The sequence below is a fragment of the Podarcis gaigeae genome (genome assembly GCF_964106915.1).
Source record: "Podarcis gaigeae genome assembly, chromosome: W".
Classification (NCBI taxonomy): domain Eukaryota; kingdom Metazoa; phylum Chordata; class Lepidosauria; order Squamata; family Lacertidae; genus Podarcis; species Podarcis gaigeae.
This window is the reverse complement of record NC_139695.1, coordinates 22,092,523-23,245,955: the sequence shown is the minus strand read 5'-3', so window position 1 is coordinate 23,245,955 and position 1,153,433 is coordinate 22,092,523. Positions and strand designations below refer to the sequence as shown.

Below are 1,153,433 nucleotides of genomic sequence, written 5' to 3'. Positions count from 1 at the left end.
CCCGCCGAGTCCCACGGCCGCAGGCTCGCTCTGCCTGCGGTTTTTCTTGATGGGTCTCCGCTTTGCCGTAGCGGACGACCCTTTTTCGCGGAGCCCCTCTTCACAGCGCGAAGAGGGCCGCTATTGCTGTTTCGCGCCGCCTCCGGAAGTTCCACTTTTGATTCTTGAACCTCCAGAGCGTTCTTGAAGTGCGCACTCAATATCTTGTCTCTCTCTTCCTTCGTTCTGAGGGAGATTAGACAGTCTCTCGATCTGTTCTTTCTCCCTCCCTTTCCAAGTCTGAACGCACTTACTATTTTAAAGTCCTTATCTTCTTTTAGTGCCCAAAATTTTTCAAATTCCTTTGTAAGATATTCACTTAAATTCTCCTTTTCAATTTCTGGAACTGCCCTGATCCTCAGATTATTCTGTTTTTCCTTCAACTCAATCATAGACAGTAGTGCTTGACTTTCCCCAATCAGTTTGCGCATCGGTTTTATTTCTTCTTGTACAGCCTCCACTTTTTCCTTCGCCTCCTCAGCAATTTTCCAGTTTGACGCAGATGTTTCCAATAGTTCTCCAATAGATTGTGCGTTGGAATTCACTTGCTGGCTTAACTTATTTAAACTGGCAGTATTTTGGTCAATTTTAGTTGATTGGTCAGTAACTTGCTTGCTTAAGCCATCCAATTTTTCATAGATTTTATTTAGCACTGAAGTAAAATCCTCTCCTGATGCCATTCCTCTGGGCCTACTTTGATCTGAGTCTCCCTCCTGTGTCACTGGGAGGTCAGGAACCGATGATCTGCGGTGTTGAGAACTTATGCCAGGCTGTAGTGCTTTTATCTTAGCTGATCTTGTCCTGCCAGTCATCCCACTTCTGTCTGAGAATCAATGTCAGTCCCACGGTTAAATCTTCCAGTGGAAAGTCCCCAAAGCCAGGAGTAAAAATGGAAAATTCCCCCAGTGGTTGCACAGTCTCAATAGTCCTCTAGAGGGACTCTGTATCCGACATTAAAATTAAAGTTTAGAAAAACATTCTCCAACTTCCAAAACGTCCCTTAAAAATTAGCAACAGTTTCAGATCCTAAGAAGATCCTCCAAAAAGAAAACGTCTTCTTTTGCAGAGTTTAACTTAGCAGAATTACAATGTCTCTCAGTAGTGCAAGTTTCAATGTAACAGTATAGCAATTTTCTTAACAGCCTGGCAGTCCGTTGCTAAAAGCTCAACAAACAAAAGTTCAACAGAAGATCAATTTGCCTTCCCCCCTCTCTTTACTTGGGGGGGGGGGAGGTCGTCTCTTGATGTTCCGATCCAAATTTAAACAATCCCTCTCCAAAGCATTAGCTTTGAATACCTTTGCTTTGATGTTTTAAACAAGTCCGGGAAGTGGGCTTCCTGTTTACACTTTCCTGGTTCGGTGTCTAATTTAAGCTTTTTTGTTCCTCAGTCCCAATTTTCTTAAGTAATCCTACTCACGGGTAGTTGATTGATGACCAGATTTTCACAGGAAAAGAGGACAGCACTCTCCGATGACAGCTTAGCAGCTTCGCTCCGCGAAAGTAGAAATCTGCTCACAACACCGCGCCAACAGCCCCGCCACGCTCCAGAGCTCTATTACTGAACCCCGTTACGTTTGGGGGGGGCGCCAACGGTGTCCGCTGAGCCCCACGCTCCAGTGCCCCTCTGCTCTGGATTTTTCTTGGGGGTCCCCACTTCGTTGTAGCGACAGGACCCGATTTCCGCGGAGCTCCTCTCCCCGTTCAGAGAGAAGCCGCCATCATCGCTGGCGCCGCCTCCGGAAGCCCAGGCTTTCATTGAGTTCTGTGGACACAGTAAAAAAAAACTGCCATCTGGTTTCTCTCGGGATGTCCGGATTGTGGAACACAGAAGAAACCAGAGGCCTTTCTCCTGGGCATGGTCGGCCAGTTGGTGTCAAAGAAGGATAGAACTTTCTTTATGTATGCTACAACAGCAGCAAGAATACTCATTGCAAAGTACTGGAAGACACAGGATCTACCCACTCTGGAAGAATGGCAGATGAAGGTGATGGATTATATGGGATTGGCAGAAATGACTGGCAGAATCCGAGACCAGGGAGAAGAGTCGGCGGAAGAAGATTGGAGGAAATTTAAAGACTATTTACAGAAATATTGCAAAATTAATGAATGTTAGAATGATGTCGGACGGAAATTAAGTGGTTTCCAGCTGTAATGCTTTAAGAGAATATGGAAAAAAAGGTTTAGAAATTGGTTAAAACTTATTGATAAGGATTTGCTGAACTAACAATTTGAATTGGAATACAAAAAACGGAGGTATGAGGAGGTCTGGGAAATAAGTTAATGAAAAATAAGTAATGGAAACTTTATGTGTTTTTAATTATTTTTATTTTTGTATTTTTTAAAAATTTTTTCCTTGATCTTTATTGTATTATTATTGAAAACTTTAATAAATATTCTTGGGGGGAAAAAAGATTGTGGAACACAGATTTGCTCTCCACCGTAACCATGTCTCTCAGCATACCACTTTCTTTCCCCACAGATAGGTGGCTACTATTCACTTGTAGGAATATGTGCTTATTTAGATTACAACATTGCAGCAGGAGCAAAAGCCACCTTTTTTCTCTCAAGAGGGTTAGTCGAGTTTCTGTTGTTACGGAAAAATCCAGGTGGGAGGCTGCTCAGAGCCCATGGGTCCCTGTGGAACAAATAAGGAGACCAGCCACCAACTGGAGCAAATAGCGGAGACCAAAGTTTATCGCGCAACAGGTTCAGAGAGGAATTGAACCCTGAGAACGGGGTGACAAGGACTTTTAAAAGTTCCTATCTTATCCCAGCAGACAGTTCGCTAAACATCACCACTCCATCAGAAAAGGGGAGGGTTATACATGGTTAACATAGGAGGAATGTGTTGGGGTAACATGCAAATACAGGATATGTCTCGGGAAATCCGCTCCACTTCCCAGTGGGGAGGAGTTGCGGTGGACCACGTGGCCACACACCCCCCACCAGGGGCAGGGACTCTGTCCCCCGTTGCCTATGGGATCCTGGCCACGTCAGAGCCCGGCCAGCCAACCCCCAGTGAACTTCCTCTTTGGCTCGCTTCCTCAATCACCCGCCCTCCCTCCCTATTTTGCAGGTTAGGCAATGGCCTTGCTATGGACTACGGTTGGTCGCCTTGGTTGTCCAAGGGGCCTGGTAGGAATTTTACCACTTGGCAAATTGGCACTGGACACTTGGTTTTTGCCTACCTCGTAGCAATCATCACAACTTTGTTAGGGTTGCGGTTAGGCATTGTTTGACCTTGTGTGGGGGAGGGGAGGTGTGGCCATCACCTGCCCCTCCATGCTTAAGGGTATTCCGTTAAAGGAATCTGGGGGTGTTGATCTAGTCTGAAGCCCAGCTGGGGGGCTAAGGCCTTAACATGACCCCGACGGGAGCACCAGGGGGAGCTTGAGTTGGTTTGCATCGACAGGACTCCCCCTACTGGGACTTCCTGCACAATGGGCAGGAGTCAGATATAGTCAGGTCCAATCAATGCCTAAGCCAATACCGCTCACATTCGCCGAAGAATTGATGCTTTTGAATTCTGCTGGAGGAGACTCTTGAGAGTCCCATGGACTGCAAGAAGATCAAACCTATCCATTCTGAAGGAAATCAGCCCTGAGTGCTCACTGGAAGGACAGATCCTGAAGCTGAGGCTCCAAGACTTTGGCCACATCAAGAGAAGAGAAGACTCCCTGGAAAAGACCCTGATGTTGGCAAAGATGGAGGGCGCAAGGAGAAGGGGACGGCAGAGGACGAGATGCTTGGACAGTGTTCTCGAAGCTACCAGCATGAGTTTGAGCATCTAGTTTTGATTGGATTAACAGGGTAACGAGGTTTCGATTGACTCAGTCCATTGTTCTCGCAGCGGGAACTGTCATCACCTTGTCAGCGCTCAGTGGAGCGTGCAAAACAGCTGGAGCTGAGCTGCCTCTGCAGAGCCATGGCATTGCTGCGATTGGCTGAAGGGCTACATTCAACGCCATCTGATTGGCTAGAGCGCATCCTCATGCAAATACATTGTTCATTCATAAAATACATCGATTGTGTATAGCATCAGGATACGGGGTCAGAAACTGCGCTTTCTTCTCGGGGTTTTGGACTTTTGTGCGGTGCTTGGTGCAACGTTGTGACGGGGCGAGGGGAGTCCTAGTGTGGCAGGGTTATCGCCTCAGGCTCTACGTCTCTTACTCGGGAGTAAGACTTCGTTCATATGCCCCCCCCTCCATTCCGTAACACTCTTCATATGGAATTCAAGGAGTGTGCACTACTGCAGGGTCTGCTTCCAGAAACTACTATTGCAGATGTATATATATTGGCAGAAATGGTTTACAAATATGCACGATGGCAAGCAGGCAGACAGGAACAGTTACAAATCAACCTTGGTCCTGCCTAGCCTGGAAGCTGTTTCCAACTAGTGAAATGGAAACCTTTACAACCATCTACAAACCCCGAAGTCTGTATTTTCTTGAGCTTTCTCTAGAGAAGGGGCTGTTTTGTATATTGGAGCAGAATATTGTATTAGCTCTCATGTTTTGTGTAAAGCAAGCCCTTGTTAAGTACCGTCAGCTGAATTGGGCTTGTGCCCAGATCTTAGCACACTAATCGATAAAACAGGTGAGGGTAACCTCTGGCCCTCCAGACGTTGCTGAACTACAAGTCTCATCATCCTGCCCATTGGCAATGCTGGCTGGGGCTGAGGAATTTCAAGGAAGCTTTCGACTTGCCCCTACCTACACCTACCTACCCACTGAACAAAGGAGCAAGAAAGCAAAAGGCAAGTTCAGCATTCCAGAGTTTTCCAAATGCCATGGCATCTCAATGGGGCTCCCTTGCCAATTGATGGTAAAGCAAGCCATTGGACAGGCCATCATGCATGAGGACGGTTTTTCGAATGGATTTGAATCACACTTGGAGTTTTTTCTAATTCAAGATATATATTTTTTAAAATAATATTTATTGCTTTTAAACACTACATAGAAAAAAGAAAAAAGAAGAGAAGTGAAAAAAACAATACAATACAATATATAAACATTACACAACACAACATTAACACAACAAACTAAACCAAACAAAGCAAAAACAATATAAAACACACAATTTAAAACACATCATACCATTTCAAAATCTTATCTTTCATTCCCTTGTTTCAGCGACCTCCTCACACCTCCCTTTTTGTATTCCACTTCTAATAATTGTTTCAGCAATTCCTTTCCATCTTCCTCTATTTTCTGTCATATAGTTGTCTTAACATATTTTAACCTTATTTTCCCTTTAATACTTTAATAATCTATTTGTACTTAATTCCTTATAACATTTCTACTAAAGCCATATAACTTCATTCCAACATTTTTCTAACACTCATTAATTTTACAATATTTCTATAAATAGTCTTTAAACTTTTTCCAATCTTCTTCCACCATCTCTTCTCCCTGGTCTCAGATTCTGCCAGTCATTTCCACTAATTCCATATAGTCCATCAACCTGGTGATCTTCTGTCCGATGCTCTTAACTCTTTCCCAAGTCCCTTCTGCAAGTCTTCTTCGTAGTTAAACATGCACTTTACTTTGTCTTCTACTGATCTTATTTTTATTTTCCTTCCTTTGAGGCTGAAGAGTAGATCTCAGGGAAACTCCCACCTAGAGATGATTTTATTCCTTCTCGACAGGGCAACCAAGTCTCCATAGTTAAAGCCAAGATCCAAAAGACACTTCAGGACGTCTTCCAGAATTTTTTCTCTTGACTGTTGTTCTTTTAGATTCTTCTGATAGTTCCAGCAGTCTCTTATTTCGTTCCTCTCCCCTTTCCCTCCTCTTCCAAGTCTGAAGGCCCTCACAATTTTAATCTCTTCTTGACCCAAGTCCAGATCCCAAAAAACAGCAAATTCCTGTGTGAGGAAATCTATCAAACTTTCCTTCTCCAGTTCAGGTAGGGCTCTGATCCTCAAAATCTGATTTTCTTTAAATTCAATCATAGAAGGCATCAACTTATGTTCCTCAAATTGCATCTGTAAGGCTGGGACTCTCTCTCTCTCCAATTGTGTTACTTTAGGTTCAACGGCAACAACTTTCTCCCTAGCCTTCTCCGCAGTTTGCCATGTCAAAGTAGATTCCTGTATCAATTTCTGTATAGTATCTGTATTAATGTTCACTTTTTGTCCCAAATTATCAATTTTGGTAGTTACCACATCCACCTTCTTGTTAAGCTGTTCCAGTGAGTCATTTATCTTACTTAATGCAGCCACTAAGGCCTCTTCTGTCGACATTCTTGACCAGTTCAAGGTCAGTCCCAGAATCTCACAGCTTTTTATCTTGCAGCTGGAAATTCCCCCAGCTCAGCTCTTGTAACAGTTCCAAAGGCTTCCTCTAGAGGGAAACTGTTTCTATTTGTATTAATCCGTTTAAACACAGTTCAAACGATAAAGTTAGTTTCAATTTTCAGTTACTTTTACTCCTTTTTAAGCGCAGACGGAGACAATGGAAACAATGTATTTCTCTTATTTAAGTAGCTGTCAGCGAACGTTCTATTCACAGTCAATGAACATTCCAAAAACGTCAGTCTTACTAGCAGCCCGTTTCCAGGTTCAGAGCGGTGGTATTTTGACTTTCTTCACTCTCTCCTGCAGGCTTACACAGTCCAAAACCTCCCCCCTCTTCTCCTGCTTCCAAGGGGGGTTTAATGATTTTAGCCGATGGAAATTTAATCCTTTACAGAAGACTTTCCAAGACTTTAGCTTGCAGCCTCTTTGCTTCAGTCTATTTACAAAAGGGGAAGGCGGACTTCCTGTTTTAAACCTCCCCGTTTCGGTGCCAAATTAAGACGTTTAAAAATCCAATTCTCTGCTCTACTCACGGGTAGTTGTTTTAAAATCAAATTGTCCACAGGAAAAAGTCAGCGCTCTCCAGCAACAGCAATGCGGCTTCGCTCCGTGAAAGAAGGAGTCAATTCGAAGCACCGCGCCGCTCACCCCACGTCACTCCGGATCCCCGAAACCGGGTATCCCCGCGAGTAGGGGAGGCGCAAAAGGTGCCAGCCGAATCCCACGTTCACAGGCTTCTCCCGCCTGTGATTTTTAGTGGGTCTCCGCCTTCGCCGTGGCGGCCAGACCCTAATTTCCACGAAGCAAATTCCTCACGATCAGAGGAATTCCGCCATTACCGCAGGCGCCAACCCGGAAGTCTTTTTCTAATTCAAGATAGTGCCTCATGGAAGCAGGGAGCTTCGCAGAGTCCTTTGGAGACGGTGGAAAAGATTGCGCAAGAGAGAGGCTTGGCACCAGAAGAAATTCAGAACTTGCTGAACATCGCACTCAGTGCCAAGCTTGGTAAAGAAAACATGTTTTGGCTTCTTTTTCCCCTTGGCAGCAAAGTATGTCAACGGAGCTGCATTGCCCTGCCTTCTCCCTTAACAAGAACCGGGGCTTCTTCGAGCTTGTGAGAAATTATCAAGAGTGAAGATGTTCAGAATGTTAAGCAGTGTCTTTCAATGTCTTGCAGGCACAGTGATAAGCACTAGGCTACTGAAGACTCTGATTCCCATTTCCGTAATAACAGAGGATTCTCTTATTTCAGCTGTGTCTTGGCTCTGTGCTTGCAAGTGTTCTAGTGACTTTCAGGTAACTTGGAAAGCATGGTAATGATGTCTTGGTTCTGAAGAATGATATTTCCCCCAGTCTGACTTAGTTATCCTGGTGATGATTCAGCTAGATGTTGTACACGCTGACCATATTCCAGAAGGGGTTTGTTGTCTTGGCCTTGCTTTGGCTTACTGAGATCTGTCTTCTCCCTATAGGTGCTCATTCTGAAACGGATAATTCTAATGTTTGACTTCATTGATCAGAAGGAAAATATGAATGCTCTCTATGGTTTCTTCTTCCGCTTCTTACAATATGAGAAATTGGTAAGATAAAAAGGAATGTGTTATTTTGAAGGAACTTGCTTTTATTCTGACATTAACCCAAATCAAACAATAAAGAGTACTTTCCGACCACACAACAGGACACCATGTGAAAAGTGGGGCCTTAAATATATTTGAATCAAATACATTTGGAACAAGTGATTGTTACATTTAAGAAACATTCTCTAGGCGATGAGATTGGGGGGAAATACAAAAACCCATTCGGATACATTTGGATACATTTAGAAAAGTACAGCATTTTGAGGAAAAATACATTCAGATCCATTCTTAAAGTCAATGAGAAAGATACAGCAAAAAGGATACGATTCGATACAGCGAAAAACAATACATACATCACAGAAGGGGCGGCCTACAACAGACTCCTGTCTGGCAGGAAACCTGTTGATGGGTTTACCTGGCTGTCCATGGGTTTACCTGCATATTCTTTTGTGATGACAACTACTTACGGTATTTATGTATGTTGTCAGGGGCTCAGGAGCAGAGGCACAGGGGAGAGAGGAAATGGAGAGCGAAGGGGAAGAATCTGAGGGCAGCGTAGGGGAGTATGACAGTGGCCCGAGAGATTCCATGAGCTTCTCCAGCGAATCAGAAGATTCCCAGAGGGGGGCGCCGAGAGCCAGGGCAAGGGGGGTCCCAGGGGGGATGCACCAGAAGGAAGGGGCCAGCGGGGACTCCCAAAGCAGCAGCGGGAGATCAGGACCAGCTCCCCCACCAGAGCGTAGTGGGGGGGAAGAGTCCCATGTATCAGGGCCAGCGTCTCCTCCAGCAGGGAGAGAAGATGAGTCAGGGCTGACCACGCCTCTATCGGAGAGTGAGGGAACGGAGGGGAAGTCAGGTCCAGCTAGCCTCCCCAAAGGGGGAAGCAGTGACAGGAGCAGTGTAACGGTCAGGAGAAAGGTTGCCGGCTGGGCGCGCGCGCCAAGTTTGAATGTACAGGCGCGCGGGACAGCAGAAAACCCGGATTGGGAACCAGGTCCTAAAGCCCGCCGGAGGCAGGGGGAAGACTCAGGGGACTCAGCGTCAGAAGAGTCTAGAAAGGGCAAGACCCCAGCGGACAGGCGGACCCAGAGGAGGAAAGAGCAAAGGAAGAGGTGGAGCAAGGCTAGAGTCTTAAACTGGTGTCTGGGGGAGGAGATTCAGACGGAGCTTCAGCGGTCTAGAGTTTGAGACGTAGAGCTGCGCGCCGCGGCTTTGAAATCGAAACTGAACTTCAATAAAGACTTTTGTATATAACAACGAATTGGCGTTGGTCCTTTGTGAGCTGGGACCTCAGGCAGCTCTGACATATGTGTTTATATCCTAGACCTTCTAATTCTCCTAACACCAGGAATTGACTAGATGGTGCAGGATGCCCCCCCCCCAAGTATCTGTTGGAAGCAGATTTAGGAGTGGGGGGTGGAAGCACCTACTGGTGGGGAGCACACTTCTTCTGGGGATGCTTCCTCCTCCTCCTCCTCCTCTTCCCACTTCTCCCTGGGGCCTCAAAATGAGAAGTCAGGCTGGAAGTCTCCTCGGAGAAGACAAAGGAGCAAGCATGGCTGCCTTTCCTCTTCTCCAGACCAGTTAGTTGGACTAGAAACCTTTCCCATCCCAGTTCTGCAGTGGTTTTCAAGCAGTGTGCTGTGGCAGCTGGGGTGCTTTGAATGATGGTCAGGGGTGCCGCGGGAGACACTGGCCTCTGTCCCTCTTTCCTTCCCTCCCTCCTCGGATGCCATCTCTGCCTCCCCAAGGCTTGCCCAGCTGTTCTCCCCCAGAGAATGGTGCCTCTGGGGCTGGCCAGGGGGTGTGGGCTGCCAGGAGCTGAGGTGGCCTCAGAGTAAGCAAGCAAACTGGCGAGGGGCCCTTGCTGTTGGGAATGGACAGGCAAGTCCCAGGCCCCTTTAATATATCAATAACAAATCAACACAATGACGCTATAATGATACAATCTGAATCATTAGGGGTGCATTGCAGCAGTCAATGCAAATCTCCATGAGTCGCCTTTCAGCCAGAAGCTCTGCAGCACAGGTGGTTCTGATGATTCCCCTGTAAGGAAGACTTACAGTGTAGGAGGCTTTGGGGCTTTGCGAGAGGGGGGAAAGTGGGGACATCATAGAAGTATGCATGATGTGGGAAAGGTGCAGAGCGATGTTTCCTCCTCATAATATCAGAACCTGGATCTCTTTAAGAAAGCGGAATGATGGCAGATTCAGGCCAGAAACAGAGTGCCTAATGACACTGAAATTTCCTCCTTCCAGAGGCACTGACGGGGATGGCTTTAAGAAAGGATTCGTCAAATTCATGGAGGGTTAGACCATGTTGCACCTCCAGCTGCAGAGGCAGTCTACCTCTGCCTACCCGTTGCGGGTGTCCCCAGTGGGGAGAGTAGGGCTGCATTTGGAGTCTGCTTGGGGCTTCCCTTGGACATCTGCTGGGCTGCTGAGAGCTGGACTAGATGGGCCTTGTTCTGATCCTGCAGGGCTGTGACAATAAGAGCCTGGAGTATGGCTGCTTCGCGAGCAATTCAGGGAACAGTAGTGCAGAGTTGCATCTCCCTGGGAAGGGGCACGTGCTCAGCAAAGCTGTCTCTTGCTTCTGGTCCTAAGAGTTGGGGTGGGGACATGCAGGAAAGGGGTGCAGCCTTCTGTAGAGGCCGGAGTCTCTCCCCTGCCTCTCTCTGCCACCTCTGAGGTGCCCGAAAAGGCAGATAGCAGAGGAAGCGAACCAATAGTCACGTTCATCTGTACTGGCTCAGTATGCCCTATTCTGACAGATGCTGCCTTTCATATTCACGCCCAAGAGCCTTTCCGCTCTAGAGATCTGGGGCTGAACCTGGGATCTGCATGCCAAGGCTGGAGTAAGAAAGAGTCCTTGCCAGCTGGCCACGTTGGGCGCCTGCCTGGAGAGTGGAAGCCGGGGGTTGGAGGGACATCGCGCTGCTCCTGGCAACCCCCACCCAACCCGACGTCCTCCTCCGCCTGAATCCCGCTTCCCCCGGGACGCACTTCCCATCCTGGAGCGGCTGGGGTGGGAGCGCTCCCCATCCTCCTTTCCAGACTCTCCTCGTTCTTCTTCTTCTTCATGCCTCGGGTGTTTTCCTGAGTGTATCTTCAGAACAACCCTCTGTGAGGGAGGCTAAGCTGGCCCAAGGCCTTGCCCAAAGTAGCTCAGCCAAGTTGCCAAGGCCAGCATTTAAGACCACACACCCTTTCCCCTCAGATGAGAAAGCCGGGATGAGTCATGCTAGCAGCCTGTGGCCTTGATGGGCTTTGAGGCAGCCCAGCCTCCTTGTCTGCAAGCAGGCTGCCTCCGGGGAGGACCAGCACTTTTCTGACGGGACAGAAGCGCACGACTTCCCCCTCCCACTCGCCGCCCGCCCCAGTCTTTCTCCGGCGGCTCAGTTTAGTGCGCCAAGCGGCTCATCCCAGGTGGGAATTCGGGTGACGCTGCTTGCAGAAGTGTAGCACCCTGCTTGTGGTTAACGCTTAGCTGGAATGAAATATTCAACGCAGCAATAGAGAAATTAAAATAATAATAGACAATATGGACTTAGTGGACATATGGAGAACAAAGAACCCCTTGGGAAGAGCGGGAACCTTCTTTTCTGAAGCCAAGATGACATGGATTAGAATTGACCAAATATGGGTAACTAGAGGTATGGCACCAAAGATAAAGAAAGTGGATATCTGCCCAAAAACTTGCTCCGACCATAACGCTGTAAGGATGGAGATGAAACAAATATCAACTGGCTCCTTCAGATGGAGGATGAATGACACCTTATTTAGAGATGAAGAAGTGTATAAAAAGGCCCAAAAAACTTTGAGAGACTATTTTGAAATAAATATGAACACCAATGTAGAAAAAAGAGTAATCTGGGACGCAAGCAAAGCTGTTATGAGAGGGTTTTTGATGCAACAGAATGCAATAAAGAAGAGAAGTCAAAATGAGAAGACAGATAAAATTTTGGAGAAAATAAAAGAAAGTGAGAAGAAATTGAGAGCAAAACCAAAGTCGCAGGAAACCCTGAGAGAAATAAAACTCTATCAAGTACAATATATGGAAATGATGAATCAGGAAATAGAATGGAAAATTAAACAAATGAGACAAAAAACATTTGAATCAGCTAATAAATGTGGGAAATTGCTGGCTTGGCAAATGAAAAAAAGACAAAAATTAAATACTATTACAAATTTAGAAGTGGAAGGAAAGAACATACATAAACCAATTGAGATTAGAAACTGTTTCCAGAGGTATTTTAAACAATGATACTCACAAGGGCCACAGAAAGAAATGGACAAATTAATGTTGAACTATAAAATATCTGAACAGGAAGTAGAAGGTGCCATTCAAAATATGCAATTGGGCAAATCTCCAGGACCGGACAGGCTGACTTGTAGATATTATAGAACTTTGAAAGAGTGGTTATTACAACCTTTGAAGGAAGTCTGCAATGAAATTCTGGAAGGGAAAAGGGCACCAGAGTCGTGGAAAGAGGCGTATATTACCGAAAATAGAGACTGAAAAGACTCACCTTAAGAACTACCGCCCTATATCATTACTTAATGTGGATTACAAAATTTTTGCTGACATTTTGGCCAAGAGATTGAAAAAAGTTTTGATGGAAGAGATTCATAAAGACCAAGCGGGCTTTCTCCCGGGAAGACACTTGTCTGATAATTTGAGGAACATAATCGATATCTTGGAAAAACTAGAAGTGAATATAAACACTAAAGCAGTTCTGATATTTGTGGACGCGGAGAAAGCTTTTGACAACATCTCTTGGAGTTTTATGAAAAAGAACCTACAGGGGATGGGGGTAGGCCAAGGTTTTGAAAATGGTATAGGTGCAATATACTCTGAGCAAAAGGCTAAATTAATTGTAAATAATGTGGTGACGGAAGAATTTAAGATAGAAAAAGGGACACGACAGGGGTGCCCAATTTCCCCATTGCTTTTTATATTGTTTTTTTTTAAAAAAATGATATTTATTGAGATTTCCATTAAGAACATATACAAACAAAACAACAACAATAAAAAACAAACATAAACAAAAACAACAAGTATAGTTTCAAACCTTATTTTCTCAACCTACTTTCCCCGACTCCCTCATACTTCCCCGTTCTGTATTCTAATTTCATTATCCAGTCAGTAAATCCATTCCCTTATTTCCCAAAGTTTTTTGACAATTCCATTCCTTTTCTTAATCTACATCTCTGAACACCATATTATTTTCCAACCCATGTCATTTTAGCCTTCATTAATTTTATAGTATTTGTTTAGATAATCTTTAAATTTCTTCCAATCTTCTTCCACTGTCTCTTTCTCCTGGTCTCGGATTCTGCCCGTCATCTCTGCCAGTCCCATATAGTCTGTCATTTTCATCTGCCATTCTTCCAAGGTGGGTAGCTCTGGTGTCTTCCAATACTTTGCAATAAGAATCCTTGCTGCTGTTGTGGCATACATAAACAAAGTTCTGTCCTTCTTTAACACCACATGGCTAACCATGCCCAGGAGAAAGGCCTCTGGTTTCTTCAAGAAGGTATATTTAAATACCTTTTTCATTTCATTATATATCATTTCCCAGAAAGCCTTAATCTTTGGGCACGTCCACCAAAGGTGAAAGAATGTTCCTTCAGTTTCTCTGCATTTCCAACATTTATTATCGGGCAAATGATAGATTTTTGCCAGTTTGGCTGGGGTCATGTACCACCTGTAAATCATTTTCATAATATTTTCTCTTAAGGCATTGCATGCCGTAAATTTCATCCCAGTGGTCCATAACTTTTCCCAGTCAGCAAACAAAATGTTGTGACCAATATCCTGTGCCCACTTAATCATTGCAGATTTAACCGTTTCATCTTGTGTATTCCATTTCAACAGCAAATTATACATTCTTGACAAATTCTTAGTATTGGATTCTAACAGTTCAGTCTCTAACTTTGATTTTTCCACCTGGAAGCCAATTTTCCTATCCAACTTATAGACTTCCAACATTTGATAATAGTGAAGCCAGTCTCGGACCTTACCTTTTAACTTCTCAAAACTCTGCAGCTTCAGTTTATTACCCTCCTGTTCTAAAATTTCCCAATATTTCGGCCATGTACATTCCATATTAAGCTTTTTCACTGCTTTGGCCTCCATAGGCGAAAGCCACCTTGGGGTTTTATTTTCCAGTAGATCTTTATATCTAATCCAAACATTATACAGTGCTTTTCTAACAATATGATTTTTAAAGCCTTTATGAGCTTTAACCTTGTCATACCACAAATATGCATGCCACCCAAAAACATTATTAAAACCTTCCAAATCCAAAATGTCTGTGTTCTCAAGACGCAGCCATTCCTTCAACCAGCAGAAAGCTGCTGATTCATAATAAAGTTTCAAGTCTGGCAGGGCAAATCCCCCTCTTTCCTTTGCATCAGTCAAAATCTTAAATTTTATTCTGGGTTTTTTGCCCTGCCAAATAAATTTAGAAATATCACGCTGCCATCCCTTGAAACACTCCATCTTATCAACAATTTGCAGTGTTTGGAATAAAAATAACATTCTAGGCAATACATTCATCTTAATAGCTGCAATTCGACCTGACAAGAAAAGCTTCAAGTTTGACCAAATTTCCAGATCTTTTTTCACTTGGTTCCAACATTTCTCATAGTTATCTTTAAATAGATTCATGTTTTTAGCTGTCATATTAATCCCCAAATATTTTACACGCTTAACCACAGTTAAACCAGTTTCATTCTGGAACTTCTCCTTCACCATTACTGTTAAGTTTTTCTCTAATACCTTAGTCTTTAATTTATTTAATTTAAATCCTGCCACTTGACCAAACTCTTGAATTAGTTCCAAGACCCTTCTAGTACTAGCACCTGGCTCTTGTCATGTAAGTACCAAGTCATCTGCAAATGCTCTCAACTTATATTGTTTCGCTCCGACCTGAACCCCTTTAACCAGCTGGTCTTTCCTTATCATATTCAGCAAAACCTCCATGTCAGGGAACTGCCATCGGAAGAACAGGCGGGGGAAAGGCTCCAGGAGAATAGGAGAGACTCTGCAGCAGAAGAGGGAACCAGTAGGGGGGGAGCAGGAGCTCCAAGGGAAAGGGAGTCAGAGGGGAGGCTCTGGGATACTTCCAGTGAGAACAGTGAGGAGGTATCAAGGCCCCCTTTAGGGACCCCCACCCCTCGCCGGAAACTGTCACGCAGAGAATCCAGGAGACGCGTTTCCGTTAAGCAGCTTTTATGTTGGAAACGCTTCCACAGACGCCCACTGTCGGATTATACCAGCGACTGACGGAGCCATGCCAAAGGGCTCCGTTCAAGGCAGAGCTTTGCTACGCTGAGCAAACTCTGAGGGACCAAGCTTTTAAGCACAAGCAGCTCATTATCCCATCATAGCAATCCGACAGTCCCTGAAAGCAGCTTGTGCAAGGAGAGGCATCATGAGCAACCCAGCCGGAGCCGGAGAAGAGGGAGCAGCTGCAGCCGGTCCAAGCCTGGAAGAAAGGTACAGGATGTTGGAGGTCCAGTTAGCTCTGCAAACGGCTAGGCTTGAGGAGAGGAGGGCTCACAATGCAGAAAAGGGAAAAGCCACCCAACTCTCAAGGAAGGTGCCAGGACTGGTGCAGAAGTTTGGGGGTGATCCCAGGAACTATCAAGCCTTTAGGACAGAGATGCAATATGCACTCAATCTGCAGTTTCATGATTTTTCTGATGAGGAATCGAGGGTCGCGTTTGTGATTGGCCATCTCGAAGGGGGGGCGAAACACTGGGTGAGACCCCTAATGGCAGCCAATAATGAGGTCCTAAAGGACACAAGGAAGTTTTTTCGCGCCATGGATCTGATGTTCTCCAGCGAAATTGAGCAGGGAGTGGCGCGCAGACAGTTAATGGCGTGTAAACAAGGGAGCCGATCTGTCCGTGAGTACTGGACTGAGTTCACCATGTTGATCCATAAATTAAGTTGGGATTTGTCAGCGGAACCAATACAAATGCTGTTCGAAGAAGGATTATCTTCGGCAGTGAAAGACGAACTTTCCCGGACGCCCAGGGCGGAGTCTATGGACCAGCTGACTAAATCCGCGCTGGCCATAGGAGCACGCCAGGAGGCCAGAGCCTTGGAGAAGCGGGAAGGGAAAGGGGAGCGTTGGAGGGATTTCCGCATTCCAGAGATTCCAGAGCAGCCTTCCCCACCAGCAGAGCCGATGGAAATTGGAACAGCGCGCGCGCGCAGTTTCAAACCCCAGTGAAGGGCAGAAGAAGGAGGGAAAAGGCGCCAAGAAATGTTTTCTGTGCCAACAGCCAGGTCACTTTGCCAGAGTTTGTCCGCAAAGAAAGGAATGGCAAGGGATGGAGGGAGCTGTTGGGGAGGAGGTGGAGGGAGTTAAGGAGCAAGTAAAAGCCAACGCCTGGCTGCCACCATCGGGGCACAGCAGCCAGGCCAAGGAACAGTGAATGTGCCCACGCCGGAACCACCAAGACCAGCTCTTGTAATAGAGGTGTTGCTAGAGCTGGCAAACGGACACCCACTAAAGGTTAAAGCGCTATTGGACTCAGGCAGCTCCTGCAACTTTATGAGTAAGGAGTTTGCAGCCGAACACCAGATACAGACTACCCCCTGAAATAACCCTCTGCAGGTGACCACGATTGATGGGAGGGCGCTGTTGGGAGGAGAAGTTAACCAGTAGACTGTCCCCATGGTAATGAGGGTGACAAGGCACACAGAACTGATAGCGTTTAATATAGCCACCTTGGGGGGAGCGCCCATTATTTTGGGGATGAGCTGGCTAGCGCTGCATGATCCGCTAGTGGGATGGCACCAGAGAGTGGTTTCCTTTGGGTCAGCGCATTGCATGGCACATTGCACGGAGAGGGAGAGCCAATTGGGCACCCAGGCCACGCTAGCAAGGATGGAAGTAACAGACCAAGGGAGGGTACCACGACAGTACGCCGACTTGGCTAACGTCTTCAGCGAAAGGGAAGCAGATAAACTACCCCCGCACAGACCCTTTGACTGTCAAATCAATTTACTCCCAGGAGCACAATTGCCAGTGGGCAAGCTGTATGCAATGTCAGACAGTGAGATGCAGGAGTTAAGGGAGTTTATAGACAAGAACCTCAAGCGTGGGTTCATCAGAGAGTCACGAGCGGTGGGGGGTAGCCCAGTGTTCTTTGTGGACAAAAAAAATACAGATAAACCGAGATTGGTCGTAGACTTCAGGGCCCTAAATGCCGTGTCCGAACCAGTGGCTTTCCCCATGCCCAGAATCGATGACATTCTGACCCGGGTGAGGAAAGGGAAATTTTTTACCAAGCTGGACCTAAGGGGGGCGTACAATCTGATACGTATGAGAAAGGGAGACGAGTGGAAAACCACTATGTTCACCCCTTTAGGGGCATTTGAATACCTCGTTATGCCCTTCGGCCTCCAGGGGGGGTCGGCCGTTTTTCAATCGTTCATGAATCACGTCCTAGGACCATTGCTTTACAAGAACTGCGCAGCGTTATTAGATGACGTACTAGTGTACTCAGAGCATGAGGAGCAGCATGTGCGAGATGTACGAGAGGTACTGAGCAAACTGCAAGAAAACCAGCTGTGGGTGAAACTGGAGAAGTGTCAGTTTCACACCAGAGAGGTGGAATTCCTGGGGTACCGGTTGTCAGACAAGGGGTTGGCCATGGATCCTAGCAAGGTTCAAGCGGTACTGGAATGGAAACCACCGAAAACTAAGAAAGACGTGCAAAGGTTCTTGGGTTTCGGAAACTTCTATCGGAAGTTCATCAAGAACTTTGCCCACTTAACGGCCCCCATCACGGATTGTCTCAGCAGCAAGAAGAAATTTGTCTGGACGGAAGAAGCGCAGCGAGCGTTCGAAAGGTTAAAGAAGGCGTTTGCTTCGGAAGAACAACTCTTACACGTGGATCTGCAGCAGCCGATGAGAGTGGAGACCGACGCGTCAGACAGAGCGGTGGGTGCGGTGCTCCAACAGCCGGGAGAGGATACGTCAGAATGGAGACCGTGTGCCTTCTTCTCGCGGAAGTTGAACAAATCCGAGAGGAACTATACCGTGTACGACAGAGAATTACTCGCCATCCATGAAGCGTTCCGGAGATGGCGACACCTGTTGATTGGGGCGCAACACAAGGTCCAAGTGCGGACAGACCACAAAAATCTAGAATACTGGAGAACGGCCCGAGTACTGAACCAGAGACAAGTAAGATGGGCGCAAGAGTTCTCCAAGTTCAATTTTGAAATTCGCTACGTGCCAGGGCCAGAGAACGTCAGGGCGGACGCTCTCTCCCGAAAACCTGAGTACTTGGAGGGGGAGGGAGCGGCGGAGGAAAGACATATCATCCCCGAGGACCACTGGGTTTGTGGGGCGGCTTTGGTGGGGCAAAGAGAACTGGTGGAGGGTACCGAGAACGATGAATACGCCCAAGAAAAGCTCAGGGAACTCAGGGAAACAGGGGAGAACAAAGGGGGTTTTGAGGAAAAGAACGGAAAGTTGTATTACAAAGGGGCACTCTACATACCAGATGGAGAACTAAGAGGCCGAGTGCTCAAACAGTTACACGACAGCCCCACGGCGGGGCACTTCGGGCAGCACAAAACCATGTGGTTGGTTACCAGGGAGTTTTGGTGGCCCAAGGTGAGGGAAGACGTGCGGGAGTATGTCAGGGGATGCGACAGGTGCCAGAGAGCAAAAGGAGAGAGGCTGGCACCAGCGGGGCTATTAGAACCCTTACCCACACCAGAAAGACCATGGGAGATGGTATCCATAGATTTTATGACAGATCTGCCAAAATCCAAAGGAAAAACAGCTGTCATGGTGGTGGTAGATCTATTAACTAAGATGTGCCATTTTATAGCCTGTTCACATGCAGTCACAGCGGAAGAAACCGCAAAGTTGTTTATAAAGCATATTTTCAGGTTGCATGGCGCCCCCTTGAGGGTGGTCAGCGACAGAGGGAAACAATTTACTTCCAGGTTCTGGAGGAAGCTAATGAGCTTGCTGCACGTGGAGGTAAATTTTTCCACCACCAGACACCCAGAAACAAATGGGCAGGCAGAAAGGGCAAACGGGGTTTTGCAACAATACCTGAGGTGTTATGTAAAGGACAGAGAAAATGATTGGGTAGATAAGTTACCTCTGGCAGAATTTGCCTACAACAACGCGGAGAACGTGTCCACAGGGATGAGTCCCTTTCTGGCAAATTATGGGTGTCATCCCCGGGCATTTCCAGGAGAAGGAGGGGAGAGGTGGAGTGTACCGGCGGCAGAACATTTTGATGAAGAGATGGAAGCGATCCACCGTCAGCTCCAACTCAACTTAGAGAAAGCCAAAGAAGAATATAAGAAGCAAGCAGACAGAAATAGGAGGGAGGGTGAAACCATAAGGGTGGGAGACCGGGTGTGGCTATCCACCCAAGGACTGCCGTTCAAGGGAGGGTGTAAGAAATTGAGACCCAAACGGTTGGGACCCTTTGAGGTCATACAACAGGTCAACCCAGTAGCATTCAAACTCAGATTGCCCAGTCACATGAAATTGCACCCCGTATTTCACAGGTCTTTACTGTCGCCGTACCGAGAGGGACGTGAGTGGGGGGAACGTGAGAGGGAGGTCACCCAGACACCCATCATAGAAGAGAGAGAACGCAACATGGACGTGGCAGGAATCATTGATTCCAGGTGGAAGGGGAATCAGGTGGAATACTTGGTAGAATGGGAGGGGGAGGAAGAGTCAGAAAATACATGGGTACCGGCAGAGGAAGTCAATGACGAGGTTTTAATAGAAACGTTTCATCGGCGTTTCCCAAGAAAACCGCAGCCCGTGGCACGATTTAGGAGGGAACACTTCGGGACTACCGATGAGGAAGGGGAGTTTGAAGGGTTCCCAGAGTCAGGGGTGGAGGAGGAAGCAGACTCCGAAGAAGAAGAGGAAGACGGGGAAAGAGACGGAAAGCCGTGGCTAGAAGTGTTTGAATCCTCTGATGACGAGGAGAGTTCCTTCCGGGGCTTTCCATCCTCACCGCCAGTAGGAGAGGAGGCGGGAGGGGGTGAAAGGGGCCCTGGGGGGGAGGTGGATGTCAGGGAACTGCCATCGGAAGAACAGGCGGGGGAAAGGCTCCAGGAGAATAGGAGAGACTCTGCAGCAGAAGAGGGAACCAGTAGGGGGGGAGCAGGAGCTCCAAGGGAAAGGGAGTCGGAGGGGAGGCTCTGGGATACTTCCAGTGAGAACAGTGAGGAGGTATCAAGGCCCCCTTTAGGGACCCCCACCCCTCGCCGGAAACTGTCACGCAGAGAATCCAGGAGACGCGTTTCCGTTAAGCAGCTTTTATGTTGGAAACGCTTCCGCAGACGCCCACTGTCGGATTCTACCAGCGACTGACGGAGCCATGCCAAAGGGCTCCGTTCAAGGCAGAGCTTTGCTACGCTGAGCAAACTCTGAGGGACCAAGCTTTTAAGCACAAGCAGCTCATTATCCCATCATACTCCAGGACCGAGATAAAAAGTAGTGGGGAAATTGGGCACCCCTGACGTGTCCCTTTTTCTATCTTAATTTCTTCTGTAACCATGTTATTTACAATTAACTTTTGTGTTTATATTCGCTTCTAACATTTCCAAAATGTCTATTATATTCCTTACATTGTCTGACAAGTGTCTTCTCAGGAGAAAGCCCGCTTGATCCCTATGAATCTCCTCCATCAAAACTTTTTTCAGTCTCTTAGCCAAAATGTCAGCAAAAATTTTGTAATCCACATTTAGTAACAAGATTGGGCGGTAGTTCTTAAGTTGAGTCTTTTCAGTCTCTGTCTTCGGTATAAGCGTGATATAGGCCTCTTTCCACGTTTCAGGTGCTTCTTTCCCCTCAAGGATTTCATTACAGACTTCCTTCAAAGGTTGTATTAACCATTCTTTTAAAATTTTATAGTATTTGGAAGTCAGTCCATCAGGCCCCGGAGATTTGCCCAGTTGCATATTTTGAATGGCACCTTCTATTTCTTGTTCAGTTATTTTCTGATTCAAAAGAACTTTCCCTTCCCTCAAAATTTCCTTCATCCCATTTTTCTCCAAGAATTGTTCTATATCCGTGTCTTTTTGTGGCCCTTGTGCATATAATTGTTTAAAGTATCTCTGGAAGCAACTTCTAATCTCAGCTGGGTTTATAATGTTCTTTCCATCCACTTCTAAACTTGTCACTGTATTTAATTTTTGTCTCTTCTTCAGTTGCCAAGCCAAAAATTTACCACATTTATCTGCAGATTCAAAAGTTTTCTGTCTCATTTGTTTAATTTTCCATTCTATTTCTTGATTCATCAGTTCCATATATTGGATTTGCTATAGTTTAATTTCTCTCAAGATCTCCTGAGACTTTGGTTTTGATCTTAATTTCTTTTCTCCTTCCTTTATTTTTTCCAAAATCTTGTCCTTTTTCGCATTTTGGCTTCTCTTTTTTATTGCATTTTGTTGTATCAAGAAACCTCTCATAACCGCTTTGCTTGCATCCCAGATTACTCTTTTTTCCACATTGGTCCTCATATTAATCTCGAAATAGTCTCTTAATGTTTTTTGGGCCTTTTTGCAGAATTCTTTATCTCTGAATAAGGTGTCATTCATCCTCCATCTAAAGGTGCCAGCTGTTGTTTGATTCATCTCCATCTTCACGGCGTTATGGTCGGAACATGTTTTTGGGCAGATTTCCACTTTCTTTATCTTTGGAGCCAGTCCTCTAGTAACCCATATTTGGTCAATTCTAGTCCAGGTCATTTTAGCTTCAGAAAACAAGGTTCCCTCTCTTTCAAGAGGATTTTTTATTCTCCAAATATCAACCAAGTCCATATTGTCTGTCATTTCAAAGAAGGTTTTTGGTAATCTTCCATCTTTGGAAATCACTTGTCTCTGTGCTTTATCCATGTTTGTGGAAACTACTCCATTCATGTCTCCCATCATGATTACGTTAAAGTCCAGATAATCCAGCAGTGTCTCATGCAGCTTCTTAAAGAATTCAGATTTGCCCTCATTTGGTGCGTAGATTCCTACGATCAAAAATTTCTGTCCTTGAACTTGTATTTCTATTGCCAAATATCTTCCTCGTTCATCTTTAAATATCAACTTCGGCATCAATCTTTCCTTTGCATATATAACCACACCTCTTTTCTTCACTTTGTCCGATGAAATAAATTCTTATCCTAATTTTTTATTAATAAGTAATTTTCTATGTGATCTTATCACATGTGTCTCTTATAAACAAATCAGGTCCAATTGTTGTTTCTTTAATATATGAAAGACATTCTTCCTCTTTCAAGGCATGTTCAAGCCATTGCAGTTCCAACTTAATAGTCGTAAAGCCATGATGGGGTTATTTACTTACTCCTCCTACTGCTCCCAGTTGTTGCTCTTCGTCTGTTGGTGGCAGTAGTCCAAATGACAAATTTGCTATGTCCAGTATTCCTTTTCCCAGTGGTGGTGGTTCCTCACCGGTTTCCGCTTCCTTCACCAAGTCTTCTTCGTGGATTCTCAAAAAGTTGTCTTTATCACTCACTGTCTTTATTCTAATCTTTTCCCCTCTGTATTTAAAAGATAGGCCTTGGGGGAATTCCCACCTGAAGAAGATTCTACTTTTTTTCAATAGTAAGACCAGGTCTTTATAGTCCCCTCTCGCGTCTAGAATGGGCTTAGGTATATCTTTGAAGATCTCGACGAGAGAATCTTCAATTTGCAGTGTATTTTGGTAGTGCAAGTTTAAAATCTTGTCTCTTTCTTCCTTTGAACCCAAGGTAATCAAACAGTCTCTTACCTTGTTCTTTTTTTTTCTTATTCCAAGTCTGAATGCACTCACAATCTTGATCTCCCCCCCCCCCTCCAGGCCCTCTTGCCAAAATTCAGTAAACTCTTTTGTGAGAAAGTCCACCAAGTTATCCTGTTCACTTTCTGGTACGAATCTCAATCTTAAGTTGCGTTCCCTCCTTTGTAGATCTATCATAGCAAAGGACAAATCAAAGTCCGCCAGTTTCTTTACAACCGGTGGTATTTTTTCCTGCGTTTCAGTTGCAATCTCCTTTGCCTCCTCTGCAATCTTTCGAGTAGTAGCTGATTCTTCTAGAAGTTTCCCAATGTTCTGAGCATTAACATTCACTTGTGTTCCCAATTCTTTTAAAGTTGAAGTGTTCAAGTCAAGTTTTTTTGAGATCTCAGCTACTTGTTTGCTTGTATCATTTCCTTGTCTCGTTAGAAGCTCCAAAGATTCATTTATTTTTCCAAGGGCTTTAGACAAAGCATCCTCTGAAGTCATTATTTTAGATTTTATTTGCGAGGCCGCAGCTGCTCCTGTCAACGAGGCCCTTCTTTGTTGTGTAGTATCAACCTTGTACGTTTTGCCAGATCTGAGGTTTCTCTCCTGAACCGACTCTATCTTTTTTTTGCCATCTGCCATGCCACTATCATGCCAAGCCAAGGTCAGTCTCACACTTAACAGCTTGTTTTTGCTAGTAGAATTCCACTGGCTCAGCTCTAGTAGCTTAGCTGTTTCCAAAAAAGTAACAAAGTCTCCTCTAGAGGGGGGAATTCCCAACTTGGCTTTTAGATCAGTTATATTGTTTCAAAATCCCCCCCCCCCCTACTTTTCAAAAGGAGGAAACCCCAGTTCCGGCTCTTTTTCTGAAATAGTTACAAATATGTAACAGTCTGGAAAGTAATCCTTAAAATTGTATCCTTTAGCAGAGTTCCCAAAGTTACTTTCAGGCTCACTCTATTTAGCACTTCACAGATCTCTTTCTTTCCCTTGCATGGCAGTCCGACCCCAGGATACAAAAGACAGTGGATAGAATTTCCTCCTCTCCTTTCATGCAGGCTACGTAATTCAGTGACAGTTCTCCCCCAACGCTCCTGCCCGCTAAGTGGGGGGGATTAAGTCTTTCTTTTGAGCAATGGATTAACTCTTATTCAGGTACTATCTTCAAAGGCTTCAGTTTAACAGTCTCTTTACTTTGTTCTGTTTACAAACGCGGGAAGGCAGACTTCCTTTTTATACCTTTCCCGTGGGGGTGAATCTTTAAAATTTGTAGTCCAATTTAAGCTTTTATTCCTACTCACGAGTAGTTGCTTTCCGTTCCAATTTGCCGGAAGAAATCAGCGCTCTCCGATAATGGCGATGCGGCTTCACTCCACAGGCTGGGTTGCAGCTCTCAGTGCCGCGCTCCCCCCGACACCGTTCCGGAGCCTTTAAAAAGGCTCTTTGGCAGTTCGGGGAGACCGCACTGGCACCCGCCGAGCCTCCTTGTTTACAGGCTTCACCTCCTGTAATTTTTGAGGGTCCCCACTTCGCCGTAGCGGCAGGACCCGAACCCGTGGAGCAGACTTCTCTCGGAGCTCCGGGAGAAGTCAGCCATTAATCGCTGGCGCCGACCGGAAGTCCCCATTGCTTTTTATATTGGTCCTGGAGGTTCTGCTGAATATGATTAGAAGGGTTAAAGGTATACAGGTCGGAGCCAAACAGTACAAACTGAGAGCATTTGCAGATGATTTAGTATTGACGTTACAGGAGCCAGAATCTAGTACTAAAAGAGTTTTAGAACTAATTCAAGAATTTGGTCAAGTGGCAGGATTTAAACTGAACAAGTTAAAAAGTAAAGTTTTAGAGAAAAACTTAAAACCGATTGAAAGAGAGAGGTTTCAGAATGAGACAGGTCTGATTGTGGTTAAGAAAGTGAAATACCTGGGGATTAATATGACAGCTAAAAATGGGAACTTATTTAAAGATAATTATGAAAAATGTTGGACGGAAGTGAAAAAAGATTTAGAAATTTGGTCAAACTTGAAGCTTTCATTCTTGGGTCATATTGCTGTGATAAAAATGAATGTATTGCCTAGAATGCTGTTTCAAGAAGTGGCAGAAAGATATTTCTAGATTTGTCTGGCAGGGCAAGAAGCCCAGAATAAAATTCAAGATATTAACTGATGCAAAGGAAAGGGGTGGATTTGCCCTGCCAGACCTTAAACTTTACTATGAATCAGCAGCGTTCTGCTGGTTGAAAGACTGGCTGCTTCTTGAGAACACAGACATTTTGGATCTAGAAGGTTTTAATAATGTTTTTGGGTGGCATGCATATTTATGGTATGACAAGGTGAAAGCACATAAAGCATTTAAAAATCATATTGTTAGGAAAGCATTGTTTAATGTCTGGATAAGATACAAGGACTTATTGGAAAATAAAACCCCAAGGTGGCTGTCACCAATGGAAGCAAAAGCCCAGAAAAAGCTCAATATGGAGCTCAATATGGAGGCCAAATGGCCGAAATATTGGGAAATTTTGGAACAAGAGGGAGATAGACTGAAACTGCAGAGTTTTGAAAAACTAAAAAACAAAGTGCGAGATTGGCTTCATTATTATCAGATAATGGAGGCATATAATTTGGACAAGAAAATTGGCTTCCAGGTGGAAAAATCAAAATTAGAAACAGAACTGTTAGAACCCAAAACTAAGATTTTGTCAAAGATGTATAACTTGCTGTTGAAATGGAACACTCAGGATGAAACGGTTAAATCTGCTATGATTAAATGGGCACAAGATGTTGGACATAACATAATGTTTGCTGACTGGGAACAGTTGTGGACCACAGGTATGAAATTTACGGCATGTAATGCCTTAAGAGAGAATATTCAGTATACCTGAAGGAGCATCTCCACCCCCATCCTTTAGCCCGGAGGTCCTCCTCCGAGGGTCTTCTGGTGGGTCCCTCCCCGTGAGAAGCGAGGTTGCAGGGAACCAGGCAGAGGGAGGGCCTTCTCGGTGGTGGCAGCCTCTCTGTGGAACGCCCTCCCTACAGGTGACAAGGAGATGAGCAACTATCAAACCTCTGGAAGGCAGCCCTTTATAGAGAGGCTTTGAATGTTTGTTGTTTTAATATGTGTTGGAAGCCCCCCAGAGAGGCTGGGGAAACCCAGTGAGGTGGGTGGGGTACAAATAACACAATTACATTTATAGCCCCCATTTCCTGCAAGGAGGTCCAGTTGGTGTGCAGAGTTCTCCCCCCCCCCATTTTATCCTCACAACAACCCGACTTCCGGGTTGGCGCCATCGCCGAATGGCGGACTCCCTCCGAGCTCCGGAGGGAGCCTGCTCGGCAGGGGCTGGGTTCTACCGCGTCGGTGTCGCGGGGACCCTCAAAAACCATGGGCGCTGAAACCCATGGGCATGGTGACTCGGCGGGCACCGTTTGCGCCCCCCGACCCGCGAAGGAGCCTTTTTAAAGGCTACGGAGCGGGTGCCGGGGGTGTGGTGTGGTGCTATGAGTCTTCCGCTTCCCCTGCCGAGCTAAGCCGCATTCCATTTGGCGGAGAGCGCTGACTTCTTCCATTGAAAATTCAGATTAAAAGAACAACCCGTGAGTAATTGGAAACTGAACTTAAAAAGGGAAAAAAAATTAAATTTTAAATTTGGAGCGAGCGGGGGAGGTGCAAAAAGGAAGTCAGCCTCCCCCCTGTCGTAGAGGATTTAAAGCAAAGGATTTAAAAACTAAGATCGAGTGCTACCTAAGTTTGATAAAGTTACTAATTTCACGATGGAAAATTATAAGACTGGGCTGGAGGAGAAAAGTAGAACGTGAGCTAAAATGCAACCCCCCCCCCCCCGGGAACCGGGAGTGATCCGCGAGAGCGCCGGGAGAGGAGAAACAGAGGCTTTGACAGCTGTCAAAGGAGCTGTCAAAGCTGAAGAATAAAAAGAGAACTTTGTTATGAGGACTTTGCCGGTTACATTTGTTACAAATTAGATATAAATTGATTAAAACAAGGAATAACAAGTTATTTTGACTGTTGGGTGCAATCTGGAAGGAAACTGAGTTACTATAATCCCTCTAGAGGGGCTGTGGGACACTACAAGTATTGCTGGCATGGAATTTGAATTGGACTTTTTATCTCCTGGGAAACTGCAGAAATGGAACACTATTTTGTCTACAGAGGTCTCTACACTAAAGGAGACAATAGACTTATCTATTGAAGAATGGAAGGGACTTGACGTAAAGTTTTGTTCCTGAATAACAAAGCCTCTGTAGGGGATTTAGAAGCTTTTGGAATTGGAACATTTTTGCAGGAGAGCAGGAAAAGAAACTAGAGGAAAGTGAGGAGAGAGAATAATAAGAACAACATGAACAACAAGAATTGGACAAAGTTGGAAGTGGGAACATTTGGGACATCCAGATTGGAAAGGTCTAAAGAAACAAAATTGGAGTTTTTACTCTTAAATACAGAGATCTGGATGGAAAAAATGGACCTTTTTGAGATAGAGTTTTTCTAAGATTGGACGCTCGAAACTAAAGATGATCAAAAAGACGGCAAAGACTATTAAAAAGACGGCAAAGTGGACTTGTGAAGGATTTCGGCCTAGATGTGGGATCTCCAGGATGACAACAGGCACTGATGGACATTGGGGAACGCAACCGGGAAAGGGGGGAGGGAAATTTGGAATCCAAAGGGTGTTAAATTATACTTTATTCATTTTTCTATTTTCTTTTATTTTAATCTGTTCTGCATATTAAAGAGGGGAACTCGTGGAAGGGAGCTGGGTCGATTTTAGGGGATGGAAAAACATTTTTAACATTGGGTTAAATATAAAAAGTTTAAAATTTGGGGTAAGAACTTGCTGAATCTATTTGAAGGAATTGGAATACAAGAGGGGGTGGGGTGGGGAAGTCCTGGAAAGATGCTAATGAAAATAAGGTTATAAAATGGATGTTTTATTTCTTTTCTTTTTTCTGTTATATTTGAAAATGTTTTTTATACAGCAAAACAGCTATAGGAAGAAAGTAAGGGAACAAAAGAAAGAAGAAACTCTTAACCAGTTAAAAGAATGCGAGAAAAAATTAATAGTAAACCCGAAGGACGAACAAAATAGGCAAACAATTAAACTGCTACAATCGCAATACTCAATGTTAACAAACCAGGAAATAGAATGGAAAATTAAAGCAATGAAGCAAAAATATTTTGAGTCAGCTAACAAAACGGGTAAATTACTAGCATGGCAGCTGAGAAGGAGGCAAGAGCAAAGAGTAATAAACAAGATAAAAGTTGAAGAACATCTAATTGAAGACCCAAAAGAGATAAAGGAGAACTTTCTGAAATATTATGAGAAGTTGTATAAAAAAGAAGATGAGGAAATAACTCAAATAGAAAAATATCTAGAAGATTATAGCGGGAAGACCATAACGGAGGAAGAAAAAATTCAATTAAATAACCCTATAAAAATAGAAGAGATTCAAGAAGCAATAAAGAAGATGAAACCAGGGAAAGCGCCGGGACCGGATGGATTATCAGTGAAATATTATAAAGCATTAGAGAACCAATTAACCCCAGTCCTCTGTGACATCATGAATAAGATATTAAAAGAAGGGAAAATACCAGAGTCTTGGAGAGAGGCCTATATAACGATGATCCCCAAACCAGATATGGACAAACTGAACCTTAAGAATTACAGACCCATTTCATTATTAAATAATGATTATAAAATATTTGCGGAGGTGTTGGCAAATAGGCTCAAGAAATGCCTAGTGAAATTAATACATAAAGATCAGGTAGGATTTCTTCCAAACAGGCAACTTAGAGATAACGTAAGGCATGCCATAAATATAATTGAGTACTTGGAACGAAAAAGCGAGATACCCGCAGCGCTGATCTTTGTTGATGCTGAAAAGGCATTTGATAATGTCTCTTGGCAGTTCCTACAGAAGAGCATGGAAAAAGCGGGGCTAGAGGGCGAGTTCATGAACGGAATAAAAGCGATATATTCGAAACAATCGGCGAAACTAATAATAAATAACAACCTAACAAACTCATTTAAAATAGAAAAAGGAACTAGACAAGGATGCCCTCTATCCCCGCTCTTATTTATTATGGCGCTAGAGGCAATTACAAATAAAATAAGAGCTACATCAGAGATCCAAGGGATTAAACTAGGAACAAAAGAGTATAAGCTAAAAGCGTACGCGGACGACCTGATGCTGTCACTGGAAAGTCCACAAGAAAGTGTGGGTAAGGCCTTGGAGATGCTAGAAGAATTTGGCAAGGTATCTGGCTTTAAATTAAATAAAGGGAAGACTAAAATGCTGACGAAGAATTTGGGCAAAGAGGAAAGTGAAAAATTAGAATCACAATATGGAATTAAAGTGGCAAAAAAATAAAATATTTAGGAATTTGGCTAACTAATAAAAATATAAATCTGATACAAGATAACTATCTTACGACATGGAAACAAATAAAGAAAGACCTGGATACCTGGAGTAGAGTGAAACTTTCATGGACGGGAAGGATGGCCGCAATAAAAATGAACTTACTTCCAAGAATGCTGTATCTCTTTCAAAACATACCAGTGATTAGAGGATCCAAACTTTTCACAGAATGGCAAAGAACTATCTCAAAATTTATATGGCAAGGAAAAAGGCCAAGAATTAGGTTCAAACTTTTGACAGACCGGAAAGAGAGAGGGGGTTTTTCGGTACCCAACTTGAAATTATATTTTGAGGCAGCCTGTCTTTGTTGGATTAGGGATTGGATTAATTTGGAAAACTCCGACTTGTTGGATCTTGAGGGGTTTGACAATAGGTTTAGCTGGCATTTTTATTTATGGCAAAATAAAGGAAAATCACATAAAGGATTCACAAGTCACATCGTTAGGGGCTCTCTCTATGAAGTCTGGGAGAAAAACAAAAAGCTCCTAGAGGAAAAAACACCCTGGTGGCTTTCGCCAGTTGATATCTCAACGATTAAAAAAGTAAATATGGAAGGAAAAAGACTTACCTATGAAGATTTATTAATAAGATCAGAAAACAGATGGAAGATGAGAACATATGAAGAGCTGAAAGGTAATTTAACAAGTTGGCTACAATTCCACGAAATAAATGCAATATGGACAGATCACAAAAAAGTAGGGATGAACGAGAAGAAATCCAAATTCCAGACAGAAATAATTGAGGGTAATTGTAAGTTACTATCTAAAATGTACGACTTATTATTGGAGTGGGATACGAAAGACGAAGAAATAAAGGAAGTTATGACTAGATGGGCAATGGATCTGGGATATAACATAGACTATGATAAGTGGCGGAATTTATGGACTAACGGAATGAAATTCACAGCATGTGCAACACTAAGGGAAAACCTAGAAAAGATGATGTACAGGTGGTACATCACCCCGGCAAAACTGGGGAAGATGTACAAAACAGCTAGTAAGTCTTGTTGGAAATGTAAAACTAGAGAAGGTAATTTTTTCCACATGTGGTGGACATGCGAAGTAATGAAGAAATATTGGGAAGGCATTTATAATGAACTAAAAAAAATATTTAAATATACCTTTATTAAAAAGCCGGAAGCCTTCCTATTGGGTATAATTGGGGACGAAATTAAAAAAGAAGATAAAACATTATTTCAATATGCCACAGCTGCTGCTAGATTATTAATTGCCCAAAATTGGAAAAGCCAAAGTATCCCAGAAATTAGAGATTGGCAAACAAAGTTATTTGAATTTGTACAACTTGCAAAAATGACACAAAAAATTAGAAACCAAAAAAATACAAAGTTTACGAATGACTGGAAAAAATTCATGACCTACATTGAAGAGAACTATAAGAACATAAAAACCACAGCAGGATTGATTTAGATCTTATGATGTACAAGTCTATTATAATTAGTAACTGCAAGAGAAATAAATTATTTAATGTAAAAAGCCTGAAACCAGTAGGGATGGAAGTCAATAGGTGTACAAAGGAAGGATTAAAGTATCTAGAGATATAAAGAGACAATTGAACAAGCAAAGAAGTGTAAAAGGAAATAGTCATTATGTTTAGAAATCTGTTTTATTTTATTTTGAGGTAATGGCTGTAACCGTTTTTCTTTTCGTGTTTTTGTTTTTTCGTGCTGTCATTGTTTTTCTTTTTGATCATTTAAGCAAAAATTAATAAAAAGAATTCACAAAAAAAGAAAATGTTCAATAAATATTATTTTTTTAAAAAAAATATCCTCACAACAACCCTTTGAGGTAGGTTAGGCTGAGCGTGAGTGCCTGGCCCAGGGTCACCCAGTGAGCTTCAGGGCTGAGTTTGAATGCCTGCCCCCAGCATTCCTCCTCTGCAAGGCCTGCCTCCTCCCATGACAAAGTCTGCTCACACACTCTCAAGCCCCCATGGATGGCTGAGGCAGGTAAGGTTGTGTGTGTTGGAGGAGGGCAGGAGCAGGCAAGGTGAGCCATGCCCCCAAAGGAGGCAGCTGCAGCAGCCCCCTCCTCCTGCTGCCCCCAGGAACAGGGCGGGGAGGGACCAGCCCCCAGGAAGGACATGTTTGCCTCCCTCTGCAGTGCTCAGAACAAGAGGGGAATGAGGCCACCCAGGCCCTCTGGAGCACAGAAGAGCTCACCATCCTTGACTTTCCCCCTTCAACTGCCTTTTTACCCAATCCCTCATTTTGAGGAAGTCTCCTCTTTTGAAGTCAAATGTGACTGTTCTGGATTTCCTTAGCAATTGTCCACTTCCATACTGTGTATGTTGAATTTGATAGCACTGTGGTCACTGTTCCCATTTGATTCAACCACACCTACATCTTGTCAGTTGAGAGCATCAGGCAGAGCACCCAGCACCTACCGAATCCTTTTTTTATTCCAGCAGGTCTTTTTAACGGAAGTCTGATGTCATCCATGTTAATTTTTTCTGCAATGTATTTCTCGTGTGTCACTTCAGAGATGATTATAGTCAAGTGGTGTATAAGCTGTTTAAATAGTAAATGGTTGAATGCAATTTTAAAAATAATAATTGTATAACAAGGGGGAAAGCATACTTGTATCTGACCATATTTTAATGGACACAGACTTTGATAAATAGCATCCTAGCCATAGGCTAATTTTGTGAAGTTTAAAGCTAAGAGGGAGGGGGAAGAGGAAGGATGTTGTTGGCTGAAATGAAGTCCGATTCTGTACAGATAAATCACTATTCCATACATATTGTTGATATTTAACACCAGGAGGCTGCGTGTGTTTCTGCCATTGCAATTTGGATGAGATAATCTGGGCTCGAAGACTGAGGCGGGGGGGGAGGTTGGTTTATGGAAAGTAGAAGAATTGGATGTTAATATGAAGTAAGAGTTTTGCATAAGTTTTTAAAGCTGATAGACAAAGAATCAGAAGTCTTTTCGTCTTCTGTTTCTTTTCATTTTTATGTTTTCAAAATGCTTGATATCTGACACTGATTTCTGTATATTGTGTTTTCTTTGTTTTTCAAGCTTTCATAAAAAATAGCCTTTGAAACCAGCTGGTACAGTGGTCAGAAGACTTGCCTTCGTGTCCACAGAATGCAGAAGAAAAGTTCGCCCAACGAATCCCTGGGTCCGACCAAAGAGACCTCCGGCTCCCACCTGGCTGAGCCTTCTCATTGCCAGCTCACTTTGATGCCCTCTGTTCCCAGAGATACCACTGGAAGAGCTGCTTCCCTTAGCCAGGAAGCGTCGGGATCCCAGCAGCCTTCCCAGCAGGCCTCCCACATTTCCTCCTCCTTGGGCAGTGCTCCATTGCAGGTCCCCGAGCAGCTTTCCGAAGAAAGGCCCCATGGCACTGGCCAAAGTGCTTCCCTCCCATCTCTGGATGAGGTTTCTTCTTGCCAGTGCACCACCCAGGGAATGGGTCACCAGCGTGCAGCGACGTTCTCTAGCCTGCAGTCTGGGAGTAGGAAAAGTATGATCAGCTTTGAGGGATCCAGGCTGTTTCCTCTGCCTCTAAGTCTCCAGAGGGGTCTGTCCCAGCTCCAAGCACAGCTGATCTGGCTAAAGGCGGCCAGGGGCAAGGCCAGGTAAGTCCAGATTGAGAGGTAGGGAAAGGGCTTTGAGGCTGCAATGCCCTCCTTGAGTCTCTCCAGCTGCTTTGGACAACTGCCCCCATCCCTGACCCCTGGCCATACCGCCTGGGCCTGGTGAGAGATGGAGCCCCAGAACACCTGGAGTGCACCAGGCTGGGGATGTTGTGAGGTGGAAGGCAAAAGGAAGGCAGACAGCCCATCCCGGGGTCGGTCCTTTTCCTCCTTCTAGCTTAATGGCTCACCTGAGCCGCTATCCTTTAAACTGGGGAAGCAGCAGCGGCTCATCAGAACTCACAAGTTAGGAAGTCCTATGCTATAGTCCCCATCTTCTTGTTATGTCCTGTTGGTGGGGAGAATCGTGCCGTTTTCCTGTGGGTGGGCAGCCAGCCAGCAGCAGGCTGGCAGGTGGGCCCAGCGAAATGGCTTTGTTGGGGGAGCCTCAGAACTCGTCCTCTGCATGTTTGTTCCCTGTTGCCCCAAAGTGGGAACTGTCTTGCAATTCAGGCTTGTGGCACACAGGTAGAGAAGGGGAGCCGTTTGTCTCTTCAGATGCCTGGGAGAAGAGAGCAGTGGGTGGGGGCAGCCTCTGCTCCCCCTTCTAGAAAGGAGGCCTTTGCCAACATGGGTGCAATTCTGCTCCATGTGGGGAAAGTGTTTATCCATCATGGACTTGGGGGGATGCTGCTGCCAGCCAATATGGGCTTTGAAGGATATTTTTTTACTGTAGGCCTGTTTATTCTGCTGCATTTCAATGTTTGCCTATTTTCGGACCTAGTTGTAAAGTACCTTCAGATTCCCACATAATAGGTTGCAGGTAAATACTCTAAAAATAAGAACTCCCCCCCCATCATGTCACAAAGTCAGTTGACACAGAGCCTAAAATAATGCCAACAAGCTCTTCTACCTGGAAGTGCAACATCAGCCCTTCAACACATCAGCATGATGTGCAGTTGTCACACGGCTACGACTCATAAGCCATGAATGCAGGTCCGAATAGTGCCCCTTTGGAAACCCCCACCCTCCATGCAGAAAAAAGAGCATCTGCCCCTGAAATTCTTTCTTTCTTTTTTTAATAAATTTTATTAATTTTCATCCAGTTATACATTTTATCTCAAATACAACAAATTATCTCTGTTTTGAACTTCCTTCAGCATCTCTGACAGTCATCCATTTTTATATCTTTGATACACATTCCCTTTTTTCATATTGCCATTATTCCTCCTTACTCCCATTATTTTTAATAAACAATACTTCTTTGTTTTTTTACAGTGCCTCTTGAAATCCCACTAATGTTGTATTTATACCACATATGTTTTTCAGATAGTCCACCAATTTTCCCCAGTCCTCGATGAACTTTTGGTCTTTAGTATATCTGATTTTCCCAGTTAATTTGTCCAGTTCCGCATAGTCTATCAATTTTAATCTCCATTCTTCTATCGTCGGTATCTCCTCTTGTTTCCACTTCTGGGCCAACAGGATTCTGGCTGCCGTTACAGCATATTGGAAAAGTTTAAAGTCCTTTCTTCTTATGTCCTTTCCTACCATTCCCTAAAAGAAAAGCTTCTGTTTTTTTCACAAAAGTATATCTTAACATTTTATTCATCTCATTGTATATCATTTCCCAGAAACTTTTTACTTTCTTACATTCCCACCACTGATGAAAGAACGTCCCTTCTTTATCTTTGCATTTCCAACATTTGTTATCAACCTTATACATCTTTGCTAGTTTTACAGGAATCATATATCATCTATAAAACATTTTCATTACGTTCTCTTTCAGTAACGTACATGCCGTAAATTTTATATTCTCTTTCCACAATTTTTCCCATTCCTCAAATTGAATATTATACCCAAAATCCTTTGCCCACTGTATCATTACCGATTTGACCTCTTCATCCTTAGTATGCCACTCCAGCAATATCTTATACATTTTTGACAGAGTTTTATATTCATTGTTTATTATGTCTTTTTGGAAAGTTGATTCCTTTTCTACAAAACCTTTTCCCTTCAAATCTTTTTTAATTATTTCATTTACCTGACGGTAATGCAGCCAATCATATATATACTCTTTAACTTGTTCATATGGCTTCAGTCTCCATTTCCCTCCTTCATTATTCACCAGATCAGCGTATGTACCCCATTTTTTTCTCATATTAATTTTCTTAACACTCATTACCTCCAACGGGGACAACCAGTGCGGGACTTTTGGTTCCAATATATTTTTATACCTTTCCCACACCTCTATTAAAGAACCCCTGAAGATGTGATTTCCAAATCCTTTGTGAACCCTCTTTTTTTCACACCAAAGATACGCGTGCCATCCAAATCTGTTATCAAAACCTTCAAGATCCAATAATTCATTGTTTTCTAACTTTATCCATTCTTTTACCCAGCATAGACATGCTGCCTCGTAGTACAATCTCATATCTGGCAGGGCGAAGCCTCCTCTTTCTTTAACATCTGTCAATAACTTAAATTTTATTCTAGGCTTCTTTCTCTGCCAAATATACCTTGAAATCACTTTTTGCCACTCTTTGAAAATTCCTATACCCATTAATATGGGTATGGTCTGAAATAAAAATAACATCTTTGTTAGCACCGTCATTTTTACCGTAGATATTCTTCCCCAGACCTCCAGATCCTTCTTTATTCCCTTCCAAACCAGGATATACCGTATTTTTTGCACCATAACACTCACTTTTTTCCTCCTAGAAAGTAAGGGGAAATGTCTGTGCGTGTTATGGAGGGTATGCCTACGGGTGGCATGCCTATGGATTTTCCTCCTCTAAAAACTATGTGCGTGTTATGGTCGGGTGCGTGTTATAGAGCGAAAAATACGGTAATTGTTTTGATACAAATCAATATTCTTAGGTGATAACCAAATTCCCAAGTATTTAACCTTTTTCACGACCTATATCTCAGTTTGTTGCTGCATTAATTCAATCATATTTTGTTCCATATTTTTTACCATCATTTTCGTCTTTTTCTTATTCAATCTGAATCCTGCCACCTTTCCAAATTGTTCCATCTCTTCCAGTACCTCCTTTACACTTTCTATTGGTTCTTCCATAGTCACTACCAAATCATCGGCAAAGGCTTTAACTTTATACTCATTTAGCCCAACTGTTACCCCTTTTATTTGATTATTATGTCTAATTGCATTTAAGAAGACTTCCAGAACCGTTATAAATAACAATGGCGATAGTGGGCAACCTTGTCTTGTTCCTTTAGATATTTTTATATCTTCAGTAATCACATTATTTACTATCAATTTTGCTCTCTGCTCAGTATAGATTGCCTTTATGCCATTGAAAAACTCTTGTCCCACCTCCATATATTCTAGGTTTTTCAACATGAACTCCCAAATTACGTTATCAAAGGCCTTTTCTGCATCCACAAACATTAAAACTGCTTATTTATCGCCCCTACCAGACAGATATTCTATAACGTTAATTATATTTCTTATGTTATCTCTCATTTGTCTGCCTGGTAGGAAGCCTGCTTGATCTTTATGTATAAGTCTTGTTAGTATCTTTTTCAATCTCTTCGCTAGGATTCCAGCAAAAATCTTATAATCCGTATTCAATAATGAAATAGGCCTATAATTCTTCACTTGTGTTAAATCCGAATCTTGTTTTGGGATTAATGTAATATATGCTTCTTTCCATGTTTCTGGAATGTCTCTTCCTTTCAGAATGTTATTCATAACTTCAGTCAACGGGGTCACCAGTACATCTTTCATTTCTTTATAGTAGCTAGATGTAAACCCATCTGGACCCAGAGCTTTCCCTCTCTTCAATTCCTTTATCACTTCTTTTACTTCTTCTTTTTCTATTGGGGCATTCAGTTGGGCTTTTTGGTCTGTCGGGATCTTTCGCACCATTTTCTCTCTTAGATATCTTTCTATTTTCTTCTTATTGTTCCTTTCCTTATTTTTGTATAGTTGCGTATAAAAGTCCAAGAATCCTTTCCTTATTTCTTTTGGATCCACTGTGTGCTGGTCCCGGGGGGAAGGTACCATTACCGAAGTCCGAGTTCACAAGACAAGAGGCGAGGTCCGAAACAGGGAGCCGGGCGGGGAACAGGAACGCTGGAAGGTCAGAAGCAGGAGGCCGGGCAGGGAGCAGGAACACTGGAAGGTCAGGAGCAGGAGGCCGGGCAGGGTGCAGGAACACTGGAAGGTCAGGAGCAGGAGGCCGGGCAGGGTGCAGGAACACTGGAAGGTCAGGAGCAGGAGGCCGGGCAGGGAACAGGAACGCTGGAAGGTCAGGAGCAGGAGGCCGGGCAGGGAACAGGAACACTGGAAGGTCTGAAGCCAACAACGACGTTGCTGCCGCAACCTGGGACCGGGCTGACTGACCTTTATCTTCTTCTAAGGCCAGGGGCGGTCCCGGCCCCCAGGAGCCCCGCCTCCCCTGGCCTTAAGGCGAGCACTCCTCCTGGGAGCAACCAGTTCTCTTCGCCTCTCTGCCCTAAGCCTCTGCAGTTCAGGAGAGGCCGAAGGGTTACTGGGCCCCGGAGGAGGCTCACCTGTAGACACTGAGTCCTCAAGCACCTCTGGGGCCAGAATGGTTTCACCTGGTGCCTGCTCCTGAGGATCTGACACAGGTGCAGGCTCCTCAGAATCTAGGCCTTGCCCCAGTTCAGCCGGCCCTGGAGGCGGGGACTCCTGTGCAGGCTGGGATTCCTCTGGTTCAGCCTCTGAATCGGAATCCCAGACCATCACACACTGTCTCTTCTCCGTTTATTTTAATTTTGTTAATTGTACTCTGTTCCTTTCTCTTTTTAAGTTGCCACGCAAGCCATTTTCCTGATTTGTTTGCAAACTCAAAGTTTTTTTGTCTTAGTCTTTTGATGTTCCACTCCACTTCTTTGTTTATTATCATTGCAAACTGAGTTTGGAGAATCTTAATTTCCTGCTTTATTTTCACATTGTTAGGTTTTTTAATCAATTTTTGTTCATTGTCCATAATCTGTCTTAAAATCTCTTTTGTCCTTTTTTCCTTATTATTTTTCTTCAGTGAGTTTTGCTGAATAAGATAGCCTTTCATTACTGCTTTGCTTGCGTCCCAAACAATGCTCATTTTTGTACCTTTGTTAACGTTGTCCATGAAATATTCTGATAATTTCTTTTGTGATTTTTCAACTATCTTCTGATCGTCCCACAGATTGTCATTCAGTCTCCATCTGAAAGTTCTTTCCTCAAATCCTTTTAATTCCAGTTCTATAGGATTATGATCTGAAATCACTTTCGCTTGTATTTCAATTTGTTGGATTCTTGGGGTCAGATCATTCGATACCCATATTTGATCTATTCTTGACATTGACTGATTCGGTTCTGAATAGTGTGTGAATTGCTTCTCCAATGGGTGCCTGAGTCTCCAAATGTCTATCAGATTACAATTCTTCATCATCGTGAAAAATGTCTTAGGCAATTTCCCTTCTTTGTTTTTTACTTCTCTTAACCTATCCATTTCCAATGAAACAACTTCTCTTAACCTATCCATTTCCAATGAAACAACTCCATTCATGTCTCCCATTATTATAATTTTTTGATCCATGTATTCAAATAGTTTTTCCTCCAATGATCTATAAAAATCAGTCTTATTTCCATTTGGTGCGTAGATCCCGACAATTATCAATTATCAAATTGAACAATTTTTGAAAAAGTAGAAATTAGACATCATATGTGTCAGGGGTTCAGAAGGAGAGACACAGGAGGGGGAGCAAATGGAGAGTGAGGAGGAGGAGTACGAGGGGGGCGCAGGCAGTGACAGTGGCCAGAGTTATTCCACAAGCCTCTCTAGCGAATCGGAGGACTCACAGAAGGGAGCGCCGGTGGCCAGAGCGAGGGGGGCTCCAGGGGGGAAGCCCCAGGAGGAAGGGGCTAGCGGGGAGTCCCTGAGCAGCAGTTGGAAATCAGGACCAGCTTCTCCACCAGAGCGCAGTGGGGAGGGGGAGTCCCAGGAGTCGGGACCAGTGTCCTCACCACCAGAGGGAGGAGAGGAGTCAGGTTTGGCTACGCCCACATCAGGAAGCGGGGAAACGCGCGCGCCAAGTTCAAATGTACAGGAGCGCGGCACAGCGGGGAGCCCGGGAAGGGAGCCAGGTCCTAAAGCCCGCCGGAGGGAGGGGCAAGACTCAGGAGGTTCAGCGTCAGAGGAGTCCAGGAAGGAGGAAACCCCAGAGGGCAGAAGGACCCAGCGAAGGAAAGAACAGCGTAAGAGGTGGAGCCGGGCTAGAATCTTAAACTGGTGTGGGTGGAGCGGTGAGTCAGAGGGGACTTAGCCGGTCTAGCGTCAAGACGTGGGTCTGCGCGCCCAGAGCTTGGAAATGGAAACTAAACTTTAATAAAGACTTTTGTATATAACATCCACTGGGCGTTGGTCCTCTGTGAGCTGGGACCTAGCGGCAGTCCTGACAATATGCCTACAAGAAACTCATGTGGCAAAGAGACACAGGAAAATTCTGATTAATTTTAGGGAACAAATTTATATCTTCGGACAAAGAGAAAAAAAGGGGTGTTGTTTTATACATCAAAAATAAAATTGAATCCCACCAACTTTTCAAAGATGAAGAAGGGAGAATTATAGCTGTTCAAATCAATTGGCTAGGCCCCTGAAATTCTTTCAGTATAAAGTGTATGAATGACAGGCAGCTATTTCATACAAGTTGCCCACCCCCCACCCCCGGGCCAGTCACTGCTTGTCACTCTAGCCTACCTCACAGGGTTGTCATTGGGATTAGATTGCACCACTCTGGACGCCATGTGGATGTCACATTGAGCTCCTCCGAGGAAAAGAGGGGATATAAATGCACTGAATGGATGAATAAATAGCACCCAACCAGGGTGTCGTGTTGAAATGTGTTCCCCTCCTCTTTCGCTCCCTTTTTCGTGCGCCCATTTGCTCCACGCAGAATAATAGAAGAACAGAAGAACGTGGGGCAGTTGCCTTTTGCCAAGTCAGAGACTCCTGGTCTTTTTTTTTTTTTTTATAAAAAAAGAATATTTATAAAAGTTTTCAATAAGAATACAATAAAAAAACAAAAAGAAAAAAGAAAAAAATAACAAAAATACAAAAATGAAAATAATTAAAAACACACAAAGTTTCCATTACTTATTTTCCATTAACTTATTTCCCAGACCTCCTCGTACCTCCCTTTTTTGTATTCCAATTCAAATTGTTAGTTCAGCAAATCCTTATCAATAAATTTTAACCTATTTCTAAACCTTTCTTTCCATATTCTCTTAAAGCATTACAGCTGGAAACCACTTAATTTCTATCCGACATCATTCTAACATTCATTAATTATGCAATATATCTGTAAATAGTCTTCATTAATTTTGCAATATATCTGTAAATAGTCTTTAAATTTCTTCCAATCTTCTTCCGCCGACTCTTCTCCCTGGTCTCGGATTCTGCCAGTCATTTCTGCCAATCCCATATAGTCCATCACCTTCACCTGCCATTCTTCCAGAGTGGGTAGATCTTGTGTCTTCCAATGCTTTGCGATGAGTATTCTTGCTGCTGTTGTAGCGTAAATAAAAAAAGTTCTGTCCTTCTTTTGCACCAATTGGCCGACCATGCCCAGGAGAAAGGCCTCTGGTTTCTTCAAGAAGGTATATTTAAATACCTTTTTCATTTCATTATAGATCATTTCCCAGAAAGCCTTAATCCTTGGGCACGTCCACCAAAGGTGAAAGAATGTACCCTCAGTTTACATTTATTATCGGGCAAATGATAGATTTTTGCTAGCTTGACTGGGGTCATGTACCACCTGTAAATCATTTGGGTTCTAACAGTTCTGTTTCTAATTTTGATTTTTCCACCTGGAAGCCAATTTTCTTGTCCAAATTATATGCCTCCATTATCTGGTAATAATGAAGCCAATCTCGCACTTTGTTTTTTAATTTCTCAAAACTCTGCAGTTTCAGTCTATCTCCTTCTTGTTCCAAAATTTCCCAATATTTCGGCCATTTGGCCTCCATATTGAGCTTTTTCTGAGCTTTTGCTTCCATTGGTGACAACCACCTTGGGGTTTTATTTTCCAATAAATCCTTATATCTTATCCAAACATTAAACAATGCTTTCCTGACAATATGGTTTTTAAATGCTTTATGTGCTTTAACCTTGTCGTACCACAAATATGCATGCCATCCAAAAACATTGTTAAAACCTTCTAAGTCCAAAATGTCTGTGTTCTCAAGAAGCAGCCAGTCTTTCAACCACCAGAATGCTGCTGATTCATAGTAAAGTTTAAAGTCTGGCAGGGCAAATCCACCCCTTTCCTTTACATCAGTTAATATCTTGAATTTTATTCTGGGCTTCTTGCCCTGCCAGACAAATCTAGAAATATCTTTCTGCCACTTCTTGAAACAATCCATCTTGTCCACAATTTGTAACGTTTGAAACAAAAACAACATTCTAGGCAATACATTCATTTTTATAGCTGCAATTCGACCCAACAAGGAAAGCTTTAAATTTGACCAGATTTCTAAATCTTTTTTCTCTTCCGTCCAGCATTTTTCATAGTTCTCTTTAAATAAGTTCACCTTTTTAGCTGTCATATTTATTTATTTTTTAAATAATGTTTATTAGGTTTTTGTTTAGCAATAGAGAACACATAATAACATAACATTTTCCAATATCCACATTTCATACACTTCCTTGGACTTCCTCGCACCTCTTGTTCCTGCTTTCTAAACTCATAAATTTTGACAGCAAATTATTAACTTAATTTAGTTTATATAATAAAATTTCCTACTATTAAAATCTCAAATTTTGAAATTTAGCAACTCTTTTGTTAAGACTTAATTGTTAAATATTGTTTATCCAAAATTTGTCTTTTCTTTCAATTACATTCAAATTTGTATTCCTTATTACTAATTTATTGGGGCCATGTTATTACAAATCTTACATCTTTCTTAGCATTCATACAATTTACAATATTTTTGCAAATAGTCCTTAAATTTCTTCCAGTCCTCCTCCACCAGTTCTTCTCCCAGGTCTCGGATTCTGCCAGTCATCTCAGCCAGTTCCATATAGTCCATCAGTTGCATCTGCCACTCTTCCAGTGTGGGCAAGTCTTGAGTTTTCCAGCATTTAGCAATGAGTATCCTTGCTGCTGTTGTAGCATACATAAAAAAGATTCGATCCTTCTTTTGCACACTCTGGCTGACAATGCCCAAGAGAAAGGCCTCTGGTTTCTTAGGGAAGGTATACTTGAATACCTTTTTCATCTCATTATATATCATTTCCCAGAAAGCCTTCACTCTAGGGCAAGTCCACCAGAGGTGAAAGAATGTTCCTTCAGCTTCTTTACACTTCCAACATTTATTGTCAGACAAATGGTATATCTTTGCGAGCTTGACTGGAGTCATGTACCACCTATATATCATTTTCATAATATTTTCTTTCAAGGCATTACATGCCGTAAATCTTAAACCTGTGGTCCATAACTTTTCCCAGTCAGCAAACATGATGTTGTACCCAATGTCCTGTGCCCATTTTATCATAGCTGATTTGACCGTTTCATCCTGTGTATTCCACTTTAGCAGCAAGTTATACATTCTTGAAAGTATCTTAGAGCTGGGTTCTAACAGTTCTGTTTCTAATTTTGATTTTTCCACCTGGAATCCTAATTTTTTATCTGACTTAAAAGCTTCTTTGATCTGAGCATAATGTAACCAATCTCGCACTTTCCCCTTTAGTTTCTCCATACTCTGCAACTTCCAGTTGTCTCCATCTTTTTCTATTATTTCCCAATATTTCGGCCATTTGGCCTCCATATCGAGTCTTTTCGGGGCCTTAGCCTCCATTGGTGATAGCCACCTTGGGGTCTTATTTTCCAATAAGTCCTTATATTTTGACCAGACATTAAACACTGCTTTTCTGACAACATGATTCTTGAAAGCCTTGTGTATTTTAACCCTGTCATACCACAGATATGCATGCCAACCAAACGCATTATTGAATCCTTCCAAATCTAAAACATCAGTGTTTTCAAGAAGTAGCCAATCTTTCAACCAGCAGAAAGCTGCTGATTCATAGTACAGCTTTAAGTCTGGCAGGGCAAAGCCCCCTCTTTCTTTAGCATCAGTTAATATCTTAAACTTGATTCTGGGCTTTTTGCCCTGCCAGACAAATTTAGAAATATCTCGCTGCCACCTCCCAAAACACTCCATTTTATCCACTATCTGCAAAGTTTGAAACGAAAACAACATTTTTGGCAATACATTCATCTTAATAACAGCAATACGTCCTGACAAGGAAAGTTTCAGTCTTGACCATACATCTAGATCTCTTTTAATTTCAGACCAACATTTTTCATAATTGTCTTTAAATAGATTCCTGTTCTTCGCTGTTATGTTTATCCCTAGGTATCTTACTTTTTTGACCACATTTAATTCTGTCTCTTTCTGAAACCTTTCTGACTCTAAAGGAGTCAAGTTTTTCCCCAAAACCTTAGTTTTTTGCTTGTTAAGTTTAAATCCCGCCACTCGACCAAACTCATGAATCAATTGCAATACCCTTTTAGTACTAGGCTTTGGCTCCTGTAGGGTCAAAACTAGGTCATCTGCAAATGCTTTCAGTTTGTATTGTTTCGCTCCGACCTGAATACCTTCCACCAACCGGTCTCCTCTAATCATATTCAAGAGCACTTCCAGGACCGATATAAATAACAAAGGGGATATAGGGCAACCTTGTCTTGTTCCTTTCTCAATTCTAAACTCTTCTGTCACCACATTGTTGACTATCAATTTTGCTTTTTGCTCTGAGTAAATTGCCTCTATCCCATTGTGAAACCCCCGCCCCACTCCCATTCCTTCCAAATTTTTCTTCATAAACTTCCAAGAGATGTTGTCAAAGGCCTTCTCCGCATCTATGAAAATTAACACAGCTTTTGTATTGATATTTGTTTGCAGAAGTTCCAAAATGTCAATAATATTCCTTGTGTTAGCAAACAAGTGTCTACCTGGGAGAAAGCCTGCTTGGTCCTTATGGATTACTTCATTAAGGACTTTTTTGAGTCTTCTTGCTAAAATGTCTGCAAATATTTTGTAATCCACGTTTAAGAGGGAGATGGGGCGGTAATTCCTAAGTTGCGTCTTTTCAGATTCTAATTTGGGTATCAATGTGATGAAAGCTTCTTTCCACGACTCCGGTGCCTTCCTCCCCTCCATAATTTCATTGCAAACCTCCATTAATGGATACATCAAATACGGGTAACCACAGGTAGCGTAAGCCCGTGGCCGTGGGACTCGGCGGGCACCTGGAGCGCCCCCCGAAACGCAGAAGGGACCTCGTAAGAGGTCCCGGAACGTGGAAGGGCTGGCGCGGTGCTGTGAGTCAATCGCTCTTTCTGCGGAGTGAAGCCGCGAAGCTGCTGTCGGTGAGCGCTGTCCTCTTTTCTTGGGAAAATTCGGCGTGAAACCAACAACTCGTGAGTAAGATCAGAAAAGATAAGGTTTGGAATACAAATTTCTTGCAAATTCGGCTAAAAGCGAGAGACGTAACCAGGAAGTCCGTATCTTGCCACTGCTTAAGACTTAAAGCAAATACTTTGATCTTTAGAGCCCTTGAAGAGGTGTCAAAAGGCAATCAACTCTCACATCTGTTTAAGCTATTTTAGGACTTAACTTTCTAAGAGTTTTACTTAATACATGAATTGTGTGATACCTGCACTGTTGGATTTACAGATTGATAAAGTATCCCAGGCAGTCGGGCTGCCTAGATAAGAGAACTGTCAGTTTGCAAGACTTGGATACTTTGTTGCTGGAACCAGCATTGGCTGAGCTCAACTGGAACTGTTGCTTTGAATTGTTACATCCTGCACTTACTGAGACATTGTTATACTTTGAGACCAACTCTGCTAAATAGAACTGCTGAAGGTTTTCAAGAAATTAAAGGCTGTTTGGACATTGCTGTTAAATACTGAAGTTTGGAAAAATTTTAATAACTGATATTAATAATTAGACTTCTTCCCTATAATAGAACTGGGCTCCCCCTAGAGGATCTTTGGATTACAACTAAATGTGACTTCCTTTTGGTTTCCTTTCCTCCGATTTGGTTGTTTATCTTATGGGCTTGTGGATTCTCATGAGAACATATCCAGTTTGACCTTGACTAGCAGATAGAAGTGGAATGAGCGGTACTGGGAGACAAACAAGATCGGCTAGAGGAAAAAGGCAAACAACTTTGACTCTACTTTCCCAGCCGCGTAGATCATCGGTCCCTGATGTTTTGGAATTAAAGGAAAGTGTGCAGTTGCTGGGAGAAGATATGGCAGCAGGTGGAACTGCATCAGTATTAGACAAAATACTTGAAAAATTGGAAGGCCTAGATAAAAAGGTGGACGAACAAACGATAAAGATTGACCAGACTAGAGATTGTGTCAACAAGTTAACAGAACAAGTTACTTCGAACGCTCAAGCAATCAGGAACTTATCTGAATCCACTGTAGAAAATCGGAAGCTGGCAGAGGAAGCCATTCAGAAAACTGAAGCACTGGAGCAGGAGGTGAGACCACTGCATAAGCAGGTCGGGGAAAAACAAGCCTATCTGTCTATGATTGAACTTCGGGCACGGGAAAACAACCTGAAACTGAGGTTTATACCAGAACTTGAACATGAACAAGGGAATCTAACTGAGTATCTAACAAAAGAATTTTCCAAGTGGTGGAATTTGGAGGAGGAAAAGGACTTTAAAATTGTGACTGCTTTTAGGCTTGGAAAATTTACAAGGAAAGATAAACCTAGAGACTGTTTGATTACTTTAAGATCCAAGGAGGAAAGGGACAAAATATTAGGACTACACTACGGAAAGTCACTTGAAATTTTGGACAAAAGAGCAGAGGTTTACAAGGACATTCCTAAACAACTTTTGGATCTTAGATCCACATACCTTGAACTAGTGAAGTTGTTGAGGAGCAACTTAATTATTTTCAGGTGGGAATTCCCACAAGGACTATCTTTTACGTTTAGGGGGAAGAAGGTGAAAATCAAAACAGCTGAAGACAGAGACAAATTTTTGAATACCTACGGAGAGGACCTTCAGAAAGGGATTGAAAGACCCTCAGGGGCTGGACCACAGTGTGCACCTACACCTACACCGGCGGGGTCTGTAGACCAGGATAAAAAGATACCACCACCAGAACAATAACAGATTTGACCAGGATGTCTCTGCAACTTCTAAGTTGGAACATAAATGGCGCTAACATCCCGGAGAAAAGGAGAAGGATATTTCATATTTTGAAAAAAGAGCAATTGGACGTTATTTGTTTGCAAGAAACACACGTGACTAGGCTACATAGAAAAGTGTTAATAAATAAAAGACTAGGCCAAGAATTTATTTCTTCGGATCGAGTAAAGAAAAGAGGTGTGGTGATATATGCAAAAGAGAGCCTGTCACCAAAATTTTTATTCAAGGATGAACATGGACGAATTCTGGCAATTGAGATTCAGACCCAAGGTGAAAAGTTTTTATTATTAGGAATTTATGCGCCAAATGAGGGAAAATCGGAATTTTATAAGAAGCTGCATGAGATCATGCTGGACTATCTGAACTATGATAACATCATTATGATGGGAGATATGAATGGAGTGGTATCAACTAACATGGATAAGTCATACAATCAAAATGTGACAAAAGACGGCAGACTACCTAAAACATTCTCTGAAATGACTGACAATATGGACTTGATTGACATCGGGAGAACAAAGAACCCCCTAGGAAGAGAAGGAACATTCTTTTCTGAAGCCCAACTGACATGGACAAGAATCGACCAAATCTGGACAACTAGAGGCCTGGCCCCCAAGATAAAAAAAGGGGAAATCTGCCCAAATACCTGCTCCGACCATAATGCCGTTAAGATGGACATGAGATTAACTCCAACCGGCTCCTTTAGATGGAGGATGAATGACAATTTGTTTAGAGATCAGGATATTATCAAAAAGGCCCAAAAATTTTGAAGGACTATTTTGAGATAAACCTGAACACTACGGTGGAAAAAAGAACTGTCTGGGATGCAAGTAAGGCGGTGATGAGAGGGTTTCTGATACAACAGAATACAATTAAGAAAAAAATACAGAATGACAAGAAAAATAAGATTTTGGAGAAAATTAAAGAAGGTGAGAAGAAGTTAAGATCGAGACCGAAATCAAAGGAGATTTTAAGAGAAGAAGAAGAAGAAGAAGAGTTTGGATTTGATATCCCGCCTTTCACTCCCTTTAAGGAGTCTCAAAGCGGCTAACATTCTCCTTTCCCTTCCTCCCCCACAACAAACACTCTGTGAGGTGAGTGGGGCTGAGAGACTTCAAAGAAGTGTGACTGGCCCAAGGTCACCCAGCAGCTGCATGTGGAGGAGTGGAGACGCGAACCCGGTTCCCCAGATTACGAGACTACTGCTCTTAACCACTACACCACACATGTTTAAGAGAAATTAAACATTATCAAGCACAATATTCAAAATTGATAAATCAAGAAGTGGAATGGAAAATTAAGTTAATGAAACAAAGATCCTTTGAATCGGCAAATAAATGTGGAAAGCTGCTAGCATGGCAGCTGAAAAAGAGACAAAAATTGAACACAGTAACAAACTTGGAAATTGAGGGAAGAAATATTCAGAACCTGGTGGAAATCAGAAAGTGCTTCCAGAGATACTTCAAACAACTATATACACAGGGGCCGCAAAATGAATCAGAGATAGAACAGTTCTTAAAGAAGAATGGCTTACCAAAGTTGTCTCTCAAGAACAGAACAATCCTGAATTATAAAATAACACAATTAGAAATTGAGGAGGCCATTCAGAAGATGCAACTGGGCAAGTCTCCAGGGCCAGATGGGCTTACCTCCAAATATTATAAGACATTGAAAGACTATTTGATGTATCCATTAATGGAGGTTTAGCTGTCATATTTATCCCCAGGTATTTCACTTTCTTAACCATGGTCAAACCCGTCTCATTCTGAAACCTCTCTCTTTCAATTGATGTTAAATTTTTCTCTAAAACCTTAGTTTTTAACTTGTTCAATTTAAATCCTGCCACTTGACCAAATTCGTAAATTAGTTCTAAAACCCTTTTAGTACTAGATTCTGGCTCCTGTAACGTCAATACTAAGTCATCTGCAAATGCTCTTAATTTGTACTGTTTAGCTCCGACCTGTATACCTTTAACCAACCGGTCCCTTCTAATCATGTTCAGCAAAACCTCCAGGACCGAAATAAAAAGCAAAGGGGAAATTGGGCACCCCTGTCGTGTCCCTTTTTCTATCTTGAATTCTTCCGTAACCACATTATTTACAATTAGTTTGGCCTTTTGTTCAGAGTATATTGCACCTATACCGTTTTCAAAACCTTGGCCTACCCCCATCCCCTGTAGGTTCTTTTTCATAAAACTCCAAGAGATGTTGTCAAAAGCTTTCTCTGCATCTACAAATATCAGAACTGTTTTAGTGTTTATATTCACTTCTAGCTTTTCCAAAATGTCAATTATGTTCCTCAAGTTGTCAGACAAGTGTCTTCCCGGGAGAAAGCCCACTTGGTCCTTGTGAATCTCCTCCATCAATACTTTTTTCAATCTCTTGGCCAAAATGTCAGCAAAAATTTTGTAATCCACATTTAATAACGATATGGGGTGGTAGTTCTTAAATTGAGTCTTTTCAGTCTCTGTTTTCGGTATAAGTGTGATATACGCCTCTTTCCACGACTCTGGTGCCCTTTTCCCTTCCAAAATTTCATTGAAGACTTCCTTCAAGGGTTGTAATAACCACTCCTTCAAAGATCTATAGTATCTGGAAGTCAGCCCGCCCGGTCCTGGAGACTTGCCTAGTTGCATATTTTGGATGGCACCTTCTACTTCCTGTTCAGATATTTTATAATTCAGCATTATTTTACTTTCTTGAGAGATTTTTTGTAATCCATTTGTCTTTAGAAATTGGTCTATATCCATTTCTTTCTGTGGCCCTTGTGAATATAATTGTTTAAAGTACCTCTGGAAGCAATTTCTAATCTCAATTGGATTATGTATGTTCTTTCCTTCCACTTCTAAATTTGTAATGGTGTTTAATTTTTGTCTTTTTTTCATTTACCAATCCAGCAGTTTCCCACATTTATTCGCTGATTCAAATGTCTTTTGTCTCATTTGTTTAATTTTCCATTCTATTTCCTGATTCATCAATTCCATGTATTGTACTTGATATAGTTTTATTTCTCTCAGGATTTCCTGCGACTTTGGTTTTGCTCTCAATTTCTTCTCCCCTTCTTTTATTTTCTCCAAAATTTTATCTTTTTTCTCATTTTGGCTTCTCTTCTTTATTGCATTCTGTTGTATCAAAAACCTTCTCATAACAGCTTTTCTTGCGTCCCAGATTATTCTTTTTTCAACATTGGTGTTCATGTTTATTTCAAAATAGTCTCTCAAAGTTTTTTGGGCCTTTTTATACACTTCTTCATCTCTAAATAAGGTGTCATTCATCCTCCACAGAGACTCCTGGTCTATAGAGCTCGGAATTGTCTCCACTGACTGGCAGCATCTCCTCATAGTCTTCTCCCAGCCCTGCTTGCTGGAAATGTCCCTGGGGACTAAGCCTGGGACCTTCTGAACTATAGCCCTTCTCCGCCCCTCGCGGCAACCGCTGGTGGATAAAGCCATGCGAAGGCCAGTCGCAAGGCATCACAGGGTATGGGCACTCTGCATGCACTCAAAGGCACTGCAGTGGTATTGCTAGAGAGTGTTGCGATGGGATTCAATCGGGAAGGGAGAACCCTGTACCTCTGCCACCTTAAGCTCCTTGGAGAACGAGGTGGGATACAAATGCAAACAAAGAAATATTTTGGACTACAACTCCCATCAACCACCATCAGCTGGGGCTGAGGGGAATTGTAGCTCAGAAACCTCCGGGGTGAGGCCCAAGGTGTCCATCTAACCCACCAGTATTGTCTGCTGTGCTGGCACCAGCTCTCCGGCCAAGGGTCCTTTTAAGGGGGGGTGGGGGTGCCAGGGATTGAACCTGGAGCCTTTGGCATGCAAAGTGGGGGCACTTCACCACCAAGCAGATCTCTCTCTCCCCCCCCATGGTGCCTGCTGTCAGAAGGGGCTCCGGCCAGCCAGGTTCTGCACAATGGGCGTGCCCAAGGGACTCCAGTGAGGCCCGCATCCCAGTCCACTGCTTGGCTGGACACTCAGTACTGCTCAGGATAGGAGGCTATTTCCTTGCAATGGTAGAAGAAGCTGAGCACCCGATTTAAACAAAAAATAAATAAACAATGTAGTATGTAATATGCATAGCATGTATCCAGGAAAAATAGAGCTTGCAAATTTTCTAATACACATGGGTCATCACTTCTTATTGCTGAGAATAAATTGAGGATCTTGTGTGACATTGTAATGATTCTGATTCTGATTATATTTAGACCCCGTCCACCCAGCTGGGATTCTCCAACCACAATTGTATATTGCCACAGAAAGAAGTATTAAAAATTAAGAAGTTTAGTTGTTTGCCCACAAATCCTTCCCTATAGACCAATATTTGGATTCTTCTTGAACATTCTCCACAGTTTGAGGAAGTTCCAGGCAGCTGTAAAAGTTATAAACAGTTCCATGAAGTTTTAAAAAGTGCTCGTAGTTATGAGTAGTAACGTTACATATACGATGTTTCCAACTTTTCATTTTGGGGCGACCTTTTTCCATAACTGAGAATACTTAGTCCCTTTCCCAGTGTTTCTAAGCAAAAGTGCATCTCTTTATGATACAGGAAACTCTTTTGGGGGAAGAAAAGAAAAGTCCACAAGTCATACCCCTAGTGCCCATACAGACACGCCTTCTTGGCACTGCCTGCTTTCATCCACTTGCCTTGGGATATGTGTAGAGGGTGCTTCTGAGCATGTACAAAGTACCCCCCCATACATGAAAACCCTGTCTCCACCGGCTTATCACACAGCTCACCCATGAGCATGCCTGAGTCTGGATGTGCAACTGGAGAGGGTGAGAAAAACAGTCACCCTGAACCAAATTGGAAAATTGCAATGGATAGAGAGAGAGGGGGGAGGATTAGATTCTCAATTACCCGTATTTTTCCCTCTATAACACGCAGATTTTTTCTCCTAAAAAGGAAGGGGAAATGTCTGTGCGTGTTATTGAGCGAATGTGTGGTCCCTGGAGCCAAATGGCACGAGTGGAGGCAAAAAAAAGCAGGCAAAAATCAAATCGCGCGTCTCGGAGAAGGGAAACCTGAAAAGAGGAAGCAGCTGCTTTCCTGCATTCTGCCTCAGGGTCTTACTGCCCACCCTCCTCTGTTTCCTTGCTGTGTTTGCTCAAACGGAACAAAGAGCAGGGAAAGACCCTCCCCTCCAGGCAAGCAGAGGGGAAAGCAGAGTGTCGTCTCTGTGTGCTGCTGAAAACATGCAGGAGGGAGAGAGAGAGAGAGAGCACGAGCTGGCTGGCTTGGGTGGGTAGGTGAGGGGAAACTTTTGCCTTCCTTTCCTCCCTTCCCTTATACCCCTCTCCTGCATTCTTAGCCAGCTGGTTCTCTGCACACCCCTCTCGTGCTCCTTGTCCGTTCTGTGTTTTTCCTTCCCTCCCCACTTAAAATGTGGTTAAAAAGCATGGATCCACATGGATCCTCAGGATCTTTGCGTTGGGTCACCCCAAATTCACCATCAGATCACATAGCATGTCTATGGCTACAGCCTGCCCCCCAAAAATCACGCACCCACTGTTGCCTGGGGCTGCAATGGTGCAAAAATGTGGTTAAAAAGCATGGATCCACATGGATCCTCAGGATCTTTGCATTGGGTCAGCCCAAATTCACCATCAGAGCACATAGCATGTCCATGGCTACAGCCTGCCCCCCCAAAATCACGCACCCACTGTTGCCTGGGGCTGCAATGGTGCAAAATCGTGGTTACAAAGCATGGATCCACAGGGATTCTCAGGATTTTTGCATTGGGTCACCCCAAATTCACCATCAGATCACATGTCTGTGGCCACAGCATGAAGCACAAAAATGATACATCCACTGTTTCATTCAGAATGTTTTTTCCCTTGTTTTCCTCCTCTAAAAACGATGTGCGTGTTATGGTCAGGTGCGTGTTATAGAGCGAAAAATACGGTATACTCTCTATTGCTTCATGTAGGTTATCAATGGAACCCCTGAAAAAGATATGGCACACAAACGATTCCCAAGGATGGGAATGAAATTTGGGAATCGCAGCCTTTAAAATCTGCTTCCAGATTTCTTTGGGGAAGCTCCTTGAAACTATTGCACAGATGGGAGAGCAGGAGCTGGTCGCTCGCGCATGCACCTGGCAGGGACCTGGCCTCGTCGTGAGCAGCAGAGCTTCCCGCCGTGGGGCTCACGGCGGACTCCCGAGAAGGGCACGGAGGCTGCAGCGCCTGCTGTCGCTTACTCCAAAGTAAGTGTGTACGCACTTACCTGGGACTAGTTGGCCCGATCTGACTCAATGCACTTACTTCTGAGTAGACATTTAGGGGAGGGGGTGAAATGTTGCGTCTGCCTGTTTCTTGCAGGAAAATCGCCAGGAAAGTGTTGTTCTTATTACACCTGTTGCTTGAGAGAACTGCCAGCACGGCAAGGAGGCAAGGTGCGTGCCCAAAGGGCGGCAGACCCGTGTATAGCTGTGCGTGTGTGAATGTGAAGTTGCGTGCAGTGGGCGAGAGACGAGACCTGCAGCCAGGGAGAAAGTGTGGTTCCCACAGGCTTTCTCAGGGGAAGCGGGCAAGGCAGGGAAGAGGCGCTTGCCCTCCGAGGCTGCAGCAGGACATGATACAAGAGCAAGCGCGCAAGAGGTGTGAGCCACCCGTGCACGCCAGGCACAGATGGCAGCAGCGGCTCCCTCCGAAAGCGAGGGGCGGGGATTCGTCTTCTGAGGGTATAGGCAGCAAGGAGCCAAAGACAGCTCCCGAGCGTGCAAAGGGAAGGCAGTGTGGTGTGGCGGTTAGAGAGCTGAACGTGGGGGCCGACCTGATCTTACTCAGAGCAGAGCCACGGACATTACGGGACACAGAGAGAGTTTGGTGAGAGCCTGCAGTTCGATGATTCTTTGAGAGCAGGAGAAGGACTTTTCCCTACCTGCTTTCTCAATGCCATCCATCATTTTTTAAAAAATATCTTATATCTATAAAAACATATCAGTTCCAACAGTCATACAACAGATCTTCTCATCTTATACAATATTTTAGACTTCCATCAGCACCACTGATGATTTCCCATTCTTCATCACTTATTCTGCATTTCTTAATTTCTAGATTACATTTAATTATCCTTAACTAATAATGCTTTTCGTAGGCTTTCTTGCAGTATTTCAAACTATCCACCTTACGAAACTTCTTGCAGTCCTACTAGCGTAATCTGTTCAACACAATTACTTTTCAAATAGTTCATATATTTACTCCAGTCTTCTACGAATCTCTGATCCCGCAGGTTTTGAATCCTTCCTGTTAATTTATCTAATTCTGCATAGTCCATCAACTTCACCCTCCATTCTTCTTTCGTTGGTAGTTCTTCTTGCTTCCATTTTTGTGCCAATAATATTCTTGCTGCAGTCATTGCATATAACAACAACTTACAATCCTGTCTATTAATATCATCTCCTACAATGCCAAGTAAAAATGCTTCTGGTTTCTTAATCGATGTCTGTTTCAACATCTTTTTCATCTCATTATATATCATTTCCCGGAAGCTTTTCACTTTTTTACATTCCCACCACATGTGATAAAAAGGTCCTTCCTTTTCTTTACATTTCCAACATTCATTACTTATTTTATACATTTTAGCTAATTTTACTGGGGTGATATAACACCTATACATCATTTTCATCACATTTTCTTTCAAAGCATTGCATGCAGTAAATTGTAATCCTTCCTTCCACAGTTTCCCCCAATCTTTTAACTGTATATTATACCCCAAATCTTTGGCCCAGTGTATCATAACCGACTTTACCTCTTCATCTTTTAAATGCCATTCAAGCAGCAATTTATACATTTTAGACAATTTTTTTTATTTATTATTCAATACATCAATTTCAAATTTTGATTTGTTATCATCAAATCCTTTTCCCCTCAAATCCTGTTTAAACATTTCATTGACTTGGCAGTAGTGCAGCCAATCACTTCCATATTCTTTAACCTAAAAGAATAACCACTTTAACCCAAGTGGTTAGCACGCTGTCCACCAGCCCAAAGAGTGCTGGATTGTCTGTGTGCCGCTTGTTCGCTTATGGTAAGTCTATTGTAACATACACAGAGCTACTCTCTCAACCGGAAAGGAGAGTAGAACACTTCAAAATGAATAAATTAAAATTAATCAGCCACAGGTTTGCTTGATCTATAAGTGATACGTTGTGGTCTTAATATTGATCCCTTAATTGGTCTAGGGGTTTTCAATTCAGCTATGCAGTTGTTCCTCGCAATATTGACTTGATATAATGCTTATGGCCCTGAGAGGTAGTGCCTGGCCCATGGTCACTCAGTGAGCTTCATGGCCTGCTGTGGATTTGGACCCTGGTCTGCCCAGTCTTAGCTCAACACTCTTAGCACTACCTTTTACTGAAGAAAATAAACTTGTTCAGAAACAGCATAGTCAAAGAGCATACACCGAGTGCTCCTAGCAGCCTTCTTCGTCTTCCCAGAGGCACAGCTCTTAGTTACTGATTAACTGGAGTCCTGGAGCCGCTCCGTCTGCAACAACACAACATCCTGGCTGAGACACACACACTGTACACACAGACTGAGGCCCACAGAGATGGCTGGTTACATTTGTAGGGAACCCAAGATGAGTCCCGAGTCACAGTGACCCAGCATTTGACTGCTAACACTTAGGCTTGACAGATTTGTGTAGCCCTCGTAGGCCGCGCTGCCTAGGCCTGACCTGCTTCTGCTCTCAAGAACCTTTGTCTCCTGACAAAACCTCAGCCCTGTCCTTAAGCGCTTAGCCATCTTCTGGGTTCTTGGGACAGGAGCATGCAGCTAAAGTGTCCCATCCTTGCTGCTCTTCACCAGTTCAGAGTCAGGCAGGTCTTTGGCCAATTTGTGGCGATGCATCGACTTTGATGTGATCGAGAGAAGTGAAGCTACTGTGGAACCATTGCTCTGCCAAGTCCTCAAGGGGCGGTACAGAGTTCTCCTCCTTCCCACTTAGTCCCACAGCCACGCTGAGAGGCAGGGACTGGGCTTTCAGTGAGCTTCACGCCTAGTGTGGATTTGGACCCTGGTCTGCCCAGTCTTAGTTCAACACTCTTGCCACTACCTGTCAGAGGAACTGGCAAAAAGCCACAGGAAAAGATTTTGCAAGGATACAACAGTCTCTCAATCTGTGCACTTTTGCCCATGCTAGACCCCAGCAATGCTTATGCAGCTGCAGTAAAAGAGCCAGGATGCTTCCTTGGATGTTTGAGCATGGGCCATACTGGAGATCTAACTCCTTTTTGTGTCTCTCCTCCTGCTGTAGGTCCGAGGGCGGCTTCCAAAGAAGCTACTGGGTAAGTTTGTTTTACTTAAAGTCTTTGGAAAAGAGGTGGACAATATTGATGCTGCTTCTGTGCAGTCGCTTTGACTGTGAGCCCCATCGAGATGCACAACAGTGCACTGCCGCCTTGGGCAAACGAGAAGCTATGGAGGGATCATGCAACTTTTTGTTCTTTTCAAAGTTTGCCTCAGCATTTGACACTGCTTCTGTGCAGCCTCACCAGTGCACTGTGCTCACTAGAAATACTCCCTTAATAATCCATTCTTTGCCAAACTCATTTTGGCACCAATGCTCTCCCTGATAACAACAACAACAACAATGATTTATTATTTATACCCCGCCCATCTGGCTGGGCTACCCCAGCCACTCTGGGCGGCTTCCAACAAAATATGAAAATACAGTAATCCATCAAACATTAAAAGCTTCCCTAAACAGGGCCGCCTTCAGATGTCTTCTAAAAGTCTGGTAGTTGTTGTTCTCTTGGACATCTGGTGGGAGGGTGTTCCACAGGGCAGGTGCCACCACCGAGAAGGCCCTCTGCCTGGTTCCCTGTAACTTGGCTTCTCGCAGCGAGGGAACCTCCAGAAGGCCCTTGGAGATGGACCCAGGTGTCCGGGCAGAACAATGGGGGTGGAGACGCTCCTTCAGGTATACTGGACCGAGACCGTTTAGGGCTTTAAAGGTCAGCATCAACACTTTGAATTGTGCTCGGAAATGTACTGGGAGCCAATGTAGGTCTTTCAAGACCAGTGTTATGTGGTCTCGGCAGCTGCTCCCAGTCACCAGCCTAGCTGCCGTGTTCTGGATTAATTGCAGTTTCCGAGTCACCTTCAAAGGTAGCCCCATGTAGAGCACATGGCAGTAGTCCAAGCGGGAGATAACTAGAGCATGCACCACTCTGGCGAGACAGTCTGCAGGCAGGGAGGGTCTCATCCTGCGTACCAGATGGAGCTGGTAAACAGCTGCCCTGGACACAGAATTGACCTGCGCCTCCGTGGACAGCTGAAGGAGAAAAATAATCATTTCCTTAATAACATTTTAAATAACGTATTTAACTAAGACAATAAAATTATAGCATATGTGTAATGCGAATTGGGGTTGCTTGTGCGTAAATTCCAAACTGCTCCGAGCTGGTTGTATAGCTGGACCTTTCCCCAGTTTGACAGCCCTAACAGCGCGACTGTCTCAGTCACTGACAGAATCCGTCAGTGGGCGTTTCCTAAACTTCTTCCAACATAAGAATTCCTTAACAGCAAGTCTCCGCCTTGCTTCTCTGCGCAGAAGCCTTCTGTGCAGAGTGGGCGTGCCAAGCGGTGGTCCTGCACTCTCCTCACTGATCTCACTGGAAGAGTCTCGGAGCCTCCCCTCCGAAGTACTCTCAGCCTCTCCTTTCTTCCTGGTGTCACCTTGGTTTCCTTCCCCAGCGGAAGCTCTCTCTCTCTCCTTGCTGGTTCCCTCTCCGGCATCATTAGCTAGCCTTACCTCTCCACTCGGCTCCGATGTCAGTTCCCTGACATCCACCTCGCTCTCAGGGCCCTCCCCCTCCCCCGTCCGTTCCTTGGACGGTGACACAGGGAACCCCTGGAAGGAGCTATCCCCTCCCTCTGATGATTCAAACACCGCTCTCCACCTGCTGCTGTCTCTTCCCGCTCCCCAATCTCCCCAGTCGGATTCCTCTCCCTCGGATAACTCCCCTTCCTCCTCTTCGGAGGCGGGAAATCCCACAAACTCTTCTTCATCATCCGTGGGACCAAATTGCTCCACCCAGAACCTCCCTAGTGGTTTCGGCTTCCTAGGGAACCTGCGATGAAACTCCTCCTGCAGATACTCATCCCTAATCTCTTCTGCTGGAACCCATGTGTTTTCCGATTCTGACTCCCCCTCCCAAGCCACCTAATATTCCACTCGCCTCCCTCTCCACCTTGAATCGAGAATTTCAGCTGCATGACCACTGAGTTCCCTTTCCTCCATCTGTGGATGCAGGGGTGTTTCTCCTTGTTGACCCAGAAATTCCCTCCCCTCCCTGAACGGTGAGAGTAAGGACCTGTGGAACACCGGGTGCAGTTTCATGTTGGAGGGCAATTTGAGTCTAAAGGTCACAGGATTCACCTGTTGGGTTACCTCGAAAGGTCCCAATCGCCTTGGCCGTAATTTCTTACACCCCCCTTTGAACGGTAACCCTTGGGTAGACAACCACACCTGGTCCCCCACTCTTATAGTTTCCCCTTCTCTGCGGTGCTTGTCAGCCTGCCTTTTGTACGCTTCTTTTGCCCTTTCCAGGTTAATCTTAAGTTGTTGGTGTAAAGCCTCCATTTCTTCCACAAATTGTTCGGCCGCCGGTACACTCCACCTTCCCTCCCCCTCCCCTGGGAAGGCCCTGGGATGACACCCGTAATTGGCCATGAATGGATTCATCCCCGTGGACACATGTTCCGCATTATTGTATGCAAATTCAGCCAGCACTAGTTTGTCCACCCAATCGTTCTCTCTTTCGTTGACGTAGCAGCGTAGGTACTGTTGAAGTATGCTATTAGCTCTTTCTGCTTGTCCGTTGGTCTCTGGGTGTCTGGCCGTCGAGAAGCTCACCTCGACGTCCAGCAGGCTCATCAGCTTCCTCCAGAATCTGGAAGTAAATTGCCTGCCTCTGTCGGACAAAACCCTCAAGGGGGCGCCATGCAACCTGAAAACATGCTCTACAAACAGCCTAGCTGTTTCCTCTGCTGTCACTGCATGCGAGCAAGCAATAAAATGGCACATTTTGGTCATCAAGTCAGCTACCACCATTACTGCCGTTTCCCCCCTGGTCTTGGGTAAATCGGTCATAAAATCAATTGATACCACCTCCCATGGTTTCTCTGGTGTGGGTAAAGGCTCCAGTAACCCCGTGGGTGCTGCCCTCTCCCCCTTAGCTCGCTGGCAGCGCTCGCACCCCCCTACGTATTCCTTCACATCATCCCTCAACCTTGGCCACCAGAACTCCCTGGTGACAAGTAGCATTGTTTTGTGTTGACCGAAATGTCCCGCTGTGGGGTTGTCATGAAGTTGTTTCAGTATTCTTCTCCTCAAGTCCCCCTCGGGTATGTACAACGCACCCTTATAGTACAAAGTCCCCTCCTTTACCTCAACCCCCCCTGATTTTCTTCTGCATTTCGGATCTCCCTGATCTTGGTTTGGGCGTACTGGTCCTCCCTCGTCAACCCGGCTAGTTCTTGTCTCCCTACCAACACTCCCCCACACACCCATCGGTCCTCGGGTATGACATGACGTACTTCCGGCACTCCCTCCCCTTCCAAGTACTCGGGTTTGCGGGAGAGAGCGTCTGCTCTGACGTTTTCCTTCCCAGGCACGTACCTAATCTCAAAATAAAACTTGGAAAACTCCTGTGCCCACCGCACCTGTCTTTGGTTCAGGACTCGCGCAGTCCTCCAATATTCCAGGTTCTTATGGTCCGTACACACCTGGATCTTGTGCTGTGCACCTATTAGAAAATGTCTCCAGCGGCGAAAAGCCTCGTGAATTGCCAGCAGCTCCCGATCATACACTGTGTAGTTTTGTTCTGACTTGTTCAGCTTCCTTGAGAAAAAGGCGCACGGCTTCCAGACTCCCGGATCTCCCAGCTGGAGCAATATGGCTCCCACCGCTCTGTCTGACGCGTCCGTCTCCAGCCTCATCGGCTTCTGCAGATCCACGTGTAGGAGTTGCTCTTCCGATGCGAACGCCCTCTTTAGCTTTTCAAAGGACCGCTGGGCCTCTTCTGTCCATTCAAACTTCTTCCTACTGCTGAGACAATCGGTTATGGGTGCCATTAAATGGGCGAAGTTCTTGATGAACTTCCTATAGAAGTTTCCAAACCCCAGGAACCTCTGTACGTCTTTCCGGTTGTTGGGAGGCTTCCATTCTAGCACTGCCTGCACCTTGCCTGGGTCCATGGCTAAGCCTTTGTCCGACAACCTGTAACCCAGGAACTCAACCTCTCGAGCGTGGAATTGGCACTTCTCCAGTTTGACCCACAGCTGGTGCTCCTGCAGACTTTTCAGCACTTCCCTGACGTCTTTTACATGCTGCTCTTCGTTCTCCGAGTAGATTAGCACGTCGTCCAAGAAAGCCACGCAATTCTTGTACAGCAGGGACCCTAGCACGTGGTGCATGAAAGCTTGAAACGTGCTTGAGCCGGATTGTAATCCGAAGGGCATAACTAAGTACTCAAAGGCCCCCAGAGGAGTGAACATGGTGGTTTTCCATTCATCCCCTTCCCTCATTCTTATCAAATTGTACGCCCCCCGAAGGTCCAGCTTGGTAAAAATCTTCCCCTTCCTTACCCTGGTCAAAATGTCATCAATTCTGGGCATTGGGAAGGTCACTGGTTCCGACACCCGGTTGACCCCCCTAAAATCTACGACGAGCCTGGGCTCCTTGGAGTCTCTCTTGTCCACAAAGAACACTGGACTACCCCCCACCGCCCTAGATTCCCGTATGAAACCTCTCTTCAGGTTCTTGTCAATAAACTTCCGCAATTCCTGCATCTCCCTATCTGACATGGCGTACAGCTTACCCACTGGCAGCTGAGCCCCTGGGAGTAGGTTGATCTGACAGTCAAAGGGCCTGTGAGGGGGTAGCCTATCCGCCTCCTTCTCGCTGAAGACTTCTTCCAAGTCAGCGTACTGAGGTGGTACCTTCCCCTTTCCCCCTACCGCCATCCCTGCCACCCTGGCTACTGCCATCCTCGGGTTTTCCCCCACATGGCAGTGCTCTACGCAGTGGGCCGACCCAAAGGTGACTGTCCGCTGGTGCCACCCTACTACTGGGTCGTGCAGTGCTAGCCAACTCATTCCCAGTATGATAGGTGGTCCTGCTAATGTGGCTACGTGAAAGGCAATTGTCTCTGTGTGTCTGGAGACCATCATTTTCATGGGCGGGGTCTGGTGGGTAACTCCCCCCCCCCCAAGAGTTCTCTCCCATCAATAGTTGTTACTTGCAAGGGATATTCTAGAGGCACCACATGGAGCTGGTGTTCCAGCGCAAAATCCTTGCTAAAGAAGTTGCAAGAGCTGCCTGAATCCAGCAGCGCCTTCACCTTGATTGGGTGTCCGTTGGGGAGTTCTAGCACCACCTCTATGGCTATGGCTGCTCGGGGAGGGTCTGGTTTGGGCACTTCTACTGGTTGCTCGCCTGGCTGCTGTGCCCGTTTTCCTGCAGCCAAGCATTGCCGTTTCCCTGCTCCTTATCTCTTTCCTCCTCACTCCCAACTGCCCCCACCATTCCTTGCCACGCCTTTTTCTGAGGGCAGACTCTGGCAAAATGTCCCGGCTGCTGGCAGAGGAAACACTTATTTGCTTTCCCCTCCTTCTTACGAACCTCGCTGGAGTTTGAAACCCCGCGCGCGCGTGCTCCTCCAATCTCCATTGGTTCCGCGGGCGGCGCAGTTGGCTCCGGCACGTCCAGAATGCGGTTGTCATACCAACGCTCTGCTCTCCCTTCCGCCTTTCCAGAGCATGCGTCTCTTGCCTTACTCCCACAGCAAGCGCCAACTTGGTCAGCTGGTCCATCGATTCCGGACGGGGTGAGCGGGAAAGTTCATCTCTCACCCAAGGGGATAAGCCTTCCTCAAATAATATTTGCACTGGTTCTGAACTCAGTTCCCACCCAAGTTAATGGATCAGCATCGCAAATCGCGACCAGTACTCTCTCACTGACTGGTTCCCTTGTTTGCACTCCATTAGTTCTTTGCGAGTCACGCTTTGCTCCACATCACTCGAGAACATGTGATCCATGGCGCTAAAAAACTTTCTCAAATCCTTCAAGGCAGCATTCTCCGCCGCCATTAAGGGTTTGACCCAATCTCTGGCCCTCCCTTCCAGGTGCCCCACCACAAAAGCGACTCTTCCCCCATCGTCTACAAAGTCATCATACTGCAGGTCCAGCGCGTACTGCACTTCTGTCTTAAATGCATTATAATCTCGGGGATTGCCCCCAAACTTCTGCACTAGTCCTGGTACCTTCCTTGCGATGGGGGTGGGCTTCCCCTGGGCATCCTGAGTCCGCCTTTCATCCAGCCGCGCCGCTAGTAGAGCCAGTTGCTGTTCCAAATCTCTGTTTCTCTCCTCCAGAGTTGGTCCTCCTCTGGCCCCCTCTCCGGCGCCGGCTCCTCCGGTTTGACTCATGATGCTGCCTCTGCTGCTCTGCGCACACGCAACTTAGAGGACTGACAGATTGCTGTAATGGGAATTGGGGTTGCTTGTGCGTAAATTCCAAACTGCTCCGAGCTGGTTGTATAGCTGGACCTTTCCCCGGTTTGACAGCCCTAAAAACGCGACTGTCTCAGTCACTGGCAGAATCCGTCAGTGGGTGTTTCCTAAACTTCTTCCAACATAAGAATTCCTTAACAGCCAATCTCCTCCTCGCTTGTCTGCGCGGAAGCCTTCTGCGCAGAGTGGGCGTGCCAAGCGGTGGTCCTGCACTCTCCTCACTGACCTCACTGGAAGAGTCTCGGAGCCTCCCCTCCGAAGTACTCTCAGCCTCTCCTTTCTTCCTGGTGTCACTTTGGTTTCCTTCCCCAGCAGAAGCTCTCTCTCTCTCCTTGCTGGTTCCCTCTCCGGCATCATTAGGGAGCCTTACCTCTCCTCTCGGCTCCGATGTCAGTTCCCTGACAGTAACAATCAATTGTTCCAAATGTATTTGATATAAATGTATTCGAGTGTATACTTTTATGGGAAAACGTAGCTAGGAAAATGTGGCGAGATATATATATTGCTTATAGTGCCTTTGAACGGTCAAAGTTCCACCCTCTATCCTTTCATGAGCTGCCAAAAACACTCTCCACACCACACTGCCATCTACTGGGTCTACAAATGATACCATGAATACACACAAATACAAGCTCTAAAATAAATTAGTTTTATTTTCCCATAAGTATGCAAACCTAAGACTATCACACCCGAATTGATAGCTCTGCAGAACAGGAATTTTCCCCCCTCCCTCCATCGGATAGCTGCCTGCGCGGCTGTCTTTGAGGGGGGTGGAGGGAGGAATGGGCGGGATCGACATCCGATAGCTGCCTGCCTGCCTGTCTGCCTGAACATGCCGTGCCCCCGGGGGCGCTGCGACTGGCGCCCATTGGGAAGGAACAAGACAGGAAAAGGAAGGAAAAGGGAGAGGTATTTTTAAGGCCCCACTTTTCACATGGTGTCCTGTTGTGTGGTCGGAAAGTACTCTTTATTGTTTGATTTGGGTTAATGTCAGAATAAAAGCAAGTTCCTTCAAAATAACACATTCCTTTTTATCTTACCAATTTCTCATATTGTAAGAAGCGGAAGAAGAAACCATAGAGAGCATTCATATTTTCCTTCTGATCAATGAAGTCAAACATTAGAATTATCCGTTTCAGAATGAGCACCTATAGGGAGAAGACAGATCTCAGTAAGCCAAAGCAAGGCCAAGACAACAAACCCCTTCTGGAATATGGTCAGCGTGTACAACATCTAGCTGAATCATCACCAGGATAACTAAGTCAGACTGGGGGAAATATCATTCTTCAGAACCAAGACATCATTACCATGCTTTCCAAGTTACCTGAAAGTCACTAGAACACTTGCGAGCACAGAGCCAAGACACAGCTGAAATAAGAGCAAAAGACGGAGTTTGGCCTCATTAGGTCCCCCTACCATGAACTCCTTAGGTGGGCCACCCTGCGTCCGCCTTGGCATCGCGCCTCGCTATTCTGCAACTCGAGATAACACTGAACTGCTCTGCAGGGTTGTTGTAAGGATTGCAAGTCAAGGCATCCAAAGTGCCTTTGAACATTGAAAAGCCCCTGGTCAATGCTTTGAACTACTGTTGCTTTAAAAAGGAAACTCTGATTAGTAAGAGTTTGGGGAATTAAAAATTGGTTTGTCCTGGGGGCGCTGAAGCTGTGTTCTGGCTTGAAAAGCCAGTGAGACCACTGGGCCATCTAGTTCTGTATGGTCTGCCACAGCCAGCAGCTGCTCTCCAGTGGGCCACCCCGAGCCATTTCCTGTATAGCGTTCTACATCCCATATAGTCCTGCTTCTTCCAGCTCAATTCAGTTCATTCTGCAACTGTGTAAATTAGGCCGCATCTGCTTTATGCATTCAAAGCACCATCATGCCCCTTGACATGCTAACAGTTGCACCTTTGTATTCAATCCCTTCAGCACCTTGGACAGCAGTCTCTCAAGGCTCAGCCACAGGTTCCTGGTGCCCCATGCTTCCTAGGCCCAGGTCCGTGCTTTAAAGGCACTGTGTCCGAGTGTTTTGTTGTCCCAAGGCTTTCTAATTTTCAGCATCCCTTTCCAGGGCAGCTTTATTTATTTCATGTCTGAAAGGAGTCCTCTGTGCGTGGCAAAGGCTTGTTGCTGGGACAATAGGAGGCTGCCTTATACTGAGTCCCACTATGGCTCTATCTAGCTCAGTCTTGTCCACAATGGATGGCAAAAACTCTCCAGGGTTTCAGACAGAGGACATTCTTTTTTTTTTTTATAATATTTATTCAGAGTTTGAAGATTACAAAAAAAGAAAAAAGAAATACAAAAGACAGAAAAAGTACAAAAATCATTTAGAAAAGGGGAAAAAAGAAAAGAAAAACAAGTTAAACCTTTACATAACTTTCTTCTTTTACTTATTTCCTTGACCTCCTCACACCTCCCATTTTTGTATTCTAGTTCAGAAATTTTTATTTCAGCAAATCCTTCCAACCTTGTTTTTATCTTAATAATTTATTTTAATATATTGTAGTTTTACGCTCTCTCTTTCATCAATTTCATCAGTTCATTTTTACTTAATCCTTTATATCATTTCTACCAAAACCACCTAGTTTTCTTTTTCCAACATCTTTCTAACAATCCTTAATTTTACGATATTTTTAAAGGTATACTTTAAATACTTATTCTTAGTACGTTTCCCTAGGGTCGAAAAAGATTCCATTCCACGAATTTCCCTACTCTCATTAAAAAAAAAAAAAAAGGAAATTATATTATATACATATTGAGTTCCCAATTTCCAATCCACCCAAACCCCTTCCCGGTTTCAGTCCCCAGCAGAAGTCCATCAATCTCAGAAAGCCATCAGCCCGGAGATCTCAAATCCGAGGCTCTTAAATCTCTTTCATGTCCCCTCTGCCAGTCTTTTTGATGATTTTTAGTATTAAAAGCCAAATCTCGGGGAAGCTCCAACCCAACAGCATCCACATTCCTTCCAGCCAAACCTCCATAATTGAAAATAGGGCCTATAAAATATTCCAAATCTTGTTTCATTCTCCTTTCAGATCCAAAGGTCCCCAAAGTTCCAACTTCCACCTGGATCAGATTTGTAATCCAAAGGTCATCTGGTCTCCACATAAGGGGATCTCTCCATTTTTCACTTTCCAATTCAGGCCAGGCTTCCATCTTCAAAAATTTATTTCTCCTTGTTACCATCATGTCAGGCTTCAAGTTGTAACTCGCCTTTTGCATTTGCAGGGTTACGGCTCCCCCTTTCTTCGCTTCGGAGACAACATAATTCTCCTTCTCTAATTTCCCTGTTTGTTCAGTTGAATAAAATTCCTGTGCCGAGTTCTTATCAAGTTCATTATTAGTACTCACTCTTGTTCCCAAAGTTGTAACATTTGTAGTCAAAACATTTATCTGACCTTGCAACTTTCCCAAGAGAAAGAATGTCCTATTCAATTCAAACTGAATTTCCTTCCCGACAGCCATTCTTAAACAGCCCAGGGTCGAAAAACAACTTCTCAGCTGGTCCTTGATGCAATATCCCAAAGCTCCCTCTAGGGAAACTTAAGTTTCTTTTCAATCCTTTCATCACAGACCCAAAGGTCCCACATGTTAAATTGTAACAGTCCTTCCTTCATTTAAAATACAAGCTTGTAGCAAATGTAGACAATAGAAACAAAGTCCTCTTTTTGTATCTTGACAGCTAACTTGACAGCTGTCAAATTGTTCTATTCCTCATCAGCGGGCTCTCACGGACCACTCCCGGGTCCGGGGGGCGGGGGCGGGTGGCACATCAAATCCCAAATTTTATTCTTCCCCTGCAGGCTCCCCTGCTTCCAAGAAAATTTTCTGATAGTCTCAATCAGTAGAATTAAAGTCCTTTACAAAAAAAAAAAAAAAAAAAAAAAAACATCTCCACGACCTTAGTTGACAGGTTCTTTGCTTTAGATTATTTACAGAAAGGGGAGGCGGACTTCCTGTTTGGACCTTCCCCGATCGGTGCCAAATTTAAAGATATTTTAAGAATCCAATTTCCGTACTACTCACGGGTTGTTGTTTGAAATCCAAATGTCCACAGAAAAAAGTCAGCGCTCTCCGGCAATGGCTGTGCGGCTTCACTCCGCGAAAATAGCAGTCGATTCGAAACACCACGCCACTCACCCCGCATCACTTCGGAAGCCCCGAAAAGGGGTTTCCCTGTGAGTAGTGGGGGGGGCGCTCCTGGTGTCAGCCGAATCCCACATTCCTTTTTTAAAAAAAATAAATATTTATTACAGTTTTCCAATTTAATACAAAAAGAAAAAAACAACAAACAAATACACAATTAAAACAAAACAAAACAAATATAATTCCCATTTCTTATTTCCATTACCTTATGTCCCGGACCTCCTCTCACCTCCCCCTTTTGTATTCCAGTTCAAATTCTTAATTCAGCAAATCCTTATTACGACTTAGTATAGCTTATTTTTAAATTATTATTCCACCTTTACATTACAGCTGATAACCATTTAATTTCAATCCAACATCATTCTAACATTCATTAATTTTACAATATTTCTGTAGATAATCTCTGAATTTCCTCCAATCTTCTTCCGCCGTGGATCCCACATTCCCAGGCTTCCTCCGCCTGGGATTTTTAAAGGGTCTCCGCCTTCGCCGCGGCGGCAAGACCCGATTTTTGCGGAGCAGGTTTCTCTGAGTCAGAGGAAATCCGCCATTGCAGATGGCGCTAACCCAGAAGTCCAGACATAGGACATTCTAGCTGGAGATACAACAGATTGAACCGGAGAGCTTCTGCATGTAAGCAGCTGCTTTACCACTAAGCTATGGCCCTTCTCCCATTGCTTCTGCCCTGAATGAACTGCATGCCTGTCCTCCAGTCCTCCCAAAACTCTCTTTGGTGGCTACACTCTGCAGGAGGTCATTGGTTGCAGAAGTTGAGCTGTCTGCACAAGTGACTGAATCCGTGAGAAGGCTGATCTGTAATGAAATGCTGACTTTCAGGCATCTCTTGAAGACCTTTTCTATGCCAACAGCTCTGTGCTATCATTTAAACATTTAATGAGCACCCAGACATTTGAATTCTTTGGACTGATTTTAATGTCCACCCTCCACCCGCTTTTGTACATTGCCGTATTTTATGACATGCCCTAGCTTCTGAGAAGCCTTTCGCTCAAACCAGTTAGACATGACATGAATTAGTCGTTTTATCCACCCGGCATGTATGGAACAGACCCTGACAAATCAACTGACAAGGCATAATTAATCCATCAGCTGAACTGAACAGGGAGCAGCAGCTGGGGTAGAACATGCAAACAAGAAAGTATTAGTTCAAGGTACAGAAGCCCCAGAACACCCCAGCCACATGGAGTTAAGAATAGCAATTCCAGATTAAAGGGCTTGCATCTGAGACATTTGTTCCTTCCTTTTTGCCAAGACAGGTGACGTTCCTACGAATACATTGGAAATTTTGAAAGGACCGTGGGCAATTCTCCTCCACAGCTGAAGATCCAGAGCTATCTGAAGAGGGGAAAATACCAGGTCTTGCTCAGCTGGAGCTGTCTTATTTCCTTTTTAGATATAAGCTAATGAGAATTTTAGGCTGCCGGGGGTGGGGCAACATCTGAAGATGGGAAAAATGATATCACTGGCAGTCACATGGGAGGCTGCTGAAAATGCACATGGAGAAACAATGGGTCCTTGTACTGAGGGGACTGTTTGACCTGCAGGAGGAAGCCAGTTGTTGAAAGGGAACATGGATCTGAGAAGGAGCTTAGAGGGAGATTTTGTCAGCATCGCCCTTGAGCCAGTGTACCAACTGGACTCATGCACTACAGCCCCAACTGGGCTAGGCGAGCTGGGTAGCACTGCCAGAGACCTCCTTTCCCACAGGAACAGGTCACAGTGCTGTGGACTCACAGCTTGGAGCTGAGAGCACCGGATTCACTGTCTCAATAATACAGCCGTTGCGCAGCAGCGTTTTGCAGAGTCTTGCAGAGTATAAACCACTCGGAGAGCAGCTCTGTAAAATATCCTCCTTTATTCTATAACTACAGCTATAATACAAAACTATATACAGAGCTAAATATTCTGAGCATAAATCAATGCTATACTCTGAGTGCCTGCAGCTGCTCTTAGCAGCAATCTTACCTATAAACACGATCTCTTGCACTCTCTCTCCGACACACTGACTGACTCTCTCACACACACATTCACTCACTTGACTAATTAAGTAGAGAGCAGTACATTGCTCCTCCTCTCTGTAGAGTCAGCAGAGACCTCAGGAGATGGTCAGGAGATTCTTGGGCATGGGAGGGGTGAAATCTCCTCATCCTCCCCCATTTCATCCGACCATTCAAGAATCTTTAACATAACTGCAATTTGCACACACACTCCAAAAGTTGTTCTCTGCTTACAACCTTGGTAACATATTTGCAGGTATCTCTCTCCCCCCTTATCTAAGACACTTTATCACATCATTTAATAGTTACTACAACCACTCTGTGTCTATTAGGAAAGAGTTAAAGCATAAATCTCAACCTGTAGTTTACACAAAATACACATTGTGAACACACAAATAAATAAGCAGCTTCTGGAAAAATCTTCACACACATTTCTTCCTCAAATACAAATTGACATTGCTAATTAGGCAGATTTGAACAAACCACTTTAAACACATGCTTGCTCCTTCAATCCTGATCCTTCAAATGTCAGGTAAGGAAATAAATGTAGCGTTTTGTGCCACTACTCTCAGCACACTTCATGCTAGGTTTAAAAATCCCACCAGAGTTGCATGTGACCGCAGCCTTTGCAAACTCTTCAGAAAACCTTTTCGGTGGTACCCCCTTGGTTGTTCTCTCAAATCTGCGCAAAACCTTTTGATCCTCTTGTTCTGGTGCTTCCTCCTCTTTGGGAGAATGGGGAGCTAAAGTATATGAAGCTGCTAAGTCTGAATCAGCGTCAGACTCACCTGAGGCTTTTGGGCTCTGATAATCTGTGCCATCATCTGGATCTACATTGGCATCAGGATTATCAATCACATCAGAACTTGCCTCCCTCTTAACTTTCTTTGCCCCTCTTGCACCATCATCACAAATGGGATGGCACTGAAAAACGCCAACTCTGTCCCATTGTGGATTGTTGTCAATGCTCCTGGTCAGCCTTATGGTTTTCGTGTCTGTGATCAGGACACGATAAGACCCTTTCTCATATCCTAGGAAAACACCATGTTCTCCACGCTTACTCAGTTTGTCACCCTGCGAGGTGTGCACCCAAACCTCCGAACCAAAATTTTTTAAGTGCTTCACACATGGCTTCCTTCCGTGAAGCATCTCATATGGGGTGCAATTTACACTAGACTGGTACCTCCTGTTATACACGTAACAGAAAAACGAAAGAGCTTCGGCCCAAAAAGGATTGGGCAGCCCCGAATCATGTAACAGTGTTCTGATTCCTTGCTGCAGGGTCTGGTTCATTCTCTCACATAAACCATTCTGCCAGGGCGATCTGGGCGTGGTGGTCCTATGCTCAATGCCCTGTTCAGAAAGAAAAGCCTCAAACTCTTCTGAACAAAACTCTCCACCCCTGTCAGTGAAAAGATAATGTACATTCTCATTATGTACATTCCTGAGCCATTTACAAAACTGACGAAACTTGGTAAAGGCTTCAGACTTTTTCTGTAGTATATAGACCCATGCATATTTAGAGTAGGAGTCTATCAAAACCATGAAAAACCTTGAATTGCCTCTAGAGAGCGCTAGAGGCCCCACTAAGTCTGCATGAATGACTTCGTATGGTTTCTTGGCCTCTCTCCCAGACTCTGTACCTTTGGGAGCTTGCCTTGCCTTACTCTCAGCACAAGAAACACATTTCATGTGGTAGGGACATTCTTTCAGCTTCATACCCTGAACCATATCAGGCATTTTTGCCACAGCCTGGAAATTCAAATGACCATAAACACGGTGGTAATAATGAATACATTGATCATGCAACTTCTCATTCTTATCAATAGACAAATTGCAACACTCTTTCTCAGTTGCTTCTGCAGTACCTGTACCTGAAACAAAAGGCAATTGATACAGACCATTTACACATTTTGCATATAAAATGAGCTTGCCATCTCGACGAATTTCACAGCGAGATTTAGCAAACACCACCTTAAAACCCTGATGATCAAGCTGGGAAACACTCAACAAATTGTCCTGAATATCAGGCGCATACAGGACATTCTTAATAGTTGCATTCAGGCTCTTTAAGAACACAGTTCCCTTAGCCTCACTCGTGAGAACTGTCCCATCTGCTTGATGAATTTCTTTCTCTTGCTTCTCAAGCTGAACAAAGAGATCCTTATCTTTGGCTACGTGGTTGGTACAGCCAGAGTCGATCACGAAGAAACTCCGCTCACGATGACTAGAGCAGCGAGAGATCAAGGCTTTTGAAGTAGCAGGTGCTTGGGGATTTCGTCCTCCTCCCCCTCTGCCTCTGACGTTTCCCTTTTTCTTTGAAGATTTCTTGCAGCACTGGAAACTCAAATGGCCTTGTGCTCCACATGAAAAGCACCGCTTCAACTTTAGTGCTTTAACAGCAGCAGTTTCACTTTCACTTTCCCCTGCTGAAGACTCAGGCACATTTTCAAGCACATTTTTAGCAGCACAGTCCCGGCTTTCTTTGACAGCCTGTCTGCGATCCCACTCATTCAAGAGCACGCTAGACACATAATCTTCTGTTAGCCGGTCAGAAGGCATTGTAGAAATCTGGGCAGCTACTCCATCGTAAGAATCATCTAGGCTATTTATCATCAGCATTGCAAACACAGCCTCTGAAATAGCCAGGTCTTGCTGAACAAGGTCCTGTCTGAGACGCTTTAACTGAGATAGATGGCTAGGCAAATCACCACCTTTCTGCAACTGTAACCTGCACAGCTTCTTGAAGAAAATCACACTGGAACCAGCATTTTGTCTCAGATGCATATCTCTCAACTTATGCCAAACAGCTTGTGCAGTCTCTTGACCCTCTAAGTTTACCAGCAAGTGGTCTGAAACACTCAAAACAATTGTCCCTCAGGCTTTCATATCTGCAGCATGCCACTCAGCCCAATCATCATCATCTTTATCTGGAGGGTCATCTTCTATCGTGTGAAATAGCTTTTCCCTCTGTAAAAGCGCTTTCATCTTAACTTGCCAAACTGCATAGTTTTCAGGCGTGAGGAGAGGAAAGGACATAGCCATCTGGCCAGAATGTGCACAGGCCATGTCTGCTATTACTTAGAGCAAGACACTTCCCTCGTGCAAACACAGATAAAGCCTTGGACTTCTTCAGCCACTCTCTCTCCCACTCAGAGCGCAATTAACAGGCAAACAGGGATGCTATCTTCTTTCTTTGGCAGTCAGCAACATACCTCAAGCAGCAGCAACAGCAACAGCGGCAGCTTGAGCACTCTGCTCCAACACAGCTCTGCTTCTAGGCACCACAAATCAGTCCAGCATGCAGCCTCCGTTCCGCCGTCCAGCGATCAGCAACAAACAACTCTGGCGACTGGAACGACTAGGATGACTGGAACAACGACTGGTCAGACGACTGGGCCCATAACCGATGTCAGCATCGCCCTTGAGCCAGTGTACCAACTGGACTCATGCACTACAGCCCCAACTGGGGTAGGCGAGCTGGGTAGCACTGCCAGAGACCTCCTTTCCCACAGGAACAGGTCACAGTGCTGTGGACTCACAGCTTGGAGCTGAGAGCACTGGATTCACTGTCTCAATAATACAGCCGTTGCGCAGCAGCATTTTGCAGAGTCTTGCAGAGTATAAACCACTCGGAGAGCAGCTCTGTAAAATATCCTCCTTTATTCTATAACTACAGCTATAATACAAAACTATATACAGAGCTAAATATTCTGAGCATAAATCAATGCTATACTCTGAGTGCTTGCAGCTGCTCTTAGCAGCAATCTTATCTATAAACATGATCTCTTGCACTCTCTCTCCGACACACTGACTGACTCTCTCACACACACATTCACTCACTTGACTAATTAAGTAGAGAGCAGTACATTGCTCCTCCTCTCTGTAGAGTCAGCAGAGACCTCAGGAGATGGTCAGGAGATTCTTGGGTATGGGAGGGGTGAAATCTCCTCAGATTTCAACATCCAGCTGGAGCCATCAATGGCAGTTTGTTACTAGTTCGGAGTTGGGGACTCTTTTTCAGTCTTAAGGGCCATATTCTCCTCTGGGAAACCTTCCAGGGGCCGTGTGCCTGTGGCGGAAGGGGCCACAGGTGAAAGTTGGTGGAGTGATGAATGTAAACTTTGGTTTCCTAAGGGAGGCTGGTTTCTACACACATTCAACTCTCCACTCTCTGTCCTTCATGACTCAAGGTTGCGAGGGGAGGGGTAGTGTCAGTGTTTGTAAAAAGCAAAAAAAAGAAGGAAAGGGTTCTGACCTCCCTTTGTCTCCTCAGCCTGGTCCTCGGACCCTTTTCTGCATAAAAGAGTCCACGAGAATATCCTTGCAGAGTTTTATTCTTAAAAGTCTTTGTGCAAAACACAACTGAATAACTATACACAGCAGCACTAACTAACTAACCAACCCAACCTCAACCTCCAGCAACCAAACTAACATTTCTCACTCTATATATACAACTTGGTGCAGGCCGCTGAGTCATGCTGACCCAGCTTTATTTGCATTAAAGAAACAGCAGCCATTTTAGCCGTGACACCCCTTCTGTTTCTTAAATGCAAAAAACCCCAACAGAAACAATCTGTTGTTTCTGTTGAAACAGAAACAGAATACATCATATACATAAACCCAGTTTTGTCATCAATTCATTATGGCATGTTGCTGGCAAAGGCTTGGTAAACAAATCAGCAATATTATCTTGTGATTGACAATACTCCAGTTTGATTACCCCATTCTGTACACAATCTCTAACATTCGCATGACGGATAGCAATGTGTTTTGATGCAGATTTCATTATTTCTGAGCCCGCTAATGCAATGCATGATTGGCTATCTTCATATACTTGGATAGGCAAATCTACTTAACAATCTAGATCTTTTAGTATCTGTATAAACCACAGGATTCCGTTGCATGCTAGCGATAGGCTCCCATATTCTGCCTCACAGGATAAGGTCACAACAAATCCTTGTTTCTTTGACCTCCACCCAACTATGGAATTGGCAAACATCATGACCATTCCACTGTTACCGGTAAGCAAGCTCCGAGGACAGTGAGAGGGGCCAGCCTCTATGGAGGGGGCCTTGCAAACCAACAATTGGTAGCAGAGCCTCGATGGTTGCAACAACAAGACGTCTGAGCACCAGGTGGGAGTTTTTTTGCTGATAAGCAGTGATCCACGTACCTCTGAGATTCTGATTTGTAAATATCATTACAAACTTGGAAGTGGAAGGAAAGAATATTCAGAATCCAGTGGAGATTAGAAAGTGTTTCCAGAGGTACTTTAAACAATTATATACACAAGAGACGCAGAAAGAGATGGACATTGATTGATTTTTGAAAACAAATGGATTAAAAAAAATCTCCCAAGAAAATAAGCTAATGTTGAATTACAAAATAACGGAGCAGGAGGTAGAAAGGGCCATTCAGAGCATGCAATTAGTCAAATCGCCAGGACCTGATGGTTTGACTTCAAGCTATTATAGATTCCTGAAAGTATGGTTAGTACAACCTTTAAAGCAAGTCTGTAATGAAATTTTGGAAGCGGAAAAGTCGTGGAAGGAGGTTTATATTACACTTATACTGAAAACAGAGTCTGAGAAGACACAGCTTAAGAACTACCGCCCCATATCTTTGCTTAATGTGGATTACAAAATTTTTGCTATTTTGGCTGATATTAATATATATTATATTATATATATAATAAGTAAAGGTAAAGGTACCCCTGCCCGTACGGGCCAGTCTTGCCAGACTCTAGGGTTGTGCGCTCATCTCACTCTATAGGCCGGGAGCCAGTGCTGTCCGCAGACACTTCCAGGTCACGTGGCCAGCGTGACAAGCTGAATCTGGCGAGCCAGCGCAGCACACGGAACGCCGTTTACCTTCCCGCTAGTAAGCAGTCCCTATTTATCTACTTGCACCCGGGGGTGCTTTCGAACTGCTAGGTTGGCAGGCGCTGGGACCGAACGACGAGAGCGCACCCCGCCGCGGGGATTCGAACTGCCGACCTTTCGATCAGCAAGTCCTAGGTGCTGAGGCTTTTACCCACAGCGCCACCCGCGTCCCAATATATATATAATATATATATATATTATATATATATATATATATATTAATAGAAGAAATCCATAAAGATCAAGCGGGCTTTCTCCCGGGTAGACATTTGTCTGACAATACGAGGAATATAATTAATATTTTAGAAAAACTACAAGTGAATATAAATACTAAAGCAGTTTTAATATTTGTGGACGCGGAGAAAGCCTTTGACAATATTTCCTGGAGCTTTATGAAGAAGAATCTACAGGGGGTGGGGGTTGGTCAAGGTTTTGGGAACGGTATAGGTGCAATTTACTCAGAGCAAAAGGCTAAATTAATTGTGAATAATGTTGTGACGGAAGAATTTAAGATAGAGAAAGGAACACGACAAGGTTGCCCAATCTCTCCATTGCTTTTTATATCGGTCCTGGAGGTTCTCTTAAATATGATTAGAAGGGACCAATTGGTTAAAGGTATACAAGTCGGAGCTAAACAGTACAAATTGAAAGCATTTGCCGATGATCTGGTTTTGACATTACAGGAGCCAGAATCTAGTACTAAAAGAGTATTGGAACTGATTCAAGAATTTGGTCAGGTAGCGGGATTCAAGTTGAACAAGATGAAAACTAAGGTTTTAGAGAAAAATCTAACAGGGATTGAGAGAGAAAGGTTTCAGAAGGAGACAGGATTAACACTGGTTAAGAAAGTGAAATACCTAGGGGTTAACATAACTGCCACGAATGTGAATTTATTCAAAGATAATTATGAAAAATGTTGGATGGAAGTGAAAAAGGATTTAGAAATATGGTCAAATTTGAAGTTATCATTGCTAGGCCGAATTGCTGTGATAAAAATGAATGTTTTGCCAAGGATGTTGTTTTTGTTTCAAACATTGCAAATTGTGGATAAAATGGAGTGTTTCAAGAAGTGGCAGAGAGATATTTCTAAATTCGTCTGGCAGGGCAAGAAGCCTCGAATAAAATTTAAGATACTAACTGATGCTAAAGATAGAGGTGGATTTGCCCTGCCAGACTTAAAACTTTATTATGAATAAGCTGCTTTTTGCTGGCTGAGAGAATGGCTGCTTCTTGAAAACACTGACGTGCTGGATTTAGAAGGTTTATACAATGTATTTGGGTGGCATGCATATTTGTGGTATGACAAGGTCAATGCACATAAAGCGTTTAAAAACCATATTGTCAGAAAAGCACTGTTTAATGTTTGGATAAGATACAAGGATCTGCTTGAAAATAAAACCCCAAGGTGGCTGTCACCAATGGAAGCGAAGGCTCAGAAAAAGCTCGATATGGAGGCCAAATGGCCGAAATATTGGGAAATCTTGGAACAAGAGGGACGCAGATTAAAACTACAGAGTTTCGAAAAACTAAAAAATAGAGTGCGAGATTGGTTTCATTATTATCAGATAATGGAGGCATATAATTTGGACAAAAAAATTGGCTTCCAGGTGGAAAAATCAAAATTGGAAACAGAATTGTTAGATCCTAAAATTAAGAATCTGTCAAGAATGTATAACTTGCTGTTGAAATGGAATACACAGGATGAAACGGTGAAATCTGCTATGATTAAATGGGCACAAGATGTTGGACATAACATTATGATGGCTGACTGGGAGCAGTTATGGACCACAGGTATGAGGTTTACGGCATGTAATTCCTTAAGAGAGAATATTATGAAAATGATTTACAGGTGGTACATGACACCAGTCAAGCTTGCAAAAATTTATCATTTGCCCGATAATAGGTGTTGGAAATGTAAAGAGACTGAAGGTACATTCTTTCACCTTTGCTGGATGTGCCCAAGGATTAAGACTTTCTGGGAGATGATCTATAATGAAATGAATAAGGTATTTAAATATACCTTTCTGAAGAAACCAGAGGCCTTTCTCCTGGGCATGGTCGGCCAATCGGTACCAAAGAAGGATAGAATTTTCTTTATGTATGCTACAACAGCAGCAAGAATACTCATCGCAAAGTACTGGAAGACACAAGATCTACCCACCAGGGAAGAATGGCAGATGAAGTTGATGGACTATATGGAACTGGCAGAAATGACTGGCAGAATCCGAGACCAGGGAGAAGAGTCGGTGGAGAAAGATTGGAAGAAATTTAAAGACTACTTACAGAAACATTGTAAAATTAATGAATGTTAGAAAGATGTTGGAATGAACTTATGTGGTTTTAGCAGAAATGTTATAAAGGATCAGGAAAAAATAGATTGTTAATTGGTGAAACGAGGGAAAGTAAAGTTATATTATATTAAGATAAATTACAGGACAAAAATTGGAAAAGATGGAAAGGATTTGCTGAAATAGTTAACCGAACTAGAATACAAAAAAGGGAGGTGTGAGGAGGTCAAGGAAACAAGCTAACGAAAGGTAAGTTATGGGAAGATTCGATGTGTTGTTTTTTTTAAATGGATTTTATTTTTCTGTTTTCGTATTTTCTTTTTCTTTTTTTCTTTTTTTCATATTACGATGTGTTGTTTTTGTTGTTGTTTAATATGATGTTTTTACTTTTTCTTTTTGTAACCCTTAAAACCTTAATAAATATTTTTTTTTTTAAAAAAAGAGAGAGATGCTGATTTATGGCTGGATGGTGAACGCAAATTGAAAAGTCTTCAGTTCCCTGAGAAAAAGGCTCCTGTTTTGGATAAAACAGAGCGGAGAGCAGCCACATACTTCGCATTCCGGAGCTGATATGAAGTTCCATTGCTAAGCGACAAGATCGTGAGTACTTTTTGAGCTAAATTTATGGGCTGGTTAACTTTAAAAAGCATAGAGAGAAAAGATGCTTCAAAAGTGAAAGCAAGGCTGTGTTTTTCAGCGACGCTTGTTGTAAACAAACTGTTGGAAAGGTGACTTTCCAAAGCAGAGTGCAGCTTGCTGATAGCTGTTGGATTGCAGCGAAGGCTTATTGTTTACAGATTCTCGGAAAGGGAAAATTCCAGGCAGCTGGGCTGACTGCCAAGTGCAAGCAGCTTGTAAACAGCCCAATAGACTATTGGGTTTTCCAGCTTGTAGCTGAAGCTGCAGCTTGGGATTAAAGATGGCTCTGTTCTCTCAGAAACTGAATAGCCAAAACTGGCTAGAATGGTCATTTGCAATGGAATTCTTGCTGGTGGGACAGCAATTATGGGACTTAGTCCAAACTCCACAGCCTGTTGCTGTACAAGCACAGGGGAAGAAGGCTGCAGTTCAAAGTGAATTGAAGCAGCGTGTCCTGAGAATTTTGGCGGAAAATGTGGACGCTCATCTTGCGCCAGTCCTAAAGGGTGCAGAAGAACCAAGGGTCGCTTGGGAGTCACTACGCAAAGCTTGTGAAGCTGGGGTGGGAAGCAAGGACCGAGAATTGGTTGCACCAAAGGGGGAGAGCCAAGATGAAGCTAGCCAAATTCTTGAGAGCTCATCGAAAGCTGGGAGGAGCTTTGAGCCACAACAAGGAAGTGAAGGAACTGTTGCTGCTGTTGCTGCTGATGATCCTAGCACTGCTGCAATGGCTGTTGCTGATGGGGGGAGTGAAGTTCGGAAATCAAACACCCCCACTACAATTGCTACAGAGGAGAAAGCTGTAGCTCAGAACGCTGTTCGTCAGGAGACACCACATCAGGAGAAAGGAGCTAGAAGGAGCTCTGTAAAGCCTCAGACTTCAAGCAACGGTCGTACCCAGTCCCAGGCAAAACCAGATATGGCTTTGATGTCACTAAAAGCCACATCATCCGTGGTGAACTCATTTATTGTAGACACAGGATGCACGCAACACATGGCATCACGCCAGGAACTGTTTTTCAACGTTCGAGAAGCAACGCTTCACTGTGAAACTGGCCAATGGTCAGGAAATGGAAGCAACCGGGATCGGAACTGTGTATCTAGAAAGCCTGAACTTGACTATAAACAATGTTTATTTTGTTCCAGATTTAAAGTACAATTTGCTGAGTGTTTCTCAAATAACTAAGAAGAAACTGGTGTTATCCTATGATGAGGAAAGCTGCAAAATCTACAAAGATGGAGAGCTGTATCTTTTTGCGAGAGAGAAAGACGGACTGTATCTGCTGACATTTGAGGAATCGGACTATAAAATGTGTACAGCATGTGAATCTAAAATGCTTTCTCTTGCAGGTATCTCGAAAGAAGACCAGAGAGGAAAGGCAACAAAGATTAACAGTGTTTTTCAGCAAGTGTATGCTGATGTAATTGGTCCTTTAGCATCTTCTAGAGGCAATGCAAAATACTATCTTGTATTTGTTGATCATTTTTCTCAATATGTATGGATTTACACATTGAGATCTCCCAGAGAAACCTTAGAAAGGTTTAAGGAGTTTTGTGATAAGGTTAAGAATATTCATGATGCTAATATTGATTTTCTTTTCACAGATGAGAAGCCAATTTTTCTTTCACAGGATTTTCAGGATTTCCTGGAGAAGCAAGGGATAGAGCACAAGGTTGCTGTTTCTGAAGCTGCATGGAACAAAACTGTCTGTGTAAAAGTGAACAAAGAGTTGCAAAATGGCATGAAGGCACAATTGCTGAGTTCAAACTTGCCACATGAGTTTTGGGCTGAATCTTTATCATGTTTTTGTTACTCTTGGGTGAGAAAGGTTTCAAAAGGTATGGAATGTTCTCCTTTTGAAAAGCTGTTTCACAGAAAACCTTCTGTCTCACATTTTAAGGTTTTTGGATCTCAAATCCGAACTGAAACTCCAGATGGGGTGAAGAATGCCAGAGGCATTTTTGTGGGTTATGAAAAGGGTCTCTACAGAGTAATTTTGTCTGAATCTGGTCAGGTGATTCTCACAAAATTTCTAGAGAGTGCTCCTGGACAGGAGAGAGTAATTTTTCACACATATCCCACTGCTGATGATTCAGATGATGAATTTGATTATTCTGATTATAGTGATACTGAAAGTGACACAGAAAGCTCAGAGAGTTCTGTTGACACAGTCATTGAGAAAGATTCACACACAAAAGCTAGATCTTCACAGGTTAAGGATGAACCACTGTTTACTATTGGAACTGGTTCTCCGAATAGTCCTGAGACTGAACCAGTCAGCAAAGAGGATCAGCACCTCATACGCAGGTCTGAGAGAATAACAAAGGGCGTACCACCAAAGAGGTATTCTCAAGAGTTTGCTAGTTCAGCTGTTGCATGTATTACTATTGTTGACAACTCAAGACAGGTTAAAGGTATGTCTAAGTCAGAGACAAAGACACAACATGGAGTTGCTAAGCGTAACACAACATTTCCTAGCCAAGGTAATGCAGAAGCACTCATTCCTTGGAAAACAGACAGCCAGAGAGTTACATTGGTGAAACCAGTGGCGGGTAGTTCCAAGGGTGGAACTGAAACAACAGGAGATTGTTATATGTATAACAACTGTTTGTTTTCTTTGGATCAAGCTTTGTCCACAGATAACGATGATTCATATGGGGGAGGATGTCAGTATATGGAAACATCACCGCTGCAGACAGTTGTGTTTTTTTAAATAATAATATTTATTAGGTTTTCTCAAGAAAAAAAGACCACAAAGATAACAAAAAGTAAACATCAAAGACAAAAAAAAGAAAAATTACAACAATCAAAAATCAAAAATTCCACACAAAAAACAAAAGAATAAGAAAAATAAAAAAATAAAAATCTCTCCTTTCAAATTCTCAGCATTCTTTTACTTATTTTCCTGACTTCCTCTCACCTCCCTCCTTGTATTCCATTTTAAAATTAATTCAGCAAATTCATACCACTTGTCTTACCCTTATTTATCTTATCCTCAAATCTTTAAAGTTCTTAGATTTAAACCATTACTAAAGCCAATTACTTCCTTTCCAGCATCTCTTAATATTTCATTAGAATTACACTAATTCCACAAATAAAAATTTATTACAAAAACATTTCTCATTTTAAGTTTCTCCAGCGTCCCTTTTCCTGGTTCCGGATAATATCAGTCCTTAAGTCTTTAACCCTTGTCAATCCGGTCTTCTAATATCTGAGGCCCTCAAGTCACTTCCAAGCCCCCTCTGCGAGTTTTCTTGTTTCTGTTTGTAGTTACATAAATCCTTGTTCCCTGTTGTATTCTTTCACATTTTCTTCTCTTTCTCTTTGGGGAGCCAGGCTCTGGAGGACTCTATGTAGTAAAATTCTTCATCTCCTTTTATCCAATTGTCCCATTCCCCAGTGTTGCACTCCCCAATGTTTAGTTTGTAATCCAAAGGGTAGTCATTCCAAAGATAATCTTCCACTCGTTTCACACTCCCACCCAAGATAATAACTCTCTTAGGTCCACAATTTAACCAGTGTCCTACGAATTCCATCTCCCAATGTTGCAGCTTCTGATCCTGTAAAACTTGGAGACTCTGTGTCTTATGAGATACATTCATAACCTCATGCACTTGCCCTAAGTCAATATCCTGGGTAGATTGTTGTGCAGTTTCTGTAACTGTACGTTCCATTGGCACCTCCTTGTTAACTGCAGCTAAAATGTATGCCGTCTCTTGATTCATAAGAGACACTTTCTCATCCATCTGTTGCAGCACATCATATATTTTGTCCAGGGCAGATAAAACTTCCTCTCTCATCATTCTGTCAAGGTCAGAAAGCTGGTCCCACGGTCTGATTTTCTCAGCTGCTATGTTCTCTTTGTAAAATAAAACAAAAGCACTGGTAGATCTCCTCTAGGAGGGGTAGTTACTTTTTAGCCTCCATTTTTACAGTGTATCCAGCAAGGGAAAATAAAAGTTACTTCCGATTTTCAGATATTTTGTTTCCTTTCAATCTAAAGCAAACAGGCAGAAGGCAGCATAGGACTTATTTTCCTTCCAACTCTATCTGTCAGTTTTCTTATATTCCTGTTATAGGCACCACCGACAATTTCTTTCCTTTCATTCCGTCCCCAGGTTAGGAACAGTGAAGACTTATTTTCTTAAATTACTCTCTGCAGGATTTGCAAAGTCACGATTTGTTTTCCCCCTATCCTCCTGCTGTCTAGGGGGGGATTTGGTAGTTAAAAGAGCAGGAAATTCCAGGCTGTCAATTTACGGCTTTTAGCTTATAAAGTCTTTGCTTTGATCTTTCTACAAAGAACAGAAGGCGGACTTCCTATTTTTACACCTTCCCGTCTCGGCTCTAATTCAACGGTATAATTTTGATCTACAAGTTACAATTGTCCTACTCACGGGTTGTTGTTTGAAATCCGAATTAGCATAGGAAAAAGGACAGCGCTCTCCGACTTTGGCTGTGCAGCTTCACTCCACAGAAGTAGCGATTGACTCTCAGCACCACGCCAACCCCCGTCTCACTCCGGAGCCCTTTGTAGAGCTCCTTTGCCAAACAGAGGGGTGCAAACAGTGCCCGCCGAGTCCCACGGTCGCAGGCTTCTTCCGTCTGCGATTTTTGAAAGGGTCCCCGCTTCGCTGCAGCGGTAAGACCCGGTTTCTGTGGAGCTGTCTCCCCCTGAATCAGGGAGAATCCGCCATTGTCGGAGGCGCCGCCTCCGGAAGTCTCCCGCTGCAGACAGTTTGTTGACATCACATGATGCGCTTATCTGTGGGAAAGAAGAATTTCCCAGGACGTTCACAGGCTGGATAAGTCTTTGTGAAGAGTGTAACTTGAAACCTTCTGACTGCGCATGTTCAGGAAGTTAGTCTGACTTGCTGGAAGAACTGAACTGAAAGAACGTGTTTTTCTCTAGTGCTGTAATGTTAGAAATAAACATCATGTAAATAGATTTCTGACTTATTTTCTTTCCCCTGCGGAAGCAGGAGGGAGGGGTTGTGCATTTTGCCCACGCTTGGGAAAAAGTCGCCTATCAAAATCTCCCTGGTCTGTCCGAGATATCAGCCAGAGGAGGTTACCGGTAAGCAAGCTCCGAGGACAGTGAGAGGGGCCAGCCTCTATGGAGGGGGCTTGCAAACCGACATCCACTTGTAGATTTTCTGGTAGATACACAGCTTCCCCAGTCCGCATCAATAAACACTTCTAGTTTTTCATCTTGTGTACTAGATATCTTTAAACATACATTTAATGTCCCCTTTAGATATCTGATAAGCCTTTTCAAAGCACACCAATCGGCAGTACTGGGTTTAGATACACGTTGGCTCAGAACATTTGTAGCACATGCAATGTCTGGCCTTGACCACTGGCTTAAGTACAACAGTGATCCTATTTTTGAGTGATACAACTCAGGCTGATCAAATTAATCATCACACACTGTCTTTGGGAAATCTGGTGTCATGGGAGTCTGAACTGGCTTGCAGCTTTCCATGCCAAACTGCTCTATCAAATGAAGAATTTTCTCTTTCTGGCTCAATAGGAAGCTTCCATCTGCTTCCTGCCTTACTTCTACTCCCAAGTAATTGCTTACAGGCCCTAATGTTGGAGCCAGCCAGTCAGGTGGTGCTTAGCATAGCATAGAAAAAAGACACAATGAGGCAGCGTGTATTTTCATAATGCTGGAGAGCTGCTCCTTCCAGCCTTTCTCCTCCGGCAACTTTTTATTATCTCCTTTGTTCTCCCAGCCGCATGGCTGTTTTTTCAAAGTCTCCTGTTACCTCATCCGGTCAAGGCTTGACACTCCCCTCTCCGTATAAGGTAATCATTGCCCAGAGGAATGTCAGGGGGCCCCTGCAGTATTTACAAGCCTCTGCCTTAGCTGTATGACTCCCACATGCCCTCTTTCTTTATTTTATTATATCGAGTGCGATAAGCGACTCTTGTAAGGGCGGGAGCGGGCCGCGGACTGGACAGCTATGCAGTACACATAGAAATTAAGGAAGGAATACATTGAATACATCAACACAAAATAATGCAAATAACTACTATAATGATCACTAAAATTAATAAATGTCGAAGCCAACTTCCATCTGGAAGCCAAGAATATAAGAATTCTGATTCCAAGCTGCATGGTAGGCTTCCTTTGCTAATTTTTTAGCCATGCACTGGTGTTGCTTCTACAGCACTGAGATTGGTCACTGTATGTTCCTGTAAGAGAGCAAGAGCTATTAAACATGAATTTCAATGTATATTGACAGTTTGGATATATGCCCCATGATTCTTTCCCCTCTCTAATTTGAAAACAAACGGGGGCAGGCTCATGGAGGGTCAATTGTACTGGAGGCCAAAAAGTTTGCTTAGGGGATATAATATTTGTAAATCGAAAAGATCTATTGACAGGCACACCATGAAGCATTATGCCTGAATGGCTGGCAAAAGGGGGCATGTGCATACATAACCAACATTTAGAAGCATGCAATAAATTAGTAAACTTAATCATATCTTGCACAAAAATATTATTCCTCCATATCTTATGATAATTTTCTCCCCTAAAAGTCTTATTCAACAACACAGTTCTTATAGTTCGAGAGTGGCTGAGCCATGGATGCTGCCAGCCAGAGTAGGATTCTGACGACTGCGGCTTGCCAGCTGATAAGGTGAAATATGGTGGTTTCAACTGGACTGGGTCGTCTGCTTCTCTTCCTTGTATAATGGTGCAGAAAAGGATGGCAAGGCAAATGATGAGGAAGGCAAACACTGCCAGATGCAGTTCGTGTGTAGCACCTTTAGGTGGCGCATGCGGAAAGGTTTCGATGCTTCATCCACAAAATGTTGACAAAGTGTAGGGGAGTTCCGCATACTGTGAGGCAGGACAACCCACTGATATTGCTGGGTGGGCTGCAAATTGTTATAAACTGGCAATGTAAAAGCAAACCGTTCCTGTCTGCTGGAGCCAGTGGGATGAAGACAGTTCAATGTGGCCAAAAGTCAATTGTTCAGAAATAAGCTGTTCAGAAACGAGATGGTGCCATTGCTGCGGATTTTTCTTTTGGTGGAGGCCACTGTTCTATCCACACTGAGGTATCAATGATCTTGGTTTGCCACGCTGGAAACGTTGTATCGGTGGCTACAGGCTGGTTTTTATTTTGCGCTGCCGCCAGCAGATGGGCCTTGTGGGTGGCTGTACCTACAGACTGACAAATGCGAAGCATAGCTGCTGTGTCTGTGGCAGGATTGCGTATTATCGGGCGCAACGCAACCTTACAATCCTCATTTGCATTTTCGAAGGCCAATTGTTTGATAATTATTTGTTTGGCTTCAGGATTTTCAATTTGTCTATTCACTGCTGTAAGCAGCCTGTCCATAAAGGAAGAATATGATTCTCTAGGTTCTTGGCTGATTGAACCCCACCTAGACTGAACACTGGAGGGTTCCGGGATTTTTCTCATTGCTTGTTGAGCAGCAAGAGCAGTATCCCTCAACAGGATTTGCAGCAGTGTGGCTTGCACTGAAGCCTGATCAAAGGGACCACGCCCCATCATAGCATCCATTACATCTGCGAGGGTAAGATTAGGATTATTCCCTCTTGCTTGTTGCAGTAAAGCAGGAGCATAAGCACGACAGGCGATTTCCCATTCATGGGCAAACAATACACCTGCTGATGGGGGTAAAACCGTACGTGCCAAAAGCTTGATGTCATCTGGAACCAATAGCTGGGCTAATGTGGCTTCCAAAAGAGCTTGTGTAAATGGAGCTTGCAGTCCATTTGTCCTAACTGACAATTGAAGCTCTTTCAAGATTTTAAAGTCAAAAGGTTGGTGCTGGGCTTGAGTTCCTGCTGGAGCACCAGTAGGGGGCACAATAACAGGGAATGCCATGGTATCCTGTGATAAGGAACAGGCAAGTACTGCACGTTGAAAAGGGGTAGCTTGTTCTGCTGCTGAAAGAGCAGGGTCATTTCCAGCCAGACCACTGTGTTTTTGCAGGATTGGGTCCTCTGGTGAGGCACTGTAATCTGGAGGTTTGGGGTCTGGGGCTGCTGGCAAAACAATTGCTGGAACACATGGCATAGCAGCATGCTGAATTAATGAAGCTGAAGGTTGTTTTGGCAATGTAGCCATGGAGATATTTTTTGGTGATAGAGAGCCCATAGCATAACGAATTTTACACCAAGCATTTAAAATTCGAACACCAAAACTGGGATGTCCATGAAAATGTGCTCCAATCTTATCCCATTGTGTTAGCTCCCATGTGCCCTCTGCTGGAAACCAAGGACAATGCTCATCAATGGCTAGAATGAGCTGTATCAAATCACCCTCAGGAACTTCCAATTGGTTGGAGGACAGGAGAAATTGTAAGTCTTTTAAAAATTTCTGTTGCGGAGATGACAGGGAATTGCCCATATTTCTAAAATTAATATAATAGGGATCGACTCACCAGGGATCCGTAGATGAATTCAGCGCTGATTAGCCCTTTCCGGGCGGGGTGAGTCGATGATCGAGAAGCCTCTTATGGTTTCCTTTGAAGTTTGAAGTCAGCGTCCCACTGCTTCCTTTCTTTAGCCTTTGAAGTCCGTCTCAACTGCTTTCTTCAGTCAGCCTCCTTTCTTTTAAGTTTTCCTCTTCTTTTAATTGAGCCTCACACGGGGCACCACTTGTTGGAGCCAGCCAGTCAGGTGGTGCTTAGCATAGCATAGAAAAAAGACACAATGAGGCAGCGTGTATTTTCATAATGCTGGAGAGCTGCTCCTTCCAGCCTTTCTCCTCCGGCAACTTTTTATTATCTCCTTTGTTCTCCCAGCCGCATGGCCGTTTTTTCAAAGTCTCCTGTTACCTCATCCGGTCAAGGCTTGACACTCCCCTCTCCGTATAAGGTAATCATTGCCCAGAGGAATGTCAGGGGGCCCCTGCAGTATTTACAAGCCTCTGCCTTAGCTGTATGACTCCCACACCCTAAGGCTTTAAGCTTAAGCCTCTTTTCCAGTTGGCTTGTGAGCTTCTGGATCTCATCTGTGTTACTCCCTGCTACAAGCAAATCATCAACAAAGACTAAGAGCATTAGCTATTTGTTGCCTGTCCCCTTGGTGTACAGGCATGGATCAGCCACACTCCTTTTAAAACCAAGTTTTACAAGGGCTTCATTTAAACACTGGTTCCAACACCTTCCACTTTGTTTGAGACCGAAAACAGCTTTTTTCAAACGCCAGACTGCACCATTCTCCTCTTCAAACCCAGGGGGTTGTCTCATTAACACACCCACCATCGGCTGGGTGAGGACTGCAGGGCCTGCTCCCTTCCAGGGCCTTTTTCAACTGGCCCAGGGGGCGTGGCCCAGGCCCTCTCTCCCAGCTATAAAGGGACTCCTGCTGCAGTGAGGCCTCGGACCATCGGCTGGGTGAGGACTGCAGGGCCTGCTCCATTCCAGGGCCTTTTCCAACTGGCCCAGGGGGCGTGGCCCAGGCCCTTATTTGGAACAAACTTTTTGGGAAGGGTGGGAAGTGTTTTGCCATTGCTTCCCTGTTCCAGGTGGTTAATGTGCTTTAAAATGTCCTCAAGCAGTTGGTGGCAATTTAAATTTTTATTTCTTTTTTCCCTTTTTTCCTTTGTTGGGGGTGGGTGGGATGGATATTTGGTTGGGGATTAATTTTAGTATAATTGTTCTGTTCCTTTTTTGTTGTTGTTTTATTGGTTCTGTATAGTTTGCGTTTTGTTTTTAAGGGGCGGGATCAGGGCTGCCTGGGAGTGGGGCCCCAGCCAACATGATGGCTGGGACAAGTTCCACAGGGGGGGAAGCACTGGGACATCCGATCTCGGTGATCATGGGCAGGAGGCGGAGTTACGCTAAGACCAGACTGTGACATTACCGAGGAGGCAGGTTTAGTCGTTGTTTGAAGACTATCCCTGCCTCCGGGTCTGGCCTTGACCGGATGGATACTGGAATCAACAGGGGAAACCTACATGACCTGAAGGTGTTGCTGTGTAATGCCAGGTCAATGATGAATAAAACCACTGCCATCCACGACCTGATTGTGGATGGAGGATTTGACCTGGCATGTGTGATAGAGACCTGGTTGGAGGAAGCAGATGGGCCTGTCCTTGCCGCTGCTTGCCCACCAGGTTTCTCTTATGCACAGCAACCCAGGTCATGTGGGCGGGGAGGGGGGGTTGCAGTGATTTTTAGGAAGTCACTAGCTTGCACCAGGCGTCCTACTGGGAAGATCCGGTTCTCTGAGTGCATGTTCTGGAAGTTGGGCAATAGGGGCAGTACAGGATTCCTTTTGGTGTACCAACCTCCCCGCTGCACCAAGGATTCCCTGTCTGAGCTGCTTCAGGTTGTGGCGGATTTTCTCCTGGAGACACCTAGTTTGGTTGTCCTAGGGGATTTTAACATCCATGCCGACACGACCTTACAAGGGGACTTCGTGGAAAGCATGGCCTCCATGGGGCTGTCCCTGAGTAGGTTTGGCCCAACTCATAGTCATGGACATGCCTTAGACCTGGTGTTCACCTCTAGTGACGTGGGTGATCTGACACTAAGTAAAAGTGAAACAAAAGAAGTGCCATGGTCAGATCACTTCCTGGTGCAACTGGACTTCTCCGCGACCCTTCCCCTCTGCAGGGAGGTGGGACCAATTCGGATGGTCCGCCCCACCACTTAATGGATCCAAATGGTTTCCAGAGAGTGGTAGGGGATGCTTTATCCCATGTTGATGGCCTTTCAGCTGATTCCCTGGTGGCCCGCTGGAATGCGGAGTTAACCAGGGCTATTGACTGTCTGGCTCCGAAGCGCCCTCTCCGATTGCATGGAGCCCGGACAGCCCCATGGTTTTCTTCGGAGCTGAGGGCGATGAAACAATCACTGAGGCGGCTAGAGCATCGGTGGCAAAAAACTCACTCCGAATCTGACCGGACACAGGTTAGAGCTCAACGTCGAGCCTACCAAGTGGCGATAGCGACGGCGAATAAGACTTTCTTCTCCCCCTCTATTGCATTTGCAGAAAATAGTAGCAGGAGACTCTTTCAGGTGGTTCACAATTTAACGGAACCACCTTGTAAAGACCCCAAGATCTCCTGCAACGATTTTGCAAAGTTTTTTGCAGATAAAATCACTCATATTCGGAAGGAGCTAGACACCACCGTGGGAGCAGGGCTGGGGCGGGAGAGTGCTAGAGCTCTGTCTGGTCAAGTTGCATGGAATCAATTTCAATCCGTTACCCCCGAGGATGTGGACAGGCTGCTTGGACGCGTGAAACCAACCACCTGTTTCCTTGATCCTTGCCCATCCTGGCTAATAAAAGCAAGCCGGGAAGGGCTAGGCGATGGGCTCTGCGGGTGGTGAATGCTTCCCTCTGTGAGGGAACATTCCCAGATCCGCTGAAAGAGGCGGTCATTAAACCGCTTCTTAAAAAACCATCTTTAGACCCGGCCAGTATGGCCAACTATCGCCCAGTCTCAAATCTTCCATTCTTGGGCAAAGTAATTGAGCGCGTGGTTGCTGAACAACTCCAGGCACGCCTGGAGGATGCGGACCATTTGGATCCCTTCCAATCGGGATTCAGGCCTCATCATGGGACTGAAACTGCCTTGGTCGCGCTGGTTGATGATCTCCGGTGAGCTAGGGACAAAGGTGAGAGTTGTTTCCTAGTTCTGCTGGATCTCTCAGCGGCCTTTGATACAATCAACCATAACATCCTTCTGGACCGTCTAGAGGGGCTGGGAGCTGCGGGCACTGTTATGCAGTGGTTTCGCTCCTTCCTCCTGGGCCGGGTTCAGAAAGTGGTGGTGGGGGATGAGTGTTCAGACCCCTGGGCCCTCACTTGTGGGGTGCCTCAGGGTTCCGTCCTCTCCCCCATGCTTTTTAACATCTATATGAAGCTGCTGGGAGAGATCATCAGGGGGTTTGGACTGGGTGTCCATCAATATGCAGATGATACCCAGGTCTACCTCTCTTTCAAATCAGAACCAGTGAAGGCGGTGAAGGTCCTGTGTGAGTGCCTGGAGGCAGTTGGAGGATGGATGGTGGCTAATGGATTGAGGTTGAATCCTGACAAGACAGAAGTACTGTTTTTGGGGGACGGGGCGGGCTGGTGTGGAGGACTCCCTGGTTCTGAATAGGGTAACTGTGCCCCTGAAGGACCAGGTGTGCAGCCTGGGAGTCATTTTGGACTCACAGCTGTCCATGTAGGCGCAGGTCAATTCTGTATCCAGGGCAGCTGTCTACCAACTCCACCTGGAGACGCTACCTGCCCGCGGACTGTCTCGCCAGAGTGGTGCATGCTCTGGTTATCTCCCGCTTGGACTACTGCAATGCGCTCTACGTGGGGCTAACTTTGAAGGTGACTCGGAAACTACAACTAATCCAGAATGCGGCAGCTAGACTGGTGACTGGGGGCGGCCGCCAAGACCACATAACACCGGTCTTGAAAGACCTACATTGGCTCCCAGTACGTTTCCGAGCACAATTCAAAGTGCTGGTGTTGACCTTTAAAGCCCTAAACGGCCTCGGCCCAGTATACCTGAAGGAGCGTCTCCACCCCCGTCGTTCTGCCCGGACGCTGAGGTCCAGCGCTGAGGGCCTTCTGGCGGTTCCCTCATTGCGAGAAGCAAAGCTACAGGGTACCAGGCAGAGGGCCTTCTCGGTAGTGGCGCCTGCCCTGTGGAACGCCCTCCCATCAGATGTCAAAGCGATAAATAACTACCTGACATTCAGAAGACGTCTTAAGGCAGCCCTGTTCAGGGAAGTTTTTAATCTGTGATATTTTAGTGTATTTTTGGTTTCTATGGAAGCCGCCCAGAGTGGCTGGGGAAACCCAGCCAGATGGGCGGGGTACAAATAAATTATTATTATTATTATTATTATTATTATTATTATTATTATTATTATTATTCATGGTCTAAATTTGCATGCAGATATGCAGCATCAACATAAAAACTGCTAGTTTTCTTACAGCAGCAATGGAAAGGATTAAACGAAAAATTTCACTCTTTACAGTGGGAGAAAACACTTCATCATAACTCTCCCCTTTAATCTGAGTGAACCCTCTGGCTACTAATCTGGCTCGAAAACGTGGTTCTCCAGATGCAAGGGTTTTTCTCTTTTGTAAACCCACTTGCATGACACCACTCTGCCACCAGGTGGCAGGATTATGACCTTAAACACTTTGTTACGTTTAAAAGAGTCAATTTCTTCTTTCAGGGCTTGTTCCCACAAAGCACGTTCTCCAGGGGGTAAGTCTAAGACTTCATTATAACTTTGTGGTTCCACGCAACTCACATTGCATACTCTCACTCCTCCTAGGGTCAAACGCTGAGGAGGTACACCCTTGTTTGAACGCTGGGAGCGTCTAGGCACAACTACTTCTTCCCCCCTTCCTCTAGAGAAGTATTATCTATTGCCACATCTTTGGGGGAAATCTGTGCCTCCTCCTCATCCTGCTCCTGTGTTGCCAATGGCTGAGAAGAAGCCTCTTCTCTTACTTGCAGGGGCAGTAGGCAATCTGGGTTGGCATGGATCGCAGTCCATCTGTCCTGGTCAGCGAAGTCTGCACTTCGTGACAGAACCACGCGTCCTGGGTGTAAATTGAATCGCCACCCTTTGCCATAGGACTGATATCCCACAAACCGCAGTTTCTGCACTCTAGCGCCCCCTTTCTGGCGCTGAGCTTTGGGAATGTTTACATGTGCCCAAGAACCCCAGTTATGGAGCATTGTCCACTCTGGTTCTTTCCCAAACAACACACGATAAGGAATATCTTTTATAGAGCTAGACCAGGTTCTATTAATCAAAAAAATTGCGGTAAGAAAAGCCTCGCCCCACAGCCTATATCATTTTCAAAGATATACCGATAAGATTGTTGAAACGAAGAGAGCCATACAAGCCATTGGTGCAGATTTTGAAGAAAAATAACATTGATTTCAAATGGGAATTTCCAGAAGGAATTTCTTTTTTCTACAAAAGTAAAAAGCACAGATTGCTGAACCCAGAGGAAACAGGAAAATTCCTGAGAAGGTATAAGGACCTAAAAGTAGGAGATGGAGAAGAAGGAGAAGATGAAGGAGCTGGAGCTAAGGATGAATCAGAAATAGATGAAGAAGAAGATCAGGAGAAGAAGGAAGAAGAGGAAAAAGGAGAAGAAACAATTAGATCATAAAAACTAAAATAACATAAAATAGTATAAAATTATTTAATTGGAAATCACCATGTCACTAAAATTATGGAATTGGAATATTAATGGGATGAACGAGGGGAAAAAAAGGAATAAAATTGAACAATTTTTAAAGAAGAAAAATTTGGACATTATATGTTTACAAGAAACACACGTCACAAGAAAACATAGAAAAATATTGATTAATAAAAGATTGGGAAATGAATTTGTATCTTCAGACAAAGAGAAAAAAAGAGGGGCCGTTTTATACATCAACAGTAAAATTGAATCACAACAAATATTCAAAGACGAAGAAGGAAGAATCATAGCAGTCCGGATCAGATGGCAAGGCGAAAATCTGATAATTGTCGGGATCTACACACCTAATGGAAATAAGACAAACTTCTATAAAACTCTAGAAGAAAAATTATTCGAATATATGGATCAGAAAATTATAATAATGGGTGACATGAACGGAGTGGTCTCATTGGTGATGGACAGGCTAAGAGATGGACTAAGTAAAGAGGGGAAATTACCTAAGACTTTCTTCTCAATGGTTAAGAACTGTAATTTGATAGATATTTGGCGATTGAGACATCCACTGGAGAAACAATTTACTTTCTTCTCGGAACCAAATCAGTCAATGTCGAGAATAGATCAAATATGGGTCTCAAATGAATTGACTCCAAGAATATCACAAATTGAGATCCAACCAAAAGTAACTTCAGACCACAATCCAATAAAAATGGAAATAAAAGGATTTGAAGAAAGAACCTTTAGATGGAGAATCAATGATTACCTATTGGATGATCAAAAAGTTATAGAAAAAGCACAAAAGAAATTAACTGAGTATTTTGTTGATAACAGTAACAAAGGTACAAAAATGAGTATTGTTTGGGACGCAAGCAAAGCTGTGATGAGAGCCTTCTTTATCCAACAGAACTCATTGAAGAACAAAAAAAGAGAAAAAAGTAAAAAAGAAATTTTAAAGCAGATAATGGACAATGAACAAAAACCGATTAAAAACCCAAATAATAAAAAAGACAAGAAATTAAGACTTTGCAAACCCAATTTGCAATGATAATAAATAAAGAAGTCGAAATAAATATCAAAATGTTAAGACAGAAAAATTTCGAATCCGCGAACAAATCAGGAAAATGGCTTGTGTGGCAAATTTAAAAAAGAAAGGAACAGAATACAGTTAATAAGATCAATGTTAATGGTGAAGAAATCGATAATCCAAAAGGTATTAGAAAAGGATTTCTAGACTTTTATAGGCAACTATACAAGAACAAAGAGAGGAACAATATGAGGAAAATAGAACGATTTTTGAAAGAAAGAAAGGTGCAAAAGATCCCAACGGAAAGAAAAGGACAACTGAACACCCCAATAAGCAGTGATGAAATAAAGGAGGCAAGAAAAGAATTGAAGAGGGGGAAAGTCCCAGGACCAGATGGATTCACATCAAGATATTACAAAGAATTGAGAGATGTGTTGATGATACCACTGAAAGAAGTCATGAATAATATCTTAAAAGAAAGAGACATCCCGGAAACCTGGAAAGAAGCATTTATTACATTTATCCCCAAACAGGATTCGGACTTAACACAAGTTAAGAATTATAGGCCTATCTCACTATTGAACACAGATTATAAGATATATGCAGGGATTTTAGCAAATAGAATGAAAAAAATTCTACAAGAAATTATACACGAAGATCAAGCAGGTTTTCTTCCTGGCAGACAGTTGAGAAATAACATAAGAAATATAATAAACATTTTGGAATATCTGACTGCCAGGAATGAAAAACAAGCTATCCTAATGTTTGTGGATGCAGAGAAGGCCTTTGATAACATTGTTTGGGATTTTATGCTCAAGAATTTAGAATGTATGGATGTGGGGGAAGAATTCTTTAATGGGATAAAAGCTATATATACAGAGCAAAAAGCAAAATTGATCGTCAACAATGTTGTTACGGAAGATATACAAATAACAAAAAGAACTAGACAGGGATGTCCACTTTCACCATTGTTATTTATAACGGTCCTGGAGGTCCTGCTGAGGGCGATTAGACAAAATGATTTAATAAAAGGGGTGACAGTTGGTCAGAATGAATATAAAGTGAAAGCCTTTGCAGATGATCTGGTAATAACAATTGAAGAACCAACAGAAGGTGTAATAGAAGTACTGAAGGAGATGGAACAATTTGGAATTGTAGCAGGGTTTAGATTAAATAAAAAGAAAACCAAAATAATAGCGAAAAATATGGACCAAAGTATGATAGAAATAATGCAACAAAAAACAGAGATAGATGTGGTGAAAAAGGTAAAATATTTGGGAATCTGGCTAACTCCCAAAAATATTGATTTATTTCAAAACAACTATATTCCGGTGTGGAACGAAATAAGGAAAGACCTGGAAGTATGGGGCAGACTGAAACTATCCTTTTGGGGTAGAATTTCTTCTATAAAGATGAGCGTCCTTCCTAAGATGCTATTCTTGTTTCAGACTATCCCTATAATAAAGGGGGTATCAATCTTTACAGAGTGGCAAAGAGTGATATCAAGGTATATCTGGCAGGGCAAGAAGCCGAGAATTAAATCTAAGTTATTAACAGATGTGAAGGAAAGAGGAGGCTTCGCCCTGCCAGATTTGAAACTGTACTATGAAGCAGCCTGTCTCTGTTGGTTGAAAGAATGGATAAAATTAGAAAGTAAGGAATTATTAGACCTTGAAGGTTTTGATAATAGATTTGGATGGCACGCGTACTTAGGGGGTGAGAAGAAGAAAATACATAAAGGGTTAGGGAGCCACATATTCCGAGGTCCACTAATAGAAGTATGGGATAGGTATAAAAACCTATTAGAACCAAGAGTTCCGCATTGGTTATCTCCGTTAGAGATTATGCCGGTGAAGAAGGTAAACATGAGAAGCAATTGGATTACATATGGAGACTTAATAATTAAAGAAGGAGGTAAATGGAAGATAAAACCATATGAACAAGTTAAGGAACATGTTTATGATTGGTTGCATTATTTTCAAGTTAATGAAATGTTTAAAAAAGATATCAAAGAAAGTGGTTACACTGAAAAAGATTCAAAGTTTCAAACAGATATAATAAATAATGATTGTAAAATTTTGTCAAAAATGTATAAGATATTGTTAGATTGGTATACGAAAGATGAAGAAGTTAAAATGGTAATGATACAATGGGCCAGAGATTTTGGATACAATATACAATTTGATGATTGGGAAAAAAATTTGGAAGGAAAATTTAAGATTTACTGCTTGTACCGCGTTAAAAGAAAACGTTATGAAAATGTTTTACAGATGGTATATCACACCGGTAAAATTAGCAAAAATGTATAAAACCTGTAATAAATGTTGGAAATGTAAAGAAAAAGAAGGAACGTTTTATCATATGTGGTGGGAATGTAAGAAAGTGAAGGGCTTCTGGGAGATGATATATAATGAGATGAAAAAAATGTTGAAGTATACATTTGTTAAAAAACCAGAAGCCCTACTTTTAGGCATTACAGGAAAGGTAATAAGACGGAAGGATTACAAACTTTTTCAATACGCAGTTACAGCAGCAAGAATTCTACTGGCTCAGAAGTGGAAACAAGAGGAAATACCGACGAGGAATGGAGGATGAAACTAACAGACTATGCAGAACTGGACAAGTTAACAGGGAAAGTTAGATATCTTCGAGACCAAAAGTTCATCGAGAACTGGGGAAAATTTGTGGAATATCTGAAAAACACATGTGAAGTACAAACAACGCTAGTGGGGTTTAAAGAAGCACTGTAAAAACTGAGGTATATTGTTAAATGAAAAATGGATGATTGGAGGGGGGACTAATGGCAATAGAGAACAGAAGAAATGTGTAAGCAAGAGTTAAATATGGATGATTGTCAGAGAAGTTGAAGGAAGTCCAAAAGTATGGAATTTGTGAAAATTTGGATTAAAATTGTTTATTTATGTTAAAAAATCAATAAAAAATATTATAAAAAAGAACTCCAGTTATGGAGCATTGTCCACTCTGGTTCTTTCCCAAACAACACACGATAAGGAATATCTTTTATAGAGCTAGACCAGGTTCTATTAATCAAAAAATTCGCGGTAAGAAAAGCCTCGCCCCACAGCCTATGGTTGTGGCTCAATCCTGCATCCACTAGCAGGCAGTCCTTTACTGACTGTATTACAGCCCCACGTCTTTCACACAGACCATTTTCAGCAGGGCTATAAGGGTTAGTCAAATGATGGGTGATCCCCTTACGTCGCAACCATGCCCCAAATTGTTTGTTCAGAAATTATCCACCCCTATCTGTTTGCAACTGCACAACAGGCCGAGCAAAGAGCTTTTCAGCTTGGGCAACCCATTCTCTGAATGTGGGGAAACACTCAGATTTCTGCTTTAACAAAAACAACCAACTAAAACGTGATTTATCATCTATTACCAGAAAAGCATATCTGGCGCCACCTTCAGTCTTCTGTGGGGAAGGACCTATCACATCACAATGGACAAGTTCTAAAACCTCTTTAGATACTCTGTCACTTTTAGAAGCCACAGGCTTCCTCTTAGATTTGGCCATTTTACATACATTGCAATCTAGGAAACAGTTACAGCTATTTACTTTTAGGTTCTTGCACACCTTTTGCACCTCTGAAAGCACACGGAAATTGGCGTGACCCAGTTTTCTGTGCAGTTCATGTATACACCCCTTATGAACTGGCAAATTATCCTGAACCACCTGGGCTGCTTTAACAGGCTTGTCCTGCATTACGTATAACTCATTTTCGAACTTTGCATGGCCACATACCTGAGTTCCATTCTTTATCAGGCAACCATCCTGTGTGAAGTTAACACTATACCTTGCATTAATCAAACAGCTTACAGACAGTAAACAATAGTCCAAACTGCTGACAAACAGAGTCTCTGGTAGAGTAGTGTTCAAGCACTGCAGGAAACATGTTCCCTGGCCATCAATGTTGCTTCTACGACCATCAGCAAGATAGATTGAGTCTTTTCCATTAGCTGGCTTCCCCAGGGTCTTAAAGTCCTCCCGACGGTTGCAGATAATCCTGCTGCTCCCAGAGTCCAGCAACCATGTTCCTCGAGGTATCTTCCTCTCCTCCCGAGAAAATGCAGACACAAACTGAGCAGAACATGTGTTCTTCTTCCCTGAAGAGAACCCCTTCTGCTTATGTTTCTGCGTCGATTGCTGTCTCTGCTCCATGTCGTCTCCTGGAAGCCTAGCCCTGCATTGATGTTGGAGATGCCCGGGTTGGTTGCATCTATAGCACCTCCTCACCGCCATGGCCAAGTCCAAACCTTGGCGTTGCTCCATTGGCAGATTCTGCTGCTGGCCCCCTCGGCTGTAACTCCTCCGCTCTTGGAGTTCAGCCTGTCTATCTGACCTTCTTTCTGCTTCTTTGGTCAATCTTCCAACCACATATTCAAGGGTCATATCTCGGGGACGCATACTCTCCATGCTGTTAATCACGGGTAACCAGCTTTCAGGCAAACTTGAAAGGATAATGTATGTTTGGTCAATCTCATCATAATGCTTACCTCTCTGCTGTAGTTGAAGAAACAGAGATTTCAGCGTTTGAAGATGAGTTGCCAAACTCTCACCTTCTTTCATAACAGTCCTGAACAGCCTTCTGGTCAGAGAAATTATAGTTCCAGGACTTCCGGTCAGCACCAGCGATTAATGGCGGATTTCCCTCTGAGCTCCGGAGGGAGTCTGCTCCGCGGGTTCGGGTCCTGCCGCTACGGTGAAGTGGGGACCCCCCCAAAATCACAGGTGGTGAAGCCTGTGAACGAGGAGACTCGGCGGGCACCTTTTGCGCCCCCCCAAACTGTGAAGGAGCCTTTTTAAAGGCTTCGGAACAGCAGCGAGTGAGTGGCGCGGTGCTGAGAGTTGTTTACCCAGCCTGTGGAGTGAAGCCGCATCGCCATTATCGGAGAGCGCTGATTTCTTCCTGAGAATTGGACCCAAAAAGCAACTACTCGTGAGTAGGATTAAAGGATTAATTGAAGCAAAATTTTGATGAATTTCGGTACCGAGACGGGAAAGGCATAAAAAGGAAGTCTGCTTTTCCCTTCTGCAGATAGACTAAAGCAAAGAGACTGATAAGCTGTAACTTTTGGAAAATTTCTCTTTGGATAAGAGCAAATCCACCGTTAAAAAAGTAGCCCTCCTTCCGTTTGCAGGAGCGGTGGGGGAGGAAATTGTACTTTATATACCTGCATGAAAAGAAGAGAATAGAAATTTACCCGCTGTTTTAAAACCCTGGGGACGGACTGCCTGGACAGGGAAGCCGGCTGTGGGCTGTCAGCACGTTAAGATAAAGAAGTAACTTTTGAGCTAACTTTTGAACTAACTCTGTGAAAGGATACAGTGTCCCTGGATTGTCTTTGGACTGTGTTGCATTTAAAATAACTCTGAAGATAATTGATACTGTGGCTTTTTAGGAGGCATGGGGAATCTTTAAAGGACACTTTTGTTTCAAAAATTGTAAAGTGAAGTTGGAGATCTCTCCCCCTAGAGGAGACTTTGTTGCAACAATAATAACTGAGCCACTAGCTGCTGAGCCATTGGAAAATTCCTATTCAAAAGAAGAAGAAGAAGAAGAAGAGTTTGGATTTGATATCCCGCCTTTCACTACCTTTAAGGAGTCCCAAAGCGGCTAACATTCTCCTTTCCCTTCCTCCCCCACAACAAACACCCTGTGAGGTGAGTGGGGCTGAGAGACTTCAGAGAAGTGTGACTGGCCCAAGGTCACCCAGCAGCTGCATGTGGAGGAGCGGGGAATCGAACCTGGTTCCCCAGATTACGAGACTACCGCTCTTAACCACTACACCACACTGGCTCTCTTTACAGGCGTGAGACTGACCTTGGCTTGGCATGAGAGTGTTATGGCAGATGGTAAAGGGAAAGTAGAGCCACAGGAAAAAGGTCTTAGATCCGGCAGACAATACAAGCCTGATATTTTACAACAAAGAAGGGCCTCAACATCCGGAGGCACAGGAGCAGCTGCGGCCTCGCAAATAAAATCTAAAACTATGTCATCTGAAGACGCACTGGCAAAGGCACTTGGCAAAATTAATGAATCTTTGGAATATTTAACCAAACAAGGGGCAGAGACAAGTAAACAAGTTGCAGAAACTAACAAGCAAATACTAGAAACTAATAAGCAAGTAGCTGAGGTCTCAGCAAAAATTGACTTAAATACCACAAGCATAAATGAACTCGGAAAGAAGGTGAATTCTAACACACAGACTATTGAAAAACTTCTAGAGGAATCAGCCACAACTCGAAAGATTGCAGAGGAGGCAATTACTACCCAGGAGAAAATTCCACCGGTCTTTAAGAAATTGGAGGACCATGATCTGACACTGTCCATGATTGATTTGCAAAGAAAAGAGAGAAATTTAAGAATTAGAGCAGTACCTGAAAGTGAAAAGGATAATTTGGTGGACTTTCTTACAAAAGAATTTCTGGACTTTTGGCAACAGGGCCTAGAGAAGGAAGAATTCAAGATAGTGAGTGCATTTAGACTTGGCACAAGACTAAGAAGGAACAAGGCAAGAGACTGTCTGATAACTAAGATCAAAAGAAGAAAGAGACAAAATTCTGAATTTGCACTACCAAAAAACATTGGAAATTGAAGATTCTTATGTGGAGATCTTTAAAGATATACTGAAACACATTTTGGATGTAAGAACCTACTACAGAGATCTGGTTGTTCTACTGAAAAGAAACAGCATACTCTTCAGGTGGGAATTCCCTCAAGGCCTATCCTTTAAATATAAAGGAAGGAAAATAAGAATAAGGACAGTGAGCGATAAAGACAAGTTTTTGAGAGACCACGAAGAGGATCTTCAGAAAGAGGCGGAATCTAGAGAGGAGCCAATCTCAGTAGGAAAAGGAATACTGGACATAGCAAATTTATCATTTGGACTGCAACCACCGACAGAAGAAGAACAATTACTTAGAGGGAAAAGTAAATAATCCCATCATGGCTCTGCAACTTCTAAGTTGGAATTGTAATGGTCTGAATATACCCCGGAAGAGAAAAAGTGTTTTTCATATTTTAAAGAAAGAACAATTGGACTTGATTTGCTTACAAGAGACACATGTGATGAGGTCACATAGGAAAATACTTATTAATAAAAGATTGGGACAAGAATTCATTTCATCTGACAGAGTTAAAAAAAGAGGAGTGGTGATATATGCAAAAGAAAGATTGCTGCCAAAATTAATCTTTAAAGATGACCAAGGAAGATTTTTGGCAATTGAAATTCAAGTTCAAGGAGACAAATTTTTGATTGTAGGAATTTATGCACCGAATGAGGGGAAATCTGAATTTTTCAAGAAGTTGCATGAGATCTTGTTGGACTATCTGGAGTATAACTTAATTTTGATGGGAGATATGAATGGAGTAGTATCTACAAATATGGACAAAGCACAAAGACAGGTAGTTACAAAAGATGGAAGACTACCAAAAACTTTCTTTGAAATGACTGACAATATGGACTTGGTTGATATTTGGAGAACAAAAAAACCTCTTGAGAGAGAGGGAACCTTCTTCTCTGAAGCCAAAATGACATGGACTAGAATTGACCAAATATGGGTTACTAGAGGAATGGCTCCAAAGATAAAAAAGTCGAAATCTGCCCAAAAACTTGCTCCGACCATAATGCCGTAAAGATGGAGATGAAGCAAATAACAGCTGGCTCCTTCATTTTTTTAAAAAAAAGATATTTATTGAAGTTTCCAAAAAGTTATATAAAAATAAAAAATAACAAAAATACAAACAAAACACATACCACAACAAGTATAATTTCAATCCCTTATTTTCTTATACCTTACTTTCCCGACCTCTTCATACCTCCCCTTTCTGTATTCCAATTTCTAATTATTTAATTCAGCAAATCCCTCCCATAATTTCTATTGATTTTCAACTTTTCTTTTCTTAATTATAAATCATTACAGCTAGAAACCACTTAATTTCTAAACCAACATCGTTCTAACATTCATTAATTTTGCAATGTTTCTTAAGATGGTCCTTAAATTTCTTCCAATCTTCTTCCGCTGTCTCTCTCCCCTGGTCTCGGATTCTGCCGGTCATTTCTGCCAATCCCATATAGTCTATCACCTTCATCTGCCATTCTTCCAAGGTGGGTAATTCTTGTGTCTTCCAATACTTTGCGATGAGTATTCTTGCTGCTGTTGTAGCGTACATAAAGAATGTTCTGTCCTTCTTTGACACCAATTGGCCGACAATACCCAAGAGAAAGGCCTCTGGTTTCTTCAAAAAGGTATATTTAAATACCTTTTTCAGTTCATTATATATCATTTCCCAGAACGCCTTAATCTTTGGGCACGTCCACCAAAGATGAAAGAATGTACCTTCATTTTCTTGTACCACCATTTTCATAATATTCTCTCTTAGGGCATTACATGCCGTAAATTTCATACCGGTGGTCCACAACTGTTCCCAGTCAGCAAACATAATGTTATGACCAATATCTTGTGCCCACTTGATCATAGCTGATTTAACCATTTCATCCTGTGTATTCCATTTCAACAGCAAGTTATACATTCTTGACAAATTCTTAGTTTTGGGTTCTAACAATTCTGTTTCCAATTTTGATTTTTCCACCTGGAAGCCAATTTTCCTGTCTATCTTGTAAATCTCCATTATTTGATAATAATGGAGCCAATCTCACACTTTATCTTTTAATTTCTCAAAACTCTGCAATTTCAATTTATCCCCTTCTTGTTCCAAAATTTCCCAGTATCTCAGCCATTTTTACTCCATATTAAGTTTTTTTACAGCCTTTGCCTCCATTGGCGACAACCACCTTGGAGTTTTGTTTTCCAGCAAATCTTTATACTTAATCCAGACATTGTACAATGCTTTCCTGACAATATGATTTTTGAAAGCTTTATGAGCTTTGACCTTGTCGTACCACAGATACGCATACCACCCAAAGATATTGTTAAAACCTTCTAAGTCCAAAATGTCTGTATTCTCCAGAAGCAGCCAGTCTTTCAACCAGCAGAAAGCTGCTGATTCATAATATAGTTTAAGGTCTGGCAGGGCAAATCCACCCCTTTCCTTTGCATCAGTTAATATCTTAAATTTTATTCTGGGCTTCTTGCCCTGCCAGACAAATTTCGAAATGTCTTTCTGCCACTTCTTGAAACAGTCCATCTTGTCAACAATTTGCAATGTTTGAAACAAAAATAACATTCTAGGCAATACATTCATCTTTATAGCTGCAATTCTGCCCAACAAGAAAAGCTTCAAGTTTGTCCAAATTTCTAAATCTTTTTTCACTTCTGTCCAACATTTCTAATAATTATCTTTAAACAAATTCACATTTTTAGCTGTCATATTAATCCCCAAATATTTCACTTTCTTAACCACATTTAACCCTGTCTCATTCTGAAACCTCTCCCTTTCTATAGGTGTTAAATTTTTCTCTAATACCTTAGTTTTTAATTTGTTCAATTTAAATCCTGCAACTTGACCAAACTCTTGAATTAATTCTAGAACCCTTTTAGTACTAGATTCAGGCTCTTCTAATGTAAGTACCAAATCATCTGCAAATGCTCTCAATTTGTATTGTTTAACTCCGACCTGTACCCCTTTAACCAGCTGATCCCTTCTAATCATGTTCAGCAAAACCTCCAGGACTGATATAAAAAGTAATGGAGAGATTGGGCACCCCTGACGTGTCCCTTTTTCTATCTTGAATTTTTCCGTAACCACATTATTTACAATTAGCTTTGCTTTTTGCTCTGAATATATTGCACCTATACCGTTTTCAAATCCTTGGCCTACCCCCATCCCCTGGAGATTCTTCTTCGTAAAACTCCAAGAAATATTGTCAAAGGCTTTCTCCATGTCCACAAATATCAAAACTGCTTTGGTATTTATATTCACTTCTAACTTTTCCAAAATGTCAATTAAATTCCTTACATTGTCTGACAGATGTCTTCTCGGGAGAAAGCCCGCTTGGTCTCTATGAATCTCCTCCATCAAAACTTTTTTCAATCTCTTAGCCAAAATGTCAGCAAAGATTTTGTAATCCACATTTAGTAACGAAATAGGGCGGTAGTTCTTAAGTTGAGTCTTTTCAGTCTCTGTCTTCGGTATAAGTGTAATAAAAGCCTCTTTACACGATTCTGGCGCCCTTTTCCCCTCCAAAATTTCATTGCAGACTTCCTTCAAAGGTTGTAATAGCCACTCCTTCAAAGCTTTATAGTATCTGGAAGTCAGCCCATCCAGTCCCGGAGATTTACCCAATTGCATGTTTTGAATGGCACCTTCTATTTCCTGTTCACTTATTTTCTGATTTAAAACTATTTTACTTTCATGAAAGATTTTTTCTAAACCATTTTTCTCAAGAAATTGTTCTATGTCCGATTCTTTCTGCGGCCCTTGTGAATATAGTTGTTTAAAATATCTCTGGAAGCAGTTTTTGATCTTAATTGGGTTATAGATGTTCTTTCCTTCCACTTCTAAGTTTGTAACCGTATTCAGTTTTTGTCTTTTCTTCATTTGCCAACCCTAACAGCTGGCTCCTTCAGATGGAGGATGAATGACACCCTATTTAGAGATGAAGAAGTATACAAAAAGGCCCAAAAAACTTTGAGAGACTATTTTGAAATAAACATGAACACCAATGTTGAAAAAAGAGTAATCTGGGACGCAAGTAAAGCCGTTATGCGAGGATTCTTGATACAACAAAATGCAATAAAGAAGAGAAGCCAAAATGAGAAGAAAGACAAGATTTTGGAGAAGATAAAAGAAGGGGAAAGGAAATTAAGATCAAAACCAAAGTCTCATGAGATCTTGAGAGAAATTAAGTTATATCAAACACAATACATGGAATTGATGAATCAAGAAATAGAATGGAAAATTAAACAAATGAGACAAAAGACTTATAGATCAGCAGATAAATGTGGTAAATTATTGGCTTGGCAAATGAGGAAAAGACAAAAAGTGAATACGGTTACAAATTTAGAAGTGGAAGGAAAGAACATTTACAACCCAATTGAGATTAGAAACTGCTTCCAGAGATATTTTAAACAACTATATTCACAAGGGCCGCAGAAAGAACTGGACATAGAACAATTTCTTGAGAAAAATGGATTAAAAAAAATCTCTCATGAAAGCAAAATAGCTTTGAACCAGAAAATAACTGAACAGGAAATAGAAGGTGCCATTCAAAACATGCAACTGGGTAAATCTCCGGGACCGGATGGGCTGACTTCCAGATACTATAAAGCTTTGAAGGAGTGGTTATTACAACCTTTGAAGGAAGTCTGCAATGAAATTTTGGAGGGGAAAAGGGCGCCAGAATCGTGGAAAGAGGCTTTTATTACACTTATACCGAAGACAGAGACTGAAAAGACTCAACTTAAGAACTACCGCCCTATTTCTTTACTAAATGTGGATTACAAAATCTTTGCTGACATCTTGGCTAAGAGATTGAAAAAAGTTTTGATGGAGGAGATTCACAGAGATCAAGCGGGCTTTCTCCCAAGAAGACACTTGTCTGATAATGTAAGGAATATAATTGACATTTTGGAAAAACTAGAAGTGAATATAAACACTAAAGCAGTTTTGATATTCGTGGACGCGGAGAAAGCCTTTGACAACATTTCTTGGAGTTTTATGAGAAAGAATCTCTGGGGGATGGGGGTAGGCCAAGGGTTTGAAAATGGTATAGGTGCAATATACTCTGAACAAAAAGCAAAGTTAATTGTAAACAATGTGGTTACGGAAGAATTTAAGATAGAAAAAGGGACACGTCAGGGGTGCCCAATCTCTCCATTACTTTTTATATCAGTCCTGGAGGTTTTGCTGAACATGATTAGAAGGGATCAGCTGATTAAAGGGGTACAGGTCAGAGCCAAACAGTACAAATTGAGAGCATTTGCAGATGATCTGGTACTTACATTACAAGAGCCTGAATCTAGTACTAAAAGGGTCTTAGAATTAATTCAAGAGTTTGGTCAAGTAGCAGGGTTTAAACTGAACAAGTTAAAAACTAAGGTACTGGAGAAAAACTTAACAGCTATTGGAAAAGAGAGGTTTCAGAATGAGACAGGATTAACTGTGGTTAAGAAGGTGAAATATTTGGGGATTAATATGACAGCCAAAAATGTGAATCTATTTAAAGATAATTATGAGAAATGTTGGACAGAAGTGAAAAAAGATTTAGAAATCTGGTCAAATTTGAAGCTTTCCTTGTCTGGTCGAATTGCAGCTATAAAGATGAATGTATTGCCCAGAATGTTGTTTTTGTTCCAAACATTGCAAATTGTGGACAAGATGGACTGTTTCAAGAAGTGGCAGAAAGATATTTCGAAATTTGTCTGGCAGGGCAAGAAGCCCAGAATAAAATTTAAGATTTTAACTGATGCAAAGGAAAGGGGGGGATTTGCCCTGCCAGACTTTAAACTATACTATGAATCGGCAGCTTTCTGCTAGTTGAAGGACTGGCTGCTTCTTGAGAACACAGACATTTTGGACTTAGAAGGTTTTAATAATACTTTTGGGTGGCATGCATATTTGTGGTATGACAAGGTTAAAGCTCACAAAGCCTTTAAAAATCATATTATCAGGAAAGCAATATATAATGTCTGGACTAGATATAAAGACTTGTTGGAAAATAAAACCCCAAGGTGGTTGTCGCCAATGGAGGCAAAGGCTGTGAAAAGGTTCAATATGGAGTCCAAATGGCCGAAATATTGGGAAATTTTGGAACAAGCAGGGGACAAACTGAAATTGCAGAGCTTTGAGAAATTAAAAGATAAAGTGCGAGACTGGCTTCATTATTATCAAATAATGGAGGCTTACAAGTTGGACAGGAAAATTGGCTTCCAGGTGGAAAAATCAAAATTGGAAACAGAATTGTTAGACTCCAATACTAAAAATTTGTAAAAAAATGTATAACTTGCTGTTGAAATGGAATACGCAGGATGAAACGGTGAAATCAGCCATGATTAAGTGGGCACAAGATATTGGTCATAACATTATGTTTGTGGACTGGGAAAAGTTGTGGACCACCGGTATGAAATTTACGGCATGTAATGCCCTAAGAGAGAATATTATGAAAATGATTTATAGGTGGTACATGACCCCAGTCAAGCTTGCAAAAATTTACCACTTGCCTGATAATAAATGTTGGAAATGTAAAGAAAATGAAGGTACATTCTTTCACCTTTGGTGGACGTGCCCAAAGATTAAGGCGTTCTGGGAAATGATATATAATGAACTGAAAAAGGTATTTAAATATACCTTTCTGAAGAAACCAGAGGCCTTTCTCTTGGGTATTGTCGGCCAATTGGTGCCAAAGAAGGATAGAACATTTTTTATGTATGCTACAACAGCAGCAAGAATACTCATCACAAAGTATTGGAAGACACAAGATCTACCCACCTTGGAAGAATGGCAGATGAAGGTGATAGACTATATGGGACTGGCAGAAATGACTGGCAGAATCCGAGATCAGAGGAGAGAGACAGCGGAAGAAGATTGGAAGAAATTTAAGGACTATCTTAAGAAACATTGTAAAATTAATGAATGTTAGAATGACGTTGGTTTAGAAAGTACGTGGTTTCCAGCTGTAATGGATAAGTAAAATGAAAAGAAAGGTTAAAAATTAAATGAAAAACAAGGGAAAGGATTTGCTGAATTAATAAATTAGAAATTGGAATACAGAAAGGGGAGGTATGAGGAAGTCGGGAAAGTAAGTTATAAGAAAATAAGGGATTGAAATTATACCTGTTTTTTTGTTATTTTTGTTTGTTTGTACTTTTGTTTTGTTTTTATATAAATCTTTGAAACTTCAATAAAAATCTTTTTTTTAAAAAAGAGAAATTATAGTTCCAGCAGTTTTTCTGACATGCATTGCCCTTAATAAATTCCAGCACTCAAACGCTGTGCTGGCATTTGCTACATGCAATAATTGAGAGTTGCTCAAACACAGCATAATTTGGGCACGAGCCCTTTCATCTAGCCGTTTTTTCTCAGCAAAGTCCCGTCTCAAAACCTCAGTTTCAACACAGTCCCATAGTCCATCTCTCCTTAACAACTGCTGCATTTTAATTGACCAACTCTGCCACTTGCTTTCTGAGAAAAGTTCAAAAGGGATGCCTCCCCCAATATTTACAACTTGGGAAGACTGGAAATCTGGCATCTCTGCTGGCGGTTGCTGAGCCCCTTCTGTGGGGTCTCCAGCAATCTCTCCTGACTCTCTTTTTAGAGTCCGACTGGACAGTCCTGGCTGGCACTGACCGGCTTCTAGCTGCTGCCTCTGTTGACCCTCAGGTCCCGCCTGGCTCTGCAACTGGTGTAGCCGCTCTGTGAGTCACCTACTGTGGTCCTCTAGTAGTTCAAACTGTTCCAGTAGCCGATGCTGAGTGCTTTCCTGATCCTCAGATCCTAGCCGCTCCAGCGTCACTGCAGACAGCTACAGCTTGCCACCAACTGCTCCAACGCACAGCCACTGGCTCCAGGCACCACCAGGACTCACCGGCTCCCTGCTGAGATGCTGTCAGTTGTTTTGCACTCTGCACATGCTCAGAAACACTGGGCCCATAACCTGTCAGTGTTTGTAAAAAGCAAAAAAAAAAGAAGGAAAGGGTTCTGACCTCCCTTTGTCTCCTCAGCCTGGTCCGAGGACCCTTGTCTGCATAAAAGAGTCCACGAGAATATCCTTGCAGAGTTTTATTCTTAAAAGTCTTTGTGCAAAACACGACTGAATAACTATACACACCAGCACTAACCAACCAACCCAACCTCAACCTCCAGCAACCAAACTAACATTTCTCTCTCACTTCCGGAGGCAGCGCCATCGGCAATGGCGGATTCCCTCTAGTTCTGAGGGAGTAGCTCCGCGGAAATCGGGTCTTGCCGCTACGGCGAAGCGGGGACCCCTTCGAAAATCACAGGCGGAAGAAGCCTGTGACCGTGGGACTCGGCGGGCACCATTAGCGCCCCCCCAATCTGCGAGGGAACCCCGCAAGGGGCTCCAGAGCGAAACAGGGAGTCTGGCGCGGTGCTGAGAGTCAATTGCTTCTTCCGTGGAGTGAAGCCGCACAGCTGTTGCCGGAGAGCGCTGACCTTTTTCCTGTGACAATTCGGCTACTAAACAACTACCCATGAGTAGGTCAAGTTTAAAGATCGGGGAATTTAAGGAGGGAAAAGGATTAATTTGGCACTGAAGCGGGAAGGCGTAAACAGGAAGTCCGCCTTCCGTTTTCTGTACACAGATCAAAGCAAAGACTGTTTAAGCTAAGACCTGGAGAGTTGCGTTAAAAGGACTTAAATCCTAACGTCAGATTAAAAGAACTCCCTCCCTGAACTGCAGGAGAGGGGAGGGAAGAGGGGAAAGTACTTTCTGCCTGCAAAAAAAGGAGAGAAAAGGGAATAAAGACCACCACTTAATCCTTGGGAACGGACTGCCAGGATTAATAGAACTGCTGTACTGAGAGACGCACTGTTTATGGACAATGTAACTTTTTGACAGCCAACTCTGCAAGAGAGATACTTTTATTCTGAAGGGCTTCTTTGGATTGAAACTGTTGTTTACTTTGTTGAAGGGGGACATTGGAAAGTTGGAAAAGATACTTTATTGTAATACCATTGACTGTTACTGTCTCCCCCTAGAGGAATACTGAAACTGCTACAACTAGTTGGGGAATTTTCCACTTCTAACTGGCCAGGGAAATTTCCACTGCAAAACAAGCTCTGGCCGTGGGACTGACCTTGATCCTCAGATAAAGTGTTATGGCAAACTTGCCTCAGGAAAAGAACTTGCCTCAGGAAAAAACAACAAGATCGGGCAAGGTTAGACTGCAGCAGAGCAGTGCAGCATTGCAGCAGCGCAGAGCATCTGCATCCGGCCCCTGTGCACCACAAGGAGAAGACCCTGCACAAGCTGGGTCTAAAGGAATGGCATCTGAAGAGGGATTTACTTCAGTATTAAGTAAAATTTATGAAACCTTGGAAAAATTAAGCAAACAAGTTACTGAAGCAACAACTAAAATTGACCAAAATACTACTAGCATTAACAACTTGGGGCAGAAGGTGAATTCAAACACAGAATCCATTGAAAGACTGCTGCAAGAATCTACTTCGAATCAAAAGGCAGCTGAGGAAGCAAAGGAAAAAGCATCGGCTGTAGAGGAAAAGATAACACCGATATGTAAACAGCTCGAGGACCACCGGTCGCTTTTGTCCATGATTGAACTCAAGGAAAAACAGACTAATTTGAGGATCAGGGCGGTACCTGAACTTGAAAAAGGCAGCTTAAGTGACTTTCTTACACAGGAATTTGCAGACTTTTGGAACCTGGATGATAAGCAAGACTTTAAGATAGTAAGTGCTTTTAGACTTGGAAGAGGAGGGAGAAAGAACAGGGTGAGAGACTGTTTGATTACCCTCCGAATGAAAGAAGAGAGAGATAAAATATTGAGTCTGCATTTCCAGCAGACTTTGGAGATACAAGAATCAAGAATAGAGATTTTTAAGGACATTCCGAAATATTTATTGGATCTTAGGGCTAATTACGGAGAGCTGGTGGCCCTGTTGAGAGGAAACAGAATTGTTTTCAGGTGGGAGTTTCCCCAAGGCCTTTCTTTTACCTTTAAAGGGAAAAAAATTAAAATAAGATCAGTGGAAGACAAAGAAAAATTTCTGAGAGAGCACGGAGAAAACCTACAAAAAGAAGCTGAAGAAGAAGAGCCAAGAGCACTAAAACCAGGAACACTAGACATAGCATCACTACCTTTGGGACTGGATAAATTAGAGAAGGTGACACCACCGACAGAAGAAGAACAACTACTTGGAGCAGTCGGAGGAAAAGCAAAATAACTACACCATGTCTCTGCAACTATTAAGCTGGAACATTCACGGTTTTAACTCCCCGGAGAAAAGGAAAAAAGTCTTTCATTTATTGAAAAAGGAACAATTGGACTTGATTTGCTTACAGGAAACTCATGTGATAAGGCTACACAGGAAAGTACTGATTAACGAAAGATTGGGCCAAGAGTTTATTTCGTCAGACAAGGTTAAAAAGAGAGGAGTTGTAGCACTTCCGGAGGCGGCGCGAAACAGCAATGGCGGTCCTCTTTGCGCTCTGAAGAGGGGCTCCGCAGGAAAGGGTTGTTCGCTGCGGCATAGCGGCGACCCATCCAGAAAAACCACGAGCAGAGCGAGCTCGTGGCCGTGGGACTCGGCGGGCGCCAGAAGCCCCCCCAGAAACGAAGAAGGGACCTCGTAAGGGGCTCCGGAACGTGAAAGGGGGAGTGGCGCTGTGAGTTCATCGCTCTTTCTGCGGGAAGCAAAGCCGCGCGGCTGCTGCTGATGAGCGCCAACCTTTCTTCTTGGAACATTAGATCTACAACCACAACCCGTGAGTAAGGGGACCTAAAATTAGCGGGACTAAAATACTTTAATTTGGCTGAAAACGGGAGATGTAACCAGGAAGTCCGTCTCCCCACCGTGCTTAAGAGATCAAAGTAAAGTTTCAAAAAGCGGGAAGCGCTGTGAAAGAACTGTAAAGTTTGGATTTCGTGCAGATGTTAGAACTATCGGTTGGGACTAAAGGAGTTAATTGTGGAGTTTTTATGCTGATTTTCTGACTGGACTTTGCTTCTTCCTTTGGGATTTATAAGTAATAGAAGAAGCCAATCTGAGGTCTGCCAGTGTAAAGAAGAACTGTCAAACTGCTAAATTGTGGATACTATTCTTAATGTTGAAAGTGTTACATATTAAGGCTACAATATTGAAGATATAGAGAAACTGTTTCTTGCACCACTTCTGAGACATTGTTTTAAGTTGGGAAAAGCTCAATGCTAAAAAGAAACTAAAAGTCTGCTTGGAACCTCAGTTGTTTCACTTTGGATTGTTGTTCCTTTGTGGATTGTTGGGTCTGCAAAGAAGGAAAAAATTCTTTCCTTTGGTTGAACTTTATTACTCCCCCTAGAGGATTTCGGATTTATAATTCCTTGGGAACTACATTTTGTTTTGACTCTCTGTTGCCTGGTTGTTTACATTTTGGAATTGTCTCTCTCATGGGAACACTTACAGTTTGACCTTGATATACAGAAGGGATTGGAATGAGCGAGGCAGCGAAAACAAGGTTGGCTAAAACAAAGGCAAAACAATTGGTACAAACAACTTTGACTTCCCAACCACGCAGATCATCGGTCCCAACTGTTCTAGAAACACCAAAAGAGGTGGATGAGCTGACACCTACAGGGGATATGGCTTCAGGAGGGTCTGAAAAAGTTTTGAATCAGATTCTAGAACAACTGGCAATTCTAAATAAAAAGGCGGATGAACATTCGACTAAAATTGATCAAGCCACATCCTCAATAAATAAATTGTCTGACCAGGTGGCACAACATACACAAGCAATTGGGAACCTTCAAGAAGCAACAGTAGAGAACCACAAACTGGCTGAGGAAGCCAAACAAAAAGCAGAGGAAGCCAACTTGAAAGTTGAGGCATTAAAGGTGGAGGTGAAGCCGTTACACAAACAGATAAATGACCAGCAGGCCTACTGGTCGATGACTGAACTGAGAAATAGAGAAAGCAATCTGAGACTTAGAGCTATTCCAGAACTAGAACAGGAGGACTTGATCGGCTACTTGACATCAGAAACTTCAAAGTTCTGGGGTATTGAAGAGGATAAAGATTTTAAAATTGTGACTGCTTTCAGATTGGGAAGAGTGACGAGGAAGGATAAACCTAGAGACTGTTTGATTGTTTTAAGATCTAAGCAAGAGAGAGATAAAATATTAGGCCTCCACTTTGGAAAATCGCTTGTCATTCAGGGCAACAGAGCTGAAATTTATAGAGACATACCTAAACAGCTTTTGGATCTTAGAGGGACTTATACGGAACTTGTAAAATTACTGAGAGGCAACTCAATTCCTTACAGGTGGGAGTTCCCTCAAGGACTATCTTTTAATTTTAAAGGAAAGAAAGTTAAAATCAGATCAGCAGAAGACCAACAAAAGTTTTTGAACGATTACGAAGAGGACCTACAGAAAGGGACAACAGGAGCCTGGCCACCACCACTACCTACACCTGTACCAGCACCTATACCCTCGGGACCAGAGGACCAAAAGAAAGGGACGCCACCACAGGACAAATAGTTTGATCCAGGATGTCTCTGCAGTTGCTTAGTTGGAACATAAATGGCGGAAATTCCCCAGAGAAAAGAAGAAGAATCTTTCATATATTGAAAAAAGAACAATTGGATATTATTTGCTTGCAGGAAACACACGTGACCAGGCTCCATAGAAAAGTTCTGATTAACAAAAGATTAGGCCAAGAATTTATTTCATCGGACAAAGTTAAGAAAAGAGGAGTGGTGATCTACGCAAAGGAGAGCCTGTCACCAAAATTTTTATTTAAAGATGAGCAAGGAAGAATTTTGGCTATTGAAATACAGACTCAAGGAGAAAAATTTTTGTTATTAGGAATTTATGCACCGAATGAGGGGAAATCAGAATTTTACAAGAAACTGCATGAGACAATCCTGGACTATTTAGACTACACTAACATCATTTTGATGGGAGATATGAACGGAGTGGTCTCCACAAATATGGACAAGTCACAAGATCAAAGCTTATCAAAAGACGGCAGACTACCCAAAACTTTTTTTGAACTAACCGACAATATGGACTTAATTGATATCTGGAGGACAAAAAACCCCCTAGGTAAAGAAGGAACCTTCTTTTCTGAGGCCCATCTGTCATGGACAAGAATAGACCAAATATGGATAACTAGGAGGCTGGCACCGATGACTAGAAAAGTGGAAATCTGCCCAAAAACTTGCTCCGACCATAATGCTATGAAAATGGAATTAAGACTTACTCCAACCGGTTCCTTCAGATGGAAAATGAATGACACCCTATTAAGAGATCAGGAGATTGTGAAGAAGGCCCAAAAAACTTTGAAAGACTATTTTGAAATTAATTTGAGTACCATGGTGGAAAAAAGAACAATCTGGGACGCAAGTAAAGCAGTTATGAGAGGGTTTCTGATACAACAGAATACGATAAAGAAAAGGCTCTGGAATGGGAAAAAAGACAAGATCTTAGAGAAGATAAGAGATGGAGAGAAAAAGTTGAGATCTAAACCAAAATCAAAGGAGATCTTGAGAGAAATTAAATTGTATCAAGCACAGTATGCGAAATTGATAAATCAAGAAGTTGAGTGGAAAATTAAACAAATGAAACAAAGATCATTCGAATCAGCTAATAAGTGTGGGAAACTTTTAGCATGGCAACTGAAAAAGAGACAAAAATTGAACACAGTCACCAATCTAGAGATTGAAGGGAGAAATATCCAGAAACCAGAAGAAATTAGGAAGTGTTTCCAGAGATACTTTAAAAAGCTTTACACTCAAGGGCCACAAGAGGAGAAGGAGATAGACCAATTTTTGAAAACAAATGGTCTACCAAAACTTGTTCAGGAAAAGAGAACAATCCTGAATCATAAAATAACACAACAAGAAATAGAGAGTGCCATTCAGAATATGCAACTAGGCAAATCTCCAGGTCCGGATGGGCTTACCTCCAAGTATTATAAGACATTGAAAGACTATTTGATACAACCACTAATGGAGGTATGCAACCAGATTTTGGAGGGGAAGAGGGCACCGGAATCGTGGAAAGAAGCTTTCATCACATTGATCCCTAAAGTGGAAACTGAAAAGACTCAACTAAAGAACTACCGTCCCATCTCACTCCTAAATGTGGATTATAAAATCTTTGCAGACATTTTGGCGAGTAGACTTAAAAAAGTATTAAATGAAGTAATCCATAAAGACCAGGCAGGCTTTCTCCCAGGAAGACATTTGTCTGACAATACTAGGAATATTATTGACATTTTGGAACTTTTGCAAACCAACATCAATACAAAATCAGTGTTAATTTTTGTTGATGCGGAGAAGGCCTTTGACAACATCTCTTGGAGTTTTATGAAGAAAAATTTGGAAGGGATGGGAGTGGGACGGGGGTTTGAAAATGGAATAGAAGCAATTTATTCAGAGCAGAAAGCGAAATTGATTGTAAACAATGTGGTGACAGAAGAATTTAAAATTGAAAAAGGAACACGACAAGGGTGCCCCCTATCCCCTCTGTTATTTATTTCTGTTCTGTAGGTGCTTTTGAAAATGATCAGGGAAGACCGGTTGGTACAAGGAATACAGGTCGGAGTGAAACAATTTAAACTGAAAGCTTTTGCAGATGATTTGGTTTTAACATTACAGGAGCCAGAATCTAGTACGAAGAGAGTGTTGGAACTAATTCATGAATTTGGTCGGGTAGCGGGGTTTAAATTGAACAAGCAAAAAACTAAGGTTTTGGAGAAAAACTTGACACCTTTGGAAATAGATGGGTTTCAGAAAGAGACAGAATTAAATGTTGTTAAAAAGGTAAAATACCTAGGGGTAAATTTGTCTGCCAAAAATTTGAATCTGTTTAAAGATAATTATGAAAAATGTTGGTCAGAAATTAAGAAAGATTTAGAGATTTGGTCAAGATTGAAACTTTCCTTGATGGGCCGAATTGCAGCTATAAAGATGAATGTATTGCCGAAGATGTTATTTTTGTTTCAGACCCTACAGATAGTAGACAGAGTGGAGTGTTTTGGGAAGTGGCAGAAAGATATTTCTAGGTTTGTCTGGCAGGGCAAAAAGCCCCGAATAAAATTTAAAATACTAACTGATGCCAAAGAGAGAGGGGGATTTGCCCTGCCAGACTTAAGGTTATATTATGAAGCTGCGGCTTTCTGCTGGATGAAAGATTGGTTACTTCTTGAGAACACTGATGTCCTAGATCTGGAAGGGCATGACAATGCTTTTGGATGGCATGCATATTTGTGGTATGACAAGGTAAAGGTTCATAAAATGTTCAAAAACCATATTGTCAGGAAAGCTATATTCATGGTCTGGACAAAATACAAAGACTTACTAGAAGGTAAGACCCCGAGGTGGTTATCACCAGCGGAGGCCAAGGCCAGAAAAAGACTCAATATGGAGGTCGGATGGCCAAAATATTGGGAAATGATAGAAAAAACTGGAGACAATAGGAGACTGCAGAGCTTTGAAAAATTAAAGAATAGGGTGCAAGATTGGTTTCACTATGCTCAAATTCAAGAAGTTTTTAAGTCGGACAAAAAAATAGGATTCCAGGTGGAAAAATCGAAACTAGAGACAGAACTGTTAGAATCTAAGACCAAGGTACTTTCGAGAATGTATAACTTGCTGCTTAAATGGAATACCCAGGATGAGATAGTTAAATCAGCCATGATAAAATGGGCTCAGGATATTGGGTACAACATTATGTTCGAAGACTGGGAAAGGTTATGGACCACTGGAATGAGATTTACGGCATGTAATGCCTTGAAAGATAATATTATGAAAATGATATATAGGTGGTACATGACCCCAGTCAAACTTGCAAAAATTTACCATTGGTCTGATAATAAATGTTGGAAATGTAAGGAGGCTGAAGGGACATTTTTTCACCTTTGGTGGACTTGTCCAAAAGTGAAGGCCTTCTGGGAAATGATCTATAATGAATTAAAAAAGGTGTTCAGGTACACCTTTCCCAAGAAACCAGAGGCCTTCCTCCTGGGCATTGTGGACCAAAGGGTGATAAAGAAGGATAAAACATTTTTTATGTATGCATCTACAGCAGCAAGAATACTTTTAGCAAAATATTGGAAGACACAAGATCTTCCCACGCTGGAAGAGTGGCAGACGCAGTTGATGGACTATATGGAACTGGCTGAAATGACTGGCAGAATCCGAGATTTGGGTGAAGAGACAACGGAAGAAGATTGGAAAAAATTTAAGGACTATTTGCAAAAACAATATAAGTTGTATGAATGTTAAGAATCTGCATGTTTTGGAATTTAGCTCCTGCAACTAGATCGGGAAAATAGGAAGACAAGTTATAATTAAGAAAAAGTTGAAATTTAAGGTTACTATATTCTTTATGTTAAGGCATAAACACTGGATAAAAGGTACTTTAAATTCAGAAGTAAAATATTTTGAAAGATATAAATAAGATACGAAACAAGGTAATAATTTGCTGATATGTTTTATTGTAAAGAACGCAGGGGGAGGGAGGTGTGGGGAAGTCCAGCTAACAACTTAAAAATGTATTTTAAAAGTTGGAGTATTATTCTTTTTTCTTTTTTCTTCTGTAAACTGAAAATGCAATAAAAATGTTTTTTTAAAAAATAAATAAACTGTCAACATCTGCAAAAAAAAAAAAAAGAGAGGAGTTGTAATCTATGCTAAAGAGAGCCTATCACCGAAATTTATTTTTAAAGATGACCAAGGAAGATTTGTGGCAATTGAAATTCAAATTCAAGGAGAGAAATTCTTGATAGTAGGAGTTTATGCACCAAATGAGGGGAAATCTGAATTTTTTAAGAAGTTGCATGAGACATTGTTGGACTATATGGAGTATAACATTATTATGATGGGAGATATTGTCAGGGGTTCAGAAGGAGAGACACAGGAGGGGGAGCAAATGGAGAGTGAGGAGGAGGAGTACGAGGGGGGCGCAGGCAGTGACAGTGGCCAGAGTTATTCCACAAGCCTCTCTAGCGAATTGGAGGACTCACAGAAGGGAGCGCCGGTGGCCAGAGCGAGGGGGGTTCCAGGGGGGAAGCCCCAGGAGGAAGGGGCCAGCGGGGAGTCCCTGAGCAGCAGTTGGAAATCAGGACCAGCTTCTCCACCAGAGCGCAGTGGGGAGGGGGAGTCCCAGGAGTCGGGACCAGTGTCCTCACCACCAGAGGGAGGAGAGGAGTCAGGTTTGGCTACGCCCACATCAGGAAGCGGGAAAACGGTCAGAAGGAAAGTCACCGGCTGGGCGCGCGCGCCAAGTTCAAATGTACAGGAGCGCGGCACAGCGGGGAGCCCGGGAAGGGAGCCAGGTCCTAAAGCCCGCCGGAGGGAGGGGCAAGACTCAGGAGGCTCAGCGTCAGAGGAGTCCAGGAAGGAGGAAACCCCAGAGGGCAGAAGGACCCAGTGAAGGAAAGAACAGCGTAGGAGGTGGAGCCGGGCTAGAATCTTAAACTGGTGTGGGTGGAGCAGTGAGTCAGAGGGGACTTAGCCGGTCTAGCGTCAAGACGTGGGTCTGCGCGCCCAGAGCTTGGAAATGGAAACTAAACTTCAATAAAGACTTTTGTATATAACATCCACTGGGCGTTGGTCCTCTGTGAGCTGGGACCTAGCGGCAGTCCTGACAGTAAGTCCCCTCTCTCATTTTCCACCAATTTTACAACCTCGTGGAGTGTGGGAAAGCAGCGAGGGGTGAAGATTGGTGCTTCGCGAGCTCACGAAAACCAGGGAAATGACTACCGAAGAGAAGATAGCGAGTCTGCAAAAAGCAGTGACGCAGCTGACTGCAGAAATTGCGGCGTCCAGAAAGAAGGAGCAGGAAGCAGCTGTTACCTGCCAGGATCTGCGAGCCAGGTTAGAAGTGCTAACTACACAGAGGCTACCGGCCACCAGACCAGAAGGGATTGGGCTGGGGAACAGAGGAGGGAGCCTTGTGTCTCACTTCAATGGGGACCTGCAGGAGTATCCTAACTTCAGAGCAGATGTAATATATGCACTGCAGCTGCTTGACAAGGACTTTAAAAATGAGGAAGAAAGAGTGGGATTTATTGTTTCGCATTTACGGGGAGAGGCGAAATCATGGCTGCGCAATCTCTGGAGAGATAAGGATCCAGCCCTCCAAAATGCGGTGGCCTTCATTAAAGTGATGGATGCTTGTTTTTTGTCGGAGATTGATGTGGATATCGCTAGGAAACAGATTCACGGACTAAGACAAGGTAGAGCCACTGTAAGGCAATATCATTCACGCTTTTTCGCATTGGTGAATGTATTGGGCTGGGAGAGAGAATCGTCTGCCGTCAGAGATCTGTTCTGGGAGGGGCTGAACGGAGCTGTGAAAGACGAAATTGCAAGGGGGGAGAGACCCCAAACCACCAAGGACATTGTGGAGAGGGCACTCACCATTGGGGTTAGGCTGGAAGGACGCCCTTGGGATAAGGAGGAAGAGCATTGGGGACGCACGCCAACGAAAGCACCACCCCCCTTTCCCAAGGAAGCGGCGCGCGCTCGATCCATGCCTCCGCTGGGAGGAGGAGAGGAGCCAATGGAGATAGGTGGTGCTAAGGCTCAGTCCACAGCCGGAGCCCTAACGCCGGGAGCAGTCAAAATGAAGCCTCCTAGAGGGACCAGGAAGTGCTACATCTGCGACAGTGCTCAGCACATGGCGAAAGAGTGTCCCCAGCGGTTTCACAAGCACACTGCAGCCGCAGCGACAGTAACAGAAGCAGTTCAGCAGAGTGAATCACAGCAGGAAAACTCCACTGTCTGGCTGGAAATGGAGTCACTGGGGGCCAGCCAGACAAGTCAGTGAAGCAATCCCCAGTAATGTTACAGCCCACAGACCCCCTCCCACCCAAACCAGTAGTGCAGCTCACCGCATCCCTTCAACTTCCCAATGGGCTCACTGTGGAAATCCCCATTACCATTGACTCTGGGAGCAATGCAGATTTTATAGGCATGGAGTTCATCCAGCAACATGGCATAGCCCTTCTGCCAGCGACGGTACCTCTGAACGTCGTCACGGTGGACGGCAGGGAGCTACTGGGAGGGCAAGTGCTGCAGCAGACGCCGCCAATGGTGATGCGCATTGGTAATCACCGCGAAGTCATCAGTTTCAACGTCACCCGCCTGTCAGACACGCCCATTGTGTTGGGCATGAGTTGGCTGGACAGGCACAGCCCGGCATTGGCATGGTACCAGCGTCAACTGACCTTCTGCTCCTCCTACTGCGCAGAACACTGCATCCTCGCTAACCAAGAAGATGAGGGGCACGAAGACGGACCACAGCTGCACTTAGGCATGTTGCAAGCGGTACCCAACAAGTACAAAGAGTTTTTGGAGGTCTTCTGCGAGAAGGAAGCGGACAAGCTGCCTCCCCACAGACCCTACGACTGCAAGATTGACCTCCTGCCGGGGGCGACGCTGCCAACGGGGAAACTGTATTCCATGTCTGAGGATGAACTGCAGGAACTCAGGGAGTTCATAGATCACAACTTGAAGCGGGGGTTCATCCGAGAATCCAAAGCAGTGGGGGGCAGTCCCGTGTTTTTTGTGAAGAAGCGGGACACGCCCCAAAAGAGGCTTGTAGTTGATTTCAGAATTTTGAATTCAAAAACCAAGCCCACAGCCTTCCCCATGCCCAAGATCGATGACCTGCTGGCGACGGTGCGGAAGGGGCGCATCTTTACCAAGTTGGATCTATGCGGAGCGTACAATCTCATACGCGTGAGGGAGGGTGACGAGTGGAAGACGGCCATGTTTACGCCGCTGGGCACCTATGAATATAGAGTTATGCCTTTTGGATTACAAAATGGCTCCCACTGTTTTCAAGCATTCATGCATCATGTCTTGGCGGGTCTTCTCTACAAGAAGTGCGTCTGCTTCCTGGACGACATCCTCATCTTCTCGGAGTCGCCGGAGGCTCACGAGAGAGATGTCAGGGAAGTACTGCAGCGGCTGCGGGAGCACCGGCTTTACGCCAAGCTGGAGAAGTGCCAGTTCGACAAGACGGAGGTGGACTTCCTGGGCTACAAACTGTCCGACAAGGGACTCGCCATGGACAGTACCAAGGTACGTGCAGTGCTGGACTGGAAGAGCCCACGCAATCGAAAGGAAGTCCAGAGGTTTGTCGGCTTTGCCAACTTTTATCGCAAGTTCATCAAAGGTTTCGCCATGCAGACAGCGGCCATCACTGACACCCTCAGTTCCAAGAAGAAGAAGTTCATTTGGACGGAGCAGGCAGAGCAGTCCTCTCAGAAGCTCAAGCACCTCTTCGCGTCCGAGGAACACCTGCTACACGTGAACCCCAGCAGGCCCATGAGAGTGGAGACGGACGTGTCAGACAGGGCCGTGGGGGCCGTCCTGTTGCAGCAAGACCACCAGGGGGACTGGAGGCCGTGCGCTTTCTACTCCAGGAAACTCAGCAAGTCGGAGCAGAACTACACCATCTGGGACAGGGAGTTACTGGCCATACATGCAGCCTTCAAGGCGTGGCGGCATTTCCTCGTCGGGGCCAAACACACGGTGCAGGTCCGTACAGACCATAAGAACTTGGAGTACTGGCGCACGGCGAGGTTCCTGAACCAGAGACACATCCACTGGGCGGAGTTCTTTGCAGATTTCGACTTCAGAATAGAATACATCCCTGGAAACAACAACATCATGGCGGACGCGCTGTCCAGGAAACCGCAGTATCTTGAAGAAGAGGCGCCGGCGCCGGCCAAGCATATTTTCGCACCAAAGGCGTGGGCATGCGCGTCAGCCACGGTGGACCTGGACGCGGTGCGTCGCGCGCTGCAGACGGACTCATTCGCGCGAGCCAAGATGGAGGAGGTGCGTAGCGGCACGACGAGGGACGACGACTTCCAAATACGCGACAGCCTGCTCATCCGCAAAGGAGCCCTCTACGTGCCGGGAGACAACCTCCGCGCGAGGGTCCTGCAACAGCTGCACGACGCGCCCAGCGCGGGACACTTCGGCAAGGAGAAGACGGTGGACCTAGTAGCCAGAGACTTTTGGTGGCCCAAGATGAGGGGGGATGTCACGGAATACGTCAGGAGGTGCGACACCTGCCAAAGGGCCAAACCAGTACGCCAGCCGCCGGCGGGCCTGTTGGAACCGCTACAGACACCGTTCGAACCGTGGGAGAGGGTGGCCCTGGACTTTGTCACGGATCTGCCCAGCTCGAGAGGCAAGACGGCAGTACTCGTGGTAGTAGACTTGTTCACCAAGATGGCCCACTTCATTCCTTGCGCGAAGGTGGCCACAGCCGAGCAGACCGCCAAGCTGTTTATAGACCACGTGTTCAAGGTGCACGGCCTACCACGGTCCATCCTGTCCGACAGGGGGCGCCAGTTCATATCCAACTTCTGGCAAAAGCTGATGGGTTTCCTGAACGTCAAGGTCAGCCTGGCGTCGGCGCGACACCCGCAGACTAACGGACAGGCGGAGAGAGTCAACGCCATCATGCAGCAGTACCTGAGATGCTACGCGAACCAGCAGCCCTCGACCTGGGTGGACTACCTACCGCTAGCCGAGTTTGCCTACAACAACACGAAACACGTGTCCACGGGGGTGACACCGTTTTTCGCCAACAATGGGCGGCATCCCAGAACCTTCCCGGGTTTAGAGAAAGTGAGGGAGGGGGAGCCGCAGGGAGCAGAGGCCGTGGCAGCGGAGTTGCAGGAGATCCACGAGCAGCTCAGGAGGCAGTTAGAGATGGCGAAACAGGCTTACAAAGTGCAGGCAGACCGACACAGGAGGGTTGGGGAAGACATCCGGGTAGGAGACTGGGTCTGGTTAGCAGCCCAGGCAGTTCCGGCCAGATCGTTGGCCAAGAAGAAGCTCGGGCACAAGCAGCTAGGGCCTTAACAAGTAGAGGCGCAGATCAACCCAGTGGCCTTCCGGTTAACACTCCCGGAGGGGTCCAGAATGCACCCGGTCTTTCATAGATCAGTGCTCACACCCTACAAAGAGCCCCACAGGTTTCAGGCACCAGGGACAGCGCCAGACCCGCTCAGGGAAGCGTCCAAAAAGGGGGGGTCGCCGAGAAGGGGGCCACTCAACGAAGCCACGGAGATTTTAGACTCAAGGTGGGGGGAGGACGGGATTGAATATCTTCTCGCCACAGAGGACACCCCAGCCAGCGCCAACAGGTGGGTGCCGGATTACGCATTGGAGGAGCAGTTGCTCAAGGAAGAATTCCATACACTTTTCCCGCACAAGCCTATGCCGGCGGGCTTTTTCGACGATTGTCTGTTCACACCCACACTCTCGGCCAGCACTTTCCGGGGTTTCTCGTCAGCGGAGGACTCGGCTCCGGGAGGCAGCTCCCCAGAGGGCTCACTCTCAGGTTTTGGCACGGGGGGATCTTATTGGTGGGAGGACCAACCCAAAGTGGGATGGCGCAGAGACATGCCGGAGGGACCCTGGGAAGTGGCGTCACCTCAGGCGACAGGGGGAGAAGGGGTTTTGAGTGATTTGGGGGCGGCCTCAGATTTCGAACATACCGCCCAGGAGATGGAAGCGGAGGGAATCGCAGTCGACGAGCCCATGGAGGACTTTCCGGACTTATCACGATGGCTGCACGCCTCGGGGGACGAACTGTATCCTGAACTCACCCCGACAACTCTAGAGCACCCGGAACCCGCACCTGAAGAGGGGGAGGGGGGAAGGGGGGGCTTCGAGGGGGGGATGGATGTCAGGGGTTCAGAAGGAGAGACACAGGAGGGGGAGCAAATGGAGAGTGAGGAGGAGGAGTACGAGGGGGGCGCAGGCAGTGACAGTGGCCAGAGTTATTCCACAAGCCTCTCTAGCGAATTGGAGGACTCACAGAAGGGAGCGCCGGTGGCCAGAGCGAGGGGGGTTCCAGGGGGGAAGCCCCAGGAGGAAGGGGCCAGCGGGGAGTCCCTGAGCAGCAGTTGGAAATCAGGACCAGCTTCTCCACCAGAGCGCAGTGGGGAGGGGGAGTCCCAGGAGTCGGGACCAGTGTCCTCACCACCAGAGGGAGGAGAGGAGTCAGGTTTGGCAACGCCCACATCAGGAAGCGGGGAAACGGTCAGAAGGAAAGTCACCAGCTGGGCGCGCGCGCCAAGTTCAAATGTACAGGAGCGCGGCACAGCGGGGAGCTCGGGAAGGGAGCCAGGTCCTAAAGCCCGCCGGAGGGAGGGGCAAGACTCAGGAGGCTCAGCGTCAGAGGAGTCCAGGAAGGAGGAAACCCCAGAGGGCAGAAGGACCCAGCGAAGGAAAGAACAGCGTAGGAGGTGGAGCCGGGCTAGAATCTTAAACTGGTGTGGGTGGAGCAGTGAGTCAGAGGGGACTTAGCCGGTCTAGCGTCAAGACGTGGGTCTGCGCACCCAGAACTTGGAAATGGAAACTAAACTTCAATAAAGACTTTTGTATATAACATCCACTGGGCGTTGGTCCTCTGTGAGCTGGGACCTAGCGGCAGTCCTGACAGATATGAACGGAGTGGTGTCCACAAATATGGATAAGTCACTAAAGATGGCAGACTGCCAAAAACCTTTTTTGACATGACTGACAACATGGACTTAATTGATATTTGGAGAACTAAGAACCCCTTGGGTAGAGAGGGAACTTTCTTCTCTGAAGCCAAAATGACATGGACAAGAATTGACCAAATTTGGATAACTAGAGGATTGGCTCCTAAAATTCGAAAAATGGAAATTTGTCCTAAAACTTGCTCCGACCATAATGCTGTGAGAATGGAGATGAAATTAACACCAATTGGTTCCTTTAGATGGAGGATGAATGACACCTTGTTTAGAGACGCAGAAGTCACCAAGAAGGGCCAAAAAACCTTGAGAGACTATTTTGAGACAAACATGAATACTACGTTTGAAAAAAGAGTAATCTGGGACGCAAGCAAAGCGGTTATGAGAGGGTTTCTGATTCAACAGAATGCAATAAAGAAGAGAACTCAAAATGAGAAAAAAGACAAAATTTTTGGAGAAAATAAAAGAAGGTGAAAAGAAATTAAGAGCGAAACCAAAGTCGCAAGAGATTCTGAGAGAAATAAAGCTATATCAAGTACAATACATGAAAATGATAAATCAGGAAATAGAATGGAAAATTAAGCAGATGAGACAAAAGACATTTGAATCGGCTAATAAATGTGGGAAACTGCTGGCCTGGCAGATGAAAAAAAGACAAAAACTTAATACCATTTCAAATTTGGAAGTGGAAGGAAAGAATATACAGAATCCAGTGGAGATTAGAAAGTGCTTCCACAGATACTTCAAACAACTATATACACAAGGGCCACAGAAAGAGACTGATATAGACCAGTTCTTAAGAACAAATGGATTACAAAAAATCTCTCAAGAAAATAAGTTAATGCTGAATTATAAATGTCAGGGAACTGCCATCGGAGCCAAGAGTGGAGGTAAGGCTCCCTAGCGATGCAGGAGAAGGGCCCAGCAGGGAGAGAGGGAACACTTCCTCTGAGGAAGGAAATCAATGTGACACCAGGAAGAAAGGGGAGCAGGGAAGGACTTCGGAGAGATGGCTCCAAGACTCTTCCACAGAGACCAGCGGGGAGAGCCCAGGACCTCCGCTGGCCACACCCACTCTGCGCAGAAAACTTCCGCGCAGGGAGGCTAGGCGGAGACTTGGTGTCAAAGAGCTTTTATGCTGGAAGAAGTTCAGGAAACGCCCACTGACGGATTCTGCCAGTGACTGACACAGCCACGGAGAAAGGGCTGTCCAGCCAGGGAAAGGTTTAGCCAGACAACGTTGCCTAGAGCAGCGGCCACTTACGCACGAGCAACCCCAATTCCCTTTACAATAAAATAACAGAACAGGAGGTGGAAGGTGCCATCCAGAATATGTAGTTGGGCAAATCTCCAGGGCCGGACGGTTTAACCTCAAAATATTATAAATCTCTGAAAGACTGGTTAATTCAACCACTAAAGGAGGTTTGTAATGAAATTTTGGAGGGGGGAAAAGCGCCAGAGTAGTGGAAGGAAGCTTATATTACACTTATACCGAAAACTGAATCTGAAAAAACACAACTTAAGAACTACCGCCCCATATCCCTACTTAACGTGGATTACAAAATTTTTGCAGATATTCTGGCTAAAAGATTGAAAAAAGTACTAGCTGAGGAGATACACAAAGACCAAGCTGGCTTTCTCCCGGGTAGACACTTGTCTGACAACACGAGAAATATAATTAACATTTTAGAGAAGCTGCAAGTGAACATTAATACTAAAGCAGTTTTGATATTTGTTGATGTGGAGAAAGCTTTTGATAATATTTCTTGGAGTTTTATGAAGAAAAATCTTCATGGGATGGGGGTTGGTCAAGGTTTTGAAAATGGTATAGGTGCAATTTACTCAGAACAAAAGGCTAAATTGATAGTTAACAACGTGGTGACAAAAGAATTTAAGATGGAGAAAGGGACACGACAAGGCTGCCCAATTTCCCCATTGCTTTTCATTTCAGTCCTAGAGGTTTTGCTAAACATGATTAGAAGGGACCATCTGATCAAAGGTATTCAGGTCGGAGCTAAACAGTACAAACTTGAAGCGTTTGCAGATGATTTAGTATTGACATTACAGGAGCCAGAATCTAGTACTAAAAGAGTATTAGAATGGATTCAGGAATTTGGTCAAGTGGCAGGATTTAAGTTGAACAAATTAAAGACTAAGGTTCTTGAAAAAAAATTAACACCGATTGAGAAAAAGAGGTTTCAGAAGGAGACGGGTTTAACACTGGTTAAGAAAGTAAAATACCTGGGGGTTAACATGACCACTAAGAACTTAAATTTATTCAAAGATAACTACGAGAAATGTTGGTCAGAAGTGAAAAAGGATTTTGAAATATGGTCAAACTTGAAGCTTTCCTTGTTTGGTCGAATTGCTGTTATAAAGATGAATGTATTGCCAAGAATGTTATTTCTATTTCAATCATTGCAAATTTTGGACAAAATGGGCTGTTTCAAGAAGTGGCAGAGAGACATTTCTAGATTTGTCTGGCAGGGCAAGAAGCCCAGAATAAAATTTAAAATATTTACTGATGCAAAGGATAGAGGTGGATTTGCCCTGCCAGACCTTAAACTCTATTATGAATCAGCAGCATTTTGCTGGTTGAAAGAATGGCTGCTTCTTGAGAACACAGACATTTTGGATTTAGAAGGTTTCAATAACGTTTTTGGGTGGCATGCATATCTGTGGTATGACAAGGTTAAAGCACACAAAGCATTTAAAAACCATATTGTCAGAAGAGCATTGTTTAATGTCTGGACAAGATATAAAGACTTACTTGAAAATAAAACCCCAAGGTGGCTGTCAGGGAACTGCCATCGGAAGAACAGGCGGTGGAAAGGCTCCAGGAGAATAGGAGAGACTCTGCAGCAGAAGAGGGAACCAGTAGGGGGGGAGCAGGAGCTCCAAGGGAAAGGGAGTCGGAGGGGAGGCTCTGGGATACTTCCAGTGAGAACAGTGAGGAGGTATCAAGGCCCCCTTTAGGGACCCCCACCCCTCGCTGGAAACTGTCACGCAGAGAATCCAGGAGACGCGTTTCCGTTAAGCAGCTTTTATGTTGGAAACGCTTCCGCAGACGCCCACTGTCGGATTCTACCAGCGACTGACGGAGCCATGCCAAAGGGCTCCATTCAAGGCAGAGCTTTGCTACGCTGAGCAAACTCTGAGGGACCAAGCTTTTAAGCACAAGCAGCTCATTATCCCATCATAGCAATCCGACAGTCCCTGAAAGCAGCTTGTGCAAGGAGAGGCATCATGAGCAACCCAGCCGGAGCCGGAGAAGGGGGAGCAGCTGCAGCCGGTCCAAGCCTGGAAGAAAGGTACAGGATGTTGGAGGTCCAGTTAGCTCTGCAAACGGCTAGGCTTGAGGAGAGGAGGGCTCACGATGCAGAAAAGGGAAAAGCCACCCAACTCTCAAGGAAGGTGCCAGGACTGGTGCAGAAGTTTGGGGGTGATCCCAGGAACTATCAAGCCTTTAGGACAGAGATGCAATATGCACTCAATCTGCAGTTTGATGATTTTTCTGATGAGGAATCGAGGGTCGCGTTTGTGATTGGCCATCTCGAAGGGGGGGCGAAACACTGGGTGAGACCCCTAATGGCAGCCAATAATGAGGTCCTAAAGGACACAAGGAAGTTTTTTCGCGCCATGGATCTGATGTTCTCCAGCGAAATTGAGCAGGGAGTGGCGCGCAGACAGTTAATGGCGTGTAAACAAGGGAGCCGATCTGTCCGTGAGTACTGGACTGAGTTCACCATGTTGATCCATAAATTAAGTTGGGATTTGTCAGCGGAACCGATACAAATGCTGTTCGAAGAAGGATTATCTTCGGCAGTGAAAGACGAACTTTCCCGGGCGCCCAGGGCGGAGTCTATGGACCAGCTGACTAAATCCGCGCTGGCCATAGGAGCACGCCAGGAGGCTAGAGCCTTGGAGAAGCGGGAAGGGAAAGGGGAGCGTTGGAGGGATTTCCGCATTCCAGAGATTCCAGAGCAGCCTTCCCTGCCAGCAGAGCCGATGGAAATTGGAACAGCGCGTGCGCGCGCAGTTTCAAACCCCAGTGAAGGGCGGAAGAAGGAGGGAAAAGGCGCCAAGAAATGTTTTCTCTGCCAACAGCCAGGTCACTTTGCCAGAGTTTGTCCGCAAAGAAAGGAATGGCAAGGGATGGCGGGAGCTGTTGGGGAGGAGGTGGAGGGAGCTAAGGAGCAAGTAAAAGCCAACGCCTGGCTGCCACCATCGGGGCACAGCAGCCAGGCCAAGGAACAGTGAATGTGCCCACGCCGGAACCACCAAGACCAGCTCTTGTAATAGAGGTGTTGCTAGAGCTGGCAAACGGACACCCACTAAAGGTTAAAGCGCTATTGGACTCAGGCAGCTCCTGCAACTTTATGAGTAAGGAGTTTGCAGCCGAACACCAGATACAGACTATCCCCTTAAATAACCCTCTGCAGGTGACCACGATTGATGGGAGGGCGCTGTTGGGAGGAGAAGTTAACCAGCAGACTGTCCCCATGGTAATGAGGGTGGCAAGGCACACAGAACTGATAGCGTTTAATATAGCCACCTTGGGGGGAGCGCCCATTATTTTGGGGATGAGCTGGCTAGCGCTGCATGATCCGCTAGTGGGATGGCACCAGAGAGTGGTTTCCTTTGGGTCAGCGCATTGCATGGCACATTGCACGGAGAGGGAGAGCCAATTGGGCACCCAGGCCACGCTAGCAAGGATGGAAGTAACAGACCAAGGGAGGGTACCACGACAGTACGCCGACTTGGCTAACGTCTTCAGCGAAAGGGAAGCAGATAAACTACCCCCGCACAGACCCTTTGACTGTCAAATCAATTTACTCCCAGGAGCACAATTGCCAGTGGGCAAGCTGTATGCAATGTCAGACAGTGAGATGCAGGAGTTAAGGGAGTTTATAGACAAGAACCTCAAGCGTGGGTTCATCAGAGAGTCACGAGCGGTGGGGGGTAGCCCAGTGTTCTTTGTGGACAAAAAAAATACAGATAAACCGAGATTGGTAGTAGACTTCAGGGCCCTAAATGCCGTGTCCGAACCAGTGGCTTTCCCCATGCCCAGAATCGATGACATTCTGATCCGGGTGAGGAAAGGGAAAATTTTTACCAAGCTGGACCTAAGGGGGGCGTACAATCTGATACGTATGAGAAAGGGAGACGAGTGGAAAACCACTATGTTCACCCCTTTAGGGGCATTTGAATACCTCGTTATGCCCTTCGGCCTCCAGGGGGGGTCGGCCGTTTTTCAATCGTTCATGAATTACGTCCTAGGACCATTGCTTTACAAGAACTGCGCAGCGTTATTAGATGACGTACTAGTGTACTCAGAGCATGAGGAGCAGCATGTGCGAGATGTACGAGAGGTACTGAGCAAACTGCAAGAAAACCAGCTGTGGGTGAAACTGGAGAAGTGTCAGTTTCACACCAGAGAAGTGGAATTCCTGGGGTACCGGTTGTCAGACAAGGGGTTGGCCATGGATCCTAGCAAGGTTCAAGCGGTACTGGAATGGAAACCACCGAAAACTAAGAAAGACGTGCAAAGGTTCTTGGGTTTCGGAAACTTCTATCGGAAGTTCATCAAGAACTTTGCCCACTTAACGGCCCCCATCACGGATTGTCTCAGCAGCAAGAAGAAATTTGTCTGGACGGAAGAAGCGCAGCGAGCGTTCGAAAGGTTAAAGAAGGCGTTTGCTTCGGAAGAACAACTCTTACACGTGGATCTGCAGCAGCCGATGAGAGTGGAGACCGACGCGTCAGACAGAGCGGTGGGTGCGGTGCTCCTACAACCGGGAGAGGATACGTCAGAATGGAGACCGTGTGCCTTCTTCTCGCGGAAGTTGAACAAATCCGAGAGGAACTATACCGTGTATGACAGAGAATTACTCGCCATCCATGAAGCGTTCCGGAGATGGCGACACCTGTTGATTGGGGCGCAACACAAGGTCCAAGTGCGGACAGACCACAAAAATCTAGAATACTGGAGAACGGCCTGAGTACTGAACCAGAGACAAGTAAGATGGGCGCAAGAGTTCTCCAAGTTCAATTTTGAAATTTGCTACGTGCCAGGGCCAGAGAACGTCAGGGCGGACGCTCTCTCCCGAAAACCTGAGTACTTGGAGGGGGAGGGAGCGGCGGAGGAAAGACATATCATCCCCGAGGACCACTGGGTTTGTGGGGCGGCTTTGGTGGGGCAAAGAGAACTGGTGGAGGGTACCGAGAACGATGAATACGCCCAAGAAAAGCCCAGGGAACTCAGAGGAACAGGGGAGAACACAGGGGGTTTTGAGGAAAAGAACGGAAAGTTGTATTACAAAGGGGCACTCTACATACCAGATGGGGAACTAAGAGGCCGAGTGCTCAAACAGTTACACGACAGCCCCACGGCGGGGCACTTCGGGCAGCACAAAACCATGTGGTTGGTTACCAGGGAGTTTTGGTGGCCCAAGGTGAGGGAAGACGTGCGGGAGTATGTCAGGGGATGCGACAGGTGCCAGAGAGCAAAAGGAGAGAGGCTGGCACCAGCGGGGCTATTAGAACCCTTACCCACACCAGAAAGACCATGGGAGATGGTATCCATAGATTTTATGACAGATCTGCCAAAATCCAAAGGAAAAACAGCTGTCATGGTGGTGGTAGATCTATTAACTAAGATGTGCCATTTTATAGCCTGTTCACATGCAGTCACAGCGGAAGAAACCGCAAAGTTGTTTATAAAGCATATTTTCAGGTTGCATGGCGCCCCCTTGAGGGTGGTCAGCGACAGAGGGAAACAATTTACTTCCAGGTTCTGGAGGAAGCTAATGAGCTTGCTGCACGTGGAGGTAAATTTTTCCACCACCAGACACCCAGAAACAAATGGGCAGGCAGAAAGGGCAAACGGGGTTTTGCAACAATACCTGAGGTGTTATGTAAAGGACAGAGAAAATGATTGGGTAGATAAGTTACCTCTGGCAGAATTTGCCTACAACAATGTGGAGAACGTGTCCACAGGGATGAGTCCCTTTCTGGCAAATTATGGGTGTCATCCCCGGGCATTTCCAGGAGAAGGAGGGGAGAGGTGGAGTGTACCGGCGGCGGAACATTTTGTTGAAGAGATGGAAGCGATCCACCGTCAGCTCCAACTCAACTTAGAGAAAGCCAAAGAAGAATATAAGAAGCAAGCAGACAGAAATAGGAGGGAGGGTGACACCATAAGGGTGGGAGACCGGGTGTGGCTATCCACCCAAGGACTGCCGTTCAAGGGAGGGTGTAAGAAATTGAGACCCAAACGGTTGGGACCCTTTGAAGTCATACAACAGGTCAACCCAGTAGCATTCAAACTCAGATTGCCCAGTCACATGAAATTGCACCCAGTATTTCACAGGTCTTTACTGTCGCCGTACCGAGAGGGACGTGAGTGGGGGGAACGTGAGAGGGAGGTCACCCAGACACCCATCATAGAAGAGAGAGAACGCAACATGGACGTGGCAGGAATCATTGATTCCAGGTGGAAGGGGAATCAGGTGGAATACTTGGTAGAATGGGAGGGGGAGGAAGAGTCAGAAAATACATGGGTACCGGCAGAGGAAGTCAATGACGAGGTTTTAATAGAAACGTTTCATCGGCGTTTCCCAAGAAAACCGCAGCCCGTGGCACGATTTAGGAGGGAACACTTCGGGACTACCGATGAGGAAGGGGAGTTTGAAGGGTTCCCAGAGTCAGGGGTGGAGGAGGAAGCAGACTCCGAAGAAGAAGAGGAAGACGGGGAAAGAGACGGAAAGCCGTGGCTAGAAGTGTTTGAATCCTCTGATGACGAGGAGAGTTCCTTCCGGGGCTTTCCATCCTCACCGCCAGTAGGAGAGGAGGCGGGAGGGGGTGAAGGGGGCCCTGGGGGGGAGGTGGATGTCAGGGAACTGCCATCGGAAGAACAGGCGGTGGAAAGGCTCCAGGAGAATAGGAGAGACTCTGCAGCAGAAGATGGAACCAGTAGGGGGGGAGCAGGAGCTCCAAGGGAAAGGGAGTCGGAGGGGAGGCTCTGGGATACTTCCAGTGAGAACAGTGAGGAGGTATCAAGGCCCCCTTTAGGGACCCCCACCCCTCGCCGGAAACTGTCACGCAGAGAATCCAGGAGACGCGTTTCCGTTAAGCAGCTTTTATGTTGGAAACGCTTCCGCAGATGCCCACTGTCGGATTCTACCAGCGACTGACGGAGCCATGCCAAAGGGCTCCGTTCAAGGCAGAGCTTTGCTACGCTGAGCAAACTCTGAGGGACCAAGCTTTTAAGCACAAGCAGCTCATTATCCCATCATAGTGGCTATCACCGATGGAAGCGAAGGCTCAGAAAAAGCTCAATATGGAGGCCAAATGGCCAAAATATTGAGAGATTTTGGAACAGGAGGGTGACAAACTGAAATTGCAGAGTTTTGAGAAACTAAAAGATAAAGTGCGAGATTGGCTTCATTATTATCAAATAAGGGAGGCTTACAATTTGGACAAGAAAATTGGTTTCCAGGTGGAAAAATCAAAATTGGAAACAGAACTGTTAGATCCAAAAACTAAGATACTATCAAGAATGTATAACTTGCTGTTGAAATGGAATACTCAGGATGAAACGGTTAAATCTGCTATGATTAAATGGGCACAAGATGTTGGACATAACATAATGTTTGCTGACTGGGAACAGTTGTGGACCACAGGTATGAAATTTACGGCATGTAATACCTTAAGAGAGAATATTATGAAAATAATATACAGGTGGTACATGACACCAGTCAAGCTTGCAAAAATATATCATTTGCCTGACAATAAGTGTTGGAAATGTAAAGAGACTGAAGGTACATTCTTTCACCTTTGGTGGATGTGCCCAAGGATTAAGGCCTTCTGGGAGATGATCTATAATGAATTGAAAAAGGTATTTAAATATACCTTTCTGAAGAAACCAGAGGCCTTTCTCCTGGGCATGGTCGACCAATTGGTGCCAAAGAAGGATAGAACTTTCTTTATGTATGCAGCAACAGCAGCAAGAATACTCGTCGCAAAGTATTGGAAGACACAAGATCTACCCACCTTGGAAGAATGGCAGATGAAAGTGACGGACTATATGGAATTGGCGGAAATGACTGGCAGAATCCGAGATCAGGGAGAAGAGTTGGTGGAAGAAGATTGGAAGAAATTCAAAGACTATTTGCAGAAACATTGTAAAATTAATGAATGTTAAAATGACGTTGGATTGAAATGAAACGGCTTTAGCAACAAGGCTAAAAAGAATATGTAAAAATGGATTGATAATCAGATGAAGATACGAAGTTTTAATATGTTAAGATATAGAATTAAGATAAAAACAAAGAGGGAAAGGATTTGCTGAATTAACCATGTGAACTGGAATACAAAAAAGGGAGGTGTGAGGAGGTCAAGAAACAAGTAAATGAAATATAAGACATGAAAAGATTGATTTGTTTTTAAGTGTTTTTATTATTTTTTATGTATTTTGTATTTTTTCTTTGTATTTTTGTACCTTTTTATTCTTATTTTTTCTTTTCTTATTTTGTAACTTCGTTTTGTCTGTAAAATTTCAATAAATATCATTTTTTAAAAAAACAAACTAACATTTCTCAATCTATATATACAACTCGGTGCAGGCCGCTGAGTCATGCTGACCCAGCTTTATTCGCATTAAAGAAACAGCGGCCATTTTAGCCGTGACAGGTAGTACCTCTGGTGGGGGGCACATTGTGCTCCTTCTGGTGTAGTTTGTCCACCTTTGGTCACTACAGCTCTCACCTGCGCCTCTTAGAAACTGTCAGCCTGCAGCAGCAGCCACACCCCAGGAATGGCTTCAACTGGCAGGCTAACCAGGTGAGGGGAGCTGATGGGTCTCAAACCCTCAGTGAGTTAGGGGCTTCCCCTGCATGCAAAGCTAGTGTCGGGTACTGGCTAGAGGAGGAGGAATGGTGGGAGGCTACAGCCAGGGAACCCCCCAGGGAAGCATCAAAGTGGGAAGGCTCCAAGCCAGGAGACTGCTGGTGGGATGCAGGAGACAGGTCAGAAGTGTTGGATAATTGGCGTTTCGTCGCTAATTGGTTTACGACCCCAATTAGCCCAGCTTACAGCGATCTCCGGGTCCGGCACGTTTCCCTCAAGCTGCACCGATCCTTCTGCTTTCGTCACGACATGCAGAGTAAACACAGCGGAAAACTGTTGCTTCTCGGTGATTTAGATCCATGCAAACACACCAGGCATTTGTGTGTTTATTTATCAGTCTTTTATTACAGCAGAAAATAACAAATCAACATTTCTCAGATTCTCCTGGGCTGCTAGCATTCATGGCTGCCGTCTCTTTCAGAAACAAAGAGACAGTGAGGAAAAACTCCTCCCTCCTTCCAAATCACACGTCAGGAATTGAGGGACGTCACACAGAACTCTTTAACCCTGTGAGTTCTGAAAACATCCACACCCCCTCTTCCCTCCATTCCTGAGGTGACATGGGCATTTACCTTTACAGACCTTTTGTGCCCCCTCCTGGCATTCTTGTCAGGTACCAGTGAAACCTCCTCACAACTCTCAGGTTCGCACTGTGCGAAACCAATCCACATCCCTGTGGCCTGATACCTCTCAGGTGGAATGCCCTTCGTTGTGCGACTAGACCGCCTGGGCACAAACTCAGGCATTTCCTCTGACTCACTGTTGTCAGCAGGTGTGTCCTCTGCATCACGGGATTCCCCCTCTGACTTAAAGCGTCTTCGAATTCTCTGCATTACGCTAACAGGAGACCTAGGCTCACTCTTGGGCTCTCTTTTGACAACCTGTGGAGACGCCCCATCCTGTACTTGACCCTGGTCATCGACCTGGTCTTCATCAACAGGTTCAGCCCCTGGCTCTCCCTCATCCTCATCAGAATCAGACAGGCATTCTGAGAGAACGTCACGCCTTGCAGGAGTCTTTGACCAACCATCCTGCTCATAGAACTCAGCATGTTTACTGACCAGAAGCTTACTCTGATCACCTTCTGGATATGCAAACCTCCAGCCTTTATTGGCTGGTTCATACCCACAAAAAATCATTTTCTGGAACTTGGGTCCACCTGGCTTTTGCAAAGCCTTTGGCATCGGCACAGATGCGGCTGACCCGAAAAGACGGAGAAAATGAATCTGGGGTTTCCTTCCGTGAAGCATGAAAAACGGCGTGTCACCTACCACTGAATTGTAGGACCGATTCCAGGTGAAATTCACATTCTTAATTGCCTCCATCCAAAAACTTGGAGGTAACCCAGAGTCTGACAGCATCACCTGTGTAGCCTTAACCAGAGCTTCACTCCTGAGCTCTGCCACCCCCCTCTCTTGAGGAGAAGTCACCTTGTGACGTATCCCTTTCTGGTGAAAGAACTTCTGCAAAGCAGACCCAGTAAACTCTGCACCTCGGTCACTAGTGACTGCTTGCACCTTGGTGGAGAACCTTAGTTCCACCTCCTCAACCCAACTTTTAATCAGTTGCGCTGCATCTCCCTTGGATTTCAGAGCATGAGTCCAGGAATTCTGGCTAAAATCATCCTGCATCGTTAGCAGATACCTGGCTCCTCCCAGACTTGGCTCTTCCATGGGACCCAACAGATCTATGTGAACAAGCTCAAAAGGTTTTGTGGTTACCCTGTCCACCCTGGGGTAACTGCACCCTTTTACCTTTGCCTTTCTGCAAGCCTTACAACTTAGGGTCTTTCCACATTCCCTAATTTTACAACCTTTGGTGTACTCTGGTAACACCTGGAGTTCTTCAAGAGAACTATGAGCTGTCTTCTTGTGCCATGCACATGCACATGAAACATGAGTGGGAACTGTAGCACGCATAGCTTGTGCCCTCTCAACCTTCCCCTCACCCTCCAGAAGCGTTTTAAGAACAAAGAAATCATTCTGCCCCTTTTCAACTTTGACCAGCTGTTTCTCTCCCTTGGAGATTGTACAAGCATCATGTTCAAAGCAAACCTTAAACCCCTTCTGCAACAAGTAAGGGACAGATAAAAGACAGTGACGCATCCCAGGTACAGTGCAAACCTCCACCTGCTCCTGCAAAACAGAAAGATAGACATTTGCAATGTTAGTTACATTTTTCTTTTCCCCATTTGCAAACTGAACAGTTTTTCCAGCTGGAATTGCCTTGCAATTCCACATCTCGACAGCAGGGGTCTCAGGAATCAGGTTTCTGTTTGCCCCGGAGTCAATTATAAAACAAAGTTCAGTGTCTCTCTTAGAGCTGGTTTCAAACATTGCAAGACTGGCTGTCAGCTGATAAGCATCCTCATTGTCTCTAGCACATCCGCTTTGCGCGTTCCCACGCCTGGCTCCCTTGCCGGGCTGGTTACCATGGAAACCTGGCTGGTTCCCATGAGAAGCGACCTTGACGCGTCTAGCTCTCCGCAGCTTCAAAGAACCCAGCTGACGACGAAAACAACTCTTGGCTGCCTTTGGAAAACAAGCCGTTTCTGAGCTTCCACCGCTCACTGCCCCCCCACTGCTCTCAGGGCTCCCAGGACGTTTTCCTGCACCCCCTCTGGTGGGTAAAGGGCTCCCAACGCTTGGCCTCTGTCCTGGCTCCTCACACAGGTACGGTGCAGCATTCATACAGCTGCCAGTGATAGTCCCTTCGTCCCCCTCTGGGGGCTCACAGCTTCCCTCAGCTGTGTGTTGGCTCTCAAGAATGTGCCCAGCGCCATCTTGCCTCTCCCCTTCGGATGCAGCCACGTCTTGGCTTTTGCTTTCCACTCCTGCTTCACAAGCCTCACGGAGTGCCAGCCAAGCAGCCTCAGGCCTCTCAGCATCCAGGACAACTGGCTTCAGAGCAGCATGCACATTCTCTGCCAGGAAAGCAAGCACACGCTTTTCAGCTTCACTCAGCTCTGCAGCCTTTTTAGCTGCCCCAGCCACTTTCTGTTGGGGCTGGACTGCTTCCCAAAGGTTTTCTCTGACCAGGAAAAGTTCTACGTGAAAGCTCCATTCCCACCAGCTTTCACACGTCAGCTTCTCACGTGGTAGCTTAAGTTCAAAGCCATGCTTTTGGGACTGCGTCATTTTTCTTCCCGGGGCCCCAGCTGTACTCACGTAGCCAGTCAGCTCTTCCAGCACCCGGTTTTCGGCCGCTCTCAGCTCTCAGCTCTCAGCTCCTGTTCAGCTGCTTCCAGCCAGCTGCTCTGCCTCTCAGCGTCAGGCAGGACTCTGCGTCTTCCCAGCTGGCTCCAGAGCACACTTCGCAACAGCTTTATAGCAGTAATTAGTCCCATAACCTGTTGGATAATTGGCGTTTCGTCGCTAATTGGTTTACGACCCCAATTAGCCCAGCTTACAGCGATCTCCGGGTCCGGCACGTTTCCCTCAAGCTGCGCCGATCCTTCTGCTTTCGTCACGACATGCAGAGTAAACACAGCGGAAAACTGTTGCTTCTCGGTGATTTAGATCCATGCAAACACACCAGGCATTTGTGTGTTTATTTATCAGTCTTTTATTACAGCAGAAAATAACAAATCAACATTTCTCAGATTCTCCTGGGCTGCTAGCATTCATGGCTGCCGTCTCTTTCAGAAACAAAGAGACAGTGAGGAAAAACTCCTCCCTCCTTCCAAATCACACGTCAGGAATTGAGGGACGTCACACAGAACTCTTTAACCCTGTGAGTTCTGAAAACATCCACAAGAAGAAGAAGAAGAAGGGGGAGCAAATGGCTTGGAGGCTAAACAAGCAACAGGTTTAAGTGAGACTGAGGCAGCTGAGGAGGAGGTGGTGGCGGCTGAGGCTGCAACAGATCCCCAGGCACCTGTCATGTCCACTGTTCCCTTCTCCCCTCCTCCTCTGTCCCCAGGAACAAGGGAGGCATTACATGGAGCAGAACAAAAGGCACAGAGAGCCCCTCCACGACTGTTGGGAAGTCAGCCGACTGAGGAGGAGCCTTAGGCTAGGGATGCCATATTTCTAAAAGTAGAAACCAAGACACCCCTAAAGCTGTAGAGCTATTTTTAGGAAGACCCCCCACATTGTTGAGCTTCTTAAAGGAAGACCCAGAAGCTGTTGATGTCTGATAGCCCTACCTTAGGAGGAGGCTAAATCCTCCGTTCTGGCAACTGGGGCTAGTCCTGCCTGTGGAGTTTCTCTGTCGGGTTTTGTCTCTCTGAAGAACGAGTCCACCTTACTGCTCATCTCTGAGTTTTGATGCTGAACTGCAGCTGAATCAGCCCTGACAGCCAGGCTCCGGACAATTGAGCAGATGAGACCACTAGGGGGTCCAACAGTCAAGAAGGTGGTTTCTGCCCGTGCTGTAGAGGGAAGTGACGAGCAGTGGGGCTCATCCACCTGGGAAGGTAGCTCATTTAAGAGAAGCAAGTCCCTGATCCTAAACCTGATTGATCCATTTAGCCCAGTATTGCCCACTTCTGGCCTGAGTGGCAGAAGCTCTCCAAGGTCTTGGGCAGAGAGAGGCTCCTACCTACATTGAGCTTCTAACTGCAGGTGCTAGGGACTGCACCTGGGACCTTCTGCATGCAATGCAGGTGCTGACACACTGAGGCTATGGCGCCTCCACAAAACCTTCAGGTATGGGCAGGAGGCACTACTCGGCATCATTATATCCCACCCTTCCTCCCAAAGGAGTCCAGGGCAGCAAAGACACAACAGTTAAACAACCAAAACATCCAAAAACAGTTCCTACACAGAAGCAGACTAAGAAAAATCTCTCCTTAGAAGGCTTCTTGAAAGAGGAAGAGGAAGTAGGCATTGAAAAGATAGCAGAGAAGGGACCCCCGATAAGATGGTAACTGCAGGAAAATGTCACTACTCCTCTTTTGTCTCTTCCTTCTGAAGGATCCCGGTGAACAAGCAAAAAGCCCTTGGAAAAACACACACACACACACATACACACACGGACAAGACAAGACAGAGCTGTGCACCACAAACCATCCCAAAATAAGCCTCCATTCTGTGGGATGTAAAACACAGGAGCAGTCAATAACAACATTCCTAGAGTGTACATGTTAGAACATGGGGAGGGATGTCTGTCCAGCAAGCAGGTAAACTTCCTGGGGACGGACTTCCTCCGCATGTGACCAGAGGTGTGTGTGGCCTCACCTGTGCAGGTAAATGATAAAAGCACAGGGCAGGCAGCCATCTCTCTCTCTTGCCTCTCTCATCTTCATCTTTCAAAGAAGCAGGATGCCCTCTTGGCTCTCAGCCAAGAGAGGAGGAAAGGACTATCTTCCTATAAGATAGATTCTGAATGTATGTTACCTTTTTAAGCGTGTCTGCCTTCTGGGATCATATTGTGAACAGAACGTGAGTAAACTCTTTTATACTTTTATAAAGACTGTGTCGTGTCTTGTATTTTAAGAGGGATCAAAAGGGGGAAATTACCAGAGTAATTATTATAGAGGTTCTAGCGAACCTGTGCAGATGTTACCGTTGCAAACTTAAAAGGGGGAATGTTATAAACTCTGCTGATATTTTGGGAACTTGTTAGCACAAGTTGGATTAGGATATAATCTCACAAGATATCCTCTCCTGCACCCCAGAACATTCCCACACATTCCCCACCAATCAATATTGGGCTAAAAGCTATAGGACACAAAGCTACATGCACCTAAAAACTGGTTTTGAAATAGCCTTGGTCTTGCCTAGTCCCTCAGCCTTGTGAGTTTGGGAGCTAGTCTGCAAGGGTGAAAATCTAATGGAGGATTCCATTGTTGAATTAACCAAGCAAGGGTCATAGTTGCCACTATGTACCTTGTGGTTGCTCTGTGCCAGAGGGCAAATGAGGGTGGGCCTCCTCCCTCGCCTGGCTGGGAATGAGAAAGGAAAAGGTCAGAGTTGTGTGAGAGAGCTGGGCTGGAAGTTGGCAGAAGTCACAGAGAGAGAGTCATGCCTGATTTCTTCTTGATTCGAAGGCTGTAATTGGAAGAAGCAAGACCTTCTGGGGCGTTAATGCTGTGAGCCTCTCCATCTTCGGCTCAGGTTGTATATGTGTGTGAATAAACCATATATCATAAAGACACCACAGTCTCCGCTGAGCCTCATTCCAAGGAAACTTGCTCTAACAACCTCACTAATGCAGTCCCTTCAGTCCTTTATTCTAGTTCCCCTTTCCAAGCCGTACCATACAAGGCTTTGCCAGTATTTTCAGGGTCATCTTCCACCACAATTTAGGGTTGCCATATGACTGGGGAAACCCGGACATTTCCTCTTTTGGGGGACCAACATGCCTATCTGGGCAATTTTTTACATTTTAAAGGAAATGTCCAGGTTGAGGGGGAGTTGTTGGGGTCTCGGGCTCAGGTGTCTCGGGAGTGGGCTGCTTTGCCCGTCATGGCCCCTGCCAGCCCGAGCTGGGGAAAGGGGCATGGCAGTGGCGACCCCGCCCACCTCTTTTCCCAGCTCGGGCTGGCAGTGCCTCAGGCTGTCCTCTTTTTTTGCTCTTGTACCCTCGTTTTCAAACAGCTTAGTTCTTGAACGTTTTGGCTCCCGGAACTGATTCCATTCAACTTCTAAGGTACGACTGTAATCAAAATAAAAACAACAACCACCCAGTAACCCACAACTGGATGGCCCCATTGGGTTCTGGAATTATGGAGGGATGAAAAACTTATCGCATTCCACTTTCTCTACACCAGGCGTGTACCGCTGACCGTGTCCTCCCTTACTCATTTCCCCCCTAAACTAGAAAGCCCCAAATGTTTTAGCTTCTCATCTGGGAGTTGCTCCAGCCCCTTGATAATTTTGGTTCCCTCTGCTGAACATTCCTGCCCCCCCCCCAAGCTCTGCCTTCAATGCAAACGTGGCAGACAATGCCTTCCCTGCAGTTGCACTGCCAAAAAAGTTCAGTTGTACTTTTAAGGACAGGAAATTCTCCTGCAGGCCATCTGTGCTAAAGAGAGGGTGCAGATATAAGTCTCCTTCTTTTGGACCACCCAATTTGCATAAAAAGAAGACAAGATTAAAAGTGTTGTGTTTTCCCCACCCCGTGGAAAAGGAGCAAATGAAAAATCCTCTCCTGAGCTGTGGCTGCTACTTGCTGAGCATGAGAGATGAAAAGGGCCTGTATAGATTTGGCAAAGTCAGCATTCAGAGTTCGAGAATCACACTTGGCTCATGACCAAGGGTGTCCAAAAATAGCAAAAGCCAAACTTTTGGCTCAGAGTTGAAATGCTGACGTTCCTCTTCTCTATGGCCTGCTGGTCAGCGGATGCCTTGACCAAGACCTGGTTGTCTAACTTTAGAGCTTTTGCCTACACCTGCTGTTCTGGGCTATGAAACAAGAGCAGCAATTCAGCCCTTGGCTCACTGCAAATCATGTGTGCAAACACAGAACCTGGCTTGGGGCTGCTTTGCCTCTGACTTACTTTGCAACATCCTCTCCCTCCTGAGGAATCTTGCTTTGAACAAAAGTAACCCACAGTGGAGGATCAACTTCACTTTACTTGACTAGACCCAGTGGCGTAGTGGGCTGCGGGGCACAGGAGCAGTTGCCCCAGGCACAAAATTGTTAGAGGTGCACAATTTCAGCACCTGGTGCTGCCTCAATACAGCTGCACGCTTTCATCACTGGGGTCCGATGACAACGGCTTGTCCATGCGATCAGGTAAGTGACCTCTCCAGACAATGGGGTGGCTCTTCTTTTCTTATCTCTGTGGCTGTGATCCCCTGGGTGATGTGGATGCCATTAGGCAGTCGAATGCGCATGCATACTCCGTCTGTTTCCCTCCCTCCTACCCCCTCCTCCACGTGGCCCCGGGAACTGGCAAGCCATCCTATGTCTCTGACTAGGCAGAGCTCTGGCACCCTCCTACCTTGGTGGAGTCTACCTCTTTTTATCTGCAGAAAAACTCATGACAGGAGTCATTACAGGAGATCTTGGACTCTGTATCAGACCCTGATGGCAAAGGTGGTTCTGTTAGACTATGAACCACCTGAAAGAGTCTCCTGGTACTGTTTTCACCAACAGATCCAGCAACAATGGTCCTCCTCACCGTCGCTATCGCCACTTGGTAGGCTCGGCGTTGAGCTCTAACCCGTGTTTGGTCTCATTTGAAGTGGGGTTTTCACCACCAGCACTTTAGCTGTCTCAGGAATTGTTTCATCACCCTCAGCCCCAGGGGTAGAACCACAGGGTCATCCAAGTGCCATGCCATTGGAGAGGGTGCTTTTTAAGGTTTGTGGAGCAGCACCCTCTTGTTCCCCACTACCAAATGTGCTTTCCGTGTGTTTGGCCGCCGACTGTCGGGTCTCCCCAGATGAATTTGCTATTAGAAGGAGGCATGTGAAGCCATAATCCTGCAAAGAGATTCTGGAGAGAAGCACTCGACCCAATTTTAGCCTTTTGTCTCGCGCCTGAGGGGAGAATCGACCCTTGGTCGTCCCAAACCCAGACCTTCGCAAAACTCCCCATGTCTTTGGAAGGTGAGTGGCTTCGTGAACCCATCAGCGAGGTTCTTGGCAGAGGGACAATACTTCAGCGCAACTAATCCCTCCTGAACACTCTGGCACACATTCCGAAAGCGAATGTCTAGGTGTTTAGTTCTCGCCTTGAACTGACCTGACTCTGCCAAACGTAGGCATGGTTGATTGTCCTCGAACACACGTATCGGTTGACAATCCACTCCGCAGAGTTCGTGCACCAAGCAAGCATAGAACTCTACTTCTCTGCACACCTATGAAAGAGCACTGAACTCAGCTTCAGTGGATGAGAGCGCTATAAGACTTTGCTTCTTGGACCTCCATCCAAGTCTTTGGTTTCCTGCAAATACCTCAGAACTCTCTTGATGCCATTCCAGGCTTGCACACTAGGGTTTGAAGCTTCCCTGCTGAGCAGATTGACAGCAAAAGCTATATCAGGTCTGCTCCACTTGGACAAGTACAACAAACTCCCTAGGGCTGACTGAAACACTTCAGTATTTTCGAACGCAGCGCGTTCTACTTGCTGGCTGTCCTTCACAAAACTAGTCTCCATAGGACTCATCCTCATTTTCTCATCCTCATTTTCTGAAGCAATTGCTCGATTTTGCCTTTCTGGCTCAGCAAGAAACTTCCATCCTGTGCACGCTCGACACTGACACCTAGATAGGTTTTGACAGCACCACGCTGTTTAAGCTTGAACCGTTTACCTAGCTCTTTGGCAAACTTCTCTGCCTGTTCATCCGTCTCTGAAAAGAATAACAAGTCATCCACCCAAATCTGCAAATACTCATTGTGTTGCACCTGAACCTCTCAAATAAAAGCAACTATCCGCAACACTTCTCCTGAAACCTAGTTCTTCTAAGGCTTCATGCAGGCACATGTTCCAGTTTCTAGCAGATTGACGTAATCCATAGATGGATTTGTGCAATCTCCACACAACATCCTGTCTCAAGTTCTCAAACCCCGGAGGAGGAATTATGTATAGCTCCTCCTGGAGATCTGAGTTTAGGTAGGCAACATCCACATCAAAGTGGTTTACCTTCCAGCCTCTCTGTGCTGCACAAGCTAAAAGCGTTCTCAGAGTCTCCGCTCGTGACGTTGGCGAATACACCTCTGTGAAGTGTATTCCCCTTCTCTGAGTGAATCCTCGAGCAACTAACCTGGCTTTATACTGTGGCTCTCCAGCGTCAGTGGGTTTCAAGCGGTAAACCCACCTGCAAGTCACAGCCTGCTTTCCTGGTGGCAACTCTGTGAGTGAGAACACACCTAGGTCTTCCATGGACTTCATCTCTTTGTCCATTGCCCTGTGCCACTTATCTGCTTCTTCCTCAAGTAAACTCTGAATATCCTCGAAGGATTCAGGTTCACATCTGGCTGAACCTACCCAGACGCTTGAAGCGTCGTACCGATCAGGAGGCCTCCTTGTCCTCGCTGATCTCCTCAGTGTGAATCCTGGTGACCCTGCTGCTTCACTGGGTCCAACTAAATCATCCTCAACTTCAATGTCTTCCCCCTCTGACCTGCTGCGCCTCTTGGGCCTTACAGCTGGTCCAGCAGGTGAAGAAGGCTCACTCTTTGGCTCAAACTTGACACTTGCCTGAGGAGGTGTTCTAGGTTCCCCCCTCTGAGGGATCCTGAGCTGTCCCTGCCTTGGACTCTGTTGCTCTGGACCATGGTCCCCAGCAACAAGTTCCTTTTCCTCCTCAACGTCTGAGTCATAGAACGGCTGTGGAATCATGTCTGGATTAGCGTACAGACGCTTCCAACCAGCTTGCTCACAGAACTCAGCGCTATTGCTGATAACCAACCTTGACTGGTTTCCACTTGGGTACGCAAACTGCCAGGCCTTTAAGCCAGGCTCATACCCTACAAAGATCATTATTTTAGATCTTGGCTCACCTTTCTTGCGTAGAGCCTTTGGAATAAGCACCCAAGCCTCACAACCAAACACACGAAGGTAGTGTACCTTAGGCTTCTTTCCATGCAGTAAGAAATACGGGGTAAAATTTTTGGATAAACAATACGGGGTATTTCTTACACTAGAGTTGTATACTCTATTGTCTGTATGGACCACATAGCGCCAGGCCTCAGACCAATATTTCTGGGGTAGCCCTGCGTCCCACAGGATCGCAGACACAGCTTCCTACACCGTCCTGTTCCGTCTCTCTGCGACCCCATTCTGTTGCGGAGAGTAAGGAGCGGTCAGTTTGTGGCTAATCCCCTTCTCCCTAAAGAAATCCTGCAAAGCAGAACCAGTGAATTCAGAACCTTTGTCACTTTGAAAACCACGAACTTTAGTGGAAAAGGTTACCTCAACTGCGGTGATCCAATCCCTGATCATTTTAGCCGCCTCCCCTTTCGTTTTCAGAGAGAAGGTCCAAGCAGACCTCAAAAAATCATCAATCAAAAGCAGAGAATACTTCGCCGAAATATTGGGAAATAATAGAAAAAGATGGAGACAATTGGAGGCTGCAGAGTATGGAGAAACTAAAGGGGAAAGTGCGAGATTGGTTACATTATGCTCAGATTAAATAAGTTTTTAAGTCAGATAAAAAATTAGGATTCCAGGTGGAAAAATCAAAACTAGAAACAGAACTGTTAGAACCCAGCTTTAAGATACTTTCAAGAATGTATAACTTGCTGCTAAAGTGGAACACACAGGATGAAACGGTCAAATCAGCTATGATAAAATGGGCACAGGACATTGGGTACAACATCATGTTTGCTGACTGGGAAAAGTTATGGACCACAGGTTTGAGATTTACGGCATGTAATGCCTTGAAAGAAAATATTATGAAAATGATATATAGGTGGTACATGACTCCAGTCAAGCTTGCAAAGATATACCATTTGTCTGGCAATAAATGTTGGAAGTGTAAAGAAGCTGAAGGAACATTCTTTCACCTCTGGTGGACTTGCCCTAGAGTGAAGGCTTTCTGGGAAATGTTATATAATGAGCTGAAAAATGTATTTAAGTATACCTTCCCTAAGAAACCAGAAGCCTTTCTTTTAGGCATTGTCGGCCAGAGTGTGCAAAAGAAGGATCGAACCTTTTTTATGTATGCTACAACAGCAGCAAGGATACTCATTGCCAAATGCTGGAAAACTCAAGATTTGCCCACACTGGAAGAGTGGCAGATGCAACTGATGGACTATATGGAACTGGCTGAGATGACTGGCAGAATCCGAGACCTGGGAGAAGAACTGGTGGAGGAGGACTGGAAGAAATTTAAGGATTATTTACAAAAACATTGTAAATTGTATGAATGCTAAGAAAGATGTAAGATTGGTAATAACATGGCCCCAATAAATTAGTAATAAGAATTACAAATTTGAATGTAATTGAAAGAAAAGACAAATTTTGGATAAACAATATTTTATAATTAAGTTTTAACAAAAGAGTTGTTAAATTTCAAAATTTGAGATTTTAACACTGGGAAATTTTACTATATAAACTAAATTAAGTTATTAATTTGCTGTCAAAATTTATGAGTTTAGAAAGCAGGAACAAGAGGTGCGAGGAAGTCCAAGGAAGTGTATGAAATGTGGATATTGGAAAATGTTATGTTATTATGTGCTCTTTATTGTTAAATAAAACCTAATAAATATTTAAAAAAAAGCAGAGAATACTTCGACCCTCCCAGTGACTCAACAGACATGGGTCCACACAAATCTGCATGAATTAATTCAAAGGGTTGTGTGGTCTGCCTCTCTGACTTTGGATATGAGCATGTCACAACTTCCGCCTGTTTACATGCATTGCAATCTAAAAATTTGTCACAAACATTAAATTTGCACCCTTGTGTCAGCTCTGGTGCTTTCTGGAGATATTTCCAATTCAAATGGGCGAAGCGTCGGTGCCAAATATGTGAACAACCATGGTGGGGTGCTACATTCACACATTGGCCCTTCGCATCTTCGGTGTCATCCTCTCCTGTAGAAAAAGGCACATTTACAGCAAACAAATTATCTTTAGACTGTACTGTGTACACGTGTTTCCCATCCTTGGAAAACTCACACTTGTCACCTGCAAAAGAAACATGAAAACCATCGATAAGTAGATCATGCACACTTAACAAACAGTTGGTTAAACCGGGCACTGCATAAGCTTTGACTTCATGCTTAAGGAAAGGACAGAAGAAAAAACCTGTCTCAGTCAGCCTTTTTCTGCTTCCATCAGCAATTGTCACATATTTCTCAGTTTCTACTGTCCTGCAATTTCTCAAAAGACCAGGAGATGGCACCAGCGAGTTGGTGGCTCCACTGTCGATTATTACAGTGAGAAAGTCTTATTGTTTACATTCCTCGGTCGTCATGGCAACAATCTTCTCGCTACCCCCCTCCTTGGGGCTTCTGCAGATGTCCTCTCTGGTTGTCACGGCAACAGACTCCCCCCAGCAGGAAGACTTGCCAACGACCTTCACAGCTTCCGTAGATGCAACTCTTTCAGTTGCCTTGGAGACCGGACTTGTCTCAGTGTTCCCACACAACTCCATAGCTCTTATCTCTACTTGCTGCAGGTGGCCGGCCTTGAAGCCTCCAGCACGGCTAGGCTTCAGCTCATGGCGTAAACAACTTTTGGCAGCTTTTGGAGAAAGAGGCTTCTCTGAGCTTTCACTGCTCACTGCCCCCCCCCACTGCTCATGGGGCTCCCAGGACGTTTCCCTGCACCCCCTCTGATGGGTAAAGGGCTCCCAACTCTTGGCCTCTCTCCTGGCTCCTCACACAGACACGTTGCAGCATCCATACAGCTCCCAGGCTCAGCAAAAGCACCAGCAGCATTGCCAGCAACAGTCCCTTCGCCCCCCCCCCTTGGGGGCTCCCAGCTCCTCCCAGCTGTGTGTCGGCTCTCAAGAATGTGGCCGGCGCCATCTTGCCTCTCCCCTTCGGATGCAACCACATCTCGGCCCTTGCTTCCCACCCCAGCTCCACAAGCTTCTCGGAGTGCTAGCCAAGCGGCCTCTGGCCTTTTAGCATCCAGGACAACAGACACTAGATGAGCATTCACATTTTCTGCCAAAAAAGCAAGCACACGCTTCTGCACTTCACTTTGCTCTGCAGCCCTTTCAGCCTCTGCTTTCCCAGCTGCCTTCTGTGGGGGGTGAACTACGTCCCACAGCTGCTCCCCCACCAGCAACAGCTCTGCTTGAAAGCTCCACTGCAGCCAATTTTGGCTACTCAGTTTCTGACATGGCAGCTTAAGCTCAAAGCCATGTTCTCGGGGCTGAGCCATTGACTCCCTTCTGTTGGCCTTTTGCAAGAGTACTCACTCAGCAGCCAAACCGGGCACTCCGAACGACGTGGCTCTCAGCTCCCTCTCCGTCAGCCTCCTCCGATCTGCCCTCTGCTCTCTCTGAAGCCTTGGCAGTCGCTCAAGCTGACGTTCAGCCTTTTGAAGTCTTCCAAAGCCCTTTCTCACACGCTTTGTGTCGCCCCATAACCTTTTCGGAGTAGATTTATTGCTTTATTGTTCGGCGTCCAGCACGCTTCCCCCTGCGAGCCTCTGCAGGTCGTAAAGCAATTAGCAGATAGCAAAGTTGCACAGCGGTTGTGTGTGTCGAAAGAGCAGTGAACAAGTCCCACACGTTTCTTCTGTCCTAATATCACTTTATTTGCTCAAGAGTAGCATATTTACAAACAAGAACTTCCATCTGATTTAAGCTGCATCTTCTCCCTCTGTTTGCAGCTACGCAACAAAGCTGGTTTCACTTTTCACTCAGCTCACAGCATTCCAAGCTGCTTTCGTCACATCCTGGCATACTTCCCTTATACGCGCCTCCTCTCAGGCTCGAGGCACAGAAAGTTAACCCTTCACTACACCCAACAGATTCTGTGAGAGGCGCCCAGTGCTTGGTCTTACTAGCTGCAGCTCAACTTTAACTATGTTTACAGCAGAGGAGCAAGTCCTGGAGGGCTGGCTTCCTATTCTGCCTCTATGGGTGAGTTGGCATTGATGAGGAAAATTCCGGGGTATGAGGCTACTCAACAGCCCAGCTCGTCGGGCAGAAGGTACTTGCGGTCAGAAATGAAGGAGATTCCAGCCACAAATTGGAGCAAAACAGCGGTCAGTAGACCAAGATCCTTTTTTGTTGCGCAACAGGTTCCCACAGGAGTAAGAACCCCGAACATGGGGTGACATTGACTTTTAAAACTTCCCACGGTCACCCAGAATACATTGCATACAGACCCAATCGCCTTCTCAATCCAGCCTGCGGATGGTCCAGGAATCAGCGTGTTTTAACATGAGTAGAATGTATCCTCTGACTCAAAATGCATCTCTGGGTTATTTGTGGGGCATAGGAATCTGGGCTGGGACAAACTTCCTTTACATGTGACTAAAGGTGGGTGTGGCCTCACCTGTGCAGGTAAGGACAAAAGCACAGGGCAGGGCAGCCATCTCTCTCTCTCTTTCACCACATGCATCGAAGAAGCAACATCTGCTTAGCCAATGATGCCCTCTTGGCCTCCAGCCAAGAGAGGACAAAGGGACTGTCTTCTTATGGAATAGTTTTCAAGTGTATGTTACTTTTCTAAGCTAAGTCTGCCTTCTGGGATCCGATTGTGAACAGAATGTGAGAAAACTCTTTTTATACTTTTATAGAAGACTATGTCATGTCTTATCTTTTATGGGGGAATAAGGGGGAAATACCAGAATAGTTATTATAGAGGCTTTAGCGAGCCTGAGCAAACGCATCCGCTGCCAATTTTAGAAGAGGGGAATGTTACTCTGCTAAATTGTGGAACTTGTTAAGACAAGTTGGATAAGGATATAATCAGATAATATATCCTCTTCTGCATCCTGAACATTCCCACAGGTCTGAGGGACGGTGGACAGGCCATAGGCAAACATGTCCAGACTTCTCACTCAGTACAAGCTTAACACAGGCAAACATGTCCAGGCACCTCTTAAGTAAAGCTAAAGGTAAAGGGAGCCCTGACCATTAGGTCCAGTCGTGACCGACTCGGGGTTGCAGCGCTCATCTCGCTTTATTGGCCGAGGGAGCCGGCGTGCAGCTTCCGGGTCATGTGGCCAGCATGACTAAGCCGCTTCTGGCGAACCAGAGCTGCGCACGGAAACGCAGTTTACCTTCCCGCCGGAGCGGCACTTATTGATCTACTTGCACTTTGACATGCTTTCGAACTGCTAGGTTGGCAGGAGCAGGGACCGAGCAACGGGAGCTCAGCCCGTCACGGGGATTCGAACTGCCAACCTTCTGATCCTCAAGCCCTAGGCTCTATGGTTTAGACCGCAGTGCCACCCGCGTCCCTCCTGCACATCCATACCCTGGGGCAAGTCTGGGGATGGGCTCTTGGTTTCTTTGGCCAACTAACTGCTCAGTAATTGTCACCTTTGGGCACTTCCCTGGGTGTACACGTGTCCTCACGCTTGAGGGATTATGGCGGGAGATAGAGGGGGAAAGAGTCCTTTCCTTAAGGGCAAGAATGGCGTTGGAATGGAGGAAATTCATGCAGGGGTGGATTTTCTGAAGTGAGGGGCTTTTCCTAAGCTGGCAGTCCATAGGGGAAGTGGCTTGACAGATTTCTTGCAACAAAGGATCACTTTTCGCAATAGAAACCAGTTAATGGGCTTTTGATGGACTGAGTCCATTGTTCTCTCAGCTGGCGGCCACTCAGGAGCTCAGTCAAGCTGGCGAAGCTCCGCTGCTCTGCAGAACAGAAACAGGCAGCGGTACAAGAAAGATTCTGTCCACTAGAGGCCGCTATCCGCTATTGGCTAGCTGTCCAAATCCGATGCTTTTGATTGGGCTATACGCAGCAGTATGTAAATACAGAGTTCATGCCCAAGTCCCCGTTCATATTGATACGGTTTCATACCAGAAAGAGGGAAGCAGGGTCTTTTATTCATAAAAAAGATGTGGTGCTTGGTGCAACAGGGGAAGGAAAGGGCTTTCTCGAGCTCATTGTCTCGCGCCCTAGGTATGTGGAGGGGTTTCTGGGGAAGGCGAGATCGAGATCCCTAGCGAATTTCCTCCGGCTGGAGGAGGCAGGCAGGGGAGAGGACGGGAAGGAGGCAGGTGAGCAAAGAACGGAGGGGGGCAGGAAGGGGAGAGGAAGGAAGCGGGATCGGTGGGTGCGCCTTTCATTCTGCCTGGAAGACCAGCGCCTACAGCTGGACTACCAAGTGGATTGAAAGGGTCACTTTGGGGGCAGCGCTGCAAATGCAGAAGGGATCTTGACCGGTTTCTAAAAAGGGAAAGTGAGTTTCCCTCTGACAAACGCTTTCTGCCTCCCCTTTGCAAAGCTCCACATGTTTCCGCCCCACCTTGTCCTCAGCCAACCCCCCACTTAGAAGCCACTCTTGGGTTATTGACTTCTGTGTGCTTGTGTATCTGTGTCTCCCGTGTGGGGTTCCTCTCTGTGTAAAGTCTTCAAGCTGTACCTGTGTGCGCCTGACAAATCGGCCCCATTGCCTTTCCCTCGTCAAAATTTATCTTTCCCCCCACCTCCAGTCTCCGTTGTTGTGTGTCCTGGCTGAGAGGAAAAACAGAAGACGGGGGGCCATCGGTCAGGGATAGTCTACTTGAGATTCCTGCATTGCCCCAGGGGGTTGGCTTGATGACCCTCAGGGGTCCCTTCCAGCTCCACTCTTCTCTGGTGCAGGCTTGTGCAGAGTTTTAGGTACAAGTTGGGTGCAAGGGGTGCAGCCCATCTTATGCACCGCCGGCTCGGGAAGAAGTCCCACTGATCATGATGAGACTCGCAGGCAAGTAGATTGCTGCTGTGCAGGCCTGCTGTTGAAATCAATGTTTTCCTTTTCAGAGCATGGTGAAATCCCCATGACTAAAACCTCCCCTTCCGTAGTTTCTGCCAGGAGTTCAGCCTACACTCGAGTAGCACCCTGGCAGAGACACGTGCCCGACTGGCATGTTCCCTCCCTCCTGGCTGATTGTTTGGGAGCTTCATAAGCTTTCTTCAGCCCGAACATCACAGCGACCGATGCCAAGCAAGAAAATGGGCACACAAGGAGGCAGCAAACCTTTGTGCCCTTCAGAGGCACATGCGGAGTCTGCTACTGGCCTCTGGTCTCCTGCGCATGGGGTGGGGGTGGGGGGGGGGAGGCCACCCCTTCCACGCAGCGAAGGCGACCCTGGCATGGCTACCAGCTGCCCACAAAGGCGCACTGAACTGGGCTCCAGACTGTGGTGGGACTCCCCTAAGCCCCAGCCAACATCAGGGATGATGGGACTTGAAACCCATTGGGAGGGAGGGCCATGTGAAGACAGGATTCTCAAAAATACCTCTTGCTTGCGGCTCCTGGAGTGTTGCTGGCAACGCCTGGAGTTTCTCTTCAAGCTCCTGGAGCTTCACACGGAATACTTCAGCTTCCTTAAATACTGTTTCAGCTGCATGCCACACCTCAGCCAAAATCACTGCTTTAACTCAGAAAAAGAAGGGAGCATCTGTGCATGTCATTCCGGTCAAGTTGCACCAAAGTGGGACTTGTTCATCTGAGCTCCACAAGCTGGTTTTTTTAATTGTTTGACTGGGGTTGTTTGTTGGTTTTTCTTTAATTTGGGGCAAGGCCTTTTTATGTGCCCTTTCAATCCCCAAGAGCCAGCACTGTAAATCAGTTTTAAGGGAGTCTTACAACCACAGCTGCCGCCACCCCCCACCCCCCAACTTTTGGAGACTGTGTCGTAACAAAGATTTGAATACAAATTATTCCAAGACAAAAGCCATAGTATTGGGGGCACAGCCCAGGAAGCAGAAATGGCTCCTAAATGGACAGGCCATTGAACAAGTCAGGCATTTCAACTACAGTGGTGATGCAAGTGAACGCAAGTGGGTACTCGCTTGGTGTCAAAATAAGGATCAGGCAGACTCAGCAATGGAGAATAAGAAGGTGAAGTTTATTGCCAGGCAATAGGGACCCAGTTTGGAATCTCTTCCAAAAGGAACTGGGACCCCGATTGACAGAAATCCAGAGGTCTTATACCTGAGCAGATCCCAGCAAATCATAGATCATGAGACAATCAGGAGGGACTCACAATATTGTCAGCGAGAATCAGCCAATCAGCAAGCTCTTGTCACGCTACCCAACCCTGGTCAAGCACTGGTCAAGCACAAGGTTCTAGTTCTGCTTTCCGATGCTTGCAGTGACGCTCTGTCTAACCTTTCCCCTAGTTATGACAGGACAGGGAGCTTGGACATTTTGCGGTTTTGCTCTTCCTGTTCTGTGGATTAATTTAGCCTGTATCTGAGGGGATTTTGTACCAGAATCTCTGATTCACGTCTTCCCCTTGTCCAGGGTACACGGATCTTTGTAGGGGCAAGGTCGGCTCCTAACTTTGCTGTTTCAAGCAGTTTGCAATTAGCTAAGGCACAGCTTCCCTTTGATTCAAAATGGATTATAAAATACTGCAAGCCTTGATTATGTGCGAACATATATGGATATATATTGAATATATTGATTACTGATAACTGATTATATGGATAGCATAGGGGTAGCCCTTCTTCCTTGCCTCATTCCCCCCTTTTCAAGCTCAGAGAGAAGATTCATCTGACTCCTGAGCTTGAACACCACTCAGGACATCAGAATAAACCATTGTTTCCTGCGAGGGGACCTGTTCCTGCACTGGGACTGGTTCCCTATGCATTCGCTCGTAACCATCGTCTTCTTCTGGCTCATCTGGCACTGGGGGCAAATCTCCGTATATTGCCAGAATCTGAGGGTCAGTGAGATGCTTAACATTGCGGGCTATCATTCCCCTAAGCAAAGACAGACAACAAGGGATTACAGAAAGAAGCAACAGAAAAATAAATCCTCCTATAGCTAAGGCAGTCAGAAGGCTATGCACCCACCCCTCTCCTGGGATCCATGACCACATCTTTTCCCAGGGATTTCGAGCAGGTGTGTTGTCAACTACCAGAGACTGCAGTTTTTGCAGTTCGTCTTCGATTGTCTTGTTAGGGTCGTGGAATTTAACCCGGCATTGACCTTTTGGGACAATTTTACAAAAACCGCCTGATCGTGCAAGGAGGTAGTCCAAAACCAATCTATGGGTCATAGTCAGTTGGTTCAGATCCTCAACCTCTGCCTGCAGGGAGCGTAAGACACGGGTAGTGGCATTGATAGTTTTCTCCAGCCTGCATGTGAGAGCAAACAGTGCCTCTCTATTTTGCTCAGAAACTATTCCTGGGTAAATTCCCATTGAGAGTAAACCTATAAATCCTCCCCCAACGCTCCCTACAGAATTTGACAGAAAAAATTCATCTTCACAGTGTTCGCCTAGGGCTGCCCTGTTCCGTCTGCTTGCAAGGTGGGGTACCTGGCGATTGACCTCCACCGTAACCGGAAAGGTAAATGCCCCCACGCCGACACACTGGAAATTTCCTGGGTGGAAATTTGTTGCCAATCCATCATATAGAAACCAAAGGTTAGGATCTTTAATCATCCAGCCAGAACAAATGGACCCTTGTACAGTGAAATTAACCGAATACTGAGGAAAGTATGGGTACAAATCTGAAGAGGTAGTATTGCCCTGGTAGGAGGCATTGTGGGAACCCCAAAGCCAAAATTTCTCAGTGCATTGGGTATAATTTCCCAGCCATCCTTTGTCAATGTGGTACTTAACTTGGGGCCAATACTTCCATTTGGAATTCCATACTCCAGTGGAATGACAACAAAAACATAAACCTTTGGTGGTTCTGGTATATCTGATATATCGGTAGGGGATGTCATTCATTTCAGAAGGTGGGGCTGCAAAGAGGCCACTCTGATTGTAAAGCAGGCCTGCCAAAACAACATCAGGATCCTTGATTAATCCTGGTATAAGGGACATGTCTGCTACCTTCCTTGGGTGTTCATAATATAGGGTAGCATTCTCCCCATATATTTGGAACATGTGTTCAGCATGCTCTATAAAGGCATTACCCACTACCATTGGGCCTCTCTGGAGCCACAAGCACATCAAGATCAACAGAATCTTCATTTTCATTTCCCCCCCGTAAGCCCTCAAGTTCTGGCTCTAGGTTGATGTCAATACTGTGATCCTTCTTATATATACAGAACAGAATGATCAGGACCAGCAGGAGTGAAGTTGCAACAATTATATAAGGTAGCAGGTACCAGAACATACCCTTTGGTGAGATATAGCCTCCCGCTCGGCCGCACCCAGTGGACTTATTAGTGGTCCCCAGGTTCTGGTCGAGCTGGTGAGGTCAACTCACACTGTATACACGCTGCAACTGCTACCCTGTAGGGACCTGTGGGTGGTGGAGGGAAAACAGTTACAGTGACCAATATAGCACAGGGAAATACCCTTTGGGGAGGTGGGTAGGACAAGCTGCGTAAGGCTCTCCTTGGCTCCCCTGGCATGTACTCTTCCCCTTGTATGTGAACTATTGTTTTGGACCTGCTTGTGCCCAATCCGGTATGTAGAATTCCCAAAGAAAGAAAGGGATGTAACAACCGTATGCAGTTACCCAATCCACCCACTTGTCACGAATGTCCCACCTTTTGTCTACCCTTGTTATTGTTATTTGTAATAAGGGTTTATATGCAAAGTCTGGCTGAAATCTGGGATTGACTGAAATTTTAACTGGTAGGGGTCCTCCCATACGCTGGTGCAGCTCCCAAATCTTCCGGTGTGCGTAGACTCACTGGCTTCCAGGTGCAGTGAGAGCAGACCTGTAGTCCCATTGCCCGTGCTCCTGCCCGCTTCCGGAGGGGCTAGGTGCAGGGGTTCCTGGTGAGCTTCAACTTCATTTTTTTTATTTTTTATAAATATTTATTAAGGTTTTTTTATAAAAGAAATACATAGATAATAAACAACATTACTTATATCATAACAAAATTTCATAACTTGTTTGGACTTCCTCACGTCTCCTGCTCCCACTTACATCATTAAAAAGTTTTTTTCAAGCAAATTATCATCTTGTTTACAATCTTATATCCACTCATTTAAGTATAGTCTAGCAATTCTCCAAAAGGTTTATGTTTTCCTTAATCTCACTTATCATCAAATTCCAGTCTAGTTTAGTGGTGGCCAATTATTTATGATCAAGCATCCTTCTTAACATTCAACCAAATTACAATATTTTTGTAAATAAATCTTAAATTTCTTCCAATCTTCTTCAATCCTTTCTTCTCCCAGGTCTCGGATTCTGCCAGTCATCTCCGCCAATTGCATATAGTCCATCAGCTGCATCTGCCACTCTTCCAGTGTGGGTAGATCTTGTGTTTTCCAATTCTTAGCGATGAGTATCCTTGCTGCCGTTGTTGCATACATAAAAAATGTTCGGTCCTTCTTTAACACCTTCTGGTCGACAATACCCAGGAGGAAAGCCTCTGGTTTCTTAGTGAAGGTATACTTAAATACCTTTTTCAACTCATTATATATCATTTCCCAGAAGGCCTTCACTTTAGGGCAAGTCCACCAGAGGTGAAAGAATGTTCCTTCATTTCCTTTACATTTCCAACATTTATTATCAGACAAATGGTATATTTTGGCAAGTTTAACTGGGGTCATGTACCATCTGTATATCATTTTCATTACATTTTCCTTCAACGCATTACATGCAGTGAAGTTCAGCCCAGTGGTCCACAACCTTTCCCAGTCCTCAAACATAATGTTATGCCCAATATCCTGTGCCCACTTTATCATAGCAGATTTAACCATTTCGTCTTGTGTGTTCCATTTTAACAGCAAGTTATACATTCTTGATAGTACCTTAGTCTTTGGTTCTAACAATTCTGTTTCCAACTTTGATTTCTCCACCTGGAACCCTAACTTTTGTCATTTTTAAAAACTTCTTTAATCTGAGTGTAATGTAACCAGTCTCGCACTTTATCCTTCATTTTCTCCAAACTCTGCAATTTCCAATTGTCTCGGTGAGCTTCAACTTCAAAGGGTCTGACGGGTTCAGTTCACAGTTCCAATGACCCTCAGACCGCTTCAGACGAGAATGATGAATCCACGGGGTTACTTCCGCTACCTTTACCGCTGTAGGCGTGGCCAGCAGAACTGTATAGGGACCTCTCCACCGAGCCGTCAGTGGTTCGCTTTTCCACTCTCGCACCCAAACTCGGTCTCCCGGCTGAAAAGGATGGACTGGATCGGCTAAGCTGATGGGAGTGCGTTCGAGACACCACCTGTTTAAATCAAGAGAAATACGACAAAGAGTCTGGATTTGTTCTGCTGTTATTTGCCCCCCCCCCCCCACCTGAGTTAAGTCCGCTGTTTTTCCCCTGGCTATTGGAGGAGGTCTCCCATACAAAAGTTCAAACGGGGAAAGTTTCAGTCTCTTTGTTGGTGAACATCTGATCCTGAACAAAGCTATAGGCAACAAGTCTACCCATTTACAATGAGTTTCCTGGCACAATTTTGCTAACTGTGTTTTGAGAGTCCGATTCATCCTTTCTGTTTTCCCTGAGCTTTGAGGTCTATAGGCCGCATGTAGTTTCCATTGTATTTGCAAGGCTTTGCATACACCATCCACTATTGATGCATTGAAAGCTGGACCATTGTCACTGCCTATACATCTTGGTAGACCAAACCTTGGAATGATTTCTGTTAGGAGGCGTTTTACAACTTCCTGGGCTTTTTCTGTTCTAGCGGGATAAATTTCAGGCCAGCCCGTGAGAGAGCATGTGAAGACCAAAAGCGCCTTAAACCCTTTTGCCTTTGGCATTTCCGTGAAATCCACTATTAAATTCTCCATTGGCATTAAGCCTGTTTGCTGTATTCCTGGTGGAGGTACTGGGCCTTGCTTGGGGTTGTTTTTTGCACACAGAAGGCATGCACGTGATACTGCTTCAGCCAGCTGGGATATCCTAGTTATGTAAAATTGTCTATTCAGGCTTTCCCGCAATGCTGTGGCCCCAATAATGAGTGGACTCATGATATTGTTTTACTATGTCCCTGCCTAAGGCTTCTGGGACAAATACTCGCTGGTCTGGAAGAATAAACCATCCATCCTGTGGTGGCATTCTGTACCCCCCTTCCTGTTGAGCCCATTTCTTTTCTGCTTCTGTGTAGATGGGCTTTATTTGCTCTATATCAACTGCTGTAGGAAAAAGAGATGCTGTTATAGAGGCAGGTGGCGGTGGTAGTAAAGCAGCCCGTTTTGCAGCCAAATCTGCAAATTGATTTCCCTTTGCTGTTTTTGTGGTTTCCTTGCTGTGGCCTTGGCAATGTATGTCCGCAACCTTTCTTGGAGCCCACACAGCTTCCAAAAGCGCTTCTAATTCCGGGCCATATTTCAGCGCTTTCCCTTCTGCCCCAATGAGCCCCCTTTCTCTCCACAAGGCTCCGTGGGCATGTAAAGTTAAAAAAGCACACTTTGAATCTGTGTAGATGTTTACGCCAGTGTTTCCCAACCTTGTGCCTCCAGCTGTTTTTGAACTACAACTCCCATCATCCCTGACTAGCAAGACCAGTGGCAAGGGATGATGGGAATTGTAGTCCAAAAACAGCTGGAGGCACAAGGTTGGGAAACACTGGTTTACGCTACAACCAGCTGCTAGCTGAAGAGCTCTGGTTAAAGCCACAAGTTCTGCTTTCTGCGCTGAGGATGAAATTGGCAGAGGCTGTGCTTCAATGACATCAGTTTGAGTAACCACAGAATAACCAGCTCTCCTTTGCCCTTCCTTTATGAAGCTGCATCCATCTGTGAAATATTCCACATCTGGGTCTTTTAAAGGCTCATCCTGCAAATCTGGACGGCTAGAATAAATTGCGTCCATTACTTGAATGCAATCATGAGGTTCATGATCCACTGACTCGGGAAGAGGTAACAAAGAAGCGGGGTTCAGGGTGTTCACAACTTGCAAATGCACTTGTGGGTTACCACATAAAAGCCCTTGGTAATTTGCCATGCGCTCATTGGAAAGCCAATAACTTCCTTAGTATTCCATTAATGTTAAAACAGCATGAGGCACATTCACATAAATTTCCTGTCCAAAGGTGAATTTAAATGCCTTTTTGACCAATAGGGCTGTTGCAGCTACTGATCTCATACAAGGTGGCCATCCTTTTGCCACTGCGTCCAGTTGTTCTGACAAATAAGCTACAGGTCTTTTCCAACTTCCCAATACTTGAGTCAAGACCCCTGCTGCAACCCCAGACCTCTCATGAACGTAAAGATGGAAGGCTTTATCTGGATTTGGCAAGGCTAAGGCTGGCGCCTGCATCAGTTTTGACTTTAACGTATTGAAAGCTTTCCTTTGTTCTGCATGCCATTCGAAATGAGCATTCTCTCTGCCTTTTGTGCTTTCATAAAGAGGCTTTGCTAGGGTGCTAAAATCAGGGATCCAAATACGGCAAAAGCTTGCTGCCCCCAAAAACCCTCGCAATTGCCTGCGGCTTGTGGGTTCCTTAATGACACATATGGCTTCCTTCCTTTCGGATCCCAACGCCCTCTGCTGGTGAGAAATGTGAAAACCCAAATATTTTACTGTCTCTTGGCAGATTTGAGCCTTTTTCCGAGACACCTTGTATCCTGCTTCCCAAAGGAGATAAAGCAAATCCTCTGTGGCCTTTTTACAAGTCTCATAGCTATCACACCCAAGCAATAAATCATCCAGAAATTGCAGAAGAATCGTTTTCCCAGGCACTGAAGGAAATTTAGACAAATCCTGGGCTAGGGCTGTTCCAAAAAGTGTTGGAGAATTCTTGAAGCCCTGAGGTAACCTGGTCCACGTTAATTGGGTTTTTGTCCCCTTGTAAGTATCCTCCCATTGAAATGCAAATATTGGCTGGCTCTGAGATGCAACATGGCAACAGAAAAATGCATCCTTTAAGTCCAACACTGTAAACACAGTTGCCTCTGATGGAATCAATCCTAGGAGATTATAAGGATTGGGCAAACAGGGATGCAATGTCTGTATTAAATTATTAATCCTTTTCAGATCTTGGACTGGGCGAAACTGATTAGAATTAGGCTTACGTACTGGAAAAAGTGGAGAATTCCAGCTGGACTGGCACTTTACCAAAAGTCCATATTGCAAAAACTTGTCTATGTGCAACTGCATTCCCTCTGCTGCTTGTCTTGGAATAGGGTATTGCCGAGTTGCTATGGGCTTTGCCCCTGGCTTTAGGCTTATTATGAATGGGGCTATGTTCTTTGCCATGCCTGGTGGGTTGTCCTCTGCCCATACTCCAGGTGGGGCTCTCAGATTTTTAGGAATCTGTGAATTTTCCTTTTGGGAGTCCTTACTTGATAAAGCCACCATCATTTTCCAGGCCTGTTCCCTAGGCACCTCTACTGTAACAATCCCTGTAGCAGCCTGGGGTAATTTCATTTCTGCCCCTTTTGGTGTGAAGGTAATTTGGGCTTGTACCTTTGACAGAAAGTCACGTCCCAGCAAGGGAATGGGGCATTCAGGCACATACAGAAATTGATGTGTAAGGGTTTTCCCTCCAATCTGGCATTCTTGAGGTTGCAAAAACGGTTTAAGGACCCTGTTGCCCGTGGCCCCCACAATTGTCACTGCTTGGTTGCTTTTTGCTTTTAACGGCTTTGTGAGCACTGAAAATTGCGCTCCAGTGTCAATCATGAAATTGACTAAGCGGCTCCCCAGTTTGACTGAGACCATGGGGTCTTGGGAGCCTAAAGAAAGAGTTGAGCCCGGTCTGTCCTATGCATTCTCATTCTCATATTCCTCCAATTGCGCTAATCCAACAAAATCTCTGCTACTTCCTCTGTTTCTCACATATCTTCCTGCTTGCATCCTTCCTCGCTGCGATCCCCAACCATGTCCACGTTCCCTCTGTTCCCTGAATCCACCTTCTCCCTCTGTTTCCCTTGCTTCAGGGCACTCCTGTTTCCAATGACCTTCCTTCCTGCAAATTGCACACTGATTCCTTCCCAACGGCAGTCCCCTTCCTCTTCCTCTTCCACGTGCCCTACTTGAACCTCTCCCTTGGGCACCTGCATCAAATGCTGAGCCTTGGCTGATGGCTGCAGCCAGAAACACTGCCTTTTGCTTCATTTCCCGAACTCTGTCCTTCTTAACCTCATTTTCCCTGTTCAAGAAAACCTTTTGAGCGATTGCTAGGAGCTGGTCCATTTGCAATGTTTCAAAGGTGTCTAACTTTTGTAATTTCCTCTTTATGTCCGAAGCACTCTGAGCCACAAACGCCGCATTTACCATTTGCTTACTTTCTGGGGCTTCTGGATCAAAGGGGGTATAAATCCTATATGCCTCCATTAAGCGTTCCAAAAAATTGGAGGGGGATTCATCACTGAGTTGAACAATTTCAGCGACCTTAGAAATATTTGTAGGTTTCCTGGCAGCACCCTTTATAGCCTTTAAAACTTCCTGCAGATAATTGTCCAAAGCGTCCTTATCCCTTTCAGGGTCCCACCCTGGATCTGAAAGTGGATATCTGGCACGAACCCAAACATCCGGATTATTTTCAGAATTTGGCACCTGGGCTTTGAGATTGTTGTCTGCAGTGGTATCTATTCTTCTCCTTTCCTCAGAGGTGAAGAGGGTCATCAAAAGATGCCTGCAATCTTGCCATGTAGGCAGATGGGTTACCATAATGGAAGCAACTAAATCCAGCATGGCCTGAGGTTTTTCTGAAAAGGGTACCGTATGTGTTTTCCAATTCAATAAATCTGTTGTTGTAAACGGGACATATTGGAGTGTGACTGATCTCACAGGCCACGGCCCAGTTGGTCTGCCATTTGCATCTACAGGCCGCGGATCTTGGGGCCCTAAGACTGCTCTTAGGGGAAGCATTGGCGCTGGTGCTCCCTTGTTATTTCGTAAATAATAGCCTCCCTTAGAAAACCTAGGCGAGGCCGGACTTTGAGATGTGCTAGGCAAATCAGTTTCTCTCATTTTCAGGACCCATTTCTGTCCAGAATCTGTAATAGCATCCATCAATTCCCATAATTTTGAACTGTCACGGCTTTCTGGGGTTTTCAATGAATTAAATTGTTCTCCCCATGCTCCAGACATTTGAAATGTGCTGGTTCCTCCTTCCGCTCCCTCTGTCTGTGTCTGCCAGGCTGACATGTCCTGGTTAAATTTTTCCTCGGGAGGGGAGGGCAACGTGCTTTGATCTAAAGCTGCAGTTTGTTTTGGCTGGGAAGGTAACTCTGGAAGGCTAGGCACAACCAGCGATGCTTGAGAAGGTGGGGCAGCCTGTAAAGCACCATTTGTGGCTTGCAGAGAGTTATTTATAGCCGGCTGAGATTGGCTGGGCATAGGGATCTGTTGGGTTTGTCCCGCCCGTATATTTTGACTTGGCATTACTTGCCCTGAAGGCGGCTGTATCGCTTGATTTCTGTTGCTATAATTATATGGCGGGGGAAGGATTCCCTCCTCCTCTGTAGGTTCTGTTGGAATTCTGCCTGGGTCAGAGGAATGTGCCACAACGTAGGCACCGGCAGATATTCCTTGTCGACCTCCCCGCTGCTACTCCCGGCAGATAAGCAGGCGAGGCCTCGGCGATTCTTCCCAGATGTGAGAAGAACACACCGTTTCTTCTCTCCCCCCTTTGGTATCCCCAGGGAGGGGAAAGAAGCAGACAGAAATCTATTTACATCCTTTATTTCTGTCTCTTACAGCAGTACAGAGAAACATGTCTGCACTCAACAGCAGTAAGAATAAACTCCACCCATGTACTTCCAGTATGGGTCATATGACACACACACTGAGCTTTTATGTTGGAGTAAGTTCCGTAGACGCCCACTGTCGGATTCTACCAGCGACTGACGGAGTCATGCTTTGGGGGCTCCGTTAGTGCCTAGGTTTGGGTGACCAGCCAAACCCCAGAGGGATCAAGCTTTTACGCACAAGCAGCTCATTATCCCATCATAATTCCCTTTTGCAATTCTTTGTTCACCCTAACACAGACACATCTCTTCCATGCTTCTTCGGAACTAGCAATTTTGTGTCTTATCCCTTTCTCCTGCAGGAACCTCTGGAAATCCCGTGAAAGAAAAATCGGCATCTCATCTGTACAAAGACAAGCAATATTAGCATCATGCATATTTTTAACCTCGTCACAAAACTCTTTAAACCTTTCTAAGGCTTCTTTTGGTTTCTCCAAAACATAAATCCAGACATAATTTGTGAAAGAATCCACACACACAAGGTAATATTTTGCATTGCCTCTAGATGGTGCTAAAGGACCAATCACATCAGCATACACCCGCTGAAATGCTCTGTCGACCCTCGAGGTCACCTTCTTGGTGTTCTTCTTGGTCAGACCTGCAAAAGAGATTATGTTAGAATCACAAGAATTACATTCCATGTAATCACTTTGATCAAAAGTCAATAAATACAGTCCATCTTTCTCTTTGGCAGAAAGATACAACTCTCCATCTTTGTAGATCTCGCAGCTTTCAGCATCATAGGACAGTTTTAGTCCCTTCTTAGCAATCTGCGAAACGCTTAGCAGATTGAACTTCAACTCTGGAACCAAGTAAACATTGTTTATAGTCAAGTTCAGACTTTCAAGATACACAGTTCCAATCCCGGTTGCTTCCAGCTTCTGACCGTTGGCTTGTTGCACAGCGAAGCTTTGCTTCTTAAACGTCGAAAATAGCTGTCTGTGTCGACACATATGCTGTGTACACCCCGTGTCTAGGACAAAGAAGTTTCCCACTTCTGGTGTGCCTTTTAGCGACATCAAAACCTTTGCAGTCTTCGCCTTTGAGATGGTATGACTTTTGCCTGACGCCTCAGGCTTTGTGGAGCTCACCTTGGCTCCTTTCTGCTAACGTGGCTTCTTACAGTACCGCTGAAGATGCCCAGTCTGTCCACAATTGTAACATCGGACAACGTTTAAAGCTACTGCATTTTCTCCAGTAGCAACAGCAGTGGGGGTGTCAGAACTCCATTCTTCCCTCCCCCTGTCTTTCACTTCCAGTGCAGCAAGTCTGTCATGTTCATTCAGAATCACGGCACACACCCTCTCAGAGGTCAAATCGTTCACTGGAAGGGAACCAAGCTGACTGGCAACCGTTTTGTAAGTCCGATTCAGGCTGTTTATCACCATGAAGCAAAACACTTCCTCCTGCAAACGGAAATTGCGTCCCACCATCTGTTGCCGCAGATATTTCATTTCCGTCAGGTGCGCTTGAACATCTCCATCAGGCGCAAGCCTCAGATTGGTCAGCTTTTCAAAATACAGCAACGCTGAAGAACCTGCATCTCTCTGATGTGTCCTTCGCAAAGTGTCCCAAACCTCTCGTGCGTATTGTAAATCCTGAATATGCACAAGCTGGGAATCTGAAACACACAGAATTATAGCCGTCCTGGCTCTCACCTTCTGTGACTCCCAAGCACGTGTTGGTGCTGCAGGGATGGGGTTCTCAATCACCTCAAACAGTCTCTGATTCTGCAACAGGGCCTTCATCTTAATAGACCAAGATGAATAATTGTCATTAGTTAAAAGAGGTGGGCTAGGCAGGGCTCCCCCTTTCTTGGCATCCATTTTGAGTCCTTGCACTAAATCTCACTCTCAAACCTGCTAAAATCCAATAGCTGGTTGTTTATGCTCTTGCCACCTGGCAGCTCTGAACGCTAGCTGCTCTGGAAAGTCCCTTTCCAACAGTTCATGAGATACTGTAGCCAAAACATTCCATTGTTTTCGCTCCTCTCTCATGCACAGCCTTACTGTCCAGCCCTTACTGTAATTTTTCACTTCACTGACGAGCGTTGCTTAGCAACAGTGCATTCCTTTCTTGTACAGGAAACCACAAGAATCTCTGGAATGCAAGCCTCTTCCCACTCGGAGCTGTTTTCCCCAAACGCTGCTCCCGTGAACCAGAGAATAACTCAATCTGCGTTCACTCTTTTAAGCCCAAAATTTCTCATACCTTGGGCTCCGTGGCTTGGCTGTCACTTCGTCTGGTCAGCTTCTGGCTGTAGGCAGACGTTATCTTTTTTCCGTAGGTGCAGAGGATCAACCTCTCATTGCAGACTTCCATGGAGCGATGAAAACAGCAGCTCTGCTACTATTGTTGCAGACTTCCATGGATCGAAGAAACCAGCAGCTCTGCTACCACTGTTGCAATTCTGCCTGGGTCAGAGGAATGTGCCACAACGTAGGCACCGGCAGATATTCCTTGTCGACCTCCCCGCTGCTACTCCCGGCAGATAAGCAGGCGAGGCCTCGGCGATTCTTCCCAGATGTGAGAAGAACACACCGTTTCTTCTCTCCCCCCTTTGGTATCCTCAGGGAGGGGAAAGAAGCAGACAGAAATCTATTTACATCCTTTATTTCTGTCTCTTACAGCAGTACAGAGAAACATGTCTGCACTCAACAGCAGTAAGAATAAACTCCACCCATGTACTTCCAGTACGGGTCATATGACACACACACTGAGCTAACATCCGGTGCTCAGTACAGAATGGACTGCCCCTTTGTTCCCATGGCAACAGTCACAAACATCCTGTCTGGCTTTCCAGCCACAAGCAGCTGACTTAGCTGCTAGAGCCTTTGCTTGCTGCTGCATTGGTGCTTTATGGTAACAGGTTCAGCGTAAATTTTCCTGTCAGTTGCAGAAGAATTTGTGGGTTTCCTGGCTTCCTGCCTTACAGCGAAAATCTCACAGCTGCTACTACTTCCTTTTTTTTATCCTGAGCCAGTCCGGATTTTTTAAACATATAGCAGTCCATTTATTGATATAATAATACTGCTCCTTATATAGATCCGGTCTTTGCATTATTGAGTCCATAACTGCTCGACATAATTCGATTTTGAAGGTTCCCTCTCGTGGCCAAATTTTAACCTGCGGGGGCCAATTCTGTTGACAATATTTCTTTAAAATCTCCTTACTCGGTCTGACCTCTCCTGGTTCTTCTGGAAAAACTCTTTTAAAATTCTCTATCATACATTCTAGGGGTGTACAGGCTTGTACGTTTTTTGAACATTTTCCCCCCATTGTTCTTTGGCACAAGCTTTCCCTTTTCACCAGGCAAAACACTTTCAGCTAGGCAGCTTTCAAAAATAGGACAAGAAAAACCACAGCACACTTCCCCTTCACTTTCCTTTTTTTAAAAAACAATTCTTTTTATTGAGTTCTTGAAAACTACATCGAAAAACAAAAAGCATACAAACATTTAAGAGATAGAAATAGAAAAGCAAGAAAGAAAAGAAACAAAATGGGGGAAAAAAGATCGAAATAACACATATCAACATAAAGCAGACAAACTTACAGACATTTGACTTCCTTCCATCTCAGTTTAGGTTAAGTAATCTTATAACCTTTCTGCAGTTGTATTGTATTAACTCTATACATTGCAGGTTTTAGATTCCGTCCACTGTGATTTTGGTAATTCCCAAATTAACTTCAATATAACTTAAAAATTTATTCCAATCGTTCTTTAACTTTACATTTTTTTGATGCCTGATTCTTTGTGTCATTCTCGCTAACTCTATATACTCAAATAGTCTCATTTGCCATTCTCTAACGGTGGGGGTGTTAGAGGTTTTCCAGTTTTGCGCTAATAAAATCCTGGCCGCCACCGTTGCGTATTGAAAGAAAGTTTGGTCTTCATTTTTGATCTCCTCTCCGATCATACCTAAGAGGAACGCTTCAGGTTTTTGGGGGAAGGTGTATTTCAGTATTTTCTTTAACTCATCATAAATTTGTCCCCAAAATCTTTTCACCTCGTCACATGTCCACCACATGTGGAAAAAAAATTCCTTCTTTAGTTTTACATCTCCAGCATGTGCTGTCTCCGGTTTTGTACATCTTCCCCAGTCTTGCCGGGGTGATGTACCAACGATACATCATTTTCTCCATATTTTCTCGGAGGGCAGCACATGCTGTGAACTTCATACCTCTCTTCCAAAGTTTTACCCATCTGTCATATTCCAGGTTATATCCAAGGTCTCTGGCCCATTTGACCATGACTCCTTTCACCTCTTCATCTTTAGTTTCCTAGTCTAGCAGTTGGTTATACATTTTGGATAGAAGTTTAGTATTACTTTCTAAGATTTCCACCTGGTATCTGGACTTTTTTTCACTCATCCCTGTTTTTTTATGGTCATACCACAGCGCATTAATTTGATGAAATTGTATCCATCCAGCTACTTTATCTTTCAACTCTTCATATGGTCTAATTTTCCATCCCCTTTCTGATTTAACTAGGAGATCTTCGTACGTCCATCTTTCACATTCCAAATTTAATTTTTTAGTTGTTAAGATATCGATTGGTGAGAGCCACCAGGGGGTATCTTTTTCAATAAGCTTTTTATTCCTGTTCCAGACTTCAAGTAGCGAACCTCTAATGATATGGTTAGAGAAGCCTTTGTGGACTTTTTCTTTGTCATGCCACAGATAGGCATGCCAGCCAAATCTGATGTTGAAGCCAGGGGCGCCGACTTATAAAAAATATTGGGGGGGCCCATACCGGGGTCCTGCCCCGGGAAGTTTTCTAAATTTTAGATGAAAATTAGTGAGTTTTAAAGTTTTTAAAAAGTATTTTAGAGTCATATGATCAACATTAGAACCCCGAAAACTCGACTCTCTATAACTCCACACTCCGGGAAACTCGACAAGCCTGAAACACTTTTTGGCTTTGAAAAAAGAAACAAAACATAAACACGCATGGTATTTTCGTAAAAAGCTAATTTAATTTACAGTAACAATTATGCTTATAGACTATTACAGAGCAGTGAATATATAGCTCTGAAAAGACTGAAATGATATTTAAATAAATCCTAAGCTATCATTAAAAGAATAAAACATAAAATATTGCTGTCGCACAGTAATAGCACTTTGATTAATAAGTGAAATAGCTAATTTAAGCTTACTTTGAATAAGGCTGAGGGTTCATTAAATAAAAATAATATCTCAAAGTTAATGCTTTAATACAGTTAATAAAGTTAATACAGTATGCCTAATACTGTATGTAAATACTGTAATACTGTATGTAAATAACGGGCTTTAATTGGGTCTTACACCCTAAAAATATTTAAGTATTTGAAAATAACTAATACAGTACTATAGTAATATAGAAATACAGTACTAAACTAGTACTAATATTTCAAAACTGAAAATTTAACATTCTGTATGTATTTAATTCTCTATTTTATAAAGATTTTTAATATCTGACAGTGAGTTTGGAGTAGCCCAATGCAAAAATCCTGAGGATCCATGTGGATCCGTGCTTTGTAACCACGTTTTTGCACCACTGTGACCCTAGGCAACAGTGGGTGCGTGATTTTTTTGGTGCAAGATGTAGCCATGAACATGCTATGTGATCTGATGGTGAATTTGGGGTGACCCAATGCAAAAATCCTGAGGATCCATGTGGATCCGTGCTTTGTAACCACGTTTTTGCACCATTGCAGCCCCAGGCAACAGTGGGTGCGTGATTTTTTTGGTGCAAGATGTAGCCATGGACATGTAATGTGATCTGATGGTGAATTTGGAGTGACCCAATGCAAAAATCCTGAGGATCCATGTGGATCCGTGCTTTGTCACCACATTTTAAATGGGGAGGGAAGGAAAAACACAGAAGGGACAAGAAGCACAAGAGGGGTGTGCGGAGAAGCAGCTGGCTAAGAATGCAGGGGAGGAGTTTAACGGGGTGGGGGGGAGGAAAGGAAGGCAAAAGTCCCCCCCCCCCAAGCCAGCCCTCTCTCTCTCTCTCCCACCTGCGAGTCCCTAGAGCACGGAGAGGAGGAGGTGGTGGGCTGGAGCCTGCACGCAGTGTGACTAGGAAAGAATTAGAAGGAAGGACTCGATCCTTTCCTTAACCCTCTGCTTGCCAAGAGGGCAGGGGATTCCCTGCTCTTTGTTGAGTTTGAGCAAACGCAGCAACAGAAGCGGGTGGGCAGTAAGACCCTGAGGCAGAATGCAGGAAAGCAGCAGCTTCCGCCTTCCCTCCGCCCGCCCGCCCGATCTTATTTTTGCCTGATTTTTGCCTATTTTTGCTCCTGCGCTCCGGCGAGTCAGCTCCAGGGACCACACATTCGATCAATAACACGCACAGACATTTCCCCTTACTTTTTAGGAGAAAAAATCTGCGTGTTATAGAGCGAAATTTACGGTAATAATTTTCTTAAATTATTGGGGGGGCAGAGCCCCCCCAAACGAATTTTTGAGGGGGCTCGGGCCCCCTCAGGCCCCATGGAGTCGGCGCCTATGGTTGAAGCCCTCTAGGTCTAGTAAATCTGTGTTTTTTAAAATGGCCCATTCCTTTATCCAACAGAGGCAGGCAGCTTCATAATAAAGCTTTAAGTTCGGAACTGCAAAACCCCCTCTTTCTCTTAGATCCGTGAGGAGTTTAAATTTAATTCTTGCCCTTTTCCCTTGCCATATAAATTTAGCTAAGATTTTTTGCCAATTCTTAAAGCATGCCGTACCTCTAATTACCGGGATGTTCTGGAATAAAAACAATAATCTTGGAAGAATACTCATCTTAATCGCGGCCATCCTTCCAGTCCAGGATAGTTTCAACCTGTTCCAAATATCTAGGTCTTTCTTAATTTCTTTCCAGACCTTAGTGTAGTTATCTTCTACTAAATTTATGTTTTTCGGGGAGATCCATATTCCCAGGTATTTTACCCTTTTCGTCACTTTAATACCTGTTTTTTGCTCCAGCTGGTTTTTTACATCTTCGGCCAGATTCTTTGTTAAGATTTTAGTGTTTTTTTTATTTAACTTAAACCCAGACAGTTTACCGAATTCCTCTAACAGCTCTAAAGCATTACTGGCGCTTTCTATTGGGTCCTCTAATGACAGTACCAAATCGTCGGCATAAGCCTTTAATTTGTATTCTTTTTCTCCAATTCTTATACCTCTTATTTTGGATGTTTTCCTTATTTTATTTGCGATTATTTCCAAAACCATAATAAATAAAAGGGGAGACAACGGACATCCCTGTCTTGTGCCTTTCGCAATAGTAAAAGAACTGGAAAGATTGTTGTTAATAATCAGCTTAGCCCTTTGGCCTGAATATATTGCTTTTATGCCTTCCAAAAAAGGTCCTTCTATTCCTACTGTTTTCATACATTGTAATAAAAACTTCCAAGAAACATTATCAAAAGCCTTTTCCGCATCGATAAAAATTAGCGCCGCAGGAGTGTCTATCTTAAGATCTAAATACTCAATAATGTTTAATATATGCTGTACATTATCTTTTAATTGCCTGTTAGGGAGGAATCCCGCTTGATCTTTATGAATTGATTTCGTTAAGTACTTCTTGAGTCTGTTCGCTAAAATATCTGCGAAGATTTTATAATCACTGTTGAGCAGCGATATCGGCCTATAATTTCTTATATCCGTTTTTTCGGTATCCGTTTTTGGTATTAGTGTAATGTGTGCCTCTTTCCATGAATCGGGGATCTTCCCTCCTTGTAAAATATCATTAGTAACTTCACTAAGCACCGGAGCAAGATATTCTCCCAATATCTTATAGTACTTTGACGACAATCCATCCGGTCCAGGTGCTTTCCCAGGTTTCATCTTCTTAATAGCCTCTTTAATCTCATCCGTTGTAATCCTCTTATTTAATTGAGCTCTTTCTTCGTCAGTTAAGTATTCCCCTCTGCACTCTTCCAAGTATTTTTCTATTTCTGAATTATCTTCGTCTCCTTTTTCATACAACTTTTCATATTTTCATAAAATTGGAGAAACTTTTTTCCTATTTCATCTGGGTCTTCTATTATCGTATCTTCCAATATTATTTCATTAATCACATTTTGCTTTTTGCTTTTTCTTAATTGCCACGCCAATAGCCTCCCCGTTTTGTTTGCTGATTCAAAATATTTTTGCTTCATGGATTTAATTCTCCATTCTACTTCTTGGTTTAGTAATGCTGAATATTGTGATTGCAACATTTTACATGTTTGTTTAATCCTTTCATCTCCCGGGTTTATTATTTTTTTCTCACAATCTCTTAGCTGAGTAATAATTTCTTCTTTCTTATGTTCTTTTAATTTCCTTCTGTAGTTATTTTGTTGTATTAAAAAACCCCTTAGTACTGCCTTGCTAGCATCCCAAACTATATTAATTGGTGTATCTTTGTTCAAATTTAAGTCAAAATAGCTTTTCAGGGTACTTTTAGCCTTTTCAGTCACCTCCTCAATTTCAAATAGATATTCATTCATCCTCCACCTATATGGACCCGATGTTTCACGTTTTATTTCCAAAACTATTGGGCAGTGGTCAGATAGGGTTCTAGGCTGTATTTCGCATTTCGTTATTCTTGTCGATAGTACTCTTGATACCCAAATCTGATCAATTCTGCCCCAACTCTGGTAGGGTTCTGAAAAGTGTGTAAACTGCTTTGTTAAAGGGTTTTTATGCCTCCATATATCAATTAAATCTAAATTCTCCTCAAGATTGTTAAATGATCTCGGGAGCTTCCCTTGATTCAATTTCCCCTTCTTTCCACTTCTGTCGATTTCTGGCAATGGTACACCGTACATGTCTCCAAGCAGGATTAATTTGTGATTTTCTAATTCTAACAAAATTTGTTCCAATTTTTCAAAAAAACTCTGCTTTATTTGTATTTGGGGCATAAACCGTTACCACATTGATTTTCCCCCCTTGAGGGTTGAGTTGTATTCCCAATATTTTTCCCTCATCATCTTTACAAATTAATATGGGGTCCCATTTTTCCTTGGCGTAAACAACTACTCCTTTTTTTTATTTACTTCTGAATTAATAAACTCCACCCCTAATCTTTTGTTTATCAAAATATGTTTGTGTTTTTTGGCTATATGTGTCTCTTCAAAACAGATCACGTCATAGTTCTTATTTTTCAAAGCCTTCTCAATTTTATTCCTTTTAAGTTTTTCATTTAGCCCATTCACATTCCAGGACAGAAATTTCAACGATGGTGCTATTTTTAGCTTTTAGCTTTTATATATCTCTAGTCGGGTTACCAAACTTATAATCTAGAACCTCTGCTCCCTGAGAGCTCCTCCTCTTCTGCCGCATCTTCTCCCACCACGGCTTCTTCCTCTTCAACTTCTTCATACTCTTCCTTCCCATCTTTCTCCCATCCCCTCTCCTTCCCTCTCTCTCTCTCCTCCTTACCTCCCTCCCTGTCCCTCAGCCTAATCTCTGCCTTACCAAGCTCCTTCTCAAACCTTCTCAGAAATTTCTCCACCTCTTGAGTATCCATCAACTTAAATTTTTTGTCTTTATAGAAAAAGGCGATCCCTTCAGGGAACTCCCATCTGTATTGTATATCATTTCTTTTTAAAACGCCTACCACTTGTCTGTACCCTTCTCTTTTGCGTAACAATCTTACTGGTATTTCTTTATAGATAATAATGGGCCTACCATCGATTATTTTTTTTTTTTGGTAGCTCGTTTTCAGAATTAAATTTTTCATCTCTATTGAGTTGAAAATCACTAGACAGTCTCCAAGGAGTTTCTTTGACTTTATTTGTTGCGGTCTCATCTTTATTCTAAACGCATTCTCTATAGAGAAGGCCACCTCTTCTTCCTTTATTCCCAACCACTTGGATAATTCCTTGGTCATTTTTCCTTTTATGTCTTCATTCATTTCCTCACCAACTCCCCTGAATTTTAAATGGAGCTGTTTCTGTCGCATTTCTGTCATAGCTAAGTTGTCCCAAATCCTGTCTTGCGTTTTGCTTACCTCTCTCATTTCCTCTTTAATTTTTATTGTCTCTTTTTCTGTTCTCTCATCTCTCTCTGCATTTTTTTGTTAGATTCCTCAATTATTTTAGATTTGGCTGACAGTTCTTGGATCTTAATTGAAAGTTCTCCAACTGCCCCCTCTATCTTTTTATCAATCATCTCCTGCACTTCTCCCAATTTGCTTTCCATGTGTATTTCGTTTTGTTTAAATTCCTCTTTTATTTTCACTTCCGGAGGTGGCGCGAACGGTAATGGCTGCCCTCTTCTAAACAGGAGAGGGAAGCTCCGTTGAAACGGGTCGTCCGCTACGGCGAAGCGGAGACCCACATCGGAAAACCACAGGCGGCAGAAGCCTGCGGTCTTGGGACCCGGTGGGCGCCAGGAGCTGCCCCCAAAACGTTGAAGGAACCCCGTAAGGGGCTCCGGATCGCGGAGGGGGTAGCGGCGCTGAGGGTCGCTCCGCAGTCAACGGAGTGAAGCCGCGAAGCTGTTGCCGGTGAGCGCTGACCTTTCTTCCTGAATCTACGTTTCGGAAAGCAACAATCTGTGAGTAATAAGGACTTTCAAAAATTTTTAAAGCTCTAAAAAGCAACGGAATTTGGCTGAAAGCGGATTGACGAAAAAAAGGAAGTCCGTCTTCCGCTGCTACTGAACTTCAAAGCAAAGAGCAGGAGGTGTGGAGGCAGAGAGTGAACTTTTAACCTAATGGATCTGAGCATCCATTGAACCTCCTTTGAAGCAGAATAGGACTGTAAGCATTGGATTTTGTGTTGCTAATTTGGACTGTGACATCTTCTCCTATTGGAATTACAACTTAAGTTAAAAACCCAGGTGCTGGAACTGCCTGAGTAACTGTAGCAGTCAGCTTGCAGATTTGGATACTTTGAATTTAAACTTGGAAACAATCTGAGGGGTCTGGAATTGCTACTTTGAGGCATCATTTGGAATACCAGCAAGCACTATTTGAGACATTGTATTTATTTAATACCAACTCTGCTAAAATTTATTACTTGAAGGTTCCTGGACATTAATCTTGATTTTATGAACTTTATTGGAATTGATCTCTTCCCGAAAGACTTTTTAAGCTCCCCCTAGAGGTTTTGGAATTTACAGCAGTGGAATTGTTTTACTTTCTTTTTCCCGGCCTCCTGTTTGACTGTTACCATCTGGGCCGTCTCTTTCTCATGGGAAACAACTCAGCCTGACCTTGACTTTTAGATAACTTTGGAATGAGTGGTGCAAGAAAAAAGGAGCCTAAAGAAAAGGAGTCCAAAGAAAAGGAACATAGAGTAAGAACTAGACAAACAACCTTAGCCACAGCCTTACAGCCACGTAGATCGTCTGTGCCTATTTTACTTTCTGAGGAAGAAGCTGCATCCTTGCCAAGGGCAGGAGAAGGAGAAACTGAGGAATTACAATTGGAAGATATGGCCTCTGGAACAACTGTTTCTATTTTAGAGAAAATCTATGAAAAATTGGAATCTTTGGACAAGAGAGTTGAATCCTTGGATAAAAAAGCTGATGAGCAAACATTTAAAATCGATCAAAACACAGAATGTCTAAATAGATTAACTGGACAAGTGGCACAGAATGCACAAGCAATTGGAGAATTGAAGGAGGCTACAGGTGAAAATCGGAAATTGGCTGAAGATACCAGCCAAAGACTTGGAAAGTTAGAAAAAGAGGTGAGACCACTCAGTAAACAAGTAGGAGAACACCAGACCTACCTTTCTATGATTGAATTACGGAACAGGGAGACTAATTTTAGGATAAGGTCGGTCCCAGAAGTGGAAGAAGACAACTTAGCTGAGTTTCTGACCAAAATATTTTCCAAGTTTTGGAACTTAGAAGAAAAAGACTTTAAAATTGTATCAGCTTTCAGACTTGGAAGACTTACAAAGAAAGACAAACCCAGAGACTGTTTGATAACATTGAGATCAAAGGAGGAAAGGGACAAGATCCTGGGCCTGCATTACGGAAAGTCACTGGTCATTTTGGACAAAAGAATTGAAATTTACAAGGACATTCCTAAACAACTTTTGGATCTTAGATCTGAGTACTTGGAACTAGCAAGACTGCTGAGGAGCAACGTAATCATCTTTAGGTGGGACTTTCCTCAAGGACTATCTTTTACTTTCAGAGGGAAGAAGATTAAAATTAGAACATTGGAAGATAGAGACAAATTTCTAAACGTGTACGGAGAGGACCTTCAAAAAGGACTTGAATTACCTTCAGGGCCTGGAGCACCAGAGGCACCGGCACCCTCGGATTCTGAAGACCCAGCCAACAAGGTACCACCCCCAGAAAAATAACCAGATTTATTCAGGATGTCTCTGCAACTGTTGAGTTGGAACATAAATGGCTGCAATATTCCGGAAAAAAGGAGGAAAATTTTTCATATATTAAAAAAGGAACAATTGGACATTATTTGCCTACAAGAAACACATGTGACTAGGCTCCATAGAAAAGTGTTAATAAATAAAAGACTTGGTCAGGAATTTATATCTTCAGACACAGTAAAGAAGAGAGGTGTGGTGATTTATGCAAAAGAGAGCCTGTCACCTAAATTTCTATTTAAAGATGAACATGGAAGAATTTTGGCAATCGAAATACAACACCAAGGAGAGAAGATTCTGCTATTAGGAATTTATGCACCAAATGAAGGAAAATCGGAATTTTATAAGAAGTTGCATGAGACTATGCTGGAGTATCTGGACTATGACAACATCATTATGATGGGAGACATGAATGGAGTCGTATCAACTTACATGGATAAGTCACAAAGCCAAAATGTTACAAAAGATGGCAGACTACCAAAGACATTTTTTGAAATGACAGACAATATGGATTGGATTGACATTTGGAGAACGAAGAACCCCTTGGGAAAAGAAGGAACATTCTTCTCTGAAGCCCAGCTGACTTGGACAAGAATCGACCAAATATGGATAACTAGAGGTCTGGCACCCAAGGTCAGGAAAGTGGAAATCTGCCCAAAGACCTGCTCCGACCATAATGCACTGAAAATGGACATGACATTTCTACCAACCGGTTCCTTTAGATGGAAGATGAATGACAATTTGTTTAGAGATCAGGAGATTATCAAGAAGGCCCAAAAAGTTTTGAAGGACTATTTTGAGATAAACATGAGCACTACGGTGGAAAAAAGAATCATTTGGGACGCAAGCAAGGCTGTGATGAGGGGGTTCTTGATACAACAGAATGCTGTTAAAAAAAGAACACAAAATGAGAGGAAAGACAAGATTTTGGAGAAAATTAAAGAGTTAGAGAAGAAGTTAAGATCAAATCCGAAGTCACAGCCGATTCTGAGAGAAATTAAACTCCATCAGGCACAATATTCTAAACTGATGAACCAGGAAATAGAATGGAAGATCAAATTAATGAGACAAAAAACTTTCGAATCAGCAAATAAATGTGGGAAACTGCTGGCTTGGCAGTTGAAGAAGAGACAAAAGTTAAATGTAGTCACAAATTTGGAAATTGAAGGAAGAAACATTCAGAACCCCGTGGAGATTAGAAAGTGTTTTCAGAAATATTTCAAAAAACTTTATACTCAAGGGCCGCAGAATGAGGCTGAGATTAAACAATTTTTGGAAAAAAATGGACTTAAAAAGCTTTCACAAGAAAATAGATCACTCCTGAACAGCAAAATAACACGACAAGAGATTGAACAAGCCATTCAGAACATGAAATTGGGCGAATCTCCAGGGCCAGACGGCTTGACCTCCAAGTATTATAAGACATTAAAAGATTATTTGATACAACCATTGATGGAGGTCAGCAACGAAATTATGGAGGGAAAGAAGGCGCCGGAATCGTGGAAGGAAGCTTTCATCACATTGATACCAAAAACGGAAACTGAGAAGACACAACTTATGAATTACCGTCCCATCTCCCTTTTAAATGTGGATTATAAAATATTTGCAGATATTTTGGCAAGCAGACTTAAAAGAGTCTTAAATGAAGTAATTCATAAAGATCAGGCAGGCTTTCTCCCAGGTAGACATATGTTTGCCAACACAAGGAACATCATTGACATTTTGGAACTTTTGCAAACAAACATAAATACAAAAGCAGTGTTAATTTTTATAGATGCGGAGAAGGCCTTCGATAATATCTCTTGGAAATTTATGAAGGGAAATTTAAAAGAAATGGGAGTGGGACGGGGTTTTGAGAATGGGATTGATGCAATATACTCAGAGCAGAAGGCAAAATTGATAGTTAACAATGTGGTTACAGAAGAGTTTAAAATTGAAAAAGGTACACGACAAGGCTGCCCGATTTCCCCTTTGTTATTCATTTCGGTCCTGGAGGTGCTCTTGAATAGGATTAGAGGGGACCGGTTGGTGCAAGGGATTCAGGTCGGAGCGAAACAATATAAACTTAAAGCTTTTGCAGATGACCTAGTCCTGACTTTGCAGGAGCCAGAATCTAGTACAAAAAGAGTATTACAACTGATTCAAGACTTTGGTCGGGTGGCGGGATTTAAACTAAATAAACAGAAAACCAAGGTGTTGGGGAAAAACTTAACAGATACAGAGTCAGAACGGTTTCAGAGAGAAACAGAACTAACTGTGGTTAAAAAAGTAAAGTACCTAGGGGTAAACATAACAGCAAAAAATCTGAGTCTATTTAAGGATAATTATAAAAAATGTTGGTCTGAAATTAAGAGAGACTTGGACAGTTGGTCAAAATTGAAGCTTTCTTTGTTAGGCCGAATTGCTGCTATTAAGATGAATGTATTGCCAAAGATGTTGTTTTTGTTTCAAACATTGCAAATTGTGGACAAGACGGAGTGTTTCCGGAAGTGGCAGAGAGATATTTCTAAATTTGTCTGGCAGGGCAAAAAGCCCAGAATTAAGTTTAAGATATTAACTGATGCGAAAGAAAGAGGGGGCTTCGCCCTGCCAGACTTAAAACTGTACTATGAAGCCGCAGCTTTCTGCTGGCTAAAAGACTGGCTACTTCTTGAAGACACTGATGTGTTGGATTTGGAAGGTTTTAACAATGCTTTTGGCTGGCATGCATATTTATGGTATGATAAAGTTGGGATCAATAAGGCCTTTAAGAACCATATTGTCAGGAAAGCAGTATTTAATGTCTGGACAAAATATAAAGACTTATTGGAAAACAAAACTCCGAGGTGGCTGTCCCCTCTGGAAGCCAAGGCCCGAAAAAGACCCAATATGGAGGCCAAATGGCCAAAATATTGGGAAATATTAGAAAAAGACGGTGACAATTGGAAATTGCAGAGTTTGGAGAAAATGGAGGGTAAAGTGCGAGACTGGTTACATTACGCCCAGATCAAAGAAGTTTTTAAAAATGACAAAAAATTAGGGTTCCAGGTGGAGAAATCGAAGTTGGAGACAGAACTGTTAGAACCAAAGACTAAGGTACTATCAAGAATGTATAACTTGCTGTTAAAATGGAATACACAAGACAAACTGGTTAAATCTGCTATGATAAAGTGGGCACAGGATATTGGGCATAACATTATGTTTGAGGACTGGGAAAGGTTGTGGACCACTGGGCTGAACTTCACTGCATGTAATGCTTTGAAGAAAAATGTAATGAAAATGATATATAGATGGTACATGACCCCAGTTAAATTTGCCAAAATATACCATTCGTCTGATAATAAATGTTGGAAATGTAAGGAAAATGAAGGAACATTCTTTCACCTCTGGTGGACCTGCCCTAAAGTGAAGGCCTTCTGGGAAATGATATATAATGAGCTGAAAAAGGTATTTAAGTATACCTTCACCAAGAAACCAGAGGCCTTCCTCTTGGGTATTGTCGGCCAGGGGGTGTTAAAGAAGGACCGAACATTTTTTATGTATGCAACAACAGCAGCAAGGATACTCATTGCCAAGAATTGGAAGACTCAAGATCTACCCACACTGGAAGAATGGCAGATGCAGCTGATAGACTATATGCAACTGGCAGAGATGACCGGCAGAATCCGAGACCTGGGAGAAGAAAGGATGGAAGAAGATTGGAAGAAATTTAAAACTTATTTACAAAAATATTGTAATTTGATTGAATGTTAAGAAGGATGCTTGATCATAAATAATTGGCCACCACAAAACTAGATTGAAATTAGATGATAAGTGAGATTAAGGAAAAGACAAATCCTTTGGGAGAACTATCAGATTATATTGAAACGAGTGGATATAAGATTGTAAACAAGATGATAATTTGCTTGAAAAAAATTTTTAACAATGTAAATGGGAGCGGGAGACGCGAGGAAGTCCAAACGAGTTATGAAATTTTGTGTATGACATAAGCAATGTTGTTTGTTATTTATGTTTTTTTCTTATAAAAATTCTTAATAAATATTTTTTTAAAAAAATTCCTCTTTTATTTTTAACCATAGAATGTCTAAATCTTTAATTTCTTTAGTTTCTTCTTGGCGGGATGACTTCCTTTCCCCTGGGGTCCCTCCCCCTTTTTTCCCATCTCTCCCCGACATTTCCAGACAGGTCTCTCCCTTAAAGGGCTCACAATCTTTTTTCTTGAATCCCCAAAACAGGAAATGAAGATTATTTTTTGTAAACTTCAGATGGTTCCTTTTACCCAACTTTGAGATCAATTTCCAAACACACTTAGAGAAAAAAACCGGGGTCTTGGCCTAGAGTCTTCTGCTATACCAATACTATCACCTAACTTAATTCAATTGCTCTACATATATACCTATGAGAGGGAGAGAGCAGACAAAAATTCCCATTAATCCTTCCAATCTCAGAGCCCGACAGCAGATTTTAAACTATTGCCACCAATTACCACCAATTGGTGGCTTTGGATATCCCACTGTAGAAACAGCTAAACAAATAGTTAAATAGTCAAGTAACCCTGCTATATCTAATTAATTCTAAAAATTGTCCCAGAGACTGTGAGAATATTTTGGTAACAATATTAATTTCCCCCCAAAGTTATACTCAATTATGACCAAATAAACCAAATAGTTATGCCTAAATAATTGTAGTTATAGCCAACAATATATCCAAAAAGGAAAAGAAAAAAGAAAAAGGGGCAAAAAGAGAAAAAAGAGAGAAAGAAAAAGAGGAGGATTCAGAAATTGGGCTCCACCAGGGTCTTTCCATCTGAGCCTCAACAATTCTGTTCTCTTCAGCCGCTTGTCGGCTCAATCCAACATCCAAAAGAAAGGAAAAGATATAGACCCGCAGAAGAACTCTGGCGACGTACCGTTTGTTTTAATACTGCTCTATTGAGAAAAACCCCAAAAAGGGAAACTGAAGAAAAAAAAAGATGTCCAAATATCCAAAAGACAAAGAGGAGAAGCTTGGAATAAGCTTAGCAATCCGTATTGGGGGGGAGTTCATGAGCTTAATAGTCCAGGTCTTGGCGTAGTGAAGGAGGAGAAAAGGAAAAAAAAGGAGCAAATAAGTAATATATGCAAGGAATAAGTCTCTTTAAGAAGTCTTTCGGGGGTCTGTACACACCATTCACTCTGCCTCCACTTCTAAAATGTCTGTCCTAAAGTTTTTTGCCGTCAGTTCTTCACAAACTGTAAGCTTTTCTTAAATGGAGGGCAAGAAACACAAGAAGAGGGCAGGAGAAACAGCATAAGCGAGGTTAACTAGAAAAAGAAACTTCCAATTGGCATCTTCTTTATTACTTGCGCTTTACAGTATCGCCATAAAATTGCCCTCAGCTCTGTTGCTGTGGGTTCTCGGTCTGTACTCACTCAGTCAGACTGACAGAAACTCCCTTCTTCATTCCTGCGACTTTGTATCCTGCGCCATTTTAAATCCTCCGCCCGATGGACTCCAAATAAGAATCCAAAGACATCCAGGGTTCTCCCAGATCAATTCCAAATCCTTCGCTTTTAAAAAGAAGCTAGACACACTGAAGAATCCATTCTTATCTTTATGGAAATTCGTCACTTTTTTCAGCTGAAGCTAGAGGCATCACAACGCGGAGTCGGTGCTCTCCCGTTTGTGCTCACGGTCTCGTCGTCCTCGAGTCCTCTCCCATAGAAACAACCCGAAGAGACGGCGAAACCGCTCCCACGCTGCTGGGTGGCCTATCCCCCAAGGGTCTCCCCCTTGGGATTTTTGGGGTGCGCAGTGCCCTTGCGACTCCCCCAAGCTTCCGCGTTGTTCAAAAAGCCCAAGCGGGACTTTCTGCGCTTCCTCACTGTCCGCGACCCAAACCGGAAGTCCGCCCCTTCACTTTCCTAAAGTCCTTCTCCGCTTACTCACAATCCTTCTTTTTTTTCCCCGAACACTCTTCCTATTTAACACAGTCCTTACTCATTCAACCACAAGTCCCGGGACACTCTTTCATTCGATCATACACACACAGCCCTTTTCGCCCCCCTTTGCCTGCGGCGAAACAACTTTGGCAGAGAAACACACACACAGCTGTTTTGTGTTTTTTTTTTCTTAACCTTTTCCTGCAGAACCTTTTTCCTCCCTTTGGCTCACCCAGCTTCTCCTCCCTTTCCCTTTTGGCAATCCTTTTCCCTTTAACGGGAGGTTACTAGTGGGTCGCTCAGAGTAGTGATCAAGCACTCATTATTATCTCAACTCACCGTGAGTTCCTTTCGTGGCGCGCCTTTCCTGTTGGCTCACGTTCAGATTCTCCCTCGGTCCTTGCCTCCGTCTTGCCGGGAGTCCGCGCCGAAGGCGATTGCCCCCCTCCTTCGGAAATGATGTCCGATTGGCGCCTGGAGCGAAACAAGGTCCCCCGACGCGTTCCCCCACCCAAGAACTGGGCAGGCTCTTTTTGGGTAAAAAAAATACCCTACTGGCCTGTATGATCCGAGCACGGCACCAAATGATGCAAGTGAACGCAAGTGGGTACTCGCTTGGTGTCAAAATAAGGATCAGGCAGACTCAGCAATTGAGAATAAGAAGGTGAAGTTTATTGCCAGGCAATAAGGACCCAGTTTGGAATCTCTTCCAAAAGGAACTGGGACCCCGATTGACAGAAATCCAGAGGTCTTATACCTGAGCAGATCACAGCAAATCATAGATCACGAGACAATCAGGAGGGACTCACAATATTGTCAGCGAGAATCAGCCAATCAGCAAGCTCTTGTCACGCTACCCAACCCTGGTCAAGCACTGGTCAAGCACAGGGTTCTAGTTCTGCTTTCCGATGCTTGCAGTGACGCTCTGTCTAACCTTTCCCCTAGTTATGACAGGACAGGGAGCTTGGACATTTTGCGGTTTTGCTCTTCCTGTACTGTGGAATAATTTAGCCTGTATCTGAGGGGATTTTGTACCAGAATCTCTGATTCACGTCTTCCCCTTGTCCAGGGTACACGGATGTTTGTAGGGGAAAGGTCGGCTCCTAACTTTGCTGTTTCAAGCAGTTTGCAATTAGCTAAGGCACAGCTTCCCTTTGATTCAAAATGGATTATAAAATACTGTAAGCCTTGATTATGTGCGAACATATATGGATATATATTGAATATATTGGCGCCCAACGTGGGGCCCGATCACCACTCTGAGTGACCCAATGAGGCAAGGAAGAAGGGCTACCCCTATGCTATCCATATAATCAGTTATCAGTAATCAATATATTACTGATCAATAATCAATATATTACGCGGCGTGGACCCTCCCCTGCCAGTGCAGGGGGGCACAGCAAAAACCATGCTTTATATTATTTAGTTTATTTTCAGTCCATTTCTTATCAATATTTTAGAACCCTATGAACCCAGGTAGGCGGCCTGAACCACTGGAGCCCATTTCCTGGAACCGCCGCCTCAGCCCCAATCTAGGGACCCGACACCAAGCCCTGGGGGTCCCACGGGAGAATTCAAACTGCCCCTTTTACTTGTTCCCTTCTCTCTCTCTCTCTCTCTCTCTCTCTCTCTCTCTCTCTCTCTCTCTCCTCCTCCTCCTCCTCCTCCTCCTCCTCCTCCTCCTCCTCCTCCTTTATTTATACATACAACCCTCCCTTTTTTATTAATACATTATTACTCATTATTCATCCATTTCTATTCACTTCTTACTCATTTACTCATTTTCATTATTATTACTCATTTTTCTCTTTTTTTAAAAAAGTTTTTTTTTAAATTTCTCATTCAAGAATTCTATATATATATATCTACTTTTCCATCCCCACTCCCCCCTTTTTCTATTTACTTATTACAATGTTTTTTTTTCTTTTCCTTCTCTTTTCTGAACAAACAGACAAACCATTTTCAATAGGATTTTTTGTGTTTCTTTCTTCTTTTTCTCTCTATCTCTTTTCTCTCTTCCTTATCTTTTCTTTTCCATCTTGTCTTTTGTCTCACACTATAAGTTGAATCACCACAGCGACTTTTGATTTTTAAATAGAATTCCATTAGCCTTTACATTTTTAACTTTGGACTCTTATCTGCAAACTCCCAACCCCACCTCCCCACCTTAACACTGGGATGGCCATGTCCCCGGAATTTGTGAAGACAGGATTCTCAAAAATACCTCTTCCTTGCGGCTCCTGGAGTATTGCAGGCAATGGCTGGAGTTTTTCTTCAAGCTCCTGGACCTTCATAGGCAATGCTTGATCATCCTTAAGTACTGTTTCCGCCCCCGTCTTAGGGCTATTGGGCGCCTTCTTCAGTATTTCAACGTCCTGGAGAAGACAGACACTTCCTGCTAGACATTTACTCCAGACATTTACAGAAGGCACAGAGGCACTGGTTGAAGAAGTTGGGAATGAGCAGACAGTGCTATTGCTGAGAAGGAGCTCCACCCCAGGGTGCTAAAGAGCTCTTTCCCTAGCCTGCAGGTGCCAGAAGGCCAAGCGCTGGTGTTGCAGTGGTGGTACTTCAGAGGCGTATGAGAAAAGGCTGCTCTGGATTCTGGGTATATAAATGGCCTTGCCTGAAGCTGTGGATTGTGCTCTGCATTAGCAGAGAGGCTCTACTTAGTTGCAAATGAAGCACATTTCAGTTATTCTAGAAACCGGTGTTTCCATGCATGCTTGTTTAGGAACTCTGTGAACTAGACAGCCGCTGTTTTAAACTGGCCCTTTTTCTGGCAGGTTAAACAATTAAAGTTGACTTGATTAACTTCATCCGCCAACTACCCTTCTAAGCAACCAGAGCAATTACAAATAAAAGGATCTCCAACCGTGCGCTATCCCTATCTGCAAGCAAGCTCTCCCACAAAGTGTTCAATGAGACACATGAGCCAAATAGCCGAGGAGACAGTTTTTTAGCTGCCTGTCATTCATACACTTTATACTGAAAGGATTTCAGGGGCAGATGCTCTTTTTTCTGCATGGAGGGTGGGGGTTTCCAAAGGGGCACTATTCAGACCTGCATTCATGGCTTATGAGTCGTAGCCGTGTGACAACTGCACATCATGCTGATGTGTTTAAGGGCTGATGTTGCACTTCCAGGTAGAAGAGCTCGTTGGCATTATTTTAGGCTCTGTGTCAATTGACTTTGTGACATGATGGGGGGGGAGTTCTTATTTTTAGAGTATTTACCTGCAACCTATTATGTGGGAATCTCAAGGTACTTTACAACTAGGTCCGAAAGTAGCCAAACATTGAAATGCAGCAGAATATATATATTTTTAAAGAATATTTATTGAAGTTTTCAAAAAATTATATAACATAAAAACAACCAAAAAAGAGAAACAAAAAGAAAACAGAAATAACAATATGATAAACATACATACACAAAAAAAAGGTATAATTTCATTCCCTTATGGTCGTATAACTTACTTTCCCGACCTCCTCATACCTCCCCTCTCTGTATTCCAATCTCTAATCAAGCCAATTCAGCAAATCCTTCCCCTAATTTATGATTTAATTTTTAATCTTTCTTTTCTTAATTACATAATCATTACAGCTAGAAACCCCTTAATTTCTAAGTCATCGTTCTAACATTCAATAATCTTGCAATGTTTCTTAAGATAGTACTTAAATTTCTTCCAGTCTTCTTCCGCCGTCTCTTTTCCCTGGTCACAGATTCTGCCGGTCATTTCTGCCAGTCCCATATAGTCTATAACCTTCATCTGCCATTCTTCCACGGTGGGTAATTCTTGTGTCTTCCAATACTTTGCGATAAGTATTCTTGCTGCTGTTGTGGCATACATTAAAAATGTTCTGTCCTTCTTTAACACCGATTGGTCTAACATGCCCAGGAGAAAGGCCTCTGGTTTCTTCAGAAAGGTATATTTAAGTACCTTTTTTATTTCATTATAAATCATTTCCCAGAAGACCTTAATCCTTGGGCATGTCCACCAAAGGTGAAAGAATGTACCTTCATTCTCTTTACATTTCCAACATTTATTATCAGGCAAGTGGTAAATTTTTGCAAGCTTGACTGGGGTCATGTACCACCTGTAAATCATTTTCATAATATTTTCTTTTAGGGCATTACATGCCGTAAATTTAATACCGGTGGTCCACAACCATTCCCAGTCCTAAAACATAATGTTATGACCCACGTCTTGCGCCCACTTGATCATAGCTGATTTAACTGTTTCATCCTGTGTATTCCATTCCAACAGCAGATTATACATTTTCGACAAATTCTTAGTTCTGGGTTCTAACAATTCTGTTTCCAATTTTGATTTTTCCACCTGGAAGCCTATTTTCCTATCTAGCTTGTAAGTCTCCACTATTTGGTAGTAATGGAGCCAGTCTCGCACTTTATCTTTCAATTTCTCATAACTCTGCAATTTCAATGAAATGCAGCAGAATAAACAGGCCTACAGTAAAAAAATATCCTTCAAAGCCCATATTGGCTGGCAGCAGCTGTTGGGATACTGCCAGGGAGATAAAGACCATCTGAGCCCCCAAGCCGGCTGCCGGATGATCCATCGACCTCCCGTAGATACAGTATCAGCAATTAGCGACACGAAGCCTAAGAAATAGCTTGCCACATTCTTGGGCTGGTGCACACTCTGTCAGCAGAATTCACACAGCAAAAGTTGCACTCAGGAGGGTATCATTTAGAATGTTTATTCAGCGTTGGTCAGAACAAAGAACAAACGTGACTGCCTGCTAGCGTGTTCTGGTGCAGAGAGAGAAAACGAAAGCAATAGCAAACATAAACATCCTGAGAACAGGAAATACGCAGACTCAGTGACTCACAAGCCTGCTCTCTCTTAAGGTGGAACGGAAATATCCTAACATCCTCCCCCTTTCCGTGTAACCTGTAGTACCTGTGGTTCAACCCAATTGCAACTTCTGTACGTAAACCTTAAGTTGTTCTCTGTTAACAACCTTAGACAACAGATCAGCAGGAATTTCATTTCCTGGCATGTAGGACACCTGAATCAGTCCTTTCTGAATACACTCTCTTGCACGATGTAGCTTAATCTGCAAGTACTTGGTTCTTTGCTTGCAACTCTCTGAGTTCAGCAAAGCCAAACAGGATCTATTGTCTTGATACACTTGTATAGGACATTTTGTTGGTTGATGAGCAGTGTCCCGTGCACAGCGGAAGGATGAGGAGTACGTGCCACATACTCTATATTGCTTTATTTACACTTCAAAGCTGGTAGATTACAGAAAAACATCTTGCCTCTGCCGGAGCAGAGAAAAGCATCCTCTCTCCTCTAAAGCACGGAGAGAACAACACACTGAACTGCAAAGAACAGTGAAAAACAGGAAACCAGTGTACGTCACATCCAGTCTCCTTTCCCGTGAGAAAACCCAACAGCACTTGACTGTGGAATGTAAACATTGTCTTGTGACAAGCACTTCGCTGCTCAGTGAAGGAAGCAGAAACCAACATCCTCCCCCTTTCTGTGAACATCACTGGGCAGCGTGTTCGTACAATATCAGTACAAACCCAACTTCTGCACATAGGTACAGTGTTGATCCCTTGATACAATCTTGGACAATACATCAGCAGGAATTTCATTACCTGGCATATAGGACACGGTTACGAGTCCCTTCTGAATACGTTCCCTAGCATGTTGCAACTTCAATTGCAAGTGCTTCGTGCTTTGCTTACAACCTTCAGAATTCAGCAAAGCCAAACATGCTTTGTTGTCCTGGTAAACCTGGATTGGACATTTGACAGGAATTTTCATGTCTTTGCACAATTGTAACAACCATTCACAATCCTTAAGTGAATAAGACAGTGCATTCAGTTCAGCTTCACAAGTACTTAAGCTAACTGTTGTTTGCTTCTTGCATGACCAATCAAAAAGACCCTGATTGTACTTATAGCAAACTCCAGACGTACTTTTCCTGTCTGTAGTGTCATTTCCAAAACTTGCATCTGCAAATATCTCAAGACCACCAGACTTCTGATTGTTAAATCTCAGTCTGTAATGCATAGTGCCTTTCAAATACCGCGCTATGCGTTTCAGAGCTTTCCAATCCTTAACAGTAGGATTGTTGACTTGTCTGCTTAGCAAATTACAGCTAACAGCAATGTCTGGTCTTGAACATCTGGCAATGAAGTTTAGCTTGCCTAGCACACTTCTGTACAGTGTAGTGTCAGAAAATGCTTCTTCAGTGTCATCTACCTGATAACCTGTTATCATCGATGTGTCTACAGGGTTAGCATCCATCAGGTTTAGTTTGCTTAACACATCAGCAATTTTACGTGACTGGTGTACTAGAATGTTACCATCTTGATCTCTCTCTATTTCCAGAGATAGGTAGTTGTTTACCTCACCAAGATCTTTCATGTCAAAGTGCTCTTTCAATTGAGCTAGGGCGTTATTGTACATTGTGACATCCTTCCAAAAGAATAAAAGATCATCAACATAAAACAAACAATACAGTTTCTTTTGCCCCTCCTCTTTGACAAATACACATGGATCAGCTTTCCCTTGCTTAAAACCTAGAGAAAACAATACTTCAGTGAGTTTTGTGTGCCAACACCGTGCACTTTGTTTGAGACCATAAAGGGACTTCTTCAGAGCACAAACAAATCCCTGTTTTACCTGTACGCCATCAGGTGGAAGCATATAAAGTGATTCATCTAGAGATCCGTACAGAAAAGCTGTATTCACATCATGGTGACTAATGTGTAGATTCTCTTCTGCAGCTAGCTTGAGCATAAGCCTAATGCTCTCATACCTCACGGTGGGTGAGTAGGTCTCGTGATAGTCTTCACCTGGTACCTGTGCAAAACCTCTGGCTACCAATCTGGCTTTGTGTCTGACTATCTTGCCATTTTGATCTGTCTTCGCTTTGAAGACCCATTTGCTTCCAAGCAGTTTCATTCCTGGAACTACTGGAACAAGGTCCCATGTTTTGTTCCTTTCCAAGGAATCAAGCTCAGCCTTCATGGCATTTAACCATGGCTCAGCTTCCTTTGAATCCAAATCCTGGATTTCTTGGAAACTTGAAGGTTCAAACACCTTCTTGGAGCTTTTAACAGCTGTTACTGCTATCTTAGCAAACTCATCAGCAAATCTCTTTGGAGGTCTGCCTTTTGTGGCTCTCTGTGACCTACGAATTAGCCTTAAGTCTTCAATACTCTCCTCTTCCTTCTTAGGAGAAAAGTGACCTATTGTGAACAATGGTTCCTCTAATTCTTGATCAGAGCTTTCAGAGGGTCGCATAGAGGCTTTCGCACTCTTGAAATCCTCTGAATCACCCGATTCAGTTTCAGACTCAGAATCAGAACCTTCATCAGTGGGTGTGGGTTGTTGTGGTTGCTTTTGACTATCCTCAGTCTCATCACTGTCATCAGGATAACATTGGAAAATTCCCACATTCTCCCCCCACTTGGCATTGTACTCAACACTTCTTGTGAGCTTAATTGCCTTAGAGTCAGTCATCATTATTCTGTAAGACCCTTTCTGATAACCTAGAAAGATACCATGCAATCCACGCTTGTCTAACTTGGAGCTTTGTGGTGAGTGAACCCACATGTCAGAACCAAAAATTTTCATGTGTTTGATGTATGGCTTCTTGCCAAACATCTTCTCATAGGGGGTACAACCAATCGCTGAAGATAACCTGCGATTATAACTGTAAACAAAACACGAGAGAGATTCGGCCCAATAACTCTCTGGAAGATTGGCATCATGCAGCAAGGTTTTTAACCCTTGAAGCAATGTCTGATTTGCTCGTTCCGCAAGTCCATTCTGCCATGGCGAGCGAGGACTAGACAAATCATGTTGAATTCCTTTCTCAGTCAGAAAAGCTTCAAACTGCTGAAAAGTGAATTCTCCCCCGCGATCAGTGAAAAGAATTTTTATCTTCTTACCATGCACATTTTCCAACCAAGCACAGAATTCCTTGAACCTTGGAAAAGCCTCTGATTTCTGCTTGAGATTGTACACATAAATATACCTGGAAAATGCATCAATGAGAACCATGAAGTACCTGTTTCCACCCAAAGAGGGCGCTAGTGGTCCAACCAAATCAGCATGAACAACCTGGTATGGTTCTGTAGCTTGCCTACTAGACACCTTACCTTTCGCAGCCATTTTTACCTTGTTTGCTGCGCATGCCTTGCACTTCATGTGGTACCTGCAGGGTTTAATAGTCATACCTTCAACCAAGGCAGGCATTTTAGATACTGCCTCAAAATGCAAATGACCAAATTTTCGATGAAAATCGTGAATACATTCTGCATGCAAACTTTTGTTAGAACCTGCAATGCAACAAGTGTCATCCTGCACAACATCATCAAAATACAAAACATACAAACGATCAACATATTCAGCATGCAATACATAATCATTTTTCTTTGTGATGATGCACCTTTTGTTCTTAAAGGAAACGTCAATTTTCCGCTCATTCAGCTGTCCAACGCTGAGCAGATTATGCTTGGCATCTGGCACATAAAGCACATCCTGTATCGATAAGTCCAAACTGTGAAGAACAACAGTTCCGTAGCCTTTACTGGGGATTGTGTGGTCATCCGCCTGGTGAATCGCACCTTCCTGCGGTGTAAAAGACACGAACAGTCGCTTATCGTTGCACATGTGGTGGGTCGCCGCTGAATCAACAACGAAGAAAGATCTAGACGTCTTCTGGACCTCTGCAACTTTTGGAGTGAAGCGTGAGACCATTGCCTTGTGCTGCGTTGTCCTGGACACCGGACCTTTGCCTTTGCCTCGGCCTTTTCCACGCGATGAGCTTTCGCTGCGCTGCTCTGTCTTGGCCCTGGGATTTCTGCATTCCCTCTTCATATGGCCTAGACGTCCACACGAGTAGCATTTCACTGCCTTCAAAGCTTTGGCGCCATCTGGTGGTTCCACTGCACTATGGGATGACGTCTGTGAAGTCTCCCCCTTGCCCATGCAGCTAGCACCCCGGCGATCTGCTTCATTCAGAATCACGGCAGTAACATGGTCCACTGTCAGCTGAGCAGTTGGTTGTACAGCAATCTGAGTCGCAACAGACTCCCAACCTGAACCCAAAGATTGTAGTATCATGAAGGAATACACAACCTCTGGAAAGTTGAGTCCTCTCTGTTGCAGCTCATGTCTCAGATTCTGCATCTCCATCAGATGTATACGAACATCTCCACCTTCAGCAAGAGCCATATTATGCAGCTTGTTAAAGTAAAACATAGTGGATCCAGCTTCTGTCCTCAAGTGAGCCTCTCTCAAAGCGTCCCAAATTTGTCTGGCTGAGGTCTTATCACGCAATAGACAGAGCTCTTCTGGGGATACTATCAATGTAAGAGTTCCCCTTGCTTTGGAATCTTTAGCTTCCCATGCATCTGTAACTGGAGCTGGGGGGGTGTCTGTAATAACTTCAAACAGACCCTCTTTCCGCAGAATAGCCTCTGCATAGAGAACCCAGTCCGCATAGTTTTTCTTATTGAGCTTAGGAATCCCACAAGCATCCTGAAGGGCCATCATGACTCTGGCATTAGCCTTCTGCGTCATCTCTGCTGCTTTAAATCATGCTGCGTGACTGCTGCAGCTGCTTTATTCCAAAAGCACTTTTAAAAGTTACTTTCGATTTCCCCAGCATAGGAGCTTGTTCCTTTGAGCCCGGCAAAACGGCCTTAAAAGTTCAAAGTCCAGCCATAAAGCCATTAATTAGAAGCTGGCAGGCTGCCCGGAGCAGTAGCACATACCTCATCAATCATCTTGACGCGCAGAGCAGATTCCGTTCCGATCTGTCCCTCTGCATTCCGATCCTTTGCCGGCACTCCGATTCGACTTCTGGGCCCATAACCAAGTGTTGGTTGATGAGCAGTGTCCCGTGCACAGCGGAAGGATGAGGAGTACGTGCCACATACTCTATATTGCTTTATTTACACTTCAAAGCTGGTAGATTACAGAAAAACATCTTGCCTCTGCCGGAGCAGAGAAAAGCATCCTCTCTCCTCTAAAGCACGGAGAGAACAACACACTGAACTGCAAAGAACAGTGAAAAACAGGAAACCAGTGTACGTCACATCCAGTCTCCTTTCCCGTGAGAAAACCCAACAGCACTTGACTGTGGAATGTAAACATTGTCTTGTGACAAGCACTTCGCTGCTCAGTGAAGGAAGCAGAAACCAACACATTTCACAGAAACCCCAATGTCCTTAAACAGTTGCATCAACCATTCACAATCCATGAGTGAAAATGACAGAGCATTGAATTCTGCTTCACAGGAATTTAGGCTCACTGTCGTCTGCTTTTTGCACAGCCAGTCAAACAGCCAGTGGTTGTAGATGTAGCATACTCCAGAAGTGCTTGTACCATCCGTGGTGTCACTTCCAAAACTAGCATCTGCAAAGATTTCAAGACCTCCAGTCTTCTGACTGGTGAACCTCAGCCTGTAGTGCATAGTCCCTTTCAAATAGCGGGCTATGCGCTTCAGAGCTTTCCAATCCTGAACAGTAGGATTGTTAGCATGTCTGCTAAGCAGGTTAGTGCTTACAGCTATTTCAGGTCTTCAGCATCTAGCAATGAAATTCAACTTGCCTAGAATGCATCTGTACAGCGTAGTGTCAGAAAACGCTTCAGCAGTACTGTCCACCTGGTAACCTGGCACCATCGGTGTGTCTGCTGGGTTTGGATCAACCAAATTCAACCTGGTTAATACATCAGCAATTTTCTGTGTTTGGTGTACCAGAAAATTACCTGCTTGGTCCCTCTCCACCTGCAGAGAAAGATAGTTGGATACCTCACCAAGATCCTTCATGTCAAAGTGCTCCTTCAGTTGAGCTAGGGTGCTTTTGTAAAAAGCCTGATTCTTCCAAAACATCAGAAGATCAACAAAACATAAACAATACAGTTTGTTTTGCCCCTCCTCCTTGACAAACATGCACGGATCAGCTTTGCCCTGGTGAAAACCTAGAGAAAGCAATGTCTCAGTGAGTTTTGTGTTCCAACACCTGGCACTCTGCTTAAGACCATATAAGGATTTCCGCAGTTTACAGACCATTCCCTTCTGTATCTGCATTCCATCAGGTGGAAGCATGTACAGCTGCTCGTCCAAAATCCCGTACAAAAAAGCTGTATTAATGTCATGATGGGAAACATGCAGTTTCTCCTCTGCAGTGATCTTGAGCATCAGTCGAATGCTCTCATATCTGACGGTGGGCGAGTAGGTCTCGTGGTAATCCTGTCCTGGTACCTGTGAAAAACCTCTAGAAACCAATCTGGCTTTGTGTCTGACAACCTTGCCATTCTGGTCTGTCTTGGCCTTGAAGACCCATTTGCTGCCAACCAGTCTCATTCCTGGGACTACCGGTACCAGCTCCCAAGTTTGGTTCCTGTTCAAGGAATCAACTTCAGCCTTCATGGCATTTAGCCAAGGCTCAGCATCTTTAGAGGTTAACTCCTGAACCTCTTTGAAGTTTGAAGGTTCCCACACCTTCTCTGAGCTACTAAGAACAGCAGTTGCCGTCTTAGCAAACTCATCAGCAAATCTCTTTGGAGGTCTGCCTTTGGTCACCCTTTCAGACCTGCGTACTAGACGTAAGTCTTCTGGACTCATCTCCTCCTTCTTAGGAGAAAATTGACCAATGGTGAACAGTGGTTCTTCCAGTACATTGTCAGACGCATCAGATGGTCTGACTGAGGCCTTTGCGCTCTTGTAGTCTGCTGTGTCATCACTGTCACTGACACTAGCAGCAGGGCCACCAACTGAACTGGAATCCGAACTCTGATCATCATAATCATCATCCTCATCCTCAGCTTCCTCAACATCATCTGCCTTTTTCACATCACCTTTATCCTCCTCTGGGTAACTCTGGAAAATTCCCACATTTCCCCCCCACTTAGGATTGTACTCAACACTCTTGGTGAACTTAATGGACTTAGAGTTAGTCATCCACACTCTGTATGCACCTTTTTCGTACCCCATGAACAAACCATGCGCCCCACGCTTCCCAAGCTTGTTGCTTTGTGGGGAGTGTACCCAAATGTCAGAACCAAAGATTCTCATGTGCTTGACGTTCGGTTTTTTACCAAACATCTTCTCGTACGGAGTACAACCAATAGGTGATGACAGTCTGCGATTAACGGTATAAACAACCGTTGACAGAGCTTCCCCCCAAAACTTTTCAGGGAGGTTGGCATCATGCAACAAGGTTTTTAGGCCTTGAAGCAAAGTTTGGTTTGCTCGCTCCGCAAGTCCATTCATCCATGACGATCTAGGCGTTGACAAATCATGCTGGATTCCCTTCTCAGTCAGGAAAGCTTCAAACTGCTGAGAAGTGAACTCCCCGCCCCGATCGGTAAAGAGGCAGCCGATACGTTTACCACGAACATTTTCCAACCAAGCACAGAATGCCTTGAACTTAGGAAATGCTTGCGATTTCTGCTCAAGCATAAACACATGAATGTACCTAGAAAAAGAATCAATTAGAACCATGAAGTACCTTGCTCCTCCCAAAGAGGGCGCAAGTGGCCCAACCAGGTCTGCGTGCACTAGCTGGTAGGGTTTGGAAGCCTGCCTGCTAGACTCCTTGCCTTTTGGAGCAACCTTCACCTTGTTCTCAGCACAAGATACACATTTCATGTGATATTTACAAGGTTTGATGTTCAAACCTTCAACCAACTCTGGCATCTTGGCTAGCGCTTGCCAAGACATGTGACAAAATCTTCGATGTGCTTCATGAATACATCCTGCATGAAGAACCTTGTTAGTTTGTGCAACACAACAAGAATCAACACTAGACATAACAGCATTGTCATCATAAGTTATACAGAATAAACCATCCATAAACTTTGCATGCAAAATGTCCTCTTTGCCTTTCCTGATGACACAGACGCTCCTCTTGAAGGAAATCTCAAAACCACGCCCAGTCAGCTGTGGGACACTGAGCAAATTGTCTGCAGCTCCTGGAACATAAAGTACATTACTGATGGTTGTATGCAAACTTGCAAGTTTAACAGTCCCTTCTCCTGCAATTTGCAACGTCCTTCCATCAGCCAGGTGGATCTCTCCGTCTTGAGGTTTGAAGGAGATAAACAGGTGCTTATCCTTCGATAAATGGCGGCTCGCACCTGAGTCCACAATAAACCTGGTTTTAGCCTTTGGAGCAGTCTTTCTGGCAAGCAAAACCTTGTTTTCCACCGGTGTGGGCTTTTGCAGCTTGCCCCCCTGCTCCTGGCCATCAGACTTGCCTTTAGCCTTTGGTGAAGCAGTGCCAGCGAACAAAGCTTTGTTTTTCCCTGGCATGGGCTTTTGCTGCTCCCCCCCCCCCCCGCTCCTGGCCATCTGCAGGCATCTTGCTCTGTTTACCTCTGGCCTTCCGGCCTCTGCAAAGGCGATGACCTTGATTCCCATGAGAAACAGAGCTCTCAGCTGCTGACTCCTTGGCTCCCCCTGGAGGCTGGAATGCTGCCTGGGCTGACATCACAGTCTGCTCCCCCTGCAGCTTGGAACCGGTGCCCTCAGCATCCCTGCATTCACTCGCATTCTGGGAAACAGCCAGGACCTCCGATGCATTCGCACTCTGGGCATTCAGACTCTGAGCTGGGATGACTTGCAGATGAGCTCTCTTCAAAGCATTCCACATCTTACGTGCAGTCGTGTTTCCAGCTAGCGTTTTTATTTCCTCCAGAGAGACGGATAAGACGATTACATCAATGGCCCTCGAATCCTGGGACCTCCATCTATCTGTCAGAGGAACTGGAGGGGCTTGAGACACGGTATGCCACACTCCATACTGACGCAGCAAACTCTCACACCATTTTGCCCAGGTCTGATAATTTTTCCCATTTAACTTTGGGCATTCAGACACTTGGAAAAACTCCATTTCAGGTCTTTACCTCAAAGAGTCCTTATCTCGGCAGCTCATTAATCACAAAGCCTTCTGGCTCAGCTCCCAGGCCAATTAAGCCCTGCCAGACATCAAAGGCTTTTTGCCGCAGCCCAACAGAAAAGCCTCCTCTTTCGCTTTTCCACATACCTCAGCAGTCTGTCGCAGTCTTACCCTCCTGTAAGTGCCGTGAATCTGGGCCTGAAACCTGTTGTTGGGATACTGCCAGGGAGATAAAGTCCATCTGAGCCCCCAAGCCGGCTGCCGGACGATCCATCGACCTCCCGTAGATACAGTATCAGCAATTAGCGACACGAAGCCTAAGAAATAGCTTGCCACATTCTTGGGCTGGTGCACACTCTGTCAGCAGAATTCACACAGCAAAAGTTGCACTCAGGAGGGTATCATTTAGAATGTTTATTCAGCGTTGGTCAGAACAAAGAACAAACTTGACTGCCTGCTAGCGTGTTCTGGCGCAGAGAGAGAAAACGAAAGCAATAGCAAACATAAACATCCTGAGAACAGGAAATACGCAGACTCAGTGACTCACAAGCCTGCTCTCTCTTAAGGTGGAACGGAAATATCCTAAAATAGCCAAACATTGAAATGCAGCAGAATAAACAGGCCTACAGTAAAAAAATATCCTTCAAAGCCCATATTGGCTGGCAGCAGCATCCCCCCAAATCCATGATGGATAAACACTTTCCCCACATGGACCAGAATTGCACCCATGTTGGCAAAGGCCTCCTTTCTAGAAGGGGGAGTAGAGGCTGCCCCCACCCACTGCTCTCTTCTCCCAGGCATCTGAAGAGACAAACGGCTCCCCTTCTCTACCTGTGTGCCACAAGCCTGAATTGCAAGACAGTTCCCACTTTGGGGCAACAGGGAACAAACATGCAGAGGACGAGTTCTGAGGCTCCCCCAACAAAGCCATTTCCCTGGGCCCACCTGCCAGCCTGCTGCTGGCTGGCTGCCCACCCACAGGAAAACGGCACGATCCTCCCCACCAACAGGACATAACAAGAAGATGGGGACTATAACATAGGACTTCCTAACTTGTGAGTTCTGATGAGCCGCTGCTGCTTCCCCAGTTTAAAGGATGGCGGCTCATGTGAGCCATTAAGCTAGAAGCTGCCTTTCGGAAATGTGGCACGCAGGAGGAAAAGGACCGACCCCGGGATGGGCTGTCTGCCTTCCTTTTGCCTTCCACCTCACGACATCCCAGCCTGGTGCACTCCAGGTGTTCTGGGGCTCCATCTCTCACCAGGCCCAGGCGGTATGGCCAGGGGTCAGGGATGGGGGCAGTTGTCCAAAGCAGCTGGAGAGACTCAAGGAGGGCATTGCAGCCTCAAAGCCCTTTCCCTACCTCTCAATCTGGACTTACCTGGCCTTGCCCCTGGCTGCCTTTAGCCAGATCAGCTGTGCTCGGAGCTGGGACAGACCCCTCTGGAGACTTAGAGGTAGAGGAAACAGCCTGGATCCCCTGGCGAGCACTCTCAAAGGAGATGCCCTCAAAGCTGATCATACTTTTCCTACTCCCAGACTGTAGGCTAGAGAACGTCGCTGCAAGCTGGTGACCCATTCCCTGGGTGGTGCACCGGCAAGAAGAAACCTCATCCAGAGATGGGAGGGAGGCACTTTGACCAGTGCCATGGGGCCTTTCTTTGGAAAGCTGCTCGGGGACCTGCAATGGAGCACTGCCCAAGGAGGAGGAAATGTGGGAGGCCTGCTGGGAAGGCTGCTGGCTAAGGGAAGCAGCTTTTCCAGTGGTATCTATGGGAACAGAGGGCATCAAAGTGAGCTGGCAATGAGAAGGCTCAGCCAGGTGGGAGCCGGAGGTCTCTTTGGTCGCACCCAGGGATTCGTTGGGCGAACTTTTCTTCTCCATTCTGTGGACACGAAGGCAAGTCTTCTGACCACTGTACCAGCTACTTTCAAAGGCTATTTTTTATGAAAGCTTGAAAAACAAAAAAAAAACATAATATACAGAAATCAGTGTCAGATATCAAGCATTTTGAAAACATAAAAATGAAAAGAAACAGAAGACGAAAAGCTTTCTTCTTTGTTGCAAAGTAATTCCCAAGAATAAGCTCAGAGTAGGTAGGCCTTTTTACTCCTGGGGATATCACCGGCAATTTCATGCCAAATGCAGCGGAGGGAAGGGGCACAGGAGCTGCTATGAAACAGACGATCCTCAAATCACAGCTGTTTGATGCAGGGATGGAATCAATCCTTTTGCTTCAGTAAAAATCTCAAGGGTCGTAGGTTGTGGTTAAACGAACTGGATGGTGTTACAAAGTGTCTCTAAATGAAACACCAGTTTTCAATTTGAAAACTGTTGAATGATCTTTACCTATCCTGGGAACAGTACATGAAGAACTACATGAAGATGATGTACAGATGGTATACAACACCAGTGCAGTTAGGGAAAATGTACAAAACTAGTTCAAATATATGTTGGAAGTGTAAGGAAAAGGAGGGAATATTTTATCATATGTGGTGGGAGTGTAAGGTAATTAAAACATTTGGGGAAATGATATACAATGAATTGAAGAAAATGTCCCATTTATCATTTGTTTAAAAACCCGAGGCATTTTTGTTGGGGATTGTAGGGAAAGATCTGCCAAAAAAAGTTGAAAAACATCTTCATGTATGCGACAACAGCCGAGAGAGTTCTGGTTGCGCAAGGATGGAAGACTGAAGAAACCCCAACTAAAGAATCATGGCAAGAAAAGTTGATGGACTATGCAGAACTGGCAAAATTGACATATAAGCTACAGGACAAGGATAAGTATGACTTTAAGGACGAATGGGAACCTTTCACAAAGTCTCTGAAGAGGCAACAAAGTGAATTGGACTCCTTGGCAGGTTTTGAATAAACATCCACAATTTTTTTTTACTGATAATAATCAGCTAAACAGTTTGAGGATCTATACAACTTTGTAACATGCAGAAAATAGCAATATTAGAGAAACCAAAGACTGGAACTGAGGGAAGTCGGGAGGTGGGGTGGGGGGTTCTGGGGGGGAGGGGGGAGGGAGGAAAAATGGGGGGGGGATAAGGATATGTTTTTGGATAATATGTCTTGTTATAACTTTGAATATATATATATATTTTAATATCCTGGGAACAGTACACCACAGTGGTGGACAGTTCCACAGACCCTCCTCCTCTGCTCAAAATGCATACTGACCCATCTTTGCGCGGGAAAGATCCAGACAAAAGGAGTCTGTTTTCAAAGTACCCGCGGAGGGGTTTAGACGGCTCCATCCTCTTGCCTCCCCCGCCCCCCGATCACTGTTTCACTCCGGAAGGCGTCTCAGACCTGGGTGGAGCAGCCACAAATGACAGGCAAAGAGACAAGGTCCTGCCCAGATTCAGGCTTCCTCATGATCGTGTGGAATCTGTACACGTTTCTGTTGGCGCTTCCACTAGTGATTTATCTGTACAGGATCGGACTTCATTTCAGCCAACCACATCCTTCCTCTTCCCCCAACAGCATACTAGAGTTCATATGGATTTCAAAGCATGCTTTGAGAACTTGTATGCTTAGCTTTAAACTCCACAAAATTAGCCTATGGCTAGGATGCTATTTATCAAAGTCTGTGTCCATTAAAATATGGTCAGATACAAGTATGCTTTCCCCCTTGTTATACAATTATTATTTTTAAAATTGCATTCAACTATTTACTATTTAAACAGCTTATACACCACTTGACTATAATCATCTCTGAAGTGACATACGAGAAATACATTGCAGAAAAAGTTAACATGGATGACATCAGACTTCCGTTAAAAAGACCTGCTGGAATAAAAAAAGGATTCGGTAGGTGCTGGGTGTTCGTGTGAATATAAATCCTGCGTCCAGGATATTATTCATGGTGTCGCAAAGCGCTGGTGACAGTTGATTTTCCAGAGCCTTATAGTACTTAGCTGATAAGCCATCCGGCCCTGGTGCCTTTCCCGATTTCATTTTTTTTATCGCATTTTGAATCTCTTCTATGTTTATGGGTCTGTTTAATTGAAGTCTTTCTTCTTCTGTTACGATCTTCCCTTTGCAATTCTCTAAGTATTTTTCTATTTGGGTTGGGTCTTCTTCTCCTTTCTTATATAACTCCTCATAGAATTTAAGGAAGTTTTTTTGTATTTTTTTTGGGTCTACTATCAGTTCTTCCTCTACCATTATTTTATTTATCACATTTTGTTTTTGTCTTTTTCTCAGTTGCCAAGCTAAGAATTTTCCCGTTTAATTTTCCATTCAATTTCTTGGTTTGTTAACATCGAGTATTGTGTTTGTAATATTTTTATTGTTTGTATACTTTGCTCATCTTTCGGGTGCTCTATTAATTTTTTCTCATACTCTCTTAGCTGTCTGAGAATTTCTTCCTTCTTCTGCTGTCTTATTTTCTTCTTGTAATTGTTTTGTTGAATGAAAAGACCTCTTAGGACCGCCTTACTGGCGTCCCATACCACATCTATATTTGTTCCTGTGTTAAGATTCAATTCAAAGTACTCTTTTAGAGTGGCTTTAGCTTTTTCAGTAACCTCATCATTATCCAATAAATATTCATTCAGTCTCCATCTATAGCCCCCCTGCGTTGCACCTTTTATTTCCAATGTTATTGAATTATGGTCGGAGAGGGTTCTCGGTTGGATTTCGCATTTTGTGGTTCTTAAGGTAAATTCCCTCGAAGTCCAAATTTGATCTATTCTGCCCCAGCTTTTATGTACCTCTGAGAAAAAGGTAAACTGCTTTTCTGTTGGGTGCTTATGTCTCCAAATATCTATCAAGTCCATGTTTTCTTCCAAGTCCTGGAATGCTTTTGGTAATTTTCCTTGATTTCGTTTTTTCTTTTCTGTTTGTCTGTCGATTTCTGGTATAGGCACTGCATTGAGATCTCCCAAAAGTATCGTCCTATTGTTTTCAAATTTTACTAACACTATTGTTTTCAAATTTTACTAACAAATTTACCGATTTGGGTTTTTGTCGATTCAAATTCGGGTGGTTTTACTCTCTGTTTCTTCTTCCTCCTCCCCCACTTCTTCCCCCCTGTCTCTCCCCCCTCCTCCTCCTCTGAAGAAGTGTGCATGCACACGAAAGCTCATACCAAGAACTAACTTAGTTGGTCTTTAAGGTGCTACTGGAAGGAATTTTTTTTTGTTTTGATCTACCACAAATATCCAAGCCATCTAACCCTGAAATTCTAACCTTCTAATTCCAAGTCTCTTCTTTGTCAATATCCCCCATTCCGTTAACCGCACCAAGCAACAAGCTGTAAAATGCAAGTTTAAAACACAAGCTTTCCTTTGCATCTCGCAGAACTTTAAATTAAATTGTGGGTTTTTTCACCTGTCCTCCAAACTTCGGTCTTTTTGCCATCCTTTAAATGGGAAATCAGTAGTCAAGCCATACTTTTTGGTAAAATGTTCATCTGGATCCCGGAAGTCCTACCTGAGAAGAACAATGGGAGTGTCCGCTAGTGCCAGCCACTTCTCCTTCTGCAAGCAGCAGTCACCCGAATTTCCACCTGGGATGAGCCGCTAAACTGAGCCGCCGGAGAAAGACTGGGGCGGGTGGCAAGTGGGAGGGGGAAGTCGTGCGCTTCTGTCCCCTCAGAAAAGTGCTGGTCCTCCCCGGAGGCAGCCTGCTTGCAGAGAAGGGGGCTGGGCTGCCTCAAAGCCCATCAAGGCCACAGGCTGCTAGCATGACTCATCCCGGCTTTCTCATCTGAGGGGAAAGGGTGCGTGGTCTTAAATGCTGGCCTTGGCAACTTGGCTGAGCTACCTTGGGCCAGTCCTTCGGCCAGCTTAGCCTCCCTCACAGAGGGTTGTTCTGAAGATACACTCAGGAAAACACCCGAGGCATGAAGAAGAAGAATGAGGAGAGTCTGGAAAGGGGGGTGGGGAGCGCTCCCACCCCAGCCGCTCCAGGATGGGAAGTGCGTCCCAGGGGAAGCGAGATTCAGGCAGAGGAGGACGTCGGGTTGGGTGGGGGTTGCCAGGAGCAGCACAATGTCCCTCCAACCCCCGGCTTCCATTCTCCAGGCAGGCGCCCAACATGGCCAGCTGGCAAGGGCTCTTTCTTACTCCAGCCTTGGCATGCAGATCCCGGGTTCAGCCCCAGATCTCTGGAGCGGAAAGGCTCTTGGGCGTGACTATGAAAGGCAGCATCTGTCAGAATAGGGCATACTGAGCCAGTACAGATGAACGTGACTATTGGTTCGCTTCCTCTGCTATCTGCCTTTTCGGGCACCTCAGAGGTGGCAGAGAGAGGCAGGGGAGAGACTCCGGCCTCTACAGAAGGCTGCACCCCTTTCCTCCATGTCCCCACCCCAACTCTTAGGACCAGAAGCAAGAGACAGCTTTGCTGAGCACGTGCCCCTTCCCAGGGAGATGCAACTCTGCACTACTGTTCCCTGAATTGCTCGCGAAGCAGCCATACTCCAGGCTCTTATTGTCACAGCCCTGCAGGATCAGACCAAGGCCCATCTAGTCCAGCTCTCAGCAGCCCAGCAGATGTCCAAGGGAAACCCCAAGCAGACTCCAAATGCAGCCCCACTCTCCCCACTGGGGACACCCGCAACGGGTAGGCAGAGGTAGACTACCTCTGCGGCTGGAGGTGCAACATGGTCTAACCCTCCATGAATTTGACGAATCCTTTCTTAAAGCCATCCCCGTCAGTGCCTCTGAAAGGAGGAAATTTCAGTGTCATTAGGCACTCTGTGTCTGGCCTGCATCTGCCATCATTCCGCTTTCTTAAAGAGATCCAGGTTCTGATATTATGAGGAGGAAACATCGCTCTGCACCTTTCCCACATCATGCATACTTTTATGATGTCCCCACTTTCCCCCCTCTCGCAAAGCCCCAAAGCCTCCTACATTGTAAGCCTTCCTTACAGGGGAATCATCAGAACCACCTGTGCTGCAGAGCTTCGGGCTGAAAGGCGACTCATGGAGATTTGCATTGACTGCTGCAATGCACCCCTAATGATTCAGATTGTATCATTATAGCGTCCTTGCCTGTCCATTCCAAACAGCAAGGGCCCCTCGCCAGTTGGCTTGCTTCCTCTGAGGCCGCCTCAGCTCCTGACAGCCCACACCCCCTGGCCAGCCCCAGAGGCACCATTCTCTGGGGGAGAACAGCTGGGCAAGCCTTGGGGAGGCAGAGATGGCATCCGAGGAGGGAGGGAAGGAAAGAGGGACAGAGGCCAGTGTCTCCCGCGGCACCCCGACCATCATTCAAGGCACCCCAGCTGCCACAGCACACTGCTTGAAAACCACTGCAGAACTGGGATGGGAAAGGTTTCTAGTCCAACTAACTGGTCTGGAGAAGAGGAAAGGCAGCCATGCTTGCTCCTTTGTCTTCTCCGAGGAGACTTCCAGCCTGATTTCTCATCTTGAGGCCCCAGGGAGAAGTGGGAAGAGGAGGAGGAGGAAGCATCCCCAGAAGAAGTGTGCTCCCCACCAGTAGGTGCTTCCACCCCCCACTCCTAAATCTGCTTCCAACAGATACTTGGGGGGGGGGGCATCCTGCACCATCTGGTCAATTCCTGGTGTTAGGAGAATTAGAAGGTCTACGGTATAAACACATACATAAATACCGTAAGTAGTTGTCATCACAAAAGAATATGCAGGTAAACCCATGAACAGCCAGGTAAACCCATCAACAGGTTTCCTGCCAGACAGGAGTCTGTTGTAGGCCGCCCCTTCTGTGATGTATGTATCGTTTTTTGCTGTATCGAATCGTATCCTTTTTGCTGTATCTTTCTCATTGACTTTAAGAATGGATCTGAATGTATTTTTCCTCAAAATGCTGTACTTTTCTAAATGTATCCAAATGTATCCGAATGGGTTTTTGTATTTCCCCCCAATCTCATCGCCTAGAGAATGTTCCTTAAATGTAACAATCACTTGTTCCAAATGTATTTGATTCAAATGTATTTAAGGCCCCACTTTTCCCATGGTGTCCTGTTGTGTGGTCGGAAAGTACTCTTTATTGTTTGATTTGGGTTAATGTCAGAATAAAAGCGAGTTCCTTCAAAATAACACATTCCTTTTTATCTTACCAATTTCTCATATTGTAAGAAGCGGAAGAAGAAACCATAGAGAGCATTCATATTTTCCTTCTGATCAATGAAGTCAAACGTTACAATTATCCATTTTAGAACGAGCACCTATAGGGAGAAGACAGATCTCAGTAAGCCAAAGCAAGGCCAAGACAACAACCCCTTCTGGAATATGGTCAGCGTGTACAACATCTAGCTGAATCATCACCAGGATAACTAAGTCAGACTGGGGGAAATATCATTCTTCAGAACCAAGACATCATTACCATGCTTTCCAGGTTACCTGAAAGTCACTAGAACACTTGCAAGCACAGAGCCAAGACACAGCTGAAATAAGAGAATCCTACAAACTTCAGGCTTTGTAGATGGTTGTAAAGGTTGCTGAAATGTTTCTAGTTCACTAGTTGGAAACAGTTTCCAGGCTAGGCAGGACCAAGGTTGATTTGTAACTGTTCCTTTCTGCCTGCTTGCCATCGTGCATATTTGTAAACCATTTCTGCCAAAATATATACATCTGCAATAGTAGTTTCTGGAAGCAGACCCTGCGAGAGTGCACACTCCTTGAAGTCCATATGAAGAGTGTTACGGAATGGAGGGGGGCATATGAACGATGTCTTACTCCCGAGTAAGAGACGTAGAGCCCGAGGCGATGACCTCAAGGGAACCCTGCCACACTAGGACTCCCCTCGCCCCGTCACAACGTTGCACCAAGCACTGCACAAAAGTCCAAAACCCCGAGAAGAAAGCGCCATTTCTGACCCCGTATCCCGATGCTATACACGTTCCATGTATTTTATGAATGAACAATGTATTTGCATGAAGATGCGCTCTAGCCAATCAGATGGCATCGAATGTAGCCCTTCAGCCAATCGCAGCAATGCCATGGCTCTGCAGAGGCAGTTCAGCTCCAGCTGTTTTGCACGCTCCACTGAGCGCTGACAAGGTGATGACAGCTCCCGCTGCGAGAACAACGGACTGAGTCAATCGAAACCTCATTACTCTGTTAATCCAATCAAAACTAGATGTTGTTTAGTCGTTTAGTCGTGTCCAACTCTGTGTGACCCCCTGGACCAGAGCACGCCAGGCCCTCCTGTCTTCCACTGCCTCCCGCACTTTGCTCAAACTCATGCTAGTAGCTTCGAGAACACTGTCCAACCATCTCGTCCTCTGCCGTCCCCTTCTCCTTGTGCCCTACATCTTTGCCAACATCAGGGTCTTTTCCAGGGAGTCTTCTCTTCTCCTGAGGTGGCCAAAGTCTTGGAGCCTCAGCTTCAGGATCTGTCCTTCCAGTGAGCACTCAGGGCTGATTTCCTTCAGAATGGATAGGTTTGATCTTTTTGCAGTCCATGGGACTCTCAAGAGTCTCCTCCAGCACCAGAATTCAAAAGCATCCATTCTTCGGCGATCGGCTTTCTTTATGGTCCACCTAGATACAATGTAGCAATGTCAGGCCAGGCCACTTCCGAAAAGAACCGTCTGTATTAAAAAAGCCTAAAAACACTACACTGACTTTCAACAGTTTCCTAAGGGGGACAAGACTAATATTAAAGGAACCAAGAAAAACAAGGGGGGGGGGTTAATCTCCCTCTTCCCTCTCCCCCCTCTCCGTCATCGGGAGGAAGAAGAAGCCGGAAATTACGCTGCGGGAACTTGGGAGCCTTACACAACCTTATGGACTGATAGAAGAAGAGAAGGAAACTCACGGGGGATAACAAATAAACTCTTACCCTTTGCCTTTTGGAATATCTGCCCGAAGACTCTCAGACTTCCCTGCTGCCTCCTGTGTTGGAGAACGTGGGGAGACGCGTGGATTAGGGACTGCCACCGTGTGGGGAGCTAAAAAATTACATTCTAAAAGCAAAGAAGGCGGGAAAGTGCTCCCCCTGGTGGCTGGTTGAAACATTGTGTGGACTGACTTTGTGTGGTATATATATATATAAGATCTAAATTTTTGTATAATATATATCTAAGATGTCCGGGAAAAATGGGAAAAAGGGAATAGGGACTCCAGCAGAGAGACACCCATCTAGGCAAGAAAATGGAAAAGAAAACAGGGAATATGAGAGCTTACTGGGGGAAATAAGAAAAGAGTTTAAGCAGAATGAGCAATATATAGAGATAAAATTATTGGAGGTCCAGGAAGCCTTAGACAAAAAATTGGAAATGGTGGTGGGAGAGTTGTCAGGGAAGGTAAAAGACTTGGAAATAAGAACTAAGGTGGTAGAGGATTCATCCAAACGCACTCAGAAAGATCTAAAGGAAATAAAAAGACAGACAGAACAAATTAGAGGAGAAATTACAGAAATGAATAGGGCACAGGAGCAGATGTTGGATAATCTATCTACTCTGGAGATGCATCAAAAAGAGCAAAATCTGAAATTCAGGGGTCTCCCGGAGACGCCAAATGAGAATATAAGAGATAAAATAATAAGAGAACTGGCTGGGTGGATGGAACTAAGAGAAGAAGATATTGGCCCAATGATAATGAATGTCTTTAGAATAAAGGGTAGATCAGTGAAAGCAAGGGCAAAAAAGCTTCCTGGAGATGTTCTAGTCATGTTTAACTCATTGGACATAAGAAATGAAATACTGAGACTGAATTACAACAAAAATCTATGCATAGATGGAGTGAAAATCTTGATTTTTAGGGAGATCCCTGCCAGGTTTCTGAAACGAAGGGGAATTTATAAACAAATGATGAGTCTATTGAAAAGAAATGGAATTCAGCATAGATGGGAATTCCCAGAAGGAATCTCTTTTTACTTTAAAGATAAAAGATTCAAACTAACTAGCCCCCAAGAGTTAGAAAAATTCTCTAGAAGATACGACAAAGAGTTAGGGAGGACAGGGAAAATAAAACCAAGACAGGACCAGAAAGAGGAAGGAAAGGAAAAGGAGAAAGAAGAAGAACATCAGGAAGAAGAGGAGGAACAAGAAGAAGAGAGAGAGGAATCAGAAGAAGAAGACAACAACAAAGAACAGTAAACTTAGCGCAACTGAGTGGGAACTCAGTTCCTGAAAGTATTTTCCTGGAATGTCAATGGGATGAACAATTTAAATAAGAGACGAAAAGTTAACCATGTTTTGATTAAACGAAACCTAGATATCATATGCCTGCAAGAAACACATGTAGCAAAAAAGCACAAAAGAATTTTAAGTAATAAAAAACTGGGCCAAGAGTTTATCGCGTCAGATTCGAACAAAAAGAGAGGTGTGGTAATATATGTAAAAGAGAAGCATGATCCAAAATTAATTTTTAAGGCGGATGAGGGAAGAATATTGATTGCGTGGCTATTCCCTCCCCCCCCCCACAGGTGGAATAAATAAAGACGCCAGACACAAGTATTATGGTTAATGGGCGAAAATGGCCACAACTTTATTGATTACAGGTAAGAGAGGTATTGGCTTTAGGCATTGGCCCCTAACCGACTATCCGGTCTAACCGGGAAGGGTTAAACACCAACAGGGGGAGCTACCCGAGATGCATATCCCTAGGCGCTCCCCGAGGGGTTACCGCTCGGGGGCGCGCTTTAGGCCCTAGCCTCCGTAGGTTTCGGACGAGGCGTCGCCCCTCGGAGTCCTTTAACGAACTACCCTTCAAGCATTGGGGGAGGTGATGGCGCTCCTCCCCCCCGATCTCATTTGCATGACAATACCCCGGCCAATGCCTACCGCCACACGAGCCGCCTCCGCCGGCTCGCCGCCAATACCCTCAAACCTGTAACCAATCCCTAACTCCTTGAAAAATATCCGCCAACCAAATATCATTGCCAGCATCAGATAGATGCACGCCATCCCAGCGGTAGAGTGTCTCCTTGTTATGTTGAATTTCTGGGTGCTTGATGACCCGGCTGCCCCACGCGGCCACTCTACGCGCAACCGTACGCTCAACAATCCTCCTGGCCTTATCTACAGCAGCGGGTTTCGCTGCGTCTCGCCAAACTCGCCTTTCCAGCAAAGACGACCAAATTATTGTAATGTTTTCGTGGGATGCCCTCAACAGCTCCAAATCCTTGATAATGCTCCACATTAAATCCACCCCTTTCCTGTAAGCCAGGTCGTTCTCACCCAGCTGTATGACCAAGGCGTCGGGTGGCCCATCGGCCGCAATTCTTCCGGCTATGGCCGGGAAAAATTCTTCCCAACGCATACCACGCCTAGCGATCCAAGACACTTTAACATTGCTAGGTAGTAGGAGGCCAGCATCCCCTCCCCTGCGGTCAGCACGTCGTTTTGCCCAATGAACGATGCTGTGGCCGACAATCCACACTCGTACCACAACTGCACCTGGAATAAGAGAGTAAGAGAACCAGGTCAGGAGGAATGCAAAGGGTGGTGGGTGGTGGGTAGGAAAGAAAAACTGAGGGAAATTAAAAATGCTTTCGGATGTAACCCTTGTAGGCGTTGGATTTCCACCGCCCCATGTCCATGATCCTCTCGGCCGGTAAGCCCATATGGGCGGCGGTGGTCGCCGCGCCAATGCGAAAGGAATGCGCGGCGTACTCCTCTTGCGGGAGACCTATGGCCGCGATCGCTTTGCGCATGACCCTCGTGAACTGATGTTTAGAAAGGGGGGAACCGTCGGAATGTAACAAGAAAGGGCCATCTGAGTTAGGTCTTACGCACAGATATTTCCTGGCGTCCTTTACAGGGCAAGGGCCAGCCTTTTGAGTTGCCTGAAGGCGAACCAAGGCTCCCCTGCCGAGTTGATCAGTCTTGGAACTACGGATTCTTAATATCACATGCGAACTGGCTACGGTTACATCCTCCAACGATAAACCCCTATTGGCTGCGTGGTCTTCGCAGACCACCTCACCTATGCGCAAGGCACCAAAGAAAGCGAAAGAAAATGCCGCGGAGAATAATCTGGCTTCATATCTTGACCAACAAAGGACCCTTAGTTTCCTGCGGATTTGGGTGAGTATGTCAAGTGTTATGGGCCTCCTACTGTCCTGGCCATGAGGCCTGGACCTGCGCCAGCCCTCAAGCATTTTCCGCACCACAAAGTGTGAACAGGGATCCACGGAAAACAAGGCTTTAGAAAAGAAGGATATCGCAGCTGAATGGATATTAAGGGTTTTGGGGGCCCGGCCTCGATCGCGAAGGTGAACCATATACTCTATGACTTCCGCCCTGGATGGAGGCCTGCCTGGCTTAAACCGTTCCTTTTTCATGCGGAAAGATGTAAAGTCTATCCAAGCCTTATTATATGATCTTAGGGTAGAAGGTGCCAGCGCAGACAATACTCCCTTTATTGCTTCTCGTTGCCAATATTCCAGAGGTGCTCCGGAAATGGTTGCGGCAGCTGCTGCGCATCCGGCACCAATGAGCGAAAGCGTTCCATCTGGAAACGAGATAGAGCATCCGCGATGTTATTATCTATACCAGGGACGAACTTGGCTGATGGGTGAAGGTTCAACCGCAGGCATGACAGGACGAAATACCGTAACAGGGATGCTACTCTAGGTGACTGTGACGACTGTTTATTCAAAACCGAAACAACCGCTAGGTTGTCTGTCCAGAAACAGACCCTTTGGTTCTTGAACTGGGCCTCCCATAAATGAATTGCAACTACAATGGGGAAGAATTCCAGGAATGTCAAATCGCGTAGTATTGGTTTCCCTTGCCAAGAAGTGGGCCACCGCTGAGCACACCACTGCCCTCTGAAATAAACCCCGAAACCCAAGGACCCGGCTGCGTCCGAATGTACTTGGAAATCTGACTGCAGGGCCAAGGTATCTTGCCAAAGTGATATGCCATTGAAGCCATCTAAGAATTGAAGCCAAACTTGAAGGTTACCCCTTTTGAGAGGCGTACCCTATGATGTGGAGACCTCAAACCAGCAGACAGCTTTGCTAGCCGTCTGCAAAAAGGGCGACCTGGGGAAACCACACGGCAGGCGAAGTTGAGGTGCCCCAGGAGGGATTGAATCTGTCTCAGGGTGACCTTCTTTAAAGGTAGCATCTGGCCGATAAGCTCTCTTAGGGCAACTAACTTCTCGGCTGGTAAGTGCGAAGTTTGGGCAAGGGTGTCAAGTTCAATACCCAGGTAAGTCATGGTCGTGACCGGACCCTCGGTCTTCTTGGTGGCCAGAGGGACCCCGAGCTCTCTGTCTAAGGACTCAAAGGCTTGGAGCAAGGTCATGCACTCATCCGCGTTACTTGCCACCAGAATAAAATCATCCAGATAATGACCCACCCCCGCGGCGCCAGTTCTAAATTTAAGGGCCCATTCCAAGAAGGTGCTGAAGGTCTCGAAAGCGGCGCAGGCAATGGAACAACCCATAGGCATTGCCTTATCGATGAAATAAGCTCCCTGGAATTTGAACCCGAGCCAGCGATAGTCATCTGGGTGAACTGGGAGAAGGCGAAATGCAGACTCAATGTCGCATTTTGCCATAAAGGCGCCCCTACCAAAACTCCTAACCAACTTAACTGCTTGATCAAAAGATGCATACTTAACCGTGCACATTTCTTGGGGGATGGCGTCGTTAACTGAGGCGCCCTTGGGGTAAGACAGGTTATGTATCATTCAAAATTCCCCTGGGGCCTTCTTTGGTACAATACCGAGCGGGGAAATGTGCAGCCCATCAATGGGGGGCGTTGTGAATGGGCCGGCCACCCTCCCGGCATCGATCTCCTTTTGGATCTTTTTTGTGGCAATGTCGGGTCTTTCTATAACCGATTTCTGATTAGGGGGGCAACCCGCATTGGGTGTGAAAGCAACTGGAATTCTAAAACCCAAGGAAAACCCTTCATCTAGCAGACGGGCAGCTTGTCTATTAGGGTACAGCTTCAACAGCGTTCTCAGGGGCCACAATTTTATCGGGGAGTACGCTAGGCCTAGGGAAACGTTAGTACCGAGTCCCAGTTGGTCCTTAGGCGGGTCCTGAAGATCCAGCAGGGGCACCTCGGCTACCCCGATTGAGGTGACCCCTGCCTCCACGAAAGGGCTGTTGCTTCCCTTTGTAGCAGTTGATGGCTGGGTGGCTACCTAAGCAGTTATCACATTCGTGCAAATACTTACAAGCCGCGCGCTGACAGGTCCCCTTATTGAAGTCCCAGCACTGTCTACGGCGCTGAACCTCTGCCTTACCAGATTTCGGCTGATCAGGGGTTTTCTTTTCGATGTTTGGCCCCACATGTTCCAACCAGCAGTTGTTGTCCTTTTGGTCCCAGCGCGTTGAAGACAGTAGCGAGGCATTCCTCCGAAATTCCTCATCATACGCCATGGCAGCCTCATCTCCTGCCAGTTCCCGCGCCCTCCTTACGTGAGCCAGGTAGGACGCGAGGTGCATGCCTCGTTTGGGATAACATCCTGACACAACGGCCATGAAAACCTGATACCCGTTAAGCCAGTTCTTGAAATTACGCTCCGCCCGCGGGGTCCTATCCCTCTTTTTACCATAGTACCTCTTTTTCTCCCCTTTACCCTTTACCTGTGTGGGCGGCAGCAAAGTGAACATGTCCACGTAATCCCCATTGAGAATCTTATCCCTTTTCCTCTTGGTAAGGTGATTTCCCAAGATAAAATTGGTGGGGGAGTGAGTTGCCCTCTTTACATCCTCAACGAGCGCCCCGTCTTTCCAATCAAGGGTACCATTGAAAGTTTTTCGGTGGGAATTAGCCCGCCTCTCATGAACCCATAAAGGGGCACCTATATCCTCACCCTCACCCCAGTACGTCTCCATAGGCGCATCGCTATCACCCTCAGAAGAAGAAGTACCTGTCTCGTCCTCGGAGTCTGAATGGTCCCTCCTCTTGCTCTTCTTGGACACGTGCTTCCTCTTCGCCTTTCGTTTACCTCCCCTGGAGCTGTTTTCTCGAGGAGGTGGGTCAGACGACGCCGATGCCGCTTGCTGCGGGGGCAACTCATCGTCCGAAGATGACCCTTCCGACGGACTGAGCAGGGCTGGGGTATCCTGAAAAACACTAGGAACACCTATGTCCTCCTGAGCTACGTCAGAGGTGTTGGGCCTTGAGGGCCTGCACCTCTTTGTGCTGGTTCCAGGCTTCTGTGTACTGGCCCTGGACTTCTGCGCTCCAGACTTAGACTTCTGAGCGCGTGCAGTTTGCAAACGTGTCTGGGGCCGATTGGCACCCTGCTGCGACGTACTAGGTATGGCTGGGGGGGGGCCCTGACTGGCCCTGCTGGCCAGGGAGGGTATCCGGTATGCAATCCTGAGTTAACTCCACTATTGAAGATGTGGCTGCGGCCGGAGGAGGCCCACATTGTGCATAAAAGGCTTGTATAGCTGCGACCAGTTGTGCTATAGCTTGTGGATTACCTGGGGCAGCTGGCACCAAGGCACCCGATTGGGATGTATGTGCGTTGCCTCTATTTGCCATCACGAAAAGTCAATATGAAAACGCCTATGCAAGTATAAACTGGCTTTGTGTGGTATCACGCTTACCGTTAATTAGGTATTCGTATAATTATCTGTTGTATATTATTGGGTTATTTATTTATTTATTTATTTCTTCTTTATTTCTTCTTTCTTTATTTATTTATTTTATTAAGAATAATATCTATATGTTTATTTATTTATATAAATTGTATCTAATCCTTATGTGTTTCCTTTTATTTATTTATTTTTATTTTTATTTTTATTTTTATTTTTATTTTTATTTTTATTTTTATTTTTATTTTTATTTTTATTTTTTTATTTTATTTTATTTTATTTTATTTTATATTTATTTTTTTATTTTTTTATTTAAACCGGTAGATTAATTAGTAGAGTTAGGTTTATCTGCTCTTCACCCCAGCGGCTGGCGCTCAAGCACAGCGAAGCCGCCTGCAGCGCGCCCAAGCGTTTGACTTCCCCGCTGGCTGGGATAAGTGAAAAGAAATTCCCACGTCCGGCGCCTCACCTAAAATGGCGGCCGCCTGAAGGCCACGTGGGCAATTGCAAATGGCGGCCGGGAGCGTATCCGTCGCTTAGCGACTGAGCCGCTTCGGAGCCACGAAGGAGAAAATGAACCCCACAGAACTGCGAACAGCAAAATAAACGATTAATTCAGGTCGGTAACGAAAACCCCTGCCGCGACAATGCAGTGTAAATAAACGCGGAAAATCAGACCGTATCACGAGCCCCGGCAACACGAACACAAAATAACGCCCACTCGCAGCCCCCACAAACTCCTTGCAGCAAACACCGTAACTAAATTCACCCCCAGGAAAAAACCCCGCTCTTAGTATGAATGCCGCCGAACAGCTGATCCGCCCGCCCAACAGCTGATGTGCTTCCCGCCCCGCAGACGTGTGAGGGAGGCTCAAAACCTAAATCTTAAGGAACGCGTCACCCTCCCAGTCACCTTCCGTGAGCACGGTGGCTGCTCACGCAAAACCGCTTCAGGAGGCAGGAGAGCACGAGGGGGCAAATGTCAGCCGGATGAGCCCCGCTCGGGAGGCGACGGCGGTATCGGAGGACACACGCGGTCCTCCGGGCGGCGCGTGAAGAGAGCCGGTTCCTGTGCTGGTTCCGACGATCGCTGTCCCTAGGCACCAGCCGTGAGCCACTAGTGACCGAATCAACGAAGGAAAGCAAGGCCGGCACAGAAAATCCACCAAGGAAACGGCACCGCTGCTCCAAACTCGTCAGCTGCAAGGGAGAAAAGGGGCGAGCCAAGGGCTGCCCCGACCTTAAAATGGCCTCTGGGAGGCCCGCCCCCGTCGCCAGCCGATTGGCTGGCGCTGCAAGGGGATGCAAATTAAGGGAATCCCCGCTTCCCGCGAGGCTGACCCCAGCCCCGCGGGAGTGTGGGCGGGGTCGGGAGCCCGCAACCCCCCCCTCCTGAAGATCGGTAGTGGCATTGTACAAATTGGGTTTCAAGGGGGAAAATGGCTGACTATAGAACTTTGAAAGACTACCTAATTCAACCACTAAAAGAGGTGTGCTGCGAGGGGGGGGGGGGAAGTGCCTGAGTCGTGGAAAGAAGCCCATATCACACTTATACCGAAAACTGAGTCTGAAAAGACACAACTCAAGAACTACCGCCCCATATCCTTGCTTAATGTGGATTACAAAATTTTTGCTGACATTTTGGCTAAAAGACTGAAAAGAGTATTGGCAGAGGTTATACATAAAGATCAGGCAGGCTTGCTCCCTGGCAGACATTTATCAGACAATATGAGGAATATAATTAACATTCTAGAAAAACTGCAGGTGAATATCAACACTAAAGCAGTGTTGATATTTGTAGATGCGGAGAAAGCCTTTGACAATATTTCCTGGAGTTTTATGAAGAAGAATCTTCAGGGGATGGGGGTCGGACAAAACTTTGAAAATGGTATAGGTGCGATTTATTCTGAACAAAAGGCCAAACTGATAGTTAACAATGTGGTGACAGAGGAATTTAAAATAGAGAAAGGGACACGACAAGGCTGCCCAATTTCCCCATTGCTCTTTATTTCGGTTCTGGAGGTTTTGCTGAATATGATTAGAAGGGACCAGTTGATTTAGGGTATTCAGGTCGGAGTTAAACAATATAAACTTAAGACCTTTGCAGATGACCTAGTATTGACATTGCAAGAGCCAGAAACTAGCACCAAGAGGGCCCTAGAAGTAATCCAGAAATTTGGTCAAGTAGCAGGTTTTAAGCTGAATAAGTCAAAAACTAAGGTTTTGGAGAAGAATTTGACACCAATAGAGAGGGAGAGGTTTCAGAAGGAGACAGATTTAACATTGGTAAAAAAGGTAAAATACCTGGGGGTGAATATGACCGCTAAGAATGTGAACCTATTTAAAGACAATTATGAGAAATGTTGGTCAGAAGTCAAAAAAGATCTAGAAATTTGGTCGAATTTGAAGCTTTCCTTGCTGGCTCGTATTGCTGTTATCAAGATGAATGTATTGCCGAGAATGTTATTTTTATTTCAATCATTGCAAATTATTGACAAGATAGATTGTTTTAAGAAGTGGTAGAGAGATATATCTAGATTTGTCTGGCAGGGCAAAAAGCCCAGAATAAAATATAAGATACTTACAGATGCCAAAGTTAGGGGGGGTTTGCCCTGCCAGACTTGAAACTCTATTATGAATCAGCAGCTTTTTGCTGGCTGAAGGAATGACTACTTCTTGAAAACACGGATGTTTTAGATCTTGAGGGGTATGATAATGTATTTGGGTGGCATGCATACTTGTGGTACGGCAAGGTAAAAGCGCACAAGGCATTTAAAAACCATATTGTCAGGAAAGCACTGTTTAATGTATTTAAAGACTTTTTGGAGAGTAAAACCCCAAGGTGGCTTTCACCTATGGAAGCGAAAGCTCTGAAAAAACTTAATATGGAGGCCAAATGGCCAAAATATTGGGAAATTTTAGAACAGGAAGGTGACAAATTGAAATTGCAGAGTTATGAGAAGCTTAAAGAGAAGGTGCAAGACTGGTTACACTATTTTCAAATAAGAGAGGTGTACAACCAGGACAAAAAAGTGGGTTTCCAGGTGGAAAGATCAAAGTTAGAGACAGAATTGCTAGAACCCAATGCTAAGATTCTATCAAGAATGTATAATTTGCTGCTGAAATGGAACACTGAGGAAGAAACAGTAAAATCGGCAATGATAAAATGGGCACAAGACATAGGCCATAATATAATGTTTGCTGACTGGGAGAAGTTGTGGACCACCGGGATTAAATTTACGGCATGTAATGCCCTAAGAGAGAATATTATGAAAATGATGTACAGGTGGTACATGACCCCAGTCAAGCTTGCAAAAATTTATCATTTGCCCGATAATAAATGCTGGAAATGTAAAGAAAATGAAGGTACATTCTTTCACCTTTGGTGGACGTGCCCAAGGATTAAGGCTTTCTGGGAGATGATCTATAATGAATTGAAGAAGGTACTTAAGTACACTTTCCCTAAGAAACCAGAGGCCTTTCTCCTGGACATAGTCGGCCAATTGGTGTCAAAGAAGGATAGAACTTTCTTTATGTATGCTACAGCAGCAGCAAGAATACTCATCGTGAAGCACCGGAAGACACAAGACCTACCCACTCTGGAAGAATGGCAGGTGCAAGTAATGGACTATATGGAAATGGCGGAAATGACTGGCAGAATCCGAGACCAGGGAGAAGAGTTGGTGGAAGAAGATTGGAGGAAATTTAAAATTTATCTACAGAAACATTGTAAAATTTTTGAATGTTGATGACATTGAAATGAATTGAAGGGGTTCTAGCAACAAGGTTAAAAATAAGATTGGATTGATAATAGATAAGTTAATTGGATATGAATTTGCTGAATTAATTTTCAAAAGGGATACAAAAAAGGGAGATGTGAGGAAGTCAGGAAAATAAGTGAATCAAAGATGAGAATTTAAAAAGAGGGATTTTTGTTTTTTGCTTATCTGTCTTTCCCCCCCTTTTTAATAAGTTAAATGTATGTAATTCTTTTTTGTATTTCGTAATTTTATATTTTTGTGTATGTGTTTTTTCATTTTTTCTGTTTATTCATAAAACCTAATAAAATATTTTTTTTAAAAAAAATGGCTGATTGTGGGGATCTATGCACCAAACGATAAGAAAGCTGAATTTTATACAAAGTTGAATGAAATAATGTTAGAGTATTTAGATCAGAAATTGATACTACTGGGAGATTTTGATGGAGTGGTGGTACCGGATTTAGACAGATTAACAAAGAGGCGAAATACATATGAAGGTAAACTGCTGAAGGCCTTCTTCGATATGGCCAATACATTGGGAGTAATTGATATCTGGAGATTAAGGAATCCAACAGTAAGACAATTTTCATTTCACTCTGAACCAAACCAAAGCTTCAGCAGAATAGATCAGATCTGGGTTTCTAAGATTCTAACACCGAGAGTAACTAGAATTGAAATCCTCCCCAAAACCCTGTCAGATCATAATCCGCTATATATGGAATTAAAAGGAAAGATCCCCTCTACACATAGATGGAGAATGAATGAGAGCTTATTTAATGACCAGAGAGTAGTGGAAACTGCAAAAGAGACAATAACAGATTATTTTAAATGGAATCTAAACAAAGAAACACCAATTGAAACAGTCTGGGACGCGAGCAAAGCGGTGATAAGGGGTTTCCTGATTCAAAAAAACAGCTTCCGGAAAAGAGGGAGAGAGAAGAAGAAAGAAGAGATCCTATCCCAGCTCATGGAGAACAAAAAACAGCTTATAACAAAACCTAAAGATGAAATAATAAAACGAAATATAAAAATGTTGCAGTCTCAGTTCTCCATGGTGGTGGGACAGGAGATAGAATGGAAAATAAAAGCCACGAGACAAAAAAAAATCGAGTCGGCCAACAAAGTTGGGAGATTCCTGGCGTGGCAAATAAAAGCAAGACAAAAACAGAACACAATTTGTAAAATAAAAGATGGGGATAAAATGATTGACTAGGTCTGCGTGCTGTTTGCTCCATTCGGTCTATGACATTTAGATGATCATCTTCATCAATTGATAGACTCCTACCTTCAGGAGCACTGTCTCCCTCCCCCACATTAGTCAGTTTAAAGCCCTCCTGATGAGGTTTCTGAGATTTTTTTGCAAAAACATTCCTCCCAACCGTTGTGAGGTGCAGCCCATCGCTTGCCAGAAGTCCATCTTCAAGAAACTGCAGTCCGTGATCTAAGAATCCAAACCGTTCCTGTTTACACCATTTGCGAAGCCAGTTGTTCACTTCCACTATTTCCCCCTCTCTCCCTGGGCCACGTCATTCAACTGGGAGGACAGATGAGATGACAATTTGTGCATTTAATTGCTTCAATTTCCTGCCCAGAGCCTCATAATCTCTTTTGATCTTCTGGAGGCTATTGCTTGCAGTGACATTGGTTCCCACATGAACCAAGAGGAAGGGGTATTTGTCAGTGGGTTTTATGATTCCTTGCAGTCGTTCAGTTACATCTTGGATCTTAGCCCCTGGGAGACAGCACACTTCCCGAGACATCTTGTCAGGCCCACAGATCACTGTTTCTGTTCCCCTCAGTAGGGAATCCCCTATCACCACTACACGCCTCCTCTTAGGTCTGGTTGGGGTTCTTCCATGAGCTGTCCGTTCCAAGGTCGCCTGCACATTCCCTGAGGACTGACTTTGCTGCTCGACTGTAATGAGGGAGAGATCCTCAAATGGAGTCTGCTCTTCGTCTTCCGTGCTAGAGGAGAGGACCTCAAAGCGATTGTGTATTTCTAAACAATCAGAGCGAACCCTGGGCCTCCTACTTCTTTGAGTCACGTTTCTCCATATATCTGGCTCCTGTGTTGGTGAACTAGCCTCCTTCTCAGGGGAGTCCCCTGTCCCCTCCTTGGTGGAGACGGTGTGCTCTGTTGCTTCCAAGAAGAGCTCCAGCTCTCTAATTCTTTGGAGCGTAGCTACACGTTCCTCCAGTTGCTGGACTTTGTCTTTTAAGAGGGCAATCAACATGCAATTGCTGCAGGTAAAGCTGCCTGCAACCTTTGGCAAGATGGCAAATATTTCGCAGGAACTGCAGGCGACTGCAGCTGTTCCCTCACCCTCCATCTTGAGAATGTGTCGTTGGGGGTGACTACAGCAGCCCTCCATCATAAAAAGCGTGAAGACAGGACAAATAAATCTCCCCAAAAAACCCTAGGTCTCCCCCAACAAACGTTTGAGACTAGCTCCCCTAAATCTAAAAGATGGATCAAACTGCGCACGCCACCAGGCGCACGCTGCTGCCCTGCAAGCTCTGATAAGCCCCTCCCACAGCTAATCACCTACCTCAACAGAAACCCTGCCCCCTCTGACCTTTGCACAGGGAGAGCAGCTAATCAGCCACAAGAAACACACACAAGAAAGCCCTTTTTGCACCTTCTTCAGCTGCTGCCCTGCAAGCTCTGCTTTCCTGACAATATGGTTTTTAAATGCTTTATGTGCTTTAACCTTGTCGTACCACAAATATGCATGCCATCCAAAAACATTGTTAAAACCTTCTAAGTCCAAAATGTCTGTGTTCTCAAGAAGCAGCCAGTCTTTCAACCACCAGAATGCTGCTGATTCATAATAAAGTTTGAAGTCTGGCAGGGCAAATCCACCCCTTTCCTTTGCATCAGTTAATATCTTAAATTTTATTCTAGGCTTCTTGCCCTGCCAGACAAATCTAGAAATATCTTTCTGCCACTTCTTGAAACAGTCCATCTTGTCCACAATTTGCAATGTTTGAAACAAAAACAACATTCTAGGCAATACATTCATCTTTATAACTGCAATTTGACCCAACAAGGAAAGCTTCAAGTTTGACCAAATTTCTAAATCTTTTTTCACTTCCGTCCCACATTTTTCATAATTATCTTTAAATAAATTCCCACTTTTAGCTGTCATGTTAATCCCCAGGTATTTCACTTTCTTAACCACAGTCAGACCTGTCTCGTTCTGAAACCTCTCTCTTTCAATCAATGTTAAGTTTTTCTCTAAGACCTTAGTTTTTAACTTGTTCAGTTTAAATCCTGCCACTTGACCAAACTCTTGAATTAGTTCCAAAACCCTTTTAGTACTAGATTCTGGCTCCTGTAACGTCAATACTAAGTCATCTGCAAATGCTCTCAGTTTGTACTGTTTGGCTCCGACCTGTATACCTTTAACCCTTCTAATCATATTCAGCAAAACCTCCAGGACTGATATAAAAAGTAGTGGGGAAATTGGGCACCCCCGTCGTGTCCCTTTTTCTATCTTAAATTCTTCTGTTACCACATTATTTACAATTAATTTAGCCTTTTGTTCAGAGTATATTGCACCTATACCATTTTCAAAACTTTGGCCTACCCCCATCCCCTGTAGGTTCTTTTTCATAAAACTCCAAGAGATGTTGTATGTTCTTTCCTTCCACTTCTAAATTTGTAATGGTGTTTAATCTTTGTCTTTTTTTCATTTGCCAAGCCAGCAGTTTCCCACATTTATTCGCTGATTCAAATGTCTTTTGTCTCATTTGTTTAATTTTCCATTCTATTTCCTGATTCATCAATTCCATGTATTGTACTTGATATAATTTTATTTCTCTCAGGATCTCCTGCGACTTTGGTTTTGCTCTCAGTTTCTTCTCCCCTTCTTTTCTTTTCTCCAAGATTTTATCTTTTTTCTCATTTTGGCTTCTCTTCTTTATTGCATTCTGTTGTATCAAAAACCCTCTCATAACAGCTTTGCTTGCGTCCCAGATTACTCTTTTTTCAACATTGGTGTTCATGTTTATTTCAAAATAGTCTCTCAAATTTTTTTGGGCCTTTTTATACACTTCATCTCTAAATAAGGTGTCATTCATCCTCCATCTAAAGGAACCAGTTGTTATTTGTTTCATCTCCATCCTTACAGCATTATGGTCGGAGCAGGTTTTTGGGCAGATTTCCACTTTCTTTATTTTTGGTGCCATTCCTCTAGTTATCCATATTTGGTCAATTCTAGTCCATGTCATCTTGGCTTCAGAGAAGAAGGTTCCCTCTCTCCCCAGAGGGTTCTTTGTTCTCCAAATGTCAATCAAGTCCATATTGTCAGTCAATTCAAAAAAAGTTTTTGGTAGTCTACCATCTTTGGTGACTACCTGTCTTTGTGCCTTGTCCATGTTTGTAGATACTACTCCGTTCATATCCCCCATCAAAATTAAATTATAGTCCAAATAATCCAGTAAAGTCTCATGCAACTTCTTGAAGAATTCAGATTTCCCCTCATTTGGTGCATAAATTCCTACAATCAAAAATTTCTCTCCTTGAACTTGAATTTCAATTGCCAAAAATCTTCCTTGCTCATCTTTAAAGATTAATTTCGGTAATAATCTCTCCTTTGCATATATCACAACTCCTCTTTTTTTTTACTTTATCAGATGAAATAAATTCTTGTCCCAATCTCTTATTAATAAGTATTTTCCTGTGTAGCCTCATTACATGTGTTTCTTGTAGACAAATCAAGTCCAATTGTTCCTTTTTTAGTATATGAAAAACACTTTTTCTCTTCCGAGGGGAGTTAAGACCATTACAATTCCAACTAAGAAGTTGCAGAGCCAACTTCACTTTACCTCCAACTGCTCCAAGTAACTGTTCTTGTTCTGTTGGTGGTGTCTCTTTCACTGGACTGTGCAGTCCAAAAGATAAGTTTGCTATATCAAGTATTCCTTTTTCTGGTGCTCTTGGGTCTTCTCCGGATTCCACTTCTTTTTGTAGGTCTTCTTCGTGATCTTTCAAAAATCTGTCTTTGTCGTTAACTGCTCTTATTTTTATCTTTCTTTCTTTTTTTTAATAAATATTTATTAGGGGTTTTTTTATAAAAGAGATACACAGATAATAAACAACATTACTTATATCATAACAAAATTTGATAACTTCTTTGGACTTCCTCACGTCTCCTGCTCCCACTTACATCGTTAAAAAGTTTTTTCAAACAAATTATCATCTTGTTTACAATCTTATATCCACTCATTTAAATATAATCTAGCAATTCTCCAAAAGGTTTATGTTTTCCTTAATCTCACTTATCATCAAATTCCAGTCTAATTTGGTGGTGGCCAATTGTTTATGATCAAGCATCCTTCTTAACATTCAACCAAATTACAATATTTTTGTAAATAAATCTTAAATTTCTTCCAATCTTCTTCAATCCTTTCTTCCCCCAGGTCTCGGATTCTGCCAGTCATCTCCGCCAATTGCATATAGTCCATCAGCTGCATCTGCCACTCTTCCAGTGTGGGTAGATCTTGAGTTTTCCAGTTCTTAGCGATGAGTATCCTTGCTGCCGTTGTTGCATACATAAAAAATGTTCGGTTCTTCTTTAACACCTTCTGGCCGACAATACCCAGGAGGAAGGCCTCTGGTTTCTTAGTGAAGGTATGCCTAAATACCTTTTTCAACTCATTATATATCATTTCCCAGAAGGCCTTCACTTTAGGGCAAGTCCACCAGAGGTGAAAGAATGTTCCTTCATTTTCTTTACATTTCCAACATTTATTATCAGACAAATGGTATATTTTGGCAAGTTTAACTGGGGTCATGTACCATCTGTATATCATTTTCATTACGTTTTCCTTCAGAGCATTACATGCAGTGAAGTTCAGCCCAGTGGTCCACAACCTTTCCCAGTCCTCAAACATAATGTTATGCCCAATGTCCTGTGCCCACTTTATCATAGCCGATTTAACCATTTCATCTTGTGTGTTCCATTTTAGCAGCAAGTTATACATTCTTGATAATACCTTAGTCTTTGGTTCTAACAATTCTGTTTCCAACTTCGATTTCTCCACCTGGAACCCTAACTTTTTGTCATTTTTAAAAACTTCTTTAATCTGAGCGTAGTGTAACCAGTCTCGCACTTTATCCTTCATTTTCTCCAAACTCTGCAGTTTCCAATTGTCTCCATCTTTTTCTAGTATTTCCCAATATTTTGGCCATTTGGCCTCCATATTGGGTCTTTTTCGGGCCTTAGCTTCCAGAGGTGAAAGCCACCTTGGAGTTTTGTTTTCCAATAAGTCTTTGTATTTTGTCCAGACATTAAATACTGCTTTCCTGACAATATGGCTCTTAAAGGCCCTATTGATCTTAACCTTGTCATACCATAAGTATGCATGCCAACCAAAAGCATTGTTAAAACCTTCCAGATCCAATACATCAGTGTCTTCGAGAAGTAGCCAGTCTTTTAGCCAGCAGAAAGCTGCGGCTTCATAGTACAGCTTTAAGTCTGGCAGGGCAAAGCCCCCTCTTTCTTTCGCATCAGTTAATATCTTAAACTTAATTCTGGGCTTTTTGCCCTGCCAGACAAATTTAGAAATATCTCTCTGCCACTTCCGGAAGCACTCCGTCTTGTCCACAATTTGCAATGTTTGAAACAAAAACAACATCTTTGGCAATACATTCATCTTAATAGCAGCAATTCGGCCTAATAGAGAAAGCTTCAATTTTGTCCAACTGTCCAAGTCTCTCTTAATTTCAGACCAACATTTTTCATAATTATCCTTAAATAGACTCAGATTTTTTGCTGTTATGTTTACCCCTAGGTACTTTACTTTTTTAACCATAGTTAATTCTGTTTCTCTCTGAAACCGTTCTGACTCTGTATCTGTCAAGTTTTTCCCCAACACCTTAGTTTTCTGTTTATTTAGTTTAAATCCCGCCACCCGACCAAAGTCTTGAATCAATTGTAATACTCTTTTCGTACTAGATTCTGGCTCCTGCAGGGTCAAAACTAGGTCATCTGCAAAAGCTTTAAGTTTATATTGTTTCGCTCCGACCTGAATCCCTTGCACCAACCGGTCCCCTCTGATCATATTCAAGAGCACCTCCAGAACCGAAATAAATAACAGAGGGGAAATCGGGCAGCCTTGTCGTGTTCCTTTTTCAATTTTAAACTCTTCTGTAACCACATTGTTAACTATCAGTTTTGCCTTTTGTTCTGAATATATTGCATCAATCCCATTCTCAAAACCCCGTCCCACTCCCATTTCTTTTAAATTTCCCTTCATAAATTTCCAAGAGATATTATCAAAGGCCTTCTCCGCGTCTATAAAGATTAACACTGCTTTTGTATTTATGTCTGTTTGCAAAAGTTCCAAAATGTCAATAATGTTCCTTGTGTTAGCAAACATTTGTCTACCTGGGAGAAAGCCTGCCTGGTCTTTATGAATTACTTCATTTAAAACTCTTTTAAGTCTGCTTGCCAAAACGTCAGCAAATATTTTGTAATCCACATTTAAAAGGGAGATGGGACGATAGTTCTTGAGTTGTGTCTTTTCAGTTTCTGATTTTGGTATCAATGTGATAAAAGCTTCTTTCCACGATTCCGGCGCCTTCTTTCCCTCCATAATTTCATTACTGACCTCCATCAATGGTTGTATCAAATAGTCTCTTAATGTCTTATAATACTTGGAGGTCAGGCCATCTGGCCCTGGAGATTTGCCCAATTTCATGTTCTGAATGGCTTGTTCGATCTCTTGTCGTGTTATTTTGCTGTTCAAGAGTGATCTGTTTTCTTGTGGCAGTTTTTTAAGTCCATTTTTTCCCAAAAATTGTTTAATCTCAGCCTCATCCTGCGGCCCTTGAGTGTATAATTTTTTGAAATATTTCTGAAAACACTTTCTAATCTCCACGGGGTTCTGAATGTTTCTTCCTTCAATTTCCAGGTTTGTGACTATATTTAATTTTTGTCTCTTCTTCAACTGCCAAGCCAGCAGTTTCCCACATTTGTTTGCCGATTCAAAAGTTTTTTGTTTCATTAATTTAATCTTCCACTCTATTTCCTGGTTTATCAGTTTAGAATATTGTGCCTGATGGAGTTTAATTTCTCTCAGAATCGGCTGTGACTTTGGATTTAATCTTAACTTCTTCTCTAACTCTTTAATTTTCTCCAAGATCTTGTCTTTCCTCTCATTTTGTGTTCTTTTCTTTACGGCATTCTGTTGTATCAAGAACCCCCTCATCACGGCTTTGCTTGCGTCCCAAATAATTCTTTTTTCCACCATAGTGTTCATATTTATCTCAAAGTAGTCCTTCAAAACTTTTTGGGCCTTCTTAATGATCTCCTGATCTCTAAACAAATTGTCATTCATCTTCCATCTAAAGGAACCGGCTGGTAATAATGTCATGTCCATTTTCAGTGCATTATGGTCGGAGCAGGTCTTTGGGCAGATTTCCACTTTCCTGACCTTGGGTGCCAGACCTCTAGTTATCCATATTTGGTCGATTCTTGTCCAAGTCAGCTGAGCTTCAGAGAAAAATGTTCCTTCTTTTCCCAAGGGGTTCTTCGTTCTCCAGATGTCAATCCAATCCATATTGTCTGTCATTTCAAAGAAGGTCTTTGGTAGTCTGCCATCTTTCGTGACATTTTGGCTTTGTGACTTATCCATGTTAGTTGATACGACCCCATTCATATCTCCCATCATAATGATGTTGTCATAGTCCAGATACTCCAGCATAGTCTCATGCAGCTTCTTATAAAATTCCGATTTCCCTTCATTTGGTGCATAAATTCCTAATAGCAAAATCTTCTCTCCTTGATGTTGTATTTCGATTGCCAAAATTCTTCCATGTTCATCTTTGAATAAAAATTTAGGTGACAGGCTCTCTTTTGCATATATCACCACGCCTCTCTTCTTTACTGTGTCTGAAGATATAAATTCCTGACCAAGTCTTTTGTTTATTAACACTTTTCTATGGAGCCTAGTCACATGTGTTTCTTGTAAGCAAATAATGTCCAATTGTTCCTTTTTTAATATATGAAAAAATTTCCTCCTTTTTTCCGGAATATTACAGCCATTTATATTCCAACTCAAAAGTTGCAGAGACATCCTGAATAAATCTAGTTATTTTTCTGGGGGTGGTACCTTATTCACTGGGTCTTCAGAATCCAAAGGTGCAGGTGCCTCTGGTGCTCCAGGCCCCGAGGGTAGTCCGAGTCCTTTTTGAAGGTCCTCTCCGTACGCGTTCAGAAATTTATCTCTGTCTTCCAATGTTCTAATTTTAATCTTCTTCCCTCTAAAAGTAAAAGATAATCCTTGAGGAAAGTCCCACCTGAAGATGATTGAATTACTCCTCAACAGTCTTGCTAGTTCCAAGTACTCAGATCTAAGATCCAAAAGTTGTTTAGGAATGTCCTTGTAAATTTCAATTCTTTTGTCCAAAATGTCCAGTGACTTTCCGTAATGCAGGCCCAAAATCTTGTCCCTTTCCTCCTTTGATCTCAATGTTATCAAACAATCTCTTGGTTTGTCTTTCTTTATAAGTCTTCCAAGCCTGAAAGCTGATACAATTTTAAAGTCTTTTTCCTCTAAGTTCCAGGACTTGGAAAATATTTTGGTCAGAAACTCAGCTAAGTTGTCTTCTTCCACTTCTGGTACCGACCTTATCCTTAAGTTAGTCTCCCTGTTCCGCAATTCAATCATAGAAAGGTAGGTCTGGTGTTCACCTACTTGTTTACTGAGTGGTCTTACCTCTTTTTCTAACTTTCCAAGTCTTTGGCTGGTATCCTCAGCCAGTTTCCGATTTTCACCTGCAGCCTCCTTCAATTCTCCAATTGCTTGTACATTCTGTGCCACTTGTCCAGTTAATCTATTTAAACATTCTGTGTTTTGGTCAATTTTAAATGTTTGCTCATCGGCTTTTTTATCCAAAGATTTCACTCTCTTATCCAAAGATTCCAATTTTTCATAGATTTTCTCTAAAATAGAAACAGTTGCTCCTGAGGCCATATCTTCCAATTGTAGTTCCTCAGTTTCTCCTTCCCCTGCCCGTGGCAGAGAAGCAGCTTCTTCCTCAGAAAGCAAAATAGGCACAGACGATCTACGTGACTGTAAGGCTGAGGCTAAGGTTGTTTGTCTAGTTCTTACTCTAGGCTCCTTTTCTTTAGGCTCCTTTTTTCTTGCACCACTCATTCCAAAGTTATCTAAAAGTCAAGGTCAAGCTGAGTTATTCCCATGAGAAAGAGACGGCCCAGATGGTGACAGTCAAACAGGAGGCCGGGAAAGAGAAAGTAAAACAATGCCACTGCTGTAAATCCCAGTACCTCTAGGGGGAACTTAAAATGTCTTTCGGGAAGAGATCAGTTCCAGTAAAGTTCATAAAATCAGAATTGATGTCCAGGAACCTTCAAATAATAAGTTTTAGCAGAGTTGGTATTAAAAGAACACAATGTCTCAAACAGTGCTTGCTGGTATTCCAAATGGTGCCTCAAAGTAACAAATCCAAACCCCCTCAGATTGTTTCCAAGTTTATATTCAAAATATCCAGATCTGCAGACTGACTGCTACAGTTACTCAAGCAGTTCCAGCACCTGGGTTTCTTACTTAAATTGTAATTCCAATAGAAGAAGATATCACAGTCCAAATCAAAAACATAAAATCCAATGCTTACAGTCCTTATTCTGCTTCAAATGAAATTAAGTGGGTGCTCAGATCCATTAGGTTAAAAGTTCACTCTATGCCTCCACTCCTCCTGCTCTTTGCTTTGAAGTTCAGTAGCAGCGGAAGACGGACTTCCTTTTTTTTCGTCACTCCGCTTTCAGCCAAATTCAGTAACTTTTAAGTCTTTAGATTTTTTTAAAAGTCCTTATTACTCACGGGTTGTTGCTTTCCGGAACAAAAATTTCAGGAAGAAAGGTCAGCGCTCACCGGCAACAGCTACGCGGCTTCGCTCCGTTGATTGCGGAACGACCCTCAGCGCCGCTACCCCCTCCGCGATCAGGAGCCCCTTACGGGGTTCCTTCAACGTTTTGGGGGCCGCTCCTGGCGCCCGCCGGGTCCCAAGACCACAGGCTTCTGCCGCCTGTGGTTTTCCGATGTGGGTCTCCGCTTCGCCGTAGCGGACGACCCGTTTTCAGCGGAGCTTCCCTCTCCCGATTAGAAGAGGGCAGCCATTACCGTTCGCGCCGCCTCCGGAAGTCTCTTATTTTTATCTTTCTTCCTTTATATTTAAAAGATAGGCCTTGGGGAATTTCCCACCTAAAGAGAATTCCGTTTCTTCTCAACAGGGCAACTAAGTCTCCGTAATTGGTCCTTAAGTCCAGAAGATGTTTTGGAATGTCCTTAAAAATCTCCACAGTCGGATCTTCAATTTCCAAAGTTCTTTGATAGTGCAGGTTCAAAATTTTATCTCTCTCCTCTTTTGTTCGGAAGGTGATCAAACAGTCTCTTACTTTATTCCTCCTTTGTCCTTTGCCGAGTCTAAATGCACTCACTATCTTAAATTCTTCCTTCCCTAAATCCTGTTGCCCAAAATCTGTAAATTCCTGTGTAAGAAAGTCAGCCAGATTATCTTTCTCACTTTCTGGTACCGCCCTGATTCTTAAATTTCTTTCTTTGTCTCTTAATTCAATCATAGAAAGTGTCAGGCCATGGTCCTCCAATTTTCTGTATACTGGTGGTATCTTCTCTTGAGTAGCAGTTGCAATTTCCTTTGCTTCTTCAGCTACCTTTCGGGTCGAAGCAGATTCCTGTAATAGTTTTTCGATAGACTGTGTATTGGAGTTCACCTTCTGTCCCAAGTTATTAATACTTGTAGTGTTCAAGTCAATTTTGGCTGATGCTTCAGTTACTTGTTTATTTGTCTCAGCTACTTGCTTAGCTAAATTTTCCAAAGATTCATTGATTTTTTCAAGTGCCTGTGCCAAAACGTCTTCAGACGACATAACTTTTGTTTTAGCCTGTGAAGGTGCAGCCCCTGATGTGCCAGATGCTCCAGATGTCGAAGCCCTTCGCTGGTGTGCAGTATCAGTTCGGTATTGTCTGCCAGACCTCGTAGTCCTGTGCCAACTCTAACTTTCCTCTCTCATTTGCCATAACACTCTCATGAGAATCCAAGGTCACTCCCACGGCTGAAAAAGATAAAATAATAATAATAATAATAATAATAATAATAATAATAATAATTTATTATTTGTACCCCGCCCATCTCTGGGCGGCTTCTAACAAAGATGAAAGATACACTAAAATATCACATATTAAAAACTTCCCTGAACAGGGCTGCCTTCAGATGTCTTCTGAATGTCAGGTAGATGTTTATCGCTTTGACATCTGATGGGAGGGCGTTCCACAGGGCGGGCGCCACTACCGAGAAGGCCCTCTGCCTGGTTCCCTGTAACTTGGCCTCTTTCAGTGAGGGAACCGCCAGAAGGCCCTCGGAGCTGGACCTCAGCATCCGGGCAGAACGATGGGGGAGGAGACGCTCCTTCAGATATACTGGACCGAAGCCGTTTAGGGCTTTAAAGGTCAGCACCAACACTTTGAATTGTGCTCAGAAACGTACTGGGAGCCAATGTAGGTCTTTCAAGACCGGTGTTATATGGTCTCGGCGGCCGCTCCCAGTCACCAGTCTAGCTGCCGCATTCTGGATTAGTTGTAGTTTCCGGGTCACCTTCAAAGGTAGCCCCACATAGAGCGCATTGCAGTAGTCCAAGCGGGAGATAACCAGAGCATGTACCACTCTGGCGAGACAGTCTGCAGGCAGATAGGGTCTCAGCCTACGTACCAGATGGAGCTGGTAAACAGCTGCCCTGGATACAGATTTGACCTGTGCCTCCATGGACAGCTGTGAGTCCAAAATGACTCCCAGGCTGTGCCCCTGGTCCTTCAAGGGCACAGTTACCCCATTCAGGACCAGGGAATCCTCCACACCTGCCCGCCTCCTGTCCTGTTTTGAAAGGGAATTTTCCTGTAGCCCAGTTGTTGTTGCAACAATGACAGTACTCCTCTAGGGGGACACAGTTGCATTCCAAAGTTTGCAACTTTCTTGAAACAAATATAGTCCTTTTAAGTCCCCCAACTCCCTTAAAAACAACAGTTTCAATGTAATTCAACGTTACTTTAAAGTCAGAAGAAATCCGGAAACACTGTAACTCTCTCGCAGAAGTTCTTAAGTTGCCGACAGGCTTTCCACTGGCCGGCTTTTCCTGTCTGGGGGCAGCCCATTCCCAGGTTTTAGGCAGCGGATATTAACTTTCTTTCCCCCCTTTTCTTGCAGGTATATATTCTCAGCTCTTTTCCCCTCCACTCCTGCAGTCTGGAGGGGCATCATCTTTCTTGATGTTAGGATTTACGTCTTTCTAAAGTCTTTCAAAGTTTCCGCTTTACAGTCTCTTTGCTTTGATCTATTTACAAGCAGGGAAGGCAGACTTCCTGTTTGTACCTTCCCCTTTCGGTGTCGAATTTACTCAAATTTTTCAATGTAAACCTACTCACGGGTAGTTGCTTTTAAGTCCAATTGTCCCAGGAAAAAGTCAGCGCTCTCCGATAACAGCTGTGCGGCTTCACTCCGCGGAAGAAGCAGTCGACTCTCAGCACCGCGCCTCACCCCCGTCCTGCTCCGGAGCCCTTAAAAGGGTTCCTTGGCCACTTGGGGGGGCGCAAATGGTGCCCGCCGAGTCCCCACGTTCGCAGGCCTCCCCCGCCTACGATTTTTGAAGGGTCCCCGCTTTGCCGCAGCAGCAAGACCCGATCCTGCGGAGCTGATCCCTCCGAGACTCAGAGGGAATCCGCCATTAATCGTTGGCGCTGACCCGGAAAACTTTAATAAATATTCTTGAAAAAAAATAAAAATGAAATAAATAAATAAATAAATAAATAAATAATAACAATAATGTTCATTGAAATGTCATTGAAATGACGAAGGAGACATAAGGTCTCAGGGACAAAGGTTACAGACAGGACACCGCAGACTGCTGAGACCGCAAAAGGTCAGACAGAGGGAACGATGTTCCAGACAGCCATGGCTTTGTCTGTGAGGGGGAGTATGCTACGCACCCCAGGGTCACGCGTGCAGGCAGACTGTGGCTGCCTGCTGGTGGGGAGTGTGCTCCCTCCGGACCCCACTGCCCACTCCGCGATTATCCCTACAGTAGTCAACTGAGTTTTACTGAGAAGAGATGCATCAAAATCAACACAGCCACGTAATTTGTGCCCATCAATTTAAATAGGTCTGCTGTGGAAAGGACTGATGTTGACTACAACCCTGATGTTTTCTGATTATTTTATAGAGCGTTTCCCTCAATACCAAAAAATGGAGGCAGAGACAATTTACTGAATTTCAAAACCACCGAAGCTTTATTGAATGGGCACCTCAGCTTTAAGTTCTGGGCACCACAGTTCAAGAAGGACACTGACAAACTGGAACGTGTCCAGAGGAGGGCAACCAAAATGGTCAAAGGCCTGGAAACGATGCCTTATGAGGAACGGCTAAGGGAGCTGGGCATGTTTAGCCTGGAGAAGAGGAGGTTAAGGGGTGATAGGATAGCCATGTTCAAATATATAAAAGGATGTCACATAGAGGAGGGAGAAAGGTTGTTTTCTGCTGCTCCAGAGAAGCGGACACGGAGCAATGGATCCAAACTACAAGAAAGAAGATTCCACCTAAACATTAGGAAGAACTTCCTGACAGTAAGAGCTGTTCGACAGTGGAATTTGCTGCCAAGGAGTGTGGTGGAGTCTCCTTCTTTGGAGGTCTTTAAGCAGAGGCTTGACAACCATATGTCAGGAGTGCTCTGATGGTGTTTCCTGCTTGGCAGGGGGTTGGACTCGATGGCCCTTGTGGTCTCTTCCAACTCTATGATTCTATGATTCTATGAATGAACAAATCAATTTATTACAGCCACAAACCAGAACATGGACTTATACAGAGATAGAGAACATGTAGAAGAAGAAGAAGAAGAGTTTGGATTTGATATCCCGCTTTATCACTACCCCAAGATGTCTCAAAGTGGCTAACATTCTCCTCCCCCCCCCCCAACAAACACTCTGTGAGGTGAGTGGGGCTGAGAGACTTCAGAGAAGTGTGACTGGCCCAAGGTCACCCAGCAGCTGCATGTGGAGGAGCGGAGACGCGAAGCCGGTTCCCCAGATTACGAGACTACCGCTCTTAACCACTACACCACACTGGCTTTTATATATATGTATGTTAAAATCAAAATCTATAAGCTAGAACACAGTAAAGAATACAGATGTGAAACTATTAAAATGTGTAGTTTAAGACCTTATTATAACTAAGACAGGTAAAATAATTATTACTCTTTATAGTATTCATTGCTATGAGGCTTCTTGAAGCAATTCAGAATACAATCAACATTAGCAGAACACTTTCCTTTACAAGGACAACTTAAAAAGCAACAATTTAAAAGCAATAAAAAAGGAATATTGCATAGGAAAGAATTCTAAAACAACAGCAATGATCACAATTAGCAACAACACACAATGAAACAGCAAGCAAAACTTGCCACTCCATCATCGCTGAGCCTTGAAACTTGTGTCTTCTCCCCATAATCGAAACTGACATCAAGTCTTATGTCATCTGGAAGAGAATGAAGGAGAAGAGAGATGAATTTCTGCCACATTTACTGATTCACCAAATTGACCTGGCCCCCATTCCACCCCATTTACAAGGAGGCTTCCAGGGCTGCGGTTCTATTTATGGATCCTGTCTTTGGTGGCAACGACTCCTTCCAAGCCTGCAGTTTGGCCATCTTTGTGCTGTGGCAGGATTTCACAGATACATGACCCAGGAGGTCTGCATCAAGCAAGGATGCTGCAGCTACTGAGTGGGCTCTCCTTAGTCTGGAAAGTGCGTCCCATGTCCCCAGGCTGTGGGTGTTACCTTCTTTGGGGCAGACGTGAGCCAGCTCCAGAGGGACGAGAGCATGCTGTAGAGAAAATAAAAGACTGCACTGGATCAGATGACTGATCTGATCCTAAACCCTCCCCCCCCCCAATAATGGGTGCAAGAGAACATGGAAGCAGACCCAAGCCAGGGAAGACTTGCTTCCATCATGGGATGAGTGAGTTCTATTGCCTGGCCCCAAGGTGGAAGTGTAAGATCAAGGAAGAGGGCAGGAAATGTCTCCAGCCTGGTCCGGCATCCCAGGGACACACATTGTGTTGTGCGCCTGATACCAGACTGTGATTCCTCCTGTGGGAATCCTTTCACAAGCCACTCTGGGAGCCTCTTGGGGCTGTTAAAGTGCCAAAGGTGAGAGACTTACCTTCAGGCAACTGAGCCTTCTTGCATAGGACATCAGCCAGCTAATGCCACTGGCTGCCAGTTGCCTCTCCGCTGCAATCACACTTGTTGTGTAACCTCTCAGTTCCTGTGGGAGGAAAAGGGACCTCAGAATCAGGAGGCTGGTCTGGGGGAAACAGGCAGACCACTGTGAAGCCGTTTACACTCTCAGAGAGAGATCCGTTTCTGTTCTAAAATGGCAATGTCCTCCAGCCCCAAATTGTAGCTCTGCATCCAAGGCCCTCCTTTGGCTGTCTGGGCAAGTGGGCCTTTGCTGGCTGGTCCATGTGGCCAGCTTGCCTTACAAGAGGGGAAGGGCCCAAGAGGTGCACTGCTAGGTGGCGGCTTCTCCATGAAAGCTTTCTAGGTCCAACAGCCACTGAGGCCATCAAGATACTTACATTCATCAGCAAGTTCAGGGTCTTAGTGCTTGGGGCCTCCCAGAGGAGGCCTCCCAGCACCAGAGTATAACGTTCCTCTAACTCCTGCAGGCAATGGCAATGAGGGAGAGGATGCGCCAAGCAGGGGAAAGAGATGCTTAAAGCGTGTGAAGAAGAAACAACAACTACAGAAGTCAAATTTCAAGGCTAACAACTTGTCGGGCTCAGTTTTGACCTCAATGACTGCCGCAAAGGCTGCATGCACAATCAGGCTGTGGAGCTTCAGTGGTAATTTGGGCTTCATGAGGCTGGAGAGAAGGAGGGAAACCTTTTTAGACTCTGTCTCCTTGGAGTCTTCCTCATATTGAGGGGGCGGGCGGGGGGAGCATCAAATACATGTCATTCTCTTGAACTTCTAGTGAATGCATGTGTTAGTTTAAACCACTTTTGACAATCAAGCAGCGTATAGATTTTACAGGGTAAAAATGAATAAAGGTAAAATTAAAATAAACACACGAGGGCACTGTTTATGCGGCAGTCTACCTGGCACTTGGTTGCAAGCCTCTAGGTCTTAGTTAATCCCACCCCTAAAAGCTGAGCTATTTCGCAGTCATCTCTAGACAATATAGCTTCTATTTTCTCTCTCACATCTCCACTCATCCTGTAAATAGTTGCTGCATGAATAAAGCTTTTTGAACGCAAGAAACCCAAGAAATTGTAAGCAATTCTTCCAATCGAATTCACTGCAGTGGCAAGGTCTGGTAACACCTTTCCACATTCTGCTCCCCCCCCCCCCGCCAGCTCCTCATCAAGCTCAAAAAACCCGGTATACCTCAGTTGGTAAAGGGCTTCCAGTGCCGTAGCAAGGACCAATTCAGGCTGCGTAAAGCACGCAATCCGTCCCATGAGATCCTGATAGAGAACAGAGGGCGGAGGGGGGAAACGTCAGTTCCCTACGGACATCAGGTGGATTCCTCCAACCCCAAACTCAGTGCAGGAACTGGCAATGTAATGCCAAATGCCTGCACAACCCTTCTCTTGGCCAGACCCTGCTAGGCCTTCCTTCTGCCCAGCACCCGCCCCCCCAATCCCATCCCCAGCTCTCCTGCCCACCTCACCCCTGGATACCTCATGCAACCTCTCACTCACCGCAATTGCCTTGATGGCCATCTTCTTGGAGTACCTCAACCTGTCCTTTTCTCTCTGGCAGGCCTCCGAGCAAGTGGCCAGCACGCAGGAGAGGAACATCTCATCCTTCTCCAGTTGCTGAAATGGCAAGAGTCAGGCTGTCCGTTCATGGCAGGAGGGCTTCTCTGCATCTGAGACTGCACTGCCAAAATGGGGGTACAAACTGCACTGGTGGATGGGTGGGGGGTGGGGGGTGAGGGATTTCGTATGCACTGTGCTGTTTTCACAAATACTAACCACAGGCGATGCCCAGACCCTGCCAGTCTCTGAACCATCTGCAACAAGAGAAGCAGGAAAGGACATGGGGGCAGGTTAGTTAATTTCTACTTATTTTCCACAGTTGAGGATTAGAGCATTAAGGCCACCCCTCCTTACGCTCCAAAATGAAAAGGAAGCATTTGCTCACGTAGGCCCCCAGCAACCCTGGACTTCTGGGGGACTTTGCGGGTCCTCTTCTTCTTGCGGGCTGCCATGTCCCTCAGTCGCCTGAACCTAGAAGAGAAGGAGAGGGGCAGACCTTGTTGTTGTTGTTGTTATTGTTGTTGTTGTTGTTATACCGCCCTATACCCACAGGTCTCAGTTACAACCAGTGCTTTTTTCTGGGGGGGATGCAGGGGTACGCACACCCCGAAACATTTTGTGAATCTTTGCACTTTTGTCCATTTACTGTACTGCATTTATTTCCCCCGATTTGAACTATAAAATGGTGATTTTCTTGAGTCAAAATGAGAGTACCTCAAACATTTTTTAATAGAAAAAAAGCACTGGTTACAACATAAAAATTGCAATATAGAAACACAAAATGCATAATAAAGGTGAAAAACAACCCAGTAAAGCCCCCTCCCCAACACATTTCAAAACCTGTGACAGAAGCCTACAACCAAAATGGTGTGTGTAAGAGAAGACACGGAGTCTTTGCAGCATAGCCATAACACAAATACGGGTGGCCTAACAGTTGCAGGCGGAGCCGTGTCATTTCACACACTACTTCGGCTGCAGGACATCGTATCAACAAGGAAAGGAGCATTTGGTGTTGTTGCATCTCCTCAGGTATTTGTTGATTTGTCGCCATGAGGGGTTGTAGTTGTGGAGGTATAGTTTGATGAGGTTTCTGGTTATTTGTACCCTAGGTGCCCACTCACACACAAAAACAAATCTCCCTGCAGCCAACCAAAGACCACCAACCACACCCTAGGTCACCCCCCAACCTCTCTCACCACCAAGGAAATGCAACAAGGGAATAGTAAGTGAACCCACACAAGTGATGCTGACACAAAACCCCACACATACAGGGGAAACTCGGGAAATTAGAATATCGTGGAAAAGTTCATTTATTTCAGTAATTGAACTTAAAAAAGGTGAAACTAATATATGAGATAGACTCATGACATGCAAAGAGAGATATGTCAAGCCTTTATTTGTTATAATTGTGACGATTATGGGGTACAGCTGATAAAAAACCCAAATTAACAATCCCATAAAATTAGAATATTGTGAAAAGGTGCAGTAGCTATTCGATCCATAACACCTGCAATGGGTTCAGTAGGAAGCACAATCATGGGGAAGGCTGCTGACCTGACAGTTGTGCAGAAAGCCATCATTGAGACCCTGCATAAGGAGGGAAAGCCTCAAAGGGTAATTGCAGAAGAAGTTGGATGTTCCCAAAGTGCTGTATTAAAGCACATTAATGGAAAGTTATGCGGAAGGGGAAAGTGTGGAAGAAAAAGCTGCACAAGCAGCAGAGATGACCACAGCCTGGACAGGATTGTCAGGAAAAGACCATTCAAATGTGTTGGGGACTTTCACAAGGAGTGGACTGAAGCTGGAGTTAGTGCATCAAGAGCCACCACACACAGAAGGATCCTGGAGCTGGGCTTCAAATGTCATATTCCTTTTGTCAAGCCGCTCCTGAACAAGAAACAACGTCAGAAGCATCTTGCCTGGGCTAAAGGGGAAAAAAGAACTGGTCTGTTGCTCAGTGGTCCCAAGTCCTCTTTTCTGATGAGAGCAACTTTTGCATCTCATTTGGAAACCAAGGACCCAGAGTCTGGAGGAAGAATGGGGAGGCACACAATGTCAGATGCTGGAAGTTCAGTGTGAAGTGTTGATTTGGGGAGCCATGCCATCAGATGCTGTTGGTCCACTGTGCTTCATTAAGTCCAGGGTCAATGCAGCAGTCTACCAGGAGATTTTGGAGCACTTCATGCTTCCTTCTGCAGACAAGCTTTATGGGGATGCTGATTTCATTTCCCAGCAGGACTTGGCACCTGCCCACACTGCCAAAAGTACCAAAACCTGGTTCAATGCCCATGGGATTACTGTGCTTGATTGGCCAGAAAACTCGCCTGACCTGAGACTTCCGGTCGGATCGCGAGGTGGAAACAGGCGAGTTTTCCCTCAGGAGAGGGAAACCTGCTCCAAAGAGGCAAAAGGGGGTGCTACAAGGGCGCCGTAACCCCCAAAAAACTGCTGAAAGGAGATTCAGTGGATCACGATCCCAGCGCTGTCAGAAGAGCGATTCCCCCGGCCGTCAGAAGGCGGGCAGAAGGGCGGGACGCCATTGCCAGCCTCCAGGAGCGAAGCCCCGAGCCTGCCCACTGGAGCGATTGGCTTTCCAAATTAAAGAAATTGAATTGGTAACTTTAAAAAAGGATTAAAAATAACAGATTTGGATCTAATTCGATGTAGACAAGGGATAAACAGGAGGTCAACCTTGTCTGAACTCCGGAGAACACACAAAGACTATTTACAGAGCGAACGGAATCGTGAGTAAAAAACAAACGGGGGTTGTTTTTGGCAAAAGATCTATCCCCTGTGCTGATGTATAAAAACTATTTGGAACTAAGGGGGTAGAAGATATACTTTTATTTCCCCTACTTCGATTGTACTTTTTCCCTCTCATCTGAGAGATATATTAGAACGTTGAAAAAAGGATCCCGGGAGTGGAGTGCTTTACATTACTTTCGATTTCAAAAAGAACTGCGCAATGAGTTCTGAAACTCCATTTCTTATTTATTTTTACTCTCGCCTTTGAAATGATTTAGACAAGGAAGAGAAGAGTTCTTTTTAGTGACTGATTTGGTTGGACTGAGGATTACAGTGGATTTGAGCTTAGTAAAAGTACTTTATATTTTACTTTGATGGAGGGAGAAAGAAAGACCGCCCCTCTTTATTTCCTTTGTTAAAGGGAACAAAGAACCACCATTTTAAGAGACTTTAGAGAACCGGGATTTGTTTTGTTTTTTCTTTTTTCGTTCCTCTTTTCTCCTTTGTGATTACTGTCTTTTCCTGCAACAAGTAGTGGGGGTTACAACCTTCTTTCTGGGAACGTATAACACCTGTTATCGAAAGGTGAGCTTGGGACTGACTGAAGGTTGGAGATTTGAAGCTCCTGAAGATTATAACTTTGAAAGTTGGATTCTTTGTTATTGTTTTATAGTCGGAAGTGGATTACAAATATATTGGTGGAGTGGGACACAATTACAAATAACCAAACATTGGATTTGGCCATCCAAGAGGCGGGAAAAAGAAGAAGTAATTAAATATATTTAATTATATTTTTTGTTTCTATTTTAAGTGACACAAAAACACAATTGTGTTAATTAATTCGATTGGAGAGGTTTCGAGCGCCCCCTGGTGGATTTTTATTGTTATTGAAATTAAATTATATAATCAGTGAACATTTGATCAACTCCCCCTGGTGGACAAATTTAGAGGTATAACTCATTTTTTCTTTTTTTATATAGTTTTGAAATGGCGCATACACAAAAGAAAGGAGAAGGCACACCAGTAGAAAGGAAAGGTTCTAGGCAAGAATCTGATCTTAAAGGAGATTTAATTAAGATGTTTACTGAACTTAAATCTGAGCTTAAATCAGAAATACATAAAAGTGAAAAGAATATTGAGACAAAATTGGAACAAGTGGATAAAAAAATAGATGTGACGGTGGAAAAAATAGATGAAACTATTAATGAAATGAAGGGCCAGATTAAAGATATGGCAAAAAGGACACAAAATTTGGAAGAGGGGGCTAAAAAGAATAAAATGGAGATTAAAGAATTGAAGAAGGGGGAGGAAAAAAATAAAGCAGAGGTGTTAGAGGTTAACAAAACCCAGGATGAACTGTGGGATGCTATTGCAATGAATGAATTCTTGGAACTTTGAAGTGTCAGGCATAGCTCTAATGGCTTTAGCCCAAACGTAGCAGAGTTTTCCTGCACAGTGAAGAAGCTAGTTGAGGTGGAAATGACTAGTCAGCTAGACTCAGAATAACTATTTACAGGATTTATTAAAAGGAAAAAGAAACCAGCAGAGTTTCTGCATACAAAACAAAGCAAAATAAATCCTTTCTTTCTCTCTCTCTCTTAACCATACACAGCACTTCTTCTCCTAACACACCCACCTAACACAAACTGTGCTAGCATTCCTAGATAACAGAGTTGAGTGCTGGTCGTTAACCAATCAGAGTAAGTAGTTTCTAGGTCAAGCAGACCTTGGCTTTCAGCCAAGAGTAAATTGGCACTGCCTTGAGTTAATTGTGTGAAGCCAGAATCTGTAAGTTTTCATGAGAAACAATTAACAGAAACTGAACATGAATTGAGACAGAGGGAGACTAATCTGAGATTCAGATTGGTCCCAGAAACACAAGGAGAAGAAATAAAGGAAAAACTGATCAAAGAAATTGCCATTTGGATGGAGATGCAAGAAGATGTGGCAAAGACGGTACAGAATGCTTTTAGAATCAAAGTAAGGACAAATAAAGTGAAGAAATTCCCAGGAGATTGTTTGATAATATTTAAGGATAGAGAAATGAGAAATATAATTTTGCAGAAAAATAGGGAGAGAAGATTGAACATTGGTGGGAACAATATAATTATCTTTAAAGACGTACCACTTCGCTTGCTGAAAAAACGCAATCAATACCAACAGTTAGTGCAAGCTCTCAGGAAGAACAATATTGAATTTAGATGGGAGTTTCCAGAAGGACTATCGTTTGCTTACAAAGGGAAAAGACACAGAATAACAAGACCGGATAAATTTATGAGAAGATAGAAAGAATTGGGATGTGAGGAAACTACACCAATGGGAGCTGGAGCTGAAGGAGAGGACTCGCAGGATTCGGAAGAAGAGAAGGCGGAGGAAGAGGAAGAAGAGGGAAAATAAATTAAAGACTATTATTAAAAATTTAACCAGAAGACACCATGGCGCTGAAATTATGGACCTGGAATGTTAATGGGATAAATGAGGGGGGGAAACGGAATAAAATTCAACAATATTTGAAAAAGCAAAACTTGGACATTATTTGTTTACAAGAAACACATGTGATGAGAAGACACAGAAAAATTTTGATAAATAAAAAATTAGGGAACAAATTTATTTCATCGGATAAAACAGAGAAAAAGAGGAGTGGTTCTATATATTAAAAATAAAATAGAAGCCCAACAAATCTTTAAAGATGAAGAAGGCAGAATTGTGGCAGTACAAGTCAATTGGCAAGGTGAAAAAATAATAATCATTGGAGTGTATGCACCTAATGAAAACAAAATGGACTTTTTTAGAAACCTAGAAGAGAAACTATTTGAATATTTTGATCAAAAGATTATAATTATGGGTGATATGAACACAGTGGTTTCGATGGAGATGGACAGATTAAGAGCAACAGGAAAATCAAAAGAAGGGAAATTACCAAAGACTTTCTTCTCGATGGTAGAAAACTGCAATTTAATTGATATTTGGAGATTGAAACACCCATTGGAAAAGCAGTCAATGTCAAGAATCGATCAAATTTGGATAACAAATGATCTTACAGCAAGAATTTTAAAGATCGAAATACAACCTAAGGTGCTTTCGGACCACAACCCAATAAAATGTACCTTAAAAGGATATGAAGAAAAATCTTTTCGGTGGAGAATAAATGAAAATCTTTTTGATGATCAAAAAATAGTAGAGAATGAGCAAAAATATCTGAGGGACTATTTTATAAACAACATGAATCAAGGAACAAAAACAAGTATGGTTTGGGACGCTGGCAAAGCAGTTATGAGAGGTTTTTTCATACAACAGAATGCAATCAAAAACAATTATAGAGAAAAAGGGGGGAAAAGGGGAAAAAGAAATCCTAAAACAAATTATGGAAAACGAGAAGAAACTTATTGACAGACCTAATGATAAAAAACTGAAACTTAATATAAAGACATTACAAGCGCAATTCTCTATGATAATAAACAAGGAAGTGGAATGGAACATCAAAAGGATGAGACTAAAGAACTTTGAATATGCAAACAAATCTGGGAAATTACTAGCGTGGCAGATTTAAAAAAGGAAAGAACAAAATACGGTACATAGGATTGTGGTTGCAGATAAAGAGATTGAAGACCCGAAAGGAATAAGGAAAGGATTTGTGGACTTTTATAGACAACTATATAAGAAGAAGGAGAAAGACAATTTAAAGAAAATAGAAAAAAATTTAAAAGAGAAAGGGGTGCAGAAGATTCCGACGAAAGAGAAAAGTAACCTAAATGAGAGGATAGAAATAGAAGAAATAAGAAACGCAATTAAAGAATTAAAAAGCGGAAAGACTCCAGGGCCGGATGGATTTAGTGCAAGATATTATAAAGAAATGAAGGACATCCTAGTTGTACCACTGAGAGAAGTAATGAATGATATATTAACAAAAAAAGAAATGCCAGACACTTGGAAAGAAGCATATATTACTTTAATACCCAAGCAAGACTCAGATTTATCTCAAGTTAAGAATTATAGGCCAATTTTGCTTCTAAATAATGATTATAAACTGTTTGCTAATATATTAGCAAATAGGATGAAAAAGGTGTTGAAGGGTTTGATACATGAAGATCAAGCAGGTTTTCTTCCTGGCAGACAAATGAAAGATAATATTAGGAATGTAATTAATATTTTGGAGTATTTGAATGCTAGGAATGATAAGCAAGCTATGCTGATATTTGTGGATGCGGAAAAGGCCTTTGATAATATCTCTTGAGAATGTATGTTAAAAAACTTTGAGATGATGGAAATTGGACAAGGATTTATGAATGGTATTAGTGCAATATATAGAGATCAAAGAGCAAAATTAATAGTGAACAATGTGGTAACAGAAAATATAAAAATAACCAAAGGTACAAGACAGGGATGTCCGCTTTCACCATTGTTATTTATTACGGTCCTGGAAGTCTTTTTAAGAGCAATAAGAGGTAATGAACAGATAAAAGGGATAACAGTAGGAAGTAAACAATATAAGGTTAAGGCCTTTGCTGATGACTTGGTACTAACTCTGGAAAATTTGACAAACACTGTAACAGAAGTTCTGAATGAAATAGAGCAGTTTGGCCAATTAGCGGGATTTATTTATTTTATTCAGAAAAAGACAAAAATGATTAGTAAAAATATGGACCGAGAAACTATTGATAAAGTGCAACAACAACTAGAAATAGAAGTGGTTAAGAAGGTTAAATATTTAGGAGTTTGGTTAACCCCCAGAAGTATTGACTTGTATCAGAACAACTATATACCAACCTGGAGTAAGATCAAAAAAGATTTAGAGGTGTGGGGAAGAATGAAATTCTCATTTTGGGGAAGAATTGCAATAATAAAAATGAATGTGCTACCTAAGATGCTATTTCTATTCCAAACTGTTCCAGTAATCAGGGGGGCAGCTATTTTCAAAAGTTGGCAAAGAGAAATTTCAAGGTTTATATGGCAGGGTAAGAAGCCGAGAATAAAGTTTATTTTTTTTATATAATAATATTTTATTAAGTTTAAGGAATAGTAACAAGCAGAAAAAGAAAAAAACACATACGCAAAAATATAAAGTTACAAAATACAAAAAATACAGACATTTAACTTATAGAAAAAGAAGAAAAGCAGGAAAAAACCACACTAAAAAGAAAAAACAAAAATCCCTCTTTTTAATTTCTCATCTTTGATTCACTTATTTTCCTGACTTCCTCATGTGTAGGAATGAAAATCACGGGAGACGAGTAGTAGGTGTCATGTGAGAGGCGTCTGCCGGGGAAGCCCCGGGAACTCTCTTTTATTGAATATTACAAACGTTGCCACAGGTGTGGTTGTGGCTGATTGGTTGATACAAACACAAAGAAACTCATTGCCTATTGGTTAATGCAAATGCAAGGCGGGAATTACATGTGAGGGGTGGGAATTACATGTGAACATTAATCACTGGTAGATTAAAGGCTGGGAAACGAGGTTGGGACTAGACAAGCATGAAACCTCCTAATTAATTATAAAACAATTACTAATGATTGATCATAACATGAAAGAATACAATAATCAAGTTCTATAGATGTGGTCAGCTATGCATGGAGAACAAGTCACCATGAACTTAAGGTGAACGGAGCGATGAGGGAATGTCTTGGTGTTTGGAACAGGTTCATACAGTGTGTGCAGAAACAGAGAAAAGATCATGAGCGAGAGTTCCCAGAATGCAAGAGAAAAGAAGCAATGCTTCCCCATAATGCAACAGTTATGTGCAGAGGGAAAACATATGTGCAGAAGGAAAACTTCCCTTTATCTCCCCCTTTCTTTTTTCTTTTTTGCGAGGCGTTCTAGGTAAATAAGGCAAAAATATTTCGGGATTAGTGGTGTGCCAGCGAATGCCCAAAATAAGTTCGCCAGGGAGGATGGGACAAAAAATACTACGAGATACGTGGTTTGCCAACGCATGCTCGAAATAAATCTGCCCATATCTCCCCTTTGGTTTACTGTTGGTGTTGCCATTTTGCAAAATAAGCAGCAAGAATTTTATTGGGTGGCTGAGGGGGAGAGAGAAACCGAGAGAAAAGACTTATGAGGCCAGGAATGCATTGGAGGAAGCAGCATAATAAAATCAACATGCAAATTATGACGATAGCATATTGAAAGAGATTACGAAGCCAAGTAAGGTTTGGCAGCCAAGCGGTAAGCCACTGGGTGAAAGAATCCCAGAAAGCAGGAAAACCAACATCCTGTTTGATGTGATGTGTGAGATTTTGCAAATGAGAGATTTGTTTTTGAATGGCCTTAGAATTGTCAGTGATATTAAAGCAGCACATGTTTTCCACTTGTTCGCATCCGTAATGATGGAGCATCAATAGGTAATCGATAGCAGCGCGGTAAGAGTCCATGACGCAATTCCCTCTGTTCTTTATTCAAAAGGTGAAGAGCTTGTGAAGTAGAATTCAAGGCTTTTGCTGCGGAGCAAGCTAAAGAGTTAATATTCCTGCTATTTTGTACAGCCAATCCAGGGACTCCTAAAAGAGAGACAGCTAAAAAAATATATTCAGATCTGCTAGGGAGAAAAACAAAATCGTTACAATCATTAGTCAATTCCACAGAGCGGCGATATCTAGAGCGGGACAAATGATGCTTTTTGTCACTGGTCCATTGTTCCACTCATACAAAGATGGTGGATTTCCAGTTGAGGGGGAATGCAAGCTTACTCATTAAATTGAATGGTAGCTTGTAATTGTTGCAACAAATCTCTTCCCCACAGATTGAGGTGGATTTTCAGCACACAAGGCTGAATATATGCAATGGTTTCAGAGCTATCAGGCAGAGAAACAGGCAGCCATTGTACGCTTTTGGAAGAATTTTGTGGGCCACCCACACCCCAGACAGCAGAGGCAGACTCAAGGGGCCACGTGGGGTCCCAACAATTACTGGAAATCACAGAAATGTCCGCGCCTGTGTCAATCAAGCCTTCCAGAACTTTGCCATTAATTTTATACTTACGAAGAATTTTCTGTTCACCGATCCTCTGGATCACAGCTAATAACTGTGGAGAAAGAGAAGAGAGCTGGTGCAAATTACTATCCATAATGGAAGCAGTAGGAGGGGTAGGAAGCACTACCAAATGTGCCCAGGAATCACCCTTTTTTAACTGCATGGGCATATGGCTCCAAAGTTGGAGCATTATTGTGCCCACATAGTCAGGGTCCAAGGCTGCAGGAATAACCATGATTCCTTCTTTGGCTGCAGAAAATTTTGGCAAAATCGAACCTGCGACCTTGGGAGGTAGTGGGCCTGCCAACTGGGTGGGCATGAGCACGATTTCACCTGGTAAAACAGAATCTTTGGATTCCTGATTAATTAAATCAATGGTGAAATCTGAAGGTGTCTCCTTAGGAAGAGCGTCAATGGTGGGAGCTGATGGCAATGGGCCCTCTAATTCTCTTGGCCCGAGGGCGGGGCCAACATGGAGTTTCCCGAACTCCTGCACTGATTAGCCCAATGATAGCCTTTACCGCATTTTGGGCATTTTTTGGAAGGTTTGGCCTTATTGGCATCACCATTCCTGTGCGCCCCACCGCCAGGTGCTCTGCATTCTTTAGCAAAATGTCCTGGGCGCTTACAATTAAAACAGTTACCAGTTGGTTTATTGCCAGCCTGGATGACACCGGCAAGCAAGGACATGGCATGGCTCTGGCTTCCAATGTCCGCACAAGATTGAATCATCTGAGCCAGATCGTATTTAGGACGGTTAATGATTGACTGCAAAGCCTTCTTACAGTCGGTGTTTGCATTTTCAAAAGCCAATTTTTTCATCAGTTCATTCTGGGCTGTAGTATTATCAACCTGCCTGGTGACTGCTTCTTTCAATCTATCTATAAATTGATGGTAGGGCTCTGAATGTTGTTGTTTAATATTAACAAAAGAGCTCAGCGGTTGCCCTGAGACAGGGACTTTCCGAAAGGCGCGCTGTACACAAGTCGCGGTGCGGCTAAAATGTACAGGTGTCAGCGTCGCCTGGGCTGTTATATTATCAAACGGACCAGCACCATAAAGTTCATCAGCTGTATGCTGAGGATCTGACAGGGCTGAAGCACTCAGCCTAAATTCACTGTCAAAAACGACATACTGGGCTGGTGAGAGCAACATGCGCATTAAATCTTTCCAGTCTTGGGGTAGCATTGTATAGCCAGACGCTATCCCCTCCAGCATCCCTGTGACATAGGAGGATTTTAAGCCAGAATCAGCGATGGCTCTTCTCAGTTCCCTCATAACAGAGTAAGGGAGTGTCTCATACAACACCTGTTGCTGAGCAGTACCTGGATTAGTATAAGAAATTGGGAAAGCAGATGGCAATTCCCCCGCCCACTCAGATTCTTCCTGCAAGGACAAAAGCCCTTTCTGTCTTGCCTGAGAGAGTGCAGCACGCACGGCTCCAGCAGGAGCAGGCAAAAGAGGAGGGGGGAAGGGGGATGGGGGGGTGGAAGCAGGTTGAGATGAGTGAGAAGCAGGGGGGGGGGTGGCCGGGCTGCGAGGCAGAAGGAGGCAGAAGCTGTGGATAAGGGGGATAAGGGTGGGGATTGTCTGCTGCAGGCAGGAGAGCAGGGGCCGAAGGAGACGCCTGGGGGACCTGGGGTCCAAACTTTGCAACGGCCTCTGCACATTTCTGCCAGGTGAGCAGACAATGAATTGGAGCCCTCGGTTCTGCAAAGAGGGTCTTCCCGATCTTTTGCCAAGTCCCCACCTCAAGAGACCCCCTTTCGGGGTAGGAGGGGCACTGGCAAGCGATCTCACAAAGCAGTTGTTCAATTTCTTTTAAGGAAACATGAACACCCACAACCCGCTGTCTAACTAGAGAAAACAATTCCCTGGCATGTTCTTTCTGCGATTTAGTCAAATCGCCCCCCATACTCACGAAGTAAGCGCGCTGAGACTTTTCCAGTCGAGTGAAGTACAGGGGCTAGGCTGCGTAAGGGATCTGGCACGTCCGGGGTCACCAGATGTAGGAATGAAAATCACGGGAGACGAGTAGTAGGTGTCATGTGAGAGGCGTCTGCCGGGGAAGCCCCGGGAACTCTCTTTTATTGAATATTACAAACGTTGCCACAGGTGTGGTTGTGGCTGATTGGTTGATACAAACACAAAGAAACTCATTGCCTATTGGTTAATGCAAATGCAAGGCGGGAATTACATGTGAGGGGTGGGAATTACATGTGAACATTAATCACTGGTAGATTAAAGGCTGGGAAACGAGGTTGGGACTAGACAAGCATGAAACCTCCTAATTAATTATAAAACAATTACTAATGATTGATCATAACATGAAAGAATACAATAATCAAGTTCTATAGATGTGGTCAGCTATGCATGGAGAACAAGTCACCATGAACTTAAGGTGAACGGAGCGATGAGGGAATGTCTTGGTGTTTGGAACAGGTTCATACAGTGTGTGCAGAAACAGAGAAAAGATCATGAGCGAGAGTTCCCAGAATGCAAGAGAAAAGAAGCAATGCTTCCCCATAATGCAACAGTTATGTGCAGAGGGAAAACATATGTGCAGAAGGAAAACTTCCCTTTACTCATGTCTCCCTTTTTTGTATCCCTTTTGAAAATTCAGCAAATTCATATCCAATTAATTTATCTATTATCAATCCAATCTTATTTTTAACCTTGTTGCTAGAACCCCTTCAATTCATTTCAATGTCATCAACATTCAAAAATTTTACAATGTTTCTGTAGATAAATTTTAAATTTCCTCCAATCTTCTTCCACCAACTCTTCTCCCTGCTCTCAGATTCTGCCAGTCATTTCCGCCATTTCCATATAGTCCATTACTTGCACCTGCCATTCTTCCAGAGTGGGTAGGTCTTGTGTCTTCCAGTGCTTCGCGATGAGTATTCTTGCTGCTGCTGTAGCATACATAAAGAAAGTTCTATCCTTCTTTGACACCAATTGGCCGACTATGTCCAGGAGAAAGGCCTCTGGTTCTTAGGGAAAGTGTACTTAAGTACCTTCTTCAATTCATTATAGATCATCTCCCAGAAAGCCTTAATCCTTGGGCACGTCCACCAAAGGTGAAAGAATGTACCTTCATTTTCTTTACATTTCCAGCATTTATTATCGGGCAAATGATAAATTTTTGCAAGCTTGACTGGGGTCATGTACCACCTGTACATCATTTTCATAATATTCTCTCTTAGGGCATTACATGCCGTAAATTTAATCCCGGTGGTCCACAACTTCTCCCAGTCAGCAAACATGATATTGTATCCTATATCTTGTGCCCATTTTATCATTGCCGATTTTACTGTTTCTTCCTCAGTGTTCCATTTCAGCAGCAAATTATACATTCTTGATAGAATCTTAGCATTGGGTTCTAGCAATTCTGTCTCTAACTTTGATCTTTCCACCTGGAAACCCACTTTTTTGTCCTGGTTGTACACCTCTCTTATTTGAAAATAGTGTAACCAGTCTTGCACCTTCTCTTTAAGCTTCTCATAACTCTGCAATTTCAATTTGTCACCTTCCTGTTCTAAAATTTCCCAATATTTTGGCCATTTGGCCTCCATATTAAGTTTTTTCAGAGCTTTCGCTTCCATAGGTGAAAGCCACCTTGGGGTTTTACTCTCCAAAAAGTCTTTATATCTAATCCAAACATTGAACAATGCTTTCCTGACAATATGGTTTTTAAATGCCTTATGCGCTTTTACCTTGCCATACCACAGATATGCATGCCACCCAAATACATTGTCATACCCTTCAAGATCTAACACATCCGTATTTTCCAGAAGTAGCCATTCCTTCAGCCAGCAGAAAGCTGCTGATTCATAATAAAGTTTAAGGTCCGGCAGGGCAAACCCCCCTCTATCTTTTGAATCGGTAAGTGTCTTAAATTTTATTCTGGGCTTTTTGCCCTGCCAGACAAATCTAGACAAATCTTTGCCACTTCTTGAAACAGTCCATCTTGTCAATACAGTGGTGCCCCGCAAGACGAACGCCTCGCAAGACGAAAAACCCGCTAGACGAAAGGGTTTTCCATTTTTGGAGGCGCTTCGCTAAACGAATTTCTCTATGGGGTTGCTTCGCAAGACGAAAAAATCTTGTGAGTTCCCGCATTTCCCCCCCACTTTTTTCCGCCCTTTCCCTAAGCGCTAAGCCGCTTCTCAGCTGATCGCTAAAAGCCGCTAGACCGCTAATAGCGCTAATCCGCTAAGCTGTCAATGGGCTTGCTTCGCAAGACGAAAAAACCGCTAGACGAAGAGAATCGCGGAACGGATTAATTTCGTCTTGCGAGGCACCACTGTAATTTGCAGTGATTGAAATAGAAATAACATTCTCGGCAATACATTCATCTTGATAACAGCAATTCGACCCAGCAAGGAAAGCTTCAAATTCGACCAAGTTTCTAGATCTTTTTTCACTTCTGCCCAACATTTCTCATAATTATCTTTAAATAGGTTCACATTCTTAGCTGTCATGTTCACCCCCAGGTATTTTACCTTCTTTACCAATGTTAAATCTGTCTCCTTCTGAAACCTCTCCCTCTCTATTGGTGTCAAATTTTTCTCCAAAACCTTGGTTTTTAACTTATTCAACTTAAAACCTGCTACTTGACCAAATTCCTGGATTACTTCTAGGGCCCTCTTGGTGCTAGATACTGGCTCCTGTAATGTCAGTACTAGGTCATCTGCAAAGGGTTTAAGTTTATATAGTTTAACTCCGACCTGAATATCCTGTATCAAATGGTCCCTTCTGATCATATTTAGCAAAACCTCCAGAACCGAAATAAAAAGTAGTGGGGAAATTGGGCAGCCTTGTCGTGTCCCTTTCTCTATTTTAAATTCCTCTTTCACCACGTTATTAACTATCAATTTGGCCTTTTGTTCAGAATAAATCGCACCTATACCATTTTCGAAATTTTCTCCAACCCCCATCCCCTGAAGGTTTTTCTTCATGAAACTCCAAGAAATATTGTCAAAGGCTTTCTCCGCATCTACAAATATCAGCACTGCTTTTGTGTTGATATTCACCTGCAGTTTTTCTAAGATATTAATTATATTCCTCATATTGTCCGATAAATGTCTACCAGGGAGAAAGCCTGTCTGGTCTTTATGTATGGCCTCTACCAGTACTTTTTTCAATCTTTTAGCCAAAATGTCTGCAAAAATTTTATAATCCACATTAAGCAGGGATATGGGGAGGTAGTTCTTAAGTTGTGTCTTTTCAGACTCAATTTTCGGTATAAGTGTGATATAAGCTTCTTTCCGCGACTCAGGCGCTTCCCCCCCCTCCATAATTTCATTGCACACCTCCTTTAGTGGTTGAATTAAATAGTCTTTCAAAGTTCTATAATATTTAGAAGTTAACCCGTCAGGCCCTGGAGATTTGCCCAATTGCATATTCTGAATCGCACCTTCCACCTCTTGTTCAGTTATTTTATGGTTCAATAACAATTTATTTTCTTGAGAATTTTTTTGTAATCCATTGGTTTTCAAAAATTGGTCAATTTTTGTCTCTATCTGTGGCCCTTGTGTATAAAGTTGTTTAAAGTATCTCTGGAAGCAATTTCTGATCTCCTGTGGGTTCTGTATGCTCTTTCCTTCCACTTCAAGGTTTGTAACCGTATTTAACTTTTGTCTCTTCTTCAACTGCCACGCTAGCAGCTTCCCACATTTATTGGCTGATTCAAAGGTCTTTTGTCTCATCTGTTTAATTTTCCATTCAATATCTTGATTTATCATTTTCATATATTGTACTTGGTTTAATTTAATTTCTCTCAGAATCTCTTGTGACTTTGGTTTATCTCTAAGCCTCTTCTCTCCTTCTCTTATCTTTTCCAGAATCTTTTCTTTTTTCTCCTCTTGAGTTCTCCTTTTTATTGCGTTCTGCTGTATCAGGAACCCTCTCATTACAGCTTTACTTGCGTCCCAGATTACTCTTTTTTCCACAGAAGTCTTCAAGTTTATCTCGAAATAATCTTTCATAATTTTTTGGGCCTTCTTGGTAATTTCTATATCTCTAAACAAGGTGTCATTCATCCTCCATCTGAAGGAACCAGTCGGTGTTAATTTCATTTCCATTTTTACAGGATTATGGCCGGAGCAGGTTTTGGGGCAGATTTCCACCTTTCGAATCTTGGGAGTCATTCCTCTGGTTATCCAGATTTGGTCAATTCTTGTCCAAGTCTTTTGGGCTTCAGAAAAGAAAGTCCCCTCTCTACCTAGGGGATTCTTAGTTCTCCAAATGTCAATTAAGTCCATATTGTCTGTCATTTCAAAAAATGTTTTCGGTAGTCTTCCATCTTTTGTCACCACCTGTCTTTCTGACTTATCCATGTTTGTTGATACCACTCCATTCATATCTCCGAGCATGATGATATTATAATCCATAAAGTCCAACAATGTCTCGTGCAGTTTCTTAAAAAATTCTGATTTCCCCTCATTTGGTGCGTAAACCCCTACTATCAAGAGTCTCTCTCCTTGAAATTGTATCTCAATTGCCACAAATCTTCCTTGATCATCTTTAAAAATGAATTTTGGTGATAAACTTTCTTTTGCATAGATCACGACTCCTCTCTTTTTAACTTTATCTGATGAGATAAATTCTTGGCCTAATCTTTTGTTGATTAATAGTTTCCTATGTATTCTGGTCACATGGGTTTCTTGCAAGCAAATCAAGTCCAATTTTTCCTTTTTCAATAGATGAAAGATTCTTTTCCTCTTGTCTGGGGAATTCAAACCTCGGATATTCCAGCTTAGTATCTGCAGAGACATTGTGTAAATTATTCTGTATTCCCTCCAACAGCTCCCAACAGTTGTTCTTGATCTGTGGGTGGTATCACTTTCTCTGGTTTATCCAATCCCAATGGTAGCTTCCCTGGGTCCAAAACTCCTGATCTTGGTATCTTTGGTTCTTTTTCCTCTGCCTCTTTTTGTAGATTTTCCTCGTGGTCTTTCAAAAATCTCTCTTTGTCCTCCTCTGATCTTATCTTCACCTTTTCCCCTTTATAGGTAAAAGACAGGCCCTGAGGGAACTCCCACCTAAAGATGATACTGTTTCTTCTTAACAGATACACTAGGTCTCTGTATTTGGCTCTAAGGTCCAATAGGTGTTTTGGGATATCTTTAAAAATTTCAATCCTTGAATCCTCTATCTCCAATGATTTCTGGTAGTGGAGGCTCAATATTTTATCCCTCTCTTCTTTAGATCTAAGTGTAATCAGACAGTCTCTTACCCTGTTTTTCCTTCCCCCTTTGCCGCCTTTGCCAAGTCTGAAGGCAGTCACTATCTTGAAATCTTTGTCTTGATTCTTCAAATTCCTGTGTCAGAAATTCACTCAGATTATTTTCTTCCAATTCTGGCACCGCCCTGATCCTTAAATTGGTCTGTTTGTCTCTAAGTTCAATCAAGGACAATTGCGCCTTATGGTCCTCAAGTTGCTTATTAATTGGCTGTATCCTTTCTTCTACCACCAGCGCCTTCTCTTTTGCTTCCTCGGCAATTTTTCTTGTCAATTTAGACTCCTGCAACAACCGATCAATGGCCTGTGTGTTGGAGCTGATAGTTGTAGTGTTTAAATCGATTTTGGCTGACAATTTTTCCAAAGCTCCAAATATTTTATCTAATGATGCATTTAATGTCTCTTCAGAGCCCCCACCTTTTGCTCCAGGCTGTCCAATTTCTTCTTTTTCTAAAACAGGTGGGGCTACTACTGATTGTCTTCGTTGCTGCAGCCTAGTTTTTATCTTTGAGGGTTTTTCCTGGGATTTTTCCTGAGGTTGGAGCTGATCCATTACTTTATCTCTTTATCTTTGGAACTCAAGGTCACTCTCACAGTTCAGATTCTTTTGTAATGGGAAAATTTCCTAGCCAGCTGTAATGGAGAATCCCCAGTTATATCACAGGCCTCCTCTAGGGGAGCTCCTTGGCAACAATGTTCTTTTCAAAATAACTTGTTTCTATAAGCAATAGTATCCTTCAGTCAAAAACAACAGTTACAAAGAGGGTCCTTCAATATTTTCAGTTCAGTTACAGAGTGATCACATATAGTAACAATGTCTCTAAATGGTGCAGAACTTTCCCTGCTGTCTCTGGCAGTCCAATATCAGGGATTAAGCGGTGGTCTTTTTATTTTTTCCTCACCCTTTTTCCTTTAATCAAGAAGTTTCTTCTCCTCCCCCCCATTCTGAGGGGGGGTACTTATTTTAGACATTAAAATTTAGCTCCTTTTAGCTCAACTTTCCCAGTTCTTAGCTTCAAAAGTCTTTGCTTTAGTCCCATTTACAAATCCGGAAGACGGACTTCCTTTTTGCGCCTTCCCGCTTCAGTGCCAAATTCAAGTTCGATGGATCGATCAAAGGAAGCAAATCCTTTGATCTCCCACTTTTAAGAAGATCTTACTCACGGGTTGTAGTTTAGAAGCCGAATTTTCAAAGGAAAAAGGTCAGCGCTCTCTGGCATCAGCTGTGCAGCTTCACTCCGCAGAAGTAGCGATTAACTCTCAGCACCGGAGCTTTTTACCAAGCCCCTTTGCCAAATGGGGGGGGGGGGCACAAAGGTGCCCGCCGAGTCCCACGGTCGCAGGCTTTACTCGCCTGCGGTTTTTGGAGGGGTCCCCGCTTCGCTGCAGCGGGTAGACCCAATTTCTGCGGAGCTTCTCCCTCCTGCTCAGAGGGATTCCGCCATTGCCATTGGCACCGCCTCCGGAAGTCGAAGCCGAGAATAAAGTTTAAGCTACTGACAGATGCGAAAGAGAGAGGAGGCTTCGCCCTGCCAGACCTGAAATTATATTATGAAGCAGCTTGCCTCTGCTGGTTGAAGGAATGGATGAAATTAGAAAATACTGATTTATTAGACCTAGAAGGATTTGATAACAGATTTGGGTGGCACGCTTATTTATGGTATAACAAAAAACGAGTACATAAAGGTTTTGAAAACTACATCATAAGAAAATCTCTGATAGAGGTTTGGGGAAAGTATAAAAACTTGTTGGAAGCCAAAACTCCATATTGGTTATCACCATTGGAGGCGTTGAGTGTGAAAAAAATCAATATGAAAGGGGGATGGACAATTTATCAGAACCTAATAACAAAAACTGAAGGCAAATGGAGTTTGAAGCCGTTTGAGATAGTTAAGGAACATGTTAATGATTGGCTGCATTATTTTCAAATCAATGAAATGTTTAAAAAAGATTTAAGATTAAGAGGCTTTGAAGATAAAGAGTCAAAATTTCAGAAAGAAATAATAAATTGTGATTTTAAAGTGCTGGCTAAAACGTATAACATATTACTAGAGTGGCACACAAAGGACGAAGAGATAAAATCGGTTATGATTGACTGGGCCAAAGATTTTGGATATAATATACAAATGGAGGATTGGGAAAAATTATGGAAAGAAGGTTTAAGATTCACTACATGTACAACAATAAAAGAAAATGTGATGAAAATGATGTATCGATGGTATGTAACACCAGTGAAGTTAGCAAGGATGTATAAAGGATGTAACAAATGTTGGAAATGTAAAGAAAAAGAGGGTACATTCTATCATATGTGGTGGGAGTGTAAGGAAGTAAAAAGCTTTTGGGAAATGATATATAATGAATTGAAGAAAATGTTTAAGTACACTTTTGTTAAGAAACCAGAAGCGTTTTTACTTGGTATTACAGGGAATGAGATTAATAAGAAAGAAAAGAAGTTATTTTTATATGCAGTGACTGCAGCAAGAATACTGATGGCTCAGAAATGGAAGCAAGAGGAGTTACCTACACTAGATGAATGGAGAATGAAGATGACGGACTATGCAGAACTCGATAGACTGACGGGAAGGATCCGAAATCGACGAGATCAGAGATTTATAGAAGATTGGGAAAAATTTACAGAATATATGCAAAAATTAAGTGATAATCAAATAACGTTTGTAAGCTTTAATGAAGCTCTGTAAGAAGAAATGTTAAAATATGAGTAAAACTAAGAAATAATTTATTTAAAAAATTGAAGAAAGGCTTTAGAAATGTATAAGAAATTAAGAAGGGAAGGAGTATCAGGCAAGTTGAGGGAAAAAAGATGTATGATTTGTGTAATGGCATAAGGGGTTGCTTGTGCGTAAGCGCTAAAACGCTCCCAGTTTTGTGGTTAGTTTTAAACTCTCTCTAGCTGGACAGCCATGAGTGCGTGGCTGCCTTAATCACTGGCAGAATCCGTCAGTGGGCATTTCCTGAATTTCTTCCAACATAAAAGTTCTTTGACAGAAAGTCTCCTCCTTGATTCTCTGCGCGACAGCTTTCTGCGCAGAGTGGGCGTCCCAAGGGGAGGCCCCGAGCTCTCACCACTGGTCTCGCTTGAAGCGTCTCTGTGCCTCACCTCCAACACTGTCTCCTCCTCCCCTCCTTCTTCAGCGGAAACTCTCCCTCTCCCCCTACTGGTTCCCTCCTCAGCATCCGAGGGTCTCCCAGCATCCGAGAGCCTCTCCACCACCCTGCGCTCCGATGGCAGTTCCCTGACATCCACCTCCCCTCACCCACTGTCCTCACGTGTTCTTTGGGCGGTGAGGCTGGGAACCCCCGGAAAGAATCTCCCTCATCTTCTGATGACTCGAAAACTGCTCTCCACCTACTACTATCCCGTCTTCCTGAAAAATCTTCCCAATCTGATTCCCCCTCTTCAGATTCTTCTTCCTCTTCCTGCCCAGAGTCCGGAAATCCCTCAAACTCCTCTTCATCGTCTGTGGTGCCAAATTGCTCCTCCCAGAACCTAGCTAAGGGTTTGGGCCTCCTTGGGAACCTACGGTGAAACTCCCCCAAGAGAAACTCATCCTTGATGGTTTCCGCTGGTACCCATGCATTTTCTAACTCCGGTTCCCCTTCCCACGCCACTAGGTACTCCACCTGTTTACCCTTCCACCTTGAATCGAGTATTTCTGCTACATGACTGCTGCGCTCCCTTCTTCTACTGGTGGTGCCGCGGGAACCTCTCCCTCCAGTCCCTGGAATTCCCGCCCTTCCCTGTATGGTGATAGTAAGGATCTATGAAATACTGGATGTAGTTTCATGTTGTCTGGCAGGTTGAGCCTAAAGGCCACCGGATTCACCTGTTGTGTAACCTCAAAGGGGCCCAGTCGTCTCGGTCTCAATTTCTTGCAACCCCCCTTGAACGGTAACCCTTGTGTTGACAACCACACCCGGTCCCCAACCCTTATGGTCTCTCCTTCCCTCCTGCTCCTATCTGCCTGCCTTTTGTACACTTCCTTGGCCCTCTCTAAATTCAACTTCAGCTGTTGGTGCATTGCTTCCATTTCTTCTACAAAATGTTCTGCCGCCGGTACACTCCATCTTTCCTCCCCTCCCCCTGGAAAGGCCCTAGGGTGACAACCATAACTGGCCATAAATGGACTCATGCCCGTGGACACATGCTCGGCGTTATTGTAGGCAAATTCGGCCAGGGCTAATTTCTCCACCCAGTCACTCTCCCTCTCATTGACATAACACCTCAAGTATTGTTGCAAAATACTGTTTGCCCTTTCCGCTTGCCCGTTGGTTTCTGGGTGTCTGGCCGTCGAGAAATTGACCTCCACGTGCAGTAGGCTCATGAGCTTCCTCCAGAACCTGGACGTGAATTGTTTTCCTCTGTCAGAGACCACCCTCAAGGGGGCGCCATGCAACCTAAAAATGTGTTCTACAAACAGCCTGGCGGTTTCCTCCGCCGTCACCGCATGTGAGCAAGCTATTAAATGACACATCTTAGTTAACAAGTCGACTACCACCATGACCGCCGTTTTCCCCCTAGATTTGGGCAAATCTGTCATAAAATCTATGGACACTGCCTCCCATGGCCTTTCTGGTGTGGGTAATGGTTCCAGCAACCCCGCTGGTGCTGCCCTCTCCCCTTTGGCTCGCTGGCAGCGGTCGCACCCCCTGACATATTCCCGTACATCTTCCCTCACCTTTGGCCACCAGAACTGCCTGGTGACTAGCAACATGGTTTTGTGTTGACCAAAATGTCCTGCTGTGGGGCTGTCATGTAATTGTTTGAGTACTCTACTCCTCAATTGCCCCTCTGGTATATACAACGCCCCCCTGTAGTACAGCGCCCCATTTTTTCCTCAAACCCCCCCCCCCGGGTTTTCCCCTGTTCCCCGGAGCTCTCTGAGCTTGTTTTGGGCGTACTCGTCGCCCTCGGTCCCCTCTGCCAGTTCTCGTTGCCCAACCAATTCTGCGCAGAGTGGGCGTCCCAAGGGGAGGCCCCGAGCTCTCACCACTGGTCTCGCTTGAAGCGTCTCTGTGCCTCACCTCCAACACTGTCTCCTCCTCCCCTCCTTCTTCAGCAGAAACTCTCCCTCTCCCCCTGCTGGTTCCCTCCTCAGCATCCGAGGGTCTCCCAGCATCCGAGAGCCTCTCCACCACCCTGCGCTCCGATGGCAGTTCCCTGACAATTTGTATAAATTTTGTATTGGAAAAAATTGAATAAAAATAATTTATATAAAAAAAGAAAACTCGCCTGACCTGAACCCCATAAAGAATCTATGGGGCATTGCCAAGAGAAAGATGGGACACATGAGACCGAGCAATGCAGAAGAGCTGAAGGCTGCTATTGAAGCATCCTTGTCTTCCAAAACACCTCAGCAGTGCCACAGGCTGATCGCATCCATGCCACGCTGCATTGAGGCAGTAATTGATGCAAAAGGGGCCCAAACCAAGTACTGAGTACATATGCATGCTTCTACTTCTCATAGGTCCAATATTGCTCTATTTGCAATCCTTGTTTTGCTGATTTCATTTCATATTCCAATTTTCTGAGATTGTTAATTTGGGGTTTTCATCAGCTTTATGCCATAATATCACAATCATAACAAATAAAGGCTTGACATATCTCGCTTTGCATGTCATGAGTCTATCTCATATATTAGTTTCACCTTTTAAGTTGAATTACTGAAATAAATGAACTTTTCCACGAAATTCTAATTTTCTGAGTTTCCCCTGTACACTAAGTAGAAGGGAAGCATTGCCACCTGACCCCACCCTCCCCCTCTTTCTCCCTCTGTTCTTCCTAACCCAACACTGTATGCAACACTAATGTCTCACAACGAATGAAACTGATCTGTAGAAAACACAACTTGACAAAAGAGACAAGGCACGGTTTTTTTTTTGTAAACTAAGAAATCTTCAATCATTTATTTATTTATTTATTTATTAAAAACAACACCAACAAGGAAAGGAGCAGGTAGGAGTTATCCAAGATGATCGGGGCCTAGGAGAGAAAGCAGATGGAGCTTTGAATCAACTAATTTGAGAATGCTGGTGGGAACTTCTTCACATCATGTTTACTCCGTTGCTGAAATTTGCAGGCAGCCGATGCTACAAGGACAAGTAGCCTGCAGGGCTGGGAAGCAGATTACACCAATTGTTGGAGAACAACAGCATCTCTTACTATTACTCAGCATAGCAATATAGAGCTTCCAGGAACAGAGGCACTCTACCTTTGAAGCCCACAGCTAGAGGAGAAGCAGCAGGAGTGGGCTACTGCTTGTGAGTTTGGACTAGATGGGCTTTTCCTCTGATTCAGCAAAGCCACTTCCGCCTACAAAGGAGGTGGAGTTGCGGGCGACTGAGGGAATCCCCGGCCGCGTCAGCCCCTGGACAGCCAATCGGCTGGCTCAGGGGGCGTGACCAGTCCTATTTATCGCAGGCGCGACCGGGGATCTCCCTCTTTTGCCAGACTTGATTTTTCGCCTACCCTTCCCGGACTTCAAGCGGACGGGCTGAAGCCGGATAGTCGGTTAGGACCAATGCCTAAGCCAATACCACTCATCACCTGTAACCAATAAAGTTGTGGCCATATTTAGCCCATTAACCTGAAATAATTGTGTCATGTGTCTTTATTTCCACTTTGGGGGGGGGGGCGGGAACTCGCCACGCAATAGGGCTCTTTTTGTTTTTTTATGCACCCACAGACCCCAAACGGCTCTCCACAGGAACACAGTGGTGCATCTCATGTATGTGGGGGGGGGGGGAGGATTCCAACACACACCCCACCCCCACCCCAGCAAAGCAAAGATAAGGGAAGCATTTCCAGCATTTAAAAGAGCCCTCAGCATAATGCTTTTAGGACAGCAGCCCTGCCTGGAGAGGGAAGGGGGCTGCTAGGAAGGTCGTCAAAGCATCAAGGCATAGATGAGCCAAAGAATGCAATGAAAACTCTCTTAGAGTCAGAGTGACTGACAGGAAGACTGACAGAACGCCTGTCTATTGCAGTGGATGGCTGAAGAGTTGAGAAACGGAGAAGGGGTAGAGGGGGGGGTGTATAGTGGCTAGAATTCTGGACTAGGAGGACCTGGGAGATCCGAGTGCAAATCCTCACTCAGTCATGAAGTGCACTGTTAGATAATTAAGCGTGACTAATTGGTTTACGGCCCCAATTAGGTGCAGCTTACAGCGGTCCGGCACGTTTCCCCTCAAGCTGCGCCGATCTGCGTCTCTCCGTCACGCCTTGCAGAGTAAAAACACAGCGGAAAAAACTGTTGCTTAGTTTCTTAGATCCAGGCAAACACATCAAGCACTTGTGTGTCCATTTATTAGCCTTTTATTACAGCGGAATATTTACAGCTCAGCATTTCTCAGATACTCCTGGGCTGCTAGCATTCCTTCTCTCTTAGAGACAAAGAGGAACAGTGAGTAGAACTCCTCCCTCCTTCCAAAACTGACATCAGAATGTGAGGCGTTACTCAGAACATCTTAACCCTGTAAGTTCTGAATCTCTACATGCACTGTTTGATGTTGGGTCCAGTCACTCTCATCCTAGCCTGCCTAACAGGTTTGTTGTGAGGGGGAAAACGGGGGGAAAGGCAAGCCATAAATGCCACCTTGAACTGCTTGGATGAAAAGTGGGCTACGAATGTAATAAAAAGCATCCCCAAATAATGATCATGGAAGGTACCCTGGGGATCATCTAGTCCAACCCCCTGCAATGCAGGAATATGCAGCTGTACCTTATGGGAATCGGGCCTGCAACCTTGGTGCTATCTGCAGCTCCCTCTAACCAGCTGAGCTGCAATGAGATTGGAGGGAGAATGGGAAGGCAGGGAAAGGGAGGGTGGGTGGGAAGAGACGTTAAGCTGTTCAGGAAGGGGTTAAATTCCATGGGGATGCTGGCCGTGTGGGGGACCCCAAGCCCTCGCCCCAGAAGATGAAAAAAAAGAAGCAGAAGAAACCCTACTTACAGAATCATGATGCTGGCCATCTCTTCAGGTGAAATCCTCTCCTGTTTAAACTAAACTGCTTTAAAATGCTCACACAACACTAACTCTGAACCTTGCCTCTAACCCTATTGCTACTCCTCTCTGTCTAAAATATACAGGAAAATATGTGCACAAAATATACAGATGAAAATGAAATGATAAAGTGAAAGCATTTGTTGAAATACAGTAGAGAACTCACGCCTCCCGAGGTGAGGGAGGCCTTGCTTTGCATGCAGGAGATCCCAGGTTCAGTCCAGGATCTCCACCAGACAGGGCTGGGACTGCCCCCTGTTTTAAAACCCTGCAGCGCTGCTGCCAGTCAGTGTAGGCAGTGCTAGGCTAGATTGACTCTGTCAAGTGCAACTTCCTACGAATGCTCCTCTTATACGATTTCTCGAAACACAAGCAAGCTACCTTATCAACGAGTTGTGAGAGTTCATTCATGATTTTTAACAAACAGCAGAAACCATTTTATTATTTCTATGTGAGTACAGAAATCCTGTATACGAAAGGAAGGAAAGTTCCTGCCTCTGCAATAAAGGCAGCTGCGCTGCTAGGTGAGCTGTCCTGATGCCAATTGAAACAGACCCTCCAAAGATTCAAAGGTGAAAAGGGAATTTTGAGCATCTGAGCACAACTGGGCCGTCTTCTGTGTTAACGTGAAGTGCAGGAAGTGATTGCCTTGAGCAGGGGTAGGCAACCGAAGGCCCGGGGGCTGGATGCGGCCCAATCGTCTTCTCAGTCCGGCCCACGGACAGTCCGGGAATCAATGTGTTTTTCCATGAGTAGAATGTGTCCTTTCATTTAAAATGCATCTCTGGGTTCTTGGTGGGGCATAGGAATTCGTTCATTTTCTCTCTCCAAAATATAGTCCGGCCCCCCACATGCTGTGAGGGACGGTGGACCAGCCCACGGCTGAAAAAGGTTGCTGACCCCTGACCTTGAGCCTCCTCAGGACTGGCGCAGGGGCCGTGCATTTCCGGGTGCCAGCCAAGGCCCGTGCCCCAGTATTGATAGCTGATTCTACTGAGTCCATCAGTATATTGTTGTGAAGTGACCTGGCATTTTTAATGAAGTGCAATATAGGCTTGTCTTACATCTTTAACAACAACAACAACACAGTAAATTGCACAGAAGAATTCCATGTTGCCTGTGGGAGCGGCTGGGTAGACCTCTTTGCAGCTGCATGATCCATGCATTTGATCTATAAGCAACTGTTAAATCTTCATAATTGGCTCTGGCTTCGTGTAGGAGATTGAACACATTCTTCTATTTCTCAGCCCTGTATTCCACCCCCACCCCCCTCCTCCTATACTCGGACGGTGCCGACTACTCATCTCTACAGAGTGAAATGTTTATGAGTCCTGCAGATCTAGTCTCAGACGTCAAAGCTCTACCCCAAAGACGGGGGAGCCTGTGACCTTCTAGAGCATACATTTCTTTGGACTGCTATATGCTGAAGTGGACAAATGTTTTGTCTGAAACCCTTGAGAGCTTCTGTGGGCCGCCCTAGAGAACACTGGGCTAGAGGGATCATGGGGATGACTTGTTCCACAACAGTAGATGGCATGCAGAAATTTAAACTGTAGCAAAGGGAGGTAAACTGTCTAGCTAGCTAGCTAGCTATGTCTTGCTGAAAGTGCATGCACTCCTCTTAGCCAAAGCCCCAAGAATTGCAAGCGTGGAGCCACACAAACACGCCTGATCTCGACACTGTCTTGGGGGAAACTCCTGATGCTGGAAAATTCATGTGCTCAATTTCTGCTCATTGAGACAGGAGCCAAAGAAAGCACACGCAGAGTAGGGGAGCTCATAAAAAAGGTTTATTTGGGAGGGGGTGGGTTGAGGTTTGCTCCGATGTGAAAGCTAAAGAGCAGGCTTTCACAGAGAAAGGAGCAGAGTAAGGCACAAACTACTGGGACCCGTGCTTTCCAGGCACGCTGACGGGAGGGATGAGTCCAGCATTGCATTGTTGGGTTTTATTTTCAGTGACAACTATTTATGACAGAGGTTTACAGAAAATTAATCTAAAACCTCTGCTTGTAAGAGGCTATGGGCATTTGAAGAAGCCCATCATAATCTTTACATGAAATGTATCTTTAGAACACAGGTGGCGTCATGTCCCCATTTGTTGCCTTAGTTTCTCCATCAATGCACCACCCACAATTTGCCATCATATTGGCATCAGGTGTTTTCCAGGCCAGTGAATTTCAGCAACCCCTTCTTCTAAAGCTGCTGCCCCAGTTTCATCCAAAATAGAAAGAAATGCCATTTGGTAGCTGTTAAGTTGTGGGCGAACATGTCAGACGACACAGCGATTCTTTAAACAGCTCTTCTTTATTCAGATGCCAGAACAGAACTAGGCTGAGGAGCTCAGTTAGCCTGCTTATATAGAGCTCCAGAACAATGCAACTGTTGCCATTTTCTAAAACTATCCAATCACTGAATGTCACTTTTCGATCCTTCATTTGCATACAAAACTATCCAATCACTGAACGTCACTTTTCGATCCTTCATTTGCATAACTATCTACAGGCCCAGGGTGAGAACTTCAGTACATAACACCCCTCCCCACTGAGATAAGGCATTAGTTACAATCCTAATGGTTTCCTTATATACAGCGCTACACGTAATGGTTCAATTAGGCACAGAAGCATATCGGTTACATTTCACACACTTAGACCAACAGTGATACATGTCCAACAACATAGTCCTTTAAATAAGTTGGGCGCTTGGAAACTCTGTCAGACCTCCAGGGACTGGTAGCCAAGTCCGGGGGGCCACACAACCCCGGGTAGCCAAGTCCGGGGGGCACCATTCTCTCCGCTTGCCCGTTGCTGGATGGATGAAAGGGTGCCGTTAGGGCATGGCGGATGCCCAGTCCCAAAAGATACCGCTCAAAAGTGCCTGACGTGAACTGCGGTCCGTTGTCGGAGACAAGGACATTAGGACACCCATGTGTCGCAAACAGGCCTCGCAGCACCCGGATGACGGCCTCGGTAGTGGTGGAGGGCATCAGGGCCACCTCCAGCCATTTGGAATAGGCCGTGAAAGGGGCCGGCCAGATCGATGTGCACCCTTGACCAGCGTGTCTTTGGCGTGTCCCAGGTGTGTCCCTTAGCTGCCAGTGGTGCAGGCCTCGATTCTTGGCACGCTTGACAGGCGGACACCCAGGCAGTGATGGCATTGTCCATGTTAGGCCACCAGACGTAACACCGAGCCAACGCCTTCATTTTGACGATTCCCGGGTGGCCAACGTGCAGACCCTCCAGGACGCATTGACGGAGTCTTTGGGGAATCACGACGCGGTCTCCCCACAGCAGACAGCCGCGATGAGCCGAGAGTTCATGTTGTCTGGTTGCGAACGGTTGGAACTCCCATGCAAACGGCCCTTGTGACCACCCCCTCCACACCCAGTTTAGCACATGGCTGATGGTGCGATCCTGGGCAGATGCGGAGGCCACAGTGGCAGCTGATACAGGCGGTGCCGGAAGATCCTCAATCAGGAGGAGTGATGAAGCTGGAGCCGGGTCTTCCACAAACGCTGGAAGAGGGCAATGGCTGAGGGCGTTGGCATGGCCCATCGATTTCCCCGGGCGATGGATGAGCCGGTAGTGGTAGGCAGCCAGGAAAACAGTCCATCGCCGCATGCGCGGCGAGAGGACCGGTGGAGTTGGACGATCACCGGCGAGGAGGCCCAGGAGCGGCTTGTGGTCAGTGATGAGGTCAAAAGTCCTGCCATAGAGGTATTCATGGAACCTCTTCACTCCAGCCACAAGTGCCAGTGCATCCTTGTCGAGCTGGCTGTAATTCCGATCAGTCAGAGATAGCGTCCTGGAAAAGTAGGCGAGCGGTGCTTCTCTTCCGTCTGGAAAACAGTGACTAAGGACAGCGCCGATGCCAAAAGGTGAGGCCTCGCAGGCAAGGACCAGCGGCCTGGCTTCACTGTACTGTACCAGCACACTGTCCGATGAAAGGAGAGCCTTGACCACGTTGAAGGCCGCCGTCTCCCGATGACCCCAGGACCAAGGCGTCTTTGTGCTGAGGAGTCGGTGAAGAGGCTCAGCCACCGTGGCTTTGTGGGGCAGGAACATGTTATAAAAGTTCAGAAGCCCCAGGAACGCCTGCAACTCTGGCTTTGTTCTTTGGGATGGGGGTCTGCTGGATAGTGCGGGTCTTGGATGTGGTCGGGTGAAGGCCGGAGGCGTCGATAAGATAGCCCAGGAACTCCACCTGTGGAACAGCGATCTGGCACTTCTCCCTCTTTACCTTTACCTTTACCTTGAGCCCGGCCTCTTGGAACCTGGTCAGCACGGCACGGAGGCACTCGAACAGCTGCTGGTGTGAGTCTGCGGACACCAAGATGTCATCAAAATATGGTACCACGCCCGGAAGCCCTTGCAGGAGACGCTCCATAAGGCTTTGGAAGATGCCAGGAGCCACACTCACCCCAAACTGCAACCGGCAGCAACAGAATGCCCCTCGGTGGGTGACGATCGTCTGGGCTTCAGCAGTGGCATCATCGACGGGCAGTTGTTGATAGGCTTGGGCAAGGTCCAGCTTAGCGAAGACCTTACCCTCACCCAGGGAATGTAGCACGTGTTGGACAACAGGAACCGGATAAGCGTGCTGCTGAAGTGCCTTGTTGATCGTGCACTTGTAGTCAGTGCAGATTCTCACCGACCCGTCTGGCTTGACAGGCATGACGATGGGGGTTTCCCACTTGGCGTGGTCAACTGGCTCCAAAACTCCTTGGGCGATCAGTTTGTCCAGTTGTTTGTCCACCTTAGCCTTGAGAGCAAAGGGAACCCGGCGTGGCTTTAGCTTGATGGGGGCAACTTGTGGATCAAGGCTAAAGGAGATGGGCGTACCTGTATATTGCCCCAAAGTGCCGTCAAAAACCTCGGCAAAGTCTTTGACCAGACTCTCAGTCTCTGCGTTAGAGATGCAGTTGATGCCGGTGACTTCCAGGCCGAGGGCATCAAACCAGTCTAGCCCTAGGTGGCTTGGCCGCTGACCTTCGACCCCCACCAGTCGGAGCAGGCCCAAAAAATCCTTGAAGGCGATCCAGAACCGGCCAACGCCTACCACGGGAATGTCATTTCCCTGGTAGTCTCTCAGGTGTACGTGGTGAGAGTCGAGTTGCCTTTTGGACACTCTGGGTACCAGTCTTTTGATGGTGCTCCAAGACACGATGGACAGGGCAGACCCGGTGTCGATCTCCATGTCACATGCAGCTACTTCAATGAGCACCGTCACGTTCAGCTTGCGTCGCATAGGCAAGTCGGTTTGGCCAATCGTGGTTCCAGACGGGCAGCGGCAGTTGGTGAGAGCGAAACAGCTTTCCTTGGCAGACTGGAGTGAAGACTTGGACTTGCGAGTCGGTGAAGGGGGGGGTGTGAGACGGAGCCAATCGGCAGACCTTAGCGATGTGGCCCCTTCTGGAACACATCCGACAGGTGGTGTCTCTGAATCAACACTTGGCACGGGAATGGTTGCCTCCAGACTTCCGGAGGCGGCACCAACGGCAATGGCGGTCTCCTTCTAGTCTGGAGGGGGAAGCTCTGCAGAAATCGGGTCTGTCCGCTACGGCGAAGCGGAGACCCTTGTGGAAATCACAGGCAGGAGAAGCCTGTGACCGTGGGACTCGGCGGGCACTTTTAGTGCCCCCCGGATTAGCGAAGGGACCCCGCAAGGGGCTCCGGAGCGCAACGGGAGTTTGGCGCGGTGCTGAGAGTCGGTCGCTCTTTCTGTGGGGTGAAGCCGCACAGCTGTTGCCGGAGAGCGCTGACCTTTTTCCTGTGACAATTCGGCTGCTAAACAACTACCCGTGAGTAGGTGAAGCTTAAGAAATTGGGACTAAAAGGAGAAAAAAGGGATTAATTTGGCACTGAAGCGGGAAGGTGTAAACAGGAAGTCCGCCTTCCGTTTCTGTATACAAATCAAAGCAAAGACTTTTTTAAGCTAAGACCTGGAGAGCGGTGCTTTAAAAGCTCCAAATCCAAACATCAAAGTAAAGAACTCCCCCCCCCCCCAGGCTGCAGGAGAGGGGGGGAGAGGGAAAAGTGACTTTCTTACTTACAAAGGGGGGGGGGAGGAAAAGAAGGAGAGAAAAGGGAATAGAGACCATCATCTAACTCCTGGGAACGGACTGCCAAGTTCATTAGAATTGTTGTATTGAGAGTTGCACTACTTATAGACAATGTAACTTTTTAAAGGTGAACTCTGCAAAGGAGATACTTGTTAAAGGTCTTCTCTGGATTTGAAACTGTTGCTTGTTTTCTTGAAGGGGACTTTGGAAAGTTGGAAAAGACTCTTTATTGTAACTTGAATGACTGTTACAGTGTCCCCCTAGAGGAACTTTGAAACTGCACACCCAGCTGGGGGATTTTTCCATTCTTAACTCTGGGGATTTTTCACGGTAAGATTTGACCATGGGACTGACCTTGATTCATAGACAAAAGTGTGATGAAACACAGGACAACAAGATCGGGCAAGGTTAGAGTGCAGCAGCCCAGCGCAGTATCCCAGCAACGTAGATCATCTGTTCCCGGCCCTCCTGTGATGCAGGGGGAAGATTTTGCACAAGCTGGGCCAAAAGGAATGCCTTCAGAAGGGGATTTCACTTCAGTGTTAAATAAAATTTATGAAAAATTGGAAGGCTTAAGTAAACAAGTTACTGAACAATCAACTAAAATAGACCGGAATACTGCTAGCATTAATAACTTGGGACAGAAGGTGAATTCCAATACAGAATCTATTGAAAAATTACTGCAAGAATCTGCCCCTAAACGAAAAATAGCTGAGGAAGCAAAAGAAAAAGCAGTGGCTGTAGAGGAAGAAATAAAGCCGATGCGTAAACAGATTGGGGACCATCAGTCACTTCTGTCTATGATTGAACTGAGGGAGAAACAGACCAATCTGAGGATCAGGGCAGTACCGGAACTTGAAAAAGACAATCTAAGTGACTACCTGACACAGGAATTTGAAAAATTTTGGAATTTGGAGGTGGAGCAAGACTTTAAGATAGTAAGTGTGTTTAGACTTGGAAGAGGAGGGAGAAAGAACAGGGTGAGAGACTGTTTGGTTACCCTCTGAATGAAAGAAGAGAGAGAAAATACTGAGTGCGCACTTCCAGAAGACTTTGGAAATAAACGATTCAAGAGTGGAGATTTTTAAGGACATTCCGAAACATCTATTGGATCTTAGAACCAACTACGGAGATCTGGTGGCCCTACTGAGAAGAAATAGAATTGTTTTTAGGTGGGAATTCCCCCAGGGATTATCTTTTACCTTTAAAGGGGAAAAGTTCAAAATAAGATCAGTGGAAGACAAGGAAAATTTTTTGAAAGACCACGAAGAAGACCTGCAAAAAGAAGTTCTAGAAGAGCTAAGAGTTTTAAAATCAGGAGTACTAGACATAGTACCACCACCCTCGGGATTGGATAAACTAGAAAAAGTGATACCACCGTCAGAACAAGAAGAACTTTTGGGAGCAGTTGGAGGAAAGTAGAATAATTACACCATGTCTCTGCAATTATTAAGTTGGAACATTCATGGATTTAACTCCCCGGAGAAGAGGAAGAAAGTCTTTCATTTATTGAAAAAGGAACAATTGGACTTAATTTGCTTACAGGAAACACATGTGATAAGGCTACACAGGAAAGTACTGATTAATAAAAGATTGGGCCAAGAGTTTATTTCATCGGGTAAGGTTAAAAAGAGAGGAGTTGTTATTTACGCTAAAGAGAGCCTATCAGCGAAATTTGTTTTTAAAGATGAACAAGGAAGATTTGTGGCAATTGAAATTCAATCACAAGGAGAAATTTTTTTGATAGTAGGAGTTTATGCACCAAATGAGGGGAAATCTGATTTTTTAAAGAAATTGCATGAGACATTGCTAGACTATATGGATTACAACATTATTATGAGGGGAGATGTGGCTGTTGGATGGGGTCCGGCAGGCTTCCCTGTGCCCCACTGGACTCCCGTGGATAGCTCTCCATCAGCTTCCTGTAGCAGAGTCGTCACAGCGGTAGAAACTGTTGCTATGTGTGTGTAATAAATCAGACTGCACGCAAGCGTTCTTGCTTAACTCCAATAGTCTTTAATCATGTAGAAAAACATCTTAAATCAGCCCAGCGAGAGAGCGCACATCTTGCTGCCTCGCCGCAAAAGCGAAAGGAAAAAAGACACAGAGAAACACTCCCCTCTGTGAATATAGCCACGCCTCAGAATGTGAGACGTCACTCAGAACTGTTTAACCCTGTACCCTGTAAGTTCTGATTCTCTTCACACCCCCCTCTCGTCTCGCATCCTGAGGGAAACTGTGAACACAGATCTACAGACCTCTGAGAGTTCAACAGCCTTTCCATTGCCTCTCGTCCCTTTCTGGCATTTGTCTCAGGCAACCGTTGAACCTTCTCAAAACTCCCAGGTTCGCACTGTGCGAAACCAATCCACGCACTGGTGACCTGAAACCTCTCAGGTGGAACTCCCTTTGTGGTGCGAGTGGACCGTCTGAGCACAAACCCAGGTGCTCCTTCTGACCCACTGTGGCCAGCAAGTGTGTCCTCTACATCAGAAGACTCCCCCTCTGACTTACTACGTCTTCGCGCCTTCTGTACTTTGCTAACAGGAGACGAAGGCTCACTCTTGGGCTCTCTTTTAACAACCTGTGGAGATGCCCAACCCTGTTCTTGACCCTGTTCAGAGACTTGGTCCTCAGCAACAGGTTCAGCCTCTAGCTCTCCCTCCTCCTCAGAATCAGACAGACATTCTGAGAGAACGTCAGGATTCGCATGGATCCTTGACCAACCATTCTGCTCACAGAACTCAGCATGTTTACTGATCAGAAGCTTGGTCTGATCACCTTCTGGATATGCAAACCTCCACCCCTTTGTTGCAGGTTCATATCCATAGAAGATCATTTTCTGGAACCTCGGGCCACCTTGCTTTCGTTGAGCCTTTGGCACAGGCACCCAGGCCTGTGAACCAAACACACGGAAGAAATGCAGCTTCGGCTTCATTCCATGGAGCATGAAATATGGGGTGTCACCTACCACTGAATTGTAGGACCTGTTCATCGTGAAATTGGCCGCCCTCCAGGCCTCGCTCCAAAAACTCTGAGGCAAACCGGAGTCACACAGTAGAACCTCTGTTGCTTGAGCCAGAGCTTTACTCCTAAGCTCCGCCACGCCCCTCTCCTGAGGAGAAGTAGCACCCGTCACCTTGTGACGTATCCCCTTCTGACGGAAGAAACTCTGCAGAGCAGAACCAGTAAACTCTGCACCGCGGTCACTCTTGAACCCCTGCACTTTGGTGGAGAACCGTAGTTCCACTGCCACAACCCAATCTTTGATCAGTTGCGCTGCTTCGCCTTTCGTTCTCAGCGAGAAGCACCAGCCATTCTGGCTAAAATCATCTGTCAGTGTCAGCACAAACCTGGCCCCGCCCAGACTCGGCTTTGGCATGGGCCCAAAAAGGTCTGTGTGCACAAGCTCAAAAGGTTTTGTGGTTACCCTCTCCAACCTGGGATAACTGCACCCTTTTACCTTTGCCTTTCTGCATGCCCTACAATCTAGGGATTGGTCACATGATTTTATCCTGCACCCTACTGTGTACTGGGGCAACCTTTGGATATCTTCCCAAGAGCCATGTGACATTCTTTTGTGCCACAAGTGAGCACATGAATCATGAGTGGGAACGTTTGCACACTTCGCCTGTGCTCCCTCACCCTCCAGAGGTGTCTCCAAAACGAAAAGATTGTTCTGGCATGCAACACTGACGAGTTGTCTCCCACCCCTGGAAATAGAACAGACATCATTTTCAAAGCAAACCTTGTACCCCTCCTGTAAGAGACAAGATACAGATAAAAGACAGTGTTTCATCTCAGGCACAACGTAAACCTCCAGCTCCGCCTGCAAGAAAGAAACATAAACATTTGCCACGTTAGACAAAGGCCTCTGTGACCCATCAGCAAAAACAACTGTTTTCCCAGCTGAAACAGCTCTGCGGTTCCACATTTCGACACCAGGTGTCGCTGTTATCAGGTGATGGCTGGCTCCAGAGTCGATGACCCAGCGCATCATTCTGTCCTCACTGGAGTTAGCCTTTATTGTTGCCATGGAGGCAATTAGGTGATAAGGACCGTCTTCACTCCCTGAGTCACGTCCTCCCTGCGCATTCCCACGCTGGCCTCCTTTCCTGGACTGGCTGCCATGGAAACCTGGCTGACTGCCATGGGAAGCGACCTTGGAGACATCCTGCCCAGCCTCTCTGGCTCTCCGGGGGCAGGATCTACGCAGATGGTCAGGAGAATTGCAAACAAAGCAGCGACGAGTGGAAAAAGCCTGAACTGTGCCTTCCGCTGGCCTGGCCCCCCCCCTGCAACCGGATAGGCTCCTTGTGCCAGCTCGGCCCTCTCTAACACGGCGTTCCTGTTCCTCACTCAAGCGTCCTGTCACGTACGCTAGCGTAAGATCTGCGGGATTCATCGATTCCAAAGTTAGACACAAATTGTCATAACTTTTGTCCAAAGAGCTGAGCAAAATATAAACTTTCAGTTCCTCAGAAAAGTTGACTTGCAACAGCCTCAACTGGTTGAAAACAGAGAGCATCTCAGTTACATGCTGTCTGATGCTGTCACCAGGATGCAGCCTCATCTCAAACAAGCGTCTGGTAGTGTGGATCTTTGCCCCAGCTGTGGTCCTGTGGTGCACTCTTTCCAGTGCCTGGTAGGTCTCATGAGCAGTCTCCAGTCCCTCTACCAAAGGTAGCTGCGAACCCTCCAAACTGAGCACAATAGCTCCCAGGGCTTTGTGATTTTTTCTCTGTGAAGCGTGGGCAGTTGCAATTTCTGCTGCTGAAGCATCGGCCGCCGCTGGTGGTTGTGGAGGCCCTTGGACCGCCTCCCACAGACCCTTGGCTACCAGCCATGACTTCAGCTTCCTACTCCACTCCTCCCAATTCTTTCCGTTCAATTTTTCGAACAGGACTGCGTACGATTCATGGCTGTCTGCCATCTTCTCCCCCGGGGCTGAGCGTACTCACGTAACAGCAGCAGCTCCTCTGGCACCCGGTCCTCGGAGATCCGTTCCTCCCAGCGAGCTCCACTGCCTCAAACGTTAGGCAGGACTCCAACTGGCTTCAGCCTCCTATCAGCTGGCTTTCACACACACCTGCACAACTTGGCAACAGTTTCAAAGCTTGGCTGACCTCCCATAACCTGTGGCTGTTGGATGGGGTCCGGCAGGCTTCCCTGTGCCCCACTGGACTCCCGTGGATAGCTCTCCGTCAGCTTCCTGTAGCAGAGTCGTCACAGCGGTAGAAACTGTTGCTATGTGTGTGTAATAAATCAGACTGCACGCAAGCGTTCTTGCTTAACTCCAATAGTCTTTAATCGTGTAGAAAAACATCTTAAATCATGTCTGGCTTATTTTTTTGATTTAAGATGTTTTTTTTTGCTGGATGAAGGACTGGCTACTTCTTGAAAACACTGACATTCTGGATTTGGAAGGGTTCAACAATGCGTTTGGGTGGCATGCATATTTGTGGTATGACAAGGTTAGAGCTCATAAAGCATTTAAGAACCATATTGTCAGGAAAGCAGTTTTTAATGTCTGGATAAGATACAAAGATTTACTAGAAAACAAGACCCCAAGGTGGTTGTCACCTATGGAAGCTAAGGCTCTGAAAAGACTCAATATGGAGGCCAAATGGCCGAAATATTGGGAGATACTAGAACATGATGGAGATACATGGAGATTGCAGAGTTTTGAGAAATTAAAAGACAAAGTGTGAGACTGGCTACACTATTACCAAATCAGAGAGGTCTTTAATATGGATAAGAAAATAGGTTTCCAGGTGGAAAAATCGAAATTAGAAACGGAATTGTTAGAACCTAAAACTAAGGTATTGTCAAGAATGTACAACTTGCTGTTAAGGTGGAATACTCAGGATGAAACGGTCAAATCAGCTATGATTAAATGGGCACAGGACATTGGTTATAACATTATGTTTGCTGACTGGGAACGGTTATGGACCACTGGTATGAATTTCACGGCATGTAATGCCTTGAAAGAAAATATTATGAAAATGATTTATAGGTGGTACATGACACCAGTCAAGCTTGCAAAGATATATCATGTGCCTGACAATAAGTGATGGAAATGTAAGGAAACTGAGGGAACATTCTTTCACCTCTGGTGGATGTGCCCAAAGGTTAAGGCTTTCTGGGAAATGATCTATAATGAACTGAAAAAGGTATTTAAGTATACCTTCTTGAAGAAACCAGAGGCCTTTCTTTTGGGCATTGTTGGCCAGATGGTGTTAAAGAAGGATAGAACCTTTTTTATGTATGCAACAACAGCAGCAAGAATACTCATCGCAAAGTACTGGAAGACACAAGATTTGCCCACCTTGGAAGAATGGCAGATGCAACTGATAGACTACATGGAACTGGCAGAAATGACTGGCAGAATCCGAGACTTGGGAGAAGAACAAACAGAAGAAGATTGGATGAAATTTAAAGACTATCTGCAAAAACATTGTAAACTATTTGAATGTTAAAACGATGCAGGATATAGAGATAGTGTGGCATTAGTGACAAAATTGAAAGGAACGTGCAAAGATGTTGTATAAGTAACAAGTAAAGAAACATAGCAAAATTAATCAATGATGGGGATTAGAAGATAAGTGGTTAGCAGCGGCAATGGTTAATTTAAAAGAAATTAAGTAACATTAAAATCAGTCAAAATATTGAAAGAGTTTGCTGAAACTAATTTGGAAATTGGAATACAGAAAAGGGAGGTGTGAGGGAGCCGGGAAAGTAAGGTATATGAAATTAAGAATTGAACTTATATATTTTTGTTTGATTTTTATGTGCTATATTGTTTATTGCCTGTTATTGTGTTGTTTTGTTTTGTTTGTTATGATAAAATCTGTTGAAACCCTAATAAAAATCTTTTTTTTTTTTAAAAAAAGAAAAACATCTTAAATCAGCCCGGCGAGAGAGCGCACATCTTGCTGCCTCGCCACAAAAGCGAAAGGAAAAAAGACACAGAGAAACACTCCCCTCTGTGAATATAGCCACGCCTCAGAATGTGAGACGTCACTCAGAACTGTTTAACCCTGTAAGTTCTGATTCTCTTCACAGGAGATATGAATGGAGTGGTATCTACAAATATGGATAAGTCGCAGAGACAGGTTGTAACTAAAGATGGCAGACTACCAAAAACTTTTTTTAACTTGACTGTGACTGACAATATGGACTTGATTGACATTTGGAGAACTAAGAACCCCTCAGGAAGAGAGGGAACATTCTTCTCTGAAGCCAAAATGACATAGACAAGAATTGACCAAATATGGATAACTAGAGGACTGGCACCTAAGACTCGAAAAGTGGAAATTTGCCCAAAAACTTGCTCCGACCATAATGCTGTGAAGATGGAGAGGAAACTAACACCAATCGGTTCCTTCAGATGGAGGATGAATGACACCTTGTTTAGAGATCAAGAGGTTACCAAGAAGGCCCAAAAAATCTCGAGAGACTATTTTGAGATAAATTTGAATACCACGGTTGAAAAAAGAGTAATCTGGGATGCAAGCAAAGCGGTCATGAGAGGGTTTCTGATCCAACAGAATGCAATAAAGAAGGGAATCCAAAATGAGAAAAAAGATAAAATCTTGGAAAAAATAAAAGAAGGAGAGAAGAAATTAAGAGCGAAACCAAAGTCGCAAGAGATTCTGAGAGAAATAAAGGTATATCAAGTACAATATATTAAAATGATAAATCAGGAAGTAGAATGGAAAATTAAACAGATGAGACAAAAGACATTCGAATCGGCTAATAAATGCGGGAAACTGCTAGCCTGGCAGATGAAAAAAAGACAAAAATTAAACACTGTCACAAATTTTGATATGGAAGGAAAGAACATACAGAATCCACTGGAGATTAGAAAGTGCTTCCAGAGATATTTTAAACAACTATATACACAAGGACCACAGAAAGAGACTGATATAGACCAGTTTTTAAGAACAAATGGATTACAAAAAATCTCACAAGAAAATAAGATAATGCTGAACCATAAAATTACAGAACAGGAGGTAGAAGGTGCCATCCAGAATATGCAGTTGGGTAAATCTCCAGGGCCGGATGGCTTAACCTCAAAATACTATAGATCTTTGAAAGACTGGTTAATTCAGCCACTAAAGGAGGTTTGTAATGAAATTTTGGAGGGGAAAAAGGCGCCAGAGTCGTGGAAGGAAGCTTACATTACACTTATACTGAAAACTGAGTCTGAAAAGACACAACTTAAGAACTACCGCCCCATATCCCTGCTTAATGTGGATTACAAAATTTTTGCTGATATTTTGGCTAATAGATTGAAAAAGGTACTAGTCGAAGAGATACATAAGGACCATGCTCGCTTTCTCCCAGGTAGACACTTGTCTGACAATACGAGGAACATAATTAACATTTTGGAGAAGTTGCAAGTGAACATCAATACCAAAGCAGTTTTAATTTTTATAGATGCGGAAAAAGCCTTTGACAATATTTCTTGGAATTTTATGAAGAAAAATCTTCAGGGAATGGGGGTGGGTCAAGGTTTTGAAAATGGTATAAGTGCAATTTACTCAGAACAAAAGGCTAAGTTAATAGTCAATAATGTGATGACAGAGGAATTCAAGATAGAGAAAGGGAAACGACAAGGCTGCCCAATTTCCCCATTGCTTTTTATTTCGGTCCTGGAGGTTCTCCTAAATATGATCAGAAGGGACCGTCTGATTAAAGGTATTCAGGTCGGAGCTAAACAATACAAATTGAAAGCTTTTGCAGATGACCTAGTTTTGACGTTACAGGAGCCAGAATCTAGTACGAAAAGAGTATTAGAATTGATTCAAGAATTTGGTCATGTGGCAGGATTTAAGTTGAACAAGCTAAAAACCAAAGTTTTAGAGAAAATTTTTACACCAATTGAGAGAGAGAGGTATCAGAAGGAGACAGGTTTAACATTAGTTAAGAAAGTAAAATACTTGGGGGTTAATATGACTGCTAAGAATTTAAATTTATTTAAAGATAACTATGAGAAATGTTGGACAGAAGTGAAAAAAGATTTGGAAATATGGTCAAATTTGAAGCTTTCCTTGTTGGGTCGAATTGCAGCTATAAAGATGAATGTATTGCCCAAAATGTTATTTCTGTTTCAGTCATTGCAAATTTTGGACAAGATGGACTGTTTCAAGAAGTGGCAGAAAGACATTTCTAGATTTGTCTGGCAGGGCAAGAAGCCCAGAATAAAATTTAAAATACTAACTGACACAAAGGAAAGAGGTGGATTTGCCCTGCCAGACTTTAAACTTTACTATGAATCAGCAGCATTCTGCTGGTTGAAAGACTGGCTGCTTCTTGAGAACACAGACATTTTGGACTTAGAAGGTTTCAACAATGTTTTTGGGTGGCATGCATATTTGTGGTACGACAAGGTTAAAGCACATAAAGCATTTAAAAACCATATTGTCAGGAAAGCATTGTTTAATGTCTGGATAAGATACAAAGACTTACTGGAAAATAAAACCCCAAGGTGGTTGTCACCAATGGAAGCAAAGGCTCAGAAAAAGCTCAATATGGAGGCCAAATGGCCGAAATATTGGGAAATATTGGAACAAGAAGGTGATAAATTGAAATTGCAGAGTTTTGAGAAATTAAAAGATAAAGTGCGAGACTGGCTTCATTATTATCAAATAAGAGAGGCCTATAACTTGGACAAAAAAATTGGCTTCCAGGTGGAAAAATCAAAATTGGAAACAGAACTGTTAGATCCCAAAACTAAGATACTTTCAAGAATGTATAACTTGCTGTTAAAATGGAATATGCAGGATGAAACGGTTAAATCTGCTGATTAAATGGGCACAAGACATTGGTCATAACATTATGTTTGCTGACTGAGAACAGTTGTGGACCACCGGTATGAAATTTACGGCATGTAATGCCTTGAGAGAGAATATTATGAAAATGATATACAGGCGGTACATGACACCAGTCAAGCTTGCAAAAATATATCATTTGCCCGATAACAAATGTTGGAAATGTAAAGAGAATGAAGGTACATTCTTTCACCTTTGGTGGACGTGCCCAAAGATTAAGGCTTTCTGGGAGATGATCTATAATGAAATGAAAAAGGTATTTAAATATACCTTTCTGAAGGAACCAGAGGCCTTTCTCCTGGACATAGTCGGCCAATTGGTGACAAAGAAGGATAGAACTTTCTTTATGTATGCAACAACAGCAGCAAGAATACTTATTGCAAAGTATTGGAAGACACAAGATCTACCCACCCTGGAAGAGTGGCAGATGAAGGTGATGGACTATATGGAACTGGCGGAAATGACTGGCAGAATCCGAGACCTGGGAGAAGAGTTGGTGGAAGAAGATTGGAATAAATTTAAAGACTATTTGCAGGAACACTGTAAAATTAATGAATGTTAAAATGATGTTGGATTGAAAATAAGTGGCATTAGCAACAAAGTTAATAAGAATATGCAAAAATGAATTGATAATGGATGAAAATACAGTGGTGCCCCGCAAGACGAACGCCTCGTAAGATGGAAAACCCGCTAGACAAAAGGCTTTTCTGTTTTGGAGGCGCTTCCCAAAACGAATTTCCCTATGGGCTTCCTTCGCAAGACGAAAGAGACAAGATTTTAAACTTGCACTACCAAAATACACTGCAAATTGAAGATTCTTTCGTCGAGATCTTCAAAGATATACCTAAGCCCATTCTAGACGCGAGAGGGGACTATAAAGACCTGGTCTTACTATTGAAAAAAAGTAGAATCTTCTTCAGGTGGGAATTCCCCCAAGGCCTATCTTTTAAATACAGAGGGGGGAAAATTAGAATAAAGACAGTGAGTGATAAAGACAACTTTTTGAGAGTCCACAAAGAAGACTTGGTGAAGGAAGCGGAAACCAGTGAGGAACCACCACCATTGGGAAAAGGAATACTGGACATAGCAAATTTGTCGTTTGGACTACTGCCACCAACAGACGAAGAGCAACAACTGGGAGCAGTAGGAGGAGTAAGTAAATAACCCCATCATGGCTTTACGACTATTAAGTTGGAACTGCAATGGCTTGAACATGCCTCGAAAGAGGAAGAACGTCTTTCATATATTAAAGAAACAACAATTGGACCTGATTTGTTTACAAGAGACACATGTGATAAGATCACATAGAAAATTACTTATTAATAAAAAATTAGGACAAGAATTTATTTCATTGGACAAAGTGAAGAAAAGAGGTGTGGTTATATATGCAAAGGAAAGATTGATGCCGAAGTTGATATTTAAAGATGAACAAGGAAGATATTTGGCAATAGAAATACAAGTTCAAGGACAGAAATTTTTGATCGTAGGAATCTACGCACCAAATGAAGGCAAATCTGAATTCTTTAAGAAGCTGCATGAGACACTGCTGGATTATCTGGACTTTAACGTAATCATGATGGGAGACATGAATGGAGTAGTTTCCACAAACATGGATAAAGCACAGAGACAAGTGATTTCCAAAGATGGAAGATTACCAAAAACCTTCTTTGAAATGATAGACAATATGGACTTGGTTGATATTTGGAGAATAAAAAATCCTCTTGAAAGAGAGGGAACCTTCTTTTCTGAAGCTAAAATGACCTGGACTAGAATTGACCAAATATGGGTTACTAGAGGACTGGCTCCAAAGATAAAGAAAGTGGAAATCTGCCCAAAAACATGTTCCGACCATAACACTGTGAAGATGGAGATGAATCAAACAACAGCTGGTACCTTTAGATGGAGGATGAATGACACCTTATTCAGAGATAAAGAATTCTGCAAAAAGGCCCAAAAAACATTAAGAGACTATTTCGAGATTAATATGAGGACTAATGTGGAAAAAAGAGTAATCTGGGACGCAAGCAAAGCGGTCATGAGAGGTTTCTTGATACAACAAAATGCAATAAAAAAGAGAAGCCAAAATGCGAAAAAGGACAAGATTTTGGAAAAAATAAAGGAAGGAGAAAAGAAATTAAGATCAAAACCAAAGTCTCAGGAGATCTTGAGAGAAATTAAACTATATCAAATCCAATACATGGAACTGATGAATGAAGAAATAGAATGGAAAATTAAACAAATGAGACAGAAAACTTTTGAATCTGCATATAAATGTGGTAAATTTTTGGCTTGGCAACTGAAGAAGAGACAAAAATTAAATACAGTGACAAGTTTAGAAGTGGATGGAAAGAATATTATAAATCCAGCTGAGATTAGAAGTTGCTTCCAGAGATACTTTAAACAATTATATGCACAAGGGCCACAAAAAGACACGGATATAGAACAATTCTTGGAGAAAAATGGGATGAAGGAAATTTTGAGGGAAGGGAAAGTACTTTTGAATCAGAAAATAACTGAACAAGAAATAGAAGGTGCCATTCAAAATATGCAACTGGGCAAATCTCCGGGGCCTGATGGACTGACTTCCAAATACTATAAAATTTTAAAAGAATGGTTAATACAACCTTTGAAGGAAGTCTGTAATGAAATCCTTGAGGGGAAAGAAGCACCTGAAACATGGAAAGAGGCCTATATCACGCTTATACCGAAGACAGAGACTGAAAAGACTCAACTTAAGAACTACCGCCCAATCTCGTTACTAAATGTGGATTACAAAATTTTTGCTGACATTTTGGCTAAGAGACTGAAAAAAGTTTTGATGGAGGAGATTCATAGGGATCAAGCGGGCTTTCTCCCGAGAAGACACTTGTCAGACAATGTAAGGAATATAATAGACATTTTGGAAATGTTAGAAGCGAATATAAACACAAAAGCTGTTTTGATTTTTGTGGATGCGGAGAAAGCCTTTGACAATATATCCTGGACCTTTATGAAGAAGAATCTCCATGGGATGGGGGTAGGCCAAGGGTTTGAAAACGGTATAGGCGCAATATATTCTGAACAAAAAGCAAAGTTAATTGTAAATAACGTGGTTACAGAAGAACTTAAGATAGAAAAAGGGACACGTCAGGGGTGCCCAATTTCCCCACTACTTTTTATCTCGGTCCTGGAGGTTTTGCTGAATATGATAAGGAAAGACCAGCTGGTTAAAGGGGTTCAGGTCGGAGTGAAACAATATAAGTTGAGAGCATTTGCAGATGACTTGGTACTTACATGACAAGAGCCAGGTGCTAGTACTAGAAGGGTCTTGGAACTAATTCAAGAGTTTGGTCAAGTGGCAGGATTTAAATTAAATAAATTAAAGACTAAGGTATTAGAGAAAAACTTAACAGTAATGGAGAAGGAGAAGTTCCAGAATGAAACTGGTTTAACTGTGGTTAAGAGTGTAAAATATTTGGGGATTAATATGACAGCTAAAAACATGAATCTATTTAAAGATAACTATGAGAAATGTTGGAACCAAGTGAAAAAAGATCTGGAAATTTGGTCAAACTTGAAGCTTTTCTTGTCAGGTCGAATTGCAGCTATTAAGATGAATGTATTGCCTAGAATGTTATTTTTATTCCAAACACTGCAAATTGTTGATAAGATGGAGTGTTTCAAGGGATGGCAGCGTGATATTTCTAAATTTATTTGGCAGGGCAAAAAACCCAGAATAAAATTTAAGATTTTTTTTAATTTTTTTATTTTTTTTTATTAGTTTTCCAACACAAAATTTAAGATTTTAACTGATGCAAAGGAAAGAGGGGGATTTGCCCTGCCAGACTTGAAACTTTATTATGAATCAGCAGCTTTCTGCTGGTTGAAGGAATGGCTGCGTCTTGAGAACACAGACATTTTGGATTTGGAAGGTTTTAATAATGTTTTTGGGTGGCATGCATATTTGTGGTATGACAAGGTTAAAGCTCATAAAGGCTTTAAAAATCATATTGTTAGAAAAGCACTGTATAATGTTTGGATTAGATATAAAGATCTACTGGAAAATAAAACCCCAAGGTGGCTTTCGCCTATGGAGGCCAAAGCAGTGAAAAAGCTTAATATGGAATGTACATGGCCGAAATATTGGGAAATTTTAGAACAGGAGGGTAATAAACTGAAGCTGCAGAGTTTTGAGAAATTAAAAGGTAAGGTCCGAGACTGGCTTCACTATTATCAAATGTTGGAAGTCTATAAGTTGGATAGGAAAATTGGCTTCCAGGTGGAAAAATCAAAGTTAGAGACTGAACTGTTAGAATCCAATACTAAGAATTTGTCAAGAATGTAAAATTTGCTGTTGAAATGGAATACACAAGATGAAACGGTTAAATCTGCAATGATTAAGTGGGCACAGGATATTGGTCACAACATTTTGTTTGCTGACTGGGAAAAGTTATGGACCACTGGGATGAAATTTACGGCATGCAATGCCTTAAGAGAAAATATTATGAAAATGATTTACAGGTGGTACATGACCCCAGCCAAACTGGCAAAAATCTATCATTTGCCCGATAATAAATGTTGGAAATGCAAAGAAACTGAGGGAACATTCTTTCACCTTTGGTGGACGTGCCCAAAGATTAAGGCTTTCTGGGAAATGATATATAATGAAATGAAAAAGGTATTTAAATATACCTTCTTGAAGAAACCAGAGGCCTTTCTCCTGGGCATGGTTAGCCATGTGGTGTTAAAGAAGGACAGAACTTTGTTTATGTATGCCACAACAGCAGCAAGGATTCTTATTGCAAAGTATTGGAAGACACCAGAGCCACCCACCTTGGAAGAATGGCAGATGAAAATGACAGACTATATGGGACTGGCAGAGATGATGGGCAGAATCTGAGACCAGGAGAAAGAGACAGTGGAAGAAGATTGGAAGAAATTTAAAGACTATCTTAACAAATACTATAAAATTAATGAAGGCTAGAATGACATGGGTTGGAAAATAATATGGTGTTCAGAGATGTAGATTAAGAAAAGGAATGGAATTGTCAAAAAACTTTGGGAAATAAGGGAATGGATTTACTGACTGGATAATGAAATTAGAATACAGAACGGGGAGGTATGAGGGAGTCGGGGAAAGTAGGTTGAGAAAATAAGGTTTGAAACTATACTTGTTGTTTTTGTTTTTGTTTGTTTTTTATTGTTGTTGTTTTGTTTGTACATGTTCTTAATGGAAATCTCAATAAATATCATTTTTTAAAAAAAAGGCTTCGGAAGGCTCCTCCAAAGGCTGGCGATGGGGCAGAGAGCCCTCCTCCCCCGCCAGGCTTCGGAAGGCTCCTCCGAAGGCTGGCGATGGGGCAGAGAGCCCTCCTCCCCCCACCAGGCTTCGGAAGGCTCCTCCGAAGGCTGGTGATGGGGCGGAGAGCCCTCCTCCCCCGCTTTGTCTGGTGCACATCATTGTCTTCACTGGAGGATGCCTCATCACTGCTGGCCTCTTCGTGATGCACTGGAACTGGCTCCCTAGCAAGACGTGGGCTGCTGGCCTTGCGGATCTCCTGGGCGGCGTGTTCAGCAGCTTCCGAGGCCACAGCTTCCTCAATGGCTTTCTGCAGCGTGAGGTCTGGCTTGGCGAGGAGACGCCGTTGCAGATGGATGTCCCGGACCCTGCAGACGATTCGATCCATCAGGGCATCGTCTAAGTCTCGGAACTCACAGTGCATTGCAGCCTGTCGCAGGGCGGTGGTGTAGTTGTTGATTGACTCCCCCTCTGTCTGCTTCCGGTGGTAGAACGCATGGCGGGCAGCAATTTTGGACGGCTTTGGCACGTAGTGGTTGCGGAGCTTCTCTTGGATTGTGTCCCATGGTGTTGCCTGGACTGCTTCAGGCGCAACCAATGCTCGGGCTGTCTCAAACACCTCAGGCCCACAGAGGCTGAGGAATAGGCCCCGCTTCCGTTCCATTGATACTGCTGTCAGCTCGTTGGCTTGGAGGCAGCAGTCGAACCGAGCAGGGTAGAAGTCCCATGATTCAATGGCTGGCGCAAACGGTGGTAGAGGCACAAGTGAAGCCATGATTCCGATGCCGGCGTGGTGGGCGATGAATGGAACACAGTGCTCTAGCCAGAACAGTCAGCTCTGAATTGGTTCTGTCCAGTGATTTCGCTCAGTGATTCAGCTCAGTGATTCAGCTCAGTTCATAGGATGGCCACATCTGGCTGTGCTCTGATGTCCATCGATCCCATCCTCGTCGCCAGTGTTAGGTTGTGGGCGAACATGTCAGACGACACAGCGATTCTTTAAACAGCTCTTCTTTATTCAGATGCCAGAACAGAATTAGGCTGAGGAGCTCACTCAGCCTGCTTATATAGAGCTCCAGAACAACGCAACTGTTGCCATTTTCTAAAACTATCCAATCACTGAACGTCACTTTTCGATCCTTCATTTGCATACAAAACTATCCAATCACTGAACGTCACTTTTCGATCCTTCATTTGCATAACTATCTACAGGCCCAGGGTGAGAACTTCAGTACATAACAGTAGCCCATTGAGAAGCTTTGGGAAGTAATGAAATACATTTCTGAAAGTTATTAATGGATGCACAAGGTCACCACATCTTTGCTTAAGGTGAATGGAAAGGAACGTTTCCCCAGGCGGCACACTGCTGTCCCCGAATCTCGTCCGCTGCTTGGTCATTTCAACAGATTGTGTGTCTTAGTAAGATTTTGTACATTTCAGAAAGCTTTCCCTTGCCTACAAATGAAGTGCATGTGTCAGAGCTGCCCTAGGTCCCAGCTCACAAAGGACCAACGCCAGTTCGTTGTTATATACAAAAGTCTTTATTGAAGTTCAGTTTCGATTTCAAAGCCGCGGCACGCAGCTCTACGTCTCAACTCTAGACCGCTGAAGCTCCGTCTGAATCTCCTCCCCCCAGACACCAGTTTAAGACTCTAGCCCTGCTCCACCTCTTCCTCTGCTCTTTCCTCCTCTGGGTCCGCCTGTCTGCTGGTGCCTTGCCCTTTCTGGACTCTTCTGACGCTGAGTCCCCTGAGTCTTCCCCTTGCCTCCGGCGGGCTTTAGGACCTGGTTCCCAATCCGGGTTTTCTGCTGTCCCGCGCGCCTGTACATTCGAACTTGGCGCGCGCGCCCAGCCGGCAACCTTCCTTCTGACCGTTACACTGCTCCTGTCACTGCTTCCCCCTTCGGGGGGGGCTAGCTGGACCTGACCTCCCCTCCGTTCCCTCACTCTCCAACAGAGGCATGGTCAGCCCGGACTCATCTCCTCTCCCTACTGGAGGAGACGCTGGTCCTGATGCATGGGACTCTTCCTCCCCACTACACTCTGGTGGGGGAACTGGTCCTGATCTCCCGCTGCTGCTTTGGGAGTCCCCGCTGGCCCCTTGCTTCTGGTGCGTCCCCCCTGGGACCCCCCTTGCCCTGGCCATCGGCGCCCCCCTCTGGGAATCTTCTGAATCGCTGGAGAAGCTCATGGAATCTCTCGGGCCACTGTCATACTCCCCTACGCTGCCCTCAGATTCTTCCCCTTCGCTCTCCGTTTCCTCTCTCCCCTGTGCCTCTGCTCCTGAGCCCCTGACATCCATCCCCCCCTCGAAGCCCCCCCTTCCCCCCTCCCCCTCTTCGGGTCCGGGTTCCGGGTGTTCTTGTGCTGTGGGGGTGAGTGCGGGATACCGTTCTTCCCCCCTGGTGTCCAGCCGGCCGGCTGGATCCGGCCAGTCCGTAATGGGCTCGTCGACGTCGATCTCCTCTGCTTCCATCTCTCTGCAGCTGTGCTTGAGCCCAGGATCCTCCCTCAACACGTCCATGTCCATCTCTCCCCCTGTTGCCTCGGGGGATGCTGCCTGTAAGGGCCCCCTCAGCAGTTCCCTGCTCCACCCCACCTACGGTTGATCGTCCCACCAATAAGAGCGGTCTGTGACAGACCCCGAGAGTGATCCCTCTGGGGAGCTCGTTTCTGGCGCCTTTTCCTCAGCTGATGAGAACCCCTGGAACGTGCTGGCTGAAAGTGTGGGTGTGAAAAGATAGTCGTCGAAATAATCTGCCGGCATAGGTCTGTGTGGGAAGAGTGCATGGAACTCGTCCTTGAGGTAGTGCTCCTCCACAGCATAGTACGGTACCCACCTGTTGGCGCTGGCCGGGGTACCTTCCCTGGCGAGGAGATATTCAACCCCCTCTTCCCCCCATCTCGAGTCTAAAATCTCCTTGACTTCGTTGAGTGGCGCCGCCCTCGGTGACCCCCCCTTTGTTGGCGATTTGCTGAGTGGGTCTGGTGCGTTCCCTGGCGCCTGAAACCTGTGGGGTTCCTTGTAGGGTGTGAGCACTGATCTATGAAAGACCGGGTGCATTCTGGATCCCTCCGGGAGTGTCAACCGGAAGGCCACTGGATTGATTTGTGCCTCGACTTGGTAAGGCCCTAGCTGCTTGTGCCTGAGCTTCTTCTTAGCTAAAGTTCTGGCCGGCACTGCCTGGGCTGCTAACCAGACCAAGTCCCCCACCTGGATGTCTTCCCCGACTCTCCTGTGCCTGTCTGCCTGCATTTTGTAGGCGTGTTTTGCTAGCTCCAAGTGCCTTCGGAGTTGCTCATGGACCTCCTGTAACTCCGCTGCCAAGGCCTCTGCTCCCTGTGGCTCCCCCTCCCCCACTCTCTCTAATCCCGGGAAGGTTCTGGGATGCCGCCCATTGTTGGCGAAGAACGGCGTCACCCCCGTAGACACGTGCTTCGTGTTGTTGTAGGCAAACTCGGCCAGCGGTAGGTAGTCCACCCAGGTCGAGGGCTGTTGATTCGTGTAGCATCGTAGGTACTGCTGCATGATGGCGTTGACCCTCTCCGCTTGTCCGTTGGTCTGCGGGTGTCGTGCCGACGCTAAGTTGATCTTGACGTTCAGGATGCCCAGCAGCTTCTGCCAGAAGCTCAAGATGAATTGGCGACCCCAGTCGGACAGGATGGACCGCGGTAAGCCGTGAACCTTGAACATGTGGTCTATGAACAGCTTGGCGGTCTGTTCCGCTGTGGCCACCTTCGCGCAAGGAATGAAGTGCGCCATCTTGGTGAACAGGTCTACGACCACGAGTACCGCTGTTTTGCCTCGCGAGCTGGGCAGATCTGTGACAAAGTCCAGGGCCACTTTCTCCCACGGCTTGAGCGGCGTCTGTAGCGGTTCCAGCAGTCCCGCCGGCGGCCTGTGTACTGGTTTGGCCCTTTGGCATGTGTCACACCTAGTGACGTAATCCGCGACTTCTCCCCTCATCTTGGGCCACCAAAAGTCTCTGGCTACTAATTCCGCCGTCTTGTCCTTGCCGAAGTGCCCGGCGCTGGGCGCGTCGTGTAACTGCTGCAGTACTTTCGCGCGGAGGTCGTCTCCCGGCACGTAGAGGGCCCCTTTACGGATGAGCAGTCCGTCGCGTATCTGGAACTCGTCGTCCTTCGCTGCGCCTCTTCGCACCTCCTCCATCTTGGATTGTGCGAACGAATCCGTCTGCAACGCGCGACGTACCGCGTCCAGGTCCGCGGTGGCTGAAGCGCACGCCCACGCTCTCTGTGCGAAAATGTGTTTGGCCGCCACCGGTGCCGCTTCCTCGAGATACTGCGGCTTCCTGGATAGCGCATCCGCCATGACATTGTTGTCTCCCGGGATGTATTCTATCCGGAAGTCGAAATCCGCAAAGAACTCCGCCCAGCGGATGTGTCTCTAGTTCAGGAAACGCGCCGTGCGCCAGTACTCCAGGTTCTTATGGTCCGTGCGGACCTGCACTGTGTGTTTGGCTCCGATGAGGAAGTGCCGCCACGCCTTGAAGGCTGCATGAATGGCCAGCAACTCTCTGTCCCAGATGGTGTAGTTCTGTTCCGACTTGCTGAGTTTCCTGGAGTAGAATGCGCACGGCCTCCAGTCCCCTTGCGGATCTTGCTGCAACAGGACCGCCCCCACCGCTCTGTCCGAGGCGTCCGTTTCAACCCTCATTGGTTTACTGGGGTTTACGTGTAGCAGCTGTTCTTCGGACGCGAAGAGACGCTTGAGTCTCCGAAAGGACTGCTCCGTCTGGTCCGTCCAGGTGAACTTCTTCTTCTTGGAGCTGAGGGTGTCCGTGATGGCCGCCGTCTCCATGGCGAACCCCTTGATGAACTTGCGATAAAAGTTGGCGAAGCCGACGAACTTCTGGACCTCCTTCCGATTGCACGGGCTCTTCCAGTCCAACACCGAGCGGACCTTGGTGCTGTCCATGGCGAGTCCCTTGTCGGACAGCTTGTAGCCCAGGAAATCCACCTCCGTCATGTCGAACTGGCACTTCTCCAGTTTGGCGTAAAGTCTGTGCTCCCGTAGTCTCTGCAGGACCTCCTTGACGTCTCTCTCGTGAGCCTCCTTCGATTCCGAGAAGATCAGGATGTCGTCTAGGAAGCAGACGCACTTCTTGTAGAGGAGTCCCGCCTGGAAACAATGGGAGCCATTTTGCAAACCAAACGGCATAACTCGATATTCATAGGTGCCTAAAGGTGTAAACATGGCCGTCTTCCACTCATCGCCCCCCGCATGCGTATAAGGTTGTATGCCCCTCGTAGATCCAACTTGGTGAAGATGCATCCCTTCCTCACCGTCGCGAGCAGGTCGTCGATCTTGGGCATGGGGAATGCCGTGGGCTTCGTCCTCGAATTGATAATTCTGTAATCAACTACCAACCTCCGTTGGGGCGTGTCTTTTTTCTTCACGAAAAACATGGGACTGCCCCCCACTGCTTTGGATTCTCGGATGAATCCCCGCTTCAAGTTGTGATCTATGAACTCCCTGAGCTCTTGCAGTTCGTCTTCAGACATGGAATACAGTTTTCCAGTTGGCAGTGTCGCCCCCGGCAGGAGGTCAATCTTGCAGTCGTAGGGCCTGTGGGGAGGCAGCTTGTCCGCTTCCTTCTCGCAGAAGACCTCCAAAAACGCCTTGTACTTGTTGGGTACCGCTTGCACCATGCCTAAGCGTAGTTGTGTTTCATCCTCTTGCCCCTCATCTTCCTGGCTGGTCAGGATGCAGCGTTCTGCGCAGTAGGAGGAGCAGAAGGTCAATTGACGCTGGTACCATGCTAATGCCGGGCTGTGCCTATCCAGCCAACTCATGCCCAATACTATGGGCGTGTCCGACAGGTGGGTGACGTTGAAGCTGATGACTTCGCGGTGATTTCCAATTTGCATCACCATTGGCGGTGTTTGCTGTACCACCTGTCCTCCCAGTAGCTCTCTGCCATCAACCGTGACGACGTTTAGGGGCATCGTGGCTGGTAGGAGCGCTATGCGATGTTGCTTGATGAAATCCACTCCTACAAAGTCTGCATTACTACCACAGTCAATGGTAATAGGGACTTCCAGGGTGCGTCCATTGGGCAGCTGGAGCGATGCGGTGAGTTGCACCACTGGTTTGGGCGGGAGGGGGTCTGTGGGCTGTAAAATCTCTGGGGACTGCTTCACTGACTCGCCTGGCTGGGCCCCAGTGCCTCTGCCTCCAACCAGGCTTCGTCGTTTCCCTGCAGCTGTTCCCCCTGCTGAACTGCTCCTTTTACTGTTGCTGAGGCTGCAGTGTGCCTTTGGAGCCTCTGGGGACACTCTTTGGCCATGTGCTGTGCACTGTCGCAGATGTAACACTTCCTGCTCCCTCTAGGAGTCTTCGCCTTGACTGCTCCTGGTGCTTGGGCTCTGGTTGCTGTCTGAGCCCTGGCACCACCTATCTCCACCGGCTCTTCTCCCCCTCCCAGTGGAGGCGTGGACTGGGTGCGCGCTGTCTCTCTGGGTAGGAAGGGAATCGTTCTGGCTGGTGTGCGTGCCATACGTCCCTCATCCCTGCTCCAAGGGCGTTCTTCCAGGCGCACCCCTATCGCCAACGCTCTTTGCACGACTTCTGTGGTGCTGTTGGGTCTCTCCCCGCTCGCCAGCTCATCTTTCACGGTCCCATTCAGCCCCTCCCAGAACAGATCCCTGACGGCAGCGGAGTCCTTCTCCCAGCCCAGCACATTTACTAAGGCAAAAAAGCGGGAGTGATATTGTCTCACAGTGGCTTTGCCCTGCTTCAACCCATGCATTTCCCTCCTGGCCACATCCACATCGACTGTAGATTTAAAACAATCGTCCATAGCCTTGATAAAGGCATTTGAATCTTGGAGGGCAGGATCATTTTCGCGCCATAAATTGCGCAGCCACGATTTAGCTTCCCCATGCAGATGAGTTATTATGAAGCCTACTTTCTCCTCCTCATCTCTAAAGTCTTTCCGAAGCAAATTGAGCGTGAAAACTATGTCTGCTCTGAAGTTAGGATACTGCTGCAGGTTCCCATCGAAGTGGGCTACGATGCTGCCCCCCCTTTTCCCAAGGCCAACTCCCTCCGGCTTGGGTCCTGGCAGCCCCTCCTTGCCCAAACGTTCCCACCTGGTTTGCAGATCCTGGCAGAGCGCTACTGCTTCTTCCTCTCTCTTTCTGGATGCTGCTATTTCCACGGAAAGCCTCATGACTGCTTCTTGCAAGGCTGTCACCTTCTCCTCTGTAGTCATCTTTGCCGATCTTCGTGAGCTCGCAAAACACCAAGTTTTGCCCCTCGCTATGCCAACGCACGCTGCGAGGGTTCAATTTATGGAGACGGAGCTTACTGTCAGAGCTGCCCTAGGTCCCAGCTCACAAAGGACCAACGCCAGTTCGTTGTTATATACAAAAGTCTTTATTGAAGTTCAGTTTCGATTTCAAAGCCGCGGCGCGCAGCTCTACGTGTCAACTCTAGACCGCTGAAGCTCCGTCTGAATCTCCTCCCCCCAGACACCAGTTTAAGACTCTAGCCCTGCTCCACCTCTTCCTCTGCTCTTTCCTCCTATGGGTCCGCCTGTCCGCTGGTGCCTTGCCCTTTCTGGACTCTTCTGACGCTGAGTCCCCTGAGTCTTCCCCTTGCCTCCGGCGGGCTTTAGGACCTGGTTCCCAATCCGGGTTTTCTGCTGTCCCGCACGCCTGTACATTCGAACTTGGCGCGCGCGCCCAGCCGGCAACCTTCCTCCTGACCGTTACACTGCTCTTGTCACTGCTTCCCCCTTCGGGGGGGCTAGCTGGACCTGACCTCCCCTCCGTTCCCTCACTCTCCAACAGAGGCGTGGTCAGCCCGGACTCATCTCCTCTCCCTACTGGAGGAGACGCTGGTCCTGATGCATGGGACTCTTCCCCCCCACTACGCTCTGGTGGGGGAACTGGTCCTGATCTCCCGCTGCTGCTTTGGGAGTCCCCGCTGGCCACTTGCTTCTGGTGCGTCCCTCCTGGGACCCCCCTTGCCCTGGCCATCGGCGCCCCCCTCTGGGAATCTTCTGAATCGCTGGAGAAGCTCATGGAATCTCTCGGGCCACTGTCATACTCCCCTACGCTGCCCTCAGATTCTTCCCCTTCGCTCTCCGTTTCCTCTCTCCCCTGTGCCTCTGCTCCTGAGCCCCTGACAGTATGATTTTTCAAAAACTTATTAATGCCCCGTGCTTTTACTTCTGGTGTGGTAAAAATCTGGCTATCATTTAAAGCAGTGTAAGATGCTGGTTTACGTTTCCCCTCACATTTGGTGACTAGGTAGGGATATGCAGTTTTGTGTTTTGTTTTTTGAAGAGTTCCTAAGGAGTCCTGCTGCTTCCAAGTTTTTTTGGGGGGGTTGTTGTTGTTGTTGTTGTTGTTGTTGTTTACAAAAAGGTAATCCAGTTGTAACCTTTTTCTAGGTACAATTCTGTACATTCTGGTACTACCTGTTCACTCATGGTCCCTCCAAATCCCTTTGTTTCTTTTAGCAATGTGTCCTTGTGTATCTGCTACCTTTGCTTACAGAATTTCTCCTGAGGGGCGCTTTGAACATGTCCCGTAATACATGTGGATAAAAGGAATCGCCTTTGTTAATTTCAAAAGCCATTTTATTTCTTCCATGATTTTCCTCTGTTGTTAATTTATTTTGTAAAAGCAAGTGGGGTTTAGTCACCAGAGAGGTGGATTCTGTGGTTTTGCTCAATAGGTCATGGTCATTTCAAGAGCCATAGGGCCTGAGATGGTTCCAGCTCTAATTTACGTGTAAGATTAGGAGTCCAAGAATGTGGAATCAGTACTGCAGAAGGTCAGTTCTGACATACTTCCCCCCTAAATAGTGGGTGAAGTCCTTTTGGAAAGGACTCAAAGGTTTCAAAGTGTCAAGTTTTGCTGTACTGAAGGACTGTCCATATCTAATCTATTAGAACATTGAACCCTCCTCCCCACTCCAGGAATTTTGCTATCCAAAGTGGGTTAGAATTTGGATAATAAAAGTTTCCAGTCAAGTAGATTTATATATTTTAGTGAAGGTCAGCAACTTAAAATGACCACAGACCCAGTAAAACTCATTACAAAGAGAAGAGAAACAACATTTAAAAGCAGATACAAATAATGAGGAATTATTCTTTTCTCAAGAAGCCAGCAAAATTTCATCTTTCCTGTTTTATTTTAAGCATGCTTTTTATTCAAGTTTTTAACAAACAACAAGGTGGTAAGCTGCTGACTATAGGCAGACCATCCTTTCTCAAGGGCCATTCCAGATGTGTACAATGGATGGCTCCAAAGTAAGCTGCACCCTGTGAGTCCAGAGGGCAACTGGTGCCATTGTCCCTGTTAGCATTTTGTAAGAAAGGGCACCAAGATTTCATCAAGCTGTCTGCCTTGATGAGACTTGCAGTGAGGATCCCTTTGATAAGCCATCGGCAATGCATAAAGGAGGGCAGGTGGCTTGGTGAGCAGGGAAAGTCTTTCAAAGATTTGGACCAGCGATGTGCCTTTGCTTCGAGCAAAGGGTGATGGATCATAGCTACCTAACTCAGCACTGTCTGTACTGATTGGCAGTGGTTCTACAAGGTTCCAGGCAGGTGATGTTTTCAGTTTCACCTGGAGAGGCTGGAGACTGTTCTGGGACCTGCATCACCAGCGAGCTCTGGTCCTCCCTTAAGGAGTTAGGTGACTCAATGGTCTGACTCTGTGGAAGGCAACATGCTATTCCCCTTTAAATTAGCCATGTATACAGAAAACACGAGAACTGGAATTTTGCTCTTGAATTGATTTTTGGATCGCCTGCATGCCAAGCACATACTTCTCCCACTGGGCCAGCACCCTTCCTCAGTGACTGAGCTCTCATTGCACACAGCCATCCAGCAAGCAAAAAAATGGTATTGTTAGAAGGGCAGAGTGGGGAGCAAGAGATTCAGGGGCCGGTTTTAGACCCACAGTGCTCGGGTTTATTCTGTTGCCTGCTTGACATTGTGCCTCCTTTCCCCTACCTTTTATTCCTATGAAAGTTTCACAATGTCACTGCTTGGGATTCTGGATAATCTATGGTGTGTTTTTTCCATTTTTTTTATTAATTTCCATTTTTTTATTAATTTCCCCCAAAAAATTAAGACAAACAAACAAACATACATCCTAATTGTAATTAAACCAATCTTGATAACATTGTTAAGTGACTTCCTCAAATCCCCCTGGTTGAATTTCATTGTATTTCATTTTAACAGTTTTCCAAAATCAATCTTCTAAAAAAAAATAAAAATTAACTTGATCACTTCACATCTTTCATTCTTTCTAATCTAGCTTGAAACATCTTAATTCCTATCCTTACATATTTAAATCCTAAGCCTATTTCGTATTTGCAAGCTTTTCCAATTAGATTATCTTGACATATTCAGCTAAATAATCTTTGAATTTTGTCCATTCTTCCTGGTACTCCTCCTCCTTATGGTCACGGACTCTTCCCATCAGGTGGGCTAGCCCCGGGATTCTGGAGAATCTATGTGACTAGATGCTTGTAATGTATGCCAGGCAATCTGGCACAAGTGGGTAGGGTTGCCATCCGCTGGGATTTGGCGGTTGGAAACAAGTGTCCATGCGGGAAACGCTTGAATGTCCAGGAAAATCCAAAGGTATAGCAATTCTACACGTGGGGAGTAGGGACGCAAGCGCAAATCAGAATAAAGCAAAGGCTGGGAAAGTTCAAACAGAAACACACACACACTATTCCTCAAGATTTGTGTTTAAGACACAGGATCATAGAATTGTGGAGTTGGAAAGGACACCATCTAGTTCCCTTATTCCCAATCAGGGGTCCGTGGCCCCATCCCTTGCCTCCCTCCAACTAATTTTCTCTCATTTTGGCATGGCAATAGCATACATTTTATGGGCGGTCTTGTTGTTTTCAGTATACCTAAAATCCTTTGCTTATTACCCCACATTTTGAACCCGCAGCCCTAAGATTAAGAGTGTCACGCTCTACCAACTGAGCCACCCCACTGTAATTATCCCACACCTCCCCTCTTGACGAAGCTGTCTGCAAAGCTGATCTGCCGAGGAAATGTCCATCTGCAGGCATGGTTTCAATCCAAACAACAAATATTAGTGGTCAACTCCAAAAGTGCGGTCAACAAACCCTGCTTGCCAAAGAACAATTGAATGCACCTGTGATGGCCTGGGATTCCGATTCAGAGGCTGAACCAGAGGAATCCCAGCCTGCACAGGAGTCCCCGCCTCCAGGGCCGGCTGAACTGGAACCTGCACCTGTGTCAGTGAGGCACCTAATCATAAGCCTGCATTTTTATCAAAGCTTATATATTGCAATCAAGGCTTGTATTTAAAAATGAGCTTAAAAAAAGGATTTTCAAATGTTTCATGCCAGGCAGAAAGAACCTTGGCAAGAGGTTTTTCTCCTAAGACAAGGGGGCCCCATTGATTTATAGTAGAAAAACAATTCTCAAAGTCATAAAAAGGGAGAATTACATATGCTGCCCTTGCAGACTGAGAAAACACAATTAAAGGCAAGGGTAAATAGTAAAATAATACCAATGTGCCTCCCAGTAAAATGAGCCAGATCTTCTTTCTAAGGTTGAAAGGCCAAGAGCAGTGAAAAAAAGGCAACTGGCTTGGCTGGAGAAGAAGCTTCTTTCTATTTTATTTTGAGGCTGGAAAGGAGGGGTGAAAGGAGGGGTGTAAACTGAAGAGGCTTCTTTTTAAAAGCTGTTTTTTACTGAGTTCCTTTTTACTTTACAAAGGCTTTATTCTTTTAAAAGGCTACTTATGATAAGTGAATGAAATATATTAGCTTAAATATATTGGCTTAAATGTAATTATGCAAAGGATTTAAGGAATGCTAGATTCTTATTTCATATGGTTGTAAGAGTTGTATTTATCCTGAAATTAAGTCAGCCACCAGCCTAGCCCCCCTGCTAGACAGAAGACGCCATCCAAGCACTCTTGATATATAGTTGTCAGGCATTTGTTTAGAAACCTTAAATGAAGGAAATCTTTCAATGTTGATGTGAACTCAAGATCCTTGACATCTGTTGAACATAAAAATGTAAGATTAAACATTTGTTTTAGAAGGCAATAGGGCAAGGAGGGCAAGAGGTGAGCTGGTAATTAAGATTCCATGTAAGATATATTATTACTTATTTGTCACATATATAGCTCTTTGTCTCCCTTATAAGGGCAAGGAAGTGGGTGTATCTTTTGTGGGTGTATCTTTTGTGATTGGTTCTACCAAACAGCCAATAGGAATTTCAACCAGGCTGATTGGACAGAGGCAGCCACAGGAGGAGCAAAGGGGGCTGGATTAAGGGAATATAAGTGCTGGCCAGGATGGCAAGAGGCCAGGCCAGAGCTTGGTAACCATATACCACTGAGCCTCTCATTTATTTGTCTGACAAATAAATTATTATTTTAATTTCTCTATTGCTGCGTTGAATATTTCATTCCAGCTAAGCGTTAACCACAAGCAGGGTGCTACATTTTATGGTGCCACTGTGACTCGGATAAGTGGTCTGCTGGAACGCAGCCCCTTCGCCCTACTGGGCAGGGTACAAGAGAGAGGACAACTGCTTACCCAAAGCGCGCACTGGTAAATTTTTCCAGGGGGAACGCAGAAGACTCGTCTGTCTGATACCCTGCTCATTGGCGGCGACGGACCGGGGGAAACAGGGAACCAACCAAGGGTAAGTGCACAAAGGGATTTTTGGCCCTCCAATTAATTAGGAGGAAGAGAAGTCTTGATCAAACTTCTGCGTCTCAGTAAGGGGGAACTGAGTACGCTAGGTGGTTGGGTACATCAGATGGTGATCTGGTGTAGGGAAAGGGAAAATTGGGAGGTAGAGTGTGGTGAAGTATCCAGCGCATTGTATGTGTGAGAAAGTACAGAGCAATCTGTAGCTGACCTGAGTGTGGAGTGGGTAGTACTTCGGTTCCCAGTGAGGCGACTCCATCTGGGCAAGGAAACTCACAAAGTGTGTGTGCGAGTGACTGAGTGGATACTTCACAGGGCCATACAATGGGAGTTGGGGGTTCAAAGGGGGAAAATACACCTCTTGAGTGTATGTTAAATAATTTTAAGAAAGCCTTCTCAGGGGCATATGGAGTCAAAATGACGCCAGAGCGCTTGAGAACGTTATGTGAACTAGAATGGCCAAAACAAAATACTGAATGGCCATCTCAGGGAACTTTTGATATAAATTTAGTAAGCAAACTTTGGTCTAATATCGCCAAAGAAACTGGAGGGTGCCCAGAACAATTTCCATATATAGATTCCTGGCTGAGCGCATTAAATAAAAATCCTCCATGGATAAGGGAATGCAAAGTCAAACGATGCAAATTATTGGCTGTAAAAGCTGAAGCTAGGAAGGGAATCTTGCCAAATAAACTCAAACCCATTTTTGAGGGACCAGAGGAAGAGGTGCTTCCACCTCCACCCTATGCTCCACATCGAAGGGAGCTTAATCCAAACACTCCACCAGTTGTAACCCCAAGGCAAGAAAGTGGAATGAATAATGGGAGTGGAGTCATAGAGCTTGATTCCTTGATAGATTATGATAAATATCTTCAGGAGGCATTGGAGTCCTATAATAAAGCCCAAGCAGAAGTGGTTATTCCACCTGTGACTCCTAATAGACCTGCATCTACAGTCTCCTTTAGTGGAACAACTGATTGCCCACCCCAAACCCCTGTACATCCAAGTCCTAGAGAATTATTACAGAAGTTACAGGGAGACCTTAATCGGTCAGCAAGCAATACAGCCAGGCGTATAAAGCTGCTAAAAGAACGCCTTGGGACAAATACCATCCCCTATGATTTGAGGCCCCTAGAGCAAAGCGAAGAGAAAGATCACGTAGTAGCCCCTCTTAGAAGAGTATTTGATGCACTTGAGGAGCCTGCGCTGGTTAATGGGCAACCCGGACCACGGCCACCTCGAACTTCGACCCTGCAATATATTCCATTCACAACTACAGATCTGATGAATTGGAAAACACACACCCCATCTTTCGCAGAAAAACCTCAGGCTATGATGGACTTGGTGACTTCAATAGTAAATACTCATAGCCCTACTTGGACAGATTGTCGCCAGCTCCTAAATACTCTTTTCACCACTGAGGAAAGGAGAGACATAATTGAAAAGGCACAGATATATTTGCGTGAGCAGGCCAGAGTGGGAAATATTTTTAATATTGACCGTCATCTCCAAGACAACTTTCCCTTGGAAGATCCTAATTGGGATCCAAACAATGGAATTCACCTGGCCAGACTTACCACCTACCGCCAGACACTTGTGCAAGGTATCCGCAGGGCATGCCAGAAGCCCACTAATATGTCTAAAGTCTCAGAAGTAGAACAGAAACCAAATGAGAGTCCGGGAGACTTTTTAGAGAGGCTGCAAGAAGCCTATCGTATATGGACTCCTTTTGACCCTGAAGCCCCTGAAAACAGCAGAATGATTACTGCTACATTTGTGGCCCAGTGCGCTTCTGACATTCGTAAGAAAATTCAGAAATCAGAAGGATGGGAAGGGATGCTGATGAGCCAAATTATGGCCATTGCACGCCGAGTTTATCGGAATAGGGATGAGGCTGAGAAGCAAGAGAAGAAGAAGTGGCAGAAGGAAAAGATGGTAATGCTAGCCACAGCAGTGAAGCAAGACCACCGCCCCTTAAATGGAGGGAGAGGGCGAGGAAGGAATCCACCACTGGGAAGGAATCAATGTGCGAATTGCAAGAAGGAGGGTCATTGGAAGCGGGAGTGTCCTGAACCCCTGAGGTTGGAAGAAGTACGCCCAGGCCCAGGCCCAGGCCCAGGCCCAGGCTCCGGCCCAAGAAACCAGGGACGGGGACGGGGAATGATCCGAGATGGAAGATATCAGAGACCAGGACAGGGACGGAGTAGAGACAATTTCATTGGACTGGCAGAAGAGGATTTTACTCAAGACTAGGAACGACCGGACTCCATAAAGTTAGGCTTCCAGGAGCCCACGGTCACGATTCAATTAGGGAGCCATTTAATAGACTTTATGATTGATACTGGGGCTGAATACTCAGTACTCCCAGAACTATTGCAGAAAAAGGCATCCAAAAGTGTAGTCATTAAAAGTGCCACTGGTCAGTCAGCTAAGAGGTCTTTCCTCCAACCTTTGGAATGCCAGATTGGGGGACATCGTTTAACCCATCAGTTTTTGTATATACCTGAGTGTCCAATACCTCTCTTAGGCAGAGATATGCTGTCCAAATTGCAGGCCCAAATCACCTTCACTCCTCGAGGTCCAGAAATGAAACTGCCATCAAAAGCAGCAGGAATAATTACCCTCTCAGTACCCAAGGAACAATCATGGCGCCTAATGTCAGCCCTGCAAGTCCAACCCACATTGGATACAGAATTAAACAAGCTCCTCCGAACTCTACAGGTGCCACCAGGAGTATGGGCCGAAAATAGCCCACCAGGAATGGCTAAGAATATAGCTCCAATTGTAGTAACCCTAAAACCTATGGCTACCCCTGTATCTGTAAAGCAATATCCCTTACCCCGGCGAGCAGCAGAGGGCATCCAGAAACATTTGGACCGCCTATTAAAATATGGTCTGCTTAAGCCTTGCCAATCAGAATGGAACACACCCCTTTTGCCTGTTCGAAAACCTGGGACAGATGAATACAGGCCAGTGCAGGACTTGAGGCTCGTAAACCAGGCTATCGAGACCTTGCACCCAAATGTACCAAACCCATATACCTTGTTGAGTTTGATCCCACCAGAAGCAACATTTTTTACTGTATTGGACTTGAAAGATGCATTCTTCTGTTGCCGGCTGGCACCACAGAGCCAACCTATATTTGCCTTCCAGTGGGAAGACCCTTTAACAGGAACAAAAGGCCAGCTAACCTGGACAAGATTGCCCCAGGGCTTTAAAAATTCCCCAACTTTATTTGGCACTGCCTTGGCGAGGGATCTAACAAGTTACCCCTCAATACCGGGAGAAAAGGTGGTTCTGCAATATGTAGATGACCTTATATTAGCGGCAAAGGATTTTGATACCTGTAAAGAAGGGACAGAGGAACTGCTCCACTTGCTCTGGGAAGCTGGCTACCGAGTTTCCCAGAAAAAGGCACAGTTATGTTTAGAAAAGGTCAAATATTTGGGCTTTGACATCTCACACCAACAACGAGCATTGAGACCAGAGAGGAAAGAAGCTATTTGCCTTATCAAGGAACCTACCACAAGGAAACAACTTAGAGGATTCCTGGGAACAGCAGGGTTTTGTAGACTATGGATACCTGATTTCAGCAGTCTGGCCAAGCCCTTACATGAAAGCACTCGAGGTGCAGAAAAGGACCCATTCGTATGGGGACCTGAGCAGAAACAAGCCTTTTTAGTTATCAAACAACGACTTATGGAGGCCCCAGCCCTTGGATTGCCTAATTCGGAAAAACCCTTTCAGCTGTATGTACATGAACAGAATGGGATTGCAGCGGCAGTCCTGACCCAGAGATTAGGAAGTTGGAACCGTCCAGTAGCTTATTTGTCTAAACAATTGGACTCAGTAGCAAAAGGATGGCCTCCATGCCTAAGGGCAGTAGCGGCCACTGCAAGCCTTGTCAAAGAAGCTGATAAATTTACCTTCGGCCAGACGATGTATGTGAATGTACCTCATGCTGTTCTGACACTCATGGAATATAAGGGTAGTTATTGGCTAACGAACCCAAGGATGGCTAGATACCAAGGCCTATTGTGTGAAAATCCCAGGATTCATCTACGAGTAGTGAATATGCTCAATCCAGCGACTTTGCTGCCCCTACCAGAGGTAGATGATGAGGAATCACATGATTGTCTCCAAGTAATGGATGAAGTTTATTCCAGTAGACCTGATCTGAAAGATGAACCATTGAAAAATCCAGATGTTGTATATTATACGGATGGTAGCAGTTACCTGCATGAAGGTGCCAGACGAGCAGGATATGCTGTGGTCACCAATGAGGAAGTTGTGGAAGCTGAAGCTTTGCCTGCTGGCACATCAGCACAAAAGGCTGAACTTATAGGCTTAACTAGAGCTCTGCAATTGGCAGCTGGATGTAAGGCAAACATCTATACTGATTCTAAATATGCCTTCTTAACCCTGCATGCACATGGAGCTCTATGGAAAGAAAGAGGTCTAATAGGAGCCCACGGGAAGGCCTTGAAATATGGACCTGAAGTAGAAATCCTGTTAGAAGCAGTATGGGCTCCAGAACAGATTGCTGTAATGCACTGCAAAGGTCATGGACGAGGAAGGGATCCAATAACCAGAGGAAATCATGCTGCTGACAAAGCAGCCCGAGAGGCAGCCCAGAAGCCTGTGGGAGGATTTATAGCAGCCCTCATACCAGAGGTAGTTCCAGAAGAAGTTAAACCTCACTATACCCCAGAAGAGAGGAAGTGGGCTGAACAGGAAGGAGCGGTTATGAAGGACGGTTGGATGATCCTGCCGGACAATAGGATTTATGTACCTCATCATCTAGCAGGCACAATTGTAAGAAATTATCATGAATCTACTCACCTTGGCGGTACTGCAACCAGAGAGAGTCTCAGTCGGAAGTTGTATATTATTAATCTATCACAATTAGCAACTTGCATTTCACAGAAATGTGTTCTTTGTGCTAAAAACAATCCCAGGCAGGGACCGGTACAACCTCCTGGAATCCAACATGTGGGATATGTCCCCATGGAAAGTCTAATTGTGGACTTCACAGAGCTGGTCCCTTCTAAGGGATTCAAGTATCTCCTTGTGTTTGTAGATACTCTTACCGGATGGGTTGAAGCTTTTCCCACCCGAACTGAAAAGGCACGAGAGGTAACTAAGAGACTCCTCACTGAATTGATCCCGAGGTTTGGATTACCTAGATGCATTGGAAGTGATAATGGGCCAGCGTTCATTGATCAAGTAGTACAAGATGTATGTCGAGTCCTACAAGTAAAATGGAGACTGCATGCAGCATATAGGCCTCAGAGTTCAGGGAAAACTGAAAGAATGAATCGGACTCTGAAAACCCAATTGGCAAAATTAACCCAGGAAACGGGATTGGGATGGGTAGATGTGTTACCCATAACACTGTTTCGTGTTCGGTGTGCACCCACAAAAAGACTTAAGTTGTCACCTTTTGAGCTCCTGTATGGGAGACCGCCCTCCTTTGTTCAGGATATTCCAGCTGACCTTAAACAAATAGGAGATCATGTGACACAGGGACAAGTGCAATCTCTCTCCCGTGTTTTTGTTTCTCTTAACAGGTGGGCCCTCGAACGCACGCCGTGCAGCATTGCCGAGCCGATTCATCAGTTCCAGGCTGGCGATAGCGTATGGGTGAAAGAGTGGAAACGCGATCCACTTGCACCTAAATGGCGTGGACCTTACACCGTCTTGCTCTCTACTCCAACAGCGGTGAAGGTAGCTGAGGTGACCCCCTGGATTCATCACTCTCGTTTGAAGAAGTCCGAAGGCAGTTGGACGTGCAAAGGTGACCCCTCTAATCCTTTAAAACTAACTCTCTCCAAAAACCCCTGTATCTAGCCCTACCGGGAACGGGCTAGGTCACGGGCAACATTTGACGACCGGCCTGCTGCAGCCACAACCTGGAAGCTGGCTGACCTGCGCACGCCTGAAGCTTGAGGAGCGTCTAAACCAGCGATTGTGAACGGAAAGATTCTCTAATACAATTGATTGACTGCCCCCTTGTGGAACAATTATAAGTGATATTACCCATTGGGGATCCTCGGGATATATGTTTTGGTCTTGGTGGTACCCCATTTCTGTCACTGGGGGAATTATATTGGGGCTAATAATTATTTGCTATCACAATAAGGTAATCTTTTGTGGAAGGAATGCATATACTAGACATCAACATGATTTTATTATCAATCCTGATCCCTTGGGAAGGGGAAGGGTCCTTGAATCTGACCAAATTGGCTAAATATGGATTCAGCCATGACCACAATATGTGGGTAGGTTTAGCTGAAATGGTAGCCAATGTTGCAAATAGGACCAATTGCCTTGTTTGCTCTCTTGGGCCAGATGATTCAGAGGGAGGTATGCCCTTATTACCGATACCATTAGATGCCATTGGTATGGTAAGCGAAATGCCACACCAAACAGAAATACAGAATTTCCCCGGATGGAACTCAACTAAACCATTACGAGTTATACCTGTACAAGGGGAATTCTGTGTACATAAATCATCAGATGCAGCTGATTCTCCCATGATAGGCTCTTCTCATTGTCACTATACTTGGGATTATATTAAGAATAGTCATACCTGGGCACACGGTACTACCTATCGAACTCGGAATACCTTGCCCTGTGCACCTCCTTTTATTCACGCATGGAAAGTGGTGTGGAACATAACTGTGACAGAAAAAGGCAATCTAACATACTGCACTGTGAACTCTCTACCTCTTTTGGTATTTCGCCTTCTGTACTCCACGTACCAAAAACCTCAGACCCGATGGTTGTGGTGGATATGTGGAGAATGGGCATACAAAAAGCTCCCTTCCAAATGGAGTGGGACTTGTTTCTTGGGTTGGGTATTACCACCAATGTGGATTATGCCCACTAGTTCGGCCAGGCGAACACGAAGGAATGCTGATATTTCTCATATAGCAGGAGGAAGTACCCAAAGTTGGAGCGGTACTGATGATTGGCCGCCAGAGCGCATTATAGCCTATTATGATCCTGCCTCCTGGAATCCTGGTGAGCTCATACAAGGGGCACGGGATCCTATTTATAATCTAAACAGAATAATTCGATTGCAAGCAGTAGTGGAACTTGTAACCAATGCAACGGCCCAGAGTTTGAGACTTATTGCACAACAGTTGGATGAAAGTAGAGCCGCCATTTTGCAGCTGAAAATGGGAATGGATTATGTACTTGCCAGGCAGGGAGGCCTATGTGGAGTCTTGAACTTGACAGGGAATGCCTGTTGCTTTAACATTTCAGATAATGGTGAGGCAATCCGTGTGTTGGCCACAAAGATGGAGAATATAGCACATGTCCCAGTACAAACATGGGAAGGATGGGATATGGGATGGCTCACCAATTGGTTACCTAATGTCACAGGACTCAAAGGGATACTATTGTCTTGCTTGTTTTTCTTGACAGTAGTGGTAATGGTTTTGTGTATGATGCCATGTATCATTTCATGTTTTAGAAGTACAATTAGCAAGATGGTTTCAAATGAAACTCTACCACATATCATGGCCCTATACAGAGCTTTACCTCAGGAATATGATGAAGGTCAAGCTATCAAGGACATTTGGGATGAAGGTCCTTGAGCTTGAAAGGGGGGAATGAGGCACCTAATCATAAGCCTGCATTTTTATCAAAGCTTATATATTGCAATCAAGGCTTGTATTTAAAAATGAGCTTAAAAAAAGGATTTTCAAATGTTTCATGCCAGGCAGAAAGAACCTTGGCAAGAGGTTTTTCTCCTAAGACAAGGGGGCCCCATTGATTTATAGTAGAAAAACAATTCTCAAAGTCATAAAAAGGGAGAATTACATATGCTGCCCTTGCAGACTGAGAAAACACAATTAAAGGCAAGGGTAAATAGTAAAATAATACCAATGTGCCTCCCAGTAAAATGAGCCAGATCTTCTTTCTAAGGTTGAAAGGCCAAGAGCAGTGAAAAAAAGGCAACTGGCTTGGCTGGAGAAGAAGCTTCTTTCTATTTTATTTTGAGGCTGGAAAGGAGGGGTGAAAGGAGGGGTGTAAACTGAAGAGGCTTCTTTTTAAAAGCTGTTTTTTACTGAGTTCCTTTTTACTTTACAAAGGCTTTATTCTTTTAAAAGGCTACTTATGATAAGTGAATGAAATATATTAGCTTAAATATATTGGCTTAAATGTAATTATGCAAAGGATTTAAGGAATGCTAGATTCTTATTTCATATGGTTGTAAGAGTTGTATTTATCCTGAAATTAAGTCAGCCACCAGCCTAGCCCCCCTGCTAGACAGAAGACTCTTGATATATAGTTGTCAGGCATTTGTTTAGAAACCTTAAATGAAGGAAATCTTTCAATGTTGATGTGAACTCAAGATCCTTGACATCTGTTGAACATAAAAATGTAAGATTAAACATTTGTTTTAGAAGGCAATAGGGCAAGGAGGGCAAGAGGTGAGCTGGTAATTAAGATTCCATGTAAGATATATTATTACTTATTTGTCACATATATAGCTCTTTGTCTCCCTTATAAGGGCAAGGAAGTGGGTGTATCTTTTGTGGGTGTATCTTTTGTGATTGGTTCTACCAAACAGCCAATAGGAATTTCAACCAGGCTGATTGGACAGAGGCAGCCACAGGAGGAGCAAAGGGGGCTGGATTAAGGGAATATAAGTGCTGGCCAGGATGGCAAGAGGCCAGGCCAGAGCTTGGTAACCATATACCACTGAGCCTCTCATTTATTTGTCTGACAAATAAATTATTATTTTAATTTCTCTATTGCTGCGTTGAATATTTCATTCCAGCTAAGCGTTAACCACAAGCAGGGTGCTACATCAGATCCTCAGGAGCAGGCACCAGGTGAAACCATTCTAGCCCCAGAGGTGCTTGAGGACTCAGTGTCTACAGGTGAGCCTCCCCCGGGGCCCAGTAACCCTTCAGCCTCTCCTGAACTGCAGAGGCTTAGGGCAGAGAGGCGAAGGGAACTGGTTTCTCCCAGGAGGAGTGCTCGCCTTAAGGCCAGGAGAGGCGGGGCTCCTGGGGGCCGGGACCGCCCCTGGCCTTAGAGAAGATAAAGGTCAGTCAGCCCGGTCCCAGGTTGCGGGAGCAACGTAGTTGTGGAGTACCTGCTCTTACCCGGACCTAGACCTGAACTTCCAGTGTTCCTGTTCCTCGCCCGGCTTCCTGCTTCTGACCTTCCAGCGTTCCTGTTCCCGCCTGGCTCCCTGTTTCGGACCTTCCAGTGTTCCTGTTCCCCGCCCGGCTTCCTGCTTCTGACCTTCCAGCGTTCCTGTTCCCCACCCGGCTTTCTGCTTCTGATCTTCGAGTGTTCCTGACCCCGCCCGGCTCCCTGTTTTGGACCTCGCCTCTCATCTTGTGAACTTCTACCAGGCTAGTGTCTCAGGACTGAAGTTTGGCTACGGTAACAGTACCTTCCCCCCGGGACCAGCACAGTTTGCTCCCGCCACACCCGCACTCCCTCTTTGTTGGGGTGCGTTCGGGAAGAGCCAGAAGCCATGGCCGACCAAGCGGCTACGCTGTTGGCAATCGCCCAGGAGAACCAGGCCTTGACTCACACCGTGCAGCAGCTCAGCAATGCGGTGACGGCACTTCAGCAGCGGTTGGACGCCCTACCGGCTCCTGGGGCCGACGCCTTGGCTCCTGGCAAGTACCCAGTGGCTTTGCCAGAGAAATTTGATGGGGTCCCGGCCAGCTTCCCCATGTTCCTTGCCCAGGCCAAGTTGTATATTCAGGGGCGAGCCCGGAACTTCCCTGATGACCGCACCAAGGTGCACTTCTTGATTAGTTTGTTAAAGGACCAGGCGGCCACGTGGGCGTTGCCGCTGCTCAGGCAAGACTCCCCCTTGCTGACAGACTATATGGGGTTTTGCAATCATTTGGAGGCCGCGTTCGGCAATCCCCAGAAGGGGAGTCAAGCCAACCGGGCAATCAGGCGGTTGAAACAGGGCAAGTCCACGGTCGCCGCATACACCACGGAATTTCGGCTGTTGGCACAGGACTTGACCTGGAATGACTCTGCTCTTCGGGACCAGTATCTCGAGGGGCTTTCGGACGGGATACTGGACCAGCTGGCCACAATGGAACGTCCCACCTCGCTAGACACTCTTATTCAACGGAGTCTACAGATAGACGATCGGCTGGAGGACCGTCGTCAGGCCCGGGGCCGCCGGCACTTCCAGTTCTCGGCGCCAGTTTCTACCTGCAGCTCCACGGCCACAGCCGAGTCATCGGAAGAGCCTATGCAGCTCAGGGCAGTGCGGCCACGCCTCTCCCCCGCGGAGAAGATGCGGCGTCGGGAGGGGAATCTATGTCTCTACTGTGGTGGAAGTGGACACTACGCCCGGTCCTGTCCTGAGAAACGCTAGCCACAGGGAAACCGCCAACCCCAGTAGCTGATGGCCCTGGCTACCGGGGGTCCCAAACAGCGCAGAATGGGCCCGCACCAATGGATTTGCAACACCTTATGGTTCCGGTACGTCTATACCCTCCAGGTGGGCCCTGGATTCTTACCCATGCTTTGGTAGATTCAGGGGCAACCCGTTCCTATATGGACGCTGCTTTTGCTGCCCATCATCAGGTGCCACTTCAGAACAAGCCAGAACCGGTACAGGTGGAAGCAACTGACGGACGGCTTCTGCGTTCAGGTGCCGTTACTCAGGAGACCCAACCCCTGGTTCTGTGTCTCCAGCAGCACCGGGAGATGCGAACTTTGGACATTGCCTCTATGCCCCGGTTCCCCCTGGTGCTCGGGATGGACTGGCTGGAGGCTCACAACGTTCAGATTGACTGGGTCAAACGGACTGTGCACTTCCCAGACCCATGTTCCCATGCTCAGTCCGAGATGCTAGCGGCCGCACCCACGGAGGAGGCAGCACCCACGCTCCCAGCCGAGTACCAGGACTACCAAGACGTGTTCGAGGAACGGGGGACAGACCAGCTGCCGCCGCATCGGTCTTTTGACTGCGGCATAGACCTCCAGCCCGGAGCGCCCCTGCCGGTGAGTCGCTTATACTCTCTAACAGAGCCAGAGCGCGAAGCTTTGCAGGACTTCCTGCGCAAGAACCTGGAGCGTGGGTTCATTAGGCCTTCTACCTCGCCCACCGCTGCGCCAGTACTCTTCGTTAAGAAGAAATGTGGGGAGCTTCGCCTTTGCCATGATTACCGGGCCCTGAACAAAATTACCATCCCGGACCGGTACCCCTTGCCCCTTATTTCGGAGTTGCTGGAGCGGGTGCAAGGGGTGCAGATGTTCACCAAGCTTGACCTCCGGGGGTGCCTACAATTTAATTAGGATCCGAGCCGGGGATGAGTGGAAGACAGCATTTGGGACCCGGTACGGGCAGTTCGAATACCTGGTTATGCCCTTCGGATTGTACAGTCTCACTATCTAGACTTCAAGCCTCCCACTCCGGATGTGCAGTTCACCCAAAAGCTTACTAAATATGCAGCTGTGGACATGAGCTTTGGCTAACATTTTATTTAAATTGCTGGAACCTGCCCTGGGACCTTAGGGTGAAGGGCAGGAAATAAGTAACAAAAACAGCAACAGAACATGGATGGGCCTTCATAGGTTGATGGGCTGCAGCCCCAGCCAGCATGATGAGATGATGGGGTCACATGTTCACCACCCCTTGTCTAGAACACGTTGCAGAGGCAGTGGTAGAAACTGAACAACAGCTGGAGCCCCAGCCCACGACTTTGTCTGGGCAATGCAGCACACAGCAGCTGGTGAACAATGCCTCCTGCCTCCTTCCCATCTTCCTCTCCAGAAATGTTCAGGGTGGTTAGTTCTATCTCAAGCTACCACATTCAAGAGAAAGAGAAAAAGAGGAGAGGAGGGGGGGAGCAAGAGAGCTTTAGGAGCACAGCAGTGGCAAGCAGCCCATCACTAAAAGGAGTTGGCAAGGATGGAGAATTTGATCCCCTCATCCCCAGGGCAGCTGTTGATTAGGACCCAGTTCATCCCCCCTCCCCTCCCCCCCCCCCGCCGCCAATACTTCCCGCCCCTGGAGAGAGAGAGAGAGAGAGAGAGAGAGAGAGAGTATTGGTGTGGGGAATGACACATGCTGTATCAGAGTCTTAGTGCAAGAGTAGCTGGTGCATGCTAAAGAACACAGGAGCCTTGCTGGGTTAGATCAGCATTTTGTTCCCACAATGGCCAACCACATGCCCTTGGGAGTCCATAGGGACACGGGGACAAGAGCACTCTGTCCATCATGTTCCCCAGAAACTGGTAATCAAAAGCATGTGGTTTGTGATAATAGTGGCAAGAAATAGCCCTGACCGGTAGCCACTGACCAACATATCCTCCATGATTCTAAATGTCTACAGCTGTCCAAATTGACAGTCACCACGGTCTCCTTGTGGCTAGGATAATACACCCAAGTCGATCTGATTTCGAGAGGAGTGACATTTCCCTGAGCCACCCCAAAGCAGCCACTACCGCTTCCCAAATGCCAGTGCTCAGGTGGTGAGAGTAAGCCAGAGTGGCACAGCCTGTGCAGCAGTTGCTGAGCACAGAGACAAGGAGAAAACTGGCTCTTGGGGCCAGAGGGGGCTGGCGCCTGCATCATAAGACTGGGCTTTCTGCCTCCCGTGCTGTCAATCGCAAGCGGACCCAGAGTCAAGCAGCGCAAAATCAGTGACAAGCAGTGATGGCAAATTCTGGTTTCGTCTCCGTTCTCCTCTGCCGAGTTCTACAAGGGCCACGTTGAGACTAGGGAAGAGAAAAACGCAGAGAGCTAGAGCCACCACCTGGACTGGATTTGAGTCAGAAGGCAGGCAGGTGCGGGTTGCCTGAGAGGAAAGTCCGGTTGGTGGGGTAGTGCCTGGTTTGCCCTAAGGGACCAGCTGCCGCTGCATGGAGCAGCTGCTGATCGTTGACAAGGGCAACTCCATTTATGTGCCTTCGAGGCACATGCACACTGCCGCAAAGCTGGAAGGGGCACTTGAAGGGGCAAAAATGTCCCCCCCCCCAAGAGCACAAAAGCGGCAAAGTGGCATGGAAACAGCATCTCGACTCCCTCCCAGGAGCTTTGGCACCGACCTTTCAGGCCTGTGGAGAGTTGGAGCAAGGGGTTTTGCAGGGAGGCTGCTGGTTTTCAAAAGGCCTTTCAAAAGGGCTTCCGGAAGTTTAGAGGGTGTTTGCAGGCTTTTCCAATGCTGTCCCCAATATACGCAATTTCATTTAAACGCACGGTACCTCGGAACGCAACCCCCGTGTAAACCTGATTTGAGCCCGCTACAAGAACATCTAGAGGATAGCAAACCAACTGTTACCTTTTCTAGGAAGCTGTCTTCTCCCTGAGATCAGAGGAGGAAGGCAAGAGCAAAAGACAACCAAGGGTGTTAATGGCACAGGCCCTGAGAAGAGAAAGAAACAGCCCGTTGGCTGAACAGTATCTGGGCAGATGGCAGGGAAATGCACACGGTTCAGTGGCCCTGCGAAAGGGCAGGTGGGAGGACCAGAACCTGGGATGACTCAGTCAAGGCAAACAAAGGGCATGAACAGCACACAGGAAGCGGATGCACAGCTACAGAAGCTGAATGCAGCGGAGGACCCCTAGCCCCCACATTGCTGAGTGGAAGAGCAGCTGTTTTTCAAGCAGGCAAGCAGAGTGGGAAGGGTAGACATCCAGCCAGGTAAATCAACCCCTTTCCCTACCAGGTCAATAAGTCTGGTGACGGGAACTTCGCCAAGCGGCTGCCTCATCCAGCACAAGGCTTCCAAGGAGGTCCCGAAGCAGCTTGGTAGGTAGCTCCCACTGATGGTGAGGAAATAGTCCTTGCCAGGGTCAAGGTGATGTTCAGTTTCTGTTAATTGATTCTCATGAAAACTTACAGATTCTGGCTTCACACAATTAACTCAAGGCAGTGTCAATTTACTCTTGGCAGAAAGCCAAGGTCTGCTTGACCTAGAAAGGACTTACTCTGATTGGTTAACGACCAGCACTCAACTCTGTTATCTAGGAATGCTAGTACGTTTGGGGTGGTGTGTTAGGAGTGCTGTGTAAGGTTAAGAGAGAGAGAGAAAGGATTTATTTTACTTTGTTTTGTATGCAGAAACTCTGCTGGTTTCTTTTTCCTTTTAATAAATCCTGTATATAGTTATTCTGAGTCTAGCTGACAAGTCATTTCCACCTCAACTAGCTTCTTCGCTGTGCAGGAAAACTCTGCTACGTTTGGGCTAAAGCCATTAGAGCTATGCCTGACACTTCAAAGTTCCAAGAGGTTATGGGTTTTGTGCTGCCAGCCTGAGTTGTGGTGGTGTCAGCATCAACGGTGTTGGTTCCAGTAGTTCCGGAAGTTGTTGTTCCTGTTGGTGCAGCAGATGGACACTGGCTGGTTCCTGACTGTTGTGAGCTGGTGACGCAGTGGACACAAGGACAACAGCTGCAGCGTGTGAGTGCTGGGTTGCTGTGGTTCCTGTTTTCTCTCTCGGTGGTCGTGAGTAGCTGGTTCCGGGTTCCAGGGACATCGCTCTCAAGATGGCCTCTCAACCAGTTCAGATGGCTTTTGAGCGTCTGAATGACTCCAATTACTTGCTGTGGTCGGAACGCATGCAGGCAGTGCTGCAGAGGGATCGTCTCTGGCAAGTGGTGAGTAAGTTTCCTGCGAAGCCTGATGATGAAGACCTCGATAAAGACCAAAGAGCAAGGGCCACAATTGTCTTGGGGCTGGAAGATTCCCAGTTGCCGTATGTGAGGGGAATCAAGACAGCTAGAGGTGTGTGGCAAGCACTTAAAGAACTCCATGTGCGTGTGACAGCGGTTTCCAAGCTGTTCATTCGCAAGGCATTGTACAAGGCAGTGTTACAGCCTGGGGTTACAATGCAGGAACACCTACACAGTTTACAATTAAAGTTTACTGCGCTACAGGAAAGAGACTGTGCGTTAGACCAGCAGGAGAAGGTGGCTGTTATTTTGAGTTCTCTCCCGGAAAGCTGGGATAATTTAGTTTTGTCTCTAGAAGGCATACAGGAGCGTGATTTATCAGTCAGTTATGTTACTGGGCGTTTGATTGAAGAATGGCAGAAGAGGCAAGAAAGGTCGTTTGCTGCAGAGGCTTCTACAGGCGGGCAATTTGGAAGGAGTTCTCATGCCGCGCCAGAGGTGAAGCAAAAGCAGCCTACCGGTGAGGAGTCAGCGTTTGCTGTTAGGCGTTGTTTCCGATGTGGGTCTTCAGCGCATCTAAAACGACAATGTCCAGAGTTGGTCAAGTCTCAGTGGCTGGTGCAAGAGCAGAGACGAGATCAGCAGCAGCAGCAGCGAAAAAAGAAATTCTTCAAACGAAAACAGTCTGCTCAGCTGGTGACCGCCGAGGTCAAGATTGCTGATGAGAAACAAGCTGTCTGGGTGGTCGATTCGGGAGCGTCTCGGCACATCATAAACTCAGATGAATTGTTTGTTTCCAAGAACTCAGCACAGCGCAGCCAGGTGGCCCTAGCAGACGGAAGTACTTCCGAAGTGATTTCGGGGGGTGCAGTTTTTGTTCCTTGTCTTCGTGAATGCCTGCAAAATGTACTTTGTGTGCCTTCATTAAGGAGCAATCTGATGTCTGTAGATTGTTTGCTAAAAGCTGGGTTTAAAGTGTATTATGAAGGAGACAGTTGCATTATTAAGAAGGCTGGTGAGATTTTAGGCACTGCTAAGTCAGAGGGAGGCTTGTTTTGGCTTAAAGCAGGATCTCAAGTTGCAGCAGTAGTCAGTAAATCTCAGCCTGCAATGAATAACAAAGCTATACATGACAACTGTGTGCACTTATTGCATAGGAAAATGGGGCATGCTTGCTGGAAAAGTGTACTAAAAATGTCTGAATTGGCTGATGGGGGTAATTTAAAGAGTTGTAACAAGTACCTTGATTGTAATGTTTGTAAAAGGGTTAAAACCCACAGAGTCTTACCCCAGAAGTGACAGAGTTAGTGAGTCACCGCTACAGCTGGTTCACATGGACGTAATTGGTCCATTTGCTGTAAGCAGGGGTGGATCGCGTTTTTCATTAACAATTGTGGATGACGCCACGCGTTACTCTTGGGTTTTTCCCATGAAGAATAAGGGTGACGTGTTCACTAAGTTTAAAGGCTGGGTGGCATCTGTGGAAAGATTTCTGTCCATTAAACTCAGAAGGATTCAGACGGACAGAGGTGGCGAATTTATGTCAAATGCTTTTAGAGATTGGTTACAAAAGCGTGGCATTGGGCATAGAAAAACGAACGTTTTTTCCCCAGAGGAGAATGGCGTTGCAGAGCGAAAAAACAGATCTTTACAAAATATGATGTTTGCCATGCTTGATGATGCTGATTTGCCCATGTCTTATTGGGGGGAGAGCATGCTCACCGCGTGTTATCTCCAAAATAGGCTCTTTCATCAAACAATAGGTACAACTCCATACTTTAAATTGTTTCAGAAAAAACCCAAAATTGACCATTTGCATGTGTTTGGATCAAAAGCCTGGGTATTAATTCCAAAACAAATGAGAAAGAAGGGAGATCCTAAGACCAAACAGTTAGTGTTTGTGGGCTACCAGGAGCTGGGAAAAGGTTTCCGCTTTGCTGAAGGGACAAATGGCATTGTGATCTCCAGGAATGCCAGTTTTTGTGAACATAGTGGCTGGGAGAGACTACATGCCAATACTGAGGTTTGGTTTGAACCTTCCCAGGAGCTTCATGACTCTGAAGGTAAACATAGAGAATCAGAGTCTGAGGGGGAGGAAAGTTCAGATAAGAGCTCTCAAGAAAGTGGAATTAGCCAGAGACCAGTTGCTAAGCAACAAAAGAGAGGTCGTAGTTCTGAGGAGGAAAGTGGGTCAGAAGAAAAATTTTCTCCCAGAAGATCTAAAAGACAAAACAAAGGAGTGCCTCCGGTGCATTTTTCTCCAGATACTGCAAATGTGTTTAGTGTAATTGCAGAGCCCAAGAGTTTTCAGGAGGTGCTAAAGTTACCAAAAGAGGAGGCAGAGCTCTGGAAACAGGCAATGGAGGAAGAGATGTCCTCTCTGAATGAGCACAAGGTCTTTACACCAGTAGCAGCGCCTGAGGGGGCAAAGATTGTAGGCTGCAGGTGGGTGTACAAACGTAAACCTCTGGTGACAGGAAAGTACAAATACAAAGCTCGTTTAGTGGCTCAAGGATACTCTCAGAGGCCTGGAAAGGATTATGATGAGACTTTTTCCCCTACTGCTAAGGGGGACAGTGTAAGGCTGATTCTAACGCTTGGAGCAAAGAGAAAACTCCTGTTAAACCATTTTGATACCCAGACTGCATATTTACATGCATCAATATCAGAAGACCTGTATCTAGCCGAACCGCCTGGTTATGAGACAGGTTCCAATAGAGTGTTGAAATTAAACAAAGCTCTATATGGTCTCAGACAGGCTGCAAGATCTTGGAACAAATGTTTCCATGAGGCCTTAGTGTCATTTGGTTTCAAGCAGAGTACAGCTGACAATTGTGTTTATGTACGTGGTACAGGCAGTGATCAAGAGTTTTGTCTGATTTATGTAGATGATGTATTGTATGCTTGCAAAACAGATAAACAAACTAAAAGGTTTGCCAAGCAATTGTCCAGTAAGTTCAAAATGAAGGACTTAGGCCCGGTTAGGACATATCTAGGGTTGGAAGTGTGCTGGGCCCAAGATGGCAGCTGCCTAATTAGTCAGCAGAACAAAGTTAAACAACTACTGACTACATACAGGATGCAGGATTGCAAAGGGGCAGTGGTGCCTATGGATCCAGGTTTCATAAAAACACTTCATATAGATGAGAGTCCTGAATTTGAACATCCTGATATATATCATTCTGTAATTGGAAGTTTATTGTATCTAGCACAGTGGTCCAGACCTGATATTAGCTATGCAGTAGGCATATTAAGTAGATTGGTCTCAAAACCCACACTAAATGCCTGGAAAGGGGTAAAACAAGTTCTGAGATACCTCAAACAGACAACTGGCTATATGTTACAATTAAATTCTTCAGAGGATGAAATGTTGAGTTGCTACTGTGATAGTGACTGGGGAAATTTGCCGGATAGAAAATCTGTCACAGGACTAGTCATAATGGTCGGTGGAGCTTTAATCAGCTGGCGGTCACGCAAGCAAGACGTTGTAAGTGTGTCATCAACGGAATCCGAGTACGCCGCATTGAGTGAATTGTGCAATGAGGTGATTTATTTCAAGCATTTGTTAGCAGATTTAAATGTAAATTGTGGAGAACCAGTACGAGTTTACATTGATAATCAGGCTTGTATAACCTTAAGTAAAACAGAGGGTTTCAAATCACGTTCCAAACATATCTCTGTAAAATACCAAAATGTACGTTGCTGTGTACAAGACAATATAATCACATGTACTTATGTATCAAGTGAAGAAAATGTAGCAGATGTATTAACTAAACCATTGGCAAAGATAAAGAACAAGCAAATGTGCAAGGGTTTAGGTTTGCTGGAAAAACAATCTCCTACATAGGTGTTATTTGATGTTAATTGTCCAGCAGAATCTGTGAGGGGGTGTTCAGTTTCTGTTAATTGATTCTCATGAAAACTTACAGATTCTGGCTTCACACAATTAACTCAAGGCAGTGTCAATTTACTCTTGGCAGAAAGCCAAGGTCTGCTTGACCTAGAAAGGACTTACTCTGATTGGTTAACGACCAGCACTCAACTCTGTTATCTAGGAATGCTAGTACGTTTGGGGTGGTGTGTTAGGAGTGCTGTGTAAGGTTAAGAGAGAGAGAAAGGATTTATTTTACTTTGTTTTGTATGCAGAAACTCTGCTGGTTTCTTTTTCCTTTTAATAAATCCTGTAAATAGTTATTCTGAGTCTAGCTGACAAGTCATTTCCACCTCAACTAGCTTCTTCGCTGTGCAGGAAAACTCTGCTACGTTTGGGCTAAAGCCATTAGAGCTATGCCTGACACTTCAAAGTTCCAAGAGGTGAAGGACAAAGATAGCCTCAGTCTGATCTTCCTTGCTGACGTACACATCCAGGGAAATGTCCACCGTCTCACCTAAAAGGGGAGGAGGTCAGGTAGATACACTCTTTGGCACAGCCAAGTTGGCTTGTCTGTAAATTAAAAGTGAAGACAGTGAAGAATTGAACAGAAGGACACAATGCAAGCCTGCTGGCTCAGGCCAATGGCCCATCTAGTACAGCATCCTGTTCTCACAGGTGTATGGGGGAAACCTTAACTTCAAGAATTAGGAGAAGAAGCGACTCAGTTCCCACCCCACTTTCCTCTCTAGTCCTCCAAAGCAGCAGCTGCACAGAAGATGGTGACAGGATACTGGGGGGTGAGAGAAAGTGATCCTAACAAAAGAATATAAAAAGGGAAAGGATTTTTGCGCCCCCAATGTAACTTTCTTTTTTAGTTTACATTTCATTGAGTTTTTAAAAGTTTGGCTAGTTCTATATGTTCCCCAAGATATTTTTGTGCCTCCACAACATAAAAATACGCATTTTTTTAAAAAAGTAATTTTTGGACGGACTGCTCTCACTGGTTCCCTGCGATGCCAAAAGGTGTTTGGGGACCCTCCAGCATTGCTTAGCTTCAATTCATTTGTGTGTGTGTGTTTGTTTAAAGCTGGTCACACACACTTTTACAATGCAGCCCACAAATGTTAAGCCTCCCCTGCTCTACCAAACTCCCAAGGTTTGAGGGAGGAGGGTTGGGAAGAGGAGGAGAAAAGGAAGGCCTTCCCTAGATGAGCCTTGGGGTCCCTTTCCAACTCTACAGTTCTCTGATTCCAGAGAGAGACGCGCTGGGCTCCAAGTATCCCTCGCAGGGCTCAGCGCGAAGCCATGGCTTCCGATACTGGCTGTCACTGAGCTTGGGGATAAAGGAGAAGTGGAGGGTGACCTGCCCGTTGTTTGTGATCTGGAACTTCTCCTTCTGCAGCTGCAGGAACTTCACATTCTCAAACGGAAACTGCAGAGCAAAAGGGGGGGGGGAGGAAAGAGAGTGCTTGCCTTCAGCAGAGGCAAGGAAATGTGCTCCAGGGGGAAGTTTGTCCTTGGCCCCGGCCACTCATTTAGGGGACTGCACATGCAACAGGTCCACGTGGGGCTCTCCAGATACTGCTGCACTTGCCACTGGCCATGTTGGCTGGGGATGATGGGAGTTGTAGTCCAGCATCTGGAGGGCACCACGCTGGCTACCCCTGGAGTCTTTGCCTGCGAGGAAGAGGAAGAGGCTGCCGCTCAGTGGAAGGGCATCTGCCTTGCATGCAAAGGTCCCAGGTTCTATCCCCAGCATCTTCAGGTAGGGCTGGGAGAGATCCCCCGGAAATCCTGGGGAACCGCTCAAGACTAAGCTAGATGGGCCAAGGGCTTCTTTCCCCCCTGGTCTTTTTGCAGCAAACCCTCTTTAAGGGGTTGGAGAGGATCCTATTCGTCTTTACCTCCCTCCAGGGAGGGAAGGAATTCGTTCTCCGTCCTGTCCATCAACTGAACAATATCCTCAAACATTTTCCGGTACCGTCAGTCATCCACAACCTTCACCTATCGGGGGGGGGGGGCAGAGCACATTTGTTGGAGCTATGGGCTGAAAGGGGGGGTATGAGTTAAGAGCAGAAAGGCCTGATGCACCCCCCTGTTCCCAGCCCTGAAAGAGGCAAGTACTGTAACTCTGAGAGCTTCCCCAGGATAGCAGCGGCTGTGACTTCCAGAGCCAATGGGCTGAAGCCAAATGCTCCAAGCCAAGTACCACAGAAGCTCCATTGGATGAATGGAGCCAACGGTTAAGGTAAACAGTTCAGCCCATGTGGTCTGCCATGCCTGCAGGAGCAGCGTGTACTCAGAAGAGTGGAGAATGGAAGCCTAGGGATTTAACAGAGCCAAAACCTGCCCACTCCTTGCACCGGAGGTCATTGGCCAAGGAGGAGCTCTGTGGAAAGGGGCCTGGTTGTTGGCCAGGGCCAGCCCAGATTCAAGGAGGTGCCACATAGCAGGCAACTAAAAACCCTGAATAGACGATAGCCCTGGCCAGGGCAGATGTTACCCCTGTGAGGAAGAGGGAGCTGACAGGCTTGTGGTCGCTCCTTTTCAATTCCATGTGGCTTCGGTAGCTGAGCTGATTCACGCTGCCTCCTCTCCAGAGGATTGGCTCACACCATGCTGGCACACGGCACTTCCCACTGCAAGGAGACAGTTGGACTGGCTGAGGCAACACACAAGGCTCACACAGTCAAACTTTGGCTCCACACACGGCCTGTGATCTTGACCACGGTCAAGAGCTGGAGATGATGGGGCTTGGGAGTCCAACTTCTGAAGGGGCGGACCTTGCAGGTGTGCAGGCATTTTGCCTCATGGAGAGAGTTGTCAGGAAATCAAAAGCTGCCTTCTTTCTGACCTCCCCCAGTTTGGATTCCTACATTGCAGGGGGTTGGACTAGATGACCCTCGTGATCCCTTCCAACCCCACAATTCATTAAGTCTCCTCTGGCTGGCAGCAGCTCTCTGTGGCCCAATCCTTTTTCAGGTGGAGGTGCCTTTCAACTTGAGACTCTGCATACAAAGCATATGGCACACCACCAAATGATGATCCTTCTCCAAAGCAAGGGGCCCCGTTATTCTTGTTCAGACACTATTTTTTCAGTGATCCAAAAGACCCTTTCTGGCACCTGAAATGCTGCCCAAAGGAGCCTGCCGTTTTCCAGCTTCGTCACTACCTGTTCCACCTGTCCTTTTGATTTCCCCATTACCACAGCAAGAGCAATGAAACTAGCAGGCCTAGGTGGCTTCTGACAGTTGTCAAGAACCACAAGAATATGCCAAATCATGGATGGTGAGGCTCAATGGCTACTAGCCATAATGGCCTCAGAACATACTCCACCAAGAGAAGCAGTATGGCTTGGAGGAGGGGAGCGTGCTGTTGCACTCAGGTCCTGTTTGTGGGCGCCCCGAGAGGCATCTCATTGGCCAATTGTGAGAACAGGATGCTGGGCCAGATGGACCAATGGCCTGATCCAGCAGGGCTGCTCTCATGCTCTTATGCCCTGGCAGACTCATCTTGAGAGAGACCAAGTCTAATTCCCAGACTTCCTTGACACAAAGAGGATTCTCATTCAGCCTGCTGCACCTTTCAAGGAACTGCAACACCGCTTATACACGCCATGAAACAGAGGATGCTGGTTGTCAGGACAAATGTGGGGGAAAGGAGCCAAAACATTTCCAGAGCAGGGATGGCTTGAGGAAGGCAACATATCACAGCCTTGCATTTCACAACTCGCCTAGCAGCCTTTGGCAACCCGGAATTCCATGCAAGCAAAGTGAGCAGGTGAAGGAGAGCTGGATCTCTCTCTTCCTCCATGGCTTGGTGTCCATTCTGGCTGCAGAGGAAAGGAAGTCCGTCCAGCCCTCAACTCTAGCCCTCCTCCACCAGCTTGCTTAGCAGAAAGCCATGTTTAAAATATATTTTTTACTAGCCTGCTCAGGAGGATGGAAAGGCAGGACACTACTAGCATCTCAGCAGACTAGGAAAAACAAACAAGCCTTGCAGAAGAATGTTTGAGAGGACTTACTTACAAAGGCTCAACTATCAAGCAGGCGCTTACCTGGAGTCCCAGCGATCTGTTTTAGAGTCAAATTTGTACCTTGAGATGAACTTAATCTCTCCCTCTGTGAAATCAGCAAAAATTGTCTTTTGGGTACGCTGAATGTTTAGCTAAAGCCAAAAAGAAATCGCTTATCAGCAGAGAAGCAAAAGACCCCCTGTTGCCTGACAATGGAGTCTATTAATAGCCACTATTGTGCTGGAAGACCAAGGTGAAGTACTAGTAGGTTAAAGGTAAAGGTAAAGGGACCCCTGGTTGGACAGTGTTCTCGAAGCTACAAACATGAGTCTGACCAAACTGCGGGAGGCACTGGAAGACAGGAGTGCCTGGCGTGCTCTGGTCCATGGGGTCACGAAGAGGCGGACACGACTAAACGACTAAACAACAACAACAACAAAGGGACCCCTGACCATTAGGTCCAGTTGTGACCGACTCTTTATTGGCTTTATTGGCCAAGGGAGCCGGCGTACAGCTTTCGGGTCATGTGGCCAACATGACTAAGCCGCTTCTGGTGAACCAGAGCAGCACACAGAAACGGCGTTTACCTTCCCGCCGGAGTGGTACCTATTTATCTACTTGCACTTAGACGTGCTTTTGAACTGCTAGGTTGGCAGGAGCAGGGACCGAGCAAGGGAAGCTCACCCCGTCGCGGGGATTCGAACCGCCGACCTTCTGATCGTCAAGCCCTAGGCTCTGTGGTTTAACCCACAGCACCACCCGCGTCCCTACTAGTAGGTTAGCCAAGTGCAAAAAAAGGGGTATACCTGCTGAAATCCTATCTTATACACAATTATTAAAGGTACAGGATGCTTGTGCATTTTTGCCCCATGTCATCTTAAATTACTTTGCTGCATCACACGACAGGAAAATCCTCTAACTCAGGAGTAGCAGACATGTGGCCCTCACAATGCTGCAGAACTCCAGTTCCCATCATCCCTGATTACTGGCCATGATGGCTGGAGCCAACAGGAACTGCAGCTCAGTAACATCTGGCAGACCACAGGTTAGCCATACCTACAATATGCAATGTTATATGTACCAATAATCCATAAAAACTGTTAACCACCACCAGAATACACCCCCGACACTATGAGCAACTGCAAAACCACCCTTTTGCATCCTACGTTGGCTCCCAGGACGTTTCTGAGCACAATTCTCAGTGTTGGTGCCAACCTTTAAAGCCCTAAATGGCCTCAGCCCTGAAAGAGTGTCTCCATCCCCATTGTTCAGCCCAGGCATCAGGGTCCAGCACTGAGGGCCTTCTGGCCTTTTCCTCACTGTGAGAAGCGAAGTTACAGGGAACCAGGCAGAGGGCCTTCTGAGTAGTGGCACCTGCCCTGTGGGACACCCTCCCGTCAGATGTCAAGGAGATAAGTAACTATACAGCCTTTAGGGAAGTTTTTAATGTTTTATGATGGTTTTGCATATGTTGGAAGTCTGAGGCTGCACCCCACCTTGCCTTCCTTGCAGCATCCTTCTCAAAGGGCTAAGGCATGACTACGCTCACAGAGTTTAAATCCACCGTAAGGTGGGGCAATCAGGCCTCTGTTTCAACACAAAATACCAATGATCCTTATGCCAAGTGGGAGAAAGGTCGTCAACATGATGAACACACAAACCTTGGAGAGAAAAATGTAAAACAAAAAGCATCAGCAATTTAATTGGACTTAATGGAAGTCTCTGCTGATAAGAACATGTGAGCAACACAGATTTTCCAGACAGATGCAAAACCTAGAGCAGGAAACCTTAGACCTTTAGATATTGCTGGACAGCAGCTATGCTGGGGCTGATGGGAGTCCAACAACATCTGGAGCGTGTGCTGAGCTAGGAAAGCCCTCTAACTGGGAAACTGCAGAGCACTCCTACTTATTCCAAGGCAACCCTCCAACTTAATTGGGACTTGCTTCTAATTCAGGTTGCACAAACCTGCAACCTTAAAAAGCATTTGTGGAAGTCGCAGTCATCCTATGTTATAGCTACACTTTGCTCCTAACTGCCTGAAAGTGGTTTCTCTAGCCTAGGCTGGGGTATCCCAGACAAAGGAAATAAACAGGGCAATATCCTAAACCACCACATATAACACAAAGATGTCTCTCACCTGGTCGTAGGTCAGAAGTCTCTGAAGCTCATTTTTAGTGATCAGATGACAATGCTGGAAAAAAGCAAAGCAACCACAGCTACAGGCTAGCTCACGGGGTCGGGGGGCGGGGGGCAGCCTGCTGCCACTTCCTGCAATATGTAGTAAGACTGATAACTAGGATTGGGCAGTATGATCATATTAGGCTAGTGCTCTGTGAACTAGACTGGCTCTTGAACTGCTTCCAGGCCCAATTCAGAGCATCCCATTTGGCCTTTCAAGTGTTTCAAGGTTTGGGGAAAGGGTACCAGAAGAAGGCCCACTCATGTTTGCACTGCCTCTCCACTGACTAGAATCCCTTTCCCAGGGAACTCCTGCTCTTTCAAGCATGGCAGGGCCTTTTCAGTCATGGCACCCGACCTTTCAGAATAATCTCCCAAAGAGGTTCACCTGGCCCCTGCTTTGATGTCCTTTCAGCAAAGACTTTTAGAATTTCCCCTGGTTCTTGAATTCATGGGCAGGGCGCTTGTGGCCCTCCAAACCCTGCTGTAGTACACAGGAACATAGGAAGCGAACTTATATTGAGGCAGACCATTGACCCATCAAGCTCAGGACGGACTACATGGACTGGCAGCAGCTTTCAGGCAGAGATCATGCCCAGCCCTAGCTGCACACACTGGTGACTGAGCCGGGAACCTTCTCCATGCAAAATGGCCGCTCTGCTTTCGCGTTACTGCCCTTAACAAACTGCAACTCCGACCCCGGTCACTGGAGAAGTTGCCCACATTTGCTATAATCTAATCTAATTCATCTCTGCCACTCGGTTTATGTTGCTCTCTACTGGCTGCTCTAGTAGAAACCTTAGTGGTGCAGCTGCAGCAGCAGGGATCGCCGACACTGCACCCTCCTGGTGTTGCTGAAGTGGAACTCTCATGAGCCCCAGTCAGCAAGGCCAATTGTTAGCAATTATGGGAATTTTGGTCTATCAACATTTGGAGAGCACTATGCTGCCTGCCATAAAGAAGGCTGATCACCGAAGAATTGATGCTTTTGAATTCTGGTGCCGGAGGAGACTCTTGAGAGTCCCATAGACTGTAAGAAGATCAAACCTCTCCATTCTGAAGGAAATCAGCCCTGAGTGCTCACTGGAAGGACAGATCGTGAAGCTGAGACTCCAATACTTTGGCCACCTCATGAGAAGAGAAGACTCCCTGGAAAAGACTCTGATGTTGGGAAAGATGGAGGGCACAAGGAGAAGGGGACAAAAGAGGACGAGATGGTGGGACAGTGTTTTCGAAGCTACCAGCATGAGATTGACCAAACTGCAGGAGGCAGTGGAAGACAGGAGGGCCTGGCGTGCTCTGGTCCGTGGAGTCACGAAGAGGCGGACACGACTAAATGACTAAACAACAACAAATGCTGCCTACCCTGAGCTACACACAGGCAGGAAAGTTACAGAAACATAATAATAATAATAATAATAATAATAATAATAATAATAATAATAATAATAATAATAATAATAATTTATTTGTACCCCGCCCATCTGGCTGGGTTTCCCCAGCCACTCTGGGCGGCTTCCAACAGAGATAAAAAATACACTAAAATGTCACATATTAAAAACTTCCCTGAACAGGGCTGCCTTCAGATGTCTTCTGAATGTCAGGTAGTTGTCCATCGCCTTGACATCCGATGGGAGGGCATTCCACAGGGCGGGCGCCACCACCGAGAAGGCCCTCTGCCTGGTTCCCTGCAACTTGGCCTCTCGCAGTGAGGGAACCGCCAGAAGGCCCTCGGAGCTGGACCTCAGTGTCCGGGCAGAACGATGGGGGAGGAGACGCTCCTTCAGATATACTGGACCGAGGCCATTTAGGGCTTTAAAGGTCAGCACCAACACTTTGAATTGTGCTCGGAAAGGTACTGGGAGCCAATGTAGGTCTTTCAAGACCGGTGTTATATGGTCTCGGCGGCCGCTCCCAGTCACCAGTCTAGCTGCCGCATTCTGGATTAGTTGTAGTTTCCGGGTCACCTTCAAAGGTAGCCCCACGTAGAGCGCATTGCAGTAGTCCAAGCGGGAGATAACCAGAGCATGTACCACTCTGGCGAGACAGTCCGCAGGCAGATAGGGTCTCAGCCTACGTACCAGATGGAGCTGGTAAACAGCTGCCCTGGATACAGATTTGACCTGTGCCTCCATGGACAGCTGTGAGTCCAAAATGACTCCCAGGCTGCGCACCTGGTCCTTCAGGGGCACAGTTACCCCATTCAGGACCAGGGAATCCTCCACACCTGCCCGCCTCCTGTCCCCCAAAAACAGTACTTCTGTCTTGTCAGGATTCAACCTCAATCTGTTAGCCACCATCCATCCCCCAACCGCTTCCAGACACTCACACAGGACCTTTTCCCGTTTACCAATAACTAATAGTTTAGATTTGAGTGGTTTTGTTTTCTCCGTTCTCTTCCTCTTCTTCTTCTTCCTCTTCCGCTGCTACCTCTTCCTCTTCTTCTTCGTCTACTTCTTCTTCTCTGTCTTTATCTTCTTTATCTTTCCCTAATTCTTTTTTCTTTCTCTTCTCCTCTGGACCTTCACTTCTTCCTTCATATCTCTCCTCTGCTCTTCCTAACTCTTTCTCATATCTACGCAAGAATTTCTTCACTTCTTGGGTCTCGGCAATCCTAAATCTTTTATCTTTATTTAAAAAAGGAGATTCCTTCCGGGAACTCCCACCTATATTGTATATTATCCTTTTTTAGGACACTTGCCAGCTGTTTGTAACCTTCCCTTTTGCGCAGGAGTCTAGTTGGTATCTCTTTAAAGATGATGATTGGTCTGCCATCAATAATTAGTATTTTTTGATAGCTTATTTTTAATATCATATTTTTCATCTCTATCGAATTGAAGATAACTAAACAGTCTCCTGCAACTTTTTTTTATTTTACTTGTCTGGTCTTTGTTTTAATTCTGAAAGCGTTTTCTATCGTATATGCAACCTCTTCTTCTTTCAGTTCTAGCCATTTCGCTAGTTCCTTAATCATTTTTTCTTTAATGTTTTCATTTATTTCTTCTCCTACTCCCCTAAATTTCAAATTTAACTGTTTTTGTTTCATTTCAATCATCGCTAAATTGTCCAAAACTTGGTCTTGATTTCTGTTCAGTTCTCCTATCTCATCCTTTATCCTATCTGTCTCCTTTCTATGTTCTTTCATTTCTTTCTGCATTTTTTTATTTGTTTCTTCCAGAGTTTTTGACCGGACTGTCAGATCTTTAATTTTGTTTGACAATTCTCCTACTGCCCCCTCTATTTTCTTATCTATTAACTCATGCATCTCTCCTAGTTTTTTCCCCATATGTATTTCACTCTGTTTGAACTCTTCTTTTATTTTTAACCATAAAATATCTAGGTCCTTAATCTCTTCTTGTCGGGATGTTTTCCTTTCCGATGGTGTTCCTCCTATCTTTTTTCCATTCCCCCCCGACATTTTCTCCTTCTCTAGTGTTAAATTAGATCTCTTGCAATGTTTTTTCTCTCCCCTAGGGGGCGCACAATCTAAGCCCTATCCTACTAATTGTCAAGTATTAAATTCACAAGCACTTTTTTGAACACTCAGAATTCAAATTTTTAAACATTTAGAATTATAGAAAGGTATGTAGGAGCTGAGTATGATGATTCAAATTATTCTCAGTCCCTTTGGTTTCCAACAGATACGTTAATGCTGCCAGGTTAGCTTAAATAATTCCCAGCTTCAATTCTAGGATCTCTGATGTCAGTTAAATTCCCCGATTGAAACCCCAACTGGTGAGCTTACAATCTATTAATTCCGAATTTGGTTAGAGCCCAACCCAACCTCACACAGCCTCAGAACTAATACAAATTGGTCTAGATTATTTCAGTAATACAAATTAGTCTAATTTCAGTAATATTTCAATAATATTTCAATAATGAATTTATTAAATAGTTGTTGAGGAATCTGTCGATCTTACTGGGAAGTCTTTATAATGACAAAAGAAATGAAAAAAGAAAAGAAACAAATCGTGACAAACAGAGCAGCAAACCAACAGTAAGAACAGCAAAATAAATTTAGCATGTATCTAATCTTGTCTTATATGAAGGCTCTCTTTCCTTCCTTCTGTTTGAACTTCAGCCACTTGGTCAGCTTCATCCAATTTCGAAATTTCACTAGGAGGGTGCATCAGTATTTGAATGTTAGTCTCCGTAAATAAATCTCTACGGCCAAGGAGAGGGTGAAAACATCAAGACAGTCCATAGAAGAGAGAATTATAAGTGATTAAGTAGATAAAGGATAAACCCAATCTCTAATATGCAATTTGATGGGCTCCACCCAATTAGTACACCACAAGTAATAAGAAAGAGGGAGAGAGAGTTGTTTACTTGACTTCTGAATTCTATGTTCTTCAGCCACTTGCTGGCTTAATCCAATATTAGGTTATAGTTGAAAAGAAAATCCAGAAGTTTAAACATCCAAAGATCAAGTCCAGACCGTCAAATAAATGTGGGTATATCCTCCAGTGATCTTGAATATATTCCTCTTTTAAATTCGGTTATATTTTAGTCTCACGAGAAACCAAATTCAAAACCTTTAAGAATCAGTTGTACTCAAATTTTAATCCAGTCGTTCAAAAAGGAAGGGTGAGTGTTCAGACAAAAATTAGGCTTATCTCTATGAGCTCAGTCCATGAATAATTCCAAATAACTCAGGAGAAAGAAGCAGAAAAAGAGGTTAAAGCTCCGGAATCTTTGGGGGGGGGGAGGTTAATGTCCCAATTTAGGGTTTAATTGCCCCAGTTATACTACACTCTAGAGATTTCAGCTTTCAAACTTCCAACCAAAAAGGGCAGGTAAGTGGAAGTTATTGTTTATTTGGAAGCTTTTATTTTGTTTCGTCTTTTTTCCTTTTCTCTCCTTCCCCCTTGTGTTCCAATATTAACGTTTGAGGCTTCAGAGTATTTGTCTCCTTATCTCCACTCAGTTCAGTTTATTCCCTTATTTTTAAGGTCTTTCCCCAAAAGAGATACAAAGTTTCTAGAGGTCTGTTTAGTTACTTTTCTGTTACTTGGTTTCCTTCCCCTCGCTTAGAAAGTTGCCGAGGGCTTTCACTTTTCTGTTCTCTACAGCGGGTGATTAGTCATTTCCTTTCTTCACTCTTACGACTATGTATCCTGCGCCATTTTGCTCTGAAAGAACAGGTCGGGTTCCTCATTTAAATTCTTTTACATCCAGAACCCCCTTAGTGTTAGCTCGAAATTTTTAGTACAGCGTTTCTCCCACAACACTGAGGGTTCTGTTCTTAAAGTTACGGAGGTTTGTCGCTTTTCCAGTAGGAGCTAGAGGCATCGCTACACGGAGTCCACAGAGCTTACCATTCACGTTTCTCAGTCCCGTCGCCTTCGAGTCTTTAAACCCCCCCCCCAAAAAAAAACATTGGGACTCCTCCAACGCTGCTGGATAGCTTGTCCCTCAAGGGTGTCCCCCTTGAGATTTTGGGGGTCGCAGTGCCTTTGCGTCGCCCCCGAGTCCCCGTGAAGCTCGGAAAAGCTCTCAGCGGCTTTTCCGCGCTCCCTGCTGCTTGCGATCCCAAACCGGAAGTCCCTTTTGGAAAGGACTCAAAGGTTTCTAAGTGTCAAGTTTTCCTGTACTTAAGGACTGTCCATATCTAATCTATTATAACATTGAACCCTCCTCCCCACTCAAAGAATTTTGCTATCCATTTGCTCATCTAATTTCCATGGAGGACATTCTAAGAAAGAAAAGTGGGTTTGAATTTGGATAATAAAAGTTTCCAGTCGAGTAGATTTATATATTTTAGTGAAGGTAAGCAACTTAAAATGACCACAGACCCAGTAAAACTCATTACAAAGAGAAGAGACACAACATTTAAAAGCAGATAGAAATAATTAGGCATTATTCTTCTCTCAAGAAGCCAGCAAAATTTCATTTTTCCTGTTTTATTTTAAGCATGCTTTTTATTAAAGTTTTTAACAAACAACAAGGTGGTAAGCTGCTGAATATGGGCAGACTATCCTTTCTCAAGGGCCATTCCAAATGTGTACAATTGATGGCTCCAAAATCAGCTGCACCCTGTGAGTCCAGAGGGCAACTGGTGCCATTGTCCCTGTTAGCATTTTGTAAGAAAGGGCACCAAGATTTCATTATTTTTTTTTATAAGATATTTACTGAAGTTTTAAGAGGTACAAAAAGAAAAAGCAAAAAACATCATTTTAAACAAAAAAAAACAATAACACACATCCCAATAGGTAAAGAAAAAAGGATAAAAGAAAAAAGAAAAAAAGAAAAATAAAAGAGAAAAAGCAGAGAATTAAAATCCATTAAGCAAAAAAGAAAAAACAAAGAAAAATACAGCAATTCTTCCCATTACTTATCTTTCATTAGCTTATTTCCCCGACCTCCTCACACCTCCCTTTTTTGTATTCTAGGTCGATTATTCATTTCAGCAAATCCTTTCCCTCTTTTCAAATTTTTGTCCTGTAATTTATCTTGATATTAATATAGCTTTACTTTCCCTCCTTTCACCAATTAACAGTCTGTTTTTTCCTAAATCTTTGTAACATTTCTGCTAAAATCACATAAATTCATTCCAACATCATTCTAACATTCATTAATTTTACAATGTTTCTGTAAATAGTCTTTAAATTTCTTCCAATCTTCCTCCACCGACTCTTCACCCTGGTCTCGGATTCTGCCAATCATTTCCGCCAGTTCCATATAGTCCATCACCTTCATCTGCCATTCTTCCCGGGTGGGTAGATCTTGTGTCTTCCAATACTTTGCAATAGGTATTCTTCCTGCTGTTGTGGCATACATAAAAAAAGTTCTGTCCCTCTTTGGCACCAATTGGCCGACCATGCCCAGGAGAAAGGCATGCCCAGGAGAAAGGTATATTTAAATACCTTTTTCATTTCATTATAGATCATCTCCCAGAAGGTCTTAATCCTTGGGCATGTCCACCAAAGATGTAAGAATGTACCTTCAGTCTCTTTACATTTCCAACATTTATTATAGGGCAAATGATAAATTTTTGCAAGCTTGACTTGTGTCATGTACCACCTGTATATCATTTTCATTATATTCTCTCTTAAGGCATTACATGCCGTGAACTTCATACCTGTGGTCCATAACTGTTCCCAGTCAGCCATCATAATATTATGTCCAACATCTTGTGCCCATTTAATCATAGCAGATTTCACCGTTTCATCCTGAGTATTCCATTTCAACAGCAAGTTATACATTCTTGACAAATTCTTAATTTTAGGATCTAACAGTTCTGTTTCCAATTTTGATTTTTCCACCTGGAAACCAATTTTTTTGTCCAAGTTATATGCCTCCATTATCTGATAATAATGAAGCCAATCTCTCACTCTATTTTTTAATTTTTCAAAACTCTGCAGTTTTAATCTGTCTCCCTCTTGTTCCAAAATTTCCCAATATTTCGGTCATTTGGCCTCCATATTGAGCTTTTTCTGAGCCTTTGCTTCCATTGGTGACAGCCACCTTGGGGTTTTATTTTCAAGCAGGTCCTTATATCTTGTCCAAACAGTGCTTTTCTGACAATAAGGTTTTTAAACGCTTTATGTGCTTTAACCTTATCATACCACAAATATGCATGCCACCCAAAAACGTTGTTAAAACCTTCTAAATCCAACACGTCAGTGTTCTCAAGAAGCATCCATTCTCTCAGCCAGCAAAAAGCGGCTGATTCATAATAAAGTTTTAAGTCTGGCAGGGCAAATCCACCTCTTTCTTTAGCGTCAGTTAATATCTTGAATTTTATTTGAGGCTTCTTGCCCTGCCAGACAAATCTAGAAATATCTCTCTGCCACTTCTTGAAACACTCCATTTTATCCAAAATTTGCAATGTTTGAAACAAAAACAACATCCTTGGCAATACATTCATCTTTATTGCAGCAATTCGACCTTGCAATGATAACTTCAGGTTTGACCATATTTCTAAATCCTTTTTCACTTCCATCCAACATTTTTCATAATTATCCTTAAATAAATTCACATTTCTTAACCAATGTTAGTCCTGTCTCCTGAAACCTTTCTCTCTCCGTCACAGTTAAATTTTTCTCTAAAACCTTTTCATCTTATTCAACTTAAAACCCGCCACCTGACCAAATTCTTGAATCAGTTCCAATACTCTTTTGGTACTAGATTCTGGCTCCTGTAATGTCAATACCAAATCATCGGCAAATTCTTTCAGTTTGTACTGTTTAGCTCCAACTTGTATACCTTTAACTGTTTGGTCCCTTCTAATCATGTTTAAAAGAACCTCCAGGACCGATATAAATAGCAATGGAGAGATTGGGCAACCTTGTCGTGTTCCTTTCTCTATCTTAAATTCTTCCGTCACTACATTGTTCACAATTAATTTAGCCTTTTGTTCTGAATAAATTGCACCTACACCATTTTCAAAACCTTGGCCAACCCCCACCCCCCTGTAAACTTTTCTTCATAAAACTCCAAGAAATATTGTCAAAGGCTTTCTCCGCGTCCACAAATATCAAAACTGCATTAGTATTAATATTCACTTGTAACTTTTCTAGAATGTTAATTATGTTCCTCGTGTTGTCAGACAAGTGTCTGCCCGGGAGAAAACCAGCTTGGTCTTTATGAATTTCTTCTACTAATACCTTTTTAAATCTTTTAGCCATAATGTCTGCAGAAATTTTATAGTCCACATTAAGCAAAGATATGGGGCGGTAATTCTTAAGCTGTGTCTTCTCAGACTCTAATTTCGGTATAAGTGTAATATAAGCTTCCTTCCACGACTCTGGTGCCCTTTTCCCTTCCAATATTCCATTACAAACTTCCTTTAAAGGCTGTATTATCCATTCTTTCAAGGATCTATAGTATCTTGAAGTCAAACCATCCGGTCCTGGAGATTTACCCAATGGCATATTCTGAATGGCCCCTTCTATCTCTTGCTCCGTTATTTTGTAATTCAACATTAGCTTATTTTCTTGAGAGATTTTTTGTAATCCATTTGTTTTCAAAAAAACGATCAATGTCCATTTGTTTCTGGGTTTCCTGTGTATATAGTTGTTTAAAATACCTCTGAAAACACTTTCTAATCTCCACTGGATTCTGTATATTTTTTCCTTCTACTTCCAAATTTGTAATAGTGTTAAGTTTCTGTCTTTTTTTCATTTGCCAAGCCAGCAGTTTTCCACATTTGTTTGCCGATTCAAATGTCTTTTGTCTCATCTGTTTAATTTTCCATTCTATTTCCTGATTCATCATTTTCATATATTGTACTTGATGTAGCTTTATCTCTTTCAGAATCTCCTGTGACTTTGGTTTCACTCTCAGTTTCTTCTCTCCTTCCTTTATTTTCTCCAAAATCTTATCTTTTTTCTCATTTTGGACTCTCTTTTGAATCGCATTCTGTTGTATCAAAAATCCTCTCATAACCGCTTTGCTTGCGTCCCAAATTACTCTTTTTTCTACAGTGGTATTCATATTTATCTCAAAATAGTCTCTCAGAGTTTTTTGGGCCTTCTTAGTCACTTCTTCGTTCCTAAACAAAGTGTCATTCATCCTCCATCTGAAGGAACCAGTTGGTGTTAGTTTCAATTCCATCTTTACAGCATTATGGTCGGAGCAAGTTTTAGGGCATATTTCCACCTTTCTAGTCTTTGGAGCCAGCCCTCTAGTTACCCAAATTTGGTCAATTCTTGTCCATGTCATTTTGGCCTCTCTTCCCGGTGGGTTTTTAATTCTCCAAATGTCAACTAAATCCATATTGTCAGTCATATCAAAGAAAGTCTTTGGTAATCTACCATCCTTAGTGACTACCTGTCTCTGTGCCTTATCCATATTTGTAGACACCACTCCATTCATATCCCCCATCAAAATCATATTATAGTCCATATAGTCCATCAGAGTCTCATGTAACTTCTTAAAAAAATCAGATTTTCCCTCATTTGGTGCATAAATGCCTAATATCAAAAATTTCTCTCCTTGTGATTGGATTTCAATTGCCACAAATCTTCCTTGGTCCTAATTAGACACAACAATACAGTAAGAGTAAATATCTTTGGAGGTCTTAGAACAAAGGAAGGAAGTCAATTTATGTTTATGTATGTTATGATATGGTTTTGCTTTGTAGATGTGTGTTTTTTCGTTTTTGTTTAGTCTTGTTTCCTTTGCCCCCCTTTTTTTTCTTTTTCTGTTTTTTTTTTCTTTTGTTTGTTTGTTTGTTTTGTTTTGTTTTTTATGTGCCGGGGATTTTTGTCTGTATAGTACTATTTTGGATTCAATGTTTGTAATTTTTGTTACGATTTTGCATTGAAAATAAAAGCTTTAAAAAAAAAAAATCTTCCTTGGTCATCTTTAAAAAGAAATTTCGGTGATAGGCTCTCCTTTGCGTAAAGTACTACTCCTCTTTTTTTAACTTTGTCTGATGAAATGAATTCATGCCCCAATCTTTTGTTTGCCAATATTTTCCTGTGCAGCCTTATCACATGTGTTTTTTGTAAACAAATCAAGTCTAATTGTTCTTTTTTTAATACATGAAAGACTCTTCGTCTTTTTTCAGGGGAGTTCATCCCATTAACATTCCAACTTAATATTTGCTGTGCCATGATGTAGTTACTTTAAGTCTCCTCCAACTGCGCCCAGTGCTTGCTCTTGTTCTGTCGGTAGTGTTGGTATCCCTTTCGCTGGGCAGTCCAGTCCAAAGGATAGCTTTGCTATGTCCAGTATAGGTGATCTTCTGTCCAGTACTCTTTGCTCTAATCCTCTATCTGCTGATCTTCTGTCCGATGCTCCTGGTTCTTTTCCAAGTCCCTTCTGTAGATCCTCTTCGTGGATGCTCAGGAATTTTTCTTTGTCCTCAACTGATCTTATTTTTATTTTCCTTCCTTTAAAGCTAAAGGATAGGCCTTGGGGAGATTCCCACCTAAAGATGATTCTGTTCCTTCTCAGCAGAGCAACCAAATCCCCATAGTTGGACCTAAGGTCCAAAAGGTATTTCGGGATATCTTTGAATATTTCCACTCTTGTCTGCAATATTTCCAAAGTCTTCTGAAAGTGCCAACCCAAAATTTTATCTCTCTCTTCTTTAGATCAGAGGGTAATCAAACAGTCTCTTACTCTGTTCTTCTTCCCTCCTCTTCCAAGCCTAAAAGCACTCACGATTTTCACTCCTTCTTGTTCCAAATCCAAATTCCAAAACTCTGCAAATTCCTGCGTAAGAAATTCTATCAAACTATCCTTCTCCAGTTCAGGTACAGCTCTAATCCTCAAGTTCGTCTGTTTTTCCTTGAGCTCAATCATAGAAAGAATCAGCTTATGGTCCTCAACTTGTCTCTGTATATCTGGGACTCTCTTTGTTTCCAATTGAGTTACCTTAACTTCCATAGCATCCACTTTTTCCTTAGCTTCCTCTGCAATTTGACGAGTTGAAGCAGACTCCTGTATCAATTTCTGTATGGCTTCTATGTTGGTGTTCACCTTTTGTCCCAGACTATTTATACTTTCTGTATTTATATCAATTTTGGTATTTGCAGCGTCCACCTTCGCATTTGACGCATCAACTTTTACATTTGTCTCATCTACCTTCTTGCTGAGTTTTTCCAAAGATTCATTTATCTTACCTAATACAGTCGCTAAAGCTTCTTCTGATGACATTCCTCTTGGTTTAAGTTGTGTTGGTACAGCTGCAGGTGAGGCAGAAGGACCAGATGCTGACGCGCTTCGCTGCCAAGACTTCCCAGATCTTGTTGTTTTTTTCTGGGAGTGACGAATCTACTTTCTCTTTCCCATCTGCCATAACACTCAGAAAGTCCAAGGTCAATCCCACAGTCAGGCAGTTTTATCTTTCTAATGGAAAATTCCCCTGATCCAGCTCTTGTAACAGTTTCCACAACTTCCTCTAGGGGGAAACAGTTACAATCCGTACTTGTATTGATCCAAAATAACTCCTTTTAAAGCATAACTCAAGCAGGAAATTTAGTTTCAATTTTCAGTTACTTTTTTCTCCCTTTAAAGTCAGAGGGGGACAGTTAAAAACAGTTGAAAACAATGTATCTCTCTTTGACAGCTAACAGTCAGAGCACGTTTCAGATACGGCAGCCTTATTTTTTTTATGATAATATTTATTAAGATTTTACAAATAGAAGTTTAAAAACAAAAACACAGAAACAGACAAAAAACAAAAAACAAAATTTAAAAAGCAAAATTAAAAAGAAAAAAATCACTCTTTCAAATATTGTACCTCTCATTAACTTATTTTCATGACTTCCTCACACCTCCCTTTTTTGTATTCCATTTATAGGTTTGTTCAGCAAATTCATACCCTCTTATTTTACCCTTAGTTATTTTCCTCACTTATTGTAACTTCTAATCATATTGCTAGAGCCACTTCGTTTCATTCCAACGTCATTCACATTCAAAAATTTTACATTATTTCTGTAAGTAAATTTTAAATTTCTTCCAATCTTCTTCCACCGACTCTTCTCCCTGATCTCGGATTCTGCCAGTCATTTCCGCCATCTCCATGTACTCCATTACTTGCATCTGCCATTCTTCCAGAGTGGGTAGGTCTTGTGTCTTCCAATGCTTTGCGATGAGTATTCTTGCTGCTGCTGTAGCGTACATAAAGAAAGTTCTATCCTTCTTTACCACCGATTGGCCGACTATGCCCAGGAGAAAGGCCTCTGGTTTCTTAGGGAAAGTGTACTTAAGTACTTTCTTCAATTCATTATATATCATTTCCCAGAAAGCCTTAATCCTTGGGCACGTCCACCAAAGGTGAAAGAATGTACCTTCAGTTTCTTTACATTTCCAACATTTGTTATCGGGCAGATGATAGATTTTTGCAAGCTTGACTGGGGTCATGTACCACCTGTACATCATTTTCATAATATTCTCTCTTAAGGCGTTACATGCCGTAAATTTAATCCCGGTGGTCCACAACTTTTCCCAGTCAGCAAACATAATGTTATATCCTATATCTTGTGCCCATTTTATCATTGCAGATTTTACCGTTTCTTCCTCAGTATTCCATTTCAACAGCAGATTGTACATTCTTGACAATATCCTAGCATTGGGTTCTAACAATTCTGTCTCTAACTTTGATTTTTCCACCTGGAAGCCCACTTTTTTGTCTTGGTTATAGACCTCTCTTATTTGAAAATAATGTAGCCAATCTCGCACCTTATCTTTAAGCTTCTCATAACTCTGCAGTTTCAATTTATCACCCTCCCCTTCCAAATTTTCCCAATACTTTGGCCATTTTGTCTCCATGTTAAGTTTTTTCAAAGCTTTCACTTCCATAGGTGAGAGCCACCTTGGGGTTTTACTTTCCAAAAAATCTTTATATCTCGACCATACATTAAACAGTGCTTTCCTGACAATATGGTTTTTGAACGCCTTATGTTCTTTAACCTTGCCATACCACAAATATGCATGCCATCCAAATACATTATCATGACCTTCAAGATCTAAGATGTCTGTGTTTTCAAGAAGTAGCCATTCCTTCAACCAGCAAAAAGCTGTTGATTCATAGTAAAGTTTAAGATCTGGCAGGACGAATCCCCCTCTATCTTTAGTATCCGTAAGTATCTTAAATTTTATTCTGGGCTTTTTGCCCTGCCCGACAAATCTGGAGATATCTCTTTGCCACCTCTTAAAACAATCCATCTTATCAATAATTTGCAGCGATTGAAACAAAAACAGCATTCTTGGCAATACATTCATCTTAATAACAGCAATTCGGCCTAGCAAGGAAAGCTTCAGGTTTGTCCAAATTTCCAAATCTTTTTTCACTTCTGACCAACATTTTTCATAATTATCTTTAAATAAATTAACATTCTTAGAAGTCATATTCACCCCCAGGTATTTTACCTTCTTTACCAATATTAAATCTGTCTCCTTCTGAATCCTTTCTCTTACAATCGGGGTCAAATTTTTTTCCAAAACCTTAGTTTTTGTCTTATTTAGCTTGAATCCTGCCACCTGACCAAAGTCCTGGATCAATTCTAATGCTCTCTTAGTACTAGCTATTGGCTCCTGTAATGTCAAAACGAGGTCATCTGCAAAAGCTTTAAGTTTGTAATGTTTAACTCCGACCTGAATACCCTGTATCAAGTGGTCCCTTCTTATCATATTAAGCAAAACTTCCAGGACTGAAATAAAAAGTAATGGGGAAATTGGGCAGCCTTGTGGTGTCCCTTTCTCAATCTTAAACTCATCTGTCACCATGTTATTCACTATCAATTTAGCCTTTTTCTCAGAATAAATCACACCTATACCATTTTCAAAGTTTTGTCCTACCCCCATCCCCTGAAGATTTTTCTTCATAAAACTCCAAGAAATGTTATCAAAGGCTTTCTCCGCATCTACAAATATCAAGACTGCTTCTGTATTGATATTCGCTTGTAACTTTTCTAGAATATTGATTATATTCCTCATATTATCAGATAAGTGTCTACCAGGTGCCGCGGGAACCTCTCCCTCCAGTCCCTGGAATTCCTGCCCTTCCCTGTATGGTGATAGTAAGGATCTATGAAATACTGGATGTAGTTTCATGTTGTCTGGCAGGTTGAGCCTAAAGGCCACCGGATTCACCTGTTGTGTAACCTCGAAGGGGCCCAGTCGTCTCGGTCTCAATTTCTTGCAACCTCGCTTGAACGGTAACCCTTGTGTTGACAACCACACCCGGTCCCCAACCCTTATGGTCTCTCCTTCCCTCCTGCTCCTATCTGCCTGCCTTTTGTACGCTTCCTTGGCCCTCTCTAAATTCAACTTCAGCTGTTGGTGTATTGCTTCCATTTCTTCTACAAAATGTTCTGCCGCCGGTACACTCCATCTTTCCTCCCCTCCCCCTGGAAAGGCCCTAGGGTGACAACCATAATTGGCCATAAATGGACTCATGCCCGTGGACACATGCTCGGCATTATTGTAGGCAAATTCGGCCAGGGCTAATTTCTCCACCCAGTCACTCTCCCTCTCATTGACATAACACCTCAAGTATTGTTGCAAAATACTGTTTGCCCTTTCCGCTTGCCCGTTGGTTTCTGGGTGTCTGGCCGTCGAGAAATTGACCTCCATGTGCAGTAGGCTCATGAGCTTCCTCCAGAACCTGGACGTGAATTGTTTTCCTCTGTCAGAGACCACCCTCAAGGGGGCGCCATGCAACCTAAAAATGTGTTCTACAAACAGCCTGGCGGTTTCCTCCGCCGTCACCGCATGTGAGCAAGCTATAAAATGACACATCTTAGTTAACAAGTCGACTACCACCATGACCGCCGTTTTCCCCCTAGATTTGGGCAAATCTGTCATAAAATCTATGGACACTGCCTCCCATGGCCTTTCTGGTGTGGGTAATGGTTCCAGCAACCCCGCTGGTGCTGCCCTCTCCCCTTTGGCTCGCTGGCAGCGGTCGCACCCCCTGACATATTCCCGTACATCTTCCCTCACCTTTGGCCACCAGAACTGCCTGGTGACTAGCAACATGGTTTTGTGTTGACCAAAATGTCCTGCCGTGGGGCTGTCGTGTAATTGTTTGAGTACTCTACTCCTCAATTGCCCTTCTGGTATATACAACGCCCCCCGTAGTACAGCGCCCCATTTTTTTCCTCAAAACCCCTTGGGTTTTCCCCTGTTCCCCGGAGCTCTCTGAGCTTGTTTTGGGCGTACTCGTCGCCCTCGGTCCCCTCTGCCAGTTCTCGTTGCCCAACCAATACTGCCCCACACACCCAGTGGTCCTTGGGTATCACATGTCTTTCTTCCGGTGCTCCCTCTCCCTCCATATATTCTGGCTTCCGGGAGAGAGCGTCCGCCCTTACGTTTTCTTCCCCCGGTACGTAGCGAATTTCAAAATGGAACTTGGAAAACTCCTGTGCCCATCGCACTTGTCTCTGGTTGAGTACCCTTGCCGTCCTCCAGTATTCCAGGTTCTTATGGTCTGTGCACACCTGGATCTTGTGTTGTGCCCCTATTAGTAGATGTCTCCAGCGTCGAAATGCTTCATAAATGGCCAGCAGTTCCCTGTCGTACACTGTGTAGTTCCGTTCCGACTTGTTCAACTTCCTGGAGAAGAAAGCACACGGTCTCCAGTCGGACGGATCTCTTCCCGGCTGGAGCAGTACTGCCCCTACCGCTCGGTCTGATGCATCGGTCTCCCCCCTCATTGGTTTCTGCAGATCCACGTGCAAGAGCTGTTCTTCCGAAGCGAACGCCTTCTTTAGTTGGTCAAAAGATTGCTGTGCCTCTTCCGTCCATACGAACTTCTTCTTGCTACTGAGGCAATCGGTGATGGGTGCAGTTAAGTGGGCAAAGTTTTTGATGAACTTCTGATAGAAATTTCCAAACCCCAGGAATCTCTGCACGTCCTTCCTGGTCTTAGGTGTCTTCCATTCCAATACCGCTTGTACCTTGCCCGGGTCCATGGATAATCCCTTGTCGGACAACCGGTACCCCAGGAATTCCACCTCTCTTGTATGGAACTGGCACTTCTCCAGTTTGACCCATAGCTGGTTCGCCTGTAACCTGCTTAGCACTTCCCGGACATCTCTGACATGCTGCTCCACGTCCTCTGAGTAGATCAACACGTCATCTAAGAAGGCTACACAGTTCTTGTACAGCAAGGGTCCTAGAACGTGATGCATGAAAGATTGAAAGCATGCTGAACCCCCTTGTAATCCAAAAGGCATAACGAGGTACTTGAAGGCCCCCAGGGGGGTAAACATGGTGGTTTTCCATTCATCCCCCTCCCTCATTCTGATCAGGTCCAGCTTGGTAAAAATCTTTCCCTTCCTAACCCTGGTCAAAATGTCGTCAACCCTGGGCATGGGGAAGGCTACTGGTTCTGACACCGAATTGACAGCCCGAATGTCCACTACAAGCCTGGGCTTATTAGTGTCTTTTTTGTCTACAAAAAACACTGGACTGCCCCCCACCGCTCTCGACTCCCTTATGAAACCTCTCTTTAGGTTCTTGTCTATAAATTCCCTTAACTCCTGCATCTCCCTGTCCGACATGGCGTACAGTTTGCCCACTGGCAGCTGAGCTCCTGGGAGTAGGTTGATTTGACAGTCAAAGGGCCTATGAGGGGGTAGTCTATCTGCTTCCTTTTCACTGAAGACGTCACACAGGTCGGCTTATTGCGGTGGTATTTCTCCTTTTTTCCCCACCGCCAGTCCTGCCAAACTGGCCATTGCCATCCCCGGGTCCCCCCCCCCCCATGGCAGTGTTCCAAGCAGTGAGCTGACCCGAAAGAGACCGTCCGCTGGTGCCATCCCACTAACGGATCATGTAGCGCCAGCCAGCTCTTTCCCAATATGATGGGTGGTCCCGCTAGGGTGGCTACGTGAAAGGCAATGACTTCCGTGTGCCTGGCCACCCTCATTCTCATGGGGACAGTCTGTTGGGTTACTTCTCCCCCCAGAAGTTCCCTCCCATCAATTGTGGTGACTTGCAAAGGACTACTTAGGGGCAGAGTCTGCATCTGATGCTCTGACGTGAATTCCTTACTCATGAAATTGCAAGAGCTGCCTGAGTCTAACAGCGCTTTTATCGTGAGTGGATGTCCGTTGGGTAGCTCTAGCACCACCCCTATGGCGATGGCTGCTCGGGGGGGGTTCAGGCTTGGGCACGTTCACTGGTCCTTGGCCTGGTTGCTGTGCCCTGTCGTCAGCAGCCAGGCGTTGGCTTTTACCTGCTCCTTAACCCCCTCCTCCTCACTCCCAACAGCCCCCACCATTCCTTGCCATGCCTTTCTTTGAGGTCAGACCCTGGCAAAATGTCCTGGCTGTTGGCAGAGGAAACACTTTTTGGCGGCTTTCCCCTCCTTCTTCCGCCCTTCGTTTGAATTTGAAGCCCCACGCGCGCGCGCGCGCATGCCTCCAATTTCCATTGGCTCCACTGGCTGGGAAGACTGTTCTGGCATCTCAGGAATGAGGAAATCATTCCACCGCTCTCCTCTGCCTTCCCGCTTCTCTAGAGCCCTTGCTTCCTGTCGTGCACCAATCGCAAGCGCAGCCTTGGTCAGCTGATCCATCGACTGCGGGCGGGGCGCGCGGGAAAGTTCATCTTTCACTGCAGGGGCTAGGCCTTCTTCGAATAACATCTGTATCGGGTCCGAAGCCAGATCCCACCCCAGTCTGTGTATGATCATAGCAAATCGTGCCCAGTACTCTCGGACTGATTGATTCCCCTGTTTGCACGCCATCAACTGCCTGTGTACAATGCCCTGCTCAATCTGGCTGGAAAACATCAAGTCCATAGCTAAAAGAAATTTCCTCAAGTCTTTCAAGGCGTCATTATCCGATGCCATCAGGGGTCTAACCCATTCTCTAGCCCCTCCTTCCAGGTGTCCGATCACAAAGGCTACTCTCGCCCCCTCGTCGGCAAAGTCATCATACTGCAGGTTCAGAGCATACTGCATCTCTGTCTTAAAGGCTTGGTAGTCCTTTGGATCCCCCCCGAATTTATGCACCAGTCCCGGTACCTTCCTTGCAATGGGGGTGGGTTTCCCCTGTGCATCCTGAGCTCGCCTTTCATCGAGTCGCGTTGTTAGCAGAGCCAGCTGGTGTTCCAAATCTCTGTTTCTCTCCTCCAGAGTTGGTCCTCCTCCGGCTCCCTCCGCTCCTCCGACTCCCGTTGGGTTGCTCATGATGCCCTTCCTTCGCACAAACAACGTCAAAGACTGACGGATTTCTGTAATGGCATAAGGGGTTGCTTGTGCGTAAGCGCTAAAACGCTCCCAGTTTTGTGGTTAGTTTTAAACTCTCTCTAGCCGGACAGCCATGAGTGCGTGGCTGCCTTAATCACTGGCAGAATCCGTCAGTGGGCGTTTCCTGAATTTCTTCCAACATAAAAGTTCTTTGACAGAAAGTCTCCTCCTTGATTCTCTGCGCGACAGCTTTCTGCGCAGAGTGGGCGTCCCAAGGGGAGGCCCCGAGCTCTCACCACTGGTCTCGCTTGAAGCGTCTCTGTGCCTCACCTCCAACACTGTCTCCTCCTCCCCTCCTTCTTCAGCGGAAACTCTCCCTCTCCCCCTGCTGGTTCCCTCCTCAGCATCCGAGGGTCTCCCAGCATCCGAGAGCCTCTCCACCACCCTGCGCTCCGATGGCAGTTCCCTGACAGTTGCCACTAGTTGTAAAATGGGGAATTCGTGGAAGGGAAACTGGGACGATCTTAGGAAAAGTCTTTAAGTATAATGATTGATGTATATAAGCTAAAAGTTTATATATAAATTGAATTTAACATAACAATAAATTAAGGTTAAAATTTAGGGATAAGAACTTGCTGAACAAACTTTTGGATATGGAATACAAGAAGGGGAGGCGAGGGGAAGTTGACGAAAAAAGGTATTGAAAATATGGATTGTAAATGTTGCATTTTTCTTTTTTTCTTTTTCTTTTTTCTTTTACTGTTTTATGTATTATTTGAAACTCCAATAAATATCATTAAAAAAACAAAAACAAAGTTCTATAGTATTTGGAGGTTAGTCCATCAGGCCCTGGAGATTTGCCCAACTGCATATTCTGAATGGCACCTTCCACCTCTTGTTCTGTTATTTTGTGGTTCAAAAACAATTTATTTTCTTGAGTAATTTTTTGTAATCCATTAGTTTTCAAAAATTGGTCAATTTCAGTCTCGTTCTGTGGCCCTTGTGTATACAGCTTTTTGAAATATCTCTGAAAACAGTCTCTTATCTCCTGTGGATTCTGTATATTCTTTCCGTTAACTTCAAGGTTAGTAACAGTATTTAATTTTTGTCTCTTCTTCAACTGCCATGCTAGCAACTTCCCACATTTATTCGCTGAATCAAAAGTCTTTTGTCTCATCTGTTTAATCTTCCATTCAATCTCTTGATTTATCATTTTCATGTATTGTACTTGATGTAGCTTAATTTCTTTTAAAATCTCTTGTGACTTTGGTTTAGATCTAAGTTTCTTCTCTCCTTCTCTTATTTTTCCCAAGATCTTTTCTTTTTTCTCCTCTTGAATTCTCTTTTTTATTGCGTTTTGTTGAATCAGAAATCCTCTCATTACGGCCTTGCTAGCGTCCCAAATTACTCTTTTTTCCACAGAAGTCTTCAAATTTATCTCGAAATAATCTCTCATAATTTTATGGGCCTTCTTAATAATTTCCTCATCTCTGAACAATGTGTCATTCATCCTCCATCTAAAGGAGCCAGTCGATGTTACTTTCATTTCCATTTTCACAGGGTTATGGTCGGAGCAAGTTTTTGGGCAGATTTCCACCCTTCGAATCTTGGGTGCCAGTCCTCTAGTGATCCAGATTTGGTCAATTATTGTCCAAGTCTTTTGGGCTTCAGAAAAGAAAGTTCCCTCTTTACCTAGGGGGTTCTTAGTTCTCCAAGTGTCAATCAAGTCCATATTGTCTGTCAATTCAAAAAAAGTTTTCGGTAGTCTTCCATCTTTAGTTACCACTTGTCTTTCTGATTTATCCATATTTGTCGAAACCACTCCATTCATATCTCCGAGCATAATGATGATGTGATCCATAAAGTCCAACAGTGTCTCATGCAGTTTCTTAAAAAATTCTGATTTCCCCTCATTTGGTGCATATATCCCTACAATCAAAAACTTCTCTCCTTGAAATTGTATCTCAATTGCCACAAATCTTCCTTGGTCATCTTTAAAAACAAATTTAGGTGTCAAACTTTCTTTTGCATAAATCACAACTCCTCTCTTTTTCACCTTATCAGATGAAATAAATTCTTGACCTAACCTTTTATTAATTAGAACTTTTCCATGTGTTCTAGTCACATGGGTTTCTTGCAAACAAATCAAGTCCAATTTCTCCTTTTTTAACAAATGAAAAATTTTCTTCCTTTTATCAGGAGAGTTCAGCCCTCTAATGTTCCAGCTTAGTACCTGTAGAGACATTGTATAATTATTCTGTTCCTCCAACTGCTCCCAGTAACTGTTCTTGGTGTGTTGGTGGTCTCACTTTCTCTAGACTATCCAAACTTAGTGGCAACTTTGCTGTGTCCAAAGCCCCAGGCTTTGGTATCTTCGGTTCTCCTTCCTCTGACTCTTTTCGTAGATGTTCCTCGTGGTCTTTCAGAAATCTCTCTTTATCCTCCTCTGATCGGATTCTCACCTTTCGCCCTTTATAGGTAAAAGACAAACCCTGGGGAAACTCCCACCTGAAAATAATGCTATTTCTTCTTAGCAAGTACACCAAGTCTGCGTATTTGGCCTGTGATGGGATAATGAGCTGCTTGTGCGTAAAAGCTTGATCCCTCTGGGGTTTGGCTGGTCACCCAAACCTAGGCACTAACGGAGCCCCCAAAGCATGACTCCGTCAGTCGCTGGTAGAATCTGACAGTGGGCGTCTACGGAACTTACTCCAACATAAAAGCTGTTTGACGGACATGCGCCTTCGTGACTCTCTGCGTGACAGTTTCCGGCGAAGGGTGGGAGTTCCTAACGGGGGTCTTGTTACCTCTTCACTATTCTCACTAGAAGTATCCCAGAGCCTCTCCCCCGACTCCCCTTCCGCTGGAACTCCTGCTCTTCCCCTACTGGTTCCTTCTTCTGCTGTAGAGTCTCTCCTATTCTCCTGGAGCCTCTCCACCACCTGTCCCTCCGATGGCAGTTCCCTGACATCCACCTCCCCCCCAGGGCCCCCTTCACCCCCCCCGCCTCCTCTCCCACTGGCGGTGAGGGCGGAAAGCCCCTGAAGGAACTCTCCTCGTCGTCCGAGGATTCAAACACTTCTAACCACGGCGTACCGTCTCTCTCCTCGTCTTCCTCTTCTTCGTCGGAGTCGGCTTCCTCACCCACCCCTGACTCAGGGAACCCTTCAAACTCCCCTTCCTCATCGGTGGTCCCAAAGTGTTCCCTTCTAAATCGTGCCACGGGTTGCGGTTTTTTTGGGAAACGCTGATGAAATGTTTCTATTAAAACCTCGTCCTTGACTAACTCTGCTGGTACCCAAGTGTTTTCCGACTCAACTTCCCCCTCCCATTCTACCAGATATTCCACCTGATTCCCCTTCCACCTGGAATCAATGATTCCTGCCACGTTCATGTCGCGTTCTCTCTCTTCTATCACGGGCGTTTGGGTGACCTCTCTCTCACGCTCCCCCCACTCACGTCCCTCTCGGTACGGCGACAGTAATGACCTGTGAAATACTGGGTGCAATTTCATGTGACTGGGCAGTCTGAGTTTGAATGTTACTGGGTTGACCTGCTGTATGACCTCAAAGGGTCCCAATCTTTTGGGTCTCAATTTCTTACTCCCTCCCTTGAACGGTAGTCCTTGGGTGGATAGCCACACCCGGTTTCCCACCCTTATAGTTTCACCTTCCCTCCTATTTCTGTCTGCTTGTTTCTTATATTCTTCCTTGGCTTTCTCTAAGTTAAGTTGAAGCTGACGGTGGATCGCTTCCATCTCTTCAAAAAAGTGTTCCGCCGCCGGCACGCTCCACCTCTCCCCTCCTTCTCCTGGAAATGCCCGGGGATGACACCCATAATTTGCCAGAAAAGGACTCATCCCTGTGGACACGTTCTCCGCGTTGTTGTAGGCAAATTCTGCCAGAGGTAACTTATCTACCCAGTCATTTTCTCTGTCTTTTACATAACACCTCAGGTATTGTTGTAAAATCCCGTTTGCCCTTTCCGCTTGCCCATTTGTTTCTGGGTGCCGGGCAGTTGAGAAATTGAGTTCCACGTGCAGTAAGCTCATAAGTTTCCTCCAGAACCTGGAAGTAAACTGTTTCCCTCTGTCGCTGAACACCCTCAAGGGGGCGCCATGCAACCTGAAAATATGCTCTACAAATAACTTGGCGGTTTCCTCCGCGGTGACCGCATGGGAACAGGCTATAAAATGACACATCTTAGTTAATAGATCTACCACCACCATGACAGCTGTTTTGCCCTTGGATTTTGGCAGGTCCGTCATAAAATCTATGGATACTGCCCCCCATGGCCTTTCTGGTGTGGGTAAGGGTTGTACTAGCCCCGCTGGCGCCACCCTCTCCCCTTTCGCTCGCTGGCACCTGTCGCAATCCCTGACATATTCCCGTACGTCCTCCCTCACCTTGGGCCACCAAAACTCCCTGGTAACCAACCACATGGTTTTGTGCTGTCCAAAATGCCCCGCTGTGGGGCTGTCATGCAACTGCTTGAGTACTCTGCCCCTCAGTTCCCCATCTGGTATGTACAGTGCCCCTTTGTAATACAACGCCCCGCTCTTTTCTTCAAACCCCCATGTGTTCTCCTCTGTCCTCCTGAGTTCTCTGAATTTCTCTTGGGCGTATTCATCGTTCTCAGTACCCTCTATCAGTTCCCTCTGCCCCACCAATGCCGCCCCACACACCCAGCGGTCTTCAGGGATTACATGCCTTGCCTCAGGCGCTCCCTCCCCCTCTAAGTACTCAGGTTTCCTGGAGAGAGCGTCCGCCCTCACGTTCTCGGAGCCTGGCACGTAACGAATCTCAAAGTGGAATTTGGAGAACTCCTGGGCCCATCTCACTTGTCTCTGGTTCAGCACTCGTGCTGTTCTCCAGTATTCCAGATTTTTGTGGTCAGTTCGGACTTGAACCTTGTGCTGCGCCCCAATCAGCAAGTGCCGCCATCTCCGGAATGCTTCATGAATGGCGAGCAGTTCTCGGTCGTATACTGTGTAGTTCCTCTCGGATTTGTTCAACTTCCGCGAGAAGAACGCACACGGTCTCCTTTCGGACGTATCTTTTCCCGGCTGGAGAAGCACGGCCCCCACCGCTCGGTCTGACGCGTCAGTCTCCACCCTCATTGGTTGTTGTAGATCTACGTGCAAAAGTTGCTCTTCCGACGCAAACGCCTGCTTTAAGTGTTCGAACGCCCGCTGCGCTTCTTCCGTCCAAAAAAATTTTTTCTTGCTGCTAAGACAATCCGTGATGGGCACTGTTAAATGGGCAAAGTTTTTGATGAACTTCCTATAGAAGTTTCCGAAGCCCAGGAATCTTTGCACGTCCTTCTTGGTCTTTGGTGTTTTCCATTCCAGTACCGCTTGAACCTTGCTGGGATCCATGGCCAATCCCTTGTCAGACAACCGGTACCCCAGGAATTCCACCTCCCTGGTATGAAACTGACACTTCTCCAGTTTCACCCACAGCCGATTTTCTCGCAGTTTGCTTAGTACTTCTCTTACATCTCGCACATGCTGCTCCTCATTCTCTGAGTATACCAGGACGTCATCTAAGAACGCTACGCAGTTCTTGTAGAGCAATGGCCCCAGGACGTGATTCATGAACGATTGAAAACAGGCTGAGCCCGCCTGTAGACCGAAGGGCATAACGAGGTACTCAAAGGCCCCCAAGGGGGTGAACATAGTGGTTTTCCACTCATCCCCCTTTCTCACACGTATCAAGTTATATGCCCCTCTAAGGTCCAGCTTGGTAAAAATTTTCCCTTTTCTCACCCGTGTCAGAATGTCATCAATTCTAGGCATAGGGAACGTCACTGGTTCTGACACTGCATTTAGGGCCCTGAAATCACACACAAGCCTGGGTTTACCCGTGTTTTTTTTGTCCACAAAGAACACTGGGCTGCCCCCCACCGCTCATGACTCTCTGATGAAACCTCGCTTGAGGTTCTTGTCAATGAACTCCCTTAACTCCTGCATCTCACTGTCTGACATTGCATACAGCTTGCCCACTGGCAATTGTGCTCCTGGGAGTAAGTTAATTTGACAGTCAAAGGGTCTGTGCGGGGGCAGTTTATCTGCTTCCTTTTCGCTAAAGACGTCAATCAAGTCAGCGTATTGTGGTGGCACCTTCCCCTTGTCCATCACTTCCATCCCTGCTAGAGTGGCCCTGGCCCCTGCCTGAGCCTCTCCCTCCTTGCAGTGTTCTAGGCAATGTGCTGATCCAAAGGAAACCACTCTCTGATGCCAGCCTACTAGCGGATCGTGTAGTGCCAGCCAGCTCATTCCCAAAATAATAGGAGCTCCTCCCAAGGTGGCTACATTAAACGCTATCAGTTCTGTGTGTCTTGCCACCCTCATTATCATTGGTACAGTCTGTTGGCTCACTTCTCCTCCCAACAGTTCCCTCCCATCAATCGTGGTAACCTGCAAAGGCTTACTTAATGGGATAGTCTGTATCTGGTGTTTAGCTGCAAACTCCTTACTCATGAAATTACAGGAACTACCTGAATCCAATAGCGCTTTTATCTTTAGTGGGTGTCCGTTTGCCAGTTCCAGCAACACCTCTATCACAAGCGCTGGTCTTGGAGGTTCCGGCGTGGGCACATTCACTACTCCCTGGCCTGGCTGCTGTGCCCTGATGTTGGCAGCCAGGTGTTGGCTTTTACTTGCTCCTTGATTTCTTCTTCCTCCTTTCCCCCAACAGTTCCCGCCATCCCTTGCCATTCCTTCCTTTGCGGACAGACTCTGGCAAAGTGACCTGGCTGTTGGCAGAGATAACATCTCTTGGCGCTCTTTCCCTCCTTCTTCCGCCCTTCACTGGTGTTTGAAACTGCGCGCACGCGCGCTGTTCCAAGTTCCATCGGCTCTGCTGGCGGGAAAGGCTGCTCCGGAATCTCCGGAATGCGGAAGTCCTTCCAACGTTCCCCCTTTCCTTCCCGCTTTTCCAAAGCTCTGGCTTCCTGGCGCGCTCCTATGGACAGCGCAGATTTAGTCAGCTGGTCCATAGACTCCGCCCTAGGCGCCCGGGAAAGTTCATCTTTCACTGCCGGAGAGAGCCCTTCTTCAAACAGCATTTGAATAGGTTCACTCGCAAGGTCCCACCCCAGTCTATGAATCAGCATGGTGAACTCAGTCCAGTACTCACGTACAGATCGGCTCCCCTGTTTACACGCCATTAACTGCCTGCGCACCACCCCTTGCTCAATCTCGCTGGAAAACATCAAGTCCATGGCGCGAAAAAATTTCATTGTGTCCTTTAAGATTTCATTATTGGCTGCCATCAGGGGCCTAATCCAGTCCCTCGCCCCTCCCCCTAGATGGCCAATCACGTACGCCACTCTAGAGTTCTCATCGGGGAAGTCATCAAACAGTAGATTGAGAGCATATTGCATCTCTGTCCTAAAGGCTTGATAGTTCCTGGGATCCCCCCCCCCCAAATTTCTGCACCAATCCAGGCACCTTTCTGGCAAGTGGGGTGGTTTTTCCCTTATCCGCATCTTGAGCCCTCCTCTCCTCGAGCCTCGCCGTTTGCAGCACGAGCTGGACCTCCAATGCCCTGTACCTTTCTTCCAGGCTTGGACCTGCTCCAGCTCCAGCTCCTCCGGTTCCGGCTGGTTCGCTCATGATGCCCTCTGCTTGCACAAGCTGCTTTCAAAGACTGTCAGATTGCTGTGATGGGATAATGAGCTGCTTGTGCGTAAAAGCTTGATCCCTCTGGGGTTTGGCTGGTCACCCAAACCTAGGCACTAACGGAGCCCCCAAAGCATGACTCCGTCAGTCGCTGGTAGAATCTGACAGTGGGCGTCTACGGAACTTACTCCAACATAAAAGCTGTTTGACGGACATGCGCCTTCGTGACTCTCTGCGTGACAGTTTCCGGCGAAGGGTGGGAGTTCCTAACGGGGGTCTTGTTACCTCTTCACTATTCTCACTAGAAGTATCCCAGAGCCTCTCCCCCGACTCCCCTTCCGCTGGAACTCCTGCTCTCCCCCTACTGGTTCCTTCTTCTGCTGTAGAGTCTCTCCTATTCTCCTGGAGCCTCTCCACCACCTGTCCCTCTGATGGCAGTTCCCTGACATGGCCCTAAGGTCCAAAAGGTGTTTCGGGATATCTCTATAAATCTCAATCCTGGAGTCCTCTATCTCCAGTGATTTCTTGTAGTGCAAACTCAGAATATTGTCTCTCTCTTCCTTAGATCTAAGTGTAATCAAACAAACTCTTGCTTTGTTCTTTTTTCCTTTACCGCCCTTGCCAAATCTAAAGGCCGTCACTATCTTGAAATCTTTATCTGGGTCTAAGCCCCAGAATTCTTCAAATTCCTGTGTCAAAAATTCACTCAAATTGTCTCCTTCCACTTCTGGGACCGCTCTAATTCTTAGGTTGGCCTGTTTATCTTTAAGTTCAAATAAGGACAATTGCGTCTTGTGGTCTTCTAATTGTCTATTAATTGGCTGGATCTTTCCCTCTACTTCCAGTGCCTTTCCTTTAGCCTCCTCTGCAATCCTTCTTGTCTCTTTAGATTCCGGCAGCAACCTGTCAATAGCCTGTGTATTTGAGATAATAGAGAGCTAATAGTTGTGGTGTTCAAATCAATCTTAGCTGACAATTTTTCCAAGGCTCCAAAAATTTTGTCTAGTGATGCACTGAGTGTCTCATCCGAGCCCCCACCTTTTACTCCAGATTGCCCAGTTTCTTCCTTTTCTGGAGCTGGAGGAGCTACAATTGATTGTCTTCGCTGCTGCTGTCTAGTTTTTACTCTTGGAGGTTTATCCTGAGGTTGGAGTTGATCCATTACTTTATCTCTCTCAAGGTCACTCTCACAGTCAGGTTTTTGTTTTGGAAAAAGTTTCTTAGCCAGCTGCAGTGGAAAAACCCCAGTTATAACACAGTCCTCCTCTAGGGGTGCTTAGCAGCAATGCTCACTTTAAAATGGATTTTTATATACAATAGTATCAATCCAAACAACAAATACTGGTGGTCAACTCCAAAAGTGCGGTCAACAAACCCTGCTTGCCAAAGAACAATTGAATGCACCCTTGAAGCTCCTTTGCAGCCATGTCTTTACCTGTCTCCACACCTGATACCACGTATGATGCTAGATGTGGGGCCTGCGGGCCTGTCAAGATTCCCCACCTCTGCTCTATCTAGCCAGGCTGATGTTTTCAAATGGGGGTTAAAGCTGTTAAGTTGTTTGGATGCATGACTGGACTTTACTGTGGGCATTTCATTTTGATGTGTCCCAGAGCCTTAAGGATGGGGTGGCCTAGGAACCTAAGCCACCAGGTATATAAAAGTGAGGTCCACTCCAGCCAAGAGCTAAACAAAACCACCAAACAGCCCTGCTCCCCAACAATGTCCCCCAAAGAGGATACGGATCGTCTCAGGAATGCTGGTGTCCAGGCACTCAGTTATCTCCTGCAGCTCGTCCTGCGTCCCCGGGGTCTGGAAGAGGTCCTCCTGAAGCAGAGTATCACCCATGCATTCGGAAGGGATGAGGTACATCCTGGATAGCATGAAGAACAATCCAGCCCTGGGGTGCATAATGTGAGATCGAGGAATGCCACAATGGAGAGAAGCCCATCACCAAGAGAGCTGGCACAAGGGCTGAGAATTGTATCCCGCCTGCTTTCCACAGTAGCATTCCTACTACCCCTCTCATGATTTTGGGCAATGGGAGAGTGAAATCATTCCCCGCTTCTTCCAGTGGCGAGTCTCAGAGAGCCGCTTTGCTAGGGAGAGACAGACAATGGTTGTGAACACTTGGGTTCTTCTGAGCCGCTCTAAGGAAGACCGTATGCTGGATGTCCCACCCGCTGCCGCTCCACCAAGGTGCCACTATACTCACAGCAGGAGTTTGTAAGAGCGAGTTGGTAGCTAAGATATAAATAAATTGTGACGTTTGGAACCTGCACACCCCAAAACTGGTACTGGATTCCGGCCAACACCCATCCTTTAAATGGTACAGTCCCCCTCAGCTCACCTGGTGGCAGGCATTCTTGAAGAGGTGGTCCACCAAAAGCCATATCTCCTTGGGTATGTGCAAAGGCTGCTCAGTGGAGTCATCACCATCTTGGGGTACTATATCCAGAAACTGCTTCTCCTGGAGGTCCAATGACAAGGGGGACTGGCATGAGAGCCTGACAGAATGTGTGCCTGTATGCATTCTTTCCTTGCTCCAGCTGGGTGGACAAGTCTTGCCTTCTGAGGCCACAACTAGGGCTGGGCGATAGCTGGCTTTCAACACTGTGATATATCACTAGCTAAACATTGCAATACACCAATATATCACAATGTCTAAAATAAGATGGAGCTATGTTGAGGCATTGGCTGGCTTCACGGTTTTCCCCGCATTGTGATTTTTGCTGGCGCCTGCTCTCTTGTGATTTGCTGCCCCCTGCAGGAGGGCAGGGGAAAGCTGAACCGGCAGAGTGCACAGGAGCTGCAGGAATCTAGAGAAGCATTGTCTGGCTTCACAGTTTCCCCCCACTTTGTTTTTTTTTTTTTGCATAGTACACACACACATCATGATTCGCAATATATTGCCAGGTCAAAAATTATGCAACCAGTATCACTATATAGACTTCAAGCTGATTTGAAAATATATATAAATTAACATATCACCTGGCCCTAGCCACAACAAGCATCTCAAGTGGGGAAACAAAAAACAAATTGCTTGCACCCCAAATCCAAGCTCCCCCTCCCCCTATTAATATGCAGCTAGTAATCCTCCCACTCCGGATGTGCAGTTCACCCAAAAGCTTACTAAATATGCAGCTGTGGACATGAGGGTTGGCTAACATTTTATTTTAATTGTTGGAACCTGCCCTGGGACCTTAGGGTGAAGGGCAGGAAATAAGTAACAAAAACAGCAACAGAACATGGATGGGTCTTCATAGGTTGATGGGCTGCAGCCCCAGCCAGCATGATGAGATGATGGGGTCACATGTTCACCACCCCTTGTCTAGAACACGTTGCAGAGGCAGTGGTAGAAACTGAACAACAGCTGGAGCCCCAGCCCACGACTTTGTCTGGGCAATGCAGCACACAGCAGCTGGTGAACAATGCCTCCTGCTTCCTTCCCATCTTCCTCTCCAGAAATGTTCAGGGTGGTTAGTTCTATCTCAAGCTACCACATTCAAGAGAAAGAGAAAGAGAGGAGGGGGGAGCAAGAGAGCTTTAGGAGCACAGCAATGGCAAGCAGCCCATCACTAAAAGGAGTTGGCAAGGATGGAGAATTTGATTCCAACTCCACTTCCTCTCATCCCCAGGGAAGCTGTTGATTAGGACCCAATTCATCCCCACCCCCCGCCGCCAATACTCCCCGCCCCTGTCTTGAGAGAGAGTGTGTGTGTATTGGTGTGGGGAATGACACATACTGTATCAGAGTCTTAGTGCAAGAGTAGCTGATGCATGCTAAAGAACACAGAAGCATTGCTAGGTTAGATCAGCATTTTGTTCCCACAATGGCCAACCACATGCCCTTGGGAGTCCATAGGGACACGGGTGACAATAACACTCTGTCCATCATGTTCCCCAGAAACTAGTAATCAAAAGCATGTGGTTTATGATAATAGTGGCAATAAATAGCCACTGATAAACCTATCCTCCATGATTCTAAATGTCTACAGCTGTCCAAATTGACAGTCACCACTGTTTCCTTGATGAATCCCTAGCCGGAATTAAGATTGCCGGAAGAAATATCAACAACCTCAGATATGCAGATGACACAACCTTGATGGCAGAAAGTGAGGAGGAATTAAAGAACCTTTTATTGAGGGTGAAAGAGGAGAGCACAAAATATGGTCTGAAACTCAATATCAAAAAAACGAAGATCATGGCCACTGGTCCCATGACAAGTGCCTTCCAGTACAGGCAACTCCATTTACGTGCGTTCGAGGCACATGCACACTGCCGCAAAGCTGGAAGTGGCACTTGAAGGTGCAAAAATGTCCCCCCAAAGAGCACAAACGCAGCAAAGTGGCATGGAAACAGCATCTAGACTCCCTCCCAGGAGCTTTTGCACCGACCTTTGAGGCCTGTGGAGAGTTGGAGCAAGGGGTTTTGCAGGGAGTCTGGCAAGTGCTGCTGGTTTTCAAAAGGCCTTTCAAAAGGATTTCCGGAAGTTTAGAGGGTGTTTGCAGGCTTTTCCAATGCTGTCCCCAATATACGCAATTTCATTTAAACGCACGGTACCTCGGAACGCAACCCCCGTGTAAACCTGATTTGAGCCCGCTACAAGAACATTTAGAGGATAGCAAACCAACTGTTACCTTTTCTAGGAAGCTGTCTTCTCCCTGAGATCAGAGGAGGAAGGCAAGAGCAAAAGAAAAGTGGGGAAAAGACAACAAAGTGTGTTAATGGCACAGGCCCTGAGAAGAGAAAGAAACAGCCCGTTGGCTGAACAGTATCTGGGCAGATGGCAGGGAAATGCACACGGTTCAGTGGCCCTGCGAAAGGGCAGGTGGGAGGACCAGAACCTGGGATGACTCAGTCAAGGCAAACAAAGGGCATGAACAGCACACAGGAAGCGGATGCACAGCTACAGAAGCTGAATGCAGCGGAGGACCCCCAGCCCCCACATTGCTGAGTGGAAGAGCAGCTGTTTTTCAAGCAGGCAAGCAGAGTGGGAAGGGTAGACATCCAGCCAGGTAAATCAACCCCTTTCCCTACCAGGTCAATAAGTCTGGTGACGGGAACTTCGCCAAGCGGCTGCCTCATCCAGCACAAGGCTTCCAAGGAGGTCCCGAAGCAGCTTGGTAGGTAGCTCCCACTGATGGTGAGGAAATAGTCCTTGCCAGGGTCAAGGTGAAGGACAAAGATAGCCTCAATCTTATCTTCTCTTGAATTGAGAAGCGTCACAGAGTCCTTGCTGACGTACACATCCAGGGAAATGTCCGCCGTCTCATCTAAAACGGGAGGAGGTCAGGTAGATACACTCTTTGGCATAGTCAAGTTTGTTTGTTTGTAAATTAAAAGTTAAGATAGTGAATAATTTAACAGAAGGACACAATATGAGCCTGCTGGATCAGGCCAATGGCCCATCTAGTACAGCATCCTGTTCTCACAGGTGTATGTAGGAAACCTTAACTTCAAGAATTAGGAAAAGAAGCGACTCAGTTCCCACCCCCACCCCACTTTCCTCTCTATTCCTCCAAAGCAGCAGCTGCACGGAAGATGGTGACAGGATACTGGGGGGGGGGGGGTAAGAGAAAGTGATCCTAACAAAAGAATATAAAAAGGGAAAGCATTTATTTGTCTCCTAAAGGATTTTTGCACCCCCAATGTAACTTTCTTTTTTAGTCTACATTTCATTGAGTTTTTAAAAGTTTGGCTAGTTCTATATGTTCCCCAATATATTTTTGTTCCTCCACAACGTAAAAATATGCATTTTTTAAAATAATAATAATAATTTTTTGACGGACTGCTCTCACTGGTTCCCTGCGATGCCAAAAGGTTTTTTGGGAACCTTCAGCATTTTGGGGCTTCAATTCATTTGTGTGTGTGTTTGTTTAAAGCTGGTCACACACACTTTTACACTTTGGGCTCACCTGCTTTGACGTGTGGCCCTTGGAGGCTTGAGCATGGGGCAATGTAGCCCACAAATGTTAAGCCTCCCCTGCTCTACAAAACTCCCAAGGTTTGATGGAGGAGGGTTGGGAAGAGGAGGAGAAAAGGAAGGCCTTCCCTAGATGACCCTTGGGGTCCCTTTCCAACTCTACAATTCTATGACTCACTGGGCTCCAAGTATCCCTCGCAGGGCTCAGTGCGAAGCCATGCTTCCAATACTGGCTGTCACTGAGCTTGGGGATAAAGGAGAAATGGAGAGTGACCTGCCCGTTGTTTGTGATCTGGAACTTCTCCTTCTGCAGCTGCCGGAACTTCACATTCTCAAACGAAAACTGCCGAGCAAAAGGGGGGGGGGGGAGGAAAGAGAGTGCTTGCCTTCAGCAGATGGCAAGGAAACGTGTTCCAGGGGGAAGTTTGTCCTTGGCCCCGGGCTCTCATTTAGGGGACTGCACATGCAACAGGTCTAAACGCCACCACACAGTGGCCACGTTTGTTCTTGAGTGTCCATGTGGGGCTCTCCAGATATTGCTGCACTTGCAACTTCCCATTGCCACTGGCCATGTTGGCTGGGGATGATGGGAGTTGTAGTCCAACATCTGGGTGGCACCACACTAGCTACCCCTGGAGTATTTGCCTGTGAGGAAGAGGCTGCAGCTCAGTGGAAGGGCATCTGCTTTGCATGCAAGGGTCCCAGGTTCTATCCCCAGCATCTCCAGGTAGGGCTGGGAGAGATCCCCCGGAAATCCTGGGGAACCACTCGGATTGATTGATTGATTGATTGATTGATTGATTGATTGATTGGTTTATTACGGCCATTGGCCCATATCTAAAAACAATACATCAAAATTTATCCATAAACAATACAATTTAAACAGTTCCAAGTTAAAACACCCCTATAAAACCAATTTTACTTCAATTAAGTAAACTATACACAATAAGCTCACTCTATGTCAACCGCAATTCAAATCCCTCAGATTTTGGGGGATATGCGTCTTAGTTCTGGCACTTATTGATGGTTCTTAAGTTTGGCTAAGCTGTCAGAGTCATACAGTGATCCATTTCTCCTCTTATGAAATAAGACATTAATCAGGTATCTAGCGACTGCAAGGGATCTACTTGAGTCTTCGTCGTTTAATAAGTATATTATTTGGGCTTCCTGAGGTCTGTCAGCTATTCTCGATAAATATGGGGCCAGAAACTTGGACCGTGAAGCCGAATGTATAGGACAACAGAAGATTATATGATATAACGATTCTGTAGATCCACTTTTACAGTCACAGAGGAGTGAGATCTGTCCGTTGGAGAGTCTATTACCCAACACATTTGATGGGAAAACATTGAATCTAGCCTTTATAAAGGCGTACCTGTGCATCACCACAGATAAGGTAGTTAAATAAGATGGAAGCTTTGTTGGTGGTGTTAAGCCAAGGTTTATCGGCGAACAGGTGCCACCACCTGTCGCAATATTAAATTGTAAATCCATCTCCTCTAATTTGTGAGTTATAATTCTCTTGGCAGAAATTAAATCCAATTTTAGTAGTTCAGATGGAGATAGTCCTAAGGACACAAGTTTCCCATGTATTATTTTTGCCCAAGGGCTAGGGAAGTCGTCTCTCCAGAGACACTGTATCAAGTGGAGATTTGGAAGTTTATGCCATAATGCCAACCAGTAACAGAGGATGCATTTCCATAATGTGGTTTCTAGAGATGTAACATTTAGTTCGAGACGTATAGCAGTATTGCCTACACACCTGGGTAATTTTAGCAACCTTCTTAGCAGCTGGTTTTGGATTACCTCCAATTGGGTTAGATTAACAAAGGACCCCCATATTGGAATTGCATATGCTATTGTTGCAATCACCTTTGCCTTGAAAACTTTTAACACTGATGGAATATGGAAAGCCCCATCTGAAAAGAAAAAACGCAGTAGCGCAAAGGAAAGGGCTTTAGCTCTATTTAATACATATGCCAGATGGACCTTCCAGCCCATGTTGTGTTGGAGAAGGACTCCCAAGTATTGAAATTTAAAGACTTGGTCAATGGCTTTTCCGTCTATTCTCCAATTATAGGTTTTTCGACTCTTGGTGAAAATTAGAACTTTGGACTTGGCATGATTAATTGTAAGAAAATTTGATTTGCAGTAAGCATCAAAAATTTTCAGTGCCCTCCTAAGGCCTACTCTTGAGAAAGATAGGATCACTGCGTCGTCTGCGTAGAGTAGAAGGGGGCAACGATATTGGGCAAGGCGGGGGGCATGGATCGTTTCTTGAGAATCTATCAGAGGCGCCCTCATATCACTTATAAATAGATTAAAAAGGGTCGGAGCAAGGATACATCCTTGACGGACACCTCTATTGATGGTTACTGAATTTGAGAGGTCGCCGGCCGGAGTGATTCTCACCCTTGCGGCTGATCCATCATGCAATTTAGTTATTAGCCACAAAAGTCTTTTGTCTATTCCCCATCGTGCTAATTTTCCCCAAAGTAATCCCCTGGGGATGCTGTCAAAAGCGGCCTTTAAATCAATAAAGGCTGCACAAAGTTGGCCTCTATTTGGGGCGGAATATTTCCGGGCAAGGTGGTATAAAACTAAGACATGATCAACCGCTGACTGATTCGGTCTAAAACCAGCCTGTTCAGGCCCAATCAGGTTGTTCTTTTCGGCCCACTTAGTAAGCTTAGTTAACAAGAACCGTGCATATATTTTCCCAATTATTGACAATAAACTGATATTCCTGTAATTTCCCGGGTCATCTGTCGAGCCCTTTTTATGAATTGGAATAATAATCGCATCCTTCCATATTCTTGGAACCTTCCCACTGTTGTTTACGGCATCAAAAGTAACGGCCAGGATTTTCGCCCACCAGTGTGCATGAAGTTTTATAGCTTCCGCCGGGACTAGGTCGGGACCGGGGGCTTTTCCAACTTTGAGATTGGAAATGAGTCCGTGGATTTCTTCCGGGTCAGTGGGTGGCCAAAGAGGGAGCTGCTCATAGAATCCATCGATTTTATTAATATTAAGGTCTGGTAAGGCAAAATAGTTCCTTAGAAATGATTCCCAAACTGGGGCAGGAATAACGGTTAGTGGGTAACTTTTAGATTTTCTGTTAACCAACAGCCAGAATTTTCGGGAATTACGGGTATTTGAGGCAGCTATAAGTGCATGCCAGCGGTTCAGTTGCCATTCCTGTTTGGCCTTTTTTTGCACATATTTGTAAGCTGATTTTGCCTGATAGTACTCCTTGGGAAGCATAGTCGCCCCTGAGGATTTGTAATCATTATAAATAGCACAAAGATGTTGTTTGGCTTCTTTGCAATTACGGTTAAACCACAGTGCACCTGTCTTGGAGTGGGCCCGATTTACCTGGTGGGTTGGGACAGTAAAGAATGACGTGAGGTCATTCAACAGATTGGCAAATAGATTAATAGTTTGATCGTGTTCATATGAGGTTATGTCAAGGGCTGAATAGGTTTGTACGATCTCCTGCTGAAAAAATTGAGAATATTTTTGAGCCTGCGTTACAGACCACTTTATACCCTTCACTCGTAATGCCGTATTAATGCCCTCTACCGGGTTTTCTGTGTTAGTGTCTAATTGAGTTGGATGACTGTACTCGTCCCCGTGCCAGTCTAGGTCAAACATAGCAGCAAGTGGAAGGTGGTCACTGAACTGAATATTGTCAATCTTAAAAGAGAGAGCTTTCGGCATCAGATCACTCGAGGCTAAAAGGTAATCTAGTACACTGTTTGATTTTATGCCTAGGTGGGTATACTCCCCCGGTATATCGGGAGGGCAGCAACCATTCAGGGGTACTAGGTTTAAGCGAATAGCCATTTGGTAAAGAAGTACTCCCGCCTCGTTTACTTTAGAGTCTTTTGAGGTTCTCCTCACGGCGTGTCTCAAATCATAATTGTCGAGGCATGGAGCAGACCACCATTTAGCTTTAGTTAAATCGACCCAATTTGCTGCTATGCGTGCGTTAAAGTCACCCCCAATTAAGGATTGGCTATTGGAATATTTAACTCGGCATGATACTAAATGATCTTCTAATATTTCCCATCTATCATGCAGTTCAAGGGACGAACCCCCTGGCGGGAGGTAGACATTGGAGATTAGCAGTGATACTTCCCCCCCCCCCCCCCGACATCAACCCGGATAAAGCATAGGGGGGAGCAGTCAAAACTAATGAAAATTTGAAATGCAGCTTCAGTGAGATACCTATTACTAGACCACCTTTCGGCCGTCCTCCTTTCTGGGAGGGGCAAGCTGGAAGAGATAGAAGGTCGAATCCGTTTATAACAATTTCACCCTCCTCCCAAGTTTCTTGCAATAGAATGATATGAAACGAATTGATATACGACTGGAATTCTGGGTCACGTTTTTTCCTACGCCAGCCAGCGATGTTCCAACAGAGGATCGATATTGGTGGTTTTTTGGGTTGTCTGGCTAACCGTCATTTAAATTCTTGTGGGAAGCTCTTATGCAGCAAGGACGCTCCCTTAAAGAAGTCCGTTATTTTCCTTTGCTGAGGGTTGACGTCCTGGTGTGGTGAGTCTTTTGCTCTGGTGCGCGCCGGTTGTGGTGGGTCTTTTGCTCTGGTGCGAGTCGGTTGTGGCACGATCAAGTCGCAAGGGCCAGACTTTTTGGGGGGCAGAAAAGAGTTAGCATCCTGGTGAGTAGAGATAATATTTGACGATTTTAGCTGTCGGGCCCAACTAGGCTCTGAAGAGGCTCCTGCCAAGTCCGCTGGAGCCGTCCTCTTTTGGGATCTAACCGAAACACTTGTGATCATTTGATTTATATGTCCTGCTGGGTCTTCAGTCCACTCTGTGTTGACTCTCGACACTATAGTGTCTTCCTCACGTAATTTTTGGATTTTTGGTGGAGAAGCCTGACTTGGAGTGGCCACTACCGTCTCAGGTCGTGGATGGTCTTCGATGTATGTTGATTCCAAGTCCGGCATGGAGGGGTGCAGGGGCGACGATTTATCCAGGGGAGTGTTATCCTGAGATTCATTCTTTGATCGGTTAATCTCAGAGGGAACAGATAAGTCTATTAAAAGCAGGGATGAGTTACCAGTGTGAAGGGGAGGAGAAGAGTCTGCCTCCAGCAGTGAGACCTTCCCATCCAATGCCGATGGCACCTTATATGCTGGATATTGGGGGATTGTTGTTTCCACCTCCATGGGGCATGGCACCGCTAAGTTAGAGTGGGTATTATTCATAGTAACTCCGTTGCAGGCGATACTTAGGAGCTGGAGTTTAAGTGAGTCCAGCCTATTTATAATTTCTTGTTGTTCCATCGCTGGTAACTCTCCAAAGGAGGCGATAAGCTCTCTTTCCTCCTGGGGTGTCAAAGAGTTACTGGCACAATCATAGTGTTTAGTTGTAGGAGTGGGGATACTATGGGTCTGGCCCCGACATGAGGTGTACAGCTCAGCCCTCTTTTGTGGTTCAGGATGGGAAGGTTGTACCGTCTCCTTGATTAATCTCTCTGATAGGAGGGGTCTAATTATGGAGTCCATGAAAACCCTCGTTGGAAAAATGCCAAGACTATTCAAAAACACTTTTTGCTGAATAAGAAGAGAGGGGATTTTTGCAGAGCGGAAAGCCAGCATTATTCTCTGATATCTGTTCTGGCGGACTAAGGGAAGCACAGCACAAAGATCTATTTGTGATGTCTCGAGTTTTAGAAGCCATCTGAGGTGCTCTTTAGACCCATGTAGCGTTGTCCAACTTAGGTCCCTTTCCCGGAAGGTTAGGGAAATCTTCCTTGGATGTAGAATCAGGGATTGGCGATTCAGTGCGGGGTTGAGATTGTATTTGCAGTTCTTCATACAATCAGTGTTTGGTGGAGCTTCCTGCCGGCGCAATGGAACATCTACTGCCCCATCTTGGGCTGTCTGTGCCGGCTGGTCATCCAGTTTTTGCTGAAGGCTATGCAGCTGAGAGGATAGGCCGTCAATTCTCTTAAATATACAGTTTAGAGTTCTAATTATTAGATGGAGTTGCTCGCATCCTGTGCAGACCGATTCGGCTACCAACTCCTCCTTCGGATAGGGACCATCCCCATTTGTGTTACCATTAGCGTTTCCAATTTGTAACGTCTCAGGGGCCTCATCTTCTGATGTTGTTTCAAGGGCAGTTAGAGGATCGAAACGATTTTGAGTTGCTATTGAGTAGGTACATTCCTCGGGGCCTCTCCCTCCTTTAGGTGAACCCTTTCTTAATTGCTTAGGCCTCGGAGAGGATAATGCCTCGTCAGAGTCTCTTGGACGTTTTCCATGACCCATAAGTCAATTTTGCAGGAGAACCGTTGTGGGCACTGTGCTGGGGAGCTCCTTAAATCCTTTAGTCTTCCTCACAAGAATACTACCACTTCCAGGAGAGTGGTGCCATAAAATTACTCACAGTAAGGCAGTTAGTTCAAGCCTCTTCCTTCCCCTCTTCCTTGTTCCTAGGATTTTCGAGACAGCTCGGTTCCAGCAGTCGGGCAAAATTCACTTCGTAGTATGCAATAAACTAAAAGCTAAAGGAAAGAGCTGGTCGACAGGGCAGAGGATTTATGCCCAGGAGAACCTTTCACTTATCTCTCCCAGTTAGGGAGGCGGCGGCAGCCATGGCGGCAAGTCCGGCGTCAGAGCAACCCAGATAAAAAGAAAACAAAGATAACACAAGCAGCGGGATACTAAAAAATACTAAAAGACAGCCAGCACAGCCAGCAGATCATTAAAACTCACGGATAAAAACAAGGGAGGATAAAAACCGCTTAAAACCACTTAAAAACTCTGATAAGGGTAAGCGAAATTACTCGGAAACTACCTTCGCCGCCATGTTCGAATAACGCCGGAGCGATACCTCCCACTCGGAGACAGTATAAACAAGACTGAGCTAGATGGGCCAAGGGCCTGACATGATATAAAGCAGGCTTCTCCCCCCCCCCCCCCGGTCTTTTTGCAGCAAACCCTCTTTAAGGGGCTGGAGAGGATCCTATTCGTCTTTACCTCCTGCTGAGCTCCAGTGAGGGAAGGATTTCGTTCTCCATTCTGTCCATCAACTGAACAATATCCTCAAACACTTTCCGGTACCGTCGGTCATCCGCAACCTTCATGCATGGGGGGGGGGGGGGCAGAGCACATTTGTTGGGGCTATGGACTAAAAAGGGGGGGCATGTGTTAAGAGCAGAAATGCCTGATGCACCCCTCCCCGTTCCCAGCCCTGAAAGAGGCAAGTACTGGAGGGGCCACTAGGGGCGCAATAGAAGATGGCTGACAATAACATCTCTCCGACCCACACGAGGTAATTTGGAGGCTGTGATGGGAGTAAATAGCCTCCCTACCCCCCCCCCCCAGGATTGTGGGGTGGGACTGCCCTTGCCTGCTGTGCCCTATACCACCCCCGAATTTGTGGGGATGGGGGCACTAGGCACAATGCCCTCCTGTGGGATTTCGGCGCTCCTGGACGCCGTCTCTGATCCGCGCCACTAGCTGCAAGAACTTCAAAAGAAACAATTTGGATGAAGCGAATGCACATATTTCAAGGAAGAAGGGGGAGTAAAGACTGCTAACAGAAGAGATCTCTGATAAAACAAGAAGAGTCGAAGGAGCAAGTTTAAATCATGAGAAGATACGCCAAGACTCGGTATGGCAAAGGGACTGATAGGGGAGGGGGGAAAAAACCTTCCTTTCTTTCTTTTATGTGATTAAACAAGAACCCCCCCACACACAAGTCAGAAATGTCGTTTTAAGGACTTAAGCTGTGGATTTAAGGCTGTGTGGAGATAAACTTTCGAACCAAAGCATGTTTTGAGAAGATAAATTTCGACATAATTTTACTTTGGTCCTTTCATCCTTTTCTTTTAAAACATTTTTACATATTCCTTTTAACTATGTCACTAATGCCATGTTATCTTTATATCCAACATCATTTTAACATTTTTACATTTTACAATGTTTTTGGAGATATTCTTTGAATTTCTTCCAGTCGTCTTCCACCGACTCTTCTCCCAGATCTCGGATTCTGCCAGTCATTTCTGCCAGTTCCATATAGTCTATCACTTGCATCTGCCATTCTTCCAGAGTGGGCAAATCTTGTGTCTTCCAATATTTTGCGATGAGTATCCTTGCTGCGGTTGTTGCATACATAAAGAATGTTCTGTCTTTCTTTGACACCAATTGACCGACAATGCCCAAAAGGAAGGCCTCTGGTTTCTTAAGAAAGGTATACTTAAATACCTTTTTCAGTTCATTATAGATCATTTCCCAGAAAGCCTTGACCCTTGGGCACGTCCACCAAAGGTGAAAGAATGTTCCCTCAGTCTCTTTACATTTCCAGCATTTATTATCAGGCAAATGATAAATTTTTGCAAGCTTGACTGGGGTCATGTACCACCTGTATATCATTTTCATAATATTTTCTCTTAAGGCATTACATGCCGTAAATTTCATACCAGTGGTCCATAACTGTTCCCAGTCAGCAAACATAATGTTATGACCAATATCTTGCGCCCACTTAATCATAGCTGATTTGACCGTTTCATCTTGTGTATTCCATTTTAACAGCAAGTTATACATTCTTGAAAGTATCTTAGTTTTAGGTTCTAACAATTCTGTTTCCAATTTTGATTTTTCCACCTGGAAGCCTATTTTTTTATCCAAATTATAGGGCTCTCTAATTTGATAATAATGCAACCAGTCTCGCACTTTATCTTTTAGTTTCTCAAAACTCTGCAATCTCAGTGTGTCTCCTTCTTGTTCTAATATCTCCCAATATTTCAGCCACTTGGCCTCCATATTGAGTCTTTTCAGAGCCTTAGCTTCCATCGGTGATAACCACCTTGGAGTCTTATTTTCTAATAAATCTTTATATCTTGTCCAGACATTAAACACTGCTTTCCTGACAATATGGTTTTTGAATGCTCTAAGAGCTTTAACCTTGTCGTACCACAGATATGCATGCCACCCAAACGCATTGTTAAACCCTTCCAAGTCCAAAATATCAGTGTTCTCAAGAAGTAGCCAGTCTTTCAACCAGCAGAATGCTGCTGATTCATAGTACAACTTTATGTCTGGCAGGGCAAACCCCCCTCTTTCTTTAGCATCAGTCAATATTTTACATTTTATTCTGGGCTTTTTGCCCTGTCAGACAAATTTAGAAATATCTCTCTGCCACCTCTTGAAACAATCCATCCTGTCCACAATCTGCAAAGTCTGAAACGAAAACAACATTTTTGGCAATACATTCATCTTTATAGCAGCGATTCGGCCCAACAAGGAAAGCTTCAAATTTGACCAAATTTCTAAATCTTTTTTAACTTCTAACCAACATTTTTCATAATTATCTTTAAATAAATTCAGATTTTTAGCCGTCATATTAATCCCTAGGTATTTCACTTTCTTAACCACATTTAAATCTGTCTCCTTCTGAAACCTTTCTTTTTCCATTATTGTCAAATTTTTCTCTAAAACCTTAGTTTTTTGCTTGTTTAATTTAAATCCTGCCACATGACCAAATTCTTGAATCAATTCTAGAACCCTTTTTGTACTAGATTCTGGCTCCTGTAATGTCAAAACCAGGTCATCTGCAAAGGCCTTAAGTTTATATTGTTTAGCTCCGACCTGAATTCCTTTAATCAACCGGTCCCTTCTGATCATATTCAAGAGCACCTCCAGGACCGAAATAAATAACAATGGAGAGATAGGGCAGCCCTGTCGTGTTCCTTTTCAATTTTAAACTCTTCTGACACCACATTATTGACTATCAATTTTGCTTTTTGTTCTGAATAGATTGCTTCTATACTATTTTCAAACCCCCGTCCCACTCCCATTCCCTTAAGATTTTTCTTCATAAAATTCCAAGAAATATTATCAAAGGCCTTCTCCGCATCAATAAAGATTAGAACTGTTCTTGTATTAGTGTTTATTTGCAATAACTCCAGAATATCGATAATGTTCCTTGTGTTGTCAGACAAATGTCTGCCTGGGAGAAAGCCTGCCTGGTCTTTGTGTATCATTTCATTTAACACTCTTTTTAATATGTTAGCTAGAATGTCTGCAAAAATTTTGTAGTCCACATTTAAAAGGGATATGGGACGGTAGTTCTTGAATTGTGTCTTTTCAACTTCAGATTTTAGTATAAGTGTGATGAAAGCTTCTTTCCACGACTCCGGTGCCTTCTTCCCCTCCATAATCTCGTTGCACACTGTCAGGGAACTGCCATCAGAAGGAGAAATGGAGGCAGGGCTACCCAATGATGCCGGAGAGGGGACGAGCAGGGGGGAAGGATTTCAGCGTAACACCCATAGAGAAGAGAGGGAGATGGAGGAATTGGTGACAGGGCTCCAAGACCCTTCCCCCCGACACTAGTGGAGAGAGCGCTGGGACGCCCCTGCCTTCCCCTTACTTGCGCAGACGCGTTCCGCGCAGAGAACATAGGAGGAGACTCGGGGTCAAACAGATTTATGCTGGAAGAGGTTTGAGAGATTCTGGGAGGAGCAATTTGCCACCACTGATGAGGAGGAGGAGGATTTCGTGGGTTTTCCGGCTTCCCAGGAGGAAGGAGGAGAATCATCAGGAGAGGAGGAGTCAGATTGGGAAGTCCCGCCCGTGAGAAATTGGAGCAAGTGGGAAGCGGGGTTTGAGTCCACGGACGACGACAGCAGCTCCTTTCGGGGGTTCCCGGCATCGTCGGCTGAAGAAGGGGACAAGGTCCCGTCACAGGGTCAGGCCGGGGGTGAAGGGGGTCCTGGGGAGGAGGTGGATGTCAGGGAACTGCCATCAGAGCGAGAAACGGAGGCAGGGCTACCCAGCGATGCCGGAGAGGGGACGAACAGGGGGGAAGGATTTCAGCGCAACACCCATAGAGAAGAGAGGGAGATGGAGGAATTGGTGACAGGGCTCTAAGACCCTTCCCCCGACACTAGTGGAGAGAGCGCTGGGACGCCCCTGCCTTCCCCTTACTTGCGCAGAAGCGTTCCGCGCAGAGAACATAGGAGGAGACTCGGGGTCAAACAGCTTTTATGCTGGAAGAGGTTCAAGAGACGCCCACTCTCGGATTCTGCAAGTGACTAACAGGTCACGGAGGGCGAGCTCCGACCCTAGGCATGGTTGGGGCAAGCAAACTAACTGAATTGAAGTAAGGTTACGCACAAGTAACCCCTCAAAACCATTACAGCAATCCGAGAGTCCCTGCTGTTACTTGTGCGCAAGCAGTGGAAACATGAGCCAGACTGGAGGCGCCGGGGCAGCAGAGCCAGCTGGGGGGGCGCAGGACCTACTAAAGAGGAACCAGGAGCTGGAACGGCATGTAGCACTGCTGATGGCGCGGCTGGACGAGAGGCGCACCCAGGACGCGCAGGTTAGACCCACCCGAGTGGCAAAGAAGGTGCCAGGACTAGTACACAAATTTGGGGGGGAGCCCCAGAAATATAATGGATTCCAAACAGAAATAGAGTACGCCTTACAACTGCAGCATGATGACTTTGCTGACGATGCAGCGCAGGTGGTGTATATCGTGGGGCACCTTGAGGGCAGCGCGAGGGAATGGGTTAGACCCCTAATGGCCTCGCAGGACCCCGCCATGAAGGACGTTCGGAAGTTTCTTCAGGCAATGGATGCAATGTATTCTAGCCAATTGGGGGAGAGCGTGAACCAAAGGGAGCTGCTGAGATGCAAGCAGGGGGAACTTTCCGTGAGAGACTACTGGTCCCGCTTTGCGATGCTAATACACCAGCTCGAATGGGATCTAGATAGCCCTCCCATACGGATGCTGTTTGAGGAGGGGTTGTCCCCAACCGTTAAAGATGAGCTCTCCCGCGCGCCCCGCCCGGAGACTATGGATCAGCTGACAAAAGCAGCGCTGGCGATAGGCGCTCGCCAAGAAGCGCGCGCTTTGGAAAGGCGGGAAGGGAGGGGAGAGCGCCACTCTGACTACCGCATTCCAGAGATGCCTAAGCTGCCTGCCGATGACGTAGTGCCAATGGAAATCGATGGAGCGCGGGCGCGCGAGGTTTCTGGCGTCAAGCAAGGAGGCAAAAGGGAGGGAAAGGCTGGGAAAAGCACCAAGAAGTGTTTCCTCTGCCAACGGCCAGGACACTTTGCCAGGGTCTGTCCTCAAAGAAAGGCTTGGCAAGGGATGGTGGGAGCCGCTGGAAGCGAGGAGGAGGGGGCAGAGGAAAAGGTGCAGGGAAACGCCAGCGCTTGACTGCCCACAGGGGGGCACAGCATCCAAGCGAACAGATAACAGAAGTGCCCCAACCGGACCCACCCAAGGCTTCTATAGCGATAGAGGTGGTGCTAGAACTCCCAAATGGACACCCAGCCAAGGTGAAAGCAATGCTGGACTCAGGCAGCTCCTGTAATTTTTTTAGTAAGGAGTTTGCATTGGAGCACCAGATCCACCTGCTGCCACTTGATTTCCCGCTCCAAGTGACCACGATAGATGGCAGGGAGCTGCTGGGAGGGGAAGTGACACATCAAACCCCAGCTATGAGAATGAGTGCATCCAGGCACACAGAGACCATTGCCTTTCACGTGGCCACACTGGCGGGACCCCCGATAATACTGGGCATGAGCTGGCTAGTGCTACATGATCCAGTGGTGGCCTGGCACCAAAGGACAGTCACCTTCGGGTCAGCACACTGTTTGGAACACTGTCTAGGGGGGGAGAAGCCCAGGGTGAGGTTGGCCAGAGTGGCAGCAACTACACTGAAGCAGAGAGCAGACGTGCCGCCACAGTACGCGGATTTACAGGAAGTCTTCAGCGAGAGGGAAGCGGACAAGCTGCCGCCACATAGGCCCTTTGACTGCCAGATCAACCTGCTCCCTGGGGCGCAGCTACCGGTGGGTAAGCTGTATGCCATGTCGGACAGAGAGATGCAGGAGTTGCGAGACTTTCTTGACAAAAACCTTAAGGGGGGTTCATAAGGGAATCTAAGGCAGTGGGGGGCAGTCCTGTGTTTTTTGTGGACAAGAAAAACACGGATCAGCCGAGGCTTGTAGTGGACTTTCGAAAATTAAACCTTGTATCGGAACCCGTGACCTTCCCAATGCCCAGAATTGATGATATTCTGACTAAGGTGAGGAAGGGCAAGATCTTCACCAAGCTGGACCTCCGGGGAGCATACAATCTGATTAGAATAAGGAAGGGGGACGAATGGAAAACTACCATGTTCACCCCCCTGGGGGCCTTTGAGTACCTAGTCATGCCATTTGGATTACAATCGGGCTCAGCCTGTTTTCAAAGCTTCATGCACCATGTGCTGGGACCCCTGCTGTACAAAAACTGTCTAGCATTTCTGGACGACGTACTGATCTATTCGGACAATGAAAAGCAGCATGTCCAGGACGTCAGGGAAGTGCTGAAGAGGCTACTAGAGCACCAATTGTGGGTCAAGCTGGAAAAGTGCCAATTTCACGCCAGTGAGGTGGAATTCCTGAGATACAAGTTGTCGGACAAAGGACTTGCCATGGACCCTGGCAAGGTGCAGGCAGTACTGGAATGGAAGGCCCCTAAGACCCGGAAGGATGTGCAGAGGTTCCTCGGGTTCAGCAACTTCTACCGGAAGTTCATCAAGAACTTCGCCCACTTGACCGCACCCATCACGGATTGTCTCAGTAGCAAGAAGAAGTTCGTCTGGACGGAAAGTGCCCAAAGGTCCTTCGAAAAACTAAAGAAGGCGTTCGCCTCGGAGGAACAGCTCCTGCACGTGGATCTGCAGAATCCGATGAGGCTGGAGACCGACGCATCAGACAGAGCTATTGGAGCAGTGTTGCTACAGCCGGGACGGAGCCAACACACCTGGAGGCTGTGCGCCTTCTTCTCACGGAAACTGAACAAATCGGAGCATAACTACACGGTGTATGATCGCGAACTGTTAGCTATTTATGCAGCGTTTCGACAGTGGAGACATCTCCTAATAGGGGCAACAGCACAAGATTCAGGTTTGCACGGATCATAAGAACCTGGAATATTGGAGAACAGCTCGAGGGCTCAACCAGAGACAGATTCAATGGGCACAGGAGTTCTCCAAGTTCAACTTTGAGATCAAGTACGTGCCGGGGGAAGAGAACGTGAGGGCAGACGCGCTTTCACGGAAGCCCGAGTATACGGAAGGAGAAGGACCGCCGGAAGCTCGACACGTGTTCCCTGAGGAACGATGGGTTTGCGGGGGAGCGTTGGTTGGGAAACGGGAACTAACCGAGTTGATTCGCCAGGACGAATTCGCCCAAACCAGAATCAGGGAACTCAGGGGAACGGGGGGAGATCAGGGAGGCTTTGAGGAGAGGGAAAGACTGCTGTATTACAGGGGAGCAATGTATGTCCCCGGGGAAGCACTGCGAGAAAGGGTTCTCAGACAGCTTCATGACAACCCAACAGCGGGGCACTTTGGGCAACACAAAACCATGTTACTGGTTACGAGGCAATTCTGGTGGCCAAGGGTGAGGGAAGATGTACGAGAGTATGTACGGGGGTGTGACCGCTGCCAACAGGCCAAGGGAGAGAGGGCGGCCCCGGCGGGGTTACTGGAGCCCTTACCCACACCGGGAAGACCATGGGGGGAGGTGTCGATCGATTTCATGACCGATTTACCCAAATCTAGAGGGAAGGCAGCAGTCATGGTAGTAGTAGATCTGCTAACCAAAATGTGCCATTTTATAGCGTGCTCACATGCAGTAACGGCCGAGGAAACTGCCCGGTTGTTTGTGGATCACATCTTCAGGTTGCATGGGGCTCCGTCGAGGGTTATCTCCGACCCGGGGAAACAATTTACCTCGAGGTTCTGGAGGAAACTCATGAGCTTATTGCAGGTGGAAGTGGGATTCTCGACGGCGAGACACCCGGAGACCAACGGGCAAGCAGAGTGGGCAAACAGCATTTTACAGCCATATCTACGCTGCTACGTCAACGAGAGACAGAACGATTGGTTATAGAAGCTAGCTCTAGCGGAGTTTGCGTATAACAACGCTGAGCATGTGTCCATGGGGATGAGCCCGTTCATGGCTAATTATGGGTTGCACCCCAGGGCTTTTCCTGGGAGAGGGGAGGAAGGGTGGAGCGTGCCCGCCGCAGAGCAGTTTGTGGAAGAAATGGAAGCTCTGCACCAGCAGCTTAAGATGAACCTGGATAGCGCCAAGGAAGTGTACAAGAGACAAGCAGACCTACGTCGCCGGGAAGGGGAGACCATTAGGGTGGGGGACCGGGTGTGGTTATCCACGCAAGGCTTACCCTTCAAGGGCGGGTGTAAGAAACTGAGGCCAAAACGGCTGGGACCATTTGAGGTGACCCACCAAGTGAACCCGGTGGCGTTCCGGCTCAAGTTGCCAGACAGCATGAAGATCCACCCGGTATTTCATAGGTCGCTGCTCTCACCGTACAGAGGGGAGCGGAGGGTCCGGGAGGCAGGAGGGGAAGGGCTCACCCACCCACTAATGGAAGAGAGGGAACGCCACCACGAGGTAATGGAGATCCTGGATTCGCGCTGGCGAGGGCGGCAGGTGGAGTACCTAGTGGCTTGGGAGGGGGAACCCGAGTCAGAAAACACGTGGGTGCCTGCAGGGGAAATAGATGATGGATATCTGGTGGAAGAGTTCCACAACAGGTATCCGAGGAAGCCCAAACCCCTTGAGAGATTCTGGGAGGAGCAATTTGCCACCACTGATGATGAGGAGGAGGATTTCGTGGGTTTTCTGGCTTCCCAGGAGGAAGGAGGAGAATCGTCAGGAGAGGAGGAGTCAGATTGGGAAGTCCCGCCCGTGAGAAATTGGAGCAAGTGGGAAGCGGGGTTTGAGTCCACGGACGACGACAGCAGCTCCTTTCGGGGGTTCCCGGCATCGTCGGCTGAAGAAGGGGACAAGGTCCCGTCACAGGGTCAGGCCGGGGGTGAAGGGGGTCCTGGGGAGGAGGTGGATGTCAGGGAACTGCCATCAGAGCGAGAAACGGAGGCAGGGCTACCCAGCGATGCCGGAGAGGGGACGAGCAGGGGGGAAGGATTTCAGCGCAACACCCATAGAGAAGAGAGGGAGATGGAGGAATTGGTGACAGGGCTCCAAGACCCTTCCCTCGACACTAGTGGAGAGAGCGCTGGGACGCCCCTGCCTTCCCCTTACTTGCGCAGAAGCGTTCCGCGCAGAGAACATAGGAGGAGACTCGGGGTCAAACAGCTTTTATGCTGGAAGAGGTTCAAGAGACGCCCACTCTCGGATTCTGCAAGTGACTAACAGGTCACGGAGGGCGAGCTCCGACCCTAGGCATGGTTGGGGCAAGCAAACTAACTGAACTGAAGTAAGGTTACGCACAAGTAACCCCTCACAACCATTACACACACCTCCTTTAATGGTTGAATTAAATAGTCTTTCAGAGTCTTATAATACTTGGAGGTTAACCCATCCGGCCCTGGAGACTTGCCCAATTGCATGTTCTGAATGGCGCTTTCAATCTCCTGTTCTGTTATTTTGTGATTCAATACTGTCTTGTTTTCTTGGGATAATTTTTGTAATCCATTAATTCTTAGAAATTGGTCTATATCAGTCTCTTTCTGCGGCCCCTGTGTGTAAAGTTGTTTGAAGTATCTCTGGAAGCATTTTCTAATCTCTACAGGATTCTGGATGTTTCTCCCCTCAATTTCGAGATTAGTAACTGTATTCAACTTCTGTCTTTTTTTCAACTTCCACGCTAGCAGTTTTCCGCATTTATTAGCCGATTCAAAAGTCTTTTGTCTCATTTGTTTAATTTTCCATTCGACTTCCTGATTTATCAATTTCATATATTGTACTTGATATAATTTAATTTCCCTCAGAATCTCCTGTGACTTTGGTTTCGATCTTAATTTTTTCTCTCCTTCTTTTATTTTCTCCAAAATTTTATCTTTCTTCTCATTTTGAGTTTTTTTTTATTGCGTTCTGTTGAATCAGAAACCCCCTCATCACTGCTTTACTTGCGTCCCAGATTACTCTTTTTTCCACTGTAGTTTTCAAATTTACTTCAAAGTAGCCTCTCAAGTTCTTTTGGGCCTTCTTGACAATCTCTTGGTCTCTTAATAAGGTGTCATTCATCTTCCATCTGAAGGAACCAGTTGGTGTTAATTTCATTTCCATCTTTACAGCATTATGGTCGGAGCAAGTTTTTGGGCAGATTTCCACCTTTCTAGTCTTGGGTGCCAGTCCTCTAGTTATCCATATTTGGTCAATTCTAGTCCATGTCATTTTGGCTTCAGAGAAGAATGTCCCTTCTCTTCCTAAGGGATTTTTTGTTCTCCAAATATCAATCAAGTCCATATTGTCAGTTAGTTCAAAAACGGTTTTTGGTAGCCTGCCCTCTTTTGTTATACTTTGTCCTTGTGCTTTGTCCATATTCGTAGATACCACCCCATTCATATTGCCCATCATAATGATGTTATTATAATCCATGTGGTCCAGCATTGTCTCATGCAACTTCTTGTAAAATTCCGATTTCCCCTCATTCGGTGCGTAGATTCCTACAATCAAAAATTTTTCTCCTTGTATTTGAATTTCAATTGCCAGGATTCTTCCTTGCTCATCTTTAAAAAGGAATTTTGGTGATAGGCTTTCTTTTGCGTAGATGACAACTCCTCTCTTCTTCACTCTGTCGGACGAAATAAATTCTTGACCTAATCTCCTGTTAATTAAAACTTTCCTATGAAGCCTAATCACATGTGTTTCCTGTAGGCAAATTAGGTCTAATTGTTCCTTTTTCAATAAATGAAAAATCATCTTCCTTTTCTCAGGGGAGTTAAAACCATGAATGTTCCAACTTAATAGTTGCAGAGACATGTTGAGATAGTTCTACTTTCCTCCTACAGCTCCCAAAAGATCTTCTCCCTTTGACGGTGGTATCACTTTCTCACGCTCATCAAGACCCCTGGGTGTAAGTACAGAACTTAGTGGTCCAGATCCTAAGGCTCTTGGTTCTCCTTCAGTCCCTTTCTGAAGGTCTTCTCCATAGTCACTCAAGAATTTTTCCTTATCTTCAACTGTTTTGATTTTGACTTTTTTCCCTCTAAAAGTAAAAGATAGTCCCTGGGGGAACTCCCATCTAAAGAAGATTCTGTTGCTTCTCAATAATGTCACCAAATCTCCGTAGTTAGATCTAAGTTCCAATAAGTGTTTCGGAATATCCTTGTAGATTTCCACTTTAAAATCCTGGATTTCAAGAGTCTTTTGAAAGTGCGCACTCAGTATCTTATCTCTTTCTGCCTTTGTTCTAAGGGAGATCAGGCAGTCCCTAGACTTAACCTTCCTCCCTCCTTTTCCGAGCCTGAATGCACTTACAATTTTAAAATCTTTATCTTCTTCCAAAAGCCAAAATTCTGCAAATTCTTTTGTTTAATATTCAGTTAAATCTCCCTTTTCAAGTTCTGGAACTGACCTCAGTCTCAAGTTATTCTCCTTACTTTTTAATTCTATCATAGACAGATATGCCTGATGTTCTCCAATCTGTTTGCGCATAGGTTTTATTTCCTCTTGCACGGCCTCTACTTTCTGTTTAGCCTCCTTAGCTGTTTTGCGATTTTCTGTAGTAATTTCCAGCAATTTCCCAATAGATTGTGCATTTAAACTAACTTGTTGAGTCAAATTATTAACACTTGCTGTAGTTTGGTCTATTTTAGATGATTGTTCAGTCACTTGCTTACATAGGTCATCCAATTTTCTGAGGATTTTATCTAGCACTGAGGTATCTCCTCCTGTGGCCATTCCTTCAGGCCTAACTTGCTCTAAATCTTCCTCTTGTGCCACAGAAACAATAGGAACAGATGATCTGCGCAGCTGTGAAATTATAGTAGATTGTTGTGTTTTGGCTTTGCCTAATCTTGTCTTCCCACTCATCCCACTTCTGTCTATGCGCCAAGGTCAGTCTCACGGTTTGCAATTCTCATGGAAATCCCCAAGTCTGAAGATGGAAAAAAAACACCCAGTAATTGCACAAATTCAGTGTTCCACTAGAGGGACACAATGTTTTCCTTAGAAAGTCAAAGTTTATAAAGTCTTTTTCCCAAGTTTACAAAATGTCCCTTCAAATTTATAACAGTTGCAAATCTCCAGAGGACCTTACAGATCCTTTGCTTTGCAGAGTTAGTCATAAAAAGTTACAGTGTTTCCAAAATGTGCAGGCTACAAAATGACAGTTCATGCAGCCTGACAGCTCTAGTAGTTTGGCAGCCCGATCGCCAGGAGTTCAATATATTTTTATAAATCCAGACGTGGAGAGGGAAAGCCAGGAGTTCAATATATTTTTATAAATCCAGACGTGGAGAGGGAAAGCCAAATTCTTCCTCTTCCACCTTGAAATAAAGTGACGTTCTCTGTCTGATGTTAAGATAACAGTCTTTTAAATCGCAGTTTCTTTGGCAAGCGCAAATTAAGCGTCGTTACTTTAAATCTTTAAACAAAGCCGGGAGACGGACTTCCTGGTTGCGCCTCCCGTTTCAGGGTCAAATTAAAGCTTCTTTTCCCCAAACGGCTGAATTCTTTAAACTTCACCTACTCACGGGTAGTTGTTTCTTAGCCAGATAGTCCCAGGAAAAAGGTCAGCGTTCACCAACAACAGCTTCGCGGCTTCACTCCACGGAAAGAGCGATCGACTCACAGCACCGCGCCAGCCCCGTCACTTTCCGGAGCCCCTTACGGGGTTCCTTTACAGTTTCGGGGGGCGCTGATGGTGCCCGCTGAGTCCCACGGCCACAGGCTCCTGCTGCCTGTGGTTTCCCGACGGGGGTCTCTGCTTCGGAAATAGAGCTGTTTTTATATGGTGGGTGAAACTCCTCAGAGGGACTTAAGAACGACCGTTCTGTAATTAAAGATGGAAAAAGTGATGTTATCTATGAAGGCGATGATATATGGAAACCATCTCGATTTGAGGATTGGAAGAACGGGAAAATTCACACAGGATTATTATTGGTGTTTATCGGCTTAAGGAGACTATCAGAAGAGATCATAAAGAAAAAAGAGAAAATATATGAACAAGAGGTGATGTGGAAACAGCAAAATAAGATTGGATAGAATTATGAACTTTGTTTGGACTGATTTGGACATTAACGCAGTAGCAAGAAGATGATCAGAATCCCCCTTCGGATCTTGGAATATGGGTCCCCTCAACAAAATTTAAAATTCGGCTTTGTAATTCGGAATTTATGTGATGTGATGTGATTTGATTGGCCAGTTAATAAAAAATATTTTTTTAAAAAGGAAGAAAGAGGCAAATACTGTAACTCTGGGAGCTTCCCCAGGGATGGCAGCGGTTGCGTGGCAAGTCCCCTCCCCCAAGTGAAATGAAGACACTGGACACATTATTTAAGGTTAATGGGCGTAAAAGGCCACAACTTTATTGATTACAGGAATTGGAAGGTATTGGCCTTAGGCATTGGCTCCTATCGACTACCCGGCATGGGGACCGGGAAGGGTTATCTACCAGCCATGGGAGTCCTGTTGAAGTACACCAACTAGGATCCCACGGGTGTCACCGCTCGGGGGCGTGCCAGAGGCCCTCACCTCCCTAGGTTTCGGACAGGGCAACGCCCTCCGGAGTCCTCTACCAGACTACCCTTTTCCTTGGGGGAAGGTGATGGCATTTCCTTCCCCTTCATTTGCATAACAATTACCCCTGCCAATGCCTAACTGCCAATCGAGCAAAGCTCGCCGCCAATACCTTCAAACCTGTAACCAACTCCTAATCCCGGCCATGATGTCCCCCGACCAAATGTCGTTTCCAGCATCTGACAGATGCATGCCATCAACTCTGTAGAGGGCCTCGTTGCTGTAATTGATGGTGGGGTGGCTAATGACACACCCACCCAGAGCCGCCACTCTACGCGCCACAGCCCACTCCAACACTTTTCTTGCTCTATTGATTGCAACCGGGTTCAAGCTATCCCTCCATGTCCTCCTCTCAAGCAACGAGGACCACAAGATAGTAATGTCTGGATAAACCGCCATCAGATCAGCAAAGTCATCGAAAATGTTCCATCTCAAGTCTATAGCTTTGCGGTATGCTAGGTCATTCTCCCCCAACTGGATAACCAAGGCATCAGGTGGGCCCTCAGAAGCGGCTCTCGCCATCACGGCTGGCTTGAATTCGTTCCAGCGCATCCCTCTTTGCGTAATCCAAGCCACCTCAACATTTGAAGGTAAGTTCAAGTTTTGCTCCAAACCGGTGCTCATGGCTCAATTCTTAGCCCAATGCACAATGCTGTGGCCCACCAACCAGATGCGCACCCTCATGTATTCTGGAAGGAAAATGAACAGAAAAACCCAGGTCAGGAACCAGGCAGCTAGTCATAGATGCTTTCTAACATACGCTTTATACGCATTAGATTTCCACCGCCCCAAGTCCTTTATCCTCTCAGTTGAAAACCCGAGGTGTACCGCAGTGGTAGCGGCTCCAATCCGAAAGGAGTGAGCCGCAAATTCTGCCGCAGGCAGCCCGCATGCTGCCAATGCCATGCGCATCACGCAAGTAAACTGGTGCCTGGCCAAGAGCGATCGATCCGCAGAGTCCTGGAGGCGGCGCCATCGGTAATGGCGGATTCCCTCTGAATCGGAGGGAGAAGCTCCGCAGAAATCGGGTCCACCGCTGCAGCGAAGCGGAGGACCCTCAAAAAACCCGCAGGCGGGAGAAGCCTGGGGCCGTGGGACTCAGCGGGCACGTTTTGCGCCCCCCCGAACTGTCAAAGAAGCTCTGTAAAGAGCTTCGGAGCGGAGCGGAGCGGAGCGGAGGTTTGGCGCTGTGCTGGGAGTCGATCGCTACTTCTGCGGAGCGAAGCTGCACAGCAGTTACCGGAGAGCGCTGACCTTTTTCCTGTGAAACATCGAGCTGAAACATCTACCCGTGAGTAAGAACTGGGGAAATTGGAAAAGATCAAAGAATAAGACCCAGTATAAGTGGACTTTGAACTTGATTTTGGCATTTTGATCGGGGACTTTAATGTGGAATTTGGACCTGAAATCAGCAAAGTGTAAACAGGAAGTCCGCTTTGCCGATCTTGTAAACAGAACGAAAGCAAGGGATAAAGGAGCTTTGAACCAAAGAAACTGACTTATTATAAAGAGCTAAATTTTTCTGCCCGGCAGACGAACCCCCCCCCCCCCCATAAGCCGGGAAAGGGGGAAAAAACCCACCACTCAATCCTTGACATCGGACTGCTTTAAACAACTTAAAGGTCACTGTGAACGCACCGTTTTATAGACATTGTAACTGTTACTGTAGATCTCTGCAAGAGAATGGAAACTTTTTAAGGAAACATTTGAGCTTGTAATTGTTTCTATTTGTGTAACATTGGGAAGTCTATGAAGTTACTGTTTAACAATCATCATTGAAGAAACACTTCCAGAGGCGGCGCGAACGGCAATGGCGGTCCTCCTCACGCTGTGAGGGGGAAGCTCTACAGAAATGGGTCGTCCGCTACGGCGAAGCGGAGAACCGCATCAGAAACCCACAGGCAGTGAAAGCCTGTGGTCGTGGGACTCGGCGGGCACCAGAAGCGCTCCCCAAAATGAAGAAGAGACCCCGTAAGGGGTGTCGGAACGTGGAAGGGCTGGCGCGGTGCTGTGAGTCGATCGCTCTTTCTGTGGAGTGAAGCCGCATAGCCGCTGTCGGTGAGCGCTGACCTTTTTTCCTGGGAACATTCGATTTGAAAAGCAACAACCCGTGAGTAAAAAAAGACAGAAAGAATTGGGGACTAAAGTATTTAAAATTCGGCTAAAAGCGGGAGACGCAACCAGGAAGTCCGTCTTCCGCTTCTGCTTAAGATCTAAAGCAAAGGACTTTGATGTCTGGAGCCTTTGAAGAGGCGTTAAAAGCAATCAATCTGTGCATCTAAGGGAGCTGCTCTCATGGAGATTTAGGATTTAATTTTTTAAGTGGTTTATTTTTTAGCATGGACTGTGTTTTACCTCTTTGCTACTCTGCTCCCCTAGAGGAACTTTGTGTTATAGCTGGGGATTTTCCACTGCAGCTGTCATTTTTGTATTGCTAAGAAACAAGCCTGGGAGTTGTGTGAGCTGTGTGAATGACCTTGACTCTCAGAGGCAAAGTAATGGATCAAGACAAACAACATGATAAGTCCCAGGAGAAGTCTCAAGAGAAATCAACAAGAGCTAAAACTAGACAACAGCAGCAATTGCTGGCACAGCAACAATTGCACAGAAGAGCATCTGTAACAGGACTTCCTGCCCCACAAGCCATAGAAAGAGAAGAACCAAAAGGAGCAGGATCGGATCCTACAACATTAGACAAGATTCTTTCAGCCCTACAAAATTTGACAGCTAAGATTGATTTAAACACTTCAACTATTAAGGACTTGGGGTGGAAAGTGAACGATGTGGGACAGAAAGTGAATTCTAATACCCAGGCCATTGACAGGTTGCTGCAGGAATCCAAGGAGACAAAAAAGACAGCAGAGGAAGCGAAAGAGAGGGTATTGGCGGTAGAGGGAAAGATACCGCCAATAAACAAAAAATTGGATGATTATAGGGCACAATTCTCTCTGATTGAACTTAAAGAGAAACAGACTAATTTGAGAATAAGGGCGGTCCCAGAAACAGAAGAAGGAGAATTAATAGAATTTCTTACATCGGAATTTGAGGCTTTCTGGGACCTGGATCCAGAAAAAGAAGAATTTAAGATAGTGAGTGCTTTTCGATTGGGAAGGGTCAAAAGGAAAAATAGAGCGAGAGACTGTTTGATTTCGCTAAGGTCCAAAGAAGAAAGAGATAAAATATTGAGTCTCCACTACCAGAAAGCACTCGAGATTGAAAGTGTGAGAATTGAAATTTTTAGAGACATCCCAAAATATTTACTTGATCTCAGAGCCAACTACGGAGATTTGGTAGGCCTACTAAGGAAAAACGGCATTTTGTTCAGGTGGGAATTTCCGCAAGGCCTCTCGTTCACATTCAAAGGAAAGAAAATAAAGATAAGATCAGAGGAAGACAAAGTGAGCTTCCTGAGAGACTTTGGTGAAGACCTACAAAGAGAGGCCAGAACAAAAGAACCGGAAACACCAGGACTGGGACCACTTGACTCAGGAAGATACCCCTTGGGGCTGGACCAGCTAGAGAAAGAGACACAGCCGTCAGATCAAGAGCAACTCCTAGGAGCGGTCGGAGGAGCATTACAATAACTACAACATGTCTCTGCAGATGTTAACTTGGAACATCAGGGGTTTGAATTCCCCTAGCAAGAGGAAGAGAATTTTCCATATGTTGAAAAAGGAACAATTGGACTTGATTTGTCTACAAGAAACACATATAACAAGACTCCACAGGAAACTATTGATAAACAAGAGATTAGGCCAAGAATTTATCTCATCGGATAAAGTTAAAAAAAAGAGGAGTTCTGATATATGCAAAAGAGAAATTATCACCAAAATTTCTTTTTAAAGATGAACATGGACGATTTATAGCAATTGAAATACAATTTCAAGGAGAGAAATTATTAATAATTGGAGTCTATGCACCTAATGAGGGGAAATCAGAGTTTTATAAGAAACTGCATGAGACGTTTTTGGACTATATGGATCAAAGCATTATTTTGATGGGAGACATGAACGGCGTTGTGTCGACAAATATGGATAAATCTTTTTTTTTTTAATAATTTTTTATTGATTTTCCAATTTTATCGACACAACAACACTAAATAATACATACAACAACAGACACACAAAAAGAAAACATAGATCCAACTTTCTTAACCTCCTTTTCATAAGCCTCTTTTCTCGGACTTCCCCATACCTTCCCCTTTTTGCATCCTAGTTTCACAATTTTTCAGCAACTCTTTTAGCCAATTAAAATTTAAACTTATTCTCCTTTTCAATATCACATTAAATGAAAAAGAATAAATATAGCTGTAATTATACATCTTCCTTTCCCTTCACACTTTAACACTCCTCAATTTTATAACGATTTTTAAGATATACTTTAAACTTCTTCCAATCTTCCTCCACAGTTTCTTTCTCCTGGTCGCGGATTCTGCCGGTCATTTCTGCCAGTCCCATAAAGTCAATCACTTTCGCCTGCCATTCTTCCAGCGTGGGTAGCTCTTGTGTCTTCCAATACTTTGCTAGTAGAATCCTTGCTGCCATTGTGGCGTACATAAAAAAGATCTTGTCCCTCCTTGGCACCAGTTGGCCCACCATACCCAAAAGAAATGCCTCTAGTTTCTTATGAAAAGTACATTTGAGTACCTTCTTAATTTCATTATAAATCATTTCCCAGAAAGCTTTAATCTTCGGGCAGGTCCACCAAAGGTGAAAGAAGGTACCTTCAGTCTCATTACATTTCCAGCATTTATTATTGGGCAAATGATAAATCTTAGCAAGCTTGACTGGGGTCATGTACCACCTATAAATCATTTTCATAATGTTTTCTCTTAAGGCATTACAAGCCGTAAATTTTATACCTGTGGTCCACAACTGTTCCCAGTCAGCGAACATAATGTCATGTCCTAGGTCCTGTGCCCATCATGCAATTTCTTATAAAATTCTGCCTTCCCTTCATTTGGTGCATATATGCCGACTGTCAAAAACTTTTCTCCTTGGATTTGTATTTCAATTGCCAATATTCTTCCATGTTCATCTTTAAAAATCAGTTTTGGGGCCAATTTCTCCTTTGCATAGATCACCACTCCTCTTTTCTTAACTTTATCCGATGAAATAAATTCCTGTCCTAACCTTTTGTTTATAAGCAATTTTCTGTGTATTCTTGTTATGTGGGTCTCTTGTAAACAAATCAAATCCAATTGTTCTTTTTTTAAGATATGGAAACCTTCACGTCTTTTTCTGGGATGGTTCAAACCGTTGCAGTTCCAACTTAAAAATCGCAGAGACATTGCTGGTTAGTTTCCTCCAGCCGCACCCTGCGGCGGTTCTCCCTCTGGAGGTGATTTAAGTCCAAATGTCAAATTTCCCAAATCTGTATCCGATGTCGAGTCCAGCACTCCTTTCACCAGGTCCTCTTCGTATCTGTCCAGGAATTGTTCTTTATCTTGTACTGTTCTTATCCTAACTTTCTTTCCTTTGAAGTTGAAGGACAGGCCTTGCGGATATTCCCACCTAAAAGGTATGTTGTTCTTCTTCAGCAGGTCAACCAGGTTCTTAAAGTAGGTCCTTATCTCTAAGATGTATTTTGGGATGTCCCTGTATATTTGCACAGTAGCGTTTTCAATCTGAAGAGTTTTCTGATAATGCAAGTTCAGTATTTTATCTCTTTCCTCTTTAGATCTCAAAGTTATCAGACAATCCCTTGGGATCTTCCTACCTTGCCTTCTGCCCAATCTGAAGGCAGTTGTTATCTCAAATTCTTCTTCCTCTAGGTTCACCTGCCAAAATTCCGAAAGTTCTTTTGTGAGAAAGTCCACTAGGCTGTCGCCTTCACTCTCTGGGACGAGTCTCAATCTCAAGTTCTTCTCCTTACGCTGCATCTCCCACAAAGACAAGGTCGCCTCATGCTGGTCAAGCTTCTTGCAAACCGGTACTAAATTTTCCTGTGTGGATTCCGCTGTAAATTTGGCCTCCTCCACAATTTTCCTGATTGTGGCGTTTTCTTGCACCAGTTTATTTATAGTCTCTGTATTAGATGTGATACTTTTAGTATTTAAGTCTAATTTTGCTGTAAGTTCTGTCAATTGTTTAGTGTTTTCCGTACTCTGCTTGGTCAAATTTTCTAAAGATTCATTTATTTTAAGTAATGCCTGTGTCACTGAATCCATGAATGCTGTTATTCCTTTTTCCTGTCCTGCTGCACATGTTGGCGGTAGTCCTGATAGCGAGCCCCTTTTCTTTTGTGCAGCTTTAGCTTTAGACCTTGTTGCTATTTCGTCTACAGGGCCGCTCATGTCCCAAGGTCGTTCTCACAGGAACAGGTTTACAGTGGAAAAATCCAGTGACTTTCTTTTTAAAGCCTATGTTGCAACTGTTACCTTCAGCCCTCTAGAGGGAGCATCAATGTATCCAGTAAGCAAAGGAAACAAAGAATCCAACAGCCCTCAGAGGAGAAAAGTTTCTAAAGAAGTCTATCAGTCTTTTAGTTGCAACAATGTTATTTCACAAAGTCTCAAAAGTTATATCCAATAAAGTCCACTTTAAAGCAAAGGTGATCTGACAGTTCCTGTCAAAGTGCTTCACCCAGGCAGTCCGTTCCCAGAGTCAGAGACTGCGGGAAATTGTCCTTTTAAACTCCCTTATGCAGGTTACCTTTTCTTCTACTTCTTCCCCCCCTGATCCTGCTCACAAGGGGGGAAAATTAACTTCAGTGTTAGGGTTAGCCCAATCCAAAAAGTTCACAGTAAATTTTCAATTGCAGCTTCCTAGTTCCGTTGCTTTAGCGATCATGCAGTCCGGGGGAGGCAGACTTCCTTTATTTACCGTCCCCGTTTTCAGCCAAATTTAAAAGGTTTTTTTTTTTTTTTTGTAATCCCAGTAAGGTATCCAATCTTACTTACGGGTGCTCTTTTTCAAGCCAAATTTCAGGAAGGAATCGACGCTCTCCGCCTATGGCGACGCGGCTTCACTCCACGGGCTGAGTAGTGACTCTCAGCACCGCGCGATCCCCCGATGCTCCTCCGGAGCCTTTAAAAAGGCTCTTTTGCAGTAAAGGGGGGCGCAAATGGTGCCCACCGAGTCTCCTTGTTCACAGGCTTCCGCGCCTGTGATTTTAGGGGTCCCCGCTTCGCCGTAGCGGTCAGACCCGAACTCGTGGAGCAGCCCTCTCCCCGGAGAACAGAGAGAGAGCCGCCATTAAGTGCTGGCGCCGACCGGAAGCCCAAATATGGATAAATCTGAAAGACAGGTAGTTACAAAAGATGGAAGACTACCAAAGACCTTTTTTGAAATGACAGACAATATGGACTTGATTGATATTTGGAGAACTAAAAACCCTCTAGGTAGAGAGGGGACTTTCTTTTCTGAAGCCAACATGACTTGGACAAGAATTGACCAAATTTGGATCACAAGAGGGATGGCACCCAAGATTCAAAAGGTGGAAATCTGCCCAAAAATCTGCTCCAACCATAACCCCGTGAGAATGGACATGAAATTAACACCGATTGGTTCCTTTAGATGGAGAATGAATGACACCTTGTTTAGAGATTCAGAAATTATTAAGAAGGCCCCCAAAATTATGAAAGACTATTTTGAAATAAACTTGAAGACTACCGTGGAAAAAAGAGTAATCTGGGACGCAAGTAAAGCTGTAATGAGAGGTTTTTTGATTCAGCAAAATGCTATAAGGAGGAGACTTCAAGAGGAGAGAAAAGAAAAGATCTTAGAGAAAATTAGAGAAGGAGAGAAGAGATTAAGGACTAAACCTAAGTCACAGGAGATTCTGCGAGAAATTAAATTATATCAGGCACAATATTTGAAAATGGTTAATCAGGACATAGAATGGAAGATTAAACAAATGAGACAAAAAACTTTTGAATCGGCTAATAAGTGTGGAAAGCTGCTAGCTTGGCAGCTGAAGAAAAGACAAAAATTAAACACTGTGACTAATCTTGAAGTAAACAGTAGGAATATACAAAACCCACAGGAGATTAAAGACTGTTTCCAGAGATACTTTAAACAACTGCATGCACAAGGGCCATAGAATGAGATTAAGATTGAGAAATTTTTAGAAACAAATGGATTACAAAAAATATCTCAAGAGAATAAATTAATATTGAATGACAAAATTTCTGAACAGGAGGTCGAAGGTGCCATTAAGAATTTGCAACTAGGCAAGTCTCCAGGCCCGGACGGGCTAACCTCCAAATAATATAAAGTTATGAAAGATTATTTAATTCAACCGTTAATGGAGGTTTGCAATGAAATTATGGAGGGGAAAAGAGCGCTGGAGTCGTGGAAAGATGCTTATATCACGCTTATACCGAAAAATGAGTCCGAAAAGACACAACTTAAGAACTACCGCCCCATATCCCTACTTAACGTGGATTACAAAATTTTTGCTGATATTTTGGCTAAAAGACTGAAAAAAGTTTTAGCAGGAATGATACATAAAGACCAAGCTGGCTTTCTCCCAGGTAGATATATGTCAAATAACACGAGGAATCTAATTGACATTTTGGAAAAATTACAAGTCAATATTAACACAAAATCTGTTCTGATATTCATCGATGCAGAGAAAGCCTTTGACAATATTTCTTGGAGCTTTATGAGGAAAAACTTGCAAGGGATGGGGGTGGGAGTAAGGTTTGGAAATGGTATAGGTGCGATTTACTCAGAACAAAAGGCAAAATTAATAGTGAATAATGCAGTTACAGAAGAAGTTAAGATAGAGAAAGGGACATGACAAGGCTGCCCAATTTCCCCTCTGCTTTTTATTTCAGTCCTGGAGGTCTTGCTGAACATGATTAGAAGGGACCAACAGATTCAGGGTATACAGGTCGGAGCTAAACATTACAAACTTAAAGCCTACGCAGATGACCTAGTACTGACATTACAGGAGCCAATCCCTAGTACTAAAAGAGCTCTGGAAATAATACAAGAATTTGGCCAGGTGGCAGGTTTCAAACTGAACAAATCAAAAACTATGGTTCTAGAGAAGAATTTAACGCCAATTGAGAAGGATAGGTTTCAGGGAGAAACGGGTTTAACATTGGTGAAAAAAGTTAAATACCTAGGGGTGAATATGACTTCTAAGAATGTTAATTTATTTAAAGATAACTGTGAGAAGTGCAGGTCAGAAGTGAAAAAAGATCTTGAAATTTGGACAAATTTGAAGCTTTCCTTACTGGGTAGAATTGCGGTTATTAAAATGAATGTACTGCCAAGAATGTTGTTCTTGTTTCAGACGTTACAAATTATTGACAAGATGGACTGTTTCAAGAAGTGGCAAAAAGAAATTTCTAGATTTGTCTGGCAGGGCAAAAAGCCCAGAATAAAATATAAAATTCTTACTGATGCAAAGAATAGAGGGGGGTTTGCCCTGCCGGACTTTAAGTTATATTATGAAGCAGCAGCTTTTTGCTGGTTGAAGGAATGGCTACTTCTTGAGAATATAGATATTCTTGACTTGGAAGGGTATGATAATGTTTTCGGATGGCATGCATATTTGTGGTATGGTAAGGACAAAGCATATAAGGCGTTTAAAAACCATATTGTCAGGAAAGCATTGTTTAATGTCTGGGTCAGATATAAAGACTTTTTGGAGAACAAAACCCCAAGGTGGCTCTCACCTATAGAAGCAAAAGCCTTGAAAAAATCTAATATGGTATCGAATTGGCCAAAATATTGGGAAATTTTGGAGCAGGAGGGAGATAAATTGAAATTGCAGAGTTATGAGAAACTTAAACATAAGGTGCAGGATTGGTTACACTATTTCCAAGTAAGAGAGGCCTATAATTCGCACAGGAAAAATGGCTTCCAGGTGGAAAAATCAAAGTTGGAAACAGAATTGCTAGAACCCAGTGCTAAGATATTGTCGAGAATGTATAATCTGCTGTTGAAATGGAATACTGAGGATGAAACGGTCAAATCTGCTATGATAAAATGGGCACAAGATATTGGTCATAACATTATGTTTGCTGACTGGGAACGGTTGTGGACCACCGGTATGAAATTTACGGCATGTAATGCCTTAAGAGAAAATATTATGAAAATGATTTACAGGTGGTACATGACCCCAGTCAAGCTTGCAAAAATCTACCACTTGCCCGATAATAAATGTTGGGAATGTAAAGAAACTGAAGGAACATTCTTTCACCTTTGGTGGACGTGCCCAAGGATTAAGGCGTACTGGGAAATGATATATAATGAACTGAAGAAACCAGAGGCCTTGAAGAAACCAGAGGCCTTTCTCCTGGGTATGATCGGCCAATTGGTGTCAAAGAAGGACAGAATATTTTTTATGTATGCTACAGCAGCAGCAAGAATACTCATTGCAAAGCACTGGAAGACGCAAGATCTACCCACCTTGGAAGAATGGCAGATGCAAGTAATAGACTATATGGAACTGGCAGAAATGACCAGCAGAATCCGAGATCAAGGAGAAGAGCAGGTGGAAGAGGACTGGAAGAAGTTTAAAGTCTATCTACAAAAACATTGTAAAATTTATGAATGCTGAGGGCATTAAAAATGAAATGAAGGGGTTCTAGTGATTAAGATAAATAAGAGTATAAAGGGAGGGATAAAGGATGAAAATGAATAATGAATGATCTTGCTGAACTAATTTCTAAAGTGGAATACAAGAAAGGAAGGCGGGTGGAAGTAAGGAAAATAAGGTCTTGAAGGTTATTAATTTGAAAGAGAGTTTTTTTTTATTATTATGTTAAATTTTCTTTTTTTATGTTTTCCTTTTTTCTGTTTTTTCTGTTTGTATTTCTGATGTTTGTTGTTTATGTGATTTTTGTTGATTTCTGTTGGTTGTTAACTTTTTGTAAAACTTAATAAAAATTATTCAAAAAAAAAAAAAAAAAAGAGCGATCGATCCGCGTGAATCAAGAAAGGGCCGGGTCTGTTGGGTCTTAAATAGAGGAAACGCTTAGTATCCCTAACCAGGCAAGGTCCACTCCCTTGTGCCGCTGGTAAGCGAAGGAGGCCCCCCTTACCCTGCTGGTCCATCTTAGAGCTCCGTACTTGCACCATCAGGTCAGTACTGGACAGGGTCAGGTCACTTAGGAGGATACCCCTATGGCTGTGGGCCGCCCCCCCTTCACATACAACCTCCCCTATATGGAGGGCACCAAAGAAGGCCATGGAATAAGCAGCTGAGAACAGGCGAGCTTCATATTTTGACCAGCATATTGTTCTTCATTTCTTATGGATCTGGGTCAGAATGTTGAAAGTTATGGGCCTCCTCTTGTCAGTGCTAGGGGGCTAGAGCCTGCACGAACCCTCTAAGGCCTTAGGCACTACAAATTCAGCGCACGGATCTGTGGCAAACAAGGCTTTACAAAAGTATGAAATCCCTGCGGACTGGATGTTAAGAGTCTTTGGTGCCCTGCCCAGCTCCTTCAGGTGGGCTGTTGTGGAGGACCTCCCTCATTGAAGGAACTGAATCCTGCCTCGCATTGGGTATACTGTTGCGAAACTTTAGGAAGTCGGCCCACGCTTTCTTATCAGATCTCATTGTGGAAGGGGCAACTGCACCCAATAATCCCTTCATCACTTCTCGCTCCCGAGGCTCCAGAGATGCTCCGGGAAAGGCAGCGGTGACTGTTGTGCATCCGGCGCTAATGAGCGAAAACGCTCCATCTGAAAACGAGACAGAGCATCCGCGATGTCATTATTAACGGCAGGCACAAATTTGGCTGAAATATATATATTCTGCTCAAGGCACAAGAGGACAAAGGACCGTAACAGGTTTCCCACTCTGGTGTAATGCGCAGACTGTCTAGAAAGAACCGCTACTACTGACTGATTGTACTGCCACTACAATAGGGGAAAAAATCTAAAAATGTAAGGTCTCGAGTAATGGGCTTGCCCTGCCAGTCTGCAGGCCACCTTTGAGCACACCACTGTCCCCTGAAATAAACACCAAATCCCAGAGAACCCGCCGTGTCTGATTACACTTGCAAGTCAGCCTTGAGAGCCATGGTATCTTGCCATAAGGATATGCCGTTATACCTGTCGAGGAATTGAAGCCAGACTCCCAGATCAGACTTAACTTCTTTGGAGAGGCGTACCCTATGCTGGGGCGCCCTAAGGCCCGCTGACAATCTGGCCAGGCGGCCACAAAAGGGCCGGCCTGGTGCCACCACCCTACAAGCAAAATTTAAGTGACCTAACAGAGATTGAATTTGTCTAAGGGTAATCTTCTTTAGGGGCAGGAGCTGCTGTATCAATGCCTTAAGGGCGACCAGTTTTTCCAGGGGGAGCCTAGAAGTTTGGGCCACGGTGTCTAACTCAATGCCCAAATAGACCAGAGATGTGGCTGGGCCCTCCGTTTTGTCAGCTGCCAGTGGTACTCCGAGCAGTGGCGTAGCGTGGGTTGTCGGCACTCAGGGCAAGGCAAGTAATTTGCGCCCCCTAACCCCTCCGCTCCGCACCGCACGCCTGGCACCGCCCCCCCCTCCACAGTGGGCAGCGACCCGGCAGCTTGGATCGGATTCGCACAGCCAGCACTGCAGTGAGAGAGAGTGAGTGAGCCAGGTAGGGGCAGAGAGCTGCGAGTGCAAGCGCGCCCCCCTAGATGTTGCGCCCGGTGCGGCCGCCCCCCCCTGCACCCCCACGCTACGCCACTGAATCTGAGGTCCCCCTCTAGAGTTGTGAATGCCTCCAAGAGGGCAGAGCATCGCTGTCTATTATCTGCAACCAGAATAAAGTCGTCCAGGTAATGCGACACGCCCAGCGACCCTGTCCTGACGCACAGGGCCCAATCGAGAAACGTACTAAAGGACTCTAATGCTGAGCATGCGACGGAGCAGCCCATAGGCATTGCTTTGTCAATGAAATACACCCCCTCAAATCGAAACCCCAACCAATGGAAATCTGATGGATGCACCGGCAGGAGGCAGAATGCGAACTTGATGTCACATTTTGCTAGAAGTGCTCCTCGCCCAAATCTGCAAATCATTTTAACTGCCTGGTCAAAAGAGGCGTATTTCACCATACACAGTTCCTGAGGTATCGCATCATTGACAGAGCCTCCCCTTGGGTAAGAGAGGTTGTGGATCATGCGAAACTCCCCCGAAGCCTTTTTCGGTACAATGCCCAGCGGGGATAAGTGAAGCCCCTCTGGGGGGGCTCAGAAAAGGGACCTGCAACCCTACCTGCCGTGATTTCCTTCTGTATCTTTTTCCTAACTATCCCAGGCCTTTCCCATACAGACTTCTGATTTTGGGGATCCCCAGTGTTGGGAGGAAATACCACGGGGATTCTGAAACCCATGGACAATCCTTCCCAAAGGTATTTTGCGGCTTTTCTATCGGGGTATTGGTCTAGGAGGGTTTTGAGGGGCTGGAGGCGGATGGGGGAGAAGGTGAGACCAAGATACAAGTTACTGGCGGTTACTGGGTCCTTGGTGAGAGGATCCGGGGGCACCTCTAGCATTGTTGTTGAAGTACCCCCTGCCCCCCGAAAGGGCTGTTGCTTATTCTTAAAGCATGCAGAGGCGGGGTGGTTTTCCAGGCACCACTCACATTCGTGAATATACTTACAGGAAGGTCACGAACACACACCCCTGTTGTACTCCCAGCACTGGCGGCGCCGTTTTGCCTCTGTCTTACTCGACTTGGCCGATTCCTGGTTCCTCTTTTCGATGTAAGGGCCAACGTCCTCGCCCCAGTAATTAAGGTCACTTAGTTCCCATCAGGTGGAGGGCAGGAGAGAAGCGTTTCTACGAAAATTCTCATCATAGGTTAATGCCACGGTCTCACTCGCCAGCGTGTGAGCCCGCCTCATGTGAGCCAAATAAGCAACCAGATCCATCGAACGTTTGGGGTAAGCTGTGCAAATAACTCCCATGAAGACCTGGTACCCATCCAACCAGTTCTCAAAGGTGCGCTCAGCCCTAGGTGTCCTATACCTCCACTTACCGAAAGAGCGCTTCTTTTCCCCTTTCCCAGTTAACTTGGTAGGAGGGAGAAGGGTAAACATATCTACATAGTCGCCCTTAAGGATCTTATTCCTCTTCCTCTGGGACAAATGGTTCCCTAATATAAAATCAGTAGACTGATTGGTGGAAATCTTTACATCTTCTACCAACGCCCCATCCTTCCATTCCAATGTTCCATTGAATGTCTTACAGTGCGAATTAGCTCTTCTTTCATGCGCCCAAAGTGGGATCCCATGATTATCTTCCCCAAAACCCCAGTATCCATCCATAGGACCCTCGCTATCAGAATCCGAGGAAGACGTACCTGACTCATCCTCCGTCTCAGACTGCTTACTTCTTTTCTTAGCCGACGTGTGCTTCTTCTTGGACTTTCTTTTGCCCCCTTGCACCTCACTGTTGGCTGAGTTCTCATTGGCCGCTGGCTGGGCGACTTGGGGTTCCAGCTGCTCCGTATCAGAGTCGGAACCCGAGCTACCCTCCGTAGAACTGTGCTACGGCTACTGCTCCTGAAAAACACTGGGGGAACCTAAAGCCTGTGACATGGTATTACTGCTGGCTCCCTTTGCAGGCGCCTTTCCTTTACCGGCACTCTATATGGGTGTCTTAGCTTTACCGGTGCCTGAGGTGGGTTTCTTAGCAATGGCTGATTGGGCGCGAGTGTTGGGGCATCCGACTGCCGTGGTCTCTATCTGACCGCTGACCAACGCAGCGACTGATGTGCCCTGTTGCTCCTGACTGTTAAGGGGAGTATCGGGTATAACCTCCTGTGAAGATTCCGGCGCTGGACATGCCAGAGCCCTCGGCCTACACTGCCTATAAAATGTTTCAAAAGCCATGAAGAATTGAGCAAAGGCTTGAGGATCACAGGGCATAGCCAGCAATTGAGCGCCTCCATTACCCGTGGAAGATCCCAGCTGATTACCGGTGGAGGAAGCCTGCTGATTACCCCCAGAAGCCATTCCGAAATAAAAAAGACACAAAGAAACCTTCTAATTATCTGCGAACCACTAGCTCAGTATTGTCCACACTGGTGGAAATGCGTACCCACTAGAAGCCACTCAGAATGAATGACCGCCCAATAGGTATTAAAGTTAAGGGTTGTTCAGTTATCAGAGGTGAGAATTATCTCAGGTAGGATTTAGTACCAAATAATTACTGACACGCTATCCTTGCAAGAAAAAGGCAACACAGAGGGCTAGCTCAGTATTATGTACCCTGAACGCTAGCAAATAAGAGCCCCTGGTTGCTTTTGTATGAGCTTGGGACAACAGTCCCCGCGGACTCTTCCCCACTGTAAGCCACTTAGACAGCAGGTCTTATAACAATCCTGACCACCTTAGATGCTTACCAACTGAGTGGCCTAAAATGCTTCGGGTTATTTATTTATTTATTTATTTATTTTATTACTATTTATTTTATTTTATTTTATTTATTATTATATCTATCTATCTATCTATCTTATTTTACTTTAGCAACACAGTAGTTTTAAATTATTCAGCAGCTCCGCAGGAGCGATGAAGCTTACAGTGCTGCCCGAGATTTAGCGCTATCTAATCAGGCAATCCCCTGCGTGGGTGACGTGCGCCAGGTAATGCTTCTTCGAAACAAAAACGCCCCTGAACTGAAAACCGCTAACGAAAACACGCCCTCAAACTAGATGGTTGCAGGCGCTAAAGTAAAGGAATGAGCAAATGATACAGTAAAGACAGTGTTGCCCAGTTCTAGTACCTTACTAAAGATAGGCTGCCCACACCTCGCCGCGTGGCCTAAAGCAAGATGGCCGCCGGAGCTTCACTGTAAACCACAATGCAGCACGCCCTGACTGTCGGCTATAGAACCTCACCAAAAATGGCCACTTGCGCTTGACCACGTGGCGTAAAACAAAATGGCGCCCCCGTTACCCTGGCAACTGTAAATAAACCGGCGACCGAAAGTGATACGCTAGGGATTTGTAATGGGAGAAAAGCCCTATGAAAAACTGTTAGAATTACCCTGCTCTCGCAAGATAAAGCTGCCAAGCCCCCCTTTTTTAAAAAATGGAGGCCTCCTGGCAGAAAACGTCGCAGGGCGGGCTGCACTGTTTACAGTCCTCCTTGCTCGCTCGGTTCCCACCGTGCAGATTGCCTTTGGGACCATGGAACCAGGGCAAAATAAGGCAAGGCACAGTTAAATGGTGCCTAGTGCAGGAGAAGGAAAGAACAGCCACGGAAGACCCGCTCGGTATACTTCACCCATATTCTGGACCGCACGCTAATCCAAGGATTTCCCTCCACGTAGCACAGCTCACCGCAAGCGAACCCAATAAGTGACCGCTGCAATACTCCCTAGTCCGGCAAGACCGCAGAGTTCGAGCGCCGCTGCACTCCCTTTTGAACCGTTCGTGCGCCCTGACCCTCTGCTACCAGCAACCACGCTAAAGCGAAGCAGTGATTTCAGCTCTGACTGAGACCAAAGTCCCGACAGTGATTTCAGTTCTTGAGCGAGGTCTGGCCGAGCACGAGGGAAAGACGAGTCCACAATGGTACCAGGCGAAAAAACCGGTCAGCTGGAATGGACGCAAAGAGGGCTTTCCCTGGGCGCGCCGGCCTTAAATGGGCTAGGCCATGCCTCCCCAGCCCGCTGATTGGCGGGCTGGGTCGCAGACACGCCTGGGGATTCCCTCATTCTCGCGGGGGCCAAAACCAGCCCCCACGTGTGTGGGGGGGCCCCGCAACCCCACCTCCTCTCGAGCTTGGAAGTGGCTCTGTGTCTTCTTTGGCTCTGTGACCCAATGGGCAGAAGCCAAATGCTCCAAGCCAAGTGCCACAGAAGCTCCACTGCATGAATGGAGCCAACTGTTAAAGTATACAGTTCAGCCCATGTGGTCTGCCATGCCTGCAGGAACAGCGTGTACTCAGAACAGTGGAGAATGGAAGCATAGGGATTTAACAGAGCCAAAACCTGCCCACTCCTTGCACCAGAAGTCATTTGCTAAGGAGGAGCTCTGTGGAAAGGGGCCTGGTTGTTGGTCAGGGCCAGCCCAGATTTGAGGAGGTGCAACATAGCAGGCAACTAAAAACCCTGAATAGACGATAGCCCTGGCCAGGGCAGGTGTTACCCCTGTGAGGAAGAGGGAGCTGACGGGCTTGTGGTCGCTCGTTTTCAATTCCATGTGGCTTTGGTAGCTAAGCTGATTCACGCTGCCTCCTCTCCAGAGGATTGGGTCACACCATGCTGGCACACAGCACTTCCCACTGCAAGGAGGCAGGAGAGACACCAGGACTGTTGGACTGCCTGAGGCAACACACAAGTCTCACACAGTCAAACGTTGGCTCCACACACAGTCTGTGATCTTGACCATGGTCAACAGCTGGAGATGATTGTTGGGATTCGCAGGATGATGAGTAAGTCTGCAGACTTCAACAGGCTGATGCAATACTCTGTGAAGTGCTGGGTCAGAGTGACTCAGCGGGAATGTGATTGGCTATCACCTGTTTTAAAAAGGAAAGCCTGTGCAACAGTTGTGTGGTTGTGCTGTGGTGTGGTGGTTGTGCTGTGGTGTGGTGGTGAGTATTTGTTTGCCTTAAGGAGCAGGTACTCTGTATGGACTGTTTTTGTAAATACTTGTATATAGCTCACATTAAAAAGACTGCACTGAAAAAAACCTGGGACTCTGGGCGTTTCTGCTGAAAGCGCCGTGAGGAATTCGCGACAGGGTTATGGGCCCAGCACGCTTCCGCTGTGCAAGAGTACAGGTGGCAGTTATCTAGCCGTGGGTGCTGGAGGTGAGCTGCAGGGATGGAGCAGTCCAGAACTGGCGTGTTGCTGGAGAAGCTGACGGCCACGAACTACAGCATCTGGTCGGTCCGCATGCAACACTTCCTCAAGCGTGAGGGCCTATGGAAGGTGGTCGAAACTCCACCGCAGCCCCCTGAGGAGGATGAGGACGACGATGAAAAGCTGGCACTAGCAGAGGCCCAGCTAGAAAAGGATGAGAAAGCTTTGGCTATGATCATTCTTGGAGTGGACGACAGCCAGCTAGTCTACGTAGCTGATAAGGTGACGGCAAGTGAGGCGTGGAATGCGCTCAAGGCTGTCCATGTGCGAGAGACAGCTGGCTCACTGATAACATTGACCAGGAGACTGTACCGGTGTCGGAAGAAACCGGGGGACTCCCTGGTGAACCACCTAAAATTCCTAACAGGCTGTTTCCAGGAGCTAGCCTTAAGAGGGAGGCCTGTGGGGGAAGAGGACAAAGTCTTTTTTTAAAAAAAATGATATTTATTCAAGTTTAACAATAAAAACATACATAAACAAAAAACAAAAAGAAACACGTATAATTTCCATTCTTATTTCCTTAAACCTAATTTCCCCGACTTCCTCATACCTCCCCCTTCTGTATTCTAGTTTCATTATCAAATCAGCAAATCCATTCCCTTATTTCCCAAAATCTTTAATAATTCTATTCTTTTTCCATAATCAACACCCCTGAAAACCACAAAAATTTTTAAACCCATGTCAATTCTAGCCTTCATCAATTTTATAATATTTGTTAAGATAGTCTTTAAATTTCTTCCAATCTTCTTCCACTGTCTCTTTCTCCTGGTCTCGGATTCTGCCCGTCATCTCTGCCAGTCCCATGTAGTCCGTCATCTTCATCTGCCATTCTTCCAGAGTGGGTAGATCTGGTGTCTTCCAATACTTTGCAATAAGTATCCTTGCTGCTGTTGTAGCATACATAAATAACGTTCTGTCCTTCTTTAACACCACATGGCTAACCATACCCAGGAGAAAGGCTTCTGGTTTCTTCAAGAAGGTATATTTAAATACCTTTTTTCATTTCATTATATATCATTTTCCAGAAAGCCTTAATCCTTGGGCATGTCCACCAGAGGTGAAAGAATGTACCTTCATTTTCTTTACATTTCCAACATTTATTGTCTGATAAGTGGTAAATTTTTGCAAGCTTGACTGGGGTCATGTACCACCTATAGATCATTTTCATAATATTCTCTCTCAAGGCGTTACACGCCGTAAATTTCATACCGGTGGTCCACAACCTTTCCCAGTCAGCGAACATAATGTTATGTCAATATCTTGTGCCCACTTAATCATAGCTGATTTAACCGTTTCATCCTGTGTATTCCATTTCAGCAGCAAGTTATACATTTTTGACAAGTTCTTAGTATTGGGTTCTAACAATTCTGTTTCTAGTTTTGACTTTTCCACCTGGAAACCAATTTTCCTATCCAACTTATAAATCTCCATTATTTGGTAAAAGAATATTTCAGCCTGAATCTCAATAATGAAACAACCCCAGACATAGTCTGGGATGCTAGTAAAGCGGTTCTAAGAGGGGTTTTTATACAGCAAAACAGCTATAGGAAGAAAGTAAGGGAACAAAAGAAAGAAGAAACTCTTAACCAGTTAAAAGAGTGCGAGAAAAAATTAATAGTAAACCCGAAGGACGAACAAAATAAGCAAACAATTAAACTGCTACAATCGCAATACTCAATGTTAACAAACCAGGAAATAGAATGGAAAATTAAAGCAATGAAGCAAAAATATTTTGAGTCAGCTAACAAAACAGGTAAATTACTAGCATGGCAGCTGAGAAGGAGGCAAGAGCAAAGAGTAATAAACAAGATAAAAGTTGAAGAACATCTAATTGAAGACCCAAAAGAGATAAAGGAGAACTTTCTGAAATATTATGAGAAGTTGTATAAAAAAGAAGATGAGGAAATAACTCAAATAGAAAAATATCTAGAAGATTATAGCGGGAAGACCATAACGGAGGAAGAAAAAATTCAATTAAATAACCCTGTAAAAATAGAAGAGATTCAGGAAGCAATAAAGAAGATGAAACCAGGGAAAGCGCCGGGACCGGATGGATTATCAGTTAAATATTATAAAGCATTAGAGAACCAATTAACCCCAGTCCTTTGTGACATCATGAATAAGATATTAAAAGAAGGGAAAATACCAGAGTCTTGGAGAGAGGCCTATATAACGATGATCCCCAAACCAGATATGGACAAACTGAACCTTAAGAATTACAGACCCATTTCATTATTAAATAATGATTATAAAATATTTGCGGAGGTGTTGGCAAACAGGCTCAAGAAATGCCTAGTGAAATTAATACATAAAGATCAGGTAGGATTTCTTCCAAATAGGCAACTTAGAGATAACGTAAGGCATGCCATAAATATAATTGAGTACTTGGAACGAAAGAGCGAGATACCCGCAGCGCTGATCTTTGTTGATGCTGAAAAGGCATTTGATAATGTCTCTTGGCAGTTCCTACAGAAGAGCATGGAAAAAGCGGGGCTAGAGGGCGAGTTCATGAACGGAATAAAAGCGATATATTCGAAACAATCGGCGAAACTAATAATAAATAACAACCTAACAAACTCATTTAAAATAGAAAAAGGAACTAGACAAGGATGCCCTCTATCCCCGCTCTTATTTATTATGGCGCTAGAGGCAATTACAAATAAAATAAGAGCTACATCAGAGATCCAAGGGATTAAACTAGGAACAAAAGAGTATAAGCTAAAAGCGTACGCGGACGACTTGATGCTGTCACTGGAAAGTCCACAAGAAAGTGTGGGTAAGGCCTTGGAGATGCTAGAAGAATTTGGCAAGGTATCTGGCTTTAAATTAAATAAAGGGAAGACTAAAATGCTGACGAAGAATTTGGGCAAAGAGGAAAATGAAAAATTAGAATCACAATATGGAATTAAAGTGGCAAAAAAAATAAAATACTTAGGAATCTGGCTAACTAATAAAAATATAAATCTGATACAAGATAATTATCTTACGACATGGAAACATATAAAGAAAGACCTGGATACCTGGAGTAGAGTGAAACTTTCATGGACGGGAAGGATGGCCGCAATAAAAATGAACTTACTTCCAAGAATGCTGTATCTCTTTCAAAACATACCAGTGATTAGAGGATCCAAACTTTTCACAGAATGGCAAAGAACTATCTCAAAATTTATATGGCAAGGAAAAAGGCCAAGAATTAGGTTCAAACTTTTAACAGATCGGAAAGAGAGAGGGGGATTTTCGGTACCCAACTTGAAATTATATTTTGAGGCAGCCTGTCTTTGTTGGATTAGGGATTGGATTAATTTGGAAAACTCCGACTTGTTGGATCTTGAGGGGTTTGACAATAGGTTTAGCTGGCATTTCTATTTATGGCAAAATAAAGGAAAATCACATAAAGGATTCACAAGTCACATCATTAGGGGCTCTCTCTATGAAGTCTGGGAGAAAAACAAAAAGCTCCTAGAGGAAAAAACACCCTGGTGGCTTTCGCCAGTTGACATTTCAACGATTAAAAAAGTAAATATGGAAGGAAAAAGACTTACCTATGAAGATTTATTAATAAGATCAGAAAACAGATGGAAGATGAGAACATATGAAGAGCTGAAAGGTAATTTAACAAGTTGGCTACAATTCCACGAAATAAATGCAATATGGACAGATCACAAAAAAGTAGGGATGAACGAGAAGAAATCCAAATTCCAGACAGAAATAATTGAGGGTAATTGTAAGTTACTATCTAAAATGTACGACTTATTATTGGAGTGGGATACGAAAGACGAAGAAATAAAGGAAGTTATGACTAGATGGGCAATGGATCTGGGATATAACATAGACTATGATAAGTGGCGGAATTTATGGACTAACGGAATGAAATTCACAGCATGTGCAACACTAAGGGAAAACCTAGAAAAGATGATGTACAGGTGGTACATCACCCCGGCAAAACTGGGGAAGATGTACAAAACAGCTAGTAAGTCTTGTTGGAAATGTAAAACTAGAGAAGGTAATTTTTTCCACATGTGGTGGACATGCGAAGTAATGAAGAAATATTGGGAAGGCATTTATAATGAACTAAAAAAAATATTTAAATATACCTTTATTAAAAAGCCGGAAGCCTTCCTATTGGGTATAATTGGGGACGAAATTAAAAAAGAAGATAAAACATTATTTCAATATGCCACAGCTGCTGCTAGATTATTAATTGCCCAAAATTGGAAAAGCCAAAGTATCCCAGAAATTAGAGATTGGCAAACAAAGTTATTTGAATTTGTACAACTTGCAAAAATGACACAAAAAATTAGAAACCAAAAAAATACAAAGTTTACGAATGACTGGAAAAAATTCATGACCTACATTGAAGAGAACTATAAGAACATAAAAACCACAGCAGGATTGATTTAGATCTTATGATGTATAAGTCTATTATAAGTAGTAACTGCAAGAGAAATAAATTATTTAATGTAAAAAGCCTGAAACCAGTAGGGATGGAAGTCAATAGGTGTACAAAGGAAGGATTAAAGTATCTAGAGATATAAAGAGACAATTGAACAAGCAAAGAAGTGTAAAAGGAAATAGTCATTATGTTTAGAAATCTGTTTTATTTTATTTTGATGTAATGGCTGTAACCGTTTTTCTTTTCGTGTTTTTGTTTTTTCGTGCTGTCATTGTTTTTCTTTTTGATCACTTAAGCAAAAATTAATAAAAAGAATTCACAGACATTTTTGACAAGTTCTTAGTTTTGGAATCTAACAGTTCTTTTTCCAATTTTGACTTTTCCACCTGGAAACCAATTTTCCTATCCAACTTATAAATCTCCATTATTTGGTAATAGTGTAGCCAGTCTCGCACTTTATCTTTTAAATTCTCAAAACTCTGCAATTTCCACTTGTTACCCTCCTGTTCTAAGATTTCACAGTATTTTGGCCATTTAGACTCCATATTAAGTTTTTTCAATGCCTTTGCCTCAATTGGTGACAGCCACCTTGGAGTTTTGTTCTCCAACAAATCTTTATATTTAATCCAAACATTATACAATGCTTTCCTAACAATATGGTTTTTAAAACCTTTGTGAGCCTTAACTTTGTCGTACCAGAGATATGCATGCCACCCAAAAAGATTGTTGAAACCTTCCAGATCTAAAATCTCTGTGTTTTCAAGGAGCAGCCAATCCTTTAACCAGCAGAAAGCTGCTGATTCGTAATAGAGTTTCAAATCTGGCAGGGCAAATCCCCCCCTTTCCTTTGCGTCCGTTAAAATCTTAAATTTTATTCTGGGCTTTTTGCCCTGCCAGATAAATTTAGAAATGTCTTGCTGCCAACCCTTGAAACATTCCATCTTGTCCACAATTTGTAATGTTTGGAACAAAAACAACATTCTAGGCAATACATTCATCTTTATAGCTGTTATTCGACCAGACAAAGAAAGCTTCAAATTTGACCAGATTTCTAGATCTTTTTTCACTTGTTTCCAACATTTCTCATAATTATCTTTAAATAAATTCATATTTTTAGCTGTCATATTAATCCCTAAATATTTTACACTCTTAACCACAGTTAAACCTGTCTCATTCTGAAACCTCTCTTTCTCAATAACTGTTAAATTTTTCTCTAATACCTTAGTTTTTGACTTATTCAGTTTAAATCCTGCCACTTGACCAAATTCTTGAATTAATTCCAAAACCCTTTTAGTACTAGATTCTGGCTCTTGTAATGTAAGTACCAAGTCATCTGCAAATGCTCTCAGTTTATATTCCGGTCGGCGCCAGCGATTAATGGCGGACTTCTCCCGGAGCTCCAAGAGAAGTCTGCTCCACGGGTTCGGGTCCTGCCGCTACGGCGAAGCGGGGACCCTCAGAAATCACAGGCAGTGAAGCCTGTGAACAAGGAGGCTCGGCGGGTACCTTTGGGTTCTCTCTGAACTGCGAAGGAGCCTTTTTAAAACTTGATTTGAACACTTCAAGTATAAAAGAACTGGGAGTACAAGTCAGTGCTAATGCTCAGAATATTGGGAAACTTAGAGGAATCAGCTACTACCCGAAAGATTGCAGAGGGGGCAAAGGAGATTGCAATTGCTACACAAGAGAAAATACCACCGGTTGTTAAGAAACTGGAGGATCATGACTTGTCCTTTGCTATGATAGATCTACAAAGGAAAGAACGGAATTTAAGATTGTGATTTGTACTGGAAAGTGAGCAAGACAACTTGGTGGATTTCCTTACAAAAGAGTTCTTTGAAGTTTGGCAAGAGGGCCTGGAGGAGGATGAAGTCAAGATTGTGAGTGCATTTAGACTTGGAATAAGACAAAAAAAGAATAAGGCAAGAGACTGTTTGATTACTTTGAGATCAAAGGAAGAAAGAGACAAAATTTTAAATCTGCACTACCAAAAAACGCTGGAAATTGAAGATTCTTTTTTGGAGATTTTTAAAGATATACCTAAGCCCATTTTGGATGCAAGAGGTGAATACAGAGATCTGGCTACACTACTGAATTTAGAGATCTGACTACACTACTGAATCTTCTTTAGGTGGGAATTCCCCCAAGGCCTATCTTTCAAATACAGAGGAAAGAAAATAAGAATAAAGACATTGAGTGATAAAGACAAATTTTTGAGAGACCATGAAGAAAACCTGTTGAAGGAACTGGAGGCTGGAGAGGAACCAACATCACCAGGAAAAGGAATATTGGATATAGCAAATTTATCGTTTGGATTGCAGCCACCAACAGAAGACGAACAACGACTGGGAGCAGTAGGAGTAAGTAAATAACCCCATCATGGCTCTGCGACTTCTAAGTTGGAACTGTAACGGTTTGAACGTACCTCGCAAGAGGAAGAACGTTTTTCATATATTAAAGAAACAACAATTGGACTTGATTTGCCTACAAGAGACACATGTGATGAGAGCACATAGAAGATTACTTATTAATAAAAAACTAGGACAAGAATTTATCTCATCTGACAGAGTGAAAAAAAGAGGAGTTGCTATTTATGCAAAGGACAGTTTGATGCCGAAATTGATATTTAAAGATGAACAAGGAAGATATTTGGCAATTGAAATTCAATTTCGAGGACAGAAATTCTTGATTGTAGGAGTTTATGCACCGAATGAAGGCAAATCTGAATTTTTTAAGAAGTTGCATGAGACATTGCTGGACTATTTGGACTTTAATGTAATTTTGATGGGAGACATGAACGGGGTAATCTCTACAAATATGGACAAAGCACAAAGACAAGTGATTTCTAAAGATGGAAGATTACCAAAAACTTTTTTTTGAAATGACTGATAATATGGACTTGGTTGATATTTGGAGAACAAAAAATCCTCTTGAGAGAGAGGGAACCTTCTTTTCTGAAGCCAAAATGACCTGGACCAGAATTGACCAAATATGGGTTACTAGAGGATTGGCACGAAAGATAAAAAAAGTGGAAATCTGCCCAAAAACATGCTCTGACCATAATGCCGTGAAGATGGAGATGAATCAAACAACAGCTGGCACCTTTAGATGGAGGATGAATGACACCTTATTCAGAGATAAAGAATTTTGTAAAAAGGCCCAAAAAACATTGGGAGACTATTTCGAGATTAATATGAGGACTAGTGTTGAAAAAAGAGTAATCTGGGACGCAAGCAAAGCCGTTATGAGAGGTTTCTTGATACAACAAAATGCAATAAAAAAGAGAAGCCAAAATGTGAAAAAGGATAAGATCTTGGAAAAGATAAAAGAAGGAGAAAAGAAATTAAGATCAAAACCAAAGTCTCAGGAGATTTTGAGAGAAATTAAACTCCAAGTTGCATGGAATAAGTTTCAATCCGTTACCCCCGAGGATGTGGACAGGCTGCTTGGACGCGTGAAACCAACCACCTGTCTCCTTGATCCTTGCCCATCCTGGCTAATAAAAGCAAGCCGGGAAGGGCTGGGCGATGGGCTCTGCGGGGTGGTGAATGCTTCCCTCTGTGAGGGAACATTCCCAGATCCGCTGAAAGAGGCGGTCGTTAAGCCGCTTCTTAAAAAACCATCTTTAGACCCGGCCAGTATGGCCAACTATCGCCCAGTCTCAAATCTTCCATTCTTGGGCAAGGTGATTGAGCGTGTTGTTGCTGAACAACTCCAGGCACGCCTGGAGGATGCGGACCATTTGGATCCCTTCCAATCGGGGTTCAGGCCTCATCATGGGACTGAAACTGCCTTGGTCGCACTGGTTGATGATCTCCGGCGAGCTAGGGACAAAGGTGAGAGTTGTTTCCTAGTTCTGCTGGATCTCTCAGCGGCCTTTGATACAATCGACCATAACATCCTTCTGGACCGTCTAGAGGGGTTGGGAGCTGGGGGCACTGTTATACAGTGGTTTCGCTCCTTCCTCCTGGGCCGTGTTCAGAAAGTGGTGGTGGGGGATGAGTGTTCAGACCCTTGGGCCCTCACTTGTGGGGTACCTCAGGGTTCCGTCCTCTCCCCCATGCTTTTTAACATCTATATGAAGCCGCTGGGAGAGATCATCAGGGGGTTTGGACTGGGTGTCCATCAATATGCAGATGATACCCAGCTCTACCTCTCTTTCAAATCAGAACCAGTGAAGGCGGTGAAGGTCCTGTGTGAGTTCCTGGAGGCGGTTGGAGGATGGATGGCGGCTAATGGATTGAAGCTGAATCCTGACAAGACAGAAGTACTGTTTTTGGGGGACAGGGGGCGGGCTGGTGTGGAGGACTCCCTGGTCCTGAATAGGGTAACTGTGCCCCTGAAGGACCAGGTGCGTAGCCTGGGAGTCATTTTGGACTCACAGCTGTCCATGGAGGCGCAGGTCAATTCTGTATCCAGGGCAGCTGTCTACCAACTCCACCTGGTACGCAGGCTGAGACCCTACCTGCCCGCGGACTGTCTCGCCAGAGTGGTGCAGGCTCTAGTTATCTCCCGCTTGGACTACTGCAATGCACTCTACGTGGGGCTACCTTTGAAGGTGACTCGGAAACTACAGCTAATCCAGAATGCGGCAGCTAGACTGGTGACTGGGGGCGGCCGCCGAGACCACATAACACTGGTCTTGAAAGACCTACACTGGCTCCCAGTACGTTTCCGAGGACAATTCAAAGTGTTGGTGTTGACCTTTAAAGCCCTAAACGGACTCGGCCCAGTATACCTGAAGGAGCGTCTCCACCCCCATCGTTCTGCCCGGACGCTGAGGTCCAGTGCCGAGGGCCTTCTGGCGGTTCCCTCATTGCGAGAAGCACAGCTACAGGGAACCAGGCAGAGGGCCTTTTCGGTAGTGGCGCCCGCCCTGTGGAATGCCCTCCCATCAGATGTCAAAACGATAAACAACTACTTGACATTCAGAAGACATCTTAAGGCAGCCCTGTTCAGGGAAGTTTTTAATGTATGATATTTTAGTGTTTTCTGGTTTCTATGGAAGCCGCCCAGAGTGGCTGGGGAAACCCAGCCAGATGAGCGGGGTACAAATAATAAATTATTATTATTATTATTATTATTATTATTATTATTATTATTATTATTATTATTATTATTATTATAATATCATACTCAGTATACGGAACTGATGAATCAAGAAATAGAATGGAAAATCAAACAAATGAGACAGAAGACCTTTGAATCCGCAGATAAATGTGGTAAATTTTTGGCTTGGCAATTGAAGAAGAGACAAAAACTAAATACAGTGACAAATTTGGAAGTGGATGGAAAGAGTATTTATAATCCAAATGAGATTAGAAGCTGCTTCCAGAGATACTTTAAGCAATTATATGCACAAGGGCCACAAAAAGATTCTGATATAGAACAATTTTTGGAGAAAAATGGACTAAAGAAAATTTCTAGTGAAAATAAAGTACTTTTGAACCAGAAAATAACTGAACAAGAAATAGAAGGTGCCATTCAAAATATGCAATTGGGCAAATCTCCGGGGCCTGATGGATTGACTTCCAAATATTATAAAATCTTAAAGGAATGGATAGTACAACCTTTGAAGGAAGTCTGTAACGAAATTCTTGAGGGGAAAAAAGCTCCTGAAACGTGGAAAGAGGCTTACATCACGCTTATACCGAAGACAGAGACTGAAAAGACCCAACTTAAGAACTACCGACCAATTTCTTTATTAAATGTGGATTACAAAATTTTTGCTGACATTTTAGCTAAAAGATTTAAAAAAGTTTTGATGGGGGAGATTCATAGGGATCAAGCAGGTTTTCTCCCGAGAAGACATTTAGCAGATAATGTAAGGAACATAATAGACATTTTGGAAATGCTAGAAGTTAATATAAATACAAAAGCTGTTCTGATATTTGTTGACGCGGAGAAAGCCTTTGACAATATTTCTTGGACCTTTATGAAGAAGAATCTCCAGGGGATGGGGGTAGGTCAAGGGTTCGAAAACGGTATAGGCGCGATATATTCTGAACAAAAGGCTAAACTTATAGTGAATAATGTGATTACGGAAGAACTCAAGATAGAAAAAGGGACACGTCAGGGGTGTCCAATTTCCCCATTGCTTTTTATTTCGGTCCTGGAGGTTTTGCTGAACATGATAAGAAAGGACCAGGTGGTTAAAGGGGTTCAGGTCGGAGCGGAAGAGGACAAAGTCTTTATAGTCCTGAGTTCCCTTGATGACAACTATGATATGCTGGTCAATTCCCTCGAGTCTGTAGAGACTGATAAGCTGACTCTGGAATATGTTACTGGACAGTTGTATGCAGAGGAGGACAGGCGTGCAGAGCGAAAGATGACCTCAGCCCAGCTGTTGGAGCATCCCAGAGGGAACAACAGCTGGGAAGAGCAGAGGTGTCGGGAGTCGGAGAAACAGCCAGGAGGAGCTGCTGCAGACCAGCCGGTGGTCAACAAAGTAAAAAGGTGTTTTTGCTGCAAGTCCAGTGGACATCTGCTGCGGGACTGCCCGAGAAAACAACAAAAACAGCAGAAGCACAGGAGGCAGCAGAGAGAGTCTACCGCTTGGGTGTCTGCAGATGGTCAAGAAAAGGAAGAGCTGTGGGTTCTAGACAGTGGAGCTTCTCAAACCTTTTGTAAAAGAAAAGGATTGCTAACTGATGCTAGGGCTTCAAACAAAAAACTGGTAAGTCTTGCTACGGGCCAGAAAGCTAATGTGGTTTGTGAGGGGGAGGTTGTGTTCCCACAGCTGGGACACACATTCAGGAATGTGTTGTGTGTGCCTAGTTTGCAAAACAATTTCCTGAGTATTCCAGACTTGGCAAAAGCAGGCTTTGAAGTAAACTTTGTGGGAGATCAGTGACAGATAAAGCAAAATGGGGCAGTGTTGGCAAATGCTAACCTTAGAACTAATATGTATGTACTGCAGTGTGAGTCTAAGGTTGCGAATGTGCAAAATGTCCCAACCCATGATATGTGTATTCATCTCCTGCACAGGCATCTGGCTCATGCTAGCTTTAAGGTGCTGAACAAAACATTGGAGTTGTGTGGGGGGATGAAAAACATTAAAAGTTGTGATAATTACTTAGACTGCAATATCTGCAAGGAGGTTAAAAGAAGGGCTTGCCCAGTAGCAAGAGCAAGCCAGAGAGAAACCAAAAAACCACTGGAGTTGATTCATGCTGATGTAACTGGTCCTTTTCCACCAAGTGTCTCCCATAACAAGTACTGTTTGATCCTAGTGGATGACTATTCTAGATTTGGCTGGGTCTATCCATTAAAGCAAAAGTCTGACGTTGCCCAAACTTTGAAGTTCTGGGTAAGAAGGGTAGAAAGGCAACTTGGTGAAAAGGTGTGCTCTATTCAGACAGACAGGGGAGGAGAGTTTATGGCAAGCTCCCTAAGAAACTGGTTGCGTTCCCAAGGGATTAAACATAGGCTTAACAATGTGGCAACGCCTCAGGAGAACGGAGTAGCAGAGCGTAGGGGAGGTGTCTTGCAGACACAAATGAAAGCATTGTTAGCAGATGCAAATCTTCCAATGAAGTACTGGGCTGAGAGTATTAAGACCGCGAATTATATTGGGAATCGCTTGTGGTCAAGGGTACTAGATGACATACCCTATAAAATTCTCTATAACAAAAGTCCAAATTTGCAACATTTAAGAATCTTTTGGGGCAAAGGCGTGGGTTGACATACCTGTAAAGAACCGAAGAAAAGGTGGGAAAAGGGCACAGCAGTTGCTATTTCTTGGGTATGAAAGTGGTACGAAAGCCTACAGGTTTGAAGATGATAAAAATCTTTTGAGTTATAGTCGATCAGCTAGCTTTAATGAGCAAAGAAATTGGCCCAAGATACATGCAAACCTGCTGCCAGAAAAAGTTTTACTGCCGAGCGTACCTGTTGAGGCAGCTGAAACAAAGCTAAGAATTGGCAGCTCTCCCAGAGAAACTGAAAGGGAGGAGGTAAAGGTTGAGCATTTTTCTCCAGCTGCTAGCATGGAGCAGTGGGGAAAATAAAGTGTAACAGGGACAGGAGGAGGTAAATCTCCAGAATCAATCCACCCCAAAAGCAGTCCTGAAGGTAGCCCAGGGGGTGAGATTAATGAACCAAGGAGGTCTGCAAGAAGTAATAAAGGTCAACCTCCAGACCGTTATGGGTTCCCAGCCACCATAAACCAGGTTTGTGTAACTGAGCCAGAAAACTTTGAAGAAGTGCAAGAGTTACCTACTCTAGAGAAAGAGGCGTGGTTAAAGGCAATACAGGCAGAGTATAACTCTCTGCTAAACAACAATGTGTTTGTACCTACAGAATTGCCTGAAGGTAAAAAGCCCATAAGCTGTAAGTGGGTTTTTAAAGTGAAAAAGCTGGCTGATGGTAGTTGTCAGAGGAAAGCCAGGTTGTTTGCAAGGGGCTTTACACAAAGGAAAAAGATACATTATGATGAAGTGTTTGCCCCAAAGCCACTCCCGATCTCAGGAGGGGTGTGTGTTGCGGGCTCACGCCCCACCCACATTCTCGCGGGGCTGGCGCTAGCCCCGCGGGACTCAGGGATCCCCATTGATATTCATTTCCGGCAGCGCCAGCCAATTGGCTGGCGCTGGGGGCGGGCCCACCTGAGGGCACTTAAGGTTAGGTCAGCCCGGGCTCGCCCCTTTTCCTCCTCTGCAGCAGCCGCAGTTTGGTCTTTCCGAGGATCGCTGCTCCAACGGACTGTTCCTTTTGTTCTTCGCCCCAGCCGGCTTCTCCCTACGCCGCCCTCCGAGCTTCGTGCTTTGAGTGCTTGTGATTGTCGCTGTCAGGAGAAGTCCAGATCGGAGTTCATCTCTCCGATTAGCGCTCACCAGCCAAGCCTGCTGCGGCTTGCAGCGGCTTGTTTTCATCGTTTCCCGGCTTTATCTTCCACTGGCTGTTCGGAGTACACAGCGCACCCATCTATTCAGGTTTGGGCTACTGGGGTCCGGATTTTAGCTTTAGTTTCGTCGCAGCTGGCACTGCCGCGAGCGCGGGGCTTGTGTGGCTGGAAAGGAGCGTTACTTGATTTAAGCACAGCCGCATTTGCGGGGTTCGTGGGGACTGCGAGATAGCATTTCTGCGGCTTGGGGCTTGAAGTTATTTGCAGGGTTTGTGGGGCTACATAGGGAGTGTTTTGCGCGGCTTCAGGAGAGCGTATTATTTGGTGGCTGAGGCGCCTGACGACGGGGGGAGGGTCGTAGGGTTTGCAAGGTGGCAATTTTACTGCTTTGGTTTGATAACAATTTTAGCGATTGCCGTCCGTTGATCTTTGGGGCTTACTTTTCCTTTTTGTCGGATCGCTCAGCACGAAGCGTCGTGGTTGCTAAGCTACGGGCCCACCCCCGGCCGCCATTTTGCAGCTGCCCACGTGGCTTCTAGGCGGCCGCCATCTTACGATAGGCAACTAAGCCTGTGAAGTCTCTCTCATTTTAGGTCGCTCTCATTTTGAGTCTCTCTCATTTAAACTCATTTTAAGTTACGCTTTACATATTTGACATTACAGCCCATCTGGTTGATTTTAGGTGAATAAAGGCCTCTAGGGGGCTTTGCCCTGGCAAAGAGATCATCCGTTCGGAACTTTAATTGAAATTCAAAGGTGGTTAGGAGGCTCATTTCCAGGCGTGTCAAGGCTTTATAATTTCTGCATTATATTCAATTGGCTGCTTTATCGACAGGGCTGAGGCGCCCCAAGGGGCTTTACCTGGCCCTTTGCAAGTCATTGATTGGTAGTTTAAATTAGTTAATTAAATTAATCTGGAAAAGCCGCTATATATATATAATAAAGTATATCTGCTAATTTTGAAAAGTTATACTCAATCTGGCAATTATTTTGTTCGGTTAAAATAAAATAATATAAAAAATAAAATAAAATAAAACAAAATAAAATAAAAGCATTGCATTTGTTACGCTACAGGGGCCATATATTTAATCTGGTAAGAGGCAGGGTTAGTCACTGCTTGGTTTCCCAAGAGGCTGGCCTGGGACAGCATTTCCTGATCCTAGGGCGCAGCTGTCTCTTATTCAGTGTTGGCTACCTGGTATTAATTAAGCATAGTAGGAAGGTTATTCCAAAGTTTTAAGAGGCTTGCCGTCATCTCCTCTACCTTACTCTGAGCCGCTGGTTGGCAATACTACCAACTATAATTGTGAAATATTTAGGTGAATAATTAGAATATCAGTTAATAATAGTAATAATAATAATAACAATATAACTATAAATAAATAAATTAATTAAAAAAGTGAATAGCACAAAATTATTGTGAAGATATATATATATAAATAAATAATAATAATAATTATAAATAAATAAATACATAATTAAAATAGTCAATAATCTGCATTGATCAATAGACAGATACTCAAATCCTTTACAGTCATACATATTCTTTTACATATTTGAGTTTAATATGACTAACAGGGGCAACGCCCAAACACCCCAGTCGGGTGGCGCTCTTGTGCCCGTGGCGCCAGGTAATCCACAAGCTATAGCGCAGCTCATCGCGGCAATACAAGCCTTTTACGCACAATGCGAGCCTCCGGTAGCCTCAACGTCTTCCATAGTGGAGCTACCTCAAGACTGCATACCCGACACCCCCCCCTCCCAGCCAGCAGGGCCAGGCAGGACCCTCTTCAGCTATGTCTAGCACGGCGCAACAAGGGTCCAACCGGCCCCAGACACGTTTGCAAACTGCACGTGCACAGAAGTCTAAGCCTAGTGCCCAGAAGGCCAGGTCTGGTGCACAAAAGACCAGGACCAACACGCAGAGGGCCAGGCCATCAAGGGCCACCTCCTCTGCTGCAGGTCGGGAGACAATAGATGTTCCTAGTGTTTTTCAGGATACTCCAGCCCACCACAGTCCATCGGAAGGGTCGTCCTCGGACGACGAGCTGCCTCCCCAGCAAGCAGCTTCTACCTCTAGTGACCCAGCCCCGCGAGGCAGCAGCTCCCACAGAGGGAAGCGGAAATCGAAGAGGAAGCACGTGTCCAAGAAGAACAGGAGAAGGGACCCATCTGACTCCAAGGATGAGACAGGTACTTCTTCTTCGGAGAGTGATAGTGATGCGCCCATGGAGACTTACTGGGGGGAGGGTGAAGAGACAGGTGCCCCTTTGTTGGTCCATGAGAGGCGGGCCAATTCGCACCGCAAAACCTTTAACGGGACCCTAGATTGGAAAGATGGGGCGCTAGTCGAGGACGTAAAGGTTGCAACTCACTTGTCTACTGATTTTATCTTGGGAAATCACCTTTCCAAGTGAAAAAGGGATAAGATACTGAATGGGGATTTTGTAGATATCTTTACTTTGCTACCGCCGGCACAGTTAAAGGGAAAAGGGGAGAAAAAGAGGTATTATGGTAAAAAAAAGATATAGGACCCCTCGCGCAGAGCACACATTTGAGAACCGGCTTAATGGCTACCAGGTTTTCATGGGGATAGTTGTGGGTTGTTATCCAAAACGCGGGTTGCACCTTGCTTCTTATCTGGCTCATGTGAGAAGGGCTCGTGAATTAGCGGGAGATGAGGCTGCTATTTCGTACGATGAGGATTTTCGTAGGAATGCCTCACTTTTGTCCTCAACGCGCTGGGATCAAAGGGACAATAACTACTGGATGGAGCATGTGGGGACTAACATCAAAAAGAAAACTCACGACCAAGCGAAACCTGGTAAGGTGGATGCCAAACGTCGTAAGCAGTGCTGGGATTTCAATCGAGGGGTCTGCCAGCGCACCTCTTGTAAGTACTTGCACGAATGTGATAAGTGTTTAGGCAGCCACCCGGCTATTATAGCAGATTTCCAGGTGCATTCAGACGCGGCAGGTTCCTTGGGATTTGGGGTTTACTTCAGAGGTCAGTGGTGTGCACAACGATGGCCCTCAGCCTGGCAGGGCAAACCCATACTACGTGATCTAACATTCTTAGAATTCTTCCCTATCGTTGTTGCAATTCACATATGGGCCGAGCAATTTAAGGACCATAGGGTCTGCTTTTGGACAGACAACCAAGCAGTGGTGTCGGTTTTAAATAAGCAATCTTCACATTCCCCCAGAGTAGCGTCGCTGCTGCGGTACTTTGTTCTTTCCTGCCTCCGGCTAAACCTGTATGCCTCGGCTAGATTTGTTCCGGGTATTGATAACAACATTGCGGATGCTCTATCTCGTTTCCAGATGGAACGCTTTCGCTCATTGGCGCCGGATGCGCAGCAGCTGCCGCAGCCATTTCCGGAACACCTCTGGAGTATTGGCAACGAGAAGCAATAAAGGGAGTATTGTCAGCGGTGCCCCCCTCAACTTTAAGATCATATAACAAGGCGTGGTTAGATTTCACATCTTTTCGCCAAAAAAAAAGAGTGGTTTAAACCAGGCAGGCCCCCGTCTAGGTCGGAGGTCATAGAATATCTTGTGCGCCTCCGCGATTTAGGATGGGCCCCAAAAACCCTTAATATTCATTCAGCGGCAATATCTTCTTCTCAAAAGCCCTCTTCTCAGTCGATCCCTGCGCACACTTTGTGGTGCGGAAGATGCTGGAGGGCTGGCGGGGGTCCCGGCCTCCTAGCTCCGACAGCAGAAGGCCCATAACTAACACTCTATCGCGGGGATGGCGTGCATCTCTCTGATGCGGGTAACGGCATTTGGCTGGCCGACATTTTTCAGTGAATCAGGGATTGGTTACAGGCGTGAGGGTATTGGCGGCGAGCTGGGCTCGTGTGGCGGTTAGGCATTGGCCAGGGTATTGTCATGCAAATGAGGTCGGGGGGGAGGATCGCCATCACCTCCCCCAATTCTTGAAGAGTAGTTCGTTAAAGGACTCCGGGGGGCGTCGCCTCGTCCAAAACCTACGGAGGCTAGGCCCTAAAGCGCCCCCCCCCGAGCGGTAACCCCTCGGGGAGCGCCCTGGGATGTGCATCTCGGGGGCTCCCCCTGTTGGTGCTTAACACTTCCCGGTTAGACCGGATAGTCTGTTAGGGCCAATGCCTAAGGCCAATACCACTCTTACCTGTAATCAATAAAGTTGTGGCCATTTTTCGCCCATTAACCTAAATTCTGGTGTCTTTATTTATTCCATCTGTGGGGGGGGGGCGGGTATCGCCACGCAAAGCCACTCCTGATCTCAGGGGGGGGGGTGTTGCGGGCTCACGCCCCACCCACATTCTCGCGGGGCTGGCGCTAGCCCCGCGGGACTCAGGGATCCCCATTGATATTCATTTCCGGCAGCACCAGCCAATTGGCTGGGGGCGGGCCCACCTGAGGGCACTTAAGGTTAGGTCAGCCCGGGCTCGCCCCTTTTCCTCCGCTGGAGCAGCCGCGGTTTCCCACCCACCTGCCCTTTAGGTGTGCATTAGGTGTTTGCTATGGGCTTCAGCTGGTCGCCGCAAGGGGCCTGGAAGGAGTTTTTTCATTTGGCTAATTGGCTGAATTTTGAAGCCACTTGGTTTTTTCGCCTACCTCGTAGCAAATCGTCACAACTCCTTGGATTGGCGGTTAAGCATTGGCCAGGGTATTGTCATGCAAATGAGGTTGGGGGGGAGGATCGCCATCACCTCCCCCAATTTTTGAAGGGTAGTTCGTTAAAGGACTCCGGGGGCGTCGCCTCGTCCGAAACCTACGGAGGCTAGGGCCTAAAGCACCCCCCCGAGCGGTAACCCCTCGGGGAGCGCCCAGGGATGTGCATCTCGGGGGCTCCCCCTGTTGGTGCTTAATCCTTCCCGGTTAGACCGGATAGTCTGTTAGGGCCAATGCCTAAGGCCAATACCACTCTTACCTGTAATCAATAAAGTTGTGGCCATTTTTCGCCCATTAACCTAAATTCTGGTGTCCGGTGTCTTTATTTATTCCATCTGTGGGGGGGGCGGGTATCGCCATGCAACAGCAAAGGCTGAAACAGTAAAATCAGTTTTAGCAATGGCAAGTCTGAGAGGGTTAAAAGTTAATCATTTTGATGTTGCCTCAGCATATTTAAATGCTCCTATTGACACCGAGGTGTATTTACAGCAAATACCAGGTTATGAGCTGGAAAAAGACAGCATGGTGTTAAAGCTGCAAAGGGTTACACCAAAGTGCACGTCTATGGCATGAATGCATAGACACAACTTTGAAAAAGATGGGATTCAAACAAAGCCTGGCTGATTCCTGTTTATATTCAGCAATGGTGCAAGGAAGTGTTTGTTATTTACTTTTGTATGTTGACAATATCTGTCTAATAACAACTGCACAAAAGCAAGTGTCTTGGTTTATAAACAGCCTAGGTAACAAATACAAACTGAAGGATAGAACTTTCTTTATGTATGCCACAACAGCAGCAAGAATACTCATTGCAAAGTACTGGAAGACACAGGATCTACCCACTCTGGAAGAATGGCAGACGAAGGTGATGGACTATATGGGACTGGCAGAAATGACTGGCAGAATCCGAGACCAGGGAGAAGAGTCGGCGGAAGAAGATTGGAAGAAATTTAAAGACTATCTACAGAAATATTGCAAAATTAATGAATGTTAGAATGATGTCGGATAAAAATTAAGTGGTTTTCAAATGTAATGCTTTAAGAGAATATGGGGGGGGGGAGAGAGGTTTAGAAATAGGTTAAAATTTATTGATAAGGATTTGCTGAACTAACAATTTGAATTGGAATACAAAAAATGGAGGTATGAGGAGGTCTGGGAAATAAGTTAATGAAAAATAAGTAATAGATGTTATTCTAAAGCAGCAATGCTGCAGCAAGCAAAGGCTCTAGCAGCTCAGTCTGCTGCTTGTGGCTGGAAAGCCAAACAGGAAGTATGTGACTGTTGCCATGAAAACGAAGGGGCAGAAGGGAAAAACAGCTCCGAGACAGAAGAGCTCTGCATTCCAAACATTCCTGTGGTTAATCCTGTCCAAGGAAAGGAATGCTGTTGCTTAGCAACGAAGGCCAGTTTCACGAGAGGGCTGGAAGTCAGGCTTTGCCTCGGAGAGGCAAAAACAAGGTTTTGTTTTGACTTAGGCCCAAACAAACGAACTGTTGGAAAGGGACTTTCCAAAGCGGCCAGTGTTATAGCTGCCAGGTGCACAGAGTGTAAACAAGCCAGCTATTGGATTTTAGAGGCTTGTGTTTGAGAGTCAATGCAAGGACTCAAAATGGATGCCAAGAAGGGGGGAGGCCTGCCTTCTCCAAGCTTCCTGACCAGTGACAATTATGCATCTTGGTCTATTAAGATGAAGGCCTTGCTGCAGAATCAGAGACTGTTTGGGGTGATTGAGAACCCCATCCCTGCAGCACCAACGCGTGCTTGGGAGTCACAGGATGTAAAGGCCAGAACAGCTATAATTCTGTGCGTGTCAGACTCTCAGCTTATTCACATACAGCATTTAGAGCACGCGAAAGATGTTTGGGACACGCTGAGAAGGACACATCAGAGAGATGCAGGTTCTTCAGCGTTGCTGTATTTTGAGAAGCTGACCAACCTGAGGCTTGCGCCTGATGGAGATGTTCAAGCGCACCTGACGGAAATGAAATTCCTGCGTCAGCAGATGGTGGAACGCAATTTCCGTCTGCAGGAAGAAGTGTTTTGCTTCATGGTGATCAACAGCCTGAATCGGACTTACAAAACAGTTGCCAGTCAGCTGGGGTCTCTCCCAGCAGCTGATCTAACATCGGACAGGGTCTTTGCCGTCGTTCTGAATGAACATGACAGACTTGCCGCCCTGGAAGTCAAGGACAGGGGGAGACAAGAACGGAGTTCTGACACCCCCACTGCTGTTGCTACTGGAGAAAATGCTGTAGCGTTAAACGTTGTCCGATGCTACAATTGTGGACAGACTGGGCATCTTCAGCGGTACTGTAAGAAGCCACGTCAGCAGAAAGGAGCCAAGGGAAGCTCCACAAAGTCTGAGGCGTCAGACAAAGGTCACACCAAGCCAAAGGCAAAGACTGCAAAGGCTTTGATGTCGCTAAAAGCCACACCAGAAGTGGGGAATTCTTTCGTTTTGGACACGGGAGCCACAGTTCACATGACAGGACACAGAGGACTATTTTTTATGTTTAAGAAGCAAAGCTTCGCGGTACAACAGGCCAATGGTCAAGAGCTGGAAGCCACCGGAATTGGGACTGTGTATCTTGAAAGTCTGAACTTGACTATAAACAATGTATATTTGGTTCCAGAGTTGAAGTACAATCTGCTCAGCGTTTCGCAGATTGCCAAGAAGGGACTAAAACTGTCCTATGATGATCAACACTGCGAGATCTACAAAGATGGAGAGTTGTATCTTTCTGCCAAAGAGAAAGATGGACTGTATTTGTTGACTTTTGATCAAAGTGATTACATGGAATGTAATTCTTGTGATTCTAACATGATTTCTTTTGCAGGTGTAGCCAAGGAGAACACCAAGAAGGTGACCTCGAGGGTCAACAGGGCATTTCAGCGGGTGTATGCTGATGTGATTGGTCCTTTAGCACCATCTAGAGGCAATGCAAAGTATTACCTAATATGTGTTGATTCTTTTACAGGTTTTGTCTGGATTTATCTTTTGGAGAGACCGAAAGAAGCCTTAGAAAGGTTTAAAGAGTTTTGTGACAAGGTTAAAAATATGCATGATGCTGACATAGATTGTCTTTGCACAGATGAGAAGCCAATTTTTCTTTTACAGGAGTTCCAGAGGTTCCTGAAGAAGAAAGGGATAAGACACAAAATTGCTAGTTCCGAAGAAGCTTGGAACAGATGTGTCTGTGTTAGGGTGAACAAAGAATTGCAAAAGGGAATGCATGCGCAATTGCTTAGTTCACATCTGCCACATGAGTACTGGGCTGAGTCGCTAATGTCATATTGTTACACGTGGTTGAGAAAGTTTTCAAAAGAGTTGGGAAGTTCTCCTTTTGAGAAACTGTTCCACAGAAAACCTTCTGTTGCCCATTTCAAGGTTTTTGGGTCTCATGTGAGAACAGAAGCTCCGGGTGGAGTTAAGAATGCCAGAGGCATTTTTGTGGGTTATGAAAAGGGTCTCTACAGAGTAATTTTGTCTGAATCTGGTCAGGTGATTCTCACAAAATTTCTAGAGAGTGCTCCTGAACAGGAGAGAGTGATTGTTCACACATTTCCCACAGGTGATGATGATGATTCTGATGATGATGATGATGATGTTGATTTTATTGAGTTCAGTAGTACTGATGATGACAGCGATAGCTCAGACAGCTCAGTTGTCACAGTCATTGAGAGGAAATCTCACATAATGACTAGACCGTCAGAAGAAGAGGACGAACCACTGTTTACAATTGGTACTGGTTCTCCAAAGAGTCCAAAGGCTGAACCAGAAAGCAAAGAAGAGCAGCACCTCTTACGTAGGTCTGAGAGAGCAACGAAGGGTGTACCACCCAAGAGGTATTCACAAGAGTTTGCTGACTTAGCAGTGGCTGTGGTAAATGACCAAGGTCAAATTGAAGCTGTATCTGAGTCAGAGACAAAGGCACAACAGAGAGTTGTTAACCAAGGTAATGCAGAAGCACTCATTCCTTGGAAGTCACACAACCAGAGAGGTACATTGGTAAAACCAGTGGCGGGTAGTTCCAAGGGTGGAACTGAAACAACAGGGGAATGTTATACATATAATAACTGTTTGTTTTCTTCTCTGGATGACGCTTTGCTCGCAGCACGCATTGATACTTTAGGGGGAGTATGTTATTCTAAAGCAGCAATGCTGCAGCAAGCAAAGGCTCTAGCAGCTCAGTCTGCTGCTTGTGGCTGGAAAGCCAAACAGGAAGTATGTGACTGTTGCCATGAAAACGAAGGGGCAGTCCATTCTCCTTATTGAGCACAGGATGTGAGCTCAGTGTGTGTCATATGACCTGTACAGGATGTACATGGGTGGAGTTTGGAGTTTCTCTCTGTTTGTTGAAGAGAGCAGACATCTTTTACTGTATGGCTGCTAAAGACAGGAATAAAAGCATGTAGTTACATTTCTGTCTGTGTCTGATTCCCCTCCCTGGGGATATGCAGGGAGCAGGGAGGAGGAGAAGCAGTTGGTGTGTTTTTCTCACAGCCTGAGGAAAATCGCCGGAACGGACCTCGTATGTTTTTCCTGCCGGGAGTCGCCGGAGGGAGGTCAAAGGAATTCAGCCGGTGCCTGAACAGATAGGCACATACCTCTGACCGGGCGAGAATTCCAACAATAGAAACTTTATGTGTTTTTAATTATTTTTATTTTTGTATTTTTGTTAAGTACAGGTCAGGGTATGATGTTTCATGAACTCAATGTGAACTAAACATTCTAGGGTGGGTGAGGAAGGAATGCTTCAGCTTAGAGCGGTTTGCCAGAGTCATGTGCAGAAGCAAAACTTCCCATCAGCCAGAAGTAAACAGAGACAGAACCCTGCAGATGGCTCGAAGCAGAAGGGGGGGTGGAAAGCCCACGCCAGTGGAAAACAAGGCTTTGTTTGCTGGCACAGCTTCACCAAAGGCTAAAGGCAGGTCTGATGGCCAGGAGCAGGGGGGCATGCAGCAAAAGCCCACGGCAGTGGAAAACAAGGTTTTGTTTGCTGGCAATGCTTCACCAAAGGCTAAAGGCAAGTTTGATGGCCAGGAGCAGGGGGGCAAGCAGCAAAAGCCCACACCGGGAGAAAACAAGGTTTTGCTTGCTGGAAATCTGCTCCAAAGGCCAAGGCCAGGTTTGTTGTAGATTCGGGAGCCACGCGGCATTTGGCCAAAGATAAACATCTCTTTATCTCCTTCACGCCTCAAGATGGTGAGATCCACCAGGCTGATGGAAAGATGTTGCGAATTGCAGGAGTTGGGAATGTGAGACTGGCAAGTCTGCACACAACCATCAAAGATGGACTTTATGTTCCAGATTCTGCAGACAATTTGCTCAGTGTCCCACAGCTGACTGGGCATGGCTTTGAGATTTCCTTCAAGAGGAGCGTCTGTGTCATCAGGAAAGGCAAAGAGGACATTTTGCATGCAAAGTTTATAGATGGTTTGTTCTGTATAACTTATGATGACAATGGTGCTGCTGTGTCTAATGTTAATTCTTGTTGTGTTGCACAAACTAACAAAGTTCTTCATGCAGGACGCATTCACGAGGCACACAGAAGGTTTGCTCACATGTCTTGGCAGGCACTGGCCAAGATGCCTGAGTTGGTTCAGGGTTTGAACATCAAGCCCTGTAAGTTTCACATGAAATGTGTATCTTGTGCAGAGAACAAGGTGAAGGTTGATCCCAAAGGCAAGGAGTCTAGCAGGCAGGCTTCCAAACCCTACCAGCTAGTCCACGCAGACCTGGTTGGTCCACTTGCGACCTCTTTGGGAGGAGCAAGGTACTTCATGGTTCTAATTGATTATTTTTCCAGGTACATTCATGTGCTTATGCTCCAGCAGAAATCGGAAGCATTTCTTAGGTTCAAGGCATTCTGTGCTTGGTTGGAGAACGCACACAGTAAACATATCAGCTGTTTGTTTACTGATCAAGGCGGGGAGTTCACTTCTCAGCAGTTTGAAGCTTTCCTGACTGAGAAGGGAATCCAGCATGACCTCTCAACGCCTAGATCGCCATGGTAGAATGGACTTGCTGAGCGAGCAATCCAAACTTTGCTTCAAGGCCTAAAAACCTTGTTGCATGATGCCAATCTCCCTGAGAAGTTTTGGGGGGAGTCTTTGTCCACGTTCGTTTATAACAGGAGACTGTCATCAACTATTGGTTGTACTCCCTATGAGAAGATGTTTGGTAAGAAACCTTACATCAAGCACATGAGAATCTTTGGTTCTGACATGTGGGTACACACCCCACAGAGCAACAAGCTTGAGAAGCGTGGGGCACATGTGGTTTGTTCATGGGGTACGAAAAAGGTTCATACAGAGTATGGATGACTGACTCTAAGTCCATTAAGTTCACAAAGAGTGTTGAGTACAATCCTAAGTGGGGGGGAAATGTGAGAATTTTCCAGAGTTACCGAGAAGAGGATGAAGGTGTTGTGAAAAAAGCAGATAATGTTGAGGTAGAAGAGGAAGCTGAGGAAGCTGAGGATGATGATCAGAGTTTGGATTCCAGCTCAGTGGGCGGCGCTGCTGCTGGTGTCAGCGACAGTGCTGACTCAGCAGACTACAAGAGCGCAAAGGTCTCAGTCAGACCATCTGATGCGTCTGACAATGAACTGGAAGAACCACTGTTCACCATTGGTCACTTTTCTCCTAAGAAGGAGGAGATGAGTCCAGAAGATTTGCGTCTGGTTTGCAGGTCTGAAAGGGCAACCAAAGGCAGACCTCCAAAGAGATTTGCTGATGAGTTTGCTAAGACAGCAACTGCTGTTCTTAGTAGCTCAGAGGTGGTGTGGGAACCTTCAAGCTTCAAAGAGGTTCAGGAGTTAACCTCTAAAGATGCTGAGCCTTGGCTTAATGCCATGAAGGCTAAAGTTGATTGCTTGAATAGGAACCAAACTTGGGAATTGGTACCGGTAGTCCCAGGAGTGAGACTGGTTGGCAGCAAATGGGTCTTCAAGGCCAAGACAGACCAGAATGGCAAGGTTGTCAGACACAAAGCCAGATTGGTTGCCAGAGGTTTTTCACAGGTACCAGGACAGGATTACCACGAGACCTACTCACCCACCGTCAAGTATGAGAGCATTCAGCTAATGCTCAAGATTGCTGCAGAGGAGAAACTGCATGTTTCCCATCATGACATTAATACAGCTTTTTTGTACGGGGTTTTGGGAGAGGAGCTGTATATGCTTCCACCTGACGGGATGCAGATACAGAAGGGAATGGTCTGTAAACTGAGGAAATCCTTATATGGTCTCAAGCAGAGTGCCATAAAAAACCTTGAATTGCCTCTAGAGAGCGCTAGAGGCCCCACTAAGTCTGCATGAATGACTTCGTATGGTTTCTTGGCCTCTCTCCCAGACTCTGTACCTTTGGGAGCTTGCCTTGCCTTACTCTCAGCACATGAAACACATTTCATGTGGTAGGGACATTCCTTCAACTTCATACCCTGAACCATATCAGGCATTTTTGCCACAGCCTGGAAATTCAAATGACCATAAACACGGTGGTAATAATGAATACATTGGTCATCCAACTTCTCATTCTTATCTACAGACAAATTGCAACACTCTTTTACAGTTGCTTCTGCAGTTGTACCTGTAACAAAAGGCAATTGGTACAAACCATTTACACATTTTGCATATAGAATGAGCTTGCCATCTCTAAGAATTTCACAGCGAGATTTAGCAAACACCACCTTAAACCCTTGACGATCAAGCTGGGAAACACTCAACAAATTGTCCTGAATATCAGGTGCATACAGGACATTCTTAATTGTTGTATTCAGGCTCTTTAAGAACACAGTTCCCTTAGCCAAACTAGTGAGAACAGTCCCATCTGCTTGATTAATTGCTTTCTCTTGCTTCTCAAGCTGAACAAAGAGATCCTTATCATTGGTCATGTGATTGGTACAGCCAGAGTCGATCACGAAGAAACTCCGGCCACGTTGATTGGAGCAGCGAGAGATCAAAGCCTTTGAAGTAGCAGGTGCTTGGGGATTTCGTCCTCCTCCCCCTCTGCCTCTGAAGTTTCCCTTCTTTGAAGATTTCTTGCAGTGGAAACTCAAATGGCCTTGTGCTCCACACGAAAAGCTCTGCTTCAATTTCAAAGCTTTAACAGAAGCAGTTTCACTTTCACTTTCCCCTGCTGAAGATTCAGGCACACTTTCAAGCACATTTTTAACAGCACAGTTGTCCCGGCTTTCTCTAACAGCCTGTCTGCGATCCCACTCATTCAAGAGCACGCTAGACACATAATCTTCTGTTAGCCGGTCTGAAGGCATTGTAGAAATCTGGGCAGCTACTCCATCATAAGACTCATCTAGGCTATTGATCATTAGCATTGCAAACACAGCCTCTGAAATAGCCAGGTCTCGCTGAACAAGGTCCTGTCTGAGACGCTTTAACTGAGATAGATGGCTAGGCAAATCACCACCTTTCTCCAACTGCAGCCTGCACAGCTTCTTGAAGAAAATCACACTGGAACCAGCATTTTGTCTCAGATGCATATCTCTCAACTTATGCCGAACAGCTCGTGCAGTCTCTTGACCCTCTAAGTTCACCAGCAAGTGGTCTGCAACACTCAAAACAATTGTCCCTCGGGCTTTCATATCTGCAGCATGCCACTCAGGCCATTCTTCTGCATCCTCATCAGGAGGGTCATCTTCTATAGTGTGAAATAGCTTCTCCCTCTGTAAAAGCGCTTTCATCTTGACCTGCCAAACTGCATAGGTCTCAGGTGTGAGGAGAGGAAAGGACAGAGCCATCTGGCCAGAATGTGCACAGGCCATGTCTGCTATTACTTAGAGCAAGACACTTCCCTCGTGCAACACAGATAGAGCCTTGACTCCTTCAGCCACTCTCTCTCCCACTCAGAGCACAATTAACAGGCAAACAGGGATGCTATCATCTTTCTTTGGCAGTCAGCAACATACCTCCATAAATCAAGCAGCAGCAACAGCAACAGCGGCAGCTTGAACACTCTGCTCCAAAACAGCTCTGCTTCTGGGCACCACAAATCAGTCCAGCATGCAGCCTCCGTTCCGCCGTCCGGCAATCAGCAACAGAAACCTCTGGTGACTGGGACGACTGGGACGACTGGAACAACGACTGGTCAGACGACTGGAACAACGACTGGGCCCATAACCGATGTCAGCATCGCCCTTGAGCCAGTGCCACTAACTGGACTCATACACTTCAGCCCCGACTGGGCTAGGCAAGCTGGGTAGCACTTCCAGAGACCACCTTCTGCACAGGAACAGGTCAAAGTGCTGGAGAGTTGTGAGCACCGGAGTCACTCCAACAAGAAGACAGTCGTCGCACAGCAGAGTCTAGCAGAGTCTAGCAGAGTATATAAATGACTCGGAGAGCAGCTCTGTAGAATATCTTCTTTATTCTGTCTACAACTATAATACAACTATATACAGAGCTTAACGAGGTCTAAGCATAAATGAATGCTGCACTACACTTAGTGTCTGCAGCTGCTCTTAGCAGCAACCTTATCTATACACACGATCTCTAACACTCAGTCTCTCTCTCTCCGACACACTGACTGACTGACTGACTTGGTGCTGGAGTAGAATAAGTAGATAGCAGAACACGCCTCCTCCTCTCTGGAGAGTCAGCAGAGATCATCAGGAGATCATCAGGAGATTCTTGGATATGGGAGGGGTGAAATCTCCTCAAAGAACAGTTTCAGGTTAAGAGCGGACCTCCGGAACGAATTAAGTAGTTAACCCGAGGTACCACTGTATTCCTTTTGGTAGATTTATAAATCTCTTCATAGGTTTCTTCATCCATTTCTATTGTTGTCACAGTCTCCTCAACATCACCCAAAATCTTATTTAAGTGCTGGTAACAAGCAAATAATCTGCCTCGAAGTTTTCGGTCATTTCTCATTTTTACATCAATTTGTTCATCAAGACTAAGCTTGATGAGATCCAAGGGCTCTTCTACAGTATTTGTGGTTTGTTGCTGCTCCACCTCGTCCGCCATTTTTTCAAAGCCCCTCCAATACTCTTTTGGAGGTGAGGCCAGAATTCTGTGGTTCTAGGCTGAGTGTTGGAAGTGAGAGGGAGGGAGGAGAGATATTGGTGACACCCCCAGAAGGCCCGCTGTGTCTTCCCAGTTAGCCTTGAAAAGGCCCTATCTCATCTCCCCCTTGTGAGTGTGGCAAGAATAGGAGGAACAGGTGGCCGCCCACCATTGAGCTAAAGCCCCCTCCCACTGCTGTTGCTTGGCCCCTGCCCTCCCCCAGTGGCCCCCCTGCTCGCCCCACAGATGAAGTCAGGCCCAAGGAAGGAAGTTTGCATTGGTAGCTTTTGCCGAGTTTTCAAGAGCAGTGTGCATAGAGCAGGCACATTTTCAGGCAGGTGGGCGACAGCTTAAGAGGGATGTGCTTATCACTGCACCTTCACACCAGTCTCTCTCATCCTCCTACCCCTTGTTCTTTGGCTGAGCTGCTTGAGGCACCTTGGATCATGGTTTCCATGTCAGCTGAGCCCTCTTTTCACCTGGGAAGGCCAAACAGATTAAGCCCCAATCCCTCCAACCGGTGTTTAGAGAGGAACACAACAGAGTGGCTTTGAAGTGAACGTTTGTTTAGGGAACATCAGAAAATAAGAAGAAGATCGCTTGTCAGATATGGTTTATTTATCTTGCATAACCTTTACCAGCCTGATGCTCATCTGCAAAGCATAAGGCTGGCAAGGTCAGACCCTATTCATCCAGGCAGATGGCCAGATGAAGCTTATGAAGGTAGGAAGAGCCATTAGCTGGATCAGGCCAATGTGCTATCTAGTCCTGTTCTATCCTCTGGCTGACTAGATGCTTGTGGGAAACCAGCAAGCAGGATCCTTGCACAAGAGCAGATCTCCCCTCCTGTGGTTTCCTGCATCTGGTATTCAGAAGCGTCACTGCCTCTGACCATGGAGGCAGAGCGCAGTAATTGTGGCTCGTCTCCTCCTCCTCCATGGATTTGTCCAAACCTCCATCAAGGCTCTCCAAATTGGTGGCCATCATTGCCTGCTGTGGGAGGGAGTTCCATAGTTTAATGTTGCGCTGCTTGAAGAACTACTTCTTTTTCTCTGTCCTGAATCTTCCAACATTCAGCCTCATTGGATGCCCACAAGTTCTGGCGTCATCATGCGAGAGGGAGGGGGAAAACTCCCTTTCTCCACACCACATGCAATTGTTTATGCTTCCGTCAGGTTGCCTCCGGTCCCCTTTTCTCTTTTTTTTTTTAAATAAAATTTTTATTGGTTTTTCAACACTTATTAAACACAAACAATACACAATACAAAACAAACAAACACATAAACACACAAGTATAATTTCAAATCCTTTTTTTCCCTTAAACCCTACTTCACCGACTTCCCCATACCTCCCCTTTCTGCATCCCTATTTCCAAATTTATTTCAGCAAATCCTCTCTTCTAAATTTATCTAATTATCCCTTATTCTTCTCTTTTACTTAATCTTTTACAGCTTTAATCCTCTTTTTTTCAATAACCTCGACATTTTAGCACTCATTAATCTTATAATATTTCTTAAGATAAATTTTAAATTTCTTCCAATCTTCTTCCGCCGTCTCTTTTCCTTGGTCTCGAATTCTGCCAGTCCCATATAGTCTATCACCTTCGTCTGCCATTCTTCCAGAGTGGGTAGTTCTTGTGTCTTCCAATACTTTGCGATGAGAACTCTTGCTGCTGTAGTAGCATACATAAAAAAAGTCCTATCTTTCTTTGACACCAACTGGTCGACAATGCCCAAGAGAAAGGCCTCTGGTTTCTTGTGAAAAGTACATTTAAGTACCTTCTTCATTTCATTATATATCATTTCCCAGAAAGCCTTAATCTTCGGGCACGTCCACCAAAGGTGGTAAAAAGTACCTTCAGTTTCATTACATTTCCAACATTTATTATTGGGCAGATGGTAAATTTTTGCAAGCTTGATTGGGGTCATGTACCACCTGTAAATCATTTTCATAATATTCTCTCTTAAGGCATTACATGCCGTAAATTTTATACCGGTGGTCCACAACCATTCCCAGTCCGCAAACATAATGCTATGACCAATGTCTTGTGCCCACTTAATCATGACTGATTTAACAGTTTCATCTTGTGTATTCCATTTCAGCAACAAGTTATACATTCTTGACAAATTCTTAGTATTGGGTTCTAACAATTCTGTTTCTAGTTTTGATCTCTCCACCTGGAAGCCAATTTTCCTGTCCTGTTTATACACCTCCATTATTTGATAATAATGGAGCCAGTCTCGTACTTTAGACTTCAATTTCTGATAACTCTGTAATTTCACTTTGTCACCCTCTTGTTCCAGAATTTCCCAATATTTTAGCCATTTAGACTCCATGTTAAGTTTTTTCACATCTTTAGCTTCCATTGGCGATAGCCACCTTGGGGTTTTATTTTCCAACAAATCTTTATATCTAATCCAAACGTTATATAATGCTTTTCTAACAATATGATTTTTAAAACCTTTATGAGCTTTTACCTTGTCATACCATATGTATGCATGCGATCCGGTCCCCTTTTCTCTACACTAAAAAGCCCCGACCGCTGCAGGCTCTCCTCACAGGGGAGCCTCTCCATCAACCTCAGCCATTTTGCAGATATCAGCCGATGGCTTGTGCGAGCTTTGCAAGCGACACCTTCCATGTTTGCGGCCTGTGTGCCCAGGAGGAAGTCCTTCCATATTTTTTTTAAATAATATTTATCAAAGTTTCAAAAAAATTACAAAAATAAAGAAAAAGAAAAACAGAAAATACAAAATACAGAAAAAGTAGAAACAATTTAAAAAAATCCATCTTTCCATGTCTTGTCTTTCATTTACTTGTTTCCTTGACCTCCTCACACCTCCCTTTTTTGTATTCTAGTTCAATTGATTATTTCAGCAAATCCTTTCCATTCTTGTTTTTATCTTACTAATTTATCTTAATATATTGTAACTTTACATTCTGACCTGTTAACAATCCATTCTTCCTTAACCCTATATAGCATTACTGCAAAAACCACATTACATCATTCCAACATCCTTTTAGCATTCCTTAATTTCACAGTGTTTCTGTAGATAGTCTTTAAATTTCTTCCAATCTTCTTCTACTGACTCTTCTCCCTGGTCTCCGATTCTGCCAGTCATTTCCGCCAGTTCCATATAGTCCATCACCTTCATCTGCCATTCTTCCCGGGTGGGTAGATCTTGTGTCTTCCAATACTTCGCTATAAGTATTCTTGCTGCTGTTGTTGCATAAGGAGGAAGTCCTTCCATTCAAGAGAGGTTACCCCATTCAATGCATCCCCCCCTTATTTCCCCTCCCCCTCCCCCCTGCTGCAGATGTGAAATTCGTGGAGAATTCAAGTGTGGTGAAGGAAGCCCAGGAAAAGGCCAACACAGCCCTGATGGAGTACACCCTATGCAACTACCCACACGCCACAGACAAGTTCCGCCAGCTTCTGATGCAGCTGGCCGACGTCCGGTCCCTGAGCATGCAAGCGGAGGAGTACCTGTACCACAAGCACCTGAGCGGGGACGTGCCCTGCAACAGCCTCCTGATTCAAATGCTCCACGCCAAGCGGACTTGAGAGCGCAAAGCAAGGCTCTCTGTCCCCCCTTCGTCTGGGGAAGAGACTCACGGCAGCAGAGGTGCAAGGGTGGTGGCAGATAGGTCAGGCCCCGGGATTGGGGGGGTGTAGGGTGACAGGGAAGGGTGAATGTCTTGTCATCCCCTCCCCACAGGCGACCTCTCCCAGTTCTGACTTTCATACAGGCCATAGAGAAGCTCCAGGTCGCCTGGTTTCCCCACCAGGCAGCTGCGGGTGCAAACCCCAACCCTTGCCTGCATTTTGGTGTGATTCCTCCTGAGTTCCAGGCTCTCGCTCTCTATAAGCCATGGGACTAAGCTGTGTGGGGACTACCCTTGGAGGCTGTTTAGGGGATGCTTTGGGTGGGGGTTGGCTTTCCTAACTGGGCGGGAGAGGAGTCTTCTCCCAGGGTGTGTGAGAGAGGAGGCATCTGCCCGAGCTCCCCACCTGCTCTCCAGGCATGGTCCTCTAGCTAGATGGCTGGGAAAAGATGGAGAGAAAAAGGCCCAGTACAGCTACCCATTGGAAGGCCCCCGCACCCCGTCTGTCCCTCTGCAGGTAGTGGCCAGGTTGGCCATAAGGATGATTTCTGTGGCCCATGGGCCACCATGAGAGTGAGTTTGTTGTGCCTCAGATACACTGAAACCACTCTCCCCCTTGGGGCTTCATTTTGGGAGACCTTTCTCCGAGGCCTTGCAGCTATGAGTTGAGCAAGTCCGGTGCTCCTTTTATAGTTTGCGTTGGTTATCTGTTAGTTGCATTCTCATATATATTTCCCTGTGGGTTTTGATTACACTTTGCAGCATTTTCCGCTCCACCTATAATGTTTGGACTACTTTTGTGTGTCTCTTCTGGTTTGAAAGAGTTGGAGAAGACAGTTTGGAAGTGCCAGGCTCTGCCTGTATGTGTTTTTTTCCTTCTGAAATAAAAAGTGCTCTTAAGTGTCTCCCTTCTCAACATTTTACTCAGAAGGTCCTTCTGATCATTGGTTAGTGGTGAACTATCTTACCAAATAAGACATTCCAATAAAGTTTTCAATTCAGTTATAGCTCTGTGTGTGCGTGTTTTCTTTTCCTCCCCTCCTCAAAAAAGTCTGCATCTTTGGTTGGGTACCATTCAGGGCGGTAGGCAGAAAGGCACTCTGCACCTGATCAGAGACTCTGCTCAATTTATCACTACATTACAGGTTCAGGGCTGAGTCCTGCCATGAGAGCATGATATGGGTGGTCAACACCTTGGGTGCAAGAAGTTTCCAGCAGCAGGGCCACATCCCTGTCTCTGCACATTTCTCTCCCTCTCTGAAGGGCATCTTTTTGCAGCAGATCGTAGGCAGGCTATTTACAGACCTCCCATGGCTGAAGCTGTTCAAATAGTGTCCTCACAAGTGAGCCTGGGAATAGCAGCAGTTTGGGGGAGTTTGCAATTCTTATGCATGGACAGTTGGCCGGCTCTGTACGGAAAGGCAGGGGCACACACGCATGCACACGCATGCACACACACACACACCACCCTCCCCATAATCCTCAGCTAAAGACTCATTAGTCTCCTGCACTAATTGGCTTCAGTGGGCAAATGCTGGCCTTCTGCAATGGCATTTGTCTGGGCACCAGAATTAAAATACGAGCCACCATTTTTCCTTTTCCCCCAAATAATCTTTATTAGTTTTTCAATTAGATACTCCACATACACATATTGTATTAGATTTTACATTTATACTTGCTCTTCAGAGCCCAGGTTTGGAAACAGCAGCAATTACCAACAGTAGAAGAATGGCGACAGAAGGTAATGGAATATGCAGAAATAGCCAAACTAACAGGGGAAAATCGACAACAGGGCGAGGAAACATTTCAAAAAGAATGGCGGAAATTTATCTTGTGTACAGGAAAGATAAGATGAAATAGTAAAACCAGTAGAATTGGAAACAGACCTCATAACAGGAAAGATTAAGAACAGTGATGGATAATGAAAATAAGAAGAAGGGAAATGTATAAGGAAACTACCGTATTTTTCGCACCATAACACTCACTTTTTTCCTCCTAGAAAGTAAGGGGAAATGTCTGTGCGTGTTATGGAGCGAATGCCTATGGATGGCGGGGGGATCTGCTGCAGTCGTGAGCAGAGGATCCATGGTTCCCCTTCCTTCCCTCCTCCGTGGCTCGCTTTGAAACAGCAAAGCGGGAGAAGAGCCGCTGAGTGAGGAGGAGAGAGAGACAGAGAGCCTGCTTGCTTTAAAGGAGCAAAGCGGGAGAGGAGAGGAGAGGAGCCGCTTACATGAGTGTAAGCGGCTCCTGTCCGGTTGGCTCCTTTAAAGCAAGCAGGCTCTCTGTCTCTCTCTCCTCCCCACTCGCTAAATAGCAGCAAAGATTTTTCAAGCAGGCTCTCTGTCTCTCTCTCCTCCCCACTCACTAAATAGCAGCAAAGTTTTTTCAAGCAGGCTCTCTCTCCTCCCCTCTCGCTAAATAACAGCAAAGATTTTTCAAGCAAGCTCTCTGTCTCTCTCTCCTCCCCACTTGCTAAATAGCAGCAAAGATTTTTCAAGCAGGTTCTCTGTCTCTCTCTCCTCCCCACTCGCTAAATAGCAGCAAAGATTTTTCAAGCAGGCTCTCTCTCCTCCCCACTCGCTAAATAGCAGCAATGCTTTTTCAAGCAGGCTCTCTGTCTCTCTCTCTCCTCCCCACTCGCTAAATTGCAGCAAAGTTTTTCACAAGCAGGCTCTTGCCTCTCTCTCCTCCCCACTCACTAAATAGCAGCAAAGTTTTTTCAAGCAGGCTCTCTGTCTCTCTCTCCTCCCCACTCCTCTTATAAGAGCCTTCTCCTCTTATACCCCTCTTCTGCATTATTAACAGCATCCTTCTCCACCCACCCCACACGTGTCCCTTGTCCCTTGAGTGCTTTTCCTTCCCTCCCCACTTAAAACATGGTTACAAAGCACAGATCCACACTGATCCTCAGGATTTTTGCACTGGGTCACCCCAAATTCACCATCAGATCACATAGCATGTCCATGGCTACAGCTTGCACCAAAAAAATCATGCACCCACTGTTGCCTGGGGCCGCAGTGGTGCAAAAACGTGGTTACAAAGCACGGATCCACATGGATCCTCAGGATTTTTGCATTGGGCTACCCCAAACTCACCGTCAGATCACATGTCTGTGGCCACAGCATGAACCACAAAAATCATACATCCACTGTTTCGTTTAGAATATTTTTTTTCTTGTTTTCCTCCTCTAAAAACTATGTGCGTGTTATGGTTGGGAGTGTGTTATAGAGCGAAAAATATGGTAATATAACTAACAGTAGTGGTAAATGAATACAGACAGACAACAAGAATTGTATAAACACAAGGATTTAATCTGCAAGTATTTGGTTCTTTGCTTGCAACTCTCTGAGTTCAGCAAAGCCAAACAGGATCTATTGTCTTGATACACCTGTATAGGACATTTCACAGAAGCTCTGATGTGCTGAAGCAGTTGCACCAACCATTCACAATCCATGAGTGAAAATGACAGGGCATTGAGTTCTGCTTCACAGCAACTTAGGTTTACTGTTGTCTGCTTTTTGCACAACCAGTCAAACAGACAATGGTTGTACATGTAGCATACTCCAGAAGTGCTTGTACCATCTGTGGTATCACTTCCAAAGCAAGCATCTGCAAAGATTTCAAGACCTGCAGTCTTCTGACTAGTGAACCTCAGTCTGTAGTGCAAAGTCCCTTTCAAATAGCGGGCTATGCGCTTCAGAGCTTTCCAATCCTGAACAGTAGGATTGTTGGCATGTCTGCTAAGCAGGTTAGTGCTTACAGCTATGTCAGGTCTTGAACATCTAGCAATGAAATTCAGCTTGCCTAGAATGCATCTGTACAGTGTGGTGTCAGAAAATGCTTCAGCAGTACTATCTACCTGGTAACCTGTCACCATTGGTGTGTCTGCTGGGCTTGCATCAACCAAATTCAGCCTGGTCAATACATCAGCAATTTTCTGTGTCTGGTGTACCAGAAAATTACCTGTTTGGTCCTTCTTCACCTGCAAAGAAAGATAGTTGGATACCTCACCAAGATCCTTCATGTCAAAGTGCTCCTTCAGCTGAGCTAGGGTGCTTTCGTACAAAGCCTGTTTCTTCCAAAACAAAAGAAGATTATCAACAAAACATAAACAATACAGTTTGTTTTGCCCCTCCTCCTTGACAAACACACATGGATCAGCTTTGCCTTGGTGAAAACCAAGAGAAAGCAATGTCTCGGTGAGTTTTGTGTTCCAACACTTGGCACTCTGCTTGAGACCATATAGGCATTTCCGTAGTTTACAGGCCATTCCCTTCTGTACCTGCACTCCATCAGGTGGAAGCATATACAGTTCCTCCCCCAAAACCCTGTACAAAAAAGCTGTGTTCACATCGTGATGAGAAACATGCAGTTTCTCTTCTGCAGCAATCTTGAGCATTAGCCTAATGCTCTCATACTTGACGGTGGGTGAGTAGGTCTCGTGGTAATCCTGTCCTGGTACCTGAGGAAAAACCTCTGGCGACCAATCTGGCTTTGTGTCTGACAACCTTGCCAGTCTGGTCTGTCTTGGCCTTTTGCTGCCAACCAGCCTCATTCCTGGGACTACTGGCACTAGGTTTGGTTCCTATCCAAGGAATCAACTTCAGCCTTCATGGCATTAAGTCATGGTTCAGCATCTTTAGAGGTTAACACCTGAACCTCTTTGAAGCTTGCAGGTTCCCACACCTTCTCTGAGCTACCAAGAACCGCAGTTGCTGTCTTAGCAAACTCATCAGCAAATCTGTTTGGAGGTTTGCCTTTTGTGGCCCTTTCAGATCTGCGTACTAGACGCAAGTCTTCTGCACTCATCTCCTCTTTCTTAGGAGAAAAGTGGCCAATGGTGAACAGTGGTTCTTCCAGTTCAGTGTCAGATGTATCAGATGGTCTGACTGAGGCCTTTGCGCTCTTGTAGTCTGCTGTGTCATCACTGTCGCTGACATCAGCAGCAGCGCCGCCCACTGAGCTGGAATCTGAACTCTGATCATCATCCTCAGTTTCCGCTTCTTCCTCAGCCTCTTCATCCTCTTGTGAGTGACTCTGGAAAATTCCCACATTTTCAGGGGGCTCCGCTAGGGGCGCCACAGAGGATGGCCTACAATACCATTTCTCCAACTCCCACGAGGTAATTTAGAGGCTGAGATGGGAGTAATCAGCGTCCCAAATTCTTCCCGGTGGAAGGGAAGATGCAGTCTCATCCGCGGTGCCCAACAAACCACCCCCAAGTTTGTAGAGAAGGAGGGGGTGGGGGCACTGGATGGAAAGCCCCCGAGGGAGTTCGGATCTCCTGGACGCTGTCTCCGCGAGCGCACCGAGTTCCATTTCTTAAGATAAAAATTTCGATTTAAGTTTTGGACATACTTCAAGCGAAGAAGGGGTAATTAATCTGCCAATTAAGCCAGCCACTGAGGTGCCAAGAGTGACAGAGAGGCAGAAAGATAACATCTAAGAATAACATCTAAGCCGGTATGTTGGAACAGAATAGAAAGGAGGGGGGATAATTTTTTTTCTTTTTCTACTACGATAATACCTAACAACCCCCCTCCCCCGAAGAACCGTTTACATTATTTACAGCAAGTGAGATGGGAAAATATTAACTGTGTGGAAATAATAATACTATATAACTAAAGCTTTTGTTTTTTGAAACGTTTGGAAGAAGATAAAAGACTCTCCAAATATTGATATTAGAAAGAAGCGGGATCTTGTTAGCCACTGGAGAGACACCAAAAAACTTTGGACGGATTCTGAGAAGGGTGATGTGACGCATTCTTTAATTGGGATCCGCCATTACGGGATAAGAACGAGTTGCAGAGATAAATAGTCTTGGGGGAGGTGAGCTCTTAATTTGTTATTATATCTGTACTTTAAGTCCGATTTGGCAAATCTCCCCTAGAAAGACTAATGTTTGATGCAACCTGTCTGAGAAAATTAATGTGCAAACGCCCAGATTTTATTTCATCGGAACTGAGTGAAGATGGCGTCTGCCACCAGAGAAGGATTTTGGATTGATTCGGCATAAACACCAGCATGTGAGGACATGCAAACAACAGACTTACCAGCTGCAAAAAAAAGGAGAGTCATACAAATTTCACACAGAAGCACATTATTGTTTATTTCAACTCGCCTGTGGAAACAACTCAGAGGCCACAAAAAGAAGGAAGGATAACAACAGGAAGATTTAAAGAAGGAAATATTGGAAACATAAGATGATTTTTTTTTAAAATAAATATTTATTAAGGTTTTTTTTTTATAAAAGAAATACATAGATAATAAACAACATTACTTATATCATAACAAAATTTCATAACTTGTTTGGACTTCCTCACGTCTCCTGCTCCCACTTACATCGTTTAAAAGTTTTTTTTCAAGCAAATTATCATCTTGTTTACAATCTTATATCCACTCATTTAAGTATAGTCTAGCAATTCTCCGAAAGGTTTATGTTTTCCTTAATCTCACTTATCATCAAATTCCAGTCTAGTTTAGTGGTGGCCAATTATTTATGATCAAGCATCCTTCTTAACATTCAACCAAATTACAATATTTTTGTAAATAAATCTTAAATTTCTTCCAATCTTCTTCAATCCTTTCTTCTCCCAGGTCTCGGATTCTGCCAGTCATCTCCGCCAATTGCATATAGTCCATCAGCTGCATCTGCCACTCTTCCAGTGTGGGTAGATCTTGTGTTTTCCAATTCTTAGCGATGAGTATCCTTGCTGCCGTTGTTGCATACATAAAAAATGTTCGGTCCTTCTTTAACACCTTCTGGTCGACAATACCCAGGAGGAAAGCCTCTGGTTTCTTAGTGAAGGTATACTTAAATACCTTTTTCAACTCATTATATATCATTTCCCAGAAGGCCTTCACTTTAGGGCAAGTCCACCAGAGGTGAAATAATGTTCCTTCATTTCCTTTACATTTCCAGCATTTATTATCAGACGAATGGTATATTTTGGCAAGTTTAACTGGGGTCATGTACCATCTGTATATCATTTTCATTACATTTTCCTTCAAAGCATTACATGCAGTGAAGTTCAGCCCAGTGGTCCACAACCTTTCCCAGTCCTCAAACATAATGTTATGCCCAATATCTTGTGCCCACTTTATCATAGCAGATTTAACCATTTCGTCTTGTGTGTTCCATTTTAACAGCAAGTTATACATTCTTGATAGTACCTTAGTCTTTGGTTCTAACAATTCTGTCTCCAACTTCGATTTCTCCACCTGGAACCCTAGTTTTTTATCATTTTTAAAAACTTCTTTAATCTGGGCGTAATGTAACCAGTCTCGCACTTTACCCTTCATTTTCTCCAAACTCTGCAATTTCCAATTGTCACCGTCTTTTTCTAATATTTCCCAATATTTTGGCCATTTGGCCTCCATATTGGGTCTTTTTCGGGCCTTAGCTTCCAGAGGGGAGAGCCACCTCGGAGTTTTGTTTTCCAATAAGTCTTTGTATTTTGTCCAGACATTGAATACTGCTTTCCTGACAATATGGTTCTTAAAGGCCTTATTGATCTTAACTTTGTCATACCATAAGTATGCATGCCAACCAAAAGTGTTGTTAAAAAAGCCGCTGGAGTTGCCTGTGAGGGAGCTCCCGCAGCCGCCATTATGAAGGTCGAGTTGTGCAGCTTCAGCGGGTACAAGATTTACCCAGGCCACGGCCGCCGCTATGCGCGTACGGACGGCAAGGTTTTCCAGTTTTTGAATGCAAAATGTGAGTCTGCATTCCTTTCCAAGAGATGTGAGTCTGCATTCCTTTCCAAGAGAAACCCCCGTCAGATTAACTGGACTGTTTTGTACAGGCGGAAGCACAAGAACGGACAGTCGGAAGAGGTACAAAAGAAACGTACCCGCCGTGCTGTCAAGTGCCATAGGGCAATTACAGGTGCCTCTTTGGCTGAAATAATGGCCAAGAGGAATCAAAAGCCTGAAGTGTGCAAAGCCCAAAGGGAACAGGCCATTAGAGCTGCCAAGGAAGCAAAGAAGGCTAAGCAGGCTACTAAGAAAACTGTACCCTCCACAACAAAGGCACCTACATTGATGCATTGGCGGTAGAAGAAAAGATACTGCCAGTCAATAAACAACTAGAGGAACATAAGGCACAACTGTCTCTGATTGAACTAAGAGATAAACAGACTAATCTAAGGATCAGGGCGGTACCAGAATTGGAAGAAGGCAACCGGAGTGACTTTCTCACACAGGAATTTGAAGAGTTTTGGGGCCTTGACCCAGATAAACAAGATTTCAAGATAGTGAGTGCCTTCAGACTTGGTAGAGGGGGAAGAAAGAACAGGGTGAGAGATTGATTACCCTCAAATCAAAAGAAGAGAGAGACAAAATACTGGGCCTCCATTACCAGAAATCGTTGGAAATAGAAGATTCAAGAATAGAAATATTTAAAGATATTCCAAAACATTTATTGGATCTGAGGGCTAACTACGGAGATCTAGTGTTTTTGTTAAGAAGAAATAGCATCATTTTCAGGTGGGAGTTCCCTCAGGGCCTGTCTTTCACTTACAAAGGGAAAAAAAGTCAAGATAAAGTGAGATTTCTGAGAGACCACGAGGAAGATCTACAAAAAGAGGCAGAGGGAAAAGAGCCGAAGATACCAAGACAAGGAATTTTGGACTTAGCAAAGCCCCCATTGGGATTGGACAAATCAGAGAAAGTGACGCCACCGACAGATCAAGATCAATTACTAGGAGCAATCGGAGGGACAGCAAAATAACTACACAATGTCTCTGCAGGTATTAAGTTGGAGCATCTGAGGTTTGAACTCCCCTGATAAGAGGAAAAGAATCTTTCACCTATTGAAAAAGGAAAAATTGGACTTGATTTGTTTGCAAGAAACCCATGTGATCAGAACACACAGGAAAGTATTGATTAATAAAAGATTAGGCCAAGAATTTATTTCATCAGACAAAGTCAAAAAAGAGGAGTTGTGATTTATGCAAAAGAAAGTCTATCACCAAAATTTATTTTTAAAGATGACCAAGGAAGATTTGTGGCAATTGAAATACAATTCCAAGGAGAGAGACTCTTGATAGTAGGGGTATATGCACCAAATGAGGGGAAATCGGAATTTTTAAAGAAACTGCACGAGACGCTGTTGGATTTTATGGACTGTAATATCATTCTGTTAGGAGATATGAATGGAGTGGTATCGACAAACATGGATAAGTCGGAAAGACAAGTGGTGACAAAAGATGGAAGACTACCAAAAACTTTTTTTGAAATGACAGACAATATGGACTTGACATTTGGAGAACCAAGAACCCCCTAGGTAGAGAGGGGACTTTCTTTTCTGAAGCCATAAAGACCTGGACAAGAATTGACCAAATCTGGATAACCAGAGGGATGGCTCCCAAGATTCGAAAAGTGGAAATCTGCCCAAAAACTTGCTCCGACCACAACCCTGTGAAAATGGAAATGAAACCAATATCAACTGGTTCCTTCAGATGGAGGATGAATGACACCTTGTTTAGAGATTCAGAAATTATTAAGAAGGCCCAAAAAACTATTAAAGACTATTTTAAGATAAATTTGAAGACCCCTGTGGAAAAAAGAGTAATCTGGGACGCAAGTAAAGCTGTAATGAGAGGGTTCTTGATCCAGCAAAATGCAATAAAAAGGAGAATTCAAGGTGAGAAAAAAGAAAAAAGAAAAAAAATTGGAGAAAATAAGAGAAGGAGAGAAGAAGCTTCGAATTAAACCAAAGTCACAAGAGATCTTGAGAGAAATTAAGTTATATCAAGTACAATGTAAAGGGAATTGGGGTTGCTTGTGCGTAAGTGGCCGCTGCTTTTGGCAACATTCCCTGGCTAAACTGTAATGAGAGGGTTCTTGATCCAGCAGAATACAATAAAAAGGAGAATCCAAGATGAGAAAAAAGAAAAGATTTTGGAGAAAATAAGAGAAGGAGAGAAGAAGCTCAGAGCTAAACCAAAGTCGCAAGAGATCTTGAGAGAAATCAAGTTACACCAAGTACAATACATGAAAATGATGAATCAGGACATAGAATGGAAAATTAAACAGATGAGACAAAAGACTTTTGAATCAGCTAATAAATGTGGGAAGCTGTTAGCATGGCAGTTGAAGAAGAGACAAAAGTTAAACACTGTTACCAATCTTGAAGTGGATGGAAAGAACATACAGAACCCACAGGAGATTAGAAACTGCTTCCAGAGATACTTTAAACAACTTTATACACAAGGGCCACAGATTGAGGGGGAAAATGACCAATTCTTGAAAACCAATGGATTACAAAAAATCTCTCAAGAAAATAAATTACTGCTGAATTATAAAATATCCGAACAAGAGGTTGAAGGTGCGATTCAGAATATGCAATTGGGCAAATCTCCAGGGCCCGATGGATTAACTTCCAAATACTATAGAACTTTGAAAGACTATTTAATTCAACCACTAAAGGAGGTTTGTAATGAAATTATGGAGGGGGGGGGAAGCGCCTGAGTCGTGGAAAGAAGCTTATATCACACTTATACCGAAAACTGAGTCTGAAAAGACACAACTTAAGAACTACCGCCCCATATCCCTGCTTAATGTGGATTACAAAATTTTTGCAGGCATTTTGGCTAAAAGACTGAAAAAAGTTTTAGTAGAGGTGATACATAAAGACCAGGCTGGCTTTCTCCCTGGTAGACATCTATCGGATAATATGAGGAATATAATTAATATTTTGGAAAAGTTACAAGTGAATATTAACACAAAAGCAGTTTTGATATTTGTAGATGCGGAGAAAGCCTTTGACAACATTTCTTGGAGTTTTATGAAGAAAAACCTTCAGGGGATGGGGGCTGGACAAAACTTCAACAACGGTATAGGTGCGATTTACTCTGAACAAAAGGCCAAATTGATAGTCAACAATGTGGTGACAGAAGAATTTAAAATTGAGAAAGGGACACGACAAGGCTGCCCAATTTCCCCACTGCTTTTTATTTTGGTCCTGGAGGTTTTGCTAAATATGATTAGAAGGGACCACCTGATCCAAGGTATTCAGGTCGGAGAAAAACAATACAAACTTAAAGCTTTTGCAGATGATCTAGTATTGACATTACAGGAGCCAGTATCTAGTACCAAGAGGGCTTTAGAAGTAATCCAGGAATTTGGTCAAGTGGCAGGGTTTAAATTGAATAAGTTAAAAACCAAGGTTTTGGAGAAAAATTTGACGCCGATTGAAAGAGAGAGGTTTCAGAAGGAGACAGATTTAACATTAGTAAAGAAGGTAAAATACCTGGGGGTGAACATGACTTCTAAGAATGTGAATTTATTTAAAGACAACTATGAGAAATGCTGGTCAGAAGTGAAAAAAAGATCTAGAAATTTGGTCGAACTTGAAGCTTTCCTTGCTTGGTCGAATTGCTGTTATTAAGATGAATGCACTGCCGAGAATGTTGTTTTTGTTTCAATCATTGCAAATCATTGACAAGATGGACTGTTTCAAGAAGTGGCAAAGAGACATATCTAGATTTGTCTGGCAGGGGAAAAGGCCCAGAATAAAATTTAAGATACTTACTGATGCTAAAGACAGAGGGGGGTTTGCCCTGCCAGATTTTAAGCTTTTTTATGAATCAGCAGCTTTTTGCTGGTTGAAGGAATGGCTGCTTCTTGAAAATACAGACATTTTGGATCTTGAAGGTCATGATAATGTATTTGGGTGGCATGCATACTTGTGGTATGGCAAGGTTAAAGCACATAAGGCATTCAAAAACCATATTGTCAGGAAAGCACTGTTTAATGTCTGGATAAGATATAAGGACTTTTTGGAGAGTAAAACCCCAAGGTGGCTATCACCTATGGAAGCGAAAGCTTTGAAAAAACTTAATATGGAGGACAAATGGCCAAAATACTGGGAAATTTTGGAACAGGAAGGTGACAAACTGAAATTGCAGAGTTATGAGAAGCTTAAAGAGAAGGAGCGAGACTGGTTACACTATTTTCAAATAAGAGAGGTTTTTAACTTAGATAAAAAAATTGGTTTTCAGGTGGAAAAATCAAAACTAGAAACAGAATTGTTAGAACCCAATGCTAAGATACTATCGAGAATGTATAATTTGCTGTTGAAATGGAACACTGAGGAAGAAACGGTAAAATCTGCTATGATAAAATGGGCTCAAGATATAGGATATAACATTATGTTTGCTGACTGGGAGCAGTTGTGGACCACTGGGGTTAAATTCACGGCATGTAATGCCCTAAGAGAGAATATTATGAAAATGATGTACAGGTGGTACATGACTCCAGTCAAGCTTGCAAAAATATATTATTTGCCCGATAATAAATGTTGGAAATGCAAAGAAACTGAAGGTACATTCTTTCACCTTTGGTGGACGTGCCCAAGGATTAAGGCTTTCTAGGAGATGATCTATAATGAAATGGAAAAGGTATTTAAATATACTTTCCTGAAGAAACCAGAGGCCTTTCTCCTGGGCATAGTCGGCCAATTGGTGTTAAAGAAGGACAGAACTTTCTTCATGTATGCTACAGCAGCAGCAAGAATACTTATTGCAAAGCATTGGAAGACACAAGATCTTGTTGGGATACTGCCAGGGAGACAAAGGCCACCACTGCCTCCACGTCGAACTCCGGACGTCCATCGATCTCCCGTAGATACAGTATCAGCGATTAGCGACACCAGCTCCAGAAATAGATTGTCACATTCCTGGGCTGATGCACACTCTGTCAGCAGAATTCACACAGCAAAAGTTGCACAGCAGGAGAGCATATTTTAGAAAGTTTATTCGACGTTGGAAAGAAAAGCATGACCGCCTGCTAGAGTGTTCAGGCACAGACAGAGAAAACGAACGCAATAGCAAACATAAACATCCTGTGAACAGGAAATACGCAGGCTGTGACACAACAACCTGCTCCCCTTTTAAGGTGGAACGGAAATATCCTAACATCCTCCCCCTTTCCGTGTAACCTGTAGTACCTGTGGTTCAACCCAATTGCAACCTCTGTACGTAAACCTTAAGTTGTTCTCTGTTAACAACCTTAGACAACAGATCAGCAGGAATTTCATTTCCTGCCATGTAGGACACCTGAATCAGTCCTTTCTGAATACACTCTCTTGCACGATGTAGCTTAATCTGCAAGTACTTGGTTCTTTGCTTGCAACTCTCTGAGTTCAGCAAAGCCAAACAGGATCTATTGTCTTGATACACTTGTATAGGACATTTCACAGAAACCCCAATGTCCTTAAACAGTTGCATCAACCATTCACAATCCATTAGTGAAAATGACAGAGCATTGAGTTCTCCTTCACAGGAACTTAGGCTCACTGTCGTCTGCTTTTTGCACAACCAGTCAAACAGACAATGGTTGTACATGTAGCATACTCCAGAAGTGCTTGTACCATTCGTGGTGTCACTTCCAAAACTAGCATCTGCAAAGATTTCAAGACCTCCAGTCTTCTGACTGGTGAACCTCAGCCTGTAGTGCATAGTCCCTTTCAAATAGCGGGCTATGCGCTTCAGAGCTTTCCAATCCTGAACAGTAAGATTGTTAGCATGTCCGCTAAGCAGGTTAGTGCTTACAGCTATGTCAGGTCTTGAGCATCTAGCAATGAAATTCAACTTGCCTAGAATGCATCTGTACAGCGTAGTGTCAGAAAACGCTTCAGCAGTACTATCTACCTGGTAACCTGTCACCATCGGTGTGTCTGCTGGGTTTGCATCAACCAAATTCAACCTGGTTAATACATCAGCAATTTTCTGTGTTTGGTGTACCAGAAAGTTACCTGCTTGGTCCCTCTCCACCTGCAGATAAAGATAGTTGGATACCTCACCAAGATCCTTCATGTCAAAGTGCTCCTTCAGCTGAGCTAGGGTGCTTTGGTAAAAAGCCTGATTCTTCCAAAACACCAGAAGATCATCAACAAAACATAAACAATACAGTTTGTTTTGTCCCTCCTCCTTGACAAACACACACGGATCAGCTTTGCCCTGGTGAAAACCTAGAGAAAGCAGTGTCTCAGTGAGTTTTGTGTTCCAACATCTGGCACTCTGCTTGAGACCATATAAGGATTTCCGCAGTTTACAGACCATTCCCTTCTGTATCTGCATTAAATCAGGTGGAAGCATGTACAGCTCCTCCCCCAAAATCCCGTACAAAAAATCTGTATTTGTGTCATGGTGGGAAACATGCAGTTTATCCTCTGCAGCGATCTTGAGCATTAGTCAAATGCTCTCATATCTGACGGTGGGTGAGTAGGTCTCGTGGTAATCCTGTCCTGGTACCTGTGAAAAACCTCTGGCAACCAATCTGGCTTTGTGTCTGACAACCTTGCCATTCTGGTCTGTCTTGGCCTTGAAGACCCATTTGCTGCTAACCAGTCTCATTCCTGGGACTACCGGTACCAACTCCCAAGTTTGGTTCCTGTTCAAGGAATCAACTTCAGCCTTCATGGCATTAAGCCAAGGCTCAGCATCTTTAGAGGTTAACTCCTGAACCTCTTTGAAGCTTGAAGGTTCCCACACCTTCTCTGAGCTACTAAGAACAGCAGTTGCCGTCTTAGCAAACTCATCAGCAAATCTCTTAGGAGGTTTGCCTTTGGTTGCCCTTTCAGACCTGCGAACCAGACGCAAGTCTTCTGGACTCATCTCCTCCTTCTTAGGAGAAAAGTGACCAATGGTGAACAGTGGTTCTTCCAGTTCATTGTCAGACGCATCAGATGGTCTGACTGAGGCCTTTGCGCTCTTGTAGTCTGCTGTGTCATCACTGTCAGTGACACCAGCAGCAGCGCTGCCCACTGAACTGGAATCCGAACTCTGATCATCATCATCATCATCATCCTCAGCTTCCTCAGCTTTCTCAACATCATCTGCTTTTATCACATCACCTTCCTCCTCCTCTGGGTAACTCTGGAAAATTCCCGCATTTCCCCCCCACTTAGGATTGTACTCAACACTCTTGGTGAACTTAATGGACTTAGAGTTAGTCATCCATACCCTGTATGCACCTTTTTCGTACCCCATGAACAAACCATGTGCCCCACGCTTCCCAAGCTTTTTGCTTTGTGGGGTGTGTACCCACATCTCAGAACCAAAGATTCTCATGTGCTCGACGTTCGGTTTTTTACCAAACATCTTCTCATACGGAGTGCAACCTATAGGTGATGACAGTCTCCGATTATAGGAATAAGTGAACGTCGACAGAGCTTCCCCCCAAAACTTCTCAGGGAGGTTGGCATCATGCAACAAGGTTTTCAGGCCTTGAAGCAAAGTTTGGATTGCTCGCTCCGCAAGTCCATTCATCCATGGCGATCTAGGCGTTGACAAGTCATGCTGGATTCCCTTCTCAGTCAGGAAAGCTTCAAACTGCTGAGAAGTGAACTCCCCGCCCCGATCAGTAAAGAGACAGCCGATACGTTTACCATGAACATTCTCCAACCAAGCACAGAATGCCTTGAACTTAGGAAACGCTTGCGATTTCTGCTCAAGCATAAACACATGAATGTACCTGGAAAAAGAATCAATTAGAACCATGAAGTACCTTGCTCCTCCCAAAGAGGGCGCAAGAGGACCAACCAGGTCTGCGTGCACTAGCTTGTAGGGTTTGGAAGCCTGCCTGCTAGACTCCTTGCCTTTTGGAGCAACCTTCACCTTGTTCTCTGCACAAGATACACATTTCATGTGATACTTACAAGGTTTGATGTTCAAACCTTCAACCAACCCAGGCATATTGGCTAGCGCCTGCCAAGACAAGTGACAAAATCTTCGATGTGCTTCATGAATGCATCCTGCATGAAGAACCTTGTTAGTTTGTGCCACACAACAAGAATCAACATTAGACACAACAGCATTGTCATCAAAAGTTATACAGAATAAACCATCCATAAACTTTGCATGCAAAATGTCCTCTTTGCCTTTCCTGATGACACAGACGCTCCTCTTGAAGGAAATCTCAAAACCACGCCCAGTTAGCTGTGGGACACTGAGCAAATTGTCCGCAGCTCCTGGAACATAAAGTACATTACTGATGGTTGTATGCAAACTTGCAAGTTTAACAGTCCCTTCTCCTGCAATTTGCAACGTCCTTTCATCAGCCAGGTGGATCTCTCCGTCTTGAGGTGTGAAGGAGATAAACAGGTGTCTATCCTTTGATAAATGGCGGCTCGCACCAGAGTCCACAACAAACCTGGCCTTGGCCTTTGGAGCAGTTTTTCTGGCAAGCAAAACCTTGTTTTCCACCGGTGTGGGCTTTTGCAGCTTGCCCCCCTGCTCCTGGCCATCAGACTTGCCTTTAGCCTTTGGTGAAGCAGTGCCAGCAAACATAGCCTTGTTTTCCACTGGCGTGGGCTCTTCACCCTCCCTCTGCTTTGGGCCATCTGCAGGCATCTTGCTCTGTTTACCTCTGGCGTTCCGGCCTCTGCAAAGGCGATGACCTTGGTTCCCACGAGAAACAGAGCTCTCAGCTGCCGACTCCTTGGCTCCCCCTGGAGACTGGAATGCTGCCTGGGCTGACATCACAGTCAGCTCCCCCTGCAGCTTGCAACCGGTGCCCTCAGCATCCCTGCATTCATTTGCATTCTGGGAAACAGTCAGGACCTCCGATGCATTCACACTCTGGGCATTCAGACTCTGAGCTGGGATGACTGGCAGATGAGCTTTCTTCAAAGCATTCCACATCTTACGTGCAGTCGTATTTCCAGCTAGCGTTTTTATTTCCTCCAGAGAGACGGACAAGACGATTAGGTCTATGGCCCGTGAATCCTGGGCCCTCCATCTATCTGTCAGAGGAACTGGAGGGCTTTCAGACACAGTATGCCAGACTCCATACTGACGCAGCAAACTCTCACACCATTTTGCCCTGGTCTGATAATTTTTCCCATTTAACTTTGGGCATTCAGCAGCTTCAGACGCTTGGAAAAACTCCATTTCAGGTCTTTACTTGAGCTCCTTATCTTGGCAGCTCATTAATCACGAAGCCTCTGGCTCGGCTCCCAGGCCAATTAAGCCCTGCCGGACATCAAACACTCTTTGCCGGGGCCCAACAGAAAAGCCTCCTCTTTCGCTTTTCCACATACCTCAGCAGTCTGTCGCAGTCTTACTCTCCTGTAAGTGCCATGAATCTGGGCCTATAACCTGTTGTTGGGATACTGCCAGGGAGACAAAGGCCACCACTGCCTCCACGTCGAACTCCGGACGTCCATCGATCTCCCGTAGATACAGTATCAGCGATTAGCAACACCAGCTCCAGAAATAGATTGCCACATTCCTGGGCTGATGCACACTCTGTCAGCAGAATTCACACAGCAAAAGTTGCACAGCAGGAGAGCATATTTTAGAAAGTTTATTCGACGTTGGACAGAACAAAGAAAAGCATGACCGCCTGCTAGCGTGTTCAGGCACAGACAGAGAAAACAAAAGCAATAGCAAACATAAACATCCTGTGAACAGGAAATACGCAGACTCTGTGACTCACAAGCCTGCTCCCTTTTAAGGTGGAACGGAAATATCCTAACAGATCTACCCACTCTGGAAGAATGGCAGATGCAAGTAATGGACTACATGGAAATGGCGGAAATGACTGGCAGAATTCGAGATCAGGGAGAAGAATCGGTGGAAGAAGATTGGAGGAAATTTAAAATCTATCTACAGAAACATTGTAAAATTTTTGAATGTTGATGACATTGGAATGAAATGAAGGGGTTCTAGTAATAAGCTAAAAGATTATGTAAGAGTGGATTGATATTAGATGAAAGTTTAAAGTTAAATAGGTGATGAAAAATAATTAAGGATAGACCAATAGGATGAATTTGCTGAACCAAATTTTTAAGTGGAATACAAAAAAGGGAGGCGTGAGGAAGTCAGGAAAGTAAGTTAATTAAAGAAGAGAGAAAAGAGGGAGTTTTTTGTTATTTGTTTTTCTTTTTACTATGTTAATTGTTTGTATTTTTGTATTTTCTGTATTTTTGTGTTTTTGTACTTTTTCTTGTGTTTTTCCTAGTTATTGTCTTATTTTGAAAATTCTAATAAAATATCATTTATAATAAATAAATAAATAAATAAATAAATAAAGATAATTTCTCTAGGAACTTTCACTCTTTAGTCTAAGGAAGTAAACTCTCACTCAAACCATCTTAAGATCTACTAAAAGGGTTCTGTATAAAGTTGGGTACTTTTATTTTCCTCTTCCTTAGTATACACGTGTGTGCTTGCATGATAGGAGCATAGCTTGTGTTTCCTTCCCCAGTTGTGTCTGTGTACATAAGTATGTGTGTGTCTCTCTGGTAGTACAAATCCTTGGACTAGGTGACCCCAGGGTCCCTTCCAACTCTCCCAATTTTATGGCTATGTGGAAGGCAATGAGTCTGCAAGCATTGGAGGATAATTTATAAATTCTGGTGTATGGTGATGGGTTGAAGTTCAGCCCAGCTTTGCTTTTTGGTACAGTGTTATGTACTGAGTTGAATAGGATCCAAAATGCAGCAGTCTGATTGGTCCTAGAACAATAGGATGCAGAATGCAGCAGTCTGATTGGTCCTAGAACAATGCAGCAGTATGATTGGTCGGCAGGAGCCACCCAATCCAGCTCCAGATAGAAGTGAATCCACAACCTGATTGGCCTACAGGAGAATTCCGGTATTAGCCAATCACGTGCAGCCCATTGTGTAAATAATGTATATAAAGCAGATACTTTGAGGGGACATCCATTCCCTCCTCACCACTATGAGCTGAATAAAGAGCATGAAATCCACTCTCGACTCTGAGTATATTTCATACAGAAAGATGGAAAGAGGTTTGGAGAGAGAGCAGACTGCAGGGAGAAATTTATTCAAATTTCTTTATGTAAAACTTGGACCCATTGAGGGAAATCACCCTTATGTGTCCTTTGCTCCAGGGGCTACATAAGACAAAAGGGTTAAGTACTGGACCATCAAAAGTCAAGAGGTTGCCAAGTTCCAAATTTAACATGCAAGTTCTTTTCATAGGTAAATACCAGAGCACTGCCACTGTGAGTTCCTCTCTTGAGTAGTCCCCCCCTCAAAAGGAGTTTAAATGAATTTTATAACCGGTTTTGTTTGTGTGCCTATGCACTTTAGGAACAGCATTTCCTGAAAGATTTTCACATGGGGGAAAAAATTTCCCCTTTCAACAGGATACGTGAACCTCTAAGAAGTCTCAACCCCATTAACAAAGTGTTTGTCCCTTCTTTACTCCAAAAGCACAAATAATAATGAGGGGATTCAAACAGTAATTTAAATATTCTATATCCGAGGTTCTCAGAAAAGTAATTGCATTTGTATTAGTGGCTTTGAAAATTTTTAAGTTACAAATAATCTGTTTTCATTTATTAATCTAAGCACAACCAAACATTGTTTGTGGAACGGTATTTGTTTACCTTTTTGTCTGAGTATTTCTTATTAATTGTGTCATTGTGGCTAGTTCAAGGTACTTGCACAACTTTAAATTGCCATTCATTTTTCCTCGGTATTAACTCATTTCCCAGTATTTTGCTATTAACATTCTAGCCGATGTTGTCACATCAAGAAACACTCTTTTATTTTCATTTGGGATACTCATTGTTAGAATGACAAAATAGATAAGCTTCGGGTTTCATAAAAATTGAGTGTCCTAGCATTTATTTATTTATTTATTTATTTATTTTTCTCATAGGTCATGTTGTTGTTGTTGTTTGTGTGTGTTTTTTAAAAAACTTTGGGGACATATCCATCATATGTGGAATAAGGTTCCTTCATTTTGTTGCATCTCCAAAACTTATTGCTGATATTTATTTGTTCTGACTGATTTGGATGGGATCAGGTACCATATGTAAGTCATTTCCATGAAGTTCTTTTTATCAGATAGCACATGGTGAAACGTTTTTCCAACGTTTTTTCCATTTTTCAGTCCAGTAGTAATCTGTGTGGCTTTGATAATATCTTTGTATTATTTAATAATAATTCTTCTAATAATTCTTCTCTAAATCTGATGTCTTTGTGTCAAGTCCGTTTTCATCTGACTGGTAATCTAATTTTTTATTTTCTTTTTTTAGATATATATTCACCTTTCTTGTATTTCTACCCCTTTCTTCCTGTATATGTGGAGTAACTAAGTGAAGGAAAGCAAACAAACTTAGCAGATAATAATAATTATATGGAAATGTGATGATAATATTCAAATGAATAAAATGCTTAACACGCTAAGATGTTATTATTTGCAACTTCCCAAGATAACTCAAGGAGATTTTTTGGAGGGGCTTTTGCCCCTTTTCTAACTGTGTGTTTAAGTCGCCCCCCCCCCCAAAGAAAACCTTTACAGGATATCCCTTCTACAGATGTTAATGCAGACCCAATGATGGAAAACCCTCAGCCCAATTACCTGCAACAACAACAGACACCAGAGTTTTCAAAGTGGCTACAGCAATCTCTTTCCAAAGGATATAGACTGACAGGGGAGGGGGGGCTGAGAAAGGGGGGAAAGTTGAATTGCAAGGACATTCTCTCACCTTTAAACCTCAAGACTCTGTGCTCCAGGAATGAAAAGATATGTAAAAGATCACAATTGCCTCAAGATATGCAACTGATATTTAATTAGTTTGTTGTGTGATATTATGTAGGAATGCTAAAATGTGTCTGACAGTATGTTATTTCCACAAAGGGGGGACCCAATTATTGTGTGTACTGTAATTGTTTTTATGTTCAATGTATGGTGTCTTATTGCTAACACCAGTGGAGGATTCTCATGCATTTTGAGCCTTCTGATAGATCAGGCTATTGTGTAATCCAGTATTTAGATTAGATCATGTTCCACCTGGCACTCTCTGCAGTGTGCCAACCTTCTGTACCCATTTTTAAATTGGTTTAATTCATTTCACGAAAAATAAAAAAGCAAACTTCAGGATCCATGCAACAGCAGATTCATGAAGGTGTATATGCTTTGGTTTAGCAGGAATGATCCCTTATGATGGGAAGTGTTGCTTCTGCACATGACTCTGGCAAACCGTTCTAAGCTGAAGTATTCCTTCCTCACCCTAGAATGTTCAGTTCCCATTGAGTTCATGAAAACATTGTACCCTGACCTGTTCTTAATGCATGGTTGACCACATCTACGGATGAATGCTATATCAATCACTAGTAATAGTTTAAGTCTTGCTATATCAATCACTAGTAATAGTTTAAGTCTTGCTATATCAATCACTAGTAATAGTTTAATAAGGAGGTTTTCACGCCTGTCCAATTCTGTGTTCCCTTTCCCAACCTTTAATCTATTGATGATTAATGCTTATATGCAACCTTTGCATTGTGTTTGTGTTAACCAATCAGCAACAAGCACATATGTGGCAATGCTGTAATATTCAATAAAAGGGACTCCCCGAGACGTGCTCGGGAGATGCCTCCCATATGACACTTGCCATTCATCTGTCGTTTATTTCAACCCAACATCTGGTGACCCCGAAGTGCCAGATCCCTTTACGCAGCCACCCCTGTACTTCACTCCACTGGAAAAGTCTTAGCACGCTACTTCGTGAGTATGGGGGACGACGACGACTGACAAAGTTCCAACAGGAGCATGCCAAGGAGCTGCTTCATCTCGTTAGACAGCGGGTGGCGGGTGCTCATATTTCTTTGAAAGAAATTGAACAATTGTTATGTGAGATTGCTTGCCAGTGCCCCTGGTACCCAGAGTCAGGCTCTCTGGGGTCAGAAGCTTGGCAAAAGATCGGAAAAACCCTCTTCACAGAACCGAGGGCACCGATTCATTGTCTGCTCACTTGGCAGAAATGTGCAGATGCCGTCGCTAGATTAGGACCACAGGCATCTCTGTCGGCCCCTGCTCTTTTAGCCAAAGCAGACAATCCCCCACCTTACCCAAAGCTTCTGCCTCCATCACAACCTTGCCAACCCCTCCCTACTCCTCAGCCCACATCCACCCCCCATCCCTCTTTTGCCTGCCTCAGCCCGTGCGTGTTCTCCCGCAGAAGCTGTGCGCGCCACACTTTCTCAAGCTAGGCAGCAAGGGCTCCTCTCCTTAGAGGAAGAGGCTGGATGGGCTTGGGAAATGCCATCTGCGTTCCCTATCTCCTATGCGAACCCCGGCACTGCACATCAGCAGATTATGTATGAGGCGCTTCCTTATTCTGTTCTGAGAGAATTAAGGAAAGCCATTACTGATTCTGGCCTCAAATCTTCTTGCTAATCTTCTCTGTATCGTTCCAATTTTAGTATATGTGCTGCCGAAGCGAGCACGGCCTCAAATCTTATGTGCTAGGGATGCTGGAAGGGATCGCAAATGGTTACACAATGTTACCTCAAGATTGGAAGGATTAGATGTGCATGCTTTTATCTCCTGCTCAGTATGTGGTTTTTGAAAGTGAATTTAAGCATAGCGCAGCAGCCCTGGCTGATCCACAGCATTCAGCCAACCAACCATTTGGCACTGGTCTGTATGATAATATACCAGCCCAGGCGCAATTGACACCTTTGCATTTCAGTCGTACCGCGACCTGTGTACAACGTGCCTTTCGGAAAGTCCCTGTCTCAGGGTAACCACTGAGCTCCTTCGTTAATATTAAGCAACAACATTCGGAGCCTTACCATCAATTTTCTAGATAGATTGAAAGAATCAATCACCAGGCAGATTGATGACCCTACAGCTCAAAATGAATTGATGAAAAAATTGGCCTTTGAAAATGCAAACACCGATTGCAAGAAGGCTTTGCAGTCAATCATACATCGCCCCAAATATGACCTGGCCGATATGATTCAAACCTGTGCAGACGTTGGCAGCCAGAGCAACGCGATGTCTTTGCTTGCCGGTGCCATCCAGGCTGGCAATAAGCCCACGGGCAATTGCTTCAATTGCAAACGCCCAGGTCATTTTGCTAAACAATGCAGAGCCCCTGGCGGGGGAGCAAACAGGAATGGTGATGCCAATAAGACTAAACCTTCCAAAAAATGCCCAAAATGCGGAAAAGGCTATCATTGGGCAAATCAGTGCAGGAGTTCAGGAAACTCCATAGGGGCCCAGCTCTCGGGCCAGGACAAATAGAGAGCCCTCCGCCGTTAGTTTCCACTATTGATAATTTTTCTAAGGATACACCCTCTGATTTCACCATTGATTTAATCAATCAGGAAACCAAAGACACTATTTTACCTAGTGAAATTGTGCTCATGCCCACGCAATTGGCGGGCCCACTACCACCTAAGGTCGCAGGTTTAATTTTACCCAAATTCTCTGCGGCCAAAGAAGGAATCCTGGTTATTCCAGGAGTCCTAGATCCTGACTATGTGGGCACAATCATGGTTCCATTTTGGAGCCATATGCCCATGCAGTTAAAAAAGGGTGAGTCTTGGGCGCATTTGGTAGTGCTCCCTTCTCATCCTACTGCTTCTATTATGGATAGTAATTTGCACCAGCTCTCTCCCCTTTCTCCACAGCTATTAGCTGTAATACAGAGGATCAGTGAACAGAAACTTCTTCGTAAGTATAAAATCAATGGCAAAGTTCTAGAAGGCTTGATTGACACGGGTGCAGACATTTCTGTCATATCCAGTAATTGCTGGGACCCCATGTGGCCCCTTGAGTCTGCCTCTGCAGTTTGGGGTGTGGGTGGACCTCAAACCCCTTCCAAAAGCGTACAGTGGTTGCCTATTTCTCTGCCTGATAGCTCTGAAACCATTGCATACATCCAGCCCTGTGTGCTGAAAATCCACCTCAATCTGTGGGGCAGAGACCTACTACAACAATTACAAGCTACCATTCAATTTAATGAGTAAGCTTGCACTCCCCCTCAACTGGAAATCCACCACCCCTGTATGGGTGGAACAATGGCCCATAACGGGGGGAAAGCTACTTGCTTTAAAACAATTGGTGAATAAACAATTATTGGCAGACCATATTGAGTTCTCTGTTAGCCCCTATAATACCCCCATCTTCGTCATAAAAAAGAAAAGTGTGAAATGGAGATTTCTCCAGGATTTAAGGAAGATTAATGACATCCTTGAACCCATGGGGCCCTTGCAGTGTGGTCTGCCTAATCCGAATGTGATCCCCCATTCTTACCAATTGGCTATCATAGATTTGCAAGATTGCTTCTTCTCCATCCCCTTACAGGAGAAGGATCGTAAATTCTTTGCTTTCACTGTTCCTGTGTTAAATAACAGTCAGCCCACGGAACGGTATCAATGGAAAGTCCTACCGCAAGGAATGCTGAATTCCCCTACCATGTGTCAATATTATGTGAATCAAGCCCTCCAGCCTTTCCGTCTTCAGTATCCACACCTCTTCTCATTTCAAGCTGAACAACTTAGAAAGGAAAAGCAGCTAGAAGCAACCCCTGGTAATTTGCTTCTGTGTCTCATTTCCTGCCTTAATATAAATTCCATGATAGTGCTCATTTTCAGCGTTTTGTTTTTGCCCCTCTCTGCTTCCGCTGCTAATAGCGGTGGTTCCACACCAATAAATGTGTGGGAATCTTTTGCAAAAACCCTCAATGTTTCTTCCTTTTGCCTAACCCAGCAGGTATCAATAGGTGAAATCCTTGGCTCTTGCCTTATCCCTGTTTGCCATGACCCTTTTTATATGCAAAATGATACCTGGTTTTACTCATCCCTACCCCAAAATGATTCTCTCCACACCCTTGGTTATTCCGGTTACTATAACTGGGGTACCCAAGTGCGCCGACGCCCACCTCTGGCCATTGATTTGTAGACCCCATACGTGGCTTCTTTTAATGTCACTTGCGCCCGTATGGTCAATTGCACAAAAACCAACTGTGTGGAAATGGGCAAGAATCATTTTAATTGCTCTAATTATGTAAATATTTCCTTTGTATATAAATATACAGAGCTGCCTGAAGGCTGGTTCTGGTCGTGCCCAGGCTATACATTCAATTATATTCCAGCAAACATTAGCCATGGCACACCCTGTTGCTTAAGCCGTTTGTCCATCATTTTACCCAAAAAGCATCATTTGTCCCACTCTCGATATCGCCGCTCTGTGGAATTGACTAATGATTGTGACGATTCTGTCTCTCTTCCCAGTAGATCTGAATATATCTCCTTAGCTGTTTCTCTCTTAGGAGTCCCTGGATTGGCTGTACAGAATAGTATGAATATTAACTCTTTAGCTTGCTCCGCAGAAAAAGCTCTGAACTTTACTTCACAAGCTCTTCACCTTTTGAATAAAGAACAGAGTGAACTTCACCACGGACTTTTACAAAATCGTGCTGCCATTGACTATTTGCTCATGCTTCATCATTATGGTTGTGAACAAGTGAATGACATGTGTTGTTTCAATATTACTGATAATTCCAAAGCTATTCAAAAGCTCTGGGATTCGTTCACCCAGTGGCTCACTGGCTGGTTGCCAAATCTGAATTGGCTCCGTAATCTTTTTCAATATGTTATTGTCATAATATGTATATTCATTTTGCTATGTTGCTTCATCCAATGCATTCCTGGTCTCATGCATCTTTGGTCTCAGTTTTTTTCTCCTCCTCAGTCACCCAATAAAATTATTGCTGCCTACTTTGCGAAGTGGCAGCACCAACAGTAAATAATAGGGGAGATGTGGGCAGACTTATTTCGGGCATGCACTGGCAAACCACGTATCCCAAAGTATTTTTGTCCCACTCACCCTGAAACAAATAATAGGGGAGATGTGGGCAGACTTATTTCGGGCATGCGCTGGCAAACCACGTATCCCAAAGTATTTTTGTCCCATTCACCCTGAAATCACATAGCAACATCGGTGGGCAGACTTACTTCGGGCATGCGCTGGCAAACCACATATCCCGAAGTATTTTTGTCCCACTCACCTTTAAATCAAAAAAGAAAGGGGGAGATGATGGGAAGTGTTGCTTCTGCACATGACTCTGGCAAACCGTTCTAAGCTGAAGTATTCCTTCCTCACCCTAGAATGTTCAGTTTCCATTGAGTTCATGAAAACATTGTACCCTGACCTGTTAATGCATGGTTGACCACATCTACGGATGAATGCTATATCAATCACTAGTAATAGTTTAAGTCTTGCTATATCAATCACTAGTAATAGTTTAATAAGGAGGTTTTCTTTTTTTCTTTTTTTTAATAATATTTATTACTTTTAAAGGTTACAAAAAAGGAGAAGAAAGAAAAAGAAAGACAAAAAAAGAAAAGAACAAAAGAAAAGAAAAGCAAAAACAATGCAATACAATATATAAACAATACAAAACCCAACCTAAACCCATTAAACTAAACACATAAATCAGGCAAAACAAGAACAATTTAAAAACATCCCTCCTTTTCCATACTCTATCCTTCATTCCCTTGTTTCCTCGACCTCCTCACACCTCCCTTTTTGTATCCCACTTCTACTAATTGTTTCAGCAAATCCTTTCCATCTTTCTCTATTTTCTATCATATTATAAATAACATATTTTTTAACCTTATTTCCCATTGAGACTAAATTACTTATATATACTTAACTTCTTATAGCATTTCTGCTAAATCCATAAAATATCATTCCACCATTTTTCTAACAGTCATTACTTTTACAATATTTCTAAATATAAACTTTAAATTTTCCAGTCTTCTTCCACCATCTCCTCTCCCTGGTTTCGGATTCTGCCAGTCCTTTCTGTCAGTTCCATATAGTCCATCAACCTGGAGATCTTATGTCCGAGGCTCTTAACTCTTTTCCAGGTCCCTTCTGCAGATCTTCTTCATATTCTTTAATGCTCAGGAGCAAATCTCGGGAAAACTCCAACCTAACAGTACTTTTATTCTTTCTGGACAGTTCAGCCAAATTTCCATGGTTCAAACTAAAGTCCATAAAGTGTTTCAGGACGTATTTCAGAATTCCTCCAAGTCTAAAGGCCCCCAAAACTTCAGGCTCCTCCAAACCCAAGCCCATGTCCCAAAAGTCAGTCAATCCCTGGATAGAGGGATCTTTCCAACTTTCCTTCTTCAGTCCAAGCCGGGATCCAATCCTCAAAATATGACTTTTGCTAGATTCAATCATGGAAGACCTCAATTTATAATCCTCAATTTGCTTCTGTAAAACTAAGGATCCCGCTTGTACTACTTTAGGTTTCACAACAACAGCTTTCTCCTTTTCCTCCGCCATTTGTCCTGCCAAGGTATATTCCTGTGCCGAGTCCTGAATTGTTTCTATGTTGGTACTCGCTTTTTGACTCAAATTAGTCACTTTCTGTTCCAAGTTATCAATTTTAAAGATCGTGTCATCTGTCTTTTTATGAAGCTGTTTCAGCGAGTAGTTTATCTTATATAATACAGTCACAATAGCTTCTCCTATCAACATTTTGAATGGTCCAAGGTCAATCTCTGGTTCTCAGAATCCTTATCTTGTAGCTGGAGATCTCCCTGTTACACTCCTGTAACAGTTTCACATGCTCCCTCTAGAGGGAAACAGTCTCCACTTGTATCAATTCTTTCAAGCACAACTCGAGCAAATAAAAATAGTTTCGATTTTCAGTTACTTTTTCCTCCTTTTTTGAACGCAGAAGCGGACAATGGAAACAGTATCTTTCTTATTTTAGCTAGCTGTCAAATCTGTTCTGTCAATGAACGTTCCCCAAACATCATCTGGCAGCCCGTTCCCAGGTTCAGAGCAGTGGTAATTTGATTTTCACTCTCTCCTGCAGGCTCACTGGGTCCAAACTTCCCCCCTCTTCTCCTGCTTCCAAGGGGGGTATTGTATTTTTGACCGATGGAAATTTAATCCTTTGTCAAAAGCTTTCAGAGACTTTAGCTTGTAACGTCTTTGCTTCAGTCTATTTACAAAAGCGGAAGGCGGACTTCCTGTTTAGAACCTTCCCGCTTCGGTTCCAAATTAAAGTATTTAAAGATCCAATTTTCCGTTCTACTCACGGGTAGTTGTTTAAAATCCAATTGTCCACAGGAAAAAGTCAGCGCTGTCCGGCAGCAGCAATGCGGCTTCACTCCGTGAAAGAAGCAGTCGATTCAAAGCACCGCGCCGCTCACCCCACGTCGCTCCGGATCCCCAAAACAGGGTTTCCCCACGAGTAGGGGAGGCGCAAAGGGTGCCAGCCGAATCCCAAGTTCACAGGCTTCTCCCGCCTGTGATTTCAATGGGTCTCCGCCTTCGCCGTGGCGATCAGACCCTGCTTTTCACGGAGCAAGTTCCTCCCGATCGGAGGAGCTCCGCCATTGCCGGAGGCGCCAACCCGGAAGTCTCTAATAAGGAGGTTTTCACGCCTGTCCAATTCTGTGTTCCCTTTCCCAACCTTTAATCTATTGATGATTAATGCTTATATGCAACCTTTGCATTGTGTTTGTGTTAACCAATCAGCAACAAGCACATATGTGGTTTATATTCAATAAAAGGGACTCCCCGAGACGTGCTCGGGAGATGCCTCCCATATGACACTTGCCATTCGTCTGTCGTTTATTTCAACCCAACACCCTTATAGAGTTAAATTGATTAATTTGGACAAGTACCCATTTTAAGATTTTTTTTAAAAAAAAATTTACAGATTGGTTTGAAAAGTTGAGAACCATGGCACTATCTAAATTCTAATTGGACTCAGTTTGAATTTGACAAGTGTATCCAGGCTGCAACTAGCTTTTTCGTCCTTTAAGAGCAAGTGAGCAACTTCCCCACAGTACAAGACTAGAGCCTATAATAAAAAGATCCCATTGAAAAGTCAAGGCAAGGACATCTCTCTCACGACATGTCCAAACCTGTCCAAATCTATGGCAAGGTGACATGGTCTTTATGAAAGCCCTAAAGGGATTCACCAGGGATTGTTGCTGCTGTGGTATGATGGAGGAGAGCTAAGTTTGATGCCTGAGAACACACACACACACAAAAGGCATAAATAAAACAAACTGCATTTTTCAATTGTTACTGGAACTTCCTGCTAAGTGAAAAGCATAGACCACTATTGAGTAAATGTTTCTCCCAGAGTGTTAGAATGCCGCAAGTAATTTACTAACAATGCAACGTGTTGTTTTTATGTGATATCCTATATTTACACAAAGGCATCCATTTACAACATAAAAAGGTAAAGGTACCCCTGCCTGTACGGGCCAGTCTTGCCAGACTCTGGGGTTGGTGCGCCCATCTCACTCAAGAGGCCGGGGGCCAGCGCTGTCCGGAGACACTTCCGGGTCACGTGGCCAGCGTGACATCGCTGCTCTGGCCAGAGCCAGAGCCATAGCCGCACACGGAAACGCCGTTTACCTTCCCGCTGGTAAGCGGTCCCTATTTATCTACTTGCACCCGGAGGTGCTTTCGAACTGCTAGGTTGGCAGGCGCTGGGACCGAGCAGCGGGAGCGCACCCCGCCGCAGGGATTCGAACCGCCGACCTTTCGATCGGCAAGTCCTAGGCGCTGAGGCTTTAACCCACAGCGCCACCTGCGTCCCTAGATTTACAACATACCATGTGATTATTTGTGGGGCAAAATTTTTAAAGAAAAATTCTAGCCCCAAAGGGGGGATATTGTGATAGGAATTTTGAGGTCTTGATATATGGTAACGTTCATAAGTGTAACAACCAAGCACACACATAGACCAGCACAGGAAGACCGACCTGAAACCATTTTGATTCCCAAACTGACCAAATATTTTCCCTGCAAGGAGGGAGGGGGTGTCAGGGAACCTTCCCATTGTCTCAGGAATTGAGTAATCAGCATTTTAATGGGTGACACACTATCAGGAAAGGCAATCAGATAACCTGGCAAATAGGAAAAACAACATTCAAATTTCTGTTTTAGACTGCCTTTTCTGTGATGTAGGTATGATGTATCTGTGGGGTGGTCTTAGGTTACACCCCTTCTGTGATGTATGTATGGTGTTTCTGGGGGTGGTCTTGATCTACAGGGCGGCAATTTCAAAAGTCTATATAAAGCCTTGCGCGTCATTGTTCTGGGTTCCTCCTCCCTCCTGCGATGTGATGAGTGAGGACCCTGTTGCAACAGATCAATAGAGATCAGGCTTACTAGGTGCTTTGCCTCTCAATATTCTCTGGTTGGCCTCTGTTATTTTCTCCTACCAATAGGGAACCTATGTAAGGACTCTATACGGGCTCTTGGATACCCCATAAGGGAAAAGGGCAGATTTTCTTTACAACAATCCCACCCACTCTAAAAGGCTGTAGAGATAGTTAAAAGCCAAAGGCCTGGTTTTTGTCTAGTGCCTAAAGAGGTGCAATGAAGGTGGCAGGTAAGCCTCGCTGGGGAGAGCATTCCTCAAACAGGGAGTCACCACAGAAAAGGCCAGTTCTTGTGTTGCCACACTCCAGATATCCCACGGGGGGGGCACAAACAAAAAAGCCTCAGGTGACAATTGCAGGGTCCAGGTTGATTCCTGTGGGGGAGGGGCACCATGGTGGGGGGCAGGGATCCTGGTATTTTAAAATGCACCTGCTAGTCGTATGTAGCTATTTCCTCAGCTGAAGAGGAAAAGGCGGGGAAAACAGCAGCAACTGCCACCCTCCGTTGGGTGCCATCTGTCCACAGAGGAGTCAGTTGGGGAGCAAAGTTGTCTGACATGCAACAGACTTTGCAGCTAGCTTTGCAGGCTGCCTGGAGGACTGAGATTGTCCCACAGGCTGGAGGTTTCCGCACTCCTGCTCTGTGGTGTGGCTGCGTCTTACACAGGGGGTTGTTGTTGTTGTTTTTTTTAAAAAATAATAATATTTTATTAGATTTTAGGAATAAAAGATTTAGAAAAATACAAAAAAGACAAAAAGACAAAAATACAAAATCACAAAATACAAAAATACAAACATTAAAGCATGAAAAAGAAAGAGATAAATATAAAAAAGCACATACAAGGAAAAAAAAGAAAAGAAAAAACAAAAATCCCTCTTTTTTAATTTCTCATCTTTGATTAACTTATTTTCCTGACTTCCTCGCATCTCCCTTTTTTGTATCCCTTTTAAAATTTAATTCAGCAAATTAATTAAATTTAATTATTTAGTTTATCTATTTATCTGTTATAAGTCCAATCTTAACCTTATTACTAGAACCCCTTCAATTCAAATCAATACCATCAACATTCAAAATTTTTACAGTGCTTCTGTAAATAAATTTTTGATTTCCTCCAATCTTCTTCCACCAACTCTTCTCCCTGGTCTCGGATTCTGCCAGTCATCTCCGCCAGTTCCATATAGTCCATCAATTGCGTCTGCCATTCTTCCAGTGTGGGTAGGTCTTGTGTCTTCCACTGCTTCGCGATGAGAATTCTTGCTGCTGCTGTGGCATACATAAAAAAAGTTCTATCCTTCTTTGACACCGTTTGATCAACTATGCCTAGGAGGAAGGCCTCTGGTTTCTTCAAAAAAGTGTATTTAAACACCTTTTTTATTTCATTATAGATCATCTCCCAGAAAGCCTTAATCCTTGGGCACGTCCACCAAAGTTGAAAGAATGTACCTTCAGTTTCTTTGCATTTCCAACATTTATTATCGGGCAAATGATATATTTTTGCAAGCTTAACTGGGGTCATGTACCACCTGTACATCATTTTCATAATATTCTCTCTTAGGGCATTACATGCCGTAAATTTATTCCCGGTGGTCCACAACTTCTCCCAGTCAGCAAACATAATGTTATGCCCTATATCTTGTGCCCATTTTATCATTGCAGATTTTACCGTTTCCTCCTCAGTGTTCCATTTCAACAGCAGATTATACATTCTTGATAATATCTTAGCAATGGGTTCTAACAATTCTGTTTCTAACTTTGATTTTTCCACCTGGAAACCGATTTTTTAATCCAAATTATACACCTCTCTTATTTGAAAATAGTGCAGCCAGTCGCGCACCTTCTCTTTAAGCTTCTCATAACTCTGCAATTTCAATTTGTCACCTTCCTGTTCTAAAATTTCCCCGTATTTTGGCCATTTGGGCTCCATGTTAAGTTTTTTCAGTGCTTTCGCTTCCATAGGTGAAAGCCACCTTGGGGTTTTACTCTCCAAAAAGTCTTTGTATCTTGTCCAGACATTAAACAATGCTTTTCTGACAATATGGTTTTTAAATACCTTATGTGCTTTAACCTTGCCATACCACAAATATGCATGCCACCCGAATACATTGTCATGACCTTCAAGATCTAGCAGATCTGTGTTTTCAAGAAGTAGCCATTCTTTCAGCCAGCAAAAAGCCGCTGATTCATAATAGAGTTTAAAGTCTGGCAGGGCAAACCCTCCTCTATCTTTAACATCAGGAAGTATCTTAAATTTTATTCTGGGCTTTTTGCCCTGCCATACAAATCTAGATATATATTTTTGCCACTTCTTGAAACAATCCATCTTATCAATAATTTGCAATGATTGAAATAGAAATAACATTCTCGGCAGTACATTCATCTTTATAACAGCAATTCAGCCTAGCAAGGAAAGCTTCAAGTTTGTCCAAGTTTCTAAATCTTTTTTCACTTCTGCCCAACATTTCTCATAATTTTCTTTAAATGGATTTACATTCTTAGAAGTCATGTTCACCCCTAGGTATTTTACCTTCTTTACTATTGTTAAGTCTGTCTCTTTCTGAAACCTCTCCCTCTCTATCGGCGTCAATTTTTTCTCCAAAACCTTAGTTTTTGACTTATTCAATTTAAAACCTGCCACTTGACCAAATTCCTGGATTGTTTCTAAGGCCCTCTTGGTACTAGATACTGGCTCCTGTAGTGTTAAAACTAAGTCATCTGCAAATGCCTTAAGTTTGTATTGTTTAACTCCGACCCGAATACCTTGAATCGAGTGGTCCCTTCTGATCATATTCAGCAAAACCTCCAGAACCGAAATAAATAGCAGTGGGGAAATTGGGCAGCCTTGTCGTGTCCCATTCTCTATTTTAAACTCTTCTGTCGCCACGTTATTTACTATCAGTTTGGCCTTTTGTTCAGAATAAATCGCACCTATACCGTTTTCAATTTTTTTTCCAACCCCCATCCCCTGTAGATTTTTCTTCATAAAACTCCAAGAAATATTGTCAAAGGCTTTCTCCGCATCTACAAATATCAAAACTGCTTTCGTATTAATGTTCACCTGCAGCTTTTCTAGGATATTAATTATGTTCCTCATATTGTCCGATAGATGTCTTCCAGGGAGAAAGCCAGCTTGGTCCTTATGTATCACTTCTGTCAGTACTTTTTTCAGTCTTCTGGCCAAAATATCTGCAAAAATTTTGTAATCCACATCTGTAGGGATATGGGGCGGTAATTCTTAAGTTGTGTCTTTTCAGACTCAGTTTTCGGTATAAGTGTGATGAAGGCTTCTTTCCACGACTCAGGCGCATTTTCCCCCTCCATAATTTCATTGCATACCTCCTTCAATGGTTGAATTAAATAGTCTTTCAAAGTTCTATAGTATTTGGAGGTTAGTCCATCAGGCCCTGCATATTGTGAATTGCACCTTCCACCTCTTGTTCTGTTATTTTGTAATTCAATAATAATTTATTTTCTTGAGAAATTTTTTGTAATCCGTTAATCTTCAAAAACTGTTCAATTTTCGTCTCATCCTGTGTCCCTTGTGTATATAATTTTTTGAAATATCTCTGGAAGCAATTTCTAATTTCCTGCGGATTCTGTATATTCTTTCCATCCACTTCAAGGTTTGTAACTGTATTTAATTTTTGCCTCTTCTTCAGCTGCCACGCTAACAGCTTCCCACATTTATTAGCTGATTCGAAGGTCTTTTGTCTCATCTTTTTAAATTTTCCATTCAATATCCTGAGACTCCTGAAGGGGAGTGAAAGGCGGGATATCAAATCCAAACTCTTCTTCTTCTTATCATTATCATATATTGTATGTCAGGGAACTGCCATCGGAGCCAAGAGTGGAGGTGAGGCTCCCTAGCGATGCAGGAGAAGGGCCCAGCCGGGACAGAGGGAACACTTCCTCGGAGGAAGGAGATCAGCGTGACACCGGGAAGAATAGAGAGCCGGAAGGGACGTCGGAGAGATGGCTCCAAGACTCTTCCACAGAGACCAGCGGGGAGAGCCCAGGACCTCCGCTGGCCACACCCACTCTGCGCAGAAAACTTCCACGCAGGGAAGCTAGGCAACGACTTGGTGTCAAGGAGCTTTTATGTTGGAAGAGGTTCAGGAAACGCCCACTGACGGATTCTGCCAGTGACTGACACAGCCACGGAGAAAGTGCTGTTCAGCCAGGGAAAAGTTTAGCCAGGGAACGTTGCCAAAAGCAGCGGCCACTTACGCACAAGCAACCCCAATTCCCTTTACATTGTACTTGATATAACTTAATTTCTCTCAAGATCTCTTGTGACTTTGGTTTAATTCGAAGCTTCTTTTCTCCTTCTCTTATTTTCTCAATTTTTTTTTCTTTTTTCTCACCTTGAATTCTCCTTTTTATTGCATTTTGCTGGATCAAGAACCCTCTCATTACAGCTTTACTTGCGTCCCAGATTACTCTTTTTTCCACAGGGGTCTTCAAATTTATCTCAAAATAGTCTTTCATAATTTTTTGAGCCTTTTTAATAATTTCTGGATCTCTAAGCAAGGTGTCATTCATCCTCCATCTGAAGGAACCAGTCATTGTTGGTTTCATTTCCATTTTCACAGGATTATGGTCGGAGCACGTTTTAGGGCAAATTTCCACTTTTCGAATCTTTGGAGCCATTCCTCTGGTTATCCAGATTTGGTCAATTCTTGTCCAGGGCTTTTGGGCTTCAGAAAAGAAAGTCCCCTCTCTTCCTAGGGGGTTTTTAGTTCTCCAAATATCAGTTAAGTCCATATTGTCTGTCATTTCAAAAAAGGTTTTCGGAAGTCTTCCATCTTTAGTCACCACTAGTCTTTCTGACTTATCCACATTTGTCGATACCACTCCATTCATATCTCCGAACATGATGATATTGTAATCCATATAATCCAACAACGTCTCATGCAGTTTCTTTAAAAATTCTGATTTCCCCTCGTTTGGTGCATATACCCCTACTGCCAAGAGTCTCTCTCCTTGGAATTGTATTTCAATTGCCACATATCTTCCTTGGTCATCTTTAAAAATGAATTTTGGTGATAAACTTTCTTTTGCATAGATCACCACTCCTCTCTTTTTGACTTTATCTGATGAAATAAATTCTTGACCTAATCTTTTGTTAATTAATACTTTCCTGTGTGTTCTAATAACATGGGTTTCTTGTAAACAGATCAAATCCAATTTTTCTTTTTTCAATATATGAAAGATTATTTTCCTCTTGTCGGGGGAGTTCAAACCTCGGATATTCCAACTTAATACCTGCAGAGACATTGTGTAATTATTCTGTTGTCCCTCCAACTGCTCCCAATGTTTGTTCTTGATCTGTGGGTGGTATGCCTTTCTCTGATTTTTCTTGTCCCAATGGTAGCTTTGCTAGGTCCAGAGCCCCTGGTCCTAGTATCTTCGGTTCTTTTTCCTCTGCCTCTTTTTGTAGATCTTCCTCCTGGTCTTTCAAAAATCTCTCTTTATCTTCCTCCGATCTTATCTTCACCTTTTTCCCTCTGTATGTGAAAGACAGACCCTGGGGAAACTCCCACCTGAAGATAATGTTGTTTCTTCTTAGTAAGTACACTAAGTCTCTGTAATTAGCTCTGAGATCCAATAAATATTTCGGAATATCTTTAAAAATTTCAATTCTGGAATCCTCTATCTCCAATGGTTTCTGGTAATGAAGGTTCAGAATTTTGTCCCTCTCTTCTTTGGATCTAAGTGTAATCAAACAGTCTCTTACTTTGTTCTTTCTGCCCCCTTTGCCCCCTTTACCAAGTCTAAAAGCAGTCACAATCTCAAAGTCTTTATCTGAATCAAGGCCCCAGAATTCTTCAAATTCCTGTGTGAGAAAGTCACACAAGTTACCTCCTTCCACGTCCGGTACTGCTCTAATTCTTAGGTTAATCTGTTTATCTCTAAGAACAATTAGAGATAGTTGTACCTTATGGTCCTCCAGTTGCTTATTGATTGGCAAAATCTTTTCCTCTACCTCCAACACCTTCTCCTTCGCTTCTTCAGCAATTTTCCTTGTCAATTTGGACTCCTGGAGCAGCCGGTCAATAGCCTGTGTGTTAGAGCTGATAGTTGTAGTATTTAAATCAATTTTAGCTGACAATTTTTCCAAAGCTCCAAATATTTTGTCTAATGATACATTTAATGTCTCTTCGGAGCCTGCACCTTTTGCTCCTGTCTGTCCAGTATCTTCTTTTTCTGAGGCGGAGGGGGCTACTATTGATTGTCTTCGTTGCTGCTGCCTGGTTTTTATCCTTGTAGATTTTTCCTGGGGTTTTTCCTGATCCATAACTTTATCTTTAAGTCTCAAGGTCGTTCTCACAACTTTAGCTTTTTGTTATGAGAAAGTCTCAAACCAGCTGTAATGGAAAATCCCCAGTTGTATCACAAGCCTCCTCTAGGGGAGCACATTAGCCACAATGTTCTTTTCAAGTATCTAAAGGCAGCAGTATCCCTTTTAACTTTTAAAGTTTCCAGCTTTCCAACTTTTCCCATAAAAGGCAACAGTTACAAAGGGGGACCTTCAATAGTCAGTTCAATTGCAGATTAGTCACAAACAATTACAATGTCTCTAAACAGTGCAATACTTTCTACTGTCCTGGCAGACCAACATCAAGGGTTGAGCGGTGGTCTTTCTTTCCTTTCCTCACTTTTCCCATCAAGCAGATGTTTTCTTCTCCTCCCCCCACTCTGGAAGGGAGTTCTTAAGTCTGGCATTAAAAGTTAGTTCCTTTTGAATCAATTTTCTCGGTTCTCAGTTCCAACAGTCTTTGCTTTAAATCAATTTACAAAACCGGAAGACGGACTTCCTTTTTACACCTTCCCGCTTCAGAGCCAAATTTAAGTTCTTTAGGTCGATCAAAGGAATTGGTCCTTTGAACTTTCAATCTTTGCCAAATCTTACTCACGGGTTGTAGTTTAAAAGCCGAAATTTCCAAGGAAGAAAGGTCAGCGCTCTCCGGCAATAGCTGCGCGGCTTCACTCCACAGAAGTAGCAAACAACTCTCAGTGCCGCGCCACACCGTTCCGCTCCGGAGCCCCTCGCGGGGTCCCTTTGCCACTTGGGGGGGGGCGCTTCTGGCGCCTGCCGAGTCCCACGGCCACAGGCTTTCCCCACCTGCGGTTTTTTAACGGGTCTCCGCTGCGCCGTAGCGGATAAACCCAATTTCTGCGGAGCTTCTCCCTCATAGTTAAAGGGAGACCGCCATTGCCGTTGGCGCCGCCTCCGGAAGTCTTCGTCTTACACGGGGGTTTGACTCCTAGGGTTCCACGTATATGCAGAAAACTAGCATTGCTTGCACAAGATCTAGTGGGAACTTGAATGACCCTAGGACAGGCATGGCCAAACTTGGCTCTCCAGATGTTTGGGGACTACAACTCCCATCATCCCAAGCTAACAGGACCAGTGGTCAGGGATGATGGGAATTGTAGTCCCAAAACAGCTGGTGTGCCAAGTTTGGCCAAGCCTTCCCTAGGAGATCTCGCCAACAGAATGGCAAGTAGTCAGAATGCCACCACACACACACACACACGGGAGGATCCAGCAGATTTCAGGGACCCCCAAGGCCGTGACCATGAGGGTAGATGTCCTTTCCTAGCTGGTTTCACAAGCCATTGATCACATCCTTCCAAGCCCATTTTCAAAGTCTGAAGAGTTGTTGCAGAGAAAACAGGGTGCCAAATCCCCCCCCCTTGCGTAGTGTGGCTGTCTCTCACCTGGCTGTTGTAGATTGCATAGACCAGGAATATGTAGAGACCCTGTAAGAAGACAGAGGAAAGAATGACCTGGAAACAGCCGCTGGGCCAGCATCCTTGCTTTGTTAGCCCCCCAAACAGACATATAGCGAAGAAGAAGAAGAAGAAGAGGAGGAGGAGGAGGAGGAGGAGTAGTTTGGATTTGATATCCCGCTTTATCACTACCGGAAGGAGTCTCAAAGCGGCTAACATTCTCCTTTCCCTTCCTCCCCCACAACAAACACTCTGTGAGGTGAGTGGGGCTGAGAGACTTCAAAGAAGTGTGACTAGCCCAAGGTCACCCAGCAGCTGCATGTGGAGGAGCGGAGATGTGAACCCGGTTCCCCAGATTACGAATCTACCGCTCTTAACCACTACACCACACTGGCTCTCTCCCAACCAAGGCCAAATGATGTCTCTCTCCCAACCAAGGGGCAGAACTGCCCCTTTCACAAAGAGATGGGCAATTGCCAGCCCTTGGCCTGATTTCATGCAACCGTTGGCTTAATTCATCCAGGGGGAAAGGAGGACAAAATGGGGGGGGGGGGGGGAGAAAAGAGAAAGTGTGGGGATTGGTAGACAAAGTGAGAGAAAGGGTCCGGTCCATTTTTTATTCCTAGTAACTGAGACAAACTGCCTCCGACTTTGGAGGTAGAACACAGGCCAGTGTGTGTGTATGTGAACCCCCAAACCAGCCCCCTTTTAAGGCAGCGTACAGCAAAAACTAACTTTTGACGAATATGGCCTCAATATCTAGCCAAATTTTTGTTTCCCTCAGTCCCCCCACCCCTGCCCACATCCTGAAGAAGAAGAAGAGCTCTGGTGGATTCAGAAGCTTACCTCACTATTTTGTGACATTTTGTCTGGTCATAATGAAGGGCCTTTGGGCATTTTTCAAAATAAAAGTGGCACTGCATGCAGAAGTCTAACCTTCCTCTTCCTCCTCTCAGCACATTTGGCGTTTTCTGCTCTAGAGCTGGCACTTGCAACAAAGAGAGGTTCAGTGATGTCTCAAACAAATACAATACAAAAGAATTAACTGTGTGTTGTGTGAAATGACACTTCCTTTGGTCCATTTCTTTCTCTTGCATTCGGAGACAGGAAGCCACCTCAGAAGTCTCAGTTGATGAACCTTCAGAAACACAACTGCAGGCCAAGAGTTTTTCTAGTACGTCCCTCCCCCCCCCGCCAACTTAAACAACATCCTGCTCTCAAGTCCCTGAGCTCAAAAATTTCAACGGAAGATGTCTCAAAAGCCTCAAAAGGACAGTGTCTCCAGAATGATACTACTGTTTTGTAATAGTCTTCATCGGCTGGAAATAAGATACAAGGCATACAACCGATGAATGATAACAAAACTGAGCTACCTGCATACACATTGTAAAATAAAGCAGAGTATACAAAACACAATAAAAGGTACATACCCAATTTTTTTCAACAGAATATGTAAGTGAGATTCATGCTAAGGATCACTCCAATCCAATCAAACCACATTAAGTACTCCAAATTATACAAATACATATCATATAGTCCAAATATTCTACCAAATCATAAATTTTTGTTGGGGCTTCCCATGCTTCAAGTTCAGTGGGGCTCTAATCATCTTATGTTTCCAATATTTCCTTCTTTAAATCTTCCTGTTGTTATCCTTCCTTCTTTTTGTGGCCTCTGAGTTGTTTCCACCGGCGAGTTGAAATAAACAATAATGTGCTTCTGTGTGAAATTTGTATGACTCTCCTTTTTTTTGCAGCTGGTAAGTCTGTTGTTTGCAGAATGTCCTCACATGCTGGTGTTTATGCCGAATCAATCCAAAATCCTTCTCTGGTGGCAGACGCCATCTTCACTCAGTTCCGATGAAATAAAATCTGGGCGTTTGCACATTAATTTTCTCAGACAGGTTGCATCAAACATTAGTCTTTCTAGGGGAGATTTGCCAAATCAGACTTAAAGTACAGATATAATAACAAATTAAGAGCTCACCTCCCCCAAGACTATTTATCTCTGCAACTCGTTCTTATCCCGTAATGGCAGATCCCAATTAAAGAATGTGTCACATCACCCTTCTCAGAATCCGTCCAAAGTTTTTTGGTGTCTCTCCAGTGGCTAACAAGATCCCGCTTCTTTCTAATATCAATATTTGGAGAGTCTTTTATCTTCTTCCAAACGTTTCAAAAAACAAAAGCTTTAGTTATATAGTATTATTATTTCCACACAGTTAATATTTTCCCATCTCACTTGCTGTAAATAATGTAAACGGTTCTTCGGGGGAGGGGGGTTGTTAGGTATTATCGTAGTAGAAAAAGAAAAAAATTTATCCCCCCTCCTTTCTATTCTGTTCCAACATACCGGCTTAGATGTTATTCTTAGATGTTATCTTTCTGCCTCTCTGTCACTCTTGGCACCTCAGTGGCTGGCTTAATTGGCAGATTAATTACCCCTTCTTCGCTTGAAGTATGTCCAAAACTTAAATCGAAATTTTTATCTTAAGAAATGGAACTCGGTGCGCTCGCGGAGACAGCGTCCAGGAGATCCGAACTCCCTCGGGGGCTTTCCATCCAGTGCCCCCACCCCCTCCTTCTCTACAAACTTGGGGGTGGTTTGTTGGGCACCGCGGATGAGACTGCATCTTCCCTTCCACCGGGAAGAATTTGGGACGCTGATTACTCCCATCTCAGCCTCTAAATTACCTCGTGGGAGTTGGAGAAATGGTATTGTAGGCCATCCTCTGTGGCGCCCCTAGCGGAGCCCCCTGAAAATGTGGGAATTTTCCAGAGTCACTCACAAGAGGATGAAGAGGCTGAGGAAGAAGCGGAAACTGAGGATGATGATCAGAGTTCAGATTCCAGCTCAGTGGGCGGCGCTGCTGCTGATGTCAGCGACAGTGATGACACAGCAGACTACAAGAGCGCAAAGGCCTCAGTCAGACCATCTGATACATCTGACACTGAACTGGAAGAACCACTGTTCACCATTGGCCACTTTTCTCCTAAGAAAGAGGAGATGAGTGCAGAAGACTTGCGTCTAGTACGCAGATCTGAAAGGGCCACAAAAGGCAAACCTCCAAACAGATTTGCTGATGAGTTTGCTAAGACAGCAACTGCGGTTCTTGGTAGCTCAGAGAAGGTGTGGGAACCTGCAAGCTTCAAAGAGGTTCAGGTGTTAACCTCTAAAGATGCTGAACCATGACTTAATGCCATGAAGGCTGAAGTTGATTCCTTGGATAGGAACCAAACCTAGTGCCAGTAGTCCCAGGAATGAGGCTGGTTGGCAGCAAAAGGCCAAGACAGACCAGACTGGCAAGGTTGTCAGACACAAAGCCAGATTGGTCGCCAGAGGTTTTTCCTCAGGTACCAGGACAGGATTACCACGAGACCTACTCACCCACCGTCAAGTATGAGAGCATTAGGCTAATGCTCAAGATTGCTGCAGAAGAGAAACTGCATGTTTCTCATCACGATGTGAACACAGCTTTTTTGTACAGGGTTTTGGGGGAGGAACTGTATATGCTTCCACCTGATGGAGTGCAGGTACAGAAGGGAATGGCCTGTAAACTACGGAAATGCCTATATGGTCTCAAGCAGAGTGCCAAGTGTTGGAACACAAAACTCACCGAGACATTGCTTTCTCTTGGTTTTCACCAAGGCAAAGCTGATCCATGTGTGTTTGTCAAGGAGGAGGGGCAAAACAAACTGTATTGTTTATGTTTTGTTGATAATCTTCTTTTGTTTTGGAAGAAACAGGCTTTGTACGAAAGCACCCTAGCTCAGCTGAAGGAGCACTTTGACATGAAGGATCTTGGTGAGGTATCCAACTATCTTTCTTTGCAGGTGAAGAAGGACCAAACAGGTAATTTTCTGGTACACCAGACACAGAAAATTGCTGATGTATTGACCAGGCTGAATTTGGTTGATGCAAACCCAGCAGACACACCAATGGTGACAGGTTACCAGGTAGATAGTACTGCTGAAGCATTTTCTGACACCACACTGTACAGATGCATTCTAGGCAAGCTGAATTTCATTGCTAGATGTTCAAGACCTGACATAGCTGTAAGCACTAACCTGCTTAGCAGACATGCCAACAATCCTACTGTTCAGGATTGGAAAGCTCTGAAGCGCATAGCCCGCTATTTGAAAGGGACTTTGCACTACAGACTGAGGTTCACTAGTCAGAAGACTGCAGGTCTTGAAATCTTTGCAGATGCTTGCTTTGGAAGTGATACCACAGATGGTACAAGCACTTCTGGAGTATGCTACATGTACAACCATTGTCTGTTTGACTGGTTGTGCAAAAAGCAGACAACAGTAAACCTAAGTTGCTGTGAAGCAGAACTCAATGCCCTGTCATTTTCACTCATGGATTGTGAATGGTTGGTGCAACTGCTTCAGCACATCAGAGCTTCTGTGAAATGTCCTATACAGGTGTATCAAGACAATAGATCCTGTTTGGCTTTGCTGAACTCAGAGAGTTGCAAGCAAAGAACCAAATACTTGCAGATTAAATCCTTGTGTTTATACAATTCTTGTTGTCTGTCTGTATTCATTTACCACTACTGTTAGTTATATTACCATATTTTTCGCTCTATAACACACTCCCAACCATAACACGCACATAGTTTTTAGAGGAGGAAAACAAGAAAAAAAATATTCTAAACGAAACAGTGGATGTATGATTTTTGTGGTTCATGCTGTGGCCACAGACATGTGATCTGACGGTGAGTTTGGGGTAGCCCAATGCAAAAATCCTGAGGATCCATGTGGATCCGTGCTTTGTAACCACGTTTTTGCACCACTGCGGCCCCAGGCAACAGTGGGTGCATGATTTTTTTGGTGCAAGCTGTAGCCATGGACATGCTATGTGATCTGATGGTGAATTTGGGGTGACCCAGTGCAAAAATCCTGAGGATCAGTGTGGATCTGTGCTTTGTAACCATGTTTTAAGTGGGGAGGGAAGGAAAAGCACTCAAGGGACAAGGGACACGTGTGGGGTGGGTGGAGAAGGATGCTGTTAATAATGCAGAAGAGGGGTATAAGAGGAGAAGGCTCTTATAAGAGGAGTGGGGAGGAGAGAGAGACAGAGAGCCTGCTTGAAAAAACTTTGCTGCTATTTAGCGAGTGGGGAGGAGAGAGAGACATAGAGCCTGCTTGAAAAAACTTTGCTGCTATTTAGTGAGTGGGGAGGAGAGAGAGGCAGAGAGCCTGCTTGTGAAAAACTTTGCTGCAATTTAGCGAGTGGGGAGGAGAGAGAGAGACAGAGAGCCTGCTTGAAAAAGCATTGCTGCTATTTAGCGAGTGGGGAGGAGAGAGAGCCTGCTTGAAAAATCTTTGCTGCTATTTAGCGAGTGGGGAGGAGAGAGAGACAGAGAACCTGCTTGAAAAATCTTTGCTGCTATTTAGCAAGTGGGGAGGAGAGAGAGACAGAGAGCTTGCTTGAAAAATCTTTGCTGTTATTTAGCAAGTGTGGAGGAGAGAGAGCCTGCTTGAAAAAACTTTGCTGCTATTTAGCGAGTGTGGAGGAGAGAGAGACAGAGAGCCTGCTTGAAAAACCTTTGCTGCTATTTAGTGAGTGGGGAGGAGAGAGAGACAGAGAGCCTGCTTGAAAATCTTTGCTGCTATTTAGCGAGTGTGGAGGAGAGAGAGACAGAGAGCCTGCTTGTGAAAAACTTTGCTGCAATTTAGCGAGTGGGGAGGAGAGAGAGCCTGCTTGAAAAATCTTTGCTGCTATTTAGCGAGTGGGGAGGAGAGAGAGACAGAGAGCCTGCTTGAAAAATCTTTGCTGCTATTTAGCGAGTGGGGAGGAGAGAGAGACAGAGAGCCTGCTTGAAAAATCTTTGCTGTTATTTAGCGAGTGGGGAGGAGAGAGGGACAGAGAGCCTGCTTGCTTTAAAGGAGCCAACCGGACAGGAGCCGCTTACACTCATGTAAGCGGCTCCTCTCCTCTCCTTTCCCGCTTTGCTCCTTTAAAGCAAGCAGGCTCTCTGTCTCTCTCTCCTCCTCACTCAGCGGCTCTTCTCCCGCTTTGCTGTTTCAAAGCGAACCACGGAGGAGGGAAGGAAGGGGAACCATGGATCCTCTGCTCACGACTGCAGCAGATCCCCCCGCCATCCATAGGCATTCGCTCCATAACACACACAGACATTTCCCCTTATTTTCTAGGAGGAAAAAATGAGTGTTATGGTGCGAAAAATACGGTAGTTTCCTTATACATTTCCCTTCTTCTTATTTTCATTATCCATCAATGTTCTTAATCTTTCCTGTTATGAGGTCTGTTTCCAATTCTACTGGTTTTACTATTTCATCTTATCTTTCCTGTACACAAGATAAATTTCCGCCATTCTTTTTGAAATGTTTCCTCGCCCTGTTGTCGATTTTCCCCTGTTAGTTTGGCTATTTCTGCATATTCCATTACCTTCTGTCGCCATTCTTCTACTGTTGGTAATTGCTGCTGTTTCCAAACCTGGGCTCTGAAGAGCAAGTATAAATGTAAAATCTAATACAATATGTGTATGTGGAGTATCTAATTGAAAAACTAATAAAGATTATTTGGGGGAAAAGGAAAAATGGTGGCTCGTATTTTAATTCTGGTGCCCAGACAAATGCCATTGCAGAAGGCCAGCATTTGCCCACTGAAGCCAATTAGTGCAGGAGACTAATGAGTCTTTAGCTGAGGATTATGGGGAGGGTGGTGTGTGTGTGTGTGCATGCGTGTGCATGCGTGTGTGCCCCTGCCTTTCCGTACAGAGCCGGCCAACTGTCCATGCATAAGAATTGCAAACTCCCCCAAACTGCTGCTATTCCCAGGCTCACTTGTGAGGACACTATTTGAACAGCTTCAGCCATGGGAGGTCTGTAAATAGCCTGCCTACGATCTGCTGCAAAAAGATGCCCTTCAGAGAGGGAGAGAAATGTGCAGAGACAGGGATGTGGCCCTGCTGCTGGAAACTTCTTGCACCCAAGGTGTTGACCACCCATATCATGCTCTCATGGCAGGACTCAGCCCTGAACCTGTAATGTAGTGATAAATTGAGCAGAGTCTCTGATCAGGTGCAGAGTGCCTTTCTGCCTACCGCCCTGAATGGTACCCAACCAAAGATGCAGATTTTTTTGAGGAGGGGAGGAAAAGAAAACACGCACACACAGAGCTATAACTGAATTGAAAACTTTATTGGAATGTCTTATTTGGTAAGATAGTTCACCACTAACCAATGATCAGAAGGACCTTCTGAGTAAAATGTTGAGAAGGGAGACACTTAAGAGCACTTTTTATTTCAGAAGGAAAAAAACACATACAGGCAGAGCCTGGCACTTCCAAACTGTCTTCTCCAACTCTTTCAAACCAGAAGAGACACACAAAAGTAGTCCAAACATTATAGGTGGAGCGGAAAATGCTGCAAAGTGTAATCAAAACCCACAGGGAAATATATATGAGAATGCAACTAACAGATAACCAACGCAAACTATAAAAGGAGCACCGGACTTGCTCAACTCATAGCTGCAAGGCCTCGGAGAAAGGTCTCCCAAAATGAAGCCCCAAGGGGGAGAGTGGTTTCAGTGTATCTGAGGCACAACAAACTCACTCTCATGGTGGCCCATGGGCCACAGAAATCATCCTTATGGCCAACCTGGCCACTACCTGCAGAGGGACAGACGGGGTGCGGGGGCCTTCCAATGGGTAGCTGTACTGGGCCTTTTTCTCTCCATCTTTTCCCAGCCATCTAGCTAGAGGACCATGCCTGGAGAGCAGGTGGGGAGCTCGGGCAGATGCCTCCTCTCTCACACACCCTGGGAGAAGACTCCTCTCCCGCCCAGTTAGGAAAGCCAACCCCCACCCAAAGCATCCCCTAAACAGCCTCCAAGGGTAGTCCCCACACAGCTTAGTCCCATGGCTTATAGAGAGCGAGAGCCTGGAACTCAGGAGGAATCACACCAAAATGCAGGCAAGGGTTGGGGTTTGCACCCGCAGCTGCCTGGTGGGGAAACCAGGCGACCTGGAGCTTCTCTATGGCCTGTATGAAAGTCAGAACTGGGAGAGGTCGCCTGTGGGGAGGGGATGACAAGACATTCACCCTTCCCTGTCACCCTACACCCCCCCAATCCCGGGGCCTGACCTATCTGCCACCACCCTTGCACCTCTGCTGCCGTGAGTCTCTTCCCCAGACGAAGGGGGGACAGAGAGCCTTGCTTTGCGCTCTCAAGTCCGCTTGGCGTGGAGCATTTGAATCAGGAGGCTGTTGCAGGGCACGTCCCCGCTCAGGTGCTTGTGGTACAGGTACTCCTCCGCTTGCATGCTCAGGGACCGGACGTCGGCCAGCTGCATCAGAAGCTGGCGGAACTTGTCTGTGGCGTGTGGGTAGTTGCATAGGGTGTACTCCATCAGGGCTGTGTTGGCCTTTTCCTGGGCTTCCTTCACCACACTTGAATTCTCCACGAATTTCACATCTGCAGCAGGGGGGAGGGGGAGGGGAAATAAGGGGAGGATGCATTGAATGGGGTAACCTCTCTTGAATGGAAGGACTTCCTCCTTATGCAACAACAGCAGCAAGAATACTTATAGCGAAGTATTGGAAGACACAAGATCTACCCACCCGGGAAGAATGGCAGATGAAGGTGATGGACTATATGGAACTGGCGGAAATGACTGGCAGAATCGGAGACCAGGGAGAAGAGTCAGTAGAAGAAGATTGGAAGAAATTTAAAGACTATCTACAGAAACACTGTGAAATTAAGGAATGCTAAAAGGATGTTGGAATGATGTAATGTGGTTTTTGCAGTAATGCTATATAGGGTTAAGGAAGAATGGATTGTTAACAGGTCAGAATGTAAAGTTACAATATATTAAGATAAATTAGTAAGATAAAAACAAGAATGGAAAGGATTTGCTGAAATAATCAATTGAACTAGAATACAAAAAAGGGAGGTGTGAGGAGGTCAAGGAAACAAGTAAATGAAAGACAAGACATGGAAAGATGGATTTTTTTTTAATTGTTTCTACTTTTTCTGTATTTTGTATTTTCTGTTTTTCTTTTTCTTTATTTTTGTATTTTTTTGAAACTTTAATAAATATTATTTTTTTTAAAAAATGGAAGGACTTCCTCCTGGGCACACAGGCCCCAAACATGGAAGGTGTCGCTTGCAAAGCTCGCACAAGCCATCGGCTGATATCTGCAAAATGGCTGAGGTTGATGGAGAGGCTCCCCTGTGAGGAGAGCCTGCAGCGGTCGGGGCTTTTCAGTGTAGAGAAAAGGGGACCGGAGGCGACCTGACGGAAGCATAAACAATTGCATGTGGTGTGGAGAAAGCGGAGTTTTCCCCCTCCCTCTCACATGATGACGCCAGAACTTGTGGGCATCCAATGAGGCTGAATGTTGGAAGATTCAGGACAGAGAAAAAGAAGTAGTTCTTCAAGCAGCGCAACATTAAACTATGGAACTCCCTCCCACAGCAGGCAATGATGGCCACCAATTTGGAGAGCCTTGATGGAGGTTTGGACAAATCCATGGAGGAGGAGGAGACGAGCCACAATTACTGCGCTCTGCCTCCATGGTCAGAGGCAGTGACGCTTCTGAATACCAGATGCAGGAAACCACAGGAGGGGAGATCTGCTCTTGTGCAAGGATCCTGCTTGCTGGTTTCCCACAAGCATCTAGTCAGCCAGAGGATAGAACAGGACTAGATAGCACATTGGCATGATCCAGCTAATGGCTCTTCCTACCTTCATAAGCTTCATCTGGCCATCTGCCTGGATGAACAGGGTCTGACCTTGCCAGCCTTATGCTTTGCAGATGAGCATCAGGCTGGTAAAGGTTATGCAAGATAAATAAACCATATCTGACAAGCGATCTTCTTCTTATTTTCTGATGTTCTCTAAACAAACGTTCACTTCAAAGCCACTCTGTTGTGTTCCTCTCTAAACACCAGCTGGAGGGATTGGGGCTTAATCTGTTTGGCCTTCCCAGGTGAAAAGAGGGCTCAGCTGACATGGAAACCATGATCCAAGGTGCCTCAAGCAGCTCAGCCAAAGAACAAGGGGTAGGAGGATGAGAGAGACGGGTGTGAAGGTGCAGTGATAAGCACATCCCTCTTAAGCTGTCGCCCACCTGCCTGAAAATGTGCCTGCTCTATGCACACTGCTCTTGAAAACTCGGCAAAAGCTACCAATGCAAACTTCCTTCCTTGGGCCTGACTTCATCTGTGGGGCGAGCAGGGGGGCCACTGGGGGAGGGCAGGGGCCAAGCAACAGCAGTGGGAGGGGGCTTTAGCTCAATGGTGGGCGGCCACCTGTTCCTCCTATTCTTGCCACACTCACAAGGGGGAGATGAGATAGGGCCTTTTCAAGGCTAACTGGGAAGACACAGCGGGCCTTCTGGGGGTGTCGCCAATATCTCTCCTCCCTCCCTCTCACTTCCAACACTCAGCCTAGAACCACAGAATTCTGGCCTCACCTCCAAAAGAGTATTGGAGGGGCTTTGAAAAAATGGCGGACGAGGTGGAGCAGCAACAAACCACAAATACTGTAGAAGAGCCCTTGGATCTCATCAAGCTTAGTCTTGATGAACGAATTGATGTAAAAATGAGAAATGACCGAAAACTTCGAGGCAGATTATTTGCTTGTTACCAGCACTTAAATAAGATTTTGGGTGATGTTGAGGAGACTGTGACAACAATAGAAATGGATGAAGAAACCTATGAAGAGATTTATAAATCTACCAAAAGGAATACAGTGGTACCTCGGGTTAAGTACCTAATTCGTTCCGGAGGTCCGCTCTTAACCTGAAACTGTTCTTAACCTGAAGCACCACTTTAGCTAATGGGGCCTCCTGCTGTCGCCGCGCCGCCAGAGCACGATTTCTGTTCTCAGCCTGAAGCAAAGTTATTAACCCGAGGTACTATTTCTGGGTTAGCGGAGTCTGTAACCTGAAGCGTATGTAACCCAAGGTACCACTGTATTCCGATGCTGTTTGTCTGAGGAGATGGAGTTGTACTTGTAGCTCCTCCATTGTGGGTTGGCTGAAACCATGAAGAAAATGGTCATTGTTTCAAAAATGTTGGACCTCTGGACACTGTATTCTGATACCCTTAAACATTAAGATTCTGCCCTTAATTCTGAAAGACCATCCAAACCTGATTTGTTGTGAAGGAGTAAGATCATTTGGCATATAAGTTGATATAAGGGTCTCCCCCCGAAATAACTTAAGTGCAGGTGTCTTTATGTGTCAGATCAGTGGATATAACCATTCTAGTTGCTCTTGTGGCCGCTGATCTTTTTAAAGAAATAAATCTGTTTGGGGTTTTTTTGTATGTATGTGTTTATAAGCACTTTTCCCATTGGGGGGGGGGGGAGGGCATTGTGTGGGATGTGAAACACAAAAGCAGTCAAGTACAACATTCCTAGAGTGAACATGTTTACACATAGGGAGGAATGTTTGTTCAGCCAGCAGGTAAACTTCCTGTTTCCTTCTGGGCTGGGACAGACTTCCTTTGCATGTGACTAGAGGTGGGTGTGGCCTCACCTGAGCAGGTAATGACAAAAGCACAGGGCAGGGCAGCCATCTCTCTCCTTTTGACTACATGCATCGAAGAAGCAACATTTGCTTTAGCCAAAGATGCCCTCTTGGCTTCCAGCCAAGAGATGACAAAGGGACTGTCTTCTTATGAGATAGTTTCCAGGTATATGTTACTTTTCTAAGCTAAGTCTGCCTTCTGGAATCCTATTGTGAACAGAATGATATGTGAGTAAACTCTCTTTATACTTTTATAGAAGATTGTGTCGTGTCTTATCTTTTATGAGGGAATAAGGGGAAAATACCAGAACAGTTATTATAGAGGGTTTAGCAAGCCTGAGCAAATGCATCCGCTGCAAGTTAAAAGGGAGAATGTTACTCTGCTAAATTGTGAACTTGTTAACACATGTTGGAAAGGCTATTATCAGACAATATATCCTCTCCTGCATCCCTGAACATTCCCACACATTAGAAAAGGTTCAGAAAATGGCCGTCAGAATGACCAAGGGGAGGATGGAGCAACAGATGGAGGCTGCAGCACTGAGGACTTTTAGATTTGGAGAAAAGGTGAGTAAGAGGCAGCGTGGCAGAAGTGTATAAAATGATGGAAGGCACAAAGGAAAGAGAACGTTTTTCTCCCTCTCTCAAAACAAGAGAACTCCAACGAAGCTGGAGTTTGCTGGCACTGAAGGACAGCAGCACTCCAGAGCCTCAGGCAAAGCACATTCCAAGCACTGCATGGAGATGCCACTCACTGAACCTGGGATTGAACCTGGGACCTCCTGCAGGTGAAGCAGGTGCTCTCCTGCAAAACTACAGGATTTCCCTTAAAAACAATAGTGAGATTTCAGTCCTCAGGGTTCTGAAGAAAGGGCTGGTTTAAATAGGGATGGAGGAAGCTGCTTCACTCACCCACCCACCTAGATCAGTACTGTCTATTTCAGATCTGAAATTGTATCACGATGCAGTTTGTCTCGCCTGGATTTGGGAATGGCTAACATTAAAAAACACCGACTTGCTGGATCTAGAAGGATTCAATAACAGATACGGCTGGCATGCCCATCTGGGATATGAGAAGGTCCACAAAGGGTTTTTGAACCACGTGATCAGGAAATTGCTTTACATGGTGCGGGCCAAATATAAGGACTTACTAGAACCAAAAACGCCATGGTGGCTGTCCCCGGCAGAAGCGTTCTCAGTTTAAAAAAACAGCATGAGAGAAGTAATTGGGCAACTTATAAAGACTTATTGGAAGAAAAAGAAAATAAGCTAAAGAAAATAAGAAATTTGAAGCAATTCAGACACATTTGATTGATTGGTTGCAGTATTTTCAGTTAAATGAAACATTCCAAAAGGACAAACAGAAAGGCTTTTCCACAGAAATTTCAAGATTTCCACGTACCTACGGGACCGCCTCTCCTGGTATGCACCATGGAGGACCTTAAGGTCCACAAATGACAACATTTTGGAGGTCCCAAGTCGCAAGGTGGTTAGATTGGTCTCAACTAGGGCCAGGGCCTTTTCAGTATTGGCCCCGACTTGGGGGAACGCTCTGTCACAATAAACTAGGGCCCTGCGGGACTTGACATCTTTCCGTAGGGTCTGCAAGACAGAGTTGTTTTGTCTGGCCTTTGGTTTGGTCTCAGTCTGACCCTTACGTTTCCCTCCCCTTACGGTTTTGATCTATGGGCTACTTTTAAAATGAGGCTGCATTTTAAATTGCATTTTAACCTGCATTTTAAATTGGTCGCCCCCCCCCCCGCCATTATGTTTTTATTGTAATTTTACTGGTGTTAGCTGCCCTGAGCCCTGCTCTGGCCAGGGAGGGTGGGGTACAAATAATAATAATTACTATTAATACTGTTTAATAAACACACACACACAAACACTCTCTAACATGTACAGGTGCCTCCTTGACTGGGAGGTCAGGGAGGAAGAAGTAAAATCTGTCATGGTACAATGGGCCAGAGATTTTGGGCACAACATCCAGATGGAATCATGGGAGAGGTTGTGGAAGGAGGACCTAAAATTCACAGCGTGCTACGATTTGAAAGAGAATTTCATGAAGATGCTCTACAGATGGTACTTAACACCTGTAAAACTGGCCAAAATGTATAAATCTAGATCAAACATCTGTTGGAGATGCAAGGAGGCGGAAGGCACCATGATCCACGTGTGGTGGAACGGCAAAAAAATCAGGGAATTTTGGGAAACAATCTACAATGAACTTAAAAAATTGTTTAAATGTTCCTTCCCAAAGAGGCCCGAAGCCTTCTTGCTAGACATAATGAGCAATGAAATCCCTAAACAGGTAAGGAAAATCTTTATGTATGCGGTAACAGCAGCTAGGATTCTAATTGCTAAAGTATGGAAAGGAGATTCTATTCCCTCAAAATTAGACTGGCAAAATAAAATGCTAGAATATGCAGAACTAGCAAGATTCTGAGACCATACAGATCAAGTATTTAATAAAGAGTGGAATATCTACAGAGAATATTTAAACAAACATTGTAATAACATAAATTCTTTGGCAGGCCTGGATTGATTTCAGCATGAATTAAGAAATCATTACAGAATTAAAATAACAGAAGAACTTAGGAGAGAAAAAGTTAAGTGCGCAGCGCAATGAAATTTAGGAACCACAGTGGGGGGACCGGAAGTTACGTTAGAATTAGCGATGGATGAACTTAATCTTTTCTTTTTCGGTGTGTACGTATGGTGTAGGGAGTATTAATTACTGGATTGCCCTTTGTGGCTTGATGCATCTTGTTTTGTTTTGTATTTGTTTTGTAATGTTATGTTTTTAAAATTAATAAAGCATGGGGGGATTCTTAAAAAAAAGGATCAGTACTGTCTACACGTACTGGCAGCCATGGCTCTCCACAGCAGGAGATATTTAGCCCCCTCCCAGGCCTACCTACCTGGAGATGCTGCTGAGGATTGAACCCAGGACCTCCTGCACACAAAGCGGAAGCTCTTCCACTGAGCTATTGCCCTCCCCCAGGAGCCTTTTTGCAAATCTGCTTTTCCTCGAGATCCCTTCCTAGAACCTTCTCTGGAGAAGTGGCTGTTAGAATTCCTGATCTATGATTTCAGTCATGGGATTGTTTATCACATGACGGTATATGTTTTGACTCCACAGAGTGGGAAGTGACGGCGGCAGGGTGTTTGTGTCACTGTGTTCCATGAAGTGGGACTATTGTCCTTTGTTCTTTTCCTCTTTGCTGTCTGATGCTAGAGAGGGAGGGAGCCATGTTGCAGTGCTCCGTGTGTGTTTATACTGTATGTAAATAAAGTACAGTGGTACCTCGGGTTACATACGCTTCAGGTTGCATACTCCGCTAACCCAGAATTAGTACCTCGGGTTAAGAACTTTGCTTCAGGATGAGAACAGAAATCGTGCTCTGGCAGCGCGGCGGCAGCAGGAGGCCCCATTAGCTAAAGTGGTGCTTCAGGTTAAGAACAGTTCCAGGTTAAGAACGGACCTCCAGAACAAATTAAGTACTTAACCCGAGGTACCACTGTAGATTAGCCAAAATGCTGAGTTGCTGAGGTCTGTTACGCAATGCTGCGAAGACTCTGCGGATCCCTAAGTGTGCCAATGTCGGCTGGCATCGGTCGCTGTGATGTTCGGGCTGAAGAAAGCTTATGAAGCTCCCGAACAAAAGACCAGGAGGGGGAGAACATGCCAGTCAGGCATGTGTCTCTGCCAGGGTCCTACTCGAGTGTAGGCTGAACTCCTGACAGTGGCAAGCTTTCATTTTGTAGACTCTCAAGGCATCCAGCAACAATATTGGAGATGGGGGCACCATGAGTGGCAGCCCTCCTTCAGGGCCCAGATTTGCTGTCAAAAGGCCCTCAAGTGTCCGCCAATGTCTCAAGAGACATCTCCTTCCCCCAGGGGTCTTGCAGACAACTGTGGACAGCCTGGCTTCAGTGGCACCTCACCCTAAGGCTTGCACACAGTTCCCAGGGGATACAACCGAGCCTAACCACCTGTAACTGAAAACAACAACAACATATTGCTTCCTGCTGCATCCCACCTGGGTAGAATTTTAGGCTGTAGGGTCCTTGGGGCAGGGACCTGCCCTTGTGTCCTCTGTAAAGCAGTTCTGGAAGGCCTGGTGCCCTCCAAACATTGCTGGACACACTGCTCCCATAGTCCCTGACCAGGCTGCCCACGGCTGATGGCAGTTAGAGAACTGCATGGCTCCCATCCCTATAAAAACACTCAGGACATGCTTCTCTCAGCCGTGCCAAGTTCTGGATCCAGCCCAACTAAAGGCCAACAAGGCCTTCCCAAAAGGTTGTAGTCCAACGACATCTGGGGACCCACAGGTGGAGAACCAGCTGGAAAGAGCAGGAGGAGAGAGGGCACTCTCTGGCGCTTGGGCCCTGCTTGTGGGTTTCCCATAATGGGCATCTCACTGGCCACTGCGAGAACAGAACGCAGGGCGGGGAGGGCCACTGGTCCCATCCTGCCTCAGGGCTCTTTTGACATTCCCCTGACCTGGGCCTTGTGCTTAGCAGTTGAAGTGCTGACTGCCCCCTTTCATTTCTGAGTCACTGCTGGGATAATCAGGCACGCAATTATGGAATCTCTTCATCTGCATAACATTACAGTCATACCTCTTGTTACATTCGGTTCAGGTTACGTTCTTTCAGGATACGTACCGCGGCGACCAGGAAATAACGGAATGGGTTACTTCCGTGTTTTGCCGCTCGCGCATGCGCACTCAAAATGACATCACGCGCATACACAGACGTGGCGACCTGCGCACGCGCAGACACAGGTTGTATTTTGCTCAGGTTGTGAACGGGGCTTCGGAACGGATCCCATTTGCAACCAGAGGTACCACTGTATTGTGATTTTCATTTTCAGGAGAAAGAGGGGGGGACACGCAGTCCTCACACTCACACACCCTAGAAGTTACGCTGCTAAAGCCTTCTCTTCCCTACCATCCCCCCCCCCCCAAACACACACACTTTGAGGTGGCACAAAAATAGAGGGTTCGTCTTGATCAACTCACCTGGTTTGGAGAAGAAACCCTATTCACGATTTAATTGAATATTTGAATAATCTTTTCATTCCTGTAAGGCATAAAGAATGTTGTCCAAATAACATTGACGCACTCCACTGAGAGAGAGCGGCCGCAAAGACTCCGTCCTGCGACAAAAGCCGCCTCACACACAGGCAGAGCTGCCGGGACCATTTCTATGCCCTTAAGAGTTCTTTGCATTCAGTGCCGCTTTTGTCTGCTGGAGGCGTCAGATAAATTGCAATCGCTTAAGGGAATGCAGGCGCACAAAAGCCGCTCTTGCTCCATGTTAAATAGTGGGGAAGATGGATGAAGGACACAGCTCTGTTAGATTCACAGCTCTCTATTACAGCAGTTAGAACTGCTCCTGGAGTCAGAGTGACTGCAGCCTAGCTGGCTGCTTTATATTATACTAAGTAACTTGTAACAGTAACAACTCCCAACTAGCTAACCAGTCAGTGAGCGACAGTTCTCAGTCCTTCATTTGCATATTGGTGGCCCTGAGTGAGAACTGCAGCTAATCTTAATACAGTCATACCTCGGATTACAGACGCTTCAGGTTGTGTTTTTTGGGGTTGCGGACCGCCGAAACCCGGAAGTACCAGAACGGGTTACTTCCGGGTTTCGCCGCTCATGCCTGCATAGACACTCAAAATGACATCACGTGCATGCGCAGAAGCGGCGAATTGCGACCCACGCGTGTGCAGACACGCAGACGCAGGTTGCATTCTGCTCATGTTGCAAACGGGGCTCCGGAACGGATCCCGTTCGCAACCAGAGGTACCACTCTACAGTCATACCTCGGGTTACAGACGCTTCAGGTTGTGTTTTTTGGGGTTGCAGGCGACCGAAACCTGGAAGCACCGGAATGCAGTCGCGCATGAATCGCAATCCGTTGGAAGAACGGGAAATTCACACAGGATTATTATATTTGCTTATCGGCTTAAGGAGACTAACAGAAGAGATCGTAAAAGAAAAAGAGAAATTACATGAACAAGATGTGATGTGGAAACACCAAGATAAGACTGGATAGAATTATGAACTTTGTCTGGACTGATTGGGACTGATTTGGACATTAACGCAGTAATAAGAAGATGATTTGAATCCCCCTTTGGATCTTGAAGTATGGGTTCCCCCAACAAAATTTAAAAATTTGGCTTTGTAATTTGGAATTTATGTGATGTGATTTAATTTGATGTAATTGGCCAGTTAATAAAAATTATTTTTTTAAAAAAATGAATCGCAATCCGTGCGTGTGCAGACGTGCCGCTGCGGGTTGCGGACGTGCCTCCCGCACGGATCATGTTCGCAACCCGAGCGTCCACTGTACATAACACTTTGCATCCCCTCGAGTGGCTGGCTGGAGAATGGAAGTCAGGCCGGCACATGTGGAGGGGGGGTGTTGATCCATTAAGCTTCTATTAAGCCCTTCTGGAGAACAAAGCTAACCTGTGCCGCCCCTCATAAATATTGCTGTTCAGAGGAGCCCTAATTTTAATTAAACCTCTTTTACCTGCTCATGAGAAAAATCTATTTAGACTCAAATGGCGCCCTTTCCTCCCCCTCTCGCACGGGCGCGCACACACACACAGATGCCAAGTGCAGCTGGAGGGAGAAAGAGAGAGAGACATTCTTTTCTTCAGGGCAAATACAGCCGGCATATATAAGCGAGGAGGTGGCAGCTCCCGTACAGCCGAGCCTGCAGAGGGCACATGGCTTGCAGCATAATTGGCACCACGCTCAGAGAGGGAAGTTGGGCACGGGGCATGGGCAGAGGGCAACCTTTTGTTCCTGATTTTCTTCGGTGAAGGAGAAAAGCTTCCACACCGGCAGGTGGATGTTTTAACGCAATGCGCAAAAAGGGAAGGGAAGGCATCATGGAGGCGGGGGGGGGGGGCGGGGGTCCTTTGCCGCAAAGCCAAAGAGAAACACCAGTTGCTGAAAACCCACAGGAGAAGAGAGTGCACTGGCACTCAGGTCCTGCCTATGGGCTGCCCATTGGGGCATCTTTGAGACCAGGGTTCTGGACTCGAAGGGCCCCCTTTGGCCTGACCCAAGTGAAGAGCTTGTCTTATATGCTCTGAAGAAGATCATTTGACCCAGAATTCTTCCGGAAGGAAAGGAAGCCCTTCTTCATACAGTGCATGATTAAACTATGGAACGCTCTCCCCTAGGAGGCAGTGATGGCCACCAACTTAGATGGCTTTAGAAGAGGATTTGACAGATTCGTGGAGGAGGAGGAGAGGGCTATCAAAGGCTAGTACAAAAGCTACTACAAAGGTTATCTCCCGCTTGGACTACTGCAATGCGCTCTATGTGGGGCTACCTTTGAAAGTGACCCAGAAACTACAACTAATCTAGAATGCAGCAGCCAGACTGGAGACTGGGAGCGGCCGCCGAGACCACATAACACCAGTCCTGAAAGACCTAGATTGGCTCCCAGTATGTTTCCAAGCACAATTGAAAGTGTTGGTGCTGACCTTTAAAGCCCTAAATGGCCTCGGTTCAGGATATCTGAAGGAGCGTCTCCACCCCCATCGTTCTGCCCAGACACTGAGGTCCAGCGCCAAGGGCCTTCTGGCGGTTCCCTCACTGTGAGAAGCCAAGTTACAGGGAACCAGGCAGAGGGCCTTCTTGGTAGTGGCACCCACCCTGTGGGACGCCCTCCCACCAGGTGTCAAAGAGAACAACAACTACCAGACTTTTAGAAGACATCTGAAGGCAGCCCTGTTTAGGGAAGCTTTTAATGTTTGATGCATTACTGTATTTTAATATTTTGTTGGAAGCCGCCCAGAGTGGCTGGGGAAGCCCAGCCAGATGGGCGGGGTATAAATAATAAATGATGATGATGATGATTAGTCACAATGGTTATGCTCCGCTTCCACTGCCTTTGCTCAGTTCCCGAGCTTGAAACCTTGTTCTCTTTGGGAATGGGGACGGCTGCAGTTCCTGTTGCTTTGCACCATGTGGCTAAGGGACAAGGCAGGGAATTGGTGGTATTCAGAATCTTTTGAGTATGCTAAATCTGAAGCAGCCAAACCTGCAACGTTCTTTTGTCTGTTTATGGAGCTCGTGCTTTGAGTTCAAGATCAAGGAGCTAGAAGAGCTGTGTGTGTCTATACCAGTTCTTCATTTCCATTATTGCTCAAGTTGCAACCTTTAGCTAGCGGTTCTGACTTCCATACCCTAGTCTCTTGACCACTACAGGAAGCGTCCCTAGAGGGATGCCGTACAGAATGTACCATGAAACCGTTTCACAGCTGTGCCACTCTGCAGCTGGGTCATAACTGGCTGATGGGAGGCAGGTCCATAGCTAGGGGGTAGTGAGGTGGCCCCCCGCCAGGGGTGCAGGTGATGGGAGGGGCCTCAAAATTGGCTAAAAATATGTCCATAAATATAAATATTGATTATTGCCTCATAAGAATAGAGAGTGAATTGAATTTGGGGGGGGGGGGAGAGGTGGAAAGAAGAGCTAATTTGTCCATGGCTAGGGGGCGCAAGATCACCTAGCTATAGCTCTGGCAGGAGGGAAGAGTGTTCATGTGCTCAAGCCCTGCTTGTGGGTTTTCCACAGGAGCACCTGGCTGGCCAATGAGGGAACAGGAGGCTGGACTAGTTGGGCCACTGGCCTCATCCAGCCTCACGGCTCAATTTATGCAAAATAAAGAGGCTTGATTTGCATTCAGGTTGCACAATTCAAGTACAGAATCCTGGGCAGGTTTTAGGCATGAAATGGGCAAACACAGCATTTGCCAAAAGGAGGAAACTTTTCTGAACCTTTTTTCTCAAAGGAGCCTGGACAACAGTTTTGGCAAACGTCAGGAAGGATACTGCTGCTGGTGTCATTTTCCTCAGAGAACTGCAGCGCTGAGCACTTCCACAGAACAGGCAGAAGCTCTGCATTTCAGTTGCTGGGTTCAGTTGCCAAATGGCATTCTATGGGTAGAGGCTGGGATAAAAGCACAAGCCTGAGACCCCAAAGAGCAGCAGCTGCTGCCAGTCAGTGTAGACAACGCTGGGCCGGACAGACCAAGAGCCTGAGACTTCAGCACTAACAAAGCAGCTTCCCAGTGCAGAAAAGGTCACTGCTTGACCCCTGCCGCCCCAGAGCTGGTGTGCAATCTTGCAGGCCTAGCAGATGCAGCCAATACCACCCTCAACCACTGCTGGTGCAACTATTTGTAGGAGAGGTTGTGGGGGGCGAGGTGTCGCTCATACCCACACAGACGGCCCTGCTCCACTGCCATGCGCAGGAGGGGAGGAGGCAAGGCTGCCTGAACTGGTGCAAATCAACTTCTGAGCAGAAAGAAGGGGTCTTTGGGGGCGGGGATCAGAAGCAGGTACCAGACAAGCCAAACCTGGCTCCTCTGCAGACTGCACTCCCACATTTCCCTGCATATATTGTGTCAAGGTCAGATGTTGTGCACAGTTCCTCTGGGCAATAGGCAGGGCTGGAATCTCCTTCAATCTCCAGTGTGGCTGACCACATCCGAGGCTGTCCTTGAATTCCTCTGGACACAAACACAGATGAACAGGAACTGCCCCTCACCCCCTCAGCTCTCAACAACATGCTCAAGGAGACCACCAACATCCATGTTTTGGAAAGGGCTGTCCAGCAATGTTCCAGATTACCAGCTGCTGGAAGCCACAAGTGGGGGGGCTCGTTGCTTATGTCCTGCTTGCCTGGGAGGCTGGTTAGCCACTATGAGAACAAGAGGCTGGAATAGATGGACCTGGTCCAGCAGCCAGGCTCTTATCACATCCTTCTGGCAGCAGGGAGAAGGCAAAGACAATGGGGGCTCTGCTTCCAGCCCCACCCGCCAGGCAGACAAACCTATAAGCCAAGCAAGTCTCCTCCAAACACCTCATGTGGTTGAGATCTCAGGGTGGGGGGGCTGAAGCACAAAGCTCTCCATGGCAGCCCCTGTTTGCTCTTCCCGGGTGTCTCGCTGCCCCATCCACACCCCTTGGCACTTACCAAGGCTGAAGAGGATGAGGAACTTCAAGCAGACAAACTCCTGTCTGTCCACCTGGAGAGAATGGAAGTGAAGCACCAGTTCCTGCGCTCTCAGCACCAAGTTGTTCAGGATGGATCCCGCCTGCATGGCAACGGTCGACATGTCCACCTGGAAGAAAGGGGAGGTGGGCAGGGCTCAGGACCCCCAAGAAGTACCATCTTGTCAGGGGAACAAGGAGGTTCAAGAGCTGGGTGGTGGGGGACAACCTCCATCAGAAAGACTTTTGAGCAATCAGCTGTTAAGGCTTTAAAGCAGTTAATGGACTGAGTTGTTGACTAAATTACAATAAATATGGTTATATCTGGGTGCTGGCTTTACACAGAAGGATAAGCAATAACGACCAAAGTCTAACTAGCCAGGAATCCAATGCAGGCTGACTCACAAGTGATGTCCCTTAGCATCCCATAGGGCTTCCTCCCAAGTAAGTGTGCAGAGAACTGCAACCCAAAGTCTAAATATGTGCAATGGAGTACTTGCAGATTCTCTTCCCCCACCCCCATGTTTACTCCGGCCTCTATCTCCCTCTCCCGTGGGGCAGGGGACCTGTGCCCTCTTACACTTTGTACATTCCTGGCAAATCATCGTTCTTATATACCCACAGCAATAACAGCTCTCCATGTGTGCTGTTGTTTATGTAGCCAAAACTGTCCCACCCATGCTTGGTGGTGGTGGTGGGATTTTGGGCGGAAGAATGTAGAGGGAACGCCTACACACACTCCCCCCAAAAAACAGAAGCCCAGTGGGCAAAGAAGGCTGACCAACCTTTGGGGGTGGGGGAGATGAGACAAGGGGGGTGGGCATGGGGAAAGGAAAGGAAGTGGCCAGAATCCTGAGCCGCAGCAGTGGCACTTCATGCTACAACATTTTGCGGCAGTATTTCTGAAAATGGCCATTGTGGAACCTGCAAACACTAGTGCTTTTACCTCCTGGCCTGTCACCAGCAGGATGCTGTGCTCCTTCCCATAATGCACTTGGCGGAAAATGTGGTCAAAGACCAGCAGCTCACTCCAGCAGTTCTGCAGCAGCTTCATCTGGTCACCCACCTGGGACGAGGAGGAGGAGAAGGAGGAAAAGAAAATAGCTGAGAAGCTTCCTCCAAAGAGGATTAATAGTTGAGATGATGATGATGATGATGATAATAATAGCATTTGTATATCATCCTTCATCCAAAAATCTCTTGGCAATTCACAACATAAAAGTACAAAATGAGAACACAAAATACATTTAAAAAACCAAAAAAATAAACCAATAGCCTTCCCCCTACAAACACATTTAAAAGGACATAGAATGCCTGGCTGAAGAAACACATTTTCAGCTGACCCCTAAAGATATATAATGCAGGTGCCAGGTGAGCCTCCCTGGGGAGAGCATCCCACAAATGGGGAGCCACTGCAGAAAAGGCCCCTTCTCATGTTGCCACCTTCTGGACCTCTCAAGGAGGAGGCACATGGAGAAGGGCCTCAGAGGATGATCTTGGGGTCCAGGTTAGTTCATATGGGGAGAGGCAGTCCTTGAGGTACTGCAGTCCTGAGCCATTCAGGCTGTAGAGGCCGAAACCAGCACTTTGAATCAGGCTTAGAGACTAACTGGCAGCCAGTGCCATTGGGTCACCCTCAGTGTAACACGCTCAAATTGTCTTGTCCCAGTGAGCGCAACCTGGTCACCAAACTCTGCACTAGCTTAAGTTTCCAAACCATCTTCAGAGGCTGAACTATGCATAGACGACAGAAGTTAGGCTTTCCCTGTCCAGATAAGGACATAGCTGGCCACCAGCCAAAGCTGATGGAAGGTACTCCACACCACCAAGGCCACCTTAGCTTCAAGTGACAGCAATGGGTCCAGGGCCCCAAGCTACGTACCTGCTTCTTCAGGAGAATCTGACCGGAGTTCTCCACTCATGTTCAAGCCACTTCCTAGCTTGTTTCCTAAGCAGGAGAAGGAACTCCGGGGCATTTGGTGTCAATGGTCTGAGTCATTTGGATATTCCAGGGCTTTGACAAGTGTGGCATGACCTTCAGCATGCAGAGCAGATGTTCTGCCACTGAGCTAGGGCCCTTTCCAGGTCCTGCTAGGTGTTACAGATCAGTTAAACGAGAGGCAACAGGGCTATGCATCTGATGTAAGGACTCTTTTCTCACTTTATAGGCAGGGCCCCAGGACTTCAGCAAGACCTACTGAGGATGCCTGCCTACCATGCACCCTGTAATTCCCCCCTGCCCCCAGCCAGACACACTGATGGCTGCCTTGTGGCTACATACAGCCACTTTTAAAAAAAAATGTGCACAGCACCTGACCTAACATCATTCTGGGATCTTTTAAAAGTACCTAAGAACCAGAGGTGCTCAGAAGGCTGGTCCCCACAGCCAGGTAAGCCCACCTGGGCCACCAATGGAGAAGGCCACCCACCAGCAAACACATGGGCCCCACTTAAACCTGGAGCCAGCCCTGCCATAACTCCACGGGGCAAATGCAAAGTGTCCTTCAGTGGTTTGTAGGTCAATTATCACCAACCTGCTACTGTAAAAGGTTAAATGTGTGCCAGTTTAACATATATTTAAGCCTTAATTGTCACTAATTCTTTTTTAAAATAATTTTTAATCAAATTTTCCATTTTAACAATCCAATCAAATCACATTAAAGATTCCAAATTATACAAATACATATCATATAGTCGAAATATTCTGCCAAATTATAAATTTTTATTGGGACTTCCCATACTTCAAGTTGGGGGGGGGGGCGGCTCTGATCATCTCATATCTCTGGTGTCTTGAGTTTCCAATAGTTCCTTTAAATCTTCCTGTTGTTAAACTTCCTTCTTTCATGGCCTCTGAGTTGTTTCCATAGGCGAGATGAAGTAAGCAATGATGTGTTTCTGTGTGAATTTTGTGTACTTGACTCTCCTATTGTTACAGTATCTCCTCACACGCTGGTGTTTATGCCAAATCAACCCAAAAGTCATTTCGCTGCTGGCAGACGCCATCTTCTCTCAGTTCCGATGAAATCAAATCTAGGCATTTGCTCATTAATTTTCCCAGACCGGTTGCATCAAACATTAGCCTTTCCAGGGGAGATTTGCCAAATCCGACTTAAAGTGCAGATATAATAACAAATTAAGAGCTCACCTCCCCCTATGACTATTTATCTCTGCAGCTCAGTCTTATCCCATAATGGCGGATCATTTTAAATAATGCATCTCATCACCCTTCTCATAATCCGTCCAAAGTTTTTTTAAGTCTCTCCAGCGGCTAACAAGATCCTGCTTCTTTCTAATATCAATATTTGGAGGGTCTTTTATCTTCTTCCAAGCAATTCAACAAACAAAAGCTTTAATTATATAGTATTGTTATTTCCACACAGTTTATATTTTCCAATCTCACTTGCTGTAAATAATGTAAACAGTTCTTGGGGGGAGGGGATTTGTCAGGTATTGTAATAAATCATAGTAAAAAAGGCTTTACCCCCCCTCCTTTTCCATTCCGTTCCAACATACCAACTTAGATGTTATTCTTAGATGTTATTCTTAGATGTTATTCTTTCTTCCTCTCCATCACTCTTGGCACCTCAGTGGCTGGCTTAATTGGCAGATTAATTCCCCCCTCCTCACTTGAAGCATGTCCAAAATTTAAATCCAATTTTTCATCTTAAGAAATGGAACTTGGTGCGCTCGCGGGGACAGCATCCAGGAGACCCGAAAACTTAAATCCAATTTTTCATCTTAAGAAATGGAACTTGGTGCGCTCGCACCAAACTCCCTTGGGGGCTTTCCATCCAGTGCCCCCACCCCCTCCTTCTTTACGAACTTGGGGGTAGTTTATTGGGCATCCGCGGATGAGACTGCATCTTCCCTTACACCAGGAAGAATTTGGGAGGCTGATTACTCCCATCTCAGCCTCTAATTACCTCGTGGGAGCTGGAGCGATGGTATTGTCAGCCATCTTCCGTGGCGCCTCAAGCGGAAGTGTCACTGACTAATTATTGCATCTCCTTGCCATTCCGCTCCCACCATACCGTTTCCCCCAACTAAGATTTCAATTCAGGCATCTGGCAGAGTGAGCTGGAGTCGCAGCAATAAATTTCTTGGCCTTTAAGGTTCCCTTGGAAGGAAGGCAGGAAAGAAGGAGGGAAGTGCAATGAATTGTTTCAGCCTCCCTACCTCCTCCTCGAGCTCCAGGGACAGTTTGTGGGGATAGCTCAGCAAGGCTGGCTTTGGAGACCCCACCACCCACCACCCAGCTGCAAAGCAAACGCAGCCCACAGCGGGAGAGCAACAATAGCTGCTTGGCTCATCTGCACTCTTATCTGAGTCCCTTCCTGGGCCAAGCATCTCGCCCAGTTCTCAACACAGTGTCTTGCTGGGCAGATCCCCCGTCCAACATCCCTGAGGGAGGGAGGGAAAACCCCCCCGTTGTTTGCACACAAAAAGGCCAGCGTCTCTCAGGAGGCTGCTGTCGATACATTTTGCCCACCAAGACACAGTACGTGCACCTCCAGCAGCCGTGGCTCTCCAGTGTCTCAGGAAGGGGGTGACCCCAGCCCTACCTCAAGATGAGGCCATTGGGGATTGAACCAGAGAAATTCTGTCTGCAAAGCAGGTGCTCTACCCCCGGAGCTGTGGCCCTTCCTCTGTCAAGACTTGCAAGATGTGCTTTGAATACATGAAACTCCCCCAAAAACACTTTGGGGCCTCTCCAAACCAGGGACGGACACACACACACACACACACACACACACACACACACACACAAACTGTCAGGTGCCTTCTGCAATAGTAATAGCTCATTAGTGGTGGATTTGTTCTGGACAAAGTTCTCCCAAAGTTCCCATATTTTTGACACCTGGAGGGGCATCTCTTGTGTTATAGCTCAACAAAAGTGGGACAAAACAAACAAATAAGCAAATAGGAACATTTGTGGTATGCAATGTTGCAGGATTTCAGCAGGACGTTATGGGACAGGCACTGATTGGAAAGGAAGCAGTTTGTACCTGCAAACGTTTCAGTGAGGACATACCGCACCAAGTATAGCAAGATTGCCCATAAGTACCCAGATGCCTCCACGAGGAGGACAAGTCATCACAAACACGCCCTCAAATGCAAAGCAAATCCTGGCATCCCCACTGCCCAAGGCGGCTGCCAGCACAGCCAAGCCAGGGGTTCAGCTTCTCCAGGGACACCACCCGCAGAGAACAGTCTTCAGTCTAGGAGGCAGAAGTGAAACTGAAGATGGACGGGTGAGTGTCAGGGGGCACCTCCCCCCCAAAAAAGGAACAGTTCAGTAAGCAGGGCAGTTTATTATTAGTTTAGTGTACATACTTAGATATCTGTGAATTGTCCCATTGTATAGTTCTCTGGGCAAAGCAGAATAAAAAGTTTATTCCAACCCCCCGAAAGGGTTCAGCTGAGTGGATGGAGAATATTACCATATGTGGTGGACGTGTGATAAAGTGAAGCCATTTTGGGAGTCGATTTATAATGAACTTAAGAAGATAGTAAAATATACCTTCCCCCAAAAGCCAGAGGCTTTTCTACTTGGCTTGAGGGGAAAGGAGATTACCTGTAAGATAAAAGATCAAAGATTATTCATGTATGCCACAGCTGCTGCAAGGACTTTGTTGGCCCAAAATTGGAAATCACAAGAAGTTCCTACCATTGCGGAGTGGCAGGCGAAGATGACAGACTATGCGGAGTTAGCCAAACTGACCGGAAGGATTCGGGATCAGGACGATCAGAGATTCCAGGAAAATTGGAGTAAATTTATTGTATATTTAAAGGACAGCTGTATAAATCTAAAGACACTAGCAGGACTGAAGTAACTCCTACAATGTAGATGATAGAAGATGTGAAAAGATAAAATACGCAAATGGATTTGATAAGGGATACCAACTGAAGGGAGGGAGGGAAGTCATAAGTTCGGCAGAGCAAAAATGTTTATATGTTGATTAATGTATTGAAAGAAAGAATGTGTAAAGAAAATAATAAAAATTTATTGGGGGGGGGGGGGAAGGGTTCAGCTGAAACACAGGACAGTCAAAAATGCCACAGCAAAATCCAAAATCCAGCAGAGAAAGTAAAACTGACTCCCAATCAAGCTTGTCATAGTCCCAAAAGCTCTGGGCAGTGTCAGTTTGGACAAAGTTACATTATGCCATTCCCTCATTTCTCCCTCTGCCCCACAAAAGAGTGCTACTTGCTACCTTGACCCTCTTTCAAGCTCCCCTCAGTCCACCTGCTTCCTCAAAATGTTGCTACTCTCCTGCAACAGACACCTTGACAGTGTTGGGATTTTTGTATCTCACCAGCTGCGGGGAGCAGCACAATGGTTGTTGACATCATGTGATGTCTGTGAGCGTGAGACAGGAAGTCTCTGCTTGTTCTCATGTAACTGGAGAGTTACTTTCGCTTCTGAGTGAAGCGGGTGTTGAGTCGTACTTCTGTGCTTGCTGCTCAGGAGAGCAGACATGTTGGATGAGAGCTGCATGTACAGTCTGTAAATAAAGTAGTGTGTAGACTGCTGACTGTTTCTTTCTTCTGTGATGGGATACCAGAAGACGAGTGTGCTACTCGCAGGATGGAGGGGTCGCTTATTACCCATCTCTCTGGACTGAGGGCAATTTCCAGCCAGAGAGTGGCACCCTTCCTGGGGGCGTTTTTCCAACAGACAGTGTTGTGGAAATTACGGGGGGGGGGGGGCACATCTTTCAAGCTGTTAAATGTTACAAATATTATGCATAAATATATCCTTTCAACTTGACAGCTCAGGGAAGTTACCTAGCTTTAACAATAATCTAAAATCAACTCCTTTGCCAGTTTCCTTCATTTCAATTCCGTAACAACAGTGTTGGCAAAAGTGAGCAGAGCATTTCATGGACTGTGAAGATGCGCGCGCGCACACACACACACACACAGCCCTACGCTTCCTCCCAAGAGCTCTGGCTTCTGCACCCATTGTGCAAGGCACTTATAATAGAAAAAAGATGGGTGTGGAACTAGGGAAGCAGAGGACACCAGGATTCCCCAGTAGAGAGTGGCAATAATGCAGGAGCCAGGAGAAAGATTACTCAGGGAATGGGAGGTGGAGTTGCAGGAGACTTCCAAGACTCAACATTCCTGCCTCAGCCAATGCATAATCCCAGGAGCTGCCCCACTCAAGCAGTTCCTGTTGCTAGCAGAGGGCCAGTGTGGTGTAGTGGTTAAGAGCAGTATGTGTTTGGGGTCTGGATGTGGGTCCTAAAGATAATGTGTATTTCAAATGATTAAATATATTGAAATACAGAACTGACTCTAAGTTCATTCACAAAACTTTTTGGTTTTCTGGCATTCTCAATATAGGGGGTTCCTTTGCTTTCTAAGTTCACATTTCCTGAGGCATGCTTTAGAAATGCCTGCAGGTGAGAGATCCAAAATGATAAAATACATCCTTTAATAAAATGCAGTCAGGATGCAAAGAAAGAAAGAAAAAAAGAGAGTGGTGGACTGGTAATCTGATGAACGGGGTTTGTGTCTCCGCTCCTCCACATGCAGCTGCTGGGTGACCTTGGGCTAGTCACACTTCTCTGAAGTCTCTCAGCCTCACTCACCTCACGGAGTGTTTGTTGTGGGGGAGGAAGGGAAAGGAGAATGTTAGCCGCTTTGAGACTCCTTCCGGTAGTGATAAAGCGGGATATCAAACCCAAACTCCTCCTCCTCCTCCTCTTCTTCTTCTTCATGCTCCTTATTTGCAAAGACGTTAATTACGCCTGCCCACCTAACAAACCTAGAGGGGAAATAGGCCCCCATTGTTGCCATTTTGCAGATGAGCAACTGAGCACGAGTCTAGGCAGACGGGCCCCAAGTACAGCGGTTGAATCTGCAGCCAGCCAACCCAGACCTCAGAGACTACCACTTTCTCTTTCAACCTTGCCAGGAGTCTCCTCTTCCCTCCCTGTCCTACAAGGGTGTAAGCAAAGCACTATCTCTTCCAGCCCATAGAGTGCAAACAAAGTAATACCTGTTTCAAAGTGTGTGCATGGTGCAAACAAGGAAGAAATGAACATGAACAAAGTGCAATTCCCACAGTCTCTTTTTGTCATGAGATCACCTCTTTGCACATGCAGACTGAGAGTTTGCTTTAAGGACCTTCATGCTAATGGCCAAGGCACAGATCTCATCCAGGAGACCTAAGCAGAGACAGCTCACACCAATCAAAACATGATGCTACTGGAGCCCGCTGCTTGATGGTGTTAGGCAATGAACCTCGGTTCACAGCCAAAAAGAGGTATAATCCGTGTGTGTGTGTGTGTGTGTGTGTGTGTGTGTGGGCTAGTGGGGAAAGGAGAAGGGCTTTTAATTGTCTTTGGAAACCTTCATAAAAGCAGGATGCAATGTGGGCTAGAACTCCACTGCTTGAAGCTGACAATTAACTCCTTGGTAGTTACAGAAAGTATCTTTTCTGGCATCAAAGCTTTCCAAGAGGAATTAGGCTGGGGGGTGAGAGACACCTACAAGCCCATGTCACTCTCACCTTTGGTGCACAGCACTCCAACACAAAGAGCACTGGTCCCAAGTAGCTATTTAGAGGTGCAAATTGTTTCAAGGTCTGGGTAACGTGCCTGGCTTGTGTAACAAGGGTGCTACAGAGTTCAGGGAGTACAGAGGAAATGGGTGCCTTGAACTGCAAGTGGAACAGGCCAAGGACACAAGAAGAGCCCTGCTTGTTCAGGCCAAAGGGGCCCATGCAGTCTGGCATCCAGCTCTCACAGTGGACAACCAGGTGCATCTATTGGTAAACCAGCAAGCAGGATTCAATCACAGCAGCCCTCTGTCCCCTCCTGTAATTTCCAGCAACTGGCATTCAGAAGCATTCCTGCCTCCAACTGTGGAGGCAGGGCAGAGCCATCGTGGCACGTAGATGTCAATAGCCCTCCTATCCATGAATCAAGAACTCCACAAGATTTGAAAATCTCAAGCCAAATTCTTCCATGCAAGTCACCAGGAGGGTCTTGAACACACCAGTTTTGCCTCCAAAGGAGGGCGGGGTCTGTGTGTGTTGGAAGACGTGCAGCCTCTGCCAGAGGCAGGTTTAGGGGAGCGGGACCAGTTCAGTTGCGATGGGCGCAGAGCACCGTTGGGGACACTGCAACTATGTTGAGGAGGCGGAGGGGTGCTGAATTTGGGCGTTGCACAGGTCACCCATTGCCTCTGCTCCCAAACCAAGGAGAGCCCTGTGGAGCTTGGGGCTGCCAACTGCTTTCACTGCCCTTGCTTCTGCACCATTGAGAGCAGCCACAAAAAGGGGGAAAGGCAGAGGAGAGGCAGAGGCTTTCCCAAGCACCTGATCTCCAAGCCGCAGAAATGTCTGCAGGTGCTCAGCCTGCTGTTTGCAGTGTGTGTGTGTGTGTGTGTGTGTGTGTGTGTGTGAGAGAGAGAGAGAGAGAGAGAGAGAGAGAGCTATATTCCATGCCAAGGATCATTAGGAATAAGAGTGAAAATAAAACTGCCAGTACCATACTGCCGCTATGCACCTGGAATACTGGTTGCCTCATCTTAAAAAAGGACAGTGTAGAGTTGGGGTGTATGGCATGTTAGGGGAGGGGCAGTACCTCAGGTGGGGGGAACACATGATGCTCCTTCTGAGGTAGTTCATCCCCCTTTGGTCCCCACCCTGCACTCAGCTCTCAACTGTGGCTCCCAGAAGCTGTCAGCATGAGACAGGAGCCACAAGCCCAGCAGCAATGGCTTCGACTGGCTGGCTAAATCAGGTGAGGGGAGCTAATGGGTTTCAAACCCTCAGTGAGTTAGGAACTACCCCTGCATGCGAAGACAAGGTTCTCACACATTGAACAGATGAGACCAAGAGCAGGTCAAGAAGGCAGTTTCTGCCTGCGCTGCAGAGGAAAGTGAAGGGTAGGTGGGGCTTGTCCACCTGGGAAGGGAGCCCATCTAGAAGAAAGAAAAGTGATCTTAAACATCTGCTGCCTTGCAAGATATCTTTGGGAGGAAAAAAGGCTAAGGAGCAAAACCGACACAAATGTGGAGTGTGGCGCCTTACACGCCTCCTTCCGGCAACTCCTGCAGCCAAGCTGGTGCCAAACGTCTTGCTCTGCTCTCCTTTGGAAGCAGGCTGAGAGTATCATCTGGGCAGCCCAGGAGAAAGGCCTCTGGTTTCTTCAAAAAGGTATATTTAAATCCCTTTTTCATTTCATTATATATCATCTCCCAGAAAGCCTTAATCCTTGGGCACGTCCACCAAAGGTGAAAGAATGTACCTTCATTTTCTTTACATTTCCAACACTTATTATCGGGCAAATGATATACTTTTGCAAGCTTGACTGGTGTCATGTACCACCTGTATATCATTTTCATTATATTCTCTCTTAAGGCATTACATGCCATGAATTTCATACCTGTGGTCCACAACTGTTCCCAGTCAGCAAACATTATATTATGTCCAACATCTTGTGCCAATTTAATCATAATGAGGCATCTAATCATAAGCCTGCATTTTTATCAGAGCTTATATATTTCGATCAGGGCCTGTATATTAAAAAGAGCTTAAAGATTTTCAAATGTTTCATGCCAGGCAGAAGACTAAAAAACCTTGGCAAGATGTTTTTCCTCCTAGACAAGAGGGCCCCCTGATTTATAGCAGAAAACAATTCTCAAAGTCGTAAAAAGGGAATTACAGGCTGAGAGCGAGGACACTGACCCTACATATTACAGAAGATAAAAAAGGCTGAGAAAACATAATTAGGAGTGGGTAAATAGTAAAATAACACCATGTGCCTCCCATTAAAACTTGAGCCATATTTTCCTAAGGTTGAAAGGTCAAGAGCAAATTGAAAAGCAACTGGTCTGGCTGGCAGAAAGAGAGCATTTTTGGGAAGTCTTTTCTAAAGCTGTTTCTTTCTTAAACTGAGATCCTTTTAAGATTTCTTTTCCTTTTAAAAGGTTATTTATGTATTAAATATATTGGCTTAAATGTAATTATGCAAAGGATTTAAGAAATGCTAGATTCTTATTTCATATAGTTGTAAGAGTTGTAACTATCCTGAAATTAAGTCAGCCACCAGCCCAGCCCCCCTGCCAGACAGGAGACGCCATCGAGCACTCCTGATATATGGTTGTCAGGCCTTTTGTTTAGACACCTCCAAATGAAGGAGATCTTTCAATGATGATGTGAACTCAAGATCCTTGAAGATAAAAAGTTAAGATTAACCATCTGTTTTGGAAGGCAATAGGGCAAGGAGGGCAAGAGGTGAGCTGGTAATTAAGATTCCTTGTTGAGACACATGTAAGATATATTACTACTTATTTGTCATCTATAGATATAAGAATATATAGCTCTTTGTGTCCCATAAAAGGACAAAAGGAAATGGGTGTATCTTTTGTGATTGGTTCTAGCAAACAGCCAATAGGAATTTCAACCAGGCTGATTGGACAGAGGCAGCCACAGGAGGAGCAAGGGGGCTGGATTAAGGAAATATAAGTGCTGGCCAGAATGGCAGGAGGCCAGGCCAGAGCTTGGTAACCATATACCACTGTGCCTCTCATTTATTTGTCTGACAAATAAATTACTATTTTAATTTCTCTATTGCTGCATTGAATATTTCATTCCAGCTAAGCGTTAACCACAAGCAGGGTGCTACAATAGCAGATTTAACCGTTTCATCCTGAGTATTCCATTTCAACAGCAAGTTATACATTCTTGATAATATCTTAGTTTTGGGATCTAACAGTTCTGTTTCCAATTTTGATTTTTCCACCTGGAAGCCAATTTTTCTGTCCAAATTGTAAGCCTCCCTTATTTGATAGTAATGAAGCCAGTCTCGCACTTTATCTTTTATTTTCTCAAAACTCTGCAATTTCAATTTGTCACCTTCCTGTTCCAAAATCTCCCAATATTTCGGCCATTTGGCCTCCATATTGAGCTTTTTCTGAGCCTTCGCTTCCATCGGTGATAACCACCTTGGGGTTTTGTTTTCAAGTAAATCTTTATATCTTATCCAGACATTAAACAATGCTTTCCTGACAATATGGTTTTTAAATGCTTTATGTGCTTTAACCTTGTCATACCACAGATATGCATGCCACCCAAAGACGTTATTAAAGCCTTCTAAATCCAAAATGTCTGTGCTCTCAAGAAGCAGCCATTCTTTCAGCCAGCAAAATGTTGCTGATTCATAATAGAGTTTAAGGTCTGGCAGGGCAAATCCACCTCTTTCCTTTACATCAGTTAATATTTTAAATTTTATTCTGGGCTTCTTGCCCTGCGAGATAAATCTAGAAATATCTCTCTGCCACTTCTTGAAACAGTCCATTTTGTCCAGAATTTGCAATGATTGAAACAAAAATAACATTCTTGGCAATACATTCATCTTTACAACAGCAATTCGACCAAGCAAGGAAAGCTTCAGGTTTGACCATATTTCTAGATCCTTTTTCACTGCTGACCAACATTTCTCCTAGTTATCTTTAAATAAATTTAAGTTCTTAGCGGTCATGTTAACCCCCAGGTATTTTACTTTCTCAACCAATGTTAAACCTGTCTCCTTCTGAAACCTCTCTTTCTCAATCGGTGTTAAATTTTTCTCAAGAACCTTAGTTTTTAACTTGTTCAACTTAAATCCTGCCACTTGACCAAATTCTTGAATCAGTTCCAATACTCTTTTAGTACTAGATTCTGGCTCCTGTAGTGTCAATACTAGGTCATCTGCAAAAGCTTTCAATTTGTACTGTTTGGCTCCGACCTGTATACCTTTGATCAGATGGTCCCTTCTGATCATATTTAGCAAAACCTCCAGAACCAAAATAAAGAGCAATGGGGAAATTGGGCAGCCTTGTCATGTCCCTTTCTCTATCTTGAATTCCTCTGTCACCACATTATTAACTAATAATAATAATAATAATAAATTTTATTTATATCCCGCCCTCCCCAGCCGAAGCCGGGCTCAGGGCGGCTAACAACAATCAACAATCAAACAATCAGATTATTAGTTTAGTAATAATAGATTATTAATCAGAACTATTAGTTTAGCCTTTTGTTCTGAGTACCGTATTTTTCGCTCTATAACACGCACCTGACCATAACACGCACATCGTTTTTAGAGGAGGAAAACAAGGGGGAAAATATTCTGAATGAAACAGTGGATGTATCATTTTTGTGCTTCATGCTGTGGCCACAGACATGTGATCTGATGGTGAATTTGGGGTGACCCAATGCAAAAATCCTGAGAATTCCTGTGGATCCATGCTTTGTAACCACGTTTTTGCACCATTGCAACCCCAGGCAACAGTGGGTGCGTGATTTTTTTGGTGCAGGCTGTAGCCATGGACATGCTATGTGATCTGATGGTGAATTTGGGGTGACCCAATGCAAAGATCCTGAGAATCCCTGTGGATCCATGCTTTGTAACCACATTTTTGCACCATTGCAGCCCCAGGCAACAGTGGGTGCGTGATTTTTTTGGTGCAGGCTGTAGCCATGGACATGCTATGTGATCTGATGGTGAATTTGGGGTGACCCAATGCAAAGATCCTGAGGATCCATGTGGATCTATGCTTTGTAACCACATTTTAAGTAGGGAGAGAAGGAAAAACAAAGAAGGGACATGAGAGGGGTGTGCAGAGAAGCAGCTGGCTAAGAATGCAGGAGAGGGATTTAACGGGAGGGAGGAAAGAAAGGCAAAAGTTTTCCCCCATCCAAGCCAGCCATCTCTCTCTCTCTCTCTCTCTCTCTCTCTCTCTCTCTCTCCCTCCCGCCCCTCACTCTCTCTCTCCCTCAGCAGCAGCACGGGAGCACAGACCTCTGCTTTCCTCTCTGCTTGCCTGGAGGGGAGGGGCTTTCCCTGCTCTTTGTTCCGTTTCAGCAAACACAGCAACGAAAGAGAGGAGGGTGGGCAGTAAGACCGTGAGGCAGAATGCAGGAAAGCAGCCGCTTCCTCTTTTCAGGTTTCCCTTCTCCGTGAAGCGCGATTTGATTTTTGCCTGATTTTTCGGCTCCAGGGACCACACATTCGCTCAATAACACGCACAGACATTTCCCCTTCCTTTTTAGGAGAAAAAATCTGCGTGTTATAGAGGGGGAAATACGGTAAATTGCACCTATACCATTTTCAAACCCTTGACCAACCCCCATCCCCTGAAGATTTTTCTTCATAAAACTCCAAGAAATATTATCAAAGGCTTTCTCCGCATCTACAAAGATTAAGACTGCATTGGTATTAATGTTCGCTTGCAGCTTCTCCAAGATGTTAATTATATTCCTCGTGTTGTCAGACAAGTGTCTACCCGGGAGAAAGCCAGCTTGGTCTTTATGTATCTCCTCCCCTAATACTTTTTTTAGTCTTTTAGCCAAAATATCTGCAAAAATTTTGTAATCCACGTTAAGCAGGGATATGGGGCGGTAGTTCTTAAGTTGTGTCTTTTCAGACTCAGTTTTCGGTATAAGTGTAATATAGGCTTCCTTCCACGACTCTGGCGCTTTTTCCCCCTCCAAAATTTCATTGCATTAGTATTAGTGGAGGAGATACATAAAGATCGAAGTGTTGGAAATGTAAAGAGAATGAAGGTACATTCTTTTATCTTTGGTGGACGTGCCCAAGGATTAAGGCTTTCTGGGAGATGATCTATAATGAAATGAAAAAGATATTTAAATACACCTTCCTGAAGAAACCAGAGGCCTTTCTCCTGGGCATGGTCGGCCAATTGGTGCCAAAGAAGGATAGAACTTTCTTTATGTACGCTACAACAGCAGCAAGAATACTCATCGCAAAGTATTGGAAGACACAAGATCTACCCACCCTGGAAGAATGGCAGATTAAAGTGATAGACTATATGGAACTGGCAAAAATGACTGGCAGAATCCGAGACCAGGGAGAAGAGTCGGTGGAAGAAGATTGGAAGAAATTCAAAGACTATTTGCAGAAACATGGTAAAATTAATGAATGTTAAAATGATGTCGGATTGAAATGAAGCGGTCTTAGCAACAAGGTTAAAAAGAATATGTAAAAATGGATTGATAACGGATGAAAATATAAAGCTATAATAAGTTAAGATATAGAATTAAGATAAAAACAAAGAGGGAAAGGATTTGCTGAATTAACCATGCGAACTGGAATACAAAATAGGGAGGTGTGAGGAGGTCAGGGAAACAAGTAAATGAAATATAAGATATGAAAAGATTGATTTGTTTTTTAACTGTTTTCTATTTATTTTTTCCGTATTTTGCATTTTTTCTATGTATTTTTGTACTTTTTTATTTTTCTTTTTTCTTCTTTTTTATTCTGTAACTTTTTTTCTCTTTGTAAAACTTTAATAAATATCTTTTTTAAAAAAACAAAGAAGGAGAGCCCACCACCACCTTCCCAGGTAGTCTATTCCACTGCTGGACAGTTCTTACAAACAAAGAGGGTAAGGATTTGCTGAATTAACCATGTGAACTGGAATACAAAAAAGGGAGGTGTGAGGAGGTCAGGAAAATAAGTAAATGAAATCTGAGCTATGAAAAGATTGATTTGTTTTTAACTGTTTTCTATTTATTTTTTCTGTATTTTGCATTTTTTTCTATGTATTTTTGTACTTTTTGTATTTTTCCTTTTTCTTCTGTTTTCTTTGTAAAACTTTAATAAATATCTTTTTTTAAAAAAAAAAAAATTAAATATCTCCACTCTTGATTCATGTATTTCCAGAGTCTTCTGAAAGTGCAGACTCAATATTTTGTCTCTCTCCTCTTTTGTTCAGAGGGTAATCAAACAGTCTCTCACCCTGTTCTTTCTCCCTCCTCTTCCAAGTCTGAAAGCGCTTACTATCTTGAAATCTTGCTTATCTGAGTCTAGGTTCCAAAAGTCTGCAAATTCCTGCGTAAGAAAATCACTTAAGCTATCTTTCTCAAGTTCAGGTACAGCCCTGATCCTTAGATTTGTCTGTTTTTCCTTCAATTCAATCATGGACAGCATCGACCTGTGATCCTTGAGTTGCCTACATATCGGTGGTATCTTTTCCTCTACAGCCAATGCTTTTTCCTTTGCTTCTTCAGCTGTCTTTCGATTCGAAGTAGATTCCTGCAGCAATTTCTCAATAGATTCTGTATTTGAGTTCACCTTCTGCCCCAAATTATTGATGCTTATAGTGTTTTGGTCAATTTTAGTTGTTGCTTCAGCAACTTGTTTACTTAATTTTTCCAAAGATTCATAAATTTTGCCTAATGCTGAAGCTAGACCCTCTTCAGATGCCATTCCTTTTGGCCCAACTTGACCAGAATCTTCCCCTAGTGGAGCAGAAGGGCCAGATGCTGATGCTCTTCGCTGCTGCAGTCTAATTTTACCCGATCTTGTTGTTTTTTCCTGAGGCAAGTTTGCCATAACACTTTATCTAGGGATCAAGGTCAATCCCACGGCCAGAGCTTGTTTTGCAGTGGAAAATTCCCCTGGCCAGTTTAGAGTGGAAAATTCCCTGGCCAGTTGTAGCAATTTCAAAGTTCCTCTAGGGGGACACAGTAACAGTCAATACTTGTTACAATAAAATAACTTTTCCAACTTTCCCAAATCCCCCATTTAACGAAGTAAGCAACAGTTTCAACTTCCTTCAACTCCGGAGAAACCCTTCAGAATCAAAGTATCTCTCTTGCAGAGTTGACTGTCAAAAAGTTACATTGTCCATAAACAGCGCGATTCACAGTACGGCAATTCTATTGTCCCTTGACAGTCCGTTCCCAGGCATTAAGTGGTGGTCTTTGTTCCCTTTTCTCTCTTTTTTTGCAGGGAAAAATGCTCCCCCCTTTTCCCTCCCCTCTCCTGAAACTCAGGGAGGGAGTTCTCTTATATTGATGTTAGGATTTAAGTCCTTTTAAAGCGATTTTCCAAGTCTTGGCTTAGACAGTCTTTGCTTTGATCTGTTTACAAGAAACAGAAGGCAGACTTCCTGTTTACACCTTCCCGCTTCGGTGCCAAATTAGTACTTTTATCACTTATTCTCAGATCTTTAAACTTGACCTACTCACGGGTAGTTGTTTGATAGCCGAATTGTCACAAGAAAAAGGTCAGCGCTCTCCGGCAACAGCTGTGCGGCTTCACTCCACGGAAGAAGCAATTGACTCTCAGCACCGCGCCAGACACCCCGTTTCGCTCCGGAACCCGGAACCGGGTTCCTTTGCAGATTGGGGGGGGCGCTGAAGGTGCCCACCGAGTCCCACGGTCACAGGCTTCACCCGCCTGTGGTTTCAGAAGGGTCCCCGCTTCGCCGTAGCGGCAAGACCCGATTTCCGCGGAGCTAAATCCCTCAGAACTAGAGGGAATCCGCCATTGCCGATGGCGCCGCCTCCGGAAGTGCCTTCTTTGAAGGTTTTTAAGCAGAGGTTGGCCATCTGTCCTGGATGCTTTAGCTGAGATTCCTGCTTTGCAGGGGGTTGGAGGACCCTTCCAACTCTACAATTCTATGATTCTATGAAGATAATTACAGCTGAGTCCAAGAGCAGCCATGGCCCTCCTTTGCAGACCATCCCACTACAGACTCTCCAATGAGCTTTCAAAGTATTTATCAGACACAGGAGAGCCCCAGGGAAGAAGGCTTCCATCAGGAAACTAGCCACAGATCTTGGAAGCAAACGAAGTTCCAAAACTGGTCATTGTACATTCATGATGGTATCAGTAGAGATGTAAAAATTCCAGAAATTTTGATGCCATGAGAAAAAAATGTTCCCCTCCCCCTGTTTTTTTCCAGAAAAAATAGAAATTTTGGGGAAATTGAAAAAATGTTCAGTGTGGAGTAGTTTTACAAATTGCATGAAATGCAATGTATGTAAAAGTATTATGCTTGCAATGAAACAGGTAACCACCTCGCTTTCCCTCAAAAGCAACAAAAAAAAAAGCAAGAAACCATCAACATAAAAAATAATCAGATTTGCCCCTTAGCACCAACAGCAAATGAAGTTAAGGTCCACCTCAATATTTACGGTAAGCTCCATAGAAGGTCTACCCTTTGAGTAGTGCTTTAAAAAGAAAAGAAACAGAAGACACAACATATACATGCAGTTTCTTCTATCTCATTTTCTGAACTACTGCTATCATTTCCATTTCTTCTTCCTCTTTGTCATTTTTCTCATGGACTTCTAAAAAACAGCTTTCAATTTTTTTGCATGCCAGGCCCAGAAGTGTTGTACTAAGGCTCAAACTCTGTTTGAAAGGAAAAGGAGAGTGTGTGGGTTTTTTAATTGAATTTGTTATTATATATTATAAACTGCATGATAGTAAGACAGCTTCTAAACAGTTAACAAAAATATACAACAGAACATTAAAATGATTGATAAAACACAGTTAAAAGCAGGTATTTAAGAGTATTCAAAAGATGATTAAAGTCAGCAGTGGTTAAAAGGAAGTAAATCACATGCAGCTTCTATGTGTTCAGATGGGCTGTTTACAACAGCCCTAACGAAAATGTTTTGAGCAGTTGCCGGAAAGCCACTCCCGAGCTACGGGGGGGGGGGGGGTTGCGGGCGCGCGCCCCCACCCGCACTATCGCGGGGCTACCCTAGCCCCGCGGGATTCAGGGAGCTCATACATATTAATCTATAGGAGCGCCAGCCAATGGGTCTACCAGGAGGGCACTTAAGGTCAGGGCAGCCTAGGCTCGCCCCTTTTCCTCCTCGGCAGCGGTTAGGCATTGGCCAGGGTATTGTTATGCAAATGAGGTCGGGGGGGAGGATCGCCATCACCTCCCCCAATGCTTGGAGGGTAGTTCGTTAAAGGACTCCGGACGTCGCCTCGTCCGAAACCTACGGAGGCTAGGGCCTAAAGCGCGCCCCCGAGCGGTAACCCCTTGGGGAGCGCCTACGGATGTACATCTGGGGGGCTCCCCCTGTTGGTGATTAACCCTCCCCGGTTAGACCGGTTAATCTGTTAGGGGGCCAATGCCTAAAGCCAATACCGCTCTTACCTGTAATCAATAAAGTTGTGGTCATTTTCGCCCATCAACCTTAATTCTGGTCTCCGGTGTCTTTATTTATTTCATCTGTGGGAGGGGGCGGGTATCGCCACGCAAAGAGTACAGTGAGAGCACCTGCCTCCTGGTGTCAGTGGGGGGGGGAATTGAAAAATTGGGGGAGGGACCAGGCTTTTTTCTGTTTTTTCCCCAAACCGTTTTTTTCAAGAAAGATTGAAAAAAAATATGTGTGGAATATTCAAACTATATCAAACTATTTTTTAAAAAAAATTCCGGGGGAAAAGAGTTTTGGGGAAAAACAGAAAAAAACCTGGGGTTTTTTTCGAATTTTCCGGGGGGGTTTCCAGGCCTTCCCATCTCTAGGTATCAGGGTGGTTATAGGTTATCCCACTTTCAGGACAGTTTGCCCCTGCAAAAGTTTCAGGGAGCACAACTGGTGCAGGCCCCATAACTTCCTGCTGAAATCCTATAACATTTCATACCAGAAATGTGAGGGCTATTGTGTGGAGCAGTGGGCTGGGGCGTCGTTTCATTCAGCATCTGTTGCACAAGAGTTGCTCCTTCAGATAGTAATAGCACAATAACACTGCAGAACAACTAATAAAGCAGAATGATATTTGGACAGTCTGGTGCAACTACACCACAAACGCGCTCTTATTGTGTCAGTGAAATGCTGCAAAATAGAACCCACACACCAGTCTGGAGGGAGAGCCCAGACACTGCAATTGTCCAATCTATCGGCAGGAGGCGGGGAGTGGGGTGGAGGGGGTCTTTGCTTCTACCACCAAGGCACTTTCCTGCCCTCTCCAATTATTTCAGAGTCACTTTTGCGAAATATTTTCCATCTCCCACAGTTTGAACACAACACCACTCCCCGCCCCCGTGTTGACTCATCAATTCACAGCACTGATCACTTGCACAGTACTAATATCTTCAAATATTTTATCTTTTTTTTTATTACAGTGGACACTCGGGTTGCAAACGTGATCTGTGCGGGAAGCACGTTCGCAACTCGCAGCATCCACAACCTGCAGCGCCGTGTCTGCGCACGCACGGGTTGCAATTCAGCACTTCTGTTTTGTTTTTTTAAAAAGATATTTATTGACGTTTCCAAAAAGTTATATAAAAATAAAAAATAACAAAAAAACCAAAAAACCACATACCACAACAAGTATAATTTCAATCCCTTATTTTCTTATACCTTACTTTCCCGACCTCCTCATACCTCCCCTTTCTGTATTCCAATTTCTAATTAATTAATCACAGCAAATCCCTCCCATAATTTCTATTGATTTTCAACTTTTCTTTTCTTAATTATATAATCATTACAGCTAGAAACCACTTAATTTCTAAACCAACATCGTTCTAACATTCATTTATTTTGCAATGTTTCTTAAGATAGTCCTTAAATTTCTTCCAATCTTCTTCCGCTGTCTCTCTCCCCTGGTCTCGGATTCTGCCGGTCATTTCTGCCAATCCCATATAGTCTATCACCTTCATCTGCCATTCTTCCAAGGTGGGTAGATCTTGTGTCTTCCAATACTTTGCGATGAGTATTCTTGCTGCTGTTGTGGCGTACATAAAGAATGTTCTATCCTTGTTTGACACCAATTGGCCGACCATACCCAAGAGAAAGGCCTCTGGTTTCTTCAAGAAGGTATATTTAAATACCTTTTTCAGTTCATTATAAATCATTTCCCAGAACGCCTTAATCTTTGGGCACGTCCACCAAAGGTGAAAGAACGTACCTTGATTTCCTTTACATTTCCAACATTTATTATCAGACAAGTGGTAAATTTTTGCAAGCTTGACTGGGGTCATGTACCACCTATAAATCATTTTCATAATATTCTCTCTTAAGGCATTACATGCCGTAAATTTCATACCAGTGGTCCACAACTTTTCCCAGTCAGCAAACATAATGTTATGACCAATATCTTGTGCCCACTTGATCATAGCTGATTTGACCGTTTCATCCTGTGTATTCCATTTCAACAGCAAGTTATACATTTTTGACAAATTTTTTGTATTGGGTTCTAGCAATTCTGTTTCCAGTTTTGATCTTTCCACCTGGAAGCCAATTTTCCTGTCTATCTTGTAAATCTCCATTATTTGATAATAATGGAGCCAATCTCGCACTTTATCTTTTAATTTCTCATAACTCTGCAATTTCAGTTTATCCCCTTCTTGTTCCAAAATTTCCCAGTATCGCGGCCATTTTGACTCCATATTAAGTTTTTTTACAGCCTTTGCCTCCATTGGCGACAACCACCTTGGAGTTTTATTTTCCAGCAAATCTTTATACTTAATCCAGACATTGTACAATGCTTTCCTGACAATATGATTTTTGAAAGCTTTATGAGCTTTGACCTTGTCGTACCACAGATATGCATGCCATCCAAAAGCATTGTTAAAACCTTCTAAGTCCAAAATGTCTGTATTCTCCAGAAGCAGCCAGACTTTCAACCAGCAGAAAGCTGCTGATTCATAATATGGTTTAAGGTCTGGCAGGGCAAATCCACCCCTTTCCTTTGCATCAGTTAATATCTTAAATTTTATTCTGGGCTTCTTGCCCTGCCAGACAAATTTAGAAATATCTTTCTGCCACTTCTTGAAACAGTCCATCTTGTCAACAATTTGCAATGTTTGAAACAAAAATAACATTCTAGGCAATACATTCATCTTTATAACTGCAATTCTACCCAACAAGGAAAGCTTCAAATTTGTCCAAATTTCTAAATCTTTTTTCACTTCTGTCCAACATTTCTCATAATTATCTTTAAACAAATTCACATTTTTAGCTGTCATATTAATCCCCAAATATTTCACTTTCTTAACCACATTTAACCCTGTCTCATTCTGAAACCTCTCCCTTTCTATAGGTGTTAAATTTTTCTCTAATACCTTAGTTTTTAATTTGTTCAATTTAAATCCTGCAACTTGACCAAACTCTTGAATTAATTCTAGAACCCTTTTAGTACTAGATTCTGGCTCTTGTAATGTAAGTACCAAATCATCTGCAAATGCTCTCAATTTGTATTGTTTAACTCCGACCTGTACCCCTTTAACCAGCTGATCCCTTCTAATCATGTTCAACAAAACCTCCAGGACTGATATAAAAAGTAATGGAGAGATTGGGCACCCCTGACGTGTCCCTTTTTCTATCTTGAATTCTTCCGTAACCACATTATTTACAATTAGCTTTGCTTTTTGCTCTGAATATATTGCACCTATACTGTATTCGAATCCTTGGCCTACCCCCATCCCCTGGAGATTCTTCTTCATAAAACTCCAAGAAATGTTGTCAAAGGCTTTCTCCGCGTCCACAAATATCAAAACTGCTTTGGTATTTATATTCACTTCTAACTTTTCCAAAATGTCAATTAAGTTCCTTACATTGTCTGACAGATGTCTTCTCAGGAGAAAGCCCGCTTGGTCTCTATGAATATCCTCCATCAAAACTTTTTTCAATCTCTTAGCCAAAATGTCAGCAAAGATTTTGTAATCCACATTTAGTAACAAAATAGGGCGGTAGTTCTTAAGTTGAGTCTTTTCAGGCTCTGTCTTCGGTATAAGTGTAATAAAAGCCTCTTTCCACGATTCTGGTGCCCTTTTCCCCTCCAAAATTTCATTGCAGACTTCCTTCAAAGGTTGTAGTAACCACTCCTTCAAAGCTTTATAATATCTGGAAGTCAACCCATCCGGTCCCGGAAATTTACCCAATTGCATGTTTTGAATGGCACCTTCTATTTCCTGTTCAGTTATTTTCTGATTTAAAACTATTTTACTTTCATGAGAAATTTTTTTCAATCCATTTTTCTCAAGAAATTGTTCTATGTCCGATTCTTTCTGCGGCCCTTGTGAATATAGTTATTTAAAATATCTCTGGAAGCAGTTTCTGATCTCAATTGGATTATAGATGTTCTTTCCTTCCACTTCTAAATTTGCAACCTTATTCAGTTTTTGTCTTTTCCTCATTTGCCAAGCCAATAATTTACCACATTTATCTGCTGATTCAAAAGTATTTTGTCTCATTTGTTTAATTTTCCATTCTATTTCTTGATTCATCAATTCCATGTATTGTGTTTGATATAACTTAATTTCTCTCAAGATCTCATGAGACTTTGGTTTTGATCTTAATTTCCTTTCCCCTTCTTTTATCTTCTCCAAAATCTTATCTTTCTTCTCATTTTGGCTTCTCTTCTTTATTGCATTTTGTTGTATCAAGAATCCTCGCATAACGGCTTTACTTGCGTCCCAGATTACTCTTTTTTCAACATTGGTCTTCATATTTATTTCAAAATAGTCTCTCAAAGTTTTTTGGGCCTTTTTGTATACTTCTTCATCTCTAAATAAGGTGTCATTCATCCTCCATCTGAAGGAGCAAGCAGTTATTTGCTTCATCTCCATCTTTACGGCATTATGGTCGGAGCAAGTTTTGGGGCAGATTTCTACTTTTTTATCTTTGGTGCCATTCCTCTAGTAACCCATATTTGGTCAATTCTAGTCCATGTCATTTTGGCTTCAGAAAAGAAGGTTCCCTCTCTCTCAAGAGGGTTTTTTGTTCTCCAAATATCAACCAAATTCAGCACTTCTGCGCATGCGCAAAGTGCAATTTAGTGCTTCTGCGCAAGCACAAGTGCTGAAACCCAGAAATAACCTGTTCCAGTACTTCCAGGTTCAGCACGGTGCGCAACCTGAAGCGTCTTCAACCCGAGGTGTGACTGTATTATTATCATTAGCATTAGCATTAGCATTTATATCCCAGCTTCCCCCCCCCCCCAAGGAGCTCAAAGTGGTGTACATGATTTTCTCCCCTTCCTCATTCAATTCCCACGACAACCCTGTGAGGTGGGTTAGGCTGAGAGAGGCAGTGAATGGACCAAGGTCACACCCAGTGAGCTTCATGGCAGCCAGGTGGGGATTTGAACCCTGGTCTCTCCCAGGTCTTAGTCTGACACTCTTAACGACTACACCACACTGGTTCTTTCTTGTAGCCAGCCTCTGATTTCTCCATCCACACCCTGCTGGCCATTCAAATACAAATCACAAGACCTCAGCCCAGATCAAGCCACAGCACCCATCCCGTCAGATTCCCATTGCTTGGAGCCACCCTCAAGCCTCCCATCACCGGGAGAAATCCATCTCTATATAATTTATTAATTTATAGGTTGTCACTGGAAGAGGACAGAAGAGCCCAAACCCAGGAAAAACCCCAGGAGCAATCTATTCCACCTCCCTGCCCAGAGGTGAGGGCCTAAGGCACGCCCCCTATCGGTGACCCCGGGGGAGTTCCTAGTTGATGTGCATCAGCAGGACTCCCCCTACTGGTGGTTAACCCTTCCTGGACTTCAAGCGGATGGGCTGAAGCCGGATATAGTCGGTTAGGACCAATGCCTAAGCCAATACCGTTCATCACCTGTAACCAATAAAGTTGTGGCCTTATTTAGCCCATTAACCTTAATAATTGTGTCATGTGTCTTTATTTCCACTGGGGGGGTGGTGGCAGGAACTCACCACGAAAGCAGGACATTTACGGGGGGGGGGGGTTAGCAGTTCTCTCCCACTGTTGAGCCCCAGGCAACTAGTATTCACTCTGGAGGTGCCATCATGACTAGTAGCCACTGTTCACCTTACACCCCACACATTTGCCTAACCCTCCTTTTACTGTTATATCACATTTATATTCTACCTGGGCTCCCCTCTATTTTATCCTCAAAACTACCGATATGCTGTGAGGTACACACTGGTGTTAAGTTCGTCATCATTTCAGGACAGACTGCTAAGAGAATTTTGCTCCCAATCTACTGTTAACTTTTTCCTAGTCTGACACTCTAACCATTGAGCTCTGCACGTGCTCAAAGCAGGCCTCGCTTCAGCTAGCTCCAGCCACAGTTCAACCTTCCTCCTCACCACCCACCCCCACCCCCACCCCAAACAAAGCAAACAAAGCAACCGCTGGAAACATGTCCAAGTCGGGGAGATGTAGGTCGTGGGAAGCCATTTCCTCTCAGGGTTCATCCCCCGCCCCGCGAAAAGCAACAGCCCCCCCCTCACCTCCAGCTCTTTGAAGAAGATGCAGCTGCGTGCCCACTCCACGATGGCGAAGAGGGTCTGATCTGCCATCTTACACATGAGGCCAAAGGCGCTGAGCTTGTTGTGGAGGCCCTTGCTCTGCTCCTCCTGCAGGCAGGACAGGATGCAGGCCTTGACTTGCGCCTCGTCGGGCTCCTGCTCCAGCAACTTCAGGATCACGTTGGGCATGTCGGCCCCAGTGGCTGGGGAGCCGCCGCTGGGGTAGACCTCTGGGTAGGGGTACGGCGGAGCTGCCTCGTTTGGATGCATCACGTATGGGTCCGGGAACTTGGACTTGATGGCCCAGCTGGCGAAAGGCGGGTAGTGGTAACCCGAGAGCGGCCCGTGACCCGAGGGCACCGGCATGGCCAGCGCGGGCGTCCCGTAGGAGCTGCACTCATAGTCGATGGGCGTCATGGCGTTGGAGCTGCTTATCCTGCTGCCACTGCTGGAGCTGCTGCTGCTGCTGGGCAGGGGTAGCCCCTTTGCCAACTCAGGCTGGTAGTGTTGGCTCAGGTCGTGCAGCGAGGCCGACAGCCCGCCGGACTCCTCCGCCGCCTGCACCGGGGACACGATGGGCGGCTGGGCCGCCGTCTCCAGTTTGAAGCTGTTGGCGTGGATCAGCGCCTTCTTCTGCTGTTTCATGGCTCGGTCCTGCTTGTACATGGGCCTGAACCTGTTCCAGCCACCCCGCATGCGGTTGGCACGCACGGCTGGAGGGAGGAGGGAGGGAGGAGAAGAAGGGGCAAAGGGAGAGAAAGCGGGGAAAAGGCATCAGACAAAATCCGGCCAGGAAGGCCCAGTGTTATGTATTGAAGTTCTCACCCTGGCCAACAGGGGTATTGTGTATATAGTTGTCACTCAGGTCCACGTAAGTTAATTTAGGCGGGAAACCCTGGGCTGTTGTTGTTACAATGTTGACAGCCGGCTGCCTATAAAAGCAGGCCGGCTGAGCTGTTTGCTGTTCAGTTCAGTTCCAGCTTACCTATAAAGAACTACTTGGAGAAATCTCTGTGTTGTCTGCTATGTCCACCCACTATTTAATACTGGCGACGGGGATGGGATCAGATGGACATCAGAGCACAGCCACATTTGGACACTCACTGAGCAAAATCACTGAACAGAACCCAATTCAGAGCTAACCATACTGGCTAGAGCACTGTGTTCCATCCATCGCCCACCACATCGGCATCGGAACCATGGCTTCACTCGTGCCTCTACTGCCATTTGCCCCAGCTTCTGAATCATGGGACTCCTGTCTTGCTCGGTTCGGCTGCTGCATCCAAGCAAACGAGCTGACGGAAGGGTCAGAGGAGAGTAAGTGGGGCCTATTCCTCGGCCTCTGCGAGCCCGAGGTGTTTGAAATGGCCCGAGTTTTGGTCGCGCCACTAGCAGTCCAGGCAGTGCCATGGGACGTGCTAAAAGAGAACCTAAAAAACCACTACGCCCCGAAGCCATCCAAAATTGCTGTCATAGTGGCATAGTGATTAGTTTACTAGGACCTGGGAGAGACCTGGGTTCAAATCCTCCCACTCGGCCTCGAAGCTCCCTGGGTGTGGCATTAGAGGCCAGCCCGTAGAAACCAACTCCTAGGGGTCGAGGTCCCTTTGCCCACCCCCTAACAAAATATTCGAGGGGGACAGTCCCCCCCCCCGGTTGATGGGCATTGCTACTCAAGTGATGTGATGTGTGTGCAGGAAGGGGCTTACCTGCCCTCCCACAATATTTCATACAAGTTTGCCCCCTGGACCAGTCACTGCTTGTCACCCTAGCCTACCTCACAGGGTTGTCCTTGGGATTAGATTGCGCCACTCTGGACGCTATGTGGATGTCACATTGAGCTTCTCCGAGGAAAAGAGGAGATATAAATGCAAGTAATGAATGAAAAAATAGCATCCAACCAGGGAGCATCCTTCTCTTTCGTTCTCTTTTTCATGCACCCATTTGCTTCACGCAGAATAATAGAAGAACATAAGAACGTGGGGTAGTTGCCTTTTGCCAAGTCAGAGACTCCTGGTCTATAGAGCTCGGAATTGTCTCCACTGACTGGCAGCATCTCCTCATAAGTCTTCTCCCAGCCCTGCTTCCTGGAGATGTCCCTGGGGACTAAGCCTGGGACCTTCTGAACTATAGCCCTTCTCCGCCCCTCACGGCGACCCCTGGTGGATAAAGCCACGCAAAGGCCAGTCGCAAGGCATCACAGGGTATGGGCACTCTGCATTCACTCAAAGGCACTGCAATGGTATTGCTAGAGAGTGTTGCGATGGGATTCAATCGGGAAGGGAGAACCCTGTACCTCTGCCACCTTAAGCTCCTTGGAGAACGAGGTGGGATATAAATGCAAACAAAGAAATATTTTGGACTACAACTCCCATCAACCACCATCAGCTGGGGCTGATGGGAATTGTAGCTCAGAAACCTCCAGGATGAGGCCCAAGGTTTCATCACACAAGCTCCGCCAAGGCACAGAACAGAAGAATCTGGCGGACACTGGTGGGGGTTCTAGCTAAGGGTCCATCTAACCCACCGGTATTGTCTGCTGTGCTGGCAGCAGCTCTCCGGCCAAGGGTCCTTTTAAGGGGGGGGGGTGCCAAGGATTGAACCTGGAGCCTTTGGCATGCAAAGTGGGGGCACTTCACCACCGAGCAGATCCCCCCCCCCATGGTGCCTGCTATCAGAGGGGTTCCAGCCAGCCAGGTTCTGCACAATGGGCGTGCCCAATGGACTCCAGTGAGTCGGGACCGTGGCCGAGACACTCGGTACTGCTCAGGATAGGAGGCTATTTCCTTGCAACGGTAGAAAAAGCTGAGCACCTGCCGGAATAAATGCTGGGATTTAAACAAAAAGCAAATCTTAATATTATTTTTATTCCTTTCCCCTGGGATCTTTGGAAAGGGAAGTGTTTGCTAGGGTTAGAACTTTTTTACAACCTCATGTTCCTGTAGCTTAGTTAGATGAACTTTTGCCTAAAAACAAAGGAATGAACTGTCATTTCCAAAACTTTTGAAAAAAGGTCACCCTGAAATCAATACATTGATTTTTGTATATGTAACTGTATAATGTATTATGCATAGCATGTATACAGGAAAAATAGAGCTTGCAAATTTTCTAATACATGTACAGTGTTTTATACATGGTTCATCACTTCTATTGCTGAGAATAAATTGAGGATCTTGTGCGACATTGTAATGATTATGATTATGATTATGATTGTGATTATGATTATATTTATACCCTGCCCATCCAGCTGGGTTTCTCCAACCACAATTGTATATTGCCACAGAAAGAAATATTAAAAATTAAGAAGTTAATTGTTTGCCCAAAAATCTTTCCCTATAGACCAATATTTGGATTCTTCTTGAACATTCGCCAAAGTTTTAGGAAGTTCCAGGCAGCTGTAAAAGTTATAAACAGTTCCATGAAGTTTTTAAAAGTGCTGATAGTTATGAGTAGTAACTTTACATATACAGTGTTTCCAACTTTTCATTTTAGGGCAACCTTTTTCCATAACTGAAAATAATTAGTCCCTTTTTCAGTGTTTTTAAGCTAAAGTGCATCCCATTATGATACAGGAAATTGGTATACCCCTAGTGCCCAAACAAACACACAGACATGCTGTCAGGGGCTCAGGAGCAGAGGCACAGGGAAGAGGGGAGATGGAGAGCGAGGGGGAGGAATCCGAGGGGAGCGTAGGAGGGGACAGTGGTCCGAGGGATTCCATGAGCCTCTCCAGCGAATCGGAAGATTCACAAAAGGGGGCGCCAGTGGCCAGGGGCAGGGGGTTCCCAAGGGGAACGCCCCAGGAGCAAGGGGGCAGCAGGGACTCCCAGAGCAGTAGTTGGAAATCAGGACCAGCTTCCCCACCAGAGCAGAGTGGGGGGGAAGAGTCCCAGGTATCGGGGCCAGTGCTTTCCCCACCAGGGAGAGGAGACGAGGCAGAGCTGACCACGCGTCCATCGGAGAGTCAGGCAACGGAGGGGAGGTCAGATCCAGCCAGTGTCACGGAAGAGGGAAGCAGTGATAGAAGCAGTGTAACGGTTAGGAGAAAGGTCACTGGGTTGGCGCGAGAAACAAGTTCAAATGTACAGGAGCGCGGGACAGCAGAGAATGAGGATTGGGAACCGGGTCCTAAAGCCCGCCGGAGGCAGGGGGAGGAGCTGAGCGACTCAGCGTCGGAGGAGTCCAGAAAGGGCAATGTCCCGGTGGGCAGGAGGACCCAGAGGAGGAGAGAACAGCGCAGAAGGTGGAGCAGGGCTAGGATCTTAAACTGGTGCGGAAGGGGAGGTGATTCAGACGGGACTTCGCCGATCTAAGGTCTAAGACGTAGGGCTGCACGCTCTGGCGTTGAAATGGAAACTAAACTTCAATAAAGACTTTTGTACATTACATCAACCTGGCGTTGGTCCTCTGTGAGCTGGGACCTAGAGGCAGCTCTGACACATGCCTTCTTGGCACTGCCTGCTTTCATCCACATGCCTTGGGATATGTGTAGAGGGTGCTTCTGAGCATGTACAAAGTATCTCCAGCACACATACACGAAAACCCTATCTCCACTGGCTTATCACACAGCTCACCCATAAGCATGTCTGAGTCTGTATGTGCAACTGGAGATGGTGAAGGGACAATCACCCTTAACAAAATTTGAAAATTACAATGGGTAGAGCAGGGAAAGGATTAGATTTTAATTATACTCTATATTCCTTAATGTAGGTTATCAATGGATCTATGGAACCCCTCAAAAAGATATGGGAACTATATATTTGCACACAAATATGGGGATATTTTTTGGGAAGGACGGGAATAAAATTTGGGAATCACAGTTCTTAAAATCTGCTTCCAGATTTCTTTGGGAAAACTCCTTGAAATTATTTCACAGATGGTATTGCACTCCTTTGAAAATGTCAAAAGTATTTCCTTCTTTATCACCTACTAGGTGGAGGGACTGCAATAAACTTCGTACATATTATCATTTACTGTAATTTGGTGCAAGATTTTTGGAATTTATTCTTGACATGAATGATAAATATTGCTAAAGAAACTATTGTTCGTTGCCCAAAATTAATGTTACTGAATATTTTTGATGATACAAATGTAAATATATTGTCAAAAGAATTGGTCTTATATATGACCTTGGCAGCATGAATAAGACAGTTTGAGCATATAATGCCAACTGTGGTTCAACTGGCTGCCACTTAGTTTTCAGGCCCAATTCAGTGCTGGTTTTGACCTATAAAGCCTTAAATGGCTCAGGAGCACCACTCCTCAAGGAGGCCCTTTTTCATGTGGCCCCTCCACGAGAGATCCAGAGGGCGGCAAGATGAGAAGCGGCCTTTCCTGTGGTGGCTCCCCACTTGTGGGATACTCTCCCCATGGGGGGCTAGCCTGGTGCCATCTCTACATATCTTTAAGTGCCAGGCAAAAACATTCCTCTTCAGTCAGGCCTTTGGCTAATTTTATTATGTTTTTAGATATGCTGTAAGCGACCCAAAGTGGCTGGGGAAACCAAACCAGATGGGTGGGGTATAATTATCATCATCATCATCATCTGTGGCCTTTTAAACTGTGGGGGGACATTGTTTTTTAATTGTTACTAAGGGATGTATTTTTGTGATTTTATATTGTACACTGCCCTGTGATCCTCGGATGAAGGGCAGTCTAGAAATGTAATTAATTAATTAATATTAATAATAATAATTGCAACTCAGTGGAACACAGCCCAAAATCTTACACTGGACACTTTGTACCACACACTCTGGAATACAGCTTTAATGGAGAGAAGCACACATATCTGAGATTTTGAAGACGAGTAGAACCTCCGGACACTTTATATGATTTGGCATTCCTTTATGACATAGGCAACAGAACCATCATTTTCAAGACAACCCTCATCGCAAGCCTGGCAACTATGGAACTAGCCTTAATGATCTGATAAAATTGGTAGTCTTTACTTGGGCTTTGCCGCAGTGCAGGAATCACAACTACGGAACCCCTGACAGGTGGCTCTCCAACCTCTGCTTCAAAGCCTCCGAGGAAGGAGAGACCATCACCTCCCGCGGGAGACCCTTCCACTGTCAAACAGCTTTGGCTGTCAGAAATTTCTTCCTGATGCTGAGTCTGAATGAATCTCCTTTCTTGTCGCTTGAAACCATGGGTTCGGGTCCTACCCTCCGGAGCAGGAGAAAACAAGCATGGTCCATTTTCTATGCGACAGCCCTTTATGTATTTGAAGATAGCTCTCATATGATCTCTCTGTGTGTCTATTTTTATCTTGTTTTTATTATTTGAAACCCCAATTGGTTCCCGGAGACATGTGTCCTTCCAGACCTAGACTACTATGCTGTGGAGCAGCCTCCCGTGGGACCAGCGCCCAGCCTCGCCTCCTCCTTTCCACCCCATGGAGCAATTTGCTTTCACTTTATGTTGTTCAAAGCCGCCGCCCCATCCTGCTCTCCAGGCTGCCACGCCGCTGCAAGCTACAGGCAGCCCTCAGCTCTCCAAGGCAGAAAGGTCCCCCGTACAAGACAGCAACCCGCAGTGGCAGCGGCAGCGGAAACAAAGCTGGAAAGTCGGGTTTTAAACTGGGAGTACCAGCAAATAGTGTGCATTGAATTGGTACTGCGGCTTTTTAATTGCTAGACTCTAAATGGGAAATATACCAATCTTCAGCTCACTCAGTGGAAACAGAGCTGGAAAGTCGGGTTTTAAAAGCAATATAAAAATAAATGCGGCTTTTTTTCAGGACTTCTCCAGCAAAGCGCACCGAGCATCAGGAATTGGGCCTGAGCAATGAGACGTGGGGAGGGACTCCTGTCAGATTTAATTATCACCCTATTGCTAGCCCTTTCTCAAAGAGTCAGCATTATGATGCGGGTGAGGCGGCGGGCACGAAATGCTCTTTGGACATAAGAGCGTCAGAAGAGGCTGCACAGGCATTTTGCCTCAAGAACATAAGAGGAGCCCAAGCGGGGGGGGGGGCATCCAGCCCCGCATCCTGTTCTCACAGTGGCCACCCAGATACCCCCATGGGAAACATGCAAGCAGGATCTGAGCACGTCTGAAAGCACTGCTGCCATTGATAGCCTTATCATCCTGCATGAATTCGTCCAATCCTCTTTTAAAGCCTTCCAGGTTGGTTACCATCACTGGCTCATGAGGAACCACAAGAATACTGTCATCATTATCCGACTTTCCCAATGATAACGGCCTTAGGGGGCCTCCACTCAAATGGAACACTGAATTAATAGTAATAAGGATATTGTGGCTTGCAACTAAGCTTGACAGCATACACAGAAAAAGCACTCAGCTCCTTTACATTTTACATGGTCTCACTTCCAAGAGTCCTTGCAGGGTAAGGTCCCTGCCCTTCTTCTAGAGACCCACACGGGACACATGGAAACCCAGCAGAAGGAGAAGGGGGGATTACTAGGGGACGGGGTGGGTAGAGGGGAAAGAGGCTAAAGATATAAAGGAAGCATATCTAGAACATCTCAAAAAGTCTCTTTTAAACCACCTGGCACTGTTGTTTGGGTGGACGCTGTGTGTGGAGGCGCGCTCTTTTCAAAAACGCAGGTCCTGGCCAGGGAAGGTTTTGCATTCTAGGCAAGAAATGCATGTATACCTATATGTTTTGCTTCCCCGCCCCCTCAGAGGTAGAATAGCAACGGGGGTTAAGAGGGGGAACGAGGAAGAAAATGGCTGGTAGGAGTCAAGTCACCAGTCCTTCCACCCACTCCTGCCCACGTCAAGTCTCACGTCCCCACATCTTGTTTGGGCTGGAGCAGAAGCCCTCCTGGCCGCGGTTAGATCAGAGGCAGCAGCATCCAGGACATAGGCTAGATGTCAGGATCCCTCCCCCACCCACTTGGCTGAAGGCACTTTCCCATCAGCACCTACCTTCTGTGTTGCAAAGACTCACCCCCTCCCGCCCGCCCAAGACTATGCCAACTGGAGTCACCTTCGAGTTTCATGCCCACCACAAGGCACTTCTGGAACCGGCAATAGGGACACCTCTTGCGTTGTGTCTTGTCGATCTTGCAATTCTGGCTCTCCATACACGTGTAGTGCTTGTTATTCTGCACCGTTCTCTTGAAGAAGCCCTGAGGAGAAGAAGAAGAAGAAGAAGAAGAAGAAGAAGAAGAAGAAGAAGAAGAAGAAGAAGAAGAAGAGGAGGAGGAGGAGGAGGAGTTTGGATTTGATATCCCGCTTTATCACAATCTCCTTTTCCCATCCTCCCCCACAACAAACACTCTGTGAGGTGAGTGGGGCTGAGAGAGTTCAAAGAAGTGTGACTAGTCCAAGGTCACCCAGCAGCTGCATGTGGAGGAGCGGGGAAGCGAACCAGGTTCACCAGATTATGAGTCCACCGTTCTTAACATCTTAACACCACATCTTAATAAAATGTGCGGGGAAAGTGTGAGAAGTTCAAGGAGTTTGGAAGTGCGAAGAATTCCCCAGAAACAGGGATCGCAGGTGGGTCCCACACTCCTTGCCTTGAAGACCCCACCCTGCCCAAAGCAGCTGTCACTTGGGAGGAGAATTCAAAAATGCTCTCTGAGTATGCCCAGTGGAACTGTCTACGGGATCACCTCTCCTGGTATGCCCCGCAGAGGTCCTTAAGGTCCATGAATAATCATAGTTTAGACGTCCTGGGTGTGGGATGTGAAACACAAGAGCAGTCAAGTACAACATTCCTAGAGTGAACATGTTTACACATGGGGAGGGATGTTTGTCCAGACAGCAGGTAAACTTCCTGTTTCCTTCTGGGCTGGGACAGACTTCCTCTGCATATGACTAGAGGTGGGTGTGGCCTCACCTGTGCAGGTAATGACAAAAGCACAGGGCAGGGCAGCCATCTCTCTCTCTTTCACCACATGCATTGAAGACACAACATCTACTAAGCCAAAGATGCCCTCTTGGCTTCCCAAGAGAGGACAAAGGGACTGTCTTCTTAAGAGATAGATTCCAAGTGTATGTTACTTCATTAAGCTAAGTCTGCCTTCTGGGATCTGAATGTGAACAGAATGTGAGTAAACTCTTTTTATACTTTTGTAAAAGACTGTGTCGTCTCTTCTATTTTATGAGGGAATAAGGCGAAATTACCAGAACAGTTATTATAGAGGCTTTAGCGAGCCTGAGCAAACGCTGCCATTGCAAACTTAAAATAAAGGGGAATGTGTTACTCTGCTGAAATTGGGGAACTTGTTAACACAAGTTGGATAAGGATATAATCAGACAATATATCCTCTCCTGCAACCCTGAACATTCCCACACTGGGCCCTAAGGAAATCAGATTATCCTCCACCAGGGCCAGGGCCTTCTCAGTGATGGCTCCGACCTGGTGGAATGTTCTGTCCCATGAGACCAGGGCCCTGCAGGATTTAATTCCTTCCGCAGGGCCTGTAAAACAGAGCTATTCCACCTGGCTCTCAATTTGAACTTAGCCTAATCTTTTAGTCCCCTTCCTCCCCCCCCCCCTTTTATGAAGATTACCTGCTCTGGGATCCCACAGCTCATTCTCCCCTGGTCTCCTCGCTGGCCCAAATAGGACTAACTCAGCCAGCTAGCCCTGGTGATCATCTAATGTTTGTTGGATGGATTTCCCCCCCCCCAATTGATTTTTCAATTCTGAATTTATTGTTATTCACGTTTTATACTGTATTTTAAGCTGTTTTTTGTTGCCTCAATTAAGTGTTTTAAATTTGTTGTTAGCCGCCCTGAGCCCGGTTTTCTGAACTGGGAAGGGTGGGGTATAAATAAAAAATTATTATTATTATTATAACTCTCGCTTTAGTACAGTAAATATGCCACACCTTCCAGAGCAGAGCCTATGATTCTGAGGAACTCACGGTGAACCCGACACAGATGAAGCTCGGGTGCAGGAGGGAGAAGACTGTACCACCTGAGGCCCTTCTTCGTTTGCCCCCTCCACTGGAGACCCGGAGAGCTGCAGTAGGAGAACGGGCCTTTTCAGTGGTGGCTCCCCGCTTGCTGAATGCTCTCCCCAGGGAGGCTCGGCTGTCGCCTCCAATACATATCTGTGGCGCCTGGCGAAAATGTTTTACTTCAGCCAGGCATTCAGCCAATTAACATTCTGTGTCCTTTTAAATGTGTTTAGATAGCTAGCTCTGCTCCTTGTCTCAAAACCCAGTTCCCTCTGGCGCTCTTTGGGACACAAGGGGGGCAACTGGGAAAGCGGCAGGGTGGAATCAGGAGACCTGAATATGTGTGAGAGTGTATCCCACTACACATGTACCAAAGCATTATGATCATCAACTCTGCTCTGGGAAGGGTGACTGTAACCATTTTTGCATCCTTTATCATGGGTATCTGAAGGAACAGCAACACAGCAAAGAGGAGACCAACCTGGCCCCATCCGTGGGCCAGTCAGGAAGCAACTGCTCCAACACTTGCTTTCCTCTGCCTTCCTCCTTGTTTATTTCTTTTGTGCCATGTCTCTCTGGTGGTGAGTCTGTGGGCATAGACTGTTTTTGTCTTTACAGCTGATAGATACTTTGGGGCCCTTTGTAAGATGATAGTGATACTATTAGTAATCATAAATCCATTTAATTTCCCTCTGATTTCACAGTTAACGATCTCTCTGTCTTTCAATCATTTTATTTGTGTGCTGCCTTTCCAAAGTTAAAACCATATTCAAGGCAGCTTGCAACATGTAAAAAAACCCACACAATTACAAACATTCCAAAGTAGTCATAAACAATAAACAACAACAACAACAATCTCTAAACAATACCACAACCCAAGAGTCATGTCCCCATATGCATCTGATGAAGAAGCTTATACCATGTTAATTTTTTTGGTCTTAGCAGTTCAGGAAAATGGAAATCTGCTTCATACCTAGGCAGAACTTTGGTTCACCTGACTCAACACTGCCTGTATGGACTGGCAGCAGAGCTCACGGGCAGGGGTCATTCCCAGCGCTACTTAGAAAAGCTGGAGATCGAACATGTGGCTTTTAAAATAAAATAATAGTTTCCACGTTTGGATGTTTGCTTATTATAAAGTACCTGTTGTAAACTATCACAGTTTGGAACTACATGCAGAAGACAACACATCGCACCAGGAGTGAAATCATATCATATCATATCCACATGAGGCAGCTCGGAAATGGAAGAGGGAGATGTTTGAGCAAAGCAGGGATGGAGCAACGGTGAGAGGAGGAGGGAAATGTGGCACAACTGGGGAGAGTTTCAGGGCTGAGCAGGGACAATAACCGGAGCACCCTGGACCCAAGCACTTGATAGCAAAGGGTACAACTCCCATCACCCCTAACCAATCCGGTGGCCATGCTGACTGGGGCAGAGGAGAATTGGGAAGCCAGGGACCCCTTTGGGGACCACAGCTCCAATATAATTAGCATCTAATCAAGCTGTCCCATTCTGGCCCCCACCATCGCCACCTCCCTGACTCCTATCAAGGAGGGGCGACAAGCACCCAAAACTCGACTTCCGGAGGCGGCGCGAACGGTAATGGCTGCCCTCTTCTAAACAGGAGAGGGAAGCTCCGTTTGAAACGGGTCGTCCACTACGGCGAAGCGGAGACCCACATCGGAAAACCGCAGGCGGCAGAAGCCTGCGGTCTTGGGACCCGGTGGGCGCCAGGAGCTGCCCCCAAAACGTTGAAGGAACCCCGTAAGGGGCTCCGGATCGCGGAGGGGGTAGCGGCGCTGAGGGTCGCTCCGCAGTCAACGGAGTGAAGCCGCGAAGCCGTTGCCGGTGAGCACTGACCTTTCTTCCTGAATTTACGTTTCGGAAAGCAACAACCCGTGAGTAATAAGGACTTTCAAAATTTTTAAAGCTCCAAAAAGTAACGGAATTTGACTGAAAGCGGATTGACGGAAAAAAAGGAAGTCCGTCTTCCGCTGCTACTGAACTTCAAAGCAAAGAGCAGGAGGTGTGGAGGCAGAGACTGAACTTTTAATCTAAGGGATCTGAGCACCCATTGAACCTCCTTTGAAGCAGAATAGGACTGTAAGCATCGGACTTTTTGTTGCTAATTTGGACTGTGGCATCTTCTCCTATTGGAATTACAACTTAAGTTAAAAACCCAGGTGCTGGAACTGCCTGAGTAACTGTAGCAGTCAGCTTGCAGATTTGGACACTTTGAACTTAAATTTGGAAACAATCTGAGGGGTCTGGAATTGCTACTTTGAGGCATCATTTGGAATACCAGCAAGCACTATTTGAGACATTGTATTTATTTAATACCAACTCTGCCAAAATTTATTATTTGAAGGTTCCTGGACATTAATTCTGATTTTATGAACTTTACTGGAATTGATCTCTTCCCGAAAGACTTTTTAAGCTCCCCCTAGAGGTTTTGGAATTTACAGCAGTGGCATTGTTTTACTTTCTCTTTCCCGGCCTCCTGTTTGACTGTTACCATCTGGGCCGTCTCTTTCTCATGGGAAACAACTCAGCCTGACCTTGACTTTTAGATAACTTTGGAATGAGTGGTGCAAGAAAAAAGGAGCCTAAAGAAAAGGAGCCCAAAGAAAAGGAACATAGAGTAAGAACCAGACAAACAACCTTAGCCACAGCCTTACAGCCACGTAGATCGTCTGTGCCTATTTTACTTTCTGAGGAAGAAGCTGCATCCTTGCCAAGGGCAGGAGGAGGAGAAACTGAGGAATTACAATTGGAAGATATGGCCTCTGGATCAACTGTTTCTATTTTAGAGAAAATCTATGAAAAATTGGAATCTTTGGACAAGAGAGTTGAATCCCTGGACAAAAAAGCTGATGAGCAAACATTTAAAATCGATCAAAACACAGAATGTCTAAATAGATTAACTGGACAAGTGGCACAGAATACACAAGCAATTGGAGAATTGAAGGAGGCTACAGGTGAAAATCGGAAATTGGCTGAAGATGCCAGCCAAACACTTGGAAAGCTAGAAAAAGAGGTGAGACCACTCAGTAAACAAGTAGGAGAACACCAGACCTACCTTTCTATGATTGAATTACGGAACAGGGAGACTAATTTAAGGATTAGGTCGGTCCCAGAAGTGGAAGAAGACAACTTAGTTTCTGACCAAAATATTTTCCAAGTTTTGGAACCTAGAAGAAAAAGACTTTAAAATTGTATCAGCTTTCAGGCTTGGAAGACTTACAAAGAAAGACAAACCCAGAGACTGTTTGATAACATTGAGATCAAAGGAGGAAAGGGACAAGATCCTGGGCCTGCATTACGGAAAGTCACTGGACATCTTGGACAAAAGAACTGAAATTTACAAGGACATTCCTAAACAACTTTTGGATCTTAGATCTGAGTACTTGGAACTAGCAAGACTGCTGAGGAGCAACTCAATCATCTTCAGGTGGGACTTTCCTCAAGGATTATCTTTTACTTTCAGAGGGAAGAAGATTAAAATCAGAACATTGGAAGACAGAGACAAATTTCTAAAGTGCACGGAGAGGACCTTCAAAAAGGACTTGAATTACCACCAGGGCCTGGAGCACCAGAGACACCGGCACCCTCGGATTCTGAAGACCCAGCCAATAAGGTACCACTCCCAGAAAAATAACCAGATTTATCCAGGATGTCTCTGCAACTGTTGAGTTGGAATATAAATGGCTGCAATATTCCAGAAAAAAGGAGGAAATTTTTTCATATATTAAAAAAGGAACAATTGGACATTATTTGCTTACAAGAAACACATGTGACTAGGCTCCATAGAAAAGTGTTAATAAATAAAAGACTTGGTCAGGAATTTATATCTTCAGACACAGTAAAGAAGAGAGGCGTGGTGATTTATGCAAAAGAGAGCCTGTCACCTAAATTTCTATTTAAAGATGAACATGGAAGAATTTTGGCAATCGAAATACAACACCAAGGAGAGAAGATTTTGCTATTAGGAATTTATGCACCAAACGAAGGAAAATCGGAATTTTATAAGAAGTTGCATGAGACTATGCTGGAGTATCTGGACTATGGCAACATCATTATGATGGGAGACATGAATGGAGTCGTATCAACTTACATGGATAAGTCACAAAGCCAAAATGTTACGAAAGATGGCAGACTACCAAAGACCTTTTTCGAAATGACAGACAATATGGACTGGATTGACATTTGGAGAACGAAGAACCCCTTGGGAAAAGAAGGAACATTCTTCTCTGAAGCCCAGCTGACTTGGACAAGAATCGACCAAATATGGATAACTAGAGGTCTGGCACCCAAGGTCAGGAAAGTGGAAATCTGCCCAAAAACCTGCTCCGACCATAATGCATTGAAAATGGATTTGACACTTCTACCAACCGGTTCCTTTAGATGGAAGATGAATGACAATTTGTTTAGAGATCAGGAGATCATCAAGAAGGCCCAAAAAGTCTTGAAGGACTATTTTGAGATAAACATGAGCACTACGGTGGAAAAAAGAATCATTTGGGACGCAAGCAAGGCTGTGATGAGGGGGTTCTTGATACAACAGAATGCTGTTAAAAAAAGAACACAAAATGAGAGGAAAGACAAGATTTTGGAGAAAATCAAAGAGTTAGAGAAGAAGTTAAGATCGAATCCGAAGTCACAGCCGATTCTGAGAGAAATTAAACTCCATCAGGCACAATATTCCAAACTGATGAACCAGGAAATAGAATGGAAGATCAAACTAATGAGACAAAAAACTTTTGAATCAGCAAATAAATGTGGGAAACTGCTGGCTTGGCAGTTGAAGAAGAGACAAAAGTTAAATGTAGTCACAAACTTGGAAATTGAAGGAAGAAACATTCAGAACCCCGTGGAGATTAGAAAGTGTTTTCAGAAATATTTCAAAAAACTTTATACTCAAGGGCCGCAGAATGAGGCTGAGATTAAACAATTTTTGGGAAAAAATGGACTTAAAAAGCTTTCACAAGAAAATAGATCACTCCTGAACAGCAAAATAACACGACAAGAGATTGAACAAGCCATTCAGAACATGAAATTGGGCAAATCTCCAGGGCCAGACGGCTTGACCTCCAAGTACTATAAGACATTAAAAGATTATCTGATACAACCATTGATGGAGGTCAGCAACGAAATTATGGAGGGAAAGAAGGCGCCGGAATCGTGGAAGGAAGCTTTCATCACATTGATACCAAAATCGGAAACTGAGAAGACACAACTTAAGAACTACCGTCCCATCTCCCTTTTAAATGTGGATTACAAAATATTTGCAGATATTTTGGCAAGCAGACTTAAAAGAGTCTTAAACGAAGTAATTCATAAAGATCAGGCAGGCTTTCTCCCAGGTAGACATATGTTTGCCAACACAAGGAACATCATTGACATTTTGGAACTTTTGCAAACAAACATAAATACAAAAGCAGTGTTAATTTTTATAGACGCGGAGAAGGCCTTTGATAATATCTCTTGGAAATTTATGAAGGGGAATTTAAAAGAAATGGGAGTGGGACGGGGTTTTGAAAATGGGATTGATGCAATATATTCAGAACAAAAGGCTAAATTGATAGTTAACAATGTGGTTACAGAAGAGTTTAAAATTGAAAAAGGTACACGACAAGGCTGCCCGATTTCCCCTCTGTTATTCATTTCGGTCCTGGAGGTGCTCTTGAATAGGATTAGAGGGGACCGGTTGGTGCAAGGGATTCAGGTCGGAGCGAAACAATATAAACTTAAAGCTTTTGCAGATGACCTAGTCTTGACCTTGCAGGAGCCAGAATCTAGTACAAAAAGAGTATTACAACTGATTCAAGACTTTGGTCGGGTGGCGGGATTTAAACTAAATAAACAGAAAACCAAGGTGTTGGGGAAAAACTTGACAGATACAGAGTCAGAACGGTTTCAGAGAGAAACAGAACTAACTGTGGTTAAAAAAGTAAAGTACCTAGGGGTAAACATAACAGCAAAAAATCTGAGTCTATTTAAGGATAATTATGAAAAATGTTGGTCTGAAATTAAGAGAGACTTGGACAGTTGGTCAAAATTGAAGCTTTCTTTGTTAGGCCGAATAGCTGCCATTAAGATGAATGTATTGCCAAAGATGTTGTTTTTGTTTCAAACATTGCAAATTGTGGACAAGACGGAGTGTTTCCGGAAGTGGCAGAGAGATATTTCTAAATTTGTCTGGCAGGGCAAAAAGCCCAGAATTAAGTTTAAGATATTAACTGATGCGAAAGAAAGAGGGGGCTTCGCCCTGCCAGACTTAAAACTGTACTATGAAGCCGCAGCTTTCTGCTGGCTAAAAGACTGGCTACTTCTTGAAGACACTGAAGTGTTGGATTTGGAAGGTTTTAACAATGCTTTTGGCTGGCATGCATATTTATGGTATGATAAAGTTAAGATCAATAAGGCCTTTAAGAACCATATTGTCAGGAAAGCAGTATTCAATGTCTGGACAAAATATAAAGACTTATTGGAAAACAAAACTCCGAGGTGGCTGTCCCCTCTGGAAGCTAAGGCCCGAAAAAGACCCAATATGGAGGCCAAATGGCCAAAATATTGGGAAATATTAGAAAAAGACGGTGACAATTGGAAATTGCAGAGTTTGGAGAAAATGGAGGGTAAAGTGCGAGACTGGTTACATTACGCCCAGATTAAAGAAGTTTTTAAAAATGACAAAAAACTAGGGTTCCAGGTGGAGAAATCGAAGTTGGAGACAGAACTGTTAGAACCAAAGACTAAGGTACTATCAAGAATGTATAACCTGCTGTTAAAATGGAATACACAAGACGAACTGGTTAAATCTGCTATGATAAAGTGGGCACAGGATATTGGGCATAACATTATGTTTGAGGACTGGGAAAGGTTGTGGACCACTGGGCTGAACTTCACTGCATGTAATGCTTTGAAGGAAAATGTAATGAAAATGATATATAGATGGTACATGACCCCAGTTAAACTTGCCAAAATATACCATTCGTCTGATAATAAATGTTGGAAATGTAAGGAAAATGAAGGAACATTCTTTCACCTCTGGTGGACCTGCCCTAAAGTGAAGGCCTTCTGGGAAATGATATATAATGAGCTGAAAAAGGTATTTAAGTATACCTTTACCAAGAAACCAGAGGCCTTCCTCTTGGGTATTGTCGGCCAGGGGGTGTTAAAGAAGGACCGAACATTTTTTATGTATGCAACAACAGCAGCAAGGATACTTATTGCCAAGAACTGGAAGACTCAAGATCTACCCACACTGGAAGAATGGCAGATGCAGCTGATAGACTATATGCAATTGGCAGAGATGACCGGCAGAATCCGAGACCTGGGAGAAGAAAGGATGGAAGAAGATTGGAAGAAATTTAAAACTTATTTACAAAAATATTGTAATTTGATTGAATGTTAAGAAGGATGCTTGATCATAAATAATTGGCCACCACTAAACTAGATTGAAATTAGATGATAAGTGAGATTAAGGAAAAGACAAATCCTCTGGGAGAACTATTAGATTATATTTAAATGAGTGGATATAAGATTGAAAACAAGATGATAATTTGCGTGGAAAAACTTTTTAACAATGTAAGTGGGAGCGGGAGACGTGAGGAAGTCCAAATGAGTTATGGAATTTTGTGTATGACATAAGCAATGTTGTTTGTTATCTATGCTTTTTTCTTATAAAAATTCTTAATAAATATTTATAAAAAAAAAAAAGACAAGCACCCAAAACTCTGAGGTCCAGCTCCGAGGGCCTTCTGGCAGTTCCCTCACTGCGAGAAGCGAAGCTACAGGGAACCAGGCAGAGGGCCTTCTCGGTAGTGGCGCCTGCCCTGTGGAACACCCCCCCCCCATCAGGACATCAGTAATTATATAACATTTAGGAAACATCTGAAGGCAACCCTGTATAGGGAAGCTCAATAAGGTGTAATGTTTTACTGTGTTTTACTATTTTTAATATATATACTGAAAGCCACCCACAGAGTGGCTGGGGCAACCCAATTAAATGGGCGGGATAAAAATAATTTTTTCTTATTATTATTCCAATTCCATCACATCACCATCACCACCTCCACATAAGGAGAAGAATCACATTATATTGTGATTATTTTAAATAAAGCACATTTCCGCAAGTAATTTTGTCTTGCGAACTTCTGCACACCGCTGATGATGTCACAACCTCAGGCAATTAAAAAAAAGATATTCGACTCAGAACAGGGGGGGCGGCTCAGCTCCAGGGATGAATCCTAGAAGAGGCGGCCTCACCCTGGGGAAAGGGAGCCTCAAGAGCGCGCCTCTTCTCAGAATGCAAGATGGGCACGGTTCCTCAGTTGGCTCCACTGCCCAGGCCCCCTCGCTTCAGCCCCGGCACCTGTCTGCAGATACCCCATGCCCTGTCATATTCTGCCTCCTGGAATCTAACCTTCAGCCAGGATGTTAAACTGCAAGAACCATGGGGGGGGGGGCAGTGCTGGCTTACCACACAATTGTTAATTCTGAATTTCAGATTGTTGTAAGCTGCCCTGGGACCTACTAGTGAAGAGTGAGCAATACATTTAATAATTCTAATTATAATTCTGAAGTGTAAGTGAAGGAATACACTTTTTTCCAGCGAGAGACTGAGACAGGGTGGCAGGTGTTTCTTAAGACTAGAGTTTCTCACAGGACCTAACTGGCAACCCACCCACCCCCGCAAGGCGCTTAGGGCATTATCAGTCCCCCAGGGAAAGCGCATCTCCCTTTCGCTGGTGGTGAGGGTGGGGGCGGCCGGGCCTTCAAGCTGGAGCTGCCGATTCCCCCCCCCCCACACACACACACATGATGGGGGGCACCTCCGGAAGTTTGAAGAGACTCCATGGACCTTGCCCATCCTTTGTGGGAGCCTCACAACAAATCCCTCCCCCACCTTCCTTGATCCTACCATTAAGGTGGGAATCTCAAAAGCACCGTCTCAAAACAAGCAAGCAAGCAAAAACACCTTTAGAGACAACAAGGGAGGACGGGGGAACTGGAAAGAAACTAAACCAAACTGAACGAAGAAAAAAAGAATAATGTCTTCCCTCACCCGGCAAATAAATAAATCCACAAAGCAGAAAAATGACCAAGAACAGACATTTTAATTTTATTATTATTAATAATAATAATAATACCCCGCCCATCTGGCTGAGTTTCCCTAGCCACTCTGGGCGGCTCCCAATGGAGTGTTAAAAACAATACAGCATTAAATATTAAAAACTTCCCTAAACAGGGCTGCCTTCAGATGTCTTTTAAAAATAAGATAGCTGCTTATTTCCTTGACATCTGATGGGAGGGCGTTCCACAGGGAGGGCGCCACTACCGAGAAGGCCCTCTGCCTGGTTCCCTGTAACCTCACTTTAAAGGGATGCCCTTGCTGGGTGTCATCATTTGGTGGGGGGGGTGGAGGGTAATATTCGCCTCACCCCCCCCCCCCCAATTTCTCCCTAACCCTTCTCGCACCCACCGCTTGCAAAGCGGCACTTCCCAGCAGGGGCCCCCGCCGAGCACCGTCCTCTGGCGGCCTCCGGAGACCCTGTTTGGCGCAAACCCGTTCCTGGAGAGAAGGACGGAGCGGGCCAGCCGGGTCTGGTCCTGAGCACCACTAGGCCTTTTGCACAGAAGGGCCGAGTGCAGCGCTCCGGGGCTCCGTTTGGTTCACCCCCTCGACTCCAGGGAGAGGCGCGCAGGGTCCTCGGGCGTCTTTCGCGCAGCCATATATTTTCCCGCGCCTAAAAATATACAAGGCACTTTCTTGGAAAATAATTGCCATCACATCCACACCCCGACGTGCACATGCTGCTCACCGGAAAGCGTCCCCAGATCCCCAACCGCCAAACGCTTCCCTAGGTTCAGTTTTTTAATAATATTAACTGCTAAGACTTGCGGTTCCCCAAAAGACGAATCTCCTTCATTGAATCATCTTTTGAGAACTCCAGACCGGGATGCATTTTCCCGGACACATTTCCTGATCGAGTCGCCCGCAAACCAGTCGATTTCGTTTATTCCGGAAGCATTGTAGTCATTCTCAGATAAGATTTCCAAAGAATTCCTACCGCGCATTTTTCGAAAAGAGTTTTAGGGACTAAAAGGCCGCGCAAGGGAAGCATTTGCCCCCCGGCCCCCACCCCCTCCCCGGAACAGACTTAGGGAACCTATCGCTCCTGAATGGGAGTGACATCAAATCAGCGTTACATGCGATTTTGCGCGCCGGATCACGGACTCCTTAAAACTCGCGATCCGTAAAATCGGTGCTCGAAGAGAAGTGATAAACATTCGCAGTCCTCCTGTGGCCTCTAAAATATCACAAATGATCGAAAACAAAAACCCCAAAGGAACTGAGGCCGTATTGTGGGTTCTACAGGGCGAGCGTTGTGGGGCTGCGCTACAGAGATGGGCCCGAGAAAATTAAGATGAGTGACGGCTTCTACAGGTCGAAATATGTACCGGGATTTTCAACAGAATATGGGAAAGGTTCTGAGGTTAATGAAGTACTGTTCTGAAGCGCTGGGTAATCCAGAGTTCGATGTGGATGGCTTGGTGCTTAAGAAAAATATATTTAACAATAATTTTGGAGCTATTTTAATCAATATAATGATTTGCATTTATGTTGCTAATATTAGTAGCATGGCTTAATTTTAATGATTATTTTTAATAATACTGAAGCAGTTATCACTATTTCATATAACCATGAAGCAGTGATAGCGATAATAATTCAAATTTTGTTTGCATCCTAATTGTTTCCTTTTCAATCCTGTACTCACCGTTTTGCCCTGCAAATATTTGTAAACCCCATCCCTAGCCGAGAGATGAACCTCTTTTAAATACGCACGTCCAGCGTCATGTATTAAAATACGCCACCATAATTTTCTGCACTGACGGTTTTGCTCTGGGGTGTTTTAGGGCGCTGCAGTTAAGAAGCCCAGGGCGATAGCCAATTTTCAATGCGGCATTTATTATGATAATCCCATCCGGGGGTCATTATTCAGTCGGCGGGTGGAGCGGAGTTCATTGGGGAAGGGGGAGCCTGCATTTTTTTTAAAGAAGGGCATCCGACCCCACAAGCCCACGCTGCTGCCCTGAAACATTTTTGGGGGTCCAAATTTGGGGATCCCTGATCTCAAACCTCTTCCCTCTCTCCTTCCTAAGAAGAAGACCACTAAGGCCCTTTCTCGACTGCGGAAGGCAGTCCCGAGCGGGTCGCTGTCCCTCGACGGCCGGCCCTTACCTTGCAACTCTCGCAGGTGAGCAGTCCGTAATGGTAACCGGATACCTTGTCCTCGCAGACTGGGCAAAGCTCGTCCAGATCATCGTCGTAGGAGCAATCCATCATCTCCTCTGAAAGTAGGAGAGCCGGGCAGCGTCTGAGCCTTAATCGGCGGTGATGGTGGCGGCGGGTCCGGGACCTAAGGGCGGACTGGCAGCGGCACCGACCGACCGACCGATGGGCAGGGAAGGGCAGCCGCCTTTATAACTGGGCGGGAAGGCTGCGCTAGCCCAGTCTCTTCCGCCGCCTCTTGAGGTAGGGGGTGGGGGTGGGGAGGCGGGAGTAAGAAGCGCCCAGCCGAGGAAGGAGGGCGCTGGGGAGTGGAGAGTTAGGGCTCCATTATACCCATGGGGTGGGGCGTCGGGAGTCAGAACCCCCACCCACCCGATGGGGGCAGTGCTCCCCCCCCCCCCCACAGCGGCTTTTTGAGCAGATCTCCGCTTGCCCCACCTCCTGGCGCAGCCCGAAGACGAAACGTCCCATCCTCATCAGCCCAGCTGGAGACTGGCTTCCATGCACTTGAGGCCCCGACGGGGCGCACTGGCTACTCAGGAGCAACAGTGGAGGCGAAAGGGCTACATTGGCTCCCAGTACGTTTCCGAGCACAATTCAAAGTGCTGGTGCTGACCCTTAAAGTCCTAAACGGCCTCCGTCCAGTATATCTGAAGGAGCGTCTCAACCCCCATCGTTCTGCCTGGACACTGAGGTCCAGCGCCGAGGGCCTTCTGTTGGTTCCCTCCCTGGTTTCCCCCCAGCCCCCCACCCCCCCACTCCAGATTGGAGCGACCGAAACTCTGTGCTCCTCGGGAAAACACGGGGCGGGGGCATGGGGGGGCGTATTCAGCGGCCGTCTCCTCTTGGAGGGAAAAGTCTCCCTCCGGGTTTGTTTTCTCTCACCCTGGATGGTTGGGTGGGTGCACGCGTGTGTGATGTCGACCGGGCCTCCCCAGTGGCGCGCTTCGCTCCTCAAGGTCAGCGCGGGGAACTGGCCAGCAGCCCAAAGCGCGCAGACTGAGGCGCCGCGGAGATTCAGCCGGGCCGGTTCGCCTCGGCCAGGAGACTTCCTGGATTTCAGGGGAGTCCGGGACCGAGCAAAAGAGTGGGGGAGGGAGGAGGGAAAATTACCCCCCCTTCCAAAATGTGTTTCGGATTGTTTTCAGGAAGAAAAAAAAACAAGACTCGGAAGCATCTTTTCTTTGCCTGTGTCGAAAGAGAACACGCGTCAGCCGGAGAACTTCATGCCGCTACCGCCGGTGAAAAGAAAACGGGGGTGGCGGTTTTTATTTGTTTTCCCCGCGCCCAGCCTCATGTGCCGTTTTTATTTTCTTCCACCCACTCAGCAAATCACGCTCCAAATTATTAGAGATTTGGGTAATTCGGAAGGCGGGGAGAAATATCAATCTTACTGTTATACCATAACATTATATACTTTAAATATAATATATTACAATTCATAGCATGTTAATATAAATTAGAATGTATGATAATTATGTAATAATATATTGAGGGCAGAAGACATATAAATATTAGAGTTGTTATACAATATTGTGTTATATAATTTATAGCACACTCTAAGATATAGTAATGTTAAGACGATAAAATATTATAAAATATTTATATTATTATTATTAATTCAGGGGGTACATTAATATTATTTTTGTTATACTATGATTGTACACTATACATTTTATATAATATTAAAATTTATACTTTGTAACATATTATAAACGGTAATTATGATAAAATATTGTAATGTATTAAATTTTTTATTGTGTAATAATAATATTGTAAGCCACCAGTGTGTTATGCTCTCGGGCAGCAGCCGCAGCACACACGTATCGCTAATAGATACATTAAACATGATCATCATAACATAAAGAAGCGTCGGAAGACGGAGGAACGCGCCAAACCAATGTCCCATAGCAAGCCTGAAAAAGGATTTCGAACCACCTTCAAACGAAGGGATGAGCAATTTAAAAGAACGTGCTCCTAGTATTTTGTCTTTTTTTAATGCGGTGATGGGGAAATCCACATGACAAAAGAGAGTGGCCAACGCAGCCCCTCTTTCTGCAGCGGTTCTCCCTTTCACACAAGAGTATTTCCCCCAACCAGGTCTCCTCTGGGTGCTGCTGATGTGCTACAGGGCGCAGAGGCGAAGGACCGACATGGTTCAGTGGCAGAGCATCCGCCTCCCGCTCAGGACGTCCTGAGTGTATCCCGCTCAGCATCTCCAAGCAGGGCTGAGAGAGACTCTCCTTCCCTGAAATCCTTGGAGAGCCTCTGAGGCCCTGAGCAAGGCGGACCCAGGGGTTTGGTTCGGGTTCTGCAGGCTTTCAGCATCCCCGGAAACATCTATCAACAGACAGAAGTGCTCCAGCCTGGCTTCGCTCTTCCCCTGCGCTCTTCCTCAATGTGCGCGCCACTCTCCGGCAGGGCCAGCGAGCGCGATGTTGCTGCGCGTCCATTCTTACCTTGCCAAAACTGCCTTTTTTCATGCATGTACCAAGTGGTCCCGTGATGATGATGAATGGATTGCAGCAAATCTCGACAAATGCTTCAATAGACTACTGGATTATTTCGTGGGTTATCTCAGAGAGGCTGAGCTGAAACACTTTTTTATACACGAGTTCAACTTGCTTCAGACAGTTGAAAAGGCAAAATGTAATGCACTTGCAAAAGGAATCGAAAGCGAACAAAACAGTAGGTTTCCTCGCATTGTCCCTGGCCATTGACTGTGCTTCCTCGGGCTGATGGGAGTCAGAGTCCCACCAGGCTGAAAGGGCCAAGAGATCCTTGTCAGAGGCCAGGAAGGACCCCCTGAAGGCGCTCAGTGCAGCCTCCCCCCCCCCTCACACGCACACAGGGTTGGGGCTCTCATCAGGACATCTAGAAAGCCGCCTAGGGCGCAGACGTCAGGGGGGCCCCGTAGAGAACTCTGAGAGGCGCAGTTTTATTCAGATTACTTTTTGTTATATCTTATACATTCCTAATCATAGTTTACTTTTATTTTATATTTTGAAGAAGGCAATCAGTTTTCAAGTAGTACATACATTGGAATTCTTTTTTATGTATAAATGAAATAGATAGACCGTGGAGTTGCTTGGTAGTTATGTAACACACACACACACACACACACACACACACAAGAAGTGAAAATACACTTCATTTTAAATTTTACAGCTACAGCTTAATCTTCTATAGAAAATGTATTCATCTTTTTAGTGAGTTACAGCTGATAGAAAAAAACCAGATGGACCTCAGCACCACAACCAAAAGACAGAAAAAGCTAAAGACCAAGCAAAGCAAGAGTTCTTCCTGAAATACTTTTGTACACAATTGAAAAACAAAAACGGGCCCTGAGGGAGCTGAATGCAGTGCTCCTCCTACAAATGATTATAACCCATGGGTAGGCAAACTAAGGCCCAGGGGCCGGATCCGGCCCAATCACCTTCTAAATCCAGCCCGTGGACAGTATGGGAACCAGCGTGTTTTTACATGAGTTGAATGTGTGCTTTTATTTAAAGTGCATCTCTGGGTTATTTGTGGGGCGTAGGCATTCATTCATCCCCCCCAAAAAATATAGTCTGGCCCCCCATAAGGTCTGGGGGACAGTGGACCGGCCCCCTGCTGAAAAAGTTTGCTGACCCCTGAATAACCTCTATGGCAGGAGAAAAATCAGAGGAAAGAGAGGAAATGGTGTCACAGAAGGCCATCCCCCAAGGCTTAGGCAATTTGGAAGGAGGTGAACCTTTGGTGTGCCCCACAAATTGTGTGCCCCACTGTACTTAACTCCGGTAAAATTTGCTAAAATTTACAAATTAAAATCAAATACCTGTTGGAGATGCAAAAAAAGAAATAGGAACAATGTTTCACATGTGGTGGGAATGCCGACCTATTAAACAATTCTGGAATGAAATTTATGAAGAACTCAAAAAGATGTTTAAAATATCTTTCAGTAAAAAACTGGAGGCATTCCTTTTAGGTTTAATCACAAACGATATTCCCGACAATCAAAGGAAAGTATTCCTTTATGCAACAACAGCTGCCAGGATGCTTATAGCAAAAAACTGGAAAGGGAGAAAAATTCCATCAGTGAAAGAATGGCAAATTAAATTTTGTGAATACATAAATCTGGCAAGACTCACAGCATTCATAAGGGGACAATCGGACCAGAAATTATTAAAAGAATGGGGATGTGCTAAAGAGTATATAAAAAAAACATTGTTCTGGAGTAAGTATATCGGTATGTAATGAATGATGCTTTACAGGGTTAAAGAAAAAGAAAAATGCTGTAAAAAAAAAGTACAAAGATGGAAGTAATCTAATTAGACACAACAATACAGTAAGAGTAAATTTTTTGAGGTCTTAGAACAAAGGAAGGAAGTCAGTATGTGTATATGTATGTAATGACTAGATTATAATAACGATATGTTTTTTTTCTGTAGATGTGTGCCTTTTCGTTTTTGTTTTGTTTTGTTTCCTCTGCTTTTTTTCTTTTTCCTTTTTTTGTATGTTCCATATTTTTTTGTATAGTATTATTTTGGATTCAATGTTTGTAATTTTTGTTATGATTCTGCATTGAAAATTTTTTTAAAAAAACAATTGTGTGCCCCACCCTCACCCCAAGTGCCTCCCAGGTTGCTGCACCCAAAAACCAACCCCCTTTCCCACTGCCTGCCCTGGTTGCTGATTGGCCCATTTTAGGGAATGCTGCACCCTTCCACTTTAACAAATTGTTAAACTGTGGAACTCGCTCCCACAGGAGACACTAACTTGGAACTGTTTTAAATGAGGATCAGACAAATTAATGGAAGAGGAGAGGGCTATCAATAGCTACCAATCCTGATGGCTGTGCTCTGCTTTCATAGTTTGAAATCGTTATGCTTCCAAATGCCAGTTGCTGGAAACAACAGGAGCGGAGAGGGCTCTTGTGCTTGAGTCCTGCTTGCTGGTTTCTCAGAGGTAACTGTTTATCCACTGTGAGAAATGGATGTTGAAATAGATGGGCCTGTTGGTGAGGACCAGGTCCAAGATGGGTGATCCCCTTGTTGCTTCTTCCACCTTCTGGGAAATGAAATTGTCAGCAAGGCAATGGGTGAATTTGTTGGACCTTACACTCTAGGCAAAGTGTATCTTGATTTTGACAAATGCCTCCATGATATTTTTGCAAGGAAGCTGGTAAAATGTGGGTTGAACAAAGAAACTGTTTGGTGGATTTGTAGCTGGTTAACTGACTGAACACAAAGAGTGCTAACTAATGGTTCCTTGTAATCCTGGAGATAAGTGACAAGTGGGGTGTCGCAAGGTTCTGTCCTGGGCCTGTTGTCATTCAATGTCTTTATAAACAACTTAGGTGAAGGAAGTAAATTTGCAGATGACACTAAAACGGGAAAGGTAGCTAATGCTTCAGAAGGCAGAACCAGAATTCAAAATGACCTTATAACAGATGGGAGAACTGGGCCCAAACTAACAAAACAAATTTCAATATGGACAAATGTCAGGTTCTTCAGTTAGGCAGGAAGGACCAGCTTCACAAATATAAGATAGGGGGACACCTGGCTTACTAGCATTACATGTGAAAAGGATCTAGGGGTCTTGGTGAACCACAAGCTGAACATTCTTGGAATGGTGTGCAACTTCTTGTGCCTGAATGGGGCGGTCAGGAAGCAGCTCCAGGCTCATAACCTCTTGTGCAGGTGCTGGGTCGGGGCCTGTTTCTGGTAGTGGTAGCCTGCTGAGGGCGTCCGCATGGCCCATCGCCTTCCCCGGGCGGTGAATCAGTGCATACTGGTAGCTGGCAAGGAAAATTGACCACCTGAGGACACGAGGAGACAGCACTTGGGGGGTCTGCTTTTCGGGAGCAAACAAGCCAAGCAACGGCTTGTGGTCAGTCACCACGGTGAAGGGCCGCCCGTACAAGAAATCATGGAATTTTTTTACTCCCTTCACGATTGCGAGCCCCTCCTTGTCTATTTGCGAGTAGTTCCGCTCGGTTGCGTTGAGTGTCTGGGAAAAGTATGCTACCGGTACCTCTCTCCCATCCGGGAGTTGGTGTCCCAGGACAGCGCCAATGCCATAGGGCGAGGCGTCGCATGCTAGCACCACCGGCAGCCTCTCGTCGAAGTGTGCCAAGACCGAGTTTGAGACAAGCAGGTCCTTGACTGCCTGGAATGCAGCCTCCAGGCGCTGGCCCCACACCCAAGGGGCCCGCTTGTCCAGGAGTCTGTGTAGGGGCTCCGCTACCGCCGCCTTGTGGGGAAGGAAGGAATGGTAAAAGTTCAATAGTCCCAAGAAGGCCTGAAGTTCAGTCTTGTTCTTGGGCGCTGGGGCATCACAAATGGCCCGTACCTTGTCCCCAGTTGGGTGGACCCCTTCTGCGTCCACCATAAATCCCAGAAAGTCCACCTGAGGCACTCCTAGTAGACATTTTTCCCGCTTCACCTTGAGACCCGCCGTCTGGAAACGGTGCAGAACGGTGCGGAGGCGGTCCTCAAACTCCTCTGGTGTGGGCCCAGCAATCAACACATCATCGAAGAAGGGGGTGACGCCAGGAATCCCTTTAAGGAGCGAGTCCATTAGATTCTGGAATATGCCTGGTGCCACATTGACACCGAATTGCAGCCGCTTTACCCTGAATGCTCCTCTGTGCGTCACAATTGTCTGTGCCTCTGCTGTGGCCTCATCTACTGGAAGCTGTTGATATGCTTGGGCCAAGTCCAGCTTGCCGAAAATTTTCGACCCAGCCAGGGTGGCAAGGACATGGCTGACCACTGGCACTGGGTATGCATGGGCCGTGAGGGCCTTGTTTATGGTACATTTGTAGTCTGTGCAGATGCGGACTGAACCATTAGGCTTGACGGGTGTGACGATTGGGGTTTCCCAGGGGGCATTAGGCACCGGCTCCAGCACTCCTTGCTCCACAAGCCGGTCCAATTCCTCGTCTATACGGGGTTTCAGGGCGAACGGGACCCGGCGGGCCTTTAGCCTGACCGGTCGTACTGCGGGGTCAAGCTGTAGAGCAATGGGGGGGCCCGTATACTGTCCCAATTTCCCATCGAAAACCCCCGGAAATTCCTTCAATATGGCATCCACGTCCACTTGTAAGGTAGTGTGGTTCACCCCGGTGATGGCTAGCCCCAGTGGTCCAAACCATGCCAATCCCAGTAAGCTAATGTAGGGGCCCTTGACCACAAGCAAGTCCAGTTGCCGCGTCCGCCCTCGGTATTGCACCCTGAAGGTCCCCACCCCCATTGTGGGGACCTTACGTTTCTGGAAGTCCCGGAGGGTGAATGGGGCCGGCCTGAGTTTGGGACCCCCAGTAGGACACAGTTTCCTTAAGGTCCTTGCCGAGATTATGGATAGATTTGAACCCGTGTCAAGCTCCATGCGGCATGGGGCCCCCTCTATCCGTACCTCTACATAAATTTTCTCTATGTTGGGGTAGGGCAACTGGTATACCTGGACGTCCGTGAGCTCCGTCAAGTTGCCTTGGTGCGTTGGGCCCCGGGACCTGGGGCTCTTGGATTGGTCATCTGATGCCTGGCGTCGGGTGGGCCGAGCCCGACACACCCGGGCGATGTGTCCCAATTTTCTGCACTGCCTGCACTCTACGTTGCGGAAACGGCAGGTCCTCCTCTCGTGACTTTCCCCGCAGCTTGCGCAGTTCCCTCCTTCTCGTCGAGGCAGCTGTGGTATGTGGGCTGCTTGAGTGTGCTGCTGTACTCGGTGCACTTCCTCCCTGTCAGATCCTGAGTCGTCGGTGAGGTCTTCGTGGTGAACCCTCGGTTGGGATGGCAGGCTCGGCCGTGCCTCTTGTGTCGACCTCTTGGCAGCTTCCGTTGCCAGGGCCTCCTCCAGAGCGACCTGGAACGTTAGGTCCTTCTTAGCGTAGAGGCGTCGTTGCAGCTTCTCATCCTTCAGGCCACCGACGAGGCGGTCCCGAAGCATGTTCTCCAGCTCTGAGAAGTTGCAGAACCGGGCGGCTTGGCGGAGAGAGGTCACAAACCCAGTTATGGTTTCCCCAGGGGCTTGCCGCTTTGCGTAGAAGGCATTTCGACGAGCCACCACTGAGGGCTGTGGCGAAAAGTGCCCCTTAAGCTGTTCCATTATTGTTTTGTATGGAACAGTAGCAACGTCTTCAGGTGCAAGGAGAGCCCGGGCGATTTCAAATGTCTCCTCTCCGCAGACGCTGAAGAATATCGCCCTCTTCTTGACGTCTTCTTCATCGGTGACCCCTTTGGCTTCTAGGAGGAAGGTAAAACGGGAGGCGTACGCTTCCCAGTCTCCAGATGCTGGGTTGAACGGCGAGAAGCTGCTGTCGGTTCCCATTCTGAGTTCCTTGTGTCCCGGAGCTGAAGCCTAGATACACGGTGCGAGGCAGCGGTGCGGCAGGTGGCGGTGCTGCGGTGCTGTGTGTGGCAGTCAGCTCAGCGGGATCCCACCTTCGTCGCCAGTGAAATATACTCGGAGTCGCAAAGTGATTTCATGCTCTTTATTCAGCTCATAGTGGTGAGGAGGAATGAATGAATGTCCCCTCAAAGTATCTGCTTTATATACATTATTTACACAATGGGCTGCACATGATTGGCTAATTCTGGAATTCTACTGTAAGCCAATCAGGTTGTGGATTCACTTATATCTGGAGCATGATTGGGTGGTTCCTGCCAACCAATCATATTGCTGCATTGTTCTAGGACCAATCAGACTGCTGCATTCTGAATCCTATTGTTCTAGGACCAATCAGAGTGCTGCAATTTGGATCCTATTGTTCTAGGACCAATCAGACTGCTGCAGTTTGGATCCTATTCAACTCAGTACATAACAATATTTTTGCAAGGAAGCTGGTAAAATGTGGGTTGAACAAAGAAACTGTTTGGTGGATTTGTAGCTGGTTAACTGACTGAACACAAAGAGTGCTAACTAATGGTTCCTTGTAATCCTGGAGATAAGTGACAAGTGGGGTGTCGCAAGGTTCTGTCCTGGGCCTGTTGTCATTCAATGTCTTTATAAACAACTTAGGTGAAGGAAGTAAATTTGCAGATGACACTAAAACGGGAAAGGTAGCTAATGCTTCAGAAGGCAGAACCAGAATTCAAAATGACCTTATAACAGATGGGAGAACTGGGCCCAAACTAACAAAACAAATTTCAATATGGACAAATGTCAGGTTCTTCAGTTAGGCAGGAAGGACCAGCTTCACAAATATAAGATAGGGGGACACCTGGCTTACTAGCAATACATGTGAAAAGGATCTAGGGGTCTTGGTGAACCACAAGCTGAACATGAGTGAACAGTGTGATGCAGCAGCAGAAATAAAAAAGCTAATGCTATTCTAGGCTGCATCAACAGAAGTCAAGTGTCCAGATCAAGGGAAGTCATAGTCCCACTCTATTCTGCTTTGGTCAGACCACATCTTGTGGGAATGTTCAGGGATGCAGGAGAGGATATATTGTTTGGTTATAGCCTTTCCAACTTGTGTTAACAAGTTCACAGTTTAGCAGAGTAACATTCCCCTTTTTAAACACACAGTGGATGCATTTGGTCAGGCTCGCTAAAGCCTCTATAATAACTGTTCTGGTATTTTCCCCTTATTTACTCATAAAAGATAAGACACGACACAGTCTTCTATAAAAGAATAAAAAGAGTTTACTCACATTCTGTTCACAATCAGATCCCAGAAAGCAGACTTATCTTAGAAAAGTAACATACACCTGGAAACTATCTCATAAGCAGATGTTGTGTCTTCGATGCATATAGTAAAAAAGAGAGAGATGGCTGCCCTGTGCTTTTGTCATTACCTGCACAGGTGAGGCCACACCCACCTCTAGTCACATGCAGAGGAAGTCTGTCCCAGCCCAGAAGGAAACAGGAAGTTTACCTGCTGGATGGACAAACATTCCTCCCCATGTGTAAACATGTTCACTCTAGGAATGTTGTACTTGACTGCTCTTGTGTTTCACATCCCACACATCTGGAATACTGTGTCCAGTTATGGGCACAAGGAATTGACAGTAGAAGAGGAGGAGGAGAAGGGAGCAGCTGGAGGAGTAGATCCTATGGGAGGGAAGCACTTGAAAGAGAGAAGGGGAGAGAACGGAGAGAATTCAGACAAGGAACAGGAAGAGGAAGAAGAACAAGATATAGACATATCATAAAGATTAATTATTTAAATTAATTTTAATCAGGAAGTCATCATGGCGCTGAAATTGTGGCGTTGGAATATTAATGGAATGAATGATAAAAAAATGAAATAAAATTGAATATTATTTTAAAAAGAAAATTTTGGACATTATATGTCTACAAGAGACACATGTGGCAAGGAAACATAGAAATTTTTTGATTAATAACAGATTAGGAAACGAATTCATATCTTCTGACAAAGGGGGAAAAAGAGGGATTGTACTATATGTAAAGAAAAAAAATGAAGCTGAACAAATTTTTAAGGATGAAGAAGGAAGAATTATTGCTATCCAGATCAAATGGCAAGGCGAAAAATTAATAATTATCGGGATCTATGCACCTAATGGAAATAAGACTGATTTTTATAAAAATTTGGAAGAAAGACTGTTTGAATATATGGACAAAAAAATTATAGTCATGGGAGATATGAATGGAGTAGTTTCAATGGAAATGGACAGATTAAGAGACAAAGATGTTAGCAAAGAGGGGAAACTACCTAAGACTTTTCTTTCGATGATGAAGAATTGTAACCTAATTGACATTTGGAGACTTAGACATCCATTAGAAAAACAGTTTACATTCTACTCAGATCCAAATCAGTCAATGTCAAGAATAGATCAAATTTGGGTCTCAAATGAATTACCTCAAAGAATTCTTCAAATTGAAATTCAACCTAGAGTAATTTCGGATCACAGCCCAATAAAATTGGAGATAAAAGGTTATGAAGAAAGATCATTCAGATGGAGAATTAACGATTATCTCTTAGAAGATCAAAAAATCATACAAGAGGCACAAAAGAAGTTGATGGACTATTTCACGGACAACTGTAATAAAGGCACAAAGATGAGCACAGTTTGGGATGCAAGTAAGGCGGTAATGAGAGGATTCTTCATTCAGCAAAATGCAATTAAAAATAAATATATAGAGAGAGGAAAGAAGGAAATTTTAAAACAAATAATGGAGAATGAACAAAAATTAATCAAGAAACCCAATAATTCAAAGATAAAACAAAACATTAAAGTTCTGCAAACACAATTTGCTATGATAATAAATAAAGAGGTGGAATGGAACATCAAAAAGTTAAGACAAAAGAACTTTGAGTTTGCTAACAAGTCGGGCAAATGGCTCGCGTGGCAAATTATGAAAAGAAAGGAACAAAACACAATTAATAAAATTGTTGTGGATGGAGAAGAAATAGAAAATCCAAAAGGTATCAGGAAAGGATTCTTGGATTTTTATAGTCATTTGTACAGAAACAGAGAAAAGAATAATATGAAGAAAATAGAAAGATACTTAAAAGATAAAAAGGTGCAGAAGATCCCGACAGAAAAGAAAGACAGACTGAACGCCCCAATTGTGAATGAGGAAATAATAGAGGTCATAAAAGAATTAAAAAGAGGGAAAGCTCCAGGACCAGATGGTTTTACATCTTGTTATTATAAAGAACTGAGACATATCCTGACGGTACCACTGAAAGAAGTTATGAATAACATTTTGAAGGAAAAAGATATCCCGGAATCTTGGAAAGAAGCCTTCATTACACTTATTCCCAAGCAAGACTCTGATTTATCACAAGTTAAGAATTATAGGCCGATTTCTTTGTTGAATACAAATTATATATTTTTTTTCTGGAATATTAGTAAAAAGATTAAAAAAGGTTCTGCAAGAACTCATCCATGAAGATCAAGCTGGTTTTCTCCCAGGCAGACAGATGAAAGACAATGTTAGAAATATAATCAATATTTTGGAATATCTGACTGCCAGGAATGAGAAACAAGCTATACTAATGTTTGTAGATGCAGAAAAGGCCTTTGATAATATATCATGGGAATTTATGTTAAAAAATTTAGAGTATATGGAGGTTGGAAAAGATTTTTATAATGGAATATGGGTGATTTATACAGAACAGAAAGCAAAACTGATTGTTAACAATGTGATTACGGAAGAAGTGAAGATATTGAAAGGTACAAGACAGGGATGTCCTCTCTCGCCACTGTTATTTATAATGGTCCTGGAAGTTCTTTTGAATTCGATTAGACAAAATGAACTAATAAAAGGGGTGACAGTAGGTCAGAATGAATATAAAGTTAAAGCCTTTGCCGATGATTTGGTAATAACGATAGAAGATCCATTAAAAAGTCTAAATGAGGTACTGGAGGAGATTGACCAATTTGGTAAGGTAGCCGGGTTTATACTAAATAAGAAAAAAACGAAAGTAATTGTAAAAAACATGGACCATAATGTAACAGAAATAATGCAACAAAAATAGGGATTGAAGTGGCAAAGAAGGTGAAATACTTGGGAATATGGTTAACTTCCAAAAATATTGATTTATTTCAAAATAATTACGTACCAGTGTGGAACGGAATTAAAAAAGACTTGGAGATATGGCGAAGGATGAAACTCTCTTTTGGGGGTAGAATCTCGACGATTAAAATGAGTGTGCTTCCAAAGATGTTATTTTTATTTCAAATGATTCCTATAATCAAAGGGACTGTGATTTTTAAAGAGTGGCAAAGAGTAATTTCAAGATATATTTGGCAGGGTAAAAAGCCAAGAATACAATTTAAGTTATTAACAGATGCGAAAGAAAGAGGAGGGTTTGCCCTGCCAGACTTGAAATTATATTACGAAGCGTCCTGTCTCTGTTGGTTAAAAGCATGGATAAAATTAAAAAATAACAAACTTTTAGATTTAGAAGGATTTGATAACAGATTTGGATGGCACGCGTATCTATGGTTGGAGAAGAAGAAAAGCCACAAGGGTTTTGAGAATCATATTTTCTGGAGATCCTTAATAGAAATATGGGATAGGTATAAAAATATATTAGAACCTAAAGTTCCACACTGGTTGTCCCCATTAGAGGTTATGAGCGTAAAGAAAATCAATATGAGAGGGAACTGGATTACATATGGAGAATTAATAATTAAAGAAGGAGGAAAGTGGAAAATGAAGCCATACGAACAAGTAAAAGAATTTGTGTTTGATTGGTTGCATTATTTTCAGGTAAATGAAATGTTTAAAAAGGACTGTAAAGAGAGTGGATATGCAGAAAAAGAATCGAAATTTCAAACAGAGATAATTAACAGTGATTATAAGATATTGTCAAAAATGTATAAAATGTTAGAATGGCAAACGATGGATGAAGAAGTAAAGTCGGTGATGATACATTGGGCCAAAGATTTTGGATACAATATACAATTGAATGAGTGGGAAAAAGTATGGAATGTAAATATAAAATTTACAGCATGTACTGCGTTAAAAGAGAACATTATGAAAATGGTATATAGATGGTATATCACACCGGTTAAACTAGCAAAAATGTATAAGACATGTAATAAGTGTTGGAAATGTAAAGAAAAAGAAGGAACCCTTTTTCATATGTGGTGGGAGTGTAAGAAAGTGAAATGTTTCTGGGAAATGATATATAATGAATTGAAGAAAATGTTGAAATATACATTTGTTAAAAAAAACAGAAGCATTTCTGTTAGGAATAATATGAAGTGAAATAAATAGAAGGGACAATAAACTCAATACGCAGTAACAGCAGCAAGAATATTAATCGCCCAAAAATGGAAACAGGAAGAAATACCGACACTTGAAGAATGGAGAATGAAACTTATGGACTATGCTGAACTGGATAAACTAACTGGGAAGATTAGATATCAACAGGAACACAAGTTCATCGAGGACTGGGAAAATTTTACTGAATATCTGAAAAGTACATGTGATGAACAAACAACGCTAGTGGGATTTAAAGAGGCTTTGTGAGGAATATTTGTTAAGGTAGAGGAATATTTGTTAAACAGAAAGAGGATTGAAAAAGTAATATTAAAATGCAATATTAAGCTTAGAAAATGTGTAAAAATGGGAAAATATGGATGTTTGACAGAGAAGCTGATGGAAGTCCAAAAACTGAAATTTGTGAAAATTTGTTTGATGTTGGAATTGATATAATGAAAAATTTTAATAAAAATTATATATTTTTAAAAAAATTATGGGCATCACAGTTTAAGAAGGATGTTGATAAGCTGGAAGGTGTACAGAGGAGGGCAACCAGGATGATCAAGGGTCTGGAAACCTAGCCTTATAAGGAACACTTGAAGGAGCTGGGTCTGTGTAGCCTGGGAAAGAGGAGAGTGAGCAGAGATATGATAGACATCTTCACATATCTCAAGGGCTGTTACATGGAAGAGGGAGCAAGCTTGTTTTCTCCTGCTATGGAGAGTAGGACTCAAACCAATGGCTTCAAGTGACAAGAGAGGAGATTCCGACTAAACAAACAGAAAAACTTTCTGACGGTAAGAACTGTTTGACAGTGGAATGGTCTCCCTTGGGAGGTTGTGGACTCTCCTTTCTTGGAGGTTTCTAAGTAGAGGCTGGATGTCACCACTGAGGGCGGCACTCACTGTGGGGCCTGCAACGCACCCAAGCCACACATCTCTCCTGGGAGAGACACGGTGGCTTGGACGCGCGCAGGCTCTGCACTGCCCCAAACGGTCCACCCGCCACCTCCACCTCAGCTGTAGGGCGGCTGAGTGGGAAGAGACAGGAACACTCCTTGGAGGCCCCACAGAGTGTCCTACCCCGCCTTGCCCTGGCTTGCCCTGCCCCACGGGTAGCTGGCCCTGTCCCTGGGCACAGGGCGCGCGTGCTGCTCCAGGCACCCAATCGGCTTGCTCCACCGCTGAATGGGGTAACTGTGCCCCTGAAGTGCATAGCCTGGGAGTCATTTGGACTCATAGCTGTCCATAGAGGCGCAGGTCAATTCTGTATCCAGGGCAGCTGTCTACCAGCTCCACCCTACCTGCCTGTGGACTGTCTCGCCAGAGTGGTGCATGCTCTGGTTATCTCCCGCTTGGACTACTACAACAAGCTCTACGTAGGGCTACCTTTGAAGGTGACCTGGAAACTACAACTAATCCTGAATGCGGCAGCTAGACTGGTGACTGGCAGTGGCCGCCGAGACCATTGAACACCAGTCCTGAGAGATCTGCACTGGCTCCCAGTACGTTTCTGAGCACAATTCAAAGTGTTGGTGCTGACCTTTAAAGCCCTAATCCATGGGTAGGCAAACTAAGGTCTGGGGGCCGGATCCAGCCCAATCAATTTCTAAGTCTGGCCCGTGGACAGTCCAGGAATCACCGTGTTTTTACATGAGTAGAATGTGTGCTTTTATTTAAAATGCATCTCTGGGTTATTTGTGGGGCATAGGAATTTGTTCATTTCTTTTCTTCAAAATATAGTCCAGCCCCCCACAAGTTCTGAGGGACAGTGGACCAGCTCCATGCTGAAAAAGTTTGCTGACCCCTGCCCTAAACAGCCTCAGCCCAGTGTACCTGAAGGTGCGTCTCCACCCTGACTGAGGTCCAGCTCTGAGGGCCTTCTGGTGGTTCCCTCACTGTGAGAAGTGAACAACAGGGAATCAGGCAGAGGGCCTTCTCGGTGGTGGTGCCCGCCATGTGGAACACCCTCCCTTCAGATGTCAAGGAAATAGAGAACTACACAACTATTAGTAGACATCTGAAGGCAGCCCTGTATTGGGAAGTTTTTAATGTTTGGTGTTTTATTAAGTTTTTATGTCTTGGAAACCACCCAGAGTGGCTGGGGCAACCCAGTCAGATGGGCAGGGTACAAACAACAACAACAACAACAACAATTATTATTATTATTATTATTATTATTATTATTATTATTATTATTATTATTATTATCTCTCCCCCTCCTTGCTTTATATTTTTATTGCAAAAGTCTTAAGCTTACAGAAGAATCACACATAAAATTGTGATGCATCGCTATAGCTATAATAAGATGCACAACTAACACTTAAAGATAAGTCAAGCACGAAAGAGCCCCACGCAAGGAGATTCACTTGGTGTCTGGATTTACAGCATTTTGAGCCATTCTCCACTCCCTTTGAGGCCCTAACTTCCTAAACTGAAACATGGTGGCTTCCAGGCATCCAGGTATGAGAAGGCTGTGGTTATATATAAGGCACTATTGTTTATCCACAAAGAAACCTCCTTCTTTCACACGTAAGTTCCAGAACAGAGCTTGCGGTCTAAAGGGGGGGGGGGGGCTGCGTATGGACTCATGTTAAGTCCAGGTTGGAGCTGAGATGGATCCTGCAAAAACTGTCCTGAATTGTAGCTTAGCGTCCACCCTGCCCACTGGGGAAGAGAGTAGCACTGGCCCTCCTTGTGTGGGGAGCAAGCAGGCAGGCAGCTCAGCCTCTTCCCCCATCCCTGCCCCCCTTCCCCCTTCCCACCTCCTGGTCTGACAGGCACAGATTTGCTGGAGTTGTGAAGGCAACACCAAGAAAAAGAGGATCTGTGCAGGAAGCCAATGCAGAAACCTAGGCCCATGAAATATACTCAGAGTCGCAAAGTGATTTCATGCTCTTTATTCAGCTCATAGTGGTGAGGAGGAATGAATGAATGTCCCCTCAAAGTATCTGCTTTATATACATTATTTACACAATGGGCTGCACATGATTGGCTAATTCCGGAATTCTACTGTAAGCCAATCAGGTTGTGGATTCACTTCTATCTGGAGCATGATTGGGTGGTTCCTGCTAACCAATCATACTGCTGCATTGTTCTAGGACCAATCAGACTGCTGCATTCTGAATCCTATTGTTCTAGGACCAATCAGACTGCTGCAGTTTGGATCCTATTCAACTCAGTACATAACAGCCCAGTTCAGTACCTTACTGGGGTTTCAATCTTCCAAGCGACCAATGCACAGAGAGTACAGGATGGACAGTTCAGCTGGGATCGTTTCAGGAGTGGAGGAGTTGCAGCTGTTGCAAATGGCCTTGGCATGGCCTGCTTTAAATCACTTACTTGGGAAATCCTTCTTGCTCTGCGTTGTCTGTTGAGCTGGAGAAGCCAAGGGCCCTCACGTGAGTCTCCAGGAGCAGAAACAGCCAGATCCTTAGGCTTAGGTTTCAATCTGGAAAGGATTGACTGGGGTTCCCCTCACCCTTACAACGTGGGCACCCCCGTGTCAGGAGTCCCAGCCGCTACTGGACCTTCATCCAATTCACTTCCCGCCTCCAAATGGTGGCCAAGGTGGACACAGATTAGTTGCCTCCTTGGCTTTCTCCATGGCCACGTGACCATGTTAAAAAAAGAAAAGAAATTGTGATATGAAATGCGGCTCATAAACCAGCATCAGAATGTGGCAGCAAGGAAGATAAACTGGGACCTTTGCCATAAATAAAGAAGGAGGGGAAAGGAAGTTGCTAAAGGATGCTTGTGGGGGCTTTCATGGCCAGAGAAGAAGCTCATTAAAAAAATGAGGGAGGAAGAGGAACTCAGCCTGATTTATTGCTCAGCCCTGCTGGGCCTTAGCAAGGTCTCCCCCGGGGCAGAGAGATGCCCTGCCAAGCCAGGCACTCTGCTGAGATGGAGGCTGGTGCCATGAGAACCTAAGAAGAGCCTGCAGGATCAGGCCAAAGGAGCCCGTTTAGCCCAGTGGCCAACCACATGCTTCAATGGGAAGCCCTCAATCACAACCTGAACGCAGGAGCCCTCTCCCCTCCTGCGGCTTCAGAAGCACCTCTGCCTCCAACTGTGGACGCAGAGCACAGCCATTGTGGCCAAGAGCCTCCCATAGCCCTCTCCTCCTGTGGGAGGGAGTTCCCTAGTTTAACTGTGCACTGTGGTCTGGCTTCTTCTGCACTGGTTAAACCACAGCAGTTGGCCCACAGCGGACCATCACGGTTCCTTTTCACAGACACAAACTGCCTTCTTATGGTTTTTTTGCTTTTGATACGGCTCTTTTTACAAATATGTATGAAAGGTACTTGGCATTCCGGGTTGATTTGTAGGGGCCAGTTTGGATGCTGTGAAGGTTCCACCAGGTGAGGGTGACTCGGATGGCTAGTTTAAGACATGCTGAGGCCCTAAGCTATGTTAAGTTTAAAAGGCCCGACAGAATCACCAAATAAATAGTAAACTTTTATATTTGCATATGTATGTGAGGTTGCAACTAAAAACTAACAGAAGCTAAACCCAAAAGCTACACGGCTTAGGTGTGCCTAAAAGACCACATGACCTCAAAAGAACCTGCCCAGGCTCTGAGGTCTTCAGGACCTTCTCTTGGCCCCCACGACCTTTGGTGGGGATGCAGGAGAGGGCCTTCGCAGTGCTGGCTCCTCCCAGGCAACTTTGGAATTCCCTCCCTGGAGAAGCCAGGATGGCTCCTTCCTGTTTATCAGTGTGTTTTTTAATTATTGTTTTCTATGTTTTCAGCCATTCTTATTTAATTAATAATAATAATTTTATTATTTATACCCTGCCCATCTGGCAAAACATAATAAAGCATCAAAAACTTCCCTGTACAGAGCTGCCTTCAGATGTCTTCTAAAAGTTGCATAGTTAGGTTTTGCTAAGTTTTCCTGAAAGTTTGCCAGAGAGACCTCTGAGAGAGCCACTCACTCTAAGCCCTGACAGCGGAAGGGTGTTGAAATATACTCAGAGTCGCAAAGTGATTTCATGCTCTTTATGCAGCTCATAGTGGTGAGGAGGAATGAATGAAAGTCCCCTCAAAGTATCTGCTTTATATACATTATTTACACAATGGGCTGCACATGATTGGCTAATTCTGGAATTCTACTGTAAGCCAATCAGGTTGTGGATTCACTTCTATCTGGAGCATGATTGGGTGGTTCCTGCCAACCAATCATATTGCTGCATTGTTCTAGGACCAATCAGACTGCTGCATTCTGAATCCTATTGTTCTAGGACCAATCAGACTGCTGCAGTTTGGATCCTATTCAATTCAGTACATAACACCCCTCCCCTCTAAGTTCCAGTCCTGCCCGGGAGGTCGCATTCATAGTCCTCAAGGTACGCCGGCGGCCTACGTATGCGTTGCGGCCTGGGGTGTTCCCTGGTCCGGGGTTCAGGTTCTGGCTCGTGTTCCAAGGATGCTGGCTGTGATGGGGCTGTTTGGTCTGGTGCAACCTGCTCGCTCAGTCGTAGTTCTGGTTCTGGTGTCCTTTCGGCCTCACGGGTCCTCTCTGTATTTACTGATTCTGCCTCTCCTGCTTGCCCCTGCTGCTCTATGGGCCTCACTGCCCCACTGTTCCCTTGGGACTCCCTTGACCTGTCCTCCTCCTCCTGGTTTTTTCCCGGGAATCGTCGCCGTATCTGGTCGCAGTGGCGGCGCCAGCATTGCCCCCCATCTGTTAGCACCTCGTACGACACGGGGCCAGTGACCCTGGTGACTGTGGCGGGTACCCATGCAGGGCCTGCCCCAAAATTCTTTGCGTACACTGGGTCCTGGGCCTCGAAGGTCCAGGGGTTCCTGCCTTCCCCCACCCCTACCTCATCCTGAGCTCTATCGGGGTGAAGGCGGTCCAATCTGATTGCAAGGCACCGACCCATTAGTAGTTCAGCGGGGCTCCGGCCAGTCATTGAGCTGGGGGTGCCGTGCTGTGCTAGAAGGAATGTGGCAAGGCGGTACTCCCAATCCCCTTGCGTCATGCGGCGAAGGGTGTCCTTGGTGGTCTGCACCATGCGTTCTGCTTGGCCATTGGTGGCTGGGTGGAATGGCGCCGAACGGATGTGGCGGATGGCGTTCTGCGCTGTGAAGGTTTGAAATTCTCCTGACGTAAATGCAGTCCCGTTGTCTGAGACGAGAGTGTCAGGGAGCCCGTGGGTTGCAAACAGCCTGCGTAGTACCCAGATGGCTGCGGACGTAGAAGTGGACGGTACCAGTGCGACTTCCAGCCATTTGGTGTAGGAGTCCACCACTATGAAGAATGTTTTCCCCTGAAAGGGGCCAGCGAAGTCCACATGCAGGCGTGACCATGGTGCTCGGGCGGACTCCCAGGACTGGACTGGGGCCCTTGGGGGATCTGGGCGGGATTCTTGGCAGGCCTGGCAGTGTTTGACCCAGGCCTCTATCTCTCCGTCAATCCCCGGCCACCACACATAACTCCTGGCAAGGGCTTTCATTCTTACTACCCCTGGGTGTGTCTCGTGTAGGGCTGTGAGGACCCTTTTGCGGAGGGGCTGGGTAACAACGACCCTGCTTCCCCATAACAGGCACCCCTTGTGGGCTGACAGTTCATGTTTGTGGGTTGTGTAGCCGGCGAATTCTGGCCCGGGGCTGCTGCTGGGCCATCCCCTCCACAACCAGTCCAGGACCCGGGAGATGACCCTATCTTTCTTGGAATGGTGTGCAACTTCTTGTGCCTGAATGGGGTGGTCGGGAAGCAGCTCCAGGCTCATAACCTCTTGTGCAGGTGCTGGGTCGGGGCCTGTTTCCGGTAGTGGTAGCCTGCTGAGGGAGTCCGCATGGCCCATCGCCTTCCCAGGGCGGTAAATCAGTGCATACTGGTAGCTGGCAAGGAAAATTGACCACCTGAGGACACGAGGAGACAGCACTTGGGGGGGGGTCTGCTTTTCGGGGGCAAACAAGCCCAGCAACAGCTTGTGGTCAGTCACCACAGTGAAGAGCCGCCCGTACAAGAAATCATGGAATTTTTTTACTCCCTTCACGATTGCCAGACCCTCCTTGTCGATTTGCGAGTAGTTCCGCTCAGTTTCGTTGAGTGTCTGGGAAAAGTATGCCACCGGTACCTCTCTTCCATCCGGGAGTTGGTGTCCCAAGACAGCGCCAATGCCATAGGGTGAGGCGTCGCATGCTAGCACAACTGGCAGCCTCTCGTCGAAGTGTGCCAAGACCGAGTTTGAGACAAGCAAGTCCTTGACTGCCTGGAATGCGGCCTCCTGGCGCTGGCCCCACACCCAAGGAGCCCGCTTGTCCAGGAGTCTGTGTAGGGGCTCCGCTACCGCCGCCTTGTGGGGAAGAAAGGAATGGTAAAAGTTCAATAGTCCCAAGAAGGCCTGAAGTTCAGTCTTGTTCTTGGGCGCTGGGGCATCACAAATGGCCCGTACCTTGTCCCCAGTCGGGTGGACCCCTTCTGCGTCCACCATAAATCCCAGAAAGTCCACCTGAGGCACTCCTAGTAGACATTTTTCCCGCTTCACCTTGAGACCCGCCGTCTGGAAACGGTGCAGAACGGTGCGGAGGCGGTCCTCAAACTCCTCGGTTGTGGGCCCGGCAATCAACACATCATCGAAGAAGGGGGTGACACCAGGAATCCCTTTAAGGAGAGAGTCCATTAGATTCTGGAATATGCCTGGTGCCACGCTGACACCGAATTGCAGCCACTTTACCCTGAACGCTCCTCTGTGCGTCACAATCGTCTGTGCCTCTGCTGTAGCCTCATCTACTGGCAGCTGTTGATATGCTTGGGCCAAGTCCAGCTTGCCAAAAATTTTCGACCCAGCCAGGGTGGCAAGGACATGGCTGACCACTGGCACTGGGTATGCATGGGCCGTGAGGGCCTTGTTTATGGTACATTTGTAGTCTGCGCAGATGCGGACCGAACCATTAGGCTTGCCGGGTGTGACGATTGGGGTTTCCCAGGGGGCATTAGGCACCGGCTCCAGCACTCCTTGCTCCACGAGTCGGTCCAATTCCTCATCTATACGGGGTTTCAGGGCGAACGGGACCTGGCGGGCCTTGAGCCTGACCGGTCGTACTGCAGGGTCAAGCTGTAGAGCAATGGGGGGGCCCGTATACTGTCCCAATTTCCCATCGAAAACCCCCGGAAATTCCTTGCATATGGCGTCCACGTCCACTTGTAAGATCATGTGGTTCACCCCGGTGATAGCTAGCCCCAGTGGTCCAAACCATGCCAATCCCAGTAAGCTAATGTAGGGGCCCTTGACCACAAGCAAGTCCAGTTGCCGCGTCCGCCCTCGGTATTGCACCCTGAAGGTCCCCACCCCCATTGTGGGGACCTTACGTTTCTGGAAGTCCCGGAGGGTGAATGGGGCCGGCCTGAGTTTGGGACCCCCAGTAGGGCACAGTTTCCTTAAGGTCCTTGCCGAGATTATGGATAGAGTTGAACCTGTGTCAAGCTCCATGCGGCATGGGGCCCCCTCTATCCATACCTCTACATATATTTTCTCTACGTTGGGGTGGGGCAACTGGTATACCTGGAAGTCCGTGAGCTCCGTTGAGTTGCCTTGGTGCGTTGGGCCCCGGGACCTGGGGCTCTTGGATTGGTCATCTGATGCCTGGTGTCGGGTGGGCCGAGCCCGACACACCCGGGCGATGTGTCCCAATTTTCTGCACTGCCTGCACTCTGCGTTGCAGAAACAGCAGGTCCTCCTCTCGTGACTTTCTCCACAGCTTGCACAGTTCCCTCCTTCTGGTCGAGGCAGCTGTGGTATGTGGGCTGCTTGAGTGCGCTGCTGTACTCGGTGCACCTCCTCCCTGTTGGATCCTGAGTCGTTGGTGAGGTCTTCGTGGTGGACCCTCGGTTGGGACGGCTGGCTCGGCCGTGCCTCTTGCGTCGACCTCTCGGCAGCTTCCGTTGCCAGGGCCTCCTCCAGAGCGACCTGGATCGTTAGGTTCTTCTTAGCGTAGAGGCGTCGTTGCAGCTTCTCATCCTTCAGGCCACCGACGAGGCGGTCACGAAGCATGTTCTCCAGCTCTGAGAAGTTGCAGAACCGGGCAGCTTGGCGGAGAGAGGTCACAAACCCAGTTATGGTTTCCCCAGGGGCTTGCCGCTTTGCGTAGAAGGCATTTCGACGAGCCACCACTGAGGGCTGTGGCGTAAAATGCCCCTTCAGCTGTTCCAATATTGTTTTGTATGGAACAGTAGCGACGTCTTCAGGTGCAAGGAGAGCCCGGGCGATTTCAAACGTCTCCTCTCCGCAGACGCTGAAGAATATTGCCCTCTTCTTGGCGTCTTCTTCATCGGTGATCCCTTTGGCTTCTAGGAGGAAGGTGAAACGGGAGGCGTACGCTTCCCAGTCTCCAGATGCTGGGTTGAACGGCGAGAAGCTGCTGTCGGTTCCCATTCTGAGTTCCTTGGGTCCCGGAGCTGAAGCCTGGATACACGGCGCGAGGCAGCTGTGCGGCAGGTGGCGGTGCTGCGGTGCTGTGTGTGGCAGTCAGCTCAGCGGGATACCACCTTCGTCACCAGTGAAATATACTCAGAGTCGCAAAGTGATTTCATGCTCTTTATTCAGCTCATAGTGGTGAGGAGGAATGAATGAAAGTCCCCTCAAAGTATCTGCTTTATATACATTATTTACACAATGGGCTGCACATGATTGGCTAATTCTGGAATTCTACTGTAAGCCAATCAGGTTGTGGATTCACTTCTATCTGGAGCATGATTGGGTGGTTCCTGCCAACCAATCATATTGCTGCATTGTTCTAGGACCAATCAGACTGCTGCATTCTGAATCCTATTGTTCTAGGACCAATCAGACTGCTGCCTTTTGGATCCTATTGTTCTAGGACCAATCAGACTGTTTCAGTTTGGATCCTATTCAATTCAGAACATAACAGGTGTAGCCATAGGAAACCTCCACACCTGGCTGGTCTCTTCCTCTGGGCTCTTTTTGGCCTCTCTTCACTCTTACTTCTTCATCTCATCACCAAGCCAGAAAGGTGAGAACTGCAATCACGGAGCCAGGAATTCTAACAAGAAGAACCTGCATGTCTGAGCTCCATTGCTCAGACTCCCATCTTAAGCGGGATTTAAGTATGTCTTTGTAACTGAATTGCCATGTTAAGCCTGAACAAAGCTGCTGCATCTGTTACTCTTCAACAAGTATCCTGAGTGAGTAAATGTTATTTTTATCTTTTACAAGACGGCTTGTGTGATTATTGTTTTAAGTGGAAGAAAAGGAGGAAATACCAGGAAAATCCAGCCTGCTTTAAAGCATCCTGGATTACTTAAAGTAAAAGGCTAAAACTGGCCTATGGTATCTAGGCTTTTAAGCTGCAAAGAGATGCACTCTGCTGAACTCACAAACATGAGGAAGGAAGGATAAGATCTAATAAATACACATTCCTACCATACGGTACATGGAAAGGCAGGATATAAATTTAACAAATAATCAATGTGGCTGATCAAACCTGTGGCCTTCTGAATGTGGATCGTGTGCCCTGTTGAGCTGTGGCACTAGCTTACCTGTCCTGGGCCGCTGTCCTGGGCCCACTTGCTTGGGAATAAGCATCCTTGAAGTATCTGGGGCTCATTTCTGAGTAGACATATGAGATAACACTTCAAGCAACATTAAGGAGACACAGCCCACCGAGAAGAAAGGTTTGTTTTCCCAAAAATATATACAATGAGCTAAAGAAGATATATGTTTAGATATACATTTTTGAAAAAGCCAGAGGCATTCTTGTTAGGAATGGTAGGAGAAGATATAGTTAAGAACGATCAGAAACTGTTTTTATATGCAACAACAGCGACGAGGCTACTGCTAGCCCAGGTTTGGAACCAGCAGCAATTACCAACAGTAGAAGAATGGCGACAGAAGGTAATGGAATATGCAGAAATAGCCGAACTAACAGGGGAAATTCGACAACAGGGCGAGGAAACATTTCAAAAAGAATGGGGAAAATTTATGTTGTATATAGGAAAGATAAGCTGAAATAGTAAAACCAGTAGAATTGGAAACAAACCTCATAACGGGAAAGATTAAGAACAGTGATGGATAATGAAAATAAGAAGAAGCAAAATGTATAAGGAAACTAATATAACTAACAGCAGTGGTAAATGAATACAGACAGACAACAAGAATTGTATAAACATGAGGAGTTATTTGTTTATGGATACACTATGGACAAATATGGAAAATGAATCACAATATATAAAATGGAAGAAAATAATGCAATAAAATTGCATGTGATATAAAAAACCAGAAGAAGGAAGGAGGGAAGTCAGCTCTGAAGAGCAAGTATAAATGTAAAATGTAATACAATATGTTTATGTGGAGTATCTAATTGAAAAACTAATAAAGATTATTTGGGAAAAAAGAGAGAGAAGAAAGGTTGGTTTTAGGGTGGTGGCTTACACATTGCCAAAGAGAGAGAGAGAATCATAGGGTTGGAAGCGTCCCTGAGGATCATCTAGTCCAATCCCCTGCAATGTAGGAATATGCAGCTGCCCCTTTTGGGGATCAAATCTGCAACCTTGGTGTTATCGGCACCAGAAGGAAGGAGAAAGAGGTCTGCATAAAATTTGCTTATGTCAATTGATAGCATAAATGCAAATTTAGAAATAATGACTGCAATAAATATCATGGAAGGGGGTGGCCTGTGTGCCTGCCTGCTCAGTTTGTTGATCAGCAGCTGCAAAAGCTCTGCAAAAGTGCCTTCTGATCATTCTTTATTAGGACTTGGAGTCAGTGGCCCTTCAGAATAGAGGGCTGTCCTTCAAAACAGAGCTCTCTCCTCTGTAAAGTAGGACACATGGCTACCCTCATTAGTTTTGATGAATGTTGTTAACTGAGTTTTGTTAAGAGATTGGATTTACATTATTTATGAAAGCCCTAAGGAAGAGTCAAAGACATGAATGTTTTGGGTTAATAAATCTTTCCATCTTTAAAAAAAACCAAATATTTTTATTACATTGTCAAAACTTAATGAACAAACAACAAAATATAACATGGAGATTCTCCCATGAAGGTTGAACACAGTTACAAGGAATAATAGAGGTGCATTCAGACATGGTGAAGCTTAGTCAGCAGAGCATGAGACTCTTAATCTCAGGGTTGTGGGTTCAAGCGCATGATGGGCAAAAAATTCCCGCATTGCAGGGGGTTGGACTAGATGATCCTTGTGGTCCCTCTGTTCCAGCTTTACAATTCTATGATCATGTCACATGGAAGATTTGAACAGTTTCACTCTAGCAAGTCTCTCTGAAGGTTTCCATGTGTTTGTAGAAGTCTTTGGGGTTAGGGGTGATGTTGGCATTTTGGGAAATTTTTTTTAATGTAAGAGAACAATTAAAACAACAGGTGAAAATTTTCCTTTATTGCAGGATTTTAAGCAGAGGCTGGATATCAGTTTGTCAGGGATTCTTTCGTTGCGATTCTTGAATGGCAAGGGGTTGAAGTAGATGACCTGGGGGTGGGGGGGAGGTCCTTATAGAACCCTGAAATAGGCATGTAGAATAAGTAAAGTTACCGTACATAAGTCATAGAGTCCAAGTCATAAAAGGGGAAAGGGAGAATAAATGTCGTCTTCTTCACATAAGGGGTCTCTGGGTTTTATCCTTCCTATGTAGGGTTGTCAGTCTGCATAGAAGAAACATTGGGTGGGTATCTGTAGGATTACTGCCTGGGTCCGGCACATTTCCTCTGCGCATAAATCTTCCAGGCAGCAGCAGAGCGAGCAGCGAGTGCTTTCCGTGTGAGAGAAAGGAAAAGTCCGCACGCTGTTTCTTCTATCTAAACAGCCTTTATTTACATCAGCAGGTAAAACAAACAACTCCACCGGAGGAGTTCGGAGACATTGCGTGTGTCTCTCTCGCGTCCCGGTCAAAAGTGAAAGTGTCTCACACAGACAAAGAAACTGCAGCTTCCATTTATGTAGGAAGCTCCTCCCCAGATGTAGGACATACAGAAGGTTAACCCTATAACTACCACAGTATCCTTTCTCTTTGACAGCATGGAATCTTCACATCGTTTTCCTGCTAGTCCAGCTGTCCAGATACAGACATGCCCTGAGTCAATTGACAGATTTATACACTTAATATACTATTTGCTTGTTATTAATTTCGTAAGATTGATACACTGCTTGATTGTGGTTGTTTTTTAAAGAAGCCCAAAACAAAACCTCAAAGCAGTTTAAAAAAATAGTAAAACAATACAATTATCAATAAGAAGAATTACCGTAACAAGAGTAATTTGAGACTTTGGAAAAGTAAAAATAACAATAGACTCAAACAGATGAGAACTTGCAGCAACTTTCTAAACATCTGGGTAGGCTTGTCCAAACAGGAATGTTTTTAGCAGGTGCCTTAAAAAGTAGACTGGAGGTGCCTGCCTGATATCAATAGGCAGAGAGTTCCAAAGTGTAGGTGCTGCCACACTAAAATACCAATTTCTTACAAGTGTGGAATGCATATTATGTCATGTCTGTAACAGTGCCAGTTCTGCCAATTGAAGGCATTGAGTGGGCATTTATGGGGCAAGGCAAAAACATTTCTGTCCATGACATATGTATTTCAGTGTAGTGCCACCTGTGTCCCTAGAATCCCGCATGCACTCCCAGTGTTTGGGACTGAGAGAACTTGGCACATGAGAATGAGGGCTCTGTACCCCTCTGAGGCCTCCACTCTGCTCTGCCAGATTCCCCATGCAAGCCTTGCACTAGTTAAGTCACATGCAGCATAAACGGTGCTATTCTCCAGGGTGTTATGACCAGCAGTTACAAGCAAAATGGTGATAGAAAGTCTTTGTGCCTATTAAAAAGGATGTTAAACCAGCTGCTCCCTCCCACTATCCTGCTGTTGCTCACACAGCTCTCCAATCCACTGCTGAGGAAGGGCAGCCATGGAATGTGCACAAGAATGGGAGCTTTGTGGGGGCAGGACCTGGGAGAGCACTGGGGAGCCTGGAAGTGAATGCGTCTAGGAGAAGATTAGAGCACAAATCAGGAATGGGGAACCCATAGCATTAGAGGCTGCAACTCCCACCAGCCCTGGCCAGCCTGCAGCTGGAGCCCACCAACATCTGGTATGCACTAGAGAGAGAAGCAGTGCTTTGCATGGTGTGCCTGTGAATTGTGGAACTGCAGGAAGAAATGTCTCAAGAGGAGGCTCTGCTGATAAAAGAGCTGTGAATGATGGGGTGAGTGGTCAGGGGAGGAGGGGGGAATACAGTCCCCCGGGGAGTCAAAACTTCACCTCCAGGATGTCATTGGTACCAGTGTGGTGTAGCGATTAAGAGCGGTGGACTCGTAATCTGGTGAACGGGGTTCGTGTCTCTGCTCCTCCACATGCAGCTGCTGGGTGACCTTGGGCTAGTCACACTTCTTTGAAGTCTCTCAGCCCCACTCACCTCACAGAGTGTTTGTTGTGGGGGAGGAAGGGAAAGGAGAATGTTAGCCGCTTTGAGACTCCTTCGGGTAGTGATAAAGCGGGATATCAAATCCAAACTCCTCCTCCTCTTCTTCTTCTTCTTCTTCTTCTTCTTCTTCTTCTTCTTCTTCTTCTTAGCACTGCAGCCTTTCTGATGGCGGGGTGGTGGTGATGGTGCAGGCAGGAATGGACAGAGGCACAAAGACACCCCAGGGGACCTTCCCTCTACCCCAACACCAGCAGCCCAGGAAATGAATTTGTCACTAAGCAACCAATATGTAGCATCCATGTTCCTGGGTGACAGTTCAAGGTTCAAACAGTAACACCATCTGGGGAAGCAGCTTCTCTCTTTCCTCCGTGAGACTACAGACACAGGAGGGGGGGTCAGTCATGATTTTCCTTCTGCACAAAATGTAGAGCAGCACTTGACTGCCCTCAGCAACCCTTTTGGACTGTGGTGCCATTACTGTACCCTTGAGACACCCCACCCACCCAAAAAATCCCTGTGTCCTGGCTTGGTGGCCTCTGTTGGGATACTGCCAGGGAGACGGAGGCATCAGGCAGGCCCCCAGTTGTCTCCGGACAATCACCGGTCTCCCGTGGGACAGCATCAGTCAATTAGCGACACGAGCCTCAGAGACATTCCAAGGCCCGTGACACCCTTTCAGCAGAGTCTCCACAACGAAAGGATGCAGAGAGAAGAGCATATTTACAGCTTTATTCAACGTAGTTCAGAACAATGGAAAAACATGATTGCTTGCCTCCGTGTCCAGGAAAACAGCCGGAACAAAAGCTATATACAAAACGGAAGCTCCGAGCAGAAGCTGGACGCAAACAGGCATGTGACACACAAGAACCTGTTCCGTTAAGGTGAAAAGGAACTATCCTAACAGCCCCAACAGCAGTTGATGATTTTGTCAAGATTTTGTGAACTTGCTTCTCCTGCAGGATTTTATTTGGGAACTTTGGGGCTGCAGCTCCCCATTTTACAAGAACTGAAGATACGAACACTCTGGCCTGGAGTTTTTTTGTGTGTTTTACTGCTTTGCTTTGCATCTCCATGCTGGCTGGGATGCAGGGTGCCTCTGAGCATGTGCAGGGTGCTGCAGCCAGTTCCCACCAGAGCAGAGCTGAGATGTTTTTGCACACCAGCCAGAAAGCCTACCCTGCCTGGAGGCTTCTCACTTGCTGCCCCGCTAAGAAGAGCGCAGAAAAGGGAAAGTGTTGCTTCCGGCTGCACCGCAGGCCATTATCAGCTGAATGCCAGATGTTCAGAGCTGGTGCCAATGTTGTGGCAAATAAATCTTGAGCAGGTTCAAGGGCTTGGCTGGGTGGGCAGGGCTGCCTCTGCTGCTCAGCAGAGCATAGAAGCAGGGCTGCTCCTGGGCAAAGTGGCTACTTCCTTGGGCAGGTCGCTAAGTGGCAGGCTATTTAGGGCAAGAAGGGGCTTTGCAGGGAGGGGGGCATCAACATCCTTGGGTGATTTCTCCTCTTCCCAAGGACTTGGCTGGTGATGAAGTTATAGTGAAAAAGTCCCCTCTGCCCGCAGGGGTTGGGCTCTTCTGTTCATGCCTACTGGAACTAAGGGGGGAAATATTAGGTAGGGGGGCTCACGCCTGTCCCTGGGAGCCACATCCTCCACCTGGAGACTGGCTCCTAATATTGTGAGGAGCTGCTTTTGATTGGTTGCTTGAGTGTTGGGAGAATGACAGTCTGCCCATGCTCAAAGACTAAGCTCCATAGGTTCCAAATCTGAATGCAATGGTTCTGGGATTTGCTTATATATTTTAATGCCTAAGCAGGGAAATGGGTAAAATCCAGCTGATTTTAAACGGATCCTCATGAATTCATATGATTTTTTCATTCAAATTAAATAAAACTGCCATGATACTGTAGACCATGTCTTAGTCTGTAGGCAGCATAAAAAAAATCATGCATCCACTGTTTCGTGGGGCCACAATGGTGCAAAAACATGGTTATAAAACATGGATCCTCATGATTTTTGCACTAGATCAGCCCGAAGTCACCATCAGATCAAACATCATGGCCGGGGCACAGCCTGCACACACACACACACACACACACACACAAAAAGCCTCAGATCCACGGCTTCCTGGCCATACTGTGGCCCAAAAATGTAGTTTCAAAGCACAGATCCTCATGGATCCTCATGCTTTTTGCATTGGGCCAACCCTAAAGGTAAAGGTAAAGGTACCCCTGCCTGTACGGGCCAGTCGTGTCCAACTCTAGGGTTGTGCGCCCATCTCACTTAAGAGGCCGGGGGCCAGCGCTGTCCGGAGACACTTCCGGGTCACGTGGCCAGTGTGATGAAGCTGCTCTGGCGAGGCAGCACCAGCGCAGCACACAGAAACGCCGTTTACCTTCCCGCTGTAAAGCGGTACCTATTTATTTACTTGCACTTATGAGTGCTTTCGAACTGCTAGGTGGGCAGGAGCTGGGACCGAAAGACGGGAGCTCACCCCGCCGCGGGGATTCGAACTGCCGACCATGCGATCGTCAAGCCCTAGGTGCTGAGGTTTTACCCACAGCGCCACCCGCGTCCCCCCAACCCTAACTCACCGTCAAATTGCACATCATAGCCAGGGGCACAGCCTGCACCACAAAAAACTCGGATCCACGGCTTCCTGGCCACTCCATGGCCCTTTACTCAAATATCTTTTACATAACCCCAGATCTGACCACAAAAATCATGGATCTACTGCTTCGTGGCCCTGGCCAGATGCTACCCTGGATATATTGGCCATTTTTTAGGTGGGTGTGCTGGGATGGAGGAAACGGAGTCAGCTGAATCTCAATCTATTAAAGATGGGGGTCCAATGGCTGGGCCGGAATGATTTTGGTTTGGTTTGCCAGCTCCCAGCTCTTGATGGTGTGCAATGGTCACCTGTACCTGCCATCAGGAGTCTGGGTGTGATGCTGGACACTTCTGTCTCTATGGAGGCACTGGTCACAAATGTAGCCAAAGTGGCATTTTTAAATCTATGCTAGGTTAGGCAATTAGTACCGTACCTGTCCCTTTCCAACCTAGCCATGGTGATCCATGCAGCCGTCACCTGCAGACTAGACTACTTTAACTTGTTCTACGCCTGAGCCAGGTAGGGTGGGGTATAAATGCATTAAACAAACAAACAAACAAACAAACAAACAAATACGCAGGGTGTCAGGGAACTGGAGTCAGAGAGGGAGGAGGAGATGAGAAGTTATCGGGATGAAGGAAGGGAGGGTTTAGCCCTGTCACAATATAGATTGCAATATAGATTGCCTGAGCAGCTTTGGCTTTAGATTCCAATATAGATTGCTTAAACAGGTTTGGCTTGTGACACTGGTCAAGTAGATAATAGGAGAAGCCACGTAGGCACAAGGAAACGGCTTACCAAATAAGACAAGGAAATAGGTGAGGAACTTGCTTAACGTGATTATCCTCTTAAGGTAAAATGCTTGGTTGGCGATTGGTGATTGGTGAAGGGAAAGGTGTACCTTCAGTATAAGAATGCCTGCCAAATGCCATGTATTGCGGCCAGTCTTTGGAAGTGATTCCACTGGCAGCCTCTGCGCAGATCTCAATAAACTCTTTTCTCTGAAGAGGAAGCAGCTTCCCTGGTGCTTTTGTGCTCTCCTCGGTCCTGGGCAAGTGGGCAAATGAATCCCCCTTAAACTAAGGCTTCATTTGGGGGCTCGTGTCCGGGATTCGCCCCACCCCAGGGGACTGGGGGGCCAGGCTCGACCTCGGTGAACAGCTCGGACCGGCGTTTGCGGCTCCAGCGCGCACCCTGCCAATTCGTGGGGGGAACCGGCCACACCACTCCAGAGTGGAGACACCCAGTCGAGGGAGAAAAGAGGACGGCCAAGGGAGTCCGCAGCGGAAAAAGGTAAGCCCGAGGGAAAAAAGGGCACGAGGCTTGATCAACCTCACCTGGCCGTGGCAATAAAGTGCCACCAGGAAAGGAACTGGCCGTGGCAGTAAAGTGCCGCCAGGAAGGGAGTGGTTGTGGTACCAGGGAATTCTCCGGGAAAGGGGAAACAAGGGAGGGAATTGGTGTGTGTTGTGTGTTGTGTGTTGTGTGAGGATACTCCAGTGGAAGGAGTGAATGAGAGGTCGGGGCTTAGCATCCCCTTGGCCAGGCAATTGCAGGGCTGTGCATTTCTTGGCAGCGCGAGCTCGTCCAAGTCACAGTCTGTAGCGTGTGAGGATTTTAAGCCCGGTTAGGAGCGGAGTATCCTGACAGACATGGCGTCTGGGGGCAGTAAATGCACCCCTTTACAGTGTTTTTTTTGAATAACTGGAAATAGGCCACAAAAGATGATGACTGGGGTTTTAAGTTGAAAAAGGAAAGACTTAGAACCCTCTGTGAAGTAGACTGGCCAACCCAAGGGACTGACTGGCCCTCAGAGGGAACGTTTGATGAACAGTTGATAAATCCTCTGTGGCAAAATATAGTAAAGAATCACTCAGATCAAGTGCCATATATTTCCACCTGGAAGACCAATGTGGATAAAAATCCCCCTTGGCTGAGAGCATGCCGGACAGTTTCACCCCAAGTAAAATTGTGCAGTGTCCGGCGTCAGGCCGCCCGACCAGTAGTATCAGACCCAGAAGAAGAAGAGGGGGGCATTATAAGACCACCTCCACCATATGCCCCACCAACGGTACCAGCTCCGCCGCCACTGGGTCCGGCTGATCCAGCCCCGGGACAAGCTATCCCGCCTCCGCCTGAAAATCCTACCCTAGTCCCAGACCCCAAGACCCCAGGGCCCTCCAAGGACGAGGAGTCAGAGGAAGAAGATGATGGGGAATTTTGGCAAGGGCTGGTTAAATTAACCGCCGATGGGAGGCTGTGGACGGAAAAACAGCGGAAAAGGGCAAGGCAGTATGTGGAGCCCTTTGAGAAGGTGTTAGATGTTAGTTCCCATTTATTAAAGGCCGCGGAGTGTGGACCCTCTCAGTGGAGGAGATGGCAAAAGGAATGGGGAGAGGCAGCGGCCAGGGTGGCCCTCCATAAGGCCCGTGAAGCGGAAAAACAGGGAGCAGCCACAGTGATGCCCCTCTGCCGTGTTTATGATCCGCCTGGTCCGCCCGGGCCTAATAATGAGGTGCTGCCGCGCACTTATACCATTCAACACATACCGTTTTCCAGTGCGGATGTGTGTAACTGGCGGAACCAGAATCCTACCTTTGAGGAAGATCCTGCAAAGATAATTAAATTGTTCAAAGGGGTCTTTAAGACCTATAAGCCTACCTATGATGATATACAGTACCTGTTGGATTCTCTTTTAACTACTGAGGAGGTTAGGAAGGTACATACTGGGGCTAGAGAACATTTGAGAGCCCAGGGAATGGCTGATGCTGCAATAGAAAATAACTACCCCCGAACCACTCCTAATTGGGATTATAATACCAATGGAGGTATTACTACCCTGGAAACTTATCATAGAACTGTGTTAGAAGGGATGAAACGGGCAGCCAAGCGCCCTATTAATCTGGATACCAGAATCTCTGTCCCAGCAGGTTATTCAGCAATATCACGATTCTTCACATGTGGGACCAGATGCTACTGCCAAGCAACTTGAAAGGTGCTTTTACATCGCCAACCTTTATCAACTGGCTGCGCAAGCCTCCAGGAGGTGCATCCTCTGCCAGAAAAATAACCCCAGAACTGGCCCGCTGCCCCCTCCCGGTGTCCAACACTGCGGCACGGCACCCATGGAAGATCTGGTAGTAGACTTCACTGAATTGCCCCGTTGTGGACTGTACCGCTACCTCCTCGTGGCTGTATGTACCTACACGGGATGGGTTGAGGCATGGCCCACCAGGACTGAGCGGTCCTCTGAAGTTACTAGTTACCTGCTGCGGGAAATCATTCCCCGCTATGGATTACCTAGGTCAATAGGGTCTGACAATGGACCAGTGTTTGTCCACTCGGTCCTACAGGAACTGGCCAAAGTGTTGCAGATTGCCTGGAAATTGTATACAGCATACAGGCCACAGAGTTCTGGAAAAGTTGAGAGAATGAACAGAACTCTAAAGAACCAGCTGTCCAAACTGACCCAGGAAACCGGGTCCAATTAGGTGACTATGTTGCCCTTGGCATTACTCAGGGTCCGCAGTCTTCCATCCAAACGAACTCACTTTTCTCCTTTTGAATTAATGTTTGGGAGACCTGTCCCATATGTACGCATGATTTCCCCCACCCCTGTCCAGGATGTTGAGATGGATAATTATGTTCAGTCGCTCTCCCGAGTTCTCCTTTCTCTCAACAGGTGGACTCAAGCTCGCACCCCTTGTGTGCTAGTTGAGCCTCTACATCGATACGAGCCTGGTGACGAGGTGTGGATAAAGGATTGGTCCCAAGCTCCTTTACAACCAATTTGGAAGGGACCATACACCGTTCTGTTGTCTACACCAACTGCAGTTAAAGTGGCAGGCGTCACCCCGTGGGTCCACCACACACGTGCCAAGCGAGCTACATCTGAATGGACAACTTCCCTTGATCCTGAGAATCCCCTTCGGCTGACCATCTCCAGACGTCCGGTAGACAACCGCCCTGCTAGTGTCACTCCGGAGGCTGACACTTCTACGCTCGGCTGAAGAAGTGAATGGGAGGAAAACCCAGGACCTTGCCACCTCAATATACCACCCGAGTTCCTGATCCGTGGGACCCCTATTCTGAACCCTGGGGCTCCATAATATCCAACCAAGGGGTCCCAATAGGAATTCTTACACCTGAACCAAGGACTGTCCAGGCTTGCGTATATTCCTGCGGGTGTGTCCACATTTATTGCCAAGGAGAACCCCCATTTGGGTTTGTGCTCTCGCATACTCATCAAAGTTCACAACACCCACCAGGGGTGGTAGGGTGGCTCGTGGGGAAAATATGTGGGGGAGTAGGCCCAGATCCTTACTCTATCTTTTTTTTTAAAAAAAATATTTTTTATTCATTTTCACAAATATAACAAAATAAAAACATAACATAACATACAATGACATAACATAACATACTAAGACATAACATACAATAACATACATAACACGACTTCCCCAAGCCTTCCCTTCACTGCACCCTTATATTTTTTTTTTAAAACAGCATTTCTAGCAATCCTTCATTCCAATTCATAACTGATTCTCTTTATATTTTATTTAAATTTAAGATTTAACAGCTATAATTCTCTATCTTATATCCCTTGACATTTTAGCATTCCGAAATTTTACAACAGTTCCTAAGATAAACTTTAAATTTTCTCCAGTCCTCTTCCACCGTCTCTCTCCTCTGGTCACGGATTCTGCCGGTCATCTCTGCCAATCCCATAAATTCTGTCACCTTGGTCTGCCATTCTTCCAGAGTGGGTAGTTCTTGCTTCTTCCAATATTTTGCTAGTAGAATTCTTGCTGCTGTGGTTGCATACATGAAGAATGTTCTGTCTTCCTTTGGTACCATTTGGTCGACCATGCCCAAGAGAAAAGCCTCTGGTTTTTTAGCAAATGTCCGCTTGAGAATTTTCTTCATTTCATTATAGATCATTTCCCAGTAGGCCTTAATCTTTGGGCAGGTCCACCAAAGGTGGTAAAAAGTTCCTTCACATTCATTACACTTCCAGCAATTATTATTGGGCAAATGATATATCTTTGCTAGCCTGGCTGGGGTCATGTACCACCTATAGATCATTTTCATTATATTCTCTTTTAAGGCAGTGCATGCCGTAAATTTAATGCCTGTGGTCCATAACCTTTCCCAGTCCGCAAACATAATGTCATGACCAATATCTTGTGCCCATTTAATCATTGCTGATTTAACTGTTTCATCTTGGGTGTTCCATTTCAGCAGCAAATTATACATTCTAGACAAATTCTTAGTATTGGGCTCCAATAGTTCCGTTTCTAACTTTGACCTCTCCTTCTGAAATCCTACTTTCCTGTCTTGCTTAAATGTTTCATTAATCTGCTGGTGATGTAACCAGTCTCTGACTTTAGGTTTTAATTTCTCCAAGCTCTGTAATTTGAGCTTTTCACCATCATATTCCAAGATTTCACTGTATTTTGGCCAGTCTGAATCCATATTAAGTTTTTTTACCGCTTTAGCTTCCAGAGGTGACAACCACCTGGGGGTTTTATTTTCCAACAAATCTTTATAACGATTCCATACATTAAACAATGCTTTCCTGACAATATGGTTTTTAAAACCTCTATGCACTTTTACCTTGTCATACCATAAATATGCATGCCAACCGAAGTTGTTATCATATCCTTCTAGATCTAAAATGTCTGTATTCTCAAGAAGTAGCCATTGCTTCAGCCAGCAAAAAGCTGCTGCTTCATAATAAAGTCTTAAGTCCGGCAGGGCAAAGCCCCCTCTATCCTTTGCATCAGTTAGAATCTTAAATTTTATTCTGGGCTTTTTACCCTGCCAGACAAAATTAGATATATCTTTCTGCCACTTCTTGAAACAGTCCATTTTGTCCAAAATTTGTAATGTCTGAAATAAAAACAACACTCTCGGCAATACATTCATCTTAATAACAGCAATTCGGCCTAAGAAGGAGAGTCTTAACCTAGACCATATGTCGAGATCTTTCTTCACCTCCAACCAACATTTCTCATAGTTATCTTTAAATAGGTTCACATTTTTTGATGTTAAGTTCACCCCCAGGTATTTCACCTTTTTTGTTATTTCTAAACCGGTTTCTCTTTGAAAGCTATCTTTTTCCTCGATCGTTAGATTTTTCCCCAGCACCTTCGTCTTTTGTTTGTTTAATTTAAAACCTGCCACTTGACCAAATATTTCAATAAGTTCTAAAGCTCTTTTCGTACTGGCTTCTGGTTGTTGCAGAGTTAAAACTAGATCATCTGCAAAGGCTCTTAACTTATAATGTTTAGTTCCGAGTCTTATCCCTTCTACCAGCTGGTCCCTTCTGATCATGTTCAATAATACCTCCAGGACAGATATAAATAATAGAGGGGATATTGGGCATCCCTGTTGTGTCCCTTTTTCTATTGGAATCTCATCCATAACCATACCGTTCACAATTAATTTAGCCTTTTGTTCAGAGTATATTGCACTTATACCATTTTCAAAATTATGGCCTACCCCCATCCCATGGAGATTCCTCTTTAGAAAGGTCCAAGAAATATTGTCAAAGGCTTTCTCCGCATCCACAAAGATCAACACTGCTTTTCTGTTTATCTCCATCTCCAGGAGTTCTAATATATCTATAATATTTCTCACATTGTCTGACATGTATCTCCCTGGGAGAAAGCCTGTTTGGTCTTTATGAATCTCCTCTGATAACACTTTTTAAAATCTTTTTGCTAAAATTTCTGCAAAAATTTTATAATCCACATTTAAGAGTGATATAGGGCGGTAGTTCTTAACTTGGTGTTTCTCAGTTTCTGTCTTTGGTATAAGTGAGATGAATGCCTCTTTCCACGATTCGGGAGCCTTTTTCCCCTCTAAGATTTGGTTGCATACTTCCTTCAATGGTTGTATTAACCATTCCTTCAATGCTTTGTAGTATCTCGCCGTCAGTCCATCTGGTCCTGGTGATTTTCCCAGTTGCATTTTTTGGATGGCACCCTCTATTTCTTGGTCTGTAATTTTCTCATTTAAAGTCCTCTTGCTTTTTTCAGAAATCTTTGAGAGTCCATATTTTTTAATGAATTCTTCAATCTCTTGTTCTTTCTTTGGCCCTTGAGCATATAACTTTTTGAAATAACTTTGGAAACAATTGCTAATCTCGTTTGGTTTATTGATAAATTTACCATCCACTTCTAGGGATGTCACAGTGTTCAGCTTTTGTCTCTTTTTCAGTTGCCATGATAGCAATTTCCCACATTTATCTGCTGATTCAAATGATTTTTGCCTCATTTGTTTTATTTTCCATTCTATCTCCTCATTCACCAGTTCCATATATTGAGTCTGATAGTACTTTATTTCTCTTAGGATCTCCTGAGATTTAGGTTTAGACCTCAATTTCTTCTCTCCTTCTTTTATTTGATTCCAGATTTTTTCCTTCTTCTCATTCTGTTGTTTCTTCTTTATGGAGTTTTGCTGAATCAGGAAACCTCGCATCACGGCCTTGCTTGCATCCCATATTATTCTTCTTTCCCCCTCTGATCTTAAATTTATCTCGAAATAGTCCTTCAATGTCTTTTGGGCCTTTTTGTAAATTGTTTCATCTTTAAACAGGGTGTCATTCATTCTCCATCTGAAGGTTCCAGTTGTTGTCAGCTTCATTTCCATCTTTACTGCATTGTGATCGGAACAAGTTTTTGGGCAGATTTCTGTCTTTTTAACCCTTGGTGCCAGATTGCTGGAAATCCATATTTGGTCAATCCTGGTCCATGTCATTTTTGCTTCAGAGAAGAAGGTCCCCTCTCTTTCTAGAGGGTTCCTTGTTCTCCAGATATCAATCAAGTCCATGGTGTCAGTCAGTTCAAAAAAAGTCTTTGGCAGTCTCCCATCCTTGGAAATCGTTTGTCTCTGCGCTTTATCCATGTTTGTGGAGACTACTCCGTTCATATCTCCCATAAATATTATTTTAAAGTCCATAAAATCCATTAACGTCTCATGCAACTTCTTAAAGAACTCGGCCTTCCCTTCATTAGGTGCATAAACTCCTACAATCAGAATTTTTTCTCCTTGAATTTGAATTTCCACTGCCAGAAATCTTCCTTGTTCATCCTTGAAAATTAATTTTGGTTCTAATTTTTCTTTCACATAAATCACAACTCCCCTTTTCTTAACTTTGTCAGAAGAAATGAATTCTTGTCCCAATCTTTTATTTATCAAAAGTTTTCTGTTTATCCTGGCAATATGGGTTTCTTGCAAACATATTATATCTAGATGTTCTTTCTTTAATATGTGAAACACCTGTCCTCTTTTTCGGGGATGGTTCAGGCCGTGACAGTTCCAACTCAAAAATTGCAGAGACATTTCTGTTATTGGGCTGCTTTTCCGCCGACTGCTCCAAGTTCTTGTTCCTCGTCAGTAGGTGCTGGGGCAAGTCCAAATGATAGATTTGCTATGTCTGGTATTTCCCTCTCTTCTACAGTTCCTTTCTCAAAGTCCTCAAAGTATTTCTCCAAAAATTGGTCTTTATCTTGAGTTGTTTTGATCTTAATTTTCTTCCCTTTGAAGTTGAAGGACAATCCTTGTGGAAATTCCCACCTAAATGGGATGTTATATTTTTTCAGCAAATCTGCTAAAGTCTTAAATTGAAACCTCACCTCTAGGAAGTGCTTAGGAATGTCCTTGAAGATCTGTACCTGGGAATTCTTAACAATCAGGGCCTTCTGAAAATGTAGGTTCAGTATTTTATCCCTTTCTTCTTTGGATCTTAAGGTAATTAAACAATCCCTTGGTTTCTTGCCTTGTTTTCTGCCAATCCGGAAGGCTGAGGTAATTGCAAATTCCTGCTCCTCTTCCCCTCCTAGTTCATCAATCCAGAATTCTTGAAATTTATCTGTCAGGAAGTCTCCCAGGTTACCCTGTTCTTCCTCTGGTACTGATCTTAATTTCAAATTCTTATTTTTCCTCTCTAGCTCCAAAAAGGCCAAAGCTGAATCATGTTCGTTGACTTTCTTTGCAATGGGTACAAACTTTCCCCTGGTGTCCTCGGCTGTGCTCCTTGCGCTCTCGGCTATTTTTCTCGTTTCTGTAGATTCTTGCACAAGACGGTTTATAGAGTCTGTGTTATTAGCAATTGCCGTTGTGTTCAGGTCTAGTCTTGTTGTCAGCTCTGTCAATTTCTTAGAATTATCTGTCAATTTCCTAGAGTTCTCTGTGGACTGCTTGGTAAGTGCTTCTAAAGACTTGTTTATTCTAAGCAGTGCCTGTGTCATAGATTCCATTGATGCTGTTGTTCCTTTTTCCTGTACAGCTGTAGCTCCTGATGTGGAGCCTCTTCTTTGGGTCTGCTTTTGAGTTTGTTTTGATTTGCTTCTTGTTGTTATTTCCTCCTGTGGAGTGCTCATAACTCAAGGTCGTTCCCACAGGAAAGTTGCAAGTGGAAAATCCCACTTCTCTGTCTCTATCACAGTGCAACTGTTTCTCTCTTTTAGTCCTCTAGAGGGGGAAATTGTATCCAAGTAATGGCGACAATAGCAACACAAAAGACAGGGAAACAAGTAGCCAATGCAAAGTTCCACCAAGCAAAAGTCCAGCCAAAAGCCTTATTTGTTTCAAATCCAATATCTTATAAGTTCAATTACCTAAAGTCCCGTTATTTTATTTCAATTAAGTTTGGCCTCTGTATCCACCAGCTTTTTGACAGCTCATTTTCTGACAGCTCACTTTCCTGGCGCTTGTTTTTTTCCCGGCAGCCTGATCAGAGGCTTCGGCAGCGGAAGACTTTTTTCCCCCAAACCCCTGTCCTCTGGCAGATTAGATTTACACAGTCCTCTTCCCCCCTTCACCTGCCTGGGGGGGGGGGGGATTTCTTCCAATATCAAGAGTTCAATAAGGTTTCTTAAATAGAAAGGTTCCCTTTAAAAATAGCTCGTTTTTCCATTGCTCAATCGGTCGTGCAGTTCCGGGAGGGCTGGCTTCCTTATTTTCTACCTCTCCCGTTTTCAGCCGAATTTTCTTAAATTGCTTTTAGAGTCCCATTTAGTTTGCAGATCTTACTCACGGGTAATGTTGCCAATCGGTTGTTTCAGGAAGGAATCGGCGCTCTCCGTCAATGGCGACGCGGCTTCACTCCGTAAGCTGGGTTGCGATCCTCAGCACCGCGCTCACACCCGATGCCGCTCCGGAGCCTTTAAAAAGGCTCCTTCGCGATACCGGGGGGCGCAAAGGTGCCCACCGAATCTCCTTGTTCACAGGCTTCAGCGCCTGTGATTTTAGGGGTCCCCCGCTCGCCGTAGCGGGTCAGACCCGAACTTTACGGAGCAGTCTTGCCTCGGAGCTCGAGGCTAAGACCGCCATTAAACGCTGGCGCCGACCGGAAGCTCCAGATCCTTACTCTATCACCCCTGAGGTGCAGGCACTCATAGACTACGAGGTCCAGTGGGCTTTGGCTCAGGTAGAATAAACTAAACCACACCGCTATATGATGGTTGAGTTTTGGTGGGAAGAACCCTGGCATTATTGGGGTTGGTGGTTGGGTGTCATTTCAACTGCTTTCCTCATATGGATGTGTCTGTTCTTTTGCTGGCACGAGCACCATAGAATTTGCGGGGAAAAGCGTCCCTCCTCCATCCCGCTGACAGTTCTCCTTCTCTTCCTAGTTGGGGAACCCGCCTGCGCTCTGGCCCAGGGGGAAGTAGGGTCCTGGATCTCCCAGGTAAACATTACGCGCCTCTTGGTCACGCAGGGAATCCACAACCCCTACAACCGCTGGCTGCAAACGGCAGAAATGGTGGCTAAGGCGGAGAATAGGACCCGTTGCCTTGTTTGTGCCTTGGGACCTCTGGATGCTGCTGGGGGCATGCCCCTGCTTCCGTTGGCTCTTAATCGGACCCGAATCCAGTATACTGGAAGTAAATTCCAGTGGGGCCCATACTGGAATCATTCCTATCCCCTCCGGGTTTATCAGATTTCCGGATGGTTCTGTGTCAACCAGACCAAAAATGCCACCCTTGGACACAATATAACTTTTACTGGGTGCTCCTCATGCAAGTGTACGTGTAACCCCACTGATACCTCTGAGTGTGGGGGAGCCTGCAGCAATTTAAATCTTTTAGCTTTTAGTTCTATGGGTGGCCATACAGCCACCCAGAACAAGGATCCTGTATATTGGATTTGTGGGACAAAGGCTTTCCACCACCTCCCCAACGGTTGGTGGGGCAATTGTTATCCAGCCTTCCTTTTACCCCCCATGTGGCTGCTCCCTACCACCTCATTTCCCCATCGCAACCGCAGATCTGTTGATATCACGAATATAGCCTCAGGGAGCAAACAGACGTGGGGAAAGGACGAATGGCCACCTGAGCGAATAATTGCCCACTATGATCCGGCTGCCTGGAACCCTGATGAGTTAGTAGTAGGTGCCAGAGAGCCCATTTACAATCTAAACCGCATAATCCGACTCCAGGCAGTAGTAGAGATTGTGGCCAATGCAACGGCCACCGCCCTTCGCCTTGTTGCCACCCAGCTGGATGAGACCCGCACTGCTGTCCTCCAGCTGCGTTTGGGAATGGACTTTATTCTGGCCAAACAAGGAGGATTTTGTGCTGCCCTCAACCTGACTGGTGGAGCATGCTGCTTCAATATTTCAGATCATGGTGAAGCCATCCGTAATCTAGCTGCAAGTATTGAGAAGGTGGCACACGTCCCTGTACAAACGTGGGAAGGATGGAATATGTCTTGGCTGGACAAGTTTTTGCCAAGTGGGTGGCTCAGAGGAATGTTTCTTATGCTCTTAGTACCAATTTTATTTTTATTGCTTCTTTGCTTCTGTATTCCCTGCTTGGTGCAATGCTTGCAAAATATGGTGCACAAAACAATGTCGTGCATAATGGGTCCCCGAGTGATAGCTTTGATGCGTGAATACCAGCCTATTGCCTTGGACGAGCCAGAAGGCTGTCCAAAAGAAGAGGAGGGAATGAAGGAAGGGAGGGTTTAGCCCTGTCACAATATAGATTGCAATATAGATTGCCTGAGCAGCTTTGGCTTTAGATTCCAATATAGATTGCTTAAACAGGTTTGGCTTGTGACACTGGTCAAGTAGATAATAGGAGAAGCCACGTAGGCACAAGGAAACGGCTTACCAAATAAGAGAAGGAAATAGGTGAGGAACTTGCTTAACGTGATTATCCTCTTAAGGTAAAATGCTTGGTTGGCGATTGGTGATTGGTGAAGGGAAAGGTGTACCTTCAGTATAAGAATGCCTGCCAAATGCCATGTATTGCGGCCAGTCTTTGGAAGTGATTCCACTGGCAGCCTCTGCGCAGATCTCAATAAACTCTTTTCTCTGAAGAGGAAGCAGCTTCCCTGGTGCTTTTGTGCTCTCCTCGGTCCTGGGCAAGCGGGCAAATGAATCCCCCTTAAACTAAGGCTTCAGGGAGACAGCCCCTTTGATTCACAGCTTTTTGTCTTCCGAAGAGAGAGAAGATGAAGGGGGGTCAGAGGGGAGTGAATCTGAGAGGGAGGAGGTACTTCCAAGGGCAAGTACCTCTCGTCACAGAGGAAGGAGGGGGGTTGGGCTTAGACGGTGGTTATGCTGGCCCCCAAAGCGGAAGGAAGTTAGTCGGGACAACTTCCCACCATGATCGGATCGCTTTTTTGAACTGCTTGTAAATATGCCAAGAAGCAATAAAGATTTGTAAAATATGGCTGGAGTCCCGGATGCTTATCTCCCCTGAGCGCTCACAACTCAATCTGCTGACACAGGGCTACCCTTGAGATTGCTACAGAAACTCCAAATGGTCTAAAATGGAGATGCATGAGTTCTTACTGGGACTTTGTGGAGAGCCCACATTCAGTTGGTTGCTCATCAGCTGGATTGGCTTCAGGTGGAGTATCAAATCAGGTTCAAGGTTTTGGTGCTAACCCTTAAAGCCCTAAACAGCTGTGACCTTTCTTATCTGTGGGAATTATCTTCCAATACAGCCCCCAAAGAGCGTGACGCTCATCTAACAGCAACCTACTAGTGGTCCCTGGGCCAAAACATATCCAGCTGTCCTCAACCAGAGCCAGAGCCTTTTTGGTGGAACGTTTTGTCTAATGAGACCAGGGCTCAGCGCAATCTATCTCAGTTCTCTCACTTGCTGGATCATCACCTTGTCGTGGTGAATGGGCTTGCACATTCCTATGACCTAGGTGAGGGGAGAGACTCCATCAGACAAGGCCTCCTTCCATCTGCCTTGCCCCACCCTCCAGCCCTAGGAGTCCTCATAAGGGAGCTGGTCCTGGAGAAAGAACTGTGAGGGGAGAGACTCCATCAGACAAGACCTCCTTCCACCTGCCTTGCTCTACCCTCTGCTTCTCAATGTGTATTGTATTGTTTTATGTACTGTGCCTTGCCGTTGTTTTATTGATTATAGTTTAGATATTATTGTAACTGTTGAGTGGATTTCTGTTTAACTTTTATATATTGATATTATTATTTTATACTATTCTAATTGATTGTTGAATGTTACTTTTTGATGTGGGCTGCCTATTTTAAAGTTATGTTTTATTATCACATTTTTGTATTGCATTAGATTGTTATAAGATGTACATTTTTTGTTTCTTCAGCTTGTAAACTGCCTTGAGTATTGTAAGATAGAAAGGCGGTATACAAATTAAAAATGATGACGATGATGTCCCTTGTGAGCGAAGCCGTCGGGAATCTCGTACTCCCAGAAGGGTCACCCAAGGCAGTAAGGTCAAAGGGGAGGAGCTAGACAAAGAATGATCCAAGAAGTCCTCAACGGCAGAACAGGTGGATGATAACAAGTGGTATGTTACAACGGCTGTGAAGGCGAATGAAGGCTGCAGCAGATAGGATCTAGCAAGTCGTCATGACTACTCATGCCATTGGAACAGAGCCCTACTGCAAAGACTGTGCGTTGCTCAGTGTGCACTGATCTACACACATAAAACAAATTCACGCACAGGTGTCTTCAAAAAACCCAACCCCCAAAAGTCCCATGGCGATCGGCAAATGGTAACAAGGGCAGGATTGTGAAATCTGGAAGCCCCTAGTCATGAACCGGCACATGGGTGGTGGATACAGATTCAGTCATTCTGACTCAAGGAACAAGGCAGTTGAGCAGCTCGGCAGCTGTATGCATGACTGAGCAGCCCTTTTTAGGATCCACTCTGCTCACCCCAAAAAGGCGGAGGGGCTAGAAAAGGTGCCCTAAACATAGTCTGCCTCCCCTTTTCCCTGACTGGATTACTGCGCCCAGTGGGGTCACCACCCAGTGGTCGTAAAAGACAATTCATCTTTGGAACATGGAATATATGGACTTTGTCAGATAACACAGACAGCGAGTGTCCTGAATGCAGAACTGCCATCATTGCAAGAGAGCTGCGACGTTTTAACATCGATATTACAGCGCTTCAAGAGACTCGAAGAGCAGGCGAGGGACAAATGAAGGAAGAAAAAGGAGGCTTCACATTCTTCTGGAAAGGTCTATCTGAGCAAGAACTTCGAATACATGGGGTAGGCTTTGCTATCAAAAACAACCTTGTGAAGCTCCTGTCAGAAGTCCCTACCTGCATTAACGAGCGACTCTCAACCCTTCAAATAAAGCTCACCAAAAACCAACAGGCTACTATTATAAGCGCTTATGAACCAACACTGGATGCCGATGAAGACATTAAAGAAAATTTTTACTCTCAGCTGGATACCGTCCTATCAGAGATGCCTAAGGAAGATAAAATTACCCTCCTGGGTGATTTTAATGCAAGAGTTGGGCGAGATTTCGATCTGTGGCCTGGGACTATTGGGAAAGAAGGAGTTGGCAACAGCAACCAGAACGGAATCTTACTTTTGACGATATGTGCAGCGCACAACCTTGTTATTACCAACACACTCTTTCGACAGAAAAATAAATTTAAAACTTCATGGAGGCATCTTCGGTCAAACCACTGGCACCTCTTAGACTATGTTATTGTCCGTGCTAAAGATCGACATGATGTGCTCCTTACCAGAGCTATGACGAGCACCGACGACTGCTGGACAGATCACTGACAAATACGCTCCACGATGGCTATCAGGATTATACCTCAACGCAGGCTTCAAGGAAGGAAACCAAGGCACAAAAAGAACACTCAAGCCCTTCAAGTTCCCATTAAGCGGGATTGCTTCCAAATGGCTCTTAAGGATCATCTGCTTTCAGAATTCCCTGATAACACCAAGGAACACTGGACCAAGCTAAAAACATCCATTATTGCAGCCTGAGAACAAACTATTGGATACCAAACCAAGAAACACCAGGACTGGTTTGATGAGAACGACAGTGAGATTGAACGCATGATTGACAAGAAAAGGAAGGCATTTCAGATCTGGCAAAGAGATAGAAACTGTGCCACTAAGAAAAAAACCTATGCCGATGCTAAGGCTGAGGTTCAAAGAAGAACCAGAGAACTAAAAAACACCTGGTGGATAAAAAAAGCTCAAGAGATCCAGCACTTAACCGACACTCATGATGCACAGAGTTTCTTTAAAGCCACAAAGACCATCTATGGGCCAATAAATCATGGCATATGTTCCCTATGCTCAGCAGATGGTACCACACTTCTAAAAGATAAAGACGCTATTGCACTGTGTTGGAAAGAACACTACCAACATCTCCTTAACCACAACTCCCCCGTAGCTGCTGAGGTCCTCTCACAAATTCCACAAAAACAAGTTAGAGATGAGCTTGCAGTATCTCCAAATCTGGGAGAGTTGTGCACAGCTATTAACCAAGTGAAAAACAACAAAGCCAGTGGACCTGATGGGATACCTGCTGAAATCTTCAAAGTGGGTGGAATTGAATTTACACAACAACTTCACAAGCTCATCGAAAAAATCTGGGAAAGAGAAGCGATCCCAGTAGACTTCAGGGATGCCAAAATTATCAATCTCTTTAAAAAAGGTGACAGAACTGATTGCAGAAACTATCGAGGCATCTCTCTATTAGCTGCGGGTGGCTAAATTCTTGCAAGGATTGTAGCAAACCGTCTCTTAACAATATGCAATGTGACCCTTCCTGAATCCCAAAATGGTTTTCGGCCTTCTAGGGGGACAGTGGACCTGATTTTCACCGCTCGACAACTTCAGGGAAAATGCAGAGAGCAAAACCAACTCCTGTATATGGTGTTTATCGACATGACTAAGGCTTTCGACACTGTAAATCGTAATGCCCTGTGGACTGTCCTTCTGAAAATTGGCTGCCCAGATAAATTTGTAAACATCTTTTGGCTCCTCCATGATAATATGACAGCAACAATCACAGATAACTATGGCTCTCAAAGTGAACCATTCACAGTGGGATCAGGTGTTAAACAGGGTTGTGTTATTGCCCCAACTCTATTCATTATTTTCATTGCCATGATCCTACACTTTGTCAAAGGGAAACTCCCCACTGGGGTAGAAATCATATATCGAACAGATGGAAAGCTCTTCAATCTGAGCAGGCTGAAAGCAAAGAGTAAGGTTACCGTAACTTCCGTCATAGAGCTTCAATATGCTGATGACAACATAGTGTGTGCACACTCAGAGCATGACCTCCAAACCATCCTAAATATTTTCGCAGTCTTATGAAAAGCTTGGCCTGTCGCTCAACATCCCCAAAAAAACAAAACAAAGTGCTGCACCAACAAGTACAAAATAACCCCTCTGCAGTGCCACAAATCCAACTCAATGGTGTAACGTTGGAAAATGTTGATCACTTCTCCTACCTAGGCAGTTATCTTTCCACAAGGGCCAACATTGATGCCGAAATCCAGCATCACCTGAGCTCTGCGAGTGCAGCTTTCTCCCGATTGAAGTGCAGAGTGTTTGAGGCCCGGGACATTCACAGGGTAACCAAAATGCTTATTTACAAAGCTATTGTACTACCAACCTTATTGTATGCTTGTGAAACATGGACCACTTATAAATGCCATCTCCAGCTCCTCGAAAGATCCCATCAACGGTGTCTCTGAAAAAATTTACACATCACTTGGGAAGACAGGCGAACTAATATCAGCGTACTGGAAGAAGCAAAGATCTCCAGTGTTGAAGCAATGATTCTTCAACATCAACTTGGTTGGACTGGTCATGTTGTGCGGATGCCTGATGATTGTCTTCCAAAGCAACTACTCTATTCCAAACTTAAAAATGGAAAGCGTAATGCTGGTTGTAATGGTTCTAGGGGTTGCTCGTGCATAAGTCGTCGCCACACCTGGCTGGGTTACCTGGGTGAACCCTTTCTGTCCGGACAGCCACCCATCCGTGGCTGTCTCAATCGCTGGCAGAATCCGTCAGTGGGCGTTTCTTGAACTTCTTCCAGCAAATAAGTTCTTTGATGCCTAGTCTCCTCCTACTCTCCCGGCGCGGAGGTCTTCTGTGCAGGGAGGGTGTGGGCAGCAGAGGACCCGTGCTCTCCCTGCTGGTCTCCGGCAAGGAGTCATGGAGCCGACTCGCCGCTTCCCATCCGCTCCAATCTCTTCCCGCGGGGTGGGCCTCCCAGTCTGATTCTTCTCCCTCTGACACCTCCCCTCCCTCCTCTTTGGAGGCAGGAAAACCCACAAAGTCCCCTTCGTCGTCTGTGGTTCCAAATTCTTCCTCCCAGAATCTCGCTAGTGGGGGTTTGGTTTATCTGGGAACAGGCTGTGGAATTCTTCCACCAGATACCCGTCATTGATCGACTCAGCGGGGACCCACGTGTTTTCTGACCTGGGTTCTCCCTCCCAAGCTACCAAGTACTCCACCTGGCGACCTCGCCACCTTGAGTCGAGTATTTCCGTGGCTTGGTTGCGGCGTTCCCTCTCCTCTACCTGCGGGTGGGTGGTGACTCCTCCCTCCCGCCCCGGAAATTCCCGTCCCTCCCTGTACGGTGAAAGTAGGGACCTGTGGAACACCGGATGTATCTTCATGCTGTCAGGCAACTTGAGCTTGAATGCCACGGGGTTCACCTGCTGTGTTACCTCAAAAGGCCCCAGCCGTCTCGGCTGCAACTTTTTGCACCCTTGGGTTGACAACCACACCCGGTCTCCCACCCGTATGGCCTCCCCCTCCTGACGGTGCTTGTCCGCCTGCCTCTTGTAAACTTCCTTGGCCCGTTCCAAGCTCATCTTGAGTTGCTGGTGCAAGGCCTCCATTTCTTCTACAAACTGCTCTGCCACGGGTACACTCCATCCTTCCTCCCCCCCCTCCCCGGGAAGGCCCTGGGATGACACCCATAATTGGCCATGAACGGGCTCATTCCCGTGGACACATGTTTGGCGTTATTGTACGCAAATTCAGCCAACGCTAGTTTCTCTACCCAATCGTTCTGTCTCTCGCTGACGTAGCAGCGTAGGTACTGCTGGAGTATACTGTTCGCTCTTTCTGCTTGTCCATTGGTTTCCGGATGCCTCGCCGTCGAGAAGCCCACCTCGACCTGTAGCAAGCTCATGAGCTTCCTCCAGAACCGGGAAGTAAATTGTTTCCCGCTATCCGAGATGACCCTCAAGGGAGTCCCGTGCAGCCTGAAGATGTGATCCACAAACAACCTGGCTGTCTCCTCTGCCGTCACTGCATGTGAGCAAGCTATGAAATGGCACATTTTTGTCAGTAGATCGACTACTACCATGACTGCTGTCTTCCCCCTTGACTTGGGCAAATCTGTCATAAAATCAATGGACACCACCTCCAAGGGTCTTCCCGGTGTGGGTAAGGGTTCCAGTAACCCTGTGGGGGCGGCCCTCTCCCCCTTTGCCCTCTGGCATCGGTCGCACCCCCGTACATATTCCCATACGTCTTCCCTCACCTTTGGACACCAGAACTGCATGGTGACGAGCAGCATGGTCTTGTGTTGTCCAAAGTGCCTAGCTGTTGGGTTGTCGTGGAGTTGTTTGAGTACCTTTCCCCTCAAGGTCTCCCCCGGTACATACAGTGCCCCCTTATAGTACAGTAGCCCTTCTTTTTCCTCAAACCCTCCATGGTCTTCCCTTCCATCCCGGAGTTCCCTGATTTTCGCTTGAGCGAACGTGTCGTCTCTAGTAAGCCCGGTCAGTTCTCGTTTCCCAACCAACGCTCCCCCACACACCCATCGGTCCTCGGGAAACACGTGTCGGACCTCCGGTGGTCCCTCTCCTTCCATGTACTCCGGCTTCCTGGAGAGAGCATCTGCTCTTACGTTTTCCTCTCCCGGCACGTATCGTATCTCGAAGGAAAACTTGGAGAACTCCTGAGCCCATCGAATCTGTCTCTGGTTCAGTACTCGCGCGGTCCTCCAGTATTCCAAGTTCTTGTGGTCAGTACAGACCTGGATCTTGCGCCACGCCCCTATCAACAGATGTCTCCATCGCCGAAAAGCTGCATAGATCGCAAGCAGTTCGCGGTCATACACGGTATAGTTCTGCTCCGATTTGCTCAGCTTCCTTGAGAAAAAGGCACACGGCCTCCAGCTCAGCTTGGCCCCTGGCTGCAAAAGGACCGCCCCGATGCCTCGGTCGGACGCGTCCATCTCCAGTTTCATGGGCTTCTCCAGATCAACGTGCAGGAGCTGCTCCTCCGAAGTAAACGCCTTCTTCAGTCTTTCAAAGGAATGCTAGGAACGTTCTGTTCACGCGAACCTCTTTTTGCTACTGTGACAATCTGTGATGGGCGTGGTTAAGTGAGCGAAGTTCTTTATGTTTTTTTTAAAAGATATTTATTAAAGTTTTACAAAGAGAAAAAAGTTACAGAATTAAAAAAGAAGAATAAAGAAAAATACAAAAGTACAAAAATACATAGAAAAAAATGCAAAATACAGAAAAAATAAATAGAAAACAGTTAAAAACAAATCAATCTTTTCATATCTTAAATTTCATTTACTTATTTTCCTGACCTCCTCACACCTCCCTTTTTTGTATTCCAGTTCACATGGTTAATTCAGCAAATCCTTACCCTCTTTGTTTTTATCTTAATTCTATATCTTAATGTATTATAACTTTATATTTTCATCCATTATCAATCCATTTTTACATATTCTTTTTAACCTTGTTGCTAAGACCGCTTCATTTCAATCCGACATCATTTTAACATTCATTAATTTTACAATGTTTCTGCAAATAGTCTTTGAATTTCTTCCAGTCTTCTTCCACCAACTCTTCTCCCTGGTCCCGGATTCTGCCAGTCATTTCTGCCAGTTCCATATAGTCTATCACTTTCATCTGCCATTCTTCCAGGGTGGGTAGATCTTGTGTCTTCCAATACTTTGCGATGAGTATTCTTGCTGCTGTTGTGGCGTACATAAAGAAAGTTCTATCCTTCTTTGGCACCAATTGGCCGACCATGCCCAGGAGAAAGGCCTCTGGTTTCTTCAGGAAGGTATATTTAAATACCCTTTTCATTTCATTATAGATCATGTCCCAGAAAGCCTTAATCCTTGGGCACGTCCACCAAAGGTGAAAGAATGTACCTTCATTCTCTTTACATTTCCAACACTTATTATCGGGCAAATGATATATTTTTGCAAGCTTGACTGGTGTCATGTACCACCTGTATATCATTTTCATAATATACTCTCTTAAGGCATTACATGCCGTGAATTTCATACCTGTGGTCCACAACTCTTCCCAGTCAGCAAACATAATGTTATGTCCAACGTTTTGTGCCCATGTAATCATAGCAGATTTAACCGTTTCATCCTGAGTATTCCATTTCAACAGAAAGTTATACATTCTTGATAATATCTTAGTTTTGGGGTCTAACAGTTCTGTTTCCAATTTTGATTTTTCCACCTGGAAGCCAATTTTTTTGTCCAGATTGTAGGCCTCCCTTATTTGGTAATAATGAAGCCAGTCTCGCACTTTATCTTTTAGTTTCTCAAAACTCTGCAATTTCAATTTGTCTCCTTCTTGTTACAAAATCTACCAATATTTCGGCCATTTGGCCTCCATATTGAGCTTCTTCTGAGCCTTCGCTTCCATCGGTGATAACCACCTTGGGGTTTTGTTTTCAAGTAAATCTTTATATCTTATCCAGACATTGAACAATGCTTTCCTGACAATATGGTTTTTAAATGCTTTGTGTGCTTTAACCTTGTCATACCACAGATATGCATGCCACCCAAAAACGTTATTAAAGCCTTCTAAATCCAAAATGTCTGTGTTCTCAAGAAGCAGCCATTCTTTCAGCCAGCAAAATGCTGCTGATTCATAATAGAGTTTAAGGTCTGGCAGGGCAAATCCACCTCTTTCCTTTACATCGGTTAGTATTTTAAATTTTATTCTGGGCTTCTTGCCCTGCTAGACAAATCTAGAAATGTCTCTCTGCCACTTCTTGAAACAGTCCATTTTGTCCAGAATTTGCAACGATTGAAACAAAAATAACATTCTTGGCAATACATTCATCTTTATAACAGCAATTCGACCTAACAAGGAAAGCTTCAGATTTGACCATATTTCTATATCCTTTTTCACTTCTGACCAACATTTCTCATAATTATCTTTAAATAAATTTAAGTTCTTAGCGGTCATATTAACCCCCAGGTATTTTACTTTCTTAACCAGTGTTAAACCTGTCTCCTTCTGAAACCTCTCTTTCTCAATCGGTGTTAAATTTTTCTCAGGAACCTTAGTTTTTAACTTGTTCAACTTAAATCCTGCCACTTGACCAAATTCTTGAATCAGTTCCAATACTCTTTTAGTACTAGATTCTGGCTCCTGTAGTGTCAATACTAGGTCATCTGAGAAAGCTTTCAATTTGTACTGTTTGGCTCCGACCTGTATACCTTTGATCAGATGGTCCCTTCTGATCATATTTAGCAAAACCTCCAGAACCGAAATAAAGAGCAATGGGGAAATTGGGCAGCCTTGTCGTGTCCCTTTCTCTATCTTAAATTCATCTGTCACCACATTATTAACTATTAGTTTAGCCTTTTGTTCTGAATAAATTGCACCTATACCATTTTCAAACCCTTGACCAACCCCCATCCCCTGAAGATTTTTCTTCATAAAACTCCAAGAAATATTATCAAAGGCTTTCTCCGCATCTACAAAGATTAAGACTGCTTTGGTATTAATGTTCACTTGCAGCTTCTCCAAAATGTTAATTATATTCCTCGTATTGTCAGACAAGTGTCTACCCGGGAGAAAGCCAGCTTGATCTTTATGTATCTCCTCCATTAATACTTTTTTTTAGTCTTTTAGCCAGAATATCTGCAAAAATTTTGTAATCCACATTAAGCAGGAATATGGGACGGTAGTTCTTAAGTTGTGTCTTTTCAGACTCAGTTTTTGGTATAAGTGTAATATAGGCTTCCTTCCACGACTCTGGCGCTTTTTCCCCCTCCAAAATTTCACTGCAGACCTCCTTTAGTGGTTGAATTATCCAATCTTTCAAAGATCTATAATATTTTGAGGTTAAGCCATCCCGCCCTGGAGATTTGCCCAACTGCATATTCTGGATGGCACCTTCCACCTCCTGTTCTGTTATTTTATAATTCAGCATTAACTTATTTTCTTGAGAGATTTTTTGTAATCCATTTGTTCTTAGGAATTGATTTATATCAGTTTCTTTCTGTGGCCCTTGTGTATATAACTGTTTAAAATACCTCTGGAAACATTTTCTAATTTCCACTGGATTCTGTATATTCTTTCCTTCCACTTCCAAATTGGTAATAATGTCGAGTTTTTGTCTTTTTTTTATTTGCCAAGCTAGCAGTTTCCCACATTTGTTAGCCGATTCAAATGTCCTTTGTCATCTGTTTGATTTTCCATTCTATTTCCTGGTTCATCATTTTCATATATTGAACTTGATATAACTTTATTTCTCTCAGAATCTCTCAATTGGTTTCACTCTCAATTTCCTCTCTCCCTCTTTTATTTTCTCCAAAATTTTCTCCTTTTTCTCTTTTTGAGTTCTCTTCTTTATTGCATTCTGTTGAATTAGAAACCCCCTCATAACCGCTTTGCTTGCGTCCCAGATTACTCTTTTTTCAATGGTAGTGTTCATATTTATCTCAAAATAGTCTCTCAAGGTTTTTAGGGCCGTCTTGGTAACCTCTGCATCTCTAAGCAAGGTGTCATTCATCCTCCATCTAAAGCAACCAGTTGGTGTTAATTTCATCTCCATTCTCACAGCATTATGGTCGGAGCAAGTTTTAGGACAAATTTCCGCTTTTCGAATCTTGGGAGCCAGTCCTCTAGTTATCCAGATTTGGTCAATTCTTGTCCATATCATTTTGGCTTCAGAGAAGAAAGTTCCCTCTCTACCCAAGGGATTCTTTGTTCTCCAAATGTCAATCAAGTCCATATTGTCAGTCATCTCAAAAAAAGTTTTTGGTAGTCTGCCATCTTTGGTAACTACCTGTCTTTGTGACTTATCCATATTTGTGGACACCACTCCATTCATATCTCCCATCATGATGATGTTATACTCCATGTAGTTCAACAATGTCTCATGCAACTTCTTAAAAAATTCAGATTTCCCCTCATTTGGTGCATAAACTCCTACTATCAAAAATTTCTCTCCTTGTGTTTGGATTTCAATTGCCACAAATCTTCCTTGGTCATCTTTAAAGATGAATTTCGGTGATAGGCTCTCTTTTGCATAAATTACTACTCCTCTCTTTTTGACCTTGTCCGATGAAATAAACTCTTGACCCAATCTTTTATTAATCAATACTTTCCTATGTAGCCTTATCACATGTGTTTCCTGTAAACAAATCAAGTCCAATTGTTCCTTTTTCAATAAATGAAAGACTTTTTTCCTTTTCTCCGGGGAGTTAAAGCCATGAATATTCCAACTTAATAGTTGCAGAGACATGGTGTAATTATTTTGCTTTTCCTCCAACTGCACCCAGTAGTTGTTCTTGTTCTGTCGGTGGTGTTACTTTCTCTAAGTTGTCCAATTCCAAAGGTAGTGATACTATGTCTAGTATTCCTGGTTTTAATGCTCTTGGCTCTTCTTCAGCTTCTTTTTGCAGGTCTTCTCCGTGCTCTCTCAAAATTTTTTCTTTATCTTCCACTGATCTTATTTTAAACTTCCTCCCTTTGAAGGTAAAAGATAGGCCTTGGGGGAACTCCCACCTGAAAACAGTTCTATTTCCTCTCAACAGGGCCACCAGGTCTCCGTAATTAGACCTGAGATCCAAAAGGTATTTCGGGATGTCCTTAAATATCTCCACTCTTGATTCATGTATTTCCAAAGTCTTCTGGAAGTGCAGACTCAATATTTTGTCTCTCTCCTCTTTTGTTCGGAGGGTAATCAAACAGTCTCTCACCCTGTTCTTTCTCCCTCCTCTTCCAAGTCTAAAAGCACTTACTATCTTGAAATCTTGCTTATCTGAGTCTAGGTTCCAAAAGTCTGCAAATTCCTGCGTAAGAAAATCACTTAAGCTATCTTTCTCAAGTTCAGGTACAGCCCTGATCCTTAAATTTGTCTGTCTTTCCTTCAATTCAATCATAGACAGCATCGACCTATGATCCTCGAGCTGCCTACATATAGGTGGTATCTTTTCCTCTACAGCCAATGCTTTTTCCTTTGCTTCTTCAGCTGTCTTTCGATTCGAAGTAGATTCCTGCAGCAGTTTCTCAATAGATTCTGTATTTGAGTTCACCTTCTGCCCCAAGTTATTGATGCTTATAGTGTTTTGGTCAATTTTAGTTGTTGCTTCAGCAACTTGTTTGCTTCATCTTTCCAAAGATTCATAAATTTTGCCTAATGCTGAAGCTAGACCCTCTTCAGATGCCATTCCTTTTAACCCAACTTGAGCAGAATCTTCCCCTAGTGGAGCAGAAGGGCCAGATGCTGATGCTCTTCGCTGCTGCAGTCTAATTTTACCCGATCTTGTTGTTTTTTCCTGAGGCAAGTTTGCCATAACACTTTATCTAGGGATCAAGGTCAATCCCACGGCCAGAGCTTGTTTTGCAGTGGAAAATCCCCCTGGCCAGTTTAGAGTGGAAAATTCCCTGGCCAGTTGTAGCAATTTCAAAGTTCCTCCAGGGGGACACAGTAACAGTCAATACTTGTTACAATAAAATATATTTTCCAACTTTCCCAAATCCCCCCTTTAACGAAGTAAGCAACAGTTTCAACTTCCTTCAAGTCCGGAGAAACCCTTCAGAATCAAAGTATCTCTCTTGCAGAGTTAAATGTCAAAAGGTTATATTGTCCATAAACAGCGCGATTGACAGTACGGCAATTCTATTGTCCCTTGACAGTCCGTTCCCAGGCATTAAGTGGTGTTCTTTGTTCCCTTTTCTCTCTTTTTTTTGCAGGCAAAAATACTTCCCCCCTTTCCCTCCCCTCTCCTGCAACTCAGGGAGGGAGTTCTCTTATATTGATGTTAGGATTTAAGTCCTTTTAAAGTGATTTTCCAGGTCTTGGCTTAGACAGTCTTTGCTTTGATCTGTTTACAAGAAATGGAAGGCGGACTTCCTGTTTACACCTTCCCGCTTCGGTGCCAAATTAGTACTTTTGTTCCCTTATTCCCAGATCTTTAAACTTGACCTACTCACGGGTAGTTGTTTGATAGCCGAATTGTCGCAGGAAAAAGGTCAGCGCTCTCCGGCAACAGCTGTGCGGCTTCACTCCATGGAAGAAGCAATTGACTCTCAGCACCGTGCCAGACACCCCATTTTGCTCCGGAGCCCGTAACCGGGTTCCTTTGCAGATTGGGGGGGCGCTGAAGGTGCCCGCCGAGTCCCACGGTCACAGGCTTCACCCGCCTGTGGTTTCAGAAGGGTCCCCGCTTCGCCGTAGTTTCTTGAAAATAAAAGTTACAAGTGAATATTAATACTAAAGCAGTTTTGATATTTGTGGATGCGGAGAAAGCCTTTGACAATATTTCTTGGAGTTTTATGAAGAAAAATTAACAGGGGATGGGGGTTGGTCAAGGTTTTGAAAATGGTATAGGTGCAATTTATTCAGAACAAAAGGCTAAATTAATTGTGAACAATGTAGTGACGGAAGAATTTAAGATAGAGAAAGGAACACGACAAGGTTGCCCAATCTCTCCATTGCTTTTTATATCGGTCCTGGAGGTTCTTTTAAACATGATTAGAAGGGACCAAACAGTTAAAGGTATACAAGTTGGAGCCAAACAGTACAAACTGAAAGCATTTGCCGATGATTTGGTATTGGCATTACAGGAGCCAGAATCTAGTACTAAAAGAGTACTGGAACTGATTCAAGAATTTGGTCAGGTAGCGGGATTTAAGTTGAATAAGATGAAAACTAAGGTTTTAGAGAAAAATTTAACAGTGACGGAGAGAGAAAGGTTTCAGAAGGAGACAGGACTAACACTGGTTAAGAAAGTGAAATACCTAGAGGTTAACATGACTGCTAAGAATGTGAATTTATTTAAGGATAACTATGAAAAATGTTGGATGGAAGTGAAAAAGGATTTAGAAATATGGTCAAACCTGAAGCTATCATTGCTAGGCCGAATTGCTGCGATAAAAATGAATGTATTGCCAAGGATGTCGTTTTTGTTTCAAACATTGCAAATTTTGGATAAAATGGGGTGTTTCAAGAAGTGGCAGAGAGATATTTCTAGATTTGTCTGGCAGGGCAAGAAGCCTCGAATAAAATTCAAGATATTAACTGATGCTAAAGAAAGAGGTGGATTTGCCCTGCCAGACTTAAAACTTTATTATGAATCAGCCGCTTTTTGCTGGCTGAGAGAATGGATGCTTCTTGAGAACACTGACGTGTTGGATTTAAAAGGCTTTAACAATGTTTTTGGGTGGCATGCATATTTGTGGTATGATAAGGTCAAAGCACATAAAGCGTTTAAAAACCATATTGTCAGAAAAGCACTGTTCAATGTTTGGATAAGATATAAGGACTTGCTTGAAAATAAAACCCCAAGGTGGCTGTCACCAATGGAAGTGAAGGCTCAGAAAAAGCTCAATATGGAGGCCAAATGGCCGAAATATTGGGAAATTTTGGAACAAGAGGGAGACAGATTAAAACTGCAGAGTTTTGAAAAATTAAAAAATAGAGTGCGATATTGGCTTCATTATTACCAGATAATGGAGGCATATAACTTGGACAAAAAAATTGGCTTCCAGGTGGAAAAATCAAAATTGGAAACAGAACTGCTAGATCCTAAAATTAAGAATTTGACAAGAATGTATAGCTTGCTGTTGAAATGGAATACTCAGGATGAAACGGTGAAATCTGCTATGATTAAATGGGCACAAGATGTTGGACATAATATTATGATGGCTGACTGGGAACAGTTGTGGACCACAGGTATGAAGTTCACGGCATGTAATGCCTTAAGAACAGCTTGCTCCAGAGTTTTAAGAGATACGTTTCTGTGGTGGACTCTAATCTGGTGAGCCGGGTTCGCTTCCCCGCTCCTCCACATGCAGTCTGTTGGGTGACCTTGGGCCAGTCACACTTCTCTCTGAACTCTCTCAGCCCCACCTACCTCACAAGGTGTCTGTTGTGGGGGTGGAAGAGAAAGGAGATTTTTAGCCACTTTGAGACTCCTTAAAGTAGAGAAAAGCAGGATATAAAAACCAACTCCATGAATAAGAATTCTATGGAAAAGGACCATCCCTGCCATGATGATGAAAACTATGTGTTTGGATTTTGATGCATTATACCAACCTGTGGAATATGACAGTTCACAGTTTCAAAATCTATTTGGCCACAGTGGATTGACAATCTGGACACACGAAAACCTCTGGAAGATCTCTTGAATCAATGCCTATGCAAAAGCATTGGTACCAGTCCTTGCAGTTTCCTTCACAGTAAACCATAGTTAGGTTACCACTGGGCCTCCTGCACCCTTCCTTCAAAAAACATAGTGACCAGCGGCCTTCAAACAAGGAAGGTAAAATATCTGAGCAATAGGTTAGTGTATCCTTCCATCCCTCTGGGCATGATCTAGACACAGTAATGTGACTCTCTTTCATAGCTGTCAACGTTTCCCTTTTTAAAAGGGAAATCCCCTTATTCCGAATAGGATTCCTCGCAACAAAAGGGAAAAGTTGACAGCTATGCTCTCTTTCAAGATTTGCCTCTTCTTGGAACAGCATCAATTTCCAGTTGAAAATATTTGTCTTGTCCTTCAAGATAGGTTTCCCCAGTGAACTGTATTATTTCTTTTGCAATCCAGGGTGTAGTGGCAGCCATATCCTTTTGTGTGAACTGTAATTGGGCAGCAGAAGCAATCAGATGTGCAATGGTACATGTGAAAGGACCGCAGGCACTGGAATTACCTTTCCTGGGTATATCAGTTGGTGCAAAAAATGACCAGTCCACAAAACTATAGGGATATTTTGAATCCATCTCATACAGACATGCTAAGAAGGATGTTATTGCATCAATCACAGGGTGGTTAAATCCATGTTTGGAATCTAGATAGAGCATGATTTTCCTTTAAAGAATGATTACTAGCAGTATCCAGTGGACTTCTCTGTCATTTACTGGAACAAACATCAAAACATCTTTCTTTAGCACTCCAAATCTCAAACAGTACTTCAGGGCTTGCACTGGCAATCTTTGACACATCTGCATTAAGTGGCAACCAAGTGGGGAAATTGTTCCATCATGACCTAGCTCTTTGGCCATGACCACGCTGGAGGCAAGAAAGGCATCTATTATGCGGTCATTTATCCAGTTTGATCTTTTCAGTGTGTTTATGTCATAGTCATACACACAGATGTTGCCAACTGAACCCACAAGTCCCATGGTTTGCAGACTGAGTGTGGGGAAGGTACAGTTGTGCCATGGGGGAACTGATGTACAAATCAGTGATTTGCCCAAACACTTCTCACTTTGTGTTGAGAATATGGGGCTGCTATCAAAAGAATCAATATTGGTCACTGTCAAATCCTCTTTCCCACTTTTTGGAGTGGAGGTCCTCTGCGGTTGAGTGCTTTCCAGGTGTCTCATAGTCAGTTGGTGATCTGTTTTTAAGGAGTCCAACCCCTCAGCATCCTGCACTGAATCAGATGCTGGAGCTACGGTTATCTTTTCCTGCAGTCTGGGGAACTTTCTTCCCAATCTACTCTTCTGTCTTTTATTTCACTTCAACTGTGTGAGCTGCAACCGGCGAGGCGTCCCTGGTTCTGGTGGCATGCCGATACATTTTGTGGCAGCTATAATATGGTAACAAGTCCTGGATGATGGGCTTGCACACAATGTCCTGTATCGACTGCGCATACATGGCAGACTGTACGGACGCCGTGCATGCGACAGTCCATATGGTCTCCACGAGAGCGGCTGCCCATATGGCCTGTATGGTCGCCGTGAGAGGGGCTGCCTGTACAGTCACCGCAAGAGCAGCTGCCTGTACAGATGCCGCGTGAGCTGAAGGTGAAGCCGGCAAGAAAATTGGGACCACATCTTACCTTCAGACACACTGTGAATAACTTTGTAGTGTTGGTGGCAGCTGCTTCCAAAGCAACATCTTAAAAAATCTGCACAGACAATCAGTGGCAGAGGAACCCTCTCCGACACCTGGGGCGGGGCGCCGAGGAGCGGGGCAAACTGCCTGGCAGCACACACACAATGTCCCGTATGGACTGCGCACGCACGGCAGACCGTACGGACTGCAAATGTGCGACAGCCCATACAGTCGTTGCAAGAGTGGCTGCCCGTACAAACACCATGCATGAGCGGCATCCCCTATGGACTCCACACACGCTTGCGTACAGACTGCGCAAGCGTGGCAGCCACTATGGTTGCCGCTTGTGCATGGCATCCGTACAGGCAGCCGCTTGGACAGCGACCGTACTGATTGCATGTGCCCTTGGCCACTCCACAGCTGGAGGGAGGCAGTGGGCCATCTTGTCACACACACCCAGGATGGCACTCTGGGGCACCACCACCCCCGCTGCCCCTTCGTACGCCCCTGCAGCCAATCAAATGTACTATGAACAATCTGAAGTCATGCGGGCACAATTCACCACGGATCCTGTTCATTTTCAAATCCTGTTCAAAGGTGTCAGCAGGCACCATGGTGCCCATGGACACCACATTGGAGACCCTTGATTTCAAAGTTTGCAGTGACAAAATCTGTTGGCAAGAAAACCTGCAGTTAAACCTCCATTTATAATTACCACCCCCAAAAAACAACCAACTTTTGTCCCAAAACCATTTGTAGCTGAATTGACGTAAGACACATGATTGCTTTTCATGGTTACTTTGGTGGTCTCCATCTAGCTGGTTTAATATTTTACATTCACAGGTAAGAGCATCACAATCTCTGCCTTGGATAGTCTTGAAGTCTGGCAGCGTCAAAAATTTCCAGGTGCGGTTCTTCACAGTGGAAGCTATGGATATGAATGTCATTTTAATACAATGTTCTTGCTAACGCAGAACCATTTCAGATAGAGTTTTTATTTCGGTCATTCCATGGACATTGGTGTGATCTTACAATGTAATTTGGTGGAGTCCATTTAACAATCATGATGATCCATGAGGATCTAAGTATTTAATATAGTGTTTGTTCCTTGGCTGTGCTCTGTGGTTATTGTGATTCATTCTGTGGTCATATACATCATGTGTGATTTGATAGCGATTTCAGGGTGACCAAACATAAAAAACCTAATGTTCCATGGGGATCCGTGCTTTATTAGAATGTTTTTACAGCATGGTAGTGCCCCAAAGTAATCTGGCTATGAACAGCATAGGTGGATGGGTAATGAATATGGGGTGACCCAGAAAACTGTGGAGCCGTATTTTTAAAATATATATATTAAGATGCCTGCTTCTTGGGAGGAAAGCAATGACAAACCTAGACAGCATCTTAAAAAGCAGAGACATCACCTTGCCAACAAAGGTCCGGATAGTTAAAGCTATGGTTTTCCCAGTAGTGATGTATGGAAGTGAGAGCTGGACCATAAAGAAGGCTGATCGCTGAAGAATTGATGCTTTTGAATTATGGTGCTGGAGGAGACTCTTGAGAGTCCCATGGACTGCAAGAAGATCAAGCCTATCCATTCTGAAAGAAATCAGCCCTGAGTGCTCACTGGAAGGACAGATCGTGAAGCTGAGGCTCCAATACTTTGGCCACCTCATGAGAAGAGAAGACTCCCTGGAAAAGACCCTGATGTTGGGAAAGATTGAGGGCACAAGGAGAAGGGGGTGACAGAGGACGAGATGGTTGGGCAGTGTTCTTGAAGCTAACAGCATGAGTTTGACCAAACTGCGGGAGGCAGTGGAAGACAGGAGTGCCTGGCGTGCTCTGGTCCATGGGGTCATGAAGAGTCGGACACGACTAAACAACTAAACAACAACAACAAGGATAAGGAAGTACAGAAAGGGAAAAGGGGGAGGGGACAGAGAGAGAGAGAGAAATTAGAAATTTAAAAGACCTATAAAGATTATCAAATCCTACCAAGTACTGATGATGATGATAATGATAATGATAATGATAATGATAATGATAAATTATTATTTGTTCCCCGCTCATCTGGCTGGGTTTCCCCAGCCACTCTGGGCGGCTTCCAAAAAAATGAAATAAAAATACATTAAAAAGTTACACATTAAAAACTTCCCTAAACAGGGCTGCCTTCAGATGTCTTCTAAATATCAGGTAGTTGTTTACCTGTTTGACATCTGATGGGAGGATGTTACACAGGGCGGGCGCCACTACCAAGAAGGCCCTCTGCCCTGTTCCCTGTAGCTTTGCTTCTTGCAGTGCAGGAACCACCAGAAGGCCCTTGGTGCTGGACCTCAGTGTCCGGGCAGAATGATGGGGGTGGAGACATTCCTTCAGGTATACTGGGTCGAGGCCGTTTAGGGCTTTAAAAGTCAGCACGAACACTTTGAATTGTGCTCTGAAATGTACTGTGAGCCAATGTAAGTCTTTCAGGACCAGTGTTATATGGTCTCGGCGGCCACTCCCAGTCACCAGTCTAGCTGCTGCATGTTGGAAATTCAAGCTCTTCTCATGAGAAGCTGGCAGCAGCCCAGGCACCCGGCTTGATTCCCTGTTGACCTCCCTGGCTGCATTCCCCAGCAGACGCAGGCAAGGTCTCGATCGGCGATTCTTCTCAAACGTGAGAAGAACACACCCCTCTTTCCTGCCTCCCCCAGGCAGGGGAAAGAGATAGACAGAAACGTATTTACATGCTTTTATTTCTGTCTTTGCAGCGTTACAAAAAACATGACTGCTCTCTTCAAATTCCAGCAGTGTTAGAGACTAAAACGTCCTGTACATCCTGTACAGCTCATATTACACTGTGAGGTAATTCCGGTGCTGCGCACTGTGAAATGACTGCCCCTCTGTTCCCACAGCAGTCCCAACATTCCCATCATGTTTACACTTCAAGCTAGGACTTTGCAGCTGCATTGCTTCATTATCATAACACTGCATTCTGGATTAGTTGTAGTTTCCGGGTCACCTTCAAAGGTAGCCCCAAGTAGAGCACATTGCAGCAGTCCAAACGGGAGATAACTAGAACATGGAGGAAGGAAGGAGCGGAACCACTGTATAACAGTGCCCTCAGCTCCCAGCTCCTCTAGACGGTCCAGAAGGATGTTATGATCGATTGTATCAAAAGCCGCTGAGAGATCCAGCAGAACTAGGAAACAGCTCTCATCTTTGTCCCTAGCCTGCCGGAAATCATCAACCAGCGCGACCAAGGCAGTTTCAGTCCCATGATGAGGCCTGAATCCTGATTGGAAGGGATCCAAATGGTCCGCATCCTCCAGGCATGCTTGGAGTTGCTCAGCAACCACCCGCTCAATCACTGTGCCCAAGAATGGAAGATTTGAGACTGGCTGGGTCTAAAGATGTTTTTTAAGAGGCGGTTTAATGACAGCCTCTTTCAGCGGGTTCGGAAAGGCTCCCTCACAGAGAGAAGCATTCACCACTCTGCAGAGCCCATCGCCCAGCCCTTCCCGGCTTGCTTTTATTAGCCAGGACGGGCAAGGATCAAGAAGACAGGTGGTTAGTTTCCCGCATCCAAGCAGCCTGTCCACATCCTCGGAGGTAACAGATTGAAATTGATTCCATGAAACTTGACCAGACAGGGCTCTAACACTCTCCCGCCCCAGCCCTGCTCCCACGGTGGTGTCTACCTCCTTCCAAATCTAAGCGACTTTATCTGCAAAAAACTTTGCAAAATCGTTGCAGGAGATCTTGGGGTCTTTACAAGGCCCCAATGGTAAAGGTGGTTCCGTTAAACTGCGAATCCTTGTAAGGTTGTGTCAGCATGGAAGTTAAAATCCCCTAGGACAACCAAACTAGGTGTCTCCAGGAGCACATCCGCCACAACCTGAAGCAGCTCGGGCAGGGGATCCTTGGTGCAGCGGGGAGGTTGGTACACCAGAAGGAATCCTGTACTGCCCCTATTGCCCAACTTCCAGAACATGCACTCAGAGAACTGGGTCTTCCCAGTAGGATGCCTGATGCAAGCTAGTGACTTCCTAAAATTCACTGCAACCCACCCTCCCCGCCCACATGACCTGGGTTGCTGTGCGTAAGAGAAACCTAGTGGACAAGCAGCAGCTAGGACAGGCCCATCTGCTTCATCCAACCAAGTCTCTGTTACACATGCCAGGTCAAGTCCTTCATCCACGATCAAGTCATGGATTGCAGTGGTCTTATGAATCAGTGACCTAGCATTGCGCAGCAACACCTTCAGGTCATATGGGTTTCCCTTGTTGAGCTCAAATATAACATTGAATCACAATGGTACAAAATAACTCAGAAAGCTGACATTTATCAAGAGTTAAACAAAGGTTAAAAAGTTAAAGGTGCTCCTACCCGTACGGGCCAGTCGTGTCCGACTCTAGGGTTGCGTTCTCATCTCGCTCTAGAGGCCGTGAGCCGGCACCGTCTGAAGACACTTCCGGGTCACGTGGCCAGCGTGATGAAGCTGCAGCTGGCGAGCCAGCACCAGCGCAGCACACGGAAACGCCGTTTGCCTTCCCGCTATAAAGTGGTACCTATTTATCTACTTGCACTTAAGAGTGCTTTCGAACTGCTAGGTGGGCAGGAGCTGGGACCGAACGACGGGAGCTCACCCCGCCGCGGGGATTCAAACCGCCGACCATACGATCGGCAAGTCCTAGGCACTGAGGTTTTACCCACAGCGCCACCCGCGTCCCTAAACAAAGGTTAGTGTACTAAATATTATTTCCAATTCTAGGTAGTTTGCTATTGGAGAAATACCATATATAATTATAAAAATCTAAAGCAAAATTATTAAGTAATATGATTTCATTTCTAGATCAGACAGACAAGATTTCTTCTACTATATATTTCTTTCTTTATCATATACACACAAAGCTTCTTTTTAAACAAGAAATATTTTTGTAACCTAAGATCTATTATACAAATCCATATAGATGTTCATTTTGTTACAGCTCTGTTAAGTTGTATACAAATTATAAAGATTCCAAGCTTTTTTATCTTCCTCCATGGGTCTATTATTTACTAAATTGGCAAGTTCTGCTATTACTGCATATTCTGATAGTTTCTCTTACCATGCATCTATTTCAGGACATATGTCAGATTTCCATATGTTATCCAACACCACTCTGACTGCTGTGGTCATATAACTAAATAGTTCCACTGACGATTTCACAATAGCTGAAGGAGTAATTCCCAACTGCAGAGTTTTGGGGTCCAATGCAAATGTAGGGTTTTTTTTTTTACATTTTTTGCATTTCAAAATGAACTTTCCTCCAGAACTTTTTGGTCTTTTCACGGGTCCACCATAAATGGAAGAAGGTTCCTTGAGGTCTATGACATTTCTAGCAATGCCCATTCATTTCATTATTCATCTTCTGTATATCTTTGAAAGTTATATACCATCGAAAGAACATTTTTGTACAGTCATACCTCATGTTACAGCCGCTTCAGGTCACGTGTTTTCGGGTTGCAGACCACAGGAAACCCGGAAGTACTGGAATGGGTTACTTCCGGGTTTTGCCACATGTGCGGAAGCGCTAAATCACACTTCGCGCATTCGCAGAAGCGCAAAATCGTGCCAGCACCTGCACAGACATGGCGCTTCAGGATGCGAACGTTGCGGGTTGCAAACGTGCCTCTGTCACGGATTACATCCAAAACCCAAAGTTCCACTGTACTGATTTTGTTTTAGGGCTTAACTTACAGTGAATTTTATTCCTTTATTCATAATTGTTATCATTGTTCCACTGTAATCTGCTCTCAAAATGTTTACATATATTTTGTCATACAAGGTTTTGCTCATTCGGGCTCGGTGTCATATTTGAGTAATAGTTTATAAATTTTACCCAAAAGGTACCTCTGTCATGATGGATTCAAATTCTGTCTTTTAACTGATTTAACTGTTTGCCATACAGTCTTTCTTGAATCTGGATATTAGTTGACAGTATGTAAGCAGTTTCATATTTTTTTCTCCTCTTTAATACTTCAGCATGTATTTGATCAGTTCTTGAAGATGAACCATATATTGGTACAATATATAATCATGCATTCTCCTCTCGGCTCTAATAATAACGTTCCAGTGGTGACATTAACAGTGCTGGTGAGGGCATTTTTGTGATTTCTGTGGTGCAACTCATTATTTTTGTGGTTCAGGCTGTGCCCCTGGCTATGATGTGTGATTTGACAGTGAGTTAGGGTTTGCCCAATGCAAAAAGTGTGAGGATCCATGAGGATCCATGCTTCAAAACTACATTTTTGGGCCACGGTACACTCTACAGTGCTGCTGATACACAAGATAGGCAATAGCCTGCCACTCACTAACCTAACTGCAGCCTTGCAGGAAAAGAATATAAGAGCAGCCAGAGATTTTGTAGTCCAGCCTATTCACATAAGCAGACCAGTCCCCTGCAGCGCACACCCTCCTACTCAAAACCAAGTCAGCTCACCGCCATAAACTGGGCATCTTTCTCCTGCTTCACTTCTGAGATATTTCAGGGCAGGCTGGATTAAAGTCAGCTCACATTCCTGGGGAGGCTGTTTTCATCCATGGAGTTTGTTCTATGAGACACATGGGCCAAATAGCCGAGGAGACAGTTTTTTAGCTGCCTGTCATTCATACACTTTAAAATGAAAGGATTTCAGGGGCAGATGCTCTTTTTCTGCATGGAGGGTGGGGGTTTCCAAAGGGGCACTACTCAGACCTGCATTCATGGCTTATGAGTTGTAGCCGTGTGACAACTGCACATCATGCTGATGTGTTTAAGGGCTGATGTTGCACTTCCAGGTAGAAGAGCTCGTTGGCATTATTTTAGGCTCTGTGTCAATTGGCTTTGTGACATGATGGGGGGGGGAGTTATTATTTTTAGAGTATTTACCTGCGACCTATTATGTGGGAATTTCAAGGTACTTTACAACTAGGTCAGAAAATAGGCAAACATTGAAATCCAGCAGAATAAACAGGCCTACGGTAAAAAAAAAAAATCCTTCAAAGCCCATATTGGCTGGCAACAGCATCCCCCCAAATCCATGATGGATAAACACTTTCCCCACATGGAGCAGAATTGCACCCATGTTGGCAAAGGCCTCCTTTCTAGAAGGGGGAGCAGAGGCTGCCCCCACCCACTGCTCTCTTCTCCCAGGCATCTGAAGAGACAAATGGCTCACCTTCTCTACCTGTGTGCCACAAGCCTGAATTGCAAGACAGTTCCCACTTTGGTGCAACAGGGAACAACCATGCAGATGACGAGTTCTGAGGCTTCCCCAACAAAGCCATTTCCTTGGGCCCACATGCCAGCCTGCTGCTGGCTGCCCACCCACAGGAAAACGGCATGATTCTCCCCAACAACAGGACATAAAAATAAGATGGGGACTATAACATAGGACTTCCTAACTTGTGAGTTCTGATGAGCCACTGAAGAAGAGAAGAAGAGTTTGGATTTGATATCCCGTCTTTCACTCCCTTTAAGGAGTCTCAAAGCGGCTAACATTCTCCTTTCCCTTCCTCCCCCATAACAAACACTCTGTGAGGTGAGTGGGGCTGAGAGACTTCAAAGAAGTGTGACTAGCCCAAGGTCACCCAGCAGCTGCATGTGGAGGAGCGGAGACGCGAACCCGGTTCCCCAGATTACGAGTCTATCACTCTTAACCACTACACCACACTGGCTCTCCCCAGTTTAAAGGATGGCGGCTCAGGTGAGCCATTAAGCTAGAAGCTGCCTTTCGGAAATGTGGCACGCAGGAAGAAAAGGACCAACCCCGGGGTGGGCTGTCTGCCTTCCTTTTGCCTTCCACCTCATGACATCCTTCCCCAGCCTGGTGCACTCCAGGTGTTCTGGGGCTTCATCTCTCACCAGGCCCAGGCGGTATGGCCAGGGGTCAGGGATGGGGGCAGTTGTCCAAACCAGCTGGAGAGACTCAAGGAGGGCATTGCAGCCTCAAAGCCCTTTCCCTACCTCTCAATCTGGACTTACCTGGCCTTGCCCCTGGCCGCCTTTAGCCAGATCAGCTGTGTTCGGAGCTGGGACAGACTCTTCTGGAGACTTAGAGGTAAAGGAAACAGCCTGGGTCCCCTGGAGAGCACTCTCAAAGGAGATGCCCTCAAAGTTGATCACACTTTTCCTATTCCCAGACTGCAGGCTAGAGAACGTCGCTGCACGCTGGTGACCCGTTCCCTGGGTGGTGCACTGGGAAGAAGAAACCTCATGCAGAGATGGGAGGGAAGCACTTCAGCCAGTGCCATGGGGCCTTTCTTCGGCTAGCTGCTCGGGGACCTGCAATGGAGCACTGCCCAAGGAGGAGGAAATGTGGGAGCCCTGCTGGGACAGCTGCTGGGACTGGGCCCGACTCTTCCTGGCTAAGGGAAGCAGCTCTTCCAGTGGTATCTCTGGGAACAGAGGGCATCGAAGAGAACTGGAAGTGAGAAGGCTCAGCCAGGTGGGAGCCGGAGGTCTCTGTGGTCGCACCCAGGGATTCGTTGGGCAAACTTTTCTTCTCCATTCTGTGGACACGAAGGCAAGTCTTCTGACCACTGTACCAGCTGGTTTCAAAGGCTATTTTTTATGAAAGCTTGAAAAACAAAGAAAATACAATATACAGAAATCAGTGTCAGATATCAAGCATTTTGAAAACAAAAAAATGAAAAGAAACAGAAGACGAAAGGACTTCTGATTCTTCGTCTATCAGCTTTAAAAACTTATGTAAAACTCTTACTTCATATTAACATCCAATTCTTCTACTTTCCATAAACCAACCTTCCCCCCCCCACCCCAGTCTTTGAACCCAGATTATCACTAGTTCATGTTCCTTTTCGTGCAAAAAGGGGTTTCCCATCATTAATAAATGTCAACAGTGATTTTTCTGTAATTAAGCTGTCAGCTTTGCTATCTCAGCCAAATCCATTGATTTCAATAACCATTCTTCCATTGCAGCTGATAAGAAATCCTTCCATCTTTGTGCATGCAACAATCTGGCCGCTGTGATCATATACTGCAGGTACCTTCTTTATTCTTTTTCTAGTTAGAATCATAGACTTGTAGAATTGGATGGGACCCTGAGGGCCATCAAGACCAACCCTCTGCAATGCAGGAATCCCAACACACGGTTCCCCATCCAATATGAAACCACACCAGACCCTGCTTAGCTTTGCAAGTGTGCTGACAGTTTTATTGCTGCACCACTTGGAGGGACTTACAGAACTTGGTCGAACTGTGTTTAGAGGGCGAGTTAGACCCAATGCGAGAAACAGCTCCAATTTTGTGGTGGGTGGCAGGAGAGAAGATTTCCCTAAGACCATTTGGAGCAAGTAATGAAGAACGTACTCAACCTTTCTTTTTTGGCAGGTGGCTTGCTAGTTCCAATAAGTCCTTCAAGTCTGACTACAGCTTTAGTATTTCTGTTACTAATTCAAGTCATCCTGCCCAGCCTGACACACAGCAATATTAAGGCATTAACAGCAGGAACCAAAAAGATTCTAAGAAACAGTTTAAAACATTTTGCCAGTGTCTTTCAGCCATCAATGTCCAGGCAAGGAGGATCCTTTTTAAATCTCTCCTGAGCATCCTTAATGGGGGAATGTCTCCACTGCAAAAGCTTTTAAGTGTGGTCTTCAACATGTTTGAATTAAACTCCAATTCTCTTGTCAAAACAAATCATTAGGAAGAAAGGAAAGAAAGGAGGAGGAGGGAGGAGATCAACACCAAAGCGGGATATTAGGCCAGGTGCATTTTGAGAGGCAAGGACATTGCTTAAAATAATGAAATGCTATCTATCTATTTGAACAACTCCTGTAAAACACTTTTTAAAGAACTGAAATCACCACAATATATACATATGATTAAACAATCTTAAAATCCACATAACAGAGCAACTTTATGTAAAAATAGCTCAACCAATATAAAACTTAAATCTATTATTCCGAAAACCCACCAACCGCAACCAACAGCACAGTTTTATAAACTGACCATTCAGTCAACACTCCTGAGACATTGAAAAAAAATCACCCCAAAGGCAGCTGAATTGTCAAAACCGTCTTACTTATACTCCCTGCCATCTATCTCATCCAAATTGCAATGGCAGAAACACACGCAGCCTCCTGGTGTTAAGTATCAACAATATGTATGGAACAGGAAAAAGCTTCCTTCTAAGTTAGCTTTGTTCTTTGTTGCAAAGTAATTCCCAAGAATAAGCCCAGAGTCGGTAGGCCTTTTTACTCCTGGGGAAATCACCGGCAATTTCATGCCAAATGCAGCAGAGGGGAGAGGCACAGGAGCTGCTATGAAACAGACGATCCTCAAATCACAGCTGTTTGATACAAGGATGGAATCAATCATTTTGCTTCAGTAAAAACCTCAAGGGTTAAATGAACTGGATGGTGTTACGAAGGATCTCAAAATGAAACACTGTTTTCCGATTTGAAAACTGTTGAATTATCTTTACCTATCCTGGGCAGTTCCACAGACCCTCCTCCTCTGCTCAAAATGCATACAGACCCATCTTTGCATGGGGAAGATCCAGACAAAAGGAGTCTGTTTTCACAGTACCCGCGGAGGGGTTTAGACGGCTCCATCCTCTTGCCTCCCCCGTCCCCCGATCACTGTTTCACTCCGGAAGGTGTCTCAGACCTGGGTGGAGCAGCCACAAATGACAGGCGAATAGACAAGGTCCTGCCTCCTCATTGATCGTGTGGAATCTGTACACGTTTCTGTTGGTGCTTCCACTAGTGATTTATCTGTACAGGATCAGACTTCATTTCAGCCAACAACATCCTTCCTCTTCCCCCTCCCTCTTCCCCCGACAGCATACTAGAGTTCATATGGATTTGAAAGCATGCTTTTAGAACTTGTATGCTTAGCTTTAAACTCCACAAAATTAGCCTATGGCTAGGATGCTATTTATCAAAGTCTTAACTTAGGGAAGTGCTGGGTGAGATCCCATGGACAGTAATACTAAAAGGAAAGGGAGTTCATGATGGCTGGGAGTTTGTTAAGAGGGAGATAGTAAAAGCACAACTTCAGGCAATACCAATGAGATGGAAACATGGAAGGTGCCTAAAGAAGCCAGGGTGGCTATCAAAGAACTTTTAACTGAGTTAAGATTAAAAAAGGATGTGTACAAAAAATGGAAAAGGGGGGAAACCACCAAAGAGGAATTCAAACAAATAGCCAGTATGTGTAGACACAAAGTCAGAAAAGCTAAAGCACAGAATGAACTCAGGCTTGCTAGAGAGGTTAAAAGCAACAAAAAAGGCTTTTATGGGTATGTTCGTAGCAAAAGGAAGAACAAAGAAACAGTGGGGTCACTCAGAGGAGAAGATGGTGAAATGCAAACAGGGGACACAGAAAGGGCTGAACTCCTCAATGCCTTCTTTGCCTCAGTCTTCTCCGATAAAGAAAACAATGCCCGACCTGAAGAATTTGGAGCAAATGATTCAGCAGAGGAAACACAGCCCAGAATAACTAAGGAGATAGTACAAGAATACTTGGCTACTCTAGATGTATTCAAGTCTCCAGGGCCAGATGAACTGCATCCAAGAGTATTAAAAGAACTGGCAGCTGTGATCTCAGAACCACTGGCAGTCATCTTTGAGAATTCCTGGAGAACAGGCGAAGTCCCGGCAGACTGGAGGAGGGCAAATGTTGTCCCTATTTTCAAAAAGGGGGAAAGAGAGGACCCAAATAATTACCGCCCAGTCAGTCTGACATCAATACCAGGGAAGATTCTGGAGCAGATCATTAAGCAAACAGTCTGTGAGCACCTAGAAAGGAATGCTGTGATCACCAATAGTCAGCATGGATTTCTGAAAAATAAGTCATGTCAGACTAACCTGATCTCGTTTTTTGACAGAATTACAAGCCTGGTAGATGAAGGGAACGCAGTGGATGTAGCCTACCTTGATTTCAGCAAGGCATTTGATAAGGTGCCCCATGATATTCTTGTAAAGAAGCTGGTAAAATGCGGTCTTGACTATGCTACCACTCAGTGGATTTGTAACTGGCTGACTGACCGAACCCAAAGGGTGCTCATCAATGGTTCCTCTTCATCCTGGAGAAGAGTGACTAGTGGGGTGCCACAGGGTTCTGTCTTGGGCCCAGTCTTATTCAACATCTTTATCAACGACTTGGATGATGGACTCAAGGGCATCCTGATCAAATTTGCAGATGACACCAAACTGGGAGGGGTGGCTAACACCCCAGAGGACAGGATCACACTTCAAAACGACCTTGACAGATTAGAGAACTGGGCCAAAACAAACAAGATGAATTTTAACAGGGAGAAATGTAAAGTATTGCACTTGGGCAAAAAACATGAGAGGCACAAATACAAGATGGATGACACCTGGCTTGAGAGCAGTACATGTGAAAAGGATCTAGGAGTCTTGGTTGACCACAAACTTGACATGAGCCAACAGTGTGACACGGCAGCTAAAAAAGCCAATGCAATTCTGGGCTGCATCAATAGGAGTATAGCATCTAGATCAAGGGAAGTAATAGTGCCACTGTATTCTGCTCTGGTCAGACCTCACCTGGAGTACTGTGTCCAGTTCTGGGCACCACAGTTCAAGAAGGACACTGACAAACTGGAACGTGTCCAGAGGAGGGCAACCAAAATGGTCAAAGGCCTGGAAACGATGCCTTATGAGGAATGGCTAAGGGAGCTGGGCATGTTTAGCCTGGAGAAGAGGAGGTTAAGGGGTGATATGATAGCCATGTTCAAATATATAAAAGGATGTCACATAGAGGAGGGAGAAAGGTTGTTTTCTGCTGCTCCAGAGAAGCGGACACGGAGCAATGGATCCAAACTACAAGAAAGAAGATTCCACCTAAACATTAAGAAGAACTTCCTGACAGTAAGAGCTGTTCGACAGTGGAATTTGCTGCCAAGGAGTGTGGTGGAGTCTCCTCCTTTGGAGGTCTTTAAGCAGAGGCTTGACAACCATATGTCAGGAGTGCTCTGATGCTGTTTCCTGCTTGGCAGGGGGTTGGACTCGATGGCCCTTGTGGTCTCTTCCAACTCTATGATTCTATTCCATGAAAGTCTGTGTCCATTAAAATATGTTCAGATACAAGTATGCTTTCCACCTTGTTATACAATTATTATTTTTAAAATTGCATTATCTATTTACTATTTAAACAGCTTATACACCACTTTACTATAAACATCTCTGAAGTGACATACGAGAAATACAATGCAGAAAAAATTAACATTGATGACATCAGACTTCCATTAAAAAGACCTGCTGGAATAAAAAAGGATTCGGTAGGTGCTGGGTGCTCTGCCTGATGCTCTCAACTGACAAGATGTAGGTGTGGTTGAATCAAATGGGAACAGTGACCACAGTGCTATCAAATTCAACATACACAGTATGGAAGTGGACAATTGCTAAGGAAATCCAGAACAGTCACATTTGACTTCAAAAGAGGAGACTTCCTCAAAATGAGGGATTGGGTAAAAAGGCAGTTGAAGGGGGAAAGTCAAGGATGGTGAGCCCTTCTGTGCTCCAGAGGGCCTGGGTGGCCTCATTCCCCTCTTGTTCTGAGCACTGCAGAGGGAGGCAAACATGTCCTTCCTGGGGGCTGGTCCCTCCCCGCCCTGTTCCTGGAGGGCAGCAGGAGGAGGGGGCTGCTGCAGCTGCCTCCTTTGGGGGCACGGCTCACCATTCCAGCATTTTCCCTAATATTCATTCATTTTACACTAATTCCCAAAATAAAAGTTTTTCTTTATAGACTTTCTTCCAATTTTCATCCAACGTCCCTTCTTCCTGGTCTCGGGTTATGTGAGTCCTTACTGTCCATTCCATCTAGTCCATCAACCTGGTAATCTTATGTCCGAGGCTCTTAAATCTCTTCCATGCCCCTTCTGCAGATCTTCTTCTTCTTGTTTATACTTGCACTTTTCCTTGTCTTTTGTTGGCCTCTTTCTTGATTTCTTTCCTTTCTCATTGAGGAGTAGGTCTCTGGGGGATTCCAGCCCATAATTATCTCCATCTCCCCTCATCAGACCAGCCCATTTCCCACAGTCCCACTCCCCACAGTCATCAATATAATCCAAAAAATATTTAACAGCATATTTCAAAGTCCCTCCAAAGTTAAGAGCCTCCTCAGCTCCAGGCTCCTCCTGGCCCACTCCAAATTCAATCTTCCAAAACACCGGCTTATGCTCCTGCAGGGCCTCGGATCTCTCCATTTGTATTGCTTGAGGTGCAACCGCAACCTCCTCCATTATCATCTGCCCTTGCACTTGCCCAGTCGAACCAGTTTCCTGAGTTGGTCCCTGTATGATTTCTGTGTCAGTATTCCCTGTTTGTCCACATTCACTGACTACAACAGTCATCAAATCCAACTTCTCATTCATCAAATCCATCTTCTCATGCAACTGCTCCAGCAAAGCATTTGTCTTACAAAAAGCAAGCACCAAAACCTCCTCCCAACACATTTTTATTCAAGGTCAAAAGACTGGTCCCACAATCTTAATCTCGCAGCTGTAAAGTCCCCAAGTAAACTGCAGCAACAATTTCACAAGCTCCCTCTAGAGGAGACAATTTCTATTTGTGTCCATCTTTTTAAAGCCTGTCCAACAAAAGAAAGTTACTTTCAATTTTCAAATATTTTGTTTCTTTAGAATGCAAAAGGCAACATTGGAATCAGTTTGTTTCTCTTTTTTAGCTATCTGTCAAAATGTCCCATTCACAGTCAATGGACGTCTCCAACAATTTCTGTCTCTGACACCCCGTTCCCAGGTTTGAGACGGTGGAAACTTATTTTTCTTTACTCCCTCTCCTGCAGGCTTGAACATTATTATTATTATTTTCTTGACCATTGATCACCTATGCAAAGTCCCTACGCCACCCCCTATTGTGCTCAAATACAGCCCCATCAGTCAGCCCGGACACTGAGGTCCAGCGCTGAGGGCCTTCTGGTGGTTCCCTCATTGCGAGAAGCGAAGTTACAGGGAACCAGGCAGAGGGCTTCTTGATAGTGGTGCCCGCCCTGTGGAACGCTCTCCCACCAGATGTCAAAGAAATAAGCAACTATATGACATTTAGAAGACATCTGAAGGCAGCCCTGTTTAGGGAAGCTTTTAATGACTGATGTTTTAATGTATTTTTAATCTTTTGCTGGAAGCCGCCCAGAGTGGCTCAGCCAGATGGGCAGGGTAGAAATAATAAAAAACTATTATTATTAAATCATTATACACGTTAGAAATTTGAAGGGGCAGTCTTTTCTGGCAGTGCCAAATGAAGCTACTGACCCATTTCTAAGTCCTAAAATCCACAATTTCTCTGAATGCCTGAAAAACCCAGTGGTGCAGGACCTCCTAGCATGGCATCTGCTGGGGAACATTTCCTAGCACTTGGCTGGGAGCTGCTGCAGTGCTATGGTCAGGAAAGGCTTTCTGTATATCAGTAAGTCCCAACAGTTGAATATTAACCTTCAAAATCCTCTGTGTATGTATTTGTATCCCATATGTTTTTAGCTATTTCACATGTCCACCAAACATGAGAAAATGTCCCTTCATCTTCTTGACATTTCCAACAAACATTTAGTATGTTTTCATATATTCTAAATAACTTCTCGGGAGTTAGATACCAGCAATACATACATATATATATATATATATATATGCAGGTTTTGGTGTCCTCGGGTGTCTTCCCGTGTAAAAGTTGTTTACACTTTTACACGGGAAGACACCCGAGGACACCAAAACCTGCATTCCTGTACCCGTGAAAATCTACGAAAGCAAATATATATATATATATATACAGTTGGAATAGTGGTAACATATGTGAACTAAATAAAATAGACTATATATATATATATATATATGATCAGACCCCCAGTCTTGCCAGAAATTCAGGACAAATATGAGGGTAATTAGTCCTGCCGACCCCTCCAGGGGAGGAGGGGGCTGTCTCACCCGCAAATCATCCGATATCTGCTGCCTGCAACAAGATGTGGGGGTGGAGGATGCTGGGTGCCGGATGCTGGCACGAAGACTGGGAACTCTCCAGAGTCAATCTCTCGAGCAGAAACACCTGTCTGTTAAAAATTATTAAGATTCAGTCCAAAAACAGGCGTGTCTTGGACTGATAGAGGTAAAGAAATAATCTGCTGAAGAACGGAAGGATATAAAATGTCAGTGGTAGCTGTGGAGTATTTAGGGAAAAAAACAAATCTTATTTTGAGGAGGACAGAAATTTCTTTAGATCACAAAAGGGTGTATTCTATATAAAATGCTCTTGCTTGTATGGATTATATATGTTTTGATCTAAATAGAATGCAGGAGGACTTTCAACTTTTAATTGTGACTTCTAATTGGACTTGGCAAAAGATGAAGGAGGCTTGGACTGAGAGAATGGAGATTGTGACGCAGATGAAACAGAAACAAACTACCCCCCCCCCCCCCAGACAGGGGTGCTGAAGATATTTGGTGGATTACAACTTGGAAAATTTCACATCTTATAGTGCATTTGTTTGCACAGAATATAGTTAAGAAAAGTTGAATTTTGGATCCTGGCTGCCCCTTTAAGGCCCCGAGGGCGCAAGTTTTGGATTCAGAAAAAACTGAAAGATTACGAAAAGATTGCTCTGTGAAATCTTCCCTACAGTATTTCTGCTCTTTTCAACGGAAGAACTCGAAAAATAGTTTCTCTGAGAGCTTGATACGTCATTAATCTTTGTATTGAGGGAAAGTTGGAAAACAGCTCAAAGCCAAGAGATAAGAATGAGAGGAATCTAAGGAGGACTAGCTCTGGAAAATTATTGCTAGATAACAACACAGAAATAACTCTTTTCCTGAATACTAAAAGCTAAAATGGATATGCTTTAAATATTTTTTACTAACTTATTGTTCATAGAGTACATCCCTTCGAATTGCAATTATTGGATACATTTGGAATATTAACTGATTAAGACAGTTCAAAGAGTAAATAATATTGCTACTCTTAATTTTGGATGAAAGCCCAGAACTTTCACGGAAGAAAAGTCATTGAGAGAGAACAGCTTTTCAAAATAAGCTAACAAAGAGAAATATGGAATAAAAGCTCCCTGCGTGCTAATCAGATATAAAGACTTATTAAAACAAGATTTTGAGTCACATACCAGAGACTGACAGATTGATAAGATCAAGAAAGCAGAACATAAAGGGGAAAAAATTGCCTCTAGAAACCAAGACATGGGGAGTCACTGGAAATTAATTGAATTTGGAATATATAATTGGCGATAATGTATATGATTTGATATGATAGATTTGTTAATAATTGGAAGATTTATATTGGAAAATGAATAAAAGTTCTTTATATATAAAAAAAGGAAGGATGAAGAGGCAAAGATCCTTTCCCCAGTAAAACATGTTTGCACCCAGGGTGTTTCCAGACTGTCAGTATTTTGTGGGAGGGATTCAGGTCCAGCCCAGAACTTCAGCTTTTCCAGTGTGAATGGATTAAAGCACTCTGACCATTCCCTTAGTAGAGTCTAACCACTGTGTTAAGTTTGGGGCAAGCAAGACATGAACGCAAAACAAACAAGTGGCTGTCTCCTCCGGAGGAACCCCTGTACTATAAATATATTGACAGCACACTTACAGGTCTTTTGTATCGGCATCCCAGAACTGTGAAGGTTGCCTCAACTGTTGTGTTGCTAAGGAAGAAGGAGTGGAGTGGAATGTCTCGGGGGGGGGGGGGAGCATAGCTCCCTTTCCCTTCCAAACACACAGACAGGACCGTGTGCTGGCACCCAGGTCGCCCACACCCAGTGCTGGCACACAGGTCGCCTGGAATGATCTTTCTGCATATGCTTCCTTCTGAGCACCTCACAAGTGTGCTGGGAATAGCACTCAGGGAATAGTTCCAGCAGCCGGATGGCTGGCTGAAACACACACCATTGCACTATTTTTGCATGGGATTCAATCTGAATCAGCCAGTTAGTGAACTTGGTGCTCCTGTGCAACAAACCCACTACAAAATTGCTCTTCCCCGCACACTTCCAGGTCCCTCCAGCAGGGCTTTTGCAAGAAGAAAAGTGATAGGTAAATGCCCTGGAAAGCTTGACTGCATGTAGTATCACCACCCCACAAACAAATCAGGATGAATGCTCAAGAAACAGGTTGCCTGGAATGATCTTTCTGCATATGCTTCCTTCTGAGCACCTCACAAGTAGCATACTGCATGCACTTTGTCCCCCGAACTTCTATGTTACACACACACGTGTGAGTCTAGGCAACCCTAGTCATTGTTTGAATGGGGTCATCCAGAGTTTTGGAGTACATTGTCAGCAATATGTTGCTGATACACAGCTCTGCTTCATCTTGACACCTGTGGCTGTGGCAGAGGGTGCAGTGTTTTAATCTAATGGTCAGCTCTACTTGGCGAGACTGTGGGAAATGAGCTCTCTGCTATTTCTTCCTCCTGAACACTCAGACGTAGACCCAAATTTCTATTTCCTACGCGCAAGCACATATGCACACACACAAGGTTCCAGGGCTTCCAGGCACTTTCCCAGGATTCCCGTTTCCTTCAGAATGAGTCACAGCAGAGATGTGTATTGTATATTACGTGGAAATCTTTTAATAAAAATTGATTTTTAAAAAAGAACTTGGAGAAATGGTTAGCATCCTTGAGGTCCTGAACATCTGCAGGTGGGTGGGTGCTGTAGCATGAGAAGTTTTTATCTCACTCAGTTTCCAGACAAAACAAAATCAGGCAGAAGCACAAGAAAGATGTTGTACAGGAATAGCAAGCAGAGAGTTAGACCTTCACCACTTTGGATTCAATTTCAACAGAGTTCATTTTAACTTAATGTAATTTAATTTAATTCATCCTATATCATTTCTAACCCACTTGATTGTCACAAAAACTCCTCATGGAAATGTTTAATGATCCAGTGAAATACAGGCACACATTTCAAAATATTGCCATGACAATTAAACTCAGCAGTAAGCAAAAGGCTTTCCACACCCTGCAGCCTTCCACATGTCTTCCAAAGGCCCCTAAACCTGAAGGCTTTACGGAGGTGTGGGGAAGAGTACAGTGAAGGCAGCTGCCTGGGGTCCCTAGGCAGGGAGTTCCAAAGTGTTAGTGCTGTTGCACTAAAATATACCGGTAGATTTCTTGCAAGTGTGGAATGAGTCTTACGTGGCAGCTAGAACAGTCCTACTTGTGCAGGTTGAATTGGTTGAGTAGGCGCACAAGGCGTAAGGCGATCCCTCAAGTGTAGGAGATGCCAACCAAGCCAAGGTGCTTGAAATACCTGCAGCGCCACATCTGCATCTCCTCCACAGGTGTCTCAAAAGACCCCTCACCTGTGCTAGCTGTATATCACAAATGACCAAGCACCAGCAAAGCCTGCACACTCTCTCCATCCCTGGAAGTCACATTTCACCATGACGCCAACCTGGGAAGGGTAGCTCATGCTGCAGAATGAATTTCCAAAGCTTCTACACTTAGGCAGGAATAAGAAGATAGATGCACAAATATAGGATGGGGACATCTGGTTTGACAGCAGCGCATGTGAAAAAGATCTAGGGGTCTTCTTAGGCCTCAAGCTTAACCTGAGTCCTCATCGTGGAGCAGCAGCAGAAGCACTAATGCAATTCTAGATTTTATCCACAGAAGTCTAGCGTTCAGATCAGGAGAAGTAACAGCTGCTGCATCCTGAGTGTTTGGAGTGTAAGGCCTCTCCCTCCTCAGGCTAATACCATCTGGCCTAGGGGGCGGGGCCCAGGCTCACCTCCGTGATAGTTTTAAGGACACTGGTGCTGCTGCAGCAAATGCTAAAGATGTTTTATATATTTTAAGGTGTTTTAAACGTGTTTTTATTGCTTATTTTGTTGTACCACCGTGAATGGTGGTTTTTATCTATGTATTTTTGTTTTGTTTCATCTTGTTTTGTTTTGGGGTGGGATATTGAGTGGGGTGGGGATTGGTTTTTGTTTGGGCATAATTGTTTCTTGGTTGTTTTGTTTTTCTATCTTGTAAATGGAGGTTATTATGAGGCTTGGGATTGCTACCGTGGAGGGGCGAGGGAGGTATGGCGGTGGGGGCAGATGTTATAGGCGAAGGGGATCGAGATACGGATATGCTCGTACCCCTTCCAATCTGCGCCCCATCCCGAGAGACGAGGGTAGGGTGAGCAAGGATTACTCACCTCCTTCACTGGTGTTGTGCAATGCCAGGTCTATAGGCAACAAAACCGCCACCCTGCGAGATTTCTTTACCTCGCAGGGGGTCGACCTGGCTTGTGTGACGGAGACCTGGGTGCGCGAAGGGTTAACTGTTACCTTACGAGAGATGGCGCCCCCGGGTTTCTCCGTCCTCCACCAGTCACGGACTGTGGGCCGGGGGGGAGGGGTGGCATTATTAATCCGGGAAGATTGTTCTTTCAGGGCTCTACCATCGCCATTGATCCCCGGCATTGAATGTGTTGGCCTAGTGTGGGGCTCCGAGGAGAGTTTGGCTGTCTGGCTGGTGTACCGGCCACCTAGCGCACCAGCAGCCACCCTGTCAGGCCTGCTGGAGGCGGTGGCCGGCTGGGCCTTGGAGTTCCCTAACCTATTGGTATTGGGAGACTTCAACTTCCATACTGATGCCGCTCCCTCCTCACAGGCTCTGGACCTGGTGTCTTCCATGGCGACACTAGGGCTCTCCCAGTTTGTTTTGGGCCCCACACATCAAGCAGGCCACACGCTGGATTTGATCTTTGGTGCCGGTATAGATGTGATCATGTCTCCTTCGATGAAGGTGCCATGGTCTGATCACTTCGCTCTGAAAGCCAGGATTGACTTTCCACCCCCACCCTGCTTAGGTGGCGAGCCGATTTGGGCTCGCCCGCAGAGGCTGATGGACCCTGATAGATTCCGTCAAGCCTTGCGGGACCTTGCTCCCCCTGGCGACTCATTGACTGAGCTTGTTGAGGGCTGGAATACCCAGCTCCTGGCAGCCATCGATGAGATCGCACCTAAGCGCCCTCTGCGACCCCGCAGAAACCGGGCTCCCTGGTTTACCGAGGAGCTTCGGAAAATGAAGCGGGACCTCAGACGGCTAGAGCGAGTATGGCGGGGTGCCCGTGACGGAGCCTCAAGAACATCTTATAGGGCTTTTATGAAAACATATGAGATGGCTGTGAAGGCCGCTAAGAAGTCTTACTTCTCGGCCTCCATTGCATCCGCTAGCTCTCGCCCGGCGCAATTATTTAGTATAATTCGGTCTTTAACGTCCCTTGAAGGACAGCCAAATTTAAATAACAATCTGACACACAGCTGTGAGGCATTTGCAAGCTTTTTTGCGGAGAAGGTCCTGTTGCTCCGCCATGACCTCCCTGCCAATTTGGATACAATAAAGGAACTGGAGGCCCCTCGACTGTCCTCGGGTCCAGTATTGGACCATTTTGACCGGATATCTCCAGCCGATGTGGACAGACTCCTCCGAGCTGGAAAGCCCACCACCTGTCCTCTTGACCCGTGCCCGTCATGGCTGATTAGAGCGTGTCCAGACGAGGTGCGGGCCCCCTTGGGGGATATCATCAATTTGTCCCTTGGCACCGGGATATTCCCAGGGGAATTGAAGGAGGCAGTGGTGCTTCCGCTCTTAAAGAAAACATCATTAGATCCCTTAGATCTATCCAATTACCGCCCGGTCTCGAATCTTCCATCCCTGGGTAAGGTGATTGAGAGAGCGGTTGCTGAACAGCTTGGTAGGTTTCTGGATGAAACATCTGCTCTGGATCCATTCCAGTCCGGCTTCCGCGCTGGTCATGGGACCGAGACGGCTCTGGTCGCCCTAACAGATGATCTCCGCAGGCAGCTGGATCGAGGCGGGTCGGGGCTGCTGATTCTTCTAGATCTGTCAGCAGCCTTCGACATGGTCGATCACGAACTCCTGGACCACCTCCTTGCCAACGTGGGGATCCAGGGCACAGTCCTTCAATGGCTGCGCTCATTTCTCTCTGGTTGGGGACAGAGGGTGGCGCTCGGGGGGGGGGGGAATTGTCATCGCGCCACTCCTTGGTGTGTGGAGTGCCTCAGGGTGCGATTCTCTCCCCAATGCTTTTTAACATCTTTATGCGCCCCCTCGCCCAGCTTGTCCGGAGTTTTGGGCTGGGTTGCCATCAGTATGCTGATGACACCCAACTCTATCTGTTGATGGATGGCCATCCTGACTCGGCCCCAGACACACTGGCGAGATGTCTGGAAGCTGTGGCTGGATGGTTACGTGGGAGCCGGTTGAAGCTAAATCCTTCGAAGACAGAGGTCCTCTGGCTGGGGCGGGACGATATGGGATTGAGGGGGCAACTCCCATCTCTTGCGGGGGTGCAATTAGTGCCAGCACCGTCCGTTAAGAGTTTGGGTGTAATCTTCGATACCTCCCTCTCTATGGAGGCGCAGATTACAGCTATAACAAAGGCGGCATTTTTTCATCTCCGCCAAGCTAAGCAGTTGGCCCCTTATCTCTCTCGCCCTGACCTAGCCACTGTGATCCATGCGACGGTCACCTCCAGACTGGATTATTGTAACTCGCTCTACGTGGGGCTGCCCTTGAGACTGACCCAGAAACTCCAGCGGGTGCAGAATGCCGCGGCGAGACTCCTTATGGGGTCTTCGCTGCGAGATCACATTCATCCGGTGCTATACCAGCTGCACTGGCTCCCGGTGGAGTACAGGATCAGGTTTAAGGTGCTGGTTTTAACCTTTAAAGCCCTATACGGCCTAGGACCCTCGTACCTACGGGACCGCCTCTCCTGGTATGCCCCACAGAGAAACCTACGGTCTGCAAATAATAACATCCTCAAGGTCCCAGGCCTCAGAGAGGTTAGGCTGGCCTCAACTAGAGCCAGGGCCTTCTCGGCTGCGGCTCCAATCTGGTGGAACGCTCTGTCACAAGAGACTAGGGCCCTGCGGGACCTGACATCCTTCCGCAGGGCCTGCAAGACTTAATAATAATAATAATAATAATAATAATAATAATAATAATAATAATAATAATTTATTATTTGTACCCCGCCCATCTGGCTGGGTTTCCCCAGCCACTCTGGGCGGCTTCCAACAGAGATGAAAAATACACTAAAATGTCACATATTAAAAACTTCCTTGAACAGGGCTGCCTTCAGATGTCTTCTGAATGTCAGGTAGTTGTTTATCGCTTTGACATCTGATGGGAGGGCATTCCACAGGGCGGGCGCCACTACCGAGAAGGCCCTCTGCCTGGTTCCCTGTTCCACCAGGCCTTTGGTCAGGGCGCAGCCTGACTCCCTCCTCTGGCAACCTGCACAGAATCTTGCTTAATTAGTTGCCATTAATTCGATTTTAATTGATTTTTATAATGAAATATTTTTAGAATGTGTGAATATCTGATAGTTTGATTGTTTGATTGTTGTTAGCCGCCCTGAGCCCGGCTTCGGCTGGGGAGGGCGGGATATAAATAAATTTTATTATTATTATTATTATTATTATTATTATTATTATTATTATTATTATTAACAGTACCCCTCAATTCTGAGCTGCTTCCCTTTATAGCACTGAGCTCCAGTGCAACTCCTTCCTGACCCAGGAAGCAGACGCCAGCTTCCCAACAGCCCTGGAGCTGCCCCCATCTCCCCTCCGACCTCTTGTGGGCCTGGCCCAGTTTCATGCTGTTAGGACATCCGTGTAAAATTGTTTAGTTTAATGGGATTGGGTTGGGGTTTATATTATTTGTATACTGTATTGTATTGTGGTGTTTTTTCACTTTTTTGTTTTTTTTCTTTCTTCTTTTGTCTTTAAATTTTCTCTTTTCTTCTTTTTCTGTAATCTTTAAAAAAATAAAAAAATAAAAAAGGACATCCGTGTAAAATTGTTGCTCCAAGACACAGAATGCCACTGGAGATGAGCTTTTGGGGAGAAGCAGCATGTGGGGAGGTTGCTTTCCTGCCCGGCTTGTGGGCTTCCCAGAGGCATCTAGTCAGCCAGTGTGTGGAACAGGATATATTTTTTTTAAAGAATATTTATTAAAGTTTTCAATAGTAATACACTAAAAGTCAAAAAGAAAAAAGAAAAAAATAACAAAAATACAAAAATGAAAATAATTAAAAACACACAAAGTTTCCATTACTTATTTTCCATTAACTTATTTCCCAGACCTCCTCGTACCTCCCTTTTTTGTATTCTAATTCAAATTGTTAGTTCAGCAAATCCTTATCAATAAATTTTAACCTATTTCTAAACCTTTTTTCCCATATTCTCTTAAAGCATTACAGCTGGAAACCACTTAATTTCTATCCGACATCATTCTAACATTCATTAATTTTGCAATATTTCTGTAAATAGTCTTTGAATTTCTTCCAATCTTCTTCCGCCGACTCTTCTCCCTGGTCTCGGATTCTGCCAGTCATTTCTGCCAATCCCATATAGTCCATCACCTTCATCTGCCATTCTTCCAGAGTGGGTAGATCCTGTGTCTTCCAGTACTTTGCAATGAGTATTCTTGCTGCTGTTGTAGCATACATAAAGAAAGTTCTATCCTTCTTTGGCACCAATTGGCCGACAATGCCCAGGAGAAAGGCCTCTGGTTTCTTCAGGAAGGTATATTTAAATACCTTTTTCATTTCATTATAAATCATTTCCCAGAAAGCCTTAATCCTTGGGCACGTCCACCAAAGGTGAAAGAATGTACCTTCATTTTCTTTGCATTTCCAACATTTATTATCGGGCAAATGATAAATTTTTGCAAGCTTGACTGGGGTCATGTACCACCTGTAAATCATTTTCATAATATTCTCTCTTAAGGCATTACATGCCGTAAACTTCATACCTGTGGTCCATAACTGTTCCCAGTCAGCAAACATAATGTTATGTCCAACATCTTGTGCCCATTTAATCATAGCAGATTTCACCGTTTCATCCTGAGTGTTCCATTTCAACAGCAAGTTATACATCTTTGACAAAATCTTAGTTTTAGGTTCTAACAGCTCTGTTTCTAATTTTGATTTTTCCACCTGGAAGCCAATTTTCTTGTCCAAATTATATGTCTCCATTATCTGGTAATAATGAAGCCAATCTCGCACTTTGTTTTTTAATTTCTCAAAACTCTGCAGTTTCAATCTATCTCCTTCTTGTTCCAAAATTTCCCAATATTTCGGCCATTTGGCCTCCATATTGAGCTTTTTCTAAGCTTTTGCTTCCATTGGTGACAACCACCTTGGGGTTTTATTTTCCAATAAATCCTTATATCTTATCCAAACATTAAACAATGCTTTCCTGACAATATGGTTTTTAAATGCTTTATGTGCTTTAACCTTGTCGTACCACAAATATGCATGCCATCCAAAAACAATGTTAAAACCTTCTAAATCCAAAATGTCTGTGTTCTCAAGAAGCAGCCAGTCTTTCAACCAGCAGAATGCTGCTTATTCATAGTAAAGTTTAAAGTCTGGCAGGGCAAATCCACCCCTTTCCTTTACATCAGTTAATATCTTGAATTTTATTCTGGGCTTCTTGCCCTGCCAGACAAATCTAGAAATATCTTTCTGCCACTTCTTGAAACAATCCATCTTGTCCACAATTTGTAACGTTTGAAACAAAAACAACATTCTAGGCAATACATTCATTTTTATAGCTGCAATTCGATCCAACAAGGAAAGCTTTAAATTTGACCAGATTTCTAAATCTTTTTTCACTTCCATCCAGCATTTTTCATAGTTATCTTTAAATAAGTTCCCATTTTTAGCTGTCATATTTAACCCCAGGTATTTCACTTTTTGAACCACAGTCAAACCCGTCTCATTCTGAAACCTCTCTCTTTCAATTGATGTTAATTTTTTCTCTAAAACCTTAGTTTTTAACTTGTTCAATTTAAATCCTGCCACTTGACCAAATTCTTGAATTAGTTCTAAAACCCTTTTAGTACTAGATTCTGGTTCCTGTAACGTCAATACTAAGTCATCTGCAAATGCTCTCAATTTGTACTGTTTAGCTCCGACCTGTATACCTTTAACCAGCCGGTCCCTTCTAATCATGTTGAGCAAAACCTCCAGGACCGAAATAGAAAGCAATGGGGAAATTGGGCACCCCTGTCGTGTCCCTTTTTCTATCTTGAATTCTTCCGTAACCACATTATTTACAATTAATTTAGCCTTTTGCTCAGAGTATATTGCATCTATACCATTTTCAAAACCTTGGCCTACCCCCATCCCCTGTAGGTTCTTTTTCATAAAACTCCAAGAGATGTTGTCAAAAGCTTTCTCCGCGTCCACAAATATCAGAACTGCTTTAGTGTTTATATTCACTTCTAGCTTTTCCAAAATGTCAATTATGTTCCTCAAGTTGTCAGACAAATGTCTTCCCGGGAGAAAGCCCGCTTGGTCCTTGTGAATCTCTTCCATCAATACTTTTTTCAATCTCTTGGCCAAAATGTCAGCAAAAATTTTGTAATCCACATTTAATAACGATATGGGGCGGTAGTTCTTAAATTGAGTCTTTTCAGTCTCTGTTTTCGGTATAAGTGTGATATACGCCTCTTTCCACGACTCTGGTGCCCTTTTCCCTTCCAAAATTTCATTGCAGACTTCCTTCAAGGGTTGTAATAACCACTCCTTCAAAGATCTATAGTATCTGGAAGTCAGCCCATCTGGTCCTGGAGACTTGCCTAGTTGCATATTTTGGATGGCACCTTCTACTTCCTGTTCAGATATTTTATAATTCAGCATTAATTTACTTTCTTGAGAGATTTTTTGTAATCCATTTGTCTTCAGAAATTGGTCTATATCCATTTCTTTCTGTGGCCCTTGTGAGTATAATTGTTTAAAGTACCTCTGGAAGCAATTTCTAATCTCAATTGGATTATGTATGTTCTTTCCTTCCACTTCTAAATTTGTAATGGTGTTTAATTTTTGTCTTTTTTTCATTTGCCAAGCCAGCAGTTTCCCACATTTATTCGCTGATTCAAATGTCTTTTGTCTCATTTGTTTAATTTTCCATTCTATTTCCTGATTCATCAGTTCCATGTATTGTACTTGATATAGTTTTATTTCTCTCAGAATCTCCTGCGACTTTAGTTTTGCTCTCAATTTCTTCTCCCCTTCTTTTATTTTCTCCAAAATTTTATCTTTTTTCTCATTTTGGCTTCTCTTCTTTATTGCATTCTGTTGTATCAAAAACCCTCTCATGACAGCTTTGCTTGCGTCCCAGATTACTCTTTTTTCAACATTGGTGTTCATGTTTATTTCAAAATAGTCTCTCAAAGTTTTTTGGGCCTCTTTATACACTTCTTCATCTCTAAATAAGGTGTCATTCATCCTCCATCTGAAGGAACCAGTTGTTATTTGCTTCATCTCCATCCTTACAGCGTTATGGTCGGAGCAAGTTTTTGGGCAGATTTCCACTTTCTTTATCTTTGGTGCCATTCCTCTAGTAATCCATATTTGGTCAATTCTAGTCCATGTCATCTTGGCTTCAGAGAAAAAGGTTCCCTCTCTCCCCAGGGGGTTCTTTGTTCTCCAAATGTCAATCAAGTCCATATTGTCAGTCAATTCAAAAAAAGTTTTTGGTAGTCTACCATCTTTGGTGACTACCTGTCTTTGTGCCTTGTCCATGTTTGTAGATACTACTCCATTCATATCCCCCATCAGAATTAAATTATAGTCCAAATAGTCCAGTAAAGTCTCATGCAATTTCTTGAAGAATTCAGATTTCCCCTCATTCAGTGCATAAATTCCTACAATCAAAAATTTCTCTCCTTGAACTTGAATTTCAATTGCCAAAAATCTTCCTTGCTCATCTTTAAAGATTAATTTCGGTAATAATCTCCCCTTTGCATATATCACAACTCCTCTTTTTTTTTACTTTATCAGATGAAATAAATTCTTGTTCCAATCTCTTATTAATAAGTATTTTCCTGTGTAGCCTCATTACATGTGTTTCTTGTAGACAAATCAAGTCCAATTGTTCCTTTTTTAGTATATGAAAAACACTTTTTCTCTTCCGAGGGGAGTTAAGACCATTACAATTCCAATTTAGAAGTTGCAGAGCCATGATGATGGGGTTACTTCACTTTACCTCCAACTGCTCCAAGTAACTGTTCTTGTTCTGTCGGTGGTGTCTCTTTCCCTGGACTGTGCAGTCCAAAAGATAAGTTTGCTATATCAAGTATTCCTTTTTCCAGTGCTCTTGGGTCTTCTCTGGATTCCACTTCTTTTTGTAGGTCTTCTTCGTGATCTTTCTAAAACCTGTCTTTGTCGTTAACTGTTCTTATTTTTATCTTTCTTCCTTTATATTTAAAAGATAGGCCTTGGGGAAATTCCCACCTAAAGAGGATTCTGTTTCTTCTCAACAGGGCAACTAGGTCTCCGTAGTTGGTCCTTAAGTCCAAAAGATGTTTTGGAATGTCCTTAAAAATCTCCACACTTGAGTCTTCGATTTCCAAAGTTCTTTGATAGTGCAGGTTCAAAATTTTATCTCTCTCCTCTTTTGTTCGGAAAGTAATCAAACCGAGTCTAAATGCACTCACTATCTTAAATTCTTCCTGCCCTAAATCCTGTTGCCAAAAATCTGTAAATTCCTGTGTAAGGAAGTCGGCCAAATTATCTTTCTCACTTTCTGGTACCGCCCTGATTCTTAAATTTCTTTCTTTCTCTCTTAATTCAATCATAGACAGTGTCAGGCCATGGTCCTCCAATTTTCTATATACTGGTGGTATCTTCTCTTGAGTAGCAGTTGCAATTTCCTTTGCTTCTTCAGCTACCTTTCGGGTCGAAGCAGATTCCTGTAATAGTTTTTCAATAGACTGTGTGTTGGAATTCACCTTCTGTCCCAAGTTATTAATCAATTTTGGCTGATGCTTCAGTTACTTGTTTATTTGTCTCAGCTACTTGCTTGGCTAAGTTTTCCAGAGATTCATTGATTTTTCCAAGTGCCTGTGCCAAAACGTCTTCAGACGACATAACTTTTGGTTTAGCCTGTGAAGGTGCAGCCCCTGATGTACCAGATGCTCCAGATGTTGAAGCCCTTCGCTGGTGTGCAGTATCAGTTCGGTATTGTCTGCCAGACCTCGTAGTCTTTTCCTGTGCCAACTCTAACTTTCCTCTCTCATTTGCCACAACACTCTCATGAGAATCCAAGGTCGCTCCCACGGCTGAAAAAAAATTGTTTTGAAAGGGAATTTTCCTATAGCCCAGTTGTTGTTGCAACAATGTCCGTACTCCTCTAGGGGGGCACAGTTACAGTCCAAAGTTTGCAACTTTCTCGAAACAAATATAGCCCTTGTAAGTCCCCCAACTCCCTTGAAAACAACAGTTTCAATATAGTTAGAAGTTACTTTAAAATCAGGAGAAGTCCAGAAACACTGTAACTCTCTCGCAGAGTTAATTCAGAAGTCCTTAACTTGCCGACAGGCTTTCCACTGGCCGGCTTTTCCTGTCTGGGGGCAGCCCGTTCCCAGGTTTTAGGCAGCGGATATTAAATTTCTTTCTCCCCCTTTCTTGCAGGTAAATATTCTCAACTCTCTTCCCCTCCACTCCTGCAGTCTGGAGGGGAAACGACTTTCTTAATGTTAGGATTTGAGTCTTTTCTAAAAGTCTTTCAAAGTTTCCACTTTACAGTCTCTTTGCTTTGATCTATTTACAAGCAGGGAAGGCAGACTTCCTGTTTGTACCTTCCCGTTTCGGTGTCAAATTTACTCAATTTTTCTCCAATTAGTTCGATATACTCCTACTCACGGGTAGTTGCTTTTAAGTCCAGTTGTCCCAGGAAAAAGTCAGCGCTCTCCGATAACGGCTGTGCGGCTTCACTCCGCGGAAGAAGCAGTCGACTCTCAGCACCACGCCTCACCCCCGTCCTGCTCCGGAGCCCTTAAAGGGGTTCCTTGGCAACTTGGGGGGGGGCGCAAATGGTGCCCGCCGAGTCCCCACGTTCGCAGGCTTCCCCCGCCTACGATTTTTAAAGGGTCCCCGCTTTGCCGCAGTAGTGAGACCCGATCCCGAGGAGCTGATCCCTCCGAGACTCAGAGGGAATCTGCCATTGATCGTTGGCGCTGACCCGGAAGTCTGTGTGGAACAGGATATTGATGTGTTTATTACATCATCTCCAATGGCTAGACTTCACTCCGAAGGGGGCTCCCAAGCCAAAGTGGATGGGCATTGCCCTACAATTGGTGTGTGTGATTGATTATGCAGGGAGGGGCTTACTTCATGTTAGCAACCCTGGTGGAGGTCAAGCATTATTCTCCCACCGTTCCTCCATGGAGCTCAAGGGTCTTCCCCCTCCTTATTTTATGCTCACAACAACCCTGTGAGGCAGGTTAGGCTGAGAGGCAGGAACTGGCCCAAGCTCACCCAGACAGCTTCATGGTTGTGTGGGGATTTGAACCCTGGCCTTCTAGGTCCCAGCCCAACACTCTATCCACTACACCACACAGCCAGCCCCCCCCCCCCCCGTCAGGAGTCCAATTCCCAGAAGTCTCAGCCAGTACTGCCCTGTGATGCCCTGTGATACTGGAGCTGTGGAAATGCATTGCCACCCATTGGGACTCTTTTTCTGCTTCAGCAAGACGGTCTCCTAGGTTCTCCTTGAAGGCTTTTAAGGCCAGAGAATGCACATCTTGAATAAATGAAAGTCCAATGGACAAAAAACGGCAGGAACCTAGGCAAATGGCTAGAGGAGAGGATTGCTGATGGCTCTAGATATAATGACTAGGCTCTGCCTCCATTGTTGGAGGCAGTGGTGCCTTTGCATCCTAGTTGCTAGAAACCACAGGAGGAGAGAGCGGTCTTGTGTGCGAATCCTCCTTGTGTGTTGGCCTCTGGGTGAACAGGATGCTGGACTGAATGCTGGACTGAACGGGCCACTGGCCTGATCCAGAAGACTCTTTGGATGGTCACTGCTGAGGATCTCATGAGAAATCTTCCACGGTGCCGCAGGAAGGTTTCTGGAACTGGGATGAAGGACATTGCAAGACGTTAGCCAGTACAATCTTTTAGATCATCATGCACTTTCCCAGCTGCACACAGATGGTGAGATTTAACTCTGCTGAAAATATCATTTGCATTCTCACACAAATAAGAAAGAGGAAGGATAATGGCAAAATAAAGTATCTTCTCCTACTTCTCTAAATCCGTCCAGAAGTTTATTGGTCCAGAGTGGCTGGTGAGAGCCATGTGGTTGAGCTGGAGCAACTAGCTCAACTCTCTCTGCAAGCTGAGTTTCTCAGGTACACCATGGGTGAGGGGACAATAGCCTTGACTACCTATTTCCTCCCAAGGCAAGGGGAAGAGGCATGGCTAAGATGGCAGGACAGCTTACTCTGTGATGTTAACCCCTTCATGCACTAATTAGACTGAAGCATGTTGGTTATATGAGACTGGTTATCCCACACATGCTCTCACGCAAACCATGCCCTCCAACTGAAACCCCATTTCCTGCACAATATGAACTTTGTATTTTGTGCCTGTGAACTGCACAGTGACTATTTTTATTAGAAAAGAAAACAGCCCGGTGTTTCAGCTTCTCAAAGTTGTTTTATTCAGTGCACTGCTACAGCTTGTCACACCCAAATTCTCCAAAGGAATCTGCCATAGTGCTTTTCCAGGCAAAAGGGGGCAGAGGGAGAGAAAGAAAGAACCTCAAATTCACTAGACCAGGGATGGGGAATTCTGTAGCCCTCTAGATGTTGTTGGATTCTGAAATATACTCAGAGTTGAGAGTGGATTTCATGCGCTTTATTCAGCTCATAGTGGTAAGGAGGAATGAATGTCCCCTCAAAGTATCTGCTTTATATACATTATTTACACAATGGGCTGCACGTGATTGGCTAATTCTGGAATTCTCCTGTAGGCCAATCAGGTTGTGGATTCACTTCCACCTGGAGCTGGATTGGGTGGCTCCTGCAGACCAATCATACTGCTGCATTGTTCTAGGACCAATCAGACCACTGCAGTTTGGATCCTATTCAGCTCAGTACATAACACCCCTCCCCCTCCAAGTTCCAGTCCTGCTCGGGAGGTCGCATTCATAGTCCTCAAGGTATGCCGGCGGCCTACGTGTGCGTTGCGGCCTGGGGTGTTCCCTGGTCCGGGGTTCAGGTTCTGGCTCGTGTTCCAAGGATGCTGGCTGTGATGGGGCTGTTTGGTCTGGTGCAACCTGCTCGCTCAGTCGTGGTTCTGGTTCCGGTGTCCTTTCGGCCTCACGGGTCCTCTCTGTATTTACTGATTCTGCCTCTCCTGCTGGTCCCTCCTGTTCTACTGGCCTCACTGCCCCACTGTTCCCTCGGGACTCCTCTGACCTGTCCTCCTCCTGGTTTTCTCCCCGGAATCATTGTCGTAGCTGGTTGCAGTGGCGGCGCCAGCATTGCCCCCTATCCGTTAGCACCTCGTACGACACGGGGCCAGTGACCCTCATGACTGTGGCGGGTACCCATGCTGGGCCTGCCCCAAAATTCTTTGCGTACACTGGGTCCTGGGCCACGAAGGTCCGAGGGTTCCTGCCTTCCCCCACCACTACCTCATCCTGAGCTCTATCGGGGTGAAGGCAGTCCAATCTGATTGCAAGGCGCCGACCCATTAGTAGTTCAGCGGGGCTCCGGCCAGTCATTGAGCTGGGGGTGCTGTGCTGTGCTAGAAGGAATGTGGCAAGGCGGTACTCCCAATCCCCTTGTGTCATGCGGCGGAGGGTGTCCTTGGTGGTCCGCACCATGCATTCTGCTTGGCCATTGGTGGCGGGGTGGAATGGCGCCAAGCGGATGTGGCGGATGGCGTTCTGCGCTGTGAAGGTTTGGAATTCTCGTGACGTAAATGTGGTTCCGTTGTCTGAGATGAGAGTGTCAGGGAGCCCGTGGGTTGCAAACAGCCTGCGTAGTACCCGGATGGCTGCGGACGTGGAAGTGGACGGTACCAGTGCGACTTCTAGCCATTTGGTGTAGGAGTCCACCACTATGAAGAATTTTTTTCCCCTGAAAGGGGCTAGCGAAGTCCACATGCAGGCGTGACCATGGTGCTCAGGCGGACTCCCAGGACTGGACTGGGGTCCTTGAGGGATCTGGGTGGGATTCTTGGCAGGCCTGGCAGTGTTTGACCCAGGCTTCTAAGTCTCCGTCAATCCCCGGCCACCACACATAACTCCTGGCAAGGGCCTTCATTCTCACTACCCCTGGGTGTGTCTCGTGTAGGGCTGCAAGGACCCTTTTGCGGAGGGGCTGGGGAACAGCGACCCTGCTTCCCCATAACAGGCACCCCTTGTGGGCCGACAGTTGATGTTTGCAGGTTGTGTAGCCGGCGAATTCTGGCCTGGAGCTGCTGCTGGGCCATCCCCTCCACACCCAGTCCAGGACCCGGGAGATGACCCTATCTTTCTTGGAATGGTGTGCAACTTCTTGTGCCTGAATGGGGCTGTTGGGAAGCAGCTCCAGGCTCATAACCTCTTGCACGGGTGCTGGGTCGGGGCCTGTTTCTGGTAGTGGTAGCCTGTTGAGGGCGTCCGCGTGGCCCATCACATTCCCAGGGCGGTGAATCAGTGCATACTGGTAGCTGGCAAGGAAAATTGACCACCTGAGGACGCGAGGAGACAGCACTTGGGGGGTCTGATTTTGGGGGGCAAACAAGCCAAGCAACGGCTTGTGGTCAGTCACCACGGTAAAGGGCCGTCCGTACAAGAAATCATGGATTTTTTTTACTCCCTTCACAATTGCCAGACCCTCTTTGTCGATTTGCGAGTAGTTCCGCTCAGTTTCGTTGAGTGTCTGGGAAAAGTATGCACCTCTCTTCCATCCGGGAGTTGGTGTCCCATGACAGCGCCAATGCCATAGGGCGAGGCGTCGCATGCTAGCAGCACCGGCAGCCTCTTGTCGAAATGTGCCAAGACTGAGTTTGAGACGAGCAAGTCCTTGACTGCCTGGAATGCGGCCTCCTGGCGCTGGCCCCACACCCAAGGGGCCCGCTTGTCCAGGAGTCTGTGTAAGGGCTCCGCTACCGCCGCCTTGTGGGGAAGGAAGGAATGGTAAAAGTTCAATAGTCCCAAGAAGGCCTGAAGTTCAGTCTTGCTCTTTGGAGCTGGGGGATCACAAATGGCTCGTACCTTGTCCCCAGTCGGGTGGACCCCTTCTGCGTCCACCACAAATCCCAGAAAGTCCACCTGAGGCACTCCTAGTAGACATTTTTCCTGCCTCACCTTGAGACCCGCCGTCTGGAAACGGTGCAGAACAGTGCGGAGGCGGTCCTCAAACTCCTCTGGCATGGGCCCGGCAATCAACACATCATCAAAGGAGGGGGTGATGCCAGGAATCCCTTCTTAGCGTAGAGGCGTCGTTGCAGCTTCTCATCCATCAGGCCACCAACAAGGCAGTCACGAAGCATGTTCTCCATCTCTGAGAAGTTGCAGAACTGGGCAGCTTGGCGGAGAGAGGTCACAAACCCAGTTATGGTTTCCCCAGGGGCTTGCCGCTTTGCGTAGAAGGCATTTTGACGAGCCACCACTGAGGGCTGCGGCGAAAAGTGCCCCTTCAGCCGTTCCATTATTGTTTTGTATGGAACAATAGCGACGTCTTCAGGCGCAAGGAGAGCCCGGGCGATTTCAAACGTCTCCTCTCCACAAACGCTGAAGAATATCGCCCTCTTCTTGGAGTCATCTTCGTCGGTGACCCCTTTGGCTTCCAGGAGGAAGGTGAAACGGGAGGCGTATGCTTCCCAGTCTCTGGATGCTGGGTTGAATGGCGAGAAGCTGCTGTCGGTTGCCATTCTGAGTTCCTTGGGTCCTGGAACTCAAGCCTGGATACACGGTGCGAGGCAGCGGTGCGGCAGGTGGCGGTGCTGCGGTGCTGTGTGTGGCTGTCAGCTCAGCAGGATCCCACCTTCATCACCAGTGAAATATACTCTGAGTTGAGAGTGGATTTTATGCTCTTTATTCAGCTCACAGTGGTGAGGAGTATAAAGTATCAAAGTATCTGCTTTATATACATTATTTACACAATGGGCTGCACGTGATTGGCTAATTCTGGAATTCTCCTGCAGACCAATCATACTGCTGCATTGTTCTAGGACCAATCAAATTGCTGCATTCTGAATCCTATTGTTCTAGGACCAATCAGACTGCTGCATTTTGGATCCTATTTAACTCAGTACATAACAGATTCCATCACCCCTGACCGTCGGCCATGCTGACTGGGGCAGAAGGCCATTGGATCTGGCAATATTTGGGAGCCCAAAAGATTCCCTGCCCCCACGCTACACAAACAACCAGGCACTCAGCTGTGAGGCATGCCTCTTACCGGAGGGAGGCTCACTTCAGAGGCAGCTGTGGCATGAGGGTGCTGGATCATGCCTTTGTGGGCACATCTGAGGATTGAAGAGGACCCCCTAGGAAGCGTGCTTGGAGATCTCTGGCAAAAACACAACAGTACTAACGGCCATATGGAACCACACCTCAAAGCTGGCTCAGACTTCCCAGATCCTGTAGCCTACATCAGGAGGAAGTCTGGGGCAGAGGGGCCTAGAGTGGGAGTCAGAGCTGCTCTTAGGGCTGCATGTCTGAAGCATGGGCAGAAATCTTTGCGTGTGAGGTTGCATGGGGCTGTCTGTTTGCGTTTTGGTGATGCCAAGTCTTGAATCCCCACACACATGTGCTGGGAGATGCCTGCACACCGCACATGTAAAGCACATCTCTTCCCACCCACACCCAAAACGTCCTGGGAACAATGGTTTGTTAAGGGTGCTGGGAATCGTAGCACTCTGAAAGGAAAACTAAGGTTCTTAGGATTCTTTGGAGGGGGTTGAATGGTAAATACACAGCCCTGCTGAAAACAGAGGGATTTGGCTTCGCAGACTACACATGCATGACCACAATCTTCATGTGAGTTCCTGGTGACCTTCAGCTTAAACACAAACTGCTCTGGAGTGAGAAAAATCCATCACACTCAAACATTCCTGCACAAAGCTGCCCATGGGAAGGTTACAACACAAACCCTAGAGATTCTGATGTGCAGGAATGGTTTCCTTGAGGGCATGTGTCACAGGGTACCAAACCCACCTTCTATGTTTTGAAGCCAGGGCGTTAAGAGATGAGGAGTCCACCCAACCCCAGCTCAAGCTGGGGGTTGGACTGGAAGGGAGACAAGCTAATGTAACCAGAACTGGGGGAAAGCTTGGCTAATTTCCAGGTCCAACTGAATGGCACCATGATGTGTGGTCCTCTGAAGCATGAGAAAGCTCAGAAGGTAAGAAGGCGGCTTTCCTCCCCACTCCTGATTTCAGCAGGTGGCTAGAAGTGGCCACATGGATGGACGGACGGACACACACGCACACAGCATAGGTTCAACTTTTAGCACACCTGAACTTTAGCAAAAAGTCTTCAGCCAGATGGCATGCAACCCTTTGGCAGGGGCAAGTTATCATTTTATTGATTTTCCATAACAAACAATTAAAAAGGCGAAAAATCTTGCAAAGGAGTGTTGCCATTTAAACTGTTGGTGTGATGTAGGAAGGGCTGGGAACGGCTCATCTTTTCTGGGCCTCTTCTCTGTTAGGATATTTCCGTTCCACCTTAAAAAGGGAGCAGGTTGTTGTGTCACAGCCTGCGTACTTCCGGCTCACAGGAACTTTCTGTTTTTGTATATAGCTGTTGCTTTTCTCTCTGTGCCTGGACACGCAGGCAGGCAGTCACGTTTTTTTCCTTTGTTCTGACCAATGCTGAATAAAGTTGTAAATATGCTCTCCTGAGTGCATCTTTCATTGTGCAAACTCTGCAAAGGGCGTGCACAAGTCCTTGGAATGTGGACAGCTGTTTCTGAGGCTTGTGTCGCTAATTGACCGATACTGCGTTTCTACAGGAGATTGATGGATTGTCCGGAATCGGCGTGGAGGCATGATGGCCTTTGTCTCCCTGGCAGTATCCCAACATTCTCTCCCTCAGGAAGGGGTGCTGGCCTGTGAAATGCACGCATAATATAAATATGCCTTCTTTCCATGGAGCCAAGGATAAAGGGTGGAATTTGTTATGCCCCCAAACCTTCCCACATTAGAGATGCAGGAGTTGTGTCACCTACAACTTCCTCAGGGATGAAGCAGCTACAAAAAATGAAACATCCCACCTGGGCACGGTTTCTGAGAGAGCAACAGCAGAAGTTCTGTACTTCAAGGGCAGAAGACCCAGACTCTGGCAAGATGAGCATTTGCCCAGTGGATTCTGTCCGGTCCATGAGGACAGACAGGGGATGGCTGCGGTGGCTGCCAGCCCCTTCCCACTCCATCTCAGATACAGAACACATTGGCTCTGCCACTCCTTGGCTCTGGCGCCACCTACTGTTGGCCTCCTTGCCTTCCACCCTACCAGTCCCAATGAGCACCATCCACCCCTGCATTGGTCCAGAGGTGCAGAGCCGTAGCTAGGTGATCTTGCGCCCCTGCAGAACAGTCCAGATTGCGCCCCCTAGCCACGGACAAGCTAGCTCTTCTTTCCGCCTCTCGTCCAACCCCCCCTCCCCCCATTCAATTCACCCTGGAAGTACAAGTATCAAAAAGTAAAATGTTAGAGGTTTCCCTCCACCCCATAGCAATATAATTTGATTCAGCTAGCTGGTCAGTCTACTTTCGGTTTCACTCCTGGCTCCTTGTTAAATTAATACTGCGTCAGAAACCTCCCAAGCAGATATCCGAAGTTCTTTGGCATTTCTCCAGTTGTTAATGAGATGTCTCTTCTAGTCCAGGGGAGTCTTTTGATCTTCTTCCAGGAAACCAAGAGTTGAAAGCCTTGATTTTCCTTTTTTCCAGTCATTTCCACACAGTTACTAATTATTAGAGTTATTAAAACCTTAATATATCAACAAATGCAAAAATTTTAGTCTCCCTTGCTTTCCTGGTGACCTTCAGCTTAAACACAAACTGCTCTGCAGTGAGAAAAATCCATCTCACTCAAAAAGCCCAGCTGGAGGGACCTGGAAGTGTGCGGGGAAGAGCAATTTTGTAGTGGGTTTGTTGCACAGTAGCACCAAGTTCACTAACTGGCTGATTCAGATTGAATCCCATGCAAAAATAGTGCAATGGTGTATGTTTCAGCCAGCCATCCGGCTGCTGCAACTATTCCCTGGGTGCCAGCACACTGTCCTGTCTGTGTGTTTGGAAGGGAATGGGAGCTATGCTCCCCCCGGAGACACTCCACTCCTTCTTCCTTAGCTGTGTTGCTCAACAGTTGAGGCAACCTTCACAGTTCTGGGATGCCAATACAAAAGACCTGTAAGTGTGCTGTCAATATATTTACAGTGCAAGGGTTCCTCTGGAGGAGACGGCCACTTGTTTGTTTTGCGTTCATGTCTTGCTTTTCCAAAACTTAACACAGTGGTTAGACTCTACTAAGGGAATGGTCAGAGTGCTTTAATCCATTCTCATTGGAAAAGCTGAAGTTCTGGGCTGGACCTGAATCCCTCCCACAAAATGCTGACAGTCTGGAAACACCCTGGGTGCAAACATGTTTTACTGGGGAAAGGATCTTTGCCTCTTCATCCTTCCTAACCTGCAGTAGTGCCCTGGCAAATCACAAAGTGCAGGCTCCCTTCATGGTACTCACAGCCACACCGCTTCTAATATTATAGAAATTTTATATATCAATAACAAATAAACACAATAACACTATAATGATACAATCTGAATCATTAGGGGTGCATTGCAGCAGTCATTGCAAATCTCCATGAGTTGCCTTTCAGCCAGAAGCTCTGCAGTACAGATGGTTCTGATGATTCCCCTGTAAGGAAGGCTAACAATGTAGGAGGCTTTGGGGCTTTGCGAGAGGGGGGAAAGTGGGGACATAATAGAAGTCTGCATGATGTGGGAAAGGTGCAGAGCAATGTTTTCTCCCTCATAATATCAGAACCTGGAGCTCTTTAAGAAAGTGGAATGTTGGCAGATTCAGGCCAGACACAGAGTGCCTAGTGACACTGAAATTTCCACCTTCCAGAGGCACTGACGGGGATGGCTTAAAGAGAGGATTAGTCAAATTCATGGAGCGTTAGACCATTTTACACCTCTAGCCGCAGAGGCAGTCTACCTCTGCATACCAGTTGCGGGCGTCCCCAGTGGGGAGAGTGGGGCTGCATTTGGAATCTGCTTGGGGATTCCCTTGGACATCTGCTGGGCTGCTGAGAGCTGGACTAGATGGGCCTTGGTCTGATCCTGCAGGGGTGGGACAATAAGAGCCTGGAGTATGGCTGCTTCGCAAGCAATTCAGTGAACAGTAGTGTAGAGTTTCATCTCCCTGGGAAGGGGCACGTGCTCAGCAAAGCTGTCTCTTGCTTCTGGTCCTAAGAGTTGGGGTGGGGACATGGAGGTTATTGGTAAAACCTATTTGGTGTTTTGCAACTTTCTGACTAGTTGCAGGACCTTAGCCATACCTAGCAGAGTATACGCAGAATCCACGGAAGCAAGTGGCAACTTGGCTGCAGACAGGATAGACGAAGTAGGGAACCAGGAACTTGTAGTTAGGTGTTTGTTATATACAGTGAACTATTTACAGGAACAGAACACAGATCTTTTGCTAGCTCTCTCTGACACAACTCACAACTCCTACACTCACTGACACACTGAACCACTAGTTAGTAGGCCATTAATTATCACTCCCTTGAGAGAGCTTGACCAATCAGGGAGTGGTCTCCATGCCTCTGTTATAACCAGGCAGACTTACTCCTTCACATGACCTTCTGGCTGTCTGCCAAACCTTAATTGACTCTGTGTGAGTAGCTGCACGTACACAGTTTTCCAATAGGGGTGCAGCCTTCTGTAGAGGCCGGAGTCTCTCTCCTGCCTCTCTCTGCCACCTCTGAGGTGCCCTAAAAGGCAGATAGCAGAGGTAGCGAACCAATAGTCATGTTCATCTGTACTGGCTCAGTATGACCTATTCTGACAGATGCTGCCTTTCATATTCACGCCCAAGAGCCTTTCCGCTCCAGAGATCTGGGGCTGAACCCGGGATCTGCATGCCAAGGCTGGAGTAAGAAAGAGCCCTTGCCAGCTGGCCACGTTGGGCGCCTGCCTGGAGAGTGGAACCCGGGAGTTTGAGGGACATTGTGCTGCTCCTGGCAACCCCCAACCAACCCGACATCCTCCTCCGCCTGAATCCCGCTTCCCCTGGGATGCACTTCCCATCCTGGAGCGGCTGGGGGGGGGTATCGCTCCCCACCCCCCTTTTCCAGACCCCATTCTCCTTGTTCTTCTTCTTCATGCCCCCTCTTCGCTCCTTCTAGCCTGGTCTCCCTCCCCATGTTCATGGCCTCGGGTGTTTCCCTGAGTGTATCTTCAGAACAACCCTCTGTGAGGGAGGCTAAGCTGGCCGAAGGACTGGCCCAAGGTGGCTCAGCCAAGTTGCCAAGGCCAGCATTTAAGACCACGCACAGGCACACCCTTTCCCCTCAGATGAGAAAGCCAGGATGAGTCATGCTAGCAGCCTGTGACCTTGATGGGCTTTGAGGGGCAGCCCAGCCCAGTTGCTATATTCCACCTCTGAACCGAGGAAGCGCAACTGGAGAGACAGAGCCCAGTGCCATCAACACAATTAGCAGCCACCTTAATGACGAGCACCCAGGACCCTTTCAGGCAAAAGCCACGTGGCAAAGTGCACGGGCAGAGGCGTCGGAGGGCGGGCACCCTAAGGCCAGGCGGTATCTCTGCCTTCTGTTTCTGCCCCTTGTCTGCAAGCAGGCTGCCTCCTGGAAGGATCAGCTCTTTTCTCACGGGACAGAAGCGCACGACTTCCCCCTCCCACTTGCCACCCGCCCCAGTCTTTCTCCGACGGCTCAGTTTAGTACATGAAGTGGCTCATCCCAGGGGGGAATTTGGGTGGCACTGCTTGCAGAAAGAGAAGTGGCTGGTGCTGGCGGAAACTCCCTGAAATATACTCTGAGTCGAGTGTGGATTTCATGCTCTTTATTCAGCTCATAGTAGTGAGGAATGGAAGTTCCCCCAAATTGTCTGCTTTATATACATTATTTACACAATGGGCCCCACGTGATTGGCTAATTCCAGGATTCTCCTGTAGGCCAATCAGGTTGAGGATTCACTTCCACCTGGAGCTTGATTGGGTGGCTCCTGCAGACCAATCAAACTGCTGCATTCTGAATCCTATTGTTCTAGGACCAATCAGACCGCTGCATTTTGGATCCTATTCAACTCAGTACATAACACCCGTCCCCTCTAAGTTCCAGTCCTGCCCGGGAGGTTGCATTCATAGTCCTCAAGGTACGCCGGCCGCCTACATATGCGTTGCGATCTGGGGTGTTCCCTAGTCAGGGGTTCAGGTTCTGGCTCGTGTTCCGAAGATGCTGGCTGTGATGGGGCCGTTTGGTCTGGTGCAACCGGCTCGCTCAGTCGTGGCTCTGGTTCCGGTGTCCTTTCGGCCTTGCGGGTCCTCTCTGTATTTACTGATTCTGCCTCCCCTGCTGGTCCCTCCTGCACTACGGGCCTCATTGCCCCACTGTTCCTTTGGGACTCCTCTGACCTGTCCTCCTGGTTTTCTCCCGGGAATCGTCGCAGTAGCTGGTCGCAGTGGCGGCGCCAGCATTGCTCCCCCTCCTTTAGCACCTCGTACGACAAGGGGCCACTGATTATGGATATAGTTGAACCTGTGTCAAGCTCCATGTGGCACGGGGCCCCCTCTATCTGTACCTCTACATAAATTTTCTCTATGTTGGGGTGGGGCAAGTGGTATACCTGGCAGTCTGTGATCTCCGTCGAGTTGCCTTGGTGCATCGGTCATCTGATGCCTGGCGTCGGGTGGGCCGAGCCCGACACACCCGAGCGATGTGTCCCGATTTTCTGCACTGCCTGCACTCTGCGTTGCAGAAATGGCAGGTCTTCCTCTCGTGAATCTCCCTGCAGCTTGCGCAGTTCCCTCCTTCTCATCGAGGCGGCTGTGGTCTGTGCGCTGCTTGAGTGCGCTGCTATACTCGGTGTACCTCCTCCCTGTCGGATCTTGAGTCGTAGGCGAAGTCTTCATGGTGGACCCTCGGTTGGGACGGCAGGCTCGGCCGTGCCTCTTGCGTCGACCTCTCGGCAGCTTCCGTTGCCAGGGCCTCCTCCAGAGCGACATGGAACGTTAGGTCCTTCTTGGCGTAGAGGCGTCGTTGCAGCTTCTCATCCTTTAGGCCACTGCCGAGGTGGTCACGAAGCAAATTCTCCAACTCTGAGAAGTTGCAGAACCGGGCGGCTTGGCAGAGAGAGGTCACAAACCCAGTTATGGTTTCCCCAGGGGCTTGCCGCTTTGCGTAGAAGACATTTTGACGAGCCACCACCGAGGGCTGCGGCAAGAAGTGCCCCTTTGGACGTTCCATTATTGTTTTGTAAGGAACAGTAGCGACGTCTTCAGGCGCAAGGAGAGCCCGGGCGATTACGAACGTCTCCTCTCCGCAGACACTCAAGAATATTGCCCTCTTCTTGGCGTCTTCTTCATCGGTGATCCCTTTGGCTTCTAGGAGGAAAGTGAAACGGGAGGCGTACACTTCCTAGTCTCCTGATGCTGGGTTGAACGGCGAGAAGCTGATGTCAGGTTGCCATTCTGAGTTCCTTGGGTCCCTGAGCTGAAGCCTGGATACACGGTGCGAGGCAGCGGTGCGGCAGGTGGCGGTGCTGCGGTGCTGTGTGTGGCGGTCAGCTCAGCGGGATCCCACCTTCGTCGCCAGTGAAATATGCTTGGAGTCGAGAGTGGATTTCATGCTCTTTATTCAGCTCATAGTGGTGAGGAGGAATGAAAGTTCCCCCACAATATCTGCTTTATAGACATTATTTACACAATGGGCCACACGTGATTGGGTAATTCCGGGATTCTCCTGTAGGCCAATCAGGTTGCGGATTCACTTCCACCTGGAGCTGGATTGGGTGGCTCCTGTGGACCAATCATACTGCTGCATTGTTCTATGACCAATCAAACTGCTGCATTCTGAATCCTATTGTTCTAGGACCAATCAGAAACCTGCATTTTGGAACCTATTCAACTCAGTACATAACACGCACACTGGCTCCACAAACTGGTCTGGCAGAGCCTGTGGTGGGACGGAAACAGTGGAAGCCTTGAGCCCTACAGAGAAGCAGCTCTGGATCAAGCCCCAAAGGGGATCCACTCAAAACAACAGGGGTAACTCCACCCTCTCGATCACTGCCAATTCAAACACAACACCACGATCAGCACCAGCTGGGACATGGCCTGTTACACAAAGGCAGCCACCCTGCAGCTACATGGGCCACTTTGAGGAAGGAGAGCCGGGGCGTGTAGTGGTTAGAGTGCCATGGAGGAAAAGGTGGGGACATAAATGCAATAAATGCAACAAATAAATAATAAAAGGGCTCACCAGCACCTTGGGATGACCACCAACATGGAGAGCTTTAAAAATGAATTAGACAAATTCACAGAGGAAGATAAGGCTGCCCACGGCTACCAACCACAATGGCTGTATACTCCTGTTATGGAACCTCTACCTGTGGGCCTAATTAGGCTTTGTGAGACATCCTCATTTGGACCCACCCACCTGGCCATCTCCCCAACATCACAGGATGCAAGAGATGTAAACACTGAAAGGGCTGCTCTGAAAATGGAGAATTGGGACTGCACTCATAGTATTTCCTTTCCAGAGGAAGAACCCTGAACTTTCTTTTACAAGCTGCCAGGCTCAATCCTGCCATTCAGCCGTTCTTTTATTTATTTTACATTTACAGTATATATCATCTTTTCCTTCAGGGAGCTCATTGTGCTGCGCACGGGTCTCCTCCTCCCCCATTTAATACCCACAACCAGTCTGCGCAGCTGGTTAGGCTGAGAGGCAGCAACTGCCCCAAGGTCATACATACCAAGTGAGCTTTATTGCAGAGTGGGGATTTGAACCCTGGTCTCCCCAGGTCCTAATCCAACAGTCGCTCTATTATACCATACTGGCTCTCACTATGATGCTAGGCAATTGACTGGTGGGCGGCTCCTCCTTCCTACCAAAGTGACCCACAGAGGGAGGGAGAGTCCTGGCTCTAGGCTGCTGGCTGGATCCAGTTCCACACCCATGGCATATGCAAACCAGGGTCAGGAGTGGCACACTTTGAACATCAATTGCTAGGGTGGAGCGGCAGAAGGGGGAAATTTCCTCATGCCCTGCTTGGGGGTTTCCCAGAGGCATCAGATTCTGAGAAGCAGGAACTGGGCTCTTTCCCTCCTGGATTGTCTCTGACCCTCCATGTCATCCACAAACATAGGATTGGGGTATGTGCACAAAAACACATTACTCTTTTTTAAAAAAGTCATATGGTAATTGTCAGGGAACTGCCATCAGCTCAGAGGTGAGAGGTGGAAGGGCAGCTGGATTACAGAGAGCCTCCAAAGATTGTGGGAAGTAGCACTTCCTCAGCGGAGGAGGAAAGCCCCGCCTCTAGTGGGGAAGAGCTGCAGGGCTCGGAGGATGCAAGAAAGAGCCAAGACACAAAGCAAAGCGAGGGGCAGGGAGGTCCCCCTTTACCCAAGCCTTCCCTGCGCAGTAGGTTTTCGCGCAGAGAGGGGAGGCGTCGGCTGGGGGTCAAGAGACTACTCTGCTGGGGAAAGTTTAAGGACCGCCCACTCTGAGATTCTGCTAGTGAGTGAGCAAGACATGAAATTGAGGCGCTCTGCACTGTAAATGTTCTGCACCAATAATAAACCTTTGAAAAGACCAGTGAGGGATCTTGCCTGTTCGCTCTCGAGCAACCAAGCCGATAGGCATAACAGTAATTCTCGACCAGGGCCGTCCCTGTCATTAGCCAGAGTGAGGTGGCAGCCTCTTGCAGCTGCAGTGACAGCCTCCAGCCCTGTGTAGGGAAGCTTTTAATGTTTAATAGACTATTGTATTTTAATATTCTATTGAAAGCTGCCCAGAGTGGCTGGGGAAACCCAGCCAGATGGGCGGGGTATAAATAAATTATTATTATTATTATTATTATTATTATTATTATTATTATTATTATTATTATCCAGCAATTCTTCCTGAAGCCACTGGCTGTGCCTCACAGCCTGGCCTGGCATTGGCCATCCTAAGCTAGCCTGCTTCTCTGAAGTGTGAGGTCGGACTCTGTTCTCATTGTTTCACCTGCCGGTCCACTCACCTTCTGGGTGAGGAATGTGAGGAGGGCACAATCTTACCCTTTGCCTCAGGCAGCAAAACATCTTGGACAGCCCTGGTCTGCACCAGTGTCCCTTCACAGGAACATAGCAAGTTACCAGACCTTTGCTCCATCTATCTAGCTCAAAGGTTCCCAAAGTGGGCAGTAGCACCCGGGGGGGCAATGGAATTACCTGGGGGGGCACTGAGAGGTAAGGGGGCAGCAGGGGGGCATTGGAAGTGTAAGTGACTATCAGGCTCTGAAGCGCTGGTATCACTGGATCAATTCAAGTTCATCCGTTTTGCTGAGTTAATGAAACTTACTAGTTGCAACTGCATTTCGAACAAATGGGAAATCAACACTGTTTGACGGTGTTGTGATTTTTTTTAGTGGGTCGTGCAAACTGCTAATCTGAATAATGCATTTTATAAGGTAGAGTAAAGTCACTGGGGATGAGTTGATGAAACCAAGGGGGCAGTGGCCCCCAAAAGTGGGGGAGCCACTTCTCCACACCAACTGACAAGAGTTTCAAGCCGAAATCTCTTCCAGCCGTACCTTGATCTGTGGCTGGGGATCGAACCCAGGACCTTCTGCTCTGTCAATGAGCTATGGTTCTTCCACATACTCCATGCCCTTCCACAACCATTGCCTTCTTCTCCCCTGCTCCCCATGTTTATCCACAAAGATGCCCATTTGCAGCAGGATTGGACTGCAAAGTCTCACCTGGACCCGGTGCCAGAGGCGGTAATGCACGGTGGTGCTGATTTCCTCGTAGTCGCTGACCAGAGAGGAGGAGATGATGGAGGAGCCTGCCTGGGTGCTCAAGTACCTGGGGCAGAAATGGAAAAAGTTTGTTTGTTTGTTTAGTAGACACTTCTGTTTTGTTTTTTGCCAAAGCAACTCAACCACTCACCAACAAACAAACCCACATATATACATTAAAATATGGCAGGGATGGGCATACATTAATACATCCCACTTACTGTAAAAGGCATAGATAGGTAAAGCCTTGTTTAAAAGGAATGTTTTCGCCTGGCGCTGAAGATATGTAACGATGGCACCACCTCCCCGGGGAGAGCGTTCCACAAGCAGCAGAGGTGCCATGATGACCCTCACTTTTAGACTCCAGGGCCAAATTCATTCTGCTCACTTGAGCTTTAGTAGTCATTCATTTGTATTAGTAGGTGTGCTGCATCCACAGTTCTGCTTAATTCATGAATGCTCATTGCTGTCCTGAGGATTCTTGTAGCAAACTTTTGTTATTTCCTGCTGTGATTTTATACCGAATTCTGTAAAGTGTCCTGAAGATTTATTTTATTTTTATTTTTTTAAGGAAAAAGCCAGGCTGCAGATTCTTAAGATAAACACTGACGAGATTTGTGGCACCTAAACAGATTTGTTATGGCATGAGCTTCCCTCTGCATTAGATACAAGAATAAACCTTTAAGGTGTTTTTGCTGCAAAACAAATTGCTAACATACGCAAATATCTTTGCCTGGGCAGACCTGAACTTCTCCGTTAGCCAGCCTAGTACTTGTTTTAATTAATACAAAGAGTGAACTAGCCACACTTACTCACACACACCTGCCTAGCAGATAAACAATTTTTGCTGTTCCCATGCCCACAGAAGCTCCGCCTCCCTATCTGAAACGCAAATGGTGCCAGCGCCACCTTGTGTCCACCCCCCAAAAAAACAACCCAAGGGTGGTCCACAATCTATTGCTTATCACACACAAATACTGTACCTGAGCTATAATAATACAAGAAGAGTTTTTCTGGATGAGGCCAATGGCTCATCTAGCCCAGCCTCCTGTTCTCACAGTGGCCTATTATGGGAAGCCCACAAGCAGGATTCAAGCACAAGAGGCCTCCCCCCCCCTCCTGTGGCTTCCAGCAATTGGAGTTTGCACGTGTTGCTGACTCTGAACGTGAAGGCAGAGCATAGCAATTGTGGCCAGGAGCCATTGATAGCCCTCTCCTCCTCTGTGAATTTGTCTAATCCTCTTATAAAGCCATGTAAGTTGGTGGCTCTCACTGCCTCTGCCTTCTATGGGAGCGAGTTCCATAGTTTAGTGATGCACTGCAGGAAGAAGACCTTTCCCAGAAAAACCATTCGATTCTGCAGTTTTCACCTTAAGGCAACAAATTTTGTGTCCGGATTTTTACTTTTTGAAACATGGCAACCCTAATATACATCCTTCTTTCCATCATGAAAACACACATCTGGTTCCCAGGTGGTCACCCACCTATAAAGTGACCAGACCTGGACCTGCTTAGCTTTGGCTAAATGGCTAAATGGTGCCATTATTTGCTTTAGGAAGCTGTTCTATACCAAGAAAAATCATTGGTCCACCTAACTCAGGTGAGTCTACATTGCCTTGGTCAGACCACACCTGGAATACTGTGTCCAGTTCTGGGTGCCACAAATTAAGAAGGATATTGACAAGCTGGAAGGTGTGCAAAGGAGGGCAACCAAGATGATTCAGGGTCTGCAAACCAAGTCTCATGAGGAACAGTTAAAGGAGCTGGGTATGTTTAGCCTGGAAAAGAGGAGGCTGAGAGGAGATGTTAGAGCCAACTTCAAATATCTCAAGGGCTGTCGCATGGAAGAGGGAGCAAGCTTGTTTTCTCCTACTCTGGAGGTGAGGACTCAAACCAGTGCCTTCAAGTTACAAGAAAGGAGAAATTCTGACTAAGCATCAGGAAGAACTTTCTGATGGTAAAGTGCTGTTTAACAGTGGAACGGTCTCCCTCAGGAGATTGTGGGCTCTTCTTCCTTGGAGGTTTTAAAGCAGAGGTTGGGTGGCCATCTGTCATGGATGTTTAGTCGGAATCTCCTTTCTTGTAATTTGAAGCCATTAGTTCGAGTCTTGCCCTCCAGAGCAGGAGAAAAGAAGCCATGTGACAGCCCTTAAGATATTTATCTATAATATCTTCTCTCAGTCTCCTCTTTTCCAGGCTAAACATACCCAGCTCCTTCAAGCACTCCTTGTAAGGCTTAGTTTCCAGACCCTTAATCATCTTGGTCGCCCTCCTCTGCACATGTTCAGAGGAGAGGAGAGATATAGTGGTCATGAAAGACTTCAACTTCTCCAATATCTGTTGAAACTCAAACTCTGCCAAGAATGTAAGGTCCAACAAATTCCTCCATTGCCTCGCTGACAATTTCATTTCCCAGAAGGTGGAAGAAGCAAGAAGGGGATCATCTATCTTGGACCTGGTCCTCACCAACAGGGAGGAGATGATTGATGAAGAGGAAGTGCTCAGAAACATGGGAGGAAATGACCATGTCCTCTTTGGTTTCATGATACAGAGGCAAGGGAAAGCTGAGTGTAGTCAGACATGCACTCTGAACTTTACAACGTGAAATTTGGCTTTCCTGGCAGTCTTAAGTGCCTCACCAACCAAATATTGAGTCTCTCTCAGATATACTGTGCTGCCTTTTTGCACTTCTAGGATTTTTTTTATTGTATTGATCTGTTTGATTTACTTCAGTAAAAACCTTTAGAGAAGAAAATCTCTAAGCAATGAACAACATCCTAAAAACAAACACCACAGATAATTATCAAGTAAAAATTCTATGCTTCAGAGCAGAACAGAAAACAATCAGATCACCAACTCTCTCAGCCATCTGTACAAGGCAGGGGTGTGGAAACTTTTTCAATCCCTTCTGGATAGCCTTCAGGCACGGTTGCTGGATGAGGCCAGAGGCAAAAGTAGGCAGAGCAATTGCACATACAATAAAAACCACATGAAACCATATTTAAAAAGTTAAAACCAGATAGCTACTGTGGGAAGGCATATTCTTAGCTGCCTGCATAAGCAATAGAAGATAGAAAAGCTTTCAGCAGGTGTTCAAAAGGTTGGCACAGAAGGCGCCCGCTGAATCTCTAGTGGCAGAGTGTTCCACAGGACCAGCCTTTGACACTAAATGGCTGGTTTCTTGTTGTCAAATGAGCCTCCCCATCTTATGAAATGACCAGCAATGTGCCTGCAGATTATCTTAATGGCTGAGCTGGAATATAAGAGTTCAGGCGATCCCTGAGGTTCGCTGAACCAAAGTTGATCAGGACTTTGTAAATTTTTTCAAGGACATTGAACCTGGCTTGGTAGCAGATGGGCAGCCAGTGCAGCTGTTTTAACAAGGGTGTCACATATTGTCTGCCAGGTGACCCCATCAGCAATCTGGACGTCACACCCTGCACCATCTGCAGCTTCCACACTGGGCCCAAGGGCAGCCCCACACAGAGTGCATGGCAGTAGCCAAGCCCCAAGGTTACCAGCACATGGACTACGGTGGTCAGGCTATCCTTGTCCTATGCCCCTATTAATTTTCAGTGTAGTTCAGTTTCACCTTCCAGTCCAAGCTTACACCACCAGGCCTCACCAAAGCAGCACAGGGGAAACCAGGATGGGGGTGGAGTCGTGGCATTTATTGGCAATGACATTTGGGCACAAGAAAGGGGACTAAGCCACCACATACATGACCCAGCATCACCAGAGACCCAGTGTGGTGTAGGGCAGGGGTTGGCAAGGCGTACCGGGCATGGGCCGGACGAGCGCAGCGCCAGAAATCGCTTCTGCGCATGCCCAGATGCTGAAAATCTCACCTGCACAGAAGCAATTTCCGGTGTCTGGGCATGCGCAGAAGTAATTTCTGGAGCTGCGGAAGAGAGTCCCCGCGCCACACTGCGCCGATTTAGCACAGCATGCGGGGACTCGCTGAGTGGGCGGCTTGGTTTGGGGGTGGCTTGTGGGCTGGTTAAACAGCCTTCGTGGGCCACTTCCGGCCCATGGGCCTTAGGTTGCCGACATTGGGTGCAGGGGTAAGAGTGTTGGACTAGGATCTGGAAGAGACCAGGGTTCGAATTCCCGCTCAGCCATGAAGCTCTCTGGGTGACCTTGGGGGCCAGTCACTGCCTCTCAGCTTAACCTACCTCACAGGGTTGTTGTGGGGACCAAATGAGGAGGGGGAGAATGAAGAATAGTGGCATATAAATGCAATACATTAAAAATAAATAAATCCCCTCTCCACCTCTCACTCTCTCCACTTCTTCCGTTGGGATTTCAGTCTGGTCTGGAGTGTCTTGGTTCAGTCATCAGCTCTTACTCGGTCAAGAGACACACAACACACTTCTACTGCTGGGGAGCAAAGGGTCAAGGGTAGTGTCATCTTAGAAAATACTGGGCTTCCTGCAAGGAAATGTCTAACCTGTTCAGCAGCCAAACAGTCCACCCATTTAAAAGACAGTTGGAGAGGCTCACCTTCAAAGCTCATGGGAAAGGAAAGATCACGTGTGGAAATGCAGGAGAAGAGAGTGTGATAGGAAAACTGATGTGGAAGCCTGTGAGTTTCCTCTCAAAGGAATTCCTCTGGCATTTGGACCCAGAAGAAGTGGAGCCTAAGAGCATATATCTAACCATCAAGTCGGACTCAGTTGGCAGCAGTTGCGGCAAGGAAGGGAGGCGAGAGGCTCTCCTGAATACAACCCCTTCCCCACACAAGAGCGCCACTCTTTTCTCACTTATAAACATCCCTGCACATCTATGAGCAGGGAAAGAGCTTCTACATGTGTGGGCCCAATAACGCTTAACCCCATAACAAATTTAGAAATTAAGTAATACCACATGACATAAGTTTTTTTCCAATTCATGCATTGTTAGTCTTTTAGTCTAACAGTGGGGGGGGGGGGGGGACAGAATTCTGCTCAACATTTCACTTGGTAGGTCTGCCCTAACAGAGTAGCCTGACTGCCGGCATCAGGTGAAAGAGGACTTTCAGCAACAGACTCTGCATCACCTCAGCAATGCTCACCCTGTTTTGTACTCGAGATCTCTTCTTCCCACTGACCACCCGCCCCATCCACTTTATAAGTAATTGGGGCAACAACAATATGTTCCTGCTGTGGCTTAGCCTCAGAAAAATGCTCGATTGGCGGGGGGGGGGGGGGACTTTCCTCTTTTTGTGAAGATAAGTAAGTTATGCGCTGTGCCCTTGAGTATAATCTGTGCATTTTTTAATCTGCAATCAGTGTTATTTTCTTATCATAGCTCAAGATAAATTTGCAAAACCAAAGAACTCAGTATCTCCTCTTCCACACGATGCCCTCTTGTGGCACCTGTGTCAAACGTCACCATCCTGGCTGATCTTCAAAACGTTGTTGGACTACAACACTCATTGGCCATGCTGGCTGGAGCTGATGGGACTTGTAGTCTAAAACACTTAAGAGTGTGTTAAATAGGAGGCCATTTGTGGCTGCAGATCATTGCTTTCACCCAGCTCTAACCTGCAGGCTGAAAATGGCCTGTTACAATAGCCTGAAATCCTGAGGCTTAAGAAAGCACAGCCTACTTGAGAACAGGCTGAGAAGAGCTGTTCTTTGGCTGCTGGGTCAGGCCAAAGGCACAGGGGCCTACTCCTAGGGGCCATGGGGGTTTCGGCCCCCACAATAAAATATTTGAGGGGACAGGCCTCCACAAAGTGGATGGACATTCCCATTCAAATGGTGTGTGCACACTGCATCATGTGATCAGTTATGCAAGGTGGGGCTTACCTGGCCCCCCACAATATTTTACTTAAGTTGGCACCCCTGGCCAATGGTCCATCTAGCCCAGCCTCCTGTTCCCACAGTGGCCAATCAGATGCCCCAGTGGGGAACTCTCGAGCAGGATCTGAGCACCAGAGCAGTGTGTGTGAGTGTGTGTAGGAACTAACCTACCGCACAAAGGCAATTATTTATAGTACTTGCTCCACCTACCTCTGCCTCTGGCCTCGCTCGCTACTGGCATGTGGCCATCAGAAGGCTAACCAGAAGGAAAGTTGGCCCCCGGGCTGAAAAAGCTTCTTCACTCCTGCAGCGATAGGACAATGTGGCTTACATGCTTTCATGTAGGCACAGGCAGGGCCAGATTTAGGTTTGATGCGGCCCTAAGCTCCTGAAGGTAATGGGGCCCTTTATATGTCCAACTGTCCTTTGTCAACAACAAATTGTTGCTATTTTTTTGTGTTGAATATTGTTATGTACTGAAGTTCTCACCCTGGGCCAGCAGGGGGGTACTGTAGATAGTTTTCACTCAGGTCCACATATGCAAATAGGGAATTGAAAGTGACGTTCAGTGATTGGATAGTTACAGAAAGTTGTTACTGTTGCCTTGTAGTTGAGCTCTATATAAGCAGGTTGGCTGAACCCTTCAGCCCAGTTCTGTTATGGCCTGTGAATAAACAAGAGCTGTTTGAAGAATCGCTGTGTCATCTGATATGTTCACCCACAACTTAACAAATATATGATATATGGTACTTTATGGACCTAACAGGTATCTCAAGCCATTTGCACATAACAAAATATGTATTTTATCACAGTAATTGTTGAACTGAAATACAATTAAGAAGAAGTATATTAATAGTGAAATAATTATTAAGCTCTAACTGTACATAGGTTTTATTTTATTTGTTTTTTATCTCATATTTTGGAAATATACATCCAGTTTTTTTTCCTTTAATTTTTTTTGGGGCCCCCAAGAGAGTGGGGCCCTAAGCTATAGCTTGTTTAGCTTATATGTAAATCTGGCACTGGGCACAAGGCTGGCTGCAAACGAATTCAGACATAAGAACATATTAAGAGCCTGCTGGATGAAGCCAATGGCTCCTCTGAACACTTCTGACAGGGGCCAACCAGATGCCCCAGAGGGAAACCCAGAAGCAGGATCCAAGCTTGAGAGCAACTCTTTCCTCCTGCGATTCCCATCAGGTGGTCTTCAGAAGCATTACTGCCTCCGATTGTGGAGGCAGAACATGGCCATTGTGGTTAGCAGCCATTGCGAGCTTTGCCTTCCAAGCGTTTCTCCAGTCCTCTGGTAAAGCCATCCCAGTTGGTGGACATCACTGCCCCCTGTGTGGGTGAGCTCCGCAGTTTAACTATGTGGTATGTGAAGAAGGACTTTCTTTTGCCTGACTCTTCCAACTTTCGGCTTCATTGGATATCCTATGTTTGGGTGCCATGAGAGAGGGAGAAAATGATTTCTCTGCCCACTTTCTCCATGGGATGCACATTTTTTATATTTTAATCGTGTCATCTCTTACTCACTAGTTCTCTGTGGGATGTAACATAAGCAGCCAAATACAACACTTCCTGTTTGCCCAGCGTGGACACACACAGAGAAGGACTCCCCTGTGTGAGTGCCGGAGGGCCCCTCTCCTGCCACTCATCACCTGGCCCAGGGTGGGGCCTGAAGCCTCACAAGGACTGCTACTGCTGTGCTGCCCAGGAGGACTCCCCTGCGTGAGTGCCTGAGGGCCCTGCTCCTGCCACTCACCGCCTGGCCCAGGGCGGGGCCTGGCAGGCCTCACAAGGACGGTTGCTGTCACTGCTGCTGCTGCCCAGGAGGACCCGGAGGGGGCGCAGAGTTCTTTTTAAAATGTTGTAAAAATTTTCCTTTCCCTTTTGACTTTTTTGTATGTGGGGTGGGTGGGGGTGGAATGGATGTTTGGTTGGGCTTGGGAATTTGTTTGATTTTGATGGATTTGTAATTTTTACAGGTTTTTGTTTGTATTGTTTTATTATTTTCTGGGGTTTTTTTCTTTTTGTTTTGTTTTTGTTTTAAGGTTTTATTTTGTTCTTAAGGGGAGGGGTCAGGGCTGCCGGGGAGTGGGTCCCAGCCAACGAAATGGCTGGGGCATGTTCCACAGAGGGGGATGCGCTGGGACAACCGTTCTCAATGATTACGCGTAGGAGGAGGAGTTACGCTAAGACCAGACCATGTCATTACAGAGGAGGCAGCTTTAGTCGTTGTCTGAGGACTATCCCTGCCTCCGGGTCTGGTCCTGACCGGACGGATACTAGAATCAGCAAGGGATACCCACATGACCTGAAGGTGCTGCTGTGCAATGCCAGGACAATGATTCATAAGACCACTGCCATCCATGACTTGATCATGGATGGAGGACTTGACCTGGCATGTGTAACAGAGACTTGGTTGGATGAAGCAGATGGGCCTGTCCTTGCCGCTGCTTGTCCACCAGGTTTCTCTCATGCACAGCAACCCAGGCCTTGTGGGCGGGGAGGGGGGGGTTGCAGTGATTTTTAGGAAGTCATTAGTTTGCACCAGGCGTCCTACTGGGAAGACCTAGTTCTCTGAGTGCATGTTCTGGAAGTTGGGCAATAGGGGCAGTACAGGATTCCTTTTGGTGTACCGACCTCCCTGCTGCACCAAGGATTCCCTGCCCGAGCTGCTTCAGGTCGTGGCGGATATGCTCCTGGAGACACCTAGCTTGGTTGTCCTGGGGCATTTTAACATCCATGCCGACACAACCTTACAAGGGGCCGCTCGGGACTTCGTGGAAAGCATGGCCTCCATGGGGCTGTCCCTGAATAAGTCTGGCCCAACCCATAGCCGCGGACATGCCTTGGACCTGGTGTTGACCTCTATGGATGTTGGTGATCTGACACTAAGTAAAAGCGAAACGAAAGAAGTGCCATGGTCAGATCACTTCCTGGTGCAACTGGACTTCTCCGCGACCCTTCCCCTCTGCAGGGAGGTGGGACCGATTTGGATGGTCCCCCCCCCGTCGGAGTTTTGGGGACATCTGGACTTGAAAGGAGTATGTTGGAGTATCTCATAGGCTTTCTTTTCAAGTATGGAGGGCTGGCTGGAAAAAATATGGATTCTGCTGGGCCGAAGCCTCATCGAAATCTGGGGTTCAACATTAAGGACTATCAAAAAGGCCGGCAGAGAGGAACTGAAAGAGACTTAAAAGCCTCGGACGTGAGATCTCCAGGCTAGACAAGATATTGGATTGATGAACACTTGTTGGGGACTGAAACCGGGAAAGGGGTGGGTGGAGTCTGGGAATCCAAAGGGTATATAACTATAACTTGCTTTGTTTTATTTTGCTTTGATATAGGTTTGGAACTGGGGAAAGCCGTGGAAGGGAAATTTTTGGTCGACTTTAGGAAAAATGTTTAAGAATGAGCAACAATGTTTAAGTATTGATGTTAAAATTTGGATAATAAGGATTTGCTGAATTAATAATTTAAATTGGAATACAAGAAGGTAACAAGGATTTGCTGAATTAAGAATTTGAACTGGAATACAAAAGGGGGAGGTGAGAGGAGGACCGGGACATAAGGTAATGGAAATAAGAAATGGGAATTATATTTGTTTTGTTTTGTTTTAAATGTGTATTTTTGCTTTTTTGTCTGTTGTTTTTCTTTTTGTATTAAATTGGAAAATTTCAATAAATATCTATTTAAAAAAAAAAAAAGGATGGTCCGCCCCCGCCACTTAATGGATTCAAATGGTTTCCAGAGAGTGGTAGGGGATGCTTTATCCCATGTTGATGGCCTTTCAGCTGATTCCCTGGTGGCCCGCTGGAATGTGGAGTTAACTAGGGCTATTGACTGTTTGGCTCCGAAGCGCCCTCTCCGATTGCATGGAGCCCGAACAGCCCCGTGGTTTTCCACGGATCTGAGGGCAATGAAACAATTGCTGAGACGGCTAGAGCGCCAGTGGCGGATGACCCATTCTGAAGCTGCTCGGACACTGGTTAGAGCTCAGTGTCGAGCATACCAAGTGGCAGTAGCGACGGCGAAGAAGACATTCTTCACCGCCTCTACTGCATCTGCAGAAAACAGCAGCAGGAGACTTTTTCAGGTGGTTCGCAATTTAGCGGAACCAGCTGCTACATCGGGGCCCAGTACGGGCCACAGGATCTCCTGCAATGATTTCGCAAAGTTTTTTTGCAGATAAAGTCGCTTAGATTCGGGAAGAGGTAGACGCCACCATGGGAGCAAAGCCGGAGCGGGAGAGTGTTAGAGCCCTGTCTAGTCAAATTGCGTGAGATCAGTTCCAATCTGTTACCTCCGAGGATGTGGATAACTCACAAATTAGAGGAGATGGATTTACAATTTAATATTGCGACAGGTGGTGGCACCTGTTCGCCGATAAACCTTGGCTTAACACCACCAACGAAACTTCCATCTTATTTAACTACCTTATCTGTGGTGATGCACAGGTATGCCTTTATAAAGGCTAGATTCAATGTTTTCCCATCAAATGTGTTGGGTAACAGACTCTCCAACGGACAGATCTCACTCCTCTGTGACGGTAAAAGTGGATCTATAGAATCGTTATATCATATAATCTTCTGTTGTCCATTACATTCGGCTTCACGGTCCAAGTTTCTGGCCCCATATTTATCGAGAATTGCTGACAGACCTCAGGAAGCCCAAATAATATACTTATTAAACGACAAAGACTCAAGTAGATCCCTTGCAGTCGCTAGATACCTGATTAATGTCTTATTTCATAAGAGAAATGGATCACTGTATGACTCTGACAGCTTAGCCAAACTTAAGAACCATCAATAAGTGCCAGAACTAAGACGCATATCCCCTAAAATCTGAGGGATTTGAATTGCAGTTGACATAGAGGAAGCTTATTGTGTATAGTGTTTACTTAATTGAAGTAAAATTGGTTTTATATGGGTGTTTTAACTTGGAACTGTTTAAATTGTATTGTTTATGGATAAATTTTGATGTATTGTTTTAGATATGGGCCAATGGCCGTAATAAATCAAACTAACTAACTAACTCCGAGGATGTGGACAGGCTGCTTGGACGAGTGAAACCAACCACCTGTCTCCTTGATCCTTGCCCATTCTGGCTTATAAAAGCTAGCCGGGAAGGGCTGGGCGATGGGCTACGTGGGGTGGTGAATGCTTCCCTCCGTGAGAGAGCCTTCCCAGACCCGCTGAAAGAGGTGGTTATTAAACCGCTTCTTAAAAAAACACCTTTAGATGCGGCCACGATGGCCAACTATTGCCCAGTCTCAAATCTTCCATTCTTGGGCAAGGTGATTGAGTGAGTGGTTGCTGAACAACTCCAGGCATGCCTGGAAGAAGCAGACCATTTGGATCCCTTCCAGTCGGGATTCAGGCCTCATCATGGGACTGAAACTGCCTTGGTTGCACTGGTCGATGATCTCTGGCGGGCTAGGGACAAAGGTGAGAGCTGCTTCCTAGTTCTGCTGGATCTCTCAGCGGTGTTTGATACCATTGACATTGATCTCTCAGCAGTGTTTGATACCATTGATAACATCCTTCTGGACCGTCTTGAGGGGCTGGGAGCTGGGGGCACTGTCATACAGTGGTTCCGCTCCTTCCTCCTGGGCCGTGTTCAGAAAGTGATGGTGGGGGATGAGTGTTCAGACCCCTGGGCTCTCACTTGTGGGGTGCCTCAGGGTTCTGTCCTCTCCCCCATGCTTTTCAACATCTACATTCAGCCGCTGGGAGAGATCATCAGGGGGTTTGGGCTGGGTGTTCATCAGTATGCGGATGATACCCAGCTCTACCTCTCTTTCAAATCAGAACCAGTGAAGGCGGTGAAGGTCCTGTGTGAGTGTCTGGAGGCGGTTGGAGGATGGATGGCGGCTAACAGATTGAGATTGAATCCTGACAAGACAGAAGTACTGTTTTTGGGGAACAGGAAGTGGGCAGGTGTGGAGGACTCCCTGGTCCTGAATGGGGTAACTGTGCCCCTGAAGGACCAGGTGCGCAGCCTGGGAGTCATTTTGGACTCACAGCTGTCCATGGAGGTACAGGTCAAATCCGTGTCCAGGGCAGCTGTTTACCAGCTCCATCTGGTACGCAGGCTGAGACCCTATCTGCCTGCGGACTGCCTTTGTGGTTATCTCCCGCTTGGACTACTGCAATGCGCTCTACGTGAGGCTACCTTTGAAGGTGACCCAGAAACTACAACTAATCCAGAACGCGGCAGCCAGACTGGTGACTGGGAGTGGCCGCCAAGACCATATAACACCGGTCTTGAAAGACCTAGATTGGCTCTCAGTACGTTTCCTAGCACAATTCAAAGTGTTGGTGCTGACCTTGAAAGCCCTAAACGGCCTCGGTCCAGTATATCTGAAGGAGTGTCTCCACCCCCATCGTTCTGCCCGGACGCTGAGGTCCAGCACCGAGGGCCTTCTGGCGGTTCACTGTGAGAAGCCAAGTTACAGGGAACCAGGCAGAGGGCCTTCTCGGTAGTGGCGCCCACCCTGTGAGACGCCCTCCCACCAGATGTCAAAGAGAACAACAACTACCAGACTTTTAGAAGACATCTGAATGCAGCCCTGTTTAGGGAAGCTTTTAATGTTTGATGCATTACTGTATTTTAATATTTTGTTGGAAGCCGCCCAGAGTGGCTGGGGAAACCCAGCCAGATGGGCGGGGTATGTATGTATGTATGTATAAATAAAATAAATAATAATAATAATAATAATAATAATAATAATAATAATAATAATAATAATAATAATAATGTTACTCCAGCTAGGAGGACTTCCTGTCACACCTGGTCTGAAGCATCCTCCCCCTGCGTGTGACCAGGTAGATGGGTGTGACCCTGGCAGACCCTGTAAAAGGGTCACACAGCCATCTCTCTCGCTTGACCATTTTCTCTTTTTTATTTTAAATATTTGTTATTAGGGATTTCAACAAGACATTTCATCAAAAAACATATCATCCTTAATCCCCCCTATTCCCCCCCTCTCTCCCCATAAAGTAACCCCCCTCCCCTCCCCCCCCAGACTTCCCTCAGCTCCTCTCTCTGGTTTATCAACAAATGTTATTGTTGATAGTGCAACCAACTCTGAAAACAGGTCAGCATATGCAAGCCATTTTCCTTTCTTTCCAAGTGGTTTGAGCAGTAACGCTTCACGTGGTGAAAGCCACCAAGGAGTCTTTTGTTCTAACAAGTCTTTGTATCTCTCCCATACTCTCATTAATGATTTCCTAATTATATGGTTGTAGAAACTTCTGTGTACCTTTCCTTTCCCATACCATAGATATCATGTCCTTCCAGTTCTAATGCTTCTTGCTTTTCCAACCTCATCCAGTCCCTGATCCATACCAAACAAGCAGATTCATAATACAATTTAAAATCTGGGAGGGCAAACCTGCCTCTATCTTTTACGTCAGTCAGTATTTTATATTTTATCCTTGGCCTTTTGCCCCCACCCCACCCCACCCCCCGATAAATTTTGAAATCTCTTTCTGCCATTTTTTAAAACATTCATCTTTCAGGATGACTGGGGTTGATTGAAAAAGAAATAGCATTTTTGGCAACACGTTCATTTTGATCGCTGCTATTTTACCTGACAATGAGAGATTCATTCTGTTCCATATTTCTAAATTTCTTTTTACCTCAAGCCAGATTTTTTCATAATTATTTTTAAATAGATTTATATTTCTTGATGTTAACCATATCCCTAAATACTTAACCTTTTTATGGACTTCATTCTCAATATTTTGTTCTAGCTCCATTTTTTCCTCTTCCTTCAGGTTTTTAACTAATAATTTGGTTTTGTTCCTATTTAACTTAAATCCTGCCACTTCCCCAAATTTCTGAATCTTTTCTATTACTTTAGGGAGTGAAATTTTGGGCTCTTCCACTGTTATCACTAAATCATCTGCATATGCTTTTAGTTTAAACTCACTTTCCCCAGTTTTTACACCTGTAATCTCTTTGTCTGCTCTTATATTTCTGGCAAGTACTTCCGGTACCAGGATGAACAATAATGGTGATAATGGACATCCTTGTCTAGTTCCTTTTTGAATCTTACAGTCATCTGTTATCACCTGGTTAACAATTAATTTTGCTTTTTGTTTTGAATAAATTGCTGCTATTCCTTTTAGAAATTTAGAGCCACGTTAAATTTGTTCTAACAACGTTGTCATGAATTTCCAAGAAACATTGTCAAAGGCTTTTTCAGCCTCTTTCATCATTGCCGCTTTCTTTTCATTTTTGGCCTCTAGGTATTCTATTATATTCAGAACATTCCTTATATTCTCCTTCATTTGTCTACCTGGTAGAAACCATGGCTGATCTTGATGTATATACTCATTTAGTATATTTTTTAATCTATTGGCTAATATATGTGCAAACAATTTGTAATCATTATTTAACAAAGAAATAGGCCTGTAATTTTTAATTTGCAGCAAATCTGCGTCTTGTTTTGGAATTACTGTAATATAGGCCTCTTTCCATGTTTCTGGAATTTCACCTGTATTCAGTATTTCATTCATGACATCTTTCAATGGGTTCACTAACTGTTTGCTTAGTTTTTTATAATATTTTGCCGTAAGACCATCCGGGCCTGGTGACTTGCCATTTTTGGAGCCTTTTATTACCTCTAAAAATTCTTGCACTGTTATCTGGGAGTTAAGAATGTTCTTTTGTTCTTCTTTTATATATGGCATATTACTACTTCTGATGTACTCTTCTATCTTGAATGTTTTTTCTTTCCCTTGTCTATACAACTCTGAAAAATATTTAACAAATCCTTCTCTTATTTCCTTCAACTTATCTGTGATCTTTCCATTTAAATTAATTTTATTTATGGAGTTCCTTTGTTCACTTTTTTTTTTTTAGCTGCCAGGCTACCAGAATGCTAACCGTTCCAAAGCTTCCTTTGGTTCAGCTCGGGGATCCCCCCAATCTTGTTTGGGATCTATGTCTCTCCTATTTTTCTCAAGGAACTCTCTTGTCTGGAATTCTGATGTTAATCTATATCTCCTTTTCATGTATGTGAAATTCCCATTTGTCTCTAATGTCGGCTCTCCTGAGTGCTGTTGTTAAAAACCTATATTTTGTTCTTCTGAGTCTCAATTTCAGTGGGATCTCTCCAAAAATGTCTACTTTCTGCCCAGCAACCACAAGATCTTTTTCAAAACTATTCTGAAGGATTGCGTCCTTCACTCTTTATGTTACTAATGTTAATAAAACATCTTCTGGCTGCCTCCGTTCTCAACTTTGGCACGATATAATTCTTAAACAGCTCTCTGCTAGCCCATCCAGCCAGTCCTTGCTTTCCCCCATCCATTCTGAAATCGTCTGTGTAACATATGTCTCCAAATTTGGCTCTGAATCAGATTCTGGCAAACCTCTGATTCATAGTGTTCTGTCTCTTTCCCTTAGTTGCAGAAGAAGAACCTGATCTTCCAATTCATTCTGCTTCCCTTGAACCCCTTCTACAGTTCCCATCATCCCTTTTTGTTCCTCTCTCAATTCTCCTACCTCGTCTTTAATTTTTTCTAATTTGTCTACCTATGTTTCCAAATTATTAACCTTATCTCCCAGTATCCCAAATTGCTCTTTCAGGACTCTAGTCGAATTTTCAAAGTCTCAGTGCACTTGTTCAATCAGTGATTGATTGGATTTTTCCATGTCACTGTGAACCTGTTGTGTAAATTCTTGCACTGATTGGATCATTTCTTTCCTGAATTCCGAGAGTTGCAATGCAAAGAGATCTGTCTGCTCTCTCTCTCCTTTATCTCCAATGTCCCCAATTTGTACACTAGCCCATCTAGCAGCCGCCGCAGCTGCCGCTTTCCTAGTTGTTGCTCCCTCCTTGCCCGACATCTCTTATCAGTTGGTTCCCAGTGTTTTATGAGTTGTTCAAGGTCACACCTGCAGGTCCTGAGTCTATCCAACTGTGAGACTGACTCCCCCCTCCCAGATTCTTTCTAGTTTCTCTTTCCCTTTTGTCTGCCTTCTCCCTCCCCACCACAATATATCATACAGTTATATAACAAAAAGAGAAAAAAGGCAAAAAGAAATAAAACCATCCAACGGACCAGAAAACATAAAATATACAATTGAAAGGGTGAAAAATAAAAAAAGAGAATTAATAAAGTAATTTAAAAATCCAGGAAGCAGAGGAAAGGAAAAAATAAAAATGTTCGGCAAGTTCAATTTCAAGTTTATGTCTTTAAAAAAAGGAGGGGAGGAAGTTGTTCTTTGATTTGTACTTATCTACTTATGAGTATAATAATAATAATAATAATAATTTATTATTTATACCCCGCCCATGTGGCTGGGTTTCCCCAGCCACTCTGGGCAGCTTCCAACTGAATATATTAAAAACAGTACAGCATCAGACATTAAAAACTTCCCTAAAGAGGGCTGCCTTCAGTTGTCTTTTAAAAGTAAAATAGTTGTTTATTGCCTTGACATCTGCTGGGAGGGCGTTCCACAGGGCAGGCGCCACTACCGAGAAGGCCCTCTGCCTGGTTCCCTGTAACCTTACTTCTCGCAATGAGGGAACCGCCAGAAGGCCCTCGGCGCTGGATCTCAGTGTCTGGGCTGAACGATGGGGGTGGAGACGCTCCTTCAGGTATACTGGACCGAGGCCGTTTAGGGCTTTCAAGGTCAGCACCAACACTTTGAATTGTGGTCGGAAACGTACTGGGAGCCAATGCAGATCTCTCAGAACCGGTGTTATGTGGTCCCGGCGGCCACTCCCAGTCACCATTCTAGCCGCCGCATTCTGGATTAATTACAGTTTCCGAGTCACCTTCAAAGGTAGCCACACGTAGAGCGCGTTGCAGTAGTCCAAGCGGGAGATAACCAGAGCATGCACCACTCTGGCAAGACAGTCTGCGGGCAGGCAGGGTCTTATCCTGCGTACCAGGTGGAGCTGGTAGACAGCTGCCCTGGACACAGAATTAACCTGTGCCTCCATGGACAGCTGTGAGTCCAAAATGACTCCCAGACTGTGCACCTGGTCCTTCAGGGGCACGGTTACCCCATTCAGGACCAGGGAGTCCCCCACACCCGCCCACCACCTGTCCCCCCAAAACAGTACTTCTGTCTTGTCAGGATTCAACCTCAATCTGTTAGCCACCATCCATCCTCCAACCGCCTCCAGACACTCACACAGGACCTTCACCGCCTTCACTGGTTCTGATTTAAAGGAGAGGTAGAGCTGGGTTTCATCTGCATACTGATGAACACCCAGCCCAAACCCCCCTGATGATCTCTCCCAGCGGCTTCATATAGATATTAAAAAGCATGGGGGAGAAGACAGAACCCTGAGGCACCCCACAAGTGAGAGCCCAGGGGTCTGAACACTCACCCCCCCCACCACTTTCTGGACACGGCCCAGGAGAAAGGAGCGGAACCACCGTATAACAGTGCCCCCAGCTCCCAGCCCCTCTAGACGGTCCAGAAGGATGTTATGGTCGATGGTGTCAAAGGCCGCTGAGAGATCCAGCAGAACTAGGAAACAGCTCTCTCCTTTGTCCCTAGCCCGCTGGAGATCATCAACCAGCGCGACCAAGGCAGTTTCAGTCCCATGGTGAGGCCTGAATCCCGATTGGAAGGGATCCAAATGGTCCGCATCCTCCAGGCGTGCCTGGAGTTGTTCAGCAACCACCCGCTCAATCACCTTGCCGAAGAATGGTAAATTTGAGACTGGGCGATAGTTGGCCAAATTGGCTGGGTCTAAAGATGTTTTTTTAAGAAGCGGTTTAATGACCACCTCTTTCAGCGGGTCCGGGAAGGCTCCCTCACAGAGGGAAGCATTCACCACCCCGCAGAGCCCATCGCCCAGCCCTTCCCGGCTCGCTTTTATCAGCCAGGATGGGCAAGGATCAAGGAGACAGGGGGTCAGTTTCACTTGTCCAAGCAGCCTGTCCACATCCTCGGAAGTAACAGAATTGATCCCATGTAACAGGACTAGACAGAACTCCAGCACTCTCCCGCCCTGGCCCTGCTCCCACGGTGGAGTCTACCTCCCTCTGAATCTGAGCGACTTTATCTGCAAAAAACTTTGCAAAAGCATTGCGGAGATCTTGGGGTCCCTACCAGGCGGTTCCGATAGATTGCGAACCACCTGAAAAAATCTCCTGCTGCTGTTTTCTGCAGATGCAATGGAGGCGGCGAAGAAGGCCCTCTTTGTCGTCGCCATTGCCACTTGGTAGGCTCGACGTTGAGCTCTAGCCCGTGTCTGGTCTAATTCAGAATGAGTTTTCTGCCACCGGCGCTCTAGCTGTCTCAACGATTATTTCATCGCCCTCAGCTCCGGGGAAAACCAGGGGCTGTCTGGGCTCCATGCAATCGGAGAGGGCGCTTCGGAGCCAGACAGTCAATAGCCCTGGTTAACTCCGCATTCCAGCCGGCCACCAGGGAATCAGCTGAAAGGCCATCAACTTGGGATAAAACCTCCCCTAACACTCTCTGGAAACCATTTGAATCCATTGAGCTGGGGTGGACCATCCAAATCGGTCCCACCTCCCTGCAGAGGGGAAGGGTCGCAGAGAAGTCCAGTTGCACCAGGAAGTGATCTGACCATGGTACTTCTTTTGTTTCGCTTTTAGTTAATGTCAGATCACCAACATCCGTAGAGGTAAACACCAAGTCTAAGGCATGTCCGCGGCTATGAGTTTGGCCAAACTTATTCAGGGACAGCCCCATGGAGGCCATGCTTTCCACGAAGTCCCGAGCGGCCCCTTGTAAGGTTGTGTCGGCATGGATGTTAAAATCCCCCAGGACAACCAAGCTAGGTGTCTCCAGGAGCATATCCGCCACGACCTGAAGCAGCTCGGGGAGGGAATCCTTGGTGCAGCGGGGAGGTCGGTACACCAATAGGAATCCTGTGCTGCCCCTATTGCCCAACTTCCAGAACATGCACTCAGAGAACTGGGTCTTCCCAATAGGACGCCTGGTGCCAATTTTTAAATATTGAACTTCCTCTGATCACCGGAACATTTTGAAATAAAAACAATAGTTTTGGAAGTATACACATCTTAATTGCTGCCATTCTACCTGACCAGGAAAGCTTTATCCTGTTCCAAGTATCCAATTCCTTTTGAATTTCCTTCCAGGTGTTTATGTAATTATCGGCCATTAAATTTATATTTTTCATAGTTAACCAAATTCCCAGATATTTTATCTTTTTTACCTCTTTTATTCCAGATTGAATTTCTAACTGCCTCCTTAAGTCTTCTCCCATATTCTTAACCATCATTTTAGTTTTGGTTTTGTTCAACCTGAAACCAGATACTTTCCCAAATTATCAACACTTTTTGGGGGGTCCTCTATCGTTATTACCAAATCATCAGCGTATGCTTTCAATTTAAATTGCTTTACCCCAATTTTGATTCCTCGTATCTCTGGTGTTTTTCTTGTCTTGTTTGCAATTACTTCTAATACCATTATAAACAAAAGCGGTGACAGGGGGCAACCCTGTCTCGTGCCCTTTGAGATCGCGAATGAACCTGTTAAATTATTATTAATAAGCAGTTTGGCTCTTTGGCTTGAATAGATTGCTTTAATTCCCTCCATGAAAGTACCTTCTATCCCTGCTGCCCCCATACATTTTAATAGGAAATGCCAGGATACATTATCGAACGCTTTTTCTGCATCGATAAAAATTAATGCCGTAGGGATTTCATTCTTTTTTTCCAGATATTCGATATTTATTATGTGCCTTACATTGTCTTTTAATTGTCTATTAGGAAGAAATCCAGCTTGATCTATATGTATTGAATTTTTTAGATATTTCTTGAGTCTGTTCGCCATTATATCAGCAAATATTTTGTAATCATTATTAAGAAGCGATATCGGTCTATAATTTTTTATATTCAATTTATCTGAGTCCGGTTTTGGTATCAACGTGATGTGTGCTTCTTTCCAGGAATCCGGTATCTTTCCCCCTTGTAGGATGTTATTCATTACATCACATAGCACCGGGGCTAGGTGTTCCTCCAGAACTTTATAATATTTGGCCGATAATCCATCTGGGCCCGGTGCTTTCCCTGGTTTCATTCTCTTTATTGCCTCTTGGACGTCATCTATTTTTATGTACTTGTTCAATTGGGTTTTCTCTTCCTCCGTTATGGATGTTATTCTGTTGTCTTCTAGATATTTTCCTATTTCTATTATGTCTTCTTTTCTTTTGTATAGTTTTTCATAAAACTTGAGGAAGTTTTTCTTATAATAATCGATTTATTGCATTAGCCGTGTGGCCATAGCATAATATACATAGAAATAACAACATAAAATGGGGGTGGGGAGGTAAAAGGAGATGTCGTCCTGGGCGAATACTTTGAAAAAATGGGGTTAACAAAAGTAACGGGATTTAAAACATCGAGTGACAGAGAATACAAAAACAGGTTCGATTGTGCGGCGTATCGACTACAGCTGTGGTATTAAAGAAGAAGTTGGTGCCGCTTTCCTCTTCATCACACTAAGCAGGAAGTTAGCTGTCATCTCGGTAATCCAACAGTCAGAATCCTGCAGAAGAAGGGACACTATCCAAGGCTGGATTGGGAGATGAAGCTTGTTCACGAGTGGAGTTAGAAACCGAGATCTTTCATCTGTCCAGTTGGGACAGAAGAGCATTACATGTTCCATAGTCTCCAGAGCCGTGTCATTGCAGGTGCATGTTCCATTTGCGATGGGAACTCTGGAGTAACGACCCGACAAAACTGCTGTAGGAAAACAGTTGAGACGGGCACAGGTAAAGGCCCTTCGCTTAGCCTCCGAAGGAATTGTGAAGCAGTATAGAGGGATCCCTTCAGGGGGTGGAATAGCCAGGGCTAAGCCTGAACACGGCCCTCTTGCATGGGAGGCTGTGTTAGAGAAGTCAAGTTGCTGTAGCTTCTTTTTGATTGGAGGTAGGGCCGCCGGGCTAATACACTCTAAGTTAAAAACAGTTTTGCGGTTCAAGTTGAGAAGGGAGCGGAATTTGAGATTAATTGTAGTTTTCCAGGGAGAATCATGAATATCTCTTAAAATCAGATTGGAGAAACCACCTCTAATTCGAGCATCCGATGCTAATAGGTGGGAGCTATAGGAAATGGCTCGACTCCATGCTCGTTTTTCGATTGAGGGCTGGGCGAACTCAAGTCGTAGGGCTGCACCTGAGACACATCTCGGGACGCCGGAAAGAGATCTCAGAAACATGTGAAGTGGGCGATCCAAGTTACCTGATATTGCTGTAGTCCATACTTCGCAGCCATATAATAGTTTAGGGACAACTTTGGCATTAAATATTTGAATTGCTGCTGGAAGGTGTTTGCCGCCTTTCTGGTGATAAAATCGGACAATGGCATTAGAGGTCATGGTTGCAGCAAGAGAGGCAGATTGTAGATGGGTGGTCCAGGAGAGATTATAAGTAAATATTAAGCCTAGATATTTAAAGGCTTTTACCTTTTCTAAGTAGCCACCTGTGATCTTAAGCGGCTCCATCTTGAGTTTGCGGGAACGAGTGAAGTGGAGGACTTTCGATTTTTTATAATTAATATTAAGAGCTTCCGCCTTACAATAGGCGATAAATGCATTAACTGCATTTGCTAGGTCCGCAGCTGTTCTGGATAAGATGACGGCATCATCTGCATAGAAAAGGGAAGCAACGGGGTGGCCTGCTAAGTGAGGAGGATACTTAGTTGCTAGCTTCAAAGGGGAAAGAGCATCATGAAGATAAAGATTAAACAGTAAAGGGGCCAAGAGACAACGCCCCTGGCCGTTGGGAATGGAGTGGTAAGGGAGCCATTGGGGCCGATTCGGACGCGAGCTGTGGTGTTTGAATAAAGGGAAATAATTAGGGAGAGGAGGTGCGGATCAATTCCCAGATGGGCAAGTTTGGACCATAATCTCTGCCTAGGAATGGAATCAAAGGCGGCCTCCAGGTCCATGAAAGCGGCAAACAGGTGGCCTTGCCTTGGTGCAGTGTATTTACTGGCAAGGTGATAGAGAGTTAGACAGTGGTCCATGGTTGATGCTGACTTTCGGAAGCCAATCTGTTCTGGCGGTAGAATGTTCCTCTCATGGACCCATGAAAGAAGTTCTTCCAGTAAAACAGCGGTAAATATTTTCCCCGGAATAGATAATAAACTGATGGGGCGATAGTTCCTAGGGATGTTTGGCTGGCCGCCTTTGAAAATCGCGACTATTGTAGCTTCTCTCCAGGAGTCGGGGATGTCTAGGGCGGAGGAGATAGCGGTGAATACAGGAGTCAGCTGTTCACTCCACCAAAGAGGATCAGTCAGGAAGAGGTCCAACGGGACCATGTCTGGGCCAGGGGCCTTATTCCTTCGCATGGACATTATGATGTTGAAGATGCGAGTTGAGGTGAAGTTTACTGAGGAGGAGGAACTAAGAGAACAGGAACAGAGGTCCAGCGGGGATTGAAGGTGATCTGTAAGATGATTTGGAGAAGCGAAGCTGGCTGAATAATAGGCGATCCATTCGTCAGCGGAAATCAGGGTAGCTGAATTGAATGGAGCCGAAGGCCTAACTAAGCGCCAGAAGGAGCGGGAGTCATGCCTCTCTACAGCCGAACAAAGAGTGGACCAAGCCTCGAGGATGTGTTGCTGTTTCTTGCAATGAATCATGTTTCTGTATGTCCTTTTAATATCTAAAAGCTCTGCACGGGTTTGGGGGTCGTTGGAAAATTTGATGATTCTGACCATTTTCCTTATTCGCCTTCTTAGGGCTTTACATTCCTTGTCAAACCAAGGTGATTCGGAGAAGAAGCGTTGGTGGGTAGGCGAGGTGGTGGTTATGTAAGTTGTTGAAAAAGCATCAATTAATTTCCGGTATTGGTCAGCGGGCAGAATTGGGTCAGAGAGAACTGCAGACATATCAAATGATTTTTGTATGTCCAGGGCAAGAGAGGAGCTGAGGCTTGTCCTTTTCTTTGTTTTGTATACAGGGTAGCTTTGTGCCGTGGAACTATAGTTTGAGGGGGCTGAAAATGGCTCTATTAGGTATAAAAATAGAGTCAATGGAAGGTGGTCACCACCAAAATATTCAGCCACTTCCATTTTTGTAGAGATTGAGAATAGCTCCGGCGTCAATAGAATGTAGTCTACAACACTGGTTCCCTGGGAAGAGATGCACGTTAACTGCTGCGAGGACAAGGGAGTAACGTTGCCATTTGCGATGCAGAGATCGTTTTCGATGGCCAATTGGGCCATCAGCCTCCCCGACGCATTTGTTATGGGATCAAGAGAGCATCTGTTTCCCCAGGGGGGCTGCAGAGGATTGTCCAGGAGTGCTGCGGGAGATAATATAGCATCGTCGTTGGGACCTATTCTTGCGTTAAAGTCGCCTAAGAGGATTTGAGGGAGTCCTGGGTTAGTTGTTTGAAGATCATGGAGCGAAGACGAAAGTTCAGACCACCTTTCATTACGGTCGGAATCATTAATTGCTGGGGGCAGATATACTGTAGTTATCAACCATGGGCTTTTGGTCTTTGGAATGTGGATCTTTATAGTGAGAAAGTAAGGGGAAGATTTAAGTTCCTCACAAATTGTGAGGGATAAGCTGGTTGAAATAAGACAGGCGAGGCCAACTTGAGGGCGACCCCTATTAGCTAGTTTGCGAGCACAGGAGCTAAAGGAACAATAGTTTGGGAGAGCGATACTTTGTTGGGACCAGGTCTCTTGGAGGCACACAATGTCAAAAGAAGAGATGAAGTTTATTGCCTCAGGATCCATTTGCTTTGTCGCCCAGCCGTTAACATTCCAGGAGACAATTTGAAGGCTCTGGGGTGGGTTGGATGCGCCTTTCAGGGAAAGGACTACTTTTGCTTGATTTGTGGGTGAGGATTGAGCCTGTTTATTTCTAATGATGTCGAATTTCCGCGGAGATAGGAAGCCGGCTGGTGTTTGCCTCTGGTCTGGTCTTTGTCAATTATTTCCCAAGGAACTTTTAGGGATTACTCTTTTATGAGCCGGCCCATTGTTCTCCATGCAAGGCAAACTAGCCAAATGTTCTATAGTTTCGGCTGGTAAATGTTGAGTACTGACATTAGTGGTCACCGGGCCTTTGAAGTGTGTTATCTCTTTCCATAGGTATTCTTCCGGTACCTGATTGTGGCCTAATTCTGCCTCGTCTAGGTACCTCAGCTTGTCCCAAGAGCCTGGTGAGTTCACCTTGGGGATGGTTCTCCTTATTGGAGGTGGTGTAGAGTTCTCTTCGGTGTACTGGGCTTCCTTGATTGAAGGTAAATTAATCTCGGCCATTGGCTGAAGGTAACGTGGCCGACAGGCCGACGGGTTTTGTTCTTGTATAGGGTTCAAATTAAAGGAAGTCTGGTCCTTTTTATGGGCGTCCACATTGATTTCCTTATTTATATCTCTCCCAGCCAGCTTAATTCTTAGCATATCTAATCTTTCTAATATTTCAGTTTGTATTAGAGATGGAAATTGGCAAAATTGCCTGATTAAGGTATTTTCTTCCACGGAGAAGAGGTCCTCATCATCGCTTGCTTGGAATTGCGGGTCTTGCAGGTGGGCATCTTTCCTTTTTAGTTTTTGATGCTCTTGTTTCGGGAGACCAGGCCGGGTTTGGGGAGGTTGTTTCTCCTTGCTAGGGATTGCATGCTTAGCTTCCAGAAGGGGATTCAGTGGTGCCTTGTTTTCAAAAAATCTGAGAATTTTTATCTGGGCCTTTAAGAATATATATCTTGATCTGTAAATTAACTTGGCCAGGTTCTGGTCTCTAAATGTGATCATTGCTCTCATAGAACAGCCATCATGATGCAAATAATCTACAGAAATAATATCATTTGGTTTTACTGCTCCTGGCAATATATCATTCAGAATGTTCAAGGAGCTCATTCTTCGATCTTTCCCTGTAAGGAAGCCCTTTGATTTTGGAAAGTTTGTAAATACCAATTTTTGGGGATTTAAGATCAGGTTCCAACATCTTGCCTGAGTAAAGGCTTGCCCATCTTGTAAAATGTTGTCATCGCGATTGGGCATTGCATCGTCCCCATTTCCCAGTTTGTTAAGCGGTTTGTTGCCTTCCTTGTTGGGGACCGCTTCTCCCCTAGTATCAAGTTCACTGAGTGAGCTATTACCAGGGTTCTGGGACGTTGCTTCCATCCTCCCATTTAGTTCTAAACTCTGGTTCGGAGATGCCTCCTTATCTATTAGCTGTGGCGGTGACTTCTTTTCCCCCTTCCTACCTTTCTCTTTTTTATCTCGTGCAGCAGATTTGTTTGAGTCCGATGGGAGTAGATTAAATAATTTCTGCCATTGTTTATGTCAACTTATCTTTATTTTCCTTTTTGTTTTAATGTTCTTGGTTTTCTTTTCTCTGGCTTTTGGTCTATTTTTTTGCAATTTCTTGGTTGTTACTGCTTGTCTCATCTTCACAGGTTCATCTGGTTTATGCACTTGGGGTGCATCAGTTGCTGTTGTCTCTTTTGGTTGGGGAGTAAGGTTTTCCACAAGGGTCAGCAATAGCCCATTTGTTATTGTCAAGTAATTTTTTATGTTGGAAAGGTCTATATTTATGTCTTGGAGGTGGGCCTGAAAGAGGCCATCACTCAGTTCAGTTTGAGTATACTTAGAAGTGGGCGTCTGGTCTTGGTGGAATGTTGTTAATTCTGCCAGAGGCCGCTGATTATTGATGACAGAATTTTTTTCCTCAGGTTTCTCCGCTAGAGCTAGTTCTTGCGCCAAGCTTCTTGGAGAATTTGTGTTTCCAGAGTTTTGTTGAAGCTCTTTGGAGTAATGTGACCAGTCAAGATGGGTAAGGGGGGGAGGAGTGAGTTCGTCAGTAATTAGTTCAATTTGTTCACTCATGCACTCCTCCCTCTTAGGGAAATAATTTATAATTTTACTTTGTCTCTTTCCAGGTCCCGGGGGGCTGAGTGGCGTATCCTTACATATCTTTCTGGTGAGGACCATGTTGGGCAGTTGTCTTCCAATTAGAAAGCCAGTTGTCCCCAGTTGTCCCCAAGTGTTTCTGCCTAATTTGCAGGGCCGATGGATGAGTAAGGGTGTATCTGCAGCTTTCTCCTGCTTAGCTCGTCAGCGAGCACTGAGTCTCAATATATTTCTCTGCTTAAATATAGGTACCAGAAGGTAAAAAGGTACCAGAAGGTAAAAAGCAATGAAAACGCTGAAGCGCTAGTGCAGTAGAGGTGCTGGATTAAAAACTGCCTTGCTGAACAAAAAGAAAAAGAGGCGAAAGAACTGGCTCTTCTGTTGTAGGGTATAAGTTACAATAAGGTGCTTGGGTCTCAGGATCTGTTCCAGTGTCCAGCAGCCACCTTCACGCAGGTCACTTGTGCGTGTTGCTCCGGAGCTTCGAGGGGAAGAACTGTCAGCCCCAAGAGGGTATGCTAACTGTGAGCTATTAAGGCAGCTTTGGTGGAGCTGGAAAAGGGAGGAAGGGAGGAAGGTTTGAGAGCTCTTCCGTCAGCTCCCAGTGTCCTTTTGCTGATAGAAGCTGATAGAAGCTGGGGGTTAATTGATATAAGGTGAAGGATGGTAATTATTTTCCGAGCCTCTTTATCAGCCTGCCGCGCCTCTTTATCAGCCTGCTTTGCTGAAGACGCTCTTACTCACACCGGCGGGACTCGAAAGGGACTTGCTTCAACCCCATTTTTTCGGTGTTTCCAATCACCCACCTTGAGTTTTTCCTTTCCCAGTGACGGGGGTCCCTTCACGGCAGGGGAGTCAGGCCAGGCCTCTTTCCTTCCCCTTTCACTCGCTTTGGAAGATTACTCAGCTCCTCAGCATCAAATGCACGGCGGGGGGTGCGGCAAGGCAGCAAGGCTGAAGCTCGAATCAGGTGATAAAACAATAAAACAATAAAACGCTAATAAGGAAAGCGAAGGAGATAATGCAGCCACTAAATCATTAGAATTGAGAGATAAAAGCCCCGAGGGGTTTAAAAAACTACTTAAAACTACTTAAAACTACTTAAAACTTAATCTAAAGGCAGACGAAGTTAACTAGGCTGCTACCTTTGTCGCCATCTTGTCTCGAAGTTTTTCTTTATTTCATTTGAGTCCTCCACAAGTCGTTCTTCTATTTTTATCTTGTTTATCACATTTTGTTTTTTCCTTTTTCGTAATTGCCACGCCAATAATTTCCCCGTTTTATTTGCTGATTCAAAATTTTTTTTTTCATTGACTTAATTCTCCATTCCACTTCTTGGTTTATTAACATTGAGTATTGTAGTTGTAGCAATTTGGATGTTTGTTTATTCTGTTTGTCGCTAGGATTTGTTATTAATTTTTTCTCACATTCTCTTAATTGGGCAAGGATTCCTTCTTTCTTTTGTTCTCTTATTTTTTTCCTATGGCTATTTTGTTGAATTAAAAAGCCTCTTAGCACCGCCTTGCTGGCATCCCAAACTATATCAATATTTGTCTCTTTATTAAGGTTTAAATCAAAATAATCTTTCAAGGTAATTTTGGCCTTCTCAATCGTATTATCACTTTCAAATAAACATTCATTCTCCATCTATACACACCCTGTATAGAGTCTAATTAACTCAGGATTGTCTTCATCTATGTAATCTGGTTCAGCCATTATATTTCTGGGAATGAGAGAAGGCTCTCTGGATTCAGAATCCTCACTTGGGTTATCTCGGGGCGCCAAGGCGTGTCTGGCTCCGCGCGGCGGATCCTTCCCGCGCTCGCTCGCTCCTCGCCCGGGCTCGCCTTGCAGGCGCCGCGGGGCGGATCCCGCCGGCGCGCGGGCTGACTCACGGGCCGCGGCTCCGCCCCGCTCCGAGGGGCGCTGCCGCCGCTTTGTGTCTCGGCCCCTCCGCCCTCCGCCGCCGCCTTTGTTGCTGGGGGCGCGCGAGAAGCGCGGCGGCGGCGGCGTCTGGGGCGGACCGTCGGGCAGGAAGGCGCACCGAATCGGGCTGCTTTCCGCGCCCGCGCGCGAGTTCTGCGCGAGTCTCCCGGCCAACGAGCTTCCGCGGTGGCCGAAAAGGAGCCTGGCGGCGCCCACTGCCGGAAGAACGAGGCCCGCTGCCTTCTGTCCGCCGTCGGTGGGAGCTGCGCCGCGCGGAGCCCCGGCCGCCCTCGGCGCGCCTCCCTGGCGAGAGGCAGGCGGACCCGGAGCCGGCTGGCTGAGATTGGAGAAGAAGCCTCCCCTAGCAAAGTCTATACACACCCTGAATTCCACACTTAATTTCCAGAATTATTGAATTATGATCAGAAAGGGTTCTGGGTTGTATTTCACATTTTTCAACTCTTGTTGATAGTTCTCTTGAAACCCATATCTGATCTATTCTGCCCCAGCTCTGGTGCGGTTCTGAAAAGTATGTAAATTGTTTTATCAGCGGGTTTTTATGTCTCCAGATATCTATCAAGTCTAAGTTTTCTTCGAGATTATTAAACGATCTTGGTAATTTCCCTTGGCTCATTTTTTTTCCTTTTTGCACTTCTATCTAATTCTGGTGTAGGTACTCCGTTTAAGTCTCCAAGTAAAATCAGTTTGTGATTCTCTAAATCTAATAATATTTGTTCCAGTTTTTTGAAAAATTCTGCTTTATTCGTGTTTGGAGCGTAGACAGTTACCACATTGAATTTTTCTCCCTGAGGGTTAATTTGTATTCCCAAAATTCTTCCTTCCTCATCTTTGCATGTTAATTTAGGGTCCCATTTTTCTTTAGCATATATCACTACCCCTCTTTTTTTGTTTGCATCTGAATTAATAAATTCAACCCCCAACCTTTTATTTATCAAAATATGTTTATGTTTTTTAGCTACATATATTTCCTGACAACATATCACATCAAAATTCTTTTTCATCAAAACCTTTGAAATTTTATTCCTTTTAAGATTTGTCACTTAGACCGTTCACATTCCAAGATAAAAATTTTAAAGTCATGATTGTGCTTTTTTTATTCACTCTACACAAGTTCTCAGGCTTATATTCTAGTTGTTCTATTCCTTGTAGTTTCTTCCTCTTCTTCTTTCCCTTTCTTCTCTCTTTCTTTTTTCTTCTCTCTTCTTTTCTTTCTCTCCTCTGTACTTCTCTCTCTTTCTTCAAATCTTTCTTCCACTTTTCCAAGTTCCTTCTCATATCTTCTCAGAATTTTTTCCACTTCTTGAGTGTCCATCAATCTAAATCTCTTATCCTTGTAATAATAAGTAATCCCTTCTGGAAATTCCCATCTATAAGATATAGGATTCCTTTTCTTTCTTTTTTTTTTCCATAAATCTTTATTGATCACAATTTTAAAAAAGAACAGAAATCCTTCAAAAATATGTACAGATACAGATACGTAGTATCAGTATAACTAAGATACATATCATAGAATATAAAAAATACATATGAGTTAGACCTCCAACCACTTCAGCTTAGGGTTACATAATCCTATACAATTTCTGCAGTTGTTATAGTAATTACTCAGAATGCCGTAAGTGTTAACTAATATCTACTGCTATATTGTTAATTCCCAGATTAATCTTAATATAATTTAAAAATTTGTTCCAGTCACTTTTAACTTTAGCCATATTATGATGCCTAATTCTTTGAGTTAAATTTGCTAATTCTATATATTGAAACAGTTTCACTTGCCAGTCTCTGACCGAAGGTATTTCAGGAGATTTCCACTTCTGTGCAATTAAGATCCTTGCCGCTGTAGTGGCATATTGGAAGAAGGTTTGGTCTGCGTTTTTTATTTCCTCCTCAATCATACCCAACAGGAACACCTCGGGGGATTTAGGAAAGTTATATTTCAAGATCTTCTTCAACTCGTCATAGATTTGCCCCCAGAATCTCTTAACCACATCACAAGTCCACCAAACATGAAAAAAAGTTCCCACCTTATCCCTACATCTCCAGCATAAATTATCAGCATTCCTGTACATCTTTCCTAACTTAGCCGGAGTCAAATACCAGCGATATATCATTTTTTCTAAATTTTCTCGGAGGGTTGCACAGGCCATGAATTTCACACCCTTTTTCCACAGTATCTGCCATTTATTATAATCCACCTTGTGCCCAAGATCCCTATCCCATTTTACCATCGCACCTTTCACTACGTCCCCTTTAGTGTCCCATTCCAGTAATTGTTTGTACATTTTAGAGAGGAGTTTATTGTTGCCTTCCAGAATTTCCACTTGATATTTCGATTTTTTTTCACTCATCCCTGATTTTTTGTGATCTCCCCACAATGCATTGATTTGGTGAAAGTGTAACCACTCCTTAATTTTATCCTTTAACTCCTCATAGGGCTTAATTTTCCATCCCTCTTCCGATTTAACTAATAAATCCTCATATGTCCACCTTTCATCTGTCATATTTAATTTTTTAATTTTAACAATGTCAGACGGGGAGAGCCACCAGGGTGTACCCCTTTCAATCACGTTCTTATATCTATTCCAGACTTCAAGTAGCGGACCTCTAATAATATGGTTGGAAAAGCCCCTGTGCACCTTCCCTTTCTCCTGCCACAAGTAGGCATGCCAACCAAATCTTATATCGAAGCCCTCTAAATCCAGCAAATCTGCATTCTTCAAAATAGCCCATTCTTTTATCCAACAAAGGCAGACTGCCTCATAATAAAGCTTTATATTCGGGACTGCAAATCCGCCTCTATCTCTCGAGTCCGTAAGATATTTAAACTTCACTCTGGCTCTTTTTCCCTGCCATATAAACTTAGCCAAGATTTTTTGCCAACTCTTAAAGCAGGTGGTACCCTTAATTACTGGGATATTCTGAAATAGGAACAATAACTTCGGGAGAACACACATCTTTATCGCAGCCATCCTTCCTGTCCATGATAGCTTCAGCCTGTGCCAAGTATCTAAATCCTTCTTAATTTCCTGCCATATCTTATTATAGTTATCTTCCACTAAATTTATATTTTTCGGTGATAACCAGATTCCCAAGTATTTTACCCTATTCACGACCTGGATTCCTGTCTTTTGCTCCAACCTAATTTTTGCCTGTGCGTCCAAATTTTTTGTTAAGATTTTAGTTTTTTTCCTATTAAGTTTAAATCCAGACAGCTTGCCAAAATCCTCTAACAAGTCTATTGCACAACTAGCACTGTCCAGGGGATTCTCTATCGACAAAACCAGATCATCGGCGTACGCCTTTAACTTAAATTCCTTTTGCCCAATTCTTATCCCTCTTACATTTAACGATTCCCTCAATTTATTTGCTATAACCTCCAAAACCATAATAAATAACAGGGGTGACAGGGGACAGCCCTGTCTCGTCCCCTTCATAATCGGGAAGGGCTTAGATAGATTACTATTAATAATCAGCCTTGCCCGTTGCCCTGAATATATGGCCTTGATGCCTTCCATATAAGGACCTTCTATTCCCGCTGTTTTCATACATTGTAATAAAAATTCCCACGAAACGTTATCGAAGGCCTTCTCGGCATCAATAAACATCAAGGCTGCAGGGATGTCTGTCCTCATATCTAGATATTCAATGATATTCAATATATGGCGGACATTATCTTTCTGCTGCCTATTTGGTAAAAATCCCGCTTGATCTTTATGAATGTATTTCTTTAGATGTTTCTTTAATCTATTAGCCATGATATCAGCGAAGATCTTATAGTCACTATTGAGCAATGAGATTGGCCTATAATTTCTTATATCTGCTTTTTCCTTTTCCGTTTTTGGTATTAAAGTAATGAATGCCTCCTTCCAGGAATCGGGGGCCCTTCCTCCTTGAAGGATATTATTAATAACGTCCGTAAGCACCGGCGCTAGATATTCCCCTAACGTTTTATAATACTTCGATGACAGGCCGTCCGGCCCCGGAGCCTTACCGGGTTTCATCCTATTAATAGCCTCCTTCACCTCCTCTATTGTAATATTCTTATTAAGTTGCAGACTATCATCTTCTGTTAGATATCTACCCCCACCTTGGTCCAAATAATTTCTTATTTCAATACTGGCTTCCTCTCCTTTTTCGTACAGCTTCTCAAAATATTGGATAAACCTTCTTTCTATCTCATCTGGATCTTCGGTCGTATTATCCTCCGTTATAAGCTTATTAATCACCTTTTGTTTATTCCTTTTTCTTAACTGCCATGCTAGTAATTTTCCCATCTTATTTGCCGACTCAAAATATTTCTGCCTCGTATATTTAATTTTCCGTTCTACCTCCTGATTTAATAGGGCCGAATATTGAGACTGTAGTACTTTAGACACTTGAATACTCTCTTCATCTCCCGGATTTGTAATTAATTTCCTCTCACAGTCTCTTAATTGGGTGAGGATTTGTTCTTTCTTTTGTTCCCTGAGTTTCCTTCTATAGCTATTTTGTTGTATTAAAAAGCCCCTTAGGACCGCCTTCCCAGCGTCCCAAGCTATATCTATAGGGGTGTCTCCGTTCAAATTTAAGTCAAAATAATCTTTCAGGGTACTTTTAGCCTTCTCCGTTACCTCGTCAATTTCAAATAAATAATCATTCATCCTCCACCTATACTGTCCTTTTACTACATTTTTTATTTCCAAGGCCAAGGGGCAGTGATCTGAAAGGGTCCTAGGTTGAATTTCACATCTTATTGTATTCAGCGAAATTGCGGTTGATGCCCAGATCTGATCAATTCTGCCCCAGCTCTTGTGGGGCTCAGAGTAATGGGTGAACTGCTTACTATTCGGGTTTTTATACCTCCATATATCAATTAATGCTAAATTCTCTACCATATCACTGAAAGATTTCGGAAGTTTCCCTCGGTCTGACCTCCCCTTCTTTTCGCTTCTATCCATTTCTGGTACCGGTACCCCGTTCATGTCCCCCAACAAAATTAATTTATGATCTTCCAATTCTAATAAGATACGTTCTAATTTCTCAAAAAACTCCATTCTATTTGTGTTCGGTGCATAAACCGTTACAACGTTAATCTTTTCCCCCCGATAATTTAATTGAATTCCCAATATTCTTCCTTCATCATCTTTACAAATTAGTACTGGGGCCCACTTTTCTTTAACATATATCACCACCCCTTTTTTCTTATTTATCTCCGAGTTAACAAATTCTACTCCCAATCTTTTGTTCACCAGAATATGCTTATGCTTCTTAGCAATATGGGTTTCCTGAAAACAAATCACATCATATTTCTTATTTTTCAAAGCTTTCTCAATTTTATTCCTCTTAACCTTTTCATTCAGCCCATTCACATTCCAAGACAAAAATTTTAATGTATCAGCTATAATCTACCTTTAACTATTAAAAACCCTCTGGTCAAGCTCACAAATTATAAGCTGGCGCCTTTGTTTCCTGGAGACTCCTCCTCTCCTGCCGCCTCTTCTCCCACCACGGCCTCATCTTCATCTTCTCCTGATTCCTCCCCCTTCTCCTCTTTCCCCTGCCCTCTCTCCTGGCCTCTCTCTCTCTCTTCCTCCTCTCCGACCTCTCTAACCCTCATTCTGTTCTCTACCTTCCCAAGATCTTTCTCGTACCTTCTCATGAACTTCTCCACCTCCTGTAGGTCCATCAATCTAAATTTTTTATCTTTGTAGAAAAAGGTGATCCCCTCTGGGAATTCCCATCTAAATTGGATACCATTCCTCTTCAAGACTGCCACCAGCCGTTTATACCCTTCTCTTTTACGTAACAGCCTAACTGGTATTTCTTTGTAAATAACAATAGGCCTGCCGTCAATTCTTAATTTATTATGGTAGCTCGTTCTTAAAATCAGATTTTTCATCTCCAATGAGTTAAGGATCACTAAGCAATCCCCCAAGAATCTATTAACTTTTAAGTGTGGGGGTTTTGTCAGTCTAAATATATTCTCTACCGCCAGGGCCACCTCTTCCTCTTTTAAACCCAACCACCTGGATAGTTCCTTAATCATTTTCCCTTTAATATCCTCATTTCTTTCCTCGGCTACCCCCCTAAATTTAAGGTGGAGCTGTTTTTGTCGCATTTCTGCCATGGCCAGGTTGTCCCAAATCTTATCTTGTGATATATTTATTTCTCTTAGCTCCTCTTTCATCCTAACTGATTCCTTTTTCTGTTCTCTCACCTCTTTCTGCAATCTTTTATTAGATTCCTCAATTATTTTAGATTTAGCAGATAACTCTTGAATCTTGGTTGAGAGTTCTCCAACCACACCTTCAATCTTCTTATCAATCATCTCCTGCACTTCTCCCAGTTTGTTTTCCATATATAACTCATTTTGCTTAAATTCCTCCTTTATTCTTGCCCATAAGTTATCTAAGTCTTTAATTTCTTCCTGGCGGGATGATTTCCTATCCCCTGGAGTGCCACCTCCTCTTTTCACTTCTCTCCCGTCCTTCCACATCCTTACTAACTCTCTCCCTCAGCTGATTCACGGGTTTCACAGACTTCTCCTCCCTCCCCAAGCCCCTGGTCTTAAGGGAAAAAAAAAAAAAAACCCTGAGAAAGGTTCCAGAGGAGGAGCGCCGATTAATTTTACCCTGGGTCCTGAGGGACTCTCACACACTTTCCCCTCCTCAAGCCAAAATCAAACCCAAGTAGTGGTGCTGGAGAGTATTATTGATCCCGGATCAGACCTTAATGGGGTATTGTCCTGTATAGTCCAAATGGGGTATTGTCCTGTATAGTCCGAATCAGCCCTCCAGTAATCTCGCCAATAGACTCCGTTCAGTAGGTCAATAGTTCACTCACAAAAGTCCATGGAGACGTGTAAGGGTAGTTGGGAAGCCCCCGCTATATCCCTCCGTCCTTAGTCGAACCTTAGAGTCCTTACAGTCCTTGCAACATGAAGTTTTCCACGCCAATCTTCTCTCCTTCTCCCCTTGCTGCTCCTCTTTCCGCCTCCTCCAGCCAATCCACTCCACTTGTAGCCTTTATTCCCGGGCGGGGTAAGAGGGGGAGAGCTGCGAACGCCTCAGAACGTCTCAAGGAAGTAGCGTATAAAACACAAAAATGGGGTGGGCGGCATAAACACGAGCGTGGGCGTCGAAAACCCTGCAGGCAGGGTCCGTTTTAGCTTGATTAAACAACAGTAATAAAATAAACCCTGCTAGCGACCTTATTGTTAATTATGGCTAAAACAAGATCTTTACAATCCCCTCAACGAGTTTATCGTGAGTTCTCAGTTCTAACTCAGTCCATACTCACTCAGTCAGATTGATAAACAAAAACTTCCTCATTCTTACGACTTCTCATCTGCGCCATCTTAACTCCTCCACTAAGTGGACTCCGCAATATAATCCTTAAGCATCCAGGTAACCCTCAGCTTTAAATCAAAGTTCTCACCAAAAATAACGCTTTATCAAGCGCTAAAACAAAACCGCCGAACACTGAGGCTCCCATTCAAACTTTAAGGAAGCTCGTCGCGTACCCAGCGGAAGCTCGAGGCATCGCGCTGTAGAGTCGGTGTTTCCTCGTTCGCGCTCGCGGTCCCTTCACCCTCGCGTCCTGACGGTCTGGAGGAAACGAAGGAACCACTCCCACGCTGCCGAAGCCTTATCCCCCAAGGGTCCCCCCCTTGGAGTTTCGGGGGTGCGCTGAGCCTTTGCGCGTTCCCCCAGCCTCTACAACGCACAGAAAGCCGAGACGGAGCTTTCTGCGCTCCCTCACTGTCAGCGTCCGGAACCGGAAGTCAAGATATAGGATTCCTTTTCAATACACTTACTATTTGTCTATATCCATCCCTTTTGCGCAGGAGCTTAATTGGAATTTCTTTAAAAATAACAATTGGCCTTCCTTCAATTATTATTTTTTTTGGTAGCTCGTTCTTAAAATCATATTTTTCATCTCAATTGAATTGAAAACCACTAAACAGTCTCCAACAATTTTTTTTCAATTTAGCTTGTTGAGTTTTCCTTCTTATTCTAAATGCCTTTTCTACCGTGTAGGCTACCTCTTCCTCTTTCAGTTCTAGCCATTTAGCTAGCTCTCTAATCATTTTTTCTTTCACATTCTCATTTGCTTCTTCTCCCACTCCTCTGAATTTTAAATTAAGCTGTTTTTGTCGCATTTCTACCATAGCTAGATTGTCCGACAGTTGATCTTGCCTATTATTCCATTCTCTTATTTCCTCCTTTATTTTTTCTGTCTCTTTCTTTTGTTCTTTCATCTCCTTTTGAATTTTCTTATTTGTTTCTTCAATTGATTTTGACCTAACTGTCAAATCTTACTAGAAAGTTCTCCTACGGCTCCTTCTATTTTTATGTCTATCCTCTCCTGCACCTCTCCTAATTTATTTTCCATATGTATCTCACTCTGTTTAAATTCCTCCTTAATCTTTACCCACAAGATATCTAAGTCTTTAATTTCTTCTTGTCAAGATGCTTTCCTTTCACCAGGAGTCCCTCCTGCTTTTTTTTTCCATTTCCCCACAACATTTTGTGTAAATTTACCCAAATTGTCAGTTTTATTACCTAATCTCTCCCTTAGAGAGTGCACAATCTCTTACTCTATCTAAATCTTATGACTCCTGATATCCTGCCCCCTTAGTTTTCAATCCAAGTGATACCTCTATTACACATAATACATAGAAGAGGCACAATCCAATCTAAATGATAGTCGCCATTCAAATACAGATTATTTCAATAATTTCCTCTTTGAGTCCGATACGTATCTACTAATGTAAAAATGTCTATCACCTTATATAGTATTTATACTTTCCCCCGAACTCAAAAAGTTAGAAGCTTTCAATATGAAGACATTTAGTTTAAAGGTCTTTCCAACATAAAGCCCCCAACAAGGTCCTCTAATCAAATTTATCTTCAAAGAATTTCTCCTAGATGTTTAATCCAAATATTTCCCTAATAAAACCCAGGTAACTTAAGCCTAATCGAGATATAATCCTATTTGTGTGATTTTTTTCAGAAAAGACAAAGAAAAGGAAAAAGAGTTTTTTGCATACAAAAAATAATTTTCAGTTAGTCCTAATCAATTCTGGAATCTTCCGCCACTTGTCGGCTTAATCCAACTCAGGTATAGGGTCTTCCAAGATTATTTGTCCCACCAGGTCCAAAAAAATTCAAATTAGATGTCAAAATAACCAAATGACCTCAGTGGCCAAAATCAAATATATCCACAGTCCATTCAGCCTTACATAGTCAAAGATAGGGAAGGGAGTTTAAATTGTGGTGGGAGAGGGAACTTCAATATGGGATAAAAAGAAGGGAGAAGAGTGAATACAATTTCCAGTCTTAGCCGTTGGGGTCAAAATCTAGGTTCTTCCCTCACTTTCCAGCTCAGTCCATTTCAAATGTCCTCCTCCTTCGAAGGCAATCTGTTCTCTATTGCTTCAGTGATTGTAAAGAAGTTTAGAGACCCCCCCCCCAAAAAAAGGAGGGAAGTGTAGTTCAAAGTTCTGTGATGTTCCCCAGGTACTTTAACGTTGTTTAAGAAAGTTGGCAGAAGTTTCTAGTGCAGCTAATATGAGGGAGGAGTAAGATGGTCGCTTGTTCAATTGATATGACGGGAAGTAGGCAGGGAATTGAAACTGACCTTTAACTTTAACGTTCTTTATATACCTCTTTCCCTTATCTCTTTAATGTCCTTTAACATTCTTTAACATTCTTTGTCTACCCCCCTTCCTTTATCTCTTTTTAGTCACCAAAGCGGGAGAAAACAAGCTTTCTTTCATTCATTCGTTTTACTTCTCCTTAAAGCCTTCCCCGATCCTTTCGCAATCTTCTTAACTTCAACTCTTCTCAAACAAATGCACGCGGTTACTTTTTAACTTTTTTGTATTCCCAGCACTAAAGGTATTCAAAGTCTCTAATCAGTCCCTTATTAGTTACTTTGTATATACTGAGTCTATCTGCCGCAGCAAAAGTTGCCGTGGACTTTCAGTTTTGTACTCACTCAGATAGGCGAAAAGTCACTTCCTCTCTTGTTCTTGCGACTATGTTTTCTGCGCTATCTTTTTTCCTCAACCGGGATGAATTCCCTGCTTTCAATCTTTAAACATCCGAAATTCACTTGGTATGCTTTCCAGACTTTTAAGATGAAAATATTCCACTGTCACCAAGGATTTCATTCTTATGTCTATGGAGATTCGTCACGCTTCTCAGGGGAAGCTACAGGCAGCGCAACACAGGGTCGGTGCTTTCCCGTTTGCGCTTGCAGTCTCGTTGTCCTCGGGTTCTTCCGGAAAAACCCCGAAAAGATAGCGAAACCGCTCCGCCGCTGCTGGGTAGCCTGTCCCTCAAGGGTCTCCCCCTTGAGATTTTTGGGGTGCGCAGTGCCTTTGCGCCTCCCCCAAGCCCCCATGTTGCCCTGGAAAACCCTGACGGGGTTTTCCGTGCTTCCTCGCTGTCCATGAGTCAAACCGGAACTTCCCTTGCTGATTCCAGTATCCTTCCGGTCAGGACCAGACCTGGAGGCAGGGATAATCCTCAAATAACGACTAAACCTGCCTCCTTGGTAATGACATGGTCTGGTCTTAGCCTAACTCCTCCTCCTGCCCGTGAGCACTGAGATTGGGTGTCCCAATACATTCCCCCCCTGTGGAACCTGCCCCAGCCATTCTATTGGCTGAGGCCCACTCCCAGGCAGCCCTGACCCATCCCCTTAAAAGGCAAAATACAAACTATACAATAACTTAACAGAATAATAAAAATAGGAGCAAAGCAAGAAACAATAGTGCTAAAATTAAACTACTCTCCACCCTGACTAAATACTTATCCAACCCCAAGCAGAAATAAAATAATAAAATTATAAAATATTATAAAAACAACCACCACCATTTAAGGTGCAGCAAATTAAAAGCACTTAAAACACTTAAAACCATTTTGTCACTTGCTGCAGGGAGCTGCTCAGGCCTCTAAACTGGTGGTGAGTACAGGCCCCGCCCCCTAGGCCCCAGCACTCACCAGTGCAGGCTCTGGCCCCTAGGCAAGATGGAGTTAGTAGGAAGGGAGCGGTCCACCCAGCACTCACCAGAGCAGCAGCAGCATCTCAAACAGTGGTGGCTTGCAATAGTTCCAGAAGTTTTATTTGCATGTTATTTCTTATTTGTAATCCCATGGCATTTGTCTTGTTATTCAGTTCACAGACGTGCTGGGGGTTCAGTTAACACATCTTTCTTGGGGGCTCTTTCAGTCTTTCGTAGTATCAAAGATGCTTTGGAAGCTGTTCCAGGCTCTTTCCACTTTCTGGGGTTACCCCCCAGATGTGCTGAGAGTCCCCTGCAGGCTTTCTTTCTTTCCCCTTTTCCTCTTCAGCGCCACCAATTTTTAAAAGACTGTTCAGATTCCTCCAGCTGTCAGTAGCTTTTTAACTTTGGATCCCAATAGGTAACTGAATACAGTTAATGTATAAATCCGTTCGAATGTAACCATCCGCCAAGTCAGAGTTAAATGTTACAACTCTCCTTTGCTGTCGGCTGTGTCTGAGTCCCATTCACAAAAAAGTTCCCTTTGCAGAGCTCGTCCACAGAAATCGGAAGCTGACTTCCTGTTTTGCTTCCATTTCGTCAAATTAAATTTTTAAGCTCTAATTCAAAGTTCAAAATGTTTTATTTGACTTTTACCTCTAATTGGAAGATCTGCTGCTTCTGGTGACGGATCGTAGCTTTCGCAGCAGGCTGTGTTGGTGCCGAGAGCGAACTCGAGCCTCTTCCCCTTCCCTCCCGTGTACACAGCAGCGGCCGGGAGACAATTGGGGGGGGGGTGAGCCCTCAGGTCCCCACTCTCCTGTGTGTGGGGGGGGGTTTGGGGGTGCGCTGAGCTCTAGCACTGCCCTCCAAGCCTTTCTGCTGGCTCTGTGTTGCGGGCGACACTTAGCACTCCGCAATTGTCCTCCGCAGCAGACCGGAATGTGGAGTTTGGAACTAACAGGGTTAAAACTCCGTGGTGTCCTATATCTGGGAGGAGCTTGACGCAGGGAAATGCGTCACAGTGTGTGTCTGAGTTCAGATCTGGTTTCACTTCTGGCTGACACACAGCAGCAGAAGCTGCAAGACAGTGCTTTTGGAAAGCACAGAGAATGGCTGAAGTTTCCGATGGTTACTAATGGATTTACTGCTTTGTAAATAAAGCTACTAGAGATAAGAACGAACTGTCTCTGGACGTGATTTATCCCTTTTCTCACACGGACGCAGGACCGCTGCTCCTACTCTGCTATCCTGCCAGGTCAGCTTTCCCAGCAAAAGTTCGCGCAGGGAAGAGTGACTGGACGGCAATTTATATTTACCCAAAGGTAAATTTATATTTACCCGAAGAGGTTATGGGTGTTCCACATCTCCTGACAAGTGTGAGAAGGGAGGAAGGCTGCCAGCTTTGAGTTGCTGTGATCTCCTGCCAGGAAGGGCGGTGAGGAATGTTGGTGATCGGAGCCAAGAGCCAAGAGAGACGGCTGCTTCGGAGGACCAGCTTGCTGGCAGAGTGAGTACGCTTTAAGCCCCGGTGGGTGGAAGGTGGCTGCTCAGGCACAGCAGGGCCATGAGAGCTTCAATATCCCCGGTGAAAGATTAAATGGGGCCAATTGGGAGGCCTGGTCAAGAAGAGCCAGGGGGTGGTTTGTGGCCACAGGGCTCTGGAGTCCAGTCCAGAAGGAGCCGGCCCCACCCACGCAAGCTACTGCTCTGCTAAGGGAGAGAGAGCAGAGACAGCTTTGCATGTTGCAAGCATCTGTGGACGCTTTGCTGTTGCCTCATCTGGAGGGCGTTAAATCGGCTCAGGCTGCCTGGCAGGCGCTGAGGAGTTTGTGTGAAAGCTTAGCAGGAGCCAGGCCAGAGGGGGCTGGAGGATGCCCAGAAAGCCCAGTGGGGGCTGAGACTGTGTTCGGAAGCTGTTGCAATGCTTCAACACGTCTGTGTGATGGACTGTGTGTAGGAGAAAGGCTGAGAGCTGAAAAGAGGAAGGCAGTGGCAAGCTGTTCCTCAGGCAGCAGTGCACCCAAGAGTGGGGGTGCAGGCCGATCCAAGAGCTCTGAGAAAGCGAAAGTCTCCGAAAGTTGTTTGTGCTTTGCTGCGACGTCCAACAGCGCTGGGAAACATCAGCTAGAAGCCCAGGCTGCCAAGGACACCAGCTGGCGTGGAATGTCAACAAAGCAAGTTCCCAGGGCCTGTTTTCAGCGAAAACGTGGGAAAGCTGCAGGCCAGGAGAAAAACGAAGAAAAGTCGTCTTTTCACCTCACAGCTGCGATGGTGTCTCTGGGAAAAGACAAAAGCCTCAGTCGGGGGGAGGCTGTGGGCATGGCAACCGGAAGGGCAGCAAGCAACGCCATGGCAGCTTTGGAAGACATCCAGAGAGACACTTTATCTTTCGTGGTGGACTCAGGTGCGACCCACAATCTCGTGAATTCACGGGAGCTCCTGATAAACTGCAAGACAGTTAAAACTGATCGTTACGTTAAATTAGCGGACGGGTCTCAAAGACCATTGACTGAATCTGGGTTTCTCTATTGTTCTTTTATAGATCATTGGGTGCAAGTTTATGTGGTTCCAGAGCTTGCCCACACTCTTTTAAGTGTGCCAGCTCTTATGGCCGATGGGTTCGAAATTCTATTCTCTAACAATTTGTGCTCCTTTTACAGGGATGGGAAGAAGGTCTACAGTGTTGAGAGAAAAGACAGGCTCTTTCTGGTGGAGATGCCCATTGAAAATGGGACTGGTGGGAAAATGGGGCTGGTGGAAAATGGGGCTAGTGGAGAGTCCATTGAAGACGCCCAAGGGAAGTGTGCGTATGTCCCACCACACCATGATTGTATACACTTGTGGCGCAGGAAATTTGGATGGTCACTTGTGCGAAAAGCTGGGTGGTCACTTGTGCGAAAAGCTGCAGAAAACACCATTGGCTGTAGGTTCAAGGCTTGTGGCAAATACCTAGATTGTCAAGCCTGTAAGCAATCAAAGGTCACAACATGCACATACCCCAGGTCAGAGAGGCGAACCAGCAAACCCTTTGAACTTGTGCATGCAGATTTGTCAGGGCCCATGCCAACACCTTCTTTAGCTGGGTCTAAATGGGTTCTGGTTCTGATTGACGATTTTTCTAAGCATTCTTGGGTTTTTACGCTGAAACAGAAATCAGAAGCAGCTGCACTGATCAGGGATTGGATCACAGCGGTAGAGCTACGGTTCTCTACCAGGGTGATTTCCTTTCAATCTGATGGGGGGGGGGAGAGTTCACAGGTTCTGCGCTGCAATCGTTTTTCAGGCAGAAGGGTATCAGTCATTGACTGACGACCCCCCACTCACCACAACAGAATGGGGTTGCAGAGAGAAAATTTCGTACACTACAGGAATCGGCGAACGCTATGTTGGCAGACTCGGGTTTGCCACAGCGCTTTTGGGCTGAGAGTTATAAAACAGCTTGTTTTCTCCAGAATCAAGTGTACAATTCCAGTGTAGGCAACACACCGTATTTTTTGTTGCATCAGAAGAAGCCTAAAGTACACTACTTTCACGTCTTTGGTTCTCAGGCTTGGGTTCTCATTCCAAAGGCCATGCGCAGAAAGGGTGAGCCAAGGTCTAGGAAGATGATCTTTGTAGGCTATGAGCCGGGTTCAAAGGCGTGGCGTTTTGCATACCCTACTGGCAACCAGTCTAAGCTGCTTATTAGCGGCAGTGCTGAGTTTTGTGAGCAGAGTGGGTGGAAACGTCTTCACGGGAACCCAGATGTTCTGTTAGACTCAGGTGAGGAAGAGGAGGAGGACGAGGCTGAACCTGTTGCTGAAGTGCACAGTCCACAGCCACAGAGTCCAGAGCAGGGATCTCCAAGGGGGAGGCTCCGTATCTCTCCAAAAGGTCCCAGGACCCCTCCACAGGTTTCTGTCAAGTCTGAGTTAAGGCGTGAACCATCCTCGCCAGCAGAACCAGCTGTACACCCGAAACGGCGCAGCAGGTCAGAGGGGGATGTTTCAGACACAGAGGATAGTAGGGCTGATCCAGGTGAATCAGGCGCAGTTCCAGAATTCACGCTGAGGAGGTCAGCAAGATCAACCAAAGGGAAGCCACCTGAAAGGTATGAAGCCACAAGTGTCTGGGTTGGTGTGGCTAGATGTGAACCTGAATCCTTTGAGGATGTTCAAAAGTTGCTTCAGGAAGAAGCCAGCAAATGGCATGAGGCGATGCAAAAGGAGATGAACTCAATGGAGTCTCTTGGTGTGTTCTCACTCACTCAGCTGCCGGCTAACCAGAGAGCTGTTAGTTGCAGGTGGGTTTACCGTTTGAAACCCACAGAAGCGGGAGAACCACAGTATAAAGCGAGATTAGTGGCCCGAGGATTCACACAGAAAAAGGGTTTTCACTCCACGGAGGTGTATTCGCCAACGTCACGAGCGGAGACTCTAAGGACGCTTTTGGCGATAGCAGCACAGAGAGGTTGGAAGGTGAACCATTCTGATGTAGATGTCGCCTACCTGAACTCAGATCTCCAGGAGGAGTTGTACATGCTTCCTCCTCCAGGGTTTGAAGTCAGTGAGCCAGGCGTCGTGTGGCGGTTGCACAAATCCATCTATGGATTACGCCAATCTGCCAGGAATTGGAATATGTGCCTACATGAAGCCTTAGAAGAGCTAGGTTTTAAGAGATCTCTTGCAGACAGTTGTCTTTACATTAGAGATTCAGGCTTAAAACAGAAAGTGGTTCAGGTGTTTGTTGATGATATATTGATCATGGCACAGACAGGTGAACAGGTGGAGAAGTTTGCTAAGGAGCTTGGAAAGCGGTTCAAGCTGAAGCAGCTTGGAGATGTCAAATCCTATTTAGGCGTGCAGATCACAAAAGCAAGTGATGGAAGCTTCTTGCTTTGCCAGAAAGGTAAGATTGAACAGTTGCTTGAGAAGTTCAGAATGTCTGATTGTGCAGGTGCCAGATCACCCATGGAGACTGGATACGTGAAGGAGTGTCAGCAAGTAGAACGCGTGGTGTTCGAAAATACTGAACTCTTTCAGTCAGCTCTGGGTAGTCTGTTGTATCTGTCACAGTGGAGCAGACCAGACATTGCATTTGCTGTCAATCTGCTCAGTAGAGAGGCTTCAAGTCCTAGTGTGCAGGCCTGGAATGGTATAAAGCGGGTGCTGCGTTACCTGCAAGATACCAAAGATTTTTGTCTTAGGTTGCCAGCTCAAGGAGAAGTCAAACTGACTTGCTTTGTGGACTCAGATTGGGCTAACTCTGAGGACCGCAAATCAGTGTCAGGCCTAGTGGTGAAGTTTGGGGACTCAGTGATTGGGTGGAGGTCCCGGAAGCAAAGTCTCATAGCGCATTCGTCTACTGAAGCCAAGTTCAGTGCGCTATCAGATGCTTGCAGAGAGCTGGAGTTCTATGTGTGTTTGGTTGAGGAAATCTGTGGAGAGAATTGTCTGCCCATTGTGGTGCATGAAGACAATCAACCGTGCCTTAAATTAGCTGAGACGGGGCAATTTAAGGCGAGGACCAAACATTTGGACATACATTTCCGGAATGTATGTCAGAGCGTTCATGAGGGGCTAGTTGCTCTGAAATACTGTCCCTCAACAAAGAACCTCGCTGATGGTTTCACAAAACTATTGACCTTCCAGAAGCACGAGGAGTTCTGTGAGGGTCTGTGTATGGGGAAAGCAATGTTGGTTGTTGTCCCCAGATGCAGGACAAGAGGGGTGTGGAGTTTGGAACTAACAGGGTTAAAACTCCGTGGTGTCCTGTATCTGGGAGGAGCTTGACGCAGGGAAATGCGTCACAGTGTGTGTCTGAGTTCAGATCTGGTTTCGCTTCTGGCTGACACACCGCAGCACAGCAGCAGAAGCTGCAAGACAGTGCTTTTGGAAAGCACAGAGAATGGCTGAAGTTTCCGATGGTTACTAATGGATTTACTGCTTTGTAAATAAAGCTACTAGAGATAAGAACGAACTGTCTCTGGACGTGATTTATCCCTTTTCTCACACGGACGCAGGACCGCTGCTCCTACTCTGCTATCCTGCCAGGTCAGCTTTCCCAGCAAAGGTTCGCGCAGGGAAGAGTGACTGGACGGCAATTTATATTTACCCAAAGGTAAATTTATATTTATATCCTTGACCATTTTCTCTTGATGCTGTTCTCTTGATGTATTCTGCCGTTTGCTGGCTCTCAGCCAGCAGCACATGGGCTCAAATCCCCACATTCTTTTCTGTAACTCCAAGCTAAAAGCCTGCCTTCAGGGAACCTACTGTGAACAGCATGTAAGTAAACTTCTTATTGTTGGCTTTTTGCAGTATGGTAGCGCTGCAGAGAGCTTGCTGGGGAGACCATGCATTAAAAAGGGACTCAAAAAATAACTTAAACAAGGTTTTAATTACAAAAACAAAAACTCCTTATACACTAAATACATCAACAACAAACCAGACCCATCCCCTGGAGTTATGGGAGAGCTAGGTGCTGCTCCTTATATACTACACCCAATTGCTGACACAGCTTAATCAATACAACTCAGCAGCACCTGCTATGTTTCACAGCTGTAAAGCTGGGTCTCGTTATTTTGCTCTGGCCCCTTAAAGACACACATCGGGTGAAACAATGATGAACCTTTACATTTAAAGAAACCATTCAACATTTCCCCTGCAGTTCATCATTGTGGAACAAAAACATAAAGCATATTTTGTACATGTCTTTCATGTGTAACCTTTGGAAGTGCTCTAGTAAAAACGTCTGCAATTTGATTGTCACCTGGAACATATTGAAATACAATTATTTCATCAGCAATTAGTTTCTTTACAAACTGTAAACGTAATCTTAAGACTCTAGTGCGCTGCGTATTGGTCTCTGAACACAGGATAGCGAGTCCGCTCTGGGAATCAAGGTAAACTTTTACTGGTAGTGTTACTTGCATCTGTAGGTCTGCAAATACTTGCATATACCATTCTACATCACGAGTGGCCTGAACGCATGCACATAATTCACTCTGTTGTGGAGAGACAAATAATGGCTTGTGTCTGGGACTTCCATTCAAATGGACAATCGTTATAACAAAACACCATACCAGACACACCCCTGCAATTATTTTGTTCCACTGCATGAGATGCATCGCAGAAAATTTCAAAACCTTTGTCAATACTGGATGTAAACTGCAACCTATAATGTTTGGTATGTTTATGGTACATTACCACTCTCTTAAGAGCAGAGAAACATTGCGTAGTGGGCTTTTCCACAAATTTTGCCAGAAAGTGAAAAGCATAAGTTATATCTGGTCTTGAGATTCTTTGAATGAAATTTAGCTTGCCTATAGCAGAACGATACAAAGTTTTGTTAGGAAATGGCTTATCTTCACCTGTAAAGGTGAAACCACACACCATAGGCGTTTCCTTCCCATTTGCATTTTCTAAACATAGCATTTCAACAAGATCATCAATTTTTGCAGTTTGATGAACCAGAAAAGATCCATTTTTGCCTTTCTCAATTTGCATGGATAAGTAATTTTTAGCTATGCCTAATTCCACCACATCAAATTTCTTCTGTAACTGTGAAACTACCTGTTCATATTCCTGTTTAGTTTTTGTAGAAATTAACACGTCATCTACATACACACACATTTTTGTTAGAGTTTGCCCTTTTCTCTATAAACACACAATTGTCTGCCTTTCCTTGTGAAAAACCAATATCCAGCAATTCTTTTGCTAAAGTTTGGTGCCAATTCCTTCCACTTTGGTGCAGGCCATAAAGGGATTTATTTAATTTGCATACCAAACCTTCAGCGGCTTCTATGCCTTCCGAAACACTTTTAAAAATTTGTTCTTTTAAATCTGCAAACAGATATGCAGTTTTTCTATCCAAATGATAAACAGAATGTCCACGTTGTGATGCATCTTTTAACAAAAGCTTAACTGTTTCATATTTTACACTTGGTGAATAACACAAATCATAATCTTCGCCTGGAATTTGTTGAAAACCCCTAGCAACTAATCTAGCCTTGTACCTTACAACTTCATTTTTGTCATTCATTTTCACTCTATAAACCCATTTTGAATCAATAAGTCTCATATCTGGGGTTTGTGGTACAAGAGACCAAGTGTTATGCTCTTTTAAAGAAGCTATTTCAGAGTTCATAGCTTTATACCAATTTGCAACTTGGTGCTTAGGTAAATTCCGAACATCATTGTAGCTTTTTGGGTCAAAAACCGCCTTATTGGCATACACAGTATTAAAATGTTCATCTGCAAAATGTTGAAGCTTCTGCCTCTTTCTATCTGAACATCTCAGTTCGGAAGGAGAGTCAGACTCCTCAGACTTAATGGGACTAAGTGAACTACTAGTTTCAGGTTGTAAATCATCATTGTCAGGCTGAAGAGATGTCTGTAGGCTAAGCTCACGGTCAGAAAACTCAAAAGAATCTAACCTCCCCTCGGGTGCCTGTGACTTTAAATCATCGAACAAATTATCAGATTCAACAGGCTTTTTGTCTTTTTCCATTAATTCAGAAGTACCATTTCCTGCACAGGGACGCAGGTGGCGCTGTGGGTTATTATTATTTTTAAATATTTTTTTATTCAATTTTTTAAACACATACAAAAAAGACAAGCACAACACATAATAAAGACAAACTAAAACAAAAACAAACAAGTATAATTTCACAATCTTATTTTCGTATACCTTCTTTCATCCGACTTCCCCATACCTCCCTTTCACTGCATCCTTATTTTACAATTTTTTAGCAACCCGTCAATCCATTTATCCATTTAATTCCCTTTCATTAAGTTTTCCTTAATTTATTAGTTACAGCTGTATTTCTCTACTTCTTACCCCTTGACATCTAACTCTCCTCAATTTTACAACAATTTTTGAGATACATTTTAAATTTCTTCCAGTCTTCTTCCACTGTCTTTTTCCCCTGGTCGCGGATTCTGCCGGTCATCTCTGCCAGTCCCATAAAGTCAATCACCTTTGTCTGCCATTCTTCCAGAGTAGGTAGTTCTTGCATCTTCCAATACTTTGCCAGAAGGATTCTTGCTGCTGTGGTAGCATACATAAAAAAAGTCCTGTCCTTCTTTGGCACCAATTGGCCAACCATGCCCAGGAGAAAAGCCTCAGGTTTCTTAGGAAAGGTCCACTTAAGGACTTTCTTAATTTCATTATAGATCATTTCCCAGAAGGCTTTGATCCTCGGGCAGGTCCACCAAAGGTGATAAAAGGTACCTTCCGTCTCATTACATTTCCAACATTTGTTATTGGGCAAATGATAGATTTTTGCAAGTTTGACTGGGGTCATGTACCACCTGTAGATCATTTTCATTATGTTTTCTTTTAAGGCATTACATGCCGTAAATTTAACACCAGTGGTCCATAACTGTTCCCAGTCGGCAAACATAATGTCATGACCAATGTCTTGTGCCCATTTAATCATAGCTGATTTCACCGTTTCATCCTGTGTATTCCATTTTAACAGCAGATTATACATTCTTGACAGATTCTTAGTATTGGGTTCTAACAGTTCTGTTTCTAACTTTGACCTCTCCTTCTGAAATCCTATTTTCCTGTCTTGTTTGAATGTCTCGTTTATCTGATGGTAATGTAACCAATCTCTAACTTTGGACTTTAATTTCTCATAACTCTGAAGTTTAACCCTTTCGCCTTCATATTCTAGAATTTCACAATATTTTGGCCATTTAGATTCCATATTAAGTTTTTTAACCCCCTTAGCTTCCATTGGTGACAACCACCTGGGAGTTTTACTTTCCAACAGATCCTTATATCTAATCCAGACATTGTATAATGCTTTTCTGACAATATGTTTTTTGAAACCCTTATATACCTTTACCTTGTCATACCCTTCCAAATCCAAAATGTCTGTATTCTCAAGAAGTAGCCAGTCTTTCAACCAGCAAAAAGCTGCCGATTCATAATAGAGTCTTAAGTCCGGCAGGGCAAACCCCCCCCCTGTCTTTTGCGTCAGTTAGAATCTTAAATTTTATTCTGGGCTTTTTGCCCTGCCAGACAAATTTTGATATATCTTTCTGCCACTTCTTGAAACAGTCCATCTTGTCCAATATTTGTAAGGTTTGAAATAAAAACAACATTCTAGGCAATACATTCATCTTGATAGTAGCAATTCGGCCTAACAAGGAGAGTTTCAACCTTGACCATATTTCTAGGTCTTTCTTTACTTCTGACCAGCATTTTTCATAATTGTCTTTAAATAAATTCACATTCTTAGATGTTAAGTTTACCCCCAGGTATTTCACTTTTTTCGTTATTTCCAGACCTGTTTCACTCTGAAATCTCTCTCTTTCCTCTGTAGTTAAGTTTTTTTCTAACACTTTCGTTTTCTGTTTATTAAGTTTGAATCCTGCTACTTGACCAAAAGTCTCGATTAGCTCTAATACTCTTTTAGTACTAGTGTCTGGCTGTTGCAAAGTCAATACTAGGTCATCTGCAAATGCTCTTAGTTTATAGTGTCTAACTCCGACCTGAACTCCTTTAACCAACTGGTCCCCTCTAATCATGTTTAACAAAACCTCCAGGACCGATATAAAAAGCAAAGGGGATATTGGGCACCCCTGTCGTGTGCCTTTTTCAATAGGAATTTCTTCCGTTACCACATTGTTTACAATTAACTTTGCTTTTTGTTTAGAATATATTGCACCTATACCGTTTTCGAAACCTTGGCCTACCCCCATCCCTTGGAGATTCTTCTTCATAAAACTCCAACAAATGTTGTCAAAGGCTTTCTCCACATCCACAAAAATCAAAGCCGCCTTTCTGTTAATGTCAACTTCTAACTCCAAAATGTCTATAATGTTCCTCACATTATCTGACATATGTCTCCCTGGGAGAAAGCCAGTTTGGTCTTTATGAATCTCCCCTATCAACACTCTCTTCAGTCTTTTTGCCAAAATGTCTGCAAAAATTTTGTAATCCACATTAAGTAAAGATATTGGGCGGTAGTTTTTAACCTGGTTCTTTTCAGACTCTGTTTTCGGTATAAGTGAGATGAAAGCTTCTTTCCACGATTCAGGTGCCTTTTCCCCCTCCATAATTTCATTACAAACTTCCTTCAATGGTTGCATCAACCATTCCTTCAACGCTTTATAATATCTAGCGGTCAAACCATCTGGTCCTGGTGATTTTCCCAATTGCATGTTCTGAATGGCACCCTCTATTTCTTGATCTGTTATTTTTTCATTCAAAATCATTTTACTTTGTTCTGAAATTTTTGGTAGACCATATTTTCTAATAAATTCTTCTATTTCTTGCTCATTGACTGGCCCTTGTGCATACAATTTCCTAAAAAAAACTTTGAAAGCAATTACTTATCTCATTAGGTTTGTGGATAATCTTTCCGTCCATTTCTAGACTTGTCACGGTGTTCAATTTCTGTCTCTTTTTCAATTGCCATGACAGAAGTTTCCCACATTTATCCGCTGATTCAAATGTCTTTTGTCTCATCTGCTTTATTTTCCATTCTATTTCTTGATTCATCAATTCCATATATTGCATCTGGTGATACTTTATTTCTCTCAGAATCTCACGAGACTTTGGTTTGGACCTCAATTTCTTTTCTCCTTCTTTCATTTTTGCAGGTGGTGCTGTGGGTTAAAGCCTCAGCGCCTAGGACTTGCCGATTGAAAGGTCGGCGGTTCGAATCCCTGCGGCGGGGTGCGCTCCCGCTGCTCGGTCCCAGCGCCTGCCAACCTAGCAGTTCGAAAGCACCTCCGGGTGCAAGTAGATAAATAGGGACCGCTTACCAGCGGGAAGGTAAAGGGCGTTTCTGTGTGCGGCTCTGGCTCGCCAGAGCAGCGATGTCACGCTGGCCACGTGACCCGAAAGTGTCTCCGGACAGCGCTGGCCCCTGGCCTCTTAAGTGAGATGGGCGCACAACCCCAGAGTCTGTCAAGACTGGCCCATACGGGCAGGGGTACCTTTACCTTTACCTTTACCATTTCCTGCTGCTGCTGCTGCTGCTGCTGCTTCTTCCTCTTCTTCCTCAGTATCATCCATACTGTTAGTATCTTGGAAAACAGCAACTCCATTCCAATTTACAGTTTGTATCATGCTTCTGGTAATACGAAATTTGCCAGTTGCTGGTATGTAAATTCTGTATGCCCCCTGCTGGTAGCCCATTAATTTTCCCTGAACACTACTGTCAGGACTGCCGCTAGGTCCCAGCTCACAGAGGACCAACGCCCAGTGGATATTATATACAAAAGTCTTTATTGAAGTTTAGTTTCCATTTCCAAGCTCTGGGCGCGCAGGCCCACGTCTTAACGCTAGACCGGCTAAGTCCCCTCTGACTCACTGCTCCACCCACACCAGTTTAAGATTCTAGCCCGGCTCCACCTCTTGCGCTGCTCTTTCCTGCGTTGGGTCCTTCTGCCCTCTGGGGTTCCCTCCTTCCTGGACTCCTCTGACGCGGAGCCTCCTGAGTCTTGCCCCTCCCTCCGGCGGGCTTTAGGACCTGGCTCCCTTCCCGGGCTCCCCGCTGTGCCGCGCTCCTGTACATTTGAACTTGGCGCGCGCGCCCAGCCGGTGACTTTCCTTCTGACCGTTTCCCCGCTTCCTGATGTGGGTGTTGCCAAACCTGACTCCTCTCCTCCCTCTGGTGGTGAGGACACTGGTCCCGACTCCTGGGACTCCCCCTCCCCACTGCGCTCTGGTGGAAACGCTGGCCCTGATCTCCAGCTGCTGTTCAGGGACTCCCCGCTGGCCCCTCCCTCTTGAGGTTTCTCCCTTGGAATCTCCCTTGCTCTGGCCACCGGCGCTCCCTTCTGTGAGTCCTCCGATTCGCTAGAGAGGCTTGTGGAATAACTCTGGCCACTGTCACTGCCTGCGCCCCCCTCGTACTCCTCCTCCTCACTCTCCATTTGCTCCCCCTCCTGTGTCTCTCCTTCTGAACCCCTGACATCCATCCCCCCCTCGAAGCCCCCCCTTCCCCCCTCCCCCTCTTCCGGTGCGGGTTCCGGGTGCTCCATTGTTGTAGGGGTGAGTCCAGGATACAGCTCGTCCCCTGAGGCTTGCAACCATCGAGATAAGTCCGGGAAGTCCCCCATGGGCTCGTCGACGACGACCTCCTCCGCTTCCATCTCCTGCGCGGTGTGCTCGAAATCTGCGCTCGACCCCAAATCACCCAAGAGCCCTCCTCCCCCTGTTGCTTGATGGGGGTCCACCTCCCAGGGCCCCTTCGGCATGTCTCTGCGCCAGCCCACTTCGGGTTGGTCCTCCCACCAATAAGATCCCCCCGTGCCAAAACCTGAAAGTGATCCCTCCGGAGAGCTGCCTCCCGGAGCCGAGTCCTCAGCTGACGAGAAACCCCGGAAAGTGCTGGCCGAGAGTGTGGGTGTGAACAAACAATCCTCGAAAAAGCCCGCCGGCATAGGCTTGTGCGGGAAAAGTGTGTGGAATTCTTCCTTGAGCAACTGCTCTTCCACTGCGTAATCCGGCACCCACCTGTTGGCGCTGGCCGGGGTGTCCTCTGTGGCGAGAAGATATTCAATCCCGTCCTCCCCCCACCTTGAGTCTAAAATCTCAGTGGCTTCATTAAGTGGCTCCCCTTTCGGCGACCCCCCTTTTTTGGGCGCTTCTCTGAGCGGGTCTGGCGCCTTCCCCGGTGCTTGAAACCTGTGGGGCTCTCTGTAGGGCGTGAGCACTGATCTATGAAAGACCGGGTGCATTCTGGAACCCTCCGGGAGTGTCAACCGGAAGGCCACTGGGTTGATCTGCGCCTCTACTTGGTAAGGCCCTAGCTGCTTGTGCCCTAGTTTCTTCTTGGCTAACGATCTGGCTGGAACTGCTTGTGCTGCCAACCAGACCCAGTCTCCCACCTGGATGTCCTCCCCAACCCTCCTGTGTCGATCTGCCTGCACTTTGTAAGCCTGTTTTGCCAACTCTAACTGCCTCCTGAGCTGCTCGTGGATCTCCTGCAACTCCGCTGCCACTTCCTCTGCTCCCTGTGGCTCCCCCTCCCGCACTGTGTCCAGACCCGGGAAGGTTCTGGGATGCCTCCCGTAGTTGGCGAAAAATGGGGTCACCCCCGTGGACCCGTGCTTCGTGTTGTTGTAGGCAAACTCGGCCAACGGTAGATAGTCCACCCAGGTCGATGGCTGCTGGTTCGCGTAGCATCTCAGGTACTGCTGCATGATGGCGTTGACCCTTTCCGCCTGCCCGTTAGTTTGCGGGTGTCTCGCCGACGCCAGGCTGACCTTGACGTTCAGGAATCCCATCAGCTTTTGCCAGAAGTTGGAGATGAACTGGCGCCCCCGGTCGGACAAAATAGACCGTGGTAGGCCGTGCACCTTGAACACGTGGTCTATGAACATCTTAGCGGTCTGCTCGGCCGTGGCCACCTTCGCGCACGGAATGAAGTGGGCCATCTTGGTGAACAGGTCCACTACCACGAGCACTGCCGTCTTGCCCCTTGAGCTGGGTAGATCTGTGACAAAGTCCAGGGCCACCCTCTCCCACGGTACGAACGGTGTCTGTAGCGGTTCCAACAGGCCCGCCGGCGGCTGGTGCACAGGCTTAGCCCTTTGGCAGGTGTCGCACCTATTGACATAGTCCGCGACATCCCCCCGCATCTTAGGCCACCAAAAGTCTCTGGCTACTAAGTCCACCGTCTTCTCCTTGCCGAAGTGCCCCGCGCTGGGCGCGTCGTGCAGCTGTTGCAGGACCTTCGCGCGGAGGCTGTCTCCTGGTACGTAGAGGACTCCCTTGCGTAGGAGCAGGCCGTCGCGCACTTGGAATTCGTCGCCCCTCGCCTTGCCACTGCACACCTCCTCCATCTTGGCTCGGGCGAACGAGTCCGTTTGCAGCGCGCGGCGCACCGCGTCCAGGTCCACCGTGGCTGACGCGCATGCCCACGCCTGTGGTGTGAAAATGTGCTTGGCCGCCGCCGGTGCCTCTGCCTCCAGATACTGCGGTTTTCTGGACAGCGCGTCCGCCAAGACGTTGCTGTTTCCTGGGATGTACTCAATTCTGAAGTCGAAATCTGCAAAGAACTCCGCCCAGCGGATGTGTCGCTGGTTCAGGAACCTCGCCGTGCGCCAGTACTCCAAGTTCTTATGGTCTGTGCGGACCTGCACCGTGTGCTTGGCTCCGACGAGGAAGTGCCGCCACGCCTTGAAGGCTGCATGTATGGCCAGCAACTCCCTGTCCCAAATGGTGTAGTTCTGCTCCGCTTTGCTGAGTTTTCTGGAGTAGAAAGCGCACGGCCTCCAGTCCCCCTGGTGGTCTTGCTGCAACAGAACGGCTCCCACGGCCCTGTCTGAGGCGTCCGTCTCCACTCTCATGGGCCTGCTGGGATTTACGTGCAGTAGGTTCTCTTCGGAAGCGAAGAGCTGCTTGAGCTTCTGAAAGGACTGCTCTGCCTGCTCCGTCCAGATGAACCTCTTCTTCTTGGAACTGAGGGTGTCGGTGATGGCCGCTGTCTGCATGGCGAAACCCTTGATGAACTTGCAATAAAAGTTGGCAAAACCGACAAACCTCTGTACTTCCTTCCTATTGCGTGGGCTCTTCCAATCCAGTACTGCACGTACCTTGGCACCGTCCATAGCCAGTCCCTTGTCGGACAGTTTGTAGCCCAGGAAGTCCACCACCGTCTTGTCGAACTGGCACTTCTCCAGCTTGGCGTAAAGCCGGTGCTCCCGCAGCCGCTGCAGTACTTCCCTGACATCTCTCTCGTGAGCCTCCGGCGATTCCGAGAAGATTAGGATGTCATCCAGGAAGCAGACGCACTTCTTGTAGAGGAGACCCGCCAAGACATGATGCATGAAGGCTTGAAAGCAGTGGGAACCATTTTTTAATCCAAAAGGCATAACTCTGTATTCATAAGTGCCCAGCGGCGTAAACATGGTTGTTTTCCACTCGTCGCCTTCCCGTACGCGAATGAGATTGTACGCTCCGCGCAGATCCAACTTGGTAAAGATGCGACCCTTCCTCACCGTCGCCAGCAGGTCATCGATCTTGGGCATAGGGAAGGCTGAGGGCTTGGTCTTGAGGTTCAAGAAGCGGAAATCAACGACCAGCCTCTTTTGGGGCGTGTCCCGCTTCTTTACAAAGAACACAGGACTGCCTCCTGCCGCCTTGGACTCCCGGATGAATCCCCGCTTCAGGTTGTGATCTATGAACTCCCTGAGCTCTTGCAATTCATCCTCAGACATGGAGTACAGTTTCCCCGTCGGGAGCGTCGCCCCGGGCAGGAGGTCGATCTTGCAGTCGTAGGGTCTGTGGGGTGGCAGCTTATCCGCCTCTTTCTCGCAGAAGACCTCCAAAAACTCCTTGTATTTGTTAGGCACCGCTTGCAACATGCCCAAGTTCAGCTGTGGTCCATCCTCGTGCCCCTCATCTTCCAAGTCCGCCAGGATGCAGTGTTCTGCGCAGTAAGAGGAGCCGAAGGACAGTTGCCGCTGGTACCAAGCTAATGCCGGGCTGTGCCTATCCAGCCAACTCATTCCCAACACTATGGGCGTGTCTGACAGGCGGGTGACGTTGAAGCTGATGACCTCACGGTGGTTTCCAATGCGCATCACCATTGGCGGCGTCTGCTGTAGCACTTGCCCTCCCAGTAGCTCCCTGCCGTCCACTGTGACGACTTTCAGAGGTACCGCCGCTGGCAGAAGGGCTATGCCATGTTGCTGGAGGAACTGCATGTCTATAAAATCTGCATTGCTCCCCGAGTCGATGGTGATGGGAATTTCCACAAGTAGCCCATTGGGGAGCTGAAGGGATGCGGTGAGCTGCACTACTGGTTTGGGTGGGAGGGGGTCGGTGGGCTGTAAGATCCCTGGGGATTGCTTCACTGACTTGTCTGGCTGGTCCCCAGAGACGCCATCTCCAGCCAGACAGTGGAGTTTTCCTGCTGCGACTCCCTCTGCTGAATTGCGTCTGTTACTGTCGCTGCGGCTGCAGTATGCTTGTGAAACCGCTGGGGACACTCTTTTGCCATATGCTGAGCACTGTCGCAGATGTAGCACTTCCTGGTTCCTCTAGGAGGCTTCATCTTGACTGCTCCCGGAGTTAGGGCTCCGACTGTGGAGTGAGCCTTAGCACCACCTATCTCCATCGGCTCCTCTCCCCCTCCCAGCGGAGGCATGGATCGAGCGCGCGCCGCCTCCTTGGGGAAGAGAGGCAGTCCTCTCGCTGGCGTGCGTCCCAAATGCCCTTCCTCCCTGCCCCAAGGGCGTCCTTCCAACCGAACCCCAATGGAGAGTGCCCGTTCCACCACTTCCTTGGTGGTTTGGGGTCTTCCCCCCCTTGCGATCTCGTCTTTCACAGCTCCGCTCAACCCCTCCCAGAACAGGTCTCTGACGGCAGGCGATTCTTTCTCCCAGGCTAGTACATTCACCAATCCGAAAAAACGTGAATGATATTGCCTCACAGTGGCTTTACCTTGTCTTAGTCCGTGAATCTCCCTCCTAGCGATATCCACATCAATCTCAGATAAAAAACACGCATCCATCACTTTAATGAAGGCAGCCGCATTTTGGAGGGCTGGATCCTTGTCTCTCCATAGATTGCGCAGCCACGATTTTGCCTCCCCCCGTAAATGCGAAATAATAAATCCCACTCTCTCTCCCTCATTTTTAAAGTCTTTGTCAAGCAGCTGCAATGCATAAATCACATCTGCTCTGAAGTTAGGATACTCCTGCAGGTCCCCATTGAAGTGAGATACCAGGCTCCCTCCTCTGTTTCCCAGCCCAATCCCTTCTGGTCTGGTGGCGGGTAGCCTCTGTGTACTTAGCACTTCTAACCTGGTTCGCAGATCCTGGCAGGCAGCAGCTGCTTCCTGTTCTTTCTTTCTGGAAGCCGCAATTTCTGCAGTCAACTGCGTCACTGCGTTTTGCAAACTCGCTATCCTCTCTTCGGTAGTCATTTCCCTGTTTTTCGTGAGCTCGCGAAGCACCAATCTTCACCCCTCGCTGCTTTCCCGCACTCCACGAGGTTGCAAAATTGGTGAAAATGGAGAGGGGACTTACTGTCAGGACTGCCGCTAGGTCCCAGCTCACAGAGGACCAACGCCCAGTGGATATTATATACAAAAGTCTTTATTGAAGTTTAGTTTCCATTTCCAAGCTCTGGGCGCGCAGGCCCACGTCTTAACGCTAGACCGGCTAAGTCCCCTCTGACTCACTGCTCCACCCACACCAGTTTAAGATTCTAGCCCGGCTCCACCTCTTGCGCTGCTCTTTCCTGCGTTGGGTCCTTCTGCCCTCTGGGGTTCCCTCCTTCCTGGACTCCTCTGACGCGGAGCCTCCTGAGTCTTGCCCCTCCCTCCGGCGGGCTTTAGGACCTGGCTCCCTTCCCGGGCTCCCCGCTGTGCCGCGCTCCTGTACATTTGAACTTGGCGCGCGCGCCCAGCCGGTGACTTTCCTTCTGACCGTTTCCCCGCTTCCTGATGTGGGTGTTGCCAAACCTGACTCCTCTCCTCCCTCTGGTGGTGAGGACACTGGTCCCGACTCCTGGGACTCCCCCTCCCCACTGCGCTCTGGTGGAAACGCTGGCCCTGATCTCCAGCTGCTGTTCAGGGACTCCCCGCTGGCCCCTCCCTCTTGAGGTTTCTCCCTTGGAATCTCCCTTGCTCTGGCCACCGGCGCTCCCTTCTGTGAGTCCTCCGATTCGCTAGAGAGGCTTGTGGAATAACTCTGGCCACTGTCACTGCCTGCGCCCCCCTCGTACTCCTCCTCCTCACTCTCCATTTGCTCCCCCTCCTGTGTCTCTCCTTCTGAACCCCTGACAACTACGCTCACCCAATTTCTGCTTAGCGGGATAATGCATAATTACATCTGAACCCCAAATACGTAGGTATTTCAGATTAGGGCGTTTTTTAAACAACTTCTCATAGGGGGTGACATCTAAACCAGAATGATAACTGTGATTTCTAACATGGCAAAACGCATTAAGCGCTTCAACCCAAAAATCTTTGGGAAGATTAGCATCGTGCAGATAAGTTTTAACCCCTGCCTGCAGGTCACGCTGCACAACTTCAACAAGCCCATTTTGCCAGGGACTTCGGAGGCAAGATAACTCATGAGTAGTCCCCTGCGCGTCCAGGAAATTCTCAAAATCCTCAGAAACAAATTCCCCGCCCCGGTCAAAAAACAGGTTCTTAATAGGTTTGTTAAAGTGCGTTTTTACCCAGCTACAAAAAGCTTTGTACTTCTCAAATACTTGGGACTTCTCAGCTATTGCATAAGTCCAACAATATCTACTATACTGGTCTATCAGGGTAAGCCAGTATTTAGAACCTCCTAATGATGGTGGGAGTGGCCCAACTAAATCACAATGTACACGCTCAAATGGCTCAGTTACTTTCCTATCTGAGCACCTACCCTTGGGTGCAACCTTAATCTTATTCTTGCAACAGGATAGACATTGCATAAAGAATTTACATGGTTTTAAGTTGAGGCCATGAACAACATTCTTTGTCTTAATTACATCAGCAAAATTCAGATGCCCTAGAAGTCGGTGTGCCTCATGGACACACCCGGAATGTGGCCTGACATTCCTCAACCCCTGGGCTTGACTGTGCTGCTCCGCAATTCATAGGCGATTGGGAATAGGTGCGAAAATACAGTCTATATAAACCATCAGAGTCCCGGGCATACAAGAGACGTTTGTTTCCATCAAAAAACTCACACATTGACTTTAAGAAACACACAGTTATGCCTTGACGAGCAAAGCACCTTACTGACAATAAATTGTCCACTGACGGGCAGTAAATGCAGTTCGCTATTGTAATGTTTAAAGAGTCAAGTTTAACAGTACCCCTGCCAAGCGACTGCAAGACCTGTGAATTGGCTAAATGTACATTACCAATTTCCTCTTCGAAAGAAATAAACAGACTTCGATCGTTGCAAATATGTTGAGAAGCTCCAGAGTCCACAATAAAAAAATTCCACTTGGCGCCTTTAATTCTTTTACGATCTGTTGTCCGAGCGTGAAAAGCTTGCAGCTCGTTTCCGTCTTTACGATACGATGCTGTTCCGGTATGATGGCGACCAGCACTCTACTAATGTGAGCCCGTTGATTTTATCTTTTTATTCTCTCTTACTCCTTTTAAAGACTATTTTAATGAACATTGAGCTCAGATAAATTTAAGCACCTCACCGCGAAGAGTTTACAGGAAGATTCATGGGCTGTTCCCACCACAGGTTTGGAGGCACAGACGGAGCATAATTTAGTGTTATGTCAATAACCTTTGGCACACTACTCCTCCTTGAATAGGATACTTTCAAGGAAAATACTCCCTCGACTCTTTGAAAAACCTAGGGAAGATAGAAGAGTGAGGTAAAGGGAGAGATGACTCAGCAATTCGACAGCCCTGCTGAAGCGAGGAGGGGGGTTGGAAAACGCTGCAGAGAATCTGAGGACTTTGAGGAAATGGCATTGTGATGGGATAATGAGCTGCTTGTGCGTAAAAGCTTGATCCCTCTGGGGTTTGGCTGGTCATCCAAACCGAGGCACTAACGGAGCCCCCAAAGCATGACTCCGTCAGTCGCTGGTAGAATCTGACAGTGGGCGTCTACGGAACTTACGCCAACATAAAAGTTGTTTGACGGACATGCGCCTTCGTGACTCTCTGCGTGACAGTTTCCGGCGAAGGGTGGGAGTTCCTAACGGGGGTCTTGTTACCTCTTCACTATTCTCACTAGAAGTATCCCAGAGCCTCCCCTCCGCTGTAACTCCTGCACTCCCCCTGCTGGTTCCTTCTTCCGCTGCAGAGTCTCTCCTATTCTCCTGGAGCCTGTCCACCACCTGTCCCTCCGATGGCAGTTCCCTGACAGGCATGTTTGCCTCTCACCAAGCAAACCAAAATCAGCGAATTCTTTTATGGAAAAACAAAGGATACTTTTAATATTCCGACCTCGAATAGCTTCTCTCCATTAGCAGAGATAATAGATAAGGAAACTACACCGAAGGAACTACCCACTAAACAACCCACTAACCCCTTAAACAACACCATCACGAGACCAAAAGGTCCCAAAAAGGTTCCAACTATGCACATTCAGGCGGAAGACTGCATCAGAGAACAAGAAAACCATCTCTCTGAATTACTACTTGAACACTCTACCACGTTAGACCTAGTGGCTAAAACTGTGGACTATATCTTTAAGTACATAAGAGACATCAAAGGCTCCTTAGAGAAGATCATATCCTTTGTATCCCCAAAAGTTAATGTCAGCCCCGTAGACGCTTCACCGGAGGATAGGACCGAACCAACACCCAGAGTATCTGTCCTACTGCGCTCAACTTCGCAGACTGGCTGCAAATTTGAAAATGAACAAACTATGGAAAATCTACACACCACATCTTCCTACAATCTTTCACTACAAGCCACTAGACTTTGTTTAATTATCCTCCCCTTCAAAGGTCAGGTTGTTAACTGGTCGTCTATACATGTCGCAAGAAGGCATCTAGCTGAGCTTTTGGGCATAAATCCCCTTTCCATCGATCTGAAATCCACTGTCCACATTTACAGCAAGCCACACATGCAGAGGATACTGCTCACCTTCGAATCTAAAAAGTTTCCAACTTATATGATGTCCCTACGAAGCTCCCTGACTAAATATGGAATTTTTATTACAAGAGTTTTTATCAACACTAAGATTTGCCCTCTTATACCCTACTTTCCAGCTAAAAGGAAAGCAATTAAAAATGAGGGCACCCCACCTATTACGAGCTCTACCTCTCCACCCTCAGACTTAATTAGTTGGACAGAGACCCCCATGCCCCTCCTATCAAAGGCTACTCATCTAGAGAATTCGATGGAGCAGGAGTTACTTGTTTCCTTCTCCCATCTCCCAAAAGCCGAACAAACAGAGATAACAGACAGACTAGATGAGTTATTACTCTGTCTTCACAACTCTGAAGACCTAGCGCCCACAAAAGAGGCAAATACTCCACCTAAATTGGAGCGAAAAATGGAATATGAATCTCCTCAGGTCACGTCAGAACACACACCCCTACTCTGCCCAACTGAAATCCACGCCGAAATCTCTGTGGCGCCCCTAATCACATTACCGGAGACTTCACCATCCAATGGATGCATCTTCCACGACTCCAGGAAAGTCCTAGATGCTATTGAAGAGACAAAATGACTCTCACCTCTATTACTATCCTGGAACGTTGCTGGATGGCAATCGAAAACAATGGACAAAGACGTTCTAACCTATGTATCACAGTTCAAGATCATCCTGCTCCAAGAAACCTGGATGCAAAATCCTTTTGAACTACACAATTATTTTGCTTTCCATTCCTGTGCCTCAATCGGCCCAAAAGGCGGAAGACCGGCGGGAGGTCTGAGCACCTTCGTATCGACAGATCTAGGAACCTCCCCTACCCAATTGAAAATCGATAAAAAATGGATTTTGGCTGTTAAAATATTCTCTACCCACTTTAAGATCATATGCATCAATGTTTATATTCACCCACTCATGAAACAAACTGATCTTAAAAACATCTGGAACGAGCTGGAAGACTGCATTCTCCTTGTCTCAAATAAGTTTCCCTCTGCCTCCTTAATTATTGGTGGGGACTTTAATGCAAGGTTAGGCCATTCAGACGAACAGCTAATCAACGAAAGTGGAATGGGTCCCCTAAATGCTAATGATGAACATTGGCCCCTATTCAGGCGTCATTCACTTGACCCAGTTACCAATTTCGCTGGTACATGTCTTTTTCTAATGGCACTTAGATTAAACCTTGTTATTTTAAACGGCCTCTCCTTGGGAGACTGTCCTGGCCAATTTACTTATTGGTCAGGCTTAAGGCATTCTGTTATTGACTACATCCTTGTCTCCCAAGAACTCTTTGATGAACATATTGAATTTACTGTAGACATAAGAACCGAAAGTGACCATCTCCCCCTAAATCTTAAAAGGACTGAATTTTGGGAACCCTCTAGATGTGGGCTCGCCCCACAGACACCTGATCCTAATGTTCTACAACAAATAGGCAGATCCAGAATTAAATGGTCCCCTTATGTTAATAACAATTTTAGCATTTGGAAGGTCAACTCCTCTGGGCTGATCTGACCTCCAGTGATACTGAAGAGACCTCCCCAATTGACCATTATAACACATTAATCCGAAAACTCCAACCGTTATTGTCAAGACTCAGGAGATCTAGCCACAATGAGTCCCCTACCAACAAAAAATGGTTTGACCGCGAATGCATCCAGGCAAAACTTACACTCAGGGAATGCTTTAAGGTCTTCCAGCAAAATCCTAACCCTGTCACTAAATTAGAGTTACAACTTAAAAAAAAGAACTACAAAGAGTTACTAAAAACCAAAAAAAGAACCGCAGACTCTCTCATCTGGCAGGCCCTCATAAAAGCGTCAATAGAAAAAGACAATACCAACTTCTGGAAAATTATCTCCAGTCAAACCAAAGCTCCTAATGAGGGCACAATAATCCCTGCAAACTTATGGGAAGAGCACTATAAAGTGCTGTTTAGGGAACATCGACCTTCTGCGCTGCTTAACATCCCCTTAGATAATGATACATCATGGCCCCCAACATCTGAAACTGAAATCACTTCGTTAATTCTACAAATGAAATCTGGCAAAGCCCCAGGAAGTGATTTCATTGTCGCTGAACTTCTGAAAGCGCAAATAAACTGGTGGGCCCCGGTTCTTGCAAATCTATTTTCATATATAGATAAGACAACTGAAATCCCTAAAGATTGGGGACTGGCTATAATTGTTCCTATATTTAAAAAGGGCAACCCCTCTGACCCATCTAATTATAGACCAATTAGTCTTCTGAATGTGATCTGCAAACTTTATACAAAACATCTATGCCTAAAATTATGTGAATGGTTAGATCATAATGATTTACTAGAAATTGAACAAGCAGGGTTTACATCTGGACGTTCCACCATTGATCACTGCTTAGTGTTAGATTATTTTGTCTATAAGTATGTGAAACATTGGAAAAAGTCATTGTATGCGGCTTTTGTGGACCTAAAGGCAGCATTTGATTCTGTATCCAGGGGTAGGCTCTGGGCCAAATTGGCCAATATGGGTATTAACAGAAGGTTATTACTTCTGATTATTAAGCTTCATGAGAACAATACCCTCCAGATAAGACTCGCACAGGACGGCAGACTCTCTAGAGAAATCCCAGTCCAAAGAGGAGTTAGACAAGGATGCCTATTAGCCCCATTTTTATTTAACATCTATGTTAACTCCCTGGTCACATGCTGCCGTGAAATCGAAACCCACCCACCCGTGTTCTCTAACGGCAGAAAAGTACCAGTTTTAATGTATGCGGATGATGCTGTTCTTCTCTCTCAAACCAAAGTGGGTCTGAAACGTGCCTTAGGAAAGTTTAGTGACCAATGTAACACTGAACTGTTAACAATTAACTTTGCCAAAACCAAAATTGTACATTTTAACCGCTCCTTCAGGAAAGATAATTGGAGCGTAAAGGGAAACGCCATTGAACAGACTAAGACCTTCCAATACTTAGGGCATTACTTTCTCTTCTAATGCCAAATTGTCAACACACCTGACCACATCAGCTATATCAGCAGGAAGAAGTGCAAATGCCATCCTTAGATTATTCAGAAGGAAAGGAGCTGGCTTCCTCCCGATGGCCCTAAAAGTTTTTCAGGCAAAATCTTTAGCCCAACTCCTGTATGGCTCTCAAATTAGCCCCTCTGCCAACCTTAAGACCCTTGAAACAGTACAATGAAAATTCTTAAGATCATTATTTGCTACCCCAAAGTGTACACCTAATGCAGTCTTAAGGCAAGAGGCAGGACTGCCCAGAGTGGAATTAAAAGTCTGGGAGCAAGCAATATCCCTCTGGCTGAAAATCCATTACAATCCTAAGGGACTGTTACCTTGCTTCCTGGCCGCAGTCCCCTATCCTCCTTGGCTTATGCAAATAACTAACAAGATCAAACAAATTGGCCTAAACCCTGAAAATCTTCTTCTTGGAACTCTGAACAAGGCAAAAGCAATTATCACTCAGAGACTTTACGATGTCGAATTACAACAAGAAGACGCCCTACTCCCGGAGACATATAGATGTTTAAAAGCTTGGCCTAATTTTGCAGCTGCCCCTTACTTAACTAACATCACTAACGAAGCTTATAGATGGGCTTTCTCTAGAGCCCGCTTTGAGACAATGCCCTCAGCAGCGCTGTACGGCAAATTCACGCGGGTACCAATGCATGCACGTCTCTGCCCCTGTATGTCTAATAAGGTAGAATCTGTTACACACATCCTTCTATTCTGCAAATTTTATAGTGAAGAACGAGTTCAACTTATTTTGCCGCTTTTATCAAAATTTATACCCCTACAACATTATTTGGAATCCTCCCCCGAAATTCTACGAAAATACCTTCTGGAAGATTCCTCAAGCTCAATATCATATGAGGTGGCCAAATTTTGCACTTTAGTAATCAGGAAGCGTAAATCTCTTCTGTTGAATGGCACACTGCGAAGTTCCCTTGTGTAATCTTTTTTTTTTTCTGATGTTGCTGTTGATTTCTTTTTGTTTGACCTTGTGTTGTTCAGTGTCACTGGCTTTTGCCACAATAAAACTTGGTCTTGGATACGATGTCGGCTTCTGGGCTGACAATCGTGACTGACGAACAGAAACAGACTTGGGAGTACTTTGCTTTCTTTTGGATCTGCAGTCCTTTGCAAAATGTCCTTGCTTAATGCAGAACCAACAACACTTGGCAGCTTTAAATACAGTTGTGTCACCACAAGTTTGCCTATGGTGTTACTCATTCTTTCTGGAAATAGGAGTGCTTATCGCACAAGCCTCCCTCCTATCCAACTCGCCCATTAATCTTGCCGTTACCCCTTCCACAGTTAATTGTGCTGGTGGAATGGCAGATATCTGGCTAGCTACACCATCAAAGGATGATAAAAACATACTGAATATCAGGTATCTCCATGTCCCTTCGAATCAATTCACCGTGTATTGCCTCCAGACGTCTCAAGTGTGCTGCCAAATCACCACCAGGCTGCAACTTCGTCTGGTACAACTGCTTGAAAAACGTCAATGCAGACGCTGACTCTTTTCTAACATGCACTGCTGCAAGACTGTCCCGCATTTCTTTGGCAGTTTTCTTATTCCTTATATAGACTACTTGCTGGTTGCTGACTGCCAAATTAATTATTGCCCTGGCTTTCGCATCTCCTTTTGACCAAGCATTAGTTACAGGGTCAGGAGGGGCATCAGTTACATAGGTCCACACTTCTCTAGAGGTCAAAAGCGCCTCCACCCAAAAAGACCATAAACTATAGTTCTCATCTGTCAGCTGTGGGAAGACCAGAGCCTTCTCAGCTTCAGGAACCCGGTCAACCATTCTGGAACTCTTCCAGACCCACAGAACTATGCCAACAGGAGAAGAGTTTTCAAACCTTTCTCAGAGTCCAAAAATATGCAGTCATCCACTCAGCAGCTGGGCCCATAACCAAAAATGTTGGCTTTTTGCAGTATGGTAGCGCTGCAGAGAGCTTGCTGGGGAGACCATGCATTAAAAAGGGACTCAAAAAATAACTTAAACAAGGTTTTAATTACAAAAACAAAAACTCCTTATACACTAAATGCATCAACAACAAACCAGACCCAACCACCAACCCATCCCCCGGAGTTATGGGAGAGCTAGGTGCTGCTCCTTATATACTACACCCAATTGCTGACACAGCTTAATCAATACAACTCAGCAGCACCTGCTATGTTTCACAGCTGTAAAGCTGGGTCTCGTTATTTTGCTCTGGCCCTTGCTCTGGCCCCTTAAAGACATACACATCGGGTGAAACAATGATGAACCTTTACATTTAAAGAAACCATTCAACACTTATCATTACTTTTAAAGAAGACTGTTGTGTCTTCTTTTAAAGTAATGATAAGAGGGATAAAAGGGGAATTTACCAGGATCAAACCCTGGTTTGCTGAAGTAAAGAGATTCAAACAAATCTACCAACTAGCTTCCTGCTATATACTGGGGAATGTGCTACTGACTCATTAGTGTCAGGGAGGGAGGACAATATTTAATCAATCTGTCCTCTCCTTCTATCCACAACATTCCCACATTCTCTTTTTTTTTAAAATAATTTTTTATTAGTTTTCCAACACAAATTAAAAACAAAACAACACACACACATAAACAAACAAAAACATATAAACATGTATAATTTCTAAACCTCTTTTTCATAAACCTTGCTTCTCGGACTTCCCCTTACCTCCCCTTTTCTGCATCCCTGTTTTAAAATTTCTTCAACAACTCTTCATACCAATTAATTAATTACTTATTTTCTTTTTAAGCTTCTTCTCATACTTAATCAATTACAGCTGTAATTCTATATTTTCCTTTCCCTTGACATTTTAGCACTCATCAATTTTACAACAATTTTTAAGGTATACTTTAAATTTCTTCCAATCTTCTTCCACCGTCTCTTTTTTTTGGTCACGGATTCTGCCAGTCATCTCCGCCAGTCCCATGTAATCAATCACCTTTGTCTGCCATTCTTCCAGCGTGGGTAGTTCTTGTGTCTTCCAATACTTTGCTAAAAGGATCCTTGCTGCTGTGGTGGCGTACATAAAAAACATCCTATCCTTCTTTAACACCAATTGGCCGACCATACCCAGGAGAAATGCCTCTGGTTTCTTATGAAAGGTACATTTAAGTACCTTCTTAATTTCATTATAGATCATTTCCCAGAAGGCTTTAATCTTCGGGCAGGTCCACCAAAGGTGATAAAAGGTACCTTCCGTCTCATTACATTTCCAGCATTTATTATTGGGCAAATGATAGATTTTTGCGAGCTTGGTTGGGGTCATGTAGCACCCGTAAATCATTTTCATAATATTTTCTCTTAAGGCATTACATGCCGTAAATTTTATACCGGTGGTCCATAACTGTTCCCAATCCTCAAACATAATGTCATGACCAATGTCTTGTGCCCACTTAATCATAGCTGATTTGACAGTCTCATCTAGTGTATTCCATTTCAACAGCAAGTTGTACATTCTTGATAAATTCTTAGTATTGGGTTCTAACAGCTCTGTTTCTAATTTGGATCTCTCCATCTGGAAGCCAATTTTCCTGTCCTGTTTAAACACCTCCATTATCTGATGGTAATGAAGCCAATCTCGTACTTTAGACTTTATTTTCTCAAAACTCTGTAATTTAATTTTTCCACTCTCTTGCTCTAAAATTTCACAGTATTTTGGCCATTTAGATTCCATATTAGGTCTTTTCACCTCCTTAGCTTCCATTGGTGACAACCACCTAGGGGTTTTATTTTCCAACAAATCCTTATATCGAATCCAAACATTATATAATGCTTTCCTGACAATATGATTTTTAAATCCTTTGTGAGTTTTTACCTTGTCATACCAGATATATGCATGCCAACCAAATCTATTATCAAATCCTTCCAAATCCAAAATGTCTGTATTCTCAAGAAGTAGCCAGTCTTTCAACCAGCAGAAAGCTGCCGATTCATAGTACAGTCTTAAGTCCGGCAGGGCAAACCCCCCTCTGTCTTTTGCATCAGTTAATATCTTAAATTTTATTCTGGGCTTTTTGCCCTGCCAGACAAATCTAGATATATCTTTCTGCCACTTCTTGAAACAGTCCATTTTATCCACAATCTGTAATGTCTGAAACAAAAATAGCATTCTAGGCAATACATTAATCTTAATTACAGCAATTCGGCCTAACAAGGAAAGTCTCAAATTTGACCATATTTCTAGATCTTTCTTTACCTCTGTCCAACATTTGTCATAATTGTCTTTAAATAGGTTCACATTCTTAGATGTCATATTAATCCCCAAATATTTCACTTTCTTTGCCACCATTAATCCAGTTTCACTTTGAAACCTCACTTTTTCATCATTTGTTAAATTTTTCTCCAAGACTTTAGTTTTTTGCTTATTCAACTTGAATCCTGCTACCTGACCAAAAACTTGAATTAGTTCTAAAACTCTTTTCGTACTAGTGTCTGGCTGTTGTAAAGTCAATACTAGGTCATCTGCAAAGGCCCTCAGTTTATATTGTTTGGCTCCGACCTGGATTCCTTTAACCAGCTGGTCCCCCCTGATCATATTTAACAATACCTCCAAGACAGATAAAAAGTAGTGGGGATATTGGGCACCCCTGTCGTGTCCCTTTTTCTATGGAAAGTTCTTCAGTAACCACATTATTTACAATTAACTTTGCTTTTTGTTCAGAATATATTGCACCTATACCATTTTCAAACCTTTGGCCTACCCCCATCCCGTGGAGGTTCTTCTTCATAAAGCTCCAAGAAATATTATCAAAGGCTTTCTCCGCATCCACAAATATTAATACAGCCTTCGTATTAATAATAATAATAATAATAATAATAATAATAATAATAATAATAATAATAATAATAATAATAATAATTTATTATTTATACCCCGCCCATCTGGCTGGGCCTCCCCAGCCACTCTGGGCGGCTTCCATAAAAACCAAAAATACAGTAAAATCACACGTTAAAAACTTCCCTGAACTTAAGATGTCTTCTGAATGTCAGGTAGTTGTTTCTTGCTTTGACATCTGCTGGAAGGGCGTTCCACAGGGTGGGCTCCACTACCGAGAAGGCCCTCTGCCTGGTTCCCTGTAGCTTTGCTTCTCGCAATGAGGGAACCGCCAGAAGGCCCTCGGCGCTGGACCTCAGCGTCCGGGCAGAATGATGGGGGTGGAGACGCTCCTTCAGGTATACTGGACCGAGGCCGTTTAGGGATTTAAAGGTCAGCACCAACACTTTGAATTGTGCTCGGAAACATACTGGGAGCCAATGTAGGTCTTTCAAGACCGGTGTTATATGGTCTCGGCGGCCGCTCCCAGTCACCAGTCTAGCTGCCGCATTCTGGATTAGTTGTAGTTTCCGAGTCACCTTCAAAGGTAGCCCCACGTAGAGTGCATTGCAGTAGTCCAAGCGGGAGATAACCAGAGCATGCACCACTCTGGCGAGACAGTCCGCAGGCAGATAGGGTCTCAGCCTACGTACCAGATGGAGCTGGTAAACAGCTGCCCTGGACACAGATTTGACCTGTGCCTCCATGGACAGCTGTGAGTCCAAAATGACTCCCAGGCTGCACACCTGGTCCTTCAAGGGCACAGTTACCCTATTCAGGACCAGGGAGTCCTCCACACCAGCCCACTTCCTGTTCCCCAAAAACAGTACTTCTGTCTTGTCAGGATTCAACCTCAATCTGTTAGCCGCCATCCATCCTCCAACCGCCTCCAGACACTCACACAGGACCTTCACTGCCCTCACTGGTTCTGATTTAAAAGAGAGGTAGAGCTGGGTATCATCTGCATACTGATGAACACCCAGCCCAAACCTCCTGATGATCTCTCCCAGCGGCTGCATGTAGATGTTGAAAAGCATGGGGGAGAGGACAGAACCCTGAGGCACCCCACAAGTGAGAGCCCAGGGGTCTGAACACTCATCCCCCACCACCACTTTCTGAACACGGCCCAGGAGGAAGGAGCGGAACCACTGTAGGACAGTGCCCCCAGCTCCCAGCCCCTCAAGACGGTCCAGAAGGATGTTATGGTCGATGGTATCAAACGCCGCTGAGAGATCCAGCAGAACTAGGAAACAGCTCTCACCTTTGTCCCTAGCCCGCCGGAGATCATCAACCAGTGCGACCAAGGCAGTTTCAGTCCCATGATGAGGCCTGAATCCCGACTGGAAGGGATCCAAATGGTCCGCTTTTTCCAGGCGTGCCTGGAGTTGTTCGGCATCCGCTCGCTCTATCACCTTGCCCAAGAATGGAAGATTTGAGACTGGGCGATAGTTGGCCATTGTGGCCGCATCTAAAGATGGTTTTTTAAGAAGCGGTTTAATAACCACCTCTTTCAGTGGGTCTGGGAAGGCTCCCTCACGGAGGGAAGCATTCACCACCCCACAAAGCCCATTGCCCAGTCCTTCCCGGCTAGCTTTTATAAGCCAGGATGGGCAAGGATCCAGGAGACAGGTGGTTGGTTTCACTCGTCCAAGCAGCCTGTCCACATCCTCGGAGGTAACAGATTGGAATTGATCCCACTCAACTTGACTAGACAGAACTCTAGCACTCTCCCGCCCTGGCCCTGCTCCCACGGTGGAGTCTACTTCTTCCCGAATCTGAGCGATTTTATCTGCAAAAAACTTTTGCAAAATCATTGCAGGAGAATATGTGGCCCGTACTGGGCCCCGATGTTACAGGTGGTTCCGCTAAATTGTGAACCACCTGAAAAAGTCTCCTGCTGCTGTTTTCTGCAGATGCAATAGAGGCGGTGAAGAAATTCTTCTTCGCCGTCGCTATCGCCACTTGGTAGGCTCGACGTTGAGCTCTAACCTGTGTCCGATCAGATTCAGAATGAGTTATCCGCCACCGGCGCTCTAGCCATCTCAACGATTGTTTCTTTGCCCTCAGATCCGTGGAAAACCACGGGGCTCTCCGGGCTCCATGCAATCGGAGAGGGCGCTTCGGAGCCAAACAGTCAATAGCCCTGGTTAACTCCGCATTCCAGCGGGCCACCAGGGAATCAGCTGAAAGGCCATCAACATGGGATAAAGCATCCCCTACCACTCTCTGCAGGGACGCAGGTGGCGCTGTGGGTTAAAGCCTCAGCGCCTAGGACTTGCCGATTGAAAGGTCGGTGGTTCGAATCCCTGCCACGGGGTGCGCTCCCGCTGCTCGGTCCCAGCGCCTGCCAACCTAGCAGTTCGAAAGCACCTCCGGGTGCAAGTAGATAAATAGGGACCGCTTACCAGCGGGAAGGTAAACGGCGTTTCCGTGTGCAGCTCTGGCTCGCCAGATGCAGCTTTGTCACTCTGGCCACGTGACCCGGAAGTGTCTCCGGACAGCGCTGGCCCCTGGCCTCTTAAGTGAGATGGGCGCACAACCCTAGAGTCTGTCAAGACTGGCCCGTACGGGCAGGGGTACCTTTACCTTTACCTTACCACTCTCTGGAAACCATTTGGATCCATTAAGTGGCGGGGGAGGACCATCCGAATTGGTCCCACCTCCCTGCCGAGGGAATGGGTCGCAGAGAAGTCCAGTTGCACCAGGAAGTGATCTGACCATGGTACTTCTTTTGTTTCACTTTTACTTAGTGTCAGATCACCAACATCCATAGAGGTAAACACCAGGTCCAAGGCATGTCCGCGGCTATGGGTTGGGCCATACTTATTCAGGGACAGCCCCATGGAGGCCATGCTTTCCACGAAGTCCCGAGCTGCCACTTGTAAGGTCGTGTCGGCATGGATGTTAAAATCCCCTAGGACGACCAAGCTAGGTGTCTCCAGGAGAACATCCGCCACGACCTGAAGCAGCTCGGGCAGGGAATCCTTGGTGCAGCGGGGAGGTCGGTACACCAAAAGGAATCCTGTACTGCCCCTATTGCCCAACTTCCAGAACATGCACTCAGAAAACTGGGTCTTCCCAATAGGAAGCCTGGTGCAAACTAATGACTTTCTAAAAATCACTGCAACCCCCCCTCCCCGCTCACATGACCTGGGTTGCTGTGCGTAAGAGAAACCTGGTGGACAAGCAGCGGCAAGGATAGACCCATCTGCTTCATCCAACCAAGTCTCTGTTACACATGCCAGGTCGAGTCCTCCATCCATGATCAAGTCATGGATGGCAGTGGTCTTATGAATCATTGACCTGGCATTGCACAGCAGCACCTTCAGGTCATGTGGGTATCCCTTGCTGATTCTAGTATCCATCCGGTCAGGACCAGACCTGGAGGCAGGAATAGTCCTCAGAAAACGACTAAACCTGCCTCCTCTGTAATGACATGGTCTGGTCTTAGCGTAACTCCTCCTCCTACCCGTGATCACTGAGATCGGTTGTCCCAGTGCATTCCCCCCTGTGGAACATGCCCCAGCCATTTTGTGGGCTGGGGCCCACTCCCCGGCAGCCCTGACCCCTTCCCCTAAGAACAAAATAACAACTTATACAAACAAACAAAACCAATAAAACAATACAACAAAAAATGTAAAAATTACAAAAACATCAAAATAAAAAATAATAATTCCCCAAACCCAACCAAACATCCATCCCACCCCCACCCCCCACATACAAAAAATCCAAAAGAATTTTTTAAAAAACATTTTAAAAACACTCTGTGCCCCTCCTGCAGTAACACTGTCCTAGTGAGGCCTGTCAGGCCCCGCCCTGGGCCAGGTGGTAAGTGGCAAGAGCAGGGCCCTCAGGCACTCACTCAGGAGAGTCCTCCTGGGCAGCAGGCAGCAAGCAGCATGCAATCCTTATGAGGCTTCAGGCCCCGCCCCAGGCCAGATGGTAAGTGGCAAGAGCAGGGCCCTCAGGCACTCACTCAGGGGAGTCCTCCTGGGCAGCAGGCAGCAAGCACCACGCAGTCCTTATGAGGCTTCAGGCCCCACCCCAAGCCAGATGGTAAGTGGCAGAAAGGAGCAGGGCCCTCGGCACTCACTCAGGGGAGTCCTCCTGGTTATTAACTTCTAACAATTCCATAATGTCAATTATGTTTCTTACGTTATCTGACATATGTCTCCCTGGGAGAAAGCCGGCCTGGTCCTTGTGAATCTCCTCCACCAACACCTTCTTTAGTCTTTTTGCCAAAATGTCAGCAAATATTTTGTAATCCACATTAAGTAATGATATAGGGCGGTAGTTCTTAATCTGATTCTTTTCAGTCTCAGTTTTTGGTATAAGTGTAATAAATGCTTCTTTCCACGATTCGGGCGCCTTTTTCCCCTCTAAAAGTTCATTGCAGACCTCCTTCAACGGTTGTACTAACCATTCCTTCAAAGCTTTGTAGTATCTGGAGGTCAATCCATCTGGTCCTGGAGATTTCCCTAATTGCATATTTTGAATGGCACCCTCTATTTCTTGTTCTGTTATTTTCTCATTCAAGATCATTGTGCTTTGTTGTGAAATTTTTTGTAATCCATATTTCTTAAGAAAATCGTCTATTTCTCCTTCGTTCTCCGGCCCTCGTGCATATAATCTTCTGAAATAACTCTGAAAACAATTACTAATCTCATTTGGTTTATAAATGTTCCTTCCTTCCACCTCCAGGCTTGTAACTGTATTCAGTTTTTGTCTCTTTTTCAATTGCCATGCTAGAAGTTTCCCACATTTGTCTGCTGATTCAAATGTCCTTTGTCTCATTTGCTTGATTTTCCATTCTATCTCTTGATTCATCAGTTCCATATATTGCATCTGGTAAAACTTAATTTCTCTCAAAATCTCATGAGACTTTGGTTTTGACCTCAATTTCTTTTCTCCTTCTTTCATCTTTTCCAATATCTTATCTTTCTTCTCATTTTGTTTCTTCCTTTTTAAAGAATTCTGTTGTATTAGGAAACCTCGCATCACGGCTTTGCTTGCGTCCCAAATTATTCTTTTCTCAACATCTGTCTTCAGGTTTATCTCGAAGTAGTCTTTCAAAGTTTTTTGGGCCTTTTTGTAGATCTCATCGTCTCTGAATAGGGTGTCATTCATTCTCCATCTAAAGGAGCCAGCTGTTGTTAGTTTCATCTCCATCTTTACGGCATTATGGTCGGAGCAAGTCTTTGGGCAGATTTCTACTTTTTTTTATCTTTGGAGCCATCCCACTAGTAATCCATATTTGGTCAATTCTTGTCCATGTCATTTTTGCTTCAGAGAAAAGGGTTCCCTCTCTCTCAAGAGGGTTCCTTGTTCTCCAAATATCAATCAAGTTCATATTTTCAGTCATTTCGAAGAAAGTCTTTGGTAATCTCCCATCCTTAGAGACCACCTGTCTTTGTGCTTTGTCCATGTTTGTGGAGACCACGCCATTCATGTCTCCCATCAAAATTACATTATGATCCAGATAGTCCATTAAAATCTCATGCAACTTCTTAAAAAATTCTGCCTTCCCTTCATTTGGTGCATAAATTCCAACTGTCAAAAAATTTTCTCCTTGGACTTGTATTTCAATTGCCAAAAATCTTCCTTGTTCATCTTTGAAGATCAACTTTGGGGCCAACTTTTCCTTTGCATAGATCACCACTCCTCTTTTCTTAACTTTATCTGACGAAATAAATTCCTGTCCTAATCTTTTATTTATAAGCAATTTTCTATGTGCCCTAGTCACATGGGTTTCTTGTAAACAAATTAAGTCCAAATGTTCTCTTTTCAAAATGTGAAAAACCTCACGCCTTTTTCTGGGAAGGTTCAGTCCATTACAGTTCCAACTTAGAAATTGCAGAGCCATCTTATTATTTAATTGATTACTCTCCAGCTGCTCCCTGTGGCTGTTCTTCCTCTGTCGATGGTTTAAGTCCAAATGTTAGATTCAACATATCTGCTTCTGGAGTCGGTTCCACCACTCCCTTTTGAAGGTCCTCCTTGTTTCTTTCCAGGAATTGTTCTTTATCTTGCACTGTTCTTATTTTTACTTTCTTCCCTTTGTAGTTAAAAGACAAACCTTGTGGGAACTCCCACCTGAAAGGTAAATTGTTCTTTTTCAGCAGGTGAACCAGGTCCTTATAATGAGTTCTTGCCTCCAAGATGAATTTAGGGATGTCCTTGTAAATTTGCACGTAGGTGTCTTCGATCTCTAAAGTTTTCTGATAATGTAAATTTAATATTTTATCTCTTTCCTCTTTGGATCTTAAGGTTATCAGACAATCCCTTGGACTCTTTCTGCTTTGCCTCCTACCCAATCGGAAGGCAGCTGTTATCTTAAATTCTTCTTCCTCCGAGTTTACCTGCCAAAATTCTGAAAACTCTTTTGTGAGAAAGTCCACCAAGTTGTCTTTTTCACTTTCGGGGACCAGTCTTAATTTCAGATTTCTCTCTTTCCTCTGCATCTCCCACAAAGACAAGGCCGCCTCATGTTCATCCAACTTTTTACAGACTGGTACTAATTTTTCCTGTGTAGTTTCTGCAGTAGCTTTAGCTTCCTCAGCAATTTTTCGAGTTGTAGCATTTTCTTCAATCAATTTATTTATGGTTTCTGTATTTGATGTAATACTTTTAGTATTCAAGTCTAATTTTGTTGACAGTTCTGTCAGCTGTCTGGTATTTTCTGTACTCTGCTTTGTCAAAACTTCTAAAGATTCATTTATTTTTAGTAGTGCTTGTGTCACTGGATCCATAAGTATATTTGTCACTTTTTCCTGCCAAGCTGCACCTGTTGGCAGTGTACTAGATATTGAGCCCCTTTTCTTTTGTGCAACTTTGCCTTTGGATCTTGTTATTATCTCTTCTGCTGGGTCGCTCATGTCCCAAGGTCGTTCCCACAGGAGCAGCTTTGAATGGAAAAATCCACTGACTTGTTTTTCTGCAGTCTGTTTTGCAACTGTTACCCCTCAGCCCTCTAGAGGGGGTAATTCAATGTATCCAATAGGCAAAAAGAACAAAGAAACTGAAAGTCCCCAAATAGAGAAAGTTTTTAGCAACAATCTTCCAATGTATCCAAACTATCAATTTATAGTTTCAGTAAAGTCCCAAACTTGTAACAAATAAGGTCCCAACTTTGTAGCAAGTCTTAAATGACAGTTCACTGTCTCAGTGCCTTACTCAGGCAGTCCGTTCCAAGAGTCTAAAACGGCAGAAAACTTTTCTTCTTTACTTTTTTTCAAGCAGGTTAAACCAAATCCACCTCTCTTCCCCCCTTGCTCCTGCTTGCTAGGGGGGGAGGTTCAAGTTTAATGTCCAGGTTAGACAATTCCAAATTAATCTCTCCTCCAATTGCAGCTTTGTATTTTCGTTGCTTTAGCTGTCATGCAGTCCGGGGAAGGCAGACTTCCTTAATTTTAACCTTTCCCGTTTTCGGCCAAATTTCAAGCAAAATTTTGAAAAGTCCCAGTAAGCCTTTCAATCCTACTTACGGGTGTTCAATTTCAGTTCCAGATTTCAGGAAGGAATCGGCGCTCTCTGCTCATGGCGACGCGGCTTCACCTCACGGGCTGGGTAGCGACTCTCAGCACCGCGCGCACACCCGATGCCGCTCCGGAGCCTTTAAAAAGGCTCTTTTGCAGTAAGGGGGGGGGCGAAAATGGTGCCCGCCGAGTCTCCTTGTTCACAGGCTTCCGCGCCTGTGATTTTTAAGGGTCCCCGCTTCGCTGTAGTGGTCAGACCCGAACTCGTGAAGCAGTCCTCCTCCGGAGCTCGAAGGGAGGACAGCCATTAAGCGCTGGCGCCGACCGGAAGCCCCCAACATTCCCACATTCTCAAAGCTAAAAAGCCCCACATTTTGCAAGCCTTCATTCATAGGGGAGCCCCTCCATCCCCCAGATCATTTTGACTGCATTTTCTGAACCTTTTCCAGCCCTGCAATATCCTTTTTGAGGTGAGTACTCTACACAGTACTGTGGGAGATGCACCACAAATTTGTGTAACAACATTAGGATATTTGCAGTTTTACTTTCAATTCCTTCCCTACTGAATTTCTGGCATCAAATTTGCTTTAACAATTCCCCAGGCTCTTCCTCCCCCTCGCACCCCAGAGCCTTGCTGCTACTCACCAACATTCTTACACCAGATGGTGACTTTGGCCTCTCTGTACTCAGGAGCTGATGGAGGCTGGAAACCATCTTGTCCATGTTTTCCACAACTGTCATGGGTCCATCAAGGATCTGAGGAGCACAGGAGCAGCTGCCCAAACCTTATCATCATCATCATCATCATCCGACGTTGCCCAAGGGTTTCCCTGGCCCTCCTCCTGCAGACTGGGGGGGGGGGCAGCACATAATAGCATCTCTGAGGGGCTGCCCCATTGAAGAGAGCAAAGGCTGCTTAATACATTGCAGGGGGTTGGAACGAAATGGCCCTTGGGGTCCCTTCTAACTGTATGATTCTATGACTTTTCTGCTGCTTAAGTTACTGGAGGGTAGATTTTGGTCAAAGATTAGGGAAGCTTCTTGATAGTAGGGAGAGTTTCACAATGGAGCCAGTCACACAGAGGGAGGTGGTATGAGACATCAGATAATCCTGATGGAAACGGAAGCAGAGTTTGCTTATTTGCCCCATGTCTGGAACAGAAATCAATGAATATGATTGGTCTTCACCTTTGTTGTGTTCAGCTTGCCAATGATATGGAACCAATTGGGATTCCTGCATTGCAGGGGTTTGGACTAGATGACCCTGAGGATCCCTTCCAACTCTGCAGTCCTTTGATTCTATGAACTGCCCTTCCAAACCAAATTGTGTTTCCTTTGCATTGAAATGGATGTTGTGGAATAATGTAGTAAATCATGTAATAAAGTACATATTTAGTTGCGTAAAATTCTGCCACAGCAGACAGTGGGATTGATAACTTAGATTTTTGCCAGAAGTCTAACTGCTGTGAGCATAGGTGTGATGCAACTCATTTAATTAAGGTGTGTACCCAGGGATATTTATTTCCTTATATATTTCTACCTTCCTGAAAATCTTCCAGCAGAGGCCGGACAACCATCTAGTGTTTCTTTATTTATTGTGTTTCTATCTCACCTCCCCCCGCCCCACCAAAAAAACCTCCAAGGAGCTCAAGGTATTCCCTCCGTGTTTAACCCCTGAACAACCGCCCTGTGAGGTCAGTGGGACTAAGAGGCCTGCATTGCCTTCCAAGGTCACCTCTGTCAGCTTCATGGCCCTAGGGTCTCCCATGGGTCCTGGTCTGGCCACATACTCTCAAGGACGGAAAGGGATGGTGGACCATCAGGACTGCTTTAGCTTTCTGGATTTCCTGCCTCAAACATTGGGGCTCACCAGACCCACCCGACCCTTACTTCTAGGAAGCCATGATTTTACCAGCTTTATTTTGGACCACTCCTCAGCGTTCTGCTCCTCCAGGATTGCCCCGGCAATTGCCATGTAGTGCTGCCCCAGCTGCTCCAGCATTGCCAGTTCCTCCGGCTCGTTGGCATCCATGTCTGACACCTCCTTCAGCAGTTGCAAGATGCCCAGATGAGCAGCTGCATCCAGAGATGTCGGCTCAGCGTCCGTCAGGACCGTCTCCACCACCCCTAGGTAACCAGCGGCTACTGAAAGGTCCACGCCTCGGGCTTCTGCCTGGAAGACACTCTTGGGAATCTGTAGCCAGAAACAAGACGCCCAGGTTAGAGAAGGGGGACTAAATGGGGGCAGGGTGGGTGAAGGGGTGTGTGTGCCTCCCCTTTTGGAAAAATCCACCCAGATGTGTCTGATCTGCACAAAGACATTTTTGAAGTATTTTTAGTAGTTGTTCCAAAATCTGTTATATGGGAACTTTGGGTTGGGAGCAGTGCACAAGCTGTAGGCACTTTAGGGGAAAGTGTGTAGGGAAGCCATAAATCCTGGAGTGGGGGGGGCGGGGACAGAGGGGCAATGTGGAGAGCTGAGATGAGAAGATGTGCCAATAGTTGTCTGTGCCCCACAACCAGACTTTAAGAAGCTTTGCCCACCGTGAGTCTCCTGAGACAAGGCTAGACACTTGTCACGTGTCCCCAGAGCTGTGGCTCAGTGGAAGAGCACTGGCTTTGAGTGAGGAAGGTTCCAGATTCAATCCCACTCCCCATCGGCAGCTCCAGGTAGAGCTACGAATGGCCCCTGCCAGAAATCATCCTGCTCAGCTAGATGGCTCTGGGGTCTGACAGCTTCTTACATAAATTACAGAACTGTGAAGCTGGAAGGGATCTTCAAGTCCAACCCCCTGCAACCTGTACTGTAGCACCCTGCTTGTGGTTAACGCTTAGCTGGAATGAAATATTCAACGCAGCAATAGAGAAATTAAAATAATAATTTATTTGTCAGACAAATAAATGAGAGGCACAGTGGTATATGGTTACCAAGCTCTGGCCTGGCCTCTTGCCATCCTGGCCAGCACTTATATTCCCTTAATCCAGCCCCCTTTGCTCCTCCTGTGGCTGCCTCTGTCCAATCAGCCTGGTTGAAATTCCTATTGGCTGTTTGGTAGAACCAATCACAAAAGATACACCCACAAAAGATACACCCACTTCCTTGCCCTTATAAGGGAGACAAAGAGCTATATATATGACAAATAAGTAATAATATATCTTACATGGAATCTTAATTACCAGCTCACCTCTTGCCCTCCTTGCCCTATTGCCTTCTAAAACAAATGTTTAATCTTACATTTTTATGTTCAACAGATGTCAAGGATCTTGAGTTCACATCAACATTGAAAGATTTCCTTCATTTAAGGTTTCTAAACAAATGCCTGACAACTATATATCAAGAGTGCTTGGATGGCGTCTTCTGTCTAGCAGGGGGGCTAGACTGGTGGCTGACTTAATTTCAGGATAAATACAACTCTTACAACCATATGAAATAAGAATCTAGCATTCCTTAAATCCTTTGCATAATTACATTTAAGCCAATATATTTAAGCTAATATATTTCATTCACTTATCATAGGTAGCCTTTTAAAAGAATAAAGCCTTTGTAAAGTAAAAAGGAACTCAGTAAAAAACAGCTTTAAAAGATTTCCCAAAAATGCTCTCTTTTCTTCTAGCCAAGCCAGTTGCCTTTTTCACTGCTCTTGGCCTTTCAACCTTAGAAAGAAGATCTGGCTCATTTTACTGGGAGGCACATTGGTATTATTTTACTATTTACCCATTCTTAATTGTGTTTTTTCAGCCTTGGGGCAGCATATGTAATTCTCCCTTTTTATGACTTTGAGAATTGTTTTTCTACTATAAATCAATGGGGCCCCCTTGTCTTAGGAGAAAAACCTCTTGCCAAGGTTCTTTCTGCCTGGCATGAAACATTTGAAAATCCTTTTTTAAGCTCATTTTTAAATACAAGCCTTGATTGCAATATATAAGCTTTGATAAAAATGCAGGCTTATGATTAGGTGCCTCATTCCCCCCTTTCAAGCTCAAGGACCTTCATCCCAAATGTCCTTGATAGCTTGACCTTCATCATATTCCTGAGGTAAAGCTCTGTATAGGGCCATGATATGAGGTAGAGTTTCATTTGAAACCATCTTGCTAATTGTACTTCTAAAACATGAAATGATACATGGCATCATACACAAAACCATTACCACTACTGTCAAGAAAAACAAGCAAGACAATAGTATCCCTTTGAGTCCTGTGACATTAGGTAACCAATTGGTGAGCCATCCCATATCCCATCCTTCCCATGTTTGTACTGGGACATGTGCTATATTCTCCATCTTTGTGGCCAACACACGGATTGCCTCACCATTATCTGAAATGTTAAAGCAACAGGCATTCCCTGTCAAGTTCAAGACTCCACATAGGCCTCCCTGCCTGGCAAGTACATAATCCATTCCCATTTTCAGCTGCAAAATGGCGGCTCTACTTTCATCCAACTGTTGTGCAATAAGTCTCAAACTCTGGGCCGTTGCATTGGTTACAAGTTCCACTACTGCTTGCAATCGAATTATTCTGTTTAGATTATAAATAGGATCCCGTGCCCCTTGTATGAGCTCACCAGGATTCCAGGAGGCAGGATCATAATAGGCTATAATGCGCTCTGGCGGCCAATCATCAGTACCGCTCCAACTTTGGGTACTTCCTCCTGCTATATGAGAAATATCAGCATTCCTTCGTGTTCGCCTGGCCGAACTAGTGGGCATAATCCACATTGGTGGTAATACCCAACCCAAGAAACAAGTCCCACTCCATTTGGAAGGGAGCTTTTTGTATGCCCATTCTCCACATATCCACCACAACCATCGGGTCTGAGGTTTTTGGTACGTGGAGTACAGAAGGCGAAATACCAAAAGAGGTAGAGAGTTCACAGTGCAGTATGTTAGATTGCCTTTTTCTGTCACAGTTATGTTCCACACCACTTTCCATGCGTGAATAAAAGGAGGTGCACAGGGCAAGGTATTCCGAGTTCGATAGGTAGTACCGTGTGCCCAGGTATGACTATTCTTAATATAATCCCAAGTATAGTGACAATGAGAAGAGCCTATCATGGGAGAATCAGCTGCATCTGATGATTTATGTACACAGAATTCCCCTTGTACAGGTATAACTCGTAATGGTTTAGTTGAGTTCCATCCGGGGAAATTCTGTATTTCTGTTTGGTGTGGCATTTCGCTTACCATACCAATGGCATCTAATGGTATCGGTAATAAGGGCATACCTCCCTCTGAATCATCTGGCCCAAGAGAGCAAACAAGGCAATTGGTCCTATTTGCAACATTGGCTACCATTTCAGCTAAACCTACCCACATATTGTGGTCATGGCTGAATCCATATTTAGCCAATTTGGTCAGATTCAAGGACCCTTCCCCTTCCCAAGGGATCAGGATTGATAATAAAATCATGTTGATGTCTAGTATATGCATTCCTTCCACAAAAGATTACCTTATTGTGATAGCAAATAATTATTAGCCCCAATATAATTCCCCCAGTGACAGAAATGGGGTACCACCAAGACCAAAACATATATCCCGAGGATCCCCAATGGGTAATATCACTTATAATTGTTCCACAAGGGGGCAGTCAATCAATTGTATTAGAGAATCTTTCCGTTCACAATCGCTGGTTTAGACGCTCCTCAAGCTTCAGGCGTGCGCAGGTCAGCCAGCTTCCAGGTTGTGGCTGCAGCAGGCCGGTCGTCAAATGTTGCCCGTGACCTAGCCCGTTCCCGGTAGGGCTAGATACAGGGGTTTTTGGAGAGAGTTAGTTTTAAAGGATTAGAGGGGTCACCTTTGCACGTCCAACTGCCTTCGGACTTCTTCAAACGAGAGTGATGAATCCAGGGGGTCACCTCAGCTACCTTCACCGCTGTTGGAGTAGAGAGCAAGACGGTGTAAGGTCCACGCCATTTAGGTGCAAGTGGATCGCGTTTCCACTCTTTCACCCATACGCTATCGCCAGCCTGGAACTGATGAATCGGCTCGGCAATGCTGCACGGCGTGCGTTCGAGGGCCCACCTGTTAAGAGAAACAAAAACACGGGAGAGAGATTGCACTTGTCCCTGTGTCACATGATCTCCTATTTGTTTAAGGTCAGCTGGAATATCCTGAACAAAGGAGGGCGGTCTCCCATACAGGAGCTCAAAAGGTGACAACTTAAGTCTTTTTGTGGGTGCACACCGAACACGAAACAGTGTTATGGGTAACACATCTACCCATCCCAATCCCGTTTCCTGGGTTAATTTTGCCAATTGGGTTTTCAGAGTCCGATTCATTCTTTCAGTTTTCCCTGAACTCTGAGGCCTATATGCTGCATGCAGTCTCCATTTTACTTGTAGGACTCGACATACATCTTGTACTACTTGATCAATGAACGCTGGCCCATTATCACTTCCAATGCATCTAGGTAATCCAAACCTTGGGATCAATTCAGTGAGGAGTCTCTTAGTTACCTCTCGTGCCTTTTCAGTTCGGGTGGGAAAAGCTTCAACCCATCCGGTAAGAGTATCTACAAATACAAGGAGATACTTGAATCCCTTAGAAGGGACCAGCTCTGTGAAGTCCACAATTAGGCTTTCCATGGGGACGTATCCCACATGCTGAATTCCAGGAGGTTGTACCGGTCCCTGCCTGGGATTGTTTTTAGCACAAAGAACACATTTCTGTGAAATGCAAGTTGCTAATTGTGATAGATTAATAATATACAACTTCCGACTGAGACTCTCTCTGGTTGCAGTACCGCCAAGGTGAGTAGATTCATGATAATTTCTTACAATTGTGCCTGCTAGATGATGAGGTACATAAATCCTATTGTCCGGCAGGATCATCCAACCGTCCTTCACAACCGCTCCTTCCTGTTCAGCCCACTTCCTCTCTTCTGGGGTATAGTGAGGTTTAACATCTTCTGGAACTACCTCTGGTATGAGGGCTGCTATAAATCCTCCCACAGGCTTTTGGGCTGCCTCTCGGGCTGCTTTGTCAGCCGCATGATTTCCTCTGGTTATTGGATCCCTTCCTCGTCCATGACCTTTGCAGTGCATTACAGCAATCTGTTCTGGAGCCCATACTGCTTCTAACAGGATTTCTACTTCAGGTCCATATTTCAAGGCCTTCCCGTGGGCTCCTATTAGACCTCTTTCTTTCCATAGAGCTCCATGTGCATGCAGGGTTAAGAAGGCATATTTAGAATCAGTATAGATGTTTGCCTTACATCCAGCTGCCAATTGCAGAGCTCTAGTTAAGCCTATAAGTTCAGCCTTTTGTGCTGATGTGCCAGCAGGCAAAGCTTCAGCTTCCACAACTTCCTCATTGGTGACCACAGCATATCCTGCTCGTCTGGCACCTTCATGAAGGTAACTGCTACCATCCGTATAATATACAACATCTGGATTTTTCAATGGTTCATCTTTCAGATCAGGTCTACTGGAATAAACTTCATCCATTACTTGGAGACAATCATGTGATTCCTCATCATCTACCTCTGGTAGGGGCAGCAAAGTCGCTGGATTGAGCATATTCACTACTCGTAGATGAATCCTGGGATTTTCACACAATAGGCCTTGGTATCTAGCCATCCTTGGGTTCGTTAGCCAATAACTACCCTTATATTCCATGAGTGTCAGAACAGCATGAGGTACATTCACATACATCGTCTGGCCGAAGGTAAATTTATCAGCTTCTTTGACAAGGCTTGCAGTGGCCGCTACTGCCCTTAGGCATGGAGGCCATCCTTTTGCTACTGAGTCCAATTGTTTTGACAAATAAGCTACTGGGCGGTTCCAACTTCCTAATCTCTGGGTCAGGACTGCCGCTGCAATCCCATTCTGTTCATGTACATACAGCTGAAAGGGTTTTTCCGAATTAGGCAATCCAAGGGCTGGGGCCTCCATAAGTCGTTGTTTGATAACTAAAAAGGCTTGTTTCTGCTCAGGTCCCCATACGAATGGGTCCTTTTCTGCACCTCGAGTGCTTTCATGTAAGGGCTTGGCCAGACTGCTGAAATCAGGTATCCATAGTCTACAAAACCCTGCTGTTCCCAGGAATCCTCTAAGTTGTTTCCTTGTGGTAGGTTCCTTGATAAGGCAAATAGCTTCTTTCCTCTCTGGTCTCAATGCTCGTTGTTGGTGTGAGATGTCAAAGCCCAAATATTTGACCTTTTCTAAACATAACTGTGCCTTTTTCTGGGAAACTCGGTAGCCAGCTTCCCAGAGCAAGTGGAGCAGTTCCTCTGTCCCTTCTTTACAGGTATCAAAATCCTTTGCCGCTAATATAAGGTCATCTACATATTGCAGAACCACCTTTTCTCCCGGTATTGAGGGGTAACTTGTTAGATCCCTCGCCAAGGCAGTGCCAAATAAAGTTGGGGAATTTTTAAAGCCCTGGGGCAATCTTGTCCAGGTTAGCTGGCCTTTTGTTCCTGTTAAAGGGTCTTCCCACTGGAAGGCAAATATAGGTTGGCTCTGTGGTGCCAGCCGGCAACAGAAGAATGCATCTTTCAAGTCCAATACAGTAAAAAATGTTGCTTCTGGTGGGATCAAACTCAACAAGGTATATGGGTTTGGTACATTTGGGTGCAAGGTCTCGATAGCCTGGTTTACGAGCCTCAAGTCCTGCACTGGCCTGTATTCATCTGTCCCAGGTTTTCGAACAGGCAAAAGGGGTGTGTTCCATTCTGATTGGCAAGGCTTAAGCAGACCATATTTTAATAGGCGGTCCAAATGTTTCTGGATGCCCTCTGCTGCTCGCCGGGGTAAGGGATATTGCTTTACAGATACAGGGGTAGCCATAGGTTTTAGGGTTACTACAATTGGAGCTATATTCTTAGCCATTCCTGGTGGGCTATTTTCGGCCCATACTCCTGGTGGCACCTGTAGAGTTCGGAGGAGCTTGTTTAATTCTGTATCCAATGTGGGTTGGACTTGCAGGGCTGACATTAGGCGCCATGATTGTTCCTTGGGTACTGAGAGGGTAATTATTCCTGCTGCTTTTGATGGCAGTTTCATTTCTGGACCTCGAGGAGTGAAGGTGATTTGGGCCTGCAATTTGGACAGCATATCTCTGCCTAAGAGAGGTATTGGACACTCAGGTATATACAAAAACTGATGGGTTAAACGATGTCCCCCAATCTGGCATTCCAAAGGTTGGAGGAAAGACCTCTTAGCTGACTGACCAGTGGCACTTTTAATGACTACACTTTTGGATGCCTTTTTCTGCAATAGTTCTGGGAGTACTGAGTATTCAGCCCCAGTATCAATCATAAAGTCTATTAAATGGCTCCCTAATTGAATCGTGACCGTGGGCTCCTGGAAGCCTAACTTTATGGAGTCCGGTCGTTCCTAGTCTTGAGTAAAATCCTCTTCTGCCAGTCCAATGAAATTGTCTCTACTCCGTCCCTGTCCAGGTCTCTGATATCTTCCATCTCGGATCATTCCCCGTCCCCGTCCCTGGTTTCTTGGGCCGGAGCCTGGGCCTGGGCCTGGGCCTGGGCCTGGGCCTGGGCCTGGGCCTGGGCGTACTTCTTCCAACCTCAGGGGTTCAGGACACTCCCGCTTCCAATGACCCTCCTTCTTGCAATTCGCACATTGATTCCTTCCCAGTGGTGGATTCCTTCCTCGCCCTCTCCCTCCATTTAAGGGGCGGTGGTCTTGCTTCACTGCTGTGGCTAGCATTACCATCTTTTCCTTCTGCCACTTCTTCTTCTCTTGCTTCTCAGCCTCATCCCTATTCCGATAAACTCGGCGTGCAATGGCCATAATTTGGCTCATCAGCATCCCTTCCCATCCTTCTGATTTCTGAATTTTCTTACGAATATCAGAAGCGCACTGGGCCACAAATGTAGCAGTAATCATTCTGCTGTTTTCAGGGGCTTCAGGGTCAAAAGGAGTCCATATACGATAGGCTTCTTGCAGCCTCTCTAAAAAGTCTCCTGGACTCTCATTTGGTTTCTGTTCTACTTCTGAGACTTTAGACATATTAGTGGGCTTCTGGCATGCCCTGCGGATACCTTGCACAAGTGTCTGGCGGTAGGTGGTAAGTCTGGCCAGATGAATTCCATTGTTTGGATCCCAATTAGGATCTTCCAAGGGAAAGTTATCTTGGAGATGACGGTCAATATTAAAAATATTTCCCACTCTGGCCTGCTCACGCAAATATATCTGTGCCTTTTCAATTATGTCTCTCCTTTCCTCAGTGGTGAAAAGAGTATTTAGGAGCTGGCGACAATCTGTCCAAGTAGGACTATGAGTATTTACTATTGAAGTCACCAAGTCCATCATAGCCTGAGGTTTTTCTGCAAAAGATGGGGTGTGTGTTTTCCAATTCATCAGATCTGTAGTTGTGAATGGAATATATTGCAGGGTCGAAGTTCGAGGTGGCCGTGGTCCGGGTTGCCCATTAACCAGCGCAGGCTCCTCAAGTGCATCAAATACTCTTCTAAGAGGGGCTACTACGTGATCTTTCTCTTCGCTTTGCTCTAGGGGCCTCAAATCATAGGGGATGGTATTTGTCCCAAGGCGTTCTTTTAGCAGCTTTATACGCCTGGCTGTATTGCTTGCTGACCGATTAAGGTCTCCCTGTAACTTCTGTAATAATTCTCTAGGACTTGGATGTACAGGGGTTTGGGGTGGGCAATCAGTTGTTCCACTAAAGGAGACTGTAGATGCAGGTCTATTAGGAGTCACGGGTGGAATAACCACTTCTGCTTGGGCTTTATTATAGGACTCCAATGCCTCCTGAAGATATTTATCATAATCTATCAAGGAATCAAGCTCTGTGACTCCACTCCCATTATTCATTCCACTTTCTTGCCTTGGGGTTACAACTGGCGGAGTGTTTGGATTAAGCTCCCTTCGATGTGGAGCATAGGGTGGAGGTGGAAGCACCTCTTCCTCTGGTCCCTCAAAAATGGGTTTGAGTTTATTTGGCAAGATTCCTTTCCTAGCTTCAGCTTTTATAGCCAATAATTTGCATCGTTTGACTTTGCATTCCCTTATCCATGGAGGATTTTTATTTAATGTGCTCAGCCAGGAATCTATATATGGAAATTGTTCTGGGCACCCTCCAGTTTCTTTGGCGATGTTAGACCAAAGTTTGCTTACTAAATTTATATCAAAAGTTCCCTGAGATGGCCATTCAGTATTTTGTTTCGGCCATTCTAGTTCACATAACGTTCTCAAGCGCTCTGGCGTCATTTTGACTCCATATGCCCCTGAAAAGGCTTTCTTAAAATTATTTAACATACACTCAAGAGGTGTATTTTCCCCCTTTGAACCCCCAACTCCCATTGTATGGCCCTGTGAAGTATCCACTCAGTCACTCGCACACACACTTCGTGAGTTTCCTTGCCCAGATGGAGTCGCCTCACTGGGAACCGAAGTACTACCCACTCCACACTCAGGTCAGCTACAGATTGCTCTGTACTTTCTCACACATACAATGCGCTGGATACTTCACCACACTCTACCTCCCAATCCTTCCCTTTCCCTACACCAGATCACCATCTGATGTACCCAACCACCTAGCGTACTCAGTTTCCCCTTACTGAGACGCAGAAGTTTGATCAAGACTTCTCTTCCTCCTAATTAATTGGAGGGCCAAAAATCCCTTTGTGCACTTACCCTTGGTTGGTTCCCTGTTTCCCCCGGTCCGTCGCCGCCAATGAGCAGGGTATCAGACAGACGAGTCTTCTGCGTTCCCCCTGGAAAAATTTACCAGTGTGCGCTTTGGGTAGGCAGTTGTCCTCTCTCTTGTACCCTGCCCAGTAGGGCGAAGGGGCTGCGTTCCAGCAGACCACTTATCCGAGTCACAGTGGCACCATAAAATGTAGCACCCTGCTTGTGGTTAACGCTTAGCTGGAATGAAATATTCAACGCAGCAATAGAGAAATTAAAATAATAATTTATTTGTCAGACAAATAAATGAGAGGCACAGTGGTATATGGTTACCAAGCTCTGGCCTGGCCTCTTGCCATCCTGGCCAGCACTTATATTCCCTTAATCCAGCCCCCTTTGCTCCTCCTGTGGCTGCCTCTGTCCAATCAGCCTGGTTGAAATTCCTATTGGCTGTTTGGTAGAACCAATCACAAAAGATACACCCACAAAAGATACACCCACTTCCTTGCCCTTATAAGGGAGACAAAGAGCTATATATATGACAAATAAGTAATAATATATCTTACATGGAATCTTAATTACCAGCTCACCTCTTGCCCTCCTTGCCCTATTGCCTTCTAAAACAAATGTTTAATCTTACATTTTTATGTTCAACAGATGTCAAGGATCTTGAGTTCACATCAACATTGAAAGATTTCCTTCATTTAAGGTTTCTAAACAAATGCCTGACAACTATATATCAAGAGTGCTTGGATGGCGTCTTCTGTCTAGCAGGGGGGCTAGACTGGTGGCTGACTTAATTTCAGGATAAATACAACTCTTACAACCATATGAAATAAGAATCTAGCATTCCTTAAATCCTTTGCATAATTACATTTAAGCCAATATATTTAAGCTAATATATTTCATTCACTTATCATAGGTAGCCTTTTAAAAGAATAAAGCTTCTCAAAGTAAAAAGGAAGGAACTCAGTAAAAAAACACAGCTTTTAAAATAAACCTCTTCAGTGTACACCTCCCCCCTTTTCCCCTCCTTTCCCAGCCAGCTAGATGCTTCTCCCATTAGCTCTTCCCAACATTTATTGCCTTTTTTAACTCTCTCAGTTTAAGAAAGAAACAGCTTTAGAAAATTTCCCAAAAATGCTCTCTTTTCTTCTAGCCAAGCCAGTTGCCTTTTTCACTGCTCTTGGCCTTTCAACCTTGGAAAGAAGATCTGGCTCATTTTACTGGGAGGCACATTGGTATTATTTTACTTATTTACCCATTCTTAATTGTGTTTTTTCAGCCTTGGGGCAGCATATGTAATTCTCCCTTTTTATGACTTTGAGAATTGTTTTTCTACTATAAATCAATGGGGCCCCCCTTGTCTTAGGAGAAAAACCTCTTGCCAAGGTTCTTTCTGCCTGGCATGAAACATTTGAAAATCCTTTTTTAAGCTCATTTTTAAATACAAGCCTTGATTGCAATATATAAGCTTTGATAAAAATGCAGGCTTATGATTAGGTGCCTCAGTACCACCGCAAATTCTCCCAGAAATCAGCTTCCCCACAGACTCACTCAGGAAACACTTGGGGGCACTGAGAAAAGGCTCCAGGGCCCATGAGGCCTGGCCAGCAACACAGTGATGCTGGACCACAGGTGGAAGCCCTCAGGGTTGAAGGGCCAATGCTTTAGACTCACCACTGTCGCATTCGCTCATGCATTAACCTGAGCTATGAGCTGTGGGACAGGTTTTGACTGTGTTTTCTTCAAGATCTGAGGGGGAAACAGCAGACATGCAAATGGAAGGTTGTGGAAGGTGGTTTACAAAGTTAGTACCTCAGCCATTTCATGGAGCCAGGCAAAAACATTCCTCTTCAACTAGGGCTTTGGCTGATTAAGCCATCTACGGCTTTTAAGTGTGATAGTGGGGGAGGGGTGGTGTTGTTTTGCTATTATGCTATGTAATTTGTGTTTTCATGTTGTATTTTCATATTGTAAACTGCCCTGTGATCTTCAGGTGCAGGATGGCATGTAAATTTTAATAAGAGGAAGATTAATTCTTTCCACAGCCCTGCAAGGTAGACAAGGTCAAGAGAGAGAGAGCAACTGGCCTAAAGTCACCCAGAGCACTTTGTGGTCAAGGGGGGAGTTGAATCGGTGTCTCTCTAGGCCCCAGTCTGACACTCTCACCACAAATCCAGGGTGATCCAACAACTGGGGATACCAAAAGGACCCTTCTCCCCTGGAAACCAACCCAGTGATGAAGACCTGCTTCAGAGGTGCAGTTTCCTTGCTGAACAAGGCATGACAGGGCCTTCCCAGGGATGGCTCCAAAACCTTGGAACTCTCTTCCAGAGGAAGTGGAATCTGATCCCTCGCTCCCAGCCTTGTGGCACTTTGGCATGAGATTGAGGAATATGAGCATTTAAATAAATAAATATTCTATTATCATTATCAAATAAACATTTCCATTAATAAAACGTGGCTTGTGTTTTAATTAATGGGAAGAGTGGGTTAACCACTCTAGTAATTGTAGCTTTGTGAGAGGAATAGGGGTCTCTTGACAACTCTCAGAACTCTCAGTGGACTTGTTGTTGTTGTTTAGTCGTGTCTGACTCTTCGTGACCCCATGGACCAGAGCACGCCAGACACTCCTGTCTTCCACTGCCTCCCGCAGTTTGGTCAAACTCATGCTGCTAGCTTCAATAACACTGTCCAACCATCTCATTCTCTGTTGTCCCCTTCTCCTTGATGATCTTTCCCAACATCAGGGTCTTTTCCAGGGAGTCTTCTCTTCTCATGAGGTGGCCAAAGTATTGGAGCCTCAGCTTCACGATCTGTCCTTCCAGTGAGCACTCAGGGCTGATTTCCTTAAAAATGGATAGGTTTGATCTTCTTGCAGTCCATGGGACTCTCAAGAGTCTCCTCCAGCACCAGAATTCAAAAGCATCCATTCTTCAGCGATCAGCCTTCTTTATGGTCCAGCTCTCACTTCCATACATCACTACTGGGAAAACTATCGCTTTAACTATACAGACCTTTGTTGGCAAGGTGCTGTCTCTGCTTTTTAAGATGCTGTCTAGGTTTGTCATTGCTTTTCTCCCAAGAAGCAGGCGTCTTTTAATTTTGTGACTGCTGTCACCATCTGCAGTGATCATGGAACCCAAGAAAGTAAAATCTCTCACTGCCTCCATTTCTTCCCCTTCTATTTGCCAGGAGGTGATGGACCCAGTGGCCATGATCTTTGTTATTTTGATGTTGAGCTTCAGACCATATTTTGTGCTCTCCCCTTTCACCTTCATTAAAAGCTTCTTTAGTTCCTCCTCACTTTCTGCCATCAAGGTTGTGTCATCTGCGTATCTGAGGTTGTTGATATTTCTTCCGGCAATCTTAATTCCGGTTTGGGATTCATCCAGCCCAGCCTTTCGCATGATGAATTCTGCATATAAGTTAAGTAAGCAGGGAGACAATATACAGCCTTGTCGTACTCCTTTCCCAATTTTGAACCAATCAGTTGTTCCATATCCCGTTCTAACTGTAGCTTCTTGTCCCACATCATCAGGAGACAGATGAGGTGATCAGGCACTCCCATTTCTTTAAGAACTTGCCATAGTTTGCTGTGATCTACACAGTCAAAGGCTTTTGCATAGTCAATGAAGCAGAAGTAGATATCTTTCTGGAACTCTCTAGCTTTCTCCGTAATCCAGCGCATGTTTGCACTTTGGTCTCTGGTTCCTCTGCCCCTTCGAAATCCAGCTTGCACTTCTGGGAGTTCTTGGTCCACATACTGCTAAAGCCTGCTTTGTAGAATTTTAAGCATAACCTTGCTAGCGTGTGAAATGAGTGCAATTGTGCAGTAGTTGGAGCATTCTTTGGCACTGCCCTTCTTTGGGATTGGGATGTAGACTGATCTTCTCCAATCCTCTGGCCACTGCTGAGTTTTCCAAATTTGCTGGCAAATTGAGTGTAGCACCTTAACAGCATCATCTTTTAAAATTTTAAATAGTTCAGCTGGAATATCATCACTTCCACTGGCCTTGTTATTAGCAGTGCTTTCTAAGGCCCATTTGACTTCACTCTCCAGGATGTCTGGCTCAAGGTCAGCAACCACACTACCGGGGGTGTACGAGACACCCATATCTTTCTGGTATAATTCCTCTGTGTATTCTTGCCACCTCTTCTTGATGTCTTCTACTTCTGTTAGGTCCTTACAACTTTTGTCCTTTATTATGGTAATCTTTATACAAAATGTTCCTTTCATATCTCCAATTTTCTTGAACAGATCTCTGTTTTTCCCCTCTATTTCTTTGCATTGCTCGTTTAAGAAGGCCTTCTTGTCTCTCCTTGCTATTCTTTGGAAATCTGCATTCAGTTTCCTGCATCTTTCACTATCTCCCTCACATTTTGCTTGCCTTCTCTCCCCTGCTATTTGTAAGGCCTTGCTGGACAGCCACTTTGCTTTCTTGCATTTCCTTTTCATTGGGATGGCTTTTGTTGCTGCCTCCTGTATAATGTTACGAGCCTCCATCCATAGTTCTTCAGGCACTCTGTCCACCAAATCTAAATCCTTAAACCTGTTTCTCACTTCCACTGTGATTCATAAGGGATTTGATTTAGATTGTATCTTACCGGCCCAGTGGTTCTTCCTACTTTCTTCAGTTTAAGCTTGAATTTTGCTATAAGAAGCTGATGATCTGAGCCAGTCAGCTCCAGGTCTTGTTTTTGCTGACTGTATAGAGCTTCTCCATCTTTGGCTGCAGAAAATATAATCAATCTGATTTTGATGCTGCCCATCTGGTGATGTCCATGTGTAGAGTTGTCTCTTGTCTTGTTGGAAAAGCGTGTTTGTGATGACCAGCTTGTTCTCTTGACAGAACTCTATGAACCTTTGCCCTGCTTCGTTTTGATCTCCAAGGCCAAACTTGCCAGTTGTTCCTTTTATCTCTTGATCCCCTACTTTAGCATTCCAATCCCCTATAATGAGAAGAACATCCTTCTTTGGTGTCATTTCTATAAGGTGTTGTAAGTCTTCATAGAATCGGTCAATTTCAGTTTCTTCAGCACCAGTGGTTGGTGCATAAACTTGGATTACTGTGATGTTAAAAGGTCTCAGTGGACTACAGTTCCCATTATTCTTCTTTTTTTTTGGGGGGGGGGAGTGCTTTTAATGCACCGTGCAGATGGGACCATACTGAACAAAGTAAGAGTCACACCTGTTGCTCCACCCACTTCCCTGTTGCTCTGACCCACTGATTGCTGGCAGAAAGAAATGGGGACCTTGGGCTTAAAATGACAGTTGCCACAGTTTGAGTCTGGAGATAAGGATAGTCAGAACTGCCATACCTTTTTTGTAGTGGCAGACAAAAGGCAGCAGCTGCAGGCAGGGGGCATAAGCAAGGCTTCCCTGCATGACCTGAAGCATATGACATTCCTCCACAGGCCCTGGAAAAGAACAAGAACAACACCCTCCGTCTACTCGATGTTTTGGGAAATTGTTTGTTTTCTATAGGTTGGGATACCCCTTGAAGCATCATCACCAAATTCGGCAGGGGTTTCCCTGAGGGTGGAGTTGGCAGATTCTTGGATTCTAGGTGCCGTTTTGAATCAAGATGTCAGACCAAAACGTGACTTTGTCAGATGTATTGGATTTAGAGGGAGTAGAGACGAGATTTGGATGGCATGCCTATCTAATAGATGAAAAAGTCAAAGTACATAAAGGCTTCCTAGGGCATATAGTCAGAAAGTCTATATATAAAATATGGGAGAAATATAAAAGACTCCTAGAACCAAAAACTCCTTGGTGGGCATCGCCGGCAGAAATTGTCGCAGTGAAAAAATTAAATATGAAAGAAAATTGGGCTACCTATAAAATTGTATTAAAGGAAGAAAACGGAGAATTGGAATTAAAGGATTATACAGAAATTAAAGCTCATATTAGTGATTGGTTCCAATATATTCAAATTAAGTATAGATTAGCGAAAGACAAAAAGTTAGGATTTGAAAAAGAAATATCAAAATTCAATAAATACTTAATACAAGAAAAATAATAATATCTAAATTGTATAATCTGATCTTAGAGTGGGAAACAAAGAATGAATTGGTCAAAGCATCAATGATTAAATGGGCGCAAGATATTGGGGAAAATATTATGTTTGAACAATGGGAAAAATTGTGGAAAGAAGATATGAAATTCACTATGTGTTATATATTGAAAGAAAATTACCTCAAAATACAACATAGATGGTATTTAACACCTGAAAGAATAGCAAAAATGAATAAAAATTGTAGCGATGTCTGCTGGCGATGCAACACTGGAAAAGGTACTATGATACATATATAGTGGAATTGTTTAAACATCAAACAGTTTTGGGAAACAATATATAACGAAATGAAAAAAATGTTCAGATATTCATTTAGGAAAACACCAGAAGGTTTTCTATTGGGAATAGTACCAGGAAGCCTAAAGGAAGAAGACAAGACCTTATATTTATACGCAACAGTAGCCACAAGGGTATTGATTGTAAAAAATTGGAAAAGTGGTATTGTACTGACAAAAATAGAGTGGCTTGCCAAATTATTGGAGTACTCCAATATTGTGGTTCGAGGACCCAATCCCCGCTTAGTGGAATGAAGACACATGGACACGTAATATAAGGTTAATGGGCAAGAAAAAGGCCACAACTTTATTGATTACAGCAAGTGAAAAGGTATTGGCTTAGGCATTGGATCACATCACTTGACTCCACCCACTCGGACAGGGGTGAGTCTAAAAGGGGGGTTTATTCACCAGTAGGTGGAGCCTGTTGATGCTAATCCAACTATAAGCTCTCCCCTGATGTCACCGAGGGTCGTGCCATGACCCCCCGCCACACAGGCAGCGGACAGGATCCACAACCGCCGGATTCCTTTAACGGAATACCCAAAAATTGAAGGCGTAGGCGATGGCCACACCTAGCCCTTTCACACACCACAAACACATTCCAATGCCTAACCGTCACCCGAGCCCAAAAGGCTCGCCGCCAATACCCTCACAGCTGTAACCAATCCCTGATACTGCTGATGATGCTACCTAACCAAATATCGTTCCCCCGATCTGAAAGATGAACCCCATCATTCCGGAACAAGGCCTGATCGCCAATCCGGATACGGTCACGAGAAATGACTTGGCCATTCATAAAGCTCACCCAGCGGACTACTGTGCGATTTAAGAGTTTCCTGGATTTTTCTATGGCCATAGTGTTCTGCACACTGCACCAAACTATTCTCTTTAGGAAGGAGGACCGGGACACAAGGCAGCAAGCTCATCCAAGTCTCTTTTTATGTTCCACAACAAGTCCGCACTTCTTCTGCTAACAAGGTCATTCTCCCCCAGTTGAAGGATAAGGATGTCAGGGGGGCCAAACGCGGCAACTTTTTCTCTCAGCAATGGCATGAGTTCCTCCCAACGCATGCCTCGCCTTTAAAACCAGGAAACTCGCATTCCAGATGGCAACCCAAGATTAGGGGTGAGGCCGCAGCTAGCTGACCGTACGTGGGCCCAATGAACTATACTGTGGCCGCAGATCCAAACACTCTTTCTGAAGACGTCTAAGGATAAAAGAAAGGAAGGACGGGTAAGTGGAGATAATGTAGCGAAGTTCAGCGCATGCTAACGAATGTAGCCTTTATAAGCATCGGATTTCCAGCGGCCCATTTCTTTAATCCTATCTGCCGGCAGGCCCAAATGGGCAGCTGTTGTGGCGCCGCCGATCCTGAACGAGTGTGCTGCGTAATCCTGGGAGGATAAACCACAGGCGTCTATAGCTTTGCGGAGTACCCTTGTGAATTGGTGCCTCATCAATCATGACCCGTCCTTGTGAACCAGGAGCGGGCCAGGACCTGGCGGTCTGAGGTAAAGGTACTGCCTGGTGTCCTTGACCGGGCATGGGCCCTGCTGCGCAGAAGCTGTCAGTTTAACAAGGGAACCCTTCCCAGCCTGATCGGTTTTAGATTGACGTATCCGCACCGTCATGCTAGCTTCGGACATCTGCATGTCCTCCATGAGGAGGCCGCGCGTTGAGCCACTTGCGGTAACCTTGGCTACTACCTCGCCAACCCTAAACGCGCCAAAAAAGGAGATAGCATATGCCGTGGAAAAGAGGCGGGCCTCAAACTTGGTCCAGCAGATCGACCTAAGCTTTATGCGTATTTGAGAGAGCAACCCGTAAGAAACTGGCTTACGGCCCTTGGCTCTAGGGGGTTGCAGCCTACCCCAACCTTCAATAGCTCTGCGGATCAGGAAGTCACTGCACGGGTCGGAGGAAAACATGGCTTTACAGAAGAAGCTGATGTCCCGGCCCAAATCATCAAGGTGGGAGAGGTATTGCAGAACGTCATCAGTGGAGGGTGGCACGTTAGGCGAAAGCCTTGATATCCCTGACCTGAAACCCATGAAATCGCACCACACTTTCTTGTAAGATCTGAGAGTGGAAGGTGCGACAGACGCTAATACTCCCTTAATCACTTTGCGTCTCCAAGGTTCCACAGGTGCTCCGGAAAGGGTTTGGGCAACAGTTGAGCTCCAGGTGCTAGCAGTCGGAAGTGAGGCATCTGGAAACGAGACAAGGCATCTCCTATATCGTTATTAACCCCCAGTATAAATTTGGCCGAAAAAATTATGTTATACTCAAGGCACCGGAGGACGAACGACCATAGGAGGGACGACACCCTCTCGGAATGAGATGACTGCCTAGCCAGTATGTTCCCCACCGCCTGGTTATCAGTTCTGAAGCACACCCGGCGATTCCGGAACTCCTCCATCCAAATATGCACGGTCACTACTATGGGAAAAAACTCAAGGAAAGTGAGATCCTGCGTGATAGCCTTGCCCTGCCATCCCGCTGGCCACTGCTGAGCGCACCACCGACCTCTAAAGAACAAGCCAAAGCCCAGGGACCCTGCCGCGTCTGACTGAACCTGGAAATCTGAGGACAAGTTAAGGACTTCCTGCCATAAAGATACTCCATTGTAGTGATTCAAAAATGTTATCCAGATCTCTAGATCAGCCTTAACTGGCTTAGGAAGTCTGACCCTGTGGTGTGGATGCTTGAGACCGGCTGAAAGCGTGGCCAGGCAGGAGCAGAAGGGGCGTCCCGGGGAAACTACTCTGCAGGTGAAGTTAAAATGACCTAACAGGGATTGTATCTATCTAAGAGTGACCTTTTTTAACATGAGGGTTTTACAGATTATTTCCAGAAGCGCGTCTATTTTTTCCTTAGGTAAGCGGGATGATTGGGCAATTGTATCCAGTTCCACACCCAAGTAGGTGAGTCGTGTGGTCGGGCCCTCAGTTTTATCAGCTGCTAAGGGAACACCCAGGTCCTGAGCTACGGCTGAAAATGCACCAAGAAATGCACATTCCCCGGTATCGGAATTCCCCACGAGAAGAAAGTCATCAAGAGAGTGCGTCACCCCGGAAGAATTTGTTCTAAAACGCAAGGCCCAATCCAAAAACGTGCTGAATGTTTCAAAAGCTGAACAGGCTACTGAACAGCCCATTGGCATAGCCTTATCAACATAATACTTCCCTTGGAATTTGAAACCCAGCAACCAAAAGTCATTAGGGTGAACCGGCAAAAGGTGAAAGGCCAATTCTATATCTCACTTCGCTAGCAGTGCTCCATGACCGAAACCCCTAATAAGTTTTACCACCTGGCCGAAGGTGGCATATTTAACCAAGCATAACTCTGATGGAATGGCATTATTTACAGAGCCGCCTTTTGGATAAGAGAGATTGTGGATAAGCCTGAATTCTCCGGGGGTCTTTTGGGGGACGATGCCTAAAGGTGAAATGTGCAAGTTCCGGATAGGTGGGCTATTAAATGGGCCTGCTACCCTCCCTGCGCCTACTTCCTTAGCTATCTTCCTCTCCGCTACCTCTGGCCTCTCCCTAACAGACTTTTGATTAGGGGAATCCTTTGCTATTAAAGAACCTGCTACTGGAATTCGAAACCCACTGGAAAATCCCTCCCAAAGATAGGAAGCTGCGTTTTTGTCCGAGTAAAAGGATAGAAGGTCACGGAGAGGAGCAAGCTTGATCGGGGGAAAGGCTAGCTCCAGAACTACCTTATCTTCTGTTTCCAGCCGCTGGGGCTCCCCTGGAACTGGAGTGGTGGAACCCCCGGCCTCCACGAAAGGGCTGCTTTCCTCCCTTAAAACAAGCTGCAGCTGGGTGAGCCCCGGCGCATCTCTGGCATTCATGAGGGTATTTGCAAGAGTGCCTTTGGCATGACCCTTTGTTAAACTCCCAACATACCTTCCGCTTAATGTCCCTCCGTAGGTCAGCCCTGGCCGAATGATTAGAATCCACCTGCTTCTTCTCGACATATGGACCCACAGCTACCGACCAGATGCCGTTTTCAATTTGATCCCAGCACGCTAACGGAATCCTAGAGGCCTTCCTGCGGTGGCCTCCCCGGAAAGGGCGTATGCCGTATGGATGTGCGACAGGTATTTTTTTTTTTTTTAAACATTTTTTTATTGCTTTTTTAAAAGTACAGAAATACAGAAAAAAGAATAAAGAGTGGTTATAAGAAAGAGAGATATAAATAACAAATTTCCATATTCTTTTTCCATCTAACCTATAGGACTTCCCCACATCCTCCGAACCCTGCGTTCTCTGTCTTATAAAGCATCAGCAATTTGTTAACTTATTTCAAAACTTATTGTAACTTCCATTTTATCATGTTCCCTATTTTCAATTTTACTGTCGCTCAATTCTTATATGTTTTATATTAAACACAATAAAATTATTTCATTATTTTACCTCTGAATTCTTGTGTCTTAATTTTCATTCCAATAACTTACATTTGCTGAAGCTAGAATTTCCTGAAAGGTGCATTTTTTTTAACATTCATACAACTTATAGTGTTTTTTCAAATAGTCCTTAAACTTTTCCCAATCCTCCTCAGTTGTTTCTTCTCCCGCGTCTCGGATTCTGCCAGTCATTTCAGCCAGTTCCATATAGTCCATCAACTGCGATTGCCATTCCTCCAGCGTGGGTAAATCTTGTGTCTTCCAGTATTTTGCAATCAGGATCCTTGCTGCTGTGGTAGCATACATAAAAAAGGTTCTGTCCTTCTTAAGCACTCTCTGGTCCACCATGCCCAGAAGGAAGGCCTCCGGTTTTTTAGGTAAGGTAAATCTCAATACCTTTTTTAGTTCATTATGGATCATTTCCCAGAAGGCCTTCACTTTCGGGCAGGTCCACCAGAGATGAAAGAATGTCCCTTCCGCCTCTCCACATTTCCAACATTTATTGTCAGACAGATGACATATCTTGGCTAACTTGACTGGGGTCATGTACCACCGGTATACCATTTTCATAATATTTTCCTTCAAGGCAGTACATGCCGTGAATTTCAAACCGGTGTTCCATAACCTTTCCCAGTCTGCAAACATAATGTTATGCCCCACATCCTGAGCCCATTTTATCATAGCGGATTTGACTGTCTCATCCTGTGTATTCCACTTAAGCAGCAAGTTATACATTCTCGAAAGTAGTTTACTTTTTGGCTCTAACAATTCAGTCTCTAGTTTCGATTTTTCCACCTGGAATCCAACTTTTTTATCTATTTTAAATACCTCTTGAATTTGCGCATAGTGCAACCAATCTCGTACCTTAGTTTTCAATTTCTCCAAACTTAGCAACCTCCAATTGTCTCCAGTTTTTTCAATTATTTCCCAATATTTAGGCCAGTGGGCCTCCATGTTGGGTCTCTTACGTGCCTTGGCCTCCACCGGTGGATGTGCGACAGGTAAGCCACCAAGTGGACCACTCGTTTTGGATAGGCAGCCACAATTGTCCCCATATAAGCCTGAAAACCATCTAGCCAGTTGTCGAATGTCCTTGGGACTGAGGGGTACTTGCTTTTTCGTTTCCCATAGGAAGGCCTCTTTTCACCCCTCCCCAACTCCTCTGCAGGATGAACCAATTTAAACATGTCTACAAATTCCCCATTTAAAATTTTTGCCCGCAATTTAGGGGAGAGATGATCCCCCGGGATGTCATCTGAAGTTGAATAGGTCGAAGTAGTTGATTATTTGACTAGAGCCCCATCCTTTCACTCCTGGGTTACCCCAAACTGTTTATGATTGGAATTGGCCCTCCTGGAGAGAGCCCAGTCAGGGAGACTAGAGATCTCCTCTCCTCTACGCCAGTAGGAACCCAGGGAGGCATCGCTATCATACTCGGAAGAGCTACCTGTCTCTTTGTCCGTGTCATCGTTCCTTGACTTGCTTTTCTTGCAAATGTGCTTCTTCTTCTCACGTCTCTTGCCGGAAGGCTTATCCTCTGCCACTGTACGGGGCTCCTCCTCCAACTGCTGCTGCTCCTCCTCAGCCCCGGATGATGTGCCCAATTCCGGGAGCTGGACTCTGGGCTGCATATTCTGCGAATGACTAGATGAACTAGAAGCGACAGGGTTATTAGCACGAGACGACTTAGATGCAGCCTTCCCACTCCGCCCCCGTGGAGCGGATGCTGTGGAATGTGACTGGGACCTAGTCTGGACTGGCTCTGCCCTGCCTCAGGTGCTTGCACCCGCCCTTGTCAGTTGAAAGTCACTAAAGAGGGTGGCAGAGGTGCCGGGAAGGTCATCCCGCTGTGAAGGAGGCGGGCTCTCTGGAACAACCTGTGAATAGGGTAGGCTATCTGTGATTGCATCAGGAGATGGGGGTGGGCTGGGGTTCTGATCAGGAAAACGTTGCTCATAATCATCTATGAATGATCTAAAGTCATTGAGAAAATGTGAAATGGGCTTTTGGTTATTCATTCCACATTGCGCCTGAGATGGGTTACCAGTCGCATTGCGTGCTGCTTCTGCCACGCGCTTCCTCTTGGGAGCCATGAGCTGTGCTGTGCACTAATAAAAGTGTGGTTGCTATTTATTGGGTGGAGTTGTTATTTATTATTATTATTATAATTAATATTTTTAAAATTTAATTAATTTATTTTTAAAATTTAATTAATTTATTTATTTTTTATTTTTTATTTATCTAGTTATTAATTATTTTATTCTTATTATTGCTTATTTATTAATACTGTTATTATTTAATTATTCTACTTTATTAAATTAATTAATTAATTAATTTCTATTTATTTATTTATTCCCAGTTTTATTCTTGTTGTTAATTATTATTATTTATTTAATTATATATTCAATTATTTATTAAATCAATTTATCATCAACTGTCTATATATCAACTGTCTATATATCACATTAAAGCGCCTTCCGAATAATAATATCTCAAATCAATTCAATAATTGTTATCAAATGCCAATATGCTATTAATGGTTATAAATTCAAGTTTGGGTCAACGCCTGACGAAAATGATATTAATTAGTATCAATTCAATCAATCAATCAATCAATCAATCAATCAAATTCATACCAATGAATAGTTATTACACCTGCCTCCTCCAGAGGGCTCTGTAAAGCACACTAAGACCCTCAGCAAAGGTGAGACAAAAGCCGATAAATAATGCATGCACTGAAGCTGCATTAAGAGGAACAGACCTCTTTTTTTTGGTGAATTATTTTTATTCAATTTTTCCAATGCAAAATTGATACAATTCATACATCTTTTTTATATCCATTCTCTTTTTGACTTCCCTCAACTTGACTTATACTCCTTCCCTTCTTAATTTCTTACACATTTCTAAAACCTTACTTCCATTATTTTTATAAATTAAGTCTTATTTTGCTCACTTTCTAACTTTTCTTCTTACAGAGCTTCATTAAAACTTACAATCGTTATTTGATTATCACTTAATTTATGCATATACTCTGTAAACTTTTCCCAATCTTCTATAAATCTCTGATCTCGTCGATTTCGGATCCTTCCCGTCAGTCTATCAAGTTCTGCATAATCTGTCATCTTCATTCTCCATTCGTCTAGTGTAGGTAACTCCTCTTGCTTCCATTTCTGTGCCATCAGTATTCTTGCTCAGTCACTGCATATAAAAATAACTTCCTTTCTTTCTTATTTATCTCATTCCCTGTAATACCAAGTAGGAACGCTTCTGGTTTCTTAACAAAAGTGTATTTAAACATTTTCTTCAATTCATTATATATCATTTCCCAAAAGCCTCTTACTTTCTTACATTCCCACCACATATGATAAAATGTACTCTCTTTTTCTTTACATTTCCAAAATTTGTTACATCCTTTATACATCCTTGCTAACTTTACTGGTGTTACATACCATCGATACATCATTTTCATCACATTTTCTTTTATTGTTGTACATGCAGTGAATCTTAAACCTTCTTTCCATAATTTCTCCCAATCCTCCATCTGTATGTTATATCCAAAATCTTTGGCCCAGTCAATCATAACCGATTTTACCTCTTCATCCTTTGTATGCCATTCTAATAATATCTTATACATTTTAGCCAAAACTTTAAAATCACTATTTAATATTTCTGTCTGGAATTTCGACTTTTTGTCCTCAAAGCCTCTTAATCTCAGATCTTTTTTAAACGTTTCATTGATTTGAAAGTAATGCAGCCAATCAGTAATATATTCCTTAACTACCTCAAACGACTTCAACTTCCATTTACCTTCTGTTTTTGTTATTAAATTCTGATATGTTGCCCATCCCCCTTTCATATTGATGTTTTTCACACTCAACGCCTCTAATGGTGACAACCAATACGGAGTTTTTGCTTCCAGCAGGTTTTTATACCTTTCCCAAACCTCTATCAAAGACCTTCTTATGGTGTGGTTTTCGAAACCTTTATGTCCTCGCTTTTTATCATACCATAAATAAGCATGCCACCCAAATCTATTGTCAAAACCTTCTAAATCTAGCAAATCAGTATTTTCTAATTTCACCCATTCCTTCAACCAGCAGAGGCAAGATGCTTCATAATATAATTTCAGGTCTGGCAGAGTGAAGCCTCCTCTTTCTTTCGCATCAGTCAATAGCTTAAACTTTATTCTCGGCTTCTTACCCTGCCATATAAACCTTGAAATTTCTCTTTGCCAATTTTTAAAGATAGCTGCCCCCCCCCCCCCCCGATTACTGGAACAGTTTGAAATAGGAATAGCATCTTTGGTAGCACGTTCGTTTTTATTATTGCAATTCTACCCCAAAATGAGAATTTCATTCTTCCCCACACCTCTAAGTCTTTTTTAATCTTACTCCAAGTTGGTATATAGTTATTCTGATACAGATCAATACTTCTGGGGGTTAGCCAAACTCCTAAATATTTAACTTTCTTTACCACTTCTATTTCTAGTTGTTGCTGCACTTTGTCAATAGTTTCTCGATCCATATTTTTACTAATCATTTTTGTCTTTTTCTTATTCAAAATAAATCCCACCCGTTGGCCAAACTGCTCTATTTCATTCAAAACTTCTGTTACAGTGTTTGTCGAATTTTCCAAAGTTAATACCAAGTCATCAGCAAAGGCCTTAACTTTATATTGTTTACTACCTGGGAGAGGAGAAGGTTGAAGAAGACTGGAAGAAATTTAAGATTTATTTACAAAAACATTGTAATTTGGTTGAATGTTAATAAGGATGCTAGATCACAAATAATTGAGCACCACTAAATTAAATCTAAATTAGATGGTAAGCGGCGGCTCTGGCTCGCCAGAGCAGCGATGTCACGCTGGCCACGTGACCCGGAAGTGTCTCCGGACAGCGCTGGCCCCTGGCCTCTTAAGTGAGATGGGCGCACAACCCCAGAGTCTGTCAAGACTGGCCCGTACGGGCAGGGGTACCTTTACCTTTACCTAAATTAGATGGAATTAGGATGATAAGTGAGATTGAGGAAAATATAAAAATTTTTTGGAGAATTATTATATTATATTTAAAAGAGCGGGACATAAGAACGCAAACAAGATGATAAATTGCTGGTAAAAATCTACAATGATGTAAGTGGGAGCGGGAGACGTGAGGGAGTCCAAAGAAGCTATGAAACTATGTTATGATACATGTTATATTGTTTATTACTTTTGCATTTGTATTTAAAAATTTTAATAAATATTTTTTAAAAAAACAAAAAACTTTATATTGTTTACTTCCTACTGTTATCCCTCTTATCTGTTCATTACCTCTTATTACTCTTAAAAAGACTTCCAGGACCGTGATAAATAACAATGGTGAGAGCGGACACCCCTGTCTCGTACCTTTGGTTATTTTTATATTTTCTGTTACCACATTGTTAACTATTAATTTTGCTCTTTGGTCTTTATATATTGCCCTAATACCATTCATAAATTCTTGTCCTATATCCATCATTTCAAAGTTTTTTAACATAAATTCCCAAGAAATGTTATCAAAGGCCTTTTCCGCATTCACAAATATCAACATAGCTTGCTTACCATTCCTGGCGTTCAAATATTCCAAAACGTTAATTACATTCCTAATATTATCTTTCATTTGTCTGCCAGGAAGAAAACCTGCTTGATCTTCATGTATCAAACCCTTCAACACTTTTTTCATCCTATTTGCTAATATATTGGCAAACAGTTTATAATCATTATTTAGAAGCAAGATCGGCCTATAATTCTTAACTTGAGATAAGTCTGAGTCTTGCTTGGCTATTAAAGTAATATATGCTTCTTTCCAAGTTTCTGGTGTTTCTCTTTTCGTTAATTCATTACTTCTCTCAGTGGTACAACTAGGATGTCCTGCATTTCTTTATAAAATCTTGCACTGAATCCATCTGGTCCTGGAGTCTTTCCACTTTTTAATTCTTTAATTGCATTTCTTATTTCTTCTATTTCTATCCTCTCATTTACTTCTCTCTTTCGTCGGAATCTTCTGCACCCCTTTCTCTTTTAGATATTTTTCTATTTCCTTCAAGTTATCTTTCTCCTTCTTCTTATATAATTGTCTGTAAAAGTCTGCAATAGCACCCCACAGTTCTTCTTGAGCTTTGTTGACTTCTAACACCTCTGCTTTAATTTTTTCCTCCCCCTTCTTCAATTCTTTAATCTCCATTTTAGTCTTTTTAGCCCCCTCTTCCAGATTTTGTGTCCTTTCCCCCACATCTTTCATCTGACCCTTAATTTCATTAATAGTTTCATCTATTTTTTCCACCTTCACATCTATTTTTTTATCCACTTGTTCCAATTTTGTCTCAATATTTTTCTCACTTTTATGTATTTCTGATTTAAGCTCAGATTTAAGTTCAGTAAACATCTTTATTAAATCTCCCTTAAGATCAGATTCTTGTCTAGAACCTTTCCTTTCTACTGGTGTACCTTCTCCTTTCTTTTGTGAATGCGCCATTTTAAAACTAAAACAGTTTAAATTATACCACTAAATCTGTCCACCAGGGGGAGTTAAACAAATGGTCACTGAATATATGACTTGATGCCTATAACAATGAAAATCCACCAGGGGGCGCTCGAAGCTTATCCAACCAAATTAATTGATGCAGTGGTGTTTTTGTAACACTTAAAGGAGAAACAAAACATAAAATTTGTATATTTAAATTCTTCTTTTCTTCCCGCCTCTTGGATGGCCAAATCCAATATTTGAAATATTTGTAGTTATGTTCCACTCCACCAATATAATTGTAATCCACTTCCAACTATGAAAACAAAAACCCAAATTTCAAAGTTGTAATCCTCAAGACCCTCGAATCTCCTACCCTCAGTTAGTCCCAGGCTCTCCTCTCAACAACAAAAGATATAAATTCCCAAAAAGAAAAGCATAGTCCCCACAACTTGTTGCAGGAAAAGACGTTAATCCCAAGGAAGAAGAGAGAAAAAAAGAAAGTAAAACAAATCCCGATATTAGAAAGTATCTTAAAATGGCAGTTCTTTGTTCCCTTTAGCAAAGGGGATGAAGAGGGGTGGTCTTTCTTTCTCCCTCCATTAAAGTTAAAATAGAAAGCTCTTTTACTGTGCTCAAATCAACTATAATCCACAGTCCGACCAAATCAAACACAAAAATAGCTCTTCTCTTCTTTGTCTGTGTCCTTTCAAAGGTGAAGATGAAAATTATAAGTTAAAAACGGAGCTTCGAAGCCGTTGCGCAGTTCTTTTTAAAATCGAAAGCAATATAGAGCACTCCATTCCCGGGATCCTTTTTTCAACGTTCTAACATATCTCTCAAATGAGAAAAAAAATACAATCGAAGTAAGGGAAGCAAAGAAAAATCTTCTACCCCCTCAGTTTCCAAATAGTTTTGTACACCAACACAGGGGATAGATCTTTTTGCCAAAAACAACCCCCGTTTGTTTGTACTCACGGTTCCGTTCGCTCTGTAAATAGTCTCTGTGTATTCTTCGGAGTTCAGACAAGGTTGACCTCCTGTTTATCCCTTGTCTGCGTCAAATTAGGTCCAAATCTGCTATTTTTTAATCATTTTTTAAAAGTTGCCAATTCGATTTCTTTGGTTTGGAAAGCCGATCGCTCCGGTGGGCAGGCTCGGGGCTTTGCTCCTGGAGGCTGGCAATGGCGCCCCGCTGTCGGCCCTTCTACCCCACCGTTCTCGTCTCCTCTTAAAAGGGGATACCTGACGGCCAGGGGAATCGCTCTTCTGACAACGCCGGGATCCTGACCCACTGAATCTCCTTTCAGTGGGTTTTGGGGGGCTACGGCGCCCTTGTAGCACCCCCCTTTGCCTCTTTGGAGCAGGTCACCCTCTCCCGAGGGCAAACTCGCCTGTTTCCACCTCGTGATCCGACCGGAACAGACCTCTTAAGGCTGGCACTTAAGCACAAAAGGCCACCAATATGTGAACTGCTGGGTACTTGAATTCACAATAAATCCTGACTGCCAAGCATTCAAACAGCGATTTAACAATGTTACTAGATTGTTGCCTGTTGGGGTTTTGAAATGAAGCTGCTATTGAGATGTGGCAGGGTAATTAGATGAGTATAAACCTTCCCTGCTGACCTCGGCAAACACAAAGACTCACAAGGTAACAGGAACTGCCGGTCGTTAAGGCAACAATGAAACCTGGCAAGCCCTTAACAAAAGGAAGATCTGGCAATCGTTAAGCTGAACAATGTATCCTGCCGGGCAGGCACAGATACTGTTCTCCTGACAAGATTGAGCTGCCAGCAAATCTAAATCATAAGCAGAGTAACACAAAGAGGGACCGTAAACCTGAAAGGGTATAACAAGCAGCAAATTTGAATTCACCCTAGTAATAAGCCAGACAAGCGCAATTTTCCTCTCGGATTTACTTGGCAATTATTTCAAAGACTGATTTATAATGAAATGAAGGAGTGAAGGAGCTGCGGGGGGGGGGGCAGCCGGCATTTAAAATGAAGGAGGAAGGGGGTGGCTTTCAAGTGGAGGCAAAAGGGGCGTGCTTGTCAAGACCCCAAAATGTAAAGGTAAAGGTTAATAGCAGCAGGGTTGAACTAACAACAGCTATACGCGATTATATATTTAAAACCCCAGCCAGGCAGCTTGCAACTGCAGCTCTTAAAACACAAAATGCCAACGATCTCATAGGTGTAGTGAATGAAGACTAGCGGCCCCACATGCAGCCCCACACTGCCGTGCACACGCCCACAAAACTCTGCTCGCGGATTATGAACCCAGCGGTATCAGCAGAAAAAATCACTGCCCAGGGACTTATTAAATTGCCACCATCCTCCCTAGATTATCTGCCTTCTGTATTAGGCTTCTCCCGGGGCAGGCAGTTTCCTTGGGCAGGGAGAGTTTTTTAAAAAAGAAAAACCGCAGGGAAGCAGTCCGAGCAGAAATGGTAGGGGGAATGTGGGTTAGACGACGTAAACGGAAAGATATAGGCAGCAGCCAGCATTGCACGGCTCCGTTAAAAGATCTATAGGGGAGAAAGCAGGGAAAGCTAGCGTTTTTAATTCACACAAACATAAGGAGCGGAAGGGCTTGCAAAGACCCCAACTTAAAATTTTTGTTAAAGAAGGCTAAGAATAAAGGCTCCTTCAAAAGGATTTTAGCTCAGGGAGAACACACACGTGCACAATTTAAACACAGCGGGAAAACACACACTCAGAAGACACACACACTAGCAGACCGAAAGTCGCTAAGCTCTCAATCGCACTTAGATGAACAAGCAGTCAGGCAGCAGGAGGGGGGGGGGAGAAGACACAGTAAGGCAGATTGCGAAAACTAAAGCACTTAGTGAACTGGATGCCTGGATTTAAAAAGGTAACACAATGAGCACCCACAAGCCTCTAAATTTAAAAGGCAAAATGGGGGGGGGGGGGGACGATAGCCCAGTTTAAAGGAGGAAGGTAACTGAAGCCGCGCGTGAGTGATAAGGGAATCTGCGCACAAAAAATTTTCTAGAGACAAACAGGAGAATGGGACAAAGAAGCTGGGTATAGCAAAGAGGAAAGAAGCAGGCACAGAAAGCCCTGAAGGAAAAGATATGGATAAAACCCAGACACCCTTCTCCAAACCTCGCAGTGAACTGCAGATGATTAAAGGAGTCCCCGATGATCGCTACTGTGCAGGAGCAGGACAACGACCTGGAATGTGTTGACTCGCGACGGGAAGGCGGAAAATGAGGCAGAATGGCTGGCGCAGCAGTAAGTTAAACTGCAAACCATGCCCCTCCAAGCCGCCCGATTGGGCGCTTACCTGTGGGCGTGGTGCGCCAGCCAGGTGAGTGGGTGGCAGGGGGCTAACGCCCCCCTGCTTGAGGCGGGGATCGGATCCCGCCCACAACCCCTCCCCTCTTGCAGGAGGAGAGTCTTATCCAAAACAATGGGATAAATTGGAAGGATCTCAAAAGAGAAGATAGACAGGGACTGGAAGGTGTTTAAAAGATACTTGCAAAACCATATCGAAAAATCAGAACTCCTATTAGAATAAACAAGTTCCATTTCAAACACTGAAATACTAAATAAGATGGATAACAATGTGTAATAGAAAAAGAAATTAGGTTAAAGGTGTGTGAAAGAAAGTAATAGAAGTGGAAAGAAATGACAATTGAGTAGATTGGAAGTCAAACACAAAGGTGGGGTGAGGGGTGGTGGATGGTGATGGGAAAAGGAATTATTTGTGGGACTGAGTGTAAGTATGTTTGAACACTTTTAAGGATTGTATGAAATGTATGTTTGTATGCTTGTATATTTGTAATACATGTGTATTAATGCTGAATTATTTTAACAATAAAAACTTTTTAAAAAAATAAGAATCCTAATTTAAAACATACAAAAGCTAAAATATTAAAAGAGATGAAAATTACTTCAACTTTCTAAGCTTCTAGGTATGCTTGCCTAAACAAGAATGCTTTTGGCAGGTGCCTGAAAAGAGTCTAGCAAAGGAATGTGCTTTGTTGCAAGAGACGGGGAGTTCCAAAGGGCAGGTGCTGCCTCACTAAACAATGCAGTACAGATATTATGCGGAACCTGTAGTAGTGCTTGAAACTGTTAGAATTCCAGCTCCATGATTGCAGTCATGGGATTGTTGTCTATCACATGACGGTATATGTTTTGACTCCACAGAGTGGGAAGTGACGGAGACAGGATGTTTGTGTTCCTGTGTTCCGTGAAGTGGGACTATTGTCCTTTGTTCTTTTTCTCTTTGCTGTCTGATGCTAGAGAGAGAGGGAGCCATGTTGCAGTGCTCCGTGTGTGTGTGTTTATACGTAAATAAAGTAGATTAGCCAAAATGCTGAGTTGCTGAGGTCTGTCACACATGATGCACAAACTCTGCGGATCCCTAAGTGTGCCAGTGTCGCTTGGCATCGGTCGCTGTGATGTTCGGGCTGAAGAAAGCTTATGAATCTCCCAAACGATCGACCAGGAGGGAGGGAACATGCCAGTCGGGCACGTGTCTCTGCCAGGGTCCTACTCGAGTGTAGGCTGAACTCCTGAAAGAAACTACGGAAGGGGAGGTTTTAGTTATTGGGATTTCACCATGCTCTGTATTATCTGAAAAGGAAAACATTTATTTAAACAGCAGGCCTGCACAGCAGCAATCTACTCGCCTGCGAGTCTCATCATGATCAGTGGGGACTTCTTCCCGAGCCAGTGGTGCATAAGATGGGCTGCACCCCTTGCATCCAACTTGTACCTAAAAATATGCACAAGCCTGCACCACGGAATTGTGGAGTTGGAAGGGACCCCTGAGGGTCATCAAGCCAACCCGCTGGGGCAATGCAGGAATCTCTCATAGACTATCCCTGACTGATGGCCACCCGTCTTCTGTTTTTCCTCTCAGCCAGGACACACAAGAACGGAGACCGGAGGTGGGGGAAAAGATAAATTTTGAAGAGGGAAAGGCAATGGGGCAGATTTGTCAGGCGCACACAGGCACAGCTTGAAGACTTTACACAGAGAGGAACTCCACACGGGTTTCCCCTAATAGATACAAGGGAGACACAGATACACAAGCACACAGAAGTCAATAACCCATGAGTGGTTTCTAAGTGAGGGGTTGGCTGAGGACAGGGTTGGGCGGAAACATGTGGAGCTTTGCAGAGGTGAGGCAGAAAGCATTTGTCAGAGGGAAACTCGCTTTCCCTTTTTAGAAACCGGCCAAGATTCCTTCTGCATTTGCAGCGCTGCCCCCAAAGTGACCCTTTCAACCCACTTGATAGTCTAGCTGTAGGCGCTGGTCTTCCAGGCAGAATAAAAGGCGCACCCACCGATCCCGCTTCCTTCCTCTCCCCTTCCTGTCCCCCTCTGTTCTTTGCTCACCTGCCTCCTTCCCGTCCTCTCCCCTGCCTGCCTCCTCCAGCTGTTGGCTATTTACAGCTTAGTAGCGCTGCAGAGCGCTGACCCTTCATGGATCACTGCCTTGCCGTGGGGAAGGGACTTGAATAACTCAGAGAAGCTATGAGCTATGCCGAGCAGGGCAACCCAAGATGGACAGGTCATAGTGGAGAGTTTTGACCAAGCGTGATCCACCTGGAGCAGGAACCGGCAAGCCACTCCAGTATCCCTGCCAAGAAAACTCCATGGACAAAGGCAACAGGCATATAAAAGTTATGACGCCGGAAGATGAGCCCCTCAGGTCGGAAGGCGTGCAACATACTACTGAGGAAGAGCGGAGGACAAGTACAAGAAGATTCAGAGCTGATGAAGCGGCTGGGCCAAAGCCGAAAGGACGCTCAGTTGTGGATATGCCTGGAAGCGAAAGGAAAGTCCAATGCTGTAAAGAAAAATATTGCATAGGAACCTGGAATGTAAGAACCATGAACCTTGGTAAGTTGGATGTGGTAAAAAATGAGATGGCAAGAATAAATATTGACATCCTGGGCATCAGTGAACTAAAATGGACGGGAATGACTTCCGGAGGCGGCGCCATCGGCAATGGCGGATTCCCTCTAACCTCGAGGGACTAGCTCCGCAGAAATTGGGTCTTGCCGCTACAGCGAAGCGGGGACCCCTTTGAAATTCACAGGCGGGAGAAGCCTGTGATCGTGGGACTCGGCGGGCACCATCAGCGCCCCCCCCATTTGCGAGGGAACCCCGCAAGGGGCTCTGGAGCGTAACAGGGGTTTGGCACGGTGCTGAGAGCCAACTGCTCTTTCCGTGGAGTGAAGCTGCACAGCTGTTGCCGGAGAGCGCTGACCTTTTTCCTGTGACAATTCGGCTGACAATCAACTACCCGTGAGTAGGTCAAGTTTAAGATCGGGGACATAAGAAAAAAGGATTAATTTGGCACTGAAGCGGGAAGGCGTAAACAGGAGGTCCGCCTTCCGTTTTCTGTATATAGATCAAAGCAAAGACTCTTTAAGCTAAAACCTGGAGAGTTGTGTCTAAAAGGACTTAAATCCTAACATCAGACCAAAAAATCCCCCCCCCCCCCCGAAGTGCAGGAGAAGGGAGGGAAGAGGAGAAAGTATTTTTTGCCTGCAAAAAAAAAAAAAAAGGAAAGTAAAGAGAGTAAAGACCACCACTTAATCCCTGGGAACAGACTGCCAGGATCAATAAGAGACGCACTGTTTATAGACAAGAAGGTGACAAATTGAAATTGCAGAGTTTCGAGAAACTAAAAGATAAAGTGCAAGACTGGCTTCATTATTATCAAATAAGGGAGGCTTATAATATGGATAAAAAAATTGGCTTCCAGGTGGAAAAATCAAAATTGGAAACAGAACTGTTAGATCCCAAAACTAAGATACTATCAAGAATGTATAACTTGCTGTTGAAATGGAATACACAGGATGAAACGGTTAAATCTGCTATGACTAAATGGGCACAAGATGTTGGACATAACATAATGTTTGCTGACTGGGAGCAGTTGTGGACCACAGGTATGAAATTCACGGCATGTAAAGAGAATATTATGAAAATGATATACAGGTGGTACATGACACCAGTCAAGCTTGCAAAAATATATCACTTGCCCGATAATAAGTGTTTGGACGTGCCCAAAGATTAAGGCTTTCTGGGAAATGATCTATAATGAAATGAAAAAGGTATTTAAATATACCTTCCTGAAGAAACCAGAGGCCTTTCTCCTGGGCATGGTCGGCCATTTGGTGCCAAAGAAGGATAGATCTTTCTTTATGTATGCAACAATAGCAGCAAGAATACTCAGCGCAAAGTATTGGAAGACACAAGATCTACCCACCTTGGAAGAATGGCAGATGCAAGTGATAGACTATGTGGAATTGGCGGAAATGACTGGCAGAATCCGCGACCAGGGAGAAGAGTTGGTGGAAGAAAATTGGAAGAAATTTAAAGACTATCTGCAGAAACACTGTAAAATTAATGAATGTTAAAATGATGCAGGATTGAAATGAGATGGTTTTAGTAACAAAGTTAAAAGAATATGCAAAAAAGGATTGATAATTAGATGAAAATATGAAGTTCAATATGTTAAGATTTATAATTAAGATAAAAACAAAGAGGGAAATGATTTGCTGAATTAACTATGTGAACTGGAATACAAAAAAGGGAGGTGTGAGGAGGTCAGGAAACGAGTAATTGAAATATAAGACACGAAAAGATTGATCTGTTTTTAATTGTTTTTTTTTATTTTTCACATATTTTGTACCTTTCTTTGTATTTTTGTATCTTTTTTCTTTTTCTTTTTTTCTTTTCTTATATTGTAATTTTCATTGTTTGTAAAACCTGAATAAATATCTTTTTTAAAAAAATGGACGGGAATGGGCAAATTCAATTTGGATGACCATCATATCTACTACTGTGGGCAAGAATCCCGTAAAAGAAATGGAATGGCCCTCATAGTCAACAAAAGAGTGGCAAAAGCTGTACTGGGATGCAATCTCAAAAATGATAGAATGATCTCGATACGAATCCAAGGCAGACCTTTTAACATCACAGTAATCCAAGTTTATGCACCAACCACTGGTGCTGAAGAAACTGAAATTGACCAATTCTATGAAGACTTACAACACCTTATACAAATGACACCAAAGAAGGATGTTCTTCTCATTATAGGGGATTGGAATGCTAAAGTAGGGAGTCAAGAGATAAAAGGAACAACTGGCAAGTTTGGCCTTGGAGATCAAAACGAAGCAGGGCAAAGGCTAATAGAGTTCTGTCAAGAGAACAAGCTGGTCATCACAAACACGCTTTTCCAACAACACAAGAGACGACTCTACACATGGACATAACCAGATGGGCAGCATCAAAATCAGATTGATTATATTTTCTGCAGCCAAAGATGGAGAAGCTCTATACAGTCAGCAAAAACAAGACCTGGAGCTGACTGTGGCTCAGATCATCAGCTTCTTGTAGCAAAATTCAAGCTTAAACTGAAGAAAGTAGGAAAAACCACTGGGCCGGTAAGATACAATCTAAATCAAATCCCTTATGAATCACAGTGGAAGTGAGAAACAGGTTTAAGGATTTAGATTTGGTGGACAGAGTGCCTGAAGAAGTATGGATGGAGGCTTGCAACATTATACAGGAGGCAGCAACGAAAACCAAGGCCTTACAAATAGCAGGGGAGAGAAGGCAAGCAAAATGCGAGGGAGATAGTGAAAGATACATGAAATTGAATGCAGATTTCCAAAAAATAGCAAAGAGAGACAAGAAGGCCTTCTTAAACGAGCAATGCAAAGAAATATAGGAAAACAATAGAATGGGAAAAACCAGAGATCTGTTCAATAAAATTGGAGATATGAACGCAACATTTCGTACAAAGATTACCATAATAAAAGACAAAAGTGGAAAGGACCTAACAGAAGCAGAAGACATCAAGATGATGTGGCAAGAATACACAGAGGAATTATACCAGAAAGATATGGGTGTCTCGTACACCCCCGGTAGTGTGGTTGCTGACCTTGAGCCAGACATTCTGGAGAGTGAAGTCAAATGGGCCTTAGAAAGCACTGCTAATAACAAGGCCAGTGGAAGTGATGATATTCCAGCTGAACTATTTAAAATTTTAAAAGATGGAAGACTTCCGGGGTGGCGCCACCGGCAATGGCTGACTCCCTCTGAACTGGAGGGACCAGCTCCGTGCGAAACGGGTCGTATCCGCTACAGCGAAGCGGGGACCCTTTAAAAATCACAGTTGGATGAAGCCTGTGACCATGGGACTCGGCGGGCACCTTTAGCGCCCCCCCAACCCGCAAAGGAACCCATTAACAGGTTCCGAAGTGAAGAGGGGGATGCGGCGCGGTGCTGTGAGTCTACTGCTTTTTCCGTGGAGCGAAGCCGCATAGCCGCTGCCGGAGAGCGCTGCCTTTTTCCTGGGACAATTTGGCATCTAAAGAAGCACCCGTGAGTACTTAAAACTTGAACAATTGGATTTTAAACAAGGACTGGCCAGTAGAGAAGAATTGGACTCCAAATTTACTTCAAATTGGGTACTGAAACGGGAAGGTCTAAACAGGAAGTCAGCCTTCCGTTTCTTTGTAGTCAGAATAAAGCAAAGACAATGTAAACTAGAGCTTAGAAAATTACTTTTAAAGGATTGACTTTCATCATTTAAAATCGTGGAACCCCCCTTCGGTAGCAGGAGAAGGAGGGGGGAACTCTTTTAGGACTGTTTAAACCTGCAGAAGTGAGTTTAAAGTAAAGTAACTTTCCACCGTCCTGATCCTGGAGCGGAGTGTCAGGACTGACGTTTGAAGCTCATTGACCAGAGACAAATGTTTTTGACAGACAGCTAAAAGAAAAGTAACATAGGGATTCCATTGTTTCCCTTCGCATCTTAAAGGAACAAATATTGACTGAATATCTTAAAAAAGAAACTTTGTTGCTATTGTCCTTAAAAGAAAGAAGAAACAGAAGTTTTACCCCTAGAGGGAGACTGTGAAATTGTAACCAACTTCAGGAGCTTGCAGCTGTTACAGATTACAATCGTGGGAAAGGACTTGTGACCTTGTAGGACAATGTCTTCAGAAGCGCGGTTGGGCGCTCTCTGTAAAATAAATGCCCTATTGGACCAGCTAGGTCAGAAGATGGATATGATGACTAATGCGGTCAGAAATTTTGAACAGGCAATAGGAAAGTACACGGAGCCTACCCAGGAATTAAAACAGGAGTGTGCTACGACAGCACAGATGAGAAAAGAGGATGTTACTGAATCCTGGGTGCCAGAAATGGAGGGAGTTGTGGCCCTGCAGGAGTATGAGCCTTTGGATTTGATAAATGAATTTGGAAAAAAACAGATTTGGAAAGATAAAGTTTGGTTTGCTTTGGAAATGGGGGGTTGGATTGACCCTCCCATGCAGGAATATTTGGACGTTCTGAGTCTGGTAATGGGCCATCAGATGTTTGGAGCTGTGGGGGCTCTCAATTTTGGAGGGAATCTGAAACAGGCGCTTAAACATCACATGGAGTTTAGTCTGGACTATGGAAATGGGGCTGACCTGCTGAAAAGGGTCAAAAACATTACTAAGCTGGAGTGAAAGGAAAACATGAAGAAGAATCGCGGAGGGGACATGGAAGAGACTTGAGGGCCTCGGACATAAGGGTACCAGGTTAATGCGCTAGATTAATAGAACAAAAAGGACTGACAAAATCCGAGACCAGGAGGAAGGGACACTGGATGAAGATTGGACTGTTTTACATTCTTTTTTCTTTTGTCATTAGGACTGTTTTATAATAATTGATGAATGTTAGAAAAATGTTGAAATGGAACTACTTGGCTCTAGTAAAAATGTTTTAAAGAATTAGGTTAATGACATGGTTATGAGAAGGTGATAAAAATAAGATTTAAGTTTTAAGTTCTAAAGCTTGCTATAAGACAAGATGAAATAGATTAAGATAATGTAAGAAAATGTAAGGACAAAATATTGTGAACTATGGAAAGGATTTGCTGTGATAATTATTAACCAGGATACAAGAAAGGGGAGGAGGAGGAGGTCAAAGAAAGAAAGGTAATGAAAGTTAAAAATTTGAGAATGATGGATGTATTTTTTCTTCCTATTTTTCTTTTTCTTTTTTTTTCTTCGCCATGCATTTTTGTATGGTTTTTTTCCTTATTGTACATGCTTTGTCTTTTCTTTTTTCTGTATTTTGTAAATTTTTGTTTTTGTAAAATTTCAATATATATTATTAAAAAAAATAAAAAATAAAATTTTAAAAGATGATGCTGTTAAGGTGCTACACTCAATATACCAGCAAATTTGGAAAACTCAGCAGTGGCCAGAGGATTGGAGAAGATCAGTCTACATCCCAATCTCTTCCACCCCATAAGGACTAATCTTTAAGGGTTTAGCCTGCATCTGGCTGGTTAAGACCAGATCCTTAGATACGCTGGTAATATCAGACCCAGTGTCCCGGTAAGAGTTCACAATGGTTTTATTGATTTCAATAGGGGCGGAGAACTCCAAATTTGCCCAATTCACATGGGGTATTTTCAGATTACTCCCAGTACTCACAGGCCCCACGGTAACAGCAGTTAGTGGGACTGCAGGTGTTTCAGAATTATTAACATCAGGTGCCACCCCGCCCTTCTCCTCCAGGGCCAAACTCTCCCCCGCTCCAGGTTTTGACTGTTCCTCCTCCCAGTCTTCCTCCGGCCGATGGATCAAACGCACGGCAGGGGTGGAAGTGAGAACGGGAGGTTTTTTGTTACCCAGCTGGGGGCAAGCCGCTTTCACGTGCCCCGGTTTTTTACACAAGAAGCACAGTCCAGAGTTTGGGGACTATTTAGTACGTTCCCCACCTGCTGTAGCAGAGTCTTTTGCAGGCGTAGGGAAACCTTTGCTTTGTTCCTTAATGGGGGGAGCAGACCGTCCCGTCGAAGCTGCTGGTTTGTACGCATGACTTGGTCCCTTGTTGGTTAGATGGGAGCGGTTAAGCCTAAAAGACTCAGCAAAAGCGGTGGCTTCTGCTAGGGATCGTGGCTTTTGGTCCGCAACCAGACTAGCAATTTCTGAGGGCAGGGAACGCATCAGTTGCTCAATTAATATAAGCTGTTTAAGCCCTCTAAAATCCTCCACCTTCTCGGCTGCAAGCCACACTTCAAAGTTTTGAGCCATTTTTGCTGAGAAAACTGCAATATTGTCATTGAGCCCTGATTTCTCTACTTTTCGATAAGCCTTTCGATAATTCTTGGGGTGCAGTTCATGCCTCTGCATGACCAACTTTTTGAAGCTTTCATAGTCATTGAGTTTGTTTGAGGGGAGATGACTGACACTCTTTCTCAGTTGCTTCTGCAGTACCTGTACCTGAAACAAAAGGTAATTGGTATAAACCATTTACACATTTTGCATATAGAATGAGCTTGCCATCTCGACGAATTTCACAGCGAGATTTAGCAAAAACCACCTTAAACCCTTGACGATCAAGCTGGGAAACACTCAACAAATTGTCCTGAATATCAGGCGCATACAGGACATTCTTAATAGTTGCATTCAGGCTCTTTAAGAACACAGTTCCCTTAGCCAAACTCGTGAGAACAGTCCCATCTGCTTGATTAATTGCTTTCTCTTGCTTCTCAAGCTGAACAAAGAGATCCTTATCATTGGTCATGTGATTGGTACAGCCAGAGTCGACCACGAAGAAACTCCGCCCACGTTGATTGGCGCAGCGAGAGATCAAAGCCTTTGAAGTAGCAGGTGCTTGGGGATTTTGTCCTCCTCCCCCTCTGCCTCTGAAGCTTCCCTTCTTCTTTGAAAATTTCTTGCAGTGGAAACTCAAATGGCCTTGTGCTCCACACGAAAAGCACCGCCTCAACTTTAGTGCTTTAACAGCAGCAGTTTCACTTTCACTTTCCCCTGCTGAAGACTCAGGCACACTTTCAAGCACATTTTTAACAGCACAGTTGTCCCGGCTTTCTCTAACAGCCTGTCTGTGATCCCACTCATTCAGGAGCACACTAGACACATAATCTTCTGTTAGCCGGTCTGAAGGCATTGTAGAAATCTGGGCAGCTACTCCATCGTAAGAATCGTCTAGGCTATTTATCATCAGCATTACAAACACAGCCTCTGAAATAGCCAGGTCTCGCTGAACAAGGTCCTGTCTGAGACGCTTTAACTGAGATAGATGGCTAGGCAAATCACCACCTTTCTCCAACTGCAGCCTGCACAGCTTCTTGAAGAAAATCACACTGGAACCGGCATTCTGCCTCAAATGCATATCTCTCAACTTATGCCAAACAGCTCGTGCAGTCTCTTGACCCTCTAAGTTTACCAGCAGGTGGTCTGAAACACTCAAAACAATTGTCCCTCAGGCTTTCATATCTGCAGCATGCCACTCAGCCCAATCATCATCATCCTTCTCGGGAGGGTCATCTTCTATAGTGAAGAATAGCTTTTCCCTCTGTAAAAGCGCTTTCATCTTGACCTGCCAAACTGCATAGGTCTCAGGCGTGAGGAGGGGAAAGGACAGAGCCATCTGGCCAGAATGTGCACAGGCCATGTCTGCTATTACTTAGAGCAAGACACTTCCCTCGTGCAACACAGATAGAGCCTTGATTCCTTCAGCCACTCTCTCTCCCACTCAGAGCGCAATTAACAGGCAAACAGGGATGCTATCTTCTTTCTTTGGCAGTCAGCAACATACCTCAAGCAGCAGCAACAGCAACAGCGGCAGCTTGAGCACTCTGCTCCAACACAGCTCTGCTTCTAGGCACCACAAATCAGTCCAGCATGCAGCGTCCGTTCCACCGTCCGGCAATCAGCAACAGAAACCTCTGGCGACTGGGACGACTGGGATGACTGGAACAACGACTGGTCAGACTGGAACGACTGGGCCCATAACCGATGTCAGCATCGCCCTTGAGCCAGTGCCACCAACTGGACGCATGCACTTCAGCCCCGACTGGGCTAGGCGAGCTGGGTAGCACTTCCAGAGACCACCTTCTGGACAGGAACAGGTCAAAGTGCTGTGGACTCACAGCTTAGAGTTGTGAGCACCGGATTCACTTCCACAAGTAGACAGTCGTCACACAGCAGCGTATAGCAGAGTCTAGCAGAGTATATAAACGACTTGGAGAGCAGCTCTGTAGAATAACTTCTTTTATTCTATCTACAACTATCATACAAACTATATACAGAGCTAAATGGGTTCTAAGCATAAATGAATGCTAAACTGCACGGAGTGTCTGCAGCTGCTCTTAGCAGCAACCTTATCTATACACACGATCTCTAACACTCAGTCTCTCTCTCTCCGACACACTGACTGACTGACTGACTCGGTGCTGGAGTAGAATAAGTAGAGAGCAGAACACTGCTCCTCCTCTCTGGAGAATCAGCAGAGATCTCAGGAGATTCTTGGATATGGGAGGGGTGAAATCTCCTCAGAAGCTACAGTTAGAACTGGATATGGAACAACTGACTGGTTCAAAATTGGGAAAGGAGTACCGCAAGGCTGTATATTGTCTCCCTGCTTATTTAACTTATATGCAGAATTCATCATGCGAAAGGCTGGGCTGGATGAATCCCAAGCTCGCCGGAAGAAATATCAGCAACCTCAGATAAGCAGATGACACAACCTTGATAGCAGGAAGTGAGGAGGAATTAAAGAACCTTTTAATGAGGGTGAAAGAGGAGAGCGCAAAATATGGTCTGAAACTCAACATCAAAAAAACGAAGATCATGGCCACTGGTCCCATCACCTCCTGGCAAATAGAACGGGAAGAAATGGAGGCAGTGAGAGATTTTACTTTCTTGGGCTCCATAATCACTGCAGATGGTGACAGCAGTCATGAAATTAAAAGACGCCTGCTCCTTGGGAGAAAGTCGATGGCAAACCTAGACAGCATCTTAAAAAGCAGAATCATCACCTTACCAACAAAAGTCCCTATAGTTAAAGTGTTGAATGGTCTCTTTAAATTTGAAGGTTCATTATTGTTCCACAGGATCTGTATGTCTTTAAGGGCCAGAGCAAATAATGTGACCCAGTTTTACAGCTGTGAAGGAGTATAGCAGGTGCTGTTAAGTTGTGTTAATTAAGCTGTGTCAGCAATTGGGTATAGTATATAAAGCGCTCTCAGTACCCTGGGGGATGGGTTGGTGGTTGGGTCATGCTTGTTGTTATTTTTAGTGTAAAAGGAGTTTTTGTTTTTGTTATTAAAACCTTGTTAAAGTTATTTTTGAGTTCCTTGTAATGCGTGGTCTCCCCAACAAGCTTTCTGCAGCGCAACTAAATGGCAAATAGCCAACAAAAAGTAACAACTTTAATGGCTTTGAAAGGAAATAAGACAAATTCAATGTTGATATTTATATGCTGTCCATCGGACTGGGTTGCCCCAGCCATTCTAGGCGCTCCCAGCAAATTAAAATGTCAAAAACAGTAAAACACCCCAAAAACTTTCCTGTACCAAAGCCAATTGGATTGACTGTTGAATCTTATTCTAAGTACTTTGGAAAGGACAGGAGCTTTCACTGCACTTGAGAGCAGTCAGCTAACGTAGGGGTACAGGACAGGCCACAGGGCACTCACAGCTCAATCCCCTCACCTCCGCATCGGCCGCCTGAGGCAGCTGCCTCACTCTGGCTCATCAGAGGTCCGGCCCTGCTTGGGAATATGAGTGGGAGAGGGCCATTGCACTCAGGTCCTGCTTATGGGCTTGTTGTGAGCCTCTGCTGGGCAACTATGGGGAACAAGGTGCTGGACTAGATCATCCATTGGTCTAATCCAGAAGGACTGTTCTTACATCCGGGGTGGACTGGAGGCAACTCCAACTTGCAAAAAGCCCTGGAACACCAAGAATTGCAGACTCCCACACTCGCAAGCAAATGAGTTATTGCTTCACTTCTTAAAACAAACCCCTTTTGCCAAACTTGGCAACCACGTCCAGTAGCAAACAGACCAATTAAAGTTGCATTTTTGCGTGGGTAGGAAGGGTGTCATTTTCCTTGGGCTGGTTTATGTCCTCGGCTTTTAGACTCCAGAACTGGCACAAACAGGGATGGAAATCTGCTTCAGTTCAAAGGGAGGTATGATTTGCAGGCAAGGTGACACAGTCAGTTATGTGGAAGGGAGGAGGAGGAGGGTGGGGAGGTCACAAGGGAGGAAAGAGCTCTGCACCTCAGCTCGGAATTATTTTGGAAGAGTGTGTTGGGATACTGCCAGGGAGACATCGACCGTCACTGCCTCCAGCCGGACTCCGGACGTCCATCGATTCCCCGTAGACACAGTATCAGCAATTAGCGACACGAAGCCTCAGAAATGGATTGCCACATTCTTAGGCTGGTGCACACTCTGTCAGCAGAATTCACACAGCAAAAGTTGCACAGCAGGAGAGCATATTTACAAGTTTATTCAACGTTGGTCAGAACAAAGAACAAATGTGACTGCCTGCTAGCGTGTTCAGGCACCGAGAGAGAAAACGAAAGCAATAGCAAACATAAACATCCTGAGAACAGGAAATACGCAGACTTTGTGACTCACAAGCCGGCTCCCTTTTAAGGTGGAACGGAAATATCCTAACATCCTCCCCCTTTCCGTGTAACCTGTAGTACCTGTGGTTCAACCCAATTGCAACCTCTGTACGTAAACCTTAAGTTGTTCTCTGTTAACAACCTTAGACAGCAGATCAGCAGGAATTTCATTTCCTGCCATGTAGGACACCTGAATCAGTCCTTTTTGAATACACTCTCTTGCACGATGTAGCTTAATCTGCAACTACTTGGTTCTTTGCTTGCAACTCTCTGAGTTCAGCAAAGCCAAACAGGATCTATTGTCTTGATACACTTGTATAGGACATTTCACAGACACTCTGATGTCCTTAAACAGTTGCATCAACCATTCACAACCCATGAGTGAAAATGACAGAGCATTGAGTTCTGCTTCACAGGAACTTAGGCTCACTGTCGTCTGCTTTTTGCACAGCCAGTCAAACAGACAGTGGTTGTACATGTAGCATACTCCAGAAGTGCTTGTACCATCCGTGGTGTCACTTCCAAAACTAGCATCTGCAAAGATTTCAAGACCTCCAGTCTTCTGACTGGTGAACCTCAGCCTGTAGTACAAAGTCCCTTTCAAATAGCGGGCTATGCGCTTCAGAGCTTTCCAATCCTGAACAGTGGGATTGTTAGCATGTTTGCTAAGCAGGTTAGTGCTTACAGCAATGTCAGGTCTTGAGCATCTAGCAATGAAATTCAGCTTGCCTAGAATGCATCTGTACAGCGTAGTGTCAGAAAACGCTTCAGCAGTACTATCTACCTGGTAACCTGTCACCATTGGTGTGTCTGCTGGGTTTGCATCAACCAAATTCAACCTGGTTAATACATCAGCAATTTTCTGTGTTTGGTGTACCAGAAAATTACCTGCTTGGTCCCTCTCCACCTGCAGAGAAAAATAGTTGGATACCTCACCAAGATCCTTCATGTCAAAGTGCTCCTTCAGCTGAGCTAGGGTGCTTTGGTAAAAAGCCTGATTCTTCCAAAACATCAGAAGATCATCAACAAAACATAAACAATACAGTGTGCTGGACCCGGGGGTAAGGTACCGTGGGCGTAAGCAGAGTCCACACGAAGAGGGGCGAGGTCCGAGGCGGAGAGCCGGGCGGGGAACAGGAACGCTGGAACAGGAGGCCGAGCAGGGAACAGGAGCACCGGATGGTCAGGAACAGGAGGCCGAGCAGGGAACAGGAGCACCGGATGGTCAGGAACAGGAGGCCGAGCAGGGATCAGAAACACAGGAGGGTCCAAAGCCAACAACGACGTTGCTCCCGCAACCTGGGGCCGGGCTGACTGGGCTTTTATCCTCTTCTAAGGCCAGGGGCGGTCCCGGCCCCCAGGAGCCCCGCCTCCTCTGACCTTAAGGCGAGCACTCCTCCTGGGAGCAACCAGTTCCCTTCGCCTCTCTGCCCTAAGCCTCTGCAGATCAGGAGAGGCCGAAGGGTTACTGGGCCCTGGAGGAGGCTCACCTGTAGCCACTGAGTCCTCAAGCCCCTCTGGGGCCAGAAGGGTTTCACCTGGGGCCAGCTCCTGGTGCTCTGCCACAGGTGCAGGCTCTTCAGCATCTAGGCCTTGCCCCAGTTCAGCCGGCCCTGGAGGCGGGGACTCCTGTGCAGGCTGGGATTCCTCTGGTTCGTCCTCTGAATCTGAATCCCAGGCCATCACATACAGTTTGTTTTGCCCCTCCTCTTTGACAAACACACACGGATCAGCTTTGCCCTGGTGAAAACCTAGAGAAAGCAATGTCTCAGTGAGTTTTGTGTTCCAACACCTGGCACTCTGCTTGAGACCATATAAGGATTTCCGCAGTTTACAGACCATTCACTTCTGTATCTGCATTCCATCAGGTGGAAGCATGTACAGCTCCTCCCCCCAAATCCCGTACAAAAAAGCTGTATTAATGTCATGATGGGAAACATGCAGTTTCTCCTCTGCAGCTATCTTGAGCATCAGACGAATGCTCTCATATTTGATGGTGGGCGAGTAGGTCTCGTGGTAATCCTGTCCTGGTACCTGTGAAAAACCTCTCGCAACCAATCTGGCTTTGTGTCTGACAACCTTGCCATTCTGGTCTGTCTTGGCCTTGAAGACCCATTTGCTGCCAACCAGTCTCATTCCTGGGACTACCGGTACCAGCTCCCAAGTTTGGTTCCTGTTCAAGGAATCAACTTCAGCCTTCATGGCATTAAGCCAAGGCTCATCATCTTTAGAGGTTAACTCCTGAACCTCTTTGAAGCTTGAAGGTTCCCACACCTTCTCTGAGCTACTAAGAACAGCAGTTGCCATCTTAGCAAACTCATCAGCAAATCTCTTCGGAGGTCTGCCTTTGGTCGCCCTTTCAGACCTGCGAACTACACACAAGTCTTCTGGACTCATCTCCTCCTTCTTAGGAGAAAAGTGACCAATGGTGAACAGTGGTTCTTCCAGTTCATTGTCAGACGCATCAGATGGTCTGACTGAGGCCTTTGTGCTCTTGTAGTCTGCTGTGTCATCACTGTCACTGACAGCAGCAGCAGCGCCAACAACTGAACTGGAATCCGAACTCTGATCATCACCATCATCATCATCATCATCCTCATCCTCAGCTTTCTCAACATCATCTGCTTTTATCACATCACCTTCATCCTCCTCTGGGTAACTCTGGAAAATTCCCACATTTTCCCCCCACTTAGGATTGTACTCAACACTCTTGGTGAACTTAATGGACTTAGAATTAGTCATCCATACCCTGTATGCACCTTTTTCGTACCCCATGAACAAACCATGTGCTCCACGCTTCCCAAGCTTGTGGCTTTGTGGGGTGTGTACCCACATGTCAGAACCAAAGATTCTCATGTGCTTGACGTTCGGTTTCTTTCCAAACATTTTCTCGTAGGGAGTACAACCAATAGGTGATGACAGTCTCCGATTATAGGAATAAGTAAACGTCGACAGAGCTTCCCCCCAAAACTTCTCAGGGAGGTTGGCAGCATGCAACAAGGTTTTTAGGCCTTGAAGCAAAGTTTGGATTGCTTGCTCAGCAAGCCCATTCATCCATGGCAATCTAGGCGTTGACAAGTCATGCTGGATTCCCTTCTCAGTCAGGAAAGCTTCAAACTGCTGAGAAGTGAACTCCCCGCCCCGATCAGTAAAGAGACAGCCGATACGTTTACCGTGAACATTCTCCAACAAAGCACAGAATGCCTTGAACTTAGGGAATGCTTGCGATTTCTGCTCAAGCATGAACACATGAATGTACCTAGAAAAAGAATCAATTAGAACCATGAAGTGCCTTGCTCCTCCCAAAGAGGGCGCAAGTGGACCAACCAGGTCTGCGTGGACTAGCTGGTAGGGTTTGGAAGCCTGCCTGCTAGACTCCCTGCCTTTTGGAGCAACCTTCACCTTGTTCTCTGCACAAGATACACATTTCATGTGAAACTTACAGGGTTTGATGTTCAAACCTTCAACCAACTCAGGCATCTTGGCCAGCACTTGCCAAGACATGTGACAAAATCTTCAATGTGCTTCATGAATACACCCTGCATGAAGAACCTTGTTAGTTTGTGCAATACAACAAGAGTCAACATTAGGCACAACAGCATCGTCATCATAAGTTATACAGAACAAGCCATCTATAAACTTTGCATGCAAAATGTCCTCTTTGCCTTTCCTGATGACACAGACGCTCTTCTTGAAGGAAATCTCAAAGCCACGCCCAGTCAGCTGTGGGACACTGAGCAAATTGTCCGCAGCACCTGGAACAAAAAGTACATTACTGATGGTTGTATGCAAACTTGCAAGTTTCACAGTCCCGACTCCTGCAATTTGCAAAGTCCTTCCATCAGCCAGGTGGATCTCTCCGTCTTGAGGTGTGAAGGAGATAAACAGGTGTCAATCTTTCGTCAAATGGCGTGTGCATCCTGAGTCAACAATAAACCTGGCCTTAGCCTTTGGAGCAGCTTTTCTGGCAAGCAAAACATTGTTTTCCACCAGTGTGGGCTTTTGCAGCTTGCCCCCCTGCTCCTGGCCATGAGACTTGCCTTTAGCCTTTGGTGAAGCAGTGCCAGCTAACAAAGCCTTGTTTTCCACTGGCATGGGCTCTTCACCCTCCCTCTGCTTCGGGCCATCTGCAGGCATCTTGCTCTGTTTACCTCTGGCCTTCCGGCCTCTGCAAAGGCGATGACCTTGGTTCCCACGAGAAACAGAGCTCTCAGCTGCCGACTCCTTGGCTCCCCCTGGAGGCTGGAATGCTGCCTGGGATGACGTCACAGTCAGCTCCCCCTGTAGCTTGCAACCGGTGCCCTCAGCATCCCTGCATTCACTCGCATTCTGGGAAACAGCCAGGATCTCCAATGCATTCACACTCTGGGCATTCAGACTCTGAGCTGGGATGACTGGCAGATGAGCTTTCTTCAAAGCATTCCACATCTGTCGTGCAGTCGTATTGCCAGCTAGCCTTGCTATTTCCACCAGAGAGACGGACAAGACGATTAGGTCAATGGCCCTCAAATTCTGAGCCCTCCATCTCTCTGTCAGAGGAACTGGAGGGGCCTCACACACAGTATGCCACACTCCGAATTGTTGCAGCAAGCTCTCACAGTACACAACCCAGGTGTCATAATTGTGCCGATTTAACTTTCGGCACTCAGCAGCTTCAGAGGCTTGGAAAAACTCCATTCCAGGTCTTTACTTGAGCCCGAGTCTCTTTCTTTACCTCAAAGACTCCTTATCTTGGCTCCCATTAATCACGAAGCCTTCTTGGCTCAGCTCCCAGACCAACTTAGCCCTGCCGGACATCAAAGACTCTTTGCCGCGGCATTCAGAAAAGCCTCTGCTTTCGAGTTTCCAACACATATCTCAGCAGTCTGTCGCAGTCTTACTCTCCTGTAAGTGCCGTGAAACTGGGCCCATAACCTGTTGTTGGGATACTGCCAGGGAGACATCGACCGTCACTGCCTCCAGCCGGACTCCGGACGTCCATCGATTCCCCGTAGACACAGTATCAGCAATTAGCGACACGAAGCCTCAGAAATAGATTGCCACATTCTTAGGCTGGTGCACACTCTGTCAGCAGAATTCACACAGCAAAAGTTGCACAGCAGGAGAGCATATTTACAAGTTTATTCAACGTTGGTCAGAACAAATAACAAACATGACCGCTGCTAGCGTGTTCAGGCACCGAGAGAGAAAACGAAAGCAATAGCAAACATAAACATCCTGTGGACAGGAAATACGCAGACTCTGTGACTCACATAGCCTGCTCCCTTTTAAGGTGGAACGGAAATATCCTAACAGAGTGGAGGGGAACAGAGGAAACCTTTCTTCCCTTTCAGTCTTTTCTCCCCCCCCCTCCTTTTTCCTTTTTTTTCCTTTTTAAAGAATATGCTATACGGAATTTCCGAGGGGGAAATTCGCTAGGGATCTCGCCTTCCCCAGAAACCCCTCCACATACCTAGGGTGCGAGACAATGAGCTCGGGAAAGCCCTTTCCTTCCCCTGTCGCACCAAGCACCACATTTTTTTTTTAATTAATAAAAGACCCTGCTTTCCTCTTTCTGGTATAAAACCATATCAATATGAACGGGGACTTGGGAATGAACTCTGTATTTACATACTACTGCGTATAGACCAATCAAAAGCATCGGATTTTGACAGCTAGCCAATAGCGGTTAGCAGATAGCGACCTCTAGTGGACAGAATCTTCCTTGTACAACTGCCTGTTTCCGTTCTGCAGAGCAGCAGAGCTTTGCAAGCTTGACTGAGCTCCTGAATGGCTGCCTGCTGAGAGAACAATGGACTCAGTCCATTAAAACCCCATTAACTGGTTTCTATTGCAAAAATTGATCCTTTGTTGCAAGAAATATGTTTCCTTCCCTCCTACCCCCCCTCCACATGGCCACGAGAACTGGGAAGCCATACTATGTCTCTGACTAGGCAGAGCTCTGGCACCCTCCTACCTTGGTGGAGTCTACCTCTTTCCAAACCTGAGCAATTTTATTTGCAAAAAAACTCATGACAGGAGTCATTACAGGAGATCTTGGACTCTGTATCAGACCCTGATGGCAAAGGTGGTTCTGTTAGACTATGAACCACCTGAAAGAGTCTCCTGGTACTGTTTTCACCAACAGATCCAGCAACAATGGTCCTCCTCACCGTCGCCACTTGGTAGGCTTGACGTTGAGCTCTAACCCGTGTTTGGTCTCATTGAAATGGGTTTTTCACCACCAGCACTTTAGCTGTCTCAGTAATTGTTTCATCACCCTCAGCTCCAGGGGTAGAACCACAGGGTCATCCAAGTGCCATGCAATTGGAGAGGGTGCTTTTTAATGTTTGTGGAGCAGCACACTCTTATTGCCCACCAGCAAATGTGCTTTCCATGTGTTTGGCCACCATCTATCAGGTCTCTCCAGATGAATTTGCTATTAGAAGGAGGCATGTGAAGCCATATTCCTGGAAAGAGATTCTGGAGAGAAGCACTCGACCCAATTTTAGTGTTTGATTCTGTGAGAGGCGCCCAGTGTTTGGTCTTACTAGCTGCAGCTCAACTTTAACTATGTTTACAGCAGAGGAGCAAGTCCTGGAGGGCTGACTTCCTATTCTGCCTCTATGGGTGAGTTGGCATTGATGAGGAAAATTCCGGGGTGTGAGGCTACTCAACAGCCCAGCTCATCGGGCAGAGCCCACAGGTACTTGTGGTCAGAAATGAAGGAGATTCCAGCCACAAATTGGAGCAAAACAGTGGTCAGTAGACCAAGATCTTTTATTGTTGTGCAACAGGTTCCCACAGGAGGGCTCCCCGTACTTGGGCGAGTGTCTGCAAGCCTTGTGCGCTTGGCGGGAGGTCCCACCAGGCGCGCGAGGCTTGGGGCGGCAGCCTGCCGCCCGAAGCATGTGGAGCCCTCCGGAGGGCTCCCCGTGCTTCGGGTGAGTGTCTGCAAGCCTCGCGCGCCCGGCAGCAGCTCCTGCCGGGCGCGCAAGGCTTGAGGCGGCAGCCTGCGAAGGAGAGGCGCTGCGCAGAGAGAGAGAGAAGGCGCAGCGCCCCTTCAGCAACGCGCCTGTCCTGGCTTCTGCTTTAGCCCTGCACAGCCTCTTTGGCCAGGGGGAGCCTTCATCCCGCTGCCCTGAAGAGGCTTGGTGCGGTTACCCCAGAAGCCAGAACAGCCACACGGTATCCCAGAAGCCAGATCCCTCTTGCTGTTCTGGCTTCTGGGGTTCAGAATAATTTTTTCTTGTTTTCCGCCTCCCAAAACTAGGTGCGCCCTATCGTCCGGTGCGCCCTATGGTGCGAAAAATACGGTAAATCAGCAAAAACTCTTGTGTTGCCCCTGAACCTCTCAGATAAAAGCAACTATCCGCAACACTTCTCCTGAAACCTAGCTCTTCTAAGGCTTCATGCAGGCACATGTTCCAGTTTCTGGCAGATTGACGTAACCCATAGATGGATTTGTGCAATCTCCACACAACATCCTGCCTTAAGTTCTCAAACCCCGGAGGAGGAATCATGTACAGTTCCTCCTGGAGATCTGAGTTTAGGTAGGCAACATCCACATCAAAGTGGTTTACCTTCCAGCCTCTCTGTGCTGCACAAGCTAAAAGCGTTCTCAGAGTCTCCGCTCGAGACGTTGGCGAATACACCTCCGTGAAGTGTATTCCCCTTCTCTGAGTGAATCCTCGAGCTACTAACCTGGCTTTATACTGTGGCTCTCCAGCGTCAGTGGGTTTCAAGCGGTAAACCCACCTGCAAGTCACAGCCTGCTTTCCTGGTGGCAACTCTGTGAGTGAGAACACACCTAGGTCTTCCATGGACTTCATCTCTTTGTCCATTGCCCCGTGCCACTTATCTGCTTCTTCCTCAGGTAAACTCTGAATATCCTCGAAGGATTCAGGTTCACATCTGGCTGAACCTACCCAGACGCTTGAAGGGTCGTACCGATCAGGAGGCCTCCTTGTCCTCGCTGATCTCCTCAATGTGAATCCTGAAGAGTTTGGATTTGATATCCCGCTTTATCACTACCCTAAGGAGTCTCAAAGCGGCTAACATTCTCCTTTCCCTTTCTCCCCCACAACAAACCCTCTGTGAGGTGAGTGGGGCTGAGAGACTTCAGAGAAGTGTGACTGGCCCAAGGTCACCCAGCAGCTGCATGTGGAGGAGCGGGGAAGCGAACCTGGTTCCCCAGATTACAAATCTACCGCTCTTAACCACTACACCACACTGGCTCTCCTGGTGTAGGTGACCCTGTTGCTTCACTGGGTCCAGCTAAATCTTCCTCAGCTAAATCTTCCTCAACTACAGTGTCTTCCCCCTCTGACCTGCTGCGTCTTGGGCCTTACAGCTGGTCCAGCAGGTGAAGAAGGCTCACTCTTTGGCTCAAACTTGACACTTGCCTGAGGAGGTGTTCTAGGTTCCCCCCTCTGAGGGATCCTGAGCTGTCCCTGCCTTGGACTCTGCCTCTGTGGTAGACCTTGTTGCTCCAGACCATGGTCCCCAGCAACACGTTTCTCTTCCTCCTCAACGTCTGAGTCATAGAACTGCTGTGGAATCACGTCTGGATTAGCGTGCAGACGCTTCCAACCAGCTTGCTCACAGAACTCAGCGCTATTGCTGATAACCAACCTAGACTGGTTTCCACTTGGGTACGCAAACCGCCAGGCCTTTGAGCCAGGCTAATACCCTACAAAGATCATTCTTTTAGATCTTGGCTCACCTTTCTTGCATAGAGCCTTTGGAATAAGCACCCAAGCCTCACAACCAAACACACGAAGGTAGTGTACTGTAATGGTTGTGAGGGGTTACTTGTGCGTAAATTGCCTTCGGTTTAGTTAGCTTGCTTGCCCAACCATGCTTAGGGTCAGAGCTCGCCCTCCGTGACCTGTTAGTCACTTGCAGAATCCGTCAGTGGGCGTTTCTTGAACCTCTTCCAGCATAAAAGCTGTTTGACCCCGAGTCTCCTCCTATGTTCCCTGCGTGGAACGCGTCTGCACAAGTAAGGGGGAGGCAGGGGCGTGCCAGCGCTCTCTCCACTAGTTTCGGGTGAAGGGTCTTGGAGCCCTGTCACCAATTCCTCCATCTCACTCTCTTCTCTATTGGTGTTACCCTGAATTCCTTCCCCCCTGCTGGTCCCCTCTCCGGCATCGCTCGGGAGCCCTGCCTCCGCTTCTCGCTCTGATGTCAGTTCCCTGACATGTACCTTAGGCTTCTTTCCATGCAGTAAGAAATACGGGGTATTTCCTACACTAGAGTTGTACACTCTATTCTGGGTATGGACCACAAATCTCGTAGCTTCAGACCAATATTTCTGGGGTAGCCCTGCGTCCCACAGGATCGCAGACACAGCTTCCTGCACCGTCCTGTTCCGTCTCTCTGCGACCCCATTCTGTTGCGGAGAGTAAGGAGCGGTCAGTCTGTGGCTAATCCCCTTCTCCCTAAAGAAATCCTGTAAAGCAGAACCAGTGAATTCAGAAGCTCTATCATTTTGAAAACCACGAACTTTGGTGGAAAAGGTTACCTCAACTGCGGTGATCCAATCCCTGATCATTTTAGCCGCCTCCCCTTTCATTTTCAGAGAGAAGGTCCAAGCAGACCTCGAAAAATCATCAATCAAAAGCAGAGAATACTTCGAACCTCCCAGTGACTCAACAGACATGGGTCCACACAAATCTGAATGAATTAATTCAAAGGGTTGTGTGGTCTGCCTCTCTGACTTTGGATATGAGCATGTCACAACTTTCGCCTGTTTACATGCATTGCAATCTAAAAATTTGTCACAAACATTAAATTTGCACCCTTGTGTCAGCTCTGGTGCTTTCTGAAGATATCTCCAATTCAAATGGGCGAAGCGTCGGTGCCAAATATGTGAACAACCATGGTGGGGTGCTACATTCACACATTGCCCCTTCGCATCTTCGGTGTCGTCCTCTCCTGTGGAAAAAGGCACATTTACAGCAAACAAATTATCTTTAGACTGCACTGTGTACACGTGTTTCCCATCCTTGGAAAACTCACACTTGTCACCTGCAAAAGAAACATGAAAACCATCAATAAGTAGATCATGCACACTTAACAAACAGTTAGTTAAACCGGGCACTGCATAAGCTTTGACTTCATGCTTAAGAAAGGGACAGAAGAAGAAACCAGTCTCCGTCAGTCTTTTTCTGCTTCCATCAGCAATCGTCACATATTTCTCAGTTTTTACTGTCCTGCAATTTCTCAAAAGACCAGGAGATGGCACCAGCGAGTTTGTCGCTCCTGAGTCGATTATTACAGTGAGAAAGTCTTGTTGTTGACATTCCTGGGTCGCCATGGCAACAATCTTCTCACTGCCCCCCTCCTTGGGGCCTCTGCAGAAGTCCTCTCTGGTTGTCACGGCAACAGACTCCCCCCGGCAGGAAGACTTGCCCACGACCTTCACAGCTTCCGTAGATGCAACTCTCTCAGTTGCCTTGGAGACCGGACTTGTCTCAGCGTTCCCACACAACTCCACAGCTCTTATCTCTACTTGCTGCAGGTGGCCGGCCTTGAAGCCTTTAGCTCTTTTCAGCTTCCCAGGCTCACGATGTAAACAACTCTTAGCAGCTTTTGGAGAAAGAGGCGTCTCTGAGCTTTCACTGCTCACTGCCCCCCCCCCACTACTCACGGGGCTCCCAGGACGTTTTCCTGCACCCCCTCTGGTGGGTAAAGGGCTCCCAACTCTTGGCCTCTCTCCTGGCTCCTCACACAGACACGTTGCAGCATCCATACAGCTCCCAGGCTCAGCAAAAGCACCAGCAGCATTACCAGCAACAGCAACAGTCCCTTCCCCCCCCCCCCGTGGGGGCTCCCAGCTCCTCCCAGCTGTGTGTTGACTCTCAAGAATGTGGCGGGCACCATCTTGCCTCTCCCCTTCGGATGCAGCCACGTCTTGGCCTTTGCTTCCCACCCCAGCTCCACAAGCTTCTCGGAGTGCTAGCCAAGCGGCCTCTGGCCTTTTAGCATCCAGGACAACTGGCACTAGATGAGCATCCACATTTTCTGCCAAAAAAGCAAGCACACGCTTCTCAACTTCACTTTGCTCTGCAGCCCTTTCAGCCTCTGCTTTCCCAGTTGCCTTGTCTGGAGGGTGAACTACGTCCCAAAGCCGCTCCCCCACTAGCAAAAGCTCTGCTTGAAAGCTCCACTGCAGCCAATTTTGGCTACCCAGTTTCTGACATGGCAGCTTAAGCTCAAAGCCATGTTCTCGGGGCTGAGCCATTTGCCTCCCTTCTGTTGGCCTTTGCAAAAGTACTCACTCAGCAGCCAAACTGGGCACTCCAAACGACGTGGCTCTCAGCTCCCTCTCCATCAGCCTCCTCCGATCTGCCCTCTGCTCTCTCTGAAGCCTTGGCAGTCGCTCAAGCTGACGTTCAGTCTTTTGAAGTCTTCCAAAGCCCTTTCTCACAGCCTTTCGTGTCGACGCATAACCTCTTCGGAGTAGATTTATTGCTTTATTGTATGGCGCCCAGCCACGCTTCCGCTGCGCGTCTCTGCAGCTTCTGTTTACGCAGTGTGGCTTTGGAGCGGTCGTAAAGCAATTAGCAGAATTACACAGCGTCTGTGTGTGAAAGGGCAGTGAAAAAGTCCCACACGTTTCTTCTGTCCTAATATCACTTTATTTGCTCAAAAATAGCATATTTACAAACAAGAAGTTCCATCTGATTTAAGCTGCATCTTCTCCCTCTGTTTGCAGCTATGCAACAAAACTGCTTTCACTTTCCACTCAGTTCACAGCATTCCAAGCTGCTTTCATCACGTCCTGGCTTACTTCCCTTGTAAGCGCCTCCTCTCAGGCTTGAGGCACAGAAGGTTAACCCTTCACTACACCCAACAGGAAGTAGCAGCCACAGCTCAGGAGAGGATTTTTCATTTGCTCCTTTTCCATGGGGTGGGGAAAATTCAACACTTTTAATCTTGTCTTATTTTATGCAAATTAGGTGGTCCAAAACAAGGAGAGTTATATCTGCACCCTCTCTTTAGCACAGATGGCCTGCAGGAGAATTTCCTTTCCTTAAAAGTAAAACTGAACTTTTTTGGCAGGGCAACAGCAGGGAAGGCATTGTCTGCCACGTTTGCAGTTGAAGGCAGAGCTGTGAGGAGAATCAGAACTTACAGGGTTAAACAGTTCTGTGTGACGTCTCACATTCTGAGGCGTGGTTATGTTCACATACGGGAATCTTCCTTTGTGTGAGTTTCCTTTTGTTTTTGGCTGAGAGACGGAAAGGATGTCTGCTCTCTCGCCGGGCTGATTTATGATGTTTTTCTTCTCATTAAAGACTGTTGGAGATTAGCAAGAAGCTGCATCCAGTCTGATTTATTACCCACACACAAAGGCAACAGTTTCTGCCGCTGCAAACTCTGCTAACGACTTTGCAAAGAGAGCTGAGGGAAGCTCAAGTTTTTCTATCGGCACAGACGTCCAATCGGCGCAGCAGAAGCGTGCCGGATGCCATCTTATCTTCACAGGTTATGGAAGCTAGCCAAGCTTTGGAAGCTGTTGCCACGTCGTGCCTGTGTGTGTGGGAGAAACCAGTTGGAGCTCCTGCCTAACGTTTGAGGCAGCGAAGCTCGCTGGGGAGGATCTCATCTTCAGGACCGGGTGCCACGAAGAGCTGCTGTTACGTGAGTAAGCTCAGCCCCGGGGGAGAAGATGGCAGACGGCCAGGAGTCATACTCCGTCCCTTTCGAAAAATTAAATGGAAAAAATTGGGAGGAGTGGTCCAGGAAGCTGAAGGCCTGGCTGGTAGCCAAGGGTCTGTGGGAGGCAGTCCAAGGGCTCCCACAGCAAGCTGCAGCCGGAGCTGCAGCAGCAGATGTTGCAGCTGCCCAAGCCTCACAGAGGAGAAACCAGAAAGCCCTGGGAGCTATAGTGCTCAGTTTGGAGGGCTCACAGCTACCATTGGTGGAGGGTCTTGACAGTGCCCAGGCTGTTTGGCAGGAGCTGGAGAGGGTTTGCCGAGAAACCACAGCGGAAGCCAAAAGCCACGTCCCCAGATGCAGTACAGCCTCAAGGAGAGCTGCTGGCAAAGTTGGGGGGGGGGGCAGAGAAGACCAAAGGCAAGTTTGCAAAGTTTTCCACTGGTCGCTTGTGTGATGAACAGGAACGCCGTCTCAGAGAGTCCCGAGCTGGCGCAGAGAGACCTGCCGGTTGCAGAGGGGGGGCCAGGCCAGCAGAAGGCACAGTTCAGGCTTTTTCCACTCGTTGTTGTTTTGTCTGCGCGTCTGTTGACCATCTGCGTCGTTCTTGTCCGCGGAGAGCCAGAGAGGCCGGGCAGGATGTCTCCAAGGTCGCTTCCCATGGCAGCCAGCCAGGTTTCCATGGCAGCCAGTCTAGGAGAGGAGGCCAGCGTGGGAATGCAAAGGGAGGACGTGACAGAGGAAGTGAGAAGGACGGTGCTTCTTATCACCACCTAGCTGCCTCTATGGCAACGCTGAGGGACAACTCCAGTGAGGGCAGCATGCTGCGTTGGGTCATCGACTCAGGAGCCAGCCGTCACCTGATGCCAGCGCCACCTAGTGGTGAAATGTGGAACTGCAGGGCTATTTCAACTGGGAAAACAGTCACTCTTGCTGATGGCTCACAGAGACAATTAACCACTGTTGGCAATGTGTTTGTTTCTTTTTTACAGGCAGAGCTGGAGGTCTACATTGTGCCAGAAATGCATTGTTGTCTTTTATCTGTATCTGCTCTTGTAAAGGAGGGTTATAAGGTTTGCTTTGCAAATAATGTCTGTTCTATTTCCAGGGGTGGGAAACAACTGGTCAATGTTGCATGTCAGAACAACCTCTTTGTTCTGGAGACACCTCTGGAGGGTAAGGGGGACGCTGAGACAGCACAGGCGAAGTGTGGTAACGTTCCCACACATGATTCGTGTGCTCACTTGTGGCACAGGAGAATGTCGCATAGCTATTGGAAATATATCCAGAAGTTGCCCGAATGCACTGAAGTGTGTAAGATGAAAGCATGTGATAAATTCCTGGATTGTAGGGCATGCAAAAGAGCAAAGGTAAAAAGGTGCAATTATCCCAGATCGGAGAGGGTAACCACAAGACCTTTTGAACTTGTGCATACAGACCTTTGTCAGTGTGGTGTAGTGCCAGTGTGGTGTAGTGGTTAAGAGCGGCAGTCACATAATCTGGGGAACCGGGTTCGTGTCCCCGCTCCTCCACATGCAGCTGCTGGGTGACCTTGGGCCAGTCACACTTCTGTGAAGTCTCTCAGCCCCACTCACCTCACAGAGTGTTTGTTGTGGGGGAGGAAGGGAAAGGAGGTTGTTAGCCGCTTTGAGACTCCTGAAGGGGAGTGAAAGGCGGGATATCAAATCCAAACTCTTCTTCTTCTTCTTCTTCTTCTTCTTCTTCTTGTGGTCCCATGCCAGTGCCGAGTCTGGGCGAGGCCAGGTTTGTGCTTACGCTGACAGATGATTTTTCTAGGACCGGCTGGGTTTTCTCGCTGAAACGGAAAAGCGAGGCAGCGCAACTGATCAAAGACTGGGTTGTGGAGGTGGAACTACAGTTTTCCACCAAGCTGCAGAGTTTTCAGAGTGACCGAGGCGGAGAGTTCACCGGGTCTGCTCTGCAGAGTTTCTTCCGCCAGAAGGGAATACGTCACAGGTTGACGGTTGCTTCTTCTCCTCAGGAGAATGGCGTAGCAGAGCGCAGGAACAGAACACTAGCTGAGGCAGCTGACGCTCTACTGTTTGACTCTGGTTTGCCTCAGAGCTTTTGGGCCGAAGCTTGGAAGGCGGCCAACTTCACTTTGAACAGGTCCTATAGCTCTGTTGTAGGAGACACACCGTATTTTCTACTGCACCGGAAGAAACCCAAGGTGCATTTCTTCCGTGTGTTTGGTTGCGAAGCTTGTGCCAAAGGCTCAACGCAAGAAAGGTGACCCGAGGTCCCGGAAAATGATCTTTTGTGGGTACGAGCTTGCAACTAAAGGGTGAAGGTTTGCCTATCCAGAAGGTGATCAGTCCAGGATTCTAGTCAGCAGAAGTGCTGAGTTCTGTGAACAGAGTGGTTGGTCAAGGATCCATGCGAATCCTGACTTTCTCTCAGAGTGTCTGTTTGTGTGATGGCCTGGGATTCCGATTCTGAGAGTGAACCGGAGGAATCCCAGCCGGCACAGGAGTCCCCGCCTCCAGGGCCGGCTGAACTGGGGCAAGGCCTTGATTCTGAGGAGCCTGCACCTGGGCCGGATCCTCAGGAGCAGGCACCAGGTGAATCCATTCTGGCCCCAGAGGTGGTTGAGGACTCAGTGCCTGCAGGTGAGTCTCCCCCTGGGCCCAGTAACCCTTCAGCCTCTCCTGAACTGCAGAGGCCTAGGGCAGAGAGGCAAAGGAACTGGTTTCTCCCAGGAGGAGTGCTCGCCTTAAGGCCAAGGGAGGCGGGGCTCCTGGGGGCCGGGACCGCTCCTGGCCTCAGAGAAGATAAAGGCCAGTCAGCCCGGTCCCAGGTTGCGGGAGCAACGTCATCATTGAAGAGCTGTATCGGCCAGCATCCAGTCCTGTTCCTCCAGTGTTCCTGTTCCCTGCCCGGCTTCCTGCTTCTGACCTTCCAGCGTTCCTGTTCCCCGCCCGGCTTCCGGCTTCTGATCTTCGAGTGTTCCTGTCCCCGCCCGGCTCCCTGTTTCGGACCTCGCCTCTCATCTTGTGGACAATTTCCAGGCTAGTGACTCAGGACTGAACCTTGACTATGGTAGCAGTAACCTTCCCCCCGGGACCAGCACAGTTTGCTCCCGCCACACCCGCACTCCCCCTTCGTTGGGGTGCGTTCGGGAAGAGCCAGAGGCCATGGCTGACCAGGCAGCTGCGCTGGTGGCATTGGCCCAGGAGAACCAGGCCTTGACTCACACCGTTCAGCAGCTAAGTGATGTGGTTGCGGCACTTCAGCAGTGGTTGGATGCCCTACCAGATCCTGGGGCCGACGCCCCAGCTCCAGGCAAGTACCCAGTGGCCTTGCCAGAGAAATTTGATGGGGCCCTGGCCAGTTTTCCCATGTTCCTCGCCCAGGCCAAGTTGTATATTCAGGGGCGAGCCCGGAACTTCCCTGACGACCGCACCAAGGTGCACTTTTTTTGATCAGTTTGTTAAAGGACCAGGCGGCCAAGTGGGCTTTGCCACTGCTCCGGCAAGACTCTCCTTTGCTAACAGACTATGTGGGGTTTCGTAACCACTTAGAGAATGTGTTTGGCAACCCTCTGAAGGAGAGCCAAGCCAATCGGGCGATTCGTCAGTTGAGACAGGACAAGTCCACAGCCGCCGCCTACGCCACAGAATTTCGGCTGTTGGCACAAGACTTGTCTTGGAATGACTCTGCACTTCGGGACCAGTATCTTGAGGGACTGTCGGACGAGATACTGGACCAGTTGGCCACGATGGATCGTCCCACCACGCTGGACGCCCTCATTCAGCGGAGCCTGCAGATAGACGATCGGTTAGAGAACCGTCGCCAGGCCCGGGACCGCCAGCACTCCCGGCTCCTGGCGCCAGTCCTTCCTAGCAGGCCCATGGCCACACCCAAGTTAGCGGAGGAGCCTATGCAGCTCGGGGTTTCGCGACCTCGCCTGTCCCCCGCGGAGAAGGCGCGGCGTCGGGAGAGGAACCTATGTCTCTACTGTGGCGGAAGCGGACACTACGCCCGGTCCTGTCCCGAGAAGTTGCCAGCCACAGGGAAACCGCCATCCCCAGTAGCCGAGGGCCCTGGTGACCTGGGGTCCCAGACCATGCTAGAGGGGCCCTCACCAGTGGAATTGCGACACCTCATGGTCCCGGTACGTCTATACCCTCCAGGTGGGCCCTGGATTCTTACACATGCTTTGGTAGATTCGGGGGCAACCCGCTCCTATATGGACGCTGCTTTTGCTGCCCATCATCAGGTGCCACTTCAGAACAAGCCAGAACCGGTACAGGTGGAGGCAATTGACGGATGGCTTCTGCGTTCAGGTGCCATTACTCAGGAGACCCAGCCCTTGGTCCTGTGTCTCCAGCAGCACCGGGAGACGCGAACTTTGGACATTGCCTCCATGCCCCGCTTTCCCCTGGTACTCGGGATGGACTGGCTGGAGGCTCACAATGTTCAGATTGACTGGGTCAAATGGACTGTGCACTTCCCAGACCCATGTTCCCATGCTCAGTCCGAGATGCCAGCAGCCGCCCCCACTGAGGAGGCTGCATCCACACTCCCAGCCGAGTACCGGGACTACCAAGACGTGTTCGAGGAACGGGGGACAGACCAGATACAGCCGCATTGGTCTTTTGACTGCGGCATAGACCTCCAGCCCGGAGCGCCCCTACCGGTGAGTCGCTTATACTCTTTAACAGAGCCAGAGCGCGAAGCTTTGCAGGACTTCCTGCGCAAGAATCTGGAGCGTGGTTTCATTAGGCCTTCTACCACGCCCACCGCTGCGCCAGTACTCTTCGTTAAGAAGAAATGTGGGGAGCTTCGCCTTTGCCATGATTACCGGGCCCTGAACAAAATTACCGTCCCAGATCGGTACCCCTTGCCCCTTATTTCGGAGTTGCTGGAGCGGGTGCAAGGGGCGCAGGTGTTCACCAAGCTAGACCTCCGGGGGGCCTACAATTTAATTCGGATTCGAGCCGGGGATGAGTGGAAGACAGCATTCGGGACCCGGTACGGGCAGTTCGAATACCTGGTTATGCCCTTCGGATTATGCAACTCGCCCGCTGTGTTCCAACGGTACATCAACCATGTGTTCCAGGACTTGCTAGACAAGTACGTGGTGGTGTACTTGGATGACATTTTGGTTTTTTCCCGTGACCTGGCTCGCCATGAGGGTCATGTCCGGACCGTGCTGCAGCGCTTGCGGGAGCACCGCCTGTATGCAAAGCTCAGCAAGTGCGAGTTCCATCAGCGGTCAGTGGACTTCCTTGGTCACCGACTCTCTCCAGATGGGGTGCAGATGGATCCTGGGAAGGTGGCAGCGGTTCGGGAATGGGCGGCACCTCGGAACCGCAAGGACCTACAGCGTTTCCTGGGGTTCGCCAACTATTACCGGACCTTCATTGCAGATTATGCTCATCGCACCACCCCGTTGACCCGGCTACTGCGCCCCAAGACGCCGTTTTCCTGGGACAAGGAGGCAGAGGAGGCGTTTCAGGGGTTGAAGGCCTGTTTCCAGAGAGCGCCGATCTTGCAACATCCGGATCCCTCTCGACCCTTTGTGGTGGAGACCGACGCCTCCAGTACGGCTCTCGGTGCCGTCTTGTCTCAGCAGTATGGACCTGAAGCGCCACTCTTACCCTGTGCCTTCTATTCCCGCCAGCTCCTTCCAGTGGAGCGTAACTATACCGTGTGGGAGCGGGAACTACTGGCCATCAAGGTGGCCTTTGAGGTCTGGCGCCACCATCTTGAGGGGGCCCGACACCCGGTGGAGGTAAGAACCGACCACCGGAACCTGGAGTACCTCCAGACCACCCGCAAGCTGAACCAAAGGCAGATCTGGTGGGCGTTGTTCTTTTCCCGTTTCCAGTTCCGGATCCACTACATCCCTAGCTCCCAAAACCAGAAGGCGGATGCCCTGTCTCAGAAACCTGAAGACAACGCAGACACGGTACAGCAAGCAGTACCCACCACGATCCTACCACTGGCTGCATTCCTGGCCACCCAGGAGGCTGAGCCACTGCAGGCTCGGGTGCTGGAACAGCAGCGGGTCGACGCTTGGGCCCAGGAATGACTCCGGGAACTGGCCAAAGGGTCATGCCCTCAGTATCCAGGGCTGGTCTTGCATCAGGGCCTTCTGCTGCACCACGGTCGCCTGTACATCCCGCCAGGGCCATTGCGGGCTGAGGTTCTCCGGATGACCCATGATGCCCCAGCAACGGGACACTTTGGGCGGTATCGGACCACCCATCTGGTAAGCCATGAGTTTTGGTGGCCCCGCCTGAAGGCTGACGTGGCTCGCTACGTCGCTGGTTGTGATGTCTGCCGGCGGGCCAAGGGACCTACCGGGCGACCCCCCCCCGGCCTACTTCAGCCGTTGCCAGTTCCACCACGTCCTTGGCACACGGCTTCTCTGGACTTTGTAGTGGACTTACCCCGTCTCGTGGCTGTACCTGCCTTCTAGTTTTCTCCGACCATTTCACTAAGATGGTGCACTGTGCCCCCTGCCCATCCGTACCCTCAGCTAAGGAAACCGCTCAGCTGTACCTTCAGCATGTCTTCCGCCTGCATGGCCTACCTGAGCGCGTGGTGTCCGACCGGGGCGTTCAGTTCACATCCCGGTTCTGGCGAGCTTTGCACCAGACCCTCGGGACAGAGGTCTGTCTCTCGTCAGCCTACCACCCACAGACCGATGGCCAGACGGAACGGGCGAATGCGGTGCTGGAGCAGTACCTCCGGTGTTACTGCAGCTACCAGCAGGATGACTGGGTCGACCACCTAGCATTGGCAGAGTTCGCCTACAACAACGCGATGAATGCGTCCACCCAGCAGACCCCGTTCCAGGCCAGTTACGGTTATCATCCACGGCTGTTTCCAGATGTGCTGCCGGCATCCGCGGTCCCTGCGGTGACGGAGTGGCTTCAGGAGCTCCAGTCCCAGCAACAGCTTTTGATGGAGCAACTGCGCCAGGCCAAGGAGGCGTACAAGGCCCAGGCCGACCGCCACCGCTAGGTGGGGCCGGAACCTCACGTCGGTGACCTGGTATGGCTCTCCACTCACCACCTCCACCCCTCTCGACCTTCGCGGAAGTTGGACGCCCGTTTCACCGGCCCGTTTCCTATTGTGGACCAAGTCTCACCTGTGGCATTCTGTCTCCGGTTGCCCACAACCCTGAAGGTTCACCCGGTCTTCCGCAGGTCCCTTCTGAGTCCGGTGGCCCCACCCGATGAGTTCCACCCGAACCATCCCCGACCGCAGCCAGTTTTGGTCCATGGGGAGCCTGAGTACGAGGTGGAACGCATTCTGGACTCCTGATACCGCAAGGGAAAGCTGCAGTATCTCATAGACTGGAAGGGGTTTGGACCGGAAGACCGTTCCTGGGAACCAGCAGCCAACGTTCACGCACCTGCCTGCCTCCGAGATTTCCATGTGGCGTACCCCAGCAAGCTGGGTCCAGACCCTTGATTGAGGGGGGGGGGCTGGGAGGGGGGATGGTGTGATGGCCTGGGATTCCGATTCTGAGAGTGAACCGGAGGAATCCCAGCCGGCACAGGAGTCCCCGCCTCCAGGGCCGGCTGAACTGGGGCAAGGCCTTGATTCTGAGGAGCCTGCACCTGGGCCGGATCCTCAGGAGCAGGCACCAGGTGAATCCATTCTGGCCCCAAAGGTGGTTGAGGACTCAGTGCCTGCAGGTGAGTCTCCCCCTGGGCCCAGTAACCCTTCAGCCTCTCCTGAACTGCAGAGGCTTAGGGCAGAGAGGCGAAGGGAACTGGTTTCTCCCAGGAGGAGTGCTTGCCTTAAGGCCAAGGGAGGCGGGGCTCCTGGGGGCCAGGGCTGCCCCTGGCCTCAGAGAAGATAAAGGCCAGTCAGCCCGGTCCCAGGTTGTGGGAGCAACGTCATCATTGAAGAGCTGTATCGGCCAGCATCCAGTCCTGTTCCTCCAGTGTTCCTGTTCCCTGCCCGGCTTCCTGCTTCTGATCTTCGAGTGTTCTTGTCCCCGCCCAGCTCCCTGTTTCGGTCCTCGCCTCTCATCTTGTGGACTATTTCCAGGCTAGTGACTCAGGACTGAACCTTGACTACGGTAGCAGTAACCTTCCCCCCGGGACAGTTTGACTCTGTTGAGGAGGGAGAGTTAGAAGCTGAACCTGTTGATGAGGACCAGGTCTCTGACCAGGGTCAAGAACAGGGAGGGGCATCTCCACAGTTTGTTAAAAGAGAGCCCAAGAGTGAGCCTTCGTCTCCCGTTAAGAAAGTGCAAAAGGCCCGAAGACGCAGTAAGTCAGAGGGGGAGTCTTTTGATGTCAGTGACACACTTGCTGGCCCCAGTGGGTCAGAGGGAGCACCTGAGACAGTGCTCAGACGTTCCGCACGCACCACAAAGGGGGTACCACCTGAGAGGTTTGAGGTCACCAGTGTGTGGGTTGGTTTAGCGCAGTGCGAACTTGAGAGTTTTGAGGAGGTTCAACAGTTGCCTGAAGCAGAAGCCAGGAAGTGGCAAGAGGAAATGGGAAAGGAGTTGAACTCAATGAGGTCTTTAGATGTATGCTCGACCACGAAGCTGCCAGAGGGCAAGCAGGCCGGTGCACAGACAGATAGACAGGTGCAAGGTTTTGCCAAAGAGCTTGGTAAGAAGTTTAAGCTCAAAAACCTTGGTCCCGTTCAGGTTTATCTAGGCAGTAGGATAGACAGGTCTGAGAACGGGAGTTTCTTGCTCAGTCAGAAAGGCAAGATTGAGCAGTTGCTTGAGCAGTTCCGGATGTCTGACTGTGCAGGGGTCAGAACGCCCATGGAGACCAACTTCGTGAAGGACAGTCAGCTTGGGGAGCGTTCTGAGTTTCAAACCCCTGAGGTGTTTCAGTCAGCGCTAGGGAGTCTGTTGTATCTCTCTCAGTGGAGCAGACCAGACATAGTGTTTGCTGTGAATCTGCTCAGCAGGGAGGCTACAAAGCCCATTGTGAATGCCTGGCAAGGCATCAAGAGAGTGTTGAGGTATTTGCAGGATACCAAAGAGGTTTGCCTCACGTTGTCAGCTGAAGGTGACGCACGGCTGGGCATCTCTTGGAGACAAGAAGTCTGTGTCTGGGCTGGTGGTAAAGTTCGGGGAATCCCTGGTTGGGTGGAAGTCCCGGAAGCAAAGTCTTATTGGACTTTCTTCCACTGAGGCTGAGTTCAGTGCGTTGTCAGATTTGTGCAGGGAGTTGGAGTTCTACCGGTGTTTGATCCAAGATATTTGTGGGGATTGTTACTTGCCCATAACTGTTTGGGGTGAGTTGTACTCACAGTTCCCCTCAGGATGCGAGACGAGAGGGGGTGTGAGGAGAATCAGAATTTACAGGGTTAAACAGTTCTGTGTGACGTCTCACATTCTGAGGCGTGGTTATGTTCACATACGGGAATCTTTCTTTGTGTGAGTTTCCTTTCGTTTTTGGCTGAGAGACGGAAAGGATGTCTGCTCTCTCGACGGGCTGATTTATGATGTTTTTCTTCTCATTAAAGACTGTTGGAGATTAGCAAGAAGCTGCGTCCAGTCTGATTTATTACCCACACACAAAGGCAACAGTTTCTGCCGCTGCAAACTCTGCTAACGACTTTGCAAAGAGAGCTGAGGGGAGCTCAAGTTTTTCTATCGGCACAGACGTCCAATCGGCGCAGCAGAAGCGTGCCGGACGCCATCTTATCTTCACAAGAGCTTGGGGTGGGGGTTGGGGGGCAGGAATGTTCAGCAGAGGGCAACCAAAATTATCAAGGGGCTGGAGCAACTCCCAGATGAGAAGCTAAAACATTTGGGGCTTTCTAGTTTAGGGGGGAAATGAGTAAGGGAGGACACTGTCAGGGGTACACGCATAGTGTAGAGAAAGTGGAATGTGATAAGTTTTTCATCCCTCCAGAGGTGTGCGGGGTCGCCACTGCCATGCCCCTTTCCCCAGCTCAGGCTGGCAGGGGCCATGACGGGCAGAGCAGCCCAATCCTGAGCCACCTGAGCCCGAGACCCCAACAACTCCCCCTCAACCTGGACATTTCCTTTAAAATTTAAAAAATCGCACAGATAGGCATGTTGGTCCCCAAAAAGAGGACATGTCCGGGTTTCCCCAGACATATGGCAACATTAAATTGTGGTGAAAGATGACCTTGAAAATACTGGCAAAGCCTTGTGTGGTACAGCATGGAAAGGGGACTAGAATAAAGGACTGAAGGGGCTGCATTAGTGAGGTTGTTAGAGCAAGTTTCCTTGGAATGAGGCTCAGCGGAGACCGTGGTGTCTTTATGATATATGGTTTATTCACACACATATACATCCTGAGCCTAAGATGGAGAGGCTCACAGCATTAACGCCCCAGAAGGTCTTGCTTCTTCCAGTTACAGCCTTCGAATCAAGAAGAAATCAGGAATGGCTCTCTCTCTGTGACTTCTGCCAACTTCCAGCCCAGCACTCTCACACAACTCTGACCTTTTCCTTTCTCATTCCCAGCCAGGCGAGGGAGGAGGCCCACCCTCATTTGCCCTCTGGCACAGAGCAACCACAAGGTACATAGGTGGCAACTATGACCCTTGCTTGGTTAATTCAACAATGGAATCCTCCATTAGATCTTTAACCCTTGCAGACTAACTCCCAAACTCACAAGGCTGAGGGACTAGGCAAGACCAAGGCTATTTCAAAACCAGTTTTTAGGTGCATTTAGCTTTGTGTTCTATAGCTTTTAGCCCAATGTTGATTGATGGGGAATGGAGGTTTATTTTGGGATGGTTTGTAGTGCACAGCCCTGTCTTGTTTTGTTCTCTTGTTTGTTTGTGTGTGTGTGTTTCAAGGGCTTTTTGCTTGTTCACCGGGATCCTTCAGAAGGAAGAGACAAAAGAGTAGTGGCATTTTAGGACAACATAACAAAAACTTGTGCAGGCATAGCCTATTTTATCAAAAGCATAAAGGAGACTGAGGAGGTTAATTGATAGTTCGAGGTATTGGTTGAGGCCAAGGCACCTGAAAAATCCTATCACCATATATATATATATATATATATATATATATATATATATATATGCTTTCGTAGATTTTCACGGGTACAGGAATGCAGGTTTTGGTGTCCTCGGGTGTCTTCCCGTGTAAAAGTTGGGGTGTCTAGGCGACGTTTCGACGAGGTCTCACTCGTCATCTTCAGGCTGGTGCTTTCGGCTTCTTGTTACTGGAACAGAGCGGGATCTCAATGTTTGAGTTCCTATAAATACTGTAGAGGGGGTGTGGTGTCTAGCCTCCAATGTTCTGGGCAGAGAGGAAGTTCCCAGGCTAGTGTGCCTTTTCTTCTTTTGTTCCTTAATTACTTGAGAGATACCTTGAGTGATTTCTTGAGTGATATCCTGAGTACCACTTAGGTGGGTCATTAGGTGTGGATTAGTTGCTAAAGTCTTTGTGTCTTGACCTCTTGAACTTTGTGAAGAGTTTTCCTGAGAAGATGGCTGTATTGCACTTAGTTGTGCTTTGGCTTGGCTTCGTGTATAGGGGCGAGCTGTGGTTTTGTGGCTTGTGTCAGCCAGATCTGTGTAGGGATTGCAGGGGGGTGCAGCATCCGGAGGTGCCACCATGGATTGGCTACTGGATGGTGTCAGTAATTCATCTGTGGAGAGGGTCTGGGTTTGGGAAGACGGGAAGACACCCGAGGACACCAAAACCTGCATTCCTGTACCCGTGAAAATCTACGAAAGCAAATATCTTACCTCTACGGGGAGGAAACCTTCCAGCTGACAAGAACCTACGAGAAACTAGAAGTCCGAAGAGCCACCATCTTATGTGATCTCTTGTTCCTACGCAACTGCCGAGACAACAAATTAATTCCCACATGCTTCCAACTTAAATTCCATTCTAAAACCCCAGCCACCGAAAGGATCCTGAAACGAACTGAACTATCCCTAATCAGAAACGAACTACACAAGAAAAGATACCTACTAGACCAAACCAACAAAGATCTACTCACTCTTCACCTCAAACTCTGTAACAAAATCCACCCTGCACTCTGGGACAAATGCAAACAACTAGCCGTCTGGAGAGCTGAAACGGAGACCTCACATAAGACAGACACACACACCAACAAACTCCACAAACTAGAGAAACGCCAGAAGCCCGGCCACCCTCCACAGCAACCCATGAAACAAACAGTACATAACATATCAGACAGGATCCTCACCACAACTGAAACCAAAGTACTCTCCAAAGGTTTCAACTTTGCAGTCGCCCCGAGACGCATCCCCACGGAAAACATCATATGCGGAGTCGAAGCTAGCCTAACCAAATTCAACCCAGATGAAGCCAATAAAATCAGACTTGAAGTCACCAACATCCTCTGCTCCAGCAAACCACCCAGAAGCAATTTACACAAAGAAGAACAGAAAGCACTCACCAACCTGAGGAAAGACAACAACATAATCATTCTCCCAGCAGACAAAGGTAATGCCACAGTGGTGATGAACACATCGGACTACCAAGCAAAACTATCAAAGCTACTCCAAGATCCTGCCTACAAACCTATAAAAACAGATCCCACCACCTATCTGGAAAAAACCACCAAATCCAAAATAAAAGCCTCTCCTATCAGTGAAGAAATCCAGCTAAGAATCATCCCCAGAGAAAAATCATCCAGATGCCCCAAACTCTACGGCCTCCCCAAGATACACAAAGAAGGAACACCACTCAGACCAATAGTCAGCTCCATAGGCTCACCTCTACAAAATCTCGCTAAATTTCTCGCCAAGCAACTTCAGCCCTATGCAGAATCCATCTCTTCACACGTACCAAACTCCTTCCAGTTCATAGAAACAATAAAGAAGCAAAACCTACATCCTAATGACCTACTTGTGAGCTTCGATGTTGTATCTCTCTTCACACAAGTGCCCATTAATGAAGCCTTGACAGCTATTCAAAACAAATACAATCCCCCCGAATACATCTTGGACCTGACCAACCACTGCCTAACCAACACGTACTTCATCCACAATGGACAAAGATACAAACAGATAGAAGGAGCACCTATGGGATCACCCCTCTCACCGGTCATCGCAAACCTGTACATGGAACACTTTGAAACCAATGCTTTAGACAAGTCAGAACACAAACCCAAACTTTGGCTCAGATATGTTGACGACACCTTTGTAATTTGGCCACACGGGAAGGAAAAACTGGATAGCTTCCTCACACATCTCAACAACTTACACCCCAAAATACAATTCACTATGGAAATAGAAGCCAACAACCAACTTCCCTTCCTTGACGTCCTAATCTACAAAAAACCTGATGGCTCCCTAGGACACACTATCTACCAGAAAAAAACACACACCAACCGCTACTTACATGCACAATCACACCACCACCCTGCACAAATAAACTCCGTAGCCAAGACTCTCATCTCCAGAACCAAACGCCTGGCTGACAAAGACCACTTGACAACTGAGTTACAGAATCTCTCAAATGTGTTAATTGCCAATGGATACCAGCAAAACAGGATTACGAAGCTAATCCAAAAGGAAACACCCCCCAAAAACCAAGACACAGAAGAAAACAATGGCATGGCCCTCCTTCCTTATATCAAGGGCACTACAGATAAAATTAGCAAAATCCTCCATAAACACAATATCAAAACAGCCTTTTGCACCAACCAAAAAATAGCCAATATCCTCAGAAACCCCAAGGATAAAATCCAGTTGGAAAACCAAGGGATCTATGAAATACCCTGCAAAGTCTGCCCAGCCACGTACATTGGACAAACAAACAGACGAATAAATGCACGTATCGCAGAACACAAGAATGCCGTCAAAAAAGAAGAAAAAACTTCCTCTCTTTTCCAACACATGAAAGAAACAGGACACGAAATTAATTTTGCAGATTCCAAATTGCTCTTTAACACGGAACATCACCACAAGAGAATAATCATGGAAGCCATCGAGATAGAGAAACACCCTCACAACATGAACAAGCGTGACGACACATCCCGCTTGCCAGACATCTGGAAATTAGCCCTCCCCACAAAAACTGACACCAGATCCAGAGGCACACAGAACGCCAACACCAATCAACCACACCAGACCCAAACCCAGACCCTCTCCACAGATGAATTACTGACACCATCCAGTAGCCAATCCATGGTGGCACCTCCGGATGCTGCACCCCCCTGCAATCCCTACACAGATCTGGCTGACACAAGCCACAAAACCACAGCTCGCCCCTATACACGAAGCCAAGCCAAAGCACAACTAAGTGCAATACAGCCATCTTCTCAGGAAAACTCTTCACAAAGTTCAAGAGGTCAAGACACAAAGACTTTAGCAACTAATCCACACCTAATGACCCACCTAAGTGGTACTCAGGATATCACTCAAGAAATCACTCAAGGTATCTCTCAAGTAATTAAGGAACAAAAGAAGAAAAGGCACACTAGCCTGGGAACTTCCTCTCTGCCCAGAACATTGGAGGCTAGACACCACACCCCCTCTACAGTATTTATAGGAACTCAAACATTGAGATCCCGCTCTGTTCCAGTAACAAGAAGCCGAAAGCACCAGCCTGAAGATGACGAGTGAGACCTCGTCGAAACGTCGCCTAGACACCCCAACTTTTACACGGGAAGACACCCGAGGACACCAAAACCTGCATATATATATATATATATATATAATTTTTAAATTAATTTTTAGCATACAAAATTTTTAAAGACATACCACACAAATTATTATACATATATCCTTATTTGGACTTCCTTTAGCATCTCTGATAGTCTTCCGTCTTGATTATTTCTCCTGCAATTCTTTTAATATTGCCTTTACATTTTCTAACAAATCGTTTTTCCCTTTCCATTTTTACAATATTTCTTAAGTTACTCCTCACAGAACTTCTTGTAGTCATACAAACGTAATCTGATAATCACAAATACTTTTCAGATACTCAGTAAATTTAGTCCAGTCTTCGGTAAACCTCTGGTCCCGACGGTCTCGGATCCTTCCTGTTAGCTTGTCTAATTCTGCGTAGTCCATCAATTTCATCCTCCATTCTTCTAATGTTGGTAGTTCTTCTTGCTTCCATTTTTGGGCCAATAATATTCTTGCTGCTGTTACTGCATATAAAAACAACTTACAATCTTTCCTGTTTATATCATTTCCAACAATGCCTTAAAAAAATTGCTTCTGGTTTTTTAATAAAAGTGTATTTCAACATTTTTTTCAGCTCATGTACCATCTATACATCATCTTCATCACATTTTCTTTTAATGCATTACATGAAGTAAATCTCAAACCCTCTTTCCATAGTTTGACCCAATCACTTAACTGAATATTATATCCTAAGTCTTTTGCCCAATGAATCATAATTGATTTTACCTCCTCATCTTTCAAGTGCCATTCAAGCAGTAACTTATACATTTTAGACAGAATTTTAAAGTCATTATTCAATATTTCTTGTTGAAACCTCGATTCTTTTTCACAGAAACCATTTTCTTTGATATCTTGTTTAAACACTTCATTAACTTGATAATAATGTAACCAATCATTAACATACTCTTTCACTTCTTCATATGGTTTCAATTTCCATTTTCCTCCTTCTTTAATTGTCAATTCCCCATATGTTATCCACTTCCCACTCATATTGACCTTTTTTACACACATCATTTCTAATGGAGACAACCAATGTGGTGTTTTTTGTTCCAATAGGTTTTTATACCTATCCCAGATTTCAATAAGAGATCTTCGAAGTATGTGATTTCCAAATCCTTTATGGACCTTTTTCTTATCATACCATAAATATGCATGCCAACCAAATCTATTATCATGACCTTCTAAATCCAACAGTTCTGTATTTTCCAATTTCATCCACTCCTTCAACCAACAGAGGCACAATGCTTCATAATATAATTTCAAGTCTGGCAGGGCAAAGCCTCCTCTTTCCTTAGCATCTGTTAATAATTAATATTCTCAGCTTCTTACCCTGCCAGATATATCTTGAAATTATCTTCTGCCACTCTTTAAATATTGCTGCCCCTTTGATTATTGGAATTGTCTGAAACAGAAATAACATCTTTGGTAGCACGTTCAACTTTATTGCTGATATCCTTCCCCAGAATGGTAATTTCAACCTTCCCCATACCACTAAGTCTCTTTTCACACTATTCCACATCTTAGTCTTCCTTTTGTTCAATTTAAAACCTGCCACTTGACCGAACTGTTCTATCTCCTCTATTACTTCCTTAATACTTATTGATGCTTCTTCAATTGTTAATACCAAGTCATCAGCAAAGGCTTTTACCTTATATTCATTCCGACCGACTGTAACACCCTTTATCAACTCATTTTTCCTCATCGATTTTAGAAGTACTTCCAGTACCTGTATGAATAATAGTGGAGAAAGGGGGCATCCTTGTCTTGTGCCTTTAGCAATTACAATATTGTCTGTTGTTATATTATTTACAATCAATTTTGCTTTCTGCTCAGTATATATAGCTCTTAAACCATTTAGGAAGGATTGACCCATGTCCATCAATTCCAAATTTTTAAGCATAAATTCCCAAGATATATTATCAAAGGCCTTTTCCGCATCCACAAAAATTAACATTGCTTGTTTTTCATTCCTGGCTGTCAGATACTGAATAATATTTACTATGTTCCTTATGTTATCTTTCATCTGTCTGCCAGGAAGAAAACCTGCCTGATCTTTATGTATAATTTCTTTCAGTATTTTTTGCATCCTGCTCGCTAATATGCTTGCAAATAATTTATAATCATTATTCAACAACGAAATTGGCAGATAATTCTTTACTTGCATTAAATCAGAGTCTTGCTTCGGAATAAATGTAATATATGCTTCTTTCCATGTTTCAGGTAATTCTCCCTTCTTTAATATATTATTCATAACTCGTTTCATTGGCACAGAAAGGGTGTGTTTCATTTCTTTATAGTATCTTGCAGTGAATCCATCCGGTCCTGGTGTCTTTCCACTTTTCAATTCTTTTATAGCTTCTTTGATCTCCTCTGTTTCAATTGGGTCATTCAGTCTGTCTTTTTTATCAGTAGGGATTTTTTGCACCTCCTTTTTCTTCAGGAATTCTTCTATTTTTTTAATATAACTTTTCCTCAGTTCTTTTATATAAATGTCTATAAAAATCTATGAACCCTTTTCTAATTTCTTTCAGATTATCTGTTTCTTTCCCATCCACTATAATTTTGTTAATTGTATTCTGTTCCTTTCTTTTCTTAATTTGCCATGCCAGCCATTTTCCAGACTTGTTTACAAATTCAAAATTTTTCTGTCTCATTCTTTTAATATTCCATTCTACTTCTTTATTTATTATCATTGCAAATTGAGTTTGTAATATTTTAATATTTTGCTTTATTTTCGAATTATTTGGTTTTTCAATTAAATTCTTCTCATTTTCCATTATTTGTTTTAAAATTTCTTTCCTCCCTTTTCCTCTAAATTTGTTTTTAATCGTATTTTGCTGAATAAAAAACCCCCGCATCACCGCTTTGCTGGCATCCCATACCGTACTAATTTCCGTACCCTTATTACAGTTGTTCACAAAATAGTCTGTTAAGTTCTTACGTACCTTTTCTATTATTTTCTGATCATCCAAAAGACTCTCATTCATTCTCAATTGAAAGGATTTTTCTTCTATTCCTTTTATAACACACTTTATTGCATTATGATCTGACATTACCTTTGGCTGTATTTCAGTTTTAGAAATTCTTGGTGTTAATTCACTAGAAATCCAAACCTGATCGATTCTTGACATTGACTGATTTGCTTCTGAGTGATAAGTGAATTGTTTTTCTAATGTGTGTTTTAATCTCCAGGTATCTACCAAATTACAATTCTCAATCATTGAAAAAAAAGTCTTAGGTAGTTTCCCTTCTTTAACTTTCCCACTTGCTCTTAGTCTATCCCTTTCCATTGACACCACGCCATTCATATCACCCATTATTATAATTTTCTGGTCCATAAATTCAAGTAACTTTCCCTCCAATTCTTTGTAGAAATCAGTTTTATTTCCATTAGGTGCATAGATCCCGACTATTATCAATTTTTCACCTTGCCATTTGACTTGAACTGCCATAACCCTACCTTCTTCATCTTTGAAAATCTGCTGAGCTTCCAATTTGTTTTTTATATACAACACCACCCCTCTCTTCTTGCTTCTGTCTGATGAAATAAATTCGTTTCCTAATTTCTTATTAATTAATACCTTTCTATGTCTTCTCGCCACGAGTCTCTTGTAAACAAATAATGTCCAAATTCTTCCTCTTCAGATAATATTCAATTTTATTGTGTGTGTTTTTATCGTTGATCCCATTAATATTCCAAGTCCATAGTTTCAGCGCCATCTTGTGTTCTTTTTTTGTAAATCAAATAAGTTAAAGTCTTAAACCTCTCCTCCTCCTCCTCCTCCTCCTCCTCCTCCTCACACCTCACACCGCCGGGCCCCCAAATCCTGCTCCCGCTCCAGCTGCTTCTTCTTCTCAACCCAATTCCTTGTATCTTCTCATAAACTTCTGTGTTTCATCTGGGTTTGTAAGTTTAAACTTTTTCCCTTTATGAAAAAGGGAAATCCCTTCTGGGAATTCCCATTTAAATTCAATTTGGTTTTTTCTCAAAGTTTGTGTCAATGGCTTGTAAGGATCTCGTTTTTTCAACAAGCGAAGTGGAATGTCTTTAAAGATGATTATAGAATTTCCATCAATTATCAATCTTTTTTCTCTATTTTTCTGTAATATCAAATTCTTCATTTCTCTGTCTTTAAAAATGATTAGACAATCGCCTGGAAATTTCTTTGCTTTAACAGATCTTGTCTTAATCCGAAATACACTTTGTTTTTTTTAAATGAATATTTATTAGCATTTTCTATAATAAAACAAAAATAACAATAGACAAAAAATAACAAACATACAAAAATACAATACTTAAAAACAATTAAAACACATAAAATTTCAATTGATTATTTTCTTTTAACTTATTTCTCAGACCTCCTCACACCTCCCCTTCTTGTATTCCAATTCAAATTATTAGCTCAGCAAATCCTTATTACTTATTTCTCAACTTTAACTTAATAATTTATTTTAACATATTATTATTTTACTTTTTCTCTTTCATCCATTTCCTCAATTTATTTTTGCTAACCTTATTTTCATTTAATTTAATTCATTTTAAAAACCAGTTTTACCTTATCCGAACTTAAACTTCAATACTTATACATCAATACTCATTCTTATTTTTTTTATAAGATATTTATTAAAGATTTTCTTAATACAATAGAAAAAAACAAAGAAAATAACATATAACTTTACAATAGCCATATTTTATTCGCTTCTTTGGACTTCCTCGCATCTCTCGTTCCTGCGTTCCAAGTTTATCAAACTTTACCCAGCAATTTATCACCTTGTTTCAATTCTTATTTTATAATTTTCCAATATTGTGTCCCTAATTTTAGATATTTTTACCCAAACCTTAAAAGCTTAATTTTAGCATAATGTTTATCCAAAATTTATCTTTTCTTATATTTTCACTTATCTTCATATTCCTTTCAACTAACTTAATGGTGTGTTATGTACTGAGTCGAATAGGATCCAAACTGCAGCAGTCTGATTGGTCCTAGAACAATAGGATTCAGAATGCAGCAGTCTGATTGGTCCTAGAACAATGCAGCAGTATGATTGGTTGGCAGGAACCACCCAATCATGCTCCAGATTGAAGTGAATCCACAACCTGATTGGTTTACAGTACAATTCCGGAATTAGCCAATCATGTGCAGCCCATTGTGTAAATAATGTATATAAGGCAGATACTTTGAGGGGACTTTCATTCATTCCTCCTCACCACTATGAGCTGAATAAAGAGCATGAAATCACTTTGCGACTCCGAGTATATTTCACTGGCGACGAAGGTGGGATCCCGCTGAGCTGACTGCCACACACAGCACCGCAGCACCGCCACCTGCCGCACCGCTGCCTCGCACCGTGTATCCAGGCTTCAGCCCCGGGACACAAGGAACTCAGAATGGCAACTGACAGCAACTTCTCGCCGTTCAACCCAGCATCTGGAGACTGGGAAGCGTACGCCTCCCGTTTCACCTTCCTCCTAGAAGCCAAAGGGGTCACCGATGATGAAGACGCCAAGAAGAGGGCAATATTCTTCAGCGTCTGCGGAGAGGAGACATTTGAAATCGCCCGGGCTCTCCTTGCGCCTGAAGACGTGGCTACTGTTCCATACAAAACAATAATGGAACAGCTGAAGGGGCACTTTTCGCCACAGCCCTCAGTGGTGGCTCGTCGAAATGCCTTCTACGCAAAGCGGCAAGCCCCTGGGGAAACCATAACTGGGTTTGTGACCTCTCTCCGCCAAGCCGCCCGGTTCTGCAACTTCTCAGAGCTGGAGAACATGCTTCGTGACCGCCTCGTCGGTGGCCTGAGGGATGAGAGGCTGCAACGACGCCTCTACGCTAAGAAGAACCTAACGTTCCAGGTCGCTCTGGAGGAGGCCCTGGCAACGGAAGCTGCCGAGAGGTCGACACAAGAGGCACGGCCGAGCCAGCCGTCCCAACCGAGGGTCCACCATGAAGACCTCACCGACGACTCAGGATCTGACAGGGAGGAGGTGCACCGAGTACAGCAGCGCACTCAAGCAGCCCACATACCACAGCTGCCTCGACGAGAAGGAGGGAACTGCGCAAGCTGTGGAGAAAGTCATGAGAGGAGGACCTGCCGTTTCCGCAATGCAGAGTGCAGACAGTGCAGAAAATCGGGACACATCGCCCGGGTGTGTCGGGCTCGGCCCACCCGACGCCAGGCATCAGACGACCAATCCAAGAGCCCCAGGTCCCGGGGCCCAACGCACCAAGGCAACTCGACGGAGCTCACGGACTTCCAGGTATACCAGTTGCCCCACCCCAACATAGAGAAAATTTATGTAGAGGTACAGATAGAGGGGGCCCCATGCCGCATGGAGCTTGACACGGGTTCAACTCTATCCATAATCTCGGCAAGGACCTTAAGGAAACTGTGTCCTACTGGGGGTCCCAAACTCAGGCCGGCCCCATTCACCCTCCGGGACTTCCAGAAACGTAAGGTCCCCACAATGGGGGTGGGGACCTTCAGGGTGCAATACCGAGGGCGGACGCGGCAACTGGACTTGCTTGTGGTCAAGGGCCCCTACATTAGCTTACTGGGATTGGCATGGTTTGGACCACTGGGGCTAGCTGTCACCGGGGTGAACCACACTAGCTTACAAGTGGACGTGGACGCCATATGCAAGGAATTTCCGGGGGTTTTCGATGGGAAATTGGGACAGTATACGGGCCCCCCCATTGCTCTACAGCTTGACCCCGCAGTACGACCGGTCAGGCTCAAGGCCCGCCGGGTCCCGTTCGCTCTGAAACCCCGTATAGACGAGGAATTGGACCGGCTCGTGGAGCAAGGAGTGCTGGAACCGGTACCTAATGCCCCCTGGGAAACCCCAATCGTCACACCTGTCAAGCCTAATGGTTCAGTCCGCATCTGCGCAGACTACAAATGTACCATAAACAAGGCCCTCATGGCCCATGCATACCCAGTGCCAGTGGTCAGCCATGTCCTTGCCACCCTGGCTGGGTCGAAAATTTTTGGCAAGCTGGAATTGGCCCAAGCTTATCAACAGCTGCCAGTAGATGAGGCAACAGCAGAGGCACAGACGATTGTGACGCACAGAGGAGCATTCAGGGTAAAGCGGCTGCAATTCGGTGTCAGCGTGGCACCAGGCATATTCCAGAATCTAATGGACTCTCTCCTTAAAGGGATTCCTGGCGTCACCCCCTTCTTCGATGATGTGTTGATTGCTGGGCCCACACCAGAGGAGTTTGAGGACCGCCTCCGCACCGTTCTGCACCGTTTCCAGACAGCGGGTCTCAAGGTAAAGCGGGAAAAATGTCTACTAGGAGTGCCCCAGGTGGACTTTCTGGGATTCATGGTGGACGCAGAAGGGGTCCACCCGACTGGGGACAAGGTACGGGCCATTTGTGATGCCCCAGCGCCCAAAAACAAGACTGAACTTCAGGCCTTCTTGGGACTATTGAACTTTTACCATTCCTTCCTTCCCCACAAGGCGGCGGTAGCGGAGCCCCTACACAGACTCCTGGACAAGCGGGCCCCTTGGGTGTGGGGCCAGCGCCAGGAGGCCGCATTCCAGGCAGTCAAGGACTTGCTTGTCTCAAACTCGGTCTTGGCACACTTCGACGAGAGGCTGCCGGTGGTGCTAGCATGCGACGCCTCACCCTATGGCATTGGCGCTGTCCTGGGACACCAACTCCCAGATGGAAGAGAGGTACCGGTGGCATACTTTTCCCAGACACTCAACGCAACCGAGCGGAACTACTCACAAATCGACAAGGAGGGCCTGGCAATCGTGAAGGGAGTAAAAAAATTCCATGATTTCTTGTACGGGCGGCCCTTCACCGTGGTGACTGACCACAAACCGTTGCTTGGCTTGTTTGCCCCCGAAAAGCAGACCCCCCAAGTGCTGTCTCCTCGTGTCCTCAGGTGGTCAATTTTCCTTGCCAGCTACCAGTATGCACTGATTCACCGCCCTGGGAAGGCGATGGGCCATGCGGACGCCCTCAGCAGGCTACCACTACCAGAAACAGGCCCCGACCCGGCACCTGCACAAGAGGTTATGAGCCTGGAGCTGCTTCCCGACCGCCCCATTCAGGCACAAGAAGTTGCACACCATTCCAAGAAAGATAGGGTCATCTCCCGGGTCCTGGACTGGGTGTGGAGGGGATGGCCCAGCAGCAGCCCCGGGCCAGAATTCGCCAGCTACACAACCCGCAAACATGAACTGTCAGCCCACAAGGGGTGCCTGTTATGGGGAAGCAGGGTCGTTGTTCCCCAGCCCCTCCGCAAAAGGGTCCTCACAGCCCTACACGAGACACACCCAGGGGTAGTAAGAATGAAGGCCCTTGCCAGGAGTTATGTGTGGTGGCCGGGGATTGACGGAGAGATAGAGGCCTGGGTCAAACACTGCCAGGCCTGCCAAGAATCCCGCCCAGATCCCCCAAGGGCCCCAGTCCAGTCCTGGGAGTCCGCCCGAGCACCATGGTCACGCCTGCATGTGGACTTCGCTGGCCCCTTTCAGGGGAAAACATTCTTCATAGTGGTGGACTCCTACACCAAATGGCTGGAAGTCGCACTGGTACCGTCCACTTCTACATCCGCAGCCATCCGGGTACTACGCAGGCTGTTTGCAACGCACGGGCTCCCTGACACTCTTGTCTCAGACAACGGGACTGCATTTACGTCAGGAGAATTCCAAACCTTCACAGCGCAGAACGCCATCCGCCACATCCGTTCGGCGCCATTCCACCCTGCCACCAATGGCCAAGCAGAACGCATGGTGCGGACCACCAAGGACACCCTTCGCCGCATGACGCAAGGGGATTGGGAGTACCGCCTTGCCACATTCCTTCTAGCACAGCACAGCACCCCCAGCTCAATGACTGGCCGGAGCCCCGCTGAACTACTAATGGGTCGGCGCCTGGCAATCAGATTGGACCGCCTTCACCCCGATAGAGCTCAGGATGAGGTAGTGGTGGGGGAAGGCGGGAACCCCCGGACCTTCGAGGCCCAGGACCCAGTGTACGCAAAGAATTTTGGGGCAGGCCCTGCATGGGTACCTGCCACAGTCACCAGGGTCACTGGCCCCGTGTCGTACGAGGTGCTAACGGATGGGGGGCAATGCTGGCGCTGCCACTGTGACCAGATACGGCTACGATTCCCGGGAGAAAACCAGGAGGAGGAGGACAGGTCAGAGGAGGCCCAGGGGAACAGTGGGGCAGTGAGGCCCATAGAGCAGCAGGGGCCAGCAGGAGAGGCAGAACCAGTAAATACAGAGAGGTCCCGGGACGCCGAAAGGACACCGGAACCAGAACCACGACTGAGCGAGCCGGTGGCGCCAGACCAAACAGCCCCATCACAGCCAGCATCCTTGGAACACGAGCCAGAACCTGAACCCCGGACCAGGGAACACCCCAGGCTGCAACGCACACGTAGGCCACCAGCGTACCTTGAGGACTATGAATGCGACCTCCCGGGCAGGACTGGAACTTAGAGGGGAGGGGTGTTATGTACTGAGTCGAATAGGATCCAAACTGCAGCAGTCTGATTGGTCCTAGAACAATAGGATTCAGAATGCAGCAGTCTGATTGGTCCTAGAACAATGCAGCAGTATGATTGGTTGGCAGGAACCACCCAATCATGCTCCAGATTGAAGTGAATCCACAACCTGATTGGTTTACAGTACAATTCCGGAATTAGCCAATCATGTGCAGCCCATTGTGTAAATAATGTATATAAGGCAGATACTTTGAGGGGACTTTCATTCATTCCTCCTCACCACTATGAGCTGAATAAAGAGCATGAAATCACTTTGCGACTCCGAGTATATTTCATGGTGCCATATTATTTATAATCTTACATCTTTCTTAACACTCATACAATTTACAATATTTTTGTAAATAGTCCTTAAATTTCTTCCAGTCCTCCTCCACAGCCTCTTCTCCCAGGTCTCGGATTCTGCCAGTCATTTCTGCTAGTTTCATATAGTCTATCAGTTGCATCTGCCATTCTTCCAGTGTGGGCAAATCTTGGGTTTTCCAGTGCTTGGCGACAAGTATCCTTGCTGCTGTTGTTGCATACATAAAAAATGTTCGGTCCTTCTTTAACACCCTCTGGCCGACGATGCCTAAAAGAAAGGCCTCTGGTTTCTTAGGGAAGGTATACTTAAATACCTTTTTCAACTCATTATATATCATTTCCCAGAAAGCCTTAACTCTAGGGCAGGTCCACCAGAGGTGATAGAACGTTCCTTCAGTTTCTTTACATTTCCCACATTTATTATCAGACAAATGGTATATTTTTGCGAGCTTGACTGGGGTCATGTACCACCTATATATCATTTTCATAATATTTTCTTTCAAGGCATTACATGCCGTGAATTTCAGACCGGTGGTCCATAACCTTTCCCAGTCAGCAAACATGATATTGTACCCAATGTCCTGTGCCCATTTTATCATAGCCGATTTGACCGTTTCATCTTGTGTATTCCATTTTAACAGCAAGTTATACATTCTTGAAAGTACCTTAGTGTGATGGGATGATGAGCTGCTTGTGCGTAAAAGCTTAGTCCCTCAGAGTTTGCCCAGATTAGCAAAGCTCTGTCTATAGCGGAGCCCCTTAAGCATGGCTCCCTCAGTCGCTGGGAGAATCCGACAGTGGGCGTTTGCGGAATCTCTTCCAACATAAAAGCTCCTTAACGGAAACGCATCTTCTGGACTCTCGGTGCGACAGTTTCCGGCGAGGGGTGGGTGTCCCTATAGGAGGTCCTGAAACCTCCTCACTGTTTTTGTTAGAAGTGTCCCTGAGCCATCCCTCCGACTCACTTTCCCTCGGAGCTCCTTCTCTCCCCCTGCTGGTTCCCTCCTCTGCTGCTAGGTCTCTCCTAGCCTCCGTGAGCCCTTCCACCACCTGCCCTTCCGATGGCAGTTCCCTGACACTTAGTCTTAGGTTTTAGCAATTCCGTTTCCAACTTTGATTTTTCCACCTGGAATCCTATCTTTTTATCCAACTTAAAAACCTCTTTAATCTGAGCATAATGTAACCAATCTCGCACTTTATCTTTTAGTTTCTCCAAACTCTGCAGCCTCCAATTATCTCCATCTTTTTCTAATATTTCCCAATATTTCGGTCATTTGGCCTCCATATTGAGTCTTTTCCGGGCCTTAGCTTCCATTGGTGATAACCACCTTGGGGTCTTGTTTTCCAATAAGTCTTTATATTTTGTCCAGACATTAAACACTGCTTTCCTGACAATATGGTTCTTGAAAGCCTTGTGACTTTTAACCTTGTCATACCACAAATATGCATGCCATCCATAAGCATTGTTAAAACCTTCCAGATCCAAAACATCAGTGTTTTCAAGAAGCAGCCAATCTTTCAACCAGCAGAAAGTTGCTGATTCATAATACAACTTTAAGTCTGGCAGGGCAAAGCCCCCTCTTTCTTTAGCATCAGTTAATATCTTGAACTTAATTCTGGGCTTTTTGCCCTGCCAGACAAATTTGGAAATATCTCTTTGCCACCTCCCAAAACACTCCATTTTATCCACAATCTGTAAAGTCTGGAACAAAAACAGCATTTTTGGCAATACATTCATCTTTAGAACAGCAATTCGGCCCGACAAGGAAAGTTTCAATCTTGACCAACCTTCTAAATCCCTTTTAATTTCTGACCAACACTTTTCATAGTTATCCTTAAATAGACTCAGATTCTTTTTTAACCACGTTTAACTCTGTCTCTTTCTGAAACCTTTCTGATTCTGAAGGTGTCAAATTTTTTTCCAATACCTTAGTTTTCTGCTTGTTAAGTTTAAATCCCGCCACCCGACCAAACTCCTGAATCAATTGTAATACCCTTTTCGTACTAGATTCTGGCTCCTGTAGGGTCAAAACCAGGTCATCTGCAAAAGCTTTAAGTTTATACTGTTTCGCTCCGACCTGAATTCCTTCCACCAACCAGTCCCCTCTAATCATATTCAAGAGCACCTCCAGGACCGAAATAAATAACAAAGGAGAGATAGGGCAACCTTGTCGTGTTCCTTTTTCAATTTTGAACTCTTCCGTCACCACACTGTTCACTATCAATTTAGCCTTTTGTTCTGAATAAATTGCGTCTATCCCTTTCTCAAATCCCCGTCCCACTCCCATCCCTTCCAAGTTTTTCTTCATAAACTTCCATGAAATATTATCAAAGGCCTTCTCCGCGTCTATAAATATTAACACTGCTTTTGTATTAATATTTGTTTGCAAAAGTTCCAAAATGTCAATAATGTACCTTGTGTTAGCAAACAAATGTCTACCTGGGAGAAAGCCTGCCTGGTCCCTATGAATTACTTCATTTAAAACTTTTTTAAATCTACTTGCTAAAATGTCTGCAAATATTTTATAATCCACATTTAGGAGGGAGATGGGGCGGTAGTTCTTGAGTTGTGTCTTTTCAGTTTCTAGTTTAGGTATCAATGTGATGAAAGCTTCTTTCCACGATTCCGGTGCCTTCTTCCCCTCCATAATTTCATTGCAAACCTCCATTAATGGATGTATCAGGTAGTCTTTCAATGTCTTATAATATTTGGAGGTAAGCCCATCTGGCCCTGGAGACTTGCCCAATTGCATATTCTGAATGGCTTCTTCAATCTCTTGTTGTGTTATTTTATAATTCAGGATTGTTCTATTTTCTTGAGACAGCTTTGGTAGACCATTCTTTATCAAAAATTGTTCTATCTCAACCTCATTTTGCGGCCCTTGAGTGTATAGTTGTTTGAAATATCTCTGGAAACACTTTCTGATCTCCACTGGATTCTGAATATTTCTTCCTTCAATCTCTAGATTTGTGACCGTATTTAGTTTTTGTCTCTTTTTCAACTGCCATGCTAACAGTTTCCCACATTTATTTGCCGATTCAAATGATCTTTGTTTCATTAGCTTAACTTTCCACTCCACTTCCTGATTTATCAATTTAGAATATTGTGCTTGATAAAGTTTAATTTCTCTCAAAATCTCCTTTGACTTCGGTCTCGATCTTAGCTTCTTCTCACATTCTTTAATTTTCTCCAGGATCTTGTCTTTTTTCTCATTCTGTGCTCTTTTCTTTATGGTGTTCTGTTGTATCAGAAACCCCCTCATAACCGCTTTACTTGCGTCCCAGATGATTCTTTTTTCCACCGTAGTGTTCAAATTTATCTCAAAATAGTCCTTCAAAGCTTTTTGGGCCTTTTTAGTAATCTCCTGATCTCTAAACAAATTGTCATTCATCTTCCATCTGAAGGAGCCGGTTGGAGTTAGTCTCATATCCATCTTTACGGCATTATGGTCGGAGCAGGTCTTTGGGCAGATTTCCACTTTTCTTGTCTTGGGTGCCAGACCTCTAGTTATCCATATTTGGTCGATTCTTGTCCATGTCAGTTGGGCTTCAGAAAAGAATGTTCCTTCTCTTCCCAGGGGGTTCTTTGTCCTCCAAATATCAATCAAGTCCATATTGTCAGTCAGTTCAAAAAATGTTTTAGGTAGTCTACCATCTTTTGTCACGTTTTGGCTATGTGACTTATCCATGTTGGTTGATGCCACCCCATTCATATCTCCCATCATGATGATGTTGTCATAGTTCAGATAGTCATCAGTACTCATTCATCAATACTCATTCTTAAAACATTTTTTCTAAGATCAACCAAAGTTCCCTTCCACGAATTTCCCAATTTTCATACCAATAACAAACAAAATAAAAACAGAATAAATTGTAATTATGTACCCTTTGGATTCCCAAACTCCACCCCCCCCTTTTCCGGTTTCAGCCCCCAACAAATGTCCATCAGTCTTGATCTACTATCAGCCTGGAGATCTCACACCCGAGGCTCTTAATTCTCTCTCTCAATTCCTCTCTGCCGGTCTTTTTGATAGTCCTTAATATTGAACACCAAATCTCGGAGAAGCTCCGGCCCAACAGGATCCATGTTTCTTCCAGCCAGACCTCCATACTTAAAAGTGGAGCCTATGGGGTATTCCAAATCTTGTTTCTTACTCCTTTCAAGTCCCAAAATCCCCAAAGCTCCAACTTCCACCTTAATCAAATTTGTAATCCTTAGGTCTTCAGGTCTCCACATAAGAAGATCTCTCCATTTCTCAATCTCCAATTCAGGCCAGACTTTCCACATCAAGTTTTTATTTTCCTTTGTTGCCCTCATGTCAGGCCTCAAGCTCTCCTTTGACATCTGCAAAATTTCAGCTCCTCCTTCCTTTTCTTCAGAGACAACATATGTCTCCTTCTCCAGATTCTCAAAGCTCTCAAGTTTCTCTGTTTAACCAGTTGCATAGGCTTCCTGATTCAAATCCTTATCAAATTCAATGATGTTATTTACTGTTAAGTCCAGAGTTGTAACATTTGTAGCCAAAACATCAATTTGGCCTTGTAACTTTCCCAAGAGAACAAATACTCTGTCCAACTCAGCCTGGATTTTCCCTCCTCCAGCCATTCTTGTAATGTTCCAAAACCCCCTCTAGAGGGATTTTGGTTCCTTTTATATTCCTTTTAGTTCAAATCCAAAAGTCAAGTTAGTTTGTATCAGCTCTTCCTTATTTTCAACAGATTGTAACAAACATAACCAGCAGAAGCAACAGAAACAAAGTTCTCTTTTTCCGTCTTGACAGCTAGTTTGACAGCTGTCAAACTCTTCAATACCTCATCAACAGGCTCTCTCGCGGAGCGCTCCAGGGTCCGGGGGGGGGGGTGACACTTCATCTCCCAAAATTAGTTATTTATCCTCCAGTAAGATTTCTTATAATGCCAAACCGTGAAATTAAAGTCTTTTACCAAAAAGGGAAAAAAAGAATTCTCTCGACCTTAGCTAGCAGGTCCTTTGCTTTAACTTATTTACAAAGAGGGGGGGCTGACTTCCTGTTTAAGCCTTCCCCGCTCGTGCCTAATTCATAATTTTTTTAAAAAAAATCCAATTTCCGTACTACTCACGGGTTGTTGCTTTAAATTCCAATTGCTCACAAGAAGAAGTCAGCGCTCTCCGACAACGGCAGAGCGGCTTCACTCCGCAGAAGAAGCAGTCGACTCACAGCACCGCGCCGCTCACCCCGTCTCCATTCCGGAGCCTTTAAAAAGGCTCCTTCGCAGCTCGGGGGGGCGCAAATGGTACCCGCCGAGTCACCACGCTCACAGGCTTCACCGCCTGTGATTTTTGAGGGTCCACGCGTCGCCGCAGCGGAAAGACCCGATCCTGCGGAGCCGATTCCCTCCGGAGCTCAGAGGGAATCCGCCATTAGTCGATCGCGCTAACCCTTTGTCGATCGCGCCAAACACTTTGAATTGTTTTCATCACATCTTCCACTTCCATACCTAACCATTGTGCAATTTCTGATGTCAATTTCTCCCCTATGTTCTCCCCTTATACCTCAGGTACCGATCTCAACCTTAAATTCCCCCCTCTTTGCCTCAACTCATTCATAGCAATCGCATCCCATATACCTTCTTGCGTCTTATTAATTTCTGAAACTTCGGCTCTCATCTTCTCCTCCTCCCTCATCTCTAATTTTGTTCTTTTCATTCCCTCTTCTAGACTCTGTGTTCTCTTTGTCATCTCCTTCATTTGTCCTTTCAATTCATTAACTGTCATATCAATTTTTTTGTCCATCTGTTCCAACCTTGTCTCTAAGTTTTTCGCACTTTGCTTAATGTCTCTCTTTATCTCTGCAAACATCTTTACTATATCTCCTTTCGATTCCGTCTCTTGTTTTATTGGTTCTGTATAGTTTGTGTTTTGTTTTTAAGGGGCGGGAGTGGTAGGGGGGCCCCAGTCAACACGATGGCTGGGACAAGTTCCACAGGGGGGGAAGCACTGGGACATCCGATTTCAGTGATCATGGGCAAGAGGAGGAGTTACGCTAAGACCAGACCATGTCATTACCAAGGAGGCAGGTTTAGTCATTGTTTGAAGACTATCCCTGCCTCCGGGTCTGGCCTTGACCGGATGGATACTGGAATCAACAGGGGAAACCCACCTGACCTGAAGGTGCTGCTGTGTAATGCCAGGTCAATGATGAATAAAGCCACTGCCATCCACGACCTGATTGTGGATGGAGTATTTGACCTGGCATGTGTGCCAGAGACCTGGTTGGAGGAAGCAGATGGGCCTGTCCTTGCCGCTGCTTGACCACCAGGTTTCTCTTACGCACAGAAATCCAGGTCATGTGGGCAGGGAGGGAGGGGGTTGCAGTGATTTTTAGGAAGTCACTAGCTTGCATCAGGCGTCCTACTGGGAAGACCCAGTTTTCTGAGTGCATGTTCTGGAAGTTGGGCAATAGGGGCAGTACAGGATTCCTTTGGGTGTACCAACCTCTCAGCTGCACCAAGGATTCCCTGTCCGAGCTGCTTCAGGTCATGGCGGATGTTCTCCTGGAGACACCTAGTTTGGTTCTCCTAGGGGATTTTAACATCAGTGCCGACACGACCTTACAAGAGGCCGCTCGGGACTTCGTGGAAAGCATGGCCTCCATGGGGCTGTCCCTGAATAAGTTTGGCCCAACTCATAGTCATGGACATGCCTTAGACCTGGTGTTCACCTCTAGTGACGTGGGTGATCTGACACTAAGTAAAAGTGAAACAAAAGAAGTGCCATGGTCAGATCACTTCTGGTGCAACTGGACTTCTCCGCGACCCTTCCCCTCTGCAGGGAGGTGGGACCAATTCGGATGGTCCGCCCCCGCCACTTAATGGATCCAATTGGCTTCCAGAGAGTGGTAGGGGATGCTTTATCCCATGTTGATGGCCTTTCAGCTGATTCCCTGGTGGCCCGCTGGAATGCGGAGTTAACCAGGGCTATCGACTGTCTGGCTCCGAATCGCCCTCTCCGATTGCATGGAGCCGGGACAGCCCCGTGGTTTTCTTTGGAGCTGAGGGTGATGAAACAATCGCTGAGTCGGCTAGAGCGTCGGTGGCAGAAAACTCATTCCGAATCTGACCGGACACAGGTTAGAGTTCAACGTCAAGCCTACCAAGTGGCGATAGTGACGGCGAAGAAGACATTATTCACCGCCTCTATTGCATCTGCAGAAAATAGTAGCAGGAGACTTTTTCAGGTGGACCACAATTTAGCGGAACCACCTGCTACATCGGGATCTTGTAAAGACCGCAAGATCTCCTGCAACGATTTTGCAAAGTTTTTTGCAGATAAAATCACTCATATTCAGAAGGAGCTAGACACCACCGTGGGAGCAGGGCTGTGGCGGGAGAGTGCTAGAGCCCTGTCTGGTCAAGTTGCATGGAATCAATTTCAATCCATTACCCCCAAGGATGTGGACAGGCTGCTTGGACGCGTGAAAACAACCACCTGTCTCCTTGATCCTTGCCCATCCTGGCTAATAAAGGCAAGCCGGGAAGGGCTGGGCGATGGGCTCTGCGGGGTGGTGAATGCTTCCCTCTGTGAGGGAACATTCCCAGATCCGCTGAAAGAGGCTGTCATTAAACCGCTTCTTAAAAAAACATCTTTAGACCCAGCCAGTATGGCCAACTATCGCCCAGTCTCAAATCTTCCATTCTTGGACAAGGTGATTGAGCAAGTGGTTGCTGAACAACTCCAGGCACGCCTGGAGGATGCGGACCATTTGGATCCCTTCCAATCGGGATTCAGGCCTCACCATGGGACTGAAACTGCCTTGGTCACGCTGGTTGATGATCTCTGGCGAGCTAGGGACAAAGGTGAGAGCTGTTTCCTAGTTCTGCTGGATCTCTCAGCGGCGTTTGATACAATCAACCATAACATCCTTCTGGACCGTCTATTGGGGCTGGGAACTGGGGGCACTGTTATACAGTGGTTTCGCTCCTTTCTCCTGGGCCGTGTCCAGAAAGTGGTAGTGGGGTATGAGTGTTCAGACCCCTGGGCTCTCACTTGTGGGGTACCTCAGGGTTCCGTTCTCTCCCCCATGCTTTTTAACATCTATATGAAGCCGCTGGGAGAGATCATCAGGGTTTTTTTTAAAAAAAATAATTTTTATTAACTGGCCAATCACATCAAATTAAATCACATCGCATAAATCCCAAATTAGAAAGCCAAATTTTTAAATTTTGTTGGGGGAACCCATACTTCAAGATCCAAAGGGGGATTCAGATCATCTTCTTATTACTGCGTTAATGTCCAAATCAGTCCCAATCAGTCCAGACAAAGTTCATAATTCTATCCAGTCTTATCTTGGTGTTTCCACATCATATCTTGTTCATATAATTTCTCTTTTTCCTTTACGATCTCTTCTGTTAGTCTCCTTAAGCCGATAGCAAGTATAATAATCCTGTGTGGATTTCCCGTTCCTCCACTAAGTCCAGATGGTTTCCATATATCTCCTTCGTAGATAGCATCACTCTTTCCATCATAAATTTTGGCATTTGTCGCTCTTAAGTCCCACCGAGGAGTTGATCCACGATGTGTAAACAAACTCTATTTCTCTCTTTCTCCTCCCAGACCCAAGAGCTCCAACAATGCCTCCCAAAATGGCGATGGCATTTTTAACTGTGTCATTCCAAAACTCTTTTTTTATAGGATATTTATTAAGATTTTTTAAAGTATTACAAAAAAATAAAAAAATAACAGAAATACAAAATAAAAATTAAAATAGTTAAAAACACACAGATTTTCCATTGCTAATTTTCCTTTAGCTTATTTCCCGGACCTCCTCATACCTCCCTTTTTTGTATTCCACTTCAAATTGTTGGTTCAGCAAATCCTTACCATTAGATTTTTACCTGTTTATAACCCTTTTTTCATATTCTCTTAAAGCATTACAGCTGGAAACCACTTAAATTCTATCCAACATCATTCTAACATTCATTAATTTTACAATATTTCTGTAGGTAGTCTTTAAATTTCTTCCAATCTTCTTCCACCGACTCTTCTCCCTGGTCTCGGATTCTGCCAGTCATTTCTGCCAATCCTATATAGTCCATCACCTTCGTCTGCCATTCTTTCAAAGTGGGTAGATCTTGTGTCTTCCAATACTTTGCAATAAGTATTCTTGCTGCTGTTGTAGCGTACATAAAATAAGTTCTGTCCTTCTTTGACACCAATTGGCCGACCATGCCCAGAAGGAAGGCCTCTGGTTTCTTCAGAAAGCTATACTTAAATACCTTTTTCATTTCATTATAGATCATTTCCCAGAAAGCCTTGATCCTAGGGCACGTCCACCAAAGGTGAAAGAATGTACCTTCAGTTTCTTTACATTTCCAGCATTTATTATCGGGCAAATGATAGATTTTTGCAAGCTTGACTGGGGTCATGTACCACCTGTATATCATTTTCATAATATTCTCTCTTAAGGCATTACATGCCGTAAATTTCATACCGGTGGTCCACAACTGTTCCCAGTCAGCAAACATAATGTTATGTCCAACATCTTGTGCCCATTTAATCATAGCAGATTTCACCGTTTCATCCTGAGTGTTCCATTTCAACAGCAAGTTATACATCTTTGACAAAATCTTAGTTTTGGGTTCTAACAGTTCTGTTTCTAATTTTGATTTTTCCACCTGGAAGCCAATTTTCTTGTCCAAATTATATGCCTCCATTATCTGATAATAATGAAGCCAATCTCGCACTTTGTTTTTTAGTTTCTCAAAACTCTGCAGTTTCAATCTATCTCCCTCTTGTTCCAAAATTTCCCAATATTTCGGCAATTTGGCCTCCATATTGACCTTTTTCTGGGCTTTTGCTTCCATTGGTGACAGCCACCTTGGGGTTTTATTTTCCAATAAGTCCTTATATCTTATCCAGACGTTGAACAGTGCTTTCCTGACAATATGGTTTTTAAATGCTTTATGTGCTTTAACCTTGTCGTACCACAAATATGCATGCCACCCAAAAACATTATTAAAACCTTCTAAATCCAAAATGTCTGTGTTCTCAAGAAGCAGCCAGTCTTTCAAGTAGCAGAATGCTGCTGATTCATAGTAAAGTTTAAGTCTGGCAGGGCAAATCCACCCCTTTCCTTTGCATCAGTTAATATCTTGAATTTTATTCTGGGCTTCTTGCCCTGCCAGACAAATCTAGAAATATCTTTCTGCCACTTCTTGAAACAGTCCATCTTGTCCACAATTTGCAATGTTTGAAACAAAAACAGCATTCTAGGCAATACATTCATTTTTATCACAGCAATACGACCCAACAGTGAAAGCTTCAAGTTCGACCAAATTTCTACGTCTTTTTTCACTTCCGTCCAACATTTTTCATAATTATCTTTAAATAAGTTCCAATTTTTAGCTGTCATATTAATCCCCAGGTATTTCACTTTCTTAACCTGTCAGGGAACTGCCATCGCAGCTAGCAGAGGAGGCGAGACTCAGCAGTGATGCTGGAGAGGGACCAAGCAGGGAGAGAGGGAGGTCCTCGTCTGGGGAAGATAATCAGCGCTACACCAGTGATAGAGGGGGGCTGATGGGGGGAAGCGGAGAGGAGGCTCCAGGACTCTTCGCAGGAGACCAACGAGGAGAGCACAAGTCCCCCGCTGCCTACGCCCACCCTGCGCAGAAGACTTTCACGCAGGGAAAGTAGGCGGCTTCTTTGCTGGAAGAGGTTCAAGAAACGCCCACTGACGGATTCTGCCAGCGACTGAATAGCCACGGAGTGGAGGGCTGTCCAGAGGGAAACAGCTTAACCAGGCAAACTAGCCCGGAGAGGCGGTAACTTATGCACAAGCAACCCTTAAAGCCATTACAGCAATCCGTCAGTCCCTGAAGTTGCTTGTGCGCAGCGGCAGGCAGGGGAGCATAATGAGTCAGACCGGAGAAGCCGGCGGCGCGGAGCGAGCTGCTGGAGTGCAGAATCTGGTGGAGAGGAACCGAGATTTAGAACAGCATGTGGCTCTGCTGACGGCGAGGCTGGATGAACGGAGGGCTCAGGATGCCAAGGTCAGACCCACCCCCATCGCAAGGAAGGTACCGGGGCTAGTGCACAAGTTTGGGGGGAAGCCCCAGGACTATAACACATTCCAAACGGAAATAGAGTACGCTTTGGAACTGCAGCATGATGTCTTTGCGGATGATGGGGAAAGGGTGGCTTACATTGTCGGGCAACTGGAGGATGGAGCGCGGGAATGGATCAGGCCTCTAATGGCAAAGCAAAATGCCGCCTTGAAAGACATCAGGAAATTTTTTCAGGCAATGAATGCAATGTTTTCAAGAGAAGTGGAGCAAACTGTGGTTCGACGGCAATTGATGGGGTGCAAGCAGGGGAATCAATCTGTTAGAGAGTACTGGTCGCTCTTTGCGATGTTGATCCACCGGCTTGGGTGGGATCTGGACGCTGAACCCATTCAGATGTTGTTTGAGGAGGGGTTGTCCCCAACGGTCAAGGATGAGCTTTCCCGTGCGCCCCGCCCGCAGTCGATGGACCAGCTAACCAAGGCTGTGCTTGCGATTGGAGCAAGACAGGAAGCCCGGGCTCAGGAGAAGGGCGGAGGTTGCGGGGAGCATTACCATGACTACCGCATTCCTGAAATACCGAGGCAGCCTTCCCAGCCGGCAGAGCCAATGGAAATAGATGGCGCGCGCACGCGAGGTTTCAAACACCACGGAAGGGCGCAAGAGGGAGGGAAAGGATGGGAAACCCCAGAAGAAGTGTTTCCTCTGCCAATGGCCAGGACATTTTGCCAGGGTCTGCCCTCAAATAAAGGCCTGGCAAGGGATGGTGGGAGCTGCTGGCTGTGAGGGGGAGGGGAAAACGGAGCAGGCCCAGGGAAACGGCCAAGCTTGGCTGCCAATCAGCGGGGGCAGCAGCCAAGCCAACAAGCAATAGAAGTGCCCCAACCAGACCCTCCCAGGGCAGCCATAGCCCTAGAAGTGGTGCTAGAACTCCCAAATGGGCACCCAGTGAAGGTGAAGGGGCTGCTGGATTCAGGCAGTTCCTGCAATTTCTTCAGCAAGAGTTTCGCTATGGAACACCAACTCCACCTGCTGCCTCTGGATTTCCCCTTGCAGGTGACAACCATAGACGGCAGGGAACTTCTGGGAGAGGAGGTGACGCACCAGACCCCACCAATGAGAATGAGAGTGTCCAGGCACACAGAGACCATTGCCTTTCACGTAGCCACACTGTCAGGACCCCCAATAATACTGGGAATGAGCTGGCTGGCACTGCATGATCCAGTAGTGGCATGGCACCAGCGGTCAGTCACCTTTGGGTCAGCTTACTGCTTGGAACACTGCATGGGGGGGAAGACCCCAAGGATGACAGTGGCCAGGGTGGCTGGAATGGCTGTGGAGCCAAAGGGGAAGGTGCCACCCCAATATGCTGACCTGCAGGAGGTCTTCAGCGAGAAGGAGGCGGATAGACTACCCCCCCATAGGCCCCTTTGACTGCCAAATCAACCTACTCCCAGGGGCTCAGTTGCCAGTGGGTAAACTGTATGCCATGTCGGACAGGGAGATGCAGGAGTTGAGGGAATTTATTGACAAGAACCTGAAAAGAGGTTTCATAAGGGAATCAAGGGCGGTGGGGGGCAGTCCGGTGTTCTTTGTGGACAAAAAAGACAGAAATCAGCCCAGATTAGTCGTAGATTTCAGGGCCTTGAACCTGGTATCGGAACCCGTGACCTTCCCAATGCCCAGGATTGACAATATTTTAACAAGGGTGAGGCAGGGGAATTTTTTTACCAAGCTGGACCTCAGGGGAGCATACAATTTGATCAGGAGGAGGGAGGGGGACGAATGGAAAACCACCATGTTCACCCCACTGGGGGCCTTTGAGTGCCTAGTTATGCCCTTCGGATTACAGTCGGGCTCCGCCTGTTTTCAAGCTTTCATGCACCACGTGTTGGGTTCCCTGCTGTACAAGAACTGCGTAGCCTTCTTGGATGACGTCTTAATCTATTCTGACAATGAGAAGCAACATGTCAATGACGTCAGGGAAGTGCTAAAGAGACTGCAGAAGCACCAGTTGTGGGTCAAGCTGGAAAAATGCCAATTTCACACAAGGGAGGTCGAGTTTCTGGGGTACAAGTTGTCAGGCAAGGGCCTAGATATGGACCCCAGCAAGGTGCAGGCGGTACTGGAATGGAAGGCCCCAAAGACCCGGAAGGACGTGCAGAGGTTCCTAGGGTTCAGCAACTTCTACAGGAAGTTTATCAAGAACTTCGCTCATTTAACAGCACCCATCACAGACTGTCTCAGTAGCAAAAAGAAGTTCATCTGGACGGAAGGGGCCTAGCAATCCTTTGAAAGCCTGAAAAAAGCATTCGCATCGGAAGAACAGCTCCTGCACGTGGATCTGGAGAAACCCATGAGGCTAGAGACCGACGCGTCAGACCGGGCCATAGGAGCCGTGCTTTTGCAGCCAGGAACCCAACAAGACTGGAGGCCATGCGCCTTTTTCTCGAGGAAGCTGAACAAGTCGGAGCAGAACTACACGGTGTATGACCGCGAACTGCTAGCTATCTATGCAGCATTTCGCCGATGGAGACATCTGTTAATAGGGGCGCGGCAAAAGATCCAGGTTTGCACGGACCACAAGAACTTGGAGTACTGGAGGACTGAGCGAGTACTCAACCAGAGACAGATTTGATGGGCACACGAGTTTTCCAAGTTTTCCTTCGAGATCCGGTATGTGCCGGGAGAGGAGAATGTTAGAGCCGATGCTCTCTCCCGGAAGCCGGAGTACATGGAAGGAGAGGGACCGCCGGAAGCCCAACACATCTTCCCCGAGGACAGATGGGTGTGTGGGGGAGTGTTGGTTGGGAGACGAGAACTAGCTGGTCTCACCAGGGACGACGAGTTCGCCCAAACTAAAATCAGGGAACTACGGGAAGGAAGGGAAAACCATGGAGAGTTTGAGGAAAAGGAAGGGGTACTATACTATAAGGGAGCACTGTATGTACCGGGGGAGACCTTGAGGGGAAGGGTACTCAAACAACTCCACGACAATCCAACAGCGGGGCACTTTGGTCAGCACAAGACCATGCTGCTTGTCACCAGGCAGTTCTGGTGGCCAAGGGTAAGGGAAGATGTACAGGAGTACGTACGGGAGTGCGACCACTGCCAGAGGGCAAAGGGGGAGAAGGCGGCCCCTGCAGGGTTACTGGAACCCTTACCCACGCCGGGAAGACCCTGGGAGGTGGTGTCCATAGACTTTATGACAGATTTGCCCAAATCAAGGGGAAAGACGGCAGTCATGGTAGTAGTCGATCTACTGACAAAAATGTGCCATTTCATAGCTTGCTCACATGCGGTGACAGCAGAGGAAACAGCCAGATTGTTTGTGGATCACATCTTCAGGTTGCATGGGGCTCCCTCGAGGGTCATCTCAGATCGCGGGAAACAATTTACTTCAAGGTTCTGGAGGAAGCTCATGAGCTTGCTGCAGGTCGAGGTGAGCTTCTCGACGGCGAGACACCCGGAAACCAACGGGCAAGCGGAACGAGCGAACAGTATACTCCAGCAATACCTACGCTGCTACGTCAGCGAGAGACAGAACGATTGGGTAGAGAAACTAGTGCTGGCTGAATTTACGTACAATAACGCTGAACACGTGTCCACGGGAATGAGCCCGTTCATGGCTAATTATGGGTGTCACCCCAGGGCCTTCCCGGGGAGGGGGTAGGAAGGGTGGAACGTACCTGCAGCAGAGCAGTTTGTGGAAGAAATGGAGGCCTTGCACCAGCAACTGCAGATGAATTTGGAGAGGGCCAAGGAAATCTACAAGAGGCAGGCAGACAAGCACCGTCGGGAAGGGGAGACCATACAGGTGGGAGACCGGGTGTGGTTGTCAACCCAAGGGTTACCCTTTAAGGGAGGGTGCAAGAAATTGCAGCCGAGGCGGCTGGGACCTTTTGAGGTGACTCAGCAGGTGAACCCCATGGCATTCAGACTTAAGCTGCCTGATAGCATGAAGTTACACCCGGTGTTCCATAGGTCCCTACTCTCTCCGTACAGGGAGGGACGGGAATTCCCGGGACGGGAGGGAGAAGTCACCGCACACCCGCAGGTAGAGGAGAGGGAACACCACAACCAAGCCACGGAAATACTCAATTCCAGGTGGCAAGGGCGCAAGGTAGAGTACTTGGTAGCGTGGGAGGGAGAGCCCCGGTCAGAAGACACGTGGGTTCCCGCGGAAGCAATCAATGACGGGTATCTAGTGGAAGAATTCCACAGTCGGTTCCCACACAAACCACAACAACCAGCGAGTTTCTGGGAGGAGCACTTCAGCACCACCGACGACAAGGAGGACTTTGAGGGTTTTCCTGCCTCCGAAGAGGAGGGAGGGGAAGCGTCGGGGGGGGGGGGAGGATTCAGGCTGGGAGGCCCACCCTGCGGGGAGAGATCAGAATGGGTTGGAAGCGGGGTTTGAATCCTCTGAGGATGGCGACAGCTCCTTCTGGGGATTCCCTGCATCGTCGGCTGAGGACAGGGACGAAGTTGGATCCAAAGCTCGGGCCGGGGGTGGAGGGAGTTCTGGGGGGGGAGATGCATGTCAGGGAACTGCCATCGCAGCTAGCAGAGGAGGCGAGACTCAGCAGCGATGCTGGAGAGGGACCAAGCAGGGAGAGAGGGAGACTTCCGGTCAGCGCCAGCGCTTAATGGCGGATTTCCCCCGGAGCTCCGGAGGGAGTCTGCTCTACAGGTTCGGGTCCTGCCGTTATTGTCCCATTAAACTTTAATTAGTTTAATGTAAATGCCCAGTGCGCTTCCATCGTCACAAGTCCCACTACAGCAGAGTATTTCGCACAGCAGTTGAAGAAGGGCAGGAGAGGCAGTATCTTTTCAAAGAGGAGTCTTGGAGCATGCGGTTTGTAACTCAAAGATAAGGTTTATTTACAAAAACAAAAACAACCCTGGCGAAGAACCACACATCTCAGCAAACACACCCAAAAAGGGAGAAGGGGGGGAAGAACAAACACACAGGAGACTATTTATACAAACTCATGTTCCTGGAAGCCTAATGACCTCCAGCTGCTCAGTGATTAGAGCGTTTCTGCTACCCTTTAACCCTTTGATAGCAACACCCCCTCTCGCTCGTAACACTGAGCTGTACCAACCTTAATTCAAATTTAAACCTGAACAGAAACATTTATGAGATTGCGGACTCAAAGCTTTCGTAAAACTGTCTGCAAGGTTTTCTTGGCTTGGACAATACTTTAGTTCAATTAAACCTTGTTTTACACTTTGGCATACATTTTGATAACGGATATCCAAGTGTTTTGTGTGTGCCTTGAATTGACCTGATTTAGCTAGTTTAATACAAGGTTGATTGTCTTCCCACACTCTGATAGGTAGGGAACATTCTCCAAACAATTCTTGTACCAGTTGCTTATAAAATTCTAGTTCTCTACATACATCTGATAATGCATTGAACTCAGATTCAGTTGAACTTAAAGCTATAAGTGACTGCTTTCTTGATCTCCAACCAATTAGTGCATTTCCAAATTTTATCGCCATTCCTGACACTGATTTTCTATCTGGTCCAGCATCTGCCCAACTGCTGTCGGCCCAACATTCAAGTTGTGTGCTGCCCTCTGCTGATAATTTTAAGCGAAACCTTTTGGTAGTTTGGAGATACCTTAAAACTCTTTTTACTCCTTGCCAAGCATGCATTGATGGTTTTTCAGCTTGTCTACACAGCATGTTGACAGCATATGTTATATCGGGCCGAGTCCACTGTGCAATGTGGAGTAGACTGCCTATCGCTGACTGGTAAACCCCGGGATTACTGAACTCTGCCTGTTGCTCGGCTTGAGCATCCTTTGTGTAACTTAATTCCATTGGGGTTTTAACACCAGCACAGTTGTCCATTTTAAACCTTTCCAGCAACTGCTGGATCTTAGCTTCTTGGCTGAGCCAGTAGTTCCCATTTTCATCTTGCTGAATTTTAATTCCTAGATAAACAGATACATTGCCTAGTGATTTTATCTGAAACCTTTCTCCAAGCTTTGTGGCAAATTGTTGTGCAAGTTTATCATCCTTTCCACTGTATAATAAATCGTCAACAAATATCAAGACTGCTTCTTGTTCACATCCCGAGCCTTTTAGATAAAGACACGCATCTGCTGCGCTCTTTCTGAACCCCATGCTCTCTAGAGCATCGTTTAAGCAGGAATTCCAATTACGGGCGGACTGTTTCAACCCATAAATGGATTTGTGTAGGCGCCAGACCTGGTTTGGCTTGTCTCCTTCAAAACCTGGTGGTGGTGTCATATAGACTTCCTCCTGTAAGTCTGCATTTAAATAAGCCACATTGACATCAAAATGAAACAGCTTATTTCCCTTCTTAGCTGAAGAGGCTAAAAGCATTCTTAGTGACTCCGATCTTGAAGTTGGGGCATAGATTTGAGAATAGTGAACACCTTTGCGCTGCGAAAAACCTTTTGCAACTAGTCGGGCTTTATATTGCAACTCTTCAGTAGTTGTGGGCTTTAAACGATATACCCATCGACAACCTACAGCTTGTTGCCCTTTCGGAAGCTCTGTACTTGTAAACACACCGAGAGACTTCATTGAAGCCATCTCTTTTTCCATTGCTTCCTGCCACTTAACGGCTTCTGAGCTTGGAAGCTGTTGTACCTCCATATAGCTATCTGGCTCACACTGTGCCATATTTACGTATACACTTGTCACCTTAAACCGCTCTGGTGGCTTGCCCTTTGTGGCACGATTTGACCTGCGCAATTGTTCCTCGTGTGCCCCCTCTGACCGTTGGCTGTCAGAATCTGTCTCAGACTTAATATCTGGATGTGCCTCTAGGGATAAAGACCTCCATTTAGATACCTCCCTTGGGCTTGGTGTTGCAGGCGACCTGCTTCGCTTTTGCTGTCTGCTAGGCCTACTGACTGGCGATGTTGGAACACCCCTAGATTTTGGCTTTTCTACCTTAGGAGAAGGACCTTGTGCCTGGTCAGAATCTGCATCTGAACCATGTGCACCATCCTCTTCTGGCTCACTACTCTCTGGACTTTCATTCTCAGCATAAATGCCTAAATCATCTCTCAAAATGTCAGGGTTAGCATGTAAGTGAGTCCATCCAGATTGCTCACAAAATTCAGCGCTCCTACTGAGGACCACTCTTGTAGTATCCCCATTTGGGTTCACGAACCTCCAAGATTTGGCGTGTGGTTCGTACCCACAAAAGATGAGTTTCCTAGCCCTTGGACCTCCCTTTTTCCTTAACGCTTTTGGGATAAGTACATAGGCTGGACATCCAAACACCCGAAAGTAATTAATTTTGGGCTTCTTCCCATATAAAGCAAAATATGGGGTAGTGCCAATTACAGAATTATATACTCGGTTCAGAATATGAGTAGCCGCCTGCCAGGCTTCCGCCCAGTAACTTTGAGGGAGTTTAGCATCAAACAACATAGAGTTTGCCAACTCTTGCAGAACCCTGTTTTTACGTTCGGCCACGCCTCCTTCTTGGGAATAAGGTGTAGACAGACGATGCTTAACTCCCTTTTTCTTAAAGAAATTCTGCAACACAGACCCGGTAAATTCTGACCCTCTGTCTGTCTGAAAAGCAAGTACTCTAGTACCGAATTCAAGTTCCACTGCATGAACCCAATTTTTAACTGTTTCTGCAGTATCTGCTTTTGTTTTGAGAGGAAAAAACCATGTAACCTTTGTTTTGTCATCGGAGAGACACAGTGCATACCTCGAACCTCCCATGCTAGCAACAGGCATTGGGCCACATAGGTCCATATGCACAAGTTGGAATACTTTGTCAGATTTCCTATCTGAACTGGGATAGCTGCATCTATGAACCTTCGCCCTTTTGCATGCAGTACAATCCAAATACTTAGTACATTTGTTCATTTTGCACCCTTCTGATAATTCAGGTTGCCTTTTAACATACTGAAAATTAATATGTCCCAGACGGCGGTGCCATAAATGGACACAAGAATTATGGGTAGGTGAGTTCACACAACCAGCATGAACCTGTTCAACTTCATCTGGACTTGTCTCAAAATAATATAACCCATCTCTGCATTCCACCTGCAAAAGAGATACGTTATTCTTTGAAATAGTGCAAACCCCATTTTCAAACACAGTTTTAAACCCATTTCTATCAAGTTCTGACACAGACAAAATACACCCCTTCAATCCCTTTAGCACGTAGGCATCAATTTCTGTTTGCAAACATTTCAAGAACACTGTGCCTACGGTCTCTAAGGAACGTTTAGTTGAATCTGCCATTGTCACAACTTTAAGGGTTTGCAAATGTCTGCAATTCTGCAAACGGACACTAGATGGCGCCACCAGGTGGTGAGATGCACCACTGTCGATCAACCAGCGTAGATTGCTGCCTTGGCCACGCCCTTGCATCAACGCCATTACTGAAGCCATGTGCTGTGTGCTGTGGGAGTAGCCACGACCTCCTCCTCTTCTTCGACGTCCCCTGGAACTCCTTGTCTGGTAACTAGGGGTAACGGCCTTGGTGCTGTCTTGACCAGGTTCACGTGTGCAATTCCTAATTAAATGGGAAGGGGAACCACAGCGAAAACAGTGTCTAGCTGCAAAAGCATTTACTGTGTGCTCAAACTCAGCATCAACACTCTTAGGCACAGCATAACTCCCCTTTAAAGACAAACCTCTTTCTCTTTGCCTTTTATCCTGTTCATCTGCAAGCCGAGATGAAATGTATTCAAGGGTTAATTCAGTTGAAGGCATAGCTTCCAAGGTTAGAGCTAGAGTCTCATAGCTTTTATCAAGAGAAGACAACAATATGTATGACTGCTGCTCCATAGAGAAAGGAATGCCCAGCTGTCTTAGTTGATTAAAGGCAGACACCATTTTGGCAATATGTTCTTTCACACACGCTCCCGGTTGGAGACGTAAATCAAACAAACATCTTGTAGCATGGATCTTGGCCCCCGCAGTGTTTCTGGAATTTAGCCGCTGCAGAACCGTCCAGACTTCATGCGTGTTCTTTAACTCAGAAACATAAGGCATTTGCTCTGGTCCCACTGCCAAAACTAGTAGACCTTGGGCTTTCCTATCGCGTTTCTGTGAAGCTGCTGCTGCTGCTTTGTCTTCTGCAGACGCGTCTGCAGCTGCCTGTAAAGGCGGTGCTTCAGTACAACTCCACAACTCTTTTGCTTGCAACCAAACCCTCACTCTAGCCTTCCAATCTTGCCAATTTTTCCCATTGAGTCGCGTAAACGGGACAGAAAAACTTTCCTGGGACTCTGCCATCCTCCCTGGGGCTTAGGAACGATACTCACACACCTGTAGACCGTCTCCCAGCTGCTGAGGTGGCTCCTTGAAGAATAAGACGTCTTCCAGCGAGTACAAACTGCTCAGTGCCTGTTTAAAACTTTTCTAGGCACATTGCAGGACTCAAGCTGCTTTGAAGGCTTTCGTTGTCGGCAACCGCTTCTGTCTTCGCTCCAGACCTTTCATAAATCACTCTGAACTGCACTCCTTAGCTCCTTCTTGACGTACAAACCCCCATAACCTGTCCCATTAAACTTTAATTAGTTTAATGTAAATGCCCAGTGCGCTTCCATCGTCACAAGTCCCACTACAGCAGAGTATTTCGCACAGCAGTTGAAGAAGGGCAGGAGAGGCAGTATCTTTTCAAAGAGGAGTCTTGGAGCATGCGGTTTGTAACTCAAAGATAAGGTTTATTTACAAAAACAAAAACAACCCTGGCGAAGAACCACACATCTCAGCAAACACGCCCAAAAAGGGAGAAGGGGGGGAAGAACAAACACACAGGAGACTATTTATACAAACTCATGTTCCTGGAAGCCTAATGACCTCCAGCTGCTCAGTGATTAGAGCGTTTCTGCTACCCTTTAACCCTTTGATAGCAACAGTTATGGCGAAACGAGGACACCAACAAATCACAGGTGCTGAAACCTGTGAACAAGGAGACTCGGCGGGCACCTTTTGCGCCCCCCCCCCAAACCTGCAAAGAGCCTTTTTAAAGGCTTCGGAGCAGCAGTGGGTGAGCAGCGCGGTGCTGAGAGTTGTTTACCGAGCCTGTGGAGTGAAGCCGCATCGCCATTAGCGGAGAGCGCTGATTTCTTCCGAGGAATTGGACTTAAGAAAAGCAACTACCCGTGAGTAGGATTAATGATTAAAGGATTAATTTGAAGCTAAAATTACGGAAAATTCGGTCCGAGACGGGAAAGGTATAAAGAGGAAGTCTTCCTTTCCGCTCTTCAGAGTGACTAAAGTAAAGAGATTGCTAAGCTGGAACCGTAAGAAAATTTACTTTTGGATAAAAACAAATCCATCGCCAGAAAGCAGCCCTCTTCCTGTGAGCAGGAACGGAGGGGAGGAAATTGTATACCATATTTGCCTGTTTGAAAGAAGGGAATTTGAACTTTTACCGCTGTTTTGATACCCTGGGGACGATCTGCTTTGACAGGGAAGCTGGCTGTAGGTTGTCTGCACGTTAAGGTAAAGAAGTATCTTTTGGAGCAAACTCCTGAGCTAACTTTTTGAGAGGATACAGTGTCCCTGGATTATATATGAACTGTGTAGCACTTAAATAACTTTGAAGAAAATTGATACTGTGGACTTTTAGGTGACCTGGGGGATTTGCAAAGAATACTTTGTTTTAAAACTGTAAAGTGAAGTTAGAGACTTCTCCCCCTAGAGGAGACTTGACTGTAACCAACAACAATTGAAATACTAGCTGCTGAGCCATTGGTAAATTCCTATTCTAAACAACTTTACAAAGCGTGAGACTGACCTTGGCCCGGCATGAGAGTGTTATGGATGGTAAAGGGAAAGTAGAGATACAGGAAAAAAGTCTAAGATCCGGTAGACAATACAAAATAATAAGAATAAGAATAAGAATAAGAATAAGAATAAGAATAAGAATAAATTTTATTTATATCCCGCCCTCCCTCAGGGCGGCTAACAACACTAAAACAGTACAACATTATAAAAACATTATAAAAAGTAATTAAAATCAAAATTGATGGCAACCATAAACTAAAGTTTTGTAAAGATTAACAAAGGAGGGAGTCAGGCTGCGCCCTGACCAAAGGCCAGGTGGAACAGCTCTGTCTTGCAGGCCCTGCGGAAAGATGTCAAGTCCTGCAGGGCCCTTGTCTCTTGTGACAGAGTGTTTCACCAGGTTGGAGCCGCAGCCGAAAAAGCCCTGGCTCTAGTTGAGGCCAGCCTAACCTCTCTGTGGCCTGGGACCTTCAAGGTGTTTTTATTTGAAGACCGTAAGTTCCTCTGTGGGGCATACCAGGAGAGGCGGTCCCGTAGGTACGAGGGTCCTAGGCCGTATAGGGCTTTGAAGGTTAAAACCAGCACCTTAAACCTGATCCTGTACTCCACTGTCTATGATTGATTTGCAAAGGAAAGAGAAGAATTTGAGAATCAGAGCAGTACCGGAAAGTGAAAGTGACAACTTGGTGGACTTTCTTACAAAAGAATTTTCAGAATTTTGGCAACTGGGCCCAGAGAAGGAAGAATTTAAGATAGTTAGTGCATTTAGACTTGGCGCAAGACAAAGAAGGAACAAGGCAAGAGATTGTTTGATAACTTTAAGATCCAAAGAAGAAAGAGATAAAATCTTGAATTTGCACTACCAAAAAACACTGCAAATTGAAGATTCCTATGTGGAGATCTTCAAAGACATACCAAAGTACATTTTTGGATGTAAGAACATACTATAGAGATCTGGTCATCTTGCTAAAAAGAAACAGTATACTCTTCAGGTGGGAATTCCCTCAAGGCCTATCCTTTAAATACAAAGGAAGGAAAATAAGAATAAATAAGAATAAGGACAGTGGGTGACAAAGATAAATTTATGAGAGACCACGAGGAGGACCTGCAGAAAGAGGTGGAATCTGGACAAGAACCAACTTCACCAAGAAAAGGAATGCTAGACATTGCAAATTTATCATTTGGACTGCAGCCACCGACCCAAGAAGAACAACTATTTGGAGCTGTAGGAGGAAAGAGTAAATAACATCATCATGGCGTTGCAACTTCTTAGCTGGAACTGTAATGGTCTGAACATACCCCGGAAGAGAAAAAGCATTTTTCATATATTAAAGAAAGAACAATTGGATTTGATCTGTCTACAAGAGACACATGTGATGAGATCATATAGGAAATTACTTATTAATAAAAGATTGGGACAAGAATTCATTTTGTCGGACAGAGTTAAAAAAAGAGGAGTGGTGATTTATGCAAAGGAAAGATTGTTGCTGAAATTAATTTTTAAAGATGACCAAGGAAGATTTCTTGCAATTGAAATCCAAGCCCAAGGAGAGAAATTTTTGATTGTAGGAATTTATGCACCGAATGAGGGGGAATCTGAATTCTTTAAGAAGTTGCATGAGATTTTGTTGGATTATTTGGATTACAATGTAATTTTGATGGGAGAGATGAATGGAGTAGTATCCACAAACATGGACAAAGCGCAGAGACAGGTAATTACTAAAGATGGAAGACTACCAAAAACCTTTTTTGAAATGACTGACAATATGGACTTGGTTGACATTTGGAGAACAAAAAACCCTCTTGAGAGAGAGGGAACCTTCTTTTCTGAAGCCAAAATGACATGGACTAGAATTGACCAAATATGGGTTACTAGAGGAATGGCTCCAAAGATAAAGAAAGTTGAAATTTGCCCAAAAACTTGGTCCGACCATAACGCCGTAAGGATGGAGATGAAGTTAATGACAGCAGGTTCCTTCAGATGGAGGATGAATGACACCTTATTCAGAGATGAGGAAGTATATAAAAAGGCCCAAAAGACTTTGAGAGATTACTTTGAAATAAACATGAAGACCAATGTTGAAAAGAGAGTGATCTGGGACGCAAGTAAAGCTGTTATGCGAGGATTCCTGATACAACAAAATGCAATAAGAAGAGAAGCCAAAACGAGAAGAAAAATAAGATTTTGGAAAAGATAAAAGAAGGGGAAAGGAAATTAAGATCAAAACCAAAGTCTCATGAGATTCTGAAAGAAATTAAGTTCTATCAAATACAATATATGGAATTAATGAATCAAGAAATAGAATGGAAAATCAAACAAATGAGACAAAAGACTTTTGAATCTGCAGATAAATGTGGGAAACTTTTGGCTTGGCAAATAAGGAAAAGACAAAAATTAAATACGGTGACAAACTTAGAAGTAGAAGGAAGGAATATCTACAATCCAACTGAAATCAGAAGATGCTTCCAGAGATATTTCAAACAACTATATTCACAAGGGTCGCAGAAAGAAACGGACATAGACCGATTTCTTGAAATAAATGGATTACAAAAAATCTCTAATGAAAGTAAATTAGTATTGAACCAGAAAATAACTGAACAGGAAATAGAAGGTGCCATTCAAAACATGCAACTGGGTAAATCTCCGGGACCAGATGGGCTGACTTCCAGATACTACAAAGCCTTGAAGGAGTGGTTATTACAACCTTTGAAGGAAGTCTGCAATGAAATTTTGGGAGGGAAAAGGGCACCAGAAACGTGGAAAGAAGCTTTTATTACACTTATACCGAAGACAGAGACTGAAAAGACTCAACTTAAGAACTACCACCCTATTTCTTTACTAAATGTGGATTACAAAATCTTTGCTGACATTTTGGCTAAGAGATTGAAAAAAGTTTTGATGGAGGAGATTCACAAAAGTTTTGATGGAGGAGATTTTTGGAAAAGCTGGAAGTGAATATAAACACTAAAGCAGTTTTGATATTTGTGGATGCGGAGAAAGCCTTTGACGATATTTCTTGGAGCTTTATGAGGAAGAATCTCCGGGGGATGGGGGTAGGCCAAGAGTTTGAAAATGGTATAGGTGCAGTATACTCTGAATAAAAAGCAAAGTTAATTGTAAACAATGTGGTTACAGAAGAATTCATGATAGAGAAAGGGACACGTCAGGGGTGCCCAATCTCTCCATTACTTTTTATATCAGTCCTGGAGGTTTTGTTGAACATGATTAGAAGGGATCAGCTGGTTAAAGGGGTACAGGTCGGAGCCAAACAGTACAAATTGAGAGCATTTGCTGATGACTTGGTACTTACATTACAAGAGCCAGAATCTAGTACAAAAAGGGTCTTAGAAATAATTCAAGAGTTTGGTCAAGTAGCAGGTTTTAAATTGAATAAGTCAAAAACTAAGGTATTGGAGAAAAACTTAACAGCTTTTGAAAAAGAGAGGTTTCAGAATGAGACAGGATTAACTGTGGTTAACAATGTGAAATACTTGGGGATCAATATGACAGCTAAAAATGTGAATTTATTTAAAGATAATTATGAGAAAATTTGGACAGAAGTGAAAAAAGACTTAGAAATCTGGTCAAATTTGAAGCTTTCCTTGTCTGGTCGAATTGCGGTAATAAAGATGAATGTATTGCCTAGAATGTTGTTTTTGTTTCAAACATTGCAAATTGTGGACAAGATGGACTGTTTTAAGAAGTGGCAGAAAGATATTTCGAAATTCGTCTGGCAGGGCAAGAAATCCAGAATTAAATTTAAGATTTTAACTGATGCAAAGGAAAGGGGGAGATTGTTGGTTTCTGCTTCCTTCACTGAGCAGCGAAGTGCTTGTCACAAGACAATGTTTACATTCCACAGTCAAGTGCTGTTGGGTTTTCTCACGGGAACGGAGACTGGATGTGACGTACACTGGTTTCCTGTTTTTCACTGTTCTTTGCAGTTCAGTGTGATTCTCTCCGTGCTTTAGAGGAGAGAGGATGCTTTTCTCTGCTCCGGCAGAGGGAAAATGTTTTTCTGTAAATTACCAGCTTTGAAGTGTAAATAAAGTAATATAGAGCATGTTGGCACGTACTTTTCATCATTCCGCTGTGCACTGGACACTGCTTATCTCCAACATTTGGTTCCGGGCCCAGAAAAACGCAGTGTTTTGAGAATGGACTCCAGAAGTCGGGCTCCTGGCAAAGGAACAAAGGAGCAAAGAATTGGAGTGCCGGCAAAGGATCGGAATGCAGAGGGCCGGATCGGACGATATCTCTGCGCGTCAAGATGATTTGATGAGGTATGTGCTACAGCTCCGGGCAGCCTGCCAGCTTCTAATTAATGGCTTTATGGCTGGACTTTGAACTTTTATAGCCGGTTTTGCCGTGGCACAGGCAAAAGGCTATAAGGATAAATTTTTCCTATGCTGGGGGAAATCGAAAGTAAAGCAGCTGCAGCAGTGTCGCAGCATGAATTTAAGACAGCAGAGAGAACTTTCACTTTTGAACTTGCCTTTGGAATGCGGTTTGAAGCAAAGCAGTTAAGCAGAAAGGCACAGGTTCACAAAGCAGAGGCTGTTTTTGAATTTGCTTTTGGATTGAAGCAGCTGTAAACAGACACAGCTTGTATGAAGCAGCCTGATTTAAAGCAGCAGAGATGACGCAGAAGGCTAATGCCAAAGTCATGATGGCTAGCTGCAGAAGGCTGGATGAGGCAAGTGGGGAATTTGATGCCAATCAGCCAAATGCTCAACTCAGAGTAGCCTGTGATACTGCCATGATTCAGAATGAAGCAGACCGCCAGGGTGATAGCTGCATGGGCAAGGGGGAGTCTTCACAGACGTCATCCCAGAGTGCAGTGGAACCACCAGATGGCGCCAAAGCTTTGAAGGCAGTGAAATGCTACACGTGTGGACGTCTAGGCCATATGAAGAGGGAATGCAGATATCCCAGGGCCAAGACAGAGCAGCGCAGCGAAAGCTCATCGCGTGGAAAAGGCCGAGGCAAAGGCAAAGGTCCGGTGTCCAGGACAACGCAGCACAAGGCAATGGTCTCACGCTTCACTCCAAAGGTTGCAGAGGTCCAGAAGACGTCTAGATCTTTCTTCGTTGTTGATTCAGCGGCGACCCACCACATGTGCAACGATAAGCGACTGTTCGTGTCTTTTACACCGCAGGAAGGTGCGATTCACCAGGCGGATGACCACACAATTCCCAGTAAAGGCTACGGAACTGTTGTTCTTCACAGTTTGGACTTATCGATACAGGATGTGCTTTATGTGCCAGATGCCAAGCATAATCTGCTCAGCGTTGGACAGCTGAATGAGCGGAAAATTGACGTTTCCTTTAAGAACAAAAGGTGCATCATCACAAAGAAAAATGATTATGTATTGCATGCTGAATATGTTGATCGTTTGTATGTTTTGTATTTTGATGATGTTGTGCAGGATGACACTTGTTGCATTGCAGGTTCTAACAAAAGTTTGCATGCAGAATGTATTCACGATTTTCATCGAAAATTTGGTCATTTGCATTTTGAGGCAGTATCTAAAATGCCTGCCTTGGTTGAAGGTATGACTATTAAACCCTGCAGGTACCACATGAAGTGCAAGGCATGCGCAGCAAACAAGGTAAAAATGGCTGCGAAAGGTAAGGTGTCTAGTAGGCAAGCTACAGAACCATACCAGGTTGTTCATGCTGATTTGGTTGGACCACTAGCGCCCTCTTTGGGTGGAAACAGGTACTTCATGGTTCTCATTGATGCATTTTCCAGGTATATTTGTGTGTACAATCTCAAGCAGAAATCAGAGGCTTTTCCAAGGTTCAAGGAATTCTGTGCTTGGTTGGGAAATGTGCATGGTAAGAAGGTAAAGACTCTTTTCACTGATCGCGGGGGAGAATTCACTTCTCAGCAGTTTGAAGCTTTTCTGACTGAGAAAGGAATTCAACACGATTTGTCTAGTCCTCGCTCGCCATGGCAGAATGGACTTGCGGAACGAGCAAATCAGACATTGCTTCAAGGGTTAAAAACCTTGCTGCATGATGCCAATCTTCCAGAGAGTTATTGGGCCGAAGCTCTCTCATGTTTCACTTACAGTTATAATCGCAGGTTATCTTCAGCGATTGGTTGTACCCCCTATGAGAAGATGTTTGGCAAGAAGCCATACATCAAACACATGAAAATTTTTGGTTCTGACATGTGGGTTCACTCACCACAAAGCTCCAAGTTAGACAAGCGTGGATTGCATGGTATCTTTCTAGGTTATCAGAAAGGGTCTTACAGAATAATGATGACTGACTCTAAGACAATTAAGCTCACAAGAAGTGTTGAGTACAATGCCAAGTGGGGGGAGAATGTGGGAATTTTCCAATGTTATCCTGATGACAGTGATGAAACTGAGGATAGTCAAAAGCAACCGCAACAACCCACACCCACTGATGAAGGTTCTGATTATGAGTCTGAAACTGAATCGGGTGATTCAGAGGATTTCAAGAGTGCGAAAGCCTCTATGCGACCCTCTGAAAGCTCTGATCAAGAATTGGAGGAACCATTGTTCACAATAGGTCACTTTTCTCCTAAGAAGGAAGAGGAGAGTGTTGAAGACTTAAGGCTAATTCGCAGGTCACAGAGAGCAACAAAAGGCAGACCTCCAAAGAGATTTGCTGATGAGTTTGCTAAGATAGCAGTAACAGCTGTTAAAAGCTCCAAGAAGGTGTTTGAACCTTCAAGTTTCCAAGAAATCCAGGATTTGGATTCAAAGGAAGCTGAGCCATGGTTAAATGCCATGAAGGCTGAGCTTGATTCCTTGGAAAGGAACAAAACATGGGATCTTGTTCCAGTAGTTCCAGGAATGAAACTGCTTGGAAGCAAATGGGTCTTCAAAGCGAAGACTGATCAAAATGGCAAGATAGTCAGACACAAAGCCAGATTGGTAGCCAGAGGTTTTGCACAGGTACCAGGTGAAGACTATCACGAGACCTACTCACCCACCGTGAGGTATGAGAGCATTAGGCTTATGCTCAAGCTAGCTGCAGAAGAAAATCTACACATTAGTCACCATGATGTGAATACAGCTTTTCTGTACGGATCTCTAGATGAATCACTTTATATGCTTCCACCTGATGGCGTACAGGTAAAACAGGGATTTGTTTGTGCTCTGAAGAAGTCCCTTTATGGTCTCAAACAAAGTGCACGGTGTTGGCACACAAAACTCACTGAAGTATTGTTTTCTCTAGGTTTTAAGCAAGGGAAAGCTGATCCATGCGTATTTGTCAAAGAGGAGGGGCAAAAGAAACTGTATTGTTTGTTTTATGTTGATGATCTTTTATTCTTTTGGAAGGATGTCACAATGTACAATAATGCCCTAGCTCAATTGAAAGAGCACTTTGACATGAAAGATCTTGGTGAGGTAAACAACTACCTATCTCTGGAAATAGAGAGAGATCAAGATGGTAACATTCTAATACACCAGTCACGTAAAATTGCTGATGTGTTAAGCAAACTAAACCTGATGGATGCTAACCCTGTAGACACACCAATGACAACAGGTTATCAGGTAGATGACACTGGAGAAGCATTTTCTGATACTACACTGTACAGAAGTGTGCTAGGCAAGCTAAACTTCATTGCCAGATGTTCAAGACCAGACATTGCTGTTAGCTGTAATTTGCTAAGCAGACAAGTCAACAATCCTACTGTTAAGGATTGGAAAGCTCTGAAACGCATAGCGCGGTATTTGAAAGGCACTATGCATTACAGACTGAGATTTAACAATCAGAAGTCTGGTGGTCTTGAGATATTTGCAGATGCAAGTTTTGGAAGTGACACTACAGACAGGAAAAGTACGTCTGGAGTTTGCTATAAGTACAATCAGGGTCTATTTGATTGGTCATGCAAGAAGCAAACAACAGTTAGTTTAAGTACTTGTGAAGCTGAACTGAATGCACTGTCTTATTCACTTAAGGATTGTGAATGGTTGTTACAGTTGTGCAAAGACATAAAAATTCCTGTCAAATGTCCAATCCAGGTTTACCAGGACAACAAAGCATGTTTGGCTTTGCTGAATTCTGAAGGTTGTAAGCAAAGCACGAAGCACTTGCAATTGAAGTTGCAACATGCTAGGGAACGTATTCAAAAGGGACTCGTAACGGTGTCCTATATGCCAGGTAATGAAATTCCTGCTGATGTATTGTCCAAGATTGTATCAAGGGATCAACACTGTACCTATGTGCAGAAGTTGGGTTTGTACTGATATTGTACGAACACGCTGCCCAGTGATGTTCACAGAAAGGGGGAGGATGTTGGTTTCTGCTTCCTTCACTGAGCAGCGAAGTGCTTGTCACAAGACAATGTTTACATTCCACAGTCAAGTGCTGTTGGGTTTTCTCACGGGAACGGAGACTGGATGTGACGTACACTGGTTTCCTGTTTTTCACTGTTCTTTGCAGTTCAGTGTGATTCTCTCCGTGCTTTAGAGGAGAGAGGATGCTTTTCTCTGCTCCGGCAGAGGGAAAATGTTTTTCTGTAAATTACCAGCTTTGAAGTGTAAATAAAGTAATATAGAGCATGTTGGCACGTACTTTTCATCATTCCGCTGTGCACTGGACACTGCTTATCTCCAACAGAGATTTGCCCTGCCAGAACTTAAACTATACTATGAATCGGCAGCTTTTTGCTGGTTGAAGGACTGGCTACTTCTTGAAAACACAGATATTCTGGATTTAGAAGGTTTTAATAATACTTTTGGGTGGCATGCATATTTGTGGTATGACAAGGTTAAAGCACACAAAGCTTTTAAAAATCATATTGTCAGGAAATCATTGTATAATGTCTGGATTAGATACAAAGATTTGTTGGAAAGTAAAACCCCAAGGTGGTTGTCGCCAATGGAGGCGAAAGCTGTGAAAAAGCTTAATATGGAGTCCAAATGGCCGAAATATTGGGAAATTTTGGAACAAGAAGGGGACAAATTGAAATTGCAGAGTTTTGAGAAATTAAAAGATAAAGTGTGAGACTGGCTTCATTATTATCAAATAATGAAGGTTTACAAGATGGACAGGAAAATTGGCTTCCAGGTGGAAAAATCAAAATTGGAAACAGAATTGTTAGAACCCAATACTAAAAATTTGTCAGAAATGTATAACTTGCTGTTGAAATGGAATACGCAGGATGAAACAGTGAAATCAGCTATGATTAAGTGGGCACAAGACATTGGTCATAATATTATGTTTGCTGACTGGGAAAAGTTGTGGACCACCGGTGTGAAATTTACGGCATGTAATGCCCTGAGAGAAAATATTATGAAAATGATTTACAGGTGGTACATGACCCCAGTCAAGCTTGCAAAAATTTACCACTTGCCTGATAATAAATGTTGGAAATGTAAAGAGAATGAAGGCACATTCTTTCATCTTTGGTGGACATGCCCAAAGATTAAGGCTTTCTGGGAAATGATATATAATGAATTGAAAAAGGTATTTAAATATACCTTTCTGAAGAAACCAGAGGCCTTTCTCTTGGGTATTGTCGGCGAAACGGTGCCAAAGAAGGATAGAACATTCTTTATGTATGCTACAACAGCAGCAAGAATACTCACCGCAAAGTATTGGAAGACACAAGATCTACCCACCCGGGAAGAATGGCAGATGAAGGTGATGGACTATATGGGACTGGCAGAAATGACTGGCAGAATCCGAGACCAGGGGAGAGAGACAGCGGAAGAAGATTGGAAGAAATTTAAGGACTATCTCAAGAAATATTGCAAAGTTAATGAATGTTAGAATGACGTTGGTTTAGAAACTGTGTGGTTTCCAGCCAGATTGGATAAGTAGTAAGAAAAGAAGGGTTAAATACTAAATGAAATTAAGGGAAAGGATTTGCTGAATTAACAAAATAGAAATTGGAATACAGAGAGGGGAGGTATGGGGAAGTCGGGAAAGTAAGGTATAAGAAAATAAGGTAATGAAATTATACTTGCTTTTTTTTTGTTTGTGTTTGATTGCATTGTTGTTATGTTTTCTTTTTAATATAATTTTTAAAACCTTAATAAATATCTATTAAAAAAAAACAAGCAGGGAGAGAGGGAGGTCCCCGTCTGGGGAAGATAATCAGCGCTACACCAGGGATAGAGGGGGGCCGATGGGGGGAAGCGGAGAGGAGGCTCCAGGACTCTTCGCAGGAGACCAGCGAGGAGAGCACAAGTCCCCCGCTGCCTACGCCCACCCTGCGCAGAAGACTTTCACGCAGGGAAAGTAGGCGGCGACTTGGCGTCAAAGAGCTTCTTTGCTGGAAGAGGTTCAAGAAACGCCCACTGACGGATTCTGCCAGCGACTGAACAGCCACGGAGTGGAGGGCTGTCCAGAGGGAAACGGCTCAACCAGGCAAACTAGCCCGGAGAGGCGGTAACTTACGCACAAGCAACCTTTACAGCCATTACATAACCACAGTCAGACCTTTCTCATTCTGAAACCTCTCTCTTTCAATCAGTGTTAAATTTTTCTCTAAAACCTTAGTTTTTAACTTGTTCAGTTTAAATCCTGCCACTTGACCAAATTCTTGAATTAGTTCTAAAACCCTTTTAGTACTAGATTCTGGCTCCTGTAACGTCAATACTAAGTCATCTGCAAATGCTCTCAGTTTGTACTGTTTGGCTCCGACCTGTATACCTTTAACCAACTGGTCCCTTCTAATCATATTCAGCAGAACCTCCAGGACCGATATAAAAAGCAATGGGGAAATTGGGCACCCCTGTCGTGTCCCTTTTTCTATCTTAAATTCTTCCGTCACCACATTATTTACAATTAATTTAGCCTTTTGCTCAGAGTATATTGCACCTATGATGGGATAATGAGCTGCTTGTGCGTAAAGCTTGATCCCTCCGGGTTTTGGCTAGCCAGCCAACCTCTGTCTCTAACGGAGCCCCCAAAGCATGGCTCCGTCAGTCGCTGGTAGAATCCGACAGTGGGCGTCTACGGAATCTATTCCAACATAAAAGTTCCTTGACGGAAACGCGTCGTCTGGATTCTCGGCGCAACAGTTTCCGGCGAGGAGTGGGGGTGCTTATGGGAGGATCTGAAACTCCTCCGCTGTTACTGCTGGAAGAGTCCCTGAGCCATGCCTCCATCTCTCTCTCCTTAAGACTTCCCGATTTCCCCCTACTGGTGCCTTCCTCCGCTGCTGACTCTCTCCTGCCTTCTGAGAGCCTCTCCACCTCCTGTCTTTCCGATGGCAGTTCCCTGACATCCACCTCCCCTCCAGGGCCCCCTTCACCCCCTCCCGCCCCCTTTTCTACTGGCGGTGAGGGTGGAAAACCCCGGAAAGAACCCTCTTCATCATCAGAGGATTCGAACACTTCTCTCCACTGCCCCCCTTCTCTTCTCTCTGTGTTCTCTTCCTCGTCAGATTCTGCTCCCTCTTCCTGCCCTGATTCTGGGAACCCTTCAAACTCCTCTTCCTCATCGGTCGTGCCAAAGTGTTCCCCCCTAAACCTTCCCACGGGCTGAGGTTTCCTTGGAAACCGTTGATGAAACGTTTTTATTAAAATCTCGTCATTGACCTCCTCTGCCGGTACCCATGTGTTTTCCGACTCCGCTTCCCCTTCCCATTCTACCAAATACTCCACTTGATTCCCTCTCCACCTGGAATCAATGATTCCTGCCACATGTGGGTTGCGTTCCCTTTCTTCTATTACTGGTGTTTGCGTGACCTCTCCCTCACGTTCCCCCCACTCTCGCCCCTCTCGGTATGGCGACAGTAGAGACCTGTGAAATACTGGATGCAGTTTCATGTGGTTGGGCAATCTGAGCTTGAATGCCACCGGATTGACCTGTTGTATGACCTCAAAGGGTCCTAGCCGTTTGGGTCTTAATTTCTTACACCCTCCCTTGAACGGCAGTCCTTGGGTGGATAGCCACACCCTGTCCCCCACCCTTATGGTTTCACCTTCCCTTCTGCTTCTGTCTGCTTGCCTTTTGTATTATTCCTTGGCCCTCTCTAAGTTAAGTTGGAGTTGCCGGTGGATCGCTTCCATCTCTTCAACAAAGTGTTCTGCAGCAGGTACGCTCCACCTCCCCCCTCCTTCTCCTGGAAATGCCCTGGGATGACACCCATAGTTTGCCAGGAAGGGACTTATCCCAGTGGACACATTCTCCGCGTTGTTGTAGGCAAATTCTGCCAGGGCCAACTTATCTACCCAATCATTTTCTCGGTCACTTACATAACACCTCAGGTATTGTTGTAAAATCCCGTTTGCCCTTTCCGCTTGCCCATTTGTTTCTGGGTGCCGGGCAGTTGAAAAATAGACCTCCACGTGCAGTAAGCTCATGAGCTTCCTCCAAAACCTGGAAGTAAACTGTTTCCCTCTGTCGCTGACCACCCTCAAGGGGGCGCCATGCAACCTGAAAATATGCTCTACAAACAACTTGGCGGTTTCCTCCGCTGTGACCGCATGTGAACAGACTATAAAATGACACATCTTAGTTAATAGATCTACCACCACCATGACAGCTGTCTTGCCTTTGGATTTTGGCAGGTCCGTCATAAAATCTATGGATACTGCCTCCCATGGCCTTTCTGGTGTGGGTAAGGGTTCTAATAGCCCCGCTGGTGCCAGCCTCTCCCCCTTCGCTCGCTGGCACCTGTCGCACCCCCTGACATATTCCCGTACGTCCTCCCTCACCTTGGGCCACCAAAACTCCCTGGTAACCAACCACATGGTTTTGTGCTGTCCGAAGTGCCCCGCTGTGGGGCTGTCGTGCAACTGTTTGAGTACCCTGCCCCGCAGTTCCCCATCGGGTATGTACAGTGCGCCTTTGTAATACAACGCTCCGTTCTTTTCTTCAAACCCCCCTGTGTTCTCCTCTGTCCTCCTGAGTTCTCTGAGTTTCTCTTGGGCGTATTCATCGTTCTCAGTACTCACTATCAGTTCCCTCTGCCCCACCAATGCCGCCCCACACACCCAGTGGTCCTCAGGGATTATATGCCTTTCCTCAGGCGCTCCCTCCCCCTCTAAGTACTCAGGTTTCCTGGAAAGAGCGTCCGCCCTTACGTTCTCCGAGCCTGGCACGTAACGAATTTCAAAATGGAATTTGGAGAACTCCTGGGCCCATCTCACTTGTCTCTGGTTCAGCACTCGGGCTGTTCTCCAGTATTCCAGATTTTTGTGGTCAGTTCTGACTTGAACCTTGTGCTGTGCCCCAATCAGCAAGTGCCGCCATCTCCGGAATGCTTCATGAATGGCGAGCAGTTCTCGGTCGTATACTGTGTAGTTCTTCTCGGATTTGTTCAACTTCCGCGAGAAGAAGGCACACGGTCTCCATTCTGACGTATCTTTTCCCGGCTGGAGAAGCACGGCCCCCACCGCTCGGTCTGACGCGTCAGTCTCCACTCTCATTGGTTGCTGTAGATCCACGTGCAAAAGTTGCTCTTCCGACGCAAACGCCTTCTTTAATCGTTCGAACGCCCGCTGCGCCTCTTCCGTCCAAACAAATTTCTTCTTGCTGCTAAGACAATCCGTGATGGGCGCCGTTAAGTGGGCAAAGTTTTTGATGAACTTCCTATAGAAGTTTCCGAAGCCCAGGAATCTTTGCACGTCCTTCTTGGTCTTTGGTGTCTTCCATTCCAGTACCGCTTGAACCTTGCTGGGATCCATGGCTAATCCCTTGTCAGACAACCGGTACCCCAGGAATTCCACCTCCCTGGTATGAAACTGACACTTCTCCAGTTTCACCCACAGCTGGTTTGCTCGCAGTCTGCTCAGTACATCTCGCACATGCTGCTCCTCATTCTCTGAGTACACCAGGACGTCATCTAAGAACGCTACGCAGTTCTTGTAGAGCAATGGCCCCAGGACGTGATTCATGAATGATTGAAAACAGGCCGAGCCCCCTTGTAATCCGAAAGGCATAACTAAGTACTCAAAAGCCCCCAAGGGGGTGAACATAGTGGTCTTCCACTCATCCCCCTTTCTCACACGTATCAAATTATATGCCCCCCTAAGGTCCAGCTTGGTAAAAATTTTCTCTTTTCTCACCCGTGTCAGAATGTCATCAATTCTGGGCATGGGGAAAGTCACTGGTTCTGACACTGCATTTAGGGCCCTGAAATCCACGACAAGCCTGGGTTTACCCGTGTGTTTTTTGTCCACAAAGAACACTGGGCTGCCCCCCACCGCTCGTGACTCTCTGATGAAACCTCGCTTGAGATTCTTGTCAATGAACTCCCTTAACTCCTGCATCTCACTGTCTGACATTGCATACAGCTTGCCCACTGGCAATTGTGCTCCTGGGAGTAAGGTAATTTGACAGTCAAAAGGTCTGTGCGGGGGCAGTTTATCTGCTTCCTTTTCGCTGAAGACGTCAATCAAGTCAGCATATTGTCGTGGCACCTTCCCTTTGTCCGTTACTTCCATCCCTGCTAGAGTGGCCTTGGCCCCTTCCTGAGCCTTTCCCTCCTTGCAGTGTTCTAGGCAATGTGCTGATCCAAAGGAAACCACCCTCTGATGCCAGCCTACTAGCGGATCATGTAGTGCCAGCCAGCTCATCCCCAAAATAATAGGAGCTCCCCCCAAGGTGGCTACGTTAAACGCTATCAGTTCTGTGTGTCTTGCCACCCTCATTATCATTGGTACAGTCTGTTGGCTCACTTCTCCTCCCAACAGTTCCCTCCCATCAATCGTGGTCACCTGCAGAGGGTTACTTAACAGGATAGTCTGTATCTGGTGTTCAGCTGCAAACTCCTTACTCATGAAATTACAGGAGCTGCCTGAATCCAATAGCGCTTTTATCTTTAGTGGGTGTCCGTTTGTCAGCTCCAGCAACACCTCTATCACAAGCGCTGGTCTTGGGGGTTCCGGCGTGGGCACTTTCACTACTCCTTGGCCTGGCTGCTGTGCCCTGATGGTGGCAGCCAGGCGTTGGCTTTTACTTGCTCCTTTATTCCTTCTTCCTCCTTCCCCCCAACAGTTCCCGCCATCCCTTGCCATTCCTTTCTTTGCGGACAGACTCTGGCAAAGTGACCTGGCTGTTGGCAGAGATAACATTTCTTGGCACTCTTTCCCTCCTTCTTCCGCCCTTCACTGGTGTTTGAAACTGCGCGCGCTGTTCCAAGTTCCATCGGCTCTGCTGGCGGGAAAGGCTGCTCCGGAATCTCTGGAATGCGGAAATCCTTCCAACGTTCCCCCTTTCCTTCCCGCTTTTCCAAAGCTCTTGCCTCCTGGCGCGCTCCTATGGACAGCGCAGATTTAGTCAGCTGGTCCATAGACTCCGCCCTAGGCGCCCGGGAAAGTTCATCTTTCACTGCCGGAAAGAGCCCTTCTTCAAACAGCATTTGAATGGGTTCACTCGCTAGGTCCCAACCCAGTCTATGTATCAACATGGTGAACTCAGTCCAGTACTCACGTACAGATCGGCTCCCCTGTTTACACGCCATTAACTGCCTGCGCACCACTCCCTGCTCAATCTCGCTAGAAAACATCAGGTCCATGGCGCGAAAAAACTTCCTCGTGTCCTTTAGGATTTCATTGTTGGCTGCCATCAGGGGTCTGGTCTAACCCAGTCCTTCGCCCCTCCCTCTAGATGGCCAATAACGTACGCCACTCTAGAATCCTCATCGGGGAAGTCGTCAAACTGTAGATTGAGAGCATATTGCATCTCGGTTCTAAAGGCATGATAGTTCCTGGGATCTCCCCCAAATTTCTGCACCAATCCAGGCACCTTTCTTGCGAGTGGGGTGGTTTTCCCCTTATCCGCATCTTGAGCCCTCCTCTCCTCGAGCCTCGCCGTTTGCAGCGCGAGCTGGACCTCCAACGCCCTGTACCTTTCTTCCAGGCTTGGACCCGCTCCAGCTCCAGCTCCTGCTCCTCCGGTTCCGGCTGGGTTGCTCATGATGCCTCTGCTTGCACAAGCTGCTTTCAGAGACTGTCGAATTGCTATGATGGGATAATGAGCTGCTTGTGCGTAAAGCTTGATCCCTCCGGGTTTTGGCTAGCCAGCCAACCTCTGTCTCTAACGGAGCCCCCAAAGCATGGCTCCGTCAGTCGCTGGTAGAATCCGACAGTGGGCGTCTACGGAATCTATTCCAACATAAAAGTTCCTTGACGGAAACGCGTCGTCTGGATTCTCGGCGCAACAGTTTCCGGCGAGGAGTGGGGGTGCTTATGGGAGGATCTGAAACTCCTCCGCTGTTACTGCTGGAAGAGTCCCTGAGCCATGCCTCCATCTCTCTCTCCTTAAGACTTCCCGATTTCCCCCTACTGGTGCCTTCCTCCACTGCTGACTCTCTCCTGCCTTCTGAGAGCCTCTCCACCTCCTGTCTTTCCGATGGCAGTTCCCTGACAGCACCTATACCATTTTCAAAACCTTGGCCTACCCCCATCCCCTGTAGGTTCTTTTTCATAAAACTCCAAGAGATGTTGTCAAAAGCTTTCTCCGCATCCACAAATATCAGAACTGCTTTAGTGTTTATATTCACTTCTAGTTTTTTCAGGATATCAATTATGTTCCTCAAATTATCAGACAAGTGTCTTCCCGGGAGAAAGCCCGCTTGGTCCTTGTGAATCTCTTCCATCAATACTTTTTTCAATCTCTTGGCCAAAATGTCAACAAAAATTTTGTAATCCACATTAAGTAATGATATAGGGCAGTAGTTCTTAAGCTGAGTCTTTTCAGTCTCTGTTTTCGGTATAAGTGTAATATACGGCTCTTTCCACGAGTCTGGTGCCCTTTTCCCTTCCAGAATTTCATTGCAGACTTCCTTCAAAGGTTGTAATAACCACTCTTTCAAAGATCTATAATATCTAGAAGTCAGCCCATCCGGTCCTGGAGATTTGCCCAATTGCATATTTTGAATGGCGCCTTCTACTTCCTGTTCAGATATTATTATTTTTTAAAAATATTTATTAAAGATTTTCTTAGTACAATAAAGAAAAGAAACAAAAGAACAACAAAAAAGAAAAGAAAAAGCACTTACATCTTATACAAAAAGCATACCACAACCGAATCAATTAGACAATAAACATATTTTCTTCGCTTTTTGGACTTCCTCACATCTCTCGTTCCTGCGATCCTGGTTTATAAAACTTTAACCAGCAAATTATCACCTTATTTCAATTCTTATTTTATAATTTTCCAATATTGTGTCCCTAGCTTTAGATACTTTTATCCAAACCTTAAATACTTAATTTAGACATAATATTTATCCAAAACTTATCTTTTCTTAAATTTCACTTATGTTCATAATCTTTTCAACTAGCTTAGTGCTGCCATGTTATTTACAATCTTGCATCTTTCTTAACACTCATACAATTTGCAATGTTTTTGTAAATAGTCCTTAAATTTCTTCCAGTCCTCTTCCACTGCTTCCTCTCCCAGGTCTCGGATTCTGCCAGTCATTTCTGCAAGTTCCATGTAGTCTATCAGTTGCATCTGCCATTCTTCCAGTGTGGGCAAGTCTTGGGTTTTCCAATGTTTGGCTACAAGTATCCTTGCTGCTGTTGTTGCATACATAAAGAATGTTCGGTCCTTCTTGAACACCCTCTGGCCAACAATGCCTAAAAGGAAGGCCTCTGGTTTCTTAGGAAAGGTATACTTAAATACCTTTTTCAACTCATTATATATCATTTCCCAGAAAGCCTTAACTCTAGGGCAAGTCCACCAGAGGTGAAAGAACGTTCCTTCAGTTTCTTTACATTTCCAACATTTATTGTCAGACAGATGATATATTTTTGCAAGCTTGACTGGAGTCATGTACCACCTGTATATCATTTTCATAATATTTTCTTTCAAGGCATTACATGCCGTGAACTTCATACCGGTGGTCCATAACCTTTCCCAGTCAGCAAACATGATATTATACCCAATGTCCTGTGCCCATTTTATCATAGCTGATTTAACCGTTTCATCTTGTGTGTTCCATTTTAACAGCGAGTTGTACATTCTTGAAAGTACCTTAGTCTTAGGTTCTAACAATTCTGTTTCTAACTTCGGTTTTTCCACCTGGAATCCTATCTTTTTATCCAAATTAAAAACCTCTTTGATCTGAGCATAATGTAGCCAATCTCGCACTTTATCTTTTAATTTCTCCAAACTCTGCAGTCTGTTCAGATATTTTATGGTTCAACATTAATTTGCTTTCTTGGGAGATTTTTTGTAATCCATTTGTTTTCAAAAATCTGTCTATGTCCATTTCTTTCTGTGGCCCTTGTGAGTATAATTGTTTAAAATACCCCTGGAAACATTTTTCTGATCTCAATTGGGTTATATATGTTCTTTCCTTCCACTTCTAAGTTTGTAATAGTATTTAATTTTTGTCTTTTTTTCATTTGCCAAGCCAGCAATTTCCCACATTTATTAGCTGATTCAATTTTTTTGTCTCATTTGTTTAATTTTCCATTCTATTTCCTGAGTCATCATTTCCATATATTGTACTTGATATAATTTTATTTCTCTCAAAATCTCCTGCGACTTTGGTTTTGCTCTCAATTTCTTCTCGCTTTCTTTTATTTTCTCCAAAATTTTATCTTTCTTCTCATTTTGACTTCTCTTCTTTATTGCATTCTGTTGTATCAAAAACCCTCTCATAACAGCTTTGCTTGCGTCCCAGATTACTCTTTTTTCTACATTAGTATTCATATTTATTTCAAAATAATCTCTTAAAGTTTTTTGGGCCTTTTTATACACTTCTTCATCTCTAAATAAGGTGTCATTCATCCTCCATCTGAAGGAGCCAGTTGATATTTGCTTCATCTCCATCCTTACAGCGTTATGGTCGGAGCAAGTTTTTGGGCAGATTTCCACTTTCTTTATCTTTGGTGCCATTCCTCTAATTACCCATATTTGGTCAATTCTAGTCCATGTCATCTTGGCTTCATTCAGAAAAGAAGGTTCCCTCTCTTCCCAAGGGGTTCTTTATTCTCCAAATATCCACTAAGTCCATATTGTCTGTCATCTCAAAAAAAGTTTTTGGTAGTCTACCATCCTTGGTAACTACCTGTCTTTGTGCCTTGTCCATGTTTGTAGATACTACTCCATTCATGTCCCCCATCAAAATCAGATTGTAATCCAAATAGTCCAATAAGGTCTCATGCAACTTTTTTAAAAATTCAGATTTCCCCTCATTCGGTGCATAAATTCCTACAATCAGAAATTTCTCTCCTTGAACTTGAATTTCAATTGCCAGGAATCTTCCTTGTTCATCTTTGAAAATTAATTTTGGTAATAATCTCTCCTTTGCATATATCACAACTCCTCTTTTTTTAACTTTGTCAGATGAGATAAACTCCTGTCCCAATCTCTTATTGATAAGTAGTTTCCTGTGTAACCTTGTTACATGTGTTTCTTGTAGACAAATCAAGTCCAATTGTTCCTTTTTAAGTAAATGAAAAACGTTTTTTCTCTTCCGAGGAGAGTTAAGACCGTTACAATTCCAACTTAAAAGTTGCATTCCCAGCTTCTTAGCTTTCCAGCTTCATCTTGAAACATTGCTTTGGATCGAAAGTTTATCTCCACACAGCCTTAAATCCACAGCTTAAGTCCTTGATTTCTGACTCATTAGGGGAGGGGATTCTTGTTAAATCACATAAAAAAAGGGAAGGAAGGTTTTTTCCCCCCTCCCCCCTCAGTCATTTGTCGTACAGTATCTTGACGTATCTTCTCATATTTTATTCTTGTCTTGTTATCAGAGATCTCTTCTGTCAGCAGTCTTTACTCCCCCTTTTCCTTGAAGCATGTGCAATTTATCTCGTCCAAATTGTTTCTTTTGAAGATCCTTGCAACTAGCGGCGCGAGTCAGGGACGGCGTCCAGGAGTGCCGGAATCCCACAGGAGGGCTTTGTGCCTAGTGCCCCCACCCCCACAAATTCGGGGGTGGTATAGGGCACAGCAGGCAAGGCTGTCCCCCCCCCCAATCCTGGGGGGGGTTAAGGAGGCTAATTACCCCCATCATAGCCTCCAAATTACCTCGTGTGGGTCGGAGAGATGTTATTGTCAGCCATCTTCTGATGCGCCACCTAGTGCCCCCCCGAGATCATCAGGGGGTTTGGACTGGGTGTCCATCAATAGGCAGATGACACCCAGCTCTACCTCTCTTTCAAATCCGAACCAGTGAAGGCAGTGAAGGTCCTGAAGGCGGTGAAGGTCCTGGAGGCGGTTGGAGGATGGATGGCGGCTAATGGATTGAGGTTGAATCCTGACAAGACAGAAGTACTGTTTTTGGGGGACAGGGGGCAGGCTGGTGTGGAGGACTCCCTGGCCCTGAATGGGGTAACTGTGCCCCTGAAGGACCAGGTGCACAGCCTGGGAGTCATTTTGGACTCACAGCTGTCCATGGAGGCACAGGTCAATTCTGTATCCAGGGCAGCTGTCTACCAACTCCACCTGGTACGCAGGCTGAGACCCAACCTGCCCTCGGACTGTCTCGCCAGAGTGGTGCATGCTCTACTTTTCTCCTGCTTGGACTACTGCAACGCGCTCTACGTGGGGCTACCTTTGAAGGTGACCCGGACATTACAACTAATCCAGAATGCGGCAGCTAGACTGGTGACTGGGGGCGGCCGCCGAGACCACATAACACCGGTCTTGAAAGACCTACATTGGCTCCCAGTACGTTTCCGAGCACAATTCAAAGTGCTGGTGTTGACCTTTAAAGCCCTAAGCGGCCTTGTCCCAGTATACCTGAAGGAGCGTCTCCAGCCCCATCGTTCTGCCGGGACGCTGAGGTCCAGCGCTGAGGGCCTTCTGGCAGTTCCCTCATTGCGAGAAGCAAAGCTACAGGGAACCAGGCAGAGGGCCTTCTCAGTAGTGGCGCCCGCCCTGTGGAACGCCCTCCCATCAGATGTCAAAGCAAACAACTACCTGACATTCAGAAGACATCTTAAGGCAGCCCTGTTCAGGGAAGTTTTTAATGTGTGATATTTTTGTTAGGATATTTCCGTTCCACCTTAAAAGGGGAGCAGGTTGTTGTGTCACAGCCTGAGTATTTCCTGTTCACAGGATGTTTCTCTTTTGTTATATAGCTGTTGTTTTCTCTCTCTGTGCCTGAACATCGAAGCAGGCAGTCATGTTTTTTCTTTGTTCTGATCAACGCTGAATAAAGCTGTAAATAATGCTCTCCTGAGTGCATCTTTCATTGTGCGAACTCTGCTGAAAGAGCGTGCACCAGCCTTGGAATGTGGCATGTTATTTCTGAGGCTCGTGTCGCTAATTGACTGATACTGTATCTACGGGAGATCGATGGATCGTCCGGAGGCGACATGGAGTCATGATGGCCTTTGTCTCCCTGGCAGTATCCCAACAATTTTAGTGTATTTTTGGTTTCTGTGGAAGCCGCCCAGAGTGGCTGGGGTACATATAAATTATTATTATTATTATTATTATTATTATTATTATTATTATTATTTAGATCCTCTTCTTTCTCCAGGTGTCGCCCCTTCACCTCCCTTTTTCTGCAAATGGGACATTTTCTTAATAATTCTCAATCCCAGTTATAGCATCCAATATTTTAAAAGTTAAATTTTCTTGCCACTTGCTTGGCTAATCCTCAATCGAAATTTATAACATCCCAAAAAATGAAGGGTTAATTTTTCTTGCCACTTGTTTGGCTAATCCAACCGATACAATTATAATCCATCAAGTGGAGGAAGGAGAATAAAATAATACCATAAATAATAAAAATTAAAGGAGTGATAAGGTAGACAACTAGGAACTCAGAATTATAAAGCCAACTCAGAGAAAAAAGCAGATGACAGAGGGATATCTTAAAGGTTAAATTTAAAAATATACAGTATATCAAAGAAGAGATATTCAATTTAAATTATGAGGGGGTGAGGGAAGGGTTAACAGAGGCAAAGAAAGAGTTACAGATCTCAAAGAGCAGCTAAGCTCAAACCAAACCAAAGCAAAACAATTATAAGAAATGAAGGATCAGCAGAGATGGATAGAGAGGAGAGGGAACAGAAAATTTTTATTTTATAAAAATAGTCTAATGTCCCAAAAAGAAATTTGGTATCTCAAAAAGAGAGAGCAACAAAAGATGAAAGACAAAAAAAGAAAGGGAATGGTGATACTCTCTGTTCTTTCAGTGTCCTCAAAAGACAGAAGCAAGGGGTGGGTGGGTAAATATCTTCCCTCTACTCCTTATTTTCCAATATAAATTAGCCAACTTAACAGAAATAACAGTTCAGTCTATTTTAATTTCTCGCTTCTTCATACCACTGCTTTGGCACAAAACAAAAACTAAAAAAAGAGCCCAAAACAACAAAGGAAGGCTTCCAAACAATTTGACTGCACAGTTCTTTTAAAATCGAAAGTAAAAAGTTACTTAGAAGTTTCCTCTTCCCGCGATCTCAGAGGTCCACCAAAAAGACAAATAAAATGTTCTTACTCAGGATTTTTACCCCTTCCCAACTCCAATCCACGTTGTTTAATTAAGTAAATGTCAGTTATAATTATTTTTTTTTAAAAAAAAAATCCCGTTTGAGGTAACTCACTGTTCCTTCTGCTCTGTGGGTAGTCTTCGCATATAAATTAGACTCCAGACGAGGCTGACCTCCTTTCTGAACCTCGCTGCTTCCGAATCACTCCAAATCTTCTTATCCTGATAGGTATTTCCAATTAAATTCGGGTTTCTTAGTATTTGAGAATCAATCACTGAGACATGCAAGCCTGGGGCTGCGCTTTCCGAGGGCAGAAAATGGCGTCCCGCGGTGCCAGCGTCTCAATCTTGCCGTTCTCTTCACCTCAAAAGAGGTTACCTAACGACAGAGAGACCGCAAAAACCACTCTGCCGGGATCCAGACCCCTGGATCTCCCTCCAGGAGTATTTTGGGGGGTAGCAATCCCCTCTTTCTCTCCGGAGAGATGAATCCCGCTTGCGCCCGCTTCCGCGATCGACTGGAAGCCCATATATACCCTCCTTATATACCCAATTGATGGATCTGCTCTGCAGATGACGGCTTCCTGCAGGTACCATCTTATCAGGGGTCACTTCTCTGCTATCTTTTCAATGCCTACTTCCTCTTCCTCTTTCAAGGAGCCTTCTAAGTAGAGATTTTTCTTAGTCTGCTTCTGTGTAGGAACTGTTTTTGGGTGTTTTGGCTGTTTAACTGTTGTGGGGTTTGCTGCCCTGGACTCCTTTGGGAGGAAGGGTGGGATATAAGGATGCTGAGTAGTGCCTCCTGCCCATAACTGAAGGTTTTGTGGAGGCGCCAGAGCCTCAGTGTGTCAGCACCTGCATTGCATGCAGAAGGTCCCAGGTGCAGTCCCTAGCACCTGCAGTTAGAAGCTCAATATAGGTAGGAGCCTTTCTCTGCCCAAGACCTTGGAGAGCTTCTGCCACTCAGGCCGGAAGTGGGCAATACTGGGCTAAATGGATCAATCAGGTTTAGGATCAGGGACTTCCTTCTCTTAAATGAGCTACCTGCCCAGGTGGATGAGCCCCACTGCTCTTCATTTCCCTCTACACCACGGGCAGAAACCCCCTTCTCGACTGTTGGACCCCCTTGTGGTCTCATCTGCTCAATTGTCCAGAGCCTGGCTGTCAGGGCTGATTCAGCTGCAGTTCAGTGGACTCTTTATTCAGAGAGACAAAACCCGACAGAGAAACTCCACAGGCAGGACTAGCCCCAGTTGCCAGAACGGAGGATCTTAGCCTCCTCCTAAGGTAGGACTATCATACATCAACAGCTTCTGGGTCTTCCTTTAAGATGCTCAACAATTTTGGGGTCTTCCTAAAAATAGCTCCACAGCTTTTGGGGTGTCTTGGTTTCTACTTTTAGAAATATGGCATCCCTAGCCTAAGGCTCCTCCCCAGTCGGCTGACTGCCCAACAGTCATGGAGGGGCTCTCTGTGCCTTTTGTTCTGCTACATGTAATGCCTCCCTTGTTCCTGGGGACAGAGGAGGAGGGGAGAAGGGAACAGTGGACATGGCAGGTGCCTGGGGATCTGTTGCAGCCTCAGCCTCCACCACCTCCTCCTCCTCCGCTGCCTCAGTCTCACTTAAACCTGTTGCTTCTTTAGCCTCCAAGCCATCTGCTCCCTCTTCTTATTCTTCTTCTTCTGACCTGTCTCCTGCATCCCACCAGCAGTCTCCTGGCTCAGAGCCTTCCCACTTTGATGCTTCCCTGGGGGGGGGGGGGGTCCCCTGCCATTCCTCTTCCTCCCGCCATTCCTCTTCCTCTAGCCAGTACCCGGCACTATCTTTGCATGCAGGGGAAGCCCCTAACTCAATGAGGGTTTGAGACTCATCAACTCCCCTCACCTGGTTAGCCTGCCAGTTGAAGCCGTTCCTGGGGTGTGGCTGCTGTTGCAGGCTGACAGTTTCTAAGAGCCGCAGGTGTGAGCTGTAGTGACCAAAGGTGGACAAACTACCCCAGAAGGAGCACAACGTGCCCCCCCGAGGTACTACCCCTCCCTTTGCACCCTTGAGTCATGAAGGACAGAGAGTGGAGAGTTGAATGTGTGTAGAAACCAGCCTCCCTTAGGAAAGCAAAGTTTACATTCATCACTCCACCCACTTTCATCTGTGGCCCCTCCCACCACAGGCACATGGCCCCTGGAAGGCTTCCCAGAGGAGAATATGGCCCTTAAGTCTGAAAAAGAGTCCCCAACTCCGAACTAGTGACAAATTGCCATTGATGGCTCCAGCTGGATGTTGAAATCTCCCTCTAAGCTCCTTCTTAGATCCATGTTCCATTTCAACAACTGGCTTCCTCCTGCAAGTCAAACAGTCCCCTCAGTACAAGGACCCATTGTTTCTCCATGTGCATTTTCAGCAGCCTCCCATGAGACTGCCAGTGATATCATTTTCCCCATCCTCAGATTTTGCCCCACCCCCGGCAGCCTAAAATTCTCATCAGATTATATCTTCAAAGGAAATAAAACATCTCCAGCTGAGCAAGACTTGGTATTTTCCCTTCTTCAGATAGCTTTGAATCTTCAGCTGCAGAGGAAAAATGCTCCCAGTCCTTTCAAAATTTCCAATGTATTCGTAGGAACATCACCTGTCTTGGAAAAAAGGAAGGAACAAATGTCTCAGATGCAAGCCCTTTAATCTGGAATTGCTATTCTTAACTCCATGTGGCTGGGGTGTGCTAGGGCTTCTGTACCTTGAACTAATAATTTCTTGTTTGCATGTTCTACCCCAGCTGCTGCTCCTTGTTCAGTTCAGCTGGGGGGTTAATTATGCGTTGTCATTTGATTAATCAGGGTCTGTTCCATACATGCTGGGTGGATAAAACTACTAATTCATGTCATGTCTAACTGGTTTGAGTGAAAGGCTTCTCAGAAGCTAGGGCATGTCATAAAATACAGCAATGTACAAAAGCGGGTGGATGGTGGACATTAAAATCAGTCCAAAGAATTCAAATGTCTGGGTGCTCAGGAAATGTTTAAATAATAGCACAGAGCTGTTGGCATAAAAAAGGTCTTCAAGAGATGCCTGAAAGTCAGCATTTCATTACAGATCAGCCTTCTCACTGATTCAGTCACTTGTGCAGACAGCTCAACTTCTGCAACCAATTACCTCCTGCAGAGTGTAGCCACAAAAGAGAGTTTTGGGAGGACTGTAGGACAGGCTTGCAGTTCATTCAGGGCAGAAGCAATGGGAGAAGGGCCATAGCTTAGTGGTAAAGCAGCTGCTTACATGCAGAAGCTCTCAGGTTCAATCTGTTGTATGTCCAGCTAGAATGTCCTCTGTCTGAAACCCTGGAGAGTTTTTGCCATCCATTGTGGACAACACTGAGCTAGATAGAGCCATAGTGGGACTCAGTATAAGGCAGCCTCCTATTGTCCCAGCAAGAAGCCTTTGCCACGCACAGAGTGTGAGATTTTGACCAGCTTCGGCCCATCTGAAGCTGAAGCTGATACAGGCTCGTCTTATCTTGAGCCCAAGCAGAGCGTCGTCACACACAGCGGAAGGATAAACAGTATGTGCCACGTTCTTAACTTTATTTACACTTCTATGCTGAGAGAATACAAACGTGCATCTTGCCTCTGCGAGAGCAGAGAAGCAACTCCTTTCGGAAACAAAGAACACTGAGAGAACAGTGAAAAACAGGAAACCAGTGAATGTCACATCCAGTCTCCCATTCCCGTGGGAACCCAACAGTAACGCTGACTGTGGAATGCAAAACAATGTCCTGTGACTGCATTTGCTGCTCAGTGAGGGAAATAGAAACCAACATCCTCCCCCTTTCTGTGAACAGCACTGGGCAGCGTGTTCGTACAATATCACTACAAACCCAACTTCTGCACATAGGTACAGTGTTGATCCCTTGATACAATCTTGGACAATACATCAGCAGGAATTTCATTACCTGGCATATAGGACACCGTTACGAGTCCCTTCTGAACACATTCCCTAGCATGTTGCAGTTTCAATTGCAAATGCTTCGTGCTTTGCTTACAACCTTCAGAATTCAGCAAAGCCAAACATGCTTTGTTGTCCTGGTAAACCTGGATTGGACATTTGACAGGAATTTTCATGTCTTTGCACAATTGTAACAACCATTCACAATCTTTAAGTGAATAAGACAGTGCATTCAGTTCAGCTTCACAAGTACTTAAGCTAACTGTTGTTTGCTTCTTGCATGACCAATCAAATAGACCCTGATTGTACATGTAGCAAACTCCAGACATACTTTTCCTGTCTGTAGTGTCACTTCCAAAACTTGCATCTGCAAATATCTCAAAACCACCAGACTTCTGATTGTTAAATATCAGTCTGTAATGCATAGTGCCTTTCAAATAGCGTGCTATGCGTTTCAGAGCTTTCCAATCCTTAACAGTAGGATTGTTGACTTGTCTGCTTAGCAAATTACAGCTAACAGCAATGTCAGATCTTGAACATCTGGTAATGAAGTTTAGTTTGCCTACCACACTTCTGTACAGTGTAGTGTCAGAAAATGCTTCTTCAGTGTCATCTACTCAGGCTTGCTAGAGAGGTTAAAAGCAACAAAAAAGGCTTTTATGGGTATGTTTGTAGCAAAAGGAAGAACAAAGAAACAGTGGGGTCACTCAGAGGAGAAGATGGTGAAATGCAAACAGGGGACACAGAAAGGGGTGAACTCCTCAATGCCTTCTTTGCCTCAGTCTTCTCCGATAAAGAAAACAATGCCCGACCTGAAGAATTTGGAGCAAATGATTCAGCAGAGGAAACACAGCCCAGAATAACTAAGGAGATAGTACAAGAATACTTGGCTACTCTAGATGTATTCAAGTCTCCAGGGCCAGATGAACTGCATCCAAGAGTATTAAAAGAACTGGCAGATGTGATCTCAGAACCACTGGCAGTCATCTTTGAGAATTCCTGGAGAACAGGCGAAGTCCCGGCAGACTGGAGGAGGGCAAATGTTGTCCCTATTTTCAAAAAGGGGAAAAGGGAGGACCCAAATAATTACCGCCCAGTCAGTCTGACATCAATACCAGGGAAGATTCTGGAGCAGATCATTAAGCAAACAGTCTGTGAGCACCTAGAAAGGAATGCTGTGATCACCAGTAGTCAGCATGGATTTCTGAAAAATAAGTCATGTCAGACTAACCTGGTCTCGTTTTTTGACAGAATAACAAGCCTGGTAGATGAAGGGAACGCAGTGGATGTAGCCTACCTTGATTTCAGCAAGGCATTTGACAAGGTGCCCCATGATATTCTTGTAAAGAAGCTGGTAAAATGTGGTCTTGACTATGCTACCACTCAGTGGATTTGTAACTGGCTGACTGACCGAACCCAAAGGGTGCTCATCAATGGTTCCTCTTCATCCTGGAGAAGGGTGACTAGTGGGGTGCCACAGGGTTCTGTCTTGGGCCCAGTCTTATTCAACATCTTTATCAACGACTTGGATGATGGACTCAAGGGCATCCTGATCAAATTTGCAGATGACACCAAACTGGGAGGGGTGGCTAACACCCCAGAGGACAGGATCACACTTCAAAACGACCTTGACAGATTAGAGAACTGGGCCAAAACAAACAAGATGAATTTTAACAGGGAGAAATGTAAAGTATTGCACTTGGGCAAAAAAAATGAGAGGCACAAATACAAGATGGGTGACACCTGGCTTGAGAGCAGTACATGTGAAAAGGATCTAGGAGTCTTGGTTGACCACAAACTTGACATGAGCCAACAGTGTGACGCGGCAGCTAAAAAAGCCAATGCAATTCTGGGCTGCATCAATAGGAGTATAGCATCTAGATCAAGGGAAGTAATAGTGCCACTGTATTCTGCTCTGGTCAGACCTCACCTGGAGTACTGTGTCCAGTTCTGGGCACCACAGTTCAAGAAGGACACTGACAAACTGGAACGTGTCCAGAGGAGGGCAACCAAAATGGTCAAAGGCCTGGAAACGATGCCTTATGAGGAACGGCTAAGGGAGCTGGGCATGTTTAGCCTGGAGAAGAGGAGGTTAAGGGGTGATATGATAGCCATGTTCAAATATATAAAAGGATGTCACATAGAGGAGGGAGAAAGGTTGTTTTCTGCTGCTCCAGAGAAGCGGACATGGAGCAATGGATCCAAACTACAAGAAAGAAGATTCCACCTAAACATTAGGAAGAACTTCCCGACAGTAAGAGCTGTTCGACAGTGGAATTTGCTGCCAAGGAGTGTGGTGGAGTCTCCTTCTTTGGAGGTCTTTAAGCAGAGGCTTGACAACCATATGTCAGGAGTGCTCTGATGGTGTTTCCTGCTTGGCAGGGGGTTGGATTCGATGGCCCTTGTGGTCTCTTCCAACTCTATGATTCTATGATTCTATGATAGCCTGTTGTCATCGGTGTGTCTACAGGGTTAGCATCCATCAGGTTTAGTTTGCTTAATACATCAGCAATTTTCTGTGACTGGTGTACTAGAATGTTACCATCTTGATCTCTCTCTATTTCCAGAGATAGGTAGTTGTTTACCTCACCAAGATCTTTCATGTCAAAGTGCTCTTTCAGTTGAGCTAGGGCGTTATTGTACATTGTGACATCTTTCCAAAAGAAAAGAATATCATCAACATAAAACAAGCAATACAGCTTCTTTTGCCCCTCCTCTTTGACAAATACACATGGATCAGCTTTCCCTTGCTTAAAACCTAGAGAAAACAATACTTCAGTGAGTTTTGTGTGCCAACACCGTGCACTTTGTTTGAGACCATAAAGAGACTTCTTCAGAGCAGAAACAAATCCCTGTTTTACCTGTACGCCATCAGGTGGAAGCATATAAAGAGATTCACCTAGAGATCCGTACAAAAATGCTGTATTCACATCGTGGTGACTAACGTGTAGATTCTCCTCTGCAGCAAGCTTGAGCATAAGCCTAATGCTCTCATACCTCACAGTGGGTGAGTAGGTCTCGTGATAGTCTTCACCTGGTACCTGTGAAAAACCCCTGGCTACCAATCTGGCTTTGCGCCTGACTATCTTGCCATTTTGATCTGTCTTCGCTTTGAAGACCCATTTGCTTCCAAGCAGTTTCATTCCTGGAACTATTGGAACTAGCTCCCATGTTTTGTTCCTCTCTAAGGAATCAAGCTCAGCCTTCATGGCATTTAACCATGGCTCAGCATCCTTTGAATCCAAATCCTGGATTTCTTGGAAACTTGAAGGTTCAAATACCTTCTTGGAGCTTTTAACAGCTGCTACTGCTGTCTTAGCAAATTCATCAGCAAATCTCTTTGGAGGTCTGCCTTTTGTGGCTCTTTGTGACCTGCGAATTAGCCTTAAGTCTTCAACACTCTCCTCTTCTTTCTTAGGAGAATAGTGACCTATTGTGAACAATGGTTCCTCCAATTCTTCTCGATCAGAACTTTCAGAGGGTCGCATAGAGGCTTTTGCACTCTTGAAATCCTCTGAATCATCTGATTCAGTCTCAGACTCAGAATCAGGACCTTCATCAGTGGGTGTGGGTGGTCGCGGCAGCTGTGGCTGTTGCTGCTGCTTTAGCTGTTGCCTATCCTCAGTCTCATCACTGTCATCAGGATAACATTGGAAAATTCCCACATTCTCCCCTCACTTGGCATTGTACTCAACACTTCTTGTGAGCCTAATTGTCTTAGAGTCAGTCATCATTATTCTGTAAGAACCTTTCTGATAACCTAGAAAGATACCATGCAATCCACGCTTGCCTAACTTGGAGCTTTGTGGTGTGTGAACCCACATGTCAGAACCAAAAATTCTCATGTGTTTGATGTAAGGTTTCTTGCCAAACATCTTCTCATAGGGGGTACAACCAATCGCTGAAGATGACCTGCGATTATAACTGTAAACAAAACAGGCCAGATTCCGCCCAATAACTCTCTGGAAGATTGGCATCACGCAGCAAGGTTTTCATACCCTGAAGCAATGTCTGATTTGCCCTCTCGCAAAGTCCATTCTGCCATGGCGAGCGAGGACTAGACAAATCCTGATGAATTCCTTTCTCAGTCAGAAAAGCTTCAAACTGCTGAGAAGTGAATTCCCCCCCCCCCCCGTGATCAGTGAAAAAAGTCTTTATCTTCTTACCATGCACATTTCCCAACCAAGCACAGAATTCCTTGAACCTTGGAAAAGCCTCTGATTTCTGCTCGAGATTGTACACATAAATATACCTGGAAAATGCATCAATGAGAACCATGAAGTACCTGTTTCCACCCAAAGAGGGCGATAGTGGACCAACCAAATCAGCATGAACAACCTAGTATGGTTCTGTAGCTTGCCTACTAGACACCTTACCTTTCGCAGCCATTTTTACCTTGTTTGCTGTGCATGCCTTACACTTCATGTGGTACCTGCAGGGTTTAATAGTCATACCTTCAACCAAGGCAGGCATCTTAGATACTGCCTCAAAATGCAAATGACCAAATTTCCTGTGAAAATCATGAATACATCCTGCATGCAAACCTTTGTTAGAACCTGCAATGCAACAAGTTTCATCCTGCACATCATCATCAGAATACAAAACAAACAAACGATCAACATATTCAGCATGCAATACATAATCGTTTTTCTTTGTGATGGTGCACTTCTTGTTCTTGAAGGAAACGTCAATGTTCCGTTCATTTAGCTGTGCAACGCTGAGTAGATTGTGTGCAGCATCTGGAACGAGAGCACATTGTGTATCGACAAGTCCAAACTGTGAAGAACAACAGTTCCGTAGCCTTGACTGGAGATCGTGTGGTCATCCGCTTGGTGAATCGCACCTTCCTGCGGTGTAAAAGACACGAACAGTCGCTTATCATTGCATAAATGTCTCGTGGCTCCTGAATCAATCACGAAGAAAGATCTAGACGTCTTCTGGACCTTTGCAACCTTTGGAGTGAAGCGTGAGACCATTGCCTTGTGCTGTGTTGTCCTGGACACCGGACCTTTGCCTTTGCCTTTGCCTTTTCCATGCGATGAGCTTTCGCTGCGCTGCTCTGTCTTGGCCCTGGGAAATCTGCATTCCCTCTTCATATGGCCTAGACGTCCACATGAGTAGCATTTCACTGCCTTCAAAGCTTTGGCGCCATCTGGTGGTTCCACTGCATTCTGGGATGACGTCTGTGAAGACTCCCTCTTACCCATGCAGCTAGCACCTCGGCGGTCTGCTTCATTCAGAATCATGGCAGTAACATGGGCTACTGTGAGCTGAGCAGTTGGCTGAACAGCAATCTGAGTGGCAACGGACTCCCAACTTGAACCCAAAGAATGTAGTATCATGAAGGAATACACAGCCTCTGGAAAGGTGAGTCCTCTCTGTTGCAGCTCATGTCTCAGATTCTGCATCTCCATCAGATGTGTACGCACATTTGCACCTTCAGCAAGTGCCATATCATGCAGCTTGGCATAGTAGAACAAAGAAGCGCCAGCTTCTGTCCTCAAATGAGCATCTCTCAAAGTGTCCCAAATCTCTCTGGCTGAGGTCTTATCACGCAACAGACCGAGCTCTTCTGGGGATACTATCAATGTAAGAGTTCCCCTTGCTTTGGAATCCTTAGCTGCCCATTCATCTGTTATTGGAGCTGGGGGGGGGGGGGCGTCTGTAATAACTGTAAACAGACCCTCTTTTTGCAGAAGAGCCTCTGCGTACAGCACCCAGTTCGTGTAATTCTTTTTATTGAGCTTTGGATTCCCAAAAGCATCAGCTAGCCTTGCATTAGCCATCTCTGCTCCTTTAATCAAGCTGCTTTCTAGCAAGCTGCGTCTGTGTACAGCAGCTGCATCCAAAAGCCCTTTTAAAAGTACTTTCGGTTTTCCAGCCTCTCAAGCCTTTGAGCCTGTGCCATGGCAAACGGCTTTAAAAGTTCAAAGTCCAGCCTTAAAGCCATTAAGTAGGAGCTGGCAGGCTGCCTGGAGCAATGAGCACATACCTCTCATCAATCGTCTTGACGCGCAGGCAGATATCGTCTGATCCATCCCTCTGCCTCTGCCAGCTTCCGATCCTTTGTTTCTTTGTTCCTTTGCCAGCAGCCATTCTTCAGTCCGATTGCGTATTTCTGGGCCCATAACCCAAAAATGTGAGATTTTGACCAGCTTCGGCCCATCTGAAGCTGAAGCTGATACAGGCTCGTCTTATCTTGAGCCCAAGCAGAGCGTCGTCACACACAGTGGAAGGATAAGCAGTATGTGCCACATTCTTAGCTTTATTTACACTTCTATGCTGAGAGAATACAAACGTGCATCTTGCCTCTGCGAGAGCAGAGAAGCAACTCCTCTTGGAAACAAAGAACACCGAGAGAACAGTGAAAAACAGGAAACCAGTGAACGTCACATCCAGTCTCCCATTCCCGTGGGAACCCAACAGTAACGCTGACTGTGGAATGCAAAACAATGTCCCGTGACTGCATTTGCTGCTCAGTGAGGGAAATAGAAACCAACACAGAGGACTTCTTAAATACATGAAATAAATAAAGCTGCCCTGGAAAGGGATGCTGAAAATGAGTCAAAATTAGAAAGCCCTGGGACAGCAAAACACTCGGACACAGTGCCTTTAAAGCACGGACCTGTGCATAGGAAGCATGGGGCACAAGGTAACTGTGGCTGAGCCTTGAGAGACTGCTGTCCAACGTGCTGAAGGGATTGAATACAAAGATGCAACTGTTAGCATGTCAAGGGGCATGATGGTGCTTTGAAAGTATAAAGCAGATGTGGCCTAACTTGTACAGTCGCAGAATGAACTGAATTGAGCTGGAAGAAGCAGGACTACATGGGATGTAGAACGCTATACAGGAAATGGCTATGGGTGGCCCACTGGGAGAGCCACATTATGCAAAAAGTGGCAATTTCAATCCATTCATGGGAAACAGAACTCTGAAAACCTGCTCTCTGAAATCCTGGAAAGCAGCTGCTGGCTATGGCAGACCATACAGAACTCGATGGCCCAGTGGTCTCACTGGGTTTTCAACCCAGAACACAGCTTCAGCACCCCCAGAACAAACCAATTTTTAATTCTCCAAACTGTTATGAAGAGACACGAGAATTCTAAGGTGCCAGAACAAGCTTTGCTGGCTACTGGTAGTAAACAAAGCAGAAGAGACAAAAGATGACCGACTTTCCATTGAAGAAGCCTTGAACCGTTTGAATAAAGGTAAGAACAAAGATAGGGCTCAGTGCTTATGCCCCAATCCAGCAAAGAAGAAAAATACATGTAAATCAGCTCTTATATGTTTGTCTCTTGCTGGATCACGAACTGGGAATAAAGCTGGTGCATATCTGAGTGTTAGTACTGAACTGCATTGTTTCCAATATGATGTGCTTCTGAATGGGTACTCCATTCATCTTTTAGCTCATCAAGCCATACTTTAAAATGGTGTTTACATGTGACTAGGGTTGGGTAAGGTCCTTACCGTCAGGATGTTAATACTTGGATGCTCAGTTGAGGTTTATCCCATTCTCTTCAGCTGTTTAAGGACTGCCCCTCTTTCTGATTTACTGCCGCTGAACTTTGTGCCATCTGCAGATTTCAACATGCTTCTAAATAATAATAAATAATAATAATAATAATAATAATAATAATAATAATTATTATTATTATTATTATTAGTTATATTCCATCCTCCCCAGCCGGAGCCGGGCTCAGGGCGGCTAACAATAATAAAATAGTGCAACGTTCTAAAATAATTCATTATAAAATTAATTCAAGTCAAATTGATGGCAACCATTGGGCTAGAGATTCTGAGAAGATTGCCAAAGGAGGGAGTCAGGCTGTGCCCTGACCAAAGGCCTGGTGGAACAGCTCTGTCTTGCAGGCCCTGCAGAAAGATGTCAAGTCCCGCAGGGCCCTAGTCTCTTGTGACAGAGCGTTCCACCAGATTGGAGCCAGGGGGAGCAAGGTCCCGCAAGGCTTGGCGGAATCTATCAGGGTCCATCAGCCTCTGCGGGCGAGCCCAAATCGGCTAGCCACCGAAGCAGGGTGCGGGTGGAAAGTCAATCCTAGCTTTCAGAGCGTAGTGATCAGACCATGGCACCTTCATCGAAGGAGACATGATCACATCTATACCTACGCCAAAGATCAAATCCAGTGTGTGGCCTGCTTGATGTGTGGGGCCCGAAACAAACTGGGAGAGCCCTAGTGCCGCCATGGAAGACACCAGGTCCAGAGCCTGTGGCATCAGCATGGGAGTGGCATCAGCATGAATGTTGAAGTCCCCCAATACCAATAGATTAGGGAACTCCAAGGCCCAGCTGGCCACCGCCTCCAGTAGGCCTGACAGGGTGGCTGCTGGTGTGCTAGGTGGCCGGTACACCAGCCAGACAACCAAGCTCTCCTCGGAGCCCCACACTAGGCCAACACATTCAATGCCGGGGATCGATGGCGATGGTAGAGCCCTGAAAGAACAATCTTCCCGGATTAGTAATGCCACCCCTCCCCCCCGGCCCACAGTCCGCGACTGGTGGAGGACGAAGAAACCCGGGGGCGCCATCTCTCGTAAGGTAACTGTTTCCCCTTCGTGCACCCAGGTCTCCGTCACACAAGCCAGGTCGACCCCCTGCGAGGTAAAGAAATCTCGCAGGGTGGCGGTTTTGTTGCCTATAGACCTGGCATTGCACAACACCAGTGACGGAGGTGAGTAATCCTTGCTCACCCTACCCTCGTCCCTCGGGATGGGGCGCAGATTGGAAGGGGTATGAGCGTATCCGTATCTCAATCCCCTTTGCCTATAACATCTGCTCCCACCGCCATATCTCCCTCGCCCCTCCACGGTAGCAATCCCAAGCCTAATACTAGCCTCCATTGATGGCAATTGATGTTATTCTTTCCCAGCCTAGTTGTTCTGCTTATAGTATCAGCAACTTGATAACTCTAATTAGTTGAGTAGAACAGACCAACTAAACATCAGCTACCTCTCTGATTGCATGGAATTATTATATTCTATGTCAGCCTACTATTATAATATCAAACAAACCAATTAACTGAATTAAAAATTAAAAAATAAACCCCAAAACATTCCACCACTAAACAAAACTACCATATAACATACATTAAGGAAAGAAAAAACACTTAAATAGCAAAAGAACAACAATCAAACACCTAACAGTAAGCAAGGAGCTTAAATATTATCACGAAAAAATGAACTATAAAAACTAAAACAAATGGCAAAGGAAGGTGGGAGGGGGAAAAGGAAAGGAAAAAAGTTCTTGTAGCAGATGAAGTTCTTGTAGCATCACGTGCCAGCTCAAGTCTGCTCGAATGATCTCTTGGCATCAGGAGTCCGCTTGTTTCCCTGCAGCTGGAGTTCTCAGGGCCACAGGATGATACCTCTCCTCTGCTACAACCAGCTGCCAGCCCTGTGGCTTAAGAGTCTCTGGCGTCTTGAGGGTGGAACCTCCCTCTCTGGCTTCCCTAGGTGCCTTTCAATTGAGTCCTCTGCAGAGTAATATATCTTGACCCAGGCTCCATGCCGAGTACATTTTTAGAATGTATGATTATTTGACTGTTTGATTATTTGATTGTTGTTAGCCGCCCTGAGCCCGGCTTCGGCTGGGGAGGGCGGGATATAAATAAAGTTTATTATTATTATTATTATTACTCAACCAGTCTGTCTCAGTCCAGGAGCACCGCTGGCATGCAGGGCAGCCGGACCCACAGCTGGGAGGACAGAGCAGGCACACAGCACAGTTGGACCCACAAGCCAGGAGGGCAGAGGCAAGCACAAACGGAACACTCCTGCAACACAGCTTCACCTCCCTTAGTTCATTTAAAACGGCCAGTCAAAACCTGAGTCAGAGTCAGTTCGGGAAAAGTTCAGAGGATTAATTAAATTGTTTAGAGTTACGAGTCCTTGAAATAGGTTGGGCGGCCGCTGTTAAGCTGTTCGACTTTGTTAGATCTAATTTACAGCGCCAACATCACACGTTCTCTGATATAAAACCCCAGGTTGCCAAACTTTGATAAGAAGAAGGTTAAAAGGTTAAAAAGTTAAAAGTTAAAAAGTTAAAAATGTTAAAAGGAGTAGGAGCCCCCAACATCTTTTCCAGGGAGTCTTCTCTTCTCGTGAGGTGGCCAAAGTATAGGAGGCTCAGATTCAGGATCTGTCCTTCCAGTGAGCACTCAGGGCTGATTTCCTTAAGAATGGAGAGGTTTGATCTTCTTGCAGTCCATGGGACTCTCAAGAGTCTCCTCCAGCACCAGAATTCAAAAGCATCCATTCTTCGGCGATCAGCCTTCTTTATGGTCCAGCTCTCACTTCCATACATCACTACTGGGAAAACTATCGCTTTAACTATACAGACCTTTGTTGGCAAGGTGATGTCTCTGCTTTTTAAGATGCTGTCTAGGTTTGTCATTGCTTTTCTCCCAAGAAGCAGGCGTCTTTTAATTTCGTGGCTGCTGTCACCATCTGCAGTGATCATGGAACCCAAGTAAGTCAAATCTCTCACTGCCTCCATTTCTTCCCCTTCTATTTGCCAGAAGGTGATGGGTCCAGTGGCCATGATCTTCGTTTTTTTGATGTTGAGTTTCAGACCATATTTTGCGCTCTCCTCTTTCACCCTCATTAAAAGGTTCTTTAGTTCCTCCTCACTTTCTGCCATCAAGGTTGTGTCATCTGCATATCTGAGGTTGTTGATATTTCTTCCGGCGATCTTAATTCCGGCTTGGGATTCATCCAGCCCAGCCTTTCGCATGATGAATTCTGCATATAAGTTAAATAAGCTGGGAGACAATATACAGCCTTGTCGTCCTCCTTTCCCAATTTTGAACCAGTCAGTTGTTCCATATCCAGTTCTAATTGTAGCTTCTTGTCCCACAGAGAGATTTCTCAGGAGACAGATGAGGTGATCAGGCACTCCCATTTCTTTAAGAACTTGCCATAGTTTGCTGTGGTTGACACAGTCAAAGGCTTTTGCATAGTCAATGAAGCAGAAGTAGATGACTTTCTGAAACTCTCTAGCTTTCTCCATAATCCAGCGCATGTTTGCAATTTGGTCTCTGGTTCCTCTGCCTCTTCTGAATCCAGCTTGCACTTCTGGGAGTTCTCGGTCCACATACTGCTTGAGCCTGCCTTGTAGAATTTTAAGCATAACCTTGCTAGCATATGAAATTAGTGCAATTGTGCGGTAGTTGGAGCACTCTTTGGCACTGCCCTTCTTTGGGATTGGGATGTAGACTGATCTTCTCCAATCCTCTGGCCACTGCTGAGTTTTCCAAACTTGCTAGCATATTGAGTGTAGCACCTTAACAGCATCATCTTTTTAAATTTTAAATAGTTCAGCTGGAATACCATCACTTCCACTGGCCTTGTTATTAGCAGTGCTTTCTAAGGCCCATTTGACTTCACTTTCCAGGATGTCTGGCTCAAGGTCAGCAACCACACTACCGGGGGTGTATCTTACCGGCCCAGTGGTTTTTCCTACTTTCTTCAGTTTAAGCTTGAATTTTGCTATAAGAAGCTGATGATCTGAGCCACAGTCAGCTCCAGGTCTTGTTTTTGCTGACTGTATAGAGCTTCTCCATCTTTGGCTGCAGAAAATATTATCAATCTGATTTCGATGCTCCCCATCTGGTGATGTCCATGTGTAGAGTCGTCTCTTGTGTTGTTGGGAAAGCGTTTTGGGATGACCAGCTTGTTCTCTTGGCAGAACTCTATTAGCCTTTGCCCTGCTTCGTTTTGATCTCCAAGACCAAACTTGCCAGTTGTTCCTTTTATCTCTTGATTCCCTACTTTAGCATTCCAATCCCCTATAATGAGAAGAACATCCTTCTTTGGAGTCACTTCTATAAGGTGTCGTAAGTATTCATAGAATTGGTCAATTTCAGTTTCTTCAGCACCAGTAGTTGGTGCATAAACTTGGATTACTGTGATGTTAAAAGGTCTGCCTTGGATTCGTATCGAGATCATTCTATCATTTTTGAGATTGCATCCCAGTACAGCTCTCGCCACTCTTTTGTTGACTATGAGGGCCACTCCATTTCTTTTACGGGATTCTTGCCCACAGTAGTAGATATGATGGTCATCCGAACTGAATTTGCCCATTCCTGTCCATTTTAGTTCACTGATGCCCAGGATGTCAATATTTATTCTTGCCATCTCCTTTTTGACCACATCCAACTTACCCAGGTTCATGGTTCTTACATTCCAGGTTCCTATGCAATATTTTTCTTTACAGCATTGGACTTTCCTTTCACTTCCAGGCATATCCGCAACTGAGCGACCTTTCGGCTTTGGCCCAGCCGCTTCATCAGCTCTGAATCTACTTGTACTTGTCCTCCGCTCTTTCTCAGTAGCATGTTGGACGCCTTCCGACCTGAGGGGCTCATCTTCCAGCGTCATAACTTTTATATGCCTGTTGCCTTTGTCCATGGAGTTTTCTTGGCAGGGATACTGGAGTGGCTTGCCGGTTCCTCCTCCAGGTGGATCACGTTTGGGCAAAACTTTCCACTATGACCTGTCCATCTTGGGTGCCCTGCTCGGCATAGTTCATAGCTTCTCTGAGTTATTCAAGCCCCTTCGCCACGGCCAGGCAGTGATCCACGAAGAGGGTTTATATCTTAGACCTTCTAATTCTCCTAACATCAGGAATTGACCAGATGGTGCAGGATGCCCCCCCCCCCAAGTATCTGTTAGCAGCAGATTTAGGAGATTTAGGAGTGTGTGGGGGGGTGGAAGCACCTACTGGTGGGGAGCACACTTCTTCTGGGGATGCTTCCTCCTCCTCCTCTTCCCACTTCTCCCTGGGGCCTTAAGATGAGAAGTCAGGCTGGAAGTCTCCTTGGAGAAGACGAAGGAGCAAGCATGGCTGCCTTTACTCTTCTCCAGAACAGTTAGTTGGACTAACTTGCTGTTGGGAATGGACAGGCAAGTCCCAGGCCCCTGGGGGGGGGGGCAGCGGGAGCAGCTCAGAGACCAAGAGGAGGACTCCTAAGGAGAGGGGAGAGGAGAGGAGAGGAGGCTAAGAGAGCACTCCGCAAGGGAGGCTGTTTGAGAAAGGGGGAGGGGAGGCAACCTCGGCAAGCAAGGGGGGACCTAACTGGTCTCCTGAGCCCCACAGGGGTGCCGCAGAAAGAAGGGAGTTGGTCCAAGGAGCCATGGACCCAAAAGGGTTGAAAACCTCTGTACTTTTATTTCCTCCAGTAAATTATTTTGCTATTATAGCAAGGCCACTGGACCCAAGAAGCTGTGGAGTTTGGAACTGACAGGGTTAAAACTCCATGGTGTCCTGTATCTGGGAGGAGCTTGACGCAGAGAAGTGAGTCACAGTCTGTGTCACTGTTCAGACTTGCTTTCGCTTCTGGCTGACACGCAGCACAGCACGGAGGCTGTGCGAGTGTGCTTTGGGAAGCACAGAGAAATGTTCGAAGTTTCTGATGGATTTACTGCTTTGTAAATAAATGCTACTAGAGATAAGAACGAACTGTCTCTGGACTTGATTTATCCCTTATCTCACACGGACGCAGGACCGCTGCTACTCTGCTCTCCTGCCAGGTCAGCTCCCCAGCAGAGCCACGCAGGGAAGAGTGACTGGACGCAGGATTTATTTTCCCGAATAGGTTATGGAAGTTCTGCGTTTCCTGACAAGTGTGAGAAGGGAGGAAGGCTGCCAGCGTTGAGTTGCTGAGAGCTCCTTCCAGGAAGGGCAGTGAGGAATGCTGGAGATCGGAGCCAAGAGCCAAGAGAGACGGCTGCTTCGGAGGACCAGTTGCTGGCAGTGTGAGTACGCTTGAAGCCCCGGTGGGAGGAGAATGGCTGCTGCACAGGCACAGCAGGGCCAAGACAGCTACCTCGGTGAGAGACTGAATGGGGCCAACTGGGAGGCCTGGTCAAGAAGAGCAAGGGGGTGGTTTGTGGCCACAGGGCTCTGGAGTCCAGTCCAGAAGGAGCCGGCCCCACCCACGCAAGCTACTGCTCTGCTGAGTGAGAGAGAGCAGAGAGAGCTCTGCATGTTGAAAGCAACTGTGGATGCTTTGCTGTTGCCCCATCTGGAGGGCGTTAAATCGGCTCAGGCCGCCTGGCAGGTGCTGAGGAGTCTGTGCAAAAGCTCAGCAGGAGCCAAGGGCCGGGAGGAAGCCGAAGGCCAAGGGAGCAAGCCTTGGGCCGAAGTGGGAGCCAGACCAGAGGGGGCTGGAAGCCCAGGAGGGGCTGAGGGATGCCCAGAAAGCCCAGTGGGGGCTGGGACTGTGTTGGGAAGCTGTTGCAATGCTTCAACACGTCTGTGTGATGGACTGTGTGCTTGAGAGCGGCTGAGAGCTGAGAAGAGGAAAGCAGTGGCAAGCTGTTCCTCTGGAAGCTGTGCACCCAGGAGTGGGGGTGCAGGCCAGGCAGGCCATTCCAAGAGCTCTGAGAAAGCCATAGGCTCCGAAAGTTGTTTGTGCTTTGAGGCGTCGTCCAACAGCTCTGGGAAACATCCGCTAGAGGCTCAGGCTGCCAAGGACACCGGCCGGCGTGGAATGTCAACAAAGCAGGTTTCCAGGGCCGGTTCCCAGCAAAGATGTGGGAAAGCAGCAGGCCAGGAGAAAAACAAAGACAAGGCGTCTTATCACCTCACAGCTGCGATGGTGTCTCTGAGAAAAGGCAAAGGCCTTAGTCGGGGGGGAGGCTGTGGCCATGGCAACCGGTGGGGGTGCGAGCAACGCCATGGCAACTTTGGAAGACAGCCAGAGAGACACTTTATCTCTCGTAATCGACTCAGGCGCGTCTCATTGCCTCGTGAAATCTCGGGAGCTCCTGAGGAACTGCAAGACAGTTAAAACTGGACGTTATGTTACGTTAGCGGATGGGTCTCAGAGACCGTTGACTGAATCTGGGTTTTTATTTTGTTCTTTTATAGATCATTGGGTGCAAGCTTATGTGGTTCCAGAGCTTGCACATTCTCTTTTAAGTGTGTCATCTCTTACTGCTGATGGGTTTGAAATTCTGTTCTCTAACAATTTGTGTTCCTTCTACAGGGATGGGAAGAAGATCTACAGTGTTGAGAGAAAAGACAGGCTCTTTCTGGTGGAGATGCCTATTGAAAATGGGACTGGTGGGAAAATGGGACTGGTGGAAAATGGGGCTAGTGGAGAGTCCATTGAAGACGCCCAAGTGCAGTGTGCAAATGTCCCACCACACCATGATTGTATACACTTATGGCACAGGAAATTTGGGCACGTTGGGTGGTCACTTGTGAGAAAAGCCGCAGAGAACACCATTGGGTGTAGGTTCAAGGCATGTGACAGATACCTAGATTGTCAAGCCTGTAAGCAATCGAAGGTCACAACATGCACATACCCCAGGTCAGAGAGGCGAACCAGCAAACCCTTTGAACTTGTGCATGCAGATTTATCAGGGCCCATGCCAACACCTTCTTTAGCTGGGTCTAAATGGGTTCTGGTTCTGATTGACGATTTTTCGAAGCATTCTTGGGTTTTCACGCTTAAACAGAAGTCAGAGGCAGCTGCACTGATCAGGGATTGGATCACAGCGGTAGAGCTACGGTTCTCTACCAGGGTGATTTCCTTTCAATCTGATCGCGGGGGGGAGTTCACAGGTTCTGCGCTGCAATCGTTTTTCAGGCAGAAGGGTATCAGTCATCGACTGACTGCACCCTACAGTCCGCAGCAGAATGGGGTTGTAGAGAGAAAATTTCGCACACTACAGGAATCAGCGAACGCTATGTTGGCAGACTCGGGTTTGCCACAGTACTTTTGGGCTGAGAGTTATAAGACAGCATGTTTTCTGCAGAATCGGGTGTACAATTCCAGTGTAGGCAACACACCATTTTTCTTACTGCATCAGAGGAAACCGAAGGTGGGGTTTCTACGCGTCTTTGGGTCTGAGGCTTGGGTTCTCATTCCAAAGGCCATACGCAGAAAGGGTGAGCCAAGGTCCAGGAAGATGATCTTTGTAGGCTATGAGCCGGGTTCAAAGGTGTGGCGTTTCGCATACCCTACTGGCAACCAGTCTAAGCTGCTTATTAGCGGCAGTGCTGAGTTTTGCGAGCAGAGTGGGTGGAAACGTCTTCATGGGAACCCGGATGTTCTGTTAGACTCAGGTGAGGAAGAGGAAGAGGACGAGGCTGAACCTGTTGCTGAGGTGGGACTTCCGGAGGCGACGCGAAACGGCAATGGCGGTCCTCTTCGCGCTGTGAAGAGGGGCTCCGCGGAAAAGGGTCGTCCGCTGCGGCAAAGCGGAGACCCATCAAGAAAAACCGCAGGCAGAGCGAGCCTGTGGCCGTGGGACTCGGCGGGTGCCCAAAGCCCCCCCAGAAGCGCAGAAGGGACCCCGTAAGGGGCTCCGGAACGTGAAAGGGGGAGCGGCACTGTGAGTTCATCGCTCTTTCCGTGGATGCAAAGCCGCGCAGCTGCTGCCGATGAGCGCCGACCTTTCTTCTTGAAAACATCGGATTGGCAGTAACATACCCGTGAGTAAGGGGTACCAAAATCTAAATCTAAAATTTAAAAATTGGAAATTTGGCCGAAAACGGGAGGCGAGTAACAGGAAGTCCGCCTCCCGATCTTGCTAAACAGATCAAAGCAAAGACTCTGAGGAATGCGGAGGAGATTAAAGGGGATCGTAAAAGTGGAACTATTGTGCATCTAAAGACTTATTTAAAGGATAAAGGAGAAGTTACTTTCAAAACTGTGGGATTCGTTCTTGGAACTATTTTCTTGCTTTACCTTTGTTTTCGGATCTAAAAGGGACAACCAAGCCGTCGGGCTGCCAGTGCTTAAGAGAGCTGTCAAACTGCGGATTACTGTTACAAGAGTTTAAACTGTTACATGTATTGAGGTTTCAACACTTAAACATTGTTGTTGCCACCTTTCTTGCGACCTTGTGGCTATTCTTTAAGAAATAGAAAGCTTTGGGAACTTTCCTTTTGTCTCGGAACTATAAGGATTCAACACAGGGAATATAGGAACTTTAATGGCGGAAAAACTCTTTCCTTCCTTGAAACTGTGAGCCACCCCCCCTAGTGGATTGTGGAGACATAGGGGCCTGGGAACTACACTTTGTTTGGACTTTCTGAGGTTAATTGTTTACACTCTGGATTTGTCTTTCTCATGGAATAAAAGACAATTTGACCTTGAACAGAGGCTGCTGGGGAATGAGCGGCACAGGGAAAACAAGAGCAGCTAAAGCTAAAGAAAAAGAAAAGAAATCTGCCCAACTAACCCAAACAACCTTAACCCATCAACGTAGATCATCTGTTCCAACTGTGCTGACAGCACAGGAGGTGGAAGTCCAACAGCCTGCTCCAGAAGATATGGCAGCAGGAGGGTCTGAAGCAGCTTTGAAACAAATTTTGGACCAAGCAACATCCTCTATTAGTAAATTGACTGAAAAGGTTTCTCAGCACACTCAAGCAATTGAGAATTTGCAAGGAGCAACAGCTGAAAATCATAAACTAGCTGAGGAAGCCTATCAAAAAGCAGAGCAAGCGAACAAAAAGGTTGATGAGATTAAGGGAGAAGTTAGGCCTCTGCAAAGACGGGTAGGGGAACAGCAAGCCTACCTGTCAATGGTGGAACTGAAAAGTAAGGAAAATAACCTCAGGCTGAGGGCCATCCCAGAATTGGAGGAAGGTAATTTGGAGGGATTTTTGACACTTTTATTTTCCAAATTCTGGGGAGTAGAAGAAGATAAAGACTTTAAAATCGTGACGGCATTCAGACTGGGTAGATTGGTAAAGAAAGACAAGGCCAGAGATTGTTTGGTCATTTTGAGATCAAAGGAAGAAAGAGACAAGATACTAGGCCTACATTTTAAAAAATCTTTGGAGATACAAGGTAAAAAGGCTGAAATTTACAGAGACATACCCAAACCGCTTTTGGATCTTAGAGCCACATATTTAGAACTGACAAAATTGTTGAGATACAACGCAATCCCTTACAGGTGGGAGTTTCCACAAGGATTATCATTTACATACAAAGGAAGGAAAGTAAGAATCAAAACATCAAAGGATCAGCAGAAGTTCCTACACGACCACGGGGAAGACCTCCAAAAAGGAGCAGCAGCTTCTTGGCCACCGCCCCCACCGGAACCTACACCTGGAGCCGGACCAGTATTACCACCACCGGGATCGGAGGAAAATCAAGACACCCCATTGTAAGACTTACGAATTGATCCAGGATGTCTCTGCAACTACTTAGTTGGAATATAAATGGCGGAAACTCTCCGGAAAAAAGAAGAAAAGTGTTTCATATTTTGAAAAAAGAACAATTGGACATTATTTGCCTGCAAGAAACCCATGTGACAAGGCTCCATAGAAAAGTGCTAATTAATAAAAGGTTAGGCCAGGAATTTATTTCCTCGGATAAAGTTAAGAAAAGAGGAGTGGTGATATATGCAAAGGAGAGCCTGTCACCAAAATTTTTATTTAAAGATGAACAAGGCAGAATTCTGGCGATTGAAATTCAAACACAAGGAGAAAAATTTTTGATATTAGGAATCTACGCACCAAACGATGGAAAATCGGAATTTTTCAAGAAGTTGCATGAGACTTTACTGGACTATCTAGACTACAACAACATTATTATGTTGGGAGATATGAATGGAGTTGTGTCTGTACACATGGATAAGTCGCAAAGTGCAAACATAACGAAGGATGGCAGACTACCTAAAACCTTTTTTGAAATGACTGACAATATGGACTTGATTGACATATGGAGGGTTAAGAACCCCCTAGGAAAAGAAGGAACTTTCTTTTCTGAAGCTCATCTGTCATGGACACGAATCGACCAAATATGGATATCTAAAGGACTGGCACCCAAGACTAGAAAAGTGGAAATCTGCCCAAAAACCTGCTCCGACCATAATGCCTTGAAAGTGGAATTGAGATTAAACACAACCGGATCCTTCAGATGGAAAATGAATGACACTTTATTAAGAGATCAGGAGATTGTTAAGAAGGCCCAAAAAACTTTAAAGGACTATTTTGAGATAAATTTAAACACTACGATAGAAAAAAGAACAATCTGGGACGCAAGTAAAGCAGTTATGAGAGGGTTCCTAATACAACAAAATACGATAAAGAAAAGACTCTGGAATGAAAGGAAGGAGAAGATATTAGAGAAAATAAGAGAAGGAGAGAAAAAATTAAGATCTAGGCCTAAGTCGAAGGAGGTGCTGAGAGAAGTGAAATTTTTCCAAGCACAATATTCGAAACTGATAAATCAAGAAGTGGAATGGAAAATTAAACAAATGAAACAAAGATCTTTTGAATCAGCTAATAAGTGTGGGAAACTGCTAGCATGGCAGTTGAAAAAAAGACAAAAATTAAATACAGTCACAAATCTAGAGATTGAAGGGAGAATTGTTCAGAAACCCGAGGAAATTAGAAAGTGTTTCCAGAGATACTTCAAAGAACTTTATGCACAAGGGCCGCAGAAAGAGTTTGAGGTGGATCAATTCGTTAAAACCAATGGATTACAAAAAATACCCCAGGAAATGAGAACAATCCTGAACAGTAAAATTTCACAGCAGGAAATCGAAAATGCCATACAGAATCTCCAACTAGGCAAATCTCCAGGCCCTGATGGACTTACCTCCAAATATTACAAGGCTTTGAAGGACTATTTGATACAACCCTTGATGGAGGTCTGTAATCAGATAATGGAGGGGAGGAAGGCACCGGAAACGTGGAAAGAAGCCTTCATCACATTGATACCTAAACTAGAAACTGAAAAGACCCAAATTAAAAACTATCGTCCCATCTCACTCCTAAATGTGGATTACAAAATTTTTGCGGACATTTTGGCAAGTAGATTTAAAAAAGTCCTTAATGAAGTGATCCATAAGGACCAGGCAGGCTTTCTCCCTGGTAGGCATTTGTTTGACAACACAAGAAACATCATTGACATTTTGGAACTTTTACAAACAAATCTCAACACTAGAGCGGTGTTAATCTTTATTGATGCGGAGAAAGCCTTTGACAACATTTCTTGGATGTTCATGAAGAAAAATTTGGAAGGGATGGGAGTGGGACGGGGGTTTGAAAATGGAATAGAAGCAATTTACTCAGAACAAAAAGCTAAATTGATAGTAAACAATGTGGTGACAGAGGAATTTAAAATAGAAAAAGGGACACGACAGGGGTGCCCCCTATCACCTCTATTGTTTATCTCAGTCCTGGAGGTGCTATTGAACATGATTAGAAAGGACCGGTTGGTACAAGGAATCGAGGTCGGAGTGAAACAATATAAACTGAAAGCATTTGCAGATGACTTGGTATTAACATTACAGGAGCCAGTCTCTAGTTCTAAAAGAGTTTTAGAAATAATTTCTGATTTTGGTCGAGTGGCGGGATTTAAGCTGAACAAGCAAAAGACTAAGGTTTTAGCAAAAAATTTGGCATCCACAGAAATAGATGAGTTCCAGAAAGAGACAGAATTAAATGTGGTTAAAAAAGTGAAATACCTAGGGGTATATCTGACCTCCAAAAATTTGAATTTATTTAAAGATAATTACGAGAAATGTTGGTCCGAAATTAAAAGAGATATGGAAACTTGGTCAAGATTGAAACTTTCCTTGTTAGGCCGAATAGCAGCTATAAAGATGAATGTATTGCCGAAAATGTTATTTTTGTTTCAGGCCCTACAGATCGTGGACAAGGTGGAATGTTTTGGAAAGTGGCAGAAGGATATTTCTAAGTTTGTTTGGCAGGGCAAAAAGCCCCGAATAAAGTTTAAAATATTAACTGATGCGAAAGAAAGAGGGGGATTTGCCCTGCCAGACTTGAGGTTATATTATGAATCTGCAGCCTTCTGCTGGATGAAAGATTGGTTTTTGCTGGAGAACACTGATGTCCTAGATCTGGAAGGGTTTGATAACGCGTTTGGGTGGCATGCATATTTGTGGTATGACAAGGTTAAAGTTCACAAACGGTTTAAAAACCATATTGTCAGAAGAGCAATTTTTATGGTCTGGATGAAATACAAAGACTTATTGGAGAGTAAGACCCCGAGGTGGCTTTCACCGGTGGAGGCCAAGGCACGTAAGAGACTTAACATGGAGGCCTATTGGCCAAAATATTGGGAGATAATTGAAAAAATTGGAGACAATTGGAGGTTGCAGAGCTTGGAAAAATTAAAATACAAGGTGCGAGATTGGTTGCACTATGCCCAAATTCAGGAAGTTTTTAAAGTGGACAAAAAGGTGGGATTCCAGGTGGAAAAATCGAAATTAGAGATAGAATTGTTAGAACCAAAAAATAAATTGCTTTCGAGAATGTATAACTTGCTGCTTAAATGGAACACACAGGATGAGACAGTCAAATCCGCCATGATAAAGTGGGCACAGGACATTGGGCACAACATTATGTTTGAAGACTGGGAAAAGTTATGGAACACCGGAATGAAATTCACGGCATGTAGTGCCTTGAAGGAAAATATTATGAAAATGATATACCGGTGGTACATGACCCCAGTCAAGCTTGCTAAGATATATCATCTGTCTGATAATAAATGTTGGAAGTGTAAGGAGGCGGAAGGGACATTCTTTCACCTCTGGTGGACATGTCCGAAAGTGAAGGCCTTCTGGGAGTTGATTTACAATGAGCTAAAAACGGTATTTAGGTATACCTTACCTAAGAAACCGGAGGCCTTCCTTCTGGGCATGGTAGACCAGAACGTGTTAAAGAAGGATAGAACCTTTTTTATGTATGCTACTACAGCAGCAAGAATCCTCATTGCAAAGTATTGGAAGACACAAGATTTACCCACTCTGGAGGAATGGCAGACGCAGTTGATGGACTACATGGAACTGGCTGAAATGACTGGCAGAATCCGAGACTTGGGAGAAGAAGCAATGGAAGAGGACTGGAAAAAATTTAAGGACTATCTACAAAAACATTATAAGTTGTATGAATGTTAAGAAAATGCGCTTTTTAGGAAATTTTAACCCCAGCAATAGCAATTAGGTGAAATGAAAACCAAGGTATAAGAAGTTTGAGGTGGAATCAGGAAATAATTTTATTGTGTTTTGATTAAAATATATAAGAATTGGCGTACAACATTTTGAATTTGATAACATGATAAACTGAAAGTTACAATAAGTTATGAAACAAGATGACAAATTGCTGAAGTTTGTATTTTAAATAATGCAAGGTCTGGAGGATGTGGGGAAGTCCAGTAGTTTTGACAAAAGATCTATGAAATTTTTATATTCTTCTTTCTTCTATCTGTTTTTCTTCTATTCTGTAAAATTAATAAAAATATTTATTAAAAAAAAACCTGTTGCTGAGGTGCACAGTCCACAGCCACAGAGTCCAGAGCAGGGATCTCCAAGGGGGAGGTTCCGTATCTCTCCAAAAGGGAGTCCCAGGACCCCTCCACAGGTCTCTGTCAAGTCTGAGCTAAGGAGTGCGCCCGAAACGGCGCCCGAAACGGCACAGCAGGTCCGAGGGGGATGTTTCTGACATAGGGGATAGTAGGGTTGATCCAGGTGAATCAGGCACAGTTCCAGAATTCACACTGAGGAGGCCAGCAAGATCAACCAAAGGGAAGCCACCTGAAAGGTATGAAGCCACAAGTGTCTGGGTTGGTGTGGCTAGATGTGAACCTGAATCCTTTGAGGATGTTCAAAAGTTGCCTCAGGAAGAAGCCAGCAAATGGCGTGAGGCGATGCAAAAGGAGATGAACTCAATGGAGTCTCTTGGTGTGTTCTCACTCACACAGCTGCCGGCGAACAAACAAGCTGTTAGCTGCAAATGGGTTTACCGTCTTAAACCCACAGAAGCGGGAGAACCACAGTATAAAGCGAGGTTAGTGGCCCGAGGATTTACACAGTGAAAGGGTGTCCACTTCACAGAGGTATATTCGCCGACCTCGAGAGCGGAGACTTTGAGAACGCTTTTGGCGATAGCAGCACAGAGAGGTTGGAAGGTGAACCATTTTGATGTAGATGTCGCCTACCTGAACTCAGATCTCCAGGAGGAGTTGTACATGCTTCCTCCTCCAGGGTTTGAAGTCAGTGAGCCAGGCGTCGTGTGGCGGTTGCACAAATCCATCTATGGATTACGCCAATCTGCCAGGAATTGGAATATGTGCCTACATGAAGCCTTAGAAGAGCTAGGTTTTAAGAGATCTCTTGCAGACAGTTGTCTTTACATTAGAGATTCAGGCTTAAAACAGAAAGTGGTTCAGGTGTTTGTTGATGATATTTTGATCATGGCACAGACAGGTAAACAGATGGAGAAGTTTGCTAGGGAGCTTGGAAAGCGGTTCAAGCTAAAGCAGCTTGGAGATGTCAAGTCCTATCTAGGCGTAGAGATCACAAGAGCAAGTGATGGAAGTTTTTTGCTTTGCCAGAAAGGTAAGATTGAACAGTTGCTTGAGAAGTTCAGGATGTCTGATTGTGCAGGTGCCAGATCACCCATGGAGGCTGGATACGTGAAGGAGTGTCAGCAAGTAGAACGCGTGGTGTTTGAAAACACTGAACTCTTTCAGTCAGCTCTGGGTAGTCTGTTGTATCTGTCACAGTGGAGCAGACCAGACATAGCGTTTGCTGTCAATCTGCTCAGTAGAGAGGCTTCAAGTCCTAGTGTGCAGGCCTGGAATGGTATAAAGCGGGTGCTACGTTACCTGCAAGATACCAAAGACTTTTGCCTTAAGATGTCAGCTGAGGGTGGTGTCAAGCTGACTGCTTGGGTGGATTCGGACTGGGCTAACCTTGCGGACTGCAAATCAGTGTCAGGCCTAGTGGTGAGGTTTGGGGACTCAGTAGTTGGGTGGAGGTCCCGGAAGCAAAGTCTCATAGCGCTTTCATCTACTGAAGCTGAGTTCAGTGCGCTATCAGAGGTTTGCAGAGAGCTGGAGTTCTATGTTTGTTTGGTCGAGGAAATCTGTGGAGAGAATTGTCTGCCCGTTGTGGTGCATGAAGACAATCAACCGTGCCTTAAATTGGCTGAGACGGGGCAATTCAAGGCGAGGACCAAACATTTGGACATACGTTTCCGGAATGTATGTCAGAGCGTTCATGAGGGGCTAGTTGCTCTGAAATACTGTCCCTCAACCAAGAACCTCGCTGATGGTTTCACAAAACCATTGACCTTCCAGAAGCACGAGGAGTTCTGTGAGGGTCTGTGTATGGGGAAAGCATTGTTGGCTCTTGTCCCCAGATGCAGGACAAGAGGGGTGTGGAGTTTGGAACTGACAGGGTTAAAATTCCGTGGTGTCCTGTATCTGGGAGGAGCTTGACGCAGAGAAGTGAGTCACAGTCTGTGTCACTGTTCAGACTTGCTTTCGCTTCTGGCTGACACGCAGCACAGCACGGAGGCTGTGCGAGTGTGCTTTTGGAAGCACAGAGAAATGTCCGAAGTTTCTGATGGATTTACTGCTTTGTAAATAAACGCTACTAGAGATAAGAACGAACTGTCTCTGGACTTGATTTATCCCTTATCTCACACGGACGCAGGACCGCTGCTACTCTGCTCTCCTGCCAGGTCAGCTCCCCAGCAGAGCCACGCAGGGAAGAGTGACTGGACGCAGGATTTATTTTCCCGAATAGAAGCCAGTATAATAATAATAATAATAATAATAATAATAATAATAATAATAATAATAATAATAATTTATTATTTATACCCCGCCCATCTGGCTGAGTTTCCCCAGCCACTCTGGGCGGCTCCCAATCAGTGTTAAAAACAGTACAGCATTACATATTAAAAACTTCCCTGAACAGGGCTGCCTTAAAATGTCTTCTGAACGTCAGGTAATTCTCTCTATGTGTCTCAATCAAAGCTGAGTTTTCCCTTTTCTTGTCAGGGAGAGATCTGTCGCCGCCTGGAGATTCTGAGGAAAGAGAGAGGGGAAATTCTGGCCTATCAAGCAGACCTGGACAAGGAAAGCAAAGACCTCCTTGTAAGTGTCACTATTGTTACTATTGAGGGAACAAGCACTTCAAGAAGCAAGTCAGGACTGAGGAGGGATGGGGAAATCTGCCCATTTCAACTTCTCCCCATTTCTCCTTTTTCCATATCAGTTTGTTATATTTATTATTCGGAATCAAATGCTAGGGTGTCTACCTTCTCGTGTAAATATTTTGATACATGCTTTACCCTCATAAATACATTTTGGAAAGGTTGTGGACTACTGGGCTAAATTTCACTGCATGCAATGCTTTGAAAGAAAATGTAATGAAAATGATATATAGATGGTACATGACCCCAGTCAAACTTGCAAAAATATACCACTAGTCTGATAACAAATGTTGGAAGTGTAAGGAAAATGAAGGAACATTCTTTCACCTCTGGTGGACCTGCCCTAGAGTGAAGGCTTTCTGGGAAATGATATATAATGAGCTGAAAAAGGTATTTAAGTATACCTTCTCTAAGAAACCAGAGGCCTTCCTTTTGGGTATTGTCGGCCAAGGGGTGCTAAAGAAGGACCGAACATTTTTCATGTACGCAACAACAGCAGCAAGGATACTTGTCGCCAAGCATTGGAAAACCCAAGATCTACCCACACTGGAAGAATGGCAGATGCAACTGATAGACTACATGGAACTGGCCGAGATGACTGGCAGAATCCGAGATCTGGGAGAGGAGACAGTAGAAGAAGACTGGAAAAAATTTAAGATTTATTTGCAAAAATATTGTAAATTGTATGAATGTTAAGTAGGATGCTTGACTATAAACAATTTGGCACCATCAAAACAGATGAGGTGAATTATGAAGACAAATTAAATTTAAGAAAAAACAAATCTTTTTAGATAATTATTAGGCTAAGAGGGAAATAAATGTATCTAAAATTTGAGATATAACATTGGAAAAATAGACAGTCAAGATGGAGATAAGGTGATAAATTGCTGGTTTAAATTTTATAATTTGGAACGCAGGAGCGGGAGATGTGAGGAAGTCCAAAGGAGATAAGAAAAGATGTTGTGATATGTAATATTTTTGTTTGTTTATTTATATTGTAATTAAAAAACCCTTAATAAATATTATATATTAAAAAAAACCATAAATACATTTTTTTGTGAACATTACCTGGCTGGGTCAACCTTGAAAAATTCAGAGGTGTGGATTTCAAAAGATTGCTGTTTCGGTCTTCATATTTTTCCAAGAATTGCGAATTAGGTAAGTTCACCTTTGAATGCAGCTAAATGGAGTTTATTTCCCATTGTTGTTTATTATGTGAAAAGCAGTCAAGGAGAAGCCTGAGGACTTATGAGCTGAGAGGGTGGAAGCAGTTCAATTCAAATCCTAATTCTCTTGCTGATGTTTTGAAGGCTGACCATCTTCCTCACTCAGACCTCCTCAGAACCGGAGAGGCTGAAGACTGTGGAGAAGTTGAGACAACTGTGCCAGTTCCTGGAAGAAGAAGAAGAAAAGTGTCTGCTGAATCATGTGGAGGAGGTGGAGAAGGAGATTGCAGGGAGAAGGGATGAGCAGCTGGCCAGACTCTGCAGGAAACTCTCCTCTCTTGAGAGGATCATCCAGGTGATGGAGGAAAAGGGTCAGCAGCCAGCAAGTGAACTGCTGCAGGTAAGACGGTAGCAGGAGCAGCCCAAGGCTCCAGGAAAAGGCTGCCTCCCATCCTTTCTGTGCCCCTTTTATGTACGCAAGGAGTGTAGGGCTCAGTTGACGGAGCCTCGAGTCAGGTTTGTAATGGACAGGAACACCCCAGAGACCTGGGATGCTGAACTCACCTGAATGCCGACTAGAGATTCTTCAGTCTTCTTGATGGAACGGGAGGGGATTTTCTGCTCCTTGCTGATGATTTGCCTCCGAATGCCTTCTCGCTGGGCAATGCTGCCTTCTTGCCCTGTCCTGGGCTTCACCAAGGATGCATTCAGGCCTCCTTCTGACACGAGCCAATCTCTTGACCAAGCTTCTCTTCCCGTTCCCTCCAAAACTTCTGGGTTGATCCCCTTCCCCATAGATACTGATCGTCCCAAAATGGTGCTCGGTCACAGTGACCAAAGAGCAAGACAGAGGGACTCATCCAGACTGCACCATCTTCTCCATTCACAATCCCATATGGCCAGACGTACAAGTGCTTCTGAAGTGCTTTAAGGAGGCTGAGAAGGCTGACATACTGGCAAAGGCAGGAGAAGCCCTATTATGGAATGATTACCAGATGTCCCTGTCTCCCAGGGACAGTCCCCGGATTTACGAATCTGTCCCCAACAAAATCTGTCCCCTGAATGTCCCCGGATTTTCTATAAGGCCCCCAGATTTATATTTTAAATGTTGTAGATTTATTAGTAGGGAAGGAATGTTGTGTGATTGGTTCAACGGCACAATACACATCATATGGGGACTTCCGGCGAGGCAAAATGGTGGGTGCCATGGTAATAAGCAGCTCCTGAAGCCAGCCAGAACCAACTGCACTACCAGGCTGGCTCCGGGCTGCTGAGACTGCCGCTACCGCTGCCACTGCCGAGGGGGAACCAGGGATGCCCGGTGCGTCAACTGGGGGAACCACTGACACACACCCCCAGGACCCAAATCGAGGCGGGAGCGAGAGTGCCCAGCCACTTGGCCGACTGCCCAGTGGCACTCCAGGGCCAGTAAAAACCCCGGAGCCAACCCAGGGAGGAGGAAAGGAGAAGGAGAAGGAAGAGAGAGAAAGAGGAAGGTGAAAAAAGAGGGGCGGCCCTGAGGAGATTTCACCCCTCCCATATCCAAGAATCTGCTGATGTTCTCTGCTGATTCTCCAGAGAGGAGGGGCGGTTTTCTGCTCACTACTTATTCCGCTCCAGCCTCACATTAAAGTGTCGGGGAGAGAGAGACTGAGTGTTAGAGAGAGATCGTGTGTATAGATAAGGTTGCTGCTAAGAGCAGCTGCAGACACTCAGTGCAGTTCAGCATTTTCATTTAGACCTCATTTAGCTCTGTATATAGTTGTGTATTATAGTTGTAGATAGAATAAAGAAGATATTCTACAGAGCTGCTCTCCGAGTCGTTTATGCTGTGCTGTACTCTGCTATACTCTGCTGTGCGACGACTGTCTTCTTGTTGGAGTGAATCCGGTGCTCACAACTCTAAGCTGTGAGTCCACAGCACTTTGACCTGTTCCTGTGCAGAAGGTGGTCTCTGGAAGTGCTACCCAGCTCGCCTAGCCCAGTCGGGGCTGAAGTGGATGAGTCCAGTCCGTGGCACTGGCTCAAGGGCAATGCTGACAGCCCCGACCTTGCCATGCTAGTGTCGCTGAGGAAGAGAGGTAGGAGAGCAAGGGCACGGGGCCGAGCCCAGGCCCGACCCAAGCCTACTCCACGGCAGATAGCACTCCAAGAGCTCAGGCTGGGGCGCAGAGGAAGGCAAGAGGAGAGGAAGGCAGAGGAAGGCAAGAAGACAGAAGAGACAAAAAAGAGAAGATATTACTTCTTATTTTTTTAAAAAAAGATTTTTAAAAAATAACATTTTTTTCTCTTTTGAAAAAAAAGTGTCCCCGGATTCTTTGAAAAAAATCTGGTAACCTTACCTTAAATCCTAACCTTCTAATTCCAAGTCTCTTCTTTCTCAATATCCCCCATTCCGTTAACCGCACCAAGCAACAAGCTGTAAAATACAAGTTTTAAACACAAGCTTTCCTTTGCATCTCCCAGAACTTTAAATGTAATTCATGGCTTTTTTCACCTGTCCTACAAACTTAGGTCTTTTCCCATCCTTTAAATGGGAAATCACTAGTCAAGCCATACTTTTTGGTAAAACGTACATCTGGATCCCGGAAGGCCTACCTGAGAAGAACAATGGGAGTTTCCACCAGCACCAGCCGCTTCTCCTTCTGCAAGCAGCGCCACCCGAATTCCCACCTGGGATGAGCCTCTTGACACACTAAACTGAGCTGTCGAAGAAAGACTGGGGTGGGCGGCAAGTGGGAGGGGGAAGTCGTGCGCTTCTGTCCCGTGAGAAAAGTGCTGGGCTCTGTCTCTCCAGTTGCGCTTCCTCGGTTCAGAGGTGGACTATAGCAGCTGGGCTGGGCTGCCACAAAGCCCATCAAGGCCACAGGCTGCTAGCATGACTCATCCCGGCTTTATCATCTGAGGGGAAAGGGTGCATGGTCTTAAATGCTGGCCTTGGCAACTTGGCTGAGCCACCTTGGGCCAGTCCTTGGGCCAGCTTAGCCTCCCTCCCAGAGGGTTGTTCTGAAGATACACTCAGGAAAACACCCAAGGCCATGGACATGGGGAGGGAGACCAGGCTGGAAGGAGCAAAGAGGGGGCATGAAGAAGAAGAATGAGGAGAATGGGGTCTGGAAAGGGGGTGGTGGGGAGTGATACCCCCCCAGCCGCTCCAGGATGGGAAGTGCGTCCCAGGGGAAGTGGGATTCAGGTGGAGGGGGACGTCAGGTTGGGTGGGGGTTGCCAGGAGCAGCACGATGTCCCTCAAACCCCCGGGTTCCACTCTCCAGGCAGGCGCCCAACGTGGCCAGCTGGCAAGGGTTCTTTCTTACTCCAGCCTTGGTGTGCAGATCCCAGGTTCTGCCCCAGATCTCTGGAGCGGAAAGGCTCTTGGGCATGAATATGAAAGGCAGCATCTGTCAGAATAGGTCATACTGAGCCAGTACAGATGAACGTGACTATTGGTTTGCTTCCTCGGCATCCCAGAACTGTGAAGGTTGCCTCAGCTGTTGAACAACACAGCTAAGGAAGAAGGAGTGGAGTGTCTCTGTTCAGTTTCTGTTAATTGATTCTCATGAAAACTTACAGATTCTGGCTTCACACAATTAACTCAAGGCAGTGTCCATTTACTCTTGGCAGAAAGCCAAGGTCTGCTTGACCTAGAAACTACTTACTCTGATTGGTTAACGACCAGCACTCAACTCTGTTATCTAGGAATGCTAGCACAGTTTGTGTTGAGGGTGTGGTGTGTTAGGAGTGCTGTGTAGAGAGAGAGAAAGAAAGGATTTATTTTGCTTTGTTTTGTATGCAGAAACTCTGCTGGTTTTATTTTTCCTTTTAATAAATCCTGTAAATAGTTATTCTGAGTCTAGCTGACTAGTCATTTCCACCTCAACTAGCTTCTTCACTGTGCAGGAAAACTCTGCTACGTTTGGGCTAAAGCCATTAGAGCTATGCCTGACACTTCAAAGTCTCCAAAATTTTATCTTTTTTCTCATTTTGAGTTCTCTTCTTTATTGCGTTCTGTTGAATCAGAAACCCTCTCATAACCGTTTGCTTGCATCCCAGATTACTCTTTTTTCAAGCGTAGTATTCAAATTTATCTCAAAATAGTCTCTCAAAGTTTTTGGGGCCTTCTTGGTAACTTCTGCATCTCTAAACAAGGTGTCATTCATCCTCCACCTAAAGGAACCAATTGGTGTTAATTTCATCTCCATTCTCACAGCATTATGGTCGGAGCAAGTTTTAGGGCAAATTTCCGCTTTTCGAATTTTAGGAGCCAATCCTCTAGTTATCCAAATTTGGTCAATTCTTGTCCATGTCATTTTGGCTTCAGAGAAGAAAGTTCCGTCTCTACCCTAGGGGTTCTTAGTTCTCCAAGTGTCAATTAAGTCCATGTTGTCAGTCATGTCAAAAAAAGTTTTTGGTAGTCTGCCGTCTTTAGTAATTACCTGTCTTTGTGACTTGTCCATATTTGTAGACACCACTCCGTTCATATCTCCCATCATAATAATGTTATATTCCATGTAGTCCAACAATGTCTCATGCAACTTCTTAAAAAAAATCAGATTTCCCCTCATTTGGTGCATAAACTCCTACTATCAAGAATTTCTCTCCTTGAATTTGTATTTCAATTGCCACAAATCTTCCTTGATCATCTTTAAAAATAAATTTCGGTGATAAGCTCTCTTTTGCATAAATTACAACTCCTCTCTTTTTAACTTTGTCTGACGAAATAAACTCTTGGCCCAATCTTTTATTAATCAGTACTTTCCTATGGAGCATTATCACATGAGTTTCCTGTAGGCAAATCAAGTCCAGTTGTTCCTTTTTCAATAAGTGGAAAACCTTTCTCCTTTTCTCCAGGGAGTTAAAGCCGTGAATATTCCAACTTAATAGTTGCAGAGACATGGTGTGGTTATTTTGCTTCTCCTCCAACTGCTCCAAGTAGTTGTTCTTCTTCTGTCGGTGGTGGCTCTTTCTCTGGTTTATCCAATCCCAAAGGTAGTGATACTAATTCTAGTAATCCTGGTTTTAATGCTCTTGGCTCTTCTCCTTCTTCAGCTTCAGCTTCTTTTTGTAGATCTTCTTCGTGGTCTCTCAAGAATTTTTCTTTATCTTCCACTGATCTTATTTTGGTTTTTCTCCCTTTAAAGGTAAAAGAAAGGCCTTGGGGAAACTCCCACCTGAAAACAATTCTGTTTCTTCTCAACAGGGCCACCAGATCTCCGTAGTTAGCCCTAAGGTCCAATAAATGTTTCGGAATATCCTTGAAAATCTCTACTCTTGGACTTCCGGAGGCGGCGCGTCCGGCAATGGCTGCCCTTTCCTAAGTGGGAAGAGGGAGCTCTGCAGGAACGGGTCATCCGCTACGGCGCAGCGGAGACCCTTACCGGGAAAACCACGGGTAGCGTAAGCCCGTGGCCGTGGGACTCAGCGGGCACCTGGAGCGCCCCCAGAAGCGCAGAAGAGACCTCGTAAGAGGTCTCGGAACGTGGAAGGGCTGGCGCGGTGCTGTGAGTCAATCGCTCTTTCTGCAGAGTGAAGCCGCGAAGCTGCTGTCGGTGAGCGCTGTCCTCTTTTCTTGGGGAAATTCGGCTTAAATCAACAACTCGTGAGTAACAACGGAAAAGATAAGGGTTGGACTATAAATTTGCTGTAAATTCAGCTGAAAGCGAGAGACGTAACCAGGAAGTCCGTCTCTTGTCACTGCTTAAGATCTAAAGCAAAGACTTTGATGTGCGGCGCCTTTGAAGAGGTGTTAAAAGGCAATCAACTTCTACATTAGTTTAAACTACTTCAGGACTTAACTTTTTTAAAAGTTTTACTTCAATATATGAACTGTGTAACCTACTCTGTTGGATTAACAAAGGGACAAAGAATCCCAGGCACCGGATTGCCTAGACATTAGAACTGTCAGTTTGCAAGACTTGGATACTTTATTGCTGGATCTAGTAATATCTGAGCTTTAATGGAACTGTTGCTGTGAATTGCTACAGTGTACACTTATTGAAATATTGTTACCCTCTGAAACCGACTCTTCTAAATACAACTGCTGAAGGTCTTTATGAGACTATAGATGTTTTGGACATTGCTTTACAGTACTTAAGTTTAGAAAAACTTAATCAACGGACATTAATAATCAGACTTTTTCCCTATAATAGAAGCAAGCTCCCCCTAGAGGATTTTTGGACTTTAACAAAATCTGACTTTCCTTTTGGTTTCCTTTCCTCCGACTGGACTGTTTATTTTATGGGCTGGTGGATTCTCATGAGAACATACTCAGTTTGACCTTGACAGTAGATAAAAGTGTAATGAGCGGTACTGGGAGGCAAACAAGAGCGGCCAAAGCAAAAAGACAAACAACTCTGACTTTGGTCTCTCAGCCACGTAGGTCATCCGTGCCGGATGCTCGGGAATTAGAAGAGAGTGAGCAGCTGTTTGGACTAGATATGGCAGCAGGTGGAACTGCTTCAGTATTGGACAAAATATTTGAAAAATTGGAAGGCTTGGATAAAAAGGTGGATGAACAAACGGCAAAGATTGACCAGACCAGAGACTGTGTAAACAAGTTAACTGAACAAGTTACGTCGAACGCTCAAGCAATCAGTAATTTATCTGAATCCACCGTAGAAAATCGGAAATTGGCAGAAGAAGCCATCCAGAAAACTGTAGCACTGGAGCAGGAGGTGAGACCACTGCATAAGCAGGTAGGGGACCAACAAGCCTACCTGTCCATGATAGAACTTCGGGCACGGGAAAACAACTTGAAATTGAGGTTCATTCCAGAACTTGAACATGAACAAGGGAACCTAACTGAGTATCTAACAAAAGAGTTTTCCAAGTGGTGGAACTTGGAGGAGGAAAAGGACTTTAAAATTGTGACTGCTTTTAGACTTGGAAAACTTACAAGAAAAGACAAGCCCAGAGATTGTTTGATTACTTTAAGATCCAAGGAGGAGAGGGATAAAATATTAGGATTACACTACAGAAAGTCACTGGAAATTTTGGACAAAAGAGCAGAGGTGTACAAGGATATTCCTAAACAACTTTTGGATCTTAGATCTACTTATCTTGAACTAGTGAAGTTGCTGAGGAGCAATTTAATTATCTTTAGGTGGGAATTCCCACAAGGACTGTCCTTTACGTTTAGGGGGAAGAAGGTGAAAATCAAAACTGCAGAAGACAGAGACAAATTTCTGAATACTTACGGAGAGGATCTTCAGAAAGGGATTGACAGACCTCCTGGGGCCGAACCACAACTTGTACCTACACCTACACCGGCGGGGTCTCTAGACCAGGAGAAAAAGATACCACCACCAGATCAATAACAGATTTGACCAGGATGTCTCTGCAACTTCTTAGTTGGAATATAAATGGCGCCAACATCCCGGAGAAAAGAAGAAGGATATTTCATATTTTGAAAAAAGAACAATTGGACATTATTTGTCTGCAAGAAACACATGTGACTAGGCTACACAGAAAAGTGTTAATAAACAAAAGATTAGGCCAAGAATTTATTTCTTCAGATCGAGTAAAGAAAAGAGGCGTGGTGATATATGCAAAAGAGAGCCTGTCACCAAAACTCCTATTCAAGGACGAACATGGACGAATTCTGGCAATTGAGATTCAGGCTCAAGGTGAAAAGTTTTTATTATTAGGAATCTATGCGCCAAATGAGGGAAAATCGGAATTTTACAAGAAGCTGCATGAGATTATGCTGGACTATCTGGACTATGATAACTTCATTATGTTAGGAGATATGAATGGAGTGGTATCAACTAACATGGATAACTCACAAAGCCATAACGTGACAAAAGATGGCAGACTACCAAAGACATTTTTTGAAATGACTGACAACATGGACTTGATTGACATCTGGAGAACAAAGCATCCCCTAGAAAGGCAAGGAACATTCTTTTCTGAAGCCCAACTGACATGGACAAGAATTGACCAAATTTGGACAACTAAAGGCCTGGCCCCGAAAATAAAAAAAGTTGAAATCTGCCCAAGAACCTGCTCCGACCATAACGCTGTCAAGATGGATATGAGACTAACTCCAACCGGCTCCTTCAGATGGAGGATGAATGACAACTTGTTTAGAGATCAGGATATTGTTAAAAAGGCCCAAAAAGCTTTGAAGGACTATTTTGAGATAAACCTGAATACTACAGTCGAAAAAAGAACTGTTTGGGATGCAAGTAAGGCGGTGATGAGAGGGTTTCTGATACAGCAGAATACAATTAAGAAAAAAGCGCAGAATGACAAGAAAGACAAGATCTTGGAGAAAATTAAAGAAGGTGAGTAAAAGTTAAGATCGAAACCGAAATCAAAGGAGATCTTAAGAGAAATTAAACACTATCAAGTACAATATGCAAAAATGATGAACCAAGAAGTAGAATGGAAGATCAAGTTAATGAAACAAAGATACTTTGAATCGGCAAATAAATGTGGAAAGCTGCTAGCATGGCAGCTGAAAAAGAGACAAAAGCTGAACACAGTAACAAATTTGGAAATTGAGGGAAGAACTATTCAGAACCCGATGGAAATTAGAAAGTGCTTCCAGAGTTTCTTCAAACAACTTTACACACAAGGGCCGCAAAATGATTCAGAGATAGATCAGTTTTTACAGAAGTATGGTTTACCAAAGTTGTCTCTTAAGAACAGAACAATCCTGAATTATAAAATAACACAATTGGAAATTGAGGAGGCCATTCAGAACATGCAACTGGGCAAGTCTCCAGGGCCAGATGGGCTTACCTCCAAATATTATAAGACATTGAAAGACTATTTGATGCATCCATTAATGGAGGTTTGCAATGAAATTATGGAAGGGAAAAAGGCACCGGAGTCGTGGAAAGAAGCTTTCATCACATTGATACCCAAACTAGAATCTGAAAAGACGCAACTCAGGAATTACCGCCCCATCTCCCTTTTAAACGTGGATTATAAAATATTTGCAGACATTTTAGCAAGAAGATTTTAAAAAGTACTAAATGAAGTAATCCATAAGGACCAAGCAGGCTTCCTCCCAGGTAGACATTTGTTTGCTAACACAAGGAACATTATTGACATTTTGGAACTTTTGCAAACAAATATTAATACAAAAGCTGTTTTAATCTTTATAGATGTGGAGAAGGCCTTTGATAACATCTCTTGGAAGTTCATGAAGAAAAATTTGGAAGGAATGGGAGTGGAGCGGGGGTTTTACAATGGGATAGAGGCAATTTATTCAGAGCAAAAAGCAAAATTGATAGTCAACAATGTGGTGACAGAAGAGTTCAGAATTGAGAAAGGAACACGACAAGGTTGCCCTATATCCCCTTTATTATTTATTTTGGTCCTGGAAGTGCTCTTGAATATGATTAGAGGAGAGGGTATCCAGTGGAAGGTATCCAGGTCGGAGCGGAACAATATAAACTGAAAGCATTTGCAGATGACCTAGTTTTGACCCTACAGGAGCCAGAGCCTAGTACTAAAAGGGTATTGCAACTGATTCAGGAATTTGGTCGAGTGGCAGGATTTAAACTTAATAAACAAAAAACTAAGGTTTGGGGGAATAATTTGACTTCTTTAGAGTCAGAAAGGTTTGAAAAAGAGACAGAATTAAATGTGGTCAAAAAAGTCAAATATCTAGGGGTAAATATAACAGTGAAGAACAGAAATTTATTTAAAGATAATTATGAAAAATGTTGGTCTGAAATAAAAAAAGACCTAGATGTCTGGTCAAGATTGAAACTTTCCTTGTCAGGACGTATTGCTGCTGTCAAGATGAACGTATTGCCAAAGATGTTTTTATTTCAAACTTTGCAAATAGTGGACAAAATGGAGTGTTTTGGGAGGTGGCAACGAGATATTTCTAAATTTGTCTGGCAGGGCAAAAAGCCCAGAATCAAGTTTAAGATATTAACTGATGCTAAAGAAAGAGGGGGCTTTGCCCTGCCAGACTTAAAGTTGTATTATGAATCAGCAGCCTTTTGCTGGTTGAAAGATTGGCTACTTCTTGAAAACACTGATGTTTTAGATTTGGAAGGATTTAATAATGCGTTTGGTTGGCATGCATATCTGTGGTATGACAATGTTAAAATACATAAGGCTTTCAAGAACCATGTTGTCAGAAAAGCAGTGTTTAATGTCTGGTCAAAATATAAGGACTTATTGGAAAGGAAAACCCCAAGGTGGCTATCACCAATGGAGGCTAAGGCCCCGAAAAGACTCAATATGGAGGCCAAATGGCCGAAATATTGGGAAATAATAGAAAAAGATGGTGACAACTGGAGACTGCAGAGTATGGAGAAACTAAAGGGGAAAGTGCGAAATTGGTTACATTACGCTCAGATTAAAGAAGTTTTTAAGTCAGATAAAAAATTAGGATTCCAGGTGGAAAAATCAAAGTTAGAAACAGAACTGTTAGAACCCAGCTCTAAGACACTTTCAAGAATGTATAATTTGCTGCTAAAATGGAATACACAGGATGAAACGGTCAAATCAGCTATGATAAAATGGGCACAGGACATAGGGTACATCATCATGTTTGCTGACTGGGAAAAGTTATGGACCACCGGTATGAAATTTACGGCATGTAATACCCTGAAAGAAAACATTATGAAAATGATATACAGGTGGTACATGACCCCAGTCAAGCTTGCGAAGATATATCATTTGCCTGATAATAAATGTTGGAAGTGTAAAGAGGCTGAAGGAACATTCTTTCACCTCTGGTGGACGTGCCCTAGAGTGAAGGCTTTCTGGGAAATGATATATAACGAGCTGAAAAAGGTATTTAAGTACACCTTTCTTAAGAAACCAGAGGCCTTCCTCCTGGGCATTGTCGGCCAAAGTGTGCAAAAGAAGGATCAAACTTTTTTTATGTATGCCACAACAGCAGCAAGGATACTCATTGCTAAGGGCTGGAAAACTCAAGATTTGCCCACACTGGAAGAATGGCAGATGCAACTGATGGACTATATGAAACTGGATGAGATGACCGGCAGAATCCGAAACCAGGGAGAAGAATTGGAGGAGGAGAACTGGAAGAAGTTTAAAGACTATCTACAAAAGCATTGTAAACTGTATGAATGTTAAGAAAAATGTATGATCTGCAACATCAGGGCTCCAACAAATTAATAATTTATATGTGTAAAAGTTAATGTAACTGAAAAATAAGATAAATTGTGGATAAATGGTACTCTATAATTAACCTTTGACAAGAGAAATTTAAAAGATTAAATTTGAGATTTGAATATTGGGAAATTGTAATAGACAAATTAAATTAAGTTAATAATTTGCTGGTAAAACTTATGAGTTTAGAGAGTAGGAACAAGAGGCGTGAGGAAGTCCAAGGATGTTTATGAAATGAGGATATCTGAATTTGGTATGTTTTTTTTACATATCTTTATTGTTAAACAAAAATTTAATAAATATTATAAAAAAGAAAAAAAAAAGAAAATCTCTACTCTTGATTCTTGTATCTCCAGAGTCTGCTGGAAATGCAGATTCAGTATTTTGTCTCTCTCTTCTTTTGTTCGGAGGGTAATCAGACAGTCTCTCACCCTGTTTTTTCTCCCTCCTCTTCCAAGTCTAAAGGCACTTACAATCTTAAAGTCTTGCTTAGCATCCAGGTTCCAAAAGTCTGCAAATTCTTGCGTAAGAAAGTCACTTAAACTGTCTTTTTCAAGTTCAGGTACTGCCCTGATCCTCAAATTAATCTGTTTTTCCTTAAGTTCAACCATAGACAGGAGCGTCCGGTGGTCCTCAAGTTGTTTACATAGTGGTGTAATCTTTTCCTCCACAGCCAAAGCTTTTTCCTGTGCTTCCTCAGCTGCCTTTTGGTTCAAAGTAGATTTTTGCAGCAGTCTTTCAATGGATTCTGTATTTGAGTTCAACTTTTGCCCCAAGCTATTAATGCTGGTAGTGTTTTGGTCGATTTTAGTTGTTTGTTCAGTAACTTGGTTACTTAGTTTTTCCAAGGTTTCATAAATTTTGCTTAATACTGAAGTAAAACTCTCTTCAGATGCCATTCCTTTAGGCCCAGCTTGTACAGGATCCTTTCCTTGTGTTGCAGTTTGTGCTGCAGTTTGTGCAGGGTCTTTTCCTTGTGGTACGGGGGGCCGGATGCGGATGCGCTGCGCTGCGCTGCTGTGATATGCTGGTCTGCGTCAGTCTAACCTTACCCGATCTTGTTGTCTTTTCCTGAGGCAAGTCTGCCATAACACTTTATCTGAGGATCAAGGTCAGTCCCACGGCTCGAAGCTTGTTTTGCAGTGGAAATTTCCCTGGCCAGTTAACAGTGGAAAATCCCCAACTAGTTGTAACAATTTCAGTATTCCTCTAGGGGGACACAGTAACAGTCAATGGAAACAATATAATGTCTTTTCCAGTTTTCCAAAGTCCCCCTTCGACAAAATAAGCAACAGTTTCAAATCCAGAGAAGTGTAGGAATGAAAATCACGGGAGACGAGTAGTAGGTGTCATGTGAGAGGCGTCTGCCGGGGAAGCCCCGGGAACTCTCTTTTATTGAATATTACAAACATTGCCACAGGTGTGGTTGTGGCTGATTGGTTGATACAAACACAAAGAAACTCATTGCCTATTGGTTAATGCAAATGCAAGGCGGGAATTACATGTGAGGGGTGGGAATTACATGTGAACATTAATCACTGGTAGATTAAAGGCTGGGAAACGAGGTTGGGACTAGACAGGCATGAAACCTGACAGGCATGATTGATCATAACATGAAAGAATACAATAATCAAGTTCTATAGATGTGGTCAGCTATGCATGGAGTACAAGTCACCATGAACTTTAGGTGAACGGAGCGATGAGGGAATGTCTTGGTGTTTGGAGCAGGTTCGTACAGTGTGTGCAGAAACAGAGAGAAGATTATAAGCGAGACTTCCCAGAATGCAAGAGAAAAGAAGCAATACTTCCCATAGCAAGACTTCCCATAAGGCCACAGTTATGTGTAGAAAGAGATGCAATGCTTCCCTATAATGCAACAGTTATGTGCAGAGGGAAAACATATGTGCAGAAGGAAAACTTCCCTTTATTTCCCTTCAGAATTAAAGTATCTCACTTGCAGAGTTAACTGTCAAAAAGTAACATTGTCCATAAACAGTGCGTCTCTCAGTACTGCGGTTTTATTGATCCTGGCAGTCTGTTCCCAGGGATTAAGTGGTGGTCTTTATTGTTAGGATATTTCCGTTCCACCTTAAGAGAGAGCAGGCTTGTGAGTCACAGAGTCTGCGCATGTCCTGTTTCTCAGGATGTTTAAGTTTGCTATTGCTTTCGTTTTCTCTCTCTGCGCCAGAACACGCTAGCAGTCGGTCATGCTTTTCTTTGTTCTGACCAATGCTGAATAAACATTCTAAATGATACTCTCCTGAGTGAAACTTTTGCTGTGTGAATTCTGCTGATAGAGTGTGCATCAGCCCAGGAATGTGGCAATCTGTTTCTGAGGCTTGGTGCCGCTAATTGCTGATACTGTGTGACTATGGGACATCAACAGATCGTCCGGAGACGACGTGGAGGCAGTGATGGCCTTTGTCTCCCTGGCAGTATCCCAACAACAGGTTTCGGGCCCAGATTCACGGCACTTAAAGGGGAGTAAGAATGAAAATGCAACAGACTACTTAGGCATGTGAAAAGCGAATGAGGAGGCTTTTCTGTTGGGCCGCGGCAAAAGGCCTTTGATGTTCCGGCAGGGCTTAATTGGCCTGGGAGCCGTGCCAGAGACTTCGTGATTAATGAGGAGCCAAGATTAAAGAGTCTTTGAGATAAAGAGAGAGGCTCGGGCTGAAGGAAAACCTGAAATGGAGTTTTTCCAAGCCTCTGCTGAATGCCCAAAGTTAAATGGGGGAAATTATCAGACCTGGGCAAAATGGTGTGAGAGTTTGCTGTGACAATTCGGAGTGTGGCATACTGTGAGTGACGCCCCTCCAGTTCCTCTGACAGATAGATGGAGGGCCCAGAATTCGAAGGCCATTGACATAATCGTCTTGTCCGTCTCTCTGGAGGAAATAAAAACGCTTGCTGGCAACGTGACGGCACGTAAGATGTGGAATGCTTTGAAGAAAGCTCATTTGCCAGTCATCCCAGCTCAGAGTCTGAATGCCCAGGGTGTGAATGCATTGGAAGTCCTGTCTGTTTCCCAGAATGCGAGTGAATGCAGGGATGCAGAGGGCACCGGTTGAAAGCTGCAGAGGGAGCAGACTGTGATGTCAGCCCAGGCAGCATTCCAGCCTCCAGGGGGAGCCCAGGAGTCGGCAGCTGAGAGCTCTGTTTCTCGTGGGAGCCAAGGTCATTGTCTTTGCAGAGGCCGGAAGGCCAGAGGTAAACAAAGACAGATGCCTGCAGATGGCCCGAAGCAGAGGGGGGGGGGTGAAGAACCCACGCCATTGGAAAACAAAGCGTTGTTAGCTGGCACTGCTTCACCAAAGGCTAAAGGCAAGTCTCATGGCCAGGAGCAGGGGGGCAAGCTGCAAAAGCCCACGCCGGTGGAAAACAAGGTTTTGCTTGTCAGAAAGACTGCTCCAAAGGCTAAAGCCAGGTTTATTGTGGACTCAGGTGCGAGCCGCCATTTATCGAAGGACAAGCATCTGTTTATCTCCTTCACACCTCAAGACGGAGAGATCCACCTGGCTGATGGAAAGACGTTGCAAATTGCAGGAGAAGGGACTGTTAAACTTGCAAGTTTGCATACAACCATCAGTAATGTACTTTATGTTCCAGGAGCTGCGGACAATTTGCTCAGTGTCCCACAGCTGACTGGGCGTGGTTTTGAGATTTCCTTCAAGAGGAGCGTCTGTGTCATCAGGAAAGGCAAAGAGGACATTTTGCATGCGAAATTTATGGATGGTTTATTCTGTATAACTTATGATGACAATGCTGTTATGTCTAGTGTTGATTCTTGTTGTGTTGCACAGACTAACTCTAAGTCCATTAAGTTCACCAAGAGTGTTGAGTACAATCCTAAGTGGGGGGAAAATGTGGGAATTTTCCAGAGTTACCCAGAGGAGGATGAAGGTGATGGGAAAAAGGCAGATGATGTTGAGGAAGCTGAGGATGATGATGATGATGATGATGATGATGATCAGAGTTTGGATTCCAGTTCAGTTGGTGGCACTGCTGCTGGTGTCAGCGACAGTGATGACACAGCAGACTACAAGAGCGTAAAGGCCTCAGTCAGACCATCTGATGCGTCTGACAATGAACTGGAAGAACCACTGTTCACCATTGGTCACTTTTCTCCTAAGAAGGAGGAGATGAGTCCAGAAGACTTACGTCTGGTTCGCAGGTCTGAGAGGGCGACCAAAGGCAGACCTCCAAAGAGATTTGCTGATGAGTTTGCTAAGACGGCAACTGCTGTTCTTAGTAGCTCAGAGAAGGTGTGGGAACCTTCAAGCTTCAAAGAGGTTCAGGAGTTAACCTCTAAAGATGCTGAGCCTTGGCTTAATGCCATGAAGGCTGAAGTTGATTCCTTGAACAGGAACCAAACTTGGGAATTGGTACCAGTAGTTCCAGGAATGAGACTGGTTGGCAGCAAATGGGTCTTCAAGGCCAAGACAGACGAGAATGGCAAGGTTGTCAGACACAAAGCCAGATTGGTTGCCAGAGGTTTTTCACAGGTACCAGGACAGGATTACCACGAGACCTACTCACCCACCGTCAAATATGAGAGCATTCGGCTGATGCTCAAGATAGCTGCCGAGGAGAAACTGCATGTTTCTCACCATGACATTAATACAGCTTTTTTGTACGGGATTCTGGGGGAGGAGCTGTATATGCTTCCACCTGATGGAATGCAGATACAGAAGGGAATGGTCTGTAAACTGCGGAAATCCTTATATGGTCTCAAGCAGAGTGCCAGGTGTTGGAACACAAAACTCACTGAGACATTGCTTTCTCTAGGTTTTCACCAGGGCAAAGCTGATCCGTGTGTGTTTGTCAAAGAGGAGGGGCAAAACAAACTGTATTGTTTATGTTTTGTTGATGATCTTCTTCTGTTTTGGAAGAATCAGGCTTTTTACCAAAGCACCCTAGCTCAGCTGAAGGAGCACTTTGACATGAAGGATCTTGGTGAGGTATCCAACTATCTTTCTCTGCAGGTGGAGAGGGACCGAGCAGGTAATTTTCTGGTACACCAAACACAGAAAATTGCTGATGTATTAACCAGGTTGAATTTGGTTGATGCAAACCCAGCAGACACACCGATGGTGACAGGTTACCAGGTAGATAGTACTGCTGAAGCGTTTTCTGACACTACGCTGTACAGATGCATTCTAAGCAAGTTGAATTTCATTGCTAGATGCTCAAGACCTGACATTGCTGTAAGCACTAACCTGCTTAGCAGACATGCTAACAATCCTACTGTTCAGGATTGGAAAGCTCTGAAGCGCATAGCCCGCTATTTGAAAGGGACTATGCACTACAGGCTGAGGTTCACCAGTCAGAAGACTGGAGGTCTTGAAATCTTTGCAGATGCAAGTTTTGGAAGTGATACCACGGATGTTACAAGCACTTCTGGAGTATGCTACATGTACAACCACTGTCTATTTGACTGGTTGTGCAAAAAGCAGACAACAGTGAGCCTAAGTTCCTGTGAAGCAGAACTCAATGCTCTGTCATTTTCACTCTTGGATTGTGAATGGTTGGTGCAACTGTTTAAGGACATCGGGGTTTCTGTGAAATGTCCTATACAAGTGTATCAAGACAATAGATCCTGTTTGGCTTTGCTGAACTCAGAGAGTTGCAAGCAAAGAACCAAGTACTTGCAGATTAAGCTACATTGTGCAAGAGAGTGTATTCAGAAAGGACTGATTCAGGTGTCCTACATGCCAGGAAATGAAATTCCTGCTGATCTGTTGTCTAAGGTTGCTAACAGAGAACAACTTAAGGTTTACGTACAGAATTTGCAATTGGGTGAACCACAGGTACTACAGGTTACACGGAAAGGGGGAGGATGTTAGGATATTTCCGTTCCACCTTAAGAGAGAGCAGGCTTGTGAGTCACAGAGTCTACGCATGTCCTGTTTCTCAGGATGCTTAAGTTTGCTATTGCTTTCGTTTTCTCTCTCTGCGCCAGAACACGCTAGCAGTCGGTCATGCTTTTCTTTGTTCTGACCAACGATGAATAAACATTCTAAATGATACTCTCCTGAGTGAAACTTTTGCTGTGTGAATTCTGCTGATAGAGTGTGCATCAGCCCAGGAATGTGGCAATCTGTTTCTGAGGCTTGGTGCCGCTAATTGCTGATACTGCGTGACTACGGGACATCAACAGATCATCCGGAGACGACGTGGAGGCAGTGATGGCCTTTGTCTCCCTGGCAGTATCCCAACATTTATTCCCTTTACTCTCCTTTTTTTTTGCAGGCAAAAAATACTTTCTCCTCTTCCCTCCCCTCTCCTGCAATTCGGGGGGGGGGGATTCTTTTAGTCTGATGTTAGGATTTAAGTCCTTTTAGACACAACTCTCCAGGTGGTCCTCTAGTTGCTTAAAGAGTCTTTGCTTTGATCTATATACAGAAAACGGAAGTCGGACTTCCTGTTTACGCCTTCCCGCTTCAGTGCCAAATTAATCCTTTTTTCTTATATTCCCCAATCTTAAACTTGACCTACTCACGGGTAGCTGTTTGTTAGCCGAATTGTCACAGGAAAAAGGTCAGCGCTCTCTGGCAACAGCTGTGCGGCTTCACTCCACGGAAAGAGCAGTTGGCTCTCAGCACCATGCCAAACCCCCGTTACGCTCCGGACCCCCTTGCGGGGTTCCCTCACAAATTGGGGGGCGCTAATGGTGCTCGCCGAGTCCCACGGTCACAGGCTTCTCCTGCCTGTGAATTTCAAAGGGGTCCCCGCTTCGCTGTAGCGGCAAGACCCAATTTCCGCGGAGTTACTCCCTCGAAGTTAGAGGGAATCCGCCATTGCCGATGGAAGTCTCGCAATATTTCAGCCGTATCAAACCTGACTGAACACTTTGACATACATTCTGGAAAAGTATGTGTAGATGCTTGGTTCTGGCCTTAAACTGCCCAGATTCTGCTAGCTTCAGACAGGGTTGATTGTCTTCCTAAACAGTGATGGGCAAGCTACAATCCCCACAGATCTCTTGCACCAAGCATCTATAGAACTCCAGTTCCCGGCACAAATTTGACAGTGTGCTGAACTCAGCCTCAGTAGAGAACAGCGCAACGAGACTTTGCTTCCGGGACTTCCACCCAACAAGAGATTTCCCAAACTTTATTACCACCCCGGATACGGACTTCCTGTCATCCAGATTTGCCCAGTCGCTGTCTGCCCAGAATGTGAACTTCGTCTCACCTGCAGCTGACAGTTTGAGACTGAAGTCTTTGGTATCCTGCAGGTAACGCAGTAAACGCTTGATACCATGCCAGGCACTTACACTGGGCTTTGAAGCTTCCCTACTGAGCTGATTGGTAGCAAAAGCAATGTTTGGTCTGCTCCATTGGGACAGATACAACAGACTACCCAGAGCTGACTGAAAGAGCACAGCGTTCTCGAACTCAGCACATTCTGCTTGCTGACTGTCCATCATATAGCTTGTCTCCATGGGTGTCCTAACCCCTGCACAATCAGACATTCTGAACTTCTCAAGCAACTGCTCTATCTTGCCTTTCTGACTGAGCAAGAAGCTACCATCCTCAGTTCTAGCTATCTCCACGCCCAGGTAGATCTTTACTGCACACAGGTTCTTGAGCTGAAACCGCTTCCCTAGCTCTTTGGCAAACTTCTGTACCTGTTTGTCGGCCCTTGCGTTGTAAATGATGTCATCAACAAAGATTAACACCATTTCCTGTGACTCTCTTGACCCTTTAAGGTACAGGCAGCTGTCAGCAAGACTCTTCCTGAAACCTAGCTTCTCTAAAGCTTCATTCAGGCACAAGTTCCAATTCCTGGCCGATTGTTTCAAACCGTAAATTGACTTGTGAAGTCTCCATACAGTACCTTGCTCATTGCCCTCAAACCCTGTAGGAGGAAGCATGTACAGATCCTCCTGGAGGTCTGAGTTCAAGTAGGCTACATCCACATCAAAGTGATGCACCAGCAAACCTCTTTGTGCAGCAATGGCTAAGAGCATGCACAGAGTTTCACGTCTGGAAGTAGGAGCATATACCTCAGTATAATACAGCCCCTTCCACTGCGTGAACTCTCTGGCTACTAGCCTAGCCTTGTACTGTGGTTCTCCAGTTGCTGTGGGTTTAAGACAGTAAACCCAGCGGCTACTCACGGCCTGTTTGCCCGCTGGCAACTTCGTGAGGGAGAACACACCTAGAGACTCCATTGAGCTCATCTTCTTTTGCATCGCCTCATGCCATTTCCTGGCTTCTTCCTGAGGCAGTTTCTGAACATCCTCGAAACTCTCAGGTTCACACTGTGCCATACCAACCCACACACTAGTGACTGCAAACCTGTCAGGAGGTTTTCCTTTTGTTGCCCGAGTTGAACGGCGCAACCCAACTTCAGATACCCCCTCTGACCCACTAGGGCCAGCCAGAACGTCCTTGGCATCAGAGAGCTCCCCCTCTGACTTGCTGCACCGTCTGGACTTCTCAGCTGACCTTATAGGAGAAGAAGGAGCACTGCTGTGTTCAAGCTTTACAGCCTTAGGAGAAGTTCTCCCCTCTATCTGATCTGGGTCTGGACTCTGTGCCTCAACAGAAGGTTCAAACTCTTCCTCTTCTTCATCAGCAGAGTCAAGCAGACTCTCTGAAAGAATATCAGGGTTCCCATGCATGCGTGTCCACCCACTCTGCTCACAGAATTCAGGACTGTTGCTGAGCAGAATTCTGGACTGATTCCCTGATGGATAAGCAAATCTCCACCCCTTGGTCCCTGGCTCATACCCACATTTAATCATCTTTTGGGACCTAGGGCCACCCTTTCTGCGTTTGGCCTTTGGTATGAGGACCCAAGCCTCACAGCCAAAAACACAGAAGAAATGCACCTTGGGCTTCTTGCCATGCAGCAGAAAATAGGCTGTGTCCCCTACCACTGAATTAAATGACCTGTTCAAGGTAAAACTGGCCTTCCGCCAAGACTCCCCCCAAAAGCGCTGTGGGAGCCCAGCATCAAACAGCAACGCTGCAGACATCTCCTGCAGCGTTCTGTTCCAGCGTTCTGCAACGCCATTCTGCTGGGGACTGTGTGGAGCTGTCAACCTGTGTTGAATTTCCTTCTGGTGGAAGAAACTTTGCAGCGCAGACCCGGTGAACTCTCCGCCACGGTCGCTCTGAAAGTTTCGCATTCGTGTGGAAAACTGCAGTTCCACTGCCGCAATCCAATTTTTGATTAGCAGCGCAGCCTCACTCTTGTGTTTAAGAGTGAACAGTCAGCCATTCCTCGAAAAATCATCTATCAGCACCAATGCAAATTTGGCCCTGCCCAGATTGGTTACTGACATCGGGCCACACAAATCTGCATGTACTAACTGAAAAGGCCTAGTGGTCATCCTTTCAGACCTTGGGTATGGGCACGTTTTCACCTTTGCGTGCTTACACGCTCTGCACTCAAGAAACTTAGCACAGGATTTCATTTTGCACCCCTCAGTGCATTCTGGGATCTTCTTCACGTAACCCCATGACACGTGAGCCATACGTCTATGCCAGAGATGAGCACACGCATCATGGACTGGAACATTGGCACATTACGCTTGAGCTGCCTCCATGGCATCTGGACCTGCAAGAGAAGCTTCTAGCACAAACAGCCTATCTTTACATTCCACACTGACTAGTTGTTGCCTATCCCTGGAAATAGAACACATATTATTCTCAAAACAGACTCTATAATTGTCAGCAACAAGAGCGGTGATGGATAGCAACGCACAGGACAGTCCAGGAATGACAAACGCCTGTATCAAATTCTGTAAGAAAGAACAAAACAGTGAGCCAGTCTGCGTCAGAGCACGCTTAGTCCCATCTGTCAAACAGACAGATTTTCCAGAGACTATAGAGGTGCAGTTCCTCAGAAAACCACCAGAGGGCACGAGATGATGCAAAGCTCCTGAGTCAATCACAAAAAACAGCACAGCGTCCTGTTCACAGCTCCTGATTCTTGCCATAGAAGCTGCTAAATGTTTATGTTCAGGGCCGTCTCTGCCAGCTGTCTTTGGCTTTTGCTTCCCACGTTTCAAAGAGCTCTTAATCTGGTTGCTCCGGGAACAACCTTAGGCCCTTCCTGCACCTCCACTGGGCAATCTCTCACGAGGTGGGAGCGAGAGCCATACCGATAACAGCGGCATGTAGCAAAAGCTCTCACAGCTTCCCCTCCAGCCATTCCTGCACTCACTGCACCCCCACCTTTGGGTGCACAGCTTGGGCCTGCATGCTCCCCAGCACTCTGGTTTTGGGCCTCTACATGACGTGGCCTCTCGGAGACAAAGCAGCAACTCCCAGCTGTATCTTCAGGAATGTGGCCTTCAGCCCCCACCGGGTCCTCGGCTTCCCCTCGGCCCTTGGCTCCTGCTGAGCTTTCACACAGACACTTCAGCACCTGCCAGGTGGCCTGAGCAGTCTTGAGACCCTCCAGGTGGGGCAACAGCAAAGCATCCACACTTGCTCTCAGCATACAGAGCTCTCACTGCTCTCTCTGCTCTCAGCAGAGCAGCCTCCACGTCTGCTGCACCAGCTCCAGCAGCAGCTTTCATGGGTGGGGCCAGCTCCTTCTGGAATGGACTCCAGAGCCCTGTGGCCAAAAACAACCCCCGTGCTCTTCTGGCCCAGATTTCCCAGTTCTGGCTGTTGAGCTTCTCAACCGGGACATCATAAGATTCCTGGAGAGCAGCCATCTCCTCCCCCAGTCCTCCCTTGGGGCTCAGAAGTACTCACGCGTACCAGCCAGCTTCTGAGGAGAGTCCTCCAGCGACACTTTGCAGCACACAGCTTGCAGCCAGTGAGACCCCCTGCTTTCCTCCAGGCAGGGTCTCAGAGCTGGGCTTCCTTCTTCAGCAGCCAAAAGCTTTTCAGCACACAGCACATAAAAGCAGGCTTTCTCTGACAGCGTAAAAACTTCGGCTCCATAGCTTCTGAAAGTAATTTATTGCTCAGAGAGATAACAGTCCGGCGGGCTTTCCTTGCTGCGCCAGGCCTTCAAAGGCATTCCAAAGCTCTGAGCAAAAGCAGAGTCTAGCAGTGGTCAGAAAATAAGTCTCTGTGCGTCGATATGCATAAATCAGGCTCTCACGCAGAGTTACTAAAACTAAAAGCACTTTATTTATAGCAGAAACTATCCATTATCTAGTAGAGTACGGAACATCGTACAAACGTGTCTGTCCCAGACAAAAACAAAAGCAGAATAGAACAAAGGACTGAGACTCTCGGATGTGACGCAGAGTCTCTCCACCCCACTGTAGGCAGGACGCACATTCTGAGCTGTTTAACCTTGTAAGCTCAGGTTCTCCTCACACATACTGCCCAATCCTAGTTATCAGTCTTACTACATATTGCAGGAAGTGGCAGCAGGCTGCCCCCCGCCCCCCGACCCTGTGAGCTAGCCTGTAGCTGTGGTTTCATTACTTTTTTCCAGCATTGTCATCTGGTTGGGTGATCTGAACTACAGGCTTTGCCTTCCTGATGCCAACGATGTGAAAACTCTGATCACTAAAAATGAACTTCAGAGACTTCTGACCTACGACCAGGTGAGAGAGATATTTGTGTTATATGTGGTGGTTTAAGATATTGCCCTGTTTATTTCCTCTGTCTGGGATACCCCAGCCTAGGCTAGAGAAACCACTTTCAGGCAGTTAGGAGCAAAGTGTAGCTATAACATAGAATGACTGTGACTTCTACAAATGCTTTTTAAGGTTGTAGTTTTGTGCAACCTTAATTAGAAGCAAGTCCCAATTAAGTTGGAGGGTTGCCTTGGAATAAATAGGACTGCTCTGCAATTTCCCAGTTAAAGGGCTTTCCTAGCTCAGCACACGCTCCAGATGTTTGTTGGACTCCCATCAGCCCCAGCATAGCTGCTGTCCAGCAATATCTAAAGGTCTAAGGTTTCCTGCTCTAGGTTTTGCATCTATCTGGAAAATCTGCATTGCTCACATGTTCTTATCAGCAGATACTTCCATTAAATCAAATTAAATTGCTGATGCTTTTTGTTTTTAATTTTTCTCTCCAAGGTTTGTGTGTTCATAATGTTTACGACCTTTCTCCCACTTGGCATAAGGATCATTGGTATTTTGTGTTGAAACAGAGGCCTGATTGCTGCACCTTATGGTGGATTTAAACTTTGTGAGTGTAGTCATGCCTTAGCCCTTTTAGAAGGATGCTGCAAGGAAGGCAAGGGGGGCAGCCTCAGACTTGCAACATATGCAAAACCATCATAAAACATTAAAAACTTCCCTAAAGGTTGTATAGTTACTTATCTCCTTGACATCTGACGGGAGGGTGCCCCACAGGGCAGGTGCCACTACTCAGAAGGCCCTCTGTCTGGTTCCCTGTAACTTCGCTTCTCACAGTGAGGAAACCGTCAGAAGGCCCTCAGTGCTGGACCCTGATGCCTGGGCTGAACAATGGGGATGGAGACACTCTTTCAGGGCTGAGGCCATTTAGGGCTTTAAAGGTTGGCACCAACACTTTGAATTGTGCTCAGAAATGTACTGGGAGCCAACGCAGGATGCAAAAGGATGGTTTTGCAGTTGTTCGTAGTGTTGGGATGTATTCTGGTGGTTTTTAACAGTTTGTATGGATTATTGGTACATATAACATTGTCTGTTGTAGGTATGGCTAACCTGTGGTCTGCCAGATGTTACTGAGCTGCAGTTCCTGTTAGCTCCAACCATCATGGCCAGTAATCAGGGATGATGGGAATTGTAGTTCTGCAGCACTGTGAGGGCCACGTGTCTGCTACTCCTGAGTTAGAGGATTTTCCTGTCGTGTGATGCAGCAAAGTAATTTAAGATGACTAGGGGCAAAAATGCACAAGCATCCTGTACCTTTAATAATTGTGTATAAGATAGGATTTCAGCAGGTATACCCCTTTTTTTGCACATGGCTAACCTACTAGTAGGGACGCGGGTGGCGCTGTGGGTTAAACTACAGAGCCTAGGGCTTGACGATCAGAAGGTTGGCAGTTCGAATTCCTGCGACGGGGTGAGCTCCCCTTGCTCTCTCCCTGCTCCTGCCAACTTAGCAGTTCAAAAGCACATCAAAGTGCAAGTAGATAAATAGGTACGCCTCCGGCAGGAAGGTAAATGGCGTTTCTGTGCACTGCTCTGGTTCGCCAGAAGCGGCTTAGTCATGCTGGCCACATGACCCAGAAGCTGTACGCCGGCTCCCTCGGTCAATAAAGCGAGATGAGCACTGCAATCCCAGAGTCGGCCACAACTGGACCTAATGGTCAGGGGTCCCTTTACCTTTACCTTTACCCTACTAGTACTTCACCTTGGTCTTCCAGCACAACAGTGGCTGTTAATAGACTCCATTGTCAGGCAACAGGGGGTCTTCTGCTTCTCTGCTGATAAGCGATTTCTTTTTGGCTTTAGCTAAACATTCAGCGTACCAAAAAGACAGCTTTTGCTGATTTCACAGAGGGAGAGATCAAGTTCATCCCGACGTACAAATTCGACTCTAAAACAGATCGCTGGGACTCCAGGTAAGCGCCTGCTTGATAGCTGAGCCTTTGTAAGTAAGTCCTCTAAATCATTCTTCTGCAAGGCTTGTTTGTTTTTCCTAGTCTGCTGAGATGCTAGTAGTGTCCTGCCTTTCCATTCTCTTGAGCAGGCTAGTAAAAAAAAATATTTTAAAAATTGCTTTCTGCTAAGCAAGCTGGTGGAGGAGGGATAGAGTTGAGGGCTGGATGGACTTCCATTCCTCTGCAGCCAGAATGGACATCAAGCAAAGGAGGAAGAGAGAGATCCAGCTCTCCTTCACCTGCTCACTTTGCTTGCATGGAATTCCTGGTTACCAAAGGCTGCTAGGCAAGTTGTGAAATGCAAGGCTGTGATATGTTGTCTTCCTCAACCCATCCCTGCTCAAAGTCTCTGGAAATGTTTCGGCTCCTTTTCCACAAGCAGCCTTTCCCCCACATTTGTCCTGATAACCAGCATCCTCTGTTTCATGGTGTGTATAACCGGTGTTGCAGTTCATTGAAAGGTGCAGCAGGCTGAATGACAATCCTGTTTGTGTCAAGGAAGTCTGGGAATTAGACTTGGTGCTCTCTCAAGATGAGTCTGCCAGGGCATAAGAACGTGAGAGCAGCCCTGCTGGATCAGGCCATTGGTCCATCTGGCCCAGCATCCTGTTCTCACATTGGCCAATGAGATGCCTCTTGGGGAGCCCACAAACAGGACCTGAGTGCAACAACACACTCCCCTCCTCCAAGCCATACTGCTTCTGTTGGGGGAGTATGTTCTGTGGCCATTATGGCTAGTAGCCATTGAGCCTCATCATCCATGATTTTGCATATTATTGTGGTTATTGACAACTGTAAGAAGCCACCTAGGCCTGCTAGTTTAATTTCTCTTGCTGTGGTAATGGGGAAATCAAAAGGACAGGCGGAACATGTAGTGACGAAGCCGGAAAACGGCAGGCTCCTTTGGGCAGCATTTCAGGTGCCAGAAAGGGTATTTTTACATTTCTTGAAGCTTGGATCACTGAACAAAAATACCGGGGCCCATTGCTTTTGGGAAGGATCATAATTTGATCCTAATTTGGATCGTAATTTGGATCATAATTTGGTGGTGTGCCATATGCTTTGTATGCAGAGTCTCAAGTTGAAACTCTATGGCACCTCCACCTGAAAAAGGATTGGGCCACAGAGAGCTGCTGCCAGCCAGAGTAGACTTAATTAATTAATTGGGGGGTTGGAAGGGATCATGAGGGTCATCTAGTCCAACCCCCTGCAATGTAGGAGTCAAAACTGGGGTAGGTCAGAAATCCATTCTGACCTGGTAGAAGGCAGCTTTTGATTTCCTAACAACTCTCTCCATGAGGCAAAATACCTGCACACCTGCAAGGTCCGCCCCTTCAGAAGTTGGACTCCCAAGCCCCATCATTGTCGCGAATTCCTCGCGGCGCTTTCAGCAGAAACGCTCAAAATCCCAGGTTTTTTTCAGTGCAGTCTTTTTAATGTGAGCTATATACAAGTATTTACAAAAACAGTCCATACAGAGTACCTGCTCCTTAAGGCAAACAAATACTCTCCACCACAGCACCACCACACCACAGCACAACCACCACACCACACCACAACCACACCACAACCACACAACTGTTGCACAGGCTTTCCTTTTAAAAACAGGTGATAGCCAATCACATTCCCGCTGAGTCACTCTGACCCAGCACTTCACAGAGTATTGCATCAGCCTGTTGAAGCCTGCAGACTTACTCATCATCCTGCGAATCCCAACACTCCTCCTTAAGTCAAAGGCTTGAGACCTAATAATTCTCTTAAGTCTTGAAATTTAGTAGCATCCAAACATTTTGTATACAAATCCGCCACATTACATTTCGTGTTACAGTGCTGTACCTTTAACACATTTCTTTCCAAAGCATTTTTCACATTTCCGTATCTTATAGCAATATGTTTACTCTTGCTCTTAAAGTTCTGTTGGTTAGCAAGCTGTTGTGCAGCCATGTTGTCACTTAGCACAGTGATTGGCATTTCAGAAGGTATTCCAAGTTCTTTTGTTAGACAAGCAAACCACTCTATTTGTGACACACATTCACTTATGGCTGAGTACTCTGCTTCACAAGTACTTGTGGAAACAAATGTTTGTTTCTGGGATTTCCACTGAACCAGGGCATTTCCAATATATATGGCATAGCCAGCACCAGTTTGTAATCATTTGTGCCTTTCAGATACCTTAGGATTCTTTTAAGTGCTACCCAATCTCTCTGAGCCGGGTCTGCACTTCTTTGGCTTAACATGTGCACTGCCAATGTTATGTTGGGCCTTGTCCAACAACTTAAATATAACAGAGAACCCAACAGAGAATGAAACGCTGTTGCATTCTCACATTTTTGTCCTTCTGGTTCATTTTTGTACTGGGTAGTCATGGGAGTGTCAACCTCATTTGCCCTCTCCATTCCATATGTCTTCAGTAGCTTTTCGATTTTTTACTTCTGACTCAGATAGCAGACTGAACCTCTACTCCTAAGTAATTCTGAATCTCTCCCAAATACTTCAGTTTGTATTTGTTACCTAGGCTGTTTATAAACCAAGACACTTGCTTTTGTGCAGTTGTTATTAGACAGATATCGTCAACATACAAAAGTAAATAACAAACACTTCCTTGCACCATTGCTGAATATAAACAGGAATCAGCCAGGCTTTGTTTGAATCCCATCTTTTTCAAAGTTGTGTCTATGCATTCATGCCATAGACGTGCACTTTGGTGTAAACCGTATAGTGCCCTTTGCAGCTTTAACACCATGCTGTCTTTTTCCAGCTCATAACCTGGTATTTGCTGTAAATACGCCGCGGTGTCAATAGGAGCATTTAAATATGCTGAGGCAACATCAAAATGATTAACCTTTAACCCTCTCAGACTTGCCATTGCTAAAACTGATTTTACTGTTTCAGCCTTTGCTGTTGGGGCAAACACTTCATCATAATGTATCATTTTCCTTTGTGTAAAGCCCCTTGCAACCAACCTGGCTTTCCTCTGACAACTACCATCAGCCAGCTTTTTCACTTTAAAAACCCACTTACAGCTTATGGGCTTTTTACCTTCAGGCAATTCTGTAGGTACAAACACATTGTTGTTTAGCAGAGAGTTATACTCTGCCTGCATTGCCTTTAACCACGCCTCTTTCTCTAGAGTAGGTAACTCTTGCACTTCTTCAAAGTTTTCTGGCTCAGTTACACAAACCTGGTTTATGGTGGCTGGGAACCCATAACGGTCTGGAGGTTGACCTTTATTACTTCTTGCAGACCTCCTTGGTTCATTAATCTCACCCCCTGGGCTACCTTCAGGACTGCTTTTGGGGTGGATTGATTCTGGAGATTTACCTCCTCCTGTCCCTGTTGCACTTTATTTTCCCCACTGCTCCATGCTAGCAGCTGGAGAAAAATGCTCAACCTTTACCTCCTCCCTTTCAGTTTCTCTGGGAGAGCTGCCAATTCTTAGCTTTGTTTCAGCTGCCTCAACAGGTACGCTCGGCAGTAAAACTTTTTCTGGCAGCAGGTTTGCATGTATCTTGGGCCAATTTCTTTGCTCATTAAAGCTAGCTGATCGACTATAACTCAAAAGATTTTTATCATCTTCAAACCTGTAGGCTTTCGTACCACTTTCATACCCAAGAAATAGCAACTGCTGTGCCCTTTTCCCACCTTTTCTTCGGTTCTTTACAGGTATGTCAACCCACGCCTTTGCCCCAAAGATTCTCAAATGTTGCAAACTGGGACTTTTGTTATAGAGAATTTTATAGGGTATGTCATCTAGTACCCTTGACCACAAGCGATTCCCAATATAATTCGCAGTCTTAATACTCTCAGCCCAGTACTTCATTGGAAGATTTGCATCTGCTAACAATGCTTTCATTTGTGTCTGCAAGACACCTCCCCTACGCTCTGCTACTCCGTTCTCCTGAGGCGTTGCCACATTGGTAAGCCTATGTTTAATCCCTTGGGAACGCAACCAGTTTCTTAGAGAGCTTGCCATAAACTCTCCTCCCCTGTCTGTCTGAATAGAGCACACCTTTTCGCCAAGTTGCCTTTCTACCCTTCTTACCCAGAACTTCAAAGTTTGGGCAACGTCAGACTTTTGCTTTAATGGATAGACCCAGCCAAATCTAGAATAGTCATCCACTAGGATCAAACAGTACTTGTTATGGGAGACACTTGGTGGAAAAGGACCAGTTACATCAGCATGAATCAACTCCAGTGGTTTTTTGGTTTCTCTCTGGCTTGCTCTTGCTACTGGGCAAGCCCTTCTTTTAACCTCCTTGCAGATATTGCAGTCTAAGTAATTATCACAACTTTTAATGTTTTTCATCCCCCCACACAACTCCAATGTTTTGTTCAGCACCTTAAAGCTAGCATGAGCCAGACGCCTGTGCAGGAGATGAATACACATATCATGGGTTGGGACATTTTGCACATTCGCAACCTTAGACTCACACTGCAGTACATACATATTAGTTCTAAGGTTAGCATTTGCCAACACTGCCCCATTTTGCTTTATCTGTCACTGACCTCCCACAAAGTTTACTTCAAAGCCTGCTTTTGCCAAGTCTGGAATACTCAGGAGATTGTTTTGCAAACTAGGCACACACAACACATTCCTGAATGCGTGTCCCAGCTGTGGGAACACACCTCCCCCTCACAAACCACATTAGCTTTCTGGCCCGTAGCAAGACTTACATGTTTTTTGTTTTAAGCCCTAGCATCAGTTAGCAATCCTTTTCTTTTACAAGAAGAAGCTCTTCCTTTTCTTGACCATCTGCTCTTCCACAGCTCTTCCTTTTCTTGACCATCTGCAGACACCCAAGCGGTAGACTCTCTCTCTGCTGCCTCCTGTGCTTCTGCTGTTTTTGTTGTTTTCTCGGGCAGTCCCGCAGCAGATGTCCACTGGACTTGCAGCAAAAACACCTTTTTACTTTGTTGACCACTGGCTGGTCTGCAGCAGCTCCTCCTGGCTGTTTCTCCGACTCCCGACACCTCTGCTCTTACCGGTTGTTGTTCCCTCTGGGATGCTCCAACAGCTGGGCTGAGGTCATCTTTTGCTCTGAGCGCCTGTCCTCCTCTGCATACAACTGTCCAGTAATGTATTCCAGAGTCAGCTTATCAGTCTCTACAGGCTCGAGGGAATTGACCAGCATATCATAGCTGTCATCAAGGGAACTCAGGACTATAAAGACTTTGTCCTCTTCCCCCACAGGCCTCCCTCTTAAGGCTAGCTCCTGGAAACAGCCTGTTAGGAATTTTAGGTGGTTCACCAGGGAGTCCCCCGGTTTCTTCCAACACCGGTACAGTCTCCTGGTCAATGTTATCAGTGAGCCAGCTGTCTCTTGCACATGGACAGCCTTGAGCGCATTCCACGCCTCACTTGCCGTCACCTTATCAGCTACGTAGACTAGCTGGCTGTCGTCCACTCCAAGAATGATAATAGCCAAAGCTTTCTCATCCTTTTCTAGCTGGGCCTCTGCTAGTGCCAGCTTTTCATCGTCGTCCTCATCCTCCTCAGGGGGCTGCGGTGGAGTTTCCACCACCTTCCACAGGCCCTCACGCTTGAGGAAGTGTTGCATGCAGACCGACCAGATGCTGTAGTTCGTGGCCGTCAGCTTCTCCAGCAACACGCCAGTTCTGGACTGCTCCATCCCTGCAGCTCACCTCCAGCACCCACGGCTAGATAACTGCCACCTGTACTCTTGCACAGCGGAAGCGTGCTGGGCCCATAACCCTGTCGCGAATTCCTCACGGCGCTTTCAGCAGAAACGCCCAGAGTCCCAGGTTTTATTCAGTGCAGTCTTTTTAATGTGAGCTATATACAAGTATTTACAGAAACAGTCCATACAGAGTACCTGCTCCTTAAGGCAAACAAATACTCACCACCACACCACAGCACAACCACCACACCACAGCACAACCACACAACTGTTGCACAGGCTTTCCTTTTTAAAACAGGTGATAGCCAATCACATTCCCACTGAGTCACTATGACCCAGCACTTCACAGAGTATTGCATCAGCCTGTTGAAGCCTGCAGACTTACTCATCATCCTGCGAATCCCAACAATCATCTCCAGCTGTTGACCATGGTCAAGATCACAGACCGTGTGTGGAGCCAAAGTTTGACTGTGTGAGCCTTGTGTGTTGCCTCAGGCAGTCCAACAGTCCTAGTGTCTCTCCTGCCTCCTTGCAGTGGGAAGTGCTGTGTGCCAGCATGGTGTGACCCAATCCTCTTGAGAGGAGGCAGCGTGAATCAACTTAGCTACCAAAGCCACATGGAATTGAAAATGAGCGACCACAAGCCCGTCAGCTCCCTCTTCCTCACAGGGGTAACAACTGCACTGGCCAGGGCTATCGTCTATTCAGGGTTTTTAGTTGCTTGCTATGTTGCACCTCCTCGAATCTGGGCTGGCCCTGACCAACAACCAGGCCCCTTTCCACAGAGCTCCTCCTTAGCAAATGACTTCTGGTGCAAGGAGTGGGCAGGTTTTGGCTCTGTTAAATCCCTATGCTTCCATTCTCCACTGTTCTGAGTACACGCTGCTCCTGCAGGCATGGCAGACCACATGGGCTGAACTGTATACTTTAACAGTTGGCTCCATTCATGCAGTGGAGCTTCTGTGGCTCTTGGCTTGGAGCATTTGGCTTCAGTCCATTGGGTCTGGAAGTCACAGAGCCACTTCCGAGCTCGAGAGGAGGTGGGGTTGTGGGCCCCCCCCCACACGCGGGGGCTGGTTTTGGCCCCCGCGAGAACGAGGGAATCCCCGTCGCGCCCAGGGAAAGCCCTCTTTGCGTCCATTCCAGCTGACCGTTTTTTTTGCCTGGTACCGTTGTGGACTCGCCTTTCCCTTGTGCTCGGCCAGACCTCGCTCAAGAACTGAAATCACTGTCGTGACTTTGGTCTCAGTCAGAGCTGAAATCACTGCTTCGCTTTAGCATGGTTGCTGGTAGCAGAGGGTCAGGGCGCACGAACGGTTCGAAAGGGAGTGCAGCGGCGCTCGGGCTCTGCGGTCTTGCCGGACTAGGGAGTATTGCAGCGGTCACTTATTGGGTTCGCTTGCAGTGAACTGTGCTACGCGGAGGGAAATCCTTGGATTAGTGTGCGGTCCAGAATACGGGTGAAGTATACCGAGCGGGTCTTCCGTGGCTGTTCTTTCCTTCTCCCGCACTAGGCACCATTTAACTGTGCCTTGACTTATTTTGCCCTGGTTCCTTGGTCCCAAAGGCAATCTGCACGGCGGGAACCGAGCGAGCAAGGAGGACTGTAAACAGTGCAGCCTGCCCTGCGACGTTTTCTGCCAGGAGGCCTCCATTCTAAAAAAAAGCGGGGGGAAATTTCCGTTCCACCTTAACAGGGAGCAGGCTTGTGAGTCACAGAGTCTGCATATTTCCTGTTCACAGCGCTGCTGCTGGTGTCAGTGACAGTGATGACACAGCAGACTACAAGAGCGCAAAGGTCTCAGTCAGACCATCTGATGCGTCTGACAATGAACTGGAAGAACCACTGTTCACCATTGGTCACTTTTCTCCTAAGAAGGAGGAGATGAGTCCAGAAGACTTACGTCTGGTTCGCAGGTCTGAAAGGGCGACCAAAGGCAGACCTCCAAAGAGATTTGCTGATGAGTTTGCTAAGACGGCAACTGCTGTTCTTAGTAGCTCAGAGAAGGTGTGGGAACCTTCAAGCTTCAAAGAGGTTCAGGAGTTAACCTCTAAAGATGCTGAGCCTTGGCTTAATGTCATGAAGGCTGAAGTTGATTCCTTGAACAGGAACCAAACTTGGGAACTGGTACCGGTAGTCCCAGGAATGAGACTGGTTGGCAGCAAATGGGTCTTCAAGGCCAAGACAGACCAGAATGGCAAGGTTGTCAGACACAAAGCCAGATTGGTTGCCAGAGGTTTTTCACAGGTACCAGGACAGGATTACCACGAGACCTACTCGCCCACCGTCAAATATGAGAGCATTCGGCTAATGCTCAAGATAGCTGCAGAGGAGAAACTGCATGTTTCCCATCATGACATTAATACAGCTTTTTTGTACGGGATTTTGGGGGAGGAGCTGTACATGCTTCCACCTGATGGAATGCAGATACAGAAGGGAATGGTCTGTAAACTGCGGAAATCCTTATATGGTCTCAAGCAGAGTGCCAGGTGTTGGAACACAAAACTCACTGAGACATTGCTTTCTCTAGGTTTTCACCAGGGCAAAGCTGATCCGTGTGTGTTTGTCAAGGAGGAGGGGCAAAACAAACTGTATTGTTTATGTTTTGTTGATGATCTTCTGATGTTTTGGAAGAATCAGGCTTTTTACAAAGGCACCCTAGCTCAACTGAAGGAGCACTTTGACATGAAGGATCTTGGTGAGGTATCCAACTATCTTTCTCTGCAGGTGGAGAGGGACCAAGCAGGTAATTTTCTGGTACACCAAACGCAGAAAATTGCTGATGTATTAACCAGGTTGAATTTGGTTGATGCAAACCCAGCAGACACACCGATGGTGACAGGTTACCAGGTAGATAGTACTGCTGAAGCGTTTTCTGACACTACGCTGTACAGATGCATTCTAGGCGAGTTGAATTTCATTGCTAGATGCTCAAGACCTTACATAGCTGTAAGCACTAACCTGCTTAGCGGACATGCTAACAATCCTACTGTTCAGGATTGGAAAGCTCTGAAGCGCATAGCCCGCTATTTGAAAGGGACTTTGCACTACAGGCTGAGGTTCACCAGTCAGAAGACTGGAGGTCTTGAAATCTTTGCAGATGCTAGTTTTGGAAGTGACACCACGGATGGTACAAGCACTTCTGGAGTATGCTACATGTACAACCACTGTCTGTTTGACTGGTTGTGCAAAAAGCAGACGACAGTGAGCCTAAGTTCCTGTGAAGCAGAACTCAATGCTCTGTCATTTTCACTCATGGATTGTGAATGGTTGATGCAACTGTTTAAGGACATCGGGGTTTCTGTGAAATGTCCTATACAAGTGTATCAAGACAATAGATCCTGTTTGGCTTTGCTGAACTCAGAGAGTTGCAAGCAAAGAACCAAGTAGTTGCAGATTAAGTTACATCGTGCAAGAGAGTGTATTCAGAAAGGACTGATTCAGGTGTCCTACATGCCAGGAAATGAAATTCCTGCTGATCTGTTGTCTAAGGTTGTTAACAGAGAACAACTAAAGGTTTACGTACAGAGGTTGCAATTGGGTTGAACCACAGGTACTACAGGTTACACGGAAAGGGGGAGGATGTTAGGATATTTCCGTTCCACCTTAAAAGGGAGCAGGCTTGTGAGTCACAGAGTCTGCATATTTCCTGTTCACAGGATGTTTATGTTTGCTATTGCTTTCGTTTTCTCTCTCTGCGCCAGAACACGCTAGCAGGCAGTCACCTTTGTTCTTTATTCTGACCAACGCTGAATAAACATTCTAAATGATACCCTCCTGAGTGCAACTTTCGCTGCGTGTGAATTCTGCTGACAGAGTGTGCATCAGCCCAGGAATGTGGCAATCTATTTCTGGAGCTGGTGTCACTAATCACTGATACTGTATCTACGGGAGATCGATGGACCATCTTGCTTTAGGCCACGCGGCGAGGTGTGGGCAGCCTATCTTTAGTAAGGTACTAGAACCGGGCAACACTGTCTTTACTGTATCATTTGCTCATTCCTTTACTTTAGCACCTGCAACCATTTAGTTTGAGGGTGTGTTTTCGTTAGCGGTTTTCAGTTCAGGGGCGTTTTTGTTTCAAAGAAGCATTACCTGGCGCACGTCACCCACGCAGGGGGTTGCCTGATTAGATAGCGCTAAATCTCCGGCAGCATTGTAAGCTTCATCGCTCCTGCGAGCGGGGTGGTAAATAGCAGGGGAGCTTTAAGCCTGGGAACTTTTAAGTCCTTTTTAAGTCTGTAAGGTTTACCCACGGGCTACAGGTCACGGTATTGCGATTCACTTGAAGTGCTTGAGCATTGTTTGGCGTGCTGTTTTTCCGAGGTTATTTTTCTATCGCCACAGCAGTGCCGCAATCTAAGTGCGGGGTGTATTGTTTGAAGGTTTAATTATCTGGCGGCTGATCTGTAGTTTGATTGTGAAGGAATGGGTTTCTGTGTAGTAAGTTTAAAAACTGACTCAACCCCCCCCCCCCCGTTTTGTTCTTTCAAAAGAGAGCACTTTTAAATGCGTAAAACTTGAACTGTTGAGCAAAAACCATAATAAAGGACACAACTGCATAAACAGTTCTGTCCTTTATCAGGACAGGCAAGGCATGGCCTTGGCTCCCCAGGGAACAACGAAAACACATCAAAACTTTATCTTATGTGCCGACCACAAAATACGCACAAGACCAATGTCTGGGAAAAACTCCAAAAGCTTGTTCCCGGAGATTATGACGCCCCCCCCCCCCCAGATAAGAGTAGGAAGAGATCCTTTTATGGTTAGAAGTACAGGAAGGAAGATCCTTTATGGATGAGAGTACCAGAGAAGTAATATATGTGATGTCAACCTGCGTATACAAGTTGACGTGGCTAGGGAAGCGGGAGAGGATGCCTGGAGAGTATATAAACTGCATGAAACCTGTCATTTCTTTGGACTTTGCTGTGGACCCACCACGCAAGTGCCTTCTGCTATCCGGAGAGCAGAATAAACTCTTTCTTTGAACCAACTCGGTGTCATTTTGACTTCCTTCCTCCCGTCACGGAGCAACGCAGACCCAATCAGTGAACTCCAGTAAGGCTACAATTGTTTTGCTTTACACGGTTCAGAGAGTGGCTGTTTAGTTGGAGGATTCTGGTTATTGGGAAACATATGTTTAGTACTGCTAAGGCACAGCTTGCCTCAAGTTAAAATGCTGGGTGCATCAATTTAGGGATAATTGTTTGGGAGCTGATTCATAAGTTAGTTGCATCTCATTACATTTAAGTGCCTGGAGCTTAAATTCTGGTTATTCAGCAGTGGAGCTGCTGAATAATTTAAAACTACTGTGTTGCTAAAGTAAAATAAAATAGATAGATAGATAGATAGATAGATAGATAGATATAATAATAAATAAAATAAAATAAAATAAAATAAATAGTAATAAAATAAATACAATAAATAAATAAATAAATAAATAAATAAATAAATAAATAAATAATAACCCGAAGCATTTTAGGCCACTCAGTTGGTAAGCATCTAAGGTGGTCAGGATTGTTATAAGACCTGCTGTCTAAGTGGCTTACAGTGGGGAAGAGTCCGCGGGGACTGTTGTCCCAAGCTCATACAAAAGCAACCAGGGGCTCTTATTTGCTAGCGTTCAGGGTACATAATACTGAGCTAGCCCTCTGTGTTGCCTTTTTCTTGCAAGGACAGCGTGTCAGTAATTATTTGGTACTAAATCCTACCTGAGATAATTCTCACCTCTGATAACTGAACAACCCTTAACTTTAATACCTATTGGGCGGTCGTTCATTCTGAGCGGCTTCTAGTGGGTACGCATTTCCACCAGTGTGGACAATACTGAGCTAGTGGTTCGCAGATAATTAGAAGGTTTCTTTGTGTCTTTTTTATTTCGGAATGGCTTCTGGGGGTAATCAACAGGCTTCCTCCACCGGTAATCAGCTGGCATCTTCCACGGGTAATGGAGGCGCTCAATTGCTGGCTATGCCCTGTGATCCTCAAGCCTTTGCTCGATTCTTCATGGCTTTTGAAACATTTTATAGGCAGTGTAGGCTGAGGGCTCTGGCACGTCCAGCGCCGGAATCTTCACAGGAGGTTATACCCGATACTCCCCTTAACAGTCAGGAGCAACAGGGCACATCAGTCGCTGTGTCGGTCAGCGGTCAGATAGAGACCACGGCAGTCGGATGCCCCAACACTCACGCCCAATCAGCCATTGCTAAGAAACCCACCTCAGGCACCGGTAAAGGTAAGGCACCCATATAGAGTGCCGGTAAAGGAAAGGCGCCTGCAAAGGGAGCCAGCAGTAATACCATGTCACAGGCTTTAGGTTCCCCCAGTGTTTTTCAGGAGCAGCAGCCGTAGCACAGTTCTACGGAGGGTAGCTCGGGTTCCGACTCTGATACGGAGCAGCTGGAACCCCAAGTCGCCCAGCCAGCGGCCAATGAGAACTCAGCCAACAGTGAGGTGCAAGGGGGCAAAAGAAAGTCCAAGAAGAAGCACACGTCGGCTAAGAAAAGAAGTAAGCAGTCGGAGACGGAAGATGAGTCAGGTACGTCTTCCTCGGATTCTGATAGCGAGGGTCCTATGGATGGATACTGGGGTTTTGGGGAAGATAATCATGGGATCCCACTTTGGGCGCATGAAACAAGAGCTAATTCGCACTGTAAGACGTTCAATGGAACATTGGAATGGAAGGATGGTGTGATGGCCTGGGATTCCGATTCAGAGGCTGAACCAGAGGAATCCCAGCCTGCACAGGAGTCCCCGCCTCCAGGGCCGGCTGAACTGGGGCAAGGCCTAGATTCTGAGGAGCCTGCACCTGTGTCAGATCCTCAGGAGCAGGCACCAGGTGAAACCATTCTGGCCCCAGAGGTGCTTGAGGACTCAGTGTCTACAGGTGAACCTCCTCCGGGGCCCAGTAACCCTTCGGCCTCTCCTGAACTGCAGAGGCTTAGGGCAGAGAGGCAAAGGGAACTGGTTGCTCCCAGGAGGAGTGCTCGCCTTAAGGCCAGAGGAGGCGGGGCTCCAGGGGGCCGGGACCGCCCCTGGCCTTAGAAGAAGATAAAGGTCAGTCAGCCCGCTCCCAGGTTGCGGGAGCAACGTCGTTGTTGGCTTCAAACCTTCCAGTGTTCCTGTTCCCTGCCCGGCCTCCTGCTCCTGACCTTCCAGCATTCCTGTTCCTTGCCCGGCCTCCTGCTCCTGACCTTCCAGCGTTCCTGTTCCCTGCCCGGCCTCCTGCTCCTGACCTTCCAGCGTTCCTGTTCCCTGCCCGGCTCCCTGTTTCGGACCTCGCCTCTCATCTTGTGAACTCGGACTACGGTAACGGTACCTTTACCCCGGGACCAGCACAGTTTGCTCCCGCCACCTCCCGCACTCCCCCTTTGTTGGGGTGCGTTCGGGAAGAGCCAGAAGCCATGGCCGACCAAGCGGCTACGCTGCTGGCAATAGCCCAGGAGAACCAGGCCTTGACTCACACCGTGCAGCAGCTCAGCAACGCGGTTACGGCACTTCAGCAGCGCTTGGACACCCTACCGGCTCCTGGGGCTGACGCCCCGGCTTCTGGCAAGTACCCAGTGGCTTTGCCTGAGAAATTTGATGGGGCCCCGGCCAGTTTTCCCATGTTCCTTGCCCAGGCCAAGTTGTACATTCAGGGGCGAGCCCGGAACTTCCCTGACGACCGCACCAAGGTGCACTTTTTAATCAGTTTGTTAAAGGACCAGGCGGCCAAGTGGGCTTTGCCACTGCTCCGGCAAGACTCTCCTTTGCTAACGGACTATGTGGGGTTTTGTAACCACTTAGAGACTGCGTTTGGTGACCCTCTGAAGGAGAGCCAAGCCAATCGGACGATTCGTCGGTTGAAGCAGGACAAGTCCACAGCCGCCGCCTACGCCACAGAATTTCGGCTGTTGGCACAAGACTTGTCTTGGAATGACTCTGCACTACGGGACCAGTATCTTGAGGGACTGTCGGACGAGATACTGGACCAGTTGGCCATGATGGATCGTCCCACCACGCTGGACGCCCTCATTCAGCGGAGCCTGCAGATAGACGATCGGTTGGAGGACCGTCGCCAGGCCTGGGATCGCCATCACTTCCGGCTACTAGCGCCAGTCCTTCCCAGCAGGTCCACGCCCACAGCCTAGTTGCCAGTCGAGCCAACGCAGCTCGGGGCTGCGCGACCTCGCCTCTCCCCCTCGGAGAAGTTGCGGCGTCGGGAGGGGAACCTGTGTCTTTACTGCGGTGGGAGTGGACATTATGCCCGTTCCTGTCCCGAGAAGATACCAGTCGCAGGGAGACCGCCAACCTCGGTAGCCGAAGGCCCTAGCAACATGGGGTCCCAAACCATGCAAGAAGGGCCCTCACCAGTGGAATTGCGACATCTCATGGTACCGGTGCGTCTCTACCCTCCAGGTGGGCCCTGGATTCTTACCCACGCTTTGGTAGATTCGGGGGCAACCCGCTCCTATATGGACGCTGCCTTTGCCGCTCATCATCAGGTGCCACTTCAGAACAAGCCAGAACCGGTACAGGTGGAGGCAATTGACGGACGGCTCCTGCGTTCAGGTGCCGTCACTCGGGAGACCCAGACCTTGGTCCTGTGTCTCCAGCAGCACCGGGAGGTGCGAACCTTGGACATTGCCTCCATGCCCCGGTTCCCCCTGGTGCTCGGGATGGACTGGCTGGAGGCTCACAACGTTCAGATTGACTGGGTCAAACGGACTGTGCACTTCCCAGACCCATGTTCCCATGCTCAGTCCGAGATGCTAGCGGCCACACCCACGGAGGAGGCAGCACCCATGCTTCCAGCCGTGTACCGGGACTACCAAGACGTGTTCGAGGAACGGGGGGCAGACCAGCTGCCGCCACATCGGTCTTTTGACTGCGGCATAGACCTCCAGCCTGGAGCGCCCCTACCGGTGAGTCACTTATACTCTCTAACAGAGCCAGAGCGCGAGGCTTTGCAGGACTTCTTGCGCAAGAACCTGGAGTGTGGTTTCATTAGGCCTTCTACCTCGCCCACCGCTGCGCCAGTGCTCTTTGTTAAGAAGAAATGTGGGGAGCTCCGCCTTTGCCATGATTACCGGGCCCTGAACAAAATTACCATCCCAGACCGGTACCCCTTGCCCCTTATTTCGGAGTTGCTGGAGCGGGTGCAAGGGGCGCAGGTGTTCACCAAGCTAGACCTCCGGGGGGCCTACAATTTGATTCGGATCCGAGCCGGGGATGAGTGGAAGACAGCATTCAGGACCCGGTACGGGCAGTTCGAATACCTGGTTATGCCCTTCGGTTTGTGCAACGCGCCTGCTGTGTTCCAACGGTACATCAACCACGTGTTCCAGGACTTGCTAGACAAGTACGTGGTGGAGTACTTGGATGACATTCTGGTTTACTCCCGTGACCCGGCTTGCCACGAGGGTCATGTCCGGACTGTGCTGCAGCGCTTGCGCGAGCACCGTTTGTATGCAAAGCTCAGCAAGTGCGAGTTCCATCAGCGGCCTGTGGACTTCCTTGGTCACCGGCTCTCTCCAGATGGGGTGCAGATGGATCCTGGGAAGGTGGCAGCGGTTCGGGAATGGGCGGCACCTCGGAACCGCAAGGACCTACAGCGTTTCCTGGGGTTCGCCAACTATTACCGGACCTTCATTGCAGATTATGCTCATCGCACCACCCCGTTGACCCGGCTACTGCGCCCCAAGACGCCGTTTTCCTGGGACAAGGAGGCAGAGGAGGCGTTTCAGGGGTTGAAGGCCTGTTTCCAGAGAGCGCCGATCTTGCAACATCCTGACCCCTTTCGACCCTTTGTGGTGGAGACCGACGCCTCCAGTACGGCTCTCGGTGCCGTCTTGTCTCAGCAGTACGGACCTGAAGCGCCACTCTTACCCTGTGCCTTCTATTCCCGCCAGCTCCTTCCAGCGGAGCGTAACTATACCATGTGGGAGCGGGAACTACTGGCCATCAAGGTGGCCTTTGAGGTCTGGCACCACCATCTTGAGGGGGCACGACACCCGGTGGAGGTGAGAACCAACCACCGGAACCTGGAGTACCTCCAGACCACCCGCAAGCTGAACCAAAGGCAGATCCGGTGGGCGTTGTTCTTTTCCCGGTTCCAGTTCCGGATCCGCTACATCCCTAGCTCCCAAAACCAGAAGGCAGATGCCCTGTCCCGGAAACCTGAAGACAACGCAGACACGGTACAGCAGGCAGTACCCACCACGATCCTACCACCAGCTGCATTCCTGGCCACCCAGGAGGCTGAGCCACTGCAGGCTCGGGTGCGGGAACAGCAGCAGGTCGACGCTTGGGCCCAGGACGCTTGGTCTTCCATCAGGGCCTTCTGCTGCACCATGGTCTCCTGTACATCCCGCCAGGGCCACTGCGGGCTGAGGTTCTCCGGATGACCCATGATGCCCCAGCAGTGGGGCACTTTGGGCGGTATCGGACAACCCATCTGGTAAGCCGTGAGTTTTGGTGGCCCCGCCTGAAGGCTGACGTGGCTCGCTACGTTGCTGGTTGTGATGTCTGCCGGCGGGCCAAGGGCCCTACCGGGCGACCCCCCGGCCTACTTCAGCCATTGCCAGTTCCACCACGTCCTTGGCACACGGTTTCTCTGGACTTTGTAGTGGACTTACCCCCATCTCGTGGCTGTACCTGCCTTCTAGTTTTCTCCGACCATTTCACTAAGATGGTGCACTGTGCCCCCTGCCCATCTGTACCCACAGCCAAGGAAACCGCTCAGCTGTACCTTCAGCATGTCTTCCGCCTGCATGGCCTACCTGAGCGCGTGGTGTCCGACCGGGGCGTTCAGTTCACATCCCAGTTCTGGCGAGCATTGCACCAGACCCTCGGGACAGAGGTCTGTCTCTCGTCAGCCTACCACCCACAGACCGATGGCCAGACGGAACGGGCGAACGCGGTGCTGGAGCAGTACCTCCGGTGTTACTGCAGCTACCAGCAGGATGACTGGGTCGACCACCTAGCATTGGCAGAGTTCGCCTACAACAACGCGGTGAATGCGTCCACCCAGCAGACCCCGTTCCAGGCCAGTTACGGTTATCATCCACGGCTGTTTCCAGATGTGCTGCCGGCATCCGTGGTCCCTGCGGTGACGGAGTGGCTTCAGGAGCTTCAGTCCCAGCAGCAGCTTTTGATGGAGCAACTGCACCAGGCCAAGGAGGCGTACAAGGCCCAGGCCGACCGCCACCGCCAGGTGGGGCCGGAACTTCACGTCGGTGACCTGGTATGGCTTTCCACTCGCCACCTCCACCCCTCTCGACCTTCACGGAAGTTGGACGCCCGTTTCACCGGCCCGTTTCCTATCGTGGACCAAGTCTCACCTGTGGCATTCCGTCTCCGGTTGCCCGCAACCCTGAAGGTTCACCCGGTCTTCCACAGGTCCCTTCTGAGTCCAGTGACCCCACCCGATGAGTTCCACCCGAACCGTCCCCGACCGCAGCCAGTTTTGGTTCAGGGAGAGCCTGAGTACGAGGTGGAACACATTCTGGACTCCCGATGCCGCAGGGGAAAGCTGCAGTATGTCAGTGACTGGAAGGGGTATGGACCGGAGGACCGTTCCTGGGAACCAGCGGCCAACGTCCACGCGCCTGCCTGCCTCCGAGAGTTCCATGCGGCGTACCCCTGCAAGCCGGGTCCGGACCCTTGATTGAGGGGGGGGCTGGGAGGGGGGATGGTGTGATGGCCTGGGATTCCGATTCAGAGGCTGAACCAGAGGAATCCCAGCCTGCACAGGAGTCCCCGCCTCCAGGGCCGGCTGAACTGGGGCAAGGCCTAGATTCTGAGGAGCCTGCACCTCTGTCAGATCCTCAGGAGCAGGCACCAGGTGAAACCATTCTGGCCCCAGAGGTGCTTGAGGACTCAGTGTCTACAGGTGAACCTCCTCCGGGGCCCAGTAACCCTTCGGCCTCTCCTGAACTACAGAGGCTTAGGGCAGAGAGGCAAAGGGAACTGGTTGCTCCCAGGAGGAGTGCTCGCCTTAAGGCCAGAGGAGGCGGGGCTCCAGGGGGCCGGGACCGCCCCTGGCCTTAGAAGAAGATAAAGGTCAGTCAGCCCGCTCCCAGGTTGCGGGAGCAGCGTCGTTATTGGCTTCAAACCTTCCAGTGTTCCTGTTCCCTGCCCGGCCTCCTGCTCCTGACCTTCCAGCGTTCCTGTTCCTTGCCCGGCCTCCTGCTCCTGACCTTCCAGCGTTTCTGTTCCCTGCCTGGCCTCCTGCTCCTGACCTTCCAGCGTTCCTGTTCCCCGCCCGGCTCCCTGTTTCGGACCTCGCCTCTCATCTTGTGAACTCGGACTACGGTAACGGTACCTTTACCCCGGGACCAGCACAGATGGGGTGTTGGTAGAAGATGTAAAGATTTCCACCAATCAGTCTACTGATTTTATATTAGGGAACCATTTGTCCCAGAGGAAGAGGAATAAGATCCTTAAGGGCGACTATGTAGATATGTTTACCCTTCTCCCTCCTACCAAGTTAACTGGGAAAGGGGAAAAGAAGTGCTCTTTCGGTAAGCGGAGGTATAGGACACCTAGGGCTGAGCGCACCTTTGAGAACTGGTTGGATGGGTACCAAGTCTTCATGGGAGTAATTTGCGCAGCTTACCCCAAAACGTTCGATGGATCTGGTTGCGTATTTGGCTCACATGAGGCGGGCTCACATGCTGGCGAGTGAGACCGTGGCATTAACCTATGATGAGAATTTTCGTAGAAATGCTTCTCTCCTGCCCTCCACCTGGTGGGGACCTAAGGGACCTTAATTACTGGGGCGAGGACGTTGGCCCTTACATCGAAAAGAGGAACCAGGAATCGGCCAAGTCAGGTAAGAGAGAGGCAAAACAGTAAAGCTGTTATGAGAGGGTTCTTGATACGACAAAATGCAATAAAGAAGAGAAGCCAAAATGAGAAAAAAGATAAAATGTTGGAGAAGATAAAAGAGGGGGGAAAGAAATTAAGATCTGTAATGGGAATTGGGGTTGCTTGTTGTATATTCCAAACTGCTCCAAGCTGGTTGTATAGCTGGACCTTTCCCCGGTTTGACAGCCCTAACAGCGCGACTGTCTCAGTCACTGGCAGAATCCATCAGTGGCCGTTTCCTAAACTTCTTCCAACATAAGAATTCCTTAACTGCAAGTCTCCGCCTCGCTTCTCTGCGCAGAAGCCTTCTGCGCAGAGTGGGCGTGCCAAGCGGTGGTCCTGCGCTCTCCTCACTGATCTCACTGGAAGAGTCTCGGAGCCTCCCCTCCGAAGTACTCTCAGCCTCTCCTTTCTTCCTGGTGTCACCTTGGTTTCCTTCCCCAGCGGAAGCTCTCTCTCTCCTTGCTGGTTCCCTCTCCGGCATCATTAGGGAGCCTTACCTCTCCACTCGGCTCCGATATCAGTTCCCTGACAAGATCAAAACCAAAGTCCCAAGAGATTTTGAGAGAAATTAAGTTATATCAAACACAATATATGGAACTGATGAACCAGGAAATAGAATGGAAAATTAAACAAATGAGACAAAAGACATTTGAATCAGCAGATAAATGTGGTAAACTATTGGCTTGGCAAATGAGGAAAAGACAAAAATTAAATACGGTTACAAATTTAGAAGTGGAAGGAAAGAACATCTATAACCCAACTGAGATCAGAAATTGCTTCCAGAAGTACTTTAAACAATTATACTCACAAGGGCCACAGAAAGAAATGGACATAGACCGATTTCTTGAGACAAATGGATTACAAAAAAATTCCCATGAAAGCAAAATAGTGTTGAATCATAAAATAACTGAACAGGAAATAGAAGGTGCCATTCAAAATATGCAATTGGGTAAGTCTCCGGGACCGGATGGGCTGACTTCCAGATACTATAAAGCTTTGAAGGAGTGGTTATTACAACCTTTGAAGGAAGTCTGCAATGAAATTTTGGAGGGGAAAAGGGCACCAGAATCGTGGAAAGAGGCTTATATTACACTTATACCGAAGACACAGACTGAAAAGGCTCAACTTAAGAACTACCGCCCTATCTCGTTACTAAATGTGGATTACAAAATTTTTGCCGACATTTTGGCTAAGAGATTGAAAAAAGTTTTGATGGAGTAGATTCATAGAGACCAAGCGGGCTTTCTCCTGGGAAGACACCTGTCAGATAACGTGAGGAATATAATTGACATTTTGGAAAAGCTAGAAGTGAATATAAATACTAAAGCAGTTTTGATATTTGTAGACGCGGAGAAGGCCTTCGACAATATTTCTTGGAGCTTTATGAGGAAGAATCTTCAGGGGATGGGGTAGGCCAAGGGTTTGAAAACGGTATAGGTGCAATATATTCTGAGCAAAAAGCTAAACTAATTGTAAACAATGTGGTTACGGAAGAATTTAAGATAGAAAAAGGGACACATCAGGGGTGCCCAATCTCCCCACTACTTTTTATATCAGTCCTGGAGGTTTTGCTGAACATGATCAGAAGAGACCGGTTGGTTAAAGGTATACAGGTTGGAGCCAAATAGTATAAACTGAGAGCATTTGCAGATGATTTAGTACTTACACTACAAGAGCCTGAATCTAGTACTAAAAGGGTTTTAGAATTAATTCAAGAGTTTGGTCAAGTAGCAGGATTTAAATTGAATAAGTCAAAAACTAAGGTTTTAGAGAAAAACTTAACAGCTATTGAAAAAGACAGGTTTCAGAATGAGACAGGTTTAACTGTGGTTAAGAAAGTGAAATATTTGGGGATTAACATGACAGCTAAAAATGTGAATTTATTTAAAGATAATTATGAGAAAATTTGGACAGAAGTGAAAAAAGATTTAGAAATCTGGTCAAATTTGAAGCTTTCCTTGTCTGGTCGAATTGCAGCTATAAAGATTAATGTATTGCCTAGAATGTTGTTTTTGTTTCAAACATTGCAAATTGTGGACAAGATGGACTGTTTCAAGAAGTGGCAGAAAGATATTTCTAAATTTGTCTGGCAGGGCAAGAAACCCAGAATAAAATTTAAGATTTTCACTGATGCAAAGGAAAGGGGGGATTTGCCCTGCCAGACTTTAAACTATGAATCAGCAGCATTCTGCTGGTTGAAAGACTGGCTGCTTCTTGAGAACACAGACATTTTGGATTTAGAAGGTTTTAACAATATTTTTGGGTGGCATGCATATTTGTGGTATGACAAGGTTAAAGCTCACAAAGCTTTCAAAAATCATATTGTCAGGAAAGCATTGTATAATGTCTGGATTAAATATAAAGACTTGCTGGAAAATAAAACTCCAAGGTGGTTGTCGCCTGTAATGGATGTGAGGGGTTACTTGTGCGTTCAGTTATTTTGCTTGCCCAACCATGCTTAGGGTCGGAGCTCGCCCTCCGTGACCTGTTAGTCACTTGCAGAATCCGAGAGTGGGCGTCTCTTGAATCTCTTCCAGCATAGAAGCTGTTTGACCCCGAGTCTCTGCCTATGTTCTCTGCGCGGAACGCGTCTGCGCAAGTAAGGGGAAGGCAGGGGCGTCCCAGCACTCTCTCCACTAGATTCGGGGGAAGGGTCTTGGAGCCCTGTCACCAATTCCTCCATCTCCCTCTCTGCTCTATGGGTGTTACGTTGAAATCCTTCCCCCCTGCTCGTCCCCTCTCCGGCATCGCCCGGGAGCCCCGCCTCCGTTTCTTGCTCTGATGGCAATTCCCTGACATCCACCTCCTCCCCAGGACCCCCTTCACCCCCGGCCTGACCCTGTGACGGGACCTTGTCCCCTTCTTCAGCCGACGATGCCGGGAACCCCCGAAAGGAGCTGCTGTCGTCGTCAGTGGACTCAAACCCCGCTTCCCAACTGCTCCAATTTCTCACGGGCGGGACGTCTCCTCTCCTGACGCTTCTCCTCCTTCCTCCTGGGAAGCCGGAAAACCCACGAAATCCTCCTCCTCCTCATCGGTGGTGGCAAATTGCCCCTCCCAGAATCTCTCAAGGGGTTTGGGCTTCCTCGGATACCTGTTGTGGAACTCTTCCACCAGATATCCATCATCTATTTCCCCTGCAGGCACCCACGTGTTTACTGACTCGGGTTCCCCCTCCCAGGCCACTAGGTACTCCACCTGCCGCCCTCGCCAGCGCGAATCCAGGATCTCCATTACCTCGTGGTGGCGTTCCCTCTCTTCCATTAGCGGGTGGGTGAGCCCTTCCCCTCCTGCCTCCCGGACCCTCCGCTCCCCTCTGTACGGTGAGAGCAGCGACCTATGAAATACCGGGTGGATCTTCATGCTGTCTGGCAACTTGAGCCGGAACGCCACCGGGTTCACTTGGTGGGTCACCTCAAATGGTCCCAGCCGTTTTGGCCTCAGTTTCTTACACCCGCCCTTGAAGGGTAAGCCTTGTGTGGATAACCACACCCGGTCCCCCACCCTAATGGTCTCCCCTTCCCAGCGACATTTGTCTGCTTGTCTCTTGTACACTTCCTTGGCCCTATCCAGGTTCATTTTAAGCTGCTGGTGCAGAGCTTCCATTTCTTCCACAAACTGCTCTGCGGTGGGCACGCTCCACCCTTCCTCCCCTCTCCCAGGAAAAGCCCTGGGGTGCAACCCATAATTCGCCATGAACGGGCTCAACTCCGCTAGTGCTAGCTTCTCTACCCAATCGTTCTGTCTCTCGTTGACGTAGCAGTGTAGATATTGCTGTAAAATGCTGTTCGCCCTCTCTGCTTGCCCGTTGGTCTCCGGGTGTCTCGCCGTCGAGAATCCCACTTCCACCTGCAATAAGCTCATGAGTTTCCTCTAGAACCTCGAGGTAAATTGTTTCCCTCGGTCGGAGATAACCCTCGAAGGAGCCCCATGCAACCTGAAGATGTGATCCATAAACAACCGGGCAGTTTCCTCGGCCGTTACTGCATGTGAGCACGCTATAAAATGGCACATTTTGGTTAGCAGATCTACTACTACCATGACTGCTGTCTTCCCTCTAGATTTGGGTAGATCGGTCAGGAAATCGATCGACACCACCTCCCAGGGTCTTCCCGGTGTGGGTAAGGGCTCCAATAACCCCGCCGGGGCCGCCCTCCCTCCCTTGGCCCATTGGCAGCGGTCACACCCCCGTACATACTCTCGTACATCTTCCCTCACCCTTGGCCACCAGAATTGCCTCGTAACCAGTAACATGGTTTTGTGTTGCCCAAAGTGCCCCGCTGTTGGGTTGTCATGAAGCTGTCTGAGAACCCTTTCTCGCAGGGCTTCCCCGGGCACATACATTGCTCCCCTGTAATACAGCAGTCCTTCCCTCTCCTCAAAGCCTCCCTGATCTCCCCCAGTTCCCTGATTCTGGTTTGGGCGAATTCGTCCTGGCGAATCAGCTCGGTTAGTTCTCGTTTCCCAACCAACGCTCCCCCGCAAACCCATCATTCCTCAGGGAACACGTGTCGAGCTTCCGGCGGTCCTTCTCCTTCCATATACTCGGGCTTCCGTGACAGCGCGTCTGCCCTCACGTTCTCTTCCCCTGGCACGTACTTGATCTCAAAGTTGAACTTGGAGAACTCCTGTGCCCATCGAATCTGTCTCTGGTTGAGCACTCGAGCTGTTCTCCAATATTCCAGGTTCTTATGATCCGTGCAAACCTGAATCTTATGCTGTGCCCCTATTAGGATATGTCTCCACTGTCGAAACGCTGCATAAATAGCTAACAGTTCGCGATCATACACCGTGTAGTTATGCTCCGATTTGTTCAGTTTCCGTGAGAAGAAGGCGCACGGCCTCCAGGTGTGTTGGCTCCATCCCGGCTGTAGCAACACTGCTCCAATTGCTCTGTCTGATGCGTCGGTCTCCAGCCTCATCGGCTTCTGCAGATCCACGTGCAGGAGCTGTTCCTCCGATGCGAACGCCTTCTTTAGCTTTTCGAAGGACCTTTGGGCACTTTCCGTCCAGACGAACTTCTTCTTGCTACTGAGACAATCCGTGATGGGTGCGGTCAAGTGGGCGAAGTTCTTGATGAACTTCCGGTAGAAGTTGCTGAACCTGAGGAACCTCTGCACATCCTTCCGGGTCTTAGGGGCCTTCCATTCCAGCACTGCCTGCACCTTGCCAGGGTCCATGGCAAGTCCTTTGTCCGACAACTTGTATCCCAGGAATTCCACCTCCCTGGCGTGAAATTGGCACTTTTCCAGCTTGACCCACAATTGGTGCTCTAGTAGCCTCTTCAGCACTTCCCTGACGTCCTGGACATGCTGCTTTTCATTGTCCGAATAGATCAGTACGTCATCCAGAAATGCTAGACAGTTTTTGTACAGCAGGGGTCCCAGCACATGGTGCATGAAGCTTTGAAAACAAGCTGAGCCCGATTGTAATCCAAATGGCATGACTAGGTACTCAAAGGCCCCTGGGGGGGTGAACATGGTGGTTTTCCATTCGTCCCCCTTCCTTATTCTAATCAGATTGTATGCTCCCCGGAGGTCCAGCTTGGTGAAGATCTTGCCCTTCCTCACCCTAGTCAGAATATCATCAATTCTGGGCATAGGGAAGGTCACGGGTTCCAATACAAGGTTTAGTCTCCGAAAGTCCACTACAAGCCTTGGCTGATCCGTGTTTTTCTTGTCCACAAAAAACACAGGGCTGCCCCCCACCACCTTAGATTCCCTTATGAACCCCCTCTTAAGGTTTTTGTCAATAAAGTCTCGCAACTCCTGCATCTCTCTGTCCGACATGGCATACAGCTTACCCACCGGTAGCTGCGCCCCAGGGAGCAGGTTGATTTGGCAGTCAAAGGGCCTATGTGGCGGCAGCTTGTCCGCTTCCCTCTCGCTGAAGACTTCCTGTAAATCTGCGTACTGTGGCGGCACTTCCGCTCTCTGCTTCAGTGTAGTTGCTGCCACTCTGGCCAACCTCACCCTGGGTTTCTCCCCCCCTAGACAGTGTTCCAAACAGTGTGCTGACCCGAAGGTGACTGTCCGTTGGTGCCAGGCCACCACTGGATCATGTAGCACTAGCCAGCTCATGCCCAGTATTATCTTTTTTATATATATAAATATTTATTAAAGATTTTCTTAATACAATAAAAAAGAGAAACAAAGAACATAACATATAGTTTTACAATCACCATACTTTCTTCACTTCTTTGGACTTCCTCACATCTCTCGTTCCTGCGTTCCAAATTTTCAATCTTTACCCAGCAATTTATCACCTTGATTCAAATCTTGTATTATATTTTTCCAATATTATCCCTGATTTTAGATAGTATAACATAATATTTATCCAAAATTTATCTTTTCTTATAATTTCATTTATCTTCATACTCCTTTTAACTAGCTTTTTGGTGCCATATTGTTAATAATCTTACATCTTTCTTAACATTCATACAATTTACAATATTTTTGTAAGTAGTCTTTGAATTTCTTCCAGTCCTCCTCCACAGCCTCTTCTCCCAGGTCTCAGATTCTGCCAGTCATTTCTGCTAGTTCCATATAGTCTATCAGTTGCATCTGCCATTCTTCCAGTGTGGGCAAATCTTGGGTTTTCCAGTGCTTGGCGACAAGTATCCTTGCTGCTGTTGTTGCATACATAAAAAATGTTCGGTCCTTCTTTAACACCCTCTGGCCGGCGATGCCCAACAGAAAGGCCTCTGGTTTCTTAGAAAAGATATACTTAAATACCTTTTTCAATTCATTATATATCATTTCCCAGAAAGCCTTAACTCTAGGACAGGTCCACCAGAGGTGAAAGAACGTTCCTTCGGTTTCTTTACATTTCCAACATTTATTATCAGACAAATGGTATATTTTTGCGAGCTTGACTGGGGTCATGTACCACCTATATATCATTTTCATAATATTTTCTTTCAAGGCATTACATGCCGTAAATTTCAAACCGGTGGTCCATAACCTTTCCCAGTCAGCAAACATGATATTTTTGTACCCAATATCCTGTGCCCATTTTATCATAGCCGATTTAACCGTTTCATCTTGTGTATTCCATTTTAACAGCAAGTTGTACATTCTTGAAAGTACCTTAGTCTTAGGTTCTAACAGTTCTGTTTCCAATTTCGATTTTTCCACCTGGAATCCTATCTTTTTATCCATCTTGAAAACCTCTTTAATCTGAGCGTAATGTAACCAATCTCACACTTTATCTTTTAGTTTCTCCAAACTCTGCAACCTCCAATTATCTCCATCTTTTTCTATTATTTCCCAATATTTCGGCCATTTGGCCTCCATATTGAGTCTTTTCCGGGCCTTAGCTTCCATTGGTGATAACCACCTTGGGGTCTTATTTTCCAATAGGTCTTTATATTTTATCCAGACATTGAACACTGCTTTCCTGACAATATGGTTCTTAAAAGCCTTATGAAGTTTAACCTTGTCATACCACAAGTATGCATGCCATCCAAAAGCGTTGTTAAATCCTTCCAAATCTAAAACATCAGTGTTTTCAAGAAGCAGCCAATCTTTCAACCAGCAGAAAGCTGCTGATTCATAGTACAGCTTTAAGTCTGGCAGGGCAAAGCCCCCTCTTTCTTTAGCATCAGTTAGTATCTTAAACTTAATTCTGGGCTTTTTGCCCTGCCAGACAAATTTAGAGATATCTCTTTGCCACCTCCCAAAACACTCCATTTTGTCCACAATCTGTAAAGTCTGAAACAAAAACAGCATCTTTGGCAATACATTCATCTTTATAACAGCAATTCGTCCTGACAAGGAAAGTTTCAATCTTGACCAAACTTCTAAATCCCTTTTAATTTCAGACCAGCACTTTTCATAGTTATCCTTAAATAAACTCATATTCTTCGCTGTTATGTTTACCCCTAGGTATCTTACTTTTTTACCAGGGACGCAGGTGGCGCTGTGGGTTAAAGCCTCAGCACCTAGGACTTGCCGATTGAAAGGTCGGCGGTTCGAATCCCTGCGGCGGGGTGCGCTCCCGCTGCTCGGTCCCAGCGCCTGCCAACCTAGCAGTTCGAAAGCACCTCCGGGTGCAAGTAGATAAATAGGGACCGCTTACTAGCGGGAAGGTAAACAGTGTTTCCGTGTGCAGCTCTGGCTCGCCAGATGCAGCTTTGTCACGCTGGCCACGTGACCCGGAAGTGTCTCCGGACAGCGCTGGCCCCTGGCCTCTTAAGTGAGATGGGCGCACAACCCCAGAGTCTGTCAAGACTGGCCCGTACGGGCAGGGGTACCTTTACCTTTACCTATCTTACTTTTTTAACCACATTTAACTCTGTCTCTTTCTGAAACCTTTCTGATTCTAAAGGTGTCAAATTCTTTTCCAAAACCTTGGTTTTCTGCTTGTTAAGTTTAAATCCCGCCACCCGACCAAACTCATGAATCAATTGTAATACCCTTTTTGTACTAGACTCTGGCTCCTGTAGGGTCAAAACTAGGTCATCTGCGAATGCTTTAAGTTTATACTGTTTCGCTCCGACCTGAATTCCTTCCACCAACCGGTCTCCTCTAATCATATTCAAGAGCACCTCCAGGACCGAAATAAATAGCAAAGGGGAGATAGGACAACCTTGTCGTGTTCCTTTTTCAATTTTGAACTCTTCCATCACCACATTGTTCACTATCAATTTAGCCTTTTGTTCCGAATAGATTGCCTCTATCCCATTCTCAAACCCCCGTCCCACTCCCATCCCTTCCAAATTTTTCTTCATAAACTTCCATGAGATGTTATCAAAGGCCTTCTCCGCATCAATAAATATTAACACTGCTTTTGTATTGATATTTGTTTGCAAAAGTTCCAGAATGTCAATAATATTCCTTGTATTAGCAAACAAATGTCTACCTGGGAGAAAGCCTGCCTGGTCCTTGTGAATTACTTCATTTAACACTTTTTAAAATCTGCTTGCTAAAATGTCTGCAAATATTTTGTAATCCACATTTAGGAGGGAGATGGGGCGGTAGTTCTTAAGTTGTGTCTTTTCAGTTTCTAGTTTGGGTATCAATGTGATGAAAGCTGCTTTCCACGACTCCGGTGCCTTCTTCCCCTCCATAATTTCATTGCAAACCTCCATTAAAGGATGTATCAAATAGTCTTTCAATGTCTTATAATATTTGGAGGTAAGCCCATCTGGCCCTGGAGATTTGCCCAGTTGCATGTTCTGAATGGCTTCTTCAATCTCTTGTTGTGTTATTTTATAGTTCAGGATTGTTCTATTTTCCTGAGACAGCCTTGGTAGACCATTCTTTATCAAAAATTGTTCTATCTCCACCTCGTTTTGCGGCCCTTGTGTATAAAGTTGTTTAAAATATCTCTGGAAACACTTTCTGATCTCCACTGGGTTCTGAATATTTCTTTCTTCAATCTCTAAATTTGTAACCGTGTTCAATTTTTGTCTCTTTTTCAGCTGCCATGCTAGCAGCTTTCCACATTTGTTTGCCGATTCAAAAGATCTTTGTTTCATTATCTTAACTTTCCATTCCACTTCCTGATTTATCAATTTAGAATATTGTGCTTGGTAGAGTTTAATTTCTCTTAGAATCTCCTTTGACTTCGGTCTCGATCTTAACTTCTTCTCACATTCTTTAATTTTCTCTAGGATCTTGTCTTTTTTCTCATTCTGTGCTCTTTTCTTTATAGTGTTCTGTTGTATCAGAAACCCCCTCATAACCGCTTTGCTTGCGTCCCAGACGGTTCTTTTTTCCACCGTAGTGTTCAAATTTATCTCAAAGTAGTCCTTCAAAGCTTTTTGGGCCTTTTTAATAATCTCCTGATCTCTAAACAAATTGTCATTCATCTTCCATCTGAAGGAGCCGGTTGGAGTTAGTCTCATGTCCATCTTTACGGCATTATGGTCGGAGCAGGTCTTTGGGCAGATTTCCACTTTTTTTATCTTGGGTGCCAGACCTCTAATTATCCATATTTGGTCGATTCTTGTCCATGTCAGTTGGGCTTCAGAAAAGAATGTTCCTTCTCTTCCCAGGGGATTCTTTGTTCTCCAGATGTCAATCAAGTCCATATTGTCAGTCAGTTCAAAAAATGTTTTAGGTAGTCTGCCATCTTTTGTCACATTTTGGCTATGTGACTTATCCATGTTGGTCGATGCCACCCCATTCATGTCTCCCATCATGATGATGTTGTCATAGTTCAGATAGTCCAGCATTATCTCATGCAGCTTCTTGTAAAATTCCGATTTCCCCTCATTTGGCGCATAAATTCCTAATATCAAAAACTTTTCTCCTTGATTTTGTATCTCGATTGCCAAAATTCTTCCTTGCTCATCTTTGAATAAAAATTTTGGTGACAGGCTCTCTTTTGCATATATCGCCACACCTCTTTTCTTAACTCGGTCCGAAGAGATAAATTCTTGGCCTAATCTTTTATTTATTAGCACTTTTCTATGGAGCCTAGTCACATGTGTTTCTTGCAGGCAAATAATGTCCAATTGTTCTTTTTTCAATATATGAAATATTCTTCTCCTTTTTTCCGGAGAGTTGGCGCCATTAATGTTCCAACTCAGAAGTTGCAGAGACATCCTGGACAAATCTGTTATTGCTCTAGTGGTGGTGTCTTTTCCTCCTGGTCTTCAGACCCCGAAGGTGTGGGTGTAGGTGCAGGCGATGGTCCAGCCCCTAAAGGTCTTTCGATCCCTTTCTGAAGGTCCTCTCCGTAGGTACTCAGAAATTTTTCTTTATCCTCAGCTGTTTTGATTTTCACTTTCTTCCCTCTGAATGTAAAAGATAATCCTTGGGGAAAATCCCACCTAAAAACAATTGAGTTGCTCCTCAGCAATCTTACTAGCTCAGTGTAGGTGGATCTAAGGTCCAGAAGTTGTCTTGGAATGTCTTTGTAAATCTCTGCTCTTTTATCCAAAATTTCAAGTGACTTTCTGTAATGTAATCCTAGTATTTTATCCCTTTCCTCCTTGGATCTCAAAGTAATCAAACAGTCTCTGGGCCTATCTTTCCTTGTTAATTTTCCAAGTCTAAAAGCAGTCACAATTTTAAAGTCCTTTTCTTCCTCCAAAGGCCAAAACTTGGAAAATTCCTTAGTCAGAAACTCAATTAAATTCCCTTGTTCAGGTTCAAGTTCTGGTATAAACCTCAATCTCAAGTTATTTTCCCGAGCCCGTAGTTCAATCATAGACAGATGTTCTCCAACATGCTTATGCAATGGTCTTACCTCCTGCTTCAGTTCTTCAGTTTTTTGAATAGCTTCCTCTGCCAATTTCCGATTTTCTGCGGTGGCTTCAGATAATTTGCCAATTGATTGTGCATTCAAAGTAACTTGTTCAGTTAATTTATTAACACTGGCTGTATTTTGATCAATCTTTGCCGTTTGCTCATCCGCTTTTTTGTCTAAAGCTTCCAATTTCTCAAGTATTTTGTCTAATACTGAAGCAGATCCTCCTGCTGCCATATCCTCTAACCAAGGTTGCTCAATTTCTTCTTCTACTTCCAAAACAGCAGGGACAGATGATCTACGCGGCTGTGAGGTTAAAGTCAGAGTTGTTTGCTTTGCTTTCGCTTTAGCCGCTCTTGTTGATCTCCCAGTGCCACTCATTCCAATTCTGTCTACTGGTCAAGGTCAGACTGAGTATGTTCCCATGGGAAACCACCAGCCCAGAGGGTAAACAACCAAATAGAAGGAAAGGAAAAGAAAAGCAAAGTCACATGCAGTTGTAAATCCAAAGTCCTCTAGAGGGAGCCCAATTATGTTTTGAGGGAGGAAATCAAATTATTAAAGTCAATTATTTAGACCTCCAAACTTTTCCAAGTTCCAATACTTCAAAAATAATGTCCATACAGCCTTTAGTTTCCAAAGAACCTTCAGTTCCCCTGTATTTAGCAGAGTTGATCTCAGAGGTATAACAATGTCTCAGCAAGTGCCAGAAAAAATGATTCAATGTAGCAGTTCCAATAGCACTCAGCTTGTAGCAGCACAAAGAAACAAAGTGTCAAAATTTGCAATCTGACAGTTCTGTTAAATAGGCAGTCCGACTGCCTGGGTTTCTCTGTAAATTTGTAAATCCCACAGAAAAGGTAAAGCACAGTTCGTATTAAGAAGTGAATCACTTAAAGAGTTAAGGAGTTAAGTCTTAAACGCAGCTTCAATAGATGTAAAGATTGATTGCCTTTTAGCGCCTCTTCAAAGGCTCCAAACATCAAAGTCCTTTGCTTTGAATCTTAAACAGAGACAAGAGACGGACTTCCTGGTTGCGTCTCCCGCTTTTAGCCGAATTAGCAGTAATTTAGCCTCCAAATCTTTCCTTCTTTTCTTACTCACGGGTTGTTGTTTTCCAATCGGATGTTCCCAGGAAAAGAGGTCAGCGCTCACCTACAGCAGCTACGCGGCTTCACTCCACAGAAAGAGCGATCGACTCACAGCACCGCGCCAGCCCTTCCACGTTCCGAGACCCCTTACGAGGTCTCTTCTGCATTTCGGGGGGCGCTTCTGGTGCCCGCCGAGTCCCACGGCCACAGGCTGTCGCTGCCTGTGGTTTTCCGACGTGGGTCTCCGCTTCGCCGTAGCGGACGACCCGTTTCTGCGGAGCTCCCCCTTCGCAGTTAGAAGAGGGCAGCCATTGTCGTTCACGCCGCCTCCGGAAGTCCCATGCCCAGTATTATCGGGGGTCCCGCCAGTGTGGCAACGTGAAAGGCAATGGTCTCTGTGTGCCTGGATGCACTCATTCTCATAGGTGGGGTTTGATGTGTCACTTCCCCTCCCAGCAGCTCCCTGCCATCTATCGTGGTCACTTGGAGTGGGAAATCAAGTGGCAGCAGGTGGATCTGGTGCTCCAATGCAAACTCCTTACTAAAAAAATTACAGGAGCTGCCTGAGTCCAGCATTGCTTTCACCTTGACTGGGTGTCCATTTGGGAGTTCTAGCACCACCTCTATCGCTATAGAAACCTTGGGTGGGTCCGGTTGGGGCACTTCTGTTATCTGTTCGCTTGGCTGAGGCGCCCCCCTGTGGGCAGTCAAGCGCTGGCGTTTCCCTGCACCTTTTCCTCTGCGCCCTCCTCCTCGCTTCCAGCAGCTCCCACCATCCCTTGCCAAGCCTTTCTTTGAGGACAGACCCTGGCAAAGTGTCCTGGCCGTTGGCAGAGGAAACACTTCTTGGTGCTTTTCCCAGCCTTTCCCTCCCTTTTGCCTCCTTGGTTGGCGCCAGAAACCTCGCGCGCCCGTGCTCCATCGATTTCCATTGGCACTACGTCATCGGCAGGCAGCTTAGGCATCTCTGGAATTCGGTAGTCAGAGTGGCGCTCTCCCCTCCCTTCCCACCTTTCCAAAGCGCGCGCTTCCTATCGCCAGCGCTGCTTTTGTCAGCTGATCCATGGTCTCCGGGCGGGGCGCGCGGGAGAGCTCATCTTTAACGGCTGGGGACAACCCCTCCTCAAACAGCATCCGTATGGGAGGTCTATCTAGATCCCATTCGAGCCGGTGTATTAGCATCGCAAAGCGGGACCAGTAGTCTCTCACTGAAAGTTCCCCTTGCTTGCATCTCAGCAGCTCCCTCTGGTTCACGCTCTCCCCCAAATGGCTAGAATACATTGCGTCCATTGCCTGAAGAAACTTCAGAACGTCCTTCATGGCGGGGTTCTGCGCGGTCATTAGGGGTCTAACCCATTCCCGCGCGCTGCCCTCAAGGTGCCCCACGATATACGCCACTTGCGCTGCCTCGTCAGCAAAGTCATCCTGCTACAGCTGCAAGGCGTACTCTATTTCTGTTCGGAATCCATTATATTTCTGGGGCTCCCCCCCAAATTTGTGTACTAGTCCTGGCACCTTCCTTGCCACTGGGGTGGGTCTAACCTGCGCGTCTTGGGTGCGCCTCTCGTCCAGCCGCACCATCAGCAGTGCTACATGCCGTTCCAGCTCCTGGTTCCTCTTGAGTAGGTCCTGCGCCCCCGCAGCAGGCTCCGCTGCCCCGGCGCCTCCAGTCTGGCTCATGTTTCCACTGCTTGCGCACAAGTAACAGCAGTGACTCTCGGATTGCTGTAATGGATGTGAGGGGTTACTTGTGCATAACCTTACTTCAGTTCAGTTATTTTGCTTGCCCAACCATGCTTAGGGTCGGAGCTCGCCCTCCGTGACCTGTTAGTCACTTGCAGAATCCGAGAGTGGGTGTCTCTTGAATCTCTTCCAGCATAGAAGCTGTTTGACCCCGAGTCTCCGCCTATGTTCTCTGCGCGGAACGCGTCTGCGCAAATAAGGGGAAGGCAGGGGCGTCCCAGCGCTCTCTCCACTAGATTCGGGGGAAGGGTCTTGGAGCCCTGTCACCAATTCCTCCATCTCCCTCTCTGCTCTATGGGTGTTACGTTGAAATCCTTCCCCCCTGCTCGTCCCCTCTCCGGCATCGCCCGGGAGCCCCACCTCCGTTTCTTGCTCTGATGGCAATTCCCTGACATCGCCAATGGAGGCAAAGGCTGTGAAAAGACTCAATATGGAGTCCAAATGGCCGAAATATTGGGAAATTCTGTAACAAGAAGGAGACAAACTGAAATTGCAGTTTTGAGAAATTAAAAGATAAAGTGTGAGACTGGCTTCATTATTACCAAATAATGGAGGCTTACAAGTTGGACAGGAAAATTGGCTTCCAGGTGGAAAAATCAAAATTGGAAACAGAATTGTTAGAACCCAAAATTAAGAATTTGTCAAAGATGTATAACTTGCTGTTGAAATGGAATACGCAGGATGAAACGGTTAAATCAGCTATGATTAAGTGGGCACAAGATATTGGTCATAATATTATGTTTGCTCACTGGGAACAGTTGTGGACCACCGGTATGAAATTTATGGCATGTAATGCCCTAAGAGAGAACATTATGAAAATGATTTATAGGTGGTACATGACCCCAGTCACGCTCGCAAAAATTTACCACTTGCCTGATAATAAATGTTGGAAATGTAAAGAAAATGAAGGTACATTCTTTCACCTTTGGTGGACGTGCCCAAGGATTAAGGCTTTCTGGGAAATGATATATAATGAAATGAAAAAGGTATTTAAATATACCTTCCTGAAGAAACCAGAGGCCTTTCTCCTGGGCATGGTCGGCCAATTGGTGCCAAAGAAGGATAGAACATTTTTTATGTATGCTACAACAGCAGCAAGAATACTCATCGCAAAGTATTGGAAGACACAATACCTACCCACCTTGGAAGAATGGCAGATGAAGGTGATAGACTATATGCGACTGGCAGAAATGACTGGCAGAATCCGAGACCAGGGAAGAGAGACGGCGGAAGAAGATTGGAAGAAATTTAAGGACTATCTTGGGAAATATTGCAAAATTAATAAATGTTAGAATGAGGTTGGTTTAGAAATTAAGTCGTTTTCAGCTGTAATGATTAAGTAAAAAGAAAAGAAAGGTTGAAAATTAAATGAATTTTTTTTTTGTTAGATATTTATTAAGGTTTTAAAAATTATATTAAAAACAAAACATAACAACAATACAATCAAACGCAAACAAAAGAAAAAACAAGTATAATTTCATTACCTTATTTTCTTAAACCTTACTTTCCCGACTTCCCCATACCTCCCCTCTCTGTATTCCAATTTCTATTTTATTAATTCAGCAAATCCTTTCCCTTAATTTCATTTAGTTTTTAACCCTTCTTTTCTTACTACTTATCCAATCCGGCTGGAAACCACACAGTTTCTAAATCAACGTCGTTCTAACATTCATTAACTTTGCAATATTTCTTGAGATAGTCCTTAAATTTCTTCCAATCTTCTTCCGCTGTCTCTCTCCCCTGGTCTCGGATTCTGCCAGTCATTTCTGCCAGTCCCATATAGTCCATCACCTTCATCTGCCATTCTTCCCGGGTGGGTAGATCTTGTGTCTTCCAATACTTTGCGGTGAGTATTCTTGCTGCTGTTGTAGCATACATAAAGAATGTTCTATCCTTCTTTAGCACCGTTTGGCCGACAATACCCAAGAGAAAGGCCTCTGGTTTCTTCAGGAAGGTACATTTAAATACCTTTTTCAATTCATTATATATCATTTCCCAGAAAGCCTTAATCTTTGGGCATGTCCGCCAAAGGTGAAAAAATGTACCTTCATTCTCTTTACATTTCCAACATTTATTATCAGGCAAGTGGTAAATTTTTGCAAGCTTGACTGGGGTCATGTACCACCTGTAAATCATTTTCATAATATTTTCTCTCAGGGCATTACATGCCGTAAATTTCACACCGGTGGTCCACAACTTTTCCCAGTCAGCAAACATAATATTATGACCAATGTCTTGTGCCCACTTAATCATAGCTGATTTCACTGTTTCATCCTGCGTATTCCATTTCAACAGCAAGTTATACATTTTTGACAAATTTTTAGTATTGGGTTCTAACAATTGTGTTTCCAATTTTGATTTTTCCACCTGGAAGCCAATTTTCCTGTCCATCTTGTAAACCTCCATTATTTGATAATAATGAAGCCAGTCTCGCACAAAATTAAATGAAAATTAAGGGAGAGGATTTGTTGAATTAATAATTAGAAATTGGAATACAAAAAGGGGAGGTATGAGGAGGTCGAGGAAGTAAGTTATAAGAAAAAAAGGGAATGAAACTTTACTTGTTTTTAAATAGTTTTTAGTTTTGTATATTGTTTTTTATATTTGTTATTTTTTGTGTTTGTGTTTTGTTTTTATTACTTTTTTTGTATAACTTTTGAAATTTCAATAAATATCTTTAAAAAAAAAAAAAAAAACAGTGCCGCCAGTGCTGGGAGTACAGCAGGGGTGTGTGTTCGTGACCTTCCTGTAAGTATCTTCACGAATGTGAACGGTGCCTGGAAAACCACCCCACCTCTGCATGCTTTAAGAATAAGCAACAGCCCTTTCGGGGGGCAGGGGGTACTTCAACAACAATGCTAGAGGTGCCCCTGATCCTCTCACCAAGGATCCAGTAACCGCCAGTAACTTGTATCTTGGTCTCACCTTCTCCCCCATCCGCCTCCAGCCCCTCAAAGCCCTCCTAGACCAATACCCCAATAGAAAAGCCGCAATATACCTTTGGGAAGGATTCTCCATGGGGTTCAGAATCCCCGTGGTATTTCCTCCCAACACTGGGGATCCCCAAAATCAGAAGTCTGTATGGGAAAGGCCTGGGATAGTTAGGGAAAAGATACAGAAGGAAATCACGGCAGGTAGGGTTGCAGGTCCCTTTTCTGAGCCCCCCCCCCCCGAGGGTCTTCACTTATCCCCGCTGGGCATTGTACCGAAAAAGGCTCCGGGGGAGTTTCGCATGATCCACAACCTCTCTTACCCAAGGGGAGGCTCTGTCAATGATGCGATACCTCAGGAACTGTGTATGGTGAAATACGCCTCTTTTGACCAGGCAGTTAAAATGATTCGCAGATTTGGGCGAGGAGCACTTCTAGCAAAATGTGACATTGAGTTTGCATTCTGCCTCCTGCCGGTGCATCCATCAGATTTCCATTGGTTGGGGTTTCGATTTGAGGGGGCGTATTTCATTGACAAAGCAATGCCTATGGGCTGCTCCGTCGCATGCTCAGCATTAGAGTCCTTTAGTACGTTTCTCGATTGGGCCCTGTACTTCAGGACAGGGTCTCTGGGCGTGTCGCATTACCTGGACGACTTTATTCTGGTCGCAGATAATAGACAGCGAGGTTCTCCCCTCTTGGAGGCATTCACAACTCTAGCGGGGGGACCTCAGAGTCAGTGGCGTAGCATGTCAGGGAATCTCGTGCCGTGTCAGAGGAATGTGCCACTCTCCAGGCACCCGGCTCGATTTCCTTGTTGACCTCCCCGTCTGCGACTCCCGGCAGGATACAGGCAAGGTCTCTATCGGCGATCCTCCTCAAACGTGAGAAGAACACACCACTCTTCCCTCCTCCCTGCCTTCCCCAGGGAGGGGAAAGAGACAGACAGAAATGTATTTACATGCCTTTATTTCTGTCTTTGCAGCAGTACAGAGAAACACGTCTGCACTCACCAAACACCAACAGCAGAGAGAGAGACTCCACCCCTGTACTTCCAGTACAGGTCAGATGACACTCTGAGCTAACATCCGGCGCTCAGTACAGTGAATAGACTGTCCCTTTGTCCCAAACATCAACATCCTGTTTGGCTTTCCAGCCAGCTGCAGCTCGCTGTTGCATTGGTCCTTTTTCGTAACAGTTCTGCCCTCTTGGAGGCATTCACAACTCTAGCGGGGGACCTCGGAGTCAGTGGCGTAGCATGGGGGTGCAGGGGGCCCCGGCCGCACCGGGCACAACATCTGGGGGGGCGCTTGCACTCGCAGCTCTCTGCCCCTACCTGGTTCACTCACTCTCTCACTGTAGTGCTGGCTGTGCGAATCCGATCCGAGCCGCTGGGTCGCCGCCCACTGTGGAGGGGGGGCGGTGCCAGGCGTGCGGTGCAGTGTGGAGGGGTTAGGGGGTGTAAATTACTTGCTTTGCCCCGGGTGCTGACAACCCACGCTACACCACTGCTCAGAGTACCACTGGCAGCTGACAAAATGGAGGGCCCAGCCACATCTCTGGTCTATTTGGGCATTGAGTTAGACACCGTGGCCCAAACTTCTAGGCTCCCCCTGGAAAAACTGGTCGCCCTTTAGGCATTGATACAGCAGCTCCTGCCCCTAAAGAAGGTTACCCTTAGACAAATCTCTGTTAGGTCACTTAAATTTTGCTTGTAGGGTGGTGGCACCAGGCCGGCCCTTTTGTGGCCGCCTGGCCAGATTGTCAGCGGGCCTTAGGGCGCCCCAGCATAGGGTACGCCTCTCCAAAGAAGTTAAGTCCGATCTGGGAGTCTGGCTTCAATTCCTCGACAGGTATAATGGCATATCCTTATGGCAAGATACTATGGCTCTCAAGGCTGACTTGCAAGTGTAATCAGACACGGCGGGTTCTCTGGGATTTGGTGTTTATTTCAGGGGACAGTGGTGTGCTCAAAGGTGGCCTGCAGACTGGCAGGGCAAGCCCATTACTCGAGACCTTACATTTTTAGATTTTTTTCCTATTGTAGTGGCAGTACATTTATGGGCGGGACAGTTTCGCAATCATAGGGTTTGTTTCAATACAGACAATCAGTCAGTAGTAGCGGTTCTTTCTAGACAGTCTGCGCATTACACCAGAGTGGGAAACCTGTTACGGTCCTTTGTCCTCTTGTGCCTTGAGCAGAATATATATATTTCAGCCAAATTTGTGCCTGCCGTTAATAATGACATCGCGGATGCTCTGTCTCGTTTTCAGATGGAGCGTTTTCGCTCATTAGCGCCGGATGCACAACAGTCACCGCTGCCTTTCCCGGAGCATCTCTGGAGCCTCGGGAGCGAGAAGTGATGAAGGGATTATTGGGTGCAGTTGCCCCTTCCACAATGAGATCTGATAAGAAAGCGTGGGCCGACTTCCTAAAGTTTCGCAACAGTATACCCAATGCGAGGCAGGATTCAGTTCCTTCAATGAGGGAGGTCCTCCGCAACAGCCCACCTGAAGGAGCTGGGCAGGGCACCAAAGACTCTTAACATCCAGTCTGCAGGGATTTCATACTTTTGTAAAGCCTTGTTTGCCACAGATCCGTGCGCTGAATTTGTAGTGCCTAAGGCCTTAGAGGGTTGGTGCAGGCTCTAGCCCCCTAGCACTGACAAGAGGAGGCCCATAACTTTCGACATTCTGACCCAGATCCATAAGAAATTAAGAACAATATGCTGGTCAAAATATGAAGCTCGCCTATTCTCAGCTGCTTATTCCATGGCCTTCTTTGGTGCCCTCCGTATAGGGGAGGTTGTATGTGAAGGGGGGCGGCCCACAGCCATAGGGGCATCCTCCTAAGTGACCTGACCCTGTCCAGTACTGACCTGATGGTGCAAGTACGGAGCTCTAAGATGGACCAGCAGGATAAGGGGGCCCTCCTTCGCTTACCAGCGGCACAAGGGAGTGGACCTTGCCCGGTTAGGGATACTAAGCGTTTCCTCTATTTAAGACCCAACAGACCCGGCCCTTTTTTGATTCACGCGGATGGATCGCTCTTGGCCTGGCACCAGTTTACTTGCGTGATGCGAATGGCATTGGCAGCATGCGGGCTGCTTGCAGCAGAATTTGCAGCTCACTCCTTTCAGATTGGAGCCGCTACCACTGCGGTACACCTCGGGCTCTCAACTGATAGGATAAAGGACTTGGGGCGGTGGAAATCTAATGCGTATAAAGCGTATGTTAGAAAGCATCTATGACTAGCTGCCTGGTTCCTGACCTGGGTTTTTCTGTTCATTTTCCTTCCAGAATACATGAGGGTGCGCATCTGGTTGGTGGGCCACAGCATTGTGCATTGGGCTAAGAATCGAGCCATGAGCACCGGTTTGGGGCAAAACTTGAACTTACCTTCAAATGTTGAGGTGGCTTGGATTACGCGAAGAGGGATGCGCTGGAACGAATTCAAGCCAGCCGTGATGGCGAGAGCCGCTTCTGAGGGCCCACCTGATGCCTTGGTTATCCAGTGGGGGGAGAATGACCTAGCATACCGCAAAGCTATAGACTTGAGATGGAACATTTTCGATGACTTTGCTGATCTGATGGCGGTTTATCCAAACATTACTATCTTGTGGTCCTCGTTGCTTGAGAGGAGGACATGGAGGGATAGCTTGAGCCCGGTTGCAATCAATAGAGCAAGAAAAGTGTTGGAGCGGGCTGTGGCGCGTAGAGTGGTGGCTCTGGGTGGGTGTGTCATTAGCCACCCCACCATCAATTACTGCAACGAGGCCCTCTACAGAGTTGATGGCATGCATCTGTCAGATGCTGGAAACGACATTTGGTTGGGGGACATCATGGCTGGGATTAGGAGTTGGTTACAGGTTTGAAGGTATTGGCGGCGAGCTTTGCTCGATTGGCGGTTAGGCATTGACAGGGGTAATTGTTATGCAAATAAAGGGGGAAGGAAGCGCCATCACCTTCCCCCAAGGAAAAGGGTAGTCTGGTAGAGGACTCCGGAGGGTGTTGCCCTGTCCGAAACCTAGGGAGGTGAGAGCCTCCGGCACGCCCCCGAGCTATGACACCCGTGGGATCCTAGTTGGTGTACTTCAACAGGACTCCCATGGCTGGTAGATAACCCTTCCCGGTCCCCATGCCGGGTAGTCGATAGGAGCCAATGCCTAAGGCCAATACCTTCCAATTCCTGTAATCAATAAAGTTGTGGCCTTTTACACCCATTAACCTTAAATAATGTGTCCAGTGTCTTCATTTCACTTGGGGGGAGGGGACTTGCCACGCAACCGCTGCCATCCCTGGGGAAGCTCCCAGAGTTACAGTATTTGCCTCTTTCTTCCTTTTTTAAAAAAAAATAATTTTTATTAACCGGCCAATCAAATCAAATCACATCACATCACATAAATTCCGAATTGCAAAGCCGAATTTTAAATTTTGTTGAGGGGACCCATATTTCAAGATCCAAAGGGGGATTCTGATCATCTTCTTGCTACTGTGTTAATGTCCAAATCAGTCCAAACAAAGTTCATAATTCTATCCAATCTTATCTTGCTGTTTCCACATCACCTCTTGTTCATATATTTTCTCTTTTTTTCTTTATGATCTCTTCTGATAGTCTCCTTAAGCCGATAAACACCAATAATAATCCTGTGTGAATTTTTCCATTCTTCCAATCCTCAAATCGAGATGGTTTCCATATATCATCGCCTTCATAGATAACATCACTTTTCCCATCTTTAATTACAGAACTGTCGTTCTTAAGTCCCTCTGAGGAGTTTCACCCACAATATAAAAACAGCTCTATTTCTCTATTTCTCCTCCCAGACTTAAGTCCTCCGACAGAACTTCCCAATATGGCGACGGCACTTTTAACTGCGTCATTCCAAAGCCCTTATACATTCCACGCTCTTCTCAAAACATGCTTTGGTTCGAAAGTTTATCTCCACACAGCCTTAAATCCACAGCTTAAGTCCTTAAAACGACATTTCTGACTTGGAGGGGGGTTCTTGTTTAATCACATAAAAGAAAGAAAGGAAGGTTTTTTCCCCCTCCCCCATCAGTCCCTTTGCCATACCGAGTATTGGCGTATCTTCTCATGATTTATACTTGCTCCTTCGACTCTTCTTGTTTTATCAGAGATCTCTTCTGTTAGCAGTCTTTACTCCCCCTTCTTCCTTGAAATATGTGCATTCGCTTCATCCAAATTGTTTCTTTTGAAGTTCTTGCAGCTAGTGGCGCGGATCAGAGACGGCGTCCAGGAGCGCCAAAATCCCACAGGAGGGCATTGTGCCCAGTGCCCCCATCCCCACAAATTCGGGGGTGGTATAGGGCACAGCAGGCAAGGGCAGTCCCACCCCACAATCCGGGGGGGGGGGTAGGGAGGCTATTTACTCCCATCACAGCCTCCAAATTACCTCGTGTGGGTCGGAGAGATGTTATTGTCAGCCATCTTCTATTGCGCCCCTAGTGGCCCCTCCAGTACTTGCCTCTTTCAGGGCTGGGAACGGGGAGGGGTGCATCAGGCATTTCTGCTCTTAACACATGCCCCCCCTTTTTAGTCCATAGCCCCAACAAATGTGCTCTGTCCCCCCCCCCCCATAGATGAAGGTTGTGGAAAACCGACGGTACCGGAAAGTGTTTGAGGATATTGTTCAGTTGATGGACAGAATGGAGAACGAAATCCTTCCCTCACTGGAGCTCAGCAGGAGGGAGGTAAAGATGAATAGGATCCTCTCCAGCCCCTTAAAGAGGGTTTGCTGCAAAAAGACCGGGGGGGGGGGGGAGAAGCCTGCTTTATATCATGTCAGGCCCTTGGCCCATCTAGCTCAGTCTTGTTTATACTGTCTCCGAGTGGTTCCCCAGGATTTCCGGGGGATCTCTCCCAGCCCTACCTGGAGATGCTGGGGATAGAACCTGGGACCCTTGCATGCAAAGCAGATGCCCTTCCACTGAGCTGCAGCCTCTTCCTCACAGGCAAATACTCCAGGGGTAGCTAGTGTGGTGCCCCCCAGATGTTGGACTACAACTCCCATCATCCCCAGCCAACATGGCCAGTGGCAATGGGAAGTTGCAAGTGCAGCAATATCTGGAGAGCCCCACATGGACACTCAAGAACAAACGTGGCCACTGTGTGGTGGCGTTTAGACCTGTTGCATGTGCAGTCCCCTAAATGAGAGCCCGGGGCCAAGGACAAACTTCCCCCTGGAACACGTTTCCTTGCCATCTGCTGAAGGCAAGCACTCTCTTTCCTCCCCCCCCCCCCTTTTGCTCGGCAGTTTTCGTTTGAGAATGTGAAGTTCCGGCAGCTGCAGAAGGAGAAGTTCCAGATCACAAACAACGGGCAGGTCACTCTCCATTTCTCCTTTATCCCCAAGCTCAGTGACAGCCAGTATTGGAAGCATGGCTTCGCACTGAGCCCTGCGAGGGATACTTGGAGCCCAGTGAGTCATAGAATTGTAGAGTTGGAAAGGGACCCCAAGGGTCATCTAGGGAAGGCCTTCCTTTTCTCCTCCTCTTCCCAACCCTCCTCCCTCAAACCTTGGGAGTTTGGTAGAGCAGGGGAGGCTTAACATTTGTGGGCTGCATTGCCCCATGCTCAAGCCTCCAAGGGCCACACATCAAAGCAGGTGAGCCCAAAGTGTAAAAGTGTGTGTGACCAGCTTTAAACAAACACACACACAAATGAATTGAAGCCCCAAAATGCTGAAGAGTCCCAAAAAACCTTTTGGCATCGCAGGGAACCAGTGAGAGCAGTCCGTCAAAAAATTATTATTATTATTTTTAAAAATGCATATTTTTACGTTGTGGAGGAACAAAAATATATTGGGGAACATATAGAACTAGCCAAACTTTTAAAAACTCAGTGAAATGTAGACTAAAAAAGAAAGTTACATTGGGGGTGCAAAAATCCTTTAGGAGACAAATAAATGCTTTCCCTTTTTATATTCTTTTGTTAGGATCACTTTCTCTTACCCCCCCCCCCCAGTATCCTGTCACCATCTTCTGTGCAGCTGCTGCTTTGGAGGAATAGAGAGGAAAGTGGGGTGGGGGTGGGAACTGAGTCGCTTCTTTTCCTAATTCTTGAAGTTAAGGTTTCCTACATACACCTGTGAGAACAGGACGCTGTACTAGATGGGCCATTGGCCTGATCCAGCAGGCTCATATTGTGTCCTTCTGTTAAATTATTCACTATCTTAACTTTTAATTTACAAACAAACAAACTTGACTATGCCAAAGAGTGTATCTACCTGACCTCCTCCCGTTTTAGATGAGACGGCGGACATTTCCCTGGATGTGTACGTCAGCAAGGACTCTGTGACGCTTCTCAATTCAAGAGAAGATAAGATTGAAGATATCTTTGTCCTTCACCTTGACCCTGGCAAGGACTATTTCCTCACCATCAGTGAGAGCTACCTACCAAGCTGCTTCGGGACCTCCTTGGAAGCCTTGTGCTGGATGAGGCAGCTGATTTGCGAAGTTCCCGTCACCAGACTTATTGACCTGGTAGGGAAAGGGGTTCATTTACCTGGCAGGTTCATTTGCTGAATGTCTACCCTTCCCACTCTGCTTGCCTGCTTGAAAAACAGCTGCTCTTCCACTCAGAAATGTGTGGCTTGGGGGTCCTTCACTGCATTCAGCTTCAGCTCCTGTAGCTGTGCATTCGCTTCCTGTGTGATGTTCATGCCCTTTGTTTGCCTTGACTGAGTCATCCCAGGTTCTGGTCCTCCCACCTGCCCTTTCGCAGGGCCACTAAACCGTGTGCATTTCCCTGCCATCTGCCCAGATACTGTTCAGCCAACAGGCTGTTTCTTTCTCTTCTCAGGGCCTGTGCCATTAACACACTTTGTTGTCTTTTCCCCACTTTTCTTTTGCTCTTGCCTTCCTCCTCTGATCTCAGGGAGAAGACAGCTTCCTAGAAAAGGTAAGAGTTGGTTTGCTATCCTCTAGATGTTCTTGTAGTGGGCTCAAATCAGGTACAGGCAACGCCCCGTTTACACGGGGGTTGCGTTCCGAGGTACTGTGCATTTAAATGAAATTGCATATATTGGGGACAGCATTGGAAAAGCCTGCAAACACCCTCTAAACTTCCGGAAACCCTTTTGAAAGGCCTTTTGAAAACCAGCAGCACTTGCCAGACTCCCTGCAAAACTCCTTGCTCCAACTCTCCACAGGCCTCAAAGGTCGGTGCAAAAGCTCCTGGGAGGGAGTCTAGATGCTGTTTCCATGCCACTTTGCTGCGTTTGTGCTCTTTGGGGGGACATTTTTGCCCCTTCAAGTGCCACTTCCAGCTTTGCGGCAGTGTGCATGTGCCTCGAACGCACGTAAATGGAGTTGCCTGTACTGGAAGGCACTTGTCATGGGACCAGTGGCCATGATCTTCGTTTTTTTGATATTGAGTTTCAGACCATATTTTGTGCTCTCCTCTTTCACCCTCAATAAAAGGTTCTTTAATTCCTCCTCACTTTCTGCCATCAAGGTTGTGTCATCTGCATATCTGAGGTTGTTGATATTTCTTCCGGCAATCTTAATTCCGGCTAGGGATTCATCAAGGAGACAGTGGTGACTGTCAATTTGGACAGCTGTATACATTTAGAATCATGGAGGATAGGTTTATCAGTGGCTATTTATTGCCACTATTATCATAAACCACATGCTTTTGATTACTAGTTTCTGGGGAACATGATTGTAATGGCTTTAAGGGTTGCTTGTGCGTACGTTACCGCCTCTGCGGGCTAGTTTGCCTGGTTGAGCCGTTTCCCTCTGGACAGCCCTCCACTCCGTGGCTGTTCAGTCGCTGGCAGAATCCGTCAGTGGGCGTTTCTTGAACCTCTTCCAGCAAAGAAGCTCTTTGACGCCAAGTCGCCGCCTACTTTCCCTGCGTGAAAGTCTTCTGCGCAGGGTGGGAATAGGCAGCGGGGGACTTGTGCTCTCCTCGCTGGTCTCTTGCGAAGAGTCCTGGAGCCTACTCTCCGCTTCCCCCATCGGCCCCCCTCTATCCCTGGTGTAGCGCTGATTATCTTCCCCAGCCAGGGATTCGCCTCTCTCCCCGCTTGGCCCCTCTCCAGCATCGCTGCTGAGTCTCGCCTCCTCTGCTAGCTGCGATGGCAGTTCCCTGACATGTGGAGTTTGGAACTGACAGGGTTAAAACTCCGTGGTGTCCTGTATGTGGGAGGAGCTTGACGCAGAGAAGTGTGTCACAGTCTGTGTCACTGTTCAGACTTGCTTTCGCTTCTGGCTGACACGCAGCATAGCTTGGAGGCTGCGTGTGTGTGCTTTTGGAGCACAGAGAAATGTCGGAAGTTTCTGATGGGTTTACTGCTTTGTAAATAAACGCTACTAGAGATAAGAACCGAGCTGTCTCTGGACTTGATTTATCCCTTATCTCACACGGACGCAGGACCGCTGCTACTCTGCTCTCCTGCCAGGTCAGCTCCCCAGCAGAGCCACGCAGGGAAGCCTGACTGGACGCAGGATTTATTTTCCAAATAAATCTCTCCCCCCACCCCAGAACCACCTCCACCCCCGACCCGACCTTTGGATCCAACTTCGTCCCTGTCCTCGGCCGACGATGCAGGGAATCCCCAGAAGGAGCTGTTGCCATCCTCAGAGGATTCAAACCCCGCTTCCCACCCGCTCTGATCTCTCCCCGCAGGGTGGGCCTCCCAGTCTGAATCCTCCCCCCCCCCGACGCTTCTCCTCCCTCCTCTTCGGAGGCAGGAAAACCCTCAAAGTCCTCCTCGACGTCGGCGGTGCCAAAGTGCTCCTCCCAGAACCTCGCTGGTGGTTGTGGTTTGTGTGGGAACCGACTGTGGAATTCTTCCACTAGATACCCGTCATGGATTGCTTCCACGGGAACCCACGTGTCTTCTGACCGGGGCTCTTCCTCCCACGCTACCAAGTACTCTACCTTGCGCCCTCGCCACCTGGAATTGAGTATTTCCGTGGCTTGGTTGTGGTGTTCCCTCTCCTCTACCTGCGGGTGTGTGGTGACTTCTCCCTCCCGTCTGGGGAATTCCCGTCCCTCCCTGTACGGAGAGAGTAGGGACCTATGGAACACCGGGTGTAACTTCATGCTGTTAGGCAGCTTGAGTCTGAATGCCACGGGGTTCACCTGCTGAGTCACCTCAAAAGGTCCCAGCCACCTCGGCTGCAATTTCTTGCACCCTCCCTTAAAGGGTAACCCTTGGGTTGACAACCACACCCGGCCTCCCACCCGTATGGTCTCCCCTTCCCGACGGTGCTTGTCTGCCTGCCTCTTGTAGATTTCCTTGGCCCTCTCCAAATTCATCTGGAGTTGTTGGTGCAAGGCCTCCATTTCTTCCACAAACTGCTCTGCTGCAGGTACGTTCCACCCTTCCTACCCCCTTCCCGGGAAGGCCCTGGGGTGACACCCATAATTAGCCATGAACGGGCTCATTCCCGTGGACACGTGTTCAGCGTTATTGTACGCAAATTCAGCCAGCGCTAGTTTCTCTACCCAATCGTTCTGTCTCTCGCTGACGTAGCAGCGTAGGTATTGCTGGAGTATACTGTTCGCTCGTTCCACTTGCCTGTTGGTTTCCAGGTGTCTCGCCGTCGAGAAGCTCACCTCGACCTGCAGCAAGCTCATGAGCTTCCTCCAGAACCTTGAAGTAAATTGTTTCCCACGAACTGAGATGACCCTCGAGGGAGCCCCATGTAACCTGAAGATGTGATCCACAAACAATCTGACCGTCTCCTCTGCTGTCACCGCATGTGAGCAAGCTATGAAATGGCACATTTTTGTCAGTAGATCGACTACTACCACAACTGCCATCTTCCCCCTTGATTTGGGCAAATCTGTCATAAAATCTATGGACACCACCTCCCAGGGTCTTCCCGGCGTGGGTAAGGGTTCCAGTAACCCAGCAGGGGCCGCCCTCTCCCCCTTTGCCCTCTGGCAGCGGTCGCACCCCCGTACGTACTCCCGTACATCTTCCCTTACCCTTAGCCACCAGAACTGCCTGGTGATGAGCAGCATGGTCTTGTGCTGACCAAAGTGCCCCGCTGTTGGATAGTCGTGGAGTTGTTTGAGTACCCTTCCCCTCAAGGTCTCCCCCGGTACATACAGTGCTCCCTTATAGTACAGTACCCCTTCCTTTTCCTCAAACTCTCCATGGTTTTCCCTTCCTTCCCGTAGTTCCCTGATTTTAGTTTGGGCGAACTCGTCATCCCTGGTGAGACCGGCTAGTTCCCGTTTCCCAACCAACACTCCCCCCCCCCACCCATCTGTCCTCGGGGAACATGTGTCGGGCTTCCGGCGGTCCCTCTCCTTCCATGTACTCCGGCTTCCGGGAGAGAGCACCGGCTCTCACATTCTCCTCTCCCGGCACATACCGGATCTCGAAGGAAAACTTGGAGAACTCTTGTGCCCATCGAATCTGTCTCTGGTTGAGTACTCGCTCAGTCCTCCAGTACTCCAAGTTCTTGTGATCCGTGCAAACCTGGATCTTGTGCCGCGCCCCTATTAACAAATGTCTCCATCGGCGAAATGCTGCATAGATAGCTAGCAGTTCGCGGTCATACACCATGTAGTTCTGCTCCGACTTGTTCAGCTTCCTCAAGAAAAAGGCGCACGGCCTCCAGTCTTGCTGGGTTCCTGGCTGCAAAAGCACGGCTCCTATGGCCCGGTCTGACGCGTCGGTCTCTAGCCTCATGGGTTTCTCCAGATCCACGTGCAGGAGCTGTTCTTCCAATGCGAACACTTTTTTCAGGCTTTCAAAGGATTGCTGGGCCCCTTCCGTCCAGGCGAACTTCTTTTTGCTACTGAGACAGTCTGTGATGGGTGCAGTTAAATAGGTGAAATTCTTGATAAACTTCCTGTAGACGTTGCTGAAACCTAGGAACCTCTGCACGTCCTTCCGGGTCTTTGGGGCCTTCCATTCCAGTACCGCCTGCACCTTGCTGGGGATCATAGCTAGGCCCTTGTCTGACAACTTGTACCCCAGAAACTCGACCTCCCTTGTGTGAAATTGGCATTTTTCCAGCTTGACCCACAACTGGTGCTTCTGCAGTCTCTTTAGCACTTCCCTGACGTCATTGACATGTTGCTTCTCATTGTCAGAATAGATTAAGTCGTCGTCCAAGAAGGCTACGCAGTTCTTGTACAGCAGGGAACCCAACACGTGGTGCATGAAAGCTTGAAAACAGGCGGAGCCCGACTGTAATCCGAAGGGCATAACTAAGTACTCAAAGGCCCCCAGTGGGGTGAACATGGTGGTTTTCCATTCGTCCCCCTCCCTCATCCTGATCAAATTGTATGCTCCCCTGAGGTCCAGCTTGGTAAAAAAATTCCCCTGCCTCACCCTTGTTAAAATATTGTCAATCCTGGGCATTGGGAAGGTCACGGGTTCCGATACCAGGTTCAAGGCCCTGAAATCTACGACTAATCTGGGCTGATTTCTGTCTTTTTTGTCCACAAAGAACACCGGACTGGCCCCCACCGCCATTGATTCTCTTATGAAACCTCTTTTCATGTTCTTGTCAATAAATTCCCTCAACTCCTGCATCTCCCTGTCCGACATGGCATACAGTTTACCCACTGGCAACTGAGCCCCTGGGAGTAGGTTGATTTGGCAGTCAAAGGGCCTATGGGGGGGTAGTCTATCCGCCTCCTTCTCGCTGAAGACCTCCTGCAGGTCAGCATATTGGGGTGGCACCTTCCCCTTTGGCTCCACAGCCATTCCAGCCACCCTGGCCACTGTCATCCTTGGGGTTCCCCCCCCCCATGCAGTGTTCCAAGCAGTAAGCTGACCCAAAGGTGACTGACCGCTGGTGCCATACCACTACTGGATCATGCAGTCCCAACCAGCTCATTCCCAGTATTATTGGGGGTCCTGACAGTGTGGCTACGTGAAAGGCAATGGTCTCTGTGTGCCTGGACACCCTCATTCTCATTGGTGGGGTCTGGTGCGTCACCTCCCCTCCCAGAAGTTCCCTGCCGTCTATGGTTGTCACCTGCAAGGGGAAATCCAGAGGTAGCAGGTGGAGTTGGTGTTCCATAGCGAAGCTCTTGCTGAAGAAATTGCAGGAACTGCCTGAATCCAGCAGCCCCTTCACCTTCACTGGGTACCCATTTGGGAGTTCTAGCACCACTTCTAGGGCTATGGCTGTCCTGGGAGGGTCTGGTTGGGGCACTTCTATTGGTTGTTGGCTTGGCTGCTGCCCCCGCTGATTGGCAGCCAAGCTTGGCCGTTTCCCTGGGCCTGCTCCGTTTTCCCCTCCCCCTCACAGCCAGCAGCTCCCACCATCCCTTGCCAGGCCTTTATTTGAGGGCAGACCCTGGCAAAATGTCCTGGCCGTTGGCAGAGGAAACACTTCTTGTGGGCTTTCCAATCTTTCCCTCCCTCTTGCGCCCTTCCGTGGTGTTTGAAACCTCGCGTGCGCGCGCCATCTATTTCCATTGGCTCTGCCGGCTGGGAAGGTTGCCTTGGTATTTCAGGAATGCGGTAGTCATGGTAATGCTCCCCTTCTCCTGAGCCCGGGCTTCCTGTCTTGCTCCAATCGCAAGCACATCCTTGGTCAGCTGCTCCATCGACTGCGGGCGGGGCATGCGGGAAAGCTCATCCTTGACCGTTGGGGACAACCCCTCCTCAAACAACATCTGAATGGGTTCAGCGTCCAGATCCCACCCAAGCCGGTGGATCAACATCGCAAAGCGCGACCAGTACTCTCTAACAGATTGGTTCCCCTGCTTGCACCCCATCAATTGCCGTCGAACCACAGTTTGCTCCACTTCGCTTGAAAACATTGCATTCATTGCCTGAAAAAATGTCCTGACGTCTTTCAGGGCGGCATTTTGCGTTGCCATTAGGGGCCTGATCCATTCCCGCGCTCCATCCTCCAGATGCCCGACAATATAAGCCACCCTTTCCCCGTCATCCGCAAAATTATCATGCTGCAGTTCCAAAGCGTACTCTATTTCCATCCGGAACGCGTTGTAGTCCTGGGGCTTCCCCCCAAACTTGTGCACTAGCCCCGGTACCTTCCTTGCGATGGGGGTGGGTCTGACCTTGGCATCCTGAGCCCTCCGTTCATCAAGCCTCGCCGTCAGCAGAGCCACATGCTGTTCTAAATCTCGGTTCCTCTCCACCAGATTCTGCACTCCAGCTGCTCGCTCCGCGCCGCCGGCTTCTCCAGTCTGACTCATTATGCTCCCCTGCCTGCCGCTGCGCACAAGCAACTTCAGGGACTGACGGATTGCTGTAATGGCTTTAAGGGTTGCTTGTGCATACGTTACCGCTTCTGCAGGCTAGTTTGCCTGGTTGAGCCGTTTCCCTCTGGACAGCCCTCCACTCCGTGGCTGTTCAGTCGCTGGCAGAATCCGTCAGTGGGCGTTTCTTGAACCTCTTCCAGCAAAGAAGCTCTTTGACACCAAGTCGCCGCCTACTTTCCCTGCGTGAAAGTCTTCTGTGCAGGGTGGGCGTAGGCAGCAGAGGACTTGTGCTCTCCTCGCTGGTCTCTTGCGAAGAGTCCTGGAGCCTACTCTCCGTTTCCCCCATCGGCCCCCCTCTAGCCCTGGTGTAGCGCTGATTATCTTCCCCAGCCGGGGATTCGCCTCTCTCCCCGCTTGGCCCCTCTCCAGCATCGCTGCTGAGTCTCGCCTCCTCTGCTAGCTGCGATGGCAGTTCCCTGACAATGATGGACAGTGTTATTGTCACCCGTGTCCCTATGGACTCCCAAGGGCATGTGGTTGGCCATTGTGGGAACAAAATGCTGATCTAACCTAGCAATGCTTCTGTGTTCTTTAGCATGCATCAGCTACTCTTGCACTAAGACTCTGATACAGTATGTGTCATTCCCCACACCAATACACACACACTCTCTCTCAAGACAGGGGCGGGGAGTATTGGCGGCGGGGGGTGGGGATGAATTGGGTCCTAATCAACAGCTTCCCTGGGGATGAGAGGAAGTGGAGTTGGAATCAAATTCTCCATCCTTGCCAACTCCTTTTAGTGATGGGCTGCTTGCCATTGCTGTGCTCCTAAAGCTCTCTTGCTCCCCCCTCCTCTCTTTCTCTTTCTCTTGAATGTGGTAGCTTGAGATAGAACTAACCACCCTGAACATTTCTGGAGAGGAAGATGGGAAGGAAGCAGGAGGCATTGTTCACCAGCTGCTGTGTGCTGCATTGCCCAGACAAAGTCGTGGGCTGGGGCTCCAGCTGTTGTTCAGTTTCTACCACTGCCTCTGCAACGTGTTCTAGACAAGGGGTGGTGAACATGTGACCCCATCATCTCATCATGCTGGCTGGGGCTGCAGCCCATCAACCTATGAAGGCCCATCCATGTTCTGTTGCTGTTTTTGTTACTTATTTCCTGCCCTTCACCCTAAGGTCCCAGGGCAGGTTCCAACAATTAAAATAAAATGTTAGCCAACCCTCATGTCCACAGCTGCATATTTAGTAAGCTTTTGGGTGAACTGCACATCCGGAGTGGGAGGATTACTAGCTGCATATTAATAGGGGGAGGGGGAGCTTGGATTTGGGGTGCAAGCAATTTGTTTTTTGTTTCCCCACTTGAGATGCTTGTTGTGGCTAGGGCCAGGTGATATGTTAATTTATATATATTTTCAAATCAGCTTGAAGTCTATATAGTGATACTGGTTGCATAATTTTTGACCTGGCAATATATTGCGAATCATGATGTGTGTGTGTACTATGCAAAAAAAAAAACAAAGTGGGGGGAAACTGTGAAGCCAGACAATGCTTCTCTAGATTCCTGCAGCTCCTGTGCACTCTGCCGGTTCAGCTTTCCCCTGCCCTCCTGCAGGGGGCAGCAAATCACAAGAGAGCAGGCGCCAGCAAAAATCACAATGCGGGGAAAACCGTGAAGCCAGCCAATGCCTCTACATAGCTCCATCTTATTTTAGACATTGTGATATATTGGTGTATTGCAATGTTTAGCTAGTGATATATCACAGTGTTGAAAGCCAGATATCGCCCAGCCCTAGTTGTGGCCTCAGAAGGCAAGACTTGTCCACCCAGCTGGAGCAAGGAAAGAATGCATACAGGCACACATTCTGTCAGGCTCTCATGCCAGTCCCCCTTGTCATTGGACCTCCAGGAGAAGCAGTTTCTGGATATAGTACCCCAAGATGGTGATGACTCCACTGAGCAGCCTTTGCACATACCCAAGGAGATATGGCTTTTGGTGGACCACCTCTTCAAGAATGCCTGCCACCAGGTGAGCTGAGGGGGACTGTACCATTTAAAGGATGGGTGTTGGCCGGAATCCAGTACCAGTTTTGGGGTGTGCAGGTTCCAAACGTCACAATTTATTTATATCTTAGCTACCAACTCGCTCTTACAAACTCCTGCTGTGAGTATAGTGGCACCTTGGAGGAGCGGCAGCGGGTGGGACATCCAGCATACGGTATTCCTTAGAACAGCTCAGAAAAACCCAAGTGTTCACAACCATTGTCTGTCTCTCCCTAGCAAAGTGGCTCTCTGAGACTCGCCACTAGAAGAAGCGGGGAATGATTTCACTCTCCCATTGCCCAAAATCATGAGAGGGGTAGTAGGAATGCTACTGTGGAAAGCAGGAGGTGGGATACAATTCTCAGCCTCTTGGTGATGGGCTTCTCTCCATTGTGGCATTCCTTGATCTCACATTATGCACCCCAGGGCTGGATTGTTCTTCGTGCTATCCAGAATGTACCTCATCCCTTCCTAACGCATGGGTGATACTCTGCTTCAGGAGGACCTCTTCCAGACCCCGGGGACGCAGGACGAGCTGCAGGAGATAACTGAGTGCCTGGACACCAGCATTCCTGAGACGATCCGTATCCTCTTTGGGGGACATTGTTGGGGAGCAGGGCTGTTTGGTGGTTTTGTTTAGCTCTTGGCTGGAGTGGACCTCACTTTTATATACCTGGTGGCTTAGGTTCCTAGGCCACCCCATCCTTAAGGCTCTGGGACACATCAAAATGAAATGCCCACAGTAAAGTCCAGTCATGCATCCAAACAACTTAACAGCTTTAACCCCCATTTGAAAACATCAGCCTGGCTAGATAGAGCAGAGGTGGGGAATCTTGACAGGCCCGCAGCCCCCACATCTAGCATCATACGTGGTATCAGGTGTGGAGACAGGTAAAGACATGGCTGCAAAGGAGCTTCAAGGGTGCATTCAATTGTTCTTTGGCAAGCAGGGTTTGTTGACCGCACTTTTGGAGTTGACCACCAGTATTTGTTGTTTGGATTGAAACCATGCCTGCAGAAGGACATTTCCTCGGCAGATCAGCTTTGCAGGCGGCTTTGTCAAGAGGGGAGGTGTGGGATAATTACAGTGGGGTGGCTCAGTTGGTAGAGCGTGACACTCTTAATCTCAGGGCTGTGGGTTCAAGGTCCACCTTGCGCCAAAAGGGGGAACTTGCAAGGTGGGCCCAGATGTATAAGGACCAAGCTTCTTGCTTTGGACCAGCCTGGGAAGGAGGCAGGCTGCAGGTAACAGGACAGAACACTTCCCTTGCCAGGCTGTCAATAGCTGGCAGTGACCACTTGGTGGCCGAAGCTCTGCTCATCTTCCTGGAGGCAGTGCCAGAACCAGTCATTTGCTATGAACTGTATCAGCTCTGCCTTGAGTGCTCCCATGACAGCCACCTCTGTCGCCAGGTCGGCCCCAGAGCCCCATCTCTTCCTGGCTGGTCTGTGGTGTGTACAGAAGCATAGAATCAGAAGGGATTTCCAAAGGCATCTAGTCCAAATGTTGCCGCGAGTAACAGGAAATCCACTAAAACATCCCTGAAAGCCAGTAAATCGGCACACTGGCAGGAGGGCTAGTCTGGTCTGGGAAGCCTTGTTAACTGCAGAGGTTGCTGATGTCTCCTTTGATAACCATCCCTCTCGGTTGTGGAGGGGGGTGGGGTGCGCACATGTTGTCTTTTTGCTTTCTGACAAGGAGTTGTAACAATAGCCCACCTGTTTCAGTGAACCTCGCTTCAATTTCCAACACAGGAAGCGGCCATATACTGAATCAGACCCCTGGGCCATCTAGCTCAGTATTGTCGAAATTGACAAGCAGTGGCTCTCAAGGATTTCAGACAAGGGATGTTCCCTACCCTACTTGGAGATGCTGGGGGTGGAACCTGAGACTTTCTGCATGAAAAGCAGAGCAATGGCCCTTCCCCCAAGATATCTCAGTTGGTAGAGCATAAGACTCTTCATCTCAGTGTCCTGAGGTCGAGCCCCACCTTAGGCATTGCAGGGGGTTCGATTAGTTAACCCTCGTGGTCCCTTCCAACTCTACAGTTGTATTATTCCCCAAAGTTCCCAGCAGAGTTCTAGTCCGGTTACCATTTTAAAAATTATTTTTTTAATGCCAGGTCTAAACCTGCAAACATAAAAAGTACACTGTGCTAGTGATCCATGCCCCTCCTCTAGCAAAGCTCTGCATTGAAACTCCAAACTGCCCCTCCCTGTCTTGCAGGTGATCTGCCAGTTGCCGCGGTCGCACCAGAACGTGTTCCGCTTCGTGGTGGCTTTCCTGCGGGAGCTGCTGAAATACTCTGAGAGCAACAACGTCAGTGGCAACATGCTAGGTAAGGCCTGCCTGTCCTGGCTGGGAGCTGGCCTTCCTCCTGCTCCCGCCTCCTCTCATGCAAATGTTTTCGCTTCCCTGCAGCCACCCTCTTCGCCAGCCTCCTGCTACGGCCTCTGCCCAACGTTCTGTCGAAGCAGAGCCCACAGGAGCGTCAGCGTGCCATCGGCTTCCTCCTGGGCTTCCTGCTGGGGGTGGATGACTACGAAAGGTGCCAAGCGTGACTGGAGATGAAGTTGGGAGGGAAGAGGCAAGGCCCAGCCTCTGTTCTCTGGTGCCTGCCTGTGAGGGGTGAGGGTGCTGATAAGCTAGTAAAGCAACATTCTGGGCTTCGCGCCATCTCTTCACAAGATTTATTGTTCTACTTCAAAGCCGTTTACGAGAGATCAAACACATACATTCATACTCAGCTATCCAGATGAGTCATCTGACTTTCGTCTGTGACGCTGCCAACAAGCCCATTCCCGGAAATGACGCTTCCTTTTCGTTTTGCCCTGTGAATGGCTGGGTCCTGCTTTAGGCTCCCCCCTGCCAGTTTCCCCCTCTGACGAGGAAGAGACGCTGCTGAATGCCGGCTTGGGCTCTCTATATTTGTCTCCCTCCCTCATGGTTTCCCCTGCAGCCTCCAATTCCCTGACACTGCCCTTCCCCTTGTGCCATCTTGCCATGTGCCAGCTCCCTTCCTTGTGCTTCGCCCTTTCCACCTTTTCCTCTTGACTCCTGACTCGGTTGAACACTTGGTTTTCCACATGGTTCCAGGGCATTAGCAGGATAAGGGTGCTTTGGGAGGGACCCTGTTAGAGGACAGTCATTCCCCTGCCCATCCTACTACCACTGCTGCTCTCAGTCCCTGTGCAGTAGTCCACTCTCTCTCCCCTTCTGCTGCAGCTGAGCATGTGATACTCTTGGTGGGTACAAGGCATAAGGATTCCTAGCCTGTCCTGGGATTGCAGGACCTTTTTCTCTGTTTCCAACAGCCAAATCTCGGCAATTCTAGGCGGATGACAACCCTACCCACTTGTGCCAGATTGCCTGGCATACATTACAAGTATCTAGTCACTGTGGGAATGTTCAGGGGTGCAGGAGAGGATATATTGACTAATTATATCCTTATCCAACTTGTGCTAACAAGTTCCCAAAATATCAGCAGAGTTTATAGACATTCCCCTTTAAGTTTGCAACGGTAACGTGTGCACAGGTTCGCTAGAACCTCTATAATAATTACTCTGGTAATTTCCCCTTTGTTCCCTCTTAAAATACAAGACACGACACAGTCTTTATAAAAGTATAAAAGAGTTTACTCACGTTCTGTTCACAATATGATCCCAGAAGGCACACAGCTTAAAAAGGTAAAATACATTTAGAATCTATCTTATAGGAAGATAGTACTGTCCTCTCTTGGCTGAGAGCCAAGAGGGCATGTTGCTCCTTCAGAAGATGAAGATGAGAGAGAGAGATATGGCTGCCTGCCCTGTGCTTTTATCATTTACCTGCACAGGTGAGGCCACACCCACCTCTGGTCACATGTGGAGGAAGTCCGTCCCCAGGAAGTTTACCTACTTGCTAGACAGACATCCCTCCCCATGTTCTAACATGTACACTCTAGGAATGTTGTCATTGACTGCTCCTGTGTTTACATCCCACATACCCCTTCTCAGGCAATACAGCATACACAAAACATAAACAACTTTATTCAACCACCCAGAGTCCCAGCTTGACACGTAGATTCTGGAAACTCTCTCTTGGTAGGGGTTTCATCAGGATGTCAGCAGTCATCTCTTGGGTGCTGCAGTAGGATAGTTCCACAAGTCCATCCTGGATCATCTGGCGTATGTAGTGGTATTTAACCCCAATGTGTTTTGTTCTGGCCAGGAACTTCTCACTCTGCGTCAGCTTCAGGCAACTTTGATTGTCCTCTAGCAAGCTGACAGGCCCTTTTCTCACCAACACAAAGTCCTTTATGAGTTGATCAAGCCAGGTGATCTCTCTGCAGGCTTCTGTTGCTGCAACGTATTCGGATTCTGTGGAAGATAATGCTACACAGCTCTGTTTATAACTGCCCCATGAAACAGGTCCATCACCAAACATGAAAACATGACCACTTGTTGATTTATAATCAGCATTATCCCCAGCCCAATCCGCATCAGTATACCCAACCAACTTAGGGTCTCTGACGGCTGGTAACCTTAATTTACAATTCATGGTACCCTTCAAATATCGCACCACCCTCTTTACACCTGCCCAATCATGCTCAGTGGGAGAATTCACTTTTCTGCTAAGAATCCCCACAGCATTAGCTAAGTCAGGTCTACATGTGGTAACTAAATACAAAAGTTTACCAATCGCCGACCTGTAGTCATTGTTGTCTGGCAACTGCTTCGAATCCTGCTGATTCTTCAGGAAGTCAGTGGCCATCGGTGTAGTAACTGGATGTGCGTCTTGCATCTGCATGTGCTCAATTAGCTCGTGGATCTTCTGTCTTTGGCTGAGAAGAAATGAGCCGTCCTCTTCTCTTTCCACCTGGATCCCGAGGTAGTACTGGACATCTCCTAGCTCCTTGACCTCCACCTCTTTGCTAAGGTGTTTTACTATCTGTGTATAGTCTTTCTCACTTGCTGTGGCAATAATCAGGTCATCAACAAATGCTAGGATATATGAGAATTATCCATTATTTGACTTACTGTACAAGCACTTGTCAGCGTTGCCTTGCTTGTACCCAAGTTGCGTCAGCATTTTATGCAACTTCTGGTTCCAGGCTCTAGCAGCCTGTTTAAGTCCATAAAGTCCTTTCTGGAGTTTGCACACTAAATGTGCCTCATGTGGTTTTACAAAACCTTTGGGCTGTTTCATGTAAATTTCTTCAGAAATCTGCCCATGTAGAAAAGCGGTAGCAATGTCTATGTGTTTCACTCTTATTTTCTTGGAGGCTGCAATGCTTAAAAGCATTCTTACGCTGCTGTACCTCACGGTTGGTGCAAAAACTTCATCATAGTCTTCACCAAAACGCTGTGAAAATCCCTGTGCTACAAGTCTAGCTTTGTAGTGCTGCACTTCTCCTTCTGACCCCTTCTTAACCTTGAAAACCCATTTACTGCCAATGGCCTTCTTACCAGGAGGCAGCTTACCGAGTGTCCAGGTCTGGTTCTGATGCAGTGCATCCATCTCCTCCTGCGTGGCCTTTCCTCCAGAGACTGGCTTCTGCAGCTGGCATCTCCTGTATCTCTTCCCAAGTGGAAGGTTCCTTTGGAAATGCCGACCCTGCAAAGTAGGACAACCGTAATGGTGGGACACCTTTGTTGGTTCTGGACAAGCGCCTGACCTCTGGTTCTGTGACCACATCAGCCTCCTCATCCTCCTCCAACGCAGGCATGTCCCCATCTGAGTCCTCCTCTTCGTCTCTGGTGCTGCCAGGGGTCTGGTCCTCTGCGTCTTCTGGTGCGTCGCCTGTAGGGGGCGCTGTAACACTCGAAGGCAGATTATTACTTTGTGGGGTCTCAAAAGGGAAATATACAAACTCTTGAGTCCTTTCTGACTCATCTGAAGAATCCACAACAGTGTTCTTAGTGTCTACTTTTCCATATTCATCAAAATAAACCGCATGGTATGCATTTGTCTTACCAGTTTGTAAGTCCATAATTCTGTATCCTTTGCCTCCAGAGGCATATCCCACAAGGATACCTGCTTTTGCCCTGGAGTCAAGCTTGTGTCTGTGTTCTTTGGGCACGTGGAAGCAACACAGACTTCCAAACACACATATGTGCAAAAGATTGGGAGCTTTCCCATGCCAAAGTTCAAATGGTGTGCGCTCTGCACCTTTAGTTGGCAGTCTATTCTGCAAATAGACCGACGTGTATTCTCCTTCAGCCCACAGCTTCTGTGGCAAACATGCATCCTTTAGCATGCACCTTGTCATGTCCATAATGGACCTAAACTTTCTCTCAGCTATGGCATTCTGCTGTGGTGTGTAAGGAATTGTGGTTACATGTGCAATTCCTTCCTTGGCCAGAAAAGCCTGCATTTCATTTGAGCAGTACTCACCTCCATTGTCGCTCATTAGCACAGCTGGAGCTCTTTGGAATTTATTCTTGACCATGGCAATGTATTCCTGGAGCTTGTCCACTGTCTCACTCTTCTCTTTGAGGAAATATACAACACAAAATCTTGAAAAGTCATCCAGAAATATTAAAATGTATCTATTCTTTCCCAGTGAGGGAACATTCATGGGTCCACATATGTCAGTGTGCACTATGTCAAGCACTTTGTTGCTTCTTTGTTCTGCACAACGGGGAAATGAAGGTTTTACAGCCTTCTCAGTAATACAGCTTATGCACTTTGCTGGAGCTTTGTTGCTCTGCTTTACCTGCAAACCTCTTACAAGATCTCTTTTCTGTAGATCCAGAATGACGTTGGTATCCCTGTGTCCAAGCCTTCTGTGCCACAGGTCCAGATCTGCTTCATCCCTCTGGCTGGAATGTGCCACTTTTGCAGACTGGTTCTCTGAAAGATCAAGCTCATATACACCATTGATTAGCTTTGCTTGAGCAAACACTTTGCCATTTCTAGTCACTTTACATTCTCCATTTCCAAATGTGATCTGGAAACCTTTCTTGTCCAAAGTGGACACGCTGATTAAATTGCAGCTCAGCTCTGGTACGTACAAAACTCTAGAGATTGTGTTCTCAATGCATTCATTGTTTATATTGCATTTCAGACTCATGGAACCTGCACCTTTTGCTTTAACAATGTTGCCATCTGCAATCTCAATTTCAGATCCTTCTTCATCATTTATCTCATTAATCTCATTAAAATAGTCCTTTTTATATGAAAAATGCGAACTGGCACCTGAATCTAAAATCCATTTATTACGTCTATTCTCACGATTCTGGACAGTTAAATTCCTTTCTTGCAGTAGCCATGTGCATTCACATTTCCCCTTCTTTTCCACTTTTGGCTGAAAGGGGTGGGGTTTCTTGGCTTTAGGAGCCCTGCAATTCTTTGCAATGTGTCCTTCTTTGTTACAATTGAAACAAATCACTCTCTTAGGCATCTCTTTGGACTTTGTACATTGCCTAGATGCATAACTGCTGTCTTTGCTTCTAGCATTTCTCACTGGAGATTCAGCTCTATCTCTGCATTTTTCTTTTAAATAACCAATCAAGTCTTTAAAAGTCAGACCTTGTCTATGATCCATCAAACTTACAAATGCGCTAAAGCGTGGTCCAAGTGATGATAACAAAAAATGCTATCTTTGTATCTTCATCAAAAGCTTTGGGAGTCAGATCAATTCTTTGAATAATCTCAGTAAACTTGTTGATGTGCTCTGTGAATTCCTCTTTTGAATTCATCCTCACTCTGGTTAATTTACACACCAAGTTTCTGAAGCAGTTTATGCTAGATTCTCCATACACGCGCTCAATATCTCTTAAGATTTGAGATGCATCATCTGTACTATTTATTAATGATAGCTGCTCATCACGAAGTCCACTCAAAATTATGTGTCTAGCTTCGCTGTTCATGCGTTTCCAAGCACTTATCTTGGCTAAATCTCCCTCAGTTGTTCCTGTAGGCTGAGGCTTTAAAGCTTCAAAAATGTGCTTATAATCTAAACATGCTATCAAGCGCTGCTTCCTGTGTATGAAATTGTGTTCATTCAGCACAGGCATTCCTAATTTTGCATCACTATCAAAAGCTGCTCTAGCCATCTTAAAATCCAAAAAATTGAAAATTCTTCAAAATCTCAAAAATTTCTCAAAATTTTAAAATTAAAATCTCAAAAATCTCAAAATACAAAACAATTCTTCACTGCCTTGGGTCACTGTGAACTCTGAGGGAAGGGGGGGGGGGGTGCTTAATCCCCACTGCACAATGGAACAAAGGACCATGTGCTTACCAGGAAGTTAACTCAGAAAAGTACTACTCAACTCAAAATCACAATCCAAGGCAATCCTTCAAAAATACACAAAAATATGCAATACTGGGGCCACTAACCCTTTGTGGGAATGTTCAGGGGTGCAGGAGAGGATATATTGACTAATTATATCCTTATCCAACTTGTGCTAACAAGTTCCCAAAATATCAGCAGAGTTTATAGACATTCCCCTTTAAGTTTGCAACGGTAACGTGTGCACAGGTTCGCTAGAACCTCTATAATAATTACTCTGGTAATTTCCCCTTTGTTCCCTCTTAAAATACAAGACACGACGCAGTCTTTATAAAAGTATAAAAGAGTTTACTCACGTTCTGTTCACAATATGATCCCAGAAGGCACACAGCTTAAAAAGGTAAAATACATTTAGAATCTATCTTATAGGAAGATAGTACTGTCCTCTCTTGGCTGAGAGCCAAGAGGGCATGTTGCTCCTTCAGAAGATGAAGATGAGAGAGAGAGATATGGCTGCCTGCCCTGTGCTTTTATCATTTACCTGCACAGGTGAGGCCACACCCACCTCTGGTCACATGCGGAGGAAGTCCGTCCCCAGGAAGTTTACCTGCTTACTGGACAGACATCCCTCCCCATGTTCTAACATGTACACTCTAGGAATGTTGTCATTGACTGCTCCTGTGTTTACATCCCACAGTCACATAGATTATCCAGAATCCCGGAGCTAGCCGACCTGACTAGAAGAGACCATGACCAGAAGGAGGAGGAGTACCAGGAAGAATGGACAAAATCCAAAGCTTATTTAGCTAAATATGTCAAGATAACCTAATTGGAAAAGCTTGCAAATTTGAGATAGGCTTAGGATTTAATTATGTAAGGATAGGAATTAAGATGTTTAAAGCTAGATTAGAAAGAATGAAAGATGTTAAGTGATCAAGTTAATTATTATTTTTTTGAGAAGATTGATTTTGGAAAACTGTTAAAATGAAATACAATGAAATTCAACCAGGGGGATTTGAGGAAGTCACTTAACAATGTTATCAAGATTGGTTTAATTACAATTAGGATGTATGTTTGTTTGTTTGTCTTAATTTCTTTTAAAAAGAATAGGTTATCCAGAATCCTAAGCAGCGACATTGTGAAATTTTAATAGGTATAAAAGGTAGGGGGAAAGGAGGCACAATGTCAAGCAGGCAATAGAATAAACCCGAGCACTGTGGGTCTAAAACCGGCCCCTGAATTTCTTCCTCCCCACTCTGCCCTTCTAACAATAACATTTTTTTGTTTGCTGGATGGATGTGTGCATTGAGACCTCAGTCACTGAGGAAGGATGCTGGCCCAGTGGTAGAAGTATGTGCTTGGCATGCAGGCGATCCAAAAATCAATTCAAGAGCAAAATTCCAGTTCTCATGTTTTCTGTATACATGGCTAATTTAAAGGAGAATAGCATGGTGCCTTCCACAGAGTCAGACCATTGAGCCGCCTAACTCCTTAAGGGAGGACCATAGCTCGCTGGTGATGCAGGTCCCAGAACAGTCTCCAGCATCTCCAGGTGAAGCTGAAAACATCACCTGCCTGGAACCTTGTAGAGCCACTGCCAATCAGTACAGACAGTGCTGAGTTGGGTAGCTATGATCCATTCACCATCACCCTTTGCCCGAAGCAAAGGCACATTGCTGGTCCAAATCTTTTAAAGAATTTCCCTGCTCACCAAGCCACCTGCCCTCCTTTATGCATTGTCGATGGCTTATCAAAGGGATCCTCACTGAAAGTATCATCAAGGCAGACAGCTTTATGAAATCTTGGTGCCCGAGGACTTCCAGGTTAGCGCCATCGGTAATGGCGGAATTCCTCTGACTAAGGGGAATTTACTCCGTGAAAATACCATAAATTTATTCCAATCGCTAATAAACTTTGTATTTTTTTGGTTTCTAATTTTTTGCGTCATTTTTGCTAGTTCAACATATTCAAATAATTTTATTTGCTAATCTCTGACCGTTGGGGTATTTGAACTTTTCCAATTTTGTGCAATTAGTATTCTGGCCGCTGTTGTCGAGTATTGGAATAATGTCTTATCTTCTTCTTTAATTTCGTCCCCAATTATTCCTAATAAAAAGGCCTCTGGTCTTTTAGGGAAAGTGTATTTAAGTATTTTTTTTAACTCGTTATAAATCAAATCCCAGAATTTCTTCATTTCTTCGCAAGTCCACCACATATGGTAGAAATTGCCTTCTTTGATTTTACACTTCCAGCAGGCCTTATTTCCTGTTTTGTACATTTTTCCTAATTTTGCTGGTGTGATGTACCACCTATACATCATCTTTTCCAAATTTTCTCTGAGTGTGACGCATGCCGTGAATTTCATTCCATTGCTCCATAATACAAAGTTTATTAGCGATTGGAATAAATTTATGGTATATATTGAAGGAAACTATAGAAATTTAAAAACTACAGCAGGTCTGATATAAACCTTATGATGTGCAAACCATCAATAATTATTAGCTGCAGAAAAAAGAATTTTTTTTTATCAAGAAGCCCGAAATTGGGAGGGAAGGAGGTCAATAGGTGTGTAGAGGAAAGATCTAAATATTTAAAGATATAAAGATTCAAGGAACAAGACAAAGAACTGTAACGGAAATTGATGCTACTTTTGTGTTATGTATGGATATTTTTTCTTTTTTATCTTTTTTCTGAAACTGTTGTTTTGTTTTTTCTTTTGGTTTTTTTTTTGGTGATTTAAGTAAAACTCAATAAAAAGAAATTAAAACAAAAACAAAATAAACAATTGGATTTTAAAAGACACTACCCGTGAGTAGAACAAATTGGAAACTTTTAAAAGAAGAAAGACTCAATTCGGAATCGTAGCGGGGAGGCATAAACAGGAAGTCCGCCTTCCGCTTTTGTAAATAGAACAAAGCAAAGAGGCTGCAAGCTAGAGTCTTGGAGAGCCGATTGGAAAGGATTAAATTTCAACCTCTAAAAATAGTAAATCCCCCCCCCCCTGGAAGCAGGAGAAGAGGGGGGGAGTTTTGGACTATTTATACCTGTGAGAGAGAGGGAAGGAAGTTAAAATTCCATTGCTTGGAACCTGGGAACGGGCTGCAAATAGGACAATAAGGCTGCCGTATCTGAAACGCGCTCTGACTGTTAGCTGTCAAAGAGAGATACATTGTTTTCAACTGTTTTTAACTGTCCCCCTCTGACTTTAAAGGGAGAAAAAAGTAACTGAAAATTGAAACTAAATTTCCTGCTTGAGTTATGCTTTAAAAGGAGTTATTTTGGATCAATACAAGTACGGATTGTAACTGTTTCCCCCTAGAGGAAGTTGTGGAAACTGTTACAAGAGCTGGATCAGGGGAATTTTCCATTAGAAAGATAAAACTGCCTGACTGTGGGACTTCCGGGGGCAGCGCGAACGGCAATGGCGGTCCCCTGCTATTTGTGAGGGGGAAGCTCCGCAGAAACGGGTCGTCCGCTACGGCAAAGCGGAGACCCTGATTGGAAACCCACAGGCAGTGATAGCCTGTGGTCGTGGGACTCGGCGGGCACCATCAGCGCCCCTCGAAACGTCGAAGGGACCTCGTAAGGGGCTCCGGAGCGTGAAAGGGCTGGCGCGGTGCTGTGAGTCGATCGCTCTTTCTGTGGGGTGAAGCCGCGAAGCTGCTGCCGGTGAGCGCTGACCCTTTTCCTGGGACAATTCGGCTATAAAAACAACTACTCGTGAGTAGGTGAAGTTCACTGAATTTGGGACTAAATTTTATGAAGTTTTGGCACTGAAGCGGGAGGCGCAACCAGGAAGTCCGTCTCCCGGCTCTGTTTAAAGACTTAAAGCAAAGACATTTAACTTTCTAATGCCTTGGAAACTACGATCTTAAAAGGCACTAATCTGAGCATCAATTGTATTCAATTTAACTTCGGTATCTGTGGATTTTACCCTTTATTCGTGGATACCTTTTTACCTTTTCACTTGTGGATTTACAAAATCACTGAGAAATCCCGGTAATCGGGCTGCCAGACTACTAGAGCTACTAAATTACTAGAACTGTTAGGCTGTTGGAACTTCTACATTGGATTGTTACATTGAACTGTTACATTGGAACTCGCACTTTTTGAGACATTGTAATTACTCAAGGATTGGCTCTGCAAAGACTAAAGGACTCAGAAGGTTTTTGGGAGTTTGTTGCTGTTTGACATTGATATTAACTTTTGAAAGACTTGGAATAACTTGGAGCAAATTGTATGAATTGGAGCAAATTGTATGAACAGTAACTTTCTTTCTTTTAAGATATATCTAGTGTCCCTCTAGTGGAACACTGAAACTTTGCAACTGCTGGGGGATTTTTCCATCTAGGGACTTGTGGATTCCCATGAGAATTGCTAACCGTGAGACTGACCTTGACGCATAGACAGTGGTGGGATGAGTGGGAAGACAAGATCAGGCAAAGCCAAAACACAACAAGCTACTATAATTTCACAGCTGCGCAGATCATCTGTTCCTATTGTTTCTGTGACACAACAGGAAGACTTAGAGCAAGCTAGGCCTGAAGGAATGGCCACAGGAGGTGACACATCAGTACTAGATAAAATTCTTGGAAAATTGGATGATCTGTGTAAGCAAGTGACTGAACAATCATCTAAATTAGACCAAAATACAGCTAGTGTAAACAATTTGACTCAACAAGTTGGTTTAAATGCACAAGCTATTGGGAAACTGTTGGAAGTTACTACAGAAAACCGTAAAATTGCTGAGGAGGCCAAACAGAAAGCAGAGGCCGTGCAACAGGAAATAAAACCTATGCGCAAACAGATTGGTGAACACCAGGCATATCTGTCTATGATAGAACTAAAAAGTAAGGAAAATAACTTGAGACTGAGGTCAGTTCCAGAAGTTGAAAAGGGAGATTTAATTGAATATTTGACAAAAGAATTTGCAGAATTTTGGTCTTTGGAAGAAGATGAAGATTTTAAAATTGTAAGTGCATTCAGACTTGGAAAAGGAGGGAGGGAGGTTAAGTCTAGAGACTGCCTGATCTCCCTCAGAACGAAGGCAGAAAGAGATAAGATACTGAGTGCACATTTTCAAAAGACCTTGGAAATTCAGGATTTTAAAGTGGAAATCTACAAGGACATCCCGAAATACTTATTGGAACTTAGATCTAACTACGGAGATTTGGTGACATTACTGAGAAGTAACAGAATCGTCTTTAGACTATTTAATTCAACCATTAAAGGAGGTGTGCAATGAGATTATGGAGGGGAAGAAGGCACCGGAGTCGTGGAAAGAAGCTTTCATCACACTTATACCAAAATCTGAAGTAGAAAAGACACAATTTAAGAACTACCGTCCCATATCCCTCTTAAACGTGGATTACAAAATTTTTGCAGATATCTTAGCTAATAGATTAAAAAGAGTGTTAAATGAAGTGATACACAAAGATCAGGCAGGCTTTCTTCCAGGCAGACATTTGTCTGATAACACAAGGAACATTATCAACATTTTGAAGTTATTGCAAATGAACACTAATACAAAAGCAGTTCTAATTTTTATTGATGCGGAGAAGGCCTTTGACAATATTTCTTGGAATTTTATGAAGAAAAATCTTAAGGGAATGGGAGTGGGACGGGGTTTGAAAATAGTATAGAAGCAATCTATTCAGAACAAAAGGCAATATTGATAGTTAACAATGAGGTGTCAGAAGAGTTTAAAATTGAAAAAGGAACACGACAGGGTTGCCCTATCTCTCCATTGCTATTTATCTCGGTCCTGGAGGTGCTCTTGAACATGATTAGGAGGGACCAGTTGATTAAAGGAATTCAGGTCGGAGCTAAACAATATAAACTTAAGGCTTTTGCAGATGACCTGGTTTTGACATTACAGGAGCCAGAATCTAGTATGAAAAGAGTTTTAGAATTGATTCAGGAATTTGGTCAAGTGGCAGGATTTAAATTAAATAAGCAAAAAACTAAGGTTTTGGAGAAAAATTTGACAATAATGGAAAAAGAAAGGTTTCAGAAGGAGACAGATTTAAATGTGGTGAAGAAAGTGAAATACCTAGGAATAAATATGACAGCCAAAAATCTGAATTTATTTAAGGATAACTATGAAAAATGTTGGTCAGAGGTTAAAAAAGATTTAGAAATCTGGTCAAAATTGAAGCTCTCCCTGTTGGGTCGAATTGCTGCTATAAAGATGAATGTATTGCCAAAAATGTTGTTTTTGTTTCAAACTTTGCAGATTGTGGACAGGATAGATTGTTTCAAGAAGTGGCAGAGAGATATCTCTAAGTTTGTCTGGCAGGGCAAAAAGCCCAGAATAAAATTTAAAATAGTGACTGATGCTAAAGAAAGAGGGGGGTTTGCCCTGCCGGACATGAAGTTATATTATGAATCAGCAGCATTCTGCTGGATGAAAGACTGGCTACTTCTTGAGAACACTAACATTTTAGATTTGGAAGGGTTTAACAATGTGTTTGGGTGGCATGCATATTTGTGGTACGACAAGGTTAGAGCTCACAAAGCATTTAAGAACCATATTGTCAGGAAAGCAGTATTTAATGTCTGGACAAGATACAAAGATTTACTAGAAAACAAGACCCCAAGGTGGTTGTCACCTATGGAAGCTAAGGCTCTGAAAAGACTCAATATGGAGGCCAAATGGCCGAAATATTGGGAGATATTAGAACAAAATGGAGACACATGGAGATTGCAGAGTTTTGAGAAACTAAAAGATAAAGTGCGAGACTGGTTACATTATTACCAAATTAGAGAGGTTTTTAATATGGATAAAAAAATAGGTTTCCAGGTGGAAAAATCGAAATTAGAAACAGAATTGCTAGAACCTAAAACTAAGGTACTTTCAAGAATGTACAACTTGCTGTTAAAGTGGAATACTCAGGATGAAACGGTCAAATCAGCTATGATTAAGTGGGCACAAGATATTGGTCATAATATCATGTTTGCTGACTGGGAATGGTTATGGACCACCGGTGTGAAATTCACGGCATGTAATACCTTAAAAGAAAATATTATGAAAATGATATATAGGTGGTACATGACACCAGTCAAGCTTGCAAAAGTATATCATTTGCCTGATAATAAATGTTGGAAATGTAAGGAAACTGAGGGAACATTCTTTCACCTCTGGTGGACGTGCCCAAAGGTCAAGGCTTTCTGGGAAATGATCTATAATGAACTGAAAAAGGTATTTAAGTATACCTTCCTTAAGAAACCAGAGGCCTTCCTCCTGGGCATTGTCGGCCAGATGGTGCCAAAGAAGGATAGAACTTTCTTTATGTATGCAACAACAGCAGCAAGAATACTTATTGCAAAGTATTGGAAGACACAAGATTTGCCCACTCTGGAAGAATGGCAGATGCAACTGATAGACTACATGGAATTGGCAGAAATGACTGGCAGAATCCGAGACATGGGAGAAGAGCAAACGGAAGAGGATTGGAAGAAATTTAAAGACTATCTGCAAAAACATTGCAAAATATTTGAATGTTAAAGTGATGCAGGATATAAGGACATTATGGCATTAGTGACATAGTTGAAAGGAACATGTAAAAATGTTTTATGAGAAATAAGGTTGAAAAGTTAGAATATCATTATGTCAAACTTAAGTAAGAGGTTATAAGGGGAAAAATTGGAGACATAATAGATGAAAGGTACAATACAGAATAAGATCTGAAAAAGGGTTAGGCATTGCTGAATATGATTGTGTAAAAAGGGAACGCAGAAAAAGGAGATGTGAGGAAGTCAGGAAAGAAGGATATGAAAATAATGGGTAAGAAACTGGATATATATGATTTTTTTTCTTTTTTTAGGTCTATTCTTTTTTTGTTTTTTATGTTTCGTGTTGTATCTTTTTTTTCTTTTTGCTTGATTGATTGATTGTGACGGTGGTGTTTTTCTTTTATTTTAGTCCTTTTTTATTTCAGCTTTGAGTGTGAGGTTTGTTGTATTGTTTGAAAATCGCAATAAATATCTTAAAAAAAAAAAACTGCCTGACTGTGGGATTGACCTTGGACTTTCTGAGTGTTATGGCAGATGGGAAAGAGAAAGTAGATTCGTCATTCCCAGAAAAAACAACAAGATCTGGGAAGTCTTGGCAGCAAAGAGAGTCAGCATCTGGTCCTTCTGCCTCACCTGCAGCTGTACCAACACAACTTAAACCAAGAGGAATGTCATCAGAAGAAGCTTTAGCGACTGTATTAGGTAAGATAAATGAATCTTTGGAAAAACTCAGCAAGAAGGTAGATGAGACAAATGTAAAAGTTGATGCGTCAAATGCGAAGGTGGATGCTGCAAATACCAAAATTGATATAAATACAGAAAGTATAAATAGCCTGGGACAAAAGGTGAACACCAACATAGAAGCCATACAGAAATTGATACAGGAGTCTGCTTCAACCCGTCAAATTGCAGAGGAAGCTCGGGAAAAAGTGGATGCTGTGGAGGTTAAGGTAACTCAATTGGAAACAAAGAGAGTCCCAGATATACAGAGACAAGTTGAGGACCATAAGCTGATTCTTTCTATGATTGAGCTCAAGGAAAAACAGACAAACTTGAGGATTAGAGCTGTACCTGAACTGGAGAAGGATAGTTTGATAGAATTTCTTACGCAGGAATTTGCAGAGTTTTGGAATTTGGATTTGGAACAAGAAGGAGTGAAAATCATGAGTGCTTTTAGGCTTGGAAGAGGAGGGAAGAAGAACAGAGTAAGAGACTGTTTGATTACCCTCCGATCTAAAGAAGAGAGAGATAAAATTTTGGGTTGGCACTTTCAGAAGACTTTGGAAATATTGCAGACAAGAGTGGAAATATTCAAAGATATCCCGAAATACCTTTTGGACCTTAGGTCCAACTATGGGGATTTGGTTGCTCTGCTGAGAAGGAACAGAATCATCTTTAGGTGGGAATCTCTCCAAGGCCTATCCTTTAGCTTTAAAGGAAGGAAAATAAAAATAAGATCAGTTGAGGACAAAGAAAAATTCCTGAGCATTCATGAAGAGGATCTACAGAAGGGGCTTGGAAAAGAACCAGGAGCATCGGACAGAAGATCACCAGATAGAGGATTAGAGCAAAGAGTACTGGACAGACGATCACCTATACTGGACATAGCAAAGCTATCCTTTGGACTGGACTGCCCAGCAAAAGGGATACCAACACTACCGACAGAACAAGAGCAAGCACTGGGCGCAGTTGGAGGAGACTTAAAGTAACTACATCATGGCACTGCAAATATTAAGTTGGAATGTTAATGGGATGAACTCCCCTGAAAAAAGACGAAGAGTCTTTCCTGTATTAAAAAAAGAACAATTGGACTTGATTTGTTTACAAGAAACACATGTGATAAGGCTACACAGGAAAATATTGGCAAACAAAAGATTGGGGAATGAATTCATTTCATCAGACAAAGTTAAAAAAAGAGGAGTAGTACTTTACGCAAAGGAGAGCCTATCACTGAAATTTATTTTTAAAGATTACCAAGGAAGATTTGTGGCAATTGAAATCCAATCACAAGGAGAGAAATTTTTGATATTAGGCATTTATGCACCAAATGAGGGAAAATCTGATTTTTTTAAGAAGTTACATGAGACTCTGGTGGACTATATGGACTATAATATGATTTTGATGGGGGATATGAATGGAGTGGTGTCTACAAATATGGATAAGGCACAGAGACAGGTAGTCACTAAGGATGGTAGATTACCAAAGAGTTTCTTTGATATGACTGACAATATGGATTTAGTTGACATTTGGAGAATTAAAAACCCTCTGGGAAGAGAGGGAACCTTCTTCTCTGAGGCCAAAATGACATGGACAAGAATTGACCAAATTTGGGTAACTAGAGGGCTGGCTCCAAAGACTAGAAAGGTGGAAATATGCCCTAAAACTTGCTCCGACCATAATGCTGTAAAGATGGAATTGAAACTAACACCAACTGGTTCCTTCAGATGGAGGATGAATGACACTTTGTTTAGGAACGAAGAAGTGACTAAGAAGGCCCAAAAAACTCTGAGAGACTATTTTGAGATAAATATGAATACAACTGTAGAAAAAAGAGTAATTTGGGACGCAAGCAAAGCGGTTATGAGAGGATTTTTTATACAACAGAATGCGATTCAAAAGAGAGTCCAAAATGAGAAAAAAGATAAGATTTTGGAGAAAATAAAGGAAGGAGAGAAGAAACTGTGAGTGAAACCAAAGTCACAGTAGATTCTGAAAGAGATAAAGCTACATCAAGTACAATATATGAAAATGATGAATCAGGAAATAGAATGGAAAATTAAACAGATGAGACAAAAGACATTTGAATCGGCAAACAAATGTGGAAAACTGCTGGCTTGGCAAATGAAAAAAAGACAGAAACTTAACACTATTACAAATTTGGAAGTAGAAGGAAAAAATATACAGAATCCAGTGGAGATTAGAAAGTGTTTTCAGAGGTTTTTAAACAACTATATACACAGGAAACCCAGAAACAAATGGACATTGATCGTTTTTTTGAAAACAAATGGATTACAAAAAAATCTCTCAAGAAAATAAGCTAATGTTGAATTACAAAATAACAGAGCAAGAGATAGAAGGGGCCATCCAGAATATGCCATTGGGACCGGATGGTTTGACTTCAAGATACTATAGATCTCTGAAAGAATGGATAATACAGCCTTTAAAGGAAGTTTGTAATGGAATATTGGAAGGGAAAAGGGCACCAGAGTCGTGGAAGGAAGCTTATATTACACTTATACCGAAATTAGAGTCTGAGAAGACACAGCTTAAGAATTACCGCCCCATATCTTTGCTTAATGTGGACTATAAAATTTTTGCAGACATTTTGGCTAAAAGATTAAAAAAGGTATTAGAAGAAGAAATTCATAAAGACCAAGCTGGTTTTCTCCCGGGCAGACACTTGTCTGACAACACAAGGAACATAATTAACATTCTAGAAAAGTTACAAGTGAATATTAATACTAAAGCAGTTTTGATATTTGTGGACGCGGAGAAAGCCTTTGACAATATTTCTTGGAGTTTTATGAAGAAAAGATTACAGGGGATGGGGGTTGGCCAAGGTTTTGAAAATGGTATAGGTGCAATTTATTCAGAACAAAAGGCTAAATTAATTGTGAACAATGTAGTGACGGAAGAATTTAAGATAGAGAAAGGAACACGACAAGGTTGCCCAATTTCTCCATTGCTATTTATATCGGTCCTGGAGATTCTTTTAAACATAATTAGAAGGGACCAAACAGTTAAAGGTATACAAGTTGGAGCTAAACAGTACAAACTGAAAGCATTTGCCGATGATTTGGTGTTGACATTACAGGAGCCAGAATCTAGTACCAAAAGAGTATTGGAACTGATTCAAGAATTTGGTCAGGTGGCGGGTTTTAAGTTGAATAAGATGAAAACTAAGGTTTTAGAGAAAAATTTAACTGTGACGGAGAGAGAAAGGTTTCAGAAGGAGACAGGACTAACACTGGTTAAGAAAGTGAAATACCTAGGGGTTAACATGACTGCCAAGAATGTGAATTTATTTAAGGATAATTATGAAAAATGTTGGATGGAAGTGAAAAAGGTTTTAGAAATATGGTCAAACCTGAGCTTATCATTGCTAGGTCGAATTACTGCGATAAAGATGAATGTATTGCCAAGGATGTTGTTTTTGTTTCAAACATTGCAAATTTTGGATAAAATGGAGTGTTTCAAGAAGTGGCAGAGAGATATTTCTAGATTTGTCTGGCAGGGCAAGAAGCCTCGAATAAAATTCAAGATATTAACTGACGCTAAAGAAAGAGGTGGATTTGCCCTGCCAGACTTAAAACTTTATTATGAATCAGCCGCTTTTTGCTGGCTGAGAGAATGGATGCTTCTTGAGAACACTGTCGTGTTGGATTTAAAAGGCTTTAACAACGTTTTTGGGTGGCATGCATATTTGTGGTATGATAAGGTTAAAGCACATAAAGCGTTTAAAAACCTTATTGTCAGAAAAGCACTGTTTAATGTTTGGACAAGATATAAGGACCTGCTTGAAAATAAAACCCCAAGGTGGCTGTCACCAATGGAAGCAAAGGCTCAGAAAAAGCTCAATATGGAGGCCAAATGACCGAAATATTGGGAAATTTTGGAAGAAGAGGGAGACAGATTAAAACTGCAGAGTTTTGAAAAATTAAAAAATAGAGTGCGAGATTGGCTTCATTATTATCAGATAATGGAGGCATATAACTTGGACAAAAAAATTGGCTTCCAGGTGGAAAAATCAAAATTGGAAACAGAACTGTTAGATCCTAAAATTAAGAATTTGTCAAGAATGTATAACTTGCTGTTGAAATGGAATACTCAGGATGAAACGGTGAAATCTGCTATGATTAAATGGGCATAAGATGTTGGACATAATATTATGATGGCTGACTGGGAACAGTTATGGACCACAGGTATGAAGTTCACGGCATGTAATGCCTTAAGAGAGAATATAATGAAAATGATATACAGGTGGTACATGACACAAGTCAAGCTTGCAAAAATTTATCATTTGCCCTATAATAAATGTTGGAAATGTAAAGAGACTGAAGGTACATTCTTACATCTTTGGTGGACATGCCCAAGGATTAAGACCTTCTGGGAGATGATCTATAATGAAATGAAAAAGGTATTTAAATATACCTTTCTGAAGAAACCAGAGGCCTTTCTCCTGGGCATGGTCGGCCAATTGGTGCCAAAGAGGGACAGAACTTTTTTTATGTATGCCACAACAGCAGCAAGAATACCTATTGCAAGAATACCTATTGGAAGACACAAGATCTACCCACCCGGGAAGAATGGCAGATGAAGGTGATGGTGTGGAGTTTGGAACTGACAGGGTTAAAACGCCATGGTGTCCTGTATCTGGGAGGAGCTTGACGCAGAGAAGTGCGTCACAGTCTGTGTCAGTGTTCAGACTTGCTTTCGCTTCTGGCTGACACGCAGCACAGCACGGAGGCTGTGCGAGTGTGCTTTTGGAAGCACCGAGAAATGTCCGAAGTGTCCGATGGATTTACTGCTTTGTAAATAAACGCTACTAGAGATAAGAACGAACTGTCTCTGGACTTGATTTATCCCTATTCTCACACGGACGCAGGACCACTGCTACTCTGCTCTCCTGCCAGGTCTGCTCCCCAGCAGAGCCACGCAGGGAAGCCTGACTGGACGTAGGATTTATTTCTGAATAGGTTATGGAAGTTCCGCGTTTCCTGACAAGTGTGAGAAGGGAGGAAGGCTGCCAGCGTTGAGTTGCTGAGAGCTCCTGCCAGGAAGGGCAGTGAGGAATGCTGGAGAGCGGAGCCAAAAGCCAAGAGAGACGGCTGCTTCGGAGGTCCAGCTTGCTGGCAAACGCATGAGTACGCTTGAAGCCCCGGTGGGAGGAGAATGGCTGCTGCACAGGCACAGCAGGGCCAAGACAGCTACCCCAGTGAGAGACTGAATGGGGCCAACTGGGAGGCCTGGTCAAGAAGAGCAAGGGGGTGGTTTGTGGCCACAGGGCTCTGGAGTCCAGTCCAGAAGGAGCTGGCCCCACCCACGCAAGCTACTGCTCTGCTGAGTGAGAGAGAGCAGAGAGAGCTCTGCATGTTGCAAGCAAATGTGGACGCTTTGCTGTTGCCCCATCTGGAGGGCGTTAAATCGGCTCAGGCCGCCTGGCAGGTGCTGAGGAGTCTGTGCGGAAGCTCAGCAGGAGCCGAGGGCCAAGGGAGCAAGCCTTGGGCCGAAGTGGGACGCCCAGAAAGCCCAGTGGGGGCTGGGACTGTGTTGGGAAGCTGTTGCAATGCTTCAACACGTCTGTGTTAAGAGAGTCTGTGTACTGGTCCAGTAAACGCTTCCACTGCGCAACCAGCAACAGTGCTCTTTGCAGAGCATTAATTAAGTCCAGTGCAGAGATTCTTGTTGCAGTACAAGCTTCAGAGTCTCAGCAGCAAAGAAATAACGACACAGGGAAGCCTGTCTTTCCAAAGACAGGTTTATTACAGAAAGATAACAGAAACACCTCCGGAGCTTTCAGACATTTTTGCTTCACGCCCCACAGGCAGAGAAAACAAACACTCTTTATATACTGAGCAACTTAACAACTTAACGAGCTTTACTACTTAAAGTCACATGACATTGCTAACTTGCCAGCATCTTAGGTTTCACACCCTAACACCCCCTCTCGCTGGCAATACAAAAACAAAATTACTTCAGACCCATTTCTTCACAAAGGTTTTCATGCCACTGAAACCCAAGCGGTTTTGTAAAACCATCAGCTTGATTTTCATGACTGGGACAGTAATTTAATTTAACAATTCCTGCTTTTACCGTTTGACAAACATTTTGAAAGCGGATATCCAAATGTTTTGTACGACCTTTAAACTGCCCATTTTGTGCTAACTTAAGACACGGTTGATTATCACCCCATACAGTGATTGGAGTGATGGCCTTTTCATACATCTCTTGTGCCAAGCATTTGTAAAATTCTAGATCTCTACATAACTCAGATAAGGCACAGAACTCAGCTTCTGTTGATGACAAAGCAATCAGGTTCTGTTTCTTGGATTTCCACCCAATCAGAGAGTTACCAAATTTTATTACACAGCCAGACACTGATTTTCTATCCTTTAAATTTGCCCAATCACTATCTGCGCAACAAGTAATCTGTGCTTGTCCTTCAGAAGATAATTCAAGGCAAAAATCTTTGGTGTATTGTAAATATCTTAACACTCTTTGAATTCCTTTCCATGCATTTACACTAGGTTTTGAAGCTTCTCTGCTAAGTAAGTTAACAGCGTAAGCAATGTCTGGTCTACTCCATTGCGAAAGATGAAGTAAGCTTCCCAGTGCTGACTGAAAGATTTCAGCACGCTTGAATTCAGCACTATCCTTGAACTCATTGTCTTTTACAAAACCCATTTCCATTGGTGTTCTAACACCTGCACACTCCGTCATGCCAAACTTTTTCAACATTTGCAATATCTTGCCTTTTTGATTCAGTAGAAAACTGCCATTTTTGGTCCTATCTATCTGAACACCAAGATAGACCTTCACATCACCAAGATTCTTAACTTTGAAGTGTTTATTTAACCCTTGGCTCGTTTTTTTACTTGTTCTTGTGTCTTTGAAGTATAAATCAGGTCATCTACATAAACAAGCAAAGATTCTTGAGCATCTCCTGAACCTCTGAAATATAAGCAATTGTCAGCCTTGCTCCTGCTAAAACCAATGCCTACCAAAACGTCATTCAAACACTCATTCCAATTATGAGCAGATTGCTTGAGTCCATAAATAGATTTATGTAGTTTCCATACCTGATTTGATTTACCAACTTTCAATCCTGGTGGTAGCTCCATATAGAGCTCTTCAGCCAAGTCTGAATGAAGATAAGCTGTAGAGACATCAAATTGATTCACTTTGAACCCTTTCTGAGCAGCAACTGCTAATAGTGCCCGTAGGGTTTCACTCCTTGAAGTGGGTGCATAGACTTCGGAATAATGTAACCCCTTTCTTTGCGTAAAACCTCGAGCTACAAGCCTTGCTTTGTACTCTGGTTTCCCCATCGCTGTTGTCTTTATCCTGTACACCCACCTACAACTTACTGCCTTGGTACCTTCTGGCAGTTTGGTGATGGAAAACACACCCAGTTCTTTCATAGAATTCAACTCTTTTTGCATGGATGGCCTCACGCCACCTACTGGCCTCCCCCTGGGGTAATTGCTCAACCTCCTCAAAACTTTCAGGTTCGCAATTTGCCAAACCAGCCCAAACACTAATAGCTTGGTACCTTTCAGGAGGTTTACCTTTGTTGGTACGCTTGGAACGCCTTAACAGTTCCTGTGGTGTTCCTTCAGTTTTCCCCTCTGACCCAGAATCACTAGTCGTCACCTGTTTGTCACTAGTAGTTGAAGAACTTTCTGATTCTGACTTTACACGTCTCTCTTGCTGTACAGGTGAACTTTTAGAGCTAGAAGATTCTGACTTTACAGACTTGGGTGAACTAGACGATTTCTCACCCTCGTCCTCAGACTCAAATTCCTCAGCCTGTTCTGGAACTAATACCTGCCCTGGGGCCTGAGTTTCATTGTTACTGTTCACCACATCAAATAGTATGTCAGGATTTCCATGAATTTTATTCCAACCATCCTGTTCACAAAATTCCGCACTTCTGCTGATTGTGATTTTCGTTTGATTGCCTTCTACATTCACAAATCTCCAACCTTTTGTGTTTGCTTGATAACCACAGAAAAACATTTCTTTAGATCTAGGATCGCCTTTCCTACGTTGTGCCCTAGGCACCAGCACATAAGCACGACATCCAAAAACTCTTAGATGATCGGACTTCCGGAGGCGGCGCGAAACAGCAATGGCGGTCCTCTTCGCGCTGTGAAGAGGGGCTCCGCGAAAAAGGGTCGTCCGCTACGGCAAAGCGGAGACCCATCAAGAAAAACCGCAGGCAGAGCGAGCCTGCGGCCGTGGGACTCGGCGGGCGCCTTGAGCCCCCCCAGAAGCGGAGAAGGAGCCTCGTAAGAGGCTCCGGAACGTGAAAGGGGGAGCGGCGCTGTGAGTTCATCGCTCTTTTCGTGGATGCAAAGCCGCGCTGCTGCTGCTGCTGAGCGCCGACCTTTCTTCTTGAAAACATCGAAATTGGAGCAACATACCCGTGAGTAAGGGGTTTAAATTTTTAACCAAATTGGAGAAATTCGGATGAAAACGGGAGGCGAGTAACAGGAAGTCCGCCTCCCGACTCTGCTAATTAGATCAAAGCAAGGGCTCTGAAGCGAGCTGAAGTGTTTAAAAGGGACTGTAAAAGTGGAAGAAAGAGTGCATTGATAGACTGTGTATTTTTGAGGAGAAAAGGGAAAGAATTGTGAAATTTATGGACTTTTGCTTTCTGGAACTGTCCCCCTATTTTTCAGCTAAACGGAATTAAAAGGGGTAACCCCGTCATCGGGCTGCCAGTGTATAGAAGAGAACTGTCAAACTGCTGTCAAACTGACGACATTGTAGCAGAGACTTAAACTGTTGCATAGACTGAGATATTAACGTTTAACATTGTTGCTGGGACCTCCTTTGACACCTTGTGGCTGGAGCTTAAGAAACTGGAAGCTTTGGAAACCTTCCTTTTGTGTATTGGAATTACAAAAATTTAACATGGGGAATATAGGAACTTCAATGGCAGAAAATAGTTCCTTCCTTCTTTGAAACTTTGAAATACTCCCCCTAGAGGATTGTGGAAGTATAGTGGCCTGGGAATTGAACTTTATTGAAATTCTTTGTGGTTTAATTGTTTATACTTTGGACTCGTCTTTCTCATGGGACAAAAGATCATTTGACCTTGAACAGAGGCAGGTGTGGAATGAGCGGCTCAGGGAGAACAAGAGCAGCTAAAGCTAAAGATAAAGAAAAAGAGAAAAAATCTGGGCAACTTATGCAAACAACTTTAACTCATCATCGCAGATCATCCGTCCCAACTGTGCTGACAGCACAGGAGGTGGAATTTGTACAGCCTGCTGCAGAAGATATGGCAACTGGAGGATCTGAAACAGTTTTGAAACAAATTCTGGAACAACTGGCAGTTTTAAATCAAAAAGTGGATAATCAAACATCAAAAATTGACCAAGCTACATCCTCTATTGGCAAATTAACTGAACAGGTTTCGCAGCACACCCAGGCGATTGAGAAACTGCAAGGAGCTACGGCTGAAAACTACAAATTAGCTGTGGAAGCCAACCAAAAAGCAGAACAGGCGAATATAAAGGTTGATGAGATTAAAGGGGAAGTAAGGCCTCTGAAAAGACAGGTAGGGGAACAACAAGCCTACCTGTCATTGGTTGAATTGAAAAGTAAAGAAAATAATCTCAGGATAAGGGCTATCCCGGAACTGGAGAAAGACAACCTAGAGGGATTTCTGACACTTTTGTTCTCCAAATTCTGGGGAATTGAGGAAGAAAAGGACTTTAAAATTGTGACAGCCTTTAGACTGGGAAGATCTGTAAAGAAAGACAAGTCCAGAGACTGCTTAGTTATTCTGAGATCAAGAGAAGAGAGGGATAAGATATTAGGCCTACATTTCAAGAAATCTTTGGAGATAGAAGGCAAAAAGGCTGAAATTTACAGAGATATACCCAAATATCTCTTGGAACTTAGGACTACCTATATAGACTTGACTAAATTGTTGAGACACAACGGAATTCCTTATAGGTGGGAGTTTCCACAAGGACTTTCATTTACTTACAAAGGAAGGAAAATAAAAATTAAATCACCTGAAGACCAGCAGAAGTTCCTATATGACCACGAGGAGGACCTGCAAAAAGGAGCTGCAGCTTCTTGGCCTCCACCACCACTGGGACCACCTTCAAAAGTTACACCACCTGGATCTGGACCAGTACTACCACCTCCGGGATCGGAGGGAAACTTAGACACCCCATTGTAGGACCCGTCAATTGAATCAGGATGTCTCTGCAGCTTCTTAGTTGGAACATAAATGGCGGAAATTCCCCGGAAAAAAGAAGAAAAGTTTTTCACATATTGAAAAAGGAACAATTGGACGTTATTTGCCTACAAGAAACACATGTGACAAGGCTCCACAGAAAAGTGCTAATTAATAAAAGACTAGGCCAAGAATTTATTTCTTCGGATAAAGTTAAGAAAAGAGGAGTGGTGATATATGCAAAGGAGAGCCTGTCACCGAAATTTTTATTTAAAGATGAACATGGCCGAATTTTGGCGATTGAAATACAGACACAAGGAGAAAAATTTTTGATATTAGGAATATACGCTCCAAATGAGGGAAAATCGGAATTTTTCAGGAAGCTGCATGAGACTATGCTGGATTACTTGGACTACAATAACATCATTATGTTGGGTGATATGAATGGGGTTGTGTCTGTAAACATGGATAAGTCACAAAGTGCCAACATATCGAAAGATGGCAGACTACCTAAAACCTTTTTTGAAATGACTGACAATATGGACTTAATTGACATATGGAGGGTTAAGAACCCTCTAGGGAAAGAAGGAACTTTCTTTTCTGAAGCTCATCTGACATGGACACGAATCGACCAAATATGGACAACTAGAGGACTGGCACCTAAGACTAGAAAAGTGGAAATCTGCCCAAAAACTTGCTCCGACCATAATGCTTTGAAAGTGGAACTGAGACTAAATACAACCGGATCCTTTAGATGGAAAATGAATGACACCATATTAAGAGATCAGGAGATTGTTAAAAAGGCCCAAAAAACTTTAAAGGACTATTTTGAGATAAATTTGAATACCACCGTGGAAAAAAGAATAATCTGGGACGCAAGTAAAGCAGTCATGAGAGGGTTTCTAATACAACAAAACACGATTAAGAAAAGGCTCTGGAATGAAAAGAAGGAGAAGATATTGGAGAAAATAAGAGAAGGAGAGAAAAAATTAAGATCTAGGCCTAAGTCGAAGGATGTGCTAAGAGAAGTGAAATTTTTCCAGGCGCAATATTCGAAATTGATAAATCAAGAGGTGGAATGGAAAATTAAACAAATGAAACAAAGATCCTTTGAATCAGCGAATAAGTGTGGGAAACTGCTAGCCTGGCAGTTGAAAAAGAGACAAAAGCTTAATACAGTTACAAATCTAGAGATTGAAGGGAGAATGGTTCAGAAACCTGAGGAAATTAGAAAGTGTTTCCAGAGATATTTCAAAGAACTCTACTCACAAGGGCCGCAAAAAGCTTCCGAGGTGGATCAATTTCTTAAAATTAATGGATTACAAAAAATACCCCAGGAAATGAGAACAACCCTGAATTGCAACATCACACAGCAAGAAATTGAAAGTGCCATTCAGAATCTTCAATTGGGCAAGTCTCCAGGCCCTGATGGTCTAACCTCCAAATATTACAAAGTTTTAAAGGATTATTTGATACAACCCTTGATGGAGGTTTGCAACCAGATCATGGAGGGAAGGAAGGCACCGGAAACGTGGAAAGAAGCTTTCATCACATTGATACCTAAACTAGAAACTGAAAAGACTCAGCTTAAGAACTACCGCCCCATCTCACTCCTAAATGTGGATTACAAAATTTTTGCAGATATCCTGGCAAGTAGATTTAAAAAAGTATTAAATGAAGTGATCCATAAGGACCAGGCTGGCTTTCTCCCTGGTAGGCATTTGTTTGACAATACAAGAAACATTATTGATATTTTGGAGCTTCTACAAACAAATCTTAACACTAGAGCGGTCTTAATCTTTATTGATGCAGAGAAGGCCTTTGATAATATTTCTTGGATGTTCATGAAGAAAAATTTGGAAGGGATGGGAGTGGGGCGGGGGTTTGAAAATGGTATAGAAGCAATCTATTCAGAACAAAAAGCTAAATTGATAGTAAACAATGTGGTGACAGAGGAGTTTAAAATTGAAAAAGGGACACGTCAGGGGTGCCCCCTATCCCCCCTATTGTTCATCTCAGTTCTGGAGGTGTTGCTAAACATGATTAGAAAGGACCGGTTGGTCCAAGGAATTGAGGTCGGAGTGAAACAATATAAATTGAAAGCATTTGCAGATGACCTGGTATTAACATTACAGGAACCAGTCTCTAGCACTAAAAGAGTGTTAGAATTAATTTCTGACTTTGGTCGGGTGGCGGGGTTTAAGTTAAATAAGCAAAAAACTAAAGTTTTAGCAAAAAATTTGACAGTCACAGAAACAGATGAGTTCTCTAAAGAAACGGAACTAAATGTGGTTAGAAAAGTAAAATACCTAGGGGTGTATTTGACCTCCAAAAATCTGAATTTGTTTAAAGATAACTACGAGAAATGTTGGTCAGAAATCAAAAGAGATTTGGAAACATGGTCAAGATTGAAACTTTCCTTGTTAGGCCGAATAGCTGCTGTAAAGATGAATGTATTGCCGAAAATGTTATTTTTGTTTCAGGCCCTACAGATCGTGGACAAGGTGGAATGTTTTGGAAAGTGGCAGAAGGATATATCTAAGTTTGTTTGGCAGGGCAAAAAGCCCCGAATAAAGTTTAAAATATTAACTGATGTGAAAGAAAGAGGGGGATTTGCCCTGCCAGACTTGAGGTTATATTATGAATCTGCAGCCTTCTGCTGGTTGAAAGATTGGATTTTATTGGAGAACACTGACGTCCTAGATCTGGAAGGGTTTGACAATGCGTTTGGGTGGCATGCATATTTGTGGTATGACAAGGTTAAAGTGCACAAATTGTTTAAAAACCATATTGTCAGAAGAGCAATTTTGACGGTCTGGACAAAATATAAAGACTTATTGGAGAGTAAGACTCCGAGGTGGCTCTCACCGGTGGAGGCCAAGGCACGTAAGAGACTTAACATGGAGGCCCATTGGCCTAAATATTGGGAAATAATCGAAAAAATTGGAGACAATTGGAGGTTGCTGAGCTTGGAAAAACTGAAAACCAAGGTGCGAGATTGGTTGCACTATGCGCAAATTCAGGAGGTCTTTAAAATAGATAAAAAGGTTGGATTCCAGGTGGAAAAATCGAAACTAGAGACTGAATTGTTAGAGCCAAAAAATAAACTACTTTCGAGAATGTATAACTTGCTGCTTAAGTGGAATACACAGGATGAGACAGTCAAATCCGCCATGATAAAATGGGCGCAGGATGTGGGGCACAACATTATGTTTGTAGACTGGGAAAGGTTATGGAACACCGGTTTGAAATTCACGGCATGCACTGCCTTGAAGGAAAATATTATGAAAATGGTATACCGGTGGTACATGACCCCAGTCAAGCTAGCTAAGATATACCATCTGTCTGACAATAAATGTTGGAAATGCAGAGAGGCGGAAGGGACATTCTTTCATCTCTGGTGGACTTGCCCGAAAGTGAAGGCCTTTTGGGAGATGATTCATAATGAACTAAAAAAGGTACTTAGATTTACCTTACCTAAGAAACCAGAGGCCTTCCTTCTGGGCATGGTGGACCAGAGAGTGCTTAAGAAGGACAGAACCTTTTTCATGTATGCTACTACAGCAGCAAGGATCCTGATTGCAAAACATTGGAAGACACAAGATTTACCCACGCTGGAGGAATGGCAATCGCAGTTGATGGACTATATGGAATTGGCCGAAATGACTGGCAGAATCCGAGACTTGGGAGAAGAAACAATCGAGGAGGACTGGAAAAAGTTTAAGGACTATTTGAAAAAACACTATAAGCTGTATGAATGTTAAAAAAAAAAATGCACCTTTTAGGAAACTCTAGCTTCAGCAAATGTAAGTTAATGAAATGAAAATTAAGACACAAGAATTTAGAGGTAAAATAATGAAACAACTTTATTGTGTTTAATATAAAACGTACAAGAATTGGGTTACAGTATATTTGAAATCAGGGAACATGATAAAATGGAAGATACAATAAGCTTTGAAATAAGTTAACAAATTGCTGATGTTTTATATGACAGAGAATGCAGGGTTTGGAGGATGCGGGGAAGTCCTTTAGATTTGATGAAAAAAGAACATGGAAATTTGTTATTCTTCTATTCTATTTTCTTACATCTATCCTTTATTCTTTTTTCTGTATTTCTTAAACTCAATAAAAAATATTATAAAAAAAACAAAAACTCTTAGATGATCAATTTTTGGTTTTTTCCCAAATAGCATGAAGTAAGGTGTGTTGCCTACTGTGCTATTGTACACTCTGTTAAAAGTATAATTCGCATACAGTGCAGCCTCAGCCCAAAAACGCTGTGGAAGTCCAGAATCAAACAGCAAAGCAGCAATGGCTTCCTGTAATGTTCGAAATTTTCTTTCGGCAACTGCATTCTCCTGTGGTGAATAGGGATTGGTAAGTCTATGAACTATACCTTTCCTTTTTAACCACGTCTCCAGCGTGTGGTTCACATATTCCCCACCACGATCTGATTGTATTTTACGTACCCTGGTGTCAAATATACATTCGACTTCTTCAATCCAATCCATCAGGAAGGAAGCTGCTTGTGATTTTTCTTTCAGAAAGAAAACCCAACTAGCCCTTGAAAAATCATGCACCAAAATTTGCATAAATCTCGCACCTCCAAGCGATTTGACTGGCATAGGGCCACACACGTCTGTGTGCACAAGTTCAAAGGGTTTCTTGCTTACTCTATCAGATCTAGGATAGTTACATGTCTTAACCTTAGCATGTTTACAAGCACAACAATCCAGAAAATTTGGACAGGGTTTAATATTACATTCCTCAGCTAAATCTGGCATCTTGCTTACATACTTAAAGCATATATGAGCTAACCTTCTGTGTAGTAGATGTGCACAACCTGTATGAGGAGCCTTATTTACACACTTAGCTTGCGCTTCACCTGTTGAACATCTACCTGCTGCTAACTGCTCTTCATCCAAAACAAAAAGCCCATCCTCACAGGGAATTTTAACTAGCTCCTTCCCCTGTTTCGAAATGGTGCACACATCATTTTCAAACTCAACCTTAAAACCACTTTTTACCAGGCATGACACACTCAAAAGTCCATTCTTCATTCCTGGAAGAACAAAAACAGGAAGGTTAGTTTGCAAACAATTAACATAAATTGTGCCTTTAAGGTTCATTTCTCGTTTACTATTGTCTGCTATAGTCACAGTTTTTGCAACTGGCAATGTCTTGCAGTTCATCAAGCTGCCACTAGATGTCGCTGGAACTAAACTGTGACTTGCTCCACTGTCAATTATCCACTTCAAGGTTTGTTAGCTCCTTTCAGGACTCTGTTGTGCTGCCATTGCAGATAGTCCCTTATCAGCACCTGCTCCCCCTCTGGATCGTTGATTCTTGTAGTTCTCACATCGTCTTCCCCTGTAGCTGCGGAAACTGGCCTTGGACTGTTGAAATTCCTGTTGCTTTTCTGGACACTTTGCTATCAAATGAAACCTGCTGCCACATCGAAAGCATGACTTGCTGGCCATAGCAGACACTTGTGAGGCTTCCTTACAGCTCTGCCTGCTAGTTCCCCCATGCTGGGAATTATCTGAACATCCAACCCTTGGGGTATTTGAATTATCAATACATTTTCGATGATGTTGATATTCTTGCTCACACAATCTACCAGTCACATAATTCATATTCAGCTGGTCCTCTGGCAAAACTTGTAAAGTTAGTACTAAGTTTTCAAACCCTGCATGCAGGCTGCTAAGCAGAGTATAAACTTTAATATTTTCAGGAAAATTCACACCTAGAGATGACAGTCGGTTGAAGTACTCAGTCATCTGTGACGTGTGTTCAACCACACTATCCCCTGGCTTCAGTTTCAACTCATACAAAGCACGTATAATGTTCACCTTCTCTCCGGGCGTGGCTCTATGGTGAATTCGCCTAAGAGCTTCCCAAATTTCAAATGCAGACCTTAAATTTTCCACATGAGGTAATTGGGAATCGTCTATCGATACCATCAACATGCATCTAGCTTTAGTGTCCATTTTATCATGTTCCCTGTTCTGAGCATGTGCAGCAGCCTGTTGCTCTGCTGTGGCATCTGCTGCAACAGCCACAAATGGCTTTCGCCTCTGGACATAGTCAGCCCACACTTCTTTGGCTTCCAACCAAACTTGAGCCCTCTTAGACCACTGCACGTAATTAGCAGAGTTCAACTTTGTAAAGGGAACCTGGAAATTTTCCACTGCCATTCTTGGGGTCTGCTGCTACTCCCTCTGTGTGCCCTTGCTTCTCTTTCCCCTTGGGATTTGTTTTACTCACTTTTCAGACGCCTCCAGCCTCCTCTGAAGCCTTTTAAACTTTTTCCCTCCGTCTCTTCACTAGCAACCTACCACCGTCCTCTGTTTTTATTAACAAAACAAAAACACAATGGGAGGTCAAGCTAGCCTTTTGCAGCTAATGAAGCTGTAAATCTTCACTTACGCAGCTCTCTCAACTTTCTGCAGCCTCTCAGTTCCTTTAAGAGCTGGATTTACGACCAAGCCGGTCTTCTCTCATCCGAAAGCTGCTTTCACTTTCTCTGCACACAATACAGCTGTAGAAACGTAGAAGGATCCATAACCTAAGAGAGTCTGTGTACTGGTCCAGTAAACGCTTCCACTGCGCAACCAGCAACAGTGCTCTTTGCAGAGCATTAATTAAGTCCAGTGCAGAGATTCTTGTTGCAGTACAAGCTTCAGAGTCTCAGCAGCAAAGAAATAACGACACAGGGAAGCCTGTCTTTCCAAAGACAGGTTTATTGCAGAAAGATAACAGAAACACCTCCGGAGCTTTCAGACATTTTTGCTTCACGCCCCACAGGCAGAGAAAACAAACACTCTTTATATACTGAGCAACTTAACAACTTAATGAGCTTGACTACTTAAAGTCACATGACATTGCTAACTTGCCAGCGTCTTAGGTTTCACACCCTAACATGTGTGATGGACTGTGTGCTGGAGAGAGGCTGAGAGCTGGGAAGAGGACGGCAGTCGCAAGCTGTTCCTCAGGCAGCAGTGCACCCAGGAGTGGGGGTGCAGGCCAGGCAGGCCATTCCAAGAGCTCTGAGAGAGCCAAAGGCTCCGAAAGTTGTTTGTGCTTTGAGGCGTCATCCAACAGCGCTGGGAAGCATCCGCTAGAGGCCCAGGCTGCCAAGGACACCGGCTGGCGTGGAATGTCAACAAAACAGGTTCCCAGGGCCGGTTCCCAGCAAAGACGTAGGAAAGAAGCAGGCCAGGAGAAGAACAAAGACAAGGCGTCTTATCACCTCACAGCTGCGATGGTGTCTCTGAGAAAAGGCAAAAGCCTTAGTCGGGGGGAGGCTGTGGCCATGGCAACCAGTGGGGGTGCGAGCAACACCATGGCAGCTTTGGAAGACAGCTGGAGAGACACTTTATCTCTCGTAATCGACTCAGGCGCGTCTCATTGTCTCGTGAAATCACAGGAGCTCCTGAGGAACTGCAAGACAGTTAACTGTTACGTTAGCGGATGGGTCTCAGAGACCGTTGACTGAATCTGGGTTTTTATTTTGTTCTTTTATAGATCATTGGGTGCAAGCTTATGTGGTTCCAGAGCTTGCACATTCTCTTTTAAGTGTGTCATCGCTCACTGCTGATGGGTTTGAAATTCGGTTCTCTAACAATTTGTGTTCCTTCTACAGGAATGGGAAGAAGATCTACAGTGTTGAGAGAAAAGACAGGCTCTTTCTGGTGGAGATGCCTATTGAAAATGGGACTGGTGGGAAAATGGGACTGGTGGAAAATGGGGCTAGTGGAGAGTCCATTGAAGACGCCCAGGTGCAGTGTGCAAATGTCCCACCACACCATGATTGTATACACTTATGGCACAGGAAATTTGGGCACGTTGGGTGGTCACTTGTGAGAAAAGCCGCAGAGAACACCATTGGGTGTAGGTTCAAGGCATGTGACAGATACCTAGATTGTCAAGCCTGTAAGCAATCGAAGGTCACAGCATGCACATACCCCAGGTCAGAGAGGAGAACCAGCAAACCCTTTGAACTTGTGCATGCAGATTTGTCAGGGCCCATGCCAACACCTTCTTTAGCTGGGTCTAAATGGGTTCTGGTTCTGATTGACGATTTTTCGAAGCATTCTTGGGTTTTCACGCTTAAACAGAAGTCAGAGGCAGCTGCACTGATCAGGGATTGGATCACAGCGGTAGAGCTACGGTTCTCTACCAGGGTGATTTCCTTTCAATCTGATCGCGGGGGGGGGGGGGGAGTTCACAGGTTCTGCGCTACAATCGTTTTTCAGGCAGAAGGGTATCAGTCATCGACTGACAGCCCCCTACTCTCCGCAACAGAATGGGGTTGCAGAGAGAAAATTTCGCACACTACAGGAATCAGCAAACGCTATGTTGGCAGACTCGGGTTTGCCACAGCGCTTTTGGGCTAAGAGTTATAAGACAGCATGTTTTCTGCAGAATCGGGTGTACAATTCCAGTGTAGACAACACACCATTTTTCTTGTTGCATCAGAAGAAGCCGAAAGTGCACTACTTCTGCGTTTTTGGCTGCCAGGCTTGGGTTCTCATTCCAAAGGCCATGCGCAGAAGGGGTGAGCCAAGGTCTAGGAAGATGATCTTTGTAGGCTATGAGCCGGGTTCAAAGGCGTGGCGTTTAGCATACCCTACTGGCAACCAGTCTAAGCTGCTTATTAGCGGCAGTGCTGAGTTTTGCGAGCAGAGTGGGTGGAAACGTCTTCACGGGAACCCGGATGTTCTGTTAGACTCAGGTGAGGAAAAGGAGGAGGACGAGGCTGAACCTGTTGCTGAAGTGCACAGTCCACAGCCACAGAGTCCAGAGCAGGGATCTCCAAGGGGGAGGCTCCGTATCTCTCCAAAAGGGAGTCCCAAGACCCCTCCACAGGTCTCTGTCAAGTCTGAGCAAAGGAGTGAACCATCCTTGCAAGCAGAACCAGCTGTACGCCCGAAACGGCGCAGCAGGTCAGAGGGGGATGTTTCTGACACAGGGGATAGTAGGGCTGATCCAGGTGAATCAGGCGCAGTTCCAGAATTCACGCTGAGGAGGTCAGCAAGATCAACCAAAGGGAAGCCACCTGAAAGGTATGAAGCCACAAGTGTCTGGGTTGGTGTGGCTAGATGTGAACCTGAATCCTTTGAGGATGTTCAAAGGTTGCCTCAGGAAGAAGCCAGCAAATGGCGTGAGGCGATGCAGAAGGAGATGAACTCAATGGAGTCTCTTGGTGTGTTCTCACTCACACAGCTGCCGGCCAATAGGCAAGCTGTTAGCTGCAAATGGGTTTACCGTCTTAAACCCACAGAAGTGGGAGAACCACAGTATAAAGCGAGATTAGTGGCCCGAGGATTCACACAGAAAAAGGGTGTCCACTTCACAGAGGTATATTCGCCAACCTCGAGAGCAGAGACTTTGAGAACGCTTTTGGCGATAGCAGCACAGAGAGGTTGAAAGGTGAACCATTTTGATGTAGATGTTGCCTACCTGAACTCAGATCTCCAGGAGGAGTTGTACATGCTTCTTCCTCTAGGGTTTGAAGTCAGTGAGCCAGGCGTCGTGTGGCGGTTGCACAAATCCATCTATGGATTACGCCAATCTGCCAGGAATTGGAATATGTGCCTACATGAAGCCTTAGAAGAGCTAGGTTTTAAGAGATCTCTTGCAGACAGTTGTCTTTACATTAGAGATTCAGGCTTAAAACAGCAAGTGGTTCAGGTGTTTGTTGATGACATTTTGATCATGGCACAGACAGGTAAACAGGTGGAGAAGTTTGCTAGGGAGCTTGGAAAGCGGTTCAAGCTAAAGCAGCTTGGAGATGTCAAGTCCTATCTATGCGTAGAGATCACAAGAGCAAGTGATGGAAGTTTTTTGCTTTGCCAGAAAGGTAAGATTGAACAGTTGCTTGAGAAGTTCAAGATGTCTGATTGTGCAGGTGCCAGATCACCCATGGAGGCTGGATACGTGAAGGAGTGTCAGCAAGTAGAACGCGTGGTGTTCGAAAATACTGAACTCTTTCAGTCAGCTCTGGGTAGTCTGTTGTATCTGTCACAGTGGAGCAGACCAGACATAGCGTTTGCTGTCAATCTCCTCAGTAGAGAGGCTTCAAGTCCTAGTGTGCAGGCCTGGAATGGTATAAAGCGGGTGCTACGTTACCTGCAAGATACCAAAGACTTTTGCCTCAAGATGTCAGCTGAGGGTGGTGTCAAGCTGACTGCTTGGGTGGATTCGGACTGGGCTAACCTTGCAGACTGCAAATCAGTGTCAGGGCTAGTGGTGAAGTTTGGGGACTCAGTAGTTGGGTGGAGGTCCCAGAAGCAAAGTCTCATAGCGCTTTCATCTACTGAAGCTGAGTTCAGTGCGCTATCAGAGGTTTGCAGAGAGCTGGAGTTCTATGTGTGTTTGGTCGAGAAAATCTGTGGAGAAAATTGTCTGCCAAGCTGCCTCCCCACAGGCCCTACGACTGCAAGATTGACCTCCTGCCGGGGGCGACGCTGCCAACTGGAAAACTGTATTCCATGTCTGAAGACGAACTGCAGGAACTCAGGGAGTTCATAGATCACAACTTGAAGCGGGGATTCATCCAAGAATCCAAAGCAGTGGGGGGCAGTCCAGTGTTTTTTGTGAAGAAAAAAGACACGCCCCAAAAGAGGCTTGTAGTTGATTACAGGGTCATAAATTCGAGGACGAAGCCCACAGCATTCCCCATGCCCAAGATCGACGACCTGCTGGCGACGGTGAGGAAGGGTCGCATCTTCACCAAGTTGGATCTGCGAGGGGCGTACAACTTTATACGCATGAGGGAAGGCGACGAGTGGAAAACAGGCATGTTTACGCCGTTGGGCACCTATGAATACAGAGTTATGCCGTTTGGCTTGCAAAATGGCTCCCACTGTTTCCAAGCCTTCATGCACCACGTGTTAGCGGGTCTTCTCTACAAGAAGTGCATCTGCTTCCTGGACGACATTCTGATCTTCTCGGAATCGCAGGAGGCTCACGAGAAGGACGTCAAGGAAGTTCTGTAGAGACTACGGGAGCACAGACTTTACGCCAAACTGGAGAAGTGCTAGTTCGACATGACAGAGGTGGATTTCCTGGGCTACAAGCTGTCCGACAAGGGACTCGCCATGGACAGCACCAAGGTCCGCTCGGTGTTGGACTGGAAGAGCCCGCGCAATCGGAAGGAGGTCCAGATGTTCGTCGGCTTCGCCAACTTTTATCGCAAGTTCATCAAGGGGGTCGCGATGCAGACAGCGGCCATCACGGACACCCTCAGTTCCAAGAAGAAGAAATTCGTCTGGACGGACCAAGCGGAGCAGTCCTTTCAGAGACTCAAGCATCTCTTCGCGTCCGAAGAACAGCTGCTACACGTCAACCCCAGCCGACCAATGAGGGTTGAAACGGACGCCTCGGACAGAGCCGTGGGGGCGGTCCTGTTGCAGCAAGATCCGCAAGGGGACTGGAGGCCGTGTGCTTTCTACTCCAGGAAACTCAGCAAGTCGGAGCAGAACTACACCATCTGGGACAGGGAGTTGCTGGCCATTCATGCAGCCTTCAAGGCGTGGCGGCACTTCCTCATCGGAGCCAAACACACAGTGCAGGTCCGCACGGACCATAAGAACCTGGAGTACTGGTGCACAGCGCGGTTCCTGAACCAGAGACACATCCGCTGGGCGGAGTTCTTTGCGGATTTCGACTTCAGGATAGAATACATCCCGGGAGACAACAACGTCATGGCGGACGCGCTATCCAGGAAGCCGCAGTATCTCGAGGAAGCGGCACCGGTGGCGGCCAAACACATTTTCGCACCGAAAGCGTGGGCATGCGCTTCAGCCACCGTGGACCTGGACGCGGTACGTCGCGCGCTGCAGGCGGATTCCTTCGCACAATCCAAGATGGAGGAGGTGCGAAGAGGCACAGCGAAGGACGACGAGTTTCAGATACGCGACGGACTGCTCATCCACAAAGGGGCCCTCTACGTGCCGGGAGACGAACTCCGCGCGAAAGTACTGCAGCAGTTACACGATGCGCCCAGCGCCGGGCACTTCGGCAAGGACAAGACGGCGGAATTAGTAGCCAGAGATTTTTGGTGGCCCAAGATGAGGGGAGAAGTCGCAGAGTACGTTACTATCTGTGACACATGCCAAAGGGCCAAGCCAGTACACAGGCCGCCGGCGGGACTGCTGGAACCGCTACAGACGCCGCTCGAACCGTGGGAGAGAGTGGCCCTGGACTTTGTCACAGATCTGCCCAGCTCGCGGGGCAAGACGGCGGTACTCGTGGTCGTAGACATGTTCACCAAGATGGCGCACTTCATTCCTTGCGCGAAGGTGGCCACGGTGGAACAGACCGCCAAACTGTTCATAGACCAAGTGTTCAAAGTGCACGGCTTACCGCGGTCCATCCTGTCTGACCGGGGTCGCCAGTTCATTTTGAACTTCTGGCAGAAGCTGCTGGGCATCCTGAACGTCAAGATCAACTTAGCGTCGGCACGGCACCCGCAGACCAACGGACAAGCGGAGAGAGTCAACGCCATCATGCAGCAGTACCTGAGATGCTACGCGAATCAACAGCCCTCGACCTGGGTGGACTACCTACCGCTGGCCGAGTTTGCCTACAACAACACAAAGCACGTGTCCACGGGGGTGACACCGTTCTTCGCCAGTAATGGGCGGCATCCCAGAACCTTCCCGGGATTAGAAAGAGTGGGGGAAGGGGAGCCACAGGGAGCAGAGGCCTTGGCAGCGGAGCTACAGGAGGTCCACGAGCAACTCCGACGGCAGTTGGAGTTAGCAAAGCACGAATACAAAATGCAGGCAGACAAACACAGGAGAGTTGGGGAAGACATCCAGGTGGGGGACTGGGTCTGGTTAGCAGCCCAGGCAGTGCCGGCCAGATCGTTAGCTAAGAAGAAGCTCGGACACAAGCAGCTAGGGCCTTATCAAGTCGAGGCACAGATCAATCCAGTAGCCTTCCGGTTGACACTCCCGGAGGGTTCCAGAATGTATCCGGTCTTTCATAGATCAGTGCTCACACCCTACAAGGCACCCCACAGGTTTCAGGTGCCAGGGAACGCACCAGACCCACTAAGCGAGGCGCCCACGAAGGGGGGGTCATCGAGGGCGGCGCCACTCAACGAGGCCACAGAGATTTTAGATTCGAGATGGGGGGAAGAGGGGGTTGAATATCTACTAGCCAGGGAAGGTACCCCGGCAAGCGACAACAGGTGGGTTCCTTACTATGCGGTGGAGGAGCACTACCTCAAAGACGAGTTTCATGCACTCTTCCCACACAGACCCATGCCGGCAGATTATTTCGATGAATATCTTTTCACACCCACACTCTCAGCCAGCACGTTCCAGGGGTTCTCATCAGCTGAGGAAACGGCGCCAGAGACTAGCTCCCCAGAGGGATCAATCTCTGGTTTTGGCACAGACCGCTCTTATTGGTGGGACAATCAACCGGAGGTGGGGTGGAGCAGGGAACTGCCAGGAGGGCCCTTGCACGCAACGTCACCCGAGGCAACAGGGGGAGAGGGGGACATGGACGTGTTGGGGGAGGATCCTGGGTTCGAGCACACCTGCAGAGAAATGGAAGCAGAGGAGATCGACGTCAACGAGCCCGTCACGGACTGGCAGGATCCAGCCGGCTGGCTGCACCCCAGGGGGGATGAACTGTATCCTGCACTCACCCCCACAACACTGGAGCACCCGGAACCCACACCAGAAGAGGGAGAGGGGGGAAGGGGGGGCTTCGAGGGGGGGATGGATGTCAGGGGCTCAGGAGCAGAAGCACAGGGAAGGGAGGAAATGGAGAGCGAAGGGGAAGAATCTGAGGGCAGCGTAGGAGAAGATGACAGTGGCCCGAGAGATTCCATGAGCCTCTCCAGCGAATCGGAAGATTCACAGAAGGGGGCGCTGGTGGCCAGGGCAAGGGGGGTCCCAAGGGGGACACTCCAGAAGCAAGGGGCCAGCGGGGACTCCCAGAGCAGCAGTTGGAGATCAGGACCAGCTTCCCCACCAGAGCATAGTGGGGGGGAAGAGTCCCAGGTATCGGGGCCAGCGTATCCCCCAGCAGGGAGAGAAGATGAGTCAGGGCTGACCACGCCTCCATCGGAGAGTCAGGCAACGGAGGGGAGGTCAGGTCCAGCCAGCATCCCGGAAGAGGGAAGCAGTGATAGAAGCAGTGTAACGGTCAGGAGGAAGGTCACTGGGTTGGCGCGAGAGCCAAGTTCAAATGTACAGGCGCGCGGGACAGCAAAGAACGAGGATTGGGAACCAGGTTCCAAAGCCTGCCGGAGGCAGGGGGAGGAGTCAGGCGACTCAGCGTCAGAAGAGTCCAGAAAGGGGAATGCCTCAGCGGACAGGAGGACCCAGAGGAGGAGAGGGCAGAGGAAGAGGTGGAGCAGGGCTAGAATCTTAAACTGGTGTCAGGGGGGAGGAGATTCAGACGGAACTTCGGCGGTCTAGGGTTTAAGACGTAGAGCTGCGCGCTACGGCTTTGAAATGGAAACTGAACTTCAATAAAGACTTTTGTATATAACGACGACCTGGCGTTGGTCCTCTGTGAGCTGGGACCTTGGGGCAGCTCTGACACATACGTTTCCGGAATGTATGTCAGAGCGCTCATGAGGGGCTAGTTGCTCTGAAATACTGTCCCTCAACCAAGAACCTCGCTGATGGTTTCACAAAACCATTGACCTTCCAGAAGCACGAGGAATTCTGTGAGGGTCTGTGTATGGGGAAAGCGTTGTTGGCTCTTGTCCCCAGATGCAGGACAAGAGGGGTGTGGAATTTGGAACTGACAGGGTTAAAACTCCGTGGTGTCCTGCATCTGGGAGGAGCTTGACGCAGAGAAGTGCATCACAGCCTGTGTCAGTGTTCAGACTTGCTTTCGCTTCTGGCTGACACGCAGCACAGCACGGAGGCTGTGCGAGTGTGCTTTTGGAAGCACAGAGAAATGTCTGAAGTGTCCGATGGATTTACTGCTTTGTAAATAAACGCTACTAGAGATAAGAACGAACTGTCTCTGGACTTGATTTATCCCTATTCTCACACGGACGCAGGACCGCTGCTACTCTGCTCTCCTGCCAGGTCAGCTCCCCAGCAGAGCCCACGCAGGGAAGCCTGACTGGATGTAGGATTTATTTCCGAATAGATGGACTATATGGAACTGGCGGAAATGACTGGCAGAATCCGAGACCAGGGTGAAGAGTTGGTGGAGGAAGATTGGAAGAAATTTAAAGACTATTTACAGAAACATTGTAAAATTAATGAATGTTAGAATGACGTTGGAATGAATTTATGTGATTTTAGCAGAAATGTTACAAAGATTTAGGAAAAAACAGACTGTTAATTGGTGAAAGGAGGGAAAGTAAAGCTATATTAATATCAAGATAAATTACAGGACAAAAATTTGAAAAGAGGGAAAGGATTTGCTGAAATGAATAATCGACCTAGAATACAAAAAAGGGAGGTGTGAGGAGGTCGGGGAAATAAGCTAATGAAAGATAAGTAATGGGGGAAATTGCTGTATTTTTCTTTGTTTTTTCTTTTTTGCTTAATGGATTTTAATTCTCTGCTTTTTCTCTTTTATTTTTCTTTCTTTTCTTTTTTCTTTTATCCTTTTTTCTTTACCTATTGGGATGTGTGGTATTGTTTTTTTGTTTAAAATGATGTTTTTAGCTTTTTCTTTTTGTACCTCTTAAAACCTCAATAAATATCTTATAAAAAAAAAAAATGAAATCTTGGTGCCCTTTCTTACAAAATGCTAACAGGGACAATGGCACCAGTTGCCCTCTGGACTCACAGGGTGCAGCTGATTTTGGAGCCATCAATTGTACACATTTGGAATGGCCCTTGAGAAAGGATAGTCTGCCTATATTCAGCAGCTTACCACCTTGTTGTTTGTTAAAAACTTTAATAAAAAGCATGCTTAAAATAAAACAGGAAAAACGAAATTTTGCTTGCTTCTTGAGAGAAGAATAATGCCTAATTATTTGTATCTGCTTTTAAATGTTGTGTCTCTTCTCTTTGTAATGAGTTTTACTGGGTCTGTGGTCATTTTAAGTTGCTTACCTTCACTAAAATATATAAATCTACTCGACTGGAAACTTTTATTATCCAAATTCAAACCCACTTTTCTTTCTTAGAATGTCCTCCATGGAAATTAGATGAGCAAATGGATAGCAAAAATTCTTGAGTGGGGAGGAGGGTTCAATGTTATAATAGATTAGATTAGATATGGACAGTCCTTAAGTACAGGAAAACTTGACACTTAGAAACCTTTGAGTCCTTTCCAAAAGGACTTCACCCACTATTTAGGGGGGAAGTATGTCAGAACTGACCTTCTGCAGTACTGATTCCACATTCTTGGACTCCTAATCTTACACGTAAATTAGAGCTGGAACCATCTCAGGCCCTATGGCTCTTGAAATGACCATGACCTATTGAGCAAAACCACAGAATCAACCTCTCTGGTGACTAAACCCCACTTGCTTTTACAAAATAAATTAACAACAGAGGAAAATCATGGAAGAAATAAAATGGCTTTTGAAATTAATGAAGGCGATTCCTATTATCCACATGTATTATGGGACATGTTAAAAGTGCCCCAAGGGGAAATTCTGTAAGGTAGCAGGCTTTGAAAAGCTTATGCAGATACACAAGGACACATTGCTAAAAGAAACAAAGGGATTTGGAGTGACCATGAGTGAAGAGGTAGTACCAGAATGTACAGAATTGTACCTAGAAAAAGGTTACAACTGGATTACCTTTTGGTAAACAAAAACAACAACAACCCCCAAAATAAAACTCAGAAGCAGCAGGACTCCTTAGGAACTCTTAAAAAAACAAAAAACAAAACACATAACTGCATATCCCTACCTAGTCACCAAATGTGAGGGGAAACGTAAACAAGCATCTTACACTGCTTTAAATGATAACCAGATTCTGCAATTTTTTACCACACCAGAAGTAAAAGCACGGGGCATTAATAAGTTTTTGAAAAATCATGCAATTCAGGAAACTGAGGGAACATTCTTTCACCTCTGGTGGACGTGCCCAAAGTTTAAGGCTTTCTGGGAAATGATCTATAATGAACTGAAAAAGGTATTTAAATATACCTTCCTGAAGAAACCAGAGGCCTTTCTCCTGGGCATGGTCGGCCAGATGGTGTTAAAGAAGGATAGAACCTTTTTTATGTATGCAACAACAGCAGCAAGAATACTCAAAGTACTGGAAGACACAAGATTTGCCCACCTTGGAAGAATGGCAGATGCAACTGATAGACTACATGGAACTGGCAGAAATGACTGGCAGAATCCGAGACTTGGGAGAAGAACAAACAGAAGAAGATTGGATGAAATTTAAAGACTATCTGCAAAAACATTGTAAACTATTTGAATGTTAAAACGATGCAGGATATAGAGATAGTGTGGCATTAGTGACAAAATTGAAAGGAACGTGCAAAGATGTTGTGTAAGTAACAAGTAAAGAAACATAGCAAAATTAATCAATGATGGGGATTAGAAGATAAGTGGTTAGCAGCGGCAATGGTTAATTTAAAAGAAATTAAGTAACATTAAAATCAGTCAAAATAATGGAAGAGTTTGCTGAAACTAATTTGGAAATTGGAATACAGAAAAGGGAGGTGTGAGGGAGTCGGGAAAGTAAGGTATATGAAATTAAGAATTGAACTTATATATTTTTGTTTGATTTTTATGTGCTATATTGTTTATTGTCTGTTATTGTGTTGTTTTGTTTTGTTTGTTATGATAAAATCTGTTGAAACCCTAATAAAAATCTTTTTTTAAAAAAAAAGAAAAAGAAAAATCATGCAATTCATTTGTAGGCAAGGGAAAGCTTTCTGAAATGTACAAAATCTTACTAAGACACACAATCTGTTGAAATGACCAAGCAGCGGACGAGATTCGGGGACAGTGGTGTGCCGCCTGGGGAAAATGTTCCTTTCCATTCACCTTAAGCAAAGATGAGGTGACCTTGTGCATCCATAAATAACTTTCAGAAATGTATTTCATTACTTCCCAAACCTTATCAATGGGCTACCAAATGGCATTTCTTTCTATTTTTGATGAAACTGGGGAAGCAGCTTTAGAAGAAGGGGTAGTTGACATTCACTGGCCTGGAAAACACCTGATGCCAATATGATGGCATAACGGTGTCTGCAAATTGTGGGTGGTGCATTGATGGAGAAACTAAGGCAACAAATGGGGACATGACGCCACCTGTGTTCTAAAGATACATTTCACACAATGTGGGTTTTCTTTATTAAACATGTAAAGATTATGATGGGCTTCTTCAAATGCACATAGCCTCTTACAAGCAGAGGTTTTAGATTAATTTTCTGTAAACATCTGTAATAAATAGTTGGCACTGAAAATACGACGAAACAATGCAATGCTGGACTCATCCCTCCCATCAACGCGCCTGGAAAGCACAGGTCCAAGTAGTTTCCGCCTTACTCTGCTCCTTTCTCTGTGAAAGCCTGCTCTTTAGCTTTCACATCGGAGCAAACGTCAATCCACCCCTCCCAAATAAACATTTTTTTATGAGCCCCCCTACTCTGTGTGTGCTTTCTTTGGCTCCTGTTGAGGCATCTAATCATAAGCCTGCATTTTTATTAAGGCTTGATCAGGGCCTGAATCTTAAAATGAGCTTAAAGATTTTCAAATGTTTCATGCCAGGCAGAAGACTAAAAAACCTTGGCAAGATGTTTTTCCTCCTAAGACAAGGGGCCCCCCGATTTATAGCAGAAAACAATTCTCAAAGTCGTAAAAAGGGAATTACAGGCTGAGAGCCAAGGTTACACTGACCCTACAAATTAAGGGTTGGTAAATAGTAAAATGAGCCATATCTTCTTCCTAAGGTTAAAAAGGCCAAGAGCAGTGAAAAAGGCAACTGGCTTGGCTGGAGAAGAAGAAGCTTCTTTCTATTTTTATTTTGAGGCTGGAAACTGTTCCTTCCTTTTCACTTTGAGAAGGTTTAATTCTTTTAAAAGGCTACCTATGATAATGTATGAAATATATTAGCTTAAATGTAATTATGCAAAGGATTTAAGAAATGCTAGATTCTTATTTCATAGAGTCATATTGCAATAGGAGACCAGAAGGGCAAATGAGCCCAGCCTCCTGCCAGACAGGAGACGCCATCGAGCACTCCTGATATATAGTTGTCAGGCCTTTTTGTTTAGACACCTTCAAATGAAGGAGATCTTTCAATGTTGATGTGAACTAAAGATCCTTGAAGATAAAAATTTAAGATTAACCATCTGTTTTGGAAGGCAATAGGGCAAGGAGGGCAAGAGGTGAGCTGGTAATTAAGATTCCTTGTTGAGACACATGTAAGATATATTACTACTTATTTGTCATTTATAGATATAAGAATATATAGCTCTTTGTGTTCCATAAAAGGACAGAAGGAAATGGGTGTATCTTTTGTGATTGGTTCTAGCAAACAGCCAATAGGAATTTCAACCAGGCTGATTGGACAGAGGCAGCCAAAGGAGGAGCAAGGGGGCTGGATTAAGGAAATATAAGTGCTGGCCAGAATGGCAGGAGGCCAGGCCAGAGCTTGGTAACCTTATACCACTGTGCCTCTCATTTATTTGTCTGACAAATAAATTATTATTTTAATTTCTCTATTGCTGCGTTGAATATTTCATTCCAGCTAAGCGTTAACCACAAGCAGGGTGCTACACTGTCTCAATGTGCAGAAATTGAGCACATGAATTTTTCAGCATCGTGAGTTTCCCCCAAGACAGTGTCGAGATAAGGCGTGTTTGTGTGGCTCCACACTTGCAATTATTGGGGCTTTGGCTAAGAGGAGTGCATGCACATTCAGCAAGACATAGCTAGCTAGATAGCTAGATAGTTTACATCACTTTGCCTCCATGCCAGGAGAATGCTACAGCTTAAATTTCTGCATGTCATCTGCTGTTATGGAACAAGTCATCCCCATGATCCCTCTAGCCCAGTGTTCTCTAGGTTGGCCCACAGAAGCTCTCAAGGGTTTCAGACAAAACATTCGTTCACTTCAGCATATATTAGTCAAAATAAATGTATGATCTAGAAGGTCACAGGCTCCCCCGTCTTTGGGGTAGAGGTTTGACGTCTGAGACTAGATCTGCAGTACTCATAAACCTTTCACTCTGTAGAGATGAGTAGTCGGCACCGTCCGAGTATAGGAGGAGGGGGGTGGGGGTGGAATACAGGGCTGAGAAATAGAAGAATGTGTTCAATCTCCTACACGAAGCCAGAGCCAATTATGAAGATTTAACAGTTGCTTATAGATCAAATGCATGGATCATGCAGCTGCAAAGAGGTCTACCCAGCCGCTCCCACAGGCAACATGGAATTCTTCTGTGCAATTTACTGTGTTGTTGTTGTTAAAGATGTAAGACAAGCCTATATTGCACTTCATTAAAAATGCCAGGTCACTTCACAACAATATACTGATGGACTCAGTAGAATCAGCTATCAATACTGGGGCACGGGCCTTGGTTGGCACCCTGAAATGCACAGCCCTTGCGCCAGTCCTGAGGAGGCTCAAGGCCAGGGGTCAGCAACCTTTTTCAGCTGTGGGCTGGTCCACCATCCCGCAGAGCATGTGGGGAGCTGGACTATATATTTTTTTTTTGGGGGGGGGGAATGAACAAATTCCTATGCCCCACAAAGAACCCAGAGATGCATTTTAAATAAAAGGACACATTCTACTCATGTGAAAACACACTGATTCCCAAACCGTCTGTGGGCCGGATTGAGAAGAAGATTGGGCCGCATCTGGCCCCCGGGCCTTCGGTTACCTACCCCTGCTCAAGGCAATCACTTTCTGCACTTCACGTTAACTCAGAAGACGGCCCAGTTGTGCTCAGATGCTCAAAATTCCCTTTTCACCTTTGAATCTTTGGAGGGTCTGTTTCAGTTGGCATCAGGACAGCTCACCTAGCAGTGCAGCTGCCTTTATTGCAGAGACAGGAACTTTCCTTCCTTTCATATTCAGGATTTCTGTACTTACATAAAAATAATAAAATTGTTTATGCTGTTTTTTAGAAGTCATGAATGAACTCTCACAACTCGTTGATAAGGTAGCTTGCTTGTGTTTCGAGAAATCGTATAAGAGGAGCATTCATAGGAAGTTGCACTTTACAGAGTCAATCTAGCCTAGCACTGCCTACACTGACTGGCAGCAGCGCTGCAGGGTTTTCAAACAGGGGACAGTCCCAGCCCTGTCTAGTGGAGATCCTGGACTGAACCTGGGATCTCCTGCATGCAAAGCAAGGCCTCCCTAAACTTGGGAGGCGTGAGTTCTCTACTGTATTTCAACAAATGCTTGGGTGGCCTCTCTTGAGAAATGTTGCAAGAAAATGTATGAACTGGTTTGTGATAAAAAGTGATTCGTAAAGCTGCAAACAGCAAGTGTCCCAAAGTTAGGGAGAAAACATCGCAACTAAAGAGGGGGGAGATTAGTTCAGGGTCAAGCTGGGTGGGTTGTCAAAGAAACAGTGTCCTACCCATCTTTGTGACATCTCTTGCTGCTTGTAGAAAAGACAGAAGCTACACATCCCCGTCGTGGGTTAGTTGGGAGGAGTTGGCTGAGACAGAACTGGGACGGAGAAGCAAGCAAGCAAGCGAGGGACCAACAGGGGAGATAGGTGTAGACTTTTCTTTTTTTTTTTTAAAAAAAAAAGATATTAAAGTTTCAAAAATTTTATAAAAACAAAACAAAACAACAATACAAACAAACAGAAACAAAAACAAGTATAGTTTCAATCCCTTATTTTCTTGTAACTTACTTCCCCGACTTCCTCATACCTCCCCTTTCTGTATTCCAATTTCTAATTATTAATTCAACAAATCCTCTCCCTTATTTTTCATTTAATTTTTAGCCTTTCTTTTCTTTTTACTTAACCATTACAGCTGGAAACCACATAATTTCTAAACCAACATCATTCTAACATTCATTGATTTTGCAATGTTTCCTAAGATAGTCCTTAAATTTCTTCCAATCTTCTTCCGCTGTCTCTCTTCCCTGGTCTCGGATTCTGCCAGTCATTTCTGCCAGTGGTGTCGACTTGACTTTTCTTTTCTTTGCTTTAACTTTATCATTTCATTTTTCATTTGTATATTTTGTGCACATATTTTGCTGTATATTTTAGACAGAGAGGAGTAGCAATAGGGTTAGAGGCAAGGTTCAGAATTAGTGTTGTGTGAGCATTTTAAAGCAGTTTAGTTTAAACAGGAGAGGATTTCACCTGAAGAGATGGCCAGCATCGTGAATCTGTAAGTAGGGTTTCTTCTGCTTCTTTTTTTTCATCTTCTGGGGCGAGGGCTTGGGGTCCCCCACACGGCCAGCATCCCCATGGAATTTAACCCCTTCCTGAACAGCTTAACGTCTCTTCCCACCCCTCCCTTTCCCCGCCTTCCCATTCTCCCTCAAATCTCATTGCAGCTCAGCTGGTTAGAGGGAGCTGCAGATAGCACCAAGGTTGCAGGCCCGATTCCCATAAGGTACAGCTGCATATTCCTGCATTGCAGGGGGTTGGACTAGATGATCCCCAGGGTACATTCCATGATCATTATTTGGGGATGCTTTTTATTACATTCGTAGCCCACTTTTCATCCAAGCAGTTCAAGGTGGCATTTATGGCTTGCCTTTCCCCCTGTTTTCCCCCTCACAACAAACCTGTTAGGCAGGCTAGGATGAGAGTGACTGGACCCAACATCAAACAGTGCACTTCATGACTGAGTGGGGATTTGCACTCAGATCTCCCAGATCCTCCTAGTCCAGAATTCTAGCCACTATACACCCCCCCCTCTACCCCTTCTCCGTTTCTCAACTCTTCAGCCATCCACTGCAATAGACAGGCGTTCTGTCAGTCTTCCTGTCAGTCACTCTGACTCTAAGAGAGTTTTCATTGCATTCTTTGGCTCATCTATGCCTTGATGCTTTGACGACCTTCCTAGCAGCCCCCTTCCCTCTCCAGGCAGGGCTGCTGTCCTAAAAGCATTATGCAGAGGGCTCTTTTAAATGCTGGAAATGCTTCCCTTATCTTTGCTTTGCTGGGGGTGGGGGTGGGGGGAGTGTTGGAATTCTCCCCCCCCCCATACATGAGATGCACCACTGTGTTCCTGTGGAGAGCCATTTGGGGTCTGTGGGTGCATAACAAAACAAAAAGAGCCCTATTGTGTGGCGAGTTCCCGCCCCCCAGTGGAAATAAAGACACATGACACAATTATTTAAGGTTAATGGGCTAAATATGGCCACAACTTTATTGGTTACAGGTGATGAGTGGTATTGGCTTAGGCATTGGTCCTAACCGACTATCCAGCTTCAGCCCGTCTGCTTGAAGTCTGGGAAGGGTTAACCACCAGTAGGGGGAGTCCTGCTGATGCACATCAACTCGGAACCCCCCCCCCCAGGGTCACCGCTCAGGGGCGTGCCTTAGGCCCTCACCTCCATAGGCTTCGGACAGGGCCATGCCCCCGGGAATCCTTTATCGGACTACCCTTCAATATGCGGGGCAGGTGATGGCTCTTCCTCCCCTCTTCCATCTACAGAACAATACCAATACCAATGCCTAACCGCCAATACCCAGAAAGTTGTGACAATTTGCTATGAGGGAGGCAAAAAAGCAAGTGGCTGGTGCCAATTTGCCACAAATTGTGGCGACAAAACAACAAATACCTGAGGAGATGCAACAACACCAAATGCTCCTTTCCTTGTTGATACAATGTCCTGCAGCCAAAGTAGTGTGTGAAATGATACGGCTCTGCCTGCAACTGTTAGGCTACCCGTATTTGTGTTATGGCTATGCTGCAAAGACTCCACACACACACACACACCATTTTGGTTGTAGGCTTCTGTCTCAGGTTTTGAAATGTGTTGGGGAGGGGGGTTTACTGGGTTGTTTTTCACCTTTATTATGCATTTTGTGTCTTTATATTGTGATTTTTATGTTGTAACCAGTGCTTTTTTTCTTTTGAAAAAATGTTTGGGGTAATCTCATTTTGACTCAAGAAAATCACCATTTTATAGTTCAAATCGGGGAAAATAAATGCAGTAAAGTAAATGGACAAAAGTGCAAAGATTCACAAAATGTTTAGGGGTATGCGTGCCCCTGCATCCCCCCAGAAAAAAGCACTGGTTGTAACTGAGACCTGTGGGTATAGGGCGGTATAACAACAAGAAGGTCTTCCCCTCTCCTTCTCTTCTAGGTTCAGGCGACTGAGGGACATGGCAGCCCGCAAGAAGAAGAGGACCCACAAAGTACCCAAGAAGTCCAGGGTTGCTGGGGGCCCACGTGAGCAAATGCTTCCTTTTCATTTTGGAGCATAAGGAGGGGTGGCCTTAATGCTCTAATACTCAACTGTGGAAAATAAGTAGAAATGAACTAACCTGCCCCCATGTCCTTTCCTTCTTCTCTTGTTGCAGATGGTTCAGAGACTGGCAGGGTCTGGGCATCGCCTGTGGTTAGTATTTGAGAAAACAGCACAGTACATACGAAATCCCTCACCCCCCCCCATCCACCAGTGCTGTTTGTACCCCCATTTTGGCGGTCTCAGACGCAGAGAAGCCCTCCTGCCATGAACTGACAGCCTGACTCTTGCCATTTCAGCAACTGGAGAAGGATGAGATGTTCCTCTCCTGCGTGCTGGCCACTTGCTCGGAGGCCCACGCGAGAGAAAAGGACAGGTTGAGGTACTCCAAGAAGATGGCCGTCAAGGCAATTGTGGTGAGTGAGAGGTTGCATGAGGTATCCAGGGGTGAGGTGGGCAGGAGAGCTGGGGATGGGATTGGGGGGGTGCTGGGCAGAAGGAAGGCCTGGCAGGGTCTGGCCAAGAGAAGGGTTGTGCAGGCATTTGGCATTACATTGCCAATTCCTGCACTGAGTTTGGGGTTGGAGGAATCCACCTGATGTCCGTAGGGAACTGACGTTTTCCCCCTCCGCCCTCTGTTCTCTATCAGGATCTCATGGGACGGGTTGTGTGCTTTACGCAGCCTGAATTGGCCCTTGCTCTGGCGCTGGAAGCCCTTTACCAACTGAGGTATACTGGGCTTTTGAGCTTGACGAGGAGCTGGCGGGGGGGGGGGGGGGAGGGGAGCAGAATGTGGAAAGGTGTTACCAGACCTTGCCACTGCAGTGAATTCGATTGGAAGAATTGCTTACAATTTCTTGGGTTTCTTGCGTTCAAAAAGCTTCAAAATAGAAGATATAGAAGATATAAAAGTTCAAAATAGAAGATATATTGTCTAGAGATGACTGCGAAATGGCTCAGCTTTTAGGGGTGGGATTAACAAAGACCTAGAGGCTTTCAACAAAGTGCCAGGTAGACTGCCACATAAACAGTGCCCTCGTGTGTTTATTTTAATTTTACCTTTATTCATTTTTCTCCTGTAAAATTGATACGCTGCTTGATTGTAAAAAGTGGTTTAAGCTAACACATGCATTCACTAGAAGTTCAAGAGAACAAAATGTATTTGATGCTCCCCCCCCCCCCAATATGAGGAAGACTCCAAGGAGACAGTGTCTAAAAACTTTTCCCTCCATCTCTCCAGCTTCATGAAGCCCAAATTACCACTGAAGCTCCACAGCCTGTTTGTGTATGCAGCCTCTGGGGCGGTCATTGAGGTAAAAACTGAGCCCGACAAGCAGGTAAGTTGTTAGCCTTGAAATTTGACTTCTATGGTTGTTTCTTCTTCACACGCTTTAAGCATTGCTCCCATTTCTCAACATCTGATCTCTCCCCTGCTTGGCGCATCCTCTCCCTCCCTCAACGAACCCATGTGGATGAAAATTGCCATTGCCTGCAGGAGTTAGAGGAATGTTATACTCTGATGCTGGGAGGCCTCCTCTGGGAGGTCCCAAGCACTAAGATCCTGAACTTCCTGATGAATGTAAGTATATTGATGGCCTCAGTGGCTGTTTGACCTAGAAAGCTTTCATGGAGAAGCCGCCAGGTAGCAGTGCACCTCTTGGGCCCTTCCCCTCTTGTAAGGCAAGCTGGCCACATGGACCAGCCAGCAAAGGCCCACTTGCCCAGACAGCCAAAGGAGGGCCTTGGATGCAGAGCTACAATTTGGGCCTGGAGGACATTGCCATTTTAGAACAGAAACGGATCTCTCTCTGAGAGTGTAAAGGGCTTCACAGTGGTCTGCCTCTTTCCCCCAGACCAGCCTCCTGATTCTGAGGTCCTCTTTCCTCCCACAGGAACTGAGAGGTTACATAACAAGTGCGATTGCGGCGGAGAGGCAACTGGCAGCCAGTGGCATTAGCTCGCTGATGTCCTATGCAAGAAGGCTCAGTTGCCTGAAGGTAAGTCTCTCACCTTTGGCACCTTAACAGCCCCAAGAGGCTCCCAGAGTGGCTTGTGAAAGGATTCCCACAGTAGGAATCACAGTCTGGTATCAGGCACACAACACAATGTGTGTTCCTGGGATGCCGGACAAGGCTGGAGACATTTCCTGCCCTCTTCCTTGATCTTACACTTCCACCTCTGCCTAGTAGGCTGCAGGACCCATTGAGGTCGCCTGGGGCAAGGGATTGGGGCAAGGCAATAGAACTCACTCATCCCATGATGGAAGCAAGTCTTCCCTGGCTTGGGTCTGCTTCCATGTTCTCTTGCACCCATTATTTGGGGAGGGTTTAGGATCAGATCAGTCATCTGATCCAGTACTGTCTTTTCTTTTCTCTACAGCATGTTCTCGTACCTCTGGAGCTGGCTCACTTCTGCCCCAAAGAAGGTAACACCCACAGCCTGGGGACATGGGACGCACTTTCCAGACTAAGGAGAGCCCACTCAGTAGCTGCAGCATCCTTGCTTGATGCAGACCTCCTGGGTCATGTGGCTATGAAATCCTGCCACAGCACAAACATGGCTATTTCTCTCCAGGGCCAAACTGCAGGCTTGGAAGGAGTTGTTGCCACCAAAGACAGGATCCATAAAGCCTCATTGTAAATATGGTTGAATGGGTGCCAGGTAAATTTGGTGAATCAGTAAATGTGGCATAAATTAATCTCTCTTCTCCTTCATTCTCTTCCAGATGACATAATACTTGATGTCAATTTTGATTACGGGGAGAAGACACAAGTTTCAAGGCTCAGCAATGATGGAGTGGCAATTTTTGCTTGCTGTTTCATTGTGTGTTGTTGCTAATTGTGATCATTGCTGTTGTTTTAGAATTCTTTCCTATGCAATATTACTTTTTTATTGCTTTTAAATTGTCCTTGTAAAGGAAAGTGTTCTGCTAATGTTGATTGTATTCTGAATTGCTTCAAGAAGCCTCATAGCAATGAATAATATTAAGAGTAATAATTATTTTACCTGCCTTAATTATAATAAAGCATTGACATGCATATTTTAAATTAGCGGTTAAGGTCTTACACTACATATTTTAATTGTTTTACATTTGTATTATTTACTGTGTTCTAGCTTGTAGATTTTAATTTTAACCTACATATATATATATATATACATATGTATATGAGAGCCAGTGTGGTGTAGTGGTTAAGAGCGGTAGTCTCATAATCTGGGGAACCGGGTTCGTGTCTCCACTCCTCCACATGCAGCTGCTGGGTGACCTTGGGCTAGTCACACTTCTCTGAAGTCTCTCAGCCCCACTCACCCCACAGAGTGTTTGTTGTGGGGGGGGGGAGGAGAATGTTAGCTGCTTTGAGACTCCTTTGGGTAGTGATAAAGTGGGATATCAAATCCAAACTCCTCTTCTTCTTCTTCTTCTTCTTCTACATGTTCTCTATCTCTCTATAAGTCCATATTCTAGTTTGTGAATGTAATAAATTGATTCGTTCATTCAATAAAGCTTCAGTGGTTTTGAAATTCAGTAAATTGTCTCTGCCTCCATTTTTTGGTATTGAGGGAAACGCTTTATAAAATAATCAGAAAACATCAGAGTTGTAGTCAACATCAGTCCTTTCCACAGCAGAACTATTTAAATTGATGGGCACAAATTACGTGGCTGTGTTGATTTTGATGCATCTATTCTGAGTAAAACTCAGTTGACTACTCCTCACAGGATATCATGGAATTGTAGAGTTGGAAGGGACCACAAGAGTCATCTAGTCCACCCCCTGCAATGCAGGAATATTTTGCCCAACATGGGGCTCCAACCCACGACCCTGAGATGAAGAGTCTCACACTCTACTGACTGAGCTATGGGCAGATATATTGTTTGATAAATTGTCCCTTTAAAACATTTTGGTTTTATCCTCTCTGCAGGAGTTGCTATGCCTGATAATTCCATCTAGTTCTGTTGAAAGAGAGGTGGGGGGTTAGGACTTCCGGTCAGCGCCAGCGATTAATGGCGGATTTTCCTCCGAGCTCCGGAGGGAGTCTGCTCCATAGGTTCGGGTCCTGCCGCTACGGCGAAGCGGGGACCCCTAAAAATCACAGGCGCAGAAGCCTGTGAGCGAGGAGACCCGACGGGCACCTTTGCGCTCCCCCCCCAAAACTGCGAAGGAGCCTTTTTAAAGGCTTCGGAGCAGCAGCGGGTGAGCGGCGTGGTGCTGAGGGTCGTCTACCCAGCCCGTGGAGTGAAGCCGCATCGCCATAATCGGAGAGCGCTGATTTCTTCCTGAGAATTTGGATACAAAGCAAGTACTCGTGAGTAGGATAAATGGACTTAAATTGAATTAAACTAAATTTACAAAACTTTTGGCACTAGCACGGGAAAGGTACAAAAAGGAAGTCTGCCTTTCCGCTCTGCAGATAAGCTAAAGCCAAGAGACTGCAAAGCTGTAACTTTGGAGCGAGTTCTTTTTGAAGTACAATAAATCCATTGTGGGAAAAGCAGCCCTCCTCCCGTTTGCAGGAGCGGTGGGGGGTGGAAAAGTGAACTTTTTATACCTGCATGAAAGGAACTAACTTTATATATTTATTAAAAAATCCGCTGTCTTAAACTCTGGGAACGGATTGCCTGGAAAGGTAGCTGAATAGTGGGCTGTCACCACATCAAGTACGTTAAGGAGAGACTTTGGAATTGCTTTTAGCACTAACTCTCTGTAAAGATACAGTGTTTCTGGATGGACTTGTATACAATAGTATTGAAGATAAATTGAAACTGTGGCTTTTTAGGAGAAAAGGGGGATCTTTTAGGAAGATATTGGTTACAAAATTTTAAAGAGAGGTTGGAACTATCCCCCCTAGTGGAGACTTTGTTGCAATAATAACTAAGCCACTAGAAGCAGAAGCACTGGAATTTTCCTTTTCAAAACAAAACTACAAGCGTGGGAAGTGACCTTGGCTCTGAATGAGAGTGTTATGGCAAATGAAAAGGGAAAAATAGAGGAAAAAAGCCTAAGATCCGGTAGACAATACAAAATTGATACTTCCCATCAGCGAAGAGCCTCAACATCCGGGGGCACAGGAGTAGCTGCTGCTGCACAAACAAAATTAAAAGCTATGTCATCAGAAGAAGCTTTGGCACAGGCACTCGGCAAAATCAATGCATCCTTGGAATATCTAACGAAGCAGGGGGCAGAGACAAATAAACAAGTTGCGGAAACCAATAGGCAAATTGTGGAAACTAATAAACAAGTGGCTGAGGTTTCAACAAAAATTGATTTGAATACGACAAGTATCAATGAATTGGGAAAGAAGGTAAATTCTAATACAGAGACTATCGAAAGACTTTTGGAGGAATCGGCTACAACTCGAAAGATTGCTGAGGAAGCGAAGGAAATTGCCGCTGTCACCCAGGAGAAGATACCACCGGTCATCAAGAAATTAAAGGATCATGATCTGACTTTGTCTATGATCGAACTGCAACGAAAAGAGAGAAATCTGAGGATCAGATCAGTACCTGAAAGTGAGAAAGATAACCTGGTGGACTTCCTGACAAAAGAATTTTTGGACTTTTGGCAACAGGGCCTGGAGAAGGAAGAATTTAAGATAGTGAGTGCATTTAGACTCGGTACAAGACAAAGAAGGAACAAGGCAAGAGATTGCTTGATAACATTAAGATCAAAAGAAGAAAGAGACAAAATTTTGAATTTGCACTACCAAAGAACTTTGGAAATTGAAGATTCTTATGTGGAGATTTTTAAAGATATCCCAAAGCATATCTTGGATGTAAGAACCTATTATAGAGATTTGGTTGTTCTACTGAAAAGAAACAAGATATTCTTCAGGTGGGAATACCCCCAAGGCCTATCTTTCAAATACAAAGGAAGGAAGATAAAAATAAGGACTGTGAGTGATAAAGATAAGTTCTTGAGAGACCACGAAGAGGATCTCCAGAAGGAGGTGGAATCTGGGGAGGAGCCGAGTTCATCAGGAAAAGGAATACTGGACATAGCAAACTTATCATTTGGGTTGAAACCACCGACAGAGGAAGAACAACTACTCGGAGCAGTAGGAGGGGAAAGTAAATAGTTCCATCATGGCTCTGCAATTTCTAAGCTGGAATTGCAACGGTTTGAACATGCCCCGAAAGAGAAAAGCTGTTTTTCATATATTGAAGAAAAAACAACTGGATTTGATTTGTTTACAAGAAACACATGTGACGAGGTTACACAGGAAAATTCTTGTTAATAAAAGATTGGGACAAGAATTTATTTCATCTGACAAAGTTAAAAAAAAGAGGAGTGGTGATATATGCAAAGGAAAAATTGCTACCGAAATTTATTTTCAAAGATGAACAAGGAAGATTCTTGGCAATTGAAATTTAAGTCCAAGGAGAGAAATTCTTGATTGTGGGAATTTATGCACCGAATGAGGGGAAATCTGAATTCTTCAAGAAGTTGCATGAGATTTTGTTGGACTATTTGGATCATAACTTAATTTTGATGGGAGATATGAATGGAGTAGTATCTACAAATATGGACAAAGCACAAAGACAGGTAGTTAATAAAGATGGAAGACTACCAAAAACTTTCTTTGAAATGACTGACAATATGGACTTGGTTGATATTTGGAGAACAAAAAACCCTCTTGAGAGAGAGGGAACCTTCTTTTCTGAAGCCAAAATGACATGGACTAGAATTGACCAAATATGGGTTACTAGAGGAATGGCAGCAAAGATAAAAAAAGTAGAAATCTGCCCAAAAACTTGCTCCGACCATAATGCCGTAAAGATGGAAATGAAGCAAATAACTGCTGGCTCCTTCAGATGGAGGATGAATGACACCTTATTTAGAGATGAAGAAGTATACAAAAAGGCCCAAAAAACATTGAGAGACTATTTTGAAATAAATATGAAGACCAATGTTGAAAAAAGAGTAATCTGGGACGCAAGTAAAGCCGTTATGCGAGGATTCTTGATACAACAAAATGCAATAAAGAAGAGAAGCCAAAATGAGAAGAAAGATAAGATTTTGGAGAAGATAAAAGAAGGGGAAAGGAAATTAAGATCAAAACCAAAGTCTCAGGAGATTTTGAGAGAAATTAAGTTATATCAAACACAATACATGGAATTGATGAATCAAGAAATAGAATGGGAAATTAAACAAATGAGACAAAAGACTTTTGAATCAGCAGATAAATGTGGTAAATTATTGGCTTGGCAAATGAGGAAAAGACAAAAACTGAATATGGTTACAAATTTAGAAGTGGAAGGAAAGAACATCTATAATCCAATTGAGATTAGAAACTGCTTCCAGAGATACTTTAAACAACTACAGTGGTGCCCCGCAAGACGAATGCCTCGCAGGACGGAAAACTCGCTAGACGAAAGGGTTTTCCGTTTTTTGAGCTGCTTCGCAAGACGAATTTCCCTATGGGCTTGCTTCGCAAGACGAAAACGTCTTACAAGTTTGTTTCCTTTTTCTTAACACCGTTAATACAGTTGCGTCTTGACTTCAAGGAGCAACTCATAGAACACAGTGTACATAGTAGCCTTTTTTGAGGTTTTTAAAGACTTTGGTGATTTTTGAAGCTTTTCCAAAACTTCTTTTGCAGCCATTTGGTAAGTGAAGCTTTTAAAACATTTTGGGGGGGTTTTGGATTTTGGGTTGGGGTGTTTGGAATTCAAGGACTTGGTGTTGGGGAGGGGTTTGCAAGAATCTGGAAGCTTGTGGTTTTTTCCCTGCATTTTTATGATTTTTTGTGACCATTGGGGCACTCTGCTTTTTTAAAAAAAATAAATCTGGATTTGAATTTCTGTGTGCTGGGTGGCTGGGGGAACAGTTGGGGAGGGGTTTGCAAGAATTTGGAAGCTTGTGGTTTTTTTCCTGCATTTTTATGATTTTCTGTGACCATTGGGCCACTCTGCTGTTTTTTTTAAAAAATTCTGGGTTTGAATTTTGAAATGCCCTTTACAGTATGTGTGACTTTAAAGAGCACTTAATAAACTCTTGTTGTACCAAATTTGGCTTTGTTTGGACTTTTTTTGACCATAGGAACGCATTAATTGATTTTCAATGCATTCCTATGGGATTTCGTGCTTCGCAAGACGAAAAATTCGCTAGACGAAAAAATTCACGGAACGAATTAATTTTGTCTTGCGAGGCACCACTGTATATTCACAAGGGCCGCAGAAAGAATTGGACATAGAACTATTTATTGAGAAAAATGAATTGAAAAAAAATTCTCATGAAAGTAAAATAGTTTTAAATCAGAAAATAACTGAACAGGAAATTGAAGGTGCCATTTAAAACATGCAATTGGGTAAATCTCCGGGACCGGATGGACTGACTTCCAGATATTATAAAGCTTTGAAGGAGTTGTTATTACAACCTTTGAAGGAAGTCTGCAATGAAATTTTGGAGGGGAAAAGGGCACCAGAATCATGGAAAGAGGCTTTTATCACACTTATACCGAAGACAGAGAGTGAAAAGACTCAACTTAAGAACTACCGCCCTATTTCGTTACTAAATGTGGATTACAAAATCTTTGCTGACATTTTGGCTAAGAGATTGAAAAAAGTCTTGATGGAGGAGATTCATAGAGACCAAGCGGGCTTTCTCCCAAGAAGACATCTGTCAGACAATGTAAGGAATTTAATTGACATTTTGGAAAAGTTAGAAGTGAACATAAATATTAAAGCAGTTCTGATATTTGTGGACGCGGAGAAAGCCTTTGACAATATTTCTTGGAGTTTTATGAAGAAGAATCTCCAGGGGATGGGGGTAGGCCAAGGATTCGAAAACGGTATAGGTGCAATATATTCAGAGCAAAAAGCAAAGCTAATTGTAAATAATGTAGTTACGGAAGAATTCAAGATAGAAAAAGGGACACGTCAGGGATGCCCAATTTCTCCATTACTTTTTATATCAGTCCTGGAGGTTCTGCTGAACATGATTAGAAGGGATCAGCTGGTTAAAGGGGTACAGGTCGGAGTTAAACAATACAAATTGAGAGCATTCGCAGATGATCTGGTACTTACATTACAAGATCCAGAATCTAGTACTAAAAGGGTTTTAGAATTATTTAAAGAGTTTGGTCAAGTTGCAGGATTTAAATTGAACAAATTAAAAACTAAGGTATTAGAGAAAAATTTAACACCTATAGAAAGGGAGAGGTTTCAGAATTAGACAGGGTTAAATGTGGTTAAGAAAGTGAAATATTTGGGGATTAATATGACAGCTAAAAATGTGAATTTGTTTAAAGATAATTATGAGAAATGTTGGACAGAAGTGAAAAAAGATTTAGAAATTTGGACAAATTTGAAGTTTTCCTTGTTGGGTAGAATTGCAGTTATGAAGATGAATGTATTGCCTAGAATGTTATTTTTGTTTCAAACATTGCAAATAGTTGATAAGATGGACTGTTTCAAGAAGTGGCAGAAAGATATTTCTAAATTTGTCTGACGGGGCAAGAAGCCCAGAATAAAATTTAAGATATTAACTGATGCAAAGGAAAGGGGTGGATTTGCCCTGCCAGACCTTAAATTATATTATGAATCAGCAGTTTTCTGCTGGTTGAAAGACTGGCTACTTCTGGAGAATACAGACATTTTGGACTTAGAAGGTTTAATAATGCTTTTGGATGGCATGCATATCTGTGGTACGACAAGGTCAAAGCTCATAAAGCTTTCAAACATCATATTGTCAGGAAAGCATTGTACAATGTCTGGATTAAGTATAAAGATTTGCTGGAAAACAAAACTCCAAGGTGGTTGTCGCCAATGGAGGCAAAGGCTGTAAAAAAACTTAATATGGAGTCAAAATGGCTGAGATATTGGGAAATTCTGGAACAAGAAGGGGATAAACTGAAATTGCAGAGTTATGAGAAATTAAAAGATAAAGTGCGAGATTGGCTCCATTATTATCAAATAATGGAGATTTACAAGATAGATAGGAAAATTGGCTTCCAGGTGGAAAGATCAAAACTGGAGACAGAATTGCTTGAATCGAATACAAAAAATTTGTCAAAATGTATAACTTGCTGTTGAAATGGAATACACAGGATGAAACGGTCAAATCAGCTATGATCAAGTGGGCACAAGATATTGGTCATAACATTATGTTTGCGGACTGGGAAAAGTTGTGGACCACCGGTATGAAATTTACGGCATGTAATGCCCTAAGAGAGAATATTATGAAAATGATTTATAGGTGGTACATGACCCCAGTCAAGCTTGCAAAAATTTACCACTTGCCTGATAATAAATATTGGAAATGTAAAGAAAATGAAGGTACATTCTTTCACCTTTGGTGGACGTGCCCAAAGATTAAGGCGTTCTGGGAGATGATATATAATGAACTGAAAAAGGTATTTAAATATACCTTTCTGAAGAAACCAGAGGCCTTTCTCTTGGGTATTGTCGGCCAATTGGTGCCAAAGAAGGATAGAACATTCTTTATGTACGCTACAACAGTAGCAAGAATACTCATCGCAAAGTATTGGAAGACACAAGACCTACCCACCTTGGAAGAATGGCAGATGAAGGTGATAGACTATATGGGACTGGCAGAAATGACTGGCAGAATCTGAGACCAGGGGAGAGAGACAGCGGAAGAAGATTGGAAGAAATTTAAGGACTATCTTAAGAAATATTGGGATGCGGGTGGCGCTGTGGGTTAAAGCCTCAGTGCCTAGGACTTGCCGATCGAAAGGTCGGCAGTTCGAATCCCCGCGGCGGGTTGCGCTCCCGTCGCTCGGTCCCAGCGCCTGCCAACCTAGCAGTTCGAAAGCACCCTTGGGTGCAAGTAGATAAATAGGGACCGCTTACTAGCGGGAAGGTAAACGGCGTTCCGTGTGATGCGCTGGCTCGCCAGATGCAGCTTGTCACACTGGCCACGTGACCCGGAAGTGTCTGCGGAAAGCGCTGGCTCCCGGCCTCTAGAGTGAGATGAGCGCACAACCCTAGAGTCTGTCAAGACTGGCCCGTACGGGCAGGGGTACCTTTACCTTTACCTTACTAAGAAATATTGCAAAATAAATGAATGCTAGAACGATGTTGGTTTAGAAATTAGGTGGTTTCTAGCTGTAATGATTATATAAATAAGAAAAGAAAAATTGAAAATCAATAGAAAATTTGGGAAGGATTTGCTGAGATTAATTAATTAGAAATTGGAATACAGAAAGGGGAGGTATGAGGAGGTCGGGAAAGTAAGGTATAAGAAAATACGGGATTGAAATTATACTTGTTGTGGTATGTGTTCTGTTTGTATTTTTGTTAATTTTTATTTTTTTATTTTATATAACTTTTTGGAAACTTCAATAATTTTTTTTTAAAAAAATGAAAGAGAGGTGGGGGTTGTTTTCTGATTTCTTAATTGTGAATATTTGGGGGGGGGGGAGGGGAGGCATAGGTGGAAAGGAGATACTCAGATGGACCAGAGTGAAATGGGGGCTTCAGGATGGCTTGGGGAATTCTAAAAGTATCACATCCAAACCAAAAGTCTGGGTTGTTGGATGCCCCTGCCTTCTGTCATCATTTGAGTTTTCCTGTTTCCCTTTCAAGCTGCTGTCTGGAAGGAGGCCAAAGCCCACTTAAACATAAGAATGATTATAACAAAGCATTCATTCAACAGCCAGAGTTGAATGAAGACAATGTGCTAGGATGAGAATGAGATAATTAAACCATTCTGCAACACACACACACTGCAATCCGAACCTCAGTACTGTTATGAGGACAATGGTCACAATCACACATTTAAAGAACCATTGCACTAAGAGTCACAGATTTACACAACACATCCTGGGAACCTCTGTTTGCTAAAGATCTAACATCTCTCAGCACCCTTAGCAAACTACAGTTCCCAGGATTCTTTAGGGAAAGCCTGGACTCTTTCAAGTGGTGTAAGAGCTTTAAATGTGTGGTGTGGAATTCCTCCAAAATAATCGGGGAACTGTGCAACCCTCTCTCTCTCAGGCTACGGTCCTGCCCCAGGCTCAGGAGGAGGAGGAGGAGGGCTCTTTATTAGATTAGGTTTGTATCCTGCCTTTCTATTTCCATGCTCAAGGCAGCTAAACCGTCAGAACTACATAAATCAATTATAATAATCAATACAATAAGAGTAGCAATAAGAATTATTTACCAAATCTAAATAATCTGATAGAAAATTCAGGGAGAGGTGATCTCTCCATCGGCTGCAGTCTTTGGGCACAACATTTCAATGAACATTATTATTATGATTTATTTCATTTCTATACCACTTTATATTTTCAAGAAAAATCTCAAAGCAGTTTACAGCATATTAAAACATAAATAAAACAATCTGAAGAATGTCAAATATAGAGTATACAGTTAAAGCAACATAGTTAACAAAAAACTGAAATATTAAAGATTTCAAAATCAAACATTACAAAAGAAGTCAACTACAGAATACATATTTAACACAAAGTTAACAAAAACAAAACAAAAAACGTAAGCATTCCCCCACCCAAAACCAACATTGCTAAGTAAAGTCAAATATAAAATGCACGTTTAAAACAGCATAATTCACAAGAGAATAAAATATTATCATAAGCATGACACGACTGTTTAGCAGGCACAAAAAGATGGGGCAAAAGAATCCAATACTTTGGGTTTCTTGTCTGGCTGAGCGATGTCCCTCTGGTCTCACCAGGAGCCTCTTTAGTAAAGCTAGTGTCTGGGCCCTGCCCCCCAGGCCAGGTGGAAAGGGCCTTGCAGGAAGCGGCCTTCACAACTCACAACCGGGCAAGGCCATCATGATGACACACAGTTCAATAGGGCAAGGTTTCTGGCCGGTAGTCATCTAAAGTCTACCAGATTGTCCACGCAGACCTTGTCGGTCCACTTGCAACCTCTCTAGGTGGAGCAAAGTACTTCATGGTATTGATTGATGCTTTTTCCAGGTACATTCATGTGTTCATGCTCAAGCAGAAATCAGAAGCATTTCCTAGGTTCAAGGAATTCTGTGCTTGGTTGCAAAATGTCCATGGAAAGCAACTGCAAAACCATTGGTTGGCTTTCATTGAGTTCTGTGGATACGGTAAAAGAAAGCTGCCATCTGGTTTCTCTCTGGATGTTAGGATTGTTGAAAACAGATTTGCTCTCCACCGTAACAATGTCTCTCAGCATACCACTTTATTTCCCCCCAGATAGGTGGCTACTATTCACTTGTAGGAAGATGTGCTTATTTAGATTACAACATTGCAGTGGGAGCAAAATCCACCTTTCTTCTCTCAAGAGGGTTAGTCTAGTTTCTGTTGTTACAGAAAAATCCAGGTGGGAGGCTGCTCAGAGCCCGTGGGTCCCTGCGGAACAAATAAGGAGACCAGCCACCAACCGGAGCAAATAGCGTAGACCAAAGTTTATTGCGCAACAGGTTCAAAGAGGAATTGAACCCCGAGAACGGGGTGACAATGACTTTTCAAAGTTCCTATCTTATCCCAGCAAACAGTTCGCTAATATTTGCCCTCCCTTCCCCACAGGTGGGCAGGGTTTGCAGAACCGAGCGGGGCTCACCTGGGCAGGTGCCACCTGTTAGGATATTTCCGTTCCACCTTAAAAGGGTGCAGGATGTTTGTGTCACAGCCTGCGTATTTCCTGTTCACAGGATGTTTCTGTTGTGTCTATGCTTTCATTTCTCTCTGTGCCTGAACACGCAAGCAGGCAGTCATGTTTTTTCCTTTGTTCTGACCAACGCTGAAGAAAATTCTAAATAATGCTCTCCTGCGTGCATCTTTTGCTGTGCGAATTCTGCTGATAGAGCGTGCATCAGCTCTGGAATGTGGCAAGCTATTTTCTGGAGCTCGTGTCGCTAATTGCTGATACTGTATCTACGGGAGATCGATGGATCGTCCGGAGGCGACGTGGGGGCCATGATGGGCCATATCTTTTTTTTTTTTATAATGATATTTATTAACTTTTTGTTTAAACAATAAAAGACATACATAATAACATAGTATTTTCCAATATCCACATTTCATTCTCATCTTTGGACTTCCTCACATCTTTTGTTCCTGCATTCTAAACTCATAGATTTTACTAGCAAATTATTAACTTGTTTCAATTCATATAATATATTTTTCCAATATTAAATCTCAAATTTTAGAATTTAAATCACTCTTTTGAAGACTTAATTATAACATACTATTTATCCAAAATTTGTCTTTTCTTTCAGTTACATTTAGATTTGTATTCCTTATAACTAATTTGTTGGAGCCATTCTATTGCTAATCTTACATCTTTCTTAACATTCATACAATTTACAATATTTTTGTAGATAGTCCTTAAATTTCTTCCAGTCCTCCTCCACCAGTTCTTCTCCCAGGTCTCGGATTCTGCCAGTCATCTCATGATGGGCCATATCTCCCTGGCAGTATCCCAACAACATGTTTCGGGCCCAGATTCACGGCACTTACAGGAGAGTAAGGCTGTGAAAGACTGCATTGAGGTATGTGGGAAAAGCGAAAGCAAATAAGGCTTTTCTGTTTGCAAGAGACTCTGATGTCCGGCTGGCCTAATTGGCTTGGGAGCTGAGCCAAGCAGGCTTCGTGATTAATGGGTGCCAAGATAAGGAGTCTCTGAAGTGAAAAAGACTCACGGCTCAAGTAAAGAGCTGGAATGGAATTTTTACAAGCCTCAGATGATGGCACTGAGTTGCCAAAGTTAAACAGGCACAATTATGAGACTTGGGAAAGTTGCTGTGAGAGCTTGCTGCGACAGTTTGGAGTGTGGCATACTGTGTGTGAAGCCCCTCCAGTTCCTCTGACAGATAGATGGAAGGCCCAACATTCAAGGGCCATAGGCCTAATAGTCTTATCCGTCTCTCTGGAGGATATATCAACACTGGCTGGCAACACGACTGCACGTCCGATGTAGAATGCTTTGAAAGTAGCTCATCTGCCGGTCATCCCAGCCCAGAGTTTGACTGCATCGGAGGTCCTGGCTGTTTCCCAGAATGAGAGTGTTTGCAGGGATGCCAAGGGCACCGGTTGCAAGCTGCAGGGGGAGCTGACTGTGATGTCATCCCAGGCAGCATTCCAGTCTCCAGGGAGAGCCAAGGAGTCGGCAACTGAGAGCTCTGTTTCTCATGGTAGCCAAGGTCATCCTCACAGATACCGGAAGGCCAGAGGTAAACAGAGACAGATGCCTGCAGATGGCCCGAAGCAGAAGGGGGTGGAAAGCCCAAGCCAGGGAAAAACAAGGCTTTGTTTGCTGGCACAGCTTCACCAAAGCCTAAAGGCAAGTTTGATGGCCAGGATCAGGGGGGCAAGCAGCAAAAGTCCACGCTGGTGGAAAACAAGTTTTTGCTTGCTGGAAAAGCTGCTCCAAAGGCCAAGGCCAGATTTATTGTAGATTCTGGATGCACCCGCCATCTGGCAAAAGATAAGCATCTGTTTCTCTCTTTCAAACCTCAAGATGGTGAGATCCACAAGGCTGATGGAAAGACGTTGCAAATTGCAGGAGAAGGGACTGTGAAACTGGCAAGTCTGCACACTACCATCAAAGATGTACTTTATGTTCTAGGTGCTGCAGACAATTTGCTCAGTGTCCCACAGCTGACTGGGCGTGGCTTTGAGATTTCCTTCAAGAGGAGCGTCTGTGTCATCAGGAAAGGCAAAGAGGACATTTTGCATGCAAAGTTTATAGATGGTTTATTCTGTATAACTTATGATGACAATTGTGCTGTTGCTGTGTCTAATGTTGATTCTTGTTGTGTTGCACAAACTAACAAAGTTCTTCATGCAGGATGTATTCATGAAGCACATCGAAGATTTTGTCACATGTCTTGGCAGGCGCTGGCCAAGATGCCTGGGTTGGTTGAGGGTTTGAACATCAAACCCTGTAAGTTTCACATGAAATGTGTATCTTGTGCAGAGAACAAGGTGAAGGTTGCTCCAAAAGGCAAGGAGTCTAGCAGGCAGGCTTCCAAACCCTACCAGCTAGTCCACACAGACCTGGTTGGTCCACTTGCGCCCTCTTTGGGTGGAGCAAGGTACTTCATGGTTCTAATTGATTCTTTTTCTAGGTACATTCATGTGTTTATGCTTGAGCAGAAATCGCAAGCGTTTCCTAGGTTCAAGGCATTCTGTGCTTGGTTGGAGAATGTTCACAGTAAATGTATCGGCTGTCTTTTTACTCATTGGGGCGGGGAATTCACTTCTCAGCAGTTTGAAGCTTTCCTGACTGAGAAGGGAATCCAGCATGACTTGTCAACGCCTAGATCGCCATGGATGAATGGACTTGCGGAGCGAGCAAACCAAACTTTGCTTCAAGGCCTAAAAACTGTTGGTACTAAAGGGTTAAGAGGTAACAAGTCACTCTAATCACTGAGCAGCTGGAAGTCATTAAGCATCCAGGAATGTGATTTAGTTTGTATAAATAGTCAGTTCACCCGTGTGTTTTTCCTCTCTCCCACCTTTGCCTGACTCGCAGACTCAGTTTGTGGCCATGGGCGTGTTTGCTGATATGAGTTAAGTTTGGAGTAAAGTTTTCTTTATGCCAGAGATAAAATCATGTGTGCTTTATCGCCAGGGTTTTTCTTTTGTAAATAAAGTTTTTTCCTGAGTTGCAAAGTGCTTGCTCCAGGATTCTTCATTGAAAGGTACTGACTTTCCTGCCTTCTTCAACCGCTGCACAAAATTCTCTGCTGAGATAAGATTTATGGCGTTGGAAGCGCACTGGACATTTACTTAACATTAAACTAATTAAAGTTTAATGGACAAAAACCTTGTTGCATGATGCCAATCTCCCTGAGAAGTTTTGGGGGGGAGGCTCTGTCAACGTTTGTTTATACCTTTAATCGCAGACTGTCATCACCTATTGGTTGTACTCCCTATGAGAAGATGTTTGGTAAGAAACCTTACGTCAAGCACATGAGAATTTTTGGTTCTGACATGTGGGTACACACCCCACAGAGCAACAAGCTTGGGAAGCGTGGGGCACATGGTTTGTGGGAATCCCCCCCCCCCACTTAGGGTTGTACTCAACACTCTTTGTGAACTTAATGGACTTAGAGTCAGTCATCCATACCCTGTATGCACCTTTTTTGTACCCCATGAACAAACCATGTGCCCCACGCTTCCCAAGCTTGTTGCTCTGTGGGGTGTGTACCCACATGTCAGAACCAAAAATTCTCTGTGCCTGAACACACAAGCAGGCAGTCATGTTTTTTTCTTTGTTCTGACCAACGCTGAATAAACTTCTAAATAATGCTCTCCTGCGTGCATCTTTCGCTGTACGAATTCTGCTGATAGAGCGTGCATCAGCTCTGGAATGTGGCAAGCTATTTTCTGGAGCGTGTGTCGCTAATTGCTGATACTGTATCTACGGGAGATCGATGGATTGATGGATCGATGGACCTGCTTGAGCTGGCCTTTGACCCACCCTCGGCCAGGGAGGACAATGGACGGCCGGCCGGGGGTGGGCCTAAGGCCAAAAGAAAAGAGGCTGACTCCTTGGCTCAAGCCTCTTTTGCTGTTCTTCCTTCCAGGATGTGTGCTAACTGTTTCTATCTTTTGCAGTCTTAGCGTCTGTGCGCAGTTAGGTTGGCTGGTTCTGTCTTTCACCAAAACATTCCGATTGCAAAATATAAATAAATCTAATAATTATAATACAAACAAACAAAAACAAACAAACAAACAAATACAATAAACTGCCATCATAGAGACTTCCGGAGGCGGTGCCAACGGCAATGGCGGAATCCCTCTGAGTAGGAGGGAGAAGCTCCGCAGAAATCGGGTCTACCCGCTGCAGCGAAGCGGGGACCCTTCCAAAAACCGCAGGCAAGTAAAGCCTGCGACCGTGGGACTCGGTGGGCACCTTTGTGCACCCCCCCTCCCCGTTTGGCAAAGGGGCTTGGTAAAAAGCTCCGGAACGAGAAGGGGGTGCGTGGCGCGGTGCTGAGAGTTAATCGCTACTTCTGCGGAGTGAAGCTGCACAGCTGATGCCGGAGAGCGCTGACCTTTTTCCTTTGAAAATTCAGCTTCTAAACTACAACCCGTGAGTAAGATCTTCTTAAAAGTGGGAGATCAAAGGATTTGCTTCCTTTGATCGGCGCAACGAACTTGAATTTGGCACTGAAGCGGGAAGGCGCAAAAAGGAAGTCTGTCTTCCGGTTTTGTAAATAGGACTAAAGCAAAGACTTCTGAAGCTAAGAACTGGGAAAGTTGAGCTTAAAGGAGCTAAATTTTAACGTCTAAAATAAGTACCCCCCCTCAGAGTGGGGGGGAGGAGAAGAAACTTCTTGATTAAAGGGAAAAGGGTGAGGAAAAAATAAAAAGACCACCGCTTAATCCCTGATATTGGACTGCCAGAGACAGCAGAGAAAGTTCTGCACCATTTAGAGACATTGTTACTATATGTGATCACTCTGCAACTGAACTGACAATATTGAAGGACCCTCTTTGTAACTGTTGTTTTTGACTGAAGGATACTATTGTCTATAGAAACAAGTTATTTTGAAAAGAACATTGTTGCCAAGGAGCTCCCCTAGAGGAGGCCTGTTATATAACTGGGGATTTTCCATTACAGCTGGCTAGGAAATCTTCCCATTACAAAAGAATCTGAACCGTGAGAGTGACCTTGAGTTCCAAAGATAAAGTAATGGATCAGCTCCAACCTCAGGAAAAACCCCAGGAAAACCCTCAAAGATAAAAACTAGGCTGCAGCAACAAAGACAATCAGTAGTAGCCCCACCTGTTTTAGAAAAAGAAGAAATTGGACAGTCTGGAGCAAAAGGTGGGGGCTCTGAAGAGACATTAAATGCATCATTAGATAAAATATTTGGAGCTCTGGAAAAATTGTCAGCTAAAATCGACTTAAACACCACAACTATCAGCTCCAACACACAGGCCATTGATCGGTTGTTGCAGGAATCTAAATTGACAAGAAAAATTGCTGAGGAAGCAAAAGAGAAGGCGCTGGCGGTAGAAGAAAAGATACAGCCAATTAATAAACAACTTGAGGACCATAAGGCGCAATTGTCCTTGATTGAACTTAGAGACAAACAGACCAATTTAAGGATCAAGGCGGTGCCAGAATTGGAAGAAAATAATCTGAGTGAATTTCTGACACAGGAATTTGAAGAATTCTGGGGCCTAGATCAAGACAAAGATTTTAAGATAGTGACTGCCTTCAGACTTGGCAAAGGCGGCAAAGGGGGAAGGAAAAAACAGGGTAAGAGACTGTCTGATTACACTTAGATCTAAAGAAGAGAGGGATAAAATATTGAGCCTCCACTACGAGAAATCATTGGAGATAGAGGATTCAAGGATTGAAATATTTAAAGATATTCCAAAACACCTATTGGACCTTAGAGCCAAATACGGAGACCTAGTGTATCTGTTAAGAAGAAACAGTATCATCTTTAGGTGGGAGATCCCTCAGGGCCTGTCTTTTACCTATAAAGGGGAAAAGGTGAAGATAAGATCAGAGGAGGACAAAGAGAGATTTCTGAAAGACCACGAGGAAAATCTACAAAAAGAGGCAGAGGAAAAAGAACCGAAGATACCAAGATCAGGAGTTTTGGACCCAGGGAAGCTACCATTGGGATTGGATAAACCAGAGAAAGTGATACCACCCACAGATCAAGAACAACTGTTGGGAGCTGTTGGAGGGAATACAGAATAATTTACACAATGTCTCTGCAGGTACTAAGTTGGAATATCCGAGGTTTGAATTCCCCAGACAAGAGGAAAAGAATCTTTCATCTATTGAAAAAGGAAAAATTGGACTTGATTTGCTTGCAAGAAACCCATGTGACCAGAATACATAGGAAAGTATTAATCAACAAAAGATTAGGCCAAGAATTTATCTCATCAGATAAAGTTAAAAAGAGAGGAGTCGTGATCTATGCAAAAGAAAGTTTATCACCAAAATTCATTTTTAAAGATGATCAAGGAAGATTTGTGGGAATTGAGATACAATTTCAAGGAGAGAGACTCTTGATAGTAGGGGGTTTACACACCAAATGAGGGGAAATCAGAATTTTTTAAGAAACTGCACGAGACATTGTTGGACTTTATGGATTATAATATCATCATGCTCAGAGATATGAATGGAGTGGTATCGACAAACATGGATAAGTCAGAAAGACAGGTGGTGACAAAAGATGGAAGACTACCGAAAACTTTTTTTTTGAAATGACAGACAATATGGACTTAATTGACATTTGGAGAACTAAGAACCCCCTAGGTAGAGAGGGGACTTTCTTTTCTGAAGCCCAAAAGACTTGGACAAGAATTGACCAAATCTGGATAACCAGAGGAATGACTCCCAAGATCCGAAAGGTGGAAATCTGCCCAAAAACCTGCTCCGACCATAATCCTGTGAAAATGGAAATGAAATTAACACCGACTGGTTCCTTCAGATGGAGGATGAATGACACCTTGTTTAGAGATATAGAAATTACCAAGAAGGCCCAAAAAATTATGAAAGATTATTTCGAGATAAACTTGAAGACTTCTGTGGAAAAAAGAGTGATCTGGGACACAAGTAAAGCTGTAATGAGAGGGTTCCTGATATAGCAGAACGCAATAAAAAGGAGAACTTAAGAGGAGAAAAAAGAAAAGATTCTGGAGAAGATAAGAGAAGGAGAGAAGAGGCTTAGAGCTAAACCAAAGTCACAAGAGATTCTGAGAGAAATTAAATTAAACCAAGTACAATATATGAAAATGATAAATCAAGATATTGAATGGAAAATTAAACAGATGAGACAAAAGACCTTTGAATCAGCCAATAAATGTGGGAAGCTGCTAGCGTGGCAGTTGAAGAAGAGACAAAAGTTAAATACGGTTACAAACCTTGAAGTGGAAGGAAAGAGCATACAGAACCCACAGGAGATCAGAAATTGCTTCCAGGGATACTTTAAACAACTTTATACACAAGGGCCACAGACTGAGTCAAACATTGACCAATTTTTGAAAACCAATGGATTACAAAAAATTTCTCAAGAAAATAAATTGTTATTGAACCATAAAATAACTGAACAAGAGGTGGAAGGTGTGATTCAGAACATGCAATTGGGCAAATCTCCAGGGCCTGATGGGTTAACCTCTAAATACTATAGAACTTTCAAAGACTATTTAATTCAACCACTAAAGGAGGTGTGCAACGAAATTATGGAGGGGGAAAAAGCGCCTGAGTCGTGGAAAGAAGCTTATATCACACTTATACCGAAAATTGAGTCTGAAAAGACACAACTTAAGAACTACCGCCCCATATCCCTGCTTAATGTGGATTATAAAATTTTCGCAGACATTTTGGCCAAAAGATTGAAAAAAGTATTGGCAGAGGCCATACATAAAGACCAGGCAGGCTTTCTCCCTGGTAGACATCTATCGGACAATATGAGGAATATAATTAACATCTTAAGCTAAGGCTGTGAAAAGACCCAATATGGAGGTTGAATGGCCGAAATACTGGGAAATACTAGAAAGAGATGGAGACAATTGGAGATTGCAGAGTTTGGAGAAACTAAAAGATAAAGTGCGAGATTGGCTACATTACGCTCAGATCAAAGAGGTTTTTAAATTGGATAAAAAGTTAGGATTCCAGGTGGAAAAATCAAAATTGGAAACAGAACTGTTAGAACCTAAGACTAAGGTACTTTCAAGAATGTATAACTTGTTGCTGAGATGGAATACACAGGATGAAATGGTTAAATCAGGTATGATAAAGTGGGCACAGGACATTGGGTATAATATTATGTTTGTTGACTGGGAAAAGTTATGGACCACCGGTATGAAGTTTACGGCATGTAATGCCTTGAAATAAAACATTATGAAAATGATATATAGGTGGTACATGACCCCAGTCAAGCTAGCAAAAATATATCACCTGTCAGACAATAAGTGTTGGAAATGTAAGGAAACTGAAGGAACGTTCTTTCACCTCTGGTGGACTTGCCCCAGGGTTAAGGCCTTCTGGGAAATGATATATAATGAGCTGAAAAAGGCATTTAAGTATACCTTCCCTAAGAAACCAGAGGCCTTCCTTTTGGGCATTGTTGGCCAGAGGGTGTTAAAGAATGATCGAACATTTTTCATGTATGCAACAACAGCAGCAAGGATACTTGTCGCCAAATATTGGAAAACTCAAGATTTGCCCATGCTGGAAGAATGGCAGATGCAACTGATGGACTACATGGAGCTAGCAGAAATGACTGGCAGAATCCGAGACCTGGGAGAGGAAGCAGTGGAAGAGGATTGGAAGAAATTCAAGGACTACCTACAAAAACACTGTAAACTATATGAGTGTTAAGAAGGATGAGAGATTTGAAATTAACAGGGCACCATAAAGTGTGGTGAAAAAACGATGGGAATGAGTGAATTCTATGAGAAAAATAAATTTTGAATAAACATTATGGTAAAAATAGGTATTTAAGACCTAGATAGAAACATTCAAAGTTAGGGATAAAACATTGGAAATGTGTATAATAAGAATGGAAATAAGGAGATAAATTGCTGATCAAAGTTTTATAAATTTGGAAAGTAGGAGCGAGAGACGTGAGGAAGTCCAAAAATGAAGAAAAGCTGGTTATTATAAGATGCTAAATTTTATGTTTGTTTTTCTGTTTTGTTTTGTTTTTTTTTTTGCTTATGTTGCTTTTCTCTGTTTATTGTATTAAAAAAAACTCTTAATAATTTTTTTTTAAAAAAAATATAATTAACATCTTAGAAAAACTGCAGGTGAATATCAACACAAAAGCAGTGCTGATATTTGTAGATGCGGAGAAAGCCTTTGACAATATTTCTTGGAGTTTCATGAAGAAAAATCTTCAGGGGATGGGGGCTGGACAAAATTTCGAAAATGGTATAGGTGTGATTTATTCTGAACAAAAGGCCAAATTGATAGTTAACAACGTGGTGACAGAGGAATTTAAAATAGAGAAAGGGACACGACAAGGCTGCCCAATTTCCCCACTAATTTTAATTTCAGTTCTGGAGGTTTTGCTAAATATGATCAGAAGGGACCATTTGATTCGGGGTATTCAGGTCGGAGTTAAACAATATAAACTTAAAGCCTTTGCAGATGACCTAGTACTGACATTACAGGAGCGAGTATCTAGCACCAAGAGGGCCCTAGAAGTAATCCAGGAATTTGGTCAAGTAGCAGGTTTTAAGTTGAATAAGTTAAAAACCAAGGTTTTGGAGAAAAATTTGACACCAATAGAGAGGAAGAGGTTTCAGAAGGAGACAGACTTAACATTGGTAAAGAAGGTAAAATACCTGGGGGTGACCATGACCGCTAAGAATGTGAACCTATTTAAAGATAATTATGAGAAATGTTGGGCAGAAGTGAAAAAAAGATCTAGAAACTTGGTCGAATTTGAAGCTTTCCTTGCTGGGTCGAATTGCTGTTATCAAGATGAATGTATTGCCGAGAATGTTATTTCTATTTCAATCACTGCAAATCATTGACAAGATGGACTGTTTCAAGAAGTGGCAAAGAGATATATCTAGATTTGTCTGGCAGGGCAAAAAGCCCAGAATAAAATTTAAGATACTTACAGATGCTAAAGCTAGAGGGGGGGGGGGGTTGCCCTGCCAGACCTTAAACTTTACTATGAATCAGCAGCTTTCTGCAGGTTGAAGGAATGGCTACTTCTGGAAAATACAGATGTGTTAGATCTTGAAGGGTATGACAATGTATTTGGGTGGCATGCATATCTGTGGTATGGCAAGGTAAAAGCGCACAAGGCATTTAAAAACCATATTGTCAGGAAAGCATTGTTTAATGTTTGGATTAGATATAAAGACTTTTTGGAGAGTAAAACCCCAAGGTGGCTTTCACCTATGGAAGCGAAAGCCCTGAAAAAACTTAATATGGATGCCAAATGGCCAAAATATTGGGAAATTTTAGAACAGGAAGGTGACAAATTGAAATTGCAGAGTTATGAGAAGCTTAAAGAGAAGGTGCGAGACCGGCTACACTATTTTCAAATAAGAGAGGTTTACAACCAGGACAAAAAAGTGGGTTTCCAGGTGGAAAGATCAAAGTTAGAGACAGAATTGCTAGAACCCAATGCTAAGATTCTATCAAGAATGTAATTTGCTGCTGAAATGGAACACTGAGGAAGAAACAGTAAAATCGGCAATGATAAAATGGGCACAAGATATAGGATACAATATTATGTTTGCTGACTGGGAGAAGTTGTGGACCACCAGGATTAAATTTACGGCATGTAATGCCCTAAGAGAGAATATTATGAAAATAATGTACAGGTGGTACATGACCCCAGTCAAGCTTGCAAAAATCTATCATTTGCCCGATAATAAATGCTGGAAATGTAAAGAAAATGAAGGTACATTCTTTCACCTTTGGTGGACGTGCCCAAGGATTAAGGTTTTCTGGGAGATGATCTATAATGAATTGAAAAAGGTATTTAAATACACTTTCCCTAAGAAACCAGAGGCCTTTCTCCTGGGCATAGTCGGCCAATTGGTGCCAAAGAAGGATAGAACTTTCTTTATGTACGCTACAGCAGCAGCAAGAATACTTATCGCAAAGTATTGGAAGACACAAGACCTACCCACTCTGGAAGAATGGCAGATGCAAGTAATGGACTACATGGAAATGGCGGAAATGACTGGCAGAATCCGAGACCAGGGAGAAGAGATGGTGGAAGAAGATTGGAGGAAATTTAAAATTTATTTACATAAACATTGTAAAATTTTTGAATGTTGATGATATTGAAATGAACTGAAGGGGTTCTAGCAACAAGGTTAAAAATAAGATTGGATTGATAATAGATAAATTAATTGGATATGAATGTGCTGAATTAATTTCCAAAAGGGATACAAAAAAGGGAGACGTGAGGAAGTCAGGAAAATAAGTGAATCAAAGATGAGAAATTAAAAAGAGGGATCTTTGTTTTTTCTTTTAGTGTGTTTTTTTCTGCTTTTCTTCTTTTTCTATAAGTTAAATGTTTGTATTTTTTGTATTTTGTAACTTTGTATTTTTGTGTATGTGTTTTTTCTTTTTTCCGCTTGTTGCTATTCCTAAAACTTAATAAAATATTATTATAAAAAAAACAATAAACTGCCATCATACTTAGGTATTTGTAGGTCCTAGTAGTGGTTGACTTGCTTCAAGGTGCATTAAAAAGTTACATGAGATTCTGATGGACTATATGGATTACAATATGATTCTGATGGGGGACATGAATGGAGTAGTGTCTACAAATATGGACAAGGCTCAGAGACAGGTAGTTACTAAGGATGGCAGACTACCAAAAACTTTTTTTGATATGACTGACAATATGGATTTAGTTGACATTTGGAGAATGAATAATCCCTTGGGAAGAGAGGGAACTTTCTTCTCTGAGGCCAAAATGACATGGACAAGAATTGACCAAATTTGGGTAACTAGAGGGCTGGCTCCGAAGACTAGAAAGGTGGAAATTTGCCCTAAAACTTGCTCCGACCACAACGCTGTGAAGATGGAAATGAAATTAACACCAATCGGTTCCTTCAGATGGAGGATGAATGACACTTTGTTTAGGAATGAAGAAGTGACTAAGAAGGCCCAAAAAACTCTGAGGGATTATTTTGAGATAAATATGAACACCACTGTTGAAAAAAAGAGTAATTTGGGACGCAAGCAAAGCGGTTATGAGAGGATTTTTAATACAACAGAATGCAATCAAGAAGAAAGCCCAAAATGAGAAAAAAGACAAGATTTTGGAGAAAATAAAGGAAGGAGAGAAGAAATTGAGAATGAAACCAAAGTCGCAGGAAATTCTGAAAGAGTTAAAGTTATATCAAGTACAATATATGAAAATGATGAATCAGGAAATAGATGGCTATGGCCATCTTCTTGGCATGCAGCAGGCATTACTCAGGATTTAACCTTTCTGGAGTTCTTTCCTATTCTAGTCACCATTCGCATCTGGGGAACCCTCTTCTCGAATTCCAGGGTCTGTTTCTGGTCCGACAATCAAGCGGTGGTAAGAGTTATATCTTGGCAGTCAGCAAAGTCCCAGAGGGTCATAAGGGTCCTGCGCCTGTTTGTGCTAGAGTGCCTGCAGCACAAAGACTCTCCTCCCTGGAAGAGAGGGGAGTGGTTGTGGGCGGGAGCACGAGCTCCGCCTCCCCCACTCACCTGGCTGGCGCCCACCCCCATCGGCAGGCACCCAACCAGGTGCCTCCGAGGGGGCGTTTACAGCAGCCTAAATGCTGCGGCGCCAGCCCCTCCTCGGCCTCATTCTCCTTCGTCCCGTCGTGAGTCAACAGGTCGTCTTCTCAGCTGCAGGAGCCAGGGAAGTATTTTGCGAGGGTTGGTTTGTGCCTGAGTCACGTTTTGGTGTAGCTTACTGGTTAGCTGCTTATTCTCACTTGAGCTTATTGCATTGTTATTGGAGTACTGGCTTGCATTACTGTGGTTTGCCCACGTTCGCTTTAGTCGCCATCCCTTCGTGTTATTTTCCTTAGACTACAACCCCCCCTTTTTCTCGCTTATTTTTGCCACTGTACATGAGCGGTGAGTGTCATTCCCCCACGTCAGGATTAATCTAATTTGGAAAAAACTACCAGAGATCTGCTGGTCAAATTTCGAAACGCGTCTCTTTCGGGCAGCATTCTCCCTAGCCTTTTTTGGTGCCATGTGCATTGGGGAGTGCTTGGCTGGGCCCCTGCAATTGGGGTTGGCCGACACCGACATCAACTTCTCTGGGCTTACGTTGAATGTCAAGATTCGGTCCTCAAAAACTGACCAATTGTCTTACAGGTTCGCCCACCATGAAGATCTGGGTTATAGGCCACAGCATTGTCCATTGTGCAGTGGATTATGCATGGTCTCAAAATCGTGGCCATAACCTTAACATCCACCCCAAGGTATGCATTTATTGGATGGCCCAGCGGGGCATGCGTTGGTGGAGCTTGATGCCCATGCTGCGTAGTGCCACAGCGGCCCATGGCCCTCCAAGGGTCTTGATTATACATGCGGGGGAGAACGATCTAGTGGAACAAAAAGGCATTGCTGAAAGGGCAGATTAAAAAGCCTGCATGCCTTGTACCCGTCAATGACCATCGGCTGGTCCAATCTCCTACCCCGTCTTCACTGGAGGGGGGCTTCCAATCCCTCTTGCATCAATTATGCGGTGAGTAAAATTAACATAATTGATGTGAGAGGGATTGGAAGCCCCCCTCCAGTGAAGGCATCCCACCATCACAGCAGATAGAGTTGACCTATTCCGGGGGGGGGGGGGTGCACCTGACCCCACTGGGTAATGACTTCTGGCTCCATGACTTGCGACGAGCCCTTGGATAGATTGCAGGGTTTGATTGGTCCTTGGTTGTGGGACTTGGCGGCAAGGCCCCTTAGGGCCTCGAGTGGAGATTTTTAGGCCTTGTCAAGGTAGCCTTTAGTCTAACATCAAGTTGGGGGGATGCATTCATGCTCCCTCCCCATGCAGTGGTGCTTGTAGGGCCCGTTAAAGGACAAATACCGGGAGTCCCTGGCCCTAGAGCGGCAGCATGTAGGTCAAACTCCCGGGACGAGGTCGGTGGAAGGGCATGCTGTGTAAGTTTGCGCTTTGCAGTCCCCTCTCACTGGGCCTCATCTGCCTGCATATCCTCAGCCAGGTGGGCTGAGAGGGTTACCTGCCAAAGCCTGTGCCAAGTTTCCCACTTCTGAAGTTCAATAAAGTTGTGGCCAATTTGAACCCATACTCTGGTACAGTGGTGCCCCGCAAGACGAATTCCTCGCAAGACGAAAAACCCGCTAGACGAAAGGGTTTTCCGTTTTTCGATGTGCTTCGCAAGACGAATTTCCCTATGGGCTTGCTTCGCAAGACGAAAACGTCTTGCGAGTCTTGCGATTTTTTTCGCTTTCCCCCCCTTTTTCTAAGTCGCTAAGCCGCTAATAGCCTTTTAGCAGCTAAGCCTTTAATAGCCGCTAAACCGCTAATAGCGCTAATCCGCTAATCCGCTAATAGGGTTGCTTCGCAAGATGAAAAAACCGCTAGACGAAGAGACTTGCGGAACGGATTATTTTCGTCTTGCGAGGCACCACTGTATCTTGTCTCATCATTTGGGATAATGGGGTAGGCACCCCAGACAGGGTTCAGCGCATGTGCCCGCAATATCTGCCCTCCCTTCCCCACAGGTGGCTCAAGCCTCTTTTGCTGTTCTTCCTTCCAGGATCACCCACCCACCCTCCCTCAAATTAATAATTTCTTGCCTTATTAATTTCAGCCTAGGTCAGTGAACTTCAATTTAATGATTCTTTCTTTACAGGCTAATATTTTGCATTCCAGGTAAGCGGGCACTGCTGTGGTCGTAAGATAGTTGCTGTATTCAGAACCGGGAAGGAATTTTCCCTGCATTGGCAGGTTTCGCCTTCCCGGTAGCAGGCGGGGTTGCTGGAACCATTACCCACACCCGAACGGCCATGGGAGGCAGTTTCCATAGATTTCATGACGGATTTACCAAGATCCAAGGGGAAAACTGCGGTAATGGTAGTGGTAGACCTGTTAACCAAGAAGTGCCACTTTATAGCTTGCTCACATGCGGTAACGGCGGAAGAAACCTCCAAGTTGTTTGTAAAACACGTTTTTAGGTTGCATGGCGCCCCCTTGAGGGTGGTCTCAGACAGAGGGAAACAATTTACGTCCAGGTTCTGGTGGAAGCTCATGAGCCTACTGCACGTGGAGGTCAATTTCTCAACCGCCAGGCACCCAGAAACTAATGGGCAGGCGGAAAGGGCAAACAGTATTCTGCAACAATATCTGAGGTGTTATGTAAATGACAGAGAGAATGATTGGGTAGAGAAATTAGCCCTAGCCGAATTCGCATACAATAATGCGGAAAATGTGTCCACGGGCATGAGTCCATTTATGGCTAACTATGGGTGTCACCCCAGGGCATTTCCAGGGGAAGGAGGGGAAAGATGGAGCGTGCCGGCAGTGGAACATTTTGTGGAAGAAATGGAAGCAATACATCAACAGCTCAAAATGAATTTGGATAGGGCCAAGGCAGAATACAAGAAGCAGGCAGATAGGAGCAGAAGGGAAGGAGAGACAATAAGGGTGGGGGACCGGGTGTGGTTGTCAACACAAGGGTTACCGTTCAAGGGGGGTTGCAAAAAATTGCGGCCAAAATGACTGGGACCCTTCGAGGTTATACAGCAGGTCAATACGGTGGCCTTTAAACTCAGGCTGCCAGACAACATGAAACTGCATCCAGTATTCCATAGGTCATTACTATCACCATACCGGGAGGGGCGGGAATTTTGGGGACGTGAAGGTGAGGTTCCCGCGGCACCGCAAGTAGAAGAGAGGGAGCGAAGCAGTCATGTAGCAGAAATACTCGACTCTCGGTGGAAGGGGAAACAGGTGGAGTACTTAGTGGCATGGGAAGGGGAACCGGAGTCCGAAAATACCTGGTTACCGGCAGAAACGGTCAAGGATGAGGTCTTAGTAGGAACGTTTCATCGCCGGTTCCCAAGGAAGCCCCAGCCCTTGGCTAGGTTCTGAGAGGAACACTTCGGCACCACTGATGAGGAAGAAGAATCAGATGGGGAAGAGTATGGGGAAAGAAGGGACAGTAGTAGGTGGAGAGCGGTTTTCGAGTCATCCGAAGATGAGGAGGATTTTTTCAGGGGGTTCCCAGCCTTGCCACCCAGAGAAGAGGGGGAAATGGGGGGTGAGGGGAGTCCTGGAGGGGAGGTGGATGTCAGGGAACTGCCATCGGAGAGTCAGGTGGTGGAAGGGCTCCAGGAGGCTAGGAGACCTTCGGATGCGGAGGAAGGAACCAGTAGGGGGAGAGGGAGAGTTCCTGCAGAAACTCAATCGGAGGAATGGCTCCAAGATGTTTCCAGTGAGAACAGCGGGGAGGGCTCAGGACCTCCGCTGGGGACGCCCACTCCGCGCAGGAAACTGTCACGCAGAGAATCCAGAAGGAAAGTTTCCGTCAAGGAACTCTTATGTTGGCGTAAATTCCGGAAGCGCCCACTGACGGATTCTGAGTTTAGGAACTGATGGCAAAGCTTGGAGGGCTTAAACGCTTACACACGAGCAGCCCCCTTTTCCCATTACACCGCTTAACAGCTGATCCGCTAAGCCGCTTATCAGCTGATCCGCTAAGCCCGCTAAGCCGCTAATAGCGCTAAGCCGCTAATGGGCTTGCTTCGCAAGACGAAGAGACTCGCGGAATGGATTCTTTTCATCTTGCGAGGCACCACTGTACATTCTTTCATCTTTGGTGGACATGCCCAAGGATTAAGACCTTCTGGGAGATGATCTATAATGAAATGAAAAAGGTATTTAAATATACCTTTCTGAAGAAACCAGAGGCCTTTCTCCTGGGCATGGTCGGCCAATTGGTGCCAAAGAGGGACAGAACTTTTTTTATGTATGCCACAACAGCAGCAAGAATACTTATTGCAAAGTATTGGAAGACACAAGATCTACCCACCCGGGAAGAATGGCAGATGAAGGTGATGGACCACATGGAACTGGCAGAAATGACTGGCAGAATCCGAGACCAGGGAGAAGAGTCGGTGGAAGAAGATTGGAAGAAATTTAAAGTTTATTTACAGAAACATTGTAAAATTGAGGAATGTTAGAAAGATGTTGGAATGAAGTTACGTGGTTTTAGCAGAAATGTTATAAAAGATTAAGTAAAAATAGATTGTTAATTGGTAAGAATGTAAAGTTACATTATATTAAGATAAATTATTAGGATAAAAACAAAGATGGAAAGGATTTGCTGAAATAGCTAATTGAACTAGAATACAAAAAAGGGAGGTGTGAGGAGGTCAAGGAAACAAGCAAATGAAAGATAAGTTATGGAAGAATTGATTTGTTGTTGTTTTTAATTGTTTTTATTTCTCTGTGTTTTTGTTTTTTCTTTTCTTTTTCTTTAATTTTGTAACCTTTCAAAACCTTAATAAATATTTTTTTTAAAAAAAGGAAAAATCTAATTTATCATTGAAGGAACAAGTACACAGAGATATCGAGAACTCAAACAAAGTTCTAAAGGAACAGTTTGGGATATTGGGTGACAAGGTTAGCAACTTGGAGATGAAAGTAGATAAATTAGAAAAATTAAGAGAGGAGGTCACAGAAGTAAGGGAGGAACAAAAAGGGATGTTAGGATTGGTACAAGGGGTTCAAGAGAAACAGAGTGATTTGGAGGATCAGTTTTTACTTTTGCAGCTACGAGAACGGGACAGGACGATCAGAATCAGAGCTTTACCAGACTCTGACTCTGAGCCAGTCCTAGAGACATATGTGACACAGATAATTTCAGAGTGGATGGAGGAAAGTACAGATTGGCTGGATGGTTCAGTTGAAAGCTGTTTTAGAATTAAATCATTTCAGAGCAGAGAATGGAACCGTCCATGGAAACAGGCCTATATAACAGTAATTCCAAAACAAGACGCAGATTTGCTGCAAATTAAAAACTATAGACCCATTTCCTTGTTAAATAATGATTACAAATTGTTTTCAAATATCCTAGCTAACAGATTAAAAAAAAATATTAAATGAATATATAAACCAAGATCAAGCCGGGTTCCTACCTGGAAGACAAATGAAGGAGAATATAAGGAATATTCTGAATATAATAGAATATTTGGAGGCCAAAAATGAAAAGAAAGTGGCAATGATGTTTATAGATGCTGAAAAAGCCTTCGATAATGTTTCTTCGAAGTTCATGATAAAGCTGTTAGAACAAATCAGAAGTGGTCCCAAGTTTTTAAATGCAATAGCAGCAATCTATTTAGAACAAAAAGCTAAACTAATTATAAATCAGGTAATAACGGATGACTGTAAGATCCAAAAAGGAACAAGACAAGGATGCCCTTTATCACCATTATTGTTTATTCTGGTCTTGGAAGTACTTGCCAAAAACATAAGAGCAAATAAAGAGATTACAGGTGTAAAAACTGGGAAAAGTGAATTCAAGTTAAAAGCGTATGCAGATGACCTAGTGATAACAGTGGAAGAACCTAAAATTTTACTCCCTAAAGTAATAGAAAAAAATCAGAATTTTGGGGAAGTGGCAGGATTTAAGCTAAATAGGAATAAAACTAAATTATTAGTTAAAAACATGAAGGAAGAAGAACCGAATTAGAACAAAACATTGAGATTGAAGTCCATAAAAAGGTTAAATATTTAGGGATTTGGTTAACATCAAGAAATATATATATATTATTTTTTAAAAATAATATTTATTACTTTTAAAGATTACAAAAAAGGAAAAAAGAAAAGAAGGCAAAAGAGAAAAAAACAATACAATACAATATATAGACAATACAAAACACAACCTAAACCCATTAAACTAAACACATTAAACTAAACTAAACAAAAACCCCTCCCTAACCCTGACCCTAAATAGAACAAAACAAAAACAATTTAAAAACATACATCATCACTTTTCCATACTCTATCTTTCATTCCCTTGTTTCCTCGACCTCCTCTCACCTCCCTTTTTGTATTCCACTTCTGCTAATTGTTTCAGCAAATCCTTTCCATCTTTCACCATTTTCTATCATATTATAAATAACATATTTTTTAACCTTATTTTCCATTAAAACTAAAATACTTATATATGCTTAACTCCTTATAACATTTCTGCTAAGTCCATAAAATATCATTCCACCATTTTTCTATCACTCAATAGTTTTACCATATTTCTATATATAAACTTTAAATTTTCCAATCTTCTTCCACCATCTCCTCTCCCTGGTTTCGGATTCTGCCAGTCCTTTCCATCAACTCCATATAGTCCATCAACCTGGAGATCTTATGTCCGAGGCTCTTAACTCTTTTCCAAGTCCCTTCTGCAGGTCTTCTTCATATTCTTTAATGCTAAAGAGCAAATCTCGGGGAAACTCCAACCTAACAATACTTTTATTCCTTCTGGACAGGTCAGCCAAATTTCCATAGTTGAAACTAAGGTCCATAAAGTGTTTCAGGACATATTTCAAGATTCCTCCAAATCCAAAGGCCCCCAAAACTTCAATCTCCTCCAGGCCCAAGTCCATGTCCCAGAAGTCAGTTAATCCCTGCATAGAGGGATCTTTCCAACTTTCCTTCTTCAGTGCAAGCCGGGATCCAATCCTCAAAATCTGACTTTTTCTAGATTCAATCATAAAAGGCCTCAATTTATAGTCCTCAATTTGCTTCTGTAAAGCTAAGGATCCCGCTTGTATTACTTTATGTTCAACAACAGCAGCTTTCTCCTTCTCCTCCTTCTCCTCCACCATTTGTCCTGCCAAAGTAGATTCCTGTACCAAGTCCTGAGTTATTTCTGTGTTGGTGCTCGCTTTTTGACTCAAATTAATCACTTTCTGTTCCAAATTATCAATTTTAAAAGACATGTCATCCGTCTTCTTATGAAGCTGTTCCAGCGAACAGCTTATCTTACATAAAACAGTCACAATGGCTTCTCCTGTCAACATTTTTAAATGGTCCAAGGTCAGTCTCTGGTTCTCAGAATCCTTATCTTGCAGCTGGAGATCCCCCAGTTACACTCCTGTAACAGTTTGAAAAGCTCCCTCTAGAGGGAAACAGTCTCCACTTGTATCAGTTCTTTCAAGCACAACTCAAGCAATAAAGATAGTTTCACTTTTCGGTTACTTTTCCTCCTTTTTAAACGCAGAAGAGGACAATGGAAACAGTATCTTACTCTTATTTAGCTAGCTGTCAAATCCGTTCTGTCAATGAACTCTCCCCAAACGTCATCTGGCAGCCCGTTCCCAGGTTCAGAGCAGTGGTAATTTGATTTTTCACTCTCTCCTGCAGGCTCACTAGGTCCAAAATTTTCCCCCTCTTCTCCTGCTTCCAAGGGGGGTTTTGTATTTTAAACCGATGGAAATTTAATCCTTTGCCAAAAGCTTTCAAAGACTTTAGCTTGTAACGTCTTTGCTTCAGTCTATTTACAAAAGTGGAAGGCGGACTTCCTGTTTATGACCTTCCCGCTTCAGTGCCAAATTAAGGTATTTAAAGATCCAATTTTCCGTTCTACTCACGGGTAGTTGTTTAAAATCCAATTGTCCACAGGAAAATGTCAGCGCTTTCCGGCAACAGCAATGCGGCTTCACTCCGTGAAAGAAGCAGTCAATTCAAAGCACCGCGCCACTCACCCCACGTCGCTCCGGATCCCCAAAACAGGGTTTCCCCACAAGTAGGGGAGGCGCAAAAGGTGCCAGCCGAATCCCAGGTTCACAAGCTTCTCCCGCTTGTGATTTCAGTGGGTCTCCGACTTCACCGTGGCGGTCAGACCCTGTTTTCCACGGAGCAAGTTCCTCCCGATCGGAGGAGCTCCACCATTGCCAGAGGCGCCAACCCGGAAGTCTAACATCAAGAAATATAAACCTATTTAAAAATAACTATGAAAAAAATAGGCTTGAGGTAAAAAGAAATTTAGAAATATGGAGCAGAATGAATCTCTCGATGTTAGGGAAAATATCAGTGATTAAAATGAATGTGTTGCCAAAAATGCTCTTTCTTTTTCAATCAATACCAGTCATCCTGAAAGATGAACGCTTTAAAAAATGGCAGAAAGAGATTTTAAGATTTATCGGGGGGGGGGGGGGCAAAAGGCCAAGGATAAAACATAAAATACTTACAGATGTAAAAGATAGAGGTGGGTTTGCCCTCCCAGATCTTAAATTGTATTACAAATCTGCTTATTTGGTATGGATCAGGGACTGGATGAGATTGGACAAGCAAGAGGCATTAGAACTAGAAGGACATGACAGCAGATTTGGTTGGCATGGTATGGGAAAGGGAAGATTCATAGAAGCTTTTACAACCATATAATCAGGAAATCATTAATGAGAGTATGGGAGAGATATAAAGACTTACTGGAACAAAAGACTCCGTGGTGGCTTTCACCACATGAAGCATTACTGCTCAAACCACTTGGAAAGAAAGGAAAATGGCTCACATATGCTGATTTATTAAAGGAACATGATGGAAAATGGAAATTAAGAGATTATGATGAGATCAAAGACCACTTTCAGAGTTGGTTGCATTATTGACAACTACATGAAACATATAAAGAAGACAGTAAGAAAGGATTTAGTTGTGGTTCGAGGACCTGACCCCCGCAATGTGAAATGAATATACACGGACACGTGATATAAGGTTAATGGGCAAGAAAAGGCCACAACTTTATTGATTACAGCAGTGAAAAGGTATTGGGCTTAGGCATTGGATGTCTAAAACAAGGGAGTTTATTCACCAGCAGGTGGAGCCTGTTGATGCTAATCCAACTATAGGCTCTCCCCTGATGTCACCGAGGGTCGTGCCATGGCCTCCCGCCAAGCAGGCATCGGACAGAGTACACGACCGCCAGATTCCTTTAATGGAATACCCAAAAATTGAAGGCATAGGCAATGGCCACACCTAGCCCTTCGACACACCACAAAACATTATTCCAATGCCTAACCTACCCACCAATACCACAAAAGTTGTGACAATTGCTACGAGGTAGGCGAAAAAAACAAAAAGCCAAATGCCAAATGGAAAAATTCCTACCAGGCCCCCTGGACAACCAGGGCGACCAACCTAAGGTCCATAGCAAGGCCAATGAACTAAGACCCTGAGCTCAAAGGGAGTGGAGGGTGGGTGACTCGCAACGAGACGACAGAGAAGAATGAGGCCGAGGAGAGGCTGGCGCCTCAGCAAAAGGCTGCTGTAAATGCCCCCTCGGAGGCACCTGGTTGGGTGCCTGCCAAGGAGGCATGGGTGCCAGCCAGGTGAGAGGAGGCGGCAGGGGGCTAACGCCCCCTGTTAGGGGCGGAGCTCGGGCTCCCGCCCACAACCACTCCCCTCTCTTCCAGGGAGGAGAGTCTTTGTGGTTTGAGGACCCGACCCCCGCAATGTGAAATGAATACACACGGACACGTGATATAAGGTTAATGGGCAAGAAAAGGCCACAACTTTATTGATTACAGCAGTGAAGAGGTATTGGCTTAGGCACTGGATGTCTAAAACAAGGGGGTTTATTCACCAGTAGGTGGAGCCTGTTGATGCTAATCCAACTTATAGGCTCTCCCCTGATGTCACCGAGGGTCATGCCATGGCCTCCTGCCAAGCAGGCATCGGACAGAGTACATGACCGCCAGATTCCTTTAACGGAATACCCAAAAATTGAAGGCATAGGCGATGGCCACACCTAGCCCTTCGACACACCACAAAACATTATTCCAATGCCTAACCGCCACCCGAGCCGAAAAGGCTCGCCGCCAATACCCTCACGGCTGTAACCAATCCCAAATGCTGTTGATGACACTATCTAACCAAATGTCGTTCCCCAGGTCTGAGAGATGCACCCCGTCATTCCGGTATAAGGCTTGGTCGCCGATCCGGATACGGTCATGATAAATGACTCGGCCGTTCAAGAAGCGCACCCAACGGGCCACTGCCCGATTTACGAGTTTCCTGGTTTTTTCAATGGCCATACAGCTCTGCGCATCGCGCCAAAAAATTATCTTCAGGAAGGAGGACCAGAACACCGTCGTTCTGGGACACAAGGCAGCAAACGCATCCAAGTCTCTTTTTATGTTCCACAGTAAGTCCACACTCCTTCTGTTAGCAAGGTCATCCTCCCCTAATTGAATGACAAGGATGTCGGGAGGGCCGAACGTGGCTACTTTCTCCCACAGCAATGGCATAAGCTCTTCCCAACGCATGCCTCTTCTTGAAAACCAGGAAACTCGAACTCCAGGTGGTAAACCAAGATTAGGCGCGAGGCCGCAGCTGACCGCCCGTACGCGGGCCCAATGGACTATACTGTGGCTGCAAATCCACACACTTCTCTTGAGCACAGTTGAGGATGAAAGGACAGAAAAAACAGGTAAGTAGGGGTAATATAGCAGAGCGCATTCTAGCGAATATAACTTTTATAAGCGTTGGATTTCCACCAGCCGATTTCTTTAATCTTATCCGCAGGCAGACCCAAGTGGGCGGCTGTTGTTGCGGCGCCAATCCTGAATGAGTGCGCAGCATACTCCTGGGAAGATAAACCACAAGCCTCAATAGAGTGCGGAGTACCCTGGTGAATTGGTGTCTCAATAAGGGTGACCCATCTTTGTGAACCAGAAGTGAACCTGGGCCGGGTGGTCTGAGGTAGAGGTACCGCCTAGTGTCCTTTACCGGGCATGGGCCCTGCTGTGCCGATGCTGTAAGCTTAACTAGGACACCCCTACCGGCCTGATCAGTTTTGGACTGACGTATCCGCACTGTCAAAGTAGTTCCGGACAACTGCACGTCCTCCCTAAGGAGGCCACGCGTTGAACCCCCTGCGCTAACTTCAACCACAACTTCGCCAACTCTCAGAGCGCCATAAAAGGCGATACCGTACGCCGCGGAAAAGAGGCGGGCCTCAAACTTGGTCCAGCAATTTGACCTGAGCTTTATGCGTATCTGAGATAGCAACCCATAAGAAATTGGCTTACGTCCCTCGGCCCTGGGGGGTTGTAACCTGCCCCAACCTTCAATAGCTCTGCGAATCAGGAAGTCGCTACACGGGTCGGAGGAAAATGTGGCTTTAGCAAAGAAGCTGATGGCGGCTACATGTATCTTTAAGGTTTCGGGAGCACGCCCCAAATCGTCAAGATGGGAAAGGTACTGCAGAACATTGTCAGTGGTGGGTGGCACGTTATGCGACAGCCCAGATAACCCAGACCTGAAACCCAGGAAATCGCACCAGGCCTTCTTGTAAGACCTGAGAGTGGAGGGTGCAACAGACGCCAATACTCCCTGTATCACTTTGCGTCTCCAACGTTCCACAGGTGCTCCGGAAAGGGTTCGGGCAACAGTTGTGCTCCATGTGCTAGCGACCGGAAGCGAGATATCTGAAAGCGAGACAAGGCATCGGCTATATCATTACTGGTCCCAGGTATGAATTTGGCTGAAAAAATTATGTTGTACTCAAGGCACCGGAGAACGAACGCCTGCAGAAGGGAGGAGACCCTCGCAGACCGAGATGACTGCCTGGCCAGTATGTTCACCACTGCCAGGTTGTGGGTCCTGAAGCATACACGGCGATTTCAAAACTCCTCCGTCCAGATGTGAACGGCCACTACTATTGGAAAAAACTCGAGAAAGGTGAGATCCCACGTGATGGCCTGGCCCTGCCACCCCGTTGGCCATCGTATGGCGCACCATCGTCCCCTGAAGTACAAGCCAAAGCCCAGGGACCCAGCCGCATCCGATTGGACCTGGAAGTCTGATGACAAATTTAGAACATCCTGCCATAGAGATACCCCATTGTAGTGTTCTAAGAATGTCATCCACACCTCCAGGTCTGCCTTAACTGACTTGGAAAGACGGACCCTGTGGTGTGGGTGTCTGAGACCAACTGACAGCCTGGCCAGGCGGGCGCAGAAGGGGCATGCAGGGGAAACTACCCTACAAGCAAAATTAAAATGACCTAATAGGGATTGAATTTGTCTAAGGGTGATCTTCCTTAGCGTAAGGGTGGTTCGGATTATTTCCCTAAGGGCGTCAATTTTCCCCCCAGGTAAGCGGGATGACTGGGCCATTGTATCCAACTCAATGCCCAGGTACGTGAGGCGCGTGGCCAGTCCCTCGGTTTTTTCAGCTGCAAGGGGAGCACCCAGGTCCTGGGCCAGAGCTGAGAAGGCCCCAAGCAAGGAAGCGCATTCCCCCGTGTTGGACTTTCCCACGAAAAGAAAATCATCCAGATAGTGCGTGACCCCAGTGGAATTGGTCCTAAAACGCAAGGCCCAGTCCAAAAAGGTGCTGAAAGTTTCAAATGCCGAACAGGCTACTGCGCAGCCCATTGGCATGGCCCTGTCAACGTAGTATTTTCCTTGAAATTTGAAGCCCAGCAACCGAAAGTCACTAGGGTGCACTGGCAAAAGGCGGAAGGCCGATTAAATATCGCACTTTGCCAAAAGTGCCCCGCGACCAAAACTCCGAATTAGTTTAACTGCCTGGTCGAAGGAGGCGTATTTTACCGTGCATAACTCTTGTGGGATGGCATCATTAACCGAGCCGCCTTTTGGATAAGAGAGATTGTGAATGAGCCTAAATTCCCCAGGGGTCTTCTTGGGAACGATGCCTAATGGTGATACGTGTAAGTTTGGGATGGGGGGGCTGCCAAACGGGCCTGCTACCCTGCCTGCGCTCACTTCTTTGGCTATCTTTCTCTCGGCTACTTCCGGTCTCTCCCTAACGGACTTCTGATTGGGGGAATCTTTTGCTATCAAAGAACCTGCTATTGGGATTCTAAACCCACTGGAAAATCCCTCCCGAAGGTAGGTAGCTGCATCTTTATCCGGGTAAAAGGACAGAAGGTCGCAAAGGGGGGCAAGCTTGATAGGAGAAAACGCCAACTCCATAACTACCTCATCTTCTGTTCCCTGCCGCGGGGGCTCCCCTGGAACTGGAGTGATGGAACCCCCGGCCTCCACGAAAGGGCTGTTTCCCCCCCTTAAAGCAAGTTGCTACAGGGTGAGCCCCGGCGCATCTATCACATTCATGCGGGTATTTACAAGATAACCTTTGGCATGACCCTTTATTGTACTCCCAGCATACCCTGCGCTTGAAATCCCTTCTTTCTTCGATCCTAGCCGATCGGTATGAGTCAACCGGTTTCTTCTCTACATATGGACCAACTGCTACTGACCAGATGCCGTTTTCAATCTGATCCCAGCATGCTAACGGGATCCTAGAAGCCTTCCTACGAAACTTCTTATCATAGCTTATGGCGGCGGCTTTCCCTGAGAGGGCACAAGCCGTACGAATGTGCAAAAGGTAAGCAACCAGGTGAACCGCTCGCTTGGGATAGGCCGCTACAATCGTCCCCATAAAGGCCTGGAAACCATCGAGCCAGTTTTCGAATGTCCTAGGCACGGAAGGGTACTTGCTCTTTCTCTTCCCATGGGAAGGCCTCTTTTCGCGCCTACCTAACTCCTCTGTGGGAGGAACTAACTTGAACATATCAACAAACTCTCCATTTAAGATTTTCACGTGCAATTTAGGGGATAAATGATCACCTGGGATAACATTTGAAGTTGAGTAGGTGGATGTGGTTGAGTCCTTTACCAGAGCCCCATCCTTCCACTCCTGGGTTCCCCCAAACTTTTTTCGGTGGCAATTGGCCCTCCTTGAGAGCACCCAGTCTGGAAGACCAGACACTTCCTCTCCTTTTCCCCAGTAGGAGCCCAGGGATGCATCACTATCATACTCGGAAGAAGAAGTACCTGTCTCGTCGTACGTGTCATTCTTCCTCGACCTGCTTCTCTTGCAAGTGTGCTTCTTCTTCTCGCGCCTCTTACACGAAGGCTTTTCCTCCGACACTGCACTGGGGGCGTCTTCCAACTCCTGTTGCTCGTCCTCTGCAGCAGATTACGAGGCTGATTCAGGCAACTGCACCCTGGGCCGCTTGTCCTGCGAGCGATTAGAAGAGCTAGAAGCAACCAGATTGTTATCATGAGCAGACTTGGTTGTCGCCTCCCCCCCCCCCCCAACACGAGACGCGGATGCCGAAGACTGTGACTGGGACCTGGTCCGGACCGGTTCTGACCTAAGATTCGCGCCCACCCTTGTCAATTGGGAATCATTAAAGAGGGCAGCCGATGTGCTAGGTAGATCGTCCCATTGGGAAGATTGTGAACTCTCCGGAACCACCTGCGTATCCGGAATGACATCAGGAGAAGAGGAAGGGCTGGGGTTCTTGTCGGGAAGGCGTTGTTCATAATCATCTATAAATGACCTAAAAGCATTGAGGAAATGGGAAATGGGCTTTTGATTGTTACTCCTACCCTGTTGCCCCCGGGATGAGTTTCCAGCCACATTGCGTGCTGCTTCAGACGCGCGCTTCCTCTTAGGAGCCATGAAATGCACTTCGTACAATAAAAGAAACTGCTGCTTGTTGGCTTGGGTTATCGGATTATGCAAGTTTTTTTATCAATTAATTATAATTATTTTTTTTAAAAAAAATTTAAAAATAATTTTATTTATTTATTATTTATTATTTTTAAATTTATTAAATTATTATTAATAATAATTAATTATTCAATTAACTATTAATTTTACTATTACTATTATTGATTAGACGCTATTGTTTCTAATAAAATTGCTTAAGTTTCCTAATTAATTTGAGTATAATTAACAGCTGGTTGCTACTATTATTGAACCAATTTCTTCTAACTGTTAATATTTATCTCTAAACTGGTTAATTATAAATTGTGCTATTAATCAAATTTCATGAAGAATTGATATGACTTATGTCAAAACAGTTAACTTCTTTAGCACTGTCAAATTGTATCGATTATATTGACACTGTGCAGCTCAATCAAATATAACGTTTGTTAAATAATGTGAAGCTGAGCAATTCTTAAATGATAATATTCAAGTATCACCAACAGTTTTCCGAAGTATCAAATGTTTCTAATTGCAAATTTAATTGCCAGTGATTCTATTAAGGAAATCTGAATTGCGTTACAATTGATATCACTGTTGTTTTAACGTCACTATGCTAATATTCAATATACTGCCTCTGTAAGATAATCAATTACTGAGTGGTTATTAAATAATATTCCACTATCGCTGCCACCGTTTCCTAGTATCAATTGTCAAACAGCAAAAAAACTCCCCCAGCTGGAGAACACTGGAATAAAGTGAACAGCGGCAACAGGCAGGCAATAGGAAGATAGGGGGCTCCAGCGATAAGGGTAAAGTCAAGGCAACTTGCCCTTGGAGCTCCCCAAACAAAAGGCAGGACACAATAAATGCTGGCTTCAGGCCACAATGCTTCCTGTTGTTCTTCAAACCAGTGGGCTATGAATGCAGCAGCTGCCGAGCAACAATGTAATTCAGCCTGGCGATCGCTTAAGCCACTAAGGACAAAGATTAACTCTGGGAATGCAGCCTCAGGAAATGCTGCCTCTTACAAAGGAGAAGGCTGAAGAACAAAAGCCCTTAACTACCGCTCGTTAACTACTGTGCTTCTGCCCTTAGGCGGCAGCTGCTTCTATGGCAACAGAATGAGTCACTTGCAAACAGGCAATATTTCTATGGCAACAGAATGCAATTCTATAAACGAGATAAATGAGTAAGGAAGGGGGAGGGAATGTTGAAGGGGGTTGGGGAAAAACAGGTTTTTCAAGTAAAATAAGCCTCAAGGGGCATAAGGAGCCTGTCTTCACGAAATCCCCTCAACCAAACACAATTTGACCAGCAAGAGAGGGGCCGGTGGAGACCGGCCAGCGATGGGGAAGGAGGAGCAAGCCAACAAAGGGTCAGTGTACACGCACATGGAGATACAACCCCGAAGGAATATATACACAGGAACTAAAAGGAAATAATGGTGCTGCCTAGCAAAATTAAATGCCCCCGAAACCCCTCTCAAACCAGCACGGCGACACTGTGAGCACACACCAATGCAGGAGCCCCCAAACACACACACAACTCCCGCACACACACACACGCACACAGGGTAACTGTCCCTAGGTCGAGAGAGCGCTGCAAAGCCCAAGATCTTATCCCTTCCAGCAATCACTAAGAACTAACGCTGAGGTTGGGAGGGAATGCCTCCCGCGCGCTGAACAAGCAAAGCCTAAAGGATTTGAGATTTTCTACCCCAAGCCGCACGCAGACACACAAAATTTTGTATCTCAGGACACGGTAGCGCTGAGGATCCCCCAACCAGCCCAGTAAATCGGAGATAGCACACACACTCACATGGAGAGTGTCTGGTACGCGGTCTGTGGAGCGCTGAGGAAGAGACAGACGAAGGCTCCAAGGGAGCCTCCAGGAGAGCTTAAGAACGTGGCGAAGGGACCCCCTCAGTAGCAGGATCAAACGCGCTCCTTGAAACGCCCGCTAAAATCGCAAACCTCGCAACCCTCGCCAAAAAATGGGGGGGAAACCCACGCAAGCAGGAGGAACAAGGACAGCGCTCGAAAGAGGGGCTGGAGAAACTTAAAGGGGAGAGCAGAACGATCGCCAAGCCTCAATACAGCGTGGGGAAAAACGCGTTCCTCCCTGCCGGTGCCACGAGCGCGGTAGCTCACAAGAACTTAAGCACACACGCTGCGCACACACAGAGTAGCGAAACCCAAGTTGGAGTCCTCCCGGGAGGGAGAAAATTTACAAGCGCTAGTGCCCAAACTTGGGGGGAAAACGCACACACTCTCCAGCAGCAATAATTAAAGACCGCTTAAGTGGTAGTGGTGGTGGGGGTGTGCGGTAGTTTTAAGGAACGGAAGTTAGAGCCAAGCAGTATATCAGAAAGCAAAGTAACTCAAATACAACAAAACAGCCAGCAAATAGACAAAGCCAATACCCAAACACCCCCGACTAATTCAAGCCGTGCAAAAATACTCCCCCGGTTCTAGCAGGCAGCGTAGAGGACAGTCTGCTGGCGATCCTGTTGACTCGCGACGAGACGACAGAGAAGAATGAGGCCGAGGAGAGGCTGGCGCCGCAGCAAAAGGCTGCTGTAAACGCCCCCTCAGAGGCACCTGGTTGGGTGCCTGCCAAGGAGGCGTGGGCGCCAGCCAGGTGAGAGGAGTTATGATTAAATGGGCACAAGATGTAGGTCACAAAATTATGATGGAAGATTGGGTTAAATTATGGAAAACTGACTTAAAAATTACAGATTGTTCCTTATTGAAGGCGAATTACATGAAGATGATGTACAGATGGTACACAACACCAGTGCAGTTAGGGAAAATGTACAAAACTAGTTCAAATATATGTTGGAAGTGTAAGGAAAGGGAGGGTGTTGGGATTCGCAGGATACTGGATAAGTCTGCAGGCTTCAACAGGATGATGCGATACTCTGCTGGGTCAGAGTGACTCAGCAGGAGTGTGATTAGTGTGATTGGCTATCACCTGTTTTAAAAGGAAAGCCTGTTTAACAGTGGGTGTGGTGGTTGAGCTGTAGTGTGGTGGTGAGTATTCTGTATGGACTGTTTCTTTTGTAAATGCCTGTATATAGCTCTCATTTAAAAAGACTGCACTGGATAAACCTGGAACTCTTAGTGTTTCGCTGAAAGCGCCGCATGGAATACGCGACAGAGGGAACGTTTTATCATATGTGGTAGGATTGTAAAGTAATTAAAAAAATTTGGGAAATGATATACAATGAATTGAAGAAAATGTTCTATTTAACATTTGTTTAAAAACCCGAGGCATTTTTGTTGGGGATTGTAGGGAAAGACCTGCCAAAAAAGTTGAAAACATCTTCATGTATGCGACAACGGCCGCGAGAGTTCTGGTAGCACAAGGATGGAAGACTGAAGAAACCCCAACTAAAGAATCATGGCAAGAAAAGTTGATGGACTATGCGGAACTGGCAAAATTGACATATAAGCTACGGGACAAGGATAACTGTGACTTTAAAGATGAATGGGATCCTTTCACAAAATATTTGAAGACGCAACAAAGCAAACTGGACTCCTTGGCAGGTTTTGAATAAACATTCACAATTTTTTTTACTGATAATAATTAGCTAAACAGTTTGAGGATATACAACTCTGTAACATGCAGAAAATAGCATTATTGGAGAAACCAAAGACTGGAACTGAGGGGTGGGGTGGGGGGATGGGTTCTGGGGGGGAGGGGGGAGGGAGGGAAAATGGGGGGGAAGGATATGTTTTTGGAAAATATGTTTTGTTATAACTTTGAATAATAATAATAAAAAAAATTAAAATAATAATTGTAATACAGAAACCAAAATGAATGTGGTGTGGGATGCTAGCAAAGCGGTGATGCGAGGTTTCTTCATACAACAAAATAGCATCCAGAATAAATTTAGAGAAAAAGGAAAGAAAGAAATATTAAACCAGATAATGGAAAATGAGAAGAAATTAATTAAAATACCAAATGATGTTAAAATAAATCAGAATATCAAAATGCTACAAAGCCAGTTTTCAATGATAATAAACCGAGAAGTAGAATGGAATATAAAAAGAATGAGACAAACAAATTTTGTACATGCTAATAAATCAGGAACGTGGCTGGCTTGGCAGATCAAAAAAAGGAAAGAACAGAATACAATAAATAAAATCACAGTAGAAGGAAATGAAATAGAAAATCCAAAAGAAATCAGGAAAGGATTTGTGAATTTTTATAGTCAATTGTATAAAAGAGCTGGGAAAGAAGATGTAAGGAGGATAGAAGAATTCTTGAAACAAAAAGGGGTGCAACAAATTCCGACAGAAAAGAAAGACCGACTGAATGAATTAATTAATTGAGATAGAGGAAATTAAAGATGCAATAAAAGAACTGAAAAATGGAAAGGCACAAGGACCGGATGGATTTACAGCGAAATATTACAGAGAAATGAAGTACACCCTACTTGCACCGTTAAAAAAAGTAACGAATAATATATTTTTTAAAAAGGAGAACTATCAGAAACATGGAAAGAAGCATATATTACATTAATACCAAAACAGGATTCGGACTTAACACAAGTAAAGAATTATAGGCCGATTTCGTTGTTAAACAATGATCATACATTGTTTGCTAGTATACTGGCAAACAGATTGAAAAATGTACTGAATGAAAATATACATAAGGATCAAGCGGGCTTTTTACCTGGCAGACAGATGGAAGATAACATAAGAAATCTTGTGAATATAATTGAATATCTGACTACCAGAAATGAAAAGCAAGTGGTGTTAATTTTTGTAGATGCGGAAAAGGCCTTCGAAAATATATCTTCTGAATTTATGATAAAGAATTTCAAACTAATGGACATTGGACAATCATTTCTAAAAGGAATAAAAGCAATATACTCAGAACAAAGAGCAAAAGTAAGGAGAAATGAAAAAGTAAAAGGCATTTCAGTCGGTCGGAAAGAGCATAAAGTGAAAGCTTTTGCAGATGACTTAGTATTAACAATGAAAGAACCAACAATTAGTGCCAAGGAAGTATTAGAAGAGATAGAACAATTTGGACATGTAGCAGGTATTGGACTTCTGCCTGTCCAGTGCGCTTCCCTGCGCCAAAAACTCTGCTTTCTCTCAGTGCAATCTTCTGGGTAAAACTTCAGCTGAGGCAGAAGTAGTAGCAGAAATGCAGCGGTGTTGCTGTCGTGGGAGAATAGAGAGTGAAACAGTCCAGAGAAAGATTCTTCTTATCTAGAGGCTTTATTATCTACAATCTGTAAATTATACCGTCAGAGCTTGCACACATCTTTTCTCAAAGCTCAAACACACTCTGACTCAACTCTGACTGAAAACGAAACTAGAATCACAGATCAAAGAAAACAGGGACGTGACAAACTGGCTGTCTTCCCTTAGAAACCCTCCCTCAGACACAAAGCACCAAGCTCTAAAAGTTAACCCTATAATCACCAAACTCTACAGCAGGTTTTAAACTGAACAAAAAGACTAAAATGATAGTTAAAAACAGGACTTGGTGGACATGTTGCAGCAACAGATTGGTATTGAAGTTGCTAAAAAAGTTAAATATTTAGGAATTTGGTCAACGTCAAAGAATATAGACCTCTTTCAGAACAATTATATACCGGTGTGGAATGGAATCAAAAGAGATCTGGAAATATGGGGAAGGATTTCAGCTATTAAAATGAATGTGCTACCAAAGATGTTATTTTTGTTTCAATCAATTCCAATAATCAAGGGGGCAGCAATCTTTAAAGAATGGCAAAAGTTGGTTTCAAGATATATCTGGCAGGGGAAGAAACCAAGAATTCAATATAAGTTATTAATAGATGCTAAAGAAAGAGGAGGCTTCACCCTGCCAGACTTGAAACTGTATTATGAAGCGTCCTGCCTCTGTTGGTCAAAGGAATGGATGTTGTTAGAAAACCCAGCTTTGCTGGATTTGGAAGGTTATGAGAATAGATTTGGTTGGCACGCATATTTATGGTATAATAAGACAAAAGTCCATAAAGGATTTGGAAACCATATATTCCGAAGATCTCTCTTTGAAAAATGGGATAGGTATAAAAACCTATTAGAATGTAAGACACCTCAGTGGCTATCTCCATTAGAAGCGATGAGTGTGAAGAAGATAAATATGAGCAAAAATTGGGTTACATGTGAAAAATTAATACAAAAAGAAGGAAATGAATGGAAAAAGAAACCTTATGAAGAGGTTAAATAATATGTAAATGATTGGCTGCACTATCACCAAGTCAATGAAATGTCTAAACAGGATTTGAGGGGGGAAAGGATTTGATGATAATAAATCAAAATTTGAAATTGAAGTATTGAATAATAAATTTAAAATTTTGTCTAAAATGTATAAATTGCTGCTTGAATGGCATTTGAAAGATGAAGAGGTAAAGTCGGTTATGATACACTGGGCCAAAGATTTTGGGTATAATATACAGTTAAAAGATTGGGGAAAACTGTGCAAGGAAGAAAGAAAATGTGATGAAAATGATGTATAGGTGGTATATCACCCCGCTAAAATTAGCTAAAATATATAAAATAAGTAATAAATGTTGGAAATGTAAAGCAAAGGAAGGAACTTTTTATCACATGTGGTTGGAATGTAAAAAAGTAAAAAGCTTCTGGGAAATGATATATAATGAGATGAAAAAGATGTTGAAATATACATTGATTAAGAAATCAGAAGCATTTTTACTTGGCATTGTAGGAGATGATATTAATAGACAGGATTGAAAGTTGTTTCTATATGCAATGACTGCAGCAAGAATATTATTGGCACAAAAATGGAAGCAAGAAGAACTACCAGCGGAAGAAGAATGGAGGATGAAGTTGATGGATTATGCAGAATTAGATAAATTAACAGGAAGGATTTGAAACCTGCAGGATCAGAGATTCGTAGACGACTGGAGTAAATATATGAACTATTTGAAAAGTAATTGTGATGAATAGATTACGCTAGTAGGACTGCAAGAGGTTTTGTAAGGTGGATAGTTTTAAATACTGCAAGAAAGACTAAGAAAAGCATTATTAGTTAAGGATAATTAAATGTAATATAGAAATTAAGAAATGCAGAATAAGTGTTAAAGAACGGAAAATCATCAGAGGTGTTGACGGAAGTCTAAAATATTGTGTAAGATGAGAAGATATGTTGTATGTTGTATATATAATGTATTTTTTAAAAAAATTATGGATGGCATTGAGAAAGCGGGTAGGGAAAAGTTCTTCTCCTGCTCTCAAAGAATCATAGAATTGCAGGGTCTCAGTCTGCCAGTCTAACCCATACACCAAACTATCTCTGTGTCCAGTAATGTCTATGGGTCTGCTCTGAGTAAGATTAGGTCGGTCCCTACGTTCAGCCTCCCAGATCTTAGGCTAGCTCTCTAACCGCCACACCACACTGCCTTCCCTTTGCACGCTCATAAGCTGTCTTTTGCTCCTTGCTGCCTATACGCTCAGAAAACGAATCCCTGCACCTCGCTTTCGGAGGGAGCCGCTGCTGCCATCTGTGCCGGGCGTGTACGGGTGGCTCACGCCTCTTGCGCACTCACTCTTGTATCATGTCCTGCTGCATCCTCGGAGGGCAAGCGCCTCTTCCCTGCCTTGCACGCTTCCCATGAGAAAACACACAGCGCTTCCATCCTGTGGGAACCACACTTTCTCCCTGGCTGCAGGTCTCATCTCTCGCCCACTGCACGCAACTTCACATTCACACACGCACAGGCATACACGTGTCTGCCACCCATTTGGCGCGCACCTTGCCTCCTTGCCGTGCTGGCAGTTCGGGAAAACTCTGCCTCCCTCAAGCAACAGGTATAATAATAAGACCTTCCTGGTGATTTTCTTTTCTTCCCCAAACACAATTTCCTGTATCATAAAGGGATGCACTTTTGCTTAGAAACACTGGAAAAGGGACTAAGTATTCTCAGTTATGGAAAAAGGTCACCCCAAAATGAAAAGTTGGAAACATCGTATATGTAAAGTTACTACTCATAACTATGAGCACTTTTTAAAACTTCATGGAACTGTTTAGAACTTTTACAGCTGCCTGGAACTTCCTAAAACTGTGGTGAATGTTCAAGAAGAATCCAAATATTGGTCTATAGGGAAAGATTTTTGGGCAAACAACTAAACTTCTTAATTTTTAATATTTCTTTCTGCGCGCGCCTTCCCCTCTCTCCCTGGACCCCTTTTGAACCAAGGGGCGGCAACGGGGAGAAGCGACTCTCCCCGCTGCCCCTTCCCTTGCTTTAAAACGGAGATTGCGGGGCAGGCAACGGGGAGAAGCAATCTTCTCCCCGCTGCCCCTTGCTTTAAAACAGATCCGGGGACAGAGAGGACTTCCGGGTTAGTGCCATCAACTAATGGCGGATTCCCTCCGAGCTCCGGAGGGAATCGGCTCCGTAGAAGACGGGTCTTGCCGCGGCGGCGACGAGGGGACCCTCAGAAACCACAGGCGCTGCAGCCTGTGGACCTGGTGACTCGGCGGGCACCATTTGTGCCCCCCGATCCGCGAAGGAGCCTTTTTAAAGGCTACGGAACGGGGGACGGGGAGCGGCGCGGTGCTGAGAGTCAATTGCTTCTCCTACGGAGCGAAGACGCATGCCATGGCCGGAGAGTGCTGACTTCTTCTTTTGAACAATTGGACTCTAAAAGTAACAACCCATGAGTAGTACGAAAATTGGAATTACAAAGGGAAAATTCTTTTTTTTCCCTCTGAATTAGGCACGATCGGGGAAGGCGCAAAAAGGAAGTCCGTCTCCCCGTCCTGTCGATAATTTAAAGCAAGGATTAGATAACTAAGGTCGAGATAACTTTTTTTCTTTACTGGATAAAAGTTATTAATTTCACGATTTGGCAGTATAAGTAATTTTGCTGGAGGATAAGAGTTGATTTTGAGAGCTGAAGTGCAACCCCCCGGGACCCGGGAGTGATCCGCGAGAGAGCCTGTTGAGGAGACATAGAAGAGTTTGACAGCTGTCAAACTAGCTGTCAAAGCTGAAAAAGAGAGGATTTTGTTTCTGTTGTCTTTGCTGGCTATATTTGTTACAACTTGGTTTTAAACTGTTGAAAACAAAGAAGAACTGAAACAAGTTAACTTGACTTTTGGATTGGAGCTGGAAGGAATACTAAGTAACCAGAATCCCTCTAGAGGGGGTTCAGGGACACTACAAGAATGGCTGCAGGTGGAAAAATACAGGCTGAACTGGACAGAATGTTTTTTCTCTTGGGAAAGTTACAAGATCAAAGTGAAGTTTTGGCTACAAATGTTACAATTATGAACTTAACAGCAAATAAACTCACTGAATTTGATAAGGACTTGACTCAAGAAGCCCATGCAGCTGAACAAGAAAAGGAATCAGATTTTTGAGAGAGTGGAGAAAGAGATACGTGCTGTTCCGGAGGAGAGGGAAGGAGGAGCTGGAATGCCGCAGATGATAAAGGAGAGCCAGAGGCCTGCTAAGATGGATACAAAGGAAAACAAGATTTGGATGATGAGAATCTGGTTTGAATTGGAGAATGAAGAATGGAGAGATCTCCTCATGGGGAGACCTGAAGACCTATGGATTACAAATCTGATTAAGGTGGAAGCTGGAGCTTTTGGGACATTTGGGACATTTGGACTTAAAAGGAGTAAGAAACAAGATTTGGGCCCCACTTTTAAATATGGAGGTCTGGCTGGAAGAAATATGGACCCTATTGGGACAGAGCTTCTCCGAGACTTGGTGTTCAATACAAAGGACTATCAAAAAAACCGGCAGAGAGGAATTGAGAGAGAATTAAGAGTCTCGGATGTGAGGTCTCCAGGCTGATAGTTGATAGACTGATGGACATTTGTTGGGGATCGAAACCGGGAAAGGGGGGGGTGGGATTTTGGGAATCCAAAGGGTGTACAATTATATTTTGTTTATTTTTATTCTGTTTCGTTACCAGTATAAAAACTGGGAAATTCGTGGAAGGGAACTTGGGTCGACTTTAGAAAAGGGTTTAAAGAATGAGCATTGACGTACAAATTGAGGTTTATAAGTTAAAATTGGTTAATTAAAACAAATTAAATATAATAAGGCAAAATTTGGGGAGAAGAACTTGCTGAGTTAACAATTGGAACTGGAATACAAGAAGGGGAGGTGTGGGGAAGTCAGGGAAAGATGTTATTGAAAAGAAGGAATGTAAATGCTATGTGTTTTTAATTTTTCTTTTGTTTTTTCTTGTTTTTTTTTGAAAATTTCAATAAATATCTTTTTTAAAAATAAAATAAAACAGGTCCGGGGACAGAGGGGAAGGCGCACGGCGCTTCCCCTTTGTCCCCGGACGGTCTCCATAGGAACGCATTGATTGATTTTCAATGCATTCCTATGGGAAACCGTGCTTCGCAAAACGAAAAACTCGCAAGAAGAAAAAACTTGCGGAACGAATTAATTTCGTCTTGAGAGGCACCACTGTATTTAATTTGTAATGCACTGCCTTTCTGGCCAAGGAACCCAAGGTGGTTCACCATTTTCGAATGCAGAAACAAATAAATTATACAGCATAAACCAAAAAGTTCTCTGTGCTGGTCCTGTGGGCTAACCGAGAGGTGAGGTCCGAGTCCATTCCGAGGTCGAAGGTGCAGTATGGAGGCATTCCGTAAAAGTTGAAGCTGGATGCAGGACAGGTCAGGAGCTCCGGCAGGATAGCAGGACAGGGTCAGGCAGGAACTGTCAACCAACAAAGTTGGGACTGGGGCTGGCTGGCTTCTATCTGCCCTGAGGCACAGGGCGGCCCCGATCCTCAGGTGACTCGCCTCTCCTGGCCTGAAGGCGAGCACTCCTCCTGCGGGAACTTAGTTCCCTCCGCCTCTCTGCCCTGAGCCTCTGCAACTCAGAAGAGGCTGGAGGGTTAAAGGACCCAGAGGCAACCTCAGCTTCCTCTGCCGGGGCTGAGAGTGGAGCACCTGCAGGCAATGGGTCCTCCACCCCCTCAGGAGCCTGAGCAGACTCAGCTGGTGCCTGCACCTGAGGATCCAGCACAGGTGAGGACCATTCAGGCACATGCCCCAGCCCTGGCTCAGCTGGTTCTGGAGGCGGGGAATCCTGTGCAGGCTGGGATTCTTCAGGTTCAGCATTCAAATCCGAATCTGAATCCCAGGCCACCATACCATCCCTCCTCAACCGAGGGTCCAGACCCGGCTTGCTGGGGTACGCCACATAGAAATCATGGAGACAGGCAGGCACGTGGACATTGGCCGCTTGTTCCCATGAACGATCCTCGGGGCCCATACACCTTCCAGTCGATGAGGTATTGGAGCTTCCCCCTGTGGTATCATGAGTCGAGAATGTGCTCCACCTCGTACTCGGGCTCCCCCTGAACCAGAACTGGGTGCAGACATAGTCGGTTCAGGTGGAACTCATCGGGCTGGGCAACCGGACTCAGTAGGGACTGGTGGAATACCAGGTGAACCTTCAGGGTTGAGGGTAACTGGAGACGGAATGCCACAGGCGAGACTAGGTCCACGATAGGAAACGGGCCAGTGAAGCGGGCATCCAGCTTCCACGAAGGCCGAGAGGGGTGAAGGTGGCGAGTAGAGAGCAATACCAGGTCGCTGACGCGGAGTTCCGGCCCCACCTGGCGGTGGCGGTCGGCCTGGGCCTTGTATGTGTCCTTGGCCTGGCGCAGTTGCTCCATCAATAGTTGTTGCTGAGACTGGAGCTCCTGGAGCCAATCTGCCACTTCAGGGACTGCGGATGCCGGCAGCACAACCGGGAACAAACACTGATGGTAACCGTAATTGGCCTGGAACGGGGTCTGCTGGGTGGAGGTGTTCACTGCGTTGTTGTAAGCGAACTCTGCCAATGCTAAGTGGTCAACCCAGTCATCCTGCTGGAAGCTGCAGTAACACTGGAGATACTGCTCCAGCACTCCGTTTGCCCGTTCCGTCTGGCCATCGGTCTGCGGGTGGTGGGCTGAAGATAGACAGACCTCTTTCCTGAGGGCCTGGTGCAAAGCTTGCCAGAAGCAGGATGTGAACTGAACGCCCCGGTCGGAAACCACACGCTCGGGAATGCCATGCAGGCAGAACACGTGCTGAAGGTATAGCTGAGCAGTTTCCTTGGCCATGGGTACGGATGGGCAGCGGGCACAGTGCACCATCTTAGTGAAATGGTCTGTGAAAACCAGGAGGCAGGTACAGTGATGAGACAGGGGTAAGTCCACCACAAAGTCCAGGGAGACCGTGTGCCAGGGACGTGGTGGGACTGGCAACGGCTGGAGTAGCCCGGGGGGTCGCCCGGTAGGACCCTTGGCCTGCCGGCAGACATCGCAACCGGCAACGTAGTGTGCCACGTCAGCCTTCAGGCGGGGCCACCAAAACTCCTGGCTTACCAGATGGGTGGTCCGATACCGCCCAAAGTGCCCCCCTGCTGGGGCATCGTGGGACATCTGGAGAACCTCAGCCCGCAGTGGTCCTAGCGGGATGTACAGATGACCGTGGTGCAGCAGTAGGCCCTGATGCAAGACCAGCCCTGGATAGTGAGGACATGACCCTTCGGACAGTTCCCAGAGCCGTTCTCGAGCCCAAGCATCGACCCGTTGCTGTTCCTGCACCCGAGTCTGCAGTGGCTCAGCCTCCTGAGTGGCCGGGAACGTGGCCAGTGGTAAGATCGTGGTTGGTGCTGCTTGCTGTACCGTGTCTGCGACGTCCTCGAGTTTCCGAGACAAGGCATCTGCCTTCTGGTTTTGGGAGCTAGGGGTGTAGCGGATCCGGAACTGGAACCGGGAGAAGAACAGTGCCCACCGGATCTGACTTTGGTTCAACTTGTGGGTGGTCTGAAGGTACTTCAGGTTCCGGTGGTCGGTTCTCACTTCCGCCGGGTGTCGTGCCCCCACAAGATGATGGTGTTGGGATACTGCCAGGAGACATCGACCGTGACTGCCTCCAGCCGGACTCCGGACGTCCATCGATCCCCCGTAGACGTGCAGTATCAGCAATTAGCGACACGAAGCCTCAGAAATAGATTGCCACATTCTTAGGCTGGTGCACACTCTATCATCAGAATTTACACAGTGAAAGTTGCACAGCAGGAGAGCATATTTACAAGTTTATTCAGCGTTGGTCAGAACAAAGAAAACATGACCGCCTGCTAGTGTGTTCAGGCACCGAGAGAGAAAACGAAAGCAATAGCAAACATAAACATCCTGTGAACAGGAAATACGCAGACTCTGTGACTCACAAGCCTGCTCCCTTTTAAGGTGGAACGGAAATATCCTAACAGATGGTGCCAGACCTCAAAGGCCACCTTGATAGCCAGTAGTTCCTGCTCCCACACGGCATAGTTACGCTCCGCTGGAAGGAGCTGGCGGGAATAGTAGGCACAGGGCAACAGCGGCGCATCAGGTCCGTGCTGCTGGGACAAGACGGCACCGAGAGCCGTGCTGGAGGCGTCGGTCACCACCACGAAGGGTCGAGAGGCATCAGGATGCTGTAAAATCGGCGCCCTCTGGAAACAGGCTTTCAACCCCTGAAACGCCACCTCTGCCTCCTTGTCCCAGAAAAATGGTGTCTTGGGGTGCAGCAGTCGGGTCAACGGGGTGGTGCGATGAGCATAGTCCGCAATGAAGGTCCGGTAATAGTTGGCGAAACCGCTGTAGGTCCTTGCAGTTCCGGGGTGCCACCCACTCCTGAACCGCAGCCACCTTCCTAGGATCCATCTGCACCCCATAAGGGGAGAGTCGGTGACTGAGGAAGTCCACTGACCGCTGGTGGAACTCGCACTTGCTGAGCTTAGCATACAGGCGGTGCTCCCGCAAACGCTGCAACATGGACCGGACATGACCCTCGTGGCGCGCTGGGTCGTGGGAGTAAATCAGAATGTCATCTAGGTACGCCACCACGTACTTGTCTAGTAAGTCCTCGAACACGTGGTTGATGTACCGTTGGAACACAGCGGGCGCGTTGCACAATCCGAAAGGCATGAACAGGTATTCGAACTGCCCATACCAGGTCCCAAATGCTGTCTTCCACTCATCCCCGGCTCATATCCGAATCAAATTGTATGCCCCCCGGAGGTCCAGCTTGGTGAACATCTGTGCCCCTTGCACCCGCTCCAGCAACTCCGCAATAAGAGGCAAGGGATACTGGTCTGGGATGGTAATCTTGTTCAGGGCGCAGTAACCATGGCAAGGGCAAAGCTCCCCACACTTCTTAACGAAGAGTACTGGAGCGCCGGTTGGCTAGGTAGAGAGCCAGTGTAGTGTAGTGGTTAAGAGCAGTAGTCTTGTAATCTGGGGAACCGGGTTCAAGTCTCCGCTCCTCCACATGCAGCTGCTGGGTGACCTTGGGCTAGTCACACTTCTTTGAAGTCTCTCAGCCCCACTCACCTCACAGAGTGTTTGTTGTGGGGGAGGAAGGGAAAGGAGAATGTTAGCCGCTTTGAGACTCCTGAAGGGGAGTGAAAGGCGGGATATCAAATCCAAACTCTTCTTCTTCTTCCTCTTCTTCTTCTTCTTCTTCTAGAGGACCTGCTGTGCTGGTCCAGGGGGGAGGTTACCATGGGGCGAGGTCCAGGACCTGAGCTGAGGCTCAGCAGACAGTCCTCCACAGGCGAAGCAGGGTCCACAGCGAGAAGCCGGGCAAGGACAGGAACTCTGGGGGAACAGGACTGGATGCTGGCCAAAACAGCTCTTCGACGGCGTTGCTCCCGCAACCTGGGACCGGGCTGACTGGACTTTATCTTCTCTGAGGCCAGGGGCGGTCCCGGCCCCCAGGAGACCCGCCTCTCCTGGCCTTAAGGCGAGCACTCCTCCTGGGAGAAACCAGTTCCCTTCGCCTCTCTGCCCTGAGCCTCTGCAGTTCAGGAGAGGCTGAAGGGTTACTGGACCCAGGGGGAGACTCACCTCCGGAGCCAGAGTGGATTCACCTGGTGCCTGCTCCTGACGATCCGGCACAGGTGTAGGCGCTTCAGAATCAAGGCCCTGCCCCAGCTCAGCCGGCCCTGGAGGCGGGGACTCCTGTGCAGGCTGGGATTCCTCCGGTTCAGCCTCTGAATCGTATTCCCAGGCCATCACACCTGCGTTCCAGGTTCTTGCGAAGGAATGTCCATTAAACTTTAATTAGTGCAGCGGTTGAAGAAGGCAGGAGAGTCAGTACCTTTCAATGAAGAATTCTGGAGCAAGCACTTTGGAACTCAGGAAAAAACTTTATTTACAAAAGAAAAACCCTGGCGATAAAGCACACATGCTTTTATCTCCGGCATAAAGAAAACTTTACTACAAACTTAACTCATATCAGCAAACACGCCCATGACCACAAACTGAGTCTGCGAGTCAGGCAAAGGTGGGAGAGAGGAAGAAAAAACACACAGGTGAACTATTTATACAAACTAACTCACATTCCTGGATGCTTAATGACTTCCAGCTGCTCAGTGATTAGAGCGACTTGTTACCTCTTAACCCTTTAGTACCAACACCCCCTCTCGCTCGTAACACTGAGCTGTACCAACCTTAATTCAAATTTAAACCTGAACAGAAATATTTATGAGATTGCGGACTCAAAGCTTTCGTAAAACCGTCGGCAAGATTTTCTTTGCTTGGACAATACTTTAGTTCAATTAAACCTTGTTTTACACTTTGGCATATATTTTGATAACAGATATCCAAGTGTTTTGTGAGTGCCTTGAATTGACCTGATTTAGCTAGTTTAATACAAGGTTGATTGCCTTCCCACACTCTGATAGGTAGGGAACATTCTCCAAACAATTCTTGTACCAGTTGCTTATAAAATTCCAGTTCTCTACATACATCTGATAATGCATTGAACTCAGATTCAGTTGAACTTAAAGCTATAAGTGATTGCTTTCTTGATCTCCAACCAATTAGTGCATTTCCAAATTTTATCGCCATTCCTGACACTGATTTTCTATCTGGTCCAGCATCTGCCCAACTGCTGTCGGCCCAACATTCAAGTTGTGTGCTGCTCTCTGCTGATAGTTTTAAGCGAAACCTTTTGGTAGTTTGGACATACCTTAAAACTCTTTTTACTCCTTGCCAAGCATGCATTGATGGTTTTTCAGCTTGTCTACACAGCATGTTGACAGCATATGTTATATCGGGCCGAGTCCACTGTGGAGTAGACTGCCTATCGCTGACTGGTAAACCCCGGGATTACTGAACTCTGCCTGTTGCTCGGCTTGAGCATCCTTTGTGTAACTTATCTCCATTGGGGTTTTAACACCAGCACAGCTGTCCATTTTAAACCTTTCCAGCAACTGCTGGATCTTAGCTTCTTGGCTGAGCCAATAGTTCCCATTTTCATCTTGCTGAATTTTAACTCCTAGATAAACAGATACAGTGCCTAGTGGTTTTATCTGAAACTTTTCTCCAAGCTTTGTGGCAAATTGTTGTGCAAGTTTATCGTCCTCTCCACTGTATAATAAATCGTCAACAAAAATCAAAACTGCTTCTTGTTCACATCCTGAGCTTTTTAGATAAAGACACGCATCTGCTGCGCTCTTTCTGAACACCATGCTCTCTAGAGCATCGTTTAAGCAGGAATTCCAATTACGGGCGGACTGTTTCAACCCATAAATGGACCTGGTTTGGCTTGTCTCCTTCAAAACCTGGTGGTGGTGTCATATAGACTTCCTCCTGTAAGTCTGCATTTAAATAAGCCACATTGACATCAAAATGAAACAGCTTATTTCCCTTCTTAGCTGAAGAGGCTAGAAGCATTCTTAATGACTCCGATCTTGAAGTAGGGGCATAGATTTGAGAATAGTGAACACCTTTGCGTTGCGAAAATCCTTTTGCAACTAGTCGGGCTTTATATTGCAACTCCTCAGTAGTTGTGGGCTTTAAACAATATACCCATCGACAACCTACAGCTTGTTGCCCTTTCGGAAGCTCTGTACTTGTAAACACACCAAGAGACTTCATTGAAGCCATCTCTTTTTCCATTGCTTCCTGCCACTTTACGGCTTCTGAGCTTGGAAGCTGTTGTACCTCTATATAACTATCTGGCTCACACTGTGCCATATTTACATATACACTTGTCACATTAAACCGCTCTGGTGGTTTGCCCTTTGTGGCACGTTTTGACCTGCGCAATTGTTCCTCTTGTGCCCCCTCTGACCGTTGGCTGTCAGAATCTGTCTCAGACTTTATATCTGGATGCGCCCCTAGGGATAAAGACCTCCGTTTAGATACCTCCCTTGGGCTTGGTGTTGCAGGCGACCTGCTTCGCTTTTGCTGTCTGCTAGGCCTACTGACTGGCAATGTTGGAACACTCCTAGATTCTGGCTTTTCTACCTTAGGAGAAGAACCTTGTGCCTGGTCAGAATCTGCATCTGAACCATGTGCACCATCCCCTTCTGGCTCACCACCCTCTGGACTTTCCTTCTCAGTATAAATGCTTAAATCATCTCTCAAAATGTCAGGGTTAGCATGTAAGTGAGTCCATCCGGATTGCTCACAAAATTCAGCGCTCCTACTGATGACCACTCTTGTAGTATCCCCATTTGGGTTCACGAACCTCCAAGATTTGGCGTGTGGTTCGTACCCACAAAAGATGAGTTTCCTAGCCCTTGGACTTCCCTTTTTCCTTAATGCTTTTGGGATAAGTACATAGGCTTGAGATCCAAACACCCGAAAGTAATTAACTTTGGGCTTCTTCCCGTATAAAGCAAAATATGGCGTAGTATCAATTACCGGATTATATACTCGGTTCAAATATGAGTAGCCGTCTGCCAGGCTTCCGCCCAGTAACTTTGAGGGAGTTCAGAATCAAACAACATAGAGTTTGCCAACTCTTGCAGAACCCTGTTTTTACGTTCGGCCACGCCTCCTTCTTGGGGGGAATAAGGTGTAGACAGACGATGCTTAATTCCCTTTTTCTTAAAGAAATTCTGCAACACAGACCCGGTAAATTCTGACCCTCTGTCTGTCTGAAAAGCAAGTACTCTAGTACTGAATTCAAGTTCTACTGCATGAACCCAATTTTTAACTGTTTCTGCAGTATCTGCTTTTGTTTTGAGAGGAAAAAACCATGTGACTTTTGTTTTGTCATCCGAGAGACACAGTGCATACCTCGAACCTCCCATGCTAGCAACAGGCATTGGGCCACATAGGTCCATATGCACAAGTTGGAATACTTTGTCAGATTTCCTATCTGAACTGGGATAGCTGCATCTATGAACCTTCGCCCTTTTGCATGCAATACAATCCAAATACTTAGTACATTTGCTCATTTTGCACCCTTCTGATAATTCAGGTTGCCTTTTAACATACTGAAAATTAATATGTCCCAAACGGCGGTGCCATAAATGAACACAAGAATTATGGGTGGGTGAGTTCACACAACCAGCATGAACCTGTTCAACTTCATCTGCACTTGTCTCAAAATAATATAACCCATTTCTGCATTCCACCTGCAAAAGAGATACGTTATTCTTTGAAATAGTGCAAACCCCATTTTCAAACACAGTTTTAAACCCATCTCTATCAAGTTCTGACACAGACAAAATATACCCCTTCATTCCCTTTAGCACATAGGCATCAATTTCTGTATGCAAACAATTCAAGAACACTGTGCCTACGATCTCTAAGGAACGTTTAGTTGAATCTGCCATTGTCACAACTTTAAGGGTTTGCAAATGCCTGCAATTCTGCAAACGGACACTAGATGGCGCCACCAGGTGATGAGATGCACCACTGTCAATCAACCAGCGTATATTGCTGCCTTGGCCACGCCCTTGCATCAACACCATTGCTGAAGCCATGTGCTGTGTGCTGTGGGAGTAGCCACGACCTCCTCCTCTTCTTCGACGTCCCCTGGAACTCCTTGTCTGGTAACTAGGGGTAACGGCCTTGGTGCTATCTTGACCAGGTTCACGTGTGCAGTTCCTGATTAAATGGGAAGAGGAACCACAGCGAAAACAGTGTCTAGCTGCAAAAGCATTTACTGTGTTCTCAAACTCAGCATCCCCACTCCCCTTTGAAGACAAACCTCACAGCACAACTCCCCTTTGAAGACAAACCTCTTTCTCTTTCCCTTTTATCCTGTTCATCTGCAAGCCGAGAAGAAATGTATTCAAGGGTTAATTCAGCTGAAGGCATAGCCTCCAAAGTTAGAGCTAGAGTCTCATAGCTTTTATCAAGAGAAGACAACAATATGTATGACTGCTGCTCCATAGAGAAAGGAATGCCCAGATGTCTTAGTTGATTAAAGGCAGACACCATTTTGGCAATATGTTCTTTCACACACGCTCCCGGTTGGAGACGTAAATCAAACAAACATCTTGTAGCATGGATCTTGGCCCCCGCAGTGTTTCTGGAATTTAGCTGCTGCAGAACCGTCCAGACCTCATGCGTGTTCTTTAACTCAGAAACATAAGGCATTTGCTCTGGTCCCACTGCCAAAACTAATAGACCTTAGGCTTTCCTGTTGCGTTTCTGTGAAGCTGCTGCTGCTTTGTCTTCTGCAGACGCGTCTGCAGCTGCCTGTAAAGGCGGTGTTTCAGTACAACTCCACAACTCTTTTGCTTGCAACCAAACCCTTACTCTAGCCTTCCAATCTTGCCAATTTTTCCCATTGAGTCGTGTAAACGGGACAACAAAACTTTCCTGGGACTCTGCCATCCTCCCTGGGGCTTAGGAATGATACTCACACACCTGTAGACCGTCTCCCAGCTGCTGAGGTGGCTCCTTGAGGAATAAGACGTCTTCCAGCAAGTAAAAACTGCACAATGCCTGTTTAAAACTTTTTCTAGGCACGTTGCAGGACTCAAGCTGCTTTGAAGGCTTTCATTGTCGGCAACCGCTTCTGTCTTCGCTCCAGTCCTTTCATAAATCACTCTTTATCTCCTTCTTGACGTACAAACAGCCATAACCTGTCCATTAAACTTTAGTTTAATGTTAAGTAAACGTCCAGTGCGCTTCCAATGCCATAAATCTTATCTCAGCAGAGAATTTCGTGCAGTGGTTGAAGAAGGCAGGAGAGTCAGTACCTTTCAATGAAGAATTCTGGAGCAAGCACTTTGGAACTCAGGAAAAAACTTTATTTACAAAAGAAAAACCCTGGCGATAAAGCACACATGCTTTTATCTCCGGCATAAAGAAAACTTTACTACAAACTTAACTCATATCAGCAAACACGCCCATGGCCACAAACTGAGTCTGCGAGTCAGGCAAAGGTGGGAGAGAGGAAGAAAAAACACACGGGTGAACTGACTATTTATACAAACTAACTCACATTCCTGGATGCTTAATGACTTTCAGCTGCTCAGTGATTAGAGCGACTTATTAACTCTTAACCCTTTAGTACCAACAAGGAAGGCCTGCAAAGCTTCACGCTCTGGCTCCGTAAGGGAGTATAGGAGACTCACAGGCAGGGGTGCCCCGGGCCGCAGGTGTATGCCGCAAGCGAAAGATCGATGAGGCGGCAGCTGGTCTGCCCCATGTTCCTCGAACACGTCTTCGTAGTCCCGGTACGCAGTGGGGACCGTTGATGTAGCTTCCCCTGTGGGCGCAGCTGCTAGCATCTTGGACCGAGCATGGGGACATGGGTCTGGGAAGCACACAGACTGTTTAACCCAGTCTATCTGAACATTGTGTGACTCCAGCCAGTCCATCCCGAGCACCAGGGGGAACCGAGGCATGGAGGCAATGTCCAAGGTTCGCACCTCCCGGTGCTGCTGGTGACACAGAACCAAGGGCTGGGTGTCTTGAGTAACGGCGCCCGAGCACAGGAGCCGTCCGTCAATTGCCTCCACCTGTACCAGTTCTGGCTTATCCTGGAGTGGCACCTGATGATGGGCGGAAAAGGCAGGGTCCATGTAGGAGCGAGTTGCCCAGGAATCCACCAGAGTGCGGGTGAAAATCCAGGGTCCGCCAAGGGGGTATAGACACACCGGGACCATGAGGTGTTGCAATTCCACCAGTGAGGGCCCAGCATGCAATGTTTGGGACCCCAGGTAGCCAGGGCCAACGGCTACTGGGGTTGGCGGTTTCCCGGCGTTTCTCGGGACAGGTTCGGGCGTAGTGTCCACTCCCGCCGCAGTAGAGACACAAGTTCCCCTCCCATCGCTGCATCTTCTCCGAGGGGGAGAGGCGAGGCCGTGCTGCCCTGAGCTGCATTGGCTCCTCCGGCAACTCGGGTGTGGCCGTGGAACTGCTGGGAAGGACCGGAGCTGGGAGTGCCGGTGGCCCCAGGCCTGACGATGTTCCTCCAACCGATTGTCTATCTGCAGGCTCCGTTGAATAAGGGCGTCCAGCATGGTGGGGCGATCCATCGTGGCCAGCTGGTCCAGTATCTTGTCCGAGAGCCCCTCGAGATACTGGTCCCAAAGTGCAGAGTCATTCCAGGACAAGCCCTGTGCCAGCAGTCGAAATTCTGTGGCGTAGGCGGCCACTGTGGAGTTGTCCTGTTTCAACCGCTGAATCGGCCGGTTGGCTTGACTCCCGTTCTGAGGGTTGCCGAACGCGGTCTCCAGATGGTTGCAAAATCCCGTATAGTCTGTCAGGAAGGGAGAGTCTTGCCGGAGCAGCGGCAATGCCCACTTGGCCGCCTGGTCCTTCAGCAAGTTCATCATCATCATCATCATTTTTTATTTGTATGCCGCCTTTCCACAGTTAAAACAACAATGCTCAAGGCGGCTTACAGCATAACAAGATTTACATAATTACAAAAGTCATAAACAATAAATAAACCACATAAAAAAAATACACAACCAAATGGGAAAACAATTTCCACATAAATCAAAATCTAAAACTAAGAATACACCATTCATATCAGAGTTTAAAATGACATAGGTAAAAAACAAAAACAAACAGAGCCCTCTCTGCCCAGAAGCAGCAGCAGCAGTCCTTTATGGAGCCTATCAGGCCCCGCCCTGGGCCAGGTGGTGAGTGGCAGGACTGGGGCCCTCAGACACTGAGCAGGGGAGTTCTCCTGGGTGGTAGCTGCAGCAGCAGTTCTTATAGGCCTGTCAGGCCCTGCCCTGGGCCAGTGACATCAACAATGCCCTGTTAAAAAGGGGGAGCAGACAGCTGCAATTCTCTAACTCTCAATGAAGTTTTTCAATGGTTTAGCAGAAACTGGCCAGTCAAACCCTCCACCTTCTCGGCATTTCAGATGTGCCCCCATCACATTCATGCCATGTCATCTGCAATCTCTCTCTCTCCCTCTCCCTCTCCCTCTCCCTCTCCCTCTCCCTCTCTCCACAGCACTCATGGGGGAATCACAGATGGTAGATATTCTTTCCCCTAAAATACACCAAACCCTTTCATAGTCCAGGGGTGTCAAGTGCTTGTTTCCCAGTTCTGGGAGGACTACCATGCCCTGCTTCTGCTGAAGCCAAGCTACCTAGTGGAGGTCCATCTCCATTGGATGCCTGGTAGCACCTTTGATCAGCACTGGGAGTTGGAAGCAGTTCACTCACTCCATCCTTTCCGACTCCCTAGGGCAGTGCCCCACTGAAGGTGGCAATGGGTAAGCAGAGAAGAGAGCAGAAGTCAGATGAATTCTGGGTAGGGAGAAGTGAACAGAGGTTCTCCTCAATGCAGGGCTCACTGGTCTTGGGCTTGTAGCATGCAGAGACTTCACACCTGGTGACACTCTGCAGAATTTTCTTCTCATCCTGGTCCAGGCACACAGCAAAGGAACAGTTCACCCCAATAATCTGGACCTTGTCCACTTTCATCTGAGACACACTGATTTGCTGATTGAAACTCTTCTTGGACTTGGAACTCTGCCTCTTGATTACCTCTGTTGCAGTGAGAGTTAAGCATTCGGTTTTTGAATCAAGCTCTTCTTGTTTCTTACAGGTCTTGCTGAGATTGATGGTCGTGCAGACTTTCTGAATGTCATTCCAGCGGCTCCGTCCACTGACTGCTCTCTTGCTGTAGGCGATCTGTAGTGTTAGTGGGATTGCTTCTCTGTCTCCATCTATGCCCAGTCGCTTGCGGCCTGGACCTGAGGCTTTGATGGCCCGTGTGGCTGCTGAGTGGCCCAGCTCTAGGGAGTGGATGAAGATCTCTGTCCTCGTCTGTCCTCCAATGAAGGTGAGCTCTACCTGATAGACCTGCAGCAACACTGGGCGGGTAGCAAAACGACAGTAATAAAGGATCGTGTCAGCAAGCATGGGGAGCTGCTCTGCTGTATCTTCTAGGGGCTCACCCTCAGGTTTGGCAGATTGCTGGCATAGAACATTTGTGGGAAGGTTCATTAGCCCAAGAACATTGCGCTCGTACCATGGATCCAGCATACCAATGTAGACCGAGATATCGTTTGTGCTGCTCTCCAGCCCTGCCAAACTAGGATCCATTGATCCACAGGCACAGGAATGTGGATCTCCTGGAGAAGGAGGAGGGTAGGTCAGTGCAGATGAGGTAGGGCCACTCCTCTTCACGGGGACATAGTAAAACTGCAGTTTGAAGTACCGCGTTAGCCAGGGGCAGCTGCTTTCCTGAGATTTAAGATTGCTGTAAGCCCGGGCCACTTTCCCAGAGATGCGGTCAGAGCCAAACACGACCACCCGCAGCGTTGAGACCTTGGTGTCCTCATCGCAGCTCAGGAAGGGCCTGCGCTGGACACAGGCATTCTGCGGCACACGGGTCTGGAAAAGTGTGGCACTCAGTGCATGCTGTGGCAGAGAGTGTGCACGCCGTGAGCGTGTGGGGATGCGCTCTTTGACCACGGGGTTGTAGAGGCTCTCGGCTCGGCGCAGCGGCAGTGAGAGCGATGCCACCTCAGAAATGTCCCGCAATTCCCTGCCCAGGATGAGCTGGCTCTTGCTCTTGAACAGCTTGATTATCCTGTTGCTCAGGCGATACCGGTGCCTGGGAGATGCCTTCTCCTCCTTTGGATCCAGGCGGCCCATCGGCTCAAAGGAGCTCTCATCACTGTCCTCCACATAACCACTGTCTGTGTAGTCCTTCAGGCTGGAGACAAAAGTCTTCAAGGAGTTTTTAGAGGCCAACAAGAGCTCAGAGTCTTTGGAAAGGGCCTTTGGAAAGGGCGGAGAGGACTGGTTCCTGTGAGTCACGGGGACTGACCTCCGACAATACGGAATACACAGATTCCTTGGAGACAGCAGCCAGGGAAGTCAACAGAGAAGTTCTTTCTGTGCAGTAGCCATCAGCTTCTTCTTCCTCCTCCTCCTCATCTTCCAAAACCACAGGCTTTGGGAAGTGCCCCTCTTTGTCTAGTACCTCATTCAAGATGTCAAAGTTATGCTTATCCCATCTGTAGGTGTAACACCGGGCAACAGGGATGGGGATCAGGTGGAGCTTACAAGGCTGGACTTCCCCTGTGATTTCAGGCAACCCAGCTGCCTTTGCAATCTCCAGCAAAGCAGATTCTAGCTGCTCCTTAGCCATGGAAAGGTCATTGCTGGTGGCAGCTGCCAGCTCCTGAGCTTCTGTGGTGCTGGCAAATATCTCCATGAGCTTTTCTAAAGGTTTCAACTTGAGAACTTCACGTAGTCTTGTCAGGTCACATTTGGTCCCAAAGTTAGCTTGGTAGATGTGCTCCAGGAGTGTCACCAGTACCGTGTGCTGGGAGTGCTCTGCCGTGCTCAACTTTTCAGCGACTGAGAGAAACTCCCCATCAACCTCTGAAGGGTTCAGCAACAGGACTGTTACAATGGAACTCTCACAGCTCTTTGCAGACAGACCCTGCTCTGCCCTAACCAGCCTTTGAAATGAAATCCCTGGGGCTTTGAGTTCATTGCTGATGAAGGTCAGGAGCTCCTGGCAGATATTACAGTATGGCACAGGCCAGGTGAGGAAGTCTCGGTATGTCCTCATGGCTCTCAGAAGGAAATCTGACTCTGAAGGAAAGTGTGGTGTACACATGACAGCTGAGCTGAAGAGCAGAGCCAGCGGAGCAAAGAGATCAAGTTGATCAAGAAGTGCACCTTGGTGCGGTCGTCGGGGAAATTCCTGGCTCGCCCCTGAATATACAGCTTGGCCTGCGCGAGAAACATGGGAAAGCTGGCCGGGGACCCATCAAACCTCTCTGGCAGGGCCACTGGGTAATTGCCAGAAGCTGGGGCGTCAGCTCCAGGAGCCGGTAAGGCGTCGACACGCTGCTGAAGCATAACTTCAGTAACTGCGTTGCTTAGCTGCTGTACGGTATGGATCAAGGCCTGGTTTTCCCGGGCCAATGCCACCAGCGCAGCTGCCTGGTCGGCCATGGCTTCTGGTTCTTCCCGAATGCACCCCAATGAAGGGGGAGTGCGGGTGTGGCAGGAGCAAACTGTGCTGGTCCCATGGGCTAACCGAGAGGCAAGGTCTGAGTCCAGTCCAAGGTTAAAGGTGCAGTATGGAGGCAGTTCGTAAAAGTTGAAGCTGGATGCAGGACAGGTAGTCAGGTGAGGTTAGGAGCTCCGGCAGGATAGTAGGACAGGGTTCAGGCAGGACCTGTCAACCAACAAAGTTGAGACTGGGGCTGGCTGGCTTTTATCTGCCCTGAGGCACAGGGCGGCCCTGATCCTCAGGTGACTCGCCTCTCCTGGCCTGGAGGCGAGCACTCCTCCTGCGTGAACTTAGTTCCCTCCACCTCTCTGCCCTGAGCCTCTGCAGCTCAGGAGAGGCTGGAGGGTTACCAGACCTGGAGGCAACCTCAGCTTCCTCTGCCGGGGCTGAGAGTGGAGCACCTGCAGGCAATGGGTCCTCCAACCCCTCAGGAGCCGGAGCAGACTTAGCTGCTGCCTGCACCTGAGGTTCCAGCACAGGTGAGGACCCTTCAGGCTCATGCCCCAGCCCCAGCTCAGCTGGTTCTGGAGGTGGGAAATCCTGTGCAGGCTGGGATTCTTCCTGTTCAGCATCCGAATCCGAATCCCAGGCCATCACATTCTCGCTGAAGTAGGAACCAGACAGAGGTGAGAAGTTGTGTTTTGGTGCACCTCTTCCGCTCCAGGGGAGACGAGGAGCCTGCGGTTCTCCAGATGTGGTCCCCAGGCTCCAGCAGCCTCTAAAGAGCCGCAGGCCCCTCATCCCCAGCGCTCCGAGCTTGGGGAGGGCTGTTGCGCCAGCACCCTGCTTCCAAGATGCATCTGGAGGATGGTGTTATAAGAATTTTCAGGTCTTAGATATGCAATAAATGTTCATAGATGGACCAAGGAAACACGTGCATAAATATAGAAACCACATATCTGGAGCAGCACAGGAATACAGTCCTGAAACCATTTTGACTCCCAAACTGACCAAATGTTTCTCTCTAAGGAGGGAGAGGGAACCTTCCTATTGTCTCAGGAATTAAGTGATTACCTGTCAGCTTCGTTCTGGAGCTGACAGAGGCTGGGAATCTAAGCAAGCCAAGGGAGATAAGGACACTGGAATGCGGACTGGAATGTGAGAGGGAGGAGGGGAAGCCGGGTGGCAGAGTTTCAGAGAGCAGAGAGGAAGAAGATAGCAAAGCTCTAAACACCAATCTTAGCTCAGAGACAGAAGGGGAGAGGCCGGGAATAACTAGCCCAAAGAGGTGGGAAAAGGTCAGTGAGAGGAGGGAAAAAGAACGGAAGCGGAAGGGTTTTTTCCACTGTTGGAAGAAGAGGAAGGGGCGAAGTTTAGACTCGGCAACTGCAAACTTGGAGTCAGACACAGAGTGAAGGAGCTCCAGAGTGACTTATGTGTTTGAGCAATAAACCTGAGATAATTACTGCCGGTATCTCGCTTCTGTGGGAGAGCCAAGCCATTACAGATTGCCGAGTCTCATCTTAATCTCTCACACCGGAGGACATCAAAGACCGTGATGGGTGGGCAAGTACCGGACGTGGGAAGTGCGGCTGGGGGAGCAGCTGGGGGGGGGGGGCAGGAGAGCCCACTGACCCCATAACAGAATTAAGGAGCTACACGTGGCAGCTCAAAAGCCAACTAGACATTTTGGCAGGAGCACTGCAGGAACAAAGGTTGACTTCAGAACAGGAAAGGAACCTCAGAGCCAGCAGGGGGCCTGGACTGAACCCGGCTAAATACAATGGAGATACAGAAAGTTATGCAGCCTTTAGAACTGAAGCCAGATACATTTTGGACTTGAGATCAGCTGAATTCAGCTCAGATAAGCAGCGTGTTGCATGTCTGATCAGTTGGCTGGGGGGGGGGGGAGCGAAGGACTGGGCTATCACCCTTATGGAGATCCAACACAGTGCTCTAGGGAACCTGCAGGAGTTCTGGAGACTGATGGATGCCATGTTCAAGAGCCCACTAGAGCACGCCACTGCAGAGCAGCAGCTACTGAACTTGCGACAAGGGGGTGACTCTGCGGCTTCTAACTGGACTACCTTCAATTCACTAGTGCACAAGGTGGGCTGGGGACAGAACACAGGCCATGTAGCGTGCAGCCACGTATCGTGCAGGGCTGAGTCCTTCGATCCTGGATGAGATGGTGAAGATGCAACCCATGCAGTCATTGGAAGAAATAGTTCAAGTGTCCTTACAGCTAGGGCTACGCCAACAGCAGAGGAAGCTAAAAAAAGAGGGGGCAGGGGGGTCCTTGGAGGTAAGGGCCTACACTCCCAAGCTTCCGGAACAGGGGGTTGGCAGCACACCTAGTCAGGGAGAAGCTGTTGAACCAATGCAGACTGGATCGGTGGAAGGGGAGAGAACCAGGAAGGCATGGAAGGAAGGGAGTCAGTGGCGTCGGGAGACACACACTTGCTTCGTGTGTGCTAGGCAGGGGCATTTGGCTAAACAGTGTCCTGATAGGAAGACAGGGGGATTCCTTTCAGGGGTCAGGGTGGAGGAAAAGACCAAACCCCAAGCAGAACAGTCGGGAAACGTCCAATCCCAGCCCTTAAGAGATGCCAGGGGCTGGGAGACAAGTCAGTAGAGGGGCCTCAAATGGAACCAGCCATTCCTGGGATAGCTCTGCCCGTGACGCTACAACTCCCAGATGGTCGTGTTGGAATTCTGCCTCGGTCAGAGGAATGTGCCATCGCTGCAGGCACCGGCTGAATTCCTTGTCGACCTCCCCCTGCGACTCCCGGCAGGAAGACTGGCGAGGTCTGTAATCGGCGATCCTTCCCAGATGTGAGAAGAACACACCATTCCTTCTCTCTCCCCTTTGGTATCCCCAGGGAGGGGAAAGAAACAGACAGAAATGTATCTACATGCTTTTATTTCTGTCTCTTACAGCAGTACAGAGAAACATGTCTGCACTCAACAGCAGCGAGAATAAACTTCACCCATGTACTTCCAGTACGGGTCATATGACACACACACTGAGCTAACATCCGGTGCTCAGTACAGAATGGACTGCCCCTTTGTTCCCATGGCAACAGTCACAAACATCCTGTCTGGCTTTCCAGCCACCAGCAGCTGACGAAGCTGCTAAAGCTTTTGCTTGCTGCCGCATTGGTCCTTTTTGGTAACAGGTTGCAGGGTGCAAGGGCAAGCATTGGTGGATGCGGGGCTTCTCTTGACTTTGTCGATGCAGATTTTGTGAAGCAACACCAGCTTGGGACACAGCAACTAGACTCCCCAATCGAGGTACAGACGATAGCTGGTAGACCCTTAATAGGCGGGAGGTGGTTCAAGCCACACAACCATTAGGGGTGGAGGTGGTGGGGCACAAGGAGACAATGAGGTTCCATATCACTAAGTTAGCGACACACCCCATAGTCCTAGGAATGACGTGGCTCACAAAACACAATCCTGTCGTGGCCTGGTTCCAACGCTCTTAACGTTCGCATCAGCCTTTTGCCAAGTGAACTGCTTGAGGCTAGAGAGCTGGGAGCGAAGGGGGCGGAGGTAGGAGGGAAAATCACGGGAGAAGAGAGTTCCATACCACTGCAGTATAAGGCCTTCAGAGACGTGTTCTGTGAGAAGGAGGCAGACCAGTTACCCCCACACCGCCGTTATGACTGCAAAATAGACTTGGTGCCATGGGCCCAGATACCCACTAGTCGCCTCTATTCCATGTCAGAGACGGAGCTAGCCGAGCTGAGGGAGTTCTTGCAGAAGAATTTGGCAAGGGGTTTTATACTGTAGCCTTATTGGGGTTCACCGATTGGGTCTGCGTTGCTCCCGGACAGGAGGAAGGAAGTCAAATGACACCAAGGGTTGGTTCAGAGAAAGAGTTCTTTATTTCCGCTCTCCGGAACAGCAGAAAGGCACTTGCATGGTCAGTCCACAGCAAGTCCAAAGAAATGAGAGATTACATGCAGTATATATATCCTCCAGGCACCTTCTCCCCCTTCCCCAGGAATCCAGCCACGTCAGCCTACACACGCAGGTTGACATCACAGATGTTCCTGCTCCGGTACTCTTAACCATAAAAGGGTATTCCTTCCTATACTTCTGACCATAAAAGGATATTCCTTCCTGTACTTCTGACCATCAAAGGATCTTCCTGTTCCTACTCTTATCTTGGAGCAAGAGGTCACCATCTCCAAGAACACCCTCTGGCGCTGTTCCCAGACTAGGTCTGTGCGTCTTTTGTGGTCAGGATATAAGATAAGGCACAGACGTGTCTTCCCTGTTCTACTGGTACAGTCAAGGCCATACTTGCCGTCACAAACTGATAAAGGAGAGGGCTCTGAGCACTTGTTTATACAGCTGGGTTTCGGCTCAAGAGCTCAAGTTAAAGTATTTTAGCTAAGGAAAAATAGGGATTTTGGTGCAGTTTCAAACTGCCTGCACAGTCAGTTTTGGGGTTTGGGAAACCCATTCCTTCAATCCGACCAACAAAGGCACCAAGGGGAACCCGTTTTCTTCGTAAGCAAGAGGGATACCCCGGAAAAAAGGCTCGTTGTGGACTATAGGAGGACCAACAAGCTCATGATACCCAGCCGATACCCCTTGCCACGTATTGGGGATCTGCTGGAGAGGCTGAGATCAGCGAAGATTTTTACCAAGTTGGACCTGAGGGGGGCCTACAACGTGATACGGGTGAGGGAAGGCGATGAGTGGAAGACGGCCTTTAATACAAGATATGGGACCTTTGAGTACTTAGTGATGCCGTTTGGGTTGCAATTGGGCACCGCCACCTTCTAGGGCTTCACCAATCATGTTTTGGCAGACTTGCTAGACAGGAACGTGCTTTCTTACCTTGATGATCTTTTGATATACTCAGAAAGTCCTGAAAAGCATGTGTGACACGTAAGGGAGGTGTTGCAACGGCTGAGGGCGCATAGACTCTACGCCAGGTTGAAGAAGTGCCAGTTCCACGTGACAGAGGTGGAATTTTGGGGGTATCGCGTGTCTCCTGAGGGGGTGCATATGGATCCGGCGAAGGTGAAGGAGGTGTTGGAGTGGCAGAAGCCTAAGACCAAGAAGGACTTGCAGAGGTTCTTGGCCTTCGCTAACTACTACAGGAAGTTTGTGCCTAACTACTCACAACTCACCACACCCCTCACTGACTGCTTGAGGTGCAAGAAGCCGTTTGTCTGGACGGAGGAGGCGTAGTGCGCGTTTGAGAGGCTCATGGAGATGTTTAGCGCTGAGGAGTACCTGCACCATGCAGATCTGTACAGACCGAAGGTAGTGGAGACGGATGCTTCTGAAAGGGCAGTAGGAGCGGTGCTGTTGCAGGAATACAGCCACGGGGACTTACGGCCGTGTGCATTCCACTCGCAGAAGCTTAAAGCCTCGGAACAGAACTACACCATATGGGAAAGGGAGCTGCTGGCTATAAAAGAGGCCTTGGAGACGTGGAGGCATTTCCTAGAAGGTGCACGACACCAAGTGGAGATGCACACTGATCATAAGAACTTGGAATATTGGCAGACCGTGAGACAACTGAACCAGAGACAGATCAGGTGGTCACAGTTCTTTGCCTGCTTCAACTTCCGCATACAATATGTACCGGGGCACCTGAACCAGAGGGCAGACGCCTTGTCCCAGAAACCAGAATACATGAGGTGAGTGTTGAATGGTCACAGTAAAATGTGAAGGTTCATTATTGTTTCACAAGTTGTGTATGTCTTTAAGGGCCAGGGCAAATAACGAGACCCAGTCTTACAGCTGTGAAACATAGCAGGTGCTGCTAGGCTGTGTTAATAAAGCTGTGTCAGCATTTGGGCATAGTATTTTAGGAAACAGCACCTAGCTCTCTCCTTACCCTGGTGGATGGATTGGTGGTTGGGTCATGCTTGTTGTTATCTTTAGTGTAAAATGAGTTTTTGTTTTGTTATTAAAACCTTGTTAAAGTTATTTTTGAGTTCCTTGTTATGCATGGTCTCCCCAGCAAGCTCGCTGCAGCGCTACTAAACTGCAAAAAGCCAACATCTTTGGTTATGGGCCCAGCTGCTGTGTGGATGACTGCATATTTTTGGACTCTGAGAAAGGTTTGAAAACTCCTCCTCCTGTTGGTGTAGTTCTGTGGGTCTGGAAGAGTTCCAGAATGGTTGACCGGGTTCCAGAAGCTGAGAAGGCTCTGGTCTTCCCACAGCTGACAGATGAGAACTATAGTTTATGGTCTTTTCGGATGGAGGTGCTTTTGACCTCTAGAGAAGTATGGACCCATGTAACTGATGACCCTCCTGACCTTGTGACTAATGCTTGGTCGAAAGAAGATGCAAAAGCCAGGGCGATAATTAATTTGGCAGTCAGCGACCAGCAAGTAGTCTATATAAGGAATAAGAAAACTGCCAAAGAAATGTGGGACAGTCTTGCATCAGTGCATATTAGAAAAGAGTCAGCGTCTGCATTGATGTTTTTCAAACAGCTGTACCAGACGAAGTTGCAGCCTGGTGGTGATTTGGCAGCACACTTGAGACGTCTGGAGGCGATACGCACCAAATTAATTCGAAGGGACATGGAGATACCTGATATTCAGTATGTTTTTATCATTCTTTGTTCCCTTAAGGAGGACTTTGATGGTATAGCTAGCCAGATATCTGCCGTTCCACCAGCACAATTAACTGTGGAAGGGGTAACGGCAAGATTAATGGGCGAGTTGGACAGAAGGGAGGCTTGTGCCATAAGCACTCCTATTTCCAGAAGTAATGAGGAACGCCATATGCAAACCTGTGGTGATACGACTGCATTTAAAGCTGCCAAGCGTTGTTGGTTCTGCAATAAGTAAGGACATTTTGCAAAGGACTGCATATCCAAAAGAAAGCAAAGTATTCCCAAGTCTGTTTCTGTTCGTCAATCACGGCCGTCAGCCCAGCAGCCAACATCGTATCATAAAGACAGAAACGAGCCGCGAGCTTTTCATGCTCGGACAACAGATCGTAAAAGAATTAAAAGTGCCAAGTGGAATTCTTTTATTGTGGACTCAGGAGCATCCCAGCACATTTGCAACGATCGAAGCTTGTTTATTTCTTTCGAAGAGGAAATTGGTAATGTACATTTAGCCAATTCACAAGTCTTGCAGTCGCTTGGCAGGGGTACTGTTAAACTTGACTCTTTAAACATTACGATAGCGAACTGCATTTATTGCCTGTCAGTGGACAATTTATTGTCAGTAAGGTGTTTTGCTCGTCAAGGCATAACTGTGTGTTTCTTAAAGTCAATGTGTGAGTTTTTCGATGGGAGCAAACGTCTAGTGTATGCCCGGGACTCTGATGGTTTATATAGACTGTATTTTCGCACCTATTCCCAATTGCCTATAAATTCCAGAGCAGCACAGTCAAGCCAGGGGTTGAGGAATGTCAGGCCACATTCCGGGTGTGTCCATGAGGCACACCGACTTCTAGGACATCTGAATTTTGCTGATGTAATTAAGACAAAGAATGTTGTTCATGGCCTCAACTTAAAACCATGTAAATTCTTTATGCAATGTCTATCTTGTTGCAAGAATAAGATTAAGGTTGCACCCAAGGGTAGGTGCTCAGATAGGAAAGTAAATGAGCCATTTGAGCGTGTACATTGTGATTTAGTTGGGCCACTCCCACCATCATTAGGAGGTTCTAAGTACTGGCTCACTCTGATAGACCAATATAGTAGATATTGTTGGACTTCTGCAATAGCTGAAGAGTCTCAAGCATTTGAGAAGTACAATTTTTTTTTGTAGCTGGGTAAAAGCGCACTTTAACAAACCTATTAAGAACCTGTTTTCTGACCGGGGCGGGGAATTTGTTTCTGAGGTTTTTGAGAATTTCCTGGAAGTGCAGGCGACTACTCATGAGTTATCTTGCCTCCGAAGTCCCTGGCAAAATGGGCTTGTTGAAGTTGTGCAGCGTGACCTGCAGGCAGGGGTTAAAACTTATCTGCACGATGCTAATCTTCCCAAAGATTTTTGGGTTGAAGCGCTTAATGCGTTTTGCCATGTTAGAAATCACAGTTATCATTCTGGTTTAGATGTCACCCCCTGTGAGAAGTTGTTTAAAAAACGCCCTAATCTGAAATACCTACGCATTTGGGGTTCAGATGCAATTATGCATTATCCTGCTAAGCAGAAATTGGGTGAGCGTAGTATTCAGGGAAAATTAATGGGCTACCAGCAGGGGGCGTACAGAATTTGCATACCAGCAACTGGCAAATTTCATATTACCAGAAGCATGATACAAACTGTAAATTGGAATGGAGTTGCTGTTTTCCAAGATACTAATGGTATAGATAATACTGAGGAAGAGGAAGCAGCAGCAGCAGGAAATGGTGCTTCCGAATTAATGGAAAAAGACAAAAAGCCTGTTGAATCTGATCATTTGCTTGATGATTTAAAGTCACAAGCACCCGAGGGGAATTAGATTCTTTTGAGTTTTCTGACCTTGAGCTTAGCCTACAGACATCTTTTCTTTTTTTAAAAAAAAAAATATTTATTAGCATTTTCAAAAATAAAACAAAAACAAAAATAAACAAAAAATAACAAACATACAAAAATACCAAACTTAAAAACAATTAAAAACACATAAAATTTCAATTGCTTATTTTCTTTTACCTTATTTCTCAGACCTCCTCACACCTCCCCTTCTTGTATTCCAATTTAAATTGTTAGCTCAGCAAATCCTCATTACTTATTTCTCAACTTTAACTTAATAATTTATTTTAACATATTATTATTTTACTTTTTCTCTTTAATCCATTTCCTCAATTTGTTTTTGCTAACCTTATTTTCATTTAATTTAGTTCATTTTAAAAACCAGTTTTGCCTTATCCAAACTTAAACATCAGTACTTACACATCAATACTCATTCTTAAAACATTTTTCTAAGATCGACCAATATTCCCTTCCACGAATTTCCCAATTTTCATACAAATAACAAAACAGAATAGAAACAGAACAAATTATAATTATGTCCCCTTTGGATTCCCAAACTCTACCCCCCCTTTCCCGGTTTCAGTCCCCAACAAATGTCCATCAGTCTCTCTACTATCAGCCTGGAGATCTCACATTCGAGGCTCTCAGTTCCTCTCTGCCAGTCTTTTTGATAGTCCTTAATATTGAACACCAAATCTCGGAGAGGCTCCGGCCCAACAGGATCCATGTTTCTTCCAGCCAGACCTCCATACTTAAAAGTGGAGCCTATGGGGTACTCCAAATCTTCTTTCTTACTCCTTTCAAGTCCAAATGTCCCCAAAGCTCCGACTTCCACCTTAATCAAATTTGTAATCCTTAGGTCTTCAGATCTCCACATAAGGAGATCTTTCCATTTTTCAATCTCCAATTCAGGCCAGACTCCCAACGTCAAGTTTTTGTCTTCCTTTGTTGCCATCATGTCAGGCCTCAAGCTCTCCTTTGACATCTGCAAAATTACAGCTCCTCCTTCTTTTTCTTCAAAGGCAACATATATCTCCTTCTCCAAGTTCTCAAAGCTCTCAAGTTTCTCTGTTTGCCCAGTTGAATAGGCTTCCTGATTCAAATCCTTATCAAATTCAATGATGTTATTTACTATTAAGTCCAGAGTTGTAACATTTGTAGCCAAAACATCAATTTGGCCTTGTATCTTTCCCAAGAGAAAAAATGCTCTGTCCAATTCAGCCTGGATTTTCCCTCCTCCAGCCATTCTTGTAATGTCCCAAAACCCCCTCTAGAGGGATTTTGGTTCCTTGATATTCCTTTCAGCTCAAGTCCAAAAGTCAAGTTAGTTTGTATCAGCTCTTCCTTATTTTCAAATTGTAACAAATATAACCAGCAGAAACAACAAAAACAAAGTTCTCTTTTTCCGTCTTGACAGCTAATTTGACAGCTGTCAAACTCTTCGATACCTCATCAACAGGCTCTCTCACGGGGCACTCCCGGGTCCGGGGGGTGACACTTCAGCTCCCAAAATTAGTTCTTTATCCTCCAGTAAGATTTCTTATACTGCCAAACCGTGAAATTAAAATCTTTGACAAAAAAAAAGAGTTCTCTCGACCCTAGTTAGCAGGTCCTTTGCTTTAAATTATTTACAAAGCAGGGAGGCGGACTTCCTGTTTACGCCTTCCTCGATCGTGCCTAATTCATAAAAAATTTCTTTAAAAATCCAATTTCCGTACTACTCACGGGTTGTTACTTTACAGTCTGAATGCTCACAAGACGAAGTCAGCGCTCTCCGACAATGGCAGTGCAGCTTCACTCTGCAGAAGGAGCAGTCTACTCTCAGCACCGCGCCGCTCACGCCATCCCTGTTCCGGAGCCTTTAAAAAGGCTCCTTTGCAGCTTGGGGGGGGGGCGCAAATGGTGCCCGCCGAGTCACCACGCTCACAGGCTTCACCGCCTGTGATTTTTAAGGGTCCCCGCGTCGCCGCAGCGGCAAGACCCGATCCTGCAGAGCCGATTCCCTCCGGAGCTCAGAGGGAATCCGCCATTAGTCGATCGCGCTAACCCGGAAGTCTCCTCCTACAGACATCTTTTCAGTCTGACAATGATGATTTACAACCTGAAACTAGTAGTTCACTTAGTCCCATTAAGTCTGAGGAGTCTGACTCTCCTTCCGGACTGAGACGTTCAGATAGAAAGAGGCAGAAGCCACAACGTTTTGCAGATGAACATTTTAATACTGTGTATGCCAATAAGGCAGTTTTTGAGCCAAAAAGCTACAATGATGTTCGGAATTTACCTAAGCACTAAGTTGCAAATTGGTATAAAGCTATGAACTCTGAGAAAGCTTCTTTAAAAGAGCATAACACTTGGTCTCTTGTACCACAAACCCCAGATATGAGACTTATTGATTCAAAATGGGTTTATAGAGTGAAAATGAATGACAAAAATGAAGTTGTAAGGTACAAGGCTAGATTAGTTGCTAGGGGTTTTCAACAAATTCCAGGTGAAGATTATGATTTGTGTTATTCACCAAGTGTAAAATATGAAACAGTTAAGCTTTTGTTAAAAGATGCATCACAACGTGGACATTCTGTTTATCATTTGGATATAAAAACTGCATATCTGTTTGCAGATTTAAAAGAACAAATTTTTAAGAGTGTTTCTGAAGGCATAGAAGCCGCTGAAGGTTTGGTATGCAAATTAAATAAATCCCTTTATGGTCTGCACTAAAATGGAAGGAATTGGCACCAAACTTTAGCAAAAGAATTGCTGGATATTGGTTTTTCACAAGGAAAGGCAGACAATTGTGTGTTCATAAAGGAAAGGGCAAACTGTGTAACAAAAATATGTGTGCATGTAGATGACGTGTTAATTTCTATAAAAACTAAACAGGAAATGAACAGGTAGTTTCACAGTTCCAGAAGAAATTTGATGTGGTGGAATTAGCCATAGCTAAAAATTACTTATCCATGCAAATTGAGAAAGGCAAAAATGGATCTTTTCTGGTTCATCAAACTGCAAAAATTGATGATCTTGTTGAAATACTATTGTCAGGGAACTGCCATCGGAGCCAGAGGGAAAGGGAGGGCTCCAGAGGGGTTCAGGAGAGCGTCCCAGGAGGGAGAGAAGTAGCCCATCTGCTGGGGAAGGAATTCAGCGTAGCACCAGTGGAGAAGGGGGGCAGATGGGGGAATTGGCGAGGTGACTCCATGACTCCTCGTCGGAGACCAGCGGGGAGAGCACGGGTCCTCCACTGCCCACACCCTCCCTGCACAGAAGGCTTGACAACCATATGTCAGGAGTGCTCTGATGGTGTTTCCTGCTTGGCAGGGGGTTGGACTCGATGGCCCTTGTGGTCTCTTCCAACTCTATGATTCTATGGAGAGTAGGCGGCGACTAGGCGTCAAAGAGCTTCTTTGCTGGAAGAAGTTCAAGAAACGCCCACTGACGGATTCTGCCAGCGATTGAGACAGCCATGGGTGAGAGGCTGTCCAGAGAGAAAGGGTTCACCCAGGTAACCTAGCCAGGTGTGGTGTCGATTTACGCACGAGCAACCCCTAGAACCATTACAGCTATGTTTAGAAAATGCAAATGGAAGGAAACGCCTATGGTGTGTGGTTTCACCTTTACAGGTGAAGATAAGCCATTTCCTAACAAAACATTTTATCGTTCTGCTATAGGCAAGCTAAATTTCATTCAATGAATCTCAAGACCAGATATAACTTATGCTTTTCACTTTCTGGCAAAATGTGTGGAAAAGCCCACTACACAATGTTTCTCTGCTTCTAAGAGAGTGGTAATGTACCTTAAACATACTAAACATTATAGGTTGCAGTTTACAACAAGTATTGACAAAGGTTTTGAAATTTTCTGCGATGCATCTCATGCAGTGGAACAAAATAATTGCAGGGGTGTGTCTGGTATGGTGTTTTAACGGTTGTCCATTTGAATGGAAGTCCCAGACACAAACCATTATTTGTCTCCTCACAACAGAGAGTGAATTATGTGAATGCGTTCAGGCCACTCGTGATGTAGAATGGTATCTGCAAATATTTGCAGACCTACAGATGCAAGTAACACTACCAGTAAAAGTTTACCTTGATTCCCAGAGTGGACTCGCTATCCTATGTTCAGAAACCAATACGCAGCGCACTAGAGTCTTAAGATTACGTTTACAGTTTGTAAAGAAACTAATTGCTGACGAAATGATTGTATTTCAATATGTTCCAGGTGACAATCAAATTGCAGACATTTTTACTAAAGCACTTCCAAAGGTTACACATGAAAGACATGTACAAAATATGCTTTATGTTTTTGTTCCACAATAATGCACCGCAGGGGAAATGTTGAAAGGTCACAGTAAAATGTGAAGGTTCATTATTGTTTCACAAGTTGTGTATGTCTTTAAGGGCCAGGGCCAGGGCAAATAACGAGACCCAGTCTTACAGCTGTGAAACATAGCAGGTGCTGCTAGGTTGTGTTAATTAAGCTGTGTCAGCATTTGGGCATAGTATATAAGGAGCAGCACCTAGCTCTCTCCTTACCCTGGGGGATGGGTCATGTTTGTTATCTTTAGTGTAAAATGAGTTTTTGTTTTGTTATTAAAACCTTGTTAAAGTTATTTTTGAGTTCCTTGTTATGCATGGTCTCCCCAGCAAGCTCTCTGCACCACTACTAAACAGCAAAAAGCCAACAGGGAGGACAGAAGCAAGAATTGAAACACATTCTGAAGCCAGAACAGTTGCAACTAGCGGTGACGTCGATTGTCGGAGTAGAGGAGTTCAAGCACCAAACACAAGGAGATGAATTTGCACAGCAGAAACTGGCAGTGATACGTAACAAGAACAGCACTGAAGGATTCACTGAAAGGGAAGGCCTCTTGTTTAAGGGTGAGGTGCTCTACGTGCCAGAAGGGGATTTGCGAGCATGAGTCACGCGGCAGTGCCACGACAATCCGACGGTGGGTCACTTTGGGCAGTACAAGACCATAGATCAACTAAGGAGGCGGTTTTGGTGGCCCAGGATGAGAGAAGAGGCCCAGGAGTATGTCAGGGCATGTGACACTTGCCAACGAGCAGAAACACCTAGAGCAGCACCCAGCGGGACTTCTGCAACTGCTTCTGGCTCCGCAAGGACCTTGGGAGGCGATCACGATGGATTTTATCACAGACTTGCTGCTTTCTCAAAAGCAGACAGTGATCTGGGTTGTGGTGGACTTGTTCGCGAAAATGGCGCACTTCGTGCCATGCCCAAAGCTGCCGTCGGCACAGGAAGCCGCCCAGATATTTGTAGACCACGTGTTCAAACTGCACGGGCTGCCGTTGCGAGTGATTTCGGACAAAGGAACACAATTTACCTCAGTTTTGGAGGAAGCTGATGCAGCTTTTGGAAGTTGAAGTGTGTCTGACATCAGCGAGACACCCTCAAACCAATGGAGAGTCAGAGAGGACCAGTGCTATGTTTCAGCAATACCTTCGTTGCTACGTGAACTACCAGCAAGAGGACTGGGTGGATAAATTGACACTAGCAGAATTCGCGTATAACAATGCGGTACATGTGTCTACCCAACAAACACCGTTTCTGGCCCAACTATGGACAACATCCGAGGGCGTTTCCAGAACCAGAGGAAACCTTGTTGGTGCCGGCGGCAGAACAGTTCGTAGGGGAGATGCAGGCGTTACACGAACTACTGAGAGAAAAGCTGGACGCAGCTAAAAATGCGTATAAGAGGAATGCTGATAAACGTAGACAGTAGAGAGAGGAGATCCAGGTGGGGGACAAGGTGTGGTTGTCGGCCAAGGACTTACCAACGAAGGGGAGGTGCAAGAAGTGAGAGGTAAGGCGGTTGGGACCATTTGAAGAGGTAGAACAGGTAAACCCTGTAGCGTTTAAATTGAGATTGCCTGCCTCAATGAAGATACACCCAGTATTTCACAGGGCTCTCTTGTCACCATACGTTCCTGCACACCCCTACCAGGAACCTAAACAGACACCTCCTCCTCTGGTCATGGTGGAGGATCAGGAAGAGTTTGAGATCCAACAGATTTTAGACTCGAGACTGTGTAGAAGACAGTTACAGTATTTTGTTTCATGGAAAGGTTATGGTCCTGAAGAAAACTCCTGGGTACGAAGCCAGAATTTACACGCCCCAGACTTGCAACGGCAGTTCCACCGCAGGTTCCCTCACAAGCCCAAGCCCAGAGGTTGGGAGGAAGAGGACGACCTTAGCGAAGAAGCAGCTGAGGAGAGTGGCACATGGTGGGCACCAGAGCAGAGAGAGCCCTCCGAGTCAGCCAGCGAAGCCAAGGAGGAGGAAGGGGGGCTTAGGCGGAGGGGGTGATGTCAGCTTTGTTCTGGAGCTGACAGAGGCTGGGAATCTAAGCAAGCCAAGGGAGATAAGGACACTGGAATGCGGACTGGAATGTGAGAGGGAGGAGGGGAAGCCGAGTGGCAGAGTTTCAGAGAGCAGAGAGGAAGAAGATAGCAAAGCTCTAAACACCAATCTTAGCTCAGAGACAGAAGGGGAGAGGCCGGGAATAACTAGCCCAAAGACTCGAAGGCGGGAAAAGGTCAGTGAGAGGAGGGGAAAAGAATGGAAGCGGAAGGGTTTTTTCCACTGTTGGAAGAAGAGGAAGGGGCGGAGTTTAGACTCGGCAACTGCGAACCTGGAGTCAGACACGGAGTGAAGGAGCTCCGGAGTGATTTATGTGTTTGAGCAATAAACCTGAGATAATTACTGCCGGTGTCTTGCTTCTGTGGGAGAGCCAAGCCATTACAATACCATTTCAAAGGACTGGCCAGGTTCCCCAGGTAATCCAATCAAGTGACCATTAACAGGTAACCTGCCACACAGGAGATAAACAACGCACTCAGATTTCTCTTGTAGACCGCCTTTTCTATGATGTAGGTATGATGTATCGTGGGGGTGTCTTGGGCTACACCCCTTCTGTGATGTAGGTATGATGTTTCTGGGGGTGGTCTTGGTCTTGGACTCCAGGGCGGGCAATTTAAAATGTCTATATAAGGGTGGGTAACCTTTGTTGTGGGTCCTCCTCCCTCCTTCTGCGTGTGAGGGGAGCACCCTGTTGCAATAGCTTTAATAAAGATCAGGCTTACTAGCTGCATTGCTTCTCAATATTCTCCGGTTGACCTCTGTTATTTTCTCCTACTTATAGGAAACCCACTTAAGGACTCTATACGGGCTCTTGCATACCCCATAAGGGAAGAAGGGCAGATTTTGTTTACAACAGAGGGCAGTGTGAGAAAAGCATATTGGACCACCAAGGTCTTTGGTTGGACCTGTTGGGATACTGCCAGAGAGACAAAGGCCATCATGCCTCCACGACGTCTCCCGGTCTCCCGTGGGAACAGTATCAGTCAATTAGCGACACGAGCCTCAGAAATAGCTGTCCACATTTCAGGACTCATGCACGCCCTTTTCACAGAGTTTCCACAACGAAAGATTCACCCAGGAGAGCATATTTTACAGATTTATTCAGCGTTAGTCAGAACAAAGGAAAAACATGACTGCCTGCCTGTGTGTCGAGGCATCAGAGAGAAAACTAAAGCTATATACAAAACAGAAACTTCCTGTGAGCAGGAAGTACGCAGGCTTGTGACATACAACAGCCTGCTCCCTTTTTAAGGTGGAACGGAAATATCCTAACAGGACCTCCCAATGTCAGCTGCTGGCTGGGCCACTGGCTTCTAGCTCATGCACAGACCGACCGCTGGGGTGCACAGATGGGGCAGGTTGTTCCCACTCCAAATTAAGTTTTTTTTTTAAAAAAAATCTCATTAAAGAATTCTATATATATCTACTTTTCCATCCCCAGTTTTTCTATTTACTTATTACAATGGTTTCCCCCCCTTTTCTTTCTCTTTTCTGAACAAAAAAACAAACAAACAAACAAACCATTTTCAATAGGATTTTTTGTGTTTTCTTTTTCTTTCTTTCTTCTTTTTCTCTCTATCTCTTTTCTCTTTTCCTTATTTTTTTCTTTTCTTTCTTTCTTTCTTTCTCTTTTCTTTTCCATCTTGTCTTTTTTCTCATACTATAACTTGAACCACCACAGCGACTTTTGATTTTTAAATAGAATTCCATTAGCCTTTACATTTTTAACTTTTAACTCTTATCTGCAAACTTCCAACCTCACCTCCCCGGAATTTGTGAAGACAGGATTCTCAAAAATACCTCTTGCTTGCTTGCGGCTCCTGGAGTATTGCTGACAACTGCTGGAGTTTTTCTTCAAGCTCCTGGACCTTCATAGGCAATGCTTGATCATCTTTAAGCACTGTTTCTGCCCCCGTCTTAGGGCTATTGGGCGCCTTCTTCAGTATTTCAACATCCTGGAGAGGACAGACACTTCCTGCTAGACATTTACTCCAGACATTTACAGAAGGCACAGAGGCACTGTTTGAAGAAGTTGGGAATGAGCAGACAGTGCTATTGCTGAGAAGGAGCTCCACCCCAGGGTGCTAAAGAGCTCTTTCCCTAGCCTGCAGGTGCCAGAAGGCCATGCACTTCAGAGGAGTATGAGAAAAGGTTGCTCTGGATTCTGGGCATATAAATGGCCTTGCCTGAAGCTTTGGATTGTGCTCTGCATTAGCAGAGAGGCTCTACTTGCAAAGGCAAGAGGATGGAGCTGTGTAAACCCCTCCACAGGTACTGTGAAAACAGACTCCTTTTGTCTGGATCTTCCCCATGCAAAGATGGGTCTGTATGCATTTTGAGCAGAAGAGGAGGGTCTGTGGAACTGCCCAGCATAGGTAAAGATCATTCAACAGTTTTCAAATCGAAAAACTGTGTTTCATTTTGAGATCCTTCGTAACACCATCCAGTTCATTTAACCACAACCTATGACCCTTGAGGTTTTTACTGAAGCAAAAGGATTGATTCCATTCCTGTATCAAACAGCTGTGATTTGAGGATCATCTGTTTCATAGCAGCTCCTGTGCCTCTCCCCTCTGCTGCATTTGGCATGAAATTGCCGGTGATTTCCCCAGGAGTAAAAAGGCCTACCGACTCTGGGCTTATTCTTGGGAATTACTTTGCAACAAAGAACAAAGCTAACATAGAAGGAAGCTTTTTCCTATTCCATACATATTGTTGATATTTAACACCAGCAGGCTGCGTGTGTTTCTGCCATTGCAATTTGGATGAGATAGATGGCAGAGAGTATAAGTAAGACTGCTTTTGACAATTCAGCTGCCTTTGGGGTGTTTTTTTTTCAATTTCTCAGGAGTGTTGACTGAATGGTCAGTTTATAAAACTGTGCTGTTGGTTGCGGTTGGTGGGTTTTCGGAATAATAGATTTAAGTTTTATATTGGTTGAGCTATTTTTACATAAAGTTGCTCTGTTATGTGGATTTTAAGATTGTTTAATCATATATATATATTGTGGTGATTTCAGTTCTTTAAAAAGTGTTTTACAGGAGTTGTTCAAATAGATAGATAGCATTTCATTATTTTAAGCAATGTCCTTGCCTCTCAAAATGCACCTGGCCTAATATCCCGCTTTGGTGTTGATCTCCTCCCTCCTCCTCCTTTCTTTCCTTTCTTCCTAATGATCTGTTTTGACAAGAGAATTGGAGTTTAATTCAAACATGTTGAAGACCATGAAGATCCTTCCTGCCTGGCCATTGATGGCTGAAAGACACTGGCAAAATGTTTTAAACTGTTTCTTAGAATCTTTTTGGTTCCTGCTGTTAATGCCTTAATATTGCTGTGTGTCAGGCTGGGCAGGATGACTTGAATTAGTAACAGAAATACTAAAGCTGTAGTCAGACTTGAAGGACTTATTGGAACTAGCAAGCCACCTGACAAAAAAGAAAGGTTGAGTAGGTTGAGTAGGTTCTTCATTACTTGCTCCAGATGGTCTTAGGGAAATCTTCTCTCCTGCCACCACAAAATTGGAGCTGTTTCTCGCATTGGGTCTGACTCGCCCTGTATTTTTTTTTTTAATTCAAAATTATAACAAGACATATTATCCAAAAACATATCATCCTTGTTTTCCCCCCATTTTTCCTCCCTCCCCCCCCTTTTTCCTTTGCGGACAGATTTTGAACCTCTTTGTAGTTGGCTGGTTCAAAAACCGCACCAGAGTTGCTAGTAACAGCAGCTTTAGCAAACTCTTTGGAGAACTGTTTAGGTGGTGTGGCCTTTGTAGTTCTTTTAGATCTACGCAAAACCCTCTGACCCTCTGGGTCTGGTGTCTCCTCCTCCTTGGGAGAATGATGACCTAAAGTAAATGAAGGTGCTGTGTCTGAATCAGTGTCAGACTCATCTGAGGCTTTTGGACTTTGATAATCTGTGTCATCATCAGAATCTATGTTGGCATCAGCATTATCATCAGCAACAACAGAATCTGCCTCTTTCTTAACTGCTTTTGCGCCATCATCATCTGAAATGGGATGACATTGAAAAATGCCAACTCTGTCCCATTTTGGATTACAATCCATGCTTCTGGTCAACCTAATCACTTTTGTGTCAGTGATTAACACACGATAGCAACCCTTTTCATATCCCAGAAAAATACCATGTTCACCACGTTTGCTCAATTTGTTGTCCTGCAAAGTGTGCACCCATAGCTCCGAACCAAAATTTTTGAAATGTTTTACGTATGGCTTCTTTTTGTAAAGCATTTCATATGGGGTGCAATCAATAGCGGACTGATGTCTACGATTGTACACGTAAGAAAAACAGGAAAGAGCCTCGGCCTAAAAGGGATTGGGTAGGCCCGAATCGTGCAACAGAGTTCTTATACCTTGTTGCAAGGTTTGGCTCACTCGTTCACACAAACCATTTTGCCAGGGAGATCTGGGTGTGGCAGTCATGTGCTCTATGCCCTGTTCAGTAAGAAAACTCTTAAACTTTTCTGAACAAAATTCTCCACCCCTGTCAGTAAACAAACAATGTATGTTCTCATTGTGTACATTCCTAAGCCATGCACAAAATTGTTGAAACTTAGGAAAAGCTTCAGATTTCTTTTGCAGCACATAGACCCAAACATATATTGAATAGGAATCTATCAGCACCATGAAAAAATGTGAGTTGCCTCTAGAGAGCGCTAGAGGTCCCACCAAGTCAGCATGTATGACTTCATAAGGTTTCTTGGCTTCTCTCCCAGATTTTACACCTTTGGGAGCTTGCTTAGCCTTATTTTCAGCACAAGAAACACATTTCATATGGTAAGGACAATTTTTCAATTTCATGCCCTCAGCCATGCTTGGCATTTTAGCTACTGCCTGGAAATGCAAATGACCATAGAGACGGTGGTACTCATGAATACATTGATCATGCAGCTTCTCATTCTTATCTACAGAAATGTTACAACATGTCTTCTCAGTTGCTTCAGCAGCTGTACCTGTAACAAAAGGCAATTGATATAAACCATTAACACATTTGGCATACAGAATGAGCTTGCCATCTCGACGAATTTCACAACGAGATCCAGCAAAAACCACCTTGAACCCTGGATAATCAAGCACTCAAAAGATTGTCCTGAAGATGAGCATACAGGACATTCTTAATTGTTGCATTAAGGCTCTTTAAAAACACAGTTCCTTGAAACAAACTTCTGAAAACAGTCCCATCTGCTTGACGAATTGCTTTCTCTTGCTTCTCAAGATGAACAAAGAGATCCTTATCTTTGGCCACGTGGTTGGTACAGCCAGAGTCTATGACAAAAAAACTCTGCCCATGTTGATTGGAGCAGCGTAAGATCAAAGCCTTTGAAGTAGCCGGTCCTTGGGGATTTCGTCCTCCTCCCCCTCTGCCTTTGAAGTTGCCCTTCTTCTTTGAAGTTTTCTTACACTGGAAACTCATATGGCCTGGGCTCCACATGAAAAGCAACGCCACAATTTTAGAACTTTAGCAGCACTTTCACTTTCCCCTGCTGGAGACCTAGGCACATTTTCAACAGCATTGTCCCGACTTTCTCTAACAGCCTGTCTGCGATCCCACGCATTCAAGAGCACGCTAGACACATAATCTTCTGTTAGCCGGTCAGAAGGCATGGTAGAAATCTAGGCAGCTACGCCTTCGAAAGAATCGTCTAGGCTATTTATCACTAACATTGCAAACACAGCCTCTGAAATATTCAGGTCTCGCTGAACAAGGTCCTGTCTGAGGTGTTTTAATTGGGACAGATGGCTGGGCAAATTGCCATCTTTAATTGCAGCCTGCACAGCTTCTTGAAGAAAATCACGCTGGAACCGGCATTTTGTCTCAAATGCATATCTCTCAGTTTATGCTAAACAGCTCATACAATCTCTTGACCCTCTAAGTTTACCAACAAGTGGTCTGAAACACTCAAAACAATTGTCCCCCGGGCTCTCATGTCTGCAACATGCCACTCAGGCCATTCATCTGCATCCTTCTGGGGTGGGTCACCTTCTATGGTGTGGAATAGCTTTTCCCTCTGTAAAAGCGCTTTCATTTTGACCTGCCACATTGGATAGGTCTCGGGCGTGAGGAGAGGAAAGGATAGAGCCATCTGGCTGGAATGTGCACAGGCCATGTCTGCTATTAATTAAAGCAAGACACTTCCCTACGTGCAACACAAATAAAGCCTTAGACTCCTTCAGCCACACTCTCTCCCACCCAGAGCGCAATTAGCAGGCAAACAGGGATGTTCTTTTCTTGGCAGCCAGCAACATACCTCCATAAATCAAGCCGCAGCAGCGTGGAAAACAGCTCCAGAAACTCTGCTTCTAGGCACCGCAAATAAATCCAACATGCAACTTCTGTTCTGCCATCCGGCATCAGCATCAGAAGCCACTGGGCCCATAACCGATGTCAGCTTCGCCTTTGAGCCAGTGCCAACGACTGGGCTCAACCTCTTCAGCCCCGACTGGGCCAGGCGAGCTGGAAAAGCACTCCCAGAGACTTTCCACTGCAGGGAGCAGGTCTAAGTGCTGTGGACTCACAACTTAGAGCTGTGAGCACCAAATCTCAGTTCCAAAAGTCAGCGGAGCACAGCAGAGCATGAACCATACGAACAACAGCTCTGAAGTATAACTTCTTTTATTCTCTACAGTTACTACATAAACTAAAGACTCTCCTCCCTGGAAGAGAGGGGAGTGGTTGTGGGCGGGAGCCCGAGCTCCGCCCCTAGCAGGGAGCGTTTGCCCCCTGTCTCCACCTCTCACCTGGCTGGCGCCCACGCCCACCGGCAGACACCCAACCAGGTGCCGCCGAGGGGGCGTTATCAGCAGCTTTTTTACTGCGGCGCCAGCCCCTCCTCGGCCTCATTCTCCTCTCCGTCGTCCTGTCGCGAGTCAACTGGATCGTCTTCTCGCTGCTGCCAGGGAAGTATTCTGGGAAACCTGGGGGGAGGGAGAGCGTATACTGTCCGGTTGTTCAGTTCCGTCGCGCCCAGCCGATTCCTTACCTAGCTGCGCTTTTCCCGGCCGGTTTGGCGCCCTTAACACTCTTAGACACCTTTCATTCTACCTGGAAAGCTTCCCTGTTTGAAAAGATAAGAAGCTTGGGATTCTCCCCGCAGATCTTGATAGCGGCAGGATATGAGAGAGCCAGAAGTCAAGTGCTCCAGCGCATTAGGGACATAGAGCTGCAATGTCATATGGGCAAAATGGATAAACACGCCACAATTAGAGACTTTGGGAGAGGGTTCTCACCCGCAAACTATCTGTCTGATTTACAAATACCTAAGAACAGACATTCCTTTACCCTGGCCAGATTAAACATTCTGCCCTCTGCCCTGCTGTTAGGCAGATATGAGGGCAAACCATATGAGTCACGTGTTTGCCCATGTGGCTCATCGGAAGTGGAAACAAGTTTGCATGTATTGCTGCACTGTAGTTATTACGAGGATCTACGCCTGACCTTTATTGCCCCAGTTCTACAAAAGCTTAAAAATGAATCAGAACTTCAATGTATGAGAGCCTTGGTAGAAGATAAGGTTCCTGTAATCACGATCAATGTTGCTAAATTCTGTGCAGCCGCTATCAGGCGCAGAAAACAAGAGCTTTCCAATGTCAACATGCAGGCGAAGGCAAATACTTAATTTTATTCATGCTGTCCAATCTTAAATTGTTGTTATGGCCTAATCTGTATTGAAATTGTCCTTTGTTTTTTCCGGTGTTATGTTTCGCTGACTAGCTGTACGAGTCAATCTGGTCTGTGACCGTTTAATAAAATTTGATTTGATTTACCTAGCTGCGCGGTTTAAGGCTCAGCACCGCGTGTGCACGCGGAGTGTGTGTGTGTCCTCTTGCCTTGCCGAAGCAGCGCTAGCTGATTTCTAGCTGAGTTTTTCCCCGTTCTCGGAGCAATCCGACCTTAAAGAAAGTCACCGTGTGAGAGAGTGTGCGTGTGCGGTGCGACTCCGTGTCCATCACAGTGTGTGCTATGAGAGTGTGGGGAGAGCTCCCCGTCATCCCTTGCCCCCAGTGTTCCCTCGGCGCTTTGTTGCTGGTTTGTTTCTTGGTTTTTGGGGCACGTTGCGGTGCTTGGTGCGCTGCTACGTGAGCCGTGTGCGAGTGCGGTTGCTGGCGTGCGGGTTTCCTCCTATTAGCTTCTCCTTGCACCAGGCTGATAACCGGGGAAGCGCTGGCGCTCAAAAAAATTATTAACGCTTCCGCATTTCTGCGGGTGGCGCGCTCCCCTGGGCAACTTTGTTTCCGCTCCCGTGCAAGTGTCTTAGCCTTCCCGGCGGCTTTAGCTATCTCCCCGCAAGTGTTACGGGACCACTGCCCCCCTTTTGTGTCTTCCCTCAGTCATTTTCTAACTATCGGACTTCCGATTTGCGCCAGGGCCCCCTGCGAACGTGAGTTGGATACCACGTGGGTGAGCGTGTGTGTGACTGTTGGGCGCTTGCTCTCTGCTCTGCCGGCGCCACCCGGCGCCTCTACATTCTGCCAGTGTTTGTGAAAGGAGCAGTTTGAATCATTGCCTTTTGCTTGGGAGGACGTTTTAGGTGAATTTATAGTTTCCCTTGCCTTCGTTCGCCGCCCACGCGTTTTTTCCAGTTAGTCCCTCGCCATAGCTGCACGGCGGATACCCTCCTTGTTACATTTGCCCACGCAGCGTAGGTCTCACGTTGAGACTGCATCTGCGGTTTACTTGTCCTCCCACCACCTCCGCTAGCCAGCTCCGTGAGGTTAAATCACCAGTCCATATTTTGGGTTTAAACGGTATCTTCCTGAGGGGCTTCGCCCAGCCGGGCTATTTTCTGCTCCCTCGAGACTATTTAAATTGGGGGTCCCATTCCTCCTTTCTGCGCCTACTTCGCTTTCTTCATTGTTTTTAAGTTCCTCACGTGGCTCTGAGTTCACTCAACCCCCCCCACACACACACACCTTCCCTCGCTGGGGTAAAGGGTTGGTGTTTATTGTCTGTTTGTTTGGCATTTATTTTCTGTCTTCCTGGTGATTCACGGTGTTGCTATAGAAACGCTGTTTGAAGCTCAGCGGCTAGTGAGCGGTACTTAGCGGCATTGTTATTCAGCCTTCACAGTTGTAAAGAGGCAGCGATTCACCAGCAGCCTTGTCCCCTAGGGAGCTGGTTGATTGCTATCTATTGTTCCATTGTTTGCTCAGCGGCTGTGACATTTGCAGCTTCCTGCTTTTAAACAAAAGGAAGCTCGCCATTATTGTGGGGAGACAACCTTTGGTTTCACGGTCATTCATTGCTGCTGGAGGGCTATTCCCTTGACGCATTTACTCTTAATTTGGTTTGTCTGGCTTAATTTTCCTTTTGCTGCTGCTTAGATTATCTCACTGAATAACGATCAATAATTGAAGGGGGGAAAAGAACTAATTTATATGTATTAGATTTTCCTCAAACTTTAATTAGTTATAGTAACAGTAGATAACATAATTCAATTTGGTATGCACCGTTGGTAGATAGAAGCGTTGCCCCCTAGAGGAGGCTAGTCCAATTTTACCCTCTGTGTTAATTACACTGGTTATTCATTGATTTGAACCTGCTGGTTTTCCATTTACCTGTAGTCATTTTAATACTTGGCTGTCAGCTGTTGACTGAATTGATAAACAACAATATCTTAGTGGTAATTGTTTTGAGAGTCAAGTAGGCGTGTGACTTGAGATTTTGTTATTCGTTTGCCAGCACAATTTGTGATACATACAGCGGCATTTACAGTAATTCCATAGTAATACCTGCTAATTAATTACTTTAATCAAGTAAATTGATAAGCATAGTAATTAAACAAATAAATTATAAATAATTGTAATCAACTTATCTACTAATTAATTATACTCAAGTTCATTTATTCTTAACAATAGGGACAAATAATTAATAATAATAGATACTAATTAATCAATCAATCAATTATTTAATTAATTAATAACAATAATAGACAAATTTTAATAAAAATAAAATAAAATAAATAATAATAAATTAATTATAATTAAATAAAAAATTATAAAAACTTAGATACATAAATATAGTTTAAAAAAAACAAATAAAAAAGTTACAGATTCTGATAACCGAAAGCAATAGGCAGCAGTTTCACTTTATCATACGAAGCGCATCTTATGGCTCCTAAGAGAAAGCGCGCGTCCGGAGCAGCACGCAATGCAGCGGGGAGCGCATCCCGGGGGCAACAGGGCAGGAGCAATGATAAAAAGCCCATTTCGCATTTCCTCAATGCTTTTAGGTCATTTATAGATGATTATGAGCAACGCTTCCCCTATGAAAACCCCAGCCCTCCCTCATCTCCCGACGTCATTCCGGATACGCAGGTGGTTCCGGAGAGTCCGCGTTCTTCCCAGTGGGATGAACTACCGGGCACCTCGGCCGCCCTCTTTAGTGAGTCTCAATTGACAAGGGCTGGTGCGAATTGTAGGTCGGAACTGGTCCGGACTAGGTTGCAGTCACAGGCTTCGGAATCCGCCTCTCGTGGTTGGGGGGGGGAGGCTACAAGTAGGTCTGCCCGTGCTAATAACACTGTTGCTCCTAGCTCTTCCAATCGTTCGCAGAATAAGCGGACCAGGGTGCAGTTACCGGAGTCAGCCTCTTCTTCTGCAGCAGAGGACGGGCAGCAAGAGTTCGAGGAGGCCCCCAGTGCAGTGCCGGAGGAAAAGCCTTCGGGGAAGAGGCGTGAGAAGAAGAAACACATCTGCAAGAAAAGCAGGTCAAGGAAGAATGACACGGACGAGGACACAGATAGTTCTTCTTCTGAGTATGACAGCGATGCATTCTTGGGCTCCTACTGGGGTAAAGGAGAGGAAGTGTCTGGTCTTCCGGACTGGGCTCTCTCAAGGAGGGCCAATGGCCATCGGAAAAAGTTTGGCGGGACCCAGGAGTGGAAGGATGGGGCTTTGGTTAAAGACTCAACCACATCCACCTACTCAACTTCAGATGTTATCCCAGGTGATCATCTCTCCCCTAAATTGCGCGCAAAAATGTTAAATGGAGAGTTTGTGGATATGTTTAAGTTAGTTCCCCCCGCTGAGGAGTTAAGTAGGGGTGAAAAGAAGCGGAAGAGCAAGTACCCCTCCGTGCCTAGGACATTTGAAAACTGGCTGGATGGTTTCCAGGCCTTTATGGGGATGATTGTGGCAGCCTATCCCAAGCGGGCGGTTCACTTGGTTGCCTACCTTTCGCACATCCGTACGGCTTGCGCCTTCTCAGGGGAAGCCGCCGCCATAAGCTATGATAAGAAGTTTCATAGGAAGGCATCCAGGATCCCATTAGCGCGCTGGGATCAGATTGAAAGCGGCATCTGGTCAATAGCAGTGGGTCCTTATGTAGAGAAGAAACCGGTTGACCCATACCGGTCGGTCAGGACCAACTCAGGAAGGGATTTTAGGCGCAAGGTATGCTGGGAGTATAACAAAGGGTCATGTCAACGGTCAGCGTGCAAATACCCGCATGAATGCGATAGATGCGCTGGGGCTCTCCCTGTAACAGCTTGCTTTAAGGGAGGAAAGCAGCCCTTTCGTGGAGGACGGGGGTTCCATCACTCCAGTTCCAGGGGAGCCCCCGCGGCTGGGAACAGAAGATGAGGTAGTTTTCAAATTGGCCTTTTCCCCTATCAAGCTAGCCCCACTTTGCGACCTTCTGTCCTTTTACCCGGATTAGAATGCAGCCTCCTATCTTCGGGAGGGTTTTTCCAGCGGGTTTTGAATCCCAGTAGCAGGTTCTTTGATTGCAAAAAATTCCCCCAATCAGAAGTCCGTTAGGCAGGGTAGCAAGCCCGTTTGAAAGCCCCCCCATTCCAAATTTACACATATCACCTTTAGGTATTGTTCCTAAAAAGACCCCCGGTGAATTTAGGCTCATTCACAATCTTTCTTATCCGAAAGGCGGATCGGTAAATGATGCCATCCCACCCGAGTTATGCTCGGTGAAATACGCCACCTTTGATCAGGCAGTTAAATTGATTAGGTGTTTTGGTCAAGGGGCACTTCTAGCAAAGTGTGATATAGAGTCGGCTTTCCGCCTCTTGCCAGTGCACCCTGATGACTTCTGGTTGCTGGGCTTCAAATTTCAAGGGAGATACTATGTAGATAAGGCAATGCCAATGGGCTGCTCAGAAGCCTGTTTGGCGTTCAAAACTTTCAGCACCTTCCTGGACTGGGCCTTGCGTTTTAGGACTAATGCTACTTGGGGTCACGCACTATCTGGATGATTTTCTTTTTGTGGGTAAATCCAAGACCGGGGAATGTGCCTCACTCCTTGAGGCCTTCTCTGCCCTGGCCCAGGACCTGGGTGTTCCCCTTGCAGCCGAAAAAACCGAGGGCCCGGCTACGCGCCTCACGTACTTGGGCATCGAGCTAGACACAGTTGCACAATCATCCCGCTTACCGAAAGAAAAAATTGACACCCTTAAGGAAGTAATTCGAACTAACCTTGCGCTAAGAAAAATCACTCTTAGACAGATTCAATCCCTGTTAGGTCATTTTAATTTCGCTTGCAGAGTAGTTTCCCCCGGATGCCCCTTCTGTGCCCGCCTAGCCAGGCTCTCAGTAGGCCTCAAGCATTCACACCACAGGGTCCGTCTGCCAAAGACGGTTAAAGCCAACCTGGAGGTTTGGTTGACATTTTTGGACCATTACAATGGGGTATCTCTAAGGCAGGATGTTCTTAACTTGTCCTCAGATTTCCAGGTCCAATCAGATGCGGCTGGGTCCCTGGGCTTCGGTTTGTACTTCAGGGGGCGATGGTGCGCCCAACGTTGGCCAATCGGGTGGCAGGGCGAGGCCATCACGCGTGATCTCACCTTTCTTGAGTTTTTTCCAATAGTAGTGGTCGTGCATATCTGGATGGAGGAGTTCCAAAACCGTCGGGTGTGCTTCAGGACCGACAACATGGCAGTGGTGAACATACTGGCGAGGCAGTCATCTCGATCTGCGAGGGTCTCCTCCCTTCTGCGGTCGTTCGTTCTCCGGTGCTTGGAGTATAACATAATTTTTTCAGCCAAATTCATACCAGGGACCAATAATGATATAGCCGATGCCTTGTCTCGCTTTCAGATGTCTCGCTTCCGGTCGCTAGCACCTGGAGCGCAACTGTTGCCCGAACCCTTTCCGGAGCACCTGTGGAACATTGGAGATGCAAAGTGATTAAGGGAGTATTAGCGTCTGTCACACCCTCCACTCTCAGGTCTTACAAGAAGGCCTGGTGCGATTTCTTGGGTTTCAGGTCTGGGATATCAGGGCTTTTGCATAGCATGCCACCCACCACTGACGATGTTCTCCAGTACCTTTCCCATCTTGACAATTTGGGACGTGCTCCTAAAACCTTAAAGATACACGTAGCCGCCATCAGCTTCTTTGCTAAAGCCACATTTTCCTCTGACCCTTGCAGCGACTTCCTGATCCGCAGAGCTATTGAGGGTTGGGGCAGGTTACAACCGCCGAGGGCCGTAAGCCAATTTCTTATGGCCTGCTCTTTCAGATACGCACAAAGCTCAGGTCAATCTGCTGGTCCACGTTTGAGGCCCGCCTCTTTTCTGTAGCATATGCTATCGCCTTCTTCGGCGCCCTGAGAGTGGGCAAAGTTGTATTCGAAGTTGGGGCAAACGGCTCAACGCGCAGCCTCCTTATGGAAGACGTGCAGTTGTCCAAAACTAGCATGATGGTGCGGATATGTCAATCCAAAACTGATCAGGCTGGTAAGGGTGTTCTAGTTAAACTTACAGCGTCAGCGCAGCAGGACCCATGCCCGGTCAAGGACACTAGGCGGTACCTCTACCTCAGACCGCCCAGCCCGGGTCTGCTTCTGTTTCACGAAGACAGGTCACCCTTGTTGAGACACCAATTCACGAGGGTACTCCGCAAAGCTATTGATGCTTGTGGTTTATCTTCCCAGGATTATGCTGCACACTCATTCAGGATCGGCGCCGCAACAACAGCTGCGCGCTTGGGTCTTCCTGCGGATAAGATTAAGGAAATGGGCCGGTGGAAATCCAATGCTTATAAGGGTTATATTCGCTAGATTGCGCTCTGCTACGTTACCCCTACTTACCTGTTTTTCTTTCTTTTCATTCTCAGCTGTGTTCAGGAGAAGTGTGTGGATTTGCGGCCACAGCATAGTCCATTGGGCCCGCGTACGGGCGGTCAGCTGCGGCCTCATGCCTAACCTTGGTTTGCCACCTGGAGTTCGAGTTTCCTGGTTTTTGAGACGAGGCATGCGCTGGGAAGAGCTTATGCCATTGCTGGTGGAGAAAGTAGCCACGTTCGGCCCTCCCGACATCCTTATCATTCAATTAGGGGGAAATGACCTTGTTAACAGAAGAAGTGTGGACTTGTTGTGGAACATAAAAAGAGACTTGGATGCGACTGCTGCCTTGTGTCTCGGAACAACGGTGTTCTGGTCCTCCTTCCTGAAGCGAATTGTTTGGCGCGGTGCGCAGAACTGTATGGCCATTGAAAAAACCAGGAAACTCGTAAATCGGGCAGTGGCCCGTTGCGTGCGCTTTATGAATGGCCAAGTCATTTATCATGACCGTATCCGGATTGGCGACCAGGCCTTGTACCGGAATGACGGGGTGCATCTCACAGACCAGGGGAATGACATTTGGTTGGATAGCGTCATCAGCAGCATTAGGGATTGGTTACAGCTGTGAGGGTATTGGCGGTGAGCCCCCATTGTGGCTCGGGTGCCGGTTAGGCAGTGAAATAATGTGTTGCGGTGTGTAGAAGGGCTAGGTTTGGCCATCGCCTATGTCTTCAATTTTTGGGTATTCCGTTAAAGGAATCTGGCGGTCGTGTATTCTGTCTGATGCCTGCTTGGTGGGAGGCCATGACACGACCCTCGGTGACATCAGGGGAGAGCCTATAGTTGGATTAGCATCAACAGGCTCCACCTACTGGTGAATAAACCCCCTTGTTTTAAACATCCAATGCCTAAGCCAATACCTTTTCACTGCTGTAATCAATAAAGTTGTGGCCTTTTCTTGTCCATTAACCTTATATCACGTGTCCTTGTGTATTCATTTCACATTGCGGGGGTCGGGTCCTCGAACCACAACTAAAGACTAATCGGAGATGCTGGACTGCGTGAGTGTTACAGCTGCTTGAGCAGTCACCTTATCTATATACAGATAACACTCAGACTCCCTTTGAAGTCAGGCTGGAGCGGAAGAAGCAATGAGCAAAATCTGCCCCCTCCTTTCTGAAACATTGTCAGCAGATTCTTGCAATGGGAGGGGTGAAACATCCCCACGGCATAAGTACTTGCCAAGTTGCAATGTTTTGTTTCAGACCCCACTTGCATAAATTTAAAAAGGAAAAGAAGGGAATGCTTTTTTTAAAAAAGGATGTGCCCAGAACTCCTTTCTCTGATCAATGAGTAAGCCCAAGCAACTCCCACACATCTGGCCTTAGGACTTCCAGAGCGGATGTGTGATCCCAAGCTATTGTTTGACATGCCATATTTTTCATTTCAGAATTGGAGCGCTCTTGCAGAGACTGTCCCTTTGTTCAGAATGTCACAGGCCCACAGTGAAAAACTGACACTCCTAATTTCAAACTCAGGCCCTGGACTCCAGATCCTATAATCCCAGACCATTGGTCATGATGGTGATGGGCACTGGAGACCAGCAAAATCTGGAGGGACACAGATCCCCCACCTCAGCTGTAGAAAAATAAGCTTTACTGTCTTAAGGCAGGCTTTGAAATGTGGATCCAGCAACTTCTGAGTTAAGGGGCAGACCAGCGATAGCTAATCCCATTTCAGGCTGAGGGCCACACTGATTCATGGTCAACATGTCAAAGTAAGTACCACTGAAGTGTAAAAGTGGGTGCAGGCATATATATTTTAAGGACCACATTGTTTGGGGTTTGGTTGAGTCACAAAAAGCTTTGGACCTCACAGAATAACAGCAAGGGATCCTCAGGAGAGGTCAGTTATAACAGTATTATTTCCCCCATATGTGGGGTGGAGTGGGGGGGGGGGCAGGGCTTATAAAGTGAAGTTGATCCTCCACTGTGGGATACTTTTGTTCAAAGCAAGATTCCTCTGGAGGGAGAGGATGTTGCAAAGTAAGTCAGAGGCAAAGCAGCCCAAAGCCAGGTTCTGTGTTTGCACACATGATTTGCAGTGAGCCAAGGGCTGAATTGCTGCTGTTGTTTCATAGCCCAGAACAGCAGGTGTAGGCAAAAGCTCTAAAGTTAGACAACCAGGTCTTTGTCAAGGCATCCGCTGACCAGCAGGCCATAGAGAAGAGGAACGTCAGCATTTCAACTCTGAGCCAAAAGTTTGGCTTTTGTTATTTTTTGACACCCTTGGTCATGGGCCAAGTGTGATTCTCGAACTCTGAATGCTGACTTTGCCAAATCCATACAGGCCTGTCAGGGAACTGACATCGGAGCCAGAAGTGGAGGCAGGGCTCCCAAGCGATGCCGGAGAAGGGCCAAGCAGGGAGAGAGGCAGCTCATCGGCTGGGGAAGGAAATCAGCGTAACACCAGGGATAAAGGGGGGAGGATGGGGGAAGCGGAGAGGGGGCTCCAGGACTCTTCGCCGGAGACCAGCGGGGAGAGCACAGGTCCTCCACTACCCACACCCACCCTGAGCAGAAGACTTCCGCGCAGGGAAAGTAGGCGTAGACTTGGCGTCTGTCAGGACTGCCGCTAGGTCCCAGCTCACAGAGGACCAACGCCCAGTGGATATTGTATACAAAAGTCTTTATTGAAGTTTAGTTTCCATTTCCAAGCTCTGGGCGCGCAGACCCACGTCTTAACGCTAGACCGGCTAAGTCCCCTCTGACTCACTGCTCCACCCACACCAGTTTAAGATTCTAGCCCGGCTCCACCTCTTGCGCTGCTCTTTCCTGCGCTGGGTCCTTCTGCCCTCTGGGGTTCCCTCCTTCCTGGACTCCTCTGACGCTGAGCCTCCTGAGTCTTGCCCCTCCCTCCGGTGGGCTTTAGGACCTGGCTCCCTTCCCGGGCTCCCCGCTGTGCCGCGCTCCTGTACATTTGAACTTGGCGCGCGCGCCCAGCCGGTGACTTTCCTTCTGACCGTTTCCCCGCTTCCTGATGTGGGTGTTGCCAAACCTGACTCCTCTCCTCCCTCTGGTGGTGAGGACACTGGTCCCGACTCCTGGGACTCCCCCTCCCCACTGCGCTCTGGTGGAGACGCTGGTCCTGATCTCCAGCTGCTGCTCAGGGACTCCCCGCTGGCCCCTCCCTCTTGCGGTTTCTCCCCTGGAATCTCCCTTGCTCTGGCCACCGGCGCTCCCTTCTGTGAGTCCTCCGATTCGCTAGAGAGGCTTGTGGAATAACTCTGGCCACTGTCACTGCCTGCGCCCCCCTCGTACTCCTCCTCCTCACTCTCCATTTGCTCCCCCTCCTGTGTCTCTCCTTCTGAACCCCTGACATCCATCCCCCCCTCGAAGCCCCCCCTTCCCCCCTCCCCCTCTTCCGGTGCGGGTTCCGGGTGCTCCATTGTTGTAGGGGTGAGTCCAGGATACAGCTCGTCCCCTGAGGCTTGCAACCATCGAGATAAGTCCGGGAAGTCCCCCATGGGCTCGTCGACGACGACCTCCTCCACTTCCATCTCCTGCGCGGTGTGCTCGAAATCTGAGCTCGACCCCAAATCACCCAAGAGCCCTCCTCCCCCTGTTGCTTGATGGGGGTCCACCTCCCAGGGTCCCTTCGGCATGTCTCTGCGCCAGCCCACTTCGGGTTGGTTCTCCCACCAATAAGATCCCCCCGTGCCAAAACCTGAAAGCGATCCCTCCGGGGAGCTGCCTCCCGGAGCCGAGTCCTCAGCTGACGAGAAACCCCGGAAAGTGCTGGCCGAGAGTGTGGGTGTGAACAAACAATCCTCGAAAAAGCCCGCCGGCATAGGCTTGTGCGGGAAAAGTGTGTGGAATTCTTCCTTGAGCAACTGCTCGTCCACTGCGTAATCCGGCACCCACCTGTTGGCGCTGGCCGGGGTGTCCTCTGTGGCGAGAAGATATTCAATCCCGTCCTCCCCCCACCTTGAGTCTAAAATCTCAGTGGCTTCATTAAGTGGCTCCCCTTTCGGCGACCCCCCTTTTTTGGGCGCTTCTCTGAGCGGGTCTGGCGCCTTCCCCGGTGCTTGAAACCTGTGGGGCTCTCTGTAGGGCGTGAGCACTGATCTATGAAAGACCGGGTGCATTCTGGAACCCTCCGGGAGTGTCAACCGGAAGGCCACTGGGTTGATCTGCGCCTCTACTTGGTAAGGCCCTAGCTGCTTGTGCCCTAGTTTCTTCTTGGCTAGCGATCTGGCTGGAACTGCTTGTGCTGCCAACCAGACCCAGTCTCCCACCTGGATGTCCTCCCCAACCCTCCTGTGTCGATCTGCCTGCACTTTGTAAGCCTGTTTTGCCAACTCTAACTGCCTCCTGAGCTGCTCATGGATCTCCTGCAACTCCGCTGCCACGTCCTCTGCTTCCTGTGGCTCCCCCTCCCGCACTGTGTCCAAACCCGGGAAGGTTCTGGGATGCCTCCCGTAGTTGGCGAAAAATGGTGTCACCCCCGTGGACCCGTGCTTCGTGTTGTTGTAGGCAAACTCGGCCAACGGTAGATAGTCCACCCAGGTCGATGGCTGCTGGTTCGCGTAGCATCTCAGGTACTGCTGCATGATGGCGTTGACCCTTTCCGCCTGCCCGTTAGTTTGCGGGTGTCTCGCCGACGCCAGGCTGACCTTGACGTTCAGGAATCCCATCAGCTTTTGCCAGAAGTTGGAGATGAACTGGCGCCCCCGGTCGGACAAAATAGACCGTGGTAGGCCGTGCACCTTGAACACGTGGTCTATAAACATCTTAGCGGTCTGCTCGGCCGTGGCCACCTTCGCGCACGGAATGAAGTGGGCCATCTTGGTGAACAGATCCACTACCACGAGCACTGCCGTCTTGCCCCTCGAGCTGGGTAGATCTGTGACAAAGTCCAGGGCCACCCTCTCCCACGGTACGAACGGTGTCTGTAGCGGTTCCAACAGGCCCGCCGGCGGCTGGTGCACAGGCTTAGCCCTTTGGCAGGTGTCGCACCTATTGACATAGTCCGCGACATCCCCCCGCATCTTAGGCCACCAAAAGTCTCTGGCTACTAAGTCCACCGTCTTCTCCTTGCCGAAGTGCCCCGCGCTGGGCGCGTCGTGCAGCTGTTGCAGGACCTTCGCGCGGAGGCTGTCTCCTGGTACGTAGAGGACTCCCTTGCGTAGGAGCAGGCCGTCGCGCACTTGGAATTCGTCGCCCCTCGCCTTGCCGCTGCACACCTCCTCCATCTTGGCTCGGGCGAACGAGTCCATTTGCAGCGCGCGGCGCACCGCGTCCAGGTCCACCGTGGCTGACGCGCATGCCCACGCCTGTGGTGTGAAAATGTGCTTGGCCGCCGCCGGTGCCTCTGCCTCCAGATACTGCGGTTTTCTGGACAGCGCGTCCGCCAAGACGTTGCTGTTTCCTGGGATGTACTCAATTCTGAAGTCGAAATCTGCAAAGAACTCCGCCCAGCGGATGTGTCGCTGGTTCAGGAACCTCGCCGTGCGCCAGTACTCCAAGTTCTTATGGTCTGTGCGGACCTGCACCGTGTGCTTGGCTCCGACGAGGAAGTGCCGCCACGCCTTGAAGGCTGCATGTATGGCCAGCAACTCCCTGTCCCAGATGGTGTAGTTCTGCTCCGCTTTGCTGAGTTTTCTGGAGTAGAAAGCGCACGGCCTCCAGTCCCCCTGGTGGTCTTGCTGCAACAGAACGGCTCCCACGGCCCTGTCTGAGGCGTCCGTCTCCACTCTCATGGGCCTGCTGGGATTTACGTGCAGTAGGTTCTCCTCGGAAGCGAAGAGCTGCTTGAGCTTCTGAAAGGACTGCTCCGCCTGCTCCGTCCAGATGAACCTCTTCTTCTTGGAACTGAGGGTGTCGGTGATGGCCGCTGTCTGCATGGCGAAACCCTTGATGAACTTGCGATAAAAGTTGGCAAAACCGACAAACCTCTGTACTTCCTTCCTATTGCGTGGGCTCTTCCAGTCCAGTACTGCACGTACCTTGGCACCGTCCATAGCCAGTCCCTTGTCGGACAGTTTGTAGCCCAAGAAATCCACCTCCGTCTTGTCGAACTGGCACTTCTCCAGCTTGGCGTACAGCCTGTGCTCCCGCAGCCTCTGCAGAACTTCCCTGACATCTCTCTCGTGAGCCTCCGGCGATTCCGAGAAGATCAGTATGTCGTCCAGGAAGCAGACGCACATCTTGTAGAGGAGACCCGCCAAGACATGATGCATGAAGGCTTGAAAGCAGTGGGAACCATTTTTTAATCCAAAAGGCATAACTCTGTATTCATAAGTGCCCAGCGGCGTAAACATGGTCGTTTTCCACTCGTCGCCTTCCCGCACGCGAATGAGATTGTACGCTCCGCGCAGATCCAACTTGGTAAAGATGCGACCCTTCCTCACCGTCGCCAGCAGGTCATCGATCTTGGGCATAGGGAAGGCTGAGGGCTTGGTCTTGAGGTTCAAGACGCGGAAATCAACGACCAGCCTCTTCTGGGGCGTATCCCTCTTCTTTACAAAGAACACGGGACTGCCTCCTGCCGCCTTGGACTCCCGGATGAATCCCCGCTTCAGGTTGTGATCTATGAACTCCCTGAGCTCTTGCAATTCATCCTCAGACATGGAGTACAGTTTCCCCGTCGGGAGCGTCGCCCCGGGCAGGAGGTCGATCTTGCAGTCGTAGGGTCTGTGGGGAGGCAGCTTATCCGCTTCTTTCTCGCAGAAGACCTCCAAAAACTCCTTGTATTTGTTAGGCACCGCTTGCAACATGCCCAAGTTCAGCTGTGGTCCATCCTCGTGCCCCTCATCTTCCAAGTCCGCCAGGATGCAGTGTTCTGCGCAGTAAGAGGAGCCGAAGGTCAGTTGCCGCTGGTACCAAGCTAATGCCGGGCTGTGCCTATCCAGCCAACTCATTCCCAACACTATGGGCGTGTCTGACAGGCGGGTGACGTTGAAGCTGATGACCTCACGGTGGTTTCCAATGTGCATCACCATTGGCGGCGTCTGCTGTAGCACTTGCCCTCCCAGTAGCTCCCTGCCGTCCACTGTGACGACTTTCAGAGGTACCGCCGCTGGCAGAAGGGCTATGCCATGTTGCTGGATGAACTGCATGTCTATAAAGTCTGCATTGCTCCCCGAGTCGATGGTGATGGGAATTTCCACAAGTAGCCCATTGGGGAGCTGAAGGGATGCGGTGAGCTGCACTACTGGTTTGGGTGGGAGGGGGTCGGTGGGCTGTAAGATCCCTGGGGATTGCTTCACTGACTTGTCTGGCTGGTCCCCAGAGACGCCATCTCCAGCCAGACAGTGGAGTTTTCCTGCTGCGACTCCCTCTGCTGAATTGCGTCTGTTACTGTCGCTGCGGCTGCAGTATGCTTGTGAAACCGCTGGGGACACTCTTTTGCCATATGCTGAGCACTGTCGCAGATGTAGCACTTCCTGGTTCCTCTAGGAGGCTTCATCTTGACTGCTCCCGGAGTTAGGGCTCCGACTGTGGAGTGAGCCTTAGCACCACCTATCTCCATCGGCTCCTCTCCCCCTCCCAGCGGAGGCATGGATCGAGCGCGCGCCGCCTCCTTGGGGAAGGGAGGCAGTCCTCTCGCTGGCGTGCGTCCCAAATGCCCTTCCTCCTTGCCCCAAGGGCGTCCTTCCAACCGAACCCCAATGGAGAGTGCCCGTTCCACAACGTCCTTGGTGGTTTGGGGTCTCCCCCCCTTGCGATCTCGTCTTTCACAGCTCCGCTCAACCCCTCCCAGAACAGGTCTCTGACGGCAGGCGATTCTTTCTCCCAGGCTAGCACATTCACCAATGCGAAAAAACGTGAATGATATTGCCTCACAGTGGCTCTACCTTGTCTTAGTCCGTGAATCTCCTTCCTAGCGATATCCACATCAATCTCAGATAAAAAACACGCATCCATCACTTTAATGAAGGCAGCCGCATTTTGGAGGGCTGGATCCTTGTCTCTCCAGAGATTGCGCAGCCACGATTTCGCCTCCCCCCGTAAATGCGAAACAATAAATCCCACTCTCTCTTCCTCATTTTTAAAGTCTTTGTCAAGCAGCTGCAGTGCATAAATTACATCTGCTCTGAAGTTAGGATACTCCTGCAGGTCCCCATTGAAGTGAGATACCAGGCTCCCTCCTCTGTTCCCCAGCCCAATCCCTTCTGGTCTGGTGGCCGGTAGCCTCTGTGTAGTTAGCACTTCTAACCTGGTTCGCAGATCCTGGCAGGCAGCAGCTGCTTCCTGTTCTTTCTTTCTGGAAGCCGCAATTTCTGCAGTCAACTGCGTCACTGCGTTTTGCAAACTCGCTATCTTCTCTTCGGTAGTCATTTCCCTGTTTTTCGTGAGCTCGCGAAGCACCAATCTTCACCCCTCGCTGCTTTCCCGCACTCCACGAGGTTGCAAAATTGGTGAAAATGGAGAGGGGACTTACTGTCAGGACTGCCGCTAGGTCCCAGCTCACAGAGGACCAACGCCCAGTGGATATTGTATACAAAAGTCTTTATTGAAGTTTAGTTTCCATTTCCAAGCTCTGGGCGCGCAGACCCACGTCTTAACGCTAGACCGGCTAAGTCCCCTCTGACTCACTGCTCCACCCACACCAGTTTAAGATTCTAGCCCGGCTCCACCTCTTGCGCTGCTCTTTCCTGCGCTGGGTCCTTCTGCCCTCTGGGGTTCCCTCCTTCCTGGACTCCTCTGACGCTGAGCCTCCTGAGTCTTGCCCCTCCCTCCGGCGGGCTTTAGGACCTGGCTCCCTTCCCGGGCTCCCCGCTGTGCCGCGCTCCTGTACATTTGAACTTGGCGCGCGCGCCCAGCCGGTGACTTTCCTTCTGACCGTTTCCCCGCTTCCTGATGTGGGTGTTGCCAAACCTGACTCCTCTCCTCCCTCTGGTGGTGAGGACACTGGTCCCGACTCCTGGGACTCCCCCTCCCCACTGCGCTCTGGTGGAGACGCTGGTCCTGATCTCCAGCTGCTGCTCAGGGACTCCCCGCTGGCCCCTCCCTCTTGCAGTTTCTCCCCTGGAATCTCCCTTGCTCTGGCCACCGGCGCTCCCTTCTGTGAGTCCTCCGATTCGCTAGAGAGGCTTGTGGAATAACTCTGGCCACTGTCACTGCCTGCGCCCCCCTCGTACTCCTCCTCCTCACTCTCCATTTGCTCCCCCTCCTGTGTCTCTCCTTCTGAACCCCTGACAGCGTCAAAGAACTTCTTTGCTGGAAGAAGTTCAAAAAACGCCCACTGACGGATTCTACTAGTGACTGAACAGCCACGAAGTGAAGGGCTGTCCAGCCAGGAAAGGTTTAACCAGGCTACCTAGCCAGGAGTGGTGGCAACCTACGCACGAGCAACCCCATATAACCATTACAAGGCCCTTTTCATCTCTCATGCTCAGGAAGTAGCAGCCACAGCTCAGGAGAGGATTTTTCATTTGCTCCTTTTCCATGGGGTGGGGAAAACTCAACACTTTTAATCTTGTCTTATTTTTATGCAAATTGGGTGGTCCAAAACAAGGAGAGTTATATCTGCACCCTCTCTTTAGCACAGATGGCCTGCAGGAGAATTTCCTGTCCTTAAAAGTAAAACTGAACATTTTTGGCAGTGCAACTGCAGGGAAGGCATTGTCTGCCACGTTTGCAGTTGACGTCAGAGCTTGGGGGGGGGGGTTGGGGGCAGGAATGTTCAGCAGAGGGCAACCAAAATTATCAAGGGGCTGGAGCAACTCCCAGATGAGAAGCTAAAACATTTGGGGCTTTCTAGTTTAGGGGGGAAATGAGTAAGGGAGGACACGGTCAGGGGTACACGCATAGTGTAGAGAAAGTGGAATGTGATAAGTTTTTCATCCCTCCATAATACTAGAACCCAATTGGGCCATCCAATTGTGGGTTACTGGGTTGTTGTTGTTTTTATTTTGATTACAGTCATACCTTGGAAGTTGAATGGAATCAGTTCCGGGAACCAAAATGTTCAGGAACTAAGCTACGGGTAATTAGAGCAACCTGGTTGTCGAGTCAAATGGACCCCTGCACTTGACTCCAAACTGAAGAAGATTCTAACCTCTGAAAAACTCTGCACAATTTTAACTGGCTTTGGGAATAATCCTAGGCCTGAGGACCCAGTTTCCAACAATTAAAACCCTATCTTTTTAATAACACAGAGAAAAGGCCAACTAAACCAATAACATCAAATAAACCCTGGTTTGATTACACCTGCTTTGAGGCAAAGAAAGCCCTGCAAAATGCTTACAAAGCCGCCCTGACAGCCGAAAATTCTGTCAGACACCAAGCCTATCTTGCCGACTGTGCCCCCCAAAAAAGAGTATAAAGACCTAATACTCCACCAAAAGAATGCCTATACCAGAAAATGTTGGCTAGAATTAATTAGTGCAGCAAAAGCAAAAGATCAGACACTATTCTGGAAACTGGTAGCTTCTGTCACCCATAAAGCTATTTCCCCCTTAACCTCACAAATTCCCCCTAGCCTGTGGGTCTCATTCTTCCAATCTTTGTATGAGGACACTGAACCTCCACTACGGAATTATAATATAGAACAACTGGCTAAATGACCGCCAGTTTCAGTAACTGAAATCATGTATAAACCAACTGAAAACGGCCAAAGCCCCAGGCTCAGACGGCATTACGCCAGAAATGATAAAAGCACAGGCAGATTGGTGGGCACCTTTCTTAGCCACCCTTTTCACTTACATAGATGACACTGGCCGCATCCCAAGGAAATGGGGAACAGCCATAATAGTCCCAATCTATAAAAGGCAACAGAGGGCACCCAGCGAATTATAGGCCGATTAGCTTATTAAGTGTGATTAGTAAATTCTACTCAAAGCACCTCCGTAATAAGTTTACAGAATGGCTAGAGAATGAAGATATCCTGGCAATAGAACAAGCGGGCTTCAGACCCAGAAGGTCCACGACAGATCACTGCCTAACGTTACAACATCTCATCAACAAATACAAATCAGGAGGGCAGGCCTCACTATACGCTGCCTTCGTTGACCTAAAAGCAGCCTTTGATACAGTCTCCAGAACCAGACTCTGGGACAGACTACAGGGCTCTTAGAGTCAGGTGCAGCCGCCTAGGACACCTAACAGAACCTATTAAAACCTTCAAAGGAGTCAGGCAAGGGTGCCTATTGGCCCCTCTACTATTTAATTTCTATCTAAATAACTTAGTATCTGCACTCAATGACTCAGAATTCCACCGGCCGAAGCTTGCAAATCGGCATATTTCGGTCCTGCTATATGCCGATGATGCGGTAATTATAATATAATAATAAAAATGTATTATTTATACCCCGCCCATCTGGCTGAGTTTCCCCAGCCACTCTGGGCGGCTCCCAATCAAGTAATTAAAAACAATACAGCGTTAAATATTAAAAACTTCCCTGAACAGGGCTGCCTTGAGATGTCTTTTAAAGATAGAATAGCTACTTATTTCCTTCACATCTGAAGGGAGGGTGTTCCACAGGGTGTGCGCCACTACCGAGAAGGCCCTCTGTCTGGTTCCCTGTAACCTTATTTCTCACAATGAGGGAACCGCCAGTAGGCCCTCGGCGCTGGATCTCAGTGTCCGGGCTGAACGATGGGGGTGGAGACGCTCCTTCAGGTATACAGGAACGAAGCTGTTTAGGGCTTTAAAGGTCAGCACCAGCACTTTGAATTGTGCTCGGAAACATACTGGGAGCCAATGCACCATTCTAGCTGCCGCATTCTGGATTAATTTCAGTTTCCGGGTCACCTTCAAAGGTAGCCCCACGTAGAGCGCGTTGCAGTAGTCCAAGCAGGAGATAACTAGAGCATGTATCACTCTGGCAAGACAGTCCGCGGGCAGGTAGGGTCTTAGCCTGCGTACCAGGTGAAGCTGGTAAACAGCTGACCTGGACACAGAATTAACCTGCGCCTCCATGGACAGCTGTGAGTCCAAAATGACTCCCAGGCTGCGCACCTGGTCCTTCAGGGGCACAGTTACCTCACTCAGGACCTGGGTGTCATTTGCATACTGATGAACACCTAGCCCAAACCCCCTGATGATCTCTCCCAGCAGTTTCATATAGATATTAAAAAAACATGGAGGAGAGGACGGAACCCTGAGGCACCCCACAAGTGAGAGCCCAGGGGTCTGAACACTCATCCCCCAACACCACTTTCTGGACACGGCCCAGGAGAAAGGAGCGGAACCACTGTATAACAGTGCCCCCAGCTCCCAGCCCCTCTAGATGGCCCAGAAGGATGTTATGGTCGATGGTGTCAAAGGCCGCTGAGAGATCCAGCAGAACTAGGAAACAGCTCTCACCTTTGTCCCTAGCCCGCCGGAGATCATCAGCCAGCACGACCAAGGCAGTTTGAGTCTCATGGTGAGGCCTGAATCCTGATTGGAAGGGATCCAAATGGTCCGCATCCTCCAGGCATGCTTGGAGTTGTTCAGCAACCACCCGCTCAATCACCTTGACCAAGAATGGAAGATTTGAAAACAGGCAATAATTGGCCATATTGGCCGGGTCTAAATATGTTTTTTTAAGAAGCGGTTTAATGACCACCTCTTTCAGGGGGTCTGGGAAGGCTCCCTCACAGAGAGAAGCATTCACCACTCCTCAGAGCCCATCGCCCAGCCCTTCCCGGCTCGCTTTTATCAGCCAGGATGGGCAAGGATCAAGGAGACAGGTGGTTGGTTTCACTTGTCCAAGCAGCCTGTCCACATCCTCGGAGGTAACAGATTGGAATTGATCCCATGTAACAGGACTAGACAGAACTCTAGCACTCTCCCGCCCTGGCCCTGCTCCCATGGTGGAGTCTACCTCCTTCTGAATCTGAGCGACTTTATCTGCAAAAAACTTTGCAAAAGCATTGCAGGAGATCTTGGGGTCCCTACCAGGCCCCAGTGGTGCAGGTGGTTCTGATAGATTGCGAACCACCTGAAAAAGTCTCCTGCTGCTGTTTTCTGCAGATGCAATGGAGGTGGCGAAGAAGGCCCTCTTCACCGTCGCCATTGCCACTTGGTAGGCTCAACGTTGAGCTCTAGCCAGTGTCCGGTCTGATTCAGAGTGAGTTTTCCGCCACCGGCGCTCTAGCCATCTCAATGATTGTTTCACTGCCCTCAGCTCCAGGGAAAACCACGGGGCTGTCCGGGCTCCATGCAATCGGAGAGGGCGCTTCAGAGCCACACAGTCAATAGCCCTGGTTAACTCCGCATTTCAGCGGTCCACCAGGGAATCAGCTGAGAGGCCATCAGCTCTGGATAAAACATGGAGGCCATGCTTTCCACGAATTCCCGAGCGGACCCTTGTAAGGTCGTGTAAGCATGGATGTTAAAATCCCCCAGGACAACCAAGCTAGGTGTCTCCAGGAGCATATCCGCCATGACCTGAAGTAGCTTGGGCAGGGAATCTTTGGTGCAGCGGGGAGGTCAGTACACCAAGAGGAATCCTGTACTGCCCTTATTGCCCAACTTCCAGAACATGCACTCAGAAAATTGGGTCTTCCCAATAGGATGCCTGGTGCAGACTAATGACTGTTGGGATACTGCCAGGGAGACAAAGGCCATCATGCCTCCACGTCGATTCCAGACGATCCATCGATCTCCCGTAGATACAGTATCAGTCAATTACCGACACAAGCCTCAGAAATAGCTTGCCACATTCCAGGGCTTGTGCACGCTCTTTCAGCAGAGTTCGTACAACGAAAGATGCACTCAGGAGAGCATTATTTACAACTTTATTCAGCTGTCAGGGGCTCAGGAGCAGAGGCACAGGGAAGAGAGGGAATGGAGAGCGAAGGGGAAGAATCTGAGGGCAGCGTGGGAGAAGATGACAGTGGCCCGAGAGATTCCATGAGCCTCTCCAGCGAATCAGAAGATTCCCAGAGGGGGGCGCCGATGGCCAGGGCAAGGGGGGTCCCAGGGGGGGACGCACCAGAAGCAAGGGGCCAGCGGGGACTCCCAGAGCAGCGGCTGGAGATCAGGACCAGCTTCCCCACCAGAGCGTAGTGGGGGGGAAAGAATCCCAGGTATCAGGGCCAGTGTCTCCTCCAGGAGGGAGAGAAGATGAGTTAGGGCTGACCACGCCTCCATCGGGGAGTGAGGGAACGGTCAGGAGGAGGGTTGCCGGCTGGGCGCGCGCGCCAAGTTCAAATGTACAGACGCGCGGCACAGCAGGTAGCCCGGATGAGGAACCAGGTCCTAAAGCCTGCCGGAGGGTGGGGGATGACTCAGGGGACTCAGCATCAGAAGAGTCCAGAAAGGGCGAGACCCCAGCGGACAGGCGGACCCAAAGGAGAAAGGAGCAAAGGAAGAGGTGGAGCAAGGCTGGAGTCTTAAACTGGTGTCTGGGAGGAGGAGATTCAGACGGAGCTTCGGCGGTCTAGGGTTTAAGACGTAGAGCTGCGCGCCACGGCTTTGAAATAGAAACTGAACTTCAATAAAGACTTTTGTATATAACAACGACCTGGCGTTGGTCCTCTGTGAGCTGGGACCTTGGGCAGCTCTGACATCAGCGTTGTTCAGAACAAAGAGAAAACATGACTGCCTGCTTCGATGTTCAGGCGCAGAGAGAGAACAAAGGCAATACACTAAAGAGAAACTTCCTGTGAACAGGAAATACGCAGGCCGTGAAACAACAACCTGCTCCCTTTTTAAGGTGGAACGGAAATATCCTAACATCCTCCCCCTTTCCGTGTAACCTGTAGTACCTGTGGTTCAACCCAATTGCAACCTCTGTACGTAAACCTTAAGTTGTTCTCTGTTAACAACCTTAGACAACAGATCAGCAGGAATTTCATTTCCTGGCATGTAGGACACCTGAATGAGTCCTTTCTGAATACACTCTCTTGCACAATGTAGCTTAATCTGCAAGTACTTGGTTCTTTGCTTGCAACTCTCTGAGTTCAGCAAAGCCAAACAGGATCTATTGTCTTGATACACTTGTATAGGACATTTCACAGAAACTCTGATGTCCTTAAACAGTTGCATCAACCATTCACAATCCATGAGTGAAAATGACAGAGCATTGAGTTCTGCTTCACAGGAACTTAGGCTTATTGTCGTCTGCTTCCTGCACAGCCAGTCAAACAGCCAGTGGTTGTACATGTAGCATACTCCAGAAGTGCTTGTACCATCCGTGGTGTCACTTCCAAAACTAGCATCTGGAAAGATTTCAAGACCTCCAGTCTTCTGACTGGTGAAACTCAGCCTGGAGTGCAAAGTCCCTTTCAAATAGCGGGCTATGCGCTTCAGAGCTTTCCAATCCTGAACAGTAGGATTGTTGGCATATCTGCTAAGCAGGTTAGTGCTTACAGCTATGTCAGGTCTTGAGCATCTAGCAATGAAATTCAACTTGCCTAGAATGCATCTGTACAGCGTAGTGTCAGAAAACGCTTCAGCAGTACTATCAACCTGGTAACCTGTCACCATCGGTGTGTCTGCTGGGTTTGCATCAATCAAATTCAACCTGGTTAATACATCAGCAATTTTCTTTGTTTGGTGTACCAGAAAATTACCTGCTTGGTCCCTCTCCACCTGCAGAGAAAGATAGTTGGATACCTCACCAAGTTCCTTCATGTCAAAGTGCTCCTTCAGCTGAGCTAGGGTGCTTTGGTACAAAGCCTGATTCTTCCAAAACAGAAGAAGATCATCAATAAAACATAAGCAATACAGTTTGTTTTGCCCCTTCTCCTTGACAAACACACACGGATCAGCTTTGCCCTGGAGAAAACCTAGAGAAAGCAATGTCTCAGTGAGTTTTGTCTTCCAACACCTGGCACTCTGCTTGAGACCATATAAGGATTTCCGCAGTTTACAGACCATTCCCTTCTGTATCTGCATTCCATCAGGTGGAAGCATATACAGCTCCTCCCCCAAAACCCCATACAAAAAAAGCTGTATTAATGTCATGATGGGAAACATGCAGTTTCTCGTCTGCAACAATCTTGAGCATCAGCCGAATGCTCTCATACTTGACGGTGGGTGAGTAGGTCTTGTGGTAATCCTGTCCTGGTACCTGTGAAAAACCTCTGGCAACCAATCTGGCTTTGTGTCTGACAACCTTGCCATTCTGGTCTGTCTTGGCCTTAAAGACCCATTTGCTGCCAACCAGTCTCATTCCTGGGACTACCAGTACCAGCTCCCAAGTTTGGTTCCTATTCAAGGAATCAACTTCAGCCTTCATGGCATTAAGCCAAGGCTCAGCATCTTTAGAGGTTAACTCCTGAACCTATTTGAAGCTTGAAGGTTCCCACACCTTCTCTGAGCTACCAAGAACAGCAGTTGCTGTCTTAGCAAACTCATCAGCAAATCTCTTTGGAGGTTTGCCTTTTGTCGCCCTTTCAGATCTGCGTACTAGACGCAAGTCTTCTTCACTCATCTCCTCCTCCTTAGGAGAAAAGTGACCAATGGTGAGCAGTGGTTCTTCCAGTTCATTGTCAGACGCATCAGATGGTCTGACTGAGGCCTTTGCGCTCTTGTAGTCTGCTGTGTCATCACTGTCGCTGACATCAGCAGCAGCGCCGCCCACTGAGCTGGAATCCGAACTCTGATCATCATCATCATCATCCTCAGCTTCCTCTTTTTTTTTTTAAATAATATTTTATTAAGTTTAACAATAAAAGCGGGAACAATCAAACCAAAAACAATAAAAGCACAAAAAGAAAAATATAAAACACAACAATACAAAGTTTCACAAAACATAAAATATAAACATTTAACCTAACAAGGGAAAAAGAAAAATCAATCAACACACAAAAATGGAATAAGAAAAAACACAAATCACTCTTTTCTGATTATTCATCTTTGATTAACTTATTTTCCTGACTTCCTCACGCCTCCCTTTTTTGTACCCCGATTTAACAATTAATTCAGCAAATTCAAATCCTGCTACTTTACCCTTAAATATTTTACCTCCCAATTTTATAAACTCAAATTTCTCTTGTCACCAGAACCCCTTCATATTATTTCAATGTCATCAGCATTCATACATTTTACAATGCTTCTGTAAATAAATTTTAAATTTCCTCCAATCTTCTTCCACCAACTCTTCTCCCTGATCTCGGATTCTGCCAGTCATTTCAGCCATTTCCATATAGTCGATTACTTGCGTCTGCCATTCTTCCAAGGTGGGTAGATCTTGTGTTTTCCAATGCTTTGCGATGAGTATTCTTGCTGCTGCTGTAGCATACATAAAGAAAGTTCTATCCTTCTTTGGCACCGATTGGCCGACTATGCCCAGGAGAAAAGCCTCTGGTTTCTTCACGAAAGTGTATTTAAATACCTTTTTCATTTCATTGTAAATCATCTCCCAGAAGGCCTTAATCCTCGGGCACGTCCACCAAAGGTGAAAGAATGTACCTTCAATTTCTTTACATTTCCAACATTTATTATCGGACAAGTGATAGATTTTTGCAAGCTTGACTGGGGTCATGTACCACCTGTATATCATTTTCATAATATTCTCTCTCAAAGCATTACATGCCGTAAATTTAATCCCGGTGGTCCACAACTGCTCCCAGTCAGCAAACATAATATTGTGTCCTATATATTGTGCCCATTTAATCATAGCAGATTTTACTGTCTCTTCCTCAGTACGCCATTTCAACAGCAAGTTATACATTCTTGATAATATCTTAGCATTGGGTTCTAACAATTCTGTTTCCAACTTTGATTTTTCCACCTGGAAACCGATTTTTTTTGTCTTGATTGTAAACCTCTCTTATTTGAAAGTAATGTAGCCAGTCTCGCACCTTCCCTTTAAGCTTCTCATAACTCTGCAATCTCAGCTTGTCACCTTCCTGTTCCAAAATCTCACAATACTTTGGCCATTTTGCTTCCATATTAAGTTTTTTCATAGCTTTCGCTTCCATAGGTGATAACCACCTTGGAGCTTTATTCTCCAAAAAATCTTTATATCTAATCCAGACATTAAATAGTGCTTTCCTGACAATATGGTTTTTAAATGCTTTATCCCCTTTAACCTTGTCATACCACAAATATGCATGCCACCCGAATACATTATCATAACCTTCAAGATCTAAGATGTCAGTGTTCTCAAGAAGTAGCCATTCCTTCAACCAGCAAAATGCTGCTGATTCGTAATATAGTTTAGAGTCCGGCAGGGCAAACCCCCCTCTGTCTTTAGCATCAGTAAGTATCTTAAATTTTATTCTGGGCTTTTTGCCCTGCCAGACAAATCTAGATATATCTCTTTGCCACCTCTTGAAACAGTCCATCTTGTCAATGATTTGCAGTGATTGGAACAAAAAAAACATTCTCGGCAGTACATTCATCTTAATAACAGGTATTCGACCAAGCAAGGAAAGCTTCAAATTCGACCAAATCTCTAAATCTTTCTTGACTTCTGACCAACATTTCTCATAATTGTCTTTAAATAAATTTACATTCTTAGCAGACAAATTCACCCCCAAGTATTTTACCTTCTTTACTAGTGTTAGATCTGTCTCTTTCTGAAACCTCATCCTCAGCTTCCTCTTTTACCTCAACATTATCTGCTTTTTTCACATCATCATCTTCCTCTGGGTAACTCTGGAAAATTCCCACATTTTCCCGCCCCCTTAGGATTGTACTCAACCCTCTTTGTGAGCTTAATGGACTTAGAGTCAGTCATCCATACTCTGTATGAACCTTTTTCGTACCCCATGAACAAACCACATGTGCCCCACGCTTCTCAAGCTTGTTGCTCTGTGGGGTGTGTACCCACATGTCAGAACCAAAGATTCTCATGTGCTTGACGTAAGGTTTCTTACCAAACATATTCTCATAGGGAGTACAACCAATAGGTGATGACAACCTCCTGTTATAGGAATAAACAAACGTGGACAAAGACTCCCCCCAAAACTTCTCAGGGAGATTGGCATCATGCAACAAGGTTTTTAGGCCTTGAAGCAAAGTTTGGATTGCTCGCTCAGCAAGTCCATTCTGCCATGGCGATCTAGGCGTTGAGAGGTCATGCTGGATTCCCTTCTCAGTCAGGAAAGCTTCAAACTGCTGAGAAGTGAACTCCCCGCCCCAGTGAGTAAAGAGACAGCCGATAAGTTTACTGTGAGCATTCTCCAACCAAGCACAGAATGCCTTGAACCTAGGAAACGCTTGCGATTTCTGCTCGAGCATAAACACATGAATGTACCTGGAAAAAGAATCAATTAGAACCATGAAGTACCTTGCTCCACCCACAGAGGGCGCAAGTGGACCAACCAGGTCTGATTTACCTGAAAATAATGCAACCAGTCAAACACATGTTATATTACTTGTTCATATGGCTTCATTTTCCATTTTCCTCCTTCTTTAATTATTAATTCTCCATATGTAATCCAATTCCCTCTCATATTGATTTTCTTTACGCTCATAATCTCTAATGGAGACAACCAGTGTGGAACTTTAGGTTCTAATATATTTTTATACCTATCCCATATTCCTATGAAAGATCTCCGGAAGATATGATTCTCAAAACCCTTATGGCTTTTCTTCTTCTCCAACCATAAATATGCGTGCCATCCAAATCTGTTATCAAATCCTTCTAAATCTAACAATTTGTTATTTTTTAATTTTATCCATGCTTTTAACCGACAGAGACAGGACGCTTCATAATATAATTTCAAGTCTGGCAGGGCAAAGCCTCCTCTTTCTTTCGCATCTGTTAATAACTTGAATTGTATTCTTGGCTTTTTACCCTGTCAAATGTATCTTGAAATTACTCTTTGCCACTCTTTAAAAATCACAGTCCCTTTGATTATAGGAATCATTTGAAATAAAAATAACATCTTTGGAAGTACATTCATTTTAATCGTTGAGATTCTACCCCAAAAAGAGAGTTTCATCCTTCGCCATACCTCCAAATCTTTTTTAATTCCGTTCCATACTGGTATGTAATTATTTTGAAATAAATCAATATTTTTAGAAGTTAAACATATTCCCAAGTATTTCACCTTCTTTGCCACTTCAATCCCTGTTTCTTGTTGCATTGTTTCTATTACATTATGGTCCATATTTTTTACAATTACTTTCGTTTTTTTCTTATTTAGTATAAACACGGCCACCTTACCAAATTGATCAATCTCCTTCAGTACCTCATTTAGACTTTTTAATGGATCTTCTATCGTTATTACCAAATCATTGGCAAAGGCTTTAACTTTATATTCATTCTGACCTACTGTCACCCCTTTTATTAGTCCATTTTGTCTAATTGAGTTCAAAAGGACTTCCAGGACCATTATAAATAACAGTGGCGAGAGAGGACATCCCTGTCTTGTACCTTTCAATATCTTCACTTCTTCCGTAATCACATTATTTACAATCAGTTTTGCTTTCTGTTCTGTATAAATCGCCCTTATTCCATTATAAAAATCTTTTCCAACCTCCATATGCTCTAAATTTTTTAACATAAATTCCCATGATATATTATCAAAGGCCTTTTCTGCATCTACGAACATTAGTATAGCTTGTTTCTCATTCCTGGCAGTCAGATACTCCAAAATATTAATTATATTTCTAACATTGTCTTTCATCTGTCTGCCTGGGAGAAAACCCGCTTGATCTTCATGGATAAGTTCTGGCAAAACCTTTTTCAATCTTTTTGCTAATATTCCAGAAAAAAAATTATAATCTGTATTCAACAATGAAATCGGCCTATAATTCTTAACTTGTGATAAATCAGAATCTTGCTTGGGAATAAGTGTAATGAAGGCTTCTTTCCAAGTTATCTTTTTCCTTCAAAATGTTATTCATAATTTCTTTCAGTGGTACCGTCAGGATATGTCTCAGTTCTTTATAATAACTAGATGTAAAGCCATCTGGTCCTGGAGCTTTCCCTTTTTAAAATTCTTTTATGACCTCTATTATTTCCTCATTCTCAATTGGGGCGTTCAGTCTGTCTTTCTTTTCTGTCGGGATCTTCTGCACCTTTTTGTCTTTTAAATATCTTTCTATTTTCTTCATGTTATTCTTTTCTCTATTTCTATACAAATGACTGTAAAAGTCCAAGAATCCTTTCCTGATACCTTTCGGATTTTCTATATCTTCTCCATCCACAATAATTTTACTAATTGTGTTTTGTTCCTTTCTTTTCTTAATTTGCCACTGTCAGCTAACCAGCTGCAGCGCATTACTGCTCTCAGCAGAGAAAGCACTCCAGGCAGCCAGCCATAAATTCCATTCTTTATTTCCTTCTGACACGATTACAGGCAGAATAAACAAAGTGATCCGTCTCTCATGACGCGTTGCTTCGACTGGTTTCTTTTTCCCCTCTCCCCCGAGACCAGCACAGCCAACGGCCCAACCCCTTCCGTCTTTCCCTGTGACGTAGATCCCCCTCTCTAGGAAGCACCCGCTCCTGCTCAGACTCACTTTCCTCTTCTCTGTCCTCTGAGGATGAGCCAGTGCTAATCAGAGGAGATCATTCTCTGTATCCTCCCTTTCCTCCCTCCCTCACTGCCTGCAGTTCCCTGACATCCACACCCTCCTCAAAGGCCCCCCTCCCCTCCTCTACCTGAGAGGGTGCCTCACCCGATGCGTCCTTCTCATGCTTCTCGGGGGTAAATCCCAGGAAAATCTCCTCCTCCTCTTCGGTATCATCAAAAATGTTACCCCAACCCCTAACACCTGATGGACCCAGACGATCTTCACTCACTCCTCCCCCCCACTGTGTTTCCTCTTGGTCCGACGCTGGGAACCCTTCGAAATCCTCTTCATCGTCCGTCGGCCCAAACGCCCGCTCAGAGAACCTCCCTGCGGGTTGTGGCTTATGGGGAAATAGCTCATGGAAGTCCTCCACTAAACCCTCCTCAGTGACCCAATCTGACGGCACCCACGTGTTGTCTGAACTGGGAGCCCCCTCCCAAGCTACAAGATACTCCAGCTGATTACCCTTCGAACGCGAGTCCAGTATTTCCTCTATCTGGTGTCCCCACTCCCTTTCCTCGACTTCGGGCGGTGGCACCTCCCCTTCCCTTCTGCCCGGCCGGTAAGCCGACAATAGCGACCGGTAAAACACGGGATGAATTTTCATGCTCTCTGGCAGCCTCAACCTGAAGGCCACCGGGTTGACTTGCTGTATGATCTCAAAGGGACCCACCCTCCCGGGTTTGAGTTTCTTACAGCCCCCTTTCCAAGGCAAACCTTGCGTTGATAACCACACCTTATCCCCCTACCCGAAGGGTTTCCCCTTCCCTCCGATGCTTGTCTGCTTGCCTCTTGTATACCTCCTTGGCCCTTTCCAAGTTCAACTTCAGTTGCTGTTGAATCGCCTCCATTTCCTCCGCAAACTGTTCAGCGGCTGGCACACTCCACGACTCCTCCCCCCTCCCAGGGAAAGCCCTAGGATGACACCCGTGATTAGCAAAAAACGAAGTTATCCCTGTGGACACGTTCTCAGAGTTGTTGTATGCAAACTCTGCCAGCGCTAATTTGTCCACCCAATTGTTCTGCCTCTCCCCCACATAACAACACAGGTACTGCTGTAGTACTGCATTGACCCTTTCCGCCTGCCCATTGCTTTCGGGATGTCTGGCAGTGGTGAAACTCACCTCGACCTGCAGCAAACCCATGAGTTTGCGCCAGAACCTTGAGGTAAATTGTGTTCCCCTGTCCGAAATGACCCTCGAAGGGACTCCATGCAACTTAAACACATGTTCCACAAACAATTTGGCTGTCTCCTCCGCAGTTACCGCATGAGAACACGCCACAAAATGGCACATTTTGGTGAGTAGATCCACCACCATCAGCACCGCCGTTTTCCCCTTGGATCGGGGCAGGTCAGTGATGAAGTCTATTGATACCACCTCCCATGGCCTCCCTGGTGTTGGCAGAGGCTCTAATAACCCTGCCGGAGCTGCCCTCTCCCCTTTGGCTCTCTGACAGGTCTCACACCCCCGCACATATTCCTTCACATCTTCCCGCACCTTAGGCCACCAAAATTCCCTGGTGACCAACAACATGGTCTTATGTTGCCCAAAGTGTCCTGCCGTCGAGCTGTCATGAAGTTGTCGGAGGATTCGGGCCCAGAGAGCTTCCCCTGGTACATACAAAGCCCCTCGATAAAACAGTAGCCCCCCTTTTTCCTCGAAACCTCCCTCAGCCCCTCTCCCTTGCCCAAGTTCATCCAACTTTCTTCTGGCAAAAGCATCGTCCCGCATCAAGCGTAGAAGTTCGTCGTCCTTCACCAGTGTTGCCCCGCAAGCCCACCTCTGCTCGGGGAACATGAACCGGGCTATCGGCGGTCCTTCCTCTGCCAAATACTCGGGTTTACGGGATAAAGCGTCCGCCCTCACATTCTGCTCCCCCGGTACGTACTGAATCCTGAAGTTAAAGTTGGCAAAGAAGTGTGCCCAGCGTATTTGCCTCTGGCACATCACTCTCGCTGTCCGCCAGTACTCCAAATTCTTGTGATCCGTGCACACCTGTATCTGATGCTTCGCTCCAATCAAAAAATGGCGCCATTGTTTGAACGCAGCCACAATAGCAAGCAATTCCTTATCATAGATACTATAGTTTACTTCCGATTTATTGAGCTTCCGGGAGAAAAAGGCACATGGTCGCCACTCCCCCTCCCCATCCTGCTGCGTGAGGACCGCTCCAATCGCTCGATCCGATGCATCTGTCTCCACCCGCAGTGGTAGTTCAGGGTTGACATGCAGCAGTTGTTCCTCGGAGGCGAAGACCCTCTTTAGACTCTCAAAGGCCCTCTGCGCCGCCTCCGTCCACTCAAACTTCTTCTTGCCACTGAGGCAATCCGTTATGGGGGTCGCCAGCCGCGCGAAGTTGTTGATGAACTTCCAGTAGAAGTTACTGAAGCCCAGGAACCGCTGAACATCCTTGTTTTTGTACTTTTCCACTCCACCACCGCCTTGACCTTCTCCAGGTCCATTGCCAGACCCTTGTCCGACAGCCTGTAGCCCAGGAACTCGTCCTCTCTCTTGTGAAACTGACACTTCTCCAGTTTCACCCATAGGCGATGCTCCTTGAGCCTAGTTAGAACTTCCCGCACGTCCTTGACGTGCTGTTCTTCGTCTGGAGAGTAGATAAGTATGTCATCCAAGAATGCAGCGCAGTTTTTATAGAGCAAACGTCCCAACACGTGGTGCATGAAGGCTTGGAAGCACGGACTACCACACTGTAAACCGAAGGGCATAACGAGATATTCGAATGCTCCTAGTGGTGTGAACATGGTAGTCTTCCACTCGGCCCCCTCTCGCACCCTGATGAGATTGTAGGCTCCTCTCAGATCCAGTTTCGTAAAAATTTTCCCCTTTCGCACCCGCGCCAATACGTCATCGATTCTAGGCATGGGGAAGGCCATGGGGACCGTCTGGGCATTGATTCACTGGAAATCCACGACCAGTCTCCTCTCTCGCGTGGCTTTCTTGTCCACAAAGAACACAGGGCTTCCGCCCACTGCCCTGGACTCCCTGATGAAACCTCTCCTTAAGTTTTTGTCGATAAAGGCTCTTATGTCCTCCATCTCCTGATCAGACATAGAGTACAGTTTTCCTGCCGGTAACTTGGCCCCCGGGACCAAGTTGATCTGACAATTGTAAGGCCTGTGCGGCGGCAGCGTGTCTGCCTCTCTTTCACTGAAAACCTCCACCAAGTCCATATATTCTCTAGGAATGCCGCCTTTCTCTCCCGCCACTCTGGCACTACCAACTCGCGGCTCCTTTACTCCCAAACAGTTCTCCAAGCAATGCACCGATCCAAACGTCAGGTTACGCTGATGCCAGGAGACCACCGGATCGTGCAAGGCCAACCAGCTCATGCCCAGAATGATGGGCGGACCCGCCAGCGTGGCCACATGGAAAGCAATCGTTTCGGAATGCGTCGAAATCCTCATTCTCATGGGGGGGGTCTGATGGGTCACTTCCCCTCCCAAAAGTTCCCGCCCATCAATGGTGGTCACTTGTAGCGGAAAGTCCAAAGGTAGTAAATGCAATTGGTGCTGTGCAGCGAAGTCCCTGCTGAAGAAATTGGAACTCGCTCCTGAGTCCAACAGGGCATGGACCTCCATAGCATGTCCATTGGGGAGGTCCAGCAACACCCTCACAATTATGCCTGGTTGGGGGTGTCCTGGTCGGGGCTCTGGTTCGGTCCCATTCCTGCCTGGCTGCTGCCCGGTTCCACTCCCAGCCAGGCACTGGCGTTTCCCTGCATTTGGACTCCCCCCCTCCCATCTGGGAGGAAGCCCCCACCATTCCCTGCCAGTTGCGACATTCAGGACACAATCTGGCAAAGTACCCTGGTTTCTGGCAGATAAAACATTTCTTGGCAGCCTGCCAGTCTTTTGCCACCTTGTGAATTGGCTGTTGAGCCTTTGAATCTTCCTGCGCGCGGGCCGAGTCAATTTCCATCGGCTCCGAACGATAATGACCTTGCTCTCCCTCACTTGGTATCTCAGGAATGCGATCACCATGGAAACGCCGGCCTTTGCTCTCAGCCTTCTCAAACTGCCTCAGCTCTTGCCTGCTGCCCACCGCCAGAGCAGCTTTAGCGAGGGAATCCAAGTCCTTGTGACAGGGGCCCCTGGCAAGCTCATCTTTCACCTGAGAATTAAGTCCGGCCTTAAATAAAGCTTGCACAGGCTTTGAGTTTAAGTTCCAATCAAGCTTGTGCACCAGCATCGCAAATTGGGACCAGTACGCCCTCACAGTTGAGTTCCCCTGCCGGAGATCCAATAGCTGCTGCTGGGTCACATCCTCCTCCAATTCAAATGAAAACATAACGTCCATTGCTTCCCAGAATTGTTTGAGATCCCTGAGCGCAGCATTATGGCTAGCAAGCAGTGGGTGTACCCAATCTCGCGCTGCCCCAGTCAAATGGCCTATAAGGTACCCCACCTTTTCAGCATCCCCAGCAAAAGCAGCTCCTTGCAGTTCCAGAGCATACTGCATGTCCAGTTTGAAGCCCATATGCAGTCTGGGATCTCCATTGAATTTGCTTACCAGCGGCAAAGACTGGTTCAGGAGCCCTCCAGAAGCTCCAGCAGATCTGGCTCTGGCTTCTTCCAAACGAATCCTTAATTCCTCTGATGTAGCCAATAAATAAGCTCTCTCTTTTTCCAGCTGTTCAAGGTGACGTTCCATCCTCCTTTTCTTCTTTTCGAGCCTCTCCTCTCGAGTGCTCATTAACTGGGTGTGTGAATCGAAGCAAACTGTCAGCTAACCAGCTGCAGCGCGTTGCTGCTCTCAGCAGAGAAAGCACTCCAGGCAGCCAGTCATAAATTCCATTCTTTATTTCCTTCTGACACGATTACAGGCAGAATAAACAAAGCGATCCGTCTCTCATGACGCGTTGCTTCGACTGGTTTCTTTTTCCCCTCTCCCCCGAGACCAGCACAGCCAACGGCCCAACCCCTTCCGTCTTTCCCTGTGATGTGGATCCCCCTCTCTAGGAAGCACCCGCTCCTGCTCAGACTCACTTTCCTCTTCTCTGTCCTCTGAGGATGAGCCAGTGCTAATCAGAGGAGATCGTTCTCTGTATCCTTCCTTTCCTTTCTCCCTCGCTGCCTGCAGTTCCCTGACAGCCACGCAAGCCATTTACCCGACTTGTTAGCAAACTCAAAATTCTTTTGTCTTAACTTTTTGATGTTCCATTCCACCTCTTTGTTTATTATCATAGCAAATTGCGTTTGCAGAACTTTAATATTTTGTTTTATTTTTAAATTATTGGGTTTCTTGATTAGTTTTTGTTCATTCTCCATTATTTGTTTTAAGATTTCCTTCTTTCCTTTCTCTCTATACTTATTTTTAATTGCGTTCTGCTGAATGAAGAATCCTCTCATTACCGCCTTACTTGCATCCCAAACTGTACTCATCTTTGTGCCTTATTACAATTGTCCGTAGAATAGTCCATCAACTTCTTTTGTGCATCTTGTATGATTTTTTGATCCTCTAAGAGATAATCATTGATTCTCCATCTAAATGATCTTTCTTCATAACCTTTAATCTCCAATTTTATTGGGCTGTGATCCGAAATTACTCTAGGTTGAATTTCAATTTGAAGAATTCTTGGAGTTAGTTCATTTGAGACCCAAATTCGATCTATTCTTGACATTGACTGATTTGGATCTGAATAGAATGTAAACTGCTTTTCTAGTGGACGTCTAAGTCTCCAGATGTCAGTTAAATTACAATTCTTCGTCATCGAAAAGGAAGTCTTGGGTTGTTTCCCTTCTTTACTAACTTCTTTATCTCTTAATCTATCCATTTCCATTGAAACTACTCCATTCATATCTCCCATGACTATAATTTTTTGGTCCATATATTCAAACAGTCTTTTTTCCAAATTTTTGTAAAAATCAGTCTTATTTCCATTAGGTGCATAGATCCCGACAATTATTAATTTTTTGCCTTGCCATTTGATCTGGACAGCAATAATTATTCCTTCATCCTTAAAAAATTGTTCAGCTTCAATTTTTTTTCTTACATATAATACAATTCCTCTCTTTTTCCCTTTGTCAGAAGATATAAATTCATTTCCTAGTCTGTTATTAATCATTTTTTTTCTGTGTTTCCTTGCCACATGTGTCTCTTGTAGACAAATAATGTCCAAATTTTTCTTTTTTAAGTATTGTTCAATTTTATTTCGTTTTTTCTTATCATTCATTCCATTAATGTTCCAGCTCCACAATTTCAACACCATAACTTTTATTAATTTTAAATCCTGCCATCCCTCCAAATTCTTCTATTACTTTTAATGCTTCTACTATCAAAGATTGAGGTTCTTGTAATGTCAGGACTATGTCATCAGCGAAAGCTTTAACTTTGTATTCCTTTTCTCCACATTTTATTCCTGTAATTTTCCCTGTTTCTCTTATGTTTTGAAGTAATATTTCCAGTATTGATATAAATAATAGGGGTGACAATGGGCAGCCCTGTCTTGTGCCCTTTGTAATATGGAAGTTCTCTGTTACTCCATTGTTTATTGTAAGTTTTGCATTCTGATCTTTATAAATTGCCTCTATACTTCTTAAAAACTTTGTTCCGAGACCCATCATTTGTAAATTGTGTTTCATAAAAAACCAAGACACGTTATCAAACGCCTTTTCTGCGTCTATGAAGATTAGTGCAGCCTGCTTATTTATTTTTGTTTCTAAATATTCAATTATATTTACTATGTTTTGTATATTGTCTTCTAACTGCCGTCCTGGTAAAAAGCCTGCCTGGTCTGAGTGTATTTGTAAAGTCATAATGTTTTTTAATTTCTGCGCTAGTATGTTTGCGAACAGTTTATAGTCGTTGTTAAGCAGTGATATCGGTCTAAAGTTTTTTACGTTTGTAAAATCAGTTCCTTGTTTTGGTATTAGGGAAATAAATGCTTCTTCCCATGTCTTGGGAATCTGCCCTTTTTCCATTATATTATTCATTACTCCCTTTAGTGTGGAGACTAATTGTTGACTTAATTTCTTATAATATTTAATTGGTATGCCATCCGGCCCTGGGGCCTTCCCATTCTTTCCTTGCTTAATTGCATCTATAATCTCTTCTTCTGATATTGGTTTTTCTAGTTGTTCTCTTCTTTCTTGGGAAATTGCCCTCAGTTTATGTTTTCCTATATAAGTTCTTATCTTCTCATTTTCTTTGGGTGCTTTATATAGTTCTTTGTAAAATTTAAGGAAAACTTTCCTTATTTCTTTGGGATTATCTATTATTTCATTATTGCCTTTTATTGTATTTATGATCTTCTGTCCTTGTTTTTTCTTTAGTTGCCAAGCTAACCATTTTCTAGTTTTGTTTGCTGATTCAAAATTTTGCTGTTTTAGTAGTTTAATTTTCCATTCCACCTCCTGATTTATAATCATAGATAGTTTCATTTGCAGCAATTTACTTGCTTGTTTTAGTTTTGGGTCCTCTGGTTTCCTTACCACCTGCTTTTCTATATCTTTTATTTTATTTAATATTTCTACTTTTTTCTTTTCTTTTTCCCTTTCCCTCTTTTGGATACAATTCTGTTGCAGAAATAATCCTCACATAACTGCTTTGCTTGCATCCCACACTACATTTATGTCTGTACCTTTATTTAGGTTTAATTCAAAGTATGTACTTAGATGTTTTTTAGTTCTTTCTAATATTTCTGTATTGTCTAACAAATTGTCATTTATTCTCCACCTCCTAACTGTTGGGTCTTTAGTCTTCCATTCCATTGCAATAACATTATGATCTGATAACATCTTTGGTAAAATTTCAGCTTTCACCACTCTTGTAGTTAGTTCTTTTGATATCCAGATTTGATCTATCTGGCTCCAACTTTAATTTGGCTCTGAGTAATATGTGAATAGGGTGACGCTGTGGGTTAAACCACAGAGCCTAGGACTTGCCGATCAGAAGGTCGGCGGTTCGAATCCCCGTGATGGGGTGAGCTCCCATTGCTCGGTCCCTGCTCCTGTCAACCTAGCAGTTCAAAAGCACGTCAAGTGCAAGTAGATAAATAGGTACCGCTCCAGTGGGAAGGTAAACGGCATTTCTGTACACTGCTCTGGTTCGCCAGAAGCAGCTTAGTCATGCTGGCCAATAAAGCGAGATGAGCGCCGCAACCCCAGAGTCGGTCACGACTGGACCTAATGATCAGGGGTCCCTTTACCTTTACCTAATATGTGAATTGTTTTGTTAATGGGTTTTTTTAGTCTCCATATATGCACTAATTCTTTATTCTCTGTTAAAGATATAAAAGAATTCGGTAATTTGCCCTGGTTCAATTTCACTCTTCCTATTGATCTATCCAGTTCAGTGGAGATTACCCCGTTGAAGTCTCCCAACGATATAGTATTATAGTCTATGTAGTCCATCAATATTTCCTCTATTTTTTTGTAAAAGTCTGCTTTCTTATCATTTGGCGCATATATCCCCACTATGATCATTTTTCCTCCTTCTATTTGTACCTGTATTCCTATTATTCTTCCTTCATTATCTTTAAATATTTGTTGTGCTCTATATTTATTTTTGACATATATAACAACTCCTCTCTTCTTTTGCACATCTGAGGAAATAAATTCATTCCCCAATTTTTTATTCTTTAAAACTGTATTGTGTTTCCGTGTTACGTGTTTCTTGTAAGCAGATTATGTCTATATATTTTTTAAAATAACTCATATTCAATTTTATTTCTTTTGGCTTTATTATTCATGCCATTAACATTCCATGATATAATTTTAATTGTCATTGTGATTTGTTTAATTAAATACAATTTTATTTTATTGTTTACATTTAAATATCTCCCTCTTCTCCCTCTTGTTCTTGTTTATCCTCTTCACTTTCCTGTTCCCCTCCCTCCATCTTCCCCAACTCCTTATATCTTCTCCCAAATTTCTTCATTTCTTGCAATGTCTTAATTTTGAATTTCTTGTCCTTATAATAAAATGACACACCTTCTGGATACTCTCATTGGAACCTTATTTTGTTAGCTGTTAAGTTTTTTGCCAATTCTTTGTAAACATTTCTTTTGCGTAAAAAACGATTGGGAATATCCTTAAACACCACAATTGTTTTCCCATCTATAATCAATTGTTTTTCTTCGCTCTTCCTCAGAATAGTGTTCCTCACTTCTGCTGAGTTATAGATTGCTAAACAATCTCCAGGGTATTTTTTTTGTCTTGCCTGGAACGAGGTGACTTTTATTCTGAAAACATTGGTCACCATGTAATCTAAATCCTCCTCCCTCATTTCTAATAGTTTAGCAATTTCTGTGATAAGTCTTTCTCTCACATTCTCCCCATCTTTCTCTGGAAGTCCCCAAAATTTCAAGTTCTGTGCTTTTTGGTTCATTTCAAGAAAGGCTAGATTGTCTAATGTATTTTCTTCTTAGTTGGAATATAAATGGCGGAAATTCCCCAGAAAAAAGAAGAATTTTTCACATATTGAAAAAAGAACAATTGGACATTATTTGCTTGCAGGAAACACATGTGACTAGGCTCCACAGAAAAGTGCTAATTAATAAAAGATTAGGCCAAGAATTTATTTCATCGGACAAAGTCAAGAAAAGAGGAGTGGTGATCTATGCAAAGGAGAGCCTGTCACCAAAATTTTTATTTAAAGATGAGCAAGGAAGAATTATGGCAATTGAAATACAGGTCCAAGGAGAAAAGTTTTTAATATTAGGAATTTATGCACCGAATGAGGAGAAATCAGAATTTTACAGGAAACTGCATGAGACAATTCTGGACTACCTGGACTATACCAACATCATCATGATGGAAGATATGAATGGGGTGGTCTCTACAAATATGGATAAGTCACAAAATCAAAACTTAACAAATGACGGCAGACTACCTAAAACTTTCTTTGAACTAACTGACAATATGGATTTGATTGATATATGGAGGACAAAGAACCCCTTAGGCAGAGAAGGAACCTTCTTTTCTGAAGCCCATCTGTCATGGACAAGAATCGACCAAATATGGAACTTCCGGGTCGGCGCCATCGCCGAATGGCGGGCTCCCTCCGAGCTCCGGAGGGAGCCGGCTTGGCAGGGGCTGGGTCCTACCGCACCGGCGATGCGGGGACCCTCAAAAACCACGGCCAGAGGAGGCCGTGGACATGGAGACTCGGCTGGCACCGTTAGCGCTCTCCCGACTCGTGAAGGAGCCTTTTTAAAGGCTACGGATCGGTTGCCGGGGAGAAGCGTGGTGCTTTGAGTTCTCTGCTATCCCTGCCGAGCGCAGCCGCATGCCATCCGGCGGAGAGCGCTGACTTCTTCTATTGAAAATTCGGCTCTAAAGAAGAACCCGTGAGTAATTGGAATATGGACTAAAAAAAGGGGATAAATTTTTAAAATTCGGAGCGAACGGGGGAGGCGGAAAAAAGGAAGTCAGCCCACCCCTAAATTGTAGAAGAGCCAAAACAAAGGACTGGACAACTAAGATCGAGTGTAACCTTATCTTGCCGAATCAGCAACTTCGCGAGGGAAAATTATAAGATTGAGCTGGAGGAGAAAAGTGGAAGTTTTAAAAAAGCAACCCCCCCCCCGGAATCCCTGGAGCGATTCGTGAAACTGCCTGGAGAAAAGCGATGGAGGTTTTGACAGCTGTCAAAGAGCTGTCAAAAAGGAAGATTAAAATAGAGACTTTGTTATGAGGACTTTGCTGGTTATATTTGTTATAAATTGAATATAAACTGTTTTAAATATCGGTCAACAAGCTACTTGGTCTGGTGGATGTGATTCTGGAAGGGAACTTTGTTACTGCAATCCACCTAGAGGAGCCGAGGGATATTGCATGTGTTTTTCACAGGAAACTTGAACAGTTGAATGGAACTTTTAATCTCCTGGGAAACTGCAGGAATGGAACATTATTTTGTCTACAGAGGTCTACACACTACAGGAAACAATGGAACTATTTGTTGGAAAATGAAAGGAACATGATGCAATGCTTTGCTCCATGAATAACAAGCCTCTGCAGAGACACTAGAAACTTTTGGAAAAAGAACATTTCTGTGGGAGAACAGAGAAATAAAAAGGAGGAGAATGATTGACAAGAACAAGGAAATAACAAGAACTGGACAGAACTGGGGGAACATTTGGGATATTCAGGTTTGACAAGCTTATGGATACAAAATTGGAGTTTTTACTCCTGGATATAAAAACCTGGATAGAAGAAATGGGCCCTTATTTGATAGACTCCTTCTATGACTGGACATCCGTAATTAAAGACTGGCAAAGAACCTGAGGGACATAGTGTAATGTGGGAACTCCAGGAAGATATTAGAAGTGGAGGGATAGGTGAAACGCAAAGGGGAAAGAGGGGAGGGAAAATTGGAATCCAAAGGCGGTAAAATTACTATTCATATTTATCTTATTTCCATCTGTACTATGCTTGAAAGGGGGAAACTCGTGGAAGGGAATAGATCGATCTTAGGGGATGGGAATTTGGATAAATTGGGTTATTGATGAAGAGTCTAATTTGGGGATAAGAACTTGTTGAATTTAATTGCTTATTTGGAAGATTTGGAACACAAGAGGGGGTAGGGAGGGGAAGTCCTAGTTATTGGCAATAGTTTGGATTTAATTTGTTTTGATTTGTTTTAATTTGGAAAACCTTCATAAAAATTATTATAAAAAAAAAAAGAATCGACCAAATATGGATAACTAGAGGACTGGCACCCAAGACTAGAAAAGTGGAAATCTGCCCAAAAACCTGCTCCGACCATAATGCTATGAAAGTGGAAATGAGACTTATTCCAACCGGTTCCTTCAGATGGAAAATGAATGACACCCTACTAAGAGATCAGGAGATTGTCAAGAAGGCCCAAAAAACTTTAAAAGACTATTTTGAGATAAATTTGAATACTACGGTGGAAAAAAGAACAATCTGGGACGCAAGTAAAGCAGTCAAGAGAGGGTTTTTGATACAACAGAACACAATAAAGAAAAGACTTTGGAATGAAAAAAAGGATAGGATTTTAGATATGATAAGAGATGGTGAGAAAAAATTGAGATCAAAACCTAAATCACAGGAGGTTCTGAGAGAAATTAAATTTTACCAAGCTCAATATGCCAAATTGATAAATCAAGAAGTTGAGTGGAAAATTAGACAGATGAAACAAAGATCATTTGAATCCGCGAATAAGTGTGGGAAACTGCTTGCATGGCAGTTGAAAAAGACAAAAATTGAACACGGTTATCAATTTAGAGATTGAAGGGAGGAATATCCAGAAACCAGAGGAAATTAGAAAGTGTTTCCAGAGATATTTCAAACAACTTTATATGCAAGGGCCACAGGAAGAGACTGAGATAGACCACTTTTAAAAAAGTAATGGACTACCAAAATTACCCCAGGAAAAGAGAACAATCCTTAATGATAAAATAACGCAACAAGAAATTGAGGGTGCCATTCAGAATATGCAATTAGGCAAATCTCCAGGGCCAGATGGTCTTACCTCCAAGTATTATAAGACATTGAAAGATTTTTTGATACAACCGCTAATGGAGGTTTGTAACCAGATCATGGAGGGGAATAAGGCACCAGAATCGTGGAAAGAAGCTTTCATCACATTGATACTGTCAGGACTGCCGCTAGGTCCCAGGTCACAGAGGACCAACGCCCAGTGGATATTATATACAAAAGTCTTTATTGAAGTTTAGTTTCCATTTCCAAGCTCTGGGCGCGCAGGCCCACGTCTTAACGCTAGACCGGCTAAGTCCCCTCTGACTCACTGCTCCACCCACACCAGTTTAAGATTCTAGCCCGGCTCCACCTCTTGCGCTGCTCTTTCCTGCGTTGGGTCCTTCTGCCCTCTGGGGTTCCCTCCTTCCTGGACTCCTCTGACGCGGAGCCTCCTGAGTCTTGCCCCTCCCTCCGGCGGGCTTTAGGACCTGGCTCCCTTCCCGGGCTCCCCTCCTGTACATTTGAACTTGGCGCGCGCGCCCAGCCGGTGACTTTCCTTCTGACCGTTTCCCCGCTTCCTGATGTGGGTGTTGCCAAACCTGACTCCTCTCCTCCCTCTGGTGGTGAGGACACTGGTCCCGACTCCTGGGACTCCCCCTCCCCACTGCGCTCTGGTGGAGACGCTGGCCCTGATCTCCAGCTGCTGTTCAGGGACTCCCCGCTGGCCCCTCCCTCTTGAGGTTTCTCCCTTGGAATCTCCCTTGCTCTGGCCACCGGCGCTCCCTTCTGTGAGTCCTCCGATTCGCTAGAGAGGCTTGTGGAATAACTCTGGCCACTGTCACTGCCTGCGCCCCCCTCGTACTCCTCCTCCTCACTCTCCATTTGCTCCCCCTCCTGTGTCTCTCCTTCTGAACCCCTGACAGATACCTAAACTGGAATCTGAAAAGACTCAACTTAAGAACTACCGTCCCATCTCACTCCTAAATGTGGATTACAAAATTTTTGCGGATATTTTGGCAAGTAGATTTTAAAAAGTGTTAAACGAAGTAATTCATAAAGACCAGGCAGGCTTTCTTCCAGGTAGACATTTGTTTGACAATACTAGGAACATTATCGACATTTTGGAACTTTTGCAAACCAATATTAACACAAAAGCAGTGTTAATTTTTATTGATGCGGAGAAGGCCTTTGATAATATTTCTTGGAGGTTTATGAAGAAAAATTTGGAAGGGATGGGAGTGGGACGGGGGTTTGAAAATGGAATAGAGGCAATTTATTCAGAGCAAAAAGCTAAATTGATTGTTAACAATGTGGTGACAGAAGATTTCAAAATTGAAAAAGGAACACGACAAGGGTGCCCCTTATCCCCTCTGTTATTTATTTCAGTCCTGGAGGTGCTTTTGAACATGATTAGGAAGGACCGGTTGGTGCAAGGAATACAGGTCGGAGTGAAACAGTTTAAATTGAAAGTTTTCGCAGATGATTTGGTAATTACATTACAGGAGCCAGAATCTAGTACGAAAAGAGTTTTGGAATTGATATATGAGTTTGGTCGGGTGGCGGGATTCAAATTGAATAAGCAAAAAACCAAGGTTTTGGTAAAAAATCTGACAGCCTCGGAATCAGAAAGGTTTCAGAAAGAGACTGAGTTAAATGTGGTTAAAAAAGTGAAGTACCTAGGGGTTAACTTGACTGCTAAAAATTTGAATTTATTTAAAGACAATTATGAAAAATGTTGGTCAGAAATTAAAAAGGACTTAGAAATTTGGTCAAGATTGAAACTTTCCTTATTGGGTCGAATCGCAGCTATAAAAATGAATGTATTGCCAAAGATGTTGTTTTTGTTTCAGGCTCTACAGATTGTGGACAGAGTGGAATGTTTTGGAAAATGGCAGAAAGACATTTCTAAGTTTATCTGGCAGGGCAAAAAGCCCCGAATAAAATTTAAAATATTAACTGATGCAAAAGAAAGAGGGGGGTTTGCCCTGCCAGATTTAAAGTTATATTATGAAGCTGCAGCGTTCTGCTGGATGAAAGATTGGTTACTTCTTGAGAACACTGATGTCCTAGATCTGGAAGGGTTTAACAATGCTTTTGGTTGGCATGCATACTTGTGGTATGATAAGGTAAAGGTTCATAAAATGTTCAAAAACCATATTGTCAGAAAAGCAATATTTATTGTTTGGACAAAATATAAAGACTTATTAGAAAGTAAGACCCCGAGATGGTTATCACCAATGGAGGCTAAGGCCCGAAAGAGACTCAATATGGAGGCCGGTTGGCCGAAATATTGGGAAATATTAGAAAAAATTGGAGACAAATGGAGGTTGCAGAGCTTGGAGAAATTAAAGAATAAAGTGCAAGATTGGTTACATTATGCTCAAATTCAAGAGGTTTTTAAATTGGACAAAAAGATAGGATTCCAGGTGGAGAAGTCGAAATTAGAGACAGAATTGTTGGAACCAAAGACTAAGGTACTGTCAAGAATGTATAACTTGCTGCTTAAATGGAATACACAGGATGAGACTGTTAAATCAGCCATGATAAAATGGGCCCAGGATATAGGGCATAACATTATGTTTGAGGACTGGGAAAGGTTATGGACCACCGGAATAAAATTCACGGCATGTAATGCTTTGAAGGAGAATATTATGAAAATGATATATAGGTGGTACATGACCCCCCCAGTCAAGCTTGCAAAGATATATCACCTGTCTGATAATAAATGTTGGAAATGTAGAGAGGCAGAGGGGACGTTCTTTCACCTCTGGCGGACATGTCCTAAAGTGAAAGCCTTCTGGGAAATGATCTATAATGAACTAAAAAAGGTATTTAAATATACCTTTGTTAAGAAACCGGAGGCCTTCCTTTTGGGCATTGTCGGCCAGAAAGTGTTAAAGAAGGACAGAAGCTTCTTTATGTATGCGACAACAGCAGCAAGAATACTTATTGCAAAGTACTGGAAGACACAAGACTTGCCCACACTGGAAGAGTGGCAGACGCAATTGATGGACTATATGGAATTGGCTGAAATGACTGGCAGAATCCGAGACTTGGGAGAAGAAACAATGGAAGAGGACTGGAAGAAGTTTAAGGACTATCTACAAAAACATTATAAGCTGTATGAATGCTAAGTATTTGCACGATTTAGTAAACACCAGTTCCAGCAAATAGACTTTGTAAAATAGAAAATTAAGTTATAAGTAAGAAAAGGTCGAAATTTAAGGCATTACTATGTTTAACTTTAAGGTATGAGCAATTGATAAAAATTACTTTAAATTTAGAAGTATAATATTTGGAAAGTACAAAATAAGGTATGAAACAAGGTAATAATTTGCTGACATTCTTATTATAAATAATGCAGGGTAAGGAGATGTGAGGAAGTCCAGTTAGTTATATAAGAAAAGTTATTCTGAACGGTTGGTTTTTTTTTCTTTTTTCTTTTTTATCTTTTATCTCTTTCCTTTTATATAGTTTCTTGGTGTATTTGTTCTGGCTTTTTGGTATAGGGATCTTGTATTATGTATTTGAAAATTCAATAAAATATTTATAAAAAAAATAAAAATAAAAATAAAATAATGTATTTTCTTGTGTTTTTGAAAGTTCTTCTATTTGCCCTTTCATTCTTTCCCCTTCTCCCCCCCCATTTATTTTTGCATTTTTTTAATTGTTCCTCTACTGTTTGTATTTTTACTTTCAATTCTTTCATTTGTCCTGATAAATCTGAAGCCACTTCCAATAACTTTTCCCAAATATTTTTTTCACTTTCCTTTACTTCTCTCCTGATTTCTCTTATTTCTGCCAATATTTTTGCAAAATCTCCCTCCCCTTCTATCTCAGCTTTTGATGTCCTTCTCTCTCCTGGTGTTGTTATTTTTGCTGTCTTACTTATGTTTCTTTAATTAATAAATAATTTTCCAAGATGCAATTCCACTAACTTCCACAGGGGAACTTATTTTACCCTGTTTCCAAGACACTTATTTTCTCTGCTATTTCCTCATTCACCACAGGGTGTATCTATCTCTCCTACTTCCTCTTTTATCACACACAATTGTACACAATGATAGTGTAAATTTCCTCTCTTAAAGAGCAACTTAACTCAAACAAGTATACAATCAAATACTTCATATATTCAGTATCTGTCCAATTGCGTTCTGTTTATATCAACACCTTACGTTTCCCCAGACCTCAGTCCCTCCCTCCTATTCAGTTCACAATCAGCTCCGTCATTCCACACAGCGTCACGAGTCGCAAACAATAGGGGAGAAGAAGTAGCAGTTCTAATTTCCCCTCTGTTGCCACGTAGGGAAGGTTGCAAAAAGTCTCAAATCGCTCAAGTCCAGTAGTTGTAAACATTGAGAAGTGAAGTGCAAACAATGACTCTAAGCTCTCTGCAATCCAAAACCTTCAGTAACGTCCAGTAGCTATGTTGTTACAATGTTGTTACAGTATTACGATGGGTCTTTACATTCAATGGTGTTTCCAACCTGGTATTCCCAAAAGCGCCTTAACAGTATGTACAAAGTTCTGAGTTCCTCACAAATGTACTGAATTTCACAGGTATTTGAAACATTGTCCTATATCTCCCAATTGATTTTATTTGTTTAGCTTTATATTGTGAGGAGAATCAGAACTTACAGGGTTAAACAGTTCTGAGTGCCGTCTCACATTCTGAGGCGTGGCTATATTCACAGAGGGGAGTGTTTCTCTGTGTGTCTTTTTTCTTTCGCTTTTGCCGAGAAGCGGAGAGGATGCCGGCAAATTCACCGGGCTGATTTATGTCGTTATTCTACTCATTAAAGGCTATTGGAGATAAGAGAAAAGCCTGCGTTGTGGTCTGAGTTATTACCCACACAAAGCAACAGCTTTCCCCGCTGTGTAAACTCTGCTAAGAGAGCCAAAGAGGCTGGAAGAGGTTTTTACCGGCACGGACAGCAGTGACGCAGCTAAGAAGAGTGCCGGACGCCATTTTGGCCCGATAGGTTATGGAAGTCAGCCAAGCTTTGAAGCTGTTGCTGCATTGTGCCTGTGTGGGGGGGAAGCCAGCTGAGGAGAAGCTGGAGCCAGTTGGAGCTGTGCCTAACGTTTGAGGCAGAGAGGAGCTCGCTGGGGAGGATCTGGTCTGCTGAACCGGGTGCCGGAGGAGCTGCTGTTATGTGAGTACGCTGAGCCCCGGGGAGAAGATGGCAGACGGCCAGGAATCATACTCCGTCCCTTTTGAAAAATTAAATGGAAAGAATTGGGAGAAGTGGAGCAGGAAGCTGAAGGCATGGCTGGTAGCCAAGGGTCTGTGGGAGGCGGTCCGAGGGCCTCCACAGCAAGCTGCAGCCGGTGCTTCGGCAGCAGATATCGCAGCTGCCCATGCTTCGCAGAGAAAAAATCAGAAAGCCCTGGGAGCTATCGTGCTCAGTTTGGAGGGCTCACAGCTGCCTTTGGTAGAGGGGCAGGAGACTGCTCATGAGGCCTACCAGGCACTAGAGAGAGTGCATCACAGGACCACAGCTGGGGCAAACATCCATGCTACCAGACGCTTGTTTGAGATGAAGCTGCGTCCTGGTGATAGCATCAGACAGCATGTGACTGAGATGCTTTCTGTTTTCAACCAGCTGAGGCTGTTGCAAGTCAACTTTTCTGAGGAACTGAAAGTTTATATTTTGCTCAGCTCTTTGGACAAAAGTTATGACAATTTGTGTCTAACTTTGGAATCGATGAATCCCGCGGATCTTACGCTGGCGTATGTGACAGGTCGCTTGTGTGACGAACAGGAACGCCGTCTAAGAGAGGGCCGAGCTGGCACAGGGAGCCCATCCGGTTGCAGAGGGGGGGCCAGGCCAGCGGAAGGCACAGTTCAGGTTTTTTCCACTCGTCGCTGCTTTGTCTGCAAGTCGGTTGACCATCTGCGTCGTTCCTGCCCCCGGAGAGCCAGAGATGCCGGGCAGGATGTCTCCAAGGTCTCTTCCCATGGCAGTCAGCCAGGTTTCCATGGCAGCCAGTCCAGGAAAGGAGGCCAGCGTGGGAATGCGCAGGGAGGACGTGACACAGGGAGTGTGGAGGACAGTCCTTATCACTGTGATGGCCTGGGATTCCGATTCAGAGGACGAACCAGAGGAATCCCAGCCTGCACAGGAGTCCCCGCCTCCAGGGCCGGCTGAACTGGGGCAAGGCCTAGATGCTGAAGAGCCTGCACCTGTGGCAGAGCACCAGGAGCTGGCCCCAGGTGAAACCCTTCTGGCCCCAGAGGGGCTTGAGGACTCAGTGGCTACAGGTGAGCCTCCTCCAGGGCCCAGTAACCCTTCGGCCTCTCCTGATCTGCAGAGGCTTAGGGCAGAGAGGCGAAGGGAACTGGTTGCTCCCAGGAGGAGTGCTCGCCTTAAGGTCAGAGGAGGCGGGGCTCCTGGGGGCCAGGACCGCCCCTGGCCTTAGAAGAGGATAAAAGCCCAGTCAGCCCGGCCCCAGGTTGCGGGAGCAACGTCGTTGTTGGCTTCGGACCTTCCTGTGTTCCTGTTCCCTGCCCGGCCTCCTGTTCCTGACCATCCGGTGTTCCTGTTCCCTGCACGGCCTCCTGTTCCAGCGTTCCTGTTCCCCGCCCGGCTCTCCGCCTCGGACCTCGCCCCTCTTTGTGTGGACTCTGCTTACGCCCACGGTACCTTACCCCCGGGTCCAGCACAGTTTGCTCCTGCCCCACTGGCACTCCCCCTTCGTTGGAGTGCGTTCGGGAAGAGCCAGAGGCCATGGCTGACCAGGCGGCTGCGCTGGTGGCTTTGGCCCAGGAGAACCAGGCCTTGACTCACACCGTGCAGCAGCTCAGCGACGCGGTTACGGCGCTTCAGCAGCGCTTGGAAGCCCTACCGGCTCCTGGGGTCGACGCCCCGGCTCCTGGCAAGTACCCAGTGGCTTTGCCTGAGAAATTTGATGGGGCCCCGGCCAGCTTTCCCATGTTCCTTGCCCAGGCCAAGCTGTATATTCAGGGGCGAGCCCGGAACTTCCCTGACGACCGCACCAAGGTGCACTTTTTGATTAGTTTGTTAAAGGACCAGGCGGCCAAGTGGGCGTTGCCGCTACTCAGGCAAGACTCCCCCTTGCTGGCAGACTATATGGGGTTTTGCAATCTTTTGGAGGCCGCGTTCGGCAACCCCCAGAAAGGGAGTCAAGCCAACCGGGCGATTCGGCGGTTGAAACAGTGGTGGCTGCATATACCACGGAGTTTTGGCTGTTGGCACAGGACTTGACCTGGAATGACTCAGCACTGCGGGACCAGTATCTCAAAGGGCTTTCCGACGAGATACTGGACCAGCTGGCCACAATGGAACGCCCCACCACGCTAGACACTCTCATTCAACGGAGTCTGCAGATAGACGACCGGCTGGAGGATCGTCGTCAGGCCCGGGGTCGCCGACACTTCCAGTTCTCGGCACCAGTTTCTTCCGGCAGCCCCACGGTCACAACTGAGTTAACGGAGGAGCCTATGCAGCTCGGGGCAGTGCGGCCACGCCTTACCCCCGCAGAGAAGGTGCGGCGTCGGGAGGGAAATCTATGTCTCTACTGTGGCGGAAGTGGACACTACGCTCGGTCCTGCCCTGAGAAACGCCAGCCGCAGGGAAAACCGCCAACCCCAGTAGCTGATGGCCCTAGCTACCGGGGGTCCCAAACAGCGCAGAATGGGCCCGCACCAAGGGACTGGCAACATCTTATGGTTTCGGTACGCTTATACCCTCCAGGTGGGCCCTGGATTCTTACTCATGCTTTGGTAGATTCAGGAGCAACCCGCTCCTATATGGACGCTGCTTTTGCTGCCCATCATCAGGTGCCACTTCGGAACAAGCCAGAACCGGTCCAGGTGGAAGCAATTGACGGACGGCTTCTGCGTTCAGGTGCCGTTACTCAGGACACCCAGCCCCTGGTCCTGTGTCTTCAGCAGCACCGGGAGTTGCGAACTTTGGACATTGCCTCTATGCCCCGGTTCCCCCTAGTGCTCGGGATGGACTGGCTGGAAGCTCACAACGTTCAGATTGACTGGGTCAAACGGACTGTGCACTTCCCAGACCCATGTTCCCATGCTCAATCCGAGACGCTGGCGGCCGCGCCCACGGAGGAGGCAGCACCCACGCTCCCAACCATGTACCAGGACTACCAGGACGTGTTCGAGGAACGGGGGGCAGACCAGCTGCCGCCGCATCGGCCTTTTGACTGCGGCATAGACCTCCAGCCCGGAGCGCCCTTACCAGTGAGTCGCTTATATTCTCTAACTGAGCCAGAGCGCGACGCTTTGCAGGACTTCTTGCGCAAGAACCTGGAGCGTGGGTTCATTAGGCCTTCCACCTCGCCTACCGCGGCACCAGTGCTCTTTGTTAAGAAGAAATGTGGGGAACTCCGCCCTTGCCATGATTACCGAGCCCTGAACAAAATTACCATCCCAGACCGGTACCCCTTGCCCCTTACCTCGGAGTTGCTGGAGCGGGTGCAAGGGGCACAGGTGTTCACCAAGCTGGACCTCCGGGGGGCCTACAACTTGATTCAGATCCGAGCCGGGGATGAGTGGAAGACAGCGTTTGGGACCCGGTACGGGCAGTTCGAATACTTGGTTATGCCTTTTGGTTTGTGCAACGCGCCTGCTGTGTTCCAACGCTACATCAACCACGTGTTCCAGGACTTGTTAGACAAGTACGTGGTGGTGTACTTGGATGACATACTGGTTTACTCCCGTGACCCGGCTCGCCATGAGGGACATGTCCGGACCGTGCTGCAGCGCTTGCGTGAGCACCGTTTGTACGCAAAGCTCAGCAAGTGCGAGTTCCATCAGCGGACAGTGGACTTCCTTGGACACCGGCTCTCTCCAGATGGGGTGCAGATGGACCCTGGGAAGGTGGCAGCGGTTCGAGAATGGGCGGCACCCCGGAACCGCAAGGACCTACAGCGGTTCCTGGGGTTCGCCAACTACTACCGGACCTTCATCACAGATTATGCTCATCGCACCACCCCGTTGACCCGGCTACTGCGCCCCAAGACGCCGTTTTCCTGGGACAAGGAGGCAGAGGAGGCGTTTCAGGGGTTGAAGGCCTGTTTCCAGAGAGCGCCGATCTTGCAACATCCTGACCCCTCTCGACCCTTTGTGGTGGAGACCGACGCCTCCAGTACGGCTCTCGGTGCCGTCTTGTCTCAGCAGTACGGACCTGAAGCGCCACTCTTACCCTGTGCCTTCTATTCCCGCCAGCTCCTTCCAGCGGAGCGTAACTATACCGTGTGGGAGCGGGAACTACTGGCCATCAAGGTGGCCTTTGAGGTCTGGCGCCACCATCTTGAGGGGGCACGACATCCGGTGGAGGTGAGAACCGACCACCGGAACCTGGAGTACCTCCAGACCACCCGCAAGCTGAACCAAAGACAGATCCGGTGGGCGTTGTTCTTTTCCCGGTTCCAGTTCCGGATCCGCTACATCCCTAGCTCTCAGAACCAGAAGGCGGATGCCCTGTCCCGGAAACCTGAAGACAACGCAGACACGGTACAGCAAGCAGAACCCACCACGATCCTACCTCCAGCTGCATTCCTGGCCACCCAGGAGGCGGAGCCACTGCAGGCTCGGGTGCGGGAACAGCAGCGGGTTGACGCTTGGGCCCAGGAACGACTCCGGGAGCTGGCTGAAGGGTCCAGCCCACAGTATCCGGGGCTGGTCCTGCATCAGGGCCTTCTGCTGCACCACGGTCGTCTGTACATCCCGCCAGGGCCACTGCGGCTGGAGGTTCTCCGGATGGCCCATGATGCCCCAGCAGCGGGGCACTTTGGACGGTATCGGACCACCCATCTGGTAAGTCGCGAGTTTTGGTGGCCCCGCCTGAAGGCTGACGTGGCTCGCTACGTCGCTGGTTGTGATGTCTGCCGGCGCGCCAAGGGCCCTACCGGGCGACCCCCCGGCCTACTTCAGCCATTGCCAGTTCCACCACGCCCTTGGCACACGGTTTCGTTGGACTTTGTAGTGGACTTACCCCCGTCTCGTGGCTGTACCTGCCTTCTAGTTTTCTCCAACCATTTCACCAAGATGGTGCACTGCGCCCCCTGCCCATCTGTACCCACAGCCAAGGAAACCGCTCAGCTGTACCTTCAGCATGTTTTCCGCCTGCATGGCCTACCTGAGCGCGTGGTGTCCGACCGGGGCGTTCAGTTCACATCCCGGTTCTGGCGAGCATTACACCAGACCCTCGGGACAGAGGTCTGCCTCTCGTCAGCCTACCACCCACAGACCGATGGCCAGACGGAACGGGCGAACGCGGTGCTGGAGCAGTACCTCCGGTGTTACTGCAGCTACCAGCAGGATGACTGGGTCGACCACCTGGCATTGGCGGAGTTCGCCTACAACAACGCGGTGAATGCGTCCACCCAGCAGACCCCGTTCCAGGCCAGTTACGGTTATCATCCACGGCTGTTTCCAGAGGTGCTGCCGGCATCCGCGGTCCCGGCGGTGATGGAGTGGCTTCAAGAGCTCCAGTCCCAGCAACAGCTTTTGGTGGAGCAACTGCACCAGGCCAAGGAAGCATACAAAGCCCAGGCCGACCGCCACCGCCAGGTGGGGCCGGAACTCCATGTCGGTGACCTGGTTTGGCTCTCCACTCGCCACCTCCACCCCTCTCGAACTTCGCAGAAGTTGGACGCCCGCTTCACCGGCCCGTTTCCTATCGTGGACCAAGTCTCTCCTGTGGCATTCCGTCTCCGGTTGCCCGCAACCCTGAAGGTTCACCCGGTCTTCCACAGGTCCCTTCTGAGTCCGGTGGCCCCACCCGACGAGTTCCACCCGAACCGTCCCCGACCGCAGCCAGTGTTGGTTCAGGGAGAGCCTGAGTACGAGGTGGAACGCATCCTGGACTCCCGTTACCGCAGGGGAAAGCTGCAGTATCTCATTGACTGGAAGGGGTACGGACCGGAGGACCGCTCCTGGGAACCAGCGGCCAACGTCGACGCACCTGCCTGCCTCCGAGAGTTCCATGCGACGTATCCCGGCAAGCCGGGTCCGGACCCTCGGTTGAGGGGGGTGCCTGGGAGGGGGGATGGTGTGATGGCCTGGGATTCCGATTCAGAGGACGAACCAGAGGAATCCCAGCCTGCACAGGAGTCCCCGCCTCCAGGGCCGGCTGAACTGGGGCAAGGCCTAGATGCTGAAGAGCCTGCACCTGTGGCAGAGCACCAGGAGCTGGCCCCAGGTGAAACCCTTCTGGCCCCAGAGGGGCTTGAGGACTCAGTGGCTACAGGTGAGCCTCCTCCAGGGCCCAGTAACCCTTCGGCCTCTCCTGATCTGCAGAGGCTTAGGGCAGAGAGGCGAAGGGAACTGGTTGCTCCCAGGAGGAGTGCTCGCCTTAAGGTCAGAGGAAGCGGGGCTCCTGGGGGCCGGGACCGCCCCTGGCCTTAGAAGAGGATAAAAGCCCAGTCAGCCCGGCCCCAGGTTGCGGGAGCAACGTCGTTGTTGGCTTCGGACCTTCCTGTGTTCCTGATCCCTGCTCGGCCTCCTGTTCCTGACCATCCGGTGCTCCTGTTCCCTGCCCGGCCTCCTGTTCCTGACCATCCGGTGTTCCTGTTCCCTGCTCGGCCTCCTGTTCCAGCGTTCCTGTTCCCCGCCCGGCTCTCCGCCTCGGACCTCGCCCCTCTTCGTGTGGACTCTGCTTACGCCCATGGTACCTTACCCCCGGGTCCAGCACAATCACCTAGCTGCCTCTATGGCAACGATAAAGGACAACTCCAGTGAGGAGAGAGTGCTGCATTGGGTCATAGACTCTGGAGCCAGTCATCATCTGATGCCAGTGCCACCTGGTCGAGAAATGTGGAACCGCAGGGCTGTTTCAACTGGGAAAACAGTCATTTTTGCTGATGGGTCACAGAGAAATTTAACCACTGTTTGAAATGTGTTTGTTTCTTTTTTACAGGCAGAGTTGGAGGTCTACGTTGTGCCTGAAATGAAACATTGTCTTTTATCTGTATCTTGTCTCTTACAGGAGGGGTACAAGGTTTGCTTTGAAAATAATGTCTGTTCTATTTCCAGGGGTGGGAGACAACTCGTCAGTGTTGCATGTCAGAACAACCTCTTTGTTCTGGAGACACCTCTGGAGGGTGAGGGGGACACCGAGGAAGCACAGGCGAAGTGTGCAAACGTTCCCACTCAAGATTCATGTGCTCATTTGTGGCACAGGAGAATGTCACATGGCTGTTGGGAAGGTATCCATAAGTTGCCCCAGTGCACAGTAGGGTGCAAGATAAAAGCATGTGACCAATTCCTAGATTGTAGGGCATGCAGAAGGGCAAAGGTGAAAGGGTGCAGTTATCCCAGATTGGAGAGGGTAACCACAAAGCCTTTTGAGCTTGTGCACACAAACCTTTTTGGGCCCATGCCAGAGAGTCTGGGCGGGGCCAGATTTGCACTGACGCTGACAGATGATTTTACCCAGAACGGGTGGGTCTTCCCGCTGAAACGCAAAAGCGAGGCAGCGCAACTGATCAAAGATTGGGTTGCGGCGGTGGAACTACAGTTTTCCACAAAGGTGCAGGGGTTTCAGAGTGACCGAGGCGCAGAGGTCACTGGGTCTGCTCTGCAGAGTTTCTTCCGCCAGAAGGGAATACGTCACTGGTTGACGGGTGCTACTTCTCCTCAGGAGATTGGTGTGGCGGAGCGCAGGAGCAAGGCACTAGCTGGAGCAGCTGACGCTTTACTGTTTGACTCTGGTTTGCCTCAAAGTTTTTGGGGGGAGGCGATAAAGACGGCCAATTTCACAATGAACAGGTCCTACAATTCAGTGGTAGGTGACACCCCGTTTTTCTTGCTCCACGGAAAGAAGCCGCAGCTGCATTTCTTCCGTGTGTTTGGTTGCCAAGCGTGGGTGCTTGTGCCAAAGGTTCAACGAAAGAAGGGTGACCCGAGGTCCCGGAAAATGATCTTTTGTGGGTACGAGCCTGGAACAAAGGAGTGGAAGTTTGCATATCCAGATGGTGATCAGTCCAGGATTTTAGTTAGCAGAAATGCTGAGTTCTGTGAGCAGAATGGTTGGTCAAGGATCCATGCGAATCCTGACGTTCTCTCAGAATGTCTGTTTGATTCTGAGGAGGAGGGAGAGGCAGAAGCTGAACCTGTTGATGAGGACCAGGTCGCTGACCAGGGTCAAGAACAGGATTGGGCATCTCCACAGGTTGTTAAAAGAGAGCCCAAGAGTGAGCCTTCGTCTCCCGTTAGCAAAGTTCAGAAGGCCCGAAGACGCAGTAAGTCAGAGGGGGAGCCTTCTGGCACCAGTGACACACTTGCTGGCCCCAGTGGGTCAGAAGGAGCACCTGAAACAGTGCTCAGGCGGTCCGCATGCTCCACGAAGGGGGTATCACCTGAGAGGTTTCAGGTCACCAGCGCGTGGGTTGGTTTCGCACAGTGCGAACCTGAGAGTTTTGAGGAGGTTCAACAGTTGCCTGAGACAAAAGCCAGGAAGGGGCAAGAGGCAATGGGAAAGGAGTTGAACTCAAAGAGGTCTGTAGATGTGTGCTCACAGTTTCCCTCAGGATGCGAGACAAGAGGGGGTGTGAGGAGAATCAGAACTTACAGGGTTAAACAGTTCTGAGTGCCGTCTCACATTCTGAGGCGTGGCTATATTCACAGAGGGGAGTGTTTCTCTGTGTGTCTTTTTTCTTTCGCTTTTGCCGAGAAGCGGAGAGGATGCCGGCAAATTCACCGGGCTGATTTATGTCGTTATTCTACTCATTAAAGGCTATTGGAGATAAGAGAAAAGCCTGCGTTGCAGTCTGAGTTATTACCCACACAAAGCAACAGCTTTCCCCGCTGTGTAAACTCTGCTAAGAGAGCCAAAGAGGCTGGAAGAGGTTTTTACCGGCACGGACAGCAGTGACGCAGCTAAGAAGAGTGCCGGACGCCATTTTGGCCCCATATATATTGTCTCTTAGCCCTTCTAGGAGCTGAGACTCTTATCCTTCTTGTTACTCCGCAGACGTTCTTTTTAAAACGCTGGCTCACTCACACCAATTTTTTCCCCTTGCGTCACTTTCTCCACCAGGGTCAGGAAGGATTTCCTTTGCTCTCAAATTGTTATAACACACCCCTGTACCTCCTTATTCTTTTTCTTCTGTTCCGCTTTTTCTTTTGTTTTGGGGTGTGGGGGTTTAATCTTAAGCCTCGGAATGCTTTACCGCTTCACCTTTCGGAGCCTGTGGCATCGCTTTGCGGGTCAGAATGGATCCTAGCGTTCGCATCTTCAATCCTGCCTCCTTGCCGAACCCCAACAGGTCCGGTGTGCACACAGGAGAGACGCCTCTGAACACAGCCACACCCCCAGCCCTGAGGATTTACCTCCTCGAGTTACGAGGTTCGCTTTTGCCCTAGCGTAACCTCTTTTTGCCTCGCAAAGCTCAGGACCTCTCCGGAGAGTTGATCCTGCGCTCCTTCAAATGGCGGCGGTAAAACAGGAAGTCAAAAAAAACATAAACGTATTTATGTGTTCCTGCAGTTACTTCCTTCTCCAGCTGGTGTTGCTGTCTTCTATTGGCAGCTTGCTTTGTTTACTTTACTTGCTTCACTCCTCCCCCTCCTTCTTGGGCGTTGCCTCTCAGACAGTCATTCAAGCAGCATGAGACAGCAGTTTCCCCCTCGCCATTTTCCTCTTTAGGGCCTTCCGTCACTCACCACCCCTCCTTCCAAGCTCCACCGTTTCTCCCTCTTTTCCTCTTTCAGTCCTCAAAATTATCTTAATGTGCTGGGGTTCTCCTGTTCACTCCACTGTCTTTGGCAGCTTGTCCATAGCTTGGGGAGAACCCTTAGAACATAGCTTGGCACATTTTAGATTAGATCTACAATGGGGGTGGGGGTGGGAGTAAATACTAACAAAGTCTTGCTCTCGTCTATTCCTTTCTATTTCAATTAAATCTAGTCTCCAAGACGTGATCAGGCTTCAGGCCTGGAGACCAGAAGTAAGAGCAATTAATTATATTCAATTATTTACTCCAAGATTTCCAAATATTTTACTGTCCTGGGTATTGATCCTTCCCCCCCCCCCTTCTACTATTTAAATGTAAGATTTCCAGTCATTTCTAATTGTCCATTTGTTTTTCTTCACAAGCCCTTTGCTTTTGATCCTTTTCCAGCCAGTAAGTTTGGTGTCTGGCCAAGGTCTGGCATCTAGCCCAGAAATTACATTCCTGCTTACATTCCTGCTTGAAAAGTTCGTAAGGACTGACCTGTATTCTTTCCTTCATGATACTTGTTCTTCAGAGTGAGAAATCCGTCTTTTAAAATATTTTCTCCGGGAGCTCTCAGTTTCTGCTGCTTACTCCATCTGCAACCGGAACAGGAAGTGGCAACCCTAAATTGTAGTGAAAGAGGACCCTGAAAATACTGGCAAAGCCTTGTATGGTATGGCATGGAAAGGAGAACTAGAATAAAGGACTGAAGGGGCTGCATTAGTGAGGTTGTTAGAGCAAGTTTCCTTGGAATTAGGTTCAGCAGAGACCGTGGTGTCTTTATGATATATGGTTTATTCACACACATATACAACCTGAGCCTAAGATGGAGAGGCTCACAGCATTAACGCCCCAGAAGGTCTTGCTTCTTCCAGTTACAGCCTTCGAATCAAGAAATCAGGAATGGCTCTCCCTCTGTGACTTCTGCCAACTTCTACCCAGCATTTTCATGCAACTCTGACCTTTTCCTTTCTCATTCCCAGCTAGGCGAGGGAGGAGGCCCACCCTCATTTGCCCTCTGGCACAGAGCAACCACAAGGTACATAGGTGGCAACTATGACCCTTGCTTGGTTAATTCAGCAATGGAATCCTCCATTAGATTTTCACCCTTGCAGACTAACTCCCAAACTCACAAGGCTGAGGGACTAGGCAAGACCAAGGCTATTTCAAAACCAGTTTTTAGGTGCATTTAGCTCTGTGTTCTATAGCTTTTAGCCCAATATTGATTGATGGGGGAATGGAGGCTTATTTTGGGGTGCTTTGTGGTGCACAGCCCTGTCTTGTCTTGTCCTCGTGTGTGTGTGTGTTTGTGTGTTTCAAGGGCTTTTTGCTTGTTCACTGGGATCCTTCAGAAGGAAGAGACAAAAGAGTAGTGGCATTTTAGGACAACATAACAAAAACTTATGCAGGCATAGCCTATTTCATCAGAGGCATAAAGGAGACTGAGGAGGTTGATTGATAGTTCGAGGTATTGGTTGAGGCTAAGGCACCTGAAAAATCATATCACCCCTTATATACCCAATTGATGGCTCTGCTCTGCAGATGACGGCTTCCTGCAGGTACCATCTTATTGTTACAAAAAGGACCAATGCAGCAGCGAGCAGAAGCTTCAGCAGCTGCAGATTGTTGGAAACAGGATGTTGATGTTTGTGACTGTTACCATGGGAACAAGGGGGCAGTCCATTCACTGTACTGAGCACCGGATGTTAGCTCAGTGTGTGTCATATGACCTGTACTGGAAGTACATGGGTGGAGTATATTCTCTCTGCTGTTGAGTGCAGACACGCTTCTCTGTACTGCTGTGAAAGACAGGAATAAAGCATGTAAATAAATTTCTGTCTGTCCCTTTCCCCTCCCTGGGGATAGCAGGGCAGAAGGGGAAAGGAATGGTGTGTTCTTCTTACGTCTGAGAAGGATCGCCGATAAGAGACCTCGCCTGTTTTTCTGCCAGGAGTCGCAGCGGGGAGGTCAACAAGGAAATCAGCCGGTGCCTAGCGAAGTGGCACATTCCTCTGACAAGGCTAGATTCCAACACTTATTGGGGGTCCCTTCTCTGCTATCTTTTCAATATGGCATCCCTACCCTAAGGCTCCTCCCCAGGAGGACTGCCCAACAGTCGTGGAGGGGCTCTCTGTGCCTTTTGTTCTGCTACATGTAATGCCTCCCTTGTTCCTGGTGACAGAGGAGGAGGGGAGAAGGGAACAGTGAACATGGCAGGTGCCTGGGGATCTGTTGCAGCCTCCACCACCTCTTCTTCCTCCTCCTCAGCTGCCTCAGTCTCACTTAAACCTGTTGCTTCTTTAGCCTCCAAGCCATCTGCTCCCCCTTCTTCTTCTTCTGACCTGTCTCCTGCATCCCACCAGCAGTCTCCTAGCTCGGAGCCTTCCCACTCTGATGCTTCCTGGTGGAGGGGGGTTCCCTGGTTGTAGCCTCCCGCCATTGCTCCTCCTCTAACCAGTACCCGGCACTAGCTTTGCGTGCAGGGGAAGCCCCTAACTCACTGAGGGTTTGAGACCCATCAACTCCCCTCACCTGGTTAGCCCGCCAGTTGAAGCCGTTCCTGGGGTGTGGCTGCTGCTGCAGGCTGACACTTTCTAAGAGCCACAGGTGAGAGCTGTAGTGACCAAAGGTGGACAAACTACCCCAGAAGGAGTACAACGTGTCCCCCCCAAGATACTACCCCTCCCTTTTCACCCTTGAGTCATGAAGGACAGAAAGTGGAGAGTTGAATGTGTGTAGAAACCAGCCTCCCTTAGGAAAGCAAAGTTTACATTCATCACTCCATCCACTTTCATCTGTGGCCCCTCCCACCACAGGCACATGGCCCCTGGAAGGCTTCCCAGAGGAGAATATGGCCCTTAAGTCTGAAAAAGAGTCCCCAATTCTGAACTAGTGATGAACTGCCACTGATGGCTCCAGCTGGAGGTTGAAATCTTCCTCTAAGCTCCTTTTCAGATCCATGTTCCATTTCAACAACTGGCTTCCTCCTGCAGGTCAAAGAGTCCCCTCAGTACAAGGACCCATTGTTTCTCCATGTGCATTTTCTGCAGCCTCCCATGTGGCTGCCAGTGATATCATTTTCCCCATCCTCAGATTTTGCCCCACCCCCAGCAGCCTAAAATTCTCATCAGATTATATCTTCAAAGGAAATAAGACAACTCCCGCTGAGCAAGACCTGATATTTTCCCCTCTTCAGATAGCTCTGAATCTTCAGCTGCATAGGAAAAATGCCCACGGTCCTTTCAAAATTTCCAATGTACTCGTAGGAACATCACCTGTCTTGGAAAAAAGGAAGGAACAAATGTCTCAGATGCAAGCCCTTTAATCTGGAATTGCTATTCTTAACTCCATGTGGCTGGGGTGTTCTGGGGCTTCTGTACCTTGAACGAATAATTTCTTGTTTGTATGTTCTACCCCAGCTGCTGCTCCCTGTTCAGTTCAGCTGGGGGATTAATTCACTGGGTAACAATTTTTTACTTTTTGAATGTTGTCTAGATTTCTACAACTGATTTATGGTATTTTTGCACTGCTGAATCAGGAAATGGCATCCGTTTCTCTCCATCAGGTCAGGTTTACTGTAAACTGAATGGTGGGCATTGATAAAGGTAAGTACACGTAAATTGCATGTTGCTTCACCATTTTTCAAACTTCAGGGCTTGAACTTCCATTTCTTGGAACTCCTGGAATGCTCAGCGGCAGGGAGGTCTCTCTTCAGAGTCCAACAGTAGTCAGCCATCATGACTGCGTCCCAGCGACCCTGAGACCTGGTCTCCATCTCTTTCATGTCCTGATGGAATCTCTGCCCCTGCTCGTCACTCATTGAACCCAGGTTCTCAGGAAACCGGTCCATATGTGAAAATAGGTAGTGCATCTTGACGCTCATGTTGCAGCCCAGGTTTCTGAAAGCAGTCAGCATGTTGTTGACAAGTTCTGCGTAGTTTCTGGCCTTATTGTTGCCAAGAAAGTTCTTCACTACCAGAACAAATGCCTTCCACGCTTCCAGTTCCACTTCGTTCATTGAGTTTCCAAACTCTGGATCTCTGATGAGCTGACGGATCTGAGGACCGTAAAAGATGCCAGCTTTCAACTTCTCCATGGTCAATCCTGGAAAGGCCTGGCACAAGTAAGTGAAGCAGTCACCATCCTTGTCCAGAGCCATAGTGAACTGCTTGATTAAGCCGAGCTTGATGTGCAGCAGTGGGAAGAGTCTTCTGTCTCTGTCCACCAGAGGGTTGTTGATGACGTTCCTTTTTCTGCAAGGCACCAATTCCTCCCGCACAGGGCAGTCCTTCTTTGTGTAATGCTGAGCACAGTCCCTACTATCCCACATGTACAGAAAACATGGGTACTTGGTGAAGCCAGACTGTTGTCCCAACAAAAAGTTCACCATCTTCAGGTCAACACAAATAAACCACTTATGCAGATCATAACCAATTTTCTCCAGCACATACTTCACCGATTCATAGTTCTCCTTCAGTGTACTCGAGTGAGCCAGGGGTATAGAGGCAAACTGGTTGCCGTTGTGTAGCAGAACACATTTCAGTGATCGCTTGCTGCTGTCAATGAACAGTCTCCAATCTTTGGGTTCGTACTGTGGCACTTCAAGCTTGAGCAGAAGCTGTGCAATATCTGCACAGTACACCAAGTCCTTCTCTTCCGAGAAAAAACAGAGCTACTCTTGATGCCTGTTGCGGAAGAAGCTGATGCGAGCACTGTCAGAGAGGAGGTTTTCTTCCTTCAATCTGGATGCCAACAGTTTGGCAGAGTCCTTTGACAAGCTGAGGTCGCGAACTAGATCATTCAACTCCTTTTGGGAAAATGGATGTGGAGCATGATCTTCAAGAACCACTTCTTCTTCATGTCCTTCAACAATGGAGGCATCTTCGTCACTAATGTCAGGAAGTTCTCCGAAGACAGCCACTGGAATTTCATCACAATGAGCTACAGGACGACGTGCTGATTGAAGATCAGGATACTTGAGGCTGCTCCGGTTCTTTCTGTTGATTCCAGCCGCACCAATTTATGGAAGATTTCGAGGTTTTATGACTTCAAACTGATCCCTTTTCGACATAATCACCCAGAACTATTGGACCTGAATACTTCTTGTCATTAAAATAATCATTTCCAATCAAAACAATTATTTGACATGGCATTTTACCCCCACCAACTTCTTCTAAAATGCTCCACACAAGCATACATGTGAACAAAAATGTAAAAAAAGACATGTGGCCATAGCTCAAAAACGTGACCTGATTGAGCAAAACCAATGTGATTTTTTGATTCAGCGCATCAGATTCATCCTAAATCAACTGAAAAAACGCAGACAACAAATTTGTTGTTGACCAGTGTTATGCTTTGTCATTTGATTTGTCAGGGTCTGTTCCATGGAGATAGAAGTGTAATTTACTTTTTTCCTGCGTGAGCTGTTTAGGGGCGGGGTGTGTGAGTGTGGAGTGTGGAGTGTGGACATAATGAAAAGAAACACATTAAAGCAACATGGAGAACAGAAACCAAGTAGTTAAGGGGCAGTTCATCAAATAATCCCCCTAGTTGTGCAGAATGAGAAGAACTGGGGCAGCTGCAAGGATAAAACTACTAATTCATGTCATGTCTAACTGGTTTGAGTGAAAGGCTTCTCAGAAGCTAGGGCATGTCATAAAATACAGCAATGTACAAAAGCAGGTGGACGGTGGACATTAAAATCAGTCAAAATAATTAAAATGTCTGGGTGCTCAAGAAATGTTTAAATGGCAGCACAGACCTGTTGGCATAAAAAAGGTCTTCAAGAGATGCCTGAAAGTCAGCATTTCATTACAGATCAGCCTTCTCACTGATTCAGTCACTTGTGCAGACAGCTCAACTTCTGCAACCAATTACCTTCTGCAGAGTGTAGCCACAAAAGAGAGTTTTGGGAGGACTGTAGGACAGGCTTGCAGTTCATTCAGGGCAGAAGCAATGGGAGGAGGGCCATAGCTTAGTGGTAAAGCATCTGCTTACATGCAGAAGCTCTCCAGTTCAATCTGTTGTATCTCCAGCTAGAATGTCCTCTGTCTGAAGCCCTGGAGAGTTTTTGCCATCCATTGTGGACAACACTGAGCTAGATAGAGCCATAGTGGGACTCAGTATAAGGCAGCCTCCTATTGTCCCAGCAAGAAGCCTTTGCCACGCACAGAGGACTTCTTAAATACATGAAATAAATAAAGCTGCCCTGGAAAGGGATGCTGAAAATGAGTTAAAATTAGAAAGCCCTGGGACAGCAAAACACTCGGACACAGTGCCTTTAAAGCATGGACCTGTGCCTAGGAAGCATGGGGCACAAGGTAACTGTGGATGAGCCTTGAGAGACTGCTGTCCAAGGTGCTGAAGGGATTGAATACAAAGATGCAATTGTTATAATGTCAAGTGGCATGATGGTGCTTTGAATGTATAAAGCAGATGTGGCCTAACTTGCACAGTTGCAGAATTAACTGAATTGAGCTAGAAGAACCAGGACTACATGGGATGTAGAACGCTATGCAGGAAATGGCTCTGGGTGGCCCACTGGGAGAGGCACATGATGCAAAAAGCGGCAGTTTCAATCTATGCATGGGAAACAGAGCTCTGAAAACCTGCTCTCTGAAATCCTGTAGAGCAGCTGCTGGCTATGGCAGACCATACAGAACTCGATGGCCCAGTGGTCTCACTGGGTTTTCAACCCAGAACAGAGCTTCAGCGCCCCCAGAACAAACCAATTTTTAATTCCCCAAACTCTTACTAATCAGAGTTTCGTTTTTAAAGCGATTGTAGTTCAAAGCATTGATTAGGGGCTTTTCAATGTTCAAAAGCACTTCGGATGCCTTGACTTGCAATCCTTACAACAACCCTGCAGAGCAGTTCAGTGTTATCTCGAGTAGCAGAATAGCGAGGCGCGATGCCGAGGTGGACGCAGGGTGGCCCACCTAAGGAGTTCATGGTAGGGAGACCTAATGAGGCCAAACTCAGTCCTGCATATTGTAATAAACAAAAATCTGCCCTTATTCCCTTATGGGGAACACAAGAGCCCTTCTAGAGTCCTTTGTAGTTTCTCAATCGGTCGGAGAAAATAACAGAGGCCAAGCAGAGAATATTGAGAAGCAAAGCAGCTAGTAAGCCTGATCTTTATTGAACTGTTGCAACAGGGTGCTCCCCCCCCACACACGCAGGAGAAGGAGGAGGACCCCAAACAAAGGTGTGCCTGTCCTTGTATAGACATTTTAAATTGCCTGCCCTGGAGTCCAAGACCACCCCCAGAAACATCATACCTACATCACAGAAGGGGTGTAGCTCAAGACCACCCCCCAGATACATCATACCTACATCACAGAAACGGGTGTAGCTCAAGACCACCCCCCAGATACATCATACCTACATCACAGAAACGGGTGTAGCTCAAGACCACCCCCCAGATTGTTGGAGTGGCATACAAAGGATGAACAAGTTAAATCAGTGATGATAGATTGGGCAAGAGATGTAGGACATAACATAATGTTTGAGGATTGGGAAAGATTGTGGAAGAAAGGGGTCAAGTTCACTGCGTGTACTGTACTAAAGGAAAACATAATGAAAATGCTGTATAGATGGTATCTGATCCCTGTTAAAATAGCAAAGATTTATCACAACTGTGATAATCATTGCTGGAAATGTAAAGAAAAAAAAGGTACCTTCTATCATATGTGGTGGACCTGCCCCAAAATGAAAGACTTTTGGAAAAGATTTATAATGAATTGAAAAAAAATGTTGAAATATACATTCAAAAAGAAACCAGAGGCCTTTCTTCTTGGAATAACAGGTCTGGAATTGCCCAAAAAAGATGTTAAATTATTTTTGTATGCCACAACTGCTGCTCGAATTTTACTAGCTAAGAATGGGAAAACGCAAGAAGTACCAACAGTGGAAGAATGGCAGATGAAGATGATGGATTTTTTGGAGCTAGCCAACCTGACTGGAAGAGTCCATGACCAGAAGGAGGAGGAGTATCAGGAAGAATGGATGAAATTTAATGACTATTTAGTTAAATATGTTAAGTTAAATTAATTGGAAAAAGCTTGCAAATACCGGATAGGCTTAGGATTTAAATATGTAATACGTGATGAATTAATATGTTTAATACTGAATTGGGAAGAAAGAAAGATTTTAAGTGATTAAGTTAATTTTATAAGAATATTGATTTGGAAAACCGTTAAAATGATATGCACTGAAATCCAACCAGGGGGAATAATAGAATCATAGAAGCATAGAGTTGGAAGAGACCACAAGGGCTATCAAGTCCAACCCCCTGCCAAGCAGGAAACACCATCAGAGCACTCCTGACATATGGTTGTCAAGCCTCTGCTTAAAGACCTCCAAAGAAGGAGACTCCACCACACTCCTTGGCAGCAAATTCCACTGTCGAACAGCTCTTACTGTCAGGAAGTTCTTCCTAATGTTTAGGTGGAATCTTTTTTCTTGTAGTTTGGATCCATTGCTCCGTGTCCGCTTCTCTGGAGCAGCAGAAAACAACCTTTCTCCCTCCTCTATGTGACATCCTTTTATATATTTGAACATGGCTATCATATCACCCCTTAACCTCCTCTTCTCCAGGCTAAACATGCCCAGCTCCCTTAGCCATTCCTCATAAGGCATCGTTTCCAGGCCTTTGACCATTTTGGTTGCCCTCCTCTGGACACGTTCCAGTTTGTCAGTGTCCTTCTTGAACTGTGGTGCCCAGAACTGGACACAGTACTCCAGGTGAGGTCTGACCCAGAGCAGAATACAGTGGCACTATTACTTCCCTTGATCTAGATGCTATACTCCTATCGATGCAGCCCAGAATTGCATTGGCTTTTTTAGCTGCCGCGTCACACTGTTGGCTCATGTCAAGTTTGTGGTCAACCAAGACTCCTAGATCCTTTTCACATGTACTGCTCTCAAGCCAGGTGTCGCCCATCTTGTATTTGTGCCTCTCATTTTTTTTGCCCAAGTGGAATACTTTACATTTCTCCCTGTTAAAATTCATCTTGTTTGTTTTGGCCCAGTTCTCTAATCTGTCAAGGTTGTTTTGAAGTGTGATCCTGTCCTCTGGGATGTTAGCCACCCCTCCCAGTTTGGTGTCATCTGCAAATTTGATCAGGATGCCCTTGAGTCCATCATCCAAGTCGTTGATAATGATGTTGAATAAGACCGGGCCCAAGACAGAACCCTGTGGCACCCCACTAGTCACTCTTCTCCAGGATAAAGAGGAACCATTGATGAGCACCCTTTGGGTTCGGTCAGTCAGCCAGTTACAAATCCAATGAGTGGTAGCATAGTCAAGCCCACATTTTACCAGCTTCTTTACAAGAATATCATGGGACACCTTGTCAAATGCCTTGCTGAAATCAAGGTAGGCTACATCCACTGCGTTCCCTTCATCTACCAGGCTTGTAATTCTGTCAAAAAACGAGATCCCTGGTGTCAGAGCCGCCCCTATGTCCCAGCTCACAGAGGACCAACGCCCGGCTGTAGTTATATACAAAAGTCTTTATTGACGTTCAGTTTCCATTTCAAAGCCGCAGCGTGCAGCTCTACGTCTTAAACCCTAGACCAGCGAAGCTCCGTCTGAATCTCCTCCCCTTCCACACCAGTTTAAGACTCTAGCCTTGCTCCACCTCTTCCTTAGCTCCTTCCTCCTCTGGGCCCTCCTGCCCGCTGGGGTTTCATCCTTTCTGGACTCTTCTGACGCTGACCCCCCTGATTCTTGCCCCTCCTTCCGGCGGGCTTTAGGACCTGGCTCCCTATCCGGGCTACCTGCTGTGCCGCTCGCCTGTACGTTTGAACTTGGCGCGCGCGCGCCCAACCGGCAACCTTCCTCTTGACCGTTCCCCCGCTCTCCGATGGAGGCGTGGTCAATCCTGACTCATCTTCTCTCGCTGGTGGTGAATCCGCTGGCCCCGATACCTGGGACTCCTCCCCCCCACTACGCTCTGGTGGGGAAGCTGGTCCTGATTTCCAACTGCTGCTCTGGGAGTCCCCGCTGGCCCCTTGCTTCTGGGGTGTCCCCCTTGGGGCCCCCCTTGCCCTGGCTACCGGCGCCCCCTTCTGTGAATCTTCCGATTCGCTGGAGAGGCTCATGGAATCTCTCGGGCTACTGTCATCTTCTCCTGCGCTGCCCTCGGATTGCTCCCCCTCGCTCTCCATCGCCTCCCCTCCCTGCGCTCCCGCTGCGTCCCTGACACCTGGTATTGATGTCAGACTGACTGGGCGGTAATTATTTGAGTCCTCTCTTTTCCATTTTTTGAAAATAGGGACAACATTTGCCCTCCTCCAGTCTGCCGGTACTTCGCCTGTTCTCCAGGAATTCACAAAGATGACTGCCAGTGGTTCTGAGATCACATCTGCCAGTTCTTTTAATACTCTTGGATGCAGTTCATCTGGCCCTGGAGACTTGAATACATCTAAACTAGCCAAGTATTCTTGTACTATCTCCTTAGTTATTCTGGGCTGTGTTTCCTCTGCTGAATCATTTGCTCCAAATTCTTCAGGTCGGGCATTGTTTTCTTTATCGGAGAAGACTGAGGCAAAGAAGGCATTGAGGAGTTCAGCCCTTTCTGTGTCCCCTGTTTGCATTTCACCATCTTCTCCTCTGAGTGACCCCACTGTTTCTTTGTTCTTCCTTTTGCTACGAACATACCCATAAAAGCCTTTTTTGTTGCTTTTAACCTCTCTAGCAAGCCTGAGTTCATTCTGTGCTTTAGCTTTTCTGACTTTGTGTCTACACGTGCTGGCTATTTGTTTGAATTCCTCTTTGGTGGTTTCCCCCTTTTTCCATTTTTTGTACACATCCTTTTTTAATCTTAACTCAGTTAAAAGTTCTTTAGATAGCCACCCTGGCTTCTTTAGGCACCTTCCATGTTTCCGTCTCATTGGTATTGCCTGAAGTTGTGCTTTTACTATCTCCCTCTTAGCAAACTCCCAGCCATCATGAACTCCCTTTCCTTTTAGTATTACTGTCCATGGGATCTCACCCAGCACTTCCCTAAGTTTTATGAAGTCGGCTTTCTTAAAGTCAAGAAATTGAGTCCTAGTATGCTTTGTGGATAGAATCAGAACTTACAGGGTTAAGAAGTTCTGAGTGACGTCTCACATTCCTGAGGCGTGGCCAGGTTTCACAGAGGGGAGTGTCTTTCTCTGTGTGTTCAGTCTGTTGCTCTGTTCCCAGACGGTGGACGCAAAATGTCAACGCGGTCACCGGGTCTGACTTCTGTCTGATTTATGTTGTTTTTCTACACGATTAAAGAGAAGAGCTAAGCCAGAACGCTCGTCTGTAGCTTGATTTATCACACACGCACCGCATCAGTTTCTACGCTGAGTTAACTCTGCTACAAGTAGCTGACGATAAGCAGAGCTGGACAGATGAAGCGTGCCGGGCTTAGAAGGCTTCACAACAGCCATAAATTACGCCACAGCATAGGTTATGGGTCAGCAAAAGCTTTGATGCTGATGCCAAGACGTGCCGGTGTGTGTTGAAGCCAGCCGAACAGAAGCTGGGACCAGCTGGGAGTCCTGCCTGCCAGTTCAGGGTGGCAGAGGAGCTCGCTGGGAGATTGGTCTGCTGAGTCGGGTGCCGGAGAAGCTACTACTGGTTACGTGAGTACGCTGGGCCCCGGGGGAGAGATGGCTCAGTCCCAGGAGCATGGCTTTGAGCTTAAGCTGCCATGTGAGAAGCTGACTTGCCAAAGTTGGTTGCAGTGGAGTTTTCAAGCAGGAATGTGGCAGGTCTCTAAATTGTAGGGCATGCAAGATGGCAAAGGTAAAAGGGTGCAGTTATCCCAGGGTGGAGAGGGTAACCACAAAACCTTTTGAGCTTGTGCACACAGACCTTTTTGGTCCCATGCCAAAGCCAAGTCTGGGAGGGGCCAGGTTTGTTCTGACGCTGCTGGATGATTTTAGCCAGGTTACGTGGTGTTATGCTCTGAGATTGAAAGAAGAGGCACCACAACTGATCAAAGACTGGGTTGCAGAGGTGGAACTAAGGTTCTCCACCAAGGTGAAGGGGTTCAAGAGTGACCGATGTGCAGAGTTTACTGGGTCTGCTCTGCAGGAGTTCTTTCGCCAGAAAGGGATACGTCACAAGGTGACGGCTCCTCAGGAGAGGGGCGTGGCAGAGCTCAGATGTGAAGCTCTGGTTCAAGCACCAGAGGTTCTACTGTGTGACTCTGGTTTGCCTCAAAGTTTTTGGTGGGAGGCGATGAGAACGGTGACATTCACGATGAACAGGTCCTACAACTCAGTGGTAGGTGAAACCCCACATTTCGTGCTCTACGGAGAGAAACCGCAGTTGCATTTCTTCCGTGCGTTTGGGTCACCGGCCTTGGTGCCGGTGCCAGAAGCTCAGCAAAAGCAGGGTGGCCCTAGGTTCCAGAAAATGATCTTCTGTAGGTATGAACCTGCAACAAAGGGATGGAGATTCGCTTATCCAGAAGGTGATCAGACCAAGCTTCTGATCAGCAGACATGCTGAGTTCTGTGAACAGGATGGTTTGTCAAAGCGCAATGCTAGTCCTGATGTTCTCTCAGAATGTCTGTCTGATTCTGAGGATGAGGGAGAACCAGAGGCTGAACCTGTTGATGAGGACCAGGTCGATGACCAGGGTCAAGAACAGGGTTGGGCATCTCCACAGGTTGTTAAAAGAGAGCCCAAGAGTGAGCCTGCGTCTCCTGTTAGCATAATGCAGAAAGCCCGAAGACGCACTAAGTTAGAGGGGGAGTCCTGTGATGTAGAGGACACACTTGCTGGCCCCAGTGGGTCAGAAGAAACACCTGAATTTGTGCTCAGGCGATCCGCTCGAGCAACGAAGGGAATTCCACCTGAGAGGTATCAGGCCACCGGTGTGTGGGTTGGTTTCGCACAGTGCGAACCTGGGAGTTTTGAGGAGGTTCATCAGTTGCCTGACAAAGATGCCAGGAAGGGGCGAAAGGCAATGGGAAAGGGATTGAATTCTCAGAGGTCTGTACATGTATGTTCACATTTTCCCTCAGGATGCGATACGAGAGGGGGTGTGGAGAGAATCAGAACTTACAGGGTTAAGAAGTTCTGAGTGACGTCTCACATTCCTGAGGCGTGGCCAGGTTTCACAGAGGGGAGTGTCTTTCTCTGTGTGTTCAGTCTGTTGTTCTGTTCCCAGACGGTGGACGCAAAATGTCAGCGCGGTCACCGGGTCTGACTTCTGTCTGAGTTATGTTGTTTTTCTACACTATTAAAGAGAAGAGCTAAGCCAGAACACTCGTCTGTAGCTTGATTTATCACACACGCACCGCATCAGTTTCTACGCTGAGTTAACTCTGCTACAAGTAGCTGACGATAAGCAGAGCTGGACAGAGGAAGCGTGCCGGGCTTAGAAGGGTTCACAACAGCCATAAATTACGCCACAGCATATGCTTGGCTGCTCCTTTCCGCTGTATAGTAAACTTCAGAAGAGCATGATCACTCGTGCCTAATGATCCTTCCACTTCTACCCCACTAACCAGGTCATCAACATTGGTTAGGACCAGATCTAAAATGGCTGTTCCTCTTGTTGCTTCTCCCACTTTCTGGACAATGAAGTTGTCTGCAAGGCCAGTGAGGAATCTGTTTGACCTTATGCTCTTGGCTGAGTTTGACATCCAACAAATATCTGGGTAATTGAAGTCCCCCATTACTACTATCTCCCTTCCTTTTGCATGCTTGGCCATCTGTTCCAGGAAGGCATCATCTATGTCCTCCGTTTGGCTTGGGGATCTATAGTAAACTCCCACAATGAGGTCACTGTTATTCTTCTCTCCCTTAATTTTGACCCAAATGCTCTCACTTTGGCTTTGAGGTTCTAAATCTTGGATCTCTTCACAGGTATACACATCCCTGACATATAACGCCACTCCTCCTCCTTTCTTGTCTGGTCTGTTTCTCTGAAATAGATTGTATCCCTCCATTATTACATTCCAATCATGGGACTTATCCCACCAGGTTTCAGTGATGCCTATTATGTCACATTTAGTTTGCTGTACCAAGAGCTCAAGCTCATCTTGTTTATTTCCCATGCTTTGCGCATTAGTGTACAGACATTGAAGTCCATTAATCATTCCCCCGTGTCTCTTATTTAAGGATTTTTTCCTCCCACCACTAGGTCTGCATGCTGTTTGCTCCATTTGGTCTATGACATTTGGATGATCATCTTCATCAATTGATAGGCTCCTACCTTCAGGAGCACTTCAGGATATGAGGAAATCATTTAACAATGTTAATTAGATTAGTCTTAATAAGGTTATGGTTTATGTTTGTTTGCCTTTCTGTCTGTATGTTTAAATTTTTGTGAAAAAACCAATAAAAAAATTTTGGGCGAAAAATGACCCCCCCCCCCGATACATCACAGAAAGGGATGTAGCTCAAGACCACCCCCCAGATACTTCGTACCAACATCACAGAAAGGGAAGTCTGTTGGGATTTCAGTTCCCATAAGCTGCCAGGAAGCAGCAAGAGCTACAAGGTTGTTGTTTACATCAGGTGTAGCTGACCATGAGAAAGGAAGTCTGAGCCAGTTCTCAGACTGTCTTGAGTGTAACCGGGGCGGAGTTACACTTCCCTCTTCTGCTTCTAGGATGAAGCAGTGTTGAGTCAGAGAACTCAGAAGCTGGGCTGTTCAGAGCGTGCAGTCATGTGTGTGTCTGTATATGCAGTTTTAATAAAGTAGCTTGAAGTCTACGAACTGCCTTTTCCTTCCTATGCCAGGAGGAAATGGGTGTGCTTTTCTCAGGAGGCAGAAGTCGCGTATTCATCGGTCTCTCTGGACTGAAAGAGGATTCCTGGGCAGCAGCCAGAGAGTGACCACCGGATTAATCGCCCCGGAGTGCTTTGGGAGGCTGACATAGCTCGGGGGGGGGGGGCAAGAATCCAACACGGTCTACAACAGACATCTGAGTGTGTTGTTTACCTCTGGCAGGTTACCTATTAATGCTCACTTGATTGGGTACCCTGGGGAGCCTGGCCAGTCTTTTGTAATGACAAATACTTAGTTCCTGAGCCAGGTCACAGGCTCAGCCTATGTAAGAGTGCAAATATCCAGAGATGTAGTAATCAGATGGGATTACTATGAGGAATTATAAAATATGCATCAAGCCATTGTGTCCGTGATGAACGCATTGCGTTGACTGGGTTTAATTCATTGACAATAATTTCTGATCAAATCCCACAAGCCTGAGGTATGTGAAGCATGACTTATGTTGATGATGCTGTCAATGTGCAAAGTGATGAATCTTGTTGTGTTATGAATACTAACAAAATTCTCCATTTAGACTGCATACATTCTCACCACAGGCGGTTCGGTCACCTGGGATGGCAGGCACTGACCAAGATGCCAGAGATGGTTCAAGGCATGACCATCAAACCCTGCAGGTTTTACATGAAGTGAAAGTCATGTGCAGAGCACAAGGTGAGGGTTGCACCAAAGGGCAAGGTTTCTGGCAGGTAGGCATCTAAACCCTACCAGATTGTCCACACAGACCTTGTTGGTCCACTTGCAACTTCTCTAGGGGGAGCAAAGTACTTCATGGTATTGATTGATGCTTTTTCCAGGTATATTCATGTGTTCATGCTCAAGCAAAAATCAGAAGTGTTTCCTAAGTTCAAGGAATTCTGTGCTTGGTTGTAAAATGCCCATGGAAAGCAACTGCAGTGTTTATTTACTGACCGCGGAGGAGAATCCCTTCTCTGCAGTTTGAGGCTTTTCTCACTGAGAAGGGGATTCAGCATGACCTCGCAAGTCCAAGATCTTCATGGATGAATGGACTTTGCGAAAGGGAAAACCAGACTTTGCTACAAGGACTAAAGACCTTGTTGCATGATGCCAATCTTCCTGAGGAATATTGGGTGGAGTCGCTGAATTGTTTTGGTTTATTGTTTTAACAGACGATTTTCTGCACCCATAGGTTGTACTCCCGATGAAAAGATGTTTGGTAAGAAACCATACGTCAGGCATATGAGAATCTTTGGCTCTGACATGTGGGTCCATACTCCACAGAGCAGCAAGCTCGGGAAGTGTGGTGTGCATGTCATAATTGTGGGGTATGAAAAAGGTGCATACAGAGTGGTGATGACTGACACAAAGACAGTTTATCAGAAGTGTTTGGTACAATGCTAAATGTATTTTCCAGTCACCCTGAAGCTGAAGAAGCAGAGGAAGCTGAGGATGATGATCAGCGTTCGGATTCCTGTTCAGTGGGCAGTGCTAGTGCTGATGTCAGTGACAGCGATGACACAGCAGACTACAAGAGCGCAAAGGCCTCACTCAGACCATCTGATGAGTCTGACACTGAATTGGAAGAACCACTGTTCACCATTGGCCACTATTCTCCTAAGAAAGAGGAGATGAGTGCTGAAGACTTGCATCTAATAAGCAGATCTGAAAGGGCCACAAAGGGCAAACCTCCAAAGAGGTATGCTGATGAGTTTGCTAAAACAGCAGTAGCTGTTGTTAGTAGCTCAGAGAAGGTTTGGGAACCTTCAAGCTTCCAAGAGGTCCAGGATTTAACCTCAAAGGATGCTGAGCCATGGCTAAATGCCATGAAGGCTGAACTTGATTCCTTGGAAAGTAACAAGACCTGGGATCTGGTTCCAATAGTCCCAGGGATGAAGCTGGTTGACAGCAAATGGGTCGTTAAATCCAAGACTGATCAGAATGGCAAGGTAGTAAGACACAAAGCCAGATTGGTCGCCAGAGGTTTTTCACAGTACCAGGACTGGACTACCACGAGACCTACTCACCCACCGTCAAGTATGAGAGCATTAGGCGTATGCTCAAGATTGCTGCAGAAGATAAGCTTCAGGTATCACATCACAACGTGAATACAGCTTTTTTGTATGGGATTCTGGGGGAGGTGATTTACATGCTTCCACCTGATGGAGTGCAGGTAAAGAAGGGGATGGTCTGTAAGCTACAGAAATCCCTATATGGTCTCAAACAGAATGCCAGGTGTTGGAACACAAAACTAACAGAGACATTGCTTTCTCTAGGTTTTCACCAAGGCAAAGCTGATCCATGTGTGTTTGTCAAAGAGGAGGGGCAAAACAAACTGTATTGTTTATGCTTTGTTGATGATATTCTTTTTTGGAAGAATCAGGCTTTGTACCAAAGCACCCTAGCTCAGCTGAAGCAGCACTTTGACATGAAGGATCTTGGTGAGGTATTCAACTATCTTTCTCTGGAAGTAGAGAAAAACCAGGCAGGTGATTTTTTGGTACACCAATCTCAGAAAATTGCTGATGTGTTAACCAGGCTGAATTTGGTTGAAGCAAATCCTGTAGATGATACTGGTGAAGCATTTTCTGACACTACACTGTACAGATGCATTTTAGGCAAACTGAACTTCATTGCCAGATGTTCAAGACCTGATATAGCTGTAAACACTAATCTGCTTAGCAGACACGCTAACAATCCATCTACAAACCCCAAAGTTTGTATTTTCTTTAGCTTTCTATAGAGAAGGGGCTGTTTTGTATATTGAAGCAGAATAGTGTATTAGCTCTAATGTTTTGTTTAAAGCAAGCCCTTGTTAAGTACCGTCAGCTGAATTGGGCTTGTGCCCAGATCTTAGCACACTAACCGATAAAACAGGTGAGGGTAACCTCTGGCCCTCCAGACGTTGCTGAACTACAATTCTCATCATCCTGCCCATTGGCAATGCTGGCTGGGGCTGAGGAATTTCAATGAAGCTTTAGACTTGCCCCTACCTAGACCTACCTACCCACTGAACGAAGGAGCAAGAAAGCAAGAGGCAAGTTCAGCATTCCAGAGTTTTCCAAATGCCATGGCATCTCAGTGGGGCTCCCTTGCCAATTGATGGTAAAGCAAGCCATTGGACAGGCCATCATGCATGAGGACGGTTTTTCGAATGGATTTGAATCACACTTTGACTTTTTTCTAATTCAAGATAGTGCCTCACGAAAGCATGGAGCTTTGCAGAGTCCTTTGGAGACTGTGGAAAAGATTGCGCAAGAGAGAGGCTTGGCACCAGAAGAAAATCATAACTTGCTGAACATCGCACTCAGTGCCAAGCTTGGTAAAGAAAACATGTTTTGGCTTCTCTTTCCCCTTGGCAGTAAAGTATGTCAAAGTAGCTGCATTGCCCTGCCTTCTCCCTTAACAAGAACCGGGGCTGCTTCGAGCTTGTGAGAAATTATCAATAGTGAAGATGTTCAGAATGTTAAGCAGTGTCTTTCAATGTCTTGCAGGCACAGTGATAAGCACTAGGCTACTGAAGAATCTGATTCCCATTTCCGTAATAACAGAGGATTCTCTTATTTCAGCTGTGTCTTGGCTCTGTGCTCGCAAGTGTTCTAGTGACTTTCAGGTAACTTGGAAAGCATGGTAATGATGTCTTGGTTCTGAAGAATGATATTTCCCCCAGTCTGACTTAGTTATCCTGGTGATGATTCAGCTAGATGTTGTACACGCTGACCATATTCCAGAAGGGGTTGTTGTCTTGGTCTTGCTTTTGCTTGCTGATATCTGTCTTCTCCCTATAGGTGCTCGTTCTAAAATGGATAATTGTAACGTTTGACTTCATTGATCAGAAGGAAAATATTAATGCTCTCTATGGTTTCTTCTTCAGCTTCTTACAATATGAGAAACTGGTAAGATAAAAATGAATGTGTTATTTTGAAGGAACTCGCTTTTATTCTGACATTAACCAAAATCAAACAATAAAGAGTAGTTTCCGACCACACAACAGGACACCATGTGAAAAGTGGGGCCTTAAAAAAACCTGTCCCATTTCCTTCCTTTTCCTGTCTTGTTCCTTCTCAATGGGTGCCGATCGCAGTGCACCCCAGGTGCACGGCATGTTCAGGCATGCACGCATGCACGCAGGCAGCTATCCGATGTAGATCCCGCCCATTCCTCCCTCCACCCCCCTCAAAGACAGCCGCGCAGGCAGCTATCCGATGGAGGGAGGGGGAGAAGGCAGGCTCTACATCGGATAGTTGCCTGTGCTGCTTCCATGACAAGGGGGGGAGGAGGGGGGATTTCAATGTCGGGGGGTGACAAAAAAGTTTCCACATCGGATACCACCTGACCTTGGTACGCCACAGTGTCCCCTAAGGACCTAGGGCAGTTTCTTTTTGTCTTCTTCAGCTGAAAACCGAAAAAAATGAAACTAAACTTGGGTCTTTGGCACGAGGGAGCCATGGCTGCTGCAGTGGGTCACATCAAGAATCTTTGTGATGAAGCCACTTGCTCCATCTGCCTGGATTACTTTCAATGATCCTGTTGAAATAGGAAAATTAATTCCTTATAAAGGGGTTGCAGCTTCATAGGGAGGACCGAAACCCTCGGAAGAGCACCAGTGGGTAGGCTCCGCTCCGGTCGGGAAATGACAGAGACCAACACCAGGATTCAGGAAAGCAAAGTCTGTTCTTTATTGAAAGAACAGGAAAAAAATGTTGCAACATGGTCCCCCCTCACGTAACAAAGACGGAGTGAGAACCTCGAACAAAAGACCTGCCTCGACTTTTATACCTTTTGGTTTCCATACAGATCAATGACACAGAAGAACAGCAAGGGTGGTGGGAAGCAACATGAATGGCGTGAAGAGAGGATTTACATAAGGTAAGTAGGATGTTGTGAGACCTTGGCTGGTGTTAATGGAGGTGTCATTTTTGCTGGAGGGCTGAAATAATATGTGTTGAGCTTCTTCTCATTTATCTTGAATCCAGGTTAATGGCTTTTTCCTTTATCTACAGGAAAAAAACTCCAGAGCTGCTGATAATCAGTATGCAAATCGTGAGGCTGGATATTTGGGAAATGGCTTCAGTGTTGGTGTGAAATCCTGTTCTGCATAGCTATCAATTCGGGTGTGATAGTCTTATGTTTGCATACTTATTGGAAAATAAAACTAATTTATTTTAGAGCTTGTATTTGTGTGCATTCATGGTATTATTTGTAGACCCAGTAGATGGCACTATGGTGTGGAGAGTGTTTTTGGCAGCTCGTGAAAGGATAGAGGGTGGAACGTTGACCGTTCAAAGGCACTATAAGCAATATATATATCCACATTTTCCTAGCTACGTTTTCACATAAAAGTATACACTCAAATACATTTGAATCAAATACATTTTGAACAAGTGATTGTTACATTTAAGGAACATTCTCTAGGCAATGAGATTGGGGGAAATTACAAAAACCCATTCGGATACATTTGGATACATTTAGAAAAGTACAGCATTTTGAGGAAAAATACATTTGAGTAGAAAAATACATTCAGATACATTCTTAAAGTCAATGAGAAAGATACAGCAAAAACGACACAGCGAAAAATGATACATTCCCCAAGGCACAGTTTACTGGCAAAACCTATTTGGAGTTTTGCAACTTTCTGACTAGTTGCAGGACCTTAGCCAGACCTAGCAGAGTACACGCAGAATCCATGGAAGCAATTGGCAACTTGGCTGCAGACAGGATAGACGAAGCAGGAACCAGGAACTTGTAGTTAGGTGTTTATTATATACAGTGGACTATTTACAGGAACAGAACACGGATCTTTTGCTAGATCTCTCTGACACTACTCACAACTCCTACACTGACACACAGAACTCTGGACTCCAAACTCTGAACTACCAGTTAGTGGGCCATTAATTATCACTCCTTTGAGAGAGCTTGACCAATCAGGGAGCAGTCTCCATGTCTCTGTTATCACCAGGCAGACCTACTCCTTCAGATTGCCTTCTGGCTGTCTGCCAAAACTTAATTGCCTCTGTGTGAGTAGCTGCACGTACACAGTTTCCCAAATAAAAAATAAATTTGAGTAGAAAAATACATTCAGATACATTCTTAAAGTCAATGAGAAAGATACAGCAAATAAGGTGGAATTTATACTTAGCAAACAGAAATTGGATTTGATGTGTTTGCAAGAAACTCATATTGCAAAACAACACACAATAATTTTATTAATAAGAAACTGGGACTTGGTTTTGTTTCTTCAGATAAATCTAAGAAGAAGGGAGTTGTAATATACGCAAAAAAGCATTTGGAGGTGAAATTGATCTATAAAGATTCACAAGGAAGGGTCGTTGTGATAGAAATAATAGTCCAGGGGGAGAGAATTAAAGTTATTGGCTTTTTCACGCCGAATGAAAAAAAAGGTGAATTTTATCAAAAGTTGGAACGAGAGTTGGGGGAGATTATTGGAGAGAAAATTATATTTTTAGGAGACCAAAATGATGTGGTAAATCCTGATTTAGACAGATCCAAAAAGACTACTAAAATTCCCCAAAACCTTTTTTCAGTTAGTAGATTTGTTAAGTTTAGAGGATGCATGGAGAATACAAAATCCGACAGTGAAAGAATACACTCCCCCCCCCTAATGACTCAGCATGAAGAATTGATGCATTCTGGCTAACAAAAGATTTGACAGTCAAAATATGTAAATCTGAAATTCAACCAAAGACAATAGCTGATCATAATGCAGTACAAGTAACACTGACTTGGGAAAGAGGAAATCTATAAGATGGAGATTAAATGAAACTTTATTGAGAGATGAAATAATAATAGAAAAAACAAAAAAGACCTTAAAGGAATTTTTTGAATTGAATTTAAATAAGGGCACCGATTTAAAGATAGTCTGCGATGCTAGTAAAGTTGTCTTAAGGGGTTTCTTTATCCAACAAAATGTAATTCAAAGAAAACAAAAAGGGAAAAACAACAACAAGAACTCTTAGAGGAGATTAGAAAAAGTGAGCTGGAATTACACAAAAAACCAAATAGTGTAGAATTAAAAAGAAATATTAAGATCCTACAATCTCAATATTTAATTTAAATATTAAATATTTAAAATTTATAATATAAAAAATATAAAATTAAATATTAATTTAAATGCAGAAATGGAATGGAAATTAAGATTATTGAAACAAAAAAACTTTGAACATGCTAATAAACCAGGAAGGTTATTAGCATGACAATTAAAGAAGAGAGAGGCAGAAAGGCTTATCAATAGAGTTAAGTGCGAAGGCAAAATAATAAACAACACTAAAGAAATAGAGAAACGATTTCTCGAATTCTTTAGAGAACTCTATAAGGAAGGAAATGAAACAACAGAAGAAGTTAAAGAATATTTAGAACATAAAGGTCTTCTGAAACTTACTAAAGAACAAAAAGAACTGTTGAATGTGTTGGAAATTCAACAAAATGTATAAAATTCTGTTGGAATGGCATACAATGGATGAGGAAGTAAAAGTGGTTATGATTCAATGGGCCAAAGATTTAGGATATAACATAGAAATGGATGATTGGCAAAAAATATGGAATGAAAACCTGAAATTTACAGCATGTGGTACATTGAAAGAAAATGTTATGAAGATGGTATATAGGTGGTATATGACACCAGTAAAATTAGCAAAAATGTACAAAATTTGTAACAAATGTTGGAGATGTAAGGAGAAAGAAGGTACATTCATGCATATGTGGTGGGACTGTAAGAAAGTAAGGGGGTTCTGGGAGATGATATATAATGAACTAAAGAAAATGCTAAAATATAGCTTTGTTAAGAAACCAGAAACCTTTCTGCTGGGAATAACAAGAATGGACATAAATAGGAGAGACTGTAAACTTTTTCAGTATGCAATCACCGCAGCAAGAACATTGTTGGCCCAAAAATGGAAACAAGAAGAAGTACCGACTTTGGAAGAATGGAGGACAAAATTAACAGACTATGCAGAACTGGATAAATTAACTGGGAAAATCAGATTCCAAAAGGATCACAGGTTTTTTGAGGACTGGGGAAAATTTACGGAGTATTTGAAAACTGTATGTGAGGAGTGTACAACGCTAGTGTGCTTTAAAGAAGCTTTGTGAAAATACAAGGAATATTGTTAGAAAACAAATAAGGACAGAAATATAGTATTTAATGGCAATATAAAAATTAAGGAATGTGAAGATAGGATTTGAACTACGAATGATTGTCAGAGAAGTTGAGGGAGGTCCAATAAGCTAAAATATGTGATGTGTAAATTGATATAATTGGAGTTTTTTATGGAAAAATTTAATAAAAATTTATTTGAAAAAAAAAGAATGTGTTGGAAATTCAAGCCCTTCTCACGAGAAGCTGGCAGCAGTCCAGGCACCCGGCTTGATTTCCTTTTGACCTCCCTGGCTGCATTCCCCAGCAGACGCAGGCAAGGTCTCGATCGGCGATTCTTCTCAAACGTGAGAAAAACACACCCCTCTTTCCTGCCTCCCCAGGCAGGGGAAAGAGATAGACAGAAACGTATTTACATGCCTTTATTTCTGTCTTTGCAGCGTTACAGAAAACGTGACGGCTCTCTCCAAATTCCAGCAGTGTTGTAACTAACACTTCCTGTACTTCCTAGTACAGCTCATATTACACTCTGAGGTACTTCCGGTGCTGCGCACTGTGAAATGACTGCCCCTCTGTTCCCACAGCAGTCCCAACATTCCCATCATGTTTACACTTCAAGCTAGGACTTTGCAGCTGCATTGCTTCATTATCGTAACAGAATGCCCCTATTACATTCAAAATTCAAAGAGCAATTAAGGAAGCAAAGATAGGAAAGTCACCAGGGCCAGATGGCCTACCGGCAATATATTATAAAAAAAATTGAGAACATACTGTCTGACCCATTAAGAAGTATCATGAACAACATCTTAAAAGACGGAACCATGCCGGATTCTTGGAAAGACAGCCTTATTGCATTAATTCCAAAACAGGGAACGGACAATCTACTTATTAACAACTATAGGCCTATCACACTCCTAAATAACGATTATAAATTATATGCAAATATTTTGCCAAAAGATCAAAAAAAGTCTTCCAGGTGATTATACACAATGACCAAGATGGCTTTTTGCCTGGGAGGAACATTTATAGCAACACTAGAAACATTATAAACTTATTGTGAGGGATGTGTTTGCTGCCTAGCTAGTTAGGAGATAACATTCCAGGCATCGAGCCACTTCTGTCCGGTAGATTTATTACTGCAAATCCAAG

At 45.3% G+C, this 1,153,433-nt stretch overlaps 3 protein-coding genes, 1 long non-coding RNA gene and 2 pseudogenes across 6 annotated transcripts; 3 read left to right on the top strand and 3 right to left on the bottom strand.

The window, feature by feature from the left end:
• The first annotated feature begins 183,158 nt into the window (after positions 1 to 183,158).
• LOC310835984 lies at positions 183,159 to 1,131,254 on the top strand. Its single transcript, XR_014559803.1, has 3 exons — positions 183,159 to 188,348; positions 404,091 to 406,073; positions 1,131,042 to 1,131,254. It is a non-coding gene; the product is annotated as an uncharacterized lncRNA (long non-coding RNA).
• On the bottom strand, positions 341,440 to 352,524 carry LOC310836057 (inositol polyphosphate 5-phosphatase OCRL-like; the record flags this gene model as incomplete). Its single annotated transcript, XM_083720986.1, has 8 exons — positions 341,440 to 341,580; positions 342,104 to 342,223; positions 344,394 to 344,417; positions 344,794 to 345,029; positions 345,858 to 345,912; positions 345,954 to 346,022; positions 350,604 to 350,723; positions 352,513 to 352,524. 8 exons carry the CDS (start codon positions 352,522 to 352,524, stop codon positions 341,440 to 341,442), a joined length of 777 nt encoding a protein of 258 aa, XP_083577112.1.
• Positions 461,380 to 520,979, bottom strand: LOC310835948 (steroidogenic factor 1-like; the record flags this gene model as incomplete). Its single annotated transcript, XM_083720912.1, has 6 exons — positions 461,380 to 461,641; positions 474,721 to 474,868; positions 475,684 to 475,803; positions 499,728 to 500,458; positions 507,700 to 507,841; positions 520,875 to 520,979. The coding sequence occupies 6 exons, from the start codon at positions 520,977 to 520,979 to the stop codon at positions 461,394 to 461,396; spliced, it is 1,494 nt and encodes a 497-aa protein (XP_083577038.1). The 3' UTR covers positions 461,380 to 461,393.
• On the top strand, positions 463,672 to 464,168 carry LOC310835980 (U6 snRNA-associated Sm-like protein LSm3; the record flags this gene model as incomplete). Its single annotated transcript, XM_083720951.1, has 2 exons — positions 463,672 to 463,922; positions 464,151 to 464,168. Exons 1-2 carry the CDS (start codon positions 463,677 to 463,679, stop codon positions 464,166 to 464,168), a joined length of 264 nt encoding a protein of 87 aa, XP_083577077.1. The 5' UTR covers positions 463,672 to 463,676.
• Positions 879,557 to 937,619, top strand: LOC310836056 (inositol polyphosphate 5-phosphatase OCRL-like; annotated as a pseudogene). Its single transcript, XR_014568654.1, has 13 exons — positions 879,557 to 879,611; positions 880,469 to 880,575; positions 881,239 to 881,382; positions 883,228 to 883,337; positions 889,551 to 889,686; positions 924,436 to 924,546; positions 925,110 to 925,274; positions 926,102 to 926,337; positions 926,732 to 926,755; positions 934,914 to 935,033; positions 935,547 to 935,631; positions 936,333 to 936,460; positions 937,275 to 937,619. The product of XR_014568654.1 is annotated as an inositol polyphosphate 5-phosphatase OCRL-like (transcript).
• LOC310836055 (phosphoinositide 3-kinase regulatory subunit 5 pseudogene) lies at positions 1,049,206 to 1,052,030 on the bottom strand (annotated as a pseudogene). Its single transcript has 2 exons — positions 1,051,877 to 1,052,030; positions 1,049,206 to 1,051,751 (listed from the first exon to the last, which is right to left on the bottom strand). The product of its transcript is annotated as a phosphoinositide 3-kinase regulatory subunit 5 pseudogene (transcript).
• Positions 1,131,255 to 1,153,433: the final 22,179 nt, after the last annotated feature.